The sequence below is a fragment of the Staurois parvus genome, unplaced genomic scaffold (assembly GCF_062004578.1).
Source record: "Staurois parvus isolate SC_StPar_1 unplaced genomic scaffold, SC_StPar_1.0 ptg000298l, whole genome shotgun sequence".
Taxonomy (NCBI): Eukaryota; Metazoa; Chordata; class Amphibia; order Anura; family Ranidae; genus Staurois; species Staurois parvus.
In genome coordinates this window covers 3,156,265-4,309,697 of record NW_028318094.1, presented here as the reverse complement: position 1 = coordinate 4,309,697, position 1,153,433 = coordinate 3,156,265, and positions in this window count along the sequence as shown.

Here is a 1,153,433-nt window from a genome sequence, read left to right as displayed (position 1 = left end):
AAGAGGTTAGTGGCTGTCAGAATGCCCAACCAGTGGCTGTATTAGATGCAGCTGCTGTTTGGACAAAACATTTCCAGCTGATTGTATAATGACTTTTGTTTGTTGAACAGAGCAGGCCAGCAGGGACACCCACTGAGCACATTTTGGCAGCTCATTGAGGACAGAATGAAATTCGCTCAGTGTGTGGCCAGCTTTAGAACTTCTGCCAGGTTTTTATTCTTGTCTGTTGGTGCATTGGGGAGATTTCCCCTCCAGATTCTATCACACAGGACAAAAATAAGGACAACAGATGTCACCGACACATGAAGACAAAGACAGCAATACAAGCATGATAGAAATTCCCACTTTTCTCCACTGTATTAAAAAAAGTTTTCTTGCTGTCTGTGCCTTTGTTATAGAGAGTTCCCTTCACTGGGTTTGCTTGTGTTCAGGATAAGGGGAAAGTAGAAGGGGCATGTGCTCTGGGCACAGTGTTAATATGTGGAAGGGGGCCTGCTGGGAGCGTTGTTCTCCTGCACCCTTGACAGGAGGGACTGCAGTGTCACTACTGTCAGAAGGAGCAGGTGCATGATAGCTGCTGGTAGTAGGATTCTGCTCTCTCCTCTATCCAAAAGCAGCAGAAGAGAGCAGGCACCCACTAGGAACAAACCTTAGCCTCAGTGTGGAGCCACTGGGTACTGAGGGCAGACTGCACTCCTGTCTTTACTTGTCATGTGACATACTGTATCACCTTACAAGAGATGGGAAGAAGCAGAAACTGCTTTCATTTCTGGTGATCACCATGCTGAAAAAGGATGTCTGAACAGTAAGTACTCCAATAGTAAGTACAGTGGGCAGTCAGGGTGATTAACCAGGGGTTTAACTATCTGCTTTTTCTGCCCCCCCTCAACCGCCCACCTGAACAAGGTTGCACACATGCCACAGCAAAAATGAAACGCCATCAAATCAGGAACATTTTCTCCTTTCAATGACACCACCAATGCAGGGACATTTTTCTTTTCAGTGACACCACTAACGCAGGGTTGTTTTTTTTCTTCCAGTGAACCCAGCAACACAAGAACATTTTTCTTTTCAGTGACACCACAGACACAAGGACATTTTTCCTTCTATTGACACCACCGATTCAGGGACATTGTTTCTTTTTCTATTGTTAGCTCCATATTTGTGCAACAGTTTTAAACTTTGCAGTTGGCTGTATTGTACCACAACTGTTGGTACTGTTTCGGCGCATACCACAAACATCACATACATGTCACTTTGTACAATGCTACTAGCTCCATCTCATCCTCTACCCTGGAAGGGTGGGGGATGACCTTGTCCCAGAACCATCCATGCTACCCTGTCACTAGCAGAATCCTGTCCCTCTTAAATGTATTTTTACCATATTGTACTGAGCCACATCAGGTTATGTTTGTTTAGTAGTATGCTAATATCTAGTTGCTGTTTTGGGCCACTACAACTGATTTACTTCCCCTGCCCTCATCTCCTTTTTAATGTTAATTAGTTTAGTCCTATCCCTTGCCATTTCTTCCATGTTCCCTTAGTCCCTTAGTTCCTGCGTAGTGCACTTATCTGAAGTAAAAATTGCATTGGATTCAACTTCTGTGTCTTTTTGAAGAGTTTGAACTAACTGTGGGTATCAGCAGGTGGCCATACTGGGTCTAAGGAGATAGGATGTTGGATTTTTTCCCATGCGATCAGCACTGCAGGCTATATTGTAGCTGGCAGTACTGATCAGTGTATACGGATGGCAGGGAAGTCTCCCCACTATCAGAATACAATAGCTGAGGAGGGAGGATTTCTCCATTCACCTCAAATGTGTGTGTATCACTACCCCTTAAGAGTTGCTGAGTTTTGTGCCCCCCTAAAGCACTGCACAGCCAGGCAACACACATTTTCTTCCACACTTTGCACACTTGAGACAGTAAACAGTCCTTGAGCTTGGTTTTGTTGTTTTATTAAGGGGTTAACAACTTGGATGGTGTCTAGGGGTATACATGATGTCCAAGGAAACTATAAACTTGAGGACAACGTAGAGAAACTATGTACAAAAAGCATGGCCAAAAATAGTATCTTCTCTAAGAGCATTCAGAGCTCTTTGGTGTACCTCCTCAGACCCAGATGAATCCTAATCTTCACTCAGTTGCCTGAGGGTATTACCTGGGCAAGGGGTCCCAAGAACTGTAGATTTAGAACAGTCCCATGTATAGACTAGTTGGGTATTGCATTCTCCCCTTATCTGGCCCAGGGGATATAGGAGTACTTACTCAGTCTTTCCTGTTTGCTTGGTGGGTTGGTGGCTGCTTTTAGGCCTTATTCTGGGCTGGCTTCTTCCCTGCTTCACTGGCTGTCTTCCAAAGGAGACAAAGGGACAGAGGAGATACTGCCTTCCAGAATCCTGCCTGCAGGTGGGCTCCTCTCCCTGGGCCCCCCTCCCAGGCTCCTCAAGGCTCCTCACTTCAGCTTTACTATCAGTCCATCTTCCACCCTACAATGCCCGACTCCTTCCAGGCTCTGAGATGCTTAGGGGTTGCCTTGGTCCCATGCCCAGTCTTCTGCCAGGGGATAGGCCAAGGTACCTCAAGCATGCAGATCTGAGCCTCCTCCCCTCTTCTGTCCCTCCTCCAGAAAGCTCTCAGGTTTTTGGAAAGTTGGGAGAGCTCCAGAAGCTCTGGCCTTAGATCCTCCCTAGCCTGTCCAGAGGTGAACTCCTGCCTCACTCACAGGCTGACTCATTCCAGGCTGCTACTCAGCCTCTGCCTAAAGAAAAAAACAAACCAGCCTATCTGGCTAACCTGAAGGGCGTTACAGAACAGAAAGAAGTGTATCCTCTATGGTCTTTACAAACAACAGAAAATTTCCCAGCACACATGCAAGCTAGCCTGCCTAAAAACCAAATTAGCCCTGTCTTAACAGTTTGTGTTAAAACAGACGGTTTAGTTGCACACATTTACAAATATATGTGAAAGCCACAGTGTCTTGCCAAGGTTCCTATGTATATTGTGGTCCTACCTCTATAGTTTTGGGAGTCTCCAATTTGGGGCACATATAGCAGTGGATACATTAAGAGCAGGTTTGCCTGGAGGGAGCCCATTCCTCCTTAAATGGTACAGGGACACATTGGACACCCAGCAAGAGCACAAAGGCAGCTGAAGATATCCAACGTGTCCCAGTGTCAAATCACCTATGGGTTGACTTAGAGAGATTTACCTTTACTTGCTGTCATACTGGCAACATTTTACCAGACAGAAAGCGATGGGAACTCACCAACAGCATCACCTATAGAACTAAAAATGATATTCTTTTAGTAGACCAGTGGAAGGTTAGAACCCCTGTCAGATTTTGATTGCTGTCTGTGTCACTTTTGCAGATTTTCCATGGTTTCTGTCTAGTGAAACTTTGTCACCAAGGCAGAAAGTGAGGGTAAATCTCTGTAACGGAGCCCTGGACAGCAGTGAAGACCAAACAGGAGTTCTATTCTTTACAGTATACACTCTCTCTAAAACTACAGAACAGGTTTTTAGCTTGGCATACACTTTAAATAGTACATTTTTGACAGTGGTCTATTTATCAAAATAAAAAGTGGGACATCTGAGGAAGAGGGATTTATTTTATTACAAAGGGACTGCTTCTCCAAATGAGGTACAGTTAGAAGCTATGGATTCAAGCATACTAAGAGAAACATTTATTTCATGAGTGTGGACGCACACACAAAAGGAAGAGGTCAGAGATGGCAAACTGGAAAATTTTCTGCTTGTATTTCAAAGCTTAAAAATCAGAAGTACGTTTGAATGAAATGTTAGAAAAAAGGAATATTTTCAGCAGCCTGAAGTGGTTGTTTGCAAAGTTATTTATGTAGATGTTAAATTAACAAACTGATAAAAGATTACATGAAATATATTTCTTTCTGGCTGCAGGGCAGAACAATATAAAATTATTTTAGAATAAAGTTGTTTATTCTTCCAGCTGGAAGACATGGGGAATGTAGATTTGGAAATGTGTTTTGCCAAAATTAATTGTTCTGTATAAAACAAAGCAGAATGCTATTATTTATCAATAACTAGGACTGCAAGCTTGCAAATCTTTGATAACTTTTTCTGTTTTCACTTGATAACGTTACTATTAGCGAAACCTGCGGCAAGAAGAAATTTATCTGGATAAGTGAAATGAAGAATGAGCCAGAACTATCACATTTAGAGGAGAAGGCAGCTATAAAAACACCACTTAGGTTTCATTCACATGGGCCAATAGACCCCTACATTTGTATGAAAGCTGCTTTACATGCACCCGGAGTAGCGTACAGCCACACCCAGAAGTCTGCTAAAAATCAATGGGAGTCTGACAGGCTGTATTATCATTGCATATGCACTGTTGATTGCTTGCCTTTGTAACACCTTCCTAGTGTAGATTAGGCTGCTAGGATAATTTAGTTAGCTTCAATGTAATCAGAAGAGCAGGGAGTTGAATACTTAGTACTGCTTAGTGTTTCACAGGCTGCTGCTCTATTACTTCCCCGTCTTCTAGAGAATTCTGGAAGAATACTGTAGAGGAAGGAAGAACAGTGTAAGCAGCCTGAATATTTATGGAACTCCAGCCAATCTCTGTGGAGATATGCCCAGAAGGTGGGGAGGGAGTCCACAAATATAGGTCTGGGCAGCAGATCCTGGGTCCAGCCTTGAAGGAGGAGACCCCTTTTCATCATCTCTGACTCCTGGTGAAGCATCCTTGAGAAATCTTGGAAGAAAACATTAAGGTCCAAGCTAGGCTTAGCTGGGGGGCCTATTTTCAGATCCATGTCCAGGGATCAAGTTTGGTCAGGAGGAAGCTCACTGGAGAGAGCCAGGAGGAAGTTGGTAGGAAAGAGTCCAACTGTTCTATGGTGGTGTGACTCTACATCTCCCTCACTGGAAAGAGACAGGTGGTCCTACAAGTTGCAAGTTGCCAGCAGCATTAGGAACCCTTTGGGATATTCAGTTTGTAAAGTACAGCCAGAAACTGAGGAGTCCTCAAATTGTTCAGTTATAGAGAAACTGAGGAATCCTCAAATTGTTCAGTTATAGAGATCAGTTATAGAGATAACACTTGCAGTGCTTAGTTTGGAAAGGCAGAACATTAATAGATCTTTATGTACATCTGAGCATGTAGTTGCATACACGTACAGATGCAACAGGCAGATTGCGCCCCAGTGCCACTCACCTGTCCTTGTACGCAAGTCCATGCACCTGTCAGACTATCATTGATTTTAACAGGATTCTGGGCATGGCTGTATGCTATTCATAAGCAAACACCTCTTTATGGATGTGCGGGTCTATGTACACATGTGACCGAACCTTTAAAGTGGACCAAGACTTTAAAAAATGAATAACGTTATAGGGCAGGCCTTGAAATTTCCACTCGCCTGCTTGCATTTTGCAAGTGGAAATAACATAGGGGCAAGGGCCAGATCAATCAAACAGCCGATGGATATGGAGCGGGGTGCCAGCACCAGAGGCAGAATAAGCTTTCAGGCATTTAGGCACTCACACACTACCCAAGGGCCCAGAGTCCTTAGGAGGTCTTAAGACAGGCTCCTGAAAGGATGGGGAGGGCTGCAGGTTGGATTGTGCAAGCGTGCTATGAGTCCGGTCCGGTGAGAGGAGAGAGTGACTGACAGAGCCCAAGGAGGAGGAGAATCCACAGACTGGTGAGAACTCAGCATGTAACAGTGGGAGGAAGGTGGAGAACTGTCTGTGACAGGAGTGCTGAGAAACGGAGTGTGACAGGCTAAGAGAGCCAGAGGGGAGACGTGCGTGCGTGTGTGCGCGCTTGTCTGTGTATGTACGTGTGTATCTGTGTGTCTGTATGTGTGTGTGCACGTGTATGTACGTGTGTATCTGTGTGTGTGTGTCTGTTTGCATGTATGTATGTGTGTATCTGTGTGTGTGTATGTATGTATGTGTGTGTGTGCGTGTATGTACGTGTGTATATGTATGTGTGTATATGTGTGTGTATATATGTATGTATGTGTGTGTTTGTGTGTGTATGTACGTGTGTATCTGTGTGTGTGTGTATGTATGTGTGTGTGTATATATGTATTTATGTGTGTGTGTATGTATGTATGCGTGTGTGTCTGTGTATGTATGTATGTGGTGGTGGGGGGGCTCTGTACTCACTTTATGTAGTAGGGGGCCCTGTGTGTGTTCTGGGGGGGTGCATAATGGAGACCATGTGTTCTAAGAGGGGGGTTGTGTGCTCATTATAACCTCAAATTATGGGGGGATGGTGCCATCATTGTGAGTAGCAGAAATACCAATTACCCCCCTTTTTAGCCCCCCCTCCTCTTTTTCTCTCACCCCCTCTCTCTCTCTCTCTCTCCCCCCCTTTCTTTTTTTTGAAAAGGGGGTAGAGGACATGGCTATGGGGGGGAGGGGTGAATATATATATTTATTTCTGTAACTGTATTCTGCATAAAACATTTAACAGTGTAATTTAATGAGATAATTTGTGAGGTCATGTTTAGGGGAGGGATTAGGGGCGTGGCAGGGTAGCGGTTGGGTGGAGCAACTGGTGGCGAGTAACTCCTAAGGCCTGGCTAGTAGCTCAGGACTTGAAATTTTAAGTCCTGTTATAGGGGACATCTAGAAATGTTATTTGTGCGTAAACAATACACTAAAATGTACCTTTCATCTGGAATCTCTACTTCCTATTGTGTGAGTGTGCCTTGCCATGCCTGTGCCTACAGCCTCATAGCTGTATATCTGTTAAGGTACTGCTGCCGCTAGTCTCATGACGTTTCGTAAGATTAAGACTGTGCTGCTCGCTATTCTTCTAGATGGAGGCTCTAACATGAGAAAGCAAAGTCCTGCCTCTACTAAGATGGCCATCTCCACAACAGTCAAGAGCAAGGCATGGAAAGTCACTAACAGGTAAAAATCAGATGCAGGGAGATCACACCAGACTGGTGACTAGTCCTGTGCCTGTTGCCTTCTTGTAAATTAAAAGCAAACTAAATGAATGATATTTGTTTTATTAAAACATGGTACATGATAAAATATCACTAAGCTTGTTCTTAATAACATAATTACTTTCACCTGTTTTCATCCTGCGTTGCATCTCAGTGCTGGTGTTCTCCTGCAGCCTCTTTGTAGCCACTGCATGTATGTCAGTGATGGCTGTGTGACAACAGTAAATGACACCTACGTGTTGAAACACCCAGTTGTAGTCTGAAGCAGAAACCCTTTTGATGTCGTTACAGTGCAATAGCAAAGTTGGGATGATAGCAGTTGGCATTGTCAATCTGTTACAGGAAGCACCTGAGCAAAGACCTTCATGGCAGGATTCACTATTATTGAAATTAAAGCAGTCGATTAAAAAATTACTTTTGAAAATTACTTTTGAAATGACATGTTTGATGCTTATATGGGATTTTGTTTGGATTTACAACAACGTTTACGCAGCTGTAAGTTTAGTAACAAAAAATGTTTAATGTATTCTTAAAAGCCACTAATTTAAAAACCTGAATTTGATTTACTACCAGTCTTCTATAGTCCCCTGTTAAGAAGTGCTCAGACTGGGAGAGGGGAAGGGGTGGCACTAGATGCCAATCAAGCTTTGCTGGAGGCACATTTGTTGACAATTAAAGCTCATTTCCATGCTCACCCTCTCAGCTTCCAGCCATCCCTTCCCATCCTGGAGGCCCCATGTTTAATTGTTGCTTTGTTTATACTTCTTTTTTTTTCCAGAAGTCTTTATGCTGGCAATGTGTTGTTCTGGTTCCTTTTCATATCTTTTTTTGGAGGTGAGCAATCTTTGATAATGCAGTGCTACCAATTACATCATTGTATGTAAAGGACAGATGTGTTTTGACCACTTTCAGGGTATGGGTCCATAAAGTCCTGCAGACACAGAATGCCCACCTGTGATTCAGCCCAGGACATGACTGAAGCCCACAGCTGTTGACATGCAAGTCTACAGTGTGAGTTTTTGCATCTTCCTCCGTGTCCACAAATGTACTACAGAACAAGAGTGTTCCAGTAAAACACAATACCAGTCTTCAAAAATGGCTCCTAATGCCCAACTCCATCCAAAACATTTTATTTTTAGCTTCAAAGACAGTGAAAGAGGGTTAGAAAATTGCTGCCTCTTTTTCAATTGAGTTCATACACTACTTTCTAACACCTATCATCTGGTCAGGAAGTGCTGCTAAATCTCCCTGTGGGGCACATTCAGCAATAAAATCCTGACAACAGTTCTAAACCTTCCTTACTCTATTAACAAAATGTGTTTTATTGATATACATGACCATGTTGGGGGCTTTCCCCTCAATTGCTTTTTTATTTGATCGCTATTAACATTAGGAGGAACACCTTGAAGGAAACGAGAGTTGCCTAGTGGGCCCACTTCACTTCATGGTGACTTATAGTGTTGCACCTTTCCCATCTTGCTTTGCTAGATTTTATACAAACTAGGGGGTACATTGAAGAGTATGAGGAAAAAAAGCCCCATTACCATCGCTAGTATTAGAGGTAGTAAAAGTAATTCCCATATTTGGTGTTTGTGGGAGCAAAAATAAATGCTAGCAATGTTGGCCACTGGCAATAATATTAAAGCCTCTCTCCCTTTTCACTGGTGGTCAGTGTCAGAAATAATTAACCTCACACTCCCCTTTCATTGGTGGCCACAAGCAGTAACAACTCCCCAACCACCATGGTTTATTGATGGCCAGTGGCAGTAATAAAAAAACCCCACCTCCTCTTTCATTAGTGGTCAGTGGTTGTAACAAATACCCCCCTCCCATGTCACTGGTGGTCAGTGGCAGTAATAATTAAATGCTGTTTGTCAGTGGCAGTGTTGACACCCCTTTCAGTGATGGTCAGTGGCAGTGATAATCAACACCCCCAAGCCCCTTTTAATGGTGGTCAGTGGTAGTAATAATTAACCCCCCTTCAGCAGTGGTCAGTGCCAGTAAAAATGATTCCCTCCACTCCCCCACTTTCATTAGTGGTCAGTGGTTTTCCTTATCTGATCACATTCTGCCACGCTGCTGCCTCTCTCTTCCATCAGGCCAGGACTTGATTTCTACTGTTGGGTGGAGATCACTTCATCCAACAGTTCTGCAGTGGCATCAAGTGTCCTGAGTCCTGCAGGACCATGTCCCAAATCCTAGAACTATCCAGCAAGATCCAAAACACTTAGCAACCATGCTTTCATTAAAGAAATTTTATTGACCTCCTCGTTCTTATAGGGGGGATTTCCCCTCCGTTGCTTTTCTGCTTGATACTGTCATAGTGCAATCATCTGTCACCGTGGTTCTGTCATCATCAAGATAGTCAGGAAAAGGACAAAGGGTCTGCACATTTTCTGAGTGAAGGACTGCAGAGTATTGATTTTGAACAGAAAAAACTGCTTTTGCAAATTTCTCCAGATTTTGATATTTTCAGATGGGGCGCCAAAGTTTGGAGATTTTAAAGTGCCTTGGGAGGGAAGAGATCTCCAATCCATTGTCCAGGTTTTGTGGACAACAAGCAGGGTGTGTGCCCAGGTATACACAGCCCTTATACTGATGGTGTGCTGAGAGTTTCAGGTGGAGGGGAGTTGGAGTTGCTATTGAGAAAGAATCTCTGTGCAGAAATAGTCACTGTGTGCGTCAAAGGGCTTGAGGCTGTGTGCTTCCAAGAAGCTCAAAGCTGTGTGGGTACTTGTCTGTTAATTCACCGGATTGATTTATTTATTTATATATATATATATATATATATATTTTATATATTTAAATAAAACATAAATATATATATATATATATATATAAAAATAAATCTGGTGAATTAACAGACAAGAACTGCTGTGTGTATGAAATAGCTGGTGGTCTGAGGTGGTCAGACAAGTGTAGCCAGGTGGGCTAGCATTTTCATTTGTATTTTGCTGGAGAAGAACCCCTGTTGGAGACTTTATGTTGGATGTTTGTTTTGTTTTCTGACTTTTTAATAAACAAGGGCTACCATTGATCACAGTTCCGCTTATGGACTTCAGTAAACAACATATCTACCACTGAGCTAACTAACCCCCATGTCACAATACCCCTTTAAAAATGACAAGGAGTTGGCAGTTTCTCCTCATGTCCTATTCTATCTGACACCAGTTAAATAGACAGGAAGTAGAAGTTTTTTTCTTGCTTCTTATACTGTCTGACAGCCATCATCTGCACAGGAAGCAAGGGCAAATACCCCTAGTAAGTCAAGTAGAATATTCCCACCACACGTTTCTAGAATGGCATGAGTTTGGGTTCACACTAATGCGGTGAGGGAAATGCTGCGAATCCTGTGTGTTTCCCGCACCACATTGCAATCGCATTCATGCGATCTGGTGTGGGGATTAATGTTAAATTAATGACACCCCGAAGCAGATCGCAAAACGTGATGCGATTGCCAGAAATCGCATTGCATGGGTGAGAACACCCATGCGATGCAATTCAAGTGTTTGTAAAAAAAAAAGGGTCCTGCACCTTTTTGGTGCAGATGCGATGCAATTTGAGCCGTACAAACTGTATGGCTCAAATCACACCGCACAGACATTGCATGTTATTCGCACAGGAATGTGGTGCAAGTCCTGTGCGAATTGCATGCGGTGTCCTGCACTACATAAGTGTGAACCCAGACTGAAACAAGTGGGTGCTGTAGCAACTATCAGCTGAGAATCTGTGTCAACACAATTCAAAATATATAACATCGGCACACCATGGATCTTTATAACATCTAAGAATGTATTAACGTGATCACATTGCAGCAGTAAATACACATGATTAATGTAGGGGTCCTGAATTGCCTCAAAACATCTCGACTTACTGCTGTGATGTGATCGCTTTAATAAATTCATAAAAATTATTTTGGATAGTATTAATAAGGACACAGACAGCAATAAAAACCAGACAGAAAAACATTATAATATAGTCCATAGTCACATTGGTGGAATTTCCCTTTGCTTTGTGTTCTGTATGAACCTTTAGCCCTCATGCACACTGGACGTTTTTACAGCTGCTGTTTTTGGCTTTTGACATTTTTTTCTACAGCTAGTAAACTCCCCAGCATGTTATCCTATGTGTCCATGCACACATAGATTGTAATCAACGTTTTTTGGCTAGGACATTTTTTGGCTGGAAAAAAAACTTAGGACTAGTGGGTTTCTAGAGTTTTTTTAGCTGTAAAAATGCTCTAATGCTGAAAAAAGCTGAAAAACGTACCAAAATGTGGTAAATCGTTGCAAACCGCCATTTTTAGACGTTTTTTAGACCCCCCCTAATTTTGTTTTGGTCAAAAAACGCTAAAAAACATGAACATGGAAAAACACGGGAAAATGCAGCTAATCGTGGCAAAACGCCTCTAAACTCTAATGTAAAAATGCTAAAAAAAAGCTGAAAAACTCATGTTTTTAACTTGACTTTGCACAGCTAATGTTACCTGTGTTATCAAAGCGTCCAGTGTGCATGAGGACTTATTGTCAGTAAATTTGTTGTAATTGATATTATTGCTCCCATCAGGAGGATATCCCCTCACTTCCTGTTCTGTCTGGTGTATAAAGTTAAAAAGCCAGGAAGTGGGAGGTTTCCCCTGACTTACTATTCCGTCAGATACCCAGGGATTTAGGTGACACAGAAGATAGTAATTAACCACTTCCTGACCGCCCTTTAGCAGAAGTAGTGCTACAGGGCGGCAGGGCTGCACAAAATCACACATATATACGTGATTTCGCATTTTAGGGTAGGGAGGAGCGCGTGCCGCCATACCCGCGCCGCCATTGGTGGCTACAGATGTCGATCACCGGGTCCTGGCTTGAGATTCCCCACTGGCACCTGGCAATTGCCGAGTATCACTGACAGGGGAGAGACCTGTGTGTAAACAACACAGGTCTCTCTCCTGCTAGCAGTAACATGCTGATGTGTATTGCTCTGCACAGCAGAGAGGTAAAAAACAGCATGTCTCCCTAGTAAAACACACACCGCACACAGTTAACCCTTTGATCACCCAGATGTTAACCCCTTTCTGCCCAGTGTCATTCGTACAGTGTCAGTGCCAGGGGCGGACTGATATACAAGACTCATATACCCCTAACCCAGGGGCGGACTGACAACTCATGGGGCCCCCGGGCAATAGGGGATCATGGGGCCCCTGTGTCCTTGCCAAAACTCAAAAAAGCCTATGAAAAAGGTACCAGGGGCATCTCATGGGGCCCCCTACTGACCCCAGGCCCTCGGGCAGTGCTCGAGTTTCCAAATGGTCAGTCCGCCCCTGGTCAGTGCTTTTTATTAGCACTGATCACTGTATTAGTGTCATTGGAGATGTCAGTGGCAGTTAGTCAGTTTTCCCCCCAGTGTCAGAATGCCCTCCGCAGTCCCGCTATAAGTTGCTGATCGCCACCATTACTAGTATAAAATTAAAAAAAAAATACATTTTGGCCTAAATGTATGAAGAAATTAGATATTTTTTTTTTTTTACTGGATATGTTTTATGCAAAAAGTAAAAAATATTGTTTTTTTATTCAAAATTGTCTTTTTTTCGTTTATAGTGCAAAAAATTAACAACGCACAAACGCACAGGTGATCAAATACCACCGAAAGAAAGCTCTAAATGTGGGAAAAAAGGACATACATTTCATTTATGTACAGCATTGCATGACTGCGCAATTGTCAGTTAAACTAGCGTAGCGCCGTATTGAAAAAAATGGCCTGGTCGGGAAGGATGGTAAATCCTCTGGAGGGCAAGTGGTTAAAAGTTGACAGGGGTTCCAATCTCCTTCCCTGTTCTAAAACATAAAAAATAAATAACAATTTGGCCGGAGTTGCTTACTGCACGTTGAATACTCAAGCACTTATATTGCACACACTGAGGCTACGTTCGTGCATACTTCATAAAACAAAAGTTATTTCAGAAGCGTGGACACACACACACACACAAAAGCAGCCTAATTGACCTATTCCCCAGCTCTACATGCACAATAAGCACTCTGTCAGCACAGCGTTTTGCTTGTGTGTAACAATACAAGCAGAATCCTCTTTCCTCTTATTAAATGTCGGCTCAGAGCTGAGAGATAACGATGTTATGGGTTTTTTTTTTTCAAGATAGTTTGTTTTTCATTTGGACATCCTGACATCTTACCGAAGCCACTAAAATACGAAATATCTCATAGCAGCAACTCCAGTAAATGATCATAATTTATCTTAAACGTGAGCAGATGCTGATTAGGGACTAAAAGCATTACTGGAATCGAGATGGAAAGAGAAATCAGACTTTACAAAACGGAACCTGTAACAAGCACTAAGCATATGGCACAGGAGCTCTAAAATGACTTTGGAGTGGCTTATTTAATACATTAATTAGAAGTAAACATTTTTAATTGCATAACTAGGGTAATGGATAAATAATTGCAGTGCAGCTGTCGTAAAAAAAAAAACTGAAAAAAAGAAAAATCATCTAATTTGTTTTTAATAGTCACTTAAAGGTCAATCCAAGCACAATGGTAATGTCAGTTTTAGGTGAGTCCTAACGGCTTGAGGCTCAATAGTTTATTTTACTTTTTTGTGTCTCTGTGATATGATATGATTATTGAGGCTCGGTTCACACTGCCGCTACTTGGGATCATGACTGTGAAATCCCATGTTAGTCAATGAGAGCCGTCTTAATTAGCACTACTGAAGTTGCTCTGACTTTATAAAAGGTTCCTGTACTACTTCAAGGTGACTTCTATCCGACTTGTGCCCATTTAACCACTTCCTGTCTGGACACTTTTACCCCCTTCCTGTCCAGGGCAATTTTCAGCTTTCAGCGCTATCACACTTTGAATGACAAGTGCGCGGTCATGCAACACTGTACCCATTAGAATTTTTTACCATTTTTTTGAGACGGATAAAGCTTTATTTTGGTGGTATTTATTCACTACTGGGATTTTTATTTTTTTTTGCTATGTAAATGAAAATGTCCAAAAATTTTGAAAAATTTGATTTTCTTATAAAATTTTGCAAATAAATAATCTTTCATCATAAATCTTGGCTGAAATGTATTCCGTTATCTTTTTAGTAAAAAAAAAAATAAGCCAAATTAGTTTATAACCAAAAATTATAATTTTTAAACTTTTTTTTACATTTTTATTTTTTTATATTATTATTTATTTTAATTTTTTTTCCATACTGTCACCCTAGCAGTACAGTGTCATCATGGTGACACTGTACTACTTGTGGGGGGTGATGAAGATTTTTTTTTTTTTTTTTTTTTTTTTACAGTGATTGCTTTTACACCCATATAGGATGTAAAAGCAATCATTTCTCTTTCTTTCTGTCTGCATTCTTGCAGCCATTGAGAACTACTGTGTGAGCTGTGATTGGTCACAGCTTGTCACATGGTACAAGGCTGTTGTGAATAGCTTTGTACCATGTGACCTCTGTGATCATTCACAGATTTCACACGTAGTAAGCAATGATGTCACAAGTGACATCTTGCTTACTACTTTGCATGTGATCACTGATTGGCCTATCAGTGATCACATGATTGGGACCTCGTACAGAGGTCCCGTCCGACGAACGGTATTTCACTGTGTCCGGAGGACACAGCGGGCACCGGATCGCGGTGCTGCTCGCTCCCTCGGAGCTAGAAATGGCGGGTGCCGTTTATGAACGGCAACCCGCCCCTGGAGTGCCACCGCCCTGCCGTTTATAAACAGCAGGCGGACGGCAAGTGGTTAATAGAAGTTGCCTCCAAGTCAGATCCTCATCTATATTGATGTGATTTGGATCCGACATTACAGGAAGATTATCCAGGCATTCCCTGAAAGTTGCTGCAGAGTAGTACTCAAGTCACCTGGCAAAGTCACACTGCAAGTCGAGCAACTTTCAGTTAGTAGTAGTGTGAATGGAGACTAAGGGTTTCAGCTTCTGGAGATATTTGGGGAATTCTGCAGGGATTCTTTGCTGCTGTGATCATCGGGAAACTGCTGACTGATTTAAGTCACCAATATCTACCTGTAGGCAGGTGTCTACAAGTTGGACTGTTATTAGATAATGAATTTGGGCTGCCCAGGTGTGAAAGGGTTGATGCTTGGTCTATCAGTTTCCTGCGCCTTTTGGAGGAATGCTGGGTCTGAAGTTGTCCAGAGCCTGGAGGACCACATGGTAGCATGCTAAACAGTCCGTGCAGGAACATGTAACCAGCCATAAGTAACCAGCAAAGCTCTTCCTCACAGGAACCTACCACTAATATAATTAGAGATGAGCGAATCGAAGTATCCGAAGTGGAATTCGAGTCGAATATCGGAAAAATTTCGATTCGTGCCGAATCCGAAAAACAGCCTAATTCGGACGCGCGAATCGAAATTTTTCCGAAAATGGCGGCTGACATGTGCGGCGACGGAGCGGGGATGTCGGGGAAGGCGCGCAGACAAGGCGCGCTGCCCCATAATGCATTCCTCAACGACATGTGATCGCATCAGCCAATCAGCAGCCAGCCAGCCAGCACTGTGTAATGGTCGAGGTATATATAGCGGCCATTTTGGAAATCTTCATTTGCCTGCAGTCATTGAACAGAGGCAGACCGCTCTGTACTAGGGACAGGGACAGAGTTAGGGCCACAGAAACGAGAATTGGGGACAGAGAGAAGTTACTTAGGGACAGAGAACCATTACTCAGGGACACAGACTTGTTAATGAGGGCCACAGAATCGTTATTTAGGGACAAAGAAACGCTAGTTAGGGCCACAGAATTCATACTCAGGGACAGACAGAATTGTTACTCAGTGCCAGAGAATTGTTACTTAGGGCCACAGAAACGTTATTAGGGCCACAGAATTTTTACTCAGGGACAGACAGAATTGTTACTGAGTGCCAGAGAATTGTTACTCAGGGACAGACAGAATTGTTACTGAGTGCCAGAGAATTCTTACTCAGGGCCACAGAATTCATTCTCAGGGACAGACAGAATTGTTACTCAGGGACAGACAGAATTGTTACTGAGTGCCAGAGAATTGTTACTCAGGGACAGACAGAATTGTTACTGAGTGCCAGAGAATTGTTACTCAGGGACAGACAGAATTGTTACTGAGTGCCAGAGAATTGTTACTCAGGGACAGACAGAATTGTTACTGAGTGCCAGAGAATTGTTACTCAGGGACAGACAGAATTGTTACTGAGTGCCAGAGAATTGTTACTCGCACAGACACAAAATTGTTACTTGCACAGACACAGAATTGTTACTCGCACAGACACAGAATTGTTACTCAGGGCCACAGAATTCATACTCAGGGACAGACAGAATTGTTACTGAGTGCCAGAGAATTGTTACTCAGGGACAGACAGAATTGTTACTGAGTGCCAGAGAATTGTTACTCAGGGACAGACAGAATTGTTACTGAGTGCCAGAGAATTGTTACTCGCACAGACACAAAATTGTTACTTGCACAGACACAGAATTGTTACTCGCACAGACACAGAATTGTTACTCAGGGCCACAGAATTCATACTCAGGGACAGACAGAATTGTTACTGAGTGCCAGAGAATTGTTACTCAGGGACAGACAGAATTGTTACTGAGTGCCAGAGAATTGTTACTCAGGGACAGACAGAATTGTTACTGAGTGCCAGAGAATTGTTACTCAGGGACAGACAGAATTGTTACTGAGTGCCAGAGAATTGTTACTCAGGGACAGACAGAATTGTTACTGAGTGCCAGAGAATTGTTACTCGCACAGACACAAAATTGTTACTTGCACAGACACAGAATTGTTACTCGCACAGACACAGAATTGTTACTCAGGGCCACAGAATTCATACTCAGGGATAGACAGAATTGTTACTGAGTGCCAGAGAATTGTTACTCAGGGACAGACAGAATTGTTACTGAGTGCCAGAGAATTGTTACTCAGGGACAGACAGAATTGTTACTGAGTGCCAGAGAATTGTTACTCGCACAGACACAAAATTGTTACTTGCACAGACACAGAATTGTTACTCGCACAGACACAGAATTGTTACTCAGGGCCACAGAATTCATACTCAGGGACAGACAGAATTGTTACTGAGTGCCAGAGAATTGTTACTTAGGGACAGACAGAATTGTTACTGAGTGCCAGAGAATTGTTACTCAGGGACAGACAGAATTGTTACTGAGTGCCAGAGAATTGTTACTCGCACAGACACAAAATTGTTACTTGCACAGACACAGAATTGTTACTCGCACAGACACAGAATTGTTACTCAGGGCCACAGAATTCATACTCAGGGACAGACAGAATTGTTACTGAGTGCCAGAGAATTGTTACTCAGGGACAGACAGAATTGTTACTGAGTGCCAGAGAATTGTTACTCAGGGACAGACAGAATTGTTACTGAGTGCCAGAGAATTGTTACTCAGGGACAGACAGAATTGTTACTGAGTGCCAGAGAATTGTTACTCGCACAGACACAAAATTGTTACTTGCACAGACACAGAATTGTTACTCGCACAGACACAGAATTGTTACTCAGGGCCACAGAATTCATACTCAGGGACAGACAGAATTGTTACTGAGTGCCAGAGAATTGTTACTCAGGGACAGACAGAATTGTTACTGAGTGCCAGAGAATTGTTACTCAGGGACAGACAGAATTGTTACTGAGTGCCAGAGAATTGTTACTCAGGGACAGACAGAATTGTTACTGAGTGCCAGAGAATTGTTACTCAGGGACAGACAGAATTGTTACTGAGTGCCAGAGAATTGTTACTCGCACAGACACAAAATTGTTACTTGCACAGACACAGAATTGTTACTCGCACAGACACAGAATTGTTACTCAGGGCCACAGAATTCATACTCAGGGACAGACAGAATTGTTACTGAGTGCCAGAGAATTGTTACTCAGGGACAGACAGAATTGTTACTGAGTGCCAGAGAATTGTTACTCAGGGACAGACAGAATTGTTACTGAGTGCCAGAGAATTGTTACTCGCACAGACACAAAATTGTTACTTGCACAGACACAGAATTGTTACTCGCACAGACACAGAATTGTTACTGAGTGCCAGAGAATTGTTACTCAGGGACAGACAGAATTGTTACTGAGTGCCAGAGAATTGTTACTCAGGGACAGACAGAATTGTTACTGAGTGCCAGAGAATTGTTACTCAGGGACAGACAGAATTGTTACTGAGTGCCAGAGAATTGTTACTCGCACAGACACAAAATTGTTACTTGCACAGACACAGAATTGTTACTCGCACAGACACAGAATTGTTACTCAGGGCCACAGATTTCATACTCAGGGACAGACAGAATTGTTACTGAGTGCCAGAGAATTGTTACTCAGGGACAGACAGAATTGTTACTGAGTGCCAGAGAATTGTTACTCGCACAGACACAAAATTGTTACTTGCACAGACACAGAATTGTTACTCGCACAGACACAGAATTGTTACTCAGGGCCACAGAATTCATACTCAGGGACAGACAGAATTGTTACTGAGTGCCAGAGAATTGTTACTCAGGGACAGACAGAATTGTTACTGAGTGCCAGAGAATTGTTACTCGCACAGACACAAAATTGTTACTTGCACAGACACAGAATTGTTACTCGCACAGACACAGAATTGTTACTCAGGGCCACAGAATTCATACTCAGGGACAGACAGAATTGTTACTGAGTGCCAGAGAATTGTTACTCAGGGACAGACAGAATTGTTACTGAGTGCCAGAGAATTGTTACTCAGGGACAGACAGAATTGTTACTGAGTGCCAGAGAATTGTTACTCGCACAGACACAAAATTGTTACTTGCACAGACACAGAATTGTTACTCGCACAGACACAGAATTGTTACTCGCACAGACACAGAATTGTTACTCAGGGCCACAGAATTCATACTCAGGGACAGACAGAATTGTTACTGAGTGCCAGAGAATTGTTACTCAGGGACACCTAATCGTTGAATTAAATAGTATGTCAGACAACATGCAGAGGAGTGGCAGAGGAGGCAATGTTTTAGGAGCGAGCAGACGTGGCAGCAGAGGAAGGGGTCGAGGCAGCAGTATTCGCAGCCAGAGGCCAGTGCTCCCGGTGTCATCCAGCGGTCGTGTCTCCACCGACAACCCTGCCGTCATTGATTGGTTGGCTCGGTCGTCTTCCTCTTCCCAGGTCACCTCTGACACCTACAGCCAACGGTCGGTGGGTACGTCAGACACAACCGTTAGTTGGCATGGCCCGGGACCAAGCCCACTGAAATCACGTGTCCTCTACCTGCCCCTGTCCTTTGCTGTTCCCTCACCAAGCGAAGTATCGCATGCTGTGGGCTCAGCCCCACTGTACAGTGAGGAAGAGCTAACAGAGGGCGGTCAGGAACGGGGGGAGACATCGGCCTTTTCAGCAGCCAAGCGAACAAGTACTGGCGAGGAGAGTGGCTCGGTAGCCGGTCTAGAGACAGGTCTGTCTCCTGACCCAGACGCAGCCGAGGGGGCTAGTAGTGAGGCGGAGACCCTACTTGATGATGAGGAGGTTGATCGCACTTGGCAGCCTCGTCGTCATCAGGCAATTTCTTCCGCATCATCAGGAGAAGAGGGTGGCAGCTTGGCAGCGAGCAAAACAGTCGGTGGGTTGCCCAGGAGACAGCAGCAGGGTCGCATCAGTGTCAGTGGAGCCAAACGTCCACGGAGTAGAGCACCAGCTCCACTGCAGCCTACCACCACGGCCAGTAGTGGTGCCGGTGCGCACGGAGGAAGTAGCAGTCAGCCAGTGAAGAGTAGCGGGGGCAAAGTTTCCTACTCGGTGGTGTGGCAATTTTTCCTCAAGCCGCCCGAGGAAGTAAACGTAGCCGTATGTCGACTATGTGGCCAGAAATGCAAGCGTGGCCAGGGGGCCCATGTTGGGACTACAGCGTTGCGTCAGCATATGCAGCGTCACCATTCGGTGGCCTGGGAAAACCGTGATAAACATACGGCGGTTCTGCCTGCCCCAGCCCCCGCTCCATCACCCGCTCCGTTACTTGCTCCGTCACCCGACGTCGTCAATCGCCCTCTATCAGCCAGTCAAGGCTCCAACACCTCTGCTGAGGGGAGTTGTCGCTCATTGGCATCTTCCGCTCGTTCAGATGCTCCTTCTCCTGCTACTCCTCTTCTCGGATTCCGTCAACAGTCTTTCTTGGAATCCGTATCCAAGAGACAACAGTTTGCGAGCACGCACCCGACGGTGCAAAAGCTGAACGTCCTCCTGTCCAAGTTGCTGGTGCTGCAGTCCCTCCCTTTCCAACTGGTGGACTCAGCACCTTTCCGAGAAATGATGGCTTGTGCCGCGCCGCGGTGGAGAGTGCCAAGCCGTCATTTCTTTGCCCAAAAGGCAGTGCCAGCCCTGCATTCACATGTAGAAGAGATGGTGGGCCAGTCTTTGAGCATGTCGGTCTCTGCCAAAGTGCACGGCAGCGCCGACGTGTGGAGCTGTAACTACGGTCAGGGACAGTACATGTCATTTACGGCCCACTGGGTGAACGTGGTGCCGGCACAGCCGCACCAGCAACTTGGACAGGTCACGACGCTTTTGCCTCCACGTTTGCACGTCCTTGGTCCAGCAAGCATGTCCGCCTCTACCACCTCTTTTTCCGCCGTGTCCTCAGCCGCCACCCCCGTGCCAAGTCCCATTACCCGACCGGCATATCACATGTGCAGGGCGCAACGGTGTCACGCTGTGCTGCACCTGGTATGCCTTGGCGAACGTAGTCACACAGGGGAGGAACTGCTGAGTGTAATGAACAGAGAAATCGACAGATGGCTGTCTCCGCGCAAACTAAAAATCGGAACCATGTTGACTGACAACGGAAAGAACATGGTGTCTGCTCTGCGTCAAGGAAGGTTGTGCCATGCGCCATGCATGGCTCACGTGTTCAATCTGGTTGTCAAGCGGTTCCTAAAATCCACCATCCCACTGCAAGACATCCTTAAAATGTCACGTAAACTGTGCATGCATTTCAGCCATTCCTACACCGCAAAGAACACCCTCATTGAGCTGCAGCGGCAGAACGGAATTCCACAGCATCGCCTGATCTGCGACGTTGCAACAAGGTGGAATTCAACCCTACACATGTTAGACCGCCTTTACGAGCAGCGAAAGGCCATCACCGATTTCCTGATGTTACAAGCGGATAAAGGTACTCCCCTGTGTAACTTAGATGTCAGCCATTGGCAGCTCATGCGTGACACCTGCCGCTTGCTCAGGCCCTTTGAGGAGGCCACGCTATTCGTGAGTCGGCAGGACTATGGGATGAACGACGTCATTCCTCTGTTGCACGTCCTGGAACAAATGCTGTTAACAATGGCTGGTCAGGGTGCGGTAGACGTGGCGCACAGATCTCAACGCCACATGACCCCTGTGGGGGCAGGACAGGAAGAAGAGGAGGAGGTAGAGGAGGACATTTGTGCTCAGGAATTATTGAGTGAAATGGGTGGTTTTTCCACTCAGCGGACAGGAGTGGAGGAGCAGGAGCATCTGGTAGAGGAGGAGGAGGAGGAGACAGAGGACCCAGACGCACCGTGGCAGTATGCTGTGGAGATGGAGGCAGGGAGTCCCTCGCATTCCTTGGCACAAATGGCCCATAGCATGCTCGGTTGCTTGCGTAGCGACAGCCGAATAATAACCATCAGACAGAGGGATGACTTTTGGCTGTCCACCTTGTTGGACCCTCGCTACCGGTCCAAAATGGTGGCCTTTTTCACACCTGCTGAGAGGGAGGCCAAAATTACGTACTATAAAAACCACCTATGTAGTCAGTTGGTCTCTGCCTTTGTGCGCCAACGTCCATCCTCAGACACTGTGGGCCCTGTGCGCTCGCGTTCCGCTGGCATGGCAGCAGGGGAGGGGTGGGGTGGTAGGAGCAGTGGCAGCTCCACCAGCAGTGGCTGCCTCAGTCTGCAGTCGATGATGAGTAGCTTTCTTCACCAGCGCAGTGAGGAAACTACTAACCAGCCGCAGCAGCAGCAGCAGCAGCATCAGGTGGACCTGGAGCAGGAGCTCAAACAACAGGCTTGGGCCTACTTGGACAGCACCCTGCCAACCGAGGTAGACAATCCCCTTGACTACTGGGCAACGAAACTTGACCTTTGGCCCCAACTAGCTGAATTTGCCCTTGAAAGGCTGTCATGCCCGGCCAGTAGCGTGGCATCGGAGCGCGTGTTTAGTGCGGCAGGAGGTATTGTAACTCCGCGGAGGACACGACTGTCCACCCAAAGTGTGGAGAGACTCACGTTTGTGAAAATGAATCAGGCGTGGATTAGTCTGGATTTCAAACCACCAGTTCCTGACACAACTGACTAAATCCGCCATGAATCATGCCTCAAACATGTGCCACTTTGAGGTCTCCTCACACACTGCTGGTGTGTTGAATTTTTTGACATAGGGTGCTGGCAGATTATGGGCCTCCTATAGCTGCTGCCAGGCCCCTAATCTGCCATAGGCCCCTATATACCGCTTCCTCATGCTGCTGCCAGGTCCAGAGTCTCTCATGGGTCCCTGTACGGCCTCCCATTGCTGCTGTCTCCATCGCCACACTCTGCCATGTGCCACTTTCAGGTCTCCTCACACACTGCTGGTGTGTAGAATTTTTTGACATAGGGTGCTGGCAGATTATGGGCCTCCCATAGCTGCTGCCAGGCCCCTAATCTGCCATGGGCCCCTATATACCGCCTCCTCATGCTGCTGCCAGGTCCACAGTGTCTCATGCCATGTGCCACTTTCAGGTCTCCTCACACTGCTGGTGTGTTGAATTTTTTGACATAGGGTGCTGGCAGATTATGGGCCTCCTATAGCTGCTGCCAGGCCCCTAATCTGCCATGGGCCCCTATATACCGCCTCCTCATGCTGCTGCCAAGTCCAGAGTCTCTCATGGGTCCCTGTACGGCCTCCCATTGCTGCTGTCTCCATCGCCACACTCTGCTGCCATGTGCCACTTTCAGGTCTCTTCACACTGCTGGTGTGTTAAATTTTTTGACATAGGGTGCAGGCAGATTACGGGCCTCACATAGCTGCTGCCAGGCCCCTAATCTGCCATGGGCCCCTATATACCGCCTCCTCATGCTGCTGCCAAGTCCAGAGTCTCTCATGGGTCCCTGTACGGCCTCCCATTGCTGCTGTCTCCATCGCCACACTCTGCTGCCATGTGCCACTTTCAGGTCTCTTCACACTGCTGGTGTGTTTAATTTTTTGACATAGGGTGCAGGCAGATTACGGGCCTCACATAGCTGCTGCCAGGCCCCTAATCTGCCATGGGCCCCTATATACCGCCTCCTCATGCTGCTGCCAAGTCTAGAGTCTGTCATGGGTCCCTGTACGGCCTCCCATTGCTGCTGTCTCCATCGCCACACTCTGCCATGTGCCACTTTCAGGTCTCTTCACACTGCTGGTGTGTTTAATTTTTTGACATAGGGTGCAGGCAGATTACGGGCCTCACATAGCTGCTGCCAGGCCCCTAATCTGCCATGGGCCCCTATATACCGCCTCCTCATGCTGCTGCCAAGTCTAGAGTCTGTCATGGGTCCCTGTACGGCCTCCCATTGCTGCTGTCTCCATCGCCACACTCTGCTGCCATGTGCCACTTTCAGGTCTCTTCACACTGCTGGTGTGTTAAATTTTTTGACATAGGGTGCAGGCAGATTACGGGCCTCACATAGCTGCTGCCAGGCCCCTAATCTGCCATGGGCCCCTATATACCGCCTCCTCATGCTGCTGCCAAGTCCAGAGTCTGTCATGGGTCCCTGTACGGCCTCCCATTGCTGCTGTCTCCATCGCCACACTCTGCTGCCATGTGCCACTTTCAGGTCTCTTCACACTGCTGGTGTGTTAAATTTTTTGACATAGGGTGCAGGCAGATTACGGGCCTCACATAGCTGCTGCCAGGCCCCTAATCTGCCATGGGCCCCTATATACCGCCTCCTCATGCTGCTGCCAAGTCTAGAGTCTCTCATGGGTCCCTGTACGGCCTCCCATTGCTGCTGTCTCCATCGCCACACTCTGCCATGTGCCACTTTCAGGTCTCTTCACACTGCTGGTGTGTTTAATTTTTTGACATAGGGTGCAGGCAGATTACGGGCCTCACATAGCTGCTGCCAGGCCCCTAATCTGCCATGGGCCCCTATATACCGCCTCCTCATGCTGCTGCCAAGTCCAGAGTCTCTCATGGGTCCCTGTACGGCCTCCCATTGCTGCTGTTTCCATCGCCACACTCTGCTGCCATGTGCCACTTTCAGGTCTCTTCACACTGCTGGTGTGTTAAATTTTTTGACATAGGGTGCAGGCAGATTACGGGCCTCACATAGCTGCTGCCAGGCCCCTAATCTGCCATGGGCCCCTATATACCGCCTCCTCATGCTGCTGCCAAGTCCAGAGTCTGTCATGGGTCCCTGTACGGCCTCCCATTGCTGCTGTCTCCATCGCCACACTCTGCTGCCATGTGCCACTTTCAGGTCTCTTCACACTGCTGGTGTGTTAAATTTTTTGACATAGGGTGCAGGCAGATTACGGGCCTCACATAGCTGCTGCCAGGCCCCTAATCTGCCATGGGCCCCTATATACCGCCTCCTCATGCTGCTGCCAAGTCTAGAGTCTCTCATGGGTCCCTGTACGGCCTCCCATTGCTGCTGTCTCCATCGCCACACTCTGCCATGTGCCACTTTCAGGTCTCTTCACACTGCTGGTGTGTTTAATTTTTTGACATAGGGTGCAGGCAGATTACGGGCCTCACATAGCTGCTGCCAGGCCCCTAATCTGCCATGGGCCCCTATATACCGCCTCCTCATGCTGCTGCCAAGTCCAGAGTCTCTCATGGGTCCCTGTACGGCCTCCCATTGCTGCTGTCTCCATCGCCACACTCTGCTGCCATGTGCCACTTTCAGGTCTCTTCACACTGCTGGTGTGTTAAATTTTTTGACATAGGGTGCAGGCAGATTACGGGCCTCACATAGCTGCTGCCAGGCCCCTAATCTGCCATGGGCCCCTATATACCGCCTCCTCATGCTGCTGCCAAGTCTAGAGTCTCTCATGGGTCCCTGTACGGCCTCCCATTGCTGCTGTCTCCATCGCCACACTCTGCCATGTGCCACTTTCAGGTCTCTTCACACTGCTGGTGTGTTTAATTTTTTGACATAGGGTGCAGGCAGATTACGGGCCTCACATAGCTGCTGCCAGGCCCCTAATCTGCCATGGGCCCCTATATACCGCCTCCTCATGCTGCTGCCAAGTCCAGAGTCTCTCATGGGTCCCTGTACGGCCTCCCATTGCTGCTGTCTCCATCGCCACACTCTGCTGCCATGTGCCACTTTCAGGTCTCTTCACACTGCTGGTGTGTTAAATTTTTTGACATAGGGTGCAGGCAGATTACGGGCCTCACATAGCTGCTGCCAGGCCCCTAATCTGCCATGGGCCCCTATATACCGCCTCCTCATGCTGCTGCCAAGTCTAGAGTCTCTCATGGGTCCCTGTACGGCCTCCCATTGCTGCTGTCTCCATCGCCACACTCTGCCATGTGCCACTTTCAGGTCTCTTCACACTGCTGGTGTGTTTAATTTTTTGACATAGGGTGCAGGCAGATTACGGGCCTCACATAGCTGCTGCCAGGCCCCTAATCTGCCATGGGCCCCTATATACCGCCTCCTCATGCTGCTGCCAAGTCCAGAGTCTCTCATGGGTCCCTGTACGGCCTCCCATTGCTGCTGTCTCCATCGCCACACTCTGCTGCCATGTGCCACTTTCAGGTCTCTTCACACTGCTGGTGTGTTTAATTTTTTGACATAGGGTGCAGGCAGATTACGGGCCTCACATAGCTGCTGCCAGGCCCCTAATCTGCCATGGGCCCCTATATACCGCCTCCTCATGCTGCTGCCAAGTCCAGAGTCTCTCATGGGTCCCTGTACGGCCTCCCATTGCTGCTGTCTCCATCGCCACACTCTGCTGCCATGTGCCACTTTCAGGTCTCTTCACACTGCTGGTGTGTTTAATTTTTTGACATAGGGTGCAGGCAGATTACGGGCCTCACATAGCTGCTGCCAGGCCCCTAATCTGCCATGGGCCCCTATATACCGCCTCCTCATGCTGCTGCCAAGTCTAGAGTCTCTCATGGGTCCCTGTACGGCCTCCCATTGCTGCTGTCTCCATCGCCACACTCTGCTGCCATGTGCCACTTTCAGGTCTCTTCACACTGCTGGTGTGTTTAATTTTTTGACATAGGGTGCAGGCAGATTACGGGCCTCACATAGCTGCTGCCAGGCCCCTAATCTGCCATGGGCCCCTATATACCGCCTCCTCATGCTGCTGCCAAGTCCAGAGTCTCTCATGGGTCCCTGTACGGCCTCCCATTGCTGCTGTCTCCATCGCCACACTCTGCTGCCATGTGCCACTTTCAGGTCTCTTCACACTGCTGGTGTGTTAAATTTTTTGACATAGGGTGCTGGCAGATTACGGGCCTCCCATTGCTGCTGCCAGACATGTAATCTGCCATGGGCCCCCGTACCGACTCCTCATGCTGTGACGTTGCAACAAGGTGTAATTCAACCCTACATATGTTAGACCGCCTTTACGAACAGCTAAAGGCCATCACAGATTTCCTGATGTTAAAAGCGGATAAAGGTACTCCCTGTGTAACTTAGATGTCAGCCATTGTCAGCTCATGTGTGACACCTGCGCTTGCTCAGGCCCTTTGAGGAGGCCACGCTATTCGTGAGTCGGCAGGACTATGGGATGAATGAGGTCAAATCGGCCATGGGCCCCCGTACCGCCTGTTCACGCTGATGCTGGTCCCACAGTGTGACCTGGGTCCCTGTACGGCCTCCCATTGCTTCCACTCTGCCATGTGCCACTTTGAAATCTCCTCACACTCCTGCGGTTGTCCATTTTGTCATAGGTTGCTGGCAGATTACAGGCCTTCCATAGGTGCCACCAAGCCCCATATCGGCCATGGGCCCCCGTACCGCCTGGTCACGCTGCTGCTGGGCCCACAGTGTGACCTGGGTCCCTGTACCGCCTCCCATTGCTCCCACTCTGCCATGTGCCACTTTCAGGTCTCCTCACGCTCCTGCTGGTTTCCATTTTGTCATAGGTTGCTGTATGGCCTCCCATTGCTGCTGCCTCCACCGCCACACTGTGGCTCCAAACACTGGTTTTGGCCCCGTGACTGGCCAAAGGAGTGAAGTGTGCAGTGATTCTAAGATCGACGGCACTCATCTGCATGTCATACTGACAGACAGTATTATTTCTCTTCCCCAGCAGACTCCAAGGGCATTTAAATTAAAGGTACAGTGTTCTGCACTAATATTAAGTCTCTCTGAAGCCTAGAAACACCCTTTTTTAAGTTAAATTCACAGCGAATTTATTCGACTCGAATCGAATATTGTCCACGAATTCGCCGAATCAGTCGAATCGAATTTTTCATTTCTTCGCTCATCTCTAGTTATAATATCCATTAGCAATAATCGCATATAAAATCCGACAGGCTGGTTGTATCCAAGTTGATCGATCAATACACGCCCATGCTGCCCATACACGGTTCAAATCTCAGCCAGTTCAGCAAGGACCGGACAAGATTCGAACCATCAATGGCTGGCTTTACAGAAATGAGGAGAATGTGTTTTTGAACAGGTCTGTTACCTTATTCAGTCTGCTACCAACGAAATTGAACAGTCATTTATATAACTGATATAAATATGTGGAGGTAAAAATTTGAAAATGAAGATTATCTAGTATGTCTGTCTGGCTGCATATTTTTCTGTGACTTCAATTGGGCTTTCATAGAATGTTCTAGCAGTAGAGTTATCAGATGACTCCCCATTTACAGGAAAGGAATGGAGTAGTTTCTGAGACACTTGAGCAATGGTGCTAAATAGGTGCAGTGTGTTTCTCTCATTGCTTACATGTGATGACATCATTGTTGCATTAGAGCTAATTACCAATTGGCATGTTCTGAGCTAAATAAAGTTTATTATCAGGTCACTCCACCAGGTCACTCCATTTCACACAGGGGTACCTTTCTTGTGTACTCGCCCGTCAATGTCCGCGACCAGGACAGGGCGCATCGATGTGCAAGTCAACATTAAGGCGGAACCCCAACACAATATGTAGTGGCAAATGTACAGAGTTCTTCTGTGAAACACTCGATGCCATGTCCCATGTAGACACCTTTGTTTGATGATTGTTGCATTTAAAAGGGGCACTGCTGAGCCCATACTCTGCTCCACCAGACCAGAATACCTCTGCCACCTCACTACTGGCAAATTGGGATCCTGCTGTGCACCAGCACGGACCTCATGCGTGCCCATAAATAACATCTCTCTCCCATACCATGCGGCTGGATATATGGGTTCTTCATACAACAGGTTTGGTCCCGGTATTTTTGGGAACTGCCGCTAAGGTGGAAGGTAGTCACATGACTGTGATGACACTCCTTGGGCAGAACCATTTGATGAGTGCCAAGACCAGAAGTGACATGGTAGCCACGGCCCTGCTGTCTGTCATTCTAAGCTGTATTTCTTTTCCTGAATGTAAGTGCAATATTGTTGAATAAAAACCCCTTTTTTAACTTACTGCACCGTGAGGATATCCTGTCTTTTAAAAGCTTGATTGCAGAGCAAACCCTGAAAATTTAAAGGGCCATACACTCAGAAATTGGACCAGTGTGTATGCTCAGAAGTACCAGTGGTAACAAGATTTTACAGTGGAATGGAGCCTGTGATTCCCCCCCCCCCAAGTGTGGGGAAAGCATTTTTGGCCTGGTTGCATACAGGTCACATCTGATGGTGAGTGCATATATGAATGGTAGTGGGAGTCACTGAGCATGGATTAAGGAGTAATAACACAAATGGTGGATTTTAATTTTAAATTCATTGCAAGAAGGAATACTCTTTGAAGATTTTTACACTTATGAACCAGACTTTATCTATTATATTTAGAGATGAGCGAAGAAATGAAAAATTCGATTCGACTGATTCGGCGAATTCGTGGACAATATTCGATTCGAGTCGAATAAATTCGCTGTGAATTTAACTTAAAAAAGGGTGTTTCTAGGCTTCAGAGAGACTTAATATTAGTGCAGAACACTGTACCTTTAATTTAAATGCCCTTGGAGTCTGCTGGGGAAGAGAAATAATACTGTCTGTCAGTATGACATGCAGATGAGTGCCGTCGATCTTAGAATCACTGCACACTTCACTCCTTTGGCCAGTCACGGGGCCAAAACCAGTGTTTGGAGCCACAGTGTGGCGGTGGAGGCAGCAGCAATGGGAGGCCATACAGCAACCTATGACAAAATGGAAACCAGCAGGAGCGTGAGGAGACCTGAAAGTGGCACATGGCAGAGTGGGAGCAATGGGAGGCGGTACAGGGACCCAGGTCACACTGTGGGCCCAGCAGCAGCGTGACCAGGCGGTACGGGGGCCCATGGCCGATATGGGGCTTGGTGGCACCTATGGAAGGCCTGTAATCTGCCAGCAACCTATGACAAAATGGACAACCGCAGGAGTGTGAGGAGATTTCAAAGTGGCACATGGCAGAGTGGAAGCAATGGGAGGCCGTACAGGGACCCAGGTCACACTGTGGGACCAGCATCAGCGTGAACAGGCGGTACGGGGGCCCATGGCCGATTTGACCTCATTCATCCCATAGTCCTGCCGACTCACGAATAGCGTGGCCTCCTCAAAGGGCCTGAGCAAGCGCAGGTGTCACACATGAGCTGACAATGGCTGACATCTAAGTTACACAGGGAGTACCTTTATCCGCTTTTAACATCAGGAAATCTGTGATGGCCTTTAGCTGTTCGTAAAGGCGGTCTAACATATGTAGGGTTGAATTACACCTTGTTGCAACGTCACAGCATGAGGAGTCGGTACGGGGGCCCATGGCAGATTACATGTCTGGCAGCAGCAATGGGAGGCCCGTAATCTGCCAGCACCCTATGTCAAAAAATTTAACACACCAGCAGTGTGAAGAGACCTGAAAGTGGCACATGGCAGCAGAGTGTGGCGATGGAGACAGCAGCAATGGGAGGCCGTACAGGGACCCATGAGAGACTCTGGACTTGGCAGCAGCATGAGGAGGCGGTATATAGGGGCCCATGGCAGATTAGGGGCCTGGCAGCAGCTATGTGAGGCCCGTAATCTGCCTGCACCCTATGTCAAAAAATTTAACACACCAGCAGTGTGAAGAGACCTGAAAGTGGCACATGGCAGCAGAGTGTGGCGATGGAGACAGCAGCAATGGGAGGCCGTACAGGGACCCATGAGAGACTCTAGACTTGGCAGCAGCATGAGGAGGCGGTATATAGGGGCCCATGGCAGATTAGGGGCCTGGCAGCAGCTATGTGAGGCCCGTAATCTGCCTGCACCCTATGTCAAAAAATTTAACACACCAGCAGTGTGAAGAGACCTGAAAGTGGCACATGGCAGCAGAGTGTGGCGATGGAGACAGCAGCAATGGGAGGCCGTACAGGGACCCATGACAGACTCTAGACTTGGCAGCAGCATGAGGAGGCGGTATATAGGGGCCCATGGCAGATTAGGGGCCTGGCAGCAGCTATGTGAGGCCCGTAATCTGCCTGCACCCTATGTCAAAAAATTAAACACACCAGCAGTGTGAAGAGACCTGAAAGTGGCACATGGCAGAGTGTGGCGATGGAGACAGCAGCAATGGGAGGCCGTACAGGGACCCATGAGAGACTCTAGACTTGGCAGCAGCATGAGGAGGCGGTATATAGGGGCCCATGGCAGATTAGGGGCCTGGCAGCAGCTATGTGAGGCCCGTAATCTGCCTGCACCCTATGTCAAAAAATTTAACACACCAGCAGTGTGAAGAGACCTGAAAGTGGCACATGGCAGCAGAGTGTGGCGATGGAGACAGCAGCAATGGGAGGCCGTACAGGGACCCATGAGAGACTCTGGACTTGGCAGCAGCATGAGGAGGCGGTATATAGGGGCCCATGGCAGATTAGGGGCCTGGCAGCAGCTATGTGAGGCCCGTAATCTGCCTGCACCCTATGTCAAAAAATTAAACACACCAGCAGTGTGAAGAGACCTGAAAGTGGCACATGGCAGAGTGTGGCGATGGAGACAGCAGCAATGGGAGGCCGTACAGGGACCCATGACAGACTCTAGACTTGGCAGCAGCATGAGGAGGCGGTATATAGGGGCCCATGGCAGATTAGGGGCCTGGCAGCAGCTATGTGAGGCCCGTAATCTGCCTGCACCCTATGTCAAAAAATTAAACACACCAGCAGTGTGAAGAGACCTGAAAGTGGCACATGGCAGAGTGTGGCGATGGAGACAGCAGCAATGGGAGGCCGTACAGGGACCCATGAGAGACTCTAGACTTGGCAGCAGCATGAGGAGGCGGTATATAGGGGCCCATGGCAGATTAGGGGCCTGGCAGCAGCTATGTGAGGCCCGTAATCTGCCTGCACCCTATGTCAAAAAATTTAACACACCAGCAGTGTGAAGAGACCTGAAAGTGGCACATGGCAGCAGAGTGTGGCGATGGAGACAGCAGCAATGGGAGGCCGTACAGGGACCCATGACAGACTCTGGACTTGGCAGCAGCATGAGGAGGCGGTATATAGGGGCCCATGGCAGATTAGGGGCCTGGCAGCAGCTATGTGAGGCCCGTAATCTGCCTGCACCCTATGTCAAAAAATTTAACACACCAGCAGTGTGAAGAGACCTGAAAGTGGCACATGGCAGCAGAGTGTGGCGATGGAGACAGCAGCAATGGGAGGCCGTACAGGGACCCATGAGAGACTCTGGACTTGGCAGCAGCATGAGGAGGCGGTATATAGGGGCCCATGGCAGATTAGGGGCCTGGCAGCAGCTATGTGAGGCCCGTAATCTGCCTGCACCCTATGTCAAAAAATTAAACACACCAGCAGTGTGAAGAGACCTGAAAGTGGCACATGGCAGAGTGTGGCGATGGAGACAGCAGCAATGGGAGGCCGTACAGGGACCCATGAGAGACTCTAGACTTGGCAGCAGCATGAGGAGGCGGTATATAGGGGCCCATGGCAGATTAGGGGCCTGGCAGCAGCTATGTGAGGCCCGTAATCTGCCAGCACCCTATGTCAAAAAATTTAACACACCAGCAGTGTGAAGAGACCTGAAAGTGGCACATGGCAGCAGAGTGTGGCGATGGAGACAGCAGCAATGGGAGGCCGTACAGGGACCCATGAGAGACTCTGGACTTGGCAGCAGCATGAGGAGGCGGTATATAGGGGCCCATGGCAGATTAGGGGCCTGGCAGCAGCTATGTGAGGCCCGTAATCTGCCTGCACCCTATGTCAAAAAATTTAACACACCAGCAGTGTGAAGAGACCTGAAAGTGGCACATGGCAGAGTGTGGCGATGGAGACAGCAGCAATGGGAGGCCGTACAGGGACCCATGACAGACTCTAGACTTGGCAGCAGCATGAGGAGGCGGTATATAGGGGCCCATGGCAGATTAGGGGCCTGGCAGCAGCTATGTGAGGCCCGTAATCTGCCTGCACCCTATGTCAAAAAATTTAACACACCAGCAGTGTGAAGAGACCTGAAAGTGGCACATGGCAGCAGAGTGTGGCGATGGAGACAGCAGCAATGGGAGGCCGTACAGGGACCCATGAGAGACTCTGGACTTGGCAGCAGCATGAGGAGGCGGTATATAGGGGCCCATGGCAGATTAGGGGCCTGGCAGCAGCTATGTGAGGCCCGTAATCTGCCTGCACCCTATGTCAAAAAATTTAACACACCAGCAGTGTGAAGAGACCTGAAAGTGGCACATGGCAGCAGAGTGTGGCGATGGAGACAGCAGCAATGGGAGGCCGTACAGGGACCCATGAGAGACTCTGGACTTGGCAGCAGCATGAGGAGGCGGTATATAGGGGCCCATGGCAGATTAGGGGCCTGGCAGCAGCTATGTGAGGCCCGTAATCTGCCTGCACCCTATGTCAAAAAATTAAACACACCAGCAGTGTGAAGAGACCTGAAAGTGGCACATGGCAGAGTGTGGCGATGGAGACAGCAGCAATGGGAGGCCGTACAGGGACCCATGAGAGACTCTAGACTTGGCAGCAGCATGAGGAGGCGGTATATAGGGGCCCATGGCAGATTAGGGGCCTGGCAGCAGCTATGTGAGGCCCGTAATCTGCCTGCACCCTATGTCAAAAAATTTAACACACCAGCAGTGTGAAGAGACCTGAAAGTGGCACATGGCAGCAGAGTGTGGCGATGGAGACAGCAGCAATGGGAGGCCGTACAGGGACCCATGAGAGACTCTGGACTTGGCAGCAGCATGAGGAGGCGGTATATAGGGGCCCATGGCAGATTAGGGGCCTGGCAGCAGCTATGTGAGGCCCGTAATCTGCCTGCACCCTATGTCAAAAAATTTAACACACCAGCAGTGTGAAGAGACCTGAAAGTGGCACATGGCAGCAGAGTGTGGCGATGGAGACAGCAGCAATGGGAGGCCGTACAGGGACCCATGACAGACTCTAGACTTGGCAGCAGCATGAGGAGGCGGTATATAGGGGCCCATGGCAGATTAGGGGCCTGGCAGCAGCTATGTGAGGCCCGTAATCTGCCTGCACCCTATGTCAAAAAATTTAACACACCAGCAGTGTGAAGAGACCTGAAAGTGGCACATGGCAGAGTGTGGCGATGGAGACAGCAGCAATGGGAGGCCGTACAGGGACCCATGACAGACTCTAGACTTGGCAGCAGCATGAGGAGGCGGTATATAGGGGCCCATGGCAGATTAGGGGCCTGGCAGCAGCTATGTGAGGCCCGTAATCTGCCTGCACCCTATGTCAAAAAATTAAACACACCAGCAGTGTGAAGAGACCTGAAAGTGGCACATGGCAGCAGAGTGTGGCGATGGAGACAGCAGCAATGGGAGGCCGTACAGGGACCCATGAGAGACTCTGGACTTGGCAGCAGCATCAGGAGGCGGTATATAGGGGCCCATGGCAGATTAGGGGCCTGGCAGCAGCTATGTGAGGCCCGTAATCTGCCTGCACCCTATGTCAAAAAATTTAACACACCAGCAGTGTGAAGAGACCTGAAAGTGGCACATGGCAGCAGAGTGTGGCGATGGAGACAGCAGCAATGGGAGGCCGTACAGGGACCCATGAGAGACTCTGGACTTGGCAGCAGCATGAGGAGGCGGTATATAGGGGCCCATGGCAGATTAGGGGCCTGGCAGCAGCTATAGGAGGCCCATAATCTGCCAGCACCCTATGTCAAAAAATTCAACACACCAGCAGTGTGAGGAGACCTGAAAGTGGCACATGGCATGAGACACTGTGGACCTGGCAGCAGCATGAGGAGGCGGTATATAGGGGCCCATGGCAGATTAGGGGCCTGGCAGCAGCTATGGGAGGCCCATAATCTGCCAGCACCCTATGTCAAAAAATTCTACACACCAGCAGTGTGTGAGGAGACCTGAAAGTGGCACATGGCAGAGTGTGGCGATGGAGACAGCAGCAATGGGAGGCCGTACAGGGACCCATGAGAGACTCTGGACCTGGCAGCAGCATGAGGAAGCGGTATATAGGGGCCTATGGCAGATTAGGGGCCTGGCAGCAGCTATAGGAGGCCCATAATCTGCCAGCACCCTATGTCAAAAAATTCAACACACCAGCAGTGTGTGAGGAGACCTCAAAGTGGCACATGTTTGAGGCATGATTCATGGCGGATTTAGTCAGTTGTGTCAGGAACTGGTGGTTTGAAATCCAGACTAATCCACGCCTGATTCATTTTCACAAACGTGAGTCTCTCCACACTTTGGGTGGACAGTCGTGTCCTCCGCGGAGTTACAATACCTCCTGCCGCACTAAACACGCGCTCCGATGCCACGCTACTGGCCGGGCATGACAGCCTTTCAAGGGCAAATTCAGCTAGTTGGGGCCAAAGGTCAAGTTTCGTTGCCCAGTAGTCAAGGGGATTGTCTACCTCGGTTGGCAGGGTGCTGTCCAAGTAGGCCCAAGCCTGTTGTTTGAGCTCCTGCTCCAGGTCCACCTGATGCTGCTGCTGCTGCTGCTGCGGCTGGTTAGTAGTTTCCTCACTGCGCTGGTGAAGAAAGCTACTCATCATCGACTGCAGACTGAGGCAGCCACTGCTGGTGGAGCTGCCACTGCTCCTACCACCCCACCCCTCCCCTGCTGCCATGCCAGCGGAACGCGAGCGCACAGGGCCCACAGTGTCTGAGGATGGACGTTGGCGCACAAAGGCAGAGACCAACTGACTACATAGGTGGTTTTTATAGTACGTAATTTTGGCCTCCCTCTCAGCAGGTGTGAAAAAGGCCACCATTTTGGACCGGTAGCGAGGGTCCAACAAGGTGGACAGCCAAAAGTCATCCCTCTGTCTGATGGTTATTATTCGGCTGTCGCTACGCAAGCAACCGAGCATGCTATGGGCCATTTGTGCCAAGGAATGCGAGGGACTCCCTGCCTCCATCTCCACAGCATACTGCCACGGTGCGTCTGGGTCCTCTGTCTCCTCCTCCTCCTCCTCTACCAGATGCTCCTGCTCCTCCACTCCTGTCCGCTGAGTGGAAAAACCACCCATTTCACTCAATAATTCCTGAGCACAAATGTCCTCCTCTACCTCCTCCTCTTCTTCCTGTCCTGCCCCCACAGGGGTCATGTGGCGTTGAGATCTGTGCGCCACGTCTACCGCACCCTGACCAGCCATTGTTAACAGCATTTGTTCCAGGACGTGCAACAGAGGAATGACGTCGTTCATCCCATAGTCCTGCCGACTCACGAATAGCGTGGCCTCCTCAAAGGGCCTGAGCAAGCGGCAGGTGTCACGCATGAGCTGCCAATGGCTGACATCTAAGTTACACAGGGGAGTACCTTTATCCGCTTGTAACATCAGGAAATCGGTGATGGCCTTTCGCTGCTCGTAAAGGCGGTCTAACATGTGTAGGGTTGAATTCCACCTTGTTGCAACGTCGCAGATCAGGCGATGCTGTGGAATTCCGTTCTGCCGCTGCAGCTCAATGAGGGTGTTCTTTGCGGTGTAGGAATGGCTGAAATGCATGCACAGTTTACGTGACATTTTAAGGATGTCTTGCAGTGGGATGGTGGATTTTAGGAACCGCTTGACAACCAGATTGAACACGTGAGCCATGCATGGCGCATGGCACAACCTTCCTTGACGCAGAGCAGACACCATGTTCTTTCCGTTGTCAGTCAACATGGTTCCGATTTTTAGTTTGCGCGGAGACAGCCATCTGTCGATTTCTCTGTTCATTACACTCAGCAGTTCCTCCCCTGTGTGACTACGTTCGCCAAGGCATACCAGGTGCAGCACAGCGTGACACCGTTGCGCCCTGCACATGTGATATGCCGGTCGGGTAATGGGACTTGGCACGGGGGTGGCGGCTGAGGACACGGCGGAAAAAGAGGTGGTAGAGGCGGACATGCTTGCTGGACCAAGGACGTGCAAACGTGGAGGCAAAAGCGTCGTGACCTGTCCAAGTTGCTGGTGCGGCTGTGCCGGCACCACGTTCACCCAGTGGGCCGTAAATGACATGTACTGTCCCTGACCGTAGTTACAGCTCCACACGTCGGCGCTGCCGTGCACTTTGGCAGAGACCGACATGCTCAAAGACTGGCCCACCATCTCTTCTACATGTGAATGCAGGGCTGGCACTGCCTTTTGGGCAAAGAAATGACGGCTTGGCACTCTCCACCGCGGCGCGGCACAAGCCATCATTTCTCGGAAAGGTGCTGAGTCCACCAGTTGGAAAGGGAGGGACTGCAGCACCAGCAACTTGGACAGGAGGACGTTCAGCTTTTGCACCGTCGGGTGCGTGCTCGCAAACTGTTGTCTCTTGGATACGGATTCCAAGAAAGACTGTTGACGGAATCCGAGAAGAGGAGTAGCAGGAGAAGGAGCATCTGAACGAGCGGAAGATGCCAATGAGCGACAACTCCCCTCAGCAGAGGTGTTGGAGCCTTGACTGGCTGATAGAGGGCGATTGACGACGTCGGGTGACGGAGCAAGTAACGGAGCGGGTGATGGAGCGGGGGCTGGGGCAGGCAGAACCGCCGTATGTTTATCACGGTTTTCCCAGGCCACCGAATGGTGACGCTGCATATGCTGACGCAACGCTGTAGTCCCAACATGGGCCCCCTGGCCACGCTTGCATTTCTGGCCACATAGTCGACATACGGCTACGTTTACTTCCTCGGGCGGCTTGAGGAAAAATTGCCACACCACCGAGTAGGAAACTTTGCCCCCGCTACTCTTCACTGGCTGACTGCTACTTCCTCCGTGCGCACCGGCACCACTACTGGCCGTGGTGGTAGGCTGCAGTGGAGCTGGTGCTCTACTCCGTGGACGTTTGGCTCCACTGACACTGATGCGACCCTGCTGCTGTCTCCTGGGCAACCCACCGACTGTTTTGCTCGCTGCCAAGCTGCCACCCTCTTCTCCTGATGATGCGGAAGAAATTGCCTGATGACGACGAGGCTGCCAAGTGCGATCAACCTCCTCATCATCAAGTAGGGTCTCCGCCTCACTACTAGCCCCCTCGGCTGCGTCTGGGTCAGGAGACAGACCTGTCTCTAGACCGGCTACCGAGCCACTCTCCTCGCCAGTACTTGTTCGCTTGGCTGCTGAAAAGGCCGATGTCTCCCCCCGTTCCTGACCGCCCTCTGTTAGCTCTTCCTCACTGTACAGTGGGGCTGAGCCCACAGCATGCGATACTTCGCTTGGTGAGGGAACAGCAAAGGACAGGGGCAGGTAGAGGACACGTGATTTCAGTGGGCTTGGTCCCGGGCCATGCCAACTAACGGTTGTGTCTGACGTACCCACCGACCGTTGGCTGTAGGTGTCAGAGGTGACCTGGGAAGAGGAAGACGACCGAGCCAACCAATCAATGACGGCAGGGTTGTCGGTGGAGACACGACCGCTGGATGACACCGGGAGCACTGGCCTCTGGCTGCGAATACTGCTGCCTCGACCCCTTCCTCTGCTGCCACGTCTGCTCGCTCCTAAAACATTGCCTCCTCTGCCACTCCTCTGCATGTTGTCTGACATACTATTTAATTCAACGATTAGGTGTCCCTGAGTAACAATTCTCTGGCACTCAGTAACAATTCTGTCTGTCCCTGAGTATGAATTCTGTGGCCCTGAGTAACAATTCTGTGTCTGTGCGAGTAACAATTCTGTGTCTGTGCGAGTAACAATTCTGTGTCTGTGCAAGTAACAATTTTGTGTCTGTGCGAGTAACAATTCTCTGGCACTCAGTAACAATTCTGTCTGTCCCTGAGTAACAATTCTCTGGCACTCAGTAACAATTCTGTCTGTCCCTGAGTAACAATTCTCTGGCACTCAGTAACAATTCTGTCTGTCCCTGAGTATGAATTCTGTGGCCCTGAGTAACAATTCTGTGTCTGTGCGAGTAACAATTCTGTGTCTGTGCAAGTAACAATTTTGTGTCTGTGCGAGTAACAATTCTCTGGCACTCAGTAACAATTCTGTCTGTCCCTGAGTAACAATTCTCTGGCACTCAGTAACAATTCTGTCTGTCCCTGAGTATGAATTCTGTGGCCCTGAGTAACAATTCTGTGTCTGTGCGAGTAACAATTCTGTGTCTGTGCAAGTAACAATTTTGTGTCTGTGCGAGTAACAATTCTCTGGCACTCAGTAACAATTCTGTCTGTCCCTGAGTAACAATTCTCTGGCACTCAGTAACAATTCTGTCTGTCCCTGAGTATGAAATCTGTGGCCCTGAGTAACAATTCTGTGTCTGTGCGAGTAACAATTCTGTGTCTGTGCAAGTAACAATTTTGTGTCTGTGCGAGTAACAATTCTCTGGCACTCAGTAACAATTCTGTCTGTCCCTGAGTAACAATTCTCTGGCACTCAGTAACAATTCTGTCTGTCCCTGAGTAACAATTCTCTGGCACTCAGTAACAATTCTGTCTGTCCCTGAGTAACAATTCTCTGGCACTCAGTAACAATTCTGTGTCTGTGCGAGTAACAATTCTGTGTCTGTGCAAGTAACAATTTTGTGTCTGTGCGAGTAACAATTCTCTGGCACTCAGTAACAATTCTGTCTGTCCCTGAGTAACAATTCTCTGGCACTCAGTAACAATTCTGTCTGTCCCTGAGTAACAATTCTCTGGCACTCAGTAACAATTCTGTCTGTCCCTGAGTATGAATTCTGTGGCCCTGAGTAACAATTCTGTGTCTGTGCGAGTAACAATTCTGTGTCTGTGCAAGTAACAATTTTGTGTCTGTGCGAGTAACAATTCTCTGGCACTCAGTAACAATTCTGTCTGTCCCTGAGTAACAATTCTCTGGCACTCAGTAACAATTCTGTCTGTCCCTGAGTAACAATTCTCTGGCACTCAGTAACAATTCTGTCTGTCCCTGAGTAACAATTCTCTGGCACTCAGTAACAATTCTGTCTGTCCCTGAGTAACAATTCTCTGGCACTCAGTAACAATTCTGTCTGTCCCTGAGTATGAATTCTGTGGCCCTGAGTAACAATTCTGTGTCTGTGCGAGTAACAATTCTGTGTCTGTGCAAGTAACAATTTTGTGTCTGTGCGAGTAACAATTCTCTGGCACTCAGTAACAATTCTGTCTGTCCCTGAGTAACAATTCTCTGGCACTCAGTAACAATTCTGTCTGTCCCTGAGTAACAATTCTCTGGCACTCAGTAACAATTCTGTCTGTCCCTGAGTAACAATTCTCTGGCACTCAGTAACAATTCTGTCTGTCCCTGAGTAACAATTCTCTGGCACTCAGTAACAATTCTGTCTGTCCCTGAGTATGAATTCTGTGGCCCTGAGTAACAATTCTGTGTCTGTGCGAGTAACAATTCTGTGTCTGTGCAAGTAACAATTTTGTGTCTGTGCGAGTAACAATTCTCTGGCACTCAGTAACAATTCTGTCTGTCCCTGAGTAACAATTCTCTGGCACTCAGTAACAATTCTGTCTGTCCCTAAGTAACAATTCTCTGGCACTCAGTAACAATTCTGTCTGTCCCTGAGTATGAATTCTGTGGCCCTGAGTAACAATTTTGTGTCTGTGCGAGTAACAATTCTGTGTCTGTGCAAGTAACAATTTTGTGTCTGTGCGAGTAACAATTCTCTGGCACTCAGTAACAATTCTGTCTGTCCCTGAGTAACAATTCTCTGGCACTCAGTAACAATTCTGTCTGTCCCTGAGTAACAATTCTCTGGCACTCAGTAACAATTCTGTCTATCCCTGAGTATGAATTCTGTGGCCCTGAGTAACAATTCTGTGTCTGTGCGAGTAACAATTCTGTGTCTGTGCAAGTAACAATTTTGTGTCTGTGCGAGTAACAATTCTCTGGCACTCAGTAACAATTCTGTCTGTCCCTGAGTAACAATTCTCTGGCACTCAGTAACAATTCTGTCTGTCCCTGAGTAACAATTCTCTGGCACTCAGTAACAATTCTGTCTGTCCCTGAGTAACAATTCTCTGGCACTCAGTAACAATTCTGTCTGTCCCTGAGTAACAATTCTCTGGCACTCAGTAACAATTCTGTCTGTCCCTGAGTATGAATTCTGTGGCCCTGAGTAACAATTCTGTGTCTGTGCGAGTAACAATTCTGTGTCTGTGCAAGTAACAATTTTGTGTCTGTGCGAGTAACAATTCTCTGGCACTCAGTAACAATTCTGTCTGTCCCTGAGTAACAATTCTCTGGCACTCAGTAACAATTCTGTCTGTCCCTGAGTAACAATTCTCTGGCACTCAGTAACAATTCTGTCTGTCCCTGAGTATGAATTCTGTGGCCCTGAGTAACAATTCTGTGTCTGTGCGAGTAACAATTCTGTGTCTGTGCAAGTAACAATTTTGTGTCTGTGCGAGTAACAATTCTCTGGCACTCAGTAACAATTCTGTCTGTCCCTGAGTAACAATTCTCTGGCACTCAGTAACAATTCTGTCTGTCCCTGAGTAACAATTCTCTGGCACTCAGTAACAATTCTGTCTGTCCCTGAGTAACAATTCTCTGGCACTCAGTAACAATTCTGTCTGTCCCTGAGTAACAATTCTCTGGCACTCAGTAACAATTCTGTCTGTCCCTGAGTAACAATTCTGTCTGTCCCTGAGAATGAATTCTGTGGCCCTGAGTAAGAATTCTCTGGCACTCAGTAACAATTCTGTCTGTCCCTGAGTAACAATTCTCTGGCACTCAGTAACAATTCTGTCTGTCCCTGAGTAAAAATTCTGTGGCCCTAATAACGTTTCTGTGGCCCTAAGTAACAATTCTCTGGCACTGAGTAACAATTCTGTCTGTCCCTGAGTATGAATTCTGTGGCCCTAACTAGCGTTTCTTTGTCCCTAAATAACGATTCTGTGGCCCTCATTAACAAGTCTGTGTCCCTGAGTAATGGTTCTCTGTCCCTAAGTAACTTCTCTCTGTCCCCAATTCTCGTTTCTGTGGCCCTAACTCTGTCCCTGTCCCTAGTACAGAGCGGTCTGCCTCTGTTCAATGACTGCAGGCAAATGAAGATTTCCAAAATGGCCGCTATATATACCTCGACCATTACACAGTGCTGGCTGGCTGGCTGCTGATTGGCTGATGCGATCACATGTCGTTGAGGAATGCATTATGGGGCAGCGCGCCTTGTCTGCGCGCCTTCCCCGACATCCCCGCTCCGTCGCCGCACATGTCAGCCGCCATTTTCGGAAAAATTTCGATTCGCGCGTCCGAATTAGGCTGTTTTTCGGATTCGGCACGAATCGAAATTTTTCCGATATTCGACTCGAATTCCACTTCGGATACTTCGATTCGCTCATCTCTAATTATAACCACTAGCAGTAATCACTGTGTTCTTACGGCGGGGATGGCTCCCCCTGCCCCCCCCCCCCCCCCTCCTTCCCGCTGGAGAACACAATGGTCCTGTAGGAGGGATTCCCCAATCAAAACTGACTGTGTTGATGGGGGGAATCAAGCAATTTTCTTTCCTGTAACCCATGGTTGTAGGAAAGAAAATTGCTCCGCCTATGGCTAGCTTAATACAAGTCTGTGTGAAGACACTTGTGCTGAGGGGTGTGGCTATGATTCAGCTCTGACAACATAGAGCACTGCAGGGTGAGACCAGTAATTTTGCAAAAACATTTGTCACATATCGTAACTCAGGGGTGCAGGACTATGAAGAGATGGCATAAAAATGTGAATAATGCACTGGCAAATAAAGACAGTTAATACTCATCTCTCTGGCAGACTGTAATTCCTAACTTCACTGTCTTTAGGAGTTAAGCCCATTAAAGAACTTCTAGAACTTGACACACTTCTGGAAGTGTCAGATGCCTGATCTTCTTGCTTCTACTGCAATCTGCAGACCCTTTCTCTGGCCCCTATGTAACTACAGATCACAGTGACCCCATTTGGCGCCTTGACAAAGACACAAAAACACACTGGGCGCCTGCATGGGACAAAACAACTGTTCTGTTGTACTCCTTCAGAACGCCCTGTCATCAGCTTGACAAAAATGAACATAATGGGATGCTCCAACCAACTGCATGGAGACTCCACAATATTTAGGGATCAGAATTCAAGGGACCTTAGATTGTACGCCCCTTGAGGGTTAGGGACTGATGGGAATGTACAATATATATGTAAAGCGCTGCGTAAATTGACGGTGCTATACAAGTACCTGAAATAAATAAAATAATCCAATAACAGAAGTAAATTACTATCAAGGGCTACATAAAATGCTGTCTAATAAAAGATACCAAAAAAAATGATTAGCATTTACAGGGTAAAAAGAAAGGCACATGTATTGTGTACAATTAGACTTTTTGTAAAACACTTGTCCCATTACTGCCCAATAGATACATTTACCTACTGTAAACAAACTCAGTGGTAATTACAGAGCCATTGGAAGCACAATTACTTATTAGCAAATATCTGTCATAGTCATTCTTTCCGGCTCTTAAAGAACAGCTGAGACTGGTAGTGAAATAAAGTGAAATATTGATTTTATGTAGATGTGGAAATTTGATCAATTTAAAGGCAATCAGGGGTTAAAGGTTGTTTGGGGCAGATGTGTTTCTGGGAACGCAACCTGATTTCGGTTTAAATTGGCCACCCGTGATCAGTGACTGATCGCTGAGTTCATTTTTAGAGAGACGGAATGTCAAGTATTGTGAGCGCCTAGCCTCTGGATTCAGTTCTCAGAAAACAGAATAGCCAGATAAGGTGGGGTCATGTAGGAAAAATAATATATTGGTAGCTGAAAAAATGGCCGTATTCTCATAGCAAATAGTAGAATATTTCTTTCTTTTCATCAACAGTGTCTTAAAGTAGAATGAAGACTTCCCATAACCTTCTCAGGGAAGTCCACAAAATGCAGCTTCTTGTGATGGTTTACCAACCATACTGATCTGATTCTGGATTCAGAGCACACACATGTAGTCTGTTCTTGCTTGCACTACAGTAAGATAAAAAAAAATGTTGCATGGCTATTGGCATTGTCATCGCTGATTCACAAGACTATAATATGCCACTCACTACCTGGCCACACCTAGTCCTGCCCACTGCTTTCTGGATTGACAGCACTGTCTCTGTTGCTGAAACCCTCCCACTGTGATCTGCAGTGTCAGCAAAGGGGAGAATATGAGACACAAATTTAGGGGAAGTTCCGCTTCAAGCCTTTGTCCCCCACTCCCCATTACTAATTGGCACCTTTGGGGAGCGGGTACCCGAATTTGACAGGTACCTACTCCTAGGCTGCGATTGCCTAGGCGATCAGAAGTGGAAGTTGTCCACCCCCTCCCTCCCTGTAGTCTTCTGGGACACATGACAGGTCCCAGAAGACTACGGGGCCATTCACAAAGCACAGTGCTTCTCGCGCATGCGCAGTGGGCACCCGGCTGTGAAGCCGCAAGCTGTCACAGCCGGGTGCGCACACTGAAGATGCCGGCGCCAGGGAGAGAAGACGGCTGGTGAAACCTGCGGTGGTGAGGACACCGCTGGACCGAGGGACAGGTAAGTGGCTGTAGTTTGAAAGTCAGCAGCCACAGTTTTTGTAGCTGCTGACTTTTTTTTTTTCAGGTGGAACTCCGCTTTAAGGAGGATTTGGCTGAGTCAGAGAAGGCAAAGGACATTTTTGATAACTTTATGAGGTTTGTGTATCACTTAGTAACTGGATTTGGTACTCGTTCAGACTGTCATACAAAAGTCTTTAGATATGCTGTGGTCCAGACTAATGAGGTTACTAATGGCGACTAATGAGGTTATGTCATTTTTTTATGTAATCATTCACATATATTAAATGCAATTTTAAGATAGTGTAGTAATTTGAAATTTGCGTTTACACTTTAATAGTGCTTTCATTTAAAGTGATAGTAAACTCTTTTTAAAAAATGTTACCTACAGGTAAGCTTATAATAAAGCTTACCAGGGGCAGACTGACCAGTAGGGGGCCCCATGAGATGTCCCTGGTACCTTTTTCATAGGCTTTTTTGAGTTTGGGCAAGGACACAGGGGCCCCATGATCCCCTATTGCCCGGGGGCCCCATGAGTTGTCAGTCCGCCCCTGACCTAACCTGTAGGTAAAATGAATATATCCTAAATGTGCACCATTTAGGAGATATTCTCTCTGTTCTTTAAGCCGGTGCTTGCGCTCTGAAGGAACGGCTTATCTGTGCCGTTCCTTCAGAGCTGTGTGCCGTGGCCTGGACTCCCACACGCATGCACGGAAGGGACGTCATCACTGTCTGGCCTGTCAGGTGGCCGAAGCTTGCGACCCCGGAAGGAAGATGGTGAAGATGAAAGCCTCTACAGCGGTGACAGCACACCACTGGAGGGCTTTGTTTTAAGGTAAGTTTTACATAATGTGCTAGTATGCGATGACATTAAATTGCAGGGGACTTTTGTTTTCCCCTTTACTGTGGTTTACTACCACTTTAAGCCCATTAGGCATTACTGCATTGCACATTTTTACCATCCTAACATGTCTAATGCACTTTAACCCCTTGCATACAGGGCACTTTTACCACCTTCCTGCCCAGGCCGATTTTCAGCTTTAAGTGCTGTTGCAATTTGAATGACAATTGCGCGGTCATGTAACATTGTACCCATATGACATTTTTAGCATTTTTTTCACACAAATAAAGTTTTCTTTTGGTGGTATTTAATCGCCACTGGGGTTTTTATTTTTTGCACTGTAAATAGGAAAAGAGCAAAAATTTTGAAAAAAGGTTTTCTTTGTTTCTATTATAATATTTTGCTAACAGGTAATTTTTCTCTTTCACTGATGTGCGTTGATGAGGCTGCACTGATATGCAGCACTGATGGGCACTGATAGGCAGCACTGATAGGTAGCACTGATGAGGCGGCGCTGATTAGGAGGCACTGGTGGGCATTGATGAGGAGGCACTGATGATGCACTGATATTCAGCAATGATGGGTACTAAGAGGCATCACTGATGAGCACTGATAGGCAGCACTGATGGGCAACAGTGACCGATAGCACCGACTGGAGGCACTGACAGACGGCACTAATGGGTGGAACTGTTGGCTCTGACAGGCGGCACTGATGGGCACTGATGGGTGGCACTGCTGGGCAGCATTGATGGATGATACTGATGGCATCACTGCTGAGCACTGATGGGTTTCACAGCTGGGCATTGATGGGTGACACTGCTGAGCACTGCTGGGCAGCATTCCTGGGCACTGCTGGGCAGCACTGATAATCAGGGCAGGTCTCCCCTGTCACATTTGCCGGTTATTGGCAGTACTTTCCTCGCGCTGTGACAGCAAGAGGAAAGTGTAGCCGATAACCGGCAACTGTATTTACATTGTGATCTGCTATGTCATTGGACACATCTGATCACGTGGTAAAAGGCCGCTGTGATTGGTCTTTTACCTCATCACCGACAGCGCCGGGTGTGCGCCACTGGGGACACGCAGGGGGCGCGCTCTGGGAGGACGTCCATGGACGCCCTCCCTGAACTGGACAACCACGCTGTAGCCATCTTTCGGCTATAGCGTGGTTGGTAAGTGGTTAAGTTGGTGCTGAAGGTGTTTAGCTAGCTCACAGAATGAAAAGAGCATCTTTAATGTAGGGTAGGCATGGTTAACATTTAACAGTTAACATTTCTTTGTTGTCTGTTTGTAACCCCATCAAAAAGATTTTCCATCACTTCCTGTACCACTGACACCCATAAAAGAGATGCAGAAAGCAGGAAGACAAAGGCAGCAATCAAACCATTCTCCAACATCTAATTCTAAGGCCCCTTTCACATGACTGCACCAGCAGATCCACCTGCTCAACGGGTTATATGTCTGCCGATCCCTGCTGAGCAGGTGGATGACAGATTCCTGTCCACTCCACTTAGGTAGACACAGACTGTGGGCAGTCGGATGTAAAATGAACTGTCTAGCCATTTACACCCGACTGTCTACCGATCCGCTAGACAGATGGGGACACCACATCCCTGACTGTTTATAGCAGATAGGATTGGATGTAGGCGGGTGTAAATGGACACATGTTCATTTACATTTGCGGCTCCATAGAGAAGACTGGAAGGTCCAATTGGGTCTACCTGATAGACGGACAGTCAGACCCCATTGGTACGCTAATGTGAAAGGGGCCTAAAGTACAATTTTTTTAATCATTTGAGAGAATTCCCAAAAACTCTCCTTGCAGAAAAGAAGCGAGGGGAAATCTCCCCAACGGAGAAAGATGGCAATAAAAAACAGGCAGAGGCTCTAACCCTTTCCCACTCTATCCAAAACTAAATATATTTTGGCTGGAGCTGGACTTTAGCTTTTCTTACAATGTATTTGTGATCAGTTAGATGTGATTGTTTAGCCTATTGGAGTCTGTTTAAAAATGATTGATGTGTCTTTTTAACCACTTGACTTCCAGAAGGTTTCCCCCTTCATGACCAGAACTTTTTTTGCTCTTCTTTTTTAACTGGCAATTGCACGGTCATGCAACAGTGTACCCAAATTAAATTTATGTCATTTGTTTTCAACACAAATAGAGCTTTCCTTTGGTGGTATTTGATTTCCATTGAGTTTTTTAAATTTCTTTATCATATAAATGCAAAAAGACCTAAAATTTTTGGGAAAAAAACAGTATTCTCTACATAAAATTTAGGCCAAAAAGTTTTCTGTTACAAGTCTTTGCTAAAAAAAATCCCAATAAGTGTATATTAATTGGTTTGTGTACAAACGATGTTATATACAGTACTCAGCATAACTGAGTAGACCCCAACAGATTTGTCAGAAAGCCTTTCCTTTCCTTTCAGAATCAACATTCTGTATGGAACACTATACTACAAAATACTCCCACAAATGTGGCCCATTGATTGCAAACAAGATTTGTTAATTTGCACACATAAAAAAGTATTTTCCCTAACAGATTCATTCAAGAAGACCATGTTGCAAAAATGTATACACCCCAATGAAAGTCTTATGCAGGCCATAGATGGGTCGAAAATCGGCCGATTTTTCGGCCGAAAATAAAATCGGCCGATTTTCGGATCGTTAGTGGGCGATTTGGTCGGCCGATTTTCGGTATTTTGGCCGTTTTTTTTTTTCGGTAAAGTTGGAAAAAAATCGGCCGATTTTGCCGATCGGCCGATTTTCACTGCAATTAGTGGGCGAATCGGCCGATTTTTTACCGATAAAAAAACTGCGCATGAGCAGTGACCTGCAAGAGGAAGACAAAAAGAAGAAAAAGAAGAGGAAGAGGATGAAGAAGAGGATGAAGAGGAAGAAGAAGAGGATGAAGAAGAAGAGGATGAGGATGAAGAAGAAGAGGATGAGGATGAAGAAGAAGAGGATGAAGAAGAGGATGATGATGAGGATGAAGAAGAGGATGAGGATGAAGAAGAGGATGAGGATGAAGAAGAAGAGGAGGAGGATGAAGAAGAAGAGGAGGAGGATGAGGATGATGAAGAAGAGGATGAGGATGATGAAGAAGAAGAAGAAGAAGAAGAGGATGAGGAAGAAGAAGATGAGGATGAAGAAGAAGAAGAGGATGAGGATGAAGAAGAAGAAGATGAGGATGAAGAAGAGGATGAAGAAGAAGAAGAGGATGAAGAAGAGGATGAGGATGAAGAAGAAGTAGGATGAAAATAAGAATAATTCCAGTCCAGCAAAAAGTGTCTCTGCAGAGAGCTCCGCTATTTCTGACAGTTCTCTGACAGTTCCTTGACATTTACAGCGGTTGAAACATTGTATCTATTTGTTTCCGAATAAAAACATCTGTATCCTAAATGGAAATAAATAGATACAATGTTTCAACCGCTGTAAATGTCAAGGAACTGTCAGAAATAGCAGAGCTCTCTTCAGGGACACTTTTTGCTGGCTGTAGAAGGGATGAAAATCGGCCGATTTTTTTTACCATTGATGGCAACGTCGGCCGCTTGAACGACCGAATTTTCGTTTTTTAAAAGAAAAATCTGCCGTTTTTCTCCCCATCTATGGCCTGCATTAGGATCAAAGTTAAATTTTAGACAACAACATCCTAATTGACAAGAATTCAACTACAGGTGAGTCTAATTATTCATTAAACAGGTGTCCAGCAGACAGCTGATTATAAAAGGGTGTTACTTAACAAAGAAAACCCCTTCCATTTCTTGCTGTCAGCAATCACACCACATGGAAGAGAAATGTCACAAGGCCTGAGAAAGGAAATAATTGCTTTACATAAAAAAGGTGAAGGTTACAAGAAGATCAGGAAAGCTTAACTAATCAGTCAGAATACTGTAGAAAAAGTGATACAAAGATGTAACAAAGATGGAACTGCAAACATCTCACAGAGATGTCCAGGCCATTCATGGTAGTTAACACCTTAACACCTTGACAGTAGTGTCTGCTGATGAGAAGGATTAAAGAAAATCACCATGTAAGTTCACTGCAGTTAGCTAAAGAAGTAGGAAGTCAAACTGGGGTGATTGTTTGCCATGACACAATATGGTGTACACTGCAGAGGAATGGCATGCATGGGTGTCATCCACGAAGCAAGCCTCTTCTAAAGCCCATGCACAGAAAAGCCCACCTAGAATTTGCCATGTTGAAAAAGATGAAGACTACTGGGACTCTGTACTCTGGAGTGATGAGACCAAGATAAATGTTTTTGAAACTGATGGCTTCAAAGCTGTATGGCATTGCAAAGGTGAGGAGTACAAAGATAAATGCCTGGTGCCTACCATGAAACATGGTGGCGGCAGTGTCCTTCTGTGGGGCTGCATGAGTGCTGCTGGTGTCGAGGAGCTGCATTTCATTGATGCTATCATGAATTCACAGATAGATGAAAGAGAAGATGCTACCATCACTCCATGCTTTCGGTCGTTGTGCACATTTCCTACGTGACAATGATCCAAAGCACACATCTAAAGCCACTGTAACATTTCTGAAGAAGAACAGGGTGAAAGTGATTTAGTGGCCAAGTATGTCTCCTGATCTGAACCCAATCAAACACCTATGGGGAATTCTGAAGGGACAAGTTGAGCTTCACTCTCCATCCAGCACCCAGGCTCTGAAAGAGGTCGTTCTTGAAGAATGGAAAAAGATCGATGTTACAGTCTGTCGCCAACTTGTTTATTCCATGGCTAGAAGACTTGGTGCTGTCCTTACATATCATGGAGGTCATACAAAATACTAGATGTAGTAATTTTTGTTGTGGGGTGTATTCATTTTTGCATCAACTAATTTGACTAAAGCTGAAGATTTTGTAATCTAAGTTATATTATTATCCTTATTTTTATGTAATGAGCTAAACAAATGTTCTATAAATCTCAGTTTTGTCAAACGTTTGTAAATAGTTATTGTGTTCATTGAGATATTGAGTACTGTATACTGAAATTTACACAGCTATGACGTTATACTGGTAATTGCAGTGAAAAGCAACTTATAGTGAGACTGTGATAGTGTGGCAGCCAATCTAGTGCTAGCTGATGCCGGCTGGAGGGTACACTAACTGATACTGACATTATGGTGACACCAATATACTGTTACTGTACTAATGACACTGGCTGGGAAGGGGTTATAATCTAGGGGCAATTAAAGGGTTAACAGTGTGCCTAACAATGTATAATGTGCACTTATTTTGCACTACACTATGTGGCTGTTATCTGTACACATCATTTTGTAAACACAGAAATCTGTGTGTGATTGGACACAGCCAATCAGCTAACTTCAGCCAAAATCATTGGCTGAAATCAGCTGCCAAACTCTTGCTGTATCCAATCACAGCATGGGGAGGCAGGGGACGTGCATGCATGCCCAAAACACGGAAGCAGGCAGATCACATATATATGTAACTAGGCTTGCTGGTTAATATCTGCTCATATTAGACCCCAGTGCAAAACCCTTGCGTCATCTCATCAATTGGAAGTGATGGTAAAATGCTATCTTTGTCAGCTGAGAGTACTGGTTGATTGCACAATTTATTTTAAAGCAGAGTTCCACACATTTTTACAAATTGGCCTTATTAGATAGTCCCTGTGAAAAGAAGTTGGAATTTTTTTTTTTACATACCTTTTTATCTTCTGCAAGCCTGCAGTTCTAGTCCTGACCGCCTAGGCGATTACATAGATCAGCGATTTGCAAGGTCTCCTGGGATGTCGTTTCCTGTATCCCAGGAGTTCTTTGGTTTCCTGTGCTCTCGAAACTTGGAAACTGGAAATGACACAAATGGGCGGTGCTTCGCACCATTTTACCGGAGTCCATGCTGAGAGGAGGACATGTTTGCAGTATTGAAGTGCTGTACAGGTTGCCTGATGGGGGTGTGAGATGGGGAAACAGCTCTCATTGTTTGAACACTGTTTGTGTGCAGTAAATTATTGTGTGGAGTAAATTGATGTTTTGACTGACATTCTGTGGTTTAGCCACAAGATGTCACTGTTTCTAACACAGGCTCAGACTGCATAGATATTTGTATATTCATGAAGAGGTGGGGTTTTTAGTGAACAGGAAGAGGAGACTGCAGCCATGTTTTGGACGATGCTGAATGCAGGAGCCATGTTCTGGAGAATGCTGAAAGGCCGTGTAAGCTGCAGCTGGGTGAAGCTGATGAGATTGCTGCCAGGAAGCTGATGAGAGCCGAGGACAATGCAGCATACACTACAATATCGCAGGCCTGTTGGAGAGACATTTGTTCTGTTCAGAGTCACCAGCAGATGCAAAGCAGACCCGGGTCGGTAAGGTCGTGCATGCACCTTATTTCAGTGTTGGCGCCTATAGGACTGAGACAGGCCTATAGTTAGTTAGTTAGTTAGGGTCTCTGTTTGTGTCAGGCAACAAGTGTTGTTACTGATTATTGGAAGGACTCCACAACTGGCATTTCACATTGGAGAGCTGATAAAATCCTACAAACTCAAGCCAGACTGGCATTTTGCTCAGAAGGAATACTCAGGCACGTGCTACAGGACCAGTTATGGGAGGGGGAATACTGTAGATTTGTGTAAGATTGTAAGCTGTTGTGCTGCACCACTGGCTAGCCCATACCATACACCCATACACTGATTCCTGCTCTTTTAGGGTAATAACAGGTAAGTTGTGCCCGCCAGTAGGTAAATTATTTCACTTTCTACCTTCATCAATCAGAAGGCGCCGTGCTGTGCAGCACAAGGGTCTCAGCCTTTGGACTGGGTGTATGTAAATTTATTGTATGTTTCCAGCATTTGTGGTTGTGTTTATTTGCCACATCTAAGTAAAATTCTGTTGTGGCAAAAGCTGGTATTGAGGTTGCTTTCCTCGTTCGTGACTTCACTGTATCCTGGGGAGCCCACCCCGGTACACGGCTTACAGGGGCGGGAACTTCATCTGTCCCCACCATTGCTATGGCAACCTGTACTGCACACGTTGCACCAAGCATTGCCGAGAGTTTTCATGCTGGGATAGCCAGCAGCACGAATTCAGGAAGTAAAGACCTGCGGGCTTCAGATGCCCACAACCATCATGGAGACTCCCTGCTTCACAGATCTAGGTAAGTATGAACGATTTGTAAAGTTATTTCAATGTTTTTAATATTGCATTATTCCAATTCTGATTGTTATTTGTAATGTCATTGTGGATCTTCTTTTAGAAATTTTTTTTTGGGGGGGACTGGAACTCCGCTTTAACCATTGTAAGTGTTATTTTAAGGCTCAATAGATTAATTTTAAGTGTTTTCCACTATATGGTCCATTTCTTTCCTTCATGTCCACAATTTGTGGTTTAAGATGGTCCAAAGCTTTGTAAGTACTGCCAGTGTACATAGAAGATCTGGAGGACCACATATAAACCAACCTGTTTTGACCCTTCTTTTACTAGACCCTACAGAGTTTGCACAGGCAGCCCTACAAAATGACATCCAGCATACTACTGGTGTGAATGTCTTTGACCAAACAATCAGAAACAGACTTCATGAGGGTGGCCTGAGGGCCAGACATCCTCTAGTTGGCCCTGTGCTCACTGCCCGGCACTATAGAGCTTGATTGACATTTGCCATTGAACATCAGAATTGGCAGGTCCACCACTGGCGCCCAGTGCTTTTCACAGATGAGAGCAGGTTCACCCTGAGCACATGCGACAGATGTAAAAGGGTCTGGAGAAGCTGTGGAGAATGTTATGCTGCCTGTAACATCGTTCACCATGACAGTTTTGTTGGTGGGCCAGTAATGGTCTGGGAAGTAGGGTTACCACCTCATCCCTTTAAAACCGAACACATATTAATTACACAGGTTCTGTGGCTTGATCAAGGTGGTAATTAAACTCACTTAGTGCCTTATCTGAATTAAATTAGCCTCAGAACCTGTGTAATTAATATGTGTTCGGGTTTAAAGGGATCCATGGAGGGACACACAGACCTCTACAGGATAGACAATTGCACCCTGACTATCATTAGGTATCAGAATGAAATCCTTGGACCCATTGTTAGACCCTACGGTGATGTACTGGGTTCCTCCTGGTGCACGACAATGCCTGGGCTCATGTGGCGAGAGTATGCAGGCAGTTCCTGGAGGATGAAGGAATTGATACCATTGATTGGCCATCACGCTCGCCTGACCTAAATCCAATAGAACACCTCTGGGATATCATGTTTCGGTCCATCCGACGACGCCAGGTTGCACCTCAGACTGTCCAGTAGATCAGTGATGCCCTGGTCCAGATCTGGGAGGAAATACCCCAGGACACATCCATCGTCTCATTAGGAGTATGCCCTGTCAGGCATGCATACAAGCAGGTGGGGCCATACAAACTACTAAGTACCATTTTGAGTTGCTGCAATGGAATTTCAGCAAAATGGACTAGCCTGCTGCATCATTCTTTCACTTTGGTTTACAGAGCGTATTTGATTTCAATCCTTTGTAGGTTGATCATTTTCATTTCCATCAAACGATGGGGCATCCTTCTGTTCCTAACACATTACCCAGTCCATATCAGTATAGATATCCAGCATGAGATTTTTTCCCATTGAGATCTGATGTGTTTTCAAAGTGTTCCTTTAAATTAAATTTGAGCAGTGTATTTATCAGCACAGAGCTTTTTTTACATATGTCTAGTCTACTCTGATAAATATATTATGGTGTGCTCGCAGCTTTATGGTTCAATGAGTATTTGTATATGGTACACATGCGCGGTTCTCTTACTTTTGTTTATTTGTTTATTGTAGGCAGGTAGAGTTAGCTTTCTCCACTATAGGTGGCGCTCAACCCGAGTGGTACCACAGCCTGAAGAGGAAGTCAGGAGAAACCTGAGTTTTGAGTTATCTACAACTGTACTCAGGTTCATAGCATTTTGAACAAGATTTGCCAAACTCTTAGTAGTTTGAACCTGGGCAGATTCACCCACCACTAATTACTAATAGACCACTTAACTGTTTCCATGGAATAACTCCCTCACTAGCCAGACCAGTGAAATGTTGCTCCCGTGGTTGTGAGTGAGATTTGACGGAGTTCTGCAACAGCGAGGGGGTGATTTCATTAAAGTAAGCAGAAGTCACACCTCAGGGAATCTACCACTGATACTGCACCAGCATCAAACCTCTTGTGAGACATTGACCTAATAAGCCTACCCACCATTAAAAATGCTTTCTTAAATATTCAAAGGAAACATGAATTTATTTTGAGTTTATCTCCCTCTTAACGTTAACCACAAAGAAGCAGAAAGTAGACATACACTCACCAGCCTCTTTATTAGGTACACCTTGCTAGTACCAGGTTGGACCGCCTTTTGCCTTCAGAACTGCCTTAATTCTTTATGGCATAGGTTTAACAAGGTGTTGGAAACATTCCTTAGAGAATTTGGTCCATATTGACATAAGTTAATGTTGCCTTTCTATTATCTTGAACAGTCTGCCCATTCCCTTCTGACCTCTGACATCAACAAGGCATTTTCATCCACACAACTGGATATTTTCTCTTTTTCAGACCATGCTCTGTGAACCCTAGAGATGGGTGTGCGTGAAAATCCCAGTAGATCATCAGTTTTTGAAATACTCAGACCAGCCTGTCTGGCACCTATTGGTCACTTAAATCCCCTTTTTTCCCCATTTTGATGCTTGGTTTGAACTTCAGCAAGATGTCTTCACCATGTCTAGATGCCTAAATGCATTGAGCTGCTGCCATGTGATTGGCTGATTAGCAATTTGTGTTACCAAGCAATTGAACAGGTGTACCTAATAAAGTAGCCAGTAAGTGCATATTTGTTGGGAATGTTCACATTTATATGTAGGATTTGTACATACTGGAAATCTCCTTTAAAATTAGTTTTGTGGAGTATTAGGAATTCCAACGTTATTCAGAGATTCTGAATTCCTTAACCCTTCCTCCAATGTGTGATTACCTAGCTAGTGACAGGGCTTCAAGTGGGAATAGATAATGAAAAAGGCATTATTATTATGCTAACTTGGAATGTGTATCCTTCCCTCCCCCTCTGCTCTCTGAATATAACTTCATTACTTCATGACACATTGTCTGCAGGTTTTGCTAAGGGATCAGGTGCTATTGGCATTGAGTAAAAATTGGCTTTTCCAATTGTGCTTCACCTGTCCTCCCCCAGATCTCTGGAGCCTTTTCCCTGGTGGGGTGTCACTGTGGAAACAGACCACTTTCTGATCACTTTTCAGCAAGGAAATCCCTTCACTTATTAATGACTGGGGAAGTAATGACATTAGATCATGATTAAGTTGCATTGTGATTGATCAGCAGAAGAGCATGTTCCAGTGCCATTTCTTTTCTATGCTGGACAATCCTTACAGCCCTCTTCCCAAACTTCTTAACAGCTAAAGCTGATGACTTCAGATTTATACTAAAATATAAAGAAACATACACTATATTGCCAAAAGTATTGGTCGACCTGCTTTTACACGCACATGAACTTTATTGGCATCCCAGTCTTAGTCCATAGGGTTCAATATTGAGTTGGTCCACCCTTTGCAGCTATAACAGCTTCTACTCTTCTGGGAAGGCTGTCCATAAGGTTTAGGAGTGTGTCTATGGGAATGTTTGACCATTCTTCCAGAAGCGCATTTGTGAGGTCAGGCACTGATGTCAGATGAGAAAGCCTGGCTCACAGTCTCCACTCCAATTCATCCCAAAGGTGTTCTATTGGGTTGAGGCCAGGACTCTCTGCAGGCCAGTCAAGTTCCTCCACCCCAAACTTGTTCATCCATGTCTTTATGGACCTTGCTTTGTGCACTGATGCACAGTCATGTTAGAACGGGAAGGGGCCATCTCCAAACTGTTCCCACCAAGTTAGGAGCATGACATTATCCAAAATGTCTTGGTATGCTGACACCATAAGAGTTCCCCTCACTGGAACTTAGGGGCCAAGCCCAACCCCTAAAAAACAATCCCACACCTAATCCCCCCTCCACCAAACTTTGCACAATGCAGTAAGGTAAAATACCACCAAATCCAGACATGTCCATTGGATTGTCAGACAGAGAAGCGTGATTCGTCACTCCAGAGAAATTCTGAAGGACCCTCTGTACACTGGTATATACCCTTTCAAGCAGGCTTTGCAATAAATAGGGATATTTAGTTCACGCATATTGCAATACATGCTTAAGCTGGTCAGCTGCGTCAAAGTAATCCCTCTATGGCCAGTCCTACTCTGCTCTGCCTACGCAAATGCTACTGTGGACACAATGCTAACATAGGGGAAAAGACAAAGTGGGGGAGAGCTACCAGGTCCAGGTCTGGCTACTGACCCAACAATACAATAAACAAGATATACCTTTGCTCAAATCCCAACAACTAGTGCATGCATTTATCCATCAGGTGCTAAAGGGGTGTAACCACATATTAACACTAGAAATCCTAAGGACCCTCTGCATACTGGTATATACCCTTTCAAGCAGACTATGCAATAAATAGGGATATTTTGTTCACACATATTGGAATACATGCTTAAGCTGGCCAACTGCATCAAAGTAATCCCTCAGAGGGCCCTTCAGAATTTCTAGTGTTAATATGTGGTTACATCCCTTTAGCACCTGCTGGATAAATGCATGCACTAGCTGTTGGGATTTGAGCACAGGTATATCTTGTTTGTCGTCACTCCAGAGAACACGTCTCCACTGCTTTAGAAGCCAGTTATGGCATGCTTTGCATCACTGCATCCAACACTTTGCATTGCACTTGGTGATATAAGACTTGGATGCAGCTGCTCGGCCATGGAAACCCATTCCATGAAGCTCTCTACGCACTAATCTGAAGGCCACAAATGTAGCTATTGACTCTGCAGACAGTTGGCAACTTCCGCACACTGTGCACTTCAGCAGGCGCTGACATTCTCTGTCATAACTGGCCCAGCACTTCATAGCTGAGTTGCTGTTGTTCCCAGTTGCTTCCACTTTGTTATAATATCACTAACAGCTGGAATATTTAGTAGCAAGGAAATTTCATGGAAGGACATATTGCACAGGTGGCAACCTATCACAGTACCACGCTTGAATTCACTGAGTTCCTGAGAGCGACCCATTCTTTCACAAATGTTTGTAGAAGCAGTCTGCATGCCAAGGTGCTTGATTTTATACACCTGTAGCCATGAAGGTGATTGGAACACCTGAATCCAATGATTTGGAGGGTGTCCCAATACTTTTGGCAATATAGTGTATATAAATATATATATATATATATATATATTTTTTTTTTTTTTCTCTGGGTCTCCTTTATTAAGAATATAGTTTAAATATTAATAGGGCCCATATTGTCATATAATCTAAATTACTCTGAAACTAATGTGTAACAATTTCTGTAGCTTGGCTGAGTTGGAAAATCCATAGGAAATTCTTGTGGTTCTCAGATGTAATAAAGTTAATCTGTCACTTTCAGGGCATTTTTCTTTTTAGAAAATACCTTTTTCCATTTTTTTTCATTGCTTGTTCCATTTCTTTGCTTCTGATCACCGGCAGTTTCTTTGCCGCCACCTCTTGTCCACATGTACTTCAGAAATGGCTGCATGGTATTGGTCATGGTGGCCCTCCTGATGGTGACATTAGGGCTGCTTCTTTTGCTTTTGACAGGGTGACAATGCTGGAGAGAAATTGGTGGACAGGGATAAAGCATTGTCACCCCATAACAAGAAGTGCCTGGACAAGAATCTTCATGGCAGGATCACCACATAATATTTTATTGAAAGCTGACGATTTACAAAAGAATGACATTTTTTTTTTACTGTAAATAGCATCATCATATTAACAGTTATATGAGATTTGAGTGAGTTACATTTTTAAATTGTGATTGGGTTATTATAACGTGGACTGTAGTTGATACCTTTTGCAGAACTTCTTCCTTTGTTGCTGATGTATTATCCTTTTGCAGTGTGGACAGGGTTAAACTGAATAATCATTAATGCAGAAGTGCAGCAGCCATCTTTAATGAGACCACTTTGCAATGCTGGTCTATGGAGTATTTCTTGTGCAGATAGCAGCCATCTTGGCTGGGTCTAAAATGAGCTTGGAGGAACAGTGATTGGCTGAAGCAACAGAGAAAAGATAAGTGTAGGCTGAAGGCTGCTGAGAGTTAAGGAGAGAGGTATGGCTTGAATCAAGAAGGCATATAGAGGAAAAGTCTACCACCTCTGGCTGAACAGAACTCATAGCTGACTACAATCAGGAGAGACTGCTCATTGTGCAGTGTGAGGTGTGATCTGGATTCCTGTTCAGACTTTAATAGAGAGCACTCCCACCACTTGTAACTAAGGAGGAGAAGGACTGTCTGGAGACCCAGAAGACAATACCCAGGGTCTGCTAAGGGACTAGCATCAAGTTGATCTGTTGTCTGCTGAGAACTGTGGTGCTTTTTTTTCAAGCCAATACTGTAGGTTCTTTTTTTTTTCATCAATCTGTGGCCAGCGGAATAAAACTGGGGCTGTTATAGCAAGTTAGGACTGCCTTTATATACTGTTTCTAGGTAAATGCAGCTCAGTTCTGTTAATTACTGTTAGAATACTGCAGGCATTTAACCACATTTCTCAAAGTAACTTTATCGCCTTAAACCGGTAATAGATGGATCGAAATTTGTCCAGTTTGCAAACAGGTTGCCTATATGTAGTTAGCTGCCCCAGAAAAGAGAGTGAGGGTAACTGTTAACGGCTTTGTATTGGTGGGGTTTTTTTGGGTCCGACCCACTGGTCCTGTGTCTACATAAGGGGACAGTGGTCCAGAGCCCAGAGAATCTCTTTCTTTTTGCCGCCTACCATTGCTGCTGCCACCATTGAGGTTCTCTACTAATGCCTATGATGGAGTGCTCACTCAAGACTACCTGACATCTGGAACCTTTCACTATGTAGAGAGATTGGCCAGGACCTGCAGTCTACCCTGAAGATGTTAAGTCTGGACACAACCAAGAATGGACTTTTGCCTAAGCAGGTATGCTGGGGCTGGGGCAGTCAACAAGCCTGAGTTAGAGAAAGACTGTTATCGCTATCATCTGTAATGTCTAAGTTATTTTGTGTAAAGCTTTTGAAACTTAATCCTTGCCTGGTTGGAAGTTACTAAATAGGTGTAATGCAAGTAACCGGCACACATACACGCACGTAGTTTTCAGCCTGGATCAGTAAGACACATTGTGGTATGAAGACGAAAATGGTTACCAAGGATCTCCCATGCAGCCTGACATAAGTGTGTATATGTGGCAGTTGGGATAGCCTCCTGCAGGAGAAGTTGTTGTCGGGACTCTCTCCATGAGCTGTAAATCTCCCATAGCAACGGGAGCAGATCTGCACCACAGAGGTCCCTTAGCCTGTGTTCAGGTGCAGAAGAATAAGAGTTAAGTTAGTGCATGCATGGAGTCCACGCTAGGTGCATGGTGGGACCCCATTGTGTTACTGGGAGTGAGGTAGCAGAGATAAACTGGACAGGTGGTGTGGACATAGGCTCTGCATGTCCCTCCTAACAGTGACCGTAGTGGTGTACATTAACATCGAGAGAGTTAATCAGAGTTTTGATGTTGGCTGATCAAGTAAAGGTACCTTATGTGTAAGACAGTGACAGTGTTCAAGGTGCCCGGAAGAACCCACCCCAGGGTAGGCCTCCTATGTGACCCACACATTGCACCCAACAAGGAGGGGAACATGGAGGGGGTACTACCTATCTACCCTACAAGTTCAGTATGAACCAGCCGAATTTCAATTCATGTAAGGGCACGCTGATATTATACAAATTGATCTGTGCTGCTGGCTATAGTCAGCAACACTGATCCTTGTTTTCTCCCCATTGTCAGAATACAATACCACAGCAGAAGGGAATCCCCCATCCACTTGAATTGAGACATTTTTTTTGTTCAACCTGCTGGTTTAATGAAAAAAAAATGCATAATATATGGGCTGCCTTATTGATTGTCTGTATTATTACACTTGCTAATCCTCTCTTTTCTATTTTGGCCTAATAAATTCTATGAAATACCTCAAGGTGTCAGTAAGCGCTGGGTGAGCAAGGTATGTCATCTTCAGGATTGGAGAGCACAATGGCTAAATGGTTACCACTTACGCCTGGCAGTACTAGGGTCGTTGGTTTGAATCCCAGCCACGACACCACCTGCCTAGAGTTTGCATGTTCTCCCTGTGCCTGTGTGGGTTTCCTCAGGGTACTCCGGTTTCCTTCAGCACGCCAAAGACATGCTGGTAGGTTAATTGGATCCTGTCTAAATTGTCCCTAGTATGTGTACGTATGAATGTGAGTTAGGGACCTTACATTGTACACCCCTTGAGGGTTAGGGACTGATGTGAATGTACAATATATATATATATATATATATATATATATATATATATATGTAAAGTGCTGCGTAAATTGACGGCGCTATATAAGCACCTGAAATGAATCATAAAATGATTCAGCGGCTCCTCTAGGGGTAACACTACACTTTCAAACAGAGCCTTTAATTGCTCTAGCCAGATTGGGACACAATAAAGATATCTGAGAAAAAGATATACTTTAACATGGCAACAATTTGGTAAACACATTACCCAAGGAAAAAGTATTTTTTACACTTTTATCTTTTTTAGTTCTGACCACACAGTAAGAAGTAATGAAAGACATGTTGAAAAACACTATACTTTCCCTTTTATTACATGAGTGCGTAGCTAAGCCTTTTAGATGGAATGCAGAAAATGAAAAAGCATCTTGAATCACCTTGAAAAAAATGTAGTTTGACAACTGATAGATTTTATTTATAAGATGAGAGTACCAGGAGTGATGAAACACCACAGCAGTGGTGGGATTACCCTGGCAGGGAAATCTTACTGCTAGACACCAGAAGAGATGTAAGAAACCAACAGGTAATCCACTTAATTGGTTGTTTTAAGAAAAAGGGTTGTTTAGTAAGTTAGACTATGTCAAATTAATGTTATTGGTCTTTAGTGTTGAATAGCTAACTATATAAACTCAACATTCTGACACATTTAATACTAGAAGGCAGGACTGTGAAATAAATACACGTCTTTATTAACCACTTGCCTACAGGGCACTTATACCCCCTTCCTGCCCATTTCCAGCTTTCAGCGCTGTCACACTTTGAATGACAATTGCGCTGTCATGCAAGACTGTACCCATATGAAAGAGCTTTCTTTTGGTGGTATTTAATCACCTCTGGGATTTTTATTTTTTCTTAAACAAACCAAAAACCACTGAAAATTGTGAAATAAAAACGTTTTTTCTTAGTTTTTGTTATACAATTTTGTAAATAAGTGATTTTTCTCCTTCACTGATGTGCGCTAATGAGGCTGCAGTGATGGGCACTGATAGGCTGCACTGATGGACACTGATAGGTGGCACTGATGAGGAGGCACTGGTAGGTTGCACTGATGGGCATTGACAGGCTTCACTGATGGGCACTGAAAGGCAGCACTGATACATGACACTGATATATGGCACTGATAGGAGGCACTGATAGGCAGCACTGACTGGCACTGATAGGTGGCACTGACTGGCACTGTTAGGCGGGACTGACTGGCACTGATATGCGGCACTGACTGGCACTGATAGGTGGCACTGATTGGCAGCACTGATAGGTGCACTAATTGGCATTGATAGGTGGCACTGGCTGGCACTGATGGGTGACATTGAAAGGCAGCTCAGATGGGCACTGATATGTGACATTGATGTGCACTGGTATGCACTGATATGTGGCACTGATGGGCACTGGCACGTGGCACTGATGGGCACTGACTGCTGGCACTGATGGACACTGACAGGTGGCACTTCTGGGGCCACACTGATCATCAGGGCACACTGATCATCAGTGCCCTGATGATCAGTGTATATGTCCCCTCCGGAAAACCGATTACCGGCTCTCCTTTCCTCTCGAGCTGTCAGCGTGACAGCTCGAGAGGAGAGAAATGCCGATAACCGGCATTTCCGTGTTTACATGTGATTGGACACAGCTGATCACATGACCGAGCCGACATCTTCGGCTCTTTCCGTGATCCGCTGTGTCTGAGGGCCGCGCTGTGCGATCTCTGAACCGCGCATGCGCAGTGTGAATGGAAGGACGTCATATGACGTCCTATCAGAACGAGAGAACCACCTTGCGCCCGTCATTGTACTATATGGCGGGCGGAAGGTGGTTAAACAGTCCCCTTCCTAATCTCCTATATAAAAGAGGAACTTCAAATGTGAACAATAGGCAAACTGGTAAATCCTCCATTGCAATACATATACATTTGCCAGCCTGCTGACCTCACTTTTGTCTACTACAGTTAGGCATCACAGCTTGGTCATGTTCCTTCCTCCAGCCTGTGATTATCTTGGACCAGCAACAGAATGATGTAATCAAGTAATCTTCCTGCTCACTCTCCTGACACCTTGGCTTGGAGTGTTGCACCTTCCTCTCCCTAGTGTTGTTGTACAGGGCATTCCATGGTGATGAAGTAAAATCAAATTCAGCATTTGGTTCAGAAGTTCATTTTTAACCAAGCATTATAAATTTCACAGAATAAAAGGAGCATATGGAGAAATGACATTCAAAAATAATTAAGATAAAAACTGTTTGTGTTTTTTAAATTTTGGAGAGTGGTGAGGACCTAGAACATCTTTTATGTTTTTATTGCTGTCTGTGTCCCCACTGGGGAGAATCACCCTTCTATTTGTCCTCATGACCATTGTAACTGGGACAGAACAGAGTTGGGAAAACCAAAAATTTAGGATTGCCACCAAAATAGGGGGGGAAATTCTTCTATTAGGGACACCTGTTCCAGTGACAACTATCTAAGAATTGGGACCTCCTGAAAGCAACGCAGAATTAAAAAAAAAAACATTTCTTTAACCCAAGACTAATTAAATAAAAACCGAGAACAGATAATTGGCCAAATGATCAGACAGAGAGTAACTGTAACTTGCAGTTTACTAAACAGGTGCAAATTTAAATTTAATAATGCAAAGCAAGGTCAGAATGGCAAAGCACATGCATACTCTGCAGAATAATACAAAAACAGATTATGAAAGCTACACAAACAGTAGTACTTTAGGAAAACAGTTCAGAACATGAACAGATATTTGCACTTATCTTCATAAACAGCTTTCCTCTCAGGGAAGTCTAGGGTACCTTTGGTAGCACAAGTGAACAGCTAGAAGAATCAAAGGCTCAAGGACAATGGGCTACCCCACTGGATCTGGAGGACTTGGTAGCAATTGATGAGGTGCTGTTCACAGTAGCTGTAGCTGTGTAACAGGGGAGCTAAGTGCTATTAGGCTTCGACCTTCTACCTGCACACAGGTTCTGACAAGGTTGGGCTGCTCACCTGGCCGAAGATCACTTGCCCAGCTACCTCTGCCTCATTAGATGTGGCCTCTCTGAGCTGCTGAGGGAGGGAAGCAGAGGAATATACAGGCATGTACAGGAACCCAGGGGAGTTGTGGAAAAAAGAGTTAAAAGACCCTGCATCTGAACATGAGTAAATTGTTACTATACTACAAAGGCTTTAGAATGTTTTTCCTTGAAAAAAAAAGTGTTTTTTGCTTAGCTTGGTTTTTATCTGCACTGCTTAGTATCTCTCTTCAGTTCTGACATCTGAGATGGTGAGAATAGGGTTCTAAAGTTGGGTCACTTATGAGGTCACTTGATCAGTAGAAGGGGATCTCACCATAACAGAAATCTCATACTGCCAAGCCAAAGTCTCTAGGACCTCTCGCAGCAGTCTGTACTCAAAGGCTGTCCAGGGACAGTTGGTGGCCTCCTTCCAACTTCCAACTACCTTTCTCTAGTGATACCAGACTAGATCATCAGCTTATAGCCCCTCAGGTTGCCCACCTGAGGCCTCTCGAACAGCAAGCACATGGCAGTGTTTCCTTGGAGGGCAGCTACCCTCCAGCTGGACTGATCCTCAGCAGAAAAAGACCCAGAGCTCAGTGTCCCATCAATTATATACAGACTCCCAGGAGCCTTCGTGGCCCTGCTCCCTAGGATTGGCCAGGGCTGTATGAATAATCACACTGCCATCTGCATAGCTCCACACCTGTAATACGGAGAGTTCTACAATTTACCAGAAAGCAGAGGGAGCCATCACACTTGCAGCAGCTGAGAACACTGAGCAGACCTAACAAGTCAATTGCAGCCACACTGGTTACAGCGAGGCAAGCTAAATTTACCAAAAATACACAAGGCTCCACTGAACCCAGTGCGCCAGCACTAAATTCAACTAATCCTAGCACCTATCTAGGAAAGTGCTACAGTATTGTAGCGCTACCCTCTTGAGAGCCGTTGGCTTTGGGTCCCTCTTTACTTCCTGCACAGCCAGGCATTTTCCATTTGCATCCAGAAACAAGAAACAGTCCATGGACTTGGTTTTATAGCTTTATTAGGGAATTTAGCTTGGATAGGATAAAAGGGTTATGGGATGCCCAACCTGATTGCAGAATAAAAGTTTGAGGATAACTTCTTTCTCTAGAAAATGCTACAACAATGGCAGATGAATGACTGACTGTGGTCCAGTCGGAATCCTGACAGTCTTTAGAAAGTAAGCAACTTGCAAGAGCTCTGAGTCCCCTTGAATGGATTTTTGAAAAGTTCCAACTTGTAGAAGCCCTATGTGCCCTAAGTGTACAAAATACCAGCCCACCTGGCTACAGTATTTGATACCAGATCATGGGATTGGGTAAGCTATGCACTGTTCCCTAAAGACTTGCCAGAACTTGCATCCAGCAAACTTTTCCCTGCTGGGCCCTGGGGGGTGTAGAGGTACTCACACCATCCTTGTCCTGCAGCTATGGTTTGAACCACATTCAGACCTCTGTAGCTGGGCTGGTTCTTCTCCAAGCTTGGCAGGCTGTCCTTCCCTGGTGGACTGCAGCGCAGTGGAGCTCCCTCTTTCAGCTTTCCTCCTCCAGCTTCCAGCCTGGAAGCAGGACCCATCTTCTCTGGGGCCCCTTCCCAGGCTATACAGCAGCACCTCCCAGCACTTCATCTTCCACCTGACTCTCCTGCTGGCCAGTGTAAGCACCTGTATTAGTGAGCCCTTGTAGATACTCAACTTGGGGTTACCAGGGCGCAGAGTGTAAGCCCCAGCCTGCTTCCTCATCAGAGCCCCTGATGGTGGGGATGGACTTGCAGCAAGTTGGGACCAGGTCGCGGCCCCCAGGTACGTGCAGCTGAGGACGAGGAGACCGCTTGCGGGAGCAGAATACAATGGGAGGAGACAAACAGAAATCCGATAGACTAGCCGACGTCAGGACACAAGTAGTCAATGCAGGATACAGGTAATAGCAACACACAGGAGCTCAGACAACTAGGAAGTTGCTAAGGCAAAGTGGCCTAGACTGAGCATGTCTTATATAGGCAGGCAAAGAAGGAGGCGGGCCAGGAAGTGATGGAAGGGAAGGAAATAAAACCCAGAGAACAGCAGACGACGCCCATAGGTGAGCACAGACAAACACTCATGTGAAAGGGATCAGAAACAGCATTGCAGCAAGGAGGTAAGAATACACAAACAAGAAACTGCAGGCTAACTTGTGACAGCCAAGCTCTATCATATTTATGGGCTGATCTGCCACACTGCCAGACCTCCTGCCTGGGATTGGCCAGAGTCCCATAAATATGCAGATCAGCCCCTCCTCACCTCCACCTACTGACTTCTGGAAGATTCTCCAAGTTTCTAGAGCAGGGGGAGGTACCAGAGGTTTGACCTTTAGAGCCTTCCAGCCCTGACCTGAAATAACCCTCATACTAAAACCCAGGCTTCTAACTACTCTCAACAACTATGTACACCAGAAGGTGCTACAGTATAATAAGCATCTGGAGTAGAAATGTCCAAATCTGGATGTCACAGAACACTGAGTGGTTGTTGAGTCCTTAGTTTTTGTAGCATTTAACCAGTTCACACCCTGCCTAGAGAAAAAACTTTCAAAACACAGCAGCCTGTAGTGATGTATAAATGTATGGCCTTCTTTCTGAGACGGACAGAACCTGAGAGTGAGATATGTGATGGCTAATTCTGTAACCTGTCATCTGTTATCAGTTAAGTAAATGTTTGTTCTAATATTTTTTTTGCAAATGAACTTAAGAGAAATAGTGCCAAGCTATTGTAGACTTCTTCAGTATATATGATCCTGTGCTATAGCACTACAGGGAGTGACACTTCCCAGGTTGCCCACACAGCTGATTACTGTGCTGGCTGCAGAGGAATAAGCTGTAAGTTAGTATAATTTTATTAAGTATATGGGGACATGTTGCCCTTTTCAAAGTTTTTGTATCTTTTTTTGTGTATGGGCAAAGTGACAGTATCTCTTTACGTGATACAGTATGTGATTGTCATGTATTTCAGGAAGTAAATTCTGATGAGGAAAAAAAAAAATACAAAACAAGATGGCAGCTGCATTTTTGTGGGTGTCGAAAAAAATGGTACAAATTTTCAGGTTTGATCTCTGTTTTATGTTTCAATATTTTTATTGAATTTTTCAGAGACAAACAAGGAAATGAGATATGATTCATTCATACAGTATTGCAATAAACGTTATACATTTGAGCATTTTTGATGTTATTCCACTCACTGGGCAGTGGTGGCCTTGGTCTTATTTAACAATATCATCAGAGGTATTCATATGTGTATGATGAACCTTGGTGAGGAGCTTGGGATGTTAGGGGGGTATTGGTGGGGGAGATGGGGGAGGTGAGGATTAGGGGAGGAAAGATATAACTGGGTGAATGAGGATATACCAGTCTCGGTGTAGGAGGTAGTTTTTACTGTTTAAATGTTATCAGGGTTGTACAGAGCATTTTGGGTGATTTAACCATCGGGTCAATTGCTGATTAAATTTATGGTGAGAGGAAATGTTGATTGCGGATTTTTTCTCCATTTCACATTGGGTGTTGAGGTCTGTAAGTAGTGAGGTAATTGAGGGGGTATTATTTGTGTTCTATAATCTGGTAATGTTTATTTTGGCAGCGAAAAGTGTGTGGGTAATAATTGTTCGGGAGTGAGGAGGGAATTTCTCGATCCCGATACGTAGGAGTGCTAATAAGGGATTTGGGGTTATCAAAATTTTGGTTATGTCAGATATTACCGTATTTTCCGGCGTATAAGACGACTTTTTAACCCCTGGAAATCTTCTACAAAGTCGGGGGTCGTCTTATACGCCGGGTGCTGGGCTGAAACCTTACCGTACTTCCGTGCTGACGCTTCTGTGCATGTCTTCGGCAGCAGTAGACGATCGCGGATCACCATAGCTCGCAGAACTGCATGAGACGTCGGATGCAGCAGTGCTCGATTGAGCTTGACTGAAACTGTGATATGCAGAGAAGGGATACACATCGGGTAGCGGCTTCTGCGCATGTCACAGTTTCAGTCACGATCAATCGAGCACTGAACGGCTGCATCCGACGTCTCATGCAGTTCTGCGAGGAATGGTGATCAGCGATCGTCTACTGCTGCCGAAGACATGCGCAGAAGCGTCAGCTCGGAAGTACCGGTATGGTACTGCTGCATCCGACCTTGTCCCCTTCATTTCGGTAATTAATTATTAATATTATAATGTGGCAGTTTTGTGCAATTTATGGTACCGCTCGGATCAGGGAGAGCTGACCCACCCAATCCAAGCAGGCTTTGTATGCAGTGTGCACAGAAAATACTGGTACATCGCTTGCCGTGATTGGTTGGAAGAGGGGTAGTCTTATACGGCGAGTATAGCCCAAACCCTCTATTTTAACAGGAAAAGTAGGGGGGTCGTCTTATACGCCCAGTCGTCTTATACGCCGGAAAATACGGTAATTGGAAGGTAGTATTCCAGAAGGATCTAAGTGACTTACATGACCAAAGAATATGTAGTGTTGAGCCTGTCTCACCGCATTGTCTCCAGCATGTAGGAGACTGTTTTGGGTAGTAGAGGGAAAGTTTGACCGGGGTCAGGTAACATTGGTGGAGTATTTTTAGGTATGACTCCCAGTGGGAGCTGCATTGGGTAGTAAAGTTATTCGTTCTGATAGGATTTTTTCCCAGTTGGTTAGAGAAGTTGTTTGTAGTGTGAATTGTAAGTTTGTGAGGTATGTATAGAAAGTGAAGATACCCTTACCTGGGTATTGAGGCTTGGTGAAGAAGAGGTAGGCTGTAATTGGTATCTTAGTGCTGTGGGGTAAGATTGTTGTTTGTAGACAGTGAGCAGTTCTTAGGTATGTGAAGTTTTCAGTAGTAGGGAGATTATATTTGGTTTGGAGAATTTGGAAGGGGCATATAGATTGGTTGGTGCAGAGGTCTGTTATATTAGTTATACCTTGTTTTGTCCAATGAGATAGGTCTAGAGAGCAAATAAGAAGGTGTAATATATTGGTTGGAGTAGGGATATGTTTGATGTCCTTAAATTTAGTGGATAGGAGGTCACGCCAAGCTTGTAGAGAGGCTTGAATGCAGGGATGTTTTAGTTGGTATTCTATTCGGTTGGTGGAGTTAGGATTATATTTTGGGGTTTAAGTGGTTGAAAAGGAAGGGTTTCCATTGTGGACCAAATTTTTTCTTTTGATGGGTTCCACCAAAAGTATATTTGGTCTAAAAGAGTAGCGGTGTAGTAAGACTTGAGGTGTGGGAGTCCTGCTCCTCCTTAAGAGATTAGTGGTACATCTGGGCTTTTTCGAGTTCCATAGGAACTTTGTGAGGATTGTTTGTAGGCTAGAAAAGAATTAGTTAGGGATTGCTGCTGTCTCCATCGCCACACTCTGCCATGTGCCACTTTCAGGTCTCCTCACACTGCTGGTGTGTTCCATTTTGTCATAGGGTGCTGGCAGATTACGGGCCTCCCATTGCTGCTGCCAGGCCCGTAATCTGCCATGGGCCCCTGTACCGCCTCCTCATGCTGCTGCCAGGTCCAGAGTGTCTCATGGGTCCCTGTACGGCCTCCCATTGCTGCTGTCTCTATCGCCACACTCTGCCATGTGCCACTTTCAGGTCTCCTCACACTGCTGGTGTGTTCCATTTTGTCATAGGGTGCTGGCAGATTACGGGCCTCCCATTGCTGCTGCCAGGCCCGTAATCTGCCATGGGCCCCCGTACCGCCTCCTCATGCTGCTGCCAGGTCCAGAGTCTCTCATGGGTCCCTGTACGGCCTCCCATTGCTGCTGTCTCCATCGCCACACTCTGCCATGTGCCACTTTCAGGTCTCCTCACACTGCTGGTGTGTTCCATTTTTTGTCATAGGGTGCTGGCAGATTACGGGCCTCCCATTGCTGCTGCCAGGCCTGTAATCTGCCATGGGCCCCTGTACCGCCTCCTCATGCTGCTGCCAGGTCCAGAGTGTCTCATGGGTCCCTGTACGGCCTCCCATTGCTGCTGTCTCCATCGCCACACTCTGCCATGTGCCACTTTCAGGTCTCCTCACACTGCTGGTGTGTTCCATTTTTTGTCATAGGGTGCTGGCAGATTACGGGCCTCCCATTGCTGCTGCCAGGCCCGTAATCTGCCATGGGCCCCTGTACCGCCTCCTCATGCTGCTGCCAGGTCCAGAGTGTCTCATGGGTCCCTGTACGGCCTCCCATTGCTGCTGTCTCCATCGCCACACTCTGCCATATGCCACTTTCAGGTCTCCTCACACTGCTGGTGTGTTCCATTTTTTGTCATAGGGTGCTGGCAGATTACGGGCCTCCCATTGCTGCTGCCAGGCCTGTAATCTGCCATGGGCCCCTGTACCGCCTCTTAATGCTGCTGCCAGGTCCAGAGTGTCTCATGGGTCCCTGTACGGCCTCCCATTGCTGCTGTCTCCATCGCCACACTCTGCCATGTGCCACTTTCAGGTCTCCTCACACTGCTGGTGTGTTCCATTTTGTCATAGGGTGCTGGCAGATTACGGGCCTCCCATTGCTGCTGCCAGGCCCGTAATCTGCCATGGGCCCCCGTACCGCCTCCTCATGCTGCTGCCAGGTCCAGAGTCTCTCATGGGTCCCTGTATGGCCTCCCATTGCTGCTGTCTACATCGCCACACTCTGCCATGTGCCACTTTCAGGTCTCCTCACACTGCTGGTGTGTTCCATTTTTTGTCATAGGGTGCTGGCAGATTACGGGCCTCCCATTGCTGCTGCCAGGCCCGTAATCTGCCATGGGCCCCAGTACCGCCTCCTCATGCTGCTGCCAGGTCCAGAGTCTCTCATGGGTCCCTGTACGGCCTCCCATTGCTGCTGTCTCCATCGCCACACTCTGCCATGTGCCACTTTCAGGTCTCCTCACACTGCTGGTGTGTTCCATTTTGTCATAGGGTGCTGGCAGATTACGGGCCTCCCATTGATGCTGCTAGGCCCGTAATCTGCCATGGGCCCCCGTACCGCCTCCTCATGCTGCTGCCAGGTCCACAGTGTCTCATGGGTCCCTGTACGGCCTCCCATTGCTGCTGTCTCCATCGCCACACTCTGCCATGTGCCACTTTCAGGTCTCCTCACACTGCTGGTGGGTTCCAGTTTGTCATAGGGTGCTGGCAGATTACGGGCCTCCCATTGCTGCTGCCAGGCCCGTAATCTGCCATGGGCCCCTGTACCGCCTCCTCATGCTGCTGCCAGGTCCACAGTGTCTCATGGGTCCCTGTACGGCCTCCCATTGCTGCTGTCTCCATCGCCACACTCTGCCATGTGCCACTTTCAGGTCTCCTCACACTGCTGGTGTGTTCCATTTTGTCATAGGGTGCTGGCAGATTACGGGCCTCCCATTGCTGCTGCCAGGCCCGTAATCTGCCATGGGCCCCTGTACCGCCTCCTCATGCTGCTGCCAGGTCCAGAGTGTGTCATGGGTCCCTGTACGGCCTCCCATTGCTGCTGTCTCCATCGCCACACTCTGCCATGTGCCACTTTCAGGTCTCCTCACACTGCTGGTGTGTTCCATTTTTTCATAGGGTGCTGGCAGATTACGGGCCTCCCATTGCTGCTGCCAGGCCCGTAATCTGCCATGGGCCCCCGTACCGACTCCTCATGCTGTGACGTTGCAACAAGGTGGAATTCAACCCTACATATGTTAGACCGCCTTTACGAACAGCGAAAGGCCATCACAGATTCCTGATGTTACAAGCGGATAAAGGTACTCCCCTGTGTAACTTAGATGTCAGCCATTGGCAGCTCATGCGTGACACCTGCCGCTTGCTGAGGCCCTTTGAGGAGGCCACGCTATTCGTGAGTCGGCAGGACTATGGGATGAACGACGTCATTCCTCTGTTGCACGTCCTGGAACAAATGCTGTTAACAATGGCTGGTCAGGGTGCGGTAGACGTGGCGCACAGATCTCAACGCCACATGACCCCTGTGGGGGCAGGACAGGAAGAAGAGGAGGAGGTAGAGGAGGACATTTGTGCTCAGGAATTATTGAGTGAAATGGGTGGTTTTTCCACTCAGCGGACAGGAGTGGAGGAGCAGGAGCATCTGGTAGAGGAGGAGGAGGAGGAGACAGAGGACCCAGACGCACCGTGGCAGTATGCTGTGGAGATGGAGGCAGGGAGTCCCTCGCATTCCTTGGCACAAATGGCCCATAGCATGCTCGGTTGCTTGCGTAGCGACAGCCGAATAATAACCATCAGACAGAGGGATGACTTTTGGCTGTCCACCTTGTTGGACCCTCGCTACCGGTCCAAAATGGTGGCCTTTTTCACACCTGCTGAGAGGGAGGCCAAAATTACGTACTATAAAAACCACCTATGTAGTCAGTTGGTCTCTGCCTTTCTGCGCCAACGTCCATCCTCAGACACTGTGGGCCCTGTGCGCTCGCGTTCCGCTGCCATGGCAGCAGGGGAGGGGTGGGGTGGTAGGAGCAGTGGCAGCTCCACCAGCAGCGGCTGCCTCAGTCTGTAGTCGATGATGAGTAGCTTTCTTCACCAGCGCAGTGAGGAAACTACTAACCAGCCGCAGCAGCAGCAGCATCAGGTGGACCTGGAGCAGGACCTCAAACAACAGGCTTGGGCCTACTTGGACAGCACCCTGCCAACCGAGGTAGACAATCCCCTTGACTACTGGGCAACGAAACTTGACCTTTGGCCCCAACTAGCTGAATTTGCCCTTGAAAGGCTGTCATGCCCGGCCATGACATCGAGAGCATCGGCATCGGAGGCATCGTGGCATCGGAGCGCGTGTTTAGTGCGGCAGGAGGTATTGTAACTCCGCGGAGGACACGACTGTCCACCCAAAGTGTGGAGAGACTCACGTTTGTGAAAATGAATCAGGCGTGGAATAGTCTGGATTTCAAACCACCAGTTCCTGACACAACTGACTAAATCCGCCATGAATCATGCACCAAACATGTGCCACTTTCAGGTCTCCTCACACTGCTGGTGTGTTCTATTTTTTGTCATAGGGTGCTGGCAGATTACGGGCCTCCCATTGCTGCTGCCAGGCCCGTAATCTGCCATGGGCCCCAGTACCGCCTCCTCATGCTGCTGCCAGGTCCAGAGTCTCTCATGGGTCCCTGTACGGCCTCCCATTGCTGCTGTCTCCATCGCCACACTCTGCCATGTGCCACTTTCAGGTCTCCTCACACTGCTGGTGTGTTCCATTTTGTCATAGGGTGCTGGCAGATTACGGGCCTCCCATTGCTGCTGCCAGGCCCGTAATCTGCCATGGGCCCCTGTACCACCTCCTATTGCTGCTGCCAGGTCCAGAGTGTGTCATGGGTCCCTGTACGGCCTCCCATTGCTGCTGTCTCCATCGCCACACTCTGCCATGTGCCACTTTCAGGTCTCCTCACACTGCTGGTGGGTTCCATTTTTGTCATAGGGTGCTGTATGGCCTCCCATTGCTGCTGCCTCCACCGCCACACTGTGGCTCCACACTCTGGTTTTGGCCCTGTGACTGCCCAAATGAGTGAAGTGTGCAGTGATTCTAAGATCGACGGCACTCATCTGCATGTCATACTGACTGACAGTATTATTTCTCTTCCCCAGCAGACTCCAAGGGCATTTAAATTAAAGGTACAGTGTTCTGCACTAATATGAAGGCTCTCTGAAGCCTAGAAACACCCTTTTATAAGTTAAATTCGCAGCGAATATATTCGCATCGAATCAAATTTATTCCTCGAATTCGCCGAATTGAATTTTTGAATACTTCGCTCATCTCTAGTTATGATGGATTGTAACATGTCTTTGGGAAATGAGCTTGTGGTGGCAGCATGGCTGAAGAGTTTGGTCAGGTATGGTGATAGGTCTGTGGAAAGGTGTTTATAGTATTCGTTAGTGTATCCGTCATTTCCTGGAGATTTGTTGAGTGGGAGTGTTTTAATGGTCGTTTCTATTTCCTTGGGGGAAATTGGGATAGAGATGGTGTCAAGTTGGTCTGAGGATAGTTGAGGGAGGTTGGTCTTGTGGAGAAATTGTTGTATGGCAGCGATTGTTGGTTGGATGGTGTCTGGGTTGTTCTTGAGGTTGTATAGGTTTTGGTAGCATTCTGCAAAGGCGTTAGCTATATCTTGCGGGTTTGTGCTTAGGGTATTCATGGATGGGTGTTTAATTGAAGCTATTTTGGATTTCAGACGTTTTTGATTTACCGTTTTGGATAACAACGAGCTGGCTTTATTACCTAGTAAGTCGAATTTTGATTTCATTTTTTGGAGATTTAGGTCATATTTGTAAAGTAGGAGGGATCTTAATTTGCTTCTATCTGTTGTAAGGGATGAAGAGATTGTTGGGTCTTGGGATTTTTTGTTTTTTTCTTTGTTTGTTTTGATTGAGGCGAGGAGTTCATCTATTTGTTGGGTTCTATTTTTGGTGATGCAGGCGTTTAGTTGTATCAGAATACCTCTCATATATGCTTTATAGGTTGACCATAGAATGGGTATGGATATATCAGGTGTATCATTAAGTTCAAAAAATGTCTTGTGTGCATCTAGTATTTGTTGCTTGTAGTCTCGGTTTTTCAACAAGGTCGCGTTCAAACGCCTTTTTTTGGGTATTGACGAATGTTGCTTGCTGTCAAGGGAGATAGTGATTGGAGCATGGTCTGACCATGTGATGGTACCAATCTTGGAGGAGGTGAAATGTTGTAGAGTCCATTTATCGGTGATGAAGAACTCGATTCTGAAATAGGATAAATGGGATGGACAGTAGTAGGTATAGTCTTTTTCTGTACTGTGTTGGCATCTCCAGATGTCATAAAGATCGTTGGAATGAAGGAATTGGTTGAAGGACTGTTTTGAAGATCTTTTGTTGGATGAGGAGTCCAGAAGAGGATTACCGATAATGTTAAAGTCCCCACCAATGAGTAGTCTGCCTTTTCTGTGTTGAGTAATGATGGAGTTAAGTTTGTTGAAGAATTGGAGTTGGTTGGTATTAGGGCCATAGACGTTCACCAATGTGTATGGAGTATCGTTGATTTTGCAAATCAATATGTGATAGTGGCCTTGTGTTTCCGCTGTTTCTGAAATGAATTGGAACTGCAGGGAGTCTCTTATGGCTGTAATGACGCCATTTTTCTTTTTACGGTTTGTCGCCGTATATACTGTAGAGAGGTGGAGAATGTTGAGTTTAGGAAGTTTGGATGAGGCAAAGTGGGTCTTCTGTAGGAATAGGATGTCACGTTGTGTGGAGCAGACTTCTCTCGAGAGCAAGGACCTTTTGAAAGGAGAGTTGAGACCTCGAACATTTAGTGAAGTTATAGTAATCATTTTGTTGATTGTAGATGGTTTGAATCTCGTAGCGGTGGTATTTCAGGTATTGTGGAGATGAGTGATTTTCTGCGTGACGGAGGTGGTGGACCGCCGAGTATGCAGCTTGGTGAGCTTGGGTTGGTCATAGTTGTAATATGAGCATTCAATTGTGTAGAGGGGGTTGTTAAGAGGGGTGGTTCTAGCAACTGTTGACTGGTAGATTGGGGTATGAACAGGGGTAAAAAAGACTTGCAAAAAACACAAGTAACGTGTAGCAATGTCTGCTACTGTGTAATGTGGAGGCACAAGTAAGCATGACTCGTTCAAGAGCTCATGCTTGAGACGAACCTGGAAGTTCAACATATTCGATCAGGGGCCATTTGCCAGCTTATGCGTTAGAGAGTGAGGCCTAGGGTGTTGGGTATGGAGATAATATGTTTGAGGTTATGACGATTCTGATTCCATCTGTTGCGGCCGGTTTGGTGCTGGTTGGTGGGAGTCTGCTGGTATGATGTTCCACGTTTTCAGTAGTTCAATGCCTGCTTCTAGGAATTTGATTGTGTAAAATCTGCCTTGGTGTTTGACGTTTAGTTTCGTGGGGAAGCTCCATTGGTATCCGATTCCATGATTCCGTAATGCTTTAGTTATGGTAACAAGCTTTTTACGGTTGGAGAGTGTGGCTTTGGATAGGTCTGCAAACAATTTGATGTTTGCTTGGGCTGAAGGAATTGAGGCAGAATTTCTTGCCGCAATCATTATTCTTTCTTTCACGTGGTAAAAGTGTATGCGCGCCAGTATATCCCTGGGGACCGCCACTGGTAGAAATGACGGTTTAGAGATTAGATGTGCTCAATCTATGGCCAATTCTACGTCTGTGAGGGTAGGGATGAGATTTTTCATATATTGTTGTATATATGGGACTATGGCATCTACAGTGATGGATTCCGGGATACCATGGAATTTGATGTTTCGCCTGGAGCGATCTTCTAAATCTGCCAATTTGAGATTGATTTGTTCGATGTCTGCCTCATGGTCTGTGTGTGCGTCTATGAGGTCATTATGTGCGGTACACATTTCTCCTAGCTTGTTCTAGATATGGCGGATACGTTTTTCTTGTTTTTGAACCGTATTTGAGTTCTGAGATAATGATGCCGTCAGGTCATTATGTAGTGTTTGTCGCAGAGAAAGGAGCATATTTTTCATGGAAATCTCTGTGATAGTTTGGTCAGAAGCAGGATAGGATTTGATTGAAGATGGAGCATTAGATGTTAAAATTGTAGCTGAGAGAGAGGGTTGTCTGTCAGGTGGTGATCCTGTGTCCAGTCTGGGCCTGGATTTTGCAGGGCTACTGGATGTAGGAGACAGGGGGGAGAAGACTCACCCGGATCCCCTGGATATAGTGATTCCTTCAGCCTGGGGTGTGGGTTGTATGCTGCCTGGTGTTCTGCATTCTCCCCTTTCTGTGCTGAGAGGCCGTTCTGTGTGCATCCAGCGCCATCTTGGCTGCAGGGGCTGAGTGCAGGGAAGAAATTTGTCATCTTCCCTGGATGCCCCGGCGTTTTGCGGCAGTGGGTCATAGCCCGTTCAGATGGTGAGGGTTTAATGCTGCTGGCTGTGTAATTGTTATTCCCTGGGGTCGTAGTGTGCCGCTATCGAGCTGGCAGATGGACGGAGCTCACCTCACTGAGCGTCCATCTCCGGAGCCGGCCGCGCATGCTCCCCCTTGATCTCTGTTTTAAAGATGTCTTGCGCCCCCATAGTCATAAACGATGCTAGGTGGAGTGGCATTGGATTTGGAAGACTTCCAGTGTGACCAAAAGATGGCAGAAGGTATGAGAAGACATGACATGTGTCCACTATTGAGGATTCTGTCATGTGGTGTAGCCTACCTTGAGTAAAATTGTGCTTAAGTGATGTTCTAAACTCCCCTTTTATACTGTGGTAAAAATGTAGACTTCGTTGCACAGGCATAGCTTAAAGTTATTAAAATGCTCCGAATGTCATCATGCCCTGATTAAATGTGATTGCCTTGAGCCATCCCTGTCCTAGCAAAATGAAAGGGGCTAAACATCTCTAAGTCAAACGGACTGAAATAGTTGCAAATTCATGCTAATCCAATGGCTATTTGTCAGCTGCTGCCGTTATGCAAATTGTGTGCTAAAATGTAAATGCAATAATATAATCAAATCTGAGCAGGCAATTTTATTGTCAAACAGATTTTTTCAGTCTTCCAGTCAAATTTTTATTTCTTTATTTTGTTTGTATTTATTTGTTCCAATGCTATTAGCCTTAAATACAGCTAATAAGTAGGCACACCTCACTATTTGTGTGCTTCCACTGTCGAATGGATTGGTGTTTGAATAGCTCTGGCACCGATATCACTCGGCAAAGCCAGCAGTGTCACTTCAATGCTTCCTCTAATTTCTGTGTAACCACCGTCTGCATTTTTCCCACTGATAACCAGTGTAAGAGATATTCTTTCTTCCATTAACCAACAATGTAGGAGGAATTCTATCTCCTACTGACCACCAATGTAAAGGGATTTGTCCCTTTAAATGACCTCCCACTGATCACCAATTTAAGGTATATTTTTTCTTCCAACTGACCGCTAAATTAAAGCGGTTGTAAACCCTTACATGTACCCAGTGAAGTGACTGGCCTCAGGTGATACACAGAGATGTAACAAATCATCCTACATAAGTTGTACCTGTTTATCTGTGGTATTCTATTCTCTACATCTATTCAAAGTGCAGAATGTACACAGGATCTCTCAGCTCTGAAAAGCAGGGGGTGGGGAGCTGATGTTCCACTCTGCACATCTCAGTGAGGGAATCTTTGAGCCCTGATTGAAGGCAAGGGACACACTCCCTTAACACAGCACACAGGAACAGGGCTTTTAATTGCAGGCTGTGTGATGGAGCTCCCTTCCCTGTCACCTTTTTTCTCTTGGTGGCAGGAAAACTCATCAGAAGTGCCTCATGTTGATAACAGAATAACGAGGCAACAGAGAGAAATGGCACTTAGTGCCTGGAATGAGACAACTACATACTATAGAGGGATATGTGTTCAAATTTCATGTCGGAGGTTTATAACCACTTTAAGGGTGTTATCCTCCTCTTGATACCATTGGTCAAGCTTTCTGACACTGATCTCAAATGAAAAGATGCCTTCTCCCACTTGCCATCAATTTAAGGGGTTGCATTTCCACTGGCCATCAATGAAAGGGGGTAATTCAATGACAACCAATGTATGGGAGCATCACAATAACTAATGTTTGGCGATATTACATTGACCACCAATGTAAGAGAGGAGGCTTATGCCTGTTTATACTGTATTAATAAGCATTTGATTTTAAATTTCTCTGGTAATATGAACAAGCTTTTATATATATATATAGTGCCCAGCATAAATGAGTACACACCAGCAGATTTGTTAGAAAATCTTTACTTTACTTTCAGAATCAACATTTTCTATGGGACACTGTACTACAAAATACTTCCACAAATGCAGGCCATTTATTGCAAACAAGATTTGTTAATTTGCACACAAAAAAAAGTATTTTTCCTAACAAATTCCTACAAGACCATATAGTGAAATACACCCCAATGAAAGTCTTAGGGTCAAAGCTAAACTTTAGACAACAAAATCCTAATGAACTCAACTAAGAATGCAACTACAGGTGAGTCTAATTATTCATTAAACAGGTGTCCAGCAGACAGTTTATAAAAGGGCATTACTTAGCAAAGATAACCCCTTCCCATTTCATGCTGTCAGCAATGGCACCACATGCAGTGAAGAAAACAAGTATTTGATCCCCTGCTGATTTTGAATATTTGCCCACTCACAAAGAAATGATCAGTCTAAATATCGAATGGTAGGTGTATTTTAACACTGAGAGACAGAATAGCAGCAACAAATTCAAAAGAAATGCGTGTCTAACAAATTATGCACTGATTTGCATGTTCATGGGGGAAATACGTATTTGATCTCCTATCATTCAGCGGGATTTCTTGCTACCAGGTGTCTTTCATACAGGTAACAAGTTGATATTAGAAGCAGTCTCTTAAAGGGAGTGCTGCTAATCTCATTTTGTTACCTGTATAAAAGACACCTGTCCACAGGAGCAATCAAACAAGCAGATTTCAAACTCTTCACCATGACAAAGACCAAAGATCTGTCCAAGGATATCAGGGAAAGATTGTAGGCCATACAAAATACTAGATGTAGTAGTGTTTATTGTGGGGTGTATTCATTTTTGCACCAACTAATTTGAGTAAAACTGAATATTTGTAATCTAAGTTACACACTTGTTAGGAGACCTGGCACCCCTGCCAGTACCTTGCATGGCCGCAGAAGTTCACATTGGCTCAAATTTGGTGCCATACGGCCTTTATAAGGAAGCCCTGCACTACTCTCAGGTGCTGGTTGATCTCTGGCTCCCTAGTACCTTCGTTCCCTTGTTATCCTGACTTGTGATTTCCTGTTAACGACTCGGCTTGCTCCTGGACCTGTCTGCTCTGTTTAACCCTGACCTAACCCCGGCTTGTCTAATGGATCTTCTCTCCTGCTCTCTGTGTATGACCTCGGCTATCTCTTTTGACTACGTCTGCTCCGATCCCCACCTGGTACCCGACCTTGGCTCGAACTGGTTATCCTGTGATCCTCTGTTCTCTGGAAGACCTGCATACCTCGCACAGGCGCTCCCTGCCTGCAAATCCCATCTCAGCGCATCAGCCGTGCTCCTGGGTAGACCACCAAAAAAGCACTTCCACAGGCGACCTGTGCTACTCTGGGCGTGACTCCTGCTGTCCCACCTTCAGGGGAGTCTGGAACTTAGCCGCAAGGGAAGCCCTCTCTCCATTGGCCTCTGTCACCAAGTACGTGATAACAATGCTCAAAAAAATTAAAGGAACACTTTGAAAACACATCAGATCTCAATGGGGAAAATATCATGCTAGATATATACTGTATGCTGATATGGACTGTGTAATGTGTTAGGAATGGAAGGATACCCCATTGTTTGATGGAAATGAAAATTATCAACCTACAGAGGACTGAATTCAAAGACACCCCAAAAATCAAAGTGAAAAAATTATGCAGCAGGCTAGTCCATTTTGATGAAATTTCATTGCAGCAACTCAAAATGGTACTCAGCAGTATGTATGGACTCTACATTCTTGTATGCATGCCTGACAATGTCAGGGCATGCTCCTAATGAGACTATGAATGGTGTCCTGGGGTATTTCCTCCCAGATCCTAGACAGTCTGCGGTGGAACCTGGAGACGTCGGATGGACCGAAACATGATATCCCAGAGGTGTTCTATTGAATTCAGGTCAGGTGAGCGTGGGGGCCATTCAATGGTATCAATTCCTTTATCCTCCAGGAATTGCCTGCATACATACATCGCCACATGAGGCCACGCATTGTCTTGCACCAGGAGGAACCCAGGACCTACTGCACCAGCGTAGGGTCTAACAATGGGTCCCAGGATTTCATCCGATACCTAATGGCAGTCAGGGTGCCACTTTCTAGCCTGTAGAGGTCTGTGCGTCCCTCCATGGATATGCCTCCCCAGACCATCACTGACCCACCATCAAAACGGTTATGCTGAACGATGTTACAGGCAGCATAACACTCTCCACAGCTTCTCCAGACCCTTTCATGTCTCTTGCATGTGCTCAGGATGAACCTGCTCTCATCTGTGAAAAGTACAGGGCGCCAGTGGCAGACCTGCCTATTCTGATGTTCAATGACAAAAGCCAATTGGCCAGTGAGCACAGAGCCCATTAGAGGATGTCTAGCCCTCAGGCCACCCTCATGAAGTTTGTTTCTGATTGTTTGGTCAGAGACATTCACACCAGTGGCCTGCTGGAGGTCATTTTGTAGGACTCTGGCAGTGCTCATCCTGTTCTTCCTTGCACAAAGAAGCAGATAACGATCTTTGCGCAAGGAGGGATTAAGAACCTTCTACGGCCCTGTCCAGCTCTCCTAGAGTAACTGTCTGTCTTCTGCAATCTCCACCATGCTCTTGAGACTGTGCTGGGAGACACAGCAAACCTTCTGGACTGAGTTGGACTGCCTGTGCAACCTCTGTAGGGTCCAGGTATCACCTCCTGTTACTAGTAGTAACACTGACCCTAGCCAAATGCAAAACTAGTGAAAACTAGTGAAAAACAGTCAGAAAAGATGAGTAGGGAAAAAAATTTCACTGGCCTCCACCTGTAACACCATTCCTGTTTTGGGAGTCATCACATTGTTGCCCATCAAGTATAGTTAATTTCATTAATGCCAAAGCAGCTGAAACTGATTAACACCCCCTCTGCTACTTAACTGACCATATCAACATCCCATGAGTTTAATTGATCTGATGCTATACTCTGATTAAAATGTGTTCCTTTAATTTTTTGGAGCAGTGTATTATTAACCTTACTTTCATGTAATGAGCTAAACAAATGTTCTATAAAACTCTTCTATAAAAATTTTGGAAATTGTTCTTGTGTTCATAGAGATATTGATTAAAATCTTAATTTTCAAAAGGAATGTACTCATTTATGCTGAGCATTGTATATAAATGTGTATATATATATATATATATATATATATATATATATATATATATATACACTACATTGCCAAAAGTATTGGGACACCTGCCTTTACATGCACATGAACTTTAATGGAATCCCAGTCTTAGGCCGTAAGGTTCATTATTGAGTTGGCCCACCCTTCGCAGCTATCACAGCATCAACTTTTCTGGGAAGGCTGTCCACAAGGTTTAGGAGTGTGTCTATGGGAATGTTTGACCATTCTTCCAGAAGCGCATTTGTGAGGTCAGGTACTGATGTTGGGTGAGAAGGCCTGGCTCACAGTCTCCGCTCTAATTCATCCCAAAGGTGTTCTATCGGGTTGATGTGCAGGCCAGTCAAGTTTCTCCACCCCAAACTCACTCATCCATGTCTTTATAGACCTTGCTTTGTGCACTGGTGAGCAGTCATGTTGGAACAGGAAGGGGCCATCCCCAAACTGTTCCCACAAAGTTTGGAGCATAAAATTGTTCAAAATGTCTTGGCATGCCGATGCCTCAAGAATTCCCTTCACTGGAACTAAGGGGCCAAGCCCAACCCCTAAAAAACAACCCCACACCACAATCCCCCCTCCACCAAACTTTACACTTGGCACAATGCAGTCAGGCAAGTACCGTTCTTCTGGCAACTGCCAAAGCCAGACACATCCATCGGATTTCCAGACAGAGAAGAGTGATTCATCATTCCAGCGAACACGTCTCCACTGCTCTAGTGTCCAGTGGCAGCGTGCTTTACACTACTGCATCCAACACTTTACATTGCACTTGGTGATGTAAGGCTTGGATGTAGCTGCTCGGTCATGGAAACCAATTCCATGAAGTTCTTTACACACTGTTGTTGTGCTAATCTAAAGGCCACACAAAGTTTGAAGGTCTTTAGCTATTGACTTTGCAGACAGTTGGCTACTTCTGCTCATTGTGCGCTTCAGCATGCGCTGACCCCGCTCTGTAAATTTCACGGATGGACTTATTGCACAGGTGGCAACCTATCACGGTACTACTCTAGAATTCATTGAGCTCCTGAGAGTGACCCATTCTTTCATAAATGTTTGTAGAAGCAGTCTGCATGCCTAGGTGCTTGATTTTATACACCTGTGGCCATGGAGGTGATTGGAACATCTGAATCCGATGATTTGGAGGGGTGTCCCAATACGTTTGGCAATATAGTGTATATATACAGCACTGGATGCCTTAACTTCCTTTGTGTGCTTGCTGGGTATCACATGCTTCACCGTGCCTTTAAAGGGGAGTGGGCTCCCTCCATTCTTATATGTGCTTTTACTATGGAGGCTCTGGAAATTTAGAGTTAGGACTGCACAATATTCAGAGGTCCCTTGGCGTGGTCACTGCGGCTTATGCATATATTTGCAAATGTGTGCAAACAAAACCTTCTGTTTCTAACATAAATGGTTAGACAGGGCCAATTCAGTTATTTTTCAGGCTGGCTGGTAACTCTGTGAGGAAATCCTTTATTTGTTTGTGATGTGCATTGACTTTCCATGTGCACCTTGCTGAAAAAAACAGTTATACTGTAAGCTGGGGTGGTTGCCACTTTTTTGTACAGTTGAATGAATTTGGTACAGGGACACAATGGATGCCTTCCCTGCCATTGTGTTCTTGTTGGGCATCACATGCATCCCTGTGCCTTTAAGGAGGGGTGGGCTCCCTCCAGGCACACCTGCCCCTAAACTATCCATTCTTATATGTGCTCCTACTATAGATGCTCTGAAAATTTAGAGTTATAACTGAGAAGACATGTTTATAGACCACCGTAATCAGAAACAGGTAAAAATGCTACATCCAAGAAAACGTAAAAAGTATTCCAACCAAGATAATGAAAGTCTATTGAATATCATATCAAGTAATCCATAATAAACAATTATCCAAAAATCTTGATCTGTGTGGAGGACTATAAAGTGACATCAGGCCATTCCCAAATTGCAAAAGGTGGAAAAGTAAAAGGGGAGAGGAGAAAATGAGAATGTAGGCAGGTTGCCTACAGTAGTTAGTGAGTTCTGGCTGGCCCAAGCAGGGGGAAAGGGTTAGACTTTGTGGTCCTTTTTCACTGGCTTTTTGGACCAAAGCCTACCTGACCTGTGCTGCCTATAACAGGGGGGAAGTCCAGGTACCGATGACTTTTGTGTGGCACTCATCTGTGTACCTGCTGTCATGCCTGGCTCTGGACTGTGGTACAGTCCCGGGTTGGGAATGTCATAACACCGCCTTGCAGAAGAGAACGGATGGGCCCTGCAGTCTACTCAAAGATGCCGAGCCATTCAGAACACTGCCAAGCATGGACTATCACCAGATATGTACTTTCTCCTTTCAAAGGTAAGCCTGGGCAGCCACCAAACAGTCAGACAGTTAGGGGTTTATTTACTAAAGCTGGAGAGTCCAAAATCAGACTCCCTTCTGCATTGAAACCAATCAGCTTCTAACCTCAGCTTGTTCAATGAAGCTTTGGCAATGAAACCTGGAAGCTGATTGGTTTCTATGAAGAAGGGAGTCTGATTTTGGACTCTCCAGCTTTAGTAAATAAACCCCTTAGGGTTAGGATGTGTAAGGAACTGTGTTTCACTTTATTCTGTTGCACTATGGACCCTTCAGTAAAGTTTGTTAACCTTTTCCTGAGCGTGGTCTGAAGTTACAAAAGGGATACATTATGGTCACATGGCAGATACATTACACTTCTTTGGGTCAGTAAAGCACATATGGGCTATGAAAAAGGTCAGTCACAAGAGGTTAACTCAGAATTGGAGTGAAGAAAGAGAGTAGTTGCTATGGGCAACTAAGGATTGATGTAAAGTGTTTCAGCAGCCTGTCATGAAGCACGGTACCTGAGTAAGGTGAAATGTCCTCCGGTAGCGAGGGGGTTGGTGGTCTGGCTCCCTAACCAGCGGTCTGCCTCCCATAGCAATCGGGAGCAGACCTGTGTTACGGAGACCCTCAGCCTCACTAAACGGTATGGGGAGAAGAAGAGGCGATAACTACGAGCACGCATGAGGTCCGCACAGGTGCTCAGTGGTACACCATTCTGTTAAGGGAGTGAGGTGGCAGAGATACGCTGGATGGGTAGAGAGGGCATAGGTTCAGCTGCGTCCCTCCTAAATGCAACAGTTACAGTCAAGGTGTGTAGTGTGTGACAGTGTGGTGATCTGTCATGATGTAAAAAGGATATTTTGCTCAGGATTCTCAACAAGGCAGGTTGAGGGGCTCCAGGGTGCTTGTTTAAGTTGGAGGAAACTGTGTTTTCAGTTTCCTCGGTTCTTTGCAAAACTTTTTTTTGGGACCTGGAGCCTGGAGATTTCACAGTAATCTGGTTGGGAGGAAATCTCCAATCCTGGGACCAGGTTTTAGGAATGACCAGGAGAGTGATTGGGCAGGTGTGTGTGGGTCTCTTATAGAGTCCAGACCAGGGTTCTGGGCTCCACCCTCCTGAGGAGTCCATGTGGGTGCAAGGTGGCACAGAGTAGTCTAGCAGAGCAGACAGAGGGCCCAAGCCTGTGGGCTGGGAAAGCAGGAATGCTGTGAAAGGGCGCTAACCAAGGTACAGCGTGTTGTATGTGAATGGTCAAGAGGACCAAGGTATAAAAGCTGAGCAGCGGTGCTGCTGAAGAGAGCCTGGAGGCTGAATCTTTTTCTTTTGCATTGATGTTGGATATCCCTGCATGGGAAACCAATATTGTATGGACTTTTCTTGTTTTCCTTTTAATAAAAGTGGGCTACCAAGCTCTGAAAAATAGTTCCTGACTGGTGTGAACTCCCTGGCAAATGCATCTACCACTGAGCTAAACATCCACAAATGTTACAAGTGACATGGGACAACATGTTTTACTCAGTAGGTACATTCACTATACATGGCTCATCTCTAAGTCAGGGGCCACCATAAGGTTGATTTCACTTGAATGTGGCCACCGCCTCATCCTGGGGCATTGATGAGTGAGCGCATGGAAAAAGTACCTTTAAGCAGTATAGTTCCACTACTTTGGTTAAATGGGTTCACTAGAACCCGAGGAGTCACGTATAATTATTGAGTGAGTTTACTAGATAAGTGTGTGCCTCTGTGCAATTTAAACACCCAGATGAAGCATTTTTTTTTGTAAATTCTTTTGTTGTTAGGTTTTCATTTATTTCATTAATGAAAGTAAGGAACCTCTTTAACAAAATATAGCACTGCATCCAAATTTTGTTAAATTGTGTGGGAGATGAACGCAGCTGAAATACATATAATTTAAAATTAAAAAAAATGTCAGAAGACTGAAGAAAATGTGATTTGAAAATGAATATACATTATATATGGCTTGAGTGCATCAGAAAATGGGAAATTGCTGGTGGGGCTTCTCTAGCAAGCTGAACATGCTGCTAACGTACACAAGAGCTATAGCTTATCCACAACCACAGAGGGATGTCCTGATGGCAAATGGTACAAAGATAATTTGCTTTCAAGGATATGCAAACAAGAACCCAGTAGCAGTGATGGTAGATATGCGTGTACAGTTAAGTACATATACAGTATATTTGAACACAGGCACAATTTTCATACTTTTGGCTCTGTATGCCACCAGAATAAATAAAAACAAAACAAACCAAATTAATTCAAAGTGCAGACTTTCACCTTTAATTCAAGGGGTTGAACATAAATATCAAGTACAAATTTTAGGAACTACAACCGTTTTTATACACAGTCCCTCCATTTTCAGTAATTGGACAAATTAATATAATCATAAATAAAATGTTCATTTTTTAAAATTTTGTTGAGAATCCTTTACTGGCAATGACTGCCTGAAGTCTGCAACCCATGGACATTGACATGAAAATAGGGTGTGCAGCGCTATACAAATAAAACACACTGTCTAAAGTATGACAAAATATGATAGAAATGGAAAAATCCCATAAACTGAATGTTAAACAGTCCAAGGTAATATAATATCAGTCCAAAAAGGTATATTCCAGTGATGGAGTATAAATGACTTCAATCCAAATGGGTATATTCCAGCATCTAGGAGGAGCCTCTGCACGCCTTGACGTTACGCCACCGGATCAGGAGGTCTGGTGGCCATCATTTTTATTCACTGGTCAGTGCATTTAAAGAGCTCATTTACACTATACCTGTATAGGTACTCTAACCCTGTATGTTTACTGTTTTATCTTAATGATATATACTCAATAAATACTTTTCATAATACTACACCATGAGCGTTTTCATCTCTACTACCTGGCTCTGAGCCTCCACATCTCAGCCCAGCATTCTAGGAGTCCACCCAGGCAGGACAATTTGGGATATTGGTCCAGATCAACTTTTCTGGCAGCCGTCACCCCATTCACCACCAGAGGGCATCATCAGGCTATACCTTCATGGGACCTCCAGCTTCATGGAATTTCTATGTGCACATTAAATTGCACTTCCGGTGAGTGGGCAATTTTTCTACACCTTCATGTTAGGATGCTGGAATATACCCATTTGGATTGAAGTCATTTATACTCCATCACTGGAATATACCTTTTTGGACTGATATTATATTACCTTGGACTGTTTAACATTCAGTTTATGGGATTTTTCCATTTCTGTCATATTTTGTCATACTTTAGACAGTGTGTTTTATTTGTATAGCGCTGCACACCCTATTTTCATGTCATATTCTTAGAAAGGCTTTGTGGTTCCTTTTTGTGCATCAGCAGCTTTTTATTGGTGCGCTTGCTAACTCACACATTTATAACCCATGGACATTACCAAAGACTGGGTTTCCTCCTTTCTGATGCTTTGCCAGGCTCTAACTGCAGCTGTCTTCAATTGTTCTTTGTGGATCTTTCTGCCTTTAGTTTTGCCTTCAGCAAGTGAAATGCATGCTCAATGGGGTTGAGATCAGGTGATTGACTCGGCCATTGCAGAATATTCCACTTCTTTTCCTTCAAGAGCTCCTGGGTTGATTTTGCAGTGTGTTTTGGATCATTGTCCATCTGTACTGTGAAGAGCCATCCAATTAACCTTGCTGCATTTGGCTGAATCTGGGCTGACAGTATATTTCTGAACACTGCAGAATTCATATGGCTTCTGTCACATCATCAATAAACACCAATGACCCAGTGCCAGTGGAAGCTATGCATGCCCATGCCATCACACTGCCTCCACCATGTTTTACAGATGACGTTGTGTGCTTTGGATTATGAGCTGTTCCATGCCTTCTCCACACTTTTTTTCTTCCCGTCATTCTGCTCCAGATTAATCTTAGTTTCATCCATCCAAAGAATGCTTTTCCAGAACTGGTCTGGCTTTTTTAGAAGTTTTTTGGCAAAGTCTAATCTGGCTTTTCTCTTCTTCAGGCTTATGAATGGTTTGCATCTTGAAGTGAACCCTCTGTATTTGCTCTTGTAAAGTCTTCTCTTGATTGTAGATTTTGATAATGATACACCCACCTCCTGGAGAGTGTCCTTCACTTGTCTGTATGTTGTGAATGGGTTTTACTTTACCATAGAAATCATCCACCACTGTTTACATTGGACATCCATGTCTTTTTATATTGCTGAGCTCACCGGTGCATTTTTCTTTCTTCAGAATGTACCAAACTGTGGATTTGGCCACTCCTAATGTTGCTGCTATCTTTCTGATGGATTATTACAATGGTTTGTTTCACTTGCATGGACAGCTCCATTGAACGCATGATGTAGGTTTACAGCAATAGATTCCAAATGCAAATACCGCACTTAGAATCAACTCCAGACCTTTTACCTGCTTAATTGATGAAGAAACAATGAAGGAGAAGTCCACACCTGGCCATGAAACAGCTTTTGATTCAATTGTCCAATTACTTTTGGTCCCTTGAAAAAAGGGGGGGGGTGGCTACTCTTAAGAGCTGTAATTCCTAAACCCTTCCTCCAATGTGGATGTACATACCCTCAAATTAAACCTGAGAGTGTGCACTTTCATCCTATATCCATTATATAACTTGAATGTTTTGGTAAATACCTGAAAAAAACTAACATTGTGCCTGTGTCCAAATATATACAGTATGGTCCTAACTGTATATCAGTCTTCTGAGGTTACTGACTAAAAAACAGCCCCCCAAAAAATTATAAAGATCAATAACTGTTCCCAAGAGAATGGTAGTTTGGGAATATCTGCAAGGTCTCTTGATTAGTGGTATCACTACAGGGGGTCAAGGGGGAGGGGGCAATTCCCTCCCACTAAATTAGGCTGTGGGGCACTGGCAGAACCACCAGGGTCCTGGTGCCACCTAGGGGGGCCCTGACAAGTGGAATAAGGCCCTGCTGCCATCATAGGCAGTATCGGGCCCCTCCTGCATGCCAAAGCACCCATGCACCCTAGCATACCTAGGAGGGTGCAGACCACACCCGCATGACACCTGCCAGAGGGGTGACACCCAGGGCCGTCTTTAGCGTGGGACAAAAGGGTGCATGGTAGCCCCAGAATTTAGAAGAGGAAGATGGAACTTCCTCCTCCAGAGTTTCTCTGCCTCTAGTGCTGTACTTCCCTGCTCCGAGCTTCCTGCTGACAGAGAATTGGCCTCTGACGGGACCTGCCATCTGGACTGGGACACTGCTGCTGAGCTGACTTTCTGAAGGTCTGAGGGGACCCGCATGCTGTCCAATCCGGGACACTGCTCATCTCTGATCATCTCCTGTAGCATGTCTGCAGTCTCTGACCATCTCCTGTAGTATGTCTGCAGTCTCTGATCATCTCCTGTAGCATGTCTGAAGCCTCTGTCCATCTCCTCTAGTATTTCTGCAGTCTTTGACCATCTCCTGTATGCAGACTCAGAGTTTTCCTCTCTTTCTCAGGTCTGAAGCAATACCTGAGGAAGAAAGGAACACTCTTGGAAGCTTGTCTTAGTGTTAGGTTAGTATAATAAAAAGGTACAATTGCATACCACATTACTCTCGTATTTTGTAATGCTATTTATATATACTTATTTAGTTTTTTCAGTGGTATGATTTTGATGCTCAAAACTGATGAAACTAGACTGACCATCTCTTATCTATAGATTTAATGTGTTTGAAGTCTCCTATTGCAACCTGACTTGCTTTACCAGTTTAGGCAAATTATTTAGTGTATAGCAGCCTGATAGGTTTGTATTGAGTGAAGGGGAATACTAAAGCCCAGTCACTAAGTATGAATACTAAGTGGTCAACACATATGTACAGTACGACAATAATATTGAATATGTATGCATATATGCTGTATATATAGGAAAGGGACTGCAAGTGTGTCACATGGCCAAGTAGAAGAAATAGGGGAGGAAGTTACAAACAGGATGTTGCTCATTCAAGTAGAGGGTGGGGTGTAACCTTTGAGCCTGCAGTTTGCATGTTCTCCCCGTGCCTGGGTGGGTTTCCTCCAGGTACTCCAGTTTTCTCCCACACTCCAAAGACATGCTGGTAGGTTGATTGGATTCTATCTAAATTGGTCCCAGTTTGTGTGAATGTGAGTTAGGGACCTTAGACTAAAAGCTCCTCGAGGGCAGGGAATGATGTGAATGTACAATACATACAATATATGTAAAGCACTTTGTAAATTGATGGCGCTATACAAGTACCTGTAATAAATGAATACATTACATAAAGTGTGAAAATTCCAATATGCCAGGTTTCAGTTTTTCATCCATGTTATAGTGCACTGGCCCACCTTACTTTTTTGTCGATCATCTATTAATGTGCTCCTGTGACCCACCCAGTCAAAAGAGTTGTGCTGTCCAGCCTTTATTATCCTACTCGATTTTTTTTTGTTTAAACAGCTGCTCCTTAATTACTATTTTGCTTTGTTGGGTTCAGACTCCCAAAGTCAGCAGAACTCATTGCTGTGCTTTGTAAATCTGCAGAAAATGTCTTTCTTTAGAGGATCGGTATACTTGCAGTAAGGTCATACCGCTGCTCTTTCAATAGTGTTAGTACAAAAAAGGTTTTTCATATGCACTTGCCTAGAAAGTTTGAACCTGCTCAGTGGTGCAGCAAGCAGAAAGGGGGATTTATACAGCATATGCCTCATACCTCCCACTTGAATGTGTGATGTATGCTGTGGTTGAGGTGGATTATAGAGAACTCTGACTATGATAAAAGTAGAATATCTGATCCAGCTTTGTTTTTCCTTGCTCTGTTAGCTGATCACATTATCATACCCATGAATATTAAAAGTTACTTAAATGTTTCACATTGCACCAAGGTAATATCCCCAAGATGTCCATCTTCCCAATAAAATGTAATTATGAGGCCCACTATTCTAGGATCTCAAATGTCTTAAAGAGACCCTGATCTATAGAATCTGTTCCCAAAAAAAGGACAAATACCTAGTCATCAGTATTGCTGTGGGTTCTCTCAAGGTGATATTTTTTTATTACTGATTTACAATGCACAGATCCTTAGAAAGCATTTAGCAGAAGGAGGAAGATTATTACCCCTGCAGGAGTTGCTTGATGGTATCAGGTCCTCCTCCTGTTATTTTGCCAAGATTCTGTGGACAGTTTGCCACTCTCTGACACACCTGGCTGGGTTGAGGTTATAGTTGTGAATATCTGTGTATGTATATTTAGGTATATCTTCAAGACAATAATACAAATGCACCGGAAAAAAATTGCACAAAACCATTTTATTAGAAGTAAAGTGTATTGCCACAGATGAGTGTGGAAAGGACTGGTCAATGGTAAATCAATCAAAAAAAATATTGTACTATATTAACAGTTGGAAGATATCCCAAAGAGTTTTAAAGTATTAGAGAAATATGCTGCACAATCAAGCAGTTCCAAATGGTAATAATGCAACAGCTGAACAGTTTACTAGACAAGCTGCAAACAGTAAATGTCCTCTTTCTTTCACCTGCAGTGTGTAACCCTTAACTAGTGAATTAACCTATAGGGGATCTTCACAGCAACAGTCAGTAATAAAAAAACACTTACATGTTCTGCTGGCTATAGATGGGGCCCAGAACCTTGTGTTGGCGTGCTTGATGTATAGTCCCTTTAAGAGTATTGCATGCAGTGGGAAAGTGTTCCTAACTGGCAAATCTGTCTCTCTGTTAGCAGCCGCAGTGTATGGTTGGCCAGCAGCCTCTCATAGTCCTGTGTACACATCAATTTTCAGTCCATGTGTCTCCTTGCCACACAGCAAACTCCCCACAGTCCAGGTCGTGGTTCCAGGCCCTCAGCTTCCACGTAAACATGTTCCACTTTGTGCTAACACTCACACAGGTGATGCCCCCCCCCATGAAGGGTGGGAGCACAGATACTAGAGAACAAGAGGATCTGTTACTATTACTGGCTTTACAGCCAACCTTCCTTCTCAGCAGGTGCCCGGGCCCCCCTTTTGAACTGAGGGGGCCATGCCCAGTACAGGAGGACTGGCTATACTGCCTTATTAGCAGCCCTGGCTATGGTTTGCACAGTCCTGGTCTCCTCAAAGAAAAATAGAGTTCTTCCTCTCCCTCTCAGACCAGAAAAACTATATCAGCTTCTCCTCTTTTATCTCCATCTATTGGGAAATTTATTTTTTTAGCCTACCTGCAGTAATAGATGAGGCCCTCTAGTAAACTAAACTTTCCACAATCCAACGTGCTCTTTCATCAGAGTCTCCCTTATTGTTCATGTTCAAAGGCTACCTCTGGTGGCTGGAGGCAGAAACAATACAGGCTATATCAATGTGTGGACACACACAGAGCAACAGAGCAGCAACAGCACAGTGTCTCTACAGGTGCTCTTTTCTTGCTAGGTTAACACTTGGCTACATTTAGAATACTGTGTCTAGCTCTGGAGGCCTCACCTAAAAAACATTTTGATAAAATAGAACAAGTCCAGAGGCAGACAACAAAAGGTGGTAGGTCCGTGGCATAAAGCTTGTCAAGAGGGTCCAGTGGTCACACAGGATGAAGCTCAAGGCACAGGAGTGCCTAGACATTAAAACTGTGCTGCTTTCTGGGTACAACTTAAAGCGGAGCTCCAATCAAAATGTAAAAAAAAAAAAAACCTGTAGCTGCTGGCAGTTTCACTGGCCATCTTCTCTCCCCGGCGCCGGCATCCTAAAGCTGGCCATACGAACTCCAAAAATAATTTTTGTTCGAAAACCTTTTCTAAGAATTTTCTTTGAATTTCACACCATTAGTGGACTACAGGAATGGCTGATTTTCGTGCGGCCATTGAATTTGAGTGATCGGGCATGTTGGAAATTTTTAGAAAAACAAATGAATATTATAATCAATGATGGGAGAATCGTGCGAGAAATATAATCCCAAAAAAAAATCAGGAAAATCAGTGGGCATGCGAGTAGTAACAATGTGCCTTGCAAATGGTCCCGTAGTCTTCTGGCACATGTCACGTGTCCCAGAAGACTTTGAAGAGGGAGAACAACTTCCACTTCCGATCGCCTAGGCGATCACAGTGGAAGTGGGAGAGGGTGCCTGTCAAAATTGGGTATCTGCTCCCCCCTGCTTCCCAGAGGTGCCAATACTTAATGGAGAGCAGGGAACAAGGCCTTAAAGTGGAACTCTTGGGTGGCGCTCCACTTTAAGCACAAATAACATTTCTAGATGTTCCCTGTAATAGCTTCACTTTTTTAGTTCAGTGTCACTTAAAGCCCCCTGGTTTATCCACACCCATAGCTAGACTAGCCGCTTCCCTGCCAGCCTATAGCAGATATACTGCTACACGTATATATAAGTGACTTAGCATCTACAGGTAGGGGGCGGCCGCGGCTGTCAATCACCAGATCCCGGCCGGTGATTACCGAGGATCTCCAACAGGGAGGAGGGATGCTTTGTTTAGTAATAGTCCTCCTCCCTGTTGGCTCGGACACAGTGCTCTGAATGGCTGTGCATAGCACAGCCATCCAGAGCAGTGTGCTTACAGTGAAGTACACAGACACTGCCCCCCCAGTAAAACACTCCCAGCACACAGTTAACCCTTTGCTCGGCCCTCATGTTAACCCCTTCCTGCCCAGTGCCATTAGTACAGTGTCAGTGCTTTTTTTTTTACCACTGATTACTGTATTGGTATTACTGGAGAAGTCGCTGATCACCACCATTACTAGTTTAAAAAAAAAAAAATCCAGTATATATACCGCCATTTGTAAACGCAATAACTTTCACGTAAACCTATTAATTTACACGTATTTTTTAGCATGTAGCAGAATACATTTTGGCCTAAGTTTATGCCGACATTTTTTTACTGGACATGTTTAATAGAACAAAGTCAAAAATATTGTTTTTTTCTCAAAATCGTCTGTCGTTTTATTTTATATATATATATATATATATATATATATATATAAAATATAAAAACCGCACAGGCAATAAAATACCACCAAAAGAAAGCGCAATTTGTGGGAAAAAAGGATGCAAATTTAATTTAAGTGCAGCGTTGCATGACCGCGTGATTGTCAGTTAAAGTAACGCAGCGCCATATCGCAAAAAATGGACTGGTCAGGAAGGGGGTTAAATCCTCAAGAGGGCAAGTGGCTAGTATCTTTGGGTGAACTTTGCCTTTAAACAGCGTAACAAGAAAATGATCTCTTTAGAAGATCACTGATGCTGTTTCTTTACCCGACTCTAGAAATCTGACTGATGCTCCTACTGTCATTGTCGCATAATTTGTATCTGAATTTATTTTTCTTCCCCGGTACATGCTCTGCAGATTGAATGAGCTCTGCCAAGCAGTTGTATATTGTCCTCCGCTGTGCATACAGCCCGAAGCTTCCTCTCATTAGCTTTGATTGTTCAGGAATGGGAGCAATCAGCAGTTCCAAATGACTCTAATTTTTGCAAACAGCCATAGCAATTCCAGCAGGTGTTTGTTCGGGGGATTATGATTAACTCCTTCACCTTGTGGTTCATGACCTTGGACTTCCTGCCAGGAGGGAGCGACAGGTGAATCTGCAGATCATACTGATACATAGTCATCGTTGACACATTATTTAACTATACCACAATAAAGCTAAACCCTAAGGCTGCTTTCCCTCTGATCCGTTTTTCTGCCGAGTTTGCGTTACAAAAAAGTGTTAGAAAGATGCGTGACCATCTATTCCTATGGTAAATAATGCAGCAAAGATGCCATGCAACCCACAAACCTTCACTATAAAATGATAATAAAGTCCAAAACATAAAGTCCAAAGTAGTAAAATCGTCCACCAATTTACAGTATCCAGGCGTACCACCAAATTAGCCACGTGTCCCAATGTCTCAGTACACCATCTTCTATAATTGATCACCAGTGCTACTCATGCATACACCTCCCATGAACAATATATACTCACCTCCAGACTAGACCCTGATGGCTAGTCAAGGGTCTTATAGTGAAGGTTTGTGTGTTGCATGGCATGTTTTATTGCATTATTTACTGAGCAGTAGAGTGAAACCACTTTGTAAGGGATAATCACATAGTGGCTGTGCTCATTGATAATTAGATTTGATATATTCCTATGGAACTGTTTCAGGTCCAGTGTATATTTTAAAAGCATGCTTGCTGCATTTTTGGTGTGGCAGGCAAAAAAACAAGCACCAAAAATACACTTCCCCATTGAAAATGCAGCAAAAACATATCAAAAAGGCACCCAATTGGCGTTTTTGAATTGCATGTTCTGTAAAAAAGAATGCACCGTAAAAGCGGTCAAAACGTATATGCATTTTTGTCGTGAAGCAGTTTGAACATAGCCTAAATAAGCAGTTAATTATAAAGTTAAAATACACATTTGGGTTACCTGCTAAAAATGTGTTTCTATTCATCCAGTTCTAGGATTTATACAGATCTGCCATATAGAACAGTAAGACTGGTGATTAGTGATGGGTCGAACACTCCCTGTTCAGTTCGCAGTCAACCTTACAAACCCAACGAAAGTTCAACCGCAAACTTCGAATAGAGGGGAAAATTCACTACACTGAATGAGTTATATTATTAAGTCATGCAGTATTTTAGTAAAAACATTCTTTAATGTTTCAGCTGTCAGCAGGGTTCCCCGTTGACAACTGAATGTAAAAACAACTGCTGGCATTGCCTGGCAATTGAAAAGTTAAACAAAACACATGGGATCCCCCCATCCATACCAAGCCCTTCTGGTCTGGTATGGATTTTGAGGGGAACTCCCACATCAAAATGTATTAAAAAATGGCATGGGGGTCCCCCCCCAAAATCCATACCAGACCCTTATATAAGCATGCAGCCCAGTAAATCAGGAAAGGGGGAGGACAAGCGAGCGCCCCCCACTTCCTGAACCATACTAAACCACATGCTCTCAACATGGGGGGTGCTTTGGGGCAGGGGGGCTCCCCCCAAAGCACCTTGTCCCCATGTTGATGGGTACAAGGGCCTCTTCCCCACAACTGTGGACGGTGGTTATAAGGGTCTGTGGGTGGGGGGCTTATCAGAATCTGGAAGCCCCTTTTAACAAGTCTTTAGAAAAGTCTCTAGAATTCAGTGGGTGAGGGTGAGGAGTGGCTGATCTGTATGCTTAGGGAACCCTGACCAATCCCTATGCAAGAGGGGAGCATATTTCAGAAAAATACTGCATGCGGTATCTTAGAGGCATTTTTTAAGTGAATGCCAAAAATTGTTTGAAATACGCTATGTGGTATTTTACCACATTTCTTAAAGTTGTAGATACCACTTCGTGAATGGTGCCCATTGTGTAATATCACATTCACAAGTTGACATCTTTCATGGACTTTTTATGCCTCTTTAGGATCAATATGAATAATAATCACTGCTAGATGTAGCCATTATGGTCTGTGCAAATGCCTAAAATAAATAACAATTATTGTAAGTCAGTAATATATATTATTAGATATTAAAGGACAGCTCCACTTTTTTAGAATAAAATGTATGTAGCATGATTATTATAAAATTGCTACGCAAGCCATTTTATAATTTATTGTTCATACAAATTACCTTCTCATTTCAATCTGAGGTCATTCTCATTTTCTAAAAAATGGTCACAAAATTCAGTGCAAACTAGAAATGTCCTTTCTTGCTTGTCTGATTGGCTCACTGATTTTCTCAGACATCTGCGCTAAGATACAATCAACATTTTAGGCATCCCCTGCCAAGTGTATTTTTTTTTGGGGGGGTAAGGGTTAACTAATTCTAGAGGGATGCAGGCACTGCTGTTTTCCTCATTAGAACACTGAAAGTGCACCAGGTGTTCATACCCAGACCCTCCCATTCAGGATTCAGTCTGGAAAGGACATGGTGAAACAAAGTTTTTCCTGCAGAACAGAAAAAGGTAGACCTTTGCTACAATGCTTGCTAAAACCCTTGAAATGTGCATTGATCATCCAGAGGGGATTGTTTCTTTCTGAACAAAAGTAGAGTTAAACATCACTCAAATTAGAATATAGTGTGTATAGATTTTTTAATATAAAGTTAATAAAATAAATAGGTATGTGCCACACATCTCTACCATCTGGGCAAAGGCTGACCAGCCCATGAATCCGATCAGTTTAAACTGAATTAAATGAATTGAAGATTATATGATAAAATACTAACATGCCATAAAAATAAGATGAAAAATATAGACTCCGCTTCAACAGATGGATTTAATACCATAAGAAATGTTATATCCAGACACACTGAGATTGATTCACTAAAACTGGACAGTGCAAAATCTGGTGCAGCTCTGCATAGAAACCAATAAGCTTCCAGTTTCTAGTGTCAAAGCTTAAAGCAAACTTCACTTTTTTTCTAAATTCCAGTTCCCCTATGTACCAATATACCATTATTGTATCTCTGTTGCAGAAAAATAAAAGCTGTCTTTGATTTTTAGAACAAGGCATTACCTTAGTCCCTGTGTGTGTGCTAATGTGGTCAGCTGCTGAAGTACTTCCTGTGTCTTACTGGCCCTCACGTCTCAAATCTACATATCAGGAAGTCACAAAGCTTTCTATGAAACACAGCAGAGGCTAAGGTAAGGCCTTGTTCTAAAAATCAAAGACAGCTTTTATTTATCTGTAACAATAATGGTATATTGGTACATATGGGACTGAAATTTAGAAATTTATACTCAGGTGTACCAAGATGGCGTCCGAACCCGGAACCGGAAGTACGTCACCCCTATGACCGGAAATACGTCCGTGTTCGGACGCCATCTTGGTACACCTGAGTATACCCATAGCACATGGGAAACTGCTTCTCTCTGTTGGAGGATATGTGAGTGCGTTTTTGTTGTCTAAACCTTGAGTGCATTAAAATAGTGTTGCACTATGGAGGCCTGTTTTTTTCTTGCATATGCGCCCTGTATTTGAGTCCGTATTGTGAGGGAAGGTTTTTGAGAGGAACCCATTGCTTGGAGGAGGATCTTGATTAAAGTCGGTGGAGGCAGTGGAGGATCAATATCCTGGCAGATATATATTATATATATATAAAGCTTTGTGACCTGCAAGGGTCGAATGTGGAAGGTGAAGGGGCACTTTGGCTATTAATGAGGGGAGTCACTTCAAGAGTCACGAAGAGCACAATTGCAGCATGGAGTGAAGTCATAACCACAGTGTATTGAACACTTTTATTATTTTGCAGTGTGGCATCACAAAGAATTATGAATTGATCTTGAATTATTTTTATATAATATTTATCACTTTGCACAGTTTAAGTGTCATTTTGTTGATTATCACTATTGACCACTAGGGGGTGTATAATTTATGTGGGGGATTTTGCACTAGATATTTTGCAGATTGATGATTATTTAATTTATTATGGAAGGATATAAGTTGAGCGCTTCATCATTTATATAATTTGTTTGCACATATACAGTATGTCACACATTGGAATGGGAGCCTTTCTTTAGATGTTTGTCTCTGCATTTCATATTTCTTGTGGCATAAGATCCATCTGTTGAAGGGGAAGTTATACACTTTAGGAGGAATTTACTAATATTGAGGCAGACAGGATCTGGAGCAGCTATGTGCAGTAACCAATCAGCTTCTAACTTCAGATTCTTTGGTTAAGCTTTAAAAATGTAAGATGGAAGCTGATTGGTTGCCATGCACAGCTGCTCCAGATTCTGGCAGCTCTAGTCTTACTAAATTCCTCTCTTTATGTATTTTTTTATGGCATGATATGTAAGCATTTTCTCATATAAACTTTGGCTACATTTTGTGTCAGTTTAAACTGATTCGATTTAGGAACTGGTCGACCTTAGAGTATGTGGCACATACCCATTTACTTTATTAACTTTTAAAAAAAAAAAGTCTATGGAACACAGTGAATTACATTTCCCTGTACCCAGCTGCTTTGAGAGGCCGGTGATCACATGATCACAATGTGTACACAACTGTTATGAATTAGTTTAATTCATAACTGCTGTGCTTTCTGTAGAGGTGCTGTGATTAGCCCACTGCTATCACATGGTACCTGGGTCAACCACAGCACTCTGTACAATGTGACTAGCTTTAGTCAATCACAGGATGTCAACAGAAAGCAAGTTGTCATGAATGGAAACCCATTCATGAGAGTTCAAACGAGATGTTAAGTATTCTGTCTGCTTTAGCCATCTGTCTCCCATTGGAAAGATTTTTCTTTACTTTCTGTTCCATAGTTACAGCAGAAAATCCCTGTAAGTTGTTTTTTTTTTTTTTTACATTGTTAGCATGTGGAAGGAAATCTTTTCACACTGGTTGTGTCAGGAATGGACTTGCCAATCGTGGTGGGACTCACCTGCCTTGTGGGCTGCAGTACCAGGGCTGGCCAGCGGGTGCTCTCAACAACCAGAGGTTCACTTCGGCAATTAGCCATCACCTGGGGCTGATTGCAGGTGGTGTATTTAAGGGATGGCCAGACTTGCAGTCTGTGCCTTGGTGTGTGTTTTTCCATGGGCCCCTGTATCTTGTAACCTGCATTCCTGTTCCTGTTTCTGCCTGACTTGTTGCCGACCCTGCCTGATCCTGACCTCTGCTGACTTCTCCTGTTTGATCCCTGGCTTGTGAATGGAGAAGAAAGAGAAGTGCGCCAGACTAAGTGCAGTATGAATATAAAAGTTTATTGCACACAAGATTATAAAAACTCACAAGAAGTGGGTAGATATCAGGCATCAATATATAAGGAGGAGGATGTCATCTGCGCTGCACATCACAAATGGATGGCTGTAATGCCAAGGTGTTGCGTGGCTGGCGCTCTAGGCGGGTCCCACAGGAGGAGGCGAGGATGGCAGGCGCAGTAACCAGGAGTCGCGGCGCAGATAAGAACCGGGATCCAGGGCAGGCACTGCTGATCTCTCACATCAGCGTGGGTACAGTAGCCAGCTTGAGGCACATCCAAGATGGCCGCCGGGCAGGAAATTACATCAGGACGTTGCTGGGAATCCTCCAAGGGGGCGGTGACGCGTTTCTAGGCAACCTGCCTTTTCATCAGACCTGATTGGCTAGTGGGATGAGCCAATAAATAAGGAGAGGAGGAAGGGGTGGGGCAACTGAGGGGCGGGGTAGTGAAATTAAAAAAATGTATAAATGCATACAGGCTTAACAAGCAGTGGTGGAAAAACATAAGAAATAAACGGTGAGCAGCTGCTTTCTGTAGAACATGTGAAAGATAGGAAGAATAGAAGGAAAGGAAAGAAATGGGGAAAAAAGAAAAAAAAAAAAAAAAAAAACGCATGTGGAAGATAAAAGATTACACAGGGAATATTTAATTATAAACGTTATTACTATGATGTAGATTGTAAAGGGTAAGATGGGCGGGTAAGAAGGTGGAATATGAAGGGGGGGGAGACAATCAGGGAAAAAAAAAAAAAAAAAAAACGCATGTAGAAAAAAAAAAAAAAAAAAAAAGGGGAAGTGGTGGGAATTGAAGTATATACTATAAAAAATAAATAATAAAAAGATATGAAGAATAAATTAAAATAATTTTTTAAAAAAAATTTAATTATCGTGTGTATCTCAATCTCTTCATTGAGGCCCCTAGGTGCAAGGGTATCTAAAGTAAAAATCCAATAGGTCTCCTGTTGGCATAATAATTTGAAACGTTCAACTGGGGGGAGATGGTCTGGTATAGCCTCAATGACCCATACTTGTAGATGGAGAGAGGATTTAGAATGAAACTCTGAAAAATGGCGGGGAACACTGTATTTAGTAATGCCATCATCAACTGACCTCCGGTGCTCTCCAAATCTTTTTCGCAGTGTTCTAATGGTACGTCCCACATATAAAAGGCCGCACGGGCAGGACAAACAATAAATTACATATGTGGAAGAGCAATTATAAAAGGCTTGGAGGGGATAGACTTTTCCATTAATTGTAAAATTTTGTTGGCCATGCTTCACATGGGCACACGTGAGGCAGAGCGGTTTGTTGCAGCGGAACATCCCAGTAAGTGGGATTAGTACCGGTCTATTGTGAATAGGAGGGGATTTCAGGGGGGGAATTTTACTAGGTGCAATTTTATTCTTAATGTTAATTGCTCTTCTATATACAAATGTGGGGGTAGGAGGCATAATCATTTTAAGGTGTGGATCTTGATGTAAGATAGGCCAGTGTTTCTTCAGGATGGATTCCATTTTGTGATGTTTAGAATGGAACTGTGTAATGAAACGGATATTGTTGTTGTTCGATGATTGCGGCTTAGGTGGGGGGATCGTGTCTGATAAGTAGGTGAGATATGCTTGTTCCACTAACTCAGAGGGATATCCTTTTTCTGTAAATTTTTGTTTTAATTCAATGCTTTGGGCTTTGTAGTCCTTAAGTAAGGTACAGTTGCGTCGAAGTCTGCAAAACTGCCCTTTGGGTATATTTTTGAGCCATCTAGGATGATGACAGCTAGTATAATGAAGAAAGGAATTACCAGCGGTTGGTTTGGTGTAATTTTTAGCTATAATATTAGAGTCCGAGTGGCTAAGTTCCAGGTCAAGAAAACTTAGTGAGGTAGGGTCCATAACGTGGGTAAAAGAAAGGTTGAATGGGTTATTGTTACAGTGTTGAATGAAAGATGCAAGAGAAGTGACAGGGCCGTCCCAGATGATGATAATGTCGTCTATATAACGACCATAGAACACCAAATGGGCAGCAAAGATGTTATTACTCCAGACATAGCGATCTTCCCAGAGGCCCATGGTGAGATTGGCATAGCTAGGTGCAAAATTAGCGCCCATGGCTGTGCCTGTTTTTTGTAAATAGAAACTATCATTAAACAAAAAATAGTTGTGCTGGAGGCAGAATTTTGTAGCAGTGAGGATGAAATTAATCTGGCTAGGGTGGAGGGAAGCATCCAAAGACAGGAAGTGTAGAACAGCTTCTAGTCCTACATCGTGAGGGATAGAGGTGTATAGGGAACTAACGTCAAGGGAGACCCAGATGTAGGAAGGTTCCCAGGAGTACGCCTCAAGAATTTCCAATAGATGTACACCATCCCGAATATAGGAGGGAAGTGATTGGGCTAGAGGTTGGAGAAAGCTATCAATATAGAGCGAATAGCTGGTGGTAATGCTCTCCATAGCTGCAACTATAGGGCGGCCAGGCGGATGATCAAGGTCTTTATGGATTTTTGGGAGATGATAAAAATATGGAGTTTTGAATATGTCTCTCCGGAAAAAAGAGGCCTCTGATTTAGAGAGGATTCCTTCCTGGGTGGCAATTTTGATGATATCATTCGATTCTAGGATGTATTTAGGAAGAGGGTCCGAGGCTAATTTAAGGTAGGTGTTGGAATCAGACAACAGACGATTGGCTTCATTAAAATAATCGACCTTATCTTGGATGACTATCCCTCCCCCCTTGTCAGCTGTCTTAATGATAATATCAGAGTTATTGCTAAGGGTTTTGAGGGCTAAGAATTCAGAGTGGTTGAGGTTAGATGTAAATTTAGTGTTTTCCGAACAGAGGATTTTGAGATCAGAGCGTACCATTTGAAAAAAAGTCTCTATGTAGGGACCCTTATTATAAGTTGGGTTGAATGTGGATGGAGGTTTTAGATTTGTATGTCTAATACGGGGAGAATCTGGAGGATATTGAGACAGAAGAAAGGTGTCATCTGGGTCTCCGTCATCCCAGAGTTCCATTAGTAAGTCTAGGGCCTGAGGGTCAATTGAAGGATCTGTTTCTACAATGGTGGTGTTAGGGGATAGAGATGATGTTTTGGCGTTCTTAAGGGCCTGTAGCTGAAAATGTCTTTTGAGAGTAAGATTGCGGGTGAATTTATTGAGGTCTTTGAATAGGGTAAAAGGATTAGGTGTAGTAGTCGGTGCAAAATTGAGGCCTCTTTTTAGTAGTGACAGTTCACTATCTGTTAATGTGATGGATGAAAGGTTATAAACTTTTATAGTTTCCTGATTTTGACAGTTTTTTTGGGGTTTATGTCGACCCCCTCTCCTGCCTCTTCGTCGTGTTTTCTTTTTAATAGGCTGGAGCGGGGGGTCTGATCTAAAAAAGGGGGACCTCAATGTTGCTGGGCTGTTCAGGGGAATAATTGGTGGTAGCATTGACTGTAGATATATGACTAATATGGTTGGTGGTATGGGTAGTGCGGTGTGTGGTGTGTTGGGGTATAGGATGGGGAATGTGGTGGGTATGAAGTGATGAGTGGGGCCGAACAGATAAATGATGTTTAGTAGGTACTGTGATGGAATGGCTGTACCTAGAGAGTGATGATTTTGGATGGACTGGCCTACTATGCCATCTGGAGGAGGAGGTAGGTTTATTACTAATAATGCCAGGGGAACGAAATGGTGGATGGTTACGAGTAGTGGTATTTTTTAAAAGGGATGGTATATGTTTGGGAGGTAAAGATATATGTAGTAAACTGGGGATGGGGGGAAGGGAAGAAGGAGGAGAAATAGGAATGACAGTTTTGGGTTTCTTCCAATTGAAGACTCTATTAAGGTTATAATCATCCAGGTCTCTCCTAAGTTTACCTAATTTAGTACCTAGGAGCGAGTCCTCCCTATATTTAGTATTGCGTTTAAGTGTTTTAAGCCAGATTAGTGGAAGTGTGGGTGTAAGAGACTGAAGTTGATAAATAAGTTGTAAGGTAGTATTTTTGAGTATCTGGAAACTATCGTCTCTATACATGATTAAAAGTTTGATCCATTTTTGTGTACAAAATTCTGCAATTTGGGCCCACTCAGAGCAAAGATCAGGATCCTTAAATGAACAGGTATTAAGAATACGTAGGCCCCAGGGGGAAATCATGGCCAGGGAATAGCGTTTTAGAAAGAAACTGTCCCACCATTGTTGGTTGGTACGATTAATAGAATCTTCTATTTTCTTCATAACAAGGGTACATTTTTGAACTAGAGGTTTTGATAGTGAAAAAGATTGTTGAAAAAAGGAAGCAGGAAAAAGATCGTATAACTCCTCTAGAGTAGAGTACTTAGATGATTCTATATCCGAAAGGATAGTAGGATTAGTAGTACTATGTGGAAATGAAGATAATGTTGGGGATATCATTATGGACATGGGCAGAAGTATATACTATATTGGAAATGATGGGAAAAAGGAAGGGGTTGTTTAAGGTAATGGAATTAAATTATACAGTGTATAAGGTAAACATGTTCGTCAGAAAGCAGCACAAAAAATTTTGCTCAAAATGCTCTGAATGGGCCCAAATTGCAGAATTTTGTACACAAAAATGGATCAAACTTTTAATCATGTATAGAGACGATAGGTTCCAGATACTCAAAAATACTACCTTACAACTTATTTATCAACTTCAGTCTCTTACACCCACACTTCCACTAATTTGGCTTAAAACACTTAAACGCAATACTAAATATAGGGAGGACTCGCTCCTAGGTACCAAATTAGGTAAACTTAGGAGAGGCCTGGATGATTATAACCTTAATAGAGTCTTCAATTGGAAGAAACCCAAAACTGTCATTCCTATGTCTCCTCCTTCTTCCCTTCCCCCCATCCCCAGTTTACTACATATATCTTTACCTCCCAAACATATACCATCCCTTTTAAAAAATACCACTACTCGTAACCATCCACCATTTCGTTCCCCTGGCATTATTAGTAATAAACCTACCTCCTCCTCCAGATGGCATAGTAGGCCAGTCCATCCAAAATCATCACTCTCTAGGTACAGCCATTCCATCACAGTACCTACTAAACATCATTTATCTGTTCGGCCCCACTCATCACTTCATACCCACCACATTCCCCATCCTATACCCCAACACACCACACACCGCACTACCCATACCACCAACCATATTAGTCATATATCTACAGTCAATGCTACCACCAATTATTCCCCTGAACAGCCCAGCAACATTGAGGTCCCCCTTTTTTAGATCAGACCCCCCGCTCCAGCCTATTAAAAAGAAAACACGACGAAGAGGCAGGAGAGGGGGTCGACATAAACCCAAAAAAACCTGTCAAAATCAGGAAACTATAAAAGTTTATAACCTTTCATCCATCACATTAACAGATAGTGAACTGTCACTACTAAAAAGAGGCCTCAATTTTGCACCGACTACTACACCTAATCCTTTTACCCTATTCAAAGACCTCAATAAATTCACCCGCAATCTTACTCTCAAAAGACATTTTCAGCTACAGGCCCTTAAGAACGCCAAAACATCATCTCTATCCCCTAACACCACCATTGTGGAAACAGATCCTTCAATTGACCCTCAGGCCCTAGACTTACTAATGGAACTCTGGGATGACGGAGACCCAGATGACACCTTTCTTCTGTCTCAATATCCTCCAGATTCTCCCCGTATTAGACATACAAATCTAAAACCTCCATCCACATTCAACCCAACTTATAATAAGGGTCCCTACATAGAGACTTTTTTTCAAATGGTACGCTCTGATCTCAAAATCCTCTGTTCGGAAAACACTAAATTTACATCTAACCTCAACCACTCTGAATTCTTAGCCCTCAAAACCCTTAGCAATAACTCTGATATTATCATTAAGACAGCTGACAAGGGGGGAGGGATAGTCATCCAAGATAAGGTCGATTATTTTAATGAAGCCAATCGTCTGTTGTCTGATTCCAACACCTACCTTAAATTAGCCTCGGACCCTCTTCCTAAATACATCCTAGAATCGAATGATATCATCAAAATTGCCACCCAGGAAGGAATCCTCTCTAAATCAGAGGCCTCTTTTTTCCGGAGAGACATATTCAAAACTCCATATTTTTATCATCTCCCAAAAATCCATAAAGACCTTGATCATCCGCCTGGCCGCCCTATAGTTGCAGCTATGGAGAGCATTACCACCAGCTATTCGCTCTATATTGATAGCTTTCTCCAACCTCTAGCCCAATCACTTCCCTCCTATATTCGGGATGGTGTACATCTATTGGAAATTCTTGAGGCGTACTCCTGGGAACCTTCCTACATCTGGGTCTCCCTTGACGTTAGTTCCCTATACACCTCTATCCCTCACGATGTAGGACTAGAAGCTGTTCTACACTTCCTGTCTTTGGATGCTTCCCTCCACCCTAGCCAGATTAATTTCATCCTCACTGCTACAAAATTCTGCCTCCAGCACAACTATTTTTTGTTTAATGATAGTTTCTATTTACAAAAAACAGGCACAGCCATGGGCGCTAATTTTGCACCTAGCTATGCCAATCTCACCATGGGCCTCTGGGAAGATCGCTATGTCTGGAGTAATAACATCTTTGCTGCCCATTTGGTGTTCTATGGTCGTTATATAGACGACATTATCATCATCTGGGACGGCCCTGTCACTTCTCTTGCATCTTTCATTCAACACTGTAACAATAACCCATTCAACCTTTCTTTTACCCACGTTATGGACCCTACCTCACTAAGTTTTCTTGACCTGGAACTTAGCCACTCGGACTCTAATATTATAGCTAAAAATTACACCAAACCAACCGCTGGTAATTCCTTTCTTCATTATACTAGCTGTCATCATCCTAGATGGCTCAAAAATATACCCAAAGGGCAGTTTTGCAGACTTCGACGCAACTGTACCTTACTTAAGGACTACAAAGCCCAAAGCATTGAATTAAAACAAAAATTTACAGAAAAAGGATATCCCTCTGAGTTAGTGGAACAAGCATATCTCACCTACTTATCAGACACGATCCCCCCACCTAAGCCGCAATCATCGAACAACAACAATATCCGTTTCATTACACAGTTCCATTCTAAACATCACAAAATGGAATCCATCCTGAAGAAACACTGGCCTATCTTACATCAAGATCCACACCTTAAAATGATTATGCCTCCTACCCCCACATTTGTATATAGAAGAGCAATTAACATTAAGAATAAAATTGCACCTAGTAAAATTCCCCCCCTGAAATCCCCTCCTATTCACAATAGACCGGTACTAATCCCACTTACTGGGATGTTCCGCTGCAACAAACCGCTCTGCCTCACGTGTGCCCATGTGAAGCATGGCCAACAAAATTTTACAATTAATGGAAAAGTCTATCCCCTCCAAGCCTTTTATAATTGCTCTTCCACATATGTAATTTATTGTTTGTCCTGCCCGTGCGGCCTTTTATATGTGGGACGTACCATTAGAACACTGCGAAAAAGTTTTGGAGAGCACCGGAGGTCAGTTGATGATGGCATTACTAAATACAGTGTTCCCCGCCATTTTTCAGAGTTTCATTCTAAATCCTCTCTCCATCTACAAGTATGGGTCATTGAGGCTATACCAGACCATCTCCCCCCAGTTGAACGTTTCAAATTATTATGCCAACAGGAGACCTATTGGATTTTTACTTTAGATACCCTTGCACCTAGGGGCCTCAATGAAGAGATTGAGATACACACGATTATTTAATTTTTTTTTTTTAATTATTTTAATTTATTCTTCATATCTTTTTATTATTTATTTTTTATAGTATATACTTCAATTCCCACCATTTCCCCTTTTTTTTTTTTTTTTTCTACATGCGTTTTTTTTTTTTTTTTTTTCCCTGATTGTCTCCCCCCCCCCCTTCATATTCCACCTTCTTACCCGCCCATCTTACCCTTTACAATCTACATCATAGTAATAACGTTTATAATTAAATATTCCCTGTGTAATCTTTTATCTTCCACATGCGTTTTTTTTTTTTTTTCTTTTTTCCCCATTTCTTTCCTTTCCTTCTATTCTTCCTATCTTTCACATGTTCTACAGAAAGCAGCTGCTCACCGTTTATTTCTTATGTTTTTCCACCACTGCTTGTTAAGCCTGTATGCATTTATACATTTTTTTAATTTCACTACCCCGCCCCTCAGTTGCCCCACCCCTTCCCCCTCTCCTTATTTATTGGCTCATCCCACTAGCCAATCAGGTCTGATGAAAAGGCAGGTTGCCTAGAAACGCGTCACCGCCCCCTTGGAGGATTCCCAGCAACGTCCTGATGTCATTCCCTGCCCGGTGGCCATCTTGGATGTGCCTCAAGCTGGCTACTGTACCCACGCTGATGTGAGAGATCAGCAGTGCCTGCCCTGGATCGCCGCGACTCCTGGTTACTGCGCCTGCCATCCTCGCCTCCTCCTGTGGGACCCGCCTAGAGCGCCAGCCACGCAACACCTTGGCATTACAGCCATCCATTTGTGAGGTGCAGCGCAGATGACATCCTCCTCCTTATATATTGATGCCTGATATCTACCCACTTCTTGTGAGTTTTTATAATCTTGTGTGCAATAAACTTTTATATTCATACTGCACTTTGTCTGGCGCACTTCTCTTTCTTCTCCATTTACCACAGAGTCCGGTTTACTCTAGAAAGTGCAAGCCTCACGACGGTGTCTACATTGCAGCGTTGTATATATATGTATACACATATATATACCATCTATCTCAATCCAGTACTGTTTGCATCACAAGGCCTTTTTTCCCCTCCTTTCCCTACCCCCCTCCCCTCCCCCCTTCCCTTTCCTCACCACTAAAGCTGCATCATCTACTTGTTGCCCCTTTATTACTGGCATGTATGATTATATATCTTAATTTCTGTTTACTGGATTATTTTGTTTAAGGTTTGCTGAGTGAACGTTATGTCCACTACAAATTCTCTTGCGCCAATTGCATTTTTATTTATTTATTTTTTTTCCCTGGCTTGTGACCCTGACCATTCTCTGCCTGACCCCCTGTACCTACCTGTCCGTTAGTTGCTGTACCCGACTCGTGACCTGACTACTCTCCGCCTGCTCCTCCTGTACCTACCTGCCCGATAGTTATCAACCCGGCCTGCCTGACTACGTTGTGCTCTATATGTGTATGTACCTGTGTATCTATACCAGTTTAGCTTTGGGTTTGTTTCACCTTGTTGTATGTATTTGTGTTAGCTTGGAGTTTGGTGCACTGCGTTTATATTTGTATTGTTAGTCTTAATAAATTGTCTTATTTATACCATATCTTGAAGCCTGCGTTTCCCTGTCAGTCCACACACTTCTGGTCACACCCGCATCTCTGACAGGTTGTCAGTGGAAGGAATACTCCTAACATTGAGAGTCAGTGGTAAAATGCCCTCTTACATTGTAGCTAGTGGAAGAAATGTCCCTTACAAAGATGGTGAGTGGATGAAATGTCCCTTATTTTGGTGTTCAGTGGATAACATGCCCCTATTTTGGTGGTCTTTGGAAAGAATGTCCTTTGCATTGGTGGTCTTTGGAAGGAATGTCTCTTACATGAATGGTCTGAGGAAGGAATGTCTCTTACATTGGTGGTCTTTGGAAGGAATGTCTCCTACATGAATGGTCTGAAGAAGGAATGTCTCTTAAATTGGTGGACAGTGGAAGGAATGTCCTTTACAATGGTGGTCTTTGGAAGGAATGTCCCTTACATTGGTGGTCAGTGGAAGGCATGTGGAAGGAATGTCTCTTACATGAATGGTCTGAGAAAGAAATGTCCCTTATATTAGTGCTTTATGGAAGGGATGTCCCTTACATTGGTGGTCTGTGCAAGGAATTTCCCTTACAAGAGTGGTGTGTGGAAGGTATGTCCCTTACATTGGTGGTCAGTGGAAGGAATGTCCCTTACATTGGTGGTCTATGGAAGGGATGTCCCTTGCATTAGTGGTCATAATGTCCCTTACATTGGTGGTCTGTCGTAGAAATGTCCCTTACATTGCTGGTTCATGGAAGGGATGTCCCTTGCATTAGTGGTCATAATGTCCCTTACATTGGTGGTCTGTCGGAGAAATGTCCCTTACATTGCTGGTTCATGGAAGGAATGTCCCTTACATTGGTGGTCAGTGGAAGGCATGTCCCTTATATTGATGATCAATGAAAAGAATGTTCCTTACATTTATAATCAGTAAAAGGAATATTCCTTATATTGGTGGCTAGTGGAAGAGTGCTCTTTTCATTGATGGCATGCCCTGTAACCTTGCCCTAGCAATCTCTGGAGTAACCCTGGTTCAGAAATGTTTTTGTAGACTGTTCGTTCTTTTGGTTAGAGTATTGTTTTTGCATTATTTATGTGGGTGCGCTATAATGTCATAGCTATAGGCTTTGTTAATAATATTATACATATTGTTATTCTTATTGTTGCTGTTGATTTTATAATAATAAAAATAATACAAATAAGTAGCTAGTTTTACAGAAGTAGTACTTGCCTTTATAAATGCTAAGAAACAGAATCTTAGAGGTTATTTAAATGTCATTTGGAATAGATAGATATATCACAGAATTCCTCAAGCCTCATCTCAGCCAAATAATCCTACGCTGTTTCAAATCTGTGTCAATATAATTGAGAGCCACCATTAAATCATTAGCACCTTCTGTGATTCTGTGTTTTGTCCCCTTCCTTTTAAAGGTGAAGACATCTCATTCATTAGACAGGCTAATAATTAAATATTCAGTTGTAACACATAATGGCTCTGTATACGACAGTAGTTAGAGCCTCCATAGCAACGCAATGTGGGATAAAGTGATAATAACAAAACACTTTTAATATTACTTTTGCAATGGGACAGGTGGATTTATCAGTAACTTACCGTACTCCCTTTGAAAGCCTTCATTTTTCAAGAACTCATAATAAAATGTAAAGTAAGGCATTTTTTCACAAGAACATACTACAGCATATACCCGTGCAAGAGCTGTGATTACCTGCACTGGGATGCATCCCAATGCAGGCAGTCTCATTTTTGTAAAGTGGGAAGCAGAAGCTGTGTGGACCCAGCTGATTTTGTTCCAGGGCTGTGCATTTGCACAGATGTCAAACTGAGAGCAGCAGATGTGCCCATGCAGCCTCTGCATCCCTGTTGACCTGAATGGGACTGCTTGCATGGGGGTTGCACGGAACAGCTGTGCATCCGCATGGTGGCAAACATGACCCTAGCACGGACATATGTTATAGTACACCTGTGTGTACAAAGTCTAATTGTTAGTAAGATATTAGATGTTCATTACATTGTGCATCTGTGTTTTTTAATGGTTCAGTTAATCAAAAAATAAATTTTTTAAATGAGTTCCTGATGCCAGTAATAGACAACTTCTCCATTGGAATTAAATGATGTTTCCATGCATGCGTGTAAGTATAGGACTATCCCCGCACTGTCAACACAGCATGGATTTTGCAAAAATGAGAACAGGTGAGTATAAGATTTTGGGAGGCCGCTGAAAAGAAAAGGGTGGTAAATGAATAGGTAACAGTTTGAAAATGCATTTATCCTTAAAAACTGAACCAGGCAGTAATAGAAGACACACATTAATGTAGTATAACTAAAGACAAAGCTTTTTTTCTAGATTTGGATAAATCTGTGCGCTTGTTAGGGAGATTAACAATATTTAATTGTCTTGATTCCCTAATTTACCAGGAATGAAAGTCAGGGGAAACCCAAAATTTTGATTTGCCACAGAACAAGAATGAAGGAGAAATCTTCCAATGGAGACACTTGTTCCCAGAGCTGCTGTTAGAAACCACAGGGCTCCATACAGTCAACCTGATAGAATCCCCCCCCCCCCAAAAAAAAAAAACAAGCAAACTATGTTTCAGTTATGAATGGACACAGTGAGTGATCAGTACCAGTCACTAATTTTGATAATTCATGAAAGGAAGGGGATGATAAATGTGGCATATTTACCAGACCCTTCTTCCACTATCCATCCTGAAGGATCCTATTGTGTGCTTGCAGCTGCTGAAGGAGAGGAGGGAGGAAACTTATGGTGCAAAGGGAGGGTGATGGGGGGGGGGGGGGAAATACTGGACCCTATTCCCTGTATGGCTCTCTCTGTAGCAACTGAAAGCCAGTGGGATGGAGAGGAGCATCAGACAGCATTCAGCTGCTGCAGAGAGAGAGCCATACAAGTGATTGGTTCTAGTATCCCCGCTGTGCCAATCACCCTCCCTGCCCACATCAGATTCACACAGCTGTCTGGGTCCCCCTGCTGGCCTGGGCCCCGTACAGGAGGACTGGTGGAACCCCCTTATCCACTGTACCTGCTTGTTCCCCTAACAACTGCCTAAAAAGGGATTTCTCTCACACTGGAAAATTATCTTCTTGCTTCCTCTTGAGTGTCCAGGACAGGATTTGAGTGGAAATAGATATGCATATGTTTGTAACTTTTATGGATTTTCATTTTTACTGTATTTTAATTTTTGTTATATTGTATGTTATATGAATTAGTTATTGAATGTGTAATATAATATAGATTACATTGAACATGAAGGAATAGGTTATACCTGTCAGCTTTAAATGCATATTCAAAAAGATTCTGTTATAATTTATATTGCTTTAACAATGTAATTTAATGTGTTTTGTAATATGTAGTGATCAGGCAAAAGTGTATGCGGCAATTTTTTGAGTAATCTTGTCCACCGGATAGTTATGAATGTGAAGTACAGCACTTGGGAGATTATTCTTCCACAAAACGCACTGCCTTGACACTATGGTCCAGAAAATAGGAAGAGGAGAACACTAACCTCTACCCAGGAACAAAAAAATGCACACTTTAAAAAAAAAAGCTGAAAAAAACGCAAAATGAGGTAAAAATGCAAGAGTAAAAACGCAAATCACAATGCAAAAAGCATGATAAAATGGATCAAAACCAAAGAGCACAGGTGTGAACCAAGCCTAAATGCTGTTCATGCTCTGCCATTGGCCACGACACAAAAGGGGATATTTACCAAAACTGGAGCACTCAGAATCTGGTGCAGCTGTGCATGGTAGCCAATCAGCTTCTGACTTCAGCTTGTAAAATGAAGCTTTGGCAATAAAACCTGCAAGCTGATTGGTTTCTACGAAGAACTGTATCAGATTTAGCACTCTCCAGCTTTAGTAAATAACCCATAAGGACTTTTGAAGTCTACACAGAGGATTGCAATTCGGGCCACATATAAATGCTCTTCATTCATTTTAATTGTGAATGCATTTTATACTACTAGATTTTAGTCTATTAAGTCAACTTTATTTCAGTATATCAGTGCTCTTGTTATTATTTCACTATGACCCTGATGCTGATTTTCCATCATTTTGTGTAAGGTAAAACCACTGTCAGCAGAAAAGGAAATGAGAGTAAATCCTACAAACAGCATCCAGGATAACAAAAAAAAATGCAAATCTATTTCTACTCCATTCAAAAGTAGAAAAAGGCTTGTTCTAGGTCTGTTCTATGTAACAGAGCTGTGTAATTGTTAGGACTAGATGGACAGAAATAAAAGTTCCATGCAAAGAAAACCAGCTTTGATTATTGGGTATTGGAGTTTGGCTTTAATACATCTTTTGAACATGTGGTGAGATCTAATATCAGAGATCAAACTAAGTTTGTTTTGAGGGCATATATAAAAAGAAAAAGCAGATTATCAAAAAGGGTTATAATATACACTAGATAAACATTCTCATGTTTGAAGGGAGTAGCATTTTTTTGACCAACTTCTGTTTTATTCCCTGTACATTCAGCTTGTGTACTAAGGTCTAAATAGTCCAGTTTTATTCCTGAATTAGTGAGCTTTAGTACTGGCATTTCAGAACTGCCTATTTTTTTAGCGCGCCAGGGCCTTTAAGTACTGAACTCAGAGCTGCACTTTCAGCAAGGAAATGGTAAGTATGGCTTTGAAGGGATTAAAATTGTAAGAGGGTAAATGTAGGTGTTGGATTATGGTTATTGATTAAAGTGGTTGTAAAGGCTCAAGGTTTTTACCTTCATGCATTCTATGCATGAAGGTAAAAACCTTCTGTGTGCAACAGTCCCCTTAATACTTACCTGAGCCCCATCACAATCCAGCGATGTGCATGAGAGCCTCAGCTGCCCAGGGACTCTTCCTCATCATTAGCTGAGACAATCACTATTGAGCCAATGAGGAGATGGGGCGGGGTGGGCCGAGTCGTGGCTCTGTGTGTGAATGGACATGCAGAGCAGCAGATCCGGAATGAGCCTGCTTGGGTGCTCCCATATCAAGCTGCTTTCTCTGGAGGCACTTGACAGGCGGTAGGGGCTGGAAGTGACAGCAGGGGATCCGAGAAGAGGAGGAATGGGGCTGCTCTGTGAAAAAACACTGCACAGAGTAGGTAAATATGATGTGTTTGTTACTATTTATTTTTTTTTTTAAGATGCCTTTAATATCACTTCCTCAGATTTTCTAAACAAAGCGTCAGTTCACTCTTTTTCTAAAGCTATGGGTGTCCAGACTGCGGTAACTGGGAGATAAAAATGCCTGGCATTAGATATTAATGAGAGTAAAAGTGCCCCAGGCTTAGTGGTCAGTGGAAGTAAAAAATATGGTAGGGTTGGTGAGCAGCAGAACAAAAATTACCAGTGCCAGTGATTAGTGGGAGGTTTGTGTCAATGCAAGGAATTCCATCATCACTTGTATCAGTGGGAGGAATAGAGTCTATCTGTGGCATCAGTGGGGGGAATTATTACCATCACTGCTATCAATAGGAGGAATTATGTCTCACAAATGGTGTCAGGGGAAGGAATATTTCCTCAAGGACCAGATAGGGGCAAGCAAAGGGCCACACCAGGCCCATATGCAACAGTCTAGGGAACACTGATGTAGCGCCCTCTGGTGTACATCGTTTGTAGTGTAATTAGAGGCTTGCTAGAAGCCTGGGTGTGAGTCACTGAGCTTACTTTAGGTCAGGCCTCTGGTACCTCCCCCTGGTTCTAGAAGTTTCTAGAAGCCAGTGGGTGGAGGCCAGAAGGTACTGATCTGCATATTTATGGGAATATGGCCAATCGCTAGGCAGGAGGCCTGGGCAAGGTGGCCTAACCAGCTCATAAATATGAGAGAGCCTGTTCAGCAGGGGAGTTGTTTGGAAGATGGAGTGCTGAGCTGTGCTGCTGTGTAGCCTGGGAGGGGACATTGAAGAGAGGGGTTCTGCCTCCAGGCTGGAGGTTGGAAGCATGGAAGAAAGAAATTGACAGAGGGTGCTTCACTGCCCTGCAGTCCACTGAGGAAGTACAGCCTGCTAGCCTGGAAGGAAACTAGCCCAGCAAGAAGCCTGAAAGCAGTTCACCCAAAGCTACAGGACACAAGGAAAGTGTGAGTACCTCTACAGCCCCGTGCCTACAGGAGAGAGGTCTGCTAGGTATACCCAACCAGTTCTCCCTGGGACAGTGCTACAAGTCTGTTCCAGAATCTCTTGCACCTGGATACTCTTCAAAGACAGCCAAGTGGATGGGCAGCTTCTATCTAGGGTCTTAAGAGGTTCATATAGAGAGGGGAAAAAGTGCTTCTCACAGAGACTGTGTTGCTGATCCACCAAGAGACTGATGCCACTGCAGAGGGAGTAGAAGGTCCAGAATCCTACATTTTTGTACAGAATTTAGAAGTTTGTCCTCAGAGTATTAGTTTCAAGTCAAGATGGGCATCCCATATACCCACTACACTACACTGGTTTTAGGGTTTAACTGTTTAAAGTACCTGGTGATGCTGCCATGAAGATCATTTGCAAGCACTTCCTCTTATGGGTGATGAAGTTGCGTCCCTGTCTCCTGTTGTCACCCTGTCAACTGTAAGCATATGGAAGTATCCCCTTGCAACCAGAGGTCGTCATGGCTTACTCGGGGTTCCAAATCAGAAGATTTCACTCTTCATGCCAGCTGACCACAACGTCCTGGCACTGATATGGAGACATTTCAAGAGAGACGGTGTAGAACAGAAATCCTCCTACCAGCTCTTTCTGACACACTCCACCTTAAGGTTAGGATAGAAGCCCACACAACTGTAATAACAAGGCCTTGCTACTTCATGGCTACCATCCAGGTCCCTGGGACCAGCATTGTGCCAGCGGCGGTATGAACACTAACTGTTTGACAGAATCACTTCACTGCAAAGTTTTTGAGTTCAAAGTCCATTTCTTAACCCACTTGAGGGGGCCCACAAAGGGGGAAACTATATTGTCCAGAACACAGACACCAGCATCTACTGTAGTCACTCAGGGTCATGTCTTGGTGCTGTGGTGGGCTGTGACCTCCAGATTTCATTTGAGCCTCCCCCCTTCAGAACCAATAATGGTGGTGTCAGGAAATGGGTAAGCCAGAGGGCAGCACAGCCTCAGCAACTGCGAGTCGCAATGGCTGCACAGTTTTCTGCCCGTATCTGCCACCTGCATCATTCCTTTTTATGCTGCTCAGGAACAGACCAGAACACACAACATTATTTATTGCTATAGTTCTGGAGGTCGACCTTCCCACACCGAGGAAACAGATAATGCCTGGGCCTGGATGTAAGAGGGGACTCTGATGTGATGGGAGGCAGGAGGTTTGATATGGAGGGGGTTGAATCTAAGGTAATGAGTAGACTGTGCTGTGAAAGGGATTGACACTGATGTAATGTGCTGACTCTGATGTGAAAGGGAAATAGTGATGTGAATGGGGACTCCCCCATGTGATGCCAAGGAGAGGGTGGCATCATCATCCAGTGCAGATGTCAGCATCCTTCAGCAAATAAATATCATTCAGAACTAAGGTGCCTTGCAATTTAAAGGAAGCTATGACTGAAAATGCTAGCCCAATACATGTGCTTTTCTTTGTAACAATGTAGAAATGCAGAGAACTAACATTTCCTGTTCACTTCTGCACCGCCTCTGCACAAACCAGGAGTAATGTCAGCCATTCCTTCAGGGTCATGACTTTTAGAATAGAAGTGCACTAAAGGAACAGGGAATACTGGTTCACACTCAGTGCCAGCAGAGAGAAGTGGAGAGACTAAAAACATGGAGAGCTAGCTGGAGAAAAATAAATGAAGGCATATCGACAGTGGACCCCCTTGACTTTTTTTTACTGCACCTCCAGATTAGATAAGCTCCATGTACATTACATCACAGTAGCATGGGGTATGGAGAGGTCTGAACCAACTCAGAAGAGGAGGATTCAAGAAATACCTATAAAACACAGAACAGCTTAACTCTCTTACTTCTCCACTAAGACTATGAGTGACTGTTTTAACAGGGAACGTGACTTAAGAAATGCTGTGCAGCTATCGCTGTGCATGTAGACAGAAAATGGCTGCAAAAAGGCTACAAGAAATCAGTGGTACTAATATGCAAAAAAGATGAAAAAAAGGAAAATAGTATTTTATAAAAAAAATTATGATTATTTATGATACATGATTTAACAAACCAAATGTCATTCAGATGGGTATACACTTCACTGCAGAAGTGTTTGCGCTAGTATCAGTGATTTAAAATATGTGTAAATATGTGGTACCATGTTCTTGAATTTGACCATAGTAATCACACTTTGCAAATCGATGATGAAGATAGTGTATCTGACATCCGTGGTGGAATATTTTTTTTAACTTCACCCTTTCTACAGGTTATTTTCAGTATTAAAATGGGTATAATAGGCAGGTGGTTTGATTAACTTATTGTAATATGGTCAACTAAAGAGATGTAACTTGACAAAAGGGCCTGGACTGGGACAAAAAATAGACTGAGCAGCCCAAAATCCGGGGACCCTTTCCTCAGAGCCCTCAAGAGCGACATTTGCGACCCTGGTAATTCTGCCACTAGTGTCAGTAGGTTTTTATTTTTATTTAATTTTTCACAATTTTATATTATTTTTATTATTTTTTATTTTTTTTGTAGGAAAGAAAGAAAGAGAAAGAAAGAGAGAAAGAGGGAAAGAGAGACGAAAAGAGAAAAAGAAAGAAAAGAAACAGGGGACAGAGAGTGAGAAAAAAAGAGAGGCGTATAGAAAGAAAGAATGAAGGAGGGAAATAAGGAAGGAGGGAAAGAAGGAAGGAGGGAAAGAAGGAAGGAGGGAAAGAAGGAAGGAGGGAAAGAAGGAAGGAGGGAAAAAAGTAAGGTGGGAAAGAAAGAAAGATGGAAAGAAAGAAGAAAGAAGGGAAACAGGAGACAGAGAGAGAGAGAAAGAAAAGTGATGTATAGAAGGAAGGAGGGAAAGAAAGAAGGAAGGTAAGAGGGAAAGAAATAATGAGGGAAAAAAAAAGGAAGGAGGGAAACAGGAGACAGAGAGAGAGAGAGAGAGAGAGACATATAGAAGGAGGGAAAGAAAGAGAAGGAGGGAAAGAAGGAGGGAAAGAAAGGAGAGAAACAGGAGACAGAGAAAGAAAGAACAAGAGACGTATAGAAAGAAAGAAGGAGATGAAGCAGGAAAGAGGGAAAAAAGGAAAGAGGGAAAGAAGGAAGGAGGGAAAGAAAGAAGGGAGAGAGAGAGAAAGAGAAAGAGACATATAAAAGGATTGTAAGAAAGAAAGGAAGGAGAGAAACAGGAGACAGAGCGAAAGAAAGAGAGACGTATAGAAGGAAGAGGTAAAGAAGGAAAGAGGGCAAGAAGGAAAGAAAGAAGGAAGGAGAGAAACAGGAGACAGAGAGAGTGTGAAAGAGAGATGCATAAAAAAGAAAGAAATGAGAGAAACAAGAGACAAAGAGAAAGCGAAAGAAAGAAAGAAAGAAAGAAAGACATAGAGAAAGAGAGAGACATATAGAAAGAGGGAAAGAAGGAAGGAGGGAAAGAAAGAAGGGAGAGAGAGAGAAAGAGAAAGAAAAAGAGACGTATAAAAGGATTGTAAGAAAGAAAGGAAGGAGAGAAACAGGAGACAGAGCGAAAGAAAGAGAGGCGTATAGAAGGAAGAGGTAAAGAAGGAAAGAGGGCAAGAAGGAAAGAAAGAAGGAAGGAGAGAAACAGGAGACAGAGAGAGAGTGAAAGAGAGATGCATAAAAAAGAAAGAAATGAGAGAAACAGGAGACAAAGAGAAAGCGAAAGAAAGAAAGAAAGAAAGAAAAAGAAGGTGAGAAAAAGAAAGGAGAGAAACAGGAAACAGAGAGAGAGAGAAAGAAAGAGAGAACTATAAAAAAGAAGGAAAGAAAGAGACAAAAAATGAGAGAAACGGGAGACAGAGAAGAAAAAGAAAGGAACGAAAGGAGAGAGAAAGAAAGGAGAGAAAAAGGAGACAGAGAGAGAGGAGGAAAGAAAGAAAGAAAGAGAGAAAGAAATAGGAGACAGAGAGCGAGAGAAGACATATGCTGACAGATCCACCACAGCGCTAGATGAGATGAGGGAGGGGGGCTGCTGGAGGAGATGAGGAGGGGTCAACACGAGGAGATGAGGGGGGCGCTGGAGGAGATGAGGGGGGGGGGGCGCTGGAGGAGATGAAGAGATGAAGCTGCTGGAGGAGATGAGGGAGGGGTCAGCTGGAGGAGCTGAGGGAGGGATCCTCTAGATGAGATGATGGGGGTCCCCTGGAGGAGATGAGGGAGGGCGCTGGAGGAGATGAGGGAGGGGGCTGCTGGAGGAGATGAGGAGGGGGGCCGCTGGTGGAGATGAGGGAGGGGGTGCTAGAGGAGATGAAGGAGGGGGCCGTTGGAGCAGATGAGGAAGGGGGCCGCTGGAGGAGATATGGGAGGGGGGGGGGGGCGGAAGGGAGCATACAGGAGCTGACCGCGTGTAGGAGATTGATAGGAGAGGCAGCTGGGCGGCACATATAGGAACTGAGTACTGCACTCTCCTCTATGTGCCGCCCAGCCACCTCTCCTATCCAGGCGGCCCCAGCCCACTGAGCAAATGCCCGGTGTGCCCTGTGGCCATTCCAGGCCTGCTTGATAATATGAAGGAAAAATGAGAGTTCTGAGATAACATGTTAAACAAGTAGGCAATCATATCTAGAAGCAGGCAACCAACATTCCATTGATACAACATGTGGGCAGCAGATGGGCAGTTGTAACAAGGGCAATATGCTAAAAATGGGAAATTTGATAATATACGACCAACTCCCCTAGTTCTTCAAATTCCCCTCCCTACTCTGCTTCAAAAATGACTCCCCCCTTTCCCTTTACTTTCCATCCAATTGGGAGGAGGGGGAGGGGGGGTCGCTTCACTTTCTATCCTGTAGACACAACAGGAAGTAAAAGGAAAGCTCTCTAAAGTGAGGAAAATCAATTCTAAGGCATTTGTCACCAGAACTGGTGTCCCCATTGGAACATTTCAGTTGAATTTCTGTTCTGGAAGCAACTCAGAATTTTTTTTAATCTTTTCTTTCTTTCAGTCCCCTTGATGATAGTTACCAGGACTCATATAGATGATCAATCTCCTCAGTGGGTATGCAGACATCATTAAAAACCATTCGAAGAGAAAGCCAACAGAGTGCTGGCTTTCCCTTCCAATGGTCATCGATGGTGTCACCGTTAGGGTCTAGTTCTGTATGGATTTGTGATAAGGCAATAGAAACCTGACAAGAAAAAAAGAGAAAATAGAAAAAGAAGAAAAAAATAACAAAACAAATATAAAATATAAAATTACTGCAAAATCACAAAAAAGGGAACTTACTCAGATGAAGGCTTTCCTGTAAAATTTTGAAGAGTCCCATGACATTACAGGTTTTAACTCTTATGATACAGAACAGAGGGCTTAACCTGGTAAAAAGTAGAGATTTATTACATTAAAAAGTAGCAACAGTTCTGTAGCCCTGTGGCACGGAACACGGAACTTCAACTGCTAACATTTCTCTAATGACTCTGTATTATTGATCCATATTTAACTTATAAAAAGTGTCTATCTTCATTGTTTTTTTCCATCTTAAAAAGTTTTCCTTTAAAGGACAACTGAGAGATTTCTATACTGAATAATACTAACCAGTGATCCTCACTAATATTTGAGTAATAATAGCTTAACGTCCATTTACAGTTTTTCTTTTTTTGAGAAAAACTAAATAGCCCAGCTCTTCCTGTAATGCTTTCTTTCTGGTGATGTCATGAACATTTTGTGGCTAAATCAAGCTCAACGAAAATTTTTGGGCCCATCCCTAGTTCTCATGTATAGAAAAACAATTGCTATGTTCTGTGCAGTGTTCTCATTTCAGTGTGATGGGAATGTATGAATATAGCAGGGATGTTTTTGATAACCCATTATATGGGATGAATTCCACACATTTATGATGATTTCTCATTTTGATTTTTTGTCATAATGGTCTTGTTATATAGAGTCACACCAGAGTTGACATTTAGTCAGGCATACATGTTACGGGGACATCATTTTTTTGGAAGGTTCAATATTCTATGTCTGAGTGGAGGTTAATGGCTCATGAATATATATACCGGTAATAGTTATTGAAACAATTTGCAGGGCACTGGATTGTGACATTTTTATTGATATATGGTTTTAGCATACAGCATACTGATAATGATGTATGTGTTTTTCTGGCATAACCATATTGTTGGTTTGAAGTGACTCAAAGCAGAATTGAAGATTTTATGATCCAACAACAATTTTCTCTATATGAATCTTATACAATATTTTTGTTGTTGTTATTACTTAAAGCTGAACTCCAGGCAAATATAAAAGACACGAATGCAGCTCTGTATTCATTAATGCATTTAGTAAAGAAAAAAAAAGCAGTGTAAGTACCTGAATTATACTTTGTATATTTCTCTTGTAGTTCATTTACTGTAGAGCTAAGACTGGGGAAGGCAGAAGCAGGACAAAGAATAAATTAGTTGTGTTGCAGTGCAAGGGAAATGCTGATATAAGGAGAGAGCAAATTGGCAGGGAGAGGAGCTCATTCTGCAGTCTGCTAATTCTCCATTCACAGTCCAGATAAAGCATGAGTATAGGGAGGAGACTTGTAACTGTTACTTAACAGCCATATAGAAAAATCAGGTCTTTCCCCCTACCAAAAAGTGTGGCAGAGTTGTAAATATCTCAGAACGGAGAGGACAAAAATTGAAATTCCCTACTCAAGCATAACTCCACCTTATATGTGAGCAGGAGTGGGTGCACAGATCTGAACAAAAACAGTGAGTTTTGCAACCACTCCTGCCCATGTGCCAGATTTTGACATGCGATTGTGACCATGCAGCTGCTGCTTCTGCATCCACTTCAAGGTGGATGCTCCAAGGTGGATGCAGACGCTCAGCACAGAGGACAGGGCACAGTCCCATCTGAATGAGCCCTTTGTGTCTATAGTATAGGGGTCAGGAGTGCGTAATGCACATGTGGGTAGGTGCAGCATGGTGCGGGAAGTAATGATACAGTTCGGTTGCAGAAGTAAGAACTTGTATTGAAGGAGAGGCTCAACTCAACAGACAACCCACTGGGAGAACACTAAGCCAGGGACACACTCACAGTTCCATGTAACTTGAGAAAACAGTGGATTTGGATGCACCGACTGCATCTATCTCAGCGGGAAGAGTGCAGCCCTGCCGGTCTGGACCTAATGGGGAGGCCTCTGCAGAAGGATAGTGTGTCCATAACCTGACCCTCCTCACCAAGAATCTCTCACTGCCACTATTCCATTTCCCTGTCAGACGTGTTCTTCTTCCGTCTCCTATCTACTTCACAGAGTGTGCACAAAAACCTGTAACAGGGACTTAAAAAGACTCTGCTGACCCAAGATGGCCACTAGGAGTCACCTGGATGCAGCACAGCTAACTGGAATGCTGCCTCCAGTGATCAGGAAATCATGAAGAAGACAGGCTTCTCTTGACTTCCTTTCAAGCTGCAGTACTGCTTCAGTTGACTGCCACCTCCAGTGGAGGAAGCAGACCGCACCTGCCTACACCCCCCCCCCTCCTTTGACAGAAGCTGTCCTTAGCATCACAACACAGTAAGAACAACAAGAAAATGCAATATGAACAGGTTAAGGCATGACAATAAAATCATGCTCAAACAACATATTCACAATATCTTGCAGGGAGTTGCCCCCAGTTGAACCACAAAGGGTGACAATTCTCTTGGCTTTCAGCAGAGTCAGTTGGCAAGGGTTCATCTTCAAGTAGTGACTCGGGGTCCACAGAAGGCAAAGGGGCACATATGTCCTCCGCCTTCTCCTCACGTGGGCACAAGGTTGTATCCTCTGACATCTTAGTACAGTCATTTGTACTGGATGGAGTTTCCAGATCTCCAGGGCTCCCGGCACCAGAACTGTCGTTCTCCGAGTTGGCGGGGGCAAGAGACTCAAGCATGGGGGGGGGCAGGAACCATTCAGCAGGGGTCTTGTGCATCGGTGGGAGGTCTGTGGAGTCAAACACATTCTGGTCATCAGCTAGCTTTCAGGAACAATTGCCACTTAGCACACAAGGTTTGAACATGTTACGGTGAAGACACCTCTTCACAGGGTTGGGCCCCTCAAAAACCAAGTTGTAGACTGGGGTAGGTAGGAAAAGCTGCCCCACCACCTCGTACAGGTCTTTGAAGGGTATATTCAGCTGTTCCAGTAGTGACTTGTATTGGGCCTAATCCCAGGAGGCTATGGCTGCCTGCAGATGGGCACAAACTGCATCCACCCCGGTTTGGGCCTTGGAGATGCAGTGGCAAGGCACAACACAGAGGCAGTGATATGGATGTTGTGCCCAGATTGGTAAACTGCACCAAGACTCTTACTCAGTGGACTTCAGACAAATTATGTCCCAATAGCCACTCCCCTGGTGCCATGGGGTCCTTGCAAGGGCTCGAATATAACAGTGGCCACCTGTAGCTTCTTGTGGGCCCCAATGGAGAGCGGCCAGATAACCTCTTGCAGGGGCACCAGGAGTAATTTCTGCATGGGGGGAGTGCAGACCACCCGTTTGCTCCGGTTGCTTCCTGGCTGCCCAACACTGGGCTTTATAAGCCTGGTGCACTCTGAACCATACTGCTCATAGGTCACAGCCCCAGACCCGCTGGCCGCAATGTTCATACTTGGTCAACAGGCGAGGCAAGTCCAAGTCTTTCAGAAAATTCATGCCCAACATAACAGGCAGTGCAGGGTGATGCCCTCCACCAGGATAGGTAGATTTTTAGTTGCTCTGAGGGACAGCCAGGAGGGATCCAGCTGTTCCCGTGCCCCTAATCTCTGTGCATAAAACTCATACTCCATGACAGTGACATCTGACCCAGTATCAATCAGGCATGGGACTTCCTGGCCATTGACAAGGGCTGATACTACTGGACACGATGCAACCTTGGCCTCTGTCTTTCTGGATAGCACTTACCTCGGGGTTCTAGCATAACAGCCTCTTTGTGTTCTGGACACCAGCTAGCCATTACATGCAATTCAACTTAATCAATCAGTGAATTCTCACCCATTTACAAATTGATTTAGGTTAGAATTTGGGGCATTTAGGAACAGCATGTTTTAATAAAAAAAATTGCTGCATTGATTAGCTAGTGAGGGGTATTGTTTGCAATGTAAAAAACAATACCAACTGTGCATACTCAGGCATGACAATTGAGATTTATAGTGGGGTTTTTTTCAGCAGAAGTTTAATATTTTTTATGCTAGCAAGCTCCATTATCGTTATATTGGCAAATCTTTCTTAATACCAACAGCAAATTTGTGATTTTTGTATTTTAATGCAAGTAGTGAGTTTGAGTTTTTTTACTTTCTAAGGACAGCATTGAGCTCGATCCTTTATTCTTGTCCCTGGAGATCTCCTGAGAAGCCAGGAGGGCTTAGTAGTGCTTGCAGGTTGTGGAGCTGGGAGCAGCTCTGTAAGGGGGAGAGAAGACTGCATGTAGCTATGAGAAGTAAAGTGGTTTTTGAGGGGCTGCTAGTTCCTCGCCTGTAAGGGGCAGCTGCCTACTGATCTGCAATGACTGATGGCTTTCAGGAAATGAACAGTCCAGGATCTGCTTTGTACATAGGAAAGAATTGTCCCCCTTCCATTGTTTTAGGTCAAGTTGGGTATCCCATAATCCCTATTTCCCTATACAAATTGATTTCCCTTAATAAAACAACAAAACCAAGTTCATGGACCAGTTGCCTGGCTGTGGGGAGGGAAGCTTAGGGATACCCACAACACAGCAGCCCTCACGAGGGTAGCGCTACACCTGTAAGTGTTACCTAACTGCAGCAGAACAAATCAGGTATCCCCCACCAGAGAAAGATGTGCTGTGTGCCTGAGCTATGTACATCTAAGGCCTGGATTGACAGAAATACAAACCCATAAATATATATATATATATATATATATATATACACATACACTTCCCAAAAATGTAAAGGAACACTTTGAAAACACACCAGATCTCAATGGGGAAAAATCTCCTGCTGGATATCTATACTGATATGGACTGGGTAATGTGTTAGGAATGTAAGGATGCCCCATCATTTGATGGACATGAAAATTATCAACCTACAGAGGACTGAATTCAAAGACACCCCCAAAATCAAGGTGAAATCAAAATGGTACTCAGTAGTTTATATGGCCCCCACACACTTATATACATGCCTGACAACGTCAGGGCATGCTCCTAATGAGATGACGGATGGAGTCCTGGGGTATTTCCTCCCTGATCTGGACCAGGGCATCACTAAGCTCTTGGACAGTCTGAGGTGCAACCTGGCGGTATCGTATGGACCGAAACACGATATCCCAGAGGTGTTCTATTGGATTTAGGTCAGGCGAGCGTGGGAGCCGTTCAGTGATATCAATTGCTTCATCCTCCAGGAACTGCCTGCATACTCTCAATACATGAGATGAGGAATTGCTGTGCACCAGGAGGACCCAGAACCCACTGCACCAGTGCAGGGTCTGACAATGGGTCCAAGGATTTCATCCCGATACCTAATGGCAGTCAGGGTGCCATTGTCTAGCCTGTAGAGGTCTGTGTGTTCCTCCATGGATATGCCTCCCCTGGCCATCACTGACCCACCACCATCATGCTGAACGATGTTACAAACAGCATAACGTTCTCTTATATGTATATATAGATATATAAATACACACTATATTGCCAAAAGTATTGGGACATCCCTCCAAATCATTGGATTCAGGTGTTTCAAACACCTCCATGGCCACATGTGTATACAATCAGGCACCTAGGCATGCACACTGCTTCTACAAACATTTGTGAAAGAATGGGTCACTCTCAGGAGCTCAATGAATTCAAGCATGGTACCGTGATAGGTTGTCACCTGTTCAACAGGTCCAACCGTGAAATTTCCTAGCTAGTAAATATCCCACTGTCAACTGTTAGTGGTATTATAACAAAGTGGAAGTAACTGGGAACAACAGCAACTAAGCCACAATGCGGTAGGCAACGTAAAATGACAGAGCGGGGTCAGCGCATGCTGAAGCGCACAGTGCGCAGAAGTCCCCAACTGTCTGCAGAGTCAATAGCTAAAGACCTCCAAACTTCATGTGGCCTTCAGATTAGCACAACAACAGTGCGTAGAGAGCTTCATGGAATGGGTTTCCATGGTCGAACAGGTGTATCTAAGCCTTACATCACCAAGTGCAATGCAAAGCATCGGATGTAGTGGTGTTAAGCACGCCGCCACTGAACTCTAGAGCAGTGGAGACATGTTCTCTGGAGTGACAAATCTTGCTTCTCTATCTGGCAATCCGATGGACATTTCTGGGTTTGGCGGTTGCCAGGAGAACGGTACTTGCCAGACTGCATTGTGCAAAGTGTAAAGTTTAGTGGAGGCGGGATTATGGTGTGGGGTTGTTTTTCAGGGATTGGACTTGGCCCCATAGTTCCAGTGAAGGGAACTCTTAAGGCGTCAGCATACCAAAACATTTTGGACAATTTCATGCTCCAAAATTTGTGGGAACAGTTTGGAGATGGCCCCTTCCTGTTCCAACATGACTGCACACCAGTGCACAAAGCAAGGTCTGTAAAGACATGGATGAGTTAGTTTGGGGTGGAGGAACTTGGCTGACCTGCACAGAGTCCTGACCTCAACCTGACAGAACATCTTTGGGATGAATTAGAGTGCAGACTGTGAACCAGGCCTTCTCACCCGACATCAGTGCCTGACCTCACAAATGCACTTCTGGAAGAATGGTCAAACCTTCCCATAGACACACTCCTAAACCTTGTGGACAGCCTTCCCAGAAGAGTTAAAGCTGTTACACCTGCAAATGGTGAGCCAACTCAATATTGAACCCTACGGACTAAGACTGGGATTCCATTAAAGTTCATGTACGTGTAAAAGCAGGTGTCCCGATACTTTTGCCAATATAGCGTGTATATATATATATATATATATATATATATATATATATTCTGTGTATTTAGCTGTTTGTCTGGAGTTTAGCTTTAATAAAAAAGCTTGGTGAGTAGGTTGTTATGCAGAAACAGCCACCTAAGCAGTGTATGAGTTATCAGTTACAAATAAAAGGTTTTGTTGCTTGCTTCTGCAAGGCCAATTCACGAGCCATCCCATTGTGGCTTCTCTGGATTGCTGATCCTGATAAAAGTGTTATCCCAAAGCTTCAGATCTGCTGTTTGGTATTCATCTCTCTTTGGTAACCTTCAGTGTTAGTTAACCCATCAGGGAACTCTTGGAAATGTGCATTATTCAAAACAGAAAGCACTTTGCTTTTTCAACAAAAGATTTGTTTTTCCCTTTTGAGCACAGCATTTTTTTTATTTTATTTTTTTTATAATGAGCAATTGTCAATTTGCTTTTATATTCAATAAAGCAAAGAGAATGGAGAATGTGTGTACAGCAACTAATCAGAACAGTTTACAGGGTGATGAACCTTAGATAATAAAACAAAACATAACATCTTTACATATTATGATGTTAAAGTGGTTATAAATAGAGATGAGCGAATCGAACATGACGAAGTGGAATTCGTTCCGAAGATTTGGAAAAATTCTATTCGCGACAAATCCGAAGATTAGCAAACTTCGGATGCACGAATCAAATTTTCCCCAAAATGGTGGCGACATGTGTGGCGACAGGAAAAAATGGACAGAGAAGATGGGGTGGGGATCTCTGGGAAGGCGCGCAGACAAGGCGCGCTGACCCATAATGCATTCATGAGTCATGAATCATGACATGTGATCTCATTAGCCAATCAGCAGCCAGCCAGCCAGCACTGTGTAATGGTGGAGCTATAAATCGCGGCCATCTTAGAATTCTCCATTAGCCTCCGGTCATTCAAGAGAGACAGACCTCTGTGTATTGAGGGACAGAGTTAGGGCCACAGAGACTTTAGGGCCACAGAATCGTTACTCAGGGACACAGAATTGTTACTCAGGGACACAGAATCGTTACTCAGGGACACAGAATCGTTACTCAGGGACACAGAATCGTTACTTAGGGCCACAGCTATCAAAGAATCGAAAATTTAAAGTGACATACACCATTTTTTTTTTTGGTGGCTGTCATGCACAGTTGGTGCTGCAGTTTGCCGATTGTGTACAATAAACTGACTTTCTGCTTCACAACCACTATTGTACGTTCAAAGAGTTAAATCCATTTACACGCCGGCTGGCGGTAATATTTTTTGGGTGATTAGTGCATTCCAGTGACAGAAACGTACAGTTTCCAGCCAACGGCAAGCTGCAATTGACCGATTGTGTACAATAAACTGACTTTCTGCTTCACAACCACTATTGTACGTTCAAAGAGTTAAATCCATTTACACGCCGGCTGGCGGTAATATTTTTTGGGTGATTAGTGCATTCCAGTGACAGAAACGTACAGTTTTCAGCCAACGGCAAGCTGCAATTGACCGATTGTGTACAATAAACTGACTTTCTGCTTCACAACCACTATTGTACGTTCAAAGAGTTAGATCCATTTACACGCCGGGTGGCGGTAATATTTTTTGGGTGATTAGTGCATTCCAGTGACATAAACGTATAGTTTCCAGCCAACGGCAAGCTGCAATTGACCGATTGTGCTAAATAAACTGACTTTCTGCTTCACAACCACTATTGTACGTTCAAAGAGTTAGATCCATTTACACGCCGGGTGGCGGTAATATTTTTTGGGTGATTAGTGCATTCCAGTGACATAAACGTACAGTTTCCAGCCAACGGCAAGCTGCAATTGACCGATTGTGCTAAATAAACTGACTTTCTGCTTCACAACCACTATTGTACGTTCAAAGAGTTAGATCCATTTACACGCCGGGTGGCGTTAATATTTTTTGGGTGATTAGTGCATTCCAGTGACATAAACGTACAGTTTCCAGCCAACGGCAAGCTGCAATTGACCGATTGTGCTAAATAAACTGACTTTCTGCTTCACAACCACTATTGTACGTTCAAAGAGTTAAATCCATATACACGCCGGGTGGCGGTAATATTTTTTGGGTGATTAGTGCATTCCAGTGACATAAACGTACAGTTTCCAGCCAACGGCAAGCTGCAATTGACCAATTGTGCTAAATAAACTGACTTTCTGCTTCACAACCACTATTGTACGTTCAAAGAGTTAGATCCATTTACACGCCGGGTGGCGGTAATATTTTTTGGGTGATTAGTGCATTCCAGTGACATAAACGTACAGTTTCCAGCCAACGGCAAGCTGCAATTGACCGATTGTGCTAAATAAACTGACTTTCTGCTTCACAACCACTATTGTACGTTCAAAGAGTTAAATCCATATACACGCCGGTGGCGGTAATATTTTTTGGGTGATTAGTGCATTCCAGTGACATAAACGTACAGTTTCCAGCCAACGGCAAGCTGCAATTGACCGATTGTGCTAAATAAACTGACTTTCTGCTTCACAACCACTATTGTACGTTCAAAGAGTTAGATCCATTTACACGCCGGCTGGCGGTAATATTTTTTGGGTGATTAGTGCATTCCAGTGACATGTGATCTCATTAGCCAATCAGCAGCCAGCCAGCACTGTGTAATGGTGGAGCTATAAATCGCGGCCATCTTAGAATTCTCCATTAGCCTCCGGTCATTCAAGAGAGACAGACCTCTGTGTATTGAGGGACAGAGTTAGGGCCACAGAGACTTTAGGGCCACAGAATCGTTACTCAGGGACACAGAATCGTTACTCAGGGACACAGAATCGTTACTCAGGGACACAGAATCGTTACTCAGGGACACAGAATCATTACTCAGGGACACAGAATCATTACTCAGGGACACAGAATCGTTACTCAGGGACACAGAATTGTTACTCAGGGACACAGAATCGTTACTTAGGGCCACAGCTATCAAAGAATCGAAAATTTAAAGTGACATACACCATTTTTTTTTTGGTGGCTGTCGTGCACAGTTGGTGCTGCAGTTTGCCGATTGTGTACAATAAACTGACTTTCTGCTTCACAACCACTATTGTACGTTCAAAGAGTTAGATCCATTTACACGCCGGCTGGCGGTAATATTTTTTGGGTGATTAGTGCATTCCAGTGACATAAACGTACAGTTTCCAACCAACGGCAAGCTGCAATTGACCGATTGTGCTAAATAAACTGACTTTCTGCTTCACAACCACTATTGTACGTTCAAAGAGTTAGATCCATTTACACGCCGGGTGGCGGTAATATTTTTTGGGTGATTAGTGCATTCCAGTGACATAAACGTACAGTTTCCAGCCAACGGCAAGCTGCAATTGACCGATTGTGCTAAATAAACTGACTTTCTGCTTCACAACCACTATTGTACGTTCAAAGAGTTAAATCCATATACACGCCGGGTGGCGGTAATATTTTTTGGGTGATTAGTGCATTCCAGTGACATAAACGTACAGTTTCCAGCCAACGGCAAGCTGCAATTGACCGATTGTGCTAAATAAACTGACTTTCTGCTTCACAACCACTATTGTACGTTCAAAGAGTTAGATCCATTTACACGCCGGGTGGCGTTAATATTTTTTGGGTGATTAGTGCATTCCAGTGACATAAACGTACAGTTTCCAGCCAACGGCAAGCTGCAATTGACCGATTGTGCTAAATAAACTGACTTTCTGCTTCACAACCACTATTGTACGTTCAAAGAGTTAGATCCATTTACACGCCGGCTGGCGGTAATATTTTTTGGGTGATTAGTGCATTCCAGTGACAGAAACGTACAGTTTCCAGCCAACGGCAAGCTGCAATTGACCGATTGTGCTAAATAAACTGACTTTCTGCTTCACAACCACTATTGTACGTTCAAAGAGTTAGATCCATTTACACGCCGGGTGGCGGTAATATTTTTTGGGTGATTAGTGCATTCCAGTGACATAAACGTACAGTTTCCAGCCAACGGCAAGCTGCAATTGACCGATTGTGCTAAATAAACTGACTTTCTGCTTCACAACCACTATTGTACGTTCAAAGAGTTAAATCCGGTTTTATTTTTGGGGTGCTTATTGAATTAAAGAGTATGTCAGACAACACGCAGAGGAGTGGCAGATGAGGCAATGTTTCAGGAGTGAGCAGACGTGGCAGCAGAGGAAGGGGTCGAGGCAGCACTAGTCGCAGCCAGAGGCCAGTGCTCCCGGTGTCATCCAGCGGTCGTGTCTCCACCGACAACCCTGCCGTCATCAATTGGTTGACTCGGTCGTCTTCCTCTTCCCAGGTCACCTCTGACACCTTCAGCCAACGGTCGGTGGGTACGTCAGACACAACCGTTAGTTGGCATGGCCCGGGAGCAAGCCCACTGAAATCACGTGTCCTCGACCTGCCCCTGTCCTTTGGTGTTCCCTCACCAAGCGAAGTATCGCATGCTGTGGGCTCAGCCCCACTGTACAGTGAGGAAGAGCTAACAGAGGGCGGTCAGGAACGGGGGGAGACATCCGCCTCTTCAGCAGCCAGGCAAAGAAGTAGTGGCGAGGAGAGTGGCTCGGTAGCCGGTCTAGAGACAGGTCTGTCTCCTGACCCACACGCAGCCGAGGGGGCTAGTAGTGACGCGGAGACCCTAATTGATGATGATGAGGCTGATCGCACTTGGCAGCCTCGTCGTCATCAGGCTATTGCTTCCGCATCATCAGGAGAAGAGGGTGCCAGCTTGCCAGCGAGCAAAACAGTCGGTGGGTTGCCCAGGAGGCAGCAGGGTCGCAGCAGTGTCAGTGGAGCCAAACGGCCACGGAGTAGAGCACCAGCTCCACTGCAGCCTACCACCACGGCCAGTAGTGGTGCCGGTGTGCACGGAGGAAGTAGCAGTCAGCCAGTGAGGAGTAGCGGGGGCAAAGTTTCCTACTCGGCGGTGTGGCAATTTTTCGTCAAGCCGCCCGAGGAAGTAAACGTAGCCGTATGTCGACTATTTGGCCAGAAAGTCAAGCGTGGCCAGGGGGCCAATGTTGGGACTACAGCGTTGCGTCAGCATATGCAGCGTCGCCATTCGGTTCCCTGGGAAAACCGTGATAAAGATACGGCGGTTCTGCCTGCCCCAGCCCCCGCTCCATCACCCGCTCCGTTACTTGCTCCGTCACCCGACGTCAATCGCCCTCTATCAGCCAGTCAAGGCTCCAACACCTCTGCTGAGGGGAGTTGTCGCTCGTTGGCATCTTCCGCTCGTTCAGATGCTCCTTCTCCTGCTACTCCTCTTCACGGATTCCGTCAGCAGTCTTTCTTGGAATCCGTTTCCAAGAGACAACAGTTTGCGAGCACGCACCCGACGGTGCAGAAGCTGAACGTCCTCCTGTCCAAGTTGCTGGTGCTGCAGTCCATCCCTTTCCAAGTGGTGGACTCAGCACCTTTCCGAGAAATGATGGCTTGTGCCGCGCCGCGGTGGAGAGTGCCAAGCCGGCATTTTTTCGCCAAAAAGGCAGTGCCAGCCCTGCATTCACATGTAGAAGAGATGGTGGGCCAGTCTTTGAGCATGTCGGTCTCTGCCAAAGTGCACGGCAGCGCCGACGTGTGGAGCTGTAACTACGGTCAGGGACAGTACATGTCATTTACGGCCCACTGGGTGAACGTGGTGCCGGCACAGCCGCACCAGCAACTTGGACAGGTCACGCCGCTTTTGCCTCCACGTTTGCACGTCCTTGGTCCAGCAAAGATGTCCGCCTCTACCACCTCTTCTTCCGCCGTGTCCTCAGCCGCCACCCCCATGCCAAGTCCCATTACCCGACCGGCATATCACATGTGCAGGGCGCAACGGTGTCACGCTGTGCTGCACCTGGTATGCCTTGGCGAACGTAGTCACACAGGGGAGGAACTTCTGAGTGTAATGAACAGAGAAATCGACAGATGGCTGTCTCCGCGCAAACTGAAAATCGGAACCATGTTGACCGACAACGGAAAGAACATGGTGTCTGCTCTGCGTCAAGGAAGGTTGTGCCATGCGCCATGCATGGCTCACGTGTTAAATCTGGTTGTCAAGTGGTTCCTAAAATCCACCATCCCACTGCAAGACATCCTTAAAATGTCACGTAAACTTTGCATGCATTTCAGCCATTCCTACACCGCAAAGCACACCCTCCTTGAGCTGCAGCGGCAGAACGGAATTCCACAGCATCGCCTGATCTGCGACGTTGCAACAAGGTGGAATTCAACCCTACATATGTTAGACCGCCTTTACGAACAGCGAAAGGCCATCACCGGCCAAAAAAAGTACTATAAAAACCACCTATGTAGTCAGTTGGTCTCTGCCTTTCTGCGCCAACGTCCATCCTCAGACACTGTGGGCCCTGTGCGCTCGCGTTCCGCTGCCATGGCAGCAGGGGAGGGGTGGGGTGGTAGGAGCAGTGGCAGCTCCACCAGCAGTGGCTGCCTCAGTCTGCAGTCGATGATGAGTAGCTTTCTTCACCAGCGCAGTGAGGAAACTACTAACCAGCCGCAGCAGCATCAGGTGGACCTGGAGCAGGACCTCAAACAACAGGCTTGGGCCTACTTGGACAGCACCCTGCCAACCGAGGTAGACAATCCCCTTGACTACTGGGCAACGAAACTTGACCTTTGGCCCCAACTAGCTGAATTTGCCCTTGAAAGGCTGTCATGCCCGGCCAGTAGCGTGGCATCGGAGCGCGTGTTTAGTGCGGCAGGAGGTATTGTAACTCCGCGGAGGACACGACTGTCCACCCAAAGTGTGGAGAAACTCACGTTTGTAAAAATGAATCAGGCGTGGATTAGTCTGGATTTCAAACCACCAGTTCCTGACACAACTGACCTAATAACCTAGCCGTTCAGGCCGCTCCCTGAACACCTCGGGAATTGCTTTGTATATCTGTCGCCTTAGAGGCCGCTGTCTGAACAGCTCATGAATTGCTTTCTATATGTGTCGCCTTTGAGGCCGCTGGCTGGACAGCTGATGAATTGATTTGTATATATGTACTTATTGTCCGCTGTCCGGACAGCTCATGAATTACTTTTTGTATATAGCCTTCCAAACCACTCTCAGAATAAGTCATGATATTCATGCTGTGTATAGCCTTATAGGCCAATGGTCAATCAAGTCATGATTGTTATAGTGTGTATAGCCTTATAGGCCGCTGTCTTTACAACTTTATAATTCCATGCAGTATATAGCCCTATCGGCCACTTTCTGGCATCCAGTTGCTGTAGCCCCCATCACCACACTGTGTCACGGGCCCCTGTACCGCCTTCTCATAATGCTGCCAGATCCATCCTCTGCCATGTTTGTCTTTGTCGTCTGCTCACGCTGCTGGGTTCCAGTTTTAAACCTAGGCCTGTGTATGGCTTCCGAATACTGCTGCCTCCACCGCCACCCTGCGCCATGTGCCTCTGTCGTCTGCTCACGCTGCTGACGGCTTCCGCTTTTTAACCGAGGCCTGTGTTTGGCTTCCGAATACTGCTGCATCCACCGCCACCCTGCGCCATGTGTCTCTGTCGTCTGCTCACGCTGCTGACGGCTTCCGCTTTTTAACCTAGGCCTGTGTATGGCTTCCGAATACTGCTGCCTCCACCGCCACCCTGCGCCATGTGCCACTTTCAGGTCTCCTTACACTGTTGGTGGGTTCCATTTTGTGATAGGGTGCTGTATGGCCTTCCATTGCTGCTGCCTCCACCGCCACCCTGCGCCATGTGCCTCTGTCGTCTGCTCACGCTGCTGACGGCTTCCGCTTTTTAACCGAGGCCTGTGTTTGGCTTCTGAATACTGCTGCATCCACCGCCACCCTGCGCCATGTGTCTCTGTCGTCTGCTCACGCTGCTGACGGCTTCCGCTTTTTAACCTAGGCCTGTGTATGTCTTCCGAATACTGCTGCCTCCACTGCCACCCTGCGCCATGTGCCACTTTCAGGTTTCCTTACACTGTTGGTGGGTTCCATTTTGTGATAGGGTGCTGTATGGCCTTCCATTGCTGCTGCCTCCACCGCCACCCTGCGCCATGTGCCTCTGTCGTCTGCTCACGCTGCTGACGGCTTCCGCTTTTTAACCGAGGCCTGTGTTTGGCTTCCGAATACTGCTGCATCCACCACCACCCTGCGCCATGTGTCTCTGTCATCTGCTCACGCTGCTGACAGCTTCCGCTTTTTAACCTAGGCCTGTGTATGGCTTCCGAATACTGCTGCCTCCACCGCCACCCTGCGCCATGTGCCTCTGTCGTCTGCTCACGCTGCTGACGGCTTCCGCTTTTTAAACTAGTCCTGTGTATGTCTTCCGAATACTGCTGCCTCCACCGCCACCCTGCGCCATGTGCCACTTTCAGGTCTCCTTACATTGTTGGTGGGTTCCATTTTGTGATATGGTGCTGTATGGCCTTCCATTGCTGCTGCCTCCACCGCCACCCTGCGCCATGTGCCTCTGTCGTCTGCTCACGCTGCTGACAGCTTCCGCTTTTTAACCGAGGCCTGTGTTTGGCTTCCGAATACTGCTGCATCCACCGCCACCCTGCGCCATGTGTCTCTGTCGTCTGCTCACGCTGCTGACGGCTTCCGCTTTTTAACCTAGGCCTGTGTATGGCCTTCAATTGAAGCTGCTTCTGCTCCGCCACTCTGCCATTGGACTCTTGATAGTCGTCTCCCCACGCTGCTGCTGGGGGGACTTTTTAACATAGGCCTCTGTATGGCCTTCAATTTTAGCTGCTTACGCTCCGCCACTCTGCCATGGGCCCCTGTACCGCCTCCTCATGCTGCTGCCAGGCCCGTAATCTGCCATGGGCCCCCGTACCGACTCCTCATGCTGCTGCCAGGCCCGTAATCTGTCATGGGACCCTGTACCGCCTCCTCATGCTGCTGCCAGGTCCAGAGTGTGTCATGGGTCCCTGTACGGCCTCCCATTGCTGCTGTCTCCATCGCCACACTCTGCCATGTGCCACTTTCAGGTCTCCTCACACTGCTGGTGGGTTCCATTTTGTCATAGGGTGCTGTATGGCCTCCCATTGCTGCTGCCTCCACCGCCACACTGTGGCTCCCCACTCTGGTTTTGGCCCCGTGACTGCCCAAATGAGTGAAGTGTGCGGTGATTCTAAGATCGACGGCACTCATCTGCATGTCATACTGACTGACTCCAAGGGCATTTAAATTAAAGGTACAGTGTTCTGCACTAATATAAAGGCTCTCTGAAGCCTAGAAACACCCTTTTTATAAGTTAAATTCGCAGCGAATATATTCGGCTCGAAGCGAATTTTTTCCGCGAATTCGGCGAATCAGCCGAACCGAATTTTTGAATAATTCGCTCATCTCTAGTTATAAAGGCTGAACGTTTTTTACCTTCATGCACTCTATGTATGAAGGTTAAAAACCTTCAGTGTGCAGCAGCCCCCCCAGTCCCCCGCAATACTTACCTGAACCCAATCTCGATCCAGCGATATAGACAAAAGCAGAAGCTCTCCTGGGTTTCTCCCTCCCCTCATTGGTGTCTATGAGACACAAAGAGGTGGCTTGGGAGCGAGCATGCATGAGTTCCCCCCAAAGCATGCAGCTTGCTCTGGGGGTACTCAGCAGGGGAGAGGGGCCAGAAGTGAAGGCGGGAGGCTCGAGAAGAGGAGTATTGGGGCTCCTCTGTGCAAAACCACTACACAGAGCAGATAACTATGACGTGTTTGTATGTTTTTAAAATATCACTTTAACCGTTTGATGACCACCCCAAAAGCAGATATACTGCTACAGGGCAGCCGTGCTGTGAAAAGCATGTATAAAAATGTGACTCCTTTCTTCCTGGTTGCAAGTGCGCATGCGATTGGTCATAGCAGAAGCCAATCAGAAGGTGCCCACCAATGGATGAGTGCCAACACCCGCCGATCGTCTAGGAGACTGACAGAATACAGCTCTGCCTATTTAAGCAAGGCAGAGCTGTGTTCTGCCACCGGCAATGTGCTGGATTCTCTTTTCTTGCAAGGCAGGGACACTGCCAAGTGAAAACACCTCACACTGTACAAAAAACACATCGTTAACACACAGTTAACCCCTTGATCATCCTAGATGTCAAACCCTTTCCCAGTCAGTGTCATTAGTACAGTGTCAATGCATATTTTTAGCACTGATCACTGTATTACTGTTACTGGTTCCCACAAAGTGATAGTTAGTGTCTGATTGTCCACTGCAATATCGCAGTCCCACTATAAGTCGCTGATCAACGCCATTACTAGTATATACTGTATATGAAAAAAAATTCAATATATATACCACAGTTTGTAGACGCTATAACTTTTGCACAAACCAATCAATATACAGTTATTGAGATTTGTTTTAAAAAAATATGTTGCAGAATACATATTGGCCTAGATTTAAGAAGCAATTGTATTTTTTTTTTTTTTGGGATATGTTTTTAAGCAGTTTTTTTTTAATTGTCAGTCTATGTTTATAGCGCACAAACAAAATCCAGAGGTGGATCAAATACAATCAAAAGAAAGCTCTATTTATCCATCCTTCCTTCCTTCCTTCCTTCCTTCCTTCCTTCCTTCCTTCCTTCCTTCCTCTTATTGAGATTGTTGAGACTCATCCTATTAAAAACAGATTGGCCTTGTCTTCCAGTTGTGCTTCTACATTGCTACATTGTCACCTTGTCACACAGACTTGTCATGCAAAGCAGATTTAACTTTTTTTTTTTTTTATTTATGATCCATATTTGTCCATCTGAAACATATATAATAATCTTACATAATAGGTTTATTATATACAAGCTTTTTTAGTGCAGTTCTCTCCAATAGTTAGGATGGTAGGTTAACCACTTGCCCTCCAGAGGATTTACCCCCCTTCCTGACCAGGCCATTTTTTGCAATACAGCGCTGCATTACTTTAACTGACAATTGCGCGGTCATGTAACGCTTACATAAATGAATTTGTGTCATTTTTTCTCACAAATAGAGCTTTCTTTCGGTGGTATTTGATCACCTCTACATTTTTTTTTTTTTGCGCTATAGACCAAAAAATACTGACAATTTTTTTAAAAAAAATATTTTTGACATTTTTGCTATAGAACATATCCAATAAAACAATTTAAAAAATCATACTTCATAAATTTAGGCCAAAATTTATTCTGCTACATGTCTTTCCAAAAACAAATCCCCATACGTGTAAATTAATTGGTTTACATGAACGTTATAGCATCTACAAATAGCGGTATATATACTGGAATTTTAATTTATTTATACTTGTAATGGCGGCGATCAGCGGGACTGCGGCAGGCATTCTGCACTGGGGGGGGGGCTGACTAACTACCACTGACATCCCCAGTGACACTAATACTGTGATCAGTGCTAATAAAAAAGCACTGACACTGTATTAATGACACTGGGCAGGAAGGGGTTAACATCTGGGGCGATCAAAGGGTTAACTATGTGCTGTGTGTGTTTTTCTTGGGAGTCATGCTGTGCAGATAGATACAAAGAAGCATATCCATGCTGACAGGAGAGAGACCTGTGTTGTTTACACACAGATCTCTCCCCTTTCAGCTTTCCATGATGATCGCCGAGTGCCAGCCAGGAATCGCTGGCCGAGACAAGGTGATTGACATCCCTAGCCGCCAATAGCAGTGCGGGTAGGGCGGTGTGCGCAGGCCCCCTACCCGGAAATGCAAATCACGTGTAAATATACGTGATTTTGTGCAGCCCTGCAGTACTTCTGCTATAGGGCGGAGGGAAAGTGGTTAAATTTAGTTTTTGGCTCCACTGTAGTGAGTAGAGTAGTGATTAATTGTTTTGATCTGCTCAGGGTTTCCTGAACTGAGAGTTTCATTCCTCCCACTTGCCTCTGAAAGAGGTTTGTAGAGCATAGGGCAGGGAGACTGAAATGATCAAATGAATATTTATCATGCCTCAGCCAATCCCTAAAAGAGGCATACAGAAAGTGGCTGGGGAGGTAATATACATGCAGGAGGCCTCAACAGAGTGTTCTTTCCCTCAAGGGAGGGTCCCAGTTTTCTTGGGGCTACTGCACCTGGAGGTAGCTCCACTAAGACAAGAATTTGCAGTCAAGAATCTGCAGGCAGCTATGGAGGAGGTTGAGGAATGGAGGCAAGGATGGTGTGACAAGGAGGTTTGGGAGTACTTCAGCATCTTGAAACCATATAGGAACCTAGACTTCTGACTAGACTGACTGTTGCTTAAGGTAGGGGGCAATTTACGTTCAAACATACATGACAGGCCATGGAAAGTTGGGTTACATTGGATCTGCAAAGGGGATCCTCTGCTCCTTTTTACAGTTTGCTGGACTTCAGCAGAAAAAACTGTTGTTTCAGTTGATTTTGTTTGGTTTTTTTTTTCTATTCTTTAAAGCTTCCTGGACTTTGAGCCTACAGAAGCAGTATCTAAAAAAAAAAAGAGGGAGGAATATCCCCTCTTCCACTGCAATACATTCATGGACTATTGTGTTCATTGCAAAAACTGGTCATAACTAATTTTTAGTTAGGAATGTTTAGTCAGAATATACTGTATATTTTTGCTTAGGACAGCAATAGGTAATGGCGTGTCAAGCCATTTCCAGCTAGTGGCAATATAATGCTTATATGGAGTTATGATTGTATTGGTGTACTATAAGGAATAATACATTGACTCTAAGCTCTATACATTAGAACTATGTATTGTTTATGTGTTATTAGTTTCCTGGAGGCAGGGTGGATTTGATTTAAATCAAACTGATTTAATTCACGATTTAAATCACTAGTCAGTAAGGCTTGATTTAAATCATAGTTTTCTACATAAAGACTAATTCTTGCTGGTATAACTTTAATATGCAAGTAGATGAAGATTTTTAGAATAACAACTTTTCATATTAGTTTTTTTATCCCCAGTTTAATAGGTTAATCATTCATATTTGGACAACTTTTCTGTTGTACTTAGAAAGGAGAAAAATAATTAGAGATGAGCGAATCGAACCAGGCGAACCGGAATTCGAGTCGAATTTCAGGAAATATTCGATTCGCGGCGAAACCGAAATTTTGCCTACTTCGGGTGCGCGAATCGAACATTTCCCGATCAGCCGGCAAAAGTGTCCCTGCAGTGAGCTCCGCTATTTCTGACAGTTCTCTGACAGAAGGAACACATGTTTAGCGGTTGAAACATTGTATCTATTAGTTTACATTTAGGATACAGATGTTTCAACCACTGTACATGTGAAGAAGTTGTGAGAGAACTGTCAGAAATAGAGGAACTCTGCACATACACTTTTTGCCGGCTTGGAATTATTCTTCTTTTCATCCTACTTCTTCTTCTTCTTCTTCTTCTTCATCCTCATCCTCTTCTTCTGAGGATGAGGATGAGGATGAAGAAGAAGAAGAAGCAGTAGGATGAAAATAAGAATAATTCCAAGCCGGCAAAAAGTGTATGTGCAGAGTTCCTCTATTCTGCAGATACACTTAGAGGAGCTCTGCACATACACTTTTTGCCTGTTTGGAATTAATCTTATTTTCATCCTACTTCTTCTTCTTCTTCTTCTTCTTTATCCTCATCCTCAGAAGAAGAAGAAGAGGATGAAGAAGAAGAAGAAGAAGTAGGATGAAAATAAGAATAATTGCAAGCCGGCAAAAAGTGTATGTGCAGAGTTCCTCTATTCTGCAGATACACTTAGAGGAGCTCTGCACATACACTTTTTGCCGGCTTGGAATTAATTTTATTTTCATCCTACTTCTTCTTCTTCTTCATCCTCATCCTCATCCTCAGAAGAAGAAGAAGAGGATGAGGATGAGGATGAAGAAGAAGAAGAAGAAGAAGAAGAAGTAGGATGAAAATAAGAATAATTCCAAGCCGGCAAAAAGTGTATGTGCAGAGCTCCTCTAAGTGTATCTGCAGAGCTCCTCTAAGTGTATCTGCAGAATAGAGGAACTCTGCACATACACTTTTTGCCGGAAACCGCTGTATGGAGGGAATGTCATGGAACTGTCAGAAATAGACTATTAATGACAGTTCTGGGACTGTCCTTCCATACAGCGGTTGAAACATTGTATGTATTTGTTTCCATAAATGGATCCATTTATGGAAACAAATACATACAATGTTTCAACCGCTGTATGGAAGGACAGTCCCAGAACTGTCATAAATAGTCTATTTCTGACAGTTCTATGACATTCCCTCCATACAGCGGTTGAAACAGCTGTATGGAGTGAATGTCCCAGAACTGTCAGAAATAGACTATTTATGACAGTTCTGGGACATTCACTCCATACAGCGGTTGAAACATTGTATCTATTTTTTTCCATAAATGACATTCTGCAGATACACTTAGAGGAGCGCTGCAGATACACTTTTTGCCGGCTTGGAATTATTCTTATTTTCATCCTACTTCTTCTTTTTCTTCTTATGAGGATGAGGATGAAGAAGAAGAAGTAGGATGAAAATAAGATTAATTCCAAGCCGGCAAAAAGTGTATCTGCAGCGCTCCTCTAAGTGTATTTGCAGAATGTCATTTATGGAAAAAAATAGATACAATGTTTCAACCGCTGTATGGAAGGACAGTCCCAGAACTGTCATAAATAGTCTATTTCTGACAGTTCTGGGACATTCACTCCATACAGCTGTTTCAACCGCTGTATGGAGGGAATGTCATAGAACTGTCAGAAATAGACTATTAATGACAGTTCTGGGACTGTCCTTCCATACAGCGGTTGAAACATTGTATGTATTTGTTTCCATAAATGGTTGAAACATTGTATGTATTTGTTTCCATAAATGGATCCATTTATGGAAACAAATACATACAATGTTTCAACCGCTGCATGGAAGGACAGTCCCAGAACTGTCATTAATAGTCTATTTCTGACAGTTCCATGACATTCCCTCCATACAGCGGTTGAAACAGCTGTATGGAGTGATTGTCCCAGAACTGTCAGAAACAGTCTATTTCTGACAGTTCTGGGACATTCACTCCATACAGCTGTTTCAACCGCTGTATGGAGGGAATGTCATGGAACTGTCAGAAATAGACTATTAATGACAGTTCTGGGACTGTCCTTCCATACAGCGGTTGAAACATTGTATGTATTTGTTTCCATAAATGGATCCATTTATGGAAACAAATACATACAATGTTTCAACCATTTATGGAAACAAATACATACAATGTTTCAACCGCTGTATGGAAGGACAGTCCCAGAACTGTCATTAATAGTCTATTTCTGACAGTTCTATGACATTCCCTCCATACAGCGGTTGAAACAGCTGTATGGAGTGAATGTCCCAGAACTGTCGGAAATAGACTATTTATGACAGTTCTGGGACTGTCCTTCCATACAGCGGTTGAAACATTGTATCTATTTTTTTCCATAAATGACATTCTGCAAATACACTTAGAGGAGCGCTGCAGATACACTTTTTGCCGGCTTGGAATTAATCTTATTTTCATCCTACTTCTTCTTCTTCATCCTCATCCTCATAAGAAGAAAAAGAAGAAGTAGGATGAAAATAAGAATAATTCCAAGCCGGCAAAAAGTGTATCTGCAGCGCTCCTCTAAGTGTATCTGCAGAATGTCATTTATGGAAAAAAATAGATACAATGTTTCAACCGCTGTATGGAGTGAATGTCCCAGAACTGTCATAAATAGTCTATTTCTGACAGTTCTGGGACATTCACTCCATACAGCTGTTTCAACCGCTGTATGGAGGGAATGTCATAGAACTGTCAGAAATAGACTATTTATGACAGTTCTGGGACTGTCCTTCCATACAGCGGTTGAAACATTGTATGTATTTGTTTCCATAAATGGATCCATTTATGGAAACAAATACATACAATGTTTCAACCGCTGTATGGAAGGACAGTCCCAGAACTGTCATAAATAGTCTATTTCTGACAGTTCTATGACATTCCCTCCATACAGCGGTTGAAACAGCTGTATGGAGTGAATGTCCCAGAACTGTCAGAAATAGACTATTTCTGACAGTTCTGGGACATTCACTCCATACAGCGGTTGAAACATTGTATCTATTTTTTTCCATAAATGACATTCTGCAGATACACTTAGAGGAGCGCTGCAGATACACTTTTTGCCGGCTTGGAATTATTCTTATTTTCATCCTACTTCTTCTTTTTCTTCTTATGAGGATGAGGATGAAGAAGAAGAAGTAGGATGAAAATAAGAATAATTCCAAGCCGGCAAAAAGTGTATCTGCAGCGCTCCTCTAAGTGTATCTGCAGAATGTCATTTATGGAAAAAAATAGATACAATGTTTCAACCGCTGTATGGAGTGAATGTCCCAGAACTGTCATAAATAGTCTATTTCTGACAGTTCTGGGACATTCACTCCATACAGCTGTTTCAACCGCTGTATGGAGGGAATGTCATAGAACTGTCAGAAATAGACTATTTATGACAGTTCTGGGACTGTCCTTCCATACAGCGGTTGAAACATTGTATGTATTTGTTTCCATAAATGGATCCATTTATGGAAACAAATACATACAATGTTTCAACCGCTGTATGGAAGGACAGTCCCAGAACTGTCATAAATAGTCTATTTCTGACAGTTCTATGACATTCCCTCCATACAGCGGTTGAAACAGCTGTATGGAGTGAATGTCCCAGAACTGTCAGAAATAGACTATTTATGACAGTTCTGGGACATTCACTCCATACAGCGGTTGAAACATTGTATCTATTTTTTTCCATAAATGACATTCTGCAGATACACTTAGAGGAGCGCTGCAGATACACTTTTTGCCGGCTTGGAATTATTCTTATTTTCATCCTACTTCTTCTTTTTCTTCTTATGAGGATGAGGATGAAGAAGAAGAAGTAGGATGAAAATAAGATTAATTCCAAGCCGGCAAAAAGTGTATCTGCAGCGCTCCTCTAAGTGTATCTGCAGAATGTCATTTATGGAAAAAAATAGATACAATGTTTCAACCGCTGTATGGAGTGAATGTCCCAGAACTGTCATAAATAGTCTATTTCTGACAGTTCTGGGACATTCACTCCATACAGCTGTTTCAACCGCTGTATGGAGGGAATGTCATAGAACTGTCAGAAATAGACTATTAATGACAGTTCTGGGACTGTCCTTCCATACAGCGGTTGAAACATTGTATGTATTTGTTTCCATAAATGGATCCATTTATGGAAACAAATACATACAATGTTTCAACCGCTGCATGGAAGGACAGTCCCAGAACTGTCATTAATAGTCTATTTCTGACAGTTCCATGACATTCCCTCCATACAGCGGTTGAAACAGCTGTATGGAGTGAATGTCCCAGAACTGTCAGAAATAGACAGAAACTGTCACAGAACTGTCCTTCTTCTCATCCTTCTTCTTCTCATCCTTCTTCTCATCCTTCTTCTCATCCTTCTCCTTCTTCTCATCCTTCTCCTTCTTCTCATCCTTCTCCTTCTCCTTCTTCTCATCCTTCTCCTTCTCCTTCTTCTCATCCTTCTCCTTCTTCTCATCCTTCTCCTTCTCCTTCTTCTCATCCTTCTCCTTCTCCTTCTTCTCATCCTTCTCCTTCTCCTTCTTCTCATCCTTCTTCTCCTTCTTCTCATCCTTCTCCTTCTCCTTCTTCTCATCCTTCTCCTTCTCCTCATCCTTCTCCTTCTCCTTCTTCTCATCCTTCTCCTTCTCCTTCTTCTCATCCTTCTCCTTCTCCATCTTCTCATCCTTCTCCTTTTCCTTCTTCTCATCCTTCTCCTTCTCCTTCTCCTTCTTCTCATCCTTCTCCTTCTTCTCATCCTTCTCCTTCTTCTCATCCTTCTCCTTCTTCTCATCCTTCTCCTTCTCCTTCTTCTCATCCTTCTCCTTCTTCTCATCCTTCTTCTTCTCATCCTTCTCCTTCTTCTCATCCTTCTCCTTCTCCTCATCCTTCTCCTCATCCTTCTCCTTCTTCTCATCCTTCTCCTTCTCCTTCTTCTCATCCTTCTCCTTCTCCTTCTTCTCATCCTTCTCCTTCTCCATCTTCTCATCCTTCTTCTCATCCTTCTCCTTCTCCTTCTTCTCATCCTTCTCCTTCTCATCCTTCTCCTTCTTCTCATCCTTCTCCTTCTCCTTCTTCTCATCCTTCTCCTTCTCCTTCTTCTCATCCTTCTCCTTCTCCTTCTTCTCATCCTTCTCCTTCTTCTCATCCTTCTCCTTCTCCTTCTCCTTCTCTTTCCTCATCTCCAAGGGCATTTAAATTAAAGGTACAGTGTTCTGCACTAATTTAAAGGCTCTCTGAAGCCTAGAAACCCTTTTTATAAGTCATCTTCGTAGCGAAGAAATTCGCATCGAATCGAATTTCACACTGGAATTCGCCGAATCAGCCGAATCGAATTTTTGAGAAATTCGCTCATCTCTAAAAATAATCATTACCTTAATAATAACAATTTAAATAGATTTATTCAACTGAAACAATAACATTCCAGCATATGTTATTTGCTTAAACAAACATCCATGTTTGTTAACTAATTTGGCTAAACAAAATATATATATTTTAAGAAACTTAGACTGTCAGCCCCTTCCTCCTCACACTTAGTTTCACTTTCTTCTTGTGCAGATCTATTCCACTCCAAACAATCAGAAAAATATTGTTTCTATTCTGTTCACTGAACTTCTTGAAACTTAGCACTGAAGGGGTTGATTCTGTATTCATAGGTTTGTAGAAGTTAGGATGAAGGTCTTTTTCTTAACTCTGTTCATGTTATAACATTTTTGCTGTGAAGAAGAGGCATGTGATCTCCGCTGAGTCAAATTCAGTTTTGAGAACTGAAAAAGTAAACCAAGCATCTGTGATAATATCTTGTAGGCAGAGAAACTGCCCATCAATCTTACAAAAACCTTTGGAAGAGCATGACATTGTGAATGGATTCATGGAATTTATTTACCAAAACAATTAAACATATACAGCCTTATTCTACATAATTAAAAAACTAATCTTTATTTCATGATGGAATAACCTTTGGATGGTGATATATTTTCCTCAAAAAGCATTTTATTAAAAAAAATCAGATTTAAATAAAAAAAATCAGATTTTTAAAAAAAAATCATTGATTTTTATCTACCCAGACTGGAGGGTCATCTCTGTGGAGATGATGCTCTAATACTGCATTCTGATGTGATCTACATATTGATCTGACAATTATACAAATTTTCACTAAGCTGTATATTGATTGATACATTTTCACTACTGTTTGCTAGTGGCAGGGCTCTACCAGACGGGCTGTATATTAATATATGACTGTAAGAGTTCCTGTCGCGTGGTGGTGGATTGCCTGGTGACAGCCTCAATTGCTTAATTATGAACTAATTTTGCTGAACTGAAAGATTTTTCATATGGAATGCTACATATTTTGTTGCATTTATGTCCATATTGCTTCCTTCCCTACTCCCCTGTTATATCAAAATACTCCTCTCTTGGAAGCAATAGCTTTTTGCAGTTTCCTGGCTCATGAGAACAGGGCCAGATTTTTAGGGGGGAGGGGTATAACTCTCTCCTCTAGTTAGGCTGCTAGGTTAAAATTAGTTTTTGGCTCCAGTGTACTGAATAGAGCAGTGATTGATTGTTTTGGTCTGCTGAGGGTTTTCTGGGCTGGACGTTTGATGCTTTCTACCTGTCTCTAAAAGAAGTTTCCAGAATATAGGGCAGAGAGATCCAAATGATCAGTTGAATATTTATCATGCCTCAGCCAGTCCCTGGAAGGAGGAATCCAGAAGGTGGCTGGAGGGAGGGGGGTTGATAAATATGCAGGAGGCCTGAACAGAGTGTTCTCTCCCTCAAGGGAGATTTCTGGTTCTCTTGGGGCTGCTCCACTAAATACAAGAATCTGCAATCTAAGCCTTAGCAGCTGTTTAGGTGAAGACCTGGGGAAGATTGCCGGAGGGTTACATGTTCTGGAGAGCACCGCACCAAAGTCCTGGTCTGAAGATGGATCTTGTTATCCCCATCACTAAGGATCTACCAGGGGATGCTTGGATGCTGGGTGGCAGACAGCTCTTGAGACACTGTGAGTAAAGACTACTGGTCATTCCCTGTTAAATCCAGAAAAGCTGCTACTGGAATATTAGAGAGAAGTGTGTTCTCTTATCATTGCCACTGATCATTTTGGGGTATCCTGTGACTCAAAACCCCTCTCCTGTTAAAGTTCTTTAGCATTAAATACTAAAAAGACATCCTGTACCCTGAATTGTCGGTGTGTGTGGGACTGTGCTAGTGTGACTAGCAACCTCTATACTACTTTGGGAGAGCCTATTTATTTCCAGGGGTAAGCGCTACAATTGCTGAGTATAGATGAGATTCGGGTTGAGGGTTACATGGGTTTGAGGCAAACTCAACCATTTAGCAGTTTTTGGTGCTAGGAAATGAATGCAGCAATTCCCCTGCCATAATTCATTTCACTGACAATGTACTGCAAGGAAACCATAGTGGCATATTTATAAAGCAGTGAATCTGACAGTCCGCAAACATTTCAGGTGCATGTGTTTTAAATGACAGTAATTGATACTCCAATAATTTTTAAAAGTCATAGGGGGTTACTTACTAAAACTAGGGAGTGCAAAGTGTAAGAGGTAGAGGGAACAAGTTCCATCATGGAGGTGTCAAAGCTTTGCCCACTCAGAACTGTCCATTGTTCAGGTACAAAGGCAATTAAAGCCCTCTAGATGCCTACATTTTGTACCTGCTAGCAGTATATTTTTTAAATGACAGTCACTGTAAGACATTAGTTACCTATTATCAAGGAATGCACACCCATGGCAGCTAGGTAACCGGGGAGAGGCCCTCGACTTGGGGTAAGAGAATGAGGGGGAACTTATTCTGAGCAATAAGACTTGCCATGATTCCTCCAACTATCCTACGAGCTAGAACTCCAGTGTTAATCACTCTTCCTACTATCCACACACACCCACCCACCAGACACACAACTCATGATGGCTTGTCACCATCTAGCAGTTTGTCCACTGACTGGTCTGCCAGGCCACCACACACACAGATCTTCGTCTGGCAGATCTGCTACTTTACAATCTGCATGCAATCTGCCAACATACAGTACAATTGCATATAGATTAGCATTGAATTTGGACCAAGCACATTACAATACATTACTACAATACACACACTACAATACAACAATCTCTCCAGGAATATGAGCCCTAACTTAGCACACACAAGTCACTTATTCATTTTATAATTTAATATCCCGAAAGTGGGCAGTGCATAAATTATATACAAAGAGAAAAAGATTTACAAAAAATACAAAAAAGGCAAAAGACATACACAATTGGCTATTCACTATGAAAATAAAAGGGAATAAAAACAGAAATAAACTTTACCAAAGTTTATCCTTTGACAGGATCATGTCGAAAGAGTCCATAATTCTCCAGTTGAAGCGGCTCCGTTGGAATCACCCTGTCCATATCTCTGGGTTTTCAATTTATTAAAATATGAATATGGATTGTACTTTAGCCCTTGGCCAATCAACCCTGGGGGTGTTCCCATGGCAGCCCACAGGACGTTCTGTGTTCTGAAGTGACTTGAGTTGAATGGGCCAGGAACAGTATTGATTTCTGGGTCAAGGATAGGATTTCCGACACCAGTGCATCAGTTTGATCGTGACAGTACTAATCACTGCCTGGCTGCCACAGTCAGGCACCCAATAACTGTTTTGTGTGTTTCTCCCTGGGATTCTACATATGCTATAAAAACAGTTTTACTTGTATATGTAACCTAAAATGTGTACAATCAGAAGGAATTATTTGTATCTCCCTGCAGCTAAAAGTTAAGCTGACAGACATTCTGAGGCCCTCTCACTGTGCCCAGCTGGTTCTTATAGCCAAAATGACTTGGAATCTTCTTTAAGGTTCAGGGAGGTGAGAAATCTGTATGTCTACATGGAAGGAATACATTTATTGGCATCTAGGTGTCAACTCTAGCCTAGAAGCATGCTCTGTCCTTTTCAAATGCTAATTGAAGAACATATGTCTATGATTGATTACTGATTAAGGGAATACTGTATCTTTGTTACCACATAAATAAACTATATCTACAATTACACTACTTCTACAGATCATGTCACTTCTCAGCTATTGATAAAATGATTATATTCTTACATTTATGTTACACCTATGTGTTAGGGTTAATGTCTCACATGTGTAACACCTTGTTATAATGCAAGTTGCAGGATGTTAAGAGAAACACAAGATGGCAGTTCGTTTAAATAGAAAAAAAGGGGGTGTAACGAGCGCTGAATAGTTATAAAGCAAAGTATAAAAGCAGCTGGCATGAAAGGCAAGCCTCCAAAACGCCTCGTGGTAAAAGTCACATACAGAAAACATGCAACGCTAGGGTATATAGATCTGTCTCATGATAAAGTATGACCATCTAATCAGGTATAAACGCAGCTAGCATAATGGTCTTAAGCAACCAATACTATAACATTATCATCATTAAGAAGGTGTAAATAGTGATATAGGTGTCAAAGTCAATATATCATAGGAGTGACGTAAATAAATCTGTGACATCTGTGGTAGGAAGTGTGGCTGTAGAATGCACTAACCAGATAGCGCAGATAATAGCGCCTTGGAGTAAAATGACCTACTCCTGGTCAATGGATCAGGGAACCTGCCGGAGTGGTGGTCGTCTCTGCTGTGGTCACCAGAATCATCTGCGTCCTCTCCAATTATGGAATTCCCAGGTGTCCAGTGGAATAAACGCTCATCCGGTATATAGTGGAATCCTTATGTCAGCGACCCCCAGGGGTGCGGTGTGCGCTCAAGGAACAGGAATCACCTTCAGGGCTCAGAAATAAACCCAAAAGAGAGGCTTTCGATAGTGTGATATCTTTTATTGAGGAGTAATAAACAAATAAAGCACTTACATGGTGTAATACACAATTCCAAAGATGGCCGCCCGTGTCAAGGTGTGGACCATGTGGGTAGTAGTTGTAGATAAAATAGCATCTCCCTAACGCGTTTCGTGGCAATTGCACGTTATCAAAGGGAGTGAGCTACTGTTAGAGGCCACCTATTTATAGTGTAGTGCCTAAAAATCATTAAGGACGCTAATCGCGGCAAATTACCGCTACTGCGCATGCGCGGATCGGGTGCCTCGCGCATGCGCAGTACGACGCTATCGCGTCATCGCTAATCCTCCGCGCATGCGCAGATCGCGCTCGGCGGCCATTTTCCTGGAGTCCCAGTCTATAGATACTGCCACTGAGGACAGAACTAACAGGGGGAAAAAAATCCAATCTATGGTTGCTGTCTATGATGACAGATCAACCCAGGGGGAAAGATTCAGTACGGTATAGAGGGCTATTGTTAGTAGTAACCCCCGAATCTTGGTGTACTCAGGGAATGTAAAAAATAAAGCACAGCCACTATAGATATCTAGAGCATAGTCATCCTGTGATGAAATTAGTGGGACTACAAGTCCCAGGACAGGTATTCAGCAAATAGGTCCTTGTTGGAAGTATGTTAAAATAGGCAGATTATATACAGCTACACATATGTACATGGATGAAATTAGTGGGACTACAAGTCCCAGGACAGGTATTCGGCAAATAGGTCCTTGTTGAAAGTATGTTAAAATAGGCAGATTATATACAGCTACACATATGTACATGGAAATAGCATAATCTGAAGACAGATAAATTGATAAAAGTAAATTAATAAAAAATGCATAATATATATTAAAATTACGCAATCCATATATATAGGAATATGGGCGTCACCTGGCATTCATATATAGTTAATTTCCAGAGAATCGGTCCTTGATATATTGAGAAACCGATCTTCATGAGTATTTATGATGTCACCCCGTATAATTCTTATACAGGTGACACCACGTGTAGTTCTTATACAGGTGACCATATAGGAATATATACATATATAAATATATATAAAAATATAAGCATATGTAAAAATACATGAAATAACCTCACATGCATGAAATGTAAATGCAATTAAAAATATAAAATATAAGTGATGATGCTGGTGTGAATACACAGAAAATGTGGCCGAAGGGTGGCAACACAATAAACCCTCAAAATACACCAATCAATGTAAGAGAGGTTAGGTAAATAAAATCTTAAGTGGAACAATTCAATCTGGGCCTTAGGTGTCTGATAATCATGCTGGGCCCCGTGGATTGATCACACACGGTAACAATGAGATTTGGTGAAATCCAAAGACATAGACTAAAATGCCATAAAATCAATCAATAAAAGACCATTAACTCGTGTCTAAAAAGCAGTTAAGATCCAAGTCCACATTTAACCCTTGTGGGGCAAATGTTTTAAGTAAAAAAATCCATTTGGTTTCTATCTTTGAGACTGCCCTACGTTTGTGTGTTCCTCTCCAATGTCTTTGAACCATGTCAATTCCTATGAATTTCAGGGAGTGTGGATTATTGTTATGCGTTTGGCGGAAATGCATGGAGAGTGAGTGTTCTCTAAATCCCTTTTTTATATTTTTTAAGTGCTCCCGTAATCTATCACGAATCCTTCTAGTCATTCTACCGACATATTGTTTGCCGCATGCGCATTCTAAGAGGTATACAACATGCGTACTATTGCAGGTTATGGTAGATTGAATATCATATGTTCTCCCGGTGGTGTTGGAACGGAAAGTTTTGATTGGGTTTTTATGAATACCGTTGTGAGTACATAACATGCACCTATTACAAGGGAAAAACCCTTTCCGATCAAAAAAGGAAGATGGCTGCTTAGGTGGGTTGACTATATTAGGCGCCAGCCTGTTTCTCAGAGGAGGTGCCTTGCAGTAAGTAATATCGGGGATTTCGGGTAAGTGTTTCCCTATAATGGGGTCATTCTTGAGAATAGACCAGTTTCTCTTAATGATCTTGGCTATATCCCTATATTGGGTGGAAAAGTTGGTGATGAAAGAGCAAAATTTCTCAGTCTGGATCTTTGGCCTGGTGGTAAGTAAATTGGCTCTGTTACTGTCTCCCACTGCAAGTCTTTCATCATCGAGGGTATTAGCATTATAGCCCTTATCGATAAATCTCTGTTTGAGGATTTCAGATTGAACAAAATAATCCTCTTTCTTGTCACAGTTTCTAAAAATCCGAAGAAATTGTCCCCTCGGGATATTACTTAGCCATTTAGGATGATGGCAGCTGTCTTTGGGGATAAAACTATTCCGGTCAGTGACTTTAAAATAACTTTTAGATAAAATACTTGGGCCATCACAGTACAAAGTGAGGTCTAAAAAGTTTATTTCTTGCTGGCTGTGCTGAAAAGTGAGCTTAATATTGATATTATTAAAATTGAGAGTGGTAAAAAAGTTGTCTAGTGTGAACTCGTCCCCTTCCCATAGCAGTAAGATATCGTCTATGTATCTACGGTAAAACAACAGTTGTGGCCAATCTCTTGAATAAATAAGGTCCTCCTCCCAGCGTGCCATAAAAAGATTAGCTAGACTCGGTGCAAACTTTGCGCCCATGGCAACGCCGATGGTTTGCAAATAGTATTTATTATCAAACCAAAAAAAGTTGTGATTCATAGCGAATGTCAGAAGTTCCAAAATGAAGATTTTTTGTAAGTCTGGTATATCGTTTGATCTGAAATCCTCCTGCGCTATACAAATGGACCTACTAAAATTTATTGCTAGCTGCTAGCACTCAAAACTGATACCAAATTCAGTGTGAATAAATTATATAAACAATAGTGCAGCGCTCAAAACTAATGCAAATAACAAAAAAACACATACAGCTGATAAATACTAGTGCCAACCCTTATTCAAAAATACGAAATTAAAGTGCCACTTATATATAAAATAGTGCAGCGCTCAAAACTAATGCAAATGCCAAGGGAAAAAAACAAAAACATACAACAGTGATAAATATTAGTGCCAACCCTTAATCAAACAATAAGAAATTGGAGTGCCAAACCATGACCATAAATACATTGTGCATAAATTAATGAGTATTGCTTCAAAAAAATGTCCAATAAGGAAAAAAAACTCTAACAGTGCTCACACAGTGCCACACAAATAAAACCACATAAGTGTTAAAATCAAGAACAATGTCCTATTAGTGAAAAAAATATTTATATTCATGCGATGTGCATCTGTGATGATGGATAAAACTGTGACTGTGTCCAAAAATCCTTCCGTGTATGGCTAAAATGCCTCCTCACCTCCTCCTACTGACCCCGAAGGGCCAACAGGCATGCAGGATCACCTGGATCCTTAAATTGTAAAGGCCAGCAGCTTCCTTTCTTTCTTGGATCTCCTCAGCAGGATTCCACAGAGCCCCCAGTCAGTCAGGGCAGTCCTGGGGAGTAGTAGCTCACCAAACCGGTGAGCCAAAAATAAACTCTCTAAGTGTAGTATTAAATTACTTGTGTTTATTTCCAAAGAGTAAAAAAAGGGGTTACACTCACATTGCAGACATTCTCCCTCCTCACTGATGTGTGGGTGTACTGCATGCGAATGGGACCTCTCGGGTGTAGCAAGATGGCGTCTCACGCCGGAAATGCGTCACCACGCACCGGAACTACGGACTCGCGTACCTGGTACGCGAGTCCGTAGTTCCGGTGCGTGGTGACGCATTTCCGGCGTGAGACGCCATCTTGCTACACCCGAGAGGTCCCATTCGCATGCAGTACACCCACACATCAGTGAGGAGGGAGAATGTCTGCAATGTGAGTGTAACCCCTTTTTTTACTCTTTGGAAATAAACACAAGTAATTTAATACTACACTTAGAGAGTTTATTTTTGGCTCACCGGTTTGGTGAGCTACTACTCCCCAGGACTGCCCTGACTGACTGGGGGCTCTGTGGAATCCTGCTGAGGAGATCCAAGAAAGAAAGGAAGCTGCTGGCCTTTACAATTTAAGGATCCAGGTGATCCTGCATGCCTGTTGGCCCTTCGGGGTCAGTAGGAGGAGGTGAGGAGGCATTTTAGCCATACACGGAAGGATTTTTGGACACAGTCACAGTTTTATCCATCATCACAGATGCACATCGCATGAATATAAATATTTTTTTCACTAATAGGACATTGTTCTTGATTTTAACACTTATGTGGTTTTATTTGTGTGGCACTGTGTGAGCACTGTTAGAGTTTTTTTTCCTTATTGGACATTTTTTTGAAGCAATACTCATTAATTTATGCACAATGTATTTATGGTCATGGTTTGGCACTCCAATTTCTTATTGTTTGATTAAGGGTTGGCACTAATATTTATCACTGTTGTATGTTTTTGTTTTTTTCCCTTGGCATTTGCATTAGTTTTGAGCGCTGCACTATTTTATATATAAGTGGCACTTTAATTTCGTATTTTTGAATAAGGTTTGGCACTAGTATTTATCAGCTGTATGTGTTTTTTTGTTATTTGCATTAGTTTTGAGCGCTGGTATATCGTTTGCTGTGTTTAAATAATATTCAGCAGCCGCAAAACCATCCTCATGTTTGATGTTACTATATAGGGCAGCGACGTCCGCCGTAACGAGAAAAGTGGGCTCTTTCAGAGTGATTTGCTTAATATCTACTAGCACTTGTTTTGTGTCTTTAAGAAAGGATGGAGTTTCACAAACAAGAGGCTGAAGAAAGAAATCAATATATTCTCCCACACGGGAGCACAGAGAGCCTATTCCACTTATAATGGGACGGCCAGGTGGATTGAGTGGATCTTTATGTACCTTCGGTAAACAGTAGATCACTGGTAATTTGGGGACAGTAGGGCAAAGATAATCCTTTTCTTTTTTGTTAAGGATCCCCAATTTAAAACCTTTATTGAGTATTGATTTTAGTGCTTTTTTATAAGGGATCAGAGGGTTGTTGGGTAATTCTATATATGTATTGGTATCATTAAGGATATTTTGCACTAGTGAAAGGTAATGACTTTTGTCCATGACGACAACTCCTCCACCCTACCTAACCTCTCTTACATTGATTGGTGTATTTTGAGGGTTTATTGTGTTGCCACCCTTCGGCCACATTTTCTGTGTATTCACACCAGCATCATCACTTATATTTTATATTTTTAATTGCATTTACATTTCAAGCATGTGAGGTTATTTCATGTATTTTTACATATGCTTATATTTTTATATATATTTATATATGTATATATTCCTATATGGTCACCTGTATAAGAACTACACGTGGTGTCACCTGTATAAGAATTATACGGGGTGACATCATAAATACTCATGAAGATCGGTTTCTCAATATATCAAGGACCGATTCTCTGGAAATTAACTATATATGAATGCCAGGTGACGCCCATATTCCTATATATATGGATTGCGTAATTTTAATATATATTATGCATTTTTTATTAATTTACTTTTATCAATTTATCTGTCTTCAGATTATGCTATTTCCATGTACATATGTGTAGCTGTATATAATCTGCCTATTTTAACATACTTTCAACAAGGACCTATTTGCCGAATACCTGTCCTGGGACTTGTAGTCCCACTAATTTCATCCATGTACATATGTGTAGCTGTATATAATCTGCCTATTTTAACATACTTCCAACAAGGACCTATTTGCTGAATACCTGTCCTGGGACTTGTAGTCCCACTAATTTCATCACAGGATGACTATGCTCTAGATATCTATAGTGGCTGTGCTTTATTTTTTACATTCCCTGAGTACACCAAGATTCGGGGGTTACTACTAACAATAGCCCTCTATACCGTACTGAATCTTTCCCCCTGGGTTGATCTGTCATCATAGACAGCAACCATAGATTGGATTTTTTCCCCCTGTTAGTTCTGTCCTCAGTGGCAGTATCTATAGACTGGGACTCCAGGAAAATGGCCGCCGAGCGCGATCTGCGCATGCGCGGAGGATTAGCGATGACGCGATAGCGTCGTACTGCGCATGCGCGAGGCACCCGATCCGCGCATGCGCAGTAGCGGTAATTTGCCGCGATTAGCGTCCTTAATGATTTTTAGGCACTACACTATAAATAGGTGGCCTCTAACAGTAGCTCACTCCCTTTGATAACGTGCAATTGCCACGAAACGCGTTAGGGAGATGCTATTTTATCTACAACTACTACCCACATGGTCCACACCTTGACACGGGCGGCCATCTTTGGAATTGTGTATTACACCATGTAAGTGCTTTATTTGTTTATTACTCCTCAATAAAAGATATCACACTATCGGAATCCTCTCTTTTGGGTTTATTTCTGAGCCCTGAAGGTGATTCCTGTTCCTTGAGCGCACACCGCACCCCTGGGGGTCGCTGACATAAGGATTCCACTATATACCGGATGAGCGTTTATTCCACTGGACACCTGGGAATTCCATAATTGGAGAGGACGCAGATGATTCTGGTGACCACAGCAGAGGCGACCACCACTCCGGCAGGTTCCCTGATCCATTGACCAGGAGTAGGTCATTTTACTCCAAGGCGCTATTATCTGCGCTATCTGGTTAGTGCATTCTACAGCCACACTTCCTACCACAGATGTCACAGATTTATTTACGTCACTCCTATGATATATTGACTTTGACACCTATATCACTATTTACACCTTCTTAATGATGATAATGTTATAGTATTGGTTGCTTAAGACCATTATGCTAGCTGCGTTTATACCTGATTAGATGGTCATACTTTATCATGAGACAGATCTATATACCCTAGCGTTGCATGTTTTCTGTATGTGACAAGATGGCAGTGTCCTGTAATTCAGTGGCACTCACACTCTGTAGAACAGCCCCATGGACCTTGTAGGCTGAACTGCAGGACTTTGCTGAGGAGCAGTGTACCAGATGATTACATTTCCCAGAGGAGCTGGTGTGTGGGCTTAGGCCTTTATATACAGACACACAGATACTGGACAGGAAGTGAGAGGGGGGAGAGCTGGAAAGCAAAAGTAGAGAAAGAGTTGTGCTGACTGCCGGAGAATCAGACCAGGCCACCTAGCTAGAAGAGGACAGGCAAGGAGGAGTCGCTGACCACTAGCCTTGTCTCCCTGTTCATAAAGACAGTTTACCAGTAGGTTACCCAGAGCTCAGTGACCAGACAGAACGCTGCAAGTGAGGCCAAAGAACCTGTGGGGACCCTCATCCACTGAGAGAGACTGCCAGGACCTGCTGGGAGTCACCGATCAGGTGAGAGATTCCCATACACCAGCCAAACAAGTAAACACTGACATTGTTTTTCATATCTGCTACTTTCCTGCACAGGAGGTGTGGTCATTGCATATAGTTAACATGTGTTGCGACCTAGTTCCCCCCTCTTAAAAATAACCTCTACCACAATTTCCATTGGTTACTGCAGCCCAGAGTGGAGTGGCCCCTTTTTTTGCAGAAAGTGCTTGTGCCAAATTCTAACACCTTTCTGGCCACAATGTGTAACCTGTTCAGTGCATTAAAGGGACACCACCCAAGTCAAGTGCCACCTAAAGGAATAGTACTTGTCCTTCTTTCTTCCTTTCCTTGCATTAATCCTCTGAGGGACTGTCAGGTTCTTCTCTTCTTACTTGTGTACCATCTGGGCACGCAGAAGATTCTTCACTGCACTTAAAGGGACATTGACTACCCTAGTTAAAGAGCTCTTCCCTATCTCAGATTTAAACCTTGCCATCTGACTCTGAGGGCCCAAAGTGAGCAAGTTCAACCTGTGGTAGTTTCCCTTGCTCACTGGTGACTAGAAACACCTCAGATCAGAGGTATTGGGTTAACTTGGGTTAACTGAAAACAGACCAGCTAACACTGATTGAGATTCTGCAGTATGTGTCATTTCTTTGCTTAAAGTTGCTAAGAGTGACAATTGCTATTACACTCACCTATACTACTTTTTGCTGTTCAACCAAGCTTACAATGAAGTTTGATATAAACATTATATCAGTTTACTCCAATCTGTGTGTGAGTCTACTTTTTGGTGGTAATTTACACTGGTTAAAAGAGCACTGTGGTATCAGCAGGGGTTGGGCTTTCAGAAAGGGGTCCAGAATGACAGAGAGTCTAAAAATACCTCAGCAACTCCTAAGGGGGTTTTGTATGCACAAATATGTTAAAGTGGTATTAAAGGCAAAATAGAGAATTGACATTATATGATGCATTCTGTCATTAGCATTAACAAAGCAGTCTTTGTTGTTCTGGGTTCTCCCTGTAACTTGATCCTGCTGTTATTTTTTTTAACTTCCTTTTACATACCAGGGTTGAGACAAACCATTCAACACTGAGAGGGGTGCTTACAATATTCAGCTTTTATTCATGTTTGTAAAAACTTTATCTCAAAATGATAAAAGCTGTTTTTGAAAATGCCTAAAAAAGTGTTATTTGGAATTGAACATTAATTTGTTTGTTGTAAAAAAAATCCATCAGAATCTACTATTCCATCTAACACTACACTCTCAAGACAGTGCTGCTGTCCAAGGGTGTCTCCAGTGTTCCTACATAGATAGAGGAAACACCCTAAGAAAGGAAGTGTGTTACTGGCTGAGTCACCAGGTGAAAATAAACGAACAATACACCTAAAAACAGAAAAAAATGCAGCCTACACATCTAAGGCCTTAAACGTGCTGTAAACGTGAGTTTAGGAGCTTTTGGTGTTTTTTTGCCAAAGCCTCTGAACTCAACTAAATAAAAGCTTATATGTCCATACACACATAGGCTTTTACCAAAGTTTAGGCACAGCAGAGTATAAGGGCAGTTAAAAATCCCTCTCTTGAACACAGAAGAATCACGTTCAGGAGACAAACGTTTTGGCTAAAAAATGCCAAACACAGCAAAAATGCATGTAATTGCGCCTAAGTGCTAGTCGCTTTTAGCATTTGGGCTTTTATTCACTTCAGTGACAAGTATTCTGGCCAATGAAATTAATAAATGTCCAAATGCTAAACATGGCTAAATGCGGTGCCATGTTTATGTGCATTTTTGCCACATTCAGCATTTTTCTGCTATAGTAAATATAGATCACTAATTCTCCCCAACTCTTTTTAAGCACACTTCACCTCTACCCTTAGAGGTGCACAAATATAAACATAAATATGCTCAGTGAAAATTAATAAAAGAAACCCTTCATTAGATAATGATTTCAAATTAAAGTCCAAAATCTATATAAAAATAATAAAAATTAAAAACCGAAATGTCCAAAAATATATATATCCAATATCCCAATAAAATAAATAAGTACGTGTAGTCCAAAAATTGATTCAAGTGTAAAAACTCTCCGCTGCTTGCAAAAACTTGATTACCTCAAAAAAAAACAAAAATATACATAGTGCATTATCCTTTATAAATCAAAAATTTACATGTGAAATCACTCCAATAATATTCACCCAAGTGAGAAACAAGTGTATATATCAAACCACATACACATGCAATATACAGTGCAAAACCATGTATGTGAAACACTCTACTGTGCTCAAAAAAACTCATAACATTGTCATATGTCATTGGACATAATCATAAAATCTATGTATATTTTTGTTTTTTTTTGAGGTAATCAAGTTTTTGCAAGCAGCGGAGAGTTTTTACACTTGAATCAATTTTTGGACTACACGTACTTATTTATTTTATTGGGATATTGGATATATATATTTTTGGACATTTCGGTTTTTAATTTTTATTATTTTTATATAGATTTTGGACTTTAATTTGAAATCATTATCTAATGAAGGGTTTCTTTTATTAATTTTCACTGAGCATATTTATGTTTATATTTTAGCATTTTTCTGCTGCCACGTCTAGGGGAGTTCCAGTGCACATGTAGCCTTAGAATCAGTAAGCTATAATATATGATATTTTTGCTTTTGGGCTTAGATATGCTTTAAGATAGATAGATAGATAGATAACATAGTGAAGAAAGACCATCATTCTAGGAGGCAGCATGTTTTCCCATAGTGTTTGCTCAAACAAAATACATAAAGACATGGATACCACATGACTATGAATGAGGCTTTTACAATTCAGAAATGGAAATTAGTAACAAGCAGTTAGAAAAACACAAGGGACCCAGGACACATGGAGAAGTTAATGAAGATGGGGGATGGAGGTTGAACAAAAATCCTTTGTGACTTGAAGATCAAACTCAATCCTTCTTATTTTATTCAGAAAGTAGCATATTTTAATTCCATTGATTTGAAGAGTACACCAGCTGATGAATGGCTTACCTGAGTAAGACTGATCGCTGTTATTGCCCTTAATAGTGACTAGTATCTTACTCCACCATTGGGGATCCTCTTTGTTCCTTTATCCAGCATCTCACCTTGCCTGAGACCAAACTTTCTGGATTTTGGAGTGTCCCTGTAATAATATTCTTAAGTAGGCGCTCTGAACCCCCAGTGAGCTTGGACTTTAAAGCAGTGCGAAAGGCATTGGCACTTTGAAACTGCTATGCAATGTACATCTCAAAGATCTTGTATGACTGTCTAAACAAGTACCAAACCCAGTCGCTGTGTGATGCACAAGCCTCATAAAGTGAACAAAAATCTACTTTTGCCTTCCCGCCTGAGCCAAATCCTTCATCATTTGGGTCTCACATATGCCCACTCCCAGACACTGCAGATCACATTGGGAAGGTTTTAGCAGCAAAGGCAATGTTGACAATGCAGAAAGCAGTGGGCATCACTAGGGGTGACCAGGTGCTTCAAGCGACAGGCTTGTGAATCAGTAGTTACAATGCTAGTAGCCACATCCTTTCTTCCCACTGTAGTGCAATTAGGCACAGGCTACATGAGAGTGGAAACTCTGCTCTGAATTCTGAAGCAATGCAGCATTGTTGCCACCCAATGACAGGACCCTGCATTAGGTTGGCTCACCTTTTCAGAAGAAACAAAAAGGTGAACTAACAACTCATATACTCCTGGAAGCCAGGTTATTGAGACATTGGAAATCTAATATTCTTCCCTCCTTCAAAGAAACTCTTGATCTAGTATATACAAATTGCTCATATGAGCTCATGTTTGCATCAAGCAGAGGTTCTTATGAGATGGCAGCTTTGCATTGGCAACCTTGGGTCCAGTGGTATAAACCTAATTATTCATGGATTAATCACTAAACTTGAGTACCTTTTTCTACCGTTCTAGGCTATCCTATATCTTTTATTTCTGAACCCTCATTTCAACACATGCTAATCTGTCAAAGGAGTCTTCTGTACTTAGCATATATTATAATAAGTGAACATTGATATGTATGTTGATCAAAACTGATTTCCCATAACGACGCAAGCGCTACTTAATTCTGATAGAACAAGGAGACACTGCTTTGTGCTTTTGATTTTTTTTGTCTTGTCTGTCTTCTCTTGAAATCTCTAATAAAAATATATTGAACAAAGAAAAAAATAAAAAGGTTTACTGAGTGGAACGATGGCCAGGGTTGTAAAGAAATAGTCTGATATCTTCTGTGTGTAGTGCTACCCTCTTGGGGGACGCTGAGGTTATTTTTGGGTTCCTTGTCTGTCCTGAGTCTGTTTTGGAAGTTGAGCCCCTGCTGACACCACCATGAATCTTTGACCAGGAGGACTTCCTGGTTTTGAACCATAAAGTAAACACGCACAGTTTAAAGTGAACAAATATTCTGGTTATATTGAAGTTAGAATAAAGAGTGCAAGCACAACAAGAATGACAGTAGATGTGCATGAAAGAAAAGTTAAACACTCTAAAAGGTCAAACAAAGTAATATAACACAGCGTCATTTTAAGCAACCCCAAATGTCCTGCAGGATCAGAAATTAAACATCAATTCAAGCTTCTGAGATATCTCTCCTCAAGTGTGCTGGAGTACACTATCAAGATGTCAGGTTAACTCACTTTTTGGTTCTCAGTCACTGGTAACTGGGTTTAACTCTAGAGAGGAATACTTCTGTTATGAGCAATAGTGTCCCCTTTTTGTTTCACTATAAGTAAAGGTGTCCGATCTTCTGCACGCCTGACGGGACCCTAGTTATTGCACATTGAGGTTCAAATCCTTCCTTATGTAAGAGCAAGATTTCCCTAAGATGGTATAGTCATAGAAAGATTCTCTCTTGGAGTGATGTTGAAACTGGGTAAATTCTCTAACACAGAGGATGAAGGCAAGAAATAGCTAAGATTGCAGAAAGGAGCAGAAGCAAACTTCAGCAGAGCTGAACCCCTAAAGATTTTGAACTAGTCTACTGAAGCAGGTTGGAAGAGGCTTGAAATGAAAGACCAATGTAATCTTCTCTGCAGGGGCATGTGGTGCAGCCAGAGTTCTGCGGCTTCAAGATGTTGGTGAGACACTAAGTAGTAGGCCATAATACAGAGTGGGCAAGACAGTCTGGGTCTCTGTGTAATAGGCTATAGTGTAAGGTGTACTGAATCGAATAATTTAAATTTAACACAAGTCATTTGCAACTTGTGATGACTTGCGTGTGGAACCCTCTCACCCAATCTGTAGCCTTTACAGTGTAAGAGATCGTTTCTCAGTTGGGGGGCCCCTGTGTCCCTTTTGGTCCCCCTGTTAATGAGCGATGCTGATGACATCACTATGATCCACCTGCCTGCAGGACTGACTGTCCTGCTCGTCAGCGATACCAGCGATCTGCAGTCCTTCCTTTCTCCTCCACTCAATAGCCTGATCCAGCCTGGATCTCCAGAATCCCGCATTTCCTTATCCACACACACCCATCCTCCGCCTCTCACCATCAACTTACTGTAAAGTTCCTGGGATTCTTAATATATATGCTCCTGCCCCTTTGCCAGCTCTTCTGGGAAATGTAGTCTGTTCACTCCTTGTCTGAGTGCAGAAGTCAGGCTACCAGCATACAAGTTCAACAAGGCTTTTCTTCAATAGAGTCTGCATAACTGAATTGCAGAACACTACCATCTTGTGTCTAATTAACATCCTGAAACCAGTATTAATGCAGGGTGTTGCGTGTGTTTGGATGTTGTCTCTTCTTCCATCAAAAAAGGGGGCTTCAGCAGTGAACAAAATGTTGTCTTTAATGACTATTTCCACATTGCTTTTCTGATTTCAGCACAGTATGATCAAGGCCTTAGTATCATTGCCTGGGTTTTTTTTTTACCCAGTAAGCATTTAATTTCCGCTAACTGACATTATCTCTTTTCTTGAGCACTGACCTTCTAGAACAACTCCACACATTTTTTTTCCTCTATTCATTTTACATTCCTAACTTTGAACATTCCCCTGAAAAGTTGAACTATGCAAAAAATCCTGCTTACTTCACTTGATTTAACAGTGAAAATGATAAAAAGCGGCTATGTGGTGACAGAAAACAAATATATTAGGAGGAGGCAGAATTATTATTTTTTTCCTGAGAGTAAAGAAGATCTGCTTCAAAGCCAACACTGAATGTAAAGAAGCAGACTTGAAAACATTAAACTTGGTCATCTCCACTCTTTTATCTTCATCATTTTAAGTGAAAATACCAAAGGGGCGCACAGCAGTTTGCCAAGCAAACATGTGGAACTATGCAGATGACAAGAGGACTCAAAGATTACACAGCTTGATATAAATTGGGCTTAATATCACGCAACCTAAACTTTTACAGATTTGGTCACACACATATAACCTGTATTTTTACAACCTCTATACTGTATATTTATTTATATATAGTATAGTATTTTGTAAAGTGCTATAAAATAAGATGGTTTTGTATGACCAAACAATAAACCTTACAAATGAATCTGCATATCATTTGTATTAAAAAAATGTCTGCAATCTGCATGATGTAATTTGGATTAGGTCACTGTTAATTCTACTGAGACCTTAAATTACAGTTGTCTTGCCACAACTGAATTAGTTATAGGGATCACACTTACAGTGCTTAGATTGCAGAATCAGAACACTGCAAGAGAACAAGTTAATCTCAAAATCAGTATCGAAGGTATTCAACCACACCAATTACTGCATTCATAAAAAAGTCAATAAAGCCTAAGCGCATGTGGACAGGGTGCAGTGTGGTGTGTTGGTGGTAAAGATCACACAGAGGCCGAGTAATGTGAACTGCATGTTATAAAAGTTTCAACAAGGTACAAACAGGCCTAGCAGGTGCACACATCCGCTTTGAGACACTTACGTGATGCACAGTAGTGATTCAGTAGCTTGAACATTGTGGACAGGTTCTGTAATGAGGAGCAGGAATGTGGCCTGGTCAGTGTAACCCAAAAGGGAGACTTTCTTGATGGAGATATTGTAGACCCTGTGCTGAGGCCTCATGCGGTTGGGGATCAACAGGACTGACAATACCCCCATCACATGAGCTAGAGCTGGATGCTCTATCCATGGAGGAGTCCAGGGAGTCAGTAGGACTTACAGCCTCTGGGGTGGGCACAGTCTGCAGGTGATTCAGGAGAGCTCTCCTTTTCCAGAACAGTGGGAGCCTGAGGTCTGGGCTCAATAGGAAGCAGGTACCACTCAAAGAGGACTTGCCGAATTGGTGACAGGTCCACGGCATCATTGTTATTCCTGTCGGTGCCAGTCTCCACTTAGCACACAGGGCCCTAGCAGATTGCAGTGGAGCCATTTCCTGATTGGTTCAGGACCTTCTGAGACCACATTGTATACAGGGTCAGTGGAAATGGTTGTTTCTCCACCCAGTAGGGGGTGCACTCCCTCTTGGGTTCCTTCTTGCTGCCTCTTTGGTAGCTTGTCTACAACAGGGTCCTCTGCCAAATTTATGCCTGTCCAAGACTATTTGCTTAGCTTCCTTCAACCGGTGCCACTGTTTGTGTACCCACTCACTGGGCATGCAGGAAGTAGGGTGTTCTGCAGGAGGTTCACTGGTAATGGCCCATAACATTCAAACATTAGTAAGAATGGGGTAGGTCCAGTGGCTCTATGCATGATGTTATTGTAGGCCTAGGCCACAGCCCCCACATACTGATTCCACAAGTCCCGATGGCCTTGTTCTAGTGTCCAGCAGTGTAGAGTTGCATTTCCAGCAGTGTAGAGTTGAAGTGCTTGCAGACCTCGATACCCTGAGGGTTTTAAAGTGAAGTATGCAGCTTCCAGATATCTCTCAGGTGGCATTCAAACTTCAGGCCTTGTAGAATGCATTTGGGGCATCCATAAGGTTGAACCATGTGTTCCTGAAACAGCTTAGCAGAGGTCGCTGCTTTATGGTCTCTGGTGGGTATTACCACAGCAAACTTTGAAAAGTGGTCCATGATGACAAGGGCATAGCAAAACCTAGAGGGAAAACTGGAAAATGTGGGAAAGTCCATTGTCACCAGCTCAAATGGTTCCGAGGTGGTGGTAGTAATCGGTGTTGTCTTGACTTAGGTGGTTTTATGCATGTGCACGTGGCACACTCCTAGCAAGCTCTCTGCAGCCATTCCACCAGCTGTGGATAGTAAAAGTACCTCCTAACCAAGGCTTTGGTGCAGTCTGCCCCGAAATGCCCACTAGAGACATGCATCACTTGACAGACCTGAAGGACTACTGCAACTCCCTCCTCATTGGCCTGCCTCGCCGCTGGCTATCCCCGCTTCAGTCAATCCTGAATACGGCTGCCAGACTCATTCACCTTTCCAACCGCTCCATTTCCGCCGCCACCCCCCTCTGCCAATCCCTCCACTGGCTTCCGATTGCGCAACAGATCAAATTCAAAATCCTAACACTGACGTACAAAGCCGTCCACCACACTGCCCCGAACTACATCACTGACCTAATATCAAAGTACCGCCCAGCACGCACACTCCGCTCCTCACAAGACCTCCTTCTCTCTAGCTCCCTGGTCTCCTCCTCCCATGCCCCCCTCCAGGACTTCTCCAGGGTGTCACCCATCCTCTGGAACTCCCTGCCCCAACCCATCAGATTATCACCTACTCTCCTCTCCTTTAGGCGCACCCTGAAAACCCCTCTCTTCAGGGAAGCCTACCCCACCCCCTGCTACCACTCCATCCCCCACAGCTATCTCCTCCTGTGCCACCACCCCCTCCCTCCTAGATTGTAAGCTTGAAAGAGCAGGGCCCTCAATCCCCTCATGTTTTGCATTGTATTGGTATTGTTCTGTCACATGTTCTGTCCCCCTTTGTAATGTACAGCGCTGAGCAAACTATTGGCGCTTTATAAATATTGTATAATAATAATAATGTGCAACTGGCAAACCACAATTTGTATGATATCCCATTGCTTGGTGGGGTTGTGGGCCTGTTGATAAAATTTGTTGGGGACTGTTTGGGACTTGAGCCAGTCCCACTGTCTCTCCAGTACCCTTGCTATATCTGACAGCTTTTGACATTCTCAGGAACACTGCTTATGCCACCATGAGCATTGTACTTGAAAAAGGTATGGGTCTTTCTGTTGGATCAGGGCCCGCTCATCAAAGGTGTAGATTTTAGAGGTCCTTGTCCAGGAGTGAAGTTTTTGCCCCTGGAGGAAGCATGAGGGAGTGACTGGAGGTACCACCTCAAGGTCCTCTTGATTTAAGTCTATGTCCTCCCCCAAGCTCTCCACTGGATAGCAGGAGAGAGCATCAATGTGTCTGTTAAACTTCCCAGCCTTGTAATGTATCTTGTACTTGAAACAGGCCAGGCGGCCTGTTCTAGCACCCCCAACTTAGCCATTTCTAGGTAAGCAAGCAAGTTGTTGTCTGGTTTTATTCCTTATTGGCATTTTGCATGGCCAACAGGGGGGCGGCATCAAGGCCTCCTCCCTCACGTATAGCGGTTCATGTTTGTTTGTCATTGTGATGGTAGCTTCTTCATCTTCTTGTTCTTGTTGTACTGCTTCCAGCACTGTATCATTAATTATGAGGGAGGGCTGTGCTCTTACTTGTTTCTACAGAGCTCTCCTGATCTGCCCCACCAATTGGTTCTGCGACAACTTATCTGGAGCTTCTACACTGGCACAACCGTGTACATCCTTTTCATCTAACCATTTCCAAAGGTTCTGGAGGGCTGCTGCAAAGTTGGTGAGGCTTTCATCCTACTGCTGTCTGCGGATGAAAAACCTGCATCTCAGTTCTGGTACTGTAACATTTTCTTCAAACAGGCCATCCAGGCATGCAACAAAACAAAAGGCAGGCCAGAAATGACAGTAGAGCTGGAAGGACACACACACCAGAAATCTACTCCATGCTCCATGCTCCCCACAATGGAACGCAGAAGAACACAGAGAGCTTATGCGTGCAGCAGCCAACACCAATCCCACACAAAACAGTATTCAAAGCAAGGGAAAGCATTGCCACCCACAAAGAGAAGAGGACATGGGCTGGGGAGGACTCAAACTAGCACTGAGCCCCCTATAAAATAACAGTTATTATCAGGGGCAGACTGACAACTCATGGGGCCCCCAGGCAATAGGGGATCATGGGGCCCCTGTCCTTGCCCAAACTCAAAAAAGCCTATGAAAAAGGTACCAGGGGCATCTCATGGGGCCCCCTACTGACCCCGGGCCCTCGGGCAGTGCCCGAGTTTCCAAATGGTCAGTCCACCCCTGGTTATTATCTACAGCTGGGATCTACAGTGAGTAGATTTCTGAAGGTAGAGGTAAATTAATTACAATAGAGATGTACAGAGTTGTGTAGTCCCTCTCTCTTTTTTCTCTTGGAGGATAGGCTATATCAGCCTTTCTCAACCAGGCTGCCTTGACATTTCTTCAGGGGTGCCTTGGCAAAATTTCTAAAAATTTCCCAAAACTTGTATACAAGCCAACGGGTGGGACAAGCTGTCTTTTAGTTACACAAAGCCATAGGTTTTCATTTTGCACCATTACGACCTTGAACACAGGCATCCTGACAACCAATGATAGCAGCAGTTGATAAGGTGGATGTCAGCTACCTGCACAGCATCCTAGTTTGACCCTTCCCTGTCTCTTTCCATCAGTGCTGGGGTCACATTAGCTCAGTGATGGAGAAAAACTGAGGGAAAAGAGAAACACTGGAATACTAGTCAGTACCAGTGTGCAAAAGTGTATTTGCTTTGGAAGAATTAATCACCTCCAATGTTGGGTGTCCTACATGTTTGGATGTTCCTACACTATATAAAACTATTAGAATAGTTTTTCACATTTTAAAATGAGGTGCCATTTTAAAATTATGGGCAGTCTAGAGGCAACCTATTTTAGAATGGGGTGCCTCAAGACTGTCCATAATTTTAAAGGGTGTCTTGACTGAAAAGAGACTGAGAAACACTGGGCTATATTATGTGATTATATTTATTGTATACTTTTAGTATTTTTAATTATTTGAATTTATATAATCTGATGTGGTTTTTTTTTTTTTTTTTTTTTTTTTGTAATTTGATCTTAATATGTACTGTACATGAAATGACAACACCTGAGGTCAAAAGTGCTGAGGCAGTGGGTAATTCTGCAAAATCAAAAGAGACCTACATGTCCATTCTCTGGGATCATTAAATTGTTCTTATGGAAGAGTGATCACATCTTAAAGAGCATGTGATCTATATTAATTTATGGATTTTATGCTGAGGTGAGCGTTCATTCTAGAAGGTGGTAGAGCACTGTTTTTTTTGGGGGGGTGAAGGGGGGTGTATCTGAACACTATCAAGTTACCAAGCTGGAATTACTCTATTAAACTTTGGGACTTTTTTCTATATATATCCAAAGAGTTTGGAGATTCACTGTCATTATTGGTATAATATTGAATAAAAAAGGATGACAGGTGCATGGAATAAGCAGTCCGCATAGTCTCTAGGCTGAATGTGGGATCAGGAGTTGGCGGAGGAACAAACGGTCTGGAGACGCCCGGCGAGCTGTGGTAGAGCAAAGTAATGACTCTAGAGTGGATAAGGAGAGAAGCCTGGAGCCTGTAGTCTCAAGCTTGAGAAAGGAGCACGCCGGTCCTCGGATCCCACGCATGCTCAGAAACGCGTTGCCTGTCTTTGATGTCACACGCCATCGCCGCTGCTCCGAAGTAAATAGGCACTTGCCAGGCTTTCATCTCCAGGCTACAGCGCACCCTGCTGTCAAGCCGGAGTTCACACAGACTTGTCAGGCTTGCACTACAGGCTCCATTCTGACACCTCTCCAGCGCTCCCTGCTGTCCAGCCGGCCATCCTGTTCATTGCTCCAGATAACAACTCCTGGCGTTGTGCCTTGTTTAACCCCTTATGAGAGTACTTATTATCTTCTATATGTGAGTGTTTTTTTATGTTCATCATTAAATACATCTTACAGTCTACACTCAGAGGCGCTGTCTTTCTCTTCTTATTGGTAAAATATTGCACTGCATGGAATGTTATGTATTAATGTTCATCTTATATTATTATTTATGATCATTGATTTTTTTGACACTGTGGTTTGGGAAGTAGTTTTATATTGACTTTATGTACTATATATTCTGAGGAGCAGCGCTACACTGATTCACATTTTTCTTTGTTTTGTATTTGATGTGGGAACATATTTTGAGTGTATGCAGCAGTTCTTGTTTTATTTAGGTATTTAATTAGTGGTACAGGTAGTGCATGTGTGTTTTTGTTTTTTTAGTGCATGCAAATGCAGACTGCCTAGGAACACCCACTCCTCCAGACTGTCATCCACTCATCCAGGTATTTAAAATTTGTATAACTCCTTCCGCCCACTAATGGTGTAGAGATGAGTGCTCTTGGAAGGAGTACTGAGGCAGTATAAATATTTACTTCCTATGATCATCAGTTCTATCTAGTGGCCATAATGCAGTCTTTTCGTGATTCACACTACTCTTTTGAATAAAGAACATCCAATTTGGAGCCCTTAGGACCCAAGGATCATCAGTTTTATTCTAAGCCATAAACCGTATGGCCAAACATTACTTTAGAAGAGAAACAGTTTTTCTATCTGAAATTTATAACTATGAATATAATTTTAAGGCCATATATTGGAGGTGACCACATCCACATACATTTTTAGTTTAAAGTGAATCTGTGCTTTTCTTGTGCAGGGCAAAGCAGCAGGTTTAATTAAATTCCATACTTGAAAGTACTGGGCATTTCTATTTACTGCAAACAGGTTAAAGGGGAACTATATCTTCAAAATTCACCTACCCTCTGTTGATTCAATGTCCGCAAGCTCCCTTGCTTTTGCTGAGATCTTCTCCACAGCTTCTTCTGGATTCAGGGTCTTCAGCTACCTTGGGCTGGGATGATGTAACACCCATGCATGTGCAAGGAAGTTCATTTATCCTAGCACCGAGGTGTGCATGCACAGCTCAGTGTACATTCTAAAGCCGTTTGCATGGAGGAAGGTTAAACACCTGTACTGCAGAAGTGACTCGGGGGGGGGGGGATTTACTAAAACTAAGGCACACAGAACTGGGTGTAGCCGTGCATGGTAGCCAATCAGCTTCTAAATGCAGCTTGTTCAATAATGTTGCAGTAAAAATCCTTCGTTTGGAAATTTATAAATTCTGGGCTAAGTTTCCCATTAATGAAGCCAGGTGGAGTGAAGGAAAACTGAGTACATATAGTGGCAAAGCACAGGTTCACTTTAAGCCTGCCATCTAAGCCTCATTATTGGCCTAAAACTGTGAGGGACAACCTCACTAACCAATAAAGAGGCTTAAGAGATAGAAAGGGGCAGGCTCACTAATCATACCAAAGAGGGATCTGCATAGCAGAGTACCCAGACATGCTTAGATTGGAACTGACCTATTATTAAAGTCTGTGGTCTCAAAAGGGGTTCACTCTCCTCACTACCCTGCAAAGTGAAATCCATTATTGGAGGAGAGGCCAGTCACATGACTTTTTTTTCCTTTCTTTCACTTACTAAATTGAATGGCACTGAATAGACTCCCAAAGCAGGGGGAGTGCAAGGTACATTCGTCAAGCACAGCCCGTTTTTTTCCTTAAATGTTCTGTTTTTCGAAAAAGATAGAAAGTTCATATTGCAGCTTTCTAAATCGTCCCTTAGTTTGTTAATGAAAAATAAAATGCTGTTTGGATTTATATATTTTAACAGTGTGCAAAAAACTACAGTTGCTATTTAGAATCCTAAATAAATAAACAATATACTAGAATGATATACTCATATACTATAATAGTGCATGTAAAATGTTTTACTGATACCCCAGGTACGCTTAACCACCCACACTAAGGAGACAGAACAATCCCTTAATATTCAGCTCCTTTATTCTGCTCCACTGAGGCTGCTGATGTGTAGAAAATTTCTCAGCTTGAACATAAATCTCTATTGATAACCCAGGAACAGCAAAGATTTCACAGCTGGATCATTTTCAGACCTCTTAATGCAACAAATTAATGTTATTGGCTCATACATGAATGCCCAAGACAGCAAAAATGTGGGTTTTTTGATCCAATTTTGCCTTTTGATAAAAGCAGATGGGACCAAACTCTTGGATTAAGCTTTTTATTTTAAAGTGTTACTAAACCCACAACAGTAAAATCAGTCTGTATATGCAGTAAAGCATGCTTGTTATAATCACTGTGGAATCTAAGGGGTTAATTCTCTGCATTGTGTAAAAAGACTGATCCTGACTTATCTGATGCTCCCCTTCTTCCAGTGCCCTTCTTTTATCTCTTGATAAGACGTGTGGAGATACTCTGCACATGCTCAGTTTGGAGTGTATTGTTAGAGAGTTTTTTTTCTTGGGAGAGTGCATGTGATCAGCACAGGGCCAATCAGCACTGTCCAGACAGAGGTCAGGGGTTCTGCATCCTCTTAGAGCATAAAGAAAACTCCTGCTACAAGCTTTAGCCAGTGCTCTGGTGAACACTGATAAAAGTCACAAGACTGCTCAAACTGCTGATGAGAAAAGGTATTTAGCAGTTTATATTTACTAAAATAATTGCATTTCCATTTTCTGTGTACTGTGGGAAACCAGAAATAGTGAATGCAGGGTCCTGGGTTTAGTAACACCTTAAGCTGGCTGTCATCTTGCAATTTTTCTGGATCTCAGTATGGCATATTGTCCTGGGTTTAGTAACACTTTAAGCAGGGATACACAGGTATATACAAATGATTGTATTTTGTCTTTTGCTGGTTAAAAAAAACCTCTCTATTGGAGACCTGGAGAGCAGTAAACCCCACCAGGGATTCTAATCTTTGACCACTTTATTAAACAAGCAAGAAAAACCTACAAATAATTGTTTTGGCTGGACACTTGCTTTGCTTTAAAGTCCAATCATTTTTAAAGCAGCCACAGCCTGAGTACAAAAACCTGTTTCCTGCCAGCATGCTGTAGAGAAGTATCCTTGCTCTCCGTGTTGAGAGACCACTGCTTCTGCACAAAAAGCAGTTTCTTCTCTGCCGCATGCTGACAGGAGTCAGGCTTTTCAACAACTCAGGCTGTGATAGTGCTCTAAAGAAAACAACCTGTAAGACTTTTGTACACCTTACTGCATCTAGAATAAGTTTAGGCAACTTAAACCAAAGATTGATTAGAAATATATAATCAATGATGTCACCCAGGAGACCCCTGCCTCTTTGTTTATATCAGCTGTTATAACTGTCTTATGGAGGGAGTGAAACAATGAAACCAGATGTGATCAAGGGTCAGCTGTTTTTTGTTTTGTTTTTCAATGGGTTGGTGGACATCAGCCATCATGATTGAGAAGGGAACCTTATGCAATTTTTTTTAATGCATGGGGTCCCCCTTAAAATTCAGACCTGAAAGGCCTAGTAGGCCTAGGAGACCTCCATGGCATTTTTTAGACTATCCTGGGTTCCTTTGCTTACAAGACTTGGAATTCCTGCCTTGTAAGTGAAGGGGACCAGTGACAACATTGATTGTTAAGGATTCAGTGCTGCCTGCATCTACGGGCATTCTTAAAGTAGTTCTAAAGTCAAAAAGTTCCTTGCATTAAGAAAAAAACTCCCCACTACTTGTCCCCTTATCCCTAAACACTTACCTGAACTGATATCTGAGGACAACATCCAGATCCAGATTCCAGCATCTCCTAGTTGTACCACCCCAGACCCTAGATGAACTCCTCTTGACCCAGCAATCTGGAGACTTTTCCTGGGCAGGGGATCTTTCTCCTGTCCCTTTAAATGGTGAACAGTCACTAGAAGGGGGTTAATCTGGTTTCCCACCAGAGTGCTTCTTCCCCTATCCACCCAAGGGGGCAGGTGTACTCACTCAGATCCTCTTCTGTACCGCTTGCGGGTTGGCTGCTGCTACCAGGTCTATCAGCTGGGCTGCACCTTCCCTGCCATGCAGGTGATCCTCACTCAGGGGGCCATTGAGTCCCAAGTTTTCTGCCTTTCCATCTCCAGGTTTGTAGGCAGGCCCCATCCCACTAGGCCTTCTGACAGCCTTCCTCCTCCAGCCTCACATGTTCCTACTCCTTCTTCCACTTGACTCCACACACTCCTTCTACTGATCACTTTTAAGGGAGTCCAAACCCCTTGCCAAGCCATCTGTTGGGGACTGGCTGAAATCCCTCAAGAGTGCAGCCAGCCACTCCTCAGATCCACTCATTGCCTTCGAAAGACTCAGAGCAGGGGGGGAAATTCCAGAGGGGCTGGCCTGCAGAGTCTCTCAGCCCATCTGGCTATTACACCTGAGCTGCTAACAGCTACTGTCTAACCAGTAGGATCTAAACTAGGAGGGTGCTACAAAATCAACAGGACATGCTGTTACCAGCAAAATCTCCAGGTAAGAAACTTTGCAAAAGGTTCAGAAAATATTTGCTTAAAGAAACTGTTTACAGTGTGTTATGTGGACAAACATACTGAGAATAGATGTATAGTTTACATATACTTTAACTACACCCAATTCCATATTTAGCAAATTATTTTATTATCACAAGGACTGTCCAAATTATAAGGACAAACCCATTGTGTATGAAAAAAAAAATCAAACTGTCAGTTAAGGAAAGGGTTCTTTACAGTTGGCTGTGGAATGTTTTACTGAGTAAAGCTGCAGTGGCAAAGACAATAATAAAATATAGTATTATTACTTTAGAGTTATATTTTGATCCAGGCAATCAATACTATTGCTCTTTGGATGTTAATCTATATTGATATTACCCTCATTTAGTTCCACATGTAGCACCCTTCAAGATAGGTTGCTAGGGGGCTATGTAAATTTAGTTTTTGGCTCCTCTGTAGTCAGTGGGGCATTATTGATTGCTTTTATCTGTTCTGGTTTTCACAGGCTGTAGATTTGATTGCTCCTCCCTGCCTTCTAGAAATCCATGGGTTGTTCTAAAATATTTATACAAAAAAACTTATTCCTGCGCCAAAACTTTCCAAATAACACTCTAAAACTGCTGCTGTGCCAATCGTGAAAACACAAACAGAAAGAATATAAATAAACAGCGCAAATTTAGATGATTAATCAATATAGTAAAAAATATAAAATAGGTGCATAAATTAATCGTGTTTGTCCTTAATCTTAAACAAAAACACCCAAAAGTCCATGTGCTGAAAACATAATTAAATTGTTGAAATAAAAGTGCAAACTAGTCTTGATAACGCCCTATGGGAGGGGCGAAACGCGTTGACGCATTTCCGGTCCACACTCCATGCGCCTGACGTCATTTCCGGTGAGTGGACCGCACGCTGAGCGGTGCGTTCCAGCGGCCATCTTGGTTCACTGTTTGGTCTAAGAGGAGTCCTGTCTTTGTTCCACTGTGGATGTGAGATTCCTAGAAGGAAAAGTTTGTATATTTGCTGGAACTGAAGCCTATTATACATAATAAACATGCCTTTAGCAAGTGTTTAACATGTGAGTGGCCTTAATCTCCATTTGGAAAAAGTTACTATTGTGTGACAATATTATGCTATGTGAGTTTTTTTCTTTTGGTTGGATGGTGGAGTCTATTCGGAGGGTGAAGATTTTCCCTAGCGTGGCACCAAAGAGGGTTTAGGATCCCTAAAAATTCCTTAAAGGTCCTTTACTCACCAAGTTCTGGTGAGTGTATTCGATGTTGGTTTGTGCACGGGTGGAAGGTGAAAGTATTTTTTGAAGAAAAGAAGTTTGCACTTTTATTTCAACAATTTAATTATGTTTTCAGCACATGGACTTTTGGGTGTTTTTGTTTAAGATTAAGGACAAACACGATTAATTTATGCACCTATTTTATATTTTTTACTATATTGATTAATCATCTAAATTTGCGCTGTTTATTTATATTCATGTTCTAAAATATTGGTATGGCAAATTTGTAGGATGAATATTTTTACTGTTTCAGCCAGTCCCTGGGAGAGTTGCCCAGATGGCAGCTGAGAAGCTGTGTAAATAGTCTGAATTGCAGAAGAGCAATGTCTTCCTGCCAATGGATTACACCTGTTTGGGGGGGAGGGGGTGATGGCTACCCCTCAACTCAAGCCACTGCTCATCAAGGTTCCAGCTGGAGTTTGCTGGGATACCTATACTCGAGTCCATCTTTGGAGTCACTTTGATCTCTGCTCAAGAATCCTGTCTGAGGAGTTGCTGAAGAGTGTTAAGTTGAGTGTTGACCTCTTCCTCATTGGAACATGAACTGCTGATATTGGAAAGAGGCATCCAGTTACCCAAAGGACATCGTGAGTACTGATCTAACCTGGGATTTTCTTTTTTGTGCCTGTGCTCTATTGAGATTGCTGGGCCACATAGTTCCTTTCCTGAAGGGTACATACATTGCTAAGCCTTAGCTAAGTAGTTTCTCTCCTGAGAAATTCATACTTTAAGCCTCTTTAGTGTTATTGTGGAAGAGCTGTTTCCTTAATCTGGAAGTCAAGTAGTTCCTCTCCTGAGGGATATATACCTCTGGCCTCTGCTACTTTCCCACAAGTGGATTTTGTTCTGCGTTTGGCAGAAGACATTCGCTCCTGAAGTCCAGCTATAGTAAGCATGTCCTCCTGCTTGTACATAGTTCTGGAGTATTCTATACAATTCCCTATCCCTATTCAAGTTGCCCCAAAAATAAAAAAACAAAAAACAAAAAAGAAATACCCCTAGTTGGCTCTGCACTAATCTGGAAAGAATCTTGTTACCAAATCAGCGGGCCATTTAGGGGGTGAACGCTACACGTCAGCAGTGGTGGAATTACCATAGTCGCAAAGGTCACACTTGCGACTGGGCCCTGGAGTTCTGCCACTGTGGAGGGGCTCCTAGAGGCAGGAATGAGGCCCGCTGGAGTGCTGACTGTTCAGTTATTCTATTCGGCTGGAGGTGAGTGGGCTGATCCACGAGCAAGTGGTGAGTCTGTATAGAGCTGCCAGATGAAGGTGGGAAGCTGTTTACTTCCATGGGCCGGTACTGAGCATGGAGTGAAAAGATGCTGGACCTGAGCAAAAGCCCGGCGCTAGAGGGTGGCAGGTGGGAGTAGAAGTGGAGGAGCCCCTGTAGTTTTTGGAGCTCTGGATTTTTCTGAGGCGGATATTAAAGAAGGATCAGGGTCACTAGGCATGACATGGAGGATTTTTTAACCCTTTCCCACCCATCCACTGTGACCCTTTAAGTCTTAAAGCAGAACTAAATCCTCCTATCCTTTACAGCAGTGGTGTTCAGGGATGAGCACTGGTGTGTTCAGACATGGCTCCAAACTGTCCTAAGCTATCCCGCCAAGAAGATGTCACTACAAACAGCAAATCATAAGCAGCTGAGGCATGCCCCGCTTTGCAGCCACACGTCTTCAAGGAGCGAATATACTGTATATGTGGCTGCAGGGCAATATCTCCACTGATTTTGATTGCCAATCTGCATTGACAGCTTCTTGGCGGGACAGCTCAGGTAGGTTCTTATTCCTGTGTGAACATCAATAGTTGTGGTCAACTTGAAATGTACATATGGCCTCAAATGCAGCCCCCAACACTTTCAGAGGGCCACAAAATAGCAGTGCATTTCACACCTCAGTGCCCCTGCATTTTTTTTAGAAGTTTGCAATTCACACTGAAAAAATTGCAGTCCAATAGTACCCAACATAAGTGTCATTAAGTGCAATAATAACTCCCAGCATGCCTGGAACCAAAGGAAAGGTCCCCGGGACTATTGGGTCATAGAGGTCTTTCATTGTTTTCTGACAGGGCCTTGAAGCTTCTAGTTACGCCTCTGCACAGCAGGATTCAGACTGGCAGGGAAAGCAACATTGCACAGTACAGAAGGTACTCCACGGCGGGAGTGAAAAACAAAGAACTAACCACATGTGTTTACTGCTGCTCCCTCACTATCCAATCACATGCTCAGGTGATCCTGGAACAAGCTCTGCTCACTGGTTTTGAGTTTAGATCATTGAAATCAGACCTAACATTAGAAACCTAGATAAACAGAATTACACATTTTGTGCCAAGTAAGACCTTTGACAGTTAAGTATTTCAGCTTTGAATGTATCTGTTTGCCTATATGTCTGCTTTAAGGAAATAGTATAAATTAACGTCCAACTGTATCAAGGATATAACTATGAAAAATACAGAAAATCATGGCTCAGAAAATGATATGCAGCTTGAGCATTTCCCACAGCAGAAACCCGCTCTTGTAAAAACACAAGCAGATTGTTGAGTGTGGGGACATCCTCTGCTTGGAAGCCACTACACAGGAAATGGAGGGAATCTCCATTGGCAACTGACACTAGCCCTTACGTTCCAGTTCCTGCAGCTCTGTTCCTTAAAGGGACAATACAGACAAAGTGACAGCACAGTACAATGGAAAAACAGGAAATAAAGGGAATTTGTGAACTGTATGATCTTGTATCAGGTGCGAAAAATGTACAGTTAAATTCTTGGTGGAACACAATTATCTGGTCTGTCCATTTGAAAATCATTAATAGATTCACTTGAAATAACAACCCCCCCCCCCCCCCAACTAGTAATTCTAATGTTCCCAATGCTCTCTCTCACTACTCTTAGCTGGGAGTCAGATCATGTCAGAGCTTGTGTTTCAGTTCACACTATTGTGGGAAACCACATGTGATTTGGACAGGAATCTAACCTGGCTCCTTATCCCTGCCAAGTACTCCCTTACCAAGCTGCTTGCTTGAGGGGCACCCATGTGGGCTCGATCCTGAGCAGCACTGTGCACATCTCAGACACACAGTGCACAGTCCCCTGCTCTCTCATCACAACATTTGATTGACAGCAGCAAGAGCCAAGTGAGTCTAGTGAGAAAAGAGGGAGAGAGAGAGAGAGATAGAGCGAAAGAGAGAGCAGTGCCGTTGCTTTCAGGCACAGTGCTGGATTAGGATTGGGCTCTGGTAAGATTTAGAGGGGCTTGGAGGACCTGCGCCTAAAAGCATTTTACTTTAATGCAGAGAATGCATTAAGGTAACAGATCTTTAGCCTTTACAACCACTTTAAAGGAGATCTATGGTCACACTATACCCTTGTAGTTAAAAGAACAGCATCAACAATAGTTGTTTATGACAATCCACAATAAAATTACCTGAAAAATCTCCTTTCATGTGGTACGTGCTATCTATCTACTGACCATCTCTTTCCACAATTTTCTGGATTCCCTACATGCTTTGCAGCTTCTTCTCTGCTGTTTACATTTAATTTCAAAGGACTACATATCCCATGGTACCTTGCTGCCTGCAAGCTGTGATTCCTGTACTGACTCCGCCTCCTAAAACTCCAACTCTCAGCTCCTCTGTAATTTAGAAGGCAGGTTTTTTTAAATGTGTGACACAGCAGTGCCTACTCACAGGACATAGTTAATATGTGTAAAAAAAATTCAAGGAAGTGATTGTGTGGGGATCTTCATAAAGGACATTTAAAAACTTCAAGATTGTTCAGATTAATAGGAGTAGGCTTGCAATAATTGAAATACAATGTGGAGAATAATATACGATTTTGACCATAGGCACACTTTAAACAGGGCTCTAACACCAAGAAATAACTTCCCTTTTACCTCAAGTATTAGAGTTTGGACCTGACGAATAACTGCTAAGGCCCAAGCACTGCATCCTACAAGGAGATGACATGCTCTTCCATATGTAACCCCCTGCTATAATGCAAGTTGTAGGATGTTAGGAGAAACATAAGTTGGCAGTGTCCTGCAGTTCAGTGGCACTCCCACTCTGAACAGCCCCATGGACCTTGTATGCTGAACCACAGGACTTTGCTGAGGAGCAGTGTACCAGAGGACTACATTTCCCAAAGAGTTAGCATGTGGGCGGGGGCACTTATACACAGAAGACCGGGAAACTGGACAGAAAGTGAGAGGGAAAAGAGCTAGAGAGCAGAAGCAGAGAAAGTGTTGTGTTGACTGCTGGAGAACTGGACCAGGCCACAGAGCTAGAGAGAGGAGAGGCAAGGAGGAGTCAAGACTGCTAGCCTTGCCACCATGCTCAGCAAGACAGTGTGCAAGCAGGCGACCCGGAGCTCAGTGACCTGATGGAATGCTGCAAGTGCAGCCGATGAACCTGTGGGGGCGAGAGACTGCCAGGACCTGCTGGGAGCCACCAATCGGGTGAGAGAGTCCCACACACCTGCCAAACAAGTGAACACTGACATTCTTCCCATATCTTCTACTTTCCTGTACACAGTTGCAGATATTGCATATAGCTAACAAGTGTTGTGGCCTTGCTCTCCCGGCCGCTACCTTTGAACATATTTGCAGCATAGTCCAACCATCAGAGCTGAACGCAATGCACGCCTTCTGCATTCCAGATCACAGCAATGCTCCTTTAACCATTGGCCTACCCTCTTAAAGGAACCTCTACCACCATTTCCATTGGTTACTGCAGCCCAGAGTGGAGTTGCCATTTTGCCAGCAAGTGCTTCTGCCAACTTCTGACACCTTTCTGCCCAAAATTTGTAACCTGCTCAGGACATTAAAGGGACGCCACCCATGTCAAGTACCACCTAAAGGAATAGTACTTGTCCTTCTTTCTTCCTTTCCATGCATTAATCCTTTTGAGGGACTGACACCTTCATCTCTTCCTACTTGTGCATCAACTGGGCCCCAACAAGTGCGCTGAAGATTCCTCACTGCACTTAAAGTGACATTGATTGCCCTGGCCAAAGAGCTCTCTTCTATCTCATATTTAAATCTTTTCTTCAGATTCTGAGGGCCCAGCATGAGCTAGTTCAACCCATGGTAGTTTTCCTTGCTCACTGGGGACTTGAAACATCTCAGATTGGAGGTATTGGGTTACCTTCTGAAAAGCAGGCCTGCTAACACTGACTGAGAGTCTGCTGTATGTGTTGTTTCTTTGCTTAAAGTTGCTAAGAGTGACAAATGCTATTACACTTACCTATTCTACTTTGTGCTAGTTGAGCAAGCTTACATTGAAGTCTGATAAAAACATCAAGCCAGTTTACTCTAATCTGTGTGTGAGTCTTTTTTCTGGTGGTAATTTAACCTGTTTAAAAGAGTACTGTGATGTCAGCAAGGGTTGGGCTTTCAGAGAGGGGTCCAGAATGACAGGGAACCTGAAAATAACTCAGCGACTCCTTAGGGGGTAGTGCTACAAATACATGAAAAACCAGGTATTCACTGTTGCAATGGTGCAGGGAAGGTGAATTACAGCAGTTTATTAGTCATTCTTTAAGAGAACCTGTTACTTTGGCCTAAATGCTGCTGTATTGTATCATTCAATTTCTACAGAGTGCAAGCCCTGATCAAGAGCACCAGCTGCACGTACACAACCTCAGTCAACTGTTCACATGCACATAGCCAATCTTCCATTCCGTCTCACCCCCACAACAGCAGTGTAGCTGCAGGTTCCTAACATAAACCCACCAACTCCCAGTCATGCTGGTATGGATTCCCATACCATAGACAAGCCCTTCCAGCCTCTAGGTCCATTGCCCTGCCGGCCAAGGTAGACATGTTTGCCGCCCCCATGGCAAAGACAGCAGACTTGGGCAGTAGCATTGCCTTTGTGTACGTGTGTGTGCGCCTGCATGCCTAAATACACACAGCCAGTCAGCTCAGTGATGTTGAGCCTGTAAAAGTTCAGTCTTAAGTAACAGAGCAGAGATCCAGCCAGAGATTTCAATAATGCAGTTGTGCCAGGTTTAATGAGGCTCAGTGTTACCGAACTGCACTGACAGAGGAGTTGATTTATTAAGGACAAATAGACTGTTTGCTATACTCACTGTGGAAAATAATGGGTTAATCCATTGTGTAAAAAGGCCATTTGATCCTTTCTTCTCCATTCCTCCCCTTTTTCAAGCGACCACCTCTTATCTCCTGATAAGACAGACTGAACCGTAGGCATTTGCACGTGCTCAGTTTGGTGTGTATTGCTAGAGAGGGCTTTTTTTTCTTGGGAGAGTGCATGTGATTAGCACAGGGCCAATCAGCACTAATCAGACAGAGGTCAGGGGGTTTGCATGCTCCGAGAGCAGAAAGAAAACTCCTCCTACAAACTTTAGCTAGTGGTGGGCTGGACACTGAAAGAAGTCACAAGACTGCTCTAACTGCTGATGAGAAAAAGTATTTAGCAGTTAATATTTACTAAAATAATTGCACTTCCACGTTCTGTATACTGTGGGAAACCAGGGGCGGACTGACAACTCATGAGGCCCCCGGGCAAAAGGAGATCATGGGGCCCCTGTGTCCTTACCCAAACTCAAAAAAGCCTATGAAAAAGGTACCAGGAGCATCTCATTGGGCCCCCTATTGACCCTGGGCCCTCGGGCAGTGCCCGAGTTTCTAAATGGTCAGTCCGCCCCTGGGGAGACCAGATATAGTGAATGCAGGGTCCTGGGTTTAGTAACACTTTAACTTCCATCAGCCATGCATATGCAAGCAAAAATGCTGCTTTTATTATTTCCCTTGCACACGATAGAGTATTCTTTGCAAAGTGAAATTTCACAATTGTGGTGATAATTCCCCTGCAAATTGCAGCCTTGCCAGCAAAGAGAACAATATATTTGCCGTTAGTGAATCAACTCCAGAGCGACTGCTATAGTAACAGTATCCTCAGTGTCTCCCCATCATGCCACCAAGAGTGCTACCTGAGGAACCTTAATTGGCCTCATGAGCTGTATCGCATGCAAAGAGCCCCTGTCACGTCTTTGCCTTCTCTCATTCTAGAAGGGAGGAATGTAAAGGTATTGCGTTTTTGCTGTATGCAAGCATGCAAATGAGATTTTTGCAGTTCTGAGACTAATGATTTCAAGATACAGTAAGACTAACTGGCTCTTAAATCCCACATACATCTCACCAGCACTGTTGGTAGGTATGGCTCAAATTAAACAGAACAAAAACAATACTGTCATCACTGCAATTTTCCAGCAACCTTGACTTGCTTTTGACATCAAGAAAATTACATACTGTATTTTTTTCTGCTGTGTCCAGATTTTCTAAATGTTCTATACAGCTTATATCCCATGTGTCTTATTGTCTCTACTTCCTCCGTGATAAACAGTGTAATAAACAGCGTTTTGATTCTAGTAATAAGCTTGTAACATTTGCCCTGCCTGCACAAAAAAAAAAAAAAAAGTCCTGTTTTCGCTTGGAGAAAACAAACTTTCATCTTTTTTTAGAAAAAAGTTTGCCTATAAAGGCCGATATGTTTCAAGCCCCAGGCTGCATTTATTTTACAAAAGGAAGAGGAAAATTAGAAAAGCAAAAATAGGAAAGAATACCGAGGAAAAAAGTGTATAGCATTGCCTATTTATACGCAGGCACGTCGGAAGTGGTGACAAGTATAATTGCAGAAATGAAATTACAGGGCTCGTAACTAAGGCATTTCTCCTGCTGTTCTTTGGGAGAAGAGATTGAAAGCACTCATAGCATGCTCTCCCCACATGGAAAAAAAGCTTTTGGTATTCTTGCTGGTTTTTGTATTGGTGGTAGTGTTTACTGAGTTTGCTAAATAGTGGAACATATTGAATCCCTTTAGGCTAGGTTCACATCTGTGCGGGTGATGCAGCTGCGGTTCTGCATGAAAATCTGTGCAGCCACACCGCCCACACAGAGGAATGCGGACCCGCGGGCGGGTGCCATTAGTTCTAAAGGCACACCGCCCGCACTGGAAAATGCAACTGTACTGGGAACCGAAGTGCAGGGACTTCTTAGTTAGCCCAAGTTCACATATATGCAGCCGTGTGGGCCGCCTTTTGCATGGGCACAAGAGTCCATTCATTTGAATGGACTCCCGTGCCCCGTGACACGCAGGGAAGAAGTCCCTGCACTTCTTCTGAAAACGCAGCCCGCATGGGAACCTCGGTTCCCAGTACGGTTGCATTTTCCAGTGCGGGCGGCGTGCCACTAGAACTCATGGCACCCACCCGCGGGTCCGCATTCCAATGTGCGGGTGGTGTGGCTGCATGGATTTTCGTGCGGATCCGCAGCAGCACCACCCGCACAGATGTGAATCTAGCGTAAGACTTCATGGTAAAAGCATGTTTCACCACACATAATCGCAGCTCTAATATGACAATGCACCTTGCCAGCCAACCTCAGGGCACTTGCATTGCAGGGCACCACAACCATCTTTTTTATTCTCTATTTGTTTTATGCATTGTTATGTGTTGCAGCCCATACAAGAGAAATGGCTTTCCTTAAAGTGATTCTAAAGGTTTATTTTTTTAAATAAAAAATAAACATGTCTATACTTACCTTCCATGTGCAGTTGTTTTGCACAGAGCAGCCTGGATACTCCTCTTCTCGGGTCCCCAAAGACTCTCCTGGACCCTCCCTCCTGTCGGGTGCCTCCACAGCAATCAGCCACTGCTCCGTGTTGCCATTCACACATACACACGGAGCCTCAGCTTGGTCCTGCCCCCTCTCTCTTCTCATTGGCTCACTGGCTGTGATTGACAGCAGTGGGAGCCAATGACCCCAGCATCTGTCTCAGCCAATGAGAAGAGGGAGTACTGGAATAGCCAAGACTCCAGTGCACATTGAGAGGGGGCTTAAGTGAGTATTAGGGGGGGCTGCTGCACACAGAAGATTTTTTACCTTCATGCATAGAATGCATGAAAGTAAAAAAACCTTGAGCTTTTGAAACCACTTTGAAGTATAGCTAAAGGCAAAACTTTTTTTTATTAGTTTTCAATACAGTGATAGTGGACTAGGACACCTGCCAAGTTTTTCTTGCTGTGCCCCCGTTAGGGAGATTCTCCCTCTGTTTGCTCTGTTGACTGTTATTATTGAGGGTGAAAGTAATAGAAAATCCCAAATTTTGGGTTGTCCCCTGAACATGAATAGAGGAAAAATCTTCCAATTAAAACATTAGTTCTGGTGACCATTTGGTTTTCCCCAACTCTCCCCTTTGGGGAGTGTAGTGCACCACCATGAGGGATTTGATTGATACACTACGATGAAACACATCCTCCTACATACAGTAAGGCAAGCCATAGACGGGCTGTTTATCGGCCGAATTTTCAGCTGATAAATGAAAAATCAGTCGGCCCCATTGCCGATGCTGCCACCCATGTCCACGAAAAACAGCCATTTTTTGCGGATTTTCCAGCATGACCGATAAAAATAAATGAGGAGATCCCCTTTAACGGTGCGATTTTTCGTGCGGACGAAAATTAGGCTGATAAACGACCCATATATGGCCTGCATAACTTGTACCTGTTATTCTGCAGCATCTCTTTTTTACAGCTGTTCACCATCCAGAATGTACACAGCTTGTCTTAGCAGTCAGAAAAAAGGGGGTGGGGAACTGAAGTTACACTCTGCAGAGTTCGGTGAGCACTGGTTGGAGGGAAGAAACACCCCCCTTCATACATCACTTAGGAACAGAGCTGAGGCTGTCATACTCAGACTGTGTATTGGAGCTCCCTCCCCTATTACTTTTTTACCTCTTGCTGTCAAGAAAACTTGTCAGAAGTGACTCATGAGGATAGCAGAGGAACAAGGCAGCAGACAGAAATTAGACTTTGTGCTCTGGATTTAAACTTTATAGAGGGATATTCTTTGTTTGTATTTTATGTCAGAGGTTTACAACCATTTTAAATGTAAACTGTACTGATGACCGCCTACAGTCACCTACAGAGAATTTTGGGTACCATAGTTTATTTTTTAGTCCATGGGCATGCTTCATTTTAAGACTTGACATGTTTGGTATCTATTTACTGAACACACTCAACACAATCCCACATTTTACCAAAAATGGGCATAATACTGTGTTTGTTTGCAATATTTTTCCATGAAAATATACATTTGATAAATAACTGCAGAAATATCATGTGACATAAAACATTGCAACTACTACCAGTGGGATTACAAGGGGGGCAACCCAAGGGTGGTTACAGTAATTTCTAGCAAAAAAAAAATGCAGGTTTAAACATGTGTGCAAACAATGAAAAATGGTGCCCATGTAGACAAGTGGCTAAGAGATAGGCTGTCTGCATGGGGGTGAAAATGGCCCTTCACACGGATGTATAGATCAGTATGGATAAGTGGATGGAGTGCTGGCTTTGTAGATTTTTCTGTAATAAATTGTGCACTTTGGAAAGACTGCTGCTAATCACCAACTGCTGCTGTAAAGGCAATTATGGCTGCCTTGTAAGCTGATTATGTGTACTTACCTTAACAGGTGAGATTAGATTGGGTACTACAGACAAGGTCTCCAGCATTTCCTCGAATTCCTTCTTTTCTCCTATCTTTAAACAAAACAGCCTCAGTTTGAAAAAATTGATTTGCAAAACTGGAGCAGTGCCAATAGCAAGCAGTTAGTAAGTGATACAGCGATAGATCTAATCTACAGGTTATGATTGAACATCTCTTCAATTGAGAAACAAGCAAAAACAAAAACACATTTATAGAAGAGCTGAGAAGGGTTAGAATTTCCAGCATAGGTTGTTCTGATGTCTGAGTTTCCCTTTCCTGGTGACAGCACCCCCCACCCCCCCATTTCTTGTGTAGTGCTACCCTCTCAGGAGGTGCTAAATAGGATGGATCCTCTCATTCTTTGCTTCAATCTTCTCAAGATCCTCAACCCCTCCGACACACATGGTTGAGTGTACATTCATACATCACAGAAACTTACTGAAAGTAATTCTTAGCACACAGCTGTAGTGTTATATCAAGGAAAACAAGCACCAAACCAGGTTGTAAAGGTAAACTTAATAAATTGCAGCCCGATTTGATTGGTAACAGGGCTAGCATAAAAATGGGTTGACAATGGTGATAACATCAATGATGACTTTGTATAAGATGGCATCTAATTTCCAGATCAGTATAAACAGTAACAACAACACCTGAAGTGCAACAGCAAACAGTAATATGATCTGATATACCAAACTGCAGGAATTATACCACCACTTTGCACTAATGGCAGCTTTGCTAGGCCTAGATTGACTGGGGAAGCACTGTCCATGTTTAGATAACAAAGAGAAGGGTAAAGGGGACAAGGGGGGTGTGCAGGTTGGTTTATGGGCAGGGCAGTCCTTAAGGTTGTCTTTCTGCTGACTATTGGTGGGGCCCTTGAGTTGGTGCACTTGATGACAGTCTTTTAAGCCTGCATGCACTGAAGTGTGGAAAGGTGCTGTACAGTTTTAATATGAGTTGCCCTAATGCGACAAAAGTTCAGTATGACCGCAGCTCAGAGTTGTTAAGGGTGCAATACAGGTTTGGTGAATGTGAAGTACAAAAGTGGTGCATTGAATGTCCTGATCTCAGTGGCTTGGCTTCTGCAAGCAATATAAATGAGGGCCGGGACCTGCTCACTGACTCCATGGAAGTGGTGACAAGCTCTTGTGGTCGAAAGGGCCCCCTTGGTCTTGTCTTGGTGATTCTATCACTCAGCAATCTGAAGTAGAGACTAGGATGAATGCTCAGGTCTCTCAGCAGGAACTGTGCAATAATAGCAGCTCTGACAGGGCTGTTGAGCCTCTTATGTCCCCACTCTTGATCTTGGGCTTGAGTCTGGCTGGCTTGGCTTCCTGCTGACAGACAAGCACGTCACAGCTGTGTCTACATAGCATTTAATAACCACCCTCCTGGCTCCTCCTGCTGCCCAGAGTCTATTGGAACCTGTAGTTCAGAAATTCAGTTGTTGCTTTATATGGCATCTGTCTTGGACTACACCTCCCAAGGGTTCCAGGCACTCACCTATCTTTAGCTCTCTCACCTGGCCAGAGGAGAACAGTGCAGCACAATTGCAGCATCTCAGTAGGGGAAAGAAGCAAGTAAAGAGCAATGTCTCCTTATCCATGTTGTTGTAGTCCAACACTTGACTATGTACTGTTTGTACAAGTGTCACAGGACAGGAAGGGAAAGAAAAATCTCCCCAATGGGGTCTTAAAGAAGAAATCCAGGCAAATCTATAATTTTTATTAATTGGGCTAAATGCTAATTTTTTTCTAAGGGCTCAGAAAGCAAACATATACTTACCTAATTTGCTGATTCTCTGAGAGACCAGTGCCCCCAGCTCCTGCCCCCCAGCATGCTAGCAGTCTTATGAATGAGCTGTTCCTGATGTCACACCCCTGGAACCAGCTCTGGATATGAGGACAGCAGGAACAATCCACTGTTGGACATGGGGGAGTGCAGTTTTCTGGAGGAATGGCTAAGTACAGATTTTCCCTGAGCCCATAGACAAAGCGAGCACCTAACCCATGCAGTGTGGGCACAGCCCCACTGCATGGGAAAATAAACATTTTGGCCGGAGATCTGCTTTAACTATTCCTCACTTAATCTAGACTAAAAATCTTAAAAAAAAAAATAAAAATAAAAAAATTGGCTGCTGTTAGTCTTTCAGGTTCCTGAATCATGAACAATTAAAATGGAGGAAGAAAAGAGCAACAATATTTCAAACTTTTATTTAGTTGAATTAAAGGTAAACAAAAACTTTTTTTGACAAGACATTGAATGTAAAATTACAAAATCTCTTTTAAAGAAAGGAAAAATAAGATTTAAAAAAATGAAAGAAGATAAAACCACAAAAGTCAGAGGGAGTAAAAAGTATACAAAAAAAAGCAGGTTTATAAACAAGTATATCACTTTAATTTTATCATATTGGACAGGTACACAGCAAGCTTTCATCCTGTGTGGCTTAAAGGGGGAAGGTGGAAAATTAGTATTGCCACAAGATATATCACTGTATAGCAAACAATAAATACAAAGATAAAATCATGGAACTATTAAAAAGATATAATGAAGAAATATAAAATGCAACTATAAGTAAAAAAAAAATATATATTATTAAACCTAAAAAATAAAATAAGCCAAATTCCAGTTCCTTACATATTGATTCCCAATAAGTGTGTCTTCTACTAGAGCTCATGTTTTGATAACATATAATTGCCCCATTTTTCTATTGTGTGAAGTAAGTAATTAGCAAACATGCATGTACATAATATGTGACAGAAATTACTAGGTTTTCTGCCCACATGACTTTTATAAAGGCCCCCCATGATGTTTTTCACGCATACTATTAATGCATGGGTGTTCTTTTCCCTCTGAGTGAGATAGCAGATTATCTCCCAATAAAATGTTTTTCTGATCAGGAAAAAAATGCCCCTGTTGTTGAATAAGCATGGTCAGTGATGGTTGATGACACACTTTCTTCTGTGTAATAGAGAGTGAGGCCCAGGCTTGGGGCAGAGTTTTCCCCCTAGGGACAGCTAAGAAATATATGGGGAGAACCAGGAAAAATCTATCCAACCATCTTGGGAGGGCTGCTAAGGTACATCTTTTGGCAAAGAATGCCTGTAGCAACAGTCAGGTTGGTGAGGTTGACCTGATTTTGAAAAATGCTATATTATGTTTTCATTAACGAATTAAGACAGTGGGAATATGTGAGAACAAAGTTAGGACAGCATGTCTTGGCAGAAGGTTAAGTTGTGGCTACCATAGATTTGGTCACCCTGATGAGGCTTATGTGTTAGGATTATAGGTTCAACTAAGGCCAAGCCCCATGGGTGTTGTAAGTGTCAGAGGATGAGACAGGTATGTAGTCAAGAACTCCACCTGGGCTCATTGTGATGGGTTACCAAAACCAAGCCCCAAAGTCTAAACAAAGAATTGGGTTACAGTCAGGAGTCACAGCAAGGTCAAGGCAGGCATAGTTTAAGCAGGAAACAAGCAGGGACAATAACTATAATAACTTTAAAGTGGTTGTAAAGGATTTTTTTTTAAAACAAACATGTCTATATTTACCTGCTCTGTGAAATAGAATTGCACATAGTGACCCCGATCCTCCTCTTCTTGGGTCCACCACTGGTGCTCTTGGCTCCTCCTCTCTCGCTAGTGCCCCCAATAGGAAGCCAATTGCCATGGGGGAACTCATTCTCCCTTTTCACTGGAGTTGATTGACAGGAGCGGGAGCCAATGGCTCCCACTACTATCAATCTGCCCAGTGAGGAAAGACGAAGTCAGTAGAGCAGCAGCTCTCATGCACAGCGCTGGATGGGGATGGGGGCTCAGGTATGTATAAGGGGGCGAGAGGGCGAGTTTGTGACACACAAGGTTTATTACCATAATGCATAAAATTTAGAACCACTTTAAGCAAAGAGAATTGTACCCTAATGCAACTGCTAAAGTGGTAAAACAATGTGCAGTGAGTTTCCCTTAGCAAATCTGGACAGTTGCTGACAATTGCTGATGTATACTGTCGGCGTGCATTGGTGTATTCACCAGGACACAGCTCCATAGATACTGTATGTGCTGCTTTGCATTCATTTTACTGATTTGCTGAATGCCTGTGTATATTGAGTCATGCTTCCCTGTAAGTTCATTCTATCAATCAGCGTTGACTATTTTCAATCCTTTGCTGCTAGCATTGGTAAATAGATTGGAAAGTATATCATAGTTACTTGTTTTAGATTTTTTTTTACATTTTTGAAGATTTTGAAGATTTCTTCAGTTACTTCCTGGCTTCTAGGCCAAGGTAAATTATGTTATACATCCCAGCTGGCTCGGAGTGGCCATAGGGCACAGCAGGCATTAGCCTGGTGGGCCAGGGCTTCCGGGCCACATGTTCTAAGAAGAGAGGTCTGTTGATGACTGGGCAGCACAGTGGGAGGTAAGCTACTCAGTCTAAAATGCCCAGGCCTTCATGGGGGGGGAGGGGGGGTTGCAGTTGTCTGTCTACATGCCTGAGCTAAGGGTAGATGGATTCCAGGAAGTTAATGCTACATTAATTATCTTCCCTTACTCAAGTAGGCCATGGCCAGAAATGCTAAGGATGCTTTTAATGTGATTTCCCAACAAAATAAAACATGGAGACATGGTTGGATGGGAAGTTTGCTTTGAATAATAAAAATTGATTAAATAGCATTTTTGGTTTGTGGTGATCAGATGCAATATAGCTCCACTTTAAAGGGCAATGCAGTGGTGGAACACATCAAGCATCAAAAGCTTACTTTGGTGAATCTCATTTTGCAAGATGCATCATAACAAATAGTATGTAATCCTTACAGTTCATGCTGTAGAGAAGCACCCCTGCACATTATCTGAAAGCAGTGGTGTCTCTGCAGAAGTCAAACACACTCCCTACTGTGTCAGAGCTGCAGCTATCCAAACAGCAGAGAGCATGACATTTGCTGATTGGAGAGGTCTAGTTTTGATTCAGCAGAGGACATGTCAGACCTCAGCAGACTGACAACTTCTTCCACACAGAGATCAAGAGTCTTTCCTTACAGCATTCTGGCATGGGACAGGCTTTTCTACTCAAGCTCTGACTGCTTTGTAGAGAAAAGAGAACAGATGGTAACACCTTTGAACATCTTTTTGTTTTGATTCACCTGAAATGTATTTAACAGCTTTAAACTGAAAGTTCAGTCGGGCTTTAAAACTAAACCGAACCTATTGATTAACAATTTCCCAAAACAGTGACACTCAAGATGATAACTGTCACGGTGGCTAGTGCTCTCAACTAAATTGTCAAACCATCAAATGGCTGGTGTCGTAACTGATCACATGTGTAGTACCATGACAATTGCAGATCAAACTGAGTCTAGGATAGCATTTTCAGTGGCTGTAATGGATAGGAGGGTTTAGTTGCATTTTAAACTAACATTACTCCTTGACGTTGCAAATATACAGCCTCTTGGAGGCTGGGTCTTGACGCCAAAAGGCCTCATATTTGTGTACTCGATGTAAACAAACTTGTGTCGAGAGCTGCAAAGTTACCAGCGCCTCGCGGAAAGCTCCCGATTGCCACTTGTGATTGGAAGCTTTCCGATCATGTGACCGCTGTGACAGCCAATCATGGTGGTCACAAGACCCTAAACCCCACCTTCCAAGGTCAGAAATCCCTTTATGAGCTGGGAGGTACTGACACCAAGGGGGTAAAGAAATAAAAAAATTTTTTATATGATCAGTTATGGTACAATTTGTATGGGTTATGTCATGGGCAGGACATTGGCTTAGTGGTTAGCACTTCTGTCTTGCAATACTAGGGTTACTGAAGGTAGCATGTTCTTCCTGTGCTTGTGTGAGTTTCCTCTGAGTATGGTTCTGTCTTGCACTCCATAGACATGCTGATAGGTTAATTGACTCTTGTTTAAATCTTTCATAATATATAGTATATACATGTGAGATAGATCTTAGATTGTAAGCTCCTTCAGATGTAACGGTCAAGAGGAAGATTAGTGTCCTCAAGTTTGTGGCTAGTTTTTTTTGGAGTATCCCACAGTCACCCTCTACCTATCCGAGTTCAGGATTTCATTAAAGCGTCAAAAATCATACCCCTAGACTGGTTAATGAGCCTATTCTTATTGCCAGTAGCGCCAAAGGTCTAAAATGTCCTGCAGCTGAGAAAATTACTGCCCCCCTGGGCAGACCAATTAGTCTATATTAAATCTGCGCAATGTTCATCCAAAAGTCCATGTGCAATAATAGATCTAAAATGGCCACAGTGGTACTTCCGGTCTGCGTCTGGCGTCTGACTTCCCTTTGACGTGTTTCGTTATCAGATTGACTTCCCCATTTTAGAGAAGGTGTTTTGTATCCAGAATCCATGTAAGCAGATTTTCATTAATAAAGTGTGATGGATGGAGGATGTGACACAGATTATAGAGAAGAGGCGACACTGGAGACTTAATGGGGAGTTTTTAAAGAGGTGTATATTCAATTTACATAGGGTAAGCTGTCTGACCCAGAGGGGAGGTGAGGAGCACTATTGGTGGTTTGAACATTTAAGGTGAATGGTGCGTTTGATAAACTGAGAGGATTCTGAGGTGGATTTGTGGAGAAGATACACATTTAAACTAAATACATGGAATTATTGTTGGAGGGTAAGAGTAAATACTGAGAATGGTGGTTGGTGGTGATCGCATGGTGATTAATAATAGTTTTTGGAGTACACTATGTCATTTGAAAAGTGAGCACATTAATGTATTATATCAACATAACTAGTTAGAACATACTACACTATATTTGGTTTTTTTTGTCTGTTTTTTGGGAGTACGCGCAGTGGAGTGGATGGAAGTGGATTGTATACAATGCTGTATTACTTGATGAATCTGATGATAGCATAAGTAAGAAGATCTATTATTGCAAATGGCCTTTTGGATGAACATTGTACTGGATAATGAGCCAGAAGAGTGATTGGAATAGTGTGTTTGGCTGCAGTGCAACTATTAGGGAAAGGATCCTGGGCAATTACACAGTGGCCTTCTCGGGGTTAAGCACTACATCAACAAAAAATCAAAACTGGGGGCACCTTTGGACAGCAGCATTGTCAATCTTGGGGGGGATGTTAAATGTACTAGAAGATTTAGATACACTAACCAATTGAAGCCAAACTCCAGCTAATAATTTATAGGCAGTTACAGCAGTTTTTTTGGGGGGATAAAGGTTTTACATAAATACATAAAAGCTTACAATTGTAAGCACCCCTGCTAGTGTTAAATGATTTGTCTCATCTCTGTAACTGATACATTCTGCAAGAGACCTTGGGTTTTTTTATTTAAACAATGGACTTATTTAAATGGAGGAAAGAAAGCCTAAAAAAAAAAACAAATGCAACCATCACATCTAAGAAATAGTAAGCTGCAATATAATAAATGCTTTTTGGTTTATTACCGCTTTAACTGACCATGAATGAATGGCATTCCAGTCTAAAATTACAGAGTATCCAATATATCCCATCTGGTATTTAATTTTATGCTGGAAAATTCAGTGTGAATTGATCTGTCTTGTGACATGAAACCAGTTTACAACAACCAATGTCTCCTAATGAGGAGGAGTTTCCGTATTCACAGCTGTTCTTGGGGTCATCTAAGCAGGTAACAAGAATCCCCTATCTTTTATGAGAAACATGATTGATAAATACTCTCTGTAGAACAAACAGGCTCTTGGAACATTATGAGTTTTAATCTTCACCTTCTCTTTCTCCGCAATGATAATTCTCTCTGTTCTCAGTATTCTCATCCTCAAATTTTCCTTCAATCTTGAGACACACGGCTTGCAGTATGTTCTCCATTATACGAATTACAAAGTAAAATACTTTTTCTCATAAGAAAATAATTTCATATTTTGTTGGAGATAGCAAGAGATGCCTCTGTGTCTAACGTTAGCCTATCGACCTCAATCTGCTGTGGGAAAAAAAAAAAAAGATGAAACTTTGTTAGTGTTTCCAGATGGTCTCTTGCACATATCTGTTATACCCCCTCAGCATATTATAGTTGAAAGATCATAGATTATAGGTCTGGTAATATAAAAGCTGCCCTGGGCAAACTCTACCAAGAATGCAGATGGAGCAAGAGTACTATGGCTCATACTCTTAGGGAAATATGTATGGGCTTTGCAGCCTGGATCTATAAGGATACACTTTTTGATACATTTAAGAGGTTCTCCAGGAAAGAGTTTGCATATTTCAGCTTACTCAGAAATCAAGACTTTTCTAGATTATAGATATCTGCTTATTAAAGCATTGTCTATCTATCTATTTATCTATCTATTGATTTCCCTTCACTTCAATAAGATCTCTTCAAAATAAAGGAAATTCTCCAGTCCAAATTGGAAGATTTCCCCTCTCCTCCTGTTCTGGTGACAATTTAAAATTTTGGATTTTCCCTTTTTCTTGGTCCTGGTGACAATGCTTACTAGGACAAATAGATAGATCGAATTTCCACATTGACAGCAATAAAAACCTGACAAGGGGTGTAACCCTTCACCAATTAGATACGCTTTAACTTCTATAGGAGCACTGTCAATTTAAAGCCTAAATCCGGCTATTTTTGTTTTAGGTATGGATAGAGTAGAAGGATTTTAATTTCTGACTGTGATCCCACTTCTTGTCCCTGTTCTGTGATGCTAGATCAAGAAATTGGGGGATGAAGTTGTCACCAGGTCTGGAATGCATGAACAGCAACACCATTATCAGATTCTCTTACCCTTCCTCAACCACTTAAAAAATGCTTTATTTGTATTTTTGTTTGTGTCCACATTAAAGAGATTTCTCATCACTTTCTGTCCAGACAGGATGACAGTAAAAATCTCCATAGCAGGGACACAGAGAGCAATAAAGAACCAACAGAAGTTCTAACCCTTGCTTACTGTTTTAGACCCAAACAAAATTGGCTGTACAAGCTTTAAAAGAAACCTGTACTGAAACAATATGTAGGCTGTCTTGCAGACTCCCTCCTTCTAAAAATGTCAGTTCATGAATGTCTTGTTAATACAGTGACTTTGGCATTTTGAGTTACTGACCAGAAGCAAGTGTAACCAGTAAGTTTTCAGTAGGCACAGTAGGCCTGTGCCCAAAGGGCAGGACCAGGAACCTTTGGCTCAGTGTCCAAAAACATCTAACTAGCTTGTTCATGGAAGAAACATATTTCTATGAGATAAGGAAAGAGTACCACTGTATCGATCTTGGGTGGGCTGGACCTTCGAAGTATGATCATATATTTGCAATTTATATAGTTAACCTAAACATAGAAAAGTGACAGCAGAATAAGACCGAGTGGTCCATCGAGTCTGTCCATTTTTATGTGTGTGTGTTTTTGCATTTTTTTTTTGTTTGGTTTGTTTTGTTTTGTTTTTTTTTGGGGGGGGGGGTTGGTGTTTTGTCTGAGCAAATAACTCCAGAGCAATATACTCAGAAGTGCTGGGAACTTTTAGACTTGCAAATGTAGTCAGATGAAGGAAAACTAGCTAATGAGGTCTGGTGAGGCAGGTCCCATACAGCAAGGATTCCTTCAATGAGCACCCCGCAGTAGTTCAAACCACAGAAAATAGGAGTGTGTGACTAAAACCAGATGAAAGCGTCCAAGACCATTTTAATTGTTGTAAATTGTTAGTAATGCTTTGACCTTAGAAGAAGGTACACCCCAAAAGCTTGTCCTGGAAATTTGAATGTAAGGCTGCATTCACATGGACACTTAGCCATGATACAAATCCCTGTGGCAAGAATCTACTGATTCCTGCTGTACATTATCTGTACATGGCACACAAAGTACATCCAGCCATAATCAGGACAGATGATTGCTGGCTGGGCAAACAGGAGCGTATAGCTACAGTCACCGACAGCCTGTCACTGCCACCGTAGCTATCTGCTCACAGCTGTCAAACCCCACAGCAAGTAGATTCTTACTGCTGGGATACACACCATGGCTAAATGTCTTCACGAATGCAGCCTTGGTACAAATAAAAAAGTATCACGGACACTACTCAATTATTTTTGTTGCAAATGCACTAATACGGCTACAACCACCACAAGTAACAAAAAAATCATTATAAAATCATAAAAACAGTCATATAAAGCACTCATATAAAAGTGCATTGGCTGTTTTATAGAACTTTTTACCATCAATAAAAATTATCTTGAGCTCTTTCATCTGGTTTAGGTCTGGAACCCTGGGCAATGAATGTTTCATGGTTACATCATAGTATATGTTTTTAGGCTTTATTTTGAAATGTGCAAAGAGAGATCACACAAACACTTGCAGGCAAAATCAAACTGTACATATAGAACATTTAATAAGTGATGAGAAACAGTGGTAACAAATGTGATAATATTGGAAAAATATAACAAGAAACTTAGCTAGAGATGCCTTTTGCCAAGGAGTCCTGCCTGTTTTCCAACTTGACAGACAAACAAATCAGACATGTGCCTGTTGTAGCCCTGGTGAGAGACTAGCATATTCCAGTTTTTGCCGTGATATATACAGGAATAATTGGTAGTAATGACCAGTCTTAGCCCATGGAAAGTAGTATTACGGTTTAAGGAGGACAGCACACATTTCTGAAGGGGCTTGGTCATTTGGTCAGTTTGTAATGGCATTCCTGTAGTATTAGGTCAGCTAAGGTAAAACCATCCCTATATGTAAAATCAATCAATTTGTAATAAAGATTCTTCCATAATTTATGTGTTTTCTTTTTGTGCTGATATCCCAAACGCCATCAAGTAAAATAGTGCACATAACATATAGGGCCACCTCAGTGCTCACAGAACTCTCACCTCAAAGCACATGGAAATGCGCTTTATGATATCAAATAGGCAAAAGGATTCTTCACTTTTTCAATCCACGGCCATGTGATAGTAATCAAACACCTTTGAGCTTTCAATAGAATGTCAAACCAGAGCCAGGGATCGGTCCCTTTAACTTCCCTAGCGGTCTGATTATGTCAGTATTTCTGTGCTCAAAGCGGTACTTTTTTTGCATGGAAATATCTTTTTTTATTGTAGGCCTGTAATTCTTAGGAATAACTCACTGAAATCTGTCCAAAAAAGAGTCTAGTAAACATCCTGGGTATGATAAAATTTGAAACACGAAATGATAAATTATAATATAATAAATAATCATAAACAATAATAATAATATAATAATACATTTAATTCAATAATGTAATCAAACCAGAAACACTGAAATTTGAAATAGAGCGCCAAGTTTGCACATCGCAAAATCGTTTGAGCAGGGCCCTCATATTCCTTCTGTACTGAAATGTACTGTCTCCCTTACATTGTAAAGCGCTGCACAAACTGTTGGCTCTATATAAACCCTGTATAATAATAATAATAATTTCCCCACAAATCATTATCACTCAATTCTGCAAGTGGTTCTAATTTACTATAAATAATAAAAATGTGATAACCAACCACAAATAATAGTGCAACCCTACACCAATAAATAAATATTTAAATAAATATTCATATGAATTGATAAATAATAAATCAATAAATTAATAAATCAATAAATAAATTCACCACCACATATGTACACATAAATAAATATCAAAATAAATAAGTCCATTCAAAAAAGTCCATAAATGATCCTTTGATAAATGAAATGAGATTCTCCTTCACCAACATGATATCCAGTGCTCAGAACACCCCATCAAAATGATTTATTGATGACATTTTTATGGTTTGGGCTGGTGATGAAGGAGAACTATCAAGCTTTCTTGAAAGCCTGAATAATAACCCTAATAATATTAAAATGGAATATCAGTATAGCACCGAATCAATACACTTTTTGGATCTCACTATCTTTAGGGTTCATGATGCACTCTTTACTAAGACCTATTTCAAACCCACCGATAGGAACAGTTATCTGCTAATAATTAGTGGACATCATCCCCAATGGCTGAAGAATATACCTAAGGGACAAATAATGAGAGTGAGGAGGAACTGTAGTCAGGATAATATCTTTCGGGTTCAAGCAGATATTCTGGTCGATAGGTTTGTGGATAAGGGCTATAAATTGGATAAACTTCAGGACATAGTGTATCAGGTTCAACTGATACCTAGAGATCAGCTGTTGGATGAGAAACCTAGACAGATCGTGAATGATAGACATCAGTGGGGATTTATCTCTAACTATCATATACAAATTAAGACTGTTGAGGCTATTTTTCATAAGCATTGGCATATTTTGAGGCTTGATAAAGTCATAGGGAATGTTATCCCTAAAAGACCAGTATTTATCTACAGGAAGGCTCCTACTATTGGTGATAAAATAGTTCGGAAAATTTTGGACCCTCCGAAGTCTTTGAAAATGTTTATAGATAGAAAAGGTTTTTTCTCTTGTAAAAAATGCACTGCATGTAGTTTGGTTAAATTCAAATTCAAGGGATTGAAACGTTTTATCTCTAATTCCAATCATAGGGAATTTGAGATTTCCTCTTTTTTGACCTGTGAGTCCACTTATGTGGTGTATGGTTTGGAATGTCCCTGTGGTCTAATATATATTGGGAGGACCAAGAGACAGCTTAAGGTCAGGATACTAGAACATTTGAGGAATATTAGTAAGAGTTATAAATACCATAGTGTGTCGTTACACTTTAAGAAACATCATAATTGTGACCTCACCGGTTCGAAATTTTGGGCTATTGAATCTATCCCTAAAGCTTGGAGGGGTTCCAATAGAGTGAGAGAGCTTTCTAAATGTGAAACTAAATGGATCTATTTAACTGAAGCTTTGACTCCTAAGGGATTGAATGTGGAACTGGACTTAAAATTGTTTTATTAGTGATGCTTAAGTTTTTAAATTTTAACTTTTATTTATTATTTTATTTATTTTTCATTATTTATTTATTATTATTTCTGGATGCAGATTAATAATATTTGTTTAGAATACATTTAGTATGGTATTGAATGTATAATTATGATTGTGTTGATTGTCATTGCATTGATATGTATTGAGATTGTGATTGTGCTGATTGCTATTGCATTGTAATTACCCTGTTATACTATCTGTACACAAGATGGCGTTGCTGCAGTGAGATAGTCCGGTGTATAGATTAGATCATGTATATTAGGGTTAATACATTGCACCTGGTGTTGTAATAATTGGGCTAATCAGGAAGGAGTTGTGTCTTTAAGAGCGCTCTCTATGCACTGTTGACCACTCCCTCAGAAGAAGTCATCTGACGAAACGCGTTAGGGTGTGGCTATCGGTGACGTCATCATGCACGCACGCGTGGTTGCACCATCGCCATTTTTGTTGAGGGCGGGCGGGTGAGACGCCGGAGACATAGCCTGTGGCTTTTATAAAATGTATGCTTTATTGTTTTATACTCATTGTGAGTGTGGTTTTAAGGGGGGATTTGCTACCTTATTAATAAATTAGCTAGATGATATTGCACAATGGCGAGTATTTTTTTTTATTCACATGTACTAATTCGATATGAGAGGATTTCCTTAAAACCGGAGCATTGTGGTGGATTGCTGGATATTTAAAGATAAACTGGTTTATCACCAGCACATGGTGAGTGTGCATTTTGATGGGGTGTTCTGAGCACTGGATGTCACGTTGGTGAAGGAGGATCTCATTATTTCATTTATCAAAGGATCATTTATGGACTTTTTTTTTATGTGCACATATGTGGTGGTGGATTTATTTATTGATTTATTAATTTATTGATTTATTATTTATCAATTAATATGAATAATTAAATATTTATTTATTTGTTTATTTATTGGTGTAGGGTTGCGCTATTATTTGTGGTTGGTTGTTATCACATTTTTATTATTTATAGTGTACTATTATTACTAATAGCAGCTCCTACCGTGTATATTTTGAATTGAAGTACATTGGCGCAATGATGTTGGTTTAATAAGTGTTCTGTGATATATCTATACTGACACTGATGGTGATCAACCTTTTGATATTGGTTCTAATTTACTATTGCTTTTCTTTAGCTGGTCTAAAACCGCTTTTGACCTAAAGGGATGCTTTTTGGATGCCATGGGCGTTTCTCAGTTTCCAGGCAGAAAGAACAGTAAAAATGCAGACAGGGCACAGGACAAAGCACTAGGGACAAAATGTATGTGAAATGGTTTGATACAGTAATGTTATACTATGAGATTTTAGTGTATTGAGTGAATGTCACCTTTTAAAATTTTTTAATTTCCTGCCGGTTCCAACCCCCATACGTCCTGACGCTCGCAGGGAATGGAACCCGGAAGATGGATGCCAACATCGGCCGGAGCAAATGGCCAAGGACGCTGCAGGGGGGACATCGCGGGAGCGAAGGACAAGGTAAGTGCTGGAGAGATCCCTGAGCAATGCTGCAGAGTAATCCTGAGCAGGGGCGGACTGACCATTTGAGCACTCGAGCACTGCCTGAGGGCCCGGGGTCAGTAGGGGGCCCCATGAAATGCCCTTGGTACCTTTTTTATAGGCTTTTTTTAGTGTGGGCAAGGACACAGGGGCTTCATGATACCCTATTGCCCGGGTGCCCCGTGAATTGTCAGTCCGCCACTGATCCTGAGTATACTCGGGGTTACCGCTTTTGGTACTGAAAGTTAACCCCGAGCTACACTCGGGAATGCCGCCAGGGGGGTTAAGGGTGATGGAGGTTACACATTCCTATCCTTAACAGGGAACAAAGGACACTCCCAAGGTGCAGTATGTACCAGGTGTGGACTGACCATTTGGAAACTCGGGCACTGGCCAAGGGCCCGGGGGGAGATGAGATGCCCCTGCTACCTTTTTCATAGGCATTTTTGGGCAAGGACACAGGGGCCCTATGATCGCCTATTGCCCGGGGGCCCCATGAGTTGTCAGTCCGCCCATGGTATATACTAATATAAACATGTATTAAGATGCAGTAATACACTCACATGTAGTAAATGAATAAAATCATCAGATGCAGGCTTCACTTGTCAGCTGAACTCACTATTCATGTCTGCCCAGAGCCAAGCCCCTTACGCATTACATCACGCCCACGTGACTTCATCAGATTGATTTTACATATATGGACTCATTATGGTTGTTGTAGTCAGCTATGTTGCTCTTTTATTTTTTTGTAGCCATTATTTAGCAGAGCTACATCACTTATTTATTTTTAACTTGCTTTACTATTGTGGGAACACAATTTGATGTTAGCAGAAGCCACTATCTTCACACTATTTTTATTTTTCCTTTCTGCTTGTATGCATTTTGTTTTTTTGTTTGTTTTTTTCCCTCTCTCATTATTGAGGTAGCGCAGGGGTTTCACTCCTATATTCATCCCTATATGGCCCCTTAACCAGACTTGGATGAATTTTTATGTATTATTGCGCCACAACAAGGAAAACTGAATTTTGTCCATCACTGAGTAAGGAGAATGTGCAGTGGGGAAGTATTGCTAGCAAAACTTTATTTTTTGTAGGGAGGGGGTTAAACAAACCCTAAGGCTACGTTCACACTAGCGTTGTGTGCAGGCGTCAGAAAGGTGTTTGGGAAGCGTTTTTACCGCTTCCCAAACGCCTCGGACAATTCTGCACATTGCAGCACATGGTGCTGTTCTAATGGGAGTGTTAGCGTCTCGTCGTGGCAAAACGGATACCTCTGGTTGAGTCAGGAGGCGTTGAAGCCTCCTATTCTAGTCTATGGTGCCGCTCCGCAAGGTTGCAACGCATTTGCCAGGCGTTTGCGGAGCGCTAACACCATTCAAACTTCATTATAGGCGTTTTAACGCTCGGCAAACACCTAGCAACCGCCGCTGAACTGCGCATGCGGCGTTTGCAGAGCATTTGCCAAGCGTTAAAAAACGCTCCGCAAACGCCGGACCAACGCTTGCCAAACGCTATAGGGGCATTTGGCAAGAGTGGGTAAAACAGTCAAGTGTGAACGAGCCCTTAAACTGGAATGGGGCTTTAAAATTATTAGTTTGCAAGAAACATTGTAGGATTGTGGCACCTCAAATGTTGCAAATATTGGGGTGGCGCAATAAAAGAAGCTCACGGGACGTATCAACAATACCACATCCTTGATGCTAAGCAATGTTGTAAGGTAATTCATTGGTGACTAGGCCTGCAGACCCAGTTAAAAACACTTTCCCGAAACCAGGCAAAAAAAACCTCTGACAGAAAAAAAAAGAATCCGAATCTTATAATACTCCTCAAATTACAGCAAATTAAAAAGCTTTTAGCGGCTCTGAAGCATCTGACAGAGGAGTGACACTGTAATAGTTTGCTTGTTTTTCTAGCTCTTTCCTTTCAGCTTCAGCCCGATTCTCTACATAATCCCAGCCTTGTTACTAGGCAACCTCACAGTTTATTGCTTAGCTATTTATGACCCAATTCTCATTTGTCATAATTTGTTATAATCAGAGGAGATCATAAATAAAATCATCAGACAATAAACTGACTGGGCCGGCAAGGAGGATTTATCAGCCCAGGGGCTGCGGCGTGAAGTTACCAGTATCACACCCTTTTCATACATGGATGAGCTCATGGTAATGCTTTCTGTCACTGCCTTTGGTGCTGGAGTACTGTGTTTATGATGGAGGAGGGCACTTAACTGTCGCTTTTCAGAATTTGCAGAGCTTAAATGTACACTTCATTCAGACTGGAACACTTAGCAACGAAATACATACAGGGAACACAGCGTGCCTACAAAGACTTTTGTTCCTCATCATGGCAAGGCTTGTGTATTGCGGCCTCCTGGTTGAGTAAAATCCTTTCATCACCGATATCCTGTGACTAGGAACACCTAATCCTAATACAACATTTCTTCAGAAATCCTGGCTTTCTTCCAATTTCCTATAGTAGAAACTGCCTTAAAGTGCATGTAAACCCTAAAAATGAAATGTTCTTATTAGCTTCCTTTTGGTCTAACAAATCTGCCATTGAAGGTTTTTTTGTATTATCTACTGGAAAAGTGCAAAAAATTCCGGTTAATTCTGCCAGAAATCATTGAACCTCACAACCATCTTTGTAAAAGAAGGGGTAATGGAAATGAGGATGGGGGAGGAGCTGAGGAGTGGTCTATGTTCTTTGTAATGTGTTAGGCAGGGCTGACAACACAAGCCCAAAATATTGTGTTGTCATGTAGGAGCACACTATTTCTGGCACATCAACAGCACGCCAGAAACAAACTTCTGTACTTGCAATGTATTTAAAAGGGATAAAACATGAAAAATGTACATATACTGCAGAAATGTATGAAAAATAAAAAAAATGTATGTATATATATATATATATATATTTATATACACACACATATATAAATAAAATACACACACACATATATAAATAAAATACACACACATATATATATATAATACACACACATGAAAAATGTACATATACTGCAGAAATGTATGATATATATATATATATATATATTTTTTTTTTTTTATTTTTTTATTTTTTTTTGTCTTGATATATACTTTAAGCATTATATTTAAACCCAAGAAAAAGATGTAATATTTCGCAACTTTCCAGTCTTTAGATGTGGTGACTGCATTTTCTTTCTTCGTTCGGTGTGTGAGAACTAGCATCAAGGGTAGAGCTTTTACAGCACACAGCCACTCGCTTTCTTCTTTTTTAAGGGCCTTTTAGCCCAATTTTATTTAAAGGAAAGTTCCATACAATACATTTCCCACACAGGGGTATCCACCATCAATACAAATCAAACAAATATTCAGCCTCCTGACTCTCTCAGGTATACAGCCCTCTTGCTGCTCTGGCTCCCACCTCTCCTAGGTGGAGGCCTCCTGAATCCTGGGCAATGACCTCCTGTCTGCTGGAGTTGAGCCTAGAACCATGGTTTGGCCTCTACAAAAAGGCCTGCACACCTGTGCAATTAGTGTGCTAGGGGGTCTGAAAACATGGACCCAGGATTGGAGATTTCATCCCTCCCAAATCACTTTGAAATCTCCAGGCCCCAGGTCCCAAAACGGGCTTTACGAACCAAAGAGGAAACTGACAAACCAGTTACCGCTGCATTAAGCAAACTGCCTGGAGCCCCTCAACCTGTATAGTTGAGAATCCTGGGTTATAACCTTGCTATAGACCATGGCAGGATACCACACTGCCATAGGGAGTTTTCTTTATTTTCATCTGGTGATTCTGCCAGTAGCATGCGTCCTGTTTTAGGGTATTGTCACCTTGGCTACACAAATCGCTTTGCTACTTTGCATGCACTACCTCTATTTCTATTCTGGCTGACCAAGAATGCCTACAACTTTTTACACCCCTGTGAGAAGATAGGAACCCCATCAGGCCATCATGATTTCTAATGGATTTCTGATGGTAAGTGAGAGTTGTCACCTTGTTACTGACCGGATCACCAGGTGAAAATAAAGGAGAAAAGGCTGAAAAATTAAAACTGACATAGCCAACACATTTAAGGGCTGCTATTCTGCAAAATAATACATTTTCGATTTTGGGTTTAGATACTTTTGAATATATTTAGAGTAGTTTTGTAAAACAGGTATCTAGAGATACATGCATTTAGTCCTCATGCACACTTGCCGTTTTTACAGCTGATGTTTTTTGCTTTTGACATTTTTTTCTACAGCTAGTAACCGACCCCCCCCAGCATGTTATCCTATGTGTCCATGCACACATAGACTGTAATCAATGTTTTTTGGCTGGAACATTTTTTGGCTGGAAAAAAACCCAGGACTAGTGGGTTTCTAGAGGAGTTTTTTTAGCTCTAATGCTGAGAAACGCAGAAAAACATAGTAAAACGATGCAAACCGGTATTTTTGGACTTTTTTTTACAAAAAAAGCTATAAAATGCAAATGCAGAAAAACGCTGGAAAACGCCACTAAACACGGCAAAATGCCCCTAAACGCTAATGCAAAAACACTTAAAAAAGCTTAAAAACTTACATTTTTAACATGACTACACAGCTAACGTTACCAGCATTATCAAAACATCCCATGTGCATGAGGACGTTTTCCTTTTGAGCTCAGCTGGACGCAATTACAAACTCCAGCCTCCACAATTAAGTACGAGTCTACTTCTTTCCTTCTCCCATGCCTATTGATCCATCAATATCTGTAGGCTGAGCAATAGATATGAAAAGTTTGATGGTATGGGTCAACTTCAGGAACTTTAGTTTGAACATTTGCAACTAATGATTTGTTTCTGCACTCATGAAGATATGTAAAGCTTTATGGAGACATGTTCTGAGAGAAGTATGAAGGCTGTCAGGGCAGACCTTCTGAAAATGCTTTGTCTCAGCAAAAGTTTCCTTTAATTGAGTTTACCCTAAGTACAGTATATGCACAGGTCCACCCCTTGCATTTTGATGTCAATGCAAGTGTTCAAAAGTACGTAGAATTCAAAATAATAAAAGCACCTTCTAAATTTTAGTTCCTGAACTCATTTTGAGGGAAGCCATGTGCTAAAACTCTGTTGGTGTGTGAGTGTTTGCCATGAGCTGACAGCTGTAAGCGATTGGTAAACTGCTTTAGTGCTGAAAGTGACAGGTTGCTCCTGCAACCTATTATTTTGAGCACTGTTCAAAGAAGAGAGAAGCCTAAAATTAGGAAAAATAGCACCTGTAATAAAACAGCAAAAGAGACAGTTGCTGTCACTTTGCTTTTTATGTCTTGCAGCCTTTCTGCTAAAATTGAGCTGTACGTGTTAAAAGTCCAGTAGCTGATCAAACATTGCTTACAAAGTAAACAGGCTCTAAAGTGCTTAATTCAAAGCGTTTAATCACTCTACTAATTGCACAGTCTGTTGTAAACAAAAAGTGTTTTTTTTTACAGGACGGTTATTGAAACATTATATTATCTGCTTACAAAAAAGTATGAAAGCGTGCTGGAGCCACACAGGAAATAATCATCTACAATTCAACTTTAAAGTGGGCCTGAATTCAAAAAGCAAAGATTTGCTCTCATATAGGGAACATTTATAAATGTTAATTGAGCCTAAGCAGTATCCTGAAAAATGTACCCTTTTCTTGAATTCCTGTTGCAAAATAGTAGTGTATTTCCTGCCATGTGGCTGTGTCTTGGCACTCACCAGTGTGAAGTCTAAGGTACTGTGCTTCTGACCACTAGTCTCATGAGATTTTGGGTGAGATTTGGATGTGTCACTACTGTGCTGCCCACAGTTCTCCTTACTGGAGAAAAAGCTGTACCTGAGGACCTGTAATGCTAGGATCTCATTACTTTGAATTCATTCATTCCATTGATCCGGATTTACTTTCTGCATCTGTCCTGCTGTTTTTCATTATTATTACCTCATAACTGCAATGCTTGAAAACCATAGCCTCTGTGATACAGGGTTTGTGAACCAGGAAAAAGTTTAAATATACATGTTATGGTGAGATGGGTTCAAAGAAACCATAATCCCTCCATTAAACCAGAGTAAAGTACAGTACAGCCTTCTTAAAACAGTAGATATCTTCCTTTAACCCCACCTCACCATAACTCTTCACCATCATTTGTCTGGTTATACTGACTTTAAAGCTTAACATTTTGAATTTGTCAACTTGAAATTTTAGTTTACAAGTCAAGTACAAAAAGTTAAAATTCTGACTTTGTTTCCTGCAAGGCCCCAGGGCTGTTCTGTGCATTCTTGTGTTTCAGAAGTAACAAAATATTTTATTCATTGCATGTCCTATATTTATAATTGTCAACCTCAGCACCTTAGTCTTGGTTGGAAGCAACATGAATAAACAAATTGTAGTGTGGGGCCAAGAACATGCTTGAGGTCAATGACTGCGTAATGAGACCAGAGATGTGATTCTGAAGGTTCTCACCTGTGGTTGTCATGATATTTTGCAGCTTTCCTGCTGGTTTCTCAAAGCCGAATAAAGACATATCACTACACCTATACAAATATTAGGGTCTAGATTATCCCTCTTCCAAGATTATTCCGTAATAATTTTTTTTTCATTTGTCCCCCCTCCCCCCCCAACAGAAAGCATTACAAGCAACTGTGACAGGAATCATTCACTGCATGCCTTGAATGTAACTGTTTTGGGAAACAGCTTTAACTATGCCACCACTGTAATATTGCCTAAAGTTACTAGTTACCACCGTAGCTCAAATCTCAACTCAAGCTAACGTCAAACTACCATGAGCGTTCAGGACTCCCCTGTATCATTTCAGTGCATTGTACTTACTAACTAGTGTCACTAATCACAAGATAGTAAAAAGTTAGAAAATTGGGAAAGCTGCAAAAAATCAATCTATGCCAATATTTTTAATACTGTTTAGTAGGAGAGCACCCATTCTGCATATTTTTTTTCTTTTTTCTTTGATGGTGGTATTACAAAACCAATGAGTTTCACCAGCATACAATAGCAAAGTCTAGCTGTCATAGAAATAGACAGGATAAAGGCCCATGTCCAATGGATTTGGGCTTCTGTCAATGAGCAAAGACAGTGTGCTTTCTGGTGCATTCCCCTTGCATTTGAGAATAGTTTGAGACATTTCTGAAATCATTCAGAATTTATTGACTAATGCATTTTCCTACAGTTGATTTATTTTGACCTCTATTTGGCCTCCTTTGAAGGTGCATTCATCTGCTTCAAACTGCATATGTTTTCCTATTGAATCATACAGTTAGAATAAGAAGTGGTTAAAAATTTTTCTGTGCCTCATGCGTCCCATTGGGGAGATTTCTTTTTACGTCCTGTCCCATAGGAAAAACATGAAGTAATTGGAAATCCCCCCAAAGTCAGAGAAACCCTGGTTGTCACCAGGAAATAGATTTCTTTTCTATTACTGTCCTAGGGACAATCCCAAATCTGGGATTTTCTTTCGCTTTCACTTTTGGTTAAACATGACCAGTGAATGGTAATTAAGATAGATAGAGAAGGTGAATTTTCCTAATGCGGATAAAAATAGCAATAAAAGCATGACAGGGGTTCTAATCCCTCTGAACTCTATCCATAACTAAAAAAAGTGTTGCCTTGAATTATACTTTAACAGTGTCACCATGGATGACTTTCAAATGAGCTAGCTATAGAGAACAATGTAAAACTTGTCCATAGGCAACAGTCAGATTGTTGAACAAGCTCTTTTTCAAACAATAAATAAATCTAGAAACATAGAAGAGTGATGGCAGAAAAGAGACTAAGTAGTCCATCAAGCCTTCCCCATTTTTTGATAAAGAATGAGAGTGCAGCGCTAAGCCAAATAGCGATTAAACATATGATAGACCACATATGATAGTGGATCAGTAAAATGTCAGTGTAAGTTCATCAGATGTGCTGAAAATGCATACAGTCTCCAATATGTAAAGAACCAAAAGTAGTGACTTCCAGAAATGATAATAGCCAAATAATGCACTAACCAGATAGCGCATATTAAAGCGCATGGAGCATTTAAGACCTGCCCCTGGTGCTCAGCCACTGTATCACTGGAGCCAGGAGATGTCATCTATAGGGTGACCACTAGATGTCATCTATCCGGATGGAAGCTGAGTCCAGCCACTGTATTAGAGGATCAGGCGGATGTCATCTACAGGGCGACCACTAGATGTCATCCGTTCCAGGAGGAGCTGTGTTATGGATCCAGGGATGTCACTTGCAGATGTGTCCTTTGCTAAGCACAGCCCCAGGACCTTCAGAATTACAGGCTCCCCAGAAATAAAGAGCCCGTGGAAAAAGGCCTCAAATAGTGTGATATCGTTTATTAAAGTAGGTAAATAATCAGAAAAGAACTTACTAACAACGGTTCAGCTGCTCATAAACGGCCAGACCAGAGGTACATGTACACAGGATATAAATCGCTTGGCACTTCCCCATTTTTTATTTATATAATTGTTTATTCTAGTTTATTTCTCTTTTTGCCTGAGCATAGTATCTATTATTGTCCCAGTCATGTTTGAATCCATTTTTCAGTCATTTAAGATTTATTTTTACTGAGTTGCATTTACATGTATTTGGTGCCTTCATGTGGGTTTCAGTATAATTCATAAAAGTGCAGTGCTTAAAAATGATCTCAAATAAATAAATTATAAAATAGTGACAGTTCGTGGTAAAGTGCTTGATACAGGAGTTGATGGTGACTTCAAACTTCAGTGGCATGCCAATAAATTATAGTAAAAATACGCACTCACCAGATGCGTATCTTTAAATACGCATGTAAAATGATATAACCAGAGGTCCCCCTCTCAGGATGGAATGGATGGGTTGTGCCTTTTACCAGATTATCCTCCCTCTCGGTGGTATACGGCTATACAGATGTCTCCCTTGGTGGGTGCAGACAGGGTCCAACGCTTGTCAGCCAGTAATGGAACAGCTGCCTCCTCTGGAATGGCGCCACATATAACTCTGCTACTGAATCATCCAGGGTGGGTTCTATGAATGAATGTTGGCTTGTCACAGAGCCAACCAGAAAATAGCCCATAGTGTAGTAATTTTTGAAAACTAATTTATTAAATATTCCACGCGGTATAGAAGTAAAGATCAAACTAGCATAAAAAATGGTACTGACCATCCACAAGTATTTGTTGGATGCCGGACCTACGCTAGGTACCGGCGGCGTGACATCACAGCATAATGGCTCCTTTTAACGCGTTTCCTGCAAAAGCACTTCTTCAGAAAGGGTGGCCAGGCTGTGTTTGTCTATAGACACATACAGCATGGCTTGGCCCCAGCCCTGCTCTTTTCTCACAGGATTTGACTGACAGCAGCAGACGTCAATGGCTCTTGCTGCTCTCAGTAAAGCCTGTTAATACAGGAAGAGAGCTGGCGGGGACAGAGCTGGATTGAGAGTGGTGTCAGGTAAGTGTTTGTGGGAGGAGGAGGCACAGACATTGGAAGGTTTTTTTACCTTAATGCAGAGCATACATTAGGGTAAAAAAACTCCTTCTGTCTTTAGAACCACTTTAAGCTGACCATAGATGGATCTTTTTTTTTTTGATTAGTTGGCTGTTAGTTTGACTGATGGGAACTGCGATAGGTGAATCAAAATTTGGCTGGTCTCAGCTAAATTGGGCAAATTTCAATCCATCTATGGGCATCCTAAAGCAGAGCTCCACACAAAAGGGGAAGCCCCGCTTTAAAGACTTGTGACTTTGTGAAGCGGGTACCCAAAATTGACAGGTACCCACTCCCACTTCCGCTGCAATTGCCTAGGCTATTGGAAGTGGAAGTTGTCCTCCTACCCTCCCTGCCCGTAGTCTTCTGGGACACGTGACAGGTCCCATAAGACTACGGGGCCATTCAGGAAGCGCAGCACTACTCGCACATGCGCAGGGGGCACCCAGCTGTGAAGCTGCAAGCTGTCACAGCCGAATGCCCACAATGAAGATGCCGGTGCCAAAACGGGCTGCGGGGAGGACACCACGGGATTGTGGAACAGGTAAGTTGCTTTTATTTAAAAGTCAGCAGCTACAGTTTTTGTAGCTGCTGACTTTTATTTTTTTACAGAGTGAGTGGAACTCCACTTTAAAAAAGGTGTCACTTAGACTTGTGCACTGAAAAGCAAATCAAAGTTCATTTTCAGTGCATCATAAGATACCCCAGGAGGATACCTATATCTGCATTCTATGTAAAGTACCTCCAAACTGCTGCATGGAGCGTTTTAAGAGCAGAATTCATTTCAGTATCAAAGCTGTACAAACTGTGCCATTCCCAAACCTAGACTGTGAAATCGCAGTGGAGGTAAAGCTTCAGTGCAGGTTAAACTAATTCAGGGGCGGACTGACAATTTGGAAACTCGGGCACTGTCCGAGGGCCCGGGGTCAGTAGGGGGCCCCATGAGATGCCCCTGGTACCTTTTTCATAGGCTTTTTTGAGTTTGGGCAAGGAAACAGGGGCCCCATGATCCCCTATTGCCCGGGGGCCCCATGAGTTGTCAGTCCACCCCTGAACTAATTTATTTATGAATACAAAAGACATTGGGGGAGATTTACTAAAACTGGTGCCCTCAGAATCTGCTGCAGCTGTGCATGGTAGCCAATCAGCTTCTTACTTCAGCCTGTTCAATTAGGATTTGGCAATAAAACCTAGAGGTAAGAAAGTGCAGTGCTAAAATTATATCACAAAAGGACTGTTGAATCAAGCGGAACAGTAAAGTGCATCACATAAAGATATATAACTGTCGACAAATCAATTCTAAAAATTGAACGGAACAGTAAGGTGCATCATAAACAGTATGTATCAAAACGGAACAGTAAAGTGCATCATATAAAAGTGCAAATCTCTCAGCAAATCAAGTTAAAAAAATGGAACAATAAAGAGCATCATAAACTGTATGGATTAAACGAAACATGATAATTTTGTTTTATTATTTCACTTTATTATTATGTTCAATTTTTAGATATAATTTTTTGTGATATAATTTTAGCACTGCACTTTCTTACCTGTTTGTTTGTGGGAATTGTTACCTACCTTATGTGCTAGCTGCTTCCTAACCATTGGCAGCGCTCACCTCTTTTCATTTTTACATTTACAAGTTGATTAGTTAATGTAGAGCTGCACCAGATCTTGCATCATGCAGTTTTAGTAAATAACTTAAATAATTTAATCTCCAGTTATGGTATCATTTGTGTATTTCTTCAAGATCTGTGTACTACTCCAGCATAAAACATTTCCTGCCTATGTGCAGGAGTTTCCTGTAATAAAGAAGTCATTGTTGCTTTCAATCCTTGTGTAGGGTGATTGGTCTTGAATGCGCCCCCTCCTGTAGTTGTCTGTAGTGGGTGGGTCTGTTGGGCCCCTTCCACAGCTCCACTCTCTGCACAGACTATGTACCGGATAGCGGTGAGGTCACTTCTACTTTTACAAGGCAATATTTGGGTCTGCAAAGGCATTTGGTGCACACCAATCAGATTGATATCCTTTGTAGCTATTAAGGAGTATATTTTATTAACAGTTTTTAGTCCGTAGTTAAACTTTAAGGGGGGCAGTATAGATGTATGGCTTCATTTAGGTCTTCTTTGAAAGATAAGTATGGCCAAAGCCATACTTATACTTCTCTTCTGGGTAGCAGGAGTGCTCTCCTGTGACCCAGAATCAGTTGACAGCAGTCTAAAGCGCACTGTTGGTGGATGTCCCTGAGTCGCTCCAGGCTATGGAAGGATCCTGACCATATTGTCGGGATCCACCTGAATGCCTGATCAGCAACTGTCTCAGCCTCCCAGTGCTCCACTGAGAGCAATGCTGTATTCATTTCTTGTGCTGCCCTAAGCAACAAAAGAATTGGACACCCCCCCGTCGCCACAACCCTCCACCAAACAAGGTGTTTAAGTTTAATACGCTGCTGGGAGGTGTATTGTACATCGGGAGGTGTGTTATAGATTGGTAGGTGGGGGTGTGCTGTAGATCAGGAGGTGTATTGTAGGTTGGTACTGGGGGATGTGTAGTGTAGATTGGTAGGTGGGGGTGTACTGTAGGTGTGCTGCTCATACTGGGTGATATGGGGTAGGTGAACTATAGGTAGGAACTAGGGGAGGCGTACTGTAGATTGTTGTGTGGGTGGTGTATTATGGATCTGTATGTAATTGGGGGAGTTGAATTGTAGGTCCGGGGTTAAAACTAAACCCCTAACCTACAATACACCTACCCTGACTACATACAAATCTATAATACACCTCCCCCACTTATTAAACATTTAGTGAGGAAGGTGTATTATGGATCAGTACCTCCTGGGCATGCTTCCACAGCACCTTCTCCTGCTTGTACTGGGTGATGAGCTGCTCGTTGTCCTTTCTCAGTAGCTCCAGCTGGTGTCTCTCCGTACAGGCTGCCTCCAGGCTCTACAGCACAGCCACAACCAGAGGCATCAACTCCTTCACTGCTTCCCCCTCATTGCAGCCGATCAGCCACTCCACTTCCTGGCAGATGGAGGCCATCAGAGCGGAGACCCACTGTGACCTCCTCCTCCTGGTACACCAATCTGTAATCCAGCTCCATCACAGACATTGACCAGTACCGTCACTCTAGCCCCCCCCCCCCCTCTCGCCGCCACCACCACCAACAGACACGATCACCTGCCATCCGCCCCCTCCATTGCCACCGGTGGTAACACCATATTAAAAGCACTAACCTGCAAAAAAAACATCTGGCCATCCCCGCACCCTCCAGCAGCGTGGCCTCCTCACCAGCTCCCTGTCCCTGCCATTTCTTCCGGGGGTGGTGTCGCCCCCCTAAAATTTGCTGCCCCAGGCAAACGCCTTGTTTGCCTCGTGGTAAACTGAGAGGCTGAGCCAGCTGCTCCCAAACCTTCTCCAGCACAGTGCTCTAGTGAGTGCTGGAGGGGCAAAGCTGAAAGTGATGCCTGACAGTCACTGCTTTCTGCTCAGAGCTGACCAAGAATGAGCGATCAACTGTCATGTCATTGCTCAATTCTCAGGCTTAGAGCTGACAGGGGACAGCTGCAGGATGACACTGATGCTGCAGCACGGAGGCGAGCAGGGGCGGACTGACCATTTGGAAACTCGGGCATTGCCCGAGGGCCCGGGGTCAGTAGGGGGCCCCATGAGATGCCCCTGGTACCTTTTTCGTAGGCTTTTTTGAGTTTGGGCAAGGACACAGGGGCCCGATGATCCCCTATTGCCCGGGGCCCCATGAGTTGTCAGTCCGCCCCTGGAGGCGAGTATAGATGTTTTCTTTTTTTTTAAACCCAAATTTCTCCTTTAATGCTTCTGAATATCAAGTATCTATCTATGAGATATCAAAAACAAAGGATAAAAAGATCCAACAAGCCATGCTGCTAACCATGTCTGTCTGTCACAGTATGCCATATTGATTGTTCATGCCTCATCACACAAAGGAGGATGATTCCATCCCAGCCCCCAAAATGCTTGTAATGAGCATTAATCTCTACCCATGTATGGTTGGTTTAAACAATATATTTTATCTACACAGCCTCAGTAGTACATTAAATATATTTTTTATTAGTATTATCTGTGCTGGAGACCTCGGATAATCATAATATGTCCTTACACAGAGATTAATGGATGTGCTTCCGGGCGATAATCTCTGGCTTGATCAGTTTTGAATTCCAGCCAAAGTTGTTCATTTTTTATGTATACTGAAATTCTAGCAGCACTTTGAAGAGATTCACAACAGGATAAAAGGGCAAATGTCTGCAAGAATGTATTACACTGTAATGTATGTGTCTTCTTTTTTCTTTCCTCTGCATAATACATCAGACGGAAGACAGCTTCCAGGTCATATTTACATGCTGTAAAAAAAAAAAGAGAGAAAAACATTATCTAATTTATATTATGTGATTTTGGAATAGCAGTAGTTATGATGTCATTGTATAATCTTGGATGTGATGATAACAAGGATTTTACATGATATTCCTAAAGTCACATTTCAGCTTTTGGGCTTAAAATGGTTGTAAACCGTTATATATACCCAATGAAGTGACTAGCCTCAGGTGATACACAGAGATGAAACAAATCCTCCAAATAAGTTGTACCTGTTTGTGACGGGAGTCACTTTGGGTGGAGGGCCCATGGAACCCAGCTCACTTTGGAGAGGTGGGAAGACCCCTCTCTCAGCTCCCCATATCCCTCTTATGTGTAAATCAACCTGTGCCTGTTCGGGGTACAGGGTGATCTGTCCTAATATTGGGGTGGGGGGTTGTTGATTGTTTGATGTTATGTGGTTGCATCCCATTGTTCTATTGTGTGTCTGGCTTGGGAGCAAACTATTATGGGATGTATGTGTTTGTGAGTATTGGCTTGGTAGGGGGGTGTCTCCAGCAGCCCTCCCTCCTGATGGGACTGTCTGATGGTGTGTCTCATTACTAAATGTAGATTGCCCAACCCTGTGTCATTATGCAGGGAGGGGGGATTGTCCCCTTGTGTGTATATATCTTGTATCTATGTTAAAATTAACTAGTCTACCTCCTGGTTTACTTCAAGACTGGTGTCATCTAGTCTTGTATGGTCGGCTGTGGTGTCTGTTGTCGGTGTTCAGACGGGGAAGCGGTATTCTAACAGAAGTACCCAAGCGCAGTCTGGGGTTGGTTCCATTACACTGTTTATGAGCAGTCTTCTCTTCTTTACATCCATTCAAAATGCAGAATTTATAAAGCTTGTCTGAACTTCCAGAAAACGGGGAGGAGAGCTAAAATTGCACTCTATGGGTCCTTTCACACGGGCATTCCATTTTTTTCATCAATTAAGTCACGTTTTTTTAAAGAAAAGAAACGGATCAGTTTACATCAGTTTTTTCCTGTTTCTTGTCAGTTTTTACATCAGTTTTTTTTCTACATCCTTTGCCAATGCAAAAACAGATGCGAAAACAGAGAGTATGTCCGTTTACATCAGTTTTTTGCCCGTTCCGTTTTTTTTCAGGGAAGAAAAATAGGGTTTTCTTACGCTCAAAAATGGATGTTAACAGATGAGGACATTAACCGTTTTCCAGCCGCCCTATAGCAGAGATACTACAACAGGACAGCAGGGGTGCACAAAATCATATATATATATATATATATATATATATATATATATATATGTGTGTGTGTGTGATTCTGCTTTTCTGTATTGGGCTATTCACGGCCTCGGCTGTCAATCACCGGGGCCCAGCCAGGAGTGATTACTCGCTGATACCCGGTGATCGCCGAGTATTACCGACAGGGAGAGAGAACTGTATGTAAACAATACAGTTCTCTCCCCTGTCAGCTCTAGCACACTGCTTTGTATGGCATAGCAGAGCCATACAAATCAGTATGCTTACAGTTGAAGGCACACACACAGCTTACTGTGAAAAAGCACAGTTAACCCTTTGATCGCCCCACATGTTAACCCCTTTCTGCCCAGTACCATTAGAACAGTGTCAGTGCTTTTTATTATCACTGATCACTGTATTGGTGTCACTGGGGATGTCAGTGACACCAAGTCAGTTCCCCACAGCATCAGAATGCCTGCCGCAGTCCCGCTATAAGTCGCTGATCGCTGCCATTACTAGTAAAAAAAATAAATAAATAAAAAAATTCCAGTATCTATACCACCATTTGTAAACGCTATAACTTTCACATAAACAAATTAATTTACACGTATTGGGATTTTTTTTCAGCAAAGATATGTCACAGAATTCATTTTAGCCTAAATTTATGATGAAATTAGATTTTTTAAAAAAATTTTACTGGACATGTTTAATAGCAAAAATTCAAAAATAATTTTTTTTTTCTCAAAATTGTTGGTCTTTTTTTTATAGAGATCAAATACCACTGAAAGAAAGTTCTATTTGTGGGGGAAAAAGCACATAAATTTAATTTGGGTGCAGCGTTGCATGACCATGTAATTGTCAGTTAAAATAACGCAGCACTATAACGCAAAAAATGGTCTGGTCAGGAAGGGAGGTAAATCTTCTGGAGGGCAAGTGGTTAATGGATGTAAACAGATGAGCATCCCTTTAGATCTGCTAGTCCATAGATATACATGGGTATCCATTTTTCATCCATAAACGGACAGATGAAAAACAGACATACATAATTCCCGTGTGAAAGGGCCCTGAAGATCTCAGTGAGGAAAACTCTGAGAGTTGATTGGAGGGAAGGGACACATCTCTCTTCACACAGCACACAGGAAGAGAGCTGAGGCTGTCAATCACAGGCTGTGTGGTGAAGATGACTCCCCACCACCTTTTTTCTCTTGGTGTCAGGAAAGCTTGTCAGAAGTGATTCAGATTGATAGCAGAGGACTGAAGCAGAAGACAGAAATGACACTTGTGCTCTTAATTGGGACAGTACACATAGAGAGATATGCTTTGTTCTTATCTCATGCCTGAAAGTTACAATTACTATCAATCCCCACTATTTAGCTGCCTTGCCTCTATTTAAAAGACAAAAAAAGAAAACGTTTTGAAAAAGCTCTACGGTTGACTGGCACTGCAACGAGCAATCCAAGCAATGGGTCTCCATGGAGATCGAGGATGCCTCTGTACCTCTTCTCTCATCTCCGTGTCTGATATCACAACTCCCTGAAGACATGCAGAATCACTCATTGATTTCTGCCTCTCTATGCATTGCCAGATCAATTTTCTTTCCACCAACCTTTCTCAGTTACCCTTGCCCTTGACACCGGTCATAGGTAACCCAGATTTTTCCCCAGCCTTTACAAATAGGAATGGGAAGTCACATCTCATGGATATTTGGCATCAAGGAGGGCTTCCTGCTCAGGCCGACCTTGCCTGACTTTTAGACCCCCCTCTGGATAGTTGGAGCAATGCCCAACTCCGACACTGTCTGCAGGCATTCCAGAGAGCTCCCTACTGTCCATGCATGCACTCACGCCATTTGAATCACTTTGCAAGAAAGAGGAACCATTCAGACATACCCTTTCATTGCTTTATGGTTTCCAGGCTGCACCTAGCGATGACCCACTCCCTTTGTTTGTGCACTAATGAGAACTGGACTTGGGGATCCAGTTAACCTCTCAACAAGTTGAAGTGCTCTTTCTTCTGGCCCACAAGTCCTCTATTGCAAACCAGTATCAAGAGGTGGTATACAATACTTTCAGGATGATACTGAGTTCTTTATGTGCTCCATAAGATGAATGGCAACATTACAAATACTTGCTGGGACTGCACCCAAGCAGTGGCACAATGTCACATATCTTTTGGCATGGTCCCAGATTGCGGCCCTTTTGGGAGGAGGTGACAACCACTATCAAACATTTGACGTCAGCTGACTTCAGTGGAAACCCTGCTGGATGTCTCCTTCACCTGACAGACAGACCCATCCAGAAGTGCAAACAATCACTAAGGCCCCATGTACCCGGGACACTTGTGAACGATGGAAACTGACTGCTGGAAAACGTAGGTTAAAAAACATCTATTTAGGCGCGTTTTCATAACATGTTTATAGGCGTTTATGTGTGTTTGCGTTTAGAAGCGTTTTTTAAAGATAACAACAGGAAAACCTCCCAAATGCCCAGAATGCACTGAAAAGTGGTACATTATTAACTATTTCAGACTGTTTCAGAGAAATACAGAGAGTAGAAGCAAAGACAGCAGTATGTGTTGAGATTAGCTTAGGTGTGAGTTACTCATTAACATTTCTTTTGTTTCCAAGGGTGGGAAAGGTGTCTGGTGGAGTGAGTCATTAAGGTCACCTGGCAGGGGGCTGCATGAGGAATTTGAGGTGTGAATGGTCATTAACATATCTTTTGTTTCCAAGGGTGGGAGAGGTCTGAGGTGTGAATTGGTTATTACAATGTGTGACAAGCTTGGTAGGAACATCCTGTGTTCAGTGTTTTGTCCATCTGAGCACCTTGCAAATGGTTTGCATGCATTTTTCATAATGAAAAACGGCTCTGGACAGCATCAGGAACTAGAAGAGTTAAAAAAATTTCAAATGGAAAAGCTTATAAACGCGATTTGCCGCATTTACAAGCATTTTTTGTTTGAAACGCTGATAAAATCGACAGCTGAATGCAAGTTTGGTGCTTTCAAAAAAAGACTGTAAACTCAAATGCCTGTGAATGACTGTAAACAAGATATGTACATGGACACGTAGGAAAACATTAGGGTGTGTTCAGGGGCTGCTGAAAAAAACGCTGAACAGCTCCTAAATGTGAGTTTATCAGCTGCAATGTACATTCCCCATATTCTGTGGGATTCCACAATTAACTATACCTTCTACATGGAGGGATTAACTGCAGCCCTACACAACACTGAGGAAACTATTAGGGAGAGATGGAGGTCCTGGTGATATTTTTTACTTTTTTACTACTTCTAAAAAAAATTACTAGGGCCTTCGCTGTCATGCTAATCCAGTAACTTCAGTACTTTCTGAGTCCCTGACCTGAAACAAGTATGCAAATGAGGAGTTTTGAATTTACCCTGACCCTCTAATCAACAGTCTTTATCCAGGCCAGTTTTTCAAAAAGCACTAAAGTCAGAGACAGCCAGGCAATTGGCATTTTCATGATGGCAGCCCTTTTTTCCCTTAGTAGAGGTTTTCTATTAAAAGAGATTTGTCATTTTTATTCAATCTTTACATTATTATTATATACAGTACTCTTTACATTATTACTATATACATTAGCTTTCACATCACCAAGTTTAAAGAGTGCCTTTTTCTTGCAGCGTATGACAAACTGCTGTACTTCAGTTCCTAGCCTAGGCAGATTAGATCACATGATCTCTGCCTACCAATCATCACTGCAGAGTTTTTTTTATTTATTGCTTTCCATCAGCAGTGGATCAAAGTGTATAATTATAACCTATGCATAGAAACAAGGGTTTAAATACCTAAGCACAATGTGATAATCTTGTTTACATTTGTATATACAGTATATCTATAAAACATGAAAAAAGTACAGTTCCCTTTAACGTAATGGGTATCTAATGTTGATATGTGTGTCAATGTAATCAGCTTTCTATAAACAGTCTTAACAATGTTTGTTCATGTTTTGAATAGCTTATGTTAATGTATAGTCTGCAGTAAAATAAGAAGATATGTGTGGGCAGTTTTATATATACAAGCTTCCTGCTTAGCGATTCATGTGATTGTGCTTTATTGTTCCTCTGTTTCAATTTACAGCTGAAATCTGGAATAAAAATATTGTCTAAATACAAGAACCTGTTATATTCTTACTTGGTGTCTTTAGTGTATTTCCTCCAGTTCTGTGCAGTAAACTAGTATGAAAAAATACCTCTGACACTTTGCACCTGTGAGGGTGATTCCTGTAATAAAGACCAGTCATTGATGCTCTTTCTGCTTGTGCAGGGTGATTGGTCTTGTCTCTGCCCCTCCTGTATCTTTCCTTAAGCAGCCCTCCCACAACTCTGCTTAGGTTAAAGTGCAGCACGGTGATGATGTCACTGCTTCTCTCACAAGGTAAAATTTGGGTTTAAAAAGGGATCATAGCTAATAGGAATGAGCAGAACCCATGTTCGCTTGGACACAGGTTTGGCAAACATGACAAAGTTTGAATACAGAGAAAAGTGATGGCAGGAAAAAGACTAAGGCTAGGTTCACACCTTTGCAGTTTGCGTTTGATCCGTTTTCTGCAGTGCGTCTTGGGTTTCATTTTATGTTTTTGTACATGCGTTTTTGCCGCATTTTGCTTTTTTTTTTTCTTGTTGCTAGGCAGATTTAAAAGAGCACTACATTCTCTTCTGCAGCATTTCCATTGATGTCTATAGAACCAAAAATGCTACTTTTTGGGTTTAAAAAATTCCTGACCCTTTCCAAAAACCGTTCTGGGTGAAAACATGGAGATGTGAACATGTCCCATAGGAAATCATGTTAAATGAACTGTAGTGCATTTCTGCAAAAACGCTTAGGTGTGAACCTAGGGTAAGAGGTCCATAAAGTTTGCCCATTTTGTTTATACATGTTTTGTTTTGTTTTTTTTTGTTAACCCTTTTTTCTGATTATAGATCTATGTTTGTTCCAAGCTTGTTTAAAGCCACTTACTGTTGACTGGCTCACTATCTCTGCTGGAAGTTTATTCCAAGCATCAACTACCCTTTCAGTAAAATAATACTTTCTAAGATTATTTTAGAATTTTTCCCCAGTTAGAGGTCATGTCCCCGTGTTCTTCATTGTGGTTTCATATTGAAAAGACTGCTCTCTTGAACCTTATTCACCCCCTTGATGTACAGTATTTAAAGGTTTCAGTCATGTCTCCCCTTTCCCTTCTTTCCTCCAGACTGTACATATTAAGTTCCTGAAGGCTCTCTTGGTATATTTTATCCCCCAAACCTTTCACCATTTTTGTTACCCGTCTCTGGACTTGTTCTATCTTATCAATATCTTTTTGTATGTGAAGTCTCCAGAACTGGACACAGCATTCTAAGGACCGGTTCACATATATGGGGATTGGATTTGGTTTTGCTTCCTATGGTGCCTGTTCACATATGTCCGGTGCAGGGGCAGACTGACAACTCATGGGGCCCCCTGTGCCCCCACCTACACTCAAGCCACACCCACACAACACCCTACCTACATATTGCAGCTCAGCTGCATAGAACGGGCATTTAAATATTTACTGCAGCAAAGACTGCAGGAATGTTCCCGGCTTCTTTCCATAGAAGCCACTGGGCACTTCCAGGTTTAAAGATGACTGCCATGTGAGGGAAGTGAAAGAGAGAGGGGAGTGAGAGGGTGAAAAAGAGGAGGGGTGTGAGAGAGAGAGGAAGGGATGAAAGAGGAGGGGTGTGAGAGAGAGAGGAAGGGATGAGAGAGGAGGGGTGTGTTTTAAATTGCACTAAAAATTGGGCATGGCTTAAAAGGGGTGTGGTTAAATAGTGTCTGAGATGACTTATATAGTGCAGAATTAGGTAATGTTAAATAGGGAATGTACAGTGTGGAGTGTATGACAGTGGATAGTATGTACAGGGACAGGAGTGCGGAGTGTATGACGGTGGATAGTATGTACAGGGACAGGAGTGCGGAGTGTATGACGGTGGGTAGTATGTATAGGGACAGGAGTGCGGAGTGTATGACGGTGGATAGTATGTACAGGGACAGGAGTGCGGAGTGTATGACGGTGGGTAGTATGTACAGGGACAGGAGTGCAGAGTGTATGACGGTGGGTAGTATGTACAGGGACAGGAGTGCGAAGTGTATGACGGTGGGTAGTATGTACAGGGACAGGCGTGCGAAGTGTATGACGGTGGGTAGTATGTACAGGGACAGGAGTGCAGAGTGTATGACGGTGGGTAGTATGTACAGGGACAGGCGTGCGGAGTGTATGACGGTGGGTAGTATGTACAGGGACAGGCGTGCGAAGTGTATGACGGTGGGTAGTATGTACAGGGACAGGCGTGCGAAGTGTATGACGGTGGGTAGTATGTACAGGGACAGGAGTGCGGAGTGTATGACGGTGGGTAGTATGTACAGGGACAGGAGTGCGGAGTGTATGACGGTGGGTAGTATGTACAGGGACAGGAGTGCGGAGTGTATGACGGTGGGTAGTATGTACAGGGACAGGAGTGAGGAGTGTATGACGGTGGGTAGTATGTACAGGGACAGGAGTGCGGAGTGTATGACGGTGGGTAGTATGTACAGGGACAGGCGTGCGGAGTGTATGACGGTGGGTAGTATGTACAGGGACAGGCGTGCGAAGTGTATGACGGTGGGTAGTATGTACAGGGACAGGCGTGCGAAGTGTATGACGGTGGGTAGTATGTACAGGGACAGGAGTGCGGAGTGTATGACGGTGGGTAGTATGTACAGGGACAGGAGTGCGGAGTGTATGACGGTGGGTAGTATGTACAGGGACAGGAGTGCGGAGTGTATGACGGTGGGTAGTATGTACAGTGACAGGCGTGCGGAGTGTATGACGGTGGGTAGTATGTACAAGGACAGGCGTGCGAAGTGTATGACGGTGGGTAGTATGTACAGGGACAGGAGTGCGAAGTGTATGATGGTGGGTAGTATGTACAGGGACAGGAGTGCGGCGTGTATGACGGTGGGTAGTATGTACAGGGACAGGAGTGCGGAGTGTATGACGGTGGGTAGTATGTACAGGGACAGGAGTGCGGAGTGTATGACAGTGGGTAGTATGTACAGGGACAGGCGTGCGGAGTGTATGGCTGTGGGTACTATGTGTAAGATGGTGTCAGTAGGTGGTGTCAGTAGTTCTTCATTTTTTTTAGTTTTTTTTTTTTTTGCAATTTTATGATTTTATTTACAAATTAATGTTTTATCATTTTTATTATTTTTTATCATTTTTTTTTCAAAATGCTTTTGGGTAACCAGTGGATGGTGTCAGAATTTTTTAATTTTTAATGTCTAATTTCTAAATTATTTTTTACAGTGTATGTATTTTTTTTCACAATGATTTTGTGGGGGCAGTGGACAGTGTCAGTAGGGAGTGAACAGGGAGCACTAGTATATGTTAGGCTGTCATTATGAATGAAGGGAGGGGATGGAGGAAGGAAGGGATGGAAGAAAAGGGAGGGAATGGATGGAGTAAGGAAGGAAAGAAAGAAAATGGATGAAAGAATGGGAGGGAGGGAGGGAGGGAGGGAGGGAGGAATAAAAAGGGAGAGAGGGAATGGATGAAGAAAGAGGAGGGAAGGAAAGAGGGGTGGGAGGAAAAGAATGAAGGGAAAGGATGGAGGGAGGAAGGAAGGAAAGAAAATGGATGGAGGAAGGAATGAAGGAAAAGAAGGGAAAGGAGGAAGTTAGGAAGGGAGGGAGGGAATGGATGGAGGAAGGAAGGAAGGAAGGAAGGAAGGAAGGAAGGAAGAAAGGAAGGAAATTAAAGGAGGGGAGGGAGGAAAGGATGAAGGGAGGGGATGGCAGAAGGATGAAAAGGGAGGGAGGAAATGGAGGAAGGGGAGGGAAGAAAGGAAGGAGGAAAAGGTAATGGATAGAGAAAGAAAGGAAAGGGAAGGAAGGAAGGGAGGGAAGGATAATGGGAGGGGATGGAGGAAGGAAGAAAAGGGACGGAGGGAATGGAGGGAGGAAGGAAATGAAGGACAGGGAGGGAAGTAAGAAGGGGAGGGAGGAAGGAAATGAAGGAAAGAGGGGAGGGAGGAAGGAAGGAAGGAAGGAAGGAAGGAAGGAAGGAAGGAATTCATTAATGGAGGGGGGAAGGGAGAAAGGAAGGATTGAAGAAAGGGGAGGGAGGAGGGAAGGAAGGAATGATTGAAGGACGAGGAGGGAGGGAATGCAATAATTAAGGGAGGGGATGGAGAAAGGAATGAATTTAAGGAAGAAATGGGAGGGAGGGAATGGAGGGAGGAAGGAAGGAATGAAGGAACGGGAGGGAAGGAAGGAGGGGAGGGAAGAAAGAAGGAAGAAAAAGAAGGGAGGAAATGGATAGAGGAAGGAAGGAAGGAGAGCAAAAGGAAGGGAGGGAGGAAGAAAGGAGAGGGAAGGAGAGCGAAAGGAAGGAAGGGAGGGAGGGAATGGATGGAGGAAGGAAGGAGAGGGAAGGAGAGTGAAAGGAAGGAAGGGAGGGAATGGATAAAGGAAGGAAGGAGAGGCAAGGAGAGCGAAAGGAAGGAAGGGAGGGATTAAGGAAGGAAGGAGAGGCAAGGAGAGCGAAAGAAAGGAAGGGAGGGAGGAAGAAAGGAGAGGGAAGGAGAGCGAAAGGAAGGAAGGGAGGGAGGGAATGGATGGAGGAAGGAAGGAGAGGGAAGGAGAGTGAAAGGAAGGAAGGGAGGGAATGGATAAAGGAAGGAAGGAGAGGCAAGGAGAGCGAAAGGAAGGAAGGGAGGGATTAAGGAAGGAAGGAGAGGCAAGGAGAGCGAAAGAAAGGAAGAGAGGGAGGAAGGAAGGAAGGAGAGGGAAGGAGAGCGAAAGGAAGGGAAGGAGGGAATGGATGGAGGAAGGAAGGAGAGGGAAGGAGCGTGAAAGGAAGGTAGGGAGGGAGGGAATGGATGGAGGAAGAAAGGAGAGGGAAGGTGAGCAAAGGAGAGCGAAAGGAAGGAAGGGAGGGAGGAAGGAAGGAAGGAAGGAGAGGGAAGGAGAGCGGAAGGAAGGGAGAAAGGGAACGGATGGAGGAAGGAGAGAGAGAGAGGTGGAGAGCGAGGGGGGGGGGGGAGAAGGAGAGAGGGGGGAGGGAGAGAGAGGGGGAGAGAGGGAGGGAGAGGGAGGGATAGAGAGAGAGATGGAGGGAGAGAGAGGGGGGAGAGAGAGAGGGGGATATAGAGGGAAAGAGAGAGAGATTGAGGGAGGGAGAGGGAGAGAGAGGGAGGGGGAGAGAGATGGAGAGGGAGAGAGGGGGGAGAGGAAGAGGGAGAGAGAAAGGGAGGGGGAGAGGGGGGTAGAGAGAGGGGGGATAGAGGGGGGAGAGAGGGAGGGGAGAGAGAGAGGGGGGAGAGGGGGGAGAGAGAGGGAGGGGTAGAGAGAGGTGGAGAGGGGGAGGGAGAGAGAGAGGGATAGAGAGAGAGGGAGGGAGATGGAGGGAGAGATATGGAGAGAGGTAGAGATGGACCTGGTACATTTAGAAGCATCACAGAGCTGCCAGCTGTTCTGGACAGGGGACGCAGAGCAGATCCTCTCTCCTCTGCTCTGCTGTGGAGGATGGGGGGGGTGGGACACTGTCAGAGAAGAAGAGGCATCAGAGACCTGCGAGGGGGGGTCTGAGGAGCACAGAAGGGGGGCCCGGGAAGGAAATCGGATGCACAGTCAGGGATGATTGGTGCAGGGGAGGGAAGGTAACAGCACTGATCTCCCTGCATGGATTTCAAGGAGGCAGCTGGAAGCCTTTCCATCCCATGGCTTTCAGCTGCTTCCATGAAATCCATGCAGGGAGATCGGTGCTGTCACTATCCCTCCCCTGCAACGATCACCTCCGACTTTGTTCCTGATACAGATCATCCATATGGGGGGGGGGTGCAGGGTGTGTGTGGTGAACACCCCGCACCCATGTGCCTCTCACTTTCCCACCGGCTCCATCACCAGCACAGTGTCTGGACCGTCACCCGACTCACTCTGCCCCTTCATGCGAAGTGACAGGTGAGCTATTTCTGGGTCGGGATCTGAGACTGCCTCCTCCTCCGCTCCACACACTGTCATTGGACAGTGATCCTCTCACGGGCCCCCTACTGACCCCGGGCCCTCGGGCAATGCCCGAATGGTCAGTCCGCCCCTGGTCTGGTGCACTGGCGGTGCGGATTCAGTTCGGTTTTAAAAAGAGTCATGTCCGATTTCTGAGCAGTGCGGTCCGGTTCAAGTGTGGATTACAGGCTATTGACTTCTATGGGAATCGTTTCTAAACCACATATATGTGAACAAGATAAGATCCCGAGCTAATCCTGTCCTGAACTTGATGTAAACCTGATGTGAACCTGTGAAAAACTACTGTATCAATTAGCTGTGAAACCTGAGCTTCAATCCACACTGCACATGAACCAGCTCTAAATGAGGTCTCATTACAGATGTGTATGTATATATATATATATATATATATATATATATATATATAGGAACCAGGATCACCTTCCTCCTACTGATGACTCCCCCCAGTAATGCATCCTAGAATTCTATTCACTTATACATACTCCCAAATGTTTTTCCTCTGTAGTGCTGGCCAACACTGTACCACCAATGTGGTACTCTCTCAAAGGAATTTTTTCTCTAGGTGCATTATATTACATTTAAAAATTTTTACATTTTGTGTTTGTTTTAGGGACAATTGTTTTAGGGACAATTTAGACAGGAGCCAATTAACCTACCAGCATGTCTTTGGAGTGTGGGTAGAAACTGGAGTACCCGGAGGAAACGCACGCAGGCACAGGGAGAACATGCAAACTCCAGGCAGGTGGTGCCATGGCTGAGATTTGAAACAAAGACCCTAATACTGCCAGGTAGAAGTGCTAACCACTTAGCCACTGTGCTGCCCCTACATTTCAAAAATATTGAACTGCAGTTTCCACTGCTTTGACCAATCTTCCAGCAATGCCAAATAATGTTCCATGTTACAGACACCTCCAGGGATATCAACCCTATTGCACACCTTTTTTTATCATCATCAAAAAGACATTCCTTGCCCAACAAACCTTTTGTTATATCGCTTACATATAGATTATATAGACCAGGACCTAGTACAGAGCCTTGTGGCACACCGCTAGTGACTGATTTCTGTTTCGTATGAACCCCATTTACAACCACACTCTGGTATCTATCTTTTAGACAACTGTATATATACTTATATATAGTCTGATCTGCCGTCAGTAAGGCCATGCTGTTTTGGGTCCAGCAAGTTCTGTGTTTTTAATTGAATCCCAAATCTGAACACCACTGAAGTCAATGGAAGCCAAATCCTAGAAATCAGTAATGGCCATTTTCTTTTTTAATAGGCAAGGTATTGCAAATCAAAAGGCATGGAGAGATGGGCAGTGCCATGGGGACATGTACAAATTAATTATTTTTTTTTTATTTATTGTTCAGCAGGGAGAGGGTCTTTTTAGGTGACTCAAGGGCAACATTGAAAATTCAAAAATCCTAAAATGGTTAGGACATTCATATGCTTTCCCAGAACATTACAATTCTCAGGATCACCACCAGCAACACTCTTTTTCAGCATCATACAAATTGCATATGTAATAATGTAGTTTACTTTACCATTATTCATTGACTTACAAGCAACAGCAGCAGTTGATTTTCAAATGAAAAAAAGCTTTGTTGGCTAGTTTTTTCAGTCAATTAATCTAAAATCTATAGCAAAGTATATACTTTGAAAAAAAAACTAAAAGTAACACCTAACAACCTAAATTGCCACACAGTGCCAAAACAATTCACATAGCCTAGATTGTGATTTTCTTTTCAGTAGCACCTGTATTGTGTATGAGTGTAGCCTCCCTAGCGGTCTGATTATGTCAGTATTTCTGTGTTCAAAGCGGTACATTTTTTTCCATGGAAATATGTATTTTTTTATTATAGGCCTGTAATTTTTAGGAATAACTTACTGAAATCTGTCCGAACAAGAGTCTAGTAAACATTCCAGGTATGTTAAAATTTGAAACACGAAATCATAAATTATAATTTAATAAATAATCCTAAAAAATAATAATATAATAATAAATTTAATTCAATAATATAATCAAACCAAAAACACTGAAATTTGAAATAGAACGCCAAGTTCGCACATCACTGAGCAAAGTCACAAAATCGTTTTTAGTGTCTGATGAAGAATTTCCCCACAAATCATTATCACTCAATTCTGCAAGTAGTTCTAATTTACTATCGCTGTTCTCTAGCTGGTCTAAAACTGCTTTTCAGCTAAAGGAACACTTTTTGGACGCCATGGACATTTCTCAGTTTCCAGGCAGAAAGAACAGTAAAAATGCAGGCAGGGCACAGGACAAAGCACTCGGGACAAAATGTATGCGAAATGGTTTGATACAGTAATGTTTTACTATATGACTTTAGTGTATTTAGTGAATGTCACTTTTTCACATTTTTAAATTTCCTGCTGTTCCATCCCCGTACGTCCTGACGTCGCAGGGAACGGAACCCAGAAGACATATGCCGGCAGGGCCTGAGGACATTGCCGGTGACACTGCAGGAGGGACATCGTGGGAGTGCAAGACAAGGTAAGTGAAGAAGAGATCCCGGAGCAGCGCTACAGGGTATTCCCGAGTGTAGCTCGGGGTTACCGCTTGTGGTGCTGAAACTTTACCCCGAGCTACACTCGGAAATACCTCCAGAGAGGTTAACAAAACATCAAACCAGAGTGCACCAAAACACCTCAAAACCACAACCCCATACTTTAGAGATAAATCAGTTGTTAAGGCAAAACTAAAAAAAAATACACTTTCATGTTTCAGAGACAACAGCCAAACATATGGCACAGTGGCTGGAAAATATGTGAGTAGCTTGATTGGAGCAAATTAAGAAAGAGAGATAAGACTTCTTTTTTTTTCCAGGAAACAACAGAGTATGCTTTTTTATAGCTTGGAGCCACATACAATATATTGTATAAACTTGCTGCACATTATCCAGTTGCAAACTCTGGGTGTTCTACACATGTCCAAAAAATGTCATCATTATACACAGGACGTATGTAAAACATCCAGTCTTTCTGTCCTGCTGCCGAGAACACCCTGTCCCTGTACAGGGCAATTCAGCTTTGATTAATGACAGCTACATTGTCAAGTACACAGAGAAGGTCCCAACTGGAGATGTAAAAAAAAGCAGTCTAACAATGTTTATCAACAACATTGCTCAGCTGCCAATACAGAAATTAGAAAGAAACATTGTTACATTTTGTATCTTTCTGTTTATTCATCTACATATCAAAGGGATGAACTTCCATCTGTAGATGAAGTCAGTTAAATCAACCTGACAATTAAAAAAAAAAGTTTTTTTTTTAAATTAAATGTTCCTCTGTTTAACCTCTTATTAACCCTTAGTTTACTCTAATCAGCCCTAAATACCTAATTCTCCTTCTCCATTCAATTATAATTTCTCTGCTGATTTTTGTCTTGTTTCTTTTATATTAACTAATAAAATGTAAACTTTTTTTGTTTTTCTTTGCTTTGTTCATTATTATTTTTACACCTTTATTATTATTATACAGTTTTTATATAGCGCTAAAAGGTTTGCTCAGCGCTGTACATTATAGTGGGGGACAGAACATGAGACAATACAGTAACAAAACAAAACACGAGGGGTTCAAGGGCCCTGCTCTTTTGAGCTTACAATCTAGGAGGGAGGGGATAGTGGTACAGGAGAAAGTGGATGTGGGGGATGGAGTGGTACACGTATCACATTAAAAAAAGCACAACATTAAAAAACAAACAAAAAAACTTTAAAAATCCTTTGTACTATAATCATAATGTTGTTGTCATTTTAAAAAGGACAAATTACAGAATAACTTTTTATATGCACTACACTATTTATTTTTAAACTAACACTCAAAAATAGAAAAAGTGTGTTTTGTTTAGTTTCGTTATGTTTAATTATCTAAAGATCGCAAAAAAAAAATGTTGCAAGATAATATTCATGAAAAAAAAAGCCTAATTCGTACTTAACCACTTGCCTACCAGGCACTTATACCCCCTTCCTTACCAAGCCAATTTTCAGCTTTCAGCGCTGCCGCACTTTGATTGACAATTGCGCGGTCATGCAACATTGTACCCATATGAAATTTTGATCATTTTTTTCTCACAAATAGAGCTTTCTTTTGGTGGTATTTAATCGCCACTGGGCGCTTTACTTTTTGCGCTATAAATTAAAAAAGTGCAAAAAATTTGAAAAAAAAAAAAAAGTTTATTTGTTTCTTTTATAAAATTTTTCAAACAGGTATTTTTTCTCCTTCACTGATTTGCGTTGATGAGGCGGCACTAAAGGGCACTGATAGGCAGTACTAATGAGGTGGCACGGATAGGCGGCACTGATAGACAGCACTAATTAGGGGTCACGGATAGGCGGCACTGATATGCAGCACTGATAGGCGGCACTGATAGGTGACACTGATGATGGGTACTGATAGACGGCACTGACTGGCATCACTTCTGGGCACTGACTGGCGGCACTGACTGGCACAACCCCTGGGCACTGACTGGTGGCACTGACTGGCAGCACTGCTGGGCTGCACTGGTGGGTGGCACTGGTGGGCAGCACTGGTGGGTGGGCACAGGTGGGTGGCACTGGTGGGCACAGGTGGGTGGGCACAGGTGGGTGGCACTGCTGGGCACATGTAGGTGGCACTTCTGGGCACAGGTAGGTGGCACTGCAGAGTGGCACAGGTGGGTGCACTACTGGGCACAGGTGGGGGCACTGCTGGGCACAGGTGGGGGCACTGCTGGGAACGGGTGGGCGGGGCTAGTGGGCGCACTGCTGGGCGGAACTAGCGGGTGTCACTGCTGGGCACCGATCATCAGGGCACTGATCATCAGTGCCCTGATGATCGGTGCCGATCCCCGCTCTGACAACTGCCGGTTCTCGGCAGTACTTTCCTCACGATCTGACAGCGTGAGGAAAGTGCAGCCGAGAACCGGCACTTGCCTTTCCCTGTGATCAGCGTGTCATTGGACACCGCTGATCACGTGGTAAAAGGCCGGTGGGATCGGCCTTTCACCACATCACGTGATCAGCTGTGTCCGTAGGACACAGCGATCACGGAGATTGCCGGGTGCGCGCCCCCTGGGGCGCGCAGGAGAGCGCGTTCTGGGAGGACGTCATATGACGTCCACTCAGAACTGGCCGGCCGCGGTGAAGCCGTCATTCGGCTATGCGCGGTGGGCAAGAGGTTAAACATACAATGTATGTGTTATGTTGGTAGCTTAAGTAATGACAAAGTTATCGCTGAATAAACAGGTCCACATCAGAATTGCAAAAATTGCTCTGGTCCATTAGGGGTGAACAGGTGCGAGAGGTGAAATAGTTGAGCAGGGATTTGTATTTGAACACTATATTAAAGATGAGGAATATGTTATTCTGAAAAAAGACTTCCACTTATTATGTAACAGTTAGGAACCATAAATATTTCATGGACATGCTGCACACCATGGAAGTGTTTTTACAGGGCCTCTCTTGGACAGAGAGAAAGCACATTGCTCAAGGAAATAAAAAAAGAATTTATTTTTTGTAGAAAAAATGTCACAGATTTGCACCATGGATATTGACCCCGTATGCACAGGCTTCAATTTCAGAGTGATTAAGTGAGAATACTAAACATGGAAATAAAAAAGTGTTTTTTTAGTGAAGAGGGAAAAAAATTAAAGTTTAGCACTAGGGCTATTAAGTCTTTTTGGACAAACTGCAATTTCTTAGGAACAAAGCCAGCATACTGCATTTCAAATGAAAAAATAAGTGTTTTGCTGTGTTAAGTTAAAGATTTGTGATTTGCAGTGCAGTTGTTAAGATTGTATGGACAGACTGTATTTCTGAGCAATTGACCATGCATATTAAAAGCAGTTGGTTCTTGAAAACATAAACATTGAACAGAATTGCACCTAACTGTTCAAGCCCTTGATGAAATGGGCCACAATTTCTGAGGGCAAGAGTAAGCAGATTGTGGCTGCAGGCAAAAAACTGTCTTTCTTTTCACAGACTAAATAAAGTAAAATGTCATCGCTTTATTGCTAAGTTTATAATCCTTTTTTTAACAGGCTGCATTTTTGAGGGATATATTGCAGCTAGAAATAAGCAATTGTTTTTTTTCAAGAATTTTCCAAGATCGTATGAATATATGTTAATAGCTTAGCACTACAGGCTGCTATATGTTGGCCATACAACAAGCAAATTGCATTTTCCCAGACAGAAGAGAGTAACAATATAAGAAGAATAAAGAATTGCAGAAAAGAAAAGCTTTTATAACCTTTTGGACAGATTGATAGTGTTGAAAAAGAGAGCAGGCAGACTGCATCTGTACAAAAATATTAATAAATAAATTAAAACAGAAAAATTAAGATTTGTTAAGTATACGTTTTAAGCCTTTTTGAGCACACTATATTACACTGCTATTTCTGAGGGATAGAGCAGGCAGGCATCAATAAAACTAAAATTAGACACAATCTTTGTGAAGACAGATTTGCTACAGAAAATCTTATCCTTGTTAATGGGTGAATACTTTTGAAGCAGAAATTAGGCTTATTTCAACCAGAAATGTTGCCTGAAACTACCTTGTTTCAAATACAGGTTTTAAAAATTGCACATATTTGCAGAACAGAATCTCATCCTTTTTAACTGCTTACCCTTCATCCTATAGCAGAAGTGCTGCTACAGGGCAGCAGGGCTGTGCAAAATCACGTATATATATGTGATTTACATTTCCAGGTAGGGGGTGCATGCATGCCGCCCTACCCACGCTGCTATTGTTGACTAGAGATGTCAATCACCGGGTCCGGGCCGGCGATTCCTAGCAAGCACTGGGCGATCGTCAAGGAAAGCTGACAGGGGAGAGACCTGTGTGTAAACAACACAGGTCTCTCTGCTGTCAGCATGGGCATGCTGTTTTGTACCTCTCAACAGACCTCTAAATGGCCTTGGAAGATATTCCTAAATAAATCATCTGTAAATAACGTAAAGACAAATGACAATATACCAACACGTGAACAGTTCACAGAACACCCAGGTCATATATAGCCCACACATCTGCCAATACTGGCACATCAGCCCAACTATAGGCCCAAATAAATTTAATCTGTTCAAGGACCTACATAGGTTCATTCAGTCCCTTACAGTTAAACAACATTTTGCCACTAATGATATGGATGAGATTCAGCTTCTCAATAGTCCCAGGTTTCAAAGCCAAATCCACTTTCTTCCCCGTGCAATCTAAGGGTCCCTACATAGAGGCCTTCTTCCAATTAACCTATAAGGACTTTCTAACATTGTGCGAGTCTCAACACACACACACACACACACACACACACAAGTCTTATAACCTTACCTTTGCTGAATAAAGTGCTCTCAAAGCTCTGGAAGCCAATAGATCCATCAAAATCAAACAAGCAGATAAGGCAGATAAGGACAGTAGTTTAGTTGTGCAAAACAGAACCAATTACCTTAATAAGGCTTACCGTCTACTTGCAGATGATAAAACATACTGTAAACTAGCAAGTGACCCACTTCCTCTTTATCAATAAGTCTAAAAACATCTAGTTGACAAGGCCTTTGAAGATGGTGTGCTAGACAAAAGGGAGAGACTTTTTCTATTACCCCCTGAGTGCAGCAACCATTATTTTTATCATCTCCCCAAGGTTCACAAATCCTTAGATAACCCCTTAGGTCGGTCTATTGTGGCATGCACTAACAGCTTTCTTAGTGGCATATCTCAGTACAAAAACCATTTCCTTCAGCCTATTGTGTCATCTCTACCTTCATACATCCGTAAGAGGACATGTCATTGATTTACTGAAACCATATTCATGGGATAAGAGTTTTTATTGGGCCTCACTAGATGTGGTGTCCTTATACACTTCCATACCTCATCAGGTAGGACTGATGGTACTATGTTCCTTTTTATCTTATGTGCTCCAAACAAGCCCAGTTTTTGGTTGATAGTATGAGATTTTGCCTGGAACATAATTACTTCATATTCACTAGTGATTTTTACTTGCAGACCCATAGAACAACCATGGGGGCAAATTTTGCCTCTTGTATATGATAACATCACCATGGGGCATTGGGAGGAGAAGTAGATCTGGAATAATAACCCCTTTGCCAAATATCTCATGTTCTATGGCAGGTATATGGATGATATTGTCATCATTTGGAGTGGCTCCTCAGACAACTTCTCCTCCTTTGCTTTACATTGCACTAACAACTCTTTAGGTCTCACATTCACCTCTGTCATTGAGAAACTTGTTTTTCTGGATTTAGAACTAATGCATGATGGTCTTAATATTGTCACTAGCGACCATTGCAAACCCACAGCAGGCAACTCTTACCTGCATTATACCAGCTCTCATCATCCGGCACGGTGGGAGTCTCTGAAGCCATCACCAAACATTTATCTATTCCTCCCAAAGAGAACAGGTCTTTGCCAGTAACTCAAATTTGATTAGATTGACCACCAGGTTTTATTATAAATTTAGAGCCATTACAGGGATTATTCACAAACATTGGAATATTTTAAAACTAGACCAAAAATTGGGCCCATTATTACCAACAGACCCTACAGTCACTTTTAAACTGGTTAAAACCTTAAAAAAAACATTCTAGCCCCAAGCTAGCGATCATCCCATAAAAGAACAGGTTTGTCCTCAGATATTCAATCATTTTTGATAATAGAACCAGCATCTTTCAATGCCAAAAGAGGGGGTGTCTTACATGTCAGTCCATCCATCATGGATGTTCCAGTTTTTTAGACAGCAAAGGGAATTAATTTGTTATTAAGCAATTTATTACTTGTTCCTTGGAATATGTTATGAATATATGTCCTACGCTGTCCTTGTAATAGGTTATATATTGGTTGTACTAAACGTATACTACGCAAATGGTTCAGCGAACACCGTCGACTCATTACAGAGGGCGAGGACCAACATAGTGTCCCTTGCTACTTCCTTCAACATCAAAACAAATACTTTAAGAAAATGGAAGTTTTAGCGATAGAATGCATTAATGATAGAGCCCTAACTTTGAATGAAAGATTTTTTGTTTTTCGTTTATCGGCTGACAATTCGGCCGATAAACATCTTCCCCTACAGTTCTTTTGCTTAATGTAGCCACACATTTCCAGAAGTGGCCACATTAGGATAACAAAATAGGCAAATAGTCATTTGAATTTGTAAATCTTGAGTTATGGTGTACCTCTCACCCTGCTACCCTAGGCACTGGTCCACTAGTGCCTTATGGTAGTGTGAAAGAAATCGTGCACTCGTGCACACAGCACTAATAATATTTTGATTCTGTAATCATGTTCTTTTGAATCCTGATAAGAAACTAGCCTGCCTAAGTTATTCCCCTTGTTACCTTAAAAGTTGTAAGTTGTAAAAGTTGCTACAATTGTAATGTTAATGTGATACTTATGGCATGTGTATAAAAAACTTCAAAATGTAGTGAATAAACAGAACAGTAATTTGGAAAGATGCTTGAGTACAGGCGTACCTCAGTTTACAAATTTAATGCATTCTGCGGGAGTTTTCATATTGCGAAAAATTTGTAAATCGAAACGCGGTTTCCCACAGGAATGCATTGAAAACCAATTAATCCGTTCCGGAGGTCAGAAAACAGTAAAAAAAAGTCTTTTATCTGTTCAAAACTCTTTATAAAGTGCACTTTAAAGGCATAAATAGAGGGACATGATTAAAAATGAATTTGTAAATGCATTGAAAACCAATTAATCTGTTCAGGAGGTCAGAAAAAAGTAAAAAAAAGTCTTATCTGTTCAAAACTCTTTATAAAGTGCACTTTAAAGGCATAGTGCTGTACAGGGATATGATTAAAAAAAATTTGTAAATGCATTGAAAACCAATTAATCCGTTGGTATTGTGAAAAAAGGCATTATTTTCAATGGATTTTCATTCGTAAACCAAAAATTACATTAACCGAGGCGTTCGTAAACCGAGGCACGCCTGTATATCTTTTTGTTCCCTGCTGCAGTAGTTACTATTACTTTGGAACCACTGATCAAAAAGAAGATAGGAAGTGCCTATCTATAAAATTTCCAAAACAGTATATACAGCTCTGACATGGCTTTTGCGGAGCAATTGCTTTGCAAAGTAAAATAACAATAATTACAGTACTTTTAACCTAAACATTGGGTTCTACATTCTCCTGGAGGCTAGAAGTAGATATAATTTTTGATGGGCAACAGGCTATGGGAACAGTGTAGTCCCTATCCACAGGAATCAGACACAGCCCTGGCCAGAAGGGTAGCCTTCAGTGTACAAACTCAACAGTTTTTTTTCCAGGCACCATGGCACAGATCTGGCTCAGAAACATAGTCTTCAGCAACACAAACTCAGGATTCCCCCGGTAGACCTGGCAGTCCAACCAGTGACCCTTGACAACAGTCTATTAAAGAGGCAGCTTTCAGCTTGAATTGATAGTGGCAGGGCATTGTTATTTGTGCTTCTATGCACAAGACTCATAGGAGCAGAAAATTATGGCCTTCTAGTTGCCAAGTAATAGAACATTTTAAAATAAACAGTCATAAAAGCACAAAATGCCCCTGTTTTGAAGAGGTTAAATGCTGGCTCCACTGAAAACATCTGTGTCCAATCCAAATTACTACTTTTAATATATCATTAAAAAATAGGAACAAAGAGGACCAATTGCCTCATTCAACAAAATTGTTCGTTTTGGATAAAAACAAACTCAGGATAAATTGGAGAATGATATTGATTTTTCACTTGGAGCACTTTGTAAATGTATGTATTACTTGTTCATAACTTTTTCTTGGCTTCCACTAGAATAATGTTACCATGGCTACAACCAATGACAGAATACATGGAAGGTGTTATTCTCTGAAATATTACCTGTGCCATGCGCAACTCAGGAAAGACAGGGGGAGATTAGAGAACTCAATGCATGGCTGAAGAATTGGTGTAAGAGGGAAGGATTTGGATTTCTAGAGCACTGAGTTGACTTTTCATTGGGGTGCAGCCTACAGTCAGGTCCATAAATATTGGGACATCGACACAATTCTAACATTGTTGGCTCTATACACCACCACAATGGATTTGAAATAAAACAAACATTATGTGCTTTACCTGCAGACTGCCAGTTTTAATTTGAGGGTATTTACATCCAAATCAGGTGAACGGTGTAGGAATTACAACAGTTTGAATATGTGCCTCCCACTTGTTAAGGAACCAAAAGTAATGGGACAGAATAATAATCATAAATCAAACTTTCACTTCCGGGTCTTTTGGTGTTGCTGAGCTCACCGGTGCGTTCCTTCTTTTTAAGAATGTTCCAAACAGCTGTTTTGGCCACGCCTAATGTTTTTGCTATCTCTCTGATGGGTTTGTTTTGTTTTTTCAGCCTAATGATGGCTTGCTTCACTGATAGTGACGGTTCTTTGGATCTCATCTTGAGAGTTGACAGCAACAGATTCCAAATGCAAATAGCACACTTGAAATGAACACTGGACCTTTTATCTGCTCATTGTAATTGGGATAATGAGGGAATACACACACCTGGCCATGGAACAGCTGAGAAGCCAATTGTCCCATTACTTTTGGTCCCTTAACAAGTAGGAGGCACATATGCAAACTGATGTAATTCATACACCGTTCACCTGATTTGGATGTAAATACCCTCAAATTAAAGCTGACAGTCTGCAGTTAAAGCACATCATTTTATTTCAAATCCATTGTGGTGGTGTATAGAGCCAAAAATGTTAGAATTGTGTTGATGTCCCAATATTTATGGACCTGACTGTATATGCTAGAGATGGTCTGCACATAAATGGAAGGGCGTCTGCTGTGCTAGGGGAGAGGTTTATGGGAAGGCTAGAGGAGTATTTAAACTAGGATCGAGGGGGGAGAGAGAATTCTATTATAACAGGGTAGACAGATCAGACAGGGGTAAGTACTTATTGGTGGGTGGAATGGGGAATGATGTGGGGAAGGCTATGGCAGATGATAAGAAGGTTCCCATGTTACAAACAACCAGTGGAACTGGTTCCATTTGTATGAAAATAACAAATCTGCAAAATACGTGTGCACAAGGTATCAATGCATTAAAGTATTTGCTCACCAATGCCATAAGTCTGCCAAGCAAAATAGGTGAGTTGGAAGCTTTGGTGCATGAAGAGAACTATGATTTAATTGGTTTTGCTGAATCTTGGCTTCATTCTTCGCATGACTGGGCCATTAATATTCCTGGCTATGTTCTCTTTCAGAGAGGCAGAGTAAATAGGAAAGGTGGTGGTGTCTGTCTCTATGTGAGAAGTGATCTCAGAGCAACTGTGAAAGAGGACCTAGTTGATAGAGAGTGTGATCAGGCTGAAGCATTATGGGTGGAACTGCACATGGGGATGCATACTACAAAGGTAATCATTGGAGTTTTTTATAGGCCTCCCAGTGTTAATCAGGAGGTGGAAACTCAGCTCCTTGCACAGTTTGAAAGGGCTGCAAGGGCTGGGACAGTGATAATAATGGGGGATTTTAACTACCCAGAAATTGACTGGAGTAATGGTACTGCAGGAACAGTTAAAGGGCAAACAATTTTAAACCTACTACAGAAAAATGTTATGGTACAGTTCATAGAGGCCCCCACTAGGAATGCTGCTCTGCTGGACCTGGTAATCTCAAACCATGCAGAGTTTATTACGAATGTCCAAATAAAAGAACATCTGGGTAGCAGTGACCATAACTTGATTTAATTTATTGTTAGCTGTAAACAGCAAGAACATACGGGAAAAATAAAAACGCTCAATTTCAAGAGAGCTAATTTTCCAAGGCTGAAAGCTGCTCTCCAAGACTTAGACTAGGAGTGAATATTGGCATTGATGAACACAACACAGAAATGGGAGTTCTTCAAAAAGACTGTATGTGAACACATTGCAAAATATATTCCCATGGGCAACAAGTTTAAAAGGCTAAAAATCAAACCTATGTGGCTTACGGCCAAAGTTAAAAAAGCTATAGATAATAAGAAAAGTGCTTTTATTAAATATAAAATGAGGGATCGCTATCATCGTTTAAACATTACAAAGAATATAACAGAATATGCAAAAAGGAAATAAAGGCCGCAAAAATTGAAAACGAACGACAGATTGTAAAAGATAGCAGGACCAACACCAAAAAATTCTTCAAATATATTAATAGTAAAAAGGTTCGGTCCAAGCATGTAGGCCTTTACAAAATAATCTAGAGCGGGTGACTGGGGACAAACAGAAGGCACATTTATTTAATACCTTCTTCAGCTCTGTGTATACAAAGGAGCATGGGGGAGCTCTTGTCCATAATGGGCATGGTATTGACACAGTTCCAGATGATCCACATTGGCTCACATTTGATACTATCCAAAAATATTTAGACAGTATAAAGGTGAATAAAGCACCTGGACCGGATGGCATACACCCACGGGTCCTTAAAGAATTGAGCTCTGTCGTTTCAAAGTCATTGGTTCTAATTTTTTGGGACTCTTTAATGACTGGCATAGTACCACTGGATTGGCGTAAGGCCAATGTGGTGCCAATATTTAAAAAAGGATCAAAATCTTTACCAAGTAATTATAGACCTGTTTAACTTTTATAGTTGGGAAGATATTGGAGAGTTTAATAAAAGACCACATAGATGAGTTCTTGCTGGAAAAAAATATTTTAAGCAACAGACAGCATGGGTTCATGAAAGACAGAAGTTGTCAAACAAATCTGATTTCTTTTTATGAGGGGGTGAGCAAAACCTTGGACAGAGAGGTGGTGGTGGATGTGGTATGCTTGGATTTTGAAAAAGCATTTGACACAGTTCCCCACACACAGCTAATGTGTAAGGTAAAGTCTAATGGCTTGGAAAAATCCATATGTAAATGGATAGAAAACTGGCTAAAAGATGGTATTCATAGAGTAGTGGTTAATGATTCATACTCTGCTACTCATACTACAATGGTCTAGGGTCGTTAGTGGTGTACCCCAAGGTTCAGTGTTGGGACCCTTACTTTTTAATATATTTATGAACGATATAGGGTCTAGGATTAAAAATCCCATTTCAGTCTTTGCAGATGACAACAATCTGTGCAGTGGAAGAACGTCATTACAGGATGTCTGTTTAATTGGGCAACTATGTGGCAAATGAGGTTTAATGTTGATAAATGTAAGGTTCTGCACTTGGGGGCTAAGAATATGCATGCATCATACATACTAGGGGGGGTACAACTGGGGGAATCAATGGTGGAGAAGGATCTGGGAGTTCTGGTAGATCACAAGCTTAATAATGGCATGCAATGCCAAGCTGCGGTTTCTAAAATTAGCATAATCCTCTCTTGTATTAAAAGAGGTATAGATTCCAGAGAGAGATATCATATTACCCCGGTACAAATCATTAGTAAGACCTCATCTGGAATATGCAGTTCAGTTTTGGGCACCAATTCACAAAAAGAACATTGGGGAACTGGAGAAAGTACAGAGAAGGGCAACAAAACTGATAAGAGGCATGGAGGAGCTCAGCTGTGAGGAAAGATTAGAGGAACTGAATTTATTCTCTCTTGAGAAGAGGAGATTAAGGGGGGATATCATCAACATGTATAAATACATCAGTGGTTCATATAGTGAACTCGGTGTAGAGCTATTCACCCTGAGGTCATCACAGAGGACAAGGGGGCACTCTTTACATCTGGAGGAAAAGAAATTTAATCTCCAAACACGGAAAGGTTTCTTCACAGTGAGAGCTGTGAAAGTGTGGAATAGACTCCCTCAAGTGTTGGTTCTAGCCAGCTCAGTGGGTTGGTTCAAAAAACGGCCTGGATTCTTTCTTAGATACACAAAATATAACTGGATACTAACATTTATAGGTAAAGTTGATCCAGGGAATATCCGATTGCCTCTCGGGGGATTAGGAAGGAATTGTTTTGCCTTCCTCTGGATCAACTGTGGGTGTAGGATTATAACTTTTTTTTTCTATGGTTGAACTGGAAGGACTTTTGTCTTTTTTCAGCCAGACTAACTATGTAACTATGTACAACATAATGACCATTTTTATTGGCTTCTCTGGCAAAGATGGTCAGCTGTAGACCACTGAGACTAATGATGGTAGTGGGATGAAAAAATTGTCCCTGCCCATGTCAATTCATATTCTGTTACTGTAACTGGTATTTTCGGACATGGCTTTCCAGCTTTAAATTGTAGCTATGATAAAAAAAAGTTTTTGTTTTAGTTAGACAGGATTATTTTTTTCTGTTTATGTCCCATTAAGGAATACTTATTTTTACTTCTTTTTCACAGCAGGAAAAGAGTGGAAATCTTTCCAATGTAGGAGGAAATCTTTCACCTAGACTGTTGTCACTAAAAGATGTGCCCCCATTGGAGGGTTTATCCTATATTATTGTGCTTTATTTTTTATAGGTATTTATTGCACCATCAATTTACATGTATGCAATATCTTACAATCTACGGTCCCTAACATGCATTCATACATACAGTGGGGATCGAAAGTTTGGGCACCCCAGCTAAAAATTTGTATTAATGTGCATAAAGAAGCCAAGGAAAGATGGAAAAATCTCCAAAAGGCATCACATTACAGATTAGACATTCTTATAATATGTCAACAAAAGTTAGATTTTATTTCCATCATTTACACTTTCAAATAACAGAAAACAAAAAATGGCGTCTGCAAAAGTTTGGGCACCCTGCAGAGTTAATATCTTGTACTGCCCCCTTTGGGAAGTATCACAGCTTGTAAACGCTTTTTGTAGCCAGCCAAGAGTCTTTCAATTCTTGTTTGAGGTATCTTTGCCCAGTCTTCCAGTTCTTTGAGATTTCTGGGCTGTCTGTCACGCACTGCTCTTTTAAGGTCTATCCATAGATTTTCAATTATGTTGAGGTCAGGAGATTGTGAAGGCCATGGCAAAACCTTCAGTTTACGCCTCTTGATGTAATTCCCCGTGGATTTCGAGGTGTGTTTAGGATCATTATCCATTTGTAGAAGCCATCCTCTCTTTAACTTCCGCTTTTTCACAGATGGCATCAAGTTACCATCCAAAATTTTCAGAAATTTTATTGAATCCATTTTTCCTTCTACTCGTGAGATGTTCCCTGTGCCACTGGCTGCAACACAACCCCAAAGCATGATTGATCCAACCCCATGCTTAACAGTTGGACAGAGGTTCTTTTCATTAAATTCTGTGCCCCTTCTTCTCCAAACGTACCTTTGCTCATTTCAGCCAAAAAGTTCAATTTTAACTTCATCGGTCCACAGAACTTGTTTCCAAAATGCATCAGGCTTGTCTATATGTTTATTTGCAAAGCTCAAACGATGATTTTTGTGGTGAGGACATAGAAGAGGTTTTCTTCTGATGACTCTTCCATGAAGACCATATTTGTACAAGTATCTCTTTATAGTGGAATAGTGTATCACAACTCCAGTGTCTGCCAGATCTTTCTGGAGGGATCGTGCAGTCAAACGTGGGTTTTGAATTGTTTTTCTCACAATCCTGCGAGCTGTTCTGTCTGATATTTTTCTTGGTCTTCCAGATCTTGCTTTAACTTCCACTGTTCCTGATGACTGCCATTTCTTAATTACATTCCGAACAGAGGATATTGACATCTGAAAACGCTTTGCTATCTTCTTATAGCCTTCTCCAGCTTTGTGAGCGTCAACTATTTTCGGTTTCAGTTTTCTAGACAACTGCTTAGAAGAACCCATGGTGCTGATTGTTGGGGCAAGGTCAGATGAGTCTGGGCATTTAAAACCTTTGAGATTGACATCACCTGGTCTTCCCAGACGATGATTGAGAACAATCCATGACACTGGCAGGTCTCAGCTTTGCAAAGGGGGCAGTGCATGCTATAAATTCTGCAGGGTGCCCAAACTTTTGCAGACGCCATTTTTTTGTTTTCTGTTATTTTGAAAGTGTAAATGATGGAAATAAACTCTAACTTTTGTTGACATATTATAAGAATGTCTAATCTGTAATTTGATGCCTTTTGGAGATTTTTCCATCTTTCCTTGGCTTCTTTATGCACATTAATACAAATTTTTAGCTGGGGTGCCCAAGCTTTCGATCCCCACTGTACACGGGCCAATTAACCCAGGAGCCAATTAACCTACCAGCATGACTTTGGAGTGTGGGAGGAAACTGGGTACCCAGAGGAAACCCACGCAAGCACAGGCAGAACAAATAAGCTCCAGGCATGTGGTGCCGGGGTTAGGATTTTAACCAATGACCCTAGTGCTACCAGGTAGAAGTGCTAACCACTTAGTCACTGTGCTGCCCATGTTGTTCTGGTGAAAACTGTAGAAATTTGGATTTTCCATCACTTTATGACCCGGAGACAATGGCCACCAAAACAAATTAGGAGAGCGAATCGCACCAGCGAGGACAAACCTGACAGAGTGTCAGGGATCCCAGCTGCTTGGAGGTGCGTGCATGCGCAGATCACTGACACGCACTAGTCGGCAAGCATTGAGACATAGACGATCACGGCGGCAGCCGCGCATGTGCACTCGCGATCGCGGCCGCGCGCCTGTCAGCAATGAGGGCACAGGGCGCCCTATTTAAATCAGCCCTGTGCATCTCCAAATCACCTTATGGTCTTGTTCCCTCTTCCTGTGTTCCTGATTGCTCCTGTGTCCCTGATTACCTTGTTGCCGACCCAGCCTGTTCCTGATACTGCTGTCTTCTCCTGCTCTGACCCCTGGCTCGCCCTGACTATTCTCTGCCTGATCCTGATTGCCTGACCTCCTGTTACTGAACCCGGCTTGTGACCTGTTATTCTTTTGCCTGCCGCTCTGTACTGTCTGTTCCGCTGTTGCCAACCTGGCCTTTCTAACCATGCATACCTCTTCACATCTGGCTCTTACCTGCTCTACGCCATTGGCATCCGCCTCTACCACAGCTGGTGTTTCTCGGGGGTAGTGACCTGGTCTCAGGCTGCTTCAAGTCCATCCCCACCATCAGGGGCTCTGGTGAAACAGCAGACTGAGGCTTAGACTCCGCGCCCTGAGGGACTCCGGCCAGTGGGCCGCTAGAGGCTACTGCCAGTCGGCTGCTGACACAGAGGTTCTAAAATAAACAGAATAAAATGCACAGCTTTGGCTATTTATACACATTGAAAGCATTTTTCATGAAGATATAAAACACAAACTAATAATTCTGTAATCATTAATACATCATTACATGTAAGTTTCTTAATTTAACCTGGTAGCAACCTCTTGCAGTCCCTGCACAGCAGGGCTGGAATGTGAGAAGGAGCAGCCAGATAAGTAGCCAGTCAGTTTATATTCTGACAAGAAGCATGCTAACAGGAGGAAAAATCAGAGTGACGGAGAGCTAAGCTCATCACTGTGCTGCTTCTCCTTTCACTGTCCAGTCACAGGTTGCGGTGGGTTCAGAATGGCCTGGCATCGGAGGTAGTAGGTTGAATGATGCTTGGCATCAGACTGAGGACATCTACTGGCAGAAAAAGGTACTGCAGATAAAATCACTAAACGGAAGCTGAATATTGCAGCAAAATCAGGTTTCGTTATTGTATCTTTTTATGTTGTTAATTTTATCTTGTATTTTTGGCTGGTGTTTTTCTTTAAGATATATGTGAAACTTTACCTTGTAAAACAACCCAATCAATATAAAATAGGAATGTAGAAATGTTAGGAAAAATGTATATGCATGTATATAGGCAATTTTTAAATTTTTATAAGCGATCACGGGACTTGTGTTCTTTACTGCATAAGCTATATATATAAATGTGCATAAAAATGGAGTTCATCAATGTGTCAATGTCAATTTCTAGTAGCATATTATGAAAGATATACTTTATTTATTCAATTAAATATGAAACCTACTAATATAACATACAATATTTCTTAAAATCAATCCATAATACAATTGTATTCATCGGTTTCACCAAAACATTTGATAAAAAGGGTATACATATATGCTTGTCTTTTGTGGCACGATGCGTTTCATGGAATAATCCACTTCTTCAGGAGGCACCATTCTAGTATTTTATCAAATGTGTAGATTTAAGTGGTGAATAGCTGGTGGACAACATACTGTGAATTTTTGTGCACTTACCATAGGATGTAGGTGAAATGACTGAAACTCACATAAGATTCTGTAGATATTATGCTTAAAGCTGAACTACACTGCATCTGAGCAACACAAAGCAAAAATGCTATTTAATCCATTTTAATATCTAAAGCAAACTCACCCATCCATCCATGTCTCCATGCTTTATTTTGCTGAGAAATATCTTTGAAAAACACTTCCGAGCATTTATGGCCATTACAATTTCGAGTAGGGGCAAGATGATTCATGTAGCACTTACTACCTAGAATCCATCTGCCCTTAGTTGAGGCATACAAGCAGGAGAGTGTGCTTAGCTGATCAAACCCTGCCTTCCCTCCTGAAGACCTGGGGGATATCTGACATCATTTGCCTAGGAAAGAAACCAGAAAGTAACTAAAGAAACTAGTTAAAGAAAAATTGTTTAAAACAAGTAAATATGATATACTTTTCTATTTATTTACTAATGCTAGCTGCATAAGGATTATAAATAGTCAATATTGATTGAGAGAGTGAAGTTCCACTTTAAAGTGTATGTCCAGCTAAAAATGTTTTCATAGTTTTGGATAGAAATCGAGAGGGTAGAATTCCTTTCAAGTTGTTACTGTTGTCTGGTGTTCTTTTAGAGAGGTTTTCCTCCAACTTCCTATTCTATTGACAAGATTTTACCAGACAGGAAATGGGAAGCAGCTCAGACCCCAAAAAAATGCTTTTCTTTAGTAAAGTAGGGAAAGGCTAGAACCGTGTCAGCTTTTTATTTCCCTCTATGTCTGTGTTGTAGATTTTTCCCTTTCTATCCAAAATCAGCAACAAATTTTTTTGTCTTGACATACACTTTAAGTTTCTAGCTTCAATGATCTTTATCTGCCAAAGTAACTTTTACTTATACAAAATATATTATATTTAATCTTATACTATTTAAGGATAGATGGACAGGCTGATACAGAGATAGATAGAAAATTAGATAAGATATGTAGCCTGGACTCTGAACTCTTCAATTTACCCTGGAAGATGTTCCCTCAATGCAGCTTAGTGTCTTCAGTACAGCAGCTGCACTGACCAAATTGTTAAAGGGGTGACAGCTATATTGGAGGAGACCATAGACATTGCTAAACCCACGGGGGTGGCCAATTTGGAGGGCACTAGAAATGCAATAGGATGGTTGGTGTTTTGCTGCAGGAGATGGGAGGCTGCATGCCATGTGGTGCTGAGAGTGACCTGTGCTGCTCAGTCTGTTCCTGTATGTGGGAACCCACCTGCCAGAGGCTGCCATTGTTAGTCTTCAGAGGGACCGTGGCTGCATTCAGACTCAGTAAGAGACCACCCTAATGCAACCCTAATTGAGTGAGACACTTACTACTGCTGCTGCATCCAGGATTACTGTTGCTGCATCCAGAGGCTGTGAGAGCCATCCTGCACTTGCATTCAGAGACAATGTTCTGAACTTCTAGGTGGAAAAATACCCCCATACAAGACTGACAAGGGTGGGAGACCTCTTGGCCATTGCCTTCTACTTATTTAAAGGGATAGTGCTACCGTCTTACACAATTCACAATATTACAATTAATTTCTTAGGGGAGCACCCTCCTTTATTCAGAGATTACAAAATCTATTTAGAGCATTTCACCAAGGACCTTGGGCCCCAACGCCTGCCAACAATAGATAAGTGACCACTGGCCAATGGGGATAGGGAGGGATTGTACCTTTAACAGGCCCCTGTGTATCTCCCGTTAGGTAAGACACTTCCTTACCCCACAGACCTAGAGACCTGAACTCTGTCTCCTTGATCCAGGTTGTTGGGTATGCTCTGTTCATGAATCTGTTGCTTTATTCAATGTTTGTAATCTGTGTTACTGGTATGCTCGGTGTAAATTGTTGTTTCTTATTGATACTGATGTTGTTTTACCCTGCTGGGCATTGTAATCTGAATAAATAACCCCTAGCCTTGAGGTGTGTCAGAGAGTGTGCTACTATTTAGGGGGTATTCAGAAACAAAGGGACCCAAACATCCAGCTGCTCCTTCAGGGGTGACAGTACAGATAGATAGATAGATAGATAGATAGATAGATAGATAGATAGATGCAGAGTTCTATAATTTTACATAACCATTATGCTTGCAAGCATTTACCTATACATAATGTTGTGTACAGCCTTTAAATAACATCATGTATGGATTTCTCTAACATTAAATATTTATGTGGTATAATTCTCCCCTAATAAGAACCGATTGGGAGGAAATACTCTTTTTGCAATTTAGTGGCAGGTGTAATTGATCTGGAAGCAAGTACTTAACATAAATATACTTAAAATGAATTGCATAGTTATAAAAACTAAAGATCAATGGAGAATAGCAATGGGGCATGTCCCTTAAAGGCTATTTGTGTCCAATAATTGGTTATTATTGTAAGTAAGTTGATTTACACCTTAACTATTTTCAGATATACATCCTAATTACTATTACGGTGATAACAGCTTGCTATATATCCCTCTCCCTTTTACAGCTCACCATCATTTCTTGTTGAATGGTCCAGTCTGTTTTATGTGTGTCGTATTGATTGTGCTGCCACTGGCTTCCCAGTGTTTCCTCAGTCTATTTGTGTAGCTAATTATTTACTAAACTATTAAGGTGTATTAAGCTTGCTGATACACCTGTCAATCATTCTGTTCCTGCCCACGCTGCTGCAGCAATATACACTGCTTTTATGCAGAGTGTATTATCTTTTATTTTCTATAACTGTTTTGTGGATGTAAGGGGAATGAGTCAGTTCACAAGAAGAAACTTTTTTTTTTTATCATAAAATGTAAGCATAACATGAAATAGTGAAACAGGAGCATCAATCTTAAAGCCCAACTCCACACTGGGCCAAAACAACAAAAGAATCCTCCAGCAAATTTTAAAAGTAAATAAGCAGCTCTATCTCTGACACTGTACACTCCAGAATCACCTGCTAACTGATTCACTCCTTTTCCTCATCTAGCTTAAATGAGACCCAGAATCATTCAAACTACTTCTGATGAGTCCAGGGCATCATGGCTTTGTCCCATGTCCTGAGCTCACAGGAGTATGCTGTTGTCACACTTACCCCTAACACAGGTGGTCAGGCACTATAGCTAGATTCTCTGTTCTTCACTTATAGCAGCCCCCTTTCCCATAAGGCAAGCAGGTCTACTGGTACTCAGTTGTCCCCAGGACTTATACACAATGCTATAGTGTCTGGCTACCGGGGCAGGCATGAACTGAGCATAGCAAACAAGAACTTGCGGTTGGCAGACAGCCAGAGTGGTTCAATGACAGTCCAGGTACATGGCAGGCAAAGTTCAGAGTAGGTAAGATCCAAAACGTAGTTAAAAGGCAGACAGTGTTCAGAGAATAGTCAATATCCAATCCAAGGTCATAAACAGGGAAATCCAAACAGCAGGGCAGAGAGACAGACAGGGAGCTTGAACTCCATCACACATATGCGACTGCAGGCTTGTCTGGCTTAAATCAGGTTTGGTCTCCACCCAGACACTGGCCACATCAATCACTTGCAGGTGGACAGAAAGACAGGGAGAATGTATCACAACCAAAACCAGGATATTGGAAAGAGACCAGCAACTGTTAAAGAGCAGGACCACTAGATTCTTCTGACAGCTGTAGAGGCATCTACAGCATTAAATTGTTACTAAACCCACAACAGTAAAATCAGGCGGTATATGCAGTAAAGCATGCTTGCTATACTCACTATGTAACCTAAAGAGTTAATCCTCCACATCAGATCTTATCTGATCTTCCCCTTCTTCCAGTGTCTCTCAAATATTTCCTGGTAGAACAGAGGCTAGGGGCAAGTTGCATATGCTGCTCAGTCCTGTGTGTATTGCTAGAACTTTTTTTTTTTCTTGGGAGAGTGCATGTAACCAGCTCAGGGCCAATCAGCACTCTCCAGACAGAAGTCAGAGGTCTTGCATCCTGCTACAGGAGAATGAAAACTCCTCCTACAAGCTGTAACTAGTGCTCTGCTGAACACTGATAGAAGTCACAAGACTGCTCTAACTGCTGATGAGAAAAGGTATTTAGCAGTTTATATTTACTAAAATAATTACATTTCCATGTTGTATGTACTGTGGGAGACCAGATATAGTGAATGCAGTGTCCTGGGTTTAGTAACACTTTAAGGCTAGGTTCATACTAGTCCATTCTGTTAAAAGCAATATGGATAATATTTTCAGCATATGATTAAGCAGCTGCAATTAGGCATTGCTGCCTCTTGAATGCCTGTTTTTGGCTGAACAGTAATATATAATGAAACTAATATGCTGCAACTGTAAGCCAAGCACTTGGTTCAAACTGTGACACAGCTCTATTAACATGAAAGTCCAAGTTTGAATGGCCTGTCAACTCACCATGTTAAGTTTTGTGTGTTGCAAAGTATTGTGGTCACAGCATGTGAACCAACCCTTCCGGCTGTATTGTGACTGTTAGGTGTGTGGTTTTTACTACCCACCAGCTGCTCATGTAAAAGAGGCTTTAAAATCCACTGCTGGAGACCAAAGAGAGACCAAAGAGACTAAAAAAGGACTATTAATATCACTAGACTAGATTTTTAGGTTGAATATATTTCTATTTGAATATTTGAGGAAAGATAATAATAATCTCTGTATTACAAAGGATAAAGGATATTGCTCATTATAAGAGACATGGCTGTAGACTTATACAGAAATTTTGCAAATAAACAATGAAATGGCCTGTTTATATCTACTCACATATCGTAATGGGCAACAGACCTGATTTTTAAAGGGTTAAGGGTGCTCCAATGGGTGGGGAAGAGTGGGGACCTGAGCTTGGTGCTGTGCTTTAATGAAGCCATCCTAAGAAAAATGATTGTTTCTAAAATATACAGTGGCCTTTGCCTAAGCTACACTTGAAGAATTTTTGTTTTCTGAGTATTTGTTTGATTTTCTAATCGCTAGTGGAGTCAGACCAGTTTCAACCACAATGATGAGAAAATTCAAAGGAGCAGAACGGAAAATGTTTCCTGAATGAGGTTTTTGCTTGGAGAAAGTCCACTCACTCACTCACTCACTCACTCACTCCAAAATACCTTTTTTAAGTACTTTCTAATGGCATTTGTCAAGTCATAGAATGTACTGATGAGAATTGTTTTATTAGTTTGAAAATCTGCTAGTGTATGGCCAACTTTACAGTGCTCTTTTACCTAATGTAGAATAATTCCCCAGTAAGGCCAAAGTACTACAGTTTATATGCAGTTGAAATACATACAATATCTGAACCATTTTAACTGGTATATTATTTGTGATTCTTTTTTGTGATTTATACATACAGGCTACATAAAGTAGTGAGGGAAGGGGGTTTAAACTGCTTTCTTTAGCAGTGAAATTATTTAGCAGTGAAACTAATTTTTCAGTTTTGGATAGAGTAGAGAAGGATTTGACCACACTGATAAATGACACTTTAAATCTTCCCTATTACTGAAAGTATAGGCTAAAACAATTGCATGCAGCCTTTCTCAGTAATTATAGATCTTGCAAAACTATGCAGTTGTATATCAAAGGTAAAATGTAAATTGATTTAACTGGGTTCCCTGTTGGCACCAATTGCTTGCCCTGGGGAAGGAAGTGAAGATCATCAATAGTCCCTTACTATGCGCAGCTGTAGTTTGCGTATTCAAAGTCTTAGATGTTATTTCAAAATACATCCATGATAACAACACTTCAATGTAAACTATTCTTCTTGCATAGAATAAATAGTAAATACATAAAGCAATACTTGTAGCAGATGCTCTTTTCCTGGAGACCCTTTTGTTTATGAATGTGTTTCCTCACATATTAGATGTAACTCACTTTAGATTTGTGTGATCTTGTCACTGACTGGATTTAAAGGCTGGCTTATGAACCGCAACCTTATGCTTGCTTTTCTGTGTGATACAGGGCCACTTCTGTGTATTGTGGTACCTTGCGTTCATCAGAGGTGGCATGAAAAAATCAGCCTAAGAGTTCAAGTTAAAAACAAGTCTCAAAAAAAAAAAAATCTTTCTCAAAGCCATAACAATGCCTGTTACTCTTACTGGAAGCTGAATTCCAGGCAGATATAAAAGACACAAATTAGCACAGCTCTTTATTCATGAATACATCCCTAAATTTATTTTTTTTAAATGTAAGCAGTGTTAATACCTTAATTTGACTTGGCCTCAATCTCTTGCAGGTCTCCACTACTATATTAGCTACCTTGCTGTATATTAGTAAGTGAACCTGTTTATTACAATGGAGTTTATATACCGCTCTTTTTATTTTATACACTACTAAGGTGGGACTAAAGCGCTGAGCAGATAGGCTGTTCCTGTGTCAAACCACAGTTCCTGCTGGTGAGAAGTCCTATTCCAGGCTGGTCGGACAACAGTTGGAGGATACCCCCATGACTGCTGATCTTGTCTTCAGGTCCTCGACACAAGGACATATACTGCATCATCCTCAGGGGCCCCTGCAGCTGAACTTTGTTGCAACATTCATCTGGAGGTAGCTCTATTAATAACTATATATATATATATCTAGGTAAATGTGCACAATTCCTCTTGTTGGGCCCTTTTGCTGATACCTGTTAGTACATTGGATGTGTACTGTTATAAATATTTTCTTATGTGAAGCTTGTATCATTTTCATATTGGTGTGCATCTATGTATGTGGGGTTAATGTTATATGCAGGTTTCTGTAGTTCTAACTTTGATTAGATTACTGATAATTTCTCAGGAAGGGAATCCCCTCTGTTCAGAGACCCTGTCATGAGTGAAGGCACTGCCAAGTTTATTATCAAACCCACTTAGCGAAGGGTCTAGTTCTCTTATTTTCCTACAGATTTAGCGCAATGTTTGGATATAATGCTAGGGCCAGTGGAGCCATGTTACCAGAGGTAAAAATGTTATAATGCCAGGGCCAGTGGAGCCATGTTACCAGAGGTAAAAAGTTATAATGCCAGGACCAGTGGAGCCATGTTACCAGAGGTAAAAATGTTATAATGTCAGGGCCAGTGGAGCCATGTTACCAGAGGTAAAAAAGTTATAATGCTAGGGCCAGTGGAGCCATGTTACCAGAGGTAAAAAAGTTATAATGCTAGGGCCAGTGGAGCCATGTTACCAGAGGTAAAAAAGTTATAATGCTAGGGCCAGTGGAGCCATGTTACCAGAGGTAAAAAAAAGTTATAATACCAGGACCAGTGGAGCCATGTTACCAGAGGTAAAAATGTTATAATGCCAGGGCCAGTGGAGCCATGTTACCAGAGGTAAAAAAGTTATAATGCTAGGGCCAGTGGAGCCATGTTACCAGAGGTAAAAAAGTTATAATGCTAGGGCCAGTGGAGCCATGTTACCAGAGGTAAAAAAGTTATAATGCTAGGGCCAGTGGAGCCATGTTACCAGAGGTAAAAAAAAGTTATAATGCTAGGGCCAGTGGAGCCATGTTACCAGAGGTACAAACGTTACAATGCCAGGGCCAGTGGAGCCATGTTACCAGAGGTACAAAAAAGTTATGATGCCAGGGCCAGTGGAGCCAGGATACCAGAGGTAGAAAGGTGATAATGCCAGAGACAGTGAAACCATGTTGACAGAGACATTGAAGTCCATTTACCAAATGCACTTAAAATGGAACTATGGGCATAATAAGAAAACTAATAGCATTTTTGGTTTGTGGTGCTCAGATGCAGTGTAGTTCCCCTTTGAGAAAGTCCATTTCCTAGTAAGTTTTTTATTGTGGAGAGAACCTATAATAACCAGAAGAATTATATACATTGAGAAACAAACTCCATGCAGATTTTGCCTTAAGTGAGTTTCAAGCCCAGGGTTATAGCTAAAGACAAGATTGTGAATGACTTATACAACATACTAACTGGTATCTTGGAGGCCTAAGTGAATTTTGCATTGTGATTTAGGGCCATGTCACATGTAGGATCCTGCCATTGGTGACAACTTACTATTGACTAGATCGCTAACTTACCACTTACTTATTCATGGAGTTGTTACCTCATCAGATGGACCAGCAAGATGTCATTCACTCAATGCTCCCTTGATAATGAGGTAGAGTCAGCTGTTTTCTGCCCAGTGAAGGGACAATGATATAGAAGTAAGTGGATGACTTATGTGGCATCAGCCCTAGGCTGCCATCTGATTTTATTGTCAACAGCTACAGCAGCTTCTTCTAAATTGACAGCAGCACTGATCTTCCCTCCACCACTGAATGCAATGATGCTTATATTGGAGCATATACAGAATGTGTCTGGGAATTTACAATGATAATTAGATAAAAAAATTTTTTTGCACCTTTTCAAACAGGGTGAATAAAGAGCAAACTGACCTCATCAATTACTTATAAAGTAATAAAAAAATGTGGAGTGCCTCTCTTACTAAGAAGAATAAAAAAAATGCATTTAGTTCTCTGAAACACTACACATGTATCCACTCCAAATTGTATTTATTCTATACCATGAAAAATCTTACTTTTTGCATACCTTTCCAAGCAGATGGGACCACATTAACTGTTTCAATGGTAAAGATGTTTACAAAGGAAAAAAAGAATGCTTCAGTACATAGCATTTCAAACATATCCTTGAGTATGCTCTGATGGATCACATTACATTGCCTGCAATGTCTTCTTGAACCTTCAGTTTATATTGACAAGCTATTGTAAGTAAGTACAATTTTGTTTTAGGTCTGACAACTTTAGTGAAAGAGTGTTTTTTCTGTCTGTCTCCAAGCATATCACTGCCTCTCCTCTAAGAGACAGCATTGGAAAAGTGCTGACTCTTCTGACAGCCAGTGAAAATGGTTCTGGAAAAATGAATTTTAGGCTGCATAACGGTTCATGCTAGGAGAAAGGAAGGAGGATGAAAGAAAGAGAAAAAGAGATAGAGAGAGGAAAAGAAGAAAAAGGTATCTAAATTCGTTTTCACTCTCAGAGATGCTGTAAGCATGTCAAGCTATTTACATAATTACACATTGCACACCTTTTTAGACTCCTGTCTTGCTTTTGCTGCAAATCTCAAGACATTTAGAGTCTAAAACAACCTATTCATTTTGATCTTGAAAATGTGAGGGAGAAAGAACCAATGGACACCTTTGGCACAGTGTCTTTCTGTGATCTGAGAACATAAAAGATTAGCTCAACACAGGACTTAGGTACAGAGCACGATTGCTTTGTTGAAGAAAATTGCTGTAATTTTCTCCTGAGCGAGTCAGGATGACAGCTTACCCACTCAGATTTCCACAACCCTTTAACTGCTGGCAAAAAAAACGTATAGATTTGGGCTTAACCCATAGTCATCTGTGATCACAGTCTGATTTTTAATAAAGTGAACTTTTAACTGGCATGCAGCATTGCATTAAATGGCCAAAGTAACAGTAACTCCCAGTGTAAAATAATGTTCTGTTGTCCCTTTAAGACTCAAGCCCACCCTAGTCTAAGCCTCTCTATCTGCATCTCCTTCTACTAATTTGCTATGTTAAATTTATATTGGTTTACTGGAAATCTGACACCCCACCTTCACTGGAGTGGATTAAACATGTTGGTAAGACTCTGTTGATTGAACATCCTAGATACCAACATAAAGACTGTCTGGATACATTTGAGAAACTTTGGTCAAATTGGCTGGATACACCAAGTGTGAGCCAGTTGGATTTGGTGACTGGCAGGTTGGGCATCCAAGGGTAATCTAGGGACACAGCATAACTCTTGGTGTACTCCTTCAGAGTTTGGTGCCCTCCGTTCCTATTTGCCTGCCACTGTATGCCACACTTATGTAAGTGGTCTGCCTCTATTTTGATGTTTAGTGTACATTCTGGATCTGCTGTCGATTCTAATTTCTTTAAGCTTTGTGGTATGCTGCTTTTGCCTTAGGCTGGTATAATGTATCCTGCTCTTGTATATGTTCTTTAATAAAGTGTTTGATTGATTAAAAAAAAAAGTTTTTTGCTTATCTAAATAAAGAGGAAAGACAAAGCTTTCTGCTGGGTTTGCACACCTGTTTTCTCCACCGAAGACATCACTTGTGCAAGTGAAATCCCTCTCCCTTTATGAAGACACTCACTAGAACACTATTCCTCCCACTCTCATGGTTGGCATAGCTTATTTTATATATATTTGCACATCAGCTCCTTGATAATTGACCATCACATCAATCCTCCATCCGACTCCATCCTCATTGACGAAGTTGGAAGTAACAAAACATGTCGAGAGTGATTCATTATATACTACTGTTTGGCAAAAACAGAAGAAAAACAGGCATTCAGAAGGCAGCAATGCCTAATAGCAGCTGCCTAATCATACTCTGAAGAAATGATCCATATCACTTTTCAGAGAATGGACTAGTGTGAACCTAGCCTTAAAGTGTTACTAAACCCAGGACCCTGCATTCACTATATCTGGTCTCCCACAGTACACACAACATGGAAATGCAATTATTTTAGTAAATATAAACTGCTAAATACCTTTTCTCACCAGCAGTTAGAGCAGACTTGTGACTTATATCAGTGTCCAGCAGAGCGCTGGTTACAGTTTGTAGGAGGTGTTTTCATTCTCCTGTAGCAGGATGCAAGACCTCTGACCTCTGTCTGGAGAGTGCTGATTGGCCCTGTGATGATCACATGCACTCTACCCCCCCACCAAAAAAAAAAACCTCTCTTGCAATACACACCAAACTGAGCATGTGCAGGTTGCCCCTAGACTCTGTTCTATCAGTAGATATTTGGGAGAAACTGGAAGAAGGGGAGGATCAGAGAAGAGAGAATCAAACATCCTTTTTACACAATGTGAAGGATTACCCCCTTACGTTCCACAGTGAGTATAACAAGCATGCTTTACTGCATATACAGACTGATGTTACTATTGTGGGTTTAGTAACACTTTAAAAGCTGTGCTAACACTCGTGTCCATGTGAATGGGCCCTAAAATGTTTTCATTGTTAGTTTGCAGTTGATTAAGCAATATTACCTCTCAGATAATTTTTTTACATAAAGAAATGCTTTGTACTTGGTCTCTTGCCTACCCACTCCCTTCGTAGTGTAAGCAACAAGAAATTATGCCATCACGGTTGCTAATGTCTCATTCCCCATCCCTCTCATTAACCTTCCACTCTATGATAACTCTTTGTACTGATTCCGTACATAGCCTGCTACCTTTTCCCTCTTAAAACAAAAGAGTTTGTGATGTAAGTGAAAAAAAGGGGATGGAAAACAGATTCAGAGATCAAAGAGTGTACTGGAGTACATAAAATGGAATGCAGGAGAGGAAGTGGTAGTTTTCATTTTTTTTTCCCAAATAATTCAGGTTTCTGATTTTTTTCTTGTAGCTGCAGTTTCCATGGTAATACTTTTAAAGAGAATGGGAAACACTAGCAGAAAACCAGTCTTTAATGAAAATATTCCCACATTTCTGTAGATGGACAACATACTGATTTTGGTGGGAAATCTAGGAAGGTATGGGGAACTTTCAGGCAGCATCATTTTTTTTTTTTAACAAAGGGTAAAATGCCGCTGATGTAGCTATACAGTTGCAAGAAAAAGTATGTGAACCCCTTGGGATTACGTGGAGTTTTGCATGAATTGGGCATAAAATGTGCTCTGAACGTCATCTAAGTCACAACAATAGAAGAACACAGTCTGCTGAACATAATACTACACAAACATTAGATGTTGCCATGGTTTAATTGCACATAACATGTAAACATTCACAGTGCAGGGAGGAAAAAGTATGTGAGGCCCTAGCTTAATGACTTCTCCCAGAGCTAATTGGAGCCAGGAGTGAGCCAACCTTGACTCCAATCAGTGTGATGATATTGGATGTGTTGCTGACAGCTGTCCTGCCCTTAAAAAACACACACCTGTTTTGGGTTTACTGGTTTCAAGAAGCACTGTCTGATGTGAACCATGCCTCGCAGAAAAGAGCTCTCAGAAGACCTACGATCAAGAATTGTTGACTTGCATGAAGCTGGAAAGGGTTACAAAAGTATCTCCAAAAGCCTTGATGTTCATGTGTCCACGGTAAGACAGACTGTCTACAAATGGAGAAAGTTTAGCACTGTTGCTACTCTCCCTAGGCATGGTCGTCCTGCAAAAATGACTGCAAGAACACAGCGCAGAATGCTGCATGAGATAAAGAAGAATCCCAGAGTGTCAGCTAAAGACCTACAGAAATCTCTGGCACATGCTAACATTTTTGTTGACACATCTACAATAAGGAAAACATTAAACAAGAATGGAGTACATGGGAGGACACCACGGAGGAAGCCATTGCTGTCCAAAAAGAATATTGCAGCACGTTTGAAGTTTGCAAAAGAGCACCTGGATGTTCCACAGCACTACTGGCAAAATATACTGTGGACAGATGAAACCAAGATTGAGTTGTTTGGGAAGAACACACAACACTATGTATGGAGAAAAAAAGGCACAGCACACCAACATCAAAACCTCATCCCCACTGTAAAACATGGCGGAGGGAGCATCATGGTTTGGGGCTGCTTTGCTGCCTCAGGGCCTGGACGGATTGTTGTCATTGATGGGAAAATGAATTCCAGAGTTTATCAAGACATTTTGCAGGAAAACGTACGACCATCTGTCCGCCAACTGAAGCTCCGCAGAGGATGGGTGATGCAACAGGACAATGACCCAAAGCATACAAGTAATTCAACAAAACAATGGCTGCAGCAGCACAGAATACGCCTTCTGGAGTGGCCCAGTCAGAGTCCTGACCTCAACCCGATTGAAATGCTGGGGCATGACCTTAAGAGTGCGATTCACACCAGACATCCCAAGAATAGTGCTACACTGAAACAGTTTTGTGAAGAGGAGTGGTCTAAAATTACTCCAGATCGTTGTGCAGGTCTAATCTGCAACTACAGGAAACGTTTGGTTGAGGTTATTGCTGCCAAAGGAGGGTCAACCAGTTATTAAGTCCAAAGGTTCACATACTTTTTCCTCCCTGCACTGTGAATGTTTACATGTTATGTGCAATTAAACCATGGCAACATCTAATGTTTGTGTAGTATTATGTTCAGCAGACTGTGTTCTTCTATTGTTGTGACTTAGATGACGTTCAGAGCACATTTTATGCCCAATTCATGCAAAACTCCACGTAATCCCAAGGGGTTCACATACTTTTTCTTGCAACTGTACATCAGGGGGTAATAGTGTGATGCCTTTATTATGGCAATTGCTAACCTTTTTATTTTATTTCAATTATTTTTGTTATTGCAATAAAGGCATTTGTCCCATATCTACTAGCTGGGCCAGATATATATTTCCTGTCCCTCTATGCCAACTATCTTCTGTCAACCCCTTTCTAATGCAGTGGACTTTAGGGAAAGTTTTCAGCTTTTTTTTATTTGCTGTGTGTGTCCCATTTGAAGTTTTTTCCTTACTTCTTGTACTATAGTGTAAGAGAAACTCAATACGTGTTGGAATCAGAAGGCTATTACATGTTCATGCACATCATTTTGAGCAAAGGCTCACTACAAAATGGACACTGGCATGTATGTGCAAACGTATTAGCGTGAGCACAAAACACATGCGCTTGTGCATGCATGCCTGGTACTGGTGCCAAATGGTCTATTTAAGATGGACTATGACATGAATGAATTGCCGAGCGGTCTTCAGCTAGTTTCGGCTTAACCTGGGCATTGACCTGTCATACCTGTTTACCTGTGCACGATTTGGCTTGCCCCCGACCTGTCTTTGGATTTCTGCCTGCCCCCTGTGACCTTGTATACAAACAAATGTGCAACCTAAAACTAGCCTTTGCAGCAAGGTGAACATGTAAGGGCAACGCATGTCAAAAACAAACAAAAATTCCCAGCTTATTTACTTGTTTTGTTTTTTTTTTACTGCTGTGACCTTGGCTTGTATCCTGACTCTTTCTCTGATGTTCCTGCACCTTGCTGTCTTGCTGTTGATGACCTTTTCACTTGTGTCCTGGATACTCTCTTGTCTGCTGATCAAGTGTCATCATGTTCCAGTTCCTGGTTTCTGCCTAGTGATCTCCTAGTGATCTACGGTCATCTTCTTCCTGCAAACACCAGCAGGTGCTGCCTGTTACAATGACCTTCATGCCACTCTGTGTCCTTACACCTTCTGTCATCACTACCAGGGGTTAGGGAGAAGAGCTGCAAAAGAAGTCCCCTCTCCAGCTCGATCTTCACCAGGTACATGACACACAGACACATCTGGAAGGGAGAGTAAAACTTTCAAATGTTCCAAAACTCCAAACAAAAAACCATCCAAAAAAAACCCCATATAATTCAAGTAATACTTTAATACTTTTTTTTTGGCTAACGTAGGGCCTATGTACACACTGCTTTTCTCCCAACACAAGTAAATGAAAATCTAAAAAATAATTGATGTGGCTAAGCTGAAAGCACATAAAGGAAAAATGCATTTGTCCATCTATAGAATCCCTTAAACTATTTAGAAAACCCAAACAGTTTCTTTAATGCCTGACCAAGAACCTACTATTTGAAGGAATAGCATTGTTCAAAGCTCTTATGTATTTCTCTGGTCTGCGAACAAAAGGGCGACAGCTTTAGGAGAGCTTGCCTCTACTCAGTAAACCATGGTGAAGAAAGCCGTACACTTATGATGCATCAGAGGGTCATGGCTGCAGATGGGGACTATGCAAGAAACTAATTTGGCTGAATAAAATACCAATGGTGCAATGTCAACAGTTTGCAGTTTCAGTTTCATATTCACAAAGAACCAACTGTGTTCCAAAATAATGAATCTTTAAAAATGTAAGTTAGGCAAAAAAGTGCATCATTTAAACTCCAATCTCCAATCTAACATATTAATCAATGACAAATGTTAAACAACATCATACCCAGGGGCGGACTGACCATTTGGAAACTCGGGCACAGCCCTAGGGCCGGGGTCAGTAGGGGGCCCCATGAAATGCCCCTGGTACCTTTTTCATAGGCTTTTTTGAGTTTGGGCAAGGACACAGGGGCCTCATGATCCCCTATTGCCCGGGGGCCCCATAAGTTGTCAGTCCACCCCGATCATACCTCCAACCTTTCTGAGATGAAAAAAGGGACACCTATTAGTACAAACTATATATGTAAAGGACATGCTTCTGCCCTGATCCCAATTACTTTACCCACCAATAAGTAGTATGCAACAAATGATTGGCTAAACCCACAAGTGCTTCTTTCATTACATTTTTTTTCTATATACCATTTTATCAAAATTATAAAAGCAAAAATTCAAAGACTAGCTTATGGGTGTGTTAATTAAAAAAATGAATGTATTACAGAGGTCTATACATCAGTTTAATAATAGCGACAACTGAAAAGGAAAGCAGAACAGAGGGATTTGGGGGATGAATTTATTCAGGGCAAAAGAGTTGCTGTTGGGCAGATCTGAGTGGTGCAGCCATGGGTAGGTTCAAGGTTTCAGGTAAATATACATACAAGCATTTATTATGTTTATCTGATACTGGAAGTGCAATTAAGTTGGTTGTGGCCAGTTTTAAAGTTGATTATACCTAAAACTTTGTTTTAGAGATTTGGGTAGAGTAGAAAAGGATTGGAACTCCTCAGAGTTTATTTTTTGTTAAAAACTCTAGTAAGTTTTTCTGATTTCCCTTTAATTTTCTGTCCCAGAGACTCAACAGGAAGTGAAAAGAAATCTCTCCAAAGTGAGGGGAAATCTGCTCTTATACAGTTGTCGCTGAAACAGGTGTCCCTATTGGAAGATATGTTTTCTTGTCAACTGTAAGACTCTGGATTTCCCATCACTTTCTATCCCACTGACAAGGGTCACCAGGACAAATAGAAGGGATAAATTTCCCCATCAGGGACAGAGACAGCAATACAAACATGACATCCTGCTCTATTTCATCCAAATCTAGAAAAAAAGTTTAAGTTACACACAGTTTTATGCTGACCTACTGTGTGAACTCTACAAAAAAATTTATTCTTGAGGCTGTCTACTCCAAGAGACAGTAAAAGCAAGACTGCTGTCATTATGTCCCTTGTTCTTCAAGGTACCATAATTTGTATTTTTTGCTCTTAGCAGTAATATTTTAAAGCAAACCCATGCTTTGTCCAGGCATGTCTCTCTTTAATGTTTCCTTCTGAACAGAGCAGTAGAGCAGCAAAGAGAGGATGAGTATATGCTGCTAGCAGGACCACCATTGATGCAACTTTTATGTTTTGCCCTGCGTGGGCAAAGTACAGGCTTGTGCTAAGGAAATATTAAAAGCATGGAATTATGTGATGTTATACTCTCTAATGAAAATTATATGAATAAGAATCTTTGAAACAAAATGTGTAGAAGATTAAAAGGTTTTCATGGCTGCAGTGCATATTTTGTCAAGGCAGGATTAATGGTTTAATTGAATGACATAGATGAAAGCACATTGCAGTTTAGAACTGTAACAGCCAATGCATTTTCTAAATGGAGAACCGCTAGGGTTAATGGCGTGACTTTACACAGCTGTGCCACTCGGCTAAAAACCAGGATGAAAAGCTATACAAAATGTTCCCTTTAATATTCATGTCACAATGAAGAAGCTGATTATTATTCTGTAGAACAAAGGGAATTTAGACAGCTCCGTTAGAGTTACAAAGAACAAGAACGGAAGCAAATTTGCCCGTGTCAGCAATCATTGGAGGCCAACAAATGACTACATTGGGTGTGTGGATTGAGTGACACTTCTACTGAGAGGGTGCAGGAGTGCACGTGGCTCTGCCAGGGCAGCATGGCATATCAATGGGTGTTTGTTTTCCTATCTCAAAAAAAAATGCATTTTAATGATATAAAGCAAACTGAACATGAGTTTTGGAGGTTTACTGAGTCATGCCAAGCACAGCAGATGACGAAAGGAAATAGATGAATGTTTTTTTGATGCATGTGTTCACACAACCATCACCAAATGATCAGAATGGTCTAACACAGTGGTGGGCAACCTTTTTTTTCAAATGAGCCAAATCTTGCCAAAACCACGATTGAAATTTATTTTGAGAGCCACATTTTTAAAACTGAAAATACATCCCCCATATAGTAATTCATCCCCCATAGTAATTCATCCCCCATAGTAATTCATCCCCCATAGTAATTCATCCCCCATATAGTAATTCATCCCCCATATAGTAATTCATCCCCCATAGTAATTCATCCCCCATATAGTAATTCATCCCCCCATAGTAATTCATCCCCATATAGTAATTCATCCCCCATAGTAATTCATCCCCCATATAGTAATTCATCCCCCATAGTAATTCATCTCCCATATAGTAATTCATCCCCCATATAGTAATTCATCCCCCATATAGTAATTCATCCCCCATAGTAATTCATCCCCCATATAGTAATTCATCCCCCATAGTAATTCATCCCCCATAGTAATTCATCCCCCATAGTAATTCATCCCCCCTATAGTAATTCATCCCCCATATAGTAATTCATCCCCCATAGTAATTCATCCCCCATAGTAATTCATCCCCCATATAGTAATTCATCCCCCATAGTAATTCATCCCCCATATAGTAATTCATCCCCCATATAGTAATTCATCCCCCATATAGTAATTCATCCCCCATAGTAATTCATCCCCCATATAGTAATTCATCCCCCATAGTAATTAATCCCCCATATAGTAATTCATCCCCCATAGTAATTCATCCCCCATATAGTAATTCATCCCCCATAGTAATTAATCCCCCATATAGTAATTCATCCCCCATAGTAATTCATCCCCCATATAGTAATTCATCCCCCCTATAGTAATTCATTCCCCATATTGTGTCAATTCACTTACCTTTGCTCCGCGCGTTCCTCTCGCCGTGTTCCCGCGCCGTTCCTGTCTTCAGGGCGGACTGTGAGAGGAGAGGAGTTCGTCACGCTGCCCCGCCTACATCCTGACAGCCAATGTTTGCCACGCTCCGCGGGCCGGATTAAAAGGTCCTCCGGGCTGTAGTTTGCCCATTGCTGGGCTAGCTGCAGAGTCCTGACTTTTGGGGAGGCCGCCCGAGAGGAGGGAGGGGAGCGGGCGCCCGGCACACAGAAGAGCCGCATTAAATTGTGTAAAGAGCCGCATGTGGCTCGCGAGCCGCGGCTTGCCGACCACTGGTCTAATATGAAATTAAGCTTGTTTATATACACTGAAATTCGTTAAAGAAGAACTCATTACCTGCGGGTGATTCAGGACTGAATTTCCTATTATGCAATTAAAGGACATTAGTGTTGATTTACTAAAGGCAAATAGGCTATTCATGTTGCAAGTGGGGTTACGCTTTGGGGAATGTTCTTCAAATCTCGTTGAATTAGGTGAAGCTCTGATGAAATCCATTATCAAATAAATAATAAACAATAATTATTTTCCTTGCATGTGATTGGGTATTCTTTGCAAAGTAAAATTTCTAAAAATTTTGTATAGTTACAAAGTAGAACTTTTCTAGCAAAGTGCTAAACAGCCTATTTGCCTTTAGTAAATCAACCCCACAGTGGTTGGTTTACTAAAGGAGAAGAGTTAAAAGTAAGGTGTAAACCCTAACAAAATGGCATTTCGTTTACTGAAGCACTGTGTATCATAAATACCTGCCAATGGTTTAAGTTTGTCAAAATTTTACATATTATTATTATATTATTATAATACAGAATTTATTTAGCACCAACAGTTTGCACAGCGCTTTACAAAATGACAGTAGACAGAGTTATAATACAATTTGGTACAAGAGGAAACAGAGGGCCCTGCTCCTTAGAGCTTACAATCTAGGAGGAAGGATTGAGTGATACAAAAGGTAACAGCTGTGTGGTATGAGCTGATGGAGGAAATAAAAGGCAGTTTACTAGTTAGAAGCGGAATAGACTTCTTTTAAGAGAGAGGTTTTCAGGGATCATCTAAAGGTGGATAGATTAGGAGATGGCCGAACAGATTGGGGTAGGGAGTTCGATAGGAAGGGAAAAGCTCAGGAGAAGTCCTGGTGGTGAGCATGGGAGGAGGTGACATGGGAACTAGAGAGCAGGAGTTCTTGGGAGGATCGAAGAGAGCGGATTGGTAGATATTTTGAGGCCAGGTTGGTGATGTTGCTGGGGGCAGAGTTGTGGATGGCTTTGTAAGTAGTTGTTAGTATTTTGAACTTTATTCATTGGGTGAGTTGAAGCCAGTAGCAGGCGTAGCAGACACTGACTAGTTGGTAAGATGGATGAGCCTGGCAGCAGTATACTTGGTTGCATCTCAGTGCTGCCATTACCCTATACAAAAACCCCCACGGCCCATCCCGGGAGAGGTATATCTGCCAATGCCTAAACCCTAAGGGAGGTGCATCCAAAATCAATACACTCAAAAGAAAAAAACCACAATAGGATAAAGCACCTCAAAGGCTAATAAGCAGCATAAATTTATTGGACGTAACAGTAAAAACATGTCATATATTCTACCAATTCATGCACCCCATCCATCCCCTCCTCCCCTCCCCCCTCCCAGCCCCCCACCCTAGACCAACCCCCCCAAGCAATGTCCCCCACATTACCCTCCAGCTTTTTTTTTGCAGCCACCTCCTGTCTACCTGCATATACTCCAGCATTGGCTGCATGGCATTTCTCGGGTTGGGTTTCCTGATGGTGACTACATTGCATCATAGCTGTGTAATGTGTGTTGTTTCCAATAGAGACCCATGTGACAAGATGCTGGAACTGGCAGACAGAGACAAAAAGCTGTTACCTTATAAGTAGAAGTATCTGAACAAGGACCTTAATGACAGAATAACCAGGAATTATTTTCAATAATGTTGCAGGTAGAAAAATAGTGAAAATGACTTTGCTGTGGTTCTATAGTTCTCAGAAATAGCTGGGAACAATGTAACAGTTAACAGTCTGCACAAGTTATCACCTTTACATATCATATTCGTGGTAGGGCCATTTATCAAACAGATATAACACAAGTGTACCAAATAAGAGACATTCATTGTTGGCGTTTATATACCCTTTAACTTTGCTAAGTGATTAGTTTCTACTCCTTTAGTAAATCAACCCCCCCTGCGTCTAGGGCCCTCTATAGTTTTATAGCTTACATGGATGGAACATTTTATACAGACAATAAAAAAGGGAGCCAAATGTTTATTTAAATTAAATGGCCTTTTCACACCATTGTGTTGTAAGTCTAGTGTGGTGTGTCAGAACATCTTGTTTTCTGCATACTTGGTGCTGTTTTCAGCAAACACATATTTTATTAGGAGGCTTGGTATTGCATGTAAAATGGGTAAGATGGGGGGCTCTGCTGCGCTTCTCACTAGTTCAGCGAGACGTTTTGAATTAAATATTAGGCTGTGTCTATTCTATATATCAGCTGTTTTGGATGTATTGTTGGCTCAGGAGAATAAAAGAATGATTTGCATGGCTTCATCCACTATCCAAGAATGATGAATAATTCCTTTATTTTTGGGATTTGTGATGGAATGAGATATGTGAATCAAGTGTATAAAAATGTTCTGTGGTGCTTTACATTGGTTTAGTGGAGAACATTTGGGGTCCTTTTGGCCCATCTCACCATAGCCTGTCTGGGTATATATTTTATTGCTCCCCAAGCCATACCCTATAGAAGCCACTGCTTCCATGCACTGCACTGAAGATGGCCAATAAGCCTAAACAAGATCTGTGCAGTTTGGAATAGATGGCTATACGATAATGGGCTGTACCTAGAGATGTACACCAACAGGTCTGGGTATACTGTTGGCCACAGTGGTTGTAATATTAGCTACAGAAGGAGAGATGATAAAACCACAGATATGTTTATAATTCAATGTTCAGTCCCACATGAAATAAAAATATATTTGAAATATATGTTAAAAATATTCTTCCCAAATATTTTGACATATATTTGAAATTCTATTCAATATTCAATATATTTCAAAATTTATTTCAATAAATAAATGTAAAAAAAAAAAAAAAATAATATATATATATATATATATACAGTTGCAAGAAAAAGTATGTGAACCCCTTGGGATTACGTGGAGTTTTGCATGAATTGGGCAGAAAATGTGACCTGAACGTCATCTAAGTCACAACAATAGAAGAACACAGTTTGCTGAACATAATACTACACAAACATTAGATGTTGCCATGGTTTAATTGCACATAACATGTAAACATTCACAGTGCAGGAAGGAAAAAGTATGTGAACCTTTGGACTTAATAACTGGTTGACCCTCCTTTGGCAGCAATAACCTCAACCAAACGTTTCCTGTAGTTGCAGATCCGACCGGCACAACGATCTGGAGTAATTTTGGACCACTCCTCTTCACAAAACTGTTTCAGTGTAGCAATATTCTTGGGATGTCTGGTGTGAATCGCTCTCTTAAGGTCATGCCACTGCATTTCAATCGGGTTGAGGTCAGGAGTCTGACTGGGCCACTCCAGAAGGCGTATTCTGTGCTGTTGCAGCCATTGTTTTGTAGAGTTGCTTGTATGCTTTGGGTCATTGTCCTGTTGCATCACCCATCCTCTGCGGAGCTTCAGTTGGCGGACAGATGGTCGTACGTTTTCCTGCAAAATGTCTTGATAAACTCTGGAATTCATTTTCCCATCAATGACAACAATCCGTCCAGGCCCTGAGGCAGCAAAGCAGCCCCAAACCATGATGCTCCCTCCACCATGTTTTACAGTGGGGATGAGGTTTTGATGTTGGTTTGCTGTGCCTTTTTTCTGCACACATAGTGTTGTGTGTTCTTCCCAAACAACTCAATCTTGGTTTCATCTGTCCACAGTATATTTTGCCAGTAGTGCTGTGGAACATCCAGGTGCTCTTTTGCAAACTTCAAACGTGCTGCAATCTTCTTTTTGGACAGCAATGGCTTCCTCCGTGGTGTCCTCCCATGTACTACATTCTTGTTTAATGTTTTCCTTATTGTAGATGTGTCAACAAAAATGTTAGCATGTGCCAGAGATTTCTGTAGGTCTTTAGCTGACACTCTGGGATTCTTCTTTACCTCATGCAGCATTCTGCGCTGTGCTCTTGCAGTCATTTTTACAGGACGACCATGCCTAGGGAGAGTAGCAACAGTGCTAAACTTTCTCCATTTGTAGACAGTCTGTCTTACTGTGGACACATGAACATCAAGGCTTTTGGAGATACTTTTGTAACCCTTTCCAGCTTCATGCAAGTCAACAATTCTTGATTGTAGGTCTTCTGAGAGCTCTTTTCTGCGAGGCATGGTTCACATCAGACAGTGCTTTTTGAAACCAGTAAACCCAAAACAGGTGTGTGTTTTTTAAGGGCAGGACAGCTGTCAGCAACACATCCAATATCATCACACTGATTGGAGTCAAGGTTGGCTCACTCCTGACTCCAATTAGCTCTGGGAGAAGTCATTAAGCTAGGGCCTCACAAACTTTTTCCTCCCTGCACTGTGAATGTTTACATGTTATGTGCAATTAAACCATGGCAACATCTAATGTTTGTGTAGTATTATGTTCAGCAGACTGTGTTCTTCTATTGTTGTGACTTAGATGACGTTCAGAGCACATTTTATGCCCAATTCATGCAAAACTTCACGTAATCCCAAGGGGTTCACATACTTTTTCTTGCAACTGTAAATATATATATATATATATATATATACTGTATGTTGAAATGCATTTTTATTACAAAGTATATGCAAAATATTTTTAAAAATACATTTCAAATATACTGTATGCCTTTAAAAATACAAATCTACATTTTTGGACTGCAAAAAAATATGTTGAAATTACTTTTTTATATGTAAAAAAATCTGAAGAATATATTTTAAAAAAATTATATTTTTAAAAATATATATTTTTTAAATATATTTTTCAGATTTTTTTTAACATTTTACATATATTTTCTTGAGGTGATTGTAGCCGTATTAGTGCATTTGCGACAGAAACAATTGAGTACTGTCCGTGATACTTTTTTTTTAAATTGTATGTTAGTGCAAATAACAAAAGTATCACGGACAGTACTCAATTGTACATATATTGGTAAATGCATTCCAAAAATGTTGATTTGTATTTTTAAAGGCATACAGTATATTTGAAATGTTTTTTAAAAATATTTTGCATATATTTTGCAATACAAACACATTTCAACATACAATATGTATATATATATATATATATATATATATATATATATATATATATACAGTATATATTTATTGAAATATATTTTTAAATATATTGAATATGGCCAAAATTGTAGCATTTCAAATATATATCAATATATTTGGGAAGAATATTTTTAAAATATACTTCAAATATATTTTTCTTCCATATGGGGTAGTATAGACAATAATTCACTATTTAGAATTTAAATAGACAGCCTGGGACTGGGAATCTAAAGAGCTAACTCCTTGCTGCTAATAAATCTCTGAGAAGACATTATAGTCTGGCTGTAAATAAGTGTAGCCAACTATCACTATCACAAGGAATCAAAAGAATTCTCCAGACCCTGCGACTGCAAAGCCAGCAAGAGGGAGAGGTCATCCTATATTGGAGGCACCTCACTGTCTGCTGTCACCACTTATTCTCTAAGATCAGAGGTAAATTGTTTAATCTCTCATGAGGTCTAAAATATTAGTTTTAGAGAAATGAAAAATATCCCTTCTGACAGAAGCACTATGAGCTGCATGGAGATACAAAATAGTATGTCCTGGCCTTACTGAACCACCTAGGGACTAAAAAAATGATTATATGCACCTGTAAGCTACAGTTATGCGATATTTGGACTCACTGTGATTGGGATGATGCATTGCTGTCGTAAAACCTGACCCAGCCATTAGACCCAGCTGGTCCCTAAAACCTTAAAAGGCAATAATTCCTCCCATCAGGTGAGGTATCAGTTCTGAAAGGTGTTTGAACAAAGGGGAAGGGTCCATCTGACCACTTTCCTCTATAAATAAAAAAAAATCTATATATTCCCATTTTAATTTACAGCATATAGCCTCTAATTCTGTATGTCATTTTATTTTTGGTTTTTTTGCTATTTTTACTTCTGTATATATTTTTCCACAATGCCCACCTAGGTATGTGAAATCTAAAATTTAGCAAGCAACCCTAAGTCATGTGTCTGGTATGTGCGTATTTGTGTGTGGTCAGTGGGAAATGTGAAGTCAGGATTCTAGCTCAAAGGACAGCCTAAAGAAACTGCGAAATGTGTGGGAATCACCTAGCTGCTATGTAACAGTGCACCAGATTATATTGTCAGGGATTGTCTGATTGATCAATTTAGTCAGCTTTGTCAATTGTTTAATCAATCAATGAGCAACAGTGCCTCCAATTAAAAAAAAAAAAGATATATATATATATATATATATATATATATATATAATTAGGCTGACGTAAAGTGTGACTAAGCCCACAACAGTAAAATCAGTCTGTATATGCAGTAATGCATGCTTATTATATTCGCTGTGAAACCTAAGTGGCTAATCCTCCACATTGTGCAAAAAGGCTGTTTGATCCTTTCTTCTCTTATCCTCCCCTTCTTCTACTGCCCTCAATCCATCTGCTGATAGTACAGAGCCCTAGAAGGCCCTCTGCACATGCTCATTTTGGTGTGTATTACTAGAGAGGCTTTTTTTATTTTGGGGAGGATGCATGTGATTGGCACAGGGCCAATCAGCACTGTCCAGACAGAGGGTCAGGGGTCCTGCAGCCTCATAGAATCAGAGTCAGAGAAGATGGAAACCTCCTCCTACAAGCTTTAACTAGTGCTTGAAGCTGAAATGATGAGAAGACTTTACTTGCAGCTAAGTGCTCAGCGTCCCTGAAGATGAAACAGGGAACACTGAGCCCAGAGAAGCAGGGATTGCCAACTGTGTCAAAGTAGTTGAAGCTGTAACGGCAATCCCTCTGTGGAGGGGCTCCAGATGAGGAGAGCGGCTGGTCCTGGAAGCGGTACTGCATAGTGCTGGTAGTACACAGCAGCAGGAAGGTACAGCAGGCTGGTCACAGCAAATAGGTACAGCAGGTGGATCACAGCAGGTAGGACAAAATAGGAGATGTGATCAGAAGCAGGCGCCAAGGTCAGAATACCAGGAGTAAGCAGAAAGAGGATCAAAGTGTGGTCAGGCTAGCCAAGGTCATACACAGGAAGCAGACAGGAACAGATCCGTGGAACAAGCTGAAGTCAGAGCCAGGAGAGAGACAAGGGAGAGTCCAGAAGCAAGCTTGGTCTGTAATGGGAAGTCCAGAAGTACAAGCACACAGGGAGATGAATATCAGGGAGCTGAAGACAAGTCAGGAAGGTCTCTGAACCACTGCTATCTTTATAAAGACCAGAGGGTGCCAAGAACTACTGAGCGTGGATTGCTGCAGTGTGCATGAGAGTGTGCCACTAACGAATATTTGTGCGTCATAGACCAATATTTGTGTGCCGCAAATGAATGTGACCATGTTGGGTATCGACAAGTGTGCCAGGCCAATCTTCTCCAGTTATCTCCTAAGAAAAATATTTAGCAATTTATATTTGCTAAAATAATTGCATTTCCATTTTCTGTGTACTGTGGGAGACCAGATATGCAGGGTCCTGGGTTTAGTAATTGTTTAATGAATTATTACCAAGTTAATTTTTCCCATGCAGAAATTCTTTGGATAATAGGATAATATTGGTGTAAGTGTAGACTGCAGACTATGAAAAATAAATTAATATTTATTTAATAGAAGTCACTTACAAACACAATGTAACAGTTGGATTGGAGGTTGACACAGACACTAATGCAGGCCATAGATGGATCGAAAATCGGCCGCAAAAAAAATCGGCCGATTTTCGCACCATTAATGGGTTAATTGGTCGGCCATTTTTCTGAATTTTGTCAGATTTTTTTGATCAGTAAAGTTGGAAAAAAAATCGGCCGCTTTTGCCATTCGCGGCAATGTTGGGCAGATCGGCCGATCTTTTTACCGATAAAAAATCTGCGCATAAGCTGTGACCTGCAAGAAAAAGAAGAAAAAGAAGAAGAAAAAGAAGAGAGGAAGAAGAAGAGAGAGAAGAAGAGAAAGAAGAAGAAGAGAAAAAAGAAGAGAAAGAAGAAGAAGAAGAAGACGAGAAAGAAGAATTCCAGTCCGCTATTATATTTGACATGAAAAAGTATTGCGTTTGCAACAATGTATCTATTTGTATCCGAAAAAACATCTGTATCCGAAATGGATATAAATAGATACAATGTTGCAACCACTATACTTTTTAATGTCAAATATAATAGCGGGGCTCTCTGCAGGGACAGAAATAATTAAACGCCGGCTGTAGACGGGAAGAAAATTGGCCGATTTTTTTTTTACTGTTGGTGGTAACGTCGGCCTATTGAACGACCGAGTTTTCGTTTTTTGTTAAAAAAACAGCCGGTTTTCTCCCCGTCTATGGCCTGCATAAGACCTTGTAATTAATTTATAAAATTATCTGTTACAGCAGAGTATATACACTATATTACCAACAGTATTGGGACACCCCTCCAAATCATTGGATTCAGGTGTTCCAATCGCCTCCATGGCCACAGATGTATAAAATCAAGCACCTAGGCATGCAGACTGCTCCTAGAAACATTTGTGAAAGAATGGGTCACTCTCAGGAGCTCAGTGAATTCAAGTGTGGTACCATGATAGGTTGCCACCTGTGCAATAAGTCCATCCATGACATTTCCTTGCTACTAAATATTCCACGGTCAACTTTTAGTGGCATTATAACAAAGTGGAAGCAACTGGGAACAACAGCAACTCAGCCATGAAGTGGTAGGCCACGTAAAATGATAGAGCGGGGTCAGCAGACACTGAAGCGCACCATGTGCAGATGTCACCAACTGTCTGCATAGTCAGTAGCTAAAGACCTCCAAACCTCATGTGGCCTTCAGATTAGCACAACAGTGCATAGAGAATGTCATGGAATGGGTTTCCATTGCCGAGCAGCTGCATCCAAGCTTTTCATCACCAAGTGCAATGCAAAGCACCGGATGCAGTGGTGTAAAGCATTTCGCCACTGGACTCTAGAACAGTGGAGACGTATTCTCTGGAGTGAAGAATCATGCTTCTCTGTCTGGTAATCCGATGGACGTATCTGGGTTTGGCGGTTGCCAGGAGAACGGTACTTGCCTGACTTCGTTGTGCCAAGTGTAAAGTTTGGTGGAGGTGTGATTATGGTGTGTGGTTGTTTTTCAGGGGTTGGGCTTGGCCCCTTAGTTCCAGTGAAGGGAACTCTTAGGGTGTCAGCATACCAAGACATTTTGGACAATTTCATGCTCCCAACTTTGTGGGAACAGTTTGGGGATGGCCCCTTCCTGTTCTAACATGACTCCTTACCAGTACACAAATCAAGGTCCATAAAGACATGGATGAGTGACTTTGGAGTGGAGGAACATGACTGGCCTGCACAGAGTCCTGGCCTCATCCCAATAGAACACGTTTGGGATGAATGCGACGCAGGCCTTCTCGTCCTACAACAGTGCCTGACCTCACAAATGCACTTCTGGAAGAATGGTCAAACATTTCCACAGACACGCTCATAAACCTTGTGGACAGCCTTCCCAGAAGAGTTGAAGCTGTTATGGCTGCAAAAGGTGGGCCAACTCAATATTGAACCCTATGGACTAAGACTGGGATGCTGTTAAAGTTCATGTTTGTGTAAAGGCAGGCCGACCAATACTTTTGGATTAAATTCAATAATTAATTTCCCCTCACCGACAGCATAACCATTGGTAACTAACTAGCAGACAATTATCTGCATTTTACGAAAATCAACTGTTAGTCTTCTGCAGAAAGAATATGCAGCAAAATACCTAAAAGTGTTTCCCAATATGGCCACAGAGAAATAAATAACAAAAAAATTACAAAAAACGATCTAACTCTAATGGTTATGCTATGGAAGGATACTAAGTTACAGCAAGGAAAATTGCAATTGGCCTAAACAGAAATCACAGGAGAATAATATGTTATATTTACTCTCAGAAGCAATAGAGTGGAACGCTGTGGATGGATTGCCTTAAGATGTTGTCTTCCCAAAATGGCATCTAGCTATGTTGGAGCTGTATGTCCTGGCTTCAGTGAAGTGTCTCAGATGATGGGTCTCTCTCTTGATGATGAGGTGTGATCTGATTTATATCTGTAGATGATGGGCGTCTGCTCCCCCAGTCATCTGACTTGCTACTTTTATATAGTGAAAACACTACGCTCATAAAAACTTCAGAAACCTTGCTCAGAAGGTGAAACCTTCTTTCCTATTGGTGGAGCAGGATACATACTACTCAATTATGTGTTTACACAAGCATTAGCTATCTTGGCCACTGGGTAAGACTAGAAATGTCTATTTCAGTTTTCAGGGGAAATTAATTTTCTATAATACCTCCTCCTTAAAATAATTAATCTTTATAGTAACTAATCTTAAAAGGATAATAATTTTCATTCTTTAAAGATTTAATAACTTCATTTTAGCTAAAAGGCATGGATTGTCTTGAGGGTCTGGTGGCCATATTTATGATTATTTATCTTTTGATATATTACTATCTACATATGAAAGCTACATGATGTGTAAACTCATACATAGCAATCCATAATTAAAATATTAATGATACACAGAGAACATTAAAATAAAAATAATTTTGCCTATGCAAATTGTTTGTTGTAACATGTTTGAAAACCAATAAAAAGTTAATTAAACAAAAATAAAATAAAAATAATTTGCATGCTTAACCCTAATATTTTGGTATGGCTACATTATATCACACGGTGCTGAATAGAAAAGGTTAGATTGTCCCGGGTCAGTAGAAAGTAATATATATTGTTTTTCTGATCCATGTTTGCATGTGTCCAAGGCTTGTCAAACAGAGACCATAGAATAATAATAATAATAATAATAATAAGAGGACTTTCTCCTGGGATTCAGGTGTGTGTGGATAACATAAGCCCCATTGTCCAGAGAATGTATTCTTTAAAGCGGAGATCCACCTGAAAAAAAAAAAAAGTCAGCAGCTACAAAAACTGTAGCTTCTGACTTTTAAAATACAGCCTGCCCCTTGGTCCAGCAGTGTCCTCACCACCACTGGTTTCACCGGCTGTCTTCTCTTCCTGGCGCCGGCATCTTTAGTGTGGGTACTCGTCTGTGACAGCTTGCGGCTTCACAGCCGAGTGCCAACTGCACATGCACGAGAAGCACTGCGCTTTGTGAATGGCCCTGTAGTCTTTTTGGACCGGTCACATGGAGGGACTACGGGGAGGGAGAGAGGGAGGACAACTTCTGCTTCCGATTGCCTAGGCCAGGGGTGGCTAACCTGTGGCTCTCCAGCTGTTGTGGAACTACATTTCCCATGAGGCATTGCAAAGATGGGAAGTTACTGACTTGCAGAGGCATGATGGAACTTGTAGTCCTGCAGCAGCTGGAGAGCCGCAGGTTGGCCACCCCTGGCCTAGGCGATCGCAGTGGAAGTGGGAGCAGGTACCTGTCAAATTTGGGTACCCACTCCCCAAAAGGTGCCAATCCTTAATGGGGAGCGGGGGACAAAGCATTAACATGGAACTTCCCCTTTTGGGTGGAACTCTACTTTAAGCAAACTTGTTAATCTAAGGGCTTGTTCACACTTGGCTACATTTCTAACTCTTACCAAATGCTCCTATAGCTTTAGCATAGGTGTTAGACAGGCATTAATGAGCTTTAGTATGAGCCTTAGACTGGCTTTTTACAAGCATTAAACACCCTATGTGCAGTTTTGAAGAGTTTTATAAGTGTTTGACAAGAGTTAAAAACACAACACAAACTAAATAAACTAAGGTTATTAACGCTTCGCAACTGCAGCACAAATGCCACACAAACGCCTACCAGTAAGTTTGAGGACTTACATCATAGACCTGAATGGGAGGTATTGAAAGGCTTCAAACTCCTCCTGACTTGACATGAGGCTTCAATTTTGAAGAGACGTGATGTTGATGCTTCATGTTGTGATAATGTGAACAGCACTGTGTGCTGCCTATAGCATCATTTGCATAGGTGTTTGAGGAGCATTAAACGCACCCTTCAAATTCCTGCTTTTAATGCCATTGTGAACTAGGTCTAACACCCCTAGCAGTTTCTTTTCTTGGGCTGGTTAAATGATCATATGACCCTTGTCTCTTAGCCTGGTTAGAAGTCTCCTATAGTCCAAAGTTAAAATGATGAAATATATATTTTTTCCATAAAAGCTCTGTGTGTTTTAGTGTTCAGTTATGATAACTGTTTCCAGCCTTGTTTTACCTTCCCAAAGCAAGCTCCTTTCCTCTCATTCCTCCTTTTCAAAAACGAATCTTGCTCCTATTAACAAGTTGCTGTAGGCATGATCTCTTGACAAGAGTGTAAAGGAATATGTATTACTGCTGCTCAAGGTAGAGAGACTCCCAATCTCCAAGCTTCTCCTGTAGGTGCTAGCCCAGCTCGTGTGCTGCATAAATGAAAACAAAGGACTTCCAATCCGCTGGACTCCAAACAGTCCACTTTATTGAACCAAGATAAAACCAATACAGACAGTGTATATACAGTGGGGGACTGGGGTAATGCCTAAGCACTGTTTTTAGCGTGAAACACATTTACCTGCCAGTCCCCCACTGTATTTCCACTGTCTGTATTGGTTTTATCTTGGCTCAATAAAGTGGATTGTTTGGAGTGCAGTCGATCGGACGTCTTTTCTTTTCATCGGTGTAAAGGAATAGTTTGGATAGGTCCACCCACCATTTTAAAATTAAGAATAATCTCCTTGAGTTTGAGATCTGAGCAAGAACTAGACATGTAAATACATTGTGCTTCTAAGAAGATTCTGCTGTGCTTTGTGCATACCTTTTCTCTTTTGTGCAAACCTGCATATGTACAGTTTATCATATAGAACTTGCATATAGAAACTGAGCTCCATTTAAAATTATTATATGCACATTATAAAATAAAATAAAAAAAAAATATATATATATATATATATATATATATATATACAGAAAAGAGAGCAGTGAATGTAAAATGCAGAGTACTGATTGTGTATGCTTAGATATAAATTATTGCATTCTAAAATACATCTGCTGGTGTTCAATGCAAAAAAGTATCACAAACAGAAGAAGACAGAAAAGAGAGAAAATAATGTTTGTATTAAGACTCCAAATGTGATCCTGTATCATGCGTTAACTGGCCTGTTGGGAACATCAGAAGTCAGTGAGGAGGTTAATGACATGTGTATTGAACTATCAAAGGTATCTGTATCTTCAGACTTTTCTGTCTGTGGAGCATATTGGTTGAACAGTGGCAGCAAAGACACTGATGCTGAAATTGACACAGTACTTTAGAAGCATGCTCCACAGTTTAGGCATCTCATGATAAGCCATCATGTTCTTGGCAATGTTCCGCCAGTTGTGTTTCTGAGAGACAAAGAAGATGCCAAGAGGCAAGAGGTTGAGGACCTATTCACAATTTTACAATCTGAAGAGGATGAAGTCTCATTGGTGGAAACTGATATATCCATATATATTGCTGCAGAACAGCTGCTGTGTGCTGAATCACATATCTGATACACGATCAGCACTTTTGTGTGTGCGTCTGTTGACCTGACTGTGCTATGCAGGATAACTCAAGCAGCAGGACGATACAACAACAGCAAGAAACTCTATTGCACGCTGGATAGACTGCAAGCAAACACCCTGGGAAACATCTCTTACATGCCTGAGTCCCACTTCATGTACCTTTTAATATGTCCCCTCCACTCCTCCTTTTCATATTACTATCCTGCGTTCCCAAAAGCTCACTTCTTTACCCATCTGCTCCAGACCAAAACTTGTACATCTCACCCTCACTGCTACCATCTCCCTACTACTGCTCTCATCACCTCCTGCTGATACTTCACTCTCCTGCTGACCCAAACACCAGGACTGGAAGGCATGTACACTCGTGTACATCCCGCTCCCATGTTACTTTCCTCACCCTTCTTCTTCTCCTAACCTCTGGGGATATCTCCCCAAACCCTGGTCCTCCAGTATCTCACCCCCACACCAGGCACCCTCTTTCTTCCAGGAATAGCCGCAATCCCCTCAATTTAATATTAGTCCCCATGCTCACAAAAACCACCTTCCCTTTTTCATGTGCGCTCTGGAATGCCCGCTCTGTCTGTAATAAGCTCACCTCTGTCCATGACGTTTTTGTCTCCCGCTCCCTTAACCTACTAGCAATTATAGAAACCTGGCACCAAGCAGCAGATTCTTCTTCTCCCGCAGCACTTTCCTATGGAGGCTTCCTCTGGACCCACTCACCCAGACCCAGTGGTCGAAAAGGAGGAGGGGTTGGTTTGCTTCTATCCCCACTGAGCACCTTTCAAGTCCTCCCTAACCCTCCCTCTCTATCCTTCTCTTCTTTCGAAACTCACTGCATCCGGCTATTTTCTCCCATTTCTCTGAGGATTGCAGTGATCTATCGGCCTCCTGGACCAGTGTCCCGCTTTCTTGATGATTTCTCCGCCTAGCTTCCCTACTTTTTCTGCTCTGAACTACCCACTATCATTCTCGGAGATTTTAACATCCCTATTAATGTCAACAACCCAGCTACATCCCAACTCTTTAACCTAACCTCATCTTTTGCCTTAGCACAATGTATACAGTCCTCCACTCACTCTGATGGGAATACATTAGACCTTGTGTTCTCCCATCTTTGCACTCCCTACAACCTCACAAACACCCCCTTTCCTTTCTCTGATCACAATCTCATCACCTTCACAGTGTCCTCGTCTTCAAACACCTATCCCTGCAAGCAGCAAATAATTACCCGCAGAAACCTACACAACTTGAACCCTGCTCCTTTTCACTCTGCAACTGACCAACTCTATGGCAGCATCTCTCCCCTGTCCTGCCCTGACCTGGCCACTGCTGTTCACAGCAGTTCGCTTTCATCCGCATTAGACTCACTTGCTCCTCTAACAACATGAAGCATCAGGCCCCGACCGTTACAACCTTGGCATACTGACAACACCAGAAATCTTAAACAACATAGCCGTGCGCTGGAGCGATTGTGGAGTAAAACCAAATCTCAACCAGCATTCACCCTATATAAATCTGCTTTCTTAACATACAATTCCTCCCTCCATGCTGCCAAACAAGCCTAATTTGTAACTCTTATTAATACCTTGTCATCCAGTTCTCGTCGTCTCTTCTCTACTTTTAACTCTCTACTTTCTCCACCTCCACCCAGTACCTCACTCACTGCTCACGAGATTGCAAATCATTTCAAAAACAAGATTGACGCAATTCGTAGGGGCTAAACCTCCTTTAACACTTTCCTCTTTTGACCTTGCTACTACCAAAGAGGTCACTAAGGTTTTCTCAGAAGCCCGTCTCACTACCTGCCCCCTGGATTCTGTCCCCTCACAACTACTACGGTCACCCTCTTCTTCCATCCTATGCTCCCTCATTCACATCTTCAATCTTTCCCTCTCTACTGGTGCCTTCCCCTCCCCTCTAAAGCATGTGCACATCACTCCCATACTTAAAAAGCCCTCCCTGGACCCCACCAACCTGAACAACGTAAGACCCATCTCCCTGCTGCCATTTACGTCTAAACTCCTAGAATGCTTAGTCTACAATCGCCTGAGCTCCCACCTCACTGACAACAACCTTCTTGACACTTTACAGTCTGGCTTTTGCTCACTACACTCCACTGAAACTGCCCTACTAAAACTCACGAATGATCTACTAACTGCTAAAACCAATGGCCAATACTCCGTACTCTTATTACTCAACCTCTCTGTGGCTTTTGATACGGTTGACCATCCCCTCCTCCTCAAAAAACTCCACTCTCTTGATCTCTGAGACTCTGCTCTCTCTTGGTTCTCCTCCTACCTATCGCAGCACTCCTTCAGCGTTACCTATAACGCTGCCTCCTCCTCTTCACTCCCTCTTTCTGTAGGGGTCCCTCAAGGTTCTGTCCTTGGACCCCATCTCTTCTCCATCTACACCTCCTCCCTTGGTCACTTGGTAAACTCCCATGGCTTTAAGTGTCATCTCTATGCTGATGACACACAAATCTATCCTTCTACCCCTCACTTCACCCCTTCAGTCTCCTCTCGCATTACTAACCTACTAAGCGACATATCGGCATGGATGTCACTCCACTTTCTCAAACTCAATCTTTCCAAAACTCAGCTCTTAGTACTCCCCCCAGCCCGTGCCCTGTCCCCTGACTTCTCCATCAAGATCTATAACACAATCATCAGTCCCTCCCCTCATGCCACGATACTAGGTGTAATCCTAGACTCCCATCTGTCCTTTCAGCCCCAAATCCAATCACTGTCCAATTCTTGTAGACTTCACCTCCGCAACATATCCAAGATACGCCCATTCCTAACCTCGGAAACCAATAAGCAACTTATTTACTCTCTTGTTATATCTCGCCTTGACTATTGTAACTCCCTCCTCATTGGCCTACCTAATCACAGGCTATCCCCTTTTCAGTCTATCATGAATGCTGCTGCCAGACTCATCCACCTTACTAACCATTCTGTATCTCCCACCCCTCTCTGCCAATCCCTCCACTGGCTTCCAATTGCCCAATGGATAAAATTCAAAACATTAACAATAAAGTATAAAGCCATTTATAACTCTGCCCCAAATTACATCACCGATCTTGTCTCCAAATATCACTCAAACCGTACTCTCCGCTCCTAGCAAAACCTCCTACACTCTAGCTCCCTTGTCTCCTCCTCCCATGCTCATCTCCAGGACTTCTCCAGAGCTTCCCCCATCCTCTGGAACTCTCTACCCCAATTTATCAGACTATCGCCTACTCTACTCATTTTTAGGCGATCTCTGAAAACCTATCTCTTCAGGGAAGCCTATCCTGCCCTCAGCCAATAATGGAATCTTCTACTCTTCCAACCAGTCCATTCCCCACAGTTACTACCTTTTGTACCACTAGCCCCTGTCTCCTAGATTGTAAGCTCCAAGGAGAAGGGCCCTCCTATCCCTCTTGTATTGAACTGTATTGTTGCTGTATTGTCTCCCGTTATATTGTAAAGCGCTGATCAAACTGTTGGCGCTATATATATATAAATCCTTTATAATAAAAATTTCTTAGTTGCGACATTCACATACATCAAATGGTCTGTTTGTGAAAGAATACAAGGAGGCTTCAGAGGGTATTTAGCATTACAAACAGGAATGTAACTCTACCAATGCTCTACTGCCTGTTCTTACAATCCTAATGCAGGCCATACATGGGTCAAATTCTGAATGAATTTTCATTAGAATGCATTTTGTATTCTGATGGTACCACCATTCATTTTGAAATTTGACCAACCAAGCCTTTCATTTCATTTAATGTTGCTACAGAAAAGAACTTTAATGACCAAGAATTTTCTTTCTTTCCAGGTCACAGCTGATGGTCATTTGTTTTTCAATTACCTTTCGTGCACGATTCTCCCATCATTGATTAGAAATTCGTTTGTTTTTCAAAAGATTTCCAACATGCCTGATCACTCTAATTTGATGGTTGCTTGAAAATCGGCCGTTGCTGTTGCCCACTAATGGTGCAAAATTATAATGAAAATTCTTTTGGAATTTAACCTGTGTATGGCTGGCTTAAAAGTGGCTGGTCAGACTCAACCCTTCTGCCTTTAGCATTTGTGTAAACTTGAGGCAAACATCTTTGGTTGGTTTGCTGGCTGTTTGTTCCTTAACCTTTGTACGGGCGAGTGTTTGAGGCTTAAGCATTTTATTTTTAGCCAGTGGAAAATAAATTACTAGGGAAAACAATTTTTTGTTGCACAACCCCCAGAGAAGCCATTGAATCATTTTTTGATTTTTCAGCACACCTGAAGATGACACAACTCGTTCACCCAGCACTTACTGACACACCTTGAGGTCCTTTAATTAATTTATTAGGCCAAGCAAGTGGGGATTAGCAAGTGTACTTATACATAAAATCATTAAAACAATAATGTTACTGTGAGAGATATGGTTAATCTGCAGTATTCTGACTAACAGTAATTAATAGAACTGAACTACATTTACCTAGCAACAGCATATAAAGACAGTCCTAACTTGCTATATTAGCTCCTGTTTTACCCCACTGGCCAGTAAATGGTGAAACTTTGGTCGGCAAAGTTGCCCTTAAAAGAACCACAAACGTTCCCAGCACACAATAGATCCACTTGTGCAATGTTAATTTCTGACCAGGCCCAGGGTGCCATTTTCTGGGTATGTGCTTTGGCTCAGTTCAAGTTCTCAAGCAGGGATAGGAGTTGCTGTGATGTCTCTCTTACAATCCTGCTTTGACAGTTCCTCTTTTCCATCCTTACAAGTAGTGGGGTGCTCTCTAGTACAGTCTGTTCACACCAGACATCCAAATCACACCTCACACCTTCCCAGGAAGAAAGTTCCCATCTCTTAGGCAAGGTCCTGTGTGATATACAGTCTATTGTGGTCACTTATGGCAGGGTTCCATTCAACCAGCAACAGCTGCCCAATTGTTTCTAACATCCCTGCTAGCTTTAAGACCACCCTCCCTTTTTCTCCCACCAGCTTGCAGACACATTTCTCCTTGCTTTCTTGTGTCATTCAATCACTGTATTCCAAGATCGATCCAGACCCAGCTAGGATGGCTGCCCTCTACACTAGAGACACTCAATAGACGAACATTGCAAAGTGGTCTCCTTTTAAGATGGCTGCTGCACTTTTGCATTAATTAATTTTCAGTTGAACCCTGTCCACACTGGAGAAATATATTACAGCAGCAACAAAGGAAAAGGTTCCGCAGCAGTTATCAGTTACAGTCCAGGTTACACATGCTATGGTACTCTTATTAAAGTCTGTTAGGGTCAAAAACACTTGCAACTCTAGGTTTGTATCACAAAAAAAGCTCTATACTCTATAAGTCAGATCATGTTAGGTGCCACATCCCATATGTAGAATAGTATACAATTGGCTAGGATTAGGGACTTTTTGAGTGCCTAAAAATTCCCAATCTTAGCCAATTGTACACCATATCACCATGAATATCAAAATCGGTATACCCACAACATTTCTAACAAAGTTAAATAAATAAAATAAGATACAATAAAATAATTTAAATAAATCCCCTAGACGCACAAAAAGTCACACTTTCTCCCCAGAAAGTCCAGTCAAAAAAACCTTCTTGTAAGCACATTTTTAATAAAATAGACAATTTATACAATTTACTACACTATATGGTCTTTTTCTCTTTTTTTGAACTGTGATATGATACTTATTGCAATTGGAGAATGGATCAGTATGGTTTAAGAGGAGTCATCTCACATCCATTTATGCTATGGGATATCTGTAGTCCGATAAGGTGCATGGTTTGGAAGGTGGTGGAGAGTGGTTCTTTTCATTTCACTAAGTGGTGTTGAAGAGGGGAGCACTTACCACATGTTTAAAGGATAATACACTATGATGTGTTTTTTTCGGAGTTATCTCTTATAAGGATGATGATGCATCTGTAGGATCAGCCTTGAGTGGATCCTTATGGGGAAAGAGAGGTAAAGCTATTTAAAGTATTTTTTAGGTTAAGAGTATTTAATTCAGCCATATTCAGTGGACACTGGGTGATTTTTTATAAATAATATTTGAACACAAGTGCACAATGATAATTGGTTTTGCTATATTTTTGAGGATAATGCACTATATGTAGCCATTTGTTCTTTTTTAGGTACACGTAGGCACAAAAGAATTGTGTTTTGGAGATGGATCAAGTTTATGTATGATAATTTGAAGATTCACAGACGCTGAGGAGGTTTTTGACCATATCACCATGCCTGCTCCAGTTTTTTGCTAGTTTCCTTAGGTGATGGAACTGTTCTCCTTCGGAAAATTAGTTTTATTTTTTTTAACATTCAAGTTTTTGTCAGAATCTTCTATCAAGATCTAACAGCTTATTGGCCTGAGCATTCTAGGGTTGGTTATCTTTTGTGTGTACCTTGAGGACCCTACCCAGATCCCGCTGTGTGGGGCCAGCCTGTAATCTTGATTTTGGTACTGGATCCTGAGGTAATTACTCACCTTGGCACTCTGGGGCCCCTCAGCGGCTGTAAAGGTTCAAGAGATTTTTTTTATGGTTTGCAGATACTGAAGACCCCTTCGGGGATATGCCCACCATAATGGGTGAAGCCTGGACTTCTAATTAGTCCAGCATCACAGGTAAGGTAAGACAGAGTTTCCTGGTGCTTTGATACTGGTTCCTTGCTTTTGCTAACACAATGCGCATTATGTAGCACATCATGCAGTTATACAGGCAGAGGATTTGGATATTATGCATTTAATTTTGGTAACCCTAACCATGTTGTCTCTGTTTCTCAGTGCAAGTAATGAAAACTTGGTATTTGGTTAAGGTAACGCTCAAGGATGAGATAACTGCATTGAGACTCTTGGATGATACCTTCCCAACATCTTTTCCACCATGAACACACAAAGCACATTGCTGCACTTTTGTTGATAACATCTAAAAAGACACAGCCACAGGAACATGGTCAGCCCCTGGGTTAGAGTGGCTCCTGTATCTAAACTAGCACAACCCCAACTATTCTGCATTCCATAACCGTGCTTAGCAATGGTAGATCACAGGGATATGGGACAAAAGGGTCAAATAGCATTCTGCGGATGGCCTACAGGAAACTCTAACCACAGCTCAGGGTGATAGCTATTCTCTTGTCCCAGAGCAACATCTAACTATAGCACCACTCCCATTGTCTGACTTTGGCTCCTTCTCAGTCACGCAACTTTGACCAATTGGACCAACCCTCAGGAATGGTTCTGACCCAAGGTTGCCACGTGGCCAATGAAAATAGTATAAGTTGGTAATTTATTTAATATCAAAACATAACAGGTATTATTTTCTAGAGAAGGTATCCATCTTACCCTGTTAGTAATTTAGAACTAATTTATTGTCATCATTAATATTTTTTATTTTAGAAACTTTTGCAGCCTTAGAAACAGATTCTAAACGTTATGGTAGTAAGAACTACCTGAGTCTGGGGCACATGTCTATATTGTAATATAAGATGTTATAGTGAGCGCAACTTAAATGCAAAAAACGTATAGATGTGTATACACAAAAAGTGTATAAATGCGCATACACAGAGAATGTTACTGAGCAGCTGATACACCGAAAAGGTAACCAAATAAAACCTCCAATCAGACATATATGTTAAATAAAATGGTGCAGAGCTAAATACTAGAGCACAGTTTATATACACAATATATATACATGCGTGATATCACTCTAAAGGTGATCAATGCATATAAAAGTTCGATGCAATAGTGCGGATCATGAAAAGATCCCAATTCAAGGTGAGTGGACGTCCTGATCCAAGGTGTGATGATAGGTGTGATCACACAAATAGGTGAAAAACGCACTCACCAGATGTGCGTTTAATACACGCAATATGCAATCCTGCGTCACCAGGCAAAGAAACGATCATCAGATCCCAGATCAGATTGTACCCAGATCACCATCCCGGCTCCACGGAAGTAGGTCATCCGAAACCGCTACCAGGTATCACCACCAGGGTCCTGAGTCCTCCAGATGGGCACGTAATCTTTTTGTTAAAATCTTGAAACCAGAGTTTTTAATTCTCAGTACTCCACAGCTCGCGCCTCGCTCCCCAACCAATGCAGACACGCCTCCTCGTTGTCTATATTGTTACTGAAATTGGCACACAACGTTCATGAATTAGGTGCAGGACATGTTTAATGGGCCATACTGCCAGAAAGGTATCCTTATTTCTTTATTGAGTCTCCCCAAGATATCTGTTTTCTAGGTGTACAACCATTTAAATAACTTAAAAAAAGAGGACAGCTGCTTTAAACCTTCCCCTTGTTATCGGAATAAAAATAAAATGTTTCAGCAGGAGTTGGGTTTTAATATGTTTCGATTCTTTCAATTAAAAAAAAAACTTAAGCTGCAAAACACTTGGGCCTTGGAAAGAAATAATTGTTATAATAACCTTGCATATATAAGAAAAATAATAAGACCCAGCATTATTATTAGTGAGTCGCAGAACTCCTGACTAAGGGCAGGTGTAATTAACGCAATCTGTCTCAATGTATGTAACATAACACCTCTGCTGCGCACTTTTATCATTAAAATGATAATGAAGTGTCCAGCTGAGAGAAATTAGCTTTGATTAAGAAAATCTGGGCTCAGCAAGTTATCTAGTTTGAAAAGAGATGTTTACCGATGCAATGTACTGCAAGAAAAGAAAAATACTCAACAAATTTTGTTTTAATGGACTGTTGAGTACAAAGTCATCGTCTTTAGAATATTGGGTTACTTTATAGATACAATGGAATGACAGCAGACAGGCAGTTCAATTCATTTGTGTATTATTCTCAGGACAATGGAAGACAGGAACATTTTGTCTTTTTAAGTGGATATTTTGCTTTACATTATGTATGCAAATAGCTGATCTATGAACAGAACCAACCCAAAAATAACAACATACATGAATAGCCCATTAAAAGATAAAATAACAAAACCTTGTTTTGCTGCAGTATTCAGCTTCAATCTAGAGATTTCACAAAGTCTTTTTTTCTGCCAGTAGACACCCTTAGTCTGATTGTCAGTTCTTTCAACCTATTTCCTCTGAGCCCAGGTTGTTCTGGACTCTAACCTGTGACTGGACAGTGAAAGGAGAAGCAGAACAGTAATTAGCTAATTTCTCTGTCACTCTGCTTTTTCCTCTTAACAGCATGTCACCGCCCCGAGTCTTGTCCAATCAGAGAATACTTTGCATGCATTCAGAAAGTGTAAAGCATTCTCTGAATGGTGCATGTGCTGCGTTGATGACCTCCCATGTTCAGAATGCAGCTGGTAGCCACTCAGCATGGGACTGAGAAGCAAGTGGAGATTACTGGAGCAACTAATTTACTGATTTTAGCAAGGTATGTGTAACACCCTCCGGATTAGTTATATCATTTTTTTTTTAGAGAGAGGATGAGCAGCAGCCTGGGGATGCGCCAGCCTGGGGAACAAGGTAGTGAGGTTACCTCAGGACAGGCTCTAACAGGTTAGGGCTTCTGGAGCCCTCCCACCTTTCCAGAAATCTGAAATCTTTCTGGAAGAGGGTTGGAGGAGGGGAGGATGCCCAGATCTGCATGTTTGAGGGACTCTGGCCAATCCCCTGGCAGGAGGCTGGGCAAGGTGACAAGGGCAACCCTCAAATGTGGCAGAGCCTGGGGGGAGGTGTGCAGTGTCATGTGGGAGATGGATTGAGGAAGGCTGGAGTGTGAATCCTGGGAGGGGGCCCCAGGGAGGGGAGCCCACCTACAGGCAAATCGCTGTAGAAGAGGATCTCCACTGCCTCAAGGTCTCCCAGGGAGAACATCCTGTGTAGCAGGGAAGGAGCCAGCCCAGCTTAAGGCCTGAAAGCAGCCACCAACCCACCAAGCTAACAGGAGAGGACAGTGTGAGTACTTCTACACCCCTTGGGCCAGATAAGGGGAGGGGGCAGACAGGTGCAAGATCCAACTAGCTTCTCATCTGGGACTGTTCTAAATTAACAGCTCTTTGGCCCCCTTGCCAAGGGAATACCCTCAGTGCAGCTGAGTGAATAGGAGGAATCATCCGGGGGCTGAGGAGGTACACTAGAAAGAGCCAACAGGGAAAAGACTGTTGCAATCCACATTGTTGTTCATAGTTGCTAAGCAGTTTGTCCTCATGTTCTGCAGTTCCTCGGACATCCCATATACCCCTTGAGCCCATCCAAGTTCTTAACCTCGTCATAAAATCAGAAAACCAAGCTCAAGGACTGTTCTTAGACTCCAGTGTGCAAAGTGTGGAAAATGAGTATTGCCTGGCTGTGCAGAGCAAAGTGGGAAACAAACCAAAATCCAGTGGCCCTTGTGAGGGTGGCGCTACATATGCTATATGCATAGTTACATTGGTACAAGCTGAACCAATGTAACTACAGTATGTATAAAATATCCACACCTAGAATTCTTCTTTAACATAGCCAGTAGAAGTAGAAACTGACCGCTTATATATATGATCCCTTTGACAGGCCAGAACATTGTATTGTTTCTATGTTCAGAGTCAAACGCTTTCTTTGTTGTTTCCTCTCTGGCCCCCATACCACAAGTGCTACAGGCTTGGAAAGTCTTGCAAAATCTCCAGTGACACCCACAAGCTACCTGCAGGAACATGCTTGCACATCCATTGAGTTTAAGGCTACTTTCACACTGATCCATGGCAAAAACGCATTTGCGTTCTTTGCCATGTTTTTGATGCATTTTATCATGTTTACGGTGCTGTTTTTGATCATATGTCCTGTAAAAATGTTCCACAAACGCGATAAAAATGCTGCAAAAAGTGGATTTTCATTTAGAGGAGTGTTTTTTTTACAGGACCAGACCTGCACCATAAATGCAGCAAACAGGAGTTTAAAAAAAGCATTGGACCTGCAACAGATCAGTGTGAAGAGTTTCATAGGAATACATAGTCACATGTTTTTCTCTTGCTTTTGTTTATTGCAAAAGTTTAAGAAAAACGGATCAGTGTGAAAGTAGCCTAAGGCCATTTATCTTATTGCTGGTGGTCATAAAGCTTCTCTGTTTATTGAATCAGATTGTAATCATGAAAGCCCTGCTATGAGTATGTGCTCAGCAAGCATTTTCCTGCGTATGCATGAGATAACTGCAGCTACTGGTTTCACTGCAGGCAAAATCAAAATGGCGGCAGCAAGCTGCAGAATTGTCATCCGCCTGTCAACAATACATTAGGTACATTGCGAAATGCAAGGTATGCACACAAGAATAACAATGCAGCATATTGCCGCATTTACATTTCTGAGGATAGTGTCTCTTTATGCTTGGGGCTCCATCCCCTCCAGGAATCACTCTGTCCTCTAGAGAAGGGCTAATATGGTCAGGGAACAGAATCTTTGCACCAGGTGGCCGAAGTGGGAGAAAGATTGCAAGGCCTACAAAAATTTCTGTCCCACGTGTATACAGAACAAGAGCAATAGAAGCAAGACCTGGGGCTTATTAAGGCCTCTACCAGTCCCTGATCGTCCTTGGAGGGTGATATAGATGGAATTCATTGTAGAGCTGCCACCATCAGAAGGATCTTTGTTATAGTGGATCGATTTTCCAAGATGGCCCACTTTATTGCCATGAAAGGAGTACCATCTGCAGCTGAAACAGCCCAAGTCTTTATAAGAGAGGTGGTGAGACTCCATGGTGTTCCAGGAAACATCATCTCGGATCGAGGGGTACAATTCACCTCGAAATTTTGGAAGGCTCTTTGTGAAAAATTGAAAGTGGGACTCTCACTCTCTTCCGCCTATCATGCTCAGACTAACGGCCAAACAAAAAGAACCAACCAGACCTTGGAGCAGTACATTCGTTGCTTCACATCCTTTTCTCAAGACGACTGGGTATCACTTTTACCCTTGGCTGAATTCGCCTATAATAACTCAAAACACTTGGCCACAAGACAGTCTCCCTTCTTCTCTAACTACGGATTTCACCCTGCATTCATTTCCAATATAGTGCCTGAATCAGCAATCCCAGCAGTCCAAGATACTGTTGAATTTCTTCAGTAGAATAACAAGATGCTACAGGAAACAATCTCAAAAGCTCAACTGGATAATAAGAAGTTCTTTGACAGGAAAAGGAAAGGGGACCTGGTCCTGGAACCTGGCGAAGAGGTATGGTTGTCAACAGCCAATCTAAGATTAACCTGTCCCTCAAAGAAGTTAGGCCCCAAATTTGTGGGTCCTTTTCCTGTAAAGAGGAGAATTAATGATGTGGCATATGAATTCATACTACCGGATTCACTAAACGTACATCCTGTATTCCATGTCTCATTGCTCAAGACTGCAGTCTCTAACCCCTTCCCAGATCGGGAATTGGGGCCACCTGAACCAGTGGCGAAGAAGAATATGAGGTTGAAACTATTGTTGACTGCAGGAAAAGGAGAAACCAAATCCAATATCTAATTAAATGGAAAGGTTATGGATCTGAAGACAATTCATGGGAACCGGAGTTTAACATCCACGCTAAAGATTTAATCGTAGCATTCAAGCGCATGCATCCAGAGAAGATGGCCCAGTTGGGCATCTGGAGGCTGCCCTTAGGGAGGGGGCACTGTCATGGACCCTGTCGCTGTGCAGCCGTGCGACGGTGACAGGTCCCTTCGGGTCGCGGCGGTGCGAATGCGCATGCGTAGGAGTGTGCATGCGCAGAGGCGTGGAAGTGCGCGCATGAGCAGTAGAGTCTGCGTCACCGCTAGGCGGGCTATTTAAACATGCAATACAGTACAATCAATGCCTTCTGGTCTACAATGTTCCTGCACATAATACCTGATCCTGTTGCCTGTATTCTGATTTGCCTGACTAAGAAAGAACTCCACCTGCACCGACCTCGGCTAGCCCTTTCCAGCCTTGTGGAGGTCCACAATTTTGTCGCTGGTGTCTTTTGACAGCTCTTTGGTTTTGCCCATGGTAGTAGTTGGCATCTGACTGACCGTGGGGTGGACAGGTGTCTTTAAAGAGCTCAGACAGGTGCTACTAAGTTAGATTAATGAGTGGAGTAGAGGTGGACTTTTTAAAGGCACAGTAATAGGTCTTTGAGAGCCAGAATTCTTGCTGTTTCTTAGGTGTTCAAATACTTATGTTCAGCAGTGCAAGACAAATAAATTCTTTAAAAATCATACAATGTGATTTCCTGAATTTTTTTTAATTCTGTCTCTCAGAGTGGGAATGCACCTACATTGTGAATTTCAGACCCCTCCATGATTTCTAAGTGGGAGAACTTGAAAAATCGCAGGGGGTTCAAATACTTCTGTTCCTCACTGTATGTTTACAATGATGTCTTATGTGAGTTAATGACTGCAGTGTTGAGTTTTGATATAATTTATGATGCTCAGGCAGGCTTGTGCAGGCTGGGAGGGGGGGGCTTGGGCAGCATCGGGCAGGCTGAGGTGGGCACCCACTGACATCATGGCACCTGTTTGGCACATTTTTCAAAGAAATGTGTATAGAGCTGTGTGTCTGCTTCGCTCCCACTTCCTTCCCTCATGAGCACAGCCCAGCTCTGAGTGACCTATTGTCGTACACTGCCTGCTGTCCCCTCAACACTGTCCACTGTCTCCATCAGCCCAGGGATGAGAAAGAGAGCTGAACCTGGAGACTGGGATCATTACAGCTTCTGTGCTGCTGCTCTGCTGGACAGGGAGTGCTGCTGCTGCCTCATGAACCTGAGGATACCGGAGACATAGAGGCCAGATTGCAACACCACCAAGGGGATGAAGATGTTCGTCAGGTAAGGGTCCAAAAGGGGGAGCTGTGTACACAGGGAAGAGGGCTGGGGTATGGGAACAGATATACCTAGATCATGTCCGCAGTCTCTGACCATCTCTTGTAACATGTCTGCAGTCTCTTACCATCTCCTGTATTATGTCTGGAATCTCTGACCATCTCCTGTATCATGTCTGCAGTCTCTGATCATCTCTTTTATCATGTCTGCAGTCTCTGAGGGCTAGCCTGGAGAGGAGTCAACAGCGGGAGCGCTGCCGAGATGGTGGTCACAGGACGATTCAGATGTGTGTGGACTGTGGAAAGAAGAACATAGAATGAAACCAAAGCCACCAAGATGGAGCCCAGAGGGGACTGCCTGACGGAACCCTGCACAGTGCACCTAAAAGATCAGTGACAGTGCCATGAGGTCACTCTAGGAGGGGTGTGTGTCACTGATGTAATGGGGGAGTAAATCCAGTAAGGTAAGGGAGGAGACTGATATACTGGTTCCCATTTATATCAGTAACCCCCCCTTACCTTAGTTTAATAAATCTGTGAAAGGTGATCTGTGGTAACCAGAGTACCCCCCACATCAGAGTTCCTGCCATTCCCCCTTAAATCAGTGTCCTCAGTATTTCCCTTTAAATTAGAATCTGCAGGATTCTACCTTACAGTGTTAGGGGGAACTCTGCGGACCCTGAAGTAAAGGTGAACTCTGATGCAAAAGTAAAAGGCAACACTGCAGACCCTGATGTAAATGGGAACTCTGATGTAAAGGGAATGCTGTGCACTGATGTAAGGGGGGGGGGGGGCTCTGGTGAACAGAGACCACTTTATATCAGAGTTCCCCTTTACACTAAAGTCTGCAGCATTCCATCTTACATCATGATCCACAGCATTGCCCTTTACATAAGAGTTCCCCTTTATTTCATGATCTGCAGAGTTCCCCCTTGCACTGTAAGGGGGAATCCTGCAGACTCTGGTGTAAGGGGGAACACTGTGCTGGGTTATATTAAACTGACCTTCATATACATTTTTGTTTTTTGTTGTACCTTAAACACATTGCTAATACCACTAGCTGCATTTTTGTAGCTTAAATATTGATATTTGCACAGTTTCGCACTGAAAATTGTAATTTTATGTACTTTTTTGAAGTGTCAGTTGGCTCTTTCAGTAAATTTCATAAGTTGTGTCAGTAAACAAAAGTTGGTGCTGTCTGTAAAATTTTGGCTGTCAGTAAATTTCACTTCGGGACGTTGGCAACACTGCCTGAAAGTGTTTCTAAATTGCACCAAAGAGATATCAGGTCTCCTTTCCTGCCAGAGAGTAAAGTGCTGTGTCACAGAGCTGTGTAAATCTCAGGACTGGATGTGAAGAAATACAAACTTTTTGGCAGGAAAAACAATTGTATGTATAGGTTTTTCCTGAATTTCAGCTATAGATTGTGTGATTCTTGTCCACCTTCACTAAGTCAAAGTAATGAGAAACCATCCAATCACTCTGTGGTCAAGAAAAGTTAAATATATTTCATACTTCAGCAAAGTTAATTGAAAACATTGCATACTGGTTAATACCATCCTGTACATTCCCTATTAAAAGAAGTACCTTTCCCTGTCATTGTTATGGGAAAGAATGTACATTGTGTAATATGGACGTTTAATGATTGATGTATTCTGAAGAGTACATATTATTTTTAGCGCTATTCTTTTCCAACGTACAGTACAGTTTAATTAATATAGTTTAAGTTACACAATAGCTCCGGCAGAACAATGTCTTTGATTACATTTTTACAACAGTTGAGAACTAAATAAAATGTAAAGTGCTGAAGTTCAACAAATCAGAGTACACTTTTTTTTGGATAGCATCAACAATTTATGCAGCTCTTTACATATTGTACATCCTCATCAGTCCCTGCCCTCCAGGAGGTTACAATCTAAGGTCCCTATTTCATATACAGAAGCCAATTACCCTGTTAGAATGTCTGTGGATTGTGGGAGGAAACCAGAGAACTTGCAGAACATGCAAACTCCATGCAAGCAGTGTCATGGTTGGGATTCAGGCTAATGACCCTAGTGCTGTAAGGCAGCAGTGCTAACCACTAAACCACTGTGTTTTTTTCCCTTCTTTGTGTTCAAAGTGGTTTTAAAGGCAGAATGTTTTTGCCTTCATGCACTCTATGTATGTATGTATATATATACAGTTGTGGCCAAAATTATTCAACCCCCACTGAAATTGAGTGTTTTGGCCAGTTTGACATTGCTTTTGATCATTCAGTCATCTTGCTTACATTTACATTAAAGAGGCACTTGTAGGTCAGACAAATATAACATAACAGTTATAATGAAATAACCACAAATGTCTTTTCTGTGCTCACAGCATTATCAGTTTTATTCAACCCCCAAGTGACATTCAATCTTAGTACTTAGTACAGCATCCTTTTACAGTTATAACAGCTTTTAAACGTGAAGCATAGCTTGACACAAGTGTCTTGCAGCGATCTACGGGTATCTTCGCCCATTCTTCATGGGCAAAGGCCTCCAGTTCAGTCACATTCTTAGGCTTGCGCACTGCAACTGCTTTCTTTAAGTCCCACCAGAGGTTCTCAATCGGATTTAAGTCTGGTGACTGCGATGGCCACTCCAAAATGTTCCAGCCTTTCCTCTGCAACCATGCTCTAGTGGACTTGGAGGTATGCTTGGGATCATTGTCCTGTTGAAAGGTCCAACGTCTCCCAAGCCTCAGGTGTGTGACGGACTGCATCACGTTTCCATCCAATATCTCCTGGTACTGAAGAGAATTCATGGTACCTTGCACACGCTGAAGCTTCCCTGTACCTGCAGAAGCAAAACAGCCCCAAAGCATGATTGACCCTCCACCATGCTTCACAGTAGGCAAGGTGTTCTTTTCATCATAGGCCTTGTTCTTCCTCCTCCAAACATAGCGTTGATCCATGGGCCCAAACAGTTCTAATTTTGTTTCATCAGTCCACAGAACACTATCCCACAACTTTTGTGGTTTGTCCACATGGCTTTTGGCATACTGCAGTCGACTCTTCTTATTCTTTGGAGACAGCAAGGGGGTACGCCTGGGAGTTCTGGCACGGAGGCCTTCATTACGCAGTGTGCGTCTTATTGTCTGGGCTGAAACTTCTGTACCCACATCTGACAAATCTTTTCTCAGTTCCTCAGCAGTCACACGGGGACTTCTCTCCACTCTACGCTTCAGGTAGCGCACAGCAGTCGAAGTCAGCATCTTCTTTCTGCCACGACCAGGTAGCGTTTCAACAGTGCCCTTTGCCTTGAATTTGCGAATGATGCTTCCTAAGGTGTCTCTTGGTATGTTTAACATCTTTGCAATCTTCTTATAGCCATTGCCCTTCCTGTGAAGAGAAATCACCTCTTCTCTTGTCTTCCTGGACCATTCTCTTGCCTTCACCATGTTTGTAACCACACCAGTAAATGTCTAGAAGGAGCTGAGTATCACAGTCATTTTAAAGCTGCCTAATTGGTGCTTATTATGCTTGATTGCTGCTCGGTGACATCCACAGGTGTTTTCAATACCTGATGGAAAGCACCTGTATGAACCTCTGTTCTTCAGAGTGGTAGTCTTTAAGGGGTTGAATAATTGTGGCAATGAAGAAACCACATAAGAACCATTTACTACTGTATTACATAAACAATTGATGTCATTTTAGTTGCATTTGGGTAGTTACAACGTCCTTGTAGGATTTGATTCTGAATACAATTCCAAATGTACACTATAGTCCCTAAACCCCTTTACAGCATTGGGGGTTGAATAATTTTGGCCACAACTGTATACTGTATATATATATATATATTTGTGATTTTGTATTTCCAGGTAGGGGGCATGTGCACCCATCCACCTGGCTGTGCTGTCACTGGCTCAGGCAGGAGCCGATCAGCGGGTGCCAGCCAATGATTCATGGCCAGTACCCGCCGATCAGCGGAGCAAATGGCCTCTCTATTGTCAGTGGTTATGTGCCAGTTTTTGTCTCCCTACAAAGCAGGGAATGAAAACCATCACATCTCTTAGCAAAAACAGCACACAGTATACACGTAAACACTTGTTAGGCACACAATTAACCCTTTGATTGCCCCAGATGTTACCCCTTCCCAGCCAGTGTCATTAGTACAGTGTCAGTTTATATTGTTAGCACTGATCACTGTATTAGTGTCAATGGTGATGCCAGTCATTTCCCGCAAAGTATCACATTGTTTGCTGCTCTATCACAGTCCCACTTTATGTTGCTGATCTCCACCATTACTAGTATAAAAAAATAAATACAAATTCCAGTATATGTCCCATAGTTTGTAGATGCTGTAACTTTCATGCAAACCAATCAATATACGCTTATTGGGATTTTGTTTTTAGCAAAAATATGTAGCAGAATACATTTTGGCCTACATTTATGAAGAAATTAGATTTTTTTTATTTTTTCTTATTGGATATGTTTTATAGCAGAAAGATTTTCAAAATGTTTGGAGGTTTTATGTTTATAGCACAAAAAAAAACCCAGTGCGGATCAAATACCACCAAAAGAAAGCTCTTTAAAAAAAAATTATATTAATTCAAAAATGTGGGTACAGTGTTGCATGACTGTGCATATGTCAATTAAAGTAACGCAGTGCAGAATAGCAAAAAAAATGGCCTGGTCAGGAAGGGGGTAAAATTTTATAGAGGGCAAGTAGTTAAGCCCTGTGTTTATTGATGTAGTAAGCAACACAGCTAATTAAACAGTAATTGGACAGTAAAGGAGTAGTACCGGACGGATTGATTTTCTCCTTGTGTTACTGTGTTCTTTGACAGCAGATGTGGATATAGGACACCTGATCACCCCCTAGTTCTTCTCCTCCCTCTCCCAGACTAAGTGCTGCTGTGCATGATTTATAATACCCTACAATAACTCAAATTCAGCTATTTAAAATCAATTTCATATTTTGTTTTATTTAAAAATGTAGCAGCATCCATTGGTCATTTTTTTTACATCTGCCTGGATTTCAGCTCCACGTTTTCATTCCAGATTCAGTTGTCAGCCTCCTTATATAAATCACAAAACACAGCAATTTTGGATCAGGAGAGTAAGTGCCTTCCTGATACAAATATTTTAGCAGGTTAAAGAGATCTTTTCTATGCATTTCAGTTGAGTATTGTTGGCTAGAGATGCTCTTTATGTTAACTGTAACAACCATAAACTCTTCCATAAGACAAAATCCCTTCATTTGCAATACATTAAAAAAGCCGAAACATTGAACACACCAGATGTTATACTATGCAAACAATTTACAAAGTGCCGTGACTGTCCTACAGTCGGCTCATTCTACCTGCCGCCAGCTCTAGAAGTCGGTTAATAAATATTGAAACCCAGGAACCGTGCACATCAAAAAGGATGGTGACAGGAGATTATACTCTCTTTTTTTGGGGGATAATTAACTTATTTTCAAGGGTACAAATTCTCCTTTGATATATATGTGCATACATAAAATAAATGTTATGATTTAATCAAATGCCAAATCTTTCCTTACATCAGAACACTACAGACGCTTATATCAACAGAATGGAGTACAGTAAGTGCCGAATCACTGAGCTGTGTATCTTTATTCACGGCTGTTAGACTAAGCGCTACATTTTTTTTTTTAGCGGTAAGCTTACTACTAAAAATTTTATTATCTCTTGCCAGTCTCAAATTCCTATACCTACATGGATAACTATACAAGGAAAAGCTTTTCTTTGCTAGTGCCACCTATGGATTTAAATCTACTATGTCCAGTGGTAAATCCACTCTGTCCATTGCTCTTCTCAAGGTCATTTAAAACACAATTGAAGCCTCACCTTTATAGCTCCATACTGCCATATGTCATACTATGTAAAGATGAACTCCAGGCAGATATGAAAAGAGGTTTAACCTCTACACGTGCAAAGGCTTCTTTACAGTAAGAGCTGTAAAAATGTAAAATAGACTCCCGAACTAAATTCTGACCAGCTCAGTAGTTTGTTTTTAAAAAAGAGCTGAATGCATTCCAAAATGCACAAAATATAACTGGATATTAACCACTTGCCCTCCAGAAGATTTACCCCCCTTCCTGAGCAGGCCACTTTTTGCAAAATGGTGCTGCATTACTTTAACTGACAATTGCGCAGTCATGCAACGCTGTACATAAATGACATTTATTTCCTTTTTCCCACAATTAAAGCTTTCTTTTGGTGGTATTTGATCACCTATGCATTTTTTTTTTTTAAATAAAAAAAGACTGACAATTTTGCAAAAACAATATTTTTGACTTTTTACTATAAAATATGTCCAGTAAAAAAATTGTAAAAATCAAATGTGATCATAAATTTAGGCCAAAATGTATTCTGCTACATGTCTTTGCTAAAAAAAATCCCAACACGTGTAAATTAATTGGTTTATGTGAAAGTTATAGTATCTACAAATGGCGGTATACTGGAATTTTTATTTTTTTCATACTAGTAATGGCGGTGATCAGCGCCTTATAGCAGGACTGAAGCGGGCATTCTGACACTGGGTGGGAACTGACTAAGTGACACTAATAAAGTGATCATTACTAATAAAAACTGTACTAATGACACTGGGAAGGAAGGGGTTAACATCTGGGGCGATCAAAGGATTAACTGTGTGCTGTGTGTGTTTTACTAGGGAAACATGCTGCTGTGTATTTCTCTGCTGTGCAGAAAATACACAGCAGCATGTTATTGCTGGCAGGAGAGAGACCTGGGTTGTTTACACACAGGTCTCTCCCCTGTCAGTGTTACTCGGCGATCTCTGGGTGCCAGCAGAGAATATAAGGCCGGGACCCGGTGATTGACATCTGTAGTGGACAATGGTGGCACGGGTAGGGCAGTGCATGTGTGCACCCCCTACCCAGAAATGCAAATCATGTACTGTATATATACGTGATTTTGCACAGCCTACCACCCTGTAGCAGTACTTCTGCTATGGAGCGGAGGGGAAGCGGTTAATAGCGGTTAAAGAAAAACTTGTTCCTGATCCTTCAGGAAACAATCAAATATTCCCTGGATCAACAATCTCCAGTGGTATCACCTATAAATATAGATAATACCACTGGAGATTGTTGATCGAGGGAATATTTGATTGTTTCCTGAGGGATCAGGAACAAGTTTTTCTTTTCACTTGCTGGAGCACAATGGACCATGCAGTGTAAGCTTTTTTTGCCTTTCTCTGGGTCATCTGTGGGTAAGGGTTTCTGCACTGTATATGGTGTTTTTCCATTTATTTAGTCAATTTTTTTCTATTGTTTGAACTTGATGGGCTTGTGTCTTTTTTCTGTATTAATATTGACATCTTTAATTTCTTCCCACACAAGGAGCTAATCATTTGTGCTGTAGGGCTAGAAGCAAGCTGATAGGAGGTGTGAACAGAGTGACAGGGAGATGAACTTTGGGGTGGGGAGGAGACCTGTCAGTATTACTGCAGCAGAGGAAATCATATCCACTGCATACAGGCTTTTGTTATATGGCAGAATAAATCGCATGAGCGGATGGACTGAAATACAAATCCTTTGGCTGGTAAAACAGCTACCTAGTGTTTTTTCTCTGTGTATTATGCTGTCTGACCCAGGGCTGCTGTTAGAAACCATGGGACCACATACAGTCAACATAACAGGGCCTCCCCAAAATAAAACACAGGTTACTATGCTTCAGTTATGAATGCACAGAGTCTGTGATCAGTACCATCACCTATTGTGTTCATTCAGGAAAGAAAGGGGCTGGTAAATTTGATATGTTTATCCAACCCTTCCCCCACTCTCCATCCTGAAGGATCATATTGTGTGCTTGCAGCTGGCAGTGGGAAGGAGAGGAGGGAATCCGGCAGTACTGCGGGGGTGGGGACACACAGGGGGTCCTGGGCAGCAGAGGAAAACATATGGTGCATAGGGAAGGTGATGGGTACACTGGAGGGCATTGAAACTGTTCCCATGTACAGCTCTCTCTGCAGCAGCTGAAAGCCAGCAGGAGGGAGAGGAGAAGTAGCCCCCCCCCGCCATTCCAATCACCCTCCCTACTCACATCCAATTCACCCAGCTCCCTCAGCTCCCTGGGCCCCCCTGCTGGCCTGGACCCCATACAGGAGGACTGGCGGTACCCCCTTATCTACGGCTCTGGACTGACCTTCAGCTTTACCTATTTTTTCCCATGGAAATGCCATAAAAGCCTTTTTCTCAGTCCTGCACTCCTACTCCACTCTTCAGCAGTGCCAGGTTTGTTCAGTGTCTTTGCCTTACTGCTGTTGACATACAATAGAAATACTGGAATACAGCACCAAGCGCCCTTTATTCACCCTGCATGATGTAAATCTGTATACTGTGCCAGCAGATGGGTTAAACACAGCATTCTGTCTGTTAGCTTCAGCCTTGGAGTGTACAAGTATCAGTTTTGACATATCAATCAGAGGTGGGTGGACATTGCTGAGAATGCTGGAATAGGTGAGTATTGGTTACACCTCTTATCACAAGCATCCTCACACAAGAGTATAGCCTGGAGGAACAGAACGGGTGTGCCTGACCTTGAGTGACTACAGAGTACGCTGAGAAGTTTGGTTATAATCTTTGTGTCTATTGACCTGCAGAGTTAAATTTGGACACACAGGGTGAGATTTACTAAAAATTGTGCATTCAGAATCTGGTGTTGCTGTGCATGGTAACCAATCAGCTTCTAACTTCAGCTTGTTCAATTAAGCCATGGCAAATTATGGTGCAGAGCTGCACCATAATGTGCATGCTCCAGTTTTAGTAAATAACCCCCCACAATGTTCAAGGAAAAGGAGGAAAGTGGTGGTACGACTATGAAAATGGAGGTTTTTAGATACCGTATGTATGTAAATGAATATTGATTTTTGGGACGTCTCTTGGGCATAAACCCAAATTCAGGAAAAAAAAACCACTTGCAGTGCCCCCCCCCCCACCCCCACCCCCAACCACACACATTGCAAGGGTTACATGCCTGTTGAAGTGGAGATCACCAAGCACAGCTGCTTATCCTGGGCAATGATGTCACCCATAGGCTTACTATGGGGCATCTGTTGTTGGCTGTCCCTCTTCTACACCAGGGGTTTCCAAAATTTATAAACAAAGGGCCAGTTTACTGGACCTCAGACTTTAGGGGGGCCAGACTATGGCCATTGGGAGTAGAAATTGTCCTGCGTCATTGGGAGTAAACAATGCATCTTTGGCATTAGGGGAAGAATAGCGCCCTATTCTTGGTGTAAGTTGGAGAAATAGTGCCCCATTGTTGGTGTCAGTGGGAAGAACAGTGCTCTGTTGTTGGTGTCAGTGGGAGGAATAGTGCCCCATGGTTTGTTTCAGTGAGAGGAATAGTGACTGTTGTTTGTGTCAGTAGCAGGATAGATTTTGACTTAACATAAAAAATAGCAGTATGACAAGTGCAATACTGCTCACACAAAGTGGTTATTAGAAAATCCAAGCGGAGTAATATAATTAATCATTACAAAAAAGTTTTATTCGATCACATAGATCATAAAGAGGTTCGACAGAGACATGGTAAACAGGTCATTATAAAATCACTAAGTTAAAAACATTTGGCGTCTCCAGATCTAATAGTTATTCGGCAATCAGGAATCCACATAAGGCAATGAAGTTCCTAACTACTTGATCAAAAGAATTTTCATATTTTCCATACGATATTTGCATAGGGAGATCATTCTTCAAAAAAATGTTTTTGGTAACCACCACAATGGATAGAATGACTTCCTAATATTGACTTGCCTTCCACTTTAAGTCTAAGATGCTACATATTAAGAGGCATATTACATACATGACTCACTGATCTGGCCATCTCTCATGCTGTCCTGCTCTGCCTAATGCTCGGATCTGTAAGGGGAGCCTCAGCTTCATCACATACAATGTGATGAACAACATACTTTGTATTGTATGATGTGGGGGTGAGTGTGCAAAAGTGGCTAGGAACAGCATACATAGGACGCTGCAGCGGACTGCTCCCATGGACCGAGGGAGCCTGCTGGAGCAGGGAATCAGGTAAGTAATACAGCTCTTCTGCACTCCCCTAGATTTAACCATTTAACCCTTGCATTGTGGGAAGCCCTGGAGTTGGGTTTTAAAGGCAGAACTAAATCCTCCTATCCTTTATAGCGAAGGAAACTGCCATCTTAGCCTCTATTTGATCTGCATTTGGTGCTACAGATGTAATCAATTATGATACCATCCATTTGATGGATTGATGGTTCGATTGAGAGAACTAGAAAATGTGACAGTTATCAGTCACGGCAAGCTTTGAATGTAACTGTTTCGGGAAACAGTGAAATCGATGGGTTTGGTTCCGCTTTAAGGTTTACCCATCTAGTGGCTGTTTTAGAGTGCAATGAGATGGGACTAGCAATCTGTTAAGTGACAACTCATATACATTTCTTACTGACTGGTGAGCCTCGGACGGTCCGTGGGTTGGTGAAAATTAATTTTTACTGTTTAGTTTCTGCATCATACCACTATAGAAACTCCTATCTACAAAACAAAGGAATATGCAATGGCTTGCCAAGCCAGTGAAATGCATTCTATTCAATGCCTAGGAGATTAAAATGAACCTGTCATCATGAATACAGTGCTAATGGTTTCCATCTTCCTCACAACAGGCCCTTCAAGGTACTTTCTCATACCTGTCTTTTATTACAAAACACATCTTGTAAGCAGATAGAGGGTTTCTGTGTGGTGTGTGTTGAAGAAGGATAAATTAAATATAAGGCACAGTCCCATTTTAATTATTTTTCTATAACATTGTCATGTTAGCACTTATCACTCCCAGCCCATGAAGAACATTAGCTTCAAATGCAGGTAAAGTTTAATTTTAGGCATTCACTGTGCCTTTGCCCTTTGGTGACTCAATACTGTTGGTTTTCAGTGAAGAACACTCATAAGAGAAAGACCACCCCACACTTACCTTCCTGTAATCCTAATATTAATAATAACCCTCACACTAACCCTTCCCAGTAACCCTAACACTAACCTTCCCTGCAGTTCTAACATTAACCCTCCTAGCAATTCTAAGACTAACCTTTCCTGTGACTCTAGCACTAACCTTCACTATTACACTGTCACTAACCCTATCTGTAACTCTACTACTGCCACTTCCCTTGACTCCAAGACTAACCCTTCCTGTACCTCTTACACTAACCCCTTGTTTAACCTGAATGGTAATCCTCTCCATAACACTAATGCTAGCCCTCCCAGTAGTCCTAATACTAACCTTCCCTTTAACCCTAACACTAACCCTCACTTTAACTCTAGCACCAACCCTCACTGGGACTCTAACACTAACCCTTCCTGTAACTCTAACGTTAACCTTACCTTTAACCCTCCCTGTAACACTATTGCTAACCCTCCCAATAACCATAGCACTAGCCCTCCCTGTAACTTTAACACTAATCATCCATGTAATTATAATTCTTACACTCCCAATAACCCTAACACTAATCCTCCTTGTAACCCTAACACTAACCTTCACTGTAACACTAGCACAACCCCTCTCTAACCTTAAAACTAACATTCCCTGTAACCCTAACACTAACCCTCCCTGTAACTTTAACACAAACATTCCTTCCCATTTGAACTCTAACACTCCAAATAACCCTAACAGCAACCCTCCCTGTAGACCTAAAACTAACAATCCATGTAACCCTAACACTGACCCTCCCTGTAACCCCAACACTGACCCTTTCTAATGATCTTTACACTGACACCATCCCTTTAATTTAAAAGTGTCAATTTATAAGGACTTGTACCTAGTGTTATGTGTAATCATCTCAGATAGTAGGAGTGCTCCCCTGCTGCAATATAGTGGCCAATTTAGGCCTACATTTCCCACTATTCTCTCAACATGTTATGGAGATAATGGCATGAGTGAGTGCTTGGCATAGACCAGCCTTTCCCAACCAGGGTGCCCAGGCACCCAGGGGTGCCTTGAGGTTTCCTAAGGGGTGCCTTGGCCAAATTTCTAAAAATTGCCCAAAACTTGTATACAAGCCATCTGGTGGAACAAGTCCTAACAAGCAATGACATCATCAGTTGATAAGGAGGATGTCAGCTGCCTGCACAGCATCCTAGTTTGACCCTCACCTTCCCCTCTTCATCAGCGATGGGGTCACATTAGCTCAGTGATGGAGAAAGCTGAGGGGGAAGAGCAAAACTCAGTACCAGTGTGCAAATATGTATTTGCTTTGGAAGAATAAATCACCTCTAACGTTTGTTGTTCTACATGTGTGGATGTTGCTGTGTTATATAAAACTATTAGAATAGTTTTAGAATGGGTGCCATTTTAAAATTATGGACAGTCTTGAGGCACCCCATTTTAGAATGGGGTGCCTCAAGACTGTCCATAATTTTAAAGGGTGCCTCAGGACTGTCCATAATTTTAAAGGGTGCCTCAGGACTGTCCATAATTTTAAAGGGTGCCTTGACTGAAAAAAGGTTGAGAAACACTGGCATAGACTTTTCACACTCTAATTGGGGTGGCACAATGGATATGTGGTTAGCACTTCTCTGTGGCAGCACTGGGGTTGCTGGTTTGAATCCCAGCCATGGCTCTGCTTACTTGGAGTTTGCCTGTTCTGCCTGTGTGTTTACTCCGGTTTCCTCCCACACTCCAAATACATGCTGGCAGGTTAATTGGCTCCTGTCTAAATTGTCTTTAGTATGTGTATGTATGAATGTGAGTTTGAACCTTATATTATATTCTCCTTGAGTGTAGGGAATAATGTGAATTTTATATATATATATATATATATATATTATTATTATTATTATTATACAGTATTTATAAAGTGCCAATAGTTTGCTCAGCGCTGTACATTACAAAGGGGGATAGAACATGTGACAGAACAATAACAATACAATGCAAAACATGAGGGGATTGAGGGCCCTGCTCTTTCGAGTTTACAATCTAGGAGGAAGGGGATGGTGGCACAGGAGGAGATAGCTGTGGGGGATGGAGTGGTAGGAAGAGTATATATATATATACAGACACACACAGTTAATCTTCTGTTCATTTTCAGGTCAAACCGGGACTTTTAAGTTTATATAATAAAAGAGCACATTTCAAAAAGAGTGGAAACTGCATTTATTTTTCAGCATACTTCCCTGCCACATTTATACACTTGTCCTAGCATTTAATTAATGCCTGAAAAGCTTTAGAATAGAAACATTTGTCAGTACTCCTGAAGTATCCTAGTACACCCTGCTTCATTTCGTCATCATTGTGTTCACTGTTCCCACAGAGAGATTAATCTCTTGTGAAATTTTAAAATGGGTTATGCTTTGATTATCCAGGATCAGGCATTCCACGCATTGAATGTTTACAGGAATGACTGCTGTGGGCTGGGAACCACCACGGCTGGGATTGTCACTGACAGATGTACAGCCATCTTGAAATGTTTACACCATTCAAATGTCTTACTCCATGGGATATCCATGGGTTTTACACCTTCAGTCACAAGAAACTTTATCACCACCTACTGTTCTGTGCACACACTAACACTGTTGTCTGCCATTTTGATTAATGGTCTCTGAACTGGCCCGTGACATGTGCACCACCTACCAGTAATAGGACCCACTTGCCACTTACTACTGTGTGTAGTACCGCCATGCTAGCATCCCTTTTTATACCTGTGAAATTAAAAGTCCCAGTTTGACTTGAACGCTCCTTGTATGTGTTAATTTTTCACCGATTTGGGTTAATGGGGCTTGGTTTAGGAAGATAGATATGCAAACATTGACACAGATTTTCATAATACATAGGGCATGTTATACACCACGGTGGCTCTTTTTGTTTGGGAGACGCTCAGGTGCATCTTGCCCAAGGTGTGGGGATCCATCTAGAAGTTTCTTTCACATGCTCTGGAGGTGCCCTAAATTGCATAGGTATTGGAAGGAAGGGTGGGTACAATAAATCTGGTATTAATCTTGTGGTAGAATTAAAGCTCTGTGTACTGGGTTACATGGTGGGTCAGGGAGTTTCTTTTTTGGCCAAATTAACAGTTTTGAAGAGTCTCTATCAAGCCAGAAAGCTAATTGCTCAAAAATGTATGGCCCCTCTACCTCCATCTCATGCAGACCTCTTTAAAATTGTTAAAAGTGGTCAAAATACATTGATAAGGGAAAAACATGCCTATGTGAGAGAGGGATGTGTAAATAAATTTGAAAAGATGTGGAAACAATGGGGTGAAGCCCCTAGTGTGGTGGTACCTTGATATGGGATAGTATGATGATGTCTCTGATAATGTGGGTCTGATATGATACGGAAATAAGTGTTTTGAATTTGGGGATTAGTGTCTTATAGTTTGCTTGTTTGTTTGTACAGTATATGTAAAGTGCTGCATGAATATAAGTACCTGTAATAAATTAAAAAAATGGTAAAGTGCATAGTGAAGATTTCTAATTTTCACAGCCGTGTTTTCCTGCATTGTATGCCAATGTATAGGTGATGTGGGGACACTGGAAAGTCAGAATTATTGCTTTTCATTTGTCACTCAGTTGGTGCATGATGACTGTTGACTAGGTAGGACACAGAGGCAAAACGGGTATTTCAAATAATTACTGCAAAACTCAAGGGCCTGATGTATGAATACATGATAATCTCAAAATCAGTAATGAAAATGTGTCATAAAGTGCTCTAAACTGAAGTGTAATATATTCTTTTCCATATATTTAGTGCTGCCGAAGACTGAAGATGTCATTAGAACTTCCCCAAAATTGTTCAGTTTTACTTTGACAGCCTAATTGTTCTAAGATTTTACAGTCAGTTAGAATAGCTGGCAGTGCAATTGTGTGATTCGTGTTTTTATTATGAAGTATTAATAGCACTGCAATTATTCTTTTTAATTTGCATGCATAAATTTCCTCTCTGTTTTGGCATGTCAGGAAAAAAAGGGTCTTTATGAGTTAGTGAACAAGATATGCATTACAAGATGTGGCAGAGACATTTCTGAATGTATTTCAAAGCTTCAGGTCTATGCCTTACCCAACTATTCAAACCTGTGTAAGGTTTGCAGAAATTGCAAATGATATATATGGAAATAGCATGTTGCAAGTAATTTTGTAAATTAGCATATAACAATAATGTAGCATTTAAGAGACAGAAAGAACTGACAATATTTATTACTCTAAACTAAATTTTAGCTTCATCTTGTACCCAAAGCTGATGGATATGGATTGTTCCAATCAGTTCTACAAAACTCCTTAATGTTTTCCTTACACGTTCAGATTTTTAAATAATTTGCGCTAGTAAATGTGTATAAATATATAAATGTATATAAAAAAATCATCAAATCATAAGTCCAGAAAAAAATATATATATGCCAATACCACAAAAAATATAAAAAAACTTTTAAGTGCAAAAAACTTTTGTGCAAAAAAAGTGTCTAAATATGAAAAATTTCACCAAAAAGCCTTGATAATATAATGGCAGATCATCCATAAATATATCTTCAGAAACGGAAACTCTGCAACACACCGATCCTCATCGATCGAAATAACAGGATGAAAAACTTTGTAGTTAATCGAAAATCCACTTCTCCAATAGATAAAGGACCACCTTCAAACGTATCCATGGGGGGAAATGCCAAGCACTCGAGAGAAACAGAAAGACTTCATGGTGCAATGGTTCTGTTTCTCTCGAGTGCTTGGCATTTCCCCCCATGGATACGTTTGAAGGTGGTCCTTTATCTATTGGAGAAGTGGATTTTCGATTAACTACAAAGTTTTTCATCCTGTTATTTCGATCGATGAGGATCGGTGTGTTGCAGAGTTTCCGTTTCTGAAGATATATTTATGGATGATCTGCCATTATATTATCAAGGTTTTTTGGTGAAATTTTTCATATTTAGACACTTTTTTTGCACTTAAAAGTTTTTTGCACTTAAAAGTTTTTTTATATTTTTTTGTGGTTTTGGCATATATATATTTTTTTCTGGACTTATGATTTGATGATTTTTTTATATACATTTATATATTTATACACATTTACTAGCGCAAATTATTTATTTATTGGTATACTTTATATATGGTGATTTTTTGCAGCTGGTACACTATTAGTAAGTTATATAATTTTGACCATAGGCGCTATTATTAATTTTTCTTACGTTCAGATTTTTGTAAAAAAATTGTCGTTTTCACAAAGATTGATTATCTAATATTTAAAGGGGACAATTCCCCAATTGGTTATGACCAGAGTGATAAAAAAAAATCAAAGTACAAGGATGAAAAATGTTTGTTGAAGCTAATGGACAAATTTCTAATTTTTTAATTGGTTCCTAGTCGAAAAAAATAAAAAATAGTCTATGTGCAGCTTTTTATGAAAATTGAAACATTGACATAATTGAATGTAGTTTTTGGAGATTAGTTGAGCACAAAAAAGCACCATCGAATGGTTGAACAAATGATTTTTATACCTTCTTATTTGAATTAAATTCTACAAGTGTAATGCCAGTGGACCATGGACAATAAAATGGAGTTGACTTCTCCTTTGCTGCTTTAACAGCCTTCACTGACTTTTTCTTTGGGGCTTTAACAGTCGGCACTCTTCTGGGAGGCTTTGCACAAGATTTTGGAGTGTGTCTGTAGGAATGTGTTTTTTCATTCAGCCAAAAGAACATTTGTGAGGTCAGGTAATTATGTTGACCAAGAAAGCCTAGCTATTCCAATTGATCCCGAAGGTGTTCAGTAGGGTTAAGGACAGAGCACTATGCATGCTATTTCCATTCCTCCTCAACAAACCATGTCTTTTAGGATTTGGCATTGTGCATAGAGGCACATTCAACTGGAACAGCAAAAAAACCCTTTCCAAAACTGTTAGAAGAAAGGTAGACGTGCACAGTGTCTAAACTGCCTGTGCTAATGCTGCAGCATTAACAATACTCTTCACTGAAAACATCAGAACTCAATATTTGGAAAGGTGTCCACATATTTTTGGCCACATAGTGTATATTTTGATTGCATCAAAACCCACTTTCCACGAGCCTGGATTATTATAGCTACATGAAAGCGTGTTTGTTCCAATAGATTTAGAATTTCTTGCTAGCACCCAAAACTCTCACAAAAATTGCCTAAAAAATAGGCTAAATTAAGTTTTGAGAAAGATGGTAATTTAAAAGATAATCATCAGTAAAAGGTCTTCCATGGTTTATCACATTATTATACCTTGATCTATTGAGTATTTGATGTATTATGGACAAAAAAAAGTTATTCAAACATTATATGTCTGAGGGCTAGCAGGTATACACTGAATGTGTTGCAGAAATTAGATGAAAGGTATGACATGCAATAATCATACAGCATATTCAATGAATTACAAACAGCAGCAAAGATGTACAAAATGCAGAAACCCAGAGAAAACAGCATTACAGGCTGCAATGTCTCCCTAAAATGAATTACAGTATACAGTATGTTCACCTATATCTAGCATTTCCCTTTAATTCTTCCATAGTAATGGTGTCCACCCATTAAATTTAAAATGTCCCATCCCCGCTGATTAATATGATGACAAGTTTTGAATTGATGACAAGTTTGTCAATTCGGTTATTATTTTTATACAGGATTTATATAGCGCCAACAGTTTGCGCAGCACTTTACAAAATGAAGGAAAACATCAGACTTACAATACAATTTGGTACAAGAGGAAACAGAGGGCCCGGCTCGTTAGAGCTTACAATCTAGGAGGAAGGGTTGAGTGATACAAAAGGTAATAGCTGTGGGGGGGATGAGCTGATGGAGGAAATAAATGGTGGTTTACTAGTTAGAAGCAGGATAGACTTCTTTAACGAGAAAGGTTTTCAGGGATCGTCTAAAGATGGATAGATTAGGAGACAGGAGGTTTTGTCTTTCTTTCATTAACCTGAAAGTAATATCAAAACTGATCATTTAGAGTTGGTCACTTTAACTTCCGCACTCCTCATTCCTCAATATGTAATGTTTTATAGAATTTTAATGATGTGGCAAAAGAAGGTGGAGAAAGTGATGTCACAGCATGTGTTTCATTTCAGGAACATATGCCCTATTAAGAAGAAGACTCCAAACCTACCTACCATCTGGAGCGAATAAGATACTTATTTTATGAATGACAGTTTTCTACAAAATGAATCAGTCAATGTCAGTTGCAGTCTGGATAATGGATAAAAATTCTGTGATGCTCTGGGTTGTGAGAGGTGTGACTGTAACTTTAAATAGTAACTGGATGAATTATTACAGACCACTTTGATTGCTGAGAAAAAGATGTCTGCATAAAAAAAATAATTGCTGCTTAAAGTGGAACTAAATCCATAAGATTTAAGGGCTGGTTCATACTATAGAAACACAATCTAGATGTGTTTCTGCATGCACGTTTTTCTACATGTTTACGTGCATTTTTGATGCATTTTTTTGAGTTTTGGATGCTTTTTTCCTTTTTTGGGGGGGGTTATCTGGGGTCCAGAGTTTTTGATGCATTTTGTATGCATTCCAGTGCATTTTTTATGCATTTTACCACATTCCAATGCATTTTTTGATGCACTTCACTGCATTCCAGTATAGTTCTGTGCAGGAAAAATGCAGCATGTTCTACTTTTGCACTGGAACTGCAAGCACTGGGGTGAACCATGCCATGGAAAACCATGTAATCTACTTTCTGTGTGTTTTGTATGTAGAAATAAAACACACTGGAATGCATGTAGTGTGAACCAGGCCTTACTCTTTTCTAAAGCAGTTACATTCAAGGCTAGTCATGAATGATAATTGTCACAATTGCTTGAGTTCTCATCTGAAATTTCAAGCCATCAAATTGTTGGTGTTATACCTGATCACATGTGGAGCACTGTGTAGACTTTGGATCAAACAGAGGCTAAGATGGCAGCTTCCTTGGCTGTAAAGGATAGCATAGGAAGGTTTTGTTCTGCTTTAACTGGTTGCCAGATGGAGCCTCTAATGCCATGCTTTCCAAACAGATAATAACAAGCTAATCAAAGTCTAGCAATTCCTCCAGTAATTTCAAACCCTTATAAAGAGAAACTTGTGGCTTGGTGGGCATTGTTCCAGTTTGTTGAAACATTGGCTGATTTTTTTAACCTATATGGTAGTCCAGTTTATACCATGTTGTATACAAACAACGAAAAGTGTTGAAAGAATAAATTATACTTATACTGTATATATGTACTGTATATATTGGAAAAGATGCCAGGATGTGTCCTGGATAGGAAGCAGCTGTCCCCGTTCTTTGAGTTATGATCCCTTTAAGCAGGATAACTTGAATGCAATCTTTGAGTATTTAGGAGTTGGTAAGTGCTCGTTTGGGACCCAGAAATTTGGAGGCTCAGAGAGACTTTGAGCAGGAAAGAGCCTCTAACCCTGCTTACAGGGACTTTGGACCTGAAAGGTCTAAGTTTTCTGCAGGGGAGTCCAGAAAAGGATCCGGAAACAGCCAGTACATGTTTCTGAGGTAGAGTTGATTGGTTAAAAGCTGTGCGCTAGTGTAAACTTTTTGCCAACTGAGAAAATGTTTTCTGAACTTTTGCTGCCTTTGCGGCATCCCGAAGCAGACAGCCTAAACCCTGGTGTGTGATTGGTTTTCTGGCGGTGAGCCAGTGTGTTATATTCATCATATAAGAATTATGAACAGTTTTTGTTTGAGTTGGTGAGGAAAGTTATTTTGGTTGTTTTTGAGTGGACAGTTAATACTGTTTACTTTTACCAAGGACTTGCTGGTGATCCAGAGGTACACCTTGGTAATGTGGGTTGGAGTATATGTTGAACAGCTCCATGTTAAGTGATCTACTTGCTCTTGATGTGCTGGAGCTATTGAAAGCACTCATTGGTAGCAGGGGCGGACTGACCATTTGGAAACTCGGGCACTGCCCGAGGGCCCGGGGTCAGTAGGGGGCCCCATGTGTTTCCCCTTGATATCTTTTTCATAGGCTTTTTTGTGTTTGGGCAAGGATACAGGGGCCCCATGATCCCCTATTGCCCGGGAGCCCCATGAGTTGCCAGTCTGCCCATGATTAGTAGTGTTTTGGTTATCACAGTAAGTTCTCTTGACTGATTGAAGTGAATGTGAACCCTAACAATGAGCTTAAAGTGGTAGTAAACTCTATTTTAATACTTTTACCTACAAGTGAGCTTATAATAAAGCGTACCTGGAGGTAAAATGAAAATCTCTTAAACGTGCACTGTTTAGGAGATATTAGCACTTTTTGATAGCTGGCGCATGTGCTCTGGAGGAATGCCATACCCGTGCCATTCCTTCAGAGCACTGTGCCGTGGCCTGGGACGCCACTTGCATGCGTGGGAGTGACATCATCGAGGCTCAGCCAGTCAGATGGCCAGAGCTTGCAAACCCTGAAGGAAGACCGGGTGACGATGGAAGCCCTGTCAGTGAAAGCGCACCGCTGGAGAGCTTAGTTTTTAGGTAAGTCCTTCATAATGTGCTAGTATGAGATGCATATTAGCACATCATGTAATTACCGTGCAGAAGAAATTTTTATCTATTTTTTTTACCTGCAGTTTACTACCACTTCTAGGACAGTAGGAGGAAATCAGTAGTTTAGCAGAACAGCTTGGCGGGGCTGACATCATTTAGTCCACAAAAAGTATTTTTCTGTATTTGGAAGATCTTTAAAGGAGCATCACGGGGGAATTGTGCATGTTTTTTTTTTATCCTGACATGCACTTTCACTGTTTTCACTATGAGTATTTTATGCGTTCATTGATATTGTAACACAAAACATTTTTTTCATGTATTTGGTGATTGTCCTCATTCCTTATAGCTCACAAAGCATATTAAAAAGCAATATTTACAGGAGTTGTATAATTCTTGAGACAGATCTTGCTTTGATAATTTCTTCAGATCTGTAAAATGTTATGCAAGTAATCTGTGTCTTTAAAACATCTAAATAAATGCACAATTTTTCAAAGCTCCTGACTTTAAGCAAATCCTTCAAAAGGATTCATTGACTATGCCAGTGATTCGAACTGGAAAGGTAGACGTTTAGGAGCAAAGTATTTAATATCTTACAGCAGATGTTCCACTTCAGGTAGATGTTCAACTTTTCCATCAAGCCCCCCTTCCAATAACTAAAATCTCATGTACTTTCAAAAGTTTTTTTTTTTCAATTTGCAGCTGCCATTAAAATATTTTGGGCTCTTTGAGAGATCAACTTATAGCTTTGTAACAAATAACATATATTTTTTAATATATATATATATATATATTTATATTGTGAGCTGGGGATAGGGAGCTGGGATATATGCCTCCTGGGGTAAGCATGTTTTTCGGCACAGATACTAAATCCAGTGAGGTTAGTGGCAAACAGTGAAGGTGTTTATTGGTGCTATTTACAAAAGATTATATACAAAGTGCTGTACAGTGTTTAACCAAAATAAACAGAGCAGGAAAATATAAAACCAAAAAAAAACCTAGCCACAGTAATGCAGGTCCTAACTGCCAGACTGATCAAGCCTACCTCTTGTCAGCCACAACATACACAGCTAGTTAGTTTTCACCAACCTTTCAGCTCTCCAGACAGAACTTGTCTGATCCCCAGGCCAAGAGCTCTGGCTACAGGTCCTAGGTGGTTTTAATTGCCCATGGATAGAGGTAAAGAGGTAGGGGCAGGGAGTAATGGTTTATCTTTCTAAAACAGACAAATGTTTTATTGCTAAAGCAAGATCTCCCTGCTGGGATCACAGACAGCAATAACAAGATGACAGGAGTTTCTTTTCCTACAAGCTATAAAAAAAAAAAAAAGCTTTGAGTTGGGCTCTGGGGAAAAAAACAAGCTGCAGCTATAACCTGCAGGTACCGACAGCGGCCTTCAATACCTTCCAGTCACAGCTGAATAGCAGTTCTGATAGGTAAAGCATGGAAACTTCCTGCCTCCTGCACATTTCTATTGGCCAATGAGGCTGTCCATAATAAAGATGAGACAGTAGGAATGTGTGGTGGTGGGCTTACAAAAAAAGTTGTGCATTATTAGTTGTGCATCCTATTAGTCTTTTTGCACATATTTTGTGCCCATGATACCCATTCCTCTTATATGGCTTCAAAAAGGTGTTTTCCAAAACTGAAATGGGATTTTAGTGGTATCTCCGGAGACCAGAACAACAGTCCATGGGAATATCCATGTTTTTAAGAGACCATTTTGTACATTTTATTTCAAAACATGTTAAAGAGGAATTCTAGGTATGGATATTTTATACATAGTTACACTTGGACCAATGTAACTATGTATATACCATATGTGGCTGATGCCTCTAGAAGCTGGAGATCACTGAAGTAGACACTGCTACTTCAGTGACAACCACCTGCTTCTGACTCCTGCGCTGGACGGCCAGCCTGCCTCATTCTGAATACAGGAGGCCAGCCACTCAGAGAATAAATGGCTTACCTCCTGTGCTTACAATCTAACATGACAGCTACTCTGAGTGGGAACTGGAAACAGATCACTGGAGTAGTTATGTCTGCTTCAGCAATTTCCAGCTTCCAGGAGCGTCTGCCAGATTTGGTTTATACATAGTTACATTGGTCCAAGCGGAAATTCTTTAGCTCAAAAGCATGTTCTCACATGAAGTGTAATTGTTATGCTGTCTATTGTAGCAAATTACATTAGTTCCTCTATTGTATTCATATACATAACTCATATTCACTTTTCATACGAGCCATATAAGCGTCAATTTGTATTCAAATATGTGCATGGTTTGTCCTTGTAGATCAGCCTTTCTCAGCTGGGGTGCCACGGCACCCTGCGGTGCCTCCTGAGGTTGTTAGGGGTGCCATGGCATTCTTGTTGTGATTTTCTGACAATCTCAGCCCTACATAGATAGACCTGAAGAGCTTCAACTTCTACAAATACACACTGGGATTTTGATCAGGGGAATAAGCAGAGCAATGGAAGGGGGAGAATCTTTCTGAGTCTTGATCTCTTTGCCTCCTCCTACAGACGTCAGTGCTAACAAACCATACAGGTACAGTCTGTATTTGGCTAAAAGACTATGTGTGTGCGTATCTGTATGGGAGTTTATGTGTGTGTATGTATGCATGCCTGTGTATGGGAGTTTATATATGTGTGTACATTAATTTATGTGTGTATGTGTATATGTATTCTTTATATACATGTATATATATTTTTTTTTAATCCTGACTCCTAATCCTGTAGATCAGAACTGTTTCTTCACGCTAGGAGGACTCCATTTTTCGAGGCTTATTCAGAATAGCGTCAAGGACTGCCACTCAGTTTTCATAGGCATTTGACAGGCAGTGAGGCAGCACTATATTTAAAAAAATTTAAAGGGCACCTTGACTGAAAAAAAAGGATAAATCTTTAACATATTTGGTCTCTATCAAATTGCCATTTTTATTCAGTTTGGAAATATGTTGGTTGTCAGGTAGTAAAATCTGGTAAAATGGAAATATAGATGCATTTAGAGTAATTGGCATTAAGGTTGTGTCGCTGAGCATAATAAAGTGCTCCAAAGCATCCCTCAGACCCTTTCATTGGGTGTCCATGGACAACAAAATTCTATTGCATTTAACAATTGTAGATCTCATCTTACCATTAAAACTATGAAGAAATGCTAAGAGACACTTTAAGGGCAATACCTCTGAAATATCAGATTGGACTTACTCTGCAAGCAAATCGGACACTGCACAGAATCTCCTTTTATTTTACTGTTTGGTATTTCTGTTTTGTAATATTTTTTCTGTAAATATTTTTTAATTTTCTTTTCTTGCATTAAAACAATCTTTAAAAATATCTACTTATTATAGCTTTGTGCTTTGGATGTGAAATAAATTCAGAAAAAAACTCAAAGCAACCTAAAATACAAAAACAAAAATCTTCCAATGACTGCAGTGGTTTTGCAAGTTGCTAAAATGCCACAATGAACTCCAAAAAAATAGAAAAATGAACCACACACATCACTCTATGCTCTATAACATATTAAAGAAAAAATGTGTGACCAATAAAATACTATAAATTCCAACCAGTATACAAAGTCATGTATACCCCTACAAATTTCAATCCCCAATCTGTGAGAGGAAATGCGTGTGCTCGCGCTCAAATTAAGAATAGTGCTCCACCTCACAGTGCCCCACATAGACTGACACTCACCCACTGTGGATGACCATCTATCTCTAGTATGGTCTGCAGTGCTTGTGGGGCATTCCCCAATAAAGTTTCCTCTGTACTGTTATTTTCAGGTACTTGGCAATCTCGGAATGAGTAAACCCATGACAAAAACAGGAAGGATTATCCCGTAGCATAAAACTATATAAAATGTTTATTTAGGTAAAGGTAAAAGATTACACTCACATATAAAGCGCTTAGGAACTGGCACCCAGTGTATTCAGTTTTGTGTAAGTAGATGAAGGCTGCTATCCACAGTGCTCATTGGAGTGACGTGCCTTCCACCTCCCGGAAGTGACATCATCGGAATTGCGTAATCAAACCTCAACGCGTTTTGATCAAGGATCGTCTTCAGGAAGTGCCTGAATTTAGTGAAGCTGAATCTTTAAATGATCTATTTAAAAATGTTAAAACGTTTGCCCCTTTGAAGGAGCTACCACATGCTAAACTCTGTTACATTCCTGTCTGGGTGTGACAGGGAATGATACAGATAAGGTCAAAATTGCAACAGCAGATGCAGTAAATGGTGCCTGTTTCGGTTAAAACATGGGGTGACAGCTACTGTTGGTATAAAGGGTTAACTGTATAAGTAGCCTGCTGACATCACTCTTAGTCTGCTGGTGCTTAAGTTGTTGTCCAAGAGCAAGAACATTTCTGAACAGGGACAGGATGAGGCTAAGGGTGTAATATGTCACTGGTATTTTCTGGTCTCCAATGGTGGTATCTGAAAATGTCATCATCACAAGGAGTACTGAGGCACGGTGCTGTAATGTTTTTAGAAAGATATGTGCAGCCCTCCCTCCAGCCATGATCTGCCTACATTGTTTAGAGAAGCATAGAAACCCAGTGATAACATCCTTGGGTCATAAAGAAGGTATATATTAAAAATGGAAAGGTTACATTAAAAATTGTTAATAGCATGTTGAAAAAGGGAAGAGGAAAACCGGGGAAGGAAAATATAGGCAGATGTAACTTTAGCGTTATATATTTAAGGCAAATTACAAGATTATAAACCATGACAAATAACCAAAAAAGCTTCCTGGTGCCAAATCCTATTAATACAGAAGAATAAAATACCAAACTAATAAGTACAGCAAAAACATTGGATTCTTTGGGCACAGTAAGAGATCTCATGATAAAATACATACAACCATTTATTGACATAAAAAAGTCATACATTCATAATAGGACCCATGATACAAACATGCCCCTCAAAAAAGGGGGCAAAAGCAGAGGAAATCATAATAATAGGCACAATGCCTCCCTCGTATGAATATGAATACCACTGAACACATAATTATAGTAACTACAATATACATACATCAAAAAATGATCAACAAATTTCTCCTGTGCATTTGGCTTCTTGAATATGAGGGAAAGTATGAGCTTGAATATGAGGGAAAGTAGTGTTACTACATGTGTAAAGAAATACAAAATGAGTGTACAAACAAGCACACAAATGTACATATGATAAACAAAATACATGTATATAAAATCGAACTGAGCTTACGTGGGGAGGGCTGATCAGCTGCAGAAGAGTCTGGAGGGCAGGCATAGGGGACTAGAGCACAAGGCGAGCCAAAAGGGAACTCAAAGACCAGTTGTAGTAGACAGGAATCCTATATTAGGAAGTATATGAGACTACACCACCAAGTAACATAGGTATCCCAAAATAACATGGACAGGGGCGGACTGACCATTTGGAAACTTGGGCACTGCCCGAGGGCCCGGGGTCAGTAGGGGGCCCCATGAGATGCCCCTGGTAACTTTTTCATAGGCTTTTTTGAGTTTGCGCAAGGACACAGGGGCCCCATGATCCCCTATTGCCCGGGGGCCCCATGAGTTGTCAGTCCGCCCCTGAACATGGATAAAACCAATATGGTCTGAGTTGGACAATACTCACGGCAATTCTATAAATCATCTACTTCCAGGAAGGACATACAAGCCCTATATCCACAAGGATATGGAAAGGATCACAGATGGGGAATTGCTAAAACATTAATGGGCCTGAAAAATAGCCATAAATTAGTGGGGTCAAGTAATTAAAATTAGTATATTTGCCGTATCACACGGAGTCAGCAAGGTAACCCACCTGCATTACTGTCCAGCAAGAGTAACATACAAACATGAGGGCACCCAGTCCAAACGGGGTCCCAGATATGCCCATATAGTATAGGAGCCAGATGAATTGGCAAAGTAACCAGCCGATGATGTAATAGTAGTCAAACAACACATATTATCTATAATACCAAACAATAATGGGCACTAAGTAACTGGCCTCAAACAGATGGAGGGAAAAAAAGGAAGAGCGAAACCAATATATATTAAGGTACTCCACCTTAGACTGGTGTCCTTATACGACGACATAGCAAGCCTGCACTGAATTCCTCCTAAGCGTCCCCTATAGAAAGGACAATATCTATAAAAAAACAGTATATGGATAATACTGATACAATGTATCTGAATGTAACTGAATCCAATGTTTTTGCCATACTTACTAGTTCCGTTTTTTATTATCTTCAAGATTATAAACCAGATCAAAGAGATTACCAGTATTGCATCATGAGCGTATCAGGACAACATATGATACAGAGAGCATTCCATTTACCTACACATTAGGATGATTCTCTTAATCCTAAGCTTTATGTTTCCTGGCAGAAGCATCACATTCTTATGTAAAGGAAACACTACAACAGATTGAAATTGCCTGTCAAAAAGTGTCTTAAGAATGACAAGCTGCAAACAACACTGCCATTTCTTTTTTTTTTTTTTGTACATTAAAAAAATGCTTTAATGTAACTATCAATGGACCCACCTCATGCAGTGTTGATATAAAAGTATTAGTCATCGTTCTTTCACACAAGAGACAAGCAGATATTTGTAAGATACCATGTGAATGTCTTTGACATGACAATATAGAAATAGCATTGAACTGCACATACTCATTTTGGAGATGATCACAATGATGAACATTCATCTTAATGCATAGCCAAGGCAGCACACAAAGAGGGAGAAAAAGCAATATGTTCTTGATGATGGAGAGACATGTAGGACAATGTCAAAAAATATGTTGAGATAAGCACTGTATTATGACAGTCTATCAATGTGTCCAGACACACCACTTGTCTACATATACGTTCATACATTTGCACAAAAGCATAAAAATGCATTTAAATTTGAGTTTTAAATTTGAATTTCTTTGCGTTCTTACACATATGACCAAAAGTTTGTGAACGCCTGATGATCTCACCCAAATGGTCATGTTTGACATTTATTTCCAAAACTATGGGCATTACTATGTAGTTGACCACCCCATCATCTTCTTTTGTTGAAGCTATCACTTCCACCACTTATCTGGAAAGACTTTCCCACATTGTAGATTGTGCCTGTGGGAATTTGTGCTTATTTAGCAAAAAGTAGATACGTTTGGTTGGGTACTGATGTTGGATGGTAAAACCTGGCTCACAGTTGATGTTTCCTTTCATCCAAAAGGTGTTTGGTAGGGCTGAAATCAGGGCAGGTTGCTGAAGTTTCTTACACCATGGCATTTCTCAAGATCATTTGCTGATTATAGATCTGCTAGGGTTGAAGTCAGGGCTTTTGCAGGTTGAGAAGTTTCTTACACCATGGCATTTCCCAAGATTATTGCTGATTGTAGATCTGCTAGGGTTGAAGTCAAGGCTTTTGCAAGTTACTGAAGGTTCTTACACCATGGCATTTCTGAAGATCATTGCTGATTGTAGACCTACTAGGGTTGAAGTCAGGGCTTTTGCAGGTTGCTGAAGTTTCTTAAACCATAGCATTTCCCAAGATCATTTGCTGATTGTAGATCTGCTAGGGTTGAAGTCAGGGCTTTTGCAAGTTGCTGAAGTTCCTTACACCATAGCATTTCTCAAGATCATTGCTGATTGTAGACCTGCTAGGATTGAAGTCAGGGCTTTTGCAAGTTGCTGAAGTTTCTTACACCATGGCATTTCTCAAGATCCTTTCCTCATTGTAGGTCTGCTCAATGTGCGTTAAAATGCTACTTGTAATCTCAGTAGGATGCCCATCTGAAAGGACAAGACAGGGGCATAATTAGGATATAGGACAAGTTGTACCCAGGGATTGCCAAAACAAGGACCTTCATGGCAGGTATTATTTTATTAAACTCTGCAAATTGCATAGATAGACATACTGTAAATTTAATAGTTTCATGAAATTGAATCAACATGCTACAGCTGGGATTTTAATGATTGGTTTTATATATACTATAGTTAACTGCATGATAATAAAACAATAGTAACAATATACAAGGCTTGATTTTTTTTATTGTTGAATAAAATCCTTTACGTATTATATATTTTGTATTCTGTCTTACGTGGCTCTGACAGTGAGAGATCAGGCTCTGTAATTCCTTCTGGCAAAGGAGGTGTTACTTTATCTCTCATCCAATCCCTGTGACAACCATTTATCTCACCACTGCTGGTCTAATGATAATTATATCTTTTATAATGAACGATCACGGTGATTCACTTTGTAGTTTTCTGTTTAAACATGGCACTTCTTCCAATCATCCATTCATTTCTCTATTCATTTATTCAAATAATCATGATACTGCTCATGTTATTTGTCATATGGGATCTGGCTTTCTCTGTTTGACTTTTTGTATTATTACTTTTGTGGAAGAACCTGCCCTTTGTACATTCACATTCATTTTCCTGTAGATTTTCTTTCGCTGGTTAGTGGAAGCAACAGAAGAAATAAGGGAACAATATGAGCTAATTAGCAGCAGAAAATAATGTACAGTTGTGAGAAATAGTATGCCAACCCTTAGGAATTTGCCCACGTTTCTGCTTGAGTAAATCCTGATAGGTGATTTGATCTTCATTTAATGCTCCGGGAATGAAAACATTTATTGAAATACTGTATATTACCCAATACCCACAGAGGATATATACTGTATCTATTTGGTGTGCACCAAATGCCTTTGCAAACCCAGATATTACATTGTAAACATAGCAGTTACATCAGCGCTGTGCTGTACATCACCTGTGTAAACAGCAGAGCTGTGGGTAGGACTCAGCAGGCTGCATGCACTACAGGTTGCCTGCAGAAAACTACAGGAGGGGTGAATACAAGACCAGTCACCCTACACAAGGAGAGAGGGAAGCAGTGACTGGTCTTTATTACAGGAAGCCCCTGCACCAAGGCACAGTTTTATGCTGGGTTACTGCACCAAGATTCAAGTAAGAACACACAAGCCTCTTGTTTTATTTGTTCATATCATAGTTCAACTTCAAGGCCCCATTTACACTTGAGCGTTTGGTAGCTTGTAGCACGAAGCTCAAAAATGCCCAACAAGCAAAATCCCATTCATTTCACTGGACCCTATTCACATCTGAGCATTGTGTTACTTGTAGCAAAATGACTGCCGCTCCAAAAAGTACATGAGTTACTTTTCAGGCAGAATTGAGCATTATTGCCAAAGTAGATTTCAATAGGAATGCCTGAAAATGCTTGATTTGAGCATTTTTTAGCCTATATTAACTGATCTCCTTGGCTAAAACATCCTGAAGCTTGAATACATATGTAAAGGGCCTGTAGTACTCTGTTTAAAAATGCCTATACTGTATACACAAAGTGCATATAAAAATTCCTAAAAATTGCTCTGTTCAGGAGTGAATGCAACAGTCATAATAAATGAAGATTTTTTTTAAAAAGTACCCTAATTCTACACAAATACAGCCTAAACATTGTTTAAAATCTAACCATACTGAGCATGGACACAGACAGCAGTAAAAACCTAATAATAGCTCTAACCTATACCTGCTCTGTACAAACAAAATTGCATTATGAATGGAGTTTCACTTTATTGACACACCCAACATTTTACTTTGCAATATCTTTTTTAAAAAAACATTTCAATAGTCATGGAGATTCACTGAAAAATGCTATGAAGTTATTGGAATCTGAAAAAAGCTTGGGTATGCCATTTATTGTGCTGGGTGTGCTAGCTCATTGAGGTGGGGGGTTGACCTGGCCCATGGTATAAAAATAGCAAAAAACTTACACAATCTTGGTTACCAGATCTTCACATTTGAATCCTGGTGAAGTGCAATATGTCACGATTAAAAGAGATTTCAGATGACAGAAAAATTGCTAAAGTTTATGGAAAAAAGATTACAAAAGATGTTGTGCCTTCTTAGCCAGACAGATAGCTTGTAAGTAGATGAAATGCAGTTGGTTTTTATAAAGAATCTAAAACATATGCCGCGCTAATAAAGTTTTTTATTATAATTAAGGTCCAACATATAATCAAAGTCCAAGCAAAGTAACGTGTCCACCACTGTGCAATATTTTCCAAACAATGGTGTGTGTCAAACATACACTATAATGCCAAAAGTATTGGGATTCCTGCCTTTACATGCAGATGAACTGTAATGGCATCCCAGTCTTAGTCCGTAGGGTTCAATATTGAGTTGGCCCCGCCCTTTGCAGCTATAACAGCTTCAACTCTTCTGGGAAGGCTGTCCACAAGGTTTAGGAGTGTGTCTACGGGAATGCTTGACCATTCTTCCAGAAGCGCATTTGTGAGGTCAAGCTCTCTGCTCTAATTCATTCCAAAGGTGTTCTATTGGGTTGAGGTCAGGACTTTGCGCAGGCCAGTCAAGTTCCTCCACCCCAAACTCATTCATCCATGTCTTTATGGACCTTGCTTTGTGCATTGGTGTGCAGTCATGTTGGAACAGGAAGAGACCATCCCCAAACTGTTCCCACAAAGTTGAGAGCATGAAATTGTCGAACATGTCTTGGTATTCTGACAGGTCAATGCAGTGCATTGCCAGACTTACTATGAGCCAAGGTTACTGGGGAAGTGGCAACTCATATTGCCAATCCAGTTCATCCAGGGCCAATCAAAAATTCCTGCTCAACATTGCAGAGCTTCACTAGTTCTTTACAAACTGAAATTCAGTGCTCCCAAATCACCGAATGACTTCTGGTCACCTAGGGGTCCTATATTAAGGCCACTAAGTGAAGAATCATTCAATGAGATGTTAACCCAATAAAGAAGCATTGCACTTATTTATTAGGTGCTATCCTAATGAAGGGGATTGGGACATTCAGCAAAGCCACAATTTTACAGAACTTGGAACCCCTGCTTGGTGTGAGCAGCATACTGAAAATACTTTTGGAAAATAACTGCATTTACTAGCAGGCTTTTGGTTAATTTAAATAATGAAAATGTGTGACAAGCTTTCTTTAAAGAAGAACTCCAATCAGAAAGCAGGTCATTTCTTCAAATTAAGGACTGAATTTTATTTTCTAAATATAACAGAGCGGCTCCAAAAGCACGTCATAGGTTAAAATGAAATGCTACTGTGCTAGGATCAGATCATGCAAATCTCTGTTTAACACCATTATTATAAAAAAAATGGAATATGCGTAATGAGGATGTGCTCACAGCATGAGGCTATTAGATGAGACTTGTTCAAAGGTATTAGCAGTGACGTACTGTCTACATGGACAGAGGGGTCACTTCTTTTATCCTGTCAATTGATATTAATTTATTTGTCACAATGCAGATTCTGGTTCTTAAAAGTTTAATAGCTCATACTTCCCACACCATACAGTCCAGTCATAATATTGCATTTAAAATATTGTATGAATAAATTAAAAAATAAGTTTTAATGTGCCCTGGAAACAGATCCTGAGCTAGACTATATAATCTGGGGGTGCAGTAAAAAAAATGTCAGGCGGTACAATGTCAACATTGTGTGTTAGTAACTGATAGTTTGTCACACAGTATCATGACCTGGGAAACACTAGTATGTGTAAGGCTGTCATTACATTAGGGTGATTAAGCAGAACCTGCACCCCCTATATCAGTTGTCCTCATCAGAGTCCCACTTCGTATCATGAGTACTCATCAGTCTTCCTTTACATTAGGGTCCCCATCAGAGTGCTCCCTTACATCAAGGACTTCATCAGAGTTCCTCCTTGCATCAGTGCTCCTACCAAAGTCCCCCCTTACATCAGGGTCCCCATAAGAGTTCCCCTTTATATCAGGTGTCCCCATCAGAGTGCCCCCTTACATCAGGTGTCCCCATCAGAGTGCCCCCTTACATCAGGGTCCCCATCAATGTCCATCCTAACATCAGGCTTTCCACCAGAGTCCCCCCTTACATCAGGGTCCCCATCAGAGTGCCCCCTTCCATCACAGTGAGCCCCATCTCCTAGATTGTAAGCTCCAAGGATCAGGGTCCTCCTTTCCCTCTTGTATTGAACTGTATTGTTGCTGTATTGTCTCCCGTTATATTGTAAAGCACTGAGCAAACTGTTGGTGCTATATAAATCTTGTATAATAATAATAATATTACGGATTGTCTCAATCAGAGTGCCTCCTTGTATCAACTATCTGCATCACATCAAAGTTTTCCCTTATATCAATTGCAACCAATCAGACTGGCTCATGGATCAGTGGATGCACTCTCATTGACCTGGGGGGGGGGGCTGACAAAACTAAAATCTAGGGGGGGTGGGCACAGACCACTTACATATTGACTGAACATTGAGCTCATCCCTACTTTCAACATGACCAGGGCACTGAACTTCTTATAATAATTCAATTCTAATATATACAGACACAGTTCAATATCACTAATATAACCTGGCCACTGAACACAATTGTAATAACACAATTATACAGCAGATTTTTTAGGCAGATGACACATACAATACACCTCCAGTATGACCTAGCTACTAAAAAGATTTATAATACCTAAATTCTACAACAGTCTTAAGAAAGAGAACACTACACCAGAATGAACCAACAACTGAACATGAATAAATACCACAGCCTAATTAGACAGAATATACTACACCTCCTGTATGCTCTAACCAGCTAACATCATTATAATACCTCATTTTAGAACAGTTTGTTAAAGTAGAGAACACTACTGCTCCAGAAGGACTTAATTACTTAGCATGATTTTATTACCACACATTTACATGTAGTGTTCTATGTCTATTCAGTCAGAGCACTAGGCTTCCAGTTTGACTTAATCACGTACAATGCTTAATACCAAAATTCAATTGCAGCCTTACTTTACCATGGAGAAACCCTTGAAATAAATTTCAGGTCTCAGGGAACCCTTGCTAATAATTAGTTTATCTACGTCTTGTGGTATATCAGCATAAATAGTAAGTTGTAGATATAAATATAAGTTAAAGACTAAGTGTGATGCACTTAGCATATCTGACACCCAGGCCTGCTCTGTACCACAGCATCTTTTTCATAAATAGTAATTAAATGAAAGAAATATTAATAATAAGGGCCAGAAGATAAATGAAGGCAGATGAAATTGTAGAATTCTCTTGCTTGGTGGTCAGTACAGAAGTGCCCACTTACTTTGATGGTCAGTGGAAAAGTGGCCGCTCACACTGGTGCTCAGTAACATGCCCCCTTACACTGGTGGTAAGAGGAGAAGAGACATCTTTGACTGGTGGTTAGTGAAATGCTCCCTTACTCTGATGGTCAATGATAAAGTGTCTTTTTTATACAGGTGTTCAGTGGGTAAGGGCCTTCTTATGTACTGTAGGAGTAGAGATGGTTAGTTGAAAAGGGCCTTCTTAGAATGATGGTCAACAGGAAAAAAGTCCTCCTCACAGATAGCTAAAATGATCATTGATGTCAGTTGTTACTTATTGGAGAGGCAGAAGCTGCACATTACTCATAGAAGCCATAGTAACCTCTGGAGGAACCCAATAGGTTCAATGGAACCATGGCTGAGAAAGGCTGCTCTATTCAGACAAAACATTACACCTCCAGTAAGGCTTTGCCAATAAATATGATTATACATATACAGAAAACACAATACCTACAGCACACCCTAGCCTATGGTCATGATTTTAATACCATAACCAAATTCAAACAATCTGTTCACACAGAGAACACACTCAACATGACTTTGACATAGAATATGATCATAAAAAAGATAAAAAGATAATCACAATAAAACCTGTGCTATCTAAGTTTTTATTACGCACTGGATAAAACAGCCCATAGATGACTCGATTTCCTTTCCTTCCACCATGGGTCATATGTTAAAAATCCGGCAGGCTGGTTGTACCTAAGTCAATAGATGGATCGACTTGGGTACAACCTGCCTATACATGGATCAAATCTCAAATTTTGATCCATGTAAGGCTGACTTAAGATACTTACTGAGTACCCACAGTGCAGCAAAGAAAAGAGAAGAAACAGAAGCAGAGAAGAAAAACATGGGGGTGGGAAAGGAGGTAAGGGCCAACCTGCCAATAATACTCCAGCACAACCTCAAAGTCTGTTCTAAGAACCAGATTATAGAATCAAGCCTGAGAGTCTAGGATATCTCTTAGAAGTTTGATTTCCCATAGGGAAAATAAGTGGAGATAAAGGACATCCTTGCTTCATACCATTACAGAGCTCGAAGGATGTGTAGAGTGAGTTTATTCTGACGATCGCTGTTGGCAGGAGTAGATTGCTTTTATCCACTTGAGGAAGTTCTCCCACAAGCATAAAAAGAGAACCTCTGGCATGAATACCCAATCAACCGGATCAAATGCCTTCTTGGCATCAATCAACAGAAGTACGGTAGGTGTTTCCATTGGTAGTATTATCCTTTGCCTCTCTATGCGGTATGAAACTAAACTCGCCTGGATGGATAATTTTTTGCATCAAGGGCACCAATCTGGTTGCTAGGATTTTAGTGAACAATTTTATATGAATGTTCAGTAGGTAAATTGAATGATAATTACTGCACTGTGTTGGGTCCTTTCCCTTTTTAGGTATTACAGTGATAGTGGCTCGAAGGGTATCTGTTAGAAAAGAGCCCCCATTCAGTATAGATTTGAAATCATCTGTAAATGTTTGAGCTAGGACCTATGCAAACATTTTATAGTATGTAAGGGAGAACCCATCTGGACCAGTGGGTTTTGTTTCTTTAATTGCCTTTCTACTTTCGTAACTGTTTCCCCCAAAAAGAGACTGTTTTCCTCCAAAAGGCTCAATAACCCTGATTCTTTCAGAATTGTCAGTCCGCCCCTGCTCCCAACATCACTCAACCAGTAGAAATAGTCTGATATGCTCTGTATTTTTGTAGAACAGTTTACCTCCCAATTGGAATACCACTGACCATGATTATAGAATAGTTCTTTAACTCACTCTACATAAAATATTACTAACCTCTAACAGGAATATGTTTCAATCTTATTAACCCCAACTCTTTCTGAGATGAATCTGTTACAGTATGATGTTCTAAGGCACAAAGGAAACAATTACTGCTCAATAAAGAAAGACATTTTTGCAAAATAGCAGTAAATGTGATGAAGATTGCAACAATTCTAAAGACTGCAACATTTCTAAACATTTCAAAAGATTTAGAGAGATTGGGATAAAAGATAAATTCTCTAATTCTGAAGCTATTGTACATCGAGAACAGGAAACAACGCTCACATTATACCGCTCTACTTGTTAGAAAGTTTCAGACTTAGAAAAGTCTTGCTTATTTTAAGCCTTCATTATACACACATAAATATAGAAAGTGCACTCCAAATGTGAAAGTGTTTCATGTAACCCCTTCATGGCGATTGTTTTTTTGGGCCAACATGATTCTGGTCAGAAGGCTTTAAAAGATAACTTCAGTGTCAGTGCTCCTCCCATCTCTCCATCCCCCAATTTGATCCACAGAGCAAAATAATTATGTTTATTCCAGCTTCTGAGATCTTCACTATGCATGCATGCCTTGACCCCCATTAATTTCTATACTTTTGGCAGACCAAGCCATTCTGAGGAGTATGACTGCAACCTCAGGGCCCATTGGTATGTCTGTACTGCATTGTGATGAGTTTTAGAGCACACATTAACTAATTGCAACACAGGTAAAAATCGACATGAACAAGTTTTTGCCCGACACATTTGATGCTATATATTGTGGTGCACTGCAGTGTGGGTGTGTTGTAGAAGGGTGCTGGGGTGGCATTTGCACCAATATAAGCACATTGGCATGCATGATGGTAATATGCAGTAAAATGCTGATTTTACTGGGTGCTACCACAAGGCAGCATTGTGAATAGACCGTTAGGGATGAATGGGGTGGGCAGCTTACAGACTCAGTAGGCCCAGGACCCAGTCATTACTTTTTTCGTGCAAAGGCTGTAGGTCTCTATTTTCTCTTAGAAGGGATTTCCCTCTAGCCTCCATAGGATAGGAGGTGAAGGGAAATCTCCCTAAAGTCACACTTGATGTGGGTTCTACCCAAAACTAAAAAAGTTCTGACTTTGGATATACCGTAAGGAAGAAATTTAGCATTTTCTTTCAAGTCATCTTTGCGCACAGCTCTGTGTTAATGGTTAAAGATCAGAGAACAGATGACCTCAGCATGAAGCCCCTTATGTTACCTTTTAACACCTGTAATGTCAGAGGTGCATGAAGGCCATCGCACAAGAGGATTTCTGGTTCTGAGGTGGCAGTCTACATAAGCTTTCCTCGTGAGCTGAACAGATGGTCACAGTGTTTATTGCAATATACCAAACAGCAGAAATAAAAAACACAATTTTATTTCAATTGGCGTTCTGCTACACCCTATTGTGTTTTATGAGTTTCCTTTCATTTTTATATGTACATAGTACAGTGCATATTGCTTTTCGCTCAACTTGTTTATTTTAAAGTTTCAGACCAGATTTACCTTTATTACTTATTGTGTGTGCAGGTCTATGGCAGGGGCGGACTGACAACTAATGGGGCCCCCGGGCAATAAGGGATCATGGGGCCCCTATGTCCTTGCCCAAACTCAAAAAAGCCTATGAAAAAGGTACCAGGGGCATATCATGGGTCCCCCTACTGACCCCGGGCCCTCGGGCAGTGCCCGAGTTTCCAAATGGTCAGTCCGCCCCTGGTCTACAGGTGATGCTTATAGCTCACTTTCTGACAGGTTGTTTAAGGTTTGAGTTTTGGCCTTTTCTTATTTATGGGTACAGAAAGGCAGACAGACTGGCTAATTCACACATGTAAAGTGTACGTGCAGAAACTGCATTGATCACAGTAATCAATAGGATTTCAGGTTACTGTGGTCGACTTAGTAATTTATGAATTGTGATTGGATGCAGTGGACTACTGTTAGATTTGAGTGAAATAATTCACAGGTTGTGAAAAGTTGTGGTGGATAGCAGTGCTGATTCTGACACCTATAATAACCTCCAAGCTCCACTGGCCACTCGATTGGGCACTTCACAAAATCTAAGTTAACTTCATTTTACAATCTTATCAGCATATGCACCAATAAAATCAAATTGCTGAAATAAATATATAATTAAACTCACAGTCCTGAATAGTTCATAGAAAGTCCCATCAATCCACCATAACATGCTTATTGCAGAAATAAGTGCTCTAGTGTAAAGATATACTTCTCAGTGCTTCATGCAATACTCTGTGCTCTCCCCATTCACCAGACAATAATGACTTCATGCCTTTCAGCCTAAAAGTCTGGGATTTCACCCTCCTACGTAATGGCAGTAGTAATCAGCCTCCCCTCCACGCCTGTCTTCTCCTCCTCACTCTTCCTCCCACAGCGGCGTTTCTGATCCTCCAGGGAACTTGCAACTCTCAAATGTAAAGTAAGGGGACAAGAGGGGAACCAGCATAGTGTAATACCGCTTTATTGAAAACACATATATTGCCATTGCATTCACATGTAAAAATATAAAAAACACTTGTAGACCCCGAAACGCTGCCGCTATGTGCATTCCATGGGCCAGAAGTTACATCACCAGAAGTCCCGCCCAACACATTTCATCCAGACAATTAGGCATCTTCATTAGACAAGTACATTTTGATAACATTAAGGGTACTGTATAAAAAATGTATTAGTGTTCTCCACTACTAGAGCAACTGCCCTTAACCTTCCTAGCAGTCTGATTATGTCCATATTTCTGTGCTCAAAGCGGTACATTTTTTTTGCATGGAAATATGTAGTTTTTTTTATTGTAGGCCTGTAAGTTTTAAGAATAACTCACTGAAATCTGTCCGAACAAGAGTCTAGTAAACATTCCGGGTATGATAAAATTTGAAACACAAAATCATAAATTATAATTTAATAAATAATCATAAAAAATAATAATATAATAATAATAATAATTGAATTCAATAATATAATCAAACCAAAAACACTGAAATTTGAAATATAGCGCCAAGTTCGCACATCACAGAGCAAAGTCGCAAAATCGTTTTCAGTGTCCGATGACGAATTTCCCCACGAAACATTATCACTCAATTCTGCAAGTAGTTCTAATTTACTATCGCTGTTCTCTAGCTGGTCTAAAACCGCTTTTGACCTAAAGGGACGCTTTTTGGACACCATGGATATTTCTCAGTTTCCAGGCAGAAAGAACAGTAAAAATGCAGGCAGGGCACAGGACAAAGCACTCGGGACAAAATGCATGTGAAATGGTTTGATACAGTAATGTTATACTATGTGATTTTAATGAATTTAATGAATGTCACTTCTACAATTTTCAAATTTCCCGCCAGTTCCGTCCCCATAAGTCCTGACATCACAGGGAACGGAGCGCGAAAAACAGATGCCAGCATCGGCCGGAGGACATTGCCGGGGACACTGCAGGGGGGACATCACGGGAGCGCAGAGCAAGGTAAGTGAAGAAGAGATCCTGGAGCAGGCTGCAAGGTATTCCCGAGTGTAGCTCGAGGTTACCGCTTGTGGTGTTGAAACTTTACCCCAAGCTACACTCGGGAATACCGCCAGGGAGGTTAAAGTATAACTAAAGCCAAAACTTTTTTCTAGTTTTGGATAGAGTGGAGAGGGATTAAAACATCTGCCAGTTTTTATGACTGTCTGTGCCCCTGCTCAGGAGATTCACCCGCTCTATTTGTCCTGTTTACCATTTTCATTCAAAGTGAAAGTAAAAGAAAATCCCATATTTTGGGTTGTCCCCAGAAAAGAAATGGAGGGGATATCTTCCAATGGGGACACTAGTTCCAGGCCAGAGATTCCCTTAAATTACAGGGATTTTCTCTCACTTTTTGTTTTTACATAGTTACATAGTTAGTCTGGCTGAAAAAAGACAAAATCCATCCAGTTCAACCATTAAAAAATAAAAAGTTATAATCCTACACCCACAGTTGATCAAGAGGAAGGCAGAAAAACCCAACAAAGCATGATCAAATTTGCTCCTGCAGGGGAAAAAATCCTTCCGGATCCCCTGAGAAGCAATCGTATATTCTCTGGATCTACCTTACCTATAAATGTTAGTATCCAGTTATATTCTGTGTATACATGAAAGAATCCAGGCCTTTTTTTAAAGCAATCCATTGAGCTGGCCAGAACCAACTCTTGAGGGAGTCTATTCCACATTTTCACAGCTCTCACTGTGAAGAAACCTTTCTGTGTTTGGAGATTACATTTCTTTTCCTCCAGACATAAAGAGTGCCCCCTTGTCCTCTGCAATGACCTCAAAGTGAATAACTCTACACAGAGTTCACTATATGAACCACTGATGTATTTATACATGTTGATCATATCCCCCCTTAATGTCCTCTTCTCAAGAGAGAATAAATTCAGTTCCTCTAATCTTTCCTCATAGCTGAGCTCCCCCATGCCTCTTATCAGTTTGGTTGCCCTTCTCTGCACTTTCTCCAGTTCCCCAATGTTCTTTTTGTGAATTGGTGCCCAAAACTGAACTGCATATTCCAGATGAGGTCTTACTAATGATTTGTACCGAGGTAATATGATATCTCTCTCTCTCTGGAGTCTATACCTCTTTTAATACAAGAGAGGATTTTGCTCGCTTTAGAAACCGCAGCTTGGCATTGCATGCCATTATTAAGCTTGTGATCTACCAGAACTGCCAGATCCTTCTCCACCATTGATTCCCCCAGTTGTACCCCCCCTAGTATGTATGAAGTATGCATATTCTTAGCCCCCAAGTGCAGAACCTTACATTTATCAACATTAAACCTCATTTGCCACATAGTTGCCCAATTAAACAGTGCATTGAGGTCGGCTTGTAAGTTGAAGACATCCTGTAAGGAAGTTATTTCACTGCACAGCTTGGTGTCATCTGCAAAGACTGAAATGGGATTTTTAATCCCAGACCCTATATCATTTGTAAATATATTAAAAAGTAAGGGTCCCAACACTGAACTTTGGGGTACACCACTGACAACCCTAGACCATGCAGAGTATGAATCATTAACCACTACTCTCTGAATATGATCTTTTAGCCAGTTTTCTGGCCATTTACATACGGATTTTTCCAAGCCTGTAGACTTTACCTTGCACATTAGCCATGTGTGGGGAACCCCTCTGTCCAAGGATTTGCTCAACTCCTCATAAAAAGAAATCAGATTTGTTTAACAACTTCTGTCTTTCATGAATCCATTCTGCCAATTGCTTAAAATATTTTTTTCCAGCAAAAACTCATCTATATGGTCTTTCATTAACCACTTCCACCCCATTCCTGTCCAGGCCAATTTTCAGCTTTCAGTGCTATCACACTTTGAATGACAATTGCGCGGTCATGCAATACTGTATCCATATGAATTTTTTTTAATGGCCCAGTCATGTGAAGGATGAAGCCAAGATTCAGCAATACCAATTAAATCATAGTTTCAACTCACCTATTTTGCTTGGCCGACTTCTGGCATTGGTGAACAAACACTTTAATTCATTGAAACCCTGTGCACACATTTTGGCTATGGTAAATCTCTCCAATGGGACAAAGAGGAGAAAAATAAACCTTACAGGGGTTATAAACCTCCCTTACTCTATCCAAAATGAAAAAAAGGTTTGCCCTTTAGTTCTACTTTAAGATGGAGATTAGATAAATTAATTGAGTATTTAAAGTACACTTAACTGTTAAGTTGACCAAGAACCAAAGAAATTATGGGATTTTTCAGGTGCAATGTACAAATATGCAAAATACACTGCTCAAAAAAATTAAAGAAACACTTTGAAAACACATCAGATCTCAATGGGGAAAAATATAATGCTGAATATCTACACTGATATGGGCTGGGTAATGTGTTAGGAACATACAGATGCCCCATCATTTGATCAAAATGAAAATGATCAACTTACAGAGGACTGAATTCAAAGACACCTCAAAAATCAAAGTGAAAAAATTATGCAGCCATGTAGTCCATTTTGCCGAAATTTCATTACAGCAATGCAAAATGGTACTCAGTAGTTTGTATGGCCCCCATGTGCTTTTATGCATGCCTGACAATGTCGGGGCTTGCTCCTAATGAGACAACGGATGGTGTCCTGGGATATTTCCTCCTAGATCTGGACCAGGGCATCACTGAGCTCCTGGACAGTCTGAGGTGCAACCTGGCGGTGTCAAATGGACCAAAACATGATATCCCAGAGGTGTTCTATTGGATTTCGGTCAGGCAAGCGTGGGGGCTTTTCAGTGGTATCAATTCCTTCATCCTCCAGGAACTGCCTGCATACTCTCGCCACATGAGACCGGGCATTGTCCTGCACCAGGAGGAACCCAGGACCCACTGCACCAGCGTAGGGTCTCACAATGGGTCCAAGGATTTCATCCCGATACCTAATGGTAGTCAGGGTGCAAGTGTCTAGCCTGTAGAGGTCTGTGCGTCCCTCCATGGATATGCCTCCCCAGATCATCACTGACCCACCAAAACGGTCATGCTGAACGATGTTACAGGCAAAATAACATTCTCCATGGCATCTTCAGACCCTTTCACATCTGTCTCAGGGTGAATCTGCTCTCATCTGTGAAAAGCACAAGGCACAAGTGGTGGACCTGCCAATTCTGGTGTTCAATGACAAATGCCAATTGAGCTCTATGGTACCAGGCAGTGAGTACAGGGCCCACTAAAGCACATTGGGCCCCCAGGCCAGCCTCATGAAGTCTATTTCTGATCGTTTGGTTAGAGACATTCACACCAGCGGCCTGCTGGAGGTCATTTTGTAGAGCTCTGGCAGTGCTCATCCTGTTCCTCCTTGTACAAAGGAAGAGATATTGGTCCTGCTGATGGGTTAAGGACCTTCTATGGCCTTATCCTGCTCTCCTAGAGTTACTGCCTGTCTCCTGGAATCTCCTCCATGCTTTGGAGACTGTGTTGGGAGACACAGCAAGCCTTCTGGTAATGGCATGTTTTGATGCGCCATCCTGGAAGAGTTGGACTGTCTGTGCAACCTCTGTAGGGTCCAGGTATCGCCTCATGCAACCAGTAGTGATACTGACCCTAGCCAAATGCAAAACTAGTGAAAAACAGTCAGAAAAGAGTAGGAAAACAAATGACAGTGGCCTCCACCTGTAAACCTGTAAAACCATTCCTGTTTTGGGGGTTGTCTCATTGTTGCCCTTCTAGTGCATCTGTTGTTAATTTCATTAACCCCAAAGCAGCTGCAGCTGATTAACAACCCCCTCTGCTACTTAACTGACCCGATCAATATCCCAGGAGTTTAATTGACTTGATGCTATACTCTGATTAAAAATTGTTCCTTTCATTTTTTTGAGCAGTGTACATATCTAATGATTTTAATAAAACATTATTTTTATTATCAGATAATTTTCATTAAAATCATCTGATAAAAAAGTTTTTTTGTAGGGTTGGGAGAAAGCTCAATATGAATATCTAACCTATACTGCAGAGTTTCAAAAAAGAACCTGTGAACTCTGTGAAACTGTGGTGGTAAATAAGATAATTGTCCATGGAGAGGATCACTTGGTTTTTCAAGAATGTCACATGTTAATTATATATTTATGAATGCTGGCTATGACAATTGCTTCCATTGTGTATCATGTGTTAATTGATTACTGATGGGGGTGTCTTCTGCTATTTGAAATCTGTATACATTTGTGTAATTCTGACTCTGAAATCAGATGCAATGATTTAACATCTAAGGATATTTATGATTGTCTGTAATGCTCTCAGTCATGTGACTTTAATAAAATGTGGATTTTCTTTTGATCAGTTTTGACATATCCATCATTGACCTTCATCTACCGGTGTAATCTCTCCTTAACAGTAAGATGCAGGAACAGCAAATGCACACAGAAGCATTGTGACAAAGTGGAATGTGAGCAATAAAACCACTGAACATGCAGGAAAGGAGTCCATCAGGAGAGAATATAATGCAATTCTTGAAGGCAGGGATATGAAGAGCTGGAGACTGGAGATCAGAAATAAAGGTCATACAAACTAACAAAGCAAGGCATACAGTATCTCTCCAGCTACTTCATGTACAAACAGAAGAAGCAATCATGGAGTCTGCTGGGCGATCAGAAACAGGTGCCCAAGGGACAGAAGACCCCATTGTAAAGCTTGAACTTAAATTGTTACTAAACCCAGGACCCTGCATTCACTCTATCTGGTCTCCCACAGTACACAGAACATGGAAATGCAATTATTTTAATAAATATAAACTGCTTTTCTCATCAGAAGTTAGAACAGTCTTGTGGCTTCTATCAGTGTTCAGCCAAGCACTAGCTAAAATGTATAGGAGGAGTTTTCTTTCTGCTCTAGGAGGATGCAAAACCCCTGACCTCTGTCTGACCAGTGCTGATTGGCCCTGTGCTGATCACATGCACTCTCCCAAGAAAAAAAAAACCCTCTCTAGCGATACACACCAAACTGAGCATGTGCAAAATGCCTACGGTTCAGTCTGTCGTATCAGGAGATAAGAGGTGGTCACTTGAACAAGAGGAGGAACAGAGCAATCAGGACCAAACAGCCTTTTTACACAATGCAGGGGATTAACCCCTTAGGTTCCACAGTGAATATAACAAGCATGCTTTACTGCATATACAGGCTGATTTTACTGTTGTGGGTTTAGTAACACTTTAACTCCTCAAAATTTTTTTCTTTTCAACCCTCCCCCTCCACAATTACAAAAGACATGTTTTGCCTGTGTTTATTTATTCTCCAGGCTCACCCCCGCCATTATACTAGCCTAGGCCACAATGACATGTACCTGGTCCTGTGTCACGATCTGGAGTCAGGCTCGGAGGCCAGTAGCTGTAGCAGCAGGAAGGCACCCACTGACTAGCTGGATAAGTATGAGTTCACCTGAGGTGCGGAGTCTAAGTATGTACTGGTATTCACCAGAGCACCTAATGGTGGAGATGGGTTTTGATGCGTGTTAGTACCAGGTTGAGGTCTTTCAGGATCGCCCCTCCAAGAGGTGAGCAAGCCAGAGTCCTGTAGCAGATATAGTAAGTAGGAATAAGCTAAAGTTTGGTTAAAGCTTATAGGAGGAGTTTTCATTTTGCTCCAGGAGGATGCAGGACCACTGAACTCTGTCTGGGCAGTACTGATTGGCCCTGTGCCAATCACATGCACCCTCCCAAAAAAATAAAAACCTCTCCAGCAATACAAACCAAAATGAGCATGTGCAGAGTGACTCCACACGATATGTCTTATCAGAAGATAAGAGGGGGTACTGGAATAAGGGGAGGATCAGAGAAGTCAGGATCAAACAGCGTTTTTACACAATTCAGAGGATTAACCCCTTAGGTTCCACAGTGAGTATAACCCCTGGGAAGAAAGCAGGTGATGTAATTTCCGGTACGGCGACGATCGCCGCCATCTTTGTTTACCTTTACCCATGCTGTTTGGGGGTGAATAGCCCTTATATTTTATGTGAGTGCATTCTTTGCATTATTTGAGAATTTTAATAAATCTAACTTTACTGCACTATGAGGAGCCCCTTTCTTTTATTGTATATTTGAATATGATACCCTGTGGGTTCTGGTGAGGTGGAATTTCCAATTGCCAGGACACACAGAGGAATGAGGAATTGGAGTTATGCCTAGTCTGACCTATGTGATGTGGGTCAACTTGTGGAGGTGAGCATGCATGCCTGGTGGTGGTGGATATCACAGTACACCAAAGGGGAAGATTCATGGAATTACATATTGAGGTTTTACTGTCATTACGGACTGTCACTTTTATGAACTTTATTGTTGCCATTTCACTTTTTAGTCTCTGTGTATTTTTATTATCATTTATTCATGTATGATTTATGATCACATCTTTTGTCACGTGTTTAGTGCCTTACCTGTACTTTTTTTACACCGATTGGCAGGGGGTCAGCTGGGTGTTTACTTTATTATATTTCTCTTGTGTCACTTTATATTTTTTGTGCTACTTTACACCATGGTTATTAGGTCATATCCTTTAATAGGATAGGGCATAGATAACAAGCACGCTTTGCTGCATATACATCCCGATTTCACTGTTGTAGGTTTAGTAACACTTTAAGTCACTGCATCAACATAACGGTCAGCAAAGCATTTTCAGAATAAATGGTCAGAGAAGCCATGTTCCATGATTCTCATGACATTGTCACTTTAGCAAAGGTAAGTGTGGGTGCTGTAAATAGCCAATCTTAACACAGGCAGAACCCAGTGGCATATTTAGATTTTGTGCTGCCCTAGGCAACACAAAAATCAGACGACCAACAACACCCCTGTCCTCCCCACCCAAGAGAACTTTCCACTAACACACATGAAAAAGACACTCACCTTCACAGCTTTGGACATCCCTGGGAATGAGAGTCAGGCTCTGCATACACCATCAAGCAGCCCGCAGCCTCTCTCGGTACCCACCTTGTCCCCATGACGCAAGTATAACTTCTTCCAGTGGGTGGTGCTGCCCCCCTGAAAACTGCCACCCTAGGTAAATGCCTTGTTTGCCTTGTGGTAAATATGCCCCAGGCAGAACCTTATATTTATTAGTAGGGTGAGCTGTATGAGTTTAGAGTTCTCTGTCAAAGAGATGCATCTAAATCTACTCCACATTAAATGGGAATCAGATTTATAGGTGGACTGTTATTTTAGCAACTAAGCAAGCTATGCAACAAGATTGAGATTAAAATAAAAGCAGACTTTTAATTTACAGTTGAGGTTAGATATTTGTCATTGACATTATCCTTACATTTAAAAGACAATTCTAATATATAATATGATTAGGTATTCAGCTTGCAGCAGATGTCCCTTTCTAACTGAGAGCACTATGAGGTCCTATGATACTATATTCCAATACAGAGCTACTGAAACTCTACAGAAACTTCTATTTTGCTTTCACTGTAAAGATAAAAGATTACATTTGCTCGAGAAAAAAAGCAAGATCAATTCTTCAGTTTAATCAAACCTTTGAAATAGAAGCTAAAGAGGGAGGGGCGTTCACTTTAAATAAAATGTATTTTCCAGATATATTCCAATGATTAGTCATTCCCTAACTTTTGTCCTTCTTTGACACATCAGTGGGCAAGGACAAGGTAAGATATTTAGCGCTACAGATTGTAATACATTGTGATACATTGTTAAGGAGACAGTGTGTGGAGAAGAATCATGAATTCATTAGTGGCTGCAGTTCCAGATGGAAGGATAAAAAGTCAGACCCAGATAAGAGAGACGAGATGGTTTGTATTCATCACTGACAGGACCCAGGAAACTAGCTCACCAAGGTAATTAGCAAGTGTTTAACTATACAGATATATCCGGGAAACAGATGAAAATTGAGGACATTATTAGAGAACTGAAAGGCAACAGATTGACCAGCAAGCTGCCTTTTCATAAGGGCTGCTCCTATTATGGAACAAGGTCAGAATCTCGTCTCATGCCCAGGGGCGGACTGACAACTCATGGGGCCCCGGGGCAATAGGGGTTCATGGAGCCCCTGTGTCCTTGCGCACACTCAAAGCAAACCCAAAAAGCCTATAAAAAAGGTGCCGGGGCATTTTATGGGGTCCCCTACTGACCCTGGGCCCTCGAGCAGTGCCCGAGTGCTCAAATGGTCAGTCCGCCCCTGCTCATGCCCTATAAAGAGTTAATAACACAAGGCTTCCACTTTGCTCAATGGCCTCTATAATGTATGCTCTATTTCTGACCCTTAGGCCTGGTTCACACCTATGCGTATTTTAGTGCATTTTGCATTTCGCAGAAATGCACTACAGTCCATTTAACGTAAACATAAAAATTGCTGCTCTTCCTCTCCCAAAGACTACTTTAAATAATTAATTAAATAAATGAATGAACTCCCTACTACACAAAGGGTGCCCACAAATGTGCTATACAGCCCAGTGGGCTGGCAATTATATCCCTCTTCCCCAGTGACTAAATCCCAAATAAACCAATAAGTAAATACAAGGTGCTTAAACGACAATAGTGCTAAAAATAGCACATATACAATGACATGAAACTGTGTATACAGTGAAATTGTATAAAACAATATATATATATATATATATATATATATATATAAAAAGTCCCAATAGATAGAGATGCTGAGGTAGTGTACGAGTTGTTTGGTGGTGTCTGGGGAATGTGCGTATCTTGGAGATGTTGCAGAGGTGGAGCCTGCAAGATCTAGATAGCAGTTGGATATGGGGTAGGAAGGAGAGGTGGGAGTCCAGGGTGACACCCAGGACTTTGGCGTGTGGGGTGGGAGAGATGGTGGCGTTGTTAGTAGTGATGGAGAAGATGGGGGGGTATGGGGTGGGGGGAAGACCAGGAGCTCGGTTTTGAGGAAATAGAGCGACATCCAGTCTGATATGTCGTTTAGGAGGTGGGCGATGCGGGCAGAGAATGAGGAGGTGAGGTGGGGGGTGGAGAGGTAAATTTTGGTGTCGTCAGCATAGAGGTGGTAATTGAAGCCGTGGGAGTGAATACGTTTGCCAAGGGAGGAGGTATAGATGGAGAAGAGGAGGGGCCCGAGGACAGAGCCTTGGGGGACCCCGACAGAGAGGGGAAGGTGGCAGTGTTGTAGGTGACGCTGAAGGAGCGTTGGGAAAAGGTAGGAGGAGAACCAGGAGAGAACAGCGTCCTTGATGCCAAGGGAGTGCAGTTAGGCAAGGAGGAGAGGGTGGTCAACAGTGTCGAAGGCCGCGGAGAGGTCGAGGAGCAGGAGGATAGAATAGTGGCCATTGGCTTTGGCGGTTAGCAGGTCGTTGGTGATTTTAAGTAGGGCGGTTTCGGTGGAGTGCAGGGGACGGAAGCCAGACTGTAGGGGGTCAAGGAGGTTGTTATCAGTGAGGTGGGCGCTTAGGCGATTGTAGGCCAGGCGCTCAAGGAGCTTGGAAGTGAAGGGCAACAAGGAGATGGGTCTGAGGTTGTTAAGGTTGGTGGGGTCAAGGGAGGGTGCAGCCTCATCAGTGCCTCCTCATCAATGCCCATCAGTGCTGCCTCATCAGTGCTGCCTATCAGTGATAATCAGTGCTGCCTATTTGTGTCCATCAGTGCTGCCTATCAGTGCCCATCAGTGCTTCTTAACAGTGTCACCTCATTAGTGCAGCCTATCAGTGCCCATTAGTGCAGCCTATCAGTGCCCATCAGTGCTGCCTATCAGTGCAGCCTCACATCAGTAAAAAAGAAAAATTACCTGTTTCTAAAATTTTATAATAGAAACCAAGAAAAAACATGTTTGTCTTTTTATGTTTGTCTAGCAAAAAATAAAACACTATTTGTGTGAAAAAAAATGCAAAAAATTCCATATGGGTACACTGTTGCATGATGGCTCAATCATCATTCAAGGTGTGACATTGCTGAAAGCTGAAAATTGTCCTGGGCAGAAAAGGGGTAAAAGTGCCTGGTAGGTAAGTGGTTAATGCATTAGGTGGATCTGTGCTTCCTCCACCTTTCCTTATGTTTCTTGAATTTTCCTTTACTAGTCATTAGATCACCAGTGATTGGTGGGGCAGCTCTGGCATGAGGAAGCAATGACCAAAAAGAGCAAGAGGCACCATAAGTTAAATGTATCACTGAATGTATGTCATCTGCCAAGTAACCAAAAACCAAGCATCAAAAGAAGGGGGGATGTGAAAAGGGATTCACAAGAAAAGCGGTTACATCATGAACAGAAAGCGATACCCAAAAATTTCCAAAAATTATGCTTTATTACAAAATTTGCATATATAGACAATTAGGTAAATACCTCAGTTAGCCATCACCACAAAATGAGACCATACAGAAAAGTATGACCTAAAACCAAAAAATAATTAAAAACAGACATCATGACCGGTCATGAATATATAGTGCTGAAAATGTAATGACAATTGGTCTAGTACGCTTGCAGCACTGACACATAGGTAACACCACCATGTAGGGGACGTATTCAAAAAATTGTACCATAATAGGCGATATATCAGACATGCAGTAATATATACATAGGTACCAGTTAAGGATGGAGAAGGAACCCGATATTATACATCAACATCTAATTGGGGCAATAACTAATGAGAGACATATGCAGTGAAATTGAACCTACTAATGCAGGCTTAATGGCCTATGGCTGTGCTATATAATACATTATTGTTGATGATTCATAAAAGGAGCACTAGTAGGCACGATGGGTGGTAAGATCTTATACTGAGACAGTCATGTCCATAATTATATTAGGAAATAAACTTAGTGACCGTGGTAATATCTCCATATAACATCCGCCATCTGTAGTTGAAGTGGCAGGGGCCTGCCAATGAAATATAGGGATTCTTCACCGCCAGCATGCGGACCATATAACTCCCTTACAGGGGCGGACTGACAACTCATGGGGCCCCCGGGCAATAGGGGATCATGGGGCCCCTGTGTCTTTGCCCAAATTTAAAAAAGCCTATGAAAAAGGTACCAGGGGCATCTCATGGGGCCCCCTACTGACCCCGGGCCCTCGGGCAGTGCCCGAGTTTCCAAATGGTCAGTCCGCCCCTGCTCCCTTATTATGTAGTACAGAATATAGGGGTGTCCATGCCGTATAGTAGAAGTAGGGTGCTGGTCACCTTCCTGTAGTAAATAGGTGACATAAAGAGAGTCAATATAATAATAATAATAATAATATTAATATGGTTGTCACTAAGAATATCAAAACAATAATGTCAATCAGCCTTGTTTCTATCCTTATGTTTTCAGTATTCCACTCACCACCAGTGCCAAGAAAAATTGACAATGCATAGTCTCTCTCATAGATTCCTGCACCCGTAACCACTTGCAGACGCATCGTGTTTCACTTGCACTTAAAAGCAGAATCTCCGGTTATTTGCCTCCTCCCCTCTCCACTGCCATATTTGGCACCTTTTGGGGGGGAGCGGATACCTGTGTTTGACAGGTACCCACTCCCACTTCCGGTTCAGTTCACCGCAGCGAAGTGAGCCGGAAGTTCAGCTCCCTCCTCCCTCCCGTAATCTCCTGGGAACTTTCACAGGTCCTAGAAGACTGCTGGACCAACTAGAAGACGCAGCGCAACTCGCACATGCTCAGTGGGCACCATTCCCTTTCATTTATGTACGATGTTTCATGACCGAGTAATTGTCAGTTAAAGTAACGCAGTACTGTATTGAAAAAAATGGCCTGGTCCAGGGGCGAACTGACAACTCATGGGGCCCCTGGGCAATAGGGGATCATGGGGCCCCTGTGTCCTTGCCCAAACTCAAAAAAGCCTATGAAAAAGGTACCAGGGGCATCTCATGGGGCCCCCTACTGACCCCGGGCCCTCGGGCAGTGCCCGAGTTTCCAAATGGTCAGTTTGCCCCTGGCCTGGTCAGGAAAGGGGGTAAATCCTCTGGAGGGCAAGTGGTTAAATATTAACCTCAATATATATCAGCCCCTAGTGCAGGGTTTGTGCAGACACAGCAGCCTATTGCTTTTTAACGCAAGGAAAAGGTGCACGCACCTTTTCCAAAACGCATCCGCACGGAAAAAAGACCATACAGTTTCCTCGCAGTTCCCGGACACACACGATCGTGGCACTGCAGGATGAGATGCATGGAGATGCTATTCAGAATGCACATTGTGCAAGAGAAACACAATGCGTCGGAAAGTGATTGCCGGTGCAGGAATCGCATCAATTCTTACACCTTCAACCAGCCCACAGTGTGCGGCTAGTGTGAACTAGGGGTCAGAACCAGGGGCGGAATGACCATTTGAAAACTCGGGCACTGCCCGAGGGCCCAGGGTCAGTAGGGGGCCCCATGAGATGCCCCTGGTACCTTTTTTATAGGCTTTTTTGAGTTTGGGCAAGGACACAGGGGCCCCATGATCCCCTATTACCCGGGGGCCCCATGAGTTGTCAGTCCGCCCCTGGTCAGAACATAAAGTATATGAGGATATAAATCCACTTTGTGAGAACCCAATGTTCTTCCAAGCTCATCTTTACATTGCAGAATTAGCAGCAATGTCATCCTTAGCGCACACATCTGGAAGAAATACACAAAGAACAGCAAGTTTCAAGGAAGAATATACGTACTTCTTGTATTTAGACAATATCTATTTATCCTGGAGTTCAGCTTAATAGTAGTAGAAAAACCGTGAGCGAATTTCCTCCGGCCCCATAGGTGATACTTGCACGTCTCACAGAAACCCAATTTATTCCAGGCTCTGTCAGTTTGGTATGTACAGTAGCTCATTGCTCCTGTTCAGTATGCGTACAGCTTCTACCCATCTTCTTATCTTCTTGGGAACTGCCAAGTAAAGCTGTACCCATTGAGAGAGGCTGGTAATGGAATAATACATCAATAAGGTGATTTGTTATTTATTTATTTTATCATAAATATTAATACATTGTGCATCCCTGGCAGTTCTCTCTTTTTGTTCAATGGATGTTGTTTTACCAGCAACATTATAGAATACCTATATAGAAAATAAAGGCCAAACCTAAACCAAAAAAGAAATTCATTGCAATTTTCTGTATCTAACATAGATGTAAACCTACCTGAATAGCATATTCCTTGCAAAAGCACTGTGTATTATAAACAATTGCCTTTTTATACATTTTTTATCCTAGGACCAGACTACTATAAAACATCTTATTTATTTATTTATTACAGGTACTTATATAGTGCACTTTACATATACAGGGTGCGGCAACATAACTTCCTTTTTTCAAAATGCAATAAAACCCATTTTATGAATCAGAATTGTTTTTATTGTCTTTAATAATGTAGGTACATATCTAAAGTTCTGTTTTACACAGTTTTGAAAATCATATCAGGTAGGTGTCGCCCCCCCATTGTCCATACACTGAATAAGCCGATTTCTGGCGTTTTTCATGACCCTTACCAGCATAGCAGCGGGTATGTTGGCAATTTTTGCGCGGATGTTGGCCTTCAGGTCTTGTAGGGTCCTTGGACGGTTTACATAAACGCAGGATTTCAAAAAAACCCACAAAAAAAAGTTGCAAGGGGCCAAATCGGGGGAGCGGGCTGGCCACTCCAAATTGCCCCTTATTGAGATGAGGCGCTCCGGGAAGTGTTCCCTTAAAACAAAGACCAAGGGGAGACACATGTTTGCATGCAGAATGCTGCGGGGATCGCAAGATTGAAGCTCTCACTGCTTCGATGTTCTCAGGTGATCTGATGGGTCGAGGGACTCCAGCTTTTCGTCTTGTCGTACTCGCGGTTTGCCTGAACATAGTGACCCACGTAACAATTGATTTCCGGTCCGGGACACGGCCCAACGGGGCTACATTGAAGTGATGTCAGAAGGCGCGTTGGGTTGCGATCACAGAAAATCCGTTCGAAAGTAGGCCTCTACGGCAAACGCACGCTGCTCACTGTTCCAACGCATGATGATGACTGACCTGGAAGAGAACAAAAACTTTAGAACTACGCCTGTCACCTGAGACCACTCCCGCCCCGCTATGGCCGCTACAGCCTGAATGGCACGCATTTCAAAAAAGGAAGTTATGTTGCTGCACCCTGTATATTGTACATTCACATCAGTCCCTAACCCCCGAGGGGTGTATAATCTAAGCTCCCTATCTTACATTCACACATACATATACTAGGACCAATTTAAACATGATCCAATTAACCTACCAGCATGGCTTTGGAGTGTAGGAGGAAACCGGAGTACCTGGAGGAAACCCGCGCAGGCACAGGGAGAACATGCAAACTCCAGGTAGGTGGTGCTGTGGGTGGGATTATGAACCAATGACCCGAGTACTGCCAGGCGGAGGTGTTAACCATTTAGCCACTGTGCTGGACATCTTCCCTTCTTCTCTACTGTTAACATGGGGGAGGTGTTCTGTATTCCACTGACATAGCTGAGAACAATAATAACTGATAACAGACAGCACTGGTAGTGCACAGGAAGTTATAAGCTCACAAGATTTCTGGCAGGATCAATATGTGTTTTTGTTGCACTAGAACAAAGTGGTTGAAAACCTCAGAAATGAAATATGAACAAAGCATATCCTTCTATATTGTATACCTGTATCAGAGCACTAAGTGTCACCTCTGTCTGCTGCCACGTTCCACTGCTGTCAGCATAAGTCTCTTCAAGTTTTTCTGACACCAAGGGAAAAATGGTGTGGAGAGGAAGATCCAACACACAACCTGTGATTGACAGCTTCAGCTCTTTTCCTGTGAGCTGTTTGAATGGGGGGATGTGTCCCTTCCCTCCTATCAGCTCTCAGAGCTGTCCTCACTGAATGTAACTCCAGCCCTCCATGCCCGCTTTTCAGAGCTGAGAGATCTGTGTAAATTCTGCAATTTGAACGGATGTAGGGGACAGACGGCTGCAGATAAACAGGTAAAACATATATACAAGGATTTGGATCATCTCTGTTTATCACACGAGGTCAGTCACTTCACTGGGTATAAGTAATTCCACTTCCACTCTATTGAAAACTAATAAAAAAAAAGTTTTGCCTTTAGTTATACTTCAACCACTTGCCTACCATGCACTTTTACCCCCAGGCCAAGTTTCAGCTTTCAGTGCTGTTGCAGTTTTAATCACAATTGTGCAGTCATGCAACACTGTACCCATACAAAATATTTATCATTTTTCACACAAATAGAGCTTTATTTTGGTGATATTTAATTGCCACTGGATGCTTTTTATTTTTTGCACTATGAATAAAAAAAGAGCAAGAAATTTGAAAAAAAAATGTTTTCTTTGTTTCTATTATAAAATTTAGCAAACAGGTAATTTTTCTCCTTCACTGATGTGCGTTGATGGGCTGCACTGATGGGCACTGATAGGCAGCACTAATGGGCACTGATAGCCAGCACTGATGGGCACTGATAGGCTGCACTGATTAGGTGGCACGGGTGGGCATTGATGAGGAGGCACTGATAATGCTACACTGATATGCAGCAATAATGGGCACTGACAGGCTGCACTGATGGGTACTGATATGCGGCACTTATGGGCACTGATGATCGGCACTGACTGGTAGCACTGACTGGCAACACTGCTGGGCGGCACTGCTGAGCACTGATGTGTGCAACTTCTGGGTGGCACTGCTGGGAAGCACTGACGGGTGGCACTGCTGGGCACTGATGATTGGCACTGCTGGGCACTGATGGGTGGCACTGCTGGGCACTGGTGGGTAGCAGTGCTGGGAACTGGTGGGTGGCACTGCTGGGCACTGGTGGGCAGCTCTGACAATCAGTGCGAGTGTCTTCTGTGACAATTGCTGGTTATTGGCAGTACTTTCCTCATGCTGTGACAGCGTGAGAACAGCGCTGCTGTAACCGGCAACTGTATTTACTTTGTGATCTGCTCTGTCATTGGACACAGCTGATCATGTGGTAAAAGGGCACTGTGATTGCCCTTTTAACATGTCATGTGATCAGCTGTGTCGATAGGACACAGGGATCACTGAGAGCTCCAGGTGCGGGCTGCTGGGGGTGTGTTCTGGTAGGACATCACATGACACCCTCCCAGAACTGGACAACCACACTGTAGCTGTCATTCGGCTATAGCACGGTTGCAAAGTGGTTAAAGTGGTTGTAAAGGCTCAATGTTTTAACCTTCATGCATACCATGCATGAAGGCAAAAAAACTTCTGTGCCATTGGCCCCTTCTGTGCCATTGGCTTTCAATCACAGCCAGTGAGCCAATGAGAAGAGCGAGGGAGCGGGGCTGACTCATGGCTAGGGAGTGTGCATGCTCGGGTTCTCCTATAGCAAGCTGCTTGCTGTGGGGGCACCCGACAGGAAGGAGGAGCCTGTGGGTCTCAAGAAGAAGAGGATCCCTACATAACCACAGCAGGTGGACATTTTTGTTATTTTTTATTTTATTTTACTTTTAAATTAAGCCTTTAGAATTACTTTATGAATGGATTTTTAAAAGCTTTCAATTATATATTTAACAGTCGAAAATAAAGTAAATAAGAGAAGGTCATTGTTAGATTTACATACACTTAAAGGCTTTTTCACACATTGCACAGCAGCTGGCGTTGTTCCACACTAGATGAATTCCTGTCACTGATAAGGCACATAGAAAACAATTGTTTTCTATGTGTCTTGTTCTCACTGCAGCACAACTCAAAGAGGAGGTTCAGCGAGCTGCGGCAATGCAAACATGCTGCATATTACTACAGGGCACAGGTAGGCTCAACTCACTGCAATGCTGTGTATTATGAATGAAGTGTCACTTTGTGCACTTCAAAGAAAGTTAACAAAAAAAAAAACAGTGTGATGCGCTGAAATGTGAGATCATAGTTGGTGTTAGGGACTGGCAGAGTATTGTACATAGCTTTCTAAAAACAGGAGGATTTGGTAACACTCACATATGATGCTGAGCCTCCATAATTGAAAGAACTGAAATCAAAAGAATGAAAGGGGCAGGCCAATGACAGCAAGGCTGGGGATAAAAGCGCTAGGTAACGCTGGATGTCCTACAGCCTGGAAATGAAGTGGGCTCTGTCTGACTCGCTGCATATCCTAATGCACACTGTGAGAAGCTTGCGGTGTTCAGTGAAATCAGAGTAAGCAGTTTCAGTACAAGAGAGGAGTTGGTGCAACTGTGGTAAAGCTGCAACTTGGAGCTGTGATAATTTTTTTAAATTATTTTCTATTGATTGCATACTGTTGGAATACAGTGTTCATGTGTTCTGTGCAACAACTATATCAGTATTCAGTACTGTATATTCTTCAACCAGTAGATGGCAGCAAGCAGAAAAGCACATGTGGACTGTGCACTGTCTGTTCTGTAGGGCAATATACAGAATCTCTAAAAGGTTATGGACCCAGTTTCCCAGTCACAGCCTGTTACAGCAAATACATGCAAGATACAGCAACAGAAAGAAGACTGCAAAAGAATAAAAGAAAATGACCAGTAACACAGCTGCAACAAAGCTTTCATTGTAAGCTCGAAAGAGCAGGGCCCTCAATCCCCTCATGTTTTGCATTGTATTGTATTGTTATTGTTCTGTCACATGTTCTGTCCCCCTTTGTAATGTACAGCGCTGAGCGAAACATTGGCGCTTTATAAATACTGTATAATAATAATAATAATAATTTGCAAATCTCACAAACCTGAATTATCAGTCATGGAAATTCAAAATGAAAATGCTGCTAATAAGAGAAGGTACGCAGAAATGTATAAATGAAGTCAGGCCAGAACACCCTTCAGATGAGTGGGTGGAGAAAGGTCAGAAAGCTCAGAGCACAATCTCTCTTAGTACAAAAGGCAAGCAAATCATAGTTATATGTAAGTGAGAAACTGCTAAATTGTCAAGGTCCTACCTTTTCCCAGAGGTTATGTTACTCCATGTGCTGGCATCCATCTTGGATTTCTGCTGAGCATGGTGGGAATCTTTTATGCCTTCAGGTCTCTGAGGTCCATCCCCCAGAGGGGTGTGGCTGAGTACATATAAGCCTGTGATCCGCACATGCTCTTTGCACTTGTGTCTTGTGTCTTTGTCTTGCTACAGCTCTGTGTATACGCTCGTGATTCTTCTGGTATCTGACTCGGCTTGTGACTAAGACTATTCTCTGTGTTTTCCTTCGATCTGACCTTCCGTTGCTGAACCCGCCCGTGACCTGTGATTCTCTGTCTACTGTTCTGTACCGTTTTGTCCCGTTGTTGTCGACCCGGCTTGCCTGACTACGCTATTGTCATTCTCACCAGCTACACGCCATTGGCGGCGGCCATTACCGCAGCCGGGGTGTCTCGGGGTCCGCGACCTGGTTCCTGGCTGCATCAAGTCCATCCCCACCATCAGGGGCCCTGGTGAAGGGCAGCCTGGGACTTAGACTCCGCGCCCTGAGGGACTTCGGTCTGTTGGTGGTCGTTGTCGTCAGCCAGTGCGTTACCCTGCCACTAGGCCTACCTGTTCGTTCCACAGCCCAGCCCTGACATAAATAAATGTGGGGAGGATTATAAAAGGTGCATGAAAGAGCTAATCTCAGCAATAAACTGTATTTGAATAGAAAGCTATACCAAACCAAGCTGATGAAAGGCCAGGATATGCAGGATTGCATAAGGCACACCTTGGAAATTTATATATGTGAAAGTGTTATAAGCAAAAATTAAACTTTAAATAAACACTGTGAAGTCCATCAATCAGTCCATCAAACAGTTGTTAACCCTCACTGTCCTATAACATCATAGTTCAAAATGTTCAGAAATTCTTCTAACGATCTCCCATGTGCATGTACCTCAAAAAAAGGAAAATAACATATAGTGCATTATCCTTTATATAACATAAACTTAATTCATCTCACACAATCCAGTGACTAATAGTGAAAGTGGTGAAAAAACATACACAGTGTTTTCACTGATTATCTCACCGTTTTTCACGGTTTTTTCACCACTTTCACTATTAGTCACTGGATTGTGTGAGATGAATTAAGTTTATGTTATATAAAGGATAATGCACTATATGTTATTTTCCTTTTTTTGAGGTACATGCACATGGGAGATCGTTAGAAGAATTTCTGAACATTTTGAACTATGATGTTATAGGACAGTGAGGGTTAACAACTGTTTGATGGACTGATTGATGGACTTCACAGTTTTTAGATAAAGTTTAATTTTTGCTTATAACACTTTCACATATATAAATTTGTTACACCTTCAGGGGAAGGTGTTGTTTGTGTTGTGGGTTATTGTAAATCACATTTGTTTAGGAGGTGGTTTTTGATAAAATACACCTTGGAAATTACTGAACCCGAGAGGTACAGGAGAGGATATAAAAGACTTTCATGTCACAGCACTATTACTTAATGGTTTAACAGAAATTTATCAAATGCTTCTCACAACACTTTATGCACATCCAAATGATGAACTGACATTGGAATACTTTAAGAGCAAGCTTGTGGATGAATATAAGCATAAAACAGAAAGCATTAATATTGATGGTGCTTCTGTTGCAGAGTCTGCTTTAAAGCTCCATGCACATTAGCATTTTTTTAAGCTTCTAGAAGCTGTTATTAGCATTTTTTGCTCCTGGAAGCTAAATAGTGTTATCCTATGTGTCCATGCACACTACTTTAGGCTATTAGCGTTTTTTGAGCTTCAGCATCTAGGAGCAAAAAAAAGTTGTTATTGTAGAGTTTTTTAGAGCATTTTTACAGCAGAAACTAATGCTAAATGCTCCTAAATGTTCATAAACACTGCTAAATAATACTAAAATGCTCCTAATAGCTTTTTTCTAGCTTTTTTTTCTACATGTACTGTAAAAATTCTAATAAAACACTAACGCTCCTATAGGCTTCTAAACAATACTAAAATGCTATTACCAGTGTTTTTTATCCAACTTTTTTTTTACATGCTACTGCGCATGGAGCCAAAAGATGTTAAAACAGTAACATACCACAAGAAACACATGAATACTTTATGTGCAAGAAACAAGACCATTTAAAAGCAGATTGCAGAATCTGGAAAGCTAGAATGTAAGAGTAGTCTGGTTTGGCTGCTATACCTCTAATGAGATGATGCATGGGGGTGTAATGGCATATCAAGTGAAAAAAGATTGGTTAAGTTCCCAATTGCACCACATAGCGACCAAACTGAGGACAAATACTCCATACACTACATTCCCTGTATAGAAGCAAGTGACACTTATGCAGTATATATTAATAAGAATAATCACTTCCCCACAAAAATAAATGCAGTATTGTGATAACTGTCATAGATTGAACTTGCTAGTAAAGTCCAGTGTTGCTGGAGTGCTTCTGTTGATTGCTCCTGTAAGCAGAAAAAGAGTGTTGAATGAACCAGATAATATAATGTAGTCTACTGTTTTATAATTGCTTTAAAGGTTAATGTTGTATGCAAATCAGTCCAAAGGGAGGAGTGGACTGGCTAGGAGTTATAATGTCCTCCATGAAAGTTGGTTACTTGAAAGCCACAATTTTGATGATAACAAAAGGTCAAGAGGAGGTGGCAAACTCCATGTGGAGCATTTATACACATGTAACACCCTGCTATTATTCAGACTGCAGGATGTTAAAAGAAACACAAGGTGGCAGAGTCCTGCAAACCAGTGACACACATTCTGATAAAAGCTTTATGGATCTTATATGTTTTTCACTAAAATATCATCTGGAGGAAAATAAATTTAATCTCCAAACACAGAAGGGTTTCTTCACAGCGAGAGCTGTGAAAATGTGGAATAGACTCCCTCAAGAATTGGTTCTGGCCAGCTCCGTGGATTGCTTTATAAGGTGTTAAAATGACGAATCGCTTGACCTCTGGAGGATTTTGTACACTTCTGGAGCAGTGTAGAGTATAGAGCTCACAGCACAGTATACAGAGTAGAGCAGTGTGGAGTATAGAGCTCACAGTGCAGTATTCATAATGAAGCAGTGGGGAGTATAGAGCTCATAGCACAGTATTCAGAGTGGAGCAGTGGGGAGTATAGAGCTCATAGCACAGTATACAGAGTGGAGCAGTGGGGAGTATAGAGCTCATAGCACAGTATACAGAGTGGAGCAGTGGGGAGTATAGAGCTCATAGCACAGTATTCAGAGTGTAGCAGTGGGGAGTATAGAGCTCATAGCACAGTATACAGAGTGGAGCAGTGGGGAGTATAGAGCTCATAGCACAGTATACAGAGTAGAGCAGTGTGGAGTATAGAGCTCACAGTGCAGTATTCATAATGAAGCAGTGGGGAGTATAGAGGTCATAGCACAGTATACAGAGTGAAGCAATGGGGAGTATAGAGCTCATAGCACAGTATACAGAGTGGAGCAGTGTAGAGCATAGAGCTCCCCTTCATGACCAGGCCATTTTTTGTTATTCAACATTGCATTATTTCAACTGGCAATTGTGCAGTAAAGCAAATTAAATTTATATAATTTTTTTAACATAAGTAGAGGAAAAACAAGGAATGCCAAGGCTACAGGTGGGCTCAAATTTATGAGTTTTGTCCTGGAAGCATGGGGGGGTGGGGTTGAGGGCCTTACCCAGTTTTGCTGACATGGAGCTGTCAGGAAAAAAGGTTCAGTATAGTGGTTTGCATATACGTATTTTCTCTATTAAGTTCAGGACTAGAACAAGATGCAATCAAGACATTTCATTTTATAGGCTGGTAAATATGAAATGTTGCATAATATTTAATACTTGCATTTATTACCAGCAGGTGGTGTTCTAGGTTTCCTTTATATGTTTACCTATCCATTTGTAGCTGTTCTGTTGAAAAAAAATGCCTGTTGTTTACAGAACGTAGTAGTTCAATTAAAAAATGTACACACATAACTGAATGTGTCAGATCATCCTCTTTTTACTGTTTGACTGAGCTTACATCCAAGTTTAATATAAACATCATATCATTTCACTCCAATCTGTGTGTGAGTCTGTTTTCTAGTGATAATTTACTCTGGTCAGAAGAGTACTGTGGTGTCAGCAGGGGTTTGGCTTTCAGAGAGGGGTTCAGAGTGACAGGGAGCCTGAAAATTACTCAGCGACTCCTAAGGGGGTAGTGCTACACACAGTTCCAAGATCTCTCACCGCCTCCCACTCACAGACAAGAAACCATGCAGCTTTAGAGCATAGATAGATGTAAGATCCCTTCAACAAAAGTCCACTTGTTGTAAAGCACAGGAATAAAACGTGTTTAATGCTATGGTCCAGAGAAGGTGATGTATTATATATGATAGATGATAAATTTGATGTATTTATCTTTATCACACTGAACTGACTTCTTCTCACAGCCATGCTTTCACACAGCATGTGAACCGTGAGAATCCAATGTAGAAACAATCAACATTTCCAAGATATAAGTGATCAAAACAATTAACCAACTTTGGCAGCACCACCCACCTCAGCATACTTTGTTGTAGGCATACAGTGATGACCAATATATACAAGTAGGGAATTTTACAGTCCTTCAGTAGGAATATTCAGAAGACAGCAGAAAGAGATGAGAGCATGGTCCCCCAACAAAAGTCCCCAGGATTCAAACATCCACTCCCTCAATGAGTGAATACATAACTAGCAGCGACTGAGTTAAATATCAATACTTATCAATCCACCATACATATTCCCAGCTGGTGTTCAGTGGGTAGAAGAACCAGGTGGTAGGTTAACACGCCTAAACATTTTCAAGTCTCAAACCAGATGCATCAAAGGCACATCAACAAAACGATGTTGCAGAAAGAATGAACCGTACGCTATGTGAGAGTGGAAGAACCATGCTGTTTGATGCAGATATGCCAACCACATACTGGGAGGAGGCAATTATTACCACGTGCTATCTCCAAAATCGACAACCAGGAAAATCAACTGAGACAACTCCAAATTAACTGTGTAATGGAAAAGCCCCGAATCTCAACCATCAAAACATTTTTGGAAGCAAATCCTGTGTGCATGTCCTAAAAGAAAAATTTACAAAATGGGAAGCTCGTGCAAAAGAGGGTGTACTTGGGGGTACGTTGAATCTCAAAAGGGATACAGAATTCTACACCAAGACACAAACACAACATACCATACCACTAACTCAAATACTTCAAACTGCAACAACAAAGTGACACAGAAATATAAATTAAGACAGACAATCCAAATACTGTAAAAGAAGAAACCAGGGCACAAGAGCTTCAATTAGGTAATCCAGCAAAAGCAATAAAGTCATCTCAGCCAAATGTCTGTCCTATGCTGCTCACATAGCATTAAAACCAGAGCCAGATTCGTGGGATAAGATGCAAAGACTACCATACTATTAGAAACAAAAGTGGATCAGAGCTGCTGATGAAGAAATGACATCCCTTAGTGAACTGAAACAGATTTTCAGATTTGAGATCTGAAATAGGACTAATATAGTCCCATGTTAGAATATGGAATATGTATTTTGTGCAACAGCTACATCATTATTCAGTAGAGACGTATTCTTCAACCATAAGATGGCAGTGCTTATAAGTTTGTATCTGCATCTATGGTATGTATATTCTATGTCTTTTCTCTGATTAAAAAGTTCCCTGTTGCCTGTTTGCAGATAAACACACGTGGACTGCGCTCTACCTGTTCTGTAGGGCTTTATACAGAATCTCTAACACATACAACTAAACAAAATCCTTGCTTCCGTAATACATTTCTCGATATATTTAAATATAAATATAGACGCAAGACACAAGGGAAGACAAACATGCAGAGTGCATCTTCAAATGGTCCCACATTCCTAAACAACCTACTTTATATCTCTTGTTGTCCCTCTCCTCCTCTCCACCTTACTATTTTTATTTATCCCAACTCCTCCACTCATCCCCTTCCAATGTTAACACCCCTTTACCATTACCTTTCTATTTAGCCTGGGCTTCCCCATCTCATGTCCTCTAAATTTACCAGTGTCCATTAACAAAACCAAACTGCTTGCATTTGTGTCGATATTCCTTCTTGCAGCTTTTAATGCACACTGTGAGAAGCTTACAGCATGCAGTGAGAGTAAATAATTCCAGTACAGAAGAGGAGCCTGCACAACCGCTCAAGATGAAAAGTAAGGCTGGAGGTAATCTTTAAACAACATTGTAAGAATAGACCCTTCTAGCTCTATTATGTATTTTTATCGCTAAGTGATCAGAATCCACTGCTTTTATTTGCTGTCTTTTCAAGGCTGATTGAAGAGAGTTGGTTGCAGAGACAGTGCTTTCCTACAATTATAAAACCATTCATCATTGGGGAAAGGCTAACTCTGCAGAGTAGTCTTCAAATCCTACCTCTAACCAAGATGAAGAAGATAGAGATGCAGTGCAAAGTCTCTCATTACTCCTCTTATTCAAAAGGCAATAATTTTTTGATAAATTAAAGATGTTACTGAAGCCGCTATTTTTCTTTCCATCCTTTGTGCGTTCGGCTTGTGAGGGACAATAGAAATGTCTGGCATCTGAACCAATGAATGTGACCCCCGAGGCTTCTCAATCTTCCCCAGTGATAAAGGATGAACTCTGTGCCACAGGAGATAAGCTACTGTTCCAGCGCATACTTAGACTTATTTCTTTAGCAGTAAAATCTCCTGTCAGTCTATTATGATTATTAAAAGGAAGTGGTAGCAAATGCTTGAACTACTTTTTATTTCTCTAATTATTTTTATTTTTTTACAAAGTCTTACAATTGTGGTGTCTAAAGGCTCAAAGTTGATTTAAAGATCTCACTACTTTTATTGTTTTGGCATAGTCAAACATTTTCCCCATTTGTGTTCCCAATTCCACCCATGATGTGAAATAGTAGAAGCAGAATACCAAAAGTGCAAGGCAATGAAAGCCCAAAAGGCAGAGCTGGAGACTGCAATATAGAGATCAGTTACTGATATACTCTGGCCAGATTTCAGAGAAAAGATAATAAAGGACAGTGCCTAGGGTAGAAAATTGCACATGGGCTTTCACACTGCTTGTTTAAAGCTGAATTCCAGGTATGGCAATTTTTGCATAGTTATATCGGTTCAGCTTGGACTAGTGTAAGAATACACATATCATGCCTTTGGATTGGCCTGGAAGCTAAAAATCTCTGTAGTAGTCACTGTTACTTCAGCAATCTCTACTGGCATCTATGTCCTGTGCCTAGTGGATGCACTTCTGTTTACTGAACAGAAGGGGTCACCCACTTAGCATGAGTGCCATTTAGAGAACTGCATTTTATTAATGAATGCACAGTTTTCTCTGATTGGAGAAGGTGACGATTTTAATATCACCATCCCTCTGTCCGTTTTGTCCAATCTGAGAATGCTTTGCATCCATTGAGTATATGCAAAGTGGTCTCTGAATGGTACGTGTGCCAAGTGAATGACCTCCTATCTTTAGTAAGCAGAAGTCCATCTGCTCAGCAGGGACCTAGAAGAGAGTGGATATCACTGTGTAGCCAGGTGCTGGGTTACAGTAATATGGGCATGAAGACATTGTCTTTTATTCTTCTTTCCCTGATATTGATTGTGTGCTGCACTATTCTCCTTTGGCCAGCAGATGGAGAGCTAAACCCAAGCAAACCTATAGACTTCTATGCAGAGTGCCGAGAGTCCTGGGAGTTGTAGTTTGAGATGGCAGTCAAATAATAGCAAATAGATTCCTTACACTACAGATCCCAATAGGCACTGTGCAGTAAGAAGAGTGGAGAGATGATTTTTATTATTCTTCCAGGGAAAGTTTTTCCTTTTGGCACTGAGGGTGTTAGAGAGAGAGCACCTCTGTCTGGATATTCGCCTGCCAGTGGGAGACCATACCAGTAGAGATCCGAGCCTGGGACTGGGAGTGAGGACACCCAGGGGCTGCACTGTCCACATCACATGACCTGGACCCCTTGCTGCAGGGAGACTGGAGCACCCACTCTCCCTCTGCTTCCCACCACTAATCACCAGAGATTTTTGGAGAGAGACCAAGGTCCCCCCCTTTTATATCAGGAGATTACCACAGCATCCAAGGTACTGGTGAGAGGTTATTTGCACATTGCTGATACTGCTAGCAGGGACTGAGCCACTGAAAGCAGGACACAGAGTGTACCCAATCTATCCTGCACCCTATACCTCACTTATTCCAAACCTAGACTGCACTTATACCAACCATATACTGCATTATACCTACCTTTACTGCATCAGAACCACATCTACTTTGCAGCTGAGCTGAGACTATACCATACCTATATTGCACCTACACTGCATGCAGGTTAAATGAAACTTTCGTTAAGCACACCAATGCTCTTTAAGGGCCTCAATGACAGCCGGCAGAAGATCATCTCAAAGAACTTCCCCTCTCATAGTAATTATTCTCCAAGCCCTCTTTATTCCCATGCCCCCTCTGCTACCATCATCCTTTTCTTTTGGACAATGCATACCTAGCCCATCTAGGACTAGCATTGCTGCCATAAATGTGCTCTGGCAGTATAGTTCCAGCACTCGATAGTTTAAACTTTACTACTGCTCACTGCTGCATTTGAGGTGACCTTGCTACTGTTTATGCTGATCTGGACATCAAATGTCATCTTATTCCTGTTAATCACTTTGCATGCTAAGTCATGTTATTAGCATTGTTAATCCATTTTATGCTTTCCTAGTTACCAACCATATTGGATGCCAATCTATTAATTTTGCTTAACACTGGGTTTGGTGCCTGTTTTCTTTAATATAGCACTATTGTGTGGTAATTAGTATTACTTTCAGCTATTTCCTTTGATATTGTATGTTTGTACACTCTACCTGGTATGTCAGAGGAGCTGAGGTTCTTGAGAAGGTCAAGACAAAGAACAATGTCCCATCCTATCCAGTGGCATTAGAACTGTAATAGCTGTGCATACTACAGTGATTTCTAGTTTCCAGGGGGAGCCCACCTATACACTATATGACCTATACATACTTACATTGGTCAAAGCTGGAGTAATGTAACTATGTAAAAATTGCCATACCTGAAATTCGTCTTTAAGTTCTAGGGAAAAAAAGCAATGAGAAATAAAGCTTTTATTACATACAAGCATTATATGCATTCACATAGAGTTAGATACCGTATGCATTTATAACTTAGCTGTTATGTTTAGACTTAAAGAATATCTGTCCAGGACAAACCACTTCATTCAGCTGCCAGAGGGAAGAAGATATATGGCACTTCTGGGTATGGTGGAGCATGTGACAGCAGCCTATCACCAAGCACCAACGCTGTTCCATGGGGAGGGTCCATTGCCTTGGGTAAACTCATGTTGGCATGTGAGTTTGTGGAGAAAGTTTTCTTTTGGTAGTGTTATGTAATGATAATTACTTAATGTGTTGCAAATATATGCACATATGTATCTTCCAGCTAGGATACTGGACTTTTTTGTCTTCAACTCCTTTGGGGTCCTGAGGAAGCGAACAAGTGAAATGCGTCGACCTCTGGAGTACTTTGATGTCATGATAAACAATGCTGTGATATATTGGGCTGATTAGCCAAAAAACTGGTTTTATGGTAACATTTTGGAAGATAGGTTTCAATAAACATGTTTTATAAAACAAAATGATGTTGTCTACTTTCTGTACCAGTAAAGTCCCATTTGGTTTTTATGGATCTTTATTTGAATAACTTGTCTGGGGACATCAGGAACCTCTTTTTCTTTGGAGGTGCTGATGGGCGGACATCCCTTCTGGGCTGTGCATTGCTCATGTAATGACGTGTGAGTGCAATTGATTGCAGTAGTACTCCGAACCCAGGAACTGGCTGTCATTTAACTTGGAAGACTTGGACCACCTAGGAGCATAGGGAGCTTTTGTGAAGGAAAGCTGGGTATCAAGCGTGAGTATTGAAGCAAAAGCTGTATCTTATCTTTACCTGGTCTGTTTCTTTTTAATTTTTATCTGAAGTTCTGCTTTGAAGCTGAATTTAAGGCAAATATTTAAATTTGAAGTTGAAATGAGTATGTATGTAAACTGCCATAAGTGCTAAAATTCTATTGAGCCACTCTTAGCAGTCTACACTCCCCTGCTAAACCGAATAGCTATTTCAGTGGCCTCTCTTTTCTTATCTGTGGTTAAGTACTACTGACTGGTTACTTTTCTGCATCAATTTGCTGATTGAATAGTGAAGGCACAGTAGCAGAATAAGGTTTTCCATCTCCATGTTCAGGAGGGGGAACTCACAGCAATATTCTTCAACAATAGAGCCTAATTGCCACAAAGCACTTTACAACTTAAGTTCTACTGTTCAGGAGATTATACCAAGGTGATATCAAAACAAATTTGAGTATTTATATTAGATATATGTAAAAACAGATTTAATGTCATTATACACTTTTAAATGTTTTAGTTGTTCTAACTAGTTATTTCTGTAATGTATTTCATTTGTTTGCCTTTCCTTGTAATAATGAGCTCACATATTATGGCTGCAGTTTGATGGGTAATGACTGATTGTTTTCCCTGTCCATGTCCATGTATTCATTCTCCTAGCATGTCCCTATTCAGTAAAGGGACAAATATCTCTTTGTTCCAGGTCACACAGTGTCCAATCCATGCCTCGCCTTTTTTTCCATCACAAATGTGAGTGCTAATATGATGAAGCTCATCTCTTCCATTTCTTCCTGGTTATCTCTCTGCTAATTGCTCTGCCTATTTGTGGCTATGTCAGATATATGTGCTATTTATCTCTCACCTGCAACAGTGCAAGAATGAGAGACCCAGGGATTGTGGGATGCATAGTTTCCTTACAGGAAGTGTCAGCTCTTGGACTACAGACAGAGATAATGCACTAACTTCTGTAGCGCCATGCCGCATGCCTCATGTTCAAACACAAACAGAAACATCTGACACAGGAGTGTGAAGATTTTGTAAAGGAATCCTGGTGAGACGATTGGCGAATGGAAGTGTGCATGCGCACAGAAATGCGCGATTGTGCACACACATGCGCACGTGCACATGCATGGTGAAGGTTGGCACCAGACAGACTATTTAAAAGGTGCCTCTGCCTGTGCTGAGTGCTGACTGGTCTTCAGCTGTTCCCCGTTTCCTGCTCGTTCCTGTGTAATTTCCTTGTTGCTGACCCGGCTTGTTCCTGACCAGACTCTTGATTACTTTCCTGCTTGATACTTGTTCCTGACTTCGGCTCTGCTCCTGACTTTGGCTTGCTTATGATTCGGTACCTCGCTGTCCGCCCGTTGATGACCCCGGCTCTTCCTATGACATTGCTCCTGTCTCCCATCCCAGCTTCCTGCCTTGCTCTGGTGCACACCTTGCGACCTACCATACCAGCTGTGCATATCACTACTGTTCCTGAATCGGAGATTCATCAGTCTTCCAAAGTCTCCAGCTGCAAGAGCTGCAAACAACATCTGCTGGCACTCTTGTCCCCGTGGTCCCTAGACACCCCCTGTTCCACTTCCAGTGGGGTCAGTGCTAGTGACACAAGTGAGGCCGACCTCGTCATTTCAGTCTCCAATCAGGTACGTGACAGTACCAGTCAGCCAGTGATGGAGTCTGAAAGGGAGGCCTCTGCAATGGGGGACATCTGTCAATCAATCTCTGCCTTGTCTTACATGGTGCAGAGTTTGCAAAGAAACCTTGAGCATATGGAAAACCAACTACCAATCAATTCAGATGTCTCAACAGCCATGGGTCCCTCTGCAGTCTCAGACATAACTACTCAGACAAAGCTCAGCATGATTCATGGAACTTCTCCTCTAATGGAACCCCGGGTGCCAATACCTGAGTATTTCACTGGATACCGCAGGAAGTTTCGAACCTTTCGTAACTCCTGTGAGGTATAATTTTCTCTGCTACCAAGAACCTTTGCATCACAAAAGCACCAAAGTGGGATTCATTATTTCACTCCTTCAGAATGAACCCCAATCCTGGGCACACCACCTTTGTGAGCAACATGATCTGGCTCTGACTTCTATGGACTCTTTTTTCTCAGCGATGTCACAACTTTACGCTAATCCCTTCCGTCATCAGACTGCAGAATCTATGCTTAGCAAGCTACAGCAAGGCCTAAGGCCTATAGAGGAATATGTCACTGAGTTCCGTATATGGAGTTCTGACACTCAATGGAAGGAGTCTGCTGTCTGCCATCAGTTTCACCTTGGTCTCTCTAACATCGTGAAAGATGAGCTTGCCAACCAGGCTAGAGGACCTGATTAACCTTGCCATTCAAATCTATCGATGGATCCGGGAAAGGCGGGATGAAAGAACTAGCAGGGGTGTCTTGATCTGCTCAGAAATGGAGACTCCTGTCTCCTCACCCACTGCTGTCACATCAGACATACTACCCAGCAAAAGAGGGCATCGTAATTCTCCTCGTAGGAGCTTTTGGAGACCACCGTTATCCTCTGCTGAACGTCTTCAATGACAAAACTCCAACCTTTGCCTCTACTGTGGTGATCTGGGTCACTATGTACTGACATGTCCAGTGAGACCTCATAAGCCTTCTCCTAGCTGGTTCCATATGATGCACCCCCAAGGAACGAGCCAAACGCACCTCTCCTTCCATCTTCACTTACAACTTGCTGAAAGAACTATTACTGTTATAGCTAGAGATGAGCGAATTATTAAAAAATTCGATTCGGCTGATTCGCCGAATTTGCGGAATAAATTCGATTCGATGCGAATTTATTCGCTGCTAATTTAACTTATTAAAAGGGTTTCTAGGCTTCAGAGAGCCTTTATATTAGTGCAGAACACTGTACCTTTAATTTAAATGCCCTTGGAGTCTGCTGGGGAAGAGAAATAATACTGTCAGTCAGTATGACATGCAGATGAGTGCCGTCGATCTTAGAATCACCGCACACTTCACTCATTTGGGCAGTCACGGGGCCAAAACCAGAGTGTGGAGCCACAGTGTGGCGGTGGAGGCAGCAGCAATGGGAGGCCATACAGCACCCTATGACAAAATGAACCCACCAGCAGTGTGAGGAGACCTGAAAGTGGCACATGGCAGAGTGTGGCGATGGAGACAGCAGCAATGGGAGGCCGTACAGGGACCCATGACACACTCTGGACCTGGCAGCAGCATGAGGAGGCGGTACAGGGGCCCATGGCAGAGTGGCAAAGCGTAAGCAGCTTAAATTGAAGGCCATACAGAGGCCTATGTTAAAAAGTCCCCCCAGCAGCAGTGTGGGGAGACGACTATCAAGAGTCCAATGGCAGAGTGGCGGAGCAGAAGCAGCTTCAATTGAAGAAGAAGAGGATGAGGATGAAGAAGAAGAAGAGGATGAGGATGATGAAGAAGAAGAAGAGGATGAAGAAGAAGATGAGGATGAAGAAGAAGAAGAAGAGGATGAGGATGAGGAAGAAGAAAAAGAAGAAGAGGATGAGGATGAAGAAGAAGAAGAAGAGGATGAAGAAGAAGAAGAAGAAGAAGAAGAAGAAGAAGAGGATGAGGATGAAGAAGAAGAAGAAGAAGAAGAAGAAGAAGAAGAGGATGATGATGAGGAAGAAGAAGAAGAGGATGAGGATGAAGAAGAAGAAGAAGAAGAAGAAGAAGAGGATGAGGATGAAGAAGAAGAAGAAGAGGATGAGGATGAAGAAGAAGAGGATGAGGATGAAGAAGAAGAAGAAGAAGAAGAAGAAGAGGATGAGGAAGAAGAAGAAGAAGAAGAAGAAGAAGAAGAAGAGGATGAGGATGAGGAAAAAGAAGAAGAAGAAGAAGAAGAAGAAGAAGAGGAGGACGAGGATGAAGAAGAAGAAGAAGACAAAGATGAGGATGAAGAAGAAGAAGAAGAAGAAGAAGAGGATGAGGATGAAGAATAAGAAGAAGAAGAAGAAGAAGAAGAAGAAGAGGAGGACGAGGATGAAGAAGAAGAAGAAGAGGATGAGGATGATGAAGAAGAAGAAGATGAGGATGAAGAAGAAGAAGAAGAAGAAGAAGAAGAAGAGGATGAGGATGAGGAAGAAGAGGATGAGGATGAAGAAGAAGAAGATGAGGATGAAGAAGAAGAAGAGGATGAGGATGAAGAAGAAGAGGATGAGGATGAAGAAGAAGAGGATGAAGATGAAGAAGAAGAAGAGGATGAGGATGAGGATGAAGAAGAAGATGAGGATGAAGAAGAAGAAGAAGAGGATGAGGATCAGGATGAAGAAGAAGAGGATGAGGATGATGATGAAGAAGAAGAAGATGAGGATTATGAAGAAGAAGAGGATGAGGATGAAGAAGAAGAAGAAGAAGAAGAGGATGAGGATGAGGAAGAAGAAGAAGAAGAAGAGGATGAGGATGAAGAAGAAGAAGAAGGAGAAGAAGAAGAGGATGAAGAAGATGGGGATGAGGATGAGGAAGAAGAAGAAGATGAGGATGAGGAAGAAGAGGAAGAAGAGGATGAGGATGAAGAAGAAGATGAGGATGAAGAAGAAGAAGAAGAAGAAGAAGAAGAGGATGAGGATGAAGAAGAAGAAGAAGAAGAAGAAGAGGATGAGGATGAAGAAGAAGAAGAAGAAGAAGAAGAAGAAGAAGAGGATGAGGATGAAGAAGAAGAAGAATATGAGGATGAAGAAGTAGAAGAAGAGGATGAGGATGATGAAGAAGAAGAAGAAGAAGAAGAGGATGAGGATGAGGAAGAAGAAGAAGAAGAAGAAGAAGAAGAGGATGAAGAAGAAGAAGAAGAAGAGGATGAGGATGAGGATGAAGAAGAAGAAGATGAGGATGAAGAAGAAGGAGAAGAAGAGGATGAGGATGAGGATGAGGATGAGGAAGAAGAAGAAGAAGAAGAAGAAGAAGAGGATGAGGATGAAGAAGAAGAAGAAGATGAGGATGAAGAAGAAGAGGATGAGGATGAAGAAGAAGAGGATGAGGATGATGAGGAAGAAGAAGAAGAAGAAGAGGCTGAGGATGAAGAAGAAGAAGATGAGGAAGAAGAAGAAGAAGAAGAAGAAGAAGAAGAAGAAGAAGAAGAAGAGGATGAGGATGAAGAATAATAAGAAGAAGAGGATGAGGATGAGGAAGAAGAAGAAGAGGATGAGGATGATGAAGAAGAAGAAGAAGTAGAAGAAGAGGATGAAGAAGAAGAAGATGAGGATGAAGAAGAAGAAGAAGAGGATGAGGATGAGGATGATGAAGAAGAAGAAGAAGAAGAAGAAGAAGAGGATGATGAAGAAGAAGAAGAGGATGAGGATGAGGAAGAAGAAGAAGAAGAGGATGAGGATGAAGAAGAAGATGAGGATGAAGAAGAAGAAGAAGAAGAAGAAGAAGAGGATGAGGATGAAGAAGAAGAGGATGAGGAAGGAGAAGAAGAAGAAGAGGATGAGGATGAGGATGATGAAGAAGAAGAGGATGAGGATGAAGAAGAGGATGAGGATGATGAAGAAGAAGAGGATGATGGTGAGGAAGAAGAAGAAGAAGAGGATGGGGATGATGAAGAAGAAGAAGAAGAGGAGGATGAGGATGAAGAAGAAGAAGAAGAAGAGGATGAGGATGAAGAAGAAGAAGAAGAAGAAGAAGAGGATGAGGAGGAAGAATAAGAGGATGAGGATGAAAAAGAAGAGAATGAGGATGAAGAAGAGGATGAGGATGAAGAAGAAGAAGAAGAAGAAGAAGAGGAAGAGGATGAGGATGAAGAAGAAGAAGAAGAAGAAGAAGAGGATGAGGATGAAGAAGAAGAAGAAGAGGATGAGGATGAAGAAGAAGAAGAAGAAGTAGGATGAAAATAAGAAGAATTCCATTCCAGCAAAAAGTGTATCTGCAGAGAGCTCCGCTATTTCTGACAGTTCTCTGACAGTTCCTTCACATTTACAGCGGTTGAAACATTGTATCTATTTGTTTCCAAATAAAAACATCTGTATCCTAAATGGAAACAAATAGATACAATGTTTCAACCGCTGTAAATGTAAAGGAACTGTCAGAGAACTGTCAGAAATAGCGGAGCTCTCTGCAGGGACACTTTTTGCTGGCTGTAGAAGGGATGAAAATCGGCCGATCGGGGAAAATTCGATTCGCGCATCCGAAGTTTGCTAATTTTCGGATTCGGTGCGAATCAAATTTTTCCTAATATTCGAAACGAATTCCACTTCGCCAAGTTCGATTCGCTCATCTCTAGTTATAGCAATTATAGACTCTGGTGCCTGTAGCTGCTTCATGGATTCGAGCTTTGCTAATCAAAACAATATCCCTCTCCGTACTAAGACACAAAGATTTTCTGTCCATCTGGCTGATGGCTCTTTGTCAAAAAGAAGGATCATACTCTTAGACCATGTGTGGACTTTCGTGATCTGAATAAGATAACAGTCAAGAACCGCTAGCCTCTTCCCCTAATTCCCGAATCATTCTAAAGGCTACGAGGGGCATGTGTCTTTTCAAAATTAGATCTGAGAGGTGCATACAATTTAGTCAGAATTCATGAAGGGGATGAATGGAAGACGGCCTTTCGAACATGCTTTGGGCATTTCAAATACTTGGTGATGCTATTTGGAGTCTGTAATGCCCCAGCAACATTCCAACACTTCGTTAATGATATATTCCAGGACTATCTTGATCTATTTATCATCATTTACTTGGATGACATCCTAGTCTTTTCCAGCACAATTGAACGACACTGGGATCATGTAGAGAAGATACTGGGTAGATTACGCCAACATCACCTCTATGCCAAAGCTGAAAATTGTGAATTCGAGAAACAGACTATTCAGTTCCTTGGACTTGTGATCGCTCCCGATGGCATTGCTATGGATTCCCAAAAGTTGATCTCTGTATTAGAATGGCCCGTTCCATGAGACAGGAAAGCGGTACAACACTTTGTGGGATTTGCCAATTTCTATAGGAAATTCATTAAGAACTTTTCAGGTATCATTGCACCAGTCACGCAGTTAACCAGTCAACATGTTGCTTTCAAGTTGACTTCCAAGGCTCAAGCAGCATTTGAACAATTAAAGACCTTATTCACCTCTGCTCCTATCCTGAAGCACCCAGATCCTGCCTTAGCTTATGTCCTTGAAGTAGACACTTCTGATGATGCTGTTGGAGCCATATTGTTGCAACGACAGGGACTAAAACCCCTCCTTCTCTAGAAAGTTAAGCTCCCCTGAAAGGAACTATGATGTGGGAGACAGAGAGCTGTTAGCCATCAAGGTGGCCCTTGAGGAATGGCGCTACTTGATGGAGGGAGCTTCCCACCCTATCCTCATCTTTACGGATCACAAGAACCTAGAGTACTTGAGAACTGCAAAACGCCTAAGGCCACGGCAGGCAAGATGGGCACTGTTCTTCTCCCTCTTTGTGTTTCACTTGACATACCCTCCAGGATCAAAGAACGGCAAGCCCAATGCACTCTCACGCATGTTTCATGACCCAATTGTACCATCCGAACCTGACACGATCCTGCCAGCTAAAACTTTTTTACTCCTACAAACAGATCTTGTAGCACAAATAAAAGAAGTGGTTGATGATCATCCACCTCCCTTGGAAATGCATCTTCAGCTAAGAGACGGTCTGTATCTTCACAAAGAACAGATTTATATACCAGAACAACTCAGAACTCTCATTCTTAAAAGATGTCAGGATCATCCTTTAGCTGGTCACTTCGGGATCCACAAGACCTCAAATTTGGTCTCCCGTTCCTTCTGGTGGCCAAATTTAATGAAGGACTGTAAGAACTATGTTAGATCTTGCTCAGTATGTCTCTGAAACAAGTCTGATAAAGTCAAAACCTGGGGCCTGTTGGAATCTCTGCCAGTACCTGAAAAGCCATGGAGTATGATTTCTCTGGATTTTATTGTAGAGCTTCCCCCATCTGAAGGGTTTACCACCATCTTTGTCGTGATTGATCGTCTGTCAAAAATGGCCCACTTTATTCCCCTGAGAGGGACTCCTTCTGCCGCTGAAACTGCTTCTGCTTTTATTAAAGAAATAGTGAGATTACATGGTGTTCCTAGCAATATCATGTCTGATCGGGGAGTGCAGTACACTTCTAAGTTCTGTAAAGCTCTGTGTGAGGCACTAGAGATTGAACTTCCCTTTTCTTCTGCATATCATCCGAAAACAAATGGACAAACTGAGAGGACAAACCAGACCCTTGAACAATACTTACGATGTTACTCATCTTATTCACAGGATGACTGGGTGTCTCTCCTTCCATTAGCTGAATTTGCATACAACAATTCCATCCACTCTGCTACCAAACAGTCCCCTTTTTACTCCAACTATGGATATCATCCTTCCTTCCTCCCTGAAATGCCGGTGGAACCCGCTGTCTTGGCAGTACAAGAAAGGTTGGATTTCCTCAGTAGGAACGGCCAAATGTTACAAAAAAAACTATTTTAGAGGCTCAAGCAAGTAACAAAAATTTTTTTGACAGAAAAAAGAGGGGGAATCTAAATCTGAAACCAGGAGATTAAGGTCTGATTGTCTACTATAAATCTGAAATTGAGTTGTCCTGCAAAGAAGCTTGGTCCGAGGTACCTGGGACCATTTAAGAGAAGGATTAACTCTGTGGCTTTTGAATTAATGCGACCAAAGAATATGAAGATCCATCCGCTATTCCATGTCTCCCTATTAAAACCAACAATACCAAGTATATTTCCGGGTCGAGGTCCGGAAACTCCTGCTCCACTGCTGGTCGAAGGTAATGAAGAATATGTGGTGGAGGCTATCCTGGATTCTAGAAAGAGTTGTGGTCAGACCCAGTTCCTCATCAAATGGAAAGGCTACGGTCCAATTCCTGGGAGCCATCTGCTAATGTACATGCTCCACGATTAGTTTGAGATTACCTTCATCTTCATCCTGAAAAACAAGCTTTAGTAGGCATCTGGAGGCTGCCCCTAAGGGGGGGGGGGCAATGTAAGGGAATCCTGGTGAGACGATTGGCCAATAGAAGTGTGCATGTGCACAGAAATGCAAGATTGGCACCAGACGGACTATTTAAAAGGTGCCTCTGCCTGTGCTGAGTGCTGACTGGTCTTCAGCTGTTCCCCCTTTCGTGCTCGTTCCTGTGTGATTTCCTTGTTGCTGACCCAGCTTTTTCCTGACCAGACTCTTGATTACTGTCCTGCTTGATACTTGTTCCTGACTTTGGCTCTGCTCCTGACTTTGGCTTGCTTATGATTCGGTACCTCGCTGTCCGCCCGTTGATGACCCCAGCTATTCCTATGACATTGCTCCTGTCTCCCATCCCAGCTTCCTGCCTTGCTCTAGTGCACACCTGGCAACCTACCATACCAGCTCTGCATATCACTACTGTTCCTGAATCGGAGGTTCATCAGTCTTCCAAAGTCTTCAGCTGCAAGAAATGCAAACAACATCTACTGGCGCTCTTTTCCCCTTGGTCCCTAGACACCCTCTGTTCCACTTCTAGTGGGGTCAGGGGTAGTGACACAAGTGAGGCCGACCTGTGCCTTATAGAGCAACAAATGACACCATGAAACTACATATCAATGCACATCTTATGCAGGTAAAAAACACAAGGTGCAGGTAGAAAAGTTTAAAATGCCTTTAAAAATATAAACTTGAACTAGATAACATTTAACTTGCAAAAGAACTGTGTACAGTATCATAAACAATTGCTTTTTTTCATAGAGAACTGTCTTCTTTCCTCTGAAGCCACTGAGGAGATTACGTGACTGGACGGGAGCACCCTGAGAATAGGTAAGTATAAGCATCTTCTTTTTACAGAGTAGCTAGTGTAGCACCCTCCTAGGTAGCTAGGGGGAGCTAGACTGCAATTGTTAGATAGGACTGAGTATCAGCCTGGGAGTACTAGCTAGTAGGAGATCAAAATTGGGTCAGAGCTGAGAGGCTCTGCAGACAAGCCCTCTGGAATTTCCCCTTGCTCTAGAACTTTTGAAAAAGGTCTAGAAGCAGTGGGTGGATCTGAGGAGTAGCTGATCTGCACTTTTGAGGGAGCCTGGCCAATTCACAACAGGAGGCCTGGCAAGAGGCCAGGACAACCCTTAAAAGTGATTGAGCCTGCTCAGCAACAGGGTGGAAGTTGAGGAGGTTGTAAAGCTGGAAGGCAGGAGCCTGTGAGAGGGCCCAGATGGAGAGAGGCGCACCTGCAGGCAGAGGACCTTGGGAGGCTGAAACATGGAACGTCACCGGCCCTCTGAGAGAAGACCACCTGCGTCCCAGTTAGAAGGCCTGGTAGCAGCTATTGACCCACCGGCAACACAAAAGAGGGACCAAGTGAGTAAACCTACACCCCGTGAGCCAGTAAGGGGAAAGAAGCACTCTAGTGGGGAACTGGATTTGCTATCTTACCCATGATTGTTTCACACTGCAGTGGCAGGCACTGGATCCCCTGCCCAGGGATTCACACTGTACAGGTGGATGAGAAGAGGAGTCATCTGGTGTCTGGGGTGGTACTACAGGAGATGCTGGCTAGCTCTGCACAAGAGAAATTTTGCTGTAAAGACATGTACATAATTCAGGAAGATTGACCTCTGTTGCCATACTCTTGGGCATCCCATACATCTCTTACACCATCCAAGTTCTAAATCCCTTAATAAACTTCCAAACAAAGCTCAAGGACTGGTTACTGTCTCCTGATGCAAGTCTGCATGTAGGAAATGTGTGTTTTCCAGCTGTGCAGGACTACAGGGGGACCCAAATTGAATAAAACTCCTAAGGGGGTAGTGCTACACTAGAATAGGAGTTAGAAGAGGGGTGGGAGCCGTTTTAAGCTTAGTTAGTTACAGCCTGGAATTCCACTTTAAACTTTTTATAAAAACATAATTTACCGGATAAAAATGAACGATGATTTCAAGGGTTCTGCAGTGTAGTTATTGCTTTTGAGTGGAACACTTTGTGTTTTATAAGCTAAAATGAGCTTTCACCTAACGTGCAGTTTAGCGAGAATGAGTTGTACATCTGATCTGAAATCTGTGGTTTCTTCTCCCAGGGTAGTAGGTTTGAAAACAATTTTCCAAAGTAGATTTTTGAGGGAACAGAGCTTAAATGATAATTATAAGCTATTTACATATACTGTAGGTAAAAAAATTGTTGGTAAGAGCTGCAAAAATGGCAATAAGCTAGTTTATTTTATTCAAAAATATTACCTACCTTTCTTGGAGTTTTATAGGTAGCCCTTGTCTCCTGCACTCCAGCTTGTGGTTGTTGTGAGAGGGGGTGATCAGAACTTGAACTTGTGATGCTTCATCCTCTTCCTAAACTCCAATCCACACTTTGATACTGTATCTTCAGCAGGCGGGCTAGGCATGGCTAGCTGCTGATTTGCAAGGAAGGGACTTGTTAATTAACGGTGACTATGCTTAGAGACCCCCCACCCTCATCACACACACCTGTGATGTCAATGTGGTGAAAATGTTGCCCTGAATTTATTAACGGTGGTGCAGCATTGTCACCTTAATAAAGAAAATGAAGAAGGCCTGACATGAAAAAAGTGGGACCTAGACATCCTGTAATAGTTCCATGCTAGGAAACCTCTGTTGTTGCAGTACCTAATTATACAACTTATGCCTATAGCTACAATGGTCTAGGGTAAACTCTATTTTACATTTTATTAAAATATCACATAATTTAAACAGTTTTATATCATTTGTTTTTATATTTTATAAAATCCTTATTTTACTAATAAATATTTAATACAAGGAGTACTGAGCATATATTTCAAGCTTTTTGATATTTTTGGATGATGCTAGATTGGACTCCTCCCTTACCCTGGAGCCCAGAGGATTTTCTATTAGAGATGTGCACGATTGAAAAATGTGTTTTGTTTCTGATTTTGATTTGTCATAATTGTTATCTTAGAATGACTTGGTTTTGGAATTTATTTAATATTTTTGGATTCATTTCGAATATTCGTTATTTTCAAACTGATTTGAAGTTCGAAATTCAAATTTCAGAATTCAAATTTCCATGTTTAAAATTTGAATTTCAACATTCGAAAGTTGAATTTCAAAATGAACATTGTGGAAGACAGCTAAATTTGTTCAGTTTTATTCTATTCTATTCAGTCTTTTTCTATTCTATTCTACTGGTGTTTTTAGCGATATTAATTTATGGACCATTGTATTTTCCTCTGAATCTTACAACAGAGAACTGCACTTTCCGGAGAGCCAGTGAAGGACCTGGTGGGCGTGGAGGCTGTTACCATACCCTAGTGTGATTTGTATTTGGCTTATCCTGTGCTAGTGATCTCTTTTAACCACTTGAACTCCAGAAGATTTACCCGCCTTTCTGGCCAGGCCATTTTTTGCAATACAACGCTGTGTTATTTTAACTAACAATTGTGCAGTCATGCAATGCTATACATAAATGAAATTTGTTATTATTTTTCCACAAATAGAGCTTTATTTTGGTGGTATTTGATCCTCTCTGTGTTTTATTTTTGCGTTATAAACCAAAAAAGACCATCAATTTTGGAAAAAAACCCAATATTTTTTATTTTCTGTTATAAAACATAACCAATAAAAAAGTTTAAAAAATCTAATTTCTTCATAAATTTAGGCCAAAATGTATTCTGCTACATATTTTTTGGTAAAAAAAATTCCAATAAGCGTATATTGATTAGTTTGCTCTATATTATTTTCTATTCTATTCAGCAGCCTAAGTACAAATCATCATCTTTTTTTCACTTTTATACTTTACTGTATTTATTGCAATATGTTTCCAATTAAAATTCAAATTCATTTTCAAATTCATTTCGAATTAGAATTCAGATAATATATTTCATTATGATTAATTTTGTATTCATTGAAATTTGTTACTATTGTGATTCAGAAATGTGCATACATCTGAATCTTCGAATAATGAAAATTTCCTCCGAATTTTGATTCCTAAAGAAACAAATTGCACATGTCTATTTTCTACATTGCAGAGCTGTTCTGTGATTGGTTTCTGGCTGGTACCAAACCCAGGAACACTTTTCATTTGGTTGCCTTTAGGTCAGTATCAACATAACAGGTAACATAATAGCATAGGAAAGCTGCAGCCAGTGTGAGAGGAAACGTGCTGTGCAATTCCCGCCACAGTAATTACCGTACTTGTAATTGCATACCAGTACAGGTGCTGCTATGAAAGCTCCATTGGAAGGTCCTTCGAATGTCCTAGCATCTCTTACTGCTCCAGTACATGTGTGGTGAGCATAAGCCTGCAGCTTGCCCCTCCCATTCCTCCCAGCATTATCACTTACATACCTGCTGTCCATCTAACTTGTTTTTGTTTTGCTTCTAATGGAAAGATTTGTGTTCCAATGGGAAGTAAGGAGAACTCTCTCAAATAGGGAAAACTAAAGCAATACAACCTGACTGTGGATTTAACCCTTCCCCACTCTATCCAGAACAAAATAACATATTGTGTCTGGGGTTGAGCTGTATGTATACGTAACTGTAAACCATTTTTTTTAGTTGCTCTAATTTGGTCTGTTAAATAGGCAACTGAAAGTGTTTGGTTAAATCTGTTCAATATCAAGCAATACATGTTGATCCTACCAGAAATCCTGAGAGCTGATAACTTCCTGTGCTGACTGTAATCAGTTAAATTGTTATATAAATAAAAGTGCAGCGCTAAGTAATAAATCTGAAAATTGTCCACTGTAAGTCCAGTTCATATAAACGTGCCAGGTGACAAATGGAAATCCACAATGGTGATCCGTGAGGAAGTAGCAGAAATGCGCACTCACCAGAAGGCGGATATACATAAGCAGTATATATCAAAAGCCCATGGATCCTCGGTCAAGAAGAAACAGGTCTGGTCAGCGTGGATTGGCCAATCCACGCTGACCAGACCTGTTTCTTCTTAACCGAGGATCCATGGGCTTTTGATACATACTGCTTATGTACTGTATATCCGCCTTCTAGTGAGTGCGCATTTCTGCTACTTCCTCACGGATCACCATTGTGGATTTCTATTTGTCACCTGGCACGTTTATATGAACTGGACTTACAGTTGACAATTTTCAGATTTATTACTTAGCACTGCACTTTTATTTATATTATTCTGTATAAGTATTTATTGGTTACTTAGAGTGCCTAGCTGCTTTCTAGGATCAGCGCTCACTTTATTTTCATTTTCCATAGAGTTAAATTGTTATATTCATTCTTTGTAGACTAAAGAATACCTACCCCCATGTTACAGAGAAGAGGAGAGGGGGAAGTGTTCTGTAGTCCCAAATACTTCAATAAAGGAATCATTCCTGAAAACAAAACTAATGCAGGCACTGCCTGTAAAGACTGGTAAGCTGTAATATGTTTCATTTTTGTTACTGGGTTTAGAGACACTTTAATATGAAAAAGATACCATATTCACACCCTTGCAAAATTTATGTTGGTTAAATAAACATTTCAATGTGAAAATTATAATGACATAAAATAAAAGTAACAATACGTCTTCCAGCTCACCAAAATCAGCCTGTTGAGTTACAAAGTCTATTAAGTACCATTCGTATCTGACAAATGACAAAAAATAAAAGTAAACTTTTCATTTTTCAATGCTTTGAAATAAACAATGTATTTGCCTCATTAGGTTGTCGCTGCTTCGGTTTGGTTAGTGGCGCCGATTGGATTAGGTCAGCTTGCATATAGAACTGTTTATTAAGTAAAGAACCAAGATTGTACAGCTGACAAGGGTGGACAGACTGGAAACCTTTAATCCCCCATTCCTGAACTAGACAGAGGATTTCACCTAATCCATTTCATTTGCTTACAATGACTGTCATATATTGGATTTGTATAGTTTCCTTAGATTGCATTAATGCAGAACGTCACTCTCTCCATCAACGTTGACTGTTTTGAATCCTTATCCTGCTAGCATTAGTAAATCAATAAGAAAGTATATCATATTTACTTGTTTTAAAAGTTTTTGTACACTTTTTACATTTCTTCAGTTACTTTAGTTTCCAGGCCTAGGCAGATGATGTCATACATCTTGGGAGTCTTCATGAGGGGGAGGAGGGATTTTCTCAGCTAAGCACACCCTCTTGCCTGCATGCCTGAGCTAGGGTAAAATGGATTCCAGGAAATAAATGGGCAGCACAGTGGCTAAATGGTATGGGCAGCACAGTGGCTAAATGGTTAGCACTTCCGCCTGGCAGTACTAGGGTCGTTGGTTTGAATCCCAGCCATGGCACCACCTGCCTGGAGTTTGCATGTTCTGCCTGCATGGGTTTCCTCCGAGTACTTTGGTTTCCTCCCACACTCCAAAGACATGCTGGTAGGTGCTGGCTCCGGGACCTTAGATTGTACACCCCCTGAGGGTTAGGGACTGATGTGAATGTACAATATATATGTATGTGTAAAGTGCTGTGTAAATTGATGGTGCTATATAAGTACCTTAAATTAATAATAAATAAATAAATGCTACTTGAATCATTTGCCCTTACTCAAGATGGCCACAGCTAGAAAAATGCTAGGGAGCGTTTTTGCAAAGCGATTTCTCAGCAAAATAAAGCATGAATACATGGATGGATGGGTAAGTTTGCTTTGAATATTAACCCCCCTGGAGGTATTAGCTCGGGGTAAAGTTTCAGTACCACAAGTGGCAACCCCGAGCTACACTTGGGCCTACCATGTGGCACTGCTCCGGGATCCCTCGATCACTTACCTTGTCCTGCGCTCCCGCAATGTCCCTCCTGCGGTGTCCCCAGCAATGTCCTCTGGCGGATGCCGGCATCTGTCATCTGGGTTCCGTCCCCTGCGAGCGTCGGGGCGTACGGGGGACGGAACTGGCGGGAAATTTGAAAATGACAAAAAGTGACATTCACTAAATACACTAAAATCGCATAGTAAACCATTACTGTATCAAACCATTTCACATACATTTTCTCCCGAGTGCTTTGTCCTGTGCCCTGCCTGCATTTTTACCGTTCTTTCTGCCTGGAAACTGAGAAACATCCATGGCGTCCAAAAAGCGTCCCTTTAGGTCAAAAGCGGTTTTAGACCAGCTAGAGAACAGCGATAGTAAATCAGAACCACTTGCAGAATTGAGTGATAATGATTCATGGGGAAATTCGTCATCAGACACTGAAAACGATTTTGCGACTTTGCTCAGTGATGGCCGAACTTAGCGCTCTATTTCAAATTTCAGTGTTTTTGGTTTGATTATATTATTGAATTAAATTTATTATTATTATATTATTATTTTTTATGATTATTTATTAAATTATAATTTATGATTTCGTGTTTCAAATTGTAACATACCCGGGATGTTTACTAGACTCTTGTTCGGACAGATTTCAGTGAGTTATTCCTAAAAATTACAGGCCTACAATAAAAAAAATACATATTTCCATGCAAAAACATTTACCGCTTTGAGCACAGAAATACTGACATAATCAGACCGCTAGGGAGGCTAAACATGAATTAAATAGCATTTTTGGTATGTGCTGCTCAGATGCTGCGTAGTTCTACTTTAAGAGCCCATTCTTGGAATTACCACAACTTTTAATTATCATATGTTATACACACACACTGTATGCATTTAGATGGTTCACACACATAACATACAGAACAGCACACAGGATGGTTTGACTCCAGGAGGGCACTCTTTTGTAACTTTTATGATAACACTGGATGGAAGCTGGAAAAATTCTGCAGAATGAGTACAGTATACACAAGCTTAGTAGTCTGGTTTCTCACCCCCCCCCCCCCCCAGAAGTGTTAAGCCAGCCATACACAGGTTGAATTCCAAAAGAATTTTCTTTCAAAAATCTTTTCTAAGAATATTTGTTTAAATTTCTCACCATTAGTGGGTCACAGAAATGGACAATTTTCGTGTGACCAGCAAATTTGAGTGATTGGGCATGTTGGAAGTTTTTTGAAAAATGAAAGAATTTCGAATCAGTGATGGGAGAATCATGCAAGAAATATAAACAAAAAAGAAAAGTGCATGAGCTGTGACCTGGAAAGAAAAGAAAATTCTTGATGACAAAAATTATTTTCCGTAGCAACATGAGAAGAAATTGAAGGCTTGGTTGGTTGAAAATCAATGATGGCACCATCAAATTACAAATTGCACAAAATTTCTGATTTTCTAAAGAAAATTTGTTCGGAATTCGACCCACGTATGGCCTGCATTAGTAGTTTATTTTTTATCAATGAACAGAATGGAAAGTAAAAGAACAAAGAAGAAATTCAAATCAAATCAATATTTGGTGTGGCCACCCTTTTCCTTCAAAACAGCATCAATCCTTCAATTCTTCTAGGTACACTTGCACACAGTTTTTGAAGGAACTCAGCAGGCAGCTTGTTCCAAACATCTTGGGGAACTAACCACAGAGCTTCTATGAATTTAGGCTGTCTCAAATCCTTTCTGTCTCTTCATGAAATCCCAAGGGTTTCCCCCCACAGGCTCAGCTCACTCACTGGAAAATCAATCAAGGCTGTTTCCGAGACAATGGGGTAGATTTACTAAAACTGGTGCACTCAGAATCTGATGCAGCTGTGCATGGTAGCCAATCAGCTTTTAACTTCAGCTTGTTCAATTAAGTTTTGCAATAAAACCTGGAAGCTTATCCCTCTCTATGCAGAATTGCACCAGATTCTGCACTCTCCAGTTTTAGTAAATAACCCCCAATGCTTCAGTTGGACACTGCCAGCGGCGTAACTATAGCCATAGAAGCCCATATGAAGATTAAAAACTGTTCCCTGCACTGCTGCTCCCTGGTTCCTAGTAATGTATTGACTGCTGCTAAATGTCTCAAATATAAACATGCTTTATGGTAGGATCGATGACAGCATTGTCAAAACTGACACTGCCAGATGCCACAGAAAGACATCACCCGGCACAGGCCACCCCAAGATTTCTGTATGGGGCCCTTTGATCTGTATTTGCACCAGTTTACACCGTGGACGCTGTTAGTCAGACCCAGTGCCAGTTATTTGGGATAATCCTGACCAAAAGGCTCACAGCAGACTCTTCAACCACCTCTACCTTCAACTGTCACCACAATGGCTGATTCGCCTGACAATACAGCAAAGCACAGCCATGTCAAATCAGCTCCCACCATTTTTCCTAGTACTAGTGTAGACAGGTGCAATCTCTGTTCTCCACTGTAGGTGGCGCTCAGCCAGAGCAGTAATGCAGCTGGAGAAAAAGTCTGGTTTCTCTATGGTTTCCTTGGTCCTCTAGAAAGCATTCCAGTTATGCTACATCCAGATATCCCTACATCCAGATGACTCTAGAGGCCATCTTGGGTCAGCAGAGCTGATAGTGGATAGTGGAAGTGGATAGTGTAGGGACAGTTCACCCGTCTGTCAGGGAGAGTGCCTAGTGGTAGTGAAAAGTTCCAGACAAGTAGGGACAGGCTAGGGACACGCCAACCTGCTTAAGAATCCACCCCATTGGGCTCAGAGGGGCCAGGTCCATTCCGCCCACAAATACAGACGCTGTCAGTGCATCAGAACCTGCTCCAAACTACAATTTTCCACTTACATTTTCTGTAAGTGTTGTCCTGCTGCATTCCTTCCTGTTGGGCAGTTTGTATCTTTGGCCATTTCTTCAATATATGTTTTGTTTCTTGCAACTGGACTTTGTGGAATCACTGCTGCAGCACCATGCTACTTCATTCAGTGTCACGTCATCCACACCCTGAGAACGCATGATTAACCATCCTTAACTTGGCGGGTGTGAAGCTACTCTTAATGGACAAAAAATAGCCTTGAAGGATCTGCCCATGCCCTGAAATACTCCAAAGTGTTGGATTCCTGGTCCCCTGCTGCAATCTGTATTTCTATGCGCTGTCCTGAAACAAGAAAAGCACCTATGGAGGCCAGGCATTAGACACATTTAAATACAGCAAAGTTGGGTGCTGTTGGTGTTGGGAGAGTTAAGTGTTAATGTTTTTTATTTGTAGGGGGGACACTTTAAAAAAAAAAATAGAAGCAGACATATTTGTGCAGACATTTTTTACTGGGGTGGAACCCTATTGCTGACCTCTAGCCACCGCTACTGATGAGTGGTGGCCATTTTGGCACTTTATTCATTTATTTACTTTATTACTCCACGTGGATACATTTTTATGTTACTTGCTATTATTACCTTAGATAAAATACTACACTATAAGCACTTTTCTGGCTACTGTGGCTGAGCTAAATCCCCCCAGGACCACCAGGCACCCACCCTGACGGATGGACGGATGACCCCATAGCTCTCAGCATACTGCTGCACTCCTAGATGTGTGATGTATTATAATCAATGTGCATTATAATTTATGGTCTGGTGAGTGTACATCTGTACCAAGGGTGGATTTCCTTTTACAAGCTTTTGCACAGTTACTCTTCACGGATAACTTCACGTGCCAATCATAGGCATTTCTTCAGCTGATATCTTTGCACAAGAGACGTTTTGAATTCACAAATGCTCTGATGATCTTATTTTATTGTATTTTATGTCATCTTGAACTAGTTATATTAATATTGCACTTTCAGCACTTTACTGACATATGAGTTTGTCACATGCATTTATGGAATTTATGACATGCATTTTTTAGCGCTGCACTAATATTTTAGAAATTGTTATTCTGGGAATGTTACCTATACTCTGAGTGCTAGCTGCTTTTAATGCATTTGAATATATATCATTTTCATATCATATACTGCATTTAGCGCTCGCTCTATTATCTTTTCTACAGACATTTTTTACAGTAAATGCAAATTTTTAGGAAAATACATTTTAATGAATTTTAGTGCACAAAAATACAATATAATACCCATTTTTTGGTGAAGTATAAAATGTGATGTTGCTCCAAGTAAAAAGGTAGTGAACAAGCTTGTGAAATGATGACAAACTACAGTACATGAAATTGTTTATAGGCAACATTTTAAAAGCCTTTATAGGTTACCAGTTTAGAGTTGAAGATGTCTAGTGTTAAAATTATTGCTCTCACTCTGATGTTTGTGATGATGCCTCCCATGTGTGGTGCGATCCCCGTTTGTATCTTTGGTGCACATTCACATTTGTGTGTGAGCACTGGAGCTCTTCAGAATTTTTATTTTATTTTTTATTTTATTTAAATTTATTTTTTACACTGTCTTTTTGATTTTTTATTGCTATTACAAGGGAAGAACAACATCCCTTGTGACAGCACGGGCAGTGACAGGTACTCTATACTGAACGTTCCAGACCCCAGATCTCCCCTCTGCTCTCCAAAACAGTGAATCTGAGGTCAGTTTCACTGGCTGCTTTACTAGCCAGCAAAGGCTGGTAAACAAACAGCCAAAAATGGAAGTTCCTCCTTTGTTTCCATGGTCAGTCAGCACAACCGCCCACAGTGGCCTTGGGTTACAGAGAGCCTGCAAATGATGGTGTGAAACAGGATGGGTTGGGGCATTCTTCCATTGCTTGTGAATGTGATCAGGTGGATGTTTAGCCACTCAGATCACTTTTACAAGAAACTGAAATTAATATCAGGATCATGGCAGCAGCTGCAGTCCTGATTCTGATATCTCCACTACTTCCCAAGAATGTACTGTGTATATAAACATATGTATATCGGAATTGGTTAAAGCTGAAGTTTTAATCTGTTTATATTTTGCCTGGTTCCTCATTTCCCCCTTATCAACATGCTAATTAAAATCTTAAATAAAAATATTCTATTTTTAATTACACACCATATATCACAATGCCTGGATGGGCAGATGTCAGTCTGAAGGAGTGGGCATTCCTAAACAGGTTGTTTTTGCATGTAGACTGTCCTAGGTAATGTCCATATGTGATGCTGAACCTTAATGATTGAAAGATCTAAAATTCAGTAACTGAAAGGCCCCTTTCACACAGGGCAGGCTCTGTTTGTGATATGTTTGCTCACTGGGGGATCTGTGCACTGATCTCTCGCTGAGCAGAGGGATGACAAGTCCATGTCCGCTCCGCTTATGCAGCGTGGACATGGACTCAACCCGCTCTGCTCTATGAAGAATCGAATGTAAACAGACCAGCTGTCTGTTTACACCCGACTACCCTCCGATCCGGCCAGACGGAAGGGAACAAATCCCCTTCCTGTTTGTTTTTGCTGGATCAGATTGGATTCCATTTAGACCCACCTTTTCATAAAGTAGAATGGAGGATCTAATCAGGTCCACCTGAAAACCGGACAGGTTAACCAGATCAGAACATTTGCATGAAGGTGGCCAGGGGCAATCAGGCTGAAGAAAAGAGAGCTAGACTAGTGATGGATATGGAGAGCCTCATATGTGGATCCTGATGTCATCAAAGGGGCACAAATATTATATAGTTAACATAATACTACAGAAAACTCTCTCAGACTGCAGATTTTTAGTTACTGTGAGCTTGCTATAGGAGTTGGTGGAGGTTGGGGTCATCCTTCAGAAGACATAGAAGTCATAAACTAGATAATCATTACTAAGACTTCTAAAGATCACTGCTATTATTGCTCCAATACAAATCCACATATGTACTCTTTGCAACCCACTTAAAATGACTTGTACCGCTGCAAGATACATTATAAAAGATGAGAAAAATAATAAAAAAACATACAGAGAGAAGGGATGGGCAGTGCTATAAAGGTAAGATAGTGCTAGGAAATAACCAAACCATTTAAATATTGGTGGGGCTAGGTTCCCTTTTCGGCGGGTTGTGTGGCAAAATGAATGCAGTGCTGTGCTCGTTTGCGCATAGGCTGCTGAACTCACAGGAAACACGGGGGGGAACTCCTTGACTCTTTTATGAAAACGCAGTTGCATAGAACTGCATAAAATGTGCATATAGAATGGCCATTTTATATGCACATTTTACTCACTCGGTAAAGTTTAATATACGGGAAGATGAGTGCTGGCTATTCCAATCCTCATCATTCAGTTGCATCTGTGCTGGAAAGACACCCAGAGCCAGAGCACCGACATTCCACCTCCATGGGGATTATCTCTGGGTGTAGCACCTACTTGTTCACACACAGAACCACATGGTGCTGCAGCATTATCCTGTTTAATGCACACGAAAATGTTCTGCATTTATCGATGCATGGAGATGCCTTCAGGAGCTAATGGTACCCCCAAACAACTGCTAAAGAGTGTTTTGCCTATAGAATGTGGGAATGTGTGCTATTATGCACCCGCATAAATGTGAACCTAGGAAACTAAAACCACTGTGTGGAGGGACCCTGAGTAATTGCCAAAGGGCCGCTTGTGGCCCCTAAACTGCAGTTGAGCACCAGGGGGCTATTTGATACTGGATGTTCTCTAGCCAGGAAATTAGGTGGATCTATCTGACCTGCTGCAACTCCTAATCCACAATTTTTTTTTCAGGTACTTATATAGTGCTGTCAATTTATGCAGCACTTTACATATATATTGTACACTCACATCAGTCCTTAACCCTGAAGGGGCGTACAATCTAAGGTCCCTAATTTACATTCATACATACACATACTATGGCCAATTTAGACAGGATCCAATTAACCTACCAGCATGTCTTTGGAGTGTGGGAGGAAACCGGAGGACCCAGAGGAAACTGGAGTACCTGGAGGAAACCTACACAGGCACAGGGAGAACATTTAAACTCCAGGCAGGTGGTGCTGAGGTTGAGATGAAATCAGAGTAAGCAATTTCAGTAGAGGAGAGGAGCCTGAACAAGTCTGCAAGACTGAATGAAAAGCTGGAGTTCAGCTTTAAGCCATGATTCTTTTTAAGCTGCCAGCAATGTTTTTCTTTAATACAAGTTTACATATAACAATGCATCAAATTTGCACTAAGTAATGTTTCCTTTTTCATTTGTAAATCTGTTGTAAACTGTGTTTATCTGGTTTACACATGATTAATTTTGATACTTTTTCACAGTCCGTTGCAATCTCACATCCCACTGACACCGCTCTGCACTAAACTTGGATTGACCTATTTCTGTGATCTCCGGAAATTCTATTAGAAAAGACATGATTCCAGGCTGCATAAAGAGGCTTTCTGATGTACATATGTTTGTTTTGCTGATTGGGTGCTTATTTTCAGCGCGCAGATGTACCGCATGTAGATAGTTAGAAATACTGCAATGATCAAGTCAGTTTAGGAGATTCAACTAAGCTGTTCCAAGCAGCTGATATATAAAAGTGGATGATATATTTGAACTGGAGGGGGGGGAAATGAGAAAGTGGGGTTCTTGTAACAGCAACCGATTGTGCTGCACCTGTCCTTTACATTAAAGATAATATAAACCTTAAAGTGGTTCTAAGGGCTCATTCTATGCATGAAGGTAAAAAACCTTCTGTGTGTAGCAGCCCCCCTAACCCTTACCTGAGCCCCCTCTTGATCCAGTGATGTCCACGAGAGCCTCTGTTTTCCAGGGACCCTTACTCCTGATTGGCTGAGGTAGCCATTGGCTCCAGGCTGCTGTTAATCACAGCCAGTGAGCAAATCAGGAGAGGGAGGGGGCAGGGTCAAGCCGTGGCTCTGTGTGTGAATAGACATGCAGAGGCATGGCTCGGAAGCACGTCTGCTCGGGTGCCCCCATAGCAAGCTGCTTGCAGTGGGGGCACCCGGCAGTAGAAAGGGGCCAGGAGCACCAGCGGGGGGACCCGAGAAGAGGTGGATCCAGGCTGCTCTGTGCAAAACCACACAACACGTAAGTATGACATGTTTGTTATTAAAAGAAAAAAAAACAACAACAGGACTTTAGTATCACTTTAATTAAATGAAACATAGTTTTCTAAAGCACTTTTCAACATACACAACTACCATTTTATAAAATATGCTTTCACCTTTGTGTTAACCCTTTCGATTTGAATGTTGTCGATCTCCTGTCATCTCTTTGCAGCCTCTGTCTACAAGTACACAAGCAATGACTACATGGCATTTCTCATGACAAGTTTACCTTTAGGCCCCTTTAACACGGGTGTTCCGTTTTTCATCCATCCATTGATGGATTAAAAATGGACATCAATGCATCTGTATGGAAAAATGGATGTAAATGGATGATCATCCATTTACATCCGTTTATATCCACTTCTGTCAACATGCATTTTCTGAAACTGATAAATGCCTTATTTTTGTTCCATTAAAAAAATTAAACAAACAAAAAACGCATGTAAACAAACAAAAGATATGTTTTTGCATCCGTTTTTGTGATACTAGCGGATGTAAAAAAAACTGATGTCAAAGCTGATGAAAAACATGCAATTTTCTGTGAAAAAATGGGACTGAACTGATGAACTGGCACCAATGGAATGCCTGTGTGAAAGTACTCTTAGCCCTGGTTCACACTGTTCACACTGTTCACATCACATGCCAAGTCGCATTCAATGATCGACAATGGAACTGTTCCAGTCAGTGCTACCGATTTGAAAAGTAGTTCCTGCACTACTTTTGCTGATTTTGGGTGCTACTTGCATATACATCTGAGCATGAAGTTGCATAGATGTCTGCAAAGTCACACCCAAAGTCGCATTGACAAGCAACTTTAAAATCTCTATTTAAAATTTCTAATTCGCACGCAATGTGAATGGGGGATAAAGCGGTATTAAACTCGAAAATTGTTGTATTTTGCAGTTTACCAATCATTAGATGTGGTGGCTTTATTAGTTTTATTTGTTTAGGCTTTTTTCCTCTCTGTTTGCATCTGGTGATCTGGCCAGTAACACACCTTCTGTATTAGAGTGCCCCCACTCTGGATGAATGAGCACAGGGGCATCTTTGGACAGCAGCATTGTCAGTCTGGGGGAATCAAGTGTTAGATGGCCTAGCAGATTTAGATTTAGCTAAACAAATTGAAGCCAAACTCCAGATAATACTTCATTAGCAGTTGCAGCAAAGTTTTTTTCCTTTTGGGATAAAGGTTTTGCATAAGTAAATAAAAGCATGATACATTGGAAGCACCCCTGTCAGTGCTGAATAGGTTGTCTCATTTCTGTAAATGATACATCTGCAAGAGAGCTTGTCCTTTTGAAAAGCAACAAACTTACTGGCTGGATCACAAGATGATAACCGAAGGAAAAAAGCTTAAATAAGAAAACTAGTGCAGCCATCACATCTAAACATTGATAAGCTGCAATATAATAAATTATTGCTTTTTGGGTTTTAATGTGTCTGTAAAGTCAAACAAATATAGTAGAACTAAAGGTAAAACTTTTTTTTAACTTTTGATAGATAAGGGAGGGGTATAACCACTCTCAGATTTTTTTTACTTCTATGTCCTGTTGGGGAGATATTCCTTCACATCTTGTCCCATAGCCAAATCAGAAAGGTAGAAGAAATTCCTGGTTGTCACCAGTGTCCCCATTGGAAGATTTCCCCTCTAATCTTATTTTGGTGAAAAAGCAAAATTTGGTCATTTCTTTTACCTTCACTCTCAGTGATAAGAGTAAACATGATACATACACGTTGGAGTTTACCCCAGCGCAATTTTTCCTCCATCACAATACACTTACTAAGAGAGCTTACAATAGATCTCTAGCGATGGTTAATGCAGCAAAATTGTGCATACCATATCATTGGCGCAGCACAACTACCCCCACGGTGCAGCAATGGTTCAACAGAATCGACAAGTTGGAGGAGATGTAGGAGCTGATTCACATTACTCAAGATAAAATGTCACGATTCACCACCATCAGGGCTTGTTGGCTGGATTTCAAAACTTTTGCAGACTATAGATCTCATCTATAAACTGTGTTGTAGCGCCTTTTGTCTGGGTATCTTGGTGCACCTTCTATTCTCAATTCATTTGGATCCAGGACCGTGGGGGTGGCTGGAATTAAGTGGTGCACTTGGTGCGGGTGGAGGCCACAAGAAGGCTGCTGTGCTTTCTTTCTCTCCCTTCATATCCCTCTCCCCACCCTTCTTTTTTTTTCTAAACATTTTTTATCTCTCTTTCTTTTCTCTTGGTCTGCACGTGTTCTGGCGTCAATTTGCTGAGTTGGAGCGGGTCCTAATGGGCACCTTTACTTGACGTGGTGATACACATAAAGGGGACCCTGGGTTGTCCGAGGTCAATATGCTGTTTCACTGGTTGTATTCAGCAATGTATCAAGTCCATATTGGACCTAGGCTTACTTTATGTTTATCAATGGGCCTGATTGCTTCTCTCATGTATGCTTTCTTTTCGACTGTTTCTGTATTTTTTTGATTTTCAAATGCTTAATCACTAAAATGTATACTACTCCTCTTCCTTAATAAAATGTTTATGAAACATAAAAAAATAAATAATTCTTCTTTTTTTTTTAGCACATAATCTTTGTAGTGTTATCTAAGTATTGGATGACGTGTTATGAAGGTGACAAGCATAGGATAGCAAAGAATATTGCATGACTGTTTACTTAATGAGAGAAAACAGCCATGTAGATTACCAGTGGAAAGATGGATTTTTGCATGCCATTATGAATTTTCACACACACTTCATTTTAACCACAAGTAGTTCTGGTCTTGCTACACTGCTGAGTATCAAATAAAAAAGTAAAATCCCTGCAATGACAAGGGGTTGCCTGTTTGACAACATTGTCATCTCTCGAAGAGAACAGAAGGTAAAAAAAACAAGGTCTGCCTACAACCTATGCTCATCTGTCCCCAAAATGTAAAAAACTGCACATTTTAAAAAAGGAGCTTGATTATTCAAATTAGGCAGAACTAATGCTAAAAAAATGTAGAGCTCATTTCCATCTGAAGACATGGGTTGATGCGTGTTGCGTTGGTGTGTGCTGCATTGCATTTTTACAAGAATTGATTAGAATGACAGACTCCAGGACTGTTTAAAAAGGGTGGATGGGTTCCTAAGACAGTAAAGTGTAAAGGGGTAGGTGCAATTCATATAACACATGGCTGAATAATTATACTGGAATATATTTTAAGGTAACGAGAAATGTATTGTACACACTGTACAGCAATATATAGGAGTATCTACCTGACTATTGACAAGCATAGGCATGACAGCCTGTATAAATGCTTAAATATTAAATGCACCTTGATTGTTTCACATCCCAATAAAAGATATTAAGAACATTTTTACTGGATGAGCAAGGCCACAGGTTTATTGAATTACATAGCATACCTATTCCAACTGTAGCACTTACCTCCAGAGGAAATAGATTTGGTCCTCTTGCCAGTTCAAAGGCTGCCAACCCAGGTACCAGTTACAAAAGCACATTGACAAATTTCAGGCTCAGTCCAGGGGTGTCTTATTGAAGATTTATTGCAGAAATGAAATAATGCAGACAGGAGCGTTAAACTGGTTCCATGCATTTCATCATGCATGCCTGTGCATTTGACAACATTGGTTGGCAACAGTGGCCTGATCTAACTTGTGTCCATGTATAGAGCTACATCCTTGCTGCCTGTACTGTATGCCATTGTAATCAAGCGCATTTAGACCTCATTTATTATGGGGTCTTGGTTTCTGGTAAGCGGCTCTGTGTTTTGGCGTGGTGAAGAAAGAAACACTTTGCTCTGAGGATCCCTATTATACTGGCTTAAATGGACTTGATTTAGTTACATTCCCTGGAATTCATAAAGATTGGTGCAGTCAGAATTAACAAAACTGTCTCATAAGCAGGAAGAAAGTGGTGCAGAATGTGTCAAATTCATGTACCTGTCTGTACCGGGCACATGATTTTGGCGCAATACTTTTATATTTGTCCCACATTTCTTCTGAGTAAAACTAGCGCTCACTTCTTATCACACTTTGGTGCGGATGCAGTTTACTTTGTCACACGTCTCTTCTGAGTAATTGTGGCGCATTGAGCTTTATATTTTGGCGCATTGCTGTTAAAATGTTGCAGGCTTGTTTAAGGGGAACTAAAGCATTAAGCTTCCTATTTTATTAGGCGCATTGTTTTTAAAATGTCTCATTGCTCTTCCACACTAACCTTCCTATTGCACTTTGGTGCGATGCTGGTCTGATTGTCTCATGCCTCTTTCTGAGGGGAACTGGCACTCTAATCTGTCTATTGCAATTTGGCACGATGCTGTTCTGGGGTACGCATCTCTGAGGAGAACTGGTATCCTGAACTCGGCGGCTAGACTCATCCACCTCACCACCTGCTCCACCTCTGCCACCCCCCTCTGCCTCTCCCTCCACTGGCTCCCGATTGCCCAACGCATCAAATTTAAACTTCTAACCCTGACCTACAAAGCCGTTCACAACACTGCCCCTGACTACCTCACCAACCTGATCCCCAAGTACCGCCCTACCCGTACCCTTCGCTCCTCACAGGACCTCCTATCCTGCTCTCTGGTCTCCTCCTCCCATGCACGACTGCAAGACTTCTCCAGGTCCTCCCCCATCCTCTGGAACTCACTGCCCCAATCCATCAGACTGTCGCCTTCCCTTCTCACATTCAGGTGCTCCCTCAAAACCCATCTCTTCAGGGAAGCCTACCCCACCCTCACCTAACGGCCATTCTCCCTCTTTCCTCACACCCCACATTCCCCTCAGCCACTTCCTACTGTACCATTACCCCCTCCCTCCTAGATTGTAAGCTCGAAAGAGTAGGGCCCTCTTACCCCTCGTACGTTGTTTGTTATTGTTGTACTGTGCCATGTATTGTCGTCCCCCCCTATTGTACAGTGCTGAGCAAACCCTTTGGTGCTATATAAACTCGATGTAATAATAATAATAATACAATGTTGAACGATGCTGTTCTAACTGGCAAGCACATCTCTGAAGAGAACTGGCATTGGAGTTTCAATTTGGAGTGTATCAAGGTAACATCATCCATGGAGACTTACCAAATCACCAAAATTGCAAAAACACGCTACAAATCCACATTGATCTCCATAAAGGCAACACAAAGGAGATGTCTTTTTTGCATCACGTTTCCAAAATGCCCAGCAAAGTGCACGTTTTCCAAGTGCTTGCAAACGCACAGCTGTGGATGCAGCCTTTAATGACATCCCTATCTCAGCAGTCAATGTTTTGCCATGCACTTGTTGACCAACAAAGCATGCTACTATAGCGCCTAAACGCGCACTGAAAAAACACGCAATGCTCTATGACTGAAAAGGTTCTTGAGCTACTTTGGGGTGTTCGTAGAGAATAGGGCAGCCTACGTGACCCATTAACTATCTAACAGCAGTCTTCTTAGGCTTCACAAGACTTCAGTGGTCTCATGATGTCAGGGAAAGGGACAGGAAAAATGTATTCTGATCTCAGAGCTGTGTGTCCAGCCCTTTATGATTGTAAACAGTGGAATGTGCGTGGAGTTCCGTACAGCAGATGCATCTATTAGTGTGTCATTGATTTTAACAGACTGGATGTACGAAACACCTGTTGTTCCCTAGGTGCATGAACACAACCCTCCTAACAAAAGTATAAATCTATGCACCTTTGTGAAAAAACATTAATCCTTCAATATTTTTTTGATAAATTATTAATTTTAAATGCCAGCAAAGTGGAACAGACAGGATAGCAATGACATGACTTGCAAGTACAAACGTTTAGGAGAAATAAACCATTACAACACACCAGTAGGGATTACAGCAAATGGACAGAATCCTTAAATAACATCAGCCAGGCAATAAACCTCCAGTGATAAGTTAAAGCAATTTGAAGCCCTGTCATTCCACTTCTCATTTTCTAATTTTGTAGGGGTAGATAGATTAGAATCCGCATAGGGAGGGTAACATATAAGAAAAAGGCAGGGAAGGGGGGAGGAAACAGGAAAAGGTATTGCCCCTCTTGGACTCCCAACTCCAAAGAGCCTATCAAGGAGCCCTTGTCACAGCGTAAGATCCTTGTATATAAACCAGAGGGTCCAAATCAGGGGCGGACTGACAACTCATGGGGCCCCCGGGCAATAGGGGATCATGGGGCCCCTGTGTCCTAACCCAAACTCAAAAAAGCCTATGAAAAAGGTACCAGGGGCATCTCATGGGGCCCCCTACTGACCCCAGGCCCTCAGGCAGTGCCTGAGTTTCCAAATGGTCAGTTTGCCCCTGGACCAAATTGTAAAGTGTTTCTCAGTTTGGTCCTTTAAATCAGCTGTTATCCTTCAATATTTTTAACTACTGTGCATAGTACAATAAAATTCCACAAAGTATTTGTTTGTTGGTCATAGATTCCCTAACTTAGCCTTTCCCAACCAGGATTCAATGGAACCCTGAGGTTCCTCCAGAGGTTGCTAGGGATTCCATAGGAAGCAAGCAGTGGCAGACTGATCTCCCACTTACAATGACTACCAATGTAAGGGGTCACTAAAATGTTCACTGTGTTTCTTCTTTATTATAATTATTATTTTTCATAATTTACTATTTTTTAAGTCTCAACAACCTACCGGTCATGCTAATTTACAATAAGATGTAGGTCTAATAATTTTAGCAGGGGTTCCTTAGACCTGAAAACTAATTTTTAAGGGGCTCCTGTATGGTTAGAAGGTTGAGAAAGATTGATGTAACTGAATAAGCTAGGGAACATGTACAATCTATAATTATTCTGCAGTTTAAAGAACACACAAAAAGACACAAATGTAATGATTACTGATGCTTCTGGTCCACACATCTTTTCTGAATTTCATCTTCCTATTTTCAATAATTACACTTAAATGCTCAAATTCCTGAGTTTTGCAAAGGACTGGAGTAATTTGATTAAAATCCTGATTGGCTCAGTGGTCTTAATTAAACATTGAGGATGCAAGCTGTAGCTTACAAATGCATTTATCGTTAAAGTGAGCGGGAACTGTATTAATATAAAATAAACCCATGTGATTGCCTATTGCTGCCATGCTGAAAAGGTCGATCGTATACCAGCATGACTGCAGGTCAGCTTTTACAGCTAATCTGACATTTCTGTTTATGTTAGGGTCAAATGGTTAAATAAAGTTTTTGCATTTTGACCGGACAAGATTTAGTGGCAGCTTTTAAATATCACACTTATGACTGCCTTCAGGGCAGATAAAGACAAATAATATCTTGCAAAAACAAATGGATTATTTTCACATTGTGAATTTCAGGATACCATTTTAAGGCTATGCAAATGTAAAATGTACTTATACTCAGAATCTGGAACCTTCAACTTCTGGCCATCGTCGTCCCTGGTTGCTAGACTGTGGTATTGGAGTAGAGAGCGTTCTAGCAATGGTTATCTTTTACAAGGCTTTTGTAGCAAAAATATGGAGGAAATCCTCTACACTCAGAAATTGTCTTAGCAGGAATTTATTTGAAACAGGAATACAACATGCAATCATTTCAAACATGGCTGTTCACTTAGGAAAAGGAATTCTCACTGAAGCTGGCCAAACATGGATGGAAATATGGCCCGGGTCAGCAGGAACTGGTCAAATTTCGATCCATGTGTAGCCCTCTGTGTTTGGGTGACTTTCAAGCCTCAAATCACCCCAAATTTTGTGGCTACACACCTCATATCCACCACTCTTACAAGTGGCCTCCTGCAAGAAGCGAAAGGAAAAACGGTTTATATATGGTCAGTGCATGCAGCTGATCAGCTGCAGAGTTGATCAGTGTAATCTGCCAGTGGAGGATTCCAACTGTCAGAATACAAAGACACAGTGGGGAAGATTTCCCTGTCCATCTCGAATATGTGCATGGGGAAATCAATAGTAATGCATAGAGTTCTCTGTTGAGGTGGCTAGAACTAGTTCTTGAGAGAACCTATGCCACATTTTCACAGCTTGTACTTTAAATCTCTTTTCCTCCAGAAGTAAAGAGTGTCCTCTGTAATGACCTAAAAGTGGAAAAACTCAACATTCATTTTGCTACATGGATCACCTTTACATAGTGACCACATCCCCCCTTCATCGCCTCATCTTATGGGAAAATACGTTTAGTTCAGCTCATCTTTCCTAATAACTGAGCTCCTTCATGCCTCTTATCAGTTTGGTTGCCCTTCTCCAGTTCCCCAACAGCCTTTTTCTGAACCAGTGCCCAAAACTGAACATTCCAGATGAAGTATTACTAGTGATTTGTACAGGAGCAGTATTATGTCTTTCTGGACCATATACTTCTAATACAAGAAAGGATTTTGCTTGCTTTAGAAACTGTAGCTTGGCACTGCATGCTAGATCTATGGTCTACCAGATCATTCTCCACAATTGACTCTCCCAGCTGTTCTCCTCCTAGTATGTATGATGCATGATTGTTTTTAGCCTCATTTGCCACATAGTTGCCCAATTAGCAGCAGTGACTGGTCTTAATTGCAGGAAGCTCCTACATAGATGTAAAGGTTCACAATGAATTACTGCACACATCTGGAAGAAATACACAAAGACACACCAAGATTCAAATAAGAATATACACTATATTGCCAAATGTATTGGGACTCCTACTTTTACACACACATGAACTTTAATGGCATCCCCTTCTTAGTCTGTATAGTTCAATACTGAGTTGGCCCACCCTTTGCAGCTATAACAGCTTCAACTCTCCTGGGAAAGCTGTCTGCAAGGTATAGGAGTGTGTCTATGGGAATGTTTGACCATTCTTCCAGAAGCGCATTTGTGAGGTCAAGCATTGATTTCGGACAAGAAAGCCTGGTTCGCAGTCTTCACTCTAATTCATCCCAAGGATGTTCTATCGGGATGAGGTCAGGACTCTGTGCAGGCCAGTCATGTTCCTCCACCCCAAACTCACTCATCCATGTCTTTATGGACCTTGCTTTGGCCACTGGTGCATAGTCATGTTGGAACAGGTAGGAGTTATCCCCAAGCTGTTCCCACAAAGTTGGGAGCTTAAAATTGTTCAATATGTCTGATTCCTTAAGAGTTCCCTTTACTGGAACTAAGGGGCCAAGCCCAACCCCTGAAAAACAACCCCACACCATAATCCCCCCTCCACCAAACTTTACACTTGGCACTATGCAGTTAGGCTAGTACTGTTCTCGTGGCAACCACCAAACCCAGACACATCCATCAGATTGCCAGACAGAGAAGCATGATTCATCACTCCAGAGAACACGTCTCCACTGCTCTAGAGTCCAGTGGCGGCGTGCTTCACACCACTGCATCCCACACTTTGCATTGCACTTGGTGATCTAAGGCTTGGATGCATCTGCTCACCATGGAAACCCATACCATGAAGCTCTCTACGCACTGTTGTTGTGCTAATCTGAAGGTCACATGAAGTTTGGAGGTCTTTAGCTATTGACTCTGCAGACAGTTGGCGATTTCTGCGCACTGTGTGCTTTTGCATGTGCTGACCCCACTCTGTCATTTTATGTGGCCTACCACTTTGTGGCTGAGTTGCTGTTGTTCCCAGTTGTTTCAACTTTGTTATAATACCACTAACAGTTGACCGTAGAATATTTAGTAGCAAGGAAATTTCATGAATGGACTTATTGCACAGGTGGCAATCTATCACGGTGCCATGCTTGAATTCACTGAGCTCTTGAGATTGAACCATTCTTTCACAAATGGTTGTAGAAGCAGTCTGCATGCCTAGGTGCTTGATTTTATACACCTGTGGGCATGGAGGGGATTGGAACATCTGAATCCAATGATTTTGAGGGGTGTCCCAATACTGTTGGCAGTATAGTGTATATGAGGGTCCTTTGACACGGAGCGGACTCATTTAGTGGATCCACTTGCTCAGCGGGGGATCTCTCCGATTGGATTTCGGCTCCATAGAGGAGATAGGAAGTTTCGATCGGGTCCGCCTGAAAAACGTGCAGGAGTACCCAATCGGAACGTCCATGTGAAAGAGCCCTAACTCTTGCTTTTAGACAATAGGCTCCATTCACAAAAGTAGATTGCATGCAGTATTTAGGTGATCTGACATATTTTCTCTAAATATCCATTGCGAAACTGAAACTGACAATTCACTATACCGTTATGCAATATTTATCGCAAAACTGTAAAAATGCTCTGTAAATACCGCATAAAAAGGGGTTAAAGTCAATTCACAGAAGGAAAGAAATTATTAAATGCATGTGGCATTGAAGCAGTGGTCCAGCTAAGGAAAGTGTTCTATTTTAATGAGTTGTTAAAGAGCCTGCCTCTGCTGCGTTCTTAACAACCAATGAGTCATCAGCTGTCGCCAGGGTTCCATGCTGACAGCTAAGTGTAAACAAAACAATTGCCTGGAATTAAAAATTATATAAAAAAAAACAGCGCTTGGGTCCTCCTCCAATCCCTTCGGGCCTGGTATAGATGTTAAGGGGAACCCCATGCCCATCCTCATTTTTAAAAAAAATCAGAAAATCTGAACCAGACCCTTATCATAGCATGCAGCCTGACAGGTCAGGAAAAGGCCCCAAACTATACCAGGCCCCATGCCCTCAACATGGAGGTGTTTTGGAGCAGGGGGGCTCTCCCCCAAAGCACCTTGTCCTTATGTTGATAAGGACAAGGGCCTCTTCCCAACAACACTGGCTTGGGGTTGTGGGGGTCTGCAGGTGGGGAGTTTATCAGAATCTAAAAGCCTCTTTTAACAAGGGGGCCCCCAGATCCTGCCCCCCATGTGAATGAGTTTGGGGTACATAGCTACCTCTACCTATTCACCAAAAAATTGGAAACATTTTGTAAAAACACAACAACAGTTTTTGACAAGTCTCTTATTCAAAAACAAAATAAAAAACAAAAATACATGTCCCCTGAAGCAGATCCAACATCAATCACGATGAACACCAGGCAAAAAAAAAAAGGTCCGGACCCTCCGAAGGCTTCTGCCGAATGACAGCTCTGCCTCCTTTCTCCACTAAATAAACAAAGAGGCTGGGCAACCTGATGATGTCGATGGGCAGTCCCACCCCCTCTTGATGTCATCCACCCAGCATGCTCTGGGTGATAACATCACAAGGGTTAAAGGGGGCTTCTAGGTTCCAATAAGCCTCCAACTGCAAACCCCCACAACCCTGGCCTCATCAGCATGGGGACAAGATGCACATAGCTATGTTGAGAGCATGCGGTCTGGTATGGTTCAGGGGGCACTCGCTTGTTACCCTCCCTGTTTCCTGGCCTGCCAGGCTGCATGCACGGATAAGGGTCTGGTATGGATTTTGGAGGCCTCATATCATTTTTAAAAAAAATTACCCAGGGTGATAACGTCACAAAGGGGCCGGTCCACCTGGTGTCATCAACAGGTGGCCCCGACTCTTTATTGATTTAGGGATCGGGTCAGTGGATCTGTCAATCGGCAGGAGCCTTCATTGGATATGGCCTCTTTTTTGTTTTTCAGGTTGGCAGCTGGCATTCATCATGATTGACGTTGGATTTTTGGGAGGTTGGGACTTTTTTTTGTTTTTAAATATGAGGCATGACAAAAAGCTGTTGTGTTTTTGCTCACCTTTTTCAATTTTTGTTGTTTTTTTGGTGAATTTTTGGTACCCCTACTCATTCACATTGGGGGGGGGCAGGGATCTAGGGGCTTCCAGATTCCAATAAGTCCCCCTCCCGCAGACCCCCACAACCACAGACAGGGGTTGTGGGGAAGTGTCCCTTGTCCTCATCAACATGGGGATGAGGTGCTTTGGGGGAAACCCCCTCTGCCTCAAAGCACCCACCATGTTGAGGGCATGTGGCCTGGTATGTTTCAGGAGCCTGAAAGGCTGCATGCTCTGATAAGTGTTTGGTAAGGATTTGGGGGGGACCCCGCATCGTTTTAAAAAATGGATTGGAGTTCCCCTTAAAATCCATACCAGACTCAAAACGTGTGGTGTGGGGGGGGGCACACTGTTTATTCAAGTAATTTTTAATTGCTGTCTATTGTTTGGTTTAGATTAAGCTGTCAGTGGAGAACCCTGCTGACAGCTAATGACTCATCGGTAGGGTTGGGCTTGATGGTTAGCCCAAGTTCGATTCGAACATCAGCCACTTGTGTGTTCGGCTACACATGAATGGTAAGGGTGTTCGGTGGGCTATTCACCTGCTACACCTCACAATACACTGTGCCCTGTCAGTGCATTGTGATTGGCCAAAGCATTGCACCTAACCACAGGTCAGGTGCAATGCTTTGGCCAATCACACCGCATGATGATGTCACAAGGGGGCAGGGATGACCCTGCCCCTTTGTGACATCATCACAGTATTTGAGGATCTCGGCAAAGCTGTCAGACAGTGGGAGCCAGAGTTGAGAGATTTTTTTTTTTTTCTCCTTCTGGTTGATGGTGGTGGCGGGCATCATGATTGACATTGGATCTACTTCGGGGGGACTTTTTAAAATTTTTGTTTTTAATAAAGGACTTGTCAAAGACTGTCTAATTTTTTACACTATGCCTTTTTTTTTATGAATGAGTAGTGGTACCATGTACCCCATACTCATTCATATAGGGTGGGGCCAGGATCTGGGGGCCCCTTATTAAAGGGGGCATACAGGTTCTGATAAGCCCCCCACCCACAGACCCCTTCAACCACCATTCACTGTCATGGGGAAGAGGTCCTTGGCACGCTTGTTTAAGGACCTGGTATGGATTTTTGGGGGACCCCCAACGCCATTTTTAAAAAAAATTTTGGTGTGGGGGATTCCCCTCAAAATCCATATGAGACCCGAAGGGCTTGGTATCAATGGGGGAGGACACCATGCCAGTTTTAAAAAAAAAATTAATTGGCAGGCAATGCTGGTAATTCTTTTTACATTCAGCTTTCAGCGGGGAACATTAAAGAATGCTTTCACTGCTAAAATACCGCATGACTTAATATTATAACTCAGGCAATACTTTAGTAGCTGTGCAGTATTTTACCGCATACTCAGATGTGGTAAGATACCGCTTAGTGAATTGCCTCTGTTCAAAGTTTGTGGTCAAAAGTTTGTTCGAATGTTCGACCGTGAACTGAACGGGGGGGTGTTCGGCCTATCACTACTCATCAGTTGTTACGAACGCAGCAGCCTCTCGCTCCTTAACAACCATGACAGTTACTGGTTGTTAAGGATGTCGATGACTGCCCACTCCTTAATTATGCAGTATTTAGTACTGGTGTCAAATACGCTGGCTACCACCAGTGTTAAATTACCACATGTTTTCACTACTAAAATACTGCATCACTTCATAAAACAACTCATGCGGTATTTTAGTAGCTTTTTTTGTGAAATGAAAACAATTTTTTGAAAAATGGTACATGGTATCTTACTGCATTCTCTGATGTGGCAAGATACCACTTTGTGATTGGAGCCCACTATCCCAAAGTTCAGCTTCAAAGTAGGTCCTGCACGACAAGCAAATTCCCCTTATTTACTTATCCCCCTCCTGATGCCATAATGATGCACTGCAATTAAAGAAATGAATAAATACGTTTGGTACTGCTGACACAATCTCAGGAAATGACAAGAAGCCCAAATCTAATGAGAAGACAGTACAACACAACGAAGAGTGTCTTCTCACGAGATTTGGGCTACTCACTATACCCAACTATCTTGCTGGAAGGATGGCGACAGTACCCTCACCTAAGCATCACTGGCAGAAGCAGAGGTATGGGGAGTATACTATCTTTTTTTACCTACACGTTATTTTTAACCCCTTCGCGCCAGCTCCTCCTGGCCCTTTAAGGGCTTCAGAAGCCAAGAGGCGGGGTTTAGGGTCATGTGACCGCCGTGACACATGATCGGGAAAGGTCCAGATCGAAAGAGGAGATCGGAACCTTTCCGTGAGTAACGGACATGTGTGCTGAGAGCGCCAGGGGTGTATTTACCGCAAGGCAAACAAGGAATTTGCCTAGGGTGGCATTTTTCAGGGGGGGCAGCACCGGAACAGAAGAAGGAACGCAAACGGCATGAGGACCAGGTAGGATCCAAGAGAGGTTGCGGGCTGCTTGATTGTATATGCAGAGCCTGACTCTCATTCCAGGGGATGTCTGTAGCTGTAAATGTGAGTCTTTCTTTCTCTCGCTGGGGGGGGTGGTGTATTGAGTGTGGCGGTAGTGGAAGGCTTTCTCGGGTGGGGGGTGGGGGGTCAGGGTGGAGGGGGAGTTTTGTTGTTGATTGGTGTCAGGATCTCTCCACAGGGAGGGGGCAGCTGATTTTTGTGTTGTCTAGGGCAGTACAAAACCTAAATACATCACTGGGGAGCGCGTATGTATTTTTTTAATAGAACGCAAATGTGTGGCCGTTCGGCGTCTAGGCCCAGACGCCAGGAGACCACACATTTGCGTTCGGCCGGCGTGAAGAGGTTAAACTGAAATGCAGAGTTTGGCCAAGGGGGAGGGCGCCCTTAGTAAATAAGCAGACCTTACAGTATATTATTTGTGCAAAGTTCACTTTAAGTTAATCAACCCCAGTGATTTATCCTTTACTCACTAGGACAGAAGAGAATAATGGAGTGTATCCGGGTGCCAGATCACCTCCAAATAAAATGGTAGCATTATAGTGCCGCATCCTAATTATAATAGTCAAATATTTTTTACTCTACTCACTAGGGTTTGTTTTATTATAAGAGATCAACAATCTCACTGTTAGTAAATTATGTGTTCCCGTGTTCTCTTTGAATACTAAATCATGTTAAAAAAAACAAAACGTTTTTGTTTTGCTAGCGCATGATTGGTTGACTGAAATGAACACAGCTTTAGCTTGTTTACTAAGATCAACATTTACTTTACTTAGTGATCAATCTCTATTTTTCTAGTAAATCAATCCCAATGCATTCTTTTTTAGATCCTTTTGTCTATAAGGATACTTTCTTAGGTTTATGGTTTCTGTTACAAAAGCAGTGTTCTGGCAAGCTCTGTCTTTTTCTATGTCCTATTCAGTTCTTTAAGAGGAATTGCCCTGTATATTTGGTGATTCAATTATTTTTTTTCAACCTTTGTCCCCCATTAGCATAACTCTTTGTCTTAGCTCCTTGGTCTCCTTTTTCTTCTTGCACCTTTTTTATCCTTCCTATGCCCTTTTGCTCAGCAAGCTTTCAAAGTTCAAATTTCTTAACCAAAGCTCTTCCATCCTCAGCCATTATCTAGCAAACAACTGCTGTCCAGCTCATATTGTTCCTGACAACCATGGCATGGAGTTGCATAGGTCTCCACAGAATACACATTAAAATAAAGCTGGTCTCCAGGCAAAATAATAAATATAACATAGTTAAAAGACATGACAGAACTGGCAGGTTGATGATCTGACTATTAACTTATGCAGTTTAGAAAAATAGTTTAGTCCCCTCCCTACTACCAGCCTGTGTGAAGGCTCATCAGACTGATAAGGCTATTTCTCTGCTCTCTCCTCCTGTTAACATGATCATTGTCAGCACATGTGTAGGCAGTTGAACTTATTCACCTCCCACTCTACTGTACCAGGGGGATCTCTAGAGACCAATAAGAAGGGAAATTCAGGTACTTATGCAGGCCATAGACGGGGAGAAAAACGGCCGATTTTTCTTTTAAAAAACGAAAAATCGGTCGTTCAAGCGGCCGACGTTACCAGCAATGGTAAAAAAAATCGGTCGATTTTCATCCCGTCTACAGCCGGCAAAAAGTGTCCCTGCAGAGAGCTCTGCTATTTCTTTGACAGTTCTTTGACATTTACAGCGGTTGCAACAATGTATCTATTTGTATCCATTTAGGATACAGATGTTTTTATTCAGAAACAAATAGATACATTGTTGCAACCGCTGTAAATGTCAAAGAACTGTCAAAGAAATAGCGGAGCTCTCTGCAGGGACACTTTTTGCCGTACTGGAATTCCTCTTATTTTTCATTCTTCTTCATCATCATCCTCTTCTTCTTCTTCATCATCATTATCCTCTTCTTCTTCTTCATCATCATCCTCTTCTTCTTCATCATCATCCTCTTCTTCTTCTTCTTCTTCATCATCATCATCCTCTTCTTCTTCTGCATCATCATCATCATCCTCTTCTTCTTCCTCTTCTTCTTCTTCATCATCATCCTCTTCTTCTTCTCCTTCTTCTTCATCATCATCCTCATCTTCTTCTTCATCATCATCCTCTTCTTCTTCCTCTTCTTCTTCTTCTTCATCATCATCCTCTTCTTCTTCTTCTTCATCATCATCATCCTCTCCTTCTTCTCCTTCTTCTTCTTCTTCATCATCATCCTCTTCTTCTTCTTCATCATCATCCTCTTCTTCTTCTTCATCATCATCCTCTTTTTCTTCTTCTTCTTCTTCATCATCATCCTCTTCTTCTTCTTCATCATCATCCTCTTCTTCTTCTTCATCATCATCATCCTCTTCTTCTTCATCCTCTTCTTCTTCCTCTTCTTCTTTTTCTTCTTTTTGTCTTCTTCTTGCAGGTCACGGCTCATGCGCAGATTTTTTATCGGTAAAAAATCGGCCGATTTGCCCATCATTGCCGCGAAAATCGGCCGATCGGCAAAATCGGCCGATTTTTTTCCCAACTTTACCGATAAAAAAAATCTGCCAAAATACTGAAAAACGGCCGAACAAATAGCCCACTAACGATCCGAAAATCGGCCGATTTTATTTTTGGCTGAAAAATCGGCCGATTTTTGACCCATCTATGGCCTGCATTACACTAGTTGCATTTCAAAATGTAATGAATTTTAATGGACACAAAACTGAACTAACTGGTGGTTTTATCTGCCTGAAGTTGAGCTTTAATATTTTAAATCCAATTTAGATATTCATTACTAATACATGAAAGCCAGTTGCCAGCTTATTTGTACATTTATACACAGTGGTATGTAGACATTAGTGTAAAAATTGGTTAACGAAGTGAAAACAGAATGAATTAACATATCAACAGAAAACAATGTAATTGTAAATTCCAGTTGTCCCTATTGTAGAACCAAATCCTTCTGTTCATGTTTTCTCAATCAGTCCTGCTAGCAATAGTGGTAGAGTGCATATATAGCAACAGATAGGAAGAAAAAAAATGCAATTGTGGAGTTAAGCAATTGATCACTTTTAACAGGTAGTTTCTTCATTATTGCTACTATGGGTGTGTCAGGGGTGTACCCTACATACCAAAAAGTACCCTTCTTAGAAATGTGGGGGGTGTCTTGTGCAATTTGCTACATTTTGTATATTAATTTACAAAATATTTTGAAAGGAGAAGATTAAGGGTGTGGGTCAATTGTAATTTTTATTTAGTTTTTTTTTAACTTTTAATACAGATGTTTATGTACTTTTTATAATATAATATAATGTAATATAATATACTTTATTTCCAAAAGTACTGAGACACCCAAATCATTGGATTCAGGTTTTCAAATCACATCCATGGCCACAAGTGTATACAGTCAAGCACATAGGCATGCAGACTGCTTCTACAAACATTTGTGAAAGAATGGGTCGCTCTCAGGAGCTCAGTGAAATCAAACGTGGTACCGTGATAGGTTGCCACCTGTGCAATAAGTCCATCCGTGAAACTTCCTTGCTATTAAATATTCCATGATCAACTGTTAGTGGTATTATAACAAAGTGGAAGCAACTGGGAACAACAGCAGTAGGTCACGTAAAATGACAGAGTGGGGTCAGATTAGCACAACAACAATGAGTTGAGAACTTCGTGGAATGGGTTTCCATGGCCGAGCAGCTGCATCCAAACCTTACATCACCAAGTGCAATGCAATGCAGAGGTTGAGGTGGTGTAAAGCACGCTGCCACTGGACTCTAGAGCAGTGGAGACGTGTTCTCTGGAGTGACCAGTCACACTTTTATGTCTGGCAATTCGATGGACATGTCTGGGTTTGGGGGTTGCCAGGAAAATGATACTTGCTTGACTGCATTGTGCCAAGTGTAAAGTTTGGTGGCGGGGAGATTATGGTTCGGGTTGTTTTTCAGGGGTTGGACTTGGCCCCTTAGTTCCAGTGAAGGGAACTCTTAAGGTGTCATCATACCGAGACATTTTGGACAATGTCATGCTCCCAACTTTGTGGGAACAGTTTGGGGATGGCCCCTTTCTATTCCAACATGACTGCGCACCAGTGCACAAAGCAAGGTCCATAAAGACATGGATGAGCAAGTTTGGGATGGAGGGACTTGACTGGCCTGCACAGAGTCCTGACCTCAACACGATAGAACATCTGTGGGATGAATTAAAGCTGACACTGCTATCCAGGTCTTCTCGTCCAACATCAGTGCCTGACCTCACAAATGCACTTCTGGAAGAATGGTCAAACATTCCCATAGACACACTCCTAACCCTTGTGGACAGCCTTCCCAGAAGAGTTGAAGCTCTTATAGCTGCAAAGGGCGGGGCCAACTCAATATTAACCCCCACGGACTTAGACTGGGATGCCATTAAAGTTCATGTGAGTGTAAAGGTAGGCATCCCAATACTTTTGGCTATATAGTATACACTGCTCAAAAAAATTAAAGGAACACTTTGAAAACATCAGATCTCAATGGGGGAAAATATCATGCAGGATATCTATACTGATATGGACGGGGTAATGTGTTAGGAATGTACAGATGCCCCATTGTTTGATGGAAAAGAAAATTATCAACCTACAGGGGACTGAATTCAAAGACACCCCAAAAACCAAAGTGAAAAAAGTATGCAGCAGCCTTGTCTATTTTGCAAAAATTTAATTGCAGCAACTCAGAATGGTACTCAGTAGCTGGTATGGCCCCCATGTGCTTGTATGCATGCCTGACAACATCAGGTCATGCTCCTAATGAGATGACGGATGGTGTTCTGGGGTATTTCCTCCCAGATCTAGACTAGGGCATCACTGAGCTCCTAGACAGTGTGAGGTGCAACCTGGCAGCATTGAATGGAACGAAACATAAAATCCCAGAGGTGATCTATTGGATTTAGGTCAGGTGAGCATGGGGGCCAGTCGATGGTATCAATTCCTTCATTCTCCAAGAATTGCCTGCATACTCTCGCCACATGAGGCGGGGCATTATCGTGCACCAGGAGGAACCCAGGACCCACTGCACCAGCGTAGGTTCTGACAATGGGTCCAAGGATTTCATCCCGATACCTAATGGCAGTCAAGGTGCCATTGTCTATCCCAGCCTTTCTCAACCTTTTCAACGCAGAGGAACTCTTGATATAACTTGATAGAGGTAAGAATGCTCCTTACACTAGTGGTTATTGGGAAGAGTTACCCCCTTACAGATAGCTAAAAAGATCAATGGTATCAGTGGGAACTTACATGAGAGGCAAAAATTGCTCACTGATCAAGGAACTCCTTGCAGCCTCTAGAGGAACCCTAGGGTTCCACGGAACCCTGGTTGAGAAACTCTGGTCTATCCTGTAGAGGTTTTTGCATCCTTCCATGGATATGCCTCCCTAGACCATCACTGACCCACCACCAAAACAGTCATGCTAAATGATGTTATAGGCAGCATAACATTCTCCACAGCTTCTCCAGACCCTTTCACATCTGTCATATGTGCTCAGGGTGAACCTGCTCTCATCTGTGAAAAGCACAGGGCACCAGTGGTGGACCTGCCAATTCTAGTGTTCAATGGCAAATGTCAATAGAGCTCTATGGTGTCGGGCAGTGAGCAAAGGGCCCACTAGAGGATATTGGGCCCTCAAGCCACCATATTGCTTCTGATTGTTTGGTCAGAGACATTCAAACCAGTGGCTTGCTGGAGGTCATTTTATAGGGCTTTGGCAGTGCTCATCCTGTTCCTCCTTGCACAAAAGAGCAGACACCGGTACTGCTGATGGGTTAAGGACCTTCTACGGCCCTGTCCAGCTCTCCTAGAGTAACTGCCTGTCTCCTGGAATCTCCTCCATGCTCTTGAGACTGTGCTGGGACACACAGCAAACCTTCTGGCAATGGCACGTATTGATGCGCCATCCTGGAGGAGTTAGACTGCCTGTGCAACCTCTGTAGGGTCCAGGTATTGACTCATGCTACCAGTAGTGACATTGAACCTAGCCAACTGCAAAACTAGCAAAAAACAGTCAGAAAAGGTGAGTAGGAAGAAAAATGTCAGTGGCCTCCACCTGTAAAGCCATTCCTGGTTTGGGTGTCGTCACATTGTTGCCCATCTAGTGCACCTATTGTTAATTTCATTAACACCAAAGCAGCTGAAACTGATTAACAACCCCTTCTGCTACTTAACTGACCAGATCAATTTCTCAGGAGCTTAATTGACTTGATGCTATACTCTGAATAAGAAGTGTTCCTTTAAGTTGTTTGAGCAGTGTGTGTATATATACATACATACACACATTTAATACTTGACAAAGGTTTCACAAAGCCAGTTTTCTGAATAGAGAGCACATGCAACATTTAAAAAAAATATTAAGCTGTTTTGAAAAAGAAAACTAAATAATTTGGGTAATGCTCACACTTTCTCATTGAAATCCCTGATTGAGCCATAGGTAAGGAGGGAGAAAGAAGGGACAAATCACTGTTTTTTGTGTTTGTTACATTTTGATTTATTAAAGTGATTCTAAAGGTTGTATGTTTTCAATAACAAACATATTACACTTACATGCTCTTTGCAATAGTGTTTACTTTAAAGTCGTTCTAAAGGCAGAAGGCTTTTTACCTCAATGCATAGAATGCATTCTGGATACAGCTCCCCCCAGCCCCCCATATATTTACCTGTGCCCCATCTCGATCCAGCGATGTGCATGAGAGCAGCAGATCTCCCAAATGTTTCTCTCCTCATTGGCTCAGACAGCAGCAGGAGCCAATATGATCCAGCCTGCTCGAGTGCCCCCATAGCAAGACACTCGGGGAGAAGGACTACCATTGGGGAACCCAAAAAGAAGAGAATCGGGGCTGGTCTGTGCAAAACCATTACACAGAGCAGGTAAGTATAACATGTTTGTTATTTTTTTTAAAAATCACGTTTACAATCACTTTAATGCATAGAATGCATTAAGGTAAAAAAAAAAGCCCTCTGCCTTTAGAACCAGTTTAAGCTCTCAAAAACAACTGACTTTTTTTTTTTATAGCAGGGAAATATAAAAGACTTGTGAAAAGGAGCCTTCAGTTCCACCTTCTGGAATAAAATGAGAACACACAGTAGTATTAATATGAAATATTTAATTTTTACCCAACTGAAAAAAATGTTTTGAAAATATTTCTTGTAGTCCCGACCATAGACATATTAAAAAAAAAAAAAAGATAGAAACTATTCTACATTAACATAGCTTGTCAAAAATACAGCAAAAGACATCCGTTTTAGCAGTTCTTTTGGTGTACTTAAAACCTAACTTATGGAATATGCAGCAGACATGATTTGTTGTGTTCTTTTCTCAGAATTCTCATTAAAAACGCATAAATCAAGAAACATGTGTGACACTCCAACAGACCGTGATTAATACATTAATAAATTTAAATAATAATTCAAAAACGACTTAATCAAGATCTATAGGATGTTATCTAAACCAATAACACATACATTTTTTACCTGTTTACCATGTTATGTGTTTTTATAATAATGTTTTAAATCACTTTTATACACAGATGTCTTTTTTTTTTAGGTTTTTATCATTTCCCTTATTGCAATTGGGCTGGATTTAAACAAGCTTACTGCGCACCGAGGCTGAAACATCGAGAGCTTGTTTACCGTTAAGGCATTATATTCCATTTTCCTCAAGACTGCACTAAACTTTTTCACTGAAACAGATAATATAATCTAATATACTACACAGTTGCATAGCTGCTGTGAGGGGGAAAAACACATTCGTTGATATAATATAGTTTGAACTTACATAGACTGCCACTGGATAAGCATAAGATAAATACGCTTTTAAGCAAATGAAATGAAATATACTTATTTGTATACTACTTTGAGAATACATTGGAGGTTTATAGTTTGTGTTCCTAAAATATGTATTTTAAAGTGAAAGAACATTTAAAGTTGAACTCCAGCTTTGAATGATTACATCATGAACATAATCAAATACACATATTAATGCAGTGAAATAAAAAGTTTTTGCCCTGTTTGGTACCAGTTAATAAAAAAGTATATCAACTGTTGTGTGCCCCATTTTCAACAAATATGATACCAGAGATATAATATAAAAAACTTCATATACAGTAGCACAACAATACAAAAAAATTATATTTACTTTATTCATTAGAAAATGTGAATAGTAGCCCTAGGAGAGCCAGCAATATAAAAACAATCAAAAAAAGAAAGGACACATACATTGGACACCCTGGATATTTCTCCACTGTTGAAGCAAACGTCCATAGTGCCTAGAGCCCCAATAGTATCCAAAATAATGGTTATACAATATATATATATATATATACATATATATATATATACGTATATATATATATTCATAAAAAATACTGACTTAAAAAGTAGGACACCTTTTCAGAAAAATCAAGAAGACAAACTAACACCCTACACTCTCCCTACCTCTCTCATCCTTGCTGTACTTACTTCTGTGGGTTATGATATGCCAGTACTCGTACAGCCAGGACATCGGACCAAGGATTGAAAATCGTTGCTCTTTTCTCTCTTCTCTGGACAGAGCATCAGAGTCAGATCAAAGTGACGTTCTGTGATGGCACAGACCAATCAAAATCTCTCTGATCCATCCTAGAAGTACTGCAGAGAGAAGAGGGAGAAAAATAGGGATTTCAAATTCCCAGACTGATACACCAGCTATGTGGGCACTGACAGCTCATCATCCGTGGGGTATAAATACAGAGGGAACCCAGAGGGGAATGAAGGAGGGTGAACTTTAAGCAAAATCTTTTGGCAATATGAAACCTCTCCGTATATATAAAATAATCCAACATTGATCTCATGTTATAGAGAAGAACTTGTGGTAGGCACACCACTTATAGACCTTGGCAAGTACTATATGAATAAATTGCTACTCAGATTAGCCATTCAGCCTGATTGCATAATACAAAATAAATATAGCTGGAACAAGCTGTTTGGAATGTTCCTACGGCATATAAAAGTGTATTGCATATGATCACGCAGTGCTGAAAATGTTTAGAATTATGTGCAGGACATTCAAATTGTAATTCTGCCTTGTAAATAGTTGCAGTGCAGGCATATTCAATATAAACAGGGAATGCTGGATACTTGTCAACCCTAATAGTGCACCTGGATGTAATGTCAGGTGATTGAACAAAATATAATAATCTTTTTTTCTCTATTTTTCTATTGTAAGTGCTATTATATTGCTACCTCTCATAGGGATACCATTAGCATGTTTTTAATGTTAAAGTGAATAATTTTATATTAAACCCTCAGCGTTTAAGTTTAACACATTGAGCACTTATTATTACCATAGAACTTGCAGTTTTCAACTTTCAATGCTGCTGGCTCCTACTATCTCATTGCTGCTTCCCTGAACTTCCGGTCTCTGAAGGAAACTTACCAGTGGATAGTGTATTTTCCAGTCACTCTGTTAGCTTGAAGAAGGGGAGGAGCAGGGGAGTGCTGTGCCATCCTAGGCTACAGGGCTCTATACAACTCTAGTCCCCGTATGTAAGGGTGGCTTTATATAATACAGAAAGAGAAAAGAGCCACCCTAGAATCAGGAATCATGGGCAGCAAACATGGTACCAATTTACACAGAAACATGGGCAATAAATAAAACATAAATAACTTGTACGTGATTAAATCAGCTGTTAAAAGTGCTTTAAAAACTATGGATTTAAAATCACTTCAAGCTTTTTATGTCATGTTCCTTCTAAAATGAATGCAGCTTTATATTTAATAATACATCATTTAATTTGTTTTTAATTTCAAGTAGTGATATTACATGCTTCCACCTCCAACTGCTGCAGCTTATCTCAAAAATTGACCCACACAATGGTAGGATCAATATACACTTTCCCAGCCACCTGGGTAACCACACTGCAGCAACCCTCCAGAAGAGTCAATGACAGGTCTGTAATCCACTATGTAACTCAGACTCCAACTAATTCAGCAGGAAATAAAAAATAAAGAACATCTCATGATGCAGTATTTTCTCACTTAATACAGTTATTAGCCCAAAGAATAAAAAAAAAAATTACTCACAAAAGAAAGTGCAATGAAAACTTCAGTGCACCAGATAAATTACCTTTTTAAAACATCACACATTGCACTCTTAAGAATAAAAATTCTCGGAACTCATATGTAAAATATCTGATCTTGAATTTCCAGGTGTGATGTCATCATGTGGCTCCACCACTGATGTGTTTTGCCATGTGGTACTGTGGCTTCCTATGACTTTCCCACACTTCTCCTTGCTCTGTTGCACCAGCCAATCACTGTCCTCCAGACCCAGCTAAGATGGCCACCCTTTACACTGGAGACACTCTATAGATAAGCATTGCAAAGTGGTCTACTTTAGGATGGCTGCTGCACTTCTGTATTGATGAATATTCAGTTTAACCCTGTTCTCACTGCAGAGGTATAATACCACAGCAACAAAGGAAGTTGTTCCACGGCAATTATCTACAGCTTACAATATCAAACCGTATTAAATATTGAAATAGATACTGTATGTATTTTGGTGTCAACACCTTCATGTCTTCAGTGTCTTTGCCCACTCCACCATTCCCAATATACTTGAATAACTTGGTTTATGTAAAGCTTTAACATGTCATTTAAATATGGCCAGACATTTGGTGTTAATCTAAATTGCTTCAAAATAAAGAAACAAAATAAGATTCACCTATGTACGAAATAACCCTAATATGATTATGCAAATTTTAAAACATGCTGCAGAAATCTTTAGCTCCAGACCAGCAGTGCTGAGAATAACTACCACCAAGACATTTTTTTCTCTTCCATGCTTAACTGGCAGCTGCAGGCAGGAAGAGGAAGGACTGAGCACTAATTGGCTGTTGTGCAGGCAAGCAGCAAGACTCACCCCTAACAACCAGCTAGAAGGGCAGTAATTGGCTGCAGCAGAATAGTCAGTCTCCCAGCTGTGCAACAACTGCTGGAAGCTGCCAGGACTGCTGGGAGCTGCCTGGACTTATGGGTGATGCAGTCTCTATTACAACTTATATTCAGCAAAGTACCGCATGAGACTAAAAGTCCAAGGAGTGGTGGTGTGCTGGAGAGGAGGAAAAAGAAAGAAGCCTGGACTGGGGAAGTCTCACATGGAGAGTGAGAGGAGACTTTTGGAGGGTGCCACTGAGTCAGACACGCTCCTGTCATGAGAGTGTGCCATGGTGTTAGAGTGCGACTGTGCTACTGCATTTACATGGAGACTATGGCAGTCATCGAGATCCAGCAGGCTGGACAGAATGTGTGTCACTGGTACTTTGAGAGATCACTGCTACACAGCCCAGTCGCCGCTAATGTCACAGATTCTGGTAATCAGAGGGTGGGAGGTTTCATAACGGACTACAAAGTGATGAGAGGCCATTGGCCACAACCCCATTACTCTCCTCTTAAAGGGACAGTACCATCCTAATCAGGGACTTAGTTTGAGGATGTATGCTCTTTACTGTGGGATTCATTTATACCTGAGAGCTCCAACAAAGGGCCCCAACATTTATTACCACACTAGCCAGTGGTATGGGTTTTGGAGAGACTTAAGGACATCTTTCATCTCATAAATCTCTTTCATCTTGTAACAGTTCATTGCTGCCAATTTTGTTTTGTTATTGTTGCCTTGTTTGGTGTATAGCCTTGGTGTGTCAGATGGCATACACTGCTAGCAATTTCATTGTCGTCCAGAAGCAGGGTTGTCATACATCATCAGGTTTTTAGGTGGTAAGCGCTACACCAGCTTAAAGCAAACCTTTGGTTTGCATGGCAAAGCAACAGCTCACTTTCATGCCTTCTTTCCCAGCAGGACTCTCTCTTTGTCCCCATTTGACAGCCCTTTGCCAATCACCAAATACCATGGCTTTCACCTCATAGAGTTACATGTTCCTGCATACCCAGATACACTGGCTGTTTTGTTCACTTCAGGCAGCTGAACAAAGCACCATGGACTCCAATGATGGCTGCATGGATCTCTGAGGTGTATTCCTATTGGTGACAAGAGTGGACAATGGCTCAACGTGTGTTGAAACAGCTAGTTGTAGTCTCCATCTGATCCATGTAAGAGACAGGGACAGAGCTATGTCATCCTAAATACTGAACAACCATGAACAAGGACCCTAATGGCAGGTTCACCAGCATTTATTTTAATGAAAGCTACAGATTTAAGAACCTTTTGAAATTACATGAGCATGTTAACATTTACACAGTTAAACTTTACACATTAACACACACTTAGTTCTTCACAGCCTGCAGAACAGTTAAATCACAATTTCCCAACTTACTCCTAAGACATGAAAGAGGCAAAAGGTTTTTTGTGCTTGACACTTTTCTTTAAAAACAAATAAGAAAATAACAGTCCAGAATGTTGGTATTTCTCTGGTATGAGTACATTCACAACAGCCCAGTATAACTGCATTAAGTACAGAACATGGACACTTCAATTTAAAAATATCTTGATAACTGTCTTGCAACTATTCTGATAACTTTCCCACGATTACTTAGGAGGGGTGCTATGGTGTTACTTACATATGTTACACGGTGCTGAAAGTCCAGGTTTTAGGCCTGCTCTCATCCCAAGCGTCCTCCCCAAAGCTCCAAAGCTCACAGGGACATCTGTCCTCTACATCTGTTGGCATTCCAAGAGACCGAGCAAGGCTTCATCTTCCTAGATAAAGGGAGAGGGTAGGGCACCTCCCAAAAGCCCACCTAATGAGGGAGTACTCAGTAATTAAGGGAAACCCTAGTTTACTTCTGCCCACATACACTTTAAAGATGTGTCTGTTTTCCTATTGTGTAGATTAGCACAAAAGTCTTGGGAACAGACATATCACTGATCGGTGTGGTTTTATCTCTGGGGGAACTGGGGGAAACGTTTTGGGCTACCATACCCACAAAATATTGAATATTGCTTTTTACTGCTCCACTTGTATTGTATTATGCTAACTTAGAACAGGCAATTCTCATTGAGCCATTAACTTTTGCTCCACAGAGAAATCATTTAACACGTACTGACTTTCTACCTCCTCAATCTAAACAGAATTACAAGTTATCCCCTCATTTATTCAAACAGAACAACATCATTAGCTAATTAACAGAGAGACTAGCTAATTGTCTCATTTGTCGTCATAATAAGAATCTATTCCCACAGCCTTTGAAAAAACCAAAACTCTTTTCTAAAAATAAATAAATAATAAAACTCCAGGTCTTTTGGGTTACAACCAGAGCATTTTTAAATCTTTAGTGCTAAACTGTTGACTGAGCCCTGTTTTACTGGAAAGATAAAAGCAAAGGATACAACACTATTTATTTATTTACAAGCTATCATGTGGTTAAAAAAACTGACAAAATCGTAGATTGTCATCAGATCTGGTCCCAGTCTGCAAATTCAAAACAAAATAGCTGTCTTTAATGCTGAGCACAAGCAAGTATTGTACTAAGTCTAACTTGAAGCTGTTAAAGCTGAACTTCAGTTATGGATCTCATTGCATAGCTGCATTGATCCAGATTGCATTGAATATAGGGGGAATAGAGGAGTCTAAACCTCCCCAGAGTGTCCCCAGCACACCAACTAATATTGACAACCAGACACCAGAAGCACTGCAGCTCCTGCTGCCATCTGTCAGACCTCTGAGACAGGCAGGTTGCAAAGAGTGACCTAGCTCCTCTCCTTAAAAACACATCAGCTCAGATCACATTACCCAGCCAAGCAAGAACTTCTCACTCTAAACACCCTGATAGGGGGATCTGTACTAGGGGGTGGGGTGGGGGCAAAATGTCTCTGTTGTGGGTGAGAGATCTGTATTGATGGGGAGAGTTCTGCTATAGGGGGAGATCTGTACCTGTAATGGGGAAAGATCTGTACTGGGGGAAGAGATCTCTATTGGGGGGAATCAGTACTAGCAGGAGATCTGTAATGGGAGATCTGTATTGGGAGGACATCTTACTTGGAGGGGGATCTGTACTGGGAGTGTGTGTGTTGGGGAGACTGCACCTGGTGGGAGAGAGAAATCTGTACTCGGGTGTAGACCTATACTTGAGTGACCATCTGTACTTAGGAGGAGATCTGTACTTGAAGGTTTACGGGGGGAGGATTTATACTGGGGGATGATCTTTACTTGGGGGGCAGATCTGTAATTAAGGAGAGATCTGTACTTTACAGGGGGAGAAAATTAGCTATGCACTCTCCAGGTTGTACCAAATGTAATACTTCCATTAGTCCGACCTAGACCAATGTAACTGTACAATGCAAACCATGCCCGAAATTCAGCTTTGAGGTTTGAAATTATGTTTAGGTAATGATAATAAAACATGTTATACTCACCTGCTCTAGAGCTTAGGAGGAGATCTGTTCTTGAAGGTTTACGGGGGAGGATTTATACTGGGGGATGATCTTTACTTGGGGGGCAGATCTATAATTAAGGAGAGATCTGTAATTTACGGGGGGAGAAAATTAACTATGCTCTCTCCAGGTTGTACCAAATGTAATACTTCCATTAGTCCAACCTAGACCAATGTAACTGTACAAGTCAAACCATGCCCGAAATTCAGCTTTGAGGTTTGAAATTATGTTTAGGTAATGATAATAAAACATGTTATACTCACCTGCTCTAGAGCTTAGGAGGAGACCTGTACTTGAAGGTTTACGGGGGAGGATTTATACTGGGGGATGATCTTTACTTGGGGGGCAGATCTGTAATTAAGGAGAGATCTGTACTTTACGGGGGGAGAAAATTAACTATGCTCTCTCCATGTTGTACCAAAGGTAATACTTCCATTAGTCCAACCTAGACCAATGTAACTGTACAACGCAAACCATGCCTGAAATTCAGCTTTGAGGTTTGAAATTATGTTTAGGTAATGATAATAAAACATGTTATACTCACCTGCTCTAGAGCGGCCTTGAACCTCCACTTCTTCTCCACTTCACCCATGCTGTTGATCTTGGCTCCTCCTCTTCTGTGTCTGCTCTCTTCTCAAATGATTTAGATGACAGCAGCAGGAGCCAGTGGCTCTTGAGAAGAGAGAGAGGGAGGAAGACTAGCAGCTGGGCACAACGCTGGATCAATACAGGACTCAGGTCACAGCAAATGGCAAAACATGTTTTACCTTAATGCAGGGAATGCATTAAAATGGAGTTCCACCCGATTTTTAAAGTCTGGCCCCATGTATTGCTTCCTGCTGCCCCATCAATGTTTGGCACATTTTTTTTTTCTCCTAAAATTTTCATACCTTTAGGCTACTTGAAACACTGCACTGCCGATGTACCTTACCGCGGCGAATATGTCACATCCTCCTGCCTGTTGGTTCCTGGGATGTATGTGTCATCAATCCCAGAAGTCAATGGGCATCCCCCACTCTGCAATGAGTGCGCCATGCTTTCTTCTCACTGCGCAGGATCAGGAGGTGCATGCTGGGTAGCCAGCTGCACCGTTTCCTGGAAGAAAGTGCAGCTGGGCTTCAGATGCCCACAGAGAAGATAGAAGAACACAGGATCATGAGGGGCCAGTGAATATCTTAAAAAAAAACAAGGAAGACAAACAATTACATCTGCAGCGTATGCCATTTTGCATGGCATAAGCTGCGACTGTCATGGAGGAACTTTAAAAAAAAAAGTAAAAAATCACTGGAACTCCGCTTTAAGGTAAAATATGTTTTAGCTTTAGAAGCATTTTAAGGTCTTGATTTTAGAGCTGAACTCCAAGTAAATTAAAAAGTTACCTTTGCATTTGTTCTCCTCCACTGTAAAGGTTAAATATTCATCTTTATCTAGGGGTAAAGTAAAATGTAATTTTACTTTATATTATTCCTCACTCCACAGTCTTCCTCTCAGCTACATGACTGATCCTTTGAAACCATATTAATTTGCAGCACCACCAGTTCCAGACACTATGACAACATCATGTACAATGTAGGGCCACTAGTCCTGCATTGTTAATGAGGACGCAGAGGGCCTGCCAACAACCTGTGGTGGCGGAGAGAAAAAGAGGAGCACCAGCTACTGAAGGGAGTGGGAAATTAAGTAAGTTAAACTGCTGTTAATGTGTACCATTGTTTTGATTTTAGAGTTTAGCTCAAACGGTTAAGTTATATAGTTACATAGGTTGGAATAGACACAGAAAAGTGACTAACCTAAAAATTCTAACCTATAATGAATATATACACAGTATATAAAAATTCAACAACGGAGCGTAGATTCCTGAACATGATTGTCATGTTAAGTAAATGCTCATACATATACAAAAGCTATTTTATATATAAATATACAAAAGCTCCAGACAAATATAAAAGAAATGCAACTCTGTATTCATAATACATCAGGAATATGTTTGCCATTTATTCACTGATTTTACACTTGGACAAACTAAGCTACACAGTGAACTGGCAACCCATCACAAACATGTCAGGGACCCAATTCGGGTCACTACCTAAAGTTTAAGAAACACTGACCTGACAGTCACGTATTCCTGGATTAACAATCTACGGTGTTATTAGTTATTAATATTAATAGCCAGTTATATTCTGTGCATTTATAAACACCCTTGTTTTTTTTTTACTATTTACCGAGTTATGTAAAAGTAGCTCCTGTGGAAGTTTATACCACATATTTACAATTCCTGCTTCAGTGGTTAAACCTTCAAAGTTAACAACTTTCCACCAAGTTTACTATAAGGCCCATTAATGTATTTATCCAAGGTGATAATACTTTTGCTTCTTCTCAAGGGAGATAATTCAATTCAGTTAATCTTTTCTCATGAGGTCTAGTTTATTTGCTTTTCTTTGCGCTCTCTTCAGTACTGCAAAATCCTGTTTGCGAATGTCTCAGCAGTCAGCAGCAGAAAGGAGGACAGAACTCCTATAGATCCTGCGCCTCTCTGGGCAGCCAAAGCACCCCCGGTGTCTGCCTCCCCTGGTCTCAGCCTTCAGCAGACTCTGGCAGCTGACTCCAGCCCTCCTCTGGTCCTCCTCCAGACTTCGCACTTTCTGTTTCCCAGCTCTGCTCCAGCTTCTTCCTGGAAGCAGCAGAAAGTAAGGGGGTGCACTGTGATGTAAGGGAAGGGGGGGGGGACCCTTGACTTCTGATGGTGGAGGGCTCTTGACATCCGATGTAAGAGGGGTGCTCTCAACATCTGCTTATAATTATTATGAGAATAATACAATTCTATGCCACTTGAAAAGGAGGGTTGCACACCACTGGTATCATCCAAATGAAACTTTATCAGAGGATGCTAAGTCAGAACACTATTGCAAAACTGTGTTGTGTCTGAGCAGTCTCCAATAAAGTTTCTTGTAGATGATACCATTGGTATGCAGCCTTCCTTTTTAGACTTTCATCATCTGCTACAGGAGTGTGAGTTGACCCCGTGTTGGTCTGTACTTGCCCTTCACAGCTTAAGTCTTAGGTTATTACTTAATCACTTGCATACCGGGCACTTTTACCCCCTTCGTGCCCTGGCCAATTTTCAGCTTTCAGTACTGTCGCACTTTGAATGACAATTGCGCGGTCATGCAACATTGTTCCCATATGACATTTTTATAATTTTTTTCACACACAGAGATTTCTTTTGATGGTATTTAATTGCCACTAAGTGTTTTATTTTTTGCACTATAAACAAAAAAAGAGCAAAAAAAAACCTTTTTCTTTGTTTCTGTTATAAAATTTTGCAAACAGGTAATTTTTCTCCTTCCCTAATGTGCGTTGATGAGGCTGCACTGATGGGCACTGATAGGCTGCAATGATGAGGTGGCACTGGTGGGCATGGATGAGGAGGCACTGATGATGCTGCACTGATATTCAGCAATGATGGGCACTGATAGGTGGCACTGATGGGAGCCACTTCTGGGTGTGCCGGGTGTGTGCCGCTGGGGGTGCACGAGAGGGCATGTTCTGGAAGGACATCATATGACGCCCTCCCAGAACTGCTACTGCTACAGCACAGTTGGCAAGTGGTTAAACCAGTAATAGTCGAATGCAGAGATAATGATTTAATATGATAAACAGTAGATCCATTTATATAGTCTTACAGATACAACTGGCACTTTGAGGGCAACCATAATGCTGCTGCAGTCTGCAATTAAATCGGGTTTGACCCCCTACGGTTTAGGAGTTGCCTTATTTTTAAAATTTATTGCTGGTTAACTTGAATAGGACATAGAGAACTGTGGGATACTCCATAATTGCTGAGCAATAAACTGAGTACACTCTTTACTGTAATAATACTTTTCAGCACAGTCCCTCCGTAGCTGATATGCTAGGGATATCAGCAGCAACAATTACTAGCATGCTCCATTCAGGTCAGTACTCACAATGTCCCTGGAAACCTGAATGCCTCCCTTCAAGATCAGGCAGATGATTCCTCAGTGAATCTCCCAGCCTGGATCCCCAGTGAAATCCCTCTCTTAGCTTCAGAGATTTCAGCAGAACAGGCCCCCCAGCTCTGCCAAAATGGGGACATCGATGAACACATGTACAATTTTCAGCTGGGCTGCCCAGAAGGGCAGCAGCCCTACAAGATGGGAACCTCTCCTCTGGACACGAATAGGACTACCTATAGGGCTCCAACTATTTATGTACTCCCCAGCCACTTTCTGGGCACCCTCCCCCAGTGATTGGCTAAACCTGTATAAATATTCAGGCTGCTGATCTGCCTCCTCCCACCCATCCATTCTGGAAACCTTCAGAAAACAGGGGGAAGCAATCAAACCTGCAAAGCCCAGAACAGTTCAAAGCAATCACAAACTGCTCCATTGACTACAGTGCAACCCAAAAGAACTAAAATGTACTTATATTATCTAGCAACCTATCGTGGAGGGTGCTACACCAATGCTTTGTAAGTAGTAAGAATCCAGTCTCTTCCCAGAGTCTTTTAATAAAAAAAAAAAAATCAAACATGCAACCTGCAAAGCCCTGGACAGACCAAAGCAATCACAAAGTGCTCCACTGACTACAGTGCAGCCCAAAAGAACTAAATTTACATATCTTACCTAGAAACCTATCTAGGAGGGTGCTGCACCAATGCTTTGTAAGTAGCAAGATTCCAGTCTCTTCCCAGAGTATTTTAATTAAAAAGAAAAAAAATGTAGCTACCTTTAGAAACTGCAGCTTGGCATTGCATGCTCCTATTCAATCTATGATCTACCATGGCACCCAGATCCTTCTCCATCATTGATTGCTGCAGTTGTGCTCCTCCTAGATTGTATGAACCATGCATGTTTCACCCACAAATACATAACTTTACATTTACCAACAGTAATGCAGGCCATAGATGGGTCGAAAATCGGCCGATTTTTCGGCCGAAAATAAAATCGGCTGATTTTCGGATCGTTAGTGGGCTAATTGTTCGGCCGTTTTTCGGTATTTTGGCAGATTTTTTTTATCGGTAAAGTTGGAAAAAGATCTGCCGATTTTGCCGAACGGCCGATTTTCGCGGCAATTATGGGCAAATCGGCTGATCTTTTTACCGATAAAAAAATCTGCTCATGAGCTGTGACCTGCAAGAGGAAGACAAAAAGAAGAAGAAAAAGAAGAAGAGGATGAAGAAGAAGAAGAGGATGAAGAAGAAGAGGATGAAGAAAAAGAAGAAGAGGATGAAGAGGAAGATGAAGAAGAGGATGAAGAAGAAGAGGAAGATGAAGAAGAAGAATAAGAGGATGAAGAAGAGGATGAAGAAGAAGAAGAGGAAGAAGAGGAAGAGGAAGAAGAAGAAGAGGATGAAGAAAAGGATGAAGAAGAAGAAGAGGAAGAAGAGGAAGAGGAAGAAGAGGAAGAGGATGAAGAAGAGGATGAAGAAGAAGAGGATGAAGAAGTAGAAGAAGAAGATGAAGAAGAAGAAGAGGATGAAGAAGAAGAAGAAGATGATGATGAAGAAGAAGAGGATGCAGAAGAAGAGGATGAAGAAGAAGAGGAAGATGAAGAAGAGGATGAAGAAGATGAAGAAGAGGATGAAGAAGAGGAAGAAGAAGAGGAAGAAGAAGAAGAGGATGAAGAAGAAGAAGAATTCCAGTCCGGCAAAAAGTGTCCCTGCAGAGAGCTCCGCTATTTCTTTGACAGTTCCTTGACATTTATAGCGGTTGCAACAATGTATCTATTTGTTTCCGAATAAAAACATCTGTATCCGAAATGGATACAAATAGATACATTGTTGCAACCGCTATAAATGTCAAAGAACTGTCAAAGAAATAACGGAGCTCTCTGCAGGGACACTTTTTGCCAGCTGTAGACGGGATGAAAATCGGCCGATTTTTTTTACCGTTCCTGGTAACGTCGGCCGCTTGAACGACTGATTTTTCGTTTTTTTTAAGAAAAATCGGCCGGTTTTCTCCCCATCTATGGCCTGCATAAATCTCATTAGTCACGTTGCCCGAGAAATGAAAGGGTTAGGGTTAAATGTTAATGTCAGGTCAGGGTCAGGAAAACAGCTAAATGCAAAATTGAAATACATAGAGGATGTTTTATTTGTCAAAGGATTTGTATTTGTGTCCACCCAGTTTCAAAGATTTACAGCTATCATAGTTCATTTCATCTTTAATCAGCTAGTTTGGGTACCCTTAGGTGGACATACATTTCTAACATATTATATTTAAGCTAACAAAATTATTTACAATAAGTTACTCACATCCACATTTTTTTTTAAATATATACAGTATTACCTTAAAATATCTGTGATTGTGAAGTACCATAATTACGCTCTAAAATTAGACTAGCATAACGCACTCAGTGTACCGAAATAAATAAGCACTTCTGTTCCCTTGACAATCCCACTTACTGTTACCAGTATTCCCAGTTAACCTTATCCTCTAGTAATTTGTAAACAAGAAAAAGGTGTTTAAATCTTTTTAATAGCCCCAAATCCTTGAGTTATACTGGAAGTCTAATTCTCGATTTCCTTCGAAGTTCATAGGAAGGAGAGGATTGATGAATCCCAGAATTCTTGGAGAAAAAGATAAAGCAAAATTAGCTGATTGTGTCCCAACAAAGCATAGCCATTTGTCTTGAGGTTAGGATGCCTTGATGTTGTCAACACAGAAGTTTATTAGGAGATAAGGAAGATAAAAAAGGAACAGGTTTGGCTTACCAATTAGGGAGACTACTAAAGGCATTTTGTTGCTTTATAAAGGGAGTTTTTAAAAGCGCATTCAATAAAATTCCATTAATTTTGTAAGTGTTCAAAGAAGATAAGTCTATATATTAGGGCCATGTTTTCTCCACCGTATTCAGTATTGACAGGCTGTGCTGATACAGCAATAAATAAAGCATAAAAAAATGACTTTCAGGCTCCATGCACACTAGCTTATTTTTAAGCACCAAACAGCTACTTATGAGCTTTTTTTCTGTCCCTAGAAGCAAACAGAATTATCTTATGTGTCCATGCACACAATTCTAAGCTAGAAGGGTTTTTCAAGCGTCAGTTTCTAGGAGCAGAAAAACAGCGCTTTTTTTTTGCATTTTTGGGAGCGATTTTCTAGCAGAAAAAAATGCTGAACACTTCTAAATGCTCCTAAATGCCAGATCTAGTGGTTTTTTTTTCTGTGAATAGCTGGTTGATAAGCAGTGGGACGGCAAGTGCCCTTGACAATGGATTACTCATGAGCTGTTAGTGGGTTTCCATGTTGACAGCTGAGTGTAAGCAAAACAATTGACAATACAAATTGCAGAAAAAGAACAGCATGGGGGTCCCCCAATCCATACTGATCCTTCGGGTCTGGTATGGATTTTAAGGGGAACCATGTCAAAATGTTTTTAAAAATGGCGTGTGGGTCCCCTCCAAAATCCATACTAGTCACCAATCAGATCATGTAGCCTGGCAGGCCAGGAAAGGGGGGGCAAGCAAGTGCACCCCCCCTAGCCATGCCAGGCCACATGCCCTCAACATGGGGTGGGGCATGTTGATGGGGACAAGGCCTCTTCCCCCCCAACCCTGGGGGGGTGGTTGTGGGGGTCTGCAGGCAAGAGGCTTATCAGAATATGGAAACCCCCTTTAACTGCTTAAGGGCCGCCCTATAGTAGACATACTGCTACAGGGATGCACCTGTGCGCAGAATCACACACACACACAATATATATATATATATATACACACACAAACACATACATACATACATACAGTATATATATACATATACATACACACACACACACATGATTTTGCATTTCCAGGTAGGGGGCGCATGCGAGCCTCGCACCGTCATTCACAGCCGCCGATGTCTATCACCGGGTACAGGCCGGTAATTACCCACAGGTGCCTGGTGATTACCAAGCATCTACGATGGGGAGGAAGATTGTTTTGTTTACAAACAATCTTCCTCCCTGTCAGCTCAAGCACATTGATCGGGATGGCCGTGCACAGTACAGCCATCCCGATCAGTGTGCTTACAGTGAAGAACACACACCCCGCCCCCTAGTAAAACACACCCAGCACACAGTTAACCCTTTGATCGCCCCTTTCACATTAACCCCTTCCTGCCCAGTGCCATTAGTACAGTGTCAGTGCTTTTTTTTTTAGCACTGATCACTGTATTGGTGTCACTGGGGTGTCATTGACACTGAGTTAGTTCCCCCTCAGTGTCAGAAAGTCCACCGCAGTCCTGCTAGAAGTCGCTGATTGCCGCCATTACTAACAGAAAAAAAAAATTCACATTATCTAAACCGCCATTTGTAAACGCTATAACATTCATGTAAACCAATTAATTTACACGGATTGTGATTTTTTTTAGCAAAGACATGTGGCAGAATATATTTTGGCCTAAATTTATGACGAAATTTGATGTTTAAAATGTTTATACTGAACATGCTTAATAGCAAAAAGTCCAAAATATTTTTTTCTCAAAATTGTTGTTTTTTTTTGCTTATAGAGCAAACAATAAAAAAAAAAGCAAAAAAAAACACACAGGTGATCAAATATCACCGAAGGAAATCTCAATTCGTGGGAAAAAAAGGACATAAATTTAATTTGAGCGTGGAATTGTCAGAGTAACACAGCGCCGTAAAGCAGAAAATGGCCTGGTCATGAAGGGGGGGGGGGGTAAATTCTCAAGAGGGCAAGTGGTTAACAAGGGGGCCCCCAGATCTCAGCCCCTCTTATGTGAATGAGTATGGGGTGCCTTCTACCCCCTTTTCATTCACCAAAAAACATTTAAAAACACAGGAACAGTTTTTGTAAAGTCCTTTATTTAAAAACAAAACAAAGCCCCAGAAGTAAATCTAGAGTCAATCACAATGAATTGTACTGACAAACCGAAAAAAAGGTGTTGTTAAGGATGCTGTGGCTGGTTGTTAAGGATTCTGGCAGCCACCTCTCCTTAAAAATGCTAGCGCTCCTAAACACTTTTTTGAAAACGTTCCTAAACACTGCAAAAATGTCAGCAAGAAAAAGTTAGTGTTTTTTATCCAGCATTTTTTGCAGTGCTTTTGGTGCTGCTAGTGTGCATGGCAAACATAACTTAAATATCAGTGCTTGGAGTCAAGAAATAGAGCAATGTATCTTAAAAATATGAATCAATATGTGAACCAGCAAAAATAAAAACATTTGCAATCAAAGTGTATGTTAACCAAAATAAATGTTGATGTGTATTCTTTATCATGTGCATCAAAGTGGATTCTGATCCAGTGATATGCTATTCCAACGTGTGAACTGCCACCAAACACACTGCAGTCACCAGAGAGTATGGCTACTGAAATTACAAGCAGCATAACCGTATTATGTGTATTCCTCAAGATACAGAACATAGCCTCCGTCTGGATGGAATGGTCCCTTTAAGGATAATGGCTCTTTGGTAATGGGATCGAAGGTATTCTCTTTGACATATGGTACACACAAGTATGGTGGAACTGGAGGAGAAAATTCTCACCACAGGAGCCAAAAATGCTCATATAGTGCAGTACCTTTATTAACCTCTTCCATACCGGGCACTTTTACCCCCTTCCTGCCCAGGCCATTTTTCAGGTTTCAGCACTCTCACACTTTGAATTGCACGGTCGTACAACATTGTACCCAAACCTAAATTTTATATTTAGATATTTTTTATTGAAAAATTTGAAACATACAGAACAATTGAAAACAATGGTATAAAGAGGTGCACATTTAATACAAAACCTTGTATAGGTAGGAGAAAATGGAGTAGTGGTACCTCGCCAGCTGGCCGAAGTACGTTGCAAAGTCTAGGTTCAGTTACATGAGAGGTATGCTCAATTTTGTGCACCTTATTGAACTGTGGTAGGAACATTAAGGGGAGATTAGAAAAGGGAAAGAGGGGGGAAGAGGGGGAGGTGGAGGCACCTAAAGTGTCAAAGTCATGTAGTGTGGGTGAATATTATATAATCATTTTACTGAACAGTTGGGGTTGTGTAACCATCGAGTCCAGTGAGTCTCAAATTTGTGGTATGAGAAGTTATGGAGGGCCGTTCTCCTCTCCATTTCACATAGGAAGTTAAGATCGGACAGTAGTCGGGACAAAGAGGGAGTGTTAGTAGATCGCCATAGCCTGGTGATATTGAGCTTTGCAGCTGACAGAATGTGTATGGTAATAATGCGTGAGGACAATGGAATTTTGTCTATTCCAATATGGAGGAGCGCTAGAGCTGGGTTTGGGGTTATTGGAGTCTTTGTGATGGAAGAGATTATTTGAAAAACTTGGTTCCAATAAGAGGTCAGGGATTTACATGCCCACAGTAAGTGCAGAAGAGTACCTGATTCACCACAATGTCTCCAGCAGGATTGTGAATGTTGAGGATAGAATAAGGCTAGCTTAACGGGAGTTAAGTACCATTGGTGGAGTACTTTCAGATATGTTTCCCAATGTGAACTGCACTTTGAAGATTTGTAAGTAATGGCAAAAGTTTTTTCCCAAGTGCTGAGAGATATAGGTTGGTGGATTACTTTTTCCCAGTTTGCTAAGGACGATGTGTGTGTAGTAAATTGTGATTCAACTAGAGTCGTGTAAAACGTTGAAATACCTTTTTTCGGATAGGTTGTTTTTTGTAAGAAATGTTGTGTAGTTGCTGGGATTTTTATGTTAAGTGGTACATTCGCCTTGCAGAGGGTATGGGTTATACGTATATAGGTAAAGTATTCAGTAGCCGGAATTCGGTATTTTTGTCTTATAGTCTGAAAGGAATGTAGTGTATTGTTAGTGTACAGGTCTTGTATGTAAAGTAATCCATGGTTTATCCATAAATTAGGTTTAAGTGAGGAGAGAGGAAGTGTAGGGATGAACGCGGAGTGAGAATTTGAAGGTTGTCCTTACGTAATTGGGTATGAGAAATAAAGTCATACCAAGCTGTTAGAGAGGCTAATATGCAAGGGTGGTTATGTAGGTGTGTAAGGTGTGCTCCGCGGGGTATGAATAATAAGTCTGACAAGGTGTGCGGTAGGAATAAGGAAGTTTCCATAAGAGTCCAGGTTTTGTTGATTGTGGGCTGCCACCAGAAGAAGAGCTGATCAAGTAGAGTGGCAAGGTAATAGGATTTCACATGTGGGAGTCCCGCTCCGCCTCTGGAAGTTGGGCGGATTAGGAGATTTGTGGCATATCTAGGCTTTTTCGAGTTCCAAAGAAATTTGTTCAATATTGCCTGAAGTTTTGTAAAAAAGATGTGAGGGACTGGGATAGGGAGCGTGTGAAAAATGTAAAGTATCTTGGGTAATATACACATTTTAACTGTCGCCATTCTGCCTAACGTCGAGAGAGTAGTGGTGCGTAGTCCTTTAATCTTTTGTGGAATAGATTCCAATAGTGGTTTAAAATTAGCGTTATATAGTTGGTTGGTCTTTGCAGTCAGTTTGATTCCCAGGTATGGGATGCTAAGTTTTTCCCAAGTAAAGGGGAAGTGTTTGGAAATTAAGCTTTGGGTAATCTCAGGTGTGTGTAAATTCAGTATAGAAGATTTCGGTTCATTGAGTTTGTAGTAAGACACGGATGCGTAGTTTTGGATATGCGTTCGTATGGTGTTGAGGGAGTTGTATGGATTAGTAACCATTAGGATAATGTCGTCTGCAAATAGACTGATCTTGTGTTCGGATTTTAGGCATTTAATTCCCGTGAAATTGGGGTCGTTTCGAAGGTTGGTTGCTAGTGGTTCAATGAGTAGAGCAAAAATTATAGGGGATAGTGGGCAGCCTTGCCTAGTTCCGTTGGAAATGTAGAAGGGTTGAGATAGTGTGCCGTTAGTTAGGACTCTGGCCGATGGCTTAGAGTAAAGGGACAAAATGGCCGATAGCATCCAATCAGATATTCCAAATTTTTGGAGTGTATGCGTCATAAACTGCCAGTGGATTCGGTCAAACGCTTTTTCTGCATCAAGCGATAGCAAGAGCGAGGGTTGGGTATCTAATTCAAGGTGGTGTATCAGGGATATGATCCGTCTGGTGGCGTCAGGAGCCTGTCTACCAGGAATAAATCCTACCTGGTCTGGATGAATTAAAGTCGGTAGGTAAGGGATTAGTCTTAGGGCGATTCTTAGCGTATATCTTTATATCTGTGTTGAGGAGCGAAATCGGTCTGTAATTTTGTACTAGTTGAGGGTCTTTACCTGGTTTCGGGATGGTAGTAATTATTGACTGTAGCACGTCTTGGGGGAATTCGCCACAGGTGGCAACATGGTTGTACAGGGGGGATAGATGCGGAGAGAGGTTGGGGGCAAAAGTTTTGTAATATTCATTAGTGAAGCCATCGTTTCCTGGTGATTTGTTCAGAGGAAGGGTGCGTATGATTTTTTCAATCTCAGCCGGGGAAATCGGTAGAGAGATAGATTCAAGTTGAGATGGGGTTATGTGTGGGAGATTAGTGTTATGTAGAAATTGCTCTATTGAATGTGTCGTGGGTTGGGTTGTATTGGTGTCATCTTTTAGGTTATATAGTGTCTGGTAGTAGGCCGCAAAAGCATTTGCGATATCCTGTGGGTTTGTCAGAGTGTTGTGCGAGGTAGGATGTCGGATTGTGGATATTTTGGTTTTAAGTCGTTTTTGTTTGATAGTTTTACTAAGGAGTGAATTTGCCTTGTTACCGAGTGCATAGAATTTAGCTTTTGTTTTTTGCAGATTGGTATCGTATGCGTGCAGTAAAATGGTACGTAATTTATTCCTATCTGAGTTTAGGGTCGCTGTTGTAGCGGGATTTGGATTCTGTTTGTTGAGTTTTTCATTGAAGCGGATGGAGGTCATGAGCTGATCAATTTGTTGGGAACGCTGTCTCTTAGTGCGGGAGTTTAACTGAATGAGGATACCTCTCATGTAGGCCTTGTAGGCCGACCAAAGTGTGGTGATAGATATATCATGGGTGGTGTTGGTATCAAAAAAGAGCTTGTGGGCTTCTTGGATACGCTTCTGGTTATCCAGTGCTGTTAAAAGTGAAGAGTTGAGTCTCCAGATGGGTGGGAGCGCTGTGTTTTGGTCGTCATCTAATGATATTTGGATTGGAGCATGGTCCGACCAGGATATAGTCCCTATTTTGGATGCTGTCACTTGTTGCAATGTCCATTTGTCTGTGATAAACATGTCTATTCGTGAGTATGAAAGATGCGGAGGAGAGTAATAAGTATAATCTCTTTCAGAGCCGCGTTGACATCTCCAGATGTCATAGAGGTCATTATCGTGCAGAAACTGGTTAAGAGTTGGTTTTGCGAATTTTGAAGTGGAGGATGAGTCCATGTCCGAGTTTCCCGTAATGTTGAGATCGCCACCGATGATGAGTTTCCCTTGTTTAAGTATGGAGATGGTTTTGTAAAGTTTACGGTAGAAACGTAGCTGTTTGCAGTTCGGGCCATAAACATTCACTAATGTATGAGTCTTGTCGTTTATTTGGTACACTAAAATGTGGAAGCGTCCTAGTGGATCCGCCTTCTGTGATAAGAAACAAAATGAAAGAGAGTCCTTAATGGCCGTGATCACTCCATTCTTCTTTTTGGGGTTGGTTGCCATAAATATTTGAGAGAAATGATGAAGGTATAATTTGGGCGTCTTTTCGGTAGCGAAGTGTGTTTCCTGTATGAAGAGTATGTCCGCTTGTGACTTCCGTGCTTCTCTAGATAGTAATGAACGTTTATATGGCGAATTTAGGCCTCGGACGTTGAATGATGTAAAATTAATCATTTGTAATCATGGTTCCACGCTTTTCCGTAACCTGAGGTGGTGTTTGGGAGAGGCATATGATTATGTATTTTGCGAGAGGATAGACATTCAAGTGGAGGTGATAGAGCTGTGACTCAATCGGAGCGTTGAGGGAAGTATTCCGAGGTGTGTCAAAGTAAGTGACATTTGAGTATTGCGTGGGTATCCAAAGGTGCCATGGTAGGGAAGGGGTAAGGATATAAAGAACAATAATAAAAAAAAATTTGCGAAAAATGGAAATACCTCGAGTAGCCAACATTGCTACCTCAAAACCAGGGGGTGCGGGTGGGCTTGACCGCCAGGCGGGGGTCAGGCCATTTGCAACCGTTTTAAACAAACTTTGCAGAATTTAGGCCAAACGCCAGACAGATCGGATGAAGAAATGGCTCCTGGGAGAAAGTGTGGACATATTTTAGTAAAAAGAAAAAAAAATATGTCCTGTAATGACTATGTTGCCTCCATAGAGCTATGCGCGGGTTCTTGCGGTTCCGCAGAGAGGATATTCCAGTTTTTCAGTAGATCCAGGCCTGCCTCCAGTGTTTTAATAGTGAAAATTCTGCCATGTTGCCGCACCGTTAATTTGATGGGGAAACCCCATTGGTATGCTATGCCATGGTTTCTTAGGGCCTTGATGATGGATATCATTCGTTTTCTGTTAAGGAGGGTAGCTTTAGATAAATCAGCGTATAAGCGGAGATTTGTGTGCGATGGTGGGAGCGGCGGTGGATTTCGGGCCGCCGACATAATTTTATCTTTCACGTGGAAAAAATGAATGCGGGCTAGTACATCCCTAGGGGTGGATGCTGGTAAAAAGGAGGGTTTAGGTAGGCAATGCGCGCGGACAATTGCGATCTCTAAGTCAGAGAGTGATGGGAGGAGGATTTTGATATATTGCTGTATGTATGGGATTAAGTCATCGTTGGTGACACATTCGGGAATTCCTCTGAATTTGATGTTGTTGCGACGTGATCTGTCTTCTAAATCAGCTAATTTTTGATTGATTTGCTCAATGTCGTTCGAGTGCTCTGTGTGCGCATCAATTAAGTTGTTGTGCGCCGTTATTATGTCTCCCATGCTATTCTCAATGTGGCTGATTCTGTGTTCTTGTTGTTGTACTATAGTTGACAGTTGGTTGAGTGGCGTAAAGATATCGTTATGTAGAGATTGGCGTAAAGACGTAAGCATGTTTTTCATGCATATTTCTGTCAGAGGTATGTCTGACGCAGGGAATGCGTCTATGTCAGGCATAGCTGCGTGGGGTGGCTGTAATGGAGGGTTTAAGGCCTGGTATAGTGTGCTAGGGTCCTGTTCTAGCCGTGGTCTGGATTTAGCTGGGCTGCGTAACGTAGGGGACAGTGGGGGTGACAACTCACCAGGGTCCCCGGGGTAGAGCGAGTGCTGCAGCCTGGAGTCTTGTTGCTGGGCCATGTAGTCCTCCTGCTGAACGCTGCTGCTGTCTCCCTGTTTGCAGCCGCGGGCGCCATCTTGGATTCCCGGCCCGACGGCCGGGAAGAATTGTGTCAGCTTTCCTGGCTGATCCAGGGATTTTTTCCTCCTCGGCATGTCTGCGGATGGTCGGGCACCTTATACTGTCGGTGCAGTGCTGCTTTGTGTTCCCAGGGCCGATTTGTGCCGCTTATATGCTGGCGGGTGGACGGCGCTGTCTCACTGCACGTCCACCTTCAGTGCTGGCCGCGCATGCGCCCCCCCAAACCTAAATTTTATTATTTTCTTCACACAACTAGAGCTTTCTTTTGGTGGTATTTAATCACCACTGGGGTTTTTATTTTTTGCTAAATTAACAAAAAAGACCGAAAATTTTGAAAAAAAAACCACGTTTTTCTTTGTTTCTGTTATAAAAGTTTGCAAATAAATAATTGTTCTTCATAAATTTGGGCCAAAATGTATTCTGCTACATGTCTTTGGTGAAAATAACCCAAATTAGGATGTATTTTTTAGTTTGTAGGAAAGTTATAGAGTTCATAAACTATGATATATATCTGAATATTGATCAATCCTGAAGTATTGGCAGCCAATCTAATTTCTTGAGGGCCAAGAATGTCAGAACAGTACAGATATCCCCCAAATGACCCCTTTTTGAAGAGTAGACAGTCCGACGTACTTCATAAGAGGCATAGCGAGTTTTTTGAAGTTGTATTTTTTTGTCATAATTTTTCGGAAAATGAAAAAATTAAAAAAAATATTTTCACTATTTTTTTTTTTACATACTGTCACCAGTGCTGTACAGCATCATCATATAATTGGCATGGCGGTGATCAGGGACACTGACTGGTGACAGTATGAAAAAAAAATATAATTTTTTTTTAATTATTATTTTTAATTTTTTATTAAATTTTTTTCTTTTTTTAAGTTTTGTTTTTCATATTTCACTATGACAAAAGTAGTACAATGTTACTACAGTAACATTGTACTACTTTGGGGAAGTGATCAGTATTTTTTTTTTTTTTTTTTACACAATTTGCTTATAGCAAAGAACTACTTTGCTATAAGCAAGCATTTACCTGAATGATATCGATTCATTCAGGGTTTTTTTTTTTTTGTGCTTAGCTGTGATTTGGCCACGGCTAATCACATGACACAGCATGGCTGTAATTGGCCCAGCTTGTGCATGTGATCGCTGTGACCATTCAGTTAGACACACTAGTATACAATGGATGGCATGAATGAAGCCATCCATTGTATACAACTGTCATGTGACCTGCTGTGATTGGTCACAGAAGGTCACATGGTACCAGCAACGGGGCCACTACTCAGGTCTGTCATTGGCCGTGTCCAAGGTACACGGCCGGTGACAGATGGCGCCGCTGCACGGCTCTGCAGGCGCGCAAACTGCGCATGCCTGAAAGGACGCCATATGGCGTCCACCCGGAAAGGTAAGGGATTTTGCCGGCCGCCATTCGGCCATAGGCCGGGCTGGACGAGGTTAAAGCTTGAAATGTCAAGCATAACAATGTGCAGCCAGGTAAAAACTTACTAAGTTGGCCGCCACATCCATCGGAAACATCGGAAGAAGGCCAGATCAATTTAACCACTAGCCTACAGGGCACTTATACCCCCTTCCTGCCCAGGCCAATTTCCAGCTTTCAGAGCTGTCACACTTTGAATGACAATTGCGCGGTCAAACAACACTGTACCCATATGAAATTTTTATATTTTTTTTGTGTCAGATAGAGCTTTCTTTTGGTGGTATTTAATCTTAATTTTCTTAAACAAACCAAAAACTACTGAAAATTTTGAAAAAAAATGTTTTTTCTTAGTTTTTGTTATAAAATTTTGTAAATAAGTGATTTTTCTCCTTCACTGATGTGCGCTAATGAGGGTGCACTGATGGGCACTGATAGGATGCACTGATGGACACTGATAGGTGGCACTGATGGGCACTGATAGGTGGCACTGGTAGGTGGCACTGATGTGTATTGACAGGCATCACTGATTGGCACTGAAAGGCAGCACTAATACATGACACTGATATATGGCACTGATAGGCAGCACTGACTGGCACTAATAGGCGGCACTGACTGGCACTGTTAGGTGACACTGACTGGCACTGATAGGCAGCACTGACTGGCACTGATAGGTGGCACTGATTGGCATTGATAGGTGGCACTGACTGGCACTGGTGGGTGACACTGAAAGGCAGCTCAGATGGGCACTGATATGTGGCATTGATGTTCACTGGTGTGCACTGATATGTGGCACTGATGTGGCACTGATGGGCACTGGCACGAGGCACTGATGAGCACTGACATAAGGCACTGATGGACACTGATAGGTGGCACTGCTGGGGCTATACTGATCATCAGGGCACACTGATCATCAGTGCCCTGATGATCAGTGTACATGTCCCCTCCACGGAATGCTGATTACCGACTCTCCTCTCCTCTGTCAGCGTGACAGCTCAAGAGGAGCGAAATGCCGATAACCGGCATTTCCCTGTTTACATGTGATGAGCTGTATATTGGACACAGCTGATCACATGACGGAGCCAACATCTTTGGCTCTTTCCGTGATCGGTGATCCGCTGTGTCCGAGGGACACAGCGCTCCGCCGATCACCACGCTGCGCGCTCCCTGAGCCGCGCATGCGCAGTGAGAATGGGAGGACGTCATATGACATTCTCCCAGAACGAAAGAACCACCTTGCACCCGTCATATTACTATATGGCGGGCGGGAGGTGGTTAAACAATATTCTCAAATAAGTATTTATATCTACCTCCAAACTGTAATATTGGGTGAAATTAATAAAATTATAATCGTCTCACTCTATCAATAGTATTACTGATAGCCATGGATTCAAACAAATGGCCACCATTTTTTCATAGACTACATTATGTTTAATTTGATATAAATAAACAATTATGTATAAAGGGCTCCTGTATTCCTACCAGTATAACGACCCAATGCATGAGATGCATAAATATATTAAAAAGTGATAACAATTGTTAAAAATAAATAATGAAAAATATTTGTTTTCATAAACTGCAGGGTAAGAAATGCCAAATAGCTAATAATTCATATAAATCTGCTAGATCAACTTGTATCTATAAAACAGTTGATATCAATGTGTATATTGAGACCCAAGGGTGCACTGGTCCTCATATCATATATCCAACAGGTCTCTAATTTACACACCTGTCTCGTTTTGTTACACTCTCTACAATGTGGAGAAATTGTGTCTATAGCACAGAACGTCAAAGCTTTTGATTTCTTTGGTGACACTTATGGAAGTGAGCAGATAAGGTATGTTTTTAATACCACGTTTAATGTTATAGATGTGTTCGCTAAGTCTGTCTCTTAATCTCAATGTAGTCCAATTGATATATTGCTTACCACACAAGCATTAATAAGGTAAACAACAAATTTAGTGTTGCATGTAAGAAAGGAGGTAATAAATTTCCTCCCAGTACTATTGGAATGGAACCTGATAAGAAAGGAGGTAATATCATATTTCCTCCCAGTATTATTGGAATGGAACCTTCTTCTTTCTCCTAACACCGTCCACTTTGTACATAACACAATTGTTGCAAGGATGGAACCGTTTAAATGTGGTAACAATGAAATTGTTTGAGAGGGTTTATTACATTAGGAGCTTTCTCTCAAATTTCAAGCTTTCCTGATTTCAGATTTATTGGGCAAAATGTCTTTCAGGGTGGAGTTAGGATTCCCCAATGTCTCTTCATAATTTGTTTAATTTGTTACTGTTGAGAAGAAAAGTTAGATAAACGGGCAAATTTTCTCACTTTTGTCCTGGATATTATTTTTAACAGTTAATAGAGCAGATCTATCTAGAGAACCCACCACTCCTATTGTGTGATTAACATCCTACTCATCCTAACCTTTTTCTAAGAATCTGTTTTTAAGTACCTCTGATTTGTTTAACCGCCTCCCGCCCACCATATAGTACAATGACAGGCGCAAGGTGGTTCTCTTGTTCTGGGAGGACGTCATCCCATTCTAACCACGCATGCGCGGCTCCAGGAGCCTGCAGCATGGCGATCGGTGGTGCGCTGTGTCCCTCGGACACAGTGGATCACCGATCGACGGAAAGAGCCAAAGATGTCGGCTCGGTCATGTGATCAGCTGTGTCCAATCACAGCTGATCGCATGTAAATAGGGAAATACCGGTTATCAGCATTTCTCTCCTCATGAGTTGTCACGCTGACAGCTCGAGAGGAGAGGAGAGGAGAGCCGGTAATCAGCATTCCTCGGAGGGGACATGTACACTGATCATCAGGGCACTGATGATCAGTGTGCCCTGATGATCAGTGTAGCCCCAGCAGTGCCACCTGTCAGTGTCCATCAGTGCCAGCTGTCAGTGCTCATCCATGCCACCTGCCAGTGCCCATCAGTGCCACATCAATGACACATATCAGTGCCTACCAGTGCACATCAATGCACATATCAGTGCCCATCTGATCTGCCTTTCAGTGTCACCCATTAATGCAAGTCAGCGCCACCTATCAGTGCTGCCAATCAGTGCCACCTATCAGTGCTGCAAATCAGTGCCATCTATCAGTGCCAGTCAGTGCCACCTATCAGTGTGCATCAGTGACGCCCATCAGTGCTGCCTATCAGTGCCGCCTAACAGTGCCAGTTAGTGCCACCTAACAGTGCCAGTCAGTGCCGCCTATCAGTGCCACCTATCAGTGCTGCCTATCAGTGCCATATATGAGTGCTAGGAAAAAAGAAAAATCAGCAGCCAATGCACCCAAGGTAATCTCAGCAAAACCTTCAAAAATATACATAAATAAAAAGTGCGGCGCTAGTAAATAAGAGATCTAAGAACACATATATATCTCAGATGATCTGAGAAACACACTGTGATATATGGCACAGAGGTGATGGCTAATACATCAGGTGATATTGATATTAATGTCCAGACAAGTTGTCGCAGGATCCTGCGTAAAAGCTTGATATACCAGGATCAAATAGTAAAATTGCGCACTCACCGGACGCGCTATAGATATGCGCATTTGATATATAACCACTGGAAATCCCTCATCGAGTGGGGAAGGTAGATATCCATCTGGGAGCAGATGATCCTGATGTTCCCTCTTATTGGTATGTAGTAGGCAGCTTCCAGGTCCAGGAATCCCCTTAAGGCTGGGTAAACTTTTCTTATGGATATAGAACTCCCACCGGCGGCCATCTTACTTTTGGGTCAGTTACACTTTGCATATCATTTTATTGTTTGAGTGTTTCTACCCTGTTTTATCTGCAATATATTTTTTGAAATAAATTCCTTTATTTTACCTACTACACTATGAGGCACTTTTTTGGCTCCTATTGGAGCTAATAACTTCCTAGGATATCCTATTACCCGCCACCGGAATGAGTTCTATATTCATAAGAAAAGTTTACCCAGCCTTAAGGGGATTCCTGGACCTGGAAGCTGCCTACTACATACCAATAAGAGGGAACATCAGGATCATCTGCTCCCAGATGGATATCTACCTTCCCCACTAGATGAGGGATTTCCAGTGGTTATATATCAAATGCGCATATCTATAGCGCGTCCGGTGAGTGCGCAATTTTACTATTTGATCCTGGTATATCAAGCTTTTATGCAGGATCCTGCGACAACTTGTCTGGACATTAATATCAATATCACCTGATGTATTAGCCATCACCTCTGTGCCATATATCACAGTGTGTTTCTCAGATCATCTGAGATATATATGTGTTCCTAGATCTCTTATTTACTAGCGCTGCACTTTTTATTTATGCATATATGAGTGCTGCCTTTCAGTGCCCATCAGTGATGCCTGTCAATGCCCATCAGTGCCACCTATCAGTGTGCATCAGTGCAGCCTATCAGTGCCCATCAGTGCAGCCTCATTAGCGCACATCAGTGAAGGAGAAAAATCACTTATTTACAAACTTTTATAACAAAAACTAAGAAAATTTTTTTTTCTAAATTTTCAGTGGTTTTTAATTTGTTTAAAAATTTTTTTAAAAACCAGAGGTGATTAAACACCACCAAAATAAATCTCTATCTGTCACAAAAAAATGATAAAAATTTCATATGGATACAGTGTTGTATGACCGCGCAATTGTCATTCAAAATGCGACAGCACTGAAAGCTGGACAGGAAGGGGGTATAAGTGCCCTGTAGGCTAGTGGTTAAATAATATTGTATTGTCTATCCGTTGAGGATGGTGCCAGCTATCCTTGGGAATAAAAATGTTATCAGTAGATTTGAAATAGGATTTAGAATATAATATCCCATCCTTTTTAAAAATGGTTAGTCATAGAGTTAAACTCGTGAATTAAGGATATATTTAAATAATTATTATTCAAAAATTCTAGAAATTCTCAAAGGGATTCTAAATTGCCATTCCAGACCATGAAAATATTGTCAATGTATCTATGGTAGAACAGGTAAGGCCATCACTTAGAATAAATTACTTCATTTTCCAACTTGCCCATGAACAAATTAGCTAAACTGGGGGCAAATGTTGCCCCCATAGCCACACCTCTCTTTTGAAGAAAAAAATATTTATTGAACCAGAAATAGTTCCTAGAAGTTGGAATGGGAATGTTATCTGCCTTATTTAAATAAAAATCTATTGATTCCATGACATCTTTATGAGCAATATTGGTGCAAAGAAAGGCTACATCCATTGTCACTAATAATCTGTTTTCACTCAAATTGCTGTTTTTAATCTCAGTAAGTAGTTGTTTAGTATGTTTTAGATACAAGGGAGTGATAGTAACAAGGGGCTGTAGACGATAATCTATATATTCCACTATTATGAATAGGATGTCTCAGAGGATGCACTGGATCTTTATGCTCTTTCAGGAGGCAATACATTATTGCCATTCTAGATGAGGAGGGTATAAGATAAACCCTTTCTTTCTTATTTAAAATATCATTTTATAGCCAGTGTCTACTAAGGTTTGGAGGTGAACCTAAAACCTTTTTGTGGGATCACAAGGCAAGGGTAAATAAGTCTCTGTATCTGTTATTATACAATTCATCTCCTTAACCTACTTAACCACTTGCCCTCCTGAGGATTTACCTCCCTTCCTGACCAGGCCATTTTTTGCATTACTGAGTTGCGTTACTTTACCATTTTGCGGTCATGCAATGCTGCACCCAAATTAAATTTATGTCCTTTTTTTCCCCACAAACTGAGCTTTCTTTCAGTGGTATTTGATTGCCTGTGCGTTTTTTATTTTTTGCTCTATATAAAAAAAAAAATGGCAGACAATTTTGAGAAAAAAATATATTTTTGACTTTTTGCTATTAAAACATGCCCAGTAAAAAAAAATGTATGCTAAAATGTATTCTGCTACATGTCTTTGCTAAAATAAATCCCAATATGTTTACATTAATTGGTTTACGTGAAAGTTATAGCGTCTACAAATGTGATTTTTTTAATTAAATGTTTTATTTTACTAGTAATGGCAGCAATCAGCGTCTTATAGCGAGACTGCAGCAGACATTCTGACGCTGACGAGAACTGATTTGGTGTCACTGACATCCCCAGTGACACCAATACAGTGATCGGTGCTAAAAAAAAGCACTGACACTGTACTAATGGCACTGAGCAAGAAAGGGTTAACATAAGGGGCGATCAAAGGGTTAACTGTGTGCAGGGAGTGTTTTACTAGAGGGCGGTGTCTGTGTGCTTCACTGTAATCACACTGCTCTGGATGGCTATGCTGTCCACAGCTATCCAGAGCAGTGTACCCGAGCTGACAGGGAGGAGAACTGTTAGTAAACAAAACAGTTCTCCTCCTGGTCAGGACCTGGTGATTGACAGTCACATCTGTGCGAATGGTGACGTTGGTATGGCGCACTCCCCTTACCCGGAAATGCAAAATCACATTTTATATATATATATATATATATATATATATATATATATATACACACACACACACACACACAAGATTTTGCGTACCCGTGCCGCCCTGTAGCAGTATTTCTGCTATAGGGCAGTCGGGAAGTGGTTAATGAGATCATCTTTATCCAGGGCCACAATCATTCCCCCCCCTTCCCTTATCAGCTAGCCTAATGACCAAATGGTTGTGTTTTAAAATGTTTTCCATATCTTTCTTGATGTTTACATTTTGCCTAGCAATCATCTTTACTTTTAATTTGTCAAGATCCTGTATAACATGGGTTGGCAGTGGAAGGGGGATTAAACTATGATACATGGAGCCTCAGAGAAACTCGGGCTTCAGCAACATATAACCCTCCCTAAGATTATGTGGTCTCTGCTGAAGAGGAGGTTCAAAGCTAAGGCTGGAGATACAAGGGTGATTTTTCTCTTGTCAATTTAATGGACCACATTTTGTTGATCTTCTAGAACTTAATGGGTCGTTTCATGTTCTGGATGGTATAAACTTTTATGATGTTTAACCATCTGGTTCTTTTGGTGGCCTTTTGTTGCTAATTAATTAAAAAAATGTTGCATTCTTTGCATTGCACATCCAGAATAGGCAAGCCTGAGTCTTGGAATTTCACCATCCAGTGAAACCCCTGGTTTGATGCTCCCCAGTATTTGTATGTTATCTTTGCTGTCCATGGAATGCACAGGAGCCTTCTTCAGCACCATAGCTCAAACGCATCGATTTTTCTTGTGTCTAGTTTTTCCATGGTCCAACTTTCACAACCAGAGGTAGCTTACATAATAGCACAGACTTATCTGTGTTTGTTGCCAGTCTACCATCCTTGTTCTCTACTTTATTTCTAGACTACAGTTTCCACTTTGATCAATCTGCAATCCAATGAAAGTGAAATCCTGCATGTTTTTGATCTACTCACCTTCAATTGTTATTTTTATGTTAACATTTTTTGTGGTCATGATGTGTAGTAGCGCTACTAAATTTGCTAGTGAATAATCGTTGAGCAAAAGAACAAATAGGTACCCATTGTCAGAGATATACAAGTAGTATGCAGTAGCAGTTAATCTTGCACAATTGCACAAATATTAGTTGTGTTTGAATAATCACTGCTATGAGTCTATTCATAGTAAAACAGCAGCTAACAATTTTAGCATTATGTCTGATTTTTTTTAAAAAAATGGTACAGTCTTGCCACATGCAGCACTATGTTTATTTTGTGCCACAGCCATGAAGCAAAGTATAGAAGCTGAAGCATGTATACAGCCGTTAGCAGTTGCATTTTTGTGTTTAGGTGGGTGATTGGTGGGCTGTAAAACCTTGGTCTAACTGCCTGCTTTTGCCACCCGCTAGTCGACCGTGTATATGAGCCCTATATGTCTACCACCTTCACACCAAAGGTAGTACCAGCTTGCTGAGCTGTAAATAGTAAAATCATTTTAGAGCATAAACTTCTGTGAGCTGGGGATAGGCATCCGGGATATATGCTTCCTGGGGTACGTAGTCTTTCAGGCACAGATACCAAATCCAGTGAGATTAGTGGCAAACAGTGAAAGTGTTTATTAGTGCTATTTACCAAAGACTATATACAAAGTGCTGTACAGTGTTTACCCAAAATAAACAGGGCAGGTAAATATCAAACAAAAAAAAAACCTAGCCGTGTCCCGGCTCTCACTACACAGTAATGCAGGTCCCAACTACCAGATTGATCGAGCCTACCGCTTGTTAGCCACATTTTACACAGCTAGTTAGTTTCCAGCAAACTTTCAGCTCTCTAGACAGGTCTTGTCTGAATCCCAGGCTGAGAGCTCTGGCTATAGGTCCCAGGTAGATTTAATTGCCCATGGAGAGAGAGGCAAAACCCTGCATTGGACCTCATATCAGAGATCCCTAAAGGTATAGGTAAGAAACCTGAGAGATCTATAAACCTCGAACAGGACTTTACCAGAGTTCCTTTGGGACACTCTTCCACATATCCCCCCTCCTTGTTTCAACCCCAGGTTTGGAACATCTGTGGTCCAACAGGAATGAACCCGGGACAGGGCATCAACAATCCCCATTTTAAGCCCTGGCCTGTGCTTTACAGTGAAGGCATAGTCCTGCAGGGCCAGAAACCACCCGTCTATTTGTTTCCTACTTTTGAGCCATCCACTTGAGGGGAGCATGATCAGTTGGTAACTCAAACTGGCATCCTAACAAATAATACCTTAGTGCGTCAAAGGCCCAATTTATGGCTAATCATTCCTTTTCTATGACAGCATATTTTTTCTCATGCTCATTGAGCTTTCTGCTCAGGTACACTACAGAGTGTTTCTCCCAATTGCGTACCTGCGACAATACCGCTCCAATGCCATCATCAGACTCCTCCATCTGCACCAAAAAAATCTTTAGAGAAATCAGGGGAGTATAACACTGACTGTGAACAAAGGGCCTTCTTCAGGATTTTAAAAGACTCCTCTGCTTCTGTGGACCATTTCACCATTACTGAGTCTTTCCCTTTTGTCAGGTCAGTCAGTGGAGCTGCTAGGGTGTCAAAATTTTGGATGAACCCTTCTATAGTACAGTGTGATACCCAGAAATGCCCTGATATGCTTCTTATTTGCTGGACATGGCCATTCTTGAATGGCTTCTACTTTGTTTAATTGGGGTTTTATGATTCCCTGACCAATAGTGTAGCTCAGATACCTAGCTTCCTCTAATCCAATAGCACATTTCTTTGGATTGGCCGTAAAACCTTCCTTGAAAAGGGAATCAAAGACCGTCTGGACACGGGGCAAGTGAGACTCCCAGTCAGTGCTATGTATTACAATGCCGTCCAGATAGGCGGCTGCATATTGTTGGTGAGGTCTTAGGGTTCTGTCCATGGCCCTCTGAAAGGTCACAGGGGCATTTTGCAACCCAAAAGGCATCTTTTTATACTGAAAAGAACCCTCCAGGGTCACAAATGCTGTCTTTTCTTTGGCACAATCAGTCAGGGGATTTGCCAATATCCTTTGGTCAAGTCTAACGTGGTCAGATAGTGGGCCTTACTGAGTCTGTCTATCAGCTCATCTACCCTAGGCATTGGGTACATGTCAAATTTTGTTAACAAATTCAGCTTCCTGAAGTCATTACAAAACCTCGAGGTTCCATCCGGTTTGGGACTAATACAATGGGACTAGATCAGTCACTATTAGATTCCTCAATTATGTCTAACTCCAGCATCCTTTGGACTTCATCCCTGATGTCCTTTCTCTTAGCTTCAGGAATTCAGTAGGGCTTTAATTTGATACATACCCCAGGTTTAGTAACAATATCATACTGAACAGCAGGAGTTGTACCAAGCAATTCTGAAAATGTATCTCTGTTTCTTATCAGGAAGGCTCTAGCTTCCTGTTTTTGGGAAGGAGACAGGGTGTAGGGAATAGTGACCTCAGGGACTAGAGGGAACTCAGTACCCCTAGGAGTTATAGGAATGGCCCCCATAGTCAATGCCAGTCTATCTTTCCAGGGTTTTAACAGATTTATATGGTATATCTGCTTGGGCCTTCTTTTACCCAGTTGATATACCTTGTAATTTACCTCTCAAACTCTTTAGATTACTTCAAAGGGCCCCTTCCACTTTGCCAGGAACTTGCTTTCAACCGTGAGAACTAACACCAGGACCTTGTCACCAAGTGAGATGGGCCCCCCTGTTATATACTCTTTGTTGGGCTGCTTGGGCCTGAAGTAAGTGTTCTTTTACTGTAGGCATAATTGCTGCAATCCTGTCCTGCATCTGCGCAATATGCTCAATGACACTTGTGGGATGTTTGCTACCCCTCCCATGTTTCCTAGGCAATGTCTAAGAGTCCCCTAGGGTGTCTCCCATAGAGCAACTCAAATGGAGAATACCCCGTAGAGGACTGGGGAACCTCCCTGATGGCAAACATTAACTATGGAAGAAGAAAGTCCCAGTTTTTCCCATCATTAACAACCTTTTTCAAAGTTTGTTTTAAAGTTTTATTAAAGCATTCCACCAAGCCATCCGTTTGCGGTTCACAATTGCGTCACCTTAAACAATTTGCACATTTCTATGATTACCCGTGACATAAATTGGGGTGCCCTGGTCTGTAAGGACCTCCTTAGGGACCCCAACATGACTGAACTCCATGAACAATTCTTTAGCTATGTTTTTAGCAGACGCAGTGCGCAAAGGAACTGCCTCAGGGTAACAGGTAGCATAATCCATAATTACGAGGATATATTGATAGCTCCGGGCAGACTTGTGCAGTGAACCCACAAGGTCCATGGCAATCCTCTCAAAGGGCACTTCAATAATGGGTAAGGGCACTAAAGGACTTCGGAAGTGGGACAGGGGTGCTGAGATTTGACACACAGGACAGGATTGACAAAAATTCTCAATGTTTTTCTGTACCCCGGGCCAGTAAAATCTGTGCACCACCTTTTCAGTGGTTTTCTCCACCCCTAAATTATCTCCCAGTAAGTGCCCATGGGCAGGTTCCAATACCACCCTTCTGTATGGCTTAGGGACCACCAACTGCTCAACAATTTCTTCATTCTTTGTGTATACACAATACAATAAACCTTCATTGCTGCTGAAATAAGGAAAACAGTGCATGTCCACTGGTTCGACAGGTACATCATTAATCATCACTATATTTTCCCAGGCCCTGGTAAGGGTAGGGTCTTTTCTCTGCTCCGTATCAAAGTTTTCCTTGTGTACTTTAAGGTCAGAAAACTCTAGTGTAGCCTCAGTGTCAGCAGAAGGGTGGCTATTTCCACTGGTTGTGGGAACTTCCTTAGGCTCCTCCAGTTCTCCCGCCATTACTGAAAAAGGAAAACCTGGGGAACCCTGAGAAAAGTCCCCTGAACCCACACTGTTAGCGTTGGCCAAAGGTTCTGCCTCCGCCACTGAGTCAGTCACTGTGACCATGTCAGAATGATCCCACAGTTCCCAAAACTTAGGGAAGTCCCTACCAATGATGGCCTCTTGCACTAAGTGGGGTATGAGTCCGACCCGATGAGTCACAGTACCTAAGTCAGTTTCAAATATAACAGTGGCTATAGGATACTCCTGTGTATCCCCATGTACACCAATCACTGCAATTTTTCCATCATGCAAGTTCATAGTTTTAACCAAAATTATCAGACTTCCCGAGTCCAGCAAAGCCATAATAGGCTTATTATTAACAGTCATTTGTCACATGTGTCTTCCCACACTTGGTGCTGCAACGCATGAAACAGCAGCAAACAGACTGCTGTTTGAGAGATAAGTCACACTGCATTGGCTCATCTGTGTCATGGAAATTTTGTATTATTGGTCGAACTTTAAATGTGTCATATATTCGTGTTATTCATATGTCTCTCGTGTGGCTTAATTAAAGCTCTGAAGGCTGCAATTGGGCCATGCGCATGTACAATGTATGTATTACAGTACTCAGCTTGGTAATGGATGAGATGGCAGATCTGCGCTTATAGACCGGCATGTATACCACCACGGCATTCCATGCGAATGCTGCTGTCAGTAGCACGCGGGCCTGTATCCACATATCAGCAGCATGGTACCACGTGGGCTTCATAACGCAATGCGCAAGCGGTGTGAACTCCACGTGTAGGCTTATGCATATCTTACAACCCATTACTAATCTGAACTGTATCTCGGATGGATGTGTTTTAATAAAGATCGTACCGGGCCCATCCAGGTACAGACTGGTATTTTTAGGAGATGCTTGTGCAGAGAATTTTACATACCAATAGAAGCTAGTAGGACAGGAAATATGACCTCAGATGGCTCATAGGGGGGAAGGGGAGGAAGTCTGCTGACCTCAGAAGACTCATGGGGGAGGACCAGTGATAGATAATAGCAAAGGCTATGCTCCAATTGGAATGTACATCCTCTGTATAGGCAATCCCCATTGCATTGTTCGGTGGGAGGGGATTGACTTTATTCATGTGGGGGGCATGTGTGTATTTTTAATAAAACAGAGAGCTGGGTCTAAAATCAGCCCTTATGTGAGTTGCAACAGCATCCTGAGTGTCGTTTGATCATTCTAGGGTAACGGAGCTCCACCCCCACATTTCAACAGAACCAAAGTATTTGGATGGGCAGGAATCGTGTAATTTAGCTGCAGTCGTGGTAAGCGAGATTCGCACAGCTTTATGGGGGATTTCTGCACATCCAACTGCGAGTACTCACGGTAAGGAGAAATTCGTTAAAGCGAATTTCCAAGACAGTTTGGCGAGCCTGGTGGATACTAACGCGTATTCTTGCGTAGCTAACCAAGAACGAGGGGGGGAATGAACTATCATGAACTAGCAAAAAGTATGCCGGCACATTTCAGGTCTCTCTGCCATTAAGAGGATCGCTTTTTGCGTGTTCGTGTGGCTGATTTCGCTCTCTGTTAGCTAACAAGAAATACCGCTTGGCAAGGACCTCATTTTTGTCCTAAACTCTTGATTTGTGGGTGAAAGACGAGGGTTTGTCTCTGCTGAGAGCAGCAGGGGGGTGGGTTTGGTTGGCTGGATTTGGTCAAGTTTAAAAATCTTCCAACCAAAAATTAAACGGGTATATGTTTTAGTGCGTAAAAGTTGTTGCATAGTGTTAGGTAAGTATTTGTGGGCTGTAGGTACTGTGGTAATTGCTCTACCCCCCTCCACGTGAGGTAATTATTACAGTGCTGAAAGGTTTAGGTTAATTGTTAACTGTTGTAAGATCTGTGTTATGTGGTCTGTACAATGTTTTGTGGTACTACTGCTCCCAGCAAGCATGCAGCAGGGGGTCCTTTCTGTTACATGTGCATGTTAGTGTGATATGTTGGTGTTTTATGTCCGTTCTGTGATTGTGCCCAAATTGTGTTGTATGTGTACTTCATATTGTTGTGTAATTGTCCAGTGTATGTTCTGTCTAAAAGTCTGTTTTATGTAAGAGGCAATTTTGAGGCAATTTTGAGGCTAGAGTCTGCCGTGTGTTTCCCTGTGGGGGGCCATTCTAGTGTTACCATGTGCTTCCCTGTGGGGGGTCATTCTAGTATCTACCATGTGCTTCCCTGTGGGGGGTCATTTTCTTGACTAAACCACATGGACTCCTTTTGTTTGGTGGCCATTTTGTTGACTACCATATGTGCAGTAATCTCTATGCAATGTGCATGAAGTTTCCTATATGCATTTGACCCATATTGTGTTTTTAATCCAAATTTTTTACAGTTTCATTTGTTTGCTTTTAGCTTTAAATTTGCGTATTGCCAGCCAATTTAAAGTGTATTAAGCGAGTTTTCCCTTCACGTGTTCCACATTTAATGAGCGCGGTGTAATCTGGGTTTTTGCACATAGATTTCTTGTATAGTGATTATGTTTTTCTTGTGTTTTTCCTGTTAAAAGTAGTTCCTTATTGTAAAGCGAGTTTGTTTTAAGCTGCTGTGTCGCGTGTTTCACGTCCAGCAGACTTTTTGTGTAAACGGTTCTAGGTGGTTGCAGTAAAGATTGCGTGTATAACGTGGATCGTTTAGCGGTGCTGATAGGAGTGATTTTTGGGTCAGCAACAAGGTTACTTTTGGCGCAGTTTTTCGGTTTACCTCTGTGTAATTGTTTTACTGTGAAACGTCCCGTGTTTTTCATAAGGATCCACTTTGTCCTTTTTAACAGTTTTTCAGGTTGAAAAAGGGTTTTTCTGTGTGTATTAGGAAAGTTTTTTTCTTTACACAAATTTCCTAAAGGTCAGTTAGTAGGTTTCTGCCCAACCAGTGACCCCTAAGTAACATCCAAGAATCCCTCTTTTTGTTTTGACTTGTGTTAGCTACTGTGTGCAGGGAGAGAAAAGCCACTTTCATCATTGTGCGGTGTGGCCTGCCAAACACAGTGGGTGATGAGAACCACATAAATTACGCTGTGGGAGTGGGCGGTCCAGGGAAGTAACGCTTAGCCTGGTCACCACAAACACTTCGGGTGGTCAGGATCACACAAATTGCGCTGTGGGAGTGGGAGGTGTGCTCTCAGTCTGACCGCCACTTGATGCGCTTCGGGTGATCGATAAGTATCACATAAATTACGCTGTGCTGGGAAAGTGGTGGAATCAGGCCTCTCGGTAGGATCCCACCGAGTGCTCCAGGGGGTAAACAGGTACCCGGACGCGGGATATATACCAGTGACTAGTCACGATGGGCAGTAGTCAGTCCATGAAGAGAGAGGGGGAAGCAGCCCTCTTCAGGGTAAGGACAGCTGCACAACTGATGAAGGTGAGTTTGGGGGGGAAGTCTACAGAACCCCTCAAAAGGTGGAATAAATGGTCGAAGGGTACCAGATGGGAAATTCCCCGGGAAGGTACATTTGACGCATGGAGGTGGGAAAAATTCATCTCTGAATTTGAACCACGGATGCAGGCATCAGAACTAGAGATCGCACAGCTATGGCTTCACAGGTCAATCCAATTAGGGAAGCAGGGCATACATAAACTGGTGTCTGTCCGGAAGAACCAGGTGATGTATACCTGGCCTCCAGAGGGAATAAAACAGGAAGATCCGGTGTCAGAGGTGGAGGAAGCTCTTTCAGGGCTGACTCTACTAAGGCAGGCAGGATCAGGGTCTGCTGGGGTTCCCCAACAACCAACAGTGGCTGAGATAAGTATAACTGCACCTGTCTCTTCTGTTAGTGACGTCACTCTTGACATACCTTCTGTGTCTTCTGTCTCTATGCCTCAGCCTCTGCCTCTACCTCTCCCTTCTCCCTGCTTCACCCCAGCTCCTTCTGTTTCCAACTATGAAGCCTACTCAACAACCGATTTGCAGACTATCTGTGAATCAAGGGGAATAGACACCCGGTTAAAAAAACAGGGCGGATTGCATCAAAGCGCTACAAACCACTGATCAGACCCCTGCCCCCCAGCTATACCCTGATCTGAGGGACCTCAAACCTGAAGGTGCAGTAAGCGAGGTGGTTAATCTAAGCCCACCGATGAAGCTGGGCCAGCCCTTGCACTCTTCCCGGACCGAGGCCTATCCAGTCAGGGTGCAGCAATTTGAAGGTCCTCCCAATGCACGGGGGGAACGGACTTTAGGGGAACGGGTAGTTTGGCATGTCCCTTTCACCCCGGCAGAGATCCGCACTATTCTGGCTGAGCTCCCGGACTATCGAGTCAATCCGAGAGGATTTGCTCGAATGTTTGGACAAAACCAGTTCAGCTATGGTATGAGCGGGTCAGATTGTGCACAGATCCTACGGGCAAAGGTGGGCATGGAAGTGGCCAGTACAGTGATTGCAGGGTGCTCTATAACCACGCATGAGGAGATGACTTCAGGGGGCAAAGAGTTCTGTACACAGCTAAAGGCAAAGCTTCCAGAAATGTATGGTGCTACCTCTACTACGGACATGATGAAGCTCACCCAGGGTCCTAATGAGGAAAGCGCCTGCTTCTGGCGCCGTCTCAAGCAGACGGCACTGGATGCGGATCTGGAAGTTGGACCTGATGCTCCAACTGAAGGGGTAAAGGTGACCGCGACGCACATTCTGTTGCGGGCCAAATTTTTGGAAGGCATCGATACTAAAATTCGGGAAAGGCTGGTTCTGGCCCGACCCGAATATAATGAGATGTCTATCCCTGCTATCCTTTCCACTCTTGCGGCAATAGAGAGGGAAATGGATAGAAGAAAACAAGACAAGGCCAAAGTTCTTATGTCCCAGACCCCACACGAAAAACCAAGGGATCTGGGTCACAGGAAGGATAGGCCCCCACCCAGGTGCTTCCAGTGCCACCAAACGGGGCACATGAGGAGGAGCTGTCCCCAATTACCTAAAGGTCGGTGGCAGTTCATTCCTGATGAGTCCTCCGCCCCTATGACCACCATGGTAAGTAACTCCTATGAATTCTCATAGGAAGTTGACAAATCGGTGTCGGCCCAGATCCATCTTTTTCTAGAGGAATTAAAATATCCCCTCCCTTGCCTCACTGACACCGGTGCAGCAAGAACGGTCCTGCGAAAACAGGACATCCAAGGCAAGGTACCCCTCTCAGGGGAAAGCCCTCCTAACCCCTACTAACCTCACTATCAAACGATGCACTATTCTTAACCCAGCTTCTCTTCTTCCTGTGTCGGAAGATGAGAAGGGGGGGGGAGGACAGCAATGACAGTGCTGAATTTTGCAACACGACTAACAATACTAACACCTCTTCTGCTAACATGTCTTCTTTGTCCACTACTAATCTCTCTTCCAAAGGACACGACTGCATTTCTTTGGTGGAACTGGAGTCAGCGGCGACACACCCCATATCACCCCGAGAGTAGCGGTAAGGTTGAACGTCTTCCGATACCCAAAAACCTTGGCCTGAGTGTCTCCCCATTGCCCCCTATTCCATCCGGAATGCCCCTCGGCAACCACATGGGCTGTCACCCTACGAGGTGTTGTTTGGGGGACCTCCCAAAACAGGGTTGTACTTTCCTCAACAGTTGTCGTCTTTGCATTCACAGCTTACAGGTTATGTGCAATCTCTGCAACGGGAGCTGCAGAAGATACACCATCGGGTTCGCGAATCGCTCCCCGATCCAAATACAATAACAGGTGTTCTTTCTATTGAGCCAGGTGATTGGGTCGTCCTAAAGAAACATCAAAGAACCGGACTCGAGCCACGGTTCACCGGACCATACCAAGTCCAGCTGACGACACCTACCTCACTCAAACTCGAGGGACGAGACAACTGGGTGCACGCAAGCCACTGCAAGAAGCTTTTCAGCTACACCAGAGAATGAGGGGTGTCATTTTCCTTTTTCTTTTTGTTTGTATGTCATACATGTGTGTGAACGGAGGAAAAGACGGCAGATACCCCAACCTTTTATTTAAAATGCACCTGCGTTTAGCCAGAACCGCCAACAAAACCAACTGTTGGGTATGCTCTAAGCCCCCACCCAGTCATCACATGTCCGCAATGGCCGCTGTTCATGCCCTATATGACATCCGCGTCGGCATGAAAAAGCAAGGGACCCCTGGTCAGCCCCCACGTAGACATTTGTCGGTAGAACTTTATGACACATTTTTAGCAGGTAACATCAGTTTCAGCACCAATATTAGCTCTAGCTCCTGTAGGACCCTCGTCAGTCCATTATGGGTAACTGGACAGCTAGGCAGCCCTCAGGTGTGCTTTAACATCAGCTTTGGCACAGGTAACAAGTTTGTTGGGACTACCACCTGCGAGGGAGGTATAACTGTCAATCTGACTAACCAGACTTCCTTTCTGAGTAACCACACTGACCGACCAGACCACGTGTGTTGGAAGGACGGATGTGATGTGCAGACTGAGGGAGCAATCCCCCAGTCTGTGCAACTGTTGCTCAGTGCCAGAGGCCGAACGAGGAACTCCTCCTGCTCTGCTCTGACAGGTCCATACTATTTTCTGTGTGGTTCGGCAGCCTATAGAACATTCCCCCAGAACGCGAAAGGTTCGTGTGCCCTCATAAAGCTAGTCCCCGCATCCTATGTAGTGATGGACCATGAAGAGTTGATGGTCCACAAGAAGGTAAGGATGGCAGGGAGAGTTCGCAGGGAACTGTTCTCTGAGGGCGACCAGGCATGGGCTTGGTTCCCCTCATGGACAGGATGGGGAATAGAACTTATGAAGCGCCTGAACAATTTTTCTGTCATCGTGGATAGTATGTTTAACGAGACCGTAGAGGCTGTCAGAGAAATTGCCCAAGAACAACGGCAGATGGGAATTTTAGTGCTTCAGGAGAAGATGGCCCTTGATTATCTTTTAGCCGCCAAAGGGGGGTTCTGTGAGTTCATCGGAGAGGATTGTTGTACTTGGATAGAAGACACCGATGACAAGGTCCAGGCCCATATGGACAAAGTTAGTGAACTACAGGGAAAAGCTAGAGCTATAGCTAGTGAGGGTTGGAATCCGTTCAAGGGTTTGGGAGGATTGGGAGATTTCCTGTTCTCCATCGGATCTTGGTTGAAGGAAGTGGGAGTGTATGTCCTGATGCTTCTCTTTTTCATCTGCCTTTTATATGCCGCGGTGAGATGTTCCTGTTGCCTCATCGACCGTGTAAGCCAAGCTCGGGCAGACGACCACATCTCCATGCCCGCTCCGGGGATCCCACTCCAACCACTGATCGGGGGAAGACCTCACCAACCAACCACCTTCTCTACAGATTACGTCCTGGCTTCCCTCTAATTTATCTCTCTGAAGACCACATTCTCCAAGACCTTCAAGCAAGCTTCAAGCCTCATCATTGTTTGTGTCTGCGATTTGGAAAACTGTCTGGGTCGAGACCAGCCTTGTGTGGCCCCGTCTGCAGGGGCAATTTGAGAATCTGTTGCTGGATCTCCCCAGACCACCGTGGGATCACAAGCTTTATTCATACCACAAGTCTGTTTGTGGTTTTTGCAAGAGCCTTCCTGTAGTGAAGGTTCAAACGCTCTTGAGGATCATCGCTTCAATCAAGCCTGTTTGCGTCGAGTCTGCGTCGGGTCTTGTTGTTTCAGGTACCCCGTGGAGCTTTATTCTCAGGGACAACTACAGGAACTCTTTGAAGTTTGAGACTACACCCATCAAGCTGAAGAAGATCAAGAAGGGACACGAGGAGAATATGATAAAACAGGAGGGAATGTCATGGAAATTTTGTATTATTGGTCGAACTTTAAATGTGTCATATATTCGTGTTATTCATATGTCTCTCGTGTGGCTTAATTAAAGCTCTGAAGGCTGCAATTGGGCCATGCGCATGTACAATGTATGTATTACAGTACTCAGCTTGGTAATGGATGAGATGGCAGATCTGCGCTTATAGACCGGCATGTATACCACCACGGCATTCCATGCGAATGCTGCTGTCAGTAGCACGCGGGCCTGTATCCACATATCAGCAGCATGGTACCACGTGGGCTTCATAACGCAATGCGCAAGCGGTGTGAACTCCACGTGTAGGCTTATGCATATCTTACAACCCATTACTAATCTGAACTGTATCTCGGATGGATGTGTTTTAATAAAGATCGTACCGGGCCCATCCAGGTACAGACTGGTATTTTTAGGAGATGCTTGTGCAGAGAATTTTACATACCAATAGAAGCTAGTAGGACAGGAAATATGACCTCAGATGGCTCATAGGGGGGAAGGGGAGGAAGTCTGCTGACCTCAGAAGACTCATGGGGGAGGACCAGTGATAGATAATAGCAAAGGCTATGCTCCAATTGGAATGTACATCCTCTGTATAGGCAATCCCCATTGCATTGTTCGGTGGGAGGGGATTGACTTTATTCATGTGGGGGGCATGTGTGTATTTTTAATAAAACAGAGAGCTGGGTCTAAAATCAGCCCTTATGTGAGTTGCAACAGCATCCTGAGTGTCGTTTGATCATTCTAGGGTAACGGAGCTCCACCCCCACATTTCAACAGAACCAAAGTATTTGGATGGGCAGGAATCGTGTAATTTAGCTGCAGTCGTGGTAAGCGAGATTCGCACAGCTTTATGGGGGATTTCTGCACATCCAACTGCGAGTACTCACGGTAAGGAGAAATTCGTTAAAGCGAATTTCCAAGACATCTGTCAATGGACAGTTTGCTGCAACATGTCCCAGCTCATGGCAATGGAAACACCTGATATTGCCCCAGCTTGATTTGCTCACTGGCACTGGCTTCCGTGTGGCTGAAGGGGTGGCAACCAGGCTCTCTGCGGCAAAGTACTTCTCAACCAGCTCCACCAGGTTGTCCGCTGACTTGGGGTTCCCTTGGCTCACTCACTTTTGCAGGGGAACTGATAGTGACCTCAGGAATCGGTCCATGACCACACGCTCCACTATTTGTGGCCTGGACAGGGACTCCAGCTGCAGCCATTTCTGCACCAGGTGGATTAGGTCAAACATCTGTGATCTTGGGGGCCTCCCATCTTGGAAGGTCCAGCTGCTGACCCGTTGCGCTCGAACGGCCAAAGTTACACCGAGACTCACCAGGATTTCCTGCTTGACCTTGACCTGTCTGCAGAAGTAAGAGACCTTCTCTAGTTTCTTGCTTCTGCAGACTCCAGATCATAGTAAGCCTTCTGCAATTCACCAGGAAGTAGAGGGACGACCAATCCGGCCCACTGAGTTTTTGGCCAAGCTTCCCTCTCAGAGGTCCTTCAAACGACAGCAAAAAGGGCTCTGGGTTATCATCTGCAGTCATCTTAGAAAGGAAGCGACCCACATGGATGGCTGAGGGCCTTTCTCCAACAGCCTCACTTTTGGCAGGTGACCCCTGTGCCAGTGTCTGCACAACCTCAGTCAGGGTTTTCCTATCCACCTCTGCAGCAGTGGCTAGCTGTTTAAATAGCCTCTGTGTTTGCCCCTGTACAGCACTAATCTGTGCAGAGCACCTTGTTTGCTCTTGCGCAATAGAGTTGGCTTGCTGTTTTGCAGTGTTTTATAGCACCAACTGTTTGAGGATTTTCTCCATGTTTTAGCCACTATAGGTACTGGGCATTTAAATAGCAGTTCCTTGCTATGAGTGCCTGCAATCCTCCACCATATGTGAGCTGGGGATAGGCAGCCGGGATATATATTCTTCCTGGGGTAAGCAGTCTTTCAGGCACAAATATCAAATCCAGTGAAGTTAGTGGCAAACAGTGAAGGTGTTTATTAGTGCTATTTACAAAAGACTGTATACAAAGTGCTGTACAGGAAAATATCAAACAAAAAAAAAACCTAGCCATGTGTCACGATCAGGGGTCAGGCTCAAAGACCAGTTGCTATAGCAGTGTAAAGGCTTACCTGAAACCAGAAAAATAGGTACACAGGCAGGTCACCGTGGCGGAGGAATGAGATCACCCGAGGTCTAAGTACCAAACGCTGTGCACCAGAGCTCCTAATGGTGGAGATGGATTTGGCCGAGTGTTAGCATCAGGTCACGGTCCTCGGGATCACTCCACCAGTAGGTGAACAAGCAGAGGTCCGGTAGTGTATGAACAGGTAAGGATCAAACGGAAGCGTGGTCAATAAACAAGCCAAGGTCGGTAAGGTTGAGATCAGGCAGAAGCGTAGTCGAGAACAAGCCAAGGGTCAATAATGAGTGTAGCAAAATACAGATAACAGCAGAGATGATAAGGAGCACGATATTGGCTGGAGAGCACAATAATCTGGCAAACCGGAAGTGCAGAGGCATGGTTTATATCAGGAAGTTCATGGGAGGAGCAAGGGGTTCAAGGTTCATGATAAACAAGGTCAAGATAGGATCATCCAAATAATTGTCAAGGGAGCTGTCCAGCATTTCAGGTGGCTCAGCAAGAAGAAACATTGCCACTCACCGCAGAAGGCCCAGGTTTGGACCCAGACTCTGTCCCGGTAATGCAGATAGTAACTATCAGACTGATCAAGCCTACCACTTGTCAGCCACAACATACACAGCTGGTTAGTTTCCACCAACCTTTCAGCTCTCCAGACAGGACTTGTCTGATCCCCAGGCCGAGAGCTCTGGCTACAGATCCCAGGTGGATTTATTTGCCCATGGAGAGAGAGGAAAATCCTGCACTGGACCTCATATCAGAGATCCCTAAAGGTATAGGTAAGGAACCTGGGAGATCTCAAACATTACTTTCCCAAGGTTCCTTTGGGACGCTCTGCCACACTTCATATAGGTAAAATGTAGATTTTACATACAATGAAGAAGGCAACGTGAATACAATTATTGCATCTATTCAGAGAATCTCTTTGAAGTACTGAATTCTTTCACTAGAAAATATAACAAGTTGTAATAAACAATCCAAAAATTAGAATACACGTGATATATGACAAACTGCCAAACACTGCTTCCATCTAGTCCTTGGCCATGGTCTCAAGGAAGAGGCCCTTGTCCTCATCAACTTGGGGGCAAAGGTGCTTAGACAGGAAGGTCCCTCTTGGCAAGGCACTAAAACCATTTTCCCCCCTTTCTTGGCCAACCAGGTTACATGGTTGAATTCAGGGTCTAGTATGAATTGTGGGTGAGGGGTAACTAATTTTTTGTGGGTTGGCTTAGATGGTTATATGGTTTAAAATGGAGTTTTGTTAAGATACAAAAAAATCAAAGTCCAACATCAGAAGTTACAGTAACATCTTTTTTTCTTTTGGAAAAAATGTTCAAACCAAAAGAAGAAAAAGCAGCTCATTGTAACTAAGCACCCCTGTCAGTGTTAATGGATTTGTCCCAATTATTAGCCCTGTTCTTGCCTGAGTGACTTGTCACCTGTTTCCAGAAGCATGACAGAGCTTGAAAATAAGATTTTTATTTTATTTTGTTGATCCTGTCCTGTTCACATCTAAGTAATGTCCAACTAAATAAGTATAGGTTCTTCTTCGGCAAAATTATGCATTTTTGGCACATGTTTTTCTGGCTTTTTTGTGCCTAACAGTCATTCTCCACCTGTTTCCAACCTTCTTTCCTTTGACCTAAACAAAAGTGCTTATGCCTGCAAAGGAAAAAGGCAAAAATGCAGATAAAAATGCACTTAAAAAATGCTTGAAAGGCAGTTTTTGTCTTATTGATGCACTTCATGTAATAAAACCACCTTCATATTTACTAGAAATTTAAATATGTTTTTTTCTGCAACACACAGGGTGGATGAGGCTCCACTTTAAGGTTAATGGATTTAAATATTAAATATACTCCATTTGCCCTTTCTCTTGCCAACATTCAGAATCTTTTATAAGTGTAGTGCTTTCACTGTGTGATATTTGAAAGGCTGTATGGAACAAACTGTACAAAGCTCCATGAGACGTGTGGGCAAGAGCTGGATTTCTGAGTATAATAATGAAAGCATCAAGCTTCGTTATTTTTTCCCACTCTCTTGCATTTTATACTTGCTGACCTCCTCTTTTTTTTTCTCCTTCTGTCCATTTTTAGGAAACCTCTGTTTCTTTGCTTTATTGCTTTGCCCTTTGAATAACAACTGCTGATCAAAAACAAAAAAAAGTCAACTGCCTAGCTGCTTATGTAATCCAAGAAACATTACTGTGTGACATCTTTTTACGTTTGGATGAGAGATGTTTTAGAAGATCCATTTCAGCAAGATCAAGCAGAGTGTTCTCCATTCCTCATTAAGGGACAGCAACCACTTACCAATCTCCAGTACAATTTTAATTATACCTATGACTAGCAAAATAGTTTTTGCACTACATCCCTTTAGATTGATAAACACACTATTTGGACATTTTAGGTGATATATATTGATATATAACATGTACAATATCTTTCAATAAAAATTATCCTTTTTATTCCTATAAAACGTTTAAAAGCCACAAAAATAGAGGAATAGAGAGTTTCCAGTTAAAGTGGTTCTAAAGGCAGAAGGTTTTTTACCTTAATGGCATTCTATGCATTAAGGTAAAAAACCTTCAGGGTGTAGCTCCACCCTCAGCCCCCTAATGCTTATCTGAGCCCCATCGTGATCCAGCATTGTTCCTGAGAGCAGCTGTTCTCCAGGGTCTCTCTCTCCTCATTGGCGCACACAGCAGCAGGAGCCTTGGCTCCTGCTCCTGTCGATCACAGCCATTGAACGAATGATGAAACAGTGGAGGGTGGGGCCAAGCCATACTTTGTGTGTGAATAGACGATGTCCATTTACTGGAGTGCTACTTGGGAGCGAGCCTGGTTGATAGCCCCCATAGCAAGAGACTTGCTACTGGGGGCACTCAGCAGAGGGGAGGAGCCAGGACTGCCAGCAGGGAACCCAAAAAAGAAGAGGATTGGTGCTGCTTTGTGCAAAACTATTGCACAGAGCAGGTGAGTATAACATGTTTATTATTTAAAAAAATATTACAACCTTTAGAATCACTTTAACTATAGACAAAAAAGAAAAATAAAGTTTATAGATAATATTTCCACTGGAGAAATAACCTTAAATGCCCCACTACTTGGCTTGGTCTATTATATAAAATGGAAATGATCTTTCTAAGGTAAGTGTTGGTTCTGCCAATGGGGTAACGTTGCTGCTTGACAAGCTTCTCAGACTTGGATCTGCTTAATCAGAAAACTGTGATAATATATCTGTACACAGTATGAGAGTTCATAATCAATTCCTGCTAATAGGGGAAGAGGAAAAGCAGCTAAAAATGAAACTCAACAAATGGGGATACAAGGAACCGCTGCAGCAAGACAACATCTGGCTGTTAATATAGTTATCTTACTATCTTACTTCCGATGACTGCTAAGTGAACTTGTTTTTAGGCTTATTCAGCGAGTAGATTAAAATTTATATTTGCAGAAAGAGATAATACTATCATTATATAGGGACACTCAAAGGAAGATGTATTATCGTATCTCACAAATCATTAGCTAGAAGTTGAAACAGTCATTGGTGAAAAAAAAAATAAAAATATATATATATATATATATATATATATATATATATATATATAAAATAAACTTTATCCAGACTGCCATATCTTCCATAGAATTACCAACTACAATAATTTGACATCTGTCTTACACAATCGTCTCCAGTCATTCCCATTAGTATTCACTCCTGTGGTGCAGAAAAGATCAAGTTCCCAGTGTATCCCCCTCTTTGTGAGGTTCTTATTGCTAGCTGCTTTTCCTCTTTCCCCCATTAGCAGGAACTGGGTTGTGCTTGTTACAATATGATGAACTCTCACAGACATTGTCAGAAAAATAACAAAGATCACTGTTTCTGTTTTAAGTTGTAAAATACAACATTCAGCATTCTAATTACGCTTTTATACTCCATATGTTGCGCAGTGAATCTTGGACGGTAAAATAGTGAGGAAATGATATGGCATGGTCATCATCACCTTTAGTCCAGGGAGAAAAAAAAATTTCTATCATGTCACTAAAGCATATCCTACATTGTTAGTTAAAATTTATGCAATTTTTAGGGCAATTGTTTTTTTTGTAAAGATTAGGAGGAAGCTACACAGGTTAGCAGATTTTTATTGCTCTCTATGTCCACACTGGGAAGACTGAATCCTCTATTTGTCTTGGAGACCATTGGAAAGTGATGGTGAGGTGTTATTCTCTATAAGCAATAAAGCTTTTTGAATCAAATGTAGAGCCCCTCAAGTTTTGCTAGGGGGAGCTAGACAGGTTTTATTAAGAGGCTGAGTAGCAGCCTGGGATGAGTCAGCCTGGGAGTGAGGTAGTGAGGTTACCTTAGGACAGGCTAGGGAGGATCTGAAAGTCAGAGCTTCTGGTGCCCTCACATCTCTCCAAAAATCAGAGAGCTTTCTGGAGGAGGGATGGAGGAGAGGATCTACACACATCTACATACTTGAGAGACCTTGGCCAATTCCCTGAGGGTTGGAATGGTGACCAAGGCAACCCCTTAAGTACTGCAGAACCTAGGAACCTGTGTCAGGTGAAAGATGGAGTGAAGGCTGGAGTGTGGAATCTGGGACGGGGCCCGGGAGAAGCGCCTACCTGCAGACAGGAGCTGGAAAGAAGGATCTCTCAGCCACTCCGTCCCCTGAGAGAGAACCACCTGTGGAGCAGGAAAGGAGTCAGACCAGTGTAATGCCTGAAGGCAGCCACCAATCCATCAAGTTTACAGGAGAGGACTGAGTGAGTAACACTTCACCCCTGGGACATATAAGGGAAGAGGTCAACAAAAGAAAAAACTGAAAAAAGTCCCCTGTGCTCAAGAGTTGTGGGATGATATGAACAGTACAGGTCTTTAAGCATCCATCTCCCGCACAGGTCTTGCTGCCCTCTAAGGGTCGGGGGGGGGGGGGGAACCTAAAAGTGAACAGCAAAAACAATGGAAGAAAGGGCACACCCTAGTCTAGTGCATTCCCTGAGAATAGCATTTTTATTAAAACAGCAAAATGTATACTCACAAACAATTATGTGAATAATGGCTCTGAAGAAGAGGAGACTGTCCCTCGAAATGCATCAGACATTTGAGGGTCTTCTTGAGGTTTGGGAGTTGACCTGGTCGCTTTGAGATTATGGTGCTTTTGACACAATTGTTTGTGAGCATACATTTTGATGTTTTATTAAAAATTCTATTCTTAGGTACTGCACTAGACTGGTGCACCCTTTCTTCCATTGTTTTTGAAGGGAAGAGAGTAGTGAGGTGGGAATTACAGGAACCGATCCTCTCTGCAGAAGCTAAAATCCAGCAGGAGGAAAAGGAGAAGAAACAGGTTTTAGCTGCTGCAGAGAGAGCCATACAAGGAATTGGTTCCAGTAATTGCCCCTCTACCATGCTGATCACCCTCCCTGCCCACATCAGATTCACCCAGCTGTCTTGGCCCCCCTGCTGGCTTGGGCCCCATAGAGGAGGACTCATGGTACCCCCTTATCCACAGCCCTGTGAGTAGGCCTGTCTGTCAGACTTGCAGCTGTTCTTCACTGATTATACCTGGAAGGCTCTTTTCCAGTATAGCCTTCGAGAGTCACCAGTCTTTTCAGCTGTGCCCCTTTTCCCCCTTGCAACTTTAGAGGAGGATGTCTGTCTTGCCTCTGGTTTGTCCGAGCCCTTATACAATTTGTCAGAAAAAAAGCACGGATCACTGCTGTTAAAAATTCTAAACTGCTATCTTACCGCCATGTATATTATTCCATGGCAACTAAAAAAAAAATTCAGCATTTTAATTATGTTTATATACTCCATATGTCAAGCAATGAATCTTGGATGGTAAAATAGTGGGAAAATGATTTCCATCAACCATGGATCCAACAGATGTTCCAACTAATTGTATTTTTTTATCGCAATCCGCTCAAAACTGGGTATTGCTCCATAGCACACTTAATTCAGTGTATTACAGTATTAAAGCTTCTTGGTGTGGAGCAGGTCATATTTGTCTTTAGTCCAGGGAAAAAAATAATTTGTTTCATTTCAATAAAGCATATCCTACATAGTTACTCATTCAAATTAAAATGTAAAGAAAAAAAAACTTTATTTCATTTTTAAATAGATCAGGAGAGAGTTAGACCCCGTATCAGGTTTGTATTGCTATCTGTAGCCTCATTGGGGAAATGGAGATAGATAGTAATGGTAAGGTGTTATACTCTATGAACAATAAAGCTTTTTTGGAATCACAAAAAAGGAGACAGTGGTGTGCAGTTACTGTGTATCTTAAATTGTCCTTTAAAGCCCAACGCCAGTAAGAGCACATATACATTAAATTGGATCTGCCAGCAGCTCATTAAAAAACAAAACAAAACAAAAAATAACAGTTTTATCTGCTATACCTACTCGATCTCCAGTGCTCTCCATAGAAGACTCAACGATACAGCAAATTGGTGCTGCTTCTCTTCTCAGATAAATAATGACCAGCATCATTCAACCCACTTCCCGTGAGACCAGGGCAGCATTTAGGATCTGCCTACTGCTAGAAAAATAAGAGAATAAAAGAGGACCTGTAACAACATCAGGCCAAACTCCTTGAAAAAGGGAAGTACTGTATATACTTTTATTTCTTTTAGGATTCAAGGTTATTCCAACGTAGGTTGGTGGCTTGAAATAGATGGAAAGATCCTGAGCCCATAGATTAATAGATACATTATGAAGTGAGGCCTTTGTGATATCTTGAATTCTCCCCAGTCCATCATATGCAATGGCGCTCAGAAATTTCCAGTCTGTAAAAAAACATTCTTCATGTGTCATTGTCAGTCAGGTTGTGGACCAAATAGAAGGTCAGCTCCTCCTCATGGCTGTTATGATCATGCCACATGTGTGGCTACAGGGGTTGGCCGAGATGAAGACATTCTACTACTATACTGTCTCTTTCACATGAATGCAGATCTGGGCCAACAGATGATCTCAAATTCCTCTAAGACAACCTCCACAGTACATAGCATGTTCTCTTGGTTCCCCTGTAAACACAAAGAGTTATTGGTTCTCTTGTTTATCTGGCTTCCAGGCCCAGAGTGGAACAATCAACACTCCCACAGAAGATCACTCTATTTCAGCTCCTACTGACACAGAATGCCCAGTTGGTTTGGAGCTGTAACCATTTGCTTAATACAACTTTTAGCAAAAATTACAATTTCTTTTTACCGAGGTCTCCCAGAAAAATGTCTTGTACAAGTTTTTCAACATGAGTATTTTCCTTTTTTAATGAGTAGGGGAGCTTACCAATGCACATGCATACAGCCAGGTTCCCATGTAGGAGGCATATCTAGTAATCTCACAGTTCTAAGACTTTCAACTATAAAGTCATTGCCCATAACAGGTTCCAACTTAATGTGGTGAACCAAGTAATTATGCCTATCCTAACAGGGGTCCACTCTAGGGAAACTTCCTTGACTTGACTTCCTTGACTCTACTCCCTTTATTACCTCACATTGACCCTTAAAGAGGAACTAAACTGAAAGAAATACTCATCTCATGCCAGCAATACGGCCATTAAATCCCTCACTGGCTACAGACATCTTCTCCCTGTCTATTTCTGAGTGCTGGGTTTTTGGCCTTCTGTCTGGCCAGTGGCAGAATGGACCATCATTCCACCACAAATGGAGTGTGTCAGGAATGCATGGTAATCTGCACATATGTAGCTCAGTGTGCATTCAATATAAGACTGTGAGCAGACAGCATTGTCTCTTCTGCAGTAAAGAGCTGCATGCTCAGAGTTTTTTTTATTAGTTAACCTTCAAAAATACAGAGGAAATGGCTAACAGGTCCATTGAATGATACTTGAGGGGTGGAACTTTAGCCTTATAGACCCAACACCTTCTTACAAGTTAAATATAGAAAATGTTTGTTGCCTGAGACTTGGGTTGTACATTTGAGGCTTCACATTTGTCCTGAAAGTGAGCAGTGTTCAGGACTACATAACCAAGGCAGAGGGTTCCTGGACCATCTCTGCCCAAATCTATTATAAATGGACCATAGATTCCCAGACAGCCTATGTACAGCTGCACAATCTGCCTCTGCTTTAATCAGCCAATTGGGTGTGCATTCATTTCCTACGCACAAGACTGCATATTCAGATTGTACACTCTTTGGATGGATGCATAGATGTTTATAACACCGTGGCACTTGGTCATTTCAGTAGTTCCCACACCCTTGCCCAGGACAGTAATGACAGCAGAGCCAGGTTGGAAGAGTCAAAATACATGCTGAGTGCGCAGTACACCTGGTGCTCAGGTAAGAAAATATATGTCATACACTATATTGCCAAAAGTATTGGAACACCCATGCAACTCCTTGGATTCAGGTGTTCCAATTAGCTCCATGGCCACAGGTGTATAAAATCAAGCCCCTAGGCATGCAGACTGATTCTACAAACATTTGTAAAAGAATGGGTCACTCTCAGGAGCTCAGTGAATTCAAGCATGGTCCCGTGACAGGTTGCCACCAGTGCAGTAAGTCCATCCGTGAAATTTCCTTGCTACTATATATTCCACGGTATTATAACAAAGTGGAAGTAACTTGGAACAACAGCAACTCAGCCATGAAGTGGTAGGCCATGACAAATGACAGAGCGGGGTCAGCACATGCTGAAGCACACAGTGCGCAGAAGTCATCAACTGTCTGCAAGTCCATAGCTAAAGACCTCCAAACTTCATTTGGCCTTTAGATTAGCACAACAGTGCATAGACAGCTTCATGGAATGGGTGTCCATGGCTGAGCAACTGCATCCAAGCCTTACATCACCAAGTGCAATTCAAAGTGTTGGATGCAGTGGTGTAAAGCACACTGCCACTAGACTCTAGAGCAGTGGAGACATGTCCTCTGGAGTGATGAATCATGCTTCTCTGTCTAGCAATCTGATGGATGTGTCTGGGTTTGGTGGGTTGCCAGGAGAGTGGTACGTGATTGACTGCACTGTGCTAAGTGTAAAGTTTAGTGGAGGGGGGATTATGGTGTGGGGTTGTTTTTGAGGGGTTGGTCTTGGCCCTTTGGTTCCATTGAAGGGAATTCTTAAGGCATCAGCATACCAAGACATTTTGGACAATTTCATTCTCTCAGCTTTGTGGGAACAGTTTGGGGATGGCTCCTTCCTGTTCCAACATGACTGTGCACCAATGCAATAAGTAAGGTCCATAAAGACATGGATGAGTGATTTTGGGGTGGAGGAACTTGACTGGCCTGTACAGAGTCCTGACCTCAACCCAATAGAACACCTTTGGAATGAATTAGAGTGGAGACCAGGTCTCATCAAACATAAGTGCCTGATCTCACAAATGCACTTCCTGAAGAATGGTCAAACATTCCCATAGATACACTCCTAAACTTTGTGAATGGTCTTCCCAGAAGAGTTGAAGCTGTTATAGCTGCAAAGGGTGGGCTAACTCAATATTGAACCCTACGGACTAACACTGGGATGCCATTAAAGTTCATGTGCGTGTAAAGGCAGGCGTCCCAATACTTTTGCCAATATAGTGTATGTATAAAATCTCATTTATGAGTATGTTAAGCAGAAATCCATCTGAGTGCAATAGATGGCCAAGGGGGTATTTCCTGAATGTAATTTCATTCAGGCAATCACTCATTCCAGATTAGATAGAAATTACATCCATTCTCCAGATGTCAACAAAGAAAGCTGCTGAGTCAGATCTCTTTATAATGACAGATATTCTGCTCAATAAAGAACTAGGTAAGATGACATCTGGGACAACCGGTGGAACATTTGTTGTTAGCTTTCCATTCTCATAACACAAAGAATGTACTTTAAAAGAGAAGCCGGGCAGTGTGCTGGATTTATGGCTGCTCTGATGTTATCCACTAAGTCATTATAGTGCAAGAACCAGCAAGGTGCAGCTTGTGTTCAGGAAATGATTACAAGGCCAGCTCCACCAAGACTGATATCATAGCTTTCACTATCTCTAGAGCAAATTGGCTGTCAGATTTTTATTTTTTATTTCATTTGAAACACCATTGGTGAGATTTCTTAAAGTAAATGTAAACCCAATCCCTAAAATTCCACATAAACTTTAAAGATATTCTGTCAACAAACCGTTCATTTCAACAATCTTCCCCTTGATATGTGTATTTATTGTACTTTAACCATATCATTTACATACAAAACCTCTCTTTTGTAGGCAAACAAAGCCCTAAAGCTGCTGCTGGTTGCCACCTTCATGAGAGTGATGTCAGCAGTCCCAGCAGAGAAATACACAGCAGCATGTTTCCCTAGTAAAACACACACAGTACATTATGTAAAACAGCACACAGTTAACCTTTTGATCGCCCCACATGTTAACCCCTTACTGTCCATTGTCATTAGTACAGTATTAGTGTTTTTTATTAGCACTGATCACTGTGTTAGTGTCATTGAGATGTCAGTGACAGTTAGTCAGCCCCCCCCCAGTGTCAGAATGCCTGCAGCAGTCCCACAGTCTCACTATAAGTCACAAAAAAATAAACACAGAAGAGATCAACACCACCAAAAGAAAGCTCTATTTGTGGGAAAAAAGGACATACATTTCATTTATATACAGTGTTGCATGACCGCTCAATTGTTAGTTAAAGTAGAGCCGTAACGCAAACAATGGCCTAGTCAGGTTGGGGGGTAAATCTTCTGGAAGGCAAGTGGTTAAGGATTAGGTTGATGTTAAAGATCATTTATAATTATTGCTTCTTCAGCTGTGAAAAGCTCTATTTTTTTAGTTTGATGAATGCGCAATACATGCAATAAAAGCAACCTGAGACCAAAGCTCATGTGCCAAAATTTCTTGCACTGGTAACAACTAAAGCTCTTTCTGAGACATTGATAGCAAATGTAGTGCAGAAGGTGACATTGTGTGCTGCTTAGAATATGTCTCTTCAGATTCTGCAGCTGCACACGCTTTAGCTAAAACATTTATAAACTAACTATAAATGCACAGTGCTTGTGTTCCGTACAGAATGAATGTTGAATTGTTACATTTCTCCAGCATTAACAATTATTGCATCGATTATTGCCCCTCCAGTATGCTATTGCCTTAGTACATTCTTTGCCTCAGTCTATAAAACTGGCTCTTCTTTATACAGAAGTTTTCAGTGTTAGCTACAAATCTTGTTTATTGGCCTAGTCAACGAGTGGAGTGCAATGTCTTTTACCATTGCTGGCAGTGCAGATATCAGAAATAAATCTTGAATTTTCATCGTCAAAGTTAAGAAATAGTAGACATCTCAGTGACTGATTCTGCATATCATGCTACAAGAGTGGAAGTGTTTTGTGCTCCATGGTTTTGGCAATAACTATATTTACCGTCATCCCTGGAGCCCATAGGCACATAGCCCTTAGTGCCTAAAGCAACATCAATCTGTTAGAATTTCTTCTTCTACTCAGGATATTTTCTTATTTTACTGGTCCTAACTTGACTTAGAATATTGTGAATTGATGTAAAAAAGCTTCTGTAAGGTGACTCCATTTCAGCCGATGATGACTATAAAGTGTGTGTCTAATGACTATAGAGGGAAAAGCCACCTCTTTGTCTTTGGCACAATCCTATTTTTCTTGTAAATATGTTCCTGATAGCCCTTCAATGAAACTAACAAGTTATGCAGTGCTTTACGAGTTACACTGGACTGGACTATATGTGGTGCTCACCCCCGAAAGGACTGCTGATTTGTGTCCAAAGTTTTTTTCCCACTAATGTAGTGGCAGCCAGGCAAACAGAAAATTTCACTTCTCTGGATAAGTAAACAGTCTAGGGCTTACTTTTTTTTAAAGTTTATTGCAGATTAACTTGGATGGGGCTTCAGGATGCTGTGGGATACTCCAGAACATTGAACAAGAAGGTGAGGACATGAATTGGATAGCACTGGGACACCATTAGCAATGTCCCAAGACAAGCAAGCTGGAAAACTGGAAACTAACCAGTGAGAAGTAAATCATAATTCTGGGCCTGACTGAATGTCAAGAGAATTGAAACTGAGGTTTGTACACACTGTGTCTCTGGGGCTTGGATGTCTTCCTCCAGATTCCCTCCAGATAGCCACCCAGTGAAACCTTCAGACCATATCCTCAATGAAGCCCCTATTTTAGCTCTCAAAGAATTTGTAGCAAAATAGGCCCTCCAGCTTAGCACAGCTGGGACCTTTATGCGCTCCTGGTACATGTCAGCTAAGCTGCCCTAGAGGGCAGCAGCTCTCCAGGCTGGGAACTCCTCCAGGATGAGAACCCCTTGCTCCCACCCTCAATTATTTATGCTTCCTCCCAACCACTAATTGGGCACCCTCCCCCAGGAATTAGCTGGGACCACATAAATATTCATACTGCAGATTTGACTCTCCCTGCCCATTACTTTCCAGAACCATCCAAAAGGCCGGGGAAAAAAGCCAAACTCACAGCTTGTGAAACTCAGAGCAGACCAGAGTAATCATAAGCAGCTCCACTGATTATATAATAGACAAGGAACTAAATTTACCTAGCCTAGCACCTATCGAGGAGGGTGCTATACATGTCAGAAGCTGTAAAAATAATTTAAGCTGAACTCCTTGCAGATAAAAAGACACACATGAATGGAGCTTTGTATAATGGGCATTCAAGTCAAACCGAGACTTTTGAGTTTATATAATAAAAGAACAAATTTCAAGGAATGGAAATTTCATTTATTTTTCAACATACGCCCCTGCTACATTTATACACTTATCCCAGAGTTTGAATAATTCCTAGAAAGCTTCGGCATAGAAAGATTTGTCAGTACGCCTGAACCCTCCAAGGAAGACCTGCTTCACTTCGTCATCATCGTGTTCACAATTCCCACAGGAAGATTCATCTCTTGTGCAATTTCACAACAGGTTATGTGTGGATTATCCAGGATCAAGTGTTCCACGCGCTCAATGTTCATAGGAATGTCTGCTGTGTCGACCTGTCTTGAAATTGCACAAGAGATGAATCTTTCTGTAGGAACAGTGAACACAATGATGACTATGTGAAGCAGGCTGTCCTAGGATGGTTCAGGCGTACTGACAAATCTTTCTATTCCAAAGCTTTCCTGGTGTTGGTTAAATGCTGGGATAAGTGTATAAATGTTGCAGGGGAGTATGTCAAAAAGTAAATGCAGTTTCCACTTCTTGAAATTTGTTCTTTTATTATATAAATTCTAATTTCCTGGTTTGACTTGAAGGTCCCTTGTACTTACCTTCAGTCCTGATTCAGTGATCATAAGGACATATCATGGACACAGACAGCTCCTCTTCAGTCTGCCAGCCCTATTATTTCTTTATGACTCGAAAGTTTGCTGGAAGATGCCATGTATGACCAAAATAACATTATCTTTAATGCAAAAAAATCAAAGAGCATTGCACCTCACAGAGCATTGGTGACAACATGACCTTTTTAAAACAATGCATTTTCTCACATTTATGCATTCTCAATATACTGGAAAGATGCATCAAAATGTATGACGAGACATGACAAGCCCTTAAGCATCTGCTTAGCTAAGATAGGCCACACTGTCACTTTTCCTCCAGGTTTTTTTTTTTACACAAGAACCATAATCTTCTTGTTACTTTCCAAGTCAATTTAGCTGTCCCTGGGGAAATCTATAAGATAAATGATCGGATAGGTTTGCCATTTCCATGTCCTCCTTTTTTGGGAACTCTTTAACACTTTCCTTTTATTGAGGGCTAAGAAAGTATGCAAAAAAAATGATGTTCCTATTCTGAAGGGGCCAAACTTTTAGAAGCATCTGGAAGAGACGAGCCATCTTTATCTGCTTCGCAGCAGGAAACGATAAAAACACAATTGGCAGAACCAAAGAAAATTGAGGCCGGTTGCTATGACAACAAAAGAGTTCCGCTGATGGAAGGCAGCAGCATAAAATCCTTGTGTGCCACATTAAAAGCATGGCAATCAACAGCGGGCAGAACAAGTGGACTTTGTCGCAAAATGCAAAGCTTATCAATCACACTCGCTTTAACCCCTCCCGTCCTGGAACCGTCTCAGCCAGAATAAAAGTCCCCTTATTCCAGTTTTCAAGAAAGTTGGTATGCTGTGAATCATGCCCAGAATGTTTTTTTTTTATCTCCATTCACAAAAACTAGTTCTGAATGTTTACAATCAAGTATTCAGAGTTAGAGATAAGAGGCAGACTGATTTGGAGAAATTACCATTTTGTGTGAATCAGTGCCATTCATACGACTTTTCATTAGTTTGCAAGTTTTCAAGGCAGATGCTGTGGCATCTCTGAATGAGGCAAGGTTCAGAAAGATTTAACACATGCAAAAAAATTATCGATGTGCATGTAATTTGAAGGACAAGCCATGTCATCATCAAAAGAGTCTGTCGTGAAAATACTTGTGCACACCCTTAGATAAAATATTATATTTCCATTGAGTCTGCAATGTCCAGATTAACATTACAATGTCAGGATCATTTTTGAGAGATCTTCCTACTTGAGTCCCTTGAAACATATAAGAAACTGTTATGGTCAATGGACTATGTCTTTAGGCTTAGGTATGAACTATTTTGCAATTTTGCACAGTAACTGTGATCAAGCTTGGACCAATGTAATTATGCATTATGCACTGGCAGGGCCAGTGCAAGGATTTTTGTCTACACAAAGGTGCATTTTGCACCACTCTGTCCCCACTATCCTCCCACCACCCCCTCCCCTTCACCACATATCGGTGACCTGATCTTATCATACACACACTCCCCCCTCCCCAGATACCGCCCCTGTGGAAGTATTTGTTTGCCTACTAGACAAACAGGTATTTTAACCTCTTTGCACTGGCCTCACGCAAATGTGCGGCCTCCAGGCATCTGGGCCTTGACACATTTGTGTGCAATTAAGAAAAACATATGTGCTGAGAGAGCACGCTCCCAGCACACATGTCCGGTACTCACGGAAAGGCCCCGATCTCCTCTTTCGATCAGGACCTTTCCCGATCATGTGACCACCGTGACGGCGAATCATGGCAGTCACATGACCATAAAACCCGCCCTGCCTCCCGGCTTCTGAAACCTTTAGAGGCCCGGGAGGCACCAGTGCCAAAGGGTTACAAATCTGAATCCCTAGCAAGTGGCTGGGGATCCAGATTTTAAGCCACCCCCCTTCATCCAAGAGCCCTAAGGCAGCTGCCTAGGCTGACTTATGGTGGCATATATGATGATCATCAGTACAATGAACAACCCTTCAGCGCTAGCACAGAAGATAGAAAAAATGAGTGCAAAATGCAAATAGAACCAGTCCACAGGGTAAATGGATGGAGGACAGGATTTTGGGTGAAACTCTGGTGTGGTCGGGATGCAACGGTCAGTGGGTCCATCCAGTAAATGTGCAGAATGGGAGGGGGATGGACCGTGGAAGTTGAAGAACCACATGAAAAGACTGGCAGCTACTCCCCAAGGACAGGGGGATCCTACACAAGCCTGCAAAGGAACAACAAGCAGGGTGCCAGGTCAGATAAAAACAGTAGAACTTTATTACATCTAAAATCTTCTAAGGAGTTTTAGATGTAAGTGTTTTATAATAAAGTTCTACTGTTTTTATCCACGCTGACCTGGCACCCTGCTTGTTGTTCCATTGCATGCCTTATGATGGCGCTGGCCCTTCATACCAGTGAGATCCATATGGAAGGTGGAAATCCCTGTAGTAGGCACTTCTACAACAATATTGACTGTCTTCAGGTCCCTGTGCCAAATGGTTGCCTTGCTGCTTAGTAAACACAGGAGGCTTGGCATGGGCATCATTTAGAGAACAATTTACATTTTCCCAATAAAAGAAAAGTGTTTTCTGATTGGATAAGGTGAAATTTGTGACCTCATCACCACCGCCCGTTCACCATGTTCACCGATAAAAGTAGGTGAACCTGTTTCTGCATGGAGCTGCATCTTCCTTTTCTTCTGCATAGGATCTGCTGGTACTAAGCCTGAAATTCATTTGTGGCACTGAGTTAGTTAGATTAACCTCTTGCCCTCCTGAGGATTTACCCCCCTTCCTGACCAGGCCATTTTTTGCGTTACGGCGCTGCGTTAGTTTAGCTGAGAGTTAAGTCATGCAACGCTGCACCTAAATGAAATTTACGTCCTTTTTTTCCTATGGTGATATTTGATCGCCTGTGCTTTTTTTATTTTTTTGAGCTATAAAAAAAAAGACCGACAATTTTGAGAAAAAACTATATTGTTGACTTTTTGCTATTAAACATATCCAGCAAAAAAAATTTAAAAATAAAATTTCGTCATAAATTTAGGCCAAAATGTATTCTTCTACATGTCTTTGTTAAAAAAAATCCCAATACAGGTAAACTCATTGGTTTATGTGAAAGTTACAGCATTTACAAATGGCGGTATAGATACTGGGCTTTTTTTTTTTAGTTGTACTAGTAATGGCAGCCATCAGCGACTTATAGAGGGCGGCGCTAAAGTGGTTAAAGTGGGTTTTTTTGTGTGTCCTGTAGTTTGAGATGCAGAATATTTATATAATGCCTTATTAAAAAGTTAAAGTGGTAATAAACACAAAACCAAAATGTATTCTATTGTAGCCTACCAACCATTACATGTGGTGGCTACATCAGTTTTCTTTTCCCTCTGTTTTCACCTGGTGGTCTGGTCAGTAAAATACTTCCTGTATTAGCGAGACACCTCTCTGGAGGAATGAGCACAGGACAGGGCAATGTCAGTCTGGGGGGGAGGGGAGTGTTAAATGTATTTACATATTTGAATACAATAACACATTTAAGCCAAACTTCAGCTCACACTTTATAATCAGTTACAGTTTTTTTTCCTTTTGGGATAAAAGTTTTACATGAATAAAGAAAAGCTGATCATGTTAATCATCCTGTCAGTGATAAATGGATTGTCTCCTCCATGTAATCTGATACATTCTGCTACAGAGCTTGAACTGCTGAAAAACAGCCAAATTGCTGGCTGACTCACCAGATAAAAATAAAAGAAAGAAAGTCTATAAAAGGAAACTAATGCAGTCACCACATCTAAGAATTGATAAGCTGCAATATACGAAATGTTTGCTTTTGGATTTAATACTGCCTCAAGGCATCCGTAATACACATGCCAGATTCTGAGTGTCTCATTACAGGAATAGGAACTGAAACAAACTTGTATATTATGTTCCAAGTATAGAAATTATTATATGTGACAACTGTAAATAGTGACAACTATACTCTAATGGTATGAACACCAAGTATTCCCCTCATAGTACAAAGGAGTCTTTTTTTCTTTATTTTGAAAAATACAGACAACAATGTAAAGAATTTTATCACAAACGAGTACTATGTATTTTATCTACATCATATAATCCTCGGTCTTCTGATTCTTCGAATATGTCTAGGCAGTTCAGGTTCCTGGTCTTCAGTTTAATTATTATCGGTACGATTAGGAAATTGTCCTTTGTGAAGTGAAACTTCAGAAAAGTCCTGCCTAAGTCCTCTTGCACAGTGGACATTTTTACAGCGGCTGTTTTTGGCATTTTTTTCTACAGCCAGTAAACCTCACCAGCATGTTATCCTATGTGTCCATGCACACATAGACTGTAATCAATGTTTTTTTGCAGGGACATTTTTTGACTGGAAAAAATCCCCAGAATTACTGGGTTTCTAGAGGAGTTTTTTAGCTGTAAAAACACTTTAATGCTCAAAAAAATGTGGTAAATAGTGGCAAACCAGCATTTTTGGACAGTTTTTTTACAAAAAAAGTGAAAAAACACAAACATGAAAAAACGTGGCAAACGCTGATACAAAAATGCTAAAAAAATTTCACATTTTTAATGTGACTTTACACAGCTAACATTAGCAGCGATATTAAAATGCCCAGTGTGCATGGAGCCTTTAGCTGGCCATACACTATTTACCGATTCCTCTATGCTATTCAGCCTGAAAGGGCAAATTCTTCTGCTGGGCTATTGTATTCTGACAACCTCAGGCAGTGCCTGTCAGAATACACATACAGAGACTGCATACAATCACATGTTCAACTGTAAATTTTCCACCGGGCTCCTGAAATTTTTCAGTAGCAAGATATTAGATAAGGTGGGGGTGATGGGGCCATCCACTAGGCGAATTTCCAATTTCCATCAGGAAATGGAAGTTTGAACAATGTATGACCAGCTTAGCACGTGTAAGATGACTGGCCTTGTTTAGACTTTCCATAAATCTGGATTGCCCCTTTTTTAGTTACATAGGTACATAGTTAGTCTAGCAGAAAAAAAGACACTAGTCCACCTAGTTCAAACATAAAAGGGAAAAAAAATTACAGTCATGGGCAATAGTGGCACCCCTGCATTTCTGTCAGATAATGCACCACTTTGCCCAAAAAATTGTTGCAATTACAAATGTTTAGGCATTTTCATGTTTATTTCTTTTATTTGAATTGGTATGACACAAAAAAGCGGAGACACAAAAAGCCAAATCTGACACATTCAATGCAAAACTCCAGAAATGGACTGCACAAAATTATTGGAAGCTTCTCAAAATTGCATTCCAAGTTTGTGATGCTCCTGTAATTTGTAATTAAACTCACTTGTATCAATTAACAGGTGCTGACAATATAGAAATCACACTGGCCATCAGTTAAAATGGTGAAAATTTGACTCAACCTTTCTGTTGTGTGTCTCTGTGCACCACATGGAGCATGAAGAGAAAGAGCAGAAAACAACTGTCTGAGGATTTGAGAATAAAAATTGTGCAAAGCATGGACAATCTTAAGGTTATAAGTCCGTTTTCAGAGATCTTAATATTCCTGTGTCCACCGTGCGCAACATTGTCAAGAAGTGATATGTACTGTAGCTAATCTCCCTGGACAGGGATGGAAGAGAAAAAGGTAATCAGAGATTGTAATGAAGCATTGTTCAAATGGTTAATAAAAGAACCTTGTTTAACTTCCAGACAAATTCAAACTGATCTTCAGACATAGGGTACAACTGTGTCAGCTTGCACTATACATTGCCATCTGAATGAAATTGGACACTATGGTAGGAGACCCACCATGCTGACACAGAAACATAACAAAGCCAGATTGGAGTTTGCCAAAACCTACTTGAGGAAGCCAAAATTCTTTTGGGAGAATGTGCTGTGGACAGACAAAAGAAAATTACAGCTTTTTGGTAAAGCCCATCACTCTACTGTTTTTAGAAAAAGCAATGAGGCCTTTAAATAAAATAATACAGTCCCTACAGTCAAACATAGTGGAGGTTCACTCATGCTTTGGGGTTGCTTTGCTGGTTTAGGCACTGAATTTCTTGACAGTGTGCATGGTATTATGAAATATGAAGACTACCAAACAATTCTGGGGTGCAATGAAGGGCCCAGCGTAAGAAAGTTGGGTCTCCATCAGAGACCATGGGTCTCGCAGCAGGACAATGACCTAAAGCACATATCAAAAAGCACCCAGAAATGGTTTTAAGACAAAGCACTGGAGAGTATTGAACAACAGCAATGAGTCCAGATCTCAATTCCACAGAGCACATGTGGAAAGATTTCAACACAGCAGTTGGAAAAGGGAATCCTTCCAATCTGAGTGACCTGAAGCAGTTGGCAAAAGAAGAGTGGTCCAAAATTCCAGTAGAGAGGTATAAGAAATTAATTGATGGTTACACAAAGCAATTGATTTCAGTTATTTTTTCTAATTGGTGTGCCACCAAATATTAAATTGAGGGTGACAATAATTTTGTCCAGTCCATTTTTGGGGTTTTGCGTGGAATGTGTCTGATTTGGCTTTTTGTTTCTCCACTGTTTTTGTGTCATTCCAATACAAACAAAAGAAATAAACATGAGAATGCCTAAACATTTGTAATAGCAACAATTTTCTGGGTGAAGTGGTGCATTATCTGACAGAGATGCAGGGGTGCCAATATTTTTTGGCTATGACTGTATATCCTACACTCAGTTGTTTTATTAAGCCTGGTTTCTTAAAAGAGATCTATGGTCAAAGCATACACTTTTATTTTATAACATTGGCATTGTAAAAGCACTACAAACAATTGTTATAATTGCCGAACCAGTATAAGTTTACTTGAAAAGTGTCCTTTTATATCGTGAGTTCGCTGGTCATCTCTTTCGTCAACGTTCCAAATTTCCTGCATGCTTTGCAGCTTCTCCTCTGCTGTTCACTTTCAATTACTAAGACTACATATCCCATGGTACCTTGCTGTCTCTGCCAGCTGTGATTCCTGTACTGACTCCGTCTCCTGAAACTCCTCCTCTCAGCTCATCTGTAGTTCAGAAGGCAAGCTCTATGAAATGTGTGACACAGCCGTACCTACTCACAAGGCATAGTGATTACGTGTCACAGAATTCCAGGAAGTAAATGTGTGGAATCTCCTCAAAGTAGGTTTACATAGATCATTTTGAAGATCATACAGATAGTAGGATTAGGTTAGGAATAACTGAAATACAATGTGGAAATTAATATATGATTTTGCATTTTGACCATACATACACTTTAAGTTGTTGTAAACTTCAGCTATGAAATATGAACAAAGCATATTCATCTATGAACAAAGCATATCCATCTATAGTGTGTACTTGTCTCAATTACGAGTGCAATTTCTGTCTGCTGCTCCATTCCTCTGCTCTCAGCATGAATCTTCTGACAAGTTTTCCCAACACCAAGAGGTAAAAAGGTGACAGGGGAGGGAGCTCCAGCACACAGCATGTGATTGACAGCCTCAGCTCTGATCCTGTGTGCTGTGTGGAGGGGGGGTCTTTTACCTCCAATTAGTACAGAGAGCTCTCCTCGCTGACTTTGAACGGATGTAGAGAATTCTGCAGATAAATAGGTACAACTTATGTAGGAGGATTTGTTTACTCTCCTGAGGCCATTAACTGAGGTGCATCACCTGAGGCCAGTCACCTCACTGAGTATATGGAAGGGTTTAACAAGCACTTTAACTCTAACTAGACATCCTGGCTGTAAGTGTAGTTCCTCTGCACCACATTTCTGATCAGTGTACACCTTACTTTTATATTGTAGATTTTTAACAGTTATAGCAAACATATGATTTCAGAGGTACTGGACTTAGTGGGAGTTGTACTGTATGACTGTAACATGTAAATTAGTACTCATTTGTCTGCCATGTAGTAGATTGCTACGCTTGTGAAGTTGCAAGCCTAGTCTCTCTGTAGACATCTAAGAATGCTTTCCAAGATTTTTCTGTAATGTTTGCAGTCTAAAAAGCTTCTTTAAGGCTTTTAATAAATCTCCCAGTTTCTATATTTGCCCTGAGATAATAATCTGAGGATTTCCTGTGCAGAGAATATCTCTCTCTCAAAAAGGATTCAAACTTTAATGACACAAATTATGGTCCATTTCCAGACCATTTCTTTGGGTTACCTTCCCTGCTAAAGACTATGGAGATAAATCTAACTACATTAGCATATGTTAAAAAAGTAATTTCCCTTTTACTGAGAAAAAAACAATCCCTTTTGGGTGATCAACGCACATGGCTTGGATTTTAACATTGTTGAGAATCCTACTTCTGCTCTGAAGAAAAAGCTGTTTGTTGTCTTCAGAGTGAATCTGAATGGTGTGACTTTTCATTAATAACCAGGTGATGCATTTGCACAGTTCTGAGGAAAATGCAGGGTCTGCACCCCTTTAAAAGTGATTAACCCTTTGAGAGTATTTCACCAAAAATGAAATTTTTGTGGCAGAGGGTGCCTAAGATCTGACTTATACCTCAGTGCCGACTTCTGAGAAAATCAAGTCAATCACACAAGCAGAAAATGACATTTCGGGTGTATGGAACACCTCCAGTTTGCATTGCATTTCACAGAAAATTACAGTGGTGTTGAAAAGGAAATGTAATTTTTAATAACTTTTAAATGTAATATGGCTTGTGTAGCAATTATATATGCTATATATTTTTTTTACTTGCTATTTTTCCACACAAAAGTGGAGTTACCATTTAAATTTTATTTCTGACCATTTACTTTCCTAATCCATGAAAGTTATAGAAAATCAGTTTTCAGATGACTCTGAAAAAGGCCTATATCAGAAACAACCTTCACCCAAGCAGAACCAGGAAACAATGCTAGAGTGGTGGAGTGTATGGTACCAGATTTTTTGTGACACTGACATTTAAAGCAAGATTAAATGGCAGTCAGTTAGTATTTGGCAATCCATGCCTGGACACCAAAATAGGTCAAATAGTCTTTGCTTTTTTCTTACAATTCCTTGGTGACTTTCATGTACATGTTTCATAAGACGTTCTCTCCATAAAACAGATCCATGGACAATATAACCATCAACTAAGGGCAGTTCTAATGGCTTGTTCTAATAATGTCTTAAGTTCTTGGGAAATGGCTTCTATTGCAGAGAAGGATAAAAGTCTCAATTTCCGATACACAGATTTTACTTCTGATTGTACTTGAACTACTTCTCATGCACATAAATGGTCTGTGATAAAAAAAAGTACAACTTAATAAAAACTCACCACTCCTCTTACTAAATACCTTGGACTGTCAACTTTCCAAAAAGCCCTGCCTAGTATTAGAAAGACATTACCCTTTCACTGCCAGATCTGTACGGCATATGGACCTACAGCACCACTTGCAGCTAGTCCGGTTATATGCTGTATGGACCTGATATTCCTCCTTATGTTTAAGCTCATGGCCACGTCAGTGAACATAAGCTTATAGAAAAACCGTTCAGCAGGCTGAAAAAAACAATATTTAATAAGAAATAAAATAGGTGTTGTACTCACAAACGACAATAAAGTCAAGGCACATCATAAGAGAACAGCTGGGTCAACACCACGCTGAGTAATAGTCCATAATGGGGAATGTAGACATCCAATAGGCTGACGCATTTCGAGGACTTGCCTCTTCCTCAGAGCCCTGGCTACATTCCCCATTATGGACTGTTACTCAGCGTGGTGTTGACCCAGCTGTTCTTTTATGATGTGCCTTGACTTTATTGTCATTTGTGAGTACAACACCTACTTTATTTCTTATTAAACATTTTTTATGGTAATGCACTAGGCCTGTGCGTCCTCTCTTTGTTCTTTCCTCATTCAGTATATTTGGATTCCCCCGGTCTGTTGAGGGCAGCAAGGTGTGAATTTCCAGGACATTCTTAATGTGGCTGCAGCCTGCATCGAGTCCATCCCCAAGCGCAGGAGCATTTGTGTTTGCTGGTTCATTGAAAAAAACAATACCTCTGATTAGTGGCTAACAAGCCACTGATCAGAGCTACTCACCTAGAATGTATCTCCCCACTGCTGTTGTTGCGTCTCTGCCCTGTGTTTCAAGCCTCTTCACCTCCTGCCACTGATCTTGACATCTTAAATTTCCCTACCTCCCAGCACTGACCCCGACACCCCCCCCCCCACAACCCTGATCCCCTGTGGCTACCCTGTGGCTGCTGGCTTCCTTCCTCTCCAGGTCTGGTGATGCAAGGGAGCCACAAGGGCTTTGATGTGGATGCACAATGTTTGTTAAACAGATTTTAATGGAAATGCAACAAAAATGCATGGAAATGTCCGTATTTGGTCAATGACATCATGGGGGGGGGTGTCACCTGGTGGCATCATCAGGCATCATCAACCATATGTGACATGTTCCCCTTAGTCACTTCAGCTGTGGGGGAAAGGGGGGTGTTATTCGGTGATGGACAAGCAATGTCGGAGGTGGTTGAGTGCCAGTAGGTGGCAGGTTTTTTCATGTGGGTTAGGGGCTATTGTTCATAGTGATTGAAATGGATCTACATTGATGGATGATGTTGATCGATGTCAGACGTATGTACATTGGGGGATGTTGGATGGATGTACATCAGGGGCCTTTAAAAAAATAAATAAATAAAAGAATCTGTTGTGTTTTTATTTAACACTGAATTTTTGGTGAATAAATGGGGGAGTATGTACCCCTTACTCATTTAAATGGAGGGGGCTTTCATATTCTGATAAACAGACCACCTGCAGACTCCCAACCATCAGGCCAAGGTTTTAGGGAAGAGGCCCTTGTCCTCACCAACATGGAGGCAAGATGCTTTGCCAGAGTGGTCCTCACATGTTGATAGTTTGTGGCCTGTTGTGGTTGAGGGGGGGAATTGCACGCATGCCCCCCCCCCTTTCTTGGCCTATTGGGCTGTATGCTCAGATAAGAGTCTGGTATGCTATTTGGTTGGAACCCCACACAATTTTTTTTTGTCATTTTTTTGTGGGGTCCCCTTTAACCACATGCCAACCAGCTGCAGTACATATTGTATGGCTGGGCGGCAAGGGCAGGCAAAATCACGTGCATGAATGTGATTTTGCCTGCTCTGGACCCCCCCCCCCCCCCACGACTGCTGTGTCCACTGGATACCAGATCCTGGTACTCAGGGCCCAGTGATTATGTGATCGCATAGAGTTCACATGATCGCAATGTCAACAAAGCTGTTATGAATGAATTCATTCATTGGCCTACAGCCATCACATGGTACCTGGGCCAATCACTGCACCCTGTACCATGTGATTAGCTGTAGCCAATCACAGATCGGTAGTGATCACAGCTGTCATGGATGTAACCTAAAAAACTTTGAAAACGTTGAAAACGTTGAAAACTTTGCTGTTACAATTATATTTTTTGTAACAGCAAATGAAGTGTAAAAGAAAAAAAAATCCCTGATCACCCCTTAGAGTAGTACAGTGTTATTATGGAGACACTGAACTACTCTTATGAAAGTATGTAAAAAATGAAACAAAAAATGTTAAAAAATTGAATAAAAATTTTTTTTTTTTTCTTTTAACATACTGTAACCATTCAGTCTTCCTGATCACATTAGTTACATGATGACGCTGTACTGTACTGGTGACAGTATGTAAAAAATTTTTTTAAATAAAATTCAATTTCTTCATTTTCAAAAAAGTTGTGACAAAAAATTACAACTTGCCATGCTTCTTACTAAATACCTCAGACTGTCTGCTTTCCAAAAAGGGGTCATTTGGGGGGAATTTGTACTGTCCTGGCATTGTAGGGCCTCCAGAAATTATATAGGCCATCAGTTCATTAGAACTGATCAGTTTTCAAATATATAGTACATACCATAATTTGTAGATGCTATAACTTACAGGCAAACTAATTAATATACACTTATTGGGATTTCTTCACCAAAGACATGTAGCAAAATACATTTTGGTCTAAATTTATGACGAAATTTGATTTTATTGCATATGTTTTATGACAGGAAGAAGAAAATAATGTTTCCTTTCATAAAATAACAGCGGTGATTAAATACCACCAAAAGAAATCTCTATTTGTGTGAAAAAAATTATAAAAATTTCATTTGTGTACAGTATTGCATGACCACACAAATTGCCAGTTAAAGTAGTGCAGTGTGGAATAACAAACCTTCTGGACCTCAAAGTGGTCATCGCCAAACCTGAAGAACTTGGTATGAATTTTGGGGGGCACTTCATGCTAAATACAGTAATTACAAATTGTATTGTGTCTGCGCAGCTCTGTTTTGCAGCTAAGATAAATATCTTGTACCTTTGTATTGGGCATGAATACAGTATCTGCCTTATGAATGCATGGCCTGTATGGTGCTGTAGTCTCTCAGCTGAGGGTTTTTCCCTTAGCCACAGCAGTTTCACTTTGACTGGAAATTGTAATAGCTTTTTATTAGGGTTAAATCAAGAGCAATCTTTCTCCAATGTGGTCTGAGTCTTTATTTTCTACTAGTTTGTCTATTATCTCAAACTCACAGGTAACAACTAAATTTCTCAAAGCTGCTTTAAATTGTACTGTGCATTTGCCATTATGCTCTTCAAATTGCCAGAATTTACACTGTTCTGCAACTACATTTACTTGATGCACAAATAGGTTTTTTAATGCCATGAGAGTCATATAGTATGGAAAATAATTATTTGATCCCCTGCAGATTTTGTAAGTTTTCCCACTTACGAAGAAATGAAGAGTCTATAATTTTTTATCATATGTGTATTTTAAATGATAGAGACAGAATATCAACCAAAAGCCCAGAAAAAACACATGATATGAATGTTATAAATTTAGTTGCAGTTCAGTGAGTAGAATAAGTATTTGATCCCCTACCAACCAACAATAATTCTGGCTCCCACAGACTGGCTATGTGCTCATGTGGTACACAGATTAGTCCTGTCAATTTAAGAAGGTGCTCCAAACGACACTTCGAATCTCTTTCTTCCATTCAAACCTCATCATTATGAGCAAAGAGCTGTCAAAGGACATCAGGGACAAGATTGTAGACCTGCACAAGGCTGGAATGGGCTACAAGACCATCAGCAAGAAGCTTGGTGAGGAGACAACTGTTGGAGCGATTATACGCAAATGGAAGAAATACAAAATACTCATCAATTGCCCTTGGTCTGGAGATCCATGCAAGATTTTGCCTCATGGAGTAAGGATGATCATGAGGAAAGTGAGGGATCAGCCCATAACTATGCTAGAGGAGCTTGTGAATGATCTCAAGGCAGTTGGGACCACAGTCACCAAACAAACCAATGGTAACACAATATGCCACCCTGGATTGAAATCCTGCAGCTGCCGCAAGGTCCCTCTCCTCAAGAAGGCACATGTACAGGCCCATCTGAAGTTTGCCAATGAACATCTAAATGACTCAGAGAAGGATTGGGAGAATGTGCTGTGGTCAGATGAGACCAAAATTGAGCATTTGACAATAACTCGACTCTCCTTGTTTGTAAGAAGAAAAATGCTGATTAGAACTCTAAGAACACCATCCCTTTAGTCAAGCATGGAGGTGGAAACATTATGCTTTGGGGCTGTTTCTTTGCTAAAGGTACAGGCCACCTTTGCTGCGTTGAGGGGCCAATGGATAGGGTCACGTATTGTAAAATCTTGGATGAGAACCTTCTTCTATCGGCTATAACACTAAAGATGGGTCGTGGATAGGTCTTCCAGATCATCCCTGAAGAAGCCACGTGACTCATGGCGTAACATGCAGGACGGAAGCTTGTGACATCTTTTCTGGTACGTGCAGGAGCTGCCATCTGTGTTCACCCTGTTTTTCCCTTAAATGCTTGCAATAGGTTCTGTGAACCTTGTATCTATGTGAGTGACATTTTTTATACATTTTTATGGTAATAACGCCTTACTACACTATGAGGAGTTCCTTGTTCCTGATCTTTTGAGCACCTATCAATTGGAGTGGGGACATAAAGGATTGATCCTGAGAGTGTCTGGAGAGACCTGAGGAACCAGAGAATCCAGTGGGATTCATATTGAGGACATGTTGACCTATATTTTCTATGGGTCAGTGTGCATGCCTGAAGGTGGAGGAGCACAATAGATTTGCACCCCTGTTGAAGTCACTGGTGCATTACTTTAAATGTTGGAAGAAAGAGACCGTTATATCACTTTTGGACTGCTTATTGCACTTTATTAAGTGTTATCTCTCATTCACCATTTATCTTTTTTTTTTTTGTATATTCAGTAGAGCTGCTTATCTTTTTTTTTTTTTTTTTTAGCATGCACTTTTTGTGAGTATCCAGCCCAGTTGAACATATACTTGATTCATCACATATTTATTATACCAGGGGGGCTGATTGCTCAGCCAGGCATTTGTTTTACATCATTTTATACTGTTTTTGTTGATTTTTACACTTTATGTTTTAGTTTAGAAGGGTGTTTTTATAGCTCAGCCAGTTGTTTACTGCCATTGTGATTGTGTTTTATTTGTAATATGCGTTTCATATATTTCACTATTTTTGTTGGGTTTTTTTACACTTTATTCTTCAGCTCAGCTGGGTGTTTATTATAGGCTGGCCAGGTGTTTATTGCTACTTGATTTTGGTTTATTTTTTATATATATTTCACATATCATTTGGATTTAGTGGTTCAGCCAGTTTTTTTTTTGCTCAGCAGGGTGTTTACTTATTATTAGTGGATTTTTTTGGGGTCACTAGGGGGCAGCACAGCACTATTCTTGGGGAGCAACTACAAGAAACATCTTACCTCTGTGCTTGCTAACAAGGGTTTCTCCACCAAGTACTAAGTCATGTCTTCCTTGGGGATCAAATACTTATTTTACTCACTGAACTGCAACTCAATTTATAACATTTTTATCATGTGTTTTTTTCTGGATTTTTGGTTGATATTCCGTCTCTATAATTTAAAATACACCTATGATAAAAAATATAGACCCTTCATGTCTTTGTAAGTGGGCAAACTTGCAAAATCTGTAGGTGATCAAATAATTATTTTCTCCACTGTATGTGTCATCTGCTGCTGATCAAGTACAGAAAAAAACCAGTTCTGCTCCAAGGGAGGGAATAGTAAAACATGCTTTCTTGCAGACTATAAGTCCTGATTCACAGCAAGTATGTCATTCTCAAATATACCATTCCAAGCAGTAAAAGGCATTGCAGGCTCAACGAAATGTGGCAGAAAAGGGGCAAGCTGCTGTAGAGATAGAAGGTTCATCTTTGTCTCCAACCTTGTGGTGTCTTGTAGCAGGGTTGCCAACCCCAGAAACTATTTTTACTGTCAAAACATGGAAAATTTACTGACAGAGCACATTCCTTACTAACAACCTGAAATGTGCCTATTAGAAACTAAGAAAATGAATATTTAAAAAGTGTAAATAATATTTAAGCATTTACAATACCCAGGGATGTTTTATGAAAGCAGTGGGCGTGTGTATGAGATCATACCTTGGGACCTTCTGGTAGAGAAAAACAAAGAGGGGCTTGCGCACCATGGCAAAAATTGGGGGTAGTTTTCTGTAGCTTTTGGTGCCTCTAGGTAGTGCCTGCTGGTTACATAGTAAATATGTCTGGCAGCTGTGGTGTTAATTGCCTTCTGCTGCAGTTTGGCGCTTGCTCAGCATCTACCCAAGTGGTTTTCTGTAACTTTTGGTAGCTTTAGGTAGTGCCTGCTGGTTACATAGTAAAGTAAAGTAAAGATGCCAAGCGATTGTGGGGTTATTTGCATTGTGCAGCCATTTGGCTTCTGCTCAGCACCTTCCCCTCACAACTTTTTTTTCACTGACAAAAAACAATTACTGACAGAGGGCATTTTTTACTGATAACATAAAATATGACAGAAACTCCTATTGATATAGGATAATTGATATTAAAAAAATATAAAAAAACATGTAAATATTAACAATGCCCATAACAAGTAATCTGCTTGGCTTTACAATGAAAAAGTCAAGTGTTACAAAATTTGAGATTGACTAGTATTATGAAAGACTTGAGGAACCCTAGGACTGAGCAGAAAACAAGTTGTGCCATGGCAATTGATGGTCATGGTCAGGCTGGGCCTAACATTGGGAGTGTCTTAAAGGGGAATGATTAAAAAGAACTTGAGCCAAATACTCCAAATTATTGTATCACAACTGGCAGCCTCACAGACACACATAAACCTCAGAACAAAGGATCATTTTAAAAAATGAAAACTTGCACTTACATATGCTTTCTGCACATAAAAAGACATCATTGTGCCTGACCTAGCCTACCTTAACCACTTCAATATTTAACACTTTAACCCTCTTCCTACCCAGGCCATTTTTCAGATTCAGCGCAGTCACACTTTGAATGACAAATACTCAGTCATGAAACACTGTACCCAAATTAAATTGATATCATTTTTTTAGACAGATAGAGCTTTCTTTTGGTGTTTTTTAATCACCACTTATTTTTATTTCTTTGGTATATAAACGAAATAATGCCAACCGTTTTGACCCACACACACATGCATTTTTCTTAGTTTCTGGTATAAAATGTTGCAATTAAATAATCTTTCTTCCTAAATTTAGACAAAATGTATTCTGCTACATTTGTTTTGGTGAAAATAACCCAAATCAATGTATATTACTTAGTCTGTGTGAAAGGTATAGAGTCTACAAAGTATGGGATGTACTGTATATCTGAAAAGTGATCATTTCTGATGTACTGCCTATCTCAGTTCTTGAGGTCCTAAAATGACAGGATGGTACAAATACCCCCCAAATAACCCCTTTTTGGAAAACAGCCACCCCAAGTTATGTAATAAGAGGCATGGTGAGTTTTTTAAAGTTGTAATTTTTTGTCTAAATTTTTGGAAAATTAAAAAAGTAAATTTTTTTTTCACTTTTATTTTTTTACATACTGTCCCCAGTGCAGTACAGCGTCATCATATGACTGATGTGGTGGTGATCAGGGATACTGACTGGTGACAGCATTGAAAAATAATAATAATAATTTTATTTATTTCATTAAAACCAGGAACTGTTGAGATAATGATCACTTTGGTCAAGACTATGTAATTTACAACATGTATAAAATGATAGAGTCAAGATTTTTTAGGCCCCGTGATGTTTGCAGAATGTTTATCAAAACAATATTTTTGCAAACACAAACGCAGAAAAACTTACTTATTTCTGTTTAAATTTCTACTAACTATAAAAGCTAAAACTGCACTAAGTCAATGAATTAAAAAAATCTCTATAGATGACGCTTTAAAAGCCTTTACAGTTCTTTGAGATCTAGTACCGAAATTATTGCTCTCAACATTCGTAGTGATGCCTCACATGTTTGGCGCTACCGTAGTTTACATACACGCACCCTGAGCATGTTTTAGCATTTGTTGGCGCAGCCTACAGGGCAGTGGGGGCTACGTTAACTTTTTTTGTTTTTTTAATATTTTATTAAAATTGTTATTACGTTTATATGTATGTATGTATTTATTTTTATTTAACTGCATTGCTATCACAAAGGGTTATCAATGCCCCATGTGAATGCATTGGGAAGGTGACAGGTAATCTTTATGGAAACATAGGGAATCTTATAGACCCTCATATCCTCCCTGCTTCCAAAGTATCTAACTGAGGAGAAATCTGAAAGGGCATGGTTAAATACAGTCTGAGCCTGCATACAGTGTATGCAACATGTGTATTGTACAGTCTTTTTACCTACAATATAATGTTTAATCACTTTACCACAATTGGGAGTTTCATAGATACACAGAAACTTAAATTAAAGTAATCAAGTTATTGTCAACTAAAGTCTTTAAAAAATAAAAAAAGTATGGACAGAGAGCCAACACTTTGTCTGAGCCTACATTAAGAAGAACTTCATTAAAACTGTAGGACACTACTTAGCAAGCAGCAATTGTTGAGACAATAACACTTTGGTCAGGAGTATGTAATATACAGTAGTCAGCACCAGGGGCGGACTGACAACTCATGGGGCACCCAGGCAATAGGGGATCATGGGGCCCCTGTGTCCTTGCCCACACTCAAAGCACACCCAAAAAAGCCTATAAAAAGGTACCAGGGGCACTTCATGGGGCCCCCTACTGACCCCGGGCCCTCGGGCAGTGCCCGAGTGCTTGAATGGTCAGTCCGCCCTTGGTCAGCACTATGTCATTTACAGCACAATCAGTGCTAGGATCAGGTCATCCAGTACCCAGGGTAAAGCTGCCAGACTGTACCTTCCACTCTCCTGTATATTATGATTGAGTCATTGTCTTCAAGACAAACATTATTTAAGCATTTAATTAGGCCAAAACAGAATTCACTTACACATTTTACCAGTTTCATGTGCCTGTTGCTTTATGCACTCAGATGGCACTCCGCATCTCCCCATGAAAACTCTGTAGGTAGCATCAAAGGAGCATAGGTACAATTCAAGGTCTCTCAGGTCCTGATTTTGGTAGTGTTGCCCCTCAATTCCGGAAGAAACTGTTGTAGCCCAATGAAGGAACTCTCTACCCCCTGCCTAAGATATGTCTATTACTCCAACTCCCACTGCCCTCAGCAGCTACTGCATATTTATATACTTCAGGGAAAGGGCACAGTCTAGTGGTCAAACAGAGAACTGCATTGTTTGCCATCTGACACCCTCTTACATGCACCCAATGGCAGTTGCCCCTCCTGACCTGCCCTCCTTCCCCTTCATATATAGCAGTCAGCAGTATGCATCAAAGTGTCCTTTTACTGGTGGTCAGATGCAGAAAAAATGAATAGTGTTTATAGGTTTATAGGGTCCTAGCCCCAGTGGGTGGGGCAAAACTCATCATGGGCATGGCCAGAACAGTAGCCGAGGTCATTCCTCAACATTGGACTCCTGGGTCAGTTGAGCAGTGTCCATCCCTTCACTTGCATTGGCTGACACTGGAATTGCTCAGACTCATGCTCCCCTCTTCTTACTTGCCAGTGGAGTGATCCTTTTCCTTCCATCCATAGCTTGGATTAGCGCCATAAAGGTATACTTTTCACTAGTATGTATTTGTTTTAAAAAATATCAAACAGACACAGTAATGGGGGTGGCTACTTTTAGTTTTTTATATGTAGGTTGAAGATGTTCTTTAATTAAGACTCAAAAGAGAGAACACTCTAGCAGACTCTACCGAGATGATAACGGAAGGTATACTGTTAAATAAGGCATGTTTTGAATGTACGTAGCTAAAGACAATTTTGTCTCCTTATTTATATGGACAATATATACCCCTCTGTCATGACCAGGGCTCAATGTAGCCGAGATGCCCAGGCTAAATCTGAATCATCCTCATCAGGTCAAGTTGACAATATGATGATTACTGATTTGCCTACTGATTAACAATCTTTACACTGTTTTTAAGGACATGTTAACCTTTATTTAAGCTACTATTTCAATAAATTCTTTGCATGTTTTTTAACCTGACAAATGACCAATAATTTTTTTATATATTTTTGGCCAATTGCTTTTTTATCTTTTTTTTCTTTCAAATAATGTTTTTAACTGAGAGTTGCAGTCTGCCAGCCGCAGCTTTTAATAAGCTTCTTTCTCCCTGTAAGTGATGGCTGAAGCCAGCAAGTTTATTTGTAAATAAACCTCATGTGATCGGTAGACATGTGCATGCCAGAAATTTTCGTTTAATTTTGGGTGCATTTGTTCATTCAATAAATTTGTATCATCATATTTGTTACGTTGAACGGATTTGTTTTTGGGATTTGTTTTTTGGAAAATTGCTGTGTATTTTGGGTTGATTCCATATTCATATATCAAAACTGTTAGGAAGGATTTGATATTTTCAGGAGCAATAGAATAAATAATGCAAAATTCGGTGGTCATGAATTTTTCAAACCTAAGAATTGCATTACTGTGGAACTGAACTGACTGACTGTGACAATTAGAAAATTCAATCTAAATCACAAATTTACTAAAATCCAATTTATCAAACAAAATTTCCCATGGGCCTAAAATACTATCCAATTATGTGACGTCATCTGAATGAAACAAATGAAATGAATGCATTCTTTAATTTCGGTATAACTTTTTTCAAATTAATTTACATTCAGAAATTTGCATACATCTGAATCTCTGAAAATGACATTTTTGGATGAGTAGTGATTTGTTACAAAACAAAACGCACATGTCTAGTGAGAGACCATCTTTGTCAGAAATGTGATAACATGGGCAGTATGTAAAAAAATAGTTATAGGCACTCTAAATTAAGAAATATGCAAGTAGGCTCTGATAAAAAATTATAGTACCGTGTAATAAAAAAGGGGTACAATCTCTGTATATAAAAACAACCATTAAAAGAGAAGTATGGGGTTTCCTTTTTTTAAAAAAACATAATTACCTAGGTGGATGCAGCATTGGTCCCTCGCTGGCTCTAATGGTGAGAAGTCAGTGATCACATGAGTTCTCACAGCCGCTGTCTGCTCTGCCCCTCCAGGGCTCACTGAAGTGTTGGGCTGTGGAGGGGGAGGGAGCAGCTGGCTCAGGCTCTCAGCAGATTGCTGAGAGGCTGAGCCATGTGCTGTTCCAGACTCTGGGGTGAATCCCAACTTTGAAGTTGGGATCTTTCCCCAGCCTGGACACGCTGACTGACGTAGGCCAACAGCAGGCTTCAGCCCACTGGCAGCTGAACATGGGTCACAGAAGTGCAGAACAAACCAAAAGAGCCAAAAGACCTTTGGCTGTACTTCTCCTTTAATCTCCAGAGGTAGGCCCCAGCATGTGTTCTTTTCCAGATGCTGACCGAGTCTTGTCGTCATGATTACATTTGCTTACTAAGTTTATTCATAATAACTTTTAATTACCTACTATACTATCAATATATTCTGTTTCTTTTGTTCTTGCACATGGGCACTGTGCCTGAGAATTGTAATCTACAGATTTCTGTCGGGAACAGGTTAAAGGAATTGAAATGTCTTATCCTTATAATTAAATATTTGTGTCTATGACAAATATGCTATACTGTCAAAAAAATCCTTAACCGCATGTAGTAGGATTATGCACCATTCATCAGAAGTGAAGCCTTCAGTTCTTTGGTAGATGAAAATGATGAAGTCTCATTTCCATGCTGAGCTTTGGATGTCTACCTAAAGGTCTAAAGACAATTAAACCTGGTATTAACAAACCATCATATTGCATGGTAACATCATGAGGGAACAACACTTGCACCAGAGAATACAAGCGGTCCTGTAAAATGACAGCTTATTCTGTAACCATCATATACCCATGCGAACTATTATGGCACCTAACGACTCCAATAAGATGTTGGCTCATACCTTTAATTATCCAATTGTTAAGGTCCCTTGCACACGGGTGTATTCATTTACTGATGTTTACTCAGGAACTGTAAAGACCTGGGTAATGTTGAGTATAGGCGAGTATAGACAAGTAAAATTGTTCTTTATTGCCTGTATGCAAGCCGTGTACCGGGGTGGGCTCCCAGGATACAGTGAAGTCACGAACGAGGAAAGCAACCCTGACACCAGCTTTTGCAACAACAGAATTTTACTTAGATGTGGCAAATAAACACAACCACAAATGCTGGAAACATACAATAAATTTACATACACCCAGCCCAAAGGCTGAGACCCTTGTGCTGCCCAGCACAGCGCCTTCTGATGGATGAAGGTAGAAAGTGAAGTAATTTACCTACTGGCGGGCACAACTAAGCTGCCACACCTTACCCGTTATTACCCTAAAAGAGCAGGAATCAGTGTATGGGTGTATGGTATGGGCTAGCCTGCGGTGCAGCACAACAGCTTACAATCTTACACAAATCTACAGTATTCCCCCTCCCATAACTGGTCCTGCAGCATGTGCCTGAGTATTCCTTCTGAGCAAAACGCCAGTCTGGCTTGAGTTTGTGGGATTTTATCAGCTCTCCAATGTGAAATGTCACTTTAAGTTGTGGAGTCCTTCCAATGATCAGTAACAACACTTGTGGCCTGACACAAACAGAGACCCTAACTAACTAACTATAGGCCTGTCTCAGTCTCAAGGCGCCAACACTGAAATGAGGTGCGTGCACAATCTTACCGACACGGGTCTGCTTTGCATCCGCTGGTGACTCTGAACAGAACAAATGTCTCTCCAACAAGCAGCAATCTCATCAGCATTCCTGGCAGCAATCTTCCTTTCTCTGAACAGGATCAGCGTCTTGAACACCATCAGCTTCACTTAGCTGCATTTCTGATTACGGAGGGATGTTCTCACACCTGGATGGCATCGGATTCTCAGCTCACACACAGCCCCATTCTCCAAAGCATGGCTGCTGTCTCCTCTTCCAGTTCACTCCACTCCTGTGTGAAAACCCCACCTCTTCATGAATATAGAAGTATCTATGCAGTCTGAGGCTGTGTTAGAAAAACAGTGACATCTTGTGGCAAAACCGCAGAATGAGAGTCAAAACATTTGATTTACTCCAAACAGTTTTCAAACAAAGAGCTGTTTTCCCATCTTACATGTACTGTAATATTCTCATTATTATACTTACGATGCTAGTGTGCAAGGGGTCAAAATTAGTAAATTACTGCATTCAAATTAAGAATTTTCTATGTTATTTCTTTTTACTGCTCTTTACTCAATGCTGTATTACAGATCTTTACTCAGCTGTGTGCAAAGCCCCATAGACAACAATGCATCTCATTTCAGATAAAAAAAAAGAACTCAGCATTTTTTACTCTCATGTGCAACAGACCTAGCAGCAAGATAATTTGTGGTTTGAAAGCATCTTTATTCTTTTTTTCTAAATATAAACCACCTGAATGTAAGGACAGGGTGAAATTTTTCATGCTATCTTGCAGAGAGAAACAGCTTTCTATAATCTCAGTGACATCTCTAGCAGGGTGTCTTAAGTTATTTCCTAATAATGTAGGAAACCCTCCAAAAAACTATATCACCCAAGTGTCATTTCCCATACATATGGGTATCTATCATTTTTTCACACAACTTTCACCCAAGATTCGTGTGTTATTTGCATAAGATTTGGTTTGAAATAAGTGTGAATGTCCAATCATAATTACCTGCAAGATTGCATGAAGTTTATTATTTGGCAGTTGAAAAGCAGCTAATCCAAAAAAAGGAAAAAAAAAAAATAACTTTGTACTTTATTAGCAAAGCTAAAGTTTTTTTTTAGCTTTGTTAATAAAGTACACAGGTTTTTTTTCTTTTTCCTTATTTTCAACTACCAAATAATAAACTTTAATCTTGTATTTAATTATAATGAAACACACTCAGTAAATAATTCTCAGTTTTTTCAATTCTATTTTTCTATATTTTTATTAATTTATTTTAATTTTCCATATTTAAAAATTGCCATCAAAATCTGATTACATCATTGTTGGGAGACAGCTTTGATGCTTTTTTAGCACTATTTCCATGTGTTGCTTTTACAGTCAATGTTGTTTCACGTTTGTCTGATAATGTATAAATAGAATTGTCTTGCCAATACTTGGCTGGAATTGCTTCAACGTACATTATGTAGCTCTCTTTTTTTGTCTTTTTTCTATCTTTGTTTTGGTTGATACCCGGGTCAGGATGCATGCCATCTCTTACTGGTGCGCATACTGTTTATATGACTATAGTGTGTTACCTGAAAGTCATCTGCTCAGAAATGTAATTACAGCAGTTCTAAATGCTTTTACTCTGTATCACCTCTTTGTTGAAATCAATACCATTTTTAAATGAAAAAAAAAAAAATAGAATTGTCTTGCTCCACTCCTTCACCTAAGGAAGGACTAAGCCCTGGTGGGTGGGATAAAATGCATCAGAGGGGTGTGGTTTAAGAGGAGTTGAAGTCTGAGGTTTTTCAGATTCCTCTTCACTTGTTGAGCTAGTAGTGTGCGCTGTCTCTCATCCCCTTTCGCTTTGCAGAGATGTAATAAATATTTTTGTTTATTTTGCCCACATATGTATTTGAATATCAGCATGTTGTTCTGCAATACTCTTAGCTGTATCTTACATATAATCTATAGTGTCCTATAGCTGTTTCCTACAACTTTTATGTGTTTTCATGGCTATTCCTGCACTTGTCAATGATAATCTTTGTATATTTCTTCCTCCTTATCTTTTATTCTTTACATTCACATTTTGTGCTAAAACGCATTCTTGCAGTTGATGTTCACATAAAGTATATTTGTGCATTAAATCAAAAGAAATTTTAAAATGTATACTTGAGAGCTTAAATGAGAATGTTTCTATGGCAACATAAGGTTCTGATGACATATTCCTACATGTATTTTAGGATCAGTCAATAATTTATTTCACTGTGTAATTCTTTAACAGTCAAACATGAATAGCTATCAAAATCTTAAATATCAAGTACATTATTACTACTGACAGGACATAGAGAAACTTTAAAATGTACCTGTAGTCTTGGAGAAAACAGTAAGCTGTAAAGGAGGCCGGCAGAGAAGCTAAGCATTGCCCTTTTCTTTAGTTTGCAGCTTTTATAAAATTGTGGTAGAGTGAATTTGAAACCTGTCTCCAAGGCTGTATTTAGACATCAAGAAGCCCTAAGCCCAGGAAAATAATGATAATCTTCTTCACAAGCTCTGCCCCTTTTGTAATTATTTTAGTAAAAACGAATGCCAGAATCTGCTGTCAGAGGCAGCATATGCTTTACTTACTGTATAGAAGTACATTTCTCTAGTTCCACCAAACAAGAGAAAAAATATGTTTCCTGAATTTTAAAGTGTCCTCTGACTCCTCTCAAAATATATTATATTCCACCTATATTTCTCTTTCTTAAAGCTAAACAGCAAGCACAAAATAATTCATTTAAATATATTATTCAATAGCTGCAAAGGCTATGGATCAAAAAGTGCAGACCTCTGGGCTCAGAGGAAGAGGGAGGCCAGAAACTGAATCCAACCACCACCTCCATTACTTCAAAACCCTTCAAATGCGATAGCCATTTTATAGAAGTTCAGCATCCATATAAATGTTTTATTTCTTTAGCTCTCAAGGTGTTTTAGTTGAAATTCACTATATTGCCAAAAGTATTGGGACGCCTGCCTTTACACGCACTTTAATTTAAATGCCATCCCAGTCTTAGTCCGTAGGGTTCAATATTGAGTTGGCCCGCCCTTTGCAGCTATAACAGCTTCAGCTCTTCTGGGAAGGCTGTCCACAAGGTTTAAGAGGGTGTCGATGGGAATGTTTGACTATTCTTCAGGAAGTGCATTTGTGAGATCAGGCACTGATGTTTGATGAGACCTGGTCTGGCTTGCAGTCTCCACTCTAATTCATTCCAAAGGTGTTCTATTGGGTTGAGGTAAGGACTCTGTACAGGCCAGTCAAGTTCCTCCTCCCCAAAATCACTCATCCATGTCTTTATGGACCTTACTTATTGCATTGGTGCACAGTCATGTTGGAACAGGAAGGGGCCATCCCCAAACTGTTCCCATTCTTCCAGAAGCGCATTTTTGAGGTCAGGCACTGATGTTTGATGAGGCCTGGCAGTCTCCGCTCTAATTCATCCCAAAGGTGTTCTATTGGGTTGAGTTCAGGACTCTGTGCAAGCCGGTTAAATTCCTCCACCCCAAACTCACTCATCCATGTCTTTATGGAACTTGTTTGTGCACTGGTGTGCAGTCATGTTGGAGCAAAAAGGGCAATCCCCAAACTGTTCTCACAAAGTTGGGAGCATGAAATTGTCCAAAATGTCTTGGTATGCAGACACCTTAAGCATTCCCTTCACTGGAACTAAGGGGCCAAGCCCAACCCCTGAAAAACAACCCCACACCATAATCACCCCTCCACCAAACTTTACACTTGGCACAATGCAGTCAGGAAAGTACCATTCTCCTGGCAACTGTCTAGCCCAGACACGCCCATCGGATTGCCAGTCACAGGAGCATGATTTGTCACTCCAGAGAACATGTCTCCACTGCTCTAGAGTCCAGTGGCGGCGTGCTTTACACCACTGCATCCAAATCTTTGCATTGTACTTGGTGATGTAAGGCTTGGATACAGCTGCTCGGCCATGGAAACCCATTCCATGAAGCTCTCTATGCACTGTTGTTGTGCTAATCTGAAGTCCACATGAAGTTTGGAGGTCTTTACCTACTGACTCTGCATACAGTTGCCGACATTCGCTGATCCCGCTCTGTCATTTTACGTGGCCTACCACTTTGTTGCTGTTGTTCCCAGTTGCTTCCACTTTGTTATAATACCACTAACAGTTGACCGTGGAATATTTAGTAGCAAGGAAATTTCATGACTGGACTTATTGCACAGGTAGCAACCTATCACGGTACCACTCTTGAATTCACTGAGCTCCTGAGAGCGACCCATTCTATCACAAATGTTTGTAGAAGCGGTCTGCATGCCTTGGTGCTTGATTTTATACACCTGTGGCCATGGAGGCAATTGGAACACCTAAATTCAATGATTTGGAGGGGAGTCCCACTACTTTGGGCAATATAGTGTACAAGCACACTATTTATCACTACACCTCCCAACCAATGCTACAACAGGTCAAATGCTGCTTGTTTGTGTTGAGGAACTCAGTAGGTTCATCCTGTTAGTCAAGAACTGACCTGGATTTAGTTAGTGGTTCAGACAAGAAGAGTTTTTGCTTTTTTATGTAATGGATTTGCTGTACAAAAGTGTAGAACAAACCTCCTTGGTCTCCTTGTCTCATGCATGGTTTACTGCTGCCACTAGCAGTTGAGCCTGTCCCTCTTATATTCAGCTATAGTAGGTTTCTTAAAGGACATGCATAGGTGAACAGCAAAAACAGCATAGTTGCTTTACTGCAGCAACATTTCAGCAAGTCAAAGACAGCTCAGCCAGGTTGAAGACCTGACTTTTCTCTACTGCAATTAGAAAAAACAATTAGGTCTCATTTACACGTGTGGTTTAGGGGGGCACTCAATGGCACATTACCACCCCTCCAACTGCTCCCCTTTAAGCTAAAAAGGCAGCAGAGGGGTGGGTACATATGTCATGACCATGATCCTTAACAGTGTGACGTAGCAAAAATTATTCCTGCTGTTGATTACAGCCTGTCAAACGTCTTCTGAAAACAAGTGCTAACAGATCTTGCCCCTACCTAATTCTGGGAGTGGCTTCTCTATATCCCAGTCTGAGCTCAGTTGTACAGTGAATGCAAGAGGCTAATAGCAAGACAATTTCAAATACTGTATTTACACCACTTGCATGCAAAAAAATTAATTTCATGATGTATTAATGAATTTAGAGCTGCATTAATTTGTGTCTTTTAAACATGCCTGAAGTCCAGCTTTAAATTCAGTACAAACTATAGTTAGCATTCTGAATATTATTCCACAAAACAAGGCTTGTCACTTCACTAAACCTGTTCTTGTAAGAGAAATTGTACTGCTGCTTGTTGTACATAATAATGTTCCTTTGATTATTTGTGACCATAATGAAGTCTCTGGGGCTGGTTTAATATCTCATCTGCAGTTTCGAGCTCTGGTTCAATTTTATCTGCTATACAGATCAATGTTCGTTAAAGCTGTGATGCACCATGCTGGAATCTGCACAACCTGCTTGTCTCTTTATCTTTGCTCTGACCATCCACATCACTTGCTTTCTCTTGGGTGATGTTTAGAAACCCAGAACTGTGGTAAGAGCTCAGTAATAAAAAATGAGCTACAGCTAAGGGAATTATTGTCGGACACTTTATTCTATAGTTTTACAAATAATTCTATTAGTAGATAATAAAATGTTTATTTTTTAGTATGTCAAGGCCAGGCTGTGGCCTACAAATGTTGAATCTGATGATGTACATTAAATATTAAGTGTTATATTTAAAAAAATCTAAAGTGAACCTTTGCTTTGTTTTTGCCAAAAGTAAACATTTTCTTGCCAAAATACGTACGGGCAGTTTGGCTTATGCAGACTGATTAGTTGAAAAGAGGGGGCATTAAAGTGATTGTAAAGGCCTCAGGTTTTTTACCTTAATGCATGCTCTGCTCTGTTAAGGTAACAAACCTTTAATGTGCAGCCCCCCCAAATACTCAACTGAGCCCAGTCTCGATTCAGAACTGTACTCAAGAGCAGTGGTGCTGCTCTCTCTCTCTCTCACTGGACTTAGTGAGAGCAGAAGGAACCATTGGCGCCCGCTTCTGTTAATCAAATCCAGTGATGAGAAAGTGAGGGGCGGGCCACAATAGACACATGCAGAGCTGCTCTGGATCAGGCCGAGCAGCTTCCTATAGAGGTACATGAAGAAGAGGAAGAATCCAGAGTGCCAGAAGAGGAAGATCTGAGCCACTCTGTGCAAAACCATTGCACAGAGCAGGAAAGTATAACATGTTGGTTATTAAAAAAAACACTTTAAAGATTGCTGTTCAAGCCCAATTTAAAGTTTATGTTATAGCAAGCTCAATTTCAATTACAAAAGTTCATTTAATAACAGATTTGGATTTTCTACTGACGATAAAACCTATACAGTGCTTTAGCATTTGTAGCACTACCCTGGAGGCACTGCTGGTTGATTGGGTCCTTCTGCTTGTAGAGGTGAGAGACGGATCGGGTAGTACCTGAATTCACCAACACACCTGGGGTTTCTAATGGTTATATTGCCCTGCAAAAAGTTAAGAATAGGCAACAGACAGAAAGTAATTCACTGAAATATATTACAACTATGTTAAACACAGAAATGTAATGAGCACAACTCATAGATGCCACTGTATAGTTCAAAGAGGTAGGCTAAGGGGTCTAATTATTACTTAGGATTCCCTCTCTAAACCACTGGGCAGTGGATTCTGATCACAGTCAGCTGGTGTCAGCCCTATAACTTTGGTTAGAGCATTCCTTCCCAACAGGGAGACAGGGAGTATTTGTACTCCCAATGGTTAACATGGTAAAGCAGGAACAAATAGCCAGAGACCTCTCACCACTTAAAATGACACGTCAATGTCCTCTGCAACAGTCTTTCCCTCACAGAGTCACCCTGCACTCGCTGTAACCCAATACAGGTTGCCAACAGCACAGCCTCACAGCAGAACTCCTGGAATACCAGGTTTCTGAAATATCAGGTCTCTGGAACAGCTGGTCTTTGAAACATCAGGTATTTGGAACAGCAGAGCTCTAGAACATCAGGTCTCTGGAACAGCAGACCTCTAAAACACCAGGTCTCAGAAACAGCAGATCTCTAGAACATGAGGCCTCTTGAACAGCAGATCTCTAGAACACCAGGTATCTGGCACAGCATATCTCTAGAACAGCAGTGTACAGTCCTTGCAGCCAGCACTCTCTGAGACAACCATGCATGCACTGTCCCTCAACACAGCTCAGGCAGTTCCAGCCTAATCCCAGATTGTAACAACATAGTCTGTTAGGGACCACTGCTGTGGATATACCTTGTCAGGAATTACTTTTGACCACATTGGCTGCTATGGTTATAGTTATTGTTCTGTCCTTGCTACATGTTTCCCTGTGTGTAACTCAACATGCCCCTAAACTCTGCTATTCAGCAACAAGCCAGACTGAATGTAATCTTGAAGCTTTATTAACATAACAGGGTGGGTGAAACTGGGAAAAACAGATGAGAAATACAAGTACATACAATCACTGTATGAAACATACAAAAACACAATGAAATAGCTAGGTTACAGATGGGAATAAGTCCATGCTCATCAGCAATTCTGCCTATAGGAAATGTAGGTTTAGTCCACCAACATGTGCTGCAAGGATGATGGCTGGCTTCTTCTCCCTTAATTTTAAGATGGAGTCTAAGCTCCCAGGATGCACCTGTTTCATTTTCTCAGAATGACGGATGATGTAAGCTCTTATTAGTTAAAAATTCTCCAGCTTCTGCAAAACTGTAAATTTATTCTGGGCACCAGCTAGTGGCTAAATTTAATATTGCAGGGAGGACAACATAATCAAATTCCCTGCTGGAGGCAGAATAGTTAAACTGCTGAGCAAGAGAGAGTAAATTGTGCATTGTGATGTTAAATAAGATTTAAGGACAGCTTGTTCTCAGCAATAGATGCTAAATCTGTAGAAGTAATATTAGGCAGAATTTTTTGAATCATAAACAAAATATGAACCATAAGGTTATATGCAGTTCAAGGTATGTAAGAAACCATGCGTCATCACAAGAACAATATCCCACAGGAATCTTCTGACGCACCTCTCTTGTGTTTTTTATGTATTGTTTTTTTTTTTTAATTCTTGTTTATGCTCAGAACATCTAAGTGTTTTTTGTGCTTAGAGGTAGATCAGATGCTCATGAAATGAGAATGAGCAGGAAACATCATTCAGTGATATATCTGTGACTTACAAAAATCTTGGGGGAATACATTGTTTTTGGTTAGTTTTTCTCTTCTAGAAATAAGAGGGTTCTGCATATACAGAAAACTCACTGAACCAGACCTTTGCTTCAGTGTCATGTTCTTAATACGTCTTCACTGAAACTTCCTTTGTGGCAACTGAACAAGTCTGTGGGATTCAACATATCATTGAAGTGTCATTTACATTTTTTCCAAGCACTGAATGCATTTACATTTCCAAAATATAACTGTATACATTTTTTAGACTTTAATTGAATTTTCTGTTGCTGTTTACTGTTAAAAATATAATTTTTATTTTGTATTCCGTCTGTAGTCTTTGGACAACTCATCTTTCTCTCTGATCTAAATCATATTTGTGGGCCTTAAAGTAGATGTAGGCATTTAGTTTGCTAAAGCACTGTCTATTTTTAAAACTATTATATATTTTAAACATGTCACTAAAAACAGATCAGTAGGAATAAAATTAACTGCATGACTATGGTATGAAATAGTCACCAGAAAAGTGTTAAAGTTAAATGTTCAATGTAAAAGAAAGAAGTCTTACCTGATTGGAAGTCAAGAGTCAGGTGGCAGGAAGGATCTGCAGGAGTAAGATCTGTGGGGGGCTGTAGGGAGCTCATTCCAGAAGGTGGACATGAGAAGAAAGTTATACCACTCACCTTCTTGCACATTCTGTATGATAACAGATTGGATTACAGTGGAATTGTTATGGCAGCGTGTCAGGTTAGGAGATCCTTGGGGGTCTATGAATAAGTGAGAAGGTTACAAAGCAGGGGACCCATCTGGTGATATGGTGCTTTTCCCTTGGTATTGGTTCTTTTAACAAAGGTCTCGGTAACTTGGGAAGTCAGAAATTGTGAATTTTTTTAGCTGTACTTGAGCCAATGGGGTGCAGCCATGGACAAGGTTGGATCAAGTCTTCTGACTAGCAGACACCAAGGACCCTCTAATAACCAGCAGTTGTTGTGTAATTTATCTGGGTGGTGTTATTTTGTTTTTGTGGTTAAAATGGGGCTGCTGTGACTGTTTTACATTCATGTTGTGCAGTTTGTACATGATTTGTATGATTAGAAGTCACAATATGGAGATGAAATTTGACTAATCCATCAGTCATGTGTTCAGTAGTGACATTAGGGTTCTTGGGAGGAACAACTGAACACAGTGGATGGACACAGGAGATTGACATTTCCTTGAAGAGCCAATTTCTGCAGAGACTCCAGGAGACTATTTCTATATTACAATGGCAGGCAGCAGGAGGTGTAATTATTTAGACTCTTACTTTGCAGGTGAGAATTTGTTGTATTGAGTGAAGTAGAGATAGACTTTGGACACGCTATTTTAGAAAAGGGAGACAGTTTTTTACATAGGATAGCAATCTTCCATTGTGTGTTTTTGGAAACTTATAAGAGAGGGTTATGGAAAATAGTAGTATAGGTGGGGACTTCTATAAAGGTATTCAAACTTTTTGGGTAAAACCTACTTACACAATTATGACAAGGATAATATGAGTTCAATAAATAAAAAAGCGCAAAGTATGGTTAGTCATAATACAGAGCATGAGAAAATTGACTTTATACAAAATAAGTCATCAGCAGGGTGATACTTGAACCAAGCAGTAACATCTATAGTAATGCAGCAGCCCAAAGAAGAAAGAGTATCCAAAATAAGTGGTTTCAACCACCGATACAGAAAAAGAAAAAGGAAAGGAGGGGTTGGGGAGAAGAGTGGGTTAACATGTTAATTCCAAGCCTTCTTCACCCTCAGAGGAGGACAAAAGGAAAGAGCAAGATAAAAGGGCAACAGGAAGGGGGAAGCAGGGGGAGTTGAAGTGTATGAGACAGTAGAGGCATCAAAATTCATAGATGCTGTATGGAATTGAGATTTGGACTCATTGCTGGCCAGTTCAATACTCTCCAGTGCTTTGTCCTAAACAATTTCTGGGTGCTTTTTGACATGTGTGTTCGGTCATTGTCCTGCTGTTAGACCCATGATTTCTGATGGAGACCCAACTTTCTGACGCTGGGCCCTACATTGCACCCCAGAGTTCTTTGATAGTCTTCAGATTTCATAATGCCATATACACGGTCAAGATATCCAGTGCCTGAAGCAGCAAAGCAACCCCAAAACATTAGTGAACCACCACCATGTTTGACTGTAGGGACTGTATTCTCTTCTTTAAAGGCCTCATTTCATTTTCTGAAAACCATAGAATGATGGGCTTTACCAAAAAGCTGTAATTTTGTTTAGTCTGTCCACAGCACATTTTCCCAAAAGGATTGTATCTTCCTTGAGTAATTTTTGTCAAACTCCAATCTGTTTTTAATGTTTCTGTGTTAGCAGTGGGGTCCTCCTGAGTCTCCTACCATAGCGTCCCTTTTCATTCAGATTGCGATGTACAGTGTGAGCTGACACAGTTGTACCCTGTGCCTGAAGGTCAGCTTGAATTTGTCTGGAAGTTGATTGAGGTTCTTAATCCACCATTCAAACAATCCTTTGTTGCAATCTTTGATCAAGTTTTTCTCTTTTGTCCACATCCAGGGAGATTAACTAGAGTGCCATGGTCTGTAAACTTCCTGAAAATGTTGCGCCCAATGGACACAGGAACATTAACATTTGTTAACTGATACAGGTGAGTTTAATTACAAATTACAGGAGCATCATAAACTTGGAATGCAATTATTTCTTACAATTTTGAGAAGGTGCCAATAATTTTTTCCAGTCCATTTTTGGGGGTTTGCGTGGAATGTGTCAGATTCGGCTTTTTGTTTCTCCACTTTTTTGTGTCATACCAATAAAAACAAAAGAAACAAATATGAGAATGCCATAACATTTGTAATTGCAACAATTTTTCTGGACAAAGTGGTGCATTGTCTGACAGAAATGCAGGGGTGCCTATATTTTTGGCCATGACTATATTTATATTTCAAACTACTGTAGCTGGTTTTAGAAAGTTAAGTTGTTTGCATATCCAGAAGGTGCATAGTCTGGATAGAGTATGTTTGCATATCCAGAAGGTGCATAGTCTGGATAGAGTATGTTTGCATATCCAGAAGGTGCATAGTCTGGATAGAGTAACAAAATATTGAAACCCCTTTTTAATTTTTTTATCACTGTCTTGCTGCTTCCCAGATACATTCATCTTCTTTATTTATCCTGGAAACTATTGTCATTGAAACTTAAAGTAATGCAAAATCATTTTAGTTGGTTACAAATTATGAGAATGAAAATGATTTAATGTCACTTCCTGCTGCATCTCAGGGACAGGAAGTATAGGAAAATCTGCCCAACGTGGAACGAACAACACAAAAACTTTATACAAAGCTAAAAAGAAACATTTCGGCTATGCGTACACTTTTATCTCTAGTTTTAGGTTGCTGCTCTCTTCTTGCAGCTTGTCATGCAATGCTGGTAGGCTACTAATACAGACTTCTCCTTGTGAAAATATTAGTGGCTTGGCTGTCTTTTGACGTTAATAATCAAAGCATAGGGATAAAGTATTAGTTGTGCTGCAGTGCTCATGCATTAACAAAGAACATGCTGGTAGGATGAGAGAGCAGAGTGACAGAAAGATGAGCTCAACATTGTATTCCTTCTCAATTCACTATCTAGTCACAGGGCTCTGCTGTGGTATAGTTTTGTAAATCTCAGAACAGAATGGACAGATATACAGTTCCTTTAGAGTTCGGCTTTAAATTCATTTTATTTATAGGGATGTTTACAAAAATGTATGATATATGTGGATAGCTGCTAATAACAGATAAGTATATTCATGACAATCTGAAAAAAAATGTCCTATTCCTTTATGTTTAAAATGGATAAATTCTAAATGGACAATGATCAGAAGATTTTTCTGTGAAATATAAATAGATATTTTGTATACATACAGGTTACATCAACCGGTTCTTATGCAGATGATCATGAAGATATTCCTCACCTACAATTGTAAGGTCTACTTATTTATGCATGATCAGAAAAGCCATAATATTTCTGCCACACATTCTAATACCAGGTATTGAATGCATTATGTTGCTTACCATTGTCCTGAAAAAAAAAAAAAAGGATGACTAGGAACAGAAAAAACACATGCATGCATAGTCCATATAAGCTGTAGCTGAGAAATTCAGCTTTATTTTTCACTTGCTGAGTGGTGACATCGAGCCGCAAGCCGCGCAGCACAATAGGGATAATTAGAGCAGCTGTGTCTGTTAGCGGCTGCCTTTACAAGACAAATTGCTACATTTATTGTGTAATATTAATATGAAAAGAGGCAGAAAAATTGTGATTTTTTTTGTAGAGTTTCAGTATTACTTATTACAGTTACACTGAGCAAGAAAAGGAATCAATGAAATGGACCAGTCCTTGAAAGAGAAATATTTATTTTAGGTCAGAGAAAGAGTGTGGTTAGGTTATAGATGGTTTCATGTTGTTTGTGTCCTTGTTGAAGGAATTTCCCTCTCTTCCAAGTGACAGCAGTATCAGGGCAGGAAGCAAGGAGAAAGCTCCCCATTGGGTCACAGACAGAAAAAAAAACTAGTAGAGACAAAAAACAAAACCTAGTAGTGGTTGTAACTTTCACCAATGTGTTGAAAGTAGATATACTGTAAGCTTAACCATGTTAATGTCATTTTAAAAAAGGTATTTTCAGTCTTTTTTAATCTGCAGCTTCCATTAAAAGAAAATATGGTCATCCTGTCATGAAGGCTCTTGTTCAGGCACTTCCACTTATAAAAGGTGACAACTGTCTCTTAGTTGTGCTTCTATGTTGTCATTCATGTCACATGTGCTCCAGGCTCCGACTACAAGTGGCCGCCCTGACACAATTATACAGCCATGGTGCATCTATTGTCACCATCAGGTAGCCGGTCAAGACCAATGATACACAGTAGAAGCTGCAGTAGATGCTTGTAAACCAGACATGATGGAAAGATGCCAGAGAAGATAGCAGAAACAAGATGCAAAAAGAATAAAAAAAATTGAAAACACATTTTATTAAATAAAGCAAATATCATCGATTTATGCTGTTTCTCTCTATTTTAATCAATTCTGGAAACTGGGACCAAACCCCAAAAAAACTTCATCAAAGTACACAAGGCATGTGTAGGGTGCTTTGATCTTCTGCCTTATTGCAGCTATCTCTCACACTTGCAATCAACTTCTAGCTGTTAAAATGACAGCTGGGAATTGCTGTGTAAATACAAAGTATGTAAATGCTTCTCAACTCTGTTTAGAGGAGAGATAGAGAACTACTAACATTATAATTTTTGGATCTATGTTTTATTAATTTGCAGGTGAAAGAGATGACCTTTGATCTACATATGATGTCAGATAAAAAAAGAAATACAGGTTTTAAAAATACAGTATGTATATAAAAAAAACAAACCTAATTACTCACCTAGGCGGATGCAGCATCAACCCGATGCTGTATCTGTCCGCCGCTGCTTCGAAAACCGAGAATTGAGTGATCAAACACAGCTGAGCTCTCAGTTCTCTGTCTTCAGTGAGCAGAGAGCCCGTGACTGTCAGTCACTGGCTCTCTGTAATGCCCCTCCAGCACTCATTGTGGAGGGAGTGGGAAAGGCTGGCTCAGGCTCTCAGAAGCTCACTGAGAGGCTGAGCCAGCTGCCGGTCCAGGCATCTGGGTGGATCCCAAACAATTGATCAGGATCTTTTCAGAGCCTGGAACAGCCCTCTGTTGTCAGCCGACAGCTGACTTTAGCCTGCTATCAGCTGAAAATGAGTTAAATGAATGCAGAATGAACTGCACTCCTGTGATTCCTAAGAGAAGTATAGCCAAAATAGATATGGCCATACTTCTGGAAAGTAACCTAAAAAGTAAAAGAAAAAAGCTTTTTTCTTTAATTAAAAATGTATTTCTATCTAACCCCTTACTAATCCTATAGTTTATCATAATCAGTACTAATTAACTCTTTCTTATGCATCTATTATTTTCATGAGTATTATTTTACTTTTTGCTTATTTTTGTTTTTCCAACCATTAATAACAATAACAATTTTCACATTTTGTTTATTTACTTTTTTTAGCATCACAATAAAAAAGAAGCCCAACATTTAAAAAAAAAAAAAGCCCTTTTTAAAAAAAAATTGAAATACACTTGCAATGCATTGTAGCAAAATCATAATTTTAGTATAATTTTAAACAGGACGAATGATAGAATACAATGCATATATTTTATCTACATTAGCAATTTTTTTTATTTATTAACACTGAAATAGTTGTTGTTTTTTTTTTTTTTACTATAGATTGATAACAAAATCATATTGCAAGTAAACATTATCAAAAACAAATTTTTGTTTTTGATAAAGTCATATTTTCTGCTTTATTTTTAGACCCCTATGAGACAGGGCCTTTAAAAGAAACTTATTGCTTGGTTCTCTAAGTGAACAGGTACCACAATTAATACAGCTGATCCTACTAAGTATCAATGCCATTCACAACACTGCCCCTAACTACCTCACCAACCTGATTCCCAGGTACCACCCTACCCGTACCCTTCGCTCTTCACAGGACCTCCTTCTATCTTGCTCCCTGGTCTCCTCCCCCCACGCACGTCTGCAAGACTTCTCCAGGTCCTCCCCCATCCTCTGGAACTCACTACCCCAATCCATCAGACTGTCACCTTCCCTCCTCACCTTCAGGCGCTCCCTCAAAACCCACCTCTTCAGGGAAGCCTACCCCACCCTCACCTAACAGCCGTTCTCCATCATTCCTCCTACCACTCCATCCCCCATAGCCACTTCCTCCTGTACCACTACCCCCTCCCTCCTAGATTGTAAGCTCGAAAGAGTAGGGCCCTCTAACCCCTCGTGTGCTGTTTGTAGTTGCTGTACTGTTTCATGTATTGTTCCCCCCCTCTATTGTACAGCGCTGAGCAAACCCTTTGGCGCTATATAAACTCAATGTAATAATAATAATAATAATATTAATGGCTAACTGACACTTATGGTTGCACCACAGAAAATAATTTAATTCTCTTCCTCCAGAAAATACATTAAAGTAGACATAAACCCTTAATCAATTGCATGTGGTTTGCTAAACTGTTTATCCTAAACATTTGACATGTTTTTTCATAAAATCCTAACCTTTTATGTTCTTAGTTGTATCTCCTTTCTGCTGGTCTCCTGAAGCTTCTTTACAGCCACATTCAGCTGGCTGGGTTTCCTGATGGTGATAACAGTGGACCATGCCTCAGTAATCTGCATTGGAATGGCCATTTCTAGTCTTCATTGAAGAGGCAACCTAAAGAAGGACATTCATAGTAGGGCCACCAGATATTATTTTATTAAAAGCTTCAGATTTTAACATGCTGCAGATGGCTTTTTAGAAACACATTTACATGTGAAAGCTTATATGAGATTTTAGTGATTGGGTTTACAACACTTAAAACATATAGAAACTATGAGAAAATGGAAAAAATCTTGAGCAGGAATTTTAGGCTACGTTCACACTAGCCTTGTGTGCAGGCGGCAGAGAGGCGTTTGGGAAGCATTTTTACCGCTTCCCAAACGCCTCTGCCAATTCTGCACATTACAGCACATGGTGCTGTTCTAACGGGAGCGTTTGCGTCGCGTTGCGTCGCGGCAAAATGGACGCCTCTGGACGAGTCAGGAGGCTTTGAAGCCTCCTATTCTCGTCTATGGTGCCGCTCCACAAACGCCCGGCCGGCGTTTGCGGTGCGGTTGCGACGCGGTTGCGGGGCGTTTGCGGAGTGGTAACACCACTCAAACTGCATTATAGGCGTTTGTGGGGCGTTATTAATGCTCGGCAAACGCCTAGCAACCGCCGCTAAACCGCGCATGCGGCGTTTGCGGAGCGTTTGCCGAGCGTTAATAACGCACCACAAACGCCGGACCAACGCTTGCCAAAAGCTATAGGGGCGTTTGGCAAGCGTTGGCAAAACAGCCTAGTGTGAACGAGCCCTTACTCTATCCACCAGCAGCCGGTATCCAGAAGAAAGGATTAAAGGGAGAGAATCTTAAGTAGTTTTGATTTGTCCACTCTCAACCCAGCTACACAGCAAGAGATGAACCTTTTGACTTATCAATTCTGTTCATCACGGTATAAAACATTGACAGAAGGACCTTACTGCCCACTAAATCTATCTTCATCGGCACAATAGGACATTGTCAAACAGGGTATTAGCTTGTGATATGAAGAACGGAGCTAAAACAACAGACTCTCCATCTTTCAAGAATAATAGGCTTAGCTGGTCAACTTGTCCAACCAAAGAGATAGAAGGGAAGCAAATACAGAGACTCAGAAAAAAAACTCTTTAAATAATGTGAAACAAAGCAAAACAGAACCAATCAAGTCTGACGCTACAGCATGACACAATGACACCGCAAGACAGAAAGAGAGAGAAGTAATATATAGCCCGTCATGTCTGTCACTTCATGGAACATTGTTAGCGGAACAGAAACCGCTATATGAGAATAAATGAATGTACTGTTCTTATATCTGGAATACACAGCGTAGGAATGGATGTGACAGTTTCTAAAAAGAACTTGTCATTTCCCTGTGGGACAATTAAAGAAAAAAGTATGTTTTGTTTCCAATGAATAAAATTGTTTAGTGTTCTGTATTAGTGGTGCACCAAAATGAAAAATCTGGTGCCGAAATCGAAACTTCAGGATGCATTTGACCGAAAACCAAAACTGAAATGGCTGGGTATGTGGGGGTGGGGAGGCTTCATTTTTTTTTTTTACTTTTAATGTGTGATTTTATTTTTTTTAACTTATGATTGTATTGCTATCACATAGTGGATCATTAGTTCTCTATGCGATAGCATAAAAGTGAAAGGTCCTTTGTAGGGGGTGTGGGGGCAGTGTGTGCAAGGAGGGGGCAGGAGAGGAGCAGTGTAAACAGTGAGAGAGCAGTGTATACAAACATAACCAACTGTGATCAATCAGCGCAATCACACTCCCCACCTACTGTAAATCCAAAATACTATTAAATACCTCTTTGTTGCTTGCTGAACGCAGAAACAGCGAAAATATATTCACAAATTACTAGTGCAGCATTACTCTCTAAATTAATAATTGTTAGAAAACATAAATACTCCTGTGAAAAACATATACAAGTCATAAACGAAAGAGTCCATAAACACTCCCCTCAGTGATGTGTATCACTTCCGGGATTATCTTCTTCTTTAGTAATATTCAGTGATCCTCCACTACACCAGGTGAAAAACCTGCTCACCTCAAGAAAAGAAAATATGAGCTCATCTGGGTGTGCTCAACTCCTCAGTCGCAGTGACATATCTTGTTATCTCCTCTCGCCTTCCACTCACTCTGACATCAGGCCAAAACTGATCTCATGCAACAGAAAAACCAAAACATAGTGTTCTCTGTATAACACTTTATTGTAACCCCCACTAAAATAACCCTTGCAGATATAAAAGCATAAAATCTATATCCACATCCAGCTCACCACTCCGCTATCAAGATAGTGGTGGCGTGGTAACACAGTACCGGCTCCTCCTTCATAGACACGTTGCGCCCCCTCTAAGGGCTTCATCAGAAGTGGAGAGCCTTCTTAACACAACCTTTTTATAGCCACATATTCCCCCATATTGTGTCCAATTATTCATGGAAACACAGGAAGTGAGTCATTATCTTTGGGCGGAAGTGCCAATGCTGGCCTCTTCTCCACCTGTGGACTGCACAAGCACCACCAGTAGTACATGGTGGCCATCTTAAGTGAGGGTAATAGTAGATTCCCACCGAACACAGGCACCAGCAGTGCATCATCATCCCTGGGCAGAAGGGCCAGTACTGGCCTCTTCTCCACCCATGGACTGCAAACACACCATCGGAAGTACAGTGGCGGCCATCTTAAGTGAGGGTGACAGGAGATTCCCACCAAACTCTGGCAGAAACACTCTCTCCCATCCTCCACACAAAAGACCAGACGCCTACACATTAACCCCACATCTACCCAGGCTACCTCCCCAAAACCCTGATACATAAAATCACAAATGATGAATAATATGCATATACCGGGGCTGTATCATTACAATACCTGACTTAAATACATCAAAATGCACATGCATTCAAGAATATATACTGACTAAAACACTCAACTATTACTAATAAAACTATTTAAATCAAAATCAATATTAAGACCCCTAGGTGACAGAACCTAGGTTTCAAAAATCCAAAAGGATTCCCTCTGACTCAAAAACCATATAAAATGACCTCCTTTCCAATGTTTATTGACTTTTTCCACCCCCCCAAATTTTAACCAATTCAATACCGGGCAATTTTACACCTTCCTGCCCAGGCCGGTTTTCAGGTTTCAGCGCTCTCACACTTTGAATGACAATTGCGCGGTCATACAACACTGTACCCAAACTAAACTTTTATCATTTTCTTCACACAACTAGAGCTTTCTTTTGGTGGTATTCAATCATCGCCAGGGTTTTTATTTTTTGCTAATTAACAAAAAAAGACTGAAAATTTTTAAAAAAACACGTTTTTCTTTGTCTCTGTTATAAAAGTTTGCAAATAAATAATTGTTCTTCATAAATTTAGGCCGAGATGTATTCTGCTACATGTCTTTGGTAAAAATAACCCAAATTAGGATGTATTTTTTAGTTTGCAGGAAAGTTATAGAGTTCACAAACTATGGTATAGATCTGAATATTGATCAATCCTGAAGTACTGACAGCCAATCTAATTTCTTATTTTTTTTGTCATAATTTTTTGGAAAATGAAAAAATTGAAAACATTATTTCACTATTTTTTTTTACATACTGTCACCAATGCAGTACAGTGTCATCATATAACTGGCATGGCGGTGATCAGGGACACTGACTGGTGACAGTGTGAAAAAATATATATATTTTTTAATTTTATTTTAATTTTTTTTATTATTTTACATTTTTTATTACATTTTTTTCTTTTTTTAAGATTTGTTTTTCATATTTCACTATGTCCAAAGTAGTACAATGTTACCATAGTAACATTGTACTACTTTGGGAAGTGATCAGTATTTTTTTTTTTTTTTACACAATTTGCTTATAGCAAAGAATTAGTTTGCTATAAGCAAGCATTTACCTGAATGACATCGATTCATTCAGGGTTTTTTTTTTTTTTTTGTGCTTAGCTGTGATTTGGCTACAGCTAATCACATGACATATGCATGTGATTAGCTGTGACCATTCACAGCTAGACACTATTATACAATGGAAGGCATGAATGAAGCCATCCATTGTATACAACTGTCATGTGACCTGCTGTGATTGGTCACAGCAGGTCACATGGTACCGGCAATGGGGCCGATCTGACATCGGCCGTGTCAGAGGTACACGGCTGATGACAGATCGCGCCGCTGCGCAGCTCTGAAAGCGCGTGAACTGCGCATGTGTGGGAGTACGCCAAATGGCGGCATCCCAGAAAGCTAGTGCATTTTTCCAGCTGCCATACGTCTATTGGCCGGGCATCAAATGGTTAATCATGTGGGGTCTTTCTCATGGACTTCTCTAAAATGTTTAGAAACACTATGTTCCGTGTTACCTTTCTTAATATTATTAATATTTTCCCTAATACTCACATGTGAAGGTCTAGAGGTAATCCCAACATACTGAAGTGAACAAAGGCACTCCATCATATACATCACCCATTCAGTGGTACACGTGATGAAGTCCTTCAGTTTATAAGAGGAACCTGTGGCTGTTCCTTATTTCTTATAAATTCACAAATTCTGTTTTATTAACTTTAAATGGTCTACACGCTATGCATTTCCTACACATGTAGAAACCTTTAAAATCTAAAAATCTGTTAGGTACATTATTAGAAGGGGGGATCTATTACACCTGGGGCAATTAAATTCCTCAAACTAGGGGTCTTTTTATAAACAAATTTGGGATGTTTCGGTAATACCCCTTTTAACACCCTATCATTCCGTAAAATATCCCAGTACTTCCTTATAATATTCTCCACCTTTTTTGGCTGTACATTATATTCTAAGACAATCCTATATAATTTCTTTTTTATCCCTTAAACCCAATAAGTGTTCCTCTTTCTAAATTCCTGACTTCTTCCATTTTATCTTTGATGCATCCCCTAACATAACCTTTTTGTACAAAGCTTTTTTCAAAAATCTCTGCTTGCTGCAAAAAATCATCCTCCTCAGTGCAATTTCTCCTCTACCGGACAAACTGCCCTGTGGGGAAATTAAGAAGCCAGGGTTTATAATGGCAGCTATCAGCAGCTATATACCCATTCCTATCCGTTGGTTCACAGTAATTTTTGGTTAAAGCTATTCCTAGGGGGTCTATTTCCCCCTGTATCCATGATTGAGCGGAGGTTGATGTGTTCTACCATTTCGAGGGAATCTTCAATCTTGGAATCAATATCCTCCTCTACTATTCCTATTACTATTCCACTGGGGAACTCTTAGATGTGACTAAAAAAGGAAGCTCATGGGAGTAGCAAAGGCTTCAAGATTCAAGAGAAACAAGGTTCAAGGCAAGATTGTTCAAGGAATTGTCCAGGAAGCTGTCCAGCATCCAGGGGTGTATTTGCCACGAGGCAAACAAGGTGTTTGCCTAGGGCGGCACTTTTTAGGGGGGCAGTGCGGTGCCGCAGCCCCCCCTTCCAATGGAAGGGACACTTAGTACAGCGGGCTGCTGTGTCTTACCTGGCTCCGTGTCCCAGTCCCACGACGATCCAGTCCAGGAGGGGTAGAGAGGTCCGCAGGTCTGGTGTCTTCATTTCCCTGGATGCGATATGTGGGCGGGATGACATGCCGCCCCTGTCATCTGGCCACACCCTTGGGATCACTAGACAGCCTATGGCAGCTTGTACCTCCCACTGCAAGCTCTGCCTCCTCACGAGTGATTGGGTGCCAGAACTGTAGCTCAGGAAAGGCATACAGGTGGCCAATCACCTGCGAGATGGCAGAGCTTGGAGAGGAGGAGCCGAGCGGCAGCGCGAAGATCAAGTGAGGGAGCTGCCGGAGCAAGTAAAGAAGACAGCTGACTGGTAAGTGTGCCTGTGGATGGGAGAGGGAAGGAGCCTAGGCTGGAGCAGAGTTCAGCAAGGTAAGTGTCATTGGTGTCAGTGGGAGGAATAGTGCCCCATCATTGGTATCACTGATACCAATGATGGGGCACTATTCCTCCCACTGACACCAATGATGGGACACTATTCCCCCCCCCCCACTGACACCAATGATGGAGCACTATTCCTCCCCCCACTGACACCAACGATGGAGCACTATTCCTCTCCCCACTGACACCAATGATAGGACACTATTCCTCCCACTGACACCAACGATGGCACACTATTCCTCCCACTGACACCAATGATGGGACACTATTCCTCCCACTGACACCAATGATGGGACACTATTCCTCCCACTGACACCAATGATGGGGCACTATGCCTCCCACTGATACCAATGATGGGGCACTATTTCTCCCACTGACACCAATGATGGGGCACTATTCCTCCCACTGACACCAATGATGGGGCACTTTCTCCCACTGATACCAAAGATGGGGCACTATTCCTTCCACTGACATCAATGATGGGACACAATTCTTCCCACTGACACCAATGATGGGGCACTATTCCTCCCACTGACACCAATGATGGGGCACTATTCCTCCCATTGACACTAATGATGGAGTACTATTCCTCACACTGACACTAATGATGGGGCACTATTCCTCCCCCCACTGACACCAATGATGGGGCACTATTCCTCCCACTGACACTAATGATGGGACACTATTCCTCCCACTGACACCAATTATGGGGCACTATTCCTCCCACTGATACCAATGATGGGGCACTATTCCTCCCACTGACACCAATGATGGGGCACTATTCCTCCCACACTGACACTAATGATGGGGCACTATTGCTCCCACTGACACTAATGATGGAGTACTATGCCTCCCACTGACACCAATGATGGGGCACTATTCCTCCCACTGACACCAATGATGGGACACTATTCCTCCCACTGACACCACTGATGGGGCACTATTCCTCCCACTGACACCAATGATGGGGCACTATTCCTCCCACTGACACCAATGATGGGGCACTATTCCTGCCACTGATACCAATGATGGGGCACTATTCCTGCCACTGATACCAATCATGGGGTGCTATTCCTCCCACTGACACTAATGATGGGGCACTATTCCTCACACACTGACACTAATGATGGGGCAACATCATTGGTGTCAGTGGGAGGAATAGTGCCCCATCGTTGTCAGTGGGCGGGGCTCTAATAGGAAGAGGTGGAGCCTAAAGAGGAAGGGGTGAAGTTTGCAGATGAAAGGGTGGGACAAATTTAGATGGGGGGTGCCCGATTTTAGTCTTGCCTAGGGCAGCCCAAAACAAAATACACCACTGCCAGCATCCTAGGTGGCTCAGCAAGAAAAGACATTGCCAGACACAGCAGAGTTTGCAGTTTCAGACCCGGGTCCTGACACTGCTACTCTTGCCTGCGAAGGACATAAGGGCCCACCCTTCCTGTTTGTTGCATCTTCTATTTTCAGTTATGTAGGATTCAGTAAGATGAAATCTTGAGCCTTAGTCAAAAGGATCCTTGAATGCTGAAAATATGGCACTTTCAAGGGGATTTTGCTGGATTGCTTTAAAATATATTTCTATTTGGCTTGGGTCAGATTGGCTGCTATGTAAAAGATGATGGCATAGGGTCAAACACATTTAACACTGACTTTGAATAATTCCCATCTGTCTCAAGAGCTGCTGTGTGAACCTCATCCTCCCTTCCTGTATCTGATTCTGTTTATCGCAGCTTTATTTGTGGTTTGACCTTGCCATTGGTTAGCATTTGTTTACTAATTTATGGCTTCAGGTGGGTTTGGGGTAGCGCTTTTGGTAAGGATAGGCATTGAGGATAAGTCATATTGTTGTTTACAACTGGTACAGGTTATATTTTGACTGTTATGTTGGAAATTATTTGCACCTTATCCTTTCCAATTCATGGTTCCAAACATATCCAAAAATAAGTTGCATTATGTAAAAAACATAGATACATGATCATATCTGTTACAGAAGGGCATAGAAAACATCACTTATATGATGATACTTATAGTACAGTAGTAGCAGAAATAATGTATTTATACAACACGTACAACACGTGTCCCATTACGTAAGGATGGAAGAAAGGAGAGGAAAGTAAAAGGAGGGGGTTGAGATACTCGGAGAAGATTGGTACTAAACGTATATGAAGTACACTCCATATTCAGCTTGGTTGGTTGGTAAGAGGAAGAAAGAGAGGACGGGAGAGGATGAACTGATGTCCTTTCCAATTGAACTTGTTTTCAAGTCATGTTTGAGCCAGGCTTTATTCTCATTTGTTGGTATGGCTTAATGCCTGTGCTTCTTAACAGGAATGAATGAGACTCCTTGGTGGAGAGGGCAGGGATTCCAGTATGCTGGAGTTAGTGATAGCATATGTGTCACAAAAATGTTCTGTGCACGTCTTTGGATTACAACATGGACCCTCTTGATGGACACAAGTACACGAGAAAGGAAATCCAATTTCAGAGTTATGTTCTCTTAAAGAGACACTGTAAATGTAATTATCCTGTGCACAAGTTTAAACACAGTTAAACCGCAAGTAAAAAGTGAAAAAAAATTTGCTTTATATAGAAATAAATGCTTCGCTACCCTGAAAAATGGTAAACGATCGTGTGTGTATGTGACAATCAGCAAACAGGCATTAGATACTTTTAAAATATTCAAATAATCAGAAACACAAAACATAAATCTAACCCCCCCAAAAAAACTTTAAATAAGGAAGTCCATATACAATGTGAACAAAAAGTCCAATGCACCACGTGATACACTCCAAGTAAGTGCTGCAGATATGTGCAAGCAGAAAAACCTCCACCCTTATGGGTAAACTCTCATTTCAATGTATTGACCCCCACAAAAAGGTCAATAAAACATCCCTATATGAATGATCAGATGAACTCCTTCCTTCTTTAGTCAGCAAACAAGGTCAGGATCTCTGATAAATCTGAGCAGTTCAAATGGGTGATGGGTATATTTTACATGATAAAACGCATTGAATATAGTGCTCACTGTTATATTATTATAAAAATCAAGGAATAAAAAGCCATTCACATGTAATAAGGTAAGACAAAGGCATATTTCACTTTTAAAACCTCCCATTGGTGAGCATCAAGGCCCTGATGCTTGCAGATGAAAGGTTTTAAAAGCCCTGATGCTTGCAGATGAAAGGTTTTTCAAAGCCCTGATGCTTGCAGATGGGAGTTTTTTTTTTTTAAGTGATATATGCCTTTTTCTTACTTTATTACATGTGAGTGGTTTTTTATTTCTTGCTTTTTATAATAAAACAACTGTACGCGAGAGGCCTAAATATACCCGAAAAACGCTCACAACTCCTGAATTACATGAAACATCTACGAGCAGATGTGCTCTTCATTCAAGAAACTCACTTTCATGTGGATCATATTCCTAAACTCTCCAATATCTATTACCCAACAGCATATCATTCAGTCAACACAGAGGTAAAAGCGAAAGTTGTTTCCATTTTACTCTCCAAATCGCTCCCGCTCATAATTTCTGAATCTCTCGAGGATCCAGAGGGAAGGTTCTTCTTCCTTAAGGGCACTTTATATCACAAACTGATCACTCTAGCCAACATATATAGTCCCAACACTACACAAGTAGGCTTTTTTCGTAAAATCTCCAGACTTCTTGTCAGCTTTCAAGCGGGTATCTTGATTCTTGGAGGCGACTTCAATGTGGCTTTGAACCCCCTAGATGACACCTCGACAGGCTTCTCATCGAAACCCTTCCGAGCACTTAAACAGATTAAAGCAGAATTATACGACCCACTCTTACATGATACATGACGTACCCTACACCTCTCTGATAAAGATTACACTTTTTTTTCAGCTCCTCACAAACGTCATTCTAGAATTGACTATCTCTTTCTCTCACAAAAAGATTTGCACATGCTGAGGTTGTCCTCTATAGAACCAATGATTCTCTCTGATCACCACCCAATTATGATGACTATTCAATTTCCCGACGCCCCTTACGCATCCAAAACATGGAGATTAGATCCCTTCCTCCTTACTGACTCCGACGTTACCCATCAAATACGGGAATCTCTAACCAATTACTTTAAAGAAAACATGTCTCTTGAAACGTCTCCTCGCATTCAAAGGGAAGCACACAAATGTGTGATACATGGGCTCTTACTTTCTATTTCGGCCTCCTGTAAACGTGTAGCCCAGGCTTCTTTCAATTCGTTACTTCAAAAAGTTTGGGACCTGGAAAGTGCACATAAGCGCTCGAAGGCTGTAGACTCTGCATCAGAACTTGATCAAGCACGCAAGCAATTGCGAGATTTAGTGGAAAAGAAAACTAGACGCAATTTTATATTAACCCAGAAACTCTTCTACGAACACGGCAATAAATGCGGCAGGTTTCTGGCTTGGGCCTTGCAACCTAAAAAAGCGTTGCATACCATTCATCAACTTAACTCAAAACATGGTCATCCACTTAAAACATCTACAGATATCGCAGCCGAATTTGTGCGATATTACACCGAGCTTTACAACCTCCCCTTATCACCTAAACCGACAGGGGATGATAGACCACACAAGGACATCATCCAGACCTTTCTAGCCCAATACCTTCCTAAAGCCATTTCTCAGTCACAAGCAAAAGAACTAGACGGGCTTTGACTTTGACTGAACTACAACAGGCCATTGCCCAATTAAAGCAAAAGTCCAGGACCAGATGGTCTTATAACCACATACTACAAATCCTTCATAGATGTCCTAGCACACCCATTTCTAAAGGCCTTCAATTCGCTAGATACACCAGGTCAATCCATGCTCTATCTCTCTGAAGCCCACATTACATTGATACCAAAAGAAAATAAAGACCAGACATCGCCCGGCAAACTACCGCTCGATTTCCCTACTGAATGTCGACCTTAAGATTTTTCCAAAGATTCCGGCCAATCGTCTACTGAGCATTATTGACACGATTATTTCCACTGATCAAGTGGGATTCATCACTGGCAGAGAGGCTAGAGACAACACAATCAGGGCTATAAACATACACCATTGGCTGATACAGAAGAGACAATCTGGCTTTTTCCTCTCTCTAGATGCGGAGAAGGCCTTTGACAGACTGGCATGGGACTATATGGAGGCTGTTTTATCTGACCTCGGGCTTCCTCCCTGCTTTTTGAACTTCATCATGTCCCTATACACGACACCAACGGCTAAAGTGAGAGTAAACGGTCTCCTCTCAAATGCCTTTTCAATACGCAATGGAACAAGACAAGGATGCCCATTATCCCCCCTCCTATTTATCATCACACTTGAACCGTTTCTGCAATGCATTAAACAAAATAAATATAAATCAGCACACATAAATAAAAAAACACTCAAAAATCCCTTAAAGTCATATCAATATCCTTCCCCTGAAGTACCAATAATTAATAAATTAATAGACTTAAACCCAAAATTCACAATTACAGTGCAAAATCAAGTCCCAAAGTAATTTCCCAATAAATTATGCAAAAATAAAATAATCTAAAAATATAAATACATCAATCAAATAGAATAAAATAAAATAAAGTCCCAAAACACAAAGTGTCCAAATAATGAGTCCAAATTAAGATCAAATCTTGATAGGAAGACGCTTCCTACTCCACTGAAGAAGATGCAAATCAATCACAGGTGCTCTTCAAATGCCTCAAAAAAAACAAAATCTAGACATAGTATATTACCTTTTAAATAATATACCCCAAAGTGCCACACGTGTATCATGCACAAAGAACACTCCAGTGTCACAGCACTCATGTGAAAAGTATATTACTAAATAAATATCACTGCACACCTTATACCAAGTGCATAATTACCCTCAGTCAGAAAATTTCAGCTTGTAAATAACCACATGTATACAGAGTGTCCTTAGATTGGTATCCTCTTGTTCCTTAGGACCTCTTTATATCAGGGTGTCCTTCTCATACTCAGCTGCAACATGGAAGAACCCTCTCGGTTTCTAGACCGGAACCGGCGTCCTCGGTGCAAGGCTGGAGCTCAGTGATCGGCCAATCACTGAGCTCCAGCCTTGCACCGAGGACGCCGGTTCCGGTCTAGAAACCGAGAGGGTTCTTCTATGTTGCAGCTGAGTATGAGAAGGACGCCCTGATATAAAGAGGTCCTAAGGAACAAGAGGATACCAATCTAAGGACACTCTGTATACATGTGGTTATTTACAAGCTGAAATTTTCTGACTGAGGGTAATTATGCACTTGGTATAAGGTGTGCAGTGATATTTATTTAGTAATATACTTTTCACATGAGTGCTGTGACACTGGAGTGTTCTTTGTGCATGATACACGTGTGGCACTTTGGGGTATATTGTTTAAAAGGTAATATACTATGTCTAGATTTTGTTTTTTTTGAGGGATTTGAAGAGCACCTGTGATTGATTTGCATCTTCTTCAGTGGAGTAGGAAGCGTCTTCCTATCAAGATTTGATCTTAGTTTGGACTCATTATTTGGACATTTTGTGTTTTGGGACTTTATTTTATTTTATTCTATTTGATTGATCTATTTATATTTTTAGATTATTTTATTTTTGCATAATTTTTTGGGAAATTACTTTGGGACTTGATTTTGCATTAAACAAAATGATAGCATTAAAGGGATTACAATTAATGGCAAAATGCACAAAATCGCGGCCTTTGCTGACTACATCTTACTTTTCTTAACAGACCCACATATTACATTGCCTAACCTACTACATGACTTCAAGCTGTTTCAGTATCTAGCCAATTTTAAAATCAGCTTCAATAAATCTCAAGCCCTAAATATTTCCCTACCACAAGATACGGTTCGTCAGGCAAAACTTAATTTTCCCTTTACCTGGCAGTCCGAAGCCATCAGGTATCTAGGAATCCAACTACCGGCCCATCTTGCAGATCTTTATACCCAGAACTTCTTACCCATCCTCCGCAGCATCACTAAAGACCTGCAGACCTGGGATAAACTGTTCTTCTCTTGGTTCGGCAGAGCAGCGATCATTAAGATGAATGTGCTTCCTAGAATTTTATACCTATTGCAAACAATTCCAATTAAACTGCCTAATTCCTTTTTTAAGTCTTATAAAACCTTATGCACCTCGTTTTTATGGTGTAACAAACGCCCAAGAATCAGTTTTGACCAACTCACTATGCCCAAAAACAGTGGAGGTATTGGGCTACCAGACATTGCCCGCTACTACAGAGCATGCCAAATGGCTAGAATAGTAGATTGGTCTACGAATCATAGTCGAAAAGCGTGGGTTAACTTGGAGGCTGCTTTTTCGAAGACCCCACTTGCCTTGTCTCCTTGGCTGAAAACTACACACCTTCCCATTGAATTCACAGGACACCCTCTTATAGGCCCCACTCTAGCCTGTTACCATCAGATAATTAAGACATCAGACTTTTCTTCTACCCCGGGCCCACTCTCGTCCATTACTATGAACCCGGACTTCCCCCCGGGTTTGTCACATGCATTTCTTGCAGGATCCAGCCACCCAAATATCCTGAGTATACACCAACTCTTTAAAGATGGGACATTTCTATCTAGAGACATCATTCTAAACAAGTGGCCACTCCTGTCCTTGACGCCATGGATGTATAGACAACTACACCATTTTGTTCATAGTTCCTCGCACATAAACATATTTACTAGATATCTTACCCCATTTGAAAAACTCTGTTCTACAGACTCTCCCAAGAGACATGTTATATCCCAGCTTTACTCTTGCCTTGAAAACACCATTAAAGTTCAGTCTAGGAAAGCCTGTATAGCCTGGAGCTCTGACCTATGACTCCAACTAATGCCGGAAGACTGGGATCACATCTACGCACTTATTCACAAGGGCTCCATATGTGTTTCCACACAGGAAAGCAACTTCAAACTCTACTCTAGATGGTACAGAGTTCCATCCCTGCTTCACCAGTTCGATCCCAATGTCTCGGACTCTTGTTGGAGATGTTACCAGAATAAGGGTACACTTGTGCACATTTGGTGGGACTGCCCACTGCTGCAGCCTTTTTGGGGGAGAGTTCAATCCACAATTGCACAAGTAATTACGTATAGCCTAGATCTTACCCCTGCACCATTTCTACTGCACCACTCCTCACTCCCATTCCGGACATATCGTAAATCACTCGCCATGCATATGGTTAACGCCGCAAAACAGTGTGTCCCAGTCCACTGGCACTCGACAAATATTCCCACTATCCGTGAATGGTTTGAGAGGCTCAATAGAATGGAGGAAATGGAGGAACTGATCTCTGTTGCCAAGGAACATCCTGAGAGATTCAGGGGTACTTGGGCCTGTTGGAGGCACTTTAAAACCACCCCTACTTACCACCTACTAGTGCAGTAATGATTGACTAGACATATTCTGACACTGGAGAATAACCTCTTTTCTGAGATACCTTTTGATATATGCCTAGACGTTCCTTAGTCTTTCACCAAGGCTTACTCCCTTAGAACTTGTATCCGCATATTACCCGGTTGACTGTGTTGATACGCATCATGTCTTAAGCTATAAGTAGATATATTTAATGTGGCTCATTTAACATGTTGAGAGCCACCTATCCGCAAGCATACATTCCTCTTTCCATTCTACCTCACCCTAAGCCCTCCCTTCCCAACCCATTCTCCCCCCCTTTTAATTTTTTTTTCTTTTTCTCTCTTTTTCTCTCTTCCTTCTTTCTTTCCTTTCTATATACTTACCTTTATCATCACACTACTCTATTTACTAACTAACCTTTTCTCTACCTGAGCTCTAGCTCCCACCTATATTCTACTCATATCTTCGTTTTCGTACCATAACCGATACAGAACGCTGTCTTTCAAACAGACGTACTATGCCCCATATCACTCACACATCCAATTTTTGGACACGTGAAACAGATCTAAAGCTTTAGCATGTGCTGTTCATATTCAATATCACATACTTCACACTTCCCTGACAGAAAATCCTGCTCAAAGGTCAAAAGACAATATATCTCTCTGCTCACTTCTTATATGATGTACATTTCCTGGATTGTAATATTATGTTGACACAATGTTTTACAACGTTATGTTTTGTATTGCCTGTTATGATTTGACCCGTCTGTGACACGGGAGGCAACATACAGTGCCATGTCCAACTTTGGACTCATGTCTGTATATGCATTGTTCTGTCTGCCCTTTTTTCTAATAAAAATCTTTTAAAAAAAAAATAAAACAACAGTGAGAACTATATGGTTTTTCATTATGTTTTAACACCTGAAATATACTGATCATCCATCACCTACCTGAGCTTTCGAAATTTATCGGAGATTCTGAACTTTGTTGCTGGCTAAGGAAGGAAGGAGTTCATCTTGTCATTCATATAGGAGCATTTTATTGACCTTTGTTGTAGGGGTTGCATTGCAGGGGAGTTTTTTCCGCTGCACATATCTGCTGCACATACTTGTAGGGATATTTATCACATGGTGCATGGGACGTTTTGTTCACATTATGTATAGACTTCATTATTTACAGTTTTTGTGAGATTTATGTGTTGTGTTTCTGATTATTTGAATATTGTAAAAGTATTGAATTTCAGCTTGTCACATATACACATGATTGTTCACCATATTTAAGGCAGCACAGTATATACAGCAGAACTCCGAGTAAACTTTTCTTACATGTCTTTGTTGCTGATTTCCTACCCTCACTGAATATGTCCATCTTCTGGTTCACTCAATAGGTACTCTGAAATAGCCTATTCATTTTCAAATCAAACCGTTAATTCTCTGTGATTTCCTGTTTGTAAGACCGGTGGCTGCTATGCCTTCTATTCACCAGCCACTGGTCTTGGCACATACCTTCTGAAGTTCTTTCTCCAGAAAGCAGTGATGATATTCAGCCCCACTTGCAGTGGTGGGCGAGCCATGACTCTCAGACACATTCAACATGTACAGGCCTAGTATACCTGTCCACAATTCCCTGTAGTTGATGGGAACTGTTGTTTCCTTTTACTGCAGAAAGAGAGCAGTGGAGAGGAGAGAATGTAATCCCTGCCTCTTTGGCAGAGCAGATACTGTTATATTTTGAATTAGAGAGATGGGGTCATGAAAATTCAGTTGGACTTTTCTCCTAAATGGCAAGGATTTTCAAAATTTATTTTACTGTTTAGTGTTTTGTGTAGGGGAGTGTACTAATGGATTATTATTTTTTTGCCTATCCCAGAGTTCTTCTTTAAAGAGACACTGACACTTTGCCCATGCAGTTGACACTATCAAACATTTCTGGGTATGTGGGAGCATGTGACTTGCTCCACTTTGATCTTTTTGGGGCCTAGCCCCTGATTGCTAGGCCTGAGCACTTAACAGAAACTCATCCTGATCGCTGACACCAGTGATTTCATAGCCAGTTGTAACAGATGAAGGAGCAGCAAGGAGCACAGCCAAAGTGAATATAATGGGGTCCAGTGGGATTTTGCAGGGCCACTGTCACTTTACCCTGCATGAACAAGGTGACAGTGTTTCTTTAATCACCTATACCTCATAATTGTGACTGAGACAGAAGAGTCATTTCCATTTGAAATTGTGCAAACTTCAAGCATGTACTGTAGAATGCTAGATACATTGTGGATATGCACCAGATAGTAGAGATTATATTTAGTGTTCATTTACCAATTCTTGTTGCATTCATGCCACCCTATGGCTACACACAGAGGAACAATTATCGGAAATACTGGTTATTGCAGCTTCACAACAGTTACTGGGGATAGACTACAACTAAAGGAAGAAGACAATAGAGAGAAGAGCACACATGGATCTAGTGTCATTAAAAGGTTAATATTTAATCAGTATACAACAATAAAACACTAGCAAAAGAAGATGGAAGTGGTGCTTTTAGATGGCCTCCTGAGAACAGAGCATGCCAAGATACATAAACAGTTTTCAATAACCACATATATGTAGAATGCATAATTTTTCCATTGTGACTACCATGACCTTGCCGATTTAACTAAACCTATGTTTAACATACAAGATATACTCATCTGAGTATTGGAAAATTTAAATTACTTTGTGACAATATCACTGTTACTTTGAAATGTCTACTCTTACATGATGTATGCCATGCTTCTCTTGATTCAGCATATGATATAGGGCCTTTATACTTGAAATTTAATATTATCAGTTTTAAAAAAAAGTGCAAAAGCATCTTTTGTTGTAGTAATCATCTTCAATTCAGAGTTTGTCACATTGGTACTGTTTTCAGCCACTAGATGTCTTCAGTCTGATGGCCAGCATTATCAAAACCTCTTCCTCTAAGCCCAGGCTGTCCTGAACCTGTCCCACCATGTGATGTCAGATCAAATTCAGATATTTACACTATTTATATTTAATACAAAATTTTTAATGAAATTTTAAAGAAAAACAAATTAGTCAATAAAACCCAAAACATTTTTAACTGCAACACTATGCACTAGTAGGATATTGGCCCATGTTAGTCTCGACCAATGCAGAATGTTGTTAACCTATTGCTGTTCACTTAAAAGATATGCATGGAAATAGGGTGGGCCCTAATGCCAATGTACTGCACATACTGTATTTGTCCATGGTGCACCAATGTTCTGTGTTGAGAGTGCACTTGCTACGTGGTCCCAGAGCACTGGCTGAGCTGACATAAACAGCTCCTACGATCAGAAGCCATGGGAGGGTCATGTGGTCAAATGATCAGGAACTCAGCCTCCTATTGTACAGAACCCCCTTAAGGGTTGGTAGGAAGCATCGGCAAGGGATTAAAGATACAAGCTTTCTAAATGTGCTGTCACAAAGGCTTGTTTCTTACATAATTTAATTTACCTAAAAAAAATCAATTAAACTCTCTTCTACACTTGTTGGACCTGCGTCTCATTGAGTAACCAGTGTCTCCTTGATGGACCTGTGTCTTTTTGATGGCCTGTCTATTTTTTGTTCAGCCTTATGTAACTATCACAATGTAACTATACAGTACCTTTAAAGAGAAAGCCAGGGCTACTGGTGAAATGTCAGGAGGTCTTTTTAAAACAACCTCAGGGCAGCATTCTTGCAATCTACTTTAAATCTCAAAATATCTTGCTCTTTTCAGCTCTGTGAATCACCTGCCACCATGAGTATGCAACATGAGAAAATCCCAGGTGTTTTTTTTTTCATATACTAATCCCAGCCCCTTTGCTTACCGTCCTTTGCAGAATGCAGTCCCCAGGCTAACAAGAGGCAGGCCATGATATTTCACTGATTGTCAGCTACCTGACAACTGGGAGCCTTGAACATGAAGGTGTCACATTTAGCAGAAGTAGTAATATTGCTACTAAACCTTTTGCTTCCTGTTTCAAGCAGAGGTTGGGCTCAGCCAAATGCCCATTTAGTTCGACCATTTACTGAAAGATTAGAACAAAGTATGTAGGCAAAGCACACAGCTTTGCCACACCCTCCCGCTAACTCCAGGAATAGGGAGAAATAAAATACAAAACAATTATTGAACATACTCACCATTACTTTTTTCACCACTACTTTTCTTTTATAGTGTCTTGAACCTCAGAAAAAAAAGAGACAGATGAGTAGGAACAGAGATATCTGATTCCAAACGAAGGACACATCCTCCAAGTGGGAGACAGTTGGGAGCTGTGCTTTATTCATATTAATATGTACTTCATGCAGTTATGTTCCTTCATGAGATACAAGTATACACATTCTAGCAAACCACACTTATAGGAAATTCGCTATGTGTACACTAGAGCCTGAGCGCACGTTCTTTACTACATCAAACTCAATGTGTTTATTCCCCATAGCCAGCCCTCCCCTCATGCTGCCATTCCACAGATGTATCATAAGCTCTCTGTTCATACAACAAATACATTATATGCATGTCCTCTCCTACACAGGTGGTTACTTGCAGTCAGGGACCGATAATCTAATTCTGCTGTCTCTCTGGGCTCTGCCTCTGGAATACAATTTCCCCAATCAGTTCAATTTTTGTTATTACGTTTTCAACTGAGAGCATTTTTTTAGAACTTCCACTATTCCTTATATTCCCTACAATTCAATGGCTATTGAGATATATATATATATATATAATATATACTGTATATATCCCTCCTAGATTGTAAGCTCCAAGGAGCAGGGCCCTCCTATCCCTCTTGTATTGAACTGTATTGTTGCTGTATTGTCTCCCGTTATATTGTAAAGCGCTCAGCAAACTGTTGGAACTATATAAATCCTGTATAATAATAATAATAATAATATATATAGTATATATATATATATATATATATATATATACAGTATATACATACATATATATATATATATATATATATAAATAATATATATTATACACTCACTGACCACTTTATTAGGTACACCTTTCTAGTGCCAAGAAAATATCCCTAAACCATTACACCTCCACCACCAGTCTCAATCGCTGATACAAGGTAAGATGGATCCATGCTTTCATGTTGTTTATACTTAATTCTGACCCTACCATCTAAATGTCGCAGCAACCAGTCTGCCCATTCTCCTCTGATATCTGTCATCAACAAGGCATTTTCATCCACACAACTGCTGCTCACTGGATATTTTCTCTTTTTCCGACCATTCTCTGCAAACCGTAGAGATGGTTGTGCTTGCATATCCCAGTAGATCAGCAGTTTTTAAATATTTAGACCAGCCTGTCTGGCACCAACAACCATGCCACATTCAAAGTCACTTAAATCCCCTTTCTTCCCCATTTTGATGCTCAGTTTCAACTTCAGCAAGTTGTCTTCACCATGTCTTGCCATGTGATTGGCCGATCTGCCATTTGTGTTACCAAGCAAGTAAACAGATGTACCTAATAAAGTGGCCGGTGAGTGTGTGTGTATATATATATAAATATATAAAACACTCTCTGCAGGCAAATGATTTAACACAATTTATATTGATTTTTTTTTTTTAAATATGATAACAATATAAAACAAGAAAATGGCTCCCAGACCCCCAAACACAAAGCTGTATTTTAGTCTAGATCCCCCCTCAAGCAGGATAACAATAATAATGATCACTGCTTGAGTACCCTGAATACATATCTCAGAAACACAATTTTCTTTCTAGTCTCGCTATGAGACTGTATGGAATTTGCCCAGTTCTTTGAAAATAGATGCTTACTTGGGTAAATAGCTTTTCAATTCATATATTTTATTGACATTAGCTGTTCTTTATCATGTATACAGTGAGTATACTGTATGTTTGTGATAAAAATATGTTATTTTGCTCTTCATACTTCGTTAATTCAATGCCTTTAGTGGTAGCAACCAAAAACTGATTTCAGTGCAGAGCATGCTTTTTGCCCAGATTCACAAAGCTACAAAAAAGGCAGCCCACAGAAACACTTTATTCGAGCTCATCAAATGTGATCTTTGCCAGTTAGTGGTAAAAATCCATTGAAAAACATCTGCAGCATTTCCACACTTTCCTGTATGTCTCTGAGTCAGACTACAAGTAGCTGGGATGGTGCACAGTGTCCTGGCATGCATTCCTGTAGTCACCAAAATAAAACTGTGATGTTCCTTTGCCGCTGGACACACACACATCCACAGAAAGTTCATACGAGTGCAAGGATTCGCACAGCACAAGGCGATAAAACATGAATACAGTAAAGGGAAAACAATATATATTTTTATTTAATACAAACGATACAGCAGTCCAATTTAACTTAGAGTGTCCTATTCTACTGAGGATTTAGTTCTACTTTAAGAAGCTTTGAGAAGCATAATTTAGCATAATTTACGCTTGCAGTCGGTCCCCAATGACATTGCAAGGGTGAAAGCCTTTTTTTAGTCTAAGAGAATTGGAGTAAGGTAAGGTAAAATACTTACCTTACTCTTTGCTCCCACAGGCTTCCTCTGTGCTGCATGACCAGTTTTCTGCAGCAATTCAGACTTGTTAAAATCTATCTAAAGTAGCTGGCCGGGGGTGGATTGTTTCTTTTCGCAGTAGGTGAAGCTATACTTTAAACTGAAGAGAACTTTAATGCCAGCTCTTAAAAGCACAGGAAAATAAAGAAGAAAAATTTTATTTACAGACTTGTTCTGTTTGCCAGAATATAGAAGTGCACTTATCCTTAAAAACAAACTTTGGTTTCTTTCATTATGGATAGAGGGGTGAAGAGGTAACATTTCTGCTAGGCAGTGTTACAGACTTAAGGACTCTCGAGTGCAAGCTATCAGGTCCTGGTGATTTATTCACATTAAGTTTATCAAGTCTTTTTTGAACACTGGCTTCTGTTAGCCACAAGGGTACATTCCATGTTGTGTTACTGTCAGGGCCTGAACTTGAACCTGGGACCGCTACTGTGTCTGGCAGTAACTGCCTTGTGCCTTGTTTTCTGCTGAACCTTGAACTCCTTGCTCCTCCCATGAACTTCCTGATTTAAGCCATGTCTCTGCACTTCCTGTTTGCCAGATTATTGTGCCTTCTCCAGCCAGTATCTCGCTCTTGTCTCTCCTGCTGCTGTCCATACCTTCCTACCGACCTTTGGCTTGTTCCTTGGCTATAATTCTGCCTCATCCCAACCTGCTACCACTTGTTACCGACCCTTGGCTTGTTTACTGACTACGCTTCTGCTAGATCCCTACCTGCCATATCAGTTACTAGATCCTGGCTTGCTCACTTCCTGGTGGGTCGATCCTGAGAACTGTGACCTGGTACTAACATGCAGCAAAACCCATCTCCACCATCAGGAGCTCTGGTGAATACCAGTTAGTGCTTAGACCCTGCACCTCAGGTGAGCCTGTTTCATCTCCCAGGGTGACCTGCTTGTTTACCTATCCTGTTAGTTGGTCTGATGCTATAGCTACTGGTCTCTGAGTGTCAGGGCAGGAGCTGTGGAATGGACAGGCAAGCCTAATGGCAAGGTCACACACCGACTGACGACAACCACCACTCACAGACTGGAGTCCCTCAGGGCGCAGAGTCTAAGCCCCAGGCTACCCTTCACCAGGGTCCCTGATGGTGGGGATGGACTTGACGCAGCCAGGGACCAGGTCGCGCCCCCCGAGTAACCCCAGCTGTGGTAATGGCTGCCGCCAATGGCGTGTAACTGGTAGGAAGCCGATAAGAATGATAGTATAGTCGGACAGGCCGGGTCAAACACAGCGGGACAGAAAGTACAGAACGGTAGACAAGAATACACAGGTCACTAGCCGGCTTCAGCAACGGAAGGTCAGATAAAGGGATAAGGCTGAGAATAGTCTTAGTCAATGCCGAGTCAGTTTCCAGGAGAGCCACGAGAGTAGAACAAGAGCTTGCAACAACACAAACATACAGGACATGAATGCAAAGAGCAAATGCAGACAACAGGCTTAAATGTGATCAACCACACCCCTCTGGGGGATGGACCGCAGAGGCCTGAAAGCATAAAGGCTCCCACCATACTTTGCAGAAACCCAAGATGGATGCCAGCACAAGAAGCAGCATAACCTCTGGGAAAGGTAGGACCTTGACACTGAGCCTGACCTCTGACCGTGACAGTTACTAACCATATGGTCTTGTTTGTTATACACCTCCTTTTCCTTTATAAATACTAAGGAGAAGAAGTACATGGCCTGGAGCTGAGCAAAGCTAAAGGGAGGGCCAGCATGACTGTTTACTTATGAATAAAAAAGGGTAGAATATCTGACTGGAAGCTTAAGGAAATGAAGGGTGGTCTCCAGGATGATGAGAGTAGGCTGGGCTTGTCGGGCTTCAGTAGGAGCTTGTGGCAGCACTGGTGAGGTTTCTCCCATCCCCCCTCTCTGGACTTGTTGGTTTCTGTTTTGTTTGTGTTTGTTGTGTCCTTTGTGTTTGTCTTGCCTTTTTTGTGTTTATCGGGTTCTTTCTGTCTTTCGTCTTGGGGTTCGGGTTTTTGGGTTTTATGTCATGGCAGCCAGCAGCGGTCACTGGGTTTTGAAGGTGGTGCTGGAGTGACATTTTGGAGGATTATGGGTTGGGCCCATTGTAGGTATGGGTGTACCTTCCTAACAGTAAGGTTATGTTGGTAATTGTATTTAATGGGCTGTATCTGCCACTACGTAGCTGTATCGTTGTCCCCGAGGCAGTGTAGTAGCAGCTGGGGGCCTTCTCACTGGGTGGCAGAAATAGCCAGGTTCTCTGCTGTGATCAGTGCCTTTGAAGACCTTGGACCTGGTTACGATCATTACTGTTCGGTTAATACATTGATTGTACTTGATGCATTGATTATATATTAGTTGTATCTTCATTTGTTATGTGAAATAAATGAGCTGCTATGGCCATTTTGACACCATAAAATTGGAGAGTTGTGTGGAATGCTGGGGCATTGTTTCCTTTATTTAAGGGGGGTGGGTCTAGGTCAGTGGTTAGCCTCGATATTCTGCAGGTCCCTCAGTCATGTATTTATTACAGTTACGTTCTCCTTGTCACTTGTAACCAACTTTTCCTGATTATCCTTTATGATGCCAGTATGTTCTCACGTCACCTTTTTGCTATTAATATATTTAAAAAAAATTTGGTTTTTTTTTTTTACCCTCCTCCGCTATGAGTCTCTCGTGCTATTTCAGCTGCCCTGATCATGCTGTTACACTTCCTTATAATGTTGGAATGCCGACAGCCCTTGACCTTGTATTTTTTAAAGGACAGTCTTTGTCCATATGCCTTTTTTAGGCTAGAATTTAGCCATTTAGGTTTAACCTTAGTTATTTTATATTTGTTGCCCATCGGAATGCATTCTCTAATGCCATTATTTAATATGTTCTTAAGGCATTCCCATTTTTCCTCAGTGTTCTTTGTTTCAAGACTTTGATCCTATTTAAAGTTGTACAGTATGGAGTGCAGTTGAGTAAAGCTGACCCTTTTAAAATGTAGTATTCTTGTACTACTCTTGTGTCTCATTTTCCTATGATTAATGTAGAACATAATTATTCTGTGATCACTTTTCCATAAGTTATCCCTTATTTCAAAATCTGCAGTCAGATCTGTGTTATTTGTGAGGTAGGTGCAGCAGAGTGTCATTGCTAGTTGGGGCCTCCACCAAATGACACATGAAACTGTCCTGCAAGACATTTCAGAAGCAATGAGCCCTAGATGTCTGAGCAGTTTCATCTGCCCAGTCAATATCTGGATAATTTAAAATAACATTACCCTGCCTTGTCACCATTTCTAACTGTCAGAGGAGATCGGTCTCCTCTTCATCCTTCAGGTCGAGGTGCCTTTAGCATACACCCACTATCAATTTCCCTTTTGTTTCTTCCCTCTGAAGCTCCAGCCTCTACCTCCTCCCTTGCGCCGTTAGCAAAATCATCCCTCATATTTACTATAAAATCATTTTTTACATACAGGCACACCCCTCTCCCTCTTCTATAAAAACAATAAATAATTATCCGCGCTCTAACATTACCTTGCAAATGCTATATATTGTATATTACCATAGCAATACCATTAATTCATATGTACTGTGATGCTATCATATTATCAGCTTTTTACCTGGATTACCTAAATTAATCTTATTATATTATCCTAGTGCTTAATAAAGCTTAAAAATAAAAATAAAAAATATGTAATTAAATCAAATTATGATATTTATACAATGTGATTATTTCATTAAAAATAAATTAATTAATAAAATTCACTGTGCCAGTGTGAAAATAAGCTAAATGTAAATAAATAAAAATAATGAAAAAAAAAATTCATATGATCTAATGTGCAAATGATGCAAAGCAAGCAATAAATTGTATATATATTAGTGAAATATAAATGAATAAAAATAATAAAAATAATTAAAAAATATATCAATTCATAAAGTTCAGCAGCAAAAATGTGCAAAAATGTGCAAAAAAGAAGAAAAATGTGCAAAAAAGGTTTTAGGATTCAGCAGGAAGAAGATATTGGTGATATACTCTCCTTTTCAAGTTGCTTATATTGATGCAGATGGAAACCTACTGACTATCTTCTGACTCTATGTAGATGTGAGGTTTTCTCCCTCCCAGAGCCTCTCCTCACTTCAATGCTCAATGTCTCCTCATATGACCCATAGAAGAAAGAAGATAAAAAGATATGGTGCCTTATCCAAGGTGTAACAAACACTGTTTAATGTGCTCCCATTATGCACTCACATTGTATTAATAAACAACACGCATATAGAAATAAAACCGCAAGCTGCAGTGATGCTCAGCCTCTCAGAAGTGTGATCACACTCTGTCAGTACTCGCCGTAATGTCAGTCCGGTACGTGGTGACGTCACTGCCCCTCCCCAACGCGTTGCGCCACAGGGAAAAAACGTAGCTTCGTCTTCTGCCTACCCTGTCCCTCCGATACAGGCAATAATGCTGCAAGCCAGTCATGTGAGCTGTCAAACCAGATTTCTAATACTCCAACAAAGTCGTAATCCTCCTTGTGAATCAGCTGTTCTAGTTCTTCCATTTTATTAACCAAGCTTCTAGCATTTGTCAATACACCATATAATTTTGTATGAGCACATATTATTTTATCCTTGTTTATTCTAGCACCGCAATGAGAATTTTCCAATATATGTGCCATGGCTTTAGGTGCCCTAGTTATGTTACCAATGTTGCCCACTGTAGCAACCTCTGACCTTTGCTCACTGCCATCTATAGCTTCCACTGATCCCTCCCCCCCACCACCACCTAGTTTAAAGGTTATTCCAATATTTTGGCCATCTAATGTTTAGTTCTTTTGGAAATATATAACTCCTTGTAATAGCTATTGTACTGACATAATATAGTGACAAGTTAGTTCATTTTACCAGCTATGCACTATTTAATGTATACGAAATTGCAAAATAAAACTCCCTTTCTTCAGACCAAACTTTAAACAGATGGTAGAAATATGACAGACGGTAAACTAGAGTAGGTTTCAAATAACAGGAACTCTTGACTCAATACTGAAGCTTTCTCATGTAAAGAATCTTGAGATACGGCAGAGACACTTTGTGAAAATGGAAGGGTACACAATTAAAAGCTTGGAAAATAATAAGACATATGCCTTACAACAAGAAGATAGATAAATAATCACTGGACATATTTAAAGCAGAATACATTATTTGTTTACTATAATATAGTCTACTATATCCTAATTGAGAAATGTATAAAATAATGGACCTCTCCACTGCCTTTGACATAGTTGACCACCCCCTCGTCCTCAAAAAACTTTATTTACGTGGCCTCTGTGACTGTACTCTCTGTTAATTTGAATCTTACCTATCTCATGGCGCCTTCAGTGTCACTTACAACTCTACTTCCTCCTCTCCTACTCCCCCAAGGTTCTGTCCTTGGACCCAGGGGCGGACTGACCATTTGAAAACTCTGGCACTGCCCGAGGGCCAGGGGTCAGTAGGGAGCCCCATGAGATGTCCCTAGTACCTTTTTCATAGGCTTTTTTGAGTTTGGGCAAGGACACAGAGGCCCCATGATCCCCTATTGCCCAGGGGCCCCATGAGTTGTCAGTCTGCCCCTGCTCCGACCTCTCCTATTTTTGATCTACACTTCTTCCTTGGGTCAGCTGATAGTTTCCCATGGTTTCAAATACCATTTCTATGCTGATGACACACAAATCTGTCTCTCTACTCCACAGATTACCCCATCAATTTCCTCACGTATTATCGATTTACTAACAGACATACCAGACTGGATGTCACGCCACTTCCTAAAACTCAATCTATCCAAAACTAAGCTCATAATATTTCCTCCCCCACATGCCTCTTCCCCTGTTTTCTTGGTCAGGATCAGTAGCACAACTATCAACCAATCCCCACATGTCAGGGTGCTAGGGGTAACCTTGGATTCAGAACTATCCTTTCTTGCCCACATCCAATCCCTGTCCAAATCATGCTGCCTCAATCTCCTCAACATTTCCAGAATACTGTACACTCCTAATTCACTCCCTGGTTATCTCTCGCCTTGACTACTGCAACTTTCTCCTCATTGGTTTACCTTTACATAGGCTATCCCCCCTCCAGTCCATCATGAATACTGCTACCAGGCTCATCCACCTTACCAACCATTCAGTGTCTGCCACCCCTCTCTGACAATCCCTCAACTGGCTTCCACTCACCCAACGAATAACATTTGAAATACTAACAACAACTCTCTAAACCATCCACAACTCTGCCCCCAGCTACATCACCAACCTGGAATCAAAATATCAACCAAACAGCTCTCTTCAATCCTCCCAAAACCTTCTGCTTTCTAGTTCCCATGTCACCTCCCCCCATGCTCACCTCCAGGAAGTCTCCCGAGCTTCACCCATCCTATGGAATGCCCTACCCCAATCTGTCCGACTATCTCCTAATCTATCCACCTTTAGACGATCCCTGAAAACCTATCTCTTTAAAGAAGTCTATCCTACTTCTAACTAGTAAACTGCCTTTTATTCCCTCCATCATCTCCCACAGCTATTACAGGGCCCTCTGTTTCCTCTTGTACCAAATTGTATTGTAACTGTAATGTCTACCTTTATTTTGTAAAGCGCTGTGCAAACTGTTGGTGCTATATAAATCTTGTATAATAATAATAATGCCCACAATGAAAGCTTAACTAAAGGCAGACATAAATGTTTACCATTGAAATCAATTATGCATTCAATAAAATAATTATTAAATACAGCTAGTATAAGTGAATACATCTGGTTTTAATTTAAGTAATTCTAAAGGTTAATTTTTTTTTTCTTTTAAATAACAAACCTGTCAATACTTACCTGCTGTGTGATGTTGTTTTGCACAGAGCAGCCCAGATCCTCCTCTTCTCGGGTTCCCCCGCACGCTCTCCTGGCCCCTCCCTCCTGTTGGGTGCCCCTGAAGCAAGCAGCTTGTTATGAGAGCATCCACTGCTCCATGTGTCCATTCACACATGGAGCCACGGCTTAGCCCTGCCCCCTCTCTCTCTTCATTGGCTGACTGGCTGTGATTGACTGATTGTGTTTTTATTTGCATGCATGCTAGGAAAAGCTTTTTCTTTTCTTAAAAATGTTGATCTGTAACTTCTTGACACCGGCTGCACACATACAGTATGTGTGGCCGCTCAGCTGGAGGGCCTAAATGCCTAGCAGGAGCATATATGTGGCCTTGTTAAAATGACTTACCTGCTGAGAGCTCGATCCCTGCACACTCCCAGCATGGTAGCTGTCAGTGATTGCTAAGCTCCTGATGTATACCTGCTAACAGGAGCTTTCTGATTATGTTACCGTTGTGACAGCCAAACACAGCAGTCATATTAACCCTAAAGGCCCGCCTCTACCTTCTGGCTTTTAGAAGCCTTAATGTTCCAGGAGGTAGTCGGCGTCAAAGGGTTAAAGTGTAGCTGTAGCCAAATTTCTTTCTTTTTTTTTTTTAGATTTGATTAATTAAAATTATTAGAACCTTTGTCAGGCTTATTTTTTCCCTTCGCTTTCTGACAGTTAATATTATTGCTACTATTATATAGGATTTATCTAGCACCAACTGTTTTTGCTTTACACGATTAAGAGACAACACAGTTACAATACAATTCAGTACAGGAGGGTTCAGAGGGGCTCTGTTCATGAGAGCTTGCAATCTAAAGATAAGTGTAAGGGGAGATTTCTCACTTCCTGTCCTAGTGACAACTGTAAAATGTTGGGTTTCGTAGTACTAAATCAAGAGGGTAAATATTTTAAGTGAAAGCACAGACAGCAGTAAAAAAGATTCTATACTTTTTGCACTCTGTTCAAAACTGAAAGAAAATTTTGGGCAAGATGTACACTTTAATTGCAGTGGAGAATCATTAGATCACCACTGATTTGATTATGCTGTCTGGTAGAGGTGTCTGAATAACTGTTAAAACAGATGTAATCTTTTTTGGAGGTATGGCTATATATATATATATATATATATATATATATATATATATATACATATATATATAATTTGTTTGTTTAATTTTAAATAATTTGATGGCTAGGAAGGGGCGACAGCTAGAATTTAGGATTTAGGGAATTAAGGGAGTCTGGCAGTGCAATGCAGTCTGCAGAATTTGCAGGGTCTGAGAAAGGTTTGTCACAAACCCTTCTCCATAGGTTCATATGTACTGTGAAGGCAAATATAGGATGCAAATATCTTTGTTTTAACTTGACAGAACAGGTCTAAGAGCTGATTCATACATGTGTGGAACAGATTGAAGCTCAGTTTCACAGCTAATTAACTCAGTACTTGTTCACAGGTTCATGTCAGGTTTAGGTCAGGTTCAGGAGGGGATTAGCTCAGGATCTTATCTTATTCACACATGCGGTTTACAAATGGTTCCCATAGAAGTCAATAGCCTGTAATCGGCACCTGAACCTGACCGCACTGTTCAGAAATCGGACATGACTCTTTTTAAAACCGCACTGAATCCGCACCGCCAGTGCACTGGACATACGTGAAGAGGCACCATAGGAAGCAATAATTTTTCACATGTCATGCGGATGCTGTTCAAACTGCATCCAATCCACATATATGTGAATGGGCACTAAATAATAATCTAAAAGAGAAACCAATTCAGAGTATAACTATTAATTGTTGATCACATTCTGCTGTACTCTGTGATGTTGAAGACTTTTTACAACTGTTCCATATAGTTTTAACAGCTTTAACGCAGGTCAGATATATACTTTTAAAGCCATGCTGATAACCAAGCTGCCTTTATCCAGACACCATTAAATGCTTCGAAGCAGATGTTGATTTTCCATTGTTAGTGGTAAATCTAACCCTGACTAAAAATTTTTAAAGTGTAAGATTGCAGGCCAGTGCCAACAAAGGGGTTAACATGTCTTATTGTGTCCCTGTTTTTCCTGTCTGTGCTCATGCCCTCAAGGAACTGAGCCAGCCAGGTGCAAATTGTTACAATGTAGATGTGTGGTGGATTGGAGGAATTGATTGGCTGAATTTTACAACCAATTTTCTAGAGATCCACATAAAAATGGCTCACTGAAATACCCAGACAGAGCTGCCTAGGGAAATGCTGCCAAAATTCTAGTTGTTACTCTGTCAGAGTGGCCACCCCCTTGGGCAGTGATGGGATCCCAGTCGGGGTTCCCCAGTGGGGTCTGGAACATGGAGAACCTCATGGACTTTGTTGCCTTTTTGGATTATTGCAAGACATGGACTTTAAAGACTTGCTACCTCTTATGGAATTTTTTGCCTTAATGGACTTTTGCCTCTAAAGGACTATGAACTTTGCTGTTACTCAAGTTTGATTACCTACTGGGCACTAGAGCACCTCTATACAGGATTTTACGTGTGATGTTGCTTTACAAGAACTGTTAATATATGTTTGCCTTTCTTCAGTAAAGTTACCATTGACTGTTAAATGCCTGGTCTGAAGTCTTTCTAAGTGGTGCATTGCATGGTATATCCAAAGAACAGGGCTTGTTACAGGAACAGGGCTGTAGGTTAGAGGAGATGCAGTGCATTTTAGTCTAACATGTAGTTTGTTGTCTAGTGTGGGCTATACTGTCCTTGCTACGGACAACCATACATGTGTAATTTGCTTAAAGCAATCAACCAGCCCGGAAATGGGTGACTTGGTGTAGAGTGACGGTTACTCTGGTATTGAAGGGAGTTAAGTGCTTGGTACACTTATTGTGGACGGTTCCCCACATAATGGGACTTGACCAGCAGTACAGAGTACCTAGGGACCTAGCCTGGGAGTCATTGGAGAGATTTAGAGGGGTTCCTTGATAGAGAGCAACCATGTAGTTACAGAGTGAGGTTCATTTCCTACATCCATTAGTAACTGTGGACATGTCACTGGGAGTGAAGAGACAGGTATTGCTGGGTTGGTGGATGCTGGTGCAGCCTCTACAGCACAGGTTCCAAAATGCTGCACACCTGGAAGTTGGTGTTCTTTATTGTGGTAGTGCTTAGTGTTAACAGTACAGCAAGTTAGCCTTGGGTTGCAAGAGGGTTAGCTCATTGCAGCTTGCTTCTCAGTCTGACGTTATGCCGTAATGAAAGCAAACTTCTACCTAGAACCTAAGCAATTAGCAAGTGTAGTTCTAGTGTCCCCCACTACGGCACTTTAGCCCCACCCAAAAAGATGCCATAAGAACTTCCACATTCTGATTGCTTAAAACCCAACTCCAGGGGTCATTTTTTTCATAAAATGTCCCCCAGCTGTGTGAAAAAAGTACAATTCAGTCTGCAATACTCCCCTCCATGCCAAGACAGTGACCCCAATACCTCTTTTGCATCCCACAAGATGTCTTCCTTCTGCAATCTTACTTTAAATAAAGCCCAGTGTTGTTCAACCTGAAAGACCAAAGACATACTGTAAGTGCCGGTCATCATGGAACTGCCGCTTAAGGAGGGACATCAATCTGGTATCCTGCACTAAAAGTATAATTATGCAGACAGGGGTGTGGATGTCATCATGTGAGCACCTCCTTCTGCATTATCAAAGACCATTCAGTGCCATAACTTTGATGCAATTTTAAACTCTCGGGCACTCAAGTAGCATCAAAGTTGCATCAAAATTGCACTACATGGACAGAACTGTCATACTTTCCTATTAGCAAAAGAAAATGCAAAGCTCATAAAAAATGCAATACTTGCGTTTTTGGTGAGGGTCCATTGAAGTCTATTACATGCTAAACGCAATCTGCTGTACAAAAAAAGTCCCTGAAGCTTTACAAAAAACGCTGGCTCAAAACACATAGATGTGAATTAGATCCATAGGAAACCATGTTAAATGGACTGTAGATCCATAGGAAACCATGTTAAATGGACTGTAGTGCGTTTCTGCAAACTGGATAACGCACTGAAATCTGCATAAGTGTGCACCTAGGGTAAGTCAATGACCCGCAGCAAGTATTCAGATCAGGTCAGACCTTTCTGCATGATTACTGATGTAGGGGGAAGGTCTTGCAGTATATAACTGTTCACTAAGATGTGGATGTTATTTCTGTTATTAATGTGCACATTTATTCTTTTCTCTTTTCTCCTTCCAAATTGACTTTACTCTCTTTTGACTTCCTAAGCTCTATTTTAAACTGCTATCTTAAAATACAAACTTTTTGTTCGTGCCAGGGGCGGACTGACAACTCATGGGGCCCCTGGGCAATAGGGGATCATGGGGCCCCTGTGTCCTTGCCCAAACTCAAAAAAGCCTATGAAAAAGGTACCAGGGGCATCTCATGGGGCCCCCTACTGACCCCAGGCCCTCGGGCAGTGCCAGAGTTTCCAAATAGTCAGTCCGCCCCTGGTTTGCGCCCAACAACTAGTTCTGAGCAGTTCTCAATGATGAGGAGGGTGAATGCAGGGCACTGTGGTGATGGTGGGCCCATAACACCCTGCACAAACAGTGACCCTGAATTAATAAAGGACTAAAGCTTGTTCATTGTGCAGACTGAATTTTAACTTTGCTTAGTGTAAATAGCAAAATTTCACTTTGCAAAAGAATGACACATCAGGAGAATGAGAAAGGAAATGATTGACTTGCACATGATTGGACGATTTGAAGGCAGTACAGCTTCACCTTATTCACTGACCTAACTGTAAATTCACTTGCAAAGTAATTATGGGCTACTTCTTAAAGTGGTTCTACAGACAGATTTTTTTTTCACCTTGAAGCATTCTATGGAATAAGGTAAAAAACCTTCTTCATGCAGTTCTCCCCCAGCCTGCCCTAATATTTACCTAAGCCTGGTCCCGATCCAGTGCTGAGGCTCATTCTGCTCTCCCTCCTCATTGGTTCATAGGCAGCAGTGGGAGCCATTTGCGGATCCTATGGCTTTTATACATCTTTCTGCTTAAGGGGATATCATTTAAGACTAAGGATATCTAATGGGAAAACAGAGTACTGCGGGGTGGTTGCTTCTCCAGGATGAAGATGAGTTTTGCAGCTTAGGTTATTTATTTATTTTTTACACCTGCAGGGGGACAGGAAAAAATATCTGGGCTTTACCAATCTCAATTGCTATCCCCTGAAGTCACATGAACAGCCGCACCTAATCTTTCTGCTGTTCATTGGACTTTGAACACATTAATGCATCTTAGCTTATCTATGGGTCAAAAATAACGTTTACTAGATAGCAGGAAAAGTGAGTGTAACCTTTTGCTCTACACCCTCCCAGTGAATTTAGCTTAGTTCTGCTCAAAGCCACCACATTCCAAGTCCTTCACCACCATCTTCTTTGGTCACATCATTTGGGAACTGGCTGTATTTTCCAGACCAGCAGGGACCCCACAAGAGGAGGATTGGGGCTGCTCTGTGCAAAACCGTTGCACAGAGCAGGTAAGTATAATATGTTTGCTATTTTCATTTTAAAAAAAAAATGAAGTTTTAATGTTACTTCAAGTATTGCATTTATTATACAGGTCTACACATCTGTCAAAAAAGAGGGGCACCTATTGAGGAAAGAAGGAAGTTAGGGATTTGGTTCCAAAAGAGGGACAACTGGGAGGGTAAAAGAAACACACAAATCAAGCTGGAATGGCCTGGAAACTCAAAACTATAATCACCCAGAGGAACAAACATTTACATTTCATATATAACAGAGTTAGAGGCAGCCTTTCCGGGGGGGGGGGGGGTGTCAGAAACAGTGTATCTGAAGCCAAAACATTTTTCTGTGTTTTGGATTGGGTAGCAAGCAGCTAGAACTCCTGTCAAGATTTTATTGCTCTCTGTATCACCGTTAGGGTGACTAGTTCACTCTATTTATCTAAATGACACATTTACATTTCCTACTATTCAAAATAAATAAAATGACTTCAGACTATAAATTACAAATAATTCCCCCCCAAAATTGACCCTAACATAAATACATTGTCAGGGGCTCCTACACATAAAAACCTTGATATATGGTTTTGCATGCTGAAGTAAGAGCAACCAAAAAATTAAACAATAAAAAGTTCATAATGTATACTGTATTACTGCCAACTCAGTCAGAGCGGTCCCTGCAGCAGAAAAAGCAGCAAACAAATTCATGACCACAGTATCAATACTATGGTCCAAAAGGAAGCTGCCTAGAAGAGACCCAATTGGTGTATCAAAATATTAAATCATTTATTAAATGTGTACAAAAATCTCATAGGAGACTTTGGGAGCTGAAGGAGCTAAAGGTCCATGCTGGTGTCAGTCCCACTCCTGTGAGGAGGGAGCGGGGGGTGTGCCCACATGGGTGGTCCTTTAGCACTTAACTTGCTAAGGGGGCGCTTGGAATTACAGTGGTAGTAAAATCTTTTTTTTATACTTTTATCTACAGGTAAGCTTATATAAAGGCCACATTTAGCAGTTTTAGTTCAAGTACACACTAGCTAACCTGACAATAATAAATTACGTATGGTTGCGAAAGGCAATTATTGAAGATATCCAAAATTGCAAATAGGCAACCCATGAGTTCAGAGGTAAGTTAAAATAACAGCCCAAACATTTTTCATCCACTTCTGGTGTGTGTAGGGATGTGTAATGTATGTACTGACAAGCCCCCTATGTGATAGCAGTGACAAGGTTCTCTTTATGGAGACATCAGGGGTCTATTAGATTCAGTTCTGGATATAAGTTTGAAGCCTACTCCAAATCTCCAAATTCCATTTTTTGCTTCTGCTGATCTGACTGTTAGAGGGTGGCTATGTTTGTTCTCCATGGTCCCGCTATATGTAGGATGGTAGCTACCCTCCCTTGCTGGAGATTCAGAAATGGACTATGGACCATGGGATTTGATTTGTAGTGTGCACAGAGCAGTACCAATGACCACAACTATCATGCATGTAAGGGTTTGAGAGCTCACATAGGACATTATAAGTAGGCATAGAAAAGCAGTTACAAACAATTTAATAAAAAATACATTACAGGGCCATCAAGCAAAGCTTGTGTATGGATTATTTTTGGAGAAAAAGGATATTGTTTAGTGTCACTTTACCATATTTATGTATAAAAAAAATCTCAGGTCATTTTGCAGTGGGGTCCATGATATAAGGTGAGGAGATTCCTATGAGGCATGGTGAAGGGCACAGTGGTGTTTGTTTATGCTGAAGAAAGTCATATTGCTACCTGAGTATTGTTGCTGACCATGTCCATCCCTTTATGACTACAGCGTACCCATCTTCTGATGGCTACTTCCAGCAGGATAATGTCACAAAGCTCAAATCGTCCCATACTGGTTTCTTGAACATGTCAATGAGTTCACTGTACTCCAATGGCCTCCACAGTCACCAGATCTCAATCCAATAGATCACCTTTGGGATGTGGTGGAACGGGAGATTCACATCATGGATGTGCAGCTGACAAATCTGCAGCAATTGCTTGACGCTATCATGTCAATATGGACCAAAATCTCTGAAGAATGTTTCCAACACCTTGTTGAATCTATGCCATGAAGAATTAAGTCAGTCCTGAAGGGAAAAGGGGGTCCAATCTGGTACTAGCAAGGTGTACCTAATAAAGTGGCCAATAAGCGTATATGGCCACTAAAAGGCTGACCACAGACTATGCATTGCACAATCTCCTTTACATCTACAATCAACTATGTAGTGTGGGGACCTGCTTAATTGTACAAAGCTTTATTGGATCGATTGGGTTTGTCCTTACAGCATATTACATCAGCATTGATCTGCAGTAGAAAAACGCCAATCACTGCAAAGAGACCACAACTGTTTACTGTGTGCCCTGTTCACACATGAACAAAGCATTTGGGTGAGCTATTTTAAAAGCACTGGCTCTCCATTTGCCACCAAAGGAAGGAAGAAGGAAGCAGCCCAGTCTGGCCCAGCCCAGCCCAAGAGCCTGGAGAACATATGTGAGAGCTGCTGCTTCTTTTCATGGAGGCAGGAAGGCAGCCGCTTCACTATCTGCAGAGCTGACTGAGCCTGGGGACAAGAAAAGGGGGGGGGGGGAGGTTTCCTGTTGTGCAAAGGATTGAGGTCTGTGGAGGAAGGCTTAGGAGGAGGTTTCATCATCTGTAGGGAGTGTTCTTTTCAGAATGGAGCTGCTGAGTCTGGAAAAGTGGGGAGGGGCCACTCTTCCTTTCCTCTTATTGCAGCACAAAGACACTGACTGAGGGGCATGCCTGATCTGGACTGGGCGGTGGGCACTTCAAGAGGAATCCTGTGATCTCTGCACTCTCGCTGGTCTTTGGCACTGGCAGTGAAGTCATTAGAATGTCTCCCCCTCACCCAGATCAGGAGTATCTGCTGCTTAGTGCCCAGATGATGATCAGATGTCACCATTAGACTGTGGGGGGTCACTGTCCTGCTCTGGGCACTGTATGGGTGTCGCTGTCCTGCTCTGGGAACTGTGTGGGGGTCACTGCCCTGCCCTGGGCATTGTGTGGGGGTCACTGTCCTGCCCTGGGCACTGTGTGGGGGTCGTTATCCTGCCCTGGGCACTGTGTGGGGGTCGCTGTTCCATCGTGGGCACCGTGTGCGAGCAGCTGTCCTGCCGGTGGCACTATGTGGGAGTCACTGTCCCACCGTGGGCACTGTGTGGGGGTCACTGTCCTGCCCTGGGCACTGTGTGGGGGTTGCTGTCCTGCCCTGGTCACTGTGTGGGGGTCTCTGTTTCATCATGGGTACTGTGTGGGGGTCGCTGCCCTGCCCTGGGCACTGTGTGGGGGTCGCTGTCTTGCCCTGGGCACGGTGTGGAGGTCGCTGTTCCACCGTGGGCACTGTGTGCGAGTAGCTGTCCTGCCGTGGACACTATGTGGGAGTCATTGTCCTGCCGTGGGCATTGTGTGGCGGGTCGCTGTCCATTGAAAAATAAATGCACGGCTGAGCAATCAGCCCCCTAATGGAATAAATCAATGATGAATCAAGTGAATGCTCATTTAGGTTAGATATTCACAAAATGTGTGTAATGGAAAAGATAAGCAGCTATACTAAATATATACAAAAGATGAATGATAAATACAACTTAATTAGATGCTATTTACCATTAAAAATGTATCTTTTGTATATATTTAGTATAGCTGCTTATCTTTTCCATTGCGCACTGATTGCTCAGCTGTGCATTTATTTTACAATGATCAGCTCTGGGCTATGTATGGGGGTTGCTGTCCTGCTCTGGGCCCTGTATGGGGGTTGCTGTCCTGCTCTGGGCCCTGTATGGGGGTTGCTGTTCTGCTCTGGGCCCTGTATGGAGGTTGCTGTCCTGCTCTGTGCCTTGGATCCCCATTGCTGTCCTGATCTGGGCCCTGGATGGGGGTCGCAATCCTGCTCTACAAAATTCCCCAAGAATACTGCTGAGTTGCCCCCCAATAGTGACCCTCCAAAAACCCTTCTGAACATGAAACCCAATGTATAAATGAATAGATCTTTGAAACAATTAAAGTTAATAGTTAATAATAAAACTGGCTGAGCCACTAAATCCAAATCATATGTGAAACGTATATCAAAAATAAAACACCATCACAGTAGCAATAAACACCCAGCTGAGATGAAGCACAAAGTGTAAAAACCATCAAAAACAATAATAAATAATTGTAAAATAAATGCACGGCTGAGCACTCAGCCCCCCAATGGAATAAATCAATGATAAATCAAGTGAATGCTCAATTGGGCTAGAGATTCACAAAAAGTGCGTAATGGAAAAGATACGCAGCTATACTAAACAAATGCAAAAGATGAATTATAAACACAACTTAATTAGGTGCTATTTATCATTCACTATTCATCTTTTGTGTATATGTAGTATAGCTGCTTATCTTTTCCATTACACACTTTTAGTGAATATCTAGCTCAATTGAGCATTCACTTGATTCATCATTGATTTATTCCATTGGGGGGGCTGATTGCTCAGCTGTGCATTTATTTTACAATGATTTATTACTGTTTTTGCTGGTTTTCACACTTGATGCTTTAGCTGGGACAGGTGTTTGTTATAGCTCAGACAGGTGTTTATTATAGCTCAGACAGGTGTTTACTGCTACTGTGATTGTGTTTTATTTCTGATATATATTTCACATATTTGTTATTTTTCTTTTTGCTTATTACACTATATGCTTCAGCTCAGGCAGGTGTTTATTATAGGTTGGCCAGGTGTTTATTGCTACTGTGATTGTGTTTTACTTTTGAAATGTTTTACATATCCATTGGATTTAGTGGCTCAGACAGTTTTCTTATTAACTATTGACCTTATTTGTTTCACAGATCTATTTATTTACACATTGGGTTTGATGCTCAAGAGGGTGTTTAGTTTGTTTTTTTGGGTTACTAAGGGGCAGTGCAGCAGTATTCTTTGGGGATTTTATTGAAGTGGGAACACATTTTAGGTTCTTGCAGCAGCTTATCATTTGTGGTTTGACCATATCTCCCACAGGCCACAGCACAGTTTAGCTATGACTTGGCCTCAGGTCACCTTTTGTTTCTTGCTCTGTGACTGTCAATGGCCTAGCCTTGCTTGCAATTGCCATTCGTGGCTTACCCCATCTGTGGATTGTTTGCAACTGGACCCAGAGAAGTTTAGATCCACAAACCCACAGCCTCTGCACTAATTGATGGGTTTATGTTCTTTACTGTGAATGCTGAACTGGATTATAGTGTCCATTTTATCTCACACCTCGTTCTGCATTTAACCTTTAAAACCTTCAGTCCTCCATTCAGTAGCCATTTTTCCTCCTGACTTCCCTAATTGTTTAATACTAGGCCTACTGACTTTTCTGCTGGAAATAGGTCAGGTGGCACATTGTCCTACTCTGGTTTTATCATATCTCCCACAGGCCACAACATAGGTCATCTACATATCTCCCACAGGCCACAACATAGGTCATCTACATATCTCCCACAGGCCACAACATAGGTCAGCTATGACTTGGCCTTAGTGTCCTTTCACACAGATGTTCCGTATGTCTGCTTTTTCATCTGCCCATTTATGGAAGAAAACCGGACACCCATGTATTTCTATGGACTAGCGGATGATCATCTGTTTACATCCATTAATGTCCGCATCCGTTAACATTGTTTTGGTTTTTTTGAACGGAAGAAAGCCCTATTTTTCATCCATTAAAAAAAAAAAAAATGTAATGGATGAAAAATGGATGTAAACGGACCAAAGTTCCTGTTTTCATTGGTAAAGGATGTAGAAACTGATGAAAAACTGATCCTTTTTTATTTGAAAAAACATGACTGAACTGATGAAAAAAAAACAGAACACGGTGTAAAAGGGCCTTAGAATTCTGCATTCAGCTTTCCTGTATAAACACTGTTTGCAGTATTTATCTAAATAATTGTAGGAACAAGCTCCTAGTAATCCAATGTTTGGTGTTAGCATGGTAAACTATTGGTAAGCAGAGTCCAATGGGAGATGGATTTTTGGTGGAGTTAGCTGCCACACTGTAACTTTCTGCTGGTAGATAAAGAGAAACAGTAAAGCATCCTTGAATGCAGGCGAGCCTGTGATTTAATGGATAAAGACCTTCACATTATCTTAACAAGATGTGGAACAGGACCATATGATGTATACAGTGATGATTATGATTGAGGAGGTACAAGCAAAATGAGGGGTGTGTGATAAAATGAACACTGTACTTCAAATCCATAGCCATACATTTGTCTGAGGAAAGTTTGTCAAGATTGCTTACTTCAGCAATATTTAGTGAGGTTGGGGTGCCATGCCATTTATTGTTGACTTAAATATAATTTTCGGCCTTTGCTGATATGGAACTTTTAGTGGTGCATATATATGTGCTTTAATGTTTGATTTCACATAAAATGGAATCCTCTTGGGTTCAATGGACTACTTTATTCTCTGTGTTCATGTTCTCTCTAGGACATTACATTTATTTTTCTGTGTTTACAGCCTTCCAGTAATTATTGCACTGTTTTTAACACTGACTGTCTTATTTTCTATTCCAAATGTAGTTTGGTGTGTCTGCCTTTAATTTTTGGTTATTTTCATGCTTTTGAGACTTGGCTCCCCTACTTTTACCCCTAGTACCTGCATAGCACCTGCACAAAAAATTGTCTGGAGCCGCCCCTGGCCACAGAAGAGGTGTAAAGGACCCTACGCATCATAAGACCAGCCTGAAGAATTTAGAAAAAGGATAAGTATATTTTAAAAAAATACGGTACTCCCCCAAGTGCTTCAGGGGGAGAGGAAAAGACTGAAATAGGCAAGGGGTACTTACTGTGCAGTGATTTGATAACTAAGGTTTGTATATACAAATGATGGAAACAATAGCCCCTCAGATCTGATAAACTCAATCAACATTTTTCCCTAAAATTCACACAGCTTCCGATCAAGCTTCACACACTTCCACTTAATATTCAACTCGAACAATTGTTAATATTGGGTGAAAGTTGTGTGATTTTGTGTTTGATAAATAGACCCCCTAGATCCCAGGATTAAAAGTGGATATAATTGACCGCTCTTAATAGAAGGAATTACTTAATGCAGCATGAGAGAGAGAGAAAGACAGGGAGAGATTGACTGATTGATTGACTGAAACATTTCCAAGTAAACAAACACATTTTGGCTTTTAGGATTGATTATGATTTCTCATTGTAGATACCGCAAGTGTTTTTGGTGGCATTCTGACATTTGAAGTTCATAAAAAATAAACCAATCTCAATTATCGTTCTGTCATCTTGACAATAACAGACGAAGTGCCAGTAATTCATTTTGTGAAAGCCTGTGACATTTGTTAAGTTTATGAAAACTAAAAAGGCATCAAATCACTAGACTAAAGTCAAATCTTCAGGCTATAGTTGCACTATAGTTTTAATAGACCTAACGAAATGAAAAGAGATTTACTGATATTAAATATGTGGTAATGTTATGATATTAGCTGTGCTTTACCCCAAGACACCTGCATCTAAATGAATGTGTGATTGGAAAAGCAAATCTCCATTTAACAGCAGTCATCTGACTGTGAGAAAATGATTAAGAAGAGGTTCACATGAATTATTTTCATCTGAGTGTTACAGTGCATTCTGTGTTTTATTCCAAGGATGTACTATGTAACACCTTCCATCTTATGCCTATACAGTGCATTAGGTTCAAAGCTAGCACACCAGGATAAAGATCCTTACTTTAAAAAAAAAAGTCTTATTGCCTTTCATCTGAGGGTTGTATTCTAATTTGTCTTTGCTTTTAGAGTTTCTGTTAAAAGTATTCCATCAGTCTTCCATTAGTCTTGTATACATTGGAATACCTTTCATAAAGAGGTAATACAGTACAGTGCTTGACATCCCAGGTTTCCAGTGGTACTATACGATTAAGATGCTTCTGCTGAGCCCACACTTATTATATAACACAGTCTACTCTGTGCCAATACCAGCCTGTTCCTTTTTTGTTTATACAGTGCAGTGCATTGTACTGCAGGGGTGGATCTCCAGTCTTATGGAGGAAGTGTCATGAGGGCCACATGACAGTAAAAGGGTATTTTGGAAGCCAACTCAAGAGTGCTGACTTTGCCTGCATTTTACGCCCCCCTCCTCTAGTCATAGAAGCTGTACTATAGCCTCCGTGAATGAAAAATAATTTATGAATGGAGCAGGTGGATCTTTCATACACCCAACCATCCTCCATTGATAGAACATTTTTAACCACATGCCGCCCAGCCACTGTAGAAATATGTTGGCAGGGTGGCACGGCTGGGCAAAACCACGTTTTAAAACGTGCGTTTTCAAAACAGGTAGGGGGCGTGCGCAAGGCCACCACCCTACCTGTCCCGCCGATCACGGCTGCGGATGTCAGTCGCCGGGTCACAGCCGGTCGTTACCGGCTGTGTCCCGGCGATTAGCGGCAATCACTGACAGAGAGCAGGGCTGCAGTAGCTCTGCTCTCTGTCAGTTCCCTGTCAGCTCCTGACAGGCTGATCGGGAGAGAAGAGTTTATCTCTCCCGATCAGCGTTTCCCTGTGCAGTACACATCCCCACCCCCTAGTAAAACACTCCCCTCACACAGTTAACCCTTTCACTGAATAATGAAGTTAACCCCTTCCTCCCCAGTGCCATTAGTACAGTGTCAGTGTTTTTTTTTGCACTGATCACTGTATTGGTGTCACTGGGGATGTCAGTGACCCCAATCAGTTCCCCCCCAGTGTCAGAATGTCTGCTGCAGTCCCGCCATAAGTCGCTGACCGCCGCCATAAGTCACTGATCGCCGCCATAAGTCGCTGATCGCCGCCATTATTAGTATTAAAAAATTTTTTAAATCCCAGTATCTTTCCCGCCATTTGTAAACACTATAACTTTTACGTAAACCAATTAATTTACACGTATTGGGGTTTTTTTTTAGCAAAGACATGTCGCAGAATACATTTTGGCAGAAATTTATGACTAAATTTGATTTTTAAATTTTTTTGTTCTGGACATGTTTTATAGCAAAAAGTCCAAAATATTGTTTTTTTTCCTCAAAATTGTCAGCCTTTTTTTTTATAGCGCAAAAAATAAAAACCGCACAGGCTATCAAATACCACCGAAAGAAAGCTCAATTTGTGGGAAAAAAAGGATGTCAATTTCATTTATGTACCGTATTGCATGACCGCACAATTGTCCGTTAAACTAGCGCAGCGCTGTATAGCAAAAAAATGGCGTAAATTGCAGCATCTATACCATAGTTTGTAGACGCTATAACTTTGACACAAAGCAATCAATATACACTTATTGGGATTTTTTTTACCAAAAACATGTAGCAGAATACATTTTGGCCTAAATTTATAACTAACTTTGAGTTTACTATATATTATTTATAGCTGAAAGTAAAAAATATTGTTTTTCTTCAGAATGTTTGGTCTTTTTTTGTTTATAGCATGAAAAATAAAAAGCGCACAGGTAATCAAATACCACTGAAAGAAAGCTCTATTTGTGTGAAAAAAAGTACGTAAATTTCGTTTGGGTGCAGCATTGCATGACCACACAATTATCAGTTGAATTAGTGCAGCGCCGAGTACCAAAAAGAGGCCTGGTCATTAAGGGGGGTAAATCCTCAGGAGGGCAAGTGGTTAATTCATACAAGTGATACTACAGCTTCTATAAATGGAAGAGGTGCCCAGAAAGGGAGGGCATAGTCACCACTCTTAAGTGCTTATAGCAGTTCTCCCCTCTCTCTCTATAAATCCCCAACATACCAGAAGATTACAGTGGTAGGAGTAGGGGGAAGATTTCAATTAAAAAAGCCAGCAGCACAAGGGTCACATCACATTGATAGTAAGTCATGTCCTTTCTTCCTTTTTTTTTTTTTTTACAGAACTTAGGCTTTACAGTTTTGGGATATACAGGACTGGGCTCATTAGCCCACACATTCTTTTTTATTTGTTATTTGTTAATGTCCCCAACAGTATCAATTAATGTTAATTATTGTTAATAATGATACTGTACCTAAACTTGCAAATTTACAAAATCTAAATATGAAAATTCTACACTGGAACACTTATTTATTTCAGCATCCTCAGCATCTGCCGATTTATTATCCCTTTAGACTGTGAACAAGAGGGAGATCCTGGGTTTCCAGAATAAGTTAGCAATATTGTTATCAAAAATAATTCATAGCCACATCAGCTTAGGTTTCCACTTAATGCTCTTGGGCAGACCGTTACAAGCTTGCACACATCAAGAAAATGAGCTATTAAGATCAGCAAGCTTGGCTGTCAGATTATACTCTGCTTCCCACTGGGGGAAAAAAGTCTCAGTTATCTTGGTATGCCACAATTACCTTAATAAGTAAACAAGAGTAAGCATTGATGAGAAATTTGCAGGTCCATGAAATGATCCATGCAGTATGCATAATTCACTTTACAAGACCCGTTAGGTCTAAAGGGACTATAAGTGGCCATAAAAGGGAAGGTTTCTCCTTGGGTTACAAGGCTCTGAGGACACTCAATAATGGCAGCACAGGCATTGCAGGCATCACTGGGCCTTCTCTTCAGTATCACTATACAGTGCTGTAAAATATAAACTTCTATTTTACCACTTACCTATCAGGAATTGTTTTAAAACAGTGCTACAGGTTAAGTTTTTCTTGCTGCTGCCATTTTAAAATTGTGACATGTTTTATCACTTGCCCAGGTGTCCATTGATTGCTGAATCAGTCAGGTTCTGAGCTTCAATCCTGTTATAAAGCACTTTGTAGTACTATGTAATCATGGTGCTTCTGCTGTGTGGTTTTGTAAGGGGGATGTACCACATGTCACCTATGTTTAATGGGGGATGACCACATAGCAGATGGAAACACTTCTATAGCTATCAGTCATGCTAACAAAGAGTGAGAATTCATCTTCAGAAGCCTTGACATAAGCACCCCCTCCTGTAGCTCTACAGATAAGTCTTACAATCTCTTGGCCTAAACTCTAATCTTGTTGTCCCTGACTCTACATGCTTTCCTTCACCATGAACAGGACCTCACTAAGCCTCATTCATCTGAGCGCTCCCCTCTTACCCTTTCTGAATTATAATGGTCACTACATCATTGGTATCCATTGAAAACAACCAATTTCCCAATACAAAGTCCTTAAAGTTGGTGAAATGGACCTAGGCACTCTGACCCCAGCTTCCTCCCTAGTCGTTCCAAACTTCTATGCAATTTTCACCTGTCTGTGACTTTAGTCAAACCTCCTCCCCACCTGAAGTTACTTCATTACCTTCAGACCAGGTGTTAGTAACAGGATTTCTGTTCTGTTAATAATGTGCACAAGTCTGGTGTATGAGCACATGTCTGGTGTTGGCAGCAGGAGCAGGCTTGGGTGGGGAGGAATAAACTTGGGTTCCTGAGATACCACTGTCACTCTGAGAAAGAGTCTCAAAAGATGTTAGTGATGGCATGGGTTGTCTCATGGAGAATGCTAAACAGTGTGTTCAGGATTTCAACCTGTGCAGTGTTGGCAATGTTACCCTGTGCATTCCCAGACTGTCAGCATTTCTTCTCTTGTCTGGATGTTGGCTCATATACAGGGAATCAGTGAGGTCTGCATACACTGGTGTCTATGCCATGAGTCTGGCACTGTAATGACACCTCTCAGTTTTTGTGAATGCAGTTCTCTGGCTTTTGTTTTAATTAATTTTATTAAATTGACATATTTCCACTCCAGTGCACTTCACATTTCATTTGTTTTGTAATCACACTTTTGGTACTTCCAAAATTTTATTGGACCAGAGCTGCAAAAATCATGTAGACCATCTATATATTTTTGGAACGGTTTCTTTGTCTATGCTTCATACCCTATAGGAACGATGACTATTAATATGATCTGTATTTCTCCGGAGGGTTATTTTGGAAGCCAGGAGCCTGGTGTTGTGTACTTTATATGTATTTTTGTTTCTCTGACATAGCCAGCTGAACTCTGGGAAAAATATTTTGGACATTTGCAATGTAAAAATGAATTGCCTCTAATGATAGGTTTCCCATGTGTGGATGGCGCTGTGCTAGATAACACAATTGGTTTCATTCACAGATTAGTGTACTATCCCTAATGAAGAGACACCTATTAGACACCTCATTAGAGGTAATTTAATTTTTCATAGCAAATGTCCAAAATGTTTATAAAATAAACAAATACATTTTTTGGGGAGTTCAGATTTAACCGCAGAGAGGAAAAGTAAGGTCAGTGATTTGGTTATGCTGTGATGCAGCCTGGTTTGCAAGTCTGACTGAACAGGATTAGATGTCCATTGGCAGGTAAACAGTTTTTTACTTATGTATTTAGCCATTTGCATAGAGCCAAATATGATAAGATAAAATCATCATAAAAGAAAAATCTGTCTGAGATGCACAGTATAACAGAATTTAGCAGTGCTGTGTGCCTGTACTTGCCTCCTTTGTTCTGTCTTTTTTCCATTAGTAATGGAAAAAGGTTGAAAATGGATAAAGTGGACTGTCAAAGAGCACCACTCTGTAGAAAAAAAGCCATGAAGGAAAAAGAAAAAGGCATCTGTCAGCTTAACTTGCATCTTTAATTTGGGTAGCATAAACAAGTTAGCTTAAAAAGAAAAAAAAAAATACTGTTTGCACTATACACGTACATAAAGGATAAGTCCACCTTCTGTAGCATGTTACATGTTACACCTATGTTCAGGGCAGGGGTGTATTTACCACAAGGCAAACAAGGCACTTGCCTAGGGCAGCATCTTTCAGGGGGGCAGCACCTAACCCCAGAAGAAGGGATGAAAGAAGGGACACGCGCACCATGGGAACCAAGTGGGATCTGAGAGAGGCTGCGGGCTGCTTGATGGTGTATGTAGAGCTTGACTCTCATTCCTGGTGATGTCCAGAGTCATGAAGATGTGTGTCTCTCTATCGCAGGCGGGGGGGGGGGATAGTGGAGGGCTCTCCTGGGCGGGGGCAGGGGTGTTGTTGGTTGGTGTCTGTGGTGGGAACAGATGATTTTTGTGTTGCCTAGGGCAGCACAAAACCTAAATACACCACTGGTTCAGGGTGTACCATGTAAAGTGTTACAGATGTACCAGCCTCACATCTCCTCGACCCCCCCCCCCCCCCCCCGTTTTAACAGCAATCAAGGGATCTTCTCCCCCCAGCTCGCTGTCACAATCTTAAAGGGTGTGCTGTGAATTTGAAAACTACAAGTACTAACAGCCTTTGTGGCTGTCAACTTGTAGTTCTCAATGAACTACTAGGGCACTGTTGAGTGCTCTAGGTAGTTCATTGAGCTTCCTGTCATTCAGTAACTGCCTGCCTGTATCATAGGTACAGCTACCTCCTTCCATTTTCTGTTAACATCCCTGCCTGTTAAACCAGCCTTTTTGAACCAGTTAAATAAGTTAAATAGGGATAATAGCTAAAAATGATTGTTCTATATACTGTATATGCTATACAAATAACCTAAGTATCAATGGCAACACAGGACTTTAAACATTTAAAAACAGTTCACCCAAATCCAAATTTCCCTTTAAAATTGGTAAAATAAATGTGCTTATTGTTTTTTCTGTAAAAACCCTCCTCTATTGATCAGAAATGTCACTGCAACTGTTTTGAACATGCTCCTTAGAGATGAGCGAATCGAACTCGGCGACGTGGAATTCGTTTCGAATATTAGGAAAATTTCGATTCGCGACGAATCAGAAAATTAGCAGACTTTGGATGCACGAATCAAAATTTTTCCTAAAATGGCGGCGACATGTGCGGCGACGGAGCAGGGATGTCTGGGAAGGCGCGCAGACAAGGCGCGCTGACCCATAATGCATTCATTCATGACATGTGATCGCATTAGCCAATCAGCAGCCAGCCAGCCAGCACTGTGTAATGGTCGAGCTATAAATGGCGGCCATTTTAGAATTCCCCATTTGCCTCCAGTCATTCAAGAGAGGCAGAGCTGTCTGTATTGAGGGAGAGACTTAGGGCCACAGAAACGTTACTTAGGGCCACAGAAACGTTACTTAGGGCCACAGAATTGTTACTTAGGGCCACAGAAACGTTACTTAGGGCCACAGAAACGTTACTTAGGGCCACAGAATCGTTACTTAGGGCCACAGAAACGTTACTTAGGGCCACAGAAACGTTACTTAGGGCCACAGAATCGTTACTTAGGGACACAGAACCGTTACTTAGGGCCACAGAAACGTTACTTAGGGACACAGAATTGTTACTGAGGGACACAGAATTGTTACTCAGGGACAGACACAGAATTGTTACTCAGGGACAGACACTGAATTGTTACTCAGGGACAGACACTGAATTGTTACTCAGGGACAGACACTGAATTGTTACTCAGGGACAGACACAGAATTGTTACTCAGGGACAGACACAGAATTGTTACTCAGGGACAGACACAGAATTGTTACTGAGGGATACAGAATTGTTACTAAGGGACACAGAATTGTTACTGAGGGACACAGAATTGTTATTCAGGGACAGACACAGAATTGTTACTGAGGGACACAGAATTGTTACTGAGGGACACAGAATTGTTACTGAGGGACAGACACAGAATTGTTACTCAGGGACAGACACAGAATTGTTACTGAGGGACAGACACAGAATTGTTACTGAGGGACACAGAATTGTTACTGAGGGACACAGAATTGTTACTCAGGGACAGACACAGAATTGTTACTGAGGGACACAGAATTGTTACTGAGGGACACAGAATTGTTACTGAGGGACACAGAATTGTTACTCAGGGACAGACACAGAATTGTTACTCAGGGACAGACACAGAATTGTTACTCAGGGACAGACACAGAATTGTTACTGAGGGACACAGAATTGTTACTGAGGGACACAGAATTGTTACTGAGGGACACAGAATTGTTACTCAGGGACAGACACAGAATTGTTACTCAGGGACAGACACAGAATTGTTACTGAGGGACACAGAATTGTTACTGAGGGACACAGAATTGTTACTGAGGGACACAGAATTGTTACTCAGGGACAGACACAGAATTGTTACTGAGGGACACAGAATTGTTACTGAGGGACACAGAATTGTTACTGAGAAACACAGAACTGTTACTGAGGGACACAGAATTGTTACTCAGGGACAGACACAGAATTGTTACTCAGGGACAGACACAGAATTGTTACTGAGGGACACAGAATTGTTACTGAGGGACACAGAATTGTTACTCAGGGACAGACACAGAATTGTTACTCAGGGACAGACACAGAATTGTTACTCAGGGACAGACACAGAATTGTTACTGAGGGACACAGAATTGTTACTGAGGGACACAGAATTGTTACCGAGGGACACAGAATTGTTACTCAGGGACACAGAATTGTTACTCAGTGACAGACACAGAATTGTTACTCAAGGACACAGCATTGTTACTGAGGGACACAGAATTGTTACTGAGGGACACAGAATTGTTACTCAGGGACAGACACAGAATTGTTACTCAGGGACAGACACAGAATTGTTACTGAGGGACACAGAATTGTTACTGAGGGACACAGAATTGTTACTCAGGGACAGACACAGAATTGTTACTGAGGGACACAGAATTGTTACTGAGGGACACAGAATTGTTACTCAGGGACAGACACAGAATTGTTACTCAGGGACAGACACAGAATTGTTACTGAGGGACACAGAATTGTTACTGAGGGACACAGAATTGTTACTGAGGGACACAGAATTGTTATTCAGGAATACAGAATTGTTACTCAGGGACAGACACAGAATTGTTACTCAGGGACACAGAATTGTTACTCAGGGACACATAATCGTTGAATTAAAGAGTATGTCAGACAACATGCAGAGGAGTGGCAGAGGAGGCAATGTTTTAGGAGCGAGCAGACGTGGCAGCAGAGGAAGGGGTCGAGGCAGCACTAGTCGCAGCCAGAGGCCATTGCTCCCGGTGTCATCCAGCGGTCGTGTCTCCACCGACAACCCTGCCGTCATCCATTGGTTGGCTCGGTCGTCTTCCACTTCCCAGGTCACCTCTGACACCTACAGCCAACGGTCGGTGGGTACGTCAGACACAACCGTTAGTTGGCATGGCCCGGGAGCAAGCCCACTGAAATCACGTGTCCTCGACCTGCCCCTGTCCTTTGGTGTTCCCTCACCAAGCGAAGTATCGCATGCTGTGGGCTCAGCCCCACTGTACAGTGAGGAAGAGCTAACAGAGGGCGGTCAGGAACGGGGGGAGACATCCGCCTCTTCAGCAGCCAGGCGAAGAAGTAGTGGCGAGGAGAGTGGCTCGGTAGCCGGTCTAGAGACAGGTCTGTCTCCTGACCCACACGCAGCCGAGGGGGCTAGTAGTGAGGCGGAGACCCTAATTGATGATTATGAGGCTGATCGCACTTGGCAGCCTCGTCGTCATCAGGCTATTGCTTCCGCATCATCAGGAGAAGAGGGTGGCAGCTTGGCAGCGAGCAAAACAGTCGGTGGGTTGCCCAGGAGGCAGCAGGGTCGCAGCAGTGTCAGTGGAGGCAAACGGCCACGGAGTAGAGCACCAGCTCCACTGCAGCCTACCACCACGGCCAGTAGTGGTGCCGGTGTGCACGGAGGAAGTAGCAGTCAGCCAGTGAGGAGTATCGGGGGCAAAGTTTCCTACTCGGCGGTGTGGCAATTTTTCGTCAAGCCGCCCGAGGAAGTAAACGTAGCCGTATGTCGACTATGTGGCCAGAAAGTCAAGCGTGGCCAGGGGGCCCATGTTGGGACTACAGCGTTGCGGCAGCATATGCAGCGTCGCCATTTGGTGGCCTGGGAAAACCGTGATAAAGATACGGCGGTTCTGCCTGCCCCAGCCCTCGCTCCATCACCCGCTCCGTTACTTGCTCCGTTACCCGACGTCAATCGCCCTCTATCAGCCAGTCAAGGCTCCAACACCTCTGCTGAGGGGAGTTGTCGCTCGTTGCCATCTTCCGCTCGTTCAGATGCTCCTTCTCCTGCTACTCCTCTTCACGGATTCCGTCAGCAGTCTTTCTTGGAATCCGTTTCCAAGAGACAACAGTTTGCGAGCACGCACCCGACGGTGCAAAAGCTGAACGTCCTCCTGTCCAAGTTGCTGGTGCTGCAGTCCCTCCCTTTCCAAGTGGTGGACTCAGCACCTTTCAGAGAAATGATGGCTTGTGCCGCGCCGCGGTGGAGAGTGCCAAGCCGTCATTTCTTCGCCAAAAAGGCAGTGCCAGCCCTGCATTCACATGTAGAAGAGATGGTGGGCCAGTCTTTGAGCATGTCGGTCTCTGCCAAAGTGCACGGCAGCGCCGACGTGTGGAGCTGTAACTACGGTCAGGGACAGTATATGTCATTTACGGCCCACTGGGTGAACGTGGTGCCGGCACAGCCGCACCAGCAACTTGGACAGGTCACGCCGCTTTTGCCTCCACGTTTGCACGTCCTTGGTCCACAAAAGATGTCTGCCTCTACCACCTCTTCTTCCGCCGTGTCCTCAGCCGCCACCCCCGTGCCAAGTCCCATTACCCGCCCGGCATATCACATGTGCAGGGCGCAACGGTGTCACGCTGTGCTGCACCTGGTATGCCTTGGCGAACGTAGTCACACAGGGGAGGAACTTCTGAGTGTAATGAACAGAGAAATCGACAGATGGCTGTCTCCGCGCAAACTGAAAATCGTAACCATGTTGACCGACAACGGAAAGAACATGGTGTCTGCTCTGCGTCAAGGAAGGTTGTGCCATGCGCCATGCATGGCTCACGTGTTCAATCTGGTTGTCAAGCGGTTCCTAAAATCCACCATCCCACTGCAAGACATCCTTAAAATGTCACGTAAACTTTGCATGCATTTCAGCCATTCCTACACCGCAAAGCACACCCTCCTTGAGCTGCAGCGGCAGAACGGAATTCCACAGCATCGCCTGATCTGCGACGTTGCAACAAGGTGGAATTCAACCCTACACATGTTAGACCGCCTTTACGAACAGCGAAAGGCCATCACAGATTTCTTGATGTTACAAGCGGATAAAGGTACTCCCCTGTGTAACTTCGATGTCAGCCATTGGCAGCTCATACGTGACACCTGCCGCTTGCTCAGGCCCTTTGAGGAGGCCACGCTATTCGTGAGTCGGCAGGACTATGGGATGAACGACGTCATTCCTCTGTTGCACGTCCTGGAACAAATGCTGTTAACAATGGCTGGTCAGGGTGCGGTAGACGTGGTGCACAGATCTCAACGCCACATGACCCCTGTGGGGGCAGGACAGGAAGAAGAGGAGGAGGTAGAGGAGGACATTGGTGCTCAGGAATTATTGAGTGAAATGGGTGGTTTTTCCAGTCAGCGGACAGGAGTGGAGGAGCAGGAGCATCTGGTAGAGGAGGAGGAGGAGGAGACAGAGGACCCAGACGCACCGTGGCAGTATGCTGTGGAGATGGAGGCAGGGAGTCCCTCGCATTCCTTGGCACAAATGGCCCATAGCATGCTCGGTTGCTTGCGTAGCGACAGCCGAATAATAACCATCAGACAGAGGGATGACTTTTGGCTGTCCACCTTGTTGGACCCTCGCTACCATTCAAAAATGGTGGCCTTTTTCACACCTGCTCAGAGGGAGGCCAAAATAAAGTACTATAAAAACCACCTATGTAGTCAGTTGGTCTCTACCTTTCTGCGCCAACGTCCATCCTCAGACACTGTGGGCCCTGTGCGCTCGCGTTCCGCTGCCATGGCAGCAGGGGAAGGGTGGGGTGGTAGGAGCAGTGGCAGCTCCACCAGCAGCGGCTGCCTCAGTCTGCAGTCGATGATGAGTAGCTTTCTTCACCAGCGCAGTGAGGAAACTACTAACCAGCCGCAGCAGCAGCAGCATCAGGTGGACCTGGAGCAGGACCTCAAACAACAGGCTTGGGCCTACTTGGACAGCACCCTGCCAACCGAGGTAGACAATCCCCTTGACTACTGGGCAACAAAACTTGACCTTTGGCCCCAACTAGCTGAATTTGCCCTTGAAAGGCTGTCATGCCCGGCCAGTAGTGTGGCATCGGAGAGCGTGTTTAGTGCGGCAGGAGGTATTGTAACTCCGCGGAGGACACGACTGTCCACCCAAAGTGTGGAGAGACTCACGTTTGTGAAAATGAATCAGGCGTGGATTAGTCTGGATTTCAAACCACCAGTTCCTGACACAACTGACTAAATCCGCCATGAATCATGCCCCAAACATGTGCCACTTTCAGGTCTCCTCACACTGCTTGTGTGTTCCATTTTTTGTCATAGGGTGCTGGCAGATTACGGGCCTCCCATTGCTGCTGCCAGGCCCGTAATCTGCCATGGGCCCCCGTACCGCCTCCTCATGCTGCTGCCAGGTCCAGAGTGTGTCATGGGTCCCTGTACGGCCTCCCATTGCTGCTGTCTCCATCGCCACACTCTGCCATGTGCCACTTTCAGGTCTCCTCACACTGCTGGTGTGTTCCATTTTTTGTCATAGGGTGCTGGCAGATTACGGGCCTCCCATTGCTGCTGCCAGGCCCGTAATCTGCCATGGGCCCCTGTACCGCCTCCTCATGCTGCTGCCAGGTCCAGAGTCTCTCATGGGTCCCTGTACGGCCTCCCATTGCTGCTGTCTCCATCGCCACACTCTGCCATGTGCCACTTTCAGGTCTCCTCACACTGCTGGTGTGTTCCATTTTTTGTCATAGGGTGCTGGCAGATTACGGGCCTCCCATTGCTGCTGCCAGGCCCGTAATCTGCCATGGGCCCCTGTACCGCCTCCTCATGCTGCTGCCAGGTCCAGAGTCTCTCATGGGTCCCTGTACGGCCTCCCATTGCTGCTGTCTCCATCGCCACACTCTGCCATGTGCCACTTTCAGGTCTCCTCACACTGCTGGTGTGTTCCATTTTTTGTCATAGGGTGCTGGCAGATTACGGGCCTCCCATTGCTGCTGCCAGGCCCGTAATCTGCCATGGGCCCCTGTACCGCCTTCTCATGCTGCTGCCAGGTCCAGAGTCTCTCATGGGTCCCTGTACGGCCTCCCATTGCTGCTGTCTCCATCGCCACACTCTGCCATGTGCCACTTTCAGGTCTCCTCACACTGCTGGTGTGTTCCATTTTTTGTCATAGGGTGCTGGCAGATTACGGGCCTCCCATTGCTGCTGCCAGGCCCGTAATCTGCCATGGGCCCCTGTACCGCCTCCTCATGCTGCTGCCAGGTCCAGAGTCTCTCATGGGTCCCTGTACGGCCTCCCATTGCTGCTGTCTCCATCGCCACACTCTGCCATGTGCCACTTTCAGGTCTCCTCACACTGCTGGTGTGTTCCATTTTTTGTCATAGGGTGCTGGCAGATTACGGGCCTCCCATTGCTGCTGCCAGGCCCGTAATCTGCCATGGGCCCCCGTACCGCCTCCTCATGCTGCTGCCAGGTCCAGAGTCTCTCATGGGTCCCTGTACGGCCTCCCATTGCTGCTGTCTCCATCGCCACACTCTGCCATGTGCCACTTTCAGGTCTCCTCACACTGCTGGTGTGTTCCATTTTTTGTCATAGGGTGCTGGCAGATTACAGGCCTCCCATTGCTGCTGCCAGGCCCGTAATCTGCCATGGGCCCCCGTACCGCCTCCTCATGCTGCTGCCAGGTCCAGAGTCTCTCATGGGTCCCTGTACGGCCTCCCATTGCTGCTGTCTCCATCGCCACACTCTGCCATGTGCCACTTTCAGGTCTCCTCACACTGCTGGTGTGTTCCATTTTTTGTCATAGGGTGCTGGCAGATTACGGGCCTCCCATTGCTGCTGCCAGGCCCGTAATCTGCCATGGGCCCCCGTACCGCCTCCTCATGCTGCTGCCAGGTCCAGAGTCTCTCATGGGTCCCTGTACGGCCTCCCATTGCTGCTGTCTCCATCGCCACACTCTGCCATGTGCCACTTTCAGGTCTCCTCACACTGCTGGTGTGTTCCATTTTTTGTCATAGGGTGCTGGCAGATTACGGGCCTCCCATTGCTGCTGCCAGGCCCCTAATCTGCCATGGACCCCTGTACCGCCTCCTCATGCTGCTGCCAGGTCCAGAGTCTCTCATGGGTCCCTGTACGGCCTCCCATTGCTGCTGTCTCCATCTCCACACTCTGCCATGTGCCACTTTCAGGTCTCCTCACACTGCTGGTGTGTTCCATTTTTTGTCATAGTGTGCTGGCAGATTACGGGCCTCCCATTGCTGCTGCCAGGCCCGTAATCTGCCATGGGCCCCTGTACCGCCTCCTCATGCTGCTGCCAGGTCCAGAGTCTCTCATGGGTCCCTGTACGGCCTCCCATTGCTGCTGTCTCCATCGCCACACTCTGCCATGTGCCACTTTCAGGTCTCCTCACACTGCTGGTGTGTTCCATTTTTTGTCATAGGGTGCTGGCAGATTACGGGCCTCCCATTGCTGCTGCCAGGCCCGTAATCTGCCATGGGCCCCTGTACCGCCTCCTCATGCTGCTGCCAGGTCCATAGTCTCTCATGGGTCCCTGTACGGCCTCCCATTGCTGCTGTCTCCATCGCCACACTCTGCCATGTGCCACTTTCAGGTCTCCTCACACTGCTGGTGTGTTCCATTTTTTGTCATAGGGTGCTGGCAGATTACGGGCCTCCCATTGCTGCTGCCAGGCCCGTAATCTGCCATGGGCCCCCGTACCGCCTCCTCATGCTGCTGCCAGGTCCAGAGTCTCTCATGGGTCCCTGTACGGCCTCCCATTGCTGCCGTCTCCATCGCCACACTCTGCCATGTGCCACTTTCAGGTCTCCTCACACTGCTGGTGTGTTCCATTTTTTGTCATAGGGTGCTGGCAGATTACGGGCCTCCCATTGCTGCTGCCAGGCCCGTAATCTGCCATGGGCCCCCGTACCACCTCCTCATGCTGCTGCCAGGTCCAGAGTCTCTCATGGGTCCCTGTACGGCCTTCCATTGCTGCTGTCTCCATCGCCACACTCTGCCATGTGCCACTTTCAGGTCTCCTCACACTGCTGGTGTGTTCCATTTTTTGTCATAGGGTGCTGGCAGATTACGGGCCTCCCATTGCTGCTGCCAGGCCCGTAATCTGCCATGGGCCCCCGTACCACCTCCTCATGCTGCTGCCAGGTCCAGAGTCTCTCATGGGTCCCTGTACGGCCTCCCATTGCTGCTGTCTCCATCGCCACACTCTGCCATGTGCCACTTTCAGGTCTCCTCACACTGCTGGTGTGTTCCATTTTTTGTCATAGGGTGCTGGCAGATTACGGGCCTCCCATTGCTGCTGCCAGGCCCGTAATCTGCCATGGGCCCCCGTACCGCCTCCTCATGCTGCTGCCAGGTCCAGAGTCTCTCATGGGTCCCTGTACGGCCTCCCATTGCTGCTGTCTCCATCGCCACACTCTGCCATGTGCCACTTTCAGGTCTCCTCACACTGCTGGTGTGTTCCATTTTTTGTCATAGGGTGCTGGCAGATTACGGGCCTCCCATTGCTGCTGCCAGGCCCGTAATCTGCCATGGGCCCCTGTACCGCCTCCTCATGCTGCTGCCAGGTCCAGAGTCTCTCATGGGTCCCTGTACGGCCTCCCATTGCTGCTGTCTCCATCGCCACACTCTGCCATGTGCCACTTTCAGGTCTCCTCACACTGCTGGTGTGTTCCATTTTTTGTCATAGGGTGCTGGCAGATTACGGGCCTCCCATTGCTGCTGCCAGGCCCGTAATCTGCCATGGGCCCCTGTACCGCCTCCTCATGCTGCTGCCAGGTCCAGAGTCTCTCATGGGTCCCTGTACGGCCTCCCATTGCTGCTGTCTCCATCGCCACACTCTGCCATGTGCCACTTTCAGGTCTCCTCACACTGCTGGTGTGTTCCATTTTTTGTCATAGGTTCTGGCAGATTACGGGCCTCCCATTGCTGCTGCCAGGCCCGTAATCTGCCATGGGCCCCTGTACCGCCTCCTCATGCTGCTGCCAGGTCCAGAGTCTCTCATGGGTCCCTGTACGGCCTCCCATTGCTGCTGTCTCCATCGCCACACTCTGCCATGTGCCACTTTCAGGTCTCCTCACACTGCTGGTGTGTTCCATTTTTTGTCATAGCGTGCTGGCAGATTACGGGCCTCCCATTGCTGCTGCCAGGCCCGTAATCTGCCATGGGCCCCCGTACCGCCTCCTCATGCTGCTGCCAGGTCCAGAGTCTCTCATGGGTCCCTGTACGGCCTCCCATTGCTGCTGTCTCCATCGCCACACTCTGCCATGTGCCACTTTCAGGTCTCCTCACACTGCTGGTGTGTTCCATTTTTTGTCATAGGGTGCTGGCAGATTACGGGCCTCCCATTGCTGCTGCCAGGCCCGTAATCTGCCATGGGCCCCCGTACCGCCTCCTCATGCTGCTGCCAGGTCCAGAGTCTCTCATGGGTCCCTGTACGGCCTCCCATTGCTGCTGTCTCCATCGCCACACTCTGCCATGTGCCACTTTCAGGTCTCCTCACACTGCTGGTGGGTTCCATTTTGTCATAGGGTGCTGTATGGCCTCCCATTGCTGCTGCCTCCACCGCCGCACTGTGGCTCCACACTCTGGTTTTGGCCCCGTGACTGCCCAAATGAGTGAAGTGTGCGGTGATTCTAAGATCGACGGCACTCATCTGCATGTCATACTGACTGACAGTATTATTTCTCTTCCCCAGCAGACTCCAAGGGCATTTAAATTAAAGGTACAGTGTTCTGCACTAATATAAAGGCTCTCTGAAGCCTAGTTACACCCTTTTATAAGTTAAAATCGCAGCGAATATATTCGCATCGAATCAAATTTATTCCTCGAATTCGCCGAATCAGCTGAATCGAATTTTTGAATACTTCGCTCATCTCTAATGCTCCTGATCAGGATGTGTATTTGTATCCAGATCAAAATGTGTATCTGTTTGAAGCGAAAAAAAGTTACCAAAATAAAGGTAATTATGTTGAAAATCTGCACAGAAAAGTGATTTGCACTTGATAGGTGTCTTGCTTACAATATATCTAGCTTGTAGGCCTCATGCACACAGGATGTTTTCCTAAATCACCTAGCCTTAATTCATTTCAATAGCCAGAATAAATAATGTATTCTGGTCATTGAAATACATTAACACTCAAGAGCTAAACTCGCCTAGAATTTACACATGTTTAGATGCGTGAAATGTTTTTTCTTTCAAAACTCTGCTGCTCCTGGATGCACTGACTGTAGGATTTTTTTTCTGCTTCTAAACTCTTTTAAAAGCCTATGTGTGCATGGACACATAGGCTACCATAACTTGCAGGGACGTTTAGAGGCAGAAAAAAAATGCCAGGCCAGGGTCGGATCTAGGGGGGTGCTGGGGTGGGCTGTGTCGCCCCAGATGTTACATGTTCCCCCCCAGATCTCTGAGAGATCTCCATGAGCCAGTCTGATGCAGACAGTTGATGTACGGGGACACTCTGATGGGGACACCTAATGTAAGGGGGCACTCTGATGGGGACACCTGATGTAAGGGGGAACTCTGATGGGGACACCTGATGTAAGGGGGAACTCTGATGGGGACACCTGATGTAAGGGGGCACTCTGATGGGGACACCTGATGTAAGGGGGAACTCTGATGGAGACACCTGATGTAAGGGGGAACTCTGATGGGGACACCTGATGTAAGGGGGAACTCTGATGGGGACACCTGATGTAAGGGGGAACTCTAATTAGGACACCTGATGTAAGGGGGAACTTTGATGGGGACACTATGTAAGGGGGCACTCTGATGGGAATCCTGATGTAAGGGAGCACTCTGATGGGAACACCTGATTTAAGGGGGGAACTTTGATGGGGACACCTGATGTAAGGGGGCACTCTGATGGGGACATCTGGTGTAAGGGGGCACTCTGAATTAAGAGGACACCTGATGTAAGGGGGCACTCTGATTTAAGGGGACATTCTGATGGGAACCTGATGTAAAGGAGGACTCTGATGAGTAGTCATGATGTATAGAAGAACTCTGATGAGGACTCCTGATGTAAAGGGGGACTCTGATAGGACATCTGATATAATTTTGTTTAATCACAATAATCTAATGACAATCTAATACATTATATTGTGTTTCGACACTGTGTGACAGACTGTCAGTGTCTCTCACACACAGTGTTGATATTATGCCTCCGGACTTATTTTTGCTGCACCCCCAGATCAAATAGGTTAGATCCGGCCCTGTACCAGACACCCCTAGGAGCAGCTGAAAAATGGCCAGTGTGCTTAAGGCCATATTCATATTCCTTCTCTCTGAAATCTGTACCTTTCTGCTGAGAAACAAAGCACAACATGGCGCTACTCGGTTGACTGCTGTGTCTCATGATCTAGCAGCAAATTGGAGGTGGAACCATATAGTTTTGTGAAACAGTTCTCTCGCGGGGTGCCATTTTGCTCATCAATAGTGGTATATCTTGTTCTTAAAATAAAATGAAGTCTGCTCAAGAAATTAGAAAGAGTCTGACCGATTCTCCATTTAGCAAGACAGTCAGTCTTATTTACCGTGAATCAAAGTTAGATTGCTTCCCTGATGAGCAGGCACATCTAAAACCTAAACCTAGTAAACAAACAAACTTAAAGCAGTATTAAACCCAAAACCAAAAAATATAATATATTGAAGCTTAGTAATCCTTGCATTGGGTGGCTGCATCAGTTTTCTTAGGCTTTCCCCCTCTGTTTTCACATGGCCAGTAACACACCTCCTGTATTCAAATACCCCCACTCTGGATGAATGAGCACAGGGGGAACTTTTGGACAACAGCAACATCAGTTTGGGGGGAGGGGAGTGTCAGGTGTACTAACAGATTTAGATACACTAACAAATTGAAGCCAAACTCTAGGTAATACTTTATAATTAGTTACAGCAACAGTTTTTTCTCTTTTGGTATTAAGGTTTTACAAAACTAAATAAAAGCTGATCATTGAAAGCACCACTGTCACTGTTAAATGGTTTGTCTCTTCTCCGTAGCTGATACATTCTGCCAGAGAGCTTGTTCTTTTGTAAAAAAAAACACAGACTTGCTGGCTGGATCACCAGATGAGCCTAAAAAAGAAAATGAATGCAGCCTTTACATCTAAGAAATGGTAAACTGCAATATTGTAAATGTTTGCTTTTGGGTTTAATATCATTTACAATACATATAAAATGCTTTTTGTTTTAAAAGCATAATAACTATCAGCAGAGCTATATGAAGCAATCATCTTTCATAAAACTTACCAGTGGTGGTTATATGACAGCGTTTCTCCTCATCATCCCTGAAATCTGTGCAGTGGGGGTGAAGACTGCCCTCTTGGATGTGCAACTGCTCTTGTGACTGGCTTCAGTTGGAACCCATTGTCAATGAGGCAGTGCAGGGCTGGCCGACTCCAGGACTACAGGCATGCCATGCACTGGCACAGTGTCCTATATGTCCCAGGGAAGAAGCAGAGACAAAAAATGACTAGCTTAACATGAATTTGCTTCCATGCCTAGTGTAGTGAGACACAAATAGGAAGGGCTTTATATAAAAGGGAACTGATCAGGGGCAGACTGACCATTTGGAAACTCGGGCACTGCCCAAGGGCCCGGGGTCAGTAGGGGGCCCCATGAGATGCCCCTGGTACCTTTGTCATAGGCTTTTTTGAGTTTTGGCAAGGACACAGGGGCCCCATGATCCCCTATTGCCTGGGGGCCCCATGAGTTGTCAGTCCGCCCCTGGAACTGATATTTCTACTACTTAGCAAAATAAAATATGTTAATTGTGAAGGACAGAGGTACTGTAAGTAGTCTTTAGTTATTCTGAATAAGGTTAATAAACACTTTAAGCAAAATTGTTTTCTACTTGATAAAAAAATAAAAACAATAAAAGTACTCTTCATTGAGATCCATATGGAATGCATCCTATCTTCTCATTTTTGATTTTCATCCTGACAATATTGTTGCCTAGTCCACCCAGTCAAAACAGATGATCATGGAACACATGTGCTTGCAATGCTGGAACTCCTACTGCAGACACCTTGCTGCCTCTCAAATACAGAAGGAACAGTGTAAAAAAGGTCAGTGCTAATAAGTTTACTGTCCCAAGAGGGCTGAACCTTGTTTTTAGTAAACATAAACGTTATTACAGATTACAAGTGTTTTAACTTGCATATTGGGTTATGGCTGGAGAATATTTTTTTTAAAAGGTGAACTTATCCTTTAATAGTTTTAATAACCTTTTAAAAATAATAATAAATGCAAACCTTTTTGCGGGTAAACTTGAACCTAGATAGCATTGCAGCCTCGATCAGCAAATAGCGGGTGCCATACAAGATTCCTGCAGACTTCTCGATGTATCTGTGTGCTCATACCTCATACGGGCAAGCAGATACACATTAACAGAAAATGACAATGAACTACCACAGTGCTAAACAATGCTGAGGTAGATCATTGAGAACTACAACCCGACAGCTGCAAAGGCTATCGGGACTTGTAGTTTTCCATTCACAGAACTCTGTGAATGAATGAAGCAGCCGGCTAATGGGGAGAGAAGATCCCCGGCTCCTGTCACAGGGGATGGCTGAAAGAATGGGAACATGTTTTTGCAGGTAAAAAAATGTGAATTTATTATTTTTGGTTGCAGGAGCCTGTAAAGCATTGCACCAGTGATCAACAGATTGCTGGTGCCATGCAGGTCTCCTGCAGACCTGTCAATCTATCTGCTTGCCCCTACAGGATGTAAAAAAATGGGTGGAACGCGAAACATATTCCCAAAGGTGAACTTATCCTTTAACCACTTGCCAACTGCACACAGTACTTGTACTGAGGGCGGGCAACATGTACAGGCAGAGCGATCTACCCATACATCGCTCTGGCTGTACTGACACAGGGAGGTGTGCAGAGCACCCCCTTCCCCCACGACCGCTGTGTCCACCATGCGTGCACCCAACACCCTTCCCCTGCTGACCCCTTTGTCAGTCGCTTCAGGAGAAGTTCATCAATGGGTTCCGGCCCCAGATTTTTACCCGGGACTGATCTCCTGCAGTGAATGGAGAAGCTTGTTCTTCTCTTCCTGGATCCTTTTTGGAACAGAGAGAGAAGAAAGAACACCACACTGTGAGTAAAAGCACTACATGTTACACACGCACATGTTAGATTAGCACATTTAACCCTTTGAATTCCCCTATTAATCCTTTGATCACCCCTGTCACCCAGCCAGTGCCATTAGTACAGTGTCAGTATATAGAATGTTTCACTGTTCACCGTATTACAGCCACTAACGACATCAGATAGCATAAGAGTCAGTTAGTGCTTCTCCCAGCCAGGGCCAGCTAGTGTTAGATTCCCCAAACACTATTGCACTAACGCTATAGATTGATGGCCACTGCCATTACTAGTATAGTATTTTTACAGATCAATATATTGATCACAAACAGAACTATACTAATGCCCGATTAGTATAGTGTCCCAAAAAAATGTAGTGTTAGCAGGATCTGCTAGCACCAGCTTTTAGCCCCCCCCCCCTCAACAAGAAGTGCGGCTTCAGTATAATTTCTGATCACTGTTACCTGTGATACATTGAACACAATATCACAGCGTTAGTAGAATCAGGTCTGATTTCTGCTAGTACTAGCAAGTGAATTTTTTCTAGTACAAGCAGTCCCTGACAACCAGGAGCTCTTTCTCCCGTGAGTCGAACTAGGTATATCATTTTAGTGGTCAAAATGTCCAAAGAAAGGTGCACTGGTGAAGAGGCCTACAGGATTCTGAGCATCTCACTTACAGAATCTGCCTCAGAATATGAACCTGTAGAGAGTAGCAGCACCCTGATGGGTAGCTCGGATGATGGAGAACCCAACCCCATGTAGCTAAAGTACTAGGAATGCATGGCTCATCTCATATGCAGTAGAGTCCAGGTACTAGTGCCACACTACCTTTTGGTGAACTAGCAAGCACCAGCAGCCTAATATATCCTGGCATTTTACATATCAGCACTGAAGTATCACTTGGTGACATGGCAAGTGCAGTCCAAGCTGGTGCGGTGGTTGGCACTAATAGTCACAAATAATTCAAAAACAGGTCCTTTGCAGGAACGCTGTTCAACTGCAGGACTGATCTGTTTATTCTGACAGCAGCAAGGTGTACTTTCAGAATATTTACATCAGTGGAGCACTGCTGGAGGAGATTTCTTATCTACAGTTAAAAAAAAAAAAAAAGAACAGATATGCCAAAGCATGGGGGCCAGGGGTGTTCAGTGGGTAAATCACTCCTATGTTTCGACATATATTTTTTTCACTTTTTTTGGCAGAGCATTCTTCATCCACATTGATTGATGTAAACGGAGGAATCTTTTTTTTTTTCATTCAGTCCACAGAAAAAAAAAACAACATTACATATATACCTAACAAGGACCAGCAACATACTGGTACATCGCTGGACTATGAGTGGTTATACCAGCATGATGCCTGCAGCTACAGGCATCATCCTGGTATCGGTCAGCTTTCATGTAAAAGTAATCCTAGTGACTAATTAGCCACTAGATTGCTTTTACAAGCAGGGGTAGGGGTCTCCCCCACCACCTTCCATGGCTTTCTCAGCTCTCCCATCCCACATGGGAACCCGAGAATACAGACGGCAGTTCTCTGTGCTGACCATAGACCTGGTCAGAGACCAGAACAGCTCTAATCATCTCTATGGTCTAAGAAACTAGAAGCAAAACACATTTCATCACTTTGGTTTCTCCAGATATAAACAACACCGTTTTTAAATTGGGAAAGCAACATTCACGCAAACTAAATACTATCCACTTATTGGGAGTTCTTTTTTACCAAACACATGTAGCATAATACATTTTGGCCTAAATTTATGAAGACATTTGAGTTTACAGGATATTTTTTATAACAGAAAGCATCTTTTCTTTTCAAAATGTTCAGTCTTTTTTGTTTATATCACAAAAACCCAGTGGTGATTAAACACCACCAAAAGAAAGCTTTAATTGTGTAAAAAAAGGATATAAATTTTGTTTGGGTATAGTGTCATAGATTCACACCACACGCACATGCCCACAGTGACTAGTTAACTGAGGCTTGCATGTCCGGCCGTGACTTGGGGTAAAGAGGGAATGAGGGGGACTTACTTTAAATACATAAGACCAGCCGTGATACACTTTCACAGCCCGCACTACCTCTGGCCAGCACTAGAGGGAGACTCCACTCCAATCCAGCTGGCTAACCACCCACAGGCAGATACGAATCTTATATACAATCTGGTGTACTAATAGGGTTGGGGAGCAGGCTAGCAATTGGCATACCATTCTAGGATTCCTACAGCTATCCTACAAGCTAGAACCCCGGAGTTAATCACTCTTCCACTGTCCACACACTCACACACCAGACACACAACAAACGGTAGCTTGCCACCACCCAACTGTTTGTCCGCAGACTGGTCTGCTGGACCACCACACACACACACAGATCTCCGTCTTGCAGATCTGCTACTTTACAACCTGCATGCAATCTGTCAACACGCAGTGCAATTGCATACAGATAGGCAATGAACTTGACCGAGCATATAAAGACACTGCAATATAATACAATCTCTCCGGATATATGAGCCTGAGCTTAAGTACGCAGAAGTCACTTATTAATTTTATGATTTAATATCCTGAAAGTGGGCAGTGCATAAAATATGTACAAAGAAAAAACAATTACAGAAAATGCAAAAAGACACACAATTGGCTATTGACTATAAAATAAAAGGTAATAAAAACAGAAATAAAACTTTTACCAAGAGTTATCCTGTGACTGGAGCAAGTCAGAGAAATTCCGCGATTCGCCACTCAAATAGAACCGGCTCCATATGAATCACCCCATCCATATCTCAGGGTCCTCAATTATTTGAAATATGGATGTGGGCTGGACATTAGCCCTTGGCCAATCAACCCTGGGGGTTGTTCCTGTACCAGTCCACGGGATGTTCTGAAGTGCCCAAAGTCAATTGGACCAGGAACGGTTTGAACCACAAAGTCAGGGATAGAAATTCCGACACCAACGCATCAGTCCGATCGCAACAGTATCAATCGCTGTTCAGCTGTCGCAATCGGGAGCCATATAACCATTTTGTGTGTTTCTCTGGGACTCCACAGGGGCTACAAATACAGTTTTACATGCAGATGTAGCCTACAATGTGTCCAATCAGAAGGAAGTATTTTCACCTCTCTACAACTAATATTTTAGCTTTTATGAGAGATGAAATATTTTCCTTTGATCTGCTGATATAAGTCAAAGCTCCCAGACAGATCAGAGCCCTCTCCTGGTCTCCTGCTGCTTCCCGAAGCCAAAATGGCTGGAGCTCCTCTTTTAGACTTCAAGAAGGTGGCAAAGTCTGACTACATAGGTGACAACGTTTTATTGACATCTAGGTGTCACCTCCAGCCTAGAAGCTGCTCTGTCCTTTCAGATGCTAATTGGTGAACATATGTCTCTGACTGAATACTGAACATTTATCCTATTATATTATAAAGTGCTGCGCAAACTATTGGCGCTATATAAATCCTGTATAATAATAATAAAAATATCTGTAATAACATGAGACGAGATCTACAATTACATGTTTCTACAGATCACATCTCAGCTATCCGAATCCTACGTTTCATATAACATTTCATGACTGTACAATTACCAGTTGAAATACAGTAGCGCAGTGCCGAATAGAAAAAAATGCCTTGGTCAGGGGAGCCCCTCGGAAAAATGAAAAAGTGCAGGACAAGAGATAAAGAATGGCTATATTAGTGTATGGAAGCTCAATCCTGTATTCTGCTAATGGTTGTCCTGACTGCCACTAAGTAGGGCTAGTGTAGTGTAGTACTATGCTTCTGTAGGCCATGGAGGCTAGAGAGAAGTTGTAAAGCAGCAGAGTTGGCAGCATGAAAAGCAGCCACTCTGGTGGACTTTGAAGCTTTGCAGCAAATGAGAAGTCCATGGCTGCAGAATTCCCAATAACTTGAATCAAGTGAAGAGCTTCAGGGGAGATCTGGACATTAAAAAGTGACTTCTGGATTAGCTGGGGTCAAAAGTCATTCTCATTGCAGAGGTGGTTAACAACTAGGGTGATCCCTTGTCTGATTTTGATCCAGACTGTACTGGTTTTATTAGCATTGTCTGGATCTTCAATAATATACCATGTTTAGGAACTCTGCATAGCAAACTGGACCCTGCCCTCTTTACACAGAGTATTTGTAGGACCAACTGTCAATTTCCCTCTGTGTTTCAGCAGCACTTGCAGTGGCTCCTGTGTGAATGAAGCCTGCAAACTGGCTTAATTCATAAAGACATTGTTACACTAATACATCGTCTTGTATATCACATGTACATCATGTACATCATGTGATGTACAAGATGATTTTAAATGTGAGCATATTCGATATGTGATACTTTGTTTGGTGAATAAAGAGTTTTACACTATGCAAGCATTCACTTATATTTTCTGAGGGATCAAGTGGCTGCAGCCACCTTATGTGCCTGAAGAGGAGATCTGCTGCCCTGTGAGCCTGTGCTTGAATCTGTACATGAGGGGCGGTCAGTGTGGAGAGCTGTGGAGGATTACCTACTATTAAGGGTCCATGTGTTAGTGATCCTGAAGGCCTTTTGACCCTGTGCGGGTCGCAAGAGGGAGGTGAGCAGGCAATTCAGCCATTTTTGGATATCTCTGCACATTTATCAGCATTTTTTTTTCTTCTTCAAGAATTGCTGTGGACTACCGTATTTTTCGCTCCATAAGACGCACCTGACCATAAGACGCACCTAGGTTTTAGATGCAGAAAACAGGAAAAAAAAATTCTGAACTAATGGGCTGCAGACATAGTACAGGAGATGACCAGAGACTGCGGACAGCACAGGGATGACCAGAGACTGCGGACAGCACAGGGATGACCAGAGACTGCGGACAGCACAGGGATGACCAGAGACTGCGGACAGCACAGGGATGACCAGAGACTGCGGACAGCACAGGGATGACCAGAGACTGCGGACAGCACAGGGATGACCAGAGACTGCGGACAGCACAGGGATGACCAGAGACTGCGGACAGTACAGGGATGACCAGAGACTGCTTTGGGGAGGTGGGGAGCGGGTACCTGAATTTGACAGGTACCCGCTCTTACTTCCGCAGAGTTTTTTTTTTTATCTTGCCTGTTCCTCGATCCAGCCGCGCGCTGTCTTCCCGGCTTCTGTAGTGTGGGCGCTCGTCGGACAGCCGGATGCCCAGTGCGCATGCGCGAGAAGCACTGCGCTTTGTGATTGGTCCGGCGGCTTCTGGGATCTGTCATGTGTCCCAGGTACCGCCTTACCATTCACAAAGAGCACTGCTTCTTCCGCATGCGCACTTGGGACCCGGCTGTCACGCACACTACAGAAGCCGGGAAGACAGCGCGCCGCTGGATAGAGGGACAGGTAACGTCCCACTGCAGAGCTGAGTGGCCGGCCCGGTATTCTGACACGGCGGCGGTGGAAATACCGGACCGGCCGCTCTATATTCGCTCCATAAGACGCACTGACATTTTCCCCCCTTTTTTGGGGGGAAAAAAGTTTGTCTTATGGAGCGAAAAATACGGTATATATATGTTTTTTTGTATATTGTCAGGTGTTTTACACCTCATGGGACTTTATATATTTATTTATTTATTCATGTTTGTTTGCAGGATCAGTTCTTAGTTTATGCGTTTATTGGGATGCACGTGTTTTGTGTTATATGGTGGGAACTGCATTTTAGTTCCTGTGGGAGTTTTTTTTAGCACATTGAGTCCTGTTGTGACTTACTTGTTTGATTTGGAGCACTATTGGATCCCATTGGATTACTTTGGGCACCATTTATGTTATTTAGTCCTTTTAGGACCTCGTATTGACACTTGTCACACGTGATTATTTATGAGTTTTTTGGCACTATTTAATATTGTGTGTTTATGTTATTTGTGTCACTAATTTTGCACTGTTTCACTTATTCATTTATGTTTGAAGAATTTTTATGGTAGTAGAGCTGCATCATTTGTGTTTCATTTATATTTTTTGTCTATGGGTATATGACTGTATGTAGCAGCTTTACCTTTGTTGGTAGGTATTAGTTTTTAGGTAGGAGCGCAGGAGTTTGTCAAATTGATTCACAATTGTTACAATGTATTGTTTAGACTTGTTTTGCACACATTTTCCAGTTCCAGCAAACTGTTAGAAATATTTGTTATTTATATTTATCTATGTTTTTTTACCATTCATATGTAAACTGAGAGACTGGGGAGTTGTAAGCTATCTTAGCTCCCAAACAATTATTTTTTATAATGTTAATTGAAAACACGACTCGGCTCTGTTTTGCCAGGCTTTAGATACTGATTATCAATAAACCATGACTACTTTAGAAAAGCCATCTGGGTTGTCACCTCATCCCTTTAAAACCAAACGCCTATTAATTACACAGGTTCTGTGGCTGATTAAGGTGGTAATTAAACTCACTTTGTGCCTTATCTGCATTTAATTAGCCTCAGAACCTGTGTAATTAATAGGCGTTCGGTTTTAAAGGGATGAGGTGGCAACCCTTAAGCTATCTCCATCATGGCAAACTCAGTACACCTTATCCACCACCCCTCCCTTTGTTTTATAGGTGTTTCCTGAGGCTTCCATGTCAGCCACAGAGCATTCAAAAGCGTGGATTGTCTTCTCTCGGTACTGATCATGGGGATAGGTTTGGATGGAGAGCACTCCCAGGCCACACTCTTGAGAATGAGAGCAGACAGATACGTAGCAGGAACTAAAATCTGAGCAGGTGCTAAACGAGAGCAATAGGGTCCAAAGACACTTTCGAAAGTCAAGCAGATGCCACATAGATTAAATGAAAAGAAACTAAGGAGAAGAGACACAAAGCACAGAGGCTGCTAAACAAGCTAGTATTTCTAAAGGATGGAAAGTGTTAACGTAACAGAAAATTTTATAGAGACAAAAGGCAAATCCTAAGGAAAAAAGACACTAAAAAAGAATTATGCAGGGCAGGAGACAGTGCCATTGCCAATAAAAGAATTAGCTAAGGGACCTAAGCAACCAGACAGCAGAGCTGGGTCAGGAGGTTGCTGGGAAGGAATTCACAGAAACAGTCGGACAGCAAAGCAGAATCAAAAGTTTGCCAAGACTGTATTCAAAATTGAAGAAAACTGGAGCTGAGCGGCAGATGGGAGATAGAAGGTGGAGGATAGAGTGGAGACTGCAAAAAACAGAGAGAAAGAGACAAGGCACTACACTAGGCAAGCTACAGACCCCAAATTAAAAGAGAACTAAAGGCTAAACAGTTTCATTTTCATTTTAGATAAAGTAAGGGAGGGTTATAACCCCATCAGGTTTTTTTTTTGCCATCTGTTTCCCATTGGAGATTTCTCTTTACTTCCTGTCCCATAATTACTACAGGAAGTGAAAGGAAATCCTCACAAAGTGAGGGAATCCCTGGTTGTCAACAGAACTCATGTCTCCATTGAAAGCTTTTCCATCTATCACAGTTCTGGGGACAGCTTTAAATTTGGGGTTTATTTTAACAGCGGACAGGACAAACAGAGAGGGTGAATCTACATACTGACGGCACAGGCTGCAATAAAAACTTACAGGGATGCTAATCCCTCTCCACTCTGTCCAAATCTACAAACAAAACGTTGCCTTTATTTGTATTTTAAAGCGATATTAAACCCAAATACAAGCATGAATTATATTAGAGCTTATTAATCCTCAGAAGTGTTGGTTGCAATATTTTTTTTTTTTTTAGGCTTCATTTCTTCTATTTTCATCTGGTGATTAAGCCAGTAAGTCTGTTTTTTTCACAGTAAGTCTGTTTTTTTTTCAAAAGAGCAAGCTCTCAAGCAGAATGTATCCGTTACACAGATGAAACAAACCATTTAACACAGATAGGGGTGCTTACAATGACCAGCTTGTATTTATTTATGTAAAACCTTTATCCCAAAAGAAAAAAAAAACTGTTTTATGTACCTCCCTATAACATATGACCTGAAGTTTGGTTTCAATTTGTTAGTGAATCTAAATATGCTAGTACATCTAACACTCCCCTCCCCCCAGACTGACAATGTTGCTGTCCAAAGGTGCCCCCTGTGTTGCTTCATCCTGAGTGGGGGCACTCTAATACAGGTGGTGTGTTACTGGCCAGATCACCAGATGAAAACAGCCTAAGAAAAGAAAACTGAACGGATGCAGCCACCACCTGTAATGACTGCTTTAAGTCCAAACAAGTTTTTACCATAGAGAAGAAAACAGTGTTCAACGCAAGAACACATTAGAGTTCCTGTCCTATAATACCAAAGGATGAAATCTCTGTGCGGATGATTTACTAAACCTGGAGAGTATAAAATCTGGTGCAGCTCTGCAAAGAAATCAATCAGCTTCCAGTTTATTTTTGTCAAAGCTTAATTGAACAAGCTGAAGTTAGAAGCTGATTGGCTACCATGCACAGCTGCACCAGATTTTGCACTCTCCAGTTTTCATAAATCAACCTCAGTATCTTTTTTTTGAAGATGCCAGTTTGCATAAAACTACCCGTACTGAAAAGTTATTTAAATGCCAACAAAATTTTAAGTTCAAATGAGCTAAATATGTATGTTCCAGGTGCATCAAAAAGAATGACTGTGAGTCGGTCACAGACATTGGAGGATGAGCCTGAGCATGGCGTCTAGCGGGAGATCAATGTCATTATCAAGCACCTCCACTGTCCCACTGTCCACTGGGGAAAAAAATGCCCGAGGAGCTGCTGCTGTGACCTACCTGAGTATGTGTATGGTCCCCCTTGGAGGAATGTAAGTTCTATGGACCCCGTCATGCGAGACTGAGCGGTGGAGGGAAAGGGAGACGGAGACGAGGCAGAGGAAGAGAGTGGAGATCCCTGTCAGTCAGAGAGGACCTCAGTGGATGCGGATTGGTCATGTGACCTGCCGCAAAGGAGTACTGGAAGGTGGAGAAGCCAGCTGGCGTGCATGAGTGAGGGGAACCCCAGCTCTCCCCTCTCTTGCATGGGACTGCTATTGCTACTGCCGGGATCTTGCGGAAACATACTGTGGGAGCCCCCCCCCTGAAAACCCCTGCCACCTGGAAGAACTACTGAAGCCAGCAACCCTCAGGAGAGAGCACCTGAAGCCGCCTCACTTGGAGTGGAGGAAGAAGGAGTCAAGAGGGTGAGTGAGAGCAGCAGGAGTACTGTGATCAGTACATTGAAGAGTGAATTGAATGGTGTATTAAAACTGAGGGGGGTTCACTCTGGAGGGTCTTAGAAGGAGAGGAAGTGGTAGGAGGACAAATTAAGACAAGTAAGACCCAAAAGAGTTGCAGACACTGACAGAGGATTTCAGAGAGTCACTGACAGAATGAAAAATAAAGTGACAGAAGGAGAAGGGCCAAAGGCTTCCCAAACAAGCTCAATCAAAAAATATATACCCTCACAGGAGAAACAGACCCCAGAGAGACAACAGGGAATAAACGGAAGAGGTGAGAAAATAGTATTGGAGAGTGTTCCAGACTATCCCTGGGAATGGCTAACATCAGCCAAAATATAGAAGAGGGAGATATAGAAAAAATAGTGGATTTGGAGAACATGGAAACACAAGAGAAGATCTCACAAATGCCCACTAAAACAGAAATAGCAGAAATGTTTAAAGGACTAGAAAGATCCATAAAACAGGAAATGGCAAAATTACATAAAGATCTGGGGCAGGTGCTATCAAGGGTGGAGGAGACGGAAGAAAAATTGGATAAGCATTCCCAATTATACTGAATTTAGAAAAAAAGATGAAGAAAATGAGAACAGAACAAAGGAATCTGCTATATAAATTAGAAGATCAGGAGAATAGGAAAAGAAGGTGTAATCTAAGGATAAAAGGTGTGCCTGATATCTCACAAGGGGAAGATTTGATGGAAATAACAGGGAAAATGCTTGATGGACAGATCTGCAATAAAGCCTCTTAAAATTGACAGAGTGTATAGAATTGGAAGATTCCAACAAGAAGGTAGAAAGGAAAATCCGAGGGATGTGATTGTTCAATTCCATTATTATCGAGATAAAGAGGAGCTTTGGAAGAGGATAAAAGGAAGAGCAGCAATAAAATATGATGAAGTAAATCTACAGATCTTTGCTGATCTATCAGCGAAAACATTAACAAGCAGGAGAATATTGAAACCATTGCTGGAACATATGAGAAAGCAGATGTTCAATACAGTTGGGGATTCCCAGCATGTTTAGTCGGATGGAAAAATGGTCGTTTAGCAAGATTGAGATTTCCGGAAGACTTTAGAGACTTTTGTGAGAGACTTGAGTTGCAGAGAATAGTTATTCCTGGTTGGGAGGAGGGGGAAATGGGGGGAATAGAAAAGGAGGGGTGGCAGATAGCTCCTAGGGGGAATAGATAATAGAAATAATAATGGGAGGGGAGGAGGGGGTAGGGGTTTTTTTTTGTGTCTGTCCCCTTCCCCCTCTCCCCCTACCGCCCCCTCCTCCTCGCGCCTGTTTTTGAGTGGGGGGGGGGGAGAGGAAGAGGGGAACTGTTTTTTTTTTTTTTTTTAATTTACCCCGCACCTGCTTCTCCCCTGGCTCCCAGTGTAAGGCGGGACATGGGGGATGGGACATGCAAACTGGAGATGTGTGCATGGTCAGAGCCCCACCTTATGGTTGAATCAATAGTGGGATTAGGACCACAAACGATTCGTAGGCAAATTACAAGCCTAAGGGAGGTTAGGGAGGGTTATGGGTGGGGTGGGTGGGGGGAAGGGAGGGGAATGAATAGAGGGGTAAGGGTAAGTTCTGTGCTCCTCAGGAAAGATGGAGGTATGCTAATTAGGAAGAATCCTGGGGAGGGAGTGGAAAAATGTAGTAGAAATGGAGGAGGTTAATTTTGCAACCTATAATGTTAAAGGGTTAAATAGTCCCGGGAAAAGGTATAAGATTCTCAGAGAATTACAATAACGATTTACTGCAGTGATGTTTATACAGGAAACCCATTTATTGCAGGAAACAAATGTGAAGCTATACTCCAGGTACTATCCAACCTGGTTTTATGCAGACTCTCCAACCAAACGTGCTAAAGGTGTGGCAATAGGTATGGCTAAAAATATAAGGTTTAACTAGTTGCCGTCCGGCCTATAGCCAGATGGAGTAGGGGGGTGGTTCAGGGTGGGTTTTGTATGGGGGAAGATAAAATTGTATCGTGATTGTGTATTTGTATTTTAATAATGTGATATAATGATATAAGAGCTTATTCCTACTGTATGAAATGGGCTGAAATTGAAAAATTAATAAAATATTAAAAAAAAAAAAGAATGACTGTGGCCACAAATGTGTTGCAAATGTAATGCCCTCCAGGTTAATTAGATAGGGTTTTTGTGTTAGACAGAGGCTGAGCAGAAGCATGGGATGAGTCAGCCTGGGAGTGAGGCAGGAGTTCACCTTCAGGACAGGCTGGGAGGTTCTACAGGTCGGGGCTTATGGAGCCCTCCCACCCTTCCGGAAACTGGAGAACTTTCTGGAACAGTGAAGGGGCCCAAATCTGCATGTTTGAGGGACCTTGACCAATCCCATAGCAGGAGGCTGGGCATGGTGACCAGGGCAACCCTCAAATATCACAGAGCCCCGGGAGAGAGGGCACGGTAGTGTGGAAGATGGACTGAGAAGAGCTGGGAGGGGGCCCCAAGGCGGAAAAGAAACCATCAGTGAAGCCTTGCAGCTTCACAGCCAGTTTACTACTGCGTATGCGTGAAGTGTGCTGCACTTTGTGAATGGTCCCACAGTCTTCTGCTCTATAACTATATTCCCTTCGCACACATTCCTGGAAGTATGGCTTATCAATGGAGGGTGCTGTAGTGGCTACCAGCTGGGCCTGGAAACATCATAGGCAAACGTACATATTCGCCAGCACACCATGGATCTCAATATGGTCCAAAAAAAGGTTTTTATTAATAAAACCATTTTTGGACCATATTGATATCTGTAGTGTGCTGGCAAATACATACATTTACCACAGTCTTCTGGGACTGTGGGGGAAGGAGGGGGGGGGGCAACTTCAGGCTCAGATTGTACCAGGTACCCATAGGTCAAAACCAGGTACCCACTCCCCCAAAAAAGTGCCAAATGTGGCAGTGGGAGGGAGGGGAGGATACAAACAAGTGGAACTTCTGCTTTTGGGGGAAGTTCCACTTTAGGGCTAAACCTCAGCATCACCTAGTAGCAGCAATTTCACTTCCTGCTTGGTGCAATCATGTCATAGCCCATATGGAAGAAAAATATATTTTAAAAATATTCTTCCCAAATATATTGCCATATATTTGAAATGCTACAATTTTGGCCATATTCAATATATTTAAAAAAATTATATATATATATATATATATATATATATATATATATATATATTGCATGTTGAAATGCATTTTTATTACAAAATATATGAAAGATATTTTTTAAAATACATTTCAAATATACTGTATGTCTTTAAACACAAATCTACATTTTTGGAATGCATTTACAAATATATGTACAAATATATGTTAAAATTACTTTTTTATATGTTCAAAAAAATCTGAAGGATATATTTTAAAAATATATATTTAAAAAAAAAATTTTTTGACCACTAGCCTACAGGGCACTTATACCCCCTTCCTGCCCAGGCCAACTTCCAGCTTTCAGCGCTGTTGCACTTTGAATGACAATTGCGTGGTCAACACTGTACCCATATGAACCTTTTAACATTTTTTTGGTGGTATTTAATCACCTCTGGGTTTTTTTATTTTTTCTTAAACAAACCAAAAACCACTCAAAATTTTGAAAAAAAAAAGTTTTTTCTTAGTTTTTGTTAAACAATTTTGTAAATAAGTGATTTTTCTCCTTCACTGATGTGCGCTAATGAGGCTGCAGTGATGTGCACTGATAGGCTGCACTGATGGACACTGATAGGTGGCACTGATGGGCACTGATGAGGCACTGGTAGGTGGCACTGATGGGCATTGATAGGCATCAGTGATGGGCACTGAAAGGCAGCACTCATATATGGCACTGATAAGCGGCACTGACTGGCACTGTTAGGTGGCACTGACTGGCACTGTTAGGCGGCACTGTTAGGCTGCACTGACGGGCACTGATAGGTGGCACTGATGCATACTGATAGGCGGCACTGACTGGCACTGATAGGTGGCACTAATTGGCAGCACTGATAGGTGGCACTGACTGGCATTGATAGATGGCACTGACTGGCACTGATGGGTGACACTGAAAGGCAGCTCAGATGGGCACTGACATGTGGCATTGATGTAGCACTGATGGGCACTGAAATGTGGCACTGATGGGCACTGGCAGGTGGCATGGATGAGCACTGAGAGCTGGCACTGATGAACACTGACAGGTGGCGCTGCTGGGGCTACACAGATCATCAGGGCACACTGATCATCAGTGCTCTGATGATCAGTGTAGATGTCCCCTCCAAGGAATGCCAATTACCAGCTCTCCTCTCCTCACGAGCTGTCAGCATGACAACTCGTGGGGAGAGAAATGCCGATAACCGGAATTTCCCTGTTTACATGTGATCAGCTGTGATTGGACACAGCTGATCACATGACCAAGCTGACATCTTCGGCTCTTTCTGTGGATCGGTGATCCGCTGTGTCCAAGGGACACAGCGCACTGCTGATCGCCAAGCTGTGTGCTCCAGGAGCCATGCATGCGTGGTGAGAATGGGAGGACATCATATGACGTCCTCCCAGAACAAGAGAACCACCTTGCGCCCGTCATTGTACTATATGGCGGGCGGGAGGCGGTTAAATATATTATTTAGATTTTTTTAACATATAAAAAAGTCATTTTAACATACATGTTTACATATATTTGTAAATGCATTTCAAAAATGTAGATTTGTATTTTTAAAGGCATACAGTATATTTGACTTGTTTCACCACTCCCTCATAACTTTGTCAAACGGTACTTTGGGAAACACATAACGGTGTGGGCTGTTTGTAGGTTAATTTTCACTATATATTCATCAGGTTTGCACAGAGAATAATTCAACTTGCTATTTACAATAAAGCAACAGGATCTCTTTAACGCTGGTCACTTTAAATACGTTTCCTGTGTTTGCTAGTCTTTCTATTCAGCTGTGATAGAACAATGGAAACACATCCCAGTATGAAGTAGCACATAACTTACCCCACATGCTAGTTGCTGGTGCTTGATTTTTGGATCTGTGTTTTCATGTGAGTCAGTCAGGGAGACAGTCAGCCCAGTTTAGGATTCAACTAATATTTTGAATTTGGAATTTATATTCAAAATTTCAATACATTTTTTTCCCCTCACTTCCCACATCTGAACAGATCGGCGAGGGAGAAGAGGAAAAGAGAATCCAGTATACAATATATAGCTCGGTTTAAGGGGAATCAAGTAAAGCAGTTACTTTAGTTTGCATGGGCAAGTCACAGATTCACATTAATCTCAAATATTAATTTTACTGTAGGTATAGGAATATTTTTCAAGCAGTGCAAACGTTTTGTTAATAGTTCACATGACATACATTTTTCCATTTAGTGACCCTTTGAAGTATTGATTATGTTGCAAAAAAAGAAAGCGAAAAACATTAAATCTATAATCAAAGTGAATTTAATTTCAATTCCAGTTTAAAAGCACAATTTATCTTAATTTTCCATAATGGTTGGTCACCAGACTAAATTTAAAATGCTTTAGGTTGTTTGAAATTGAATCCTGTGCAAATGAAACCTCTTTGGAGTCTAATTGGTACCACGGTATTAATTCAGTTGGGTGCGCTTTTTTAAATATAAATGTGTTCAATTTTCTGACAAATGGTATATCATTGAAATACTCTGCAGAACATTTTAGATAAATTATAAAACGCTCACTGTTTTCAAATCTCACATCATGTCATTTTTTAACAGCGGGGCCATTTTTAATCTTGAGCCTCTCTGGTAGGAAATGATATATATTTCCAAAAGTCATTGAAGTTTGTGTCATGTTTTTATCTACAAAGGCATAGGGGGTTATTTACTAACACTGGAGAGTGCAAAATCAGGTGCAGCTCTGCATAGAAACCAATCAGCTTTCAGGTTTTATTGTCAAAGCTTAAATTAGAAGCTGATTGGCTACCATCAGTGGTGTAGTTAGGTTTCGTGCTGCCCTAGGCAGCACAAAAATCAGCTCCCCCCCCCCCCAGAGAGAGTTTGACATCGACCAGCACCCCCCCCCATGAAGAGAGCCTGACATTGACCAACAACACCCCAGCCCCCCCCCCCCCCCCCCCCCCGCCCCCAGAAGAGAGAGATTTCCACTACCACCACCCCCCATACACTGGCCATCCCAACCCGACAAAAGAGAGAAGACACTCACCTTCTCATCTTCACAGCTCCAGACATCCCCAGGAACAAGAATTGGGCTTTGCATACACCATCAAGCAGCCCACAGACTCTCTCGGTTTCCACCTGTCCCTTCTTCCATCCCTCCTTCCGGGGGGTGGTGCTGCCCCCCTAAAAAAAATGATAACCTAGGCAATTGCCTTGTGGTAAATATGCCCCTGGCTACCATGCACAACTGCACCAGATTCTAAATGCTCCAGTTTTAGTAAATCTCCCCCACAGTGTATAGTCTAATAACATCTTTAAATGTTATATGGGGAAGCCACAGAATATTTTCATACAAGGTTTACCTGTAAGCAGAGCCAGATCTTGCATCAATAAAGGTCGGAGCCATTGTTTTACTGGTCCTAACCTGGCATAGAATGTTGTGAATATGTATATAAACATTTAAAAGATAAATGTTTTTCTAATGATGATGGGAAAAAAATAAGGGCTTCCTCATTCCCTGAGTAAATCAAGGTATAGGAGAGTCAAATGTCAATGATCTGAAAATAAGATGTTTAAAGTCTTGTACTTTTATTTGCTGAAAAGCCTGGTGAAAATGCCAGCACCTCTCACATTCCACCTTCTTTAGGGTTAAAATAAAATTAAAAGGAAACAAAATGAGATATACATTCTTCAAAATAAATGTGTTGAAATATTTAAATAAATCACTAAATATCAAAAAATTTAATTAACGTGTGCATAAAATGTATCTATACTTTAATATAAAATGTTCTGAGTAATCCTGCAGTTTCTCTTGGAAGACAAAAAAGAGCTTGGAGCAACTCTTTTTGCATCTAAACTGTCTACATTATATAACTCTGCAAAAGCAAAAAAAAAAAAAACAACCTTTTCTATACCTCCAACAAGATATGTAAAAAGTTACTTTTTATATGTAAAGTAGTTTTAAATCCAATCACTAAAATCTCATATAAACCTTGACACTCTCATGCGATTTCAAAAGTTGTTTTAAGCTTGCTTGCTGCTTTCTTTCCAATATCACCTGGAGATCCTGCCATGAAAGTCTTTATTAAGGCTGGAGCTGGCAAGGCTGTAAATGTTATATGTGGTTAATCTCTAGTGTCATGGCAGACACCTCTGAATATAAGTGCATTTATGTTTCACATGCTTTTATAAATAAAGGTTTTACAAACTGGAGCATTTTTTTCACCTATGGTCTCTGTTGATGAGGTTGGTTTTTTTTTTACCACTTGACCTTCGGAAGGTTTTACCCCCTTCATGAATAATTTTTGTTTCTATACAGCACTGTGCTACTTTAACTGGCAATTGCTCGCTCATGCAACAGTGTATCCAAGTGACGTTTATATAATTTGTTTTACACATAGTTACATAGTTATTCTGGCTGAAAAAAGACAATAGTCCATCCAGTTCAACCATAAAAAAAAGTTATAATCCTATACCCACAGTTGATCCAGAGGAAGGCAAAAAAAAACCCAGCAAAGCATGATCCAATTTGCTCCTGCTGGGAAAAAAAATTCCTTCCTGATCCCCCAAGAGGCAATGGGATATTCCCTGGATCAACTTTACCTATAAATGTAAACTCTCTTTTGGTGGTATTTTTTCACCAGTGGGGTTTTCATTTTTTGATTATATAAATGAAAAAGCCTGACAGGTTTGAAAAAAAAAACCCCAATATTTTCTATTTTCTGTTATAAAACATATCCAAAAAAAATCTAATTTCCTCATAAATTTAGGACAAAATGTATCCTGCTACATGTCATTGGTAAAAACAAATGCCAGTAAGTGTGCATTAATTGGTTTGTGTGAAATTTATAGCATTTACAAATGATGATATATATACTGGAAGGTACGCAGCTATGATGCAATACTGGAAATGGTGGTGAGCAGAGGCATACAGTGAGACCGCTAACAGACCCTTGCTGAGAGGTACACTAACTGACACTGACATCAATACTGATCCTAATACAGTGATCAAATATAATACTGTACACTGTCACAGTACTAATGACACTGGCTGTCAAGGGGTTGCCATCAAGGGGCAATGAAGGGTCTAACTGTATGCCTAACAAGTGTAACATGTAATATGTGCTGCTTCTACTAAGAGATTTGGCTTCTTTTTCTCCCTGCTTTGCAGGGAGAAGAAAAAGCCAGATCGCTGATCTGTGTACAGAGCCCTGTGTGTTTGTAAACGTAGGACTCTGTGCTGTGATTGGCTACAACCTGGCTGTGCCACCCACCTACAGTAAATGTAATGTGGCAAGCAGTTAAAACGGAAGTCGGGAAAAAAGCTTAATCCCATAGTGGCTCGAAAAGTGTGGATCCTGTACCTGGGATGTTGATAAGGCCTGGTGATTATTGCCTCTGGTGAGTTGTTAATTTGAAAGGTGGAGGACACGAGGTGTGAGCACTGTGGATTGAGATTGGATTATACATTTTTCGATTGAAGCACCAAGCATTTTATGGATGAATTTTTATTGAACTGAACACTTTTAAATTGTATGAATTTGTGATAACTGTTAGGGAAACCTAATAATTGCCTAATATAGGTCAATGTTTCTCAGCCTCATTCCTCAAGCCCCCAATGAGGCAGTTTTCCCTTAGATAAAATAGATGTCATAAATACCAAGCCATTAACATTGATTTAAAGCACCTGTGCAAGGTAAAAGACATCCTGAAAACAGGACCTGTTTGAGGTGCCTAAGGGCTGAGGTTGGGAACCACTGACCTAGGTCAAGTGGAGACAGAAGTGGAATCCAGGTCAGTAATTAATCACTTCCTCAGAGGTACCATTTATATAAATGAACCACAACTCTAACCTACAACTCAAAAAAACTTTAAATATACCCTTGAGGAAGAATATCAGCCCACAACATAAGCCTCTATTAAATCCAAAATAAAACATGTAATATACAGCTTACCAATCATTAGATGTGATGGCTGTAACAGTTTTCTTTTCTTAGGCTTTTTTCCCCTTTATTTTCACCTGGTGTTCTGGCCCACTCTGGATGAATGAGCACAGGGGGCACAATTGGACAGCAGGATTGTCAGTTTGTGGGGAGGGGAGTGTTAGATGTATTAGTAGATTTAAATAAACTAAATGAAGCCTAACTCCAGCTAACACTTTGTAAACAGTTACAGCAAACAGTTTTTTTTCCTTTTGGGATATAGGTTTTGCATAAAAAAATAGAAACTGATCATTGTAAGCACCCCTGCCAGTGTTAAATAGTTTGTCTTATCTCTGTAACCGATACATTCTGCAGGACAGGACAGCTTGTTCTTTTGAAAAACAACAAACTTACTGGCTGGGTCATCATATGAAAATAGAAGAAAGAAAACTTAAAAAAAGGAAATGAATGCAACCGTCACATCTAAGAATTGGTAAGCTGTGATACAATAAATGTTTGCTTCTGGGTTTAATACCACTTTAATATATTGATATTACAACCTTTTATTATTACATACTTAAAATTCCAAATGACATTAAATCACAAATAAAGTGCACACACATACTGTATAATGTCATGTGACATTACGCCATAATATGTATAACTTCATATTCAGGTTTATATTTTATATACCTCCTATGCAACAAACTGTAAAAAAATGTGGGGATTATTTACTAAGGCTCCATTCACACTAGGAGCTTTAAATAACGATGTAAAAATTACCGAACAAAACCACTGATATTAGCATTTTTCAGTGTTTGTGTGGATGTGCTGCCCACATCCTTAACAACCGATGACTCAGCAGCTGTCAGCAGGATTCCCTGTTGATAGATGAATGTAAACAAAAGAATGCTGGTAGTAAAAAGTATTGAAAAAAAACTGCAAGGGGTTCCCCCTAAATTCTGGATTGGGGGGACCCCACCCAGTTTTTTTAATGGTGTGGGGCCCTTGCGTCTGGTATAAATTTTGAGGAGAATCCCACGCCAAAATGTAAAACAAATGAGGAAAATCCATACCAGACCCTTATCCAAGCATGCATCCTGGCAAGAGGGGCCACATGCTCTCAACATGGAAGGATGCTTTGGGACAGGGGGGCTCCCTCCCCAAAGCACCTTGTCCCCACTGATAGGGACAAGGGTCTCTTCCCCACAACACTGGGCAGGAGCTGATCGGAATGTGGAAGGTCCCTTTAACAAGGGGGGCTCCAGATCCCAGTCCCCCCCATGTGAATGAGTATGGGGTAGACGGTACCCCTATTCATTCATAAAAAATTAGTAGTGTAAATAAAGTCAGGAGCCAGTTTTTGACAAGTCTTTTATTTAAAAAAATAAATATATAAATAAATAGTCCTCTTGGTGTATATCCATTGTCAATCACAAGGAATGCTGCTCTGCGATAAAGAAAAAAAACAGGTCCACACCAGATGTTGCCTCCTTCCATCTGACAGCTCTGTTTCATAGCTGCTGCTAAAAAAAACTAAGGGGGCAAGTCCATGGGTGACCCTGCTCATTTGTGACATCACTGACCCAGCATGCCCTGTTGATGATGTCACAAGGGGATAGGGTCACCAGGTGATATCAATAGGAGGTCAGGCCCCTTAGTTTATTTAGTGGCAGCTACGAAGCAGAGCTGTCACACATCAGGGGCCATCGTCGGATGCATGGCTCTTTTTTTTGGGGGGGGGGGGCAGCAGTGGTGGCATTGATTGATGCTGAATTTACTTCAGGGGACATTGTTTTTGTTTTTTTGTTTTTTTTCTAATAAAGGACATGTCAAAAATTGTCTGTGTTTTTATTTATTTTTGACACTTTTTGGTGAATGAGTAGGGGGTACAATGTACCCCCTACTCATTCACATTATGAGGGAGCCAGGATATAGTGGTCCCCTTGTTGAAGTGAGCTTCCAGATTCTGATAAGACCCCCGCTGCCCGTTGTGGGGAACAGGCTCTTGTCCCCATCAACACAGGAACAAGGTGCTATGGGGAGATAGCCCTCCTGCTCCAAAGCACCCCCTCATGTTGAGGCCATGTTGCCTGGTATGGTTCAGGAGTCTTTCCTGATCTGCCGGGCTGCATGCTCAAATAAGAGTCTGATAAGGGTCTCACGCTTTTTTTTTTTTAATCTTGGTGTGGAGTTCCCCTCAAAATCCATACCAGACCTAAGGGTCTGATATGGATTCCGGAGGGGACCCCATACCGTTTTTTAATTTTTTTATTTCTGGCATGAGGTTCCCCTTAAAATCCATACCAGACCAGAGGAGCCTGGTATGGACTGGGGAGTCCCCCGTGCAGGTTTTTTAAAATTTTTTTAATGCCGAAACTCTTTTGGCAAGCTCCACAAATGCCGCATGCGCAGCTCAGCAGCAGTTGCTAGGCGTTTGCCGAGCATTAAAAACGCCCTACAAACGCCTATAATGAAGTTTGAATGGTGTTACCTCTCCGCAAACACCCTGCAACCGCATCGCAACTGCAACGCAAACGCCGGCCAGGCGTTTGCGGAGCGGCACCATAGACTAGAATAGGAGGCTTCAACGCCTCCTGACTCGTCCAGAGGCGTCCGTTTTGCCGCGACGCAAAGCTAACGCTCCCGTTAGAACAGCACCATGTGCTGCAATGTGCAGAATTGTCCGAGGCGTTTGGGAAGCGGTAAAAACGCTTCCCAAATGCCTTTCTGCCGCCTGCACACAACGCTAGTGTGAACGTAGCCTAAGTGGCAGCTTCAGTGTGTAGGCGTGTGTAGGAGAGGCAGCTGACAACTGAAGCCCCATAGTAAGTCTATGGGTGACGTCACTTCCCATGCATTTCACAATCGTTGTCGGTTCTCTCCTGCACGTAGCATCCACCTCTGGAGACCAGACCGGATCAGCTTCAGAAAAGGTATGTAGAGCGATATCCTCTTTACAGGGCTAGATTGATTAGTTTTAGAATGTGGCCAAGAGTCGGTTTAGGCTTCATGTACTCTGGAAAATACTTCTGCTGGCAGCAGAAAAACACTAAATGCAGCAAAACCACATGTAAACGTGGTACAGCGTTTAGTCGCTTTTAATGCTTGAATGTTTATTCATTTCATTGGCTAGAGTACTTTCTATTTAAATAAATAAATGCCCAAGTTCCAAACGCAGTTAACGCTTAGCTAACCACTAAGCCACTGTGCCGCTGGGAGATTCAAGTTAGTTAGGTTTTGGGTGAACTTAAATTCTAACTGAACAAGCTAAAGTTAACTGAAGAAGCTGATTGGCTACCCTGCACAGCTGCACCAGATTCTGAGTGCACCAGTTCTAGTATATCTCCCCCAATGTGTTTGGACACCTTTCTATCAGAACCAGCATTAACATTTTCAGTAATTTGCACTACAGTAGCTGTTCTATTCGTTAAGACTACATGGGCCAGCCTTCGCCCCCCCATGTGCATGAATGAGCCTTGGCCGCCCATGACACCTTCGCCAGTTCACTAATTTTCCTTTCACTGCACACAAGGAACATCCCACAAGAGCTGCATTTTTGGAGTTTCTTTGACCCAGTCATCTAGCCATTACAATTTGGCCCTTGTCAAAATTGCTCAAATCCCTATGCTTGCCCGTTTTTGCTGCTTTCAAAACATCAGCCTCAGGGGCAACATGTTCATTTCCTGCTTAATATATCCCACCCACTTTCAGATACCATTGTAACAAAATAGTCAATGTAATTCAACATATCGCCTATAATTCAGTGAAGTGCCATATTTAATTCTGTATACATTGGTAACCCTTGCTAGCCCACTCAACCACCAACAAGTCCCATATAGATTATGCAGAATAATGACCATTTTCCAGAAAAGATGGACACATTTACATCCCCCGAGAGTCTACCTTTAATATAAAGGTCGCAATAATAACTCCTAACATGTGCTTACTACTAATACGCTACATTTTCTTTAAACAAATCTGTTTATGAGATGCAATAATAAAAACAAGCGACAACAAACAAGTAAAACTTAAAAAGATGCAACAACAATGACTTTGTCGATGTTTCAATAAAAACTCAAAATGCACATAATCAAAATGTGCTGTAGCTTTCCTTCGAAGTTGACATCTGTTATGAAAACATTTTACAATTTTATTATGCATTTTTTTTTAAATGTGTCTGATTCCTCACATTAGTTTGCTCTGATAAGGAACTAGAATTGAAAAATTTGTTCTGTACACCAGCTGTGGTATAAGCAAATACATTTAGAGGATTATCTTTATCACATCCAGGATTAAAATGAAAGCAGAATGATGAATAGGTTACCTCCGTACGTGAATAATGTGGTAGGCCTTTTTGTGTTTGTATTTTGGCTGTGCATGTAGGACGCGGTGGGGTTGAATTATTAAAGGCAAATAGACTCTTCACTTTACAAAAGAAGTTTCACTTTGCAACTTTTTTCTTACTTGTGATTGGGCATTCGTTGCAAAGTGCAATTTCACCTTATTCACTAAGCAGTGAGGAAACTATTCTTGCAAAGTATGACTTATCTCGAAAAGTGAACAGCCTATTTGTCTTTGCTTTTTAAATATGTAATAAGTAGGTATGAATTTGTTGATTTGATATAATGAATAGTTGTGTTGCAATACTAGAGTATACAAAGTGTGGCATTTTCTAATTTTAAAATGCAGAAGGTCACAAGGTAATGTAAAATAATCAGTTGGTGGGATAAGAGAGCTGTGGGTAGTGATGAGTAAACTGGCTCAGCCAAACTAGGATGCTTAAAAAATGAAACATATCTCACAAACGAGGCACACTGGTAGTCTGTGGAGATTAAAATTGCACACTATACCCTTTCCTAGACAAGTCCCCTCAACCCCCCCTCCAAGCAAACCTTTCATGCCATATTACAATGTTACTCCATGATAGATACCTGGAGAGAACGCAATCTGATAAAACGCCAATATACCTTCTATTCCCACCCACATAAGGCATTTTCAAGAATAGATCACATCTTTATGACTGCTAGCTCCTCCCCCCGATTACTGACCTCCGAAATCCTCCCAATTCCCTGGTCGGATCACTGTGCTGTGCTTACTTCCATTGCCTCTTTGGCCCCATCCCCCCTGATCCCTCCTGGATCATCAACGAGAACCTCCTAGCAAAACCGACACACTGCTCAGATATCGAAACCGCGCTCAAAAACTACCTATCTCTAAACCAAACTCCAGACATCTCCCCTCTCCTTCTTTGGGAAGCACACAAACCTGTTCTTCGTGGGTTCTGCATTAGTAAAACATCCTTCCTAAATAAAGAAAAGAGACAGCAATGCGTTCTCCTAGAACAGACCTATGACCAATCTCATCAAGCCTTCCAGGCGACCCCTTCCCCTGCCAACCGAGAAGCCGTAGAACAATCCCGACTGGCTCTTGATCTTCTCCTCACGGACCAGGCTGAGCTCTCCCTCCGTAGATCTCGGCATAAATATTATACAAAAGCCAATAAATCTGGCACCTTCTTAACGCTTTCACTCCGTAGGCTTGATCAGATCACCAAACCCATTCGATTACGCACATCCTCTGGCAACCCCACTAGTAATCCGGAACGCATCCTACAAGTCTTCCACAAGCATCTCTCATGACTTTATTCTTCTTCCACACCCTTTGACTCTTCCCAGGCTGACATCCTCTTGGCTCCTCTCACCTTCCCAAAATTCTCGGAACACCAACTGACAGCACTAGAGCGTCCCATCACCCCAACTGAAACCCTTAATGCTATTAAACTCTTAAAGCCCAGGACCCGATGGCTTTTCTGCCACATACTACAAAAAATGTGTCCACCTCCTTACGCCTGTTCTAACTAATGCCTTCAATGCCATTCTATCGGGCCAAACCTTTAACTCAGAAACAGTGCAAGCCAACATCTCAATGATCCCAAAACCGAACTCAGACGACACACAATGGTCCAACTATAGGCCAATCTCCCTCCTCAATATAGACATCAAATTACTAGCTAAAATCTTATCCATGCGCCTCAACTTGTGTATAGGATCTTTAATTCATAATGACCAAGTGGGCTTCTTTCCAACCCGACAAGCCGGAGACAACGTCCAACGAGCAACTCTTCTAGCACATATAGCTAAATCCCGCAATATTCCCACCTGTTTCCGGAAGGCATTTGACACAGTCTTGTGGCCATACCTGCACTATATTCTGCGCCGATGGGGCTTTGGCCCTCACTTTTTAACCTGGATCTTCTCTCTCTACCACGAACCCTCGGCTAGAATCAAGTATCTTGGACATCAGTCTGCTCAATTCCCCATGTCCCCTCTACTCTTTGCCTTGGCCATAGAACCGTTGGCCCTTCTGATTAGGACCAACCCGGATGTTCATGGACTCGAGATAGGAGGCACCCTCCACAAATTGTGTCTATTTGCGGACAACGTTTTACTCTTCCTCACCTACTCTTTGACTTCTTCTCCTACTCTGCTCCAGCTCCTCGATAGGTTCGGCTCACTCTCCAGCCTTCAAATTAACCCCCAGAAGTCATTAGCACTAAATATCTCCCTCCCCCCTAAAGATCTGGCCCATTTGAAACTAACACTTCCATTCTCCTGGTCACAAAGTTCCCTTCCTGGGTATAAAACTGACCCCAAATATTTTGCCGCTAACTACTCCCCCATGTTAGCCCATCTAACTGCTCTTATGACCAAATGGTCCTCTTTACCACTGGCATGGCTAGGCAGAATAGTAGCCGTGAAGATGTCAATCCTCCCCAAAATTTTATACCTCTTCAGAGTTCTCCCAATCTCAATACCCACCCATTATTTTCGTACCTTACAGCACCACATTTTTTCCTACGTCTGGGCCAAGGTCCGCCCCTGTGTACTCCGCTCCACCCTATATCGCTCCAAACTTAATGGTGAACTAGGTCTACCAGATATCAGTAAATACTTCCAAGTGGCAAACATAGCGCAATTAGAAAAATATCATGCTACCCACGAAATCCCACAATGGGTTATCCTTGAATCCATAGAGTGTGACCCCTTATCCACTGACAACCTTCTATGGTTAAGACCTATTGACCGCCATTCGGTTATAAACCCCATCACTTCTCACTTTTTGCTGCTTTGGCATAAACTGAAATCCCGCTATCTTCTACAATCGCCACATAATCCCCTGCTCTCATATCTCCGAAACCCAGCCTTTCCCCCAGCTTGGTCTTCACCACACGTATTCAAACACTGGACCTTAGCCAACCTTATCTGGGCCCATCACTTTATGCTTAGGAACAAATTTAAACCCTTTACTTCACTACGCGAAACCCATGAACTTCCAGCTTCCGAAATATTTCGATACCTACAATTGAACATTTCTACGCTCCATACACCATAGCAACCAGTCAAATGAACACCATGTCCCCCTTTGAAGGGGCTTGTCACAAAGACCCCCATAGACGAGGCCTCATTTTATATTTGTACTCCCTCCTTACAACCTCGATCACTACATCACCTCCCTCATACATACGCAAATGGAAAGCGGACCTTGGCCAGCAACTAGACCCTTCTGAATGGGACCATATCTGGTCCAATAATAAATCGTCATCGCAAAATATTGTAGCCCTAGAAACCAACTACAAAGTCCTGACTCATTGGTACCTGGTCCCAGCAAGAATTGCAAAGTATACCCCTAGTTACCCCTCCACTTGCTTTAGAGGCTGTGTAGACCTGGGTACACATTTCCACATATGGTGGGACTGCCGAATCGCCCAAGTCTTCCAGGTGGACATATTTAGCATAATATCTAAACTTTGCGCAAAAACTCTCCAACCAAACCCGGCCACTGCGCTGCTCAACCTACGCCCCCCTGGTGTCACAAACTCACAATTTAAACTTATCCTACAAGTTACTATGGCAGCCAAGCAGGTCATAGCTAAATCATGGAAATCTCCCTCACTATTTATTTATTTATTTATTTCAGGTACTTATATAGCATTGTCAATGTACGCAGCGCTTTACACATATATATATTGAACATTCACATCAGTCTCTAACCCTCCAGGGGTGTACAATCTAAGGTCCCTAACTCACATTCATACATACACATATTAGGGCCAATTTAGACAGGATCCAATTAACCTACCAGCATGTCTTTGGAGTGTGGGAGGAAACAGGAGCACCTGGAGGAAACCCACGCAAGCACACGGAGAACATGTAAACTCCATGCAGGAGGCGCCATGGTCAGGAATCGAACCCATAACCCATGACCCTATGCATTGCAGTAGTTAAAAATAAAATTACCCAGGCTATGATTCACGCAAAAGTAGAAGCCACAATTTTAGATACCATCCTTAAATTCAAGAAAGTTTGGTAGAGCACTTCCTCCCCTTAAACTTTGACAACTCACTTCTCAACCCGTAATGAATATTCCATGCTACTCTGGTACCACTCCTTATCATTCTCACTTACTCCTCCATTTACTGCTACTAACTGTGGAATCACCTACCCCTTCTTACCCCTCCCCACCCTCCCTCTGACCTTCCCAACCCCCCCCTTTTTTTCCTTTTTCTCTTTCTTATTATTTTCTCCCCCTGACCTTTCTGTATAACTCTACACTCCTATGTTATGATTCTGCTATGCTACACTGGGGAGTGTGCATATCTATATATCAAAACTTTGTATGTACCTAAGTTAATGGCTTCTCTCATCTTCTATCCCCTAAAACAGTTTTTTTTGTCAAACCCACCATCCCTCTCCTCTCCCCTTTCTTGTAAAGACTTTGTCGTCATTGATGCCTACTTTTGCAATTTTCTGTCTAAGAAATGTATATCCCCATTGTCCCTACTTTTCCTCCCTGTTTAAAAATCAATAAAATCTTTGAACAAAAAAAAAAAAAAAAACATATCTGCATCTAGCAGATGTTTGCAACTGATCACCAATGGGCAAGTCAGTCCATCCCAGGGGCGGACTGACCATTTAGAAACTCGGGCACTGCCCGAGGGCCTGGGGTCAGTAGGGGGCCCCATGAGATGCCCCTGGTACCTTTTTCATAGGCTTTTTTGAGTTTGGGCAAGGACACAGGGGCCCCATGATCCCCTATTGCCCGGGGGCCCCATGAGTTGTCAGTCCGCCCCTGGTCCATCCTAGAAACATAAAGCAGTGTTCGTTTCTAACTTTATCATTTCCTATCCTATGATTCTCTGCAACATCTATTACTATTATTATACTATTATTATTATACAGGATTTATATAGCGCCAACGGTTTGCTCAGCGCTTTACAATATAACGGGAGACAATACAGTAACAATACAGTTCAATACAAGAGGGATAGGAGGGCCCTGCTCCTTGGAGCTTACAATCTAGGAGGGAGGGGTGAATGGTACAATAGGTAATAACTGTGAGGGATGGAGTGGTTGGAAAAGTAGAGGATTCCAGTATTAGCAGAGGGTGGGATAGGCTTCCCTGAAGAGATAGGTTTTCAGTGATTGCCTAAAAGTAAGTAGAGTAGGTGATAGTCTGATAGATTGGGGTAGGGAGTTCCAGAGGATGGGTGACGCCCTGGAGAAGTCTTGGAGACAAGCATGGGAGGAGGGGATAAGAGAGCTAGAGAGTAAGTGGTCTTGCGAGGAGCAGAGAGTTCAGTTTGGGTGATATTTAGAGACAAGATCGGTTATGTAAATTGGGGCCGTGTTGTGGACGGCTTTATATGTCATTTATATGTGACAGCAATGAAAGCAATTTAAAAAAAATTAAAGAGACAGTGTAAAAATAATAGAAAAAAATTACTCATTAACAAAATTAAATTGAAAACAATGCCCCCCCATACTCGCACACAGAGGCAAGCGCACACGTTGGTCCCACATGCATGTGAGGTATCATCGCAAATGTGAGATCATGGGCAGTAATTCTAGCAGCAGACCTCCTCTGTATATCTCAAATGGATACCTGTAAAGGCTTTTAAAACACTGCTTATGAATAGTAAAATTACATAGTTTGCACAGATTTTAAAAAGCAATTTTAAAGCATGATATGTTTGGTATCTATTTACTCGGCGTAACATCATCTTTTATATTTTATGAAAAAATTGGGTTATGTATTGTGGTTTTTTGCAATAAAATCCAAAAAAATTTATTTTTATCCAAAAACTGTCTTGAAAAATTGCCACGCACCGTGTACTGTGTGACGTAAAAAAAATGAAAAAACCACCAATTTATTTTCTAGGGCCTCTGCTTTAAAAATAGATAATGGTTGGGAGTTCTAAGACATTTTCCAGCAAAAAATAAAGATTTTAAAATGTAAACAAAAAGTACCAGAAATGTCTTGGGGCTGAAGTGGTTTTTAAACGAATACCTGATGATCCTTTCAGGAAAGGTTCTTCGTTCCTGTTATGAATATTAATAGATTAAATATATCACAAACTTTAAAACTGAGCTGCAAGCATGAAGTGAAAATCTAATACGAGAAAAAACACCCAAATATTAAATACAAATATGCTGGGCTAATATAATAAAACCTAAACCCATAAACTTAATATTCAAAAAGTGAAGATTCCACAATTAGTTAAAACAATGCTTGATGCAAAAATACGCAAATAGATTGATTTACTAAAACTAGAGAGTGCAAAATCTGGTGCAGCTGTGCGAGGTAGCAAGTCAGCTTCTAACGCAAAAACTGGAAGCTAATTGGTTTCTATGCAGTTTTACTAAATCAACCCTAGTGAGTCCATGTGAAGATATTGCTTATCCAAAACCCCAATGACCACCACAAGCCAACTAACATATTTGCTGTTTTTTTAATAATTTTATTTTAAGCTATTGATTTTATTAGATCCTGTTCCAATAACAGTGTACAGTGTTCCATATTGATAATACAGATTCACTGATGTTGCTCATTATTTGCTTAAAGTTATTGTAAATTATATTTTTTTTATCTAAAATACAGAGCACAAAGCGGTCCCTTACCTCCTCTTCTGGAGTCCCCACTTTAACCATAAATTCAGTTGCTGAGATCCCTTTACTGTGTGCCCCTGATGATGTCGATGACTACAAAACTCTTAGGGCGCAGGAACAACTGTCCTGAGCTGTTGAAGAGATGAGCAGGTCAGATTTTTTCTTTCGTGATAACTTTCTCACAGTGCAATTGTTAGGACCTGGATCACCTGCTGGTGGCACTGCAGTTCTCAGAGCTGAAGGGTGCAGTTCCAATGGCCGCCAGCGAATGTCTCCTAGCAGCCAGTATAACCCAGTAATTAGGCTTCAGCAGATGCTGGCTGCTGAGAAGATATATAACCCCTCCCTTGTTTTTTTATCAATGCTTCAGTGTTTTGTCTGTTAGCCACATACCAGTTTGATTTTTAGCCCGATCCAAATCTCTCCCTTATTCTGTATGCTATTATCCCATCTTTTCTTTCCTTGTTCCCAGTCCCGTTCCTGGGTATGACCTGTTTATCTGTGCTTCCCCTTTGCTTGCATATTTTGTAGTATAATTAGTGTGCTAGTTAGATTTTCTGTCACTATGTTCATTTATACTGGTCACTTATATTTTCACATTTGCCTTGCATACTGATTGATGTAGTTGAAAGAGGTTATATTTCACTATTATTAAGTCTATCTTTAATCATACTCACTCCGGTTCCAGGTCTCTAAATACAGCTACTTTGATCTGGTCATCCCTGCTGCCGCTGTATGCTTGCATTCGGCATCCCGTACAGTCATTCAGTGTACAGCTTACTGAACATTGTGTGTATGGGAGTAGGAGTGATCTGTTTTTATGTAAGTGCATTTTATGTTGTAATAAATATATTCAGCGTTAAGGAGAGCACTATGATGTTTGGGTGTTTGCTTTGCCTTCTCTCTGAGCTGCAACATGGGAATGGATCCTTTGTGTCTGAGAGTGTTACATTTACCAGTAGAGTGACAGGGATATGTACATCAGACCTTTTTCATCACAAGGTCAATATAATAAGGTGAGAGAGTGCCCATAGAGGTTGGTTCTCACCGGGACACAATTTCTCATATGTAGAAGACTGGAAGGATTATCAATTTTGGACACCTTTAATTGATGCTTCATATCACTGCTTGATGGATACTTGCATAATGAAATTATAGAGTCCCTAATCACATTTTAGGTACACAGGAAAACGAGAGATATGGATTGGACAATATGGGGTTTATTTACTAAACCTGGTTGACTCTTGTCCACTTCTGCATAAAAACCAATCAGCTTCCAGGTTTTATTGCTGAAGCTTAACTGACCATGCTGAGGTTAGAAGCTGATTGGCTACCATGCACAGGTGCCCAAGATTCTGAGTCAACCAGGTTTAGTAAATAAACCCCTATGTGACCTGGAGCAAGAAGTTGCCTGTTCTTTTAGTGAACAGTGACAAGCTAGATGAATGAATACATGGACATAGGGGAATCAGTCAGCTATGATACATACAAACTGCAGCCCCAACGTGGGAGCCAATTATTACAAGGTAAGGTAAACAATTGACAGAGAATAAATCTGCACTAATCCTTAGATAAAATAACAAAAAGGAAAAAGATTGGAAAGTGTACAATGCCTAAAGGTCTTCCATTTAGGATTTTGATTTACATACTTTAAAGGAGTACTTTGACCTCTTTGCTAGTTTATTGTATGCCAAGGGGATTAGGAATATCTGCTCGCGGTGTAAACATAATTTTCTGCTCCACCAATTGTTGATGATTTTGTTATATTCACTTTTTGAGATAGATTTCAAGATTACAGTTTCTTTTTTGTGATATTACTGCACTATGCCCCTTATGAGACACTGATGGCCCCTTAACTTTGTGGCAAATGGGAATCTGAGGAGAATGGAAAGGGCATGCCAAATGCAGCCATGAGAGTTCTAGGTAACATTGCTGAATAGAAAACACAGATCTTCAGGGTACTAGAATGCTTAAGAAAAAAAACAAAAAAACAAACTGTGCACACAAGCTTGGGGTACCTGCATTGTTCCCTTGCCACTAGTTTATTATGTCTACAAAGTCCATAGGTTTGCAGTTAATAGTATTCAGAAAACTTAGAGGGTCTGTTAGGTTTCAGTTAATATTTGAATCTGCTCTTAGATTGTTTTCAATCTCTTCCTGTTTTTGCAGACCAACAATGCAGGGAAGGATAAATTTAGATTTGTATCTAAACTGATGCCCTTCTGAAAAGTGATCCTGAGTCCTTTGGCGGGTGGCGAGGAGCCCCCCCCCCCCCCAACCTCATGTCTAAGCAAGCCCTAGCAGAGATGTAACATCAGTAAAAACACTTTACTCTGCGTAAGCTCTTCATTGTTGGCTATGTCCCTTTGTGCCTGTTACCAGGACTGAAGGTGAGGGAGACTATAAGGTCCAAACCTTTCCCCACTCTGACCAATACTAAGAAACTGTTTTAGGGCCCATTTACACTGCTGCATGTTTTCTGTACATATTCCAGCGTGCTATAATTTACATGTAATGGCTCCTATAAGAGGCGGACTGACAACTCATGGGGCACCCAGGCAATATGGGGATCATGGGGCCCCTGTGTCCAAACTCAAAAAAGCCTATGTAAAAGGTTCCAGGGGCATCTAACGTGGCCCCTACTGACCCCGGGCCCTCGGGCAGTGACCGAGTTTCCAAATGGTCAGTCTGCCCCTGGTCCCTATATGAAGTCCCATCTCAGAAAGGTAGTGCAGAGTGTTTTTTCTGCATTTTAGTGCATTGGAAGGCCAATAGAAGTCAATGACAGTGCATCAAAAGGCATTTAACATGCACTTAGATGTGTTGGCAACAGATATTAAAAAGCCTATGGCTGTTATCCCTACTTGCTCTAAATTCCAAAAGGAAATGCACGATGAAGCATGACAATGCACCTGCCTAACACTACAAAAAATGTAACTCTACATACAGGGGGCGCGCTGGAGAGCGTGTTCTGGGAGGACATCATATTACTCCCTCTGAGGACTGGACAACTGCGCTGTAGCCGTCATTAAGCTAAAGCGCGGTTGGCAACTGGTTAATATCATCTCAAAATTAGTTCTGCAAGAGTTTTTAAACTGCAGTCTCAAGATTTTCCAAAACAATCGTAGTAGCTTTCATTTTTATTAACATGCAGTAGCAAAAAGTACCTAAAACCCACTTCTTTTACACATTACATAGTAATATAGTTACAGTTAGTCTGGTTGAAAAAAGACAAAAGTCCATTCAGTTCAACCATTTAAAAAAAAAAGTTATAATCCTATACCCCAGCAAAACATGATCCAAGAAAAAAATTCCTTCCTGATCCCCCGAGAGACAATCGGATATTCCCTGGATCAACTTTACCTATAAATGTTAGTATCCAGTTATATTCTGTGTATCTAGGAAAGAATCCAGGCCTTTTTTAAAGCAATCCACTGAGCTGGCCAGAACCAACTCTTGAGGGAGTCTTCCGTGTTTGGAGATTACATTTCTTTTCCTCCAGACGTAAAGAGTGCCCCCTTATCCTCTGTGATGACCTCAGGGTGAATAGTTCTACACCGAGTTCACTATATGAACCACTGATGTATTTATACATGTTGATCATATCCCCCCTTAATCTCCTCTTCTCAAGAGAGAATAAATTCAGTTCCTCTAATCTTTCCTCATAGCTGAGCTCCTCCATGCCTCGTATCAGTTTGGTTGTCTTTCTCTGTACTTTCTAAAGTTCCCCAATGTTCTTTTTGTGAATTGGTGCCCAAAACTGAACTGCATATTCCAGATGAGGTGTTACTAATGATTTGTACCGGGTAAAATTATATCTCTCTCTCTGGAGTCTATACCTCTTTTAATACGAGAGGATTTTGCTTGCGTTAGAAACTGCAGCTTGGCATTGCATGCCATTGTTAAGCTTGTGCTCTACCAGAACTCCCAGATCCTTCTCCACCATTGATACCCCCAGTTGTACCCCCCCTAGTATGTATGATGCATGCATATTAGTCCCCAAGTGCATAACCTTACATTTATCAACATTAAACCTCATTTGCCATTAAACCTCATTAACCACTACTCTTTGAAAACAATCTTTTAGCCAGTTTCCTATCCATTTACATACGGATTTTTCCAAGTCCATAGACTTTACCTTACATATTAGCTGTGTGTGGGGAACTGTGTCAAACGCTTTTGCAAAATCCACATCCACTACCACCCCTCTGTTCAAGGTTTTGCTCATCACCACATAAAAAGAAATCAGATTTGTTTGACAACTTTTATCAAACTCTCCAGTATCTTCCCAACTATAGAAGTTAAACTAACTGGTCTATAATTACTTGGTAAAGATTTTGACCCCTTTTTAAATATTGCCACCACATTGGCCTTACGCCAATCCAGTGGTACTATGCCAGTCAGTAGAGTCCCTAAAAATTAGAAACAATGGTTTTGAAATGACAGAGCTCAATTCTTTAAGGACCCGTGGATGTATGCCATCCAGTCCAGGTGCTTTATTCACCTTTATTCTGTCTAAATATTTTTGGATCATATCAATTGTGAGCCAATGTGGATCATCTGGAGCTGTGTCAATACGATGCCCATTATGGACAACAGCTCCCCCATGCTCCTTTGTATACACAGAGCTGAAGAAGGTATTTAATAAATTTGCCTTCTCTTTGTCCCCAGTCACCCGCTCTAGATTATTTTGTAAAGGGCCTACATGCTTGGACCGGACCTTTTTACTATTAATATATTTGAAGAATTTTTTGGGGTTGGTCCTGCTATCTTTTGCAATCTGTCATTTTTGTGGCCTTTATTTCCTTTTTGCATATTCTGTTATATTCTTTGTAATGTTTAAACAATGATAGCATTACTTCATTTTTATATTTAATAAACGTTTTTATTAATTTATTATCTATAACTTTTTTAGCATTCTCTTTGTTCTAGCATAAACACCTGAAGAAAAAATATACCAAGAATGAAGCTCAATTGATTCAGTATACGAAAAGCCGCTATTAACTCCCAAAGTCAATGGTATGCCTTTCCAGCTCAATGCTCCATGGAATAATAGCAAAAAGAAAAGAAACAAGGCATAAAAAAACAATTCAAAACAACATTTTCTTTAAAATTGTGTTGGTTATTTTTTAATGGGGACCTTTTCCTTAAGTGAGGATATTAGCCTTTTGCCCCGGGGAAATAGGCCGTGAAAGGATGTTAGAATGTATATCTGACAGTAAAGGTGATGAATGACAACATTCAGCTAGAAATGTAGCAATGGGAATCGTTCCAGGAAATATAATCACAATTAGTTATCATCTTCCATCCTGTGAAAGGCAAAACCAAAGAGCACAAGAAATATCTCAAGGACATCGATCATTCAGGGGTAAGCTATTCAGGAGTCACTTTAAAGCCCTTTCATACCTAGGTATGTGTACAGGTGGATTATTGCCACAAGTTGCATTGCTGCATTCATTTATGTGAGCATTTTACAAAAATACTCCATTCAAAAGAAGAACATGAGAGGTGGCACTACCTGTCAAACTCAACCATTCAAGTAAATGTGGCCATGCTAAAACTGCAAGCCAGACACTTGATTTGTGGTTGCTGTGCATAAGTCCCTTTGTAAATCGTGGCAAAAAAACAGGTATTCAGTAGGTCAGAATACATGACAGAGGCTGCTTAGCCACCGTTGACCGCTTTTCAGAGAATGGGCTACTGTGAAACTAACCTAATAATAACAGATTTATTACCTTTCACAGATATCACAGTACTCCCCCACTAATGCCTTTATCTGCTTTTCTCTCCAGAGGAATAGGGCCAGCTTTGTTCAGGCATCATCTAGGGCCAGCATCTACTTCCTAGACTGAGATGCTGTCTTGGGATGTAAACTCTGGGGTCTGTGCAACTTTTAGCTGGGCTCACAGATGTTAAAAATACAAAGTGCAATGCTTCAGGGTCGTCTTAATATACAGGCCCCAGGTGCATGGGAGGCTCTTGCAGTTCCCCCCCTCCCCCGCAGTTTCTGGAACTCTTTTGGTGCTTTGCAGGGGTTAAGGAAGAACCCCCAAGGTGCAGTATCTTACTACTGTATACTGCTCTGATCCCCACTGGTCCTCCTCCCCTATTTATCCCATGTGATCGGAGCAGTACACATGCTGCCCACACAAGCAGCAGCAGTAGTAAGATGCTCTGCATCAGGGGTTCTACCTTAACCTCTGCAAAGCACTGTAATGGTGCTGGAAACTGCTGGAGGAAGGTAGAAGGGGAGATGTCATTCCGATTGTAGATTTAACCCTGTGCCAGAACAGGTAAGATCTGTGACAGATCTGTGAGACAGAGGAGACCATCTCTATATTAAACTTTACTGCACCCTATGCTGTACCCTCCTGCTTCCTGTTTTGTGCCTTCCTGACCACTGTACTGTACTCTCCTGACCCCTCTGTACTGTACCCTCCTGTCCCCCTGTACTGTGCCCTCCAGGTCCCCCTCATACTGTGCCCTTCTCACCGCTGTACTGTACCTTCTTGACCCCTCTTTACTGTACCATCTTGCCCTCACACATACTGTGTCATTCTGCCCCTTGTACTATGCTGCCTTCCTACCCCACCTGTACTGTACCCTCCTGACTCTCCTATACTATACCATCATGCCCACCCTCCATACTGTGTCCTTCTGTCCCCCTGTACTGTGCCTTCCTTGCCCCACTGACCTCTGATCTCTGCCCTAATGACGCCCTGTCCTGTGCTCTACTGACTTTTCATATTGTTTGGATGTTTGTGTTGATTAAACTCTGATTTATGGCATGTTTCTTATTCTTTTAAATAAACTTTATTAAAAGTACTAATAAATATGTTTAATTCTATCAACTATTTATACTTTAATTCTTGAGAGTAGATTGGTAAATTAGGGCAGGCTGGTAGGGGCCCCAGTGCATTACTTTGTCCAGGGGCCCATAATGCTATTAAGAAGTCCCTGCAATGTTGTATTCTGATCACCGGCAGGGTCGCCAACCATCAGTAAATTTACGGACAGTCCATAAAATTTTAACCCATTTACAGACTGTCCATAAATGTCTGTTATGGACAGTGGTCGTCCGTAAAAAATATGAGCTTTGGTTGACTTTGCAACTGCGAATGTGCGGATCTGAAGCCGGCCCAAGATTGGGCAATCTTGACTGAGCTTTGCTGGGTTCAGGCGGGGCAAAGGGCATGTGGTGATGTCATAGCGCCCCTTTGCGCTTTTTATGAATCTGCACAGCAACAGCCGGGATTAGGTGGGGAGGTGGGAGAGCCTCAGGGCAGGGGACTGCCTGTCAGTGCCAGTGAGTTTGTACTTTACCAAGAAGACCAGATAGTGGCTTGCTCAACTCCAGACTAAACCTATGCTTTGGCCAAGCTGCAAGCTAACTGTTGTCAGCTAAGGGTGGCTTTTTGCACATCCTGGAAGTCTGGAACTTGGAAGGAAGGAACTACAAGTAGCAGAGGAGAGGAGGCATGGCAGGCACAGGCAGTGGTGACTAGTGAAATTTTAACCATCTCCTGTATCCTGCCCGCAGGCCACAGCCTCTACCCATCCCCTGTATCATGTTCTCAGTCTCTAATCATCTCCTGTAACCTGCCTGCAGCCTCTGACCATCTCCTGTATCCTGTCCCCAATCTCTAGCCATCTCTGATAACCTAATTGCTTTTCTTAAATTGTTTATTTTTTTAACCTTTGTATTGTGGCTGTGTTGCTAGTGGTGATTGTGTAAGCCGTGTACCGGCTTTCCTCATCCATGAAGTCATGGATGAGGAAAGCAACCCCAACACCAGCTTTTGCCACAACAGAATTTTACTTAGATGTGGCATATAAACACAACCACAAATGCTGAGAACATACAATAAATTTACATACACCCAGCCCAAAGGCTGAGACCCTTGTGCTGCCCAGCACGGCGCCTTCTGATGGATGAAGGTAGAAAGTGTAGTAATTTACCTACTGGCAGGCACAACTAAGCTGCCACACCTTACTCGTTATTACCCTAAAAGAGCAGGAATCAGTGTATGGGTGTGTGGTATGGGCTAGCCTGCGGTGCAGCACAACAGCTTACAATCTTACACAAATCTACAGTATTCCCTCTCCCATAACGGGTCCTGTAGCACGTGCCTGAGTATTCCTTCTGAGCAAAACGCCAGTCTGGCTTGAGTTTGTGGGATGTTATCAGCTCTCCAATGTAAAATGTCGCTTTAAGTTATGAAGTCCTTTCAATGATCAGTAATAACACTTGTGGCCTGACACAAACAGAGACCCTAACTAACTAACTATAGGCCTGGTCTCAGTCTCTAGGCGCCAACACTAAAATGAGGTGTGTGCATGATCTTACCGACCCGGGTCTGCTCTGCATCCGCTGGTGACTCTGAACAGAACAAATGACTCTCCAACAAGCATGCGGTATCGCAGTGTATGTTGCTTTGTTCCTCTGCTCTCATCAGCATTCCGATTTTTACAAGTACCCACTTCTGCTGCAACCACCTAGGGAATTGGATGCATAGGAAAGAGGACTCTAAGAAAAAATTGCTTTGCCAAAAGCAGGAAAGTGTTGCAAAACAAAATACGTGTTGTGGATAAGGCTTCTAAAATGAGACATATTCTTGTTGGTGATTCAATTGTAAGAGGTGTTTCTTTAGGAAATCATGTGGAAGTTTTAAAGGAAATTAGGTGTTTACCTGGTGCTACTGTTAGGAGAGATAAAAGGAGCATTTTAAAAATTGTCAAAAAAGCTAGTGAAGAGTGCAATGTTGATGTTGTTGTGCACCTTGGCACAAATGATTTGTCCCATAACGATGTGTGTTCTGCACAGAAGGATTTTCTGAATTTTGGCCAGGATCTTCAACAGTTAGGGTGTAGTGTTACATTCTTAAAGGTCTTACCTGTGCATAATGGACAATAAGAGAAAGCTCTTCATATAGCTGACTTCAGTGTTTGGTTAAAGGTTAAGTTCACCTTTCCACAAAAAATAATAAATGCACATTTTTTTGCAGGCATTATTTTTTGTGTTAGGAGCCTGTAAAGCATTGCAGCAGTGATCAGCAGATCACTGATGCCATGCTGGTCTCCTGCACATTGTCAGTGTATCTGCTTGCTGGTACATCCCATACGGGCAAGATGATACTTTCAGACAGGAAGACTCAATGAACTACCACGGTGCTCATAGTTCCATGGTAGTTCATTGAGGGCTACAAGCCAACAGCTGCTAAGGCTGTCGAGACTTGTAGTCCATTCATTCACAGAGGACTGTGAATGAATGACATGGCTGTGTGGGCCCACATGACTTCACTGTTCTTAAAAAGTGACAGCTAGTACGTGGAACTTCTCCCCATACTTTCATCACAGGGAGGGGGAAGGGGGGCTGCAAGATCGGGAACATGTTACATGTTCCACCCTAAAAACGGGTCAAACATGTAACATGTTCCCAAAGGTGAACATATCCTTAAAGGATTGATGCAAAACTAAATTTCTTGGTTATGTTAGTCATGATTCTATAAGGTGGCCTGACATTGAGCTGTACAAAAGAGATGGCTGCATCCCACACACAAGGGCACTTCTTAGTATGGAATTTAGAAGTTTTTTGGACATGCATTTAAACTGAGAAATGGGGTAAAGATGTAGGAGAATTTCTGTCCCTAGAGGGTTGAAACAAATGTGGGGGTCTATGTTGCCAAGGACTGGGTTGATGGGGTGGTCACTTCTTATGTCTAGGAACAATTTGGACCTTGTTGCAATTGCAGAGACATGGTTCAAGGATTCAAATGACTGGTAAATAACTATACCAGGGTATACACTATACAAAAAAGTCAGAGTAGAGAAGGGGGGTGGAGTTGCCATATACTGTATGTCAAAAATAGCATTATGTTAACATTGATTCAAAAAACACATGAAATACTTGAACCTGCTGGGTCTGCCTTCCAACCAGAAAGCGATCTTCCCTTAGAATTGGTGTAGTATACAGACCGCCAGGACAGACTGAAGATTCTGATAATTTGTTGGTTGATGAGATAACTCAAATTGAAATGAAGGGAGAGGTTTTGATTACAGGTGACTTTAACATGCCTGATGTTACCTGGAATTCTCAAACTGCTATCACAAGCAGGAGTGGGGATGTAATAAATGGGGTTTTATTAACACAGTTAGTAAAAAGTCCAACCCGAGGTGATCATATTCTAGACCTCATACTGACAAACAGGGATCGACTGTCTGATGTTGAGGTGGGAGAAAATTTGGATTCTATCGATCACCATGCCTTTGGATTGATATTAAAGCAAGAACTGAAAAATCTTATATAAAAAACTAAAGGTTTACATTTCAAAAGAACAAATTTTGCTTAAATGAGTAAATTTCTTGAAAATCAATTGAAAGGTTGGAGTAAATTGACAGTAGTAAGTAATCAGTGGGCACTGTTAAAGTCTACCATCCTGGAGGCAACTAGATTATATGTCAGGCAAGTTAGTAAGAATAAACAGAAGAAAAAAAACAATATGGTTCACTAAAGAGATAAGCAGGATAGTAAGGAGAAAAACTCAACATACAGATGATTCAAGCAAACAGGACGTGTAGCTGCCAAAGAAGAGTATAAAAATAGACAAAAGGAGGTCAAACACATTATCGGAAGAGGAAAGTGCAAAATCTATCAAGAAAGGAGATAAAACCTTTTTTAGGTACATTAGGGATAAAAAGAAAAAATACAATAAGATCAGTAAAACTGGGCACAACACTTAGGGTACTTTCACACTGATCTGCTGCAAAAACACAGCAAAAACGCATAGGCGTTTTTACCGCACTTTGAGGCTCTTTTCATGCGTTCTTCATTGATTTCAATGGGAAGAGTCGCTTTTGGGGCGCTTTTTTTTAACTCACCAAACCTGCCCCAAAGATGCTTCTAGCAGGAGTTTTTACACCGCACCAAAAGCGCAATGCCACAGTGTGAAAACATACATGCACAGGGAAGCTTTTCTTGTGCTTTTCAGGAGCTTTTTTTAACGCAAAAATGCTTCAAAAACTCCTCAGTGTGAAAGTAGCCTTATGATGTAGAAAACCATTTAAACAATTGCTTCTGTTCAGTCTTTTGAGAAATAAATTGTACTAGCAATAACAAGATGGGGAATCATATTGGTTCTAGTAATGTCACACATATGGAACCTACGGGGTTAATCCTCCACATTGTGTAAAAAGGCTGCTTGATCCTGTCTTCTCTATTCCTCCCCCTATTTTGATGTACCCAATCCATCTGCTGATAGAACAGAGGCTTGAGAGCAAGATGAACATGTTCAGTTTGGTGTGTATTGCTACAGAGTTTTAGGGGGTTTTTTTGGAGACTGCATGTGATCAACACAAGACCAATCAACGCAGTCCAGACAGAGGATCAGGGGTCCTGCAGCCTTATAGGACAATGATGGGAGAATGAAAACTCCTCCTACAAGCTTTAACCACTGCTCTGATGGACACTGATAGAAGTCACAAGGCTATTTACTAATATAATTGAATTTCCATGTTCTCTGTATTGTGGGAGGCTGGATCTAGTGAATGCAGGGTCATGGGTTTAGTAACACTTTAATAAAGCAATGGAGCCTGATGGTATTCATCCCAGAGTTCTAAGAGAACTTTGAGGTATAGTTGGACCATTACCAGATCTTTTTAATCAATTTCTTCTAACAGGAGAAGTTCTCTATGATTAGTGGACAGATAATATTGTACCTATCCACAAGAAGGGCAGTAAGGAGTTTGCCATCGGTTGTAGTGAAGTTAATGGAAACACTTCTGAAAAGAAGGATCGTTGATCACATAAAAAATCACAACTTGTTTGACCCAAAGCAGCATGGCTTTACTGAGGCAGATCATGTCTGAGTAATCTAATTGAATTTTTTGACCATCTTACCAATGTTTTGGGTCAGGGTGGTGCTGTGGACATAGCATAACTTGATTTCAATAAGGCATTTGATACAGCTTCATATAGTGAACTAATACAAAAGTTGTACAAGCTAGGACCTAACACTTGGGTGGTTCAGTGGATATGCAGTTAATTAAAGGATAGATACCAGGGTGTGGTTGTAAATGGGGTTCACTCGGAACAGAGACCAGGCAGTAGCGGTGTACCACAACACTCTGTACTAGGTCCTGTCTATTTAATCTATATGTAAGTGGTATAACCAAGGTTTGTTGGGCAAGGTATGTCTTTTTGCTGCTGATACAAAGGTGTGTAATAGGGTTGATATGCCTGAAGGTGTCTGTACCATGGAACATGATTTGGCATTGCTAGAAAATTGTTCAAAGAAGTAGAAAGTGCAGTTCAATGATTCTAAATGTAAAATAATGCACCTAGGGAAAAAGGATCCCTTGAGACAGTACAACATTGGGGGTACAGTGTTGGCCAGCACTACAGAGGAAAAGGATTTGAGGGTACTTATTTCAGATGATTGCAAAATGAGCCAACAGTGTGGCCAGGCAGTGGGCAAAGCGAATAGAATTCTAGGATTCATCAGTAGAGGGACCACCAGCAGGAGGAAGGAGGTCTTGATTCTCCTATATGGATCTTTAGTGAGACCTCATTTAGAATATTGTGTCTGGTTCTGGAGGCCTCACTTAAAAAAGATATTCATAAGATAGAACAAGTCCAGACACAGGTAACAAAAATTATGAAAGGTCTGTGGGATAAAACATATCAGAGGAGATCTCAGGAACTTAATATGGATAGTCTGGAGGAAAGAAGGGAACGAGGAGACATGACTGAAACATTTAAATACATCAAGGGGGTGAATAAGGTTCAGGAGGGCAGTATTTTCAATATGAAACCAAAATCATGAACATGGAGACATGACCTCAAACTAACTGTGGGAAAGTTCAAAACTAATCTTAGAAAGTATAATTTTACTGAAAGGGTAGTTGATGCTTAGCAGGGCTGTCTTTAAGGAGGGGGAAAAGGGGCAGCTGCCCTGGGCCCAGTCATTGTTGTGGGGGCCAAAGTAGCTGCCCCATATTTGCCAACTGTCCCAGTTTACATTCCCTTGTCCCTTGAAGTCTTCATCCCACGCTGTGTCCTGATATCTCAGTGTGAAGTGCTGTCACTTATGCTGCCTAGCTATGCCCTATTGCCCTGATGCAGACCATGTCACCATTCACAGGTAAATAAACGGCATTCCGATGTAAATAGAGAAGGGACGGTGGCATTGGTATGTAAATAGCGGGGCATTCATATGTCAATATTGGCTGCATTTAGATGTATAATATGCCCCCCTGAGGTTCCAACCACCATCACCTCTGCTGAATGCTGCCCACTGGGTAGGTAAACAGGAGCGTGATTGAAAGTCCTGCTTGCAACTGTGGTCACTGAGCCTACCATCAGCTTGTTCTACAAAGGTAAGCAATGTGTGGTGTGTGTGTGCAGCGGTAGGCAGAAAAGGAATTACAGTTTGGGGTGGACAGGTGAGCAAGGAGGGGATGTACACAGGTAAGAAAGGTGGGTGCAAAGGACCAGAAGAGGCATGTGGAGTAAGGTGGGGGCAGGGGCGGACTGACAACTCATGGGGCCCCCCGGGCAATAGGAGATCATGGGATCCCTGTGTCCTTGCTCAAAAAAGCCTATGAAAAAGGTACCAGGGGCATCTAATGGAGCGCCCTACTGACCCCGGGCCCTCGGGCAGTGCCCGAGTTTCCAAATGGTCAGTTCGCCTCTGCGTGGGGGGGGGGGGGGGGGGGCGGTTAGGGAGAAGAGGATAGGGGAGGTTTGGGGTGCAGATATTAGCAGGGAAATTTAGGATGCTAAGGTGTACTGACGCGGTGGATAAAGACTTACATCATGTGTAGGGCAGCCCATAAATTTCAGTGGGCTGCTCTATGTGCTAGAAATGCAGAAATAAAGTCCCCTACCCTTTTTTCAATATTACACCAAGCCACAGCACCGTGAATTTTGGTGCATGTGGAAACACGCATGTCAGCAGATGCATGAGGGTGTCATTAACAATTAATGGCACTGCTGTGTATCTGCTAAAGGGCAACACATTTCTGTGGTGTCAGGAAAGCAATTTTGCATGCGATCCCGACACGCACAAATGTGAACATAAACTAAATGTCTCAATTACATTGGTGTTCAGTGTATATCTTCTCATAACATTGGGGCTTGGTATAGAATCATTTAATTCACACTAGTGATCAGTGTGAATGTCACCCTTACATTCGTGATCAGTGTAAATCCCTCCTCACATTGGTGGTTACTGTGAATGCTCCTATTACCATAGTGGTAAGTGTAAATCCCCTTTACACTGGTGGCCACTGTAGAAACTCCTCTTTATATTGGTAGTAGGCAAAAATTCCTAACTTGCATTTGTGGTCAGTGTTGAATCCTCCTTAACATTGGACTTCCATGTAGATGACCCTCTTAAATTGGTGGTCAGTGTATATTCCCCCTTGCATTGGTGGCCAGTATGGAAATGTATTGGTTGTTGGAGTAAAATCCCTCATTACATTGGTTGTTAGTGTAAATTTTTCATTACATAGGCAGTCAGTGCAAATCCCCATTATATTGGTGGTCAGCGTAAATTTCCCTTTACCTTGGTGGTGAGTGCAGATTTGTCCTTACACTGATGGTCAGCATAAATCCCCTCACATTGGTGGTCAATGTGGAAATGTCACCTCCCATCCCCATCCACCACTGCCACTGATCCCATCCACCCCAAGTACTTTCACTGATCCCATCCCCCCACCACCACTGTCACTCATCCCATCCCCATAGCACTGCCACGTATTCCATCCCCCCACTACTGCCACTGATCCTACTGATCCCACTCCCCCCACCACCGCTGCCACTGATCCCATCAACCCCCTAGCACTGCCACTGATCACACCCTCCCCCCCAGCACTGCCCCTGATTCCAGGAATCCTAAGATCCCTAGGAGTTTTCTGTCTATTAGTGGGTCCACTCACCTTACCAGTCCATGGTGTGCAGGCAGTGAGGGGATGATGTGCTGTAACCTTCAGCAACCAATCAGCGAGACATAATTAAGTGCTGTAACCTCTAGCAACCAATCAGTGAGTTATAATGATGTGCTGTAACCTCTAGCAATCAATAAATAAGTGGTAAGGATGCACAGTAACCAATAGCAACCACTCAGTGAGCAGTAATAATATGCAGTAATCTCTAGCAACCAAGCAGTGAGCAATAATGATGTGCAGTAACCTCTAGCAACCAATCAGTGAGTAGCAATGATGTGCAGTAACCTCTAGCAGCCAATCAGTGAATGGTAAGGATGTGCAATAACCTCTACTAATCAATGGGTGAACAGTAATGATGTGCAGTAACCTCTAGCAACCAATCAGCAAGCAGCAATAATGTGCAGTAACCCCCTAGCAACCAATCAGTGACCAGTAATGATTGTGCAGTAACCTATAGCAACTAATCAGTGAGCAGTAATGATGTGCAGTAACCTGTAACCTCTAGCAACTAATCAGCAAGCAGAAATTATGTGCCGTAACCTCTATCACCTAATCAGTGAGTCGTAATGTGTGCTGTAACCTCTACCAACCAGTCAGTGAGCTTTAATGATATACTGTAACCTCCAGCAACCAATTGCAATTGCTGCATGATCTGCTAAATAAACAAATTTTGAGTCTAGCTGCTATTTATTGTATGTCTCAGAGCAGGTAGAGAACAAAATTGCATGGGGGGGGGGGGGGGGGGGCAAGAAAATGTTTGCCCAGGGTCCAATCAATATTAAAGATGGCCCTGATGCTTGGAACAGACTTCCAGCAGAAATAGTGAACCAGTCAACAGTAAATGGCTTCAAACATGCTTGGGACAAACATAGATCTATACTCAAACAAAAATGTAAAAAAAAAAAAAAAAATACAAAAAACAGGTCTTTTTCTGCCGTCATTTTTCTGTTTCAATGCAAGTATGACTTTTTTTTTTTTCATTTCAACCTTAGAATCACTTTAAGCACAAACAGTAGATATGTGCCACTTAGGTTACTTCTAAGGCAGGCTCCTTAATCCAGAATGCCAGTAAAGATTACTTGTGCACCTTCATATATTGTTGCTCTAGACGTCTGATGTGTGTAATACTGCTGGACCGATAGGCTTGACTTTGATGGATATACAATGGAGTGTGTTTTCCCTCAAAGGAGCTGATCTGTAATAAAGGAAAAGTGTAGATGGACCTGGTTTTGGTCTTAGGTTGCCACCTTTCTGATCACAACTAAAAGAGTGCTCAGGAGATGATAAACTCTGAGGAGTTATTGAGGAGCTCCTAGTATATAAACTCAGCAACAGTTCATTGCGTCGTTAAAATATTACAGCCTTTATCCAACCCTAACATAAGTCTTCTATTGCATCTCATTGTGCCTTTATTAACATCCACTGCTCAAGTCCCGAACAAAGGGGAGGCCTTTTCCCTGAAGTGTATTGGTTGTGTTTGTGGCTTTTACCCAATACAAATTTCAAAAACACTTCCAATTGATAAGGACTTTTTTTTACTAAATTCTCCTAAATAACCACCTCATAGGTTATACCTGGATCTCAGGGCTCTCCCCTCCTTTCCAATGTTCATGAATAGCTTCAAGAAAAGGATCCTGGGGGCACTCTGATTTTTCTCCCATTATTAGCAAGATAAGTTAAATATACACTAGATTGTTTAAAGTGTTACTAAGCCCAGGATCCTGCATTCACTAAATCTGGTCTCCCACAGTACACACAACATGTTAAGGCAATTATTTTAGTAAATATAAATTGCTAATTGCCTTTTTTCATCAGCAGTAGATAGCAGTCTTGCGACTTTAATCAGTGTCGGGCAAAGCACTGGTTAAAGCTTGTAGGTTAAACCCTATGAGGTTGCGGGACCCCTGACCCTCTCTCTGGACAGTGCTGATTACATGCATTCTTCCAAGAAAGAAAAAAAGCTCTCTAGTAATACACACTAAACTAAGCATGTGCAGCATGCTCCAAAGGCTCTGTTCTATCAGCAGATGGATTGGGGACAGTAGAAGAAGGGGAGGATCAGAGAAGACAGCACCAAACATCTTTTTTACACAATGCAGAGGATTAACCCCTTAGGTTCCACAGTGAGTATAACAAGCATGCTTTACTGCATATACAGACTGATTTTACTGCATTGGGTTTAGTAACACTTTAAATAAGTAGATAATAAACAGAATAAACCAAGAGTTCCCCCAGAATTAAAATGCATTATGCGTACACTTAGCTACAATGTGGGACGTTATATCATATATAATATAAACACTTTTAACAAGGCAGAAGTAACGCATTTTGTGTTATACCACATGGAATAAAATAGGAAGATCTTTGCACATAACCAACATTTCACATTCATTTTGCAAAGTGTAGAAGCAGCAGTTGAAATAGGGTTATGCTGAATCATTTTTTAAGCATTTCTAATTTTCTGCCATCAATTTCCAGGCTTAGTTCCTGAAAAGTATCAGTGCAGAAGTTGGGTAAGATTATGCTCTGCAATAAATGGAAGGTATATATTATTCTTCAGCCATGTCACCTCCAGCAGAGAGACGTTCAGTCCACGGGATAAGAGCAATGATGTGATCTGGTCTTGAACAGATGTGATGGTATGTGGTGCCAGAACCCCGGACAGCGCTATGTATCATGTGAATAGATGAATGAGCGGTGCTTTAACATTATTACTTCTCCACACAGCAGAGATTATAAACAATTAAAGCTTTTAGAAAACTGAGCTATGATGAGGGATGTTACAACTCACAATGTAGACAATGCACCTGCATTTTAGGGTGTTGACGACAACCAAACCTTCTTCCATCGTTCCATCCTTCAAGGAATACATAGCAATGTAAGAGCTCAGCATGCCTGCTATATATTATACTGTTTTTGCATTTTTAAATCTTACTTTCAGTTTGCAATCCACAGATTTGAATCAATTTACATATTAACCCAAATTGAATGACATTTAATTTGCTAAGGCACTGTGTATTATAAACTATTGACTTTTTTTCTTAATAAAATTTTTGTTTTTGCCTTTTTTTCACCTTTTGTTTCAGTTCAGTGTTGCTAATTTCCTACATTGTCTTAGCAGTCACATTTTGTCCACATGTGCTCCAATGATAGCTGATGGCATTTCTCAAGGTGGGTTTTTCTGTAAGGTGACAGTAGTGGACCATGCAGGCCCAATGTGTATTGAAAAAGCCACTTGTAGTCTCCAATGGAAGTCTATGTGACAGAATGTCATGGATCCCCCCATACGACTAGCTAACCAAGGCGCGCCATGACAGGGGGGTAAGAGGGAATAAAGGGGACTTAACTTTGAATATATATAAAACCGTATATAAGATCAGCCATGACACACTTTCACAGTCCACACTACCTTTGGCCACCACCAGATGGAGACTCCACTCCAATCCAGCTGGTCGACCACACACTGGCAGATACAAATCTTATATACAATCTGACGCACTGATTAGAGTTGAGGACCAGCTTAGTAATTACACACCCTTCTAAGGTCCCTCCAGCTACTTACATCTTGAACCCCTTGCACTGTCCACACACCCCCCGCACCAGACACACCACAAAAGGTAGCCTGCCACCACCCAACAGTTTATCCGCAGAACGGTCTGCTGGGACACCCCACACACACAGATCTCCGTCTAGCCGATCTGTTACCTTTTAAAATCTGCACGCAATCTGCCCACACACAGTGCAATTGCATACAGATTGGCAATGAGCTTGACCGAGCGTTTAAAGGCACTAAAATACAATACAATTTAATCTAATCCAATCTAATCTCTCCAATCCAATCTCTCCGAAGATATGGGCACGTGCTTAAATATACAGAAGTCACTAATTAATGTTAAGACTTAATTTCCCGAAAGTGGGCAGTGCATAAAATATGTACAAAATATAAAAAGTTACAGAAATACAAAAAATACAAGAAGACACACAAATGACTATTCACTATAAAATAAAAGGGAATAAAAGACAGAATAAAACTTTACCAGGATTTACCCTGCGACTGGAGCAAGTCAGAGAATCAGCAATCCGTTGGTCAATCTAACCAGCTCCATACAAATCGCAAATGTCCCAGTGTCCGTGTACTCCATTTATGGGGATATGGACGTAGGTGGGACATTAGTCCTTGGCCAATTGATCATGGGGGGCTGCTCCTGTACCTGCCCACAGGATGTTCTGGGTGTTGACCTGCCCATGGTCAATCGGGCCAAGACCGGCTTGAAACACCAAGTCGGGGATTGGATTTCCGACACCAGCGCATCAGTCCGATCGCGACAGTACCAAACACCATTCGACTGTCGCCATCCAGCGCCACCTAACCATTTCCTGCATTTTCCTGGCCTTCTACCTAAACCACAAATATGATTTTTAGTGCCGATGTTGCCTACAGAATGCCCAAATAGAAGGGAGTATGTTCATCTCTCTGCAACTAATATTTTAGCTTTTATGAGGGATAAAACATACTTCTTTGATGTATGTATATTCCTTTTAGAGCTTCCAATGTCAGGCAGACAACCCGGCTGCAGTCATTTCCTCCAAACCGGTTTTCCCAGAAGGTGACAACCTTATTAACACAAAAGGTGTCACATCCCTGAAGCAGGGCTTTTCAGCCTAATTGATGCTAATTGTACCTCATTTTGCCAATGACAAGATCTGAATATACAGTACATCCTTAATGAAAATGGAATGTCCCTCCAGTTACGATTACATATTGCTACTGATCACATCTTACCTACTCAAATCTGTACATTTATGTCATACGCACGTTACATCATTCACATGTACGTTACACAGAATAACAATACAGGGGTACAAAAAATATTAGTATCACCCCTAGTCCAGTGAATACAAGCGGTGCATACAATGCGCCGCTTGTATTCACTGGACTGGGGGTGATACTAATATTTTTTGATTTTTGGAGTAGAGTATAGTGGCAGCAATATATATAACATTTAGACGATAATAATTATCTGCATCAGGAGCGATATAGTGACATTTGGATAATAGTTCCAAGGTTGTCACATATAGAATATAAATACAGGGGTACAGTTGGGTGACAAGGAGTGTTGTCACCGTTAAAAAGGAAGAGCCTGAACAAAGATGATTGTGGCAGGATCCCCCAGGTATTATTTTAAAGGATAAATTAATCTTTTGCAACATGTTAAATATTACACCTGTATTTAGGGTGTCATAGTTGCCAAATGTCAGGGACTGCCCAGGACAGTCACAAATTTTTGAATGATGTCCCTGCCAATGTCTCTGCCAATGTCCCAGAATCTGAGATCAGGGTGGGGGCAGCAGCAGATAGGGGTTCCTAATTCTGCAAGAGCTTAGAGCAGTTAAAAAGATTAAAAACTTCCCTTGCCTTATTTGCTCAGCAGGAAGGGGGGGCCGTGGCAGACTGGGGACTGTTTCTAAACTTGCAGAGACATTTGTATCAATCTGCCGGAGCAATCCAGTGGATTGATACAAAATGTAAAGGAAATAAGTTTACTAATAAGAAACAGCGAAACAGCGGCACTACAGATTACTCCGCCGCTCCCAAAGTTGGAGAAATAGTCCCCAGTCTGTTGTGGCCCACTTTTCCTGCTGAGCAAATAAGGCAAGGAAAGTTTTAATCTTTTAACTACTCCAGGCTCTTGAAGAATTAGGAACCCCTATCTGCTGCTGATGCCCCCACCCTGATATCGAATTTCCCGGACACTGACAACACGCGTGAAGCTGCAGTTGACCCGGCTAGACTGGTGGTATGTTAGTGCTGCAGTTTTGCTCTCTATGCATCTCCATATCTAAGGGGAGGGGGGAGGATCATGATGGCTAAGGGTCTCTTTCTGTGTTTTTTTGAAGGGGCAAGTGAGAAGCAGCCATTCTGGGGCTCTATCTGGTAAGGATAGCTGTCAGTCATCTTCATCCTACACACACCTCCATCCAGCCATCTCTATCCTATACACACCTCCATCTAGTCATCTACATCCTGCACACACCTCCATCTAGTCATCTACATCCTGCACACACCTCAATCCAGTCATCTCCTTCCTATACACACCTCTATCCAGTCATCTCCATCCTACACACATCTCCATCCTGCACACACCTCCATCCAGTCATCTCTATCCTACACACACCTCCATCTAGTCATCTCCATCCTGCACACACCTTTATGATATAGGTGTGTGCAGAATGGGGATGACTGAAAGGAGGTGTGGGTATGATGGAGATGACTGCATAGAGGTGTGTGCAGGATGGAGATGACTGGATGGAGGTAAGTGTAGAATGGAGATGAATGGATGGAGGCGTGTGTAGGATGGAGATGACTGACAGCCATCCCCAGCAGATAGAGCCCCAAATGGCTTTGTGGGTGTGTGTAGGATGGAGTTGACAAGATGGAGATTACTGTGTGTGTAGGGTAGAGATGACTGGATGGAGGTGACTGTGTGTGTGTGCAGGATGGAGATGACTGGATGGAGATGTGTGTAGGATGGAGATGACTGGATGGAAGTAAGTGTAGGATGGGGATGACTGGATGGAGGCATGTGTAGAATGGAGATGACTGGATTGAGTCCATCCAGTCATCTCCATCCTACACACACCTCCATCCAGTCATCTCCATCCTGCACACACACAGTCACCTCCATCCAGTCATCTCTATCCTACACACACACAGCCATCTCCATCTTGTCAACTCCATCCTACAGACACCCACAAAGCCATTAGGGGTCCCTATCTGCTGGGGATGGCTGTCAGTCATCTCTATCCTACACACACCTCCATCCAGTTATCTCCATCCTACACACACACCTCTATCCAGTCATCTCCATCCTGCACACACCTCTATCCAGTCATCTCCATCCTACACACACCTCTACCCAGTCATCTCCATCTTGCACACACCTCCATCCAGTCATCTCCATCCTACACAGACCTCTGTCCAGTCTCATCTCCATCCTGCACACACACACATCTCCATCGAGCCACTCCCATCCTGCACACATACACAGTCATCATCATCCTCCCTCGTTCTGCACTGTACATTCCATATTTAACAATACCACATTCTGCACTATGTAAGTCATCTCAAACTCTATTTAACCACACCCCCTTTAAGTCACACCCAATATTTACTATATTTTAAACCATACCCACTTTTGCCACTGCTATAACCACATCCATAACATATGAATGCCACACCCCTAATTAAAGTAATGCCCCGTCTACAGAGTCTTTCCTTCCACACAGAAAAAAAGGTGTCCCAAAAACTTTTTTCAAATGTTGGCAACTATGGGGTGTAACATGTTGATTTGGACCAGTCCCCTGCTTGTCTCTCTAACTGGTCTTGTATCCACTGCCCTCCTGTAGTTTTCTGCAGGCAACCTGTAGCTGGTGGGAATGCTGGTCCAACCCACAGTTCTGCTCTCTGTTAAACACAGTAATGATATCATATGTTTACACGGTAATATCTTAGTTTGCGTAGGCATTTGGTTTACCAAAAACAGATTTTTATGTTATCTTTTGTGCCAATAAAGAAAATATTTGAATTATAATTTTTGTGAATTGTGCCAGAATTAAGCCTTAATGAAAGATGCAAATTTAAAAATATTAAAAATGACAATTGAAATCATATTAAAGCAGTATTGAACCAAAAAGCAAACATTCATTATATTGCAGCTTACCAGTTCTTAGATGTGATGGCTGCATTTGTTTTATTTGTTAGGCTTTCTTTCTTTTATTTTTACCTGGTGATCCAGCCAGTAAGTCTGTTGTTTTTTTTCCCCGAAAGAACAAGCTTTCTTCCAGATGTATCAGTTAAAGGGATGAGACAAACCATTTAACACTGACAGGGGTGCTTGCAATGATCAGCTTTAATTTATTTATGTAAAACCTTTATCCCAAAAGGAAAAAAAACTGCTGGAAGTACTTATAAAGTGTTAGCTGGAGTTTAGATTGCTGCTGTCCAAAGGTGCCCCTGTGCTCCTTCATCAAGAGTGGGGCATTGTAATATGGGAGGTGTTTAACTGGCCAAATCTTTAGGTGAAAAAAGAGGGGGGGAAGCCTTAAAAAAGAAAACAAATACAGCGACCACATCTAATAACTGGTAGGCTGCAATGTTATTATTATTTCACCAGAACATTGTAATAGTTTAATAAATTAGACTTTCTTATACCATTCCATGCCTCCTCATGAGAGATATTCTATGCTAAAAGTGCTTTTAAACGCATATAAATATAGATAACATAGTAATATAAAATGAGATAACATATTTCATGACTTTTATTAAACAGATTATTATTATACAGGATTTATATAGCGCCAACAGTTTGCGCAGCACTTTACAATATAAGGGAGACAGTCCAATTACAATACATTTCAGTACAGAAGGAATAGGAGGGCCCTGCTTGTGGAGCTTACAATCTAAAGGATGATTTTATATGTTCTTTTGGTGTCCAATTTATTTTCCATCCATTGGCAATGATGGCTTTTCATAAAAGGTATTGCAGCTGCTTATGAAAGATCAGAATTACTTGCCACTATTGTTTTACAATGGCACTCTACAACAGCAGTAATTAGTAGCCCAGAGAGATGTATTAAGCTAAAGAGGGAGGAACTGTAATGAGTTTTGCTTGAACACAATACAGCCTCTACAATGATAATAGAAAGAGGAGCTGACAAAGTACAAGTGAGGACACAAAATAATAATACATAGGTGCAGGGGCGGACTGACCATTTGGAAACTCGGGCACTGCCCGAGGGCCCGGGGTCAGTAGGGGGCCCCATGAGATGCCCCTGGTACTTTTTTCATAGGCTTTTTTGAGTTTGGGCAAGGACACAGGGGCCCCATGATCCCCTTTTGCAAGGGGGCCCCATGAGTTGTCAGTCTGCCCCTGCAAAGGTGCACTGGTTAGGAAAGTAAATAAAGTATACAGTATAGAGTAGTGCTTTCAGGATCTCGTGTTTTAAGCTCTAGAGGAAATGTTTATTCAGTATTCAGAGTTCAGGCATGTGTCTAGAGATGGAGCACTAAACACATATATAATAAAAATACAAGCCCAGGGAGTGGCAAAATAACAGATTGTGGCACAATGATCCTGAAGCTGGAATGGTTTGTAGGTTGATGTAGTGCTATGTTATGTCTTCTGACCTGAAGAGTGTGGGGTGGCTTATTCAGGCTGGCAGGAACTCAATGGAGACTAAGTTGTCCCATGTTATGGGCTCAAGGCTGCCATAGAAAGACCAGTACCTGTGATCTACATGATCTATGGAGGAGCAGATAGTGACTAAATGTAATGAGGTTTACTTTCCTGGAGACCCCTCCAGTTGTGTCACGTGCCAAGTGGACTGGTCCCCCATGTCATATGGCTTCAGGCATTCAGACTAGCTTTGGAGCCATAGCCCTGAACATATGAAGGAATCTGCAGGGCCTCACAAGACACAAGTGTGCTCCAGGTGTTAACAAGGGTGAGAGGAAATACAGATCATGAGGATGTAGTGTGTGAGATCTCAGAAACTCGCCATCTGTGCATGTGTATTAAAAGAAAGAGAAAATATATAATTGCACTCACATATGAAAGAGGAACAGTGTCTCGTATATAACACAGCAGTTGTGCTATATACAAGAAGTTGTTCCTCTTTCATATGACATGTCAGTGCAATGATTTGTTTCGTTTAATAAAGGTTTGCTTCTTGTTCCTTTTTAGATTCCATGGAATGGAACAACCCTTGTACTGTCCTCAGTAAGTTTGGCTTTGGACCCCAATTCATCTTTTAGGTCCACCAACTCTATTCTGCCCCATTAGCCAGGATTTGCACCAATAACACCATCATTTCCTCTTTCCCCCTTCAACAGGGTATGGGATAGGGCTGTCCCCTTTCCCCCAGGTTATTTTCTCTTGCTTTAGAGTCTCTTGCTGCCTTAATTTGAGCTGTGGACATGGTCCGGGGTATTAGAGTTGGTCCAATTGAGAACAAATTAGCCCTTGTACACATTTGTACTTTTGCAGCCTCTTTGGAGCCATAGCCCGATATATAAAGGAATCTGCAGGACCTTACAAGACAGTGTGGTCCAGGTATTAACAAAGGTGAGTGGGAATACAGATCAGAAGGATGCAGTGTGTGAGGTCTCAGAAACTCGCCATCTGTGCATGTGTAGCAGACATGAGGTCTGTGTGGAGTGCCTGGGCTTTAAACTGGCTGAACAATCAGGCCCTTGGGTGATTCGATTTACTGGAGACCACACGTTGCAGTTAGGGGGCACATATAAGGTTGGCTGGTCTTCACCACCAAGAATAACATCACAGGAGAGTTGACTATACAAACAAGTTGCCAAGTTTACATTAAAAAAGGTGGTTGTTGATGTTGCAGATTACAGGGAGAGTTAGGGGTTGATGTACTAGAACTGGAGAGTGCAAAATCTATTGCAGTTCTTTCACAGCCTCAGACTAACATGAATACTCCGCTCAGTTGGGTGGATGAGTATAAGTATCTAGGAATAAGAGTTGGCAGAACCTTCAAGAAATGTACAGCATGGAAGGATCCTTTGATCCTCCGAGAGATGTATGGCATGGAAGTTCCTGTTCCTATTACTCTCATATCTGATACTTTGGAGAGGTTGCTCACTTCATGTGTGACAGGAAAGCCTTTGTCATCTCTCTACCTTGGACTCTCCTTTGCACACTCTACTAAGCTGACTAGACTTTCTTAGAAATGGTAAAATGACCTCCCAGGCCTTGTGGAAGACAGCTGTAATGAGTTGTCTCAGACTTTCCCTTGCACACTCCACTAATCTGTCTAGACTCTCTCAGAAATAACAGGATGACCTGCCGGACCATGTGGAAGACAACTGGGATGAGTGTATATGCCACTATATTATGCACATGGATTCTGCCAAGTTAAGATTTATATAATTAAAATTCCTTTATAGGGCACATTATACTCTCTAGTGCCTGCCCACCGTATATTCTATGGTTAGATCTCTGCAGTACATACCGATTGGTCAAGGGTACTTATTTTCATATGGTTTGGACCTGTCCTATGATCTGTCTATTTTGAGAAAAGTGGTAGCAGAGATAAATAGTATTTATGATTTAACTCTTAGCTTTTATCCCAAGGTTTTGCTTTTTATACTGCCTTGCAGCACTGTGCCAGTCTCCCAGCATGGCACAAACAGGGATAAGTGAGCGCTAAAAGTCAATGAAGCCGCTAAACACCAAAAGGTACCAAAAAAACCTCCAAAAACATCAATATAAAAGGGGGTGTAGCGCTAAAATAACCATATTTATATGTAAATCATGATAGATGAAAGAATCAATGAGACCATAAAACATAAAATGACAAGTGACAAGGTGCTAATAAGAATAAAGTGACTCAGTGGTACCATAAAAAAGTATCACTCTCATCCAATATACATGTATACATAAACATAAGATATAGCAAACTGATATATAAGTGACATCAGTGATAAGGTGCTGACAAATGAAATAAAGTGACTGGATGATGATTTTCTTTGTCACTGTATAGTTACCAATGGTGTGTAAAGTGCTAAAAATGATAATCAACATATAGTCCAAAATAAGGTGAATAGGAGATCTTGATGATCTTCAATATCTGGTGGTCTTATCCAGTAAGGTGGTGATGTGGCCAAAATTTTAAAGACTGCACACTCACCAGATGCGCAATCAATGTGCGCATTTAGAGTGCGCACTCTCAGAAACCTGGAGGTCCCTTTAAGGTGGAAAAGGTCTGGTCTGGTGTCCCTCGCTGTTCAACATCCGCTGCCAGCAATGGCACCACCGCTCTGTGGGTGGTTAAAGCTTCCAAGGAGCCCCAGAAAGAGGAGGCCAATAGCGTGATATTGTTTTTAAAGTGATTGGTATTTGATGACAGTATTAAAGGACAAAACAACTTTCACTGACCAGATGTAGTTTCCAAAGATGGCCGCCGGGACCCACGTGGTGGCTTACCTCTTCCAGGCTCTTTCATCGCTTCTCTACCAGACATGTCATTACACAATGGCCCATGAAGAGAGCCAAAGACCAGCACTCAAAGAAAGATACAGGCGCCAATGAGGAACCATTTTACAGGTGAATGTTAATGCCTTTAGTTTCTCATTAACTGAACAAGCTGAAAATAGAAGCTGATTGGTTGGCATGTGCAGCTGCTCCAGATTCTGTCTGCACCATTTTTGTTAAATCCCCTGCAGTATTTCTTTACAGCTTACATGCTTGTACAGTTAGGCCTTCTTCATTCTGGAGCACATTGCCTATGCTTTACTGTCACTGAAGCTGTACCAATAGGCTTTTATTGATCATGACATACTTACTAAATGGCTTACACTGTAATATATCTTCTCCCTGCAAACACCAGCAATATTAATTGCAATGTCAGACACAAAGTAGTCCATGAGAGGAATTTGTACATTTCAAATTTATGACACAATAAGCAAGTAAACAGGTGAAACTTGGACCATATGTATTTTATATGATCATTACAATCATAACAAAAACACTAAAATATACACAAAAGCTTCCCTTTAAATTGTTACCAATTCTGGGCAGATCTGAAGACACTAATGGAAAACTGAATTTAAGCTGGAGATTTTTTTCAGGAATTGAGGCTGAGCACATTTACCCCTGCATCCCTCATGATCTGCCAGGAGTCAGGACCACTGTATTTTTATTTAGCTCACAGCATTCGCATCTGGATAAATCTGAAACCTGAACCTTTGAATGAGTACACACCCTAAAATGTATATTGGTTGGTGTTTTAAAGGATTTGTTCACTAAAAAATGATCTTTAACTATAGATGCTGGAGAGTTAAACAACCTGACAGTTTGGTGAGATCTCTGTGCTCAAGTCCCTATACCGTGCACACAGCATGTGTTGATTAGGAGGGATTCACACTCTCCTTAGCTTTTTTATTTTATTTTATATTTTGAAAAACTCAGGAGGAGGGGATAGAATGCACAAAGGTGAGAATAAACATCTAAAGCTGCCAGATGAACAGGAAGAAAATTGAGACTTAGGGCAGGGAAATCCTTCATGAGGAAAAAAAAAAACAGAGGGCGCACAGTCCTAGTGCATTACCATAAAAAATGTTTAATAAAAAATAAAGTATGTGTTGTACTCACAAACGACAATATAGTCAAGGCACATCATAAAGAACAGCTGGGTCAACACCGCGCTGAGTAACAGTCCGCAATAGGGAGTATAGACATCCAAAAGGCTGACGCGTTTCATAGACTTGCCTCTTCCTCAGAGCCCCCTGAGGAAGGGGCAAGTCCTCGAAACGTGTCAGTCTTTTGGATGTCTATACTCCCTATTGCGGACTGTTACTCAGCGCGGTGTTGACCCAGCTGTTCTTTATGATGTGCCTTGACTATATTGTCGTTTGTGAGTACAACACATACTTTATTTTTTATTAAACATTTTTTATGGTAATGCACTAGGCCTGTGCGCCCTCTGTGTTTTCTTTCCTCATTCAGTATATTTGGATTTCCCCGGTCCATTTGAGGGCAGCAAGGTGTGCATGTTCCAGGACATTCCTTATGTGGTTGTAGCCTGCATCGAGTCCATCCCCAAGCGCAGGAGCATTTGTGTTTGCAGGGAAATCCTTCTGTTGGAGCATCAAGATGTAAAAAGCTATGAGCTAACTCACTACCTACAACTGAACTATGACTATGGTGGACTGTTATTATTTCACAATGTAAAAGAGTTTAGAAAACAATTTAACTACAGTATATTCTGGTGTATAAGACTACTTTTTATACTTAAAAATATACCCCAAAAATTGGGGGTCGTCTAATACGCGGGGTATAAAATGTGAACCTTGAGTTTGTTTGGGTCAAGCTGGCTGGATGTGTGGTAATACTGTACATATAGTATACCGTGCTGAGCCAAGCTGGCTCAGAACAAATGTACCTATGACAGATTAATCTGTCAGCCCGCTGGATGTGCGGTATATACAGTATACTGAGCCAAGCTGTTTCAAAACGTACCGGTACGTCCCTACTGTAATCAGCCGCACGGATGCGTGTATGTACGGTAGCTGCGGCTACATACAGTATACACTGGGCCAATCACGGAGGGCGATGTATTCTACTAATGAATACAAAGCCTGCTCGGATTGGCTGAGTCAGAGAGGTGGGCTGATGATGTCACAACCTCAGCCAATCTGAACAGGCTTTGTATTCATTAGTAGAATACATCGCTCGCCGTGATTGGCCCAGTGTATACTGTATGTAGCCTCAGCTACTGTACATACACACATCCAGCGGGCTGATTACAGTAGGGACGTACCGGTACGTTTTGAAACAGCTTGGCTCAGTATACTGTATATACCGCACATCCAGCGGGCTGACAGATTAATCTGTCATAGGGACATTTGTTTTGAGCCAGCTTGGCTCAGCGTGGTATACTGTATGTACATTACTGCACATCCAGCGGGCTGTATATATACTGTATACTTTATGTAGCCGAAGCTACCGTATTTCCGCACATCCAGCGGGCTGTATATATACTGTATACTTTATGAAGCCGAAGCTACTGTATTACTGCACATCCAGCGGGCTGCATATATATATACTGTATACTGTATGTAGCCGAAGCTACCGTATTACCGCACATCCAGCGGGAACCATCTGATTTGGAATTTGATCCATATGATGACTGTCTTACAAATGTATCACAAGATGTCATTCATGAACTTATGATGAACATGAGGATTTTGAAGGATTTTAAGTACCGGTAAGTCATACCCATTATCAATTAAAAAATCTGATGTTTTTAAATGGTGTTGCCTCGGAAGGGGGGTAGTCTTATACGGCGAGTATAGCCCAAAACCTATGTTTTAACTGGAAAATTAGGGGGTCGTCTTATACACCCAGTCGCCTTATACGCCAGAAAATACGGTATAAATAGGCCACATACATCATCTGCTGTATTTTTGTTTTCCTGTACTTGGCACCAAGCAGCTAGGAAATGTCACAAAGACACAGATAAATGCAGCCTTTCAACTGTGAAAAGTGAACCCATAATTATTGTATAACCCCTAAAAAGTCAAAGGTTAAAATATCATGGTATTGTGATGACTTCCCATAATACCATCTCATGTCCCCTCCTTATAATAACATTGTGGAGCAGGAGTGCTTTGTCAGAGTGTTTGAACTGCAGAGGGATTAGTGGTGAATGAAGCTGGCATCACTAATGTGCCATCATTCATCATCTCCACTATAACAAAGCTTGCCTGGAGAATAATTTAAGGTCTTCATTCCCTTTCTTCCAGCCATGTGTCTCTATGCTCTCACCCTAGGGATGCATTCTGTGTGACAGTTTTATACGACTGTAAGATCAATGGCCTTACACTTTATGATGTCTTATAGACAGACTCACCAGAGCTCTATTTAAGGGCTAAAGTACAAGAGACTACGAGCACGTGTTTCTTTATGTAGGTGGTGCTTCCATTTTTTTCTGTTTAAGTGACAGCTCATCATTAATTTGCCAATATAAGCATTCATTTTATGAGTAGGATGAGGCCTGGGATTTCAGTTAGGGCTCTTATTCTATTCATCTCAAGATTTTCCTGAGACATTCTTCATTTTGCCAGCACAAACCTTTTTATTTACAGCCTAGAGAATTTTTAGAGAACTTAGAAAAGTTTTAAAACAAACAAGCAGCATAACTACAGCACACAGGGCCTTATATCTAAATTCTAACAGGGACCCCTCTCTCTGCAGTGTCATTTGTGACATTGTTATACTCTTAAAGGATCATTTCAACTTTCTACAAAAAATAATAAGTGCACCTTTTTAGTGCAGGTAAAATGTGCATTTATTTATTTGTTTATTTTATTAGGAACCTGTAAAGCACTGCACCAGTGATCAGCAGATCACTGATGCTATGCAGGTCCTCTGCAGACCTGTCGGTTTATTTGCTTGCTCATACATCCCGTGCGGGCAAGCCAATACTTCTGACAAGAACACTTAATGAACTACCACAGTGTAGTTCATTGGGAACTACAAGCCTACAGTTGCTAAGGCTGTCGGGACTTGTAGTGTATTCAGTCACAGAACACTGTGAATGAATGACACAGCCATGTGGGTGGAGCCCCGCATGGCCCTGCTATTTTTAAAATGTGACAGCTAGTATGGGGAGCTTCTCCCTGTACTGTGGTCACAGGTAGGGGGGATCGGGCAGTGGCTACAGGATTGGGAACAAGTTACATATTTCACTCTAAAAAAACGGGTGACACATGTAACATGTTCCCAAAGGTGAACTTATCCTTTAACGTAAAGTATGCTTCAAGGACAGGTAGAAGTCAATGGTCAGTGGGTTTGACCCAAACCTAGCCTGTTTTCAGATCAGTGAACAAACTGGCCATATTTGACTAGTTCAATGGGAAGTCTAGTGATAGTGATACTGCCACAAACTTACAAATCCCAGATGGCTCTTTTCAAACAATCCTGACAGAGAAGATCCTGTGTGATGTCATAGACCAAATATGATCATGATATACTGTGCATATAGTAGCCAACCAGGTTTTGTAATTTGTGACACAGGTAGTGGTGGCTGAAGATCGTTGGGCAGAACATGTCAGTGGTTAAACATTGTTGGTCAATCATCATAATTGATCTGATGCTAGATGACATGACTGACTTTGGGTTTACATCAGGGGACATTGTTTATTTAATTTTTTTGAAACAGGACTTTTTTGCAGGCTTGGGTGTTTATTTACTATTTTCATTTTATTTGTAATTTTTCTTTTTGTTACTGAGTAACAAGAGGTATTATATACCCTGTCCTCATTCACCTTGTGGGGTTGGATATCTGGAGGCACCCTTATTCTAAAGGGATCTTTTAGATTCCGATAAGCTAACACCCCCACACACACACACATAGTTTCCAATATTCCTTTTTGGAGAACAGGATGTGGGGATGAGACCCTTGTTCCCATCAACATGAGATCAAGATGTTTTGCAAAGGAGGGTTTTACTCTCCCAATGTAGGGGACAAGTGGCCCGACACAGTTCAGAAGAGGCGTATGCAAGCTCACTGCCCCATTTTCTGGTCACTTAGGCTGCATACCTGAATAAGGGTGTAGCACTTACCCCTGAAGGAGGAAATGTGTCCAAGTTCTTTCCTAGTGGATTGCCCCATAGCCAGGCACAGAAGCACAGTCACTCTTTTCTTCAATAAGCAGTCTAGGGGTGTTCTTTTTGTTGTTTTTATTTTTGGAGACCTTAGGGTTGAGAAATTATCCTGACAGGTTCAGGAAAGGGGGGGGTAATGAGCACGTTCCCCCCCTACTGAACCATACCAGGTCACATGCCCTCAACATTGGGTAGGGGGGCTCCCCTCCCCAAAGCACCTGATTCCCATGTAATTGGGGACAAGAGTATCTTACTCACAACCCTGGGCGGTGGTTGGCGAGGTCTGCAGGTGGGGACCCCCCCATGTGAATGAGTATAGGGTACATAGTACCCCTACTCACTCATTCACCAACAGCCCCCCTAACCCAAACCACCCCCCATGTTGAGGGCATGTGTCAGGAATGGACTTGCCAGTAATAGTGGGACTCACCTGCCTTGTGGGCTGCAGTACCAGGGCTGGCCAGCCCTGGTACTGCAGCCCACAAGGCAGGTGAGTCCCACCATTACTGGCAAGTCCATTCCTGACAGTAATGTCAGGGCTCCGGGGTGTGACCAGAGGTATGTGACTGACGCAGGGAAACGCAGGCTTCAGATATGTTATAAACAATAAGACAATTTATTAAAGACTAACAATACAAACATAAACGCAGTGCAATACTAAAACATAACACAGTGCAAACGAACCAAACCAAACCACCCACAGATAACAATATATACAATGCAAGCGTCGTCAGGCAGGCCGGGTCAATAACAATCGGGCAGGTAGGAACAGGGGGTCAGGCAGAGAATGGTCGGGGTCACAAGCCAGGGATGAAACAGGAGAAGTCATCAGAGGTCCGGAATCAGGCAGGGTCAGCAACGAATCAGACAGAGACAGGAACAGGAATGCAGGAGCAAGATACAGGGCCCAGGAAAACCACACACCAAGACAGAGACTGCAGGTCTGGCCATCCCTTAAATACACCTGCATGATCAGTTTCAGATGTTTGGCTGGCTGCAGGCTTGAGTCTCTGATTGCCGGGAGCACCCGCTGGCCAGCCCTGGTACTGCAGCCCACAAGGCAGGTGAGTCCCACCATTACTGGCAAGTCCATTCCTGACAGCATGTGGACACTAAACAAATTCTGAAATTCCAAAAACTAATTGGTCCAATATTGAGTAAATGGACCAATTACTTTTCAGAATTTCAAAATTCATTTTGTATTTTTAGCAATGTTTATTCAGAATAGCATAAAAAAATGACTTGGGATCCCCCCATCCATACAAGGCCCTTCGGGCCTCAACATAGGCTGGTGCTCTGGGGTAGGCAGGTCTTTCCCCCAAAGTACCTTGTCCCCATGTTGATGGGGAAAAGGGTCTTTTCCCCACAACACTGGGTGGTGGTTGCAGGGCTCTGCTAGTGGGGGTCTTATCAGAATCTGGAAGCCTACTTTACCAAGGGGGCCTCCAGATCCCCATGTGAATGAGTATCCTACTCATTCACTAAAAACTTTGACAAGTTCTTTATTTTATATATATATATATATATATATTTATATATTTTATATATATATATATATATATATATATATATATATATATATATAAAACATATCACCCCAAAGTAGATCCCATGTCAATCACAGTAAATGCTGTCCGCTGGCATGGAAAAAAAAAAAGGACTCTGCACCCAACGAAGACTCCAGTCGTCTGACACCTCTGCAGTCTGACAGTTCTTCAACATGAAATCGAGGACGGGTCACATAATAGCGTTTCTGGGTGACCCCGCCCCCTTGTTACGTCATCAACCCAGCATGCCCTGGCCTGTGATGTCACGGGGGCTAGGATCACCCAGCAAAGTCATCAAAGGTTTGGTGGGTGGCTTTTATCATGATTGATGTTGGACCTACCTTGGGGGAATATTTATTTATTTATTTATTTTAATAAACAACTTCTCAAAAACTGGTGTTTTTTCTAACTTTTTACACTTTTTTTGTGTTAAAGGGGGCTTCCAGATTCCAATAAACCCCCCCACCTGCAGGGTTGTGTGGAAATTACCCTTGTCCTCATCAACATGGTGACAAGGTGCTTTGGGGGAAGCCCCCTACCCCAAAGCACCCCCCACATATTCAGGGAATGTGGCCTGGCATGGTTCCTGACCTGCTAGGCTAGATGCTTGGATAAGGGTCTGGTATGGATTTTGAGGAGGTTCTCATGCCATTTCTTTCTTAATTTTTGATTGCCAGCAATTCTTTTTTTACATTCAGCTATCAGTGTGTCATCAACTGGTAAGGATGCATCGAAATTCATTAGAAACAGAATAAAAAAAACAAATCGTATCTTAATGAAATTTGTTACTATTGTTATTCAGAAATTCGGATGCATACAAATTCATGAATAACCAAAAATTCACCTGAATTTAGATGGGAATGAAACAAATTCCACATGTCTAGTGGACAGTGATTTATCCAGTAAGTGTTTTTAAACCATTGCCCTCTTTAGACAGTGGGGTTGATTTACTAAAACCGGAGGGTGCAAAATGTGGTTCAGCTTCTAACTTCAGTTTGTTCGATTAAGCTTTGACAAAAAAAACAAACAAACTGGAAGCTGATTGGTTTCTATACAAAGCTGCACCAGATGTTACACTCTCAAGTTTAATAGACCAACCCAGGGGTGAACTGACAACTCATGGGGCCCCCGGGTAATAGGGGATCATGGGGCCCCTGTGTCCTTGTCCAAACTAAAAAAAAACTATGAAAAAGGTACCAGGGGCATCTCATGGGGCCCCCTACTGACCCCGGGCCCTCGGGCAGTGCCCGAGTTTCCAAATAGTCAGTCCGCCCCTGGACCAACCCCACTGTGTACAGAGTCAATCAATGTAGCTCTCCATCTTCAGACTGCGGTGATTGGTCATAGAGAGGCCAATCATAGCAATCATAAAATGTAAACAGTGTATCTGTGAGTCCTCCCCTTCCTCTTATTCCAAAGAAGAGGGAGGAGACAGGAGCTAATGACTAAATAAGACATTCATTAGCTCCTAAATATATTGCAATCACAGGAACAGCTGCTGCAAGTAAATATTTTTAACACTCCCCTTCTCACTTATACATCTGAACTCCATAGTGTTTCTCTGTGTGACTTGTTTATCAACCTTTCACTTCCTTTATTCTGCATCCTCCCACTATATGTGAGTTGTACACAAACCCCTTTTACCACCATCAAGCTCCCTGTTTGAACTCCTTCGGTGCATACTTGAATACTTCTTCATATCCAAGGAAACATTCTTTTCCAAAATTGTATCTGTCTCAAAAGAAGTATATAAAATTAGTTTGGGTACAGTGAATGATGGAGTAATCGTCAGTCAAAGTATCACAGGACTGCAAACTAAAAAAAGGCCTGTTAAGAACAAAAAATGTTGCCTGTGTTGCCAGAAAATGAATATTTCTTTAACTGGAGTTCTAGAGTCTGATCTATAGATTTGTAAAATTCACCTTTCCTGGCAGAAGTCCCACAGTCTTCGAATTGCACTTGTCTTTAGCTCACCCTATATTTAGTGTAAAGGAAAATGAGTGCAGAAAGAAACTAATGTTTGATTTCATTTTCAAGCCTAGAATATCACTGATTTTTTAAAATAAGTGAGACTTCTTTAATGGGAGGCCATTTTTTTTTTAAAGTGGATTTCCAGCCAAGCTAATTGTCCTGTTGATTAACCGCAGTGGTGGCTCACCTATGTTTACCAAACCTAATCCCTAAATAACTCCAAAAGCAAACCTTAACATTAATTAACTGTTATTTTCTTGCATACCCACCTTGCCCTGTGGTGGGAGACTCTGTACCAGAGCCCAGAGCCAACAGTGTATAATAAGATAGACAGATGTCTGGGGCTTTGACAAAGCACAGCCTTTTGCCTAAAGTAACTAATAAATGTAGAAAAGGAGACTGGATCAGTATTGTCTTTTGCAAAGGAATTTTTATTTACCATCTCAGCAGAATTTCTGACATTGTATGTTAAAATTAGTTTATAGGTTGTATTAAAGTAATGCTTATATCAAATAAAATATATAAAGTCTTACAATTATAGGAAAGCAAAGCCAGCTTTTATAGGTATGTTATTTTAGTGGGTGTCTTCAACTTTAAATTTATATCTCCAGTTTGACTAAATGTTTTAGATTTTCAAAAGTAATAGTTTGCCTTAAATGAAATGCCTCTGAAAAATGTTTAAAACTGTTAACATTTTGCAACGCTGCTAATTTGCTAATCAAAGTGCCACAACTCACCATACAATGAAAGCTGTCACACTTATAGCTTTTTTGATATCACAGATTTTTTTAAACATTTCTTGACTGTCAAATTCACCACATGCTATTACATTAAAAAAAGTTTTAAAGAACACCTGTGCTGAGAGAAATACAAAGGCTAATTTTCTTCCAAAAATGCTACTTGTCTGGCTGTCATGCTAGTTTTTTGTTTTTAAAACGACTGCCAAAATTAAAGTGGAAATAAAAGATATTCATGCAAATGAAAAGGTCTATTATTACTACTGCTTCAGGTCTCCCCACAGGCCTGATGACCCCTCTGAGCTGTATATTTTTGGGGTATCTTGGTGGAGGATAGCCCCCTGCTGAGAAATGCAATCTGGTCTGTGTATTTTGGAAGGCTGTTAGAGAGGGCTGCAGATAAACAGGTACAGCCTATGTAGAAGGTTTTGATTCACTATATATCACCTGAGACTAGTCACATCAGTTGGCTTATGTAAGGAGTTATTATTACTATGAGGACATTGCTGGCATACTAAAATATCTGGTATTCTAGTGCACCATCCTGCTGTCAAATGTGGGTGCTGCAAATTGTGGGCTTGTCAAAAAACTAATGATTAAAAGACTTTAACATGCACTACCACTTCCAATAGTCCCAGGAGCATTATGATATAACTAGTTAACAGCATTATACTTATTATAATTGTCATTATTTCTTCAGTGCAGTAAAACAAATGTGTGGTACGTATATATTAAACCATAGTTTATCTTTCAATCCCCGCACAATCAAAGATCTCCATATGCTCTCATCAGATTCCTTATATCAAGCACACGTATATAATTCAATCTTCCTTTTCTCTTCTTCTTTTTCTGTCCACTCCACTGTTCGTACTCCCCAAAAATAACCAGTACAGTGTAGTATGTTCTAATTATCTCTATAGTGTGATACATCCATGTGCTCACTTTACAAGGACCATAGTGTGCACCAAAATTATAATTCACCATGTGATCAATATCAACCACTATTCACAAAAAATACTCTTACCCTCTAGTAATTAATTTTGTGCATGCAAACTATATATATATATATATCTCCTCAGCAATACATCTCACACTCTTCTTAGTGTATAAAGTGCACCATCCACCTCCAGTGTTCCAGTTCTTAAACATTCTCCTCACGTCCCCTTTAGGCATTCACCTTACCCTGCATGAATAAGTATGTGCCTTTAAATCTTCCATTTCATCTCCGCTTTCACCTCTTCTCTACAGTTTTTCATATCCTCCCGACTGGTATGCAAAATAAAATGAAAAAACCCATAGTGCAGCAGTATATGTAAAATGATGTTTATTTGTTAAACTTGTGCTTATATGGATTCCGAATACAAAACACCCTTTTCCAAAATGGCCACTGCACAACTTCCAGTTTGCATCTGATGTCACTTCTGACTGATACGTTTCATCATCAAATTTACTTCCTCATAGGCAGTAGACGTCAGACATCTCCAAACCATCATTTATAAAGAGCTTCCTCATGCCCCTTTAGAAACCCCATCAGCCATATTACTAACTGGACCTTTTACCACTATTTAAAACACTGGATTTTCATATACCCCTACTTGCTCCTATATAGATATAACCACTTCTAAAAAATCGCATGGACCTCATATTTATATTAAATATTACTGAACTATCCCAATAATATAAATACCCCAATAGATAAATAAATAGCAAAATACATGTCCAAAAATAAATTAAATGTCCAAAAAAATGTCCCAACAGAATGTCTCTAAATAATAATAATATCTATCCACCTCCAACCAAAAAGTGTCTTTTAGGATGATCCAAACGAAGTATTCCAGAATCTTTGTGTACCTCAAAAGATATAAACTTAAAATAGTGTATTACCTTTTATATAAATTAATAAGGTGCCATAAAATTGTGTATCATGCAAACTGCATAACAGGTGCACTCAAAAACACACGTGAGAGAGAAAAAGAAAAAATAAATAAATAAATTTATATAAATATTCAAAATATATCAAGAAAAATTACAAATGCAAAAATATTCAATATCTCCAAACAATACACACGAGAATGCTATCCAAGCGTGAACATTCCAAAATTCAAAAGTTATGTGATCCACTCCACAAAGTGTAATACAAATATTAATTCTAAAGTAGCAATCAATATTACACTGTGACACAACTTGCAAAACCACTCCTGTGGTTTAAACAGAGAACTACCCAAAAAACAATAGTAAAAAGAATTGGTGATGGCAAATAAATTGTGAACCCAAAATATATCACTCCAACTCGTGCAACAATGGATAATTACCCTAGGAAAATCATATTAAGCTTTCTCCAAACAATGGATGGAAGCACTGTCCATGATCCTATAATTCCTGTTGCCACTCCTTCAAGTTCCTCATAAATTAAAGCTGGAGATTAAGGATGGTATATAATCAATTAAAATAACATTTATTTGGTTTGTTACATTAAAATCGAAGAAATCAGCTTCCAGCCTCAGAGTATGCTGCAGATGTAGTTCAGTTGAGGGAAAAGCCACATGTTCCCAAATCAAAGATGGCCGCGACAGCACTTCCGGTATAGCGGCAGTGCATCAGACGTCACGTGTCCCGACGCGTTTAGTCACTTCCTGAACTTTGAGGAAATGCCCGGTGTCCGTGGAACTACAAGGTGCAGCAATACCAGCTCTAATAAGCGTGCCCCTGAAGACGTGCATGCCCATGAAACGCGTTAGTTGGAGCCTTACGTGCTGATGTCAAGACGCTGCGGTTGAAGATTGGAGCGGCGGCCATTTTAGTATGCTTTTATGCATTTAACTCTTTTCTGTATCCACATGGATTGCTTTTAACTATTTACAATAAATAGTACACTATATTGCCATACCTTCATCCCCTGTGGTGAGCTTCTCCCCCTAGGAGGATCCTTTGCTGGTTTTGCATAGCCCTGACCCTGGAGAAGTCCGGTCCCTATTTATGGCTTTCTGAGACCCCCATAAGGATCAGCATTAACACTATTATATAAGTAGCATTCTGGTGAGTGCACATCCATATAAGGTGGTGGATTCCTATGTTGGATCATGAGCACTCTCGAGCATCCCAGCTGGTTTTGCTGCACCTTATAGTTCCACGCACTCCGGGCATTGCTGTGACCTGTACTGCCATGATTATGCATAATCACCATTATTACTAAATAAGCACATGTCACTTGGCACTTATGTGACCTGCAGTGCCACGGACTATCCACTATTTATATTCCGAATTTTAGAGTTTTTTTATGATTTTATGATTCTATGTGATCTGAGACATTTTATTTGATTTATTTCACTGGAATATTGTAGGAACACTTCTATTCAAATAAGCACTTTATGATTTCATTTGTCACTTATGCTTTAGCGCAAATGCATCATCTATTTGAAATTAATACAATTATACCCACTATAATGCCATAAACCTATTAAATTAATATTAAAACTAAAAATTTAAAATGAAAAAATGTAAATCCAATTTAACCCTTTTGGGTACATATTGAGCAACTTGTAAATCCAGAAGGTTTCATTTTTTTTTAAACCTCCCTAGTACGGTTGCTCCCTCTCCAGTGCTCTATAGCACAAAATTTCAGTACTGAGGGATTGCATTTATGTGCCTCTCTAAAATGTTTGGACAGACTATGTTCCTTCAAACCTTTCTTTATGTTGGTAACATTTTCCCTTAGTCTCATCTGTTGATTTCTGGTGGTACACCCTACATAGTGGAACCCACATGGGCATTCCAGCAGGTAGTGACAAAGGTCGATTAACATGAAATACATTTCTTGATGATATATTCCCTATGTGTAACATTGGACCTAAAACTTTCAGTTTTCCTAGTACTCATATTTGTGGACCTACACATTGTGCACTTTCTACAAGGGTAGAAACCTTTCAAATCAAACATGGTTTCTCTAAACAACCGTGGAAGAGAAATAACAATTTTTACTAATTTCTGCTGTAAATTGGAGGACTTTCTATAAATAAATTATGGCTTCTTGGGTACCATGAACCTCAATACCCTATCCTTCCTTATAGTAGGCCAATATTTTTAATGATCTGTTCAACATATTGACAATTAATGGAAAATTCAAAATCTCTATCCTTTCTTTTTTTATGCTGTTTCTTCCGTCCTATCCTACCCACATAATATTTACTAAGATCATACCTAATTCTTTCTAATTTCTCAGGATCATAACCCTTATCTGCAAATCATTTTTAAATTATTTCTTATTGTACAATGTAATCATCCAGCGTGGAGAAGTTTCTCATTATCCAGATAAACTGCCCTTTGGGAATTCCATCAAGCCCCAATGGGTGAAGGCAACTAGAAACTGGCACGTACCCATTATGGTCAGTGATCTTAAAATAGATTTTTGTGCATAACATCCTTTCATGACAAAAAATGTGTATATGCAAGAAATCCACAGAATGAGTTTCGATCTTCTTGGAAAATTCTAGGCCATATTCATTAGTGTCTATATGGGTAAAAAATTCCAATAGAGAATCCATATACCTTTCCCAAATGACCAAAATAACAGCAATGAGCCTCCCATTTAGTCCCTCCCATTTACAGCTGAAAATAACTTCTCACTTGGACATGAAAATATTTGCTAAACTGGGAGCGAATTTTGCTCCCATTGCCACACTTTCTTCTGAATGAAAAATTCTCCTCCATACCAAAAATAGTTCCTATGTATACCGTTTGGAAAATACATTTTCTTTGTTTTCTATGCAAATCAGTAAATGTCTTCAAAGCCCATTTTACAGTATTAACTCCATCAACATGTCAAATACTCGTATAGAGAAAGCTAACATCTATGGTGGCAAGAATAGTGTCAACTCCTACTTCTACATTTTCTATCAAATCAATAACATGTTGACTAACCTTTAGATAAGTGGGCATTTGAGTTACAATCAGCTGGAGATAATGATCCACATATTCTACCCTTGCATGCACCAAATCTATATCATTGACTACAGGCCTACCAGGACGTTTAGTCAAACTTTTATGGATCTTGGGCAAATAATAAAAAGTTGGGACCTTACAACTCAAAGGTATTAGATACTTTGCTTCGTTATTATCCAATATACCATTCTTTTTTGCTTCTTTGACTAGGGTTTTCAATACTTTTATAAAACTTCTTGTGGGATTACCCTTCAATTTTTCATAAGTGGCTGTGTCACCTAATTTTTATTTATTTCTTCCTCATAATCCTGTCTATCAAACAAAACTATCCCACCCCCTTTATATCCTGGGCGTACAAACACCTTTTTCCTGTTCTCTAAACTCTTTATACAGTACCTCTTGGTAATGGCAGCAGCATCCTAATATCTCTTCACCTTTAACTCCCTTAATTCTGCATCCACCATCTGCTTGAATATTTCCATATTGTGGCTAGTTGCTACTGAGGGATTAAAAGTCAAATTGTTTTTTAAACCACTGTGTACAAATCCTTGATTGTTACCTATACTGTTAGCTTTTGTAGCTGGGCCAGGTAGGGATGCAAAATATCTCTTAATATTAGGCTTTCTCATATATTTGTTTAGATCAATATAGGTATTACATTTATTAAAACCCAGTTTTGGGAGCAAATTTCAATCCCAAATCCAGTACTTTGGTCTCCTTAGACAGAGAGACCGAACTGAGATTGTATATACCTTCACCTATCACTCTCTCCTCTTTTTGTTGGTGTCCCCCCCTTCACTCTCTGTGTGTACCTACATGGGGGTTCTCCTGAAATCTCCTCCCCCTCCCTTGTGGTAATAAGGGTCCTTCTGGGGTCTCCTTTCCCAATTTGAATAATCCATCGGGGTCCTTGGTTGATAATCTCAAATGTACATTGGGGTTCTTGGTTGGTATCCCCGAATATATCTTGGGGTTCTCGGGGGTAACCTGGGTGTCTCCCCTGCCAGTCTCTTCAAACAAAATTATTGTTGTTATTGCTCATCCCCCTATGTCTAGGGCTAGGATTATATACAGGGCCTTCCTCTCTCCAGTCTATCAATGAATGGAATCTATTCTGGACCGGAACATAATAACTTGTGTACTTGCCTCCCCATCTATATGGGGAAGGGGGGGTCTCTTTGTGGTGTCCTAACCCCTTGTTGGTTTTATCCTCTATGTGAATCACACCCTTTTTCAACAGACTTTCTATTGGATTCAATCAAGTCTCTTTTGAACTCCGGGACCGATGATCTTACTGGAGATGATTCCGTTGAGGTACTGAGTTCTATCACAAGTTATTGCCATTTGTATATTTTATTGGCCTGATAGTCACCCATGTCACATATTTCTTGTGCTTCTTCATTTTGACCTCCATGTCTTTTTTTGCTATATTATCTAATAACTGCTACATTAATCCATTAAATTCACTATCCTCTCCAAACAGTTCTAATTTAATTTTCATTTCATGTATTTTACTTTCCATTTTAATCAGCTTTCTTTTTTTTCCTTGTTATCAATAATTCATTTAATTGTTTCTCACAGCTGGCAAAAAACATTTTCCACTCCTTTATAGACTCTTCATCTACCAAGCCATCATTGGGGGCCAATTCCCACCTAAGACGTCTCGAAATGATATTGTCCTTAAGATATTTCTCAAATGTGTCAATTTCCCACCATAATTATATTTGTTTTTCCATAATATAACCTGTTCTTTTAAAATGTATTTTCATGTGTAGGCAATTGGAACACACTTAAAACCTCATCTAAATTAACTTTTCTGTTGTTCATAAAATGAATGCATTCAAATATGTGGTACCGTGAACAGGGAATCTTCACATTCCTGAACTTGGGCTCCCTTTTGTAGTATGCCCATACACAGGTATTAAACTAGAGTGCCTGCTGCATTGCCTGTCCTCCAGCCAGTCAAAAAATCAAGTAAAGAAAGAAACATTCATAGTACAAATTCCACATTTAGCTGATGCCGAATATAAAGAAAATCTCTATTATCAACAATAAATACGATTAAAAAATTACCACAAACCAATTAAATAAGAAAATAAGCACTTACACTGTAATCAAATTTCCATCCTGGTGTGCTGGGCCTCACATCCTCAGACCTTATTATGGCTTGTGATTATTACAATCAAAACAACATGTTTAATATGAATAATAAATGAATGCTAGGAACGCAAAAGGAAAAAGTTAACAAGTCTGTGATATAAATCATATTAGTTTCCGCACTCTACGACTATAAAATTCCTGCCCAGCTGCTCCTCTCCAATAATATCACAGTTATTGATATAAATAACAAAACTAATATCACAAGCTGTGCTATTGATCATACACCCAAATTAATACCAGAAAACAAATATGACCCCTTTGTTTCGATGTGCAGACAAAATTAAAGAATAAATCAATAAACAAATCACAAACATAGTGTACAACATGCAGTATATGCCCTTCCCAATATTTTGTTTTATTTTTTTAAACAATTTCCTTTAATATAATTAAAATATATATAACATAAACATGTATAATTACTTTTAATATACAGTAATTAAACATGTGTATAAAAAATGGCCACTGCCCCAGTCTATAACTGGCCTTCACAGCAAGAAGCACATGAAAGGGCAATGCATGTCAAACAACAAAAGAGAAAAATTCCTGGCTCAACTTGCCAACCAGCCTGCAAACAAACCGAATTTACCTGTGTAGCAGTATGCGTTAAAAACAGGGGTTTAGTTAGCACACATTTGCAAATACATGCGTGAGCTACAGAGCCTCGTCACGGCACCCTGATATTCTGTAGTTCCTAACTCTGCAAATTTTGAGAGCCCCATAGTAGAGACACATGTACTTAATGGATAGTTCAAGGGCAGGTGGACCTGAGGGAGCCCACCCCTCCTTAAAGGTACAGGAGCGCACTGGACACCCAGCATATAGCACAATGGTAGCTAAGGTATCCAGTGTGCCCCCTCACCAACAATTCAACAGTACAAAAAATGGCCACTGCCCCAGTCTATAACTGGCCTTCACAGCAAGGAGCACATGAAAGGGCAATGCATGTCAAGCAACAAAAGAGAACATTTCCTGGCTCAACTTGCCAACCAGCCTGCAAAAAAAACTAATTAACCTGCCTAGCAGGTGTTTAGTTAGCACACATTCGCAAATACATGCGTAAGCTACAGAGATCTGTCACGGTACCCTGATATTCTGTAGTTCCTAACTCTACAAATTTTGAGAGCCCCCATAGTAGAGGCACATGTTTTTATTGGAAAGACCAAGGGCAGGTGGACCTGAGGTAGCCCACCCCTTCTTAAAGGTACAGGAGCGCACGGGACACCCAGCATATAGAACAATGGCAGCTAAGATGTCCAATGTGCCCCCTGACCAACAATTCAACAGTATGAAAGTAGCTTACGCATATATTTGCAAATGTGTGCTAACTAAACCCCTGTTTTTAATGCATACTGTTAGACAGGTTAATTTGGTTTGTTTGCAGGCTGATTGGCAAGTTGAGCCACAAATTGTTCTCTTTTGTTGTTTGACATGTGTCACCCTGTCATGTGCTCCTTGCTGTGAAGGCCAGTTATAGACTGGGGCAGTGGCCATTTTTGTACTGTTGAATTGTTGGTAAGGGGGCCTTTGCCTGCATACTGACCATGCCTCTGCCTGCAGCCTGAACTGGCCCTGGCCTGTTAATTGACCCCATTACTGCATGCTGCCTGTATAGACCCTGGCCTGTTTATTAACCTTGATTCTGTTTGCCACCTGGACCAATCCTTTGTCTGTCTTCTAACCACATCTCTGCCTGCCACCTGTACTGTTCCATCTGCATGCTCCTTTCACTATATTTCTGAGAGACACCAGTCCCAGACATCTGCAGTGCTGAAAACACAGATACACCTGTTCATGTTTTGTTCAGTTTCCTGTACTCCCTAGCCATTGTGCTATGAGGCAGCCACATTCCAGTAAGTTAGGTCTTTTGGGCTTTTAGGAACAGGGACTGCTATAGGTGAAGCTGCACTAAGCTATATTTCCTGACCACTTGTACAGAGGAGAAAGTTACAAAAAGCTTTTTTTGACAACTTTGTGTAAAAAAAATACATTTACAATTTATTTCTGTATTTTTCAAAAACATGTGACAAAAAATGAAATTTACAAAAGACTCACTATGCCTCTTACAAAACACCTTGGGTTGGGTATTTTGTGGGTATTTCTACTGTCCTGGAGTTTCAGGCCCTACAAACGTATGATAGGTAGTCAGGAAATTAGATGCATAATTTAAGCCTCTAAAGAAGGTATTTATGTGTTATTTATGCCTGAAGGGGCTCCTTGGGTTTTCAGTACCTCTTTGTGGCTAGGTTCTGAAAAAGCTCATGCATGTGGTATCCTCATACTCAGGAGGAGTAGCAGAATATGCTTTGAGGTGTATTTCTAAGTATGCCTATGCTGTGTGTTAGAAATATCTTATTAACTGACAACTTTGTGTAAAAAATAAATTTTCAGTTTCTTTCCGCATTTTCAAAAGACTGATTTTTCTACTGTTCTGATGTTCCAAGGTCTCCAAAATAGTGAAAGGTAGTCAGAAAATTAGATGTAAAATATTTGCCCCATAACCTCTTTTGGGAGGGGGGTTATGAAAAAAGGCCCTCTCCAAACAGGATATGGTTCTAAGACTGTAGATAAATAAGTGAACCAGAACCTTCGCTAAATGGAAGAGTGTTTAATAATAAAGTTGGCAGTGCCTCCATCCAAGACAAGGTCGCTGTGAACAGAGGAAATAATACAAGCTTTATATATATGAAAATATTACTAATGGTACATACATCTGATGTACAAACAGGTAATATCAAAGGACCTGGCAGGAACCCTGGTGGAATTATGCACATATAGACAGGTATATGTAGTTATTATTAAAGATACCTCCAGGTGAATGTTGCAGCAAAGTTCAGCTGCAGGAGCCCCTGAAGATAATTATGAGTCAGCATCCATCTTTGTGTTGGAGACCTGAAGACAAAGTCGAAAATGATGGGGAAATCCTCCAACTGTTGTCCAACCAGTCTGAAACATAGCTTCTCACATGCAGAAAATGGGATGTGGCACTGGAACTCAGACTCAGTCTATCTAGTCGGTGCTTTAGTACCTTCCTAGCAGTTTCTAATCCCTTTGTAATGTACAGCGTTGAGTGAACTATTGGCACTTTTTAAATACTGTATAATAATAATAATAATATGCAACTGGACCTCTAACTACCAGAAGGATGCCCAACTGGCTCTATCCTGTGCTGGATTTTGAGCCCTAAGCTAAAACTAGGCGTAGAATCCCAGACCAGAAGGGACTGGCATAACTAAAATAATAGGAGCTGCATATGATCTATTGCAAAAAACAGATTTACCTAATAATATACTGGAAGGTGACCACTACATAGATACAATAGCACAGACCTAGCTATCTGGCACTGTGCATGTGAGATAATAAAAGTAAGACAGAAACTTCTTTGTGACTAGGATTCAGATCAAAAAGTTATGGACAACTATAGTTAAACAGCTAGAACACAGGAACACTTACCTAATAGCTTCTGGCCTGGATAAAATACAGTATTGCAGTAATGCAGCTCCTGTATGTGGACACGTGATGTCAGCAACTCTCTCTTTCCACTTCATCCTTCTGGGGTTTTTCAAAGCCAGCCTCTAAGAGACAAGAAGTGCTATTACGTAATTATACATAACACTGTGATATTAGCAGCCAACTGTAGAGAGCAGCAGATGTCTACACCCTAAGGATCCCAGAAATGCTCCTTGGATTTTGGGGCCCACTATGTGGCTAGGTTGTGAAAAGCCTCAAATATATTTCCCACACTGGGAGGAGTATCAGTATGTGTTTTGGGGTGTAATGCTAAGGATGCATATGCTGTATGTTAAAAAGTAATTAGTAAAAAATATATTCATTTTCTTTCCACATTTTCCAAAGCTTGTGATCTTCAAAATACCGACCATGCTTCTTAGTAAATAAGTTGGAGGATCTGCTTTGCAAAATGTGGTAATTTTGTGTGTGTTTTTCTTTTCCTGGCCCTTCAGGACCTTAGGATATTAAATGTGTCAATAATTTCACATGAAAGTCCAAAGGTGCTCTCTGGATTTAGGCCCCCTCTATGTGAATAGACAGTGGAAAAAAAATGTGGTATCCCCATACTTGGGAGTAGTAGAAGAATGTGATCTGGAGTGTAATTATAAATATGCCCATGCTGTGTGTGAGAAATAATTTGATAACATCACAATTTTGTGGAAAAAAAAACACATTTTATTTAATTTCTAAATTTTCCAAAAAATTGAGGCAAAAATTGCAACTTCCAGAAATTCTCCATGCATTACTAAATACGTATGGCTATCTACTTTCCAAAAATGATTAATTTTGGAGGTGTTTTTACTGTCTGGCATTTTAGGGCCTCAAAAAATGGAATAAGCAGTCTGAACATCAGGGCTGAGAACTTTCAAACAGATAGATAGATAGATAGATAGATAGATAGATAGATAGATAGATAGATAGAAAGATATACCATAGTTTGCAGACTATAACACACAAGCTGAATTATATATATTTTTATATTTTTTTCTACCAAAAAAGTAGCAGAATGTATTTCTGAAAGACTTTTAAGAAGGACTATTAAACTTGCAAAGTTTTATAACAGAAACTAAGAAATACATTTTGTTCTCAAGATATTTTATCTTTTGTCCTTTATATAGTAAAACATAAAAAAAAATCCCAGTGATGATTAAATATCATCAAAAGAAATCTATATCTGTCTAAAAAAAGATGATATAAAATTCATTTTGGCTCCGCGTTGCATGACTGCATAATTGTCAGTCAAAATATGAAAACTGAAGAATGGCTAGGATAGCTAGGGGGTTTAACATGCTGGTAAAAATGGATGGATTGCTTAAAAGGAAAAGACAGTCCTGAAAATGACTGCAGAGACAAGAAAAAAATATAAATATGTTATGTGAAAAAAAAATTATTAATTGAGTTTAATTACACTTTAACTGCTGCATGTATAAAAAGTTCACTGAATGAATGTGACAAACATCCGCACCGTTCCAATGAAACCTGTCTTCTGTGTAATATAATTATCTCCTATGATCATAAGCACCATCTAGTGGCTATAATGCATTTTTTTCAAATTGAGATATTTAAAACAAATACCATATTACGGTCTCAGAGGTGCTTACGATTATAGCATATAATTATGTTACACAGAAGTTTTGTTGGGAGTTAGAGTTAAACTCTGGGAGATCCACAGTATCATATTAAGTTACATTTTTCAGTAGTTTGTACCATTTGTCATTTTGAATTGTTACATATCACAATGGAACTTCACTTTTTTTAATACCTGGCATCATACATAATGAATGAACAGCACAACATTATCAAAATATTAAACAATGTGTCCTCATCTCTGCTTATTGAAATACATACATACATCAAATGCATGTAACAAGAGCATTTTGATGTCATAACACTCTGAAACGCAACCTTTTAGTGATGCTAAAAAGTCAGAAACTGAACTGTCTTTTGCCCGGGTGCCCACTTTATAAACACTCTGAAAATGGTCACTGTGTATTTACAGTATAAGTTGGGTATTTGTAATTTGTAGCTTGGCCTGCTACAACATTAAGGCTCCATTTACACTTGTAAAATTTGTCATGTGACTTTGGACATGACAGGTTGTGTGACAAGACACAGCCCCTTCTTTTTAATATCACCCGTTCAGACCTGTGCGACTTAAAGTTGCAGTGATTTTGAAAAGGTGCCTGCACTGCTTTGATGTGATTTTTTATGCAGCTTAGGTCCAGAGAGTGTAAAATCAGATCAAAGTTGCACGGAAAGTTGCATCTAAGTCGCATGATGAAATTGTCCAACTGTGGAGCTGCAAAAGTGTGAATGCAGCCTAACAGCCACTACCCCAGTGTTGGACTGGATGACACTGCAAGTAGGAGTATATTCCAAAGAAATTTAAAAAACTGCAAAAATTAGGACTACATGCTTTGGGACTCACAACCACAGAAGTTTTTCTCACTGGTTGCAACTTGCATATATGGCCAAACGTGCAGACTTTGGTAGCCATTTTGTGAGGTATATACATATACATATATACACTATACTGCCAAAAGTATTGGGCCAGTCCTCCAAATCATTGGATTCAGGTGTTCCAATCACCGCCATGGTCACAGGTGTATAAAATCAAGCACCTACGCATGTAGACTGCTTCTACAAGCATTTGTGAAAGAATGGGTCGCTCTCAGGAGCTCAGTGAATTCAAATGTGGTACCGTGGTAGGTTGCCACCTGTGCAATAAGTCCATCCGTGAAATTTCCTTGCTACTGAAGTGGAGGTGTGTTCTGTGGAGTGACGAATAATGCTTCTCTGTCTGGCAATCTGATGGACGTGTCTGAGTTTGGCGGTTGCCAGGAGAACGGTACTAGTCTGACTGCATTTTGCCAAGTGTAAAGTTTGGTGGAGGGAGAATTATGGTGTGGGGTTGTTTTTCAGGGGTTGGACTTGGCCCCTTAGCGCCAGTGAAGGAAACTCTTAAGGTGTCAGCATACCAAGACATTTTGGATAATTTCATGCTCCCAACTTTGCGGGAACAATTTAGTGATGGCCCCTTCCTGTTCCAACATGACTGCTCACCAGTGGACAAAGCAAGGCCCATAAAAACATGGATAAGCAAGTTTGGGGTGGAGGAACTTGACTGTCCTGCACAGAGTCCTGACCTTAACCCGATAGAACAGCTTTGGGTTGAATTAGTGCGGAGACTGCGAGCCAGACCTTCTTGCTTGACATCAATGTTTGACCTCACAATGCGCTTCTGGAAGAATGTTCAAACATTCCCATAGACACACTCCCAAACCTTGTGGACAGCCTTCCCAGAAGAGTTGAAGCTGTTATAGCTGCAAAGGGTGGGCCAACTCAATATTAAACCCTACGGACTAAGACTGGGATGCCATTAAAGTTCATGTGCATGTAAAGGCAGGTGTCCCAATACGTTTGGCAATATAGTGTGTGTGTGTGTGTATGTATATATATATATATATATATATATATATACACACATTTAGGCAGCTAGTAAAGATGTGTCATTTGTACAGCAGGTTTGTGTATCTGTAACCCCCAATCCCTTTTTAATCTTTTTTTGAATGTGCTGAAAAAAGAAAATCTAACATCAATATACAGGAAACAAAAAGAGAACTGATGTAACAAGCTCCCTTCAGGTGTTCAAAGGATTCTAGAGCAAACAACATAAGAGAGAAACACAAATAGTAATTGAGGTCATACACCTATGACTGGAAAATGAAATATACACAAAGCAAGGATATACAAAATCTCTTTGAATTACCGTAAGTTATAACTACCAAAATAGGAGTCTCTGTTCTTGTTCACCTGGCTTGGTGTTGTTGTTCCCACCCGTATTAGTGTGTTCCAGCACAGCTTATGTTGTATCCCACATATTATAAAATATCCAGCAGAAAGAGAGAGAGATGCTCATAATAATTTATAAATATATACTCCTGCGCCACAGAACAAACCCCTCCCACTAAAAAATATAAGATGCTGCTGATGATTTTTGATATTTTGATGGACACATTAATTTTGGACACTTTAAATCACATTATGAGTTTTATTATGTGAAATTTATTATATTTTTTTTGTTTGTTGGACACATTTATTTTGGATACTTCTAAATTTTTATACTAGTAATTTTCTTTTTATGTATCATTTGTTGGGTATTGGGCTGTTTATTTGATTAATTAGATGCTCAAAATGGCCACAGGGGGTGAATAAAGCCTGGAACTCAAGTTTCATTTTCTAGAAAATAAACTTTTTTGTTTTTTTATGAAAAACATGTTTTATTTATATTTTTCAATTTTTTTCTTGCAATAACAGAAATAAAATACAGTGGTCATATTACATTGACCATTACATTTAAGAAATCCATATTCATCCAAAGAACAGTGCACCTACAGGAATATATCATAACCAGTGTCTTGACCTAGAGAAAAATGGTAAAAGTGCCAGGACATAATAATCCAGTGTCCGGGACAAATATGCCAAACTTTGTCCCCATTCTGGTTTATTACACATGAATCAGTGTCATGGAACAAGAGGTGTGCAGTGACATTGTAGGATGGGGCATTGCTAGATTTGCCTGGGGCATCCTTGGGTATGATATATATGCTATGGCATGCATATTGTTCTGTGGTGAGCAGTGAGCATGGCCACACTGTGCCAACAGTGGGAGGGGCTTAAAAGGGCATACTTAAAGGATAAGTTCACCTTAGGAAACATGTTATATGTTCCGCCAGTTGTTAGCCACTCCTTCAGCCCCTCAGCGATCCACTGCCCTTGTGTGACAACAGTACAAGGTGAAGTTCCCTGTACCAGCTGCCGCTTTTTTAAAGAGCGCAACTGTGTGGGTGGAGTTCTGTGAATTAATAAGCTACAAACACCCACATCCTTTGTGGCTGTCGGCTTGTAGCTCTCAATGAGCTACCATGGCGCTGTTGAGTGCTTTGGTAGTTCATTGAATCTTTCTGTCATTGTGTAGCTGCCTGCCCATGTGATGTACGTGCCAACAACTTACACTGATAGTCTGCAGGAGACCTGCAAGGCACCAGCAATCTGTTGATTGCTGGTGCTATGCTTTCCAGGCTCCTAAAAAAAAATACTGAATGCACTTTTTTTTACCAGCAAGACGTGCATTTATTATTATTTTAAAAGGTGAATTTATCCTTAGAAGAACTTGAGCTGGCACACAGTATGTGTAGCACCCTCCTAGGTAGGCTGCTAGGTAAATTAGTTTTTGGTTTCTTCTGCAATCAAGGGAGCAGTAGGAGTTTGATTGATTCCCCTGCCTCTAGAAGACGTTTCTAGAGCTTAGAGAGGGAGAACTCAAATAACTAGCCTGAATATTGGTCAGGTCCTAGCCAATTCCTGGAGAGGTGTGCCTAGATGGTAGCTGGGGAGATTGATAAATAGTCTAAATCCTTGGAGAAAAAGAACTCCTTCATTACATATGCTTTTTTGCACACAGGGTATAGACACAGAGCTAAACCTTTGTTTGAGCTTACCTTAAAGAAACATATCAATAAAAAAGTTGGGGACTATATAGCAGCCAGCAACTGATGAGAAAATCAATACATCTGCTGATGCTAAAAGGGCAAACAGAACCAGAAGTCAGCCAAATAATAATTATAATTGGACTGATTGGAATTCAAATAACCAGCCTCAATATTGCTAAGGGCCTAGCCAATCCCTGGGGAGGTGTGCCCAAATGGTGGCTGGGGAGGGTTGATAGTCTGAAGCCTTGGAGAAATAGTCTTCTTCAGCAAGAAGTTTCCAGCTAAGAAGGGGCTGTTGTCCCTCTAAGGCAAGCCTCGGATTGTGCTGCTGTTCTCTGAGGTCTTGGGGCAGGAGACCTGGAAAGGATCTGGAACCTGCTGCAGGACTTGACCAAAGGGATTTGGTTTGATAAGCTTTTTTCTCACTCACTGGGATTTGTCTAGAGGAAGTTGTAAGGTGGCAGCTGTCCTGGGAATTTGTGAGTAATGACCCTGTACTGATTCCTGGCGACTGCTTTGAGGTATACTGTAAGTGCCAGATGTTTCTCTGTCTAAGACAGATCTAATAGGGTATCAGATACTGGCCATCCCCCTGTCCTCAGCAATGTCCTGGACTGTGAAGAGTGATTTCCTGCACTGCGCAGTGTTCCTATAGCTCTGCAATGGTATAGGGTAACTAGATACCAAAAAGACTTGCCTCATGGTCCCTGTAAGGAAATATGTCTAGACATGTGAACAGTTAGTTTTGATTTTGTAACTTCTCTCTCATTTCCTTAGACTAGTTTCTTTTCTTTAACCGGAACTATCTTATATGGTATCCCTCAACTATTTGCAGTTTCTGTTCTTCACATAACTATATTGATAAGAATGGAATGTTTCATTGGTCATCCTGAGATTAAGCAACACCTACTAAGTTCTGTATAACTGTTTTTTCATGCATTACATTTTCAGAGATTTAGCTTGCACACTTCGGTGTCGGAGCTTTATTTCTCCCAGGCCTTGTGATGAAAATAACGAGGACAGGGGGGCTACAGACATAGGTTGAATCCTTGCAGTCCCCAGCTGTGAGACCTTAGACTGTCCAATATTCACAGTTGCTTAAGGAAAAGATACTAATTGCTAACCGTTTTGGAGTATCCCATACCCTAAACCCTTTCCTGTGAGCAAGTTTTACCAGCAATACATTTGTGAATGGGCTGTTGCTTGGGTGGCAGCCTCTGTACTGTTTGGGGGAGAACCAGTTAAAGCCAGGGGCCCCTGCAGGGGTAGCGCTACTTATGTCATAGTCCTTAACCTAAACAGAAATTAACCTTAGCACAATAATTAAAAAAGGAAACTCCAAAAAAGAACTCTATTACATGTGCTTTTTTTTCACACAGGCTATAGACATAGAGCTAAAACTTTGAGCTTAAAGGCTTAAAGGCTCTGTTCACACCAATGCATTTGTTTAGTGCTTTTTGCAGAAACACATGTTCACATCAATGTTTTTTTGAGGAGCTGCTTTTTGGAAAGGGTCAGGGACTTTTTTAAAAGCAAAAAGCAGCGTTTTTCAATGTTCAATTGTTCAATGCTCAATGTTTTTAAAAGCAAAAAGCAGCGTTTTTCAATGTTCAGTTATTCAATGTTCAATGTTCATTGGAGTTCAATGGAGAAGCTGCTGCTATGATTTCATTTATTGTTAGCTGTAAACAGCAAGCACATACGGGAAAAATAAAACCGCTCAATTTCAAGAGAGCTAATTTTCCAAGGCTGAGAGCTGCTCTCCAAGACTTAGGCTACGTTCACACTAGCATTGTGTGCAGGTGGCAGAGAGGCGTTTGGGAATGCCTCAGACAATTCTGCACATTGCAGCACATGGTGCTGTTCTAACGGGAGCGTCAGCGTCGCGGCAAAACGGCTGCCTCTGGTCGAGTCAGGAGGCGTTGAAGCCTCCTATTCTAGTCTATGGTGCCGCTCCGCAAACACCTGGCCGGTTGCGAGGCGGTTGTGGGGCGTTTGCGGAGCGGTAACACCATTTAAACTTCATTATAGGCGTTTGTGGGACGTTTTTAACGCTCGGCAAACGCCTAGCAACCGCTGCTAAACCACGCATGCAGCGTTTGCAGATCGTTTGCCGAGAGTTAAAAAACGCTGCGCAAACGCCGGACCAACGCTTGCCAAACGCTATAGGGGCATTTGGCAAGCGTTGGTAAAACAGTCAAGTGTGAACGAGCCCTTAGACTGGGAGGGAATATTGACATTGATGAACACAATACAGAAATGGGAGTTCTTCAAAAAGACTGCAAAATATATTCCCATGGGCAACAAGTTTAAAAGGCTAAAAAGCAAACCTATGTGGCTTACGGCCAAAGTTAAAAAGGCTATAGATAATAAGAAAATAGCTTTTATTAAATATAAAAATGAAGGAACACTATCATCGTTTAAACATTACAAAGAATATAACAGAATATGCAAAAAGGAAATAAAGGCCACAAAAATTAAAAACAAACGACAGATTGCAAAAGAGCAGGACCAACCCCAAAAAATTCTTCAGATATATTAATAGTAAAAAGGTCTGGTCCGAGCATGTAGGCCTTTTACAAACTGATCTAGAGTGGGTGACTGGGGACAAAGAGAAGGCAAAGTTATTTAATACCTTCTTCAGCTCTGTGTATACAAAGGAGCATGAGAGAGCTGTTGTCCATAATAGGCATGGTATTGACACAGCTCCAGATGATCCACATTGGCTCACAATTGATATGATCCAAAAATATTTAGACAGTATAAAGGTGAATAAAGCACCTGGACCGGATGGCATACACCCACGGGTCCTTAAAGAATTGAGCTCTGTCATTTCAAAGCCATTGTTTCTAATTTTTAGGGACTCTTTAATGACTGGCATAGTACCACTGGATTGGCATGAGGCCAATGTAGCGCCAATATTTAAAAAGGGGTCAAAATCTTTACGTAGTAATTATAGACCTGTTAGTTTAACTTCTATAGTTGGGAAGATACTGGAGAGTTTAATAATAGACCACATCGATGAGTTCTTGCTGGAAAAAAATATTTTAACCTCCTCGGCGGTATGATTCTTTCCAATTTTTTGTGCTGAAAGCGGTACCATTTTTTTGCATGGAAATATGTAGTTTTTTATTGTAGGCTGTAATTTTTAGGAATAACTCACTGAAATCTATCCGAACAAGAGTCTACTAAACATTCCAGATATGATAAAATTTGAAACACAAAATCATAAATTATAATGTAATAAATAATCATAAAAAATAATAATATAATAATAATACATTTATTTCAATAATATAATCAAACCAAAAACACTGAAATTTGAAATACAGAGGCAAATTCGCACATCGCTGAGCAAAGTCGCAAAATCGTTATCAGTGTCTGATGACGAATTTCCCCACGAATCATTATCACTCAATTCTGCAAGTGGTTCTGATTTACTATCGCTGTTCTAAAACCGCTTTTGACGTAAAGGGATGCTTTTGGGACGCCATGGACTTTTCTAAGTTTCCAGGCAGAAAGAACATTCAAAATGCAGGCAGGGCACAGGACAAAGCAGTAGGGACCAAATATATGTGAAATGCATTAAAACAGCAATGACAGCAAAAATGAAATTTTTTAAAAAATTCAAATTTCCCGCCGGTTCCGGCGCCCGTACGTCCCGACGTCACAGAGACCGGAACCCAGAAGCCGGATGCCGGCATCGGCCGGAGGAGATGGCCGGGGACGCTGCAGGGGACACATCGTGGGAGCGCAGGACAAGGTAAGTGCTGCAGGGACCCCCAGAGCAACGCCGCATGGTAAGCCCGAGTGTAGCTCAGGGTTACCGCTCTTGGTATAGAAATTTTACACCGAGCTACACTCGGGATTACTGCTAAGGAGGTTAAGCAACAGACAGCATGGATTCATGAAAGACAGAAGTTGTCAAACAAATCTGATTTCTATTTATGAGGAGGTGAGCAAAACCTTTGACAGAGGGGCGGCTGAGGACATGGTATAATTGGACAGAGGGGTGGCGGTGGACGTCATATACTTGGACAGAGGGGTGGCGGTGGACGTGGTATACTTGGACAGAGGGGTGGCGGTGGACGTGGTATACTTGGATTTTGCAAAAGCGGTAGACACTGTTCCCCACACATGGCTAATGTGTAAGGTAAAGTCTACGGACTTGGAACAATCCATATGTACAGTAAATGGATTGAAAACTGGCTAAAAGATCGTATTCAGAGAGTAGTGGTTAATGATTCATTTTCTAAATGGTCATCAGTGGTGTACCCCAGGGTTCAGTGTTGGGACCCTTACTTTTTAATATATTTATAAATGATATAGGGTCTGAGATTAAAAATCCCAGTCTTTGCAGATGACACCAAGCTGTGCAGTGGAATAACGTCTTTACAGGATGTCTCCAATTTACAAGCCGACCTCAATGCACTGTTTAATTGGGCAACTATGTGGCAGATGAGGTTTAATGTTGATGAATATAAGGTTATGCACTTGGGGGCTAAGAATATGCATGCATCATACATACTAGGGGGAGTACAACTGGGGGAATCAATGGTGGAGAAGGATCTGGGGGTTCTAGTAGATCACAAGCTTAATAATGGCATGCAATGCCAAGCTGCGGCTTCTAAAGAGAGCAAAATCCTCTCTTGTATTAAAAGAGGTATAGACTCCAGAGAGAGAGATATCATTCTACCCCGGTACAAATCATTAGTAAAACCTCATCTGGAATATGCATTTCAACTTTGGGCACCAATTCACAAAAAGAACATTGGGGAACTGGAGAAAGTGCAGAGAAGTGCAACCAAACTAATAAGAGGCACGAAGGAGCTCAGCTATGAGGAAAGATTAGAGGAACTGCATTTATGAATTTATTCTCTCTTGAAAAGAGGAGATTAAGGGGGGTTATGATCAATATGTATAAATACATCAGCGGTTCATATAGTGAACTCGGTGTAGAGTTATTCACTCTGAGGTCATCACAGAGGACAAGGGGGCATTCTTTATGTCTGGAGGAAAATAAATTTAATCTCCAAACACGGAAAGGTTTCTTCACAGTAAGAGCTGTGAAAATGTGGAATAGACTCCCTCAAGAGTTGCTTCTGGCCAGATCAGTGGATTGCTTTAAAAAAGGCCTGGGTTATTTCTTGGATACACAGAATATAACTGGCTACTATTTATAGGTAAAGTTGAACCAGGGAATATCTGATTGCCTCTTGGGGGATCAGGAAGGAATTTTTTTCCCCTGCAGGAGCAAATTGTATCATGCTTTGCTAGTTTTTTTTTTGCCTTCCTCTGGATCAACTGTGGGTGTAGGATTATAACTTTTTTTTTTTATGGTTGAAATGGATGGACATTTGTCTTTTTTTCAGCCATACTAACTATAAGTAAGTATGTTGAGTGACAATCATTCCGGACCATGAAATTATGTCATATCTCTAACAATTATAAATTGCAAAGTCTCTTCTCCAACACACTAATGAAGCAGCAACGTGTTGTACCGTGTTAATCAACATGACAAAAGTCAAAGTTAGGATTATAAAAAAAGGGGAATGGAGAGCTGGGCAGTGCCCTAGAGGACATGTACCAAAACGTAACATTTATTAAAAATTCCATTTGGCAGGGAGCAGTGAATTTAATAATGTTTTAGGGCAACATAAATATGCAAAATTCCCTTAAATAAGGTGCCTGGGAGAAGCCCTTAACCTGCCTGTGAAATGGCACATCTGTACACTGTATAACCTACTGCAGAAAACATGGAATTTAGGCCTAGTTCACACAGGTGTACACCCATGCAAAGGTTATGTTCTGACTGCACAGACACAGTCACTTCTCCCAATTTGACATTCACGTGGGTCTCTGAATGCATGCTGTCTGCGTTCAGGGACCCACATCCACATGGCTTACCAGACCCACCCACAAGGCCCATTAGACCTTTTGTGTTCTTTTTCCCCAAGGGTAACTTGCACATTTGGCCACTGCTAAATGTATCAGTTTCCATTGCTGCCAGTGGTTTGACTTGGCCAAACACCAATTTAGTCTTTCCATTAGCGGAACCTCCAAAGAAGCAAAATTTGGCTGAAACTGAGGTTCAGACTGAACTGACAGATGATCCCTATGGATGAATTCAGTTTTCACCACAGCACATCAGTTGAGTTCCTGCCCATTTACAAACTGCTGATTTCAGAATGAAGGAACAGCAGAACATGCATGAACTCATAGCTGTGTCCACTCCTGCTTTAAGCATGTTCTCACTATTGGCTGACAGAATCTTGCAAAACAACATTTCCCTGGAGTGCTGATTTACAGGGGATTACAGGAGGCTGATACAAATACAAATTCAGATATTTATACTAGTTGCATATAGCGCTACACCCACAGGAGCCACTGGTTATGCTGGGTCCTCTATTCTTACCATGACTCTGATAAAGGCCTTAGATCCCCTGATACCTCAGTGTATACCACTTGAGACCTTGTAACAAATAACAGAATGTATTGTCAAGTAATTTTCAGATAAGACAGGGTGTTACAGCAAAAAATATAATACACAGAGGGTTTCTTCAGATATTTTAGGTTCTGATGTAAACTCAAATCTAATAAGCATAAATCGTAGCTCTCGTCACTAAATGAGCAGCAACAGCCAACCAGGGTAGGTATCAACACAACTAGAGGCTAAGTTGCCCATGGGCTCTTGTGATGAAGGAACTAAGACTAAGCCTCTTGTGAAAGAAAATTGCAAGGTAATGGTAACTGCACTATAAGTCTTCTGCTGGCTACGTTGGAGCCCTTGAGGATGTTGGCATGTTAATGGTGTTGGATAGTCCTGCATGCAGTGATTTAGTCTTAAGAAAATAATGGGAAACTGAAGTGGGAGGGGCCAGGCAATAGGTTCAAATTTTGTGATCTAGGCCCTGGCCAAAAAGCCTAGTGGTGCTTAATAGCAGGCAGGTGCAAACTTAGGGAAGGCAACTGATGATTAACCTCCACAAAGGATCTACATAGTGTCAGCAAATGGGACAATAATAGGTCAATGACCAGCTTCCTCTGTTGCAGCAGGCTTTGCTGTTGGAGGGGCACCCTTTTGGAGATTCCCAGTAGCTTCCTTTAGAGATCTGGTGAATAGCAATCCCAGTGGCACAGTAAAAATCTGTCAGTGTCCCTGAAGCAGACCTGATCAGATCACTGTGCAGTGCTGTCCCACATGGAAGAAAAATATATTTTAAATATATTTTAAAAGTATTCTTTCCAAATACATTGACATATATTTAAAATGTTACAATTTTGGCCATATTCAATATATTTCAATATATATATATATATATATATATATATATATATATATATATATATACTGCATGTTGAAATGCTTTTTTTATATATTACAAAATATATGAAAAATATTTTTAAAAATATATATTTTTTAAATATATTCTTCAGATTTTTTTTTTACATATAAAAAGTACCGTATTTTCCGGCGTATAAGACGACTGGGCGTATAAGACGACCCCCCTACTTTTCCTGCTAAAATTTAGTGTTTGGGCTATACTCGCCGTATAAGACTACCCCTCTTCCAATGCACACCAGTGGGAAGAATCGTGCCCCATCATTAGTATCAGTGGGAGGAATAGTGCCCAGTCATTGGTGTCAGTGGCAGGAATAGCACCCCATCATTGGTGTCAGTGGGAGGAATAGCACCCCATCATTGGTGTCAGTGGGAGGAATAGCGTCCCATCATTGGTGTCAGTGGGAGGAATAGTGTCCCATCATTGGTGTCAGTGGGAGGAAGAGCACCCCATCATTGGTGTCAGTGGGAGGAATAGCACCCCATCATTGGTGTCAGTGGGAGGAATAGCACCCCATCATTGGCGTCAGTGGGAGGAATAGTGCCCCATCATTGGTGTCAGTGGGAGGAATAGTGTCCCATCAGTGGTGTCAGTGGGGGGTGGAATAGTGCCCCATCATTGGTGTCAGTGGGGGGGGGGATAGTGACCCATCGTTGGTGTCAGTGGGGGGGAGGAAAAGTGCCCCATCGTCGGTGTCAGTGGGAGGAATAATGCCCCATCATTGGTATCAGTGACACCAATGATGGGGCACTATTCCTCCCACTGGCACTTGCTGACCCCTGTTCAGTATGGTGCTGCTGCAGCAAGCATATATGGTTGCAGCAGCACCTGTGCACGGCACACTTATCTTCACTTGATTTTCGCGGGGCCACTCGGCTCCGCCTCCTCCCCGGTGATTGGCCGCCTGTGTGCCTTTCCTGAGCTACAGTTCTGGCGGCCAATCACCGGTGAGGAGGCGGAGCCGAGCAGCCGCACGAATATCCAGTGGCCGAACTGAAGGAAGGAGCAGCTGCGCTTCCTGGACCGGATCGTCGTGGGACCGGAGCCAGGTAAGAAACAGAAGCCCCTGCCCACCCCTGTACTTAGTTTCACTTCTGTTGGAAGGGGGGGGGGGCGGCGGCACCGCACCGCACTTTTTAGGGGGGCGGTGCGGTGCCGCAGCCCCCCCCCCCTAAAAAGTGTCAGCATGCCGTATACCGGCGTATAAGACGACCCCCGACTTTTGAGAAGATTTTCAAGGGTCAAAAAGTCGTCTTATACGCCGGAAAATACGGTAATTATAACATATATTTTTACATATATTTGTAAATGCATTCCAAAAATGTAGATTTGTTTTTTTTAAGACATACAGTATATTTGAAATGTATTTTTAAAAATATTACTGGCTGCGATCTCCCTACAAGCTCCCCTCTTTTCCATTGATTCCCCTTTATTTTGACTCCTCCTGCCCCCCAGGTACATTGGGGCTTATAGTTTCTTTACCAGCAACTGCAATGGCACAGCTTATGACGCAGACTATATCTCCCAGCAATTAGTGTCCTATAATTGAGATTCAGTAGCTCAATGCCTCTACTGGCTCCAACTTGTGATGAAAAAGGGGAACTTCATTCAGGAAATTTTACAATAATATATTTAAGGCTCTGCATAATTCAGTAACAGCAATCCTGGTTATAAGTATTAAAGCTGAACTACATCATTTTTTTTCTGTGCAAAGTATATGTACCGGAATCAAACCTAGTATCAGCCTTTGTAGTACAGCAGGGCTGGATTGTGAGAGGAAGTAGCAGATCAAGAAAATCAATCAGTTGATGTTCTAACAAGAAGCATGCTGATTGGAAGAGAAAGCAGAGTGACAGATAGGTGAGATAGATGAGCTCAGTGGGAAAGTGAGTTGAATGATGATGGCCATCAGACCGAGGACATTATTATTATTACACAGGATTTATATAGCGCCAACAGTTTGCTTAGATCTTTACAATAAACAGACAATACAGCAACAATACAGTTCAATACAAGAGGGTTAGGAGGGCCCTGTTCCTTGGAGCTTACAATCTAAGAGGGAGGGGCTAGTGGTACAAAAGATAACTGTGGGGGATGGACTGGTAGGAGGAATAGAAGATTCCATTAATAGCTGATGGCAGGATAGGCTTCCCTGAAGAGATAGGTTTTCAGAGATCATCTAAAAGTGAGCAGAATAGGCAATAGTCTGATAAATTGGGCTAGAGAGTTCCAGAGGATTGGGGAATCTCTGGACAAGTCCTGGAGATGAGCATGGGAGGAGGAGACAAGGGAGCTAGAGAGCAGGAGGTTGTGTGAGGAGCGGAGAGTATGGTTTGGGTGATATTTGGAAACAAGATTGGTTATGTAATTTGGGGCAGAGTTATAAATGGCTTTATATGTGATTGTTAATGTTTTGAATTTTATCTGTTGGGCAATGGGAAGCCAGTGGAGGGATTGGCAAATATGGAACGGTTAGTAAGGTGGATGAGTCTGGCAGCAGCATTCATTATAGACTGAAGAGAGGATAGCCTGCGATGAGGTAGGCCAATGAGGAGGGAGTTACAATAGTCAAGAGGACAGCTAGTTTTATTTTTAATGAGTTGTTCTTGATTTTTTTTGGCTGGAGTTCTGCTTTAAAAATATATTTGTGTTTAAAAATACATACCTGGAATAAATCATCACCCTGCATACAGTTTTTAATGCCATCATTTACTGTAAAGAAACCATCTTCCATTGTTTAAATCTGTGCTGTGTGTTAGGCAGGGAGCTCAATTATAGCAGTGCCCCCTTGAGCATTTTTGACTGTGGTAAGGGATAAGATTGTACAATCCTCCAATTCAGAACATATCCATGCTATATATTGTAAATTCATTTGATAAGTACATAATATAGGTAAAGTCTACAATTCCAATATAATAATGATCACTTTTTATCATTTGCCTTTTAGCCATACAGATCCTTGAGATAGAGGCAGAATTTAACTTGGTTTTTAAAAATCATACTAAATGTTTCCACGGCCACTGAAAGCTAGTTATGTCCTTATAACACTGCTAGTTAATTCTCTGTGTTTATGTGTTGGTTACCAGATGACTGTTCAGTAGCTCAGTCCATTCTGCTTTTCATAAGCACACTGTTCTAGGACCAGAGGGATAAACAAGAAAGGCACTGAGCTATCGGTGAGGAAGAATGATAAAACAGCTATGAAAATATAGAGTAAAAACTAGAGCTTTCAGGAAAAATGTATGATTCTTCCCTGCAGATCCCGCAGTGACAACTCTATCTTGTCACAATCCAGACTTGCTTGCAGCATTGAGAATTCTCTGGTGTGCTTAACTATTCTGTATACAGCAGTACAAATCAAACCATATTATCTTCAGCATGGGTTATGAGCAACCAACTCCATCTAAAACAGATACTTCAGTTTTACATGGTTGCTAGCAAGTTATTTCACATGGCAATACATGTGTTTCTCTCTGACTTTTGAGATATCCCCACCAAAAGTCATAGCTTCCCCTAATTGTCACAGACAGTAAAAATCCAGATAACGGAATTACATATTTTCCACATGTAAAATGTTGTTCTGATCTGCAATGCTAGCAGAAAATAGTGGCTGCAGCTTCATTGTTTCTGCTGTTACCTTGTGTTTACAGAGGGTAAACATGTGCAATTCGTTTCAGCAAAAGTCTAAATTTGGATTCAAATTTTTGGTTATTTGGATGTATCCGGATCTCCGAATGACAATAGTAACAAATTTCTCTTGAAAATCCACTCTTAATTTCCCTGGATGGCCCCATTGATTGCACCTTTTCCTCCTTCTGTCCTGTGCAAATTACCTCCATGGTTAAGTACCTTGGGGTTTATATTGCGCCCTCCCTGATGTACTATTGTGAACTTAACATTCTACCCTTACTACTTCGGTTCAGTGCGAAGGTAAAAATATGGGAGAAATGATGGCTCTACCTCATTGGAGAGCCAACCTGATAAACATGATCCTTATTTTCCAAGCAGTTGTATTTACTATGGGGGTACCCTTGCGAGTTTTCTTCACAGTTAATTCTATTTTTAGGTCCTTACTCTGGAGGGACAGATCACCCAGAAATAGACTGGAGCAGTTACAGAAACCCAAAGACAATGGAGGTATTGCATCACTTAATCTGTGGCTTTATTACTTAGCTGCCCAGCTACAGCACTTTCACAATGGCCTGCAGGCAGACGTGTCCACCTTTTCCACTTGTAAGGATTCCATTCTTGCCATAGTTCTATTTTTGACTTACTCTCGAGATTTGCCAAGTGGGCTGGAATCCCTCAGTTTTCGTAAACCCAATAAGCTCTACCCTAAATATGTGTTGATGCATAAAGTCTGGAACAAAGTTAAACTAAAAAGGGTACAGGGTTTTACTAACTATGCACTTTTTTGGCATAATGAAGCCATCCCTGAGCTGGCCAAACTTTAGCATGCTCCTAGGTGGCATGCACAGGGCCTCACACACTTATGTCCATATGTTCCACCTCCAGAAAGCAATGTTTTTCTATTACATGCAACTCAGGCATGTTGTGGGAGCCGAAGGCCCCTCATGGGACTGGCGTATGTCCCCTACCCCTTTATTTCATCTTATTCAAAATTCTCCCTCCATAAAAGGCCTCATCTCACACTGCTATGGGATGCTCCTCTTAGCCTACCTAGATGGTTCCCATTGTAAGGCCTTGGACAGTTGGGAGAGATATGTAGGCACCTTTGAGGAGGATCAATGGGATAGTGTCTTGGAATCAGTTCACCTTAGTTCCCTGAATGCATCCCAGAGACTCTCACAACTGTACATTATTTTATGGGCTCACTACACCCCTTGTAAATTATGTGTAATGGGCCTATTAGAGTTCCTTATTTGCTACAAGTGTAGTCATGGCCGGTGCAACCTTATCTACATGCTGTGGCACTGCTCAAAACTGCCCAAAACTACACAGGTACTGGGCCAAGGTAGTAGACACTGTGAAGGCAGTGTTCCAAGCAGTGGCGGATTGACAACTCATGGACAATATGGGATCATGGGGCCCCTGTGTCTTTGCCCAAACTCAAAAAAGCCTATGAAAAAGGTACCAGGGGCATCTCATGGGGCCCCTTACTGACCCTGGGCCCTCGGGCAGTGCCCGAGTTTCCAAATGGTCAGTCCACCCCTGGTTCCAAGTTGCTTTACCCTTAGAACCCAAAATATGCTTGCTGAGTGTGTTGGATGATCCTCAACTGACAGATTACTCCCAGGTAGCCATTAACAGGGCTTTATTCCAAGGCCGAAATCTCATTTTACAACACTGGAAGGTGGAGCAGCCGCTGACACATAGAGAATGGGTTGAGCAAATGGGCCATACCTTGCACCTGGAGAAACTTGTTTTTCAACACCAGGGATGCTCTGGAAAATAAGCTGTGGGATAAATGGTTAGCTTCACTGGGTCTATCCCCATTGATCTTGTATTGGATAGACTCTTATAGTTACTCTCCTATTGGGATATGATTCAATACCTCTGTATGTGGGTTGTTGTATTCACCTCATAGTAGTGTGTGCTGCAGTACTGTTTTTGCTATTTCAGAATGCCAATCTGCTATATTCTGCCATTACCTCTCTTATTACCATACCAATATCTACCTGTGTGTACTCGTATTTCTTCAGGCTTTTTGTGACAGCTGTGTGCTCTGGATGACCTTGTGTTACACTCAATAAACTCTCTTCTTGATAAAAAAAAAGAGAAAGAAAATCTTCCCACAGAGGTCATTAAATCATTGCCAACATCCCCATTGTATATAGAAATTGGAGATCTCCCAAAAGTAATGTGGGACTTTAAAGGCAACTGCAATAATTGGCTGAGATATAATCCAAAAACACTTTACTACAGCACAATAAAAAGGGAAAAAATTATAAAAACAAAGCATTTATGCAGCACCTACAAAGGTGTTTATGCCATCATAATTTATAACCTCAGCACAAGCCTGGTCCAGATTATAAACAAATGAGAATCTTCTTTGGATGGCTTGCCGACATGACAGCTAGCTTGAATGTGGTATAACTAAGACAACCCTAGCGTGGGACCCTCTGGACCTCTCGGGGAGATCCACATTTGGCAGTGCACTTGCAGTGTTGACAGATGTTGACAGACTGTTTTTAATTGGATACGGCTAATCTTGGTGTATTTGCAAATGTTTTGGATAAATTCAATCTTATCATCCTCCTCTCGAATCTACCCTTGATGAAATATTTTTTCTGTGGGGTGTGGGGTATCCCATTGAAGAAGCTTTGTCTCTTCCCATCTATTATTGGGAGAAATAGGATGCTCAACAACATCAAATCCTCGTTCTCAGACAGAATATTCAGCCGTGATGATTTGTTTTTATACATTTTTCTTTAATGTGTATGATTTTATTATGCTGTAAAAAACTGTTTTTGGATTTTATCTCAGCTAATTATTGCAGTTGTCTTTAAAGTCCCACAATACTTTTGACGGATCTCCAATTTCTATAATAATACATTTTAGTTCAATCATTTAGTTTAGTTTATTAATTTTCAAATGAATTCCAAATTTTTAGAACAAGTGGAATTTGAATCGAGCAAAAATTGATCGAACAATCCAAATTCTGTGTGAAGAATAGCTGGCTGTTAAGGAGCAGACTGGCAAGCCAGCTGTCGCATCCTTAACAACTGATGGCTCATCTGCTGTCAACAGGTTTCCCCGCTGTCAGCAGAATGTAAACAAAACAAATGCCGGTTTACATTTTTTTTATAAAACAGCGCAGGGGTCCCCCACTAATCCATACAAGGCCTTTCAGGTCTGGAATGGATTTTAAGGGGAACCCCATGCCTAAATTAAAAAAATGGCGTAGCTCCCCCAAAATAATTTCAGACCTTTATCCTGAGGGTGCTCGATCTTCTTCCCCCTTTCCTGACATGCTGGGCTGCATGCTCGAATGAGGGTCTGGCTTTTCTAAATTTTGGCATGAGGTTCCCCTTAAAATCCATTCCAGACTCGAAAGGCCTGGTAGGGATTGGGGGGGACCCCCATGCTGTTTTTTTATTTTTTATTATTGTTTTTTAAACCGACTTAAGTTTTGTTTACATTCTGCTGACAATGGGGAATCCCGCTGACAGCAAATGAAGCATCGGTTGTTAACAAGACAGCAGCCGACTCGCTGAGCTGCTGCATAACATCCAGCTATTCTTCACACAGATAAACAAATGACTAAGAACGCGCTCCCAATCCCTCTCTATGAATAAAAAAAACTATTATATTCTATTATAGAGCTGCTTGGTAACAAGCACACAGAATTCTGATCGGTCGACCAATTTTCAATCAATTCTAATTGTAATCTTTCTGAAAATTTGGAGTTAATTTGAAAATGAATAAATAAAACTAAACTAAATGAATTCCAAAAATGAATAATGAAAAAAAATTTGTAACATAACAACTCTATCCAAAACAAAACTAAACAAATGCTTCCATTCTGCACGTCTAACAGAGGGACAGACACAGCTGTAAATGGAGTCTGTTAGTCTAGATCTTTGTGGAGCCCGTTAAGTCTACTCACCACACAGAGAAAGAGGATGTGAATTGCTTAAACTACCATGAATACTGGGATGAACTGAGTATTGTGGGAGAGGAAGTTCCATTCATACTAAGCCTGCTTTCTGAACTGAGCAGAGGAACTACACAACCCAGAGTCATTGGAGTTCTGGGGAAAGGGAAAAGAGGAGGTTTGATCCTGGGCTCAAGGAGATGCAAGGAGGAGGAAGAGAGAGTGTGTGTCTGTTTGCTGGTGAAATGCTGTCTCTCCATCTGTGACAGGGAGAAGCACCCCACAAAGGACACTCCCTGGTACCTCACACCATCACTGACTGATCCTGCTGCCCAGTTGTTGAAGAGAACTCTGTGCTGTTTTTATTGATCTGCTAACTGGGTTCAATAAAGAGTCAGTAAGAGGCCACTGGCCAGCCACATTCCACCTTGAACAGTATTGCCTGTGTGGGTCAAAGTGCAGGGGCCTTTACAATTGTTTGGAGAACCTTTGTCCTGAGTGCTCCAACATCACATTTGGGCCCCAAAGTGATGGCCATCGGGGAAAGGGGTTTAATATAGGCTACAGAATTATCACTGTGGTACTACTTCCTTTAGACAGGATTACCCCGGTATAGGGTTTAAGGACTACTCTCTGTTCCACTTGTTTTTCACCAACTATATATCTTAAATACTAATGTTTCACTTATTTGTTGACCAATTGCTAATGTTTTTTTTTCCTTTAGGCTGTTGGGGTACTGTACTCTTCAAGATAAGATAATGTTAATAATCCCATTGTCTCCCTTCTCTACTTCCTCTGGTAAGCGTTCCTGCATATAGCAGACCCTTATAAAACAGATGTACCACTTCTGTTGCCTTTCCTCTTTCCTTGACGTGTTTGTTTCAAACATCTAAATTAAACCATGCCTATCCACTTACATTTTTACATATATTCACAGCCATATTTGGGCAAAGGTTTCAGGGATGAGGCCCTTGCCCACATGAATATGGGGAAAGGTGCTTTTCCAGATAAGGGTCCCCCACATGTTGAGGGCATCTAGTCTGGTATGGTTCTGGGGGGGGTATGGACACTCACCCCCCCCACTTTCCTGGCCAGTCAGGCTGCATGCTTAAATTAAGACTCTGGCATGGATTTCTAGAACTTCACCTCTTTTTTTTTTTTTTTTATTGCATGGAGTTCCTCTTAAAATTCATATGACTTTGCTGGGAAATCTCATATATTTTTTATTTAGTGTGAGGTACCCCCTTAAAATGCATACTAGACTCAAAAGGTATGGTATGAAATTTGGGGGGACTCTACTAAGGGAGGATGAGCTACAGCAAAAATGATATTAACCGGTTGATGACCGCCCTATCACAGCTTTACTGCCACATGGTGGCTGATGTGTGCAGAATCACGTATATATACGTGATACTGCCCTTCCTAGTAGGACACGCACACGTGCGCCCCCCCGGCAAGCTGCTTCTGCTGTGATTAGTCATAGCAGAAGCTGATCAGCGGGTGCCGGCCAAGGGACGACCGCCCGTACCCACTGATCGGTGAGGAGAAAGACAGAACACAAGTCTGACAATTAAACAATGCAGAGCTGTGTCCTGTCAGTGGCGATGTGTTGTATTTTGTTTCACTGCAAAGCAGGAAATAAAATCCAGCACATGCCTTAGTAAAAACACCATATAGTACACATAAACACTGGTTAGGCACACAGTTAACCCTTTGATCACCTTAGATGCTTAACTGCTTCCCAATCAGTGTCATTAGCATAGTGACAGTGTATATTTGTAGCACTGATCACTGTATTTGTGTCACTGGTTCCCACAAAGTGTCAGTTAGTGTCAGATTGTTTTCAGCAATATCACAGTCATGCTTTAAGTCACTGACCACTGTCATTACTAGTATATAAAAAAAAGTATACCAGTGTATATACCACCATTTGTAGGCATTAGCAAACCAATCAATGCATGTTTATTGGGATTTGTTTAACAAAAAAATGTAGCAGAATATATATTGCCCTAAATTTATAAAGACATTTTTTTTAGTGGATGTGTTTTGTAGCAAAAAGTAATAAATATTTTATATGTTTTATTTTTTTTTTCAAAATTGTTGGTCGTTTTTCAAAAGAAAACAGTGGTGATCAAATACCACCAAAAAGCTCTTTTTGTAGGGGGAAAAATGACATAAATTTCATTTATATACAGTGTTGCATGACCAGGCAATTTTCAAAGTAACGAAGTGTCCTATAGTAAAAAATGGCCTGGTCAGGAAGGGGGGTAAATCTTCTGGCGGTCAAGTGGTTGATAATAATTATATTAATAGTAATATGATAAAAAGTATGATAATAAAAAGAATAATTATTATTATTTCTATTATTCTTTTAAAATGTAGACAATGTACTTTTGTTGTTTTTTTGTTATTATTGTTATTCCAGAAGTATTACAGAAGACTATTCATTGAAATGACTTGTTGTGTTTTGTCACCAAATGTCAACCCTGTCTTTCACTTGGCTGTCATGTTCCTAATTTGTAGCTAGAAGCTGCGTAGGGCTCTGTAAAAACACACATATGCATATACTGTCTTTGTGTTCTAAAATAGAACAGAGCAACAAGCAGAAGCTGCTGTAATTCTCTTCCTCCCCCTCCACACAGGCTACACCCCTGTCATGCCTGCACCGAGCACACATTTCATAATGATTTACTATCATCATTCAAGGGGCACCCTTCTGTGCCGCATTCACTCACTGACTGTCTGGGAAGGTCCTGAGGTACTGCTTCTCAGAAGACATATTAAATCGGACTGGAGGGATATCCCTGTCCTACTTCTCGTCTAACCGAGCGGGCCTGTTGGTTGCCATGCCAATTACTGTCAAATATCATCTGGTGTTTTTATGATGTAGTTATTTCACATGATGAATGAGAAACCTGTACAGGCTGCAAATGGAATGGTGCCATATTATGTGTAATCTGCAGTAACCTGGGAAAATACAGATTCATTTTTATGAACTCCTTTGATGCCAGCCCTTTATATCATAGCGCTGGGTTAAAGGTTTACATGCAGCAGCATAAAATATTTGCCTGGGGCTTTTATCAGCCTGGCTGGGCTTGTGCACAGTAGGGTGCACCGTTCTGTAAAATCTTTGGGTTGCTGGTGGCCTTGTGTTCCTGGAATGTCTAATTCCACGCCAGTAATTTTGCATTGTAGAGGTTCTCAACAACATCCATCAATATTCAGCTGCAGACTAAGGCAGGCTTTAGATGATGCAATTTTCATTCCTGCAACCATGGGTTGCAGGAAGGAACATCACTCAGTTTGTCCATCAACACTGACTGAATCCCTCCCATGGAGCTACCGTGTTTTCCCAGCAGGGGGATGCAGGGAACCATGACTAGGGTAGTTCAGGTACACCTGTTGCCTCTGCCCCCCTGCCCCCCCATTTCCACCCCCCTTTTCCTTACATAAAGACACCAACACCCAAATGGAGTAAATGGCAGACTCGGCCTTTTACTAAACCAAAACCATAAATAACAAGAAAAACATTCACAGTTATAAACAATCCAGCTCCAAGAACAGTTGTGGATTCTTGACGACACCTCCTCCCACTATTTTGGAGTCCGTGGTGCCATTAAGCTAGATTCTATCCCCAGCCGCCAAACACCGCCTCGCGGACTAACCTAACTGACCACCGACCCCTACCAACCTTACCTCCCCAGTCAGTCTACACTAAACCAACTGGAGGACTCCATACATGAGATGGGTCCCACTGTTTTCCCAATATTCCAAATTTTAGACCCCCGTCAAGGGCTCCAAATGCACCCCACCTCCTCTGAACCATGCAAACCCAATTACCAGGGCAGGAGGGAGGGATGTTCCACTGACAATTTCCAGCTTGCAAGTGACACCCTTCACTCCTCCCCATCAACTACTCTCTCTTCAGCTCCTCGCATCACCCCATCCACTCCTCCAATCCAGTAAGTGTGCTCTCATTTCATATACCAACAGCTACATTAACCCTATCTTGCCAGGTTTGCCTTCCACCCTGTCATGTATGCCCTGCACTTATTCTCTTCTTTCAAACCTCCAAGCATGTCTTTTCTGCTGGGAGAACACTCTGATTATTGCTATCAGCAATAAAGACGTAAAAATCCAATGTGCTGGTTGTACCCAAGGTGATCAATGGATCAACTTAGGTACAATCCATAGACGGTTCAAATCTAGGCGGGTCCCTGCAGAACTGGCTGAGATCCAAACCATCTATGGCCCGTGTAATTATTCACATTCAGAAAAATATTCACACCCCTGCTAATCCCCAAACTGCTTTTACAGAAAGTGTTACAGAATATATACTTCTCAGGAAAACGGTTGTGAAGCATAAAGTGCAACGTATTGGTTTTCATCACCAATATATTGACACTGTTGCAGTTTGGAACAATAGCAGTACCTTTTAGGGCCAGTTCACACTACAAAAACGCACTCCGGATGCATTCTGAATATGTTTTTGCTTACAGTTCACACCACACACAGTTCTGGTGCAGTTTTGATGCAGTTTGTCATTTTTACAGTATGGTTCTGTGCAGAAATAATGCACCATGTTCTACTTTTTTTTCTGCACAGGAAACTGAATGGAACTGACTGCACTAGTGTGAACCAGGGCCATTAGAATACATAGAAAACACTGTGCATGCATTTTTGATGCAGAAAAAAACGCACTGGACTGCATCTAGTGTGAACTAGCACTTAGGACCATTTCACACTAGATAAATACACTCTGGATGCATTCCGGATACATTTTTGCTTACAGTTCATACCACACGTAGTTCCGGTGCAGTTTTGATCCATGTTCCACTATGGTTCTGTGCAGAAAAAATGCAGCATGTTCTGCTTTTTTTTCCTTCACCAGAAACTGACTGGAACTGACTACACTAGTGTGAACTAGGGACATTGGAATACATGGAAAGCACTGTGCATGCATTTTTGATGCAGAAAAAAAACACTGGACTGCGTCTAGTGTGAACTAGCCCTAAGTGACAATGTTTTCGGTAATGAATAAGATAGGTGTGCTGTTGATGGAGTACATAGGGTTCATGTTAGACTCAATGAGATTGATTTACTAAAGGCAAATAGACTGTGCACTCTGCAAGTGCAGTTGCACTATGTAAGCGCAGTTGCTCCAGAGCTTAGTATATGAGCTTCACTTTGCAAAGAATATCCAATCATGTGCAAGGAAAATAAAAAACAACATTTTTGCTGGCATGTGATTGGATGGTGGAAGTCAGCAAAGCTTCACCACATTTACTAAGCTTTGGAGCAAATGCCCTAGCAAAGCGCAACTGCATTTGCAAAGTGCACAGTCAATTTGCCTTTAGTAAATCAACTTTATTGTGCTAACATCCATGAGTGCCTGCATTGCTTCTAATGTTTTGTTTTGATTTCTGTGTGCATCCAAAAACACTATATTACTTTTGAGATCAAATATGAGCCCAGGAAGTGTAGAAGTTTGGAGTCCATTTTTCCTTTGAACTCCATTGCCTTTGACTGAGCAGAAGGTTATCAGTGGAATGATACTTTTTATTATTAACAAGAAGCATTGCATATCTTTATCTCCACTGAGACTTGAAGGGCAGTGAATATGCTCATTATAAACTCAGTGCAAAATTAATTATACACAGTTGGTCAGAAATCAGCGCTTTGGGGTCTACTTATAAAGAACTTGCAAATTTAACCAGGCTCACAAATGCCACATTAGCCAGTTTGCAGACCAAGCTGACATTACGTTTTTCCATGTATTATTAAAAGCAGCAACTTAAAGCTGTATTAAATGCTAAACCAAAAATATAATATATAGCAGCTTACCTATCATTAGAGGTGGTGGGTGCATTAGTTTTATTTTTTTTTGTTCAAACAATTTTATTAACAATAAACCAGAATGACACAAACAAGGAGACATTGCCAATGTATGCTGGACATTGAAGTGGCAGTAGGACATAAAAAAATGAATGAGGGTCAAGGTATTAATGCCTATACATTTCTAACGGAAACAGGTAGATAAAAGTTGACAACAAATCACATTATGGTGCCAGCCAATCAGAGCAATGTCTCCCAAGTGCATTAAAGAAATAGGGGGAAGTTTGGAGGGGGTCAGACAGGGGTGGAAGGGGGGGAAGGGGAAGAGGAACAACAACCATGACTCCATGAACATTCCTCAAGTTTACAACAGCCCCTACGTGCTACGTACGAAGGGCTATTGACAATATCCTTGCTGCACAGTACAGAACTCAAGGGAGAAGGAGTGATTCGTCAAAGTTAGGTGGGAGGAAGCGTTCTACCCAGGGGCTCCATATGCGCAAGAATTTAGGGACCGTGTCAAGAATTGTGGCTTCCACCTTTGCATGTATCATGGCTTGTGTTATTCTGGTTTTGACGGCCGCGACACTTAGGGTGGGGGATTTCCAGGATTTCGCTATAACCTGCTTAGCCGCTGTCGTAACTTGCATAAGGAGCTTGATTGCGAATTGGAGATGCCAGGAGGGCATTGATTGAGTAGGGCTGTTGTTGGGTCGGGTCGTAGAGTGATAGTGCTAAATGTAGATATCATGGTAAAAATTTCATCCCAAAAGATTCGGGCTACTGGGCAGTCCCACCACATATGGTAGTGTGTTCCTGGGTCCGTACAGCCTCTAAAACAGCTGGGCGAGTAATTAGTAATTAGTAAATTTTGTGATTCTCACCGGGACCAAGTACCAGAGGGTTAAAACTTTATAATTCCTTTCCAATGCTACAATGTTCTGCGAAGACGATTTTGTGTTGGCCCAAATGTGGTCCCAATCAGATGGGTCCAATTTCTTACCTAAATCCACTTCCCACTTATGGGTATACAGAGGGGGGGACGTGGTAGTCGAAGTGGCGAAGAGTGAGTATAAGCAGGAGATAAGCCCACGCCTATGAGGGTCTTTGCAACACGCTCGTCCAAAGAGAGACATGGTGTCTGGCCGATTGGTTACTGTAGCGTAGGGGGCGTAAAAGTGTTGTAGCTGCAAGTATCTAAATGTCTCGGAAGCTGGGAGGCTATGCGTTTCCCGCAGCGAGGCAAAGGATTTAAACTTATTCCTCTGTAGGAAATGATGCGTACGGAGCAAATTAGCAGAGGACCAGGCTTTGAATAAACGGGGTGTCTGCCAGGCCGGGGGAAAAGCTGGGTTTCGTAGAAACGAGAGCATAGGATTATGTAATGATTAGAGGAGATAACGGGTTTTCAGTTTATCCCATAAGGATAAAAAGTGAGAAGTGATGGGGTTGGTTATAGAACGGCGGTCTATTGGCCTCAACCAGAGTAAGTTAGCTGTAGATAAGGGGTCACATTCTATCGATTCAAGTGCAACCCATTGAGGGATTTCAAAGGTTGCATGATATTTTTGGTAATTGGGCTAAATGCGCTGCTTGATAATATTTGCTGATGTCGGGTAGGCCTAGACCTCCATTGAGCTTAGGGCGGTATAGGGTGGAGCGAGGTATACGAGGACGAGTATTGCCCCATATATAGGAGAAGATGCGACGCTGCAGTGTGCGGAGATAATGAGGGGGGACTGGGACTGGGAGGACTCTAAACAGATATAGAATTTTTGGGAGGATTGACATCTTGAAAACTGCTATTCTGCCTAGCCATGCGAGGGGAAGGGAAGACCATTTGGTCAAAAGAGCAGAAAGGTGGTTTAGCATCGGAAGATAGTTAGCTGTGTAAAGGTCTTATAACCTAGGAGTCAGCTTGATTCCCAAGAAAGGGATATGACACTGTGACCAAGGGAATGGTAAAATCTGCTTCAGATGCGTCAACTCTATAGGGGGGAGAGAAATGTTGAGTGCTGTTGATTTATTGGGGTTTATTATTAGACCAGAAAGCGAGCCAAACATCTCGAGAAGCCGAAGTTGGGAGGGAGAGGAAGTCAATGGAGATGTAAGAAAGAGCAAGACGTCATCCGCAAAGAGACATAACTTATGGTGTGTGCCCCCTATCTCGAGTCCCCTGACATCCGGGTTAGCTCTACTTAAGAGGTCCAGGGGCTCTATAGCCAGAGCAAAGAGCAAGGGTGTAGTTTTATATTTTTAATTTTTTTCCCTCTGTTTTCACCTGATGATCTGGCCAGTAACACACCTTCTGTATTACCATACCCCCACTCTGGATGAAGGAGCCATAGAAACACCTTTGGACAGCAGCATTGTTAATTTGCATGGGGGGGGGGGTAGATGTATTAGCATATTTAAATTCACATTCAGATTTAAATTTACAGCATAGTTTTTTTTTTCTTTTGGGAAAATGGTTTTTTTTCATGAATAAATAAAAGCTTATCATTGAAAGCACCCCTGTCAGTGGTAAATGGTTTGCTCCAACAGTCTAATTGCTACATTTGGAGGATAATTTGGTCTGTTGAAAAACAACACACGTACTAGCTGGATAACCAGATTACAATAAAGGAAAGAAAGCCTTAAAAAGAAACCTTATGTAGCCACCACATCTATGAATTAGCAAGCTACAATATAATACATTTTTTGTTTTGGGCTTAATACCACTTTATAGAACGACAAACAATAAATGTGAAATAAAATGGATTTTATAAAGTTCAGAAACAAAACTGTCACATTTGTGGAACAATCCTTCAACTATTCAGAAATAAAAAGAGAACACTTAAAACAAAATGCAGAAACAGCTTAAAGGTTGGCAAACAATAAATATAAATTGGATTTTAAAAGTTTAGAATTAACTGTCACATTTTTTGCATAATGTTCCAACTAAATCAACAAACGGAAAAAAAAGAGAAAACCCAAAACAAAACTCAGAAAATTATACAGAAGACGAGGGAGGGGTTTGCTTCACAAGCCATTATGTGTACCATTGATACAGTGACATGAATCCTGCAATTTTCTTCTTGCTAATTCCAGTTGCGCAGCCTTATAAATGTGGCAATTAGCAATAAAATACAGAAAAAAAAGTTCACTGAAAAGTGTTAAATTAATGAACGAGTTATGGACTGATGAACACACACTTGGACAAGATTTTAAATAGATAATATTGATTTATGGCATAAAAAATAGGCACACATTTTATTTAATAAGTCCCTTAACTTATTACCAATTAATATAGTTCTTTAAATATAAAAATTATTGTCTTTACAATGAACGCATTTAATGGTCCGTATTTACCAGTATTACATAACAATAGTTTAAATTTTTCTTGTGTATTTAATCATAATCTGCATAGTGTTCCTTTCATTTTTATTCCACTGTCTGCTTTTTATTTTTGTGAGAAAAATACTGAGGTTAACAAGGTCTCTGAAAAAAAAATATTGAGATGAAAAGGTCTATGATAGTTTAAAGGAATTTCTGTAACCCTGAGCAGCCATTTAAAATCCATTGGGTAGATTTACTAAAACTGGTGCACTCAGAATCTGGTACAACTGTGCATGGTAGCCAATCAACTTCTAACTTCAGCTTGTTCAATTAAGCTTTGAGAAAAAAACCTGGAAGCTGATTCGCTTCTCTGCAGAGTTGCACCAGATTTTGCACTTTCCAGTTTTTGTAATTAACCCCCAATGTATCCTTAAAAAAAAACTATTAACTACATCAATTTGGCCTTGCCCATTGAACCAAATCCATTTACCCACAATAGGATTTTGGGGAAATTAAAGCAGGAATAAATGTAAGAACTAAGAAGTGCAAGCAGGCAAGTTTTTTTATTGGAATAAAAACGGTGGATATACGAGCGCTAGGGTAGCATAAAGTAAATATTAAAATATAAAATCAGCCGCCAGCATATAAAGGAAATACCTGAATCCTCTAATGTATAGTACAATAACTGAAAAGAATGCAGCGCTTCATATTGAAGGTAAACATGACATGAAAGAATAAGTAAAAGTCTTAAAATGTGCAACGTGGCATTCGTGGTTCTTTAGATGGTTATATGAAATAACGTGACTTCCGTGGTTCATGAGAAGTGAGTATATAATGTACTAACCAGATAGCACATGTTTATGTGCGTTGGAGTAAATAAGACCTACTCCAGAGGTACTCTGGGAACCGGAACTCTGCAAACAGGTGAGGTCGTCAGATGGGGTTTTTTTTTATTGCAGACATGCAATGTCTCTAGTGCAATAAACTACACTTACCTGCTTGCTCACAATCCTCTGCAGAATGTACACTTATGCACAGCTCATTTTACATTCTGGCACATTGCCAGTTACATAGTTACATAGTTAGTCTGGCTGAAAAAAGACAAAAGTCCATCCAGTTCACCCGTTAAAAAAAAAAAAGTTATAATCCTACACCCACAGTTGATCCAGAGAAAGGCAAAAAACCCCAGCAAATTGATTAAATTTGCTCCTGCTGGGAAAAAAAATTCCTTCCTGATCCCCTGAGAGGCAATGGGATATTCCCTGGATCAACTTTACCTATAAATGTTAGTATCCAGTTATTTTCTGTGTATCTAAGAAAGAATCCAGGCCTTTTTTAAAGCAATCCACTGAGCTGGCCAGAACCAACTCTTGAGGGAGTCTATTCCACATTTTCACAGCTCTCACTGTGAAGAAACCTTTCCGTGTTTGGAGATTAAATGTATTTTCCTCCAGACGTAAAAAGTGCCCCCTTGTCCTCTGTGATGACCTCAGGGTGAATAGCTCTACACCGAGTTCACTATATGAACCACTGATGTATTATACATGGAGATCATATCCCCCCTTAATCTCCTCTTCTCAAGAATGTGTAGGGATGACCGCATTCCCACACATGCACAGGAGTGACGTCATCTTCCCTTTCCTAACAAAACAGCCGAAGACCAGCCCTTGGAAGAACCCAGGGAGAAGATGTTTATGCCAGTGAGGGATCTCATGAGCATTGGACTTTTGGAACTAAGGTAAGTATTTGAACCTTTACACCACTAAATATCTCAATTTCACTCATCCCTAACTTCCAGCTGAAACTTTTTATTTGTTTTGGATAGAGTAGAGAAGGGTGGAAAACTGTTTATAATGCTCTCTGTGTCCCCACTGTGGCAAGCCTCTTCGGTTGAGCATTGGCATTGAGACAAAAAGTGAAAGGAAATCCCAAATGTTATTGTTGTCACAAAAGCAGCAGAGCTAGGGAGCATCTGACAACAGGGACATCTGTTCTATTGACAGCTAAGAGCTGGTTCACACTATGACATTGCAATAATGTGTGTGTTATCATGCACTTTACAGAAGTGCATGGCAAGGCACATCCCATGCGTTACTTCGATGCAGCAGGAAGACCCTAAAACAATGGTGTGCACTTTTCTGTATTTTATCCTGCCCAAAACAAACTGATACTGATACTAGTTTAAAAAAAGCTGTTTTTTAATCTTACCTAAAATACACTGACCCTGACCTTTTACCCCAACCCTTGACCATGACCTTTGACTCTGACCTTGACCTTACCCTAACCCTGACACTGACCTTGATAAAATCCCGTTCTACCTATTTTTCTTTTCTTTTTTTTTTTTTTTTTTTTACACTGTTAGAATGCCATTCATTCTAAATGGCATTCCAATGCACCTTGCAGAACCAAGCACTGCAGTGGGATGAGCTGCCAAAAATGGTCCATGCACAATTTCTATCTGTGTACTGCACATTGCTGCAATGACCCCCTGCCCCAAAGCACCCCCCCCATGTTGAGGGCATGTGGCCTGGTATGGTTCAGGAGGGGGGCACTCGCTCCTTTGCATTCTTTCTTGACCTACCGGGCTGCATGCTCAGATAAGGGTCTGGTATGGATTTTGGGGGGGACCCCGTGCCATTTTTTATTCGTTTTAATGGGGTTCCCCTCAAAATCCAAACCAGACCTAAAGGGCTTGATACGAATGGGGGGGACCCCACGCATTAAAAAAATAAATAAATAATTGACGGCAATACATTCAGCTGTCAATGGGGAACCCTGCTGACAGCTGAAACATTAAAGAATGTTTTAGTAGCTGTGCAGTATCTTACCACATACTCAGATGCAGTAAGATACCACTTAGTGAATTGTCCCCTCTGTTCGAAGTTCGTGGTTAAACTTTCATTAGGTTTGAAAGCTCGACATCGAACTGAACAGCGAGGTATTTGGCCCATCACTAGTGGAGAAAACTTCAGACTGAATGTGAGCAATAAATCCCAAGCTTCTTTTTTTGGATTTAACACCTGCTGGTGCTCAAAAAAGTTTGACAAAGTTTAAATAATTTTTGTGTTCCGAGGAGAGGTGTTTCCTGCCAAATGCCACCAGCATAAATCGCTATGTAGCCAGGAAGTGCTGTCCTCACAATGATGCTGGACCATATAGCAGTCAAATGGTTTGCTATGGCTTAAGTTATGCTCTTGCATCTAGTGCTGAAACCTGAATTTCCTGATATTTAAAAAAGATGCTTCTGCGGCTGGCAACACACAGCAACATACCTTCCAAGAATTAGCAATGCTTCTGGCCATCTGGAAATGGCTGTTTTCAGTACAAGATGAGAGCCTTAGCTGTCTTTGGCAACATCTGCACAGGTAGGCTCCCTTTAACTGCAGATGGATACATCCAATGCTCTGGTAGGAAAAGAAAGTTGAAAATTTAGAAAGTCTCCAACTTCTAACACAATACAAGATGCCACTCACATTATAAAAGCCTCTATAGAGCAATAGTTCCTTAAAGGGCAAGGCAACACAAGGAGAGACTGTGAAAGACACAGCAGTGCACCATGGATGGCCTAACCTTTCCATTACACAAAATAACAGAAAAGAATACAGTTAGGCACTTTCTATATAAAGGAGTTGTACCAAAGGACACAAATGCCCCTGATTTTCAGCAATCAGCACACAATGGTCTGTGATTGCTTAATGACAAGCGAGATGGAAGAACGAGCGTCAGTTGACGACTGCAGCCGCTGAAACTGAAGTTCCTTCATTCTTTAGACTGTGCACTAAATGCCAGAAATGGCAGATTTCCCTCTGAATAGATGCAAAAATATTTCCTTCCTTAGAGTCGTGATGTATTTGAAGAACTGCTGAATACCTTTTTACCTTGCACAAATGAGCCCATGATTTTTGCTGATTATGTACAGATGTAGATTGAGAGGAGCGTTTCACACACCTATCATTTCCAATGAGTAGCTGCATATTTTAAGTAATACAGAACACCTTTGCATTCATTTTGAGTGAGATGACGTAAGTATTTGATTAAACAATTTCTGCTGCTAAGTAACTGTAATAGTTTAGAAAAATGTGGAAATGCAAGGATCATTGTACGAATATTATAAATGTGGATTGTTTCAAAATGAATTCGCAACAGTCTAAAGTAAACATACTGTAAGAACAAAAAAAACATTTTTCTGTTTTGGATAGAGTAGGGAATGGTTAAAATCCCTGTCAGATTTTTTTAGTCCCACGGAGGAGATTTCCCTTCATTTCTGGCCCTTTAGATACAACTGGAAGTGAGATGAAATCTCTGCAAACTGAGGGGAAATACAACCTTAGACAGCTAGCTCCAGAAAACATGTCCCTATTAGAAGACTTACTTTTTATTGCTGTTCTGAATACAACTGAAAATTTGGGATTTTCCAATATGTTTTACTCTCAGTGATAATTGTGTTATTTAAATAAAGCCATATCACAAAGGGATGGGACACCATTTGTAAGCTGATTATATATAGAAATCAATAGAGTTTAATATTGGTTACATTTCTTTAAAGGTAGAATTATGTAAAATCACTCACTCCTACCTTGTGTTATACTGTTGGAGGGAATGACCAACCTAATATTCCAATTAAATTGCATATTTTTAAATAATTTTTCACTATCATTTTAATTGCATTGAACAAATTTGGGTCACTGAATCAAAAATCAATGCATTTGTAGAGGCTAGCAAGGGCAACCCACACATGTGGGAGCTATTCAGACAGCCACTGGTGGCCTCTTTCTAAAAAATGCAAATTATATACAATTTCTGACTTCAGTGCTTCTAGGTCACAGGCCTGGAACAATAAGGCAGAAAATGAAAGAAAATTCTGAAATCTTTATCTCCGGGCCAGTGATTTAGAACGTATTGAAGCCAAAGCAAAAGTCCGCAATGAATGACATCCTACATATTTCTCCTACGGCAGATTTTTTTTTCATTTCTGATCTACTAGAAACTGAACTATTCTAGTTCTAGAGTCTCATCTGCCTGACAAGCTTGAGTAATATACTGTGCAAGCAGTATGAAGTGTTGGTTTTCAAATGGCCTTATTCTTATTGAAAGAAAATCAGAATTCATTGTGTTCCTGTAGTAGAAATCTGTAATCCGAGCCCCTGACCACTTTTATTCCTGCCCCTAGAATTATAATGTCATGATGTTACTGGTGGAATTATCAGTGAATACCTAAGATGAACTCCTCTGAAAGCCGATGAGAAGCATCCATGTTCTCAACTTGGGAACTTGAAGGAGGACTATTACCATCAGGACAAAAGAGAACTTGGGACCTTCCTGTCAGGTGACCATTAGTTAAGATAAAAAACAAGGATTTTAGTTTTTTTTTTGTTTTTAAGAATGAAATTTAGTAATTAGCTAAATGGGGGAAGGGCAGATTTTGTTGTTTGTTTTTTTTATTTATTTTTTACCTGGAGATCAGCTTTAAAACAAATATACTTATCTTGTTAATAGGTTCCTTGGAAACATCTGTTACAGCTACTCATTCCCACACCTTTCTCAATTGTAGACATGTGCATGCAGGAAATTTTCATTTGGTTTTGGATGCTTTCATTCATTGGAATTTTGTTTTGTCATATTCATTATATTGAACAGATTCGTTTTCGGAATTAATTTCTTACCTTCGTTGGTCAGGGTGTATTCAAAAATGTTTTTACGGAAGATTTCTATATATTCGATATATTATTTATTTATTTATTTCAGGTACTTATATAGCGCCGTCAATTTACGCAGCGTTTTACATATATATTGTACATTCACATCAGTCCCTAACCCTCAAGGGGTGTACAGTCTAAGGTCCCTAACTCACATTCATGCATACACATACTAGGGACAATTTAGACAGGATCCAATTAGCCTACCAGCAACTCTTTGGAGTGTGGGAGGAAACCGGAGTACCTGGAGGAAACCCACGCAGGCACAGGGAGAACATGCAAACTCCAGGCAGGTGGTGCCATGGCAGGGATTCGAACCAACGACCCTAGTACTGCCAGGCGGAAGTGCTAACCATTTAGCCACTGTGCTGCCCATTATGGAATTGGATTGATTCAAAAAAGGAAGGAGTCAATGTTTTTGGATGCTAGTCGAACCCAAGAGAAATGGCATGAGCTGACTGGACAATATTGACTGGCGTCATGTGCATCTGAATTAACGAATGGAATGAAATTCAGATCCATTAATTTTCCGCATCCGAATTATCAAACAAATTTGAAAATTTAATTAATTTCCCTATGGAAATTGTATCATGTGGCTTCATCCGAATGAAATGAATGCATTCATTAATTTTGTTATAATTTTTTTTCAGATTAATTGGTAGTACTATTTCCATTTGGAGATTCATATACAGTGCTCAGCATAAATGAGCACACCACTTTTGAAAAGTAAGATTTTAACCACTTGAGCCCCAGAGGATTTACCCCCCTTAATGACCAGGCCTTTTTTTGCTGTTTGGCGCTGCACTAATTCAAATGATAATTGCGCGGTCATGCAATGCTATACCCAAACAAAATTTACGTCCTTTTTTTCACACAAATAGAGCTTTCTTTTGGTGGTATTTGATCACCTGTGCGCTTTTTATTTTTTGCGCTATAAACAAAAAAACCACGAAAATTTTGAAAAAAAACAATATTTTCTACTTTCAGCTATAAAAAATATATCGTAAACTCAAAGTTAGTCATAAATTTAAGCCAAAATGTATTCTGCTACATGTTTTTGGTAAAAAAAATCCCAATAAGTGTATATTGATTGCTTTGTGTGAAAGTTATAGCGTCTACAAACTATCGTATAGATACTGTAATTTATGCCTTTTTTTGCTATACAGCGCTGCACTAACTCAAATGATAATTGCGCGGTCATGCAATGCTGCACCCAAACGAAAATTACGTCCTTTTTTTCACACAAATAGAGTTTTCTTTTGGTGGTATTTGATCACCTGTGCGCTTTTTATTTTTTGCGCTATAAACAAAAAAACCACAAAAATTTTGAAAAAAAACAATATTTTCTACTTTCAGCTATAAAAAATATATCGTAAACTCAAAGTTAGTCATAAATTTAAGCCAAAATGTATTCTGCTCCATGTTTTTGGTAAAAAAAATCCCGTGCATTAGCGGGCAAACTGGCGCTATCTAGGAGGGGCGCTAACACTATCGGAAGTCACCAGTGACACTAATACAGTGATCAGTAAAAATCTGTTCACTGTAATCAATGACACTGGTGACAGGGCAGTGAAGGGGTTAACTGGGGGGGGGGAAATCAAGGGGTTAAATGGGATTTCTGGTGCACTAGCGGGAAAACTGGCGCTATCTGGGAGGGGCGCTAACACTATCGGAAGTCGCCAGCGACACTGATACAGTGATCAGTAAAAATTGGTTCACTGATCAGTGACACTGGTGACAGGGCAGTGAAGGGGTTAACTGGAGGGGGGGTGATCAAGGGGTTAAACGGGATTACTGGTGTACTGTCGGGCAATCTGGCGCTATCTGGGAGGGGCGCTAACTCTATCGGAAGTCGCCAGCGACACTGATACAGTGATCAGTAAAAATCGGTTCACTGATCAGTGACACTGGTGACAGGGCAGTGAATGGGTTAACTGGGGGGGGGGAGATTAAGGGGTTAAATGGGATTACTGGTGTACTAGCGGGCAATCTGGCGCTATCTGGGAGGGGCGCTAACACTATCGGAAGTCGCCAGCGACACTGATACAGTGATCAGTAAAAATTGGTTCACTGATCAGTGACACTGGTGACAGGGCAGTGAAGGGGTTAACTGGGGGGGGGGGGGGGGTGATCAAGGGGTTAAACGGGATTACTGGTGTACTGGCGGGCAAACTGGCCCTATCTGGGAGGGGCGCTGACACTATCGGAAGTCGCCAGCGACACTGATACAGTGATCAGTAAAAATTGGTTCACTGATCAGTGACACTGGTGACAGGGCAGTGAAGGGGTTAACTGGGGGGGGGGCGATCAAGGGGTTAAACGGGATTACTGATGTACTGGCGGGCAAGCTGGCGCTATCTGGGAGGGGCGCTAACTCTATCGGACGTCGCCAGCGACACTGATACAGTGATCAGTAAAAATTGGTTCACTGATCAGTGACACTGGTGACAGGGCAGTGCAGGGGTTAACTGGGGGGGGGGGGGCGATCAAGGGGTTAAACGGGATTACTGGTGTACTGGCGGGCAAACTGGCGCTATCTGGGAGGGGCGCTAACTCTATCGGAAGTCGCCAGCGACACTGATACAGTAATCAGTAAAAATTGGTTCACTGATCAGTGACACTGGGTGACAGGGCAGTGAAGGGGTTAACTGGAGGGGGGGGCGATCAAGGGGTTAAACGGGATTACTGGTGTACTGGCGGGCAATCTGGCGCTATCTGGGAGGGGCGCTAACTCTATCGAAAGTCGCCAGCGACACTGATCAGTAAAAATCGCTTCACTGATCAGTAACACTGGTGACAGGGCAGTGAAGGGTTAACTGGAGGGGGGGGGGCGATCAGGGGGTTAAATGTGTCCTAGAGTGTTCTAACTGTAGTGTAGTGCTTGTGTACTCACTTTTTGGATGTCTTCTTCTCTGTCTGGAACGGAATGTGTCCAGGCAGAGAAGAATGACATCATATCCTGCCCTGTGTATGTCAACACAGGACAGGATAGGACAGGGACCGATCATGTGATTTCAGCCAGAAATCACTGGCTGAAATCTAATGATTGATCCCTCCTGGATCAAATAGTGTCACCCGCGGGTCGGCGGGAGCGTGCGCGCGCGCCCCCTGCCGGCGAAAGTGTCGGGAGCGCGGAACCCGTTTTTAAACGTGGTTTTGCGCTCCACTGCCGCCCTGCACACGTATATACACAGTGGCAGGGCGGCAAGCGGTTAATCAATATCTCAATGAACACAAGAACTATTTCCAAAATTCTGACAAAACTGAGTTTTATAGAACATTTGTTTAGCTCATTACATTAAAGTAAGGTTAATATAACTTAGATTACAAAATCTTCAGTTTTAATCAAATTAGTTGATGCAAAAATGAATACACCCACAACAAAAACTACTCCATCTAGTATTTTGTATGATTTGTAAGGACAGCACAAGGTGTTCTAGGAATGAACAAGTTGGCGACATACTGCAACATCTATCTTTTTCCATACTTCAAGAATGACCTATTTTAGATGGATGCTGGATGGAGAGTGATTCTCAAATTCTCTCTTCAAATTTCCCCATAGGTGTTTGAATGGGTTCAGATCAGGAGACATACTTGGCCACTGAATCACTTTCACCCTGTTCTTCTTCAGAATCCAACAGTGTCCTTAGATGTCTGTTTTGGATCATTGTCATGTTGTGAAAGCACACGATGACCAAAGGCACGGAGAGATGGTAGCATCTTCTCTTTCAATATAGAGCAGTACAAATGTGAATTCATGATACCATCAAAGAAATGCAGCTCCCCAACCCCAGCCCCACTCATGCAGCCTCACAGAAGGACACTGCCACTACCGTGTTTCACTTTATGCACCATGCATGTTTGTTGATACTCCTCACCTTTGCGAAACACCATACAGTTTTGAAGCCATCAGTTCCAAAAACAGTTATCTTGGTCTCATCACTCCAGAGTACAGAGTCCCAGTAGTCTTCTTTTTCAGCACAGGCCCTGGCAAATCTAGGTGGGTTTTTGTGTGCATGAGCTTTAGGATAGGCTTTTATCATGAAAGGCACCCATGCATGCCATTCCTCTGCAGTGTACCCCATATTTTGTTATGGGAAAAAATCACCCCAGTTTGGCTTTCTACTTCTTTAGCTAACTGCAGTGAACTTGCATGGCAATTTTCTTCAACTCTTCTCATCAGAAGACAGTCCTGTTGAGGTGTTAACTTCTGTGGATGGCCTAGACATCTCTCAAATGGTTGCAATTCTATCTTTGGTAAATTTTTATATCACTGTTGATACAGTATTCTGGCTGATAAGTAAAGCTTTGCTGATCTTCACCTTTCTTGTGTAAAGAAATTATTTTCTTTCTCAGGCTTTGTGGCATTTCTCTTCCATGTGGTGCCATTGCTGACAGCATGAAATGGAAGGGGTTTTAGTTGTTAAGTAACACCCTTCTATAATCAACTGTCTGCTGGACACCTGTTTAATGAATAATTAGACTCACCTGTAGTTGAATTCTTGTTAATTAGGATTTTGCTGTCTAAAATGTAGCCTTGCTCCTAAGACTTTCACTGGGGTGTATTCATTTTTGCAACATGGTCTTGAGTGAATTTGTTAGGAAAAATACTTTTTTTTTGTGTGTGCAAATGACCAAATCTGGTTTGCAGTCAATGGCTGGCATTTGTGGGAGTAATTTGAAGTATGGTGTCCCATAGAAATCTCCAAGAATGAAATGTTCGTCTGAAAAACAAATGATAACAAAACAAAACGCACGTATCTACTCAATTGTAAGGAAGAGCCTGATCTTTAAAATGCTGGTGACTTGGAAGTGGCTTCGCCCTGTTTTTTATGTGTCCCTTTCCCCTTGATACACTAGCCTAATGCTGGCCAAGAAAATGTATCTTTATACACTCATCACTATTGTTATTTTCACATGAACTCTCAAAAATGCTCAAAATATGTACTCACTTGTCAATATTCAGTTGTCTCCCTCATTTTAGAAGAGAAGAAAATATTTTCTTCCTGCACATGAAAGTATGATTAGGCTAGAATTTTAGATTTCCTTAAAGTATAAACCCCAGCAATTATATTTGTAGTAGTCCCAGTGGGAAAGGTAACACCGATTGTGCTCTGCTAATGATGCCACTGAGATAATCTATTGAAAGGGACTTGACTTTCCTTGCATGAGCTGAGCTGACACTGTGCCCTGCAGCACAGCCCTCAAATTAAAACTCTGAAATAGAATTGCAACTTTCTTCACATACTCCAGGAGACCACACATGATTGTGGCGTTATGCAAAGAATATACCAAAAAGGCAAAGTTAATGAGGCTTTAGGGCTCAGAAGGCCTCTCCATTATGTGCCTCACGGAGTGTGATAGCATTCATTGTACTGTGCTAGAGGATAATGAAAGAAATATTTTTGTAATTGATCTTTAGGGATTTACAGGCATACCTTCGACCAAAAAATGTTGTATTTACAGAAGAAAGCAAATAGTTGAGAATATAGGAGAATGTGCTTTGTGTGCAAATAGAATTTAAAATAGCAAAGCCAGTTCCTTTACAACCTCATTAATAATGAAGATTCATTGTGACCACTAATACGTCAACGTGTTTTGTAGCATTATACAATAATAGGGGTTTATGTGACTGCAGAATCTGCCACACTAAAGCCTAAAGTATATTTTTGGACAGAGTAGGGAAATGTTAAAACTATGATCGGCTCTTTTGCCCTCTTTACATTAAGGAGATTTTCCTTCAGTTCCTGTCCCCTAGACACTACAAATGAAAAAAATCCTTTCAGTTGTCACAGCAGCAGGTGAGCCCTTTGGAAGATGTGTTCTGTATTCCATTTTTTTTTTCATTTTTTCCCATTTCTTTCTTATTCCAGGCTTTGTCCTAGTGACTAAAGTCAATATGTTGGATTCCCGGCCCCAGTGTATATATATATATTTATATATATATATATATACATATACACACACACACAAACACACACCCACGTGCTGCAGCTCTGCCTCTCTCACTTACAGGGAGATCATCCAGTGGGGGCATTGGCATCTGAGCACATGGGAAAAAATGGAGATCATACCATGTGCTCTCTCCCACCAATGACTGCATTGCACCCCGGGCACCTGCATTTCCCTTGTCCCTGCCCTGCACTCAGTGGGATCTGCTCAGGAAATCTGATCTGTGGGAGCCACTGGGAGACAAGCTGTCACTTATAAACACAGAAACCAGACTTTTGTGTTTACAAGTAAAAGTGATAAGCAGGCCAGAGGTGGTGAAACTGAACTCCACCAAGTTCCAGCCGTAAAAAAAAAAAATATATAATATAAACATATATATACACATATACTATATTGCAAAAGTATTTGGACATCCCTCCAAATCATTGGATTCAGGTGTTCCGATCACCTTTATGGCCACAGGTGTATAAAATCAAGCACCTAGGCATGCAGGCTGCTTTTACATACATTTGTGAAAAAATGGGTTGTTCTCAGGAGCTCAGTGAATGTAGTGAAGTGTGGTACCGTGATAGGTTGTTGCCTGTGAAATAAGTCCATCTCTGACATTTCCTTGCTAATAAATATTCCACGGTGAACTGTTAGTGATATTATAACAAAGTAGAAGCAACTGGGAACAACAGCAACTCAGCCACGTAAAATGACAGAGCGGGGTCAGCGCACACTGAAGTGCACATTGTGCAGAAGTCACCAACTGTCTGCAGAGTCAATAGCTAAGGACCTCCAAACATCGCTTGACTTTTAGATTAGCACAACAACAGTGCGTAGAGAGCTTCATGGAATTGGTTTCCATGGCCAAGCAGTTGCATCCAAGCCTTACATCACCAAGTACAATGCAAAGCGTCAGATGCACTGTTCTCTGGAGTGACAAATCACGCTTCTCTGTCTAGCAATCCGATGGATGTGTCTGGGTTTGGCGGTTGCCAGGAGAACAGTACTTGCCTGACTGCATTGTGCCAAGTGTAAAGTTTGGTGGAGGGGGGATAGTGGCATGGGGTTGTTTTTCAGGGGTTGGACTTAGTTCCAGTGGCCAAGGCCATAAAGAGATACACAAAGGAGACCTCCATAGTGTAATACTGTTTAATATGAATCACATAAAAATGCCAAAAAAAGACACTCACATTTATTCGGGTACAGACCAGCAGTTTCCCATGTGCTATGGGTGTACTGAGGGACAATGGGTGTATAAAGATGGCGTGAACCGGAAGTGCGTCTTCGTGCTCCAACCGGAAATACATCACAGCGCTCTACCCGTTACTCCACGATAGTTACGTGCAGGGGTGGACTGACAACTCATGGGGCCCCCGGGCAATAGGGGATCATGGGGCCCCTATGTCCTTGCCCAAACTCAAAAAAGCCTATGAAAAAGGTACCAGGGGCATCTCATGGGGCCCCCTACTGACCCCCGACCCTCGGGCAGTGCCCAAGTTTCCAAATGGTCAGTCCGCCCCTGGTCACGTGGCTTCCTCAGGATTGTGTATCCCTCTATGGCCTTGGTATTCATCGTATATATATATCTGTATATATATATATATATATATATCAGTATATATATCTGAGTCCTACCACGCTGATCATATACATAGAGGAGTATCAGCTTTGGCATTGGAATCTTAGTGGAGCCATAGAAGCCAGTGGAGCCAGGTGTATGAGATTCCTCCAGGTGTGGAACATCTGATGACCAATTGAGCTGTGGCCCCTAGGGGTTGAGTAAAGGAGGTGAGGGGGCACTCTAGCCACTTAAGGATAGATACACTAGAGCAGTGGTCGGCAAGCCGCAGCTCGCGAGCCACATGCGGCTCTTTACACGCTTTAATGCGGCTCTTGTGTGCCGGGCGCCCGCTCCCCTCCCTCCTCTCGGGCGGCAGGGACTCTGCAGCGTGATCCAAAAAAAAACAGCCAGGGCAGCGCGCTCAAATGCAATGATTGGCCAGTCTCGCTGCCACTCACATCCTGATAGCCAGTGATTGGCTGTCAGGATGTGTGTAGGCGGGGCAGCGTGACGAACGTGAGAGGAGCTAGGCTCCTCTCACAGTCCGTCCTGAAGACCGGAACGGCGCGGGAACACGGCGAGAGGAACGCGCAGAGCAAAGGTAAGTGAATTGACACAGGGGGGACTTGGCTTACTACTTGCTACTTACTTACTACTACTATATGAGGGATGAATTAATATGGGGGATGAATTACTATAGGGGGGATGAATTACTATGGGGGATGAATTACTATAGGGGGGATGAATTACTATATGGGGGATGAATTACTATAGGGGGGATGAATTACTATGGGGATGAATTACTATATGGGGGATGAATTACTATATGGGGGATGAATTACTATGGGGGATGAATTACTATGGGGGATGAATTACTATGGGGGATGAATTACTATAGGGGGGATGAATTACTATATGGGGGATGAATTACTATAGGGGGGATGAATTACTACGGGGGATGAATTACTATATGGGGGATGAATTACTATATGGGGGATGAATTACTATGGGGGATGAATTACTATGGGGGATGAATTACTATATGGGGGATGAATTACTATGGGGGATGAATTACTATATGGGGGATTAATTACTATATGGGGGATGAATTACTATGGGGGATGAATTACTGTATGGGGGATGAATTTCTATGGGGGATGAATTACTATGGGGGATGAATTACTATATGGGGGATGAATTACTATGGGGGATGAATTACTATGGGGGATGAATTACTATGTGGGGGATGAATTACTATGGGGGATGAATTACTATATGGGGGATGAATTACTATGGGGGATGAATTACTATATGGGGGATGAATTACTATGGGGGATGAATTACTATATGGGGGATGAATTACTATATGGGGGATTAATTACTATATGGGGGATGAATTACTATGGGGGATGAATTACTATATGGGGGATGAATTACTATAAAAACTTATTGAAACTAAAAACAGTGTACCATCCTATGTATTTTCAGTTTTAAAAATGTGGCTCTCAAAATAAATTTCAATCGTGGTTTTGGCAAGATTTGGCTCAGTTGAAAAAAAGGTTGCCCACCACTGCACTAGAGTGTCACCAGAGCACACATCAAGCTTGGAGTGGAGAAGCGAAGCACTATAATTTTGCAGATTTTGCACACCAATATTTTTTGCACACATTGGTTTGCACTTTATTGTGGACTGTATTTTATGATTATATTTATATTGCATTTTTTGAGCACTTGTCACTTTGTTTGAATAAATTGAGTGGCACATCACTGATTTGTTTCACTAGATTGGTCTGGATAGCCGTTGGTTGGCATATCAGACATTTATTTGCACTTTAATGTGGATTGTATTTCTGTGATTATATGTACATTTGTATATTTTGAGCACTTGTCACTTTTTGTTTGAAACAGATCGAGTGACACATTAATGATTTATTTCACTAGATTGGTTTGGTTAACCTTTGGCATTTTAGATATAACTCTCAAGAGTTTGCACATTATCACTAGTGTGTTATATTAACACTGTATTACTGTGGAACCATATTTATAATTTATTATTAATTGTATTTTCTTATTGCACTTGTCTATATCATGTTCAATAATTTATTTCAATATTTATAATTGAGATATGTGGATTTAGCTTTGTGGCACTTTATCTACCATTTAATGTTATTTATTTTTACTTATTTATTTATTTATTTATTTATTTCACAGTTTACAATCCTATTGACCATTATTTTAGCATAGCACTTCACCATTATTTGATTACAATGATTTATGGCTGAGGCCCACTGATCAGCTGAGCAAATGAAAGAAGACAGCAGTGATGTAGTAATATGCTGGTTTTTTTTCTCCATGCAAAGCAGGGAGTAAAAACTGGCACATTGCTTAGTAAAATCATTGCACAGTACAAACATTACACATTGTTAACCAGTTCTGCGCCACCCTATAGCAGAAATACTGCTACAGGGTGGCACGGGTGCACAGAATCACGTATATATACATGATTTTGTAGGGGGCTTGCGTACCTTACCCGCACCTCCATTTGTGGCCTCAACTGTCAATCACCAGGTTCTGTGATTGACAGCCGGCACCCAGTGATCTCTGAGTATCTCCGACGGGGGAGAGACCTGTATGTAAACAATACAGAACTCTTCCCTGTCAGCTCCTGCACACTGCTTTGTATGGCTCTGCATATAAAGCAGTGTACTTACAGTAAAGCACACACACAGCCCCCATAGTGAAGCAGCATACAGCACACAGTTAACCCTTTGATCATCCCAGATGTTAAGTCCTTCATACCCAGTATCATTAGTACAATGTCAGTGCTTTTTCTTAGCACTGATCACTGTATTGGTGTCACTGGGAATGTCAGTGACACCAAGTCAGTTCCCCTCAGTGTCAGAATGCCCGCCACAGTCCCGCAGTCCCTGTATAAGTTGGCGATCGCCACCATTACTAGTGAAAAAAAATCCAGTATATATATCCCATTTGACAAACGATATAACTTTCACGTAAACCAAATCATTTAAACATATTGGGATTTTTTTTTAGCAAAGACATACAGTTTGACCTAAATTTATGACGAAAAATTTGATTTTTAAAATTTTTTTACTAGACATATTTAATAGCAAAAAGTCACAAATATTGCTTTTTTTCAACATTGTTGGTCTTTTTTTATTTATAGCACAAAAAATAAAAACCACACAGGTGATCATATGTGGGAAAAAAAGAATGTAAATTTAATTTGGGTGCAGCGTTGCATGACCGCGCAATTGTCAGTTAAATTTCCACAGCGACGTATAGCAATAAATGGCCTGGTCAGGTAGGGGGGGTCAATCCTCTGGAGGGCAAGTGGTTAAGCACACATTTAACCCCTTGATCATGCTAGATGTCAACCGCTTACCAGCCAGTGTCATTAGTACAATGTATATTATTAGCACTGATCACTGTATTTGTGTCACTTGCTACATCAGTAGCAGTTAGCCAGCCCCCCCCCCCTTCCCTCAGCATCAGTTAGTGTCAGATTGGTTGCTGCACTTTCGCAGTTCCACTACACGTCAAGGATCACTGCCATTGCCAGTTTAAAAAAATATAAATAAAAATTCCAGTATCTACACTTTAGTTTGTATACCCTATAACTTTCAGGCAAACCAATCAATATACATATATTCGGATTTTGTTTTTACCAAAGACATATGGCAGAATACATTTTGGTCAAAGTGTATGAAGAAATGTTATTTTTTGTATTGATTTACTAGATATGCTTTATAGTAGAAAGTAAAAAATAATGTTTTTTTTTTCAACATTTTGGGTCTTTTTACTTTTATATATCACAAAACATATAAAACCCAGTGGTGAGCAAATACTTCCAAAAGAAAGCTCTATTTGTGTGAAAAAGAAAAAAAATATAAATGTTGTTTGGGTACAGTATTGCAAAACCGCGCAATTACCAGTTAAAATAGCACACTTGGCCTGGTCACAAAGGGAGAAAAATATTCTGGAGCTCAAGTGGTTAATATGAGTAGGCTAGAAATAATTGAAATACAATGTGGAAATGAATATATGATTTTACATGTTGACCATAGATACACTATAGGTAAAGCAGTAAGAGGTAGAATCCCTGTCAACTTGTTATTCCTGGCTGTGCCCAGTTTTTATTGGGAAAATGATATCAGGAAAATCTCTTTACCACTTGCCTACCGGGCACTTTCCCCCCCTTCCTGCCCAGGACACTTTTCAGCTTTCAGTGCTGTCACACTTTGAATGATTATTGAGCGGTCATGCAGCCCAAATTAAATTTTTATAAATTTTTTGAGACATATGCAGCTTTCTTTTGGTGGTATTTCGCCTTCACTTATGACAGGCACTGAAATGCAGCACTGATGGGCACTGATAGGCTGCACTGATGGGTACTGATGAGGCAGCACTGATGAGGCTGCACTGATAAGCAGCACTGATGGGCACTGATAATCTGCACAGATGGGCACTGGCAAGAAGGCGCTGATGAGGCTGCACTGATAGGTGGCACTGAAGGTCACTGGTAGATGGCACTGACTGGCTACACTGATGGTCACTGACTGGCTGCACTGATGGACACTGACTGGTGAGACTGATGGACAATGACTGGCGGCACTGATGGACACTGACTGGTGGCACTGATGGACACTGACTGGTAAGACTGATGGACAATGACTGGCTGCACTGATGGACACTGACTGGCGAGACTGATGGACACTGACTGGCAACACTGATGGACACTGTTGGGACTGCACTGATAGACACTGACTGGCAAAACTGATGAAAATTCCTGGGACTGCATTGATGGACATTGTTGGGGCTGCACTGATGACCCTTGGGGCTGCACTAATGTCTTGAAGTGTAAATACAGTTGCTGATTACCGGCTACTGGTGCCAGGAAAGTGCAGCTGATAACGAGCAACTGTATTTGCATTATGATCAGCTGTGTTATTGGACACAGCTGACCACGTGGTAAAAGGGCACTGCGATTGGCCCTTTATCCAAAGGACACAGAGATCACAGAGCTCACCGGATGCACACCCCAGGGGTGCACCCTCTCAGAGCTAGACGACCACACTGTAGCTGTCATTCAGCTATAGCCCGGTCATCAAGTGGTTACTTGAACCTTGGACAGCAGGAAAAACCCAAAATGGGTTCTAAGAATTTTTCAAGCTATCCAAAACTAAAAAGAAAACTTTTTGCTTGATACAAACTTTAAAGGAGGCACTATTATTTTTTCAGCATAAAGGTTTTATGTGCTACTTTTTTGTTGTTTTTGGTGATGTACTTGCACCAGAAATTAAAGTATTCTTTAAAAAGAAGAGGGTCTTGCAACAAAAATAAGTAATATCCACAAACTAATTCTACTAAATGAACATAATCAGGAAAATTCAGCAAAGAGATCTCCAGTTGCTTTCGTGTTCACTTCCTGTTTTTAGATAAATTTGTTATGTTTAGTTCACGCTGTGCGGAGTGCAGGCTTCAGTAAGTAGTCCCCAGGGAGCATCTTAGAGCTCTTCTGATGACACTTTGAGGCGACAGTGCACGTTTTCTACCACTAAGGATAGCAGGCAGAGCTCAATGAAACCAAAACACAAAAACCTATCTCACCGGTAAAGAGCAGAGCTGTTCAAACCTGTCATCATGTACTGCTAACTAGAATGGTAAAAAAGATATTTCTTCTGGAGGGTAATTATGGTTCAATCATGAAGTCAACTTTCACAATCTGTTCGGTCCCATACTGCCAGCCTGAAACTAATCCATACTCTACTATTTTTGAATATCAAAGTGTGAATATGTTCAGCCTAATGTTAAAGCTGAAAGTGGTTCTAAAGCCTTAAGGTTTCTTACCTTAATGTATTCTATGCATTAAAGTAAAAAGCCTTCTGTGCTATAGAATCCCCCCCAACCCACCTGAGCCCGATCCAATTCAGCTATGTGTGCTCTCGCCACTGTCTCCTTCCTCATTGAGCAGATTGACAGATTGACCATTTTGCTCCCAGTGTTGTCAATCAAATGCTGTGACAAGAAAGTGGGTGGCAGGGCTGAGACACCTGGTCTATGTCAATAGACACAGGAGGAGGGGCCTGGTGCACCAATGAGGTACCCCAAAAGAGGAGGATCAGGGCTGCTCTATGCAAAACCATTGCACAGAGCAGGTAAGTATACCATGTTTGTTATTTTAATAAAATAAATGAAGATTTAATGTTACGTGAACTCCAGGCAAACTGACAAATACACAGTTTAATCACATTCTGACCACGCTATAACCAAATGAGGGCTACGGCACCGGTGGTCAAGTTTTGGGAGGGTGTCATATGACTCCTCCCAGAACTGCACCACCCACGCGCCCGCTGCAGCGTGCACCTGACGCTTTCTGTGATCACTGTGTCCTTCAGACACAGCTGATGACATGTCACAGTAAAGGGCCAATCACAGCAGTTATTTACCATGTGATCAGCTGTGTCCAATCACAGCTGATCATGATGTAAACACACTTGGCGCTTATCGGCAGCACTTGCCTCATGCTGTCACATTGTGAGGAAAGTACTGTCAATAACCTGCAGCTGTAAAAGGAGACAACTACACTGATAATCAAGGCACAGGGCAGGAATTATCAATTCAGCCCCAAAAGTTCCCGTGTCACCTCCTCCCATGCTCGCCTCCAGGACCTTTAGACGATCCCTGAAAGCGTTTTTCTTTAAAGAAGCATATCCTGCTTCTACCTAGTAAACCGCCATTTATTTGCTCCATCAGCTCATCCCCCCACAGCTATTACCTTTTGTATCACTCAACCCTTCCTCCTAGATTGTAAGCTCTAACAAGCCGGGCCCTCTGTTTCCTCTTGTATCAAATTGTATTGTAACTGTAATGTCTACCTTCATGTTGTAAAGTGCTGCGCAAACTGTTGGCGCTATATAAATCCTGTATAATAATAATAATACTCAGTGCTGCCAGTCTTTGCCCATCAGTGCTGCCAGTCTGTGCCCATCAGTGCTGCCAGTGCCAACTATCAGTGCCCTTCATTGCTGCCTATTAGCGCCCTTAAGCACTGCCTATTAGTGCCCTTCAGTGCCACCTATCAGTGCCTATCAGTGCCACCTATCAGTGCAGCCTTATCAGTGCCGCCTCATCAATGCCCACCCGTACCGCCTCATCAGTACAGCCTATCAGTGCCCATCAGTGCTGCCTCATCAGTGCCCATCAGTGCAGCCTATAAGTGCCCATCAGTAAAGGAGAAAAATTACCTGTTTGCAAAATTTTATAATAGAAACTAAGAAAACATTTTTTTTCAAAAATGTCTGTCATTTTTTGGTTGTTTAGCAAAAAATAAAAACCTCAGTGGTGATTAAATACCACCAAAAAAAAAGAAAGCTCTATTTGTGTGAAAACAATTAAAAAGTTTCATATGGGCACAGTTTTGCATGACCGCGCAATTGTCATTCAAAGTGCGATAGCACTGAAAGATGCAAATTGGCCTGGGCCGGAAGGGGGTAAAAGTTCCCGGTAGACAACTGGTTGAATACATATAAGAGAGTTTTTTTAACCTGACAAAGAGTTTGTATTTATGATGCCTATCCAGAGATTTATTTATACGATTCCATCAAACATCCAGATGGACAACACTACTTCTACAAAAAAAAAATGTGGCACTCTCAACTAGTTTACCTAGCACACCTGGGACCTGGGGCTGGTCATATTTTTAATGCCCGTCCCCCCAAAAATGATTTGAGGTAATAAAGCGGCATGCACAGCACACCGAGCCAAATTGGGGGTGTGGTCATATTGCATCACCAGTAGGAGGGACATAAAAGGGCCTATGCTTTAATGACTGTGCTACAAGTGAGTGTGTAACAGACATATACAAACCTCAGCACACTCATTTGAAGAAAATACAACTGTTCTATTATGTTGTACATATGCTTTCCTACACGCAGCCGACCTTAATGAAGAATGCAATGTACTTAGAGTGCAGTGGTCAGGAGTGTAAAATGTAATACACAATTATTGTGCACGATGACCACTCAGCTTCAATCGACAGCTTGTTAAGTTAAGCCTTGAAAATGAAAGCTATGAGCTGATTTGTTGCCATGTACAGCTGCTCCATATTCTTCCTGCTCCAGTTTTGATAAATTCCACTAAGGGCTCATTCAGATGTTTGCTGCGTCTGCATTAACCTCAGAGCTGCACCCTGGCAGCCCATAGAAGTGGGTGCACAGATACATATACAGACACTGTGCATTCGGATCTGTGCACCCCATCCTGTCCACAGGTCAGATTTTGACATACGACTATGTCCATTCAGCAGCTGCATCCCAATTGATGGCAATGGGACCACTCACACGGGGGGGACACCTAATTTTATAGTAGAACTATTTTTTTTGTAGAAATAGTATACACTGAGTATTGATCACATTTATATTCAGTTCATGTACTATTTTACAAAATATTAATACATTTTCTATTTATTTTTTCATGTTTTTATGAACTCAGTAGATTAGTAGTGATTTATTTTTTATTGCATCCATCAATGAATGAGTTCTGAGTTGATTAATACCACCTTTTAGGCCCCTTTCATATGGGTTGGACCCAGCAGCAGATCCGCCTGCTCAGCGGGAGATCTCTCCACTGAGCAGGCGGATGACAGGTACATGTCCACTCCTCTACTGCAGAGTGGACACTGACACTGCCGGCTGTCCATTTCCATCTGGCTGCCATCCGATCTGATCCATCAGACGGATGGGGAACAGATCCTCATCCATCTGTTTTTGGCATACAGGATTGGATGCCAGTGGGTGTCAGAGGAGACTTGTCCGCTAACACCCACTGGTCCATAGAGGTCTATGGATGGTCTGATCGGATCCCCCTGAAAAACTGACAGGCGGACCTAATCGGACTGTCAGTGTGAAAGGGACCTTACATGTTTTTAATGATGGTTTTTGGTATATTATGCTGCAGTAAAAAGGGGTGGATGCTCGGAAACATGTTACCTGCAGTAACCCCGCCCACTCCTGCGTGAACTGCCAAGTTCCCATGCACATCTTTTTTAATGGTTGAACTGGATGGACTTTTGTCTTTTATCAGCCAGACTAACTATGTAACTATGTAACATCGGTATTGCTGTGGAGTGTCACACTCAGTTTGCCATTCTGCTCAGGCTCGTCCATTTGAGCACATCTGCTCCTTTTTATTGCAAAAAGTATAATATCATTTCTGGGGTAGTCTTTGGTCCATCACATGACATCCCAGGGTCATCTTCATTCTGTGGGTGCTGGGCTTACCACAGTGATGCAGAGCAACACCATGTAATCACATGGGCATAGACCTCTGTATAATTCGCTTTTAAATCAGGGGTGGCTTGATAGTGTGACCTGTTGTTATTACTAGAATGAGCAGGGAGGATGTCTGTAAAGTAAAAAAAATGGGGTATGGGTCACATGTAATTTTTTTATTTTACCAGAATTCAGCCTTATCTGTCATTATATGCTTTGTGATGGTGTGAAGGAAAGAGACGCTGCAAATGATATACATTTTTAGTATTGCTGCTTTTACACACACACGTGTGTGTGTATATATATATATATATATATATATATATATATATATATATTGTAGTTGTTATTTTAAAAAAAATAATGGATGTACATTTTTACAATGTCTATATTCTATAATATTTTTTCCCTCTCTGTGCACAAACATTATAACATGTGCTGTTCCTATTATTTCAAGAATCCTTTTATTAATTGTCATAGACAAGTACAAATTTATGCAGGATACAGTTTTATTCTGTCACTTTTAGCAAATGCTTCAGCAGAAGTAAATTTGTCAGAGATGTCAAATATCCATCTCCCTGCCGGAAAGCAAGACAGTAATTCAAAGATATAGAGGGGGACATGACATGCTGCCTAACTCTCTGCACCTGCTTCCATTATGGAATATAGAGATATAGATAGATAGATATATAGATAGATAGATAGATAGATAGATAGATAGATAGATAGATAGCATGGTGGATCCTAACAGACCTGGACCCCAGTAGAAGACATGCCCCAGGGCACTGCTTCACACCTAACATCCCTAACCACTATGACTCCTTCAGTAGCTAACATGCCCAACTCATTAACTCTTGTACTTAAACCCCCCACCTTCATAACCCCTTTTTTTGCACCTAACCTACCCAGCTACTATACCTTCCTCTACCTTTCATTGCATGTTGTATTGAGACACCCCTCCAAATCATTGGATTCAGGTGTTTCAATCACATCCATAGCCACAGGTGTATAAAATCAAGCACCTAGGCATGAGGACTGCTTCTACAAACATTTGTGAAAGAATGGGTCACTCTCAGTAGCTCAGTGAATTCAGGTTTGATAGGTTGCCACTTGTGCAATAAGTCTATCTGTAAAATCTCCTTGCTACTACTATAAATATTCCACGGTCAAATGTTAGTGGTATTATAACAAAGTGGAAGCAACTGGAAAAAACAGGCCATGTAAATGACAGAGCGGGGTCAAAGCATGCTGAAGCATATAGTGGGCAGAAGTGGCCAACTGTCTGCAGAGTCAATAGCTAAAGACCTCCAAACTTTGTGTGGCCTTCAGTTTACCACAACAACAAAGCGTAGAGAGCTTCATGGAATGGGTTTCCATGGCCGAGCAGCTGCATCTAAGTCTTACATCATTAAGTGCAATGCAAAGCGTTGGATGCAGTAGCATAAATCACGCCACCACTGGACTCTAGAGCAATGGAGAAGTGTTCTCTGGAGTGATGAATCATACTTCTCTGTCTGGCGATCTGATGGACGTGCCTGGGTTTGGCAGTTGCCAGGAGAACGATACTTGCCTGACTGCATTGTGCCAAGTATAAAGTTTGGTGGAGGAGGGGTTACGGTGTGGGTTTGTTTTTCAGGGACTGGGCTTGGCCCTTTAGTTCCAGTGAAGGGAACTCTTAAGGCATCAGCATACCAAGACATTTTGGACAATTTCATGCTCCCAATTTTGTGGGAACAGTTTGGGGGTGGCCCCTTCCTGTTCCAACATGACTGTGCACCAGTGCACAAAGCAAGGTCCATAAAGACAGGGATGAGGAAGTTTGTGGTGGAGGAACTTGACTGGCCTGCTCAGAGTCCTGACCTCAACCCGACAGAACACCTTTGGGATGAATTAGAGCGGAGACTGTGAGCCAGGCCTTCTCATTTGACATCAGTGCCTGACCTCACAAATGTGCTTCTGGAAGAATGATCAAACCTTCCCATAGACACACTCCTAACCTTTGTGGACAGTCTTCCCAGAAGAGTTGAAGTTGTTATGCAAAGGGTGAGCCAACTCAATATTGAAGCTTATGGACTAAGACTCGGATGCCATTAAACTTCATGTTCGTGTAAAGACAGGTGTCCCAATACTTTTGGCAAAATAGTATAGATTCAATGGACCCATCAGGAATAGGTCCCAAAATCTCCACCTGAACCTCTCTCTGTTTCTAGATAGATAATGTGGTAAATAGATTCAGATTCAACCGATAGGAGCTTTTAATTTCCTTACAATTTTGCTTTTTGGAGTCAATGGGGATGTCCTAACTTGCCATAGGCTTTAAAGTGGTAGTAAACACTGCCTTGACATTTGTACCTACAGGTAAGTTTATATTAAAGTTTACCTGTATGTACAAGGAATATTTCCTAAATGTGCACTGTTTAGTTGATATTCACTGTTTCTGCAGCTGGTGCATGCACTCTGAAGGGAAGGCATACTTCTGGGAAAGGGATTCCCTATAACATCACTGTCCATATTATGTATTGATGCCTGAGAGACCTTTTGCCATACTCACTCCCAAGGAAACCCCTCCTCATCCCCTTCCCCCCAAAAAACAACTACACTTCCTCCTCATCTTCTGAGCAAGGATACTCCAATGCACAAGAAATTCCTTCCTCACCCCTGTCAGCAAAAATCCATCATCCTCCAAAAACTTCCTCTCATCCAAATCTGCAATAAGTACTCACCTTTGAAGTAAAAATATCCCCATGCAGAACACAAAAAATCCTCCCAGTACTAACATCTCTTTGCAGGGACACCTGCATAGCAACAAAATGTAGGGTGTTACTGACTCAGGAAACCCAGAAGTCCATGTCCTTCTGTCTTCATATGCAGGAGATGCTTTTTTGCATGATTTCAGTACTAAAACATGGCAGCTGTTAGGGCCCTTCACATTGCAACACAGTGAACCACATTGCATGTGTTTTCATGCATTGAGATATATGAAGCCACATTACATTCTGTAGCCTATTCAAAAGAAATACACTGAAAAGCATCTCAATACATGACAAAATAGTTCAGGTTGAATATTTTGCACAGCATTGCTGTCAGAACCATAAACCAGGCGGAGACAGAAAGTGCAGTTAAAATCACACCTTTAATGAAATTGTAAAAATAACACAGTGCAGGAACATAGTGAAAACAGAAGCTAGGATTTGGATGCCAGAGCGGGTAATCAGATGAACCAGGGTCAGGAAACCAGACATCAGCATAGTCAGGAGCACAAATCAGGAACAGGAATTGGAAGAGAAGGCAGCTAGACCAAGTTGTACACAGGAACACAGGCAGGAACGCACTGGCGATCATAGACCACACAAGGGCAAAGAGGAAATGAGTTAAACTGCTAAAATAACAAAAAGGGTTGGCTTTAGGCTGGACAAATGAGGCAGGTAATGGTATCCAGGTGAGTCATTGTGGAGACAACAAGTGTCTGATAATTAACTGACAGCTTAGCAGCTTCTGAGCACTGAAAGAAAGGAGGTGCTCCTTAAGTAGCAGGAGCCCAGCTCTGACAATCGTAATGCAAACCATGTGTTCTAATGCATTGCAGTGCCTGCAGTACACATGTGTTATGGAGGTACTCAGGCAGTCTCCAGCAGTCCTGTGGAGTATGCCTGTCTCATAGAAATGAATTGGTCCATGGCACAAATACACAACATAAAGGGGTGCCAGACAGAGTTTTTCTTTGTGAAGATTGCAGTGTTGGACAGAGCTGCATAGTAAACACTGTTTTATCTGGGTTGAGGGTATGTTACAGGTGGACTGCATTCAAGGGGGTTTGGGTGAAGTCGTCCTTTAAAGTGTATGTCAAGCCAATAACTCTTTTTCTAGATTTAGATAGAATGAGAAAGTATTAGAATTCCTAAGAGGTTTTTTTACTGCTATCTGAGGCTCCATGGAAGGATTCACACAGCAAATGAGAAGAAATACTCAACAGAGACAAACAGATAAAAATTTGACAGGGGTACCAGCCTTCTTCTTCTCTGCTAAAGAAAAACATTTATATTTATGTTTGTGTTGCTGTTGGTGAGTTCCCCCTAATTTCCTATGTGGCAAAATGTCAGCAGGATACGAAGTGAGAGTATCAAAGCTCTAGATAACAGTAAATACCTGACAAGGGTTTTAACTTTTCCTTTCCTTGCTCCATCCAAACCCAAGAAAAAAAGTAAACTGGACATATACAGTACTTTAATGATACATTTCTCAAGGAGTCAAAGTGTGTTGGATAGAAGTTCACATAGTGGAAATTGCGATGGTTGGGGTCTAAGCTGAGCACCTTCTAAACCTATTTTGTATGATGACCCCATGTGGACTCAACAGACATTGGCTCAGGATGACCACATGTCCAACATGTATATACTCTTTGAAAATCAACTAAATGAGAAACCCAAACTCTTTCAATATCCGAGTAAAAAATAATACTGCCTAGAACCACTTAGTATACTCAGTTTGGGATCAGTAGCTCAATAAAAACTGAATATACACATAAAAGCCTTTTAGCAAGTCACAGTATTTCTGAGTATGTCTATAACAAGGTCTTATTGCTAATGACGCTTGCCGAACCCCTGCCGTTTGCAGTGCTTTTAAAAGCCAGAGGTAAATAGGTTACATAACTGGCGAGCGGGGTTCTGGCTCTGCACCAGTAAGTCCAAGGGTCTCTTTTATTCCATCGAGAGGGAGACACAATAGGGCCCAAGCTGCAGGAAGCTGTTGCCATGGTAATTTGCTGTGCTCTAAAATATGGCCTGCGTTTAGTAAGCACAAATCTGAGCACTGAGTGAAAAAGCGGGGAAAATTCTGAATGCTTTATACACTACAGGAGATCATAGAAGCAAAAACAAAAAGAACTAAGCATTTAACTCCTTCCTTGGTATGGCAGTCGTCTTATTCGCCTGTAATGATTTTTGGCCTTCATTTGTTTAGGTAGTGGAATAATAATAACACATATTTAATATTAATATTGACCAGTTAGAAGTAGGACTGTCATTAGGGAGAAAATGGGGCACTGTCTTCAGTCCTGCTTGTATGAGGACCCTAAGGGCTTCTTTCCATTAACATATTTTCCCTCACTACAGAACTTCAGAAATAGACAGGGTACTGCCCTTTTAAACCTAAAAATTATTACTTTTTCCAAGAGAACTGGAAGGGCTCCATGTACACTGCAGCTGATAAACTCACGTTCAGGAGCTGTTCAGCGTTTTTTTCAGCAACCCCTGAACTCACCCTAATGTGTCCATGTACACATCTTCGTTTACAGTCATTTACAGGAATTTGAGTTTACAGTCGTTTTTTTGAACGCAACTTTTATCAGCGTTTCAAACGCAAAACACTTGTAAATGCAGAAAATCACATTTCTAAGCGATTGCGTTTAAAACTTTTTTTAACTCTTCCAGTTCCCGATGCTGTCCAGAGCCTTTTTTCATCATGAAAAATGCACGCAGAGCGTTTTAAAGGTACTCAGATGGACAAAGCACTGAACACAGGATGTCCCTTCCAAGCTTGTCACACATCGTAATGACCAATTCACACCTCAGGCCTCTCCCACCCTTGGAAACAAAAGATATGTTAATAAAACATCACAAAAAAAACATCCAAAACATCCACACCTCAAATTCCTCATGCAGACCCCCTGCCAGGTGGCCTTAATGACTCACTCCGCTAGACACCTTTCCCACCCTTGGAAACAAAAGAAATGTTAATGAGAAACTCACACCTAAGCTAATCTCAACACATACTGCTGTCTCTGCTTCTACTCTCTGTATTTCTCTGAAACAATCTGAAATAGTTATCAAATTTACCACTTTTCAGTGCATTCTGGGCATTTGGGAGGTTCTCCTGCATTTATCTTTAAAAAACAGTTCTAAACCAAGCGCGCATAAACACGCATAAACGTGTTATGCAAACGTGGCTAAATTGACATTTTTTAACCTACGTTTTCCAGCAGTCAGTTTCCATCGTTCAGAGGTATTGTCACGTACCTGATGAGAGACTGAAATGACGAGGTCGGCCTCACTTGTGTCACTAGTCCTGACCCCCACTGAAGTTGAGACAGAGGGAGTCTAGGACCCAGGGGAACAAGAGCGCCACCAGTTGTTGTTTGCAGCTCTTGCAGATGATGACCTTGGAAGAACGATGATCTTCTGATCCAGGCACAGTAGTAAGAAGCAGAGCAGGTCTTGTAGATTGCCAGGCGTGCACCAGAGCAAGGCAGGTAGTGAGGGTAAGAGACAGGGGCAATGTCATGGAATAGCCAGGGTCATCAACGGTCAGGCAGTAAGGTACAGAATCAGAAGGAAAAGCCAAGGTTAGGAGCAAAGCCGAAGTCAGGAACCAGTATCAATCAGGAGAGCAATCAGAGTCAGGTGAGGAACAAGTTGGGTCAGCAACAAAGGAATCATACAGGAAAAAGCAGGACACAGGGGAGCTAAAGACCAGTCAGCACATGCAGAGGCACTTCTTAAATAGCCCATCTGGCGGCAATCTTCATAGTGCGTGTGCACGTGCATGTGCGTGATCGTGCATTTCTGTGCACATGCGCATGTCTATTCACCAGCCGTCTTACGGGAATTCCCTTACAGGTATCCTGTGTACATAGGAGTTTACATTTTACTATTCTAATAACAGGTGTAATTGTTCAGTGAAATACACTTTTGAACCAATGTTCTGATAGTTTTACTTCAAGGAGAGCTCTTTGAAATTTAACTAGACCAGGGAGGGTGAGGTGTGTGTAAGGTGTTAAAGCCTAATGGAACCCTTATATTGTAATAATGGTATGCAGTCAGGCTACAGTTTATTAATGTGCCAGTGTTTTACTACTATATAAAATTTCCCTATACCAGAAGTATGCTGGTGACCCACACCACTGCTCTCGCATGGAGAGCAGCAGTCCAGGTCTCTTGTCCTTCAACATGCCCCCTGCACAATGCTCCATTCAATAATGCTCATGTTCCATGACCAGCCAGCTGACTCAGGTAATGAAAATATGAGATAGAAGAGCTTATAAACATTTATAAATTGTAATTAATTAACCTCTGGACGTTTTTACCCCTTAACTGGCAATTGCTCAGTCATACAACACTGTACCCAAATTACATTTTTATTGTTTTTCTTCCCACAAATAGAGCTTTCTTTAGTGGTATTTGATTACCACTGGGTTTTTTATATTTATTATTATACAAACAAAAAAAGGAAGAAAATCTTGAAAAAAACCAAAACAATATTTTATACTCTTTGTTATAATGTATGCAAAGAAACCAGTACTTGCACTAACGCCAAGGGCGACCTGTTACTATATAGCTAATTTATCAATCACTTAATTGTCTTCTTATAGATAATATTTATTTATTCTTTTTATATTTTTTTTACTAGTTTGGTAATATTCAGCTATGTAATTGCATTGTATAATTAAGTATAGGCATGTTTATATCATATCTTAAATAACATATTTTTTTTTACCTGAAAGGATTACAAGTATTTTAATGAGTGTTTTTCTTTAAATTAATTACACCTTGATGTTTTTATATATTCTTTTATTAGTATTACGATGCTCTTAGGAACCCCAGCACTGTATGTATTCAGTCAACAATTGGTTTGTTAAGGTCTAATCTCTCAATACTGAGTTAGGCTATTTAAGGACATCTGTAATGGTGCTGGGCGGACTTGAGAAAGGAGGCCACACCGTCTGAAACGTGTTTCAGGGGCCGAGGTTGTTTGGGATTTGAGGCACAGAACAAAGAACCCAAAGTTACCAAGCGGCTCCTTTGGCTGTGGTGCTACATTAGTTTTTATATAATAATTTTATTTTATTCTTTTTAAATATTTATGTATTAGTGTTGTCATATTAATCTATGTAATTGCACTGCAATAGTATAATTAAGTATAGGCATATTTATATCATAGGTTAAATGCTGCTTTTTGGCAGGAAAGGGTTAAATGTGTTTTAATGAGTGTTTGTTCTTAAATTAATTGCACCTTGATGTTTTTAAATTTATTTTTTTTCATCAAAATTAATGTTATGTTGCCTTTAGGAACCCCAGCACTGTATATATTCAGCTACCAGTTGGTTTGTTAAAGGTTAATGTCTCAAGACTGAGTTTAAAGAACATTTGTAAGGACACTGGTTGGACTTGAGAAAGGAGGTCACACCCTCTGAAATGCGTTATCATAGCAACTGCCCATACACCCTATCAGCAGCCAGCTATACATACCATGTGGATCCTGGAATGGCACTGGTTTGTCTGGTAGCAGGGGTAGTTCTCTATTCATGAGACTTGTCAGTGCGCATTGTGGCGGCTGAATCTGGGTAAGAATCATTTCCACCCTGTCAGCTGTAGCTCTTATCGAGGGTCAGTGAGAGGACTCTGTAGTGAAGTACCATGATGGGGGAGATGTGGATGATAAGCTTTGTTTAATCCTTGCTTGTGAGTGCTTTTTTTTAAGCTTTTATTACTTATTAAAGGGTATTGCACCAGTTCCTGTGCCCTCGTATCTCTTGCTTACTTTCTGTTATAAAACATATCCAATAAACAAAACAAATATCTTCATAAATTTAGGCCAAAATGTATTCTGCTACATCCTAATAAATAAAAAAATAAAAAATCCTAATAAATGTATATTAATTGGTTTGTGTAAGAGTCTAGAGTCTATAAACCATGATATATATATATATATATATACATATATATATACAGTTGCAAGAAAAAGTATGTGAACCCCTTGGGATTCCGTGGAGTTTTGCATGAATTGGGCATAAAATGTGCTCTGAACGTCATCTAAGTCACAACAATAGAAGAACACAGTCTGCTGAACATAATACTACACACACATTAGATGTGGCCATGGTTTAATTGCACATAACATGTAAACATTCACAGTGCAGGGAGGAAAAAGTATGTGAACCTTTGGATTTAATAACTGGTTGACCCTCCTTTGGCAGCAATAACCTCAACCAAACGTTTCCTGTAGTTGCAGATCAGACCTGCACAACGATCTGGAGTCATTTTGGACCACTCCTCTTCACAAAACTGTTTCAGTGTAGCAATATTCTTGGGATGTCTGGTGTGAATCGCTCTCTTAAGGTCATGCCACAGCATTTCAATCGGGTTGAGGTCAGGACTCTGACTGGGCCACTCCAGAAGGCGTATTCTGTGCTGTTGCAGCTATTGTTTTGTAGAATTACTTGTATGCTTTGGGTCATTGTCCTGTTGCATCACCCATCCTCTGCGGAGCTTCAGTTGGCGGACAGATGGTCATACGTTTTCCTGCAAAATGTCTTGATAAACTCTGGAATTCATTTTCCCATCAATGACAACAATCCGTCCAGGCCCTGAGGCAGCAAAGCAGCCCCAAACCATGATGCTCCCTCCGCCATGTTTCACAGTGGGGATGAGGTTTTGATGTTGCTGTGCTGTGCCTTTTTTTCTCCACACATAGTGTTGTGTGTTCTTCCTAAACAACTCAATCTTGGTTTCATCTGTCCACAGTATATTTTGCCAGTAGTGCTGTGGAACATCCAGGTGCTCTTTTGCAAACTTCAAACGTGCTGCAATATTCTTTTTGGACAGCAATGGCTTCCTCCGTGGTGTCCTCCCATGTACTCTATTCTTGTTTAATGTTTTCCTTATTGTAGATGTGTCAACAAAAATGTTAGCATGTGCCAGAGATTTCTGTAGGTCTTTAGCTGACACTCTGGGGTTCTTCTTTACCTCACGCAGCATTGTGCGCTGTGCTCTTGCAGTCATTTTTACAGGACGACCATGCCTAGGGAGAGTAGCAACAGTGCTAAACTTTCTCCATTTGTAGACAGTCTGTCTTACCGTGGACACATGAACATCAAGGCTCAAGGCGATACTTTTGTAACCCTTTCCAGCTTCATGCAAGGCAACAATTCTTGATGGTAGGTCTTCTGAGAGCTCTTTTCTGCGAGGCATGGTTCACATCAGACAGTGCTTCTTGAAACCAGTAAACCCAAAACAGGTGTGTGTTTTTTAAGGGCAGGACAGCTGTCAGCAACACATCCAATATCATCACACTGATTGGAGTCAAGGTTGGCTCACTCCTGGCTCCAATTAGCTCTGGGAGAAGTCATTAAGCTAGGGCCTCACATACTTTTTCCTCCCTGCACTGTGAATGTTTACATGTTATGTGCAATTAAACCATGGCAACATCTAATGTTTGTGTAGTATTATGTTCAGCAGACTGTGTTCTATTGTTGTGACTTAGATGACGTTCAGAGCACATTTTATGCCCAATTCATGCAAAACTCCACGTAATCCCAAGGGGTTCACATACTTTTTCTTGCAACTGTATATATATATATATATAAAATTATACTATACTGGTAATGGAGGCGATCAGCAACTTATAGTGGGTCAGTGATAGTGTGTTGGACAATCTGGCACTAGCTGATGATGGCTGGGAAGTACATTATCTGACTGACACTGACATCAATAGGGACTTATACAGTGAGAAGTGCTAATACTGTATACTGTCACTGTACTAATGACACTGGCTGTAAAGGGGTTAACATCAAGGGGCAATCAAAGTGTTAACGGGGTGACTAACAAGTGTAATGTATGTGTGTGCTGCTTTTCCTTACAGATGTGGCTGTTTTTTCTCCCTGCTTTGTAGGGAGAAGAAACACTTAAATTGTTCTGTGCTGTGATTGGCTACAGCCTCAGCCAGGTCTTAGCCATAAATAATTGGCTAGGAACTAATGACAAAATCCTGTTGTAGCCAGGGACGGGGTGGGGGTGGGGGGGTAGCAGTGGGCACATACATGCACACCCCGAACAGGCTGGATGATATACATGTATTTGATCTAGCCTGCCCATGCCACTTGCCTACAGTAAATGTAATTCAAATCAATCAAAAAAATTATAATTTACATTTCTATATAGCAAGGGTAGGCAACCTTTTGAGACCAGTGTGCCAAAAAATGTTTGATAAAAAATTTAGAGTAGCAGACAGGGAACCATTAGAAATCATAACCCCATCCTTATAAGTTTAGGACCTGCGGCATCTATAGTGCTCTGTGGCAAAACCTGGTTGTGGGTAAATCGTACTAAAGCTCCATACACACAGGGCGTTTTTAATAAAAGCTGTAAAAACGTGTGCATGAGGACTAAATATTGGGTGTGGGTTAATACTCACAAAATACTCCCTGGCACAAATAAGAGACTCGGCACTTACAGGAAAAGTCAATCCTGCATTCCTAAAGGTCTATAAATACTTTTGTTAAAGCCTCCCGATTATCAGCTCTCTAAGTAATTGTCAGGAGACACAGCAATCACCCTCCACTTTTCTTCCTCCTCCTAACTCTTTGAATAATATTGAGGTCTACAACAGTACAGCCAGACAGGATTGCAGATCCAAATCAACTGGGACTTTCTCCCTGTACTTCAGTATATCGGGTAGGAACTTGTTACTTGTCACAGATTTTAAAATAAAAATAAATCCAGGATAGTGATTTATTTATTAAAAAGTAAAAACTATTACAAACTCCAGTTCCAGCATGCATAGCAATGGCAAAATATGGATCTGATGTTTCCACCGAGTGTTGAAGCCAATGGCTGTTTGTAAGTAGTAGAAAGTTTGAGTACTGTTATTGTTACTTGGCAGCCCAGTGGGTGGATGAGCTATGGATGAATGTAAATTTATTTATTACAGGTCCTTATACGGCACCAGCAATTTTACGCAGCAATTTACCTACAGTATATATTGCACATTCACATCAGTCCCTGCCCTCAAGGAACTTACAATTTTATGCTATAACTCACATTCATACATACACATATTAGGGCCAGTTTAGACAGGAGCCAGTTAAGCTACCAGCATGTCTTTGGAGTGTGGGAGGAAACCCACATAGGCACAGGGAGAACATGCAAACTCCAGACAGGTAGTGCCATGGTTGGGATTCAAACTGAGAACCCGAGGGCTGCCAGGCAGAGGTGTTACCACTGTACTGCTCACAATTGCAGTGTTGATAATTCTGAGCCAACAAATATGTGTCTTACAGACAAACATAAAACTCAGCACAAAGGATATATTTCCTTTTAATTGAAATTCCACCCCTCTAGTAGCCCTTTTAATTGCCTTGGTACCCTGAGTTCTGGTAGCAAAGCTTTTTGCACACAGAGAATATACAGCTCCTGAGTGAAGGGAGCTGAGCTCTGGGGTTGAAGGGGTTAACATTTTCTGACTGCAATGCTTATGGTAATTGGTGATACAGAACAGTGTGCAGTGGAGCTGGGATATGAAAGTGTGTGTGTCAAAGAGCCAAGAACAAGTGCGAATAAGATACTATTAGGTCCAGCATCTTTGGAAAAGGAAACTGTGTTGATACTCAACTCCAACAGGCAGGCAGGCAGGAGATCAGATTTTTCATATACAGCCTCAAGGGTCCTCAGCGGCTGGCTTTTGTCAGAAGGGTGGGTGCACACGCCAGCAAAAGAAGGGTGCGTCTACTGAAATAAATGGTTATTTATTTGGTGAAAAAAATTGGATTCCAAGATATAATGAGTCCAGTCATTTTCAAATTAAGAAATGATGATCTACAGATATCAGGGTATTTGATATACAAAGAGAACAGGAAGGATCTCTAATTACCTGACTCTCTCCCTTCAACCATTTTTAGTGCTTTTCCTACTGTTAATCTCAACAGCTCTAACAGACCTTAAAACTGAGCCTGCCTAAATACCTCTTCATCTCTCTGTTACAATGACCATTCATTTTTAAGCCACTAAAAAGTCATAAGAAATATTATGTTTTAGTAACAGATAGCAGATAGCAGCTGATAGGTTCTTTATAAAATATAAGTATAAAACACAATATAACAAGACTGTAGGATAGAAAAGTAACTAAAAATAAAATTTGGCAAAATACTTAAATGCACTGCTGATCCTTGTGCTTCCTGTGGACACATGTTTATGAATAAATCATTTTATGACACCTCATTGTAGCACGCTCCTAGGTAGCTAGGGGGAGCTAGACTCCAATTGTTAGTTAGGGCTGAGTAGCAGCCTGGGAGTAATAGCTAGCAGGGGATCAATATCGGGTCAGAGCTGAGAGGCTCTACAGACCATCCCTCTGGAATTTCCCCCTGCTCTAGAACTTTGGAGAAAGGTCTAGAAGCAGTGGGTGGATTTGAGGTGTGGCTAATCTGCACTTTTGTGGGAGCCTGGCCAATCCCCAACAGGAGGTTTGGCGAGGGGCCAGGACAACCCTTAAAAGTGATTGAGCCTGCTCAGCAGCAGGAGAGTTTCGGTGGAAGAGAGAAAAGGATGTGAGGTTGGATGCGAGGGGGCCCAGATCGAGAGGGGCTCACCTGCAGGCAGAGGAGCTTGGAAGGCTGAAAACTTGGAACTTTACCGACCCCCTGAGAGAGGACAACCTGTGTGGCAGGGAAGAAGCAACCCAGCTAGAAGGCCTGTTAGCAGCCATTGACCCACTGGCAGCACAGGAGAAGGACCAAGTGAGTAAACCTGCACCCCCTGGGCCAGTAAGGGGAAAGGAGCACTCTAGTGGGAAACTGGATTTGCTATCTTACCTGGGATCATTTCACACTGCAACGACAGGCACTGGATACCCTGCCCAGTGATTCAAGCAGTGCAGCTGGATGAGGAGTCATCTGGGGTCTAGGGTGGTACTACAGGAGATGCTGGCTAGCTCTCCAGAAGATACATTTTGCTGTAAAGACTTACTCCATCCAAGTTCTAAATCCCCTAATAAAACAAAGCTCAAGGACTGTTTACTGTTTCCTGATGCAAGTTTGAGTGAAGGAAATATGTGTTGCCTGGCTGTGCAGAATTATAGGGGACCCAAATCTACTGTAGCTCCTAAGGGGTTTCACCCTCTGAAACAAGATCCCTCCTCTCCACCCCAACTCCAGTCCTGTGCATGGATAGTGCTTTTTTTTTCTTTATTTATCCTTTTTAAAATAAACTCTCCAGAACCTCCCCTACCCCCCTTCCCTTGCACGTCATTCATTTGGTGAACCATGTGCACTGTCCTCCCTTTGCCCCCTGGGATATGCACATCACATATAGTTTTAATATATAGAGTAATCACACCACATTGCTTTAGAAATACAGAAAAGAATATGAATCCGCCGTTGAATCAGAGCAAAACACGCACATGCATATACAGTAGATACAGAGAGCTACACTTAAACGTATAAGAGCTGATGTTGAGAAATACATATAGGAATTCCCAGAATGGAGTAATGAAAAGGAAAGCTGAGCCAGACCATGGTAAAAAGAGGAGGAAAAAACAACATTTTGGGGGTGTAAAAACCTACTTTCTCCTACCTAATTTACCACTGGAGCACATGTCCCTTATATACAATGGCTGCTATTGTCAGCTACTTCCCCCAGCTGGCTGTATGCTAATCACATATGCATATCACATATCCCAGAAGCCAAAGGGATTGATTTATTAAAAGCAAATAGACTGTGCACTTTGCAAGTGCAGTTCCTCCACAGCTTACTAAATGAGGGGAAGCTCTGTTGTCTTCCATCATCCAATAATGTGTTTGGGTGTAATAAGGTATTCTTTTGCCAAGTGAAGCTTTACCTCCATTATTAAGGTCTGGAGCAACAACACTTATATATTGCACAGTCTTGCCTTTAGTAAAACAACCCCAAAACCTTCCATTCAATAGAAGGGGTGGACTTAGCGTAGCGTCATTTGGAGATGCCCCAGCTGAACCTTGAACACCAGGCAGCCTCTCGATGACGACATGGCAAAACGTGACGGGGCGGGGCCCAGTGCTGCCATAAGAGAATAGGACCTCAGCTGGACAACACTGGGTGGATATCTGAAATGTGCAGAACTCACCAGCAGGTAAGTAGGGATTTAAAAAGAGGCGGGGGGGTGGAAATCTGCTTTAATGTCAACATCACCGTATGGTTCACACAGAGGCAAAGCTAGGATATTTTGCGCCCGGGGACGAACTATAAAATTGGCGCCCCAGCCCTCCTCCCCATTTAATCACATCAGTGACACCAATGATGGGGCACTATTCCTCCCACTGACACCAATGACACTTACCTTGCTGACCCCAGCTCCAGCCTAGGCTCCTGCCCTCTCCCATCCGCAGCCAGCATACCTGGTTGCGGCAGCACCATCTGCACGGCACACTTACCGGTCAGCTGTCTTCTTCACTTGCTCCGGCCGCTCCCTCACTCGATCTTCGTGCTGCCGCTCAGCTCCTCCTCTCCAAGTTCCGCCTCCTCTCAGGTGATTGGCCACCTGTGTGCCTTTCCTGAGCTACAGTTCTGGCGCCCAATCACCGGTGAGGAGGTGGAGCTTGCAGAGGGAGGTACAAGCTGCCATAGGCTGTCCATTGATCCAGAGGGTGTGACCAGAAGAGAGAGGTGGAATGTCATCCCGCCCACACATTGTGTCCAGGGAAAAGAAGACACTGGACCTGCGGACCTCTCTACCCCTCCTCCAGCAGCGCTTCCTGGACTGGATTGTCGTGGGACTGGGACACGGAGCCAGGTAAGACACGGCAGCCCGCTGCTCGCCCCTGTACTGTGTCCCTTCCATTGGAAGGGGGGGCACTGCCCCTTTAAAAAGTGCTGCCCTAGGCAAACTCCTTGTTTGCCTCGCAGCAAATACACCCCTGGTTGTAAACCTCATTTTGGCGCCCTGTACCTTGGCGCCCAGGTACATATGTACCCCCCTGCCCCCCCTAGCTATGCCTCTGGGTTCAAATGGTAGTGAAGTTACACTCTTCAACGCAAAAGACATTCATGTTATATTTCACTAATATGATCATTGTACCAATACAAAAGCTCCATCTTTTCCCAGTAGGCCCCACTTTCTTTCTCTGCTGTATTCTGGCTTTAAAATGCTTCATAAATCAGGAGAAAGTGTATGAACTGTCATTTTTGCATGCAGGACCAACAAATGACAGTGCATTTGTTCCAGAAATTAGCAGTAGAAATTCTTACAGGTATATTTAAAGCGGACTCAAGATATATTTGGACGGTTAACACATAGTAATACCCTCCCCTACTTATCTTCCTCCTTTTTTTCTATGCAGTAGAATGGAGCCATCTTCACTATCTAGAATCAGAGTCTTCTTTCTGAACTCAGATATTGACTCAGAGATGACACAGTCATGTAAATCCCAGTGTATGAGTCGTATCTGGCTTATCATTGTGAGTTCACAACACAGATCAGCCCCTGCTGCAGCCTCTCACCTTATTACAATGAACCTCTGACCACTAGAAGAGAAAAGACTGAGAAAATGCTTCCTCTTGCATGCAGCACACTGATGACATCCTCCCAGTGAAGGAAAAGTAACTTGAAGACTGCTTTTTGTCATGATCATAACGTTAGGTCCTCTTTCATAGCATTTTTTGCCATGTTTGTACACCTAGCATGCATGCTTCAGTCTATTCAATACATTTGTGCTTAGCTTATTACCTAATTCTTACCGTGAGTGCCCTTGTATTCTGTATTGAGTTTATAGATGTTTACATCATCTCTAAATTGTAATTTTTCTTTTGTAAAGAGAAAGAGGTGCAAATGAATAGGAACTTTTTCTTATTGAACCTTTACAATAAAGATTCTTTTGTTCTTTAAACATTTGATTTGTCTTTACAGAAGCGTTAGCAGGAATAATAATTGTGAAAACAGTTTAAACCAAGAATCTCTTCTAGGTCTGTTAACATAACCCTCGCCCCCACTGAAGCTATGTTTAGGACAGAATACATTACAGTGTACTGCATCATTGAAATATCTCCCATTATCTTGTTGTCAATGCTTTTTTTTGGCCCCTAACCTAGTTGGAAGACTTATTTTAAACAATGCATGGTACAATACAAGGACATTTAAAAAAACAAAAAACGTTCACAATGAATATGCATGTTAAATGGTGCTTTTGATGGGTTTAAAATGCCTTGTCAAAGAACTGGCAAACCTAAGCAAACATGTTACATAATGTAAAAAAGCTAATAAAACATTCACAAATGAGTATATAAAGGTTAAGATTTTTATGGTGAAAATGGTGACATTTGAAGAGGAACTATGTACAAAAGCAAAAATTGTGTATATGATACAGTCTGTCAATAGCAGTAACACAGCAATTTTTGTTTCCCTTAGTCTCCCCACAACAATGTTTTATTACCAATTAATCCTGCCAGAAGATTTGGTATTCTTCCATTTCATTTAGGACGTCAAGATTTCCAGAAAAAAATAGCAGTTGCAAAGTTTGCACAAAAACCATAAAACACTACTGAGGGAAAATCCTATGGTCAGCTTTTTTATGTAGTTACCGTAGTTTATTTATTTATTAAAAAAAAAAACTAAACTAGTGCTGTAGCTGCTTACGCAGCTCTGCTCCAGAGCAAATATTGTTAATTTTTTTCATACATGTAAAAATCTTAATTTTTGGCATTAAAATTACTTAAATTCCCAGAATATTATATCTTTTCTGAAAGCAGAGGCCCTGTAGAATAAAAGGATGATAGTTGCACATTTTGTATGTCACATGATAGTAATGGCAAGTTTCAGGAACAAATACAATAAAAAAATGTAATGCAAACACACACAATATAATACCCATTTCTTTTTAATATAAAAAAATGAGGCTGTGTGGAGTAAATAGGTGCAAAACATGCCATGTCTTAAAATTGTGTGCACCCCTGATATCACAGAAAACTACAGTACCCAAAAATAAACTATTCAACCAAGCCCTAATTGTAAATCATCATCTTTGGCAAATAACAAATCTATACTGGACGAGGGTGCATGTCCCTATGCACCACCTAGCCAATTGATGAATATAAAATATAACCTTTATTCAAATATATATATATATAAAATATGTATGCTAAGCTCAATTAATACCTATTAGAATGGAATGTACTGCACACAACAGTATAACTGGATACAAGTACAATTATTTACTTTATATCCAAATGGTTGACAACACCAGACCAGATCAGATACCATATAATTTTAGATGAAGTTACAGATGAAAAGACGGTGTAGTTTGATCAAAAGCCTATCAGATGGAATGTATCATCTCTATTAAGGAGATAAAGTTACCCCATAGACAGGACTAATTAGATATTATAATCTGTTTTACTACAGGTATGTACACTCATTCATGGCCTCTGATGGACAAACACCATATATCACCATATCCAGACAAAAATGCCTCACTATCTTGAGGAATGCAAATGATGCACTATAAAGCGCAGTACAGACCAGTCCAAAAAAGGGGGAGGAGTAAATTCCTTGTGCATTCAAAAAGTGCTCCTAAAGACCAAAGAAAATAAAAAACTCTATGTGTTTCACTCCAAAAAACAGAGCTTCATCAGGAGTATAAAGAATTAAAGTAGATCACATAGTGACAGGAAGCTGTGCTCAGTTTCACATGGTGGTAAAATAGTCCAAATGCATGTTCAGGATTTGCACGTGCATGTAAACCACGGTCGCACTACATGTATGATGAATTGCTGCAAATGTCAACAGGAGAGCAACAATTCTATCATAAGAACTCTTAATTAACTCTAAAGTTATTAACTGTAAAGGCTGATTGAGCCCGGGTTCACACTGATGCAGTTTCTGTGTGAATTCCGCACCGCATCCGAATCGCACCCCATTCATGCGAAATGCTGCGGGTGTGTATGCTAAGTTAACAACACCCTGAAATTGGTCCGCAAAACGCGGTGCCATGTGCAGAATTGGATCGCATAGGTGTGAATACCCATGCGATCTGATTCTAGTGCGGACTAAAAAAAGGGTCCTGCACCTTCTTGGTGCGGGTGCCTTGTGATTAAAGTCATACAAAATGTATGGCTCCAATCGCACCGCACACAATTAGCATATGATTTGCACAGGAATGCAGTACGGTTCCTGTGCGAGTCATATGCGATGTACCGGGCTAACACTTCACTCTTTGGACATATGGGGCAGCACAGTGGCTAAATGGTTAGCACTTCTGCCTGGCAGTACTAGGTTCGTTGGTTCAAATCCCAGCCACGGCACCACCTGCCTGGAGTTTGCATGTTCTCCCTGTGCCTGCGTGGGTTTCCTACCACACTCCAAAGACATGCTGGTAGGTTAATTGGCTCCTGTCTAAATTGTCCCTAGTATGTGTATGAATGACTGTGAGTTAGGGACCTTAGATTGTACACCCCTTGAGGGTTAGGGACTGATGTGAATGTACAATATACAGTATATGTAAAGCACTGCATAGATTGACGGCGCTATATAAGTACCTGAAATAAATAAAAATAAAAAAAAATACATATGTAGTACAACCAAAGAGCTGAACTAGTTAAAAAATGATGGCTGTTTGTCACTTACTTAAAGTATATTTAAAGCTACATATCCATCTAAGAACGCCCTGTCTACAGGGTGACAATGCTGCTGTGTGATTTCACTGGAGAACAAACAGCATTGTTATCCTACAAGAAGAGAAAAAAATTGTATTTGTTGGAAGGATCAACAGATAATATTGTGTAATCCTAGTGACAGACTGTATGAGGGGATGAGAGATGCTGCACCTTACTAGCTCAACAGATGAAAAGAAATATGAACAGTCTCAGCCTTGAGCTCTCCTGAGCCCCAACTCTGATGCATTTCACCCCACCCATCAGGGCTTAACCATAAAGATCCCTGCTTTCTGGATTAGGCATAGGACAACCTGCACCTGTATGTCGCCGTGAGACACCGGATCTACCAGAGTACCTTGAGCTGCACTATATGTTTAATTGGATTAGACAGTTGTCCTTAATGTAGGGCACAATTGGCTGAGAGGAGGTTGTCGCTTTGGCGGTCTCCATCATTGTGTCCTCGTGCCAGGATTCCTACTATTTCTTTTGTTAATGCTGCAGGTTTTATTGGATCCTCTTGGTGCTGCTGCACATGTGACTGTAGCAAACTTGCTCATCAGAGTTGGACACGGAGTTCCCCTTTTCCTTTTTCTTTTCTTTTTATTTGAGGTATTCCTCGATCATTCACTCCCTACCCCCTCCCTTCCTGAGTGACAGATGGTGGGGGGTCAACCCAAGTTAAGCCATCCTCAGTCCAGTGCCAGGCCATCTGCGGAAGTGTAACCTTTCTCACCTAAAAGCACTGACCTGAGAAACTTGTGTAGGCTCACCCATCCTAAAAACAGATAAGACAGCTTCTCCCCGGACTTGAAAGAAAATTGAACATTCCTCAAGTCCGGCTTTTCCCCGATGTTTCATGTCATGGATTATGACAGATGTTGGTTCCAAATCAGAGTTCTCCTGACCCCTCCCAACACAGCGTAGTCAGAGCAACCCCCCTTTCAGAGGGATTTTTTTAAAAAGGACAGGCTGCAAGCCTGAAAATTAAGTTTTTAACACATCTCCTCAGCTTAACATCGAACGAGGAGATCAAAGAACCTTTGTGCTCTGCAACTCGGATCTGCAAAACAAGGCATATGGGCAAGTAACTTAACCCTGTAACTTCCTTCCTATTATCTCTTTGCTGTATCTTTATATACATATATATATATTTTAGTGACATCGCTTTGTAAATATTGTATTGCACCTGTTTGACTCTTTTAGTAATAAATCTTTCTTTCTGAAAGTGTTAAACTGTTTTTAAGCGCTTATTTGCAATTCACGAATTCCTGCCTTTTGAAGAGACGCTACTGTGTTTGTTTACTCCCTGCCCAATTGGCCTGTAGGTGACCATACTGGACAGGTGACATTTCAATCATTATAGTGTATTTCTGACAGAGTTTCCGTCTTCTCTGTACAAAATACGGTGGTGGCAGTTTGAAAGGGTTAGTTGCGTAATTAACCCGACCCAGTAACAAGCGCATTCAGGCTGCAGGCACTGATTGTAGTCCATTAGCTGGACAATCGCTGTGCAGGGTGCAGCTGGGTGTGGTCTTGTTACGCGCGTCACACCGCGGTTTTAGATCGGCCGGTCCTTCAGTCACGAGTTTGGTGAGAAGGTCTGGGGTCTGACGCCGCGGGCGTGACGTATTACTGTTATTCGCGGTCGTGCGATTGTCGCATGTTGGTGGCGGTGGCGGTGACCGTGCGATCGTGACAGTGACTTGCCTTACTGTATCTTCCTTTTGGTTCTTCCGATAATGTTCCTTTGCCTACACACACACACTCACCCTCTAGTTAAAGTTTTAGACACACAATGCATTGGAAACATGCTTTCTATTTGACTCATGGTCTTATAAAAGGGCATTTGGATTAACGTTGGTTGCTTGTTATAGCGTTTACTGCTTGTGAGCACAATTCAGTGTTCTCAGATCATCCTTGTAGATATCCCAGTATGTTCCACCCTCACCTGCCCTGAACTCACTGTGACTTTTACCTCTAAACTCTGATCTAGGTTTTGGCTTGGATGCATTGTTTCTGGATGTAGTGGTATTGAAACCTGTTATCCCCAAGAATGACCATTTAGTACCATCTATACCTCACTTTTTAGACCCTCTATTCAACTCCATCTATTGCTCAATGTTTTTTCCCCTTGGCATATTCTTGCTTACTCTAAATTGACCTCAGATTGTTCAACCCCTAATCTTTTCCCCTTATATAAGAGCCTAGTGCAACTGTGGTCAGTCTTCGTGATCTGCCCCATAAGTGACTGCTATTATGGAAGAGTAGTATAGCCATGGTTATTGTGCCTAAGTTAATGTCCATACCTAATATGAAAATAGGATACTTGCTATATGCAGAAATAAAATGAATCTTCAAATAACTGGATCTGACCTTTCAGTCTGTTCAGTAATTTACATCAATGATTTGATATACAGTCCTAAAGTATAAGATAACTATGTAACAACTGTCTTAAAGAATCACTAATCCCAACTTGCATTTAGGTTTTTTTTTATAGAACTCCATTTCTGTACCACTGATAGAAATCTATATATAAATGTTTTAAAAGCTGATGAAAACTGCAGTTATGTGGGGCAATATTTTGCTATGCATTAAAGGCTTTCAGCTGAGTAATCTCACTAAAGGGCACTGTAGGTTGTCTCAGCTTCCTTCTAACCCAAAATGTACCTGTTCCCTGAAAGAAGAAAAATTATATTAAGCTTACATGAAGAAATACATATAAAATAAATACAATTGAATAAAAGTTCAGAGTGTTACCAGGGGCTTAACAGCCAATTACACGATACATAGATCTGGTTATAGCTCTACAATAGAGCTCAATTCAGTGTGTCAGAAAAGCAATCTTAACCCACTAAGGAAGTGTCAGCTCAGTGATTCAATGTCAGAGCCTCTGGCAAGAGCTTCAAGTACTTCCATTTACCTTCTCCACCATTCAGAGGATGGGGGCAGGTTTGAGAAAGAGCTACTAAAAATATGCCTCTATATCTACCCTACTGATAAAATAATAATTGACCTGTTATTTTACATTTAAGACTTAAATATAAAAAAAATGATCAAGTTAATCTAAAATAATAATAGTTAACAAGAAAAATCAAGTTATTCTTGTAGATCTATTAAAGGAGCCAGGGAACATGTGCTTTCTTTGACAACAGCAGCTTATTGTAGCAGAAATTATTACCTCACCCCAGGCATTGGTCCTGTCCTTGTAATAATAAAAATAATATTCTTAGAAGGAAAGAAGGGAGAAACATGTACCACTCAATATATTTTTTATCAATAACTTGACTTTCTTTTAGCTCATTTCACAACACTGTTATTTAATGTTACAAGCCTTTGAACAAGATCAGAAACTTTCTAATTTATGTGACCCATAAAAAGGATATTATATGCTGTACAACTAAAAAAAAAATCCAGTTTAAATGGAAAATATTTTATGTGGTATGAATATTTCCATCCATATGATGTACAGTAGCTACCACTTCAAATGAATGCCAATTTAACAAGCCAACTAGTTTTCCTTGGTTATAATAATTCACATATAAGATCTTATCATTGCTCATTATATTGTTGTATTAAACAGGCCCTGTATATGTATGTGTAGGTGTCAATATCATTTGCATCCTAATAACTGAAGATAATAACAATAAGTTTGCTTCTATTACTTTCGCTACAATTACTAAATATAATAATAGCAATGTTTATAATAACCACTTGAGCTCCGGAAGGTTTAACCCCCTTCATGACCATTTTTTTGCCATTTTTAGCTGGTAACTGCATGGTCATGCAGCACTGTACCCAAATGAAATTTATAGAATTTTTTTCACACTATTAGGGCTTTCTTTTGGTGGTAACTAATTACCACTTTTTTTTTTTATTCTATTTAAAGGAAAAAAATATTTTTTTTACTTTCTGCTATAAAACATATTCAATAATAAAAAAAAAAAATCAAATTTCTACATAAATGTAGGACAAAATGTATTCTGCTACATGTCTTTGGTAAAAAAAAAAAAAAAGGGTATATTGATTGGTTTGTGTGAAAGTTATAGTGTCTACAACCTATGATAAATGTTCTGGAATTTTTATTTATTTTTTTTATACTAGTGATGACAGTAATCTTATAATGGGACTGTGATAGTGCGGCAAGCAATCCGACATTACCAGTGACAGTAATAAAGTGATCAATGATAATATGTACTGGCTGGGAAGGGGTTAACATTTCAGGGTAATCAATGGGTTAAGTGTATACCTAACAACTGCTAATGTGTGTATTATATGCTGATTTCTACTAAACATTTATTTTTCCTTCTCCGTGTTCCTGAACTCGTAAGCAGGGAGTGACATACAGGTATGCCGCTGTGCCTGTAGGAGCTGCCTGTCTGCATTACAATGCAGGCAAGCAGTCCTAAAGTGGATAATGATGTTTTCACATAAGATAAACAAATGAAAAAATAAAAAACATTATATCAATGTCTAAATGATTATACTAATCTTATTATTAAAACCTCAATTCCAAAAAAGTTGGGATGCTGTGTAAAATCTACATAAAAACAGAATGCAATGATTTGAAAATTTCCTGAACCCATATTTTATTCACAATAGAAAATAGAACACATATCAAATGTTTAAAATGGGAAAATTTATAATTTAAAAAAAAAAAAATGTATGTAATTTTGAAAATGATGGTAGCAACACATCTCAAAAAAGTAGGGACACGGCCATGTTGACCACGGTGTAGGAAATGACCAGTTGCTTGAGTTTTAGGAGAGGGATGTTGTCCCATTCCTGCCTGATATAGAATTCTGCCTGCTCAACAGTCCTGGGTCTTGTCATATTTTTTGTGTAAAGATACGCCAACATTTTTTCAATTGTTGAAAGGTCTAGACTGCAGGTAGGCCAGTTAAGCACCTGGAGTCTTCTACTACAAAGCCTTGGCATTGTCATAGTTGCAGTATGCAGTTTAGCATTGTCCTGCTGAAATATGCAAGGCCTTCTCCGAAAAAGAAGTTGTCTGGATGAGAGCATATGCTGCTCTAAAATGTGAATATTTCAGCATCCATGATGTCTTTTCATTATTATTATTATACAGTATTTATATAGCGCCAAAGGGTTTGCTCAGCGCTGTACAATAGCAAGGGGGACAGAACATGAGACAAGACATAAACAAAACAATACACGAGGGGTTCGAGGGCCCTGCTCTTTCGAGCTTACAATCATACGCACTAATGCACCCCAGTACCATCAAAGATGCAGGCTTTTAAACTGAACGCTGATAACAATCCAGGAGGGCCCTCTCCGCTTTAGTCCAGAGGACATGGTGCCCATGGTTGCCAAAAAAGAATGTCAGATTTTTATTTATCTGACCACAGAACAGTTTTCCACTTTGCAACAGACCATTTTAAATTTGGCCCAGAGAAGACAGCGGCATTTCTGGATCATGTTCAGATATGGCTTCTTCCTTGCATGATAAAGCTTTACATTTTTTGAATGTCACAGTGAACTGTGTTCACAGACAGTGGAAGTATTCCTGAGCCCATGCAGTGATATCCATCACATAATCATACTTATTTTTAATGTAGTGCTGTCTGAGGCCTGACTATCACAGGCATCCAATATTGCATTTTGGCCTTGTCCCCTGTGCCATGAGATTTCTCCAGATTATTGGAATCTTTTGATAATAATATGTACTGTAGAGGTTGATGTATTTAAAGTCTTTGCAATTTTATGTTGAGGAACATTATTTTAAAATTGTTCGACAATTTTTACATGCAGCGTTTCACAAATTGGTGAACCTTTCTCTGCCCATCTTTTCTTCTGAGACAATCTGGGGGAGATTTAGTAAAGCTGGTGCACTCAGAATCTGGTGCAGCTGGACATGGCAGCCAATCAGCTTCTAACTTCAACTTGTTCAATTAAGCTTTAACAATAAAACCTGGAAGCTGATTGGTTTCTATGGAGAGTTGCACCAGATTTTGCACTCTAAGATACTCTTTTATACCCAAACATTTTACTGACCTGTTGCAAGTTAAACTGATTAGTTGTAAAATGTTCTTCCAGCTCTTCTTTGCTATTACTTTTTACTTTTGTGTTGATGCCATAGGTTTCCAAATGACCTTGTTTTATTCTTAAAATGGTACATTTTCTCAGTTTAAATATTTATTTTCTATTTTCCATTGTGAATAAAATATAGGTTTATGAGGTTTTCAAATAATTGCATTCTGTTTTTATGTAGATTTTACACAGCGTCCTTTTTTTTGGAATTGGGGTTGTAGTATTTAATAATAATGATAATATTATTACTAGTATTTGTAGTATTATTACCATTATATCATTGTTTAAAATAAACCCTAACTGAATAACATTTAAAGTATTAAGGAATATTTACTAAAACTGGAGAGTGCAAAATCTGCAGAGAAACCAATCAACTTTCAGGTTTTATTGTCAAAGCTTAATTGAACAAGCTAAAGTTAGGCGCTGATTGGCTACCATGCACTGTTGTACCAGATTCTGAGTGTACCACTTTTAGTAAATCTCTCCCTTCATGTATCAAACATTTTTTTTTTTCATAAAATACTTTTTTCACCTTTTCCTTTCCTTTTTTCACATCTCATTGCTTCTGGTCTCCTGCAGCCTCTTTTTTCTACTTCCTATCTACATGCACTTGTTCAGTGTCCTTTTAACATGTTCCTGACAAAGCTGTATGTACTCTCTTTCAGGGCATATGTGACATGGTGACAGTGCATAAGCACATTTGGGAGACAGTTATCACCTTATAACAAGAAGTTCCTAAAAAAAGACCTTCATGAAAGGATCACTCGGTATTTTTAAAATGAAATGACAACATCTGAAATAGCATCAAGATGTTACAGTATATGATATTTTACATATACTAATTTGGTTTCTGATACTATTACAATTTCTGTATATGTGTATATTATATTATATTGTAAAAATATATATGCACTATCTCTGTCTAAAAAAAATAACAAAATGAAAAAAAAAAAAAAATATATATATATATATATATATATATATACACACTGTATGTATAACATGTTACTTACAGTATATCCCCTCAAAGGTTCAATTACAAAAAAGAAAGTTGTTTTATCATTATTTTAAATAATTATTTTTGTAAAAAATTTTTAAATAAGCATTAAAAAAGGTATAGCTAGGTATTTAGTACCTCTAAGGAGTTTCTCTAATGGAAAAAAGATAAATAAAGAATGTCAAAGTGACTATATGAATAATGGTAGTAATAATAATGGTTACACTATTCATATTATTATAAGGAAAAGTAATAGTATTATCATTGTCACCATCATAATCAACATTTTTTTGACATTAATATTATTCTTAACCAAATACATTTTACTTTCATTTTTCTGTTTTTTTTTATTAACTACTTGCCGACCACAGATAGCCGAATGACGGCTGCACTGCGGCCGGCCAGTTCTGAGTGGATTTCATATGACGTCCTCCCAGAACGCGCTCTCCTGCGCGCCCCAGGGGGCACGCACCCGGCAAAAGGCCAATCACAGCGGCCTTTTACCACGTGATCAGCGGTGTCCAATGACACGCTAATCAGAGGGAAATGCAAGTGCCGGTTCTCGGCTGCACTTTCTTCACGCTGTCAGATCGTGAGGGAAGTACTGCCGAGAACTGGCAGTTGTCAGAGCGGGGATCGGCACCGATCATCAGGGCACTGATGATCAGTGCCCTGAAGATCGGTGCCAAGCAGTGCCACCCGCAAGTTCCGCCCACCTGTGCCCAGCAGTGCGCCCACTAGCTCCGCCCACCTGTGCCCAGCAGATCACCCACCTGTGCCCAGCAGTGCACCCACCTGTGCCACTCTGCAGTGCCACCTACCTGTGCCCAGACGTGCCACCTATTTGTGCCCAGCAGTGCCACCCACCTGTGCCCACCCACCTGTGCCCACCAGTGCCACCCACCTGTGCCCACCCACCAGTGCTGCCCACCAGTGCCACCCACCAGTGCAGCCCAGCATTGCTGCCAGTCAGTGCCCAGGGGTTGTGCCAGTCAGTGCCGCCAGTCAGTGCCCAGCAGTGATGCCAGTCAGTGCCGTCTATCAGTACCCATCATCAGTGTCACCTATCAGTGCCGCCTATCAGTGCTGCATATTAGTGCCGCCTATCCGTGACACCTCATTAGTGCTGTCTATCAGTGCCGCCTATCCGTGCCACCTCATTAGTACTGCCTATCAGTGCCCTTTAGTGCTGCCTATCAGTGCCCATCAGTGCCGCCTATCAGTGCCCATCAGTGCTGCCTCATCAACGCACATCAGTGAAGGAGAAAAATACCTGTTTGAAAAATTTTATAATAGAAACAAAGAAACTTTTTTTTTTTCAAATTTGTGCACTTTTTTTATTTATAGCGCAAAAAGTAAAGCGCCCAGTGGCGATTAAATACCACCAAAAGAAAGCTCTATTTATGAGAAAAAAATTATCAAAATTTCATATGGGTACAATGTTGCATGATCGCGCAATTGTCAATCAAAGTGCGGCAGCGCTGAAAGCTGAAAATTGGCCTGGTAAATAAGGGGGTATAAGTGCCTGGTAGGCAAGTGGTTAACTTATTATTATTATTGATAATTATAATTCTACCTGCTTAGTATGATGGTAAGTAAATGAAGAAGTAAGGAGTAGGATTTAGTACCATATGTGGGCCCCACTAGGGGATGAGGCTAACAATTCAGCTTCTTTCTCAGGTAGCAGAAACCTTGAGAATGCTTCTGACTGAATGTAATAAATAAGTTTTGCGTGAGTACTGCAGAATGAATTGTTTGCATTCTCACCAATTGTAGCTGTAAATGATCAGCTCTCAAAAAGCCTCTGCATTCTACATTTTCACGTAAAATGTGTTTTACTTTTCGGGGTCACTGTATAATAGGACAGGAAGCTGTGCTTCCCACACACATTACTGCAATCAGATTACTGTGCTGAGATCTCCCTGTTTGCACACTATTTTGTACTATTTTCAGCCTTACATACTGTGCGCACATTTTCTCCTTTCTTTATATGTGCTATACATTGCAGATTATTTTTGGCATTCCCAAGAAAGCAATAGGAAAAAACTGCTAAAAAGAATGACAACAATGTAAGAGCTGCAAACTCAAACCTAGCTTGGTATATGTAAAACTGAAATTGGGCATGTGGATAATTATAAAATGCATGACATTTTTAGTTTTTTTTTGTTAGTAATCCCATGAAAGGGCAATGCTGACTGCATCTATTAGATCCCCTTTAAATAAGACTTCTAAATCAAAAGCAATATATTGTAAATTAAAGCAAATGTAATGTAATTAAAATGACATTTAGTTAGCTAAATCTCTGTGTGTGATTAACAATTGTCATTTCCTTTTTTTACTAAAATACTTATTTATACTAAGTGCTGCTACTCTGCTGAAGCTATTTGCAGTCCCTTCCTGTCTATATGCTCATGGTTGTAAGGCATTTCTTAGGGTGGGTTTCCTGATGGTGGCAAAAGAGAACCATGCCTGTGTAATGTATTTTAAAATGGCCATATGCAGTCCCTATATGGCAGAGCAACAATTATTATTATTATTATTATACAGTATTTATATAGCACTAAAAGGTTTGCTCAGCGCTGTACATTATAGTGGGGGCAGAACAGGAGACAATACAGTGACAAAACATAACACGAGGGGTTCGAGGGCCCTGCTCTTTTGAGCTTACAATCTAAGAGGGAGGGGATAGTGGTACAGGAGGAAGTGGCTGTGGGGGATGGAGTGGTAGGAGGAGATCGGTTGTTAGGTAAGGGTGGGGTAGGCTTCCCTGAAGAGATGGGTTTTCAGGGTGCGCCTAAAGGTGAGCAGGGAAGGTTACAGTCTGATGGATTGGGGTAGTGAGTTCCAGAGGATGGGGAAAGTCCTGGAGAAGTCCTGCAGTCGGGCGTGGGAGGTGGAGACCAGGGAGCTAGAAAGTAGGAGGTCTTGTGAGGAGCGAAGATTACGGGTTGGGTGGTATTTGGAAAAGCACAACTGGTAAATGGGGACAGGGAGTTTCCACCCTCTAAGAGTAAGTGCCTGAACAAGGGCCTTCATTGCAGGATCATCAAGTATTATTTTTATTGATGGTGCAGAATTAAATACAGTATATTGAAAATGGCTTTTAAGGCTGCACTGGCATGTTAAAACATATATAATATTTTTGTGCTTGAGTGACATTTAATCCAGACAAATAATTTGTTGGGATAGACTTTTAAGTTTTCATAGGATTACACAAACCAGTATAAGATTTTCTTAGGAGAACAGCTTTCTTCTCAACAGCTCATACTGTATAAACATATTTAAATACCATCAATACATTTCCCTGTATTACCAACAATTTAATCAGAGTTACATACACTACTGTGCAAAGGTTTTAGACAGGTATGCAAAAATGTTGTAGCTTAAGAATGCTTACAGAAATAGAAGTTTAATTGTTTTTTTTATCAATTAACAAAATGGAAAGTAAATGAACAGAAGAGAAATCCAAATCAAATTAATAATTGGTGTGACCATCCTTTGCCTTCGAAATAGCATCAATTGTTCTAGGTACACTTGCACACAGTTTTTGAAGGAAATCGGCAGGTGGGTTGGTCCAAACATCTTGGAGAGCTAATCACAGATCTTCTGTGGATGTAGTCTGCTTCAAATCCTTCTGTCTTTTCATGTAATCACAGACAGATTTGATGATTTTTAAATCAGGGCTCTGTGGGGGTCAAATCATCAATTCCAGTACTCCTTGTTTTTATTTATACTGAAGATAGTTCTTAATGGCATTGGCTGTGTGTAGAGATGAGCGAATCGAACTTGGCGAAGTGGAATTCGTTTCGAATATTAGGAAAAATTCGATTCGCGCTGAATCCGAAAATTAGCAAACTTCGGATGCACGAATCAAATTTTCCCCGATCGGCTGATTTTCATCCCTTCTACAGCTGGCAAAAAGTGTCCCTGCAGAGAGCTCCGCTATTTCTGACAGTTCTCTGACAGTTCCTTCACATTTACAGCGGTTGAAACATTGTATCTATTTGTTTCCATTTAGGATACAGATGTTTTTATTCGGAAACAAATAGATACAATGTTTCAACCGCTGTAAATGTGAAGGAACTATTTGTTTCCATTTAGGATACAGATGTTTTTATTCGGAAACAAATAGATATAATGTTTCAACCGCTGTAAATGTGAAGGAACTGTCAGAGAACTGTCAGAAATAGCGGAGCTCTCTGCAGATACACTTTTTGCTGGACTGGAATTCTTCTTATTTTCATCCTACTTCTTCTTCTTCTTCTTCATCCTCATCCTCATCCTCTTCTTCTTCTTCTTCTTCTTCTTCTTCATCCTCATCCTCTTCTTCTTCTTCATCCTCATCCTCTTCCTCTTCTTCTTCTTCTTCTTCTTCTTCTTCTTCTTCTTCATTCTCATCCTCTTCTTCATCCTCATTCTCTTCTTCTTCATCCTCATCCTCTTCTTCTTCATCCCCATCCTCTTCTTCTTCATCATCCTCATCCTCTTCTTCTTCATCCTCATCCTCTTCTTCTTCTTCTTCTTCTTCTTCTTCTTCTTCTTCTTCCTCACCATCATCCTCTTCTTCTTCTTCTTCTTCTTCTTCTTCATCCTCATCCTCTTCTTCTTCTTCTTCTTCCTCATCCTCATCCTCTTCTTCTTCTTCTTCTTCATCCTCATCCTCTTCTTCTTCTTCTTCATCCTCATCCTCTTCTTCCTCATCCTCATCCTCTTCTTCTTCTTCATCCTCATCTTCTTCTTCTTCTTCTTCTTCTTCTTCATCCTCATCCTCTTCTTCTTCTTCTTCATCCTCATCTTCTTCTTCTTCTTCTTCATCCTCATCCTCTTCTTCTTCTTCATCCTCATCCTCCTCTTCCTCTTCTTCTTCTTCTTCTTCTTCATCCTCATCCTCTTCTTCTTCTTCCTCATCCTCTTCTTCTTCTTCCTCATCCTCATCCTCTTCTTCTTCTTCCTCATCCTCCTCTTCTTCTTCTTCTTCTTCCTCTTCTTCTTCATCCTCATCCTCTTCCTCTTCTTCTTCATCCTCATCCTCTTCTTCATCCTCATTCTCTTCTTCTTCATCCTCATCCTCTTCTTCTTCATCCTCATCCTCTTCTTCTTCATCCTCACCCTCTTCTTCTTCATCATCCTCATCCTCTTCTTCTTCTTCTTCTTCTTCATCCTCATCTTCCTCTTCTTCTTCTTCTTCTTCATCATCCTCTTCTTCTTCTTCTTTTTCTTCCTCACCATCATCCTCTTCTTCATCCTCATCCTCTTCTTCATCCTCTTCTTCCTCTTCTTCATCCTCATCCTCTTCTTCTCCTTCTTCCTCTTCTTCTTCCTCATCCTCATCCTCTTCTTCTTCTTTTTCATCCTCATCCTCTTCTTCTTCTTCTTCTTCATCCTCATCTTCTTCTTCTTCTTCTTCTTCTTCTTCTTCTTCTTCTTCTTCATCCTCATCCTCTTCTTCTTCTTCTTCTTCTTCATCCTCATCCTCTTCTTCTTCTTCTTCTTCTTCTCCTTCATCCTCATGCCATTGGACTCTTGATAGTCGTCTCCCCACGCTGCTGCTGGGGGGACTTTTTAACCTAGGCCTGTGTATGGCCTTCAATTGAAGCTGCTTCTGCTCCGCCACTCTGCCATTGGACTCTTGATAGTCGTCTCCCCACACTGCTGCTGGGGGGACTTTTTAACATAGGCCTCTGTATGGCCTTCAATTTAAGCTGCTTACGCTTCGCCACTCTGCCATGGGCCCCTGTACCGCCTCCTCATGCTGCTGCCAGGTCCAGAGTGTGTCATGGGTCCCTGTACGGCCTCCCATTGCTGCTGTCTCCATCGCCACACTCTGCCATGTGCCACTTTCAGGTCTCCTCACACTGCTGGTGGGTTCCATTTTGTCATAGGGTGCTGTATGGCCTCCCATTGCTGCTGCCTCCACCGCCACACTGTGGCTCCACACTCTGGTTTTGGCCCCGTGACTGCCCAAATGAGTGAAGTGTGCGGTGATTCTAAGATCGACGGCACTCATCTGCATGTCATACTGACTGACAGTATTATTTCTCTTCCCCAGCAGACTCCAAGGGCATTTAAATTAAAGGTACAGTGTTCTGCACTAATATAAAGGCTCTCTGAAGCCTAGAAACCCTTTTAATAAGTTAAATTCGCAGCGAATAAATTTGCATCGAATCGAATTTATTCCGCAAATTCGGCGAATCAGCCGAATCAAATTTTTGAATAATTCGCTCATCTCTAGCTGTGTGTTTTTGTGCATATTTGAGTCTCTTAGCCTTGTTTCCACATTGGAGATATGGCATTTTGACTGCAATTCTTCGACTTTTGCCCAGACTTCTCCAGAGAGTAGCTGGGTGTATGTGGGTCAACCAGTTTTGTATTGATGGCATGCTTCCAATGTTTATTTCTCTTCAAAATTATGTGTTTTCCACTACCGGCTCCTGTCAAGTGGGCATGCTGGAAAACCAGCATCCGACCAGCATCCAATCAGTATAATCGGAGGGGGGGAGTCCCCCTGTTGGAACATAAAGGCACAGCAGGGGAGATTGCTGCACTAACATTGCTTGTGTTAGTACAGCAATCTCACAGTTTTTTTCATTCTGCCCACTGGGTTGAATAAGAAAAAAAATGTAAGTGTATACCAGGCTTGAGACAGTAGAAATGATGCTGGTTACCTTCATCCAATACCTAATCAGTTTGGTATATCTCCACAACATATGATGAAGATCACCCAAATCATAGGTACATTTTGGGCACTCTGGAGAATCCCTCCTACTCCACTCACTGTGACAATGATAGGGACACCTGTGGTAATAAAGACAGTGCTGCCTCCCATTCATTATCAGACATATCACCAAGGTCACCTTCCCAACCCAAGAGAGACCCATACAGGAATATTGTGAAGTATATACAGTAGCTGGGGAGCCCATACCATTTTGATTCAATTTACTCTGCTCACCACAGAGAGTTTTCACCAGCTAATACATTTATGTTTGAAGATTTGTAATAAAGACTGCATATTATATTCTAAGTATTCCTGGGGTTTGGAGTTACTAATATCCTCAAGTATTTTAAGAAGTTAACCACAATTTTGGATACACAAGAAACCTTTCTTCTATAATTGCTCTTCAAAACTCAATGATTGCACTTCCCTAATAAGAGCTGCTAGTGGCTCAAAAGCTAAGGTAAACACAACAGGGGTGACAATGGGCATCCCTCCCTCATACTTCTCCATAAGGGAAAAGATGTTGATTTATCCCTATTTATATGCAGTCTGGTGCTGAATAAAAAAAGTTGTATCCAGTTTATGAATATTCGGCTAAATCTAAATCTGGCTAAGACATCCCACAAATAAGGTCATTCAATGATGCCAAAAGCTTTAGCAGTGTCTAGTGATGATATACTTTTTTGACAGAATTTTTGGGTGGGATTTGCATATTCAAAAATAAGTGTCTGATATTTAGGGCTATTGATCTTACAGACATAAACCCTGACTGGTCAGGATGTACCAAAGTGGCGATGACCCTTGCCAGACAATTAGTCATGTTTCATGCCAGGACTTTTACATCAGCTGTTAATAAGAAAATGGTAGGTATGAACCTGGTAAGAGTTTACCCTCTCCAGGCTTAGGTAACATAGCAATCATACCCTCATTCATGGAATGTTGAAGCAATCCCACCTCTGCTGCCTCATTAAAGATAATTGATAACAGGAATTTAGCACCTGACCATATATCTTAAATATTTCATACGGTAGTCCATCCATGGGAGGGAGGGTGAAATGCATTACAGGGGTGTGACTTCTGCAGGAGACAAGCAGAAGAATTTTGTGATTTAGCCACCATGGCTAATAAATGACCCATACCTTCTCCTATCTCAAAAATTTTCTTTTGCGAAAAAAGCATTGGTTTGTTTTGGTAAATCTATAGATTGTGACAGGAAGTCAGGAACAACTATGGGGTGTATCCAGGATGGAAGGCATATCTGTCCCAGATTTAGGTAATACTCGGATTGTTTTCCTTTTTGTGCTGTGTGGTTAGCCTGTTGGGCTCACTGTGAGGTTAACAAGCTGAGCTGAAACAGGTTGAGCTCTCAGAGCTCTGTAAAACTCCCAGGCCGCTTAGGGAGGATGCTCCATCCTGGAATCAGATCTCTGTGCAGGACAGACTGGGGAGCAGCCATTTATTTGTGTGGTGAGATTACAGGATAAGTTCACCTTTCGTAACATGTTACATGTTACACCCATATTCATGGTATAACATGTTGCAATCAGACTGGCCCCTGCTCCCCCCCATCCCTGCTTTGACAGCTAGTCGTGGATCTTCACCCCCCCCCCTCGCTAGCTGTCAAATTTAAGGAAAAACGTGGCTGTGCGGGGCTCTGTTCACACAGTCGCGTCACTCATTCACAGTCATCTAATCCTCAATTAACTACAACGGCACTGTGAAGCACTGTGGTAGTTCATTCATTATTCCTGTCAGTATATCTGTTTGCTCGTACATCCCGCATGGGATATACTGACAGATCTGCAGGAGACCTGCATGGCATCAGCGATCTGCTGATTGGTGGTGCCATGGTTTACAGGCTCCTGCAAACAAAGATAATAAATGCACATTTGTTTACCTGCAAAAAAAATTGCATTTAATATTTTTTTCTAAAAGGTGAACTTATCATTTAAGTCTGTATGACTATGGACTCTGAAATATTCTGTGTGAAAGCCAAATGTCTGAGCAGAAGCAGGCTGTGTCAGGACAAGTAGTTAGGTTCCTGTGTTTGCAGTTAGACGCCCAACGTGGCAAGGGTTTATTTTCTGTTTTTGTTTTTATTTTGCTGTTTTGATACCTGCACTTTGTGATCACAGACCTTGTAAATAAACCACAACTGTGTTTCACCAAGATCCTGCTGTCTTGCTGTACCTTTTTCACCTTGCTGTGATTCATCTAGGGAGTCAAGCACAACCTGCTACTGAGGTAATTCCTCACAAGATTTATATAATTGTTACGCATTAGACCTTCTACTCTGAATTATTATTATACAGGATTTATATAGAGCCAATGGTTTGCACACCGCTTTACAAAATGAAGGTAGACACAACAGTTACAATAAAATTTGGTACAAGAAAAAACAGAGGGCCCTGCTTGTTAGAATCTAGGAATTATAGAGTATTCACATTCCCCCATTCTTTGATAGATAGTGGAAATTTCTTTAATAATATTTACCTGAAGATACACCTTTAATACATCCCGGATCATAAATTTAGAGGCTGTAAGAGCATTTATTTCCAAGAAAGCAGATAAGTTATTCACTATGGAGGCATGGTCTGGGAGCAGCAATTTACATACCATACAGATTGGTTGGAAGGTCCTTGAATATTAATCTTGACTGTTAGTGGAGAATGGTCAGATATGCCTTCTTCTGCCTATCCAATCTAAGCACTAAAGTGTGATCTCAGTAACTGATCCAGCTGTGATGAGATAGCTATAACTTACAATCTCATCAGGGTTGGCAGGCAATGACTGGATCCAAATGACATCTTTTTGTTTTTGTTGATTTTGCCTCAATGTCATATAAATTGCTAAAAGGGGTAAAAAAAAAGTCACAAAGCATAGCTTGTTGTTATCTTCTCTTGAAGAACACACTGTATTGTGTTCAAAGTTGAACAAAATGTTAACCCAGAGTGCATCAAAACACCTCCAAATCACAAACCCGCATTGCAGAGCTGAGGCAGTTGTTATGCTGAATAAGAAACAAAATGACAGTTACAGTGGCAACATTTTCAAACAGTAGCTGAAGAGAATGCAGCAGTTGGATTAGAACCCAGGGCAGCAGTGTACGAAGGAAAGATCAGTCATTTCTGTCCATGAAAAACAATTAGAGTGATATTCCAAATACAGCAGTTCTAAATGTAGAAACTCCCTGCCCATTAAACAAGAATTTGCACTTGGCCACTATGTCAGAGGAAGATATGAGGCATTATTTAATTTTTATTAATGTTACAGTAAAGAACCAGAAATATTGCACAGACTTGCAGCACCCCATGTAACTGTTTTTACTAGACCACAGTGCAGGAAAGAGAGGCTAGACAGTTTTGAAGTTTTTGGAAGGAGGAGAAATCAGATTTAATCTTGAAATCTAAAATCTATGTCTTCTTTTTAAGACTAAAGATTAAAAGCACAGTTATTAAACCTGTATGGAAAGGTCACAGCTTCTGAGGTAATGGAAAAAGTTGCATACTAAAATAGAAATGAAATGTCTTTTTTGGACAACGAAGATGGAAAAATCATACACCCTTGCAGCCTTTTTTTGATGAGCCAATTTATAAGGGATAACATATATCTGAATTTAAAAAATGTGTTTCTTTTTCTGAACATTGACAATAGTGTTTTTGATGGAGAGAGCAAGTATTTAACATCAGAAAATACAAAATGATTGTCTTTTTTTGGACATTGATTATAGAAATAGTATACGGGTTTTCATCACAGCTAGAAAGCCTGTTTGGACAGGTTGCAATTGCTGAGCGACTTTACAGATTTGATGCACACCTTTTAAAAACTTTTCAGACTATCCACTCTTTGTCAGAAAGGAAGAGAGCAAGCAAAGTGTCCCTTAGAATTTTTTTTTTTTCATGAGTTGGAAAAAAGGAGATGGAAAAATTACGGTCTGTCAGTTCAACTTTTATACACTTTTCGGTGAGGCCACTATTTCTGGGGACAGAGCAGGCAGTTTTAAAGTGGAAGTGAAGGCAAACCTAATTAACTCTAAACCTACTCTCAGCCACATTCTAAGCCTAATCTATCATGCCATGTAAAGAAAAAAATCACTATACTTACCTGTTCTACATCCGCTTCGATCCTGTCCCATGCTGAGCTGTTAGCGACAGCTTCAGCATGTAGGAGTGTGCAGGAGAAGCAGCGGACAAAGGACGTCCTTCTGTGGGTGACGTCACTTCCCATCTGTTGCTGGCTGTCACTGTTTTGTTACTTTTTTGGGGTTGTTTTTGAAATGTGCAAAGAGAGATCACACAACTACTTATACATATTACATTTCATAAAAGTAATTACAGATACAGATAAATATTAGAAAATATAACAATAATACTACTATCTGCAACTAAAGATACTGTTACCGCCATGGAGTCCCATCTGCGTGCACAGCATTGCACAGGTGATCACAGATGTATTCATGATTGCAAGCTCTGAAGACGAGACTGAGTCTTACAAGTTACGGCTGAGGTAATATAGGACTTGAATGTAAGAAATTGGTCAATTGCTCTTGAAAGCAAAACGACCTTCTAAGGAAAATCAAATAAATTTTTTCAAATAAATTTTATCAAATAAATTTTTAGTAAACTTGATTTACCCTCTAATAAATATTAGTGTATACAAATAAAGTCCAAAACCAAAAAAACAAAACAAAAAAAAAAAACATCAAAAACCCAAAGTCCAAAATAAAGTCCCAAAAAAAATATTACTTCAAGAAAAAATCTTTATCTGTAATATCTTAATTCTTCATATCTTCAAACATCTTTGTGATATACTTCAAACCAAATCTTCATATACCTCAAAGGAAAAAACTCAACATGTGTATTATCTTCAAAAAGAGGGGTATATAAAACGTGCCACACGTGTTTCATGCACACAAAAAATTGACGTGCCACCACAACCGTGAAGAGAAATCCCTCAGCCTTAGGAATCAATCCACTGCATACCAATAGAGGAAGTGCATAGTTACCCTCAGAATGGTATCAAGGGTCTGAGTACGTCTTTCCAACCTTTTAGTATTCCTTCAGCCTTTCCAGCCACTTCCCACAGACCTCATAAACAGACCAGGGATCAATATGTATCATAAAAGCTTGTAGCACTTTATTGTAGCAACTTACATTCAAATAAGATGACATCAGCTTCCACACCAAAAACGATTTGTTCACAATCCTGCCTCTCCTCACAAGTGTGTAGGTATCCACACCATCCCACTCCCAAGGGGGAACCAATTGCCTGTGGTAGGTACCCAGTACCTCAAAACCCCATGAGGATTCCAGGAAGCCACAGCCGCATGTACCAGGATCAAAAATGGCCGTCACCGCACTTCCGGAAGAGCGTCACTACGTCACCACGTCACGTGCCCCGGACGCGTTTCGTCACATCCGGACTTTGTCAACAGGGATACGGACGTGTCTCCTCATTCCCCTTAAATACCAGATAATTGCCGCGGCCATCTTACATCCTGGAACGCTGGATATCCTCACTCAAGTATATAAGATATATCAGGGCCAGTGAAACGGAACACAGAGAAGCCATTACCAAAACGGCAAAACTGTAACCTACACACCCCCTAATATATAAACTACACTTTCCACCAGAACTTCATAAAACTTCATAACTTCATAAACGTCAACAGTGAGAACCCGATGACAAACCCATATATAAACAATTATTATAAAAAAAAATTTTTTTAAAAATTATTATTAAAATTAAAGATTATTCCCTCCCATCCACAATAAGAATGTAAACAAATATATCCTCCCTTATGTTATTCAGCCCCCTAAAAATCATCTAAATTTATAATAATAATAAAATAATCCTAAATAATATTATAACATAACAGCCAATACTTGCCATTAGACAACCCCATACAAATATTATAACACATATCTTTATATAAAATAAATAAATAAATAAATAAATAAATATACACAAATATTCCCCCTCATATAATGCATTCAATTACTGGTCAGAAATGAAACAATTTAGGTCTAATTCAATATTAAGACCCTTGGGTTTTAAAGTGTTCAGCCTATAAATCCAAAAGGTTTCATTTTTGGATATCTCCTGTACCCTATTACACCCCCTCCAATGGGATTCCAGGACATCGATACCACAAAATTTTAGAAGACTCAGATCCGAACCATGAAAATCACGAAAATGTTTGGATACACTGTGTTCTTTCTTCCCTTTTTTTACATTCCCAACATGTTCTTTCAATCTAATTTTTAGATCTCTTTTAGTTCTACCAACATATTGAATTTTACAGGGGCATTCTAATAGATAAGTCACATATTTCATATTACAAGTAATAAATTTATTAATTGCAAAAGACTCTCCCGTCACGCAGGATTTAAATGTTGTGATTTTCCTCTCTTTTATACCTGTGATTTTACAAATCTTACACTTTTTACAAGGAAAAAAACCTTGGAGTCCGAACATCTTCAGCTTCCTAGGGGAGAGATCACCCCTTTTACCAATAAATTCCGCAGATTATCACTTTTTCTATAGATAAAACGAGGTTTTTCAGGTAAAATCTTTCCCAACATGGGATCTTTTTGTAATAGAGGCCAGTGCTTCCTAATAATATTTTCTACTCCTTTGTACTGACAGCTGAATTTTGAGATGAAGGCACAATCCACTACTTTATTTTCCTTACCATCACAGTATCTCTTACTTTTAGTATTCTTTTTCTTCATATCCCCTATATAATTCTGACTCACTTTATATCTAATTCTTTCCAATTGTGTAGGATCATATCCTTTAGACACAAACCGATTTTTTATCAACTCTGATTGTATAATGTAATCCTCCAACCTTGAACAATTCCTCATAACACGTATGAATTGACCCTTTGGGATTCCCTGAATCCATGAAGGGTGATGGCAACTGTTGGTAGGAATGAACCCATTCCTGTCTGTATCTTTGAAGAAGGTTTTGAAACACAATTTATTTTCAGATTTAAACATATGTAGATCTAGGAAATTCACCGATTCCCTACTCTTAACAATCGAAAACCCTAGTTCATATTTATTCGTGTGAATATGATCTATGAAGATGTTAAATTCTACATCAGTACCCTCCCATACTACCAAGATGTCATCAATATACCGCCTCCACACCTTCAGACCTCCCCACTTTCTTCCAAAAATTTCTGCATCCTCCCATTTGGCCAAAAAAATATTAGCCAAACTGGGGGCGAACTTCGCCCCCATTGCTACACCCCTCTGCTGAATAAAAAATTCCCCTTTATACCAAAAATAATTGTTCCTCATGCTATAGTCTAATAGCTGGATAATGAGTTTCCTTTGTTTTCTATGGAGTTCAGAGAAATTCTGCAAACCCCATTTGATGGCTTCCAAGCCGTCTACGTGTTTTATATTGGTATAAAGGGAATTAACATCAATGGTGGCCAGCAAAGTGTCTTCCGTAACCTCCATTCCCTCCAAGAGTTTTAATATATCCTGGCTATCTTTAACAAAAGAAGGCATCTGCCTAACAATAGGTTGCAGAAAAAAATCTACATATTGGCCTATCCTTGAATGCACTGAGCCGATACCATTAATGATAGGTCTGCCTGGAGGATTTTTGAGACTTTTATGTATCTTCGGGAGAATATAGATAAAAGGGATACGGCAAACTGATGGTATTAAAAACTGTGCTTCTTTTTCACTCAAAATGTGATCATCCCTTGCATTTTTAATTATTTTTTTCAACTCCTTTCTATACTTTAAAGTAGGATTTTTGGAAATCTTACAGTATGTCATAGAATCCTTCAAAATATTAGACATCTCTTCCTCATATTGTACTCTATCCATCACGACCACTCCACCTCCCTTGTCAACTGGTCTGATAACAATTTCCTTCTTCTTTTTCAAACTTTTAAGGCCCTGATATAATGCTCTTTCTTCCTTAACCTTCTCAAATTGCAATGTATCTAGATCATCAATTGTCATACGTTTAAATACCTCAACAAATTGGTTCCTAGGATTGACAGGATTAAAGGTGGATTTATTCCTAAGATTACTCTGGACAAAAACCGGCCTACTCATACCATTAGCTGTAGTGGTAGGGCCAGGGAGAGAAGAAAAATATTTTTTTATATTTAATTTCCTAATAAATGTATTAATATCTATGAATGCTCCAAATTTATTCAAATTTCTTTTAGGCGCAAACTTTAAGCCCTTATCCAGTAATTGAATCTCACTGTCGGTAAAATCTACAGAACTCAAATTATAAATACCCTCCCCTATACTTCTTTCCTTTTCCTTTTGTTTACATTCTCCCCTTGTGAAGTTCCCTCCTCCATCCTTTGACATTGTATCTGGATTTCTTCCTCTCTGTTCTGTGGTGGGACATACTCTCCCTCTCTCCTGTAAGGGGGATTCCAATACCCCTGATTTCCCCATTGCTGGGGGTAAAATGGTTCCCTCTGAGGGGGACCCGGGGGCCTGCCTCTTTGATTCCCCTGAAAAAAATTATTTCTCTGAGGCCCACCTCTCCCTCTAAAGTTCCTGGGACTGTTATAATAACCATTACTCCAGCCTGATAAAGGTTGAAACCTATTCTGAATAGGAATATTATATGACTGATACGGCGAATTAGATGGTTTCGGACGGGTCTTATTCTGATTCCCGGATCCACATTCCTGTCCCTCTGTTTTCTTCGGGGCAGATATTTTGATCTTTTTATTAACCCCCGGGGGTGGTATTACTTCTTTCACTCCTACCCCTTTAGCCGAGACAGCAGGAGATGACACATTAGATTGGAGATTAGTATCAGCTATTCCCTGCCATTTATAAATGGAATTAGTCCGATAGTCCTCCATATCCCTAATAAACTTTTTCTGCTTCTTTTTCTTAACCTCTGCATCTTTTTTATTCAGGTGTTCTTGCACTTTACTACAAAGATTTACTTCTACGGAAAATGGCACATTCCTGAAAGGAGATTAGTGGGCTGGCTAAGCTTTTCCAAATAGTCAGTTTACAAACACATTCCTATGGCCTGAAGTCATTTAAGGTTATTAGATATTTGTGAGGCCAACATTATTAAGGAAATACTGTATATAATATGCAGTTTCCCCATCACTCCACCCCCTGGCTCACAAATATCACACAGTAATGCTTCCAACTGTACATAAAGGCAACATATCAGCACTGGAAGGAAAGCACCTGATAATTGTAAACAAAAAGAATAATTAATGTATCCCCCCCCAGGTTTTTTTAGTTTAAATTAAAAATTGGGGATCTAAAGTGTATCTATTTAAAGTGGAGACACCTACTTTCCCTGTCTGATTTAGGGGCTGTAAAACTATCCAAAATTGAAAAAACATAAAAAACTACATGTTGGACTAACAAAAGAACACCATACTTTCCCTTTCAAGAATTCAAAAGCACATGAGCAGATATGATTATCAGATTTCCATTTTCAAGAGTTTAGAGGTGTAGAAGCTTGTCAAAGTCCTCTGTATCTGTTGGTGGACAGCAGAGTCTTAGGCATCCGGAGATCCGCTCATGGCTGCAGCACAGCATTTGCAACGCTGTAGAACTCAAAGAACTGTAGAATATAAAGTCTATTTTATCCTCCGGACTATTGCAGTTCACAAGTCATAGACTTGCAGGCACATAAGCACCATGGTAGATGAAACGTTTGCATATTTGTACAGACAGTTCAGGTACTTGATCATCAGGTCAGATAGAACAGTTCTGGTTTTAACCATCATAGCAGGTGGATCTTGCACAAACAGCTCAGCTGCTGATAAGTGGCAAAGCCTTTATAGATGGTTGTTGCTGTGAAAAGTGTTTGTCTTCTTTCTCCAACATGCTTCTGGTTGACATCAAGGCAGGTGTTTCCAAGACTGTCAGTCCAACATTCCATTACTAACAACAATACCCATATAGTCTATTATAGATTTCTGAACAGGTAAATCCATGATCTCTAGTGAACTGGCCCAACACTAAAAACAGATTTTTTTGTTAAGGGTGAAATATTGTTACAGGAATACCAACCATCTACTACCTAAACTCTACATTGCTCAGTATCTAAACTAAACTGTCAAACTATAGGCCCAAAATGTCAAATGTGTGTTTCCTCTTTGTACTCTTCCCACAATCTAAAGGCATTCTGGGAGGCTCTTGTCTACACTGACCCCAGTATGTGTGTAAAAATTACCCATACATAATGTGTCACCATGCTCTACATACCAGTACTACACAGAAAGCAATCAGGATAGGTTGAGGAAAACCAAACCTGGGAACCCATTTCATTATGATTTACCAAGAAAATTTTAAGAAAAACCCAATCAACTGTAGCCAAGGGATCGTTGAGTGTCAGATATAACAATTTATATATCATTACTTAGAGCACCTTATTTTAAAGGACTTACTTTTAAAAATTGCATCCACTGCAAAAACATGATTATCTCTAATTAGGACCATACTATTAATCAAAACCAACAACTTTGAGTAGACATAAGCTTATTTTTTCCTTAATGAATGATATGATTGGCGTAAATTCAGACTGTCATTCATGTAGAAAAACGTACTCCAAAGCAGATACCAGTTCTATGTGAATGATTAGGGCAGAATATACCAAAATACATGCTACCACAATCCTGCTTAAGTACACACAGGAAAGGACAATACAGAAAAATGTATAACCACATTTTTTATGTGTAAATGTTTGTGTTTATACACCCTTCAAAGCACACACAAAAACAAAGTAAACCACCCCAAATGAAATAAAATATTACTATTAATCAAACACTAATTTTCTCTATTGTTATTTCAAATTAAACCTAATTAGAGAAAACCTCTCAAAATCATTAGCTGCTCTGTTTAGAAATTGGTTCTAACAAAAACTCTCATTACAGTCATATATTTTACAGAGACATAAAAACAATAATAAAATGGCGTAAATTGTCCAGGCTGTGATATTCTTCTTTAATTCCATTCAATCAACCATATATTAATGCTGTTTATGGAGTTGAATTTAGGAGCTTTGGCAAAAAAATTGTCAAAAGCTCCTAAATTCAAGTTTAGGAGCTGCTCGTGTACATAAAGCTTATAAAACTTATTTTACAAATCAGCGTTACCTTTCTGTACTAATTCAGGTAACATTGTCACACTTACTACAGACAAAACAACATGCATTCATCATATCTTCATAGAAGAACCATGCCCTCAACATTAGCTTTGCTACAAACAGAACATATTTAGATTTGGACATACACACATATCTAAAATTACTGCAGTACTCACAATCTGAGCATCAGCTCATAGTTTTCAAACCTATAAAAGCTAATTGCTCTGAAACTTGCCCAGAGTCCAGTGCTTTTACTATTACAAATTAAAACTTTCTGACAATACAACCATTCCCTTGTACATCAGTTGTCGCCCAAATTATCAAACCAAACATTGCGAGCAATGGTGTCCAGTCGTGGGCACCCAACACAGGAATGGGCTCACACCTGATCCCCTACAGGCATCTCAATTAAGCCAGCTAAGTATCTGGTACATTTTCTATACTTTCTGAATGTACTATGGCTAACAAAACAAAAACACAACATTAAACCCAGCACAAACAATCTAACACAATTCTGCATCATAATTTGTATCTCTAGTTTACACAGATAGAACCCCACTTCTGGTACCATGTGTTTTTTTAAATTTTTTGGAGTTGTATTCGATATGTGCAAATAGCGATCACGCAAATACTTAAAACAGTTAAACAAAGTAATGACAGATAACAAATATTAGAAATTATAACAATAATACTTAACTAAAGATGCTGTTACTGCCATGGAGTTCCATCTGCATGCATAACACGGTACAGGTGATCACAGACACATGCATGATTGCAAGCTCTGAATACAAGTCTGAGCTTTACAAGTTATGGCTGTGGTAATATAGGACTTGGATGTAAGGAAATGGTCAACTTGCAAGCAAAAATGGCACACTGCAGAAAGGAGATTAGTGGACTGGCTTGGCTTGTCCAAATAATCAGTTTACAATCACATTCCTATGGCCTGAAGTCATTTAAAGGTATTAGATATTTGTGAGGCCAACATTAATAAGGAAATATGTAACATGCAATTTCCCCATCAGTCCTCAGCACACAGAGTGCACCAGTGAAAACTGTAGTAGTGGAGAGGCTGCAGAACAGGTAAATATATACATTTAAAAAAAAACACTAATATGTAGCGCTCTTGGTATGAAGCCAAAAATTGGTACTGACGTGACCAATAGAACAATACCATGTTGAACCAACAGACAGTGTGTCTAAAATTAAAAAAGTTGTATTTTCCACTAATGAAACTCATAAAAGCATCAGCACAAAGTTATATATCCAATGTGGATCTGATATAATGAAATTCAATACAATATGGCCCATAAACCATGCTGGTGGTAGATATATAAACAGCTTACTTCTGATATTCTTGGTCGTGGGGGCAATGGTGGATTGGCCAGAGGATAGAGGGGTCACTGTGAAATTATGCCTGGTGGTATGTGGAATCACAGACTTGTAGGAAGTGGTGTGTCCCACAGAGGACCAGGAGAAACCTCTCAGTGTCACAGAGACTCCAGAATGTGCTACAGTATTTAATTATGGTTATCAGCGCCCAGTGGTTTGAAATTTAAGTACACTGCTCAAACAAATGAAAGGAACACTTTGAAAAAAACATCAGATCTCAATGGGGAAAAATATCATGCTGGATATCTTTACTGATATGGACTGTGTGATGCATTAGGAACGTAAGGATTCCCCATCATTTGATAGAAATTAAAATTTTCAACCTACAGAGGACTGACTTCAAAGACACCCAGAAAATCAAAGTGAAAAAATTATGCAGCAGGCTACTAAATTTTGCTGAAATTTCATTGCAGCAACTCAAAATGGTAGTTTGTATGGCCCCTATGTGCTTGTATGCATGCGTGACAACATTGGTGCATGCTCCTAATGAGATGACGGATGGTGTCCTGGGGTATTTCCTCCCAGATCTGGACCAGATCTAGCATCACTGAGCTCCTGGACAGTCTGAGGTGCAATCTGATGGCACCAGAAGGACCAAAACATGATATCCCAAGGTTGTTCTATTGGATTTAGGTCAGACAAGCATTGGGGGCCATTCAATGGTGTCAATTCCTTCATCCTCCAGGAACTGCCTGCATACTCTCACCACATGAGGCCAGGCATTGTTGTGCACCAGGAGGAATGCAGGACCCACTGCACCAGTGTAGGGTCTGACAATGGGGACAAAAGGATTTCAGCCCGATACCTAATGGCGGTCAGGGTGCCATTGTCTAGCCTGTAGAGGTCTGTGCATCCCTCTATGGATATGCCTCCCCAGACCATCACTGACCCACCACCAAAACTGTCATGTTGAACGATGTAACAGGCAGCGTAATGTTCTCCATGGCTTCTCCAGACCCTTTCACGTCTGTCATGTGTGCCCAGGGTGAACCTGCTCTCATCTGTGAAAAGTACAGGGCACCAGTAGCGGACCTGCCAATTCTGGTTTTCAATGGCAAATGCCAATCAAGCTCTATGGTGCTGGACAGTGAGCACAGGGCCCACTAGAGGATGTCGGGCCTTCAGGCCACCCTCATGAAGTCTGTTTCTGATTGTTTGGTCAGAGACATTCACACCAGCTTCCTGCTGGAAGTAATTTTGTAGGGCTTTGGCAGTGCTCATTCTGTTCCTCTTGCACAAAGGAGCAGATACCAGTCCTGCTGATGGGTTAAGGACCTTCTATGGCCCTGTCCAGCTCTCCTAGTGTAACTGCACATCTCCTGGAATCTCCTCCATGCTCTTGAGACTGTGCTGGGAGACACAGCAAACCTTCTAGCAATGGCATGTATTGATGTGCCATTCTGGAAGAGTTGGACTGCCTTTGCAACCTCTGTAGGGTCCAGGTATCGCCTCATGCTACCAGTAAAGACACTGACACTAGCCAAATGCAAAACTAGTGAAAAACAGTCAGAAAAGATGAGTAGGGAAAAAAATGTCATTGGCCTCCACCTGTAAAACCAATCCCTTTTTGGGGATTATCTCACTGTTGCCCATCTAGTGCACCTGTTGTTAATTTCATTAACACCAAAGCAACTGAAACTGTCTAACAACCCCCTCTGCTACTTAACTGACCAGATCAATTTTTTTATTGCACATGTTTTATAGCAGAAAGTAAAAAATATTGCTTTTTTAAAAAATAAATGTCAGAATTTTTTCCTTTATAATACAAAAAATAAAAACCCCAGTTGTGATCAAATACCACCAAAAGAAAGTTTTATTTGTTTGAAAATAAATTATATAAATGTCACGTGGGTACAGTGTTGCATGAATTGTCAGTTAAAATAACGCAGTGCAGTATAGCAAAAAATGACCTGTTCAGGAAGAGGGTAAAATCTTCCAGAGGGAAAGTGGTAAAAACAAATAATAATCATCCAGCATAGTTTACGCTGGTTCACAGTCAGGCAGGTAAAAAGGCCATAAAAAACATACTCATAATTAAAATATTTAAGGTCACAGATCGATTTCAATAATGGACTTGTTCTACTCTAGACGTCTTGCGCATAGAGGCAATGTAAGAATAAATGTATCACTGTTTCATCATTACCACAACTATCTCTGGAGCACTGACTCTTGCCACAAGTCTTTCCCTGTGATGGAACTCAGGTTGGGAGGCATTGGTGAATGATTGCCCAGGCAAGGTCCTTGTGCCTCACAGGACAAAGATGGATTAAGAGGGATTAAAAGTAGCTTCCTTGCCTGCAGCATCTAAGATCTCTCATGTTCAAATGGCCAATAAAGAGGTACTGGAGAAACTCATAGATCTGCTGTATAGTTATTGAATTTGAGCCATTGCAGTGCCACCTTTGGGGAGTCAAAGAAGTGCACTTCCTCTTTAGCCATTATGTTTGATTTAGCAGGACACACCATGACATAAAAATGTTGGGAAGCCAAAGGTGTTTATTATTATCACTATATTTAGCACTTTGTTTTTGTAGTTCCATTTATCTCCATGCATGCCATGGTTCTGGCCTTGGCAAGTGCCACATCTGTATCAGGGATGAGCTGAACTACATTTGGTTAAGCAGGATTTGACAAACTTCAGTTTGGTTGCCAATACCAAACCCTATTGTAATCAATGGAAGCCAATTTTAGATCAAATTGCATGGGGGGAGGGGGCTTAGACACTGCCCTGCAAAACTTGATGCAGTGCAATTTTTTTTAAATAAAAAAAAATCACATTTGGCCGAGAGCAGTGTTTTTTAAAGCATTGACATTTACAATGGAAAAATGTTTTATAACTGAAAGCAAATAACATTTCCTTCTGACGTCTATTTGGAAAAAAAAGGCACACAGACCCCTCCAATGGTCCCCAAAAATATTTTTTTTATCTTCTGGGGCTTGATCATCCTTATTTTTTTTAGTTAGGGCAATATCAATGAAAACCTGGAATCAATTTACACAAATAACTGCAATGTGGCAATACCAGTAAGTGGGAGTTAGTAAGGCAACCGATAATGGCGTCCTCAGAATAATTTGTTGGATCTCCAGCAGGACAGCCAGACAACACATGCAATCACATGGGTCTCCAAGTTATGACCCTTATCACTAAAGTATTTAAGGTGTATAATTAGAGATGAGCGAATTATTCAAAAATTCGATTCGGCTGATTCGGCAAATTCGCGGAATAAATTCGGTTCGAGTCGAATATATTCGCTGCGAATTTAACTTATAAAAAGGGTGTTTCTAAGCTTCAGAGAGCCTTTATATTAGTGCAGAACACTGTACCTTTAATTTAAATGCCCTTGGAGTCTGCAGGGGAAGAGAACTAATACTGTCAGTCAGTATGACATGCAGATGAGTGCCGTCGATCTTAGAATCACCGCACACTTCACTCACTTGGGCAGTCACGGGGCCAAAACCAGAGTGTGGAGCCACAGTGTGGCGGTGGAGGCAGCAGCAATGGGAGGCCATACAGCACCCTATGACAAAATGGAACCCACCAGCAGTGTGAGGAGACCTGAAAGTGGCACATGGCAGAGTGTGGCAATGGAGACAGCAGCAATGGGAGGCCGTACAGGGACCCATGACACACTCTGGACCTGGCAGCAGCATGAGGAGGCGGTACAGGGGCCCATGACAGATTACGGGCCTGGCAGCAGCATGAGGAGTCGGTACGGGGGCTCATGGCAGATTACGGGCCTGGCAGCAGCAATGGGAGGCCCGTAATCTGCCAGCACCCTATGACAAAATGGAACCCACCAGCAGTGTGAGGAGACCTGAAAGTGGCACATGGCAGAGTGTGGCGATGGAGACAGCAGCAATGGGAGGCCGTACAGGGACCCATGACACACTCTGGACCTGGCAGCAGCATGAGGAGGCGGTACAGGGGCCCATGACAGATTACGGACCTGGCAGCAGCATGAGGAGTCGGTACGGGGGCCCATGGCAGATTACGGGCCTGGCAGCAGCAATGGGAGGCCCGTAATCTGCCAGCACCCTATGACAAAATGGAACCCACCAGCAGTGTGAGGAGACCTGAAAGTGGCACATGGCAGAGTGTGGCGATGGAGACAGCAGCAATGGGAGGCCGTACAGGGACCCATGACACACTCTGGACCTGGCAGCAGCATGAGGAGGCGGTACAGGGGCCCATGACAGATTACGGGCCTGGCAGCAGCATGAGGAGTCGGTACGGGGGCCCATGGCAGATTACGGGCCTGGCAGCAGCAATGGGAGGCCCGTAATCTGCCAGCATCCTATGACAAAATGGAACCCACCAGCAGTGTGAGGAGACCTGAAAGTGGCACATGGCAGAGTGTGGCGATGGAGACAGCAGCAATGGGAGGCCGTACAGGGACCCATGACACACTCAGGACCTGGCAGCAGCATGAGGAGGCGGTACAGGGGCCCATGACAGATTACGGGCCTGGCAGCAGCATGAGGAGTCGGTACGGGGGCCCATGGCAGATTACGGGCCTGGCAGCAGCAATGGGAGGCCATACAGCACCATATGACAAAATGGAACCCACCAGCAGTGTGAGGAGACCTGAAAGTGGCACATGGCAGAGTGTGGCAATGGAGACAGCAGCAATGGGAGGCCGTACAGGGACCCATGACACACTCTGGACCTGGCAGCAGCATGAGGAGGCGGTACAGGGGCCCATGACAGATTACGGGCCTGGCAGCAGCATGAGGAGTCGGTACGGGGGCCCATGGCAGATTATGGGCCTGGCAGCAGCAATGGGAGGCCCGTAATCTGCCAGCACACTATGACAAAATGGAACCCACCAGCAGTGTGAGGAGACCTGAAAGTGGCACATGGCAGAGTGTGGCGATGGAGACAGCAGCAATGGGAGGCCGTACAGGGACCCATGACACACTCTGGACCTGGCAGCAGCATGAGGAGGCGGTACAGGGGCCCATGACAGATTACGGGCCTGGCAGCAGCATGAGGAGTCGGTACGGGGGCCCATGGCAGATTACGGGCCTGGCAGCAGCAATGGGAGGCCGTACAGGGATCCATGACACACTCTGGACCTGGCAGCAGCATGAGGAGGCGGTACAGGGGCCATGACAGATTACGGGCCTGGCAGCAGCATGAGGAGTCGGTACGGGGGCCCATGGCAGATTACGGGCCTGGCAGCAGCAATGGGAGGCCCGTAATCTGCCAGCACCCTATGACAAAATGGAACCCACCAGCAGTGTGAGGAGACCTGAAAGTGGCACATGGCAGAGTGTGGCGATGGAGACAGCAGCAATGGGAGGCCGTACAGGGACCCATGACACACTCTGGACCTGGCAGCAGCAAGAGGAGGCGGTACAGGGACCCATGGCAGAGTGGCGAAGCGTAAGCAGCTTAAATTGAAGGCCATACAGAGGCCTATGTTAAAAATATTAACATGTTTGGGGCATGATTCATGGCGGATTTAGTCAGTTGTGTCAGGAACTGGTGGTTTGAAATCCAGACTAATCCACGCCTGATTCATTTTCACAAACGTGAGTCTCTCCACACTTTGGGTGGACAGTCGTGTCCTCCGCGGAGTTACAATACCTCCTGCCGCACTAAACACGCGCTCCGATGCCACGCTACTGGCCGGGCATGACAGCCTTTCAAGGGCAAATTCAGCTAGTTGGGGCCAAAGGTCAAATTTCGTTGCCCAGTAGTCAAGGGGATTGTCTACCTCGGTTGGCAGGGTGCTGTCCAAGTAGGCCCAAGCCTGTTGTTTGAGGTCCTGCTCCAGGTCCACCTGATGCTGCTGCTGCTGCGGCTGGTTAGTAGTTACCTCACTGCGCTGGTGAAGAAAGCTACTCATCATCGACTGCAGACTGAGGCAGCCGCTGCTGGTGGAGCTGCCACTGCTCCTATCACCCCACCCCTCCCCTGCTGCCATGGCAGCGGAACGCGAGCGCACAGGGCCCACAGTGTCTGAGGATGGACGTTGGCGCAGAAAGGCAGAGACCAACTGACTACATAGGTGGTTTTTATAGTACTTTATTTTGGCCTCCCTCTCAGCAGGTGTGAAAAAGGCCACCATTTTTGAACGGTAGCGAGGGTCCAACAAGGTGGACAGCCAAAAGTCATCCCTCTGTCTGATGGTTATTATTCGGCTGTCGCTACGCAAGCAACCGAGCATGCTATGGGCCATTTGTGCCAAGGAATGCGAGGGACTCCCTGCCTCCATCTCCACAGCATACTGCCACGGTGCGTCTGGGTCCTCTGTCTCCTCTTCCTCCTCCTCTACCAGATGCTCCTGCTCCTCCACTCCTGTCCGCTGAGTGGAAAAACCACCCATTTCACTCAATAATTCCTGAGCACCAATGTCCTCCTCTACATCCTCCTCTTCTTCCTGTCCTGCCCCCACAGGGGTCATGTGGCGTTGAGATCTGTGCGCCACGTCTACTGCACCCTGACCAGCCATTGTTAACAGCATTTGTTCCAGGACGTGCAACAGAGGAATGACGTCGTTCATCCCATAGTCCTGCCGACTCACGAATAGCGTGGCCTCCTCAAAGGGCCTGAGCAAGCGGCAGGTGTCACGCATGAGCTGCCAATGGCTGACATCTAAGTTACACAGGGGAGTACCTTTATCCGCTTGTAACATCAGGAAATCGGTGATGGCCTTTCGCTGTTCGTAAAGGCGGTCTAACATATGTAGGGTTGAATTCCACCTTGTTGCAACGTCACAGCATGAGGAGTCGGTACGGGGGCCCATGGCAGATTACGGGCCTGGCAGCAGCAATGAGAGGCCCGTAATCTGCCAGCACCCTATGACAAAATGGAACCCACCAGCAGTGTGAGGAGACCTGAAAGTGGCACATGGCAGAGTGTGGCGATGGAGACAGCAGCAATGGGAGGCCGTACAGGGACCCATGACACACTCTGGACCTGGCAGCAGCATGAGGAGGCGGTACGGGGGCCCATGACAGATTACGGGCCTGGCAGCAGCAATGGGAGGCCCGTAATCTGCCAGCACCCTATGACAAAATGGAACCCACCAGCAGTGTGAGGAGACCTGAAAGTGGCACATGGCAGAGTGTGGCGATGGAGACAGCAGCAATGGGAGGCCGTACAGGGACCCATGACACACTCTGGACCTGGCAGCAGCATGAGGAGGCGGTACAGGGGCCCATGACAGATTACGGGCCTGGCAGCAGCAATGGGAGGCCCGTAATCTGCCAGCACCCTATGACAAAATAGAACCCACCAGCAGTGTGAGGAGACCTGAAAGTGGCACATGGCAGAGAGTGGCGATGGAGACAGCAGCAATGGGAGGCCGTACAGGGACCCATGACACACTCTGGACCTGGCAGCAGCATGAGGAGGCGGTACGGGGGCCCATGACAGATTACGGGCCTGGCAGCAGCAATGGGAGGCCCGTAATCTGCCAGCACCCTATGACAAAATGGAACCCACCAGCAGTGTGAGGAGACCTGAAAGTGGCACATGGCAGAGTGTGGCGATGGAGACAGCAGCAATGGGAGGCCGTACAGGGACCCATGACACACTCTGGACCTGGCAGCAGCATGAGGAGGCGGTACAGGGGCCCATGACAGATTACGGGCCTGGCAGCAGCATGAGGAGTCGGTACGGGGGACCATGGCAGATTACGGGCCTGGCAGCAGCAATGGGAGGCCCGTAATCTGCCAGCACCCTATGACAAAATGGAACCCACCAGCAGTGTGAGGAGACCTGAAAGTGGCACATGGCAGAGTGTGGCGATGGAGACAGCAGCAATGAGATTCCGTACAGGGACCCATGACACACTCTGGACCTGGCAGCAGCATGAGGAGGCGGTGCAGGGGCCCATGACAGATTACTGGCCTGGCAGCAGCAATGGGAGGCCCGTAATCTGCCAGCACCCTATGACAAAATGGAACCCAACCCACCAGCAGTGTGAGGAGACCTGAAAGTGGCACATGGCAGAGTGTGGCGATGGAGACAGCAGCAATGGGAGGCCGTACAGGGACCCATGACACACTCTGGACCTGGCAGCAGCATGAGGAGGTGGTACAGGGGCCCATGACAGATTACGGGCCTGGCAGCAGCAATGGGAGGCCCGTAATCTGCCAGCACCCTATGACAAAATGGAACCCACCAGCAGTGTGAGGAGACCTGAAAGTGGCACATGGCAGAGTGTGGCGATGGAGACAGCAGCAATGGGAGGCCGTACAGGGACCCATGACACACTCTGGACCTGGCAGCAGCATGAGGAGGCGGTACAGGGGCCCATGACAGATTACAGGCCTGGCAGCAGCAATGAGAGGCCCGTAATCTGCCAGCACCCTATGACAAAATGGAACCCACCAGCAGTGTGAGGAGACCTGAAAGTGGCACATGGCAGAGTGTGGCGATGGAGACAGCAGCAATGGGAGGCCGTACAGGGACCCATGACACACTCTGGACCTGGCAGCAGCATGAGGAGGCGGTACAGGGGCCCATGACAGATTACGGGCCTGGCAGCAGCATGAGGAGTCGGTACGGGGGACCATGGCAGATTACGGGCCTGGCAGCAGCAATGGGAGGCCCGTAATCTGCCAGCACCCTATGACAAAATGGAACCCACCAGCAGTGTGAGGAGACCTGAAAGTGGCACATGGCAGAGTGTGGCGATGGAGACAGCAGCAATGAGATTCCGTACAGGGACCCATGACACACTCTGGACCTGGCAGCAGCATGAGGAGGCGGTGCAGGGGCCCATGACAGATTACTGGCCTGGCAGCAGCAATGGGAGGCCCGTTATCTGCCAGCACCCTATGACAAAATGGAACCCACCAGCAGTGTGAGGAGACCTGAAAGTGGCACATGGCAGAGTGTGGCGATGGAGACAGCAGCAATGGGAGGCCGTACAGGGACCCATGACACACTCTGGACCTGGCAGCAGCATGAGGAGGAGGTACGGGGGCCCATGACAGATTACGGGCCTGGCAGCAGCAATGGGAGGCCCGTAATCTGCCAGCACCCTATGACAAAATGGAACCCACCAGCAGTGTGAGGAGACCTGAAAGTGGCACATGGCAGAGTGTGACGATGGAGACAGCAGCAATGGGAGGCCGTACAGGGACCCATGACACACTCTGGACCTGGCAGCAGCATGAGGAGGCGGTACAGGGGCCCATGACAGATTACGGGCCTGGCAGCAGCAATGGGAGGCCCGTAATCTGCCAGCACCCTATGACAAAATGGAACCCACCAGCAGTGTGAGGAGACCTGAAAGTGGCACATGGCAGAGTGTGGCGATGGAGACAGCAGCAATGGGAGGCCGTACAGGGACCCATGACACACTCTGGACCTGGCAGCAGCATGAGGAGGCGGTACAGGGGCCCATGACAGATTACGGGCCTGGCAGCAGCATGAGGAGTCGGTACGGGGGCCCATGGCAGATTACGGGCCTGGCAGATGATGACGAGGCTGCCAAGTGAGATCAGCCTCATCATCATCAATTAGGGTCTCCGCCTCACTACTAGCCCCCTCGGCTGCGTGTGGGTCAGGAGACAGACCTGTCTCTAGACCGGCTACCGAGCCACTCTCCTCGCCAGTACTTCTTCGCCTGGCTGCTGAAGAGGCGGATGTCTCCCCCCGTTCCTGACCGCCCTCTGTTAGCTCTTCCTCACTGTAAAGTGGGGCTGAGCCCACAGCATGCGATACTTCGCTTGGTGAGGGAACACCAAAGGACAGGGGCAGGTAGAGGACACGTGATTTCAGTGGGCTTGCTCCCGGGCCATGCCAACTAACGGTTGTGTCTGACGTACCCACCGACCGTTGGCTGTAGGTGTCAGAGGTGACCTGGGAAGAGGAAGACGACCGAGCCAACCAATCGATGACGACAGGGTTGTCGGTGGAGACACGACCGCTGGATGACACCGGGAGCACTGGCCTCTGGCTGCGACTAGTGCTGCCTTGACCCCTTCCTCTGCTGCCACGTCTGCTCGCTCCTGAAACATTGCCTCCTCTGCCACTCCTCTGCGTGTTGTCTGACATACTCTTTAATTCAACGATTCTGTGTCCCTGAGTAACGATTCTGTGTCCCCGAGTAACAATTCTGTGTCCCTGAGTAACAATTCTGTGTCCCTGAGTTTCAATTCTGTGTCCCTGAGTAACAATTCTGTGTCCCTGAGTAACAATTCTGTGTCTGTCCCTGAGTAACAATTCTGTGTCCCTGAGTAACAATTCTGTGTCTGTCCCTGAGTAACAATTCTGTGTCCCTCAGTAACGATTCTGTGTCCCTCAGTAACAATTCTGTGTCCCTGAGTAACAATTCTGTGTCTGTCCCTGAGTAACAATTCTGTGTCTGTCCCTGAGTAACAATTCTGTGTCCCTGAGTAACAATTCTGTGTCCCTGAGTAACAATTCTGTGTCCCTGAGTAACGATTCTGTGTCCCTGAGTAACGATTCTGTGTCCCTCAGTAACGATTATGTGTCCCTGAGTAACGATTCTGTGTCCCTGAGTAACGATTCTGTGTCCCTGAGTAACGATTCTGTGTCCCTCAGTAACAATTCTGTGTCCCTGAGTAACAATTCTGTGTCCCTGAGTAACGATTCTGTGTCCCTCAGTAACACTTCTGTGTCCCTGAGTAACGATTCTGTGTCCCTGAGTAACGATTCTGTGTCCCTGAGTAACGATTCTGTGTCCCTGAGTAACGATTCTGTGTCCCTCAGTAACAATTCTGTGTCCCTGAGTAACAATTCTGTGTCTGTCCCTGAGTAACAATTCTGTGTCCCTGAGTAACAATTCTGTGTCCCTGAGTAACAATACTGTGTTCATGAGTAACAATTCTGTGTCCCTCAGTAACAATTCTGTGTCCCTGAGTAACAATTCTGTGTCCCTGAGTAACGATTCTGTGTCCCTGAGTAACAATTCTGTGTCCCTCAGTAACGATTCTGTGTCCCTCAGTAACATTTCTGTGTCCCTGAGTAACAATTATGTGTCCCTGAGTAACGATTCTGTGTCCCTGAGTAACGATTCTGTGTCCCTCAGTAACAATTCTGTGTCCCTGAGTAACAATTCTGTGTCCCTGAGTAACAATTCTGTGTCCCTCAGTAACAATTCTGTGTCCCTCAGTAACAATTCTGTGTCCCTCAGTAACAATTCTGTGTCTGTCCCTGAGTAACAATTCTGTGTCCCTGAGTAACAATTCTGTGTCCCTGAGTAACAATACTGTGTTCATGAGTAACAATTCTGTGTCCCTCAGTAACAATTCTGTGTCCCTCAGTAACAATTCTGTGTCCCTGAGTAACAATTCTGTGTCCCTGAGTAACAATTCTGTGTCTGTCCCTGAGTAACAATTCTGTGTCCCTGAGTAACAATTCTGTGTCCCTCAGTAACAATTCTGTGTCCCTGAGTAACAATTCTGTGTCCCTGAGTAACAATTCTGTGTCTGTCCCTGAGTAACAATTCTGTGTCCCTGAGTAACAATTCTGTGTCCCTGAGTAACAATTCTGTGTCCCTCAGTAACAATTCTGTGTCCCTGAGTAACAATTCTGTGTCCCTGAGTAACAATTCTGTGTCTGTCCCTGAGTAACAATTCTGTGTCCCTGAGTAACAATTCTGTGTCCCTCAGTAACAATTCTGTGTCCCTCAGTAACAATTCTGTGTCCCTGAGTAACAATTCTGTGTCTGTCCCTGAGTAACAATTCTGTGTCCCTGAGTAACGATTCTGTGTCCCTCAGTAACAATTCTGTGTCCCTGAGTAACAATTCTGTGTCCCTGAGTTTCAATTCTGTGTCCCTGAGTAACAATTCTGTGTCCCTGAGTAACAATTCTGTGTCTGTCCCTGAGTAACAATTCTGTGTCCCTGAGTAACAATTCTGTGTCCCTGAGTAACAATTCTGTGTCTGTCCCTGAGTAACAATTCTGTGTCCCTCAGTAACGATTCTGTGTCCCTCAGTAACAATTCTGTGTCCCTGAGTAACAATTCTGTGTCTGTCCCTGAGTAACAATTCTGTGTCTGTCCCTGAGTAACAATTCTGTGTCCCTGAGTAACAATTCTGTGTCCCTGAGTAACGATTCTGTGTCCCTGAGTAACGATTCTGTGTCCCTCAGTAACGATTATGTGTCCCTGAGTAACGATTCTGTGTCCCTGAGTAACGATTCTGTGTCCCTCAGTAACAATTCTGTGTCCCTGAGTAACAATTCTGTGTCCCTGAGTAACGATTCTGTGTCCCTCAGTAACACTTCTGTGTCCCTGAGTAACAATTCTGTGTCCCTGAGTAACGATTCTGTGTCCCTGAGTAACGATTCTGTGTCCCTGAGTAACGATTCTGTGTCCCTCAGTAACAATTCTGTGTCCCTGAGTAACAATTCTGTGTCTGTCCCTGAGTAACAATTCTGTGTCCCTGAGTAACAATTCTGTGTCCCTGAGTAACAATACTGTGTTCATGAGTAACAATTCTGTGTCCCTCAGTAACAATTCTGTGTCCCTGAGTAACAATTCTGTGTCCCTGAGTAACGATTCTGTGTCCCTGAGTAACAATTCTGTGTCCCTCAGTAACGATTCTGTGTCCCTCAGTAACATTTCTGTGTCCCTGAGTAACAATTATGTGTCCCTGAGTAACGATTCTGTGTCCCTGAGTAACGATTCTGTGTCCCTCAGTAACAATTCTGTGTCCCTGAGTAACAATTCTGTGTCCCTGAGTAACAATTCTGTGTCCCTCAGTAACAATTCTGTGTCCCTCAGTAACAATTCTGTGTCCCTCAGTAACAATTCTGTGTCTGTCCCTGAGTAACAATTCTGTGTCCCTGAGTAACAATTCTGTGTCCCTGAGTAACAATACTGTGTTCATGAGTAACAATTCTGTGTCCCTCAGTAACAATTCTGTGTCCCTCAGTAACAATTCTGTGTCCCTGAGTAACAATTCTGTGTCCCTGAGTAACAATTCTGTGTCTGTCCCTGAGTAACAATTCTGTGTCCCTGAGTAACAATTCTGTGTCCCTGAGTAACAATTCTGTGTCTGTCCCTGAGTAACAATTCTGTGTCCCTGAGTAACAATTCTGTGTCCCTCAGTAACAATTCTGTGTCCCTGAGTAACAATTCTGTGTCCCTGAGTAACAATTCTGTGTCTGTCCCTGAGTAACAATTCTGTGTCCCTGAGTAACAATTCTGTGTCCCTGAGTAACAATTCTGTGTCCCTCAGTAACAATTCTGTGTCCCTGAGTAACAATTCTGTGTCCCTGAGTAACAATTCTGTGTCTGTCCCTGAGTAACAATTCTGTGTCCCTGAGTAACAATTCTGTGTCCCTCAGTAACAATTCTGTGTCCCTGAGTAACAATTCTGTGTCTGTCCCTGAGTAACAATTCTGTGTCCCTGAGTAACGATTCTGTGTCCCTCAGTAACAATTCTGTGTCCCTGAGTAACAATTCTGTGTCCCCGAGTTTCAATTCTGTGTCCCTGAGTAACAATTCTGTGTCCCTGAGTAACAATTCTGTGTCTGTCCCTGAGTAACAATTCTGTGTCCCTGAGTAACAATTCTGTGTCTGTCCCTGAGTAACAATTCTGTGTCCCTCAGTAACGATTCTGTGTCCCTCAGTAACAATTCTGTGTCCCTGAGTAACAATTCTGTGTCTGTCCCTGAGTAACAATTCTGTGTCTGTCCCTGAGTAACAATTCTGTGTCCCTGAGTAACAATTCTGTGTCCCTGAGTAACGATTCTGTGTCCCTCAGTAACGATTCTGTGTCCCTCAGTAACGATTATGTGTCCCTGAGTAACGATTCTGTGTCCCTGAGTAACGATTCTGTGTCCCTGAGTAACGATTCTGTGTCCCTCAGTAACAATTCTGTGTCCCTGAGTAACAATTCTGTGTCCCTGAGTAACGATTCTGTGTCCCTCAGTAACACTTCTGTGTCCCTGAGTAACAATTCTGTGTCCCTGAGTAACGATTCTGTGTCCCTGAGTAACGATTCTGTGTCCCTGAGTAACGATTCTGTGTCCCTGAGTAACGATTCTGTGTCCCTGAGTAACAATTCTGTGTCTGTCCCTGAGTAACAATTCTGTGTCCCTGAGTAACAATTCTGTGTCCCTGAGTAACAATACTGTGTTCATGAGTAACAATTCTGTGTCCCTCAGTAACAATTCTGTGTCCCTGAGTAACAATTCTGTGTCCCTGAGTAACGATTCTGTGTCCCTGAGTAACAATTCTGTGTCCCTCAGTAACGATTCTGTGTCCCTCAGTAACATTTCTGTGTCCCTGAGTAACAATTATGTGTCCCTGAGTAACGATTCTGTGTCCCTGAGTAACGATTCTGTGTCCCTCAGTAACAATTCTGTGTCCCTGAGTAACAATTCTGTGTCCCTGAGTAACAATTCTGTGTCCCTCAGTAACAATTCTGTGTCCCTCAGTAACAATTCTGTGTCCCTCAGTAACAATTCTGTGTCTGTCCCTGAGTAACAATTCTGTGTCCCTGAGTAACAATTCTGTGTCCCTGAGTAACAATACTGTGTTCATGAGTAACAATTCTGTGTCCCTCAGTAACAATTCTGTGTCCCTCAGTAACAATTCTGTGTCCCTGAGTAACAATTCTGTGTCCCTGAGTAACAATTCTGTGTCTGTCCCTGAGTAACAATTCTGTGTCCCTGAGTAACAATTCTGTGTCCCTCAGTAACAATTCTGTGTCCCTGAGTAACAATTCTGTGTCTGTCCCTGAGTAACAATTCTGTGTCCCTGAGTAACAATTCTGTGTCCCTGAGTAACAATTCTGTGTCCCTCAGTAACAATTCTGTGTCCCTGAGTAACAATTCTGTGTCTGTCCCTGAGTAACAATTCTGTGTCCCTGAGTAACAATTCTGTGTCCCTCAGTAACAATTCTGTGTCCCTGAGTAACAATTCTGTGTCTGTCCCTGAGTAACAATTCTGTGTCCCTGAGTAACAATTCTGTGTCCCTGAGTAACAATTCTGTGTCCCTCAGTAACGATTCTGTGTCCCTCAGTAACATTTCTGTGTCCCTGAGTAACAATTCTGTGTCCCTGAGTAACAATTCTGTGTCTGTCCCTGAGTAACAATTCTGTGTCCCTGAGTAACAATTCTGTGTCCCTGAGTAACAATTCTGTGTCCCTAAGTAACGATTCTGTGTCCCTAAGTAACTATTCTGTGGCCCTAAAGTCTCTCTTGCCCTAACTCTGTCCCTAATAGATACAGGTCTGTCTCTCTTGAATGACCGGAGGCTAATGGAGAATTGTAAGATGGCCGCAATTTATAGCTCCACCATTACACAGTGCTGGCTGGCTGGCTGCTGATTGGCTAATGCGATCACATGTCATGAATGAATGCATTATGGGTCAGCGCGCCTTGTCTGCGTGCCTTCCCAGAGATCCCCGCTCCGTCGCCACACATGTCGCCGCCATTTTTGGGAAAATTCGATTCGTGCATCCGAAGTTTGCTAATTTTCGGATTCGGCGCGAATCGAATTTTTCCTGATATTCGAAACGAATTCCACTTCGCCATGTTCGATTCGCTCATCTCTATGTATAATAATAAAACATTATCTTTAGAAAAATCTTATATACTGCTTTGTGTAATCTTATGAATCTTATGGTAGACAAGGTTTAATGTTTATTTTTATTGAGACCCACTTAACTTCGAAACATACTGTAGGTATTCTGACTTCTCTTGTAATAGTGACTTATTCCTTCCTGAGATGTCTCTGCCTGGCCTGAAAATAGCAGAGACAATCACTGCAGACAATCCTCATCAGATAGCCCAACTCACTAGAAATGTGCACGATGAAAACATTTGTTTTGTTTCATATTCATTCTTTAAGTAAATCGTTTGATTCATCATATTCTTTATGTTAGAATGATATGTTTTCGGAATTCATTTTGTATATTCTGATTCGTTTTGTATATTCATTGTTCTGCATGGATTTGTATTTTCAGAAGTTATTTTAGAAGAGTGGCTATATTTGTTTTAACATGTTAATTTGTTATTTCTGGAGATTGCTTGTGCTCGCTAAGTCATCCCTGCTAGTCCAACCCACAACGAGAAATGAAATGAGCTGATTGGATATTGACTGGAGTCTCAAGCACCCAAAAGTAACAAATGAAAGGAAATGAATTGTGGATTCATTCGTTATGTTATGATTCAGAAATTCTGATGGATCCACCTCCATCCAATCCAAACACAATAAGTAGGAATCATCTTATTTCACTTTATATCGTACTGTATTGCAATATATTTCCATTTCAAAGAGAGTGTATTTTTTAGAATAATGAAAAATGTTAATGCAAAAAGAATCATCTGATTATCCAAGAGCCAAAGACTATTGCACCACTCTCATGCAAATAAAACAAAAGGCTCCGAATCGATTTGGATCATTCCTTATGTCATTATGTTATTTAGAATGCTTCAAACATTAATAAAAGGTGCAAGCTATTGCATCATGTCATCCCAATGAAACAAATGTATGTGAACACATTTGTTTTTTTTTTGTTATAATTTATTTTGGAATCGTTGAAATTCATTACTATTGTGATGTATCCAAATTTCTGAATAACAAAAATTTTGTCAGGATTTCAATTTGTAACTATACAAATTGCATATGGCTAGAACTCACCAGAGACTTAGAATCCACAAACATATTTATTGCATGCAGAATGTTGAGGCAAAACAATACGGTGTCGTAGATGGAATATCGAAGTGTTTAAGCCAGTCAAAATGCATATTAGCTTTTCCTTTCCATAATGTGTGCCTTGTAGAAAGGATACATAGCTCACAAATGTAGAATGCAAAAATTACATAATTCAAAGGAAATACAGAAAATTACAAGGTAGCAGAATACCCAAAAATAATTGGAGCAACCCCCCGGGGCTGTTTGACAATGCTTGTCTCTGGTGGTTGCCATGACCTTGCAAGCCTCCCGACACCTCTGACACTTTGGATTCAGATGTATTTCAACAGTATAGGATAATAATGCAAGAGACACAATTCTTTCATAACACCTCTATATTAGACTTGTTTAAATGAGTAGACCACAAGAATAGTAGGTTTAGGATATACAACCCCAGTTAACACACAAAAATTGAACACTGGTAAAATAGGAGAAATTCTAAAATAATCAGTTAGCAAAGTTTAACACATTCTACAGTTATGAGTAGTAAGCTTCAACTATTAAACTGCAACTCCAGCAGTAAGATGGAGAAAAAAAGGTTTCTTGACTCATCAGCTCCCTCCAGCGTTGCAATGGTGGATGCAGATAATTATGTAAAAGTATACTCCAACATTAATAGATATAAGTATCCTAATTCGAATAATAATTACCTTATAAGAGAAGAGATCCCTTTAACTAGAAATTGCAGCTTGAGTCCTGAGATGTTAAAGGTTCCTGATATGATGGTGTCCGTTGTGTTCTGCTTGTAATGGTGGGGCCCATAAACAGTAGTGAATACTGGTAAATCAAAGAAGTTAAACAAATACGTTGTGGTACTGCTCAAAGCAAAGATCTCCTGATACTGAGGTGTAAAGGTAGCTGCATGCAGTGTCTCTAGAGTGATTAAAGAAAGAGGTTGCGTATCTGACCGCTCACCAATTCATTGAATAGAATGGCCTCCTAGGAACAAGATTTTCACAGCCTCTTGGCTGCATTCAGGGATGTGCAGAGTTGCCACCTGATGGCCTGTCAGCATGCAGAGATGTCTGTGTGAAGACCGGATAGTGACAGCCTGAAAGCAGAGAAGCTGATGTGATCTTGGTGTGACGATTGGCTTCACCGCTTAACTGATGTGCAGCAGCAGTATACCAGCAATCTGTCTCCAGAGGAGAATGACAGTCCCCCTGTGTTCAGCTCTGAATCCAATGCCAAGAGAGCGAGCCAGTTCCTTGCTGTAGAATATATCTGCTCTCCTAGCAACCTCCTGGTTCCCCAGCTCTCTGGTATCTGTAGTTCAGTCAGCACTCAGGACTGCAGGATGTCAGAAGAAGTGGATCCACTCTGCTATCAGGAAGTGATGTAACAGTCCAAGTACTAGGCACTAGGTGGAAAAGGATTAATCATAGTCTCATCTGTAAATGTCCCTGAAGGGCATAATGATATAGCCATCACCTGGCTCAACTAGTGAACAGCATAGGCTATAAAGACAAATGCAACTGCATTACCCATATAACTGCTGGAGGCTGCACAACTGGGAAATAGCAGTAGTCACATCCATTTATTGTTTTTAGAATTCTTCAACATGTATCTGACAGCTGGAGACATGGGGAGTCCCTAAATAGTGTTTATTTTTTACATGCTTATTGTTTTACTGAAGCTCATTTTGGCTTAAACAGTATTAACACCCCAAAAATGTAATCTATTCCTGCTTACCAGCTGTTAAATATGGTGGCTGCATTTTGTTAGGCTTTTTTATCTTTATTTGACCTGGTGATCCAGCCAGTATCACACTTCCTATCGTCTTAGGGTGTCTGCATTCTGGATGAAGTAGTAAAGCAGATACCTTTGGATAGCAGCATTGTCATTTTGGGGAGAGAGTAGTGTTAGACTAGCAAATTTGCATGGATTTGGCTAATAAATTGAAACTGATCTGATAAAACTTTGTTAGCAGTTACAGAAAAATGTTTTTTTACTTTAGGGATAAAGGTTTTACATAAAAGCTGACCATTATGAGCACCCCTGTTAAATGGTTTGTATCAACCCCCTAACTGCTACTTTGTCTGGACAGATTGGTCTTTTAAAGATAGTTGAAAAGTAACAGACTTACTGGCCAGATCACCAGGTGAGAATAAAGGAAAAAAGCTTAAAAAAAACAAAACTAATGCATCCACTACATCTAAGCTGCAAATTAATACATTTACATTTTTTGGTTTAAAACTGCTTTAATTAATGCTTAACTATTTTTTCTGTCATTTCTTGTCTGTGGGTCATTTTACGTGTCTTGGCTCAAACATATTGCTTTATGACAGTTTAACTGTGGATGCATTTTGTTTTTACAGTATAATGTTTTTTAGAACAAATATAGGTTTCCTATGGTAGAATAATATAGTTTATATCTTTTTATCCTGAATTCAAATGATAGTACCGTTGACATCCTGCAAAAAATATAAAAAAAATAAAATAATGTTTTCCCATAATCTTTCCTGTAGCCATTCTGACCTAATGAGTCTGAGAGTACGGCCCGAGGAAATGACTCCAAAAATGATCTAGCTCTCTTGAGTACAAGCATACCAGATACATAATCTGTATGTAAATTTTGATCCATTTATTATGCCTGAAAACAAAGTTCTATTCTTTTTTCTCATTTTAATTTACATTTAGACTCATTTAGATATTTTTACATTTACCGTAACGTTTTTAGTTTTAGTTATGTCTCTTCTTTCCCAGAAATTAACAGATGTCCCCAGTGCATGATAAAGTGGTGGATTGAGGCTTATCTACCATTATTAGCCCACATTGGCAGATAGACATGACTGAAAGATGGAAAAACAGCTCTGTTTGTATGTTAGCTGAGTGGATCACAATATTTGCTCTGCCAGGTAAACTTATTATTATATGTTATTACATATAGGGTAAGTAAACTAGTAAAAAGCAGACCAAAGGGCCACTTATCAACTCACAGCTTATTCTGAAAAATACAAAACATCCACCTTATCAAAAGGGGCGTATTTGCTGTGAGGCAAACAAGGCGTTTGCCTTGGGTGGCATTTTTTTTTTCAGGGAGGCAGCGCGTCCTCCCAGAAGAAGGGGCACTGGTTGTCCTGAGTCATGCCAAGGGGCACCGGGGCTTGGCTGGAGCAGGTGGAAGAGCGGAGTGAAGGGAGCAGGACGAGCAGCCATGAGACTCCGGGAAGGGAGCCGGGATTCCAGAGAGCTGTGATTATGAGTTTCTCTCCTTCTCTCCTGGGAGGACAGATGTTGTGCAGGGGACTGGTAGGAAGCAGTGGAAAGTTGGGCAGCTGCCGGAGGGGTTGGGGAAGGGGTTTTTTTTGTGTTGCTTAAGGCAGCACAAAAACGAAATACACCACTGCTTATCAAACAAGGACAAATTACTTCCTTATGAGGGCAGTGATGGCTAAGAAAGCATACTTCTTTATCAATGCAGCATGCAATAAGGAAGTATGTTACTTATTAATATACTGGTTACGTCTAAAGGGATGGGGATTACTACTGCATGACCTCCTTAAAGCCTTTAAAGTGGGATCCCACTAGATCAGGGGTCTCCAATCTTTCAAAACAAAGGGACAGTTTACTGTTTTTCCAGACTTTAGGGGGGGGGGGGACTGTGCCCAGTGGAAATAATCAATTCCCTATCTTTGGAATTGGGGGGAGAAATAGTGCTCCATTTTTGGTGTCAGTGGCATAAATAATGCCTCAAGGGCCAGATAAAGGCAAGTAAAGGGCTGCATCTGGCCCCCGGGCCACAGTTGGGGACCACTGCATTAGATGATCAAAGGTTACCCAAGAGCAGAGAACCAGCAGTGTGGTAGGACAAAGACTTAGGTCTTAGGCTAGTGTTGACAGGCTTTTGTTCATGTCGGCCTGGTTTAGCATTCCCTTCCAAATCCATGGGAATTAAAAAAATGATTGAAAAATAAAAAGGAAAACTTGAAGCAGGTCGCAGTTGGGGAGAAGGAAGTCAACTGCAGGTTAAATAAGTCATTCATTGGGAGTGTCTTTTCATAATAATGGACAGGATTGAGAGTACTATAGTGGTCTGTCAGGAGGGAGAGAACCCAGGAAGGTGTCTCCAGTGTGGTGGTTGTCCCTAGTAGTCCAATGAACAGGAAGAAATCAAGATCATGATCATGCAGAATTGCAGTCTGTGGAAAGTGCTTTCAAAAGCCATACACAATGCAACCATTGTAGAGAAGGAGTGGGTGGAATACAGCAGCCAGTGCCAAATACCTCAGTTCACTATATAGGAAATACCCTTTCAAAGATTTTTGTGAGCAATATTGGCAGCTGAGCTATATAAAGGCAATGTGCACTTTAAAGTGATTGTAAACCCTTACATACAGTTTAACTAGGGTAGTTGCAAGCCTAAGGTGATACACAAAGATGAAACAAATCCTCCCACATAAACTGTACCTGTTTACCTGCTTCCATCTCTCCTCTAGATCAGTTCAAAGTACAGAATTTACACAGATTTTAGAAATTAGGGGGCAGAGATCTGAAGTCACTACCGGGGCCGGTGCTACCATTAGGCAAACTAGGCAGCTACCTAGGGAGCACTACTGCCTAGAGTGCAGCCACGGCCAGGACCACCAAAAGAGAAGTACAGCTGGCCCTGCTGTAACATTCATTATATTTTCATGGGCCCCATCAGTTCATCAGAGGGTCCCAGAGTCCCCTGGAGCATTGTTTACTCTCATTGACTACCAACCCGGGGGGAATGTTTACAACCATTGATATCAGGGCATTTTTTTTTACTCTCACTGGCCACAGTTCAGCCCCACTAAGGTCTGAAGACAGTGAACTAGCTCTTTGTTTAAAAAGTTTGAGGACCCAGTTTTAGACATCAACCATTCTTTTCATAAGATATTTCAATACTTCTGACTGCCAGTTCTGTCTTTGGTTAACTGACACTTTGTGGCATCTAATAGCTGGTTTTGTAAGAAGTCAGGAGCATGTAATGTCTAGTCAAACAGAGCCAGAAGAAACTCTTGTTGTTTGAAGATCCCAAATTTATTAATGAATTTACATGGAAAATGATTATTAGAATTTTCACAAAGTTCTATCTCTCAGCAGGCTCCAGCAAAATAGCAATGCTTCAACTACAGGTCAGGTAACCTAGTACTGCCTGAATATTAAAGTGGCAGTATAAAACACGAGAGCAAGCATATTTCCACTTTTGCTGTCAAATTCGAGAAAAACCACACTTTACATTTGTTATGTGTTCCCATTAACAAAGCATAGCTAAAAAAAAAAGGAAATGATTCTTACCTACTTTTTAGATACTTCTCGGGAGAAAGTGTCATGGCTGACTGCAAGGTTTTTGGAACAATGTTAGAGCAAATCTGTCCTCATTAACATACAATGCAAGAGGGCAGTTTCTGCATTTTTAGCCCTTTGTTAAGACCAACAGTGGTCAAATCTAGTTGCAACTGATATGAAAATCTGCCTGTTCAGTACAGATAGGGTTCATTATGGCAACCACAGCTGCCTGGCCTTCTCACAGAGATAATTACCTTGTGTTTTCCCTTGCTGGAGGGTGCAGTGTTCAGCCCTAGCCAAATGTTTAGAGAATGACACAAATATTATTTACCTGCAAGGAAACACATGCAGTCATCATTGCTATGCACAAAAAGGGATTTACAGGCAAGAATATTGCTGCTACTAAGATTGCACCTAAATTAACCATTTACAGTATCAAATCATCAAGAACTTCAAGGAGAGAGGTTCAGTTGCTGTGAAGAAGGCTTCAGGGCACTCAAGAAAGTCCAGCAAGCACCAGGATCGTGTCCTAAAGTTGATTCAGCTGCGGGATCAGGGCACCACCAGTGCAGAAATTGCTCAGGAAATGCAGCAGACAGGTGTGAGTGCATTTGCACGCACAGTGAGGTGAAGAATTTTGGGGGATGGCCTAGTGTCAAGAAGGGCAGCAAAGAAGCCGTGTCAGGAAAAACATCAGAGACAGACTGATATTCTGCAAAAGGTACAGGGATTGGACTGCTGAGGTTTGGGGTAAAGTCATTTTTTCTGATGAATTCCCCTTTCCGATAGTTTGGAGCATCTGGAAAAAAAACCTTGTACAGAGAAGAAAAGGTGAGCGCTACCATCAGTCCTGTGTCATACCAACAGTGGGGTTGCTTCTCAGCCAAGGGAGTGGGCTCACACACAATTTTGCCTAAGAACATAGCCATGAATAAAGAATGGTACAAAAACATCCTCTGAGAGCAACTTCTCCCAACCATCCAAGAACAGTTTATTGACGAACAATGCCTTTTCCAGGATGATGGAGCACCTTGCCATAAGGCAAAAGTGATAACTAAGTGGCATGGGGAACAAAACATTGAAATTCTGAGTCCATGGCCATGAAACCCTCCAGACCTAAATCCCATTGAGAACTTGTGGTCAATCCTCAAGAGGTGGGTAAACAAAAAAACCCCACAAATTCTGACAAACTCCAAGCATTGATTATGCAAGAATGGGCTGCCATCAATCAGGATATGGCCCAGAAGTTGATTGACAGCATGCCAGGGTGAATTGCAGAGGTCTTGAAAAATAAGTGTCAACACTGCAAATATTGACTCTTTCCGTAAACCTAATGTAATTGTCAGTAAAAGCCTTTGACACTTATGAAATGCTTGTGATTATACTTCAGTGTACCATAGTAACATCTGACAGAAAGATCTAAAAACATTGAAGCAGAAGACTTTGTGAAAATGAAAATTTGTGTCATTCTCAAAACTTTTGGCCAGGGCTGTAGACATCTAAAAAAGGTAAGCTGTAATTTTTTTTTTGTTATGCTATGTCAATAGGAACATGTAACAAATATAAAGTACAGTATTTTCTGGCGTGTAAGACTACTTTTTATACTTAAAAATATACCCCAAAAATTGGGGGTCGTCTTATACGCGGGGTATAAAATGTGAACCTTGAGTTTGTTTGGGTCAGTCTGGCTGGATGTGTGGTAATACTGTACATACAGTATACCACGCTGAGCCAAGCTGGCTCAAAACAAATGTCCCTATGACAGATTAATCTGTCAGCCCGCTGGATGTGCGGTATATACAGTATACTGCGCTGAGCCAAGCGGTTTCAAAACGTACCGGTACATCCCTACTGTAATCAGCCCGCTGGATGCCTGTATGTATGGTAGCTGTGGCTACATACAGTATACACTGGGCCAATCACAGCGAGTGATGTATTCTACTAATGAATACAAAGCCTGCTCGGATTGGCTGAGTCAGAGAGGTGGGCTTATGTCACAACCTCAGCCAATCCGAGCAGGCTTTGTATTCATTAGTAGAATGCATCGCTCGCCGTGATTGGCCCAGTGTATACTGTATGTAGCCGCAGCTACCATACATACACGCATCCAGCGGGCTGATTACAGTAGGGACATACCGGTACGTTTTGAAACAGCTTGGCTCAGTATACTGTATATACCACAGTGATATATACTCAGTATACTGTATATACCGCACATCCAGCAGGCTGACAGATTAATCTGTCATAGGGACATTTGTTTTGAGCCAGCTTGGCTCAGCGCGGTATACTGTGTGTACATTACTGCACATCCAGCGGGCTGTATATATACTGTATACTGTATGTAGCCAAAGCTACCGTATTACCGCACATCCAGCGGTAACCATCTGATTTGGAATTTGATCCATATGATGACTGTCTTACAAATGTATCACAAGATGTCATTCATGAACTTATGATGAACATGAGGATTTTGAAAGATTTTAAGTACCGGTAAGTCATAACCATTTCAATTAAAAAAATCTGATGTTTTTAAATGGTGTTGCCTCAGAAGGGGGGTAGACTTATACGGCGAGTATAGCCCAAAACCTATGTTTTAACTGGAAAATTAGCGGGTCGTCTTATACACCCAGTCGCCTTATACGCCGGAAAATACGGTAGGTGTTATTCCAATTTGGCTGCAAAAGTAGCAAAGCACGTTAAAAGCCTACATTTTCACCATGAAGTACTCAATCCAGCATAGTTATAAGTATGAAGTGTTGTATAACATTTTTAAGACCTCATTTACACTTGAGAATATAGTTATCAGCAGATTCCTGTGACAGGAATCACAGGTGTGTGTGAACAGCTGTGGCCACTAACCCTGTAGGAAATAATAACAGGCTGACAGGAACTGTGACTGTCCACCACTGTTTAACATGTATCCTCATTTCCAGTGGTTACTTGCAGTTAGAAACTGATGGATACTATCTGTGTTCAGTGCCTGGAGCGTCTGTCTCTAGCTATAGGTAACCATTGGAAGCTACAAATTCTTCCTGCAGGAATTCACTAACTGTCTTATTCAGAAGTATGAATTATGCCTTATATGTCTATACCACTTATATTTGATTTACAAAAGTAGGAACATCACAATATTACAAAGTGGCAGAAAGACCACTTAATATTTTTTTTTTTACTTTATCTCTCTTTTTGTTTAGACTATAAACAGATCAAAGCATATACAGAGTATGACAGAAATAAGACAGAAATAAGTCAGTACAATCCAATGAAAAGGGGATTGGTCGGGTACAATAATACCGCGTTTTCTGTTAAGGAATGCATAAATGGGATATGAGAATATATTGTAGGGCAATGCCTTGGTAAGCATTAAACCCAGTACGGGCCTCTCCGTGGCTCCTGATAGATAAGTATTATCTTAAAAGTTGCAAACTATAGAAATATAGGTGCCCAGAGTGGGCCCCTAAAGATGGTATGGTATGTATGAATAGCAAAACCAGAAGCTGTCCCCATATTTCCAGAACATAAGTATCAGCAGGAGTGAGTAAAGTTCAAGGATAAAGAGGAGATCATGCATAGACATTATGAGAGTGAGTAGCCTATTGTGTTAAAGGTGTTAACAGAGGAGGGTAATTTAATGAGAGGTATTCAAAATAAAGATACACATTTAGAGCAGTGATGTCAAACTCCATTTCATTGTGGGCCATATCAGTATTATGGTTGCCCTCAAAGGGCCAGTTGTATCTGTAATACTAGATGTCCAGAGTACCCCACCCCCCATTACATCAGATGTCATGAATCCCACACTCTCTTTAACATATCCATGCACCCCCTTAGGGGGAAGAGCTGGAAAGCAGAAAGTGCAGGGTCTGGAGGAGGACCAGAGGAGGAGTGGAGTCAGTTACCAGAGTCTACTGAATGCTGAGACCAGGGGAGGCAGAGATGAGGGGGTTGCAGCGGCACTGAGAGGTGCAGGATTTGGTAGAGGAGTTCTACTCTTCTCTCTGCTGTGGACTGCTGAGACAAGGTGGGGGCGAAGATAAGGGGGTACCTGCAAGAGAGGTGCAAAGGTCCACATGAAATGGCCTGGAGGGCTGGATTCAGCCCAGGGCCTTGTGTTTGATACCTGTGATCTAGAGTCTTGAAGCCAGGGATTCCAGATTTGGAGAAATTTAGATGTGGTTAAATGAGCTTTTGCAAACAGAAATTCATAAAGAAGATGGTAATTTAAGCACTTAATATGTGTTGCCTTTATGGGGTAAAATGCAAGGTAATTTAAATATCATCCTTATAAATAAAACAATAAGGCCACAAACATTTGTGGTTGGAGAGTGCAGAACAGAAAAGTAGCCTAGGGATCACATACGGCTTTTGTTGTCCAACCACAATTATAACAGTAATCAAGGGTAGGGATGCATGGAGTGTTTTTGGCAAAATTCCTACTTTTGCCATTTGTAAAAATCACCCAAATTTTCAGTTTTGCTTATTGTACTGCTAGGCAAAATACCTTATGTGATTGAAAAATGTTTTTCTTTTTTTTAATTATTTAGAGGATGTGTGCTTTGTATTGTTTTTTCTTTGTGTATACTTGAACAATATTCGTGTAATTTTAAAGGGTTTTTTTTGTAATCGTTCTTTTTCCACTGTCTTTTTTGTTTCTGCGAAAAAAAATGTTAAATAATGAGGCTAATCAGGGGCACAAGAACAGCCCAAGGATAATTGAAAGGCATTTCTCTAACCCTTCTGAGTCTTTTTATTTTTTAACTTTTGATAGAGTAAGGAGGTATTAGCAACCTTGTCTTTTTTTTTTTATTGCTGTCTGTGTCCTTGCTGGGAAGATTAGCAGGGACTCTATTTATCATGTGACCATTGACAGAAAGTGAGGGTTAATTTTGGACAGAAATAGAGAGAAAATCTTCCAATGGGGACAATTTATTGCAGGGAGCTCTGCAGGCTTGTGAAAAAATTGACAGGGGGTTTTAAAGGTGAACTCCAGCCTTACCTTTAGTCTTGCACAATTGTACCAGCTTCTGGAAACTTCTCAAAGTGTGCATTAGAAGCTGCAGTAAGCCAAATAGAGCCTGTCTCAAATCCTGGCTGGAGGATATCCAGCATCAGCTAGCCTTTTTTTCCCATTCCATGGCCCACCCCTTTCATTCATTGGATTTTCAGTTCTTTCAATCACAGAGGATCAACAGCACATGTGGGTGTTGTGTAGGTGCAAATGCAGACTGCCTAGGAACACCCACTCCTCCTGATTGACATCAGTCAATCAAGACATTTTGATATTTGCATAAATTCTTCCGCCAACCAGTCCACTACTTCCATCAGGGCTGAGGGCTCTTGAGAGGAGTACTGGCAAGGAGATGAGAAATTATGTACGGCACCCTGTTGGCCCCAGCCCACCAGCCATGACCCAACTGCAATGCATAGAAATTTACAGATATTTAGTGATGATGGCACGGGTTCTAAAATAAGATATGTAATGAAAATAGAAAGTCTTTATTTAACCACTTGATCTCCAGAAGATTTCCCTCCCTCATGACCAGGCCATTTTTTGCGATACGGCACTATGTTAATTTAACTGACAATTGCGCCGTCATGTAATGCTGTACATAAATGAAATGAAAATAACTTTTTTCCCAAAAATAGAGCTTTCTTTTTGTGGTATCTGATCACCTGTGGGTTTTTTATTTTGTTTTGCTATAAATGAAAAAAGACCAAAATTTAAAAAAATCTATATTTTTTACTTTCCAATATAAAACATATCCAATAAAAAAAATTAAATCACATTTTTTTCATAAATTTAGGCTAAAATGTATTCTGCTACATTTTGATTGGTTTGCGCAAAAGTTATAGTGTCTACAAACTATAGTATGTATACTTTTTTTTTCACACTAGTAATGGTGGCAATCAGCAACTTATAGTGGGACTACGATTTTGTGGTAGACAGTCTGACACTAACTGACACTATGTGGGAACAAGTGAAACTAATACAGTGATCAGTGCTAAAAATATACACTGTCACTGTATTAATGACACTGGTTGGGAGGGATTAAACATCTAGGACAATCAAAGGGTGCCTTAGCTATGTGTTTTGTGTACTAGGTAATCTGCTAGATTTTATTCCCTGCTTTGCAGGGTAAGAAAATCTTACAGATAGCCACTGACAGAATACTTCTCTGCTTTGTTTACATAGGCAGAGCTGTGTTCTGTTAGTGTCCTCGGTGATCAATGGGTGCTGGCGCTCATCCATTGACCAGCAACTGTTGATCGGCTTCTGCTGTGTCCAGTCACAGCAGAAGCGGTGCTCCCTATTGAGCGCCTATCCGCACACATGCCTCCTATGGTGGAGGTGCAAAATCATGATTAAATTACATAATTATGCACAGAGCATCTGCCCTGTAGCAGTATATCTGCAATAGGGTGGATGGCAAGTAGATAAAATTGCATTTGCATGTTGATGTTGAGGGTGAAAAAGAGGAACCAGAGAAGGCAAAACATAAGCAACTTAAATGTCATATTTGACTCTTCCCTTCTCTTTCTAAAACAAAAAAGTGTTGGTTTTAAAAATACTTTATAAACCTCCAAAACCCACCTTATTTTTTTTAAGTTGGCAAAAATGGGAAATTTTTCCCCTAAACTATCCTAATTTTTGTAAAAATTTCTGGCAAATTATTATTCTCAGTTTCAATTTACCATCCCTAGTCAAGGACAATGTTTCACACATGTGCTGAGATGTAAATGCAGCACCTTATATTTGTCTTCTTGTTACCTCAATGCAATTTGTAACATATATCAGTACAGAGACACTAAATTATACTTCTGCCCCATTGTATTTGATTGTTTTCCATGAATGAAGTGACTGCTATGACCCTAGTTGTCATAACTAGTGGCTGAACTATTTTACATTCTTTTCGTGTTGAGATACTTTTCTTTAATAAATTGCTTATTCAACAAGAGGTGTGTGTTCATAGGTCAAAGATTGCTGAACATCAACCTCCTTCCACACGTGCTGTATTAGAAAACTCCACATTTATACACAGAACACACATTACGGAGAATGAAGAAGGAAGCCCAAAGGAAGATCACTGTTACTTTTACAACATCCTGTTATTGCCAAGTGTACATGTCACTAACACAGCAACACAAAGTGCAGCCTTCCTGGGAATCCCAAACACTGGCCCTTTAATTATTTTTTTGCCAGGAGGAATTGAAGCTGACACTGAGTTGTTGTGTTTATAACGAACAAGCTCGCTGTTTTCATTAGAGAGATACTATCGCAAGCTATTCCCAAGTGCAATAACCCAGAGCCAGCTGCAGAGCCCGAGGGTGAGAGAAAAGCGTAAAGCAGAGAGGCATGAGGTGAGCAGCGGGGACCAGGGTATGAACAGCCCACCTCGTTTGCTGGGAAAAGCAACAGTGCATATAAATGTCCAGAATCAAATCACGCCTGTTAATATAGCTGACTCTTTCATTGTGTTGATTGCTGGACTATGGGACACAACAAGGACCTTATTTCCAGTGTTAGAAGATGTGTGTGCAGTTTAGGATTAGTAGCTTGTTGGGAAGGACAAACATACACATCACTAGTGTTTAATGCTGAGGTCTTGGCATGGGACTAAAAACTTTCAACATTAATTCTTTTCCCGTAAGTTAAAACTCTTCTATAACAAACCTATGAGCACCTCTAGCTCTCCACCAGTGCTCGGTCTGCCCTTCTATGTACAATGTTGTCAATTATTGTAATACTAACATAACCTTGAATATTCATTGTTTTCTACTTCCGTAATTTTTCTTTTGGACATTTGATGGTTACTATTCCAGAATGTATTGATGCATTGGTCTTATCAATATACTTGTATGGGTTATGCTTTGTATTTTGCCAAATCCTCAATAAAAACCTGTTGAACGTTAAAACTTTACTATAACAGGATGGGAAATTGACAGAATGAGCATGGCCACTTTAGGCTTCTCTCTTGATTAGGACTACAAAAAACTCCCTGCTTGTTCATTTCCAATATGTATTGGGGGGGGGGTCCACAGAAGATAACTGGGAAAGCTAAGAACAAAGTTTGAGCTTTCAGTCTAGTTAATAGGAAGTGTGAGGACTCAAGGTTTTCGGTAGGATCGACAGGTACTTTTCTATACTCACAGGAAATGTGCTTAGCCTGACAACAGACAGGAAATGCTCATCACAGAGGACAAGGGGGCACTCTTTACGTCTGGAGGAAAAGAAATTTAATCTCCAAACACGGAAAGGTTTCTTCGCAGTGAGAGCTGTGAAAATTTGGAATAGTCTCCCTCAAGAGTTGGTTCTGGTCAGCTCAGTGGATTGCTTTAAAAAAGGCCTGGATTCTTTCCTAGATACACAGAATATATCTGGATACTAACATTTATAGGTAAAGTTGATCCAGGGAATATCCGATTGCCTCCCGGGGGATCAGGAATTAATTTATTTCTCTGCAGAAGCAAATTGGATCATGCTTTGCTGGGTTTTTTGCCTTCCTCTGGATCAACTGAGTATAGGATTATAACTTTTTTTTTTTTTTTAATGGTTGAACTGGATGGACTTTTGTCTTTTTTCAGCCAGACTAACTGTAACTATGTAAATGCACCCATCACATCTAAGGATTGGTAAGCCACACTATATTACATTTTTTTGGCTTTAGATATATTTTAAGTATGATTATTTAAAGGTTAACTTAGCATTAAGGCCTGTTAAAACACATGAGTTCCCATCTTGCTAAACTATATGTGTCATGGTTTCCAACAATAAATATAGTGTCTGTTTCCATCTCAGCCCTTCCCTGCAGTGCAAAAAAAAATACAATAAGTCTGTCTTTTTCTGCATTTTAGCAAATTGGGAGGCTCATAGTAGTCAATTGCAGGGCATCAAAATGCATACAACATGGATTTTGATGCGTGAGCAACAGTTATTCACAAGCTGTGGTTAATACCTATCCACTGCAAATTTTAAAAGTAAAAAATGCATTGAAAACATGCATCATGTCAATTTAAATCTCTAAACAGATTATATTCCAGGCCTGCACCTGTAGAGGCCTGGAAGTCCTGAACTTTCAAAGAAATTATCAGATGGCACAGACTTTAGACAAGGAATAAAAATGGGTGACCATGCAAGAATTTCAATGCAGATGAAACATGCTTTGTCTCTTCTGCAATAAAATTACTTACCTGCCTGCCCTTGTACAGTGAGCCACACATGTGTGAAAGTGCCATCATCCCCACCTGGCCAATGACAGTGGTCGGTGATTGAGACCTGAAAGCTGGTCATCCAAAGATGCCAGTGGCCGGGAGGGGAGCTCGGGGATGCCAACAATGCATAGATCCTCAATTTCTAACCTGATTTCACGTCATTCTTTGAAGGTTTGGGATGACATTAAGTACTCAGGGAACAACTATCCCCACACTTTCCCTTGCTGTCCTTCTTGCATAACCCTGCCTTCCCACCTGACTTTGACTACCCTTTGGCCTCAGGCACTGGACTGCCAGGAAATTGACCCATTTTCATACTTTGCTAACTACTAATGAAATTATATCCTTTATAGATTTACAAACCTCTCATCAACTTCCCTCATCTGAGCTGTTCCAACATCTACAGGTAAAGCATTATATCTTTTCTATATCTTTTCAGGCTCAGTCCTGCTCTTTTTAAATCCAAGAGCCTTAAGGACCACATTCCACAGGCCTGATATCTCTCTTGTACTCCACTTTGGTTTCCAACCTCTTCTCTGCGTTGTTTTCTTATGTACAGGCTTAGGAGAGTAATTTGGAGACATGACTGAAACCACAGGAGTGGGCCCAAATTTGGCACACTCTTAAATCCAGTTCTACACAGGTGTCTAGGTTTGCAGCTGTCAAGATGGATTATAAGGTTCTTTATCACAGGCATTTGGTGCCTGCCAGACTGGCCCAAGCATACTCATCCAATCCTTCTTCTTGATTTTGCGTCTGTCCTGGCCTGGGGTCATACTACCACATCTGGTGGTCATGCCTGGTGATACAGGTGTTCTGGACCCAAGTCTATGAAATACTACATACACTTTTTTGAAAACCTTTACCCATGTTACCACTGGAGGCTCTTCTTTACCCCTTCATCCCAACCGTACGCAAATATGTGGCCCCACTGGACTTGGCTTTTTACCTCGGGGCTGCTAATTTGTGCACCTGTCTTTGTGCTGGGAGCAAAAAGTGAGAGCTTATCACCTAAACCTAATTACAGCAAACAATAGTTGATGCCTTTCACGTACCTGGTCAGAGGCCGGAGTGCTAAGAGGGCTCTCCATGTGGCTAAGTGCAGAACCCCCCTGAAGTTAGGAACAGGAGATGTTTGGCCCAGAGAAGCACAGGTTGTCAGCTGTCGGAGCCTGATGAGCTGAGATGACGATCACAAGATGGCAGAATCAGCAAGAATGGCTGCAGAGCTGTTGTTCTCCAGATGTAGCAGGCAGAACTTGGTAGCAGACGTATGTTCTCCAGACGTAGCAGGCAGAACATGGCAGCAGGCAGGAAGCAGGGTTGAAGCCAGGCCAGAAGTCATGCATAAGAGGTCAATCAAGAGCAGAAGTGAGAAGCAAGGTCAGGAGCAGACCGATGGTCAAACACAGGAGATCATGCAGGAGCTAGGTCAGGAGAGTAAGCCGAGGTCATACACAGGTAAGCAGGCAGCAGCAAAGTCAGTAGAATAGGCCAGGGGTCAAAGCCAGGAGAAGAGACAAGGCAGGTCAGAGGCAATCCGGGTCAGCAACGAGAAGTCAGATAATCATAAGACAGAGGCACAGGAACACAGGGGGCTGACGATCATCCAGCAACTAGTGGTCAGAGCTGCTGTCCTTTTAAAGGCAAATGGGCACCAGAATCTATCACAACCTGTGCGTGCCACTGAACACGTGGACCTGCCAATTCACGTAACCTGCTTGTGCAATTGCACTGTGCGTGTACCTATGCTTACGGGAGCTCGCAACCTGCAGCCATGCTGGCTATTGGCGACAGTGCCCATCTTTCTTTTCTTAGTCCTCTGACAATGCCAGGACACCTGTAACAGGAAATAAAGTTTCTTAACCCCACAAATGCTGGATTTCACCCCCTGCAAATAATACATCTCTCCAGGGCAATAGTTTTACTATGCAGAGTATGCCAAGGGGTCCCAGAAACAGTCCCTCCAGCCCTAATCACATTTAAATGAGAGCTGCTGTCATTTATGGCCTGCCAGGTACCCATAGAAGTGATATAACCCTCTTGGGGTAAAGGTTCCTTGTAACCCCAAGGGGGGCCTCTTTAGTCCTGGGTCCATAGTCGGTGGGAAGGAGGCTAGCCCTGTGGCCCCTTCAAGAGCCCAAGTCATGGTAGTTTCCATGACAACCTCTATCTGTAGTCAGAGAACTAACACTTCCTGTGAAGAACCTACATATCCCACAATCACTAACGATCCCTCGGTCTCTCAGTCTGGGGCTAGTGGATGTAAGAGCTAAATAAATCTGACAGCCACAAACAGGCTGGGCATCCACGGACACATACATAGCTTAACATGCAGCTGGATATATGTTTTTAAATATTAGCAGTCCCACATTAGTGATGCTACAGATGGCAATGCATGCACTGGGCTCAAACAGGAAGTTGACATGTCCCGATTAGGGCAAGGCTAGGCGAGCAAAACATGGACATAGGGAAATTGATCAGCCATGGCACTACAAACAAAGGGTAAGGCAAACAAACAGCATAGGGAACATAACTTCTCTAATACCTAGTTAAAACAACAAAAACTTGAAAGTGTACAATTCCTTTAAACTTAATAATTGCTGCTACAGTTTTAACAAGTGTCCATGTGACACTACAGTAGAAAACTACTGTACACTCAATTCTGTTTCATTCTTGGCATGTCAGTGAATGTTGCAGGCATTTCTTAGAAGTCAGGCTATTGCAGATATGAATGATGCAAGTTTCCATCAAAACATGCGTTAGCTACTACTGCCTGTGTATGTAAAGGGATACCTGTGGCGTTAAACAACCCCAGTAATAATCACTCTCGGTCTGTTGGCAGTTTGTTGTTCCATGAGCTGGAAAATCTCTAGCTGAGAGTGTCATCATCACACACCTAACTTACTGTGAGAGCAGCCAACACCATGCCTCTGCTAAACTGAAATCCAAAGCAATGTTCTCAGCAATGCCCAGTTTTACTATGCTGGACTACAGAACCCCCCCCCCTTGTTTACATAAGGGGCTGTTTTGCAGTCCAGCAGGAAAGGAACTGGGCAGGGTTGATAATACTTGTTCACAGGGCAGAAAAGGCAGCTGTACTTAAATTTTTAAGTAAAAACCATGGTGAAATGTGCATGTATAGCAGAAGTTTACTATGTATATGTATTAATTTTTCTATTTTATTTTCTGCCAATATGTACACTTTAAAAAACTTTCAATATTTCTCTTTAGAGCATGCTGGTTCCCGATTAGTCTTCAATTTGTGCACTGAAATTTAAAGAGACCCAATTGTCAGAACATTTGAACAGAAAACTTTTCATTAAATTATATGTCCTTTTAGCATATTTTATGCACCTCAATTGTATAGACATCAAAAAGCCCCAAGACCAATGAAGGGCATCTCATATGCAGGGGCAGACTGAAAACTCATGGGGCCCCCGGGCAATAGGGGATCATGGGGCCCCTGTGTCCTAGCCCACACCCAAAAAAGCCTATGAAAAAGCCAATGAAAGGTACCAGGGGCATCTCATGGGGCCCCCTACTGACCTTGGGCTCTCGGGCAGTGTCCGCTGGCCCCTGCTTATATGTGATGTCAGAAGCTTCAGTAGATTCAGAGCCAGACTCATGTAGGGCTCTATAATATTCTCCTTCTCCACTCCCCCAGAAGCTACACAAAAAGTTATGTAGGGAGATGAAAGTGGTATTAAATCCAAAACCAAAAATGTAATATACTGCAGTTTACTAATCATTAGATGTGGTGGCTGCAATAGGTTTCTTTTTTTAGGCTTTTTTCCCTATGTTTTTATATGGTGATCTGGCCAGTAACACACCTCCTGCATTAGAGTGTCATCATTCTGGATGAAGAAGCACAGGGGCACCTTTGGACAGCAGTATTGTCAATCTGGAGGGAGGGGAATGTTAGATGTCCTAGCAGATTTAAATACACCAACAAATTGAAACCAAACTTCAGCTAATATTTTATAAGCAGCTACAGCAGTTTTTTTCCTTTTGAGATAAAAGTTTTACATAAATAATCCAGCTTTCCTTCCAGGCTTGGAGCCACATATATTTCTATGGTGGCTCAATAAGGGTCTTTATAGGATCGGCCACTTTATGACTCCTAGGGGCCCCTTCACCTTACAACATTTCAAACCCAAGCTGAAGATGCATCCCTCAGAGACCTTTCAATTCTACCCAATCTCCAATTTTTTAAAGTCTTTGGGATCAAAGTTCCTTTCGGCCCAAAGTTTCTTCCTATGAAAAATGGTGCTCACAGAATACAGGTCAGAGAAGTGGGATTTTGGTCATCTACAGGCTCCTATTAGACACCGATGATGGGCTGCTTTACATGCAGGCCTGGGACTCGAACTTGGACTTGGAAAGGGACTTAGACCACTGGTACAATTACTTCCACTCTGCCTATAAGGGCTTTATGAACATTTCTTTGGTGGAGGCGAATGTTAAAGTTATGACTGGATAATATGTACTCGTTCTCTTGAAGATCTTTCCAAGTTCCTCACCATTGTGATTTTGTGGCTGTCATCCCAGCAATTATGTACCATACTCGTTGGGAATGCCCAAAACTACGGGGCTTATGGAATAGAGTCTTTGCTTTAATCAGGAAGGTCTTGGGGGCCCCAGTGCCCCAACTACCCTGTGTAGAACTATTAAATGAACAGGTTGAAGTACAGTCCCGCTCGACACAAAGACTGATTTCATTTATGTTCTTAGCCACTAAGCTCACCATAGCTCACTCATGGAAACAATCATCCATTTCAATTTCTATGTTTCGGCATAAGGTGTCCTGGATAATGCTTAACGAACACCTTGCTTGCGAACGTAAAGTGGAACTTCACTCTCTCAATCAACATTGACTATTTTTAAACCTTATGCTGCTACCATTAGTAAATAGATGGGAAAGCATATCATATTTACTTGTTTTAAACTTTTTTTTACATTTCCTCAGTTATTTCCTGGTTTCCATTCTTAGGCAAAGGAACCTTCAGGAAGGGAGGGAGGGGTCTCAGCTCAGCCAATGCCTGAGCTGAGGGTAGATAGATTCCAGGAAGTAAATGCTACATGAATCATCTGCCTTTATTAAAAATGGCCACTGCCAGAAATACCCGGGGGGGTATTTTTAAAAATTAATTCTCAGCAAAATAAAGCATGGAGACATTGATGGATGGTTGAGTTTAAATATTAACAATAAATTAAATATCATTTTTGGTTTGTGGTGCTCAGATGCAGTGCAGTTCCATTTTAATGACACCTCAAAGCGATTTCAGCAAATTTGGAGTCCATGGGCGGACTATGTTCATATTGACCGCTAGGGAGTAATAAGGTTGCAAGTATCCTCCCCTTCTCTTTGAGGTCCATAAATCTTATCACTGCCCCTCCAGGTCTACTCTCCCTTTTCCCTCCCTCTTCTCTTTCAGCTTCCTTTTCCTCTCTTACTTTCTCTTTTTTTATGTTTTCTCTGCTTGATTAATTTTTTTAAATTTTTTTTTATGGTCTTATATTTGTACTTTTACAATGTGTATTATGTGGGAACAAATAGTATAGTGTTGCAGTAGCTATTCAAGCTCATTTGAATAAGTGACTGGTGTAGTACAGATATTCTCATTTTCAAATAGATCATCCTGTTTTTGATATGTGGTTAACCACAGATCTTATTTTACTATACTGTTTTTGGTCCTTCTTTGTTTCGTATTGCCCACTAAGACTTATTTTTATGATGCTTGGTCAAGGCTTTGGCCTTCCTTTTGTATGTAAACTATTATCATACTTTAAAAAAAATTATAAAAAGATTGAAAGTAAAAAGTTTTACATAAATAAATAAAAGCTGGTCTTTGTACGCACCCCTGTCATTGGTAAATGTATTGTCTCATCTCTGTATACATTTTCTGGAGAGCTTGTTCTTTTGAAAAACAACAGACTTACTGGCCAAATTACCAGAAGAAAATAGAAGAAAAAAAGTCTAAAAGAAACTAATACAGCCATCACATCTAAGAAATGGTAAGCTGCAACATAGTAAATGTTTGTGTTTGGGTTTAGTACCACTCAGTTGGATGGGGGGAAGGGGAGCTGGGTCACCACAATTTACTAGTCGGTATTATTAGCAAGTTCAAATCACACGGCATAAACAATATTTATGGAAAGAAAAACACTGCAATTTACCATTTAACATACTTGGTCTTTCTGTGTTTTTACCTGCAGTGTTTTAGTCAATAACATGGTCTCTTTAACTATGAAAACTAGTATTACATTTTTTGATCTCTAAAAATCCTATTTTGTGGTATATGTACAGTAGTCATCTCTGAACACCATTCCTTCAGTTTAAAACAACATGGGTCTATTTACTCTCTGAGTGTTTCCAGCCTTGGGCTATGCCAAGAAGGATGTATAATCTAGAAGGCAGAATACTCCAAGGAAATATTTATGTTTAAGAAAGGAAACTAATGAGATACATGCTGAAAACATTATTTTCATCCAATTACACAGAATCCCTAACTAGCTCACGAGGACATTTGTAAGTATGTAGATGTTGCTGTTAATGCTGATGTGACGGCTCTGCAGCAGCAATCAAGTTCCCCACTTATTGATCAATGGCTGCTCCTCTGCTGATGACTGAGAATGAATCTTAAAGTTGTCTTTGTATGGATTTTATGTTTGCTATTGTCTCCTGACCAACTGGCTGCACATTGTGAGACCTGTTAGAGAGAAACACAGGGATTCTAGGAATTACTGAAAACTATCCTGATGCTAAATACTAGAAAATTTAAACTCCAACTTTGTTTAACCAGTTCGGCTCCAGAGCAATTTTTTTAAATTTTTCACATACATGTAAAAATCTTAATTTTTGGCAATAAAATTACTTAAACCCCCAGAAAATTATATATTCTGAACGCAGAGGCCTTGCAGAATAAAAGGGTGATAGAGAAACGCAAGAAAAATATATAATAAAATAAATTTTAGTGCATCAACACAGAATATAATACCTGTTTTTTGATCAAAAATAAAAAATGAGGTTGCATTGAGTAAATAGATACCAGGCATTCCAGGGGTTATTTACTAAAACTGGAGAGTACAAAATCTGGTGCAGCTGCACATGGTAACCAATCAGCTTCCAGGTTTTATTGCCAAAGCTAAAATGAACAAGCTGAGGTTAGAAGCTGATTGGCTACCATGTACAGCTGCACCAGATTCTGAGTGTACCAGTTTTAGTAAATCTCCCCCTCCATGTCTTAAAATTGTGTGTGCTTGCAATATCGCCAAAAACTTGCCCAAAAATCACCAGAGGTGACAGTTTAAAACCCTTTATAGATCATCAGTTTAGAGTTACCTAGGAGCTCTTCTGCTAGAATTATTGTTCTCACTTTGAGGTTTGTGACGATATGTCACAAGTGTGGTGCGACCATGGTTTACATATGTGTGCACACCCTGGGTTTGAGTTTGCGCAGGTGTGCAGGGAAACATGGGTTACAGCAATTAAAAAAAAATATATATATATATAAATATATATTTTATTAGAATTGTATTGTAAAACTTTTTTCCTTTTTTATTATTTCTTTTTACTTGAGTATTATCACAAGGGGTTAATAAACAGCTATGTGGTGCATGGGGCAGGTGACAGATACTCTTTGCAGAGACATTAGGGGTCTAATATACCCCAATGTCTCCCCTAGCCTTCACACCATCTAACCAAGCACAGATCGGCTTGGTTAGATGTGTCCCCTGGCTGTACTGGCCAGAAAATGGCGCCTCTGAAACCAGAAGTGATATCACTTCCAGTTTCAGTTTCAGCCATAAATTTACCTTGGTCTCACAGCGCTCTCCCTCCCCTAGCCGGTCGTTGGAGGGGGGAGAAGGGGCGCTGCCGATGGGGAAGGGAGCACTGCGCTGCTGGCTCCGTGAAAGTGATAGGTAGCTATAGAGCTGCCTCATCACTTTCACCTTCAAGCCAGGAGGCAGCTGAACAAAAACTCACAAGCTGATGGCCATCTGCTTGTGATTTGGCTCCATGCACACTGGGAATTGTAATAACGCTGGTAGTGTTAGCTGTGTAAAGTCACGTTATAAATGCAAGTTTTCAGCGTTTGTTAGCTTTTTTGCATTAGAGTTTAGCCATGTTTGCTTTTTTTAGCATTTTTTAGCATTTTATACACAAAAATAAATAACATTTTTGCTTAAAAAAATACCCTGCGTTTTACTGCATTTTTCAGCGTTAGAGCATTTTTACATCTAAAAAACTCATCTAAAACCCACTAGTTCTGGGGTTTTTTCCCAGCCAAAAAACACTGATTAAGACTTGGTTCACATCTGTGCAGGTGGTGCCGCTGTGGGACATGCACAAATAATGGCAGCAGCACCACCCACACAGAGGAATGCGGGACCCGCGGGAGGGTGCCATTAATTCTAATGGCACGCCACCCGCAGTGGCAATCGCAGCCATACTGGGAACCTTGCGGGCTGTGATTTCCAAAGAAGTGCAGGGACTTCTTCCCTGCGTGTCCTAGGGCATGGGTGTCCATTCAAATAAATGGGCTCTCATGCCCACGCAAATTGCTGCCGTATGGCTGCACATATGTGAACCTGGCCTTAAGCCTATGTGTGTATGTGTGTATGGACACATAGGATAACATGCTGGGGAGGACTAAAGATTTACTCTTTGGACATATGTAGTATGTCTAAAGAGCTGAACTGGGTAAAAAAGAATCTTTCAGGGTTTATAATTTATGCTGTAAGGATTTTTGCAAAATTACAGGAGCTTGCTTGTTTCTGGTCTGGAGCTATTGCAATCACCCTTTTCCTATGTCCATCTCTATTTCAGAATGAACTATGATGGGTTTGTAACTCAGAGTAGCAAAGCACCTGCATTTCTGTTTGCTGACTGATGATTTAGCTGCTCAGCATAGGCAGGAGGAGGAGACCTCTCAGTTGAGATTATTAGCTTCAAGGGCTTATTCACTTTTCTTCATTGTGCTGAAACGTGCATTTTACTGTTCATTACTGCAAAAAATATCACTCCACATACCGTGGTGCTTTTTATTTAGGAACAGCAGTGGGCAACACACCTGTATTGCAGTGCACAACAATGCACATGCAGTAAACTGCAGTAAAAAAAATAAGTCCTGTTTATTTTTGTTTAACTGCATTATTGCACTGGAACCCTGCGCTGAATGGACCCTAACAGATTTCATGCAGTAAGAAGTGATTTTTTTTTAAATTGGCTGTTTAGCAGAAATTGGACTTAGAATAGCACAAAAACACTTCAGATATTCCTACCTCTCCTTTTTATTTTTGCTTTTATGCTTCAAACGTAAACCTTCCTTGTTTTCATTAATGTTTGTAGCATTGCAGTAAAATATTAAAAAAAAATATTTCTAGTTAATTTCAAAATGTTTCATGCCATAAGAATAATCAAATACTCATGTAAAAGGGACAAATCCAGGGGTGGACTGACAACTCATGGGGCCCCCGGGCAATAGGGGATCATGGGGCCCCTGTGTCCTCGCCCACACCCAAAAAAGCCTATGAAAAAGCCAATGAAAGGTACCAGGGGCATCTCATGGGGCCCCCTACTGACCCCGGGCCCTCGGACAGTGCCTGAGTGCTTGTATGGTTAGTCTGCCCCTGGACAAATCACTACATAAAATCTGAAATTTTGGTGAGTTAAAGCAAGTTTAGTCAAAAGAAAAAAATCAGTCTGCCAGGATCAGACTTACACTGCATTGATTTGGACTTTCCTGGAACCGAAAACCAATCAAACTTTGTTAAGCACTTATTTGTTTTAATTTTGTTTATTTTGTTGTTGCTATTGTCAACTTTTGTAATATCTTTTTGTGTAAATATAATTAATATAACATGTAAAATTTCCTGCACCATTTTATTATGTCTTTTCAATAGACTATATTTAACCACTTGAGCTTCGGAAGATTTTACCCCCTTCATGAGCAGGGCATTTTTTGCTATTAAGCACTGAGCTACTTTAATTAGCAACTGCCCAGTCATGAAATTTTTATAACTTTTTTTCACACAATTAGAGCGTTCTTTTGGTTGTATTTGTTCACCACTGGGTTTTTATTTTTTACAATATAAACAAAAAAAGGCTGAAAATTATAAAAACTAAAAACAATTATATACTTTCAGATATAAATCATCCAATAAAATCAAATTTTGTCATAAATTTAGGCCAAATGTATTCTGCTACATGTCTTTGGTAAAAAAAAAAAATAACTGTATATTAACTGGTTTGTGTGAAACTTATAGCTTTTACAATGGTGTATATATATATTTTATATTTTTGAAAATTGATCAATTCTGATGTACTTTATTAATCACAATGGCACCAGAAGATTATGGTGGCAGGGGAATTAAAGAAAGAAGATTCAACTGAAGCAGCAGAAGGCAGCACAAGGAACACATGACGTTAAAGTGGTTGTAAAGGCTCAAGCTTTTTTACCTTCATGCATTCTATGCAAACCTTCTGTGTGCAGCTGTGCCCCCAGCCCCTTCAATATTTGCCTGAGCCTCATAGTGATCCAGCGATGTGAAAGACAGCCTCAGCTGTCCCGGCTCTCTGCCTCCTCATTGGCTGAGACAGCAAGCAGGAGCCATTGGCTCCCACTGCTGTCAATCACAGCCAGTCAGCCAATGAGAAGATAGAGGGGGTGGGGCCAAGATGTGGCTCCATATATGAATGGACACTCAGAGCAGCGGGTGCCCCTATAGCAAGCTGCTTGCTGTGGGGGACACCTGACAGGAGCGAGGGGCCAGGAGAGCCTGCTGGGGGCCCGAGAGGAGGAGTATCCAAGCTGCTCTGTGCAAAACTACATTACAGAGCAGGTAAGTATAGACATGTTTGTTTGTTTATTTGTTTAACTGTAAGTAGTGTCCCTTGTGCTGATTTTTTTGTTTGACTAAACTTAATTACTGTAGTTCCCAGATGGAAGAACCAGTTTTAGTTCTCATAATGTTAATGAAAGCCTATCTCTGTTTTACTATGTTTCGCTGCCAGGTCAGTAAATCTTATCGACATACAAAAGCAAGATGACTAGATTTTCAAAATGAAATCTGGTGACACACTTCTGACCAAACTACTTGAACACACTGTATGCCCCCATTTTTAGCATGCCCTCAAAATATTGGTCAGAAACGTTTGGAAGAAGAGGCATGCATCCAAGGTACAAAAAAAAATACACAGATTTCAAATAAGAAGCACCAATATATATATATATATATATATATATATACTGTATACGCATATTGTAGTTAGGAGTAGAGATGAGCGAAGAAATGAAAAATTCGATTCGACTGATTCGGCGAATTCGTGGACAATATTCGATTCGAGTCGAATAAATTCGCTGTGAATTTAACTTAAAAAAGGGTGTTTCTAGGCTTCAGAGAGACTTAATATTAGTGCAGAACACTGTACCTTTAATTTAAATGCCCTTGGAGTCTGCTGGGGAAGAGAAATAATACTGTCACTCAGTATGACATGCAGATGAGTGCCGTCGATCTTAGAATCACCGCACACTTCACTCATTTGGCCAGTCACGGGGCCAAAACCAGTGTTTGGAGTCACAGTGTGGCGATGGAGGCAGCAGCAATGGGAGGCCATACAGCAACCTATGACAAAATGGAAACCAGCAGGAGTGTGAGGAGACCTGAAAGTGGCACATGCAGTGGGAGCAATGGGAGGCGGTACAAGGACCCATGTCACACTGTGGACCCAGCAGCAGCGTGACCAGGCGGTACGGGGGCCCATGGCAGATTACAGGCCTGGCAGCAGCAATGGGAGGCCCGTAATCTGCCAGCACCCTATGACAAAAAATGGAACACACCAGCAGTGTGTGAGGAGACCTGAAAGTGGCACATGGCAGAGTGTGGCGATGGAGACAGCAGCAATGGGAGGCCGTACAGGGACCCATGAGAGACTCTGGACCTGGCAGCAGCATGAGGAGGCGGTATAGGGGCCCATGGCAGATTAGGGGCCTGGCAGCAGCTATAGGAGGCCCGTAATCTGCCAGCACCCTATGACAAAAAATTGAACACACCAGCAGTGTGTGAGGAGACCTGAAAGTGGCACATGGCATGAGACACTCTGGACCTGGCAGCAGCATGAGGAGGCGGTATATAGGGGCCCATGGCAGATTAGGGGCCTGGCAGCAGCTATGGGAGGCCCGTAATCTGCCAGCACCCTATGTCAAAAAATTGAAAACACAAGCAGTGTGTGAGGAGACCTGAAAGTGGCACATGTTTGGGGCATGATTCATGGCGGATTTAGTCAGTTGTGTCAGGAACTAGTGGTTTGAAATCCAGACTAATCCACGCCTGATTCATTTTCACAAACGTGAGTCTCTCCACACTTTGGGTGGACAGTCGTGTCCTCCGCGGAGTTGCAATACCTCCTGCCGCACTAAACACGCGCTCCGATGCCACGCTACTGGCCGGGCATGACAGCCTTTCAAGGGCAAATTCAGCTAGTTGGGGTCAAAGGTCAAGTTTCGTTGCCCAGTAGTCAAGGGGATTGTCTACCTCGGTTGGCAGGGTGCTGTCCAAGTAGGCCTAAGCCTGTTGTTTGAGGTCCTGCTCCAGGTCCACCTGATGCTGCTGCTGCTGCGGCTGGTTAGTAGTTTCCTCACTGCGCTGATGAAGAAAGCTACTCATCATCGACTGCAGACTGAGGCAGCCGCTGCTGGTGGAGCTGCCACTGCTCCTACCACCCCACCCCTCCCCTGCTGCCATGGCAGCGGAACGCGAGCGCACAGGGCCCACAGTGTCTGAGGATGGACGTTGGCGCAGAAAGGCAGAGACCAGCTGACTACATAGGTGGTTTTTATAGTACGTTATTTTGGCCTCCCTCTCAGCAGGTGTGAAAAAGGCCACCATTTTTGAACGGTAGCGAGGGTCCAACAAGGTGGACAGCCAAAAGTCATCCCTCTGTCTGATGGTTATTATTCGGCTGTCGCTACGCAAGCAAGCGAGCATGCTATGGGCCATTTGTGCCAAGGAATGTGAGGGACTCCCTACCTCCATCTCCACAGCATACTGCCACGGTGCGTCTGGGTCCTCTGTCTCCTCCTCCTCCTCCTCCTCTACCAGATGCTCCTGCTCCTCCACTCCTGTCCGCTGAGTGGAAAAACCACCCATTTCACTCAATAATTCCTGAGCACCAATGTCCTCCTCTACCTCCTCCTCTTCTTCCTGTCCTGCCCCCACAGGGGTCAAGTGGCGTTGAGATCTGTGCGCCACGTCTACCGCACCCTGACCAGCCATTGTTAACAGCATTTGTTCCAGGACGTGCAACAGAGGAATGACGTCGTTCATCCCATAGTCCTGCCGACTCACGAATAGCGTGGCCTCCTCAAAGGGCCTGAGCAAGCGCAGGTGTCACGCATGAGCTGCCAATGGCTGACATCTAAGTTACACAGGGAGTACCTTTATCCGCTTTTAACATCAGGAAATCTGTGATGGCCTTTCGCTGTTCGTAAAGGCGGTCTAACATATGTAGGGTTGAATTCCACCTTGTTGCAACGTCAGAGCATGAGGAGTCGGTACGGGGGCCCATGGCAGATTACGTGCCTGGCAGCAGCAATGGGAGGCCCGTAATCTGCCAGCACCCTATGTCAAAAAATTCTACACACCAGCAGTGTGAGGAGACCTGAAAGTGGCACATGGCAGAGTGTGGCGATGGAGACAGCAGCAATGGGAGGCCGTACAGGGACCCATGAGAGACTCTGGACCTGGCAGCAGCATGAGGAGGCGGTATATAGGGGCCTATGGCAGATTAGGGGCCTGGCAGCAGCTATGGGAGGCCCGTAATCTGCCAGCACCCTATGTCAAAAAATTCTACACACCAGCAGTGTGAGGAGACCTGAAAGTGGCACATGGCAGAGTGTGGCGATGGAGACAGCAGCAATGGGAGGCCGTACAGGGACCCATGAGAGACTCTGGACCTGGCAGCAGCATAAGGAGGCGGTATATAGGGGCCTATGGCAGATTAGGGGCCTGGCAGCAGCAATGGGAGGCCCGTAATCTGCCAGCACCCTATGTCAAAAAATTCTACACACCAGCAGTGTGTGAGGAGACCTGAAAGTGGCACATGGCAGAGTGTGGCGATGGAGACAGCAGCAATAGGAGGCCGTACAGGGACCCATGAGAGACTCTGGACCTGGCAGCAGCATGAGGAGGCGGTATATAGGGGCCTATGGCAGATTAGGGGCCTGGCAGCAGCTATGGGAGGCCCGTAATCTGCCAGCACCCTATGTCAAAAAATTCTACACACCAGCAGTGTGAGGAGACCTGAAAGTGGCACATGGCAGAGTGTGGCGATGGAGACAGCAGCAATGGGAGGCCGTACAGGGACCCATGAGAGACTCTGGACCTGGCAGCAGCATGAGGAGGCGGTATATAGGGGCCTATGGCAGATTAGGGGTCTGGCAGCAGATATGGGAGGCCCGTAATCTGCCAGCACCCTATGTCAAAAAATTCTACACACCAGCAGTGTGTGAGGAGACCTGAAAGTGGCACATGGCAGAGTGTGGCGATGGAGACAGCAGCAATGGGAGGCCGTACAGGGACCCATGAGAGACTCTGGACCTGGCAGCAGCATGAGGAGGCGGTATATAGGGGCCTATGGCAGATTAGGGGCCTGGCAGCAGCTATGGGAGGCCCGTAATCTGCCAGCACCCTATGTCAAAAAATTCTACACACCAGCAGTGTGAGGAGACCTGAAAGTGGCACATGGCAGAGTGTGGCGATGGAGACAGCAGCAATGGGAGGCCGTACAGGGACCCATGAGAGACTCTGGACCTGGCAGCAGCATGAGGAGGCGGTATATAGGGGCCTATGGCAGATTAGGGGCCTGGCAGCAGCTATGGGAGGCCCGTAATCTGCCAGCACCCTATGTCAAAAAATTCTACACACCAGCAGTGTGAGGAGACCTGAAAGTGGCACATGGCAGAGTGTGGCGATGGAGACAGCAGCAATGGGAGGCCGTACAGGGACCCATGAGAGACTCTGGACTTGGCAGCAGCATGAGGAGGCGGTATATAGGGGCCTATGGCAGATTAGGGGCCTGGCAGCAGCAATGGGAGGCCCGTAATCTGCCAGCACCCTATGTCAAAAAATTCTACACACCAGCAGTGTGTGAGGAGACCTGAAAGTGGCACATGGCAGAGTGTGGCGATGGAAACAGCAGCAATAGGAGGCCGTACAGGGACCCATGAGAGACTCTGGACCTGGCAGCAGCATGAGGAGGCGGTATATAGGGGCCTATGGCAGATTAGGGGCCTGGCAGCAGCTATGGGAGGCCCGTAATCTGCCAGCACCCTATGTCAAAAAATTCTACACACCAGCAGTGTGAGGAGACCTGAAAGTGGCACATGGCAGAGTGTGGCGATGGAGACAGCAGCAATGGGAGGCCGTACAGGGACCCATGAGAGACTCTGGACCTGGCAGCAGCATGAGGAGGCGGTATATAGGGGCCTATGGCAGATTAGGGGCCTGGCAGCAGCTATGGGAGGCCCGTAATCTGCCAGCACCCTATGTCAAAAAATTCTACACACCAGCAGTGTGTGAGGAGACCTGAAAGTGGCACATGGCAGAGTGTGGCGATGGAGACAGCAGCAATGGGAGGCCGTACAGGGACCCATGAGAGACTCTGGACCTGGCAGCAGCATGAGGAGGCGGTATATAGGGGCCTATGGCAGATTAGGGGCCTGGCAGCAGCTATGGGAGGCCCGTAATCTGCCAGCACCCTATGTCAAAAAATTCTACACACCAGCAGTGTGTGAGGAGACCTGAAAGTGGCACATGGCAGAGTGTGGCGATGGAGACAGCAGCAATGGGAGGCCGTACAGGGACCCATGAGAGACTCTGGACCTGGCAGCAGCATGAGGAGGCGGTATATAGGGGCCTATGGCAGATTAGGGGCCTGGCAGCAGCTATAGGAGGCCCGTAATCTGCCAGCACCCTATGTCAAAAAATTCTACACACCAGCAGTGTGTGAGGAGACCTGAAAGTGGCACATGGCAGAGTGTGGCGATGGAGACAGCAGCAATGGGAGGCCGTACAGGGACCCATGAGAGACTCTGGACCTGGCAGCAGCATGAGGAGGCGGTATATAGGGGCCTATGGCAGATTAGGGGCCTGGCAGCAGCTATAGGAGGCCCGTAATCTGCCAGCACCCTATGTCAAAAAATTCTACACACCAGCAGTGTGTGAGGAGACCTGAAAGTGGCACATGGCAGAGTGTGGCGATGGAGACAGCAGCAATGGGAGGCCGTACAGGGACCCATGAGAGACTCTGGACCTGGCAGCAGCATGAGGAGGCGGTATATAGGGGCCTATGGCAGATTAGGGGCCTGGCAGCAGCTATAGGAGGCCCGTAATCTGCCAGCACCCTATGTCAAAAAATTCAACACACCAGCAGTGTGAGGAGACCTGAAAGTGGCACATGGCATGAGAGACTGTGGACCTGGCAGCAGCATGAGGAGGCGGTATAGGGACCCATGGCAGATTAGGGGCCTGGCAGCAGCTATGGGAGGCCCGTAATCTGCCAGCACCCTATGTCAAAAAATTCTACACACCAGCAGTGTGAGGAGACCTGAAAGTGGCACATGGCAGAGTGTGGCGATGGAGACAGCAGCAATGGGAGGCCGTACAGGGACCCATGAGAGACTCTGGACCTGGCAGCAGCATGAGGAGGCGGTATATAGGGGCCTATGGCAGATTAGGGGCCTGGCAGCAGCTATGTGAGGCCCGTAATCTGCCAGCACCCTATGTCAAAAAATTCTACACACCAGCAGTGTGAGGAGACCTGAAAGTGGCACATGGCATGAGACACTGTGGACCTGGCAGCAGCATGAGGAGGCGGTATATAGGGGCCTATGGCAGATTAGGGGCCTGGCAGCAGCTATGGGAGGCCCGTAATCTGCCAGCACCCTATGTCAAAAAATTCTACACACCAGCAGTGTGTGAGGAGACCTGAAAGTGGCACATGGCAGAGTGTGGCGATGGAGACAGCAGCAATGGGAGGCCGTACAGGGACCCATGAGAGACTCTGGACCTGGCAGCAGCATGAGGAGGCGGTATATAGGGGCCTATGGCAGATTAGGGGCCTGGCAGCAGCTATAGGAGGCCCGTAATCTGCCAGCACCCTATGTCAAAAAATTCTACACACCAGCAGTGTGTGAGGAGACCTGAAAGTGGCACATGGCAGAGTGTGGCGATGGAGACAGCAGCAATGGGAGGCCGTACAGGGACCCATGAGAGACTCTGGACCTGGCAGCAGCATGAGGAGGCGGTATATAGGGGCCTATGGCAGATTAGGGGCCTGGCAGCAGCTATGGGAGGCCCATAATCTGCCAGCACCCTATGTCAAAAAATTCTACACACCAGCAGTGTGTGAGGAGACCTGAAAGTGGCACATGGCAGAGTGTGGCGATGGAGACAGCAGCAATGGGAGGCCGTACAGGGACCCATGAGAGACTCTGGACCTGGCAGCAGCATGAGGAGGCGGTATATAGGGGCCTATGGCAGATTAGGGGCCTGGCAGCAGCAATGGGAGGCCCGTAATCTGCCAGCACCCTATGTCAAAAAATTCTACACACCAGCAGTGTGTGAGGAGACCTGAAAGTGGCACATGGCAGAGTGTGGCGATGGAGACAGCAGCAATAGGAGGCCGTACAGGGACCCATGAGAGACTCTGGACCTGGCAGCAGCATGAGGAGGCGGTATATAGGGGCCTATGGCAGATTAGGGGCCTGGCAGCAGCAATGGGAGGCCCGTAATCTGCCAGCACCCTATGTCAAAAAATTCTACACACCAGCAGTGTGTGAGGAGACCTGAAAGTGGCACATGGCAGAGTGTGGCGATGGAGACAGCAGGAATAGGAGGCCGTACAGGGACCCATGAGAGACTCTGGACCTGGCAGCAGCATGAGGAGGCGGTATATAGGGGCCTATGGCAGATTAGGGGCCTGGCAGCAGCTATGGGAGGCCCGTAATCTGCCAGCACCCTATGTCAAAAAATTCTACACACCAGCAGTGTGAGGAGACCTGAAAGTGGCACATGGCATGAGACACTGTGGACCTGGCAGCAGCATGAGGAGGCGGTATATAGGGGCCTATGGCAGATTAGGGGCCTGGCAGCAGCTATGGGAGGCCCGTAATCTGCCAGCACCCTATGTCAAAAAATTCTACACACCAGCAGTGTGTGAGGAGACCTGAAAGTGGCACATGGCAGAGTGTGGCGATGGAGACAGCAGCAATGGGAGGCCGTACAGGGACCCATGAGAGACTCTGGACCTGGCAGCAGCATGAGGAGGCGGTATATAGGGGCCTATGGCAGATTAGGGGCCTGGCAGCAGCTATAGGAGGCCCGTAATCTGCCAGCACCCTATGTCAAAAAATTCTACACACCAGCAGTGTGTGAGGAGACCTGAAAGTGGCACATGGCAGAGTGTGGCGATGGAGACAGCAGCAATGGGAGGCCGTACAGGGACCCATGAGAGACTCTGGACCTGGCAGCAGCATGAGGAGGCGGTATATAGGGGCCTATGGCAGATTAGGGGCCTGGCAGCAGCTATGGGAGGCCCATAATCTGCCAGCACCCTATGTCAAAAAATTCTACACACCAGCAGTGTGTGAGGAGACCTGAAAGTGGCACATGGCAGAGTGTGGCGATGGAGACAGCAGCAATGGGAGGCTGTACAGGGACCCATGAGAGACTCTGGACCTGGCAGCAGCATGAGGAGGCGGTATATAGGGGCCTATGGCAGATTAGGGGCCTGGCAGCAGCAATGGGAGGCCCGTAATCTGCCAGCACCCTATGTCAAAAAATTCTACACACCAGCAGTGTGTGAGGAGACCTGAAAGTGGCACATGGCAGAGTGTGGCGATGGAGACAGCAGCAATAGGAGGCCGTACAGGGACCCATGAGAGACTCTGGACCTGGCAGCAGCATGAGGAGGCGGTATATAGGGGCCTATGGCAGATTAGGGGCCTGGCAGCAGCAATGGGAGGCCCGTAATCTGCCAGCACCCTATGTCAAAAAATTCTACACACCAGCAGTGTGTGAGGAGACCTGAAAGTGGCACATGGCAGAGTGTGGCGATGGAGACAGCAGGAATAGGAGGCCGTACAGGGACCCATGAGAGACTCTGGACCTGGCAGCAGCATGAGGAGGCGGTATATTGGGGCCTATGGCAGATTAGGGGCCTGGCAGCAGCTATGGGAGGCCCGTAATCTGCCAGCACCCTATGTCAAAAAATTCTACACACCAGCAGTGTGAGGAGACCTGAAAGTGGCACATGGCAGAGTGTGGCGATGGAGACAGCAGCAATGGGAGGCCGTACAGGGACCCATGAGAGACTCTGGACCTGGCAGCAGCATGAGGAGGCGGTATATAGGGGCCTATGGCAGATTAGGGGCCTGGCAGCAGCTATGGGAGGCCCGTAATCTGCCAGCACCCTATGTCAAAAAATTCTACACACCAGCAGTGTGTGAGGAGACCTGAAAGTGGCACATGGCAGAGTGTGGCGATGGAGACAGCAGCAATGGGAGGCCGTACAGGGACCCATGAGAGACTCTGGACCTGGCAGCAGCATGAGGAGGCGGTATATAGGGGCCTATGGCAGATTAGGGGCCTGGCAGCAGCTATAGGAGGCCCGTAATCTGCCAGCACCCTATGTCAAAAAATTCTACACACCAGCAGTGTGTGAGGAGACCTGAAAGTGGCACATGGCAGAGTGTGGCGATGGAGACAGCAGCAATGGGAGGCCGTACAGGGACCCATGAGAGACTCTGGACCTGGCAGCAGCATGAGGAGGCGGTATATAGGGGCCTATGGCAGATTAGGGGCCTGGCAGCAGCTATAGGAGGCCCGTAATCTGCCAGCACCCTATGTCAAAAAATTCTACACACCAGCAGTGTGTGAGGAGACCTGAAAGTGGCACATGGCAGAGTGTGGCGATGGAGACAGCAGCAATGGGAGGCCGTACAGGGACCCATGAGAGACTCTGGACCTGGCAGCAGCATGAGGAGGCGGTATATAGGGGCCTATGGCAGATTAGGGGCCTGGCAGCAGCTATGGGAGGCCCGTAATCTGCCAGCACCCTATGTCAAAAAATTCTACACACCAGCAGTGTGAGGAGACCTGAAAGTGGCACATGGCAGAGTGTGGCGATGGAGACAGCAGCAATGGGAGGCCGTACAGGGACCCATGAGAGACTTTGGACTTGGCAGCAGCATGAGGAGGCGGTATATAGGGGCCCATGGCAGATTAGGGGCCTGGCAGCAGCTATGGGAGGCCCGTAATCTGCCAGCACCCTATGTCAAAAAATTCAACACACCAGCAGTGTGAGGAGACCTGAAAGTGGCACATGGCATGAGACACTGTGGACCTGGCAGCAGCATGAGGAGGCGGTATATAGGGGCCTATGGCAGATTAGGGGCCTGGCAGCAGCTATGGGAGGCCCGTAATCTGCCAGCACCCTATGTCAAAAAATTCTACACACCAGCAGTGTGAGGAGACCTGAAAGTGGCACATGGCAGAGTGTGGCGATGGAGACAGCAGCAATGGGAGGCCGTACAGGGAACCATGAGAGACTTTGGACTTGGCAGCAGCATGAGGAGGCGGTATATAGGGGCCCATGGCAGATTAGGGGCCTGGCAGCAGCTATGGGAGGCCCGTAATCTGCCAGCACCCTATGTCAAAAATTTCAACACACCAGCAGTGTGAGGAGACCTGAAAGTGGCACATGGCATGAGACACTGTGGACCTGGCAGCAGCATGAGGAGGCGGTATATAGGGGCCTATGGCAGATTAGGGGCCTGGCAGCAGCTATAGGAGGCCCGTAATCTGCCAGCACCCTATGTCAAAAAATTCTACACACCAGCAGTGTGTGAGGAGACCTGAAAGTGGCACATGGCAGAGTGTGGCGATGGAGACAGCAGCAATGGGAGGCCGTACAGGGACCCATGAGAGACTCTGGACCTGGCAGCAGCATGAGGAGGCGGTATATAGGGGCCTATGGCAGATTAGGGGCCTGGCAGCAGCAATGGGAGGCCCGTAATCTGCCAGCACCCTATGTCAAAAAATTCTACACACCAGCAGTGTGTGAGGAGACCTGAAAGTGGCACATGGCAGAGTGTGGCGATGGAGACAGCAGCAATAGGAGGCCGTACAGGGACCCATGAGAGACTCTGGACCTGGCAGCAGCATGAGGAGGCGGTATATAGGGGCCTATGGCAGATTAGGGGCCTGGCAGCAGCTATGGGAGGCCCGTAATCTGCCAGCACCCTATGTCAAAAAATTCTACACACCAGCAGTGTGAGGAGACCTGAAAGTGGCACATGGCAGAGTGTGGCGATGGAGACAGCAGCAATGGGAGGCCGTACAGGGACCCATGAGAGACTCTGGACCTGGCAGCAGCATGAGGAGGCGGTATATAGGGGCCTATGGCAGATTAGGGGCCTGGCAGCAGCTATGGGAGGCCCGTAATCTGCCAGCACCCTATGTCAAAAAATTCTACACACCAGCAGTGTGAGGAGACCTGAAAGTGGCACATGGCAGAGTGTGGCGATGGAGACAGCAGCAATGGGAGGCCGTACAGGGACCCATGAGAGACTCTGGACCTGGCAGCAGCATGAGGAGGCGGTATATAGGGGCCTATGGCAGATTAGGGGCCTGGCAGCAGCTATAGGAGGCCCGTAATCTGCCAGCACCCTATGTCAAAAAATTCTACACACCAGCAGTGTGTGAGGAGACCTCAAAGTGGCACATGTTTGAGGCATGATTCATGGCGGATTTAGTCAGTTGTGTCAGGAACTGGTGGTTTGAAATCCAGACTAATCCACGCCTGATTCATTTTCACAAACGTGAGTCTCTCCACACTTTGGGTGGACAGTCGTGTCCTCCGTGGAGTTACAATACCTCCTGCCGCACTAAACACGCGCTCCGATGCCACGCTACTGGCCGGGCATGACAGCCTTTCAAGGGCAAATTCAGCTAGTTGGGGCCAAAGGTCAAGTTTCGTTGACCAGTATTCAAGGGGATTGTCTACCTCGGTTGGCAGGGTGCTGTCCAAGTAGGCCCAAGCCTGTTGTTTGAGGTCCTGCTCCAGGTCCACCTGATGCTGCTGCTGCTGCGGCTGGTTAGTAGTTTCCTCACTGCGCTGGTGAAGAAAGCTACTCATCATCGACTGCAGACTGAGGCAGCCGCTGCTGGTGGAGCTGCCACTGCTCCTACCACCCCACCCCTCCCCTGCTGCCATGGCAGCGGAACGCGAGCTCACAGGGCCCACAGTGTCTGAGGATGGACGTTGGCGCACTAAGGCAGAGACCAACTGACTACATAGGTGGTTTTTATAGTACGTTATTTTGGCCTCCCTCTCAGCAGGTGTGAAAAAGGCCACCATTTTTGAACGGTAGCGAGGGTCCAACAAGGTGGACAGCCAAAAGTCATCCCTCTGTCTGATGGTTATTATTCGGCTGTCGCTACGCAAGCAACCGAGCATGCTATGGGCCATTTGTGCCAAGGAATGCGAGGGACTCCCTGCCTCCATCTCCACAGCATACTGCCACGGTGCGTCTGGGTCCTCTGTCTCCTCCTCCTCCTCCTCTACCAGATGCTCCTGCTCCTCCACTCCTGTCCGCTGAGTAGAAAAACCACCCATTTCACTCAATAATTCCTGAGCACAAATGTCCTCCTCTACCTCCTCCTCTTCTTCCTGTCCTGCCCCCACAGGGGTCATGTGGCGTTGAGATCTGTGCGCCACGTCTACCGCACCCTGACCAGCCATTGTTAACAGCATTTGTTCAAGGACGTGCAACAGAGGAATGACGTCGTTCATCCCATAGTCCTGCCGACTCACGAATAGCGTGGCCTCCTCAAAGGGCCTGAGCAAGCGGCAGGTGTCACGCATGAGCTGCCAATGGCTGACATCGAAGTTACACAGGGGAGTACCTTTATCCGCTTGTAACATCAGGAAATCGGTGATGGCCTTTCGCTGCTCGTAAAGGCGGTCTAACATGTGTAGGGTTGAATTCCACCTTGTTGCAACGTCGCAGATCAGGCGATGATGTGGAATTCCGTTCTGCCGCTGCAGCTCAAGGAGGGTGTGCTTTGCGGTGTAGGAATGGCTGAAATGCATGCAAAGTTTACGTGACATTTTAAGGATGTCTTGCAGTGGGATGGTGGATTTTAGGAACCGCTTGACAACCAGATTGAACATGTGAGCCATGCATGGCGCATGGCACAACCTTCCTTGACGCAGAGCAGACACCATGTTCTTTCCGTTGTCGGTCAACATGGTTCCGATTTTCAGTTTGCGCGGAGACAGCCATCTGTCGATTTCTCTGTTCATTACACTCAGAAGTTCCTCCCCTGTGTGACTACGTTCGCCTGGACCTGGCAGCAGCATGAGGAGGCGGTATAGGGGCCCATGGCAGATTAGGGGCCTGGCAGCAGCTATGGGAGGCCCGTAATCTGCCAGCACCCTATGTCAAAAAATTCAACACACCAGCAGTGTGAGGAGACCTGAAAGTGGCACATGGCATGAGAGACTGTGGACCTGGCAGCAGCATGAGGAGGCGGTATAGGGGCCCATGGCAGATTAGGGGCCTGGCAGCAGCTATGGGAGGCCCGTAATCTGCCAGCACCCTATGTCAAAAAATTCAACACACCAGCAGTGTGTGAGGAGACCTGAAAGTGGCACATGGCAGAGTGTGGCGATGGAGACAGCAGCAATGGGAGGCCGAACAGGGACCCATGACAGACTCTGGACCTGGCAGCAGCATGAGGAGGCGGTATATAGGGGCCCATGGCAGATTAGGGGCCTGGCAGCAGCTATGGGAGGCCCGTAATCTGCCAGCACCCTATGTCAAAAAATTCAACACACCAGCAGTGTGAGGAGACCTGAAAGTGGCACATGGCATGAGAGACTGTGGACCTGGCAGCAGCATGAGGAGGCGGTATAGGGGCCCATGGCAGATTAGGGGCCTGGCAGCAGCTATGGGAGGCCCGTAATCTGCCAGCACCCTATGTCAAAAAATTCAACACACCAGCAGTGTGAGGAGACCTGAAAGTGGCACATGGCATGAGAGACTGTGGACCTGGCAGCAGCATGAGGAGGCGGTATAGGGGCCCATGGCAGATTAGGGGCCTGGCAGCAGCTATGGGAGGCCCGTAATCTGCCAGCACCCTATGTCAAAAAATTCAACACACCAGCAGTGTGTGAGGAGACCTGAAAGTGGCACATGGCAGAGTGTGGCTATGGAGACAGCAGCAATGGGAGGCCGTACAGGGACCCATGAGAGACTTTGGACTTGGCAGCAGCATGAGGAGGCGGTATATAGGGGCCCATGGCAGATTAGGGGCCTGGCAGCAGCTATGGGAGGCCCGTAATCTGCCAGCACCCTATGTCAAAAAATTCAACACACCAGCAGTGTGAGGAGACCTGAAAGTGGCACATGGCATGAGAGACTGTGGACCTGGCAGCAGCATGAGGAGGCGGTATAGGGGCCCATGGCAGATTAGGGGCCTGGCAGCAGCTATGGGAGGCCCGTAATCTGCCAGCACCCTATGTCAAAAAATTCAACACACCAGCAGTGTGTGAGGAGACCTGAAAGTGGCACATGGCAGAGTGTGGTGATGGAGACAACCCACCGACTGTTTTGCTCGCTGCCAAGCTGCCACCCTCTTCTCCTGATGATGTGGAAGCAATAGCCTGATGACGACGAGGCTGCCAAGTGCGATCAGCCTCATCATCATCAATTAGGGTCTCCGCCTCACTACTAGCCCCCTCGGCTGCGTGTGGGTCAGGAGACAGACCTGTCTCTACACCGGCTACCGAGCCACTCTCCTCGCCACTACTTCTTCGCCTGGCTGCTGAAGAGGCGGATGTCTCCCCCCGTTCCTGACCGCCCTCTGTTAGCTCTTCCTCACTGTACTGGATGACACCGGGAGCACTAGCCTCTGGCTGCGAATAGTGCTGCCTCGACCCCTTCCTCTGCTGCCACGTCTGCTCGCTCCTAAAACATTGCCTCCTCTCCCACTCCTCTGCATGTTGTCTGACATACTCTTTAATTAAACGATTCTGTGTCCCTGAGTAACAATTCTGTGGCCCTAAGTAACGGTTCTGTGGCCCTCAGTAACAGTTCTGTGTCCCTGAGTAACAATTCTGTGTCTGTGCGAGTAACAATTCTGTGGCCCTAAGTAACAGTTCTGTGGCCCTCAGTAACAATTATGTGTCCCTAAGTAACGGTTCTGTGGCCCTCAGTAACAATTCTGTGTCCCTGTGTAACAATTCTGTGTCTGTGCGAGTAACAATTCTGTGGCCCTAAGTAACAGTTCTGTGGCCCTCAGTAACAGTTCTGTGGCCCTGAGTAACAATTCTGTGTCTGTGCGAGTAACAATTCTGTGGCCCTAAGTAACAGTTCTGTGGCCCTCAGTAACAGTTCTGTGTCCCTGAGTAACAATTCTGTGTCTGTGCGAGTAACAATTCTGTGGCCCTAAGTAACAGTTCTGTGGCCCTCAGTAACAATTCTGTGTCCCTGAGTAACAATTCTGTGGCCCTAAGTAACGGTTCTGTGGCCCTCAGTAACAATTCTGTGTCCCTGTGTAACAATTCTGTGTCTGTGCGAGTAACAATTCTGTGGCCCTAAGTAACAGTTCTGTGGCCCTCAGTAACAGTTCTGTGTCCCTGAGTAACAATTCTGTGTCTGTGCGAGTAACAATTCTGTGGCCCTAAGTAACAGTTCTGTGGCCCTCAGTAACAGTTCTGTGTCCCTGAGTAACAATTCTGTGTCTGTGCGAGTAACAATTCTGTGGCCCTAAGTAACAGTTCTGTTGCCCTCAGTAACAATTCTGTGGCCCTAAGTAACGGTTCTGTGGCCCTCAGTAACAATTCTGTGTCCCTGTGTAACAATTCTGTGTCTGTGCGAGTAACAATTCTGTGGCCCTAAGTAACAGTTCTGTGGCCCTCAGTAACAGTTCTGTGTCCCTGAGTAACAATTCTGTGTCTGTGCGAGTAAGAATTCTGTGTCTGTGCGAGTAACAATTCTGTGGCCCTAAGTAACGGTTCTGTGGCACTCAGTAACAGTTCTGTGTCCCTGTGTAACAATTCTGTGTCTGTGCGAGTAACAATTCTGTGGCCCTAAGTAACAGTTCTGTGGCCCTCAGTAACAATTCTGTGTCCCTGATTAACGTTTCTGTGGCCCCAAGTAACAGTTCTGTGGCCCTCAGTAACAATTCTGTGTCTGTGCGAGTAACAATTCTGTGTCTGTGCGAGTAACAATTCTGTGGCCCTAACAGTTCTGTGGCCCACAGTAACAATTCTGTGTCCCTGATTAACGTTTCTGTGGCCCCAAGTAACAGTTCTGTGGCCCTCAGTAACAATTCTGTGTCTGTGCGAGTAACAATTCTGTGTCTGTGCGAGTAACAATTCTGTGGCCCTAAGTAACAGTTCTGTGGCCCTCAGTAACAGTTCTGTGTCCCTGAGTAACAATTCTGTGTCTGTGCGAGTAACAATTCTGTGGCCCTAAGTAACAGTTCTGTGGCCCTCAGTAACAGTTCTGTGTCCCTGAGTAACAATTCTGTGTCTGTGCGAGTAACAATTCTGTGTCTGTGCGAGTAACAATTCTGTGTCTGTGCGAGTAACAATTCTGTGTCTGTGCGAGTAACAATTCTGTGGCCCTAAGTAACGGTTCTGTGGCCCTCAGTAACAGTTCTGTGTCCCTGTGTAACAATTCTGTGTCTGTGCGAGTAACAATTCTGTGGCCCTAAGTAACAGTTCTGTGGCCCTCAGTAACAATTCTGTGTCTGTGCGAGTAACAATTCTGTGTCTGTGCGAGTAACAATTCTGTGGCCCTAAGTAACAGTTCTGTGGCCCTCAGTAACAATTCTGTGTCTGTCCCTGAGTAACAATTCTGTGGCCCTAACTAAAGTTTCTGTGGCCCTAAGTAACAATTCTCTGGCACTCAGTAACAATTCTGTCTGTCCCTGAGTAACAATTCTGTGGCCCTAATAACGTTTCTGTGGCCCTAAGTAACAATTATCTGGCACTCAGTAACAATTCTGTCTGTCCCTGAGTAACAATTCTGTGGCCCTAATAACGTTTCTGTGGCCCTAAGTAACAATTCTCTGGCACTCAGTAACAATTCTGTCTGTCCCTGAGTAACAATTCTGTGGCCCTAATAACGTTTCTGTGGCCCTAAGTAACAATTCTCTGGCACTCAGTAACAATTCTGTCTGTCCCTGAGTATGAATTCTGTGTCCCTAACTAGCGTTTCTTTGTCCCTAAGTAACGATTCTGTGGCCCTAATTAACAAATCTGTGTCCCTGAGTAATAGTTCTCTGTCCCTAAGTATCGTTTCTCTGTCCCCAAGTATCGTTTCTGTGGCCCTAACTCTGTCCCTGTCCCTAATACAGAGCGGTCTGCCTCTGTTCAATGACTGCAGGCAAATGAAGAATTCCAAAATGGCCGCTATTTATAGCTCGACCATTACACAGTGCTAGCTGGCTGGCTGCTGATTGGCTGATGCGATCACATGTCGTTGAGGAATGCATTATGGGTCAACGCGCCTTGTCTGCGCGCCTTCCCAGACATCCCCGCTCCGTCGCCGCACATGTCAGCCGCCATTTTCGGAAAAATTTTGATTCGCGCGTCCGAATTAGGCTATTTTTCGGATTCGGCGCGAATCGAAATTTTTCCGATATTCGACTCGAATTCCACTTCGGCTACTTCGATTCGCTCATCTCTAGTTAGGAGGGATGCCTTGAAAGTATCAAGAAAAAAAAGGAGGCAGGCAACGTGAGGAGGAAGACGGGGGGGGGGGGGGGGGGGTATTGGTTTTCTGTTCACGCTTACTAATTATAATAGTCTAATCAGCAGAAAGTGTTGTTCCATTCATTTGTTGCTAAACCATGTAAATAGGAGTCTTTTGTCATTTTTCTTTTTATAAGAAAGATTCTTTTCCATTGCAACGGGGAAAGAACAAACACACTATAACTTGTTCACTTTTTCTTTTTTGCAATAATCAGCTTTGACCAGTAATATATATATATATATATATATATATATATATATATATATATATATATATACTGTATATTTTTCCATTTTTCTCTTCTCATGTTTCTTTGCTCTTCGTCTGACCTTTTCCTCTTTCTGGCTCTGGACTGTCTGATCCAACCTATCTAGCTCTAACTAGCACTGACTTAGAGGAGATATATTTTTATGGCCATCTTAGTCCATAAAGTGGTTGGTCATAACGGCTCGAAGTTTTTTTCCTTCATGCATTCTATGCATGAAGGTAAAAAAACTTCTGTGTGCAGCATCCCCCCTAGCCCCCTCAATACTTCCCTGAGCCCTATCGAAATCCAGCAATGTGCAGGACAGCCTTGGCTGTCCCAGGTCTCTGCCTCCTCACTGGCTGAGACAGCAAGCAGGAGCCATTGACTCCGGCTGTTGTCAATCACAGACAATCTGCCAATGAAGAGAGAGGGGGGTGGGTCCAAGTTGTGGCTCGATGTGTGAATGGACACACGGAGCAGCAGGTGCCCCCATAGCAAGTTGCTTGCTGTGGGGGCACCCGACAGAAAGGAGCTGAGAAGAGGAGGATCCAGGTTGCCCTGGGCAAAGCCACTGCACACAGCAGGTAAGTGACCAAAAACATATTAAATATAAATGAATCTCACTGTAACCAACAAATATGGGTAACAATAAAGTCCTTCCAATGTAAATCTGTATGTCTGTGGTGTGTTGATATCAATGACGACAAACAGTGTTCAGTCCCACACAGTGCTCTGAAATCCAATGTGTGATCCACCACCACTATGCACTCACCAGAGAGCTACTTGTTCAGAAGCATATACAGTATGTCATGGGGTCTATACCATCCACTCTCTGGTGACTCTACTACTCCGGTTCAATCCCAAAGAAAGATGCTTACCACATGGAGCTCAGAGATTGATATATAGTGTAGTATTTATTTAAAAGTATTCCATAAAATATTACACATGGAGAAGTAAAAATATCACATGTGTCACATACCAAGATGGCCACCGCTCCAGAACGCGAAGGTGCTGGCGTGATGTTGGCACGTTTGCTCCATCCAACGCATTTCATGCATATGCACATCCTCAGGAGTACTCCCAATGGACCACAGATGTGGACATATACAAACAAAGTGGAGTTTGTAAAATACAGCTAACTTTCAACTCAAATGTGGCACTGAAATTCAAGTGGTAAGGACACTACTTGGCAGGTATTAAGTATGTCCACCATGGCAGGTACTTAGGTATGTCTACCCCTGTTCTTTTGGAAGACCCTTCTTACCTATTATTTGATAATTTGGACAATGAAAGAGTGATGCAGCTGGGCAGGTATTAAGGCTGAACATTTGCCATGTCACACATGAGCAGTATCTACAGCATCTCAGTGGAAGACCAGAACACATCAACAAAAGCAAAGTGAATGCATGTTGTTGGCAAGTAGCACTCTGGCATATATGCATATGGTAATTTGTGATTGATTCCCTAGGAAGTGCTTTTATGTCTACTGTGTTACATACAACCAGCTTTCACAGTAATGAAAGACCAGGATGTATATACAGTATATAGGAGTAAATCAAAAGCTATACAGTTTTAGGTCACAGTGCAGACCATCCATAACCATTGATTAATTGAAAAATGTGATACTTATGCTTGTTGAGTAGTATATACAGTATTTCTACAGTTAAGGAGAAAAAGTTGGAGTCCTGCATCCACAGGATAAAACTATATTTTCTGATCTATTGCTACACACAGAGACCCATAAACAGTGATATAGTGTTTTTGTTCTTTCCATAGGTCATTTGATACGCATAAATACAGTTGTGCTGAAAAAATTGCATACTCTTGGAGGACTGCAGTAACTTACAGTAACATTTTTAAAGAACAAATGCATGAGCAGGCAAACCACATTTCTTATATTTCTTATGGGGTTCATATTCATCTGTAGGCTATAACAGAATGGCACAATCATAAAACATAATCACAAAACATGGCAACAAGTAAATATATGAAATGCCCTCTGTTCAAATGTCTGCATACCCTTAGTTCTTAATACTGTGTATTGCCCCCGTTAGCATCAATGACAGTGTGCAGCTGTTTTGTAATATTTGTCTATGAGGCCCTGACTTCTTTTAGGTGGTATAGCTGCCCATTCATCTTGGCAAAATGCTTCCAGGCCATGCAAAGTCTTTGGTCGTCTTGCATGAACCTCACAGTTGAGACCCTCTCAGAGTGGCTCAATGATGGTAAGGTCTGGTGACTGTGATGGCCACTCCAGAACCTTCACCTTTTTCTGCTGTAACCACTGGAGGGTCAACTTGGCCTTGTGCTTAGGGTCATTGTCATGCTGGAAAGTCCAAGAGTGCCCCATGCACATCTTTTGTGCTGATGAAATGCAAAGTGTCTGCCATGATAACATGCTGCATTCATCTTGCCATCAATTTTCACGAGATTCCTTGTGCCTTTAAAGCTCACACACCCCTAAATCATCAGTGAGCCACCGCCATGCTTCACGTTAGGAATGATATTCTTGTCACTAAATTAATAAAGTGTGCAGCGCTGCCACTCTAAATATAATCATATAGCACAAGATGAGTACTGTGCAAAAACAGTGTGAATAATCAAATTCTACAACAAGCAAACACATACTAAAATAAAAACAAAATAAAAAAAGAAAGAAACATCGAAGTCAAGGATGAATGCCATCAAAGTGAACGCTGACAGACTGTGATTGATTTTTTTTTATCTGTGCAATCTCTACTGGCTAAATGTGAGTGCAATTCTTACACTTTTTAATAAAGAAAGATATATTTATCCCTACTAAACTATGGTCAGTATATTTTATTTGGACTATCTAGATCTATGGTGGAGGACTACTATAGGACCAGAAAAGGTGAACAGGTGGAGCAGCTGATGGTCTGTGGTACTAAGCGCTGTTTGACCTGTGTGGTCTTATTCTAAGGTGAGAGGCCATCTAAGAGCATGGTGGCTGTTTGCACGAAGATTATTTACACAGAGCACTTGATGATTTGGAGTGTTTCTACACATACTACACGGTGAAGAATTTTTGGGATTGCAGTGTCCATTATAGACTATTTATACAGACTTTTTCACTTGGATGTTTTCTTTCTTTTTTTATTTTAGTATGTGTTTGTTTATTGTAAGATTTGTTTATTCACACTGTTTGTTTTTTGCATGTTACTCATCTTATGCTACTGTATATGATTATATGTTACACACTTTATTGGTTTATTGTCATTTACTGGTTTAGAAACAGTTTGTGTTGGCAGCAGCCACGTGATATTATTATTTTTACATTATATATCATTATATTACACATTACTTTATATTTGTGGTTAGTTATGGTTTAGTTATTTAGTCAGCAGAAGCGGCGCACTAGTTTTCCTGGTTTTATAATATTCCTGTCACGGCTGACCCTTCTCCAGCATAGAGCTTATGGTTGTGGCCATAAAGCTCTATTTTGGTCTTGTCAATCCAGATTACAGTATACAAGAAGCTGTGAGGAGTGTCATTTTGTTGTAGGGCATATTGTAACTGGGCATTTTCGTTGCACTGGCACAGAAAAGGCTTCTTTCTGGCAATTTGACAATGCAGCTCATTTTTGTTCAAGTATTGTCATATTGTGCTCCTTGAAACAGCCACACCATTTTTTTCTAGAGCAGCCTGAGCTGACTTGTGGGTTTTTCTTTGTATCCTGGAGAATTCTTCTGGCAGTTGTGGCTGCAATCTTTCCTGGGCTACCTGACCTTGGCTTGGTATCAAGAGATTCCCGAATTTTCCACTTCTTAATAAGTGATTGAACAGTACTGACTGGCATATTCAAGACTTTGGATATATTTTTATATCCTTTTCAATTTTATAAAGTTCCAGTACTAGTGATGGGCCGAACACCCCCGTGCTCGGTTTGTGGTCCAACATTTGAAGCTAATGAATGTCCGGCAACAAACTTCGAACTCAATGCAAGTCTATAGGACTCAAACTTGTAAATTCAAAAGTGCCCATTTTGAAGGCCTATATGCACGTTATTGTCCATAAAATGGGTACAGGGGCTTAGGTACTGCCCTGAGGGACATGAATCAGTGAAATTTTTTTTTTTAAAGTACAGTTTTTAAACGGGCAGTCATTTTTCAGTGCTTAAAGTACAAAAAAAAAAACAGAAAGAAAAAATCCTTTAAATATCATGCCTGGGGGTCCCCTTAAACTACCTGCAAATGTACTGTTCTGTATAATGTATAGAACCTGCTGCAGCAGGACTGACATTTTTTTTTTTATTACATTTTTATTAAAAAAAAAACAGCATGAGGTCCCCCCGTAATCCTTTCCAGAGTCTTTAGGTCTAGTAGGAAGGTTAGGAGGGACCCCACAGTAAAAAATTCAAAAGTGAGTTGGGTTCCCCTTAAAAGCCATACCAAGCCCTTTAGACCTTGTAGGACTTTTAAGGGTAACCTGACCTCCCAAAAATGGCGGGGGGAAGTTCGTGGGGTTCCTCCTAAAAGCCATACCAGGCCCTTTAGTTTAATGCTTAGAAAATAGCTTTACCAGTTCCCACAGATAGTACAATGATGACTGGACAGGAATTTTGCTGATCCAGGTGGACATCATATGATTGCCACCTCCTGCACACCCCCAGAACCGCGCTGCAATGAGATCTGTCACCAGCTGTGTTCATCAGACACAGCCGATGACTGATCTGTGTACTGACCCGTTGCCAGTGCTGTGACCGCTGTGACCAATTACAGCAGGTCACATGACAATTGCAAACAGTGAATGGCTTCCTTTCATGCCATCCATTGTATACAATTGTGTTACTAGCTGTGATTGGTCACAGTGATCACATGGTACAGACTGGGCTAATCACAGCCCATCTGTGTCATATGATTATCTGTGGCCAATCACAGTAACACAAAAGAAACAAAACAAACTGAATGAATCAATTTCATTCAGTAAAATTCCTGTTTATAGCAATGCAATTCATTGCTATAAGCAATCATAATGTGAAAAAATAAAAATACTGATCACTTCCCCAGAGTAGTACATTGTTACTATGGTAACATTATATTACTCTGGTCACAGTTTATTATAAAAAACCCCACAAAATAATAAAATATAATGAAAAATATTGAAAAAAAAATATTTTTTTTTGTACTGTCATCAGTTAGTGTCTCTGTTCACCATCACATACGTTCTATGATGATGCTGTACTGCACATGTGACAGTATGTAAGAAAAAAATGAAACATTTTTAATTCATTTAAATTTTTCCCAAAAATTATGACAAAAAAATTACAACTATTATGACAAAAACTCGCCATGCCTGTTACTAGATGCCTTAGACTCTCTACTTTCCAAAAAGGGGTAATTTGGGGGATATCTGTACTGTCCTTTAATTTTTGGGCCTCAAGAAATGAGATCGGCCATCAGAACAACAGAATTGATCAATTTAGATATATACCATAGTTTGCGGACTCTATACTGTAACTTTCCTACAGACTAAATAATATAGACTGATTTGGGTTTTTTTCACCAAATAAATGTAGCAGAATACAATTATTTATTTTCAAAATTAAATAACAGAAACAAAGAAAAACTTTTTTCTAAAATTTTCTGTCTTTTTTCATTTATTTGGCAAAAAATAAAATTCCCAGTAGTGATCAAATATCACTAAAAGAAAGCTCTATTTTTGCCCAACTATGCAATAGTCATTCAAAAACATTTACCCTCGTAGTAGGTCCCCCTTCCAACTGCAAGAGTTAACTGCTCCATTTGCCTGGCGAATGGTGACAAAAGGCAATAAATTTACCGTCCTCCTCTCTACTGTGGCAGCCAGCACTCTCCCTTCCCATCCGATGTTCTGAAATGTGGGAAGGCCCTCAATGCCCTCCCATACAATGCAGGACTCTGGACTTGCTTTGTATAGGATGACCTCAGAGAGCTGCTGTCAATCAGGCAGTGATAGGAACAGGCTCTGGGGGACTGATCACACAAAGAGGGGGATGCCCTGGAAGGGCAAAATGTCTTTTGTCCCTGGAGTTCACCTTTTTACGTAGATGACCATAGGAAACCTATGTGATCTGCAAGGAACACATCTGAATAAGTCAGCAGATACTTAACCAAAGGATTCAGTTTACCTGCTAGTCGATTGTTTTCTGTCTCTGATTTATGACACTAATGACATTTGGTACATATTCAGAATGCCTTCTAGTGATTTCACCCTGGATGGCACTTCAATTATTATATCCAGCAAGAAATGTTTAATTTTTATTTTCCCAGAAACGTTATGTAGGTTAATTAGTACAGGAGTGCCGTTTTAGAAGCTAGATGTCTACAAATGACATTTGGCCCCTTTCTGTGCTCATTCATGTTATTAGCCTGTTTAACAATACTGCTGTGTACAGCCATTGCAGGATTTAAAATCCAGTTCCAGCCAATATATTTGCTTTATTTCTGGATAGAATGGGGAAGGGTTGGAATCCACTGTTTTCGGAGATTTAAAGATAACGTTTAGCCACTTCCCCTCTGTAGGGCTCGGGTTGAAGTGGTTGTACAAGGATCATGGCTGCTTGATCCTAGTACAGTTCTCTTCTGTTTGCGATCTTTATAAAAAGAGCACCTGTCATGGTCCATGCTATCAGAAAGGATATTGTTCACCCCCTTCCAATAGCAATAAAGTCAATCCCAAAAAGAAAAAAAGTAAAGGTAGAGAGTAAAAATAAATAAAGAAATAAATATTTTTAAAGCACCTCCATTTCCTTGTGCTCATGCGCAAAATGGAAACTCACATGTAGTTCCTGCATGCATATGTAAATGGTGATTGCTCCACACATGAAGTATAGCTGAAAACGTCAGAGCGAGAGCAATAATTCTACCACTAGACCTTCTGTGTAATTTTAAACTGGGTGCATGTAAAGGCTTTTAAAGTGCTGCCTAATAAAAAGTTTATCGCCATTCCACAGGTGTGCATAAATTTAAAACGTGACAAGTTTTGGTGAAAATACATTATCAAATACAAAAATACCCAAAGATACTCTGAAAAGGTTCTAAAGGCAGAAGGTGTTTTTTGTTCCCTTAATGCATTCTATGCATTAAGATGAAAATCCTTCTGCATGCAGCACCCCCCTCTTACTTACTTAACTGAGCCAGAGAGCAGCGTCTCTTTCCCCTCCCTCTCCTCATCGGACAGATGAGAAGCAGCAGGAGCAGCTGTCAATCACAGCCAGTGAGGAGCAAGCACACGAGTTCCCCCATAGCAAGCTGCTTGCTATGGGGGCACTTGCAGGGCTAGCGCTACCACTAGGGACACTGCCACCTAGGGCACAGCCACATCTACTGGTTTCCCTGCTCTCCACTGGCTTCACCAGCATTGCTTTGGCCCCGATCGATTTATGGTTTGTGCTTCACTAGCATAGTTACCAAACTGAGGTTGCAGCTACCCAACACCACCAAGATGGCACTGCAGCTACAGAGACAGGGACGTGGAGGATCAGGGAGGTTCGGCCTCTTGTAATCACAACTCTGTGATCCTTCCAAACATGAGCAGCATAGGCACTGTGCACAGAGCTGAAAGAAATGAGGCGATCTGGAGCCTGGGGAGAACTTGGCTGGGTGGTGTTGAGGAGAGGGGGGGGGAGAACTATGAAAATTATCAAAGTTTCAGCGGACTCTAGGATATGTGGCCAGCAGCACTGTGAAAGTGAAGAGCAAGGTGAGTGAGGGAGTGTGAGTGGGCTTTGTTTGGGTCTCCTAGTCGGATGTTCCCCCCATCTACAGCCCTGGGTGGGAATGAATGGAGATCTCCATAGATGGTATCACATATACACATCCATCTCTTGTTTCTTGTGGAATGTAAAGAATTCATCATTCACATCCATTGGAATCCTCTCATCTCCATTTGTACAGGACTGATGACTGGGGACCCAGGCATGTCATCCATAGCATGTTTTTCACACATGACCGATCCCTATACACAACAGTTCATCTCTCTATATACCATGTGCCTCGTGATCAGTATAAAATACATCATCACTAAAGCTCATCTTCTTACAACTGTCCTTCTAATAATCATCTGTAACTAAACATGTATCCTTTTCAAGGCTGATCTAGTTATAAGGAGATCACTCTCAGTTTGTTTGTTTTTTGGGGGGTGGGTGGGGGTGCAAGTAGCTGATCCTGCCTAGGGCGCAAAATAGTCTAGCACCAGCCCTGGGTACTTGGAAGGGGGAGGAGCCAGGAGCACTGGTGGTGGACCCCAGAAGAGGAGGACTGGGCTGCTTTGTACAAAACGAATGCAAAGAGCAGGTAAGTATAGCATGTTTTTATTTAGAATCACTTTAGGTTCCAAATAGTCTTTTGCACACACTCTCATACACATACATGGACACAGACCATAGAGCAGTGGTTCTCAACCTGTGGGTCGCGACCGCTTTGGGGGTCAAACGACCCTTTCACAGGGGTCCCATAAGACCATCAGAAAACACATATTTCCGATGTGTAAAGAGCAGCTACTGTGTAGAAAGCAGCTGCTGTGTTGAAAGCAGCTACTCTGTTAAAAGCAGCTACTGTGTTGAAAGCAGCAGTATTGGAGGTAAAACGACACTCATGAATTATAATTAGAGATGAGCGAAGTATTCAAAAATTCGATTTGACTGATTCGGCGAATTCGTAGAAAAATTTCGATTCGAGTCGAATATATTCGCTGTGAATTTAACTTAAAAAAGGGTGTTTCTAGGCTTCAGAGAGACTTAATATTAGTGCTGAACACTGTACCTTTAATTTAAATGCCCTTGGAGTCTGCTGGGGAAGAGAAATAATACTGTCAGGCAGTATGACATGCAGATGAGTGCCGTCGATCTTAGAATCACCGCACACTTCACTCATTTGGGCAGTCACGGGGCCAAAACCAGAGTGTGGAGCCACAGTGTGGCGGTGGAGGCAGCAGCAATGGGAGGCCATACAGCACCCTATGACAAAAATGGAAACCACCAGCAGTGTGAGGAGACCTGAAAGTGGCACATGGCAGAGTGTGGCGATAGAGACAGCAGCAATGGGAGGCCGTACAGGGACCCATGACACACTCTGGACCTGGCAGCAGCATGAGGAGGCGGTACAGGGGCCCATGGCAGATTACGGGCCTGGCAGCAGCATGAGGAGTCGGTACGGGGGCCCATGGCAGATTACAGGCCTGGCAGCAGCAATGGGAGGCCGTACAGGGACCCATGACACAATCTGGACGTGGCAGCAGCATGGGGAGGCGGTACAGGGGCCCATGACAGATTACGGGCCTGGCAGCAGCATTTGGAGTCGGTACGGGGGCCCATGACACACTCTGGACCTGGCAGCAGCATGAGGAGGCGGTACAGGGGCACATGACAGATTACGAGCCTGGCAGCAGCAACTTGGACAGGAGGACGTTCAGTTTCTGCACCGTCTGGTGCGTGCTCGCAAACTGTTGTCTCTTGGAAACGGATTCCAAGAAAGACTGCTGACGGAATCCGTGAAGAGGAGTAGCAGGAGAAGGAGCATCTGAACGAGCGGAATATGCCAACAAGCGACAACAGGGGCCCATGGCAGATTAGGGGCCTGGCAGCAGCTATGGGAGGCCCGTAATCTGCCAGCACCCTATGACAAAAAATGGAACCCACCAGCAGTGTGAGGAGACCTGAAAGTGGCACATGGCAGAGTGTGGCGATGGAGACAGCAGCAATGGGAGGCCGTACAGGGACCCATGACACACTCTGGACCTGGCAGCAGCATGAGGAGGCGGTATATAGGGGCCTATGGCAGATTAGGGGCCTGGCAGCAGCTATGGGAGGCCCGTAATCTGCCAGCACCCTATGTCAAAAAATTCTACACACCAGCAGTGTGTGAGACCTGAAAGTGGCACATGGCAGAGTGTGGCGATGGAGACAGCAGCAATGGGAGGCCGTACAGGGACCCATGAGAGACTCTGGACTTGGCAGCAGCATGAGGAGGCGGTATAGGGGCCCATGGCAGATTAGGGGCCTGGCAGCAGCTATGGGAGGCCCGTAATCTGCCAGCACCCTATGACAAAAAATGGAACACACCAGCAGTGTGAGGAGACCTGAAAGTGGCACATGTTTGGGGCATGATTCATGGCGGATTTAGTCAGTTGTGTCAGGAACTGGTGGTTTGAAATCCAGACTAATCCACGCCTGATTCATTTTCACAAACGTCAGTCTCTCCACACTTTGGGTGGACAGTCGTGTCCTCCGCGGAGTTGCAATACCTCCTGCCGCACTAAACACGCGCTCCGATGCCACGCTACTGGCCGGGCATGACAGCCTTTCAAGGGCAAATTCAGCTAGTTGGGGCCAAAGGTCAAGTTTCGTTGCCCAGTAGTCAAGGGGATTGTCTACCTCGGTTGGCAGGGTGCTGTCCAAGTAGGCCTAAGCCTGTTGTTTGAGGTCCTGCTCCAGGTCCACCTGATGCTGCTGCTGCTGCTGCTGCTGCGGCTGGTTAGTAGTTTCCTCACTGCGCTGGTGAAGAAAGCTACTCATCATCGACTGCAGACTGAGGCAGCCGCTGCTGGTGGAGCTGCCACTGCTCCTACCACCCCACCCCTCCCCTGCTGCCATGGCAGCGGAACGCGAGCGCACAGGGCCCACAGTGTCTGAGGATGGACGTTGGCGCAGACAGGCAGAGACCAGCTGACTACATAGGTGGTTTTTATAGTACGTTATTTTGGCCTCCCTCTCAGCAGGTGTGAAAAAGGCCACCATTTTTGAACGGTAGCGAGGGTCCAACAAGGTGGACAGCCAAAAGTCATCCCTCTGTCTGATGGTTATTATTCGGCTGTCGCTACGCAAGCAAGCGAGCATGCTATGGGCCATTTGTGCCAAGGAATGCGAGGGACTCCCTGCCTCCATCTCCACAGCATACTGCCACGGTGCGTCTGGGTCCTCTGTCTCCTCCTCCTCCTCTACCAGATGCTCCTGCTCCTCCACTCCTGTCCGCTGAGTGGAAAAACCACCCATTTCACTCAATAATTCCTGAGCACCAATGTCCTCCTCTACCTCCTCCTCTTCTTCCTGTCCTGCCCCCACAGGGGTCATGTGGCGTTGAGATCTGTGCGCCACGTCTACCGCACCCTGACCAGCCATTGTTAACAGCATTTGTTCCAGGACGTGCAACAGAGGAATGACGTCGTTCATCCCATAGTCCTGCCGACTCACGAATAGCGTGGCCTCCTCAAAGGGCCTGAGCAAGCGCAGGTGTCACGCATGAGCTGCCAATGGCTGACATCTAAGTTACACAGGGAATACCTTTATCCGCTTTTAACATCAGGAAATCTGTGATGGCCTTTTGCTGTTCGTAAAGGCGGTCTAACATATGTAGGGTTGAATTCCACCTTGTTGCAACGTCACAGCATGAGGAGTCGGTATAGGGGCCCATGGCAGATTAGGGGCCTGGCAGCAGCTATGGGAGGCCCGTAATCTGCCAGCACCCTATGTCAAAAAATTCTACACACCAGCAGTGTGTGAGGAGACCTGAAAGTGGCACATGGCAGAGTGTGGCGATGGAGACAGCAGCAATGGGAGGCCGTACAGGGACCCATGACAGACTCTGGACCTGGCAGCAGCATGAGGAGGCGGTATATAGGGGCCTATGGCAGATTAGGGGCCTGGCAGCAGCTATGGGAGGCCCTTAATCTGCCAGCACCCTATGTCAAAAAATTCTACACACCAGCAGTGTGAGGAGACCTGAAAGTGGCACATGGCAGAGTGTGGCGATGGAGACAGCAGCAATGGGAGGCCGTACAGGGACCCATGACAGACTCTGGACCTGGCAGCAGCATGAGGAGGCGGTATATAGGGGCCTATGGCAGATTAGGGGCCTGGCAGCAGCTATGGGAGGCCCGTAATCTGCCAGCACCCTATGTCAAAAAATTCTACACACCAGCAGTGTGTGAGGAGACCTGAAAGTGGCACATGGCAGAGTGTGGCGATGGAGACAGCAGCAATGGGAGGCCGTACAGGGACCCATGACAGACTCTGGACCTGGCAGCAGCATGAGGAGGCGGTATATAGGGGCCCATGGCAGATTAGGGGCCTGGCAGCAGCAATGGGAGGCCCGTAATCTGCCAGCACCCTATGTCAAAAAATTCTACACACCAGCAGTGTGAGGAGACCTGAAAGTGGCACATGGCAGAGTGTGGCGATGGAGACAGCAGCAATGGGAGGCCGTACAGGGACCCATGACAGACTCTGGACCTGGCAGCAGCATGAGGAGGCGGTATATAGGGGCCCATGGCAGATTAGGGGCCTGGCAGCAGCAATGGGAGGCCCGTAATCTGCCAGCACCCTATGTCAAAAAATTCTACACACCAGCAGTGTGAGGAGACCTGAAAGTGGCACATGGCAGAGTGTGGCGATGGAGACAGCAGCAATGGGAGGCCGTACAGGGACCCATGACAGACTCTGGACCTGGCAGCAGCATGAGGAGGCGGTATATAGGGGCCTATGGCAGATTAGGGGCCTGGCAGCAGCTATGGGAGGCCCATAATCTGCCAGCACCCTATGTCAAAAAATTCAACACACCAGCAGTGTGAGGAGACCTGAAAGTGGCACATGGCATGAGAGACTCTGGACCTGGCAGCAGCATGAGGAAGCGGTATATAGGGGCCTATGGCAGATTAGGGGCCTGGCAGCAGCTATAGGAGGCCCATAATCTGCCAGCACCCTATGTCAAAAAATTCAACACACCAGCAGTGTGAGGAGACCTGAAAGTGGCACATGGCAGAGTGTGGCGATGGAGACAGCAGCAATGGGAGGCCGTACAGGGACCCATGACAGACTCTGGACCTGGCAGCAGCATGAGGAGGTGGTATATAGGGGCCTATGGCAGATTAGGGGCCTGGCAGCAGCTATAGGAGGCCCATAATCTGCCAGCACCCTATGTCAAAAAATTCAACACACCAGCAGTGTGAGGAGACCTGAAAGTGGCACATGGCAGAGTGTGGCGATGGAGACAGCAGCAATGGGAGGCCGTACAGGGACCCATGACAGACTCTGGACCTGGCAGCAGCATGAGGAGGCGGTATATAGGGGCCTATGGCAGATTAGGGGCCTGGCAGCAGCTATGGGAGGCCCTAAATCTGCCAGCACCCTATGTCAAAAAATTCTACACACCAGCAGTGTGTGAGGAGACCTGAAAGTGGCACATGGCAGAGTGTGGCAATGGAGACAGCAGCAATGGGAGGCCGTACAGGGACCCATGACAGACTCTGGACCTGGCAGCAGCATGAGGAGGCGGTATATAGGGGCCTATGGCAGATTAGGGGCCTGGCAGCAGCTATGGGAGGCCCGTAATCTGCCAGCACCCTATGTCAAAAAATTCTACACACCAGCAGTGTGTGAGGAGACCTGAAAGTGGCACATGGCAGAGTGTGGCAATGGAGACAGCAGCAATGGGAGGCCGTACAGGGACCCATGACAGACTCTGGACCTGGCAGCAGCATGAGGAGGCGGTATATAGGGGCCTATGGCAGATTAGGGGCCTGGCAGCAGCTATGGGAGGCCCATAATCTGCCAGCACCCTATGTCAAAAAATTCTACACACCAGCAGTGTGTGAGGAGACCTGAAAGTGGCACATGGCAGAGTGTGGCGATGGAGACAGCAGCAATGGGAGGCCGTACAGGGACCCATGAGAGACTCTGGACCTGGCAGCAGCATGAGGAAGCGGTATATAGGGGCCTATGGCAGATTAGGGGCCTGGCAGCAGCTATGGGAGGCCCATAATCTGCCAGCACCCTATGTCAAAAAATTCTACACACCAGCAGTGTGTGAGGAGACCTGAAAGTGGCACATGCCAGAGTGTGGCGATGGAGACAGCAGCAATGGGAGGCCGTACAGGGACCCATGAGAGACTCTGGACCTGGCAGCAGCATGAGGAAGCGGTATATAGGGGCCTATGGCAGATTAGGGGCCTGGCAGCAGCTATGGGAGGCCCATAATCTGCCAGCACCCTATGTCAAAAAATTCTACACACCAGCAGTGTGTGAGGAGACCTGAAAGTGGCACATGCCAGAGTGTGGCGATGGAGACAGCAGCAATGGGAGGCCGTACAGGGACCCATGAGAGACTCTGGACCTGGCAGCAGCATGAGGAAGCGGTATATAGGGGCCTATGGCAGATTAGGGGCCTGGCAGCAGCTATGGGAGGCCCATAATCTGCCAGCACCCTATGTCAAAAAATTCTACACACCAGCAGTGTGTGAGGAGACCTGAAAGTGGCACATGGCAGAGTGTGGCGATGGAGACAGCAGCAATGGGAGGCCGTACAGGAACCCATGAGAGACTCTGGACCTGGCAGCAGCATGAGGAAGCGGTATATAGGGGCCTATGGCAGATTAGGGGCCTGGCAGCAGCAATGGGAGGCCCATAATCTGCCAGCACCCTATGTCAAAAAATTCTACACACCAGCAGTGTGTGAGGAGACCTGAAAGTGGCACATGGCAGAGTGTGGCGATGGAGACAGCAGCAATGGGAGGCCGTACAGGGACCCATGACACACTCTGGACCTGGCAGCAGCATGAGGAGGCGGTATATAGGGGCCTATGGCAGATTAGGGGCCTGGCAGCAGCTATGGGAGGCCCGTAATCTGCCAGCACCCTATGTCAAAAATTCTACACACCAGCAGTGTGTGAGGAGACCTCAAAGTGGCACATGTTTGAGGCATGATTCATGGCGGATTTAGTCAGTTGTGTCAGGAACTGGTGGTTTGAAATCCAGACTAATCCACGCCTGATTCATTTTCACAAACGTGAGTCTCTCCACACTTTGGGTGGACAGTCGTGTCCTCCGCGGAGTTACAATACCTCCTGCCGCACTAAACACGCGCTCCGATGCCACGCTACTGGCCGGGCATGACAGCCTTTCAAGGGCAAATTCAGCTAGTTGGGGCCAAAGGTCAAGTTTCGTTGCCCAGTAGTCAAGGGGATTGTCTACCTCGGTTGGCAGGGTGCTGTCCAAGTAGGCCCAAGCCTGTTGTTTGAGCTCCTGCTCCAGGTCCACCTGATGCTGCTGCTGCTGCTGCGGCTGGTTAGTAGTTTCCTCACTGCGCTGGTGAAGAAAGCTACTCATCATCGACTGCAGACTGAGGCAGCTGCTGCTGGTGGAGCTGCCACTGCTCCTACCACCCCACCCCTCCCCTGCTGCCATGGCAGCGGAACGCGAGCGCACAGGGCCCACAGTGTCTGAGGATGGACGTTGGCGCACAAAGGCAGAGACCAACTGACTACATAGGTGGTTTTTATAGTACGTTATTTTGGCCTCCCTCTCAGCAGGTGTGAAAAAGGCCACCATTTTGGAACGGTAGCGAGGGTCCAACAAGGTGGACAGCCAAAAGTCATCCCTCTGTCTGATGGTTATTATTCGGCTGTCGCTACGCAAGCAACCGAGCATGCTATGGGCCATTTGTGCCAAGGAATGCGAGGGACTCCCTGCCTCCATCTCCACAGCATACTGCCACGGTGCGTCTGGGTCCTCTGTCTCCTCCTCCTCCTCCTCTACCAGATGCTCCTGCTCCTCCACTCCTGTCCGCTGAGTGGAAAAACCACCCATTTCACTCAATAATTCCTGAGCACAAATGTCCTCCTCTACCTCCTCCTCTTCTTCCTGTCCTGCCCCCACAGGGGTCATGTGGCGTTGAGATCTGTGCGCCACGTCTACCGCACCCTGACCAGCCATTGTTAACAGCATTTGTTCAAGGACGTGCAACAGAGGAATGACGTCGTTCATCCCATAGTCCTGCCGACTCACGAATAGCGTGGCCTCCTCAAAGGGCCTGAGCAAGCGGCAGGTGTCACGCATGAGCTGCCAATGGCTGACATCGAAGTTACACAGGGGAGTACCTTTATCCGCTTGTAACATCAGGAAATCGGTGATGGCCTTTCGCTGTTCGTAAAGGCGGTCTAACATGTGTAGGGTTGAATTCCACCTTGTTGCAACGTCGCAGATCAGGCGATGCTGTGGAATTCCGTTCTGCCGCTGCAGCTCAAGGAGGGTGTGCTTTGCGGTGTAGGAATGGCTGAAATGCATGCAAAGTTTACGTGACATTTTAAGGATGTCTTGCAGTGGGATGGTGGATTTTAAGAACCGCTTGACAACCAGATTGAACACGTGAGCCATGCATGGCGCATGGCACAACCTTCCTTGACGCAGAGCAGACACCATGTTCTTTCCGTTGTCGGTCAACATGGTTCCGATTTTCAGTTTGCGCGGAGACAGCCATCTGTCGATTTCTCTGTTCATTACACTCAGAAGTTCCTCCCCTGTGTGACTACGTTCGCCAAGGCATACCAGGTGCAGAACAGCGTGACACCGTTGCGCCCTGCACATGTGATATGCCGGTCGGGTAATGGGACTTGGCACGGGGGTGGCGGCTGAGGACACGGCGGAAGAAGAGGTGGTAGAGGCGGACATCTTTGCCGGACCAAGGACGTGCAAACGTGGAGGCAAAAGCGGCGTGACCTGTCCAAGTTGCTGGTGCGGCTGTGACGGCACCACGTTCACCCAGTGGGCCGTAAATGACATGTACTGTCCCTGACCGTAGTTACAGCTCCACACGTCGGCGCTGCCGTGCACTTTGGCAGAGACCGACATGCTCAAAGACTGGCCCACCATGTCTTCTACATGTGAATGCAGGGCTGGCACTGCCTTTTTGGCGAAGAAATGACGGCTTGGCACTCTCCACCGCGGCGCGGCACAAGCCATCATTTCTCTGAAAGGTGCTGAGTCCACCACTTGGAAAGGGAGGGACTGCAGCACCAGCAACTTGGACAGGAGGACGTTCAGCTTTTGCACCGTCGGGTGCGTGCTCGCAAACTGTTGTCTCTTGGAAACGGATTCCAAGAAAGACTGCTGACGGAATCCGTGAAGAGGAGTAGCAGGAGAAGGAGCATCTGAACGAGCGGAAGATGCCAACGAGCGACAACTCCCCTCAGCAGAGGTGTTGGAGCCTTGACTGGCTGATGGAGGGCGATTGACGTCGGGTGACGGAGCAAGTAACGGAGCGGGTGATGGAGCGGGGGCTGGGGCGGGCAGAACCGCCGTATCTTTATCACGGTTTTCCCAGGCCACCAAATGGCGACGCTGCATATGCTGCCGCAACGCTGTAGTCCCAACATGGGCCCCCTGGCCACGCTTGACTTTCTGGCCACATAGTCGACATACGGCTACGTTTACTTCCTCGGGCGGCTTGACGAAAAATTGCCACACCGCCGAGTAGGAAACTTTGCCCCCGATACTCCTCACTGGCTGACTGCTGCTTCCTCCGTGCACACCGGCACCACTAATGGCCGTGGTGGTAGGCTGCAGTGGAGCTGGTGCTCTACTCCGTGGACGTTTGGCTCCACTGACACTGCTGCGACCCTGCTGCTGTCTCCTAGGCAACCCACCGACTGTTTTGCTCGCTGCCAAGCTGCCACCCTCTTCTCCTGATGATGCGGAAGAAATTGCCTGATGACGACGAGGCTGCCAAGTGCGATCAACCTCCTCATCATCAAGTAGGGTCTCCGCCTCACTACTAGCCCCCTCGGCTGCGTCTGGGTCAGGAGACAGACCTGTCTCTAGACCGGCTACCGAGCCACTCTCCTCGCCACTACTTCTTCGCCTGGCTGCTGAAAAGGCGGATGTCTCCCCCCGTTCCTGACCGCCCTCTGTTAGCTCTTCCTCACTGTACAGTGGGGCTGAGCCCACAGCATGCGATACTTCGCTTGGTGAGGGAACACCAAAGGACAGGGGCAGGTAGAGGACACGTGATTTCAGTGGGCTTGGTCCCGGGCCATGCCAACTAACGGTTGTGTCTGACGTACCCACCGACCGTTGGCTGTAGGTGTCAGAGGTGACCTGGGAAGAGGAAGACGACCGAGCCAACCAATCGACGACGGCAGGGTTGTCGGTGGAGACACGACCGCTGGATGACACCGGGAGCACTGGCCTCTGGCTGCGAATAGTGCTGCCTCGACCCCTTCCTCTGCTGCCACGTCTGCTCGCTCCTAAAACATTGCCTCCTCTGCCACTCCTCTGCATGTTGTCTGACATACTCTTTAATTAAACGATTATGTGTCCCTGAGTAACAATTCTGTGTCCCTGAGTAACAATTCTGTGTCTGTGCGAGTAACAATTCTGTGGCCCTAAGTAACAGTTCTGTGGCCCTCAGTAACAATTCTGTGTCCCTGATTAACGTTTCTGTGGCCCCAAGTAACAGTTCTGTGGCCCTCAGTAACAATTCTGTGTCTGTGCGAGTAACAATTCTGTGTCTGTGCGAGTAACAATTCTGTGGCCCTAAGTAAAGTTTCTGTGGCCCTAAGTAACAATTCTCTGGCACTCAGTAACAATTCTGTCTGTCCCTGAGTAACAATTCTCTGGCACTCAGTAACAATTCTGTCTGTCCCTGAGTAAAAATTTTGTGGCCCTAAGTAAAGTTTCTGGGGCCCTGAGTAACAATTATCTGGCACTCAGTAACAATTCTGTCTGTCCCTGAGTAACAATTCTCTGGCACTCAGTAACAATTCTGTCTGTCCCTGAGTAAAAATTCTCTGGCCCTAAGTAAAGTTTCTGGGGCCCTGAGTAACAATTATCTGGCACTCAGTAACAATTCTGTCTGTCCCTGAGTAACAATTCTCTGGCACTCAGTAACAATTCTGTCTGTCCCTGAGTAAAAATTCTCTGGCCCTAAGTAAAGTTTCTGTGGCCCTGAGTAACAATTCTCTGGCACTCGGTAACAATTCTGTCTGTCCCTGAGTAACAATTCTCTGGCACTCAGTAACAATTCTGTCTGTCCCTGAGTAAAAATTCTGTGGCCCTAATTAAAGTTTCTGTGGCCCTAAGTAACAATTCTCTGGCACTCAGTAACAATTCTGTCTGTCCCTGAGTAACAATTCTCTGGCACTCGGTAACAATTCTGTCTGTCCCTGAGTAACAATTCTCTGGCACTCAGTAACAATTCTGTCTGTCCCTGAGTAAAAATTCTGTGGCCCTAATTAAAGTTTCTGTGGCCCTAAGTAACAATTCTCTGGCACTCAGTAACAATTCTGTCTGTCCCTGAGTAACAATTCTCTGGCACTCCGTAACAATTCTGTCTGTCCCTGAGTAACAATTCTCTGGCACTCCGTAACAATTCTGTCTGTCCCTGAGTAACAATTCTCTGGCACTCAGTAACAATTCTGTCTGTCCCTGAGTAAAAATTCTGTGGCCCTAATTAAAGTTTCTGTGGCCCTAAGTAACAATTCTCTGGCACTCAGTAACAATTCTGTCTGTCCCTGAGTAACAATTCTCTGGCACTCCGTAACAATTCTGTCTGTCCCTGAGTAACAATTCTCTGGCACTCAGTAACAATTCTGTCTGTCCCTGAGTAACAATTCTGTGGCCCTAATTAAAGTTTCTGTGGCCCTAAGTAACAATTCTCTGGCACTCAGTAACAATTCTGTCTGTCCCTGAGTAACAATTCTCTGGCACTCCGTAACAATTCTGTCTGTCCCTGAGTAACAATTCTCTGGCACTCAGTAACAATTCTGTCTGTCCATGAGTAAAAATTCTGTGGCCCTAAGTAAAGTTTCTGTGGCCCTGAGTAACAATTCTCTGGCACTCCGTAACAATTCTGTCTGTCCCTGAGTATGAATTCCGTGGCCCTAACTAGCGTTTCTTTGTCCCTAAGTAAAGTTTCTGTGGCCCTCAGTAACAGTTCTGTGTCTGTGCGAGTAACAATTCTGTGTCTGTGCGAGTAACAATTCTGTGGCCCTAAGTAAAGTTTCTGTGGCCCTAAGTAACAATTCTCTGGCACTCCGTAACAATTCTGTCTGTCCCTGAGTAACAATTCTCTGGCACTCAGTAACAATTCTGTCTGTCCCTGAGTAAAAATTCTGTGGCCCTAAGTAAAGTTTCTGTGGCCCTGAGTAACAATTCTCTGGCACTCCGTAACAATTCTGTCTGTCCCTGAGTAACAATTCTCTGGCACTCAGTAACAATTCTGTCTGTCCCTGAGTAAAAATTCTGTGGCCCTAAGTAAAGTTTCTGTGGCCCAGAGTAACAATTCTCTAGCACTCCGTAACAATTCTGTCTGTCCCTGAGTATGAATTCTGTGGCCCTAACTAGCGTTTCTTTGTCCCTAAGTAACAGTTCTGTGGCCCTGAGTAACAATTCTGTGTCTGTGCGAGTAACAATTCTGTGGCCCTAAGTAACAGTTCTGTGGCCCTCAGTAACAGTTCTGTGTCTGTGCGAGTAACAATTCTGTGTCTGTGCGAGTAACAATTCTGTGGCCCTAAGTAACAGTTCTGTGGCCTTCAGTAACAATTCTGTGTCTGTGCGAGTAACAATTCTGTGTCTGTGCGAGTAACAATTCTGTGGCCCTAAGTAAAGTTTCTGTGGCCCTAAGTAACAATTCTCTGGCACTCAGTAACAATTCTGTCTGTCCCTGAGTAACAATTCTCTGGCACTCAGTAACAATTCTGTCTGTCCCTGAGTAAAAATTCTGTGGCCCTAAGTAAAGTTTCTGTGGCCCTGAGTAACAATTCTCTGGCACTCCGTAACAATTCTGTCTGTCCCTGAGTAACAATTCTCTGGCACTCAGTAACAATTCTGTCTGTCCCTGAGTAAAAATTCTGTGGCCCTAAGTAAAGTTTCTGTGGCCCAGAGTAACAATTCTCTGGCACTCCGTAACAATTCTGTCTGTCCCTGAGTATGAATTCTGTGGCCCTAACTAGCGTTTCTTTGTCCCTAAGTAACAGTTCTGTGGCCCTGAGTAACAATTCTGTGTCTGTGCGAGTAACAATTCTGTGGCCCTAAGTAACAGTTCTGTGGCCCTCAGTAACAGTTCTGTGTCTGTGCGAGTAACAATTCTGTGTCTGTGCGAGTAACAATTCTGTGACCCTAAGTAACAGTTCTGTGGCCTTCAGTAACAATTCTGTGTCTGTGCGAGTAACAATTCTGTGTCTGTGCGAGTAACAATTCTGTGGCCCTAAGTAAAGTTTCTGTGGCCCTAAGTAACAATTCTCTGGCACTCAGTAACAATTCTGTCTGTCCCTGAGTAACAATTCTCTGGCACTCAGTAACAATTCTGTCTGTCCCTGAGTAAAAATTCTGTGGCCCTAAGTAAAGTTTCTGTGGCCCTAAGTAACAATTCTCTGGCACTCAGTAACAATTCTGTCTGTCCCTGAGTAACAATTCTCTGGCACTGAGTAACAATTCTGTCTGTCCCTGAGTAAAAATTCTGTGGCCCTAATTAAAGTTTCTGTGGCCCTAAGTAACAATTCTCTGGCACTCAGTAACAATTCTGTCTGTCCCTGAGTAACAATTCTCTGGCACTCAGTAACAATTCTGTCTGTCCCTGAGTAACAATTCTGTGGCCCTAATAATGTTTCTGTGGCCCTGAGTAACAATTCTCTGGCACTGAGTAACAATTCTGTCTGTCCCTGATTATGAATTCTGTGGCCCTAACTAGCGTTTCTTTGTCCCTAAATAACGATTCTGTGGCCCTCATTAACAAGTCTGTGTCCCTGAGTAATGGTTCTCTGTCCCTAAGTAACTTTTCTCTGTCCCCAATTATCGTTTCTGTGGCCCTAACTCTGTCCCTGTCCCTAGTACAGAGCGGTCTGCCTCTGTTCAATAACTGCAGGCAAATGAAGAATTCCAAAATGGCCGCTATTTATAGCTCGACCATTACACAGTGCTGGCTGGCTGGCTGCTGATAGGCTGATGCGATCACATGTAGTTGAGGAATGCATTATGGGTCAGCGCGCCTTGTCTGCGCGCCTTCCCAGACATCCCCGCTCCGTCGCCGCACATGTCAGCCGCCATTTTCTGAAAAATTTCGATTCGCGCGTCCGAATTAGGCTATTTTTCGGATTCGGCACGAATCGAAATTTTTCCGATATTCGACTCGAATTCCACTTCGGATACTTCGATTCGCTCATCTCTAATTATAATTACTGGGTAAATAATTTTATGGTTGGGGGTCACCACAACATTAGGAACTGTATTAAAGGGTCACGGCATTAGGAAGGTTGAGAACCACTGCCATAGAGGGTCCTTCAGCTTAAAATCTTGGTACTTTAAAAGCAACTGTTGGATATTTACACCTGCCAAAGTTCATCCAATATTTGTGTTTGGTGTACTGCAACACCAAAAAGTTTTATATTCTTTCTGTTTCCTGTTTTATCCAGAATCTTGTTCTTATGATTTGTACTTGTAAGTACGAGGGGTGCAAAGGTTTTAACTCCTTCTGTACCCCTGTGGTCAGGAAGCTCAAAGATAACTGCTCTACCCTCACCCCCCTTATTTAACCAGTCTGTACATTCAACATATTGTTTTACTTCACATTTATTTTTCTTACTTGTTTTTTCAGACTCTATTGTGGTTAGGTCAGTTCATTTTTACCCTATTTAATTCAAAATAAGGATCTCAAGTGCTTAACAGGAAAGTCAATGGTATTTCATATGTTATTTAGGAGGTCCACGTTTTTCATTTGCGGTAGATCTCTGGTTATTTGTTTGCATTATTGTCTGTTATCTTGTGTTTATGAGAAAGCAGCAAGTACTGTATATCTGCATCCTTTTGTACTCAGCCTATTAGTAGTGACATATTGTATCATGTTAGCAATTGACTAATGCAGAAAGTGTGAAGCTTAAACGATAACCTTTATCAAATAACTTAGGTTATTAGAGATGCAAGTTTTTGACATGCCTGAGATCAGTGGTTCTCAGCTGAGGCCCATTGCCAGCTTCACAGCTTCCCTCCTGCCAGATTGCAGCTTCCTGTCTGCTAACAGATATTGCTGTCATAGCGCATATGGCGTAGGAAAACACAGCAGATGTTATGCTAGTCAGCAGCCACTAGATGCTGCTGTCCCCAACGTTGGAGAGCTTGTCCATACTAGTGCACACAAAGCATAGATAATGCTCTGACTTTGCCATCTGCTGGTGGATATGAAGGATGACAATTGTCAAGGAAAAATAATCCTAGGTCTCCTTCAGAAGGGTGGTCAGGGGGCGGTAAAAACAGGAGGCTATAGGGTTAAATCAGGCAGTGAGGAGGCAATAAACACTTTCTTACTGCCTGTCAAATGGCTTTTGAAAAGCAATACAAACACATATTGCTCTTTAGAGGACACCCTACAGTGAATGTGTAAGAGCCCTTACTGTCAGGGCTCATCTCACACCCGATTGGATGCTTGGCCATGCTGGCTATGGGGCCATAACTGCCTTATCTGTGACTTGCAGTGGACAGTATAAATGAACCAAATGGAAATATTCTGGCACACAAATATTCAATGTCCCGCAAGCATATAAATGCACTGCAAAGGTATCAGGGCTAAACAAGTGATACAAAAGTCTGTAAAGGTCATAAGTCCATAAACATTGGCAGATGTTAATTAGTGCACAAGCTGCTGTTATCTTTATAGTTTGGTCAGTTCTGTGTGGAGAAATGAGAAGAAACAAATGGAAGTTCCAACAGCTGTAGATGGTGTAGAATAGGCTAGGATGCCTAGGAAGTTCCACCAGCGTGGAATGCAAGGATGGATGTGCCGTCACCCCAGAAATGGAGGATGAAACAACAGCAGGCTACACACTCGGAGCCTCTAGCTCCTTCTACAGACCTGGGGAAAACTCTACTATATGCAGCTATTTATAGTGTAAGAAACACCATGGCCATGGGACAACAAAGACCAGCAGTTCTACTTATATCTCCCAAACCAAGGATGTGAATAGTGGTTTAAAAGAACAGAAGGTGTGGTGAAGGAGACTGTACAGGAGATGGACTTCCAGAGAGGTAAGGAAAGCAGCATCCTGCACAGGACAGCCTACAACCACTGCTGTTGCAGTGAAAAGTGAACCTGTCCTCAGTACTGGATTAACGGAAGTCCATCCTTGCATTGCACGCTGGTGGAACTTCCTAGGCATCCTAGCCTATTCTACACCATCTACAGCTGTTGGAACTTGCATGGCGGAACCTGTGGAACGAAGAGAAGCGGCACGTATTGTATATATAATTAGCCTGTCTATTATCCATATTCTGTGAATGTTTATAATAACCCCTTGCTAATAAACTGACTTATTTTAATACTGCACTTAGGTGGCGCTCCCCCCCCCCATTTGTTTCTTCTCATTTCTCCACACAGAACTGACCAAACTATAAAGATAACAGCAGCTTGTGCACTAATTAACATCTGCCAATGTTTATGGACTTATGACCTTTACAGACTTTTGTATCACTTGTTTAGCCCTGATACCTTTGCAGTGCATTTATATGCTTGCGGGACATTGAATATTTGTGTGCCAGAATATTTCCATTTGGTTCATTTATACTGTCCACTGCAAGTCACAGATAAGGCAGTTATGGCCCCATAGCCAGCATGGCCAAGCATCCAATCGGGTGTGAGATGAGCCCTGACAGTAAGGGCTCTTACACATTCACTGTAGGGTGTCCTCTAAAGAGCAATATGTGTTTGTATTGCTTTTCAAAAGCCATTTGACAGGCAGTAAGAAAGTGTTTATTGCCTCCTCACTGCCTGATTTAACCCTATAGCCTCCTGTTTTTACCGCCCCCTGACCACCCTTCTGAAGGAGACCTAGGATTATTTTTCCTTGACAATTGTCATCCTTCATATCCACCAGCAGATGGCAAAGTCAGAGCATTATCTATGCTTTGTGTGCACTAGTATGGACAAGCTCTCCAACGTTGGGGACAGCAGCATCTAGTGGCTGCTGACTAGCATAACATCTGCTGTGTTTTCCTACGCCATATGCGCTATGACAGCAATATCTGTTAGCAGACAGGAAGCTGCAATCTGGCAGGAGGGAAGCTGTGAAGCTGGCAATGGGCCTCAGCTGAGAACCACTGATCTCAGGCATGTCAAAAACTTGCATCTCTAATAACCTAAGTTATTTGATAAAGGTTATCGTTTAAGCTTCACACTTTCTGCATTAGTCAATTGCTAACATGATACAATATGTCACTACTAATAGGCTGAGTACAAAAGGATGCAGATATACAGTACTTGCTGCTTTCTCATAAACACAAGATAACAGACAATAATGCAAACAAATAACCAGAGATCTACCGCAAATGAAAAACGTGGACCTCCTAAATAACATATGAAATACCATTGACTTTCCTGTTAAGCACTTGAGATCCTTATTTTGAATTAAATAGGGTAAAAATGAACTGACCTAACCACAATAGAGTCTGAAAAAACAAGTAAGAAAAATAAATGTGAAGTAAAACAATATGTTGAATGTACAGACTGGTTAAATAAGGGGGGTGAGGGTAGAGCAGTTATCTTTGAGCTTCCTGACCACAGGGGTACAGAAGGAGTTAAAACCTTTGCACCCCTCGTACTTACAAGTACAAATCATAAGAACAAGATTCTGGATAAAACAGGAAACAGAAAGAATATAAAACTTTTTGGTGTTGCAGTACACCAAACACAAATATTGGATGAACTTTGGCAGGTGTAAATATCCAACAGTTGCTTTTAAAGTACCAAGATTTTAAGCTGAAGGACCCTCTATGGCAGTGGTTCTCAACCTTCCTAATGCCGTGACCCTTTAATACAGTTCCTCATGTTGTGGTGACCCCCAACCATAAAATTATTTACCCAGTAATTATAATTCATGAGTGTCGTTTTACCTCCAATACTGCTGCTTTCAACACAGTAGCTGCTTTTAACAGAGTAGCTGCTTTCAACACAGCAGCTGCTTTCTACACAGTAGCTGCTCTTTACACATCGGAAATATGTGTTTTCTGATGGTCTTATGGGACCCCTGTGAAAGGGTCGTTTGACCCCCAAAGCGGTCGCGACCCACAGGTTGAGAACCACTGCTCTATGGTCTGTGTCCATGTATGTGTATGAGAGTGTGTGCAAAAGACTATTTGGAACCTAAAGTGATTCTAAATAAAAACATGCTATACTTACCTGCTCTTTGCATTCGTTTTGTACAAAGCAGCCCAGTCCTCCTCTTCTGGGGTCCACCACCAGTGCTCCTGGCTCCTCCCCTTCCAAGTACCCAGGGCTGGTGCTAGACTATTTCGCGCCCTAGGCAGGATCAGCTACTTGCACCCCCACCCACCCCCCCAAAAAACAAACAAACTGAGAGTGATCTCCTTATAACTAGATCAGCCTTGAAAAGGATACATGTTTAGTTACAGATGATTATTAGAAGGACAGTTGTAAGAAGATGAGCTTTAGTGATGATGTATTTTATACTGATCACGAGGCACATGGTATATAGAGAGATGAACTGTTGTGTATAGGGATCGGTCATGTGTGAAAAACATGCTATGGATGACACGCCTGGGTCCCCAGTCATCAGTCCTGAACAAATGGAGATGAGAGGATTCCAATGGATGTGAATGATGAATTCTTTACATTCCACAAGAAACAAGAGATGGATGTGTGTATGTGATACCATCTATGGAGATCTCCATTCATTCCCACCCAGGGCTGTAGATGGGGGGAACATCCGACTAGGAGACCCAAACAAAGCCCACTCACACTCCCTCACTCACCTTGCTCTTCACTTTCACAGTGCTGCTGGTCACAAAGGATTAGAGCCCATACTGGTGTCCCAGGGGCACTTTCAAATCCTGTATGGCTACCTCATAATTCAGCAACACCTATCATCCCACCATTTACACTGCAGTCGGGCATTCAGGTAGAAAATGAAAAATTTTGTCACCCCACATACAAAAATTTTTTTTAAATTAGAACATTTTTCAATTTCTTTACCCAAAAATTTGATGAAATATATACTCCTGTCAACATATCTGTGATGATGAGTCACTAATCTATTTTACCGGCAGGTTGGGCATCAAACAATATTTCCAAAGTAAATGTACTATTGATACTGGCTGAAGTTATACAAACTTTGTGAGAGGACAACAGGATACATTTATTACTTATGAAGACAGCCAGTTGGAGCCCCTTGGATGCCCAAACCTTTATGGGGAGCAGTGTAAAAATTGTGTTGGACTTTGTATCACCCCTATTTCATCATAGATACTACCTCTTGGTGGACAATTTTTACACTAATCTGCCAGTTTTGCACCACTGTTATCTCCAGCAAAGTGTAGCCTGTGCTTCAATGTAACCAAATCATAAGAGCTTCCCACAAAGACTGGTCGCCACAAAGCTGAAAAGGGGGGAATCAGTAAGTTTGCAGAATGAAGAAACGTTTGCCCTTAAGTGGAAGAATAAATGGGTAGTGTATGTCTTCCATCCACCAAGTCACCTCAATGGAAATCCAAGGAAGGCATAGTCCACTCCAAAAACTTGACTGCAAACATTACTACAGTCAATTCATTGTTGGTATAGATTATAATGACCAAATTATGCAGCCCTGCCTAGCCAAACAAGATGGACTTATTGCACAGGTGGCAATCTATCACGGTACCACGCTTAAATTTACTGAGTTCCTGAGAGCGACCCATTCTTTCACAAATGTTTGAAGAAGCAGTCTGCATGCCTAGGTGCTTGATTTTATACACCTTTGGCCATGGAGGTAATTGGAAAGCCTGAATCCAATGATTTGGAGGGCTGGCACAATACTTTTTGCAATATAGTGTAGGTGTGTCCTCCTACTATGTAGTTTTGGTAAATCTGAAGGATATTGTACAGAGATTGTACAATCAGGTTATATCGTGTATAGCCACCTTTGTACACCTAAAATTAGCTAGTTGCGCTTTCGGTGCCATTAATTGTTAATGGCACCCCAAACACAGAAGGAAACACACATTTTGCCATGTGAAAAAACAAGTGATAAATGCAACAAAATGCAGAAAAAAAAGTACAAACTGCAACACGCCAAAATGTCCCATAAGCTAGTTCGCCACATGTAGGGAAGCCCAATAAAATCAATGGGCTGTGCTCTGCATGTCCAGGGAAAAACAAGCCAAAAACCATATTCTCCCACGACACTAGGTATGATTGGGGCCTAAAAGTGAAATTGGCATACACAAGAGCAATGAGGCTCCATTCACATCTGGGTATTTCGGAGCACATGGCAAGCTGCACAGAAAACGTGCGCTTTGCCATGCATTTCAGAAATGCACTGCAAATGAACATTGGGCTTACATTGTCATTACATGTTAAAGGCACCCCAAGAGCAGGTAGAAGGCATACTTTTCCGTTCAACAAATGCATGGCAAACACACCAAAAAGTGTGGTAAAAATGCAACACAATCCACGCTAAAAATATTCTGGAGCTTCTTTGTGGCTATTGTTGCATGTAGAGCAGCCCACTCAAATGAATGGGTTTCCCTATGTGTGACAAGCAAAAATGCTCTAAAACACCCCCAAAAAAAACACGTGGGAATGTTAGTTTTCATTATGCAGAGATGTTAATGGGGCCTGGCTCTGTCCACCTATAGTAAGTACTTGTGTAAAGTTGGCCACATAGTATGCAATCTGATTGCACAATCTGTGGAATTTCCTTTAGATTTACTAAAACTATGGAATAGGAGGACCCATCTGAACAACCAATTCAATTTGTGTCAAATCAGGCAGGCCCTTGCACCACATAGCTGATGGTAGTTCTAAAAGAGATTGTACAATCAGATTGTACAGAAAGTGGGTTGAAATAAAAAAGTGGTATAGTAGTAAGGGAAGTGTGGCCAGACAGGTGAACATGCCCTACCACGCCCTCTGTGATGCAGCAAAGAAGTGTATGGTAGGATACGATCTACAGGAAGGGATGGAATCTAACAACATTTTTAAACTTGCAAACAGACAGATAAAAGTTCAAAGCTTCTATAAATGAGGTAAGTAGAGATAAGCACATTGGGAAAGCTTGAGCAGAAATGACATTAGAAAAAGCTTCTATTTATTATGAAAAGTGAAATTCTGCCTAAAAAGGTGAACTTTGCCGTTAAGGTGCTTTTTGGATTCCGGGGTCTCTCTATATGCTTAGGCTATGCAAAGTCTCATACACGTGGTATCCCCAAACTCCGGAGAAATAGTAGATTGTATTTTGGGTATAATTCTAAGTATGCCTATGCTGTGTATTAGAAATACCTTATAAATTGACAACTTTGTGTAAAAAAAATACATTTTCATTTTCTTTCTACATTTTCCAAAAATGTTTGGCAAAAAAAATTACATTTTCTAAAGACTCATTTGGCCTCTTAGAAAATACATCGGAGTGTTTTGTTTCCAAAATGTGGTCATTTTGTGGGTGTTTCCACTGTCCTGGTGCTCCATAAATGTGGTAAGTAGTCAGGAATCTCGATTCATAACTTATGCCCCTAGAAAACTTTAAGATTCTCTTTGCATTTTGGGCCTTTCTATGTGGCTATGCAGTGAAAAAGTCTCATGCATGTGGTATCACCATATTGAGGAGGAGTAGCAGAATGTGATAACTATCTGTCTCAAAAAATAATATAAAATTAATTGTACAGTGTTGCATGGCTAAATAATTGTCATTCCAAATATGACAGTGCTAAAAGCAGAAAAATGGCCTGGATTGGAAGGGGGGTAAACAGTCTGGACTTGAAGTGGTTAAATACAAATTTTGGATGTTTTTTCTTTACTGTTGGCATGGCCTTGGCATGGAAGGTTTTGGAAGAATGTACTGGGCCCTGGTTCTCAGGTTGAGAAAGACTGCATTAGATTCCAGGAGGGATCTAAGGCATTCTGACAGTTAGCATCTTTCAGGGTTTAGGTTAGCAAAAAGAAGGGTATTACTTAACATCTGACCTATAAATAACACAAGAAAAGGCCTAAAACATTGTACTCTACTGACAGTATGCATGTGGCCTTCTCATCACTATGAAAGGTAAAAAAAAGTGTGTCTGCAGACTTGTTTGCCACTGGACAGGATGCACTCCAACCAGCGGTGGACTAACCATTTGGAAACTCTGGCACTGCCTGAGGGCCCGGGGTCAGCAGGGGGCCCCATGAGATGCCCCTGGTACCTTTTTCATAGGCTTTTTTGAGTTTGGGCAAGGACACAAGGGCTCCATGATCCCCTATTGCCCGGGGGCCCCATGAGTTTTTCAGTCCGCCCCTGACTCCAACATATACTGTAGATGCTATACAACCAGAGGCGGACTGACCATTTGGAAACTTGGGCACTGCCCGAGGGCCCGGAGTCAGTAGGGGGCCCCATGAGATGACCCTGGTACCTTTTTCATAGGCTTTTGAGTTTGGGCAAGGGCACAGGGGCCCCATGATCCTCTATTGCCCGGGGGCCCCATGAGTTGTCAGTCCGCCCCTGTATACAACACTTGATATTCATCAGCAACACTTCCATCCTCAACTACTAATGCTGAAGGTCATCCTTGTGGAGCTACTTCCCACTTCCCATTTGAAATGGGAGACACTTCATACATGTAACAAATCCACAACATGGAAAGCTCTGCCCGTTCCAACTAAACCTGCAAACTTGTAACTACAAACTTGCAATACTACGCTGGTGCACACCAATGAACCTTCTAACATGTATATGAGTCAAGTGCGCTTCATCCTTCATGGAAACATGCATTTGTCTGTTGTTTTTTTTTTTATCTTTTTATGGCTTTTCTTCTTTTCAGGTGATTTATAGATTTTCATAAAGCTAAATAAGAAAATAAGGTGAAAGCCTACTTTAATCCTTGGGCATCATGGTCCCTGGAAATTACTGCTACTCTTCACTGGGCACAACTTTAGCTGCTAATTACTTTTTCCTATGAGAAGCTTAAAGCTAAACTTCAGGCAAACAGCTAAATACATAGTAAAATACATATGTGAGAGTTGTCAAACCTGCCAGATGATTTGTACCTCTGTTTATCCATGCCTGAAATTAACACAGCACAGCTACCCTGATGACCTGACTTCTCTACTGCCATTAAGCAACACAGTTTTGTCCTCCCTCCGTATGAGATGCAAAAACAGACTAATGGGGTCCTTTCTCTAGTGTTTCCTCCTGTAAGCAGATATGTACAAAACCTGATTGACTCCTCCTAATTGGTATCAGAAATCAAGTCAATTTTAAATATTTATAGTAGTTGCATCTAAATTTTGTAATTCCAATTTTAGTGTTCGTCTTTCAAAAAATTTCAAGATCATTGGCTTAAGAGCACAAACTACCAGTGCTGTCCTATACACCAGGAAAGACCATCTTCCCAGGATGATCTGTAGAACAACTCTATTTGTTACCTTCTATCTGTGCAATTTAACCTAGTGAAGAGGTGAGTTAGGGTGGGGGGGGGGGAGAAGTGGGTAGCTGTGTACTCGGGGTGCAAAGGTGAGCTGTGGACTGGGGTGCAAGCAACATGTGTACTGGAGGTACAGATTACAGTTGTAGCAGAGCAGTGCACCTTTTATAGGGTGTGTGGGGAGGGGGGGGGGGTGATGAGCTGTGAAAGAGTGGTTTTGGGTGCTTAGGTGAGCTGGATGGAAGGAGGGGAAAAGAAGTGCTGTGCTGTGGCAGGAGGTGCAAAAGTGAGCTGCATGGGAGGAGGGGAGCAGAAGTGCTGTGCTATGGGAGGAGGTGCAAAGGTGAGCTGGATGGGAGGAGGGGAGCAGAAGTGCTGTGCTATGGGAGGAGGTGCAGAGGTGAGCTGGATGGGAGGAGGGGAGCAGAAATGCTGTGCTATGGGAGGAGGTGCAGAGGTGAGCTGGATGGGAGGAGGGGCGCAGAAGTGCTGTGCTATGGGAGGAGGTGCAGAGGTGAGTTGGATGGGAGGAGGGGCGCAGAAGTGCTGTGCTGTGCTATGGGAGGAGGTGCAGAGGTGAGCTGGATGGGAGGAGGGGAGCAGAAGTGCTGTGCTGTGCTATGGGAGGAGGTGCAGAGGTGAGCTGGATGGGAGGAGGGGAGCAGAAGTGCTGTGCTGTGGGAGGAGGTGTAGAGGTGAGCTGGATGGAAGGAGGGGAGCAGAAGTGCTGTGCTATGGGAGGAGGTGCAGAGGTGAGCTGGATGGAAGGAGGGGAGCAGAAGTGCTGTGCTATGGGAGGAGGTGCAGAGGTGAGCTGGATGGGAGGAGGGGCGCAGAAGTGCTGTGCTATGGGAGGAGGTGCAGAGGTGAGCTGGATGGGAGGAGGGGCGCAGAAGTGCTGTGCTGTGCTATGGGAGGAGGTGCAGAGGTGAGCTGGATGGGAGGAGGGGAGCAGAAGTGCTGTGCTGTGGGAGGAGGTGTAGAGGTGAGCTGTGGACAGGGGTGCAGTGGTAAGCTGAGAGGGCAGATGCAGAGGTGAGTTTTGGATGAGGAGTACGGAGATGAGCTTTGGATGAGGAGGAAGAGGTGAGCCATGGATGGAGAGTGCATATGTGAGCTGTGAAAGGGGGGAGCAGAGCTGAGCTGTGGAGGTTTGCACAGAAAATACAGTATATATAATGGAAGAGTTTAATATTCACAAATGACTGTACTTTCGTATGTGTCTGTTAGACATTTGGTACAGTTAATAAAGAGTATATTGTGGATACAAAGACTGTGGCATATGTTACCGTGTACACGGTGAGTAGGCTGAAGTTTTAAGCCCGTGCCACTGTTAGCACAATTTTGACACATCCTTCTCCTCCTAGTACCCAAGGGTATCCCAAGTCTTTCAAAGTCCTAGCAATGCCAAATTATCCTATGATTTGAGAGAAATTAACCGCCCCCAGGAAAACAAATTATCTATGTCCATGAATGTAATAACACTTACTGCTCCAAAAATCAACAGACCTGTGGATGTACCCACTGCCAGAAAACCAACTCTAGTTCCATCAGAATCATGATGTTCTCTACAGCACCCAGCCCTGTTCATACTGAACTGCTTGGCAGAGCTTCAAGTTCTTGGGGGTTCTGTGCATGGATTATCTAGGTCCATTATTAACTGTTGTTTATTAACTGCAGTTTGTGGTGTGCTAGACAAGATTTCATAGCTGTCAATGATATTCCCAGTGCTGCTACTATATTCAATGATATTCACAGTGCTGTTACTATAGTGCAACTATAAAGAGAAATTGTAGTAGTTATTTTTTTTTAGACAAGAACTTTTCAAGACTCCTTCAGAATGATTTGCACAAACTATCCACCCAGAATTAAACAAGTTAAAAACATTTTCCCATAACAGCTGACATAATCTAGATTTAAAACAAGGCAGAAACAAAAGGATTCCAGCATGGTATTGCAATGTCCTTTCAGAACAGTAAAGAGCATGTTTAGTCATTGGTGTGGTAAACCAGCAGTATAAGAAAACCAGAGGGAAAAAAAAAGTTAAACTTTAGTGTGTAGGCCTTATTTACACTGGCATTGACGTACGTGCATTTATATGCCTTTATAGGATATTTCTAAATGCATTTAAAAGCATTTTTTAGAAAATGGTAATACAGCCTTTAAAGATACCACACATTACATACATTACAATCACCATTAAAACACTAGCGTTTAATAATAGTTTCATGTAATAATTGACAACATAACATTTCAGTTTAAAAGGTTCTTGTTGGGTCAATTGCTCAATCTAAAATACATTTAAACACTGCCTATAATGCTATAATGCTATAATAATAATAATAATAATAATACTAATAATAATAATTAGAGATGAGCGAATCGAAGTAGGCGAAGTGGAATTCGAGTTGAATATTGGAAAATTTTCGATTCGCGCCGAATCCGAAAAATAGCCTACTTCGGACGCGCGAATCAAAATTTTTCCTAAAATGGCGGCGGACATGTGCGGCGACGGAGCGGGGATGTCTGAGAAAGCGCACAGACAAGGCGCGCTGACCCATAATGCATTCCTTAATGACATGTGATCGCATTAGCCAATCAGCAGCCAGCCAGCCAGCACTGTGTAATGGTCGAGCTATAAATGGCGGCCATTTTAGAATTCTTCATTTGCCTCCAGTCATTCAAGAGAGGCAGACCGCTCTGTATTAGGGACAGAGTTAGGGCCACAGAAACGTTACTTGGGGACAGAGAAACGTTACTTAGGGACAGAGATACATTACTCAGGGACACAGAATTGTTAGTGAGGGCCACAGAATCGTTACTTAGGGCCACAGAAACGCTAGTTAGGGCCACAGAATTGTTACTCAGGGACAGACAGAATTGTTACTGAGGGCCACAGAATTGTTACTTAGGGCCACAGAAACGTTACTCAGGGCCACAGAATTGTTACTGAGGGCCACAGAACCGTTACTTAGGGCCACAGAAACGTTAGTTAGGGCCACAGAATTGTTACTCAGGGACAGACACAGAATTGTTACTGAGGGCCACAGAATTGTTACTTAGGGCCACAGAAACATTACTCAGGGACACAGAATTGTTACTGAGAGCCACAGAACTGTTACTTAGGGCCACAGAAACGTTAGTTAGGGCCACAGAATTGTTACTCAGGGACAGACACAGAATTGTTACTGAGGGACACAGAATTGTTACTGAGGGCCACAGAACTGTTACTTAGGGCCACAGAATTGTTACTCAGGGACACAGAATTGTTACTGAGGGCCACAGAACCGTTACTTAGGGCCACAGAATTGTTACTCAGGGACAGACACAGAATTGTTACTCAGGGACACAGAATTGTTACTTAGGGCCACAGAAACGTTACTCAGGGACACAGAATTGTTACTGAGGGCCACAGAACCGTTACTTAGGGCCACAGAATTGTTACTCAGGGACAGACAAAGAATTGTTACTGAGGGCCACAGAATTGTTACTTAGGGCCACAGAAACGTTACTCAGGGACACAGAATTGTTACTGAGGGCCACAGAACCGTTACTTAGGGCCACAGAATTGTTACTCAGGGACAGACACAGAATTGTTACTCAGGGACACAGAATTCTTACTGAGGGCCACAGAACCGTTACTTAGGGCCACAGAAACGTTACTCAGGGACACAGAATTGTTACTGAGGGCCACAGAACCGTTACTTAGGGCCACAGAATTGTTACTCAGGGACACAGAATTGTTACTGAGGGCCACAGAACCGTTACTTAGGGCCACAGAATTGTTACTCAGGGACAGACACAGAATTGTTACTCAGGGACACAGAATTGTTACTGAGGGCCACAGAACCGTTACTTAGGGCCACAGAATTGTTACTCAGGGACACAGAATTGTTACTGAGGGCCACAGAACCGTTACTTAGGGCCACAGAATTGTTACTCAGGGACAGACACAGAATTGTTACTCAGGGACACAGAATTGTTACTGAGGGCAACAGAACCGTTACTTAGGGCCACAGAAACGTTACTCAGGGACACAGAATTGTTACTGAGGGCCACAGAACCGTTACTTAGGGCCACAGAATTGTTACTCAGGGACAGACACAGAATTGTTACTCAGGGACACAGAATTGTTACTGAGGGCAACAGAACCGTTACTTAGGGCCACAGAATTGTTACTCAGGGACACAGAATTGTTACTGAGAGCCACAGAACCGTTACTTAGGGCCACAGAATTGTTACTCAGGGACAGACACAGAATTGTTACTCAGGGACACAGAATTGTTACTGAGGGCCACAGAACCGTTACTTAGGGCCACAGAATTGTTACTCAGGGACAGACACAGAATTCTTACTCAGGGACACAGAATTGTTACTGAGGGCCACAGAACCGTTACTCAGGGCCACAGAATTGATACTCAGGGACACAGAATTGTTACTGAGGGCAACAGAACCGTTACTTAGGGCCACAGAATTGTTACTCAGGGACAGACACAGAATTGTTACTCAGGGACACAGAATTGTTACTGAGGGCCACAGAACCGTTACTTAGGGCCATAGAAATGTTACTCAGGGACACAGAATTGTTACTGAGGGCCACAGAACCGTTACTTAGGGCCACAGAATTGTTACTCAGGGACAGACAGAATTGTTACTGAGGGCCACAGAATTGTTACTTAGGGCCACAGAAACGTTACTCAGGGACACAGAATTGTTACTGAGGGCCACAGAACCGTTACTTAGGGCCACAGAATTGTTACTCAGGGACAGACACAGAATTGTTACTGAGGGACACAGAATTGCTACTGAGGGCCACAGAACCGTTACTTAGGGCCACAGAATTGTTACTCAGGGACAGACACAGAATTGTTACTCAGGGACACAGAATTCTTACTGAGGGCCACAGAACCATTACTTAGGGCCACAGAAACGTTACTCAGGGACACAGAATTGTTACTGAGGGCCACAGAACCGTTACTTAGGGCCACAGAATTGTTACTCAGGGACACAGAATTGTTACTGAGGGCCACAGAACCGTTACTTAGGGCCACAGAATTGTTACTCAGGGACAGACACAGAATTGTTACTCAGGGACACAGAATTGTTACTGAGGGCCACAGAACCGTTACTTAGGGCCACAGAATTGTTACTCAGGGACACAGAATTGTTACTGAGGGCCACAGAACCATTACTTAGGGCCACAGAATTGTTACTCAGGGACAGACAGAGAATTGTTACTCAGGGACACAGAATTGTTACTGAGGGCCACAGAACCGTTACTTAGGGCCACAGAAACGTTTCTCAGGGACACAGAATTGTTACTGAGGGCCACAGAACCGTTACTTAGGGCCACAGAATTGTTACTCAGGGACAGACACAGAATCCTTACTCAGGGACAGACACAGAATTGTTACTCAGGGACACAGAATTGTTACTGAGGGACAGACACAGAATTGTTACTCAGGGACAGACAGAATTGTTACTGAGGCCACAGAACTGTTACTTAGGGCCACAGAAACGTTACTCAGGGACACAGAATTGTTACTCAGGGACAGACACAGAATTGTTACTCAGGGACAGACACAGAATTGTTACTGAGGGACACAGAATTGTTACTGAGGGACACAGAATTGTTACTGAGGGACACAGAATTGTTACTGAGGGACACAGAATTGTTACTGAGGGCCACAGAACTGTTACTTAGGGCCACAGAAACGTTAATCAGGGACACAGAATTGTTACTCAGGGACACAGAATCGTTTAATTAAAGAGTATGTCAGACAACATGCAGAGGAGTGGCAGAGGAGGCAATGTTTTAGGAGCGAGCAGACGTGGCAGCAGAGGAAGGGGTCGAGGCAGCACTATTCGCAGCCAGAGGCTAGTGCTCCCGGTGTCATCCAGTACAGTGAGGAAAAGCTAACAGAGGGCGGTCAGGAACGGGGGGAGACATCCGCCTCTTCAGCAGCCAGGCGAAGAAGTAGTGGCGAGGAGAGTGGCTCGGTAGCCGGTCTAGAGACAGGTCTGTCTCCTGACCCACACGCAGCCGAGGGGGTTAGTAGTGAGGCGGAGACCCTAATTGATGATGATGAGGCTGATCGCACTTGGCAGCCTCGTTGTCATCAGGCTATTGCTTCCGCATCATCAGGAGAAGAGGGTGGCAGCTTGGCAGCGAGCAAAACAGTCGGTGGGTTGTCTCCATCGCCACACTCTGCCATGTGCCACTTTCAGGTCTCCTCACACACTGCTGGTGTGTTCCATTTTTTGTCATAGGGTGCTGGCAGATTACGGGCCTCCCATAGCTGCTGCCAGGCCCCTAATCTGCCATGGGCCCCTATACCGCCTCCTCATGCTGCTGCCAAGTCCAGAGTCTCTCATGGGTCCCTGTACGGCCTCCCATTGCTGCTGTCTCCATCGCCACACTCTGCCATGTGCCACTTTCAGGTCTCCTCACACACTGCTGGTGTGTTCAATTTTTTGACATAGGGTGCTGGCAGATTACGGGCCTCCCATAGCTGCTGCCAGGCCCCTAATCTGCCATGGGCCCCTATACCGCCTCCTCATGCTGCTGCCAAGTCCAGAGTCTCTCATGGGTCCCTGTACGGCCTCCCATTGCTGCTGTCTCCATCGCCACACTCTGCCATGTGCCACTTTCAGGTCTCCTCACACTGCTGGTGTGTTCCATTTTTTGTCATAGGGTGCTGGCAGATTACGGGCCTCCCATAGCTGCTGCCAGGCCCCTAATCTGCCATGGGCCCCTATACCGCCTCCTCATGCTGCTGCCAAGTCCAGAGTCTCTCATGGGTCCCTGTACGGCCTCCCATTGCTGCTGTCTCCATCGCCACACTCTGCCATGTGCCACTTTCAGGTCTCCTCACACTGCTGGTGTGTTCCAATTTTTGTCATAGGGTGCTGGCAGATTACGGGCCTCCCATAGCTGCTGCCAGGCCCCTAATCTGCCATGGGCCCCTATACCGCCTCCTCATGCTGCTGCCAAGTCCAGAGTCTCTCATGGGTCCCTGTACGGCCTCCCATTGCTGCTGTCTCCATCGCCACACTCTGCCATGTGCCACTTTCAGGTCTCCTCACACACTGCTGGTGTGTTCAATTTTTTGACATAGGGTGCTGGCAGATTACGGGCCTCCCATAGCTGCTGCCAGGCCCCTAATCTGCCATGGGCCCCTATACCGCCTCCTCATGCTGCTTGCAAGTCCAGAGTCTCTCATGGGTCCCTGTACGGCCTCCCATTGCTGCTGTCTCCATCGCCACACTCTGCCATGTGCCACTTTCAGGTCTCCTCACACTGCTGGTGTGTTACATTTTTTGTCATAGGGTGCTGGCAGATTACGGGCCTCCCATAGCTGCTGCCAGGCCCCTAATCTGCCATGGGCCCCAATACCGCCTCCTCATGCTGCTGCCAGGTCCACAGTGTCTCATGCCATGTGCCACTTTCAGGTCTCCTCACACTGCTGGTGTGTTCAATTTTTTGACATAGGGTGCTGGCAGATTACGGGCCTCCCATAGCTGCTGCCAGGCACCTAATCTGCCATGGGCCCCTATACCGCCTCCTCATGCTGCTGCCAAGTCCAGAGTCTGTCATGGGTCCCTGTACGGCCTCCCATTGCTGCTGTCTCCATCGCCACACTCTGCCATGTGCCACTTTCAGGTCTCCTCACACTGCTGGTGTGTTCCATTTTTTGTCATAGGGTGCTGGCAGATTACGGGCCTCCCATAGCTGCTTCCAGGCCCCTAATCTGCCATGGGCCCCTATACCGCCTCCTCATGCTGCTGCCAAGTCCAGAGTCTCTCATGGGTCCCTGTACGGCCTCCCATTGCTGCTGTCTCCATCGCCACACTCTGCCATGTGCCACTTTCAGGTCTCTTCACACTGCTGGTGTGTTGAATTTTTTGACATAGGGTGCTGGCAGATTACGGGCCTCCCATAGCTGCTGCCAGGCCCCTAATCTGCCATGGGCCCCTGTACCGCCTCCTCATGCTGCTGCCAGGTCCACAGTGTCTCATGCCATGTGCCACTTTCAGGTCTCCTCACACTGCTGGTGTGTTGAATTTTTTGACATAGGGTGCTGGCAGATTAAGGGCCTCCTATAGCTGCTGCCAGGCCCCTAATCTGCCATGGGCCCCTATACCGCCTCCTCATGCTGCTGCCAGGTCCAGAGTCTCTCATGGGTCCCTGTACGGCCTCCCATTGCTGCTGTCTCCATCGCCACACTCTGCCATGTGCCACTTTCAGGTCTCCTCACACACTGCTGGTGTGTTGAATTTTTGGACATAGGGTGCTGGCAGATTACGGGCCTCCCATAGCTGCTGCCAGGCCCCTAATCTGCCATGGGCCCCTATACCGCCTCCTCATGCTGCTGCCAAGTCCAGAGTCTGTCATGGGTCCTTGTACGGCCTCACATTGCTGCTGTCTCCATCGCCACACTCTGCCATGTGCCAATTTCAGGTCTCCTCACACACTGCTGGTGTGTTGAATTTTTTGACATAGGGTGCTGGCAGATTACGGGCCTCCCATAGCTGCTGCCAGGCCCCTAATCTGCCATGGGCCCCTATATACCGCCTCCTCATGCTGCTGCCAGGTCCAGAGTCTCTCATGGGTCCCTGTACGGCCTCCCATTGCTGCTGTCTCCATCGCCACACTCTGCCATGTGCCACTTTCAGGTCTCCTCACACACTGCTGGTGTGTTGAATTTTTTGACATAGGGTGCTGGCAGATTACGGGCCTCCCATAGCTGCTGCCAGGCCCCTAATCTGCCATGGGCCCCTATACCGCCTCCTCATGCTGCTGCCAAGTCCAGAGTCTCTCATGGGTCCCTGTACGGCCTCCCATTGCTGCTGTCTCCATCGCCACACTCTGCCATGTGCCACTTTCAGGTCTCCTCACACTGCTGGTGTGTTCCATTTTTTGTCATAGGGTGCTGGCAGATTACGGGCCTCCCATAGCTGCTGCCAGGCCCCTAATCTGCCATGGGCCCCTATACCGCCTCCTCATGCTGCTGCCAAGTCCAGAGTCTCTCATGGGTCCCTGTACGGCCTCCCATTGCTGCTGTCTCCATCACCACACTCTGCCATGTGCCACTTTCAGGTCTCCTCACACTGCTGGTGTGTTCCATTTTTTGTCATAGGGTGCTGGCAGATTACGGGCCTCACATAGCTGCTGCCAGGCCCCTAATCTGCCATGGGCCCCTATACTGCCTCCTCATGCTGCTGCCAAGTCCAGAGTCTCTCATGGGTCCCTGTACGGCCTCCCATTGCTGCTGTCTCCATCGCCACACTCTGCCATGTGCCACTTTCAGGTCTCCTCACACTGCTGGTGTGTTCCATTTTTTGTCATAGGGTGCTGGCAGATTACGGGCCTCCCATAGCTGCTGCCAGGCCCCTAATCTGCCATGGGCCCCTATACCGCCTCCTCATGCTGCTGCCAAGTCCAGAGTCTCTCATGGGTCCCTGTACGGCCTCCCATTGCTGCTGTCTCCATCGCCACACTCTGCCATGTGCCACTTTCAGGTCTCCTCACACTGCTGGTTTGTTCCATTTTTTTGTCATAGGGTGCTGGCAGATTACGGGCCTCCCATAGCTGCTGCCAGGCCCCTAATCTGCCATGGGCCCCTATACCGCCTCCTCATGCTGCTGCCAAGTCCAGAGTCTCTCATGGGTCCCTGTACGGCCTCCCATTGCTGCTGTCTCCATCGCCACACTCTGCCATGTGCCACTTTCAGGTCTCCTCACACTGCTGGTGTGTTACATTTTTTGTCATAGGGTGCTGGCAGATTACGGGCCTCCCATAGCTGCTGCCAGGCCCCTAATCTGCCATGGGCCCCTATACCGCCTCCTCATGCTGCTGCCAAGTCCAGAGTCTCTCATGGGTCCCTGTACGGCCTCCCATTGCTGCTGTCTCCATCGCCACACTCTGCCATGTGCCACTTTCAGGTCTCCTCACACTGCTGGTGTGTTCCATTTTTTGTCATAGGGTGCTGGCAGATTACGGGCCTCCCATAGCTGCTGCCAGGCCCCTAATCTGCCATGGGCCCCTATACTGCCTCCTCATGCTGCTGCCAAGTCCAGAGTCTCTCATGGGTCCCTGTACGGCCTCCCATTGCTGCTGTCTCCATCGCCACACTCTGCCATGTGCCACTTTCAGGTCTCCTCACACTGCTGGTGTGTTCCATTTTTTGTCATAGGATGCTGGCAGATTACGGGCCTCCCATAGCTGCTGCCAGGCCCCTAATCTGCCATGGGCCCCTATACCGCCTCCTCATGCTGCTGCCAAGTCCAGAGTCTCTCATGGGTCCCTGTACGGCCTCCCATTGCTGCTGTCTCCATCGCCACACTCTGCCATGTGCCACTTTCAGGTCTCCTCACACTGCTGGTTTGTTCAATTTTTTTGTCATAGGGTGCTGGCAGATTGCGGGCCTCCCATAGCTGCTGCCAGGCCCCTAATCTGCCATGGGCCCCTATACTGCCTCCTCATGCTGCTGCCAAGTCCAGAGTCTCTCATGGGTCCCTGTACGGCCTCCCATTGCTGCTGTCTCCATCGCCACACTCTGCCATGTGCCACTTTCAGGTCTCCTCACACACTGCTGGTGTGTTGAATTTTTTGACATAGGGTGCTGGCAGATTACGGGCCTCCCATAGCTGCTGCCAGGCCCCTAATCTGCCATGGGCCCCTATACCGCCTCCTCATGCTGCTGCCAAGTCCAGAGTCTGTCATGGGTCCCTGTACGGCCTCCCATTGCTGCTGTCTCCATCGCCACACTCTGCCATGTGCCACTTTCAGGTCTCCTCACACTGCTGGTGTGTTGAATTTTTTGACATAGGGTGCTGGCAGATTACGGGCCTCCCATAGCTGCTGCCAGGCCCCTAATCTGCCATGGGCCCCTATACCGCCTCCTCATGCTGCTGCCAAGTCCAGAGTCTGTCATGGGTCCCTGTACGGCCTCCCATTGCTGCTGTCTCCATCGCCACACTCTGCCATGTGCCACTTTCAGGTCTCCTCACACTGCTGGTGTGTTGAATTTTTTGACATAGGGTGCTGGCAGATTACGGGCCTCCCATAGCTGCTGCCAGGCCCCTAATCTGCCATGGGCCCCTATACCGCCTCCTCATGCTGCTGCCAGGTCCAGAGTCTGTCATGGGTCCCTGTACGGCCTCCCATTGCTGCTGTCTCCATCGCCACACTCTGCCATGTGCCACTTTCAGGTCTCCTCACACTGCTGGTGTGTTGAATTTTTTGACATAGTGTGCTGGCAGATTACAGGCCTCCTATAGCTGCTGCCAGGCCCCTAATCTGCCATGGGCCCCTATACCGCCTCCTCATGCTGCTGCCAGGTCCAGAGTCTCTCATGGGTCCCTGTACGGCCTCCCATTGCTGCTGTCTCCATCGCCACACTCTGCCATGTGCCACTTTTCAGGTCTCCTCACACACTGCTGGTGTGTTCCATTTTTTGTCATAGGGTGCTGGCAGATTACGGGCCTCCCATTGCTGCTGCCAGGCCTGTAATCTGCCATGGGCCCCCGTACCGCCTGGTCACGCTGCTGCTGGGTCCACAGTGTGACATGGGTCCCTGTACCGCCTCCCATTGCTCCCACTCTGCCATGTGCCACTTTCAGGTCTCCTCACACTCTTGCTGGTTTCCATTTTGTCATAGGTTGCTGGCAGATTACAGGCCTCCCATAGGTGCTGCCAGGCCCCAAATCTGCCATGGGCCCCTATACCGCCTCGTCACGCTGCTGCTGGGTCCACAGTGTGACATGGGTCCCTGTACCGCCTCCCATTGCTCCCACTCTGCCATGTGCCACTTTGAGTTCTCCTCACACTCCTGCTGGTTTCCATTTTGTCATAGGTTGCTGTATGGCCTCCCATTGCTGCTGCCTCCACCGCCACACTGTGACTCCAAACACTGGTTTTGGCCCCGTGACTGGCCAAATGAGTAAAGTGTGCGGTGATTCTAAGATCGACGGCACTCATCTGCATGTCATACTGACTGACAGTATTATTTCTCTTCCCCAGCAGACTCCAAGGGCATTTAAATTAAAGGTATAGTGTTCTGCACTAATATTAAGTCTCTCTGAAGCCTAGAAACACCCTTTTTTAAGTTAAATTCACAGCGAATATATTCGACTCGAATCGAATATTGTCCACGAATTCGCCGAATCAGTCGAATCGAATTTTTGAATACTTCGCTCATCTCTAATAATAATGTCCTAATGATGTAAATTATCTATTTATTCATTATTTTAAAACTTTTTGGGAAAAAGCACACTTTTTTGTTAAGGGCATTATTAAACATGCAAATATCACATATGATAAACTGTAGGAATATTGTGTCAAAACTAAACACACTGTGGAATACAAAGGGACTTTTGAATTTTGAAGTGCTGAAGTACTGAAATATATACAGAGCACAAGTTCTTTATTTTGTCTCCATGTCTTCAGAGATATCTATGAAAGATATGTTTCTTTTAATTGTCTTTTTTGGTAAAAGAGCATGCTGTTATATAGTTGGCTTTAACACCCAACCACAGGTTCATACCCTTCCACTGGCCTCTCTCCCTATTGTCCTGGTGAGGACCAGTCTTCCTTTGGTTCTCATGTTCCTAAGTAAGCCCACAACTTATGCTTTGGTGTCTAGGGTGCAAGTATAAGGGGTGTGTAGGCAAGGACTGCTGATTAGGTCAGCTGTTGTCCACTAAAAGTGACCCAGTTGATCAGAACCTCTGACCTGCACATATGGGTTAGTGCATCCCTATTTACAAGCAGATGTCTTCAGAGATTAGGACATCTCTGTGTTACTACAAGGAGATTTCCCAAGGAAATGGAACTGTACAATTTTTTAGGTATCTTTTTTAAAGCTGAACTTCAGGGTATAAAAAACTGCACCCTTGCACTGGGTCCCCCCCCTGCATTGAAAGAGTAAACCGGTCGTGGAATGTTGCATAAGGCAACATGCTAATATTATTCCTCACATCCATGGCAGCCAGTACATTTCTCTGCTGTCCAAGTCCTAGATTGTGGATGGGTCCTTGGTGACTTCACTTATATTGCAGGACCACTGGTCCTGCACTGTATGGGATGAAATTTCAGAGATGAAACTGGTCAGGCAGCAAAAAGACGCAGTTTCAGGGAGACTGGTCTTAGAGCATGAAGAAAGACTGCAGGAGTAAGGAATAAGGTAATATATCACACTATTTATCATTCAGGCAAAATGAGCAGTTGACAGAGGGGGACCCACTGCATTATAAATTTTTTTTTTTCCTAAAGTTCAGCTTTAAAGGAACACATTTAAAATTATGAAAGCGCAGATATGAACAGCAGTCAGTCCCTTGAGAACAAGGATGCAAGGGGCCGTTAAAAAGAATACAGCTGTCATTATTTTTTTATCTGGCTTGGAATATTTGAGTTCTTCAAATTATGGAAGAATGCCCTATCAATAATAATGTCCGGTGCATGTCAGATAATCAGCCTCAGACTGATATGGAATATACATATTATATTATCTTCCTTATTTTCATTCATTATTCAGCAGATGGGAGCCAAAACTGACTATGAGTGCTTTAGATAAGCCTTTCACTGTCATGAACAAGATTCTGTCATTAGGTAGCTATACATCTTATCCTAGTTAGAAGCTGTCATTATGGTAAGGGAAAAACTGGGAACAACGGCATTAATGAAGATCTGTATTCTTCATATGCTCAGCCAAACAGCACATCACAACACTTTTGGCATGTAAATGGACTACATCTAATTTTATCTCTATCCTTTAAGCTAAATATATTTCTGCAGCTTCTAAGTTGTTAACTTGATACTTCCTAAAGAAGTAATTGGGAATCAAAACATGCAATAAAGTCCATGACTCTACCTTTTTTCTTGGTTCATGATATAGTCCGTAGGCCTTATTTATGAAACTTAAGGTTGCAAACTGTGTTAGTGTTCCCTCCCTGCAATCAGATCCCACATTAATTTTATAGGTTCTCCATTTTCAGAAAATATATGGATTGGTGGACACTTTAGTGAACTTTCCTGTCTGCACAATGTGTGATTTAAGGGTGCATATACAGACTAGGTACCCTAATTGCAAAAACTGTGCTATGTCACTTGTATAGAAAACATTGGAAATCAAGCTACAGTAAGTGTTATAAAGTGTCACATGAGAAAAAGTGATACATAGTCAGAAAAGGAAACACCTGAAAATAGAATTCTGTAGCAGCACAGTAGCTAAGTGGTTAGCACTTCTACCTAGCAGTACTAGGGCTGATGGTTTGAATGCCAACCACAGCACTACCTGCCCAGGGTTTGAATGTTCTCCCTGTGCCTGTATAAGTTTCCTCCCGTACTCCAAATACATTCTGGTAGGTTAATTGAATCCTGTCTAAATTGGTCCTAGTGTGCGTGAATGTGAGTTAGGGACCTTAGATTGTAAGCTCCTTGAGGGCAGGGACTGATGTGAATGTACAATATATAGGTAAAGCACTGCGTAAACTGATGGCACTATATAAGTATCTGTAATAAATAATTTAATGATATATGTGAAAATATTCATGGGACCCCTGCTTCAAATGGGTGGAATGATCATCCCAAAGCAAATTGACACACCCTAATTCATGATATCTGCATTTATTGAATATAAAATTTCATATACAAAAATTATATAAAAGCACACCCATATCCCACCCCATTAAAAATGGTGTGCCCCCATACCCATTCTACATTCATAAAGTCCTAATGTTCAAATTGCAACATCCTATTACTAGTACTTGAATATATGTAAAGAATAGCTGATTAGAGCCAGTTCAATACCAAATCCAGTATAATCAGTCTGCAGAGTTATTGCCCAAGACAGAAATGACAGCAGAAGTTAGTCCTTTATACATGCATAGTTGGCAGCCAAAGGTTTGGCAAAAAATGGAAAGCAGCCAATCCATGTATAGAATGCCAGTAACATGTCTGTATTTTCATGCAGGAGTGGTTGCGACCAGAGTATTATTATGAACTGAGACCTCAACTGTAAACCTCAAATAAACCCCTAGGCACAATCTTTATTCTACCTTACCCTCAATCCCCTGGTCTACCTGAAATTTGGGTTTCAGGCAAAGCTTCAGCACATTCCTCTAGTATCAAAACTGGTCTTCTTGGGAAAGAGGGAACTAAAAGCTAGGTATGTGCAGCCAGCTGCACCTTATACCCATCCACAGCTTTTTTTTTTCCTTGCTAAAACTTAACATGGACCTATACTTAAATGTTTACTTAGCACAAACCCATGGTCTTCAGCGCAGTACTGAACCATTATCAGGACAATAAAACCAACAGCTTCTGGTGACTGAATCCATGTTCTCTTACTCTAAAGCAGGTCTCTCCAAACGTTCTAAATAAAGGGCCGGTTTACTGTCCTTCAGGCTTCAGGAGGGCCGGAGTGGCCAGTGGCAATAGAAAATGTCCCAGCGTCAGTGGGAGTAAAAACAAAAATTACATAGTGCTTGTAGTCAGTGGAAGGGGGAATTGTGTCCAGTCATTGGTATCAGTGGGATGAATAGTTCCCCATCATTGGTGACAGTGGGAGGAATAGTGCCCCATCATTTGTGTCACTAGTTGGAATAGTGCCCCATCATTGGTGTCAATGGGTGGAATAGTGCCCCATCATTGGTGTTAGTGAGAGGAATAGTGCCCCATCATTGGTGTTAGTAGGAGGAATAGTGCCCCATCATTGGTATCAGAGAAAGGAATAGTGCCCTGTCATTGGGGTCAGTGGGGGGGAATGGTGCTCCATCATTGGTAGCAGAAGAAGGAATAGTGCCCCATCCATGGTATTAGTTGAAAGAATAGTGCCCCATCCCTGTTATTAGTTTGAGGAATAGTACCTAATTGTTTTTATCAGTGGGAGGAATTGTGTCCCATCATTGCTGTCAGTAAAAGAAAAAATACCCCATAGTTGGTGCCAGTGGAAGAAATGGTGCCTCCTTGTTGGTATCAGTGGAAGGAATAGTACTCTGAAGGCCGGATAGCAGCTAGCTAAGGGCTGCATTCGGCCCACGGTCCGCAGTTTGGAGACCACTGCTCTAAAGTAATGTGAAAACTTACTGAAGGTCATAGGACAAAGCTGTCCTGGTTGCACTATGACCTGTTTCTTTTGCTTTCCTTTTAGCCATGGCTTTCATTTTAGCTCTGGAAACTACCCCTCCTGTGACTGGGAGGCTAGAATAATAGTAAGAGGCAGGTCACGGTGCAATGGAGTGATGGTAAAGTGCTGTGGATATAAAGTATAAGTCAACCCTAAATGGGAAAAAGGAAGAGGGGTTCATTTACTAAAAGCAAATTGGCTGCTCATTTTGCAAAGGAAGTTACATTTTTCAAGGGAATTTTCTTAGTGAATGAACTGAAGCTCTGCTGATTTCCATCATCCATTCAGGCACAGTTTTTTTAATTGATTTGGTATTCTTTGCAAAGTGAAATTTTACATCATTCATTAAGCTCCGGGGTAAATTGGCTTGCAAAGTGCACCACTTATTTGTCTTTATTAAATCAAACCCTGAGTTTATTTTAAAGTATGGCCAAAGCAGTGTTGGTCCTACTTCTCCTATGAATCACAGCAGTTCAGTTAGTTCCATACTCCTGTGACCCGTTTTCAGCTTGTGATGTCACTCAGCTGGCCTAGGCAGTCAAAAAATCCCTATAGTCAGGATCTGGTCAGAAGCTTGACTGGCAACTGATTCAGCCTCTCAGCATGCCACTGAGAGCTTAAGCCAACCCCTCCTACCCCCTCCACAGCCCAGCACTCCATTGAGTGCTGGAGGGGCAGAGAGGAGAGATTGTGACTAATAGTCACTGCTCTCTGCTCACTAAAGACTGAGAACAAAGCAATCAGCGGTGTTTGATTGCTCAGTGCAGAGCCGGAGGGGGACAAATACAGCATCGGATTGATGCTGCATTCACCTAGGTATGTATAAATGTTTTTTTTCTGAACACCATACATTGATTAAACTAAATCACACAAAAAGAGTATTGTCATGATGACGATAATGCTATCACACCAGTATTACACCTAATATAACACTAATATTGTTTTTAACTATAAATACAAAATGATAATAGCTGCACAAAAAATGTAAAGCCTAAAGTACAGCTAAACCCTAACTAGATAACATTTATTTTGCCAAAACACCATGTATCATAAACAATTGTTTTCTCTTATTTTCATTCTTTTTTGCATCTGATCCCCTCTAGCCTTTTTCTGTCTCTATACACTTGCTTGTGCATTGGCTGCACATCAATGCTCTGGTAATGATAACATTAGACCATGCCTGAGCAATGGGAAAACATGGAAAGAACGTCATCACCCTACATTAGGAAGTGCCTGAACAAGGTCCATCTTGGCAGAATCACCAACTATTATTTTATTGAAAGCTGCAGATTTCCAAAATTGAGAACAGTATTGGAAATTACATTAATATGTTAAAGCATATAATGAAATGTAGTGATTGGGTTAAGAGCTTCTATAAAAATAATGCTTAGCAAAAAGACTTTCAGCTAACAGCCAAGAATCAGATAAAACACGAAAACCTAATAATTAATACGGTAATGCTGTTACACAAACATGCACTGAGTTTCTCCATCTGTTTACACGTGCATGTATTTATGTGTCACGTGTTTGCTTGTTTTCATAAGAACAATGAACCAAGAGAGAAATAAAAGGATAGAATGATAGCGAGAGGAACAGAAAAAGGAAATGGAAAGGTATTAGTCCCATTCAACATTTTTTTAATTTAATTGCAGTAGTTTCAGAAAAAAAGTATGCAACTCTAAAGATAATTGTACCTTGCCTAGGAGTGCTAATAACACTTTATCTAATTACCTTTAGTAAAAGAATGTCTTGTTACAAACTGTATTTTGCCTTCTTTTACTTCAATGTTCCCCTCCCTCTTGCTCTGATCATTATATAAGCTTCTGTATGTCATTATTAAAGCTAAATTATTCATTGTGTTGGGTAAAGTGCGCGCGTGTATGTTTCTTGTTCCAACCTTCTGCCAGCCGGGTGAAATGTTTCGGGAAAGTAACACATATTTGTTCTGAGATATAAGAAAGTCTGGCACTGCTGATCAGCCTGGGAAGAAAGAGGCCTCAGAGCTGTCAGTAACTTTGGCAAGCGATATGAGGCGTCCTGATATATAAGTTTCATTTACTTCATGCTTTCCTATTGTATGCAGCTCCAGCTAAATTTATGCTAACCAAGAACTGTAATATAGTCTGTTGGTCAGTTCTATAGAAACTGGAAACACACTCACCAGCCTCTTTATTAGGTACACCTGTTCAATTGCTTGGTAACACAAACTGCTAATCAGCAAATCATGTGGCAGCAACTCAATGCATTTAGGCATCTAAATGTGGTGAAGATTACTTCCGGAAGTTCAAACTGGGAAAGAAAGGGGATTTAAGTGGCTTTGAACATGGCATGCTTGTTGGTGCCAGATGGGCTGGTCTGAGAATTTCAAAAACTGCTGATCTACTGGGATTTTTATGCACAACCATCTCTAGGGTTTACAGAGAATGGTCCGAAAAAGAGAAGATATTCAGTGATCAGCAGCTGTGTTGGTGAAAATGCCTTCTTGATGTCAGAGGTAAGTGTACAATGTTACAGCTAGCCGTAAAGCTAAAGGTACCAAACAATGCAGCTCTGTGTTTATAATGCCATTCCTAAATGTATTTGTTAACCACCTCCCAAACATTATATACACCGTGTGCCAAATTATTATGCAAATTCTATTTAAGTGTCACAAAGATTAAATATTTTGTTTTTCAGTTTAACTCATGGATGGCATTTTGTGTCAGGGCTCTTTTGATCACTGAAAACAATCTCGAACACCTGTGATAATTAGATTGGCCAGTGAGCCCAATTTAAGGAAAAACTACTAAAGGAGGGTGTTCCACATAATTAAGCAGAGCACCATTTTCAAGCAATATGGGGAAGAAAATGGATCTCTCTGCTGCCAAAAAGAGTGAAATAGTTCAATGCCTTGGACGAGGTATGAAAACATTAGATATTTCACGAAAACTTAAGCGTGATCATCGCACTATTGAGAGATTTGTGGCTGATTCAGAGCACAGACGGGTTTGTGCACATAAAGGCACATTGAGGAAGATTTCTGCCAGATCCATGCATCGGATCAAGAGAGCAGCTGCTAAAATACAATTACATAGCAGCAAACAGATATTTGAAGCTGCTGGTGCCTCTGGAGTCCCACAGACATCAAGGTGTAGAGTCCTCCAGAGTCTTGCAACTGCGCATAAACCACCACTAACCAATGCTCACAAGCAGAAACGGCTGCATTGAGCAGAAAAATACATGAAGACTAATTTTCAAACAGTCCTGTTCACTGATGAGTACCGTGCAACCCTGGATGGTCCAGATGGATAGAGTAGTGGACAGTTGGTGGACAGCCACCCTGTTCCAACAAGGCTGCGACGTCAGCAAGGCGGTGGTGGAGTCATGTTTTGGGCCAGAATCATGGGAACAGAGCTGGTCAGCCCCTTTAGGGGCCCCGAAGGTGTAAAGATGACCTCTGCAAAGTATGTGGAGTTTATGACTGACCACTTTCTTCCCTGGTACAGAAGGAAGAACTATGCTTTCCGTAATAAAATCATCTTCATGCATGACAATGCACCATCTCATGCTGCAAATAATACCTCTGCATCAATGGCTGTTATGGGGATAAAAGGAGAGAAAGTCATGGTGTGGCCTCCATCCTCCCCTGACCTCAATCCTGTTGAGAACCTTTGGAGCATCCTCAAGCAAAAGATCTATGAGGGTGGGAGGCAGTTTACATCCAAACAGCAGCTCTGGGAGGCTATTCTGACATCTTGCAAACAAATTCAGGCAGAAACTGTCCAAAAACTCACAAGTTCAATGGATGCAAGACTTGTGAAGCTGCTATCAAATAAGGGGTCCTATGTTACAATGTAACATGACCTGTTAAAATGTTTAAAAGTTAAAATGTTGTTAAAAGTTTGATTGAAATAGCTTTTGATTTCAGTAAATATGCTGCAAACACAACAAATGACAATTTTCAGTTCTTTACAACCTATAAAGTGTTTTGAAACTTACTGTGCGTAATAATTTGGAACCGTGCATTGGAAGTTTTTTATGTTTAACAAAAATCCTGTTATCGTTAGGAGGTTTGTTCAATAAAATTTGAATTGTACTCTTAATAGTTGATAACATCAGAATTATGCTGACTGTTATTTACATCAATTATTTAGGTAAATGAGAAAAAATTATTTGCATAATAATTTGGAACACGGTGTATATATTTTTTAGCAGCAGCCCAAAATAATACAAAAAATGGTCATTGCAATGCAATCTCTTTATGTCACAGCCAGGTTTTTAAAGTAAATTTTTTTTGGGAAAAATACACTTTAACCACTTGCCTACCAGACACTTATAACACCTTCGTGCCCAGGCCGATTTTCAGCTTTCAGCGCTGTTGCATTTTGAATGACAATTGTGCGGTCATGCAACATTGTACCCGTATGAAATTTTTATAATTTTTTTCACACAAATAGAGCTTTCTTTTGGTGGTATTTACTCGCTGCTGTGTGTTTTGTTTTTTACGCTATAAACAAAAAAAGAGCAATAGATTTGAAAAAAAAATGTTTTTTCTTTATTTCTATTATAAAATTTAGCAAACAGGTAATTTTTCTCCTTCACTGATGGGAGTTGATGAGGCTGCACTGCTGGGCACTGATAGACAGCACTGCTGGGCACTGATATGCGGCACTGATGAGGTGGCATGGATAGGCAGTACTGATGGGCACTGATAGGTGGCACTGATGAGGCAGCACTGATGATGGGCACTGATGATGGGTACTGATGGGCACTGATGGGTGGCACTGCTGGGCACTGACTGGCAGCACTGCTGGGTGGCACTGTTGGGCTGCACTGATGGGCACTGGTGGGTGGCACTGCTGGGCACTGATTGGTACAGGTAGGTGGCACTGCTGGGCACTTTCGGGTGGCACTGCTGGGCACTTGTAGGCGACAGCGGTGGGTGGCACTGCTGGGCACCAATCATCAGGCTCTGATCATCAGTGCCCTAATGATCGGTGCCAATCCCTCCTCTGACAACTGCAGGTTCTCTGCAGTACTTTCCTCATGCTGTCACAGCGTGAGGAAAGTTCAGCCGATAACTGGCAATTGCATTCCCGGTGATCAGTGTGTCACTGGACATAGCTGATCATGTGGCAAAAGGCTGCTGTGATTGGCCTTTTACCACATCATGTGATCAGCTGTATCTGTAGGACACAACGATCATGGAAATTGCAGTGTGCGCACCCCCGGGGGCGTGCAGGAGAGTGCATTCTGGGAGGACGTCATATGACGCCCTCCCAGAACTGGCCGGCCTCAGTGAAGCCGTCATTCGGCTATTTGCTGTCGGCAAGTGGTTAATGAATTAAAAAAAAACAAAGCATAATATATAACTCAAGTTTTTTGTAAAATATGAAAGATGTTGTTTTGCTGAGTAAATAGATACCCAACATGTCACTCTTTAAAATTGTGCACGTGGAATGGCGCCAAACTACGGTACTTAAAAATCTCCATAGGCAACACTTTAAAAATTTCTACAGGTTACCAGTTTAGAGTTACACAGGAGATCTAGTGCTATAGTTATTGCTCTTGATCTGACGTTTGTGGCGATACCTCAACTGTGTGGTTTGAACACCAATTACATATGTAGGCGTGACCTATGTATGAGGCCATCACTGCACAGGAGCATGGGAGCAGGGGCACTTAATTTTTTTTAAATTATTATTTATTTTATTAAGTTTTTTATTTTTACACTGTCCCTTTAAAAAAAGTTTAACTTTTTCCCCTATTGCAAGGATTGTAAACATCCCTTGTGATAAAAATAAATAGTGACAGGTGCTCTTTATGGAGAGATCGGGGGTCAAAAGGACCCAACATCTCCCCTCTACCATGTATAGAATTAGTTAAAAGAAATTGATCTACAGTAGTGTTTAAAAAAAATGGTCTTGTTTACATTAGACCGGCACCAGAAGTGACGTTATGATTAGAGATGAGCGAAGTATTCAAAAATTCGATTCGACTGATTCGGCGAATTCGTGGAAAAATTTCGATTCGAGTCGAATATATTCGCTGTGAATTTAACTTAAAAAAGGGTGTTTCTAGGCTTCAGAGAGACTTAAGATTAGTGCTGAACACTGTACCTTTAATTTAAATGCCCTTGGAGTCTGCTGGGGAAGAGAAATAATACTGTCAGTCAGTATGACATGCAGATGAGTGCCGTCGATCTTAGAATCACCGCACACTTCACTCATTTGGGCAGTCACGGGGCCAAAACGAGAGTGTGGAGCCACAGTGTGGCGGTGGAGGCAGCAGCAATGGGAGGCCATACAGCACCCTATGACAAAAATGGAAACCACCAGCAGTGTGAGGAGACCTGAAAGTGGCACATGGCAGAGTGTGGCGATAGAGACAGCAGCAATGGGAGGCCGTACAGGGACCCATGACACACTCTGGACCTGGCAGCAGCATGAGGAGGCGGTACAGGGGCCCATGGCAGATTACGGGCTTGGCAGCAGCATGAGGAGTCGGTACGGGGGCCCATGGCAGATTACGGGCCTGGCAGCAGCAATGGGAGGCCGTACAGGGACCCATGACACACTCTGGACCTGGCAGCAGCATGGGGAGGCGGTACAGGGGCCCATGACAGATTACGGGCCTGGCAGCAGCATGAGGAGTCGGTACGGGGGCCCATGACACACTCTGGACCTGGCAGCAGCATGAGGAGGCGGTACAGGGGCGCATGACAGATTACGAGCCTGGCAGCAGCAACTTGGACAGGAGGACGTTCAGCTTCTGCACCGTCTGGTGCGTGTTCGCAAACTGTTGTCTCTTGGAAACGGATTTCAAGAAAGACTGCTGACGGAATCCGTGAAGAGGAGTAGCAGGAGAAGGAGCATCTGAACGAGCGGAATATGCCAACAAGCGACAACAGGGGCCCATGACAGATTACGGGCCTGGCAGCAGCATGAGGAGTCGGTACGGGGGCCCATGGCAGATTAGGGGCCTGGCAGCAGCTATGGGAGGCCCGTAATCTGCCAGCACCCTATGACAAAAAATGGAACCCACCAGCAGTGTGAGGAGACCTGAAAGTGGCACATGGAAGAGTGTGGCGATGGAGACAGCAGCAATGGGAGGCCGTACAGGGACCCATGAGAGACTCTGGACCTGGCAGCAGCATGAGGAGGCGGTATAGGGGCCCATGGCAGATTAGGGGCCTGGCAGCAGCTATGGGAGGCCCGTAATCTGCCAGCACCCTATGACAAAAAATGGAATACACCAGCAGTGTGAGGAGACCTGAAAGTGGCACATGGCAGAGTGTGGCGATGGAGACAGCAGCAATGGGAGGCCGTACAGGGACCCATGAGAGACTCTGGACTTGGCAGCAGCATGAGGAGGCGGTATAGGGGCCCATGGCAGATTAGGGGCCTGGCAGCAGCTATGGGAGGCCCGTAATCTGCCAGCACCCTATGACAAAAAATGTAACACACCAGCAGTGTGAGGAGACCTGAAAGTGGCACATGTTTGGGGCATGATTCATGGCGGATTTAGTCAGTTGTGTCAGGAACTGGTGGTTTGAAATCCAGACTAATCCACGCCTGATTCATTTTCACAAACGTCAGTCTCTCCACACTTTGGGTGGACAGTCGTGTCCTCCGCGGAGTTGCAATACCTCCTGCCGCACTAAACACGCGCTCCGATGCCACGCTACTGGCCGGGCATGACAGCCTTTCAAGGGCAAATTCAGCTAGTTGGGGCCAAAGGTCAAGTTTCGTTGCCCAGTAGTCAAGGGGATTGTCTACCTCGGTTGGCAGGCTGCTGTCCAAGTAGGCCTAAGCCTGTTGTTTGAGGTCCTGCTCCAGGTCCACCTGATGCTGCTGCTGCTGCTGCTGCTGCTGCGGCTGGTTAGTAGTTTCCTCACTGCGCTGGTGAAGAAAGCTACTCATCATCGACTGCAGACTGAGGCAGCCGCTGCTGGTGGAGCTGCCACTGCTCCTACCACCCCACCCCTCCCCTGCTGCCATGGCAGCGGAACGCGAGCGCACAGGGCCCACAGTGTCTGAGGATGGACGTTGGCGCAGACAGGCAGAGACCAGCTGACTACATAGGTGGTTTTTATAGTACGTTATTTTGGCCTCCCTCTCAGCAGGTGTGAAAAAGGCCACCATTTTTGAACGGTAGCGAGGGTCCAACAAGGTGGACAGCCAAAAGTCATCCCTCTGTCTGATGGTTATTATTCGGCTGTCGCTACGCAAGCAACCGAGCATGCTATGGGCCATTTGTGCCAAGGAATGCGAGGGACTCCCTGCCTCCATCTCCACAGCATACTGCCATGGTGCGTCTGGGTCCTCTGTCTCCTCCTCCTCCTCCTCCTCTACCAGATGCTCCTGCTCCTCCACTCCTGTCCACTGAGTGGAAAAACCACCCATTTCACTCAATAATTCCTGAGCACCAATGTCCTCCTCTACCTCCTCCTCTTCTTCCTGTCCTGCCCCCACAGGGGTCATGTGGCGTTGAGATCTGTGCGCCACGTCTACCGCACCCTGACCAGCCATTGTTAACAGCATTTGTTCCAGGACGTGCAACAGAGGAATGACGTCGTTCATCCCATAGTCCTGCCGACTCACGAATAGCGTGGCCTCCTCAAAGGGCCTGAGCAAGCGCAGGTGTCACGCATGAGCTGCCAATGGCTGACATCTAAGTTACACAGGGAGTACCTTTATCCGCTTTTAACATCAGGAAATCTGTGATGGCCTTTCGCTGTTCGTAAAGGCGGTCTAACATATGTAGGGTTGAATTCCACCTTGTTGCAACGTCACAGCATGAGGAGTCGGTACGGGGGCCCATGGCAGATTACGTGCCTGGCAGCAGCAATGGGAGGCCCGTAATCTGCCAGCACCCTATGTCAAAAAAATTCTACACACCAGCAGTGTGAGGAGACCTGAAAGTGGCACATGGCAGAGTGTGGCGATGGAGACAGCAGCAATGGGAGGCCGTACAGGGACCCATGAGAGACTCTGGACCTGGCAGCAGCATGAGGAGGTGGTATATAGGGGCCTATGGCAGATTAGGGGCCTGGCAGCAGCTATAGGAGGCCCATAATCTGCCAGCACCCTATGTCAAAAAATTCAACACACCAGCAGTGTGAGGAGACCTGAAAGTGGCACATGGCATGAGACACTGTGGACCTGGCAGCAGCATGAGGAGGCGGTATATAGGGGCCCATGGCAGATTAGGGGCCTGGCAGCAGCTATGGGAGGCCCGTAATCTGCCAGCACCCTATGTCAAAAAATTCTACACACCAGCAGTGTGTGAGGAGACCTGAAAGTGGCACATGGCAGAGTGTGGCGATGGAGACAGCAGCAATGGGAGGCCGTACAGGGACCCATGAGAGACTCTGGACCTGGCAGCAGCATGAGGAGGCGGTATATAGGGGCCTATGGCAGATTAGGGGCCTGGCAGCAGCTATGGGAGGCCCGTAATCTGCCAGCACCCTATGTCAAAAAATTCTACACACCAGCAGTGTGTGAGGAGACCTGAAAGTGGCACATGGCAGAGTGTGGCGATGGAGACAGCAGCAATGGGAGGCCGTACAGGGACCCATGAGAGACCCTGGACTTGGCAGCAGCATGAGGAGGCGGTATAGGGGCCCATGGCAGATTAGGGGCCTGGCAGCAGCAATGGGAGGCCCGTAATCTGCCAGCACCCTATGTCAAAAAATTCTACACACCAGCAGTGTGTGAGGAGACCTGAAAGTGGCACATGGCAGAGTGTGGCGATGGAGACAGCAGCAATGGGAGGCCGTACAGGGACCCATGAGAGACTCTGGACCTGGCAGCAGCATGAGGAGGCGGTATATAGGGGCCTATGGCAGATTAGGGGCCTGGCAGCAGCTATGGGAGGCCCGTAATCTGCCAGCACCCTATGTCAAAAAATTCTAAACACCAGCAGTGTGTGAGGAGACCTGAAAGTGGCACATGGCAGAGTGTGGCAATGGAGACAGCAGCAATGGGAGGCCGTACAGGGACCCATGAGAGACTCTGGACCTGGCAGCAGCATGAGGAGGCGGTATATAGGGGCCTATGGCAGATTAGGGGCCTGGCAGCAGCTATAGGAGGCCCGTAATCTGCCAGCACCCTATGTCAAAAAATTCTACACACCAGCAGTGTGAGGAGACCTGAAAGTGGCACATGGCAGAGTGTGGCGATGGAGACAGCAGCAATGGGAGGCCGTACAGGGAACCATGAGAGACTCTGGACCTGGCAGCAGCATGAGGAGGCGGTATATAGGGGCCTATGGCAGATTAGGGGCCTGGCAGCAGCTATGGGAGGCCCATAATCTGCCAGCACCCTATGTCAAAAAATTCAACACACCAGCAGTGTGAGGAGACCTGAAAGTGGCACATGGCATGAGACACTGTGGACCTGGCAGCAGCATGAGGAGGCGGTATATAGGGGCCCATGGCAGATTAGGGGCCTGGCAGCAGCTATGGGAGGCCCGTAATCTGCCAGCACCCTATGTCAAAAAATTCTACACACCAGCAGTGTGTGAGGAGACCTGAAAGTGGCACATGGCAGAGTGTGGCGATGGAGACAGCAGCAATGGGAGGCCGTACAGGGACCCATGAGAGACTCTGGACTTGGCAGCAGCATGAGGAGGCGGTATAGGGGCCCATGGCAGATTAGGGGCCTGGCAGCAGCAATGGGAGGCCCGTAATCTGCCAGCACCCTATGTCAAAAAATTCTACACACCAGCAGTGTGTGAGGAGACCTGAAAGTGGCACATGGCAGAGTGTGGCGATGGAGACAGCAGCAATGGGAGGCCGTACAGGGACCCATGAGAGACTCTGGACCTGGCAGCAGCATGAGGAGGCGGTATATAGGGGCCTATGGCAGATTAGGGGCCTGGCAGCAGCTATAGGAGGCCCGTAATCTGCCAGCACCCTATGTCAAAAAATTCTACACACCAGCAGTGTGAGGAGACCTGAAAGTGGCACATGGCAGAGTGTGGCGATGGAGACAGCAGCAATGGGAGGCCGTACAGGGACCCATGAGAGACTCTGGACCTGGCAGCAGCATGAGGAGGCGGTATATAGGGGCCTATGGCAGATTAGGGGCCTGGCAGCAGCTATGGGAGGCCCGTAATCTGCCAGCACCCTATGTCAAAAAATTCTACACACCAGCAGTGTGTGAGGAGACCTGAAAGTGGCACATGGCAGAGTGTGGCGATGGAGACAGCAGCAATGGGAGGCCGTACAGGGACCCATGAGAGACTCTGGACTTGGCAGCAGCATGAGGAGGTGGTATAGGGGCCCATGGCAGATTAGGGGCCTGGCAGCAGCAATGGGAGGCCCGTAATCTGCCAGCACCCTATGTCAAAAAATTCTACACACCAGCAGTGTGTGAGGAGACCTGAAAGTGGCACATGGCAGAGTGTGGCGATGGAGACAGCAGCAATGGGAGGCCGTACAGGGACCCATGAGAGACTCTGGACCTGGCAGCAGCATGAGGAGGCGGTATATAGGGGCCTATGGCAGATTAGGGGCCTGGCAGCAGCTATGGGAGGCCCGTAATCTGCCAGCACCCTATGTCAAAAAATTCTACACACCAGCAGTGTGTGAGGAGACCTGAAAGTGGCACATGGCAGAGTGTGGCGATGGAGACAGCAGCAATGGGAGGCCGTACAGGGACCCATGAGAGACCCTGGACTTGGCAGCAGCATGAGGAGGCGGTATAGGGGCCCATGGCAGATTAGGGGCCTGGCAGCAGCAATGGGAGGCCCGTAATCTGCCAGCACCCTATGTCAAAAAATTCTACACACCAGCAGTGTGTGAGGAGACCTGAAAGTGGCACATGGCAGAGTGTGGCGATGGAGACAGCAGCAATGGGAGGCCGTACAGGGACCCATGAGAGACTCTGGACTTGGCAGCAGCATGAGGAGGCGGTATAGGGGCCCATGGCAGATTAGGGGCCTGGCAGCAGCAATGGGAGGCCCGTAATCTGCCAGCACCCTATGTCAAAAAATTCTACACACCAGCAGTGTGTGAGGAGACCTGAAAGTGGCACATGGCAGAGTGTGGCGATGGAGACAGCAGCAATGGGAGGCCGTACAGGGACCCATGAGAGACTCTGGACCTGGCAGCAGCATGAGGAGGCGGTATATAGGGGCCTATGGCAGATTAGGGGCCTGGCAGCAGCTATAGGAGGCCCGTAATCTGCCAGCACCCTATGTCAAAAAATTCTACACACCAGCAGTGTGAGGAGACCTGAAAGTGGCACATGGCAGAGTGTGGCGATGGAGACAGCAGCAATGGGAGGCCGTACAGGGACCCATGAGAGACTCTGGACCTGGCAGCAGCATGAGGAGGCGGTATATAGGGGCCTATGGCAGATTAGGGGCCTGGCAGCAGCTATGGGAGGCCCGTAATCTGCCAGCACCCTATGTCAAAAAATTCTACACACCAGCAGTGTGTGAGGAGACCTGAAAGTGGCACATGGCAGAGTGTGGCGATGGAGACAGCAGCAATGGGAGGCCGTACAGGGACCCATGAGAGACTCTGGACTTGGCAGCAGCATGAGGAGGTGGTATAGGGGCCCATGGCAGATTAGGGGCCTGGCAGCAGCAATGGGAGGCCCGTAATCTGCCAGCACCCTATGTCAAAAAATTCTACACACCAGCAGTGTGTGAGGAGACCTGAAAGTGGCACATGGCAGAGTGTGGCGATGGAGACAGCAGCAATGGGAGGCCGTACAGGGACCCATGAGAGACTCTGGACCTGGCAGCAGCATGAGGAGGCGGTATATAGGGGCCTATGGCAGATTAGGGGCCTGGCAGCAGCAATGGGAGGCCCGTAATCTGCCAGCACCCTATGTCAAAAAATTCTACACACCAGCAGTGTGTGAGGAGACCTGAAAGTGGCACATGGCAGAGTGTGGCGATGGAGACAGCAGCAATGGGAGGCCGTACAGGGACCCATGAGAGACCCTGGACTTGGCAGCAGCATGAGGAGGCGGTATAGGGGCCCATGGCAGATTAGGGGCCTGGCAGCAGCAATGGGAGGCCCGTAATCTGCCAGCACCCTATGTCAAAAAATTCTACACACCAGCAGTGTGTGAGGAGACCTGAAAGTGGCACATGGCAGAGTGTGGCGATGGAGACAGCAGCAATGGGAGGCCGTACAGGGACCCATGAGAGACTCTGGACCTGGCAGCAGCATGAGGAGGCGGTATATAGGGGCCTATGGCAGATTAGGGGCCTGGCAGCAGCTATGGGAGGCCCGTAATCTGCCAGCACCCTATGTCAAAAAATTCTACACACCAGCAGTGTGTGAGGAGACCTGAAAGTGGCACATGGCAGAGTGTGGCGATGGAGACAGCAGCAATGGGAGGCCGTACAGGGACCCATGAGAGACTCTGGACCTGGCAGCAGCATGAGGAGGCGGTATATAGGGGCCTATGGCAGATTAGGGGCCTGGCAGCAGCTATAGGAGGCCCGTAATCTGCCAGCACCCTATGTCAAAAAATTCTACACACCAGCAGTGTGAGGAGACCTGAAAGTGGCACATGGCAGAGTGTGGCGATGGAGACAGCAGCAATGGGAGGCCGTACAGGGACCCATGAGAGACCCTGGACTTGGCAGCAGCATGAGGAGGCGGTATAGGGGCCCATGGCAGATTAGGGGCCTGGCAGCAGCAATGGGAGGCCCGTAATCTGCCAGCACCCTATGTCAAAAAATTCTACACACCAGCAGTGTGTGAGGAGACCTGAAAGTGGCACATGGCAGAGTGTGGCGATGGAGACAGCAGCAATGGGAGGCCGTACAGGGACCCATGAGAGACCCTGGACTTGGCAGCAGCATGAGGAGGCGGTATAGGGGCCCATGGCAGATTAGGGGCCTGGCAGCAGCAATGGGAGGCCCTTAATCTGCCAGCACCCTATGTCAAAAAATTCTACACACCAGCAGTGTGTGAGGAGACCTGAAAGTGGCACATGGCAGAGTGTGGCGATGGAGACAGCAGCAATGGGAGGCCGTACAGGGACCCATGAGAGACTCTGGACCTGGCAGCAGCATGAGGAGGCGGTATATAGGGGCCTATGGCAGATTAGGGGCCTGGCAGCAGCTATAGGAGGCCCGTAATCTGCCAGCACCCTATGTCAAAAAATTCTACACACCAGCAGTGTGAGGAGACCTGAAAGTGGCACATGGCAGAGTGTGGCGATGGAGACAGCAGCAATGGGAGGCCGTACAGGGAACCATGAGAGACTCTGGACCTGGCAGCAGCATGAGGAGGCGGTATATAGGGGCCTATGGCAGATTAGGGGCCTGGCAGCAGCTATAGGAGGCCCATAATCTGCCAGCACCCTATGTTAAAAAATTCAACACACCAGCAGTGTGAGGAGACCTGAAAGTGGCACATGGCATGAGACACTGTGGACCTGGCAGCAGCATGAGGAGGCGGTATATAGGGGCCCATGGCAGATTAGGGGCCTGGCAGCAGCTATGGGAGGCCCGTAATCTGCCAGCACCCTATGTCAAAAAATTCTACACACCAGCAGTGTGTGAGGAGACCTGAAAGTGGCACATGGCAGAGTGTGGCGATGGAGACAGCAGCAATGGGAGGCCGTACAGGGACCCATGAGAGACTCTGGACTTGGCAGCAGCATGAGGAGGCGGTATAGGGACCCATGGCAGATTAGGGGCCTGGCAGCAGCATTGGGAGGCCCGTAATCTGCCAGCACCCTGTGTCAAAAAATTCTACACACCAGCAGTGTGTGAGGAGACCTGAAAGTGGCACATGGCAGAGTGTGGCGATGGAGACAGCAGCAATGGGAGGCCGCACAGGGACCCATGAGAGACTCTGGACCTGGCAGCAGCATGAGGAGGCGGTATATAGGGGCCTATGGCAGATTAGGGGCCTGGCAGCAGCTATGGGAGGCCCGTAATCTGCCAGCACCCTATGTCAAAAAATTCTACACACCAGCAGTGTGTGAGGAGACCTGAAAGTGGCACATGGCAGAGTGTGGCGATGGAGACAGCAGCAATGGGAGGCCGTACAGGGACCCATGAGAGACCCTGGACTTGGCAGCAGCATGAGGAGGCGGTATAGGGGCCCATGGCAGATTAGGGGCCTGGCAGCAGCAATGGGAGGCCCATAATCTGCCAGCACCCTATGTCAAAAAATTCTACACACCAGCAGTGTGTGAGGAGACCTGAAAGTGGCACATGGCAGAGTGTGGCGATGGAGACAGCAGCAATGGGAGGCCGTACAGGGACCCATGAGAGACTCTGGACCTGGCAGCAGCATGAGGAGGCGGTATATAGGGGCCTATGGCAGATTAGGGGCCTGGCAGCAGCTATGGGAGGCCCGTAATCTGCCAGCACCCTATGTCAAAAAATTCTACACACCAGCAGTGTGTGAGGAGACCTGAAAGTGGCACATGGCAGAGTGTGGCGATGGAGACAGCAGCAATGGGAGGCCGTACAGGGACCCATGAGAGACCCTGGACTTGGCAGCAGCATGAGGAGGCGGTATAGGGGCCCATGGCAGATTAGGGGCCTGGCAGCAGCAATGGGAGGCCCGTAATCTGCCAGCACCCTATGTCAAAAAATTCTACACACCAGCAGTGTGTGAGGAGACCTGAAAGTGGCACATGGCAGAGTGTGGCGATGGAGACAGCAGCAATGGGAGGCCGTACAGGGACCCATGAGAGACTCTGGACCTGGCAGCAGCATGAGGAGGTGGTATATAGGGGCCTATGGCAGATTAGGGGCCTGGCAGCAGCTATGGGAGGCCCGTAATCTGCCAGCACCCTATGTCAAAAAATTCTACACACCAGCAGTGTGTGAGGAGACCTGAAAGTGGCACATGGCAGAGTGTGGCGATGGAGACAGCAGCAATGGGAGGCCGTACAGGGACCCATGAGAGACTCTGGACCTGGCAGCAGCATGAGGAGGCGGTATATAGGGGCCTATGGCAGATTAGGGGCCTGGCAGCAGCTATAGGAGGCCCGTAATCTGCCAGCACCCTATGTCAAAAAATTCTACACACCAGCAGTGTGAGGAGACCTGAAAGTGGCACATGGCAGAGTGTGGCGATGGAGACAGCAGCAATGGGAGGCCGTACAGGGACCCATGAGAGACCCTGGACTTGGCAGCAGCATGAGGAGGCGGTATAGGGGCCCATGGCAGATTAGGGGCCTGGCAGCAGCAATGGGAGGCCCGTAATCTGCCAGCACCCTATGTCAAAAAATTCAACACACCAGCAGTGTGTGAGGAGACCTCAAAGTGGCACATGTTTGAGGCATGATTCATGGCGGATTTAGTCAGTTGTGTCAGGAACTGGTGGTTTGAAATCCAGACTAATCCACGCCTGATTCATTTTCACAAACGTGAGTCTCTCCACACTTTGGGTGGACAGTCGTGTCCTCCGCGGAGTTACAATACCTCCTGCCGCACTAAACACGCGCTCCGATGCCACGCTACTGGCCGGGCATGACAGCCTTTCAAGGGCAAATTCAGCTAGTTGGGGCCAAAGGTCAAGTTTCGTTGACCAGTAGTCAAGGGGATTGTCTACCTCGGTTGGCAGGGTGCTGTCCAAGTAGGCCCAAGCCTGTTGTTTGAGGTCCTGCTCCAGGTCCACCTGATGCTGCTGCTGCTGCTGCGGCTGGTTAGTAGTTTCCTCACTGCGCTGGTGAAGAAAGCTACTCATCATCGACTGCAGACTGAGGCAGCCGCTGCTGGTGGAGCTGCCACTGCTCCTACCACCCCACCCCTCCCCTGCTACCATGGCAGCGGAACGCGAGCGCACAGGGCCCACAGTGTCTGAGGATGGACGTTGGCGCACAAAGGCAGAGACCAACTGACTACATAGGTGGTTTTTATAGTACGTTATTTTGGCCTCCCTCTCAGCAGGTGTGAAAAAGGCCACCATTTTTGAACGGTAGCGAGGGTCCAACAAGGTGGACAGCCAAAAGTCATCCCTCTGTCTGATGGTTATTATTCGGCTGTCGCTACGCAAGCAACCGAGCATGCTATGGGCCATTTGTGCCAAGGAATGCGAGGGACTCCCTGCCTCCATCTCCACAGCATACTGCCACGGTGCGTCTGGGTCCTCTGTCTCCTCCTCCTCCTCCTCTACCAGATGCTCCTGCTCCTCCACTCCTGTCCGCTGAGTGGAAAAACCTCCCATTTCACTCAATAATTCCTGAGCACAAATGTCCTCCTCTACCTCCTCCTCTTCTTCCTGTCCTGCCCCCACAGGGGTCATGTGGCGTTGAGATCTGTGCGCCACGTCTACCGCACCCTGACCAGCCATTGTTAACAGCATTTGTTCAAGGACGTGCAACAGAGGAATGACGTCGTTCATCCCATAGTCCTGCCGACTCACGAATAGCGTGGCCTCCTCAAAGGGCCTGAGCAAGCGGCAGGTGTCACGCATGAGCTGCCAATGGCTGACATCGAAGTTACACAGGGGAGTACCTTTATCCGCTTGTAACATCAGGAAATCGGTGATGGCCTTTCGCTGCTCGTAAAGGCGGTCTAACATGTGTAGGGTTGAATTCCACCTTGTTGCAACGTCGCAGATCAGGCGATGATGTGGAATTCCGTTCTGCCGCTGCAGCTCAAGGAGGGTGTGCTTTGCGGTGTAGGAATGGCTGAAATGCATGCAAAGTTTACGTGACATTTTAAGGATGTCTTGCAGTGGGATGGTGGATTTTAGGAACCGCTTGACAACCAGATTGAACACGTGAGCCATGCATGGCGCATGGCACAACCTTCCTTGACGCAGAGCAGACACCATGTTCTTTCCGTTGTCGGTCAACATGGTTCCGATTTTCAGTTTGCGCGGAGACAGCCATCTGTCGATTTCTCTGTTCATTACACTCAGAAGTTCCTCCCCTGTGTGACTACGTTCGCCAAGGCATACCAGGTGCAGAACAGCGTGACACCGTTGCGCCCTGCACATGTGATATGCCGGTCGGGTAATGGGACTTGGCACGGGGGTGGCGGCTGAGGACACGGCGGAAGAAGAGGTGGTAGAGGCGGACATCTTTGCCGGACCAAGGACGTGCAAACGTGGAGGCAAAAGCGGCGTGACCTGTCCAAGTTGCTGGTGCGGCTGTGACGGCACCACGTTCACCCAGTGGGCCGTAAATGATATGTACTGTCCCTGACCGTAGTTACAGCTCCACACGTCGGCGCTGCAGTGCACTTTGGCAGAGACCGACATGCTCAAAGACTGGCCCACCATGTCTTCTACATGTGAATGCAGGGCTGGCACTGCCTTTTTGGCGAAGAAATGACGGCTTGGCACTCTCCACCGCGGCGCGGCACAAGCCATCATTTCTCTGAAAGGTGCTGAGTCCACCACTTGGAAAGGGAGGGACTGCAGCACCAGCAACTTGGACAGGAGGACGTTCAGCTTTTGCACCGTCGGGTGCGTGCTCGCAAACTGTTGTCTCTTGGAAACGGATTCCAAGAAAGACTGCTGACGGAATCCGTGAAGAGGAGTAGCAGGAGAAGGAGCATCTGAACGAGCGGAAGATGCCAACGAGCGACAACTCCCCTCAGCAGAGGTGTTGGAGCCTTGACTGGCTGATGGAGGGCGATTGACGTCGGGTGACGGAGCAAGTAACGGAGCGGGTGATGGAGCGGGGGCTGGGGCGGGCAGAACCGCCGTATCTTTATCACGGTTTTCCCAGGCCACCAAATGGCGACGCTGCATATGCTGCCGCAACGCTGTAGTCCCAACATGGGCCCCCTGGCCACGCTTGACTTTCTGGCCACATAGTCGACATACGGCTACGTTTACTTCCTCGGGCAGCTTGACGAAAAATTGCCACACCGCCGAGTAGGAAACTTTGCCCCCGATACTCCTCACTGGCTGACTGCTGCTTCCTCCGTGCACACCGGCACCACTACTGGCCGTGGTGGTAGGCTGCAGTGGAGCTGGTGCTCTACTCCGTGGCCGTTTGGCTCCACTGACACTGCTTCCACTGACACTGCTGCGACCCTGCTGCTGTCTCCTGGGCAACCCACCGACTGTTTCGCTCACTGCCAAGCTGCCACCCTCTTCTCCTGATGATGCGGAAGAAATTGCCTGATGACGACGAGGCTGCCAAGTGCGATCAACCTCCTCATCATCAAGTAGGGTCTCCGCCTCACTACTAGCCCCCTCGGCTGCATCTGGGTCAGGAGACAGACCTGTCTCTAGACCGGCTACCGGGCCACTCTCCTCGCCACTACTTCTTCGCCTGGCTGCTGAAAAGGCGGATGTCTCCCCCCGTTCCTGACCGCCCTCTGTTAGCTCTTCCTCACTGTACAGTGGGGCTGAGCCCACAGCATGCGATACTTCGCTTGGTGAGGGAACACCAAAGGACAGGGGCAGGTAGAGGACACGTGATTTCAGTGGGCTTGCTCCCGGGCCATGCCAACTAACGGTTGTGTCTGACGTACCCACCGACCGTTGCCTGTAGGTGTCAGAGGTGACCTGGGAAGAGGAAGACGACCGAGCCAACCAATCGATGACGGCAGGGTTGTCGGTGGAGACACGACCGCTGGATGACACCGGGAGCACTGGCCTCTGGCTGCGAATAGTGCTGCCTCAAACCCTTCCTCTGCTGCCACGTCTGCTCGCTCCTAAAACATTGCCTCCTCTGCCACTCCTCTGCATGTTGTCTGACATACTCTTTAATTAAACGATTATGTGTCCCTGAGTAACAATTCTGTGTCCCTGAGTAACAATTCTGTGTCTGTGCGAGTAACAATTCTGTGGCCCTAAGTAACAGTTCTGTGGCCCTCAGTAACAATTCTGTGTCCCTGATTAACGTTTCTGTGGCCCCAAGTAACAGTTCTGTGGCCCTCAGTAACAATTCTGTGTCTGTGCGAGTAACAATTCTGTGTCTGTGCGAGTAACAATTCTGTGGCCCTCAGTAACAATTCTGTGTCCCTGATTAATGTTTCTGTGGCCCCAAGTAACAGTTCTGTGGCCCTCAGTAACAATTCTGTGTCTGTGCGAGTAACAATTCTGTGTCTGTGCGAGTAACAATTCTGTGGCCCTAAGTAACAGTTCTGTGGCCCTCAGTAACAGTTCTGTGTCCCTGAGTAACAATTCTGTGTCTGTGCGAGTAACAATTCTGTGTCTGTGCGAGTAACAATTCTGTGGCCCTAAGTAACGGTTCTGTGGCCCTCAGTAACAGTTCTGTGTCCCTGTGTAACAATTCTGTGTCTGTGCGAGTAACAATTCTGTGGCCCTAAGTAACAGTTCTGTGGCCCTCAGTAACAATTCTGTGTCCCTGATTAACGTTTCTGTGGCCCCAAGTAACAGTTCTGTGGCCCTCAGTAACAATTCTGTGTCTGTGCGAGTAACAATTCTGTGTCTGTGCGAGTAACAATTCTGTGGCCCTAAGTAACAGCTCTGTGGCCCTCAGTAACAATTCTGTGTCCCTGATTAACGTTTCTGTGGCCCCAAGTAACAGTTCTGTGGCCCTCAGTAACAATTCTGTGTCTGTGCGAGTAAGAATTCTGTGTCTGTGCGAGTAACAATTCTGTGGCCCTAACAGTTCTGTGGCCCTCAGTAACAATTCTGTGTCCCTGATTAACGTTTCTGTGGCCCCAAGTAACAGTTCTGTGGCCCTCAGTAACAATTCTGTGTCTGTGCGAGTAACAATTCTGTGTCTGTGCGAGTAACAATTCTGTGGCCCTAAGTAACAGCTCTGTGGCCCTCAGTAACAATTCTGTGTCCCTGATTAACGTTTCTGTGGCCCCAAGTAACAGTTCTGTGGCCCTCAGTAACAATTCTGTGTCTGTGCGAGTAACAATTCTGTGGCCCTAATTAACAGTTCTGTGGCCCTCAGTAACAATTCTGTGTCCCTGATTAACTTTTCTGTGGCCTCAAGTAACAGTTCTGTGGCCCTCAGTAACAATTCTGTGTCTGTGCGAGTAACAATTCTGTGGCCCTAAGTGACGGTTCTGTGGCCCTCAGTAACAGTTCTGTGTCCCTGTGTAACAATTCTGTGTCTGTGCGAGTAACAATTCTGTGGCCCTAAGTAACAGTTCTGTGGCCCTCAGTAACAATTCTGTGTCCCTGATTAACGTTTCTGTGGCCCCAAGTAACAGTTCTGTGGCCCTCAGTAACAATTCTGTGTCTGTGCGAGTAACAATTCTGTGGCCCTAAGTAACAGTTCTGTGGCCCTCAGTAACAATTCTGTGTCCCTGATTAACGTTTCTGTGGCCCCAAGTAACAGTTCTGTGGCCCTCAGTAACAATTCTGTGTCTGTGCGAGTAACAATTCTGTGTCTGTGCGAGTAACAATTCTGTGGCCCTAACTAACAGTTCTGTGGCCCATAAGTAACAGTTCTGTGTCCCTGAGTAACAATTCTGTGTCTGTGCGAGTAAGAATTCTGTGTCTCTGCGAGCAACAATTCTGTGGCCCTAAGTAACAGTTCTGTGGCCCTCAGTAACAGTTCTGTGTCCCTGAGTAACAATTCTGTGTCTGTGCGAGTAACAATTCTGTGTCTGTGCGAGTAACAATTCTTTGTCTGTGCGAGTAACAATTCTGTGTCTGTGCGAGTAACAATTCTGTGGCCCTAAGTAACGGTTCTGTGGCCCTCAGTAACAGTTCTGTGTCCCTGTGTAACAATTCTGTGTCTGTGCGAGTAACAATTCTGTGGCCCTAAGTAACAGTTCTGTGGCCCTCAGTAACAATTCTGTGTCTGTGCGAGTAACAATTCTGTGTCTGTGCGAGTAACAATTCTGTGGCCCTAAGTAACTGTTCTGTGGCCCTCAGTAACAATTCTGTGTCCCTGATTAACGTTTCTGTGGCCCCAAGTAACAGTTCTGTGGCTCTCAGTAACAATTCTGTGTCTGTGCGAGTAACAATTCTGTGTCTGTGCGAGTAACAATTCTGTGGCCCTAACAGTTCTGTGGCCCTCAGTAACAATTCTGTGTCCCTGATTAACGTTTCTGTGGCCCCAAGTAACAGTTCTGTGGCCCTCAGTAACAATTCTGTGTCTGTGCGAGTAACAATTCTGTGGCCCTAACTAACAGTTCTGTGGCCCTAAGTAACAGTTCTGTGTCCCTGAGTAACAATTCTGTGTCTGTGCGAGTAAGAATTCTGTGTCTGTGCGAGCAACAATTCTGTGGCCCTAAGTAACAGTTCTGTGGCCCTCAGTAACAGTTCTGTGTCCCTGAGTAACAATTCTGTGTCTGTGCGAGTAACAATTCTGTGTCTGTGCGAGTAACAATTCTGTGTCTGTGCGAGTAACAATTCTGTGGCCCTAAGTAACGGTTCTGTGGCCCTCAGTAACAGTTCTGTGTCCCTGTGTAACAATTCTGTGTCTGTGCGAGTAACAATTCTGTGGCCCTAAGTAACAGTTCTGTGGCCCTCAGTAACAATTCTGTGTCCCTGATTAACGTTTCTGTGGCCCCAAGTAACAGTTCTGTGGCCCTCAGTAACAATTCTGTGTCTGTGCGAGTAACAATTCTGTGTCTGTGCGAGTAACAATTCTGTGTCTGTGCGAGTAACAATTCTGTGGCCCTAAGTAACGGTTCTGTGGCCCTCAGTAACAGTTCTGTGTCCCTGTGTAACAATTCTGTGTCTGTGCGAGTAACAATTCTGTGGCCCTAAGTAACGGTTCTGTGGCCCTCAGTAACAGTTCTGTGTCCCTGTGTAACAATTCTGTGTCTGTGCGAGTAACAATTCTGTGGCCCTAAGTAACAGTTCTGTGGCCCTCAGTAACAATTCTGTGTCCCTGATTAACGTTTCTGTGGCCCCAAGTAACAGTTCTGTGGCCCTCAGTAACAATTCTGTGTCTGTGCCAGTAACAATTCTGTGTCTGTGCGAGTAACAATTCTGTGTCTGTGCGAGTAACAATTCTGTGGCCCTAAGTAACGGTTCTGTGGCCCTCAGTAACAGTTCTGTGTCCCTGTGTAACAATTCTGTGTCTGTGCGAGTAACAATTCTGTGGCCCTAAGTAACAGTTCTGTGGCCCTCAGTAACAATTCTGTGTCTGTGCGAGTAACAATTCTGTGTCTGTGCGAGTAACAATTCTGTGGCCCTAAGTAACAGTTCTGTGGCCCTCAGTAACAATTCTGTGTCTGTCCCTGAGTAACAATTCTGTGGCCCTAACTAAAGTTTCTGTGGCCCTAAGTAACAATTCTCTGGCACTCAGTAACAATTCTGTCTGTCCCTGAGTAACAATTCTGTGGCCCTAATAACGTTTCTGTGTCCCTGAGTAACAATTCTCTGGCACTCAGTAACAATTCTGTCTGTCCCTGAGTAACAATTCTGTGGCCCTAATAACGTTTCTGTGGCCCTAAGTAACAATTCTCTGGCACTCAGTAACAATTCTGTCTGTCCCTGAGTAACAATTCTGTGGCCCTAATAACGTTTCTGTGGCCCTAAGTAACAATTCTCTGGCACTCAGTAACAATTCTGTCTGTCCCTGAGTATGAATTCTGTGGCCCTAACTAGCGTTTCTTTGTCCCTAAGTAACGATTCTGTGGCCCTAATTAACAATTCTGTGTCCCTGAGTAATAGTTCTCTGTCCCTAAGTATCGTTTCTCTGTCCCCAAGTATCGTTTCTGTGGCCCTAACTCTGTCCCTGTCCCTAATACAGAGCGGTCTGCCTCTGTTCAATGACTGCAGGCAAATGAAGAATTCCAAAATGGCCGCTATTTATAGCTCGACTATTACACAGTGCTAGCTGGCTGGCTGCTGATTGGCTGATGCGATCACATGTTGTTGAGGAATGCATTATGGGTCAGCGCGCCTTGTCTGCGCGCCTTCCCAGACATCCCCGCTCCGTCGCCGCACATGTCAGCCGCCATTTTCGGAAAAATTTCGATTCGCGCGTCCGAATTAGGCTATTTTTCGGATTCGGCGCGAATCGAAATTTTTCCGATATTCGACTCGAATTCCACTTCGGCTACTTCGATTCGCTCATCTCTAGTTATGATATTACTTCGGTCTTCCAAGGCCATAGAGATGAGCGGAGACCATCTTTCCTGCAGTCATCTCTATGGCAGACAGCCACGGACGCCAGAACTGTTCTTAGTGCTACCGATCATCCAGTTAAGCCTGAGAACCGTGACACCTCCCACCACTTCTAAAAGTGATCCAGTGGTGAATTCACCACTGGGACCTGTTTTATCGGTTAGAGAATTGCTGGTTGAAAAAAACAATACCAGGGTTTTGGAACAGTGCTGGAGCCATAACCCCAATATTCCACTTCGCACCGAGGACATCTTTTGACTATGGCCTGGTTGGGAAGCAGTATAAGTACCAACATTGGATTGATGTCAACTTCTTGATGTACCTGTACAACAGGGCTCTAGTTGGGGGAGAGAGAAACAGCACAAGATGCCTATCAATTTTGCTGAAGTACAGGGAGCATAAATATAGGCAGTGAGAGCAGACAGAGAGATGAGTTTATCAGTCATCTGCTCTCCTTTTGCAGCTCCATAACATTCAAAGCAAACATTTTGAAAGACCCCATAGTGACAATTTCTTTTTGGTGCTGAACGAGCAGAGAGCAACCACAGTGTGCAATATAGAGAAAACTGCAGATCCATACCTAGGAAAGGATCTATGCTGGAAACAATAGTAAAAAATATAAAACAGAGAGCAAAAAAGTGAGCGCTTTCAATAGACAAGTAGCTGAGGCACACAGGATAACCAAAAAATCCTCACATGAAAATAAATTAAAATAAAATGAAAGTGCAGCGCTAGAAATTAAATGTGACACAATAAAAAGTGATCAAAAAAAGTCCCAATTGTGGTGACCTAGGGTAACAATGCACACTAACCAGAAGTGCACATAAATAGTGCAGTGTAGGAAGAATGGAGTTTATAAAGTAGTCATCAGCATGGGGAGGGTAGATGTATTCCCTTGATCAATGAAGGTCCACACGATGATACAGAGCTAGGCAGAAGAAATCCACTAGATGGCAGGAAATGATCACGGCTCCACCAAAGAAAACACTGCTTCTCCACTGTACACCAACGATATCTGAGAGAAAAGATGCTCCCCACAAGGGATCAAGAAAAAATGCCCATAGTGAAGTATAGTTAAAAGGTATTTATTAAAAATAGGCAGGATGCATCCAGTATAATGGCAAAAATAACAGACAGGACTAACCATCCTGTCAGATGTAGTGGCCGCCGGAGCTCCACGATGCTCCGACGGCGTGACGTCAAGGCGTGTATAGGCTCCTCCTTACGCGTTACATGCCAAGCACATCTTCAGTGTAAAAAATATGCTGATGAGGCATTGAAATAGTGAATTTCCAGTCCACAAGGCTCTACATATTCCCCAACTTGTGTGAGCTTTGAACTCAAAAGATTAACATCCTAGAGTAGAAAACTATTCCCTAAACTGGTATACAGTAATGCTTAAGCAGAACATTGTAGGTCATTTACTGAAAGAGACTCGGGTGGATTTACTAAAACTGGTGCACTCAGAATCTGGTGCAGCTGTGCATGGTAGCCAATCAGCTTCTGACCTCAGCTTACTGTTTGATCTTCTATGAATAACCTGGCTTGCCACCAGACGCTGCTTCCTTTATTGGCTCCTCATCTGTGCATGACCCTGGTTTGTCACTGGACCCTGCCTCTGTTACTACTGCCTTCCTCTGTATGACCCTGGCCTTGCTCCTGACCATGCCTCCTCTTTTAGTTGTCTGACCATGTATGACCTTGGCTCAACTTCCAGATTATATATTCCTGCCTTCTAAGGTCAGATCATTGCTACCATACCTATCAGATCTGTTTCTGGTCCTAGCCTGCCCTTCCATGCTACCAGAGCTTGGGCTGCCTACCACAGATCATGAGGTGTCCTTCTGCTGCATCATTCACCATCTCTGCAGACCACCTCTACTGATCATCATCTGCTATCTAGGTCTCCAGCACCTGTGCTACCCTGAGCCTGGCACTGTTGTGCTCACATTCAAATGTGTTTGGACCAGAGCCACAAGGGAATCCTTCTCATCACTTTGGCCTCCACCAAGCTAGGTGAATGAAAGATTCACTGCAGTGACTTGTTCCTGGTCAGAAGGCACAATTTTAAATTCCAATCAGGCCAACGAGGACCACAAAGCAAGCATCTTATGCTGTGCTCTCTCTTTAGATATTCTGCTCTAGGTACCTTATGTTATGTTCTAAAGAGGACCTTTCATCAAAAATCACGGAGTAGCTATGCAGTAGCCACTCCCCCTGTAGTAATGGTAGCTAAAAAGGCAACAAATCATACATGCTTTATACCTGCCTAGTTGGGGGTGACTTCCATCAGTCTCACCACAGGATCCTGGGAAAGCTAAACTTTCCAAATACACAGTGCTGAAACACATTTTCATAGGATTGGGAACCAGGATCCTGCAGTGAGGCTGAATTACATCATCCTAAAAATGTGGTTGAAAACCAGGGTGCAAGGCAGATTTTTTTTTCACACTTCTGATTTTTTTTTTCTGGTGTATTTTTAACTAATGTTTTTACAAAGGTGGGTGTATCCACCTAGTACATTGATTTTTGATGCAAGGTCCACTTTTTTTTTTAAAACAAATAAACTTGTAGTTAAAATATATAAATAAATGTTAAAAAAAAATATAAAAACTTTATAAGTAAATACATAAAACTGACCTAAAATCATTGTTGTTAGTTCATTAGGTCATCCCAGTGTCTCAAAGTTAAGCGTGGCAGTTCAGCTGCCCATGCCGAAGCGTAAATTAATTTCCTTACTAACAGGAATCAGCTACATACAGAAAAGTGGCCTTGTGTTTTGTCAATGGCTTTTGGCTCACATATAAAATGCCTTCTGACATTTTATATATGCACAGCAGAGTTGCTACATCATGGTACCCACAATTCACTGTCATAGTGTAATAGAGCAGGGCACTGACAAATATGAATTGTCATGAACTGCTGCTCCGCTGAGGGAGCACAGCAGGCTAATTGCACATCTTGTGCAGCACTTTCTCAGATTTATGTATGCACCCTGATAAAAGTCAGTATGCTTTTTATATTTAATTTGTGAATATCTACTGTAAGTAAATGTATTTTCTAACTACTGCAGTTGAAAATGACAGATCCTCTGCAGTAATAATTGGTAGGCAGAGACCATGTGATCTGGACTACCTAGCCTGGAAGCTGGGATCAGCAATTTTTTTAAACCAGAACAAAGAGAGGTACCTTTTACTTGAAGTTGAACTAATATTTTTTGACAGTTTTAAAGATTTGAAAAGTCTTCAAACTGAAATAAAAAGGTAATTTTACAAAAATTAATTTTCAGACAGGATTGTACAGCTATGATACAGTACTGTGCAAAATTCTTCGGTAGGTGTGAAAACATATTGTACATTTAGAATGCTTTCAGAAATAGAAGTACTAATATTTTATTTTTGTCAATTACCAAATCAGAAAGTAAATGAACAGAAGAGAAATCCAAACCAAATAGCTGAGTTGGTTAGCCTTGTTTCCAAGTCCTATGCACAAAAGCATAAGAACTGGGGTGCAGAAAAATGGCAGCAGGTGCTCTGGGCTGAAAAGTCAAAATTTTAAGTATTTTGCTGTAATAAGAGGTAGTTTGTTTGCAAAGGGCTGGAGAGCGGTACAATAATGAGTGTCTGCAGGCTACCGTGAAGCATGGTGGAGGTTCTTTGAAAGTTTGGGGCTGCATCTCTGCAGAGTTGGAGATTTGGTCAGAGTCAATGATGTCCTCAATGCTGAGAGATACAGGCAGATACTGATTCATCATATCATATCATTAGCGAGGTGTTTTATTGGCCCCAAATGTATTCTGCAGCAGGACAATGGCCCCAAACATACAACTAATGTAATTAATGGGAAGCTCTAGGCTCCCCCCAAATTAAAATTCAGCAGCTACAAATACTGTAGCTGACTTTTAATATAAGGACACTTACTTGTCTAGGGATCTAGCAATGTCCTCACCCGGGCCTATCCTTTAATCAGCTTCAGGTGCAGGCACCAGCATTTTAAGGGAAACCGGCAGTGAAGCCTTGTGGCTTCACAGCTGGTTTCCTACTGCGCATGCGCATAGCGCACTGCACTATGTGAATGGTCCCACAATCCTCTGGGACCTGTGAAGTGTCCCAGAAGGTTGCAGAGTAAGGAGGGGGGCCAAACTTCCAGCTCAGATCGCTGTGGTGACCTGCTTCTCCTCCCCTCCCCCACAAGGTGCCAAAGGTGGCAGTGGAGGGGGGGAGGATGAAAACAAGCTGAACTTCCCTTTTGGTTGAAGTTCAGCTTTAAGAACTATATTTAGTGTAAAGAAGAACAAAAAGTCCTGGAAGTGATGATTTGGCACCCACAGAGCCCTGATCTCAACATCATGGAGTTTGTCTGGGATTACACAAAGAGCCGGAAATATCTGAGGCAGCCTACATCCACAGAAGATCTGAAGTTAGTTCTCCAAGATGTTTGGAACAACTTACCTGCTGAGTTCCTTCACAAACTGAGTACAAGTGTACCTAGAAGAATTGATGCTGTTTTGAAGGAGAAGGGTGGTCACCCCAAATATTGATTTGGATTTCTCTTCTATTTATTTACTTTACATTTTGCTAATTGATAAATGTAAACTATTAACACTTCTATATCTGAAAGTATTCTTCATGTAAATCACTTTGTCACACCTGCCTAAGACTTTTGCACACAATTGTATATGTAAAACACAGCACTGTTACTGTTTGTAGGATGTTGATTAACCACAACATGTTCCAGTTCTGCAGTTTAGCTATCAGATTTGAGTTTAGCAAGGTGTTGTTGAACTTGTATGCTGAAGGTAGGAATGTTGTACACAGACAGACTGAAAGCAGACTACATTTCCCAGAGGAGCTAGCGAAGGGGTAGGAACTTTTATAACCAATAGCCCAGGAACTTCCTGGAGAGAGGAGAGAGACTGTGTTAGAGGGAGGACGTGTGATGGACGCTAGGCATTGCAGGCCCAGGCTGGACTGGGTTGCATCGGAGAGGTTGCAAGGAAGGACTACAAATAGCTGGCCATTCTTTACTTCACTCAAACTACAGACTACAGACTTGGTGAGAGAGTTCCAAAACCCAAACTAACTTCAGTTACCATATATCTTGTTTTCTCAGTCATATCAGTGCAGTACACTTTGCATCACAGTCTACCAACTGCAACAAAGACTTTGCTCTGAACACAGGACTACTCTTGCAGCACATGTTTCTTTGCGGACAGTGACACTGTTAATACATCTCCAACATATTATAGCCATAAAGGAGCTTGCTTCATCAAGTCAATTTCCTACCTACTGGAATACAAATTCTATTGGAGTCCACTCCCACCACTTCTTTATCTATACTGATCCTTGCCTTCACCCACTTCCAGTAAGGGACCCTTTCTTTAACTTTGCTACCATCAGTCAGGGGAGGAATTTGTCCTACTACTGTGCTTTTCATTCTTCAACAAATCTTACTCTGAAACAAAAAGGACCTTGACCTAAATGTGCACCAACTAGGGCCCCAACAAGCATGCAGAAGAGTTGTTGTTTTTTTTTCTTATTCTGGGGTGGCATTAAAGGGGACATTAACATCTGTATATTCATCTTCTAGTTAACCCCTATTCCCAGACAACTGAGAATCCAAAAGTGAGTTAGCCCAAATTCTTGATAGCCTACTACAGCTCATTTTTGGGAAAGATGTTTCAGTGTGAAAATTGGTGTTTAAACTCAGGTCCTGCAGGACATCTTGAGTTTGTTCTAAAGTGGTACTGTGTTTGATCATTTGGCTGAGTCTTGCAGAGTGTCTAGCAGCTGTTACTGTTATCTCTTTTGTGTTTGCACCATTTATTTTGCTTTGAGCTCAATACAAACACAATATTGGATCACCTTAAACTGTATGATTACTTTCCAATCATAAATAGGCAGCACTAAAATTTAAATAACACAAATTATATAAACTGATATATTAGCGCTGTGTGGCGCTGAAGTTAAATTCAAGTGTGATGAACGTCTACGGACATTATATTGTGCAGGTGGTGAACTCCAATATTAGAGTGTTACAAATAAGCACATAAGTCCCCAACTCCATATATAGGTGCAGATCGTGACTCCAGTGATGTATAAATAAGTGTAGATTGCACTAACCAGATAGCGCAATCATATGCGCATTTGAGTTTTTAAACCACTCCTGGTCCTCTGGGTATAGAAGGATGAACGTCCACAGATCAACTGGCCAACCAGCAGAAGGACAAGTAATTGTGGGATCATCAGCCTCCAGGGATCAGGAATCACTCAGCCATCCACCAGGGGGATCACACTCCATGTACCAGGTGTCATAAACAGCTATCAGAGGAACCTCTCTCAATGGCAGGTAGAAAGCAGTAGCAAAATCCACCTTAAGGGGGGGGGGGGAGGGGATTGCAATCAAACAAGCCCAAACAGAAATTTCTGATAGTGTAGTATGTATTAGAAAAAAATTGCCATGTAAAAGCAGATCCGGAAAGACATAAAGCACTCACAGTGTGAATAGAACATCAAATATGGCGCCGGCCTGAACACGCGGCCCGAGCGGCGTGACGTCGCACCCTGGCTCCTCCCTAACGCTTTTCATGCACTAGCACATTATCAAAGGGAGCGTGCCTCCATGAATGGGTGATTTAAATAGCGAACCGTGCGCATGCGTGGTAGGGTGCGCTGATGCCATTTTGGCCCGTTCGTGCATGCGCCATGTATACGCGAGCGACCATTTTATCGGTTATTCACAGACTACATTCTGTGGTGGTTTATGTAAGGATTTATTTTACTTATGAAGGGCGGTGTCCCTTTCCCTTAGATAAAATATTAGAGTGCCTACAGCCGTTAAAATACGGCAAATATTTAATGAACCAATAATTTGGACACCTTGATAATTTGATCACCACTTATTATTATACCTTGAATCCTTTTAGCCAGTATGATTTCGTACCATATACACAAAAATTGTCTTATAATAAATAAATATATAAATTTATTTATGTACAAAAATTATATATATATTAACACAAAACGCAAAAGACTGGTAATAAATGAATACTGGTACACACGATCAAAGATATACTATACCAATATTATACACAATACAATATTTCTAGATAATGATAATAAAGGTTACAATAAAATCTAGCGATAAATGTTAATTTAGAGTATCTCAGAGGTCATTTTCTCCCAAAACGTGGCCATAGGAATGGGAGAAAATATTCCCTGATAAATTATACTCTAACCAATAAAATTTAATGATTTATGCAATATGTAAATCTTTAATATGACACCAAACAATTTTAGCAGTAATAATCTGGATCTTCCTATCTATATAAACACCCAATGCAGTTATTGTCACTCTAATGCAACTATTATTACTCTAAGCAACAGAGGAAATACACAATACAATATTAGATCTAAACAGTCTCACCACACCCAGAATCTGGATTATGACGCCTCCCCAGTGGATTCAGCTGGCAATGGAACGCCTTCAGGGATGACCGCAAGGGGGCAAGTGAGAGATAGGTGGTAGTGTTGGAAAATGTAGGATGGTAGAAATACAGAGAGTTTAGAAGTTTAGTAAAGTTTCAAAAGTTTGAAAGGATTAAGTAGTGGTTCTTCAGAAGGGATAGATTTCAGCCTCGTCAGATTTCTTCAGCTTGTTGTTCTCCTTTGGTAGCTTGTTTCTTTTTTGTGTGTGTCTTTTTCCAGTGTGTTTTTTTTTAAATGAGGTGCATGGCTTTTTTATACCATCCAAACCATTGTTCTAAAAGACCCTCCCAACAGGCTTTTTGATTGGCCGGTCGAGAAGTGTATGTACCTAAGCTATCTCTCACCTGTCCACTAGGGGGCAGTCAGGGATCACAAAACAATTTGAGTATTTATGATGACTCATACCTCGGGTGGAACCCAAGGTAATTTTAGGTATTAAATAGATGTCTCATCCAAATATATATTTGATTATACCTATAATGTCCTGGATAGGAATCATAGAAGATATATGTGTATTCAGTTATTCATTTCCCTGAGGTTCAAACTTGTGTGAAAACATTTGCTTTCTGATAGAAATATACAACTGATACCAATTCACAAAATATCTTACTTTTCACCATTTCATACTCAATTTAGTGGTATACAATCCCCAACTCTGCTGAATATATTTTTGTTTGAAAAAAAAAATGTGAATAATGCATCTCTTTTTAATGTCTTTGTGAGTAAAAATATAAGTTCTGAGTTTCAACTTTTTGGTCTTAAGAATGACACAGGAAACCGCTGTTTACGGGTCCATTGTAAAGATAATAGGGTAAACAACCAGTTGTCCTGGTAGCCTTCATTTGAAAAGTCTGTTGGCTTATCACTCTCTCCAAGGTTTTGTTTAATCTTCTCAGACTTACAAGTATGGTCTTATATATTGTTAACTTGGTCGGTGTGGTGACTCACTGTTTGGAAGTCCAACGTTGTATTTGACTGTCTAATTAACTTTTTGTAGGTGCAATCTCCTCAACTCCAATAGACAAATAGTACTTGTTGAGAATATACACTTTAGCTAGTCTTATAGTCACCAACCTAAGCTCTCAGGATTGTCTGTCTTGGGACCACCTGTAGATATTCAAATAGTCTATTGTCTCTGGAAAGAGCCCCTTCTACTCATTGTGTTTGTAATTTCACTAGAAGGTCATTTGAATTCTAACCAGGAAAAGTTAACCCTTAACAGACGGCTGGGCTGGTTTGCTGTTGGAATGAAATTATGTTTTTGATAGATAGTCCCCAAAAGTCACTACAATTCGGAGACACAAGGGGATGGAAGCAATCCATCCATCTCGTACCCGGATTTCAAACAAATAATATATTAAGGAATGCATGGATGTTAAATTGGTTATCTGAAAACCCCCGAGGTGGACAGGGATCGAGATGAATTACAAACGGGGGTTATATTTGGTAATGGTAATCATTAAAACCCGTCTCCATTTTGTTGTAGACCTGATATACCAGGTCACAGACAATAACGTCTGAGTTACTGAGGGATGATATTGAATCAATATTCGTGAAACCACAGGTCCCTGTGATCAACAGCATAATATTAGTTGAAATATGTCTCTGTGCGTCTGTGTATAAGGCAAAATACATTATTATAAAAACCTCATGTAAATATAAAATACAAAGATTCCTGAAAAGAGAAGACGCAGATTCCCCACTTTAATGACACAGGGGAATGTGCGGTAATAACATAAATATGGCAATCTTCATAAAAAACATTGCTAATAACAAATGTATATAATAAAAATAAATATATGATTACTTTGTTTTCCAGCTCTAGGGGTTTTTCTTGGTCAAGGTTTTCCAGTGGTTTCAGCAGGGGTTGTGCTTCCAAATCAGGCTCAGAACAGACAGGGAACCCAGAAATACTCAGCAGCTCTTAAGGGAGTAGCACTACATATGTTCAGTTGTATGTACTGTATCGTTTTTGTATGTGAAAGTGACATTTCCATTAATCACGTTTAGCATTCTTACCTGTGCACATAGTGACTGGGTTAGCGGTTCATGAAAACCAGCTCAACAGGTAGGAGAGATGATCTACCTACCTCCCCTTCCTCTCCCTGGAGGCGCATTGGTATCAATGCTTTGGAAGGGGGTCCTCTGTTTTTTTGGGAACCCCTTCCAAAGCACACTCCAATGCTGAGGGGCTTGCAGGTTAGTAGCAGCATAACATGAAAGCTGCATGCTAACTGCTCCCTTCCTATGGGAATACCAGTATACCTTCTTTTTATTTAAGGATGGTTAGATTTGGAGGGGCAAACTTGAAAAAGAAAATGACTTTTAGCCAACGAGTGCTGAAACTGCGCATAGGCAGTTTCAGCACCATGGAGAGCTTCTGTGGGTGGAAGATTCAACTACAGGCTAAAAAACATGTGTCTACATCCTACTATACAACTGCTATTCACTGACTGCTGCATTCACTTGGTGCGCAGTCACCCCTTTGTGCATAGGGTGAATGTGACTCTGGAAAGCAAGGTGAACACTGGGAATGATTTACCAAAGCTAGAGAATGCAAAATCTGGGGCAGCTCTGCATAGAATCCAGCTTCCAGGTTTTATTGTCAAAGCTGAGGTGAGAAGCTGATTGGCTGCCATGCACAGCTGTACCAGATTTTGTACTCCAGTTTTAGTAAATCAACCCCACTGTTATCATTTGAGCAAATGTCAGTGAAAGAATCATTGGGTATATTTTGGGTATATTGGGTATATTTTTCAGTAAATCCTTTGGAGATTTTGTTTTTTTTATAGATTTGTAAACATGCAACTTTTATGACCAAATGATTTGTAAATTTTGGTGGTTTGGCCCATGGCACACTTACAGTCCTGGTGATTCTGCCATGAAAGTCCATGTTCAAGAACTTCCTGTAGGACAAGAACAACTCTATGTGCCTCTTTCTCAATGTTTCTGCTTTTTCACTGCTTCATGCAGACTTATAATACAGCTACAAGTGGTCATTCTAATATACAGGCATGGTCCACTGTTGTCACCATCAGGAAACCTGTAGAAAATGAGAAATGGTATGTAGCTATCACTGCTTTGCATACATGTACCCGTGAAGTGGCTTAAAAAAATGCTGCAAAAGGCCATAAGCACCAAGATGTAACAAAGGATAAAAAAAGTTGAAAACTCTTTTTCATTAAAAAAAAATATACAGGAAGCCACTAATGATTTTTCTTTCCAGCTGCAGAAATAAGTTAGAAAGAAAATTACAGCTAAGCAGTACCCAGGCAGATAGTATGTGTCAGTGGAGAAAGTAGATGTCATAATTTAATGTTTGGCCAGAAAGTGCCTTTAAGTAAACATAGAGGCTGTCCGCTAATAAAACACAGTGATTGGGGAGGCAGGTTACTATTTAATTGAGTTTTCTTCTATTACTTCTCGTCCGTGTGCTTGATCTCCATCTGTGATTTGAAGCTGTCTAGCCCGGCCACGTCTCAGAGGTGATGTAACCGTAAATGTAGAGCAGTCATAGATGCTATCTGCCTCCGGTCCCAGAGGCTGCCGCTTATACCCATCTAATTATTTCTTTCACAGGCCCCGCCAAGAGAGCACTACTTTAAGCCACACAGTTAATATAGAATTGGACGGATGACAATGATAGAATCAGATCCATCACATAGTCATTGCGTTCCGCAGATAAGGCTTCAGAATGGTCGCTCCTCTGGGATGAGATACTTGCTCGGTTTGATTAAACGCAACAACGGATGGGCAAAAAGAACATAGAGATTGGCACAAAAAACATGGTGTGGTTCAGCTGTGTGGGCATGGCAAATCCTGTTTTTTTTCTAATCTGTCAAATAAATCTTGTTTTAACTTTTCAAAATCTCTTTCAGCTAAGTGGAGTGAACGGTGACAAAGAACCTAGCTAAGCACAATTTGTAGCTAAAAATAAGATGGCTCCATTGAAATTTTAATATGTAGCTTACAAGACTTCCTATGGAATAAAAAATTTTTTTGGCATCTCCATGCCTCTTGGGTCAACTTTCCTGGGATTGGTATCTTTGCACCTGTGTGTGGTCACTATGGGGTCAAGTCACTAAGAGTTAAATAACGACTGAAAAAATGACGTAAAATACCATATGAGGTAAATCTTTTGGAAATGTGCAATTCACTAAGAATGTTGCGGTAAATAACTCTTGCGGTAAAATATCAGTATTGCGGTAATTACCACATATTTTCAAGCGGTAATTTAATTGCGGTAGCTGGTTGTTAAGGAAGCCGGCCGCCGTGTCCTTGATAACGGGCGACTCATCAGCTGCCAATGGGTTTCCCGCTGACAGCTGAATGTAAATAAACACACCAGCAATTCAAAATTATGGAAAAAACAGCGTGCCCCCTCCCCCATCCATACCAGGCCCTTCGGGCCTGTATGGGTTTTAAGGAAAACCCCATGCCAAAATAAAAAAAAAGGTCTGGTATAGATTTTTGGGGAACCCCACGCCACATTTTTAAAATAAAATGTCTTGGGGAAGATCCTACGCCATCTTTTTTTAAATTTTGGCATGGGGTGCCCTTAATATTCATACCAGACCCAAAGAGCCTGGTAAGGATTGGGGGAGGGACCCCAATGCTGCATCTGAAAAAATACTGCATAGATACCACCAGAAAAACCCTGGTGATAAATATCGCATCTTTTTTACTTTCTGTTCTGTTTGTGAATTAGACTTAACAGCTTACCGCATGTTTTTTTTTGTGATATTCTGCTATAATAAAGAGCGAATAATCTTTTTTTTAAAAAAAAATTTAATTGGACTTTTTTTACTACATGTGTTAATTTATGCAAATGAGTCACGTGACTATGTTATCACATGTGGTAATCTTTACTGATTTGACACCCTATGACTCCTCAGCATGCCATAGCTAAGATAGTCTGCACGTGCACAAAAAGTATATTCCGTGTTACAACTTGAGTTCTGAAAGTTGTGTTATTTACTAAAACTGGAGACAGTGCAAAATCCGGTGCATCTCTGCATACAAACCAATCAGCTTCCAGGTTTTATTGTCAAAGCTTAATTGTGCAAGTTAAAGCTAGAAGCTGATTGGATGCCATGCGCAGCTGCTCCAGATTCTGGCTGCACCAGTTTTAGTAAATCTACCCATAGTTTATTGTAGCGATGGAAAATGGCTTGGCACATTAAAGCAGAACTTCACCCTAAAGGGGAAGTTCCACTTTATGCCTCCCTGCTTCTACTTTTGGAACTTTTTTTGGGGGGGGTGAGGGGGCAGGTTCTTGGTGTTGACAAGTGCCCACTCCCACTTCTGGTTGGATTTCAACTGGAAGTTCTCCCCCCCACCAACAATGTTCTAGGAGATGTAATAAGTCCTAGAAGGCCGTGAGACCATTCACAAAGTATGTTTCGGCTCTTGCATGCGGCTGTGGAGCTGCAAGGATATACAGCCAGATCCCTACAGTAAACATGCTGGCGCTGGGGACCTGAAGATCAGTGAAGGCCCAGGTGAGGATGGCGCTCGAACCCTGGACAAGTCAGTGAGCTTTTACCTTCTTTGATATGACAACATAGCTCTTTCCAAATCTAGTGGTGTCAGCCCTGCCTACTTCAGTTCTGATAGATTGCAAAGCACAGAGACCTCTCATCATCTCCTCCCCACTCTGTGTGCACAGAGAGCAAAATAAGCTATCAGCTCAAAAGATTTCTGGCAGGATCAACAGGTTATTTTATGTACAAATTTGCATGTACATGTCAAGCCACACTGTTTTTTTAAAGCACCCCTGATAATTGGCAGTGTGGCTTTACATGTATTTGCCAATGAATGTGACAAGGCACAAATTTGCAAGTACCTGTAAAAGCAATACACAGAAAATCTAACAAACATTTGCAGGCTGATCTCCAGACACAAAAGCTTTAATTGACATATGTTCCTTGATTGCCAGAGAGGATATAAATTCACTTCATATACACTAAACACTGTTGGAAACCCAGATATTACCATATAAAAGTAGCTGTGACGTCATCACTCTGCTGTAAATAGCTGAGCAGAGACATGGGAAGGGGCCCAGCAGGCTCCACCCTCTACAGGCTGCCTGCAGAAAACTACATCAGGGGGCGGAGATAAGACCAGTCATCCTGCACAAGGTGAGATAGCAGCATTGACTGGTCTTTATTATAGGAAGCTCCTGCATTTCTCAATGGATTCATGCACACCAAGATTCAAAATAAGAATACATGTCCCTTTTGTGTTCAGGAAATATTTCCTTATCCAGTCTATCCAAACTTAAAAAAAAGTTTTGGCCATGCTAATTTTTATTGCTATTTTACCTAAAGATAATTAAAGGAATGACTTGAATTGATAAATGGTAATGAGTGCTTATTGAAACTCTGGAAATATGAAAGCTTTGGAAAAATGAATTGACATGTACAGCACCAGAAAGCTGACATGGAGATTTTCATCTTTCTGAATCTAATCAGTTTATGTTCTTTTTTTTTTTTCTATAATGGTAATACAGATTTTTGTAGCCACTATCATAGCGCCACCTGCTGGAAGCAACCAGACAGTTCAGTATTTTCAAGTAATGTACGCTGAGGTTCTTGCATCGTTCGATAAAGAAATTTTAATAATTAAACATACGAAAAGTGCTCTACTCCACAAGCATTTTAAACTAACTCAGAGAAAAGCATAATTGTACACTACGGGATAACTTTAATCTCTGAACCTGGTTGTAGACAACATACAGACACCAAAGCAGGAGCATGCGGCTTCCACATATATTTCCAAATATATGCAAATGAGACTGCTGTTTTTAATTTATATTTTAGAGGAAGTTTTTTTCCACCTGGCAAAACTGTCTACTGGGGACCTTTGTAAATTCACTGGTAGAGGCATGCCTCTTCTACATTATATATTATATCTTATATTCTATTTTCCATGTAAAATAAAAAAAATAAGATAAAATAGTAAATAACATTTATATTAGCTATATCTGACTTTCTATGTAAAATTATAAAATAAGATCAGATAGTAAATAACTGTCAGGGCTCCCAGGTATGACCAGAGGTGTGTGACTGAAGCAGGGAAACGCAGACTTCAGATATGTGATTAACAATGTAATTTATTAACACTAACAATACAAACATAAACGCAGTGCAATACTAAACATAATACAGTGCAAACAAACCCAACCAACCACCCACAGATAACAGTACATACAAGCAAGCGTCGTCAGGCAGGCCGAGTCAATATCAATTGGGCAGGTAGGTACAGGGGGAGCAAGCGGAGAATGGTCGGGGTCACAGGCCAGGTTCAGCAGGTAGCAAGCAGCGTAGTACAGAGGGTCAGGCAGAGGGATGGTCAGGGTCACAAGCCAGGGATCAGAACAGGTAGCAAAGGAACAGAAACATGATGCAGGACAGATACAGGGCCCAGGACAAACACAACACCAAGGCAGAGTCTGCAAGTCTGGCCATCCCTTAAATACACCAGTATCATCAGTTCCAGGTGTTAGCTGGCTGAAAGGTTGAGTCTCTGATTGCTGGGAGCACCCGCTGGCCAGCCCTGGTACTGCAGATCAAAAGGCAGGTGAGTCCCACCATTGCTGGCCAGTCCATTCCTGACAGTACCCCCCCCTCAAGGAGCGGCCTCAGGACGCTCCAAACAGTCCTAGCTGGGAAAAATGTTCCACCGCCCGGGTCTGGTAACTGGCGGGATATCAAAGACTGGCACACCGGGCAGGACTCCGGGCAGCGGTACACCGGGCAGAGGCACATCGGGCTGGACTCCGGGCAGAGGCACATCGGGCTGGACTCCGGGCAGAGGCACATCGGGCTGGACTCTGGGCAGAGGCACATCGGGCTGGACTCCGGGCAGAGGCACATCGGGCAGAGGCACATCGGGCTGGACTCCGGGCAGAGGCACATCGGGCAGGACCCCGGGCAGAGGCACATCGGGCAGGACCCCGGGCAGAGGCACATCGGGCAGGACCCCGGGCAGAGGCACATCGGGCAGGACCCCGGGCAGAGGCACATCGGGCAGGACCCCGGGCAGAGGCACATCGGGCTACCAGGCGAAGCGGCAGGCAGCGGGCCACCGGGCGGAGCGGCAGGCACCGGGCCCCCGGGCGGGGCGACAGGCCTCGGGCCCCCGGGCGGGGCGACAGGCCTCGGGCCCCCGGGCGGGGCGACAGGCCTCGGGCCCCCGGGCGGGGCGACAGGCATCGGGCCCCCAGGCGGGGCGACAGGCATCGGGCCCCCAGGCGGAACTACAGGCCTCGGGCCCTCAGGCGGAGCGGCGGGCGCCGGACCCCCGGGTGGAGCGACAGGTCTCGTGCCCTCAGGCGGAGCGGCGGGCGCCAGACCCCCAGGTGGAGCGACAGGCATCGGGCCCCCAGGCGGGGCGACAGGCATCGGGCCCCCAGGCGGGGCGACAGGCATCGGGCCCCCAGGCGGGGCGACAGGCATCGGGCCCCCAGGCGGGGCGACAGGCATCGGGCCCCCAGGCGGGGCGACAGGCATCGGGCCCCCAGGCGGGGTGACAGGCATCGGGCCCCCAGGCGGGGTGACAGGCATCGGGGCCCCAGGCGGAGCGGCGGGCGCCGGACCCCCAGGCGGAACTACAGGTCTCGGGCCCTCAGGCGGAGCGGCGGGCGCCGGACCCCCGGGTGGAGCGACAGGTCTCGGGCCCTCAGGCGGAGCGGCGGGCGCCGGACCCCCGGGTGGAGCGACAGGTCTCGGGCCCCCAGGCGGAGCGACAGGTCTCGGGCCCTCAGGCGGAGCGGCGGGCGCCGGACCCCCAGGTGGAGTGACAGGTCTCGGGCCCTCAGGCGGAGCGGCGGGCGCCGGACCCCCAGGTGGAGCGACAGGTCTCGGGCCCTCAGGCGGAGCGGCGGGCGCCGGACCCCCAGGTGGAGCGATAGGTCTCGGCCCCTCAGGCGGAGCGGCGGGCACCGAGTCACCAGGCACGACAGTGGGCTCCGAGTCAACTGGCATGACCGCTGGCACTAGGTCAGACATTGGATCGTCTGGCTGGACAGCGGGCATCGGGTCACCAGGCATCAGGTCATTTGGCTCGACAGCGGGCACCGTGTCATCTGGCAAGGCAATGGGCTCCGAGTCAACTGGTATGACCGCGGGCACTGGGTCAGACATTGGATCGTCTGACCGGATAGCGGGCATCGGGTCACCAGGCATCAGGTCATTTGGCTCGACCGCGGGCACCGTGTCATCTGGCAAGGCAGTGGGTTCCGAGTCAACTGGTATGACCGCGGGCACTGGGTCAGACATTGGATCGTCTGACTGGACAGCGGGCATCGGGTCACCAGGCATCAGGTCATTTGGCTCGACAGCGGGCACCGCATCATCTGGCAAGGCAGTGGGCTCCGAGTCAACAGGCACGACAGTGGGCACCGGGTCATCAGGTACCGGATTGTCTGGCTCGACAGCAGGCATCGGGTCACCAGGTATGACAGCGGGCACTGGGTCACCAGGCATCAGGTCATTTGGCTTGCCAGCGGGCACCGCGTCATCTGGCAAGGCAGTGGGCACCGGGTCACCAGGCATTGGATCGTCTGGCTCGACAGCGGGCATCGGGTCACCAGGTATGACAGCGGGCACTGGGTCACCAGGCATCAGGTCATTTGGCTCGCCAGCGGGCACCGCGTCATCTGGCAAGGCAGTGGGCACCGAGTCACCAGGTACGACAGCGGGCTCTGAGTCAATTGGCACGACAGCGGGCACCGGATCAGGTACCGGATCATCTGGATCAACAGCGGGCATCGAGTCAACTGGCCTAATAGGATCGTCAGGCTGGATCAGTTCATCATGCTGGGTAGAGGCATCAGGCCGAGTAGAGGCTTCAGGCCGAGTAGAGGCTTCAGGCCGAGTAGAGGCTTCAGGCCGAGTAGAGGCTTCAGGCCGAGTAGAGGCATCAGGCCGAGTAGAGGCATCAGGCCGAGTAGAGGCATCAGGCCGAAGAGAGGCATCAGGCCGAAGAGAGGCATCAGGCTGCATACAGGCATCAGGCTGAAGAGAGGCATCAGGCTGCATACCGGCATCAGGCTGAAGAGAGGCATCAGGCCGAGTACAGGCATCAGGCCGAGTACAGGCATCAGGCTGAGTAGAGGCTTCAGGCTGAGTAGAGGCTTCAGGCTGAACCACGGAAGGCAGGCTCACCGGTTTGGATACTGGCAGGATGGTATTGGTTGGAAAGAATTTTCGCTTTTTTCTGGTTTTAACTACTGGAGCACTGCAAGTAAACGCAGGTCTGCAAACGAATGGAGCAGCTGGAGACAGAGAAGAACTGGAGGATGGAACAGGAGAGGGAGCAGTTGCTACAGAGGGCTTTTTTACAGGGTTAAAGGCAGGATAGGTGCAGCGAGTGGGAACAGGGTACTGACATGCGGTAGATAGCCAAGTATACTGGGCTGTAACTGGAGGAGCTGTTGGGAATACAGGAGTAGAGTTAGAAGCAGGACTGGGTTTTTGTAAGCTGACTGAGGCTGGGTGCAACAAGTCTGTCCATGTCTGCAGTATGGGTTGAACAAAGCTGAGCTTACACAAAGCCTGTCTGGTCAATGACTGCACTGCGTTTATACAATCTCTTAGTGTCTGTGGTGAACATGTGTAATAACGCTCCAGAAAGTAACCCACATCATCCTCTAATAACCACACCAGGGACTCTACCTGGTCTGCACTAAATGGTGGCAAAAATTCATCCCTGCATTCGGGGGTACCAGATGAAACCAACTCTGCACAAACCTCAATCAAAGGCTGCACCTCAGAGAACTCTGTGCCCTGATCTACTAGAACATGAGCGAGCCGTATACATTCTAGCAGTTCATCCCTGGGATACTCCTTCAGAGTTTGATAAGCATACTCCCTGTCATCAAACACTAGCAGATATAAATACACAACCTCATCCAGATCCATCCTTCCCATCAACAAGCCAAGATGGCTTCCCTGTGCAGCCACTTCTGGTCAGGATTGGCCTTGGTGTAATGTCAGGGCTCCCAGGTATGACCAGAGGTGTGTGACTGAAGCAGGGAAACGCAGACTTCAGATATGTGATTAACAATGTAATTTATTAACACTAACAATACAAACATAAACGCAGTGCAATACTAAACATAATACAGTGCAAACAAACCCAACCAACCACCCACAGATAACAGTACATACAAGCAAGCGTCGTCAGGCAGGCCGAGTCAATATCAATTGGGCAGGTAGGTACAGGGGGAGCAAGCGGAGAATGGTCGGGGTCACAGGCCAGGTTCAGCAGGTAGCAAGCAGCGTAGTACAGAGGGTCAGGCAGAGGGATGGTCAGGGTTACAAGCCAGGGATCAGAACAGGTAGCAAAGGAACAGAAACAGGATGCAGGACAGATACAGGGCCCAGGACAAACACAACACCAAGGCAGAGTCTGCAAGTCTGGCCATCCCTTAAATACACCAGTATCATCAGTTCCAGGTGTTAGCTGGCTGAAAGGTTGAGTCTCTGATTGCTGAGAGCACCCGCTGGCCAGCCCTGGTACTGCAGATCAAAAGGCAGGTGAGTCCCACCATTGCTGGCCAGTCCATTCCTGACAATAACATTTATATTAGCTATATATGAATTATGAGGTTAATATACACAGTAGTTTGTGTTATGACAGAATAGCGAACACAATAAAAAATAATAAAATTATTAAAGTGTATGCCTACAGTAGTGAAGACATGAAACCCCTGTCTGCATACCACTGGGAAAATTCCCTTCACTTTCTGTCCAAGAGATGCAAAAGGAAGTTAAAGAAAGAAATTCCCTCTTAGACAGCTGTCCCCAAAAAAAGTGTCTCTATTATAAGACCTCCCCTTACCTCTTTTTGGGGAATAACTCTACATTTTTAAATTCTTCTCACTTTGTAACACAGGTCACCTGTACAAATGAATGGGTGAAGCTCCCCAATGGGGACACAGAAAATAATAATAATATGAAATTGAATTTAACCTTCCTCACTTCATCCAAAACAAAAAAAAAGTTTCACCTGGTTGTTTTCCATATTTTAAAATATGGGCATTTTATTAAAATAATAGCTGGTGATCCTGCCATGAAGGTTCCTGTTCATACACTTCCTGTTATAGGGTGACAACTGCTTCTAAATACTCCCCTAGCACTCTCAATTCCATTTCCTATAGAGACTACAAGTGGCCAAATGGACACACATTGCAAATGGCATGGTCCATCGTTGTCACTATCAGCCAGTGATATGTAGCCAACACTGACGATTAAATAGGGAAGAAGTGACTGAATGATGCTTTATTAGATCAGTAATGCTGAGATGCACAAATGAATGAAGAAAGGTGAAAACTGAATTTTATGACAACCTGGCAGTTGTTTATGATACACTGTGTGTAAGCAAACCAAATGTCATCCATTTAGGGTTTAGCGCTGCTTTATAAATTTGAAGTATCAAATGTCAACCTGTATTTTGGTAAAGGTCAGTAAACTGAAACCTGGACTCAGCAGCAGTTGGATTTTCCATTGTATTTACAGGAAAAAGGCAGCAAAAATATTGAGATACCTTATACAGCAGGAGAATGAGTTACAACAGTTCCGACCACTCCACTTCACGCCTTCCATCTCTGCTCCACCAACCAATGGATGTTGGCTATCAGCAGTCCATGACCCACTAATAATTACAGCGTCAAAAACAAAGATAGAGACAGTCACCTTCTAAAATTCCAGAATAAATGTTATTGTTGTTATCCAGTACAAAGGTGATCCACCTGCTGCTTTTGTTATGCACTTCACTGTGCTAGGAGTTTAGTCACCACGTATTTTGTGTGTACTTTATGACTAAGCTCCTAGATGAGTGAAATACATAAAAGAGTCAGTGAATCACCTTGGGACCAGGTAGCAACAATAAAATGTATTCTGGGATTTTAGAAGCCAAGCGACTCAACCTTTCATTTTTATGCTAAGAGAAGGAATAGGTGCAATAACATGAGTGGTTGGTACTGGGAACTTCAGAAGAAAGGTGCTTCAGAGATCGTGGGAGATGTAGGAAGCCAATGCAATATTCAGAACATACCAGTATATTTCCATGATTAAAATATCAGTTTTGGGTTGGCTAGTCCATTAAAAGCTGTTTCTAAACATACATTTAAATAAAATTACATTCTTCTAGTATAATCTGTATTGCTGCCTTGGTTCTGTAGCGTAAATAGAATTACTTATATTCAAAGTCAAAAAGCCCGGGGCATGCACTGCATGCTGCTGATTGCAACTTGTCTAATCTCTGTGCCAATCTGTTAAATCAGCACAGCAATTTTTGTGTGTTGGCTATTTGATGTGTGATGTCAACTGTCTTCCTCCACATTAACTTTCTCTGTATGGATCTGTATGTGTCTGAAGACTGCAAAGGATGTAAGGTGAGAAAGAATGAAAAAATAATCATGTTCTATGCAGTCTTAAGCTACTCATATAGCAACTCCAGAATACACTCATACACAGAAAATTCCAAGGAATGTCTGTTGCTGACAGCAGCATTCACAAAACAGGTTTGTAATAATATGTAAGTGGAATGAATAGCTAAAAGAAGAGCTCTGGCTCTTAGCTAGCAGCCCTGAGATATATATCTTGCTTGCATTAAACTGTTCCTTCAGGATTCCAAAACTGCTGATCCTGTGAAGAAATGCCTGTGTGGTAAGTTTCTTCAACTCAGCTGCAGGGGCTGACTGACTGTTTAGGCACTCGGGCACTGCCCGAGGGCTCGGGGTCAGTAGGGGGCCCCATAAGATGCCCCTGGTAGCTTTCATATGATTTTTTTCGGTGTGGTTTGAGTGTAGGCGAAGACACAGGTGCCACTTGATTTCCTATTGCCCGGGGGCCCCATGAGTTGTCAGGCCACCCCTGCTCAGCTGACATTGGGATAAGGAGTGTTTAAACTATATAACAGGCTTTTTTAGGGATCCTCAGTCAGATCATTCTTTTCTAACAAGAAATCTTCCCATAAGATTATTTTTGCATTTAAAATATTCTAGGCATGCTATTTACCTAGAATATCTCTTGTGTAGACATTCAAAATCTCTAAAACTTTTGTTGGGAAAAGAGCAGAGATTCTGTGCCAGAACAAACAGTAGATACTCCCAAAAGGGGAGAGGGCTATGACATGCAGGGAGAGGGTGGATTGTGCTAGGGAACTGACTCTCAGCCTCTAAGGCACATTGTAAGTCAATAAAAAAATATTTATGGATAGCTTTATGAAAAGAAAAAAACTGTAAATAAAAAATGTAAATACTTGATTTTTTAATTTACCAGCAATTTTTTTTTTTAAGTTGGTGATTGGATCTCTTTGGAAGGACCTTATCAGGAAAAAACAATGGTAGCTGACATTACTATTTGCCTTTTGAAGTTGTAAGCTTTAGTGCTGTCACTCTCGAAGAACAAGCATGTAGGCATCCTTCTCCTGGATAAGTGAATCATTAGGTAGACTTGGAACATTCAAAAAAGTCAACAGTGAAAGGGGCCTTGGACTTTCCATGTTCCCTTTAATTCATACCAGGTCTTCTGTAATAACTTACGTGGACTTGCATATAGAAATCCCTTGTATGCTTTGTGCTGAAAAACAAAACTTGTAGGCTAGTTGACAGGCTAACATTTCCTCGAAGGAAAACTGAGTTACTCTGCCTGAAAACATGATTATGCTATTAATCCCCTCTGGGACTAGGATTCAAATGAGAGCGTTGGATGTCATGAATTATGTAGGGTATATTGATTGTGATGGTGCTGCTGACGGAAAAGGCAAGATGAAAGGGTGTAAGGTGCTGGGTATGGGGACATGACTTCAACAGTGCATTTTTTAATATGGAACTCACCGTGCATCTGAGTATGTGTACAATGCCTAGACAAGCAAGATTAATCTTTGATCAGCAGAGAATTGGAAAGGACCGCTGCAAATTATCAAAGAAAATTGTGTGTCTGGGGTATTCCCTTTACACTTCTTGGTCAAGTTTTTTTTTTACTTTTCATCTGGTGTTTTTCACAGATAGCACTGGAGCCCTGAGACCCAAAATGCTTCCAATTTAGTGATGTAAAAGGACAGATACATTACAGATTAGAGAAACATGGACAAATAATAGGACTGTCATTGATTCTCCTCAAAATGATAACGCCTTAGATGTTCCTAAAATCAGAGTGGACCTGAACTCAGAAAGTGATCATTTGTTAGGTTTATAGGAAACATTTAGAAATGTTCATTCTGCCAAAGCCATATTCTGAAAAAAAATATACTTTTTGTCTTGATTTATTCATGAAAAACATCAGTGCACTTCATACAGAAGCTGTATACCTACATAGTGAGATTATCTGCAGCCTCTGACTTGGAATCTTGCCAGATTAGGAGAAAGATTTGGCTTTGTCACTACTGTACTGCTCATTGTTCTCCTGGCTGGAGTGGAAGCTGTACCTGAAAACCTGCAGTGCAAGCATCTCAAACCTCCCACCTGCCAAACATGTTAGGGGGACTGTTCTGTTGGAACCAAATGTCTCTGCTCTCTTTCCCCTACAACTGTCCAACGTTTCGGTCTGATTTATAGACAGCTATAAAAATTGTACTACTTAACTACCGAATGTTTTTATACCACACTAAACCTTTCATCCAACCTCCCAGTGATTGCATGTGAAAAAAAAAAGGCACATTTTTTTCTTAAAAAAATAAATAAATAAAATAATAGAGTAAAAAGTAAACATTTTGGTGCCACTGCAAACTATGGATAGAAGGAAAAATATCACCCCACCGGCAAATGAGAAGAGGGGTGCATGAGTCCAAGTGATTCTAGTGTCAGCCAATACAAGTGAAGAGATGGACGCTGCTCAACCTACCCCAGGAGTCTAATGTTGAGGAATGCCCTCAGCCGCCGTACTGGCCATGCCCTCTGACACATTTTGCCCCACCCACAGAGGCTTGGTCACAGACCCCAAGCCCTGTCCCCTGTGACCAAGCCCCAGTGGGCGGGGTAAAATGTGTCAGAGGGTGTGGCCAGTACGGTGGCTGAGGCTATCCCTCAACATTGGATTCCTGGGGTCGGTTGAGCAGCGTCCATCCGTTCACTTATATAAAAAAATTAAAAAGTTATATTTACCTGGTCTGTGCAATCTTGCACAAAACGGTCCCTTAACTCCTCTTCTGGAGACCCTGCCTTCACTGTCAGCTCCTCCTTTTCTCTGAGTGCCCCCTCAGCAAGCCCTGTGCTGAGGGGACACATGTGCAGATGCTCTCCTCAGGCAGACTATGTGCATCTATAGACACACACAGCATGGCTCAATCATGCACCCTGCTCCCTCCTCACAGGATTTGAGAGACAGCTGCAGGAGCCTATGGCTTTTATTAATTTTACCCAAATAAATCCTTAGTCTTCAGGGTTGAATGTTGCCCAGTGTCATGTGAAGACTTCTGAAAAGCTAAAGTGTTACTAAACCCAGGACCCTGCATGCACTATATCTGGTCTCCCACAGTACACACAACATGGAAGTGCAATTAATTTAGTAAATATAAACTGCTAAATACCTTTTCTCATCAGCACTTAGAGCAGTCTTGTGACTTCTATCAGTGTCCAGCAGAGCACTGGTTAACCACTTACACAGTCATTCAATGCTGTGCCCAAATGGAATGAAAAATCTATTTGTGACAGTTGATGAACAAATACATGACCATTCTTTGCTTATGTCCTTCAACTTCTACAGGTCTGTGGATGTCTGTCCTGGCTATGTAGGAATGTTAGGCTTTTTAATCAAAATTACTTTTTACTTTTGAAAAAAACATTTTTAGACTCTGACCGGAGTCTTCCACCAAACACTTGCAAATCTTATAAAGTTATTAATTATTTGATCAATTGATTTAGGGTGCTAATTTTCCAGCTCCCACCCTAAATGAGCCCGTATATGAATTCAGAAAATTTGTCTTTCCGCTTGCATGCTAATGGCTGGGTAGGTTAATCCAGGCATTTCATGGAACAGAATTAGTTCATCTATTTTGGAGCTTGAACAACTGCCAGGATGCAGAGAAACAGCAATAATTGTGTAGTATTGATCTTATCTCTCAGTAATAGTTAAAGTATATCCAAAGCCAAAACCTTTTTCTAGTTTTAGACAGATTGTAAAAGGGATAGTGCAAGACATGTGCAGAACAGAAACGTGTATTGTTCCATTATTTAAATAATGTCATTGCATTAAATTCATTTTTGGAATCCATTTTGTTTTCAGATTTGATTTGATTCTATTCTAATTCAATTCAATTCGACCAAATTCAAATTAGCATTCAACTTCTAATTTTTTCTATTCCAAATTCAAATTTCAGAAGCTGGTTATATTCTTTCTATTTTATTCTATTCCTTTCTATTTTTTGTTTTTTTCTATTCTATTCTTTTCTATTCTTTTATTTTCTATTCTAATCTATTCAAATATAAATGTATTCTATTCTAAATTTAAATTTTGGAAGACAGTTATATTCTTTCTATTTTACTCTTTTTTTTTATTCTATTCTATTCTTTTCTATTCTATTCAAATTCAAATTTATTCTTTTTGAAATTCAAATTTTGGAAGATAGTTATATTCTCTCTATTTTTTTCTATTCTATTGTTTTTTCTATTCTGTTCTTTTCTATTATTCCAATTCCTTTCTAGCCTATTCTTTTCTATTCTATTCTAGTCTATTTTATTCAAAGTTGAATTCATTCTATTCGAGGTTTGAATTTTGGTTATATTCTTTCTATTTTATTCTATTCTATTGTGCTATTCTATTCTATTCTCTTCTAATCTATTCTATTTAAATTCAAATTTATTCTATTTGAAATTCGAATTTTGGAAGCCAGTTATATTCTATTTTATTATATTCTATTGTTGTTTTTTTTTAATTATATTCTCCATTCTATTCTTATTGTCAATTCTATTCTTTTCTATTCTATATTAATCTATTCCATTGTACTCTTTTATGTTCTATGCTATTCTTTTCATATTCACATTCATTTAGAATTCGAGTCAATTTTGATTTGAATTTGAATTTTGTTTTATTATTTTGGGTTTGTTTCTATTGTGTTCAGAAATTTGGAGACATCCAAATTTGTGAATAATGAAAAATTAATCCGAATTTGAATTTGGAACTAAACAAACGACACATGTCTAGATAGAACAGTTTTTAATGCTGTATCTCTCCTCGCTGGGGTGATTTATCCTATCTGTTCTGGTGATCATTATTATTGGGACACAATAGTGATGGAAACCCCAGGAACAAAGGGGATATCTTTCAATGAGGACAACTGTTTTGGTCACAAATGGTACCCAGAAATGGAATGTCCCCTTACTTTGGAGAGATTTTGTTCTCACATCCTCTTGTGTCTCTGTGACAGGAAGTGAAGGTAATCTTATTAAAAGGACACAGCCAACAAAATGCACTGATAGGGCTTTCATCATTCATTACATACTTTTATAGAACATAGCAGCCAAATTAAAAAAGGACCAGTTCTAAGCATACATATAACAATACAAACTGGTTCTGAGTCTATAATTGCTGTTATATCTCTCTTTGGTTGCACTTAGTTAACCCCTTGATGCCGACGTCACACAAATATGCAGCCTCACAGAACTGGGCTTTTTTTCCGTGGGGCCGCATATTTGCATACGTACCTGTCTTTCTGCTGGGAGCGCGCCTTACAGCGTGCTCCCAGCACAAAGACTGGGGTGTCATTGAGAGCCCGGGTCCCATTATAAAAATTGGGACCTGGGACTCCCGATTCCGAGTCACATGATCGCTGTGATAGCCTCTGATTGGCTATCAGAGTGATCAGTCACTGTACAGCCCACCCCTTTTGTTTTTGTTTTTTTTCTCCATGGAGGAGAGAGATACATTTTATCTCTCTAACTCCTTGCATAGAGAGAAAAAAAAATGTTGTTACAAAAAAAACAAAATTAATAATAAATAAATAAATATTAAAAAATAGAATGCAAATAAAGAAAAAATGCCTAGATCAAGGTTTGATCTAGTTCAGTGCCAGGGTTAGTGTTTGGGTCAAGGTCAAAGGTCAGGATTTATTTTTTGAAAATTGGTATCAGTGTCAGTTAGTGTGTTTTAGGAACCCCCCCCCCCCCCAAAAAAAAAGAAAACCAAAACCAAAATGTGCACTATTGTTCCTGGGCTGTACTACGGGTACAAACAACAAATAACATACACATATATGGTATCGCTGCGATCGTCAAGAGCTGGAAAATTTATTTTGGATTGTTCTTTGGTGGTAGGTTATGGTAGTAACAAGAAACACACAGCTAAATTTTAAAAAAATATATTTTTTTTTTACTATTTTGGGCCAGTTTTCCCTTGATAATAAAAAAAATCAGTAGATATCCATTACCATTTACCATCAAATGAAAGCCCAATTTGTCCTGAAAAAAAACAAGGTATAATTCACCTGAATGTGCAAAGTAGTTGTGATGACATGTGCGGTTTTACTAATACATGTGAGCATTGCAAAATTGTGCTTAGGCATTAAGACTCGTTTTACGCTTAGGCGTGAAGAGGTTAAATAATAACTCTGGGCTTAAAATACTCACCTCACACTTTTATTGTGTCTGAGACAGATGTGACAGACCGCATGGCACCCCACCTGGGTGCTTCCATCAGAGAGCTGCTCCTCACCGCTAGTACATAGAGCCAAGGGGTTATAGCTGGGCTTCGCACCCAAGAACTAGATGACACTAGCTTAGGTGCAACTGGAACTGTTTATTAAACAGAAATACAGGTTTCAATACACTTCAAAAATAGGGGCAGTCTCCACATGAACAACAAAAACAAACATTACACACTGGGATAAACATCCTACACTGATTAGGTAATGAGGTAAAGTTGACACAAGACTAATCCCATCATGTAGGAACCTCTAGGAGGAATGGCCAACAGACAGAAGCAATAGGTGACTCAAGTAATTCAATTAACAATGGGAGAAAGACACAACAGTAAACACATAACACCTTAGTAAACAATTTACAGCAAGAGACTTCAGCATCAGGTTGTTTTGAGCTGATTATATTAACATTATATTAACATCTGCCTAGAGTATTTGAGTCTAGGAGGGGGTTGAAGCAGTTAATGTTTGTTTTGAGTCCCCAAATCTGTACCCTGGTTCTCCAGTTCTCAGAGTTTGTGTGTTTTGGGGAGACATGGATTTGAATCTGAAGTAAAACTACTACAAAAGGTCCCCCAGACACACACCACCCAAAGAATAGAGCCCCCTCAAATGCCAGGGCCCATAGTAAGTAAGCAAGAGGCTAGCCAGCAGTCCCTTCCAAAAGCCCCTCTCCTGCTTGGGTCTGTCACAATGGACTTTGCCTCAACTTTGTCCCAAATGGAGCACAGCCAATTAGCTTTTAGATTTTAATTTTCATTTGGAAAAAAATGAAAGACAGATCATTGATGGCTATGGGCAACAGCACCAGTTGGGACAGAACTTGTCTCTGATACTTTTTATTAATTTTACCCAAGAAATCCTCAGGGATGAATGATGCCCAGTGTCATGTGAAGACTTCTGAAGAGTTAAAGTGTTACTAAACCCAGGACCCTGCATTCACTATATCTGGTCTCCCACCATACACAGAACATGGAATTATTTTACTAAATACAAACTGCTAATTACCTTTTCTCATCAGCAGTTAGAGCAGTCTTGTGACTTCTATCAGTGTCCAGCAGAGCACTGGTTAACCACTTGAATGGTCATTCTACGCTCCACCCAAATGAAATTTACAACATTTTTTCCCCACAAATAGAGCCTTCTTTCGGTGGTATAAAAAAAAAAAAAAACGACAATTTTGAGAAAAAAAATGATATTTTTGACTTTTTGCTATTAAACATGTCCAGTAAAAAAATTAAAAAACATCAAATTTTGTCATAAATTTAGGCCAAAATGTATTCTGCTACATGTCTTTGCTACCAAAAAATCCCAATTCGTGTAAATGAATTGGTTTACGTGAAAGTTATAGCATTTACAAATGGCAGTATAGATACTGGGATTTTTAAAAATTTTTTACTAGTAATGGCGGTGATCAGCAGTGTCAGATCTAAGGCACTGTTGCCTTTGACTGCTATTCTCAGGAGATTTGGAGTGAGGGTTGCTGATATCACAACGAATGTGACTAGGCCCTCCTGTATCTACATACCTTTGTATCTGCAGTGAGAAATCTAAGGCATTGCTCCCTTTGACTTCTTGTCTCAGTAGATTTAGAGTGAGATTGAATGTCACTACTATGCTGCTCAATGTTCTCTTTGCTGGAGGCTCTGACATGAGGAAGCAGTGATCTGCCTTTTACTAAGATGGGCTTCTGCACACAGAGACACGGTACAGAACAAGGCATGGTAAGTCAGTAATGGGGAAAAGAACAGTTGCAGGAAGACCACAGACAGTACTGGTGACTAGTCCTTTGCCCTCTATCTACTCTTTTTTGCCAATGATTCCAGAGTTCAATTTCTCTTTAAAGTGATTGTAAACTCTCCTTGTTAAACAATCCATTCAGCATAAAATAGAATTGAAAGGCAAAACATTTGTGTACAGATCAGAGGCGGATTGACCATTTGGAAACTCGGGCACTGGCCGAGGGCCCGGGGTCAGTAGGAGGCCCCATGAGATGCCCCTGGTACCTTTTTCATAGGCTTTTTTGAGTTTGGGCAAGGACACAGGGGCCCCATGATCCCCTGGGGTCAGTAGGGGGCCCCATGAGATGCCCCTGATACCTTTTTCATAGGCTTTTTTGAGTTTGGGCAAGGACACAGGGGCCCCATGATCCCCTATTGCCCGGGGGCCCCATGAGTTGTCAGTCTGCCCCTGGTACAGATAAGGAAAAAAAGGTATTTGTAATTTTTTTTATGTTTTATAAGTGTGCACATTTCCTCTCTTCTCAACTGCATAATAGCTAGGGGAGGAGAAACAGCAGAACACTTATCTTCCAAGTGAACGGCAGCACAGGGGGGCATGTCAGGACAAGTCTGGCCATTGGAAGAAAGCCTGTTGAGTTCCCAGCACAGATAGAAAACTGTCAGTTTTTATTAGGAAAGCAGAGGGACTGGTAGGAACACCAGGAATTTCACACAAAGGAAGCAAAACAAAGAGAACAGGATACTTTTTTCTATAAGTACATGGTACAATACACATGGATTGGATTTACATTTTTAAAGTGTAACTAAAGGCAAATCTTTTCTTTTAGTTTTGGACAGAGTGGAGGTGATTTAGAACACATATTGCTGTCTGTGTCCACATTAGTGAGATTGACCCTCTCTACTTGTCTTGTTTACCATTATCATTAAAAGTGAAAGTAAAAGAAAATTCCACATTTTGAGTTATTTTATTTATTTATTTTAGGTACTTATATAGCGCTGTCAGTTTACGCAGCGCTTTGCATATATATTGTACATTCACATCAGTCCTTAACCCTCAAGGGGCGTACAATCTAAGGTCTCTAACTCACATTCATACATACACATACTAGGACCAATTTAGACAAGAGCTAATTCACCTACCAGCATGTCTTTGGAGTGTGGGAGAAAACTGGAGTAAACCCACGCATGCACAGGGAGAACATGCAAACTACAGGCAGGAGGTTCCGTGGCTGGGATTCGAACTACTGCCAGGTGGAAGTGCTGACCATTTAGCCACTTTGTTGCCTCTCCAGAAAAGTAATAGAAGGGAAATCTTCCACTAGGGACACTGATTCTGATGACTTGGGGGGGGGGGATGTCAAGAGATGCCCTCTCCTTTCCTCTCACTTCCTGTTTTGACTATGGCACTGGAAATGAAGGGAAATCTCCACAATGGGACATAGATGGCAAGAAAAAGAGAAACCTGACAAGAGTTATAACCCTCCCTTTCGCCATCCAAAATGAAAAAAAAGTTTTGCCTTTAGTTCTGCTTGAAGTCTTCCCAATGGCACGTTCATACTTTCCGTAACTGTATGCAGCCATCCAGCTAAACCTTTGTTATGTTGACCTCTTTGTTTTTCCCATGAACTTATTCAAGTATTATTGTCTTTTCCAATGAGCTGGTTCTTTTCATAGAATTTCCAAAATAAGACAGCTGTATAAATAGTAGGTTTCACATCAAAGTGACATCAAAGTGAGACTGCTCTTAAACCAAAAATTCAATAAGTGGCTCTTCAGATGAGATATACAGCATAGGTAATGGCAAGGTGACTAATGGAAAAGTCCAGTCATTTAGGATCAATATGCGATGATTGCTCCAGTAGTTGGCTTCACTAGATTCTTGAGCTATCTTAGCATATAGCAAACTACTGGAAAACACAAGCATTTTGCAACCCAGCCCTAATCAAATGTGTCCTTTCTAACCCCCAAAGCATGTTGGCTTGGTTGCAGATATTTTCAACTGGGAACTTTCTGGAATTGACCCGGCAATTTCAAACTGGGTCATTAGGAAAATTAGGCATTTTTTCCAGAATGTTTCTGTGCTGCCAGCCTGTAATGTTTGTACACATAAAGGCAGCACACGTGACATCATTCATGACATCATTTTTTTCATCACGCACACTGCATTTTGCATTCTGTACTGACTGGCCGGCTGGCTACCTTAAAGGGATAGAAAGAGGAGAAGTGTTGTGCAGTACAGGAGTCTGATGGAAGAAGAGAGGCTGGAGGTTACATATAGTTACATAGTTAGTCTGGCTGAAAAAAGACACAAGTCTATCTAGTTCATCCATAGAAAAAAAAATTATAATCCTATACCCACTCAGTTGATCCAGAGGAAGGCAAAAAAAAACCCAGCAAAGCATGATCCAATTTGTTCCTGCTGGGAAAAAAAGTCCTTCCTGATCCCCCGAGAGGCAATCGGATATTCCCTGGATCAACTTTACCTATAAATGTTAATATCCAGTTATATTCTGTGTATCCAAGAAAGAATTCTGGTCTTTTTTGAAGCAATCCACTGAGCTGGCCAGAACCAACTCTTGAGGAAGTCTATTCCACATTCTCACAGCTCTCACTTTGGAGGTGCCTGATTAGGTCAGGGACACTGACAGAAGCAAGATCAGAGCATGCTGGGGAGGCCTGTTGTAGCCTGGGGGAAGGTCATGTAGTGCAAATGTGGAGGGTTTTGGCTGACCAGCAAAGAACTGAGAGAAAAAGGTCACTTATCTGGTGAGAGGTAGGTAGGTGTCAGTTCCAGGGACACTGACAGTGCATCTGGCTGCCACCTACTGGTAGCACTGTTAGTTTCATTGGAATGGTTCATAGTTGGGAGCCAGGTGCACAGTCAGTGGAACAATGTGAAACATTTGACCACATCCATTATTCATCTTTAGAGGTCACCATTACCCCAACCTACAAATCCGACCACAATCTCAGGAACTAGTTTCCAAAAGTTGCCGGTTTGTTTATCAATAAACAACCATATACACTTACTGTTAACCATCCACGTGGTTCTCTCTTCTTAACATATCCTGTGTTTCTATCCTGACAGGTTGCTTTTAAAGTGACACTAAACAATATTCTTATTTTCCAAAAATAATCCATACAAATCTACTACTAATGCCCCTATAATCTATTTTTCCAAAATTGTTTTATATCGTGTTTCTGCCTCCTTGTAGCCTTCCTCAGTGAACTCCCAAGTCTCTCCCTTTCTACTTCCATGTATTACAGACAAGCTGTGGATGTTAGTTGGTCATGTACACTGCTCCATGCACACTACAAATCCCATAGTCCCTAGTTCCATAGTCCTCAGTCCCATAATGTTTAGTCCCATAGTCCCTAGTCCCATAGCCTTTATTCCCATAGTCCCTAGCCCATCTCAGGAGCTAGAAAGAGAGGGTGGCTATGTTCCTTCATATAGAAGGACAATGGAGGAAAAGTGTAGTCACCCTTTAACAGGCAGTCGGATAACAGTAGTAAAAAAAAAAATGTGGAGATTTGGAGACATCTGAGAGTAAAAGAAGGTACTTTTTTTTTAGTTAAAGCTATACTAAAGGTTCATTTTTTTTGGAAAATAACAAACATGTCTATACTTACCTGCTGTGTAGTGGTTTTGCACAGAGCAACCTGGATACTCCTTTCTGTCGGGTGCCCCCATAGGAAGCAGCTTACTATGGGGGCACCCACTGCTCCGTGTGTCCATTCACACACGGAGCCATGGCTCTACCCCCCCTCTCTCTCCTCATTGGCTGACTGACTGTAATTGATAGCAGCAGGAGTCAATGGCTCCCACTTGCTGTCTCAGCCAATGAGGAGGCAGAGACCCTGGACAGCCGAGGCTGTCATGCATATTATTGGATCTTGATGGGGCTTGGGTAAGTATTGAGGGGGCTGGAAGCACTGATGCACATAGAAGGTTTTTTACCTTCATGCATCGAATGCATGAAGCTAAAAAACATTGTGCCTTTACAACCTCTTTAAGAATACATACTTGAACAGATTTTTTTTTTTCAAACCACTGCCTGTCTCTTTAAAACTAACTAATGTCACCTCCAATGCTCCATGGGTAATATTCAGGCAATAAAAACATTTTAAAGTCAAGTACATGAAAACATTCAGAAATATTTTATTTATTATACACAATTATAAGCACCTGTAAATATCACATACTGTATGAACCTTCTGGGAAAAAAAACCTTTACTAATACATTGTTAAGGACTAACTGGAGTTAATAAGCCATCAATTAGACAGGAAATAAAATCCAATTAACAGCATTACTGGTGACATTTTCAAATGTCTTAAAGTTTGTAATCAACAGGATGGATTCCTGGGATTGCGGAAAGTTATGACAGAAAATGGCCAATCACTACATTATATTAATATCTGCCACTAAAGTACCCTGTAGGGGTATAGAATGCACATGGGAATAGCTAAAATTACGAAATCTATATTTTTGTTTACTTTGTTTTATCTATACTTCCAAAACCAGGCAAAGGCCAATAGTGACCTCCTTTTGAAAATGCTAGTTGTCTGGCTGTGAAACCAGAACACCAAATTTGTAAATTTGTTCTAAGTAGGAATGAGCTTAAATGTGTTGAGTACTGGGCCAATCATAAGTGGCCAATCATAAGTGGCCGTGGCATTCCCCATCCTATGGTTGTATGTATTCCCCCCTTTCCCTACTTGAAAGCAGATGATTGGTCTAGTACAGTGACAGTTTCCTGTTGGCTAGTTCAGGTGGGTTCAGACTAGGATCTGAACAAACCTGAGCTCACCTGTAGTTGTGAGTCAATGACTTGAAAAAAGTGAAGACAACCCTGCAACTATTTTTTATTTCAGAGAGAGAGAGAGCTTTAATATGTTTCTCAGGATAGTTAGCAGGACCTGGATCACCTGCTGGTGACACTGTGGTTCCCCAAGAAGAAGGTTGTAGTTTCAGTGTCCACTATTGGTTATCTCTCAGCAGCCAGCAGATCCCAGTAAGCTGTCTCCACCTGATGCTGGCTGCTGGGAGGATATTTAGTCCCTCCTCTAACAGTACCTGTTGCTTCAGTGTTTTGCTCTGCTAGCCAAATACTGATTGCCATTTATCCTAACCCTGCTTTTGGTCTTGCCTTTGCCCCTATACCTTGCACCTCCAGTTTTACCCTGATTTGATGTGTTCATCACATTGTACATATTGCATATAGTTGGTTTGTTAGTTAGGCTTTCTATTACTTAGTTAGTTTGCTTGTTAGATATTTTATCATTTGGTTATGGTTCACTTGTATCTTCACATTTGCTGTGTTTTCTGTTTACTGGTGATTGGATCTTTTGTTTTACTATTAATAAGCTTACTTTACTATATATAGTCTGATCTCAGTTTCCTAAATGTAGCTATGCAGCTAAACCAAGATCAACCCTGTTGCTAATCCCTGACCATAGTTTTATTAATTGAACAGGAATACAAGCAAAGTGACAGACTGGTGTATTTAGCACCCAGATTTTAGAATGGGAACCTCACTTTACCCAATCAGGACTGGCCATATCTCAGAATCTGCATCTCCAATCTTAAAATATATGTAACTTCCCCAAATAAATGAATATAATGCAGCTTACCAGTCCTTGTATGTAACATTTTCATCAGGTACAGAAAATGTCTGTTGAGAGCTTTCCTGCATGAGGTCAGGGCTAATAACAGATGTTCTGCTTTGGCACTAGAATAGGGGAAAACTGATAAATAGCAAAGTTTTTAGTTTTTAATGTATTATTTCTAATATTATTGTTGTTGTTGTTTAACAAACATAAATAGCAAACATGTTATACTTACCTGCTCTGTGCAATGGTTTTACACAGAGCATCCCCAATCCTCATCTTTTTGGGTCCCCCACTGGCGCTCCTTGCCCCTCCCACGAAGGTAAAAAGCCTTGAGCGTTTATAACCAGTTTAATCTGATGGCCACATATGAAATCTTTACAGGAAGCAGCTGAAATTTTGGCGCTAGCCATAACCATCCTGTGGATCCTCATAGACTTCTTTGGAATCATGTCCGAAACATCTCCATGTGGCAGTTTTTTTAAGTGTTTGTTGATAATCTTGCAGCGAGATATTACCAATAAAAACTAATCTCTGAGAAGCAAGGCTGCATTATTGTGATAGTGCTGGAGTGAAGATTCTGAAAAAAAATCAGTAGAAAAATCACAGAGAATAAATAGCAAACCTGATAGATTCTATCAAAACATTTTGAAAAAAAAAAACCCTGTAAGATGAAAGAAAATGATACAGTACATTTGTGGTCAACTATGTGAGAGCAGGTCAAGACAAATCAGGGGAGCCTGAACTTTCTATAGGCGCAGTTCTTCAATTATCCTTAACATGTGTTTGTCATATTCATTTGTCAACAAAGTGTGCAGTGCTCTATGGATGATGTAGACAATTGTTTTTGGCCTGTGATGAACTGTGCATTAAAGTGTATGTAAAGCCAAAACTTGTTTTTTAGTTTTGGATAGAATGTGGAATGTTTATAACCTCTGTCTAATGGTAATTGCTGTGTGTTTTCCTGCTGTACTTAACTGTTGGCTGTGGTTCCAGTGTTTGAGTTGTCACAAGAACACGTGATAAGAAAAAAATCATCCAATGGTGGAACCTTTCTTCTGACAACTGTTTAAAATTAAACTAAACTTAAAAAGTGAAGATTTGCTAAGTTTTTAAGAAAATTTAGAAAAAATGTGCCTGAGTAGTACCCTTAAAAATTTACCTTTTACCTAAAATTCCTAATTTACATAGCAGTACACCTCCTGGAATGTGAGCATGACTAGACCCTCCTGTACCTACAGTCTCATAGCTTTATATCTGCTGTGAGAGATCTTAGGCACTGCTGCCTTTGACTGTTGGTCTCAGTAGGTTTAGAGTGAGATTTAATGATGTCACTACTGTGCTGCTCACCTGCTGAAGGCTCAGACATGAGGAAGCAAAGCCCTGCCTCTACCAAGATGGTCACCTTCACACATAGACACAGTGCAGACAAATGCATGGTAAGTCAGTAATGGTGAAAGAACAGCTGCAAGGGGGTTACATGCAATGCAGTTGACTAGTCAATTGCCCCCACCTACCTTTTTTTGAGCACAGGTTCTAGGGTTTTGTTCCCTTTTAATATTCACTTGCTTTGGAGACACTCCCTGCCATGTTTATGGGTCAGGACACAGACAGAAAAAAATGCCCAACTACTGACTGTGTGCTGTCTGAAATTGACCACTTGGGCCCCCACTGGTAATATTTTGCTTTATTTGTTTTAATATTCATCTTTTTTGAAGTATTCAAGAATGATCCTCTTCTTCTCCTTATCTCTGGGCTAGGTGGTCTTCAGTGAGGCAAAGAGTGAAGCTGTAATGAATTCAGGGCTACTCTTTGTGCTAGTACACTGTGTTGTTCAGGGTGCCACAGTAATACCCTGTCAGGGGGTGGGACCATAATACGCTCCACTCACTGTATTTTTTCTGTCTTACTGGTTGAGTCAAACTGAGTATCAATCGTCCAAGAAGATGGAGGATATCTTGTGGCAAATGACAGGTACTGCATGAGGCAGCTCCAGACTGAAGGTGAATATTACAACTTGAACTGCTTTTTACTACCCGTGGGACCTTTCTAAAAAATAAAAACTTGGTCCAGAATTGAACTTTACCCAATCTCTACTCTATCCAAAACATGAAAAGAAATAACCTATAGCTTTACATACACTTCAGTCCCAGAAATCAGGACTGTTGAACTGTGCAGGTTGGGGCACTTGTACAGTATATTCAGAAGAATTGACCTTTTGCCATAAGATAATAATTGAACCACATTTTCTAATTAAATTTCTCATCACTAATTGTCATTGCGTTATCATTATTATTATTATTATTCATACATTATGTAACAGAAAATTAAAATACATGAGCTGCCAAAGAAACAGTTAAACCAGTGTTCTCTTTTTCCCAGCATCTTGAGATGAGTCAAAAGGAATCCAACTTTTCTTCACTGCTTGGTGACACACTCGGTACCTGTCGCTTATCCTCTCTCGTCTGCTAATGAGCTCCAGGCTGCCTTTTATAGCCTCCTAGTTAATAGATCAGCAAAGGACAGCATGCCACAAGGAAGAAAAAAATAATAAAACATTGCACACTGTAAAATTCACTTTCTCTTCCAAAAATCTCAAAGCAAGTGAATTTGATTTCCAGGTCCAGCTGTCACCCACCCACCAATCAGATGTCCCGGATTGTACATGAGAATATTCTCCTTGTTCCTTCTCAATCTGCTATAGTGTTATCTCCAGAGCTCATTTTCTCTCTCTCTTTCTCTCTTGCTCTCTCTCTTTCACTCTCTCTCTGGCTTGGAACTGGGTAATGAAAGGATATTTCAAAATAGCAGGTGGCCTTTCTATGTATAATGAATTCAGCCAAAGACATCACAGCTCTAAATGTGTAGGTGGCACGGTGGCATTGCCTTATCAAAACCTGACACATATGGCAATAAGGCACTGGAGAGAGCGAGAGACGACCCGCTGACAGATGCCTCGTTTCAAAGACATTAGAAGGGTTAAAAACGAGACTATAGGAATTAATATACAGTAGGCACAGCTCTGCAGGCGATTGTTTATACTGATAAGCACTCTTGCTTCTGCTATATCGACTAGAGATTCTTTTTCAGAACTGTAGTAAAAACAAATATTAAGCGATGCTCTCTGAGCAGAGGCTTTGAAAGTTGGTGACTGCATCGTCTGCAAGAATTCTGCATATCTTTGTCTGGGATTGGGAACAGTGCCCTCAACTGACACATCAAAGTACAAAAATATAGCTGTCTATTATCTACAAACAGAAGGCATTCTCCAAAAATAATCAACTTGTGCTTGAGCTGCTACTGGGCAGAGTTGCCCACATAGGACTCAGCAAGGCTTACACCAATCCGCCTAAGGCAGATATCTGTGAACTTTTGCCATTTAAATTTTTAGTTACTTATGACCGAAGACATACTTCACCCATGCTGCCTTGCCTTATCCTTGAATTGAAGCACCATGCCACTGCTAAAAGATTCCAAAAAAGATCAGGGAGACAATCAAAAGTATATATGACACGTTTCAGAGGTTTTAAACCACCTCTTCATCAAGGCTTGAGATTGGAAACAATACAAATGGACTAGAAATTAATTGGACCTTTAATTGTATTTTTCCAGTGTGATTGCAAGTACAGTTCTCAGCAGCTTGTATTGTGCTTGTAATCATACTCTAAGATTACCATTAAAGGTCCAGTTCACTTCTAGTCCTTTTATGTTGTTTTCAATCTCAAGCCCTGATGAAGGAGTGGATTTGGACCCCCAAAATGCATTTCATACTTTTCCTATGGTTTCCTGAACCCTTTTGGAATAAACTCATATCTGGACCTAGCAGTGGTTCGACACTACATTTTGGTTACACTACACTAGAAGCCAAGGAGACCATGGAGATCCTCTAGGGTGTAGGGAACACCTACCTGGAAATCTGATCATCCACATCAACATCAGTGCCTTTAGAAAAGATCTTATTGGTCCAGCGCTATTTTTCCACTTTCCTTAATCATCCTTCCATCCCATCCATGGCACAGTCAAATCAAACATGAGCCACTAAAAAAAACAGAGGAAAACAGTGGTTTCTATTTTTTAGTGTGCTAAAACGAAATATATTTGTGCACTGTGCCATTAGTTCCATCACATTGAGTACTGGCTAACACCTAATTGTCCCCATACCTAAAGATGGCCACAGACAATTCGAATGTCGGCCAGTTCAGCAGGGACCAGCCGAGATTCGATCCCTGTATGGGCAGACTGATTGTACCTAAGTTGATTGATCAATCAACTTGGGTACAAATATCATGTTGGGTTGCTCATGAAGTTTTTGACTGCGGCTATAGCTGATACCAATAATTACAGTTCTCCTGGCTGGGATGGCTCCTTGAGCCCCCTCCCCCTGCCAGGAGAACACAATAGCTCCACAGGAGGGACTGACTGTGCTGATGGGGGAATCCAGCGATATTCTTTCCTGCAACTAAAATTGCATCATCTATGGCTGGCTTAAGACTATAGGGAGTTTGTAGTTTATGTTCCTTCCAAGCTAATATTTGTGATTACAGTTCAATTCACAGACATTTAAAATGACTCAAGTATTTTTTTGTACTAGATTAAAATATTCTTAGCTATAAAACTAAGCAGCTACCACACAAGGAATGGTAAGCTGCTATATATTAGATTTTTGTTCTTGGGTATAGATATCCTTTAAATGAAGAGGGTGAGATATTTTAAGGCTGGTCATTGAGAAACAGTATGATAAACATTATAACCATGTCTGTATTTGGTTACTCCTCAACCTTCCAAAATTGCCTAGTAAATTGCTTCTTTATCTACCTGTTTATGAAGTACGGCTAATTCTCCTTTATTTTATATCTAGTGGAGGGCTACTTGTATCTGATGACTTTTCTCTTTGTTATGATGCAATATATACTAAGTATATCTTTAATTGTTCCATAATCGTACATTTTTGACACATCTGGAATAAAAAAACAATTTCCAAAAAAAAAGGGGGGGGGGATAGAATGTGTTCAGAACAAGAACGTGAATGAAGACAAGATGGGTACAAGAAGAGGGACAAGAGTTGTGCCTCACTTACTTGCCTGTATCTTGAAACAACCACATAAAAATGCTCTCCTCCCCATTCATAAGCATGAATCTCTCTTTTTTTTCCATTTTTAATGCCCAGTAATACTTATAATGGTCATGGGATAATAGTCATGGTTCAACAGTCTTTTTGGCTGTGCTGCCGAAGCTACTCTGCCTACTGATTTTTCTGCTGTCCCTCTTGCTGATATTAACACATCTGCTATGCAACCAGTGCAGAACTAAATCTGACATCCTCAGGATGGGACATACTGTAGACGCTGATAGAAGTACCCTCCGGCATTACATATTTCAGTGAGGTATTAAACCAAATATGTAATATATTGCAGCTTACCAATCATTAGCTGTGGTGGCTGCATCAGTTTTCTTTTTTTAGGCTTTCTTCCCTCTGTTTTCACCTGGTGATCTGGCCAGTAACACACCTCCTGCATTAGAGTGCTCCAATTCATGACGAAGGAGCACAGAGGGCACATTTGGACAGCAGCATTGCCAGTCTGGGGAAGGGGAGTGTAAATGCATTAGCAGACTTAGATACACTAACAAACTGAAGCTATACTCCAGCTCACACTTTTTAATCAGTTACAGCAACAGTTTTTTTTTCCGTTTGGGATAAAGGTTATACATGAATAAACCTGTCAGTGAAAAAAAATCGGTGGACTGGGGTTCTGGGAATAAACTGACTGTTACTGTTAATGTTAGAAAATTTAGCTGGATGAGCAAAAGACTGTTTATGAACAATGGTATTGGGGGTAATTTAGTTTTAGTTTTGGCCCCTTTACACTTTCCCATTATGAGTACATTCACCTTTCCTTCTCATTAGCACACCAGCCAGTTACCCTCAGCTCTGTAGGATTTAAAATGTTCTCTGGCTCAGAGCTTATCACTGTGACCTTATCACTCAGTGGTTCGATCACTGTATTCATTACATCCATACATTGCTAAGGTTTTTTTTTTACTCCGTGGCATTGCTTATACTGTCATTATTGCTTGGTGAATCCCTCATTAGAAAGGTCAGTGGTTTCTTTTTCTACTTTGTTATATCCATGTTGATACTTAAACAACCATATTTTGGTGACCACCTTGCCCCAGCTGTCCCTGTGTACCACGATCTATTGTGAGCCTAAAAAATTTAAAAAAATAAAGTAGAAATACATTTTCTGCCTGCCTGACACCCCGACTGGGTATCTATGCCAAATTATAGCTTCCTCCACTCCAAAACCAGAATATAGCAAATTTACTCCAAGCATTGGACAGAACCAATGTTGGGGTAAAACAGGACTGACTTTATTAACAAACAGCACAACATTTATACACAAAATCCTTCCTCCTAGACAGATATGGCACACATTACAAGTCCCAGGAGAAAAATCACATTATATAAACAAATAAACATTCAAACACAAGGAAACAATGGATTTTTTCTGGCCACCTAGCAGTCTGGACTCTGAAGGTGATAAAAAGTGAGAGCTTATCACCTAAACCTAATTACAGCAAACAATAGTTGATGCCAGGAAATCTGTAACACTAAATTAAGATTCTTAACCCCATATTTGCTATAATTCCCTCCCTGCACATAACACATTCCTCCAGAATAATAGTTCCACTATGCACAGTGTGCCAAGGGGTCCCCAAAAAAAGTCCCTTCTGCCCTAATTGCATGGAAAGGGTAGCTGGTATCATTCATAGCCAGCCAGTTACCCAGGGAAGTGTTATAACCCTCTTGAGGAAAAGGTTCCTTGTAACTCCAAAAGGGGGAACTCCTGAGACCTGGGTTCATAGTCGATCTGAAGGAGGCTGGTCCCCAGGCCCCTTCAGGAGCCCAAGTCTTGGTGATTTCCAGGGCAATCATATATTAGGATCATCCTCTGCCTCCCTGCTTGGCTCAAGGTACATGATAACAAAACCTTTGTGGTGCTGTACATACTCATGCTGCTCATACCCTGCCTTGCTGCTGGTTGAGCAAAACACTAAGGGGACTTTTTTTTTTATAAAAGATTAGTTGGATGAATGTCACAAGTATTCCCTGTATTTTCTCTAATACTATGACTTCCTCTGATCATCACCTCCATCTAGTGGCCAAAACGTTTTTTTTTTCTGAAACATCTCCTTCAGAAAATTTACCACATTTTAGCCACTAGATGGAGCTGAAGATCATAGGAAGTCATAATAGAAAAAAAGTATGGGGAATATTTGTGCAGCCTGGACAAATAATTGTGACAATTGCCCAAAGAATGCTTTTTGCACTAGTCTAAAAGGTATGCAAAGTCTTGTTAACAGTTAGTTTTCTTTAGGAAATGTAATTCTCTTTGGCTTTGATGAGAATTTGTAAAGCCCAATTGAGCTTTCAGATTATATTTGCTAAATACATTCCAGGTGCATGAAAACAAATGGTGTGTAAATTCTTACAGTTAGTAGGAAAGCCTGTTTCTGGCCAGCCTGTTGTAGAGGAGTGGTCTCTCTGCTGTGGATAGACACCCCCCTTGCTCAGTCAGAGCTAGAGCTCTGCATTCATCAAAGCGTATGGTCCCACTTAATTGGCCAGCTCTAGCTCTGGTTCAGAAAGGGGTGCGTCAGACCTTTGCAGAGAGACCACTGTTCCTGGAACGTATTCATTTGAGCTTTAAAAATTCAAATAGAATCCAAAAGCAAATTGTTACTAAATTTATATGTAAGTAACTAGCATTAGGCATTGAGATGAATACATTCCTGTAAAGCACAAAGAACACATTATAAATTCTCCTGAAAAAGTACATTTTGATTCAGACAAGTGTTGCATATGAGCACAGTGCCTTCTTGCTTCTGAGATAATTATACTTGAATAATCAGCATTCATGAACCCTGAAGTTAAAATTCCATCCCCTTTTTCTCCATAGCAACCTGCTGATGGGTTATGACTGATTTTGACTTTTTCTATGTGCCATACTGGTTTGTGTCCTCCTAGCAACACCAATACAAAGCTGTGGGGGCTAAAAAAAGAAAGAGCTGATTATATACTATATGTAGACAGCATTTCCTGCTTTATTTGCTAAAATAATATCCTTTTTAAGCTATAAATATAAGAATTTTTTCTCAAATTCTGAAGCCAAATGGAGTACTAATATGCACAGCTAGTCTTTTAAATCAATCAAAAATATTAACACCTTTCCCAGGGGTAGGGGTCTTATCTCAAATCTTTATCACCAATTTTTGATCTGTCTTTTTCATACTCCCCCTTTGTACAGACGAAAATGGGAGGAGGATTGTGGCGTCACTTTTTCGGATGAGGATTGGGATTCCATGGTGGATAATATATGCAAGAGCTCTAGATCTCTTTCGGTTCGTGAGACGGCCCTTAAAGTTCTAACCAGATGGTATTATACCCCGTCAAGACTACATGTACTGTTTCCACAAACGTCCCCTCTATGTTTTCGGGGCTGTGACTGCACGGGTACTTTGGTTCATATATTTTGGGATTGCCCGACCATATCTTTGATCTGGCGTAGGATTTCTGAGGTCGCTGCCTTATTGTCGGGTGCCCCGATACGATTGTCCATGCAGACCTGTTTATTGGGGGCCCATATCCCAGGGGTCTCTGATGCCAATCTGAGATTGATACACACATTATGTATTGCCACTTTATGGTCTATTGCCCTACATTGGAGGTCCAATGTTGTACCCTTGGACTCCGTTTTACACAGAATTGACACTGTAATGCTTATGGAACGCATTCATTATACCCTACTGGATAAGATGCACTTATACGATAAAAAATGGGAGTCATGGAGAGATTGCAGACACTTATTACATGCTTAATAACATCCCCAGTAAAAGTTGGCTGGCATGTACTATTGACAGGTGTATCACCTAACCTACTTTGTCGTTTACGTACTTCATGCACTTGTAACTTCCTCTTTTTTTCTTATCTTCTTTGTTATGTTAATATACTTTTATGTATTGTACTTTTCAAAAGTGCCTTGTTTTTGCTGACAATATCACTTTTAAAGTGTGCTGTTGTTTTACTGTCTACTCATGTACAATAAAATCGTTTGTAAACAAAAAAAAAATATTAACACCTTGAATATGTAGCACCCTTCTCTAGTTAGGCTGCAAGGTTAAATTTCATTACTGCAGTCAGTGAAGTAACTGATTAGATTTGTCTGGTCAGGGTTTCCTAGCTGGGCATTTGATTTCTCTCACCTACTCCTGGTAGAAGCTTCCAGAATATACAGTTCAGCAAGAAGAATCAATGTCTAGTATGAATACTTATCATGCCTCAGCCAGTCCCTGAAAGGAGGTGTACAGAAGGTGTCTTGGAAGTTGGTAAATGTTTGGGAGGCCTATCCAGAGTGTTTTTCCTCTCCAGGGAGGATTCCATTTCTCCTGGGGCTGCTTCCCCTGGGAGATAGCTAGTGAGAAAAAAACTGCAGTCTGGACATCAGCAGGTGCTGGGCTGAGGTCTGGAATAGATTGCTAAAGAATGATTTGCTGCAAGGCATCATCCTAGAGTCCTGGTCTGGAGAAGGAACTTTTGTCTCCCTCATTGAGGAGCTACCAGTGGATGCTGGTGGCAAACTGTTCCTGGGACATTGTGAGCAAAGATAGCTGTGGGCTGATTGGGTGTGTGGAGTGTGGTGCCGCAGCAGTAACTACACAGAGTTCAGATGCAAAGTTCAGTTATATGGCCACTCATCGGGAAAGTACGGGACTGGGAAAACTCACAGGTTTCAACAGCAATGTGGAGTGGTGTAAATCTCAGATGCAATGACAGTGTCTGTCTCAGAATGAGGAGTGCAGCCTGACCAGTCTGTACCCCAAATGGGAGGATTCCAGGAAGGATGCCATGTCCCTAGCCTGTCCCTACTCATCTGGAACCTGTCCTTAATGCTATTCACTTTCCCTGCAAAATGGGAGACCTGTGCCTACGCTGTCCACTCACAAAATGCGTGTCACACCCAGGAGACAAGGTCTTAAATAGACTCCACCTGATCCAAGATGGCCACCAGAGTCACATGGGGTGGTAGCATTCAACCGGATCACCTCCCCAGTCACCCAGGAAACCATAAGGGAGTATGTTCCTTCTGGCTTCTTCTCCCTCTGAAATGCCACTGCAGTTGAACACCACCTGCAGTGGAGAAAAGAGACTGTACCTATGTACAGGTATGCAAGTGCTCGAAGGGAACTAAGTGCCACAAGATAATATATGGACTGGGACTGCTTTTACAGAGTCCTAGATATACTGGCCATCACTTGTTACCTCCAGGAAAGGCTGCTTAACCTCCCTGGTGGTAATCCCGAGTGTAGCTTGGGGTTAACTTTCAGTACCAAAAGCGGTAACCCCGAGCTACACTCGGGATTACCCTGCAGTGTTGCTCAGGGATTCCCTCCAGCACTTACCTTGTTCTTCGCTCCCGCGATGTCCCCCCTGCAGCGTCCCAGGACACCTCTTCCGGCCGATGCCGGCATCCGTCTTCGGAACCGGCAGGCAATTCAAAAATTTTAAAAGTGACATTCACCCAATACACTAAAATCTCATAGTATAACACTTACATCTAAACTCCTCGAGCGTCTCGTCTACACCCGCCTATGCTCTCACCTCAACGACAACAACCTCCTCGATCCCCTACAGTCTGGCTTCCGCCCCCTACACTCCACCGAAACCGCCTTACTCAAACTCTCCAACGACCTTCTAACCGCCAAAGCTAATGGCCACTATTCAGTGCTCCTACTCCTTGACCTCTCTGCGGCCTTCGACACAGTTGACCACCCCCTCCTCCTCAAAATACTACACTCCCTCGGCCTCAGAGATTCTGCTCTCTCCTGGCTCTCATCCTACCTGTCACAACGCTCTTTCAGCGTTACCTATAATGCTACCACCTCCCCCTCACTCCCCCTCTCTGTTGGGGTCCCTCAAGGCTCTGTCCTTGGGCCCCTTCTCTTCTCCATCTACACCTCCTCCCTTGGCCAACTCATACACTCTCACGGCTTCAACTACCACCTCTATGCCGACGACACACAAATCTATCTCTCAACCCCCCACCTCACCCCCTCGGTCTCTGCCCAAATCACACACCTACTGAGCGACATATCAGATTGGATGTCGCTCCACTTCCTTAAACTGAATCTCTCCAAAACCGAGCTCCTTGTCTTCCCCCCAGCCCGAACCCCACCCCCCATTGACTTCTACATCACATCCAACAACGCCAATATCAAACCCGCTCTGCAGGCCTGACTGCCTGAATACGGCTGCCAGACTCATTCACCTTTCCAACCGCTCCATTTCCGCCACCCCCCTCTGCCAATCCCTCCACTGGCTTCCGATTGCGCAACGGATCAAATTTAAAATCCTAACACTGACGTACAAAGCTGTCCACCATACTGCCCCGAACTACATCACTGACCTAATATCCAAGTACCGCCCAACACGCACACTCCGCTCCTCACAAGACCTCCTTCTCTCTAGTTCCCTGGTCTCCTCCTCCCATGCCCGCCTCCAGGACTTCTCCAGGGTGTCACCCATCCTCTGGAACTCCCTGCCCCAACCCATCAGATTATCACCTACTCTCCTCTCCTTTAGGCGCACCCTGAAAACCCATCTCTTCAGGGAAGCCTACCTCACCCCCTGCTAACTTGCTGACCTCCTCCACTCTTCCTACCACTCCATCCCCCACAGCTATCTCCTCCTGTACCACTGCCCCATCCCTTCTAGATTGTAAGCTCGAAAGAGCAGGGCCCTCGATCCCCTCATGTTTTGCATTGTATTGGTATTGTTCTGTCACATGTTCTGTCCCCCTTTGTAATGTACAGCGCTGAGTGAACTATTGGCGCTTTATAAATACTGTATAATAATAATAATAATTACTGTATCAAACCATTTCGCATACATTTTGTCCCGAGTGCTTTGTCCTGTGCTCTTCCTGCATTGTTACTGTTCTTTCTGCCTGGAAACTGAGAAAAGTCCATGGCATCCAAAAAGCGTCCCTTTAGGTCAAAAGCGATTTTAGACCAGCTAGAGAACAGTGATAGTAAATTAGAACCACTTGCAGAATTGAGTGATGATTTGTGGGGAAATTCGTCATCAGACACTGAAAACGATTTTGCGACTAAGCTCAGTGATGTGCGCACTTGGCGCTCTATTTCAAATTTCAGTGTTTTTGGTTTGATTACATTATTGAATTAAATTTATTATTATTACATTATTATTTTTATGATTATTTATTATATTATAATTCATGATTTCATGTTTCATATTTATGAATTCGTTTTTGCCATATTCAAAACCTGGGGGACATCTCAGTACATAATCGATGGTCATCTGTAAATGTTACACTTTTTGAGGAGTATGATTCTTTAACAATTTAGTAATTCTCTTTAAAAAGTCTTAAACTCTGTACTGCACTGTCCTAGTGTATGTATATATAAAAACTTCAATAGGAAATTACTGAAATGAAAGAATTTACAAGACAGAGGTTTTGTTGCATACATATTCAAATACATGTGATGCTACACTGCCGAATAAAGCCATCTCTGCAAAGTCTGGTCCCTCACTCTAAACTATCTGAATTCAAAACTTGGAACATAAATACAACAATTAATAAATTATGAGCAGCTTCCCTTGGAGGTATTTATTTCCTGCTAAAGGTACAGCCACCCCAGAAGCCAAGACTCACTTGAGGCCATTGAAGACCCCCAGTGTGTTTGTATGTGTGTGTACACCAAATCCAACAAAACACAAATAGCGGGATTTTGGGCAAGGTCTACCCTGCCCATGCACTGAGGGAACATCTGCCCAAGGGCGTGCTCACCAATTCCCGGGATCAAGCGGAGACTCTGGTCATGTGCTAAATTCTAACATTAAGACAGTTCCCTGACTTGGAAGTGAGCCTTCAATGCATGTAGTAATGAAGACAATTTTCTTTTTTTCTCACAAAAGATGACAATTTTCTTTAAATGGTGTCCCGTGGCTTCTACTTGTTGCATTAGGAGTGGTGAGTCAAGCCGTGCCACCTCCACCAGCCAACATACCTCTGTTACCTCACTCTTTGTAACAGCATGAGATTCCACCTGACACATAGTGTGGATCTTAAGTGTGTACTGTGTTAACTCTTCCTCTTCCGTACCATACAGTCAGGCTGAGGACCTCCGTAATGCTTGTTTGCTCCCAGATGCTATGGGAGATGGACCTCAAGCCTGAGCAGAGGCTCCATCACTACCAGAGGACACCTTTCCCAGGCAATGCACCTCGACTGTTCGCCATGTGTCATGCACATATACTTAGTTATCCTTAGTAGCTGCCTTTTCCTCTTCTTCTTACATGCTGACTTGACACCGTAGTATAATGTACTTCATACCTCTAGTTCTTTACAGTCCCAGGTTCTTTTGGATATGCCAGCCGTAGTATGCACCCTTTTAAATAACTTCAGGCTCAAAAAAAGTTTAACAGTCTTTACTGATCATCTTAAGTGCAATATCATAAAAAAGTGCAATTCAAAACATGTCCTAACCTAGCTGTTTGGTGGCCCAGGCATATCTTCACAGGTGGGCATAGTGACAAGGTTTATACCTGATGGAACCCCCGTACCCTCAGCTTTAGAGATCATAAACAATAGTCCTGTTTTAGCATGTTGGGTCTGAACAGAAACAGCAGCAACAGATGCACTCTGGCTCCTGGATCTCAGCTTTCCCACTATTTTATACCGCCGGTGGACCGGCTGAGGCCCAAAAAGCCTATTTACTGGAAATAGACACCTTAACCCATTCTCTGCCCCACCTGGGTCAGCACTAATTTTTTAGGCAATTTCAATATGCTTACAAATTCATAACTGGTAATAGGAAAGACGCAAATGGCTAGGGCAATACACTAAACAATGCATCAATTTCCAAGTACACTTTTTAGTTAGTCCACACAAAACAGCCAATACTACTACCACTACTTCTACTAATAATAGTTGTTAATAATATTATTATTATTTTTATTATTATCCTACACAGTATTTTGTTGCATACATTTGCACATACAGGTGAAGCTATACCCCACACCAAAAGTTGTCCCCAACTCCAAACCATGTCAGTTCCCAAAATGGTATATACCTATATATATATATATATATATATATATATACATATATATATATATATGCAGTACTACCCCCTTGGGGGTTGATGTTGAATTTCGGTCCCCCTATAGTCCTACACAGCCACCAGTCGATGAGTATTCTCTGCACAACGTTCATTCACAGACAGAAAATCAAGCATTAAGTGTTAGTTTTGTTTTTTTATTGAGGGGATTGAACTTGGATGGGTTAAAGGGGTGTGTTGGATACCCAAGGGAACTGAACACTGAGGAAAACTTCCTGAACTATTCAAAGCTCCACTGCAACAGTCTCTTGTTGGAGTGCTAGCCAGCAACTCCTGTTGTAGTACTACAGACCCCAAATGAACTCCTCTTCCACCCAGCAGTTTGTAAGTTTTTTTTCCTGAGCAAGGGATCTGACTCCTGTTCCCTTAAGCAAAGTGTACAGTCACTAGAACGGTGGCTAATCTGGTTTCCTCTGAAGCACTTTGGAAGAGTGGTCTTTCCCCTATCTGCCCAGGGGGTGCAGGTGCACTCACTCAGATCCTCTCCTGCACAACTTGTGGAATGGCTGCTGCTTCCAGGCCTATCAGGTGGGTATCTCCCTCCTTGTCACACAGATGGTCCTCTCGCAGGGGACCAGTCAGTCCTGAGCTTTCATCCTCTCTGACTCCAGGCTTGCAGGCAGGCTCCATCCCAGCAGGCCTCCTGGCAGCCCTGCTCCACCAGCCTCACATCTTCCTCACGCCACTCTTTCAGCTGACTCCCTCCTCTCTTCCTACTGAGCAGACTCTAACACCTTTTACAGAGTCCAGCCCCTTGCCAAGCCTCCTGTTGAGGATTAGCTGATGTCCCTAAAAAGTGCAGCAAACCACTCCTCAGATCCTCTCACTGCCTCCAAGGTGCTCCTCTTGAAGCCTCAGAACAGGGAGAAATTCCAGAGGGTCTGACCTGCAGAGTCTCAGTCCTGACCCCTCTGATTATTACACTTGAGCTGCTAATCAGCTTTCCTCTTTAGCTACCACGGATCTAGCTCCACCTAGTATAACTATGAGAGTGCTACATATACAGCAATGAATAACCTGAGATCAGTCATACCTTGGAGTTAGCTTCATCCTCCATAAAGGTAGAGCAACAAATCAGATCAGTCATCAAAATTCCTGAGAATAAGTTAAGGGCCTATGTTGGTTTGCTTTAGGCTTGTGTTGATGGAATCAGTTTGACATCTGTTTGAGACAATTATGAGATCATTTAAAGTTTACTGACAGACTTACAGATCTACAGCCCCAGAGCTTACCTCCTTTTACACTTTGTATTGGAACACATACACAGGAGTGTGAGGTTTTTGACATCCTAAGCAGACCATAAAAAGTTCATATCCATGTTACCTCTTCATATTAGTCTTTGGTTGCTAGACCAGTTTTTGGACTAACTTGTAACTGTAAAACCTCTCAAGAGCCTGCGACAGGCAGGCCTTTGAAGAACCATAACCCAGAACAAGCTGTCTAGCCAACAAAAAAAAAATACCAACAAAAGGCAAGACTTAGATAAAGGAAACGCCTTAAAAGCTTTGAAATGAAGCTAGCCTTGTAGAAAAAAAACATATGCTGTTCAAATGTAAATGAAAATGAAAGACATAAAAAAGAAGAAAACGTATTCACAATTGTGTTTAAAACTTGGGAAACAATACTTTGTGCATTATTTGATAGCCATTGTCGTATAATATAGAGGTTTTTGAAGTTTCTAAACTTTGGGAAACAATTTCTAAAACAAAGCTTAGCCTTGGTTTATAGATGTATACATTTCCATTACAAAAGAGAAACTTCAAAAATGAATTGTTAGAAGAGATAAAAGATACTCAGAGATAAAGACGAAAAATATGCGAACAGTAAATTAAAGCTACTGTAGAATACAACATTATAATGGCAGATATACAGATATAATCAAGATTTTAATTGATAGCAATGATAGCTGGTGGTGTATTATTGCTGGTGAGTATGTCATCATTTAGAGTCTGTGTCTTTCTTGTTACAGAATACCTCCATGTTTCACTGTAGAGAGTCATTACGTCTATGTAAACCCAATCACTAAAGCCTCATATAAACCTTAACAATCTAAGTGTAATTAAAAAAGGAATGTATAATATTTTTAAATGCACAGCTTTCATTCAAACAATACCAGGTGGTCCTGCCATAAAAGTACTTGTTCAGGCCCTTCCTGTGACAGGGTGACAACACCTGTCACACAGTTTTCAAATGAAGACTACAGGTGGCCCTTTCTAAACACATTACGCAAGCATGTTCCACTGACGTCGATATCAGGGAATCTTCTCTGGGAAATACCATTCGTGCACTGAGTGCATGCAGGACCGGTGCTTCCATTAGGCAAACTAGGCAGCTACCCAGGGCGCATTGCCACCTAGAGGTGCCTGGGCACAGCACAGGATGGCACTCTCTCTGTGTGTGGGACGCCACCACATCATGAATGATCCTCCAGGTGAGGGAAGTGGCAGCACAGAAGAGGAGAGTACAGAGAAGGACAGAGGAAGATGCTGGGTGTCTGGGGCCAGTGTAGTAGTCGAGCTGCTGCTCCTTCTAGTGCTCCTCTCAGACTCAGTCCCTTACTGCTAGCCGGCTGGCAGCTACTGATCACTGTGGAGTTCCTGCCCTTCTCTTCCCATTCATCAGTGGAGGCGGGGCTGCGCTTGCACAGGAAGGTAATGTCTGACTCTGATGTCTCGTGTCTGTGTGAATGTGACCTGGTCGGCAGGCCATCCGTCGCATGTACAATATGTCAGTGAGTGATGACATCATCACAATCCCACAGACTGCTCTTCTTTTGCCTGCTGGGCCTGCTGATCTGTGTCAGTGTTGGTATGTTGTGTCAGATCTGTCACTGTATGGGATCGCTCATTTCATGTGTGTGGGTTGGGCTGCCTGCTGTCACAGCGTTTTATCTCCCCCCATTGCCTGGGGAATTTCAGCCTGGGATCTGTCAGTGTGGATCCATCATCCTCCACTCACCACAACTGTCAACCTGCCACTGCCAGCCACAGATACAGTCTGTCCGTGACACTGATTTTATCTTTAATATTGGTGCTGGTGGCATCTTATGGCACTTCTTTTTGCAAATTAAAAAACATTTAGCAGTTTCATGTTTTGTTGATTGAATATTTTCTACTGTTTTTAAAAAAATTTTTGGGGGGGAGGGTGCATGTAGCTGGTCTTGCTTAGGGCGCAAAATAGTCTAGCACCTGAGTGCATGTAGGCAGAGAGTAGCTGCAAAGATAATAGGTGAAAACAGGGGTTTTATTAAGAACAAAATAGCAATTGTTCATAATTTGCAGACCTTTATCAACTATATATCATTCGATTAGGTCTCACATTAGCTTTAATATTGTGCTTCTCCAATACAATGTATCTTCATTAATGTGCAAATTAAAATTAAAATCAGATAGGTATCATCTCTACTAGCAGAGAGGGAAGGGGGTATGTCCCTCATTTAACTCATTCAGCTCTGTGGTCAAGTCATCTTATCAGGACTGCTAAAAGGACCCCAGGAAAAGGCCAGGATTAGTTCTTGAGTGGGGCTTGGAATACTACAGGGGCAGATGGGAACTGGTCATTCTGTGAAGGAACAAAGTAAAGTCAAGTAAATTATGGGAGGAGGACTTTAGAGGTTGTAGTGCTAAGGGGAAATCTGGTGGGATTGTAAAAGCATATATTGTCAAGAGCTGCGCTGTCTAAAATGTCTCACCAATGTGCATTATACTACTTAATAACAGATAACCTACTGTACTGTACATATATTATATTTCAACAAATGTAATCCTTATGCACAAGTGCCATAAATAAAATGTGCCCCCCAAAAAATTTTAGTTTGTAGCTTCTTTCAAAATATTAATATCAATTCATCAATATCCTATAAAGGTGCAAACAGTTCTTTAAATTCAAATCATCCATGTGAACTTCTGTGTACTTTAAACCTTCTTCCCGTTCACCACTGTGCTCAAAATGTGCTCACCTTATTACTTTGACCTACAATGCATGTAAGGTCAATAACGCATGTGTTTTTCCCAAACGGCAACTCTATGGTCCCATAGGATTCCTCCAGGCAAAAAGTGGTGTTGGTCCTGTAACACCCTGCCATAATACTGTTTGCAGGTTGTTAAATGGATACAAGATGGCAGTGCCCTGCAGCCCAGTTATACAGTTTCTGTTGAAAAGCTTTGTGGGATTCATAGGCTGATTGCAGGACTTCACTGTCTGACAGGGAGTTAAACTACATTTCCCAGAGGATATGGTGGATGGGCAGAGGCAGATAAATGCAGAAGCCTGGGAACTCAAGGACAGGAAGTAGATGGGTAGAGCTGGAGAAGACCATGCAGGATGTCGTAGGTCCAAGTTGGGCCATACCGCAGAGACTGGAGGAGAGAGTAGTAATTGCTGATCTCTGACCTCACTGACACCATTGAAAAGTCTGGCAAACAGCCCTGCGAGCAGGCGGGTTGGAGTGCTGCTGTCCAGAGTGATCTCTGATGGAGGAACCATGAGGAAATGGGGGCACAGAGAGACCATCCACCACCTGACTGAGGCCACGGATTGGGTGACAGAATTCCATACTCAAGCCATCTAAGTTGCACATGACATTACCAAATCCAGTTACTTTCTACTCAGCTTGACTACCAATGTTTCTCAAGTTACACATGTTAAGTCCTACTAGTTATTACAGTTTCAGCATATCCAATCACAAAGGTCTATTGCACTATCCTCCTTCCGCAGGCCAATCTGTATTATTGCTCCCATTACAGTCTGCCGCATTCGCCAAGGTGCTCCTTCATTGCTTTAGTTTGCTACTGTAGTCCAAGGAAGAACTAATTCCTACAGAAGTGTGCTTTGCCCATTTCTAATTCCTGCCAAATTTTACACCTCACCCTGTGTGTGCCAAAGGGGTACTATTCATATTCAATATCACTTAAAGGGCAGCTTTCCTTTGAGTTCACCCTCTATTAAGGAACTTCTACCCAGGGGCGGACTGACAACTCATGGGGCCTCCGGGCAATATGGCACCATGTGGACCGTGTCCTTTCCCAAGCTCAAAAAAGCCTATGAAAAAGGTACCAGGGGCATCTCATGGGGCCCCCTACTGACCCCGGGACCTCGGGCAGTGCCTGAGTTTCCAAATGGTCAGTCCTCCCCTGCTTCTACCTTTGCCTCACAGAAGATTTTAATTCTTATGTTCACCAACTAGGGCCCCATTGAGTGAGCAGAAGATCAAACATTGCAGTTGGTCTATTTAAATGAAGAGCCCAAAGCGAGTTAGCCTCTCTGCTTGGCAGTTTTCTTTTGACTCACTGGAGAAGAAACATCTCAGGACTGGGGCTATCATTTAAATTCTGAATTGCAGGACTTCTAGAATTGATTGAGATTGTACTATGTTGTGACCTACTTGAAGCTACTAGAGTGACAGCTGTTCACTTATGCACATATTTTCCTGTTGCTTTGCTGTGCTTACATTTGATCTCAATACAACCAAAATATCAGTTCACTCTAAACTGTGTGTGAGTCTATTGTTATGGTTGGAGCCAGAGGATTCATCTGGCTAGAGGTTTAGGGTGGTGTAAGCAGGGGTTGGGCTTCCAGAGCGTGGTCAAGAAAGTCAGGGAACATGAAAATTACTTGGCGGCCTTTGAGGGGGTAGGGCTACAGTCCCTTTAAGACTTTTTTATATACAAATTGCCATATTGTCATACTCCAGTGACATGTTAAAACAAAAAGGGGTGAAAGCAGCCTCCAATAGTGTAGTAATAAACACCAATACACTTTAATAATAAAAACTGAACTCATATAATAACAAATAAACGCCAGCATATCAATGTAATACATGTAGATACCACTACTTCCTGTCCTTGGGCCCACAGGTTCCATCCTACACGTTACATCATGGAACACGGGACTTCATCAGGGACTTTGTGGGAACACAAGACAGTGTTTGCTGCTGTCCTCATAATTTGCTAATTGAAAGAGGTTTTTTTGGTTAGCAGATCTATTTGGTAGGGAGTTATTTATTATAAATCTGTTATGATTGCCCAAAAATTAAGCGATCCTGGTCACATCTTTTTAACCCACACTTAAAAAGACACATCCAGAAGATTCCAGTGTAAGCCCTTGTGACCAACAAAAAAAAAATTATCCGGCTGCAAAAAATAGAATTCTGTACACTTAGTCATGTTTTTACCATTGTGGAGCAGAGGATCGCCAGGTCCTACAAAAACCGAACTACCCGTGTTATATCTTGTATCAATCTTAACCACTTCAGCTTAACTTTAACCACTTCAGGTCCAGAAGATTTTACCCCCTTCATGACCAGGCCATTTTTTGCTATTTAGCACTGTGCTACTTTGACTCATAATTGCAAAGTCATGCAACACTGTATTTAAAGGAAATTTTAATAATTTTTTTCACACAAATAGAGCTTTCTTTTGATGGTATTTAATCACCACTGGGTTTTTTTATTTTATTTTATTAAATAAATGAAAAATGACCAACAATTTTGAAAAAAAAATTATTTTCTGCTATAAAACATATCCAATAACAAAAAAAAAAATACAATTTCTTCATTAAATTTAGGCCAAAATGTATTCTGCTGCACATCTTTGGTAAACAAAATTGTACATTGATTGGTTTGCGTGAGAGATATAGCGTCTACAAACTGTGGTATATATACACACTGCAATTTTTATTTATTTATTGATTTTTTATACTACTAATAGCGGTGATCAGCAACTTATAGTGAGACTGTGATAGTGTGGCAGGCAATCTGAAACTAACTGACACTGGGTAGGAACTGACATGAAGAAAGTGGTCAGTGATAATACTATACACTGTAACGGTACTAACAACACCGTCTTGGAAAGGGTTAACATCTCAGGTAATCAAGGTTTTAAATGTGTGCCTAACAAGCGTTAATGTGTGTATTATGTACTGCTTTTTCCTAAAAGTCTTTGTTCCTCCTTCTTCTTGCTTTGCAGGGGCTGAGACCTGCTAACAAATTCCCTCTGTGTACAATCACAGAGGGCGCCAGCTGGTGGGGCACGTGCACACGTGACATAAAGGTATGTTAGTGAGCCTATACAGGCTGCCCGTCTGCAGTGCATTGTGGGAGGCCAGTCCTTAAGTGAGTAAACAACCAGCTGCCTAAATTAAATCAAATTTGGAATCCTTTGGTTACACACTACTCACCAGAGGATTTTGACTGCTCTTTCCGCTTGATCTAATGGCCTGAATGGTCCTGGCCCAAACCCAGTAAGGTCCACTTTCCCTGAAATATTCTTTGCACTATTTCTTCTCCCTTCCCCCAAAAAAACCCTTTTTCCACTTTTCTTTTTCTCTTGCCTATGTTCTTCTTAATTCTTCTTGTGCTACCTAGTTGCCTGCCACTATTGCTAGGAAAAGAGAAAAAAGTACAGACTTTACTGGTACAAATGAGATGTCGCTTACAATTCCTAAAAACTTCTGTTCCATTTTATTTAATTTAAAAATCATATTTCATTGAATAAACAAATAAATCACTTTAAGCATGGTTCAGAACAAATCTCTCAAATATGTCCAATATACTGATACATCAAATCCACAAATTACATGACTGATCTTTTTAATATCCACAAGGTCATTCTGTTTCTCATATAGAGCTTCTTCAGGACCTTATCTTGGGATTCAATGAGAGAAAGAACTGAACCTAGCTAAATAAAAAACAGCTCATTATATAACATGAGACATACATTTATTTATTCTACATAATGTATTATTCATGAGTCTCCACATACCACTATGCAGTACTGCTACTAGGACGGATTGACCAGGCAAACGGAGGTGGAGCACACTCCAGTTGCAAAATTAGGATAGGGAGGACAAAACAGACCATCCACAATAAGCCAGCCATCCATTCTAGGTACACAAAAAGGGCGGGAGACAAAAGAGGGGTGTATTTCTGTACCCACATTAGCATAACTAAGTCTCATTACTACGCAAGGACTTACTAAAGGCTAATCTCAGATGTATTCCACTAAATGGAACCGGAAACATTTTCATGGGTCTACCAGGGATGCAACATGGGCAATCTATGTAGATATAAAAATATAAACACATATGTCTTAGCAATACCAAGACCATCAGGCTAAGTATATAATCTGGCCAAAACTCTACAGAAAAATGCACACCTGCATACTGCATTACTGCATCCATGCATTTAAATTATAGTCCATCTTCAAAAAGCCCCAACAAATCCATGCAGTGTACACATCCAATTAGGGCTCAGCCCAAACCAGTGATGATAGGGAACTGTGAACAAAAAAGTATAATAATCAATGGTGTCTCCCACATAATAATAACTCTATTATCGCTCTATAGCCATTATTGCTACTTTGCTATCCAGGATTTCCCAGCCCTTACCCTTTATTGCTGGGAGATACTGTTATACTGGTTATGTGTCTCAGTAGACGTGTTTCAGGTACTACTGGCTTTGCTATACAATGGAAATTTCATACCATGTCTGTTTATTTGAAATGAATAACAGCAAAACTGTTCGAAAATTCAATAAAAAATGATGGAAAATAATTAAATTATGGGAAGGTGGAAGGGGAGTTGGACAAATTATTTGAGTTTGACAAAAGAGAGTCAGAAAAATGTTGTGAGTCAGAAAGTAGCAAGAGCATTTCAAGGATGCATGGAAGCCACAAGGTAGCAGAGGGGAGCTAGGTTGACACTGCAGGATATCAGAAGATGATAATAATTGGCATAAAAATATTACTTCCAGTAACTGAAAAAAGCAATGCAGTGGGCAGGACTGGGGATACTCCACTCTTTATCCAAACACAACCATTGTTCGTGTTCTCAGAGTTAAAGCAACAAAAAGAACATCTGGACTTGGATAACCTGGAGGGCTACAAAAATTCCAGGATAAGAAAGAAGAATCTCTAGGCAAGTTATTTGTTTTTTGCTATTCAAGGGAAAGTAACAAGTTCTCTTATAAGACCTCATACCGTCAAAGTGATATTCAGGTTTTCTGTTCTCTCCTTCTGTTCTGTTAGCCTGTTGGAGCCCTTGGAACTTACTAGTGCCTCTGGGTATGTACAGTTTACCGTTTCTCCTAGGGTGCAGTGTTCAGTGGGTTCTAAATAGTGCCCTAGGTGGAAGGTCATTAACCCCAAATACAGTGGATTGGAGTGGGATTGGGATGGACAAGGGGAAGGTAAGAGAATCAGTGAGTAGGGAGCATTGATCTGAAGCTTGGTGAATCAGACCCCCTTTAATAACTGTATTTTCAATTTAGACTGCAGTGCACCTGTAACGAAGGTCTGTTTGCTATTACAAAGTGAAATATGCCAAGCATTGCCAGTACACACTTTGCAGAAACCCACCTTGCACCATTTCTGGCACTTTCAAAGTATTAACAATATGTAAAGAGACCTTTTTAAAAAATTGCAGTGAAACATTAAATAGAGACTAAGGCAATATCACTCTTCTGACTCAAAATATCGACCTCATGGTAAAATAATCTAGGGTAAGTTGTGAACACTTGTGAATGGAACCAAATGGATTGATAATGACAGTTTTTTCTTCCTGTTCAACCTGGAAAGAACATGTTGGCTTTTGAATAGTGAGCTTGAGCATATACTTTATGATTAAGCGTCTTTCTTGCTGATTTCTGAAGAAAAGAAGGCCACATTTCATCTGTCCCAGAAGTCTCCTTCACAATGAGTGCGTTAGGGAATATAGCCAGTTACAGATGGTAATTTAATGGCACATTAAGAACATGTCTTAAGTGCATAATATTGTAAAATCAATTCTTCCCAGTATATCTGCTGGAGAGCTGATAGACAGAGCATTTAATGGGAGCTGAATTAAACACCTCGACTCCCTCACCTTGTCATTTATGATCCAATAAGGTCCTACGTGTGATATATGTCCCTACAGACACTGCTCTGTCTTAGCAGGAAAGAGATATACTAAGTACTATGTACCTAAAAAATGAGCATTACACTCTCTACCCATGAAATTCATTATTTTGTCTACAGAACTCAAATACAGACGTGTTTTTTTCTTACTGCCCAGGCTTGCCCAGGACCAGACAGTACAAATTTGGTATTCTGGCATGCTCTACAAAGTCACCTAAGCGCAAGGAGAGGCAATAACAATATTGTTCATGTCTGTGAATACCTTGTACAAGTGCCCAGGATGCTTATTTTTCTTTACTGAGTCTCCCAGCACATACACAACTTTTTGGAAGATGGTGGAAACTGCAATGAATACCCTCCTTGGCCCTGGGTAGGGTATGTGCAGTTGCATTACTGGTCTGAGTCAGGGGCGGACTGACCATTTGGAAACTCGGGCACTGCCCGAGGGCCCAGGGTCAGTAGGGGGCCCCATGAGATGCCCCTGGTACCTTTTTCATAGGCTTTTTTGAGTTTGGGCAAGGACACAGGGGCCCCATGATCCCCTATTGTCCGGTAGCCTCATGAGTTGTCAGTCCGCCCCTGGTCTGTGTAAAAAGACTATTTCTCCCGCAATGATCGAAACACTACCTACTCTTCCATTGTATCCAGACACTACTTAGTCCAAACTTGCTAAAGGCTTAAACATGCTTAACACCCCCCTTTCCTAAACAATACTCTGGTTTTACAAGAGACGTTTAGTACAGAGATGAGTAAGTCATAGTGCCGATGGGCAGCTCCAGGGCAGGGCGAGATTGTTTAGAACGGAGTTGAAGTGAAGAGGCCAAGTGCCTGCAAACAACATTTTTCCCATTCCTGCTATTAAACAGGATCTGTGATCAGGTGGAGATTGAGAGGGAGGAAAATGCGAGGGGTGATCTGCCTAATAGGGCCTTAATAAAAGATTATTTAAAGGCACTGCATTTCCACACCTTTCACACAGATGCACTCTCCTGCAGCTTAAGGGTCCTTTCACACCAATGTGCTTTTGATGTGTTCCCATTGACTTACAATGAAAGGTGCCTTTTTGGTGCACTTTTGAAAAACTGCATCAAAGATGCAGCATGCAGAACTTTTCATAGCTCAGCATACCTGCAGTGTAAACAGTTACATAGGATTTAGTAAGGAATAGTTCCATGCACTTTTGTCGCCCTGGAAAAGCATAGCAAAAGTGAACCAGTGTGAGACAGTTTTACAGATGTTTTCTTAATTCAGTAGTCAGTAGTTTAGACAAATGTGCACAATTTAAAATGTAAATACAGCTTGGGCCTGGAAATGAAAGGAATTAAGATGGCTGTAAAGTCAATTTTGTAAAATTAAAATAAAAAAGATGTTATACTAACCTTCTCTGTGCAAGGATATTGCACTGCGCCAATGCCACCAGAAAGCTTGGTGAGGCGTGTCAAGGTGTTGTCGGGCATATTGTAACCAAGCTTTTTTTTGTGGTTTTGGTGCAGTAAAGTCTTCTTTCCGGCAACTCGACCATGCAGCTAATTTTTGTTCAAGTCTGGTCTCATCGTTCTCCTTAAAGACAACCACACAGTATTTTTCCAGAGCAGCCTGTATTTCTCTTGAGGCTACCTGTGGGTTTTTCTTTGTATCCTGAACAATTCTTCTGTCAGTTGTGGCTGCAATCTTTCTTGCTCTACCTGACCTTGGATTGGTATCAAGAGATCCCAGAATTTTCCACTTCTTAAGTGATTGAACAATATTGAATGACATATTCTGCTGTGGATATCTTTTTAAAGTATATCCTTTTTCATCTTTATAACATTCCATTACCTTGTTATGCAGGTCTTTTGACAGTTCTAGTATCTAGTCTGCTCAGTGCATCCACAAGCTAACAAACTCATTGACTGTTTATACACAGACATTAAATGCAATTTAAAAAAACCACAGATATGGAAATGAACCTTTAATTGCCATATAAACCTGTATGTGTCACCTTGTGTGTCTGTACCAAGGCCAGGCATTGCAGGATATGTAAACTTTTGAATCAGAACCATTTGGGTGATTTCTGTTATCTTTATGATTTAAAGGATAAGTTCACTTTTACACAAAAAAAAAAATAATAATAAATGCACATTTGTTTGCAGGTAGAAAATACAAATATGCATTTATTATTTTTTTTTTGTTAGGGACCTGTGAAGCATTGCACCCACGATCAGCAGGATGTGGGTGTATTGCCACGGCCCTGCAGACTGTCTGTGTAATTGTCTGTCCGTATTGAAGTACCTCCAACACGGGCAGGCAGCTACACTCTAACAGGAAGCTCAATGAACTACCTAGAGTGATCAACAGTGCTTTGGTAGTACAGTGAGAACTACCAGAATATGGGTGTAACATGTCACAAAAAAGAGAACTTATCCTTTAAAAAGGAGCCAAACAGCTATGTGATAATAAATGGCTGCATATGATCATTATCCTGAAATAAAAGACAATTTTTTGGCATGATCAGTCATATTTTCAAAAACAATGCTAACATTTTACAATTTCTGCCAGGGTATGCAAGCTTTTGAGCACAGCTGTAAAAAGTCAACATGTCTACATTGACTACCACTGTACAATGGTGGTATTTTAGCACCGGCCACCAGCATATAGGGAGAATATTTATGCACTCACCACAATGTATAAAGGGGCCCCTTTTGCACTAACCCCCATTGTAGGGAGCATTTTGCAGTGACCATCACATCTGGCTGCACCAGAATGGCTGACCCCAAACTGGCCAATCAAGAAGTCGAAAACTTGGCATCCATAAGTAGCCAGGGAGAAGATGACAGCAGCTAGTGAGGGATTTAACCGCTGCATCGCTCTAATGAGGAGGTGAGTATTTCTGGGAGTTTAGTTCCACTTTAAGCTGGCAATACACTAAGAGCTTTTTTTTTTTTGCTTAGCCTGCAGAATGAAAAAAAAAAAAACCTAGCAGATTCCTCCATCCACGCTATACAGTGTAGATGGACAAATCTCTTGATGTGGCTACTGTATTTTGACAGTGGTTCCACCATTTGTCAAAGTCCCCAAACAGCGGCTGCATCTGATTTGATGCAACCCCTTTCAGTTGAAAATTTTCTGCTTGGCTCCTTTAATTGTTTAATTAAGGTTCCATGCACACTAGTGTTTTTTTAAGCTCCTAGAAGCAGTAATTAGCATTTTTTCTGCTCCTAGAAGCTAAATAGTGTTATCCAATTGGGTTGATTTACTAGAGCCAAATAGACTGTGCACTTTATAAAGTGCAGTTGCATTCTGCAAGTGCGGTTGCTTTTGAGCTAAGTAAATGAGCTAAAGTTTCATTTTGCAAAAAATATCCAATCACATGCAAGGAAAATAAAAAAAAACTGCATATTTGCATGCTTTGATTGGACGATGGAAATTAGCAGAGCTTCTGCTCATTTACTGAGCTCCCGAGCAACTGCTCTAGCAGAGTGCAACTGCACCTTGGAAAGTGCAGTTTATTTGCCTCTAGTAAATCAACCCCTATGTGTCCATACACACTACTTTAGGCTCTCAGCATTTTCTGAGCTTCAGCTTCTTGAAGCAAAAAAAAAATTGTTTCTGTACAGTTTTTGGAACGTTTTTCCAGCAGAAAAAAATACTAAATGCCTCTAAATGCTACTAAAACACTACTCACAGTCAGGGGTGGACTGACCATTTGGAAACTCGGGCACTGTCCGAGGGCCCAGGGTCAGTAGGGGGCCCCATGAGATGCCCCTGGTACCTTTTTCATAGGCTTTTTTGAGTTTGGGCAAGGACACAGGGGCCCTATGATCCCCTATTGCCCGGGGGCCCCATGAGTTCTCAGTCCGCCCCTGCTCACAGCTTCAGCTCTAGCTTATTCTTTTTTTTTTCTACATGTACTGTAAAAATGCTAATAAAATGCTAACACTCCTAAACGTTCCTAAATGCTTCCAAACACTACTAAAATGCTACCAAAAAAAGGCTACTACTAGTGTTTTTATCCAACTTTTTTCTAGCATTTTTGGAGCTTAAAGAAAACGCTAGTGTGCATGGAGCCTAAAGGATGCTGGGCAGGAGGTGGCTTACAGAGGCACCCACTAAGCGATATTCGTCCAGTTTCTCAGGAACTACTGTATCTGAAATGAATATAGTGTGTGACCAGCTGAATAGTTTTTTTCCCACCATGTCACTTCTGTTTCTCTTTCCCACCCATATTATTATTATATTATTATTATAAACATTTCCTGTTATTTACTTATTTGTTTCAGCCTGGCAATTGCCCGGGCTTGGGGGCTTTAATTCTTCCCAACACTTGTTAAAGGATAGTTGTTAGTGAGTAGACTAGAGACGGTCTCTGCCTTTTGGATTCTCGCAGTTTCTATCCTGGCAGCAAGCCTGAGCGAGAGGAATATTGAACTCTCCTGCTGTTCAAATCTCTCCCTGACTTCGCTAGGCGAAGGAGTCTGAGAAGTAATCAGCCAGTGTTGGCAAGATGTTTAGCACACTGTGGCTTTTGAAAATCTAATTCAGAACGAACACATCTACCAGGGAAAATATTGTAAGACTGGTCGGGGAGGGCTATGGTATCACAGGAGTCAGTCACATTGTACTCTTCCAGTGTCTTCCACCAATGCATCAGACTATGACAAGTCAAAACTTATGCTCAAATTTTTGTCATATATATGCTGGGTTTTTTTTTTAGTATTTTTTAATTTCCTCACATTTAGTTTATTGTCTTCCTTCCTGTTTTTCATGCTTTTTAATTTTGTTTTATTTTTTAATTATTTCTTCTGGCCCAACATTTTCAGATCTTTAAAATGGTTGTAAACCACAGACGTGAAATATGTAGAAAGAGTACCCCTCTATAGTGTGCAGGGGCGGACTAACAACTCATGGGGCCCCCGGGCAATAGGGGATCATGGGGCCTCTGTGTCCTTGCCCAAACTCAAAAAAGCCTATGAAAAAGGTACCAGGGGCATCTCATGCGGCCCCCTACTGACCCGAGTTTCCAAATGGTCAGTCTGCCCCTGATAGTGTGTACTTGTCTCAATTAAGAGCACTAAGTGTCATTTCTGTCTATTGTTTTGTTCCTCACTTCACCGCTTCTGAAATGTTTTCCTGATGCCAAGAGAAAAATGATGACATGGGGAAGGTCCCTCAGCAGACTGACAGCCTCAGCTCTGTTTCTGTGAGCTGTGTGAAGGGAGGTGTGTCTCTTTCCTCCAAACAGCTCTCAGAGCTCTCCACAGTGAGTTCTACAGTGTGTAATTTCAGCTCTACACCCCCTTTTTCTGAATCCTCAGACAAACTGTATAAATTTTGGACGTCGAACAGCTTTAGAGAGGAGAACACTACAGATAAACAACGTACAACATATCTAGGAGGAATTGTTTAATCTCTGTGTATCACCTGAGGCCAGTCACTTCTCTAGGTATACATAAGTGTTTACAATCACTTTAACCACTTGCCGTCCAGAGGATTTACCCCCCTTCCTGACCAGGCCATATTTTGCATTACGGTGCTGCGTTACTTTAACTGACAATTGCGCGGTCACGCAACGCTGCACCCAAATGAAATTTGCGTCCTTTTTTCCCATGAATTGAGATTTCTTTTGGTGGTATTTGATCGCCTGTGCGATTTAAATTTTTTTGTCTATAAGCAAAAAAAGACCAACAATTTTGAGAAAACAATATTTTGGACTTTTTACTATTAAACATGTCCAGTAAAAAATTTAAAAATCAAATTTCGTTATACATTTAGGCCAAAATGTATTCTACGACATGTCTTTACTCAAAAAAAGAAATCTCAATACGTGTAAATTATTTGGTGAAAGTTTAGCATTTACCAATGACGGTATAGATAATGTGATTTTTTTTTCTACTAGTAATGGCCGCGATCAGCGACTTTTAGCGGGACTGAGGGATCTGACACTGGGGGGGAACTAACTTGGGGTCACTGACATCCCAGTGACACCAATACAGTGATCAGTGCTAGAAAAAAAAGCACTGATACTGTACTAATGGCACTGGGCGGAAAGGGGTTAATGTGAGGGGAGATCAAAGGGTTAACTGTGTGCTGGGAGTGTTTTACTAGGAGGCAGGGGGTGTGTTCTTCACTGTAAGCACACTGATCAGGATGGCTGTATTGTGCACAGCCATCCCGAGCAGTGTGCTTGAGCTGACAGAGAGGAAGATTGTTTATAAACAAAACAATCTTCCTCCCCGTTGGAGATGCTTAGTAATCACCGGGCGCCGGCGAGTAATTACCGGCCGGGACCCGGTTATTGACATCCACGACCGCGTATACATACGTGATTCTGAGCACAGGTGTCACCCTGTAACAGTATATCTGCTATAGGGCAGTCCTTAAGCGGTTAAAGGAATATAAAGTAGCCTGTATAAATTTAGGCTTCATGCCCATTGTAGATCATATCGGCCTCAGGAAACAAACAAAGCATGCAGGGTAGTAAATACTGCATTGAAAGGAAATCTATGATCACAGCATACACTTTCATTTTATAACATCAGCATTGAAACAGCAATACAAACAATAATTACATTTGACAAATCCAAAATAAGCCTACTTGGACAATTTGTGCTTATGTTGTGAATTCTGCCTGTCTGCTGGCCATCTCTTTCCACAACTTCCTGGATTCCCTGCATGCTTTGCAGCTTCTCCTCTGCTGTTTTACTTTCAAATTATAAGGACGATATGTCCTATGGTACCTTGCTGTCTGCAAGCTGTGATTCCTGTACTGACTCCACCTCTTGAAACTCCAACACTCAGTTCCTCTATAGATCAGAAGGCAGGCTCTGTGAAATGTGTGACACAGCAATACCTACTCACAGGGCATAGTGCATAGATGCCACTGAATTAAAAGAAGTACATGTGTGAGGATCTTTACAAAGTAAGTTTACACATTTCAAGAATGTTCAAATTAATAGGAGTATGCTAGAAATAACTGAAGTATATTTTACATTTTGACCACAGATACACTTTAAGCCTATCCGAAGGACACCAGACTTGGGGACAATGTAAACACGTAATATCAGACTTTCAAATAATAAAAGACTAGGGTCATCTTAAAACTTAGACACCTATTTAATAACCACTTCAAGTCCAAAAACTTTCACCTCCGGTGCAGTCCAGACCAATTTTCAGCTTTCAGTACTGTTGCACTTTGAATGACAATTGCACAGTCATACAACACTGTACCCAAATGAAATTTCTATCATTTTTTTTCACACAAATAGAAATTTCTTTTGGTGGTATTTGATCACCACTGGGTTTTTGTATTTTTTGCTATATAAATATCAAAATACTGACATATTTGAAAAAAAAAAATTAGTTTTAGTTTTTGTTATAAGATTTTGCAAAGAAATAATCTTTCTTCATAAATTTAGGCCAAAATGTATTCTGATAGAGTCTACAGACTACGAGATATTTATCTGAAAATTGATCAGTTGAGACCCTAAAATGCTGGATGCTGGTATGATGTATGGCAGTGATCAGGACGTTTGTTACAGTGTATGGAGTTGATCTAGACACTGGTATGATATATGAGGTGATCAGAATGCTGGTATGGGGTATGACAGTGATCAGGACAATGGTATGGGGTATGGCAATGATCAAGATGCTGGTATGGGCTATGGCAGTGATCAGAATGCTTGTATGGCATATGGGGTGATCAGGATGCTGGTATGGGGTATGGCGGTGATCAGGGTGCTGGTATGGCATATGGTGGTGATCAGGACGCTGGTATGACAGTGATCATGGCATTGTATGGAGTATGGCAATGATCAGGATGCTGGTATGGTGGTGATCAGGGCACTGGTATTGTGTATGGTGGTGTTTGTATGAGTACTGGGACAGGTGCTGGCTGCCTGTTTTATTAGGACTACACTGGGGCAGTGATCAGGGACACTGGGATGGCTGGCACTGCAGTCTATGAGTGTACAAGCAGCCTGATAGGCTGCTGTACACTTACAGGTTGCAGTATTGCTTATCTCTGCTCTCACACTGAGAGTGAAGAGAACTGATGCTTACTTTCACTTAGTATTGTTTGCTATGTAATTGTTATGATTGGACACAGCAATCACATGGTACAATACAATGCGATCACCCGGACACAGTGGTAATGTGATCCACTGTGTCTGGGTGATGCATGGATCACCAGGCTCCCGGGTGCGTGCTCTGCAGGAGCCTCCAATGTGGGCTGATGTACAGGTACGGGGGTGGAGTATGGCCAGTATTATTGATCCAAAGTCTTCAAAACTATCTGCATCAATGACCAAGCCCAAGTATGCAGATTATTCTTTATAGTTTTTAAATTATTATTATTACAGGTACTTATATAGCACTGTCAATTTACACAGTGCTTTACATATTTATGACACATTCATATCAGTCTCTGCCCTCCAGTAGCATACAATCTAAAGTCCCTAACTCAAATTCATACATACACATACTAGGGACAATTTAGATAGGAGCCAATTGACCTATCAGCATATTTTTGGAGTGTGGAAGGCACAGGGAGAACATGCAAACTCCAGGCAGGTAAAACCGTGGTTGGAATTCCAACCCGATTACCCTAGTGCTGCTAGGCAGAAGTGCTAAGCCACTGTGTGAAAGTCAAAAGACTTTCCACTGACTTTACTAGATATGTGCTCCATGGCCAAAGATAACTAAACAATTAGCATTTTCAGTAAAGGTAAACAATGGCTAGCCTTTCTATTTCTATTGGGACAGGTTTCCTGTAAAAGCAGGGAAACCCAGACACACTGTCAGGACTGTCAGGAATGGACTCTCCACTGGTGGTGGGACTTACCTGCCTTGTGGGCTGCAGTACCAGTGCTGGCCAGCAGGTGCTCTCAGCAGCCAGAATATCACTCCTGCAGTCAAGCCATCACCTGAGGCTGATTGCAGGAGGTGTATTTAAGCAGGACCAGGCCTGCAATCAGTGCCTTGGTGTATTGTTCCCATGAACCCCTGTGCCTGAACCTGATCCTGTCATCTGCCTGCCATCCTGATCCCTCTGCCTGACTCCTGACATTGATAGAACTCTGCCTGCACAAACCTCAGCTATTCCTGACCACCCCTCTGCCTGCTCCTTTGTACCTTGTCTGCCCGATGGTTCCTGACCTGGCCTGCCTGACCACTTTACCTCACCAGCCCTGACTACTCTTGTCTGTGTGCTTGTACCTTCCGTTATCAGTTGGAGGTTTGTTTGTTTTTATATTGTGCATTTATATTTTTGTATAGCCTCTAATAAATTATATTGTTTACACCATACTTGAGCCTGCGTTTCCCTGTGTTAGCCCACACACCTCTGGTCATACCTGGAGCCCTGACACACACTATTGTGCCTATTTTGACTCTATCCCTTGATATATGCTGCCAATAACCTTGTGAACTAACTTTATCTACAGTATGAATGTACAGCAGTTGGAGGGGCAAATATGCAAATGCAGAGAAGAATTTTAGGTTGGGTGCTTAGTTGTGTTACTAGACATGAAAATTGCAAAATGGTTTATAAAACTTTACAGGCTTTAATGCAAAGACACATATTATCTATTTAGCAAAAATAAAAAAAGCTCAGTTTGAGAAGTAAAGTATGTGAATGTAAACCCAATCACTGAAATCTCATATAAAATTTAACACGGTAACATAATTTTAAATCTTTTTAATCTCTCAAAAAAATCTACAGCGTTCTTTTCAAGAATATCTATAGATACTGACATGACACTCCTTATTCAGACACCAGATCCATCTTAATAGCATCATGAGCCCATGGGCAAAGTAATGCACTGGGGCCCCTACCAGGGAGATGGCAACCTGCGGCACTCATAGTGTATCATGGCAAAAAGTGAGTATGGCTAAATTATGGTAAATATTGGGCGTGGGTTAGTAGACTGATCAGACACAACAAATGAACACAACCAGGCAATTTTCCCAAATTAAATTCAACCCCTGTCCCTGTGAAGCCTGAGAAGGAGGAGAGTTGTGGTCAGGGGCGGACTGACAACTCATGGGGCCCCCGGGCAATAGGGGATCATGGAGCCCCTGTGTCCTTGCCCAAACTCAAAAAAGCCTATGAAAAATGTACCAGGGGCATCTCATGAGGCCCCTGTGTCCTTGCCCAAACTCAAAAAAAGCCTATGAAAAAGGTACCAGGAGCATTTAATGGGGCCCCCTACTGACCCCGGGCCCTCGGGCAGTACCCGTGTGCTCGAATGGTCAGTCCGCCCCTGGTTTTGGTATAATTTTGACAACAAGAACGTAGCAGAGGGCTAAGTATAACAATGCTGTTTCTGCCACATGAGCTTCTCTGGCTATAGGCTATGAAATACCAGCATTAACCTGAAAAGGCAATTGGATTTCATAGCTGTACCAGAAGATATAGGTTACTTGGATTGAAACTTGAAGTGCCTTATTTACATTGGCAAATTTTTTTGGAAGTTTTACTTTGCATTTAGTTAAATAATTTTGACCACCATTCATACACAAAGAGGCAGATGTTGCTGCCCATGTGGGCTGTGAGGCAGTTGTGGCCTGGAGCTTTGGCTTACACCCTTAACTAGTGATGATCAGTGAAAGCACTCAAAAATTAGCGCTGTAAACACCCTTTCATCCGGACAGGGAAAAACGGAGTGACTTATAGGGCCAAACAACCTTCTACAGCTCCAGTCTGCTCAGCTTATCAGTCATAATGGTTGTCGCAGAGGCTGGACCTCAAACATGTTTCAAATCCAACACCTCCTGCACTCAGAGAACCAGATCAAAAGGCCAGTTGAACAATATGACAATATGATGAAAGTATAATCATCCAACACTGATCAAAGGTTGTGCGGCTCCAACACGAAGCTGGGGAAGCTCGATAAACACTGTAGTAGAGAACAAAAATAATGATTAAGATTTGATAGTGGTGGTGCAATTCCAATGGTGTGTCACACAAATAGTGAGAGGATAGTTAAATGAATGACCTGGCAGCACTTGGTACACATAAAATAACAAATATCAAGTATTTACAAATATTCATGATCACAAATTACATTTTATTTATCTATTAATTAATTATTATAAATTGTCATCTATTAATCAATTACGGTGGTCTTTCATTTGCTGGCTGTGCCCCTTACTCAGCCTCCAATTCCTGGTCTCTCTCTCTCTCCTCTCTTTTCTTTTCCTCTCTGGTCTTTAATCCTCCATTGGACTGTCTTTGCTGTTATATAATTGTGTATATATATATATATATATATATATATATATATATATATATTTATAACTATATTAGTGTTTTGGGGTTTTTTGGATTTGCAATTACACCTATTTACATATATACACTTTTTTTAATATATATTTATTCAACATGTCCCTTTGGGTTGCTAAGGTTTTGTGCACTCTTTGAGAGCTCCTGACCCCACATCTATTCGGTTTTACCGAAGAGAGATAAGGGCTGTGGCGAGTAGCATGTTTCTCCTCTTCTTCTTCTGGATCACACTACAGGCTATTGAATGGCGTCCGTAGCAAGTGCGCAGGCGCAGGGTCCGGCCGTCCTTCCTGCAATATGCCCTTCACCAAAAGGCCACTGGAATGCACGGCGCATGCACACTCGTGTTCTAAGTGCCAGCGTGCGTTCCACCGCCATTTGCAGCAACTCTGCAGTGCAAAGTCCTCTCTCCACTGCCATTTTGCAAATCTGACATGCACATCAACACACTGTACCAGAATGTCTCTCAAAAACAGCAGAATTAGTGGCTAATTGTGAAACAGTCAATTGTAGTGTTAATCATCGTTGAAGTATCGAAAAGATTCTTTTCTACATGATTCCAATACAAATCACTTTGCAAGCAACTTTGGTGCTCTATTCCTAATCTAAAGGTAAAACTCTAATTTGGACACTTTTTCACTTTTTTGTCTGTTTTGTATCTTGACTTGAATGTTTTCTGAATAATACAGACTAAGCGACTGAGCGACTGAGCGATTGTGTTCTGCTATATTCCTCACCTAGCTTCTAATTAATGATGATTGTCTCTATAATACAATATATTTTCAATGCATTATTTTATGAACATTACTGTATCATCTTTTTAGATTGGTTTTATTTGCAATTTTATTTATGTTATTTATGCTATTGGTTGTGACACGCTGGCCCGACCCCCCATTAAAGGTGTCTGTCCCACCCATAAGGGTAGGCCCACAGATGGAGCTGCACTATAATTAGAGGTAGGCTATCTCAGTCTGGTTAGCTCTGAGGAAGAAGGGACCACCTTCGAAATGCGTCAGCTTGACCAAGAGAGTATCTCCCTTCCTGATGGGATTTGCACATGTCTCCTAACCCAGTGTTTCACTTTTTGATGTTACATGCCTTTTATATTGCTACTCTTGTGAGTATATTTCTTATCAAAAATTTAATAATTGCCTACTGAGGTAATGCGCCAGGTTGGTGCGCTTTGTTTTTTATTCTCTACCTCAAACATGTTTGCCGTTGTTTATCTCCATTATCGGATGATACAAAGAATAGAATTGGAACTGCTCAACTTCAGAGTGTGAAATAGGATAAAATAAATCCACCTGCTACCCTCTTACACATTTCACTCCATCTGGAGCTTAGTCATAGAGAGTCATGGAAGAGGGGAGCTGGCGGATTAATCTTGTATCGGGAAACCTTTTTAAAACCTACTTTGGATTCTGGAGTTGAGCATCTCCACTTCTATTTTTTGCATCATAATCCTCAGCTAGTCATGGACTGTTTGGAGCTGGCACCCTTTTGTTGGCGTACCAGGGATAGGAAACCTATTGCTGAGTATTTGGGGATTGTGTGCAATAAATCCATTATCTGGTGGATTGACAGGACTAGTAGTTTACACAAAAAAGATAAGGGTTTGGGTTTAGGTAAACTTTAATCCATGTCTGATTTTCCCTATACCGCTAGGTCAGAGAACAACTAAACCTCGTGAACGTATATACATACTAGTGTGGTGCATTATTCTGCAAGTTATTATTATTATTATTATACAGCGCCAAGAGTTTGTGCAGTGCTTTACAATACAAGGGCGACAGTACAATTACAATACAGAAGGAATTAGTTGCCATTGAACGTAGATTGCAAGCTTCAAGGACAACAAGTGTAAACCCTATCTTTAAAAAAAAAAAAAAAAAAAAATTTTCCCTGTAGCACTATTTAAGCATAAATGCTCATATTTTCCAACTGGCTGTTTGAATTTATTAAAATAGATTCATATTTCTGGACAATCTGAGGAGAAAACCAGTATAAGCAATAACCTGTGAACTATATTAAATAAAGATAAGTGTGAGCTACCACTAGTGCAGCCAAGTATGCTAAAGGAATAATGATATTTTTATGGCATGGTAATAACAATGTGATTTGCCTCATTAAACATGCTGATTCTATTTAATATAATAGTTAACTCTATTAAACTCTGTCTAAAATTATTAGAGATGTTTAACATGCATAAAATATTTTGTGTTTACTTGTAAATGTGTACATGCTAAAATATATTTAACCACTTTTGGGCCTCCCACCCGAAACTGTACTGAGGACGGGCAGCAGCTACAGGACCAGCAGTGTACGAGTACGTCGCTGGTGCTTTGCCAACACAGGGGGGGTGCTGTGTGCCCATTAGGGTGCTCAACCCTTACCCCCACATCCGCTGTGTCCACTGCACACAGCAGAATGAGAATCCCGGTAATCGGGACCCAGTGATCATGTGCGATCACATGATCACAGTGACAACAAAGCTTTTATGAATCATTTTGATTCATAAAAGCTTTGCTTCTGTTCCTGAAGAGCTGTGATTGCTCCACAGCTCTCACATGGCACATGGGGCCAATCACAGCACCCTGTACCATGTGACCAGCTGGAGCTAATCACAGATCACTGTATTTTGAACTGTTATGAACTTAACACATTCATAACAGTTCAAAGCAAGCTTTGCATTTCAGAGCAATAATCTTCATTGCTCATGCAATCCAGAGTGTAAAAAGAAAAAAAAAATCCCTGATCACCCCCCCCCCCCCAGAATAGTACAATGTTACTACGGTAACATTGCAGAACTCTGATGAAAGTTTTTTTTTTTTAAATGTTTAAACAATTATTGAGAAAACATTTTTTTCTTTAAACTACTTGCCGCCCGCCCTCTGACAATGTGCAGGCGAGCAGCTGCTGTGGACAAAGCAAAGTAATCTTACGTCACTTTCTACTTTCAGGTTTGCATGCGCAAGTGTGCGCCCCCCTCGCTGCCCCCTATACTGTCCAGGGAGGAGAGAAGAACAAAAACGGCACTACATTCTACACGCACACATTAGATTAGCACATTTAACTCTTTAATCGGCCCTATTAAACCTTTGATCACCCCATCACCCAGCCAATGCCATTAGTACGGTAGAATTTTTCACTAATCTACTGCTGATGCACTGTGTTACTGCCACTAGTGACATCAGATAGCATCAGGGTCAGTTATCGCCCCTCCCAACCCGGGTCAGCTAGCATTAGATTGTCCGCACACTGTCACACTCATGCTATAGATCGCTGATCACTGCCATTACTAGTATAGTGTTTGTAACTCTACTAGCGCCTCCTTTGTATAGTGTCCCCAAAAATGCAGTGTTAGCAAGATTAGCCAATTAGCCGCACCCACCCCGGCCTCCTTCCAAGGTTTTCTTGGGCTCTCCTGTCCCGCCGGGAACCCAACAATGCAGCCGGAAGTTCTGCTGGCTGACATTAGAGCTAATTGGAGACTGGAATGCCTCCAATCATCCCTATGGTCTAAGAGACCGAAAGCTACGAGCATTTCATAATTTCCGTTTCACCGGATATAAACAGCGCCATTTTAAAATTGGGAAAGCACCTAATCACATTGATCTTGGTGTGATCAGATGCTTTAAGGGCAGAGAAGAGAGCTAGAGTCTAATAGACTCTAGATTTTTCAGAGAAGAGTACCTGTCACTGTCTATTTCTATCACAAGGGATATTTACATTCCCTGTGATAACAATAAAAGTGATCGGGAAAAAAAACGAAAGGGACAATGTAAAAACAATTTTAAAAAGCAAAATATATGACCCCTTTTTGAAAAGTAGACACCCCAAGGTATTTGCTAAGGGGCATGGTGGGTATTTTGCAGATCTCATTTGTTGCCACACATTTTTGAAAAACGGAAATATATTTTCTCTTTTTTTTATTCTATTTCAAAACCCTGTGACAAAAATTGTATCTGCAAAATACTCACAATGCCTCTTATCAAATTCCTTGGGGTATGTACTTTCAAAGGGGTCATTTGGGGGGGGGGTGTTTGCACTATACTGGCATTTTAGGGCCTCCGAAACTGTGATAGGTAGTGAGGAAGTAATATGAGGAAATATGACTTTTGAAAGCCTGAAAGTGGTCATTGGATTTTGGGGGCCTGTATGTAGCTAGGCTGCTAAAAAGTCTCTCATATGTGGTATCCCCATACTCGGAAGAAGTAGCAGAATGTGTTTTGGGGCATTATTCCACATATAACCATGGCATGTGTAAGAAATATATAATTTGACAACTTTGTAGAAAAAAAAGGTATTTTCCAAACATTTGTGGCAAAAAATAAAATCTTCCATGGACTCAATATGCCTCTCAGAAATTTCCTCGGGGTATCTTCTTTCCAAAAAGGGTTATTTCAGGGGTCTTTATATTGCCCTGGCATTTTAGCACCTCAAGAAATGTGATAGGCAGTGTTATGGACCACCTGGTGTACTCTAGCAGTCCACAGGACAGGATTCCCCAGGGCACGGAGTCTAAGCCCCAGTCCGCTTGTTCACCAGAGCCCCTGATGGTGGGGATGGGCTTGGAGCGAACAGTGACCAGGTCGCGGCCCCTGAGTACACCCACCTGAGGTAGAGGAATCACCAGAGATAATGACAGGTAGAGAGCCTGACGTGAAGAGGCAGGCATGTCTTTGGAGTGTGCAAGGAAACCGGAGTACCCGGAGGAAACCCACACAGGTACAGGGAGAACATGCAAACTCCAGGCAGGTGGTGCCGTGGCTGGGATTCAAACCGACAACCCTTGTACTGCCAGGTGGAAATGCTAACCATTTAGCCACTTGGCTGCCCACATACATTTTGTTGGAGTACAAAATTGCATGGCCGCGCAATTACCAGTTGAAATAGTGCAGTGCCGAATAGCAAAAAATGGCCTGGTCATATTTAAAATATTGATTTAAATACATACTTTAATAAATGTGGAATTCTGTAGGGGGAAATATGAGACTCCCATGGCTTTGCAATATTTATAAAACTGAATTTCAGACAAAGAGCTAAAAAGAAAGGTAAAGTGCTACATGTCCTGCATGTGATATATTTTACTTGCAAAAGAATTTTCTCATTCTGTGCATCCTGCCTTACCATCCAGGTACCACTGCAAGACAGTGCAAATAGGCCCTCGAAACAGTTGTTTCCAAAGCATACATTTTTTTGGTGCATGACTGATAGGAAAGGCTGACTGTTTACGTCTTAGGGTTAGGGTCCAGCCATCTTTCCTCCAACATGGTTCATTTGGACCCCCTTTTACCAATCTTTAGTTTTGCTTTGAAGTATATCCAAAGGCAATATTCTTTTTTAATTTATATAGTGTAGAGAAGATTTTTTTTTTTTTTTGCTATCTTTGTCTCCTGAAGTGAAAGGACACACCTAGGGGTTTATTTACTAAAGCTGGAAAGTGCAAAATCAGGCTCACTTCTGCATTGATTAGTTTCTATGCAGTAGTTTGCCTGATTTTGTACTCTCCAGCTTTAGTAAATAAACCTCTATGGCTCTGTAACTCCTTTTATACGCTGCCTCCCCCACAAACCCCTCATGCCACTACATACAATTAAGCTCACATCACAATGTAAAAACCTTTTTTTTTGTTCAATTTTCAATGCATTCTTGTGAGTGCAAAGCCTTGGCCCCTTTCTGTGATGTGAAGAAATGCTTGGATGATATTTCTTACTGCCAACATCCCTAACCTAAGTGAAAAATATCATACAAGTTCCGCATGGGAAATTTAAGGCAGATAAGACAATCATATATGTTTCAATAAGAGGCTAATATTCTAAATTTATTACAAAATATCCACAGAGTATACAAATACATTGCATGCACAACAATTACTATGTCAGTGTTATTACAGAAAAACCTGGCTAAAAAGTATACCCCATGTATCCATAGTATATAAAAAATAGTAGTATGCTTATCATGGTTTGAATGCTAGGGGAGTTTTTCCGAAACGCGTTGGTTTTGTCCTGATGTTTCCACCAAAATGCAAGCCATGATAGTCATACTACTACTATGATATACTATGTAATAACCCTGATATAGTATTTTTGTGCGTGTAATGTAGTTGTATACTCTGTACAGAGGCGTCACTAGGGTTGGTGTCACCCGGTGCAGTAACACTTGGTGACAACCCCTCCGACAATCCCCGCAGAATGGATCAATTCTGAAGATTGAGCATAATGGATCGGACTCCGATCCATTATGCTCAATCCGCAGATCCGAACCATCCTGCGGAGATCGTCGGCATGCAACCTATACGGGGTGACACCGGACCCGCTAAACGAAAAGGTAAGTTGTAAAGAAAGCCGACGATCCCCACAGGATGGATGGGATCTGCGGATTGGGGAGCATAATGGATCGGATTCCGATCCATTATGCTCAATCCTCAGATCCGAACCATCCTGCGGGGATCGCCGGCTTTCTTTACAACTTACCTTTTCGTGGAGTGGGTCCGATGTCACCCCGTATAGGTTGCATGCCGACGATCTCCGCAGGATGGTTTGGATCTGCGGATTGAGCATAATGGATTGGAATCCGATCCATTATGCTCCCCAATCCGCAGATCCCATCCATCCTGTGGGGATCGTCGGCTTTCTTTACAACTTACCTTTTCGTGGAGCGGGTCCGGTGTCACCCCGTATAGGTTGCATGCCGACGATCTCCGCAGGATGGTTCGGATCTGCGGATTGAGCATAATGGATTGGTGTCACCCGGTGTGAGCTGCACCCCCGCACCTGCCTCAGGACACCACTGACTCTGTGGATCTTTTGTAATAAATTTGGCATATTAGCCTTTTATTGAAATATACACGATTGTCTTATCTGCCTTAAATGTCCCACAGGGATTTTGTATGATATTCTTTGTGTGATGTGTACCTAGGGAATGGAGAACCTCACCCCCTCCAACAATGTCTAAAGCAGATGCCAGTGAGTGATTTCACAGCTCTAGGGAATTCTGCCCTGTTGTCGGCCCTGCACATTACACAGGGGGTCCAGGCCATTATGATCATGAAAATAATAAAACCAGGGAAAAAGTATTTCAATTATGATTTGTGCTTAATTGTATGAAGTACAATGAAGGCGGGGGTGAGTTGGGAGCAGGGGTGGACTGACAACTCATGGGGCCCCCAGGCAATAGGGGATCATGGGGCCTGTGTCCTTGCCCAAACTCAAAAAAGCCTATGAAAAAGGTACCAGGGGCATCTCATGGGGCCCCCTACTGACCCTGGGCCCTCGGGCAGTGCCCGAGTTTCCAAATGGTCAGTCCGCCCCTGGTTGGGAGGAAGCATTCACTTTCTCTCCTGTAGACTCAAGCGGAGGTGAGAAGATATGTTTCCAATGTGAAGGAAATCCCCTATTGGACAGTTATCAGGGGACCAATATCCTCATAGGATTCCTGTTCTGGTGATAACTCAACCACAACCACCCACAGCCAGCATGAAAAGCACACTGCATATGTGAAACCATCTCCCAGCTAATAGAAAGCAAAGGACTGGCTACACACGCACAGTGCAAACTCCATAGGAGCCATGGGAAAACCAGATCAAGGGGGCAGAGAGTGGACACAGGGTGATCTGCTCATTCTATGTCATTTGTTAGTAGACGGGAGGGGGTGCAGTTCTGCATTCTAACCCTGGGCGTTGGATGAACCCATCCTGGTACTGCACAGAAGTGTCCATTTCTGAGGATGACTTCAGTTGTCAATTTCTCAGCATCAGAATGATGCCCTGTGGTGCAGGCAGTGAGTAATACATTTTTATTTTAAAGTAGACCTGAAGTCAGAGAATATCTAGAAGTGTCTGAAAATTACCTGTAGCACCGGTCAGGCTCTTGCCAGATATCTCTGAAAAGTCTTACTAAACCCCCAACAGTAAAATCAGTCTGTATATGCAGTAAAGCATGCTTGTTATACTCACTATAGAACCTAAGGGGTTATTCCTCTGCTTTGTGTAAAAACGCTGTTTCATCCTCTCATTTCTGATCCTCCCCTTCTTCCAGTGTCTCACTCTTATCTCCTGATAGGACATATCGTGTGGAGTCTCTCTGCACATGCTCAGTTTGGTGTGTATTGTTAGAGACTTTTTTTTCCTTGGAAGAGTGCATGTGATCAGCACTGTTCAGACAGGTCAGGGGTTCTGCATCCTTCTAGAGCAAAATGAAAAATCCTCCTACAAGCTTTAACCAGTGCTCTGCTGGACACTGATAGATGTCACAAGACTGCTCTAACTGCTGGTGATAAAAGGTATTTAGCAGTTTATGTTTACTAAAATAATTGCATTTCTATATTCTCTGTACTGTGGGAGACCAGATAAAGTGAATGCAGGGTCCTGGGTTTAGTAATACTTTAAGTCTGCTTTTTTTGTTAGCAAACAAAAACAACAGGCTTTGTCTTCATATTCAGCTAAAATTGTCATAATGCCTAATTTATACTTGTATGTTGCCATTCACATAGCATAACAAAAATATAATAAAAAGTATATGACTAAAAATTGCTGCTTACTTTTTTAAATGTTCTTTTCTGGAAACTCCAGGACTGAAAATGATTCTTAGGTTTCCTTTCTCTGTAACATTTATGAGGCTGGGGAGTTATGTGTACCATAATAAACTGTCTGTACTGTGTTATCAGATCTCATTATCAGTTGTAAACTAAATATGAACACCACCTGTCCTAAAAAGTGTTAAAAATGTAGAAACCTCAGTTCTGCATTTCATGCTAATTAAGGAAAACTCAGTGTTCCCCGAGTGTGTGTGGGTTCAGAATCACTATGAAATTGTTCAGAGTAGCACATCATCTGCTCAGAAACTTGCTTCAAACAAAAATTCAAAAAGTAAATATTTTTAGATACTGTATGCTACAGTGGGAGTTTGATTGCAAACGTGGAATTGCCCTTTAAAGCTGGACTCCAGGCAAACAGCTTAATGCACAGACACATACATGAGTGGGGGCTGTTCTACCTACTGCAGGATTTGTATTTCTCTCTATTAGGTTCTAAAATTTACATAGCTCTGCCTCACAGCTAAGCCCAGGGGCGGACTGACCATTTGGAAACTCGGGCACTGCCTGAGGGCTTGGGGTCAGTAGGGGGCCCCATGAGATGCCCTGGTACCTTTTTCATAGGCTTTTTTGAGTTTGGGCAAGGACACAGGGGCCCCATGATCCCCTATTGCCCAGGGGCCCCATGAGTTGTGAGTCCGCCCCTGGTACAGGGTGTTTAGGCAGGGCGAGGAATGTCTCAAAACTGTTTGACAAGACAAGCTGGTAGCAGGAGTGTCCAGATTTGAGTCTGATAAAGTAAAGTAAATCACCTTCCCTGAAGTATATGGGTACCTATTTCTGGTGGGACGAGAGGGCTATAAAAAAACTCTAAACATCTGTAAGATATTTTGAGCACCAGTTTTCTTCAGAGGCAGCGTTGGTTCCTTCGATAGCAAGAAAGTTGATGAAAACTGGTGCTGAGATAAGTATTTGTTTTGATTTTTTTAAAAGATTAATTTTTCCCAGCCTTTTTTAGGCAATTTGTATTTGGGGTGTGGGAGCCTGTTATGTTCATAACGAATCTGCTTTAAAGAAAACCTGTCATGAGAGGAAAAACACATGGACTACCACTGATTACCACCTTATGAAAATGGTAGTTGCTGGTTGTTATGCTGATTCTCTGGCTATAATACTTTCAGGGTCAGGGACCCAGGATGAGTCAGAACAAAATTAGAAGTCCTGATCTGCACCGGTGGCATTGGTGACTCAAAAAAACAAAACAGTTTCAATACAGGTAGCTTTCCATGCGGGACTGTATTAATCTATTACTGATACTTAGCATACTTGGCATTTGAATTATTCAAGGCTGAGAACTCATAGAAAATGCCAAATATGAAAACTTTGCAAAGCCTTTAGAAAAACAGAGCCATCAACGGAAAGAACATCAATTTTGATGGCATAAGAAAAACATGAAATCTGATCTCCTGGTGAGCAGCTAAATACACATGAAATTCTGTACACATATGAAATATGTTTTACCTACCAAAATATTTGTATTCTGAGATTTACACAGCCCCAAGATTTACCCAGACAGAAGAATGGCAAGTTAGCCTTGTTTACATGTGGTGGATTGCTTTTTAGAGGGCAGTTTGTTAGCATGTGGGTTAGCTCCCCCTCATGTCTGCAGGACATATCACTGTGGTAGGGCACTACAAATGGAAAGAAAACATCTTCTTTACTTCCCCTGCCAGTGACACCTGTGCTGGCACTGATTACAGAGACATTTTGGGAGTGATAGAGTAGGTCATTGTCTCTCCCCGCCAGCTCCTTCACCACATAATACTTCACCATTTTCAGCCCCTAGGCTAGGAGGTGAATCATTGCACACATTGCAAAGCCTTACACTTAATGGTTCCAAGTTTGGTCCCTAGAGCTGGTTCAGTTCTGCAGTAGGACCCTAGAAAAAAGGTCTAATCTCTCAGAGGGGCACATGTTAAATGCTGGACCACCCCACCTATGGGATCTCCACCACTCCCAAGTTGGCTGTTTCTCCTTTCCATTCCTTCATTCACTTAGTTGACTGAATGGTTTACCTGAAGTACTTACTCTCCATTCACCGGAGCTCACATTACTCTTTAAAAAAAAAGGTGACAGTTCCACAAGTCTTTTATTACATTTCCAGACATAGTGATTTACTATCTGCAGAAATAAAAGTATCAAAACACTGTTAAGACTTCCTGACTAAATGCTGTGGTGTATGTACCTTCCCTGATAAGACAGCACTCAACAGGTGGCATAAGGAATAGTTCACGTCCATAGTCCCATGTAAGGGTCCCACTAAGGGGTATGTGGGCCTGTGATATATAAATAAAGGACAGTGGTCCTTTAGAATCCCCAGAGCACTAGTTGGGGAGGGTTTGAGGATTGTTCCTGGTGGAGAGCCAAATACGGAAGGTCACAAGGAGAGAGGGTCAAGAGGACTAGGGTCTGCATTATTTTCAAGGCCTGTAAGGGAATGAGACAGAAAACAATACCCACCAGGAGCGGAAGGATGTCCCTCATCAATGCCTGGATGTAAAGTCATCTGAACCTGGATTTCGCCCTGGAGACACCAGCACTGAAGCATGCCTCTGAAGGACTTGCTTCTGCATGAGAGTGCCTTCAAAGGACTGTAATTGTTGGACTACACCTTTGCAGGTACACCGGGGCAGCACTTAAGCCTGTTGTTAGGACTAGGGACTTATGAAAATAGACTGTATTATGTTGGACTCTGTACTGTCTACACTTTATTCAGTAAAGCATTGAAACTTTTTTTTTTTGCCTGTTCTGAAGTAATTCAAAAGGGTGTAATACAAGCAACTGGCACAACTTTGCACTTATTCTACAGCTTGGGTCACTAGCACATGGGGTATGAAGAGTCAGCTTATTATGAGTAATTCTAGTACAAGTTATACATGTGATTGCCATGAGCAACAAAGGTACAATCAGGAAGCAGCCTGTCGCAAACGATCTGTTAAAGGTGGAAATGCTTCTAGCCATGAGGAAGATGTTGTTGGCACTCCCTATGCTGCATTCCATCTCTCACAGCAACCAGAGAGGAACTGCACTGCACAGGTCCCCCACACTATACAGAGGTACAGAAGTTCAAGAGCTAAAGCCAAGTACATGTTGAAGCCCATGCTACACGCATGGTGGGGTTCCATGCTGCTACTGAGACTCGTAGTGAGAAACGCTGAACAGGTGGCTGTGGTCAGTGTTTGACATGGCCCGCTTAATTGCAAGCTCTTGTGGGAAGATGTACATTTACACGGGGACCCGGGAGTAACTGAAGTACAGTTGTGCAAGTGTACACTGTGTATCGGTCATCTCTAAATCAGAGACCCACTTTAAGTTTGAGTATTCCTCCACAGTGGCCTTAGCCTTGTCCAAAGCAAAGGAACCCCATGTGTAGGCACCCTGTCTCAGGTGCCTAGCATAGTCCAGAAGAATCCACCCCGGGGTAGTCTTCTTATGTGACCCAGACTTGGAGCCAAACAAGTTATGTGGGAAACATGAAGGAAGGGCTACTTTCACCCGACTACCCCCTAAAGGTAATTCTGACCCAATAACATCTCTCATTGCCTGGTCACCAGCCCCTGACATCAAAAAACCTTGAGACCTGTTTGTCACCTGTATTTATCAGCCCATGAAACAGGAAATGACTCATACAGGAGGTGGCACACAACAGCTAAATATTTGTAACTCTTTAGGCTCCTTGCTACTGATGGGCCGAACACCAACCTGTTCAGTTCACGGTCGAACATTCAAATCTAACGAAAGTTCGACTCCGAACTTCAAGCTCAATTCAATTCTATGGGACTCAAACTTGTAAATTCAAAAGTGCCCATTTTGAAGGCTTATATGCAAGCTATTGGCCATAAAAGGGTATGGGGACTTGGGTACTGCCCTGAGGGAAATGAATCAGTGAAAAATGTTTTTTTTTTCAAAAAGTACAGTTTTTATAGGGGCAGTCATTTTTCATTGCTTAAAGTAAAAAGCAAAATGAAAAATTCCTTTAATAATAATGCCTGGGAGGTTCCCTTAAACTGCCTGCGAAGTTGCACATCTGTACAATGCATAGAGCCTGCAGCAGCACTGACATTTAAAAACAAAAATGTTATATTTTATTAAAAAAAGAAACCATGTGGGATCCCCCCTAATCCATACCAGACCCTTTAGGTCTGGTAGGCAGGTTAGAAGGGACCCCACAGTAACCTTTTAAAAAGGTTTTTTTAAAAGTAGGGGTCCCCCTAAAAACCATACCAGGCCCTTTAGGCCTGGTAGGACTTTTAAGGGGATCCCCATCCCCAGAAAATGGGAGGAAAAAGTGTGGGGTCCCTCCTAAATTCCTACCAGACCCTTGATCTGAACACGGGCATGACAGGAGAGGAAAGGGGGGGGGGCGAATGAGTTCCCTTTCCCCCTGCAGCTTACCAGGTCATGTGCCCTTGGGAGGGGAGCTCTTTAGCGATACCCCTCTAAATAAGGGAGCACCCTGATGCTGCCCCCCCGTGTGAATGAGTAAGGGGTACCCCTACCCATTCACTAAAGGGTTAAATGTAGCTAAAAATAAAGAGACCAGTCTTTTGAAAAAATCTTTTGTTGAACAAAAAACTAAGCAAAGGTTTTTGACAAGTCCTTTATTAAAAAAAAAGGTTCAATCATTGTAATCCATCATCACCGCTAGCTCTTTCCAATTGTGCTGTCATTGGCCAAAGCATTGCACCTGACCTGTGGTCCGACGCATTGCTTTGGCCAATCACAATGCACTCTAAACGTGAAGTGCATTGTGGGGTGCGGGAGGCGAATAGCCCACCGCACGCCCTTACCGTTCCTTTGTTTGCTAAACACACGAACATCCGATGTTCGAGTCAAACTTACATTCAACTAAAACATCCAGCCCATCACTACTCCTGGCCACAAGTTGAGAGATGGCTCAGAGGGGACATTACTGTTTCAGCCATTGAAAGCCTGTCTACATCACAACCATGTCTAAGGCAGACACAATCCCATTCATTCCATTCACCTGCCAAGCGCGACTGGTGTTTTGCTTAGCTGGCACGGCTTATGTACCACCCTCTCCAGTCGCCATATTGAGTTATTTCAGGCAATTGGGGGACAATAAAAACACAGATCAACTGCCCTATTTTACCACCATTGTAATATAAGCATTCATTCACATGGCCGATTTTGGCCATATGCCACCAAGAATCAGCGTTTCTCTGTAGCGGGTATTCAGGTGTTTGCCATCTCTTTAAAGCAAAACATTTGCATCCAGGGTAGCTCATCTGTTCCTAATCAGATTTGCGGTTAAAGTGAAAATGGCCATGCCGCTTATCAACCGGTTATTGATTTGTACTGGCTGAAGCTGATCACAAACGTGTGTGAAAAGCTGCTGCAGAGAAACTCTGATTCTTGGTGGCATACACCTCAAATTGGTTGTATGGATGAAGCCTAAGGAAAACAATGCTTTCATATCCCCATACATAGCTTTATGACTGGGTAGTGAGGTAGCAGCAGAAGATTGATGATGTAATCCCTCTCCTCACACTGCTCTCTCCTCCTTTCAGTTTAATCCTTGTTAGCATGCAGCACACCTGATTGGCTCCCCAGTACTATCTCTCCCTCTCACAGTATGAGTGCTGCTGTGCGGAGCCTGCAAGAGGATGATAAGTCCAAAAACAAAAAAACAGAGAAATCAGCGCAAACAAAATCCCAAAACCATAATGACAGAAACCATAATAAAAGTTCAATGATTGCAAGTCCACATAGCACTAGGGCAAGCTCTTGAAGCTGTAGCAGGCTCTGGGTAAAGACACAAATAAAGAAAAAAGCGCTTCTACGTGCAGTACGAAGGGAATGTATTCCTGAACTATGAAAAGACACTCACATGATAAAAGTGTAAAACAAGCTCATCAGTGTAGTAAAGTATAGGGATGATGTCCCAATCCTAGCTGACTAAGCTGCGGAAGAGGGGTGATGTGCTTGAAAAGGGGGTGCTCTTGCCCTCTAGTGGCCTCACGCATGCTCCGAATTGCATGCTGGTCCTGCCTAAGTCATCACGCTGACGCGACGCTGTGCTCCAGGGTGCGTTCCATCGCCCCTTTTCCAAGAGACGCACATGCTGGCCAGCTTTCACCATCCTCAGTCTCCCCTAGCGCGAGCCGTGGCTTGTTCAGCAAGGACTGGGACGTCATCCCTATACCTTACTACACTGATGAGCTTGTTTTACACTTTTATCATGTGAGTGTCTTTTCATTGTTCAGGAATAAATGTCCTTCATACCGCACTTAGAGGCGCTTTTTTCTTTATTTATTTATAATATGTCCAATCCAGGTACTTAAACTACTTAGATTTAATGAATACAGAGCTGCATTAATTTGTGTCTTTTATATATGCCCAGGCTTCAGCATTAATGGATAAGTACAAATTACCAAGAATTTAAAATCCACATTGGAAAATAGATGACAGACCTGGATAAATGTGCCCCTTTCACATTATCCAGGACTTCTACAGCGCCTCCCCCATCCTCTGGAACTCTCTACCCCAGTTTATCAGACTATTGCTTACTCTGCTCACTTTTAGATGATCTCTGAAAACCTCTCTCTTCAGGGAAGCCTATCCTGCCTTCAGCTAATAATGGAATCTTCTCTTCCACCTTCCAGTCCATCCCCCACAGTTATTACCTTTTGTACCACCAGCCACCAGCCCCCAGGACTTCTAAAGCGCCTCCCCCATCCTATGGAACTCTCTACCCCAATTTATCAGACTATTGCTTACTCTGCTCACTTTTAGATGGTCTCTGAAAACCTCTCTCTTCAGGGAAGCCTATCCTGCCCTCAGCTAATAATGGAATCTTCTCTTCCTCCTTCCAGTCCATCCCCCACGGTTGTTACCTTTTGTACCACTAGCCCCTCCCTCTTCGATTGTAAGCTCCAAGGATCAGGGCCCTCCTAACCCTCTTGTATTGAACTGTATTGTTGCTGTATTGTCTCCCGTTATATTGTAAAGCACTGAGCAAACTCTTGGCGCTATATAAATCCTGTATAATAATAATAATTATCCACATCCATGTCTGATTTTACCATCATAAAACAAGCAAGACAGGTCAACACACACATCAAAAAAGTTTTTTCTACAATTTTATCTATAGACTGCTATTGTCCAAAGACAATAACCGATTGCACATAATGTTCGAAAATAACATTTGCTTAGCACTTAGCCTAAATAACAGACCCACGGGTTCTGCTATGTGTTACCTCTGATGTTACATATGCATCAGTTTACAATCTGAAAGGCCTTTCTCAGCAGACATGACTGGATATCTCTACTTCCACGCTTCAAAGAATCTCTGATTGCTACAACAAACCCAAATCAGCCAATATTTGCACATATCACGCAGTTCCGCTCACCTGCACGGCCCTCTTTGGCTGCCTTTGTAAATCATTGCCTAGCAACAAGATGAAGCATCCACCCCCATGCACAAAAGCTTCACTTAGCTCATGATTTGGTCTGACAGCTGCATTGGTAACCCCTTCTGTGCAGCAGGAAGAGTGAATAGCTTGACTGGGCCTTTCAGATGGAGACAACATCGCTTAAGGTGAAACTCAGATTTTGTTGTTGAGAAATAAAATGCCTCCTCGGTCACCTGTGTATGTTGAAACAATTGTACTGGACCTAATGGCATATGCATACATTTGTTATGTAGATATTGAACTAGATAATGCCATGAGACCATACTTGCCGATATCTTTGTCTCTGGGACACCCCCACCACGGTCCTCACATATCATGCACTCCTTCTGGGTGGTCCCAGGCCAAATCACACCCACTTTCTGGGTGCCGTGCCCACTTTCCATGTGTGAAGTCACCAGCACACCAAGGATCTCTGTGAGGAAAGACTTGCCCATAATGCAGGCAAAGATTTGCGGCGCACAAATATGCGCATGCGCAGAACAATGATGGACCAGACAGATGTGCATGTACTTGGGCATAGGCACGCACAGTTATTATTATTATAAAAGATTTATATAGCGCCAACAGGAAACAGAGGGCCCTGTTCATTAGAGCTTACAATCTAGGAAGTCGCACTTGCACATCCAGGAGCACGCCTGTCACTAATGCTGGTACCAAAAGGGTTACTTAAACTGGCTGCAGTATTGTCTCTTTGTGGTTTGGTCTTTAGCTCCTGAATGTGTATTTTGATCCTTGTGCCTGACTCTTGATACTGAACCAGCTTGTTCCTGACCTCCGCTTGTCTGCTACCTGCTCTGACCTTTGGCTTGTCTTGGATTACTCTTTTGCCTCCTGCTATTGTCTGATTGAACCTCTGCTGCTGACCTGTGACCTGACTACGCTTCCTCCTGCCATCTATGCCTGATCTGCTCGACTGCTACCGACCCGGCTCGTCTGACCTTGCATCCTTCACCTTGCTCCCCAGTGATCCATCCAACAAGGCTGCCTCCGAATCCGACTCTCTGCCATCAGTCTGTCCTGCTGCTTTGGACCAAATTTGATTCCTCCTGCGCTCCAGGACCCAGGCCAGTGGCGAATAGGTGAAATCAAACCCAAAATATACAGGCACAGGATAGCAGAGACAATCCAATGAATAAAAAGATTTACTGACCCAGATGTAAACAAAGATGGCCACCGGGGCCCCTCGTGGCGCCGGCGGCGTGGCGTCCAACCTACTGTAGCTTTAACTGACGCGTTTCGAGCAAAAGCTCGTACTCATAGGGGTGAAACTGCTATCCTGTGCCTGTATATTAAATAAAATACTTTAAGGATATCACACTATGTGGCCCTCTCTGTTTATTTGAGCTCTGGTGAAAACCAGCCAGATCTACAGAGCAGCCGCATCTATCCGAGTGCCAGGCAGCGAAAGTCATGCTGACCAGATCTGACCAGACCAGTCTGATGACACCAGAGGTCCAGTGATACTATATACAAATGCGCATAAAGATTGCGTATCTGGTGAGTGCGCAATCTTTACATTACTTATCACCTTGCGGTTCCAATTTTTGGACGTCTGAGGATCATCTCAGATCTTAAGAGCACCCCTTCATTGGACTCTTTTATTTATTTTGCACTTCTTTCACTTTATAGCCACCATCTAGTGGCTTTATTTTATTAGCACACAGTCACTGTCTATTATATGAATTCGATTCTGGATTTCATTATTGTCTGTTAGTTTGTATAGCGCTGCACCTCCCTCTCCTTTGTATATCTACGTATCTGAAGGTTGTATATGGTGCCTTTTTTGGTGTACAGCTGCTGTTTATCTATTCAAGCGCTCACTTACTCTGTTTTTTTGATCACTGTAATGGCCTCAGCAATACCCTTTTTCAGTTACTATGTATGCTCACTAAATTAAATAGGCATGATGCTGTAATGCTATTATAAAATAATTGAAAAATTACCTCCACCCCCTATGAAGAATCTGTTGTTTAGGGGGTGGGATAGAACACAGTAATACTCATGCCTGCAGTTGTGCAAACAGTTAGCAGACCAGTCCACCACTCTACAGTGCTGAAAAGTGGGTAGACACCCTTACCAGCAGCCACTGGTCCTGCACGTTGGGGAGAGTGGCAAGACAGGTAAATTCGATGAATTACCACAGTGCTCCACAGCGCCGTGGTAGTACATTGAGAACTACAGCCGCTAGGGCTGTTGGGACTTGTAGTTCATTCATTCACAGAACTCTGTGAATGAATGACGCGGCCGCGTGGGCCGGGCCACGTATGGCCGCGCTGCTTTTAAAAAGTGATAGCTTGTATGTGGAACTTCTTTTCTGTCACAGCTGGCGGCAGCTCCAGCATTTGGAACATGTTACATGTTCCACCCTAAAAACAGGTGGAACATATAACATATTCCCAAAGGTGAATGTATCCTTTAAGCCAAGCTAAATATAAAAGTTAAACATTCAATTACACATTGAAAATACGTGATGCCAAATTACAATGTCACTGACGCTGTCTGTGGAAATTGTAGTGTTTCATAACACCACAAAATGGTAAATTTAAGCAAGTTATTTAAAGGGTTGGTAATTATTCCATGTTGCCTTTGTAGTTACATTAAAAGAACCCTCTCTCCGCTGTACTGTGCTTTTATTAAAAAAAAGATGTTGCTTTGTTAAAGCGCTTCTAAAGGTTAATTTTTTTTTTTGTAAAATAACAAACATGTCTATACACACCTGCTGTGTGTAGTGGTTTTGCACAGAGCAGCCTGGATCCTCCTCTTCTCGGATTCCCCACAGGCTCCCCTGGCTCCTCCTGTCTGTCTGGTGCCCCCACAGCAAGCAGCTTGTTATGGAGGTACCCACTGCTCCGTATGTCCATTCACACATGGAGCTTGGCCCTCCCCTTCTCTCTCCTCATTGGCTGACTGGCTGTTATTGACAGCAGTGGGAGCCAATGGTTCCTGCTTGCTGTCTCAACCATTGAGGAGGCAAAGACCTGGGACAGCAGAGGCTTCCATTTACATCGCTGGATCGCGATGAGGCTCAGGTGAGTATTGAGGAGGCTGGGGGGGGGGGGGGAGATGCTGCACACAGAAGGTTTTTTACCTTTATGCATAGAATGCATGAAGGTTAAAAACCTTCAGCCTTTACAACCACTTTAAATTGGTACCCCATGGCAGTGCCCACCTCCCTATAACATTTTTTGCCAATAGTTTGCTTATTAGCCCAATTTTGCCCCCTAAAGAAGTCAATGGGACCCCTGCAAAGTTCAGGATTCTCTAACGTCTAACCAGATTTACTAAATGCTCGGCGAACTAAACATGGGCTAATTCGGCAATCACTACTAATCTTCTGTGTTACTGTTGTGAAAAAAATATGTATTCAAAGAAAATTAATGAAAGAATAGGTGAATATTTCTAAAGGCTTTATTATTGCTGAATGTAATGAGCAATTAGTCTTTAGTAACCTTAGTTACATCTATTAATCTGGATGACTAATGAATTTAAAGAACTCCTTCAAAACACAATGGCAATGTAGGGTATATAGAGTATTATATAGCATCTATGCTCTAGTATTGTAACCAACAGGTTTTGCCAATAGAAGTAAGCCTTGGGTGAAAAAGATCTTTTTAATAGTCAATTTGTTTGAGTAAAATTAATAAAACAGTGTAGAAAATTGCTAAAGCATTTTGTGGCTTATACCTAGATGCTGGTACTTCCTTTCCTGGAAATGGGTTAGTGGGACAAGGTTGAATCAGCTCCTGCCTTCCATTATATTTTGGATACTCTAGCAGAAAGATCTCCCTGCCATAGTTCGCACCTTTGTTCCTATCCACCAAATGGAGTGGATGTTTTTGTACGCTGGTGTTCAACATAATATAAGATACATTTTTAAAAAATCAAAAAAGTGGGAGAAGTAATGCATAAAGTAAGAGTGGGTGTGCAGACCAAGATATACTGTACAGCACAGAGCACCTGTCAGCATCATACAAAAACTGAAATAAACGTGTTGGATTGAATGACCCTTTAAACATCTAAAGCTGCCTAGGAAAAGCATGCAACTATGCTAACGTCAGTCTGCTTAGCTAATTTACTTTCAAACAGAATTCTCTCAGACCTATCAGGCCTTAAGCAGCATTTCATGAGCAAAAAATAAATAAATATTCCATGCTGTGCAACCTCCCTTTAAAGCCCAATTCCAGGAAAACTATGAAATCCACCCTTTCAATGCCCCCCACCCCACACACACACTGCTAGAGATAAAATAGAAGCACAACAGAATTGCTAGCTAGATCACCAAGTGAAAATAAAAGATAGAAAGCCTAAAAAAAAGAAAAACGAATGCATCCATCACATCCAAGATCTGGCAATTTGCAATATAATAAATTCTTGCTTTTTGTTTTAATACAACTTTAGTATTTGAAATTGGTTGTATCAATGCTGGGTTGATGATATCGCTAGGGGGCATCTAGGTGAATTGATGGAGCTATAGAAGTACCTGTAATAAGTAAAATAAATAAATATGATTAGCATCGTGATAAATGTGTGATCACTGCTCAAAGGTATTCATCTTTGTTTTCATATGACTACTGTATATGATTACACTCACTGGCCACTTTATTAGGTACACCTTGCTAGTGCCAAGACAATATCCCCCACACCATTACACCACCACCACCAGCCTGAACCATTGACACAAGGCAGGATGAATCCAACTTTCATGTTGTTTAACCTCCTTAGCGGTAATCCCGAGTGTAGCTCGGTGTAAAATTTCTATACCAAGAGCGGTAACCCCGAGTTACACTCGGGCTTACCATGCGGCTCTGTTCTGGGTGTCCCTGCAGCACTTACCTTGTCCTTCGCTCCTGCAATGTGTCCCCTGCAGCGTCCCCGGCCATCTCCTCCGGCGGATGCCGGCATCCGGCTTCTGTGTTCCGGTCCCTGTGACGTCAGGACGTACGGGCGCCGGAACCGGCAGGAAATTTGAATTTTTTAAAAAAATGTCATTTTTGCTGTCATTGCTGTTTCAATGCATTTCACATATATTTGGTCCCTACTGCTTTGTCTGTGCCCTGCCTGCATTTTGGATGTTTTTTCTGCCTGGAAACTTAGAAAAGTCCATGGCGTCCAAAAAGCGTCCCTTTACGTCAAAAGCGGTTTTAGAACAGCGATAGTAAATCAGAACCACTTGCAGAATTGAGTGATAATGATTTGTGGGGAAATTCGTCATCAGACACTGAAAACGATTTTGCGACTTTGCTCAGCGATGTGCGAATTTGCCTCTGTATTTCAAATTTCAGTGTTTTTGGTTTGATTATATTATTGAATTAAATTTATTATTATTATATTATTATTTTTTATGATTATTTATTAAATTATAATTTATGATTTCGTGTTTCAAATTTTATCATATCCGGAATATTTAATAGACTCTTGTTCGGACAGATTTCAGTGAGTTATTCCTAAAAATTACAGCCTACAATAAAAAAATACATATTTCCATGCAAAAAAATGGTACCGCTTTCAGCACAAAAAAGCGGAAATAATCATACCGCAGAGGAGGTTAAGCCAAATTCTGACCCTACCATCTGAATGTTGAAGCAACCAGTCTGCCCATTCTCCTCTGACCTCTGACATCAACAAGGCATTTTCATCCACACAACTGCCACTCACTCGATATTTTCTTTTTCGGGCCATTCTCTGGAAACCCTAGAGATGATTGATCGTGAAAATCCCAGTAGATCAGCAGTTTTTGAAATACTCAGACCAGCCCGTCTGGAACAAACAACCATGCCATGTTCAAAGTCACTTAAATCCCCTTGCTTCCCCATTCTGATGATTGGTTTAAACTTCAGCAAGTCCTCTTCACCATGTTTAAATGCCTAAATGTATTGAGTTGCTGACATTGGCTGATTAACAATTTGTGTTACCAAACAATTAAACAGGTGTACCTAATAAAGTGGCCCATGAGTGTATATGCTACATTTTCTTGTAAAAGGTGCATGCCAAGATTTACAATCATAATCATCTAAATACATTAATAGTACAGTTAAAAACTGCCATTTTAAAATACTGCAAAGTAAAAACAATGGAACGCTAGTGCTTAGGCATGTAATACATTGCTAATTTAAAATACAACTACAAAAAAATAAATATATATATATATATATATATAAAATTGTGTCTGTGTTTACCTTTAAGAAATATGAGATCTGGTAGTATGGACTTAGATTGTGACTTAAACTTCTGAAAATTATTAATTAGAAATATTCATAATTATCCATAACTGGACAAAACATTTTTTGTTGGAATTATCCCATTGACTAACAGTGCTGCCGTATGTCTATCAGGATGAAAATGATAACCACCAACATCAGACAGACTATGTTCTCTGGGTCATTTTACATGTAAAACAACTACCTTTGACTGCAGAACACCTCCGGCAATAAGAAATAAGGTTATGACATCTCTATATGGCGGCAAATTGCCAGGAAACAAATGATTTCACAAGTACTTTAGCACAATCTTTTATGTACTGTAGGCACTGCCATAACTGCATACAACTGATTTTAGGATTTCCCAGTCTTTTTATATCCCATATCTATATCTATATCATGGGAAGTTTAGGAGGTCATTAATTAAAAATGTAGTGAAAGGCTGATAAAATGAAGCGCCTTAACATTTCATTCTGTTACCGACTGACACCTTGGGGGCCCCCAGCTCACCGAAGGTCGACCTTAAACCGCATGCTCCAGGCTTCCCGTGCTCTGAGCCAATACTCAGACGGGGCAGGCTCAGCCAAGCGTGAAAAGCGCAGTGATTCAACATGAAGTCAATTAGACCTCGGACAATAATGGTTTGTGTGAGAGAAAGAGGCCAGAAGCTGACTTGAATACTAAAATTAAGGTGCTCACTGGCCGTGGGAAAGGAAGAGGCTAAGTGTAGTGGTGCTATTAGAAATGACACAGATTCTATCTGGCTGATAATGTACTCGCCGATCGTCCTCTAGAGGGAGCATTGAACTTAAAGGGACAGTGTAGAACACTTTCAGTGAGTACATCTTTTTGAGTTGCAACACTTTCTCTAAAGTTATTATCAAGCCAGCATGTTTTGGTATCATTTTGAGTAGAGTACAGATAGGTTAGAACTAGAGTTGATCCCTGGAACAATTTTTGGAAAAATTGGCTTATACTACTTGTGCAATTATGGCTACTGGTCTATTTACTTTGCTACCCCAAGACTCATTCTAAAGTCAAACTATAAAATATCTTGTTATCGCTTTTACAGTTTTTGCAATTAGTGGTTCTTGCCCAGGGGCGGACTGACAACTCATGGGACCCCCGGGTAATAGGGGATCATGGGGCCCCTGTGTCCTTGCCCAAACTCAAAAAAGCCTATGAAAAAGGTACCAGGGGCATCTCATGGGGCTCCCTACTGACCCCGGGCCCTCGGGCAGTGCCTGAGTTTCCAAATGGTCATTCCGCCCCTGTTCTTGCCACTTGTGCACCTAAGTCTACTGCCTAAGTGAGCTTGGTCCCCCATTGCTCCTTCCACCTACCTAACCCAAAGACTAATATCCTCATATTTATGGCACACGTTTTAGATTAAAGAGGTTGAAAACACTAAAGGTTTTTTTACCTTAATTTTTTTACCTTAATTGCCTGCACTAAGGTAAAAAGCCCTACACTGTCTGTCCCACCCTCCACCCCTCAGTAACACTTACCTGAGTCCTCTCTCAGGATGTGGCAGGAAGTGAAGGGAAGGTGAGTGTAAACTGTTGGTAGGGCCATGCTTAAAGAAAACGTGTTGCTTTGCCCTTCATGTGCAAGCTCAATTTTGAAGGAGCCTCTTATTGCAGAAACCATTGTTGACTTATTTTTGAAGGTGAAAACTAGGGATGCATCTATACCGATATCAGTGCCGACACTGAGTATTTTCACAAGTAGTAGTACTCGATACAGGAATACCAATACTTTGCGGTGCAATTTGTGCCAATACAAATTGCACCACAAATATTATCATGCGATTTGAACAGGAATGCAATTCCTGTCCAAATTGCATGCGGTTTCCCCACTCACATGGACGTTGCTGACTAGTCAGATACTGTTTAGCCACTACTTTCATCACTGCAAGAAGAGGAGAGAAAGTCATAGGGATTTCAAATCCCCAGACTTGTAAGCGGTTTTCTCTCCTCTCTTTGCAGTGATGACAGTACAGGCTAGATGGTCAGCACCATCCATGTGATGGTGCTGACCAATCAAAAGCCCTCTAGCCCAATCTTTCATAACTGCAAGGAGAGGAGAGAAAGCATCAGGGATTTAAAATCCCCATTGCTTTCTCTCCTCTCCTACCACTAAGAAAATGAAGCATCTGCCACCAGGTATACTTCCCTACATGCCCACTCTCCCACTATCCATTGCTGGAAACCTCTCTGCACCGCTCCTGTGTGCTATGACAAGCTTGGGTTCCTACAGGAGCAATGGGGAAACCGCATGCGATTTAGACAGTAATCACATTCCTACTCAAATCACATGCTGTTTTATGCAGTGCAATTTGTGTCCATACATTTTGCATTGATGCAAATCACACCACAAAGTATTGGTATCGGCGAGTACCTGACCGAAAGTATCAGTACTCATACTCTCTGATAAAAAAAAGTGTATTGGTGCAGCCCTAGTGCATCCCTATCCTTCCTTCACAACTCTTTGAGTCATTGCCCAGAATAAATGCGTGTGTATCATGCATCCCATCACTTCACTGGCTGTACATTGGTTTTTCACCAGCAACATATTAAATAGTACAGCAAGGAACAACATGGCAGCCATGGGACATTCACTTCAAGAACAATTAATCATTGTCTGTTTTAATATTTCTTTTCTGACAGGTACCATTTAAATGTAGCTGTCTTCTTTTTTTATATCACCATTTATAATTTAAATAGGGTGATCTTATACCCTAATCACCTCTTCCCACGAGTGAATGAATTGAGGTCAATTAGTCTCCTCTGAACCAAGGTCCCCTGTGTCCATAATTAATTCAGTTAGCCATAGCCACACTCTTTTAAGTAAGACATCCTTTTTTCTATCTGGTACACAAAATTGAACTGAATATTCAAGATGATTTCATATTAATACAGAAGTGCAAAATTGAAGAATTTATAAACCTAAAAACAAATGTAAAATTTCAGCTGAACAGTACTTTTCAAGCTAAATACAATACAGTTTATGCAAGTACAGAATAATACTTGTTGGTTTTGTCAAAAGTCATATATTCCTTGCACCTTTTTGTGCACTGAACTGAAATTTCAGAAAAGGTAATTTGCCTACCCAGTTGCCTTCTGTGAACTACAAAGGAACTATCTGTCTAGGGTGACAGCGCTGCTCCTCCATAGATAGTAAGTGGTGTCATCCTAGGAATGGAAGTGTGTTACTGGCAGGATCACCAAGTGAAAATAAAGGAAACAAATGCCTGAAAAAACGAATCTAAGGACTGGTAAGCTGAAATATATATATTGCAATTTTATTTTGTGGTTTACGCTTTAAAGTTTCTCTCTCCCCTATGTCTATACCTATTTTATTTATGTTCAGAAGCTGTAAATCCTGTGTTGGTATTGAGTCTATGGTCTACTCACATACTTTTTCTGATACAGTTTTACCTTCCTCAACAGTTGAATGTTGGTGAAGGTTTGCATTAATCCAGGTCATGGTATAGCTCGTAGTAGTTAGGTACATTTAGCGGGACTTCTGAGATTGCCAGCAATACATTGAGACAAAAAGCTTTTACATTCGAAAGACCCAACACCAAAACACAGGCAAAGTAACCTGTATATGCAGCGTAGTGTAGTGATGAATGAAGAGACCTACAAATGGGGGAAGACAAAACAACCTCTCACCAAACAAATAGCCCAACATAGAAGAGTAAATTCTACAAGTCAAGACTCAGCAGTTTTCCTACATCTGGAATTATGTAATTAGATCAGGGTGGTTTCATAACATTTACTTTTCCTACTCTGTTCTTGGACAATCGCTGATTGGATTAAGGTGTCTGTGCTACCTTTGTGGATATAAATGTTAGGGTATGTATCTGGCACTCGTTAAAATTGAAGTGGCTTGGATAAGTTATAAAACATCTTCACCTCACTATTAATAGCTTAACAGTAGGTTGCAGGGACAGACTGACCATTTGGGAACTCGGGCACTGCCCGAGGGCCCTGGGTCAGTAGGGGGCCCCATGAGATGCCCCTGGTACCTTTTTAATAGGGTTTTTTGGGTGTGGTTTGAGTGTTTGCAAGGACACAGGGGCCCCATGATCCCCTATTGCCCGGGGGCCCCATGAGTTGTCAGTCCGCCCCTGGTAGGTTGTAAGCATGCTCTTAATCTACCAAATACATAACTCCACGTTAATCACATTTGTCTAATCTAAATTTCTGTTGTCAGGTATTGTCTAATCTAAATTTCTGTTGTCAGGTATTTTTCTAATCTAAATTTCTGTTATCATGTATTGTCTAATCTAAATTTCTGTTGTCAGGTATTGTCTAATCTAAATTTCTCTTGTCAGTATTTTTCTAATCTAAATTTCTCTTGTCAGGTATTGTCTAATCTAAATTTCTCTTGTTGAATATTTTTCTAATCTAAATTTCTCTTGTCAGGTATTGTCTAATCCAAATTTCTCTTGTCAGGTATTCAATCTCTATCTTATCTGGTCAAGTTGGAGATAAATGCAATGGGCTTTTGTTATCTGCAAACAAAGAAGTATTTGTAATCCCCAAGAATAGATGAAACAAGAGAAGAGACAAATAACAGTTATTATTATTACTAAAGAGTTGGAGGCCAATAATTTCCAGCACAATGACTCACGTGCATGGAATAACATGGTACAATATCATTAAACATTGCCCATAATACATTTCTTGTAGTGTTCTACCTATAGATCAGCTATGGCTTGCATGAGCAGTCTGTGCAATGCCCTTAAAGTGGCTCTCACCTTAAAGTGTTACTAAACCCACAACAGTAAAATCAGTCTGTATATGCAGTAAAGCATGCTTGTTATACTCACTGTGAAGCCTAAGGGGTTAATCCTCTGCATTGTGAAAAAAGGATGTTTGATCCGGTCTTCTCTGACTCTCCTCTTCTACTGAGCCCAATCCATCTAATGATAGAACAAAGCCTTGGATGCAAGCTGCACATGCTCAGTTTGTATTGCTAGAGAGGTTTTTTTCTTGGAAGAGTGCATGTGATCAGCACAGGGCCAATCAGCACTGTCCAGACAGAGGGACAGGGGTCATGCAGCCTCATAGGATAGTCAGAAGAGAATGAAAACGCCTCCTACAAGCTTTAACCAGTGCTCAGCTGGACACTGATAGAAGTTACAAGACTGCTATGTACTGCTGATGAGAAAAGGTATTTAGCAGTTTATATTTACTAAAATAATTGCATTTCTATTTTCTGTGTACTGTGGGAGACCAGATATAGTGAGTGCAGGGTCCTGGGTTTAGTAACACTTTAAGAAAAACAAAGTTGTTACCAGATAAAAAGTGCAGGCATATAAAAAATAATCTTGCTATTCCCCTTTTTCCTACTACACTTGGATGCCAGGCTGTTCTTAGTGGGCCAAGCTCTTTCACATGCCCACCCCATTTTGCCCTCTGCACATTTGTGTTGGTCTGTGGGAAAGCCCATGATACACCAATGAGAATGTGTGGGAGGGAGCAGGAAAAGTTCAACCTGGAATGGTCAACACTTCACCCCTTCAGAAAGGCTCTGCATTTAGACCTAGTGAAGGGAACTGTATGATGTTGCAAGGATGTGTAGACACCTGTACATGTCTCCATTTTATACAAGTAGCTTTTTTTAAAGGAAAGGGTCATTTTAAAGTCTACAACAGAGAAATATTATTAAAAAAAATGATATGCAGTACATTTCTGCAATACATGCACATTTCTTCAAAATTGGGTGTCTTTAAAGACTCTGTAAGTACAAAAAGATATTCGTTGATAGGCTAGAAATGCACTCAGCTCCTAATTTGCGTTCTGAACTCACAACACAATACATTTTTGTCTAGTGAGTGTTGTTAGCCCTGCCCATTGTCTTTGCCAAACCTTCCTTCTATCCTATTCTCCACAACATAAAGGCCAACAGTTCTGAAATGTAAAGATAAGAACTGGGAGGACTAAATAGGCTGAATGAAATAAGGCTGGCCATACACTATACAATTTTCTTAGCATTTTCTGTCCAATCGCTGCCCAATTTCCTTTAGATTTACCTTCTACTCTGTAGTGCAAGGGTCTGCCTAATTGGATACACTTGAAAGTGTTGTTTGGGTTTGACCTTGTATTATATGGTTTTTGGTAAATCTAAAGAACAATTCTCAAGAAAATTGTATAATGTATGGCCAGCCTAACTCAGGAAGTGAAAAAGGGAAGGGGGGGGAGATTGGAGTGTACTCCGGTGTTGGGTTACTCCCAAATAGATAATACACTAGTGCCATGTCCTAGTTAAACCAGACAAAAAGGGGAAAAAACAAGGGGAGGAAGTGCAGATGGACTTTAGAACACAGAAACCACAAACATATATTAGTAAGATCACTTGTATTTTATTTTCACAATATGTCATGAAAAAACATCTTTCAGTTTAAAAAGTAATTGTACAATGTCCCCACAGACAATGTCCCACATCCCATCATATTGTATGGAACAAAACCAGTGATGATGCATACTATAACCACCAGGAAGGTCCTATGGGGGGGTGAGAGACATTAAGCCGCTGGAAGAATGGCCCAACATGTTTCGCTACAACAATTCCTTTTTCAGGGGCTTAGTAGTAAAATCTAAAAAAGATATACATATGTTGAATACACCAAATTACTTCATGTAAGTATGAAAAGGGTCATACAAAAATATAGTAGGACTTACATATATAGTATTAATGTGAACCATTCAGCGGTAAATCTCCCAATCATAGAAGGCAGGCCTCCTCTACATTCCCAAAAGGCTAAGGGCCCTCTAGGGGGCCAGATATGGGGGCACAGTAATGGCCAACAATCCAGAGCCCTACTGGTCTGGACCAACCAATAAAGAAGGAAAGAAAAAGTATATACTGAGACTCAAACCAAGGTGTACAAAGGTATATAAGCTACAGATATTTCCTTACATCAGGCCATACCAGTGATGGTAATGCTGGTTAACTGAGTATAACTCAGGAAGTGAAGGAAAGCCAAGGGCTGGGCCCACAGATTCAGAGGGCACACGATGCCACACAGACGCAGACAGCGGTTCTTTTAAAACAATTACGTTTACTGAACAGTTATAGTGATCATGTAGTTGAGCATACGTAAACAGAATGATAACAACGCATAACCATACAGTAAGAATAATACTGTCTAACACTAACCCCGTACTTGCGGACTTTCCCCAATGTCCAGAAAGCAGCCTGGCTGCGCCTGAATGTTCCTGAGCAAGATATAACATTGGGGTGCACCCTAAGTATTGCGCAATACTATTTGTAATCCAAAGGAAAGTGGAGTGTGTCTCTTGTAACTTTCTGGTATATCCAAAATGTCACTGACCACGTGTGGTGCGATGTGCTGTGGCAAAGCCGCACTTACGGTTCCCTGGCAGGCTCTTGGTGCTTTCTCCTGACCCACTCCGGAACCGGACCATACAGTCACTTGTTTCCTGGCCTCGTTGTGGATCTTCTTTAGGTGCCCTCGCCAGATTCCTCTGTAAGCCGTAAATCCTCTTCCAGGCCCCACACAGATTCTCCAGATGTCCTCAGCATCCATCAGCCAGACTCAGACTTCACTTCCTCCTCAGCACAGGAACTCCTCCCCTTCCCATAGAGTTTGTGATGCAGTAAGTCATTTCTTAATTGCAGCCTCAAACCTGTATTTACAGTTCACTATGACCCTTCTGAGGGTCCTACTCAGCCCCTAAATTAGTATTCATTAAACTTTATAGGGTAAATAAGCATTTATCTTGTCTTAGCAAAAGTCACTACAAAATCGATTGTTGTACTTTGCTGCCATCTACTGACCAAAGAGCATATTGCAGTTTAACATTACACACTAGAATTAATCCATGTGTCACACCCTTACAGAAGTAAGCACCAGACAGCTCTTAATTTCTTTCAAGATCCACAGTGTTTTTTTACTTTATGACAAAATATAATAAAGAGCTTTCAGTGGCATATAGCAAATGAGGCAGCAAATAAGAGAAGTTTATTGTTATGGGTTACATATGCTTGAATATCATTCCCCTGTGCTTCTAAGAGGACTATATGTGCTCACCTGTTCTCAGCTAGCCTAGTGAAAACAACAACAGAGTGCCAACTGGTTATTTTAAGAATCCATTATCATTTATTCCTGATAAAATTAAGACAACAGAAAGATAAACAGGAGACAAAGTGTTTTGGGCAAACACTCCTTCTTCATCAGTGCTAGGACAAGGGATGAAACTAGTAGGCTAGTAGACTCACTGGAAATATTCACAGAATCATGCCAACCTTCCATGCTATGCTTATCATTTGCAACCAGCAAAGATGGACATTACACAAGTAAGACAGCTATGATTCTTCTAATAATTTAACCCTATCTGCAACTTCATACCTTACACACTCACTCCTGAAGGTTACAGCTGAATAAAAGCATACTGTAACTCTGTTGTTGACAAACTTAAAGAGGATCTAAATGCTACCATTATGACACTTGGTTTCCCAAATCCCTTTTTTTCACAAAACACTGTTTTTCTCCCTTTAGAATTTAGTTTTGTTGATTTCCTCCAGCCTCTTTCAGCAAATTCTAGTCTGCATGCACTTGCACTAGTAGCAGTTGCTTATCATTGTTCAGCACCACATTCCAGATGGTGACAATAATGGACTGTCCCTGTGCAATCTGTTGGCACAGCCACCTGTAGTCTCTACCATGGATGCATATGAAAGGGTGACACTGCAGGAGCACAGGTGGGGGACCGTTACCACTTCATAACAGAACATTCCTGCTCACTGCCCTTCATGGTAGAATCAACATTTATAATTTTATGGAAAATATGCATATTTAAAAAGATTAAAAACATTTTTTGGAATTGCATCAACATGATAAAGCTTATGTGAGGTTTAAATCTATTTGTTGGCAGATAATTAATCATGTTTCCAAATATTAATTTTGTCTTCCTTGTACCATTATGGGCTATATATGCAGTAAATGCTGTATATGTGTTTAGAATATTACACCAACCTACAACGCTGCCCTCTACTAGTATGCGTTGAAATTTCCACATAACTAAAAGTGTATAGCTATATGCAATTTCCACTTTAACCATATAAATAATATATTTACATAAATGTTGATTGCTTAAAAAATATAAAAAATATGCAACTTGTGCCCAAACGTGCTTAATGTCCATACCCAGTCTCTATTCAATTGTGATAAATATCAGTGCAGTTCAAAATCAAAGTGATTGGTGCAATCCACTCTTCAAAAGAAGTGCTGGGTGAATACACGAAAAACATAAAAAAAGAGCGAGAGGAACAATTCTAGCACTAGATGTCCTCTGTAACTCTAAACAGGTAACCTGTATAGACTCCAGAGAGAGAGATATCATTTTACCCCGGTACAAATCATTAGTAATACCTCATCTGGAATATGCAGTTCAGTTTTGGGCACCAGTTCACAAAAAGAACATTGGGGAACTGGAGAAATTACAGAGAAGGGTAACCAAACTGATAAGAGGCATGGAGGAGCTCAGCTATGAGGAAAGATTAGAGGAACAGAATTTATTCTCTCTTGAGAAGAGGAGATTAAGGGAGGATATGATCAACATGTATAAATACATCAGTGGTTCATATAGTAAACTCGGTGTAGAGTTATTCACCCTGAGGTCATCACAGAGGACAAGGGGGCACACTTTACATCTGGAGGAAAAAAAATTTAATCCCCAAACACGGAAAGGTTTCTTAACAGTGAGAGCTGTGAAAATGTGGAATAGACTCCCTCAAGAGTTGGTTCTGGCCAGCTCAGTGGATTGCTTTCAAAAAGGCCTGGATTCCTCCTTGGATATACAGAATATAACTGGATACTAACATTTATAGGTAAATTTGATCCAGGGAATATCCGATTGCCTCTCTGGGAATCAGGAAGGATTTTTTTTCCCCTGAAGGAGCAAATTGGATCATGCATTGCTGTGTTTTTTTGCCTTCCTCTGGCTCAACTGTAGGTATAGGATTATAACTTTTTTTTTTTTTTAATGGTTGAACTGGATAGACTTTTGTCTTTTTTCAGCCAGACTAACTATGTAACTATGTAAAATTTTTTAAAGCATCGCCTATGGAGATTTTTTAAGTACCGTCGTTTGCTGCCATTCCACAAGCATGCCCAGTTTTAAAGTGTGACATGTTAAGTATCTATTTACTTGGCATAACATCCTCCTTCATGTTTTACAAAAAAATTGTGGTATATATTGCGTTTGGTTTTTAAATACGCTAAAGTGTATTTTTTCCCAAAAAAATTGCATTTGAAAAACTGCTGCGCAAATATTATGTGACATAAAAAATTGCAATGATTGCCGTTTCATTCTCTAGGGTCTGTGCTTAAAAAAAAAAATATATATATATATATATATATATATATATATATACACACACCTCCCCCTTCCTTTAGATTGTAAGCTCCATGAGCAGGGCCCTCCTATTCCTTCTGTACTGAAATGTATTGTAATTGTACTGTCTCCTTTACATGTCTCCTTTATATTGTACAGCACTGCGCAAACTGTTGGTGCTATATATATCCTGTATATATACTGTGTATATAATGTTTGGGGGTTATAAGTAATTTTCTAGCAAAAAATATGGATTTAAACTTGTAAACAAAACATCCCAGAAAATGATTGGTCTTTAAGTGGTATATATAAATTATTTATTGTTTTTCATATACTATTCTTCGTTATCTATTGATCTTTGTCACATATATTGAGATCCTAGAGCAGGCGAATCACGCAAAATAAATTGAAGAATATTGATTATGCAAGGTAGGAACGGTGCTTGACTTCAATGGGAAACTATAAATACAGCTAAATTGCTAATTTATTTTGGGGTCTGTAAATTGCCAAACTTGCAGTACATTGTATAGAGGACCAAATATATAGTTCAAGGGCAACAGCAGAGCTTAAGCCTTTGGAAGTCTTAGATCAATGATGTGCCACAACTTTTGGTCACAGTTTGATAGATGCCAGGCCACACTAATTTATGGAATACTTCAACTGACACAGAATTTCATTGTGTCTACAATCACTCCATGGAAACGGGCACCATGTAAACACATCTCATCTTGAACAAGACACTCAGTTAAATAATACTATTTTCAAAGCTGTTTTCTTGTCCTGTTTAGGGCAAAACCCTGGCAGACAGTCTGAACTATTTTGTTTGTTTTGTTCTGTTCAGCCAGTCTAGCAATTCACACATTTCATCCTACTACATAACAAGTTTGTTTTGTCACATTGTTGATTCATTGTTCAATGAACAATGGAGACCATGAAGCTGCAAAAATAAACCTAGAAAAAGGGGTATCATCTGTCTGGCAACACTGTACAATAGAGATGTGTGAATTACAAGACAAGCTGGGCATAATTACAAATCAGCCATATGTTTAAGAATATATGAAGCCATTCATATGAGTCCCACGCAAGGGGCGGACTAACCATTTGGAAACTCGGGCACTGTCAGTAGAGGACCCCATGAGATGCCCCTGGTACCTTTTTCATAGGCTTTTTTGACTTTGTGGAAAAACACAGGGGCCCCATGATGCCCTATTGCACGGGGGCCCCGTGAGTTGTCAGTCCGCCCCTGGTCCCACGCCTCCTAAAGGAACTCACAATCTTGTTTTCCTACCACAATTTTTGAAAAAGGCACTTAATCTGCCAGTTATGTAAGACAACAGCACCTCCAGTGTGGGTTTTCAGACTCAAAAATAATTAGTCACAGTTGGAGTCTTATGGTACTGCTTAGCAATTACTAGACCAACACAAACAACAACAGCTGCAGACTATTCACAAATATCTAACAATGCTGATTATACGTAACGTTATTCACCTTTAGCCAGGTGCAGTCTGCTTTCTCCTCTGCGGGTGGTGCCTGACCAGGGCAGTATCACAGCCTGGAGAGGAAGTCAAGAGAAACATGGTTTCTGTATGGTTTCCAGGTTCCTGGAGGCAGCATTCCGGTTGAGATCCAGGTGATCTCTGGTGGCCATCTTGGGTCAGCAAAGCCTTTATAAACACTTGCTTCCAGGTTTTTCCAAGTGGCTAGAGCAGGGAAAGAGCACCTGTCTATCAGGGAAAGTGATAGCAACAGGGAAAGGTTCCAGATGAGAAGGGACAGGGTAGGGCCTCACAATTCTGCAAAGAAGCCTTCTCTTTGGGACCAGACCAGCCAGGCCTCATTTCACTCTCTGAAGACATATGCTGTCAGTGTAATTTTTTCCCCACTGCTTCTCTTCATTTAACTGAACTGTGACTGTCTCAACCTGAACAACATTCTCAACCGCTGGAGTTGTTTGTAGTTTGCCATTCCCTGCAATACAAGTTGCAAGTTTTACTGCAACCAGACTCTGTGTCTTTACTGCCGCAGCACCACGCTGCACCCACCCACACACCTCTCACTTTTAAAACCACATGCATTGTACAGCCTCATGTTGAATAACCACACATCTCAACTGTCTATTGGGGTCACTACCAAACCTAGAAGATATATTTGTATAAATTTTCTGTATATAAATAATTTACCAAAAGGGGTCATAGTCTATTACATTCCATTATCTATACATGCTCATTAAGTTTATGTACATAAAGCAACTCTTTAACTCCAAAGAGAAACTGCAAACTCCCAGACTTTATCAACTCCATCAAGGTCAATGGCAGTCCCCCAAATATACTTGTCTTGTTTAAAGGAAATAGAGGGTGTGTAAGTTCCAAGTGACTGAAGAAAGTGTCACAAGATCACATCTGAAGAAATACTACATACTAGTATGCCTCAAGTACTGTATGTCTATTTAATAAAAGGAAAGTGTGAAATGCTTTGTTCCTATTGGCCATCATTTAAAGAGAAATATTCATGGCATCCTGGTGTAATATGTGAGATGGGGAAACAGCTCTCATTGTTTGAACACTGTTTGTGTGGAAGTAAATTAATGTTTTGACTGACATTCTGAGGTTTAGCCACAAGATGTCACTGTTTTTCTAACACAGCCTCAGACTGCATAGATATTTCTATATTCATGAAGAGGTGGGGTTTTGCACACAGAGTTGGAGAGAACAGGAAGGAGAGAGAGAAGTCATGTTTTGAAGCATGGTGAATAAGGGGCCATGTGAGCTGAGAATCTGATGACATCCAGGTGTGAAAGCGTCCCTCGGTAACCAAAGCTGCGGCTAAGTGAAGCTGATTGTGTCCAAGACCATGATCCTGTTCAGAGAAAGGAAGATTGCTGCCAGGAATGCTGATGAGAGCAGAGGAACTAAGCAGCATATACTGCAATACCGCATGCTTGTTGGAGAGACATTTGTTCTGTTCAGAGTCACCAGCAGATGCAAAGCAGACCCGGGTCAGTAAGATCGTGCACGCACCTCATTTCAGTGTTGGCGCCTAGAGACTGAGGCCAGGCCTACAGTTAGTTAGTTAGGGTCTCTGTTTGTGTCAGGCCACAAGTGTTGTTACTGATTATTGGAAGGACTCCACAACTTAAAGTGACATTTCATATTGGAGAGCTGATAAAATCCCACAAACTCAAGCCAGACTGGCGTTTTGCTCAGAAGGAATACTCAGGCACGTGTTACAGGACCAGTTATGGGAGGGGGAATACTGCAGATTTGTGTAAGATTGTAAGCTGTTGTGCTGCACCGCAGGCTAGCCCATACCATACACCCATACACTGATTCCTGCTCTTTTAGGGTAATAACAGGTAAGGTGAGGCAGCTTAGTTGTGCCCGCCAGTAGGTAAATTACTTCACTTTCTACCTTCATCCATCAGAAGGCGCCGTGCTGTGCAGCACAAGGGTCTCAGCCATTGGGCTTGGTGTATGTAAATTTATTGTATGTTTCCAGCATTTGTGGTTGTGTTTATATGCCACATCTAAGTAAAATTCTGGTGTGGCAAAAGCTGGTGTTGGGGTTGCTTTCTTCGTTCGTGACTTCACTGTATCCTGGGGAGTCCACCCCAGTACACGGCTTACAGATACATCCCTTTGGATGTAAGTCTGTAAATCAAAGTGGGGGGTATGTGGAGTGTGGTTGTACCTAGAATGGTACTTACGAAAAATTGAGAAAAAATTGTATTTTCAAATTCTGGTAATGCATAACAATTTACATGGCAGTCAGTCCATAAGACCGGAATCTGCTTAGTGGTCCCTTATTATATCAATCAACATCATATACTATGTGGCAGGCATTCAGATTTTTACATCCATAATATCTCTCCAAAAGTAACAAGGTAAGAAGGGTTTTGCGTAGTGCATAGAGTGAACTTACAGAAAAGCACATATAATGCAAATTGTATCCCAGGATATTGTTAGAGATAAAGATGTTTGGCCTGGTTGCCACGCTTGTCTATATTTACTGCAGAATCTGCTAAATGTGCTCTATATTATATTTCTTGACATAGTCTTTTAACCTCACAGCAAATTTTCTACCTCCTTTATCCATAGTGTCTCTAAATTAGGACAAGAGTCACCTCCATGTATAGAATCAACTTGTATTTGAAGAATGTTATGGAAATAAATGCAAGTTGCTCTTTAACTAAAGGCAAAACTTTTTTTATTTAGTTTTGGATAGCGTGCAGAGAGATAAGAACACCTGTCAGGTTTTATTGCTTTCTGTGCCTCCTGTTAAGGAGATTCACCCTGTCGATTTCTCTTGTCTACCATTATCATCGAAAGTGAAAGTAAAAAGAAATCCCCAAATTTGGGTTGTCCCCAGAAAAGTAATCCATCTTCCAACAGAAACACTAATTCTGGTGAACTGGGGTTCCCCAAGGATTTCCTCTAAATTTGCAGAAAATTCCTCTCACTTCCTGTTTGGCTTTGGGACAGGAAGTGAAGGGAAATATATGCAATGGGACACAGATGGCAAAAAAAAATTCTGATGGGTTATAACCTTTCCTTACTCTATCCAAAATGAACAAAAAGTTTTACCTATAGTTCTACTTTAAAGCTGATCTTCATGTTTTAGAGGACTTTCAATAGCTCATTTGGGCCAAGCTGGTCCAGACGTAATATTTCCTTCACTAACACATGCAGTGGCTGTGTGCGCTAAATGAATTGTATTCTGACAGTAGGATAGGAACAAAATTGAGTCAGACTGAGTGGTTCCCATGCTTACCCCTAACACAGGTGGTCAGGCACTATAGTTGGCTCCTGTGTTCTTTACCTATAGCAGGCCCCTTTCCCATAAGGCAAGCAGGCCTATTGGTACTTGGTTGCCCCAGGACTTATACACACTATAGTGCCTGGCTATGATGCCAGGACAGGCACAAACTGAAAACAGCACACAGGTACTTGCAATTGGTAGACAGGTAGAGTAGTTCAATGACAATCCAGGTACAAGGAACGCAAGTGTTAGAATAGTCAGGGTCAGATCCATAGTCCAAAGCAGGCATAGTTAAAAGGATAGTCGATCCAAGTTCATCAACGAGGGACTCCAAACAGCAGAGCAGGACAGACAGACAGGGAGTTTAAGCATATGCAACCAGCATTATCGCAAGCATGGGACTGCAGGCTTGGCTGGTTTAAATCAGGTTTGGTCTCCACCCAAAGACTGGCCATACCATCACCTTTCAGGTGGACAGATGGAGAGTCAATGTGCATCATAGCCAAAACCAGGATGCTGGAACCAGCAGATATAATGGAGCAGGCACTACACGCTCCTGAAAGTTCTGCTCAGCCATTAACACCAAGCTTTTCATTCTATGAATGAATACAAAGCTTCCTCTGATTAGCTGTGGCAGAGAGGCAGGCAGATGATGTCACTAATTGTTGTCTCAGCTAATCAGAAGCTATATATTCATTCTGTCAAGAACCATAAACCAGGCAGAGACAGACAGTGCTGTTAAAATCACACCTTTAATGATATAGCAGAAATAACACAATTCAAGAATGTAGTCCATACAGAAGCCAGGGTTTGGCTGCCAGAGCAGGTAGTCAGACGAGTCAGGGTAAGAAAACCTGAAGTCAGCGTAGCCAGGAGCAAAAATCAGGAACAGGAATTGGAAGGGAAGTCAGCCAGACCGAGTTGTACACAGGAACACAGGCAGGAACATACTGGAGATCATAGACCACACAAGGACAAGGAGGAAATTAGTTAAGCTGCTAAAATAGCAAAAAGGATTGGCTGTAGGCTGGACTAATGAGGCAGGTATGGTATCCAGATGAGTCACTGTCTAGACAAAGAGTGGCTGGCAATTAACTGACAGCTGAGCAGCTTCTGAGCACTGAAAGAAAAGAGCTGCTCATTAAGTAGCAGGAACCCAGCCCTGACAAATTCATAGAATACAAAGTACAACTCAGATTTGTTTTGGGAGTGAAATGGGACGTTCCCATCCCGCTGCTGGAACATAGAGCTGTTTATTGTATATAGTTGAGGCTTCCTACAGTTTATACAGCTCACAAGCTTGGTCCAAACTGTCTATTTAAACTTTTCTAAAACACGGAGATCAGCTTTAAATACACAACTCAATTGCATTTATATTTCAAACTGATTTCCAATCATTGCACAGTGTACACAGTGGGGTTACTCCCCTCAAACAGGACTCTGATTATTTTTTTTAATTATATCTTTATTAACTTTTATTATACAAATCCATTTTAAACCAACAACATACAGTAGAAAGATCCATATTTAATAACAATCCCCATCCCCGCATTTACCCCCCCCCCCCCCCCCCCACCATCCCCCCTCCCTTTGTCTTCTTGGTCCTTCGATTTACTTCTTGTTCTTCATTTGTTGATCTATCTTACTGTTTCCCCTCTTTTTCTTTTTTCTTTCATTTCCAAACTCTTTGTTTATTTTCTTTTTTCTCTTCTCCTACAACAGCTTCTAGAAATATTTTAGATTTTTTGAAATCGTACCATCCCTCCCACACCTTCTTACATTTTTCCACTTTATCATCATCTATATGATATAATTCTTCCATTCTATGTATATACTCAACCCTATCCATCCAATATTTTTGCCAATATTTAGGGATAAGGCTTTTGGCTGCATTTAAAAGATGAAACAATGTCATATTTTTATACTGCTTCATCGAAAGATCAGATTTAGAAAATAAGCAAGCCCACAGGTCTACCGGTATACTAATCTTCTGGATCTCTTGTATATATCTCCTTCCAAACTCCTGTATTTTGGGACAATCCCACCAGATATGTGCCATTGTACCCTTACTTCCCCATCCCCTCCAACACTGGGATGAAACCTCTGGCCTTAATTTATGCATCATATTGGGAGTAATATACCATCTTACTAGACATTTATAATTCATTTCAACTATATTCATATTCTCCGACCCATGTATTAAACTAAACATTTTATTTTTTTGTTGCTCATTCAATTTTGTCCTAAGCTCCATTTCCCACTTCTCTAAAAATCTTTGGGATACTAGTCCTTCTATTTCAATGAGTATACTATAAATCCTTGAGGTAATATGTTTCTGTATTTTATTTGTACTCACCAGTTGCTCTAAAGGATAAATTTCATCCTCATTCCTTAGTGGTTGTGGGAGCTTTGCAACCAAATGTCTTATTTGACCATACCTCCACTCATCCAGTGTAGAAAATATTTCCTTCTTATTCTTCAAATTGTGTAAAGAACATAGCACCCCTCTATCCACAATATTTTTTAAACGTGCATTTTTATCCATTACCCATTTCCCTGAGATATTATCATTCCCGGGTGGGAAAAACATTTTTCCCGCCAACGGAATTGACAGTGAATTAAATTTCCAATCCTGCTGCTTATGCATTTCATCTCAAATCCTAAATACATTCCGTGTCAAAGTGCTTGTGTCCTCATTCCAAGTGCGAAATTCCTGTGATATCAAAATAAACTTTTCTAGTGGTGCCTTACTAAGTGAACTCTCCATTTTTACCTAACTTCTCCCTTGTGTAATATATATCCAATCTACAATTCATGATAATAGCACCAAATTATAATATCTCCTAAAATCTGGCATATTTAATCCCCCTTTTTTTTTTATTACTGCACAAAACTGGCAGTGTAAGGCCGCCATTTTGCTTTTTATGGAGTTTTCTAAGTTTGCAAACATATCTGTGATTTCTGCTTTTGTGGACATTTGTAGCCTTGCTTCTTGCTCTTCCATACTTTTTTACCCCCTTTCACTTTCAGGTTGTGAGATTTCTTTTAACTGATTTCTGTCCAATACCTTGAAAGACAATCTCCCCTGACCTCCATTATAATTTTCCTCTCCGTAGCTTTTTTGAGTTAGTTCCTCTGGGCTTTTCTCCTGTAAAGGCATGTACTTTGTTATTGTACTTGTATTTAAATTCAACTGAGGGGTTTTCGCTCCCCCTCTTTAACAGATCTACTCTTCATGATTCTTAAAGTGTACGGGGGGCTTATGGTGCTAAATACAGGTTTCCGTTTCAGCTTAAGTCCTGAGTACACTGTCCCATCCACCTCTGGGGCCCCTAAACACTGATATTGTATCCTCGGTACCCTCACCCTCCGCTGTAGCATACAGGTTAACAGTTGTTCAACTCCCGCGGCCACTCACCCATTATTGTATGTTGTTCACACTTGCTGTTCATCGGTTGTTCTTTATTTCCTTCCTAGATTTCTCTGGATCATCCTTTGTGTATGGGAACTCCCAGGACAGACAGGGGTTTATTTACTAAAGCTGTAGAGTGCAAAATCAGACTCACTTCTGCATAGAAACCAATCAGCTTCCAGGTTTCATTGCCATAGCTTCATTGAACAAGCTGAGGTTAGAAGCTGATTGGTTTCTATGCAGAAGGGAGTCTGATTTTGGACTCTCCAGCTTTAGTAAATAAACCCCACAGTGTCTTCCTTGGGTCTCCGCCTCATGTCCTGCGACCGGCTTCGCAACACACTCTCCCCCGTGCCACTTCCTGCTGCCATCACAGCTCCAGGCTCCACTTCCCAGCAGGGGATCTGCTGCACTGCTAGGGGCCCAAGCCGGTGGCCCATCACGGATGGGGCAGAGACGGTCTGTGCTTCTTTCTTTGGCATTCAGCTGCCAGGCTCTCAGGTTGCCCGCCTGGTCTCCTGACTGATCACATGGTTCTTCTCTGTACTCAGCTTCTCCACCGGATCCATCCTTTCCTAGTGACAGGCGGCTACCACACGTCTCCCTGTTCCGCTCTGCACCTTGATCCACCAACCAGACCTGGCTCCCTTGCACCAAGGCTTCCCGATGGCAACACCGGTAAGCGGGGGGCAGGGGGTCAGATGTACACCATTCACTGAGCGTGCATGGGAGCTCCTAACACATGCTGCTGTGGAGCACCATGCTCAGGCCCCTCCCCTGCAAATCTTATTTGCCTGGCATGAAGCAAGGAAGTGGTACCCCAGAAATATGTGATTGAAAGGTTTTTGTCCTTTTTTCAGTGAAACAGGACTTTAATTATAACTGCCTGTTCCTCAGGACCGGTTGCAGCACCCCTGCAAGCCACTACAGGTGGTGGCGTCAGAAGTAACATGAGTTTAATATGTTCTTGCCATACATACTGTAAATGGCATTTGTTCTGTTCAACAAGTATTTCACTCAATGTGATGCCCTGTGGTGACCTACCATTTAGTTGATGGATTTTGGTAAGAAAACTGCACAGGATTGCCCTTTCAAAAAGAGGGACATGCAAACTCCATGCAGTAAGCATCCCACAAATGTAGGGCCTGGAGCTGCCAGGCAAAAGAGCTAATCATTTAGCCACTATGCTGCCTTGCAGACAAAATAATACCTTCTTCATTGTTTGTGTTGTCATATCACGATTTCTGTCTGTTTGGTAAATGCCAAAACATCTCATTATGCTATCTGTACCTTACCATGAGTTTATCTTTCCTTGCTATTGAAATACATATCACATCTCAATGCAACATATTAAGTCACATGACATCACTCAGCATACTGTTATGTGTTTAACTGACCCAAGGTGTTTAATCTGCGCAGAGAGACGTAAGTAAAATGACTGTATTCTGGGAATGACCGAGGCTCAGTTATTAGATAAGAATACCTAGTTTTCCAAGTAATAGCTTTTATATTTTTTCCAGAGATGGTATAAACGCACAAATGTAAAGTGAGCTCCTCCTGCAGGATGTTTGGAAAAAAGCAACCCACAACTTGCAAGCAAGATATTTCATGATTTTGATTTATATCCGTTAGGGAGAAAAATATCTGTGATCATCAAGGCTGCAACATCATCATCCTCATGGCCATACTGTAATATAATTGCCTTCTATCCGCACAAAATGTCTTGTAATGCCAAAGAGACTACATACGATGTCACACACCCTCTCAAGGCAGCCAAGCACAACCACCTAGTCCTCAAACATAGACACACTAATGATTTGTGTAAGCTATTTTAATAAAGTAGATATTAGGATGACAACCAAGGCACAAGATTCATACACCAACCACAATGAATTTTTGTGTAATAATAAACATCTTTTATTTGCTTCCTTTTGGTCTGTTTAATATACTATTGGAAGCATTTTGTTATATCTGTTTGATATGTAAAAAAAAGCCTGTCAATCTTGTCAGAAATTCAGCACTGCTCTGTTTCCTTTCTGCATTTCTTGTGTTATCTCAAAGAGCCCTCCTAATCCTTATCTTGGACTACCAGAATAAGTGGTCATTATGTTGTTGAGATTTGAGACTGGGCATGGTTGAGTAGTTTAGCAAAAGACATTGGGTAGGGCTGACACCACTCAGCTCATTATAAAAAAAGCTGTTTCTTGTCAGCCCACCACAGGACTTAGAAGCTGAGGGCATTTCTGGGAGATAAAAACATGTTTTTCTGTTTTTGCAGAGTCTTCAAAGTGAGAAAACAAGGAAAAGATGCAAGTAATATAGAAAACTACTCATATTTGTTTTACATTTTACCTTGACATATCGTTTAAATTGAAACTGTAATGGTTTTAAGTCCATTTCATTTATTTATTTTTCTCAGTTTATATTTTTGTAAGCCGTTGTTCCATATTTTTTTAGTAGAGATACACACACATTATTCTTAATTGTAGAAATGAACATTTAATAGATACTACAGGATTCAGAGAGCACTATGGGTTACCTAAAGGGATAGCATATGCTGCTTGATGTAAAAACACAACTAAAGGCAAAATTTTTTTGGATAGAATGGAAAAGGATTAGAACACCTGGCAGGTTGTCTGTGCTCTTATTAGGGAGATTTACCCTCTCTTCTTCTCCTGTTTACCATTATCACCGACAATGGAAGTCGGTTTCCTCTCACTTCCTGTTCTAGGTATGGGGCAGGAAGTGAAGGGAATTTTCACCAAACACAGAAGGAAAAAAAAACTGACAGAGTTATAAACATTCCTTATTCAATCCAAAATGAAAACTAAATGATGAATAACACAAAAAACAGCGCAAAAATTAAATAAATAAAAATAATCACAAATAAATAAATGTCCGTGAAAAAAAAAAAAAAAAAAAAAAAATATATATATATATATATATATAATATTTCAAACATAAGTCCTTATTCTCCCAAAAGGATTTTCAAGACAATGTTCCAAAGTGTGCTTCCACCTAATCACCACGTGAAAAATAATATTGACCAGATGGAGGTGAGTAATAAGCCTCATAGGATATAAGGGATCCTATAGCCCCTCAGGAGGAACTCAAATCGCCTTCTTCACCCTGCTTAGATACAGCAATCGACTCCACTCTACTTCTCCATGGAATCCTTAATAATGTGCAAGGAAAGAAAGGCTACATAGTGTAATACTGCTACTCAATACCATATAAATCGATAGAATAAGGACACTCACGTTTCAATAAAATAACAGGCCTTGTTTAATAGCCTCAAAGGCTTCAAAGGAACAAGTTTCCAAATTGTAAATATAAGGATCTCACGCTTTAAGAATCACTGTAGAGGATGACCAGCTTTCCACCTTATTAAACATTGTCTTGAAAATCCTTTTGGGAAAATAAGGACTTATGTTTGAAATATTATATATATATATATATATATATATATATTTTTTTTTTTTTTTTTTTTTTTTTTTGCACGGACATTTATTTATTTGTGATTATTTTTATTTATTTAATTTCTGCGCTGTTTTTTGTGTTATTCATTATTGGTGGTTTTCACTGGTGCACAGCTGCATAATTGTATACTTTCTTTGATTGGCACTGGGATTTTTTAGTTTCAAAATGAAAACTAGTCTTGCCTATAGTTCTATATATTCCTTTAGGGCCAATTCACACTGACTTGCGCTAAAATGCATGTACATTTCCATCCATTTTAATCACGTTTTAACGCGTTGACATACAGGGACATAAATTGGCATGTTAGCACAACTCAACATTGTGGTGTGAATAGAACACATTGGAAATTATTGTTTTTCAGATGTCCTTCTGTTGATCTACATTTTACAGAGTCAGAAGATGAGTTATTTTTCCACTTCCGTTAACAGAAAGACTGTGCTGTTTGTTCTGCATTGAATTCAGACAGCAGCGTTGTAGACAGGGTAGTCTGGGATGGACATGTACTTTTAATGAACTTTAAATAGACAATTGTCACTTTGATTATTCAGGGCAAAAAAGGTGTTTGTAAAAAGGCTCCCCCATCCCAACCCACCTATTATTACCTCCTTCCAGCAAGTAATGGGTATTTTGATTCCAGGAACTGTTGGTTATATTATTGGCTATATTACAAACTCTACATAAAAAAAAAAACATACATAACAAACACTGATAATTTTTTTTACATCAAGTTGATACATTTCACACTTTAATTACAAAAATCTGCACACCGATATATGATCTTATGTATTCATAGGGAAATATTTATAGAGCAATGAAGGTCACATTTACCAATCATTCATAGATGGTCAATCATTTATTTTATTATTACAGGTACTTATATAGCACTGTCAATTTATGCAGCACTTTACCTATATATTGTACATTCACATCAGTCTCTAACCCTTAAGGAGCTATAATCTAAGGTCCCTAACTCACATTCATACATACACATACTAGGGCCAAATTAGACAGGAGACAATTAACCTACCATCATGACTTTGGAGAGTGGGAGGACACAGGAGTACCTAGAGGAAACCCACGCAGACCATGCAAACTCCAGGGAGGTGGTGCCATGGCTGGGATTTGAACCAACAATCTTAGTGCTGGCAGGCAGAAGTGCTAACCATTTAGCCTTCTAGATGTTCATTTATGAACCTCTTACCTGTCTGGAGTCTATAGTGACTGTAACTAAAAAAACAAAGGAAAGACACCATTACTAGATTTCAAAGGACATTTTTCATATAGTCCTGTATCAACAACATACTTTCCCAACTAGCCCACATTTGGAGGGGATGTTCTTCTTCTGGAATCAAATCCCTCTGTCTCTGTTTTTAGGCTAATTTACAGATATCTATGAAAATCTACTAAAAGTGTTATTCGGCACTAATCCTTCATACTATCTCTTAATTATCTTGTTTGCTATTTTGAAAAGTCAGTATAAAGGAAAAGTAATGGTGGAAAAAGAAACAATTCTGGGTATAATCGATTATTTTGGCTTATACAGTCTTAATGGTCTGATTAACTGAGGGTATGGCAGGAATCCGTCAACTGCCAAAGTACATTGTGCTAAGAGGTGTCCCTCTTTCTCATCTCAGAATCTAACTTCCCCAGACATGCAAATATTAATGTCCAGAAGGAAGGGCAATGAGAATATAAGACGGAGTCATTACAATCAAAAATATACATGCATCCTGATGCTATGGAACAAAAGAACAAACAATATATTCATGCAAGTATAAATTACACATCAGAAGGACACCTCCATTTAGGTATAACATTGAAAAATCATGTCCAATGATACCAAAAATGAATATCAACAATTATGCATCACCAAACAAAGGTGGTCTCCACAGCTGCAGCAAAGTTATTCACCATACTGTATCAAACTGTTCCATTTTACCTAACACTCATGGGATACATAAAAAGTTCTCCCAATAGTGATCCATAGTAGCAATAGAATGGTAATGGTCATTAACTCTTGGTTTTAATGAATTTTGCAGAAATGCACAATAATCCATTTAACATGGTTTCCTATGGATCTAGTTCACATACAGTATGTGCATTTTGAGCCAGTACATTTTTTCCTCAAACGTAGTAAAAAACATACATGAAAATAGAATGTAAAACAGCATGTCACCATATAGACACGCCCATGATGATGTAATTGATTATGAAACGCGTAGGGAGAAGCCAGAGCACGTGATGACAGCACGCACCGGAACGTGGCGGCTATCTTGTTGGTTTGAAACTTACCATGTATTTGTTTGGTGACATGCTGTTTTACATTCTCTTTTCATGTACTTTTTTGTTACTACGTTTGAGGCAATAAAGTTCATTCATCATACTAAACTATGAAGATGCTTTTTGCATTTTGAACGGGGTTGTCCTCTATGAGAATAGTTCTTATGTAGCTTTACCTTTGAGTTCATTTTTGATGTGAAAGTTTGGAATCAAAGAGTGCCCAGGTCCACGGCTTGCCTTTTGGATTTCATACAGCGCATTTTGACCCATCTGTAACTGGGGGTCAATATGATCTGGTAAGAGGCAGTGTGTTTGGTGATGGTGATGGTGGACATTTCTATCTTCTCCTGCTGGCCATTTTGAGACATCTATAGTAGCACTACTATACTATATATACTAGTACAGGGACGAGGGGCTCATTCCCTATACCTCTATTCCGGTGGATTGGACTTTTAAGTTTATTATATGATTATTTGAAGCGCCGCACTTTGTATATTACTAACCACTGACACAAATGACCTTTCTGCCTATATATTTAGGGGAACATATCTTTCATTGACCTTCAAAGTAAAGAGCATTCCTCCCACCAAACCACCAGTGACCACTAATGTAAGGGGACCACCACTGACCACCAATTTAAGAGGGCCTACACAGACCAACAATGTAAGAGGGCTTTCACTGACCAACAATGTAAGAGGGCCTTCACTGACCAACAATGTAAGAGGCCCTTTATTGACTACCAAGGTAAGTAGGCATGCACTGACGATCAATGTAATGGAGTCCTTCTCCACTGACCACCAGTGTAAGAGGCATTTTTCACTGACCATCAATCTAAACAGGCATTAATACACTGACCAATAAGAAAACACTACAATTTGCATGGTCTGTTTTTTTCTGGTCATAAATTTGATAAAGTATATCTTTTTGTACTGTATATCTTATAGCTACAACTTAGTGTTATGGGGATACTTGTAACCACTCCCATCTACTCTGCTAAAACTTGCCGGGCAATTAGGATTCTCAGAAGGAAGTTAATAATTGCTGGTTTATTTTAAAGTGATTTAAATGCTAATTATGTATTTAGCTGATTTAAACTAAAAGTTCATTTTGAGGTTAAATATGCCGTGATCAGTTATATCTCTTCAGCAGGTGCAAAAAAAAAAATCACTTTTTGATCATGCCAGAAATCTTGTTACATTTACAAATGTGTTGGATTGACACATGTGCACCAATGTCAATCCAACACATAACATATGGGCATACTTCTCCTCCCAGGAACCACAGGTGCTGCGTACAGCTGCCTGTAGAAATCACTGGCTGTATGCAGCTGTACACAGGTATAGGTCGGTTCTGGCGTATTATTATTATAAATAATTTATATTTGCGCAGTGCTTTACAATATAAAGGGGGACAGTACAATACAGTTCAAAACAGACGGAACAGGTGGGCCCTGCTCATGGAGCTTACAATCTAAAGGGAGGGGCAGATGGAACAAAAGGTAATAGCTGCAGGGAATGATCTGAGGTGACTCAAGTGCAAATTTTTAGGTGGAGGTGGGACAGGCTTCCCTGAATAAGTGAGTTTTTAAGGATCAAATAAAAACTGACAAGGTGGGAGATGACCACGCATACTGGGTTAGGGAGTTCCAGAGCATGGGAGAGGCTCTGGAAAAGTCTTAGAGGCAAGCATGGGAGGAGGTAACAATGGAGCTGAAGAGCAAGATGTCTTGAGAGGAGCAGAGAGGATGATTTAGGAGATATTTGTAGATGAGGTTGGTGATATAGCTGGGGGCAATGTTGTGGGTGGCTTTATACATTGTTGTTAGTGTTCTGAGTTTTATACGGTGGGCTAGTGGAAGCCAGAAAAGGATCAGTTAGTAAGGTGTATAAGCCTGGTAGCAGCATTCATAATAGACTGAAGGGGGGATAGCCCATGCAAAAGTAGGCCAGTGAGGAGGGAGTTGCAGTAGTCAAGACGGGAAATAGTAGATAAATTGTTTTGTGTTGTTGTTATTTGGGAAGGCGTGTATTCTGGAAATTTTGCGGAGGTTGAGGCCGCAAGATTTAGCCAGTGATTGGATGTGGTGCCAAAGAAAAAGTCTAGGATTACACCTAACACCCTGGCATGTGTGGCGGGACCAATGGTTGTACAGTTGATCTCAATGGTAGTCATTGCTGGGGGGATCGGGAATTACAAGCTCAAGTTTGGAAAGATTGGGTATGAGGAAGTGATGTGTCATCCATACTGATATGTCGCTCAACAAATTTGTGATATATGAGGAGATGAAGGGGTGAGTTGGGGAGCAGGCAGACAGATCTGGGTGTCGTCAGCATAGAGGTGGTACTGGAAGCCATGGAAGCTTATCAACTGGCCTAGGGAAGAGGTTCAGAGAGAGAATAGGAGGGGCCCAAGAAGCCAGACTGTAGGGGACCAAGGAGGTTGTTATCGGTGAGGTAGCGACTCATACGGTTGTGGACAAGGCGTTTTAAGAAGCTGGAAAGCAAACGGAAGCAGGGAGATGGGTCTTAAGTTGTTTATACAGGTGGGGTCCAGTGAGGGTTTTTTAAGTATGGGGGTAACAAGTGCATGTTTGAGAGTGGAGGGAAAGGTGCCAGAGGAGAGGGAGAGGTTGAAGATGTGGGTTGGAGAGTTTAGGATAAAGCAGGAAGAAAGCTGTAGTAATTGTGAGGGGACAGGGTCCTGGGCAGGGGTGGACTCACCATTTGGAAACTCAGGCACTGCCCGAGGGCCCAGGGTCAGTAGGGGGCCCCATGAGATGCCCCTGGTACCTTTTTCATAGGCTTTTTTGAGTTTGAGCAAGGACACAGGGGCTCTATGATCCCCTTTTTCCCGGGGGCCTCATGAGTTGTCAGTCCGCCCCTGGTCCAGGGGACAGAAGTAAGGAAATAAGCATAGAAAAGAGTTGATAGTATGTGTACAGATGTCTGACAGTCTGCACCCTGGGTCCACGCAGATGTGAGTGTTTATGCAAGTACTTGCATTTATCTACATTCTACCATTGATTTCTACAGGCAATTGTTGCTCCTGGGCAGAGAAATAAACCCAAATATTTTTTGTGTTGGTAGAAAATAAACTCGAGTTTAAACAATAGAAGAAAACTAATAAATAGATAAATTGAATACCTCCCCATACAGAACCTAATATCCACAGTGGATTCAGGGGAGGGCTCACAAACCTTTATAAAGTATGATCCAATTTGCTCATACAAAGGAAGAAATTTTTAAAAAGAAATCTAATATTCACTGGATCAACAATCTATGGTGTTATTACTTATAAATGTTAGTAGCCAGTTATATTTTGTGAATTTAGGACTTCATCCAGCTATAAAAAAAGATATCTGAGCTGGCTAGAACCAGTTCCTGTGGGAGCCTATACAGCTCTTACTGTGAAGATGCCTTTCTATATGTAGAAGGCTGATAATTTCCTGTGATCTCTGCCTTTTTGTCCTAAAGTGACAATACTGCTTCTCCATAGATACAGCATAGGGAGTGAGACTTGATGGTCAGCTGCAATATATAACCGGTATATTTACACACCCTCGGACGAAGTCATGTGACAAAACACGTTAAGGCGTGATCAAGCAGTGACGTCATCACGCACGCCGCCATCACGTGTCCAAGCCACGTGACCGCAACCGCGTCATCTGTTGCAGGCTGGTGAGACGCCACTGTGTGTTGGGAGCAGTGTACTGAGTGCTGCCGGCTGGAAACGGCTCTTATGTTCAAAAGGCTTTATATTTACTTACACAATGTGAGTGCGATTTTAGAGGGGGAATTTGTATGAATAAACATTTGAAACCCTATTATGCTATGGCGAGTGTTTTCTGTGGCTTATACTTACCATGATGGAGAGTATTGAGATCATCTGATGAATGAGTATTATCGATATGCTGCTGATTTTCTCTCACATCCATTGATATATGAAAGACATGCTGGTTTATCACCAGTATCTGGTGAGTTTTCACTTTGATGGGGTGTTGAGCACTGGAATATTCACATTGATGGAGGATTAATATTTTGTCAAGAAAGATTCCATATCTTCATTCAAGGAAGATTATATATTATCAATATGGACTTTATTTAATGGACTTTATGTTGGATCTTATGTAAGTTTGATATATATTGATATATATGTTTTTTGGCCCATAGTTGCACTTTATTTGGTGGCAGCTTAATGTAATTTAAATGTATGTATTTTATTAATTAATTAATTTATATATTGTATATTTTATTTTTATTTATATGACACTTATATTTTGGTATAGTTGAAGGTTGAGAGCGATATTTTTGTGATTTTTTTCACATTTTTATTATATAATATACCCGGTATTTGTTATGTCATTGGTAAAAACCTTTACCAATCTTTAAAAGTGACAAGATTCTTCAACATGACTATGCAGTAACTCATTCTAATCAAGTTATGTAGGAATATGGGGCTAAGTTATATGAACATTAATATGTTATTACCAGTGAATGTAGCAGTGTGATATAAACCTGCTTGGCAGATACCAATAATCAGAAATTATAATAAATGGCAATCTAACATACATTTTCCTTTATTAAGGAAAAGCGACATGAATTGCCTTTTACAGTCGCTTGTACACATGCATTTTTAAACAACATAGGAGTCTGAGCAATGCATTTTTAATATAAAATTTTGACATTTCCTTCAATGAATTTGCTGGCTCTGGAGAGTGAGCTAAACAGAATAAAATTTACTTTGTGTACTGTCAATAGACAGTGCAGCTGCTGTTTCTTTGATGTGAAGATGCTGCTCTCTAGTGGAAAATACTCTATTTGCAATTCGATTTTTTTTTTTTAGAGAACCTTTATGTTACGAATTTATACTGAAATTGCTGGAAAATAATTCATTATTTATTTTATTTATAACTTTGCTGGTGCATAATCAGGGAACAAAAACTCCAGTCTGTCCCCTGAGATCGAGTTATTCAATCACATGGTGCCACCATCTTGTTTCATATACAGTATAAAGAAGGTACAGCCAGACTGTCAATCACAGCCCATAGGTAAAAGAAACCTTTGCCTTTCTTGTGTGTCTCTGTTCTATGCATACATCAGTGGCTTAGGGAAATAGCTAAAGATGGAGGTGAGGAGCTGTCAACTGTTCACAAAAAAATATAACTTTTTATATTTTCTACTGTACTGTTTAGACTGCTTAGTTTGCACATCTGGGAGAAAATGTATGTTTGATACAGCTAATTAAACAGATTTTGAAAGTATTGCATTGTTTTTTGGGGAATGAAAAAGTTCATTCGACTGAGAGATTCATCAAAATAGCTGCCCCACTTTACTCCACCGAACATTTAACCAATGAAAAAACTAAACTGGGTGACACTGGATTGAACTGGCCACAGTAGCCAATTTATTAGGCAAATTAATTAAATAACCATAAACGAGTTTTATAGAATTATACGGTAATTACCCAGGAGGGGGGCTGTTGGTTCAAAATCAGGCTGCAGCCACACCACACTGGCTGAAGAACCTCCTACTGAAAAACCCCAACAATCCACTGGGAATCGAGCCCCTAAGAGGACCTTAACCACCACCAACATCAGAGGACTCCATACTATCTGATGTGCTACTTTTACTACCTTGCTGATTTTACAATTGCCAAACACTCCCTACCTATCCAGCTGCTATGACGAATGATCCACCTTAAAGTGTTACTAAACCCATGACCGTACATTCACTATATCTGGTCTCCCACAGTACAAACAACATGGAAATGCAATTATTTTAGTAAATATAAACTGCTAAAGCAGTATATAGCAGTCTTTTGACTTCTATCAGCGTCCAGCAGAGCACTGGTTAAATCATGTAGGAGCAGTTTTCATTCTCCTCTGACTGTCCTATGAGGCTGCATAACCCCTGACCCTCTGTCTGGACAGTGCTGATTGGCCCTGTGCTGATCACATGTACCCTCCCAAAGAGAGAAAAAACTCTCTAGCAATACACACCAAACTGAGCATGTGCAGCATGTACCCAAGGCCCTGTTCTATCAGGAGATGGATTGGGGACAGTAGAAGAAGGGGAGAATCAGAGAAGACAGGTTCATATAGCCTTTTTACATGTGGAGGATTTTTATGTTGAGGAACCCTTAGGTTCCACAGTGAGTATAACAAGCATGCTTTACTGCATTTATAGACTGATTTTACTGTTGTGGGTTTAGCAACACTTTAAGTGTGTAATCCAAATTGGGTGGGTGGGGCAAGCGAGACATCAAACGTCTGCAGAATCCTCTGGAATGGCCATCCTAGCTCCGTCCTTTGAACCATACCCTAAAGACCCACCCTACCCAGCTGATTACCTTTTTTAATGAATATCTGAAGCCAAAACTTTTTTGTTTCGAGTTAAAACCAATGTAATTTTTGCCATTTGTCATTCTCTACCAAGATTTCTCTTCACTTCCTGTCCTGTATAAGTGAAAGGATATATTTCCAATGTGTGGGAAATCATCTTTTAGGCAATTGTCATGGGAGCAAGCATCTACAGTCAGGTCCATAAATATTGGGACATCGACACAATTCTAACATTTTTGGCTCTATACACCACCACAATGGATTTGAAATGAAACAAACAAGATGTGCTTTAACTGCAGACTGTCAGCTTTAATTTGAGGGTATTTACATCCAAATCAGGTGAACGGTGTAGGAATTACAACAGTTTGCATATGTGCCTCCCACTTGGTAAGGGACCAAAAGTAATGGGACAATTGGCTTCTCAGCTGTTCTATGGCCAGGTGTGTGTTATTCCCTCATTATCCCAATTACAATGAGCAGATAAAAGGTCCAGAGTTCATTTCAAGTGTGCTATTTGCATTTGGAATCTGTTGCTGTCAACTCTCAAGATGAGATCCAAAGAGCTGTCACTATCAGTGAAGCAAGCCATCATTAGGCTGAAAAAACAAAACAAACCCATCAGAGAGATAGCAAAAACATTAGGTGTGGCCAAAACAACTGTTTGGAACATTCCTAAAAAGAAGGAACGCACCAGTGAGCTCAGCAACACCAAAAGACCCGGAAGACCACAGAAAACAACTGTGGTGGATGACCGAAGAATTCTTTCCCTGGTGAAGAAAACACCCTTCACAACAGTTGGCCAGATCAAGAACACTCTCCAGGAGGTAGGTGTATGTGTGTCAAAGTCACCAATCAAGAGAAGACTTCACCAGAGTGAATACAGAGGGTTCACCACAAGATGTAAACCATTGGTGAGCCTCAAAAACAGGAAGGCCAGATTAGAGTTTGCCAAACGACATGTAAAAAAGCCTTCACAGTTCTGGAACAACATCCTATGGACAGATGAGACCAAGATCAAGTTGTACCAGAGTGATGGGAAGAGAAGAGTATGGAGAAGGAAAGGAACTGCTCATGATCCTAAGCATACCACCTCATCAGTGAAGCATGGTGGTGGTAGTGTCATGGCGTGGGCATGTATGGCTGCCAATGGAACTGCTTCTCTTGTATTTATTGATGATGTGACTGCTGACAAAAGCAGCCGGATGAATTGTGAAGTGTTTCGGGCAATATTATCTGCTCATATTCAGCCAAATGCTTCAGAACTCATTGGACGCTTCACAGTGCAGATGGACAATGACCCAAAGCAGACTGCAAAAGCAACCAAAGAGTTTTTTAAGGGAAAGAAGTGGAATGTTCTGCAATGGCCAAGTCCATCACCTGACCTGAATCCGATTGAGCATTTCACTTGCTGAAGACAAAACTGAAGGGAAAATGCCCCAAGAACAAGCAGGAACTGAAGACAGTTGCAGTAGAGGCCTGGCAGAGCATCACCAGGGATGAAACCCAGCGTCTGGCGATGTCTATGCGTTCCACACTTCAGGCTGTAATTGACTGCAAAGGATTTGCAACCAAGTATTAAAAAGTGAAAGTTTGATTTATGATTATTATTCTGTCCCATTACTTTTGGTCCCTTACCAAGTGGGAGGCACATATGCAAACTGTTGTAATTCCTATACCGTTCACCTGATTTGGATGTAAATACCCTCAAATTAAAGCTGACAGTCTGCAGTTAAAGCACATCTTGTTCGTTTCATTTCAAATCCATTGTGGTGGTGTATAGAGCCAAAAATGTTAGAATTGTGTTGATGTCCCAATATTTATGGACCTGACTGTATATTGGAAGATTTCCTCTCTGTTCCTGTTATAGTGTTATATCAAAATATTGGATTTACCCACACTTACATTTCCAGTGACATTGGTGACCATAGCATACCGTCCAACTTGAATATTGTATCTTCCCTGGGTGTGTTCATGAATCCAAGGAGCTGTGAAGAAGGCGCTAAAGAGGTCTGTGCCTGCATCTGAGCATAGTAAGTAAATGAACACTGCAATACATGCTAATAATATTTCATTTTATATGCTCCATGTGAAAAATGTGAGATATAGACATAACTAGGGTGTAAAAGATGCCTTGACCAAGCTGCCTGATCCAACTACCCGAACCACTACCATGAATGACCAGGCATGACACCAACTGGATTTTAAATGGCCATAGCAGCCTTTCATTAACCAAATATAAATAGCATATTAAACATATTAACATATAAACATACAGAAAGTATTTAAGGGTCCCCAAGGTCCTTGTGGGCATGTACATCAAGTACCTACGTACACCACCATCTTTGGCCTCTAGCTGCAGAAACAATGACTAGTAGACAAATGAGTATTGCAGGAACTACAGCCAGAAAAATGGGAGCCGTACCCAAGAAGGGTCCCTACAAGTGTACCTTTTTGCCCCTAATCAGAACACATCCAAGGACCTCGTGTCCCACCAGCTGCCATGACAAAAAGACACATACCCCCTGTCCCACAAAAAAGAGACTGAACAAACCAAAATACCAAACCTCCAAAGGTAGGAGGGTGGGAAGTTGTCCCATCCAGGCTTTCTTGAAACTGAACATCTCCGAGACCCTCCCACGTTTCCAGCTCCTAAAGCCCTACCTGCTCTGTTCCTTTTACCAATCCGGTGTACCCCTAACCTGTTTACATTTATTCCCACAGTGACTCCTCCTTTGCCCAAACCCCTTTTAACCCAGTTATGTTGGCCCTGCGTCTATGCTTCTTCTTTCACTTTTCTGCAGGCCTGACTTTAAACATTTTGGACAAACATTACAATAAAAGCTCACATTTTTAATGCACTGAGACCTAGCATACACAGGTGTCAACAGTTTCCAACATGGTCAGCCAACGGGAATGTCAATGAATCTGTGTTATTCCGCTTCAATATTTTCATGTAGCAACTGACATTGTCAGAGCAGTTGGTTGTTGTCCAGGGCTGTTCCTTCATGATGCTATGCTGAGATCAGCAGAAGTTTTTACTAGCCTAGATGCATTCAGGACTCTGCAGAGCAAATAAGCTTTCCCAGCAGTGGTTCCTGCATGACACTGCAATCCCCCATTGCTGTAGGGACTCCTGAGGACATCCTTGTAACCACCTCTCCTACTGATATCGAGAGGGAGAAGAAGGAAGAAATGCATAGAGTCATAAATAAAGCCATTGCTGGGATTGGCTTTGTGTTCTGCACAGCAACTGAATATATGGCCAAAGTCAGTTCACTTTCTGCATGAAATTACTAAAGTGGTTTAGCAGATCACTAGATTATTTTGCTTGCTCTTTTGAAAAACACATGCGTTGTGAAATAGTTTTCAAGGTTTCTATCTCTGCACACTGCTATACAAACTTATGCATTTCTATTAAACTTTGCGTGAAAATAAAGATTTGGAGTTCACATGTAGTGCAATACATGTTCATCTGGGTCTAACTGATCCCAAACACTTATACTGAGATATCATACTTAAATGACCCAAGTTTTTCCCATTCAGAGCAAAGTAACAGGCTTACCATCTATTGCTTAGATTCACCTTCCCTCTCTCCCATCACAATATTCTTGAAGAAAAGGTTGCACGTGTAAATCACCGCTGATGTTAATCCATTATAACATGTTTATTCCAGACATGTTTGCTGGATGTCCCCACCTGTAGCCAAGCCTCCCTGAATGTATCTGCCCTTGTTGGGCTTAGTTGTAGAGACATCTATTGTAGAGAACTTTATAACTAAACCCAATCAAGGCAAAATGCAACAAAGGTTGTGGCCATAGGCAGGCTGTTCAGCCATTATTTCTGGAATAAACATGCCTTAATGGATTGATGTAATCAGTGTGTGGCCTTTTCTGAAAGAATATAGCAATGCACCGGAGCATAGGCCAAGCTCTCAGAACCAGCACCTGTTTCCCCCTAGACCAAGGATGGTGGAGTTTGGAGCAGAACCTTATACTGTGGATTCCCTCTCTCCCATGCCATAATGTTCAACTGAGAGAGTGAAGTTAAATACCTTGCCCTTCTGGACATGGGAGATCATGTGATTTCATAAACAGCACAAGGTCCAAAGCCTAAAGTGCATCAAGACATTGCAAAAAAGAGATTAATTCTGATTGGTTGTTATGGCATTGGCTTTGCTGCTTGAACACCTTCATTAAACACGCTTTAAGGTGATTTTAGCCATATTAATGTACTTACAATAATACATTTGAATACTGTCCTTGACACTTTCTTTTATTGCACTTACAGTCACATTTTCAGGACAAGGTTTTAGGAATGTATCCTCTTCTCCTAAGGTCCTAGCAGTTCATTAAGGCTGCTCCTGAGTGTAGAGATTCATTGGCGTTTTTATTTGAGGGTTTTTTTTTGCATTTTTAGAAGTGTATTACAAGCACATTATAAGCGTATTACAAGCATTTCACAGCTTTTGGGGTTTTAGTTTAGCAAATAGAAAGCACTAGGGGAAGGAAATTAGGGGTGGAAAGTTACTGTTTGAGCAGAAAACACATGACAAAATGCTCATAAAATGCTTGATTCACATTATTTTCAGATGTTTCTATTGAAGTCTATGGGGGCCAAAAAGCTTGTAATCTGCCAAAGGAAAGCTCATGTACTATTCTGAGTGACAGGCATTTTGCTTCAGGCAACAGAACTCTTATATTTGAACAGGGGCCATTGAAATAATTGGGATTTGGCTTGTTGAGCGTTTTAGAGCTACAAGTTTCAAGCAGACAATCACTCAGATGTGAATGCAACCCAAATGTAGCTGTTAGTGCAAATAAAATAAAAGTATCATGTGCAGTACTCAATTGTGTTGTTAAATGAGTCAAAATATATCATAGGTAAGTATTAAAACACCTAAAGGTGTAAATATATTTTTAAAGCATAGTAAATAAAAAAGTATAATTTCTTTTCTATGATTACAAAGTACATTCATTCCCTGAAGTCAGGCCCCTTCTATCGCTCCAACAATCCATTTAAAGATCAGCCAGGATGGATTTTTCTCAGTCAGTCATTATTGTTTTTACCTTTCCCATCTACATAGGGATTCACATGCATGTTTGTACAAAGCTTGCTGGAACATTAATGATTCAGCTGCTGCATCATGCACAACCGAGATTGGTAATGTGTGTAGGCTTCGTAAGGAGAACCTGTCCATTTGCTCCAAGTAGACAAAGTAACTGTTTCTTTTGCTATGGAATCCTCCCAATCCACTGATACTCACCTTTTCCATGGTCTCTAGTTCCATTTGTCTATTGGAGCCCCAGGTCTAATCACTGTAGCTCCTTGTCACTGCAAGCTCTTTGTTAGTGTGCTCCAGAGTTTTCATAGGGTTAATGACCTTCTGCTCTCCCTATATGACTGGCCAAAAAAGAAGGCCACCACAGTGATAGGCTAATGGCAATATGTGGGAGGCAGGATTGTGCAAAAAAGCTTTACAACTACTAGGAAGCACTGGAGCTTTGCCCCCACCTATGGTTGTTTACCATATGGGTATACATGATTTTATACCTGAGAGCATTTTATGGACATAACAAAGAGGTTTTTTTACTAAAGCTGGTTCACTCAAAATCTTGTGAAAACCAATTAGCTTACAGGTTTTATTGCTAAAGCTTAAATGACCAAGCTGAGGTTAGAAGCTGATTGGCTACCATGCACAGGTGCACAAGATTCTGAATGAACCAGCTTTAGTAAATCTCCCCCAAAGTATCTTTAAAGCTTATTTCCAGGGAAAAAAATCCCACCTTATTCCTGAACCTGATCTATATATTTAGTTTTATCAAATCTTTCTAAAAGTCCAAGTGGCTTACCTAACACTTTCAGTCTCATGTCTCCTTTCTTCAGCTCTGCTTCTGTTCTAGTTTGCGAGGGTCTGGTTTGCAGTGGCAAGGTTGATTCCTCATGAAGTGCTACTCAATCACTGTTGAAAGGGCCCAACAAAGGGCCATCATAAGATCCTGCAGCACACAGAAATAACATCACACAAGAAGGCAGACACCAGACTTTGGCAAGACTAGGAAAGAAAACGGAAAGAGGCTTCAGATCACTGGCCACTGCTAATGAAAGTAAATTATGTGATAGTGGAATCTGGTAAACTTTTGTAGCTTTTTTAAAAGCTCACCAGAAAGATCTCTATATTTACATTTATAGAATGGACATAGTCTACTCATGCAGAACAATGCCATCATAAGGCTTTAAAGTTCTTGTTGTCAAACAACTGGTAACACCATTCCCTTAAGGTAGTGGTATGTAAATGTAAAATGGGAGTAGCTGCTGAGATTAGGCAGTGGAATTGGCCAAAGAGAAGCAGGTGGCTATGAGGTTAAAATAGACAAGGATCACAGGGCTGGCTGCAGCTTTGGGTACCCAAGGATCACAAAAGTGAATGCAAGTGAGAATTTGCTGGGTATACACAGCTGAACAGACACTGAGAACACTGAAGTTCAAAAAAATAACATTGAAAGAAACTGATAATTCACAGGGGTTCCAACTACTAGGATGTGGACACGTTGCTTGGACACTGAGCAAGTAACACGATAGCCCTTTAAGACAGCACATCCTCCTTGAATGACTGCAAGGCCAGCAAAAGCAGGAAGCTGTGGACCCACAGAAAGGGGAAGACCTGCTGCTGCAGTCAGGAACATGTTAGTGTGGCAGGTGTCCAGGCTGGACCACTGATTGTAGCTTAAACAGCATCAAACTGTTATTTCATTATAAAAACCTACCTGGTCTTTCCCTTTAAAAATGCAGCCTACCAAAGCTGTGTAGGGTATGTATGTATAGGGTATGTACAATTTCATTTTTTTTCTGTGAACTAATACACTAGATGGACTCTTGCTCTCACAAAGCAACCTAGTAAACATGCCTACATACATACATCATGGAGACAGTACAATATTTCTGGCTTTATTTCTGTGAAATAGTACACTCTGACTTTGATTTCTTGACTAAAAACTGACCTATTTCTTCCTCTAAAACTGTGGCCTAGTAAAAATGTTAAAACGTGTGCATGGAGTCAGTTCAATATATTTGCCTTTTTTTCTGTGCAATAATACACTTGCATTTTTTTATTATAGACCTGCATAGTGTTACCCTATGAAATTGCAGTTAAGTAAAAGCTGCTTACATAGTGTGCTTAGAGTGAAAATAATGTTTCCTTTATTCTGTAAAATAAATTACTTTAATCTTGATTTCTTGCTTAGTGTCAACCTGCAAAACTGCAGACTAGTAAAAGCTGCTTACATAGTGTGCATAGAGTATAGACAACATTTCAGAGTTTTTTTGCCGTGAAATAATACATTTTAATTTAGATTTCTTGAATATAAAGCTGCCTGGTGTCATCCTGTGAAAATGTGGCCTAGTAAAAGCTTCTTACATAGTGTAAACTCAGAATAAAGTTTCTGTTTTTGCTTTAATATTACACACTTGTTTGGATTTTTGGATTATAAATTTGCCTGCTTTCTCCCATTAAACTGCAACTTATTAAAGTCACTTACACAGTGTGCATCCAGTATGTACAATTTTTCTTCTGTTTGTGTGATATAACATCTATGTTTGATTTTTTTTTCTTATAAAACTTGTCTGGACTTCCTCTGTTAAACTGGAGCCTACTAAAGCTGCTTACATGTTCATGGAGTCCCTACCAAATTTCAGGCTATTGGCTCATTTCTCCCCACCAAATTGCAACCTAATACACATTTTTACATACTGTGCATTGACTGCAAAATATTCTGGCTATTGCTTGTGAAATAATATGTTCAAATTTAAAGATCTTTATAAACCCTGTTTCATCTCTCCCTTTGAAACTGTGGTCTAATGAAGCTGCTTACATTCTGTGCATCGACTGCACTATGTTTATGCATATATTCTGTGAAATATATTTTTAAATCAATACTATTGGATAGATAAAATTTCAACCAGAAAAATGTCTTCATTGGTTTGCTTTACAATGTTAATTATTATTTCCTGTTCTTTTTCAATGGGTTATTTGAGTCCAACTCCTTACAACTCCTTTAAAACATTGTGTCCACCTTTTTCTTATGCTATCAATACCTGTTCTCCACATTGTCAGAAGTGCCCAGGGATGCAGTTGAGACCAAATTGAAAAGTTGTTTTACATCAGAGAACCAGGTACAGATAACACCAATAAAATTTCCTGTTGGCGCAATTACTTCCACAAGGCCAGTGTCTAAGTGTCTAAGCTGATGGGTTCTTGCAAAGAACACATTGTAGCACTACCCCCTTAGGAGTTGCTGCGTTTTTGGGCCCCTCTATAGTCCTGCACAGCTAAGCAACACACATTTTACACAGATTTGCATTCTGGAGACAGCAAAAAGTCATCAAACTTGTTTTTTTTTAATTTATTAAAGGGCTTTAGAACTTGGAAGGGGTAAGGGGTGTATGGTAATGCCAAGGAACAGTAATCTGAGGACAACTTGCTGGCAACTATGTACAAGTGCAAAATAGGAAATTCTCTTCTGGGAGCTCTCCAGCATCTCTTGGTGTACCACCCCAGACACCAGATACATCATCTTCTATACCTAGCTGTCTGGAGGAATCCCTGAGCAAGGGAATTCAAAGCTGCCACTTTAAATGTAACAATCCCGGGTGTAGGGCCACTCAGGTTTCCCACCAGAATGCCCTCTCATCTTGTTTGGCCCAGAAGGTGTAGGATTACTCACTTGGTCCTTGCCTGTGAGCTGGTTCAGTTGGTGACTGCCTTTGTGCCTTCTGCTGGGCTGGCTCCTTCCCTGGCTCCACAGGTGATCCTCCCTCCGAGGACCGGGGAGTCTGAGTGATCCTCCTTTTCAGGTCCTGGTCTGTATGTAGGCACCTTCCCACTGGGTCCCCTCCCAAGCCCCTGTATCTCAGCCTTCCTCACATTTTCCACCCGAACTTTCCTCTTGTTGAGCAGGCTCAGTCACACCTAAAGGCTGCCCTGGCCCCATACCAAGCCTCCTACTTGGGGATTGGCCAAGGTCCTCTAAGTGTGCAGGCCAGCTCCTCCTCACCCCTGCCCACTTCTTCTAGATTCTAGAGCAGGGGAAGGCATCAAGGATACTGACCTGCACAACCTGTCAGCCCTGACCCAAATTTGACCCTGCTGACTATCTCCTTAGGCTGTTACTCAGCCTTTCTAACTGAAATAAAAAGTAACTAGCTCCCCCTGGCTGTCTAGAGGGGTGCTACACAATATTTAAATTTTTGTATATGGATAGGCTGCTACTTATGTCAAAGTCTTCCCTTTTTTAAAGATTCACAAAAAGCTTACCACCTCTGTGTGCAGAACCTTTACCTCTAACATGCCTATGCCAAATGTGGGTGGGGTAGGGAGTGCTTTAGTACATACCACGGATGTATGCAAGTATATGGTGACATGCTGCCCCAAAGAGAGCAGCTTTGCCTGGATCAGGAGCAAGTGGCAAACCAAATCCACCTTGTTTGAAGGCAGCCAACTTATGCACTCCTTTAGCTGTTCCTTCAGTGCAGCGGAGCCAGGTGTCAGATTAAATAAATATAATAGAAATTCATAAAGGACCATCAGTGCAGTATTGAATTCTCCACACAGAGCAACAACTTGACATGTGGAGAGTTCAACACTGGTCTGGTGCTCCTTTCTGATGAAGGGAGAGTGGTGCAGCCCCCCTAAAACACTTTGGATGTAATTACTTGTTTTTTTTACCATCAATTAAGATTATCTTGGACTCTTTCATCTGGTTTTGATCTGGGGATCCTTTCTATATTTTTAAGTTTTGAGCTACTATTGGGTGTTCATCAAAGGAAGGCTTGCTGTGTGAAAGTTGCCTCTCCAGAGCTGTTTAGCCTGTTTGAAGTTTTCCTTCATCTGACTAAAAATACAAGCCTAAAAGCTCCCAGTGCCTGTTTGAGTATGTTATTATTAATAAATATAATGGCAGCTATGGCAAACAGGGAGACAAAATAAAGGGTTCTTTGGGGCATGCCATTGTTGCACACAGGTATATGATAATGTATCACACATGCAAGTGTCAAGCCAAAGCTACCATGTGGGAGAGTACAACAAGCTTTTTCCCATCTTAAATTATTAGTACAGTGTGGGGAATGAGACCACCATCTGGAAATGCATGAAAGAGCTTCTTTGCCATGCACTCAAATTGGTCCACTTTGTGCTCTCACTTGGATGGTGGCATAGATCCCTGTAAAATTTTCTCCCTGTATTACGAAGGGGTGAAATTCCCCCTTCAAGCCACCCCAAAGTTCATCTGCCTCCTTACCAGCAGCACTGCTTGTCCAAATCCTCCCGGCTAACACCCCAACCCCCCTCCTCACCACCAATGCACTTTGTTGCAGCATGGTGGTTCCGAGTTTTTTCGGGTTGAAGTGGGCAGTGAGGAGGCAACATATCACCTCCCAGCCTCCTGTCAACCACCTTCTTAAAAGCAATCTCCTGTGAAGTGGCAGCAAGGGCTGTCACCCATCTGCATGATGTCTAAATTTGTTGTACCCTTGGCCAATTTGTGTGAGGGGTATAACATTATTTATTAATTTAACGTAATAGCTATCCCATAGCTTTAGATCTGTTGTGGCTGCTACTGTCTCCTGTCAATTCAGATCTATTACCACTGTATAAAAAAACAGATATCACAGTCAAAACCACCTAAAAAGCCTTTTTCAAATTGAAAGGAATCAGATTAGAGTTCTGCCACTGTATTTAAACCAAGGTAAATGCAAAAGCTAAAAAAAATTTGCACGTGCAAAATTTGTGATGTCAGAATGTGGTGTCGCTAATGCTATTTGTGAGAATAATACTTTTCTGCAATACCACATGCAGCTTAAAAGCATCTCTTCATCATGTAATAGAAAGGAATGGTGTTTTTCCCATGTTGCCCTTGAAGTTGCATGAAAAGGATCCCCATGTACCACATGGCAGTGTCCAGCTCCCTATGCCCCTCATTTGATACAGTAATCCCTTACCTATTTGACATGAAAATGGCAAGAAATTATCTCCAAAATTTACCCTCTCGATAGACTTCAATGAGGATCTCATCTATTCAGCGAGAATGGTGGTTTAGGGTGGAGCATACACACACACACACACATACACACACACACACACACACACACACACAAAAGAGCTAAACAGAGGGAAAAAAATGCATTTTAGAATGCAATGGAGGAGAAAAACTATGATGCTGATTGCATTCAGGGGCTGAAGGCCTGCTTTCAGTTCACGATTTTTGAGGCTTTTCGATAGGTTTGGCATACATTCTGCAAACCAAACTTATGCACGTTTACTCATTCCTTTTTACAAATAATAGATATGTGAATACCAGGGGAAGCAAGGACATGCTGTTCATGTGACTATTGCTTCCATCTTAATGGAAATTTTGCTTCCCCATTGCATTTAAGTACGTTTTTGGCAAAACAAAAACTTTCAGTTTCACTCATCCCTAATAGGCACATGTGATAAGTGAATCCCAGACAATTCACTAGCATAATGGACAATGATGTTAGTTCCTTGGGTGGATATGAGCATCATTTGTAATACTGAGTAACGGGGTCTTTTAGATGGCAGACAAGTAACTTGTTGTGCTGTACTTAAGGTGGTGTTACAGGTTACCATTTTTTATTTAGGCAATCTCTATATTTAGTTACATAGGTGCACACCTAACCTTAGGCTCCCGGGTTCTTCCTTTCTTTATTAAAATCATATGTTTTGTGCCGGACAAACATAAAAGCTGTTTTTAAAATGGAATGTGTCATTTACCTTTTGTCCATAAGGGGGAGAGAGCGTTTCATCAAAGAGAGGTAATTATTGCGGCAAACATCTGCTTGGTTTAAAAAGAAATTTCATCTGAATAATTCAAAGGTCATGTAAAAAGAACAATCATAATAACACTTATACACCAAAGCCCCAGAGGCAAGACAACAGTTTCTTAGCCATCCTTTCATGATACATTATAAAGGGAATTAAAAAAAACAGCATGAAAACTTCAGCGTTCTGGACCTTTATAGAGGTATTGCTAGGAGAAATGAATTGCAGCAAAGTCAATATTAAGTGTGTTATTACTGTAGTACAAGAATACAAAGGAGTTCAAGGACTTGAAAATACAGCTTGGTTAAAAAAGAAAAACAAACCATAAAATCATGGGCTTTCAGATTTTGAATTAAGGATTCCACTTTGCAGGGGTGTCTTGGCATAACAATACAGCTTTTGCAAATGGCAACACTCTGTTTAAATCTAAAGGGGTATATTTATAAGGAACATTAGCTAGGCAATTCTATTTATAAAGCACATTCACCCAACATAAGTGAAAAATACATTTCCTGATATTTGTCAGCAACTGGTACCAATGTAATATTCAGCTGATAAAAAAATAACTCTATCCATGCTACATACCAGATAAAACAAGATCACCAACAAGGTGAGAAGATAAAATGAAAAAGTAATACATAAATATAGTCCCAATTCTTTGGAAAGAACCAAAGCAAGGTGTTCTGCAGTTTCAAGTTAATGGATAAGAGCAAAAAGGCAAAAAGGGAAACACAAGAAAGTACACACGCAGTGCAAATAAACCTTTAATCACTTGCCGACCAACAGTAATACATTTACCCAATGTCTAACCAAGTGTGGATTATGGTGCTAGGTATCGGGCTACCGGTAGTGGCCCAGATACCATGTGATCATGTAGTAAGCAATATATCATGTATTAAGCAAGAGTCATGAATGGAATCTATTCATGGCATCATTGTTTATCACTGTGTGTGATCTGTGATTGGTCACCAGTGGTCACATGGTACCTGTACCATGTGATAGCTTTGGGCCAATCACATCATCACAATAGTAAACAATGAGTCATGAATGAAAGCCATTCATGACAGTTCAAACAATTGCTGCTACTGTGACCAACACTGTAACAACCAATCAACCAATCACAGTGTAAAAGAAAAAAATCCTGATTACTCCCCTAAAGCAGTACAGTGTCGCTATGGTGTCACTGAACTAATCTGATGACAGTATGTTAAAACAAATTGTAAAAAAAAGGCAATTTATTAAAAAAATTAATAAAAGATTATTTTAAAAAAAACATGTTTTGTGACTGTCATCAGTCAGTATCCCTGATAATGCCACAACAGTTATATGAGGACTCTGTATTGCACTGGTAACAGCATTAAAAAAATTGTAAAAAAAAAAAAATGTATCAAATTTCTTAATTTTTCAAAACATTGTGACAAAAATCTCACCATGCCTCCTAATAAATACCTTGGACTGTCTACTTTCCAAAAAGGAGTCATTTGGGGGGCATTTGTACTGTCCTGGCATTTTAGAACCTCAAGAAATGAGAAAATTAGGACTAGTCCATTTTTAAATACATATACAGTACTGTATCATAGTTTGTGGACATAGTTTGTGATAACTTTACCACAAAATAAATAATATACACTGATTTGGGTTTTTTCTACCGAAGAAATGTAGCAGACTATATTTTGGCCTAAATTTATGAAGAAAGATTATTTGTTTGCAAAATTTTATAACATAAATTAGGAAACACATTTTTTTTTTCAAAATATTTACTATTTTATTATTTTGTTCATATAGCAAAAAATAGAAACAAAAACAGTGGTGATTAAATATCATCAAAAGAAAGATCTATTTGTGTGAAAGAAAATCATATAAATTTCATTTGGGTACAGTGTGGCATGACCGAGCAATTACCAGTTAAAGTAGCACAGTCCTGAATAGCAAAAAAATGCCCTGTTAATGAAGGGGGTAAAACCTTCCTGAAGTTAAGTGGTTAATAAATCAAAGTATAACATTAAAAAATGGTTGCACTCACATATTACATGAAACTAGAAGTGCCTGGAATGCAGCCCCATTTTGCTATAAGATAGGAGAACCACTCACATCATGGCCAGTGAGGTCCAGTGACTGCTCAGTAGGGCCAGTACAAGGGGGTGGGCCTTTAATTTTCCACATTTGATGATTCATCACTAGCATTACAAATTCACTAAAGTAAAAATTATTACAGATTGTTTAATTCTGCTGTGCAATGCTGTGATCTTGTTCCACGCATAACATTACAGAATCCTTGTAATTTCTTGGAAAAAAGCAGCATGGCCACACCATTCATTAATAGAAATACAATTTTGTATTAAAGCCAAAGAAAATTAACAACAATGTCTGCTTTTTTTAAGCTTTGGATTATAAAATAAAATAAAATGAGCTATAAATGAGCTTTAATTCGTATGCAGCCCTCTGTACATGAGAACAATCTTAATGAGTTAATTATTTTTTCAAAAGAGGTCTGTAAATTCAAATCCTACTGCGTTGTGATGGTAAGAGATTATTTTCTAATGAAGGTTATCAGACAGACAGTAAGTTACTGGTGTTGTGTGTGCACAAGAAGGGTGAAAGCACACAGTCAAATGTAAAAAAAATATATTAAATTACTACCATGTCCAAACACTTTTTTAAAGTCCAATTCCAGCTTGAGACAATTACAAAATCTGGATTCTCTGCAGCTTTTAAAAAAAAACTCATCAACTCAGCCTTCTGTGCCCACCCTATCTCCAGCGCTGTCCTCTACATAATCGCTTGCTCACTCATCCAGCTCATGGCGGGGGTTGGATTTGCTCACCACCACCTGACTAGGCAGACAGGGATGGTGGGGTTTATTGAGCACTATTACATTTGCTTTCTAATATTGCAATGCATTCTAACCTGCATTTGGTTTTATTTTTAAGCTGTGCTGACACACAGTTAAAACATTGCCAAAATTATTGCCAAAAAAAAACAGTGAATGATCCCAGATATATAAGTTTATAAGTTCTAAAGTTCACCATGAGGCAAACTATTTCTTAATCCACACCTCTGTTGTGCAACGGGCACCATGACACCATAGCTTCTTGGAATCTGTCTAGTAGGACGAAACGCATTGGATGGAGCTAAGCAGTGACATCATCACGCTCACCCAGAAAACTGGCGGGTGTCTGTGATATGCCTTCTGCTTGTCTCTGTTTGTGAATACATGTGTTGGAACGTACTTCACTATTCGTACTCTCCTTGCTCTTCTCTGTGTGTGTGAGACTGCCTGCTATACGTGTGTGCTATCTATCCAGTGGGGATTTGAGCAGTGTTACTTGGAAGTATCTGGAGGGTCAAGTCATTTTCTTTGTCCGGGATTGAGTGCTGTGGCCATCCATCCATTTGGGATTTGCATCTTGGGCGTTGTTAGACCTTTATGAGCTTGAGGTCTGAAATTTTGGTAAGCGGCTGTGTGTTTTCATGGTGACTGATGCACAATAGTGGTGTGGCTTATGATTAAATATTTTACCTCATGGTGGACTTTAAAAATGTTGGACATATATACAGTATTTGGTATAATTTATTATTTTTCTTGATATGTGAATATTTGATGATGTGTTAATTTTATTTAAAGTGACAGAGCAACTATTTTTTTTTTAAATATTGATGAGTGCTGCTGTTAGGTCTCATTTGTTATTTTGATTTTTGGAGCACTTTTAGTGCAGAATAACACTTATTTATTATGTTTAAGTTGGCTTTGTCTGCATTTGGAAGTATTATACTGTCAGGAATGGACTGGCCAGCAATGGTGGGACTCACCTGCCTTTTGATCTGCAGTACCAGGGCTGGCCAGCGGGTGCTCCCAGCAATCAGAGACTCAACCTTTCAGCCAGCTAACACCTGGAACTGATGATACTGGTGTATTTAAGGGATGGCCAGTCTTGCAGACTCTGCCTTGGTGTTGTGTTTGTCCTGGGCCCTGTATCTGTCCTGCATCCTGTTTCTGTTCCTTTGCTACCTGTTCTGATCCCTGGCTTGTGACCCTGACCATCCCTCTGCCTGACCCTCTGTACTACGCTGCTTGCTACCTGTTCTGATCCCTGGCTTGTGACCCTGACCATCCCTCTGCCTGACCCTCTGTACTACGCTGCTTGCTACCTGCTGAACCTGGCCTGTGACCCCGACCATTCTCCGCTTGCTCCCCCTGTACCTACCTGCCCAATTGATATTGACTCGGCCTGCCTGACGACGCTTGCTTGTATGTACTGTTATCTGTGGGTGGTTGGTTGGGTTTGTTTGCACTGTATTATGTTTAGTATTGCACTGCGTTTATGTTTGTATTGTTAGTGTTAATAAATTACATTGTTAATCACATATCTGAAGTCTGCGTTTCCCTGCTTCAGTCACACATCTCTGGTCATACCTGGGAGCCCTGACATTACACCAAGGCCAATCCTGACCAGAAGTGGCTGCACAGGGAAGCCATCTTGGCTTGTTGATGGGAAGGATGGATCTGGATGAGGTTGCGTATTTATATCTGCTAGTGTTTGATGACAGGGAGTATGCTTATCAAACTCTGAAGGAGTATACCCGGGATGAACTGCTAGAATGTATACGGCTCGCTCATGTTCTAGTAGATCAGGGCAGAGAGTTCTCTGAGGTGCAGCCTTTGATTGAGGTTTGTGCAGAGTTGGTTTCATCTGGTTCCCCCGAATGCAGGGATGAATTTTTGCCACCATTTAGTGCAGACCAGGTAGAGTCCCTGGTGTGGTTATTAGAGGATGATGTGGGTTACTTTCTGGAGCGTTATTCCACATGTTCACCACAGACACTAAGAGATTGTATAAACGCAGTGCAGTCATTGACCAGACAGGCTTTGTGTAAGCTCAGCTTTGTTCAACCCCTACTGCAGACATGGACAGACTTGTTGCACCCAGCCTCAGTCAGCTTACAAAAACCCAGTCCTGCTTCTAACTCTACTCCTGTATTCCCACCAGCTCCTCCAGTTACAGCCCAGTATACTTGGCTATCTACCGCATGTCAGTACCCTGTTCCCACTCGCTGCACCTATCCTGCCTTTAACCCTGTAAAGAAGCCCTCTGTAGCAACTGCTCCCTCTCCTGTTCCATCCTCCAGTTCTTCTCTGTCTCCAGCTGCTCCATTCGTTTGCAGACCTGCGTTTACTTGCAGTGCTCCAGTAGTTAAAACCAGAAAAAAGCGAAAATTCTTTCCAACCAATACCATCCTGCCAGTATCCAAACCGGTGAGCCTGCCTTCCGTGGTTCAGCCTGAAGCCTCTACTCAGCCTGAAGCCTCTACTCAGCCTGAAGCCTCTACTCAGCCTGATGCCTGTACTCGGCCTGATGCCTCTCTTCAGCCTGATGCCGGTACGCAGCCCGATGCCTCTCTTCAGCCTGATGCCTGTATGCAGCCTGATGCCTCTCTTCAGCCTGATGCCTCTACTCGGCCTGATGCCTGTACTCGGCCTGATGCCTGTACGCAGCCTGATGCCTCTCTTCAGCCTGATGCCGGTACGCAGCCTGATGCCTCTCTTCAACCTGATGCCTGTATGCAGCCTGATGCCTCTCTTCAGCCTGATGCCTCTACTCGGCCTGATGCCTCTACTCGGCCTGATGCCTCTACTCGGCCGGAAGCCTCTACTCGGCCTGAAGCCTCTACTCGGCCTGAAGCCTCTACTCGGCCTGATGCCTCTACTCGGCCTGATGCCTCTACTCGGCCTGAAGCCTCTACTCAGCCGGACGCCGGCATTCAGCCTGATGCCTCTACCCAGCATGATGAACTGATCCAGCCTGACGATCCTATTAGGCCAGTTGACTCGATGCCCGCTGTTGATCCAGATGATCCGGTACCTGATCCGGTGCCCGCTGTCGTGCCAATTGACTCAGAGCCCGCTGTCGTACCTGGTGACTCGGTGCCCACTGCCTTGCCAGATGACGCGGTGCCCGCTGGCGAGCCAAATGACCTGATGCCTGGTGACCCAGTGCCCGCTGTCATACCTGGTGACCCGATGCCCGCTGTCGAGCCAGACGATCCAATGCCTGGTGACCCGGTGCCCACTGCCTTGCCAGATGACGCGGTGCCCGCTGGCAAGCCAAATGACCTGATGCCTGGTGACCCAGTGCCCGCTGTCATACCTGGTGACCCGATGCCTGCTGTCGAGCCAGACAATCCGGTACCTGATGACCCGGTGCCCACTGTCGTGCCTGTTGACTCGGAGCCCACTGCCTTGCCAGATGACGCGGTGCCCGCTGTCAAGCCAAATGACTTGATGCCTGGTGACCCGATGCCCACTGTCCAGTCAGACGATCCAATGTCTGACCTAGTGCCAGCGGTCATGCCAGTTGACTCGGAGCCCACTGTCGTGCCTGGTGACTCGGTGCCCGCTGCTCCGCCTGGGGGCCCGAGACCTGTCGCTCCGCCTGGGGGTCCAGCGCCCGCCGCTCCACCTGGGGGTCCGGCGCCCGCCGCCCCGCCTGGGGGCCCAAGACCTGTCGCTCCGCCTGAGGGCCCGAGACCTGTCGCACCGCCTGGGGGTCCGGCGCCCGCCGCTCCGCCTGAGGGCCCGAGACCTGTCGCTCCACCTGGGGGTCCGGCGCCCCTCGCTCCGCCTGAGGGCCCGAGACCTGTCGCTCCACCTGGGGGTCCGGCGCCCGCCGCTCCGCCTGAGGGCCCGAGACCTGTCGCTCCGCCTGGGGGCCCGAGACCTGTCGCTCCACCTGGGGGTCCGGCGCCCGCCGCTCCGCCTGAGGGCCCGAGACCTGTAGTTCCGCCTGGGGGTCCGGCGCCCGCCGCTCCGCCTGGGGGCCCGATGCCTGTCGCCCCGCCTGGGGGCCCGATGCCTGTCGCTCCACCTGGGGGTCCGGCGCCCGCCGCTCCGCCTGAGGGCACGAGACCTGTCGCTCCACCCGGGGGTCCGGCGCCCGCCGCTCCGCCTGAGGGCCCGAGGTCTGTAGTCCCGCCTGGGGGTCCGGCGCCCGCCGCCCCGCCTGGGGGCCCGATGCCTGTCGCCCCGCCTGGGGGCCCGATGCCTGTCGCCCCGCCTGGGGGCCCGATGCCTGTCGCCCCGCCTGGGGGTCTGATGCCTGTCGCCCCGCCTGGGGGCCCGAGGCCTGTCGCTCCATCTGGGGGTCCGGCACCCGCCGCTCCGCCTGAGGGCCCGAGACCTGTAGTTCCGCCTGGGGGCCCGATGCCTGTCGCCCCGCCCGGGGGCCCGATGCCTGTCGCCCCGCCCGGGGGCCCGATGCCTGTCGCCCCGCCCGGGGGCCCGAGGCCTGCCGCCCCGCCCGGGGGCCCGGTGCCTGCCGCCCCGCCCCGGGGCCCGGTGCCTGCCGCTCCGCCCGGGGGCCCGGTGCCTGCCGCTCCGCCCGGTGGCCCGCTGCCTGCCGCTTCGCCCGGTAGCCCGATGTGCCTCTGCCCGGGGTCCTGCCCGATGTGCCTCTGCCCAGAGTCCTGCCCGATGTGCCTCTGCCCGGAGTCCTGCCCGATGTGCCTCTGCCCGGAGTCCAGCCCAATGTGCCTCTGCCCGGTGTGCCTCTGCCCGGAGTCCAGCCCGATGTGCCTCTGCCCGGAGTCCAGCCCGATATGCCTCTGCCCGGAGTCCAGCCCGATGTGCCTCTGCCCGGAGTCCAGCCCGATGTGCCTCTGCCCGGAGTCCAGCCCGATGTGCCTCTGCCCGGAGTCCAGCCCGATGTGCCTCTGCCCGGAGTCCAGCCCGATGTGCCTCTGCCCGGTGTGGCTCTGCCCGGTGTGCCTTTGCCCGGAGTCCAGCCCGATGTGCCTCTGCCCGGAGTCCAGCCCGATGTGCCTCTGCCCGGAGTCCAGCCCGATGTGCCTCTGCCCGGAGTCCAGCCCGATGTGCCTCTGCCCGGTGTACCGCTGCCCGGAGTCCTGCCCGGTGTGCCAGTCTTTGATATCCCGCCAGTTACCAGACCCGGGCGGTGGAACATTTTTCCCAGCTAGGACTGTTTGGAGCGTCCTGAGGCCGCTCCTTGAGGGGGGGGTACTGTCAGGAATGGACTGGCCAGCAATGGTGGGACTCACCTGCCTTTTGATCTGCAGTACCAGGGCTGGCCAGCGGGTGCTCCCAGCAATCAGAGACTCAACCTTTCAGCCAGCTAACACCTGGAACTGATGATACTGGTGTATTTAAGGGATGGCCAGTCTTGCAGACTCTGCCTTGGTGTTGTGTTTGTCCTGGGCCCTGTATCTGTCCTGCATCCTGTTTCTGTTCCTTTGCTACCTGTTCTGATCCCTGGCTTGTGACCCTGACCATCCCTCTGCCTGACCCTCTGTACTACGCTGCTTGCTACCTGTTCTGATCCCTGGCTTGTGACCCTGACCATCCCTCTGCCTGACCCTCTGTACTACGCTGCTTGCTACCTGCTGAACCTGGCCTGTGACCCCGACCATTCTTCGCTTGCTCCCCCTGTACCTACCTGCCCAATTGATATTGACTCGGCCTGCCTGACGACGCTTGCTTGTATGTACTGTTATCTGTGGGTGGTTGGTTGGGTTTGTTTGCACTGTATTATGTTTAGTATTGCACTGCGTTTATGTTTGTATTGTTAGTGTTAATAAATTACATTGTTAATCACATATCTGAAGTCTGCGTTTCCCTGCTTCAGTCACACATCTCTGGTCATACCTGGGAGCCCTGACATATACACAGTAGTATATGCATGTGAAAACATATGCTAGTATAGAACTGGTATAGCTCATCCATCAGCACCACATCCCTATAGATATATTCAAACAAGAAGTAAAGATGTATGTCGGATTTTTAAGGTAATAGTAATACCATCAGGAAAAAAAACTCGAACATACATATATATAAAAAAAATCAAATTTAATTACATAAAGTAAAACGTAAAAACACAAATATGTAAGTCCTCCCCTAAAATTATCTGACGAAAATGACAACCCTTCAGTACAGTTAACCCCAAAACACCTCTCCTATGACTTAATCTGCGTAATGTCCTTGACAACCAATCAATGGTTTGCACAAGATGATAAACATTGGAGAGGTGATATGATGATCAATCCCAACGTATTGCACTGGGTAGGCTTCTTCAGGGGTTTAAAAAGGGGCGAAAACAGTATTGATGATTGTCAACACTTCTGGATTAACCACAAGGAGGAATAAATGGGTGTATATGGAAGAGATGTGACTGGGAAGCCCACAAGCAGAGGTACGTGTGGAAATCAAGGAACAGCACAAACATAAGGGGGAAGGGTTTGGTACATTTGTGCTGTTCCTTGATTTCCATATGTACCTCTGGACCTCCTTGGATTTGGTCCAGAAGTGTTGACAATCATCAGTATGGTGTTTGTCTTCATTTACTAGCACCCTAGAAATCCTACATACATCTTTACTTCTTTTTTTTAATGAAAACATATACTACATAATAATACCATTGCTGCACAGATAAAGAAAAAATTCAGTATGTCTATAAACACATGTAAAACAGTTTAATTTTTCTAAACACATGAGTGTTATTGGAGCTCAGGAGACACAGAGTACCTGTTTAAGAGGCTCTAATTTTTGTCCTTGGCATTCATTCTGCGCAGCTGGTTACCTTGCTAATTAGAAATGATACAACAGATAATTGGGATGAAGGCCACATTGTAATTTAATGTCATTAAAGATTACCTTTCCATCTCAGTCTGCATTCACTTTGTTTTCTGAAAACATCTAAAAAAGTAGAATGCTGCTTACATGCTGGAAATTAAGGGTCATTCGGTGCATCTTTGAGTATTGGCGGAATCCAGAGTTCTCATTGCTTAAGAGATTGGCTACTTTCATTTCCCAGAAGTCTGCAAAGAATTGGAACTCCGTAAGTTAAAAGCTTCCACCTGGAATTGCAGCTACATTTTGTTAAGATACGTTAAGGTTCCGTTCACTTCTTGACATTCTAAAACCAGTGTCAGAATTGCACAATTCTTACCAGGATTCTGGAACATGGGAAAATTATGGTTGGCAGTGGTCAGGACTTCACCTTGCTAGAAGTGATATGCCACCATGATGTCACTTCTAACAACCCATCACAGCAAGTGGACTGGCCTCTGCAAATCTGCACCTGTTTTGTAAGGGGTGGGGGTGCAGAGAGTTACCAGGTCCCATCCACAATATATATATATTCTGTATATATAATTATGTATTGTATTCAACTACTCCAGAAAGGGCCACAAGATGTACCAGTCCACTCTTTCATATGATGTGTAAGATGAAAAGAATAATTGTGAACTGTGGAAGGCTATGATTTCTCCATGCGTTTCATAGATGTGCTTCCTCTTTTTTTCTTTCTCTGTATGCACATGATTTGGAAGTTGTTTGGTCCTCTTCTACATGCTGGGGGCTTACAGAAAAGAATGCTGGAACACCTCTCCGTCCTAGGGTTTTGTGCGTTATTGAATCAGTGAATTGGTCCATCCTTGAATTGGATTGGGGAATGCCCTTTCCTGGCATGTGCAAAATACGTAGAGAAAATATAGCCCCTCTGCAGTTCACAATTGTCCTTTTCATCTTAGAGGACTGGTACACATCCAGTGGCCTGATCTTGTGGCTCTTTCCAGAGTAGTTGAATGCAACACATAGGATTATATATATATATATATATATACCGTATTTGCCGGCGTATAAGACGACTTTTTGACCCTTGAAAATCTTCTCAAAAGTCGGGGGTCGTCTTATACGCCGGTACACATGTTAGGGGGGGCTGCGGCATTAAGTACAGGGGTTTGCAGGGGCTGATGTCTCTTACCTGGATCCAGTCCCACGACGATCCGGTCCAGGAAGTGCGGCGTCTCCTTCAGTTCGGCCACTGGATGTTCGTGTGGCTGCTCGGCTCCGCCTCCTCACCGGTGATTGGCCGCCAGAACTGTAGCTCAGGAAAGGCACACAGGCGGCCAATCACCGGCGAGGGGGCGGAGCCGAGCGGCCCCGCGAAAATTGAGTGCCGGAGCAGCAGGTAAGTGTTCTGTGTAGAGGTGCTGCTGCAACCACATATGCTGGCTGCAGCAGCACCATACGAGAACAGGGTCAGCAAGTCTCAGTGGGAGGAATAGTGCCCCATCATTGGTGTCACTGATACCAATGATGGGGCACTATTCCTCCCACTGATACCAACGATGGGGCACTATTCCTCCCACTGACACCAACGATGGGGCACTATTCCTCCCCCCCACTGACACCAACGATGGGGCACTATTCCTCCCCCCCACTGACACCAACGATGGGGCACTATTCCACCCCCCACTGACACCAATGATGGGGCACTATTCCACCCCTCACTGACACCAATGATGGGACACCATTCCTCCCACTGACACCAATGATGGGGCACTATTCCTCCCACTGACACCAATGATGGGGCACTATTCCTGCCACTGATACCAATGATGGGGCACTATTCCTGCCACTGATACCAATGATGGGGCACTATTCCTCCCACTGACACCAATGATGGAGCACTATTCCTCCACTGATACTAATGATAGGGCACTATTCCTGCCACTAATGCCAATGATGGGGCACTATTCCTGCCACTAATACCAATGATGGGGCACTATTCCTCCCACTGACATCAATGATGGGGCACTATTCCTTCCACTGATACCAATGATGGGGCACTATTCCTCCCACTGATACCAATGATGGGGCACTATTCCTCCCACTGACATCAATGATGGGGCACTATTCCTCCCACTGGTGTGCATTGGAAGAGGGGTAGTCTTATACGGTGAGTATAGCCCAAACACTACATTTTAGCAGGAAAAGTAGGGGGGTCGTCTTATACGCCCAGTCGTCTTATACGCCGGCAAATACGGTATATATATATATATATATATATATATATATATATATATATATATATACATACAGGTGAAACTCGAAAAATTCGAATATCGTGCAAAAGTTCATTTATTTCAGTATTGCAACCTAAAAGGTGAAACTAATATATGAGATAGACTCATTACATGCAAAGCAAGATAGTTCAAGCCGTGATTTGTCATAAGTGTGATGATTATGGCTTATAGCTCAGGAAAACCCCAAATCCACAATCTCAGAAAATGAGAATATTACATGCAATCAATAAAACAAGGATTGTACATAGAACAATATCAGACCTCTGAAAAGTATAAGCATGCATATGTACTCAGTACTTGGTTTGGGCCCCTTTTGCAGCAATTACTGCCTCAATGCGGCGTGGCATGGAAGCTATCAGCCTGTGGCACTGCTGAGGTGTTATGGAAGAGAAGGATGCTTCAATAGCAGCCTTCAGATCTTCTGCATTGTTCGGTCTCATGTATCTCATCTTTCTTTTGGCAATGCCCCATAGATTCTCTATGGGGTTCAGGTTAGGCTAGTTTGCTGGCCAATCAAGCACAGTAATCCCACGGTCATTGAATCAGGTTTTGGTGCTTTTGCCACTGTGGGCAGGTGCCAAGTCCTGCTGGAAAATGAAGTCAGCATCCCCATAAAGCTTGTCTGTGGAAGGAAGCATGAAGTGCTCTAAAATTTTCTGGTAGATGGCTGCGTTGACCCTGAACTTAGTGAAGCACAGTGGACCAACACCAGCTGATGACATGGCTCAACAAATCAACACAGACTGTGGAAACTTCACACTGGACTTCAAGCATCTTGCAGTGTGTGCCTCTCCATTTTTCCTCCATACTCTGGGTCCTTGGTTTCCAAATGAAATGCAAAAGTTGCTCTCATCAGAAAAGAGGACTTTGGACCACTGAGCAACAGACCAGGTCTGTTTTTCTTTAGCCCAGGTAAGACGCTTCTGACGTTGTTTGTTGTTCAGGAGCGGCTTGACAAGAGGAATACGACATTTGAAGCCCATCTCCAGGATCCGTCTGTGTGTGGTGGCTCTTGATGCACTGACTCCAGCCTCAGTCCACTCCTTGTGAAAGTCCCCAACACTTTTGAATGGCCTTTTCCTGACAATCCTCTCTAGGATGCGGTCATCCCTGCTGCTTGTGCACCTTTTTCTTCCACACTTTTCCCTTCCACATAACTTTCTATTAATGTGCTTTGATACAGCACTTTGGGAACATCCAACTTCTTTTGCAATTGCCTTTGGAGGCTTTCCCTTCTTATGGAGGGTGTCAATGATGGTTTTCTGCACAACTGTCAGGTCAGCAGTCTTTCCCATGATTGTGATTAATACTGAACCAGACTGAGAGACCATTTAAAGGCTGAGGAACCCTTTGCAGGTGTTATGGCTTAATTATCTGATTAGAGTGGGACACTTTGAGCCCAGAATATTGCACCTTTTCACAATATTTTAATTTTCTGAGATTGTGGATTTGGGGTTTTCATCAGCTGTAAGCCATAATCATCACAATTATGACAAATCATGACTTGAACTATCTTGCTTTGCATGCAATGGGTCTATCTCATATATTAGTTTCAGCTTTTTAAGTTGCATTACTGAAATAAATGAACTTTTGCACGATATTCTAATTTTTCGAGTTTCACCTGTATATACTGTGGATGGGGCTATATATATGTAAGGGGTTTTGTTCATCCCTACTACTGTATGTACAGTTGTTTTATATTTATCCATGTGTTTAATTTTAATTATATTCAACTGGTTAGTGATAAAGATATCAATAAAATGTGTTTTTTATATTCAACGCATGCTTATCTTTCTTTGAGGGGCAGTGTCCTTCAGTACTAGTCATTCTTTTGTGGGCTCATTAGGATAGAAGATCTTTTAAGGGACTTTAGCACACCAGAGGCTGCTCTAGGCTTTGTGAGGCCTTAGGCAAAATTTAAACATGTGGTTCCACTCACGCTCATCCGTCTGTCCATCTGTCAGCTACGCAACAGGCCTTCCCAGATTGAGATCCTCATGCGGTGGATGGGAGGGGTGACATGCACGGACGCAAAGTCACTCCTCATTGGCTGGCAGATGGCACTCCACAAGTCTTAGGTTTTGCAACAGGTGAGTGTGACAGCGTTCTTAACGCTGCCTGCGCACAGCAGCATTAACTAGTTCAGCTCAAGAGCGATTTTTTTCTATTTTTCACATACATGTAAAAATCTAAATTTTTGGCAATAAAATTACTTAACCACTTGCCTACTGGACACTTATACCCCCTTCCTGCCCAGACCAATTTTCAAATTTTAGCACTGTCATACTTTGACTGAAAATTACTCAGTCAGGCAACACTACCCATATAAAATGTTTTGTCCTTTTTTCAAACAAATAGAGCTTGAGCTTTATTTTGGTGGTATTTAGTCAGCACTGGGTTTATTTATTGTTTGTGGTATAAATGAAAAAAGACCAAAAAATTGGAAAAGAAAACAAATTTTTCTTTGTTTCTGTTGTAAAATTTTGCAAGTATATGTTCTTCATACATTTTGGCCAAAATTTATACTGCTACATTTCTTTGGTAAAAATAACCTAAATCTATCTATATTATTTGGTCTGTGTGAAAGTCTACAAGCTATGGTACCAAATCATTGAAAATTGATCACACCTGATCACACCTGATGCACTGATATCTCATTTCTTAAGACACTAAAAAGCCAGGACAGTACAAATACCCCCATATAACCTCTTTTTGGAAAGTAGACAGTCCAAAGTATTTAGTAAGAGGCATAGTGAGTTTTTTGAAGTTGTATTTCTTTCCCCACAATTCTATTGAAAATGAAGATTTTTTTTGTTCCACAAAATTGCCATAGTAACAGATTATTTTTCTCACACCGCGTATGCATACTTGTAACTACACCCCAAAAACACATTCTGCTACTCCTCCTGAGTATGGGGATACCACACGTGTGAGCCTTTTTCACATCCTAGCCACATAGAGAGGCCCAACACGCAAGGAACACTGTCAGGTGTCCTAGGGGTATAAACTACATATTTAATTTCCTGACTACCTATTACACGTTTGAAGGCCCTGGGGCACCAGGACAATGGAATTACCCACAAAATGATCCCATTTTGAGAAGCAATCACCTTAACGTATATTCTATGAGGCATGAACATGTCATTTTTTTGCATAAGTTTTCAGAAAATGTGTAAAGAAAATTAAAACGTATTTTTTTGTTTTTTACACAATGTTGTCCATTTCCAACACATAGCATGTACATACCAAAAGTTACACCCCAAAATTCATTCTGCTGCTCCTCCTAAGTATAGGGATACCACATGTGTGAAACCTTTCCACAGTGTAGCCACATAGAGGGCCCCAACATCCAAGTAGCACCTATAGTTCTTCTAGGGGCAAAAATTATACATCTAATTTCTTGACAACCTCTCATGTTTTTGAAGGCCCTGGAGCACCAGAAAAGTGGAAACACCCACAAAATGACCCCATTTTGGAAAGCTAATATTACAATGTATTTTCTAAAAGGAATAATGAGTCCTTTGAATATGTCACTTTTTTCCACAAGTTTTAAGAAAATGTGGAAAGAAAATTTAAATTTTTTTTTTTAACACAAAAGTTGTCAATTTAATAGATATTTGTCACACATAGCATGTACATATCAAAAATTACACCCCAAAACACATTTTTCTACCTCTCCTGATTATGGTGATATCACATGTGTGAAACCTTTCCACAGCCTGGCCACATAGAGATGCCCAATATCCAAGTAGCACCTTTAGGCGTTCTCGGGGCAAAAATTACACATCTAATTTCCTGATAATCTATCACGTTTTTGAAGGCCCTGGAGCAACAGGAAAGTGGAAACACCCACAAAATGACCCAATAATGGAAAGAAAACAATACAACCTATTTTCTAAAAGGCATAATGAGTCTTTTGAACATTACATTTTTTTCCACACGTTTTCGGAAAATGTGGAAAGAAAATTAAAATATATTTTTTGAGCACAAAGTTTTCAATCTATAAGGTATTTCTAACAAATAGCAAGAACATACTAAGAATTACACCCCAAAATACATTCTGCTACTCCTACTGATTATGGGGATAGCACACGTGTAAGACCTTTTCAATGTCTGAACAGATTATGTGCCCAACATTGCAACAAGTGTAATACAAAAATCAACAAACACTGTATGAAAAACAAAAGATTATGTGTGGTTTTAGGAGAGCATTGGTCCAGGTCAGTACAGGCAGCAGGCTGACATCCAGGCAGCAGGCAGAAACAGGGTCCATAAAAAGTCCTGGGTCAGTACAGGCAGCAGGCAGAGATATGGTCAGCACAGCCAAAGTATTGGTTAAGGCAGCAGGCAGGAACATGATCCATAAAATGTCCTGGTTCATTACAGGTAGCAGGCAGAGATATGGTGAGCATAACCAAAGTATTTGTCCAGGCAGCAGGCGGGAACATGGTCCATAAAATGTCCTGGGTCATTAGAGGCAGCAAGCAGAGATACGGTCAGCACAGCTAAAGTATTGGTCCAGGCAGTAGGCAGGAACATCAGGCTTAGGGCCTTGGTCGGGTACGACCGGGCACAGGGGTCGAGGCTTCGTCCCACCTAATCTCTTCAAAGCCTCCAAACAAACAGACCCTGCTCTGGGAATTACAAAACCCAGAGAAAACCAAAAACTGTTTTTCTCTACTCAGAACTCTACTCTGAAGCCCCTCACATATGTGAGACCCCTATGTTATCTTGAATGCCACTACTACAGTAGGAAGGCAAAAGATCAATCCAAGCTCAGGCAAAAAACATGGTCGATTAACAGGCCGAGGTCCGTTCAGGAAGAAGGCATAAACGTGGTTGATAATCCAGACAGCAGGCAGAAGCATAGTCAATAAACAGGCCAGGGTCAGTTCAGGTGGGAGGCATAAACTTGGTGGATAAACAATGCAAACAGCAGGCAGAGGCATAGTCAATAAAAAGGGCAGGGTCAATTAAGGTAGGAGGCGGTGGCATGGTTGGCTGAGGCAGCAGGCAAATGATCAGCAGAGATATTGAAAAACAGGGAAATGGCAGGCAGTTAGAAATATGGGCTAATATTTTAGTGACGTGTGAAAATGTCAGAAGCAGTCTCCAATGCACAGGCCTGGTTGGGAGGGTAAATGGGGACAATGAAAACTTGTGTCTCCTCTAATTCCTCCTCTGCTGCATACCCAACATCTTTTTTAGCATCTTTGGCCTGATTCTGTTTGTGGAATGCTGTCAGGAAAGTGGCACTCATGAAGTCTGCTCACAGAATCAGAACGAATGCTTTCTGGGGGGATCCTTGCTGGTAGATAAGGGATATGATGATTTCTTCTATAAATTTTAGGAAGGCAGTGGGTCTTTTTGTGGATTTGGTGTGGGTGACATACGCATTATAAATAGCCAAATAAATAAGGTAGATTGCAACTTTTTTATACCAGAAATTAGACCTTCTTTTTGCTAAATAGGGTTGCAACATCTGATCGTTGAAATCCACCCCTCCCATGTAGGGATTATAATCTTGGATGGTCGCAGTCTTTTGAATAGGATCCATGTCTTCCAGTAAATTCCAGCGAGGTGTCATTGTGGATGGTGGACAGGATGTAAACATCTCTCTTATCCTTCCACTTCAGGGCTAGCACTTCATCATTTCTTAGGCTTGCTTATTCCCCCCTTTGTAGCCAGGTGTTCACTAGAGCTTGTGGGAAGCCCTTCGTGTTTTTTCGGGAGGCACTGCAAGCCAAGGTTTTCTCATGGTACAGCTGTCAGAAAGGGGGCAGACTGGTATAGAAACTGTCCAGGTAAATGGGATAGCCTTTTTGGAAAAGTGGATAAGCTAGGTCCCAGACAATTTTTCCACTTTTTCCAATGTAAGGTGGGCACTCAGGAGGTTGGAGCTGGGAATTTTGGCCTTCTGATGCATGGAACACATACAAATATCCAGTCGCTCTTTCACAAAGCTTGTAGGGCTTTACTCCATATCTGGCCCTTTTACTTGGAATATATTGCTTGATTCCTAGCCAGCCAGTGAAGTGGACAAGGGATTTGTCTACACATATGATTTTATCAGGGACATAAAGTTCAGCAAATCTTTGAGAAAAAAAATTAAGAAGAGGGCAATTTTGTATAATTTGTCATAGTTGGTATGATTTCGGGGAGGGCACTGAGTATTGTCACTTAAATGAAGGAATCGCATGATCATCTTATAGGTGAGGTGAGGCCTAAAAATAACTTAAATTCCTCCAATGTAAGAGGTCTCCATTCAAATGGATGGGCATAGGATGAACTGGGGTTGTTAGTAATGAATTAGGTTTGTCTGGTCCACAATAAAATTAAGCAAACTGTCGGGCAAAAATAAATGAAAAAAATAAATTTCTGAAAAATTTTCAGTGTTGGTCTGCACACCTGGCTCTGTGGTGAAAGGGGGAATGCTTTCTGATCCTGAGTTGGATTGCAGCCATAATGGGTTGGCAAGAGCATCAGGGAGGTATGTAGGGCCCTGATTCTTGGGGGTAGATGGGATGTGCTGGTACTGGATCTTTCATCCATGGGTCTAGCACCATTGGCGTTTGCTGATTGACCAGTGGGGTGTATAGCGCTGCTGGTGGCTGCCTGGTTTTCAGAGCGCTGTATCCTTTTAGGAGGGATACTTTCCTCCTCTGATTCAGTCACTGATCCACTACTTTCGATTGGTTCATACACTGAATCAAAATCGGACAGTGAGAGCTCATTTCTGCTCTCATTCATTATGCTTAGGATTTTGAACGCGTTCTCACTAGTGTACATTTTGTTTCACATGGCTGGCTCTGTGACAGACTGCTGATGGTGGCTGTAAGTGTTATGGCACTCTGCTGATGGTGGCATTGATGGACAATTTGTGACAGGTGCACTGCGGATTGGCACTGATGGGCTACAGGTGCACTGCTGATGGGCACTGATGGGCGATAGAAACACTGATGGGCAACTGGCACACTGATGGGTGACAGGTGCACTGATGGGCAACAGGTGCACTGCTGATGGGCAACAGGTACACTGCTGATGGGCAACAGGTGCACTGCTCATGGGCACTGATGGGCGACAGGTGCACAGCTGATGGTCACTGATAAGCGACAGGTGCATGGCTGGTGGGCACTGATGGGTGATGGGTACACTGATGGGCAACAGGTGCACTGATGAATGACAAGTACACTGATAGGTGACAGGTGCACTGATGGGTGACAGGCACACTGATGGGCACTGATGGGTAACAGGTACACTGATGGACAATAGGTGCACTGATAGGAAACAGGTACACTGGGTGACAGGTACACTGATGACCACTAGTGGGCCCTGTGACAGGGGCTGTGATCTGTGTATGCACTGTGTACAGAACTGTAACTCACTTTTATAAGATTCGTCTCCTCACACATGATCTGTGTGTGAGGAGAGGAAGCTGGTAACAACTAGTTACCACTCTGTGTTTACATTTGGGATCGGCTGTGAGTGGACACAGTCGGTCAAGTGGTAAAGAGCCACAGCCAGCTTTTTACCTTGATCGATAATGGGCTGTGCCGCACTGCCCATCCATCCGTAATTTCTTTATATGGTGGGTGGGAGGTGGTTAAACCCCCAGAACATATATTTTCTGAAAGAATAGGCCCTGTAGAATAAAAAGGTGATATTTGAACATTTTTATGTCACATGATATTTGCTGCATTTTATTAAAAGCAAACTTTCAGGAAAAAATATAATAAAATGAATTTTAGTGCAAAAAGACACAATAGAATATACATTTTTGGTTAAAATATAAAGGGTGAGGTTGCATTGAGTAAATAGATAACAAACATTCCATGTCCTAAAATTTTGTGCACCCAAGATATCACCAAAAACTACGGTGCCCAAAAATCCTTTACAGCTCATCAGTTTAGAGTTAACTAGGAGCTCTTGTGCTAGAATTATTGTTCTCACTCTAATGTTTGCGGCGATATGTCACAAATGTGGTGAGACCGCGGTTTACATTTCCCCTTCCCTCCTATAAGCTTACGCTTGCATGGCAAGGGGGGTGACAGCAATTTTATTTTTATTTTAACATATTTTATTTTCATTTTAATTTTTAAAACTTTTTTTTATTATTTATATTTACTTGATTGCTATCACAAGGGGTTAATCCCCCACATGATAGCATTGGGCAGGTGACAGGTACTCTTTATGGAGACATTAGGGGTCAAATAGACCCCAATGTCTCCCCTGCCCCTCACACAATCTAACTAAGCACAGATCAGCTTGGTTAGATGTGTCCCCTGGATGTACTGGCCAGGAAAGGATGCATCTGAAACCGCAAGTGACATCACTTCCAGTTGCACTGTTTGCATGTAAGACTGAGGCATGGATTTGTCTTGGTCTCACAGCGCTCTCCCTCCCCTAGCTGGCAGATGTGTTCCCAGGCTCCCGTAAGAGGGGGAGAACCCAGGAACCAAGGGAGGAGAGGGGGCGCCAGTGGAAGGATGGAGGCACCATGTTGCGTTAGGCAAATTAGGCGGCGACCAGAGCCCCTGTGTGCTTGAGGAGGCATTTGCCTAATTAGAGAGCCGCCTCTGTTACCACCTGTTTATCTATCTATTGTTTCTTTCATATCCAGTTATTAGATATGCTAGGACAATTATATCTATCTAATACCTAATTTAATAGCATTATGATCTTTTTTCTTTCTCTGCTACTCCATGGGAAGTGTCTTATCCTATCTCCAGCAAATGCCAACTGCATGATAAGGAAAGGGAAAAAGGATTTTATCAATGAATAGAGGCCAGGACTATCTCACACTCTTATTGATGCCACCCAGCTGTGCCAGTCCGACTCAACTTCATTCCATTAGGCAAATGAGACTATAATTATCACTCTCTACATGAAATATTTCTGCTAATGGAGAGCATCTGTTAATATTAAGAAATAGACTGAAAGCCCTCAGAGAATATTACATGAGCTAAAACTGTGCTGGTGCATTCAGCTAAACATAATACCAAGATACAATTGTTCAAAGTCATAATGAATTCACTGCTGTGAATATGGTTAGCTAACACTATTTATAGCCAGAATGACTTTCTGTGGTAGAGAAAAACTGTACTAAAAAATATGGAGGCTTCCATTTGCAGCGCTAACCCCCGAAGGGGCCTCTGGATTTGCCCAAGTTGCAGAGGGAGCCAGGAATACAGCAAGCAGTTCACTCACTCCGGCTCATCAAACAGCCTAGGGGATGTCTTTCTGAAGTGTATTGATGTAGAACTTGAACAGAAGGAGTACATAGGGAATGGGATACTCCAAAATGCTTGAAAGCATAATTACGCTGAGGACACTTCTTTCTATAGCAGCAACACGGTCACAAAGCTCACAGCTGAAGGCCATGATCAAAAGAGATTTTAGCACAGATTAAGGTAGTCTGGAGCACTCTAATACCCTTGCAGCAGGTGATCACATAGGATGTTGAGCATGTACAAGGCTAAAGGGAACAATCACTATCCTCAGCTGTTGACCATGGAGACTGAAGCTCAGCAATTGTCAGGAACCATAAACCAGGCGGCGACAGAAAGTGCAGTTAAAATCACACCTTTAATGAAATAGCAAAAATGAAAAAGTTCAGGAACGTAGTGAAAACAGAAGCCAGGGTTTGGATGCAGGGCGGTTAATCAGACAAGCCATGGTCAGGAAACCAGAAGTCAGCATAGCCAGGAATCAAAAATCAAGAACAGGAATCGGAAGAGCAGTCAGCCAGACCGAGTTGCACAAAGAAACACAGGCAGGAACATACTGGAGATTATAGATCACGCAAGCGCAAGGAGGAAATGAGCCAATCTGCTAAAATAGCAAAAAGGGCTGGCTGTAGGCTGGACTAATGAGGCAGGTAATGGTATCCAGGTGAGTCACTGTGGAGACGAGTGGCTGATAATTAACCGACAGCTGAGCAGCTTCTGAGCACTGAAAGAAAAGAGCTGCTCATTAAGTAGCAGGAGCCCAGCCCTGACAGTACCTCCTCCTTAATGACCCCTCCCCCTTGGATGGGCACCAGGCTTGATGGGAAAATGTAAATGTAAAACACGGAGGAGGGCAAGAGCATGTACATCTGAGGATGAGACCCAAGAGCGTTCCTCCGATCTGTAACCCCTCCAGTGAACTATATATTCTATGAGTCCACGAAACCTACTGGAATCAGTGATAGATTGTATCTTATATTCCTCATGGTTGTCAACCTGAACCAGGTGAGGGCCTGGTACCGAGGTGATGTAGTGGGGACACACCAAAGGTTTTAATAAGGAAACATGGAATACGTTGGAAATATGCATGTTGGAAGGAAGAATGCGTATGCCACTGAATTAATCCTACGGAGTATGTGGAAAGGCTCAATATACAGAGGCGCCAGTTTTAGTGAGGGAACACGGAGTCAGAGGTTAAGGGAAGACAGCCAGACCATCTCCCCAACTTAGTAGGAGGATGCAGGTAAGTGTCGGCAGTCAGCCTGGAGCGTTTCAAGGATTCTTGAATCTGAACCCTAGTAGAATGGAGTTCCCAAAGATGTTCCTCTAATGCAGGAATTCCCTGCAGAACAAGTGTATCAAGCAACATGGATGGCGGGACCCCAATGGAGATAATTGGGAGGTGGCATTGATAGCATTATTGTGAGCAAACTCCACTTAAGGTAACAGGTCCAACCAGTTGTTATGGTTGGCTAAAATATAGCAATTTAGGAACTGTTCCAAGGCTTAGTTGGCCCGCTTTATGACCCAATTGGACTGCGGGTGACATGCTGAGGAGAAGGAAAGCTGCACAAAAGGCTCACCAAAACTTGGACACGAACTGGCGACCTCTGTCCAAGATGATAACTGTAGCTAACCCATGTAACCGAAAGACCTACTGAGTGAATATTGATGCCAGTTCTTTGGAGGTAGGCAACTTCTATAGCAAAATTCAATGTGACATTTTCGAAAACGGGTCAACCATCATAAAAATAATTGTATTTCCCTGGGAGTTAGGTAAATCCACAATAAAATGAATAGACAAGTGGGTCCAAGGCCTTTCTCCACTGGGTATGCGTTGTAGAAGGCCTACTGGAATGTGTCGGGTGTTTTATTCTGAGCACACACGGAACAGGAAAACTACACAGTTGGTTACCTCAGCGTGGAGACTAGGCCATCAGGATTGTTAAGACATACTGTAGACCATATTAGTTGATTTTTCCCTGGGTGCCCAGCTGCTTTGGAAGAATGGTAGATCAGGAGCAAAGCAGTGTGGAGATTCATTAGTTCTTCCAGGAGGAGATTGGATCTGAGAAGCCAGAATTCTCTCACCCAAAGGTGAAGTGAGACTAGTGTGAATAGTGGCCAAAATGCGGTCAGGAGGTATCACAGGAGTAGGAACAGATTCCATTTTGGAAGAAGAGGAAAACTGCCGTGACAATGAATCTGACCTCATATTCTTCGTACCAGGTAAGAATGAGACTGTAATTGAAGCTTGACAGAAAAAGGGCCCACCGAGCCCTTCTAGGAGATATGTGTTTAGCCTCAGACAAGAATATGAGATTCTCATGGTAAAATCAAAGAAAATACCCACGTACATTGTCACATCCCAGTATTCAACAAGGAGACAGACTAGAGGGGAAACCTCTCAATAAAAATGGGAATTTAAAGGCATTGTACTCATATGAATCATAACAGATAAAATCATGACATTTGTTTATTTACATAAAAATAGTAGGGAGTTCCATATTCATTGGATACATATTTCAGATAGACCACACTAAGGTCATACAATCAACTAAATGCCAGTAAACAAATTAAAGTGATAACAATGAACAAAATTCAAATAAAATATTAATATTCAGTCCCAACATGTGAATGTTTAGTGCAATGGTGCTGTATCCTAAACGGTGAACCTCCATATTGAAGTGACGAGCATTTCACTGTGTTCACACTGGTGCCCCACATGGATGTAAACTCACTGTCATCTCATGACCACCTATCTCTAGGTAAGTCAAATGCGCTTTTGGGATTATCCCAGTATGCAATATGGTATTGATGGCCGATATTCCTTCACCTTCTTAACTGTGGCTGCTGGTGGTAACCGATAACCCTCCACTAGGGCTGCATCAATATTAGAAAGCTCCTCTCCTCCACAGGTAGTAATTCATATTTTCAGCATAAATTAAAACAAAACCAAACATCCCATAGTGTAAAACTGTATAGAACTTTAATAATGGGGTCAAACAATAAAAATGCCACTCACAAAAAAAGTGCCTTTCCTGGCACTGGGTGTATTCAGCCTTGTTAATTATGAGTGGGAGTTAAGATGGCCGCCACATTCCAGCGTGTGTTCCAAACACCGGAAGTGACGTCGGCAGAAGTTGCGTCATAAGCCCTCGACGCGTTATTACATTTCTATACGGTTTTACACTATGGGATGTCTGGTTTTGTTTTAAGCCGGGTATGGCTTTTAGGGGGGAACCCCATGCACTTAAACATACTGTGGGGTCCCTCCTAAGCTTCCTACCAGACCTAAAGGGTCTAGTATGGATTGGAGGGGGGGGGGAACACACTTTTTAGAAAAAATAAAAATGTAATTTAAAAAAAAATAAATGTCAGTCCTGCTGCAGCAGATTCTATACATTGTACAGATGTGAAACTTTGCAGGTAGTTTAAGGGGACCTCCCAGGCATGATATTAAAAGGAATTCTTCATTTTTTTTTACTTTAAGCAATGAAAAATGACTATCCCTTTAAAAATGGTACTTTTTGAATTTTTTTGGTTCACTAATTCATGTCCCTCAGAGGAGTACCTGAGTCCCCATATCCCTTTTATGGGCAATAACTTGCATATAAGCCTTCAAAATGGGCATTTTTGAATTTACAAGTACGAGTCCCATAGACTTGCATTGAGTTTGAAGTTTGTGGTCAAACAATCATTAGGTTTGAACATTTGACCATGAACCAGGCACAGGGGTGTTTGGACCATCACTGTCAACCAGCTGAATGTTGTTTAGTGCTCTGCAGTTTCCAAAGAAATTCTACAACAATATCCTTGAATGCATTCCAGACAATTTTCTGTGGCTCCACTAACAGAGCTTGTCATAGATGATGTATTTGATCTGTGAAACAACAAAAATGCTTTCCTCACCCTTGGCATCAGTTATTCTTGGAAACATCTGTGTCAAATAACCAAAACCTTCACCTTTCTTTTTCATCACTTTCACAAGATTTCTCATCACTGAGTTTTACGTGAAGCGGAGGCAAAAATACCTTTGAAGGGTTAACATGTGGTTCAATTTCTGTGTTTTTATGTTCTGAAACCAAATTCTTTTGGAGTGGCAGTTTCTTTTTAATGCAATGTTACTCTATGTATGTCCCATTTGCATTTTTAACAACAGTACTTGGTATATCTGAACTGCATTCCAGGCAGCAGAGCCACTACTTTTAGGTCTCCACAGATATTCCAGTTGTACTTGGTGTACTGGATGTACTTAAACAACAGTTCCAGTTTTTGCATATTTCTTTTATGTGTGCAGCATAGGCAACAGGTATTGCAATTGCAAAAACAGAAGATGGTACTATGGAAAGATGGAAGAAGAATAGTATTTGATACATTAAATTACAGGTTATTTTCATGATTAGCACCCAGATATTTTATGCACCAAAAAGTGTTTAAGAAGAACTTTGTTGTTCAGTGTTATTAGTTTATAAACTTGTAGATGAGTTCTTCTTTACTCACCTTGCTTAAGAGTGGGAGCAGGTTCAGGGGATGTAAATTCCACTGCTTTCGCCCTCTAGTGCTCAGAGAGATTCTGCCTAATGGGACAGCAGTAATTGGGCACGAGGAGCAGTAACCAGGTACAGGAATTTTATTGCTATGTTCAGCATGCGGACTACCAGCAGACAGCACAAGAGCATGCAACTTCTGGTTAAGCCCCAGTCACAGTGGTGGTGCCAGCAGATTATGCAGCTCTGCCCTTCCAGTGGGGTGACATTTTGTCAAGACCTGGATCACCTCCTGGTGGCACTGTGATACCCAGAGCTGAAGGGAGAGGTTCTGGTGGCCACCTGCTGGTGTTTCCCAGCAGCCAGCAGATCCCAGTAATTAGGCTCTACCTGATGCTGGTTGCTGGGAAGGTATTTAAATCCTCCCTTGATTTACATCTGTGCTTCAGGGTTTTGTTGTTAGACATATACCTGCTCACTGATTATCATGATGTCTGCCTTATCTTTGCTTATGATTTTTTGGTGTTGTGTGCATTATTAAACTTTATTTTAATCATACACAAGTCTAAATCCAGTTTCCTAAGTACAGTTACACTAAACTGGTCATCCCTGCTACCGTTGGATACCTGCACCCAGTATTACTTACACATTATGTTCAAGCATATCTAAACCCAGGAACAAAAATTTATAACATTGCAGCTTACTGGTCCTTTGATGTGGTGGCTGATTTATTTAAACTGATAATCCTACCATTAGGTGGATCATATAATACAATTGTATTATTTTTTACAATATTATTATATTACATCAGTATCCCCTCTTGCGTCAATGCCCTCCTTACATCAGTGTCCCCCTTGCTTCAGAGTACTCCATTACTGTAGAATCCCCCTAACACCAGTGTCCCCCATTACACCCTTACATTAGTGTTCCCCCTTCCATCAGTGTCCCCCATTACTTTAGAATCCCCCCTAACATCAGAGTCACTCCTATCATTAGAATCCCGTTTTACATCAGAGTCCCATCTTACATAAATATCCCCCCCCCCCCTTATATCAATGCCCCACCCTACATTAGTATTCCCCTTTACATCAATGTATTTCTTTAGTTTAGTGCCCCCCCTTATTTTAAAGTCCCCCCTTACATTAGTGTCCCCTATTACATCAGAGTCCCACCTTACACATGCCCCCCCTTTACATCATAGTTCTTATTTACATCTGTATTCCTCCTTACATCAGAGCCCTCTTACTTCAGAGCCCCTCCTTATATCAGTTCCCCCCTTAATATCAATCTCCCCTCTTACATTAATTCTTCCTTACATCAGTGCCCCCCCTTACAATAGTGCCTTCTATGCATCAGCGTCCCCTTTACACCAGAGTTCCCTCTTACTTCAGAGCCCCCATTACATCAGTTCCCCCCTTTATATCAGTGTCCCTTCTTATATCAGTTTCCCATCTTATATCAGTGCCATCCCTTACACCAATCCTCCGTTCCATCAGTGTCCCCCCTTACAATAGTGCCTTCCTATCAGCGCAGCTTTCCCCTTACATCAGTGACCCCTTACATAAGAGTCCCCCTTACATCAATGTGTCCCCCTTACATCAGTGCCTACATTACATTAGAGTCCCCGCTTAAATCAGTGTCCCCCTAACTTCAGAGCCCATACTTTACATCAGAGTTCTTCCTTACATCAGTGTGCTCCCTTACATTAGTGCCCCCCACTTCAGAGCCCCCCCCCCCCTTACATCAGTTTCCTATCTGACATTAGTTTACCCCCCTATGTCAATGACCCGTCCATCAATGTCTTCCTTACAATAGTGCCTTCCTCCCAACCCCCCCATGCATCAGAGTATCCCCCTACATCAAATCCCCCCCCCCTTTACATCAGTGTGCCCTCCTTACAGCAGTGTGCTCCAACCCTCCTTACATCAGTGTTCCCTCCTTTACATCAATTTAAACCTACCCCTTTTACATCAATGTGCCCCCTACCTTAACCAACGTGGCTGTAGCAGGCCGAGCAGCAGGAGCTGCGAGGAAGAACAAGTATGAATGGGGAAGTTCTTTCCTCCTCCAGGAGCTGGGGAGTGGAGCAAACAAGTGATGTAATTGGTTGTAAGGATGCTAGCGGTCCTAGCAACCAAGGCCTGGAGGGAGGGGGGGGGGTGTGCAAATTTTTAGAGGAGTGTGGTAGTAAGGGAGAAGAGAAAAGACACCGCTCTCACCACCTGTGCAGTCCGGTGTATAGAGGATGGCCTCAGCTGTCACGCCGGCCATGGTATGAAGACCAAGACCATCCTCTATACACGGGACTGCACAGGTGGTGAGAGCGGTGTCTTTTCTCTTCTCCCTAACACAAGAGACTGGACTGACACTTGGACACTGCTCCCCTGCATTTTCCTGCATTTGCTGATTTCTCCGACACTCAGCTTCTGAGGGGTGCCATGAAGTCTCACACCTCAGCAGGGGCAGACTGACCATTTGGAAACTCGGGCACTGCCCAAGGGCCCGGGGCCAGTAGGGGGCCCCATGAGATGCCCCTGGTACCTTTTTCATAGGCTTTTTTGAGTTTGGGCAAGGACACAGGGGCCACATGATTCCCTATTGCCCGGGGGCCCCATGAGTTGTCAGTCCGCCCCTGCAACTCAGTGTGGTAGTGTAAATACAGAAGACATCTTTCAGCTGCAGCTGCTCTTTTCACTGATTGCTGCAGCTGAAAGATCGGTTCTGTGTAGTGAGAGCTTAGAGAAGGATCAGCCGGCCTGCATTCTACTACTTCTGGTCCTAGAGGAAGACAAGCTGTGCCCACCCAGGGAAAAGCTTACCTCGCTGACTCCTTCTTCAAACTTTCCAAGGAAGGATACAAAGCACACACATTCAGCAGCTCCCTAGGGGCGCTCAATGGGAGAACAGTACAGGCAGGCAGCAGGAGCATTACACTTGCAGGAAGGAGAAGAGGGAGAAAGAATACAGTCTGCACTGCCTCTGGGTTCTCTCCTCTTCACTTCCATCCCTGGGGCTGACAGGAGTAGTGAAATCACTCTCACCACTCCTGTCAGCAACAGTGCCCCTCTCAATATGGTGCATTTCCCCCCCACCTCCCCCCCCCAAATGAACTGAGAAACGTTGTCTCCCCAGGAAAAATAGTGTGTTAGGACTATGTACCATTATGTCAGAGCAACATAGCACCGCCATCTCTTCTGTCCATGCATGTGGTACCCAGATGACAAATGGAGATGTTTTGTAGTCCAATGAGATAGCAGGGGACAATGCTAACTGATAACAGTCTAAAGTAACACAATACAGGAAGTTATCAGCTCACAAGATTTCTGGCTGGATAAACAGCTTTTTTGCAACAGACCAAAAGGGAGTAATACAAATTTACATACACTTTCATTCACCTGAACCTTACAATCAAATTCTCCTCCAGCCATATCCTTGAGGAACCTGCCTGGGGATCCCTGTGACTAGCTACCTGAGCTATCATCTACAGCCAACCTCTTAGTGAGCGAGGCGTTACATCCCTTTCCTGGGGAACCACAAGTGACTACATTTGTATTGACTGTATTACATTGTCCTTTATGTAAGGCAATGTCCCTGTTCTCTAGGAATCTGTTATATTTTACTTCCACCTAGTAGACAAGTGTGGGAACTACAGTGGATATAAAAAGTCTACACACCCCTGTTAAAATGTCAGGTTTCTGTGATATTAAAAAATGAGACAAAGATAAATAATTTCACAACTTTTTCAACCTTTAATGTAACCTATAAACTGTACAACTCAGATGAACAACAAACTGAAATCTTTTAGATGGAGGGAAGTAAAAATAAAAATAAAAAATAATTTGGTTGCATAAGTGTGCACACCCTTAAACTAATACTTTGTTGAAGCACCTTTTGATTTGATTCCAGCACTCAGTCTTTTTGGGTATGAGTCTATCAGCATGGCACATCTTGACTTGGCAATATTTGCCCACTCTTTCTTGTAAAAACACTCCAAATCTGTCAGATTGCGAGGGCTTCTCCTGTGCACAGCCCTCTTCACATCACCCCACAGATTTTCGATCGGATTCAGGTCTGGGCTCTGGCTGGACCGTTCTAAAACTTTAATCTTTTTCTGATAAAGTCATTCCTTTGTTGATTTGGATGTATGCTTTGGGTCGTTGTCATGCTGAAAGATGAAGTTCCTCTTTATGTTCAGCTTTCTAGCAGAAGCCTAAAAATCTTGTGCCAATATTGACTGGTATTTGGAACTGTTCATAATGCCCTCTACCTTGACTAAGGCCCCAGTTCCAGCTGAAGAAAAACAGCCCCAATGCATGATGCTGCCACCACCATGCTTCACCGTGGGTATAGTGTTCTTTTGGTAATGTGCAGTGCAGGGTCGGACTGACAACTCATGGGGCCCCCGGGCAATAGGCAATCATGGGGCCCCTGTGTCCTTGCCCAAATTTAAAAAAGCCTATGAAAAAGGTACCAGAGGCATCTCATGGGGTCCCCTACTGACACCGGGCCCTCGGGCAGTGCCCGAGTTTCCAAATGGTCAGTCCGCCCCTGGTGCAGTGTTGTTTTTGCACCAAACATATCTTTTGTAATTATGGCCAAAAAGTTTGGTTTCATCAGACCACAACACATTTTCCCACATGCTTTTGGGAGACTTCAGATGTGTTTTTGCAAAATGTAGCCGGGCTTTGATGTTTTTCTTCGTAAGAAAAGGCTTCCGTCTTGCCACTCTACCCCATAGTCCAGACATATGAAGAATATGGGAGATTTTTGTCACATGTACCACACAGCCAGTACTTGCCAGATATTCCTGCAGCTCCTTTAATGTTGCTGTAGGCCTCTTGGCAGCCTTCCAGACTGATTTTCTTCTTGTCTTTTCATCGATTTTGGATGGACGTCCAATTCTTGGTAATGTCACTGTTTTCTCCACTTTGATGATGACTGTCTTGTGGTTAATTAGAGGCACTTTAAATTATGGCAGGTGTGTACTGACTCTTATCTAACATGATTATGAATGTGATTGCTTAATTCTTAACACAGCTACATCCCCAGTTATAAGAGGGTGTGCACACTTATGAAACCACATTATTTTAATATTTTATGTTTACTTCCCCCCTAACAGATTTCAGTTTGTTTTACAATTGAGTTATATAGTTTATATTTCACATTAAAGGTGGAAAAAGTTCTGAAATTATTTATCTTTGTCTCGTTTTTTTACATCACAGAAACCTGACATTTTAACAGGGATGTGTAGACTTTTCTATCCACTGTACGTCCAGCATCTCAGTTACTCTATTTTATCTGCACTGTCAATTTACTCTGCATTTATTAGAAACACCAAGTTGTATAGCACTGTTTGTCTGATCATTTGGCTTACCATTATATAACATACCTAAAAGAAGGTGAAATATTTGCCATGAAGTATACCAAGAGCAAAGTTCCCAATTGAAGAATTCCTCTCAGTTTTTTTCCTTGAAGGTGGTCACTGGGACAAATAGACTAAATCACACTAATGAGGACACAGACAGATATAAAACCTGGCACAGTTTCAAACCTCTCAGCACCTATTCCAAAACAGAAAAACATTTTGGCTTTAGATGCACTAAAGCTTGCCACTGTGTAAGACAGGCAGTAGAGGGCTATCTGTGACTCTGCAAGCTGCCAACTTTTAACGCTCTTTCTTCTTAATGCCATGAGTTCATGAGCCACCAAACCCCAGACCTGACATTTGTTCTAAAGTAGAATTGCTGTCTGCCAGTATAAAAGCCCACTGAGAGTGTTTTTAAAGTTTTAAGTCCATATAATGGGATGTAATCACTTGTACAGCTCCCCCTATAACACTCTCCAGCATGAATCACCAGAGCTACAAAGCAGCCCTTGAAATTGAATCAGAGAGACTTAGATGCTTAATTTGCACCAAGCTGTCAATTGTATGTAGGCTGACTTAAAACACACCACTGCTCTTACTTTAGGCTGATTAGATAGGTATAATTCATAGGCAGTATAAAGATATGTCTAGCCTCAAAACAATCCCACACCCCTAGTACAGCTGTCAGACCATCAAAGACAAATAATAACAAAGACAAAAATTTATTTGGCTGAAGGTCTTATTTGCTTGGTGGTAAATTAGAAACTAGCTTACCTGTTTACCTAAGTCAAGACTGGCCATAGACGGGCCCTTTATCGGCAGAATTGTCAGCCGATAAACAAAAAATCTGTCGATGCTGCCACCAATGCTTACAAAAAATGGCCGTTTTTCGTGGATTTTCCAGCATGACCAATAAAAAGAAATGAGAAGATCTGCGAAAAATGGTCGACGGCATTGCCCCACTAACGGTGTGAATATCGGCCGGTGTGAAATTTGTCCAATAAACGACCCGTCTATGGCCTGCATAAGCTCACAACATGAGTCCAAACTGATCAGGGTTGCCAACCATTCATATATTTTCGGACAGTTTGTAAGAATCAGGCACTTTTTGTCTTTCCGTGAATGTCCCTAAATGGGCAAAGAGTGCAGGGTAAATATACGGCTTTAACCTGAGCATGTGCAGTTTCAAAGCTGGCTAAATGTTACTGCTCAGGTCAGGCTGCGGGGTGGGTCCAAGAGGGGTGCATGCCTGTGCTGCATCTGACCTCATCGCACATATTAGGCATGTGAATTAAAGCCAAGCCCAACTGGCATTTCCTTGCTACCATTCCAATTTCCATTACAGAGGAGCAAGGGGGAAATAATTCATCTCACATTTTGTGGTCCTGCATGCTGTGATGCCTCTGCCTGCTGCCGCCCAGCCCTGCCCCAGCGCTGTCTCCCGATTGCTTCCACACAGCCCATTATGTTGCCAGAACTTCCTAACAGCTCCAACACACAATAAAAATATGGTTGGTGTGAGGCCACCTTTTCAAAATATTGGCTTTTATGACACAGCTGACCAGAAGCAAAAAACTATGCAATGCATCTGGCAGCAAACCTGTGAAGTTTTCTGCCAAAAAAGAGTAAGATTTACTAATCTCAGGGACTATTTTTGAACCCATTATAAGTCACAAACCCGATCCCCATCCGTTATATCAGTGGTTGTCAACTTATGAGCTAAAGGGGGCCTCAAATGTGGCCCCTGACATCACCAAAAGGCTGAACTTGCTTGAGAGGACTGTCAGAAACTGAAGATCTAATAGAGAAATAGTCAGAGAGTGTGGACATTCATTTTTAGCTGGGGATATGCTGCAGAAGACAATACATAACTGGGAGCTTAGTAAACTCTGCAGCATGAAAAATTTCTTACTCTTAAATTTCTGACTTACAAATCTGGAAGAATGTTATATGAGGTTAGTAGAGATCAATGCTATTATCCTAATCAATGTTCCCTCTACAGACTGCTGAGGTGTGCATGCGGTCCCAGGGGCGGACTGACCATTGGGGAACTCGGGCACTGCCCGAGGGCCCGGGGTCAGTAGGGGGCCCCATGAGATGTCCCTGGTACCTTTCATAGGCTTTTTTGGGTGTGATTTGAGTGTGGGTGAGGACACAGGGGCCCCATGATCCCCTATTGCCCGGGGGCCCCATGAGTTGTCAGTCCGCCCCTGTGCGGTCCTTGGGCTGCAGGTTGAGCACCAGTGCCTTATATAGATATAGGGGATGATTTACTAAAGGCAAATAGACTGTGCACTTTGCAAGTGCAGTTGCTGCAGCACTTAGTAAATGAGGTAAAGCTTCCCTTTGCCAATAATACCCAATCACATGCAAGGAAAATAAAAAAAAACTGCATTTTTTCTTGCACATGATTGGATGGTGGAAGTCAGCAGAGCTTCTGCTCATTGACTAAGCTCTGGAGCAACTGTACTTGCAGAGTGTAATTGCACTTTGCAAAGTGCACAGTCTAATTGCCTTGGAAAATGGAAAACTCATCCACAGCTCCCTCTACTGCTGCTGATTGATGAGTGTGTCCTAACTCAGAACACCTCCATTAATAGTATAAACAGTGCTTCCAATTTAAAAATCTCTATTTAGCTTCACTCTTTCTCATTTTCTCTCCTAGAGTGGCTCCTGTAGGTGCTCTCTTTTAGAAACTGTTCTTAGTTTTCTTACCATAAAATCTTTAACAATGAAATATTTTGATATAATGTTCACCCATGACAGCCATGTGCAAAGATTATTGTTTTCTGAAAAAACAGGGAAAATGAAAAATCACTGCAGAAGACATCTATTTTGACTAACTTGCTCTAAATCAATATCCATGTAACCTAGTATGAAAAGAGCATTTGGGAAGGGGGAATGATGGGGAATAAAAGAAGAAAGAAATTCGTAATTATGTCAGCTCTTGACTTTTTTTAAACAAATTTCACCCAAGCATTCCGTTTTGTGAAATTTTACATTAAAGTATACAGTATGTGAACCTTTACCTTGTAAAACAAACCAATCAGTTTAAAATAGAAGTGCAAAAAAAAATTTGTGTTTATTTATAAAAAATAAAAATATCAATTAATTTTTTTCCTATAAGTGATCACATGACCTCTGTTCTCAGCTGTATAAGAGGCTTGGAGAGGGGTGTAAACTGTGTGTGGGTTTTGGGGGGGCGGTCAGCAGGAGGCAGAGAATCAACAGTACACTGATCTTTCCAGTGAAGAGCTGTGAGGGGGGGGGGGCATGTCAGCATACATCTTGGCCAAAAGAGGACAGGTAGGCTGTGCTCCCAGCACAGTAAGAAAACTGACCATGCTGAGATGGGCGTGCTCTCTTGCATAGAGAGGTCAGTTTGATATAGGAAAGCAGGGGATAAGGCAGCATTATCAGCAATTTCACACAACGTAAGCAATGCAAAGACAACAGGATACTTTTTCACACAAGCACATAGTACAACAGACATATATCAGGAATATGAAATTTTGGGTAACATACATATTAATTAATTCTGATAAAATTTTAGTGAAGGTAATTTACCAACCAGTTTCAGCAAAATCACTATGCTCATCCCAAGGAAGGATATGAATTGGAGCACTGAGGCTTGCAAGTTGCCAGGGACAGTTCCCATGGGGGATCCTATGTCCTCCACAAATCAACTCCCACACATATTCCATTAACTTGCCAGATGAGAGAGCAGCCCCAAATTTACAGGATCCTACCTCCATATACCTGTCATGACTTTTAATTCAGCATCTCACAGAGAACCATAATATCTCATTAGAATGCCTGTATTGCTACTGACAGTACATATCTAGTTTCTGATTAGCCATTATGAACCACCAATGAAAAGTTGGGGAAGGAACCACACTATTTATTACACTATATATTACTGTACAACATGTTTAAAACATTTATGTATGTATCTTTTAACTAAGTTTCAATGTGCAGTTGAATTACATTTTCTGGTCCTCTATTTTGAAATATTGTTCCACAAATGAATACAATAATATAATCATGTAACCAGCTTACAATATCGTATTATGTCTTTCCTTTTATTTATTATTATAGACTTTCCTTTTAATGAAACCACACAATTGTGTTTAGCTCTGCATAGAGTCTAATAAAACAACTGTTTCGAAAAATGTTTCCTTTTTCCATTATTCCCTTCTATCTCCCCCTTATTGTTTCTCCAGCGAGGGCATTAAAATCAATATATCCATTCTTAATGAGTATTGCCTTGAAAGGAATATTGCCATGAAAGGAATGTCACTCAGGACACATTCATTGGAAAAACACCCATTAAAATGCATCGTATCCATAGCTTAAGCTAACTCGAATTCCGGTCCCTTCCTGCATTCTCTAAGGGTCACACACATTCTTATATTTTAATAAACATTCTGCTTGTCATTATTAAAATGAATCCAGACATAATTAGAGGAGCCCTGCTCTCAAAAGCAGGTTCTGAGTTGAAAGTGAACATCATACAGGTTGTCTGACAAAGTGCACTCCCAATACGGACGTCACGAAGGCAGAAAAAGTACACATGCACAAAAAAAGGATCTAATTAGCACTAAAGGAACATTAACTGTTTGAGTACATGAAAGGAAGACGGAGAATAAAAGGGAAGCAAAAATCCATCTATTTCTGTAAATCAAGGAAAGGAAATGAGAGGATGGTTAAAAGGAACCCAAATAGGCGTGGGATAAAGGTCAAAAAATAAAAATTAAGACATGCATTTGTTTTATTATGAGGCCAAAGAAACCTTTTTACAGCATTCAGTGGGGTATAATAAAAAAAAACAGTGAATCTGTCTCACCACTAGTGGATTTTTGGTGAAAAAGATGTGGTTGATACAGAACATGGGTTAGGACAGGATTTCTCAATTATCCTTTTAGAAACACCAGTATTTATGAAGCATCTCTAAGGAAGAGTGCAAACTTCCTGAAAAGCATCAGCTACTGATGTAATACACACCCTGTGATTATAGGGTATTTTTAAAAATGATTTTTTAGAGGTTTCACAATACCAATGTGTTTTTATTGATATGTGACATACCAAGCCTAGAAGGAGAGCAGCAAGGCAGTGAATACAACAAGCAAGTTACAATTGTGTGGTGATGAGGTTCAGGTTTGCTGCTACCATGGGTTTGAGTGTGAATCATTTGCGGTTTGTGGACCTGGCAGTCTAATGCAGTAAAGCCTGGTACAACTATAGGTTTTTTTTCATTCAACCCAGGATCTCCTTGACAAAATCAGAATAGACGAAATGTTGGGGTGCTGGTCAAGCGGCAACCAGATGTAACGTCAGCGATGGTGCCAGTTGTGTCAATCAGAAACTAGATATATACAGGCAATCTAATGGAGGTAGGATCCTGTAAATTTGGGGCTGCTCTCTGGCTTATCTGGCCAGTTAATGGAACATGTGTGGGAGTTGATTTATGGGGGAGCTAGCAAAGAACAATGAGAACTGTCACTGGCAACTTGCAAGCCTCAGAGCTCCAATTCATATCCTCCTTTCCCTACTGAGTGAGTTGGGATGAGCATAGGCATTTTGCTGAAACCTTTTGCTAAATTACCTTCACCAAAATTTCATCAGAATTAATGTGTATGTTAGTCCAACATTTTTATATTCCTGATATGTGTCTGTTGTACTTGTGTTAAAATGTATACTGTGTTTTTGCATTGCTTACTTTGTGTGAAATTGCTGATGGTCCTGCCTGTGCCTCTGCTTTCCTATATCAAAACCTATATCTAGGTAAGAGAGCACGTCCATTCCAGCATGGTCAGTTTTCCGACTGTGCTGGGTGCACAGTCTACCTATTCTATTTTGATCAAGATGTATGCTGACACCCCCCCCCCTGCACATCTCTTCACTGGGAAGATCAGTGTCCTGCTGTTTCTCTGCCTCTTGCAGTATACAACTCCCCTCCCCCAAGCATATATATATATATATATATATATATATAAAAACACATTTTTTTATTTTGCATTTCTATTTTAAACTGATTGGTTTGTTTTACAAGTTAAGGGTTCACATACTGTATACTTTAATGTCATATTTCACAAAACGGAATGCTTGGGTGACATTTGCTTTAAAAAAAGTCAAGAGCTGACATTCTTTCTTTCTTCCTTTCTTGACTTCATTCCTCCTTCCAATCTTCTCTGTTCATACTTGGTTAAATGGAGATTCAGTTAGAGAAAGTTAGTCTGAAATAAATGGCTTCTGATTTAATTTTCCATTTTCCCCTTTTTTTGTAAGAAATCAGTACTCTTGGCACATGGGTGATAACATCACTTGCACTGATGCTGTTCCTCCCTCTCTGTTAAATCAGAAACTGGAAGTGAAGAGAATTTTAAGATATCATGTTTTGGTCTTTTGTTTACCGGCCTTTACAAATATTTGACCAAAGCGATCTTGGGAGGAGAGGAAAAGAGGACCTGTCACGGCCCATGCTATCACAATGGATGTTGTTAATTCCTTGTGATAGCAACAAAATTGATTAAAAACATTAAAGGAACAGTATCAAAAAGTAATTACAAAAAATTAAAGTGCCCCTGTCCCCCCATGCTCATGCGCAAATTCGAACTCATGTAAATCCTGTACTCATACAGTTGCAAGAAAAAGTATGTGAACCCCTTGGGATTACGTGGAGTTTTGCATGAATTGGGCATAAAATGTGCTCTGAACGTCATCTAAGTCACAACAATAGAAGAACACAGTCTGCTGAACATAATACTACACAAACATTAGATGTTGCCATGGTTTAATTGCACATAACATGTAAACATTCACAGTGCAGGGAGGAAAAAGTATGTGAACCTTTGGACTTAATAACTGGATGACCCTCCTTTGGCAGCAATAACCTCAACCAAACGTTTCCTGTAGTTGCAGATCAGACCTGCACAACGATCTGGAGTAATTTTGGACCACTCCTCTTCACAAAACTGTTTCAGTGTAGCAATATTCTTGGGATGTCTGGTGTGAATCGCTCTCTTAAGGTCATGCCATAGCATTTCAATCGGGTTGAGGTCAGGACTCTGACTGGGCCACTCCAGAAGGCGTATGCTGTGCTGTTGCAGCCATTTTTTTGTTGAATTACTTGTATGCTTTGGGTCATTGTCCTGTTGCATCACCCATCCTCTGCGGAGCTTCAGTTGGCGGACAGATGGTCGTACGTTTTCCTGCAAAATGTCTTGATAAACTCTGGAATTCATTTTCCCATCAATGACAACAATCCGTCCAGGCTCTGAGGCAGCAAAGCAGCCCCAAACCATGATGCTCCCTCCGCCATGTTTTACAGTGGGGATGAGGTTTTGATGTTGGTGTGCTGTGCCTTTTTTTTCTCCACACACAGTGTTGTGTGTTCTTCCCAAACAACTCAATCTTGGTTTCATCTGTCCACAGTATATTTTGCCAGTAGTGCTGTGGAACATCCAGGTGCTCTTTTGCAAACTTCAAACGTGCTGCAATATTCTTTTTGGACAGCAATGGCTTCCTCCGTGGTGTCCTCCCATGTACTCCATTCTTGTTTAATGTTTTCCTTATTGTAGATGTGTCAACAAAAATGTTAGCATGTGCCAGAGATTTCTGTAGGTCTTTAGCTGACACTCTGGGATTCTTCTTTACCTCATGCAGCATTCTGCGCTGTGCTCTTGCAGTCATTTTTACAGGACGACCATGCCTAGGGAGAGTAGCAACAGTGCTAAACTTTCTCCATTTGTAGACAGTCTGTCTTACCGTGGACACATGAACATCAAGGCTTTTTGAGATACTTTTGTAACCCTTTCCAGCTTCATGCAAGTCAACAATTCTTGATCGTAGGTCTTCTGAGAGCTCTTTTCTGCGAGGCATGGTTCACATCAGACAGTGCTTCTTGAAACCAGTAAACCCAAAACAGGTGTGTGTTTTTTAAGGGCAGGACAGCTGTCATCAACACATCCAATATCATTACACTGGTTGGAGTCAAGGTTGGCTCAATCCTGGCTCCAATCAGCTCTGGGAGCTCATTAAGCTAGGGCCTCACATACTTTTTCCTCCCTGCACTGTGAATGTTTACATGTTATGTGCAATTAAACCATGGCAACATCTAATGTTTGTGTAGTATTATGTTCAGCAGACTGTGTTCTTCTATTGTTGTGACTTAGATGACGTTCAGAGCACATTTTATGCCCAATTCATGCAAAACTCCACGTAATCCCAAGGGGTTCACATACTTTTTCTTGCAACTGTATGTAAACGGTGATCAAAACACACATGTGAGGTATTGTCGCAAAATTCAGAGCACGAGCAATAATTCTAGCACCAAACCTTCTGTGTAACTCAAAACTAGTTAGCTCTAAAGGTTTTTAAAGCATCACCAATGGAAATTTATAGGTACCGTAGTTTGGCACTATTCCACAGGCATACGCAATGTTAAAACATGACATGTTCGATATCTATTTACTCAGCGTAACATAATCTTTTATATTTTATCAGAAAATTGGCATTATATTGTGTTTGTGTTCACTAAAATTCTTTAAAATGTATTTTTTCTCAAAACATTTTCATCTGAAAAACCGATGAGCAAATACCATGTAGCATAAAAAAAATTGCAATACCCACCATTTTATTCTCTAGGGCCTCTTTTTAAAACATATAAATTTGGAGGTTCTAAGTAATTTTCTAGTTTAAAAAATCCAGATTTTTACATGTACGTAAGAAGTATTGGAATTGGCCCTGTATTGAAGTAGTTAAATGCACTCATAATCTCTTCAGGAAGATTGTTGCTGAAATGAAAGGTCTGGCAACAGGGTCTCTTAAAAGACTCCTGAACAGCCAAAGAGTATTTTCTCTAGAATTACAGCTACTTTATTAGAAAGAGAGGGAGGCTGAAAAGGCAGTCTCAAATTTAACCTTTACAGGAAACGTCAAAATTTGCAGACTTTCAGCTACAGTTTATATTTAGAGCTACTGATCATTTTGACTTGTGTCAGTGTTTTTAACTGAAAACTAAGTACCCATTTTTGTCATATCTTGAATTATGTTTTGACAAGGCAAAACCAAAACTCTTTTCATACTCTCTGATATGCATTTTGTTTACAGCTATTACTTTTGCTAGAAAGTCTTTAAAACATAATTGTATAAATATAATTTGATCGATCACAATCATTACTCACTCAGAACGTCATTTTGCAGTCTAGAACATTACCCTTCTAAGGACTTTTCGGTATGTAGATTTAGCTTTGTCTTACTCGATAATAATTTGACATGGAAAGGTCAAACTTGTTTGACTCTTTCAACCAATTATATGGCTGTTACTGAAAGACTGCACAAAAAATAACTTTGAAGCAAGGCAAACTGTAAGTTGAAAAAAACCTTCTAGTCTAATTAAAAGTACATTATTTTTATGCTCAAATAAAAAAAGATCCATGTAAATTGTGAAAGCCCAGCTCCAGTAAAACTTTTCCTTGTTAAATAGAATGAGGAAGATTAGCACCTCTTCCAGGGTTTAAATGCTACCTATATTCCCTTTATGAAGCAGCCTCTCCAAGTGGAGATACCATTGATACAAGGCAGGATGGATCCATGCTTTCATGTTGTTTACTCCAAATTCTGACCCTTCCATCTGAATGTCGCAGCAACCAGTCTGCCCATTCTCCTCTGACCTCTGACATCAAAAAGGCATTTTTGTCCATACAACTGCCACTCACTGGATATTTTCTCTTTTTCGGACCATTCTCTGTAAACCCTAGAGATGGTTGTGCATGAAAATCCCAGTAAATCAGCAGTTTTTGAAATACTCAGACCAGCTGGTCTGGTAGCAACAACCATTCCACGTTCAAAGTCACTTAAATCCCCTTTCTTCCCCATTCTGATGTTCGGTTTGAACATCAGTAACTCGTCTTTACCACAATTACATGCCTAAATGCATTGAGTTATTGCCATGTGATCTTCTGATTAGTAATTTGTGTTACCAAGCAATTCAACAAGTGTACCTAATAAAGTAACCAGTGAGTGTAAATCTGACAGTTTTTAGCCATGAGGATGTAGGTGTTAGATGCTGCATTCAGAATTGATTCAATTTTGCAATTGAAAAACAAATTCATATAGTATATCACAGTGACTCTAGCTAAGCTGCTTTTTAACACAAAGGCCTCTAAAGGACCTTGGGTGAAAAATCAAAACTGTACAGAGAAAAAACATTAGATGGGAAACATGTCCGTTCCATCAAGCCACCTAATTCAGGTGTGCAATGCATGCTTGTACATTATACCATTTCCTTGCAGGGAGGGTTTTGACTTTTTTTCTTCCTCGAGTTTACTACCACTTTAAGAAGGAGATGCCACAAGACTAGGAACTACGGCTGCAACCACTACCATAGGTATCAGATAGAGATGGGGCTGTGGATCTAATCTATGGGGTGCATGCCAGCATTGGAGTGCATACTCTTCTCTGACATTCATACATCTCTTCCTCCCATGGACTCCCTTTTGTCATCTACAAGATCACTGCTCTTAGGAAACACATTTTGGGGAGGATTATCTTCTTCATTACCCTGGCAACTAGACAGTTTAGTGGCTATATGTAGATTTTAATCTTAAACTTAGCAGCAATTGAAATTATAATTGACACTGGACATGATCTCAAACATTTCTACAGACTCTCATCTTAAGGGCTAGTGGTGTGTTTTTTAAGGGGCATGTGACTCAAAAACTGCACCAAAAATGCATCTTGAGAGCATTTTTGAGGCATTTTTGCAGCGTTTTCCATTGATTTTGATGGGGAGGTGCATTTTTGGTGAGGCTTTTTTTAAGTGAACAAACATGTTCTAAAAATGCTGTATTGTTTACTTACAGTTCTCTCCCTCTGTTTGTAATGCTTCTCGATCACCGGGTGCCAGAGAGTAATCACCTGTTGGGACCCGGTCATTGACAGCCAAGGCAGAGCGCCCCCTACCTAGAAATATATGTGATTTTGTGCACCCCTGCCACCCTGTAGCAGTACTACTGCTATAGAGCGGACGGAAAGCGGATGGCTGAAGGGATTCTGAAAGGAAAATCAGTACACCACTTTTATATATTAATAATATATAAAATTAACTCTTGTTGTCATCAAGTTTTGGCAACTGGTCTTTCTTGTGTAAATCTTACCCATAGCTCATAAGTAAATCTTACCCATAAGTATAGTATAAAAAGTACAATCATTAATTCATTATACAATGTATATGTGTAAAATGAATATACTAATGGCACATAGCCCCTCCAAATCATTGGATTCAGGTGTTCCAATCACCTCCATGGCTACAGGTGTATAAAATCAAGCACCTAGGCATGCAGACTGCTTCTACAAATATTTGTGAAAGAATAGGTCGCTCTCAGGGGCTCAGTGAATTCAAGCGTGGTACCGTGATAGGTTGTCACCTGTGTAATAGGTCCATCTCTGACATTTCCTTGCTACTAAATATTCCCCGGTCAACTGTTAGTGGTATTATAACAAAGTGGAAGCAACTGGGAACAACAGCAACTCAGCCACAAAGTGATAGGCCACGTAAAATGACACAGCGGGGTACGCGCATGCTGAAGAACACAAAGTGCAGAAGTTGCCAACTGTCAATAGCTAAAGACCTCCAAACTTCGTGTGGCCTTCAGATTAGTACAACAACAGCGCGTAGAGAGCTTCATGGAATGGGTTTCCATGGCCAAGCAGCTGCATCCAAGCCTTATGTCAGCAGGTCCAATGCAAAGCTTTGGATGCAGTGGTGTAAAGCTCACTGGCACTGGACTCTAGAGCAGTGGAGATTCATTCTCTGGAGTGACGAATCACGCTTCTCTGTCTGGCAATCCGAAATACTTGTCTGTGTTTGGTGGTTGCCAGGAGAACGGTACTTGCCTGACTGCATTGTGTCAAGTGTAAAGTTTGGTGGAGGTAGTATTATGGTGTGGGGTTGTTTTCAGGAGTTGGGCTTGGCCCCTTAGTTCCAGAGAAGGGAACTCTTAAGGCATCAGCATAGCTAGACATTTTGGACAATTTCATGCACCCTTGTTTGTGGGAACAGTTTGGGGATGGGCTTTTCCTGTTCCAACATGACTGTGCACCAGTGCACAAAGCAAGGTCCATAAAGACATGGATGAGCGAGTTTGTGGTGGAGGAACTTGACTGGCCTGAACAGAGTCCTGACCTCAACCTGATAGGAAATCTTTGGGATGAATTAGAGCGGAGACTGCGAGCCAGGCCTTCTCGTCCGACATCAGTGCCTGACCTCACAAATGTGCTTCTGGAAGAATGGTCAAACATTCCCATAGACACACTCCTACACCTTGTGAATAGCCTTCCCAGAAGAGATGAAGCTGTTATGGTTGCAAAGGCTGGTTAAACTCAATATTGAACCCTATGGACTAAGACAGGGATGCCATTAAAGTTCATGTGTGTGTAAAGGCAGGCATCCCAATGCTTTTGACAATATAATAATTATATATATATATATATATATATATATATATATATATATATAAAAAATTTTAATTGGCCCTTAAAGATGTAATGACATTTTTTTTTTCTTCCCATATACAAAATATCCCAATCTTCAAAATCATACCTTATTCATGTCATCAGTTTTTTGCAGCACCTATATTTGTGAGCAACTATTTTGAAGCATGAGGCACACAAAGGGCAAAATTAGAACCAAAATATCAGATATAGTAGCAATTTTCAATGAATTCTCAAGGTGCTCATCAATTGAACCAGATATTGATGCATTGGTTTATCAAAAACGGTGTCAAATATCACACTAGTTTTATTTTGCCCTCTTTTACTTTTGTAATAAAAAAAAAATACTAAAAAATGAGGTTTTATTACTCAGATAGGTACATTATCTATATCAGTAATCGTTAACTTGTGATCTGCCTGACTTTTTCTGCTTATCAGCTGTCCTTATTGTTAATATATTTTATGTGTGGACCAAGACAATTCCTCTTCTTCTAATGTGGCCCAGGAATGTCAAAAGCTGTACAGTGACTGATCACTATGATAACCAATCAAGGGCTATTACAGAGATCAGGTGATCGGAAACCAGACCTCTCAGTTCCTGATCATTAATATGAGACCTGGAGCACTAGAATGCACACAGTCCCATGTTACATGAAATTCCCCAGAGTCCCCCCTTACATCAGAGTCCCCAGAATCCCCCCTTACATCAAGGTTCCTAGAGTCCACCTTACATCAGAGTCCCCTAGCACTACCCATTTTAATAAAGTTCCCAGAGCCCCCTTACATCAGAGTCTGCAGATTTCCCCCTTACATCAAAGTACACTACCTATATCAGAGTCACCCCTTATATGACTACCCCTACTCCTTTGTACATCAATGTCCCACCTTGCATCAGTGTTCTAACTTTACATCATTATTACACCGGTGTCCCCACTCCACCTTACCTCAGTACTCCTCCTTACTTCAGTGTCTGTACTCCCCCCTTACATCACTGTCCCCACTATACCCTTACATCCGTGTCTTGGCTACTCCTCATCTCAGGATGCCATTCTCAGCAGTGAAGAAGCTGGAAGGTGGAACACTAGAAGGCAGAGGAAATATTCATTTGAATGCTGAGGCCTGGGCAGGGATTTCATTGCTTGCTAGATGCCAGGCAGTCCTAACAACCAATAACCTTGAGAGCGGTGGGCAGCAGTGGTGGGAATCTAACTGCACTGGAGTTCTGGAGACTATAGGGGGAGCCAAGCAAGGTATTTTCGCAGACAATGGAAAAACAGAATGGTTGGCCGCACAAACAGTAATGTGGTGGATTAAATCCTTTATTGGATCATTTATATGCAATGTGATAAGAACATGACAGCTCCAAGACAGGACAGAGGAGCAGTAGGTGCGTTTCACACAAACACATGCTTAGTCATTACTGATTTTCACTTGTCAGAGGAAGCTTTGAACAGAATATAGCAGCTGATGACAATTGGCAATTAAACTTGAATCAGTAATACCATAGTATACAAATCACATGACATAATTTTAAAAACATGACACATATACTGACAGGATTGAAAACGCACCTCTGATATGCGTCGTACCTAAAACAAATCACAGATACTGTATATAAATTTTGGAACTGGAATAATAAGCAGGGATACATAAAACCGTTATTGTGTACAGTGCAGACAGGAAGATAACAATCTCCTTTTAGCACAATCAAGCCACCCCAGACATATCACTAAAGGAATACCAGTGGGACAGTTTTTGCGCCTACGAGGTATATGTAGTGATACTTCAGATTTTGAATGGGAATCACAATCTTTGTTTCATCGGTTTATAGAGCGAGAGGACATCCTAAGTGGGCTCTTGATAGAGCTTATGGTATTGAAAAACAAAAAGATAGATCAGAAATACTTAGAGCTACTAGGAAAAAACAATCAGATAAATTTAGTCGTCCTTCTTTGGTTTTGTCTTACAGTTCAGAATTTGGACAAATAAACAATATAGTCAATAAATATTTACCAATTTTATACAATGACAATATTTGTTCCAAAATCCTGAACAAGGGTATTAACATTATATCCAAAAGGACACCTTCTCTGGGCAGGACCTTATTCCCAAGTTTTTTCAATCCAACATCGATTTCATCTACTTCTTGGCTCCACTTTCAGGGCAATTTTAAATGTGGTGCATTAGATTGCTTGTCCTGTTCCCACATGATTACAGGGAATAGTTTTTGTCCTATCAGTAATGGAAAGGTTTTTCACATTAAATTTTTTTTTTTTAGTTGTAACACCAAATATGTAATTTATCTCATCACCTGCCTTGCTTGTCATACACAATATGTAGGATGAATGAGCAGAAAGCTGAAGGATAGGTTTCGTGAACATCTGGGTGATGTGAGGAACAATCGTTCCACCAATGTATCTAGACATTTCAACTCTTTACATGGTAGTGATTGTTCCATAGTTGGCATCCAAGTGGTAGAAAGGTCTAAGACTTCTGCTAGAAGGGGGTGACACCATTTGTGTTCTGTGCAAACGGGAGTTTTTTTTGATTTTTTATTTGTAGACACGTATCCCTCAAGGGCTGAATGCCGAGTGGGATGTTCCTCATTTTTATGAGTAGAGTCGATTTTATTTTTATTTATTCCATTTAATTTTCATTATTATATTTAGGGTTGTTTTTTTCCCCTCTTCTTCCTTCCTGTCTGCATCATACACAATAATGGTTTTATGTATCCCTGCTTATTATGCCAGTTCCAAAGTTTATATATCTGTGACTTGTTCTAGGTACGACGCATATCAGAGGTGGGCAGGGGCGGACTGACCATTTGGAAACTAGGGCACTGCCCGAGGGCCCGGGGTCAGTAGGGGGGCCCATAAGATGCCCCTGGTACCTTTTTCATAGGCTTTTTTGAGTTTGGGCAAGGACACAGGGGCCCCATGACCCCTATTGCCCGGGGGCCCCATGAGTTGTCAGTCCTCCCCTGGAGGTGTGTTTTCATTTCTGTCAGTATATGTGTCATGTTTTTAAAGTTGTGTCATGTGATTTGTATACTATGCTATTCCTGATTCATGTTTAATTGCCAATTATCATAAGCTGTTATATTCTGTTTAAAGCTTCCTCTGACAAATGAAAATCAGTAATGACTAGGCACATGTTTGTCTGAAACGTGTCTACTGCTCCTCTGTCCTGACACATATATTGACAGAAATGAGAACGCACCTCTGATATGCATCGTACCAGAACAAATCACAGATACTGTATATAAATTTTGGAACTGGAATAATAAGCAGGGCTACCTAAAACCCTTATTGTGTATGGTGCAGACAGGAAGGTATGTAGTGATACTTCAGATTTTGAACGGGAATCACGATCTTTGTTTCAACGGTTTAAAGAGCAAGGACATCCTAAGTGGGCTCTTGATAGAGCCTATGGTATTGAAAAACAAAAATATAGATCAGAAATACTTAGAGCTACTAGTAAAAAACAATAAGATAAATGTAGTCATCCTTCTTTGGTTTTGTCTTACAGCTCAGAATTTGGACAAATAAACAATATAGTCAATAAATATTTACCGATTTTATACAATGACAATATTTGTTCCAAAATCGTGAACAAGGGTGTTAACATTATTTCTAGAAGGGAACCTTCTCTGGGCAGGACCTTATCCCCACCAATTGATTTCATCTACTTCAGGGCAATTTTAAATGTGATGAGTTGGGTTGCTTTTCCTTTTTCCACTTGATTACAGGGAATAGTTTTTGTTCTACCAGTAATGGTAAAGTTTTTCACAGTAATTTGCTAGTGCAATTTTGCCACAGCGTATTGTGGCTGCTACCTAATTGTACTTGTCTGGGTGCCCGCAGTACACCCCCCGCATATTGACCTGTAAGAGGGCAGGTCGCAGAGTGGAGGTGAGCGCGGATTTGAATGGTGGAGGATCACCCACATATGCATGGTTTTGAAAGAGCACATGGCCCTTATAAGAAAATATAAGATTATTGCACAGATATATGGAGGTTTGTTTTCATAAGTGATATATGCACCTTAGTATGAGCACTTTATTTGTTTATATCTCTTGAATGTGATTCATGTGATTTAGATTTTGTTGATTTTATTAATTTTATGTGTTTGCACTTTGAAATAATAAGCACTTTCACTAATGAATATTTTTCTTTAGTTTTGTATTTAAATTGGGAGGCTTTTGTTGACACTCAGGGAGGCGCAGCAATGCACATATTAAAATAATGATTTTCCGGTGGGAACATGTTTTGTTGCGAGCAGCCACCCATATTGAGAAAAAATAGAATAAGAACATTGATTTGGTGGTGTGGGATTAACATACACAATTTCTAAATCCAACCTTATAGTTGAGGCACTGAGAATAATTTACAAATTGTAATTGCATGTTTTTACCACTTTTATGAGTTCTGCACATTCATTTTAATTCATTTTTAAAAGCATTTGACAGATTTCTGATTATTTGCACTAAAAGCCAAAGATACTTTGTAATTAGCAATTACGAGACTTCACTCAAGAACATCTACACTTCAGCACATCTCAGACAGATGATGTTAACGTGTTTGATGTGTTCATGTGGAAAATGTGCTGTTTCAGTAATTAGTATTAAATTATCAGTAAACCAATATTACTAACATAAAAGGAAGCTTTTATCAGTGATGTAATATATTTAGAGATGAGCGAATTATTCAAAAATTCAGTTCGGCTGATTCGCCGAATTCGCCGAATAAATTTGCTTCAAGCCGAATATATTCGCTGCGAATTTAACTTATAAAAAGGGTGTTTCTAGGCTTCAGAGAGCCTTTATATTAGTGCAGAACACTGTACCTTTAATTTAAATGCCCTTGGAGTCTGCTGGGGAAGAGAAATAATACTGTCAGTCAGTATGACATGCAGATGAGTGCCGTCGATCTTAGAATCACCGCACACTTCACTCATTTGGGCAGTCACGGGGCCAAAACCAGAGTGTGGAGCCACAGTGTGGCAGTGGAGGCAGCAGCAATGGGAGGCCATACAGCACCCTATGACAAAATGGAACCCACCAGCAGTGTGAGGAGACCTGAAAGTGGCACATGGCAGAGTGTGGCGATGGAGACAGCAGCAATGGGAGGCCGTACAGGGACCCATGACACACTCTGGACCTGGCAGCAGCATGAGGAGGCGGTACAGGGGCCCATGACAGATTACGGGCCTGGCAGCAGCATGAGGAGTCGGTACGGGGGCCCATGGCAGATTACGGCTAATGGAGAATTCTAAGATGGCCGCGATTTATAGCTCCACCATTACACAGTGCTGGCTGGCTGCTGATTGGCTAATGCGATCACATGTCATGAATGCATTATGGGTCAGCGCGCCTTGTCTGCGCGCCTTCCCAGAGATCCCCGCCCCATCTTCTCTGTCCATTTTCTCCGTCGCCACACATGTCGCCGCCATTTTTGGGAAAATTCGATTCGTGCATCCGAAGTTTGCTAATCTTTGGATTCGTCGCGAATAGAATGTTTCCAAATCTTCGGAACGAATTCCACTTCGTCATGTTCGATTCGCTCATCTCTAAATATATTATATACTGTATTATATAATACTCAGTATATAGGCAAAAGTGGCTTTTATCAGGAGTGTAATACAAGCTAAAGATTATCAATGTAAAGTGTGTGCAGCACAGAGAGGTTGTAGGAAGTCCCACCAAAATTTTGTTTGATGACCACGTGATTCATAGTGGCACCCCTGTTCAGTTACATCATCCACATTACTGTCCTGACAACAAAATATCACTTACTCTGCTGGTCCTCCAGTTGCAGATTTCTGTTCTCATCTTCCAGTTGTTTGCTGTTCTTGAGATGGAAATGCTCCTTAGGCCAGCCAGGGACCATAATTACATCCAGAATGCAAGAATATGAGTCCTCAATTATTCACTCCACTGCCTTGGTGTAGATAGGGTTACTGAACCTTTCATATCTTGTTGTTTCTCCATTGGCAAATTTTATTATTGACCTCCAGGCCAGTGCTCATATGCCTTGCAGGTGTATAGTATCAGCAGCCTTGAGTATTCAAACAAACAATGTGACTCAGACAGGGCTGAGCAACCAAATACATTCACTAAAATCTGGTAATGTTGGAAAATGAAAAACCACAGCTTTAATAACCTTTTCAGAACAATTACATTACACACATTCTGTAGTTAAACATTGATGACATTAAATAACCTTAAAGTGTTACTAAACCCAGGACCCTATATCTGGTCTCCCACAGTACACACAACATGGAAGTGCAATTATTTTAAGTAAATAAAAATTGCTAAATACTTATTCTCAACAGTAGTTAGAGCAGTCTTGTGACTTCAGCTGAGCACTGGTTAAAGCTTGTAGGAGGAGTTTTCTCTAGGAGGATGCAGAACCCCTGACCTTGGTCTGGACAGCGCTGACTGGCTCTGTGCTGATCACATGCACTCTCCGAAGAAAAAAAACAAATCTCTCTAGCAATACACACTAAATTAAGCATGTGTAGAATGGCATGGGTTCATCAGCATGGGCATTTGAACAAGAGGAGAGGCAGAGAGAAAAGGATCAAACAGCTTTTTTACACAATGCAGGGGATTAACCCCTTAGGTTCCACAGTGCGTACAACAAGCATGCTTTACTGCATATACAAACTGATTTTACTGCTGTTGGTTTAGTAACACTTTAACTCAAAGCTACAGCATTACCACAGTAAAGCAGAACCTTAACAATGTCCCTAAAGTATGCTGAGGGCCCGTACCAACCACTAGCCTCATGTAACTAGCTCAGTGGGCACATTACCAGGTTTGAGTGAATATTTTTGGTTGCTCAGCCCTGTCTGAATAACATTCTTTGTTTCCCACGATATTATGATCATTCTTCCAAGGATCCCTTATAAAATGCCATTTGGTAGATTGAAGAGCAGCTTGAAGTTAACCCTCATATCAGTTGCATAATAAATTGATGAACATTGACCCTAAATCAAGCGTTACTAAAATCTTATTTCTTAAATAGTCCTTCCTTTGACACCATCAAGGACTGACCAATCCTTCTGTGACAAAACCTCTTTCCCAAATAAAGTTCCGTTAGCAAAACTGATAAATCAACCCAACTCTTTAGTAAACTCTAACCGTTTTGCATAGATATAATGGGTGAGAGGGACTGCCTACATTTCTTGTTACAGATAGGTACCTTTTAACTTTGCTTCCTCCATTCTTACTAAAACCACATCCCCACCACTAAAGCTGGCCAGTCCTAAACCCTGTCAGTTAACCAGTCTATGTGCCTTCCCACCTGAGTCAGTTGCTCAGTTCAAGGCATTCTATGCTTGTTAAAGTGGAAATTCACTCTCTCAATCAATATTGACTTTTGAATTCTTATGCTGCTAGTATTAGTAAATAGATAAGAACGTATATCATATTTACTTGTTTTAAACTTTTTTTTACATTTCTTTAGTTACTTCCTGGTTTCCATGCCTAGACAAATGATGCAACACATCCCAGCAGTCTTCAGGAGGGGAGGAGGGGCTTTCTAAGCTAAGCACACCAACCTGCATGCATGCATGAGTTAAGGGCAGATGGATTCCAAGAAGTAAATGCTACATGAATAATCTTCCCTTACTCAAGATGGCCACTGGCAAATATGCTAGGGGGTATTTTTCTAAGGGATTCCTCAGCAAAATAAAGCATGGAGACATGATTGGATGGGATGGTTTTGCTTTGAATATTAAAAATGAATTAAATAGCACATTTGGTTTGTGGTGCTCAGATACAGTGTAGTTCCACTTTAAGGAGGTTGAAAGTGACCACATAAATCTTCTATGTTCACAAAATCCAAGCAACATCATTAAGCAACCAACCAATCCATCTGCTACTTCTGGCTAGATAAATACACAGGCTAAGACTGTACCTGCCTCTATGTGGGAGGATAGAAAGCAAAAAAAAAAATAGATGGAAATGTGTGACTGCCTTTTTTAATCATGACACACCTGCTTCCCAGAGAAGCTTGCACTCTTTAATCCAATTTATGTTTCCTATTATTTGAACTAAAACTATTAAAAGGAACATTTGTTTGAAAGCAGCAGCCCCTCTATGTCCATTCAATGTACCCTTTTGCTGCACATTCAATAAATCAAGCTAAAATAATATGAAACTTCAATTGTTATTAAGTAATTTTCAGACAGCGGGACCTAGTTAGGTTATAGGCTGTGACAATGAACCATTTCACAACTGAAACCCCAAATTTGTCTTTTTGTTTGCCTTTAGCAATGGAAATTTAATTAAAGTGTAATTGTAAATGTATTTTTTATAAAGTATTATGTCTCATAATATATTATGTATAACGTTTCTTACAAGAAAACCCTGCCAGTAACAGCACTTGTCATTGCAGGGCTGACAACACTCTCAAGTCACAGTCTCGCAATTAGCAACAGTGTTGTCAGCTGGCCAGGCACACTTTTTCAGTTGTTGGTTGGGCTGTCTACCTGATAAACTTGAAAGGTGTCTTAATGGCCTTTGAAAGAGCACAAAAAGCCAACAACACTGCTGCTGACTGAAAGCTAACTGAATACTGTCCTTTTCCGCAGATATGATTCTGAACACTGTTCAAGCATTGCAGCCTCGGGCAAAGTCTTCAGCACTTGACACTTCTAGCAGTGTTGAATGCCCGAGTCCCCTGCCCTGCTTAATGGTTCCTCCCTCTTGCCTCTACATCATTAATGGGTCCTACAATGACTTAGGGCAGGGGTCTCTGAACTGTGGCCTGAGGTCCAGATGTGGCCCTTTGCTATCCTTTATCTTGCCCTTGGGGCACTATTCCTCCCACTGAGACCAAGAATGGTGTACTATTCTTCCCACTAATTCCAATGGTGGGGCACTACTCCTCCTCCTACTGACCAACAAGCCTGAGACCATGTTTATTATCACTGATGCTGGGGCCAGGATATTTCTATCCTCACTGGCCCTAATATGGCCCTCCAAAAGTCCGAAGGACAGCATACTGGCCCTTTGTTTGAAAAGTTTGGAGACCCCTGACTTAGGGGAAGGGTAGAGAAACCACAGAGCACAGAAGAGGACACAGGGACACAAACATTCTTCTCTCCTGGATGTGTTAAATGATAAACGCCGTTCTAGAGGCTTTACTGCTTCAAGAAAATGCAGTTTGGACCCCCCACACCTACCAGTGGGGTTATTATTCCATGTCTATTACTGCTGAAAAGTCTATTTTTTTGGAAAGTGACAGGGTTACATTACAGGGGATTTTATCATTTACTAAATGCAAGAGTTCACAGAAGTTCTTTTAATTGAACTGTGAACGTTTCAGAAACGACAAAGCAATTTATTTTCTGTGTGCTATTAGTTTAAGTGGATTACACGTCTGTATTACTGTGGCTTAGCTGAAGGTCAGACCAAATTTTAGGAACCATTTATGAAAAAATCCAAATTCCAAAGGATAAAAAACCCCCATAGGATCATTAAAGTAGCCATAGATGAGGAACGTACTGTAACTGGAAATATGCTAAGTAATATATGTTTTCTTTCTTTCTTGTAAATCTGAACACATTCAGTAGGTCAGTTGGTTCCAGAAATGATCATGACCACTTATTCTTCTTCCTGTCCTTTTAAATGACCAAATCGTCTTCTCTGGAATTTGCATGCCAGTTATATTAACCTTGCTCTGTGTTCTTTTATTGAGGATAATGCCAGACGTATCAAGGAATTATATGAGCCTGTCGCTGCTGTGAAACTTTACTGCTGTTCTCCTTGAAATTTGTAGTCTGACCCCATATACCTGTTTGCCAAGTTTGGAACAGACAATAATTTTATCAATAATCTTTTACTCTTTGCCCAGATTCTGATGGGGGGTGATTAGACTGGAAGGCAGACACTTGTTACTTGGAAATAATTGGTTTATTCATGCTACATAATGCCCAGTATGGTTACTTGACTACTTTTTAAATGAGTCATGGTGAAAACATTTCCTTTTGAATAAGCACAATGTAAATCTTATCATACATGGTAAATTTGACTGTAAAAAAACTATGTATTATGAGCTCCCACCTAAACTATACTAACCCAGATACTAGCAATACACAACTGAGCATTTTGGAGCAGTAGAGCCCTTAGACCTCTTTGGTAACAAGCCTCTTCTAAAGTGGCCCAGATCACAGGGACACAATTGACTCTCACCTATTCAATGTGCTTATTTTTTGCTGAGCTACCCCCCGGTCAGAGATTGACAGACACGTTATTCAGTAATATTCGGTATATTATTATTATAATTTTTATTATTAATTATTAGTATATTATTATTTATTAGTATAATATTATTAATTATTATTATTCGGTACCATGCATATTTTCAACCTCATATGGGAATCTTGGACTACTTGCTAACTGGGAGGTAAACCTATGTTTTATATTAATATATCCATTTTCTGGCCTCCCCCTATTTATTTTGGCTGCCTGTTTTCCTTTCATTTTTTAACGTCAGATTCTAAGGCTATTTCAATTAACGTTTGTTTTCTTTGTGTTTGTGGCAGCCTAGCTACACTAGGCTATTGTTCTTCTATTTTCCACCTACTGTGATTATAATGGACACACTACTATTACTTGTATTTTATAGCTGTGTTTTAAGTTGCTTGCACTTTCTTTGTATCTTGTCTGAATATTCAGTAAAAGCATTCCCTTAGAATACATAGTATTTTTAAGATCTAAATTACATTATACAATTTGATTGTAATGTACAGTATGCGGTGAGATTAACATTCCCTATTTTTTTTCTTCTTCTTTCTCATTCATTCCAGACTTGCAATTGCTATAAATGTTTTTTGATTAATCTGTTTGTACTTCCCTCAGCCCCCTTCCCCACTCTTCTCCTCCTCTTATTCCCCCCCCCCCCCCTCACCTTTAACCCTCCATCCCATCCTTACTTCTCTTTTTGCCTTATCTCCCCTCCCCCTCCCCTCCTATCCTCTCTTTTTATCTCCCATCTTTTTCATCTCACCTCCCTTTCTTTCCTCTTGTTTCCCTTCTTCTCCTCTAACCTTCCCTACTCTCATATATTACCTTCTAGTCTTGCCTTCTCCCCCCTCCTTATTTCCTCTCCTTTCACTTCCCCTCCCCTTACCTCCCATTTATTCAGTTCTCCTGCCCTCCTCTATCCTCCCCTCCTCTCGCCTTCCATAATCTCTTCTCGCTTCCTCTCTTCTTTTGTCACCTCCTCTCTTTTCCTTTTATCTCCCTTTCTATCATCCCCACTCACCTTCCCTCTTCTCCTCTATACTCCCCCCTCCCCTCCCCATATTTCCCCTCATTTTGCCTCCACTACTACTCTGTCTTCTCATCTTCTCTCCTCTCATGTACCTTTGTCTCCTCTCACATCCCCTTCTGTCCTCTCAGCTCCCCTCTTATCTTCCCATCCTTTCATTTCCCCTGCTCTCCCCTCCTCTCTTTTCATCTTCCCTCTACTTTGCTCAACTTCCCCTCTCTGCCTCTCTTCTCTTTCCACCTCCTCTCACATCCCCTTCTGTCCTCTCAGCTCCCCTCTTATCTTCCCATCCTTTCATTTCCCCTGCTCTCCCCTCCTCTCTTTTCATCTTCCCTCTACTTTGCTCAACTTCCCCTCTCTGCCTCTCTTCTCTTTCCACCTCCTCTCATCTCCCCTTCTCCCCTCTCAACACCCCTTGTCTTCTGCCATTCTCCCCACTCACTTCCCCTTCTCATCTCCCCTCCTCATATCTCCTCTCACCTTTCCCCCTCTCACCTCCCTTTTTTACTCTCACTTTCTCTTCTCTCAGCTCCCCATCTCTCAACTTCCATCTTCTTCCCTTACCTCTCCTCCTCTACCTTCCTCTTATCTCCTCTCTTCTACTTTTCCCTCATTTCCTCTCCTCTCCACCTCTTTTCATATTTGATTATTTTTTTATAAATTTAAAAATTAGATTCAATTGTTCTTTGTAAATATTGTCAGGGGTTCAGCTTTAGAAAAAAAAACTCACTTTTTTTACTAATCTCCTCCCCCAACACATAACGCATGTATTCAGCAGCAGGAAACGTGGGCTCACTGTATACTCCCTGCACACTGATTGGTCTGTCTCCAACAGCTCTCAGTCATATCTTTTTATTATTAAGTCAGCGGGATGGGCTGTCAATCACGTGATTGCTGTGAGAGTCAAGCAGAGCAAACATGTGATTGGGAAGCTGTCCACCTTCCAACAGTAAAGCTCACTCATAGAGCCAACAGAAGTTACTCAGAAGGTGTCAACATAAGTGATGAGCAAAAAATACCAGGTTTGGTGTGAGCAGGGTTCAGTGGACATTACTAAGGTTTGGTTGCAAATCTGAACACCATTGAATATCTTCCTCAAAAATCCATACAAAACCCTTCACTGAGCATGCAGTTGGGCAGGTCAAGAAAGGGGGAAGGACATGCAGCATTCCCTCCTGAACCATGCAAGACCACATGTCCTCAACATGGCAGTGGTACTTTGCCAGTGGGGACCCTTCTAGCAAAGCACTTGTCTCCATATTGATGAGGACAAGGGCCTCTGTCCCACAACCTTTGGCCAAATAATTGTGGGAGTCTGAGAGTGGAGGGCTTGTTGGAAACTGAAAGCCACCTTTGACAATATGGGCGCCCCCAGATACCATTTCCTCATGTGATTGAGTAAGGGACACATACTCATTCACACAAAAAAGTGAAAAGTAAATAAACATAAAAAACAGCTTTTGATAAGTTCACACTCTGTCCCAACACCTTTGCAAAAGGAGATTTCCAGTCATGTAAGTGAATTTGTCAGGCGATGTCAGCGATTGCTTATAACTCGGCAGGAGCAGGCACCCGTTGCTTCCTTAGCAACCAATAACAGCAGGAAACTGTCAAGTTTGTCCACAACGAACACTCTAAACCTTTGGCGTTTGGATGAATGTCTGATCAGCAAATGTTGGATTTAAACTTGCATTCGGACCAGACACTTGGGTCATCTCTACTTAAGATACAGAACACAGAGCAAGCCATGCCTGCTGCCCAAGACAACACCTTTCCCTTATTTTGTATATTGGAAATAAGTTGGTGATTAGGCCTAACATCAGAGTACCAGGGGCAAACTGACAACTCATGGGGCCCCCGGGCAATAGGGGATCATGGGGCCCCTGTGTCCTTACCCAAACTCAAAAAAAGCCTATGAAAAAGGTACCAGGGGCATCTCATGGGGCCCCCTACTGACCCCGGCCCTCAGGCGGTGCCAAGTTTCCAAATGGTCAGTCTGCCTCTGCAGAGTACATCACTGATTTAAATCTGAAAATAACTTTTTGTAGCATTAACAATGTTATCTAGTCATTTTCAATAAACAGTTTGTTGTGTTTTAAAATAAAAATGAATGGGAAATGCAAAATAAGAGGTAAGGGTTAATCTTACAGTGAGAACATCAGTTATGGTGACAACTGTCTAAAAGGAAAATCCCTTGACTTTGAAGAGATCTCCCCTCCCTTCCTGTTGCGCTGTTGTTTGACACAGATAACAAAACAAACTTACAAAAAATCTAAATCTTCCCCACTCTAAGGCTACATGAACACTGGAACTGCCTTAGAAGTTAACTTTACTGGCAGCAGAAAAACACTAAATGCAGCCAAAACATATGTAAATGAAGTGCCGCATTTGCCAGCGTTTAGTGCTTGGATTTTATTAATTTAATTGGCCAGAGTACTTGCGATTTAATTGAATAAAAGCAGCTAGCGCTTAGGCACATTTACATGTGTTTTTGCCATGTTTGGTGGTTTTGGCCTAAATGTTCCTTCCTGAACCTGATTCTTCTGTGTTCAGGAGCGGGACGTTTAACTGCCCCTAAACTCTGCTGCTCCAAAACTCTGGTAAAAGCCCATGTGTACATGGACACATAGGCTTTTATTGAGTTGAGTTCAGCTTTGGCAATAAAACGCCTCAACACAAACTCACCATAACCCACATTTAAGAGCAGCGGTGTACATGAAGCCTTAAATAAAATTAAAAAAAGTTTGGCTACAAATATACTTTTTTGAGAAGCCCAGGAGCTTCTGGTTACTTCAGTACTTTGGATTAATTACCTCCAGCATGTATTGCAGTCCACATACAGTAGTCCTACCTGAGGCTAAAGAAGACTTGGGCATTGTCCCTTTTATTTATCCTACAGGAGACAAGTAATTTATAGTCATTCCTAACCATTATCCCATTCCTTTATTATAATATTCCATTATTTCATTCTTCACTAAGCACACTTAACAGAAAACAAGGTTCTTATCCAATCACAATTGAATAAAACATGGTAATAAAATGGTTGTACAACCTTTACTGCATGACAAGGTATATTCTATAAGTGTGACTAACCATGTTTGCTTGCTTTATTTATTATAGACTTTAGACCGGTTCTTTTTTTTGAAGGTATCACATAGCTGGAGGAGACAGAGACCAAGTAGATGAGGGAGCTCCTCTTGCACCTCCTGCCCAACACTCTTGAAGGTGTAACATAGACTGTGAGGGTTCGGAGGGGGGGGGGGCAAAAGAGTTGCAGGCTGTACAGTGTTACAGCCACATGCATAGAGTAGGAAATGGAGGATCATGGAGCAGGAACAAGGAACAGAAAAAGTGGGTTACCAGATCAGAAGGCACAAACCAACATCAGGAGCAGCCAAGAAGCATAGTATCAAATAAGAGGTAAAGAAAGAGCCCAGGAAACAAGTCAAGGTCACTAACAGCCTGACAAAGTGCAAGTCAGAAAGCAGTAAGCAGAGTCCAGAAGGCAGTCTGAGATTACAACTAAGTGGCAAAAGTCCAGAGGTGGGTCAGGAGGCATGCATGATTGGCAGAATCAGCAGATCTTAGGTCTCAGGTGAACAAGGATAAACTGAAGACCACTCAGCAACCTTCTTTTGCAGTTCTTCAGTTTATCTACTGTAGGCCACTGAATGCCAATACACGCATGCAGGTTAATGTTTGTACATGCGCATGCTTATTTACATGCACATACTCGTTAATGTACATCCGGCATGGATTCTGAGCACAGATTTAGGAGCAAAGTTATGCACATACACCCACAATGGTTTGTGAGGAGAGAGGGGAGGAGTTGCTGCTTTGACTCATGTAATCGTGTGCATAAATATCAGCTTAAAGCAGAACTTTGCTCAAAACGGGAAGTTCTGCTGTTTCTTCTCCCTCCCTCCTCTGTTATGTTTGGCACATATTTTTTTGGGGGAGTAGCGGGTACCTGTTTTTGACAGGTTCCCATTCCCAATTGCGCTCAGATCACCTAGACAATCCAAGTGGAAGATATCCTCTCTCCCTCCCTGCCCGCAGTCCTCTGGGACACATCACAGGTCCCAGAAGTCTGCGGGACCATTCAGAAAGCACAGCATATGTGCACAGGGCAGGGAGCTATGAAGCTTCAAGCAGTCACAGCTGGCTGCCCACAGTTAAGTTGCTAGTGCGAGGGCTAGTGAAGAAACCGACTCGGATGAGGACAGCACTGGATCCCTGGACTAGTGAGTTGCTGTTTATTAACTGTCAGCAACTACACTTTTAGTACCTGTTGACTTTGAATTTTTACACGGGACTGGAGAACTGCTTTAGGTTCTCTGAACAACTGCCTTTTTAAAACAAAGAAGCTAGGACAACATGAGAAAATGAGCCTAAACCTTCACCTGCTGGCTGGATGCAAGAATACAAAACATTAATATGTAATATTCCATATTTGCCTAACTGAAATAGAAGAAAGAAAAAAAACTAATAAAATATTTACTGAATTCCTGTAACTTCTTCATCTTAACCTCAACTTTTGTTTCCTCATGTCATTCATGTATATGAAAGGCAGCACATTTCAGGGATGTTTTGCCGATAGTGAAAGCTTCTGTGTGATGGAATGTTCTGCTTGTCTTGGTGCTTGGCCCTTAGTGCTGAAGAAATGGATTGTAAAGATCCATGTATGAGGCCAGTCATCCAGTAAATGGTGAAAAATGAAACCCCAAGCAGGAATTAATAATTTGCTTCCTATTGTAAGTGAAGTCATGTAGTCAGAGGTTAAGCTTTGGAACTAAAAATATATAAATACACCAAGGACAAGCTGTGGAGAAACTGTTGTTGGGCATTTATTGTAAAGAACTTCATTCAACTCAGTAGAAAATTAAACATGTTTGTGAAACAAACTCTTACTAAAATATTTAATAGAATTTCTCTCAAGGTAATTTAAAGCCAAAACTGAAAGAATATGAAATAATTGTAGGGCTTATAGTTTATAAACTGAACTTTCAAAAAATTTTACCCCTAGAGACAGGGTGGGCTAACATTTCACCTTGATAGATGGATGAACACCAGTCACTTTTAGGTAAAACAGAAATGTTTTTATTACTCACAATCAATGGTAGAGAGGGTTAGGGTTGCAGATGCGCAGACTTAAAGCAGAACTCTGTCACATCACTCCTGTGGTTTAATATCCTTATGTGAACCATGTGATCAGCAACAATATATCTCCCGCAAAAGACCCCAGCTCCCACTTCTGAGGTTCCAGTGCACAAGCCATGTAGACACCTCCAGTGAGATCCTCCTCTGGGTCTCCATCCTGATCCAGATCTTCTGCAGAAGATTTGACCAGTCTTCATGGCACTCAAACCTGCCTCCAGTGAAGATCAGCAGTACCAAGTCTCAGACTCATCACTTCCCAGGACCCTAAGACAGGCAGGCATAAGGCAGCAGCTCCGTCACATGCACCCTCTCCAGGCCAGACCTTAGGAGAAAGAGCCTCAGTGAACCTCAAATAATTATACCTTTTTACTTTAATGCACCACTGGCAAAGGAAGCTCCTAGTGGTCAGTTCCAGCAAAGTTAAAAAAAATAGGCCCCCAGTAAGCACTGCTGGGACCTTGATGAGCAAACAAAGAAGCACAGCTGGACTGCCCAGATGGGCAGCAGTCCTACAGGCTGGGATCTTCTTCTCCTGGAGAAGAAGAGCCGTACTCCAGGCCTCAAACTATTTATACTCTCTCCCAGCCACCAGCTGGGCACCCCCACCCCCATCCCCACCCAGGGATTAGCTGGGGCCACATAAATATTGATATTGTAGATTTTCCTCCCCTAGCTCACTTCTTTCCAGAACCAACCAGAAGGCCAGAGAAAGCAATCAAACTCGCAACAAGTGAAATTAAGAGCAGACCAGAGCAATCATAAGCAGCTCTACTGCTTACAGGAGAGCTAAGGAGATACATTTATTTGCCAGTGTGGATTTCCTCCAGGTACTCTTGATTCCCTCACACTCCAAAGAAATGCTGGTAGGTCAATTGGCTCCTGTCTAAAATTGGCCCTAGTAAGTGTATGTATATGTACATGACATAACTATGAATATGTACTTTAACATGAACTTTAATGTTATCTACTACTGTGTTGGAACTATATGTACGAACATCAGTGATGTCAAATCTTTGCAATGTCAATATAATTTTGACTGTTTCCTTTAAAAATTCAATAAAGATGAGATTAAATATAAAATGCATTTTTGACTCAAGCCTTCTCACATAAAAGAGTAATCATGCAACAGCCGGCAGTAAGCAGAAATATTTTTAATAAGATTGGCGTATGCAGCCAACGAGGGGAAAAAAGTCAGTGTTTCTCCTTTGCATGACTGTGAATAATATTGCGTTTGAAAGCAGTTTTGGTTTATCTTTCCTTTGTACCTAAGATTTCATTATAGGTCAATGGGGCCATGATGGCTCCCCTGCAGGTCCTTGTTGCACTTTTAACAATGATCTCGCTGCAGCCTTTTTTATTATTGGTATAGGTGAGGAAGCTAATAATAATTTCAGGGCCACACATGGTAGGGAGCATGTAGCATAAGACATACGGAACATTTCCCGGTCTCTAGATGTAAACGCCCTTCAAAAACAACAAGCGCTGCTTCATTGAGAAAGTAATTTGTCGCCGTCTTACAATAATTGAACAGAGCTTGGAACAGTCACATTTGTGGCTGTGAAGTGCTTACTGTAGAATTTAAAGGCATTTGTTCTCTGCGTGTGTGTAAGTGTCGTTATCACAGGCTTTCTGTGTCCCTGGTTTCTTACTTAGTTTTGACATTGGTGTAATCAATAAACCAAAATATGTGTTTATTTATACATTCTAAGAATTAGCAGATTTCCAATTATGCATTAATGTAGTTAATTGTTGAAAGCGAATAAATGTAAAAACAAGTAAGTAACAAAAATAATACTCCAAGGGCTCATTCAACCCCTAATGCGTGCTATGACATGCAACATAACACATGTAATAACGTGTATTACCACAACTCCTGAAAATGAGCTGTCAATAATTGTTGTAGTGCATTGCCATTCACAGTTAATTAAACCCCAACACACATGTAGTGGGTTCTGCATCGTATCTGCCCAATAGTGCACTACAATAGAGCACAACAGCACACAGTTACGTATATTATGTGAGTGTTGCTGCAAAAAAAATATTTTTTCATGTGTGTTCTCTGTGTGGGTTGCTGCAAAAATGCAGGGTATTTTTTGAGTTGCAGTTCAGTGAAACTTAATTAAAAATAAATGATCTGCTGAACTGCTTACTGCAATGTTCCTCAATATACTACTTCTTACAGTGCATTGTATTATGGTATGAATGAGCCCTACAATAAAAAAATAACTTGTTTAGGATCTGTACATACATATATATATATATAGGCACTGGATGGCAATGTATACGGTGTGTATACTGTATGTAACCTAGGTTTCTGACATAGTGCGGGGCTCCAAGATTTATGGCTTCTGCTTTTCTCTGCAAGTAGTAATTGTAGATGCTGGCAAAGTGGGGAGGGGGTGCCTTGCATTTTTACAACACAAAGGCACTTTTCTCCCTTTTTCCCCCACACTTTAATGGAACATCACAATGTGACATTTGCAAACTGACCTGAGGGTTGCACAAAGACTTGCTGGGCAGTGCAGAAAAATTTCCAGCATGGAAATGTATTATGCCTGTCCTACCTGCAATATTAAATTTGGCCACAAGATGGAGCCCAGAATGAATTTACTTTTTTGCAGAAATAAAAGCTCCCATCATCCTTCATTCTAAGAAAAGAAAACAGGTGCATCCTGAGAGCTCAGACTCCATTATAAGAACTGAGGCAAAGGAACCAGCCATAATTCTCTGCAGTACATGTTGTGCACTGAACTTACATTCTCTACAGGGAGCATTGCTGGTGAGAATGGACCTATTGTCATTTAAAGCCTAATCATTTCATTGTGTTTGTATGTTTCATACATGGATTGTACATATTTCTCATCTGTTTTTCCCAGTAGTTTCACTTACCCTGTTTTGTTCATATAACTTGAAGATTACACTCTGTCTGGCTTGCAGAATAGGAGAGTTTGTGTCAGGAATGGACTCACCACTGGTGGTGCTGTGGCTCACTTGCTCTGTGGGCTGCATTACCAGCTCCTACCAGAGGGTGCTTTCAGCAGCCAGGGTCTCACTCCTGCAATCAAGCCATCACCTGAGGCTGATTGCAAGAGGTCTATTTAAGCAGGACCAGGTCTGCAGTCAGTGCCTTGGTGTTTGTTTCCCATGAGCCCCTGTACCTGGTATCCTGTGAATCTTCTGTGGCCGACCTCTGCATTGTTCCTGACCCTGCTGACCATCTCCTGTTTAACCCCTGGCTTGCCTGACCATCCTTCTGCCTGATCCTCTGTACCGCGCTGCCCGTGAGTTACTGAACCCAGCTTGTGACCCTGACCATTCTCTGCCTGCTCCTCCGGTACCTCGCTGCCCGCACATTGCTGACCTGGCCTGCCTGACTATGCCTTACACTACCCAGACGATCCATCCATCCCGCACAGATCTGTCCCTGTTACCAGGTCTGCCAGCCTCTTCACGTCAGGCTCCACACCTCTGACGATGCTCTCTACCATTGCCGGACGAACTCAGGGGTCGCAATCTGGTCTCAGTCTGCTCCAAGTCCATCCCCACCATCAGGGGCCCTGGTGAATAAGCAGATTGGGACTTAGACCCCGCACCCTGAGGAACCTCGTGCTGTGGGCTGCTAGAGACGCCGCCAGGCGGTGCTTAACGGTACTAAACGTCCTGCCAGACCATTACACCTCTCCAGCCCTGACTACACCTGTGTTCCCACACATTTCTGGTCATACCCGGATCCCTAACAGTTTGGCTGCATGTTGAGTTACACACAGGGAAACATGTAGCGAGGACAGGATAGCAGCTGTGTTGCATTTTTCCACACTGCTCTGCCCGTCAGCTCAAAGCTACAAGGAAGTGCGAAAAGGACACGCAGAAAACCAATGCTTTCTGTGTGTCCTTGCAGAAAGCTACATTTTTGTTATGCAGAAAAACGCAACTCTTATCATAAGTGTGATCCGGCCCCTAGATTGTGGGTTTTCACAAACAGGGCTCTCCTAACATCTGGTCTTGAATTGTATTACAATTGTACTATGTTTCTTTATATTGTAAATGCTAATCAAAATTTGGCATTACATATTTAATAATGATTAAAGGAAAAGTGTAGGATACTCAAAAAAAACACCTATACTCACCCCTATAAATGCATCATTTGTTCGATGCTGCAGCTGTCTCTAGCCGACCGTTGGTCTTCTCTGAGCACAGAGTGCTGACTGTCAATGAATCTGATTTTAATATGATTTAATTTTTTTCTGTTTATGTATATAAGGGTATATTGTTATTGATTATTGGGGCCCTTATAGGCATACCTTATGGGTTTTTTTTTTGTTTTTAAAGATCATGAATATCTCATAAATATCTCAAGAATGCTCCCATCCATCACAAATATTCCCCATCATTTGCCTAATATGTTTATTCCCTATAATAACCAGCCTCATCTAGTAGCCATAATGCACTTAGCACTGATTCATATTGATGCAATTTTGGGAAAGGGTCTTGTGTTTCTTTGGTGCAAGGCAGTGCGATTCTATTCGTAAATCATAAACAATAATCTCAGCATATTCAATTTATCTTTTAAATGTGATAGTCAACGTTAAAGCTGTGTTAAACCCAAAAGCAGACATTTATTATATTGCAGTCTGCCAATTCTTAGATGTGATGGCAGCATTAGTTTTTTTTTTCATCTGGTGATCTGACTAGTAAGTCTATTGTTTTTCAAGCTGTCCTGAGAATGTATCAGTTAGAGGGTTGACACAAACCATATAACATAGGCAGTGGTGCTTACAATGATCAGCTTTTATTTATTTATGTAACACTTTCATCCCAACTTTTGCTGTAACTGAATATAAGGTGTTGGCTGGAGTTTGGCTTCAGTTTTTTAGTGTATTTAAATTTGCTAGTACATCTAACATTCCCCTCCCCCAAAACTAACAATGCTGCTGTTCAGAAGTGCCCCCTGTGCTCATTCATCCAGAGTGGTGTTTCGCTAACACAGAAAGTGTGTTACTGGCCAGTTCACCAGGGGGAAAAAGAGAGAAAAAAAGCCTAAAAAAGCATAACTTTTTTTTGTTTTGGGTTTAATACTGCTTTAAACTATCATAGTATAGCATATTATAATCAGTCAAAACCATTGTAAGGACATTTTTTAATTTTGGGTGGAGTTTTCCATTATTTTATCTCTAGATTAATTATCACATTATATTTGAGATATAAACCAGCAGACTTTATTCCTGGAAACGTATTGGGAAAGGCCATGTTCTTTATATTCACAATTATATCTACATCTGTTCAAGGAGTATAGTCCATAAGACTTTACGTATATGTGTTTTTGTTTTATAGCGCTGTTGAACACATCATTAATAAGAGTGTATTGCACTTTATGAGAGTAGCTAATTTCCTCAAGGACAGCTGCTGTTTATATTTTTTAACCTTTGTCAGCTTCTTTTCTAATTATCTGAGTGATGAGATAGATATCATTATAATGAGACTCTCTACACCACGCACAGTAAGTCCTTCTTGAAAAGGAAATTCAGCTTTCCTAATGAGTGCACCTTTCGCTATATTCTTCTTCAGAGGTGTGTCAGATATAGAATACATTAGTGTTCCATTCCATGTGACTATTCTTTATAAAACAGATCTGCTTATTAGTGATATTGCAACATTGTTAGAAAGTGTAATATTGAACTGATTACATTTTAGATTAAATGATGTCTTATTATTGAACAATAGGACTCTAATTTTATAAAGTCTAATTTTGTGGACTTTAGCTATAGATTGCTGCATGCTCACCATCTAAGGTATAGGAATAGAAAATTAAGAAAATAGGCACCACTGGTGGAATAACCCCTATAAATATAGCTTTATTGGATACAAAATATGAGTTTGGAATATTTCTTGAAAAAAAAAACCAAAAACACATCCTTCCCCATTAAAAAAGACACAGTTTTCCAACCCTTCACTTAGTCCCACTACTTTTAATCATCTAATACAATGGTCCCCAAATTGCGGCCTATGCATCAGATGTGACCCTTTGCTTGCCTTTATCTGGCCCATAGGACACTCCCGCTGATACCAGTAATAGGGATTACTCTTCCCAAATGAAGGGGCTCTATTACTTCCACTAATATCAATAATGGGGCACTATTTCTCCCACTAATACCAATGATGTAACACTATTCCTCCCACTAATACCAATATCAAGGCACTATTTCTCCCACTAATACCAATTGTGGGGAACTATCCTCCCACTAATACCAATGATGGGACACTATTTCTCCAACTAATACCAATGATGGGACACTATTTCTCCCACTAATACCAATGATGGGACAGTATTCCTCCCACTAATACCAATATCAAAGCACTATTTCTCCCACTAATACCAATTGTAGGGAACAGGGGTGGACTAGCACTTGGGCACTGCCCGAGGGCTTGGGGTCAGTAGGGGGCCCCATGAGATGCTCCGGGTACCTTTCATTGGCTTTTTTATAGGCTTTTTTGGGTGTGGGCGAGGATTTGGGGGTCCCATGATCCCCTATTGCCCGGGGGCCCCATGAGTTGTCAGTCCGACCCTGGTGGGGAACTATCCTCCCACCAATACCAATGATGGGACACTATTCCTTCCACTAATACCAATATTAAGGCACTGTTTTTCCCACTAATACCAATTGTGGGGTACTATCTTCCCACTAATACCAATAATGGGGCATTATTTCACCCACTAATACCAGTGATGGGGCTCCATTCCTCCCACTGATACCAATAATGGGGCGTTATTCCTCCCAGTGATACCAACGATGGGGCACTATTTCTTCCACTGATACCAATGATGGGGCACTATTCCCCCCATTAATACCAATGATAGGGCACTATTCTTCCCACTGACACCAACAATGGAAATTATTCTTCCCATTAATACCAATGATGAGGCACTATTCCTCCTCCTACTGCCCACAAATGTAATTTTTTTTACTCCCGCTGACTACCAAGTCTCAGACATTGTCTACTCCCACTGGCCACAATCTAGCCCTCCTAAATTCTGAAGGACAGTAAACTTGTCCTTCACTTAGAAAGTTTGGAGTCTGGTCTAATATCTTTTATCTTTTACCTTAATATCTTTTGCAGCTGCTTGAAAGTTAAATAAAATGTAACAAATTGTGTTAGAGTCCAGGCCAAAACAAAACTACTTCAACTTAAAAGGAGGCTTTTACTAAGACTGTAGACTATATATCAAAAGTACACTCAGCCTATCTACTCTCTTAACCCTAAAAGTTTTTGTGTCACAGTACTAAGAAGATGACAAAGAACAGTAGCATAGGCCAAACTAGACTCTAAACTCCAAACATTTTTCATACTACCATGAGTGTGAATGAAAAAAGCATTATACAAATATCTCTGCAATGGCTGACCAATTAGAAAAAGTTAGCAGCTGACTAGAGCAAACTGCAAAAAAGAGCAGTATTTTAGATCCAATGCAGAGTAAGCGATAAACGTCAGTAGTAGATGCCAATAATTTCTTTATTTTGATCAGTTGATCTTCTGAAAGGGTGGGCATATAAAATGGTGAACACGCAGGCAATCAGAAAAGTAAAAACAGTGAATTTAAAAACAAAAAACAAAAAAACGTGCTGCGCATTCACAGCTGCATTATGTTGATTAAATGTATGGCTGGGAAAACGTTATTTTGATAAGAAGTATTCTTCATATATAGAGGATGACAGTGATGTATGGAGAGTCCACTTTCATAGTATTCTGAGTGATTCTATCTTCACAATTTCAATTCTTTGCTGTTTTCCAATAATGACATAACTTTAGGGGGATACTTCTTTGCACTTCACTCTTGTGATCATCAATGTTGAATATAGAAGTAGCAAGTGGAAAAAATCCTAAAGAATCAATGTGAGCAATGAATGATAAATCTAAGAAGAATCACCATATTCATAGATATGTCATCAAAGTGAATCAGATACAGTGATCATAAATGAATTACTTTAAAGAGGAAGATCTAATATAGTCTAACATTACCTTCACTGTATCTCGTCATCATCATGTAACAAGAAAGATTGGACAGTGTAAAGCCAGCCTTGATTGGCCGATATTGCTTTAACAGGATGACCTCTATTAATGGCACTATTATGCTAAATCTAAAATGAATAACATAAATATTAGTGAAATGAAATTCACTGTTTTTACTTTTCTGATTGACTGTGTGTTCACCATGTCATATGCTCACCCTTTCAGAAGATCTAAATGATCAAAATAGTCAGCAGCTAACTTTTTCTAATATGCTCAGAGAGATCGCATTGATGGTGGTTACACCCCAAATGATGGCATTTTTTCCTTTTGTTTAATGGCTGACCAATGCCTGAAGAAACAAGATGATGGACCTGAGGAAAACAAACTGAGAGAAAATGACAGTAGTGGGAAAGAAACAACAATGGATCTCACTTCACTGGAGGAAGGCATAGTAAGTGGTAAACACAATGCATAAGCATATGTTAACTTTTTTGAAGACACCAAGTGCATTCAATTCTGCTTTAAGGCTATACATTTTTAAAATTATGTTTGCTATTATTTAAATAATAAAACAAAAACTCTATAACTTCCCACAGAAAAGTCAAACTTTCACCCTTGAAAGTGCAAAATACAAAATAACCTAGACCTTTTCAATATTCTACAAACATACACACCCTCTCCCGCAGTCTCATACTGCTAATAAATGTCCATAATAAAGTCCCAAATACAAAATTCAAAATCCAAAAATTACAAAAATGAAATAAAAATAAAAATTATACAAATTATAATCCTCGCTCTCCAATCTTCCAACTGTGAAAATGTCCAAATCTTCCCTTCAATCCAAAAGCACCTCAAAAAAATATAAACTAGATATAGTGCATTATCTTTTATAAAAATTATTATAAGTGATAACATGCAACCACACTGGTGACATAAATAAACTAATAAATAGACATCACACATGTGAAGTGAAAATCAACACACCACTTCACTAGTGGTCCTGTGAAACAACCACTGCAATACGTGAAATTCCACAAATACACAATATGTGATCAGTGAAAAAATTGTGCCAAAATAAGTGCCACCACTCTGCATATAGGATAATATACAATTACCCTTTTTCTGCTTTCAAAGCATTCTGGAATTCCTTTATACCAAATAAAGTTGCCTTCACTGGGAGTATGCTTTCCTTTATATGAGTAGACAGTGGAATCCCTTCCTCATACAGTGATGGGCATCGGGATCCCCGTTCCTCACAGGAAAAATAGGAGCAGACTCAGTGGAGTGATATATAGTAGTATACACAATTTATTTAGCAGCTTACATTATAAAAAATACCGTCCTTCCTCGCTAACGTCCGTTCTATGCTGAGACCTTCTCAAAATGGCCACTCTGCTCCTTCCGGCTTAGCATCTGACGTCACGACACTGACGCGTTTTGTCACTTCCGACTTTTTCACAAGGGATCCAGACGTCAAGACGGCGGTTCCTCTTATCCTGCCAGACTCCTGGCAGGACAACCCGCCGCCATTTTAACTATGGACACCATAAATTAGAGGTGGTAATTATTTATTTATTCATTTGAGTTGGGGTTTATATATTACATAGATTCGAGTGGTATTATTTTATTAGACCAGTAGAGGGCGCTCTTCCCATATAATATTGTTGAATGGTGATCTGTTTTTATATATTTTAATTTAATTTATTTTTATTTGTATTTTATTTATTTTATTAATTGTATTTATTGAGGTATAGTTCATTGGATCTTATTAAATATAATTATTGATTTTATTAGTATTACATTAGAAATATCTGATTAGAATCATTGTTGTGTTACAATGACTGTTTTTATATGTGGTAGCCGGGTATTAATAGGTATTCTTGTAATGTATTGGGAATATACCTGTCCATCTGCTCCCTGTGTGTGAATGGGAGAAACGATGTTTGATATAAGCCGGTTTTGTGAATAATATAAAGCACCGGCGTGTGGTGCCCATAGTTAAAATGGCGGCGGGTTGTCCTGCCAGGAGTCTGGCAGGATAAGAGGAACCGCCGTCTTGACGTCTGGATCCCTTGTGAAAAAGTCGGAAGTGACGAAACGCGTCAGTTCGTGACGTCAGACGCTAAGCCGGAAGGAGCAGAGCGGCCATTTTGAGAAGGTCTCAGCATAGAACGAACGTTAGCGAGGAAGGACGGTATTTTTTTATAATGTAAGCTGCTAAATAAATTGTGTATACTACTATATATCACTCCACTGAGTCTGCTCCTATTTGTCCTGTGAGGAACGGGGATCCCGATGCCCATCACTGTATGAGGAAGGGATTCCACTGTCTACTCATATAAAGGAAAGCATACTCCCAGTGAAGGTAACTTTATTTGGTATAAAGGAATTCCAGAATGCTTTGAAAGCAGAAAAAGGGTAATTGTATATTATCCTATATGCAGAGTGGTGGCACTTATTTTGGCACAATTTTTTCACTGATCACATATTGTGTATTTGTGGAATTTCACGTATTGCAGTGGTTGTTTCACAGGACCACTAGTGAAGTGGTGTGTTGATTTTCACTTCACATGTGTGATGTCTATTTATTAGTTTGTTTATGTCACCAGTGTGGTTGCATGTTATCACTTATAATAATTTTTATAAAAGATAATGCACTATATCTAGTTTATATTTTTTGAGGTGCTTTTGGATTGAAGGGAAGATTTGGACATTTTCACAGTTGGAAGATTGGAGAGCGAGGACTATAATTTGTATAATTTTTATTTTTATTTCATTTTTGTAATTTTTGGATTTTGAATTTTGTATTTGGGACTTTATTATGGACATTTATTAGCAGTATGAGACTGTGGGAGAGGGTGTGTATGTTTGTAGAATATTGAAAAGGTCTAGGTTATTTTGTATTATTTAAATACATTTATAAAATCTAATGACACAGGGTACACCGATGACACAAGATTTATGGAGCATTATAAGATTCCTAAAGAGGGAGCACAGCTCAAGTTATCTGCCTTCAGGTTGTCTACCTCTAACTGAAACTCTGTATATCCACTGTCTCAACACTGCAGGCATCGGAAAGGAGGGATTTAAATAAATCACTCCTTTCTTTCATTCCATGTGTGTGTAAATTTCAGATTGAGCTACTGATCTCTGCACACACCATACTTTTCAACAAAGCAGCTAAGAACAAAGAGGTAAATGTGAGAATTAGCTCAACTTTCTAGCATAAATGTAAGTATTATGTATTATTATATTATTATCATTATTATTATTATTATATTATTAAATTTAAGTAAATAAATAACATTTTCAATTTTAGTTACAAACATGAAAAATACAGTTTCCCTTTTAAGTAAACATGTCATGAATCTGGGTGACTGTACATTAAAATTGGATGTAAAAAATGTGAAAAAGCAGATGTTACCTTCAGTGATAACTGCATGTCAAAACAATCAGTAGATCCTGGGATGTAAGCAGCAGACATTTTTTGCTATCATTTCTGCTCTCCTACTGCTATTCCTGAAGCTTTCCTACTGATTCATAAGCCTGGTTTCACACCTATTTTTTGTGGCAAGGTTATACAATATGTGTATTAGTGCCAAAAATGTTCAATGACACCCCAATGCACTGAGATGTCATACCTGCGTTCAGGGCCGGGACAGTGGGGGATAGAAGAGGCAGCTGCCCTGGGCGCCAGTAACATGTGAGGTGAAGGAGCTGTCAGGAGGAGATAGTAGTGACAACGGCATCACTATTCTTTTCAGCTTAGAGCTGGATGAGAGAAGCCAAATCAGGAGAGAGCCGAGAGCTGCAGTGTGCTCTCTCCTTCCCAGGCTCACCACGCCCTCTTGATCCCACACTGGGGTTGTGGTTCCTCCTTGTTAAGGGTGCCATACTGGCCACAGAGGTTCAGTGACCAGCATCTCAGTTTGCCAGATAGACTCCCATGCTGTCAGCATTTGAGGAGCTTTCTCTTCACTCTACCTCAGTGACTCAGGTACTGATTTCCCTCTTCTGCCCTGCAAGCCTCCCTTGCCTGGGGCTTAACCCCTTTGGGACAAGAGTCCTGGTAGTCAGGGTCTGGAAGTTCTTCTCAATCAAAATTTGTTGAACCTATGAAATTCCGGGTTTCTAACATGGACTTATCAATCCAGAGAGTACTGAAAATAGGTCTTCTCCAGCCAAATTTCCCCTCAGAACATCTCACCCTGCATGGGTGAGAACCCTTTAGTACTCAGCAAATGTCTCCAAAATTGTCCTCCTTAAAGGGGCCACAACTCAAACATCGGGGAAAACATACCTGCTGTCTTCCCAGTGTCCTGTACACCCCATTAGGGTGCCTTAAGCCCTGCCCACACCCTTACTTCTTTTAAAACACAACTGAACTTCTAGTTTCAATCAGCGAAATACTTTCTATGTGCATCAAAACAAAATGGTGTGCAAAGAGTTCTTTATTTTTCTTTAGAAAGCAACCTCAATCTAAGCATAAAAGCATTCCCCCTGCCAACATGCTGCAGAGAAGGACCCTTCCACTTTGTGGAATAGCCGTGGTCTCTTTGCAGAGGTCCAACACACCCCTTGCTCAGTAAGCCCTAGAACTCTCCAATTAGCAGGGGGCATGAGGTTTGTTGATTACAGTACTATGGATCTGAAAATTCTCAAGTTTACATCTCATTTGCCACTTTATTACTTAATAATGATGTTGTAAGGCATCAACATAATTATTAGAGAAGGTTTTTTTCTTTTATTGACATCCAGATTCTACAAGGCTAAAAACTGTCCAAATGATCATTTCAACTGCACCAAATATGCTTTTTGTGAAGTGTCCATATCAAACTGACCAGCACTGACCAATATAAAGTGTATACAAAGTTAAATTTAGAACCTGGGACTACATTCGCTGTCCCCCAGAGTAAAACATTTGGATCCTTTTGTTTTTTGAAGCAGTGCAAACACCTGGTGATCCTGCCAGTTCCCTAATGATTGAAGGACCTTTCGTTTGATACTGGCCATCATCTTCCTTCAGCGTTAGGCATCCTAGATGCTGCAGAAAAAAGCACCACCTAATAACAGAGCATCTTTCAGCAAAATCTTTCTGTGTGTCCAGGATGGGGAGATGAAACCTTCACATCCTGGGCTCACATGAAGTGGGTTGATCCCACAGTAGCTGGGCATCAGTACAGAAGAGGAGTTGGATTGGTGACCAGGTAAGTCAAGGGCGACAGCCCAAGAGTGAGCACAACAGCTGGAGTTGCTCATTCATTTTTTAAAATGAATGCATTTCATTTTAAGGTGAATGCACTTAACCCCTAGCTTACTGATTTGTCTTTGTCACATACATTGCATTGCAACTTTTTTTTCCTAACAACTTCTATGTCTTTTTAACAGCTTCTGTGTTGCAGAGAGGAGATTGATTAGAACATCTGTCAGGTTTTTATTGCTAATTCTGCCCCCATTAGGGAGATTCACCCTTTCCATTTGTCCTGTTTACCATTATCATCAACATTTCAAAAGTGAAAGTAAAAGAAAATCCCAAATGTTGGGTTGTCCCAGAACAGTGATAGAGGGGAAACCTTCCAATGGGGACATTAGTTCTGTTGGCGGAGGGGCCATAATGGATTTCCTTAATTTGGAGGGATTTCTTCTCAATTCCTGTTTCCGCTATGGGACAGGAAGTGGAGGTAAATCACCCCAATGGGACAAAGATGACATGAAAAACTGACAGGGGTTATGACCCTCCCTTTACTCTATATAAAATGATAAAAAACGTTTGGCCTCTAGTTCTATTTTAAAATTACTTTAAAAATTACATTTCCCTTTAGGAAAACATGCAACGTATTTCTGTAATTTAGTCCCAGTGCGTCTGTTTATGATATCATATGCAGGGCTATGCTTGGGGCTGCCCCTGGTACGGACTCTTCAGCCTCAGTGCTGCACCCCACTGTGCCTCTGAGTATGACTTGGGGTGGCTGCCTCAATTTGCTTCATTGATGGCATGGCCCTGATCATATGTACTTTTTCACATAACCATATTTGATTTATAGTGCAGCCTCATCTGAGGAGGGTAGAGTACAAGCTTTAACCCATCAATAACTCATTTTCTCCATTACATTCCTGTTTATAATGTTCAGTTAAGTAGTTACTATCTACAACTTTTTAATGCGTATCTGTTTAATTAAAGAAAAAGTCCAGGTATGGATATTTTTGACATAGTTACATTGGTCAGACTTGGAGCATTGTAACTAAACATATACCATACCTGTGGGATCCCTCCAGAACAGAGACGCCAAACTCAATTTCATATCAGCCCGCATCAGCATTATGGTTGCCCTCAAAGGGCCAGTTGTATCTGTCGGACAAGATATTCAGAGCACCTCACCTCCCTTACATCAGATGTCTAGAGCCTCCTCACCTTCAGAAGTCATGAGTCCCACATTCTCTCTTGCATCACAGTGCACCCCCTTACTTTGTGCTGCTGCTGGGAAGAATATGCGGGTGGAGCTGGGAAGCAGATTGTACAGGGTCTGGAGGAGGACCAGAGGAGAGCCGGAGTCAGCTGTCAGAGTCTGCTGAATGATGAGACTAGGGGAGGTGGAGAGAAGGGGGTGCTGTGGCTGCACAGAAAGATGCAAGATCTGTAGGAGGAGTTCTGTCCTCCTCTCTCCTTCCAACCGCTGAGACAAGGTGGAGGTGGCGACGAAGGGGGTGACGCAGCTGCAGGAGAGGTGCGAGGGCCACGTGAAGCAGCCTAGTGGCCTGGATTTGGCCCGCGCCTTGTGCTTGACACTTGTGCTCTAGAAGCTGGATATCAATATAGTATGCACTGCTACTCCAGAGATTGCTACTGGTTTCTGGGTCACGTGCTGCTTTATGATTACAGGAGGTCTCCAGTTCAGCACGGGTGCCATTTAGAGATTGCTTTGCATTTCCTCAATGAATCCAAAGTGTTCTCTGATTGGACAAGGTGCTGCCATGCTCTCTACCTTGTCCAATTAGAGAATTCCGTTCACTATGCAGTAGAGCAATTGCTTGGCGCTGGACATAAAAGCTAATGAAGATCGCTGAAGTTGTGTCTACTCTAACAATTTCCAGCTTTTAGAGGGATGCCACAGGTATGGTATATACATAGTTACATTAGTCAAAGTGGGACCAATGTAATTATATAAAAATATTCCTATCTGGAATTCTCCTTTAAGCTCAATACTATATATATACCTGCCTTACATCATAGTCAATTTCAGCAGATAAGTACCCAAGGAAGAACTGCTATAGAACAAGTGTGCCCTGTAACAAACACTCAATTTTGCAGGATGTGTTAAAAGCAAACTTTTCAAAGAGGTTTAATGACAATAAAACAGAACCTTGGTATATGATGCTCATAGAGTGTGTTTATAGGGTTCCATTAAAAATAAAAACGCTGCATATAAAAGATTGACTAATATTTTAATCATAATAATTTATTTCAACGTGAGCCTGAAATGTAATTACCAGACATCACAAATTACAAGCCTGCTAGGGTATATACACAGGAGGGCACTCTGAAATTTAATCCCAAACCTTTAATTTACATAATACAAATAAAACCTCAGGGATAAACCACATGCTCTGCCTGCTGTATTTGTTTTTACCATTTTTATGTTTTTAGGATCAGTGCATCAGCAGAATGAATCAGTTGCTCTCATGGGGTGTATTTTTTCAGGTCATATAAGGTAAAAATGAAATGACTAAAGTGAACCTGAACTCAAAACATGAATGTGTTATGTTATATGGAATATTTAGACATGGTAATGGTGCCTAGTCCTTTGCTTTCTGCCTCCTTCTTTGGTATACCTGGCAGAGCCATCGTTTTTATTTTTGCAGAGGGGAGCAATACGGCAGTGTGCTGCGCGCTCCATGGTAAATTATAAGTCTGGCAAAACTGTGCAACACTGGGAGGGGCTTAAAACTTGAGTCTACACAGTGACACATGCCACAGTTCTTGTAACCAGAGGCATCATGCACATGGACGTATTAGGCCATGTACTATATAAATACGGACATATTTCTGCACCCAGGAAGTACAGGAGCTGCCTGTAGACCTGAATGGCTGTGCAGAGGTACACACCAGTACCCACATAAACCCATATATAGCATACAGATGGAATCCCCAAAAGCAGGCTTCCTGCATTTGGGGAATACATCTGCATGATATATGTGGATTTATGTTAGTACTGCCATATACCTGCATAAAGCCGCTCACAGCCATTGCTGTCTTCCCAAGCTCATGCCAAATTTTTATCATGCATTATCATAGGCTCATGTGCATGAATCCATAGTTCATATGAGCAGAAAAACAAATGAGAGATCAGCAACAATGACATTATATCAACAAAGAGTCTCAGGGAATCCTGGTTTTCCACCTCCTGCATGAGTCATCAATGTGGACTGTTCTTTTTTTCTCTGTAGGGATGCAGGAGTATGCCTAGGCCAGTGCCTTAAATCGGCCCTAAGCCAGGATGCTCTGGAGAGGTTTGGACCCCCATATCCCCCCCCTTATCTACAACCCAGATATCTAGAAACTTGTTGGCTTTCAGACAGTGATTTCCTTAGAAGCTGGCGTGCGTTCCACTGCCACCTGCAGGCTCTCTGCAGTTTTTATTCCACCTTTTTCACCGCCAGTTCTACAAAACTAACAGAAACACTGACACATAGTGGATGAATTCCTCCTATGAATAGGAACTGAATCTAAATAGAATATTTCTATCAGTAATCCCAGTACTCATTGTAGACCTTCTAAGGTAAAACTTTTATGCAGAATTTGTCTCTTTTATATCTCTTTTTGAATATCTCTTGCCCCTTATAATAATAATAATTATTGTTATCGCTAGTTGTATTTTTATTTATATTTTATTTTATTTTTTTCAAAATTTTCAGATCTGCTGTAATATAGATTTAGATATCCGTCTTCATGTTGACGTTATTTTCCCACGCATTTTTTTAACTTTTAATTAATGATGTCCTCATCTTTATTTTAATTTTAATATAATTTAAATGCCATTTTATGTTAATATGAGCATCATCTTCTATTTTATCCTTTTCCATTGTGAACATATGTTTTTTATGTAGGCTAATTATGATATTATTTATGATTTATATATTACTATCTGTTGTGACACATATAAGCCGTAAAACCCCCCTCTCCCCTTCCCCCCCCCCCAACCAAAAATGAGGCCATCTCATTTATGAGGGTAGGCCCTGCGATATAACAACATTATACTGAGGGGTGGCTTATCTCTTTGTGACTAGCTCTGAGGAAGAAGGGATCCCCCTTCGAAACGTGTCAGCTTGACCAAGAGTTTATCTCCCTTCCAGATGGAACTCGCACATGTCTTTTAACCCTGTGTTGGTTATGGATGTTATATGCCTTTTTTACTGCTACTCTTGTGAGTATAACTTATTAATAAATACATGAACTGTTTACTGAGGTTATGCGCAAGGTTGGTGTGCTCTTTTCGTTTGTTCTTTACTACAGTCTATATCAAGCTTCCCTAGCTTTTTGTTAGAGCTGCACAACCTTTGATCAATATTTGATGAACATTATCATTTTATTGGATTATTCTTCCTCTGATCTGAGCCCCTGAGCGCAGGAGGTGGTGGATGTGTGTCAACCATGTCGCTCAGCCTGCCTAACGCCTGTCTGTCAGTGCCTGGAGAGGAGAGAGGGGTGTTGTGCCTTTGAAATATACCTCCCCAGGGTAGTTGCATAAAAAAAAGAGGCACAGAAACAGAAGTGTATGTGACATAGCAGCTGGAAGAGCAGGAATACGGCATGCCTGAAAAGAGAAGAGGACTAGGAGTCAAGGAGGATGGCAGGAGCAAGACGAAACTGTAGTTGTGTGTGAGTGCTAGTATGCTCAAACAAATTCAGAGGCAAATATTATTTATGAGCAGAGCAACTTTTTGTTGTATTTGAACTTGACTTCCAGCAATCCTTCACTGCTCGTTGGCTTGTCCCTCAAGTAAGGAAGGACATAATCGGGGCAGCACAATGATCAGAAAATATACTGCATACATTTACATTTTAGGTAGGCTGCCTGGTGGCGGCTACTTTACTGGACTAGTTCTGCCTACTCTTGGGGCACAGAGTCATGGAGGTGTGTGAGGTTGTAGGTGGTGGCTACTTTGGTGCCTGACTAGCTGTTCCTGGAAGCTTACTCAGGGCTGGAAAAAGTTGCTGTAGAAATAGGTGGGAGGAGGGGTGGTTGAGGATGGAGTACAGGCAGAGCAAAATATCATTACACAGCACAGGACAAGGACAACTGAATGGAAAGGAAACAATTTCACATGTTTATCGGAGCTACATGTGATTGGGGCCATGCTGTTTTGATGTAATATTTTTAAAAGCAGTAGGGCTTGCCTACAATGGGAAGAAGATGGCTGTTGTGCAATACACAACAGTGAATAGTCTCTACAAACACTGAAAGGAGAAGAAAAGGGGAAAGAGCAGAAAGCGTTAAGCTGTGCTGTTGTTTTAGTTTTGACAGTTCCTGGAAGAGACATAAACCTGTTGCTCTGCTGGTACATCACCATGCACCATGAGCTGAGATTTTCCAGTTTCACTTACAGTGACTCCTACAGTCTGGATACCAGACTGAAATCCAGCTTTGAAAGTTTGAATGTCTTCTTTAAAGATATTATGAACTTCTGTGAGATAGTTGGCTGCTATTTTCAGAATAAAATGCCATTACATGATCCAGTTCTCATTCTTGAAGCTCCTATACTCAATGTTTCAAAATGCCTACAGTTGTGCATCAATAAGGCCAATGATTTTATAAATGTTTACCCTATGACTATTCATTAGAAAAGCTACAATAAGACTTCTTTCATACAGGCTTTTTGATCAGGACTGCATCCTTTTTCATTTTTCCTGACCTAAACATGGTGGAGTGGAGGTAGCCTGATGTAAATGGATGCAAGTCCATTTTCATCTGGCCATCCATTGATCCAACATGGCTCCGCTGTCAAAATGCAGGCAAAAACTGAATGGGCAAGGTTGTCAAAAAAGTGACATTAATCCTGTTCAGCTCCAATTCAGCTGTAGATCTTTTCACAAATCCCCTGCTGAATAGAGCAGACAAAGCCCATGTAAAAGTACTCTAATGGAGCAATTTCATGACTTCAAAACACTGGAAGACAACAAGTTGGAAAAATCTGTTGCTATTGAAACCCTGTGACCAACATCTCAAAAATGAAGCTGTCATGGGATCTCTATGCTTACCACTGCTTTTAAAAGTTGCAAAACACTTTTTACTTTTACCACATAATAATTCTGATATTTGAAATGTCTTCTCTATAATAAAAGAAAAAAACATTTGGAACATTACTATCATCAAAAGCCTTTCTTTTACTTTTGATGAAGTGCAAAATAACATGTTTAAAGAAGACACCTGTCTTAAATCAATAAAAGCAAGCCACCTACAAAGCCTCCTGAGAAATAAGACCTGACTACCAGCCTTCACCATTTAGATATTTGTGTATTGCAATCATGTCTCCACTTAAATGTATCTTTCCCAAGGAAAATAAATGTACTGTGCGTAGCCGTTCCTCATAACAGATCCTCCAGCCCTCTTATTAGCTGTGTTGTCTTCTCTGGACTCTCTCCAGTTCCAACCTATCCTTCCTATGGACTGATGACCAGAACTAGATGGCATACACAAGATGCTGCCAAGTTTTGTGGAGCGGTAGAATTTTAGTTTTATCTTTTGAATAAATACCCTTTTTAAAAGGAAGCATGCTAATAGTTTGCTGGCTTTGCTTTTTGCAGCTTGGCATTGCATGCTATTGCTGTGTCTGTTGTCTTCTAATATATATACTACTATAGATAGGTATTAATAGAGATACCTCCAGATGTATGTTACAAAAAAGTCTAGTTGCAGGGGTCCCCGAGGATGATCCCAATGCAGCGTCTGAATTTGTGTCAGAAACCTGAGATAATATCAGTAGTGATGGGGAGTTCCTCCAACTGTTGTCCAACCAGCCTGGAATAAAGCTTCTCACACGCAGAAACTGTGGTGTGGTACTGAAACTCAACTTATCTACTCTTCTCTTTAGTCCCTCCCTAGCAGTTTCTAATCTGTCATGCAACTGGACCTCTAACTACTAGAAGTGGGTGTCAGATACCTAACCTGGCTCTAGCCTATGCTGGTTATTGAGCCACAAGCTAAAACTAGCTATAAAATTCCAGAGCAGAAGAGACAGGGTTATCTAAATTACCAGGAGCTTTGGATATACTTTATTGCAATACACAGGTTCACCTACTAATAGACTGGATGGTGACAACTACATACGTACAGTAGCACAGACCTAGCTATCTGGTACTGTGCATGTCGGAGAATAACTATAGGCAGAGATAAGTCTCTCACTAGGATTCAGATCAGCAAGTTATGGGCAGCTACAGTTAAACAGCCAGAACGCAGGAACAATTACCTAAAAGTTTCTACTTCTGGCCTGGATAAAATACAATATTGCGGTAATGCAGCTCTTGTGTGTGGGCATGTGGTGTTAGCTCCTCTCTCTCTCTCTACTTTCTCCTTCTGGGGATTCAAGGCCATCCTTTCAGAGATAGAGACACAGGAAGTACTAATACAAAATTATACATAACACTGTGATATTAGCAGCTAAAAGGAGATGGCAGCAGATCTCTATATATGTCTGTGTTACCATTACCAACACCATTGTTATTTTAATAAGGTCCCTGTAAAAGATGAGCTCTTACACTCAGGATGTCTGTGCCTCCTACCTTCCCTGTGTTCCAGTGACACAGATTCCGTTAGACGTTTCATCATTCCTCATTTCTAGAATTGTCAGATGCCTGTGTTCCTAACCAAAGAGTCTTGGGGAAGCTGTGCAGATGAAATGGAGGGAAGAAGATACCAACCACCAAAGAGGTTGGTGTAAGACATTTAGCTTGTTATGTTACTCTAATATACAGTATATTAATAGGTGGGGCATTGCATTTGTCACCCAGTGAGCACTTTGAGAAAGCGATGATGCAACAACAGTGGAGGTTATGTGAACACCAAATTTAAAGCCTACAAAGCCTTCACCTATCCGGAGTCTGCTGTGAATTTTCATTGAAAAACCAAAGGTAAACCACTGTTGCTAAACTACAGCAAACAGTTTCTATATAGTATATTAGTGTGACATTAACATTAATACTATTATTATTACCCAAACAAATTAAAACAAAAGCAAAGTCTCTTCCTAAAGACCATGTATTCTAAAAATATAAAATAGTAATGTATATCAACCCCCTTCCCCAATTAAAGCCCCACATAATATCTGTATATGCTGCCTCTCTATATTTGTTTAGTCTCTGAAAAGTGATCCAATGTGGATTATTTTTCGGACCATGCCTAAGCTTTTAGGCATTTGTCAAGTGATCCTGCCTACTTGCGATTGTGGTGCAAACCAATTGAATTGAATGATTGAGTTTGACAGGCTGTGCTGTCTGCCAACTCCGCATGCCAAGGGACATTTGTTGCTGACATAACACATTTGATCAGCCCCCTCCCTACGTATTGTAAGCTTTAGGTGGGTGGTCAGGGGGCAGTATAAATGTTTCAACTTCCTGTTTTTACCCCCTTCCCCCAGTCACTAATGGAAAAGAAATATTATAGTGCTAGAAATATAAAGCAAAACAGAGAGGGAGAGAGGCACCTTCTGAGTGCAGTATGTAGGTAAAATTTATTAAGCCACTGTTGAAAAAACTTACAAAAGGAAGATAATAAAATTGCTCATTGGTAGTGTGGAGAAAGACATCCAGGACCCGCTACTAGTCCTCCGCATCCTTGTAGAGTCTACCTGGCATCGGGTGAAGTTGCCGTTGGTGGTGGGGGAGATCTCAGAATGCTGCAGACCGGACTGGAAGTCTCTGTAACCAATGTGAACCGCAAGCCTGGGTGGATGTGACTTCACAGGGATGAGAAGAGGGAGGAGAAGAACGGTGTACTGAGGAAAGTAATGCTACGCGCTCAGAGCTAGCTGATACTTCTCAAAAGTCTGATGTCATTCATTTTTCTAAATTTAATTGTTTAGTGAATCGATAGAGGTATAAGTACCCCTTACTCATTCACAAAGGGGACAGCATCAGGGTGCCGCCTTATTTGAAGGGGTACCCTGATGCTAATGAACCCCCCTGCCCACAGACCCCCACAAACACTGGGCCAGGGTTGTAGGGAAGTGGCCCTTGTTCCCTTCAGCGCTCAATTGCCCCCTCAATTACCCTTCCAGTGCTGTGCTCGGATCAAGGTTCGGATCTGGTAGGAATTTAGAGGGGACCCCAAACTTTTTTACCCTATTTTTTTTGGGGTGGGGTTCCCCTTAAAAGTCTCACCAGACCTAAAGTGCCTGGTATGGCTTTTAAGGGGAACCCCACGCAAAAAATTACTGTGGGGTTCCTCCTAACCTTCCTACCAGACCTAAAGGATATGGGTTAGGGGGGAGCCCACATGCTGTTTTTTTTTTTAATAAAGATGTAATTTTTTTTTTAAATGTCAGTCCTGCTGCAGCAAGTTCTATACATTGTACAGATGTGCAACTTTGCAGGTAGTTTAAGGGGATCCCCCCCCCGGCATGATATTTAACCACTTGAGCTCCAGAGGATTTACCCCCCTTAATGACCAGGCCTCTTTTTGCTACTCGGCGCTGCACTAATTCAACTGATAATTGTGCGGTCATGCAATGCTGCACCCAAACGAAATTTACGTCCTTTTTTTCACACAAATAGAGCTTTCTTTCGGTGGTATTTGATCATCTGTGCGCTTTTTATTTTTCACGCTATAAACATAAAAAGGCCAAAAATTTTGAAGAAAAACAATATTTTTTACTTTCAGCTATAAAAAATATATAGTAAACTCAAAGTTGGTTATAAATTTAGGCCAAAATGTATTCTGCTACATGTTTTTGGTAAAAAAAATCCCAATGAGTGTATATTGATTGCTTTGTGTGGAAGTTATAGCGTTTACAAACTATGGTATAAATACTGCAACTTACGCCATTTTTCTGCTATACAGCGCTGCGCTAGTTTAACGGACAATTGCGCGGTCATGCAATATGATACATAAATGAAATTTACATCCTTTTTTTCCCCACAAATTGAGCTTTCTTTCGGTGGTATTTGATCGCCTGTGTGGTTTTTATTTTTTGCGCTATAAAAAAAAAGGCTGACAATTTTGAGGAAAAAAAAAACAATATTTTGGACTTTTTGCTATAAAACATGTCCAGTAAAAAAAAAATGCAAAAATCAAATTTAGTCATACATTTCTGCCAAAATGCATTCTGCGACATCTCTTTGCTAAAAAAAAAAACCAATATGTGTAAATTAATTGGTTTACGTGAAAGTTATAGTGTTTACAAATGGCGGGAAAGATACTGGGATTTTTAGGTTTTTTTTTATGCTAATAATGGCGGCGATCAGCGAATTATGGCGGTGATCAGGGACTTATGGCGGGACTGCGGGACTGCGGCGGACATTCTGACATTGGGGGGTACTGACTTGGAGTCACTGACATAAAACACTAATACAGTGATCAGTGCAAAAAAAAAAAAACTGACACTATACTAATGGCAATGGGGAGGAAGGGGTTAACTTTATTTTGCAGGGAAGGGTTATAGGAGTGAGGGGAGTGTTTTACTAGGGGGCGGGGTGTGTACTGGGCGGGACAAGGCTGATCGAGAAAGAGAAACTCTTCTTTCTCGATCAGCTCATCCTTGAGCTGACAGGGAAGTGACAGACAGCACAGCTACTGCAACTGTGCTCTCTGTCACCGTTTACCGCCGATCGCCGGAACATAGCCGCTAACGAGCGGCTGTGACCCGGCGACTGACATCTGCGGCGGTGATCCGCAGGACAGATAGGGCGGCAGCGCCCCTCACACGTACCCCCTATTTGTTTACAAAACACACGTCTTAAAACGTGGTTTTGCCTGTGAGTGCTGCCCTGCCGCCGTATATGTACAGTGGCAGGGCAGCAAGCGGTTAAAATAATTTTTCTATTTTTTTCTATTTTCTTTTACTTTAAGCAATGAAAAATGACTGCCCCTTTAACCACTTCCTGTCTGGACACTTTTCCCCCTTCCTGTCCAGGGCAATTTTCAGCTTTCAGCGCTATCACACTTTGAATGACAATTGCGCGGTCATGGAACACTGTAACCATATGAATTTTTTACCATTTTTTTTGATACAGATAAAGCTTTATTTTGGTGGTATTTATTCACCGCTGGGATTTTTATTTTTTTTGCTATGTAAATGAAAAAGTCAAAACATTTTGAAAAAAAGTGTTTTTCTTATAAAATTTTGCAAATAAATAATCTTTCATCATAAATCTTGGCCAAAATGTATTCCGTTATCTTTTTAGTAAAAAAGAAAATAAGCCAAATTAGTTTATAACCAAAAATTATAATTTTTAAACATTTTTTTTACATTTTTATTTTATTTTTTTATATTATTATTTGTTTGTTTTTTTAACATACTGTCACCCTAGCAGTACAGTGTCACCATGCTGACACTGTACTACTTGTGGGGGGTGATGAAGATTTTTTTTTTTTTTACACTGATTGCTTTTACACCCATATAGGATGTAAAAGCAATCATTTCTCTTTCTCTCTGTCTGCATTCTTGCAGCCATTGAAAACTACTGAGTGAGCTGTGATTGGTCACAGCATGTCACGTGGTACAAGGCTGTTGTAAATAGCCTTGTACCATGTGACCTCTGTGATCATTCACAGATTTCACACGTAGTAAGCAAAGATGTCACAAATGACAGGGAGCACGCACAGCTAGAAATGGCGGGTGCCGTTTATGAACGGCAGCCCGCCCCTGGAGTGCCACCGTCCTACCGTTTATAAACAGCAGGCGGATGGCAAGTGGTTAAAAACTGTACTTTTTGAAATTTGTTTTTTACTGATTCATGTCCCTCAGGGCAGTGTCTGAGTCCCCATACCCCAATAACTTGCATATAAGCCTTCAAAATGGGCACTTTTGAATTTACACATTCGAGTCTCATAGACTTGCATTGAGTTCGAAGTTCGCGGTCATACATTCATTAGGTTCAAACATGGGGGTGTTTGGCCCATCACTGGTCCTGATGAACACAGAGTATGAAAGCTAAAGAATTGTAGACTCAAACTGGAATGGATAGACACAGGATAACACAATAACAACAATAAACAAACATACCTGCGTGGACGTACAGGTAAAACTAGATTACTTTCTCTTTTAGGGCATAACTAGAAGTGCCACAGAACAAAATCTGATCTGCCCTCTACCTAAAAAAAAATGAAATCCCAAGTAAGTGTATTGTAATATTTAGTTACATTTCCACCTCTATTTTTTTTTCATCAATCTAATGGTGCTTCCTTGTCTCCCAAGTTTTGTTTTTTGATCCATTTCTGTTTTGTGATGTTCAGTATGCCTGCATATCTCATTTTTTGCTCATGTGTGATCAAACTTTTTTCCATTGTGTCTGCATCTCGATATCCTTATCATCCATATTGTTGCCCTGTATTTATTCCTGCTAGCTATTTTTTTAAGGTAAAGTTCTACTTAAATTCATCTGTAGTCTCTTTTCCAATAACAGACATTTGGGAATTGCTGGACGCTGGACAACAGGCCTGCAAAATTGTGCATACACAAGTAATAATATGGTCTGGAGTTTTGTATCCTACTCATCTGGTCATGTTTCGCAGCACTTTGGCCATATGATCCAGAGACCTGAAGTATGCCATTAGACAATCTCCAGCAGAGGCCCAGAACAAAGTATCTATTTCCATCCAAGCATTTACCTACACTGAAGAGATGTATCACCTATTTTCTGCCATGAAAGAAAAACAACTTTTAAGTGTTGAAGGAAAAAAAATACAAAGCCTGTGTGTTGGGAGCATAATTCACTTTTAAAAAGCACAGCAAATTTCTCTGAAAATTGTCAAGAGGCCAGAGTTATACTGATGTCTTTATTCAAGATTACAGCAGTCAGTTCTGCATATATTTCCATACATTTCCACAGTGAGTCATAGGATAACCATCTATTCAGTCCTTGGAATAGAAATGATAGCCATCACTCGGCTCTACTCAAAATAGTCAGCGCTATATTTGAAGAAGTTGGAATGAAAAGTGAATCCAACACAGATTTTAAAGTAAACCTACACTGAGCAAAATATGGGGATGCCATCCTGAAAACGCTAGTTGTGGCATGGGAGTGCAGGCAAGGTGAGTGTAAGGGAATCGTGGGGGGTTTTGCAGAGATAGTATCACTTTGCTCTGCTTGGTCAAGGTGACAGTGTTATACCGATTCACCTGCTATAATATTTTTTCAGTCAATATCCGGGACCTAGAAAAATTAAAGATTCAATTAATTGTACATTTTGCTGTTTACCTTCCTGCTGTCCCTTTTTCTCTTTCTTTCTTTTCTATTACTTTGTTTCTGTGCCTCTCCCCACATATTTCTTTCACATTTCTTCCTTTAATTTTTGCCATTTTCTGTTTTCCTTTCTATTTTAAACTTCTTCTTTCCATTCATTTCTCCACTTTTTTCAAATTGCTTACATTGTTTTTCTTGTCATGCCTTCTGTTTCTTTCCCCTTGTTAGCATGCTGCAGCTAAAGGTCACCCAGAGGCTGGGTTGTTGGGCAAGTTCACTGCCCAGGTGCCCAATGCAGAGCTTTGCTGTCAACTACCAAGTGTACGTATGATGGGTTCTAAACCCCACTAAACCATCCCCTTTTTCACAGTAATGCTGACCCCTCTTTTCAACCAGGAACTACTATACTATACTAGTATAGTAAGGCCTTGCATTTTATTGTGGTTCCAGGCTACAACTTCGAGGATCCGGCTGACCACCTGTGCAACATAGAGGCCCAAGTCACTTTCGTGTGTTGCTATCGAGAATTCCTCTTGTCACCACCATCAGGAAGGCAGTCCTCTTCTTACTTGCCACCACCAGCTCCACCCAACCAGACTTACATTTTATATCATGTTATTTAGAGATCTGTCACTATCTCCATTTCAGCACATTATCAAATGGTTACCACTTATTCAGCCACCTGCGCCCCAACTGTGTCCAGACCTACTTCATGTGCTGTCACTTGAATACACAGGTATTCTCTATGAATAACAACACATCCTGCTAGAAGACAAATTGTTCTCTTGTTATAGTCCATAAATTCATACAGTATCTCCTGGGATAAAATGGAAACAGCTGCTCTCATCAGGTCAAGAGTTAATCTCAGGTACAGGAAAAGCATAACCCATCACTCAGGGGATAGATGCATAGTGTTACATCCCAGTATATGCATTGTGTATGATATTGCATATTAAATGGCCAAATTGTTGGTCCATTTTTTTAATGGATGTTAATAAATACAAATATTTTTTAGCTTAATTTTGTTTTCTTCTTTAGTAGGGTGCCTTAAAAGTCCCCATTTCTGGAGATAACTCCATTTTTGCAATTTAATCTCAGGTACTGTAAATCTATAACAGAAGAAGTGCCCTTGGAAGAGAGCACAGTTCATCCTCCTTATACCTTCATGTTGACTGTCTGGGTTGCACACACACCCTCCTAAACTCTTCTCCCAAATGTTAAAGAAGGGAATGTTCCAGAAGACATAGAGTTTTAGTATAACTTTCTGTAAGAGATAAGGAGGAGCCTAAATTAAAAGAAGACAAGGTCAGCCCCTTCTTACAACCATACCCTTTCACTTTCCTTTTTTCTTTGACTTTTGTGTTCTTTTTCTTTTCTATTTCATGCATTTCTTTAATTTCACATACATTCATAATGTTGATTCCCTTCCTCTACCTACTTTCTTCTCTTGCATTTTTTCATCCTTGTAGGTTCCACGTGGCCAAAACAAATAATGGGTCAAGCAATGTTCCTGAACTGAAATTTCACCAGCACTGGAACAGTTTTTAGTGGAAAAATGTTTATAGATTGTTTATCCACAGGTTAATCAAACTACTGTTAGATCAAATTCACCCTGATAGTGTGTGTTAATCCACATGCATTAATGTGTGGTATTTCACGTGTAAGCATATGTTGTGTTAAAGCAGCTCACTTATTTTGAATGGGCTGTCAATAGATATGTTAAAGCACTCATACCCTACCATTTTTAAATCAGAATACCATAGTGCACAGATGGTTCACACAATTATGTTTTGCTATACTGAATTGGATGAGCTTAATACCATTCAAAATGAATGGCACCACAGCAAGCTGCATAGTAAGATGGACATTTAACTGTGGATTTCCACAATGCATGGATGTGGATCTGGCCATAGTAAACTGGTTAAGGATTCCTTTGAACCCCTGATTTATAAATAATAAATATTTTGCTTTTTGCTACTATGTCCAGTAAAAAAATTTAACAAATCAAATTTCCTCATAAATTTAGTCCAAAATGTATTCTGCTACGTCTTTGCAAAAAAAAAATCCCAATCCGCGTAAATTAATTGGTTTACATGAAAGTAATAGCATTTACAAATGGCGGTATAGATAATGGGATTTTTTTTCTACTAGTAATTGCGGCGATCAGCAACTGCGGGACTGCGGCAGACATTCTGACACGGGGGGGGGGGAACTAACTTGGTGACACCAATACAGTAATCAGTGCTAAAAAAGAGCACTGATACTGTACTAATGGCACTGGGCAGGAAGGGGTTAATGTGAGGGGCGATCAAAGGGTTAACTGTGCGCTGTGTGTGTTTTACTAGGGGGTGGAGGGGTGTTCTTCACTGTAAGCACACTGATTATGATGACTGTACTGTGCACAGCCATCCCGAGCAGTGTGCTCGAGCTGACAGGGAGGAAGATTGTTTGTAAACAAAACAATCTTCCTCCCCATCGGAGATGCTCGGTAATCACCGGGTCGCCGCAAATCGTGGCATGGATAGGGCGCATGTGCGGCTCGAGCACGCCCCCTTCCCGGAGATGCAAAATCACGTATATATACGTGATTTTTTGCACAGGTGCCACCCTGTAGCAGTATATCTACTATAGGGCGGTCCTTAAGCGGTTAATACAAGAGAGGATTTTACTCGCTTTAGAAACCGCAGCTTGGCATTGCATGCCATTATTAAGCTTGTGATCTACCAGAACTCCCAGATCCTTCTCCACCATTGATTCCCCCAGTTGTACCCCCCCTAGTATGTATGATGCATGCATATTCTTAGCCCCCAAGTGCAGAACCTTACATATATCAACATTAAACCTCATTTGCCACATAGTTGCCCAATTAAACAAAGCATTGAGGTTGGCTTGTAAATTGGAGACATCCTGTAAGGACGTTCTTCCACTGCACAGCTTGGTGTCATCTGCAAAGACTGAAATGGGATTTTTAATCCTAGACCCTATATCGTTTATAAATATATTAAAAAGTAAGGGTCCCAACACTGAACCTTGGGGTACACCACTGACAACCCTAGACCATTCAGAGTATGAATCATTAACCATTACTCTCTGAATACGATCTTTTTGCCAGTTTTCTATCCATTTACATACAGATTTTTCCAAGCCTGTAGACTTTACTTTACACATAAGCCGTGTATGGTGAACTGTGTCAAACGCTTTAGCAAAAAGGTGCGACACTCACCCAACCCCCCCTCCCGCCAAAAAATGGCCATGTCCTCATTGGCCTGGGCAGCTGCCCCTACAAAGCTTTGTATGGAAAAAAAATCAGGTGGAGTATCCCACTAACGTAGAAAGAGGGAAAAGGGCAAATACCATATGTACAGGACCATTATAGCCAGCAAATATAAAATAAATTAGCAGTAGAAAAATATAGTGCATTTTCTATACAAATACTCACAGGACAATTAGGTAGAGAGAGCTACCAAACGCAATATTTACAATGCACCCCCTGTCGAAAACATGAATTATTGGTGGAAGCGAGCAGTTAGCAATTACAAATTCCTAATTATTCCTAAGCTAGCTAACATATTTACACAGTTCAGTAACAGTCAGCAATGACAGTGAAGTGGCCTCAGCCAAGGCAGGTTCAATTCTTGTAGGCCTGCAAGACAATACATGTTAGAGAATACATATCTGCAAAGAGATAGCACATCCTGTCTGTCAGCTAACTGTGGGAACACCCTTTCCTAAAAGGCGACCTTCCCACACAAAAAAAACAAACAAACACAACCTAGATGTCTATACTACTTTCAAGAAGAAATGCTCCATGGACTTCCCCCTTAGGGAAAACTCTTGCCATGTTGCCTTCCAGGGCCCTGAAAGAGAGAACAGAGGCAGACAGCCCTTATCTGACCTAGCTAGCTTAAACTTCTATTGAATTTCATTTGAGACAAAAAATGTTTGGAGTCTCTTTTTCCCTTGTTTAGGATGCAGACTCAAGCTGGGCCTCAATAGCATCAACACATACACTCAGGGCACCTTCCCCTCACTGGAGTGTATTATTGCCCCTTAGCTGGGCAAAACAGTTCTGTCCTGAGAACTGAGTGAATACCTTAGTCCATGGCAACTATCTGCGAAAAGTGTCCAAAGTAAGTACTCTGGGTAAATATCTTTGCCACTAGTCCTTGGCAACTATCTTCACAAAGTGCCCAAAATGGGTATACCCTCCCCCCTTTGGTTTGCAACAGAAAAATAAGTGATATGGTTGCTGCCCCTAAAGGCCAAACTTCCACGGAACATAAATGAAACTCTTCAATCTGCTGAACTTGAATACCTATCAGTCTCCTGTTAAGCAAGAGACTACACTGTATTAAACTAGACTATGCACATCCTAGCAACCTACCTAGGAGGGTGCTATACAGGTATGAAAGTGATGACATGTTTCGCATTGAAAGCAAAAGGGATGTAACTGTTTTTTCTTCTGCTGTGTGATGAGGAGTCATGTCAGAGATTATTGAAATTCAATGAGGGCAAATTGCTGGTGCCAACTTAGCTGGTGCCTCTGTGACTGAAGTTGTCAATTTATTTGCCATGTCACAAGGTACAGTATCAAAAGTTATGATGACATATACAGTTTCCGGGAAAACATTGTCTGATAAACATAAGCGCGGTCAACATAGTCAACTGACCGTAAGAGACAAAAGGACATTGTGCAGGACTGTGACCTGAAATAAGAAAACAACTACTTCAAAAGTAACTGCAGAGCTCAGTCTCAATAAGGTGATGTCCTTTTGTCCTTTGTCTGAAGATACCCAGGAGGAGGAGCAAAACGTGTCACGTGACAACCACAAGTGTCATCATATCTGGTTGATGGAACAAATGGCAGTGTGTCACTTCTGGTCCTGCAATTTTGCTCTTATTTGCTTTTTTAAAGTGAGTGTAACAAATTTTAAAGGTTATATATAGAGATGAGCGAAGTATTCAAAAATTCGATTTGGCTGATTCGGCGAATTCGAGGAATAAATTCGATTCGATGCGAATATATTCGCTGCGAATTTAACTTATAAAAAGGGTTTCTAGGCTTCAGAGAGCCTTTATATTAGTGCAGAACACTGTACCTTTAATTTAAATGCCCTTGGAGTCTGCTGGGGAAGAGAAATAATACTGTCAGTCAGTATGACATGCAGATGAGTGCCGTCGATCTTAGAATCACCGCACACTTCACTCATTTGGGCAGTCACGGGGCCAAAACCAGAGTGTGGAGCCACAGTGTGGCGGTGGAGGCAGCAGCAATGGGAGGCCATACAGCACCCTATGACAAAAATGGAACCCTCCAGCAGTGTGAGGAGACCTGAAAGTGGCACATGGCAGAGTGTGGCGATGGAGACAGCAGCAATGGGAGGCCGTACAGGGACCCATGACACACTCTGGACCTGGCAGCAGCATGAGGAGGCGGTACGGGGGCCCATGTCAGATTACGGGCCTGGCAGCAGCAATGGGAGGCCCGTAATCTGCCAGCACCCTATGACAAAATGGAACACACCAGCAGTGTGAGGAGACCTGAAAGTGGCACATGGCAGAGTGTGGCGATGGAGACAGCAGCAATGGGAGGCTGTACAGGGACCCATGACACACTCTGGACCTGGCAGCAGCATGAGGAGGCGGTACGGGGGCCCATGGCAGATTACGGGCCTGGCAGCAGCAATGGGAGGCCCGTAATCTGCCAGCACCCTATGACAAAATGGAACCCACCAACAGTGTAAGGAGACCTGAAAGTGGCACATGGCAGAGTCTGGCGATGAAGTCAGCAGCAATGGGAGGCCGTACAGGGACCCATGACACACTCTGGACCTGGCAGCAGCAAGAGGAGGCGGTACAGGGGCCCATGGCAGAGTGGCGAAGCGTAAGCAGCTTAAATTGAAGGCCATACAAAGGCCTATGTTAAAAATTATAACATGTTTGGGGCATGATTCATGGCGGATTTAGTCAGTTGTGTCAGGAACTGGTGGTCTGAAATCCAGACTAATCCACGCCTGATTCATTTTCACAAACGTGAGTCTCTCCACACTTTGGGTGGACAGTCGTGTCCTCCGCGGAGTTACAATACCTCCTGCCGCACTAAACACGCGCTCCCATGCCACGCTACTGGCCGGGCATGACAGCCTTTCAAGGGCAAATTCAGCTAGTTGGGGCCAAAGGTCAAGTTTCGTTGCCCAGTAGTCAAGGGGATTGTCTACCTCGGTTGGCAGGGTGCTGTCCAAGTAGGCCCGAGCCTGTTGTTTGAGGTCCTGCTCCAGGTCCACCTGATGCTGCTGCTGCTGCGGCTGGTAAGTAGTTTCCTCACTGAGCTGGTGAAGAAAGCTACTCATCATCGACTGCAGTGGGAGGAAGCCGCTGCTGGTGGAGCTGCCACTGCTCCTACCACCCCACCCCTCCCCTGCTGCCATGGCAGCGGAACGCGAGTGCACAGGGCCCACAGTGTCTGAGGATGGACGTTGGCGCAGAAAGGCAGAGACCAACTGACTACATAGGTGGTTTTTATAGTACGTTATTTTGGCCTCCCTCTCGGCAGGTGTGAAAAAGGCCACCATTTTTGAACGGTAGCGAGGGTCCAACAAGGTGGACAGCCAAAAGTCATCCCTCTGTCTGATGGTTATTATTCGGCTGTCGCTACGCAAGCAACCGAGCATGCTATGGGCCATTTGTGCCAAGGAATGCGAGGGACTCCCTGCCTCCATCTCCACAGCATACTGCCACGGTGCGTCTGGGTCCTCTGTCTCCTCCTCCTCCTCTACCAGATGCTCCTGTCCGCTGAGTGGAAAAACCACCCATTTCACTCAATAATTCCTGAGCACCAATGTCCTCCTCTAACTCCTCCTCTTCTTCCTGTCCTGCCCCCACAGGGGTCATGTGGCGTTGAGACCTGTGCGCCACGTCTACCGCAACCTGACCAGCCATTGTTAACAGCATTTGTTCCAGGACGTGCAACAGAGGAATGACGTCGTTCATCCCATAGTCCTGCCGACTCACGAATAGCGTGGCCTCCTCAAAGGGCCTGAGCAAGCGGCAGGTGTCACGCATGAGCTGCCAACGGCTGACATCTAAGTTACACAGGGGAGTACCTTTATCCGCTTGTAACATCAGGAAATCGGTGATGGCCTTTCGCTGTTCGTAAAGGCGGTTAACATATGTAGGGTTGAATTCCACCTTGTTGCAACGTCACAGCATGAGGAGTCGGTACGGGGGCCCATGGCAGATTACGGGCCTGGCAGCAGCAATGGGAGGCCCGTAATCTGCCAGCACCCTATGACAAAATGGAACACACCAGCAGTGTGAGGAGACCTGAAAGTGGCACATGGCAGAGTGTGGCGATGGAGACAGCAGCAATGGGAGGCCGTACAGGGACCCATGAGAGACTCTGGACCTGGCAGCAGCATGAGGAGGCGGTACAGGGGCCCATGGCAGATTACGGGCCTGGCAGCAGCAATGGGAGGCCCGTAATCTGCCAGCACCCTATGACAAAAAATGGAACACACCAGCAGTGTGAGGAGACCTGAAAGTGGCACATGGCAGAGTGTGGCGATGGAGACAGCAGCAATGGGAGGCCGTACAGGGACCCATGAGAGATTCTGGACCTGGCAGCAGCATGAAGAGGTGGTACAGGGGCCCATGGCAGATTACGGGCCTGGCAGCAGCAATGGGAAGCCCGTAATCTGCCAGCACCCTATGACAAAATGGAACACACCAGCAGTGTGAGGAGACCTGAAAGTGGCACATGGCAGAGTGTGGCGATGGAGACAGCAGCAATGGGAGGCCGTACAGGGACCCATGAGAGACTCTGGACCTGGCAGCAGCATGAGGAGGCGGTACAGGGGCCCATGGCAGATTACAGGCCTGGCAGCAGCAATGGGAGGCCCGTAATCTGCCAGCACCCTATGACAAAATGGAACACACCAGCAGTGTGAGGAGACCTGAAAGTGGCACATGGCAGAGTGTGGCGATGGAGACAGCAGCAATGGGAGGCCGTACAGGGACCCATGAGACACTGTGGACCTGGCAGCAGCATGAGGAGGTGGTACAGGGGCCCATGGCAGATTACAGGCCTGGCAGCAGCAATGGGAGGGCCGTAATCTGCCAGCACCCTATGACAAAATGGAACACACCAGCAGTGTGAGGAGACCTGAAAGTGGCACATGGCAGAGTGTGGCGATGGAGACAGCAGCAACGGGAGGCCGTACAGGGACCCATGAGACACTGTGGACCTGGCAGCAGCATGAGGAGGTGGTACAGGGGCCCATGGCAGATTACAGGTTTGGCAGCAGCAATGGGAGGCCCGTAATCTGCCAGCACCCTATGACAAAATGGAACACACCAGCAGTGTGAGGAGACCTGAAAGTGGCACATGGCAGAGTGTGGCGATGGAGACAGCAGCAATGGGAGGCCGTACAGGGACCCATGAGAGACTCTGGACCTGGCAGCAGCATGAGGAGGCGGTACGGGGGCCCATGGCAGATTACGGGCCTGGCAGCAGCAATGGGAGGCCCGTAATCTGCCAGCACCCTATGACAAAATGGAGCACACCAGCAGTGTGAGGAGACCTGAAAGTGGCACATGGCAGAGTGTGGCGATGGAGACAGCAGCAATGGGAGGCCGTACAGGGACCCATGAGAGACTCTGGACCTGGCAGCAGCATGGGGAGGCGGTACGGGGGCCCATGGCAGATTACGGGCCTGGCAGCAGCAATGGGAGGCCCGTAATCTGCCAGCACCCTATGACAAAATGGAACACACCAGCAGTGTGAGGAGACCTGAAAGTGGCACATGGCAGAGTGTGGCGATGGAGACAGCAGCAATGGGAGGCCGTACAGGGACCCATTAGACACTCTGTACCTGGCAGCAGCATGAGGAGGCGGTACAGGGGCCCATGGCAGATTACAGGCCTGGCAGCAGCAATGGGAGGCCCGTAATCTGCCAGCATTCTATGACAAAATGGAACACACCAGCAGTGTGAGGAGACCTGAAAGTGGCACATGGCAGGGTGTGGCGATGGAGACAGCAGCAATGGGAGGCCGTACAGGGACCCATGAGACACTGTGGACCTGGCAGCAGCATGAGGAGGCGGTACAGGGGCCCATGGAAGATTACAGGCCTGGCAGCAGCAATGGGAGGCCCGTAATCTGCCAGCACCCTATGACAAAATGGAACACACCAGCAGTGTGAGGAGACCTGAAAGTGGCACATGGCAGAGTGTGGCGATGGAGACAGCAGCAACGGGAGGCCGTACAGGGACCCATGACACACTCTGGACCTGGCAGCAGCATGAGGAGGCGGTACAGGGGCCCATGGCAGATTACGGGCCTGGCAGCAGCAATGGGAGGCCCGTAATCTGCCAGCACCCTATGACAAAATGGAACCCACCAGCAGTGTGAGGAGACCTGAAAGTGGCACATGTTTGGGGCATGATTCATGGCGGATTTAGTCAGTTGTGTCAGGAACTGGTGGTTTGAAATCCAGACTAATCCACGCCTGATTCATTTTCACAAACGTGAGTCTCTCCACACTTTGGGTGGACAGTCGTGTCCTCCGCGGAGTTACAATACCTCCTGCCGCACTAAACACGCGCTCCGATGCCACGCTACTGGCCGGGCATGACAGCCTTTCAAGGGCAAATTCAGCTAGTTGGGGCCAAAGGTCAAGTTTCGTTGCCCAGTAGTCAAGGGGATTGTCTACCTCGGTTGGCAGGGTGCTGTCCAAGTAGGCCCAAGCCTGTTGTTTGAGGTCCTGCTCCAGGTCCACCTGATGCTGCTGCAGCTGGTTAGTAGTTTCCTCACTGTGCTGGTGAAGAAAGCTACTCATCATCGACTGCAGACTGTGGCAGCCGCTGCTGGTGGAGCTGCCACTGCTCCTACCACCCCACCCCTCCCCTGCTGCCATGGCAGCGGAACGCGAGCGCACAGGGCCCACAGTGTCTGAGGATGGACGTTGGCGCACAAAGGCAGAGACCAACTGACTACATAGGTGGTTTTTATAGTACGTTATTTTGGCCTCCCTCTCAGCAGGTGTGAAAAAGGCCACCATTTTTGAACGGTAGCGAGGGTCCAACAAGGTGGACAGCCAAAAGTCATCCCTCTGTCTGATGGTTATTATTCGGCTGTCACTACGCAAGCAACCGAGCATGCTATGGGCCATTTGTGCCAAGGAATGCGAGGGACTCCCTGCCTCCATCTCCACAGCATACTGCCACGGTGCGTCTGGGTCCTCTGTCTCCTCCTCCTCCTCCTCTACCAGATGCTCCTGCTCCTCCACTCCTGTCCGCTGAGTGAAAAAACCACCCATTTCACTCAATAATTCCTGAGCACCAATGTCCTCCTCTACCTCCTCCTCTTCTTCCTGTCCTGCCCCCACAGGGGTCATGTGGCGTTGAGATCTGTGCGCCACGTCTACCGCACCCTGACCAGCCATTGTTAACAGCATTTGTTCCAGGACGTGCAACAGAGGAATGACGTCGTTCATCCCATAGTCCTGCCGACTCACGAATAGCGTGGCCTCCTCAAAGGGCCTGAGCAAGCGGCAGGTGTCACGCATGAGCTGCCAATGGCTGACATCTAAGTTACACAGGGGAGTACCTTTATCCGCTTGTAACATCAGGAAATCGGTGATGGCCTTTCGCTGTTCGTAAAGGCGGTCTAACATGTGTAGGGTTGAATTCCACCTTGTTGCAACGTCGCAGATCAGGCGATGCTGTGGAATTCCGTTCTGCCGCTGCAGCTCAAGGAGGGTGTGCTTGGCGGTGTAGGAATGGCAGAAATGCATGCAAAGTTTACGTGACATTTTAAGGATGTCTTGCAGTGGGATGGTGGATTTTAGGAACCGCTTGAGAACCAGATTGAACACGTGAGCCATGCATGGCGCATGGCACAACCTTCCTTGACGCAGAGCAGACACCATGTTCTTTCCGTTGTCGGTCAACATGGTTCCGATTTTCAGTTTGCGCGGAGACAGCCATCTGTCGATTTCTCTGTTCATTACACTCAGAAGTTCCTCCCCTGTGTGACTACGTTCGCCAAGGCATACCAGGTGCAGCACAGCGTGACACCGTTGCGCCCTGCACATGTGATATGCCGGTCGGGTAATGGGACTTGGCACGGGGGTGGCGGCTGAGGACACGGCGGAAGAAGAGGTGGTAGAGGCGGACATCTTTGCTCGACCAAGGACGTGCAAACGTGGAGGCAAATGCGGCGTGACCTGTCCAAGTTGCTGGTGCGGCTGTGCCGGCACCACGTTCACCCAGTGGGCCGTAAATGACATGTACTGTCCCTGACCGTAGTTACAGCTCCACACGTCGGCGCTGCCGTGCACTTTGGCAGAGACCGACATGCTGAAAGACTGGCCCACCATCTCTTCTACATGTGAATGCAGGGCTGGCACTGCCTTTTTGGCGAAGAAATGCCGGCTTGGCACTCTCCACCGCGGCGCGGCACAAGCCATCATTTCTCGGAAAGGTGCTGAGTCCACCACTTGGAAAGGGAGGGACTGCAGCACCAGCAACTTGGACAGAAGGACGTTCAGCTTCTGCACCGTCGGGTGCGTGCTCGCAAACTGTTGTCTCTTGGAAACGGATTCCAAGAAAGACTGCTGACGGAATCCGTGAAGAGGAGTAGCAGGAGAAGGAGCATCTGAACGAGCGGAAGTGTCGGGGATCGTCGCGCCGCTGGTCCCGGCGCAGGCGCAGTACACCTCCCTGTACGCGAGCGCCGGGACTTGGCCGACCGCGGCAATCAGGTTCGCGCATGCGCAGTAGTGACCGCGGGCGCGCGCCTGGCACCAATGACAGCGCAGGGCGGGATATTTAAACGGCCCTGAGCTGTCATTCAGTGCCTTTTGGTCTTTTGTATCCTGTGAACCTGTGAACCTGTCTGAAGTAAGTTGCTGACCCGGATTGTGCCCTGACCTTGCTGTTTTCTCCTGTTTTGACCCTTGCTTGCCTGACCTCTCTCCTGTATGCCCCCTATTGGATCTGACCTGCTGTTGCTGACCTGGCGTGTGACCCGACTATTCTCTGCCCGCTGCTCTGTACCGCACCGTCCCCATAGTTACCGACCCGGCTTGTATGACCCTGCTCCTACTCAGCCATCCATCCATCCATCCGTCCCTCTCTACGGGGTCTCCAGACCTCCTCATACCTGGCTCTCTCCCTTGGGAGCCCCTGGCGAATACCCCTACCACTGACGGGTGTCCTCAGTAGTCACGACCTGGTCCTGGGGTACTCCAAGTCCATCCCCACCATCAGGGGCCCTGGTGAACAAGTACCCTGGGGCTTAGACTCCGTGCGCTGGGAACATCCGACCAGTGGAGTGCTAGTGGTACCGCCGGGCGGTCCCTTACAGTACCAAAAGGCCATGACTGAGCCTAGAGGAGGGCCCTCCCCGTTAGAGGAAATTTGCAGGCACCTAGCTACTTTGACGCAGGCCGTAACGGTCCTGCAGGACAGATGCATGCAGCTGGAGAATCGCATCCAGACTGGCTCTATTTCTGATCCTGCTCCACAGGCCCCGGTTTCTGCACCCCCGGCCCTGGTAGCTCAGGAGCCAGCCTCGGGGGCTTCCGCCCCGCTCCCTATGGTAGAACCCCGAGTACCCCTACCGGAGCGTTTTCACGGGGACCGCACACGCTTCCGGTCATTCCGCGACTCCTGTCTCTTGTTCTTTGAGCTACAACCCCGTACCTTCCTGACCGAAAACGTGAAGGTAGGATTCATTATTTCACTACTACAGGGTGAACCCCAGGATTGGGCCCACCGGCTAAGGGGAAACAATGATCCTCACCTGGGATCGGTCAATAGTTTCTTTGAAGCAATGGCCATCTTGTATGATGACCCACAGCGGGCAGCCTCTGCCGAAGCGACCTTATATGCGCTCCGACAGGGCCGGCGGGCGGCAGAGGAATACGCCTCTGATTTCAGGCGGTGGATGGGGGACACACGCTGGAATGAGTTCGCTCTATTGCACCAGTTCCGTATGGGACTCTCCGATCCCTTGAAAGATGAGCTGGCCCGGGTGGAGGTTCCCGAGTCTCTAGAAGACCTTATTGCCCTGACAATTAAGATTGACCGAAGACTGCGGGAACGCAGGCTTGAGAGGTCCGGCCAGGGTCGCGGAAATACCTGGGGTCCATTCCTAGGCCCCAGCCCACCAACCCGACAAAGCATCCAGAACCCACCACCAGGAGATGTTCCGGAACCTATGCAGCTAGGTCTGGCACGGCCTAAATTATCACCGGAGGAACGCCAGCGCAGACGAGCCCAGAACCTCTGCCTTTACTGCGGTGAAGCTGGTCATATGGTGCGATCCTGCCCTCAAAAAATGAGTAAGTGCACCCGTTTTTCTTCCTTGTCTGTTAGCAATACCTGTCCTTCGCAATACTTAGTAGTGCCCCTCTCCTTTCAGCTTCCAGGAAAGATCGTGGAGGTAACAGCCATAGTTGATTCGGGGGCATGCAGCTGTTTCCTGGATCTAGAGTTTGCTCACCAACAGGGTATCCCTCTCCAACACAGACAGAAGGGCTTCAACATCTTTTTGGCTGATGGTTCCCAGATAAAATCGGGGGTAGTTAATCAGGAAACTCCCCCCATTGCCACTATCATTGCCAACCAGCACCAGGAGTTCCTCCGCCTGGACGCTATTGCATCACCTCTTTTCCCAGTCATTCTGGGGCTCCCATGGTTGCGGGCCCATAACCCCCAGATTGACTGGGAGACCGGGTCAATCTCGTTCCCTTCCCCATACTGTCGGGAACATTGTCGCACTTCGGGCCCCGCGGGGCCCCGAGTTCTCCTTTGCTCCGAAGGAGACTCCGACTTGAAACAGGTTATTCCCGCAGCCTATCATGGGTTCCTGGATGTGTTCAGTAAGCGGGGAGCCGACACTCTGCCCCCCCACCGCCCGTATGACTGTCCAATCGACCTGTTACCAGGCTCTGAAATCCCTTTTGGGCGTATTTTCCCCCTATCTGAACTTGAATTGGGGGCCCTGAAGGAATATATCGAGGACAGCCTCCAGAAGGGATTCATCCGCCCCTCCACTTCTCCAGCAGGAGCGGGAATCTTCTTCGTGGAGAAAAAAGACAAAACCCTGAGACCTTGTATTGACTACCGGGAGCTGAACAGGGTCACGATAAAAAATCGTTACCCATTGCCATTGGTACCAGAACTGTTTCAGAGCCTAAAGGCTGCAGTCATATTCACAAAACTTGATTTAAGGGGGGCCTATAACCTGGTACGCATAAGAGAGGGGGACGAGTGGAAAACTGCTTTCCGTACCCGGTTTGGCCACTTTGAATACTTGGTCATGCCATTTGGGCTGTGCAATGCACCAGCCACCTTCCAACACTTTGTGAACGACATCTTCAGGGATTTTTTGGATGTCTTCGTTATCGTCTACTTGGACGACATACTAATTTTTTCACCCTCTCTAGAGGATCATAGGATACATGTGGCGAAAGTTTTGGGGCGATTGCGGCAGCATGGGTTATATGCTAAGGCGGAGAAATGTTGCTTTGAGCAATCTAGCATCACGTTCCTAGGCCTGATTATCTCCACTGCGGGGGTCGCGATGGACCCCCAGAAGGTCTCTGCAATTTTAGATTGGCCTGAACCCACGGACAAAAAAGGTGTCCAACGGTTTATAGGGTTCGCAAACTTTTATCGGAAGTTCATCAAAAACTTCTCGGGTCTGGTCTCCCCCATTACCCAACTAACCAAACTTGGAACCCGGTTCAAATGGACACCAGAGGCTCAAAAAGCTTTCGAAGCTCTGAAAAAGCTGTTTACCTCGGCACCCATCCTGGGCCACCCGGACGCGGCCCTGCCCTACATCTTGGAGGTCGATGCATCGGAGAATGCGGTAGGATCCATCCTGTCTCAGCGGAAAGGCACCAAAGAGTTACTCCATCCCGTAGCATTCTTCTCGAGGAAACTCACCCCAGCAGAGAAGAATTACGATATCGGGGATCGAGAGCTGCTGGCTATCAAAGCAGCGCTAGAAGAATGGAGATACCTGCTGGAAGGTGCCTCACACCCTATATTGATTTTCACAGACCACAAGAATCTGGAATATCTGAGGACTGCCAAGCGTCTACGCCCACGGCAGGCAAGATGGGCCGTGTTCTTTTCCAGATTCAATTTTCATATTACTTACAGGCCCGGATCTAAAAATACGAAGCCTGACGCGCTATCTCGTATGTTTGAGGACTCCGAAGAAGAACTGGTACCCGACACTATCTTGTCCTCAGGGAACTTCTTGGCGCTCCAGTCGGACCTTCGCTCCAAGTTAATAGAAGCATCTACGGCCACACCAACCCCAGTTGGGGTATCCCTCCAGAACAAAGGGGGACTCCTGTGGAAGGAGGATGCTATCATGGTACCTGAGGAAGTCCGGACCCTGGTTTTGGGGCATTGCCACGATCACCCGCTGGCGGGTCACTTTGGCCCAGTCAAGACTCTGGAGCTTCTCCGGCGCTCGTTTTGGTGGCCAAACATGGCTAAGGATTGCAAGCGCTACGTGAGATCCTGTACCATCTGCCAGAAGAGCAAACCGTCAAGGAGCAAAGCCTGGGGGCTGTTGCGACCTTTGCCGATTCCCGAACGGCCTTGGCAGAAGATCGCGATGGACTTCATAGTCGAGCTCCCACCGTCACAAGACCACACAGCAATTCTGGTAGTTAATGATCGCCTATCCAAGATGGCTCACTTCGTGCCACTAAGGAAGACTCCGTCAGCAACTGAGACGGCGCGAATATTTATCCGGGAGATCGTTAGACTTCATGGAGTACCCGAGGACATCGTCTCTGATCGAGGGGTCCAGTTTACATCTAAGTTTTGGAGGGCTCTGTGCAAGGCCCTGGACATCAAGTTGTCCCTCTCCTCCGCGTTCCACCCTCAGACCAACGGTCAGACCGAGAGGACGAACCAGACCCTGGAGCAATACTTGCGTTGCTACACGTCTTTCCTGCAGGATGATTGGCTGTCTCTTTTACCCCTGGCGGAGTTCGCTTATAACAACGCAAGCCATTCGGCAACGGGGCAGTCCCCATTCTTTTCGAATTATGGGTTTCACCCTGTCTTTCTCCCTGACTTGGTCTCTGAATGCCCAGTTCCAGCCACGCAGGATGCGTTGACCTTCTTCTCCGTCAATAACAAATTACTCCAGGAAGCCATCGCTCGGGCCCAAGAGGACAATAAGAAGGAGTTTAACAAGAAACGAAGAGGGGATTTGGCGTTGCGGCCTGGGCAGAAGGTGTGGTTGGCCACAACCAACTTAAAGATGCTTTGTCCTTCGAAAAAATTGGGACCTAAATTTGTGGGGCCTTTTCAGGTAAAGCGGATGGTCAACGAAGTGGCATATGAGCTGATCCTTCCGGCCACATTCAGAATTCATCCAGTTTTCCATGTATCTCTGCTGAAGCCAGTGGTCCCAGATGCCTTCCCAGAACGAGAATCCAGACCCCCTGAGGCCATAACGGTCGAAGGACAAGAGGAATTTGAGGTGGAAACGATCCTTAAGTGCCGAAGAAGGGGGGGCCAGACCCAATTCCTAATTAAGTGGAAGGGCTATGGTCCTGAGGACAACTCCTGGGAACCGGCTCATAATGTCCACGCACCTAGACTAGTCCGGGAGTTTCTTCGTGATCACCCGTGGTGGAGAGATCGGGTGGGCATCCGGAGGTTGCCCGTAGGGGGGGGGCAATGTCGGGGATCGTCGCGCCGCTGGTCCCGGCGCAGGCGCAGTACACCTCCCTGTACGCGAGCGCCGGGACTTGGCCGACCGCGGCAATCAGGTTCGCGCATGCGCAGTAGTGACCGCGGGCGCGCGCCTGGCACCAATGACAGCGCAGGGCGGGATATTTAAACGGCCCTGAGCTGTCATTCAGTGCCTTTTGGTCTTTTGTATCCTGTGAACCTGTCTGAAGTAAGTTGCTGACCCGGATTGTGCCCTGACCTTGCTGTTTTCTCCTGTTTTGACCCTTGCTTGCCTGACCTCTCTCCTGTATGCCCCCTATTGGATCTGACCTGCTGTTGCTGACCTGGCGTGTGACCCGACTATTCTCTGCCCGCTGCTCTGTACCGCACCGTCCCCATAGTTACCGACCCGGCTTGTATGACCCTGCTCCTACTCAGCCATCCATCCATCCATCCATCCGTCCCTCTCTACGGGGTCTCCAGACCTCCTCATACCTGGCTCTCTCCCGTGGGAGCCCCTGGCGAATACCCCTACCACTGACGGGTGTCCTCAGTAGTCACGACCTGGTCCTGGGGTACTCCAAGTCCATCCCCACCATCAGGGGCCCTGGTGAACAAGTACCCTGGGGCTTAGACTCCGTGCGCTGGGAACATCCGACCAGTGGAGTGCTAGTGGTACCGCCGGGCGGTCCCTTACAGGAAGATGCCAACGAGCGACAACTCCCCTCAGCAGAGGTGTTGGAGCCTTGACTGGCTGATAGAGGGCGATTGACGTCGGGTGACGGAGCAAGTAACGGAGCAGGTGATGGAGCGGGGGCTGGGGCTGGCAGAACCGCCGTATCTTTATCACGGTTTTCCCAGGCCACCAAATGGCGACGCTGCATATGCTGCCGCAACACTGTAGTCCCAACATGGGCCCCCTGGCCACGCTTGACTTTCTGGCCACATAGTCGACATACGGCTACGTTTACTTCCTCGGGCGGCTTGACGAAAAATTGCCACACCGCCGAGTAGGAAACTTTGCCCCCGCTACTCCTCACTGGCTGACTGCTACTTCCTCCGTGCACACCGGCACCACTACTGGCCGTGGTGGTAGGCTGCAGTGGAGCTGGTGCTCTACTCCGTGGCCGTTTGCCTCCACTGACACTGCTGCGACCCTGCTGCCTCCTGGGCAACCCACCGACTGTTTTGCTCGCTGCCAAGCTGCCACCCTCTTCTCCTGATGATGCGGAAGCAATAGCCTGATGACGACGAGGCTGCCAAGTGCGATCAGCCTCATCATCATCAATTAGGGTCTCCGCCTCACTACTAGCCCCCTCGGCTGCGTGTGGGTCAGGAGACAGACCTGTCTCTAGACCGGCTACCAAGCCACTCTCCTCGCCAGTACTTCTTCGCCTGGCTGCTGAAGAGGCGGATGTCTCCCCCCGTTCCTGACCGCCCTCTGTTAGCTCTTCCTCACTGTACAGTGGGGCTGACACAGCATGCGATACTTCGCTTGGTAAGGGAACACCAAAGGACAGGGGCAGGTAGAGGACACGTGATTTCAGTGGGCTTGCTCCCGGGCCATGCCAACTAACGGTTGTGTCTGACGTACCCACCGACCATTGGCTGTAGGTGTCAGAGGTGACCTGGGAAGAGGAAGACGACCGAGCCAACCAATCGATGACGGCAGGGTTGTCGGTGGAGACACGACCGCTGGATGACACCGGGAGCACTGGCCTCTGGCTGCGACTAGTGCTGCCTCGACCCCTTCCTCTGCTGCCACGTCTGCTCGCTCCTAAAACATTGCCTCCTCTGCCACTCCTCTGCATGTTGTCTGACATACTCTTTAATTCAACGATTCTGTGTCCCTGAGTAACAATTCTGTGTCCCTCAGTAACAATTCTGTGTCTGTCCTTGAGTAACAATTCTGTGTCCCTGAGTAACAATTCTGTGTCCCTGAGTAAGAATTCTGTGTCCCTGAGTAACAATTATGTGTCCCTCAGTAACATTTCTGTGTCCATGAGTAACAATTCTGTGTCCCTGAGTAACAATTGTGTGTCCCTCAGTAACAATTCTGTGTCCCTCAGTAACAATTCTGTGTCCCTCAGTAACAATTCTGTGTCTGTCCCTGAGTAACAATTCTGTGTCCCTCAGTAACAATTCTGTGTCCCTCAGTAACAATTCTGTGTCCCTCAGTAACAATTCTGTGTCTGTCCCTCAGTAACAATTCTGTGTCTGTCCCTGAGTAACAATTCTGTGTCCCTGAGTAACAATTCGGTGTCCCTAAGTAACGGTTCTGTGTCCCTAAGTAACGGTTCTGTGTCCCTAAGTAACGGTTCTGTGTCCCTAAGTAACGATTCTGTGTCCCTAAGTAACGGTTCTGTGTCCCTAAGTAACGGTTCTGTGTCCCTAAGTAACGATTCTATGTCCCAAATACAGAGAGATCTGTCTCTCTTGAATGACCAGAGGCAAATGGAGAATTGTAAGATGGCCGCAATTTATAGCTCCACCATTACACAGTGCTGGCTGGCTGGCTGCTGATTGGCTAATGCGATCACATGTCATGAATGAATGCATTATGGGTCAGCGCGCCTTGTCTGCGCGCCTTCCCAGAGATCCCTGCTCCGTCGCCGCACATGTCGCCGCCATTTTTGGAAAAATTTCGAAATTTTTCTAATATTCGAAACGAATTACACTTCGCCGAGTTCGATTCGCTCATCTCTAGTTATATATAATAAATAGAATTACGCTATGTGGATTCCCTCTATTGTTTCATTCATATGTGTGTTATGTGAGAGATATATATCCCTGTAGTACATCGCTACTGAATCAAGATACGGTTACAGAGGACGATTACAAGCCCCAGCAACACCAGGATATTTACACAAAGCGTGTATGACTCTTATATACATTTAAGAGTTCACAACTGTCGGTGATTGAGTAGGATCACCAGCAGGGAGCATAGCACTGGAAGTCTGCACCTTATTTAAAGAAATGGTGTACAGCACTGTTGAGAGAAATGAAATGAAAGAAGAAACACATGGATATGGACTAATTGTCACAATCTTTATGTTGATGGACTGTTTAGATTTGTCATGATTTACTCTAACTAGGCAGAACTTAAACGACTAATTTTAGTGTCTACTGAATAAGGATATACACAGGATGTGGACTGCAAGAATTGTGGGGGGAGTAGTTCTGACAGACTGAACTAGCTTGGTGACCTGGGAAGAGTAGACTGCAAATTCCAGTCCCTGGAACACTGGGGCAGGGAGGATAGGTGGTTCCCTGCTATATTCCTGGGCAGAGAAGTGCGGAGGCTGATTCTCAGAGGACTGTGCTGTACATTTGGCTAGTGGCAGACTTCTCACCGTAGCAACTGAGAGGGAGAGAGGCACAGTGACAGACATCTGAGGACATTGGAGAGAGCCATAGATGTTGGTGAAGCCCGCTGCCTGACCAAGGGGGCAGGAGGCTGTGTTTCACCCAATATACAAAGTGTGACTATCTGTTAGTGAGAGGTAGTGAGAAGCCACTGGCCACATCCACAATACACTTTGACAAAAGAGGAACTGTGCTGCCTGTGAGTATCACAGTGCCAGTGACATTATAAGTGTGTAAAGGATATATAAGAGTCAATGTCATCATCGATAGTTAAAGGGACATTTTATTGGGCCCCAACAAGCTAGCCAATAGAATAGAGTATATTACAGAATGCTGAACTGTTCAAGTGGCATAATTCTCCTTTGTTAGAATTGCCCCCGTTTAGGAAAAGTTGCTCTCCATACCTATTGCTTGTTTTACAGTATATTTATTTCTACTGTTCACCTTTTTTTTGCAATATATTCATTGCTGTAGTTTAACTGTTTGCTGTATCATTGATGTTGTTTCATGTCTCTTTTGCTTCCAGGGTACTGCATATATATCTGAAATAAATATTCCCCATGCAGCCAAGGGGTGTCAGAGCATGTGGTGCGATTTGTAGAGATGTGAATACAAGAACAGGGGACCCATTATATCCATTGGCTCCTTTGGTAATAAGCGCTATATGTAATTGCCCTTGCAAGATTCTGTGATTCGTGGGCTTTTGTACTAGTCCACTATATGAAAGATGAATTGTGAACTGAAGCAGCTTTCACTCTCTCTAATTGGCAATTGAGTGGATTTCCTTACCTCCTGCCATTATTATCTATATAAGCCCAGTTTCACTCTATTTGAAGATACTCATTAGTCACTCTACCTTTATGATAAAGTGGTTGGTAGTAACTAATCATATGCAAACTTGCTATGGTCCTATTGAAAAAAAAATCGGTTGCTATAGGTTTATAGGAAGTCAGCTCTTTTTTCATCATCATTAAATGGTTGTAATCACTGTTTTTCTAGAGGATTATTAGATTATTTTGTATATTATGATTGCACATCATATTACTATGCCACCTATATCACTGAAATCAAATCCCTTAATCCTGATGGACTCCTTCATACCTATTTGCAGCTGATGCAGTCGATAATTCTTTGCAAACTGTAATACGATGCCATTTATTTCACCTCTGCTTGTGGTGTATAATGAGCAGTGAGAGTTTACGAGAGATATTCATATTTTCTAATTCCCAGGTCCAGAAATATAATAAATATTCTGAAACAATAAAGCTGCATGTGTCAATGCATTTTATTTAGGTCTGTTTATTTCATCATTTTGTTTAGTGGGTTCTGAAGAGCAGAAGTGCCTTTTTTTACTTTTTGCTTCAGTGCTCATTATAGAGGCAAGCAAGTAATGAGATAAAGTGATTATTTCAAGGTCAAAATGGTCTTAGGATATGAATTGCCAAGATTGGTTGTTATTTGTAAAGCCAGCACACTTGTAATTAAATTTGCTAAAATCAAAGAACATGCATTCTTATAATAAATGACTGAAAACATCAACAATGGAAAATTGCTATTAGGTCTTTAGACCCATGGGTAGAGATGAGTAAGCTAATTCACACAAATCTCAATTTGAGACAGATGGGGTCATTTCACTTACTTTAAATTCCTTTCAAAATGCACTCTTTTAGTTCATTATGACCTTTGAATGGATCATTCTGTGCTTGCCTTCCTCTTCCCAAGAAGACAAGTTTTTGTAATCAGACACAACACTTATATTAAAATAAATAGCTTAGCTCCCAATTGTTCTTGGTTTGGAGATACTATCTCTCTTTTTAAAGGGCCAGGAAAAGAGTTCATAGCCCTGTTTGAACGTGTACCTACTTTACCTGATCTTTGTGGCTGAATGCAGTGGAGTGGGGGCTTTAAAGGTGACCATTTGCTGCTGAGGAGGGGAAGCGCTAAAAGAACCTTTTGGTTTGCCCTTCATATTCTAAGGAAAGGTTCACTTTGAGTCTTTTTCCAACTTTAGCTGGACCAGAATCCTTGGAAATCTGAGTATCCTCTATTTCAAAAGATGTTCCACCTCAGTATTCCCAGGCTCTCGCTGGAAGGATTGTGACATTGCCCTCGCTGGAAGTTGAGTAGAAGGTGAGTATGTTTTCTAACTTTTCTTTCTTCACAGATTTTTTTACAGCTATAATGCAAAGTGTATGCATAAGGGTGAGGGTGTAGCAGAATGTTAAAGGAGGGGAGAGGCGTTTCTCCTCCGGGAGGTGCACCGTTGAGCGTCACCAGGTGGGAATTTGTCTGGGTGATTGCTCAGTGCACAGAAAACAAAGTAGGCACATGACTGCTGCTGTACTCTAGGTACTATAGAAAATCCGTCAGATAAACTTTTGTAATTATCAGACAAACAACGGCTCTGTGATACTGCTGTAATCTTTAATTGGGCTTGGTATCATCACAGCAGAGATAAGCAGGTCTGGGTCTCCAGCAGCTCTGGTGGTAGGCCTCAGAATGATCCCCGGATCAGCTACACTGATTCAGACTGGTCTCAGCAGTTTACTGAAGTTTTCCCCGTTCTCCGGAACAAATGGGCACTGTCCCTGATTTGATAAATATAAATAAACAGCGCAAACATAGACCTCTATATCAAATCAATATACAAAGTGCAAACATATATAGAAAATTATATTAATAGTGAAGTCCATCATGATTAATAAACAACAAAAGTTCAGAAATCTCAAAAATATTTTGTGCAAAAAGAAATTTTCAAATTCTTCTTCTAATATAAATAAAAAACTTCCACCTTCCACCCGTGAAAACCAACATCAAATGCACTCACCAGATTTAGGTGAGTGAAACGCCTTTTAGGAATTTTTATGGGATCCTAAACCCTCTTTCGTATCCACTCTATAGGAATCCTCACCTTCAGTGTAGGCTCCACCATCCAACCGGGGAGAAAAAAATCTCAGATAGTGTAATATTGCAAAATACCATTTATAAGTAAAATCAAGGATTAAGGCCACTCACATTTAAATCACTTTAAAAAGGCATATTTATTAGGACAAGCTTCTTCCAGATGGACAATGAATGTAAGGCAACCTCCCACGGAATCTCACATCACAGCTCCAGGTTACAGCAGAAGCTCCACAGAGACCAAACATGCACAGATCCCAAAAGATGGCCGCTGGAATGCACCGCTCAGCGTGCGCTCCACTCACCGGAAGTGACGTCAGACGTACGGGGTAACAACCGGAAATGCGTCCCTGATTTAATGATGTCTCGCACTCGATCTTGCTCCCTATCTCTCTCTTAACTTCTGCACACAATGGTAGCTCTCTCCGAACTGCCCCTCACTTTCCTGGGCTTTTTAATTGATATGACCCCTCCTGTATTCAGGTGCATTGGGTTCTGTAGTCTGCTGCATCTGTAGTAATTATAGTGTTCCTTCTAGCTGAAACCACATTTCCCAAGGTTCAGTGCTCTAGCTGACAATAAGTCAGGTCCACAAAATTCCATCTTGTGGCAGAAAAAAGGCAACTTCTTGCAAGAATGTTAACTATGACAATGCATTTCTAAACCTGCATATTTCAGTTACATTGGGTCTTCTTACATATAAGCATACCTTCTTTTTTAGTGCAAGGTTTGCTTTAAAGCAGTAATGTAAAGTTCTCTTTCTAGCTGGCAGCTTCCATTGTAATGTCAAACTGAGAAAACTACTAGGGAGAAATAAGTTTGGGTAAAATCTTTGTAATATCGTTTTGCTGCTATTATGCTAAAATCACTGTTTATTATTTTCTTTTTCTCATCTATTTACAGTGTTTACATTAGATTACTGATTAATGAAACAACACACTCTTGGCATGTGGGTTCTTTAGAGGAAATTAGAAGGCTAATTTAGCAGAAAAAATACGGGGAAGGTAATTTGTTCTCCTCTGATTGCATTAGATGTTTTTACAGTATACTAAATATAAAATAATTCAGGTTATATGTTGGTGTGTTTAACTAATTCTTATTTGTTGATATATCATCCTATTTTTCACCATGTTTGTCACTGACTGCACCAAGATTTTCAGGAAAGAAGCCCAAGTGTGAATGCAGAAAATGAACCTTCAGTGAAATGTTGATTTTTATGATCTTGTATGCTGTAAGACGTTTGTCAACTAGCAGAATTTAGTTTGTTGCTCTGTAGTTGCCATGAAAATTCTCTCTGACATCTTTAAAAAGTTTCCAGGTGATTTTCTCTGCCTCCACTAACAGATCTTTTAACAGCTTGTCATTGATGATGTATCTGATCTGTGGACCAACAAAAATGCTTTTCTTAATCTTGACATCAGTTATTCTTGGAAAGATCTGTATCAAGCAAGCAAAACCTGCAATTCTTTGTTTGCTTTTGCTAAATTTTTCATCAGTCCAAGTTTTATGTGAAGTGAAAGCAAAAATATCTTTGTTGAGTCAACAAGTGGTTTATGAGCCACAACTTTCTGTCCTGGAACCAAATTATTTCAGATTTCTTTTTAATGTAATGCAACTCTCTCGCATGGCTGTCCCATTCGTATATATATCAACAGTACTAGTTATATCTGAACTGTATCCCAAGCAGCAGAGCCACCAGTTTTGGAATTCCACAGATATTCAAGTTGTACTTGGTGTACTGGATGTACTTCAACAGCAGTTCCATTTTTTTATGTTTCTTTCATGTGTGCAGCTTAGCCAACAGGTATAACAAATTTCAGAAACAGAAGATATGTATAGGTTGAATTACAGCTTATTTTTTTGATTGGACGCCAAAAATCTATAAGATACATCACAATGTGTTAAGAAAGCAAAATCTCAGTTGTGCAACAATATCATTTTGAATATAATCTACATTTAAGCAAAGTTCAAGTATAAAGAATAATAAAAAAAATCCAGAAAAGAAGTGAAATACATGAGACACATTATAAATTCAGAGAACCTGATTATAACAAAATTGCAGCAATCTGAATAATGCCTGCACCACAGGACAAGTCTAATGGACTTATTGTAATGATAATGCACAATTCCTCCTTAAACAACTCTGACTACTCTGAAGAGATTGCTGCTTATAATGACATTCTGTGGCAGAAGGACCCATAGCAGGAAAAAAAAACAGAATACCTAGAAGAAATCTTGATTGAAGCACCCATTAATTGTCATGACCTATCCAAACAACTGAAAACACAAACAGTCACAATTAATGATGTGCTTGAGCTCGTCTTTTGCAATGGAGTAAAACACTATTTGTATATGCATAAAGAGAATTATTATGTGCGGAATAAAATTGCACATTTTGCAGAACCAAAACAAAACCCCTAGGACTACACTATTTCAAACTAATGGAATTCAACAGCTCAGGGCTGGGTGGGGGTTCTGGTCAGCATATGAAGTGCCACACAAGCGATTTCATTACAATATACAGCAGCCTTTCTCAACCTATTACCATAGAGGATGTCTTGAAATAATGTTCAGGTTTCAGACAACCCTTGTTAAAAATGATTATATCTATAGCTCATGATACATTAGCATGATTAATAGGTTGCAGATAAATAATAAATTCAAGAATAAATAATGTGTCACCCAGAATTAAAATTTTAAAAATCCATTTGTATGGGTATTACAATATTATTTTCAGTAAGAATCATGAAATAAACAAATAATGACAGTGTTCATAAGAGGAATATAGCCTTCCTATTTATTAGTGGTATTCATTAGTGGTATGTGGAGGAATGTGTTGTCAATGGAGAGGGACCTTAGCTTTGTGGTCAGTAGGAGAAGGGACCCTGTACACTGGTGTTCAGTGCAGTAAATGCCCTTTTACAATGTTGTTTATTAGAAAGAACTGGTTATCAGTGTGGTGCACCCTTAGGTTGATGGTTAGTAGGAAGAATGCTTTGTTATACTGAAGAATGTTGTCCACTCAGACTGCTAAACAGATCACTGATGATAGCGGTTATTTATCTGAAAGATAAAAGGCTTTCCTGGTTCCATAGTGATGAGTGGTGTTGGCGCCAGGACTGTGTAGGCTTCATCAGGTGGAAGATTAATGCACCACTGATCAACAAATACCTAGCAACCTCAAGAGGAACACTACTTGGGAAAGCTGGTATACAGTGTCAGCAGGAACTCACTCTGCAATTGAAAATGACCTGCTAAGGTTCCATTCACATATGTGCCTTGTGGTGCCAAAATGGTACCCCAAAGCACTCTGACAGTAACAAGCAATGCACACTGCAGCAGTCCAAAACATATATGCTCTGCATTGTGGCATTAACAAAAAAGGGTCAGGTCAGTTTGTTTCAAGTATTAAGGTGCAATGCTAGCTCATACACAATGACTGGGCTGTTTTAATGCATAAAACCACATTGCATTAAAGCCTAAGTGTAGCCAAAAGCAAAACAGAAAAATCAGCACGGGAAGATAACTTACTAGGATATGTCCCTTTTGCTGATTCCTGTTCTTTTAGTAATAATCCTCCTTCGTCCTGACCACCCCACCCCCTCCACTGTATCTTCCTGTGCGGAGGGCATCAATATAACTAAGGGGCTGTCACAGGCTCTAATCAAGAGCCTGACTATGCCCACCTTTTCTTCCCAGGTGTTTCTGTCAAAGAATCCATATCACAGATTTTGTAAATGGAACGTGATCTGTCAACGGAGGGGGCAGAGCCATCAATCATCCACCTGTCCTCCGTTCAAAGATCCAATTCCATTTACGCATATGGGTTGACTTACTGAAGGCAAATAGTGTTTACCTTGCAAGGGAATTTTCACCAAAGCTTTGTGAGTGAGGTAAAACTTCCATCATTCTAGTCAAAATAAATGACCAATAAGGTGCCACATCCCTATTTTATATAAATTGGCAAAGCATTTGACATGGTGGGACTTTTAAGGCACAGCACAATTGTTCTATTAAAACATACAATTTATTTATACGCACACACATAAAAGAGTTATTTACATCAGATTTAGTGTCATTAAATCAGATGTAAAGAACTCTTTTATGTTTGTGTATTAATACATTGTATGTTTTAATAGAACAATTGTGCTGTGCCTTAAAAATCCCACCATGTCAAATGCTTTGCCAGTTCCATCATCCAAGCACGTATAAGCAAAAATGTTGAAAGCTGTTTTTTTTTATTTTCTCTGCAGGTGATTGGATAATCTTTGCAAAGTAAAATTTCGCCACATTGTCTAAGCTCTGGGGAAAATTCCCGTGGAAAGTGCAACTTCCCATGCAAAGTGAGCAGTCTATTTGCGTTTAGTAAGTCAACCCTATGGGCCCTTTGAGGGGGATCAAAAGGAACACTATAGCAGTTCATGAGCAGATTGGTTCACATGGCGAATTGAGGCAAATCCCAGTAAGGTTGAGCCAATCTAGCCATCAGTTTGGAAAGAGGAAACTTCAGCTAATGGTGGTCACACATTATTATTATTATTATTATTATTATACAGTATTTATAAAGCGCCAATAGTTTGCTCAGCGCTGTACATTACAATGGGGGACAGAACAATAACAATACAATGCAAAACATGAGGGGTTCGAGGGCCCTGCTCTTTCGAGCTTACAATCTATTATATTATTATGCCTCGATTATATTATTCAATTGATGTGAAATTCAAACCATCAAATCGTCAAATAATCAAATAGCCATAACGTCCCTTCTGAATGATTTAGATTCAATTTAGATTTCAAATTTGATAAAACGGAATTTATTGACCAGGGCAGAAAATTATGCACATCTACTTCCCTATGTGTTGAATATCAGACTATTGACTATTATTCCTGTCAGAAGTGATTGATCACAAAAAAAATATTTATTGAACTGTGTATAACAACCATAAAAGTATTTATTTGGAGAAAAGCAAAACAGAAGAGGAAACCCACACAAACACAGTAAGAATGCACAAGCTACCTACAGGTGATGTCCCTAGTGAGAATAGTGCCCAGGACCCCAATTTAGCAAACTAAGATAGCTATCCTTGTAGCCTTAGTCCTATCAGTTCCTGTACAAGACGGGCAAGAGGGGACATTTACAAAATGCATCTGCATGCTGCACTTTGCCCTTGCTTTTAGCAGCCTGAAAAGGAGTTACAGAGTCTCGTTGACAGTAATTTAACAATTTACTATTACTAGTTTTATAGCAACAATCTCAGACAATTTTATGTTGGTCATAAAAATTGCATTTGTTCAAAATAGCATAATAACTAATAGGGCATCGTTAACGAATATTATTCACAGATTTAATACAGTCTGCTGAATATATAATCTATTATTCAAAAAACAGCACATATCTACTGAAAGTAGTAATTATCTTCTTAGATGCATTGCTTGATGCGAGACATATAAATCCAATTTAATCCTTTGCTGCAATGCAGCAACCCAGAAAATGATATTTACTGATTTGTAAAGAACAAATCAACTTTATGTGTTATTCATAATGTCTGTTCAGTAAAAAAAAAATGTTTTTGTTTATCTCGTGTCCTTATTGTGAAGAACCCAGGGCAGTTTGCATTGTTGATATGGACTAATGAAGCCAACGGCAAAAGCCAAGGATGCAAGATGATGTACCTAAATGAAATGTTGCTGGGAGATTACATTGTGTTTGGATTACCACACTTAATGGTATTAGGCACCTGTTCAGCTCGTTATTCTTCATCTTCCACTGTTCTTCAACTTGCTCAGAGCTGTCAGCTTAGGGCTGCTATGGTAGAATAAAGGCATTTACAAGTGACATCTTAACAGCTGGAGAATTCAGCAGTAAGGAAGATAGAGCAAAACTGCATAGAGAAACATAGAATTCTAAGTTTAGGCTTTGACTGGAGGCATGCAAAGCATGCCAAGGGGAATTAACCAACACTGGAGCTTCAAGAATCTGCAACCAATCAGCTTCCATCTTTCATTTTTTAAAGCCTAACTAACCAAGCTGATGATAGCAGCTCATTGGGTTGATTGGCTGGCAGCTGCTCCAGATTTGGTCTGCTCAAATTTTGATACATTTTCGACTCTGTATTTAGCTTTCTCTTCTACAGCAGGGACTAATGCTATGATAGCAATTCTAGTTGAGATATATTTCGATAATCGTTTGTTCACACCATAAATATTATTATAAAGTTATAATAACCATAAAATTATAATAAACATCATGATAGGTTAATTGGCTCCTTTTTAAATTGACTCTAGTATGTGTATGTATGAATGTGAGTTCAGACCCTTAGATTGTAAGCTCCTTGAGGGCAGGGACTGATGTGAATGTACAATATATATGTAAAGCACTGTGTAAATTGACGGTGCTATATAAATACCTGTAATAAATAAATGACCCATCAAGATCATCACTGCAATTGACAATAATACTCTGTAGAAGTGCATTGCATACAAAATTAAAGCTTAACTTCAAGCACCTGCCCCCCTACCACCAGTTGCCTTCTCAATGTGCATTTTCTTAATGCACATATTTATAAAGTTAATTTGTTTAGATGTCTGTTCACATAATGTGCTCAACCTATTTCCTCTATACTTCTACTCCAGGGCTGATGAAGAGAGCAGCATTGAAGTGAAGATTATTATTTAAGGGTCTATGACACCCTGCATTAACAGTACGGCTTCCGTTTTCTAGGTTCAATGATTCCCAGAAGATGAGGACATCTTGTGGGAAAAACAAATTACTGTGAGAGATAGCACCAGAGCAGAGGTACTTATAACAGAGCTGTTTTTTTATTTTACCTACTGCTTTGGGAGTTTTAAAGAACAGCCCAGGGAATGTGTCATCATATTGGCCTGGGTTCAGATTAGAATACTGAAGAGAGGAGAGTTGACAAAAAATAGGTGAATGGGTGTAGAGGAAGGAAGTGCATTCTTACATTTTTTTGTAAGAAGAGATCTACTTTGCGTGCCAAACCTTGTGGTGCCTGCTACTATCCACATATTTTGCTTTTTTTAATAGACATGATAGGTTCCATTTTGTTAGGAGTTTTTTAGGTTAAAAAAAAAAAACAGGAAAAAAATGTATTACAATAAAAGACATTTTTAATAACTTTAAGTAGCACTGGTTCAGCAAGGCTCCTATGACTGCACTGACTGTCATACTGCCAGCAACTAGTTGGTACTCTAACATATCTGTATAATAAATGTGTAACAGCCAGTGTGAAAAGGGTAACTCATCACCCTTTTACAACTCGGTAAGGATCACAATGTATAATAAATTAAAGTTATCAAACTTGTAAAGTAGTACAGAGCTAGATAACAGCCTGGGGTCCCAGACATTATCAAACATTACAGAACATTTTTTGCTCATTACTTGGAATACTAGTCATTAATCATTGCTGATAAAAGATAATAACCTTCTTTAAACACGATGCTAGCTTACAGTGAAATGTCACCCATAATAGCTGAGATTAAATTAAAAAAAGTGCAGCAATGAAAGAGATGGCTGCCTATGGGACACAAATGTGGTCTTACATTCTTTTTGGGCCATCCAGGGCCTTATCTCTTATTTTTTATTATCGCCAAGTAGGCATCTGGGAACTTTTCACAGCTGTTACACTAAAATAGCTTGAAGTTCTAAAGCATCTTTGTTAAAGAAAAGAACCACATTATAAGTTGGGATGAGGTCCAGGTTTTCCAGTACTATGGGTTAAAGGGGAATCCTGTTTGTTGGAGGCTCACAGTCTTTATGAATTTATGTACAGATTCATCTAGTAGAGTCTTTCTTTTTTTTAAGATAACACACTTATCTATGGCAAAAAAAAGCTTACAATGGTCAACAAGGGGGCTCATGGATATGCCAGTGCCCTCGCTATTAAAGGGAGGCATAGAGTAGACAGCAAATTGGAAACTGTTGCAGGGAAAGTTCACAGGCTCAAGAAAAAGACATCCATAGGAATAGGCTGTGAAAGAATGGTTCTAGATAAACCCAGGCAGAGTAGTTCAAAGTACAAAAATTCCTTTATTACAAATCTTACAAAAAGGGGAAACCTTGCAAAGTGAAGAAACACACACCACAAATAAATAAAATTTAGCAATCCGGATTGCAATAACAACAGACTGTCAATAATTATGTGATGTAATTTGCCAATAACCACAGGTGTGCTCTAATCAATAGAAAATAATACATAACCCTGTTAAGGAGTCAAAAGATAATTTCGTAGGTAGCTATATATGAAGGGCAAAAATGTATCGTCGACATCATAAATATGACCATATTGGAGAAAAAATATTGGTAGGAATCTGTGTGACAGAGGTTCCAGTTATCATATGAGTCTAAAATGATGTTATAGGACAGTCATTATCTAGCCATCATGTGCTTATGATCAGGGACTGCAGGAAAATAGATGACTGTTCCAGCAAAGGTAGAAATTGTTATAAGAATTAGGCTTCAGATGATATAGGGGTATGAGCAGAACAGCATGTTGGAAATATAAAAACAGCTCCAGTTGAAATGATACGTTGCGAGATCGTAATTGCATCACTCACCAAGGGTGTATCCAGCATTCATAACTTGGTGGTGGGTGCTTGATCTTGAATGTGTCTCTGTACATTGCTGACTGCTAAACTATTCCCCATAGAGGCCTTACAATCAGCCCTGGAATTACTTCTGTGCAGGGAAATGTGTATTGTGGAGCTGTGTAGGGCATCACACATACGGCTTCAAGTCAGATCCAATATGCTCCCATGTCTGTGAGAACTCCTGTGGACACCGCTTCCACGTCTGATGACGCCATTACATTAACGCGTTTTGTCCGCCAATCACCGCAGACATCATCAGAACAAGGAGGGGTCTATGTGCTGTTTAAATAGCCCTTGTACATCAGATACTGATCATATAGCTCCCTTTTATGTTGATTTGTCATCATTACATAATAATACCAAATTAAAACAAAGTGTATGTGTCATTGTGTTTTACTCCCTGACTGAAAGGGAGAAATTCAGAGCATGGCATACTTTATACTGGGATAAACACATTATTAATTCTACAATAGTATAGAGATGATCCTCCTGTGCTACCTTCCTACCCCAAGCAACCCCAAAAAACAAACAAAGTGGCCCCAGACACCTAACTATATTCCAAAATAGTGAAAAAGCAAATAAAGCGTGACAGGGTGCTGCGCTACTTAGTGACTGATATGTGAAAAATGAATGACATAAACTAAATATATATATATGTCCCCATCCAGGTATGAACATAACATATAAATCCATAAATGGTGCAAAAAATGCCAAGTTACAGTACCGGCTGCAGAAAAACAGTTATGAAGTGTAGTGACACAAGTGAATATATCAGGCTGTAAGGGTCTCAGTCAATAAAGCCAATCACTGTGAGTGCAGGCTAGAACAGGGCTCGTCCCGGCTCCAGACAGCAATGTACAGGGAATAAAATGTCCATATGAGCCACACATGTCTGCGCACCCCAAGTAAGAAAGTGTAACAGCCTCAGCCCAGGCAACACGTTTCACTCCGCCCCTAGGGCGCCTACGTATGAAAATGACAATTGCAATACACATGTTACATAGCGCCACGCACGCCAGAATGAGAGCAATACTTCTAGCACCAGACCTCATCCGTAACACTAAACGGATGACCTATAAGGGGCTTTAAATGCGTCACTTATAGAAAATATATTGTTACTAAAGTTGCCATTGCACACAAATTTAAGGTTTGACATGTTGGATATCTATTTACTCAATACAACCTCATCTTTTATATTTTGAAAAAAAATTGGATAATTTATTGCTTTTTGTGTCCTGAAATTAAATTAAGTGTATTTTTAACTGAAATTGTGCATTTCCTAGATCCTTGTGATAATATCGTGTGACATAAAAAATTGGAACTACCGCTATTTTATTCTCTAGGATCTCTTATTTCAGAAAATATATAATGTTTTGGAGTTTTGTGCAATCTTCATGCCTTAAATTATTTTTTAAACATGTGCAAAAGGGGCAGCGAAAGGGATAAAGGATAAGCCCGACACTCCCCTTTCCTGACGAGCACCCAATCGGTGCTCATTACACTGCAAGGTCCTTCCCCTCCCTGCTAGTCACCGCGTGTGGGGCTGGAGACAAGCAGGAAGAGGAGGAGGAGATATACAGTGCAATGTTAAAAATATTAAATGTTTAGGTCGCCATAAAGCCCCTTCTGTTTTTAAAAGCCCCAGACATTACTTAAAGTAGATTTAAATACAGTTTTGGTTAAAGTGTATTTTTTTTTATCAGGACAAGTAGATTGTCATGAGGGACAAGTGGACTGGGGCACTGATTTAGTCCCTGGACAAGTAGTTTTTCAAAAATTTCCACACCCCTGTGTGATGCTGCTGTAATTTGTAATTAAACTCACCTGTATCAATTAACAGGTGCTGACAATATAGAAATCACACCGGCAACCAGTTAAAATGGTAAAAAATTGACTCAACCTTTCTGTTGTATGTCTCTGTGTAGCATGGAGAAGAGAAAGAACAGCAACGAATTGTCTGAGTATTTGAGAACAAAAGTTGTGGAAAAGCATGGACAATCTCAAAGGTAGAAGTTCATCACTAGGGATCTTAATGTTCTTGTGCAAAGCATTGAAAATATGTTTACAGCCCTTGGCACTGTAGCTAATCTCCCTGGACGTGGCTGAAAGAGAATTGCAATGAAGGAATGAGGAAAGAACCTCAATCAATTTCCAGACAAGTTCAAGCTGAGCTTCAGCCATAGGGTACAATTGTGTCAGCTGGAACTATATGTCGCCATCGGAATGAAAAGGGACACTATGGTATTAGACTCAGGAGGACCCCTCTGCTGACACAGAAACATAGGAAAGCCAGATTGGAGTTTTCCAAAACTTACTTGAGGGAGCCCAAATCCTTTTGGGAGAATGTGCTGTGGACAGAGGAAACAAAATCACATCTTTTTTTGTAAAACCCATCATTCTGCTGTTTTCAGAATAAGCAATGAGGCCTTTAAAGAAAAGAATATAGTCCCTACAGTCAAACATGGTGAAGGTTCACTGATGGTTTGGGGTTGCTTTGCTGCTTTAGGCACTGGATGTCTTGACCGAGCACATGACATTATGAAATCTGAAGACTACCAAAGAATTCTGGGGTGCAATGTAGGGCCCAGTGTCAGAAAGTTGGGTCTCCGTCAGCGGTCATGGGTCTTACAGCAATGACCCAAAACGCACGTCAAAAAGCACCCAGCAATGGTTTTACACAAAGCGCTGGAGAGTACTGAACTGGCCAGCAATTAGTCCAGATTTCAATCCCATAGAGCATCTGAGGAGAGATCTCAAAACTGCAATTGGGAAAAGTAAGCCTTCCAATCTGAGATACCTGGAGCAGTTGGGGAAAGAAGAGTGGTCCAAATACAGAGATGTAAGAAATGCATTGATGGTTACAGGAAGCGATTGATTTCAGTTCTTTTTTCCAAGGGGTGTGCTACCAAATGTTAAATTGAGGGTGCCAATAATTTTGTCCAGTCCATTTTTGGAGTTGTGGGTGGAATGTATCAGGTTTAGCTTTTTGTTTCTCCACTTTTTTGTGTCGTACCAATATAAACAATAGAAAAAAAAACATGAGAATGCCTAAACATTTGTTATTACAATAATTTTCTGGGCGAAGTGATGTAATATTTGACAGAAATGCAGGGGTGCCAATATTTTTGGCCATGGAACTACTGCTGCAATATTCACTTTTAATTACAAGATGTTCTTAGTCTTTTTGTCTTGAATGACTCTCAGAACTCTGCGATCTCTGTGTGATGGTGCAGAGAGCGGCACTGACCTCATTGTGTCAGCCCTGCTCTCTGCTTTATTTGGAACCACCCAAGGTGGTAAATATAAACTTTTTTGCAATATTGTTTGAGGGACCTCTGATGGTGGAAGGGGGAAGCAAAGGGGGTAGAAGAAGTGACCCCAGTATTTGAGCTTTGAAGCTTGTTTATATGAACTTTTCCATTCTGCAAGCATGTAAACATCACTGCACCTTTATAATCTACTCCATTAGCTGCTTCCAACACAATTCTTTCAAAGTTCAGAGACCATGGCAGTTCTTGACAAACTTGCTTCAGGTAAAGGTTTAAGTGGAGTCTGAGCATGCTGGTCGTTTCTCCTTTTTAGTAACTGGATAATCCCACCCTCATTATCTTCTTATTTGTGCATTTCAAATGATATTTACTTTTTTATTTTTATTTGTAATTTGCAGTAAAATCAAGATCATGTAACTATGTATGTACATTCATAATAATAAGCAGCAAAGGTGCATAAGGAGAAAAGTTAGTAAATTTATTGTACATACCTTACCTCTGACTTCTGTACTACAAAATGTGACTTTATGATCCTTTTGGTGAGATCCCAGGAAATGGCTAACAACTTCTCTTAAAATTTACGATACTCAGCATTCCCTGGGGATTTCACCAAAAATATGGTGACATCACCACTCACCTAGGCATTGAGGGTGGATGCTGGGGGTAAGGTAAGTACAGTGTATTTAATAACGGTTTCCCTACAGTTTTTTTACTCTAAAGCTGCTGTTTATTTTTGGGGTGGATACCCTGGTACAGGGGCGGACTGACCATTCGGGCACTCGGGCCCTTCCTGAGGGCACAGGGTCAGTAGGGGGCCCCATGAGATGCCCCTGGTACCTTTCATAGGCTTTTTTCGCTGTGGTTTGAGTGTGGATGAGGACACAGGGGCCCCATGATCCCCTGTTGCCAGGGGGCCCCATGAGTTGTCAGTCCGCCCCTGCCCTGGTATATAGGGTGGACAATGCTTTTCACTGTGAGATCTCCTTTAATATGTCTATTACCTAAAGTCCATTTAAAACTACATATCCATTTAAAAGAGTTTGGGAATAGAAAAAAAACAAAAAAATGATGCTAACCTGGATGTCTGCAGCGCCAATCCCATCTGCAGAATGAGATCTAACTGATTAAAGACCACTGATCACTCACTGGAGCACTGGACCATGGAGGGAGTGGAAGGGGCAATAGGGGATCATGGGGCCCCTGTGTCCTCGCCCACACCCAAAAAAGCCAATGAAAAAGCCAATGAAAGGTACCAGGGGCATCTCATGGGGCCCCCTACTGATCCTGGGCCCTCGGGCAGTGCCTGAGTGCTCAAATGGTTAGTCCGCCCCTGACTGAGAAGCTGAGCCTACTGCTGTTCAGGCATATGGGTAGATCTTGACTTTAAAGTTGGGCTGTCTTCGAAGTCTGGACAGTCTGACTGACTCAGCCAACAGCTGACTTTAGCCCGCTGTTGGCTGAAAATGGTTCACAGAAGTGACCCATACTAAAAGTATAGCCAAAATAGCTTTGGCCATGATTCTCCTTTGAGACTACTCTGTCCACAGTGTAACAAAGCTGCTGTGCATTTTCACTGCAGAATGAACAAATTTGTGATCCTTTTACAGGATCTACTTCCAGGATCAACAGGTAACAAAACTAATACAGATGGGACTGGCAGACTGTTCTTGTATGTCATTTATGTTTTTTGCCCAGATTTATACTTTAAGGTAAAACCATAGGACACAAAAATCTTTAGACTGGGATAGTGGGTGGACATATTGTTGGAGAAACTAATTGCATTATGCAGAGAATATTAATTAACTGTGAATAGCGTACACATAGGAATACTGTTAGCTAACACCATAGATTGTAACACAAAATTTCAAAACCAAGTTTTACTCCAAGTTTTACATTACCCTCCAGCTGCTCTGCCCTTGCCATTTATATATTAGCAGACCAAATAATTTGCAACTATGCTTCCATTAGCACGCTTCACTGAAAGTTTTATTACTACTAATAATAATATTAACATCTTCATCCTATTTTTATAGTATTATCAAACTATCAGCTGGAAACTGCAATATAATTAGAAGCAGTGAAGATGAAAAACGAAAAATATATAGATTTTGGAAGCAATTTGCTAACTGCTAACTATATTGACTCCAGAGATGCAGTCATAATTATAATGAGGTATGAACAAGGATATTTTTGGTACTCTGTAGTAAAACAAACTAACTGCATCAGAATTTACACTGTAACCATGCAGAGCAAAAAAATCAATTTGCTCTTTTTTTTATGTTATTGAGTGCATTGCACAAACATTATTGACCACTGTATCTCTGAAGAGAAACAACATTTGACTTTTTAGTTAAATCAAGCATTAAAGTATAACTAAAGGCAAAAGGTTTTTTTTTAGATTTGGACTCCTGTTGAGTCTACAGTACAGGAAGGGAAGGGAAATTTCCCTAATGAGACAAATATGACAAAAAAACTAACAGCGATTTTAATCCCCCCCTATAACAAATAAGAAAATATATGTTTTAGCTTTTGATATTCTTTCAGCTGATAAAAATGTATTATTTTTTTCAGTATGACATCCAATCTCATAATGTTTTCTGCATTATTTTAGGGACAAAACTACTGAGACAATTTCCTTAGACTCCCAGGCCAGCAAAGCTTGAATGAGTACTTATTTTTATATGCTGCTGTTAATTGATGAGGGGCTTGAAAGTGGGAGCTGCGGTTCTGCAGAGGAGGCTTAGCCATTAAAGATTTTTTTTTTTTTACCTTTACACCCCAGGCATAAATTTATAATTAAAATCTTTTAAACATCTATCCCTCCGAACAGAAAACAAATACCCGCAGAAACCATCACAACTTAAACCCTTGTCTTTTCCACTCTGCAACTGACCGCCTTTATGACAGAATCTCTCCCCTTTCCTGCCCTGACTTGGCCACTGCTGTCTACAACAGCTTGCTTTCATCCACACTAGACTCATTTGCTCCTCTAACTACACAAAGTATCAGACTGACAACGCCAGAAATCTTAAGCGACATAGTCGTGCGCTGGAGCGATTGTGGTGTAAAACCAAATCCCAGCAAGCTTTCAGCCTATATAAATCTGCTTTCTTAACATACAATTCCTCCCTCCATGCTGCTAAACAAGCCTACTTTGTTACTCTTATTAATACCTTGTCATCCAGTTCTCGTCGTCTCTTCTCTATTTTTGACTCTACTCTCTCCACATACACCTCCACCTAATACCTCACTCACTGCTTATGAGATTGCAAATTATTTCAAAAACAAGATTGATGCAATTCGTAGGGGCATCTCCACTGCACAGACATCCATCCCACTTAGCATACCTTATAGTAAACCTCCCTCAACACTTTGCTTTTTTGACTTTGCCACTACTGCTAAGATTACTAAAGTTTTCTCAGAAGCCCATCTCACCACCTGGACCTGGATCCTGTCCCCTTACAACTACTACAGACACCTCTTCTTCTATCCTATGCTCCCTCTCTCACATCTTCAATCTCTTCCTCTCTAATGGTGCCTTCCCGACCCCTCTAAAGTATGCACACATCACTCCCATACTTAAAAAGCCCTCGCTGGACCCCACCAACCTGAACAACTTAAGACACATCTCCCTGCTCCCGTTTACCTGTAAATGCTTAGTCTACAATCGCCTGAGCTCCTACCTCACTGACAACAACCTTTTTGACCCTTTACAGTCTGGCTTTCACTCACTACACTCCACTGAAACTGCCCTACTAAAACTCACTACTGATTTACTAACTGCTAAAACCAATGACCGCTACTCTGTACTCTTACTACTTGACCTCTCTGTGGCTTTTCATACTGTTGACCATCCCCTCCTCCTCAAAAAACTCCCCGGTTCTCCTCCTACCTATCGCAGCGCTCCTTCAGCATTACCGATAACTCCTCCTCTCCACTCCCTCTTTCTGCAGGGTTCCCTCAAGGTTCTGTCCTTGGAGCCCTTCTCTTCTCCATCTATACCTCCTCCCTTGGTCACTTAATAAACTCCCATGGCTTCATGTACCATCTCTATGCTGATGACACACAAATCTATCTTTCTACTCCTCACCTCACCCCTTCAGTCTCCTCTCGCATTACTATCCTACTAAGCAACATATCGGCATGGATGTCACTCCACTTCCTCAAACTCAATCTTTCGAAAACTGAGCTCATACTATTCCCTCCAGCCCATGTACCCTCTCCTGACTTATTCATCAAGATCAATAATACAACCATCAGTCCCTCCCCTCATGCCAGGGTCCTAGGTGTAATCCTAGACTCCCATCCGTCCTTTCATCCCCAAACCAATCACTGTCCAAATCTTGTAGACTTCACCTCCGCAACATCTGCAAGATACACCCATTCTTAACCTCGGAAACCACTAAGCAAATTATTCACTCCCTGGATATCTCTCACCTTGACTATTGTAACTCCCTCCTCATTGTCCTACCTCATCGCAGGCTATCCCCTCTTCAGTCTATCAAGTATGCTGCTGCCAGACTCATCCACCTTACTAACCGTTCCATATCTGTCATCCCTCTCTGCCAATCCCTCCACTGGCTTCCCATTGCCCAACAGATAAAATTCAAAACATTAACAATAATATATAAAGCCATTTATAACTCTGCCCCAAATTACATCACTAATCTTGTCTCCAAATATCACCCAAACCATCCTCTCCGCTCCTCGCACGACCTCCTGCTCTCTAGCTCTCTTGTCTCCTCCTCCAATGCTCATCTCCAGAACTTCTCCACAGAACCTCCCCCATTCTCTGGAACTCTCTACCCCAATCTATCAGACTATCGCCTACTCTTCCCACTTTTAAGAGATCTATGAAAACCTATCTCTTCAGGAAAGCCTATCCTGCCTTCAACTAATAACGGAATCTTCTTTTCCTCCTACCAGTCCATTCCCCACAGTTATTACCTTTTGTACCACCAGCCTCTCCCTCTTAGATTGTAAGCTCCAAGGAGCAGGGCCCTCCTAACCCTCTTGTATTGAACTGTACCGTTGCTGTATTGTCTCCCTTTATATATTGTAAAGCTCTGAGCAAACTGTTGGCGCTATATAAATCCTGTATAATAATAATAATAATTTTATTTTACACCCTTTTTCATATTGTACATTATATAACAAATGTAAATAATAAAATGCATAATATTTGATTGTGAACTAAAGTCCTCAATGTGAAATCAGCAAGTGTAAAAAAATTCCTTTCACATCCAGAATACAGTACAGTCCATGGGACGGCTGGTGAGTGTCACATTCCACAGAAACTGCCTTACTAAAACTCACTAATGACCTACTAACTGCTAAAACCAACGGCCATTACTCCAAACTCATACTCCTTGACCTTTCCGCTGCCTTTGACACAGTCGACCACCCGCTCCTCCTTAGTAAACTCCACTCCATCGGCCTCCATGACTCTGCTCTCTCCTGGTTCTCCTCTTACCTTTCTCAGAGCACTTTCAGTGTCACATACAGCGCCTCCTCCTCCGCTCCGCTTCCTCTTTCTGTTGGGGTACCCCAAGGTTCTGTTCTTGGGCCCCTCCTTTTCTCTCTCTATACCTCCTCCCTGTGCCAACTGCCTCCCATGGTTTTCAATACCACCTCTATGCTGATGACACCCAGATCTACTGTATCTCTCCACTCCCCAGCTCACCCCCTCAATCTCCTCACATATCACAAATCAACTAAGCGACATATCAGCATGGATGTCACATCACTACTTTAAACTCAATCTTTCAAAAACTGAGCTTGTAATATGTTCTCCTCCCCGATCCCCCACTCATGACTTTACCATTAAGATCAACAGCACAACCATTGGTCCTTCCCCTCATGCCAGGGTGCTAGGCGTAATCCTAGACTCTGACCTCTCATTTGGGCCCCACATCCACTCACTGGCTAAATCCTGCCACCTCAACCTCTGGAACATTTCCAAAATCCACCCCTTCCTGACCAATGACACCACAAGACAACTTATCCATGCTTTGGTTATATCCCGCCTTGATTACTGCAACTCCCTCCTCACTGGTCTACCGTTACACATTCTATCCCTCCTTCAGTCTATTACGAATGCAGCTAGATTCATACACCTTACCAACCGATCAGTGACTGCTGCCCCTCTCTGCCAATCCCTTCACTGGCTTCCACTAACCCAATGTATAAATTTCAAAATACTAACCACAGCTTACAAAGCCATCCACAACACTGCCCCTAGCTACATCGCCAACCTCATCCACAGATACCGCCCAAATCGCCCATTCCACTCCTCCCATGATATCCTCTTCTCTAGCTCCCTCACCACCTCCTCCCACACTCGCCTCCAGGACTTCTCCAGAGCCTCTCCCATCCTCTGGAACTCCCTACCACAGCATGTCCGGTCAGCTCCCACCCTGTCTGCCTTTAGGCGATCTTTGAAAACTCACTTCTTCAGGGAAGCCTACCCCACCTCTACCTAAGAACTGTACTTGAATCACCTCCACTAGATCATCCCCCGCAGCTATCACCTTTTGTATCACCTCCCCCGTCCTTTAGATTGTGTCAGGGCTCCCAGGTATGACCAGAGGTGTGTGACTGATGCAGGGAAACGCAGACTTCAGATATGTGAATAACAATACAATTTATTAACACTAACAATACAAACATAAATGCAGTGCAATACTAAAACATAACACAGTGCAACAAACCAAACCAACCACCCACAGATAACAGTATATACAAGCAAGCGTCGTCAGGCAGGCCGGGTCAATATCAATGGGCAGGTAGGTACAGGGGGAGCAAGCAGAGAATGGTCGGGGTCACAGGCCAGGTTCAGCAGGTAGCAAGCAGCGTAGTACAGAGGGTCAGACAGAAGGATGGTCAGGGTCACAAGCCAGGATCAGAGCAGGAGAAGTCAGCAAAGGAACAGAAACAGGATGCAGGACAGATACAGGGCCCAGGACAAACACAACACCAAGGCAGAGTCTGCAAGTCTGGCCATCCCTTAAATACCCCAGTATCATCAGTTCCAGGTGTTAGCTGGCTGAAAGGTTGAGTCTTTGATTGCTGGGAGCACCCGCTGGCCAGCCCTGGTACTGCAGATCAAAAGGCAGGTGAGTCCCACCATTGCTGGCCAGTCCATTCCTAACAGATTGTAAGCTCCTTGAGCAGGGCCCTCACATTCCTTCTGTACTGAAATGTATTGTAATTGTACTGTCTCCCTTATATTGTAAAGCACTGCGCAAACTGTTGGTGCTTTATAAATCCTGTATAATAATAATACTTACCAGTCATTGTTGACCAAATCTATAGACTCTGAAATGTAATATTTCTCTGATATGATTAGGTAAATTAAGAGTTCTTACTCGGAAGTGGAAGCTTAACCACTTGCCTACCGGCCACTTATGCCCAGGCCAATTTTCAGCTTTCAGCACTGTCGCACTTTGAGCAACAATTGCGCAGTCATTCAACATTTTACCCATATGAAATTTTTATCATTTTTTTCATACAAATAGAGATTCCTTTTGGTGTTTTATTTTTTGCGCTATAAACAAAAAAAGAGCATTACATTTGAAAAAAAGTTTCTTTGTTTCTATTCTAACATTTTTTTCCTTCACTGATGTGCGTTGATGAGGCTGCACTGATAGGCAGCACTGCTGGGCACTTATAGGCGGCACTGATAAGCGGCATTGGTGATGCTGCACTGATATGCCGCAATGATGGGACAGCACTGATGAGCACTGATAGGTGACACTGACTGAAAGCACTGACTGGCTGCACAGCCTGGCACTGACTGGCAGTACTGCTGGGTACTGATGAGTGGCACAGGTGGGTGGCACTGCTGGGTACTGGTGGGATGCACTGCTGGGCACAAGTGGGTGGCACTACTGGGTGGCACTGCTGGGCACTGATCATCAGGGCACTGATCATCAGGGCACTGATGATCAGTGCCGATCTTTTCTCTGACAATTGCTGGTTATCGGCAGTACTTTCCTCATGCTCCTGGTGAGAGATCCTTTTGCAAAGAGAAGGTAATATTTGTAGATTTTGATTTTGAAAAGAACAACGTTCTGCAAGTCTGGCCATCCCTTAAATACCCCAGTATCATCAGTTCCAGGTGTTAGCTGGCTGAAAGGTTGAGTCTTTGATTGCTGGGAGCACCCGCTGGCCAGCCCTGGTACTGCAGATCAAAAGGCAGGTGAGTCCCACCATTGCTGGCCAGTCCATTCCTAACAGTACCCCCCCCTCAAGGAGCGGCCTCAGGACGCTCCAAACAGTCCTAGCTGGGCAAAATGTTCCACCGCCCGGGTCTGGTAACTGGCGGGATATCAAAGACTGGCACACCGGGCAGCGGCACACCGGGCTGGACTCCGGGCAGAGGCACACCGGGCTGGACTCCGGGCAGAGGCACATCGAGCAGAGGCACACCGAGCAGAGGCACACCGGGCAGAGGCACATCGGGCAGAGGCACATCGGGCAGAGGCACATCGGGCAGAGGCACATCGAGCAGAGGCACACCGGGCAGAGGCACATCAGGCAGAGGCACATCGGGCAGGACTCCGGGCAGAGGCACATCGGGCAGCACTCCGGGCAGAGGCACATCGGGCAGCACTCCGGGCAGAGGCACATCGGGCAGGACTCCGGGCAGAGGCACATCGGGCAGGACTCCGGGCAGAGGCACATCGGGCAGGACTCCGGGCAGAGGCACATCGGGCAGGACTCCGGGCAGAGGCACATCGGGCAGGACTCCGGGCAGAGGCACATCGGTTTACCAGGCGAAGCAGCAGGCAGCGGGCCCCCGGGCGGAGCAGCAGGCACCGGGCCCCCGGGCGGAGCAGCAGGCACCGGGCCCCCGGGCGGAGCAGCAGGCACCGGGCCCCCGGGCGGAGCAGCAGGCACCGGGCCCCCGGGCGGAGCAGCAGGCACCGGGCCCCCGGGCGGAGCAGCAGGCACCGGGCCCCCGGGCGGGGCGACATGCATCGGGCCCCCGGGCGGAGCAGCAGGCACCGGGCCCCCGGGCGGAGCAGCAGGCACCGGGCCCCCGGGCGGAGCAGCAGGCACCGGGCCCCCGGGCGGGGCGACATGCATCGGGCCCCCGGGCGGAGCAGCAGGCACCGGGCCCCCGGGCGGGGCGACATGCACCGGGCCCCCGGGCGGGGCGACATGCACCGGGCCCCCGGGCGGAGCAGCAGGCACCGGGCCCCCGGGCGGAGCAGCAGGCACCGGGCCCCCGGGCGGAGCAGCAGGCACCGGGCCCCCGGGCGGAGCAGCAGGCACCGGGCCCCCGGGCGGAGCAGCAGGCACCGGGCCCCCAGGCGGGGCGACAGGCATCGTGCCCCCAGGCGGGGCGACAGGCATCGTGCCCCCAGGCGGGGCGACAGGCATCGTGCCCCCAGGCGGGGCGACAGGCATCGTGCCCCCAGGCGGGGCGACAGGCATCATGCCCCCAGGCGGGGCGACAGGCATCGGGGCGACAGGCATCGTGCCCCCAGGCATCGTGCCCCCAGGCGGGGCGACAGGCATCGTGCCCCCAGGCGGGGCGACAGGCATCGTGCCCCCAGGCGGGGCGACAGGCATCGTGCCCCCAGGCGGGGCGACAGGGATCGTGCCCCCAGGCGGGGCGACGGGCATCGTGCCCCCAGGCGGGGCGGCGGGCGCCGGACCCCCAGGCGGAGCGACAGGTCTCGGGCCCTCAGGCGGAGCGGCGGGCGCCGGACCCCCAGATGGAGCGACAGGTCTCGGGCCCTCAGGCGGAGCGGCGGGCGCCGGACCCCCAGGCGGAGCGACAGGTCTCGGGCCCTCAGGCGGAGCGGCGGGCGCCGGACCCCCAGGAGGAGCGACAGGTCTCGGGCCCTCAGGCGGAGCGGCGGGCGCCGGACCCCCAGATGGAGCGACAGGTCTCGGGCCCTCAGGCGGAGCGGCGGGCGCCGGACCCCCAGGTGGAGCGACAGGTCTCGGGCCCTCAGGCGGAGCGGCGGGCGCCGGACCCCCAGGCGGAGCGACAGGTCTCGGGCCCTCAGGCGGAGCGGCGGGCGCCGGACCCCCAGGAGGAGCGACAGGTCTCGGGCCCTCAGGCGGAGCGGCGGGCGCCGGAGCCCCAGGCGGAGCGACAGGTCTCGGACCCTCAGGCGGAGCGGCGGGCGCCGGACCCCCGGATGGAGCGACAGGTCTCGGACCCCCAGATGGAGCGACAGGTCTCGGGCCCTCAGGCGGAGCGACAGGTCTCGGACCCTCAGGCGGAGCGGCGGGCGCCGGACCCCCAGATGGAGCGACAGGTCTTGGGCCCTCAGGCGGAGCGGCGGGCGCCGGACCCCCAGGTGGAGCGACAGGTCTCGGACCCTCAGGCGGAGTGGCGGGTGCCGGACCCCCAGGCGGAACGACAGGTCTCAGGCCCCCAGGCGGGGCGGCGGGCACCGAGTCACCAGGCACAACCGTGGGCTCCGAGTCAACTGGGATGACCGCTGGCACTGGGTCAGACATTGGATCGTCTGGCTGGACAGCGGTCATCGGGTCACCAGGCATCAGGTCATTTGGCTCGACAGCGGGCACCGCGTCATCTGGCAAGGCAGTGGGCTCCGAGTCAACTGGTATGACCGCAGGCACTGGGTCAGACATTGGATCGTCTGGCTGGACAGCGGGCACTGGGTCACCAGGCATCAGGTCATTTGGCTTGACAGCGGGCACTGCGTCATCTGGCAAGGCAGTGGGCTCCGAGTCAACAGGCACGACCGTGAGCACCGGGTCATCAGGTACCGGATTGTCTGGCTCGACAGCGGGCATCGGGTCACCAGGTATGACAGCGGGCACTGGGTCACCAGGCATCAGGTCATTTGGCTCGACAGCGGGCACCGGATCAGGTACCGGATCATCTGGATCAACAGCGGGCATCGAGTCAACTGGCCTAATAGGATCGTCAGGCTGGATCAGTTCATCATGCTGGGTAGAGGCTTCAGGCCAAGTAGAGGCTTCAGGCCGAGTAGAGGCTTCAGGCCGAGTAGAGGCTTCAGGCCGAGTAGAGGCTTCAGGCCGAGTAGAGGCTTCAGGCCGAGTAGAGGCATCAGGCCGAGTAGAGGCATCAGGCCGAGTAGAGGCTTCAGGCCGAGTAGAGGCATCAGGCCGAGTAGAGGCTTCAGGCCGAGTAGAGGCATCAGGCCGAGTAGAGGCTTCAGGCCGAGTAGAGGCATCAGGCCGAGTAGAGGCATCAGGCCGAGTAGAGGCTTCAGGCCGAGTAGAGGCATCAGGCCGAGTAGAGGCTTCAGGCCGAGTAGAGGCATCAGGCCGAGTAGAGGCTTCAGGCCGAGTAGAGGCATCAGGCTGAAGAGAGGCATCAGGCTGCGTACAGGCATCAGGCTGAAGAGAGGCATCAGGCTGCGTACCGGCATCAGGCTGAAGAGAGGCTTCAGGCTGAACCACGGAAGGCAGGCTCACCGGTTTGGATACTGGCAGGATGGTATTGGTTGGAAAGAATTTTCGCTTTTTTCTGGTTTTAACTACTGGAGCACTGCAAGTAAACGCAGGTCTGCAAACGAATGGAGCAGCTGGAGACAGAGAAGAACTGGAGGATGGAACAGGAGAGGGAGCGGTTGCTACAGAGGGCTTTTTTACAGGGTTAAAGGCAGGATAGGTGCAGCGAGTGGGAACAGGGTACTGACATGCGGTAGATAGCAGGGCAGGAGGAGCTGTTGGGAATGCAGGAATAGAGTTTTGAGGAAATAGATTAGAAGCAGGACTGGGTCTTTGTAAGCTGACTGAGGCTGGGTGCAACAAATCTGTCCATGTCTGCAGTATGGGTTGAACAAAGCTGAGCTTACACAAAGCCTGTCTGGTCAATGACTGCACTGCGTTTATACAGTCTCTTAGTACCTGTGGTGAACATGTGGAATAACGCTCCAGAAAGTAACCCACATCATCCTCTAATAACCACACCAGGGACTCTACCTGGTCTGCACTAAATGGTGGCAAAAATTCATCCCTGCATTCGGGGGAACCAGATGAAACCAATTCAGCACAAACTTCAATCAAAGGCTGCACCTCAGAGAACTCTATGCCCTGATCTACTAGAACATGAGCGAGCCGTATACATTCTAGCAGTTCATCCCGGGTATACTCCTTCAGAGTCTGATAAGCATACTCCCTGTCATCAAACACTAGCAGATATCAATATTCAACCTCATCCAGATCCATCCTTCCCATCAACAAGCCAAGATGGCTTCCCTGTGCAGCCACTTCTGGTCAGGATTGGCCTTGGTGTAATGTCAGGGCTCCCAGGTATGACCAGAGGTGTGTGACTGATGCAGGGAAACGCAGACTTCAGATATGTGAATAACAATACAATTTATTAACACTAACAATACAAACATAAATGCAGTGCAATACTAAAACATAACACAGTGCAACAAACCAAACCAACCACCCACAGATAACAGTATATACAAGCAAGCGTCGTCAGGCAGGCCGGGTCAATATCAATGGGCAGGTAGGTACAGGGGGAGCAAGCAGAGAATGGTCGGGGTCACAGGCCAGGTTCAGCAGGTAGCAAGCAGCGTAGTACAGAGGGTCAGACAGAAGGATGGTCAGGGTCACAAGCCAGGATCAGAGCAGGAGAAGTCAGCAAAGGAACAGAAACAGGATGCAGGACAGATACAGGGCCCAGGACAAACACAACACCAAGGCAGAGTCTGCAAGTCTGGCCATCCCTTAAATACCCCAGTATCATCAGTTCCAGGTGTTAGCTGGCTGAAAGGTTGAGTCTTTGATTGCTGGGAGCACCCGCTGGCCAGCCCTGGTACTGCAGATCAAAAGGCAGGTGAGTCCCACCATTGCTGGCCAGTCCATTCCTAACAGATTGTAAGCTCCTTGAGCAGGGCCCTCACATTCCTTCTGTACTGAAATGTATTGTAATTGTACTGTCTCCCTTATATTGTAAAGCACTGCGCAAACTGTTGGTGCTTTATAAATCCTGTATAATAATAATACTTACCAGTCATTGTTGACCAAATCTATAGACTCTGAAATGTAATATTTCTCTGATATGATTAGGTAAATTAAGAGTTCTTACTCGGAAGTGGAAGCTTAACCACTTGCCTACCGGCCACTTATGCCCAGGCCAATTTTCAGCTTTCAGCACTGTCGCACTTTGAGCAACAATTGCGCAGTCATTCAACATTTTACCCATATGAAATTTTTATCATTTTTTTCATACAAATAGAGATTCCTTTTGGTGTTTTATTTTTTGCGCTATAAACAAAAAAAGAGCATTACATTTGAAAAAAAGTTTCTTTGTTTCTATTCTAACATTTTTTTCCTTCACTGATGTGCGTTGATGAGGCTGCACTGATAGGCAGCACTGCTGGGCACTTATAGGCGGCACTGATAAGCGGCATTGGTGATGCTGCACTGATATGCCGCAATGATGGGACAGCACTGATGAGCACTGATAGGTGACACTGACTGAAAGCACTGACTGGCTGCACAGCCTGGCACTGACTGGCAGTACTGCTGGGCACTGATGAGTGGCACAGGTGGGTGGCACTGCTGGGTACTGGTGGGATGCACTGCTGGGCACAAGTGGGTGGCACTACTGGGTGGCACTGCTGGGCACTGATCATCAGGGCACTGATCATCAGGGCACTGATGATCAGTGCCGATCTTTTCTCTGACAATTGCTGGTTATCGGCAGTACTTTCCTCATGCTCCTGGTGAGAGATCCTTTTGCAAAGAGAAGGTAATATTTCTAGATTTTGATTTTGAAAAGAACAACGTATTAGTGCTGTTGGGATATGTGCCAAAAAATTGACATTATGATATTACTGAAGGCAGGGGCTGGCAATACATTTTTGACAATAATATTTTTATTTTATATTTCAAGGGTCGGAGGTCTGCATTTTAAGACAAGAGGGGTTGTCAGTAAAGTGTATATTCATTTACACCTGAGACAAACAGCATGCACACATTGCAGTGCCCTTAGGACTTACCCATACATTCTTAGGTTGAAGTGGTTATACTGGGATCATGGCTGCAGCTGCAGCCATGATTCCAGTATCAAAATTTGTACCCAGCACTGGGCTTTCCTGTAGAAGTGATCTGAGCAGCTCTACAACCACCTGATCACTTCTTTGGGATGCAGAAAGGTGCCTGCCACCTTTTCCAGACTCTCAGGTGTAACTGGTGTGTCCGGAACTGCTGCGACCTGTTAGTCCTGTTGAACACACAGCAAGCGACAAGGATTTCATCACTTCTGGTTTTGGTTTGCTGTTTACAACCCGTTCTTGGCTTGTGAAGCATCTGATCAAAACTATATTGGACTGATCAGATGCTTTTAAGCATAGAAGAGAGATCTGGGGTCGAACAGACAAGAGATCTATCAGTAAAGAGTAACTCACTGCCCATGCTATCACAAGGGATGTTTTAAGTCTCTTGTGATAGCAATAAAATTGATAAAAAAAGGGACAGTGTAAAAAAAAAAAAAAAATAAAGAAATACATTTTAAAAAAAATGAAAAGGGCTCTGATGGACGCGTCTTGAGATCCGCTCCGTCCACCTGCCAGCTAAAAACCGGCACTCACCGGCCCCGGGGGAAATAAACCACCCCACGTCGCTGCCGCTATCTGCCCGCACCTCAACAGCCATGCCCCGCAAGTGCAGAGCCCCGGATCACCCCGGGAAACTCACTAAATTCTTCCCTGCTCTGGGAAGCCAAGATGGCGGCCGCAACAGCATAGTGGAGGGAGAAGGCAGGCACGAGGAGGAGGACTGCAGAGCCCAGCACAGGGACCCGAGGCTCCAGGCATCGCTGTATCCAGGGGACCCTGGTGAGTTATCACCCCCCTTGTCTCCCACGACCAGCAGCCCTGCCAAATCCAGACCTCGTCTGGACCATGACCCGGACCCCCCATACCAAGCCATTACTCTCCTGCCTCCATCCCCCAATGTAGACCTCCCTGACATAGCCGCATTCCCTGCAGCGAACCAACCGCTCACAGAGGTGACAATGAAACATATGCTGACGTCCCTGCGCCAATCCCTGCAAAAGGACGTATTCACATCCTTAAACCAAATATCTACTGTGGTCCAACACCAAGAACGCAGAATAAACCACATCGAAAACAGCCTAGGTGACATAATAACAGCACACAATGATTTGATTGACACACACGCGGATCATTCGTCCGACATCGAACAAATCAACCTAAAACTGGCCGACTTAGAGGACCGTTCGCGACGCAATAACATCAAAATCAGAGGGATCCCTGAATCAGTAACAAATGAAAATTTGTTTCCCTACATACAACAATACGTCAAAATGCTGCTCCCAGCACTTCCGGACATAGAGCTTGCGATTGACCGGGCCCGCCGCTTGCCCAAACCAACATTTTTGTCAGCTTCAATCCCAAGAGATGTTCTAATTAGAGTACACTTTTACCATGTAAAGGAAAAAATTATGACGGCGGTCAGAAACATGCCACCTCTCCCCCCATCACATGCAAATCTCCGCCTTTATGAGGACCTTTCCAAAGCTACGCTCCTCAATAGGAAGAAAATGATTTCCATCACAAAGGCCCTCAGAAATCATGGTATAGCCTACCAATGGGGCTTTCCAACTAAACTAATAGTGCGGCGACAAGGCAGAATATTTACCGTTAAAAACCTGGAAGCAGGCATTGATCTGCTTAAAACCTGGAATATCCTCCCTGCAGATACACAAGACGCCATTCCTAACTCGGCCCAACATATGGAAGCAACATGAGCGACGCATGAAACATTCCAGGTGCAGACAAATGTCCTGCCCCCCCAGGGGACCTATTCTAAATGTCCAAATGTCTGGCGATCGGCCCTTATTTGAAGATGTTTGTTCTATCTGTTTTTGTTTGGCATGACCCTTCCCGGGGTCAAAGCCCATCTACACCCCTCAGTTCTAAAGTAGCAATGTTGGCTACTTGGCCTACCTGCTTTTTATGCAGAAATGTTTTTATTATCCTGTTTATCTCCACCCCCCTTCTTCCAAGGCACTGTCGAATACTCCTCTTTACTCCTACTCCCGCATTCCTACAGCCTACATGGCACAATAATCTCACAGCATCCATCCGAGCCATACTGGTACCACAAGCAAGCAACCAATTCCTATTTCTAGGAGATTACCGAGTCTTATTTCTCTTAAACAACAACCCGACACTGTACTTTCAACAAATACTTCCCTACCAATGATTACTATAACATCTCTCAATGTTAGAGGCCTAAACTCCCCATTCAAGAGATCACTGCTCTTTAAAGAAACCAGGAAATCCCAAGCTGACGTTTATTTCATACAAGAATCCCATTTTCCCACTGGAAAAGAACCTAAGCTACACCTCCACCACTTTTCACAACTTTTTATGGCTACCAACCCCAAGAAGAAAAATGGAGTCATCACAGCCATCAGCGATTCTCTCCCTTTCCGCCTCATCTCACAAATAGTCGACCCACTTGGACGCTTTCATATCCTTATCTGTCAGATCAATGACATAATCCATACATTGGTAAATGTATATGGCCCGAATAACAACCAATTGCAATTCTATCGGAAACTCTACAAGACCATCTCTACCCATAAACAAGGCAGACTCATAATTGGCGGAGACCTCAACGTTATGAGCAACCCTCTTGTGGATTCATCATCCAAAAAGAAATCTACTAAATATACCTTTAACCGATTTCTACACGACCACGACCTATATGACATATGGAGATGCCACCATGGCTCCGAGAGAGACTATACTTACTACTCCCCCGCACATCTTTCCTATTCAAGGATAGATATGTTTATTACCGATAAATGGACATTACAGCAAGCGACTTCATCGAACATTGGCACTATATCCTGGTCAGATTATGCACCAATCAGTTTAACCCTAGATGATGATAGACGTTCGGCACTTCCGCCGATTTGGAGACTCAATTCCTCACTCCTTTCATTCCCGGACAATCGGAAGCATATCTTGGAAGCACATAATTTATTTTTTGCTACTAACACCACACCGGATATCTCAATCACCACACTCTGGCAAACATACAAGGCATACATGAGAGGTATCCTCATACAATTAAATTTGCGTATAAAAAGACAGAGGTCCCAACAAATCGACCAACTCCTAACCCCCATTAATCTAAATGAAGAACTCAACAAAAAAAATCCTAATCCCTCCACTTCTGCGACCCTAAATCAAGAAAGAAAGAAATTACATACCCTACTACTCCATTCATATGACACCAATCTCCAAAAAACGAAGACCAAATTTTATGCACTAGGAAATAAAGCAAGCTCTCTTCTTGCTAAGACCATTAAACATAAACGACTTAAGACCAAAATATCTATGATTCAACACCCAATCACACGTTCGCCGCTTTCAAACCCACAAGATATAGCCAATGCTTTTGCAACATATTATCAAACGCTATATAATATAAAAGATGACCCAAACACAACCCAACCTACGATTCCTACCATTGAAAGCTTCCTACATAACTCCAAGCTCTCCCGCATTACCCCCTCTCAACTTGAATCTCTATCTGCGCCAATCTCGTCAATAGAAATTGAAAAAGTTATCTCTACCCTACCCTTAAATAATCCCCAGGGAATGATGGATTCACTAATGAATTCTACAAAACGTTTGCTTCCGACCTCAAATCACACCTATCTGTTCTGTATAACCAAGCAGCTTCTACCGGTAAATTCCCTTCCGACATGTTGCAGTCGATAATCACTACTATTCCAAAACCGGGTAAAGACCCACAATCTACTCAAAATTACAGACCAATTTTGTTAATCAATACAGACATAAAAATATATGCCAAAGTGATTGCCCAAAGACTACTCCCCTATCTACCTGCGTTGATACATCCGGATCAAGTGGGTTTTATACATGGTAGACAGGCCCCAGATGCTACTAGGCGAATAATATCGCTTCTGCACCACCTAGAAACTGACAAACGTCCCTCTCTCCTCTTGTCATTAGATGCGGAAAAGGCTTTCGACAGAATTCATTGGCAATTCATGACACTTACACTACAAAAATTCGGCATTACTGGCTGGCTACTATCGGCGATTCTTGCTCTTTACTCTCAACCCTCTGCTAGAGTTTTAACTAATGGCACGCTCTCACAACCCTTCTCCATATCAAATGGAACCAGACAAGGGTGCCCCTTATCCCCCTTAATCTTTGCCTTACTAATAGAACCACTAGCGACTAAGCTCAGAAACGACCCAGAGTTCACGGGAGTCAAATATCATAGTACAGAACATAAAATCAGTCTCTTTGCAGACGACATCATACTCATAGTCACAAACCCACATAAATCTCTTCAGACGATACGTGCGCATATTAACGATTATGCAGAGGTTTCGTACTATAAACTTAATGAACCCAAATCATCAATATTAAACCTGTACACACCGCCCATAACCCAGGATTTACTATCTAAGCAGTTCCCTTTTACCTGGGAAAAACACAGCATCCCATATTTGGGAATTAAACTCACCGCTAATACTAACCAACTCTACACAACTAACTATAGACCGCTTCTTGAAACTATCCCACAGGATCTCAAAAACCTACGTACTGCTACTCTATCTACACTAGGTAGAATAGCAACCCTAAAAATGTGTATACTTCCTAAAATACTATACATTTTTCGAATACTACCTATTCCAGTTCCCTACTCTTTTTTCGCCAAACTCCAGGCGATATTGAACAAGTTCCTATGGAACTCAAAAAAATCCAGATGCGCCACGAATTTACTAATACGCCCTACCCTCAGAGGAGGAGCAGGTCTCCCACACATGAAATCCTACTACCAAGCCATTCTGCTAGACCAGCTCTTCTTCTGGTGGCATCCCTCCCCTGAAAAACTATGGTCTACTATGGAAACATCTTTATACAGCCCACACGCTCTAAAGGACATGATGTTTCTACCTCGCACAGCTCAGAATCAAATACCCCATAAACACCCATGTATCCTTGCTTCCTTAACAGCCTGGTACGACTTTATTGACTATAACAAATCGGGGAACCACAACGTACAAGTCCCTATCCCACTATCATCCCTCCACCACATCATCCCCCACTTAAACCTAACGACATGGATGACCTCTGGAATACTTCATATTCATGACATATATACCTCAGACACATTAGACTCCTTCTACATCACCCAAAGTAAATTCCACCTCCCTGACACCGAACAATTTACCTATATGCACATAGCTCACGCACTCTACAAAACCAAAATTTTACATAACATAGAAATCCCTGCAACGGCTCATCATTTCTTACATAGAACTACCTACCCAAAGAAAGGAATTTCCACATTCTACACTCTTATACTCGAAAAGCAATTTGCAACGTATAGGTCTTCCTTAACCAACTGGGAAAAGAATTTGCACCAAGCCGTTTCTCCTACTGTGTGGGAAAAAACATTCACTATTACTTACAAGGCTTCAAAATGTTCTCCCCACTGGGAAACATACTTAAAAATTCTACACGAATGGTATATGACTCCTGTTAAGTTATCTTTATTTTATCCACAACAATCGCGAGCTTGCTGGAGACACTGTGGAGAGTCTGGTTCACTCCTCCATATACTTTGGAACTGTAAGTCGATTAAGTCTTACTGGAACAAATTTCTTCAGATATTATCCTCCATTACAGATACACTAATTACTCCAAGTCCTGCTTTGGCTCTCCTACACATTGGCATAGAAAATTCCCTATAGACTCAAGGACCATCATTTTACATACTCTAGCTGCTGCAAAAACCAATATTACCAGATTATGGCGCTCTAACACTACTCCCCCTCTGTCTCGCCTCTTTCAAGACCTTAATCTCCATTGTGAAATGGAAAAAAGAATAGCCTTACACAACTCAGCTTCCCACAAATTTAAAGTCCAATGGTCTCGATGGCTGAAACATCCAAATTGTTCCGTAAACTGATTACTAATACAACCCGTCCAAATTTAACAATAGTGTATTCCCAGGTGCCTTCCCTTCTTGTTTCCTTCCCCCTTCCAAACTTTCATCTCTTCCCCAATTATAAATTTTTTATGACTGCGAGAATGGTTCACTGACCAATGAGCATACCTCTCCTGTAAACATCTGAAACCTAAAATATCCCCGGCCTATTGGTGGGGATCCTTCACACCTGTTTATTCTCTGTATGTATTACAATTACCCAAGTGAACTCTTTATTCTCACATTCAAGATTTACCATGTTTTTCTCCTCTGTATGTCTGAAAACGTTTCTCAATAAATAATATTTGAACATAAAAAAAAATGAAAGTGCCCCCATCCTCCCATTCCCAAGCGCATTTAGATCATGCATTCATATGTAAATGTTGATCTCACCACACATGTGAGGTATCAACATGAACTTGAGAGCAATAATTCTGCCTCCAGACCTGCTGATTAACTCTACACTGGTAACCAGTAAGGGCTTTTAAAGTGTCACCAATAAATATTTTCATGACATGTTAGGCAACTATTTACTATGTGTAACATCATCTTTTATCAAAACAATTGGGTACTATATAGTGTTTTTGTGTATTACAATTCATCAAAGTGTATTTTTTCCTTAAAATTTGTGTTTTAAAATTGGCTGCACAAATACAGTTGCAAGAAAAAGTATGTGAACCCCTTGGGATTACGTGGAGTTTTGCATGAATTGGGCATAAAATGTGCTCTGAACGTCATCTAAGTCACAACAATAGAAGAACACAGTCTGCTGAACATAATACTACACAAACATTAGATGTTGCCATGGTTTAATTGCACATAACATGTAAACATTCACAGTGCAGGGAGGAAAAAGTATGTGAGGCCCTAGCTTAATGACTTCTCTCAGAGCTAATTGGATCCAGGAGTGAGCCAACCTTGACTCCAATCAGTGTGATGATATTGGATGTGTTGCTGACAGCTGTCCTGCCCTTAAAAAACACACACCTGTTTTGGGTTACTGGTTTCAAGAAGCGCTGTCTGATGTGAACCATGCCTCGCAGAAAAGAGCTCTCAGAAGACCTACGATCAAGAATTGTTGACTTGCATGAAGCTGGAAAAGGTTACAAAAGTATCTCCAAAAGCCTTGATGTTCCTGTGTCCACGGTAAGACAGACTGTCTACAAATGGAGAAAGTTTAGCACTGTTGCTACTCTCCCTAGGCGTGGTCGTCCTGTAAAAATGACTGCAAGAGCCCAGCGCAGAATGCTGCATGAGATAAAGAAGAATCCCAGAGTGTCAGCTAAAGACCTACAGAAATCTCTGGCACATGCTAACATTTTTGTTGACACATCTACAATAAGGAAAACATTAAACAAGAATGGAGTACATGGGAGGACACCACGGAGGAAGCCATTGCTGTCCAAAAAGAAGATTGCAGCACGTTTGAAGTTTGCAAAAGAGCACCTGGATGTTCCACAGCACTACTGGCAAAATATACTGTGGACAGATGAAACCAAGATTGAGTTGTTTGGGAAGAACACACAACACTATGTGTGGAGAAAAAAAGGCACAACACACCAACATCAAAACCTCATCCCCACTGTAAAACATGGCGGAGGGAGCATCATGGTTTGGGGCTGCTTTGCTGCCTCAGGGCCTGGACGGATTGTTGTCATTGATGGGAAAATGAATTCCAGAGTTTATCAAGACATTTTGCAGGAAAACGTACGACCATCTGTCCGCCAACTGAAGCTCCGCAGAGGATGGGTGATGCAACAGGACAATGACCCAAAGCATACAAGTCATTCAACAAAACAATGGCTGCAACAGCACAGAATACGCCTTCTGGAGTGGCCCAGTCAGAGTCCTGACCTCAACCCGATTGAAATGCTGTGGCATGACCTTAAGAGAGCGATTCACACCAGACATCCCAAGATTATTGCTACACTGAAACAGTTTTGTGAAGAGGAGTGGTCCAAAATGACTCCAGATCGTTGTGCAGGTCTGATCTGCAACTACAGGAAACGTTTGGTTGAGGTTATTGCTGCCAAAGGAGGGTCAACCAGTTATTAAGTCCAAAGGTTCACATACTTTTTCCTCCCTGCACTGTGAATGTTTACATGTTATGTGCAATTAAACCATGGCAACATCTAATGTTTGTGTAGTATTATGTTCAGCAGACTGTGTTCTTCTATTGTTGTAACTTAGATGACGTTCAGAGCACATTTTATGCCCAATTCATGCAAAACTCCACGTAATCCCAAGGGGTTCACATACTTTTTCTTGCAACTGTATATATACACTATAATGTCAAAAGTATTGGGACGCCAGTCTTAACATGCACATGAACTTTAATGACATCCCAATCTTAGTCCGTAGGGTTCAATATTGAGTTGGCCCACCCTTTGCAGCTATAACAGCTTCAACTCTTCTGGGAAGGCTGTCCACAAGGTTTAGGAGTGTGTCTATGTGAAGGTTTGACCATTCTTCCAGAAGCAAAGGTGCAAGGTCAGGCACTGATGGAGAAGGCCTGGCTCGCAGTCTCCGCTCTAATTCATCCCAAAGGTGTTCTATCGGGTTGAGGTCAGGACTCTGTGCAGGCCCAAACTCTCTCATCCATGTCTTTATGGACCTTGCACTGGTGCGCAGTCATGTTGGAACAGGAAGAGGCCATCCCCGAATTTCATTTATGTACAGCGCTGCATGACTGCACAATTGTCAGTAAAAATAATGCACCACCATATCGCAAAAAATGGCCTGATCAGGAAGGGGGGTAAATCCTCTGGAGTGCAAGTAGTTAAGCTGATTTAAACTGAAAGTTAAGCTGTGCTAAGGAACCATGTTCCTTAGTGCATTTAAATGTTTTATAGTAAAGATTATCTGTCATTTTTTAAATTATATTTCAGAGACCAAAGTAATGTGTAATACACACCTAATATCCTAAACCTTTGATTCACATTCTAAGAAAAAAATGGCTGGGTTTTAAATACAGCTCTGCAGAAAACAAATAGCACGTAAGATACTTACAACTGACAAGAGTTATTTGTCTCCAGAGGAAAATTTCACCATATCCCTAAAAAGTTTGGATCTTTATGGGCATGACTGGGTTAATGAGTTGTTTAATAGCAGCTTCTTAGCAATCTGATAAATCAGAAAATGATTGCAAATGTGTGCATGTTTTAAATTTCGATTTTTCACTCCAGAGAAAACTGTCAGTATACTATGACTTTTTAATTGGCCTTCTAAACAAACTGCTCATTTATAGCAAAGCTGTGAATGTCTTGCCCTTTACTTTTATTTTCAATCTTGGTGGCACACGCTCTCTTGAATGCTTAATAGACTCTGCCGAAGCATTGATAATAACCAGAGCATAGAGCTGATCTAGTGAGATCAAGATATGACTGTGAAAACATCTTTTGCTAAAACAAAGTATATAACTTTTTGTTAAACAAAAATACCGTATTTGGGGGATGCTGGAGGGAAATTCCTATTAACAAAAAAAAATTATTTTTCTGTTGTAACAGGTTTGTTTTAAGGCTTTAAAGTGGAACTCAACCTTGGAAAACCAAGGGGAAATCATGATGGTACCCTTTTATTAGAGTGTATTGATACATGGTGTTCAGTCCTAGCTACATATTACCCTGTGTATAGCTCGACATGCAGTTAAACCATCCTTTTCTGCAATAAGTCAGACTGAATGTAATCTTGAAGCTTTATTAACAAAACAGAGTGGGAAAAAACAGAAAAGAAGTACGCATAATAAATATATGAAACATACAAACACAACAAAATAATTAGGCTGTAGATGGTCACCAGCAATACTGCTGTCAGAGATGTAATTTTAGTCTAGGATATGTGCTGCAGAGAATTATAGCTAGTTCCTTCTCTATCAGTTTCCAAAATGGAGTCTGAGCTCTCAAGATGCACCTGTCTCTTTTTTTCTTACAGTTGCAAGAAAAAGTATGTGAACCCCTTGGGATTACATGGAGTTTTGCACAAATTGGGCATAAAATGTGCTCTGAACGTCATCTAAGTCACAACAATAGAAGAACACAGTCTGCTGAACATAATACTACACAAACATTAGATGTTGCCATGGTTTAATTGCACATAACATGTAAACAGTCACAGTGCAGGGAGGAAAAAGTATGTGAACCTTTGGACTTAATAACTGGTTGATCCTCCTTTGGCAGCAATAACCTCAACCAAACGTGTCCTGTAGTTGCAGATCAGACCTGCACAACGATCTGGAGTAATTTTGGACCACTCCTCTTCACAAAACTGTTTCAGTGTAGCAATATTCTTTGGATGTCTGGTGTGAATCGCTCTCTTAAGGTCATGCCACAGCATTTCAATCGGGTTGAGGTCAGGACTCTGACTGGGCCACTCCAGAAGGCGTATTCTGTGCTGTTGCAGCCATTGTTTTGTTGAATGACTTGTATGCTTTGGGTCATTGTCCTGTTGCATCACCCATCCTCTACGGAGCTTCAGTTTGGCCTAATGGTGTTGGGTTTGCCTGGTAAGTACAGAGTATAGGCTTTTTCTATTAGTGGCTCAGGGTAACCCTTTTCTCTGAATTTGCTTTGTTTTTGAGAGTGATACTTAGATTGATGTAATCAAATTGTTTGATCAAATTGTTTGATACAGTTTTGTCGAAGGTGGCAGAATTGGCTCTTTGGTATGTTGTGCATCCATGTAGGATAATTACAACTCTGATAATGTAAAAAAAGAATTTCCTGCTATTGGCTTAGTATAGTTTTTGGATATAATTTATCAGTTATCATGGCTCATTTCTAAATCCAAAAAGGCAAGATGATCTGGATGTTTCTCAAATGTGAAGGATAGGCCAAAGGGATTATTGTTACAGTGAGCGACAAAATTATCTATGAGAGGTGTAGATCCATCCCAAATGACAATGATGTCATCTATATAGCAACCAAAAAATATGAGGTGTGTAGCAAAGGGATTATTATGCCAGATATAGAGATTCTCCCAATAGCCCATGGCTAGACTGGTATAGGAAAGCGCAAAATTGGCTTCCATAGCAGTCCCTTGGAGCTGAAGGAAAAACTCTCCATTGAAATTGAAGTACTTATGTGTTAAACAGAAGTTGATGGCTTGAAGTATAAAATCAGCTTGTTTGGGATTAATGAGGGGGTCATGGGATAAAAAGTACTGTAGGGCCAGGAGCCCCAGATTATGAGGGATGGATGTATATAATGAGCTAACGTCCAAAAAGGCCCAACTGTAGGTGGGATTCCAGTCATATGGAGTAGATGTATAGGGTGGGCCCCATCTCTGATATAAGACTGTAAACCATGAGCAAGTGGCTGTAAGAAAAAATCTATATACTGCAAAAAACCACTAGTAATACTATCCATGGAAGCAACGATGTGTTTCCCAGGTGGATTGGTTAGGCTTTTGTGCACTTTTGGAAGATGGTTAAAGTAGGGGGTATTGTAAAATGTGTTGCGTAAAAAGAGGCTTCCAATTTTGTGATAACTCCCTGGGAAAGGGCAGAATCAACCAGAGAGTTTGCCACTATTTGAAATTCAGGGTCTTTCTTCAATTTGGTATATGTGACAGAATCTGAAAGTAGTCTAGTGGCCTCAGCTATATAATCTATTCTGTCTTGTAAGACTATACCGCCTCCCTTGTCTGCAGGTTTAATGATTATATTAGTGTTGTCAGTGAGGTTTTTTTAATACTTTTTTCTTAGAGGGGTGGAGGTTGTCATATCAAGCTGTTTTAGTTTTGCATAATTTTGTAAGATCTGAATAAACCACTTTATTGAAGGCCTCTACAAAAGGACCCTTGGCATAAGAAGGAAAAAAAGTTGATTTCGGCCTAAGGGTAGTGTGTTTAATCTGTGGGGAGGTAGCCAGATGTTAAGTAAGTAAAATCAAGTTCTTTTTCCAGATTGTCATCATACAGTTGCTGAACTGTAGTAAGGACATGTTGGTCAAGGTCTAAATCTAATGCTAGAAAAGGGGATACGGTGGGGGGAGTATTATTAGATGAAGGAATATATATTTTGAGGGACTTAAAGTGGTAGTATCTCTTGATAGTAAGCTCTCTGATACATAGATTGAGGTCTTTGAATAATGAAAATGAGTTGGGACCTATGGTAGGGGCAAAATTCAGTCCACGTTTCAAAAGAGAGGTTTCATCTAGGGAGAGGTTATGTGAGGATAAATTGAAGATTTTTATAGTTTGCATATTTTGTGTAAGCCTTCTGGGTAGTTTTCGTGTCTGCCCCCCTCTGCATCCTCTTTTGTGAGCTTTCTTTTTAGGTTGCTGTTCTGAGGGGGACTTTGGCATAAAAAAGGTTGGGGAGTAGAGGGAGGGATGGTCTTAGTAGCCATGGAGGGGTTGTGAATGAATGAGTTATCTGTCTTTTTTTTTATTATAGGTAGATGGTTTCTAAGAAACTGATGAACTGGGGATAGGGAAATCTATGTTGAGGAGTTCTGGATTAGGCGAAGAGTTATGTCTGGATGTAAGTGGGTGGTTGTTATTGGAGGTATGGGTTATTGATGTAGTCGATGAGGGAAGGGGATGGGCTATCTAGGTCTGTTTCTCGGTCACCCATGGAGTAGATATGTGGGTGGTTCTCAATATGGTATTATGGGGGAGTGCTGGCCGAGGTGAATTTTTAGGAGGATGGGAAGTATTAGGAAAAGGTTTAACTATATAAGGACCATGTAGACTGATAAAGCGATTGGTGAGACGGACCACAGAGGGATCTAGGGTTAGGAGTGATGGGATATCATAATGACGTTGGAATTATAGTCATCAAGATCAAGTCTAAATTTATTTATGTTGATTTTGATGAGATGATCTTTTTTCTTTGTATTCCTCTTAAGTGTATTGAACCATGAAGTGGGGATAGAATTGTTTAAATCTACGAATTCAGTGGCTAGAATTTGTACCTTATGGGTCAGTTGTTAATATCTGGAATGTCTGTCCTGAATCAGGATAACCATCCATTTGGAGTTACAGAATTCTGAGATAGCAGCCCATTCCTTTTGGGTGTCAGGTGCAAGGAAAGGACAGAATTTGAAAACTCTAAGGCAGCGGTTCTCAACCTGGGGGTCGCGACCCCTTTGGGGGTCGAACGACCATTTCCCAGGGGTCGCCTAAGACCATCGGAAAACACATATTTCCGATGGTCTTAGGAACCGAGACACCGCTGCAGTCTCCGGCGATGTGTGGGCGGGATGATACGCTGCTGTCACCCGGCCACACCTCCGGGATCGCTCAGCAGCTCCGCCTCCTCGCCGCTGATTGGCCACCGGAACTGTAGCTCAGGAGAGGCACACAGGCGGCCAATCACCGGCGAGGAGGTGGAGCTTGGAGAGGAGGAGCCAAGCGGCAGCGCACGTACATCAAAGAAGACCGAGGGAGCGAGTGAAGAGGAGAGCGGCCAGAGAAGGAAGACAGCTGACAGGTAAGTGAGAGAGCGAGCCCAGGCTGGAGCAGGGGTCAGCAAGGTAAGTATCATTGGTGTCAGTGGGAGGAATAGTGCCCCATCATTTGTGTCACTAATACAAACGATGGGGCACCATTCCTCCCCCCACTGACACCAACGATGGGGCACCATTCCTCCCCCCACTGACACCAACGATGGGGCACCATTCCTCCCCCCACTGACACCAACGATGGGGCAGTATTCCTCCCCCCACTGACACCAACGATGGGGCAGTATTCCTCCCCCCACTGACACCAACGATGGGGCAGTATTCCTCCCCCCACTGACACCAACGATGGGGCAGTATTCCTCCCCCCACTGACACCAACGATGGGGCAGTATTCCTCCCCCCACTGACACCAACGATGGGGCAGTATTCCTCCCCCCACTGACACCAACGATGGGGCACTATTCCTCCCCCCACTGACACCAACGATGGGGCACTATTCCTCCCCCCACTGACACCAACGATGGGGCACTATTTCCCCCCCCCCCTGACCCCAACGATGGGGCACTATTCTCCCCTCCACCACACTGACACCAACGATGGGGCACTATTCCTCCCCCCACTGACACCAACGATGGGGCACTATTCCTCCCCCCACTGACACCAACGATGGGGCACTATTCCTCCCCCCACTGACACCAACGATGGGGCAGTATTCCTCCCCCCACTGACACCAACGATGGGGCACTATTCCTCCCCCCACTGACACCAACGATGGGGTACTATTCCTCCCCCCACTGACACCAACGATGGGGCACTATTCCTCCCCCCACTGACACCAACGATGGGGCACTATTCCTCCCCCCACTGACACCAACGATGGGGCAGTATTCCTCCCCCCACTGACACCAACGATGGGGCAGTATTCCTCCCCCCACTGACACCAACGATGGGGCAGTATTCCTCCCCCCACTGACACCAACGATGGGGCAGTATTCCTCCCCCCACTGACACCAACGATGGGGCAGTATTCCTCCCCCCACTGACACCAACGATGGGGCAGTATTCCTCCCCCCACTGACACCAACGATGGGGCAGTATTCCTCCCCCCACTGACACAAACGATGGGGCAGTATTCCTCCCCCCACTGACACCAATGATGGGGCAGTATTCCTCCCCCCACTGACACCAACGATGGGGCAGTATTCCTCCCCCCACTGACACCAACGATGGGGCAGTATTCCTCCCCCCACTGACACCAACGATGGGGCAGTATTCCTCCCCCCACTGACACCAACGATGGGGCAGTATTCCTCCCCCCACTGACACCAACGATGGGGCAGTATTCCTCCCCCCACTGACACCAACGATGGGGCACTATTCCTCCCCCCACTGACACCAACGATGGGGCACTATTCCTCCCCCCACTGACACCAACGATGGGGCACTATTCCTCCCCCCACTGACACCAACGATGGGGCACTATTCCTCCCCCCACTGACACCAACGATGGGGCACTATTCCCCCCCCCCTGACCCCAACGATGGGGCACTATTCTCCCCTCCACCACACTGACATCAACGATGGGGCACTATTCCTCCCACTGACACCAACGATGGGACACTATTTCCCCCCCCCCCTGACCCCAACGATGGGGCACTATTCCTCCCACTGACACCAACGATGGGGCACTATTCCTCCCACTGACACCAACGATGGGGCACTATTCCTCCCACTGACACCAACGATGGGGCACTATTCCTCCCACTGACACCAACGATGGGGCACTATTCCTCCCACTGACACCAACGATGGGGCACTATTCCTCCCACTGACACCAACGATGGGGCACTATTCCTCCCACTGACACCAACGATGGGGCACTACTCCTTCCACTGACACCAATGACATGGCACTACTCCTCCCACTGCAAAATTACAGTTATGAAGTAGCAATGAAAATAATTTTATGGTTGGGGGTCACCACAACATGAGGAACTGTATTAAGGGGTCGCGGCATTAGAAAGGTTGAGAACCACTGCTCTAAGGCCTCTAGGACACATCTTAAACTTTTTATATTTTTGTAGAACAAATTCATCCCACCATTGAATGCTGGCAGAATGAATGATTCTCTCCAATTTCTTGAATTTTCCACAAAGGGAGTGTGACGGACACAGCGTCAGACCCCCAGCCCTTCTCACCAACTCGTGACCGAAGGACTAGCCAATCTAAAACCGCTCTGTCACGTGCATAACAATGCCACACTCAGCTGCAACCCGCACAAAGATTTTCCAGCTCAATGGACCCCAACCTATGTGCCGCAGCCTGAGAGCGATTGTTACTGGGTCAGGTTAATTACGCAATTAACCCTTCACACTGCCACCACCGCCTTTTTGTACAGAGAAGGAGAAAACTCGCCAATCTTAGCAGTAACACTATGATGTTTGAATAAGCATCTGGATACACAGTCACCGCAGGCAGATGTATCCAGAGGTTTTAAAACACACAGTAGCGCTCTTCAGAGACAGGGATTCTTTGTTTGCATTAAAGAGCTTTAGAAACCGTTCAACACTTTTCAGAAAATAGGATTTATTACTAAAAAGGGTCAAAATGGTGCAATAAAAATATTTCCAGAAAAAGATGTAGCCAATATATATATAAGTACAGAGAGCAATACCAGAACAGAGGGATAACAGAAAGAAGTTTAGAGAGGTAGAATATTTGCCGTCAGCCTTGGTTTAAGCAGATCAAGGTCCTGAACAAAAGGGTCCCGTTCTCCCAAGTTGGTTCCTGATGTTAAAAAGGGAGAATTCTTCAACTTTTTTCTCTCAGGCCAGACAGCCTATTTTCTAGTCCACCGGCAGGGTGTCTCCTTAAAGCAGAGAACTAATCGCCTCATTTGGGGATGGTGTTTATGCGGGGAACTCTGTTATGACCAAACCCCTCACACGTTTATACCATGGTCAATAATCTTCCATAGGTACATGGAGCATCCTATCTACTGGTAGGATAATATGCAGAATCATCTGCTGAACGTCTAGATATCAGATATGACATATCTACGTGTGCTATTCTGGAATGTGTTTCATGTCCAGTGAAGGACTGGTTTATAGCTTTACGATCATCTCCGAGCGAGAAGCTAACAGGCACCTGGGCACTAGCTAATTTGGGATTACAACCATGAAGTATATCCAACTGTGCCTGATGTCCTTGTGAACCCAGCACACACACACCACATTCCTGAGGGAGGGGGATTGGAGGAAGACAGAATGATACAAGATGGGGAATCTTGAGCAAGATGGATGACCGCGTCCATATCTGTGTGCACAATTGCTACAGGGAGAACCTGTTTTTTCCTTTTAGTGTACAAAAGGGAGAAACAGTGGTATTCTGGAGAACTGTGTAAAGATTGTCTACTTGACTATATTTATGAGATTCTATATCAGAAAGAAAATCCATCCAATGTGCCTTGTGAACATGAGCTTTCCAACTTGCATGTATTTCCTATGCAATGCACAAAAATGCAATATAAGTTTGTTTGCTTTTTTTTTTCAGTGGATGCCATCACACTGCTTTTGCATGAACTAAAGTCATAGACATACGTGAAATTGCCTTGTGACTGTGTTGAGCAAGGCTGCTGGTATGAACAAGCCCTTAAAAGCAACTGCAAAGAGCTTTCAGTGGTTCCCCCTTTTCCCTGGAGGCTCCCTGTGTATGTATGTATAGGCCATGGACCCAGAGTTGGGCTTTAAGTGGAATACAGTTCTCCCAGCCAGATCCTTTTGCACAGAGTAAGCTTAAACAAATGAATGCAAGTATCTGGCACATTAGCTCTGGTGGTATAGGGATACGAAATAAGAGTCCATCACCCGTAGCAAAAAAACAAGGTTATTTGGCTTCCAGAAATGTAATCAAATGCACACAGGGCTCTTGATGTGATTCAGATGAGAAGAAGCACAAACACTCTTAAATCTACAATTCTAAGGGCAGACAAATGAAGCCTCTTAACCACCATCATACAGTTTTCTTTATTACAGCAAACTACTCTTGCTCTCCGGGACAGTTGGCATGAATGTCCTCTTACACTACATACATTTTGACACTGCTGTTTTCCTTTCAGGGATTATTATACAGAACACACATTTTTCAACATTACTGATACTGTAAGTATATCTTTTAAGTGTATCCAAAGATTATTTTTTTTTCACTTTAAATAAATTAGAAAATAGGTAAAGCCATTGTCAGGTGTTTATCTCTGTATGCATGTCTATTTGGGAGACTACCCCTCACCTTTTCACAAGATTTCCATTTGAAAGCAAGTGTAAATATAAATAAACTGAGGGGAAATAGACAGCTGTCACCAGAACAAATGTCCTCATTGGAAGATTTCCCTTACCTCATATTTCAGTGACAAATGTATAGCTTTGTTTTTTTCATGTCCTGATGACAATAGTCAATAAAACAGGAAAGAGGTTCTAACTGCAGATTGTTGGTGAACCATCTACAGTCTGCTGTTATATTATCGTCATTATAATGTTTATATATGTTTGCTATATATCTATATTTTTATACCTTCTTCCTCTTCTGATAAAGTGGGGTTCTCCCAGAAAATGCGTTGGAAGATTTACGTCCCAGGGATACCCCTCAAGGAACAATCCTAGTTGAGTTCATATTAATGGTTATGTTATTGGGCATAAAATTGTACATTATAATTAGTGATTAAGGAGCATGTTTGTGGAAGTGAGATCTTTGAAGGCACTTTAAATATTCCTGTTGTTACAAAATAACAAAATAATGGTATTTTATTTGTATTTACATTTTATATTCTTTATATAATAGAAAATGTATTTTAAAATAGGGGCGGCACAGTGGCTTAGTGGTTAGCACGTCTGTCGTACAGTAAATGGGTCATGGGTTCAATTCCCAACCATGGCGCCTCCTGCGTGCGTGGGTTTCCTCTGGGTACTCCGGTTTCCTCTCACACTCCAAAGACATGCTGGTAGGTTAATTGGCTCCTGTTTAAATTGTCCTAGTTTCATCCCTGGTCATGCAGAATCTCCTGCATGGTAGGGGCTGGGGAAAGACCTGACAACCTACCCTGTAAAATAACTGCTAATAGAATTCATGGAAAAAGTCGCTTATGAGTGTCAGTCCATGCAATCGCCAAGGGTCGGCTATGACTGAATGGATAGATAGATTTTAAAATAGATATGTTGTACATGTGGCACCTCAAAAATCTATTTCTTTCACACACTTTTATGTGCTCCCACTAAATGTTTTTGTGGTAGATTCACTTTAGGATGAGTTCTTGCCTAATGCAAAAACTGCTGATATAAATGCTAACTGGATGACATCTAGTTAGCTAAAGACTGTGAGGTTGATTTACTAAAGCTGGAGAATACAAAATCTGGTGCAGCTCTGCATAGAAATCAATCAGCTTCCAAGGTTATTGTCAAAGCTTAACTGAACAAGCAGAAGTTAGAAGCTAATCGGCTACCATGCACAGCTGCTCCAGATTTTGCACTCTCCAGGTTTAGCCCTTTTTTATTACCTTTTTGTTTAAAATGTTATTATTTTCCAAAAAAAACTGCTTTTTTGTGAGTTATGAGTACCTATTCTCCTAGATAAAAAAAACCCCTGACTACTCCTTACCTAACACTAAAGTTCCTCTTTCTTCCCTGGGCTGCTACATTGGTGCTGGTTGTGAGCTGATTTTGAATGAATTTATTTATTTATTTATTTAGTTGATGACCTCCAATTCTCCAACTCCCAAACATGACCACAATCACTGCAGTGTACTGTTCTGAGTTTACTCTTTTCTAAGAAAAGCACTGCACAAGTATGGTCTATGTTTCCCGGTCAGATTATACATGTGCATTCCAGGCAGCAAGCAAGGTTAGTTGCACACACAGACCCAGAGTCTTTCCTTGCTGCATAACATGTGTGGTAGGCATATCATCCGCACCCATCCAGTTTAGAGGACAGGTGCAATGGCAGTATACACACAGGGAATGGATCTCCTTCAAGCTGTAGCTGCAAGTGAAAGGAGCAGCTGCAGCTCAGGAGTCCCTCAGAATGGAGTTGACTAGGTGCCTGTGTGGCCACAGGATTTAAATTGAAACCATTTCCCAATCCATTCTACAATCACGTTGTGCAGCGAGTGAGAGCATACCCCTCATAAACCATGAGTCCTGTACACATTGCACCCATGAAGGATGGACCAGTAGTCTCTGCACCAGTACAGTACCAATCTACTTATACCCTGTGGTGGCAGCTAGAGATGAGCGAATCGAACATGGCGAAGTGGAATTCGTTTCGAAGATCAGGAAAAATTCGATTCGCGCCGAATCCGAAAATTAGCAAACTTCGGATGCACGAATCGAATTTTCCCAAAAATGGCGGCGACATGTGTGGCGACGGAGCGGGGATCTCTGGGAAGGCGCGCAGACAAGGCGCGCCGACCCATAATGCATTCATTCATGACATGTGATCGCATTAGCCAATCAGCAGCCAGCCAGCCAGCACTGTGTAATGGTGGAGCTATAAATTGCGGCAATCTTAGAATTCTCCATTAGCCTCCGGTCATTCAAGAGAGACAGACCTGTCTGTATTAGGGACAGAGTTAGGGCCACAGAGACTTCAGGGCCACAGAATCGTTACTCAGGGACACAGAATCGTTATTCAGGGACACAGAATTGTTACTCAGGGACACAGAATTGTTACTCAGGGACACAGAATCGTTACTCAGGGACAGACACAGAATTGTTACTCAGGGACACAGAATTGTTACTCAGGGACACAAAATCATTACTCAGGGACACAGAATCGTTACTCAGGGACACAGAATTGTTATTGAGGGACACAGAATTGTTACTCAGGGACACAGAATCGTTACTCAGGGACAGACACAGAATTGTTACTCAGGGACACAGAATTGTTACTCAGGGACACAGAATCGTTACTCAGGGACACAGAATTGTTACTGAGGGACACAGAATCGTTACTCAGGGACACAGAATCGTTACTCAGGGACACAGAATTGTTACTCAGGGACATAGAATTGTTACTCAGGGACACAGAATTGTTACTCAGGGACACAGAATCGTTACTCAGGGACACAGAATCGTTACTGAGGGACACAGAATCGTTACCCAGGGACACAGAATCGTTACTCAGGGACACAGAATCGTTACTCAGGGACACAGAATCGTTACTGAGGGACACAGAATCGTTACTCAGGGACACAGAATCGTTACTCAGGGACACAGAATCGTTACTGAGGGACACAGAATCGTTACTCAGGGACACAGAATTGTTACTCAGGGACACAGAATCGTTACTCAGGGACACAGAATCGTTACTGAGGGACACAGAATCGTTACTGAGGGACACAGAATTGTTACTGAGGGACACAGAATCGTTACTCAGGGACACAGAATCGTTACTGAGGGACACAGAATCGTTACTGACGGACACAGAATCGTTACTGAGGGACACAGAATCGTTACTCAGGGACACAGAATCGTTACTCAGGGACACAGAATTGTTACTCAGGGACACAGAATCGTTACTCAGGGACAGACACAGAATCGTTACTCAGGGACACAGAATCGTTACTCAGGGACACAGAATCGTTACTCAGGGACACAGAATCGTTACTGAGGGACACAGAATCGTTACTGACGGACACAGAATCGTTACTGACGGACACAGAATCGTTACTCAGGGACACAGAATCGTTACTCAGGGACACAGAATTGTTACTCAGGGACACAGAATCGTTACTCAGGGACAGACACAGAATCGTTACTCAGGGACACAGAATCGTTACTCAGGGACACAGAATCGTTACTCAGGGACACAGAATCGTTACTGAGGGACACAGAATCGTTACTCAGGGACACAGAATCGTTACTCAGGGACACAGAATTGTTACTCAGGGACACAGAATCGTTACTCAGGGACAGACACAGAATCGTTACTCAGGGACACAGAATCGTTACTCAGGGACACAGAATCGTTACTCAGGGACACAGAATCGTTACTGAGGGACACAGAATCGAAACTCAGGGACACAGAATCGTTACTCAGGGACACAGAATCGTTACTGAGGGACACAGAATCGTTACTCAGGGACACAGAATCGTTACTCAGGGACACAGAATCGTTACTGAGGGACACAGAATCGTTACTCAGGGACACAGAATCGTTACTCAGGGACACAGAATCGTTGCTGAGGGACACAGAATCGTTACCCAGGGACACAGAATCGTTACTCAGGGACACAGAATCGTTACTCAGGGACACAGAATCGTTACTGAGGGACACAGAATCGTTACTCAGGGACACAGAATCGTTACTCAGGGACACAGAATCGTTACTCAGGGACACAGAATCGTTACTCAGGGACACAGAATCGTTACTGAGGGACACAGAATCGTTACTCAGGGACACAGAATCGTTACTGAGGGACACAGAATCGTTACTGAGGGACACAGAATCGTTACTGACGGACAAAGAATCGTTCCTCAGGGACACAGAATTGTTACTCAAGGACACAGAATTGTTACTCAGGGACACAGAATTGTTACTCAGGTACACAGAATCGTTACTCAGGGACAGACACAGAATTGTTACTCAGGGACACAGAATCGTTACTCAGGGACAGACACAGAATTGTTACTCAGGGACACAGAATCGTTACTCAGGGACACAGAATCGTTACTCAGGGACACAGAATCGTTACTGAGGGACACAGAATCGTTACTGAGGGACACAGAATCGTTACTCAGGGACACAGAATCGTTACTCAGGGACAAAGAATCGTTACTGAGGGACACAGAATCGTTACTGACGGACACAGAATCGTTACTGACGGACACAGAATCGTTACCCAGGGACACAGAATCGTTACTCAGGGACACAGAATCGTTACCCAGGGACACAGAATCGTTACTCAGGGACACAGAATCGTTACTCAGGGACACAGAATCGTTACCGAGGGACACAGGATCGTTACTCAGGGACACAGAATCGTTACTCAGGGACACAGAATCGTTACTCAGGGACACAGAATCGTTGCTGAGGGACACAGAATCGTTACCCAGGGACACAGAATCGTTACTCAGGGACACAGAATCGTTACTCAGGGACACAGAATCGTTACTGAGGGACACAGAATCGTTACTCAGGGACACAGAATCGTTACTCAGGGACACAGAATCGTTACTGAGGGACACAGAATCGTTACTCAGGGACACAGAATCGTTACTCAGGGACACAGAATCGTTACTGAGGGACACAGAATCGTTACTCAGGGACACAGAATCGTTACTGAGGGACACAGAATCGTTACTGAGGGACACAGAATCGTTACTGACGGACAAAGAATCGTTCCTCAGGGACACAGAATTGTTACTCAAGGACACAGAATTGTTACTCAGGGACACAGAATTGTTACTCAGGTACACAGAATCGTTACTCAGGGACAGACACAGAATTGTTACTCAGGGACACAGAATCGTTACTCAGGGACAGACACAGAATTGTTACTCAGGGACACAGAATTGTTACTCAGGGACACAGAATCGTTACTCAGGGACAGACACAGAATTGTTA